At 34.9% G+C, this 1,153,433-nt stretch overlaps 18 protein-coding genes and 1 long non-coding RNA gene across 29 annotated transcripts; 11 read left to right on the top strand and 8 right to left on the bottom strand.

Annotated features, from left to right (window-relative positions):
* Window positions 1–94,368: 94,368 nt before the first annotated feature.
* LOC128993196 (uncharacterized) lies at window positions 94,369–98,111 on the top strand. Its single transcript, XM_054416957.1, has one exon. It carries the CDS (start codon window positions 94,369–94,371, stop codon window positions 97,993–97,995), a length of 3,627 nt encoding a protein of 1,208 aa, XP_054272932.1. The 3' UTR covers window positions 97,996–98,111.
* A 20,494-nt stretch (window positions 98,112–118,605) lies between these two features.
* On the top strand, window positions 118,606–155,110 carry LOC128993610 (uncharacterized). 2 transcript variants are annotated; one of them, XR_008490777.1, is made up of 4 exons: window positions 118,606–118,783; window positions 152,563–152,733; window positions 152,862–153,024; window positions 154,953–155,110. It is a non-coding gene; the product is annotated as an uncharacterized LOC128993610 (long non-coding RNA). The 2 variants fall into 2 exon arrangements; XR_008490778.1 differs by lacking the exon at window positions 152,563–152,733 and having other exon boundaries at window positions 118,628–118,783.
* LOC128993609 (cytochrome b5 domain-containing protein 1-like) lies at window positions 142,013–142,811 on the bottom strand. Its single transcript, XM_054417608.1, has one exon. The coding sequence runs from the start codon at window positions 142,770–142,772 to the stop codon at window positions 142,038–142,040; it is 735 nt and encodes a 244-aa protein (XP_054273583.1). The 5' UTR covers window positions 142,773–142,811; the 3' UTR covers window positions 142,013–142,037.
* Window positions 155,111–184,247: 29,137 nt separating the features above from the next.
* Window positions 184,248–192,033, top strand: LOC128993195 (uncharacterized). The gene is made up of 3 exons (XM_054416956.1): window positions 184,248–188,103; window positions 188,554–189,221; window positions 191,749–192,033. Exons 1-3 carry the CDS (start codon window positions 184,248–184,250, stop codon window positions 192,031–192,033), a joined length of 4,809 nt encoding a protein of 1,602 aa, XP_054272931.1.
* Window positions 192,034–219,506: 27,473 nt separating this feature from the next.
* LOC128993194 (nonsense-mediated mRNA decay factor SMG9-like) lies at window positions 219,507–230,139 on the top strand. The gene is made up of 11 exons (XM_054416955.1): window positions 219,507–219,755; window positions 220,641–220,834; window positions 222,173–222,240; window positions 222,656–222,832; window positions 223,111–223,162; window positions 223,565–223,715; window positions 224,181–224,332; window positions 226,106–226,250; window positions 226,733–226,883; window positions 227,532–227,652; window positions 228,827–230,139. Exons 1-10 carry the CDS (start codon window positions 219,699–219,701, stop codon window positions 227,642–227,644), a joined length of 1,260 nt encoding a protein of 419 aa, XP_054272930.1. The 5' UTR covers window positions 219,507–219,698; the 3' UTR covers window positions 227,645–227,652; window positions 228,827–230,139.
* A 2,365-nt stretch (window positions 230,140–232,504) lies between these two features.
* LOC128993193 (uncharacterized) lies at window positions 232,505–236,119 on the bottom strand. The gene is made up of 4 exons (XM_054416954.1): window positions 236,057–236,119; window positions 235,296–235,402; window positions 234,676–234,837; window positions 232,505–233,787 (listed from the first exon to the last, which is right to left on the bottom strand). The coding sequence occupies exons 1-4, from the start codon at window positions 236,117–236,119 to the stop codon at window positions 232,587–232,589; spliced, it is 1,533 nt and encodes a 510-aa protein (XP_054272929.1). The 3' UTR covers window positions 232,505–232,586.
* Window positions 236,120–245,701: 9,582 nt separating this feature from the next.
* Window positions 245,702–246,897, top strand: LOC128993192 (KRAB-A domain-containing protein 2-like). Its single transcript, XM_054416952.1, has 2 exons — window positions 245,702–245,893; window positions 246,343–246,897. Exons 1-2 carry the CDS (start codon window positions 245,702–245,704, stop codon window positions 246,895–246,897), a joined length of 747 nt encoding a protein of 248 aa, XP_054272927.1.
* Window positions 246,898–261,620: 14,723 nt separating this feature from the next.
* Window positions 261,621–267,416, top strand: LOC128993444 (LYR motif-containing protein 2-like). The gene is made up of 3 exons (XM_054417345.1): window positions 261,621–261,837; window positions 263,808–263,948; window positions 267,276–267,416. Exons 1-3 carry the CDS (start codon window positions 261,796–261,798, stop codon window positions 267,357–267,359), a joined length of 267 nt encoding a protein of 88 aa, XP_054273320.1. The 5' UTR covers window positions 261,621–261,795; the 3' UTR covers window positions 267,360–267,416.
* Window positions 267,417–272,852: 5,436 nt separating this feature from the next.
* On the bottom strand, window positions 272,853–310,327 carry LOC128991705 (membrane-bound transcription factor site-2 protease-like). 3 transcript variants are annotated; one of them, XM_054414826.1, is made up of 7 exons: window positions 309,996–310,073; window positions 303,509–303,878; window positions 298,873–299,157; window positions 297,569–297,672; window positions 286,818–287,058; window positions 283,997–284,177; window positions 272,853–276,642 (listed from the first exon to the last, which is right to left on the bottom strand). In XM_054414826.1, exons 3-7 carry the CDS (start codon window positions 299,149–299,151, stop codon window positions 276,047–276,049), a joined length of 1,401 nt encoding a protein of 466 aa, XP_054270801.1. In that variant the 5' UTR covers window positions 299,152–299,157; window positions 303,509–303,878; window positions 309,996–310,073; the 3' UTR covers window positions 272,853–276,046. The 3 variants fall into 3 exon arrangements, with proteins under 3 accessions (XP_054270801.1, XP_054270799.1, XP_054270800.1); XM_054414824.1 differs by lacking the exon at window positions 303,509–303,878 and having other exon boundaries at window positions 309,996–310,327; XM_054414825.1 differs by lacking the exons at window positions 303,509–303,878; window positions 309,996–310,073 and adding an exon at window positions 310,250–310,308.
* A 28,035-nt stretch (window positions 310,328–338,362) lies between these two features.
* LOC128991704 (monocarboxylate transporter 2-like) lies at window positions 338,363–850,988 on the bottom strand. Of its 8 annotated transcripts, XM_054414817.1 has the most exons (10): window positions 484,223–484,494; window positions 356,024–356,209; window positions 353,188–353,335; window positions 352,139–352,415; window positions 351,308–351,460; window positions 350,626–350,854; window positions 349,250–349,464; window positions 343,887–344,036; window positions 341,240–341,463; window positions 338,363–341,100 (listed from the first exon to the last, which is right to left on the bottom strand). In XM_054414817.1, exons 1-9 carry the CDS (start codon window positions 484,470–484,472, stop codon window positions 341,275–341,277), a joined length of 1,797 nt encoding a protein of 598 aa, XP_054270792.1. In that variant the 5' UTR covers window positions 484,473–484,494; the 3' UTR covers window positions 338,363–341,100; window positions 341,240–341,274. The 8 variants fall into 8 exon arrangements, with proteins under 8 accessions (XP_054270792.1, XP_054270796.1, XP_054270798.1 ...); XM_054414821.1 differs by lacking the exon at window positions 484,223–484,494 and adding an exon at window positions 850,901–850,988 and having other exon boundaries at window positions 338,363–341,463; XM_054414823.1 differs by lacking the exon at window positions 484,223–484,494 and adding an exon at window positions 653,157–653,175 and having other exon boundaries at window positions 338,363–341,463.
* LOC128991706 (uncharacterized) lies at window positions 594,768–596,422 on the bottom strand. Its single transcript, XM_054414828.1, has 2 exons — window positions 596,305–596,422; window positions 594,768–595,499 (listed from the first exon to the last, which is right to left on the bottom strand). Exons 1-2 carry the CDS (start codon window positions 596,371–596,373, stop codon window positions 594,867–594,869), a joined length of 702 nt encoding a protein of 233 aa, XP_054270803.1. The 5' UTR covers window positions 596,374–596,422; the 3' UTR covers window positions 594,768–594,866.
* Window positions 850,989–941,704: 90,716 nt separating the features above from the next.
* Window positions 941,705–943,714, top strand: LOC128991425 (uncharacterized). Its single transcript, XM_054414287.1, has 3 exons — window positions 941,705–941,820; window positions 942,179–942,370; window positions 943,533–943,714. Exons 1-3 carry the CDS (start codon window positions 941,770–941,772, stop codon window positions 943,707–943,709), a joined length of 420 nt encoding a protein of 139 aa, XP_054270262.1. The 5' UTR covers window positions 941,705–941,769; the 3' UTR covers window positions 943,710–943,714.
* A 2,911-nt stretch (window positions 943,715–946,625) lies between these two features.
* On the top strand, window positions 946,626–956,468 carry LOC128991632 (serpin B8-like). The gene is made up of 8 exons (XM_054414688.1): window positions 946,626–946,649; window positions 947,767–947,909; window positions 951,921–952,100; window positions 952,705–953,089; window positions 953,333–953,547; window positions 954,443–954,628; window positions 955,479–955,614; window positions 956,236–956,468. The coding sequence occupies exons 1-8, from the start codon at window positions 946,640–946,642 to the stop codon at window positions 956,394–956,396; spliced, it is 1,416 nt and encodes a 471-aa protein (XP_054270663.1). The 5' UTR covers window positions 946,626–946,639; the 3' UTR covers window positions 956,397–956,468.
* A 48,817-nt stretch (window positions 956,469–1,005,285) lies between these two features.
* Window positions 1,005,286–1,018,028, top strand: LOC128992331 (EH domain-containing protein 1-like). The gene is made up of 7 exons (XM_054415862.1): window positions 1,005,286–1,005,513; window positions 1,012,863–1,013,654; window positions 1,014,014–1,014,122; window positions 1,015,484–1,015,648; window positions 1,016,136–1,016,280; window positions 1,016,952–1,017,116; window positions 1,017,501–1,018,028. The coding sequence occupies exons 1-7, from the start codon at window positions 1,005,422–1,005,424 to the stop codon at window positions 1,017,722–1,017,724; spliced, it is 1,692 nt and encodes a 563-aa protein (XP_054271837.1). The 5' UTR covers window positions 1,005,286–1,005,421; the 3' UTR covers window positions 1,017,725–1,018,028.
* A 260-nt stretch (window positions 1,018,029–1,018,288) lies between these two features.
* On the bottom strand, window positions 1,018,289–1,019,335 carry LOC128993191 (gustatory and odorant receptor 22-like). Its single transcript, XM_054416951.1, has one exon. The coding sequence runs from the start codon at window positions 1,019,333–1,019,335 to the stop codon at window positions 1,018,289–1,018,291; it is 1,047 nt and encodes a 348-aa protein (XP_054272926.1).
* Window positions 1,019,336–1,027,030: 7,695 nt separating this feature from the next.
* On the top strand, window positions 1,027,031–1,050,550 carry LOC128993264 (exostosin-3-like). Its single transcript, XM_054417052.1, has 18 exons — window positions 1,027,031–1,027,183; window positions 1,027,807–1,027,950; window positions 1,028,373–1,028,499; window positions 1,029,382–1,029,533; window positions 1,030,768–1,030,996; window positions 1,031,727–1,031,864; window positions 1,032,257–1,032,529; window positions 1,033,267–1,033,559; window positions 1,034,949–1,035,200; window positions 1,036,138–1,036,245; window positions 1,036,619–1,036,712; window positions 1,036,884–1,037,014; window positions 1,037,634–1,037,759; window positions 1,043,228–1,043,355; window positions 1,044,252–1,044,376; window positions 1,048,986–1,049,134; window positions 1,049,759–1,049,863; window positions 1,050,332–1,050,550. Exons 2-18 carry the CDS (start codon window positions 1,027,828–1,027,830, stop codon window positions 1,050,434–1,050,436), a joined length of 2,658 nt encoding a protein of 885 aa, XP_054273027.1. The 5' UTR covers window positions 1,027,031–1,027,183; window positions 1,027,807–1,027,827; the 3' UTR covers window positions 1,050,437–1,050,550.
* Window positions 1,050,551–1,056,480: 5,930 nt separating this feature from the next.
* LOC128993284 (probable multidrug resistance-associated protein lethal(2)03659) lies at window positions 1,056,481–1,132,919 on the bottom strand. The gene is made up of 29 exons (XM_054417075.1): window positions 1,132,659–1,132,919; window positions 1,102,184–1,102,284; window positions 1,083,045–1,083,155; window positions 1,082,688–1,082,822; window positions 1,081,196–1,081,406; window positions 1,080,136–1,080,358; window positions 1,079,577–1,079,733; window positions 1,077,926–1,078,064; window positions 1,077,436–1,077,546; window positions 1,076,566–1,076,841; window positions 1,074,105–1,074,259; window positions 1,073,451–1,073,582; window positions 1,073,090–1,073,187; window positions 1,072,642–1,072,727; window positions 1,072,061–1,072,176; window positions 1,069,620–1,069,913; window positions 1,069,008–1,069,177; window positions 1,067,955–1,068,143; window positions 1,067,615–1,067,694; window positions 1,066,497–1,066,647; window positions 1,065,626–1,065,732; window positions 1,064,729–1,064,852; window positions 1,063,808–1,063,978; window positions 1,063,356–1,063,483; window positions 1,062,973–1,063,218; window positions 1,062,590–1,062,762; window positions 1,061,705–1,061,834; window positions 1,060,857–1,060,967; window positions 1,056,481–1,057,690 (listed from the first exon to the last, which is right to left on the bottom strand). Exons 2-29 carry the CDS (start codon window positions 1,102,264–1,102,266, stop codon window positions 1,057,628–1,057,630), a joined length of 4,170 nt encoding a protein of 1,389 aa, XP_054273050.1. The 5' UTR covers window positions 1,102,267–1,102,284; window positions 1,132,659–1,132,919; the 3' UTR covers window positions 1,056,481–1,057,627.
* On the bottom strand, window positions 1,124,299–1,125,370 carry LOC128993283 (uncharacterized). Its single transcript, XM_054417074.1, has 2 exons — window positions 1,125,216–1,125,370; window positions 1,124,299–1,124,691 (listed from the first exon to the last, which is right to left on the bottom strand). The coding sequence occupies exons 1-2, from the start codon at window positions 1,125,342–1,125,344 to the stop codon at window positions 1,124,503–1,124,505; spliced, it is 318 nt and encodes a 105-aa protein (XP_054273049.1). The 5' UTR covers window positions 1,125,345–1,125,370; the 3' UTR covers window positions 1,124,299–1,124,502.
* A 1,544-nt stretch (window positions 1,132,920–1,134,463) lies between the features above and the next one.
* LOC128992606 (mitochondrial import inner membrane translocase subunit TIM14-like) lies at window positions 1,134,464–1,142,555 on the top strand. The gene is made up of 4 exons (XM_054416267.1): window positions 1,134,464–1,134,587; window positions 1,136,915–1,137,049; window positions 1,137,804–1,137,914; window positions 1,142,016–1,142,555. The coding sequence occupies exons 1-4, from the start codon at window positions 1,134,585–1,134,587 to the stop codon at window positions 1,142,121–1,142,123; spliced, it is 357 nt and encodes a 118-aa protein (XP_054272242.1). The 5' UTR covers window positions 1,134,464–1,134,584; the 3' UTR covers window positions 1,142,124–1,142,555.
* Window positions 1,142,556–1,153,433: the final 10,878 nt, after the last annotated feature.

Below are 1,153,433 nucleotides of genomic sequence, written 5' to 3'. Positions count from 1 at the left end.
ATATATAACCCTCTCCTCAACAAGAGTAAATGCCGACTTTAAAATAAATGATTGACATTGACATTGACATTTAAAACTTGTTAATACTTTTTCAATGATGCCTACATGCGTCCATCATCACTTAAAAAACGTAAATAGCGAGTTTGGACCGAAAACCATATTTTGTCCGTCGAACAGCTTGAAAGATGTTCAGTGGACATTATTTCCTAGTTCGCTTTGATTTCCGAGTGAAATGATTTTAAATGTGCTTTATTGGTCAATATTGAACATTACACAATCATACATGCTTATGCGCACACAAAACAATGGTTACAAAACCGTCTATTTGGTTGACACATTAATTTATGTTTGTGAACAAATAACAAAGAGCACCTACTTCACAAAAGACTGAAAATAAAATAATAAACTTATCATAAAATACACTTTTTTCTGACATTAAATGATCTATAAACCAAATTGATAACAAAAGTCACAAACAAGGAAAAAATACTCTTCGAGATTACTTGCTTTTTTAAGTTGTCTAAATGTTACTCATGTATTATATTCATCTTACACTTCAAGCATTGTTTAAAAAACCTACCCAAATCCCGCTAATCCCTTCCATTTAAATAATCAAAGTATTCAGCTTCACTCAAATAATGTTCTTTCAGCCAAAAATATCTTATATTTTTTTAGAATTGGGCATACAGTTAAATATAAGTATGAAACACTGATTCAATTTGCCTTTTGTTGCAAAGAGAGCAAATATAATTTTTATTATCCATCCAAGGTTGATAATTTATTGACATTAGCTCCGCTCTGACATTGATAATCCAAGAGATTAGGGAAATATTCAAGTTATCAGTGAGCAAGGGTCTTTCACCGAGCTCAATGTCAAGAGAGAGGGAGAGAGAGAGAGATTGTGGTGTTTATTTATTCTATGGTACAATGACGTTATCGCCGCCCCCTTCTATGCGCACCACTCTTTCTTTAAAAGACCGAATTTCGAATGGTTTCGGAGTCTAAATCGCCAATATTAGAATCTATCGTCATCCCTCTTTTACACCCTGAATTTAAAGTGTGCTAATTATTCATTTAGGTTATTTTAAAGTATTGCAACCTCTGCAGTTTGCGAGATGTTTCATTCACTCCAAGATCGTTCACTCCAAAAAGTATTTTTACAATTTATTTGCCTGTTCGTTCACTCCAATGTTCATTCCCCAACGGGTACAGTCAGCTCCCAGAAGTAGACGGGCCTGTAGAAAATACTAAAAGTGTACTGTATATTGGATCGAATGCACGTTGGAGTGAACGAGCATAGTAATAGTATAATAATAGTATATTTCGTACCACGGACCGAAATGGTTTTGCAGCTCTCGATCGATTTAAGTTCTCGACTTCGTCTCGAACTTAAAAACTATCTCGAGCCGGCAAAACCTCATTTTCGGCCCTAGGTACGAAATATACTATTTCAAAAGGGTTGTTCAAGTATGTACTTAATCCTTATTTTGCAAGCTTACACACATTAGCTTAATAAAGGCCATAACATAAAAATACACCCAAAAATTTAGGAATGATTATATATTTCAAGAAATAAGCATGATTTGACTAAAGTTTACCCATTAACAATTAAGGATTATCCTAGTTTGGGATTAGGCATTAAATACCGTTCTTATTTTTCTATGGACAAAGTATCCATATTTCTGTTGTAATGAAAATTATTTTTTTTCAAAGGGTTGTTTAATTATGTACTTAGCCTAATCCTTATTTTGCAATCTTACACACATTAGCTTAATAAAGGCCATAACTTAAAAATAAAATAACAGGGTCACTTTTAGGAATAATGTTCAATTTAGTTTTTAAAATGTTATCAATGAATTCTTCATGGTCTTAATGGATTTCATAACAAATTACCGTTTTTTTGTTTTTTTTTTTTAACAAGATGTATTGCGGAATGTTGTCAACATTTTATGTATGTATTATTAACATTTTTCTCTCAACTACATTTATCGTGTCACTGGGTCGTTTATGACATTGTGTATTTGGTGTGATCCCAAGTAGACTCATATGTACATGCCTGGTAGTTGCTAATTGGACATTCTTTCGTTTGAAATTATATCCTCCAAGTAACTTACAAGGGCATAACAACAGCGTGTACTGGGTTCGGATCTCTCACTTTGGAATAAATACCTGCTGAATTCATGGCTGTTAAGAAATAACAATGCAGCTCAGAAACACAGGACTATTTCTTAAGTAGGCCACCGTTTAAGAGTTTTGCCATTGGTTATGATACAGCTTTGATATCAAGTCAAGTGACACTTATAAATGTAGGTAATTAAGACATACCATACTGCAGCTAAATACCGAATTTAATTCATATAAATTATGTAATTCTGAAAAAATTCAAAGCATTTCAAAATTTTTAACATTAAAAGGATTAAATCACATAATTTTGTTTGTTTTTCTTCACACAAATAAACACATTTACATTTTAACCCAATTAATATAAATTAATAGGGTTTCTTTTTCCTTCAACCAAAAGGACAATTTTTTCCAACTAATTGTAAGGAAAATATTAGTTTCCCAATTTATTGAGGTTACATCTATTGAAATAAAAAAAAAGTACAAAGTTTGCTGATAGTGGAATTACTGTGAACATATTCGCTGTAGGTGTTGTTATTTATTTAATTATTACTATATTTAAAAACCTTTTCATATAATTTTTTCTGCTTTATAATAAAAAATTAGGCCTAAATAATAACTTCCTTGCTATTGCAACTTTTAAACAAACGTGCAGAAACGTAAATGTTGAAAGCAAGCCATAATGATTCAAACAGCAGTGCAACCCCATATTTCGGTTTATTCATTCGTATTTTTTTTTTTCAAAAAGTCTTTAATAATGTTGAAATTACTATTACATGGTAACATAATAACCAATGGAACCATCAATAGGTGTATGTCATAGTCAACACAATGTTATGTTACCATATGGTGTGTTAGGAGTATAATTTTAAAGAAAAGGGGAAAAGAATTTTTTTTATATATAATTTTACTTGGAATATTAAAAGTTCTTCTAAAATCACTGTTTTACTTTGATAATTTATAGTGTTAGAAAACTGGCAATATATTAAATATTTCTAATTGAAAAAAATGTTACTTAATATTCATCCTCAGAGACTAGATTGTCACATAAGAGCAGTGTACAAATTTATAGTTGTAAAGTTACGAGATACCCTGAAAATATGAATGTTATACTGTTATACTGTTCAATTAAATGGCGACCATAATTGAATAACAAGTTAAAGTAAATGTAACCATTACTACCTCAAATGTCTGACTTTTTATTTCCTCACCCTTCTCAGACACATTAATTTTTTAATAGTTTAGTTATTTAAGGGGTTTATATAATTTTGTTTTGTTGTGATTATCTGTTAATCATTGTCTTTTTAAATTTCTACAGTAATTACATTGTTTATCCTTTCAAATATTTTCTTCAATTTTTAATCAGTTATACTTATTTTATCTCACAAGCTTAAGCTATAAATATTTATTATGCTTAACAGTGTAAGCATATAAACATAAGAACTTTGTCTTTTGCAGTACAACCTCTGATTATCAAACATTAAATCCTTTCAACATGGACCCTCAGAACCACACAACTTTAAAAGATGTCTCACTTAAGAGTCTGTGGTACCTAGGGCCTTGGTCCGAACTGACGGTGGCGCGCTGGGCCGAGTTGGTCCAAACTACGTAGGTCATTTTGGTTTAAAGCAGGACGTTGTTTTTCCAGTTTTAGACAGAACGTTGTTCCCGCGCTTGGGTGACAGGTGTGTGAGTTGGGTCCTAGGCCGGCGGCCGAGGGTGTTTTCCCCAAACGTGACCGACCGAGCACAACTTTCACTTCTAGACCCCAAACCCAGGGTGCTCGTTACCTACCAGCTACAGCCAGCAGTCGTTGTGTTTCGACAACTCGATCCCACAGATAGAGCACACGAAGATAGAAGACATCAAAATATTAATATTGATGTTGATGACACAACATGCAATACGGAAATCGATAAAATGAAGTATCGGTATAGTTTTTTAAACACAAACTAAGCACTTTCTGTAACCCAATTGAATATATTTTAATTTTAATTTTGTATGTAAATGACACCATACTTTCTCTACTGCAGAAAACACACAGACTCGCTGAATTTCAATTTACTGAAAAAGCAAAAACCTACATACCTACATATTAGTGTCCAATGTACGTCTTATGTTATTCAAGCTTATGCGTATGGTTATTAAGGAAATTTCCGCTATCATCAATTGCAAGGAAAATCCAAATGTTAGTTCTTCGTTAGTTCTCGATAGTTCTCCAATATTTACGTTAGTTCTCAAAAAATAAAAAAGTTACGAGGCATACAAAGTGGGTACGCCAACTTCACAATTATAGAATTTCAATCGGGCACAGTTTTCTGAATAAAAATGCTTATATCCATATACCAATCGTTAGTTCTTCGTTAGTTCTCTAATATTGATTTTAGATCTCTAAAAACAAAAAGGTTATAAGGAATACAAAGTGGGCACTCTAACTTCACAACTATAGAATTTCCAGTGGATACCGTTTTCTGACTATAAATGCCTATAACTATATTACCAAGCGTTAGTTCTTCGTTAGTTCTCAAAAATGTACACTCAACTATTCTTTCAAACATTCACAGCATCGTTATTAAACAGTTTAGAAATACGTTCAAAATTAAAAGTGTTAGATTATTAATATACACCGAGAATAAATATTTTTACCTTATGATAAATAAGATGCCTATAGCCGGCTCCAGACTGTACCTACGCCAAGTACAAAACAGCGACTCGCCGAATCGCGAGTATTTTGACAGCAAATGCACGTGCTCGTGTTTTCCGTTCATTGCCAGTATTTTTGCACACATCAAAGTGAACGAATATTTTTGCCATTCCCGAAACGAACAGTTGCTGGGAAAACAACACATGTGTGCAGACGATTGGTGTATAGATATAAGCATTTATAGTCAGAAAACGGTGCCCGCTGGAAATCGTAAAATTGTGAAGTTAGCGTACCCACTTTGTATGCCTCGTAACTTTTTGATTTTTTGAGAACTAACGTAAATATTGAAGAACTATCGAGAACTAACGAAGAACTAATGATTGGTATATAGATATAGGCATTTATAGTAAAAAAACTGTGCCGCTGGAAATTCTATAATTGTGAAGTTAGCGTACCCACCTAAGCGAATTTACTTCATTTTCTTCTGATAATTCATCTACAGACCTTGACATTTCTTTGGACACCTCTACCAAGTTTCTACGCCCAGCCGTTCTCTAAAATGAGTGGAGACAAAGTTTCCAATTAAATATTTAGATTCCCCCATGTTTATCTTATGGGAGAAAACCCCAACTTTGATGGAAGATCAAGCCCGAACTAATAAAGATTTCAAACAAATAAAAACACTTTGCACAACTACAGATCAGGAAAATATTTTTGACACTTCCATCATCAAAATCGGTCCAAAAATGAGGGAGGAGTTCTGTTCACAAAAATCGGCTTAGCCTATTATACAGGGCGAGTCTTCTAAGCTGTCCTAAACAGATTACAGACGAATGGCTTGACATACAGAGATGAAACAAAACTTTTCCCCACTAATTCATACCCAAGGATATTTTTACGTTGTTCCTTGAATATGAATTAGTGGGGAAAAGTTTTGTTTCATCTCTGTATGTCAAGCCATTCGTCTGTAATCTGTTTGGGACAGCTTAGAAAACTCACCCTGTATATATAGAAGATAGATAGAATATATATATAGATAGATTGGGAGAAATTTGACAAAAATCTAACAAAATTGTGTTTTTTGATGGTTCGTTATTTTGTTTTCAATGAAGCGAGCCCATGTTTATATAGCCATAGGTAAAACATAAGTATGCTTTATCTATGATATAGCCAAAGACACTCTCATCAGTCTTATAAATACAGAAAAATGCTTTGAACGTTGACCGGTAGGCCTACACTAGTTTTCTAGGAGTAGGCTGCGAAAATGACATTTTGGCGTCACAGACATAATGACAGAATGGACAGACAGAGGTCCAATCCAAGATTTTAACCAAAGTGTTACACCTCTTAGAAATGGGCAGGTTTCCTCATTTCCAAGTACTGAGTAACTGTACTGGCGGCTATTGTCAGTCGGGTGCGAGGGATGTGCCGCGCGGCGGACCGAGCCTAACAATAACCAGATGCCAGATGTGACAGCAATCCATGAGTTGTATAAAGGCTACTGCCAATCGGCTGAGTTGGAAATATGTTTTGAAAAAATGAACCAGTCGTACAGTATTATTTAAACACATACTGTGTTTGGAATTAGGCCTATATCACTTATTACTTTAGTTTTATGTTAAGAGTTCAGAATGTAAGTGTTGACAGCACATTAAACCTAGGTACGAGAACATTATACATTTACTTTATGTAAGTTACCATCATCATGGTTCATACTATTACAAGACAACTTATTTTAAACAATGCCCACACTTTTTAGATAATAAAAGATAACATTTTAACTCAATGACAGCCTTATCAAATACAGTACAATGTTCATTTTGGGATGACACCTAGGTTTGCATGTCTGTACCTATTTTGTTTTGTTTATTTCAGCTTAACTTAACCAATAAATGGTTTTATTAATACTTCTGAAGTCAAACGGGGTAAAGCCTGTGGGTAGTAACAGCTAGTATTTTTAAATTCAAAATACGCGGGGTTCAACTTCAGCCGTCGTAGTAGTTCGGCGCTCTGCAGACAGACGGCGCGCTGATCAGTGGCTCGCTCGTGTTACTTCTTTGTAAACATGCATGACTTTAAACACATTTAATTCATTAAATTTAAATCTTAGCTATTTGAAACATTTACATGAAGGACTTGATAATATTTTGAAGGGGAATATGAAAGCAAAAATTGATAAAATGTCCGTTAATAGGTTGAAAAATAGTGATGAATTTCGACTTATATTTTTTTAATATTCTACGAATCTAAAAATAAAAATAAATTTATTGTTTCATATTTCACTAGGCATTAAAGCATTCTTCAAAATGAGACCAAATTCAAAATTTTACATCAACAAATAAACCCGTAGTCTGTGTTTAAATTTAACATTATTCTTATGGGACTAAAAATCCAATATGGCGGAGGTACCACAGACTCTTAAAGACCAAAAGACCAACAAACAAGAAATCTTTTATACATCAACAAATTTCAGAATTAAACCAAGTGAAATGTTCATTAATAACAATATCAGGAAACCACTTTTCCTCATCAACAGACTGGTGTGGAGCTCTTTCTGGAGAACAAACCTTAGGTTATTCAACCGTATCTGCATTATTTGAAAGCTCTATTTATATGTATTAATTTATTCAGTCTGTCATTTTCTACAATAAACTTACGGTTTGAAGCTAGGATTACCTCATATTCATTTAACAAACGGTCATGCTCACTTTTCAATTTTTAAATACAATTTCAGAAGTTTCAAACTTCAAAGCTAATAAAACATTTTGCTCATCAACCAAACAGTTATTAGTGTCGATTGAGATGTCCACGGTAAGCAGATATTTCCTTTTCCACTTGAACATTGGCGGCTAGAAGCTCTAACTCTAAAACTCGACGCTGGTTCTGTATAGTTCACACTTCACTTTATACGTCAGATAAATTTCATAAGAAGAGGTGATTTTCACATCAATGCGAATTTCTAGAGTATAGTTGGCAACTATAGTCAATCCAATAGGAGGCAAAGAATAGTCACACCACTCTCAATTTCATTTGTTAAGTTTAAGCAGTCAAATAAAGAATCTAAATCGGCATGATAATATGGAAAAATATTCGTAATAAAACAAGTGCCTTAACTTGATCCCAAAAACGAAGTGCGTAAATAATAACTATGCGTAATTAGCATCTTGAGGGCGTAGTCAAAGTATCTCAGTCTTTAACAGTTGTTCATGAACTTTAATGGTACAATTAACAGTTACCTTTATAAATTATTATGAAGGAAAATAATGGAAGAATAAAACCCCTTCGATAGTGAACAATTTAAGAAAATTGAAGAAAGTGTCGACCCGGCACGCCGACCGACAGCAGAGAGGTGGGTGGCTTGACCACTACACTGCGGGTGAATTGCGCTTACGGTAGTTTCAAGTGATACCGTCGAAGTATATAAAACAACAGTTGTGTTATATAGTTCGATGAGTGATACCTACACTGTGCAACTCAAACTACGAAGACAGCGCCGAGTGGTCATAATTTGTGTGATCTTTCTTGTTACTGGACAAGGAGTTTATGTCCATGTACCAAACACAATTACTCCTATTTATTGTGTTAAACCGTCAAACTGAGCTACAAAAAAGTAAACCCCTATTATGAAGCACACATAACACACAACATGAGATTTAAAGAATAATTTAAGAACTTTTTACCTAATATTTTTAAATGAATAAAATCCAAGTTTTACAATTTAGTTTCTATCACGAATACTAGAAAAATACGTTTCTCTATACCTCCTTTATAAGTACTCTGATGTCAATATTCAAGCAAATTGGATAATGAATAACAAATTTGTTTTTATTGTACATAATAAGATGAAACCTAGACCCTCAGAAATAATCAAATCATCGTTATACTAAAAATTCTGAAATACACCCTGATACGTACAATGATTTTAAATTTCAAGCTAATTGGATAATAAATAAAAATAATAAAATGTTAAGCTACAAGATTAGAACCCTAGACGCTCGGTAAATGGTAAAATCATAAATTTACTTACTAATTCCAAAATACCTTCATGATTTGATTAATGATTTCAAATTTAAAGCTAACAGAATAATAGCTAGTTTCTACTCCCTAAATTAGAAATACCTAATTAAAACGGCCCGTTTTCAAGTATCAGGCAAATCGGATGGTAATTTTAAAAAAACTATGATTTTATGATTTAGGATTTGAACCCCAGACACTTGTTTGCAAGGTCAGAAAATTGATTCTGTGGCTAATTTAAACATATTACTGTGACATTTTCTCAGATTTCAAGTTTTAAACCAATGGGATTGGTAATTAAAAAGAATGCATTATTTGCTATATCATTTTATTCCTGGACACTGGTTGAAGATTAAACTATCGTATCTATGCTAATTTCGACTAGTGGGCCTCATTGGAGTAGGTACTCTTACTAAAAGCTTATAGCAATATTTTATGGTTTGGAATCTGTTTCTAGACCCTGTTTCAACAAGTAATATAGTTTCACATTTGGGATACCTAACAAATCAAAACAACAAAATGTATATAAGAAAAAACCAACAAAAACTCTTGGTTGATGAACTTTTAAATTATTTAGAGTGTAAGTGTTATTAGGTTTGCCCATTTGAAATGTTTTCACCTGGATGTTCCTCTGCCCAGAACGAAATGGGATACCATGTACAGATACAGGACATTTCTGACCGTTTATAAAGTAAAACAGTACAATTCTGACCTCTAGTTATACAATTCTGACCTATCCGGCCAGAATTGTACAAGCCGGTCAGAATTGTACTGTTTCCTTAACCATATATATATATATGTGTCCGTTAGCACGATAACTCGAGCAAAACTGATCCGATTTTGATGAAATTTGGTACAAACGTGTAAACCTACGTTTATTCGAACGAGTTCGCGATCCAGCATGATCGGACCATGGGAACGGGGGTTTACGGGGGGTTTTATGGGGTAAAAATAGGTTTTTCCCATTTTTGACCCAAAAAACATAAAATTTAGCAATTTCTTTCCAAACCATTTTGTAGAGCTTAAAAAAACAAATAATTTAGTATATTGAAGCGTTATTATGCGCCTAATGGTTACGGAGAAAATTCCAAAAAATTGTAAATTTAAAATTCCCATGTTATTCTTATAGAGAATAAGTAAACTGTTGTAGTTTGCTTGTTTATGAACATATTTTGATCAAATTTGGAAAATGTTTTTATTTCTTACTAACTATTAACATTTTACAAAAAAAAAACAGTTATACCCTCCCTGATGCAGCAAACCTAAGTACTTGTTAAACTAATTCTATTTAAATAGGGAATAAATGTTATATTTTTAAATAGACATTTCAGTGTAAATCCAATCAGTCAAATGGAAATTCGCTTAGTCTGCAGGTTTGCTGCGGCTGGGGTATTTTTATTTTCATTCCAAAACATTAACTTATTTCTAGCGATAGTAAGGCCTCGCCGGGCAGGCCTCGCTGGACCAAGATGTATGGAGTAATTATTTAATAGTTTACATGAGAATCATAAATGTTGCTTACAAATCAAAGTCAACTACGAAGTGTATTACTATTTTACAGGAATTAAATAGACCACAAAAATCTGTTTGGATAAATGGCATTGACCAAAGAATACGCTCAGAGAATACTAATGATTTTCCCCGAGGAAAGCTTGTTTCACAGGTACTTTTAAAGAAAAATATTAATTCCGTATGTATAAACATATGTTTCATTTTAGACTTTATTATTTTCGTGTTAAGAGGATTTTCTCTTTTATGTAAGTGCACGTTGTTCGGTGTTTTTATACGAGTTTACTTTCTGAGATAAAAAATGCTAGCTATAATGACAGTTACCTATTTTAAAACTAAAACTCAATCCGACATAAGAGTCATATTTTATTCGCAAACAAAATATGCTTTGTCTATATTGAAATGTGCAAAAGAAACGATTTTTGGATTTCAATCATTTTTATATTTGTTTATTTTGAAGATGTTTAAGGGAATTAATTTCATGATTATTGAGTTTGGGGAATGTTAAACATTCGTGAGCCCTGAATGAAACTTGTGTCTACTGAACACAGTATTATTGCAGTGATGCGGAGGAATGTTCTACAAAACGAAAATTGAGAAAACTTTACCGGGGAAACAAAAAAGTTGTGCAAGCTGTGTTGTAATAATAAAACACCACAATGTAGGCTAAATGAAAATTGAGAGTTTGGAAAAGGAATGTTTAAAATCGAAAATTAAATAGGTATTTTACCTAGGCCTATTTAAAATGCTTTGATATGAATAAATGACCCTGTTAAGAAAGTAAAGACATTAAGCCATTACGCCATAAAGTTCATCGTTTACCTCTAGACCGTCTTGAGCTATTTGCTCAAAGAAGAATAGTAGAGTCTAATGATATTGAAGTTTTTTTAATCAAATGAACAGCAACAAAAAAGTGAGTTGCGGCTCGAGGACTGCACTGCTCAGTCCGATGGGCGAGGGGGGGAGAGGGGTGCGCTCTGTCTTACTCCATGCATCTTGTCGCTGGACAGGCCTTCTCCGACTCGCTCCCCCCTAAGGACGGCGCTGGACTCTCTTGTTTTGTTTGTTTTTTCTGCACTGTAAACATAAGAATTATGTATATTATGACCATGTTCCAACCATTATGTCCAAGCTGTGAAATTATGGTCTGAATGTTATTTCTGTTGTAGAGGGATTAAACTTAACATTATCTATTTTCATATGACTTGGCTAATGCAATTATTTTGTGAATTTTTTTCTGAATAAACGAATTTGAATTATCTCTGCAACTAAAAAAAATAATCATAGGCCTATTACTATTTTAAACTAGGAATGCTTTCATAACAGAGAAAGCCAGTTGTGCGGAGCAATCATGTTTCATGGTTTTTAATAAAGCAATAAATGAAAAAAAATGTATAGATATAATAAATATAATACAAATGTTCCCAAACTCTGCACTGCTAGCCTTTACTACTTCTTTCATCACCTCCTACGTCGTGGACCTGTTTCCCTCCTTCCCCATAACATTTTGGGATTTCCGATACATTAATATAACTGCCACAAAGGGTTCCCACACTCAGCACCTTTAGCCTTCACTACTTTCCACCCACCCACCGCCTACACTACCACACTCAGCACCTTTAGCCTTCACTACTTTCCACCCACCCACCGCCTACACTACCACACTCAGCACCTTTAGCCTTCACTACTTTCCACCCACCCACCGCCTACACTACCACACTCAGCACCTTTAGCCTTCACTACTTTCCACCCACCCACCGCCTACACTACCACACTCAGCACCTTTAGCCTTCACTACTTTCCACCCACCCCCTGCCTACACTACCACACTCAGCACCTTTAGCCTTCACTACTTTCCACCCACCCCCTGCCTACACTACCACACTCAGCACCTTTAGCCTTCACTACTTTCCACCCACCCCCTGCCTACACTACCACGCCGTGGTGCACCAGGACCAAGTGCCAACTTAGCTGTAACCAAGATGTATTGACTAAAACTTACTTTATTTTTATTGCTACATACTAACCAACACCATTAGGTAAGTAGGTAAGTATTTTTATCCATGGGTTTACTTACAATTAGCTAGTTGCTGTCGAAATTCTTTTCTGAAAACAAAAGCCATTATAAATCTATTGTTCCCAAGATAAAATGGTAAATGGGTTTAAGATTGCATAGTTGCCCTAACAATAAACAAAAGAAGTCGTAAACGTATTCAGTGACAAAATATACAAATAATACTTTTATGAGCTCAACTACTCGCCTTGTTAAAAACCGAGTGGGCCTACTTGGAACAACTCTACCAAAACAGAGTATTTGGAAATAATCGACCTAGAGTACTTAAAAACTAAACAAAATGCCTTAAATATATTAGTGGGATTGTAATTTGCATAATTACCCTAGTATTCCTTATATAACGAGTGTTCCATAATAGTCCCTGTCTGGTTAATTTTTTACCGGCTGCATATATTCAAACAAGGTTCAATACACGTTACTAGGGAAAGTAAAGTACTTTTTGGGGTATTTTGAAATTCACCCCCGCCCCCAAATAGGGGTTGCTGGGGATAATTTTAACTTTTTAAATAGCAAGCCCTATCAAATAGCACATAGTTTTTAAGACCATTAGTGTAAAAGAATATTGGCAAAACCAGACGTCCATTCCAGGTCCTCTATCTTAACCCATTACAGAATGGCGGTCATTTTTTATTAGCGAATTTCCCTATAGGGAAGTAGCTATTACCGTAGGTGGCACGGTAAGACCTAGACCCGGGACCGATTTAATTTTTCATTTTGATGTCCCCAAAGGCCAAAAACACCATTCGTTCAAATTTTTATATATGTATTATATATATATATATATACGTCCGTGAACGCGATAATTTGAGTAATTTTTGTCCGATTTTGATGAAATTTGGTTTAAAGGTGTAAAGCGGGATAAACTTGAATGAGTTTGCGAACCAGCACGATCGGACCATGGGAATGGGGGCTTTACGGGGGGTTTTATGGGGTAAAAATTGGGTTTTCTCACTTTTGACCCTCAAAACACAAGATTTCCCGATTTCTCTTTCGACCTTTTTAAAGAGCTTAAAAAAACAAATAATTTAGTATATAAAAGTATTTTTGTTCAATTATTAGTAAGGGAGAAAATTAAAAAAATTATAAATTTAAAATTCCTATGTTATTCTTATGGAGAATATTGTCAAATGTAGTTTGCTTGTTTATGGATATATTTTGATCAAACTTGGCAAATTTATTTATTTTGTACTAAGTTATCAATATTTTACTCAAAAACACACTTTCCTTGTAGCAGAAAACCTAGGTACTCGTTAAACCTAATGTTATTAAAATATATTTAACTGAAAATCAATTCAGACATATGGAAATTCGCTTAGTCGACAGGTTTGCTGCGGCGGGGGTATTTAATTTTAATGTCCTCAGAGGCCAAAAACACAATTCGTTCAAATTTATCTCTTCTAATATATAAAATTCTCGTGTCACAGTGTTTGTCTGCAAACTCCTCCGGAACGACTTCACCGATCGTTATGAAATTTGGTGTGTAAATTCTGTAGGTATGCGAATCGGACGTAAACTATTTCCCGTTTCGAAATTCTTAAAAGGGCTCCGCCCCAGTGGCTCTGGAGTTTCCCATGTTAACCTTATGAGAAATGGAATTAATGAATCTTAACAGCTGTTTCAATTAAACAAGTTGGTTCTGTTCTATGATGTTCAATAGCATTAAAGTTACAAGGATTACCAACAGGGTGCAGCACTATTATTTCTTTTACATTTATGACAACAGCTAATTTGCAACCAAAAGGTGAGTGAGCGTAGCGAACGAACTTCAACCTGGAGGCGAGTGAGCGTAGCGAACGAGCTAACCTGAAGGCAAGTGAGCGCAGCGAACGAGCTCCAACCTAAAGGTGAGTGAGCGTAGCGAACGAGCTCCAACCCAAAGGTGAGTGAGCGTAGCGAACGAACTTCAACCAGGACGTGATTGAGCGATGCGAACGAGATCATCTTGAAAATTAAACGTAACGGTACTTTCTTTCCATCGGTCTGTCTTAGGGGAAACCTATAACTTAGGCGATACGAAGTTCGCCGGGTCAGCTAGTCTATATATATAAAAGGCAAAGCCCTCACTGACTCACTCACTCATCACTAATTCTCTTACTTCCCATTTACCTAGGAGGCTGAAATTTGGTACACTGATTCTTTAGGCATTAAATAGGAAAACTAAGCTGTTTTTATTCTGATCGGACTCTCGGGATCCGCCCCAGTGGCTCTGGAGTTTCCCATGTTAATCTTATGAGTAATCATATTTAAATGGAATTAATGAATCTAACAGCTGTTTCAATTAAACATGTTGGTTCTGTTCTATGATGTTTCAAAAGGATTACCAACAGGGTGCAGCACTATTATTTCTTTTACATTTATGACAACAGCTAATCTGCAACCAAAAGGTGAGTGAGCGTAGCGAACGAACTTCAACCTGGAGCAAGTTAGCGTAGCGAACGAACTTCAACCTGGAGCAAGTTAGCGTAGCGAACGAGCTAACCTGAAGGCAAGTGATTGAGTGATTGAGCCATGCGAACGAGCTCACTTATGAAGTTAAACGGGGCAATGCCCGCGGGTACAGCTAGTATATATATATATATATATGTTATGGTTTTATGGGGTAAAAACTGGTTTTTCTAATTTTTGACACTTGAAACATAAAATTTCCCAATTTCTCTCGATACAAATGATTCAGTATATTAAAGTGTGTTTGTACGGTTATTTGTTGCAGAGAAAACTCAAAAAATTGTAAATTTAAAATTCCCATGTTATTTTTAAGGAGAATACAGGGTTATTCTAAATGATGGACCCATTTTTAATGCTTTATAATTTTTATATACTATTAAACTTACCGCTATAAAATACACATCAAACGAAAAAGCAACTCAAAGAGTTTATGCCTTCCGAAGACACATCATTTAACAAAATCGATCCAACAGAACTGTAGATTTAATTGTACAAAGTTAAAAAGTAATCTCCAACTTTTTTACCACTAGTAATTTGGAGGTTACTTGACGTTTTTGCAAAAAACTTTTAAATGGTGAGGATATCGACCAAAGTGGAAGGTAATATTCCAAAAGAGAATAAAATTTCCTACAATCTACTGTTACGCATATCTTGAATAATTTATAAATAAAAAACTTTTTTAAACAAAACGTTTTTTAAACGCCCTAAAAAGTAGAAAATAATTTACAAATAATTTATAAATATGTTGAGAGAGTATAAATACTTGTACGATTTAAAACGAAAAACGTTGGGTGCATGCAATTAATTGATAATAATATATTAGTTCAGTAGGTGAAGTTAAACTATCTATTGCATGCACCCCACGTTTTTCGTTTTAAATCGTACAAGTATTTATACTCTCTCAACATATTTATAAATTATTTGTAAATTATTTTCTACTTTTTAGGGCGTTTAAAAAACGTTTTGTTTAAAAAAGTTTTTTATTTATAAATTATTTTCTATTTTTTAGTTTTTTAATGCGTGAGGATGTTAAATCTATTTCAAGCATCTATATCAGATTAAGACAAAGGCATGTGGGAAATCTAAGGTTTATTTGAGTTTCTTTTCATATAATTATGTATTAGATTGAATGTATGGCCTACCTACTAACTATAAATATATCAATCTATTTAATTTATTGTTTACTTTATAGAACATTAAATAAATAACAATTTACATTATTAACAAACATCTTTATATCTGCAATCAGATTGTTTATCTATATTTTGAAATGTTTGTATAAAGAATCTCTTGGGAGCATAACCTGTACCTCTTAACCTCTGCTCTTTGAACTGTCAAATTTAAGTATTTACAGCTGACTTAAATTAATTGATATATTTATTTACATTCTTTCAAAATGTAAACATGAAAAATTTGGAAGTCCATGGGGCGTAGCCCAAGGGAAATATGAAAATTAAATGATATAATATTGCATTGTCATGCATTTGTGAGCTATGTTTCAAATTTCAAGTCTCTAGCTTATCGGGAACATCGTCTAAAATTGATATCAAAATTTGTAGGAAAGCGAGCTAATAAAAACAAGCCCATGGGGCGTAGCCCGAAAGGAAATATGAAAATTAAATGATATAATATTGCAATGTCATCCATTTGTGAGCTATGTTTCAAATTTCAAGTCTCTAGCTCATCGGGAAGTATCAAAATTTGCAAGAAATCGATTTAATAAAAACAAGCCCATGGGGCGTAGCCCAAGGGAAATATGAAAATTAAATTGTATAATATTGCATTGTCTTCCATTTGTGAGATATGTTTCAAGTTTCAAGTCCCTAGCTCATCGGGAAGTTAGTCTAAAATCGGTTGCAAAATTTGTAGCGGACAAGAAAGTGACCTAATAAAAACGTTTTAAAATACTCAATAAATGTAGCCTAAATTTGGCTTAAAATAAAATACCCCCGCCGCAGCAAACCTGCAGACTAAGCGAATTTCCATTAACCTGATTGGATTTACACTAAAATGCCTCCATAAAAATAGCACATTTATTTCCTATTGAAATAGAATTAGTTTAACGAGTACTTAGGTTTGCTGCAACAGGGAGGATAAAAAAGATTTTTTTAATAAAATGATAATAGTTTAGTAAGAAATAAAAGTATTTTACAAAATCAATCAAAATATGTTCATAAACAAGCAAACTACAACAGTTGACTTATTCTCCATAAGAATAACATGGGAATTTTAAAATTACAATTTTTTTGAATTTTCTCCGTAACAATTAGGCGCATAATAACGCTTCAATATACTAAATTATTTGTTTTTTTAAGCTCTACAAAATGGTTTAAAAAGAAATGGTGAAATTTTGTGTTTTAGGGTCAAAAATGGGAAAAACCTATTTTTACCCCATAAAACCCCCCATAAACCCCCGTTCCCATAGTCCGATCATGCTGGTTCGCGAACTAATTCAAGTTTATCCCGCCTTACACCTTCAAACCAAATTTTATCAAAATCGGACAAAAATTACTCAAGTTATCGTGCGGATGGACACATATATATATATATACAGGGTGTTTCAGTAAAGCGTAGCGGGCTATGCAGATTCAGATTCTACATGCAAAAATAAGTCGAAAATGTAGAATAACATTTTTTCGATTTCGGCTTAGTTTGGCCGTAATCCGCCATTTTGTATTTTTTTGAAAATAATTAATAACTCAAAAACCCTTGGAGATATTTTTATGAAACTTGGTAGAAACTTTAATTCTACAGGTATAAACATTCTCCGAAAATATCTTTGATCAGGCTCATCAAATTTCAAAATGGCGGTCATTTAAAATTATTTAGGTAAAATTCAATGAAAACCGGCCATTTAAACAAAATTTTAAATGGTCGCCATTTTGAAAGTCGATGAGCCTGATCAAAGATATTTTCGGAGAATGTTTATACCTGTAGAATTAAAGTTTGTACCAAGTTTCATAAAAATATCTCCAAGGGTTTTTGAGTTATTAATTATTTTCAAAAAAATACAAAATGGCGGATTACGGCCAAACTAAGCCGAAATCAAAAAAAAGTTATTCTACATTTTCGACTTATTTTTGCATGTAGAATTTGAATCTGCATAGCCCGCTACGCTTTACTGAAACACCCTTACAGGGTGGTCGCGAATAAGCGTTAAACCTTTTATTGGGTATAATAGGAGCATAAATGGAACTCGTAAACGTGGTTTAAAAAAATATATCTCATACACACCCCCAGAGATGACATGTTTTAAGTTTTTTGAAAAAAATTGACATAAATGCAAAAATGTTGCATTTTTCGGGTTAATTTAAAACTTTCAGCAACAATTAACTGTACCATCGCGTTCTCCACAAAATTTTGAATAAAAATACATGTATTTCAACTTGCCAAAATCTGCATAGCTACTTATTAAATTGAATAGAAATAAAAATTTGTGTTTTTCAAAAATCTTTAAAATAATACGGAAACATAAAACTTTTTTCAAAAAAGGTTTTAACGAGCAGCAAACACTTTTAAAAACTGCTCCATGATCTAAGTTTTCAAACAATACCATAAAACGTAATATTTGATCCCGATAAATGTCCGCTATTCAAGTTTGAATGGCGTAAAACACAGGTTACCCAAAACATTTTTACTACTGTCGCGTCGTAATAATGTTTTTTAGATTAATTAAAATAGCACCATTTAAACGGATTTTGAAATCAATTTTTTGGCAATCTTTTTTTCAAACAGGATGAATTAACTCAGCTATAAGGCTAATCTTATACCAATTCAAGTAAGATATGTACCTATGATATGAAATTAAAAATTAATAATAATTCATTTTGTAGTAAAGAAATTAGTTTTATTATTTACAGTACAGCCAGGATATGAAACAAAAAAAGACTTAGTCGTTTTCTCTTATTTACACTACTGCATACTTTACTAAAACGACAAGGCTGTGCCCTACAAAAAAAAAAAAAAAAAAAAAACACGATACAGATATTTGATAAACTTCAACTTAATAAATAAAAGTAGCCTTAAAATATGTTAAAATGAAAATATTACAGTAGTTGGGGATTAAATTGAACACATGAGACAAATAATTTAGTTTCAGGTACTACAAATGTTCAACATTTTGGATAGATTGTACAGACATTTCATCAAATTATAATAAAAAACACAGTTAGCACTAAAATATGGTAAAATAAAAGATTAAATAATGGATTAAAATAAACAAAAAGCTATGAAAGACACAATTGATTTTGGGGAAAATATCAATGTTCAAATCTCTCGGAGAAGTGGAAAATTGTGTGGACATTTGAAACAAGAGAGGTCGGCATTCACTTAAGAAGATTTTCGAAATTATGGCCATTCTGTCTAATACAGGCTCTGGCTCTCTTTCTCATAGATTGATTAGTTACACTATGGCTCATCTTTCCGCTGACCACTTCTGCTGCTCCAATGATCATGTTCAAAAGTTCTTCTTCAGTGTTTACAGGGGTTGCAAAGACGACCGATTTCATAAACCCCCAAACAAAAAATCCATTGGGTTAAGATCCGGTGATCTGGCAGGCCAAGAAACAGTGCCTCCTCGTCCGAGATTCCGACATTTCACTTCAAGTAGGGAAGTTGAAGTGAAGCTATTCTCTTTTTGTTTATTTTAATCCATTATTTAATCTTTTAATTTTACCATATTTTAGTGCTAACTGTGTTTTTTATTAAAATTTGATGAAATGTCTGTACAATCTATCCAAAATGTTGAACATTTGTATTACCTGAAACTAAATTATTTGTCTCATGTGTGCAATTTAATCCCCAACTACTGTAATATTTTCATTTTAACATATTTTAAGGCTACTTTAATTTATTAAGTTGAAGTTTATCAAATATCTGCATCGTGTTATTTTTTTGTTGTTGTAGGGCACAGCCTTGTCGTTTTAGTGAAGTATGCAGTAGTGTAAATAAGAGAAAACGACTAAGTCTTTTTTGTTTCATATCATGGCTGTACTGTAAATAATAAAACTAATTTCTCTACTACGAAATTAATTATTATTAATTTTTAATTTCATATCATAGGTACATATCTTACTTGAATTGGTATAAGATTAGCCTTATAGCTGAGTTAATGCATCCAGATTGAAAAAAAGATTGCCAAAAAATTGATTTCAAAATCTGTTTAAATGGTGCTATTTTAATTAATCTAAAAAACATTATTACGACGCGACAGTAGTAAAAATGTTTTGGGTAACCTGTGTTTTACGCTATTCAAACTTGAATAGCGGACATTTATCGGGATCAAATATTACGTTTTATGGTATTGTTTGAAAACTTAGATCATGGAGCAGTTTTTAAAAGTGTTTGCTGCTCGTTAAAACCTTTTTTGAAAAAAATATTATGTTTACGTATTTTTTTAAATTTTTTTGAAAAACACAAATTTTTATTTCTATTCAATTTAATAAGTAGCTATGCAGATTTTGGCAAGATGAAATACATGTATTTTTATTCAAAATTTTGTGGAGAACGCGATGGTACAGTTAATTGTTGCTGAAAGTTTTAAATTAACCCGAAAAATGCAAAATTTTTGCATTTATGTCAATTTTTTTCAAAAAACTTAAAACATGTCATCTCTGGGGGTGTGTATGAGATGTATTTTTTTAAACCACGTTTACGAGTTCCATTTATGCTCCTATTATACCCAATAAAAGGTTTAACGCTTATTCGCGACCACCCTGTATATATATATATATATATATATATATCTATATATCTATATATAGATATATAAAAATTTGAACGAATGGTGTTTTTGGCCTCTGGGGACATCAAAATGAAAAAGTAAATCGGTCCCGGGCTTAGGTCTTACCATGAGACCTACGGTAATAGCTACTTCCCTATAGGGAAATTCGCTAAAAGTGTGAAATTTAATGTTTGCCATGTTTATTGTCTACATTAAAGACGGGGATTTTTAATTTTTTTTCATTTTGAGGAAATTTTTGGTACCTTTCTTGAGTATTTTCAAAAAATGCATATTAATAGATTGTAGAAAATTTTATTCTCTTTCGGAATAATACCTTCCACTTTGGTCGATTTCCTCACCATTTAAAAGTTATTTGCAAAAACGTCAAGTAACCTTCAAATTTCTAGTGGTAAAAAAAGTTGGAGATTACTTTTTAACTTTGTACAATTAAATCTACAGTTCTGTTGGATCGATTTTGTTAAATGATGTGTCTTTGGAAGGCGTAAACTCTTTGAGTTGCTTTTTCGTTTGATGTGTATTTTATAGCGGTAAGTTTAATAGTTTAAAAGTTATAAAGCGTTAAAACTGGGTCATTCATTTTGAATAACCCTGTATTGTAAAATGATGTAGTTTGCTTGTTTATGGATGTATTTTGATCAAACATGACAAATTTATTTATTGTATATTAAGCTATTAATCTTTTACTAAAAACCCCACTTTAATAGTTTCCTTGTGGCAGCAAACCTAGGTACTTGTTAAACCTAATTTATTTAAATAGACTTAATTGAAAAACAATTCAGACAAATGGAAATTTGCTTAGTCGGCAGGTTTGCTTCGGCGGGGGTATTTTTCATCAGCCTGAGAGCACAGAAAACGTACTACTATAACCCAGAATGCTAACCGCATGGTAAAAAGTATTAAGCGGTTTGAGAGAGCTTTGCCTGCCAATCCGTAGGCAGCGCCACCAGCGTTGCCATGCAATAGCATAGCAACGCTGGTGGCGCTACCTACGGATTGACAGGCAAAGCTCTCTCAAAACACTTAATGCTTTTAACCATGCGGTTGGCATTCTGGGTTATAGTAGTACGTTTTCTGTGCTGAGAGAGACCATGTAAAAATATACACCAATATCTCCCATTAGCATTTTTATGGGTTGTACCAGGGAAACTAAACTAATTATTATTGTAACAAGATACTAAAGCTACTTTTTGATCAGTATGACAATTTTGTCCGAGACTCCAAAATGGGGTATTTTGGGGGCAGCTCAAAATTTTAAAAAAGGCTATAAATTCCCAACAAGTGACACCTTATTTTAAAGGCCAACAGTTAAAAAGAATATCGGTGAAAACTAGAGGTCCCTATCTCAACCCCAATACAAAACGGTGTCAGTTAGCAAATTTCCCATATAGGGAATAAGCTATTACCGTAGTACTCATGGTAAGACCTAGACCCGGGACCGATTTAATTTTTCATTTTGAGGTCCCTAGGGGCCAAAAACACCATCCGTTCAAATTCATATATTTATATTTATATATATACTAGCTGTAACCCGCGGGCTTTGCCCCGTTTAACTTCTTAATTTTCAATATGATCTCGTTCGCATGGCTCAATCACGTCCTGGTTGAAGTTCGTTCGCTACGCTCACTCACCTTTAGGTTGGAGCTCGTTCGCTGCGCTCACTTGCCTTCAGGTTAGCTCGTTCGCTACGCTCACTTGCCTTCGGGTTAGCTCGTTCGCTACGCTAACTCGCCTCCAGGTTGAAGTTCGTTCGCTACGCTCACTCACCTTTTGGTTGCAAATTTGCTGTTGTCATAAATGTAAAAGAAATAATAGTGCTGCACCCTGTTGGTAATCTTTGTAACTTTAATGCTATTGAACATCATAGAACAGAACCAACTTGTTTAATTGAAACAGCTGTTAAGATTCATTAATTCCATTTCTCATAAGGTTAACATGGGAAACTCCAGAGCCACTGGGGCGGAGCCGATTGGACGGATCACGAAATTGGTGGTGTATAAACCTATTCCATGAAATTCTACACGTATGTACCAAGTTTCTTGGCAATCGGTTCAGCGGTGTCTGAGTTTATCACTGCCAAATATATATATATATTATATTTGATACTGTTCACGTGTAGGGCTACTGTAATTAATATCAATAAATAAAACACCATAGTACCCTTTTTTTAATTATTTTTAATGACTGATGCATTTCAACACTAAGGTCATGGTCACAGTCTTTCATAATGTTATTAAATCTAATATGTAAACAAAGAAATAAATACAATCTATAATATTAAAACGAAACAGGGTTTTTTTATTTCACGATTCTGAATCAACCACTCGACGGATTTTCATGATTTTTGTGTTGAAAGAAAGATAATTTTGAGAACTAGGAAATGTCGAAGCCATAATTTTAGTTTAGGGTCCCAGTTTTTTAGAAATTAAGTTTTAATTTTTAAAAAGTTTAGCAGCCGACGCTAAGATCCTAAACTTGCTTTTAGCATAAAATAATTTGCTTAATATAACAGCTGTAAACATTCAGCTTTTGTGTCACAAATTCAGCATTTGGATAAAAATTTAAAGACATACTTAGGGTTGACTTATTTATACTATGTGTAATGCTAATCATTGAAACGTTCAATTCTTCTGTAGTAAGAGGATGACAGATTAATTAAATAAAATACTAGGATGTTCAAATTAATTTTTAAAACAATCTTCGTAATCTTCGATTTGTTTTAGAGAAATATAATTTGTTTTAACTAACAGCTGGTTAAATATAAACTATGGAACTTTGAGGTTATTTTATTTACTCTTATTTTGTCATTGATTATAGGAAATAAGTAAGATTAGTAGAGATAATTAGACCACAGTTTAAACCACTGTTTTAACCAAAATTAATTTAACCACAGTACAAATCGAGGCTCTGTACACGAGTCTTAATAAAAAAGGATAAATGCAAATTATTTTACTGCTCCACTTTTCAAGAAAAGATTAGAAAAATAACAATGTTTACACGTTTTAATTCTTAATGGTAGTTTTTTGTTTACAATTAATGTTTGTCTGCTTTAACTTTGTTTGGATTAGGCCCGGAAATATTGATGTCGTAAAAAGAAGATCAAGAATTATCAGGAATCACGATTTTAAATCACCACCACAGCCTCAGCCGGGTTTTATACAAAGATAAACAGATGGATGACATAGATTGAACACAACGTCAACATTGACCTAGGATACTGCAATTAGACAAACCATCCTTTTATGAAATCGTGTCCAGTTGTGGTTACGTTTAGGGGCGCCTATATCAGCGCCCACAAACGTGACAATATAACTTTTATTTCAACTATGAATATATTGTAGTTTAAATTAACTAATATGGGAAATTACGGTGTACGTTTATTCAATGAGGGTGGGTAATTATCAAAGATAGAACTGATAACGGTATAAATAATAAACATTGACAATTACGTCATTAGCTTTACTAGCGTGTTTACTTTTTATATTCCTGCTACATGTGACCAGTTCTTTATTCAAATTAATGTTATTTGATCCAAACAGCTGTTTCAAAACAAACTGTTATTGTTTTTACTTTTAGCGAATTTCCCATATAGGGAATAAGCTATTACCGTAGTACTCATGGTAAGACCTGGACGCGGGACCGATTTTTTTTTTTCGTTTTGAGGTCCCTAGAGGCCAAAAACACCATCCGTTCAAATTCATATATATATATATATATATATGTGTGTGTGTCCGTCAGCACGATAACTCGAGCAAAAATGATCCGATTTTGATGAAATTTGGTACAAACGTGTAAACCTACGTTTATTTGAACGAGTTTGCGATCCAGCATGATCGGACCATGGGAACGGGGGTTTACGGGGGGTTTTATGGGGTAAAAATAGGTTTTTCCCATTTTTGACCCAAAAAACATAAAATTTAGCAATTTCTTTCCAAACCATTTTGTAGATTTTTTTGCTTAAAAAAACAAATAATTTAGTATATTGAAGCGTTATTATGCGCCTAATGGTTACGGAGAAAATTCCAAAAAATTGTAAATTTAAAATGCCCATGTTATTCTTATGGAGAATAAGTAAATTGTTGTAGTTTGCTTGTTTATGAACATATTTTGATCAAATTTGGAAAATGTTTTTATTTCTTACTAACTATTAACATTTTACAAAAAAAAAAACAGTTTTACCTTCCCTGATGCAGCAAACCTAAGTATTTGTTAAACTAATTCTATTTAAATAGGGAATAAATGTTATATTTTTAAGTAGATATTTCAGTGTAAATCCAATCAGTCAAATGGAAATTCACTTAGTCTGCAGGTTTGCTGTGGCGGGGGTTTTGTATGGTTATTGGTTACGGAGAAAATTGTAAATTTAAAATTCCCATGTTATTCTTATGGAGAATAAGTAAACTGTTGTAGTTTGCTTGTTTATGCATATATTTGGATCAAACTTGTCCAATCTATTTATTTTATACTAAGCTATTAATATTTTACTATAAAATATGTGTTTTTTTTAAACACACTTTATTACACTGTAGGCAGCAAACCTAGGTGCTCGTTATACCTAATGTTATTTGAATAGATTTAATTGAAAATCAAATCAGGCAAATGGAAATTCGCTTAGTCTGCAGGTTTGCTGCGGCGGGGGTATTCTTTGTTTACATTTATTTATTTAGCAATTAATGCAGTGAAATTGATATAGAGGATAGGTGTGACGTTTAGTTTTGATGTTAGGAAACCAAAGTTAAATTATGTGTACTGTGTTATTGGATATTATCGTTTTATTTTAGGTCGTTTCTATTCAGACCTACTGGAAATTGTGTATAGTAGTTGTATTTTGGTGATAATAAGTGTTATTGGATATTATCGTTTTATTTTAGGTCGTTTCTATTCAGACCTACTGGAAATTGTGTATAGTAGTTGTATTTTGGTGATAATAATTATGGAAGAGGCAGGTATGCTATGGAAGGTGGAATCGTTGACTAGGTCTATACCCCACACAACACAAGAATATCCTTGGAATGTCCTGGGGATATCCCAGTGGGATATGGGGGATATCCTCTGTATATCCCGCAATGTCCTCGGGATATCCTGGGGAACTCCCTGGGAACTCCCTATGTCCGCCCAAATCCTGATCCCTGGGATATCCCACCAGGATATTATACACAAAAACACTAAATAATAAATATTTCGTCCGAAAAACACTTTTACCACTTAAGTATTTTAATTAAATAGCTCATAAAAACAAATTTTTAGAAAAAATAGAAACAAAAATATTTTTGCCCAGACGAGTTTTGAACCGGGTACCTCTGACTTATGAAACTCTTACCTTACCTCCTGAGCTATTTGTGAATGTTGATATTACTAGTTTTTAAGCGGTTAAAGAGGAGCCGACAGCTGAAATGGTCGCAATACTTAAATATTTTTGATACTATGATTCTGTTTAGGCATCAAGTTGTTAAATTGTTTTTCTGGGAGTTGTAGAGGATACTGTAATAAGAATATAGATTATAATTCTTATTAATATTTCCCCTTAAATTTTCAACCAATAAATTTTCTTAAATAAGTTTGAATTTAAATTAAAAAGAAAATATTTGCATTATTATTATTATTATTATTATTATTGTAAGCAGGTGTATTATTGTTATTATTATTATAAAATGGTAAAAATGTAGAGTTTGATAGTTACTATGCCCCACGGGGATATCCTACGGATCTCCAAAGGATGTCCTAAGGATATGATCGGAAAACATGATTAATTTTTATAAAATATTACTAACGTTATTAGTTATTTTAATTCGAAATAGTATTGAAATACTTTTTAATAACGTTTCTCAAGCACTTTTGTCACTTTAAAAAATACATCCAATACTATAAAATACGTTTTAATATAGGTAGCTGTGGTGATATTCCAAGTACTGTACAAAATGTCAGCTGACATTCTTAATGTTTTAGTCAGATTTGTTTATTTATTCTGTTTAATTCTTGTATTCAGTTTTGCTTAATAAAACCTAAGTTTTATTCTCTAAAGGTTTATTACAATTTATTAAGCAAATATTATCATAATTAGTCTGAGAATCAGTATCTATAGGCTTCCTATAAACCATTCTATTCAATCACTTAATACTAGAGAAAGAAATGGATAAACTGTTAAGACCAGAAAGATTTGAATGTCTACCTGATACAACCAAAGCAGCATTTGAATTCAAACATTGGTTGAGGACTTTTGAAAATTTTGTATCCTCTGTTGATAAAGTAAGTGACGAAGAAAAGTTAAAACTACTCATAAATTACATTAGTCACAACGTATATGAATTTATTTCAGAAGCAAAGACCTATGAAGATGCTGTGAAGGTTTTACAGACCCTCTATGTGAAACCTCAAAATGAAGTTTATTCAAGGCATATATTAGCTATTTCCAAGCAACAACCTGGGGAGTCTGTAGATCAATTCTTACAAAAACTGAAACTTTTGAGTAAAGATTGTAATTTTCGTAATGTTAATGCAGAAGAAAGTAAAAACGATTACATTAGAGACTCATTCATCACTGGGCTATTATCTCCTCAAATACGTCAAAGACTACTAGAGAACAATACTCTGAAATTAGAGGATGCCGTTGCTCAAGCAAGAGCTCTAGAATCAGCTCAGAAACACTCAGAAATCTACCAACAAACTCATCAAAATCAATTCTTGAACAGTACTTTAAATCAAGAGATGAATCAAGAAGAATGTTATAAGGAATCATCACTGGCTGCCTCAGGGACAATAAAATGCTTCTTCTGTGGGAAAGCCAAACATCCTCGAAATGTCTGTCCAGCCAGGGATGCTGATTGTCGAAACTGTGGGATAAAAGGTCATTTCTCAATTGTTTGTCGTCGTAAAAAATCAGGTAAATCTTCTAATCTTTCAGCCATGGAGAAAAGTCATGAGTCTGGACTGCTGGCTGCCGCTCCTCGATGTTTATCAAAGTCTGTAGTTACAGTTAAGATTAACAATGTTGTCGCTGATGCTCTAATAGATACTGGTAGCTCTGAAACATTCATAAATAAAACATTCGTTGACAAAACAAAGTTTTTAGTTGTTCCTGGAGGAGGCCAGATTTCTATGGCATCTGTAGACTTACAATCCCGTATCTGTGGGCACTGCTTCGTTGATATTGAGCTTTTAGGGCATCAACATATAAAAACTAAGGTTTCAGTTTTGCCTAATCTCTGTGCAGACATGATAATTGGGCATGATATTCTCTCTAAGTATACAAATCTATGCATATCATTTGGCGGTTCTAAGCCAGCACTAACTTTGGGCCCTTGCAGTTTGCCTACAGCTATTGTTGAACCTCCTGAACTATTTGCTAATCTTTCACCAGATTGTCACCCAATAAAAATAAAATCTCGAAGGTTCTCCCTTGATGAAACAAGATTTATAGAAAATGAAATAGGTAAATTGTTGTCTGAAGGAATAATTGAAGAGAGCAATTCTCCTTGGAGGGCTCAAGTCCTGGTTACCAAAAATGAGAATCACAAAAGACGGTTAGTCATTGATTACTCTCAAACTATTAACCGTTTCACTAACCTTGATGCTTATCCTTTACCAAATATTGAAGATCTTGTTTCAAAAATTTCTAAGTATGAGGTATTTAGTACAGTTGACCTCCGAAGCGCTTACCATCAAATCCCTATTTGTGAAAATGAGAAAAAATACACTGGCTTCGAAGCAGGTGGAAAACTATATCATTTCAACAGAATACCTTTTGGAGTTACCAATGGAGTTGCTTGTTTCCAGCGTGTAATTAATGGTATAATCAGTAAAGAAAAGTTAGAAGGGGTTTTTGCTTATCTAGATGATTTGACGGTTTGTGGTAAAGATCAAGAAGATCATGATAGAAATCTTGCAAATTTCTTGGCAGCAGCCAACAAGTACGGGCTGACTCTGAATCAAGACAAATGTTCATACTCCCAAAGATCAATCAGACTTCTGGGATACCTAATTGAAAATAACACTATTAAACCGGATCCTGAAAGACTTGAACCCCTTCTGAACTTACCTGTTCCTAGTAATTTTGATTTATTAAGGCGTGCAGTTGGAATGCTAGCTCACTATTCAAGATGGATCCCTCAATTTTCTGAAAAAGTACACAGATTAGTTAAATGCAAAACATTCCCAATTCCTCCAGAAGTTGTTTCTGACTATGAAAAACTGAAACAAGAGATAGCTCAGTCTGCTATTAATACTATTGATGAATCTATCCCATTCGTAGTAGAAACTGATGCATCACAGAATGCACTTGCAGCGACTCTTAGTCAAATGGGTCGTCCAGTTGCTTTTTTTTCACGATCGTTATCAGACAGTGAAAAGAGACACTCGATAATAGAAAAGGAAGCAGCAGCTATTGTCGAGGCAGTCAGGAAATGGAGACATTTCTTAGTTGGACGGCATTTCAAGATTGTGACAGATCAAAGGTCGGTGTCATTTATTTTTGATCAAAAACACAGTAGCAAAATAAAGAATGAGAAACTTCAACGATGGAGGCTAGAACTGTCTTGTTTTAGTTTTGACACTGTCTACAGGCCTGGTATTCAAAATACAGTCGCTGATGCCTTCACTCGACTCTGCAGTTCGATGCCAAATCAAAGTTTAATTGACTTACATAAGTCACTATGTCATCCAGGCGTTACTCGAATGGTGCACTGGGTCCGAACCCACAATCTTCCTTACTCAGTCGAAGATGTGCGAAAAATGACTGCAGGTTGTCCACTATGTGCAGAGATCAAACCAAAATTCCTGAAAACTTCTAGTGGACATCTCATCAAAGCTATGGCCCCATTTGAGAGGCTTAATATGGATTTTAAAGGGCCAATCCCTTCAGTAACAAATAACACCTATATTCTAACTATAGTTGACGAATATTCACGTTATCCTTTTGCACTCCCCTGTCCTGATATGAGCTCAAGAACTATTATCAAACAACTTCACAAAGTCTTCAGTATTTTTGGTACACCATCATATATACACACAGACCAGGGTAGCGGTTTTATGTCGGTAGAACTAAAATCATTTTTACATAATTTGGGAATAGCTACAAGTCGTGCAAGTCCATATAACCCACGTGGAAATGGGCAAGTTGAACGATTCAACGGAGTAATATGGAATACTGTTCAGCTAGCATTGAAATCGAGAGGGATGAAAATAACTCAGTGGGAAAGTGTTTTAGATGAAGCCCTTCATTGCATCAGATCCCTCTTATGCACAGCTACAAATTGTACACCGCACGAAAGAATGTTTAAACATCAAAGAAGATCTAGCAACGGAGAAACTATCCCTACTTGGCTGACTATTCCTGGAAAAGTTCTTATGAAGAAGCACATAAGAGGCAGTAAGTTTGACCCACTGGTCGAAGAGGTTGAAGTAATTGAGACAAACCCAAAATATTCTTTAGTCCGCAATAAAGAAGGAAGAGAATCAATTGTGTCCTTAAGATATTTAGCACCAAGAGGAAATGTAATGCAAAATCCAACAAATCTTACTTATGAAAACGAAGACGGTGATGAACAGTTGGAACAGAACACTACCTCGTCAAAATCGCTCCTTCTGGAACAGAACACTACTTCGTCACAACCGCTCCTTCAAAACTATACAGATTTATGTTTACCACCAGCAACGTCAGATGGTGTTCCTGAAAATGATGAACATCAAACCAGCAGCGCTCCTTGCAATCAACCTCATCCACCACGTCGGTCAACCAGACCAAAGGTGTTACCTAAGAAATTCGATGTGTATAAAATTTACTAGAGCGGAAGAATGTGGTGATATTCCAAGTACTGTACAAAATGTCAGCTGACATTCTTAATGTTTTAGTCAGATTTGTTTATTTATTCTGTTTAATTCTTGTATTCAGTTTTGCTTAATAAAACCTAAGTTTTATTCTCTAAAGGTTTATTACAGTAGCCTACCGAGAATATCCATAGGAAGTCCCCAGGATATATCCTCAAAATGCATTTGTTTGTGTTGGATATGTGCAATATCTTAGAGTGATCCTAGGGACATTCTCAAAAACCCTCAAAAAATTTAAATTAATTATTGTAACGGGAATATGCCAGGAATGTCCCAGGGATATTCCTATATCCCATGGGATATTGGTATATCCCAGGAATGTCCCAGGGATATTCCTATATCTCATGGGATATTGGGACGTTTTGGGAACTCTGTGGGATATCCTGAGGATATTCTGTGCTATGTGGGACACTTCTCAATTGACTATTACTCTCTCTACCGTAGGCTACTTATAATCAGTGTGCGTCTGTGCGAATTGGCTGCAAATCTCACTTCAACGCTTTTCACATCGTAAAAATAGCAGAATTGCTGTTTTATTGTAAAATTGTTGGATTTACAATGCATATCGTATAGGCCTATGATGGAATAAAAACATATTTGGTCACACAACATTTGTTTACAAGATGATTTTTCACATTAAAACTGCAAGAAACTTTGCCTTTATTTGTGTAAACTAGCTGATCTGAATTGTACACGGTTTTAACCACAGACAATGGAATAAACCATTAAAGTATTATATTGTCTGTGGTTTTAACTGACTACTGAATTCCCGTACGTGGGACGGGCTAACACCTCGTCACATGTTTAAATTTTAACTAAATCTATCTTGACTTGGGACGTTATATAATTAAGAATATCGTTATACCAATGGTTTTACTTATAAATTTTGTCTTAATTCTTGGATCTTAACATAAATTGGGTTTAAATTTTGTGTTTGCATTATGTTAAGGATGTTGCTTTCATTTTTTCTTGTTGCTAGATATATATGTAATTCTTCTTTTACATTCATCCTTTCTCCTTTTTGTTCATGTTCTAAAATTTTGACACTATCTTCAATTTTTCCATAACTATGGTTATGTGATAAAATGTGTTCCGCGTACATTGATTTTTGAGTTGTCATGTTGTTGGATTTTACTGATTGAATGTGTTCTTTGAATCGGCAAGAAATTGATCGCCCTGTTTGTCCGATATAAAATTTAGAACAATCTTTGCAATTGATTTGGTATATTCCTGGTTTTTCATATTTATTCATTGGTAGCCGATTATTTTTGGACAGTTGTTGTATTAATCTGAAGGAGTTATTTCTTGTTCTATATATATATATACAAACATCCTCTTTTATACTTAAAGATATGTGTCCGTTAGCGCGATAACTCGCAAAATGATCCGATTTTGATGAAATTTGGTACAAACGTGTAAACCTACTTTTTTTAACGAGTTCGCGATCCAGCATAATCGGACCATGGGAACGGGGGTTTATGGGGGATTTTATGGGGTAAAAATGGGTTTTTCCCATTTTTGACCCTAAAAAACAAACATTTTGCAATTTATTTTCAAACCGTTTTGTAGAGCTTAAAAAAATAAATAATTTAGTATATTGAAGTGCTGTTTTATGCCTAACGGTCACGGAGAAAATTCAAAAATAGTGTAATTTAAAATTCCCATGTTATTCTTATAGAGAAAATGAAAATTGTTATAGATTACTTGTTTATGGATATATATTGATAAAATTTAGCAAATTTATTTATTTCATCCTATACTATTGACGTATGGTCAAAAAACACTTTTTACCTTTCCTGTAGCAGCAAACCTAAGCACTCGTTAAGTCTAATGTTATTTAAATAGGGAATAAATATGTCTTATTGGGACCGCGTCGTCCACGTCTCGTTGTCCCGCCGTCTAGTTGTACCTACGTCTACTTGTACCTCGAGGCCTAGGGACAACTAGTCGTAGGTGCAACTAGACGTAGGTACAAGTAGACGGTGGCACACCCGACTAGTTGTACCTGCAGATTTTTAGGAGGTACAACTAGACGTAGGTACAAGTAGACGCAGGTACAACTAGACGTGTATCCCACCGACAAGTAGTATCACCTAGCTTGTACGGGTGCGACCAGTTGTCCCTACGACTAGTGGTCCCTACGACTAGTGGTACCTTCGTCTAATTGTACCTACGCGTATTTTGCGTCCTTATAGTCTAGTTGTACCTATCCTTCAATTCGTTACCCTGTTTAATTGATTACTGCTTGAGTACTTTTTAATAATACCCTTAATTAAATCAGAAACTGCAGTGTTCCGAGTCAATTGAGTATGATTGGGAAACACGATTACTAGAAAAAACCCGGTATGGGTCTTAAACATAAACAAATGACGTTGTGGGCCCGAATCCTATACTAATAGCATTAAACATATGTTTTGGCAGTTCCATTTAAGCAATGTTAATTAATGTTTATTTTCAAGCCAAAAATGTCATTTGTTTATGTTTATGATCCATACCGGTATTTTTCTAGTAATCGTGTTGGGAAATATTTTTCACCGCACTACGATGTTTTAGTAGTTTTACAGACGTTAATTGGAGGCTGAAAGCTACGCATTGCTGTCCAGGGTCGAAATGGCAGCTATAGTTGTAATAAAATTTTTCCAGCCCTAGTACCGAAAATCGCTTATTTAATTAAAACATTTATACTGTATATATATATTATCCATATATATGTAAAATCCAATGTATGTTTGTTTGTTTGTTTGTTTGTCCTTTATGGACTCTGAAACCGCTTGACAGATTGTAATGAAACTTTAAGGTATTATTAAGCATTAGGCCTATTCAAGGATGGTTTGTGTGAAGTTTGGTGCAGATCCGTCAAAAGGGCTCCGCCCCAGTGGCTCTGGAGTTTCCCATGTTAACCTTATGAGTACTCATATTTAAATGGAATTAAAGAATCTTTACAGCTGGCTGTTTCAACTAATCAATTTGATTCTGTAATGTTCAATAGCGTTAAAAAGATGTGTACCAACAGGGTGCAGCACTATTATTATTTTTGTTCTATTTCTAATACAAGAATATTAAACACACACCTTGTTTCAACAAACTCTATTTCCAACTAAACTAATGTTTACCAAAACATGTTTACAAAAATCATCTGTCAACAAAAGATATTTAAACACAAATAAATCATATGACTAAAAGAACATACTTAATACAACATCCCGCCTCAAGATGTCTACATCTTCATGAAGCTCGGTACCGCCTCGGTATCTTGATGGACCTTCCGTAATGGGTAACTGTGCCAGCGTCTGGACGATCACGTGAGTTAGATGGACAATTAAGGACCGTAGATGAACAGTTTGAAAGAATGCAATTGTTGTATTAAGTCTGTTCTTTTTATCATATGATTTATATGTGTTTGTTGTCAGATGATTTTTGTAAACATTGGTTTAGTTTGGAAATAGATTTTGTTGAAGCAAGATGTGTGAATAATATTCTTGTATAAGAAATAGAACATGGTTGTTCTATTTCTTATACAAGAATATTATTCACACATCTTGCTTCAACAAAATCTATTTCCAAACTAAACCAATGTTTACAAAAATCATCTGACAACAAACACATATAAATCATATGATAAAAAGAACAGACTTAATACAACATCCCGCCTCAAGATGTCCACATCTTTATGAACCTCAGTACCGCGTTCTATTTCTAATACAAGAATATTAAACACACACCTTGTTTCAACAAACTCTATTTCCAACTAAACTAATGTTTACCAAAACATGTTTACAAAAATCATCTGTCAACAAAAGATATTTAAACACAAATAAATCATATGACTAAAAGAACATACTTAATACAACAATTTTATTATTTACTAGCAGAGTACCCGTCCTTCGTACGGGGTTGGCATATAAGTATAAAATGCTTATTGCAGTTATGGGTGAGGACATGGTTTAAGAAAGTTTGGTTCTTTTGTTCTACCACTGCCCCTGAACCATAGAAAAAAGTATAGGTCTCATTGTGTACCACAGATTTTTGTGGCTAGTTGGTTCAAATTAGATGTTGTCATAAATGCAAAAAAATAATAGTGCTGCACCCTGTAGGTTAACCTTAAATCCTGTTAAAGCTATTTAATATCATAGAGCTAACTTGTGCAGTTGAAACAGCTGGCAAAATTCTTTAATTCCTTTTGGATATATTTTTATCAAATTTGGCAAATTTATTTATTCTATACTAAGCTAATAGTATTTTCCTAAGATCACCCTTCGTATCCCTCCCTGTAGCTAGATACTCGTTAAACCTAATTTTATTGAATTAGATTTAGTTGAAAATAGGCTGCAGGTGTGCTGCGGCGGGGGTATTTTGGAATTGCAATTGATGTAGAAAGAAGACTTTGTGGTAGTACATGATCTAAACATGATGTACATGATCTAAGTTAAGATACAAAAAAAACTAATCCCGTCGGTCCCAATTAGTAGCGTCGGTCACTTAAAAATTTGACTGGCGCTACTGCAACCAGCACCGCTATTCGTATTCGCTAGCAGCTATACCCGTGCCTTGCAATGGAGTCAGTATGCAAAAGAGTTAATGCTGGGTCTTTGAAAATGCCAAATGGTTTCACTCCCTACCATTTATTTTAGAAAGAAAATTGATCTGTATTGGCCTACTTATAACTTGATAATAGTAATAGGTCTAGTACTTGTTTGTTAACTCATACTGTGAATACTTATTTAAGCTACCACAAAACCAATGATATATTTCAAGGTATAATAAAAGAACCTGTTTAATGGTTTGGACTGTAAACGAATAGCTATCACAATAGTTTCATACCTGTCAATAGTGTAGTTTTCTAACATATTTTAGGGAAATGACAATCAGGCAAATGGAAATTCGCTAGTCTATAGGTTGGCTGCAGCAGGGATATTAAATTACTGTTTAAACAAAAATAAATCTAAAACATAATTCTCATACAACTCAGGATAAGGGCCTAGGTTGATACAGCAATGATTGTAGAATCTTAATTATTTCCTTTATCCATGAATTAGGCCTATTTCTTTTTCAATGAAATATTCACTGTAAAATATTACAAATATTAGAACAGACTCAGTATAATAGCTGTCAATGATAATAGATTATAAAAATAAACAAATTATGTTACCGTACTGAAAGAATCCTATTATAATGAAATGACATTAACATATGGTTTGACAGCTCCATTTAAGTAATGTTAAATAATGTTTACATTCAGGATAGTGACATCATTATTTTAAATATGATCCTTACCCTCTCTGTTCTAATATTCATGCAGTATTTAAATGAATGTTTGAACCAGCTGTATGGAATTGTGAAATCAAAATTAATTTGACAGTTAGTACTGCTTGTTTACATTTTTAAACTTTGTAGGTTTGTTCTTTGTTGTCATGGATACCATCAATCAAAATTTACTTTGAAATCTCTCACCTCCGATTTTTGAAAGCCAACGGGGCATAGCCCTAGGACAATATTGATGCGGGAATATTTCTATATGTATCCTCGGAACTGTAGCTTCATGTGTGTGCAATTTGAGCCCAATAGGTTCAGTAGTTTTTGAGATTAGCTCATACAAACACACACACACACACACACACACACAGACACCACCTCTTCTTTATAATAGTATAGATAGATGACAACAGCTAATTTGCAACTAAAAGGTGAGTGAGCGTAGCGAACGAACTTCAACCTGTATGCAAGTTAGTGTAGCGAACGAGCTAACCTGAAGGCAAGTGAGCGCAGCGAACGAGCTCCAACCTAAAGGTGAGTGAGCGTAGCAAACGAACTTCAACCAGGACGTGATTGAGCCTTGCGAACGAGCTCATCTTGAAAATGAACGAGCATTTGACATAAAACCACATTAGGACAGGACGACGTCTGTCGGGCCAGCTAGTTAAATATACAAGCAGTATATCCTTAATGAATTGCAATAGACCGCTGCCTAGCAATTATATAGGCCTATTACTATTTTTGCTGATTCCTTTAAAAAATTTTTTCACATAACCTTAAAGTATTTGCATTGATTATTGTGCATTTCTTATAGTTTATAATGGATTTCCCAGTGAACAATGAACAATGAAGTGTACAATGAAGTTGAGGTTTAGTGGTTGAAAACTCGACCAAAATTATGCAATGTACAGACTTCTCTATTTAACATACACTGTAAATAATACATGTGATTGGAATTTTTTCCATTTCAAACAAACTAGAGAAGCTAGTTAAACTATATAAACTAAATTTGATACTGAGTTAGGTATGTGTACACTGGCTATGTAGTCTGCAACTAAACCAAGATTAGTATAATAAGCAGGCACAAAAAAAGTCATATCTGGGTTATTTTTTCAATGGTATTTCAATAGTGAGCTTTCATTACGTTTGCGTAGAAGGTAATTAAGATGTGTTTTTGAGAAAACTTAGTAGTTAAGTGTGAAATAAACTTATTTGTCAAAGTATATGCATCAACAACCAAACTACGCCAGTTTACGTAATATCTAGGGTCTATAAGAAAAACATGTACATTTTTAATTTGAACTTGTTGTAATATTCTCCGTGACTAATACCATACAAAAACACTTCATTATACTCAATTACTTGTTTTTGTAAACTCTGAATTTATTTATTTAAGATAATTGTTTTAAGTTGTTGTTAAAGCTAGTTAATGTTAGTTTTCTATAGAAAGGTAGAGTTTAAGTGAAAAATACAATGATAGCAGATCTTGACAATAAATAAGGAAAACCAAAGTGTAATATGGATGGATAAGGACTGACCAGGGGACACAGTACATTGTTATCAAGAACAGGGTTTTCTCAATGAGCTGCAAACAAGCCAAATTTTCCTGGCTTTTGTAGCAAGTTGTTTATAAAAAATGTTTGTAAGATTGTATGATTTTTAAAGAAATTAAATAAATCCCTTAAACTGCTGGTGACAAGTTGAAGGGGAGATACAACTAGCTGTAGGTACAAGTAGGCGTAGGTACAAGTAGCCGTAGGTACAAGAGTCGTAGGTACAAGTAGTCGTAGGTACAGGTACAACTAGTCGTAGGTACAAATAGACGCAGACGTATGAGGTACAAGTAGACGGTGGCGTATCCGACTAGTTGTACCTGCAGATTTTTAAGAGGTACAACTAGACGTAGAGACAACTAGACGTCCGTACCATTGTCAAGTTGTACCTACAGCTTTGGACGAGGTACAACTATAGTAAACTTCAACCCAGAGTGAGGCAGGACCAGGGGTGAACCAGTCGAGCGCACTAATAGTCTTATCCCTTGAGTCTATTGTGCGTGCTTGGAGCTGCTCGGGCAGCCGGTGACCTGGCCTGCGAGTCATACTACTGGCTCCACTATCTCTGAGCAATATTTTTTTCTTGAAGAAAATATAAAAATCTGATGGTATTAATTAATATTTTTTAATCTCCTGATCATTTTGATACCAAATTTGAGGAGAATCGTGGAATTTATAAAATTACACTTTACTTTGAATGCAACCTTAAAATTCCTTGATTCTCTTCAAATTTGGTATCAAAATGATCAGGAGATTAAAAAATATTAATTAATACCATCAGATTTTTATATTTTCTTCAAGAAAAAAATATTGCTCAGAGATAGTGGAGCCAGTAGTATGACTCGCCGGCCAGGTCACCGGCTGCCCGAGCAGCTCCAAGCACGCACAATAGACTCAAGGGATAAGACTACTAGTGCGCTCGACTGGTTCACCCCTGGTCCTGCCTCACTCTGGGTTGAAGTTTAGTATAGACGCCTGTCACCAAAATGCAGCAGGTACAACTAGACGCCGGTACAAGTAGACATCGACCCTTGTCATGATGTCGAATATATTTCATAGTTCTCCTCAGCAGCCTGCAAATGCAACGGAAGACGATTCTCGATCGGAGTCAGAATCAGATTACGTCACGCAAAATAAGGCTTCAACCCGAACGACTCAGTCTGCTTCAACCCGGACGACTCGGACTAATCTGATTCAAACATCACTTACGAGCTCTGAATTGGAACAACAGAGCGAAATGCTGGAATTGAATTTGGATTGGAAGATTAGAATTTGCAGGTATTTACTCAGGGGAGGTATAGAAGAGGCTACGATGACAGCTGTGGGCTTCTTATTAAGCCCCCTGCAGACGGGGACAGTAGTGGCGTCCAGTAGACCTAGCCATTAATGGCGGCCAGTAATTGTCCGCCTACTGTCTACGTGTGATGAGGTACTGGACGCTTCAACGGCCAGTCAGTAAAGACAAAATAGTTTGAGTTTAGTGGCCGCTCAGAGGACAGTAGCGTGGTCACGTGACCTACTGACGGCCATTTTTCCTAACCTTAAATGTTCTAGTCGCAATTAGAGCACTGAGGAAACTGTTGTCGATCCGTGATTTCCATAACGAAATGTACAATCTAATCTAGGCCTATTATTAAGTTGGTAACCTATAACTTATAGACGCTTGACACATTCATTTAACTTATTCATTTAACTATCAGACATGACACTTGACATTGTTTGCTGGTACTCGAAAAAATATTGCGAGTGATTGATAGGAATCACCACTGGCTAAAAATCGGACTATGGGAACGGGGGTTTATGGGGGGTGCTTTATGAGGTAAAAATAGGGGTTTTCCATTTTTGACCCTAAAACAAAAAATTCACAACTTCTTTCCAAACCATTTTTATAGCTTAAAAAACAAATAATTAAGCATATCGAAGCGTTATTGTGCGCCTAATGGTTACGGAGAGAATTCCTAAAAATTGTAAATTTAAAATCCCACGTTATTTTTATGGAGAACTAGCTGTAACCCGCGGGCTTTGCCCCGTTTAACTTCTTAATTTTCAAGATGATCTCGTTTGCATGGCTCAATCACGTCCTGGTTGAAGTTCGTTCGCTACGCTCACTCACCTTTAGGTTGGAGCTCGTTCGCTGCGCTCACTTGCCTTCAGGTTAGCTCGTTCGCTACGCTCACTTGCCTTCAGGTTAGCTCGTTCGCTACGCTCACTCGCCTCCAGGTTGTATTTTATGGATATTCTTGTCACCATGGTTAATCAGTGCTTGTATGAAGGGACTTTCCCAAGTGTGTTGAAAATCAGTAAGGTACATCCTATTTATAAAAACAAAGGTGCCAAACAAGATGTAAATAGCTACCGTCCCATTGCTTTAGTACCTGTATTTTCAAAAATAATTGAACTTGTTGTAAGTAAACAGCTTATTGATTATTTTAACACGCACAACATTCTAAGCACAAGGCAGTATGGCTACAGGAAGGGTGTTTCGACAATTACAGCCTTGACAGATCTGGTTGAGGAAATTTTGGACTCTTTTGAGTCGAGAGAGCTTGCTGGGGCCGCATTTTGCGACCTCAGCAAGGCTTTCGACAGAGTCAACCACAATTACTTGTTAGATAAGCTAAGTATTTATAATGTTAGAGGCAGGGAGTTGTCATTTTTTTAAAGTTATTTAGAGAATAGAAGTCAATATGTTTTTGCCAATGGTTAATGTTCAAAGATGTTAAATGTTACACAGGGCGTGCCGCAGGGCTCCGTATTGGGGCCCCTGCTTTTTTTTAGTATTAATTAATGATTTAGAAGTTAATGTGTCATCTGAAATTTTCATGTACGCAGACGACACTACATTGGTCGCTAGAAACAAAATCAAAGAATTGGCTGAAGTTGACATCCAGGAAAATTTAAATAAGGTTAGTGGCTGGCTGGATGCCAACAATTTAATTTTGAATAGAGAAAAACCACCACTGTGTTTTTTGGCCTGAGGGATCTTACCAAGGAGGAGGGGGGCATTTCGGCCAAGTTCCTTGGTGTCCGGCTGGATCCTACTCTTTCTTGGTTGGATCACTCATCGGAATTATGCATGAGATTGGCTTGTGACATTTTTGCTCTAAGAAGACTCTGTGGTGTCATCTCGCAAAATGTAGTTAGAACAGCTTACTTTGGTTTATTTCATGCTAAGATTACTTATGGTTTGATTGTCTGGGGCAGTGCCTCAGCATCAAAAGATGTTTTTATCCTACAAAAACATGCCGTTCGAATCATTGCAGGAGTTCATTATAAAACTCACTGTAAACCATGGTTTGTTCATTCAAAAATTTTAACTCTTTATTCTGCATAACTTGCTATTCATTAAAGATCAACCAGATTTGGTGCATAATAATGACGTGCACTCTTACAACACTAGAATAAGACATGACTTACAATTGATTAAGTTAATCAATGAAAAAGCCATCTGTACTAGCCATAAGGTTATTTAATAAGCTACCCCTTGCTATTAGGGACATGGACATTATTAAATTTAAAACTGTTGTAATCAGGTTCTTACTTGCAAATGCATTCTATTCAATTGATGAATATTTGACAAAAAAATTGACTTGCAATGATTTTGTGTAAGATGGGTGAGCCCTTTGTTCAATTTATTATTGTACTAGCTGTTGTACCCGAGCTTTCCAACGGGAAGAGGACACAAAATAGAAACATTTTTATCCTTACATCTGTTGCATATAATATAGTTAAGTACACATCCACCAACGCTTTTAGAAAACGAAATTCAACTTTTATGGCCTTAATAGAAACGTTTAAGTTATTTTGAATCTGGTAAGTAGTGGATACCACCATTTTGACAACAAAGGAAACAATGGCTGTGATTTTATTTGCATGTTTGAATTGAAAAATGTTTGAATTGAGAAATGTTTGATTGAAAATATTTGCATATTTGATTAATTTTAAATCTTGTGTAGGCTGATATGAGAAAAACTGACCAAATCTTCGAATAAAACTTCCACATACATGATTTACCTTCATCTCCCTTAGTTACATATCTTTTTTCTTTATTTTTTTACATTTTCAATTTCAATTTTGAAGTTGCAAAAATACTTTATTTTAAAATTTAAATGAATCTTTTTTAAAAATTAAATTTCACTCTTCTTCATATTAAATCACAAATCCTTCCATATTCAGTTTCTTCAATCACAATAAATCATTAGCAAAACTAAGTATTGTGCCTTATCAATAGTCTTTTGAAATATTAAAGAGACTATATCTGTACTATAAAAAATGTTAAACAAGTAATTTAGCATTAACGACAGCAGACAAAACTAATATGATTATCAAAGCATCAAGGACCAAGGACAAAAAAATGTAATAGTATATGCTTCATTGCATCTCTGATTCTACTCTACAAAATATTAACAAACAACTTAATATCATGCCAGTTCTTTTAATCAGTTCCATTGTCCATTGCCTTTACATTTTCACACTTACCATTAAGTAAACATAGTAACAGGTATTTCATTGATCTTAGAAACAAAAGAACACTGTGTACTGCTTAGTTTTATTATATTTTCCTTGGTTTAATTTAATCAGTGATGTGACAAAACACAAGTAGGGCCTAATAAATTTATCAAATAAAGTAAATGTGAACTGAAAGCTATGTTAAGATAAAATAAGAGTATTTAAATCAACGATATACAATTTAGTTATTGATGATATTCTATATATATATATATAAAACAATGTGATGTGAGTTATGTTAAGTTAATCTAACACATGTTAAGCAGTTTGAATTTATTTAAAGTAGACTCCAAATTCATATAAAACATTATACATTTTCTTTTTGTTTCCATGAAAATATATCAATAATATTATTTTTATAACACTAAAGACGCCTTAAAAATTGAAAGTAGAGCCTGAGTTGAGTTGATGCACCAATGCTTTTAGAATATTTTTTTATTTCTATAATCATTGACATAGTTTTTGAATAAATGATCTTTGATAAATTTTTAGATTATATAAACCAACCACATAATTGTATGAAATATTATATTAAATTTCATTGGATCAGCTGTCTTAAAATTGTGAAATATGCAATTTGGCAGTTCTTCTTGTTTACATTAAAATGTCAAAGAAAATGTAAACATTGCGAGTATTCTCATTGCAGCCATGGAAACCAATCAATATTTACTTTTAAAATCCTCACCCCAGAACTTTAAAAGCCAAAGGGGCAAAGCCTCAGTATCGAAGTGTTAATAGTCCTATAATGGTCCTTGGTATGGTAACTATATTTTTGTAAAATTTAATCCCAGTTGGTTCAGTAGTTTTTTCACCTATTAGTAATACACATACAGACAGACACCATTAGATTTTTATATAATAGTATAGATATAGATATATTATATATTGTAACCTGACATATCCAATGTATTCAAAAGAATATCTGGAAATAAAGATCTTATCTTATCTTATCTTATTTCAGAGATGTAGGGGCGGTTCACGAGCTCGGGACTATCGTAGTCCGAGCCCAGAATCTGGAAATAACCGGTATTTGGGCCGCGACTTAAAAAATCGGGTTCACGAGCTCGAGACTATATAAGCCGCGGACCAAACTGATAGGCGGCACACAATTAGTGCAGGGATAAAACCCGGTTTTAAAAGTTGGGTTCACGAGTCCAATTACAGATAGTCCCGGCTCTGATCATTAGTCTCGGTGGGTTCACGAGTCAAGTCCGAGCCCAAATGAGATGGTTCGGGCCCAAAAGAACAATGGTGTTTGGTCTCCAACTCAGACCTGGTAGGAGGCAGGTTTAAGGTGACATGATGTCGGTTTTATCTAATTAGCTCCTTTATTTTTATTATTTGTTAAAAAAATATGTTTAAATATGGTTCCTCATTAAATTCCGAACAATTTCATTACCCACAACACCATATTATAAAATATGTAAAAAATGGTAAAAAGGCTCATAAAACATGAAAAAAATCATCAAACAACTTAAAACGACAGATAAATTATGCACTTAACAAAGTAGTATCATAACAAAGATATTTTTACTGATAAACCCCATGCTATTAAAATTTAACGACAAAATGATGCGTATAATATAAATATAACTAATCAGCCACAGTTAAACCATCGTTATATAACATAATTATCAAAAATAGATTTTTGCCGTGGGAAACATCAAGCGAACCGTCAGTCGTTGAGTACGGTTCGCGGTAATATCACTGTCTTGTGTTGTACTCATTGGCCGCCGTGTGTATTGTATATGACTATGAAATATCTATACTGTATTATGTTAACAATAAATTACGTACCATCACTCCACTACCTCGCATAGGGCCAGCTCGTTATCATGATTAAAACCTTTAAAGAGTAATTTGAGGCGTTCACTCCAAGGCACGGATTTCCCGACAACAAAATCCATTACAGTATTATAAATTGAAAAAAAAATTAGTTGCACTAATATTTTTGGCTGATGGCACTTTTCATCGAGAAACTGGTGATTTATTGGATGTTAGTAAAGCTTGCATGGTAACTATTTGTTTGGTAATGAAAGCAGAACGAATCAAATTTTCGGTTCGAAACTATGCCCAAAGAAAAAAAAACAATGTTTTCCTAAATATAAACGCATTGTAATGAAACTGATTTAAAAAATCGCAACAGCACAAAATGTAAATTAAAAACCATAGCTGTTAACATAAATAATATTGCGAGCTAACTACACAATATTATTTTCAACATTTTACAGTTAGATTATTAAAGAGTGTAAGAATAACGGAAAGAATATTCTTAGGTTACAGCCACGATTAAAACCAGCACACACATACAATTTTTATATCTAATAACCTCTAAATACATTTTAGTTTCAATAATTGTACCATTTAAATAAGTTTAGTAAAACTTATCCTATCCAAAAATCACCATCCTAAATTATCGGGCATTTATGCAAAATAGGCATTCATCCGGTTATAAATACCCGGTTATTTTATCTCATGCATCTTAATTGAATTATAATAATGCACACAGAAAATTATATTTCACTAAAGACTTCCATTAGGTACCTATCTGATTTCATACAAACGTGGATTGTTGTGTTTATAAATCAATACACTTAGATAGATAGGCGAGCATTGGGACAATGAAATATGAGAAAAATAATCGTTTTGGACGTTTTGGTTCAACCTTTTTTCACGACCATCCTATTGTATGGAAGTGCGTATGTCAGCAGCAGTGGCTTCACATGTGTTCCCAGACTGTTGTTACTGGTTGTTACCAACGTCTCAACAGAAATTCCATGCGAATCCCTGTCATTAGGCTCCGCTACGGATTTGGTCTCGACCTACACTGGGCCCGGCCTTCACATCATTAGGCTCTGACTCGTGAACCCATTTTTTGGTCGGCGCTTATATAGTCCGGGACCAACGTCTGGTCGCGGACTATGAAGTCCCGAGCTCGTGAACCGCCCCGTAGTGATTAACTGATACAAGAACCTTGTTAGTTTCATCATCAAATGGCTTGTCGTGCCGGGCTGGAATCGTAGTTATAAACACAGTACGCTCTTTACTTAGTAATTTTAGTTTGTTTTCTAGGTTACTATAAATACTGCTAAAGTTAGAGTTTAAACTGTCATTCGATCCTCCAATTATCACTACGGGTGTTTTCTTCTCTATTGTATTAGAATCAACTACTTGTATGAGGGTAGTATTAGCCCTTACGTAACCAAATGCACTAATATGTCCGTGTGCTATGGACTTAACTTCCCTTGAGATATTTTTACCCTGGCTATCCGAGCAAATTGTAATTTTTAATTTTAATTTTAAATTGTCCGGCTTTTCTTTGGAATTTGTTTTACTTTTATTCCTTTTAGGTCTTAAGTTTTGATGGGGACTCATGTGGTGAATACTTGGCTTAAGATTTCCAGAATAAGTTCTATTATCCCCTGTTGATTGATCATTGTGGTGCTGAAGAATGTGATACCTGTTCTGAGTGGTGAGTTCTGGTAGGATGCTATTCAAATCAAAAAATCAAATCAAATCAAATCATGTTTATTAGCACATAAACGTACAGAGGTTTTAGATAAATGCACAGGTGCTTCGTCATTCTTCTTATAGTCTAATATTATATAATGTCCTTTTTTACAATGTATTTAAGACCGTATGTATGTATTTCAGATTTAAGACCAATTGTGATTCACTTCTCGTCTTTTGTGTTTTACTGACTGCACAATTTTCCATGATTCATCAGACCTGAAGTTTGCTTGTTTGTCAGATGGATTTTCGGGAGTCATCTTACATTCAGCAGGAGCAGTTTGTTTACCAGATTTTACAATCATTGCTGAATACAAAATTTCACTATCCACAGTATGAATGCCAAACAGAACATAGGCCATCAGGCTCCGTATTTTTACGAGTTCTAGGTTAGATAGGGAAGTGGTGCGAAAAAAATTGATATTCAATGCCCTGTTGGCTATTATGTCCTTTACTAGTGATTCAATAATCCAACATATGTAGATCCCACAGTCGTAGGAGTTGGGCTGATGTGGACAATCCTCAGCTTTCAAAGTAGCTTGTAACAACTCTCCGCCCAGGTAGCTTGTCAGCTTGTCTACAATTTTCTTCGCTGAGGGAAAATTTTTGTTCCTGAGAGAGTCAAAGTGGTGGAAAACATTTGCCGGTCTGTTGTACAATAAACAACTCCAATGGGTCCCACTCTCTTTGTCCAAGCTAGTGGAATCATTAACAGGCATTATGACAAAGTCATTTGAGCTAATATTCAAAGGTTCTAACAGGTAACAAAAATCATCTATGTTCTTGATAGCATGCGCAATGAGTGGATTCACTATTGTACATGATTTAGAGACCAGAAATCGATCACTAATTAGTTGTAGATATGATTGAATTGTCAGGTCAGACAGCCATTGCTTACTTAAAAGTTCTTCAGTTAAATTGATTTTTTTGTTGATTGTTGTGTCTGTTTGAGTCTGTGATGATATAACAGATTTAGGTTCAGGTTTTGATGTGTCTAAGCTTTTTTCAGCTCGGCTGCCAATAGATTCAAGTGTAGTAATTGGCATAGGACTGCTAAACGCTATGGGATTGCCAATAGCATTTACCGTTTTACTAGAACTAATCAATTTGTTAGTAACTAGTATACTGCTTACTTTCAGGTGAGTTCAAATTTGACTTGAAGGTAGAGTTGTTATTATTAAAGCTTGTTTCAGCTTCTTTCATTGCAGAAGAAAATTTTTTATTTTTATTGTTTTGTTGATAGATACGAGATTTGTTCTCCGAAAATAAACAAACATTTGTTTCCTTTATTTCCAATCCAACTTGTTTATCTCCATAAAATAAAACATTATATTTTGGTATTTTTGTAGTAGTATCAACATTTTCAACTATTGCTGGCCAATATGGGAAGCCTTTAATTTTTGCAAAGACTTTTTCTCCTTGTTTGAATTTTGCTTTGTTTTCCATCGAGAAAATCCTTGAGAAAGTTTTAAAATTCTGTACAACGGTTTATGGTCATCAAACTAATTCAGTTTCACACACTTAGAAATGCAAAAAATATTTTTACACTTTTTTTGGTTAAGTTTGTGAAATATATATGATTATGGCATCATAAATTATGTCTGAACTCTAAAGTTTAAAAATCAAGGCTTAATTATTTCAATAGTCACAATCCAGTTAATTATAAAGTTCCAGTTCATCAACAATTGATATTGTTATGGCTCCAAAGGTCAGGTTCTAGTGATAAGCTGGTCGAATGTATCAGGTGGGCACTGGGTAGGGGGTGCCCCCGGTGGGGCAGAGATCCAAACAGGAAAATTACTGCAATAGTCTAGTTATGCCTACGCTACTTCCTGTCTATCTTGATGTGTTCAGGATCCTTACTTTATAAAAGTCTTTGCTATCCATTTTAAAGTTGTGGTTTACTTGTAAAATAACTGATAAATGATAAGTAAGTTATGAAAGTGAGATGATTTTGCTTCAAGTGTCCTCTAAAAATACATTAGGATTTTGTAACAACAAGAGCTCCATCAAAATAACAAGACATCCCTCTAAATAACAAGACACGTAATCTTTAATTACAAGGTATATTTAAAAACTTACTTTTTGGGCCTTCCCCGTCCCCTTTTTTGGACACCAGCAGCTGGTAAAACCTGCAACACAACAGCATAGCTTATTTAGCATCTATATAAATAAAATTACAGTTTTGTCTGTACATTGCTTAGAATCATGCAGTTTTTGGTTATTTTTACGTTTCATAGCCTAAGAAAGCCGAAACGAGTCTTATCTCAATTTCTGTCTGTATGTCTGTTTGTCCATTCTGTGATCCCGTCTGTAACGCCAAAATGTCATTTTACGCGGCCTACTCCTTGAAAACTAGAGTACAGATCAAGATTCAAATTATTGTTCTGTGTTCCTCTTTTATAGATATAGATATACGAGGCATGTGTTTTAAGTAAGTGGGTACCGTTTTTAAATTTCTCCGTTCCAGCACTGCGATTGGCTTTTCCGACATTTGCTGTGTATGGGCATCTATTGGTAAGACCTAGCCGGAAATTCAAGAACAATCGGCCGTGTTTACATCCCGTTTCAAGCAGTCAAAATGGTGCCGCTAATTGAGACTGCCGCCGACTTATTCTTATTCTTATTCTTATACTTATTCTCCAAAAGAATAACATGGGAATTTTAATTTACAATTTTTTGGAATTTTCTCCGTAACCATTAGGCGCATAATAACGCTTCAATATACTAAATTATTTGTTTTTTTAAGCTCTACAAAATGGTTTGGAAAGAAATTGCTAAATTTTATGTTTTTTGGGTAAAAAATGGGAAAAACCTATTTTTACCCCATAAAACCCCCGTAAACCCCCGTTCCCATGGTCCGATCATGCTGGATCGCGAACTCGTTCAAATAAAGGTAGGTTTACACGTTTGTACCAAATTTCATCAAAATCGGATCATTTTTGCTCAAGTTATCGTGCTAACGGACACATATATATATATATATATATATAGCAAGCTTTTTTATATAAAGTAAGTTTTATATATAAAGCAAGTTTTTTATATAAATATATAAATATATATATATATATATGAATTTGAACGGATGGTGTTTTTGGCCACTAGGGACCTCAAAATGAAAAAAAAATCGGTCCCGCGTCCAGGTCTTACCATGAGTACTACGGTAATAGCTTATTCCCTATATGGGAAATTCGCTAACAATAAAATCATAGCAGGATAGGTAACATAAATATATAACAAACATAAGCACTGTTTTTTATACCAAGGAAGTATTTACTTGTATTTTATATTTACTTCTGAATGAATGCAATATGCAACTATGACACACTAATTGTGTATATGAATAAGAAACAAATTATGTTGATATTATGTTAGGGAAAAGAGGCTAGGTCAATATTAAAACGTTACTTATCCAAATTAAAAATAAATGCGAAAAATATATCCGAACATATGCGAATTTCCCATATAGGGAATAAGCTATTACCGTAGTACTCATGGTAAAACCTAGACCCGGGGCCGATTTAATTATTTTGCTTTAAGGTCCCTAGAAGCTGTAAAACACCATCCGTTGAAATTCATCGCGCAAATCGCGTATATATATGTGTCCGTTAGCGCGATAACTCGAGCAAAAATGGTCCGATTTTTATGAACTTTAGTACAATATTTCTATGTAAAAAACGTTATAAACTAAAGAAAACAGTGAGTGTAAATGCACGTGTTAACAATGGCAGTGTCTGGCGGTAGCTTCCGATGCAACGTCACATGGTGGCGGGGTTGGAAGGGCAGCATCAGGCGGCACGCGTTCACTTCAAAGGACTGGGCTAACCTAAGGTCACACTATAGTGTACGCACCCAACCCACGCACCACCGTCACCGCGGACCAGGTGAAGAATACTATTCTTAATTCGATTATTTTTTACATTTAGTTTTGCATTGCAGTAGTTTTTTTATTATTTCCATTTAAAAATTGACAAACAACTTATTTTATTAACACTCTAAGCATTGCATTACCATATTATATTACAAAACCGTACACCTACTTTAAACCGAACCAGCTTGAGGCTGTTTAATTGCGCGGACTGCAGGAGGGACTTGATGAAGCCACTATGGACTTCTGACACTAGCGGAGTTCAGTTTTGATGCTGTTTTAAAGAAAAGCATCCATGTTTTTATGCTCAAAAACACGGTACTGTTAAGATGCGCTCTGCCTCAGCTCAGAAATCTCTACTCGGGCCAGTAGATATGTTGTGCCATTGAACAGCGCCACGAGAAGCGCTTGTAGACGTTTTAAGTCCTCTTAAATAACTCACTTAACATTTGAAATATTTTTCATCTGAAGATTGTTCCTTACTCCTTAGATTAAAATTTATGACTCTAGCTTTTTTAATTTTCTTCAAAAAATGTATTTGTATGTGTAAAATGCGTTAGAAAAACGCTTATATAGAAGTATTTATTTACCAGTTACTTCCCACTTAAAATTCTACTACAGTAGTATGAAAAAATTAAAAAAAAGATCAAGCCTACAGATATAAGAAAGGAATACATTAACATACATATATTTTTAATTGGTTAAGTACCAAGCTGACATTAACGGAGAGCCTAAGCCATTGCATTAACGTGCGGCGGACAGGCAGAGCGCACGCCTTAACCCTAGATTTGGCGCTGCAAAGCGACGTATTATCCGGATGCATCCAATTTGGATGAAATGTTACACCGACTGATACAAACACCTATACTGTATTTCATCCTGAACAAGGTTCTAGTAGCAAAAATTAAAAGAAGCCTGCAGGCTATGTCTGAGGATCTGCGTCAGCCCGGTGGTAAATATGGTGAAAAGTGGGAAAAGGTTATGAAACTAACAAACAAGTAAATGTCAATCAATCAACCAAATCAATTCAAATTGACAGTAATTTAGAAAACTTTTAGATTAGTAAAACAGTAAACAGTAAAACGTCATCAAACACACGAATACTAAACAGAACCAGTGTGGATTATAAAAAACACACAAACGTGTACTGTATATGTTAAATCTATCTAATTAATACACTCGCAGTGATTTACCTTGAGTTTTGTATATAGTTATCGCAGATGAGACGTGTAGGAAACTGTAAACGTTTGAATTCAGAGGGAATATTGGTAGGGATCGTTAGAATATGTCATTTGGATTAAATTAACTACCTACTACAGTATACTCCCGACTATCCGCGGGATTGACTGGCGAGAAAACTGAGGATAGCCTAATCTAATTTCGTGGATAAGCCACAAAATTGCTGGTAATGGCTAAACAAAGGTCGAAGGCACTAAAAAACAACACACAAGTGCTTTAAATAAGTTCATTATACAATGCACTCTACGAAAACTCAATAAATGTCATCAATGGTATTGACGAAATTTAATGTACGAAAAATTATACTTACATGTTTTACTTTAATTGTAATGAAAATTGCTTAAATGTAAACAATTCGTTTTTAATTGTTGGTTATGTTGTATATGGTTATGTTAGGATGCATGATATAAATATCGCTGTGATTAGGTTGTTTGGGTGTAAGTAGATTAAGTAACCTAAAATGCTGCACGATGATTAATGTTATTAAAACATAGTATTACAATGTTATTATGTAAACATTACAGTTAAGTGATTAAATACAAAACGTCAAATTAAATACATTGATGAGTTAAACATTTCATAATTATTTCCTTTGGACCCTTGAATTGAAATTGTTTATAAATACTTACTTAATGTTACGCAATTACTTTCTAATACAAATAATAATTAATTGTATTTCCAGTTCATAAAGCGTTTCAAAATTAAATTCTCAAATCACAGACATTACTTCATTTATTTTAAACAAAACTTTGCGAAATTTTTTGCCACTAACAGTTGTACACTACTCTCGAATACAGATTTTTGAGTGTCCATGAGGATTTCATCTCCGCCCGACAAAATTAAAAGAAAAACATGTAATTTGGAAAAAGTACAAATTATGGGATTTCAATTAGGAAATAAGGGTTTATTTTTTATTATTTATTTTAAAATGATTCGTTGGTAATGACTAATGAATGAATGATCGGCTATTTATAGTAGGCCTACACTATACACCTTTTACTCCATGACTATGAGCTTCTTTTGTACTTCGTATAAAATAACAGAAAAAACTATATTCGCGTATGATTGTAAAATGTAAGGGATTAGCTGCTAGTGCTTCGCTGTGCTGGCTGATAAGCTGTACGGCAACAACGGCGCCGGCCGTGTGTTGGGCTTGGGCTCTGGCTTGGGCCATTCTCGCAGACGAATGCTGTCGTTGCGTTGTTCCTCACATCGCCACGAGGTTGCGCCATTGCACTGATGCCGCCTAGAGCGCTAGTACTAGAAATCCCGGATAGATCGCACTGAAGTTTGCCCCGTTTTAGCCGTCCTCACCTTATAACATGCCGGCGGTGAATCTACTAAGGGAGTATGTTTAATCTATGATAGAACCAACTTAACTTAATAAATAACCTAAATAAATAACCTTAATAAATAAACTTAATAAATAATCTAAACACGTCAAAATTTTCAGTTTCATCCCTGCATTATACGCATCATTAGAAAAATTATATTCAACCATTAAACTTTAACATCGTCATCGTCGCATGGTTAGGCTTGCTTTATATTGCGCCAAAAAGTAGGTCCATATTTATCTCTACTATCTACCTGATTAAAGAGTTTAGTGAAGTTTTAAGTGCTACTATGACATAATGTATTTATAGAAAAATATCATAAGCCTTAGTCCATGTCGATTTTGTAATGTTATAACGAATGGTGAATGTTGACAATAAAAGTATGTAACAACAGTTCTCATTGGCCAGGAGGCGACAATGCACTACCATGTCAGCCAATCGACTTTTGTGTTTCAATGGAGCAAATGACGATTGCTTAGACATCGTTTTATGTGCTTATTGTGGGTGGGAAGAGTATCAATAATTATCGTGATTCGAGATCCGATATGTAGTACGTGTTCGTTTATACATAATGAGTATTAAAAGTATAAAAAACTAGGTTACAGATAGGTTCAAAACATCGATTGTTCCGATCCATTGTTGACACCCCTACACGGAGGTTACCCATGTAGCACAGAAGGTTGGGCCAACGTTGGCCAACTGTGGGACAGTTGGTCGATGGTTGGTTGGAGCTTCCACAACCAACCAACCATTGTCCAACCGTTTTTCACTCCGTTGGACCAACAAAAGATACTTTTGTTGGACCAACGATGGTCCATAGTTGAGTTTACACGACTTTCATTCTCTGGATCTAGCTTTCACATCATAATTATAATAATGCAAATATTTTTTTAATTAATATTCTTTAACTTATTTGCAACAATATAAGGTGAAAGATTAATTAATTATATAACAGTCAATTATAATAACGTTAATAATCTAACGGTAATTAAATAATCTATATTCAAATACCGGTATCCTCTCTAACTCCAAAAAAATATCAACTACTTGATGCCTAACAGATTAACAGAATCATTATCCTGTAGTATCAAACATGTTTTAAGTATTGCGACCATTGCAACTGTCGGCTACTCTTTCACCACTTGAAAACTCTCTATTTCAACGATCACAGATAGCTCAGTGGTAAGGGTAAGAGGCTCACAAGTCGAAGGACCCGGGTTCGAGACCTGTCTGGGCCAAAAAAATTTTGTTCTAACTTTTTTTTTAAATCTGTTTTTATGAACTATTTAATCAATTTACTCAACTAATAATTATGCTTTTCATACTAAATCTTTATTATTTTGTGTGAAATAAAACGGTTGGTTGGATATCAGTTGGGTTATGGTTAGTTGGCTATCAGTATTTTTGGATGGTTGGGCCATTGTTGGACAATGGTTGGTTGGAAAACAGTTTAAAGAGGTGACATTTCTACCGTTGGCCAACTGTGTGGCTCCAATTTACCAACGTTGGCCCAACCATCTGTGCTACATGGGTATAGTGACGTCGTGCATAAGGGCCAGGCAGGCCGGTTTACAGTGAATCCACTCTGCCGAACCTATACTCTTGGTATCATCGGGAACATAGTCAAACACTTTTGTTACTAAATAAAACTATGGCATGTTTTATAAAAGATTCTGCTTTTGGAGATTCTAGTCCCAAAACATAATCTTTCTTGTAGGCTAAAAGTAAAACCTATCTATTGCCCACTATTGCCACACTTTTCTCCACAGACGGCGACTTATTATGAAATGATTGAAATGTCTTTAAAAATGCCAGGGTTTCAGGTTTCAGTCAAAATACTTTTGTAAAAATTGACAATGTGCTGTTTTAGCGCAGTCATTTCTTGACCACGATCGTTTTTACTCACTAGAGAAAAGACTCTCCTTACAAAAAGTATTTATATGCCAAGATGTATGTAATTTTTTTTAAACGTATAACTGCAATTGCTTTTAAAAATGAATACAAAAACTGTCAAATGACTTAGATTAATACTTATAAGCCTATTTATAAATTAGAGGAAACTTTATTAGATCTCATCATAGTCAAATTCAAACATGTACAGTGTTTTAAAATAATTAACACTCAGAAACTTTTGTGTAATGGAAATCTGCAAGCGACTGAGGCCGAGGGTAAGGGAGGGCATGTGAACCAGGCTTTAGCGCAAACTTTCTCTTTTCCTACCCCATGTCCCGTTAGACAGTGGGCGGGGCTTCACTCACACTAATAAACACTCAGTTCATTCATTCACAGTAGAGAATAGTTTTTGTGGCAGTGACTTATGTCTCTTGTCTGCTCTTCATAGCTCACACGTAGATTTCTTTTGAGAAATTATAAGTGATAATCTTTTTTAAAAATAAGTGAAAAACTGTTGACATTTTCAAGGAAGAAAAGTTAAGAAATAAAAGAGTTAAAAATAAAAAGGTTGTTTGATTAGTTATTCTGTATTTCAAAAATATCCTCATTTATGAATGTGTTTTCAGCTAGACTTGGTGACTTTTTCATAGTTAAACAAATTTTGAAGATATATAACTGTTTTTCATACAACTAGTGAGAAACTGTCATTATATAGGAAGTTCTTTTTACTCTCTTAGGGAAAAAACTTGCAGAGTATTTGTAGGCCAAGATGTACGTATTTTTTTTTATTTATAGCTTAATGAGTTAACTACGACAATTGATGCAATTTCAAATAAATACAAAAACTTACAAATGACAGATAAATACTTAAATAAGCCTATTTATAAATTAGAGGAAACTTTATTAGATCTCATGCTTTAGTCAAATTCAAACATTTACAGTAGGCCTATTTAAAAATAAACACTTAGTTCCATATTTTTGCAATTGTTTTTTGCAATTAATAATAAACCTTTAACACCAAAATATAAGTTTGATACACATACATATTGTGTTTTTTGATGGTATAACAGTTTATAATATTATTAGTGGAAGAAACTGTGCAAAAAGGATAGGTATCGGAAGTATCGGTATCGATAGGTATCGAGAGTACTTTGGTGGTATCGGTATCAACAATTTTTGGTATCGGCCCATCTCTAGAGAAAACAAAGCAGATGCAGAACATCAACAGGCACATCATTGGACTCACCAATTAAAATACTTAAATATATAGGAAATGACAAAAACACTATGGATAACTCAGCATGGACGGGTAGCATGAGTAAGGATTGATCCAACCAGAAGCAGCTGCAGAATAGGGGTAGGGGGGGGGGGGGTAAACCAGAGAATAAAACCCTGAAAAGATAAGGGAGGATGGGAAAAGGGAATAAATTCAAGTGTTTATGACAGAATGGTAACAAAATTAACTCACCCTTCCTCCTGCAGCAGACTCCAAAGCCATGGCAAACTTTGGATCCTTGACTTCAAACAGCGGACAAAGCGGAGAAGAGTTCCTGCAAAAAATTAAACAAATGTTGTCATAACTCAGTGTTGGAGCATAGCAAGAAACAGCAGTTCTCTCACAAACACATGCACTTGGGGGATGAGGTTTGATAAAACTATGATCTGTTAGTGATAGATTTCTAGATTTATTATAGATTTGTTTCAATAATGTGTTATATGTTTTCCTGAACAGCAGTGAACTACAGGGTGGCGCAGAGAAACGGGAAATTTTGATTTGGCTGTTGGCACACCTGTAAGTCTCGCAACAATGGGAAACGGAAGTCATGACGAAAGTACAACAATGGACATTTAGTTGAGATGGAGCAGTGGAGTGGTGCGGAGCGTGCAGTCGCCGTGAGAGCGTACTACAAAAATGGCGACAGTTCAACAGCTGCACAACGAGTTTTCCGACGCCATTATGATATTCCTCCCCGTGGTAGGGTTCCTTCATCGCATGCAATAACAACATGGGTTCGGAATTTTGAAGATACTGGTTCGGCCTTAAAGAAGAAACCTCCTGGGCGTGTAATGACTGTTCGAACCCCAGAAAACATTGATGCAGTGCGAGTCGCAGTGGAAATGAGTCCGCGTCGTTCTGTACGAAAAATTGCCTCCTCATTGCAACTTAAACGTCGGAGCGTGCAAAGAATATTGCACAGCCTGCACTTTCATCCTTACAAGCTTCAGATTGTTCAAGCTCTAAAACCAAATGACAGTGAGTTACGCTTAGCTTTTTGTCAACAGCTACTGACTAAAATCAATGACGACGCAAACTTCCTAGAAAATGTTTGGATGTCTGACGAGGCCCACTTTCATTTAAATGGGCATGTCAATAAGCAGAACATGCGTTACTGGGCTCAGCAAAATCCCGCTGAACTTCATCAACGTCCGTTACACAGTCCCAAAGTTACTGTATGGTGTGCAGTGTCTTGTCGTGGTGTGATTGGACCTTACTTTTTTGAGGATGAAAATGGTTCAACTGTAACTGTAACATCTCAACGTTACATTCATATGCTGGAGACATTTTTTGCTCCACGGCTTCATGTTTTTCAAGATGTTGAAATTCAGCAAACCTGGTTTCAACAAGACGGAGCCACCGCACACACTGCCAATCTGTCAATGGCTGCATTGAGACGTTTGTTTGGGGAGCGAATAATTTCAAGGAACGCTAACGTTGCTTGGCCCCCAAGGTCTCCAGACCTCTCAGTATGCGACTTCTTTCTATGGGGTCATCTAAAGAGCGTTGTGTACCAGACTAGGCCAAGAAGTCTTATTGAGCTCAAGACTCAGATCCAAGAACAAGTCGCCAACATCCCAGAGGACACATTGCGTCGCACAATGCTAAGTCTACAAAATCGATTGAACGAATGTGTTCGGCGCAATGGACAGCACTTAACTGATGTGATTTTTAAAAAGTGATTTTTAGTTTTATTCCTATTTCCAACATTTCCCATGTAATTTCCACTCTTGACCAACACATTTTCAGCATAAAAATATTTTTTTTACAATTTTCTTTGTTTATTATGTTTATTTCAAAATTTCCCGTTTCTCTGCGCCACCCTGTATTATAGATTGTCAAACACGTGTGGTGAGTAGAGGAGTTTGTTCTGTGAAGAGGTACCTATTTACCTGAGAATATTCCATTCAATTTATTCGTCAAAGAAATTCATAATACAGAAGCAGCAATGAACATGAGATATGTCTATACAAATAGGCCTACATTAAGAGTCCAGGGGCTTAGAGATATACATATCTGTGTAATTATTTGTAGCTTTGATAAATAATAGACTGCGAGACTGGAGTGATATTAATCAGAAAATTACAGAGTTTCAAGCGGGGTTTAGGCGAGGGTACTCAACAATAGACATTATAGTAATACCAGAAACAAAAGAACCCTGGGCCGTTTCGAGCCGCGCAGGTTTGAATGGTACGCCCCACCTACCTGCGCGAACCACGTGATCTTTTCGTTTCTGCGCAGGTTGTTTTGTTCTTGGTATATCTATAGAGTCGAGGGGCTTACATGTGTAAGAATAATTAATGGAACACTGATATTTTGTCCAAGTGCAGGACTTCTTTAATGGTTAACTGCATTCTACTCTATTCCTTTCCCAGAAATCTCGAGTTAACTAAAACAATAAATAAAATTTGATCGTTTGGAAAATTAGCTAGGCAACAGGAACTGTCTGCAGCCAAGCAAGCGACAACAAACCTCTAACGGTGATAAAGATATAGTTCAGAAAATAATTGTCAATTATTTTTAGGAAAAAATTTTGTTTTTGCAGTTGTAGATAACGGTGGTGGGACCAAGTCCAAAAAGACATGAGAAGAATGAATGTTACGGAAGAATTGATGGAAGACGGAGGAAGATGGCGAAAAGTTGTTGGCAAGGCCAAAAGTTGAGTAACCAACTAGGTAAGGTAAGTTGTATATTTTAAAATTACTGTAATTAAAACAACTAAGATTGTACAACAACTCTTGATTAAACTGATTATTCGACACAGCCCCTTTATTATAGTAAATTGTGGTTTTATGTAATTGTTTGATGTTATATGTTTTAAGTGCCAACTAGTATGCCAATAGATCTACAAGTATAATACCCCCGCCGCAGCAAACCTGCCGACTAAGCGAATTTCCATTTGTCTGAATTGATTTTCAGTTAAATATATTTTAATAACATTAGGTTTAACGAGTACCTAGGTTTGCTGCTACAAGAAAACTAATAAAGTGTGTTTTTGACTAAAATATTGATAGCTTAGTACAAAATAAATAAATTTGCCAAGTTTGATCAAAATATATTCATAAACAAGCAAACTACAACATTTGACAATATTCTCCATAAGAATAACATGGGAATTTTAAATTTACAATTTTTTTAATTTTCTCCGTTACTAACAATCGAACAAAAATACCTTTATATACTAAATTATTTGTTTTTTTAAGCTCTTTAAAAAGGTCTAAAGAGAAATTGGGAAATTTTGTGTTTTGAGGGTCAAAAGTGAGAAAGACCAACTTTTACCCCATAAAACCCCCCGTAAAGCCCCGTATATATATATATATATATATATAAGTCTATATATATATATATATATACATATATAAAAATTTGAACGAATAGTGTTTTTGGCCTCTGGGGACATCAAAATGAAAAAGTAAATCGGTCCCGGGTCTAGGTCTTACCGTGCCACCTACGGTAATAGCTACTTCCCTATAGGGAAATTCGCTAAAAGGATATTGAAGACCAGCGATTTAAACTCAGATGGATTTCAAACTTACCTAGCTTGGAACTGTTCAACTTGCTGGTCCTGCAGTGTAGCGTCTTGTCCGTCGTCTGATGACAGCAGACCAGAGCTGACAGCCACTGTATGGGCGGTTAGAGCGAGAGCCCCACTGCTGGGAACATGGGAATTTTAAATTTACAATTTTTTTAATTTTCTCCGTTACTAATAATCGAACAAAAATACTTTTATATACTAAATTATTTGTTTTTTTAAGCTCTTTAAAAAGGTCTAAAGAGAAATTGGGAAATTTTGTGTTTTGAGCGTCAAAAGTGAGAAAAACCAATTTTTACCCCATAAAACCCCCCCGTAAAGCCCCGTTCCCATGGTCCGATCGTGCTGGTTCGCGAACTCATTCAAGTTTATCCCGCTTTACACCTTTAAACCAAATTTCATCAAAATCGGACAAAAATTACTCAAGTTATCGCGTTCACGGACGTATATATATATATATTTATATAAGTCTTTATTATATAAAAATCTTGTGGTGTCTCTCTGTATGCGTATTACTAATAGGCGCATAAACTACTGAACTGACTGGGCTTAAATTTTACAGAAATATAGCTACCATACCAAGGACCATTATAGGACTATTCACACTTCGATACTGACCGTGGGCTTTGCCCCTTTGGCTTTAAAAGTTCTGAGTTGAGGATTTTAAAAGTAAATATTGATTGGTCTCCATGGCTGCCATGAGAACAAACACAATGTTTACAATTTGCTATGCCACCCAAATGTAAACAAGCTGAACTGTCAAACCACATTAATTCACAATGCCACAGCTGGTTTATAAATAGGAGGCATAAAATATTCTCTACAATCATGTTTATTTATTCTTATATTTGATGGTTCATTGATTATTTATTTTATGAAATTAGTGAGATTGTATATCTGATGCTGTATCTAACCCTAATTAATTATTTAAAATTTTGCTAATGTGAATAATTGTATTGAAAGAGTTTGGTGTAAAAATAGTGAAATTATAAAGTTCACATTTACTTGAATCATTTTAACATTTTTGAACAATTAACATGTGTTTAGAGTAGGGCACACACCTTAAAAATTGAAACATTTTTCTCAAGGAGATAATTAATTGTATATTTTTGCCATTTTCGAGAGAAATATTTTTCACACCATTAGCCTTTTCCCAAATTTTTTAATCATATTTTCATATTACTACCCATAGAGTTATGATATTTTCTAATCCAGAGGTAGCTACTACTCTATATTATAACTTTTTACACTTCCTGTAGATTTTACATTCTATTCTAATAATGAATATCTTTTTACGAGCGTTTCAAGGTCATTACATGTATAATTTCAACCAAGTTCCTCTTAACTTAACCTACCCTTGCAATAACATTGTTTGAATGACATTAAATTTACTAATTCTAAGCTGATATACAAATATTTCAAATTAAAAACAACAATAAAAAAGTTGTATATATGCCTTTGCCTTTGGTGCATAAATATTAGGAGCTATAAATAGTAGGACTAAATACTAAATAGTCCTATTATTTAATAGCTAAATAGTATGTTTCTGTTTGTTTTGTTTTAGTAGTAAGAGTATTAATGTTTTTGTTTGTTCACATAGTATATAATAAGTTTTTTTTTATATTCAATGCTGAGTGAGCAATGCTTTTTAGAAGCAAGATCACCTGTTTCATTTCATTCAAATTAAATGCTATACCATAATATTAACCAGATGTTGTAAATTATTGTTTGTCTATGTTTTATTTTATAATTTAAAAGTAAGTAAAGGATTTGAGATTTTTATTTGTTTATTTTTTGAAAATGTTTTTTAAATGTAATTAGAAAGTTAAAAGTTTTTGATATATTAAGTTTTATATAAAGTTTTTTTTGATTTATTGGAATTTAATCTTTTTTAACATACATGTGGGACTTTCGGATATTAAAATGCCTAAAAGAAAAAAGAGCAACCTCTCCAGTCGTCCTGCTAAGGCAAGGGCAATGGCATCTTTGCGAGAAAGGGAGTCCTTTCAAGAGAGACAAGTCCGTCTGCAAAAAAACGCAGAAACTACAGCACTACAACGATTTTCTGAAACTTCAGAACGTCGTCAGGCTCGATTACAAACCAATGCTAACAGGATTGCTTACCTACGGTCCCAAGAAACTCCTCAACAGCGTCTGCTACGTAGAGAAGAGGATTCAGTAAGACACGCAACTCATCGTCTGTCTCAAGCCCCAGACGAGCGACAAGAACAATTACTACTTGATGCACAGAGACATGCTGCACAGCGTTTAACTCAAACTAATGAACAGCATGAAGCCAACCTACTCGCTCGAAGAAATGACAGGCAACAATTTATGACAAGAAAGTGGGATTCATTTAAACACATAGCATTTAATTATGACCCAACAATTGATTACAAAAACCACAATCTTCTTTCAATTGGACATATTAATAGTATATGTAGGCATTGCAGAGCAGCCAAGTGGCCAGGAGAATCTGTTGGAATGTGTTGCTCAAGTGGCAAAGTCAAAGTTACTCATTTGGAAGAGCCACCTGAACCCCTTCTCACTTTGCTCAAGGGAGAAACAAGGGAATCAAAAGATTTCTTACAAAATATTAGAAAATATAATATGTGTTTCCAAATGACATCTTTTGGAGCATCTGTTCAGACTATTGTTCCTCATTTTCATACTACTTTTACTGTTCAGGGACAAGTTTATCACCGCATTGGTAGCCTTCTTCCTCCTTCAGGAAAGCCCCATAGCTTTCTACAAATATATTTTATTGGGGATCAGGACATTGAAACAGACACACGTTGCAACAACATACCTGGTGTTTGTCGTACAACGGTCGAAGATATACAGCAAATGTTTCATGAAGAAAATCAATTAGTACGTTCTTTTAAAACTGCTATGGAACTTCTTCCAACAGATAACTACAAAGTTGTAATTCGTGCTGACCGCCGTCCACCTGGTGAACATGAACGCCGGTACAATGCTCCTACTGCAGATGAAGTGGCGATTGTCATTGCTGGAAATGAGTTTGAGAGCCGAGACATTGTATTAAGGAAACGTGATGGCAATCTTCTCCGAGTGTCTGAAACTCACCGCTTCTACGATGCACTACAATACCCACTAATTTTCTCAAAAGGACAAGAGGGGTATCATTTTGGTATCCCCATGATGGATCCAAATACTAATCTCCCTACAAACAAGAAGGTTTCGTCAATGGATTTCTATGCGTACATGTTAATGGTACGCGAAGACGATTTTAATACTATCTTGAGGTATAGACAGCTCCTAAACCAGTTCATAGTTGACATGTACGCCAAAATAGAAACTGAACGCCTACTGTACATTAAGCTCAATCAAAAAAAACTTAGGGCTGAGAGCTACGTGCATTTGAGAGATGCTTTGAACAATGATGCGACACTGAGTGCTAATGATATTGGCCAATCTGTTATCCTTCCTTCAAGTTTTGTAGGATCTCCGAGGTATTTAAGTGAAAGGGCACAAGACGCTTTGACCTATGTTAAAAACTACGGTCGCCCGGACTTATTTATAACTTTAACATGCAATCCAAAATGGCCCGAAATATTGGAATCCTTGCTTCCAGGGCAGAAAGCAACAGACAGACATGACATTGTTTCACGTGTGTTTCATCAAAAAATAAAGATTTTTGTCGCAGTGATCAACAAAGGGGAAGTTTTTGGCTCTGTCAGATGCTTTATCTACACTGTAGAGTGGCAGAAACGTGGATTACCTCACATCCATTACCTCCTTTGGTTATGTGAAAAAATCCGTCCTAATCAGATTGACAGTGTCATTAGTTCTGAAATCCCAGAACGTACCTCTGATCCGGTTCTTCATGAGTATGTACTGAAACATATGGTACACGGACCTTGTGGTGCTTACAACCAACGGTCTCCATGCATGAAAGACGGCAAATGTACGAAACACTACCCAAGGCCCCTGATTGAAAACACCCAAACAAATGATGATGGTTATCCTATGTACCGTAGACGGAGTCCACATGATGGTGGATTCACGGGTCATATTAATATGAAAGCTGCTGGAAATGTTGCTGTGGAGATAGACAACCGCTGGATTGTCCCATATTGCCCAACTTTGATTAAGATCTTCAATGCGCACATCAATGTAGAATACTGCAGCTCAGTTAAGGCCATAAAGTACGTTTGTAAATACATACACAAGGGAAGTGACCAAGCTGCATTCAATTTGGTGAAAGGCGCACAATTAGACAATCTAAAGGATGAAGTGACTATTTATCAAACCGGACGTTACTTAAGTAGTAATGAGGCTGCTTGGCGCATATTTGGATTCCCAGTGCATGAGAGGAAACCAACTGTGACTCATCTATCAGTACACCTAGAAAATGGTCAGCGGGTATACTTTAATGAGGAAAACATGAATGAAAGATTGCAAAACCCACCACCAACCACGTTGACTGCATTCTTTGATCTATGCCAAAATGATGATTTTGCAAAAACACTTTTGTATCATGAAGTTCCACACTATTTCACTTTCAACGCAACCGAGAAAGTATTCAGGCGCCGAATTCAAGGAACACCTGTCCATGGTTATGCAGATGTTAAATACTCAGATGCATTAGGTCGTGTATATACTGTTCATCCGGCAAACTTTGAGTGCTATTGTCTTCGTTTGCTTCTTCATAAAGTAAGAGGCCCTACATCTTTTCAGCAACTAAGGACAGTAAATAACCAAATTTGTGGCACATACAGAGAAGCCTGTCAGGCCCTTGGTCTGCTTGAGAATGACAACCATTGGGAGTCAACGATGGAAGAAGCTGTTCTGACTCGCTCAGCTTCTCGTGTACGCCATCTATTTGCAATATTGATAAGTACGTGTGAGTTGTCAAGCCCTATAACTTTGTGGGAATCATTCAGAAATGATTTGTCTGATGATATCTTACATCGACACAGGGAAGTCGTCCCTGACCTTCAGTACAATGACATAGTTTACAATGAGGCCCTAACGAATATCCAAGAACTGGTGAAGTCTATGAGTGGGAAAGATTTAAGTTCGTTTGGCTTACCCGCTCCAAACTTATTGAATGGAATCAACCCTGAACTTCTAAAAGAAATGGCATATAACATCGACGATATGCAGCTCCAAGTACAAGAGATGTTACCAAAACTTCTACCCGAGCAACGAGTGGTTTATGATACAATTTTAGAGAGGATTGAGAGTAGAAAAGGAGGAATTATCTTCCTAGACGCTCCAGGTGGAACAGGTAAAACTTTTCTTATAACTCTCATATTGGCTAAGCTGAGAAAAGAAAATCACATTGCTCTTGCGATTGCATCCTCTGGCATTGCTTCAACACTTCTACCTGGTGGAAGAACTGCACATTCTGCATTGAAACTACCACTTAACCTAGCAACTGCTGAAACCACACAATGCAATATCAGCAAAACCTCTGATCGAGCTGAAGTCCTCCGACGTTGTACATTACTGGTGTGGGATGAATGTACAATGTCTCACAAACGAGCATTTGAAGCATTGAATGCAACACTTCAAGACATCAGAAATAGTCAAGATTTAATGGGGGGCTTAGTTGTTTTGTTGTCAGGGGACTTTAGACAAACCCTACCAGTTATCCAACGTGGAACTCCAGCAGATGAAATCAATTCCTGTTTGAAAAAGTCTGTCCTATGGAGTCATATTGAGCAGTATCACTTGGTTCAAAATATGAGGGTAAGTCTCCATAACGACTGTGATGCCAGACAATTTTCAGGTGATTTGCTCAAGATTGGTGAAGGTAGAATGAAAACTGACCAACATAAGATGATTTCCTTCCCAGAAAACTTTGGTCACATGGTTGCTTCTGCGGAAGAGCTTATAGCAAGTGTGTTTCCTGACTTACAAAACAACCACTATGATCCTGAATGGTTATCCTGCAGAGCAATTTTAGCCCCCAAAAATGACGATGTGAACAAAATAAACAGCAAAATTATGAACATTATTCATGGTGAAGTTAAATCTTATTTGTCCATTGATTCAATTACAGAAGAGGAGCAAGCACTACACTACCCTGTTGAGTTTCTTAACACCTTGGAACTGCCTGGTATTCCCCCGCACAAGCTTGAATTGCAATTAGGAATCCCAGTAATACTACTTAGGAACTTAGAGCCACCTAGGTTGTGTAACGGTACTAGGCTTTTAATTACATCTTTAAAAGAAAATGTCATAGAAGCTAAGATTTTAACTGGTTCTGCAAAGGGGGAAGAAGTACTCATTCCCAGGATTCCCATTACAACAGCAAACCTACCCTTCAATTTTAAGCGCCTTCAGTTCCCCTTAAAGGTTGCTTTTTCAATGACGATAAATAAAGCACAAGGACAGACTCTACAGGTTGCAGGCCTCTATTTGGAAACACAATGTTTCTCCCATGGGCAATTATACGTTGCTTGCTCACGTGTTTCTAGTGGAAAAAACCTGTATATTTTCACAAAAGATAGGAAAGCTGTAAACATTGTTTATAAGTCTGTATTGTAAATATATATTTTATTTTAACATGTTCATATTAAAACTTTTTCACCTCCCTTGAGTTTACTTATTTTACAATGTTTTTAATTTCAGATTTCAAAAAGCACCATTTAAACATACATCTACCCCGGACGAAGGACGGGTACTCAGCTAGTATATATATATATATAAGTCTTTATATATATATATAAGTCTTTATATATATATATATAAGTCTTTATATATATATATATATACATATATAAAAATTTGAACGAATAGTGTTTTTGGCCTCTGGGGACATCAAAATGAAAAAGTAAATCGGTCCCGGGTCTAGGTCTTACCGTGCCACCTACGGTAATAGCTACTTCCCTATAGGGAAATTCGCTAAAAGGATATTGAAGACCAGCGATTTAAACTCAGATGGATTTCAAACTTACCTAGCTTGGAACTGTTCAACTTGCTGGTCCTGCAGTGTAGCGTCTTGTCCGTCGTCTGATGACAGCAGACCAGAGCTGACAGCCACTGTATGGGCGGTTAGAGCGAGAGCCCCACTGCTGGGAACATGGGAATTTTAAATTTACAATTTTTTTAATTTTCTCCGTTACTAATAATCGAACAAAAATACTTTTATATACTAAATTATTTTTTTTTAAGCTCTTTAAAAAGGTCTAAAGATAAATTGGGAAATTTTGTGTTTTGAGGGTCAAAAGTGAGAAAACCCAATTTTTACCCCATAAAACCCCCCGTAAAGCCCCGTTCCCATGGTCCGATCGTGCTGGTTTGCGAACTCATTCAAGTTTATCCCGCTTTACACCTTTAAACCAAATTTCATCAAAATCGGACAAAAATTACTCAAGTTATCGCGTTCACGGACGTATATACATATATATATGTGTGTGTGTCTTTATATATATATATATATATAAGTCTTTATATATATATATATACATATATAAAAATTTGAACGAATAGTGTTTTTGGCCTCTGGGGACATCAAAATGAAAAAGTAAATCGGTCCCGGGTCTAGGTCTTACCGTGCCACCTACGGTAATAGCTACTTCCCTATAGGGAAATTCGCTAAAAGGATATTGAAGACCAGCGATTTAAACTCAGATGGATTTCAAACTTACCTAGCTTGGAACTGTTCAACTTGCTGGTCCTGCAGTGTAGCGTCTTGTCCGTCGTCTGATGACAGCAGACCAGAGCTGACAGCCACTGTATGGGCGGTTAGAGCGAGAGCCCCACTGCTGGTAACATGGGAATTTTAAATTTACAATTTTTTTAATTTTCTCCGTTACTAATAATCGAACAAAAATACTTTTATATACTAAATTATTTGTTTTTTAAGCTCTTTAAAAAGGTCTAAAGATAAATTGGGAAATTTTGTGTTTTGAGGGTCAAAAGTGAGAAAACCCAATTTTTACCCCATAAATCCCCCCGTAAAGCCCCGTTCCCATGGTCCGATCGTGCTGGTTTGCGAACTCATTCAAGTTTATCCCGCTTTACACCTTTAAACCAAATTTCATCAAAATCGGACAAAAATTACTCAAGTTATCGCGTTCACGGACGTATATATATATATATATATATATAAGTCTTTATATATATATATATAAGTCTTTATATATATATATATAAGTCTTTATATATATATATATATAAATTTGAACGAATAGTGTTTTTGGCCGCTGGGGACATCAAAATGAAAAAGTAAATCGGTCCCGGGTCTAGGTCTTACCGTGCCACCTACGGTAATAGCTACTTCCCTATAGGGAAATTCGCTAAAAGGATATTGAAGACCAGCGATTTAAACTCAGATGGATTTCAAACTTACCTAGCTTGGAACTGTTCAACTTGCTGGTCCATCAGTGTAGCGTCTTGTCCGTCGTCTGATGACAGCAGACCAGAGCTGACAGCCACTGTATGGGCGGTTAGAGCGAGAGCCCCACTGCTGGGAACATGGGAATTTTAAATTTACAATTTTTTTAATTTTCTCCGTTACTAATAATCGAACAAAAATACTTTTATTTACTAAATTATTTGTTTTTTTAAGCTCTTTAAAAAGGTCTAAAGAGAAATTGGGAAATTTTGTGTTTTGAGCGTCAAAAGTGAGAAAAACCAATTTTTACCCCATAAAACCCCCCGTAAAGCCCCGTTCTTCTACCCGAGCAACGAGTGGTTTATGATACAATTTTAGAGAGGATTGAGAGTAGAAAAGGAGGAATTATCTTCCTAGACGCTCCAGGTGGAACAGGTAAAACTTTTCTTATAACTCTCATATTGGCTAAGCTGAGAAAAGAAAATCACATTGCTCTTGCGATTGCATCCTCTGGCATTGCTTCAACACTTCTACCTGGTGGAAGAACTGCACATTCTGCATTGAAACTACCACTTAACCTAGCAACTGCTGAAACCACACAATGCAATATCAGCAAAACCTCTGATCGAGCTGAAGTCCTCCGACGTTGTACATTACTGGTGTGGGATGAATGTACAATGTCTCACAAACGAGCATTTGAAGCATTGAATGCAACACTTCAAGACATCAGAAATAGTCAAGATTTAATGGGGGGCTTAGTTGTTTTGTTGTCAGGGGACTTTAGACAAACCCTACCAGTTATCCAACGTGGAACTCCAGCAGATGAAATCAATTCCTGTTTGAAAAAGTCTGTCCTATGGAGTCATATTGAGCAGTATCACTTGGTTCAAAATATGAGGGTAAGTCTCCATAACGACTGTGATGCCAGACAATTTTCAGGTGATTTGCTCAAGATTGGTGAAGGTAGAATGAAAACTGACCAACATAAGATGATTTCCTTCCCAGAAAACTTTGGTCACATGGTTGCTTCTGCGGAAGAGCTTATAGCAAGTGTGTTTCCTGACTTACAAAACAACCACTATGATCCTGAATGGTTATCCTGCAGAGCAATTTTAGCCCCCAAAAATGACGATGTGAACAAAATAAACAGCAAAATTATGAACATTATTCATGGTGAAGTTAAATCTTATTTGTCCATTGATTCAATTACAGAAGAGGAGCAAGCACTACACTACCCTGTTTAGTTTCTTAACACCTTGGAACTGCCTGGTATTCCCCCGCACAAGCTTGAATTGCAATTAGGAATCCCAGTAATACTACTTAGGAACTTAGAGCCACCTAGGTTGTGTAACGGTACTAGGCTTTTAATTACATCTTTAAAAGAAAATGTCATAGAAGCTAAGATTTTAACTGGTTCTGCAAAGGGGGAAGAAGTACTCATTCCCAGGATTCCCATTACAACAGCAAACCTACCCTTCAATTTTAAGCGCCTTCAGTTCCCCTTAAAGGTTGCTTTTTCAATGACGATAAATAAAGCACAAGGACAGACTCTACAGGTTGCAGGCCTCTATTTGGAAACACAATGTTTCTCCCATGGGCAATTATACGTTGCTTGCTCACGTGTTTCTAGTGGAAAAAACCTGTATATTTTCACAAAAGATAGGAAAGCTGTAAACATTGTTTATAAGTCTGTATTGTAAATATATATTTTATTTTAACATGTTCATATTAAAACTTTTTCACCTCCCTTGAGTTTACTTATTTTACAATGTTTTTAATTTCAGATTTCAAAAAGCACCATTTAAACATACATCTACCCCGGACGAAGGACGGGTACTCAGCTAGTATATATATATATATAAGTCTTTATATATATATATATATATAAGTCTTTATATATATATATATATAAGTCTTTATATATATATATATATATACATATATAAAAATTTGAACGAATAGTGTTTTTGGCCTCTGGGGACATCAAAATGAAAAAGTAAATCGGTCCCGGGTCTAGGTCTTACCGTGCCACCTACGGTAATAGCTACTTCCCTATAGGGAAATTCGCTAAAAGGATATTGAAGACCAGCGATTTAAACTCAGATGGATTTCAAACTTACCTAGCTTGGAACTGTTCAACTTGCTGGTCCTGCAGTGTAGCGTCTTGTCCGTCGTCTGATGACAGCAGACCAGAGCTGACAGCCACTGTATGGGCGGTTAGAGCGAGAGCCCCACTGCTGGGAACATGGGAATTTTAAATTTACAATTTTTTTAATTTTCTCCGTTACTAATAATCGAACAAAAATACTTTTATATACTAAATTATTTTTTTTTAAGCTCTTTAAAAAGGTCTAAAGATAAATTGGGAAATTTTGTGTTTTGAGGGTCAAAAGTGAGAAAACCCAATTTTTACCCCATAAAACCCCCCGTAAAGCCCCGTTCCCATGGTCCGATCGTGCTGGTTTGCGAACTCATTCAAGTTTATCCCGCTTTACACCTTTAAACCAAATTTCATCAAAATCGGACAAAAATTACTCAAGTTAACGCGTTCACGGACGTATATACATATATATATATATATATATATGTATATATATATATATATATATATATATATATATATATATATGTGTGTGTCTTTATATATATATATAAGTCTTTATATATATATATGTATATATATATATATATATATATACATATATAAAAATTTGAACGAATAGTGTTTTTGGCCTCTGGGGACATCAAAATGAAAAAGTAAATCGGTCCCGGGTCTAGGTCTTACCGTGCCACCTACGGTAATAGCTACTTCCCTATAGGGAAATTCGCTAAAAGGATATTGAAGACCAGCGATTTAAACTCAGATGGATTTCAAACTTACCTAGCTTGGAACTGTTCAACTTGCTGGTCCTGCAGTGTAGCGTCTTGTCCGTCGTCTGATGACAGCAGACCAGAGCTGACAGCCACTGTATGGGGGGTTAGAGCGAGAGCCCCACTGCTGGGAACATGGGAATTTTAAATTTACAATTTTTTTAATTTTCTCCGTTACTAATAATCGAACAAAAATACTTTTATATACTAAATTATTTGTTTTTTAAGCTCTTTAAAAAGGTCTAAAGATAAATTGGGAAATTTTGTGTTTTGAGGGTCAAAAGTGAGAAAACCCAATTTTTACCCCATAAATCCCCCCGTAAAGCCCCGTTCCCATGGTCCGATCGTGCTGGTTTGCGAACTCATTCAAGTTTATCCCGCTTTACACCTTTAAACCAAATTTCATCAAAATCGGACAAAAATTACTCAAGTTATCGCGTTCACGGACGTATATATATATATATATATATATAAGTCTTTATATATATATATATAAGTCTTTATATATATAATATATAAGTCTTTATATATATATATATATATATATATATAAATTTGAACGAATAGTGTTTTTGGCCTCTGGGGACATCAAAATGAAAAAGTAAATCGGTCCCGGGTCTAGGTCTTACCGTGCCACCTACGGTAATAGCTACTTCCCTATAGGGAAATTCGCTAAAAGGATATTGAAGACCAGCGATTTAAACTCAGATGGATTTCAAACTTACCTAGCTTGGAACTGTTCAACTTGCTGGTCCTGCAGTGTAGCGTCTTGTCCGTCGTCTGATGACAGCAGACCAGAGCTGACAGCCACTGTATGGGCGGTTAGAGCGAGAGCCCCACTGCTGGGAACATGGGAATTTTAAATTTACAATTTTTTTAATTTTCTCCGTTACTAATAATCGAACAAAAATACTTTTATTTACTAAATTATTTGTTTTTTTAAGCTCTTTAAAAAGGTCTAAAGAGAAATTGGGAAATTTTGTGTTTTGAGCGTCAAAAGTGAGAAAAACCAATTTTTACCCCATAAAACCCCCCGTAAAGCCCCGTTCCCATGGTCCGATCGTGCTGGTTCGCGAACTCATTCAAGTTTATCCCGCTTTACACCTTTAAACCAAATTTCATCAAAATCGGACAAAAATTACTCAAGTTATCGCGTTCACGGACGTATATATATATATATATATAAGTCTTTATATATATATATAAGTCTTTATATATATATATAAGTCTTTATATATATATATGTCTTTATATATATATACATATATAAAAATTTGAACGAATAGTGTTTTTGGCCTCTGGGGACATCAAAATGAAAAAGTAAATCGGTCCCGGGTCTAGGTCTTACCGTGCCACCTACGGTAATAGCTACTTCCCTATAGGGAAATTCGCTAAAAGGATATTGAAGACCAGCGATTTAAACTCAGATGGATTTCAAACTTACCTAGCTTGGAACTGTTCAACTTGCTGGTATTGCAGTGTAGCGTCTTGTCCGTCGTCTGATGACAGCAGACCAGAGCTGACAGCCACTGTATGGGCGGTTAGAGCGAGAGCCCCACTGCTGGGAACATGGGAATTTTAAATTTACAATTTTTTTAATTTTTTCCGTTACTAATAATCGAACAAAAATACTTTTATATACTAAATTATTTGTTTTTTTAAGCTCTTTAAAAAGGTCTAAAGAGAAATTGGGAAATTTTGTGTTTTGAGCGTCAAAAGTGAGAAAAACCAATTTTTACCCCATAAAACCCCCCGTAAAGCCCCGTTCCCATGGTCCGATCGTGCTGGTTCGCGAACTCATTCAAGTTTATCCCGCTTTACACCTTTAAACCAAATTTCATCAAAATCGGACAAAAATTACTCAAGTTATCGCGTTCACGGACGTATATTTATATATATATATATATATACTAGCTGTAACCCGCGGGCTTTGCCCCGTTTAACTTCTTAATTTTCAAGATTATCTCGTTCGCATGGCTCAATCACGTCCTGGTTGAAGTTTGTTCGCTACGCTCACTCACGTTTAGGTTGGAGCTCGTTCGCTACGCTCACTCACCTTTAGGTTGGAGCTCGTTCGCTACGCTCACTCACCTTTAGGTTGGAGCTCGTTCGCTGCGCTCACTTGCCTTCAGGTTAGCTCGTTCGCTACGCTAACTCGCCTCCAGGTTGAAGTTTGTTCGCTACGCTCACTCACCTTTTGGTTGCAAATTAGCTGTTGTCATAAATGTAAAAGAAATAATAGTGCTGCACCCTGTTGGTAATTTTTGTAACTTTAATGCTATTGAACATCACAGAACAGAACCAACTTGTTTAATTGAAACAGCTGTTAAGATTCAATATTTTCATTTCTCATGAGGTTAACATGGGAAACTCCAGAGCCACTGGGGCGGAGCCCGAAAGGATTTTTGAAATAAGAATATGCCTATATGTTAATCGGGAATGTGAGCTATCATCATGCCAAATTTCAGCCCAATCCGACCAGTATTTTTCGCATTCACTTGTCACAAACATACATCCATACATCCATACATCCATACATCCAAACTTTCTCATTTATAATATTAGTAGGATAAGTCTTTATATATATATATAAGTTTATATATATATATATATAAGTCTTTATATATATATATATAAGTCTTTATATATATATAGTTTGATTGAGCCGACGTTAAGTCCTCATTCTAGCATGAGGACGACGATAAGTGCTCGATAGTGAGGACCTGCGGTGAGTACTTAACGTTCCTCCGTGCCGACGTTAGGTACTCCCCCCACCACACTTCCCTAGTCTCGCTTGCGTTAGGTCCTCACGCCACCCAAGTCCTCATTTCTAACATGTGTAGCAGATCGTGGGAATAATCCCTCTAGTGCGATACGTACACAAAGTGAAAAATACCCGTTTGGTTGTAGCTTTCTCAAGTCCTAGTTTACATGTTTTGAATAATGCATTAAGTGCATGCATCTTAATGCAGGGGTGCCCATCCCCCCCTAGACTCATGACGCACCCCCCCCCCCCCCAAATTGAGCAACAGCCCCCCCCCCATAAATGATGTACACAACAAATGAGAAACATTTTTCCCCCACCCAGCACTATTTGTAAAACTATAAAAGAAGTTTTATAATTTTTTTAGATATTTAAAATAAAGGTATTGTTTTGCCAGTTCATTGCTCAGAATTATACATATTTTGGGTTATTTATGTTTTATACATTGAAGAAGTTGAAACATGTCTTATCTCCATTTATGTCCGTCTGTCACGGCCCAGAAGGCATTTTATGCAGCCTACTCATGGCCTACTCTAAAGAAAACTAGAGTACCGATTATGAGTCTAATGGTTTAATTGTATCCACAGGATTGGCAAGAGTCCTTATAGCCATTAAAATATGGCCTCACTATTTTGGAAATAAAATAACGGACGATCAAAAATACAATTTTGTGTGATTTTTCTAGTTTATTTTCTCCATGTTTACTACATACGTCATTAATTTATGAAATACTAATAATCTGTTAAGAGAACACGTCATATATGAAATTACGAACAGCTGTTTTTATAAAGATTCCTTTTCCTACCTGTCACTGATATGTTTACATAAATGTTCTTTAAGAATACTGTGTAGGCCCTAATCATTTCCGATCACGTTTGTAAGCAAATCCAAAACCAAATGAGATTAATAACCGTGTGGCTTTGGCTTACATAACGGGTTTGATTTATCACGAGTACTAATATGTAACTGTAAATTAAATTAAATAACAAGCTATCATCCAGGTCGGGAACCGGAAATTCTGTGTGTATCAAGCTGTACTTGAATTTTGATTACAGGGAAAAGACCGTAAATCAGTGTTGTACAGGACTGGAAAACTTATCTTTCTATATAAATAAAATTAGAGTTTTATAAGTCACCTCAATATAAGGAATTTTTTATTGCCAGAATATACATAACGAATTATCAGCGTCTTTCTCGATATAACGATCCCCTCTCCCTCCCATTAGAAATATCACAGCTCCTTTGATGAAAATGAAATGGAAACAACGCTTGCGCCAACAATCGTCTGCTCCGTTATACACTTCTGTCTGCTGTGCGCTATGTTACAACAGATTTCAGATACAACAGCTGGGGAATGATGACGATATACTGCTTAGTACACTGTGATTGAGTGATAACCATGGTAACTTTAGTAAGGCTGTGATTGGGCAATGATAGGCCTAAATATGGCGACTTGTTGAATTTGTGTATGAATTTAAGAGAAACCTTATGAACAGAAGAACAAAGAAAGAGATTTACAAGATTGTTCTCGTTACATTCCTTTTTAAGAGTGTTTTAATTATCTCTAAATACAATTTTACACTTTTTTTATTACTTATCTATCAATTCCTATGCTGTGATACAGCACCTATCGGTAGCCTATCTGTCTATCATGAGCAGTACCTTATAACACTTTCTAAAGGTTCCTTTAATATTTACGTTATGTATAGCGATGTAATGTTTGGCTAGTGATTAGTTGAGTTTGAGTTAGCTACAATGTTAAACGTTGCCGTTTGTACAACTGAACCATGATGAATGATTTGAAATTTACAATAATAATGATTGTGCAATATTGAATTTCGTTTATAAAAATGTAAATCGTGACTTAATGGCTGTTTACAGCGTTTTAATGAGTTTGTCATCTGTTTTTATTTTATACTATATTGGATTAACCGTATTTTTCATTCCCCCCTCTCCCAATTAACTAAGGTAATCGAGTATACACAATAGTGTAAAGTACTGTAGCCTTATGCTATTTGCTACTTGATTGTATTTTAACGAGCTTTGTAGCTGGACGTGTCTGTACCACGCGTTATCTTTTATCTGTCACATCAGTTGAGCCATCCCGTGCGCTCCCTCTCTTAGATCTCACGGCTTGCTAATCTTAAATAATAACTTTCTACACGAATTCTAAACTCCTAAAATCCTATTTTAACTAATTTAATTCAATAATATAACTATTGTCTATCCACTTTCTATCTGACAATTTTGTAATGTATTTTGGATTGTCGTCACGTTGAACACTGTTGCAATTAACTTTAGCCCCCCCCCCATTTGAATTTTTGAGCCCCCCCCCAAGAATTTCAATGACGCAGTCTGCGTCACGGCCCCCCCTTGTGGGCACCCCTGCTTAATGCAAACTTAACCGAATAATTAGCTGTTATCCTAATACGTGAACCATTAGTAAATTTTAAATGTATTTTAAATGAATTACAGTAGTTGCTAGCCAGCAAAGCGTTGTTTTAACGATTATTTACTTTCACGTCCAGCCAGAAATGCTAATTCAATGTATAAACTTCAAACTAATTATCAAGTGGTTGGCTACCCATATAAAATAATGTTAAAATAATTTTAGATTTTTAGATTTTTTATGCTGTATTGTTGTTTGTAATAAAAAGTTGATACCCACGTAGTGTGCTGGAATTTTAACCGTTTTGCCGTATCTCAAGCCGTTTCCGAGATATAAGCATTTGAAAACAACCAAGCTGTGCCGCACCGGGCAGCGCCTGGAGTTTGTAACCTTCGCACCTATTTCAGAGTCATCGCTGACATTATATTACAACACACTGATATAAAAATGAAACTGTTTTGTTATTGGTTTAGGTCTGAGTTTTCAGTTGTCCGAGTTTGCTAAAAATTACAAAGTATTAGGAAAATCAGTTGTCCGAAGTTCATTTGTACGAGGTTTAATAAATAACTAATAATACTTCAATAAATAAACTGTCCAAGTTTTCATTTGTCCAAGGATGGTTTAAATTGAAATAATAGTATTTAGTTAAATCAACTGTCCTAGCTTTCATTTGTCAAAGGGTTTAAAAGAGTTTAAAATAATGTTGAAATATCATTTGTCCGAGTTATTAACGGTCCGGGTATCATTAGTGCCAAAAGTGACTCCACCACCGAGGCGCTAGTACAGTCCGTGCAAGAAGTAATCAGACCAACAAAGTCATTTAATTACACGATATACGCCATTTAATGACATACATTCGTAGTAAACATTCAGATAAACAAAAATATCTCAAAATTGGGTCGTTGAAGGTTCGTTATTTTATTTCCAAAGTAACCATGTTTTAATAGACACTTTCACCAACCCATTGAATAAGGGAAAATTATTTAAATCTTGATTGGTACTCTAGTTTTCTCGGAGTAGGCCGCGTAAATTGGCATTTTGGCGTTACAGACACAATAATAGACAGACAGACAAACAAACAGACAGAAATTGAAATAAGAGTAGTTTTGGATATCTTAAGATGTGAATCTTAAAAATAACAAAAAACTTCATGACTCTGCTCAATGAACAGACAAAATAGTATATTTTGTCACTCGGGCCTAAAGTGACTCTTTTTGACCAAAGGTCACGTTTTACAATCAAGGAGAAGCTGAGGTCGGAAAATGAGGGTTAAACAGTCACTTTTTGCCCGTGTGATTAACTAAATTTTCTTCATATTGTATCAATTAACAAAAACAAAGCTAGAAAACTAAATAATTTGTATTTAAAGATAACCTCTAAAACGACTTCCAGCTTGTTTTCAATTCTGCTTATGCAAATAAGCAGCTGTTTAGTAAGTAATTAAATTATTTCGTCTATTACGATTGTGTTACTATACCATCTATATGTCGAGCAATCCTCAACAACAGTCTAAAGCCCTAAATCAATCGATAAATAATTTCGATCAATACGGTTGCCACAATCGAAATTTACTATAATTTACAACAGCTGATTTCTCCCTAGAAAGTAAAAATGCTACTTTAAACTCACAATGCATGCATTAAAAACGGCTGTTTTTGCTGTATTATGACGAAAATGTGACTTTATTTGTTTAGATGCATAGCTGACTTATTTGCCTAGCAAATGAAGGGGTAACCGCTTCTTTTAAAACATAAATAGCAACTGACAAATAAAAGTGAAGAATTCGAATCCAAACTAGAGTTTTGTTTTGAAAGGTTGCCAAGTATGTACACCTATTGAATTTTGTTTTCATCTTAAGGAATGTCACCGGCCAAATCTCGTGAAAAGGAAATTTAAAACTAATTCATTTCAAACGGAAACCGGATGGCCTATAGTGTGTCCATGAATTTTATGAATGTCTTTTTATAGTGACGAGAAATTTTACGTTTTTAATAATTATGCAACAATGACAATAATCAGCCACAAAGTTTAGTTTTATATATTTTTTAGGTCGTCATGTCACACATTTTGTGTTTGAGGTAAATTACCATGATATATCCGTGATCATAAGAGATGATAACGACGTTGCCATAATCGTGGGAGATTACCACGACGCTGCTGTGGTCGTTTGAGACAACTACGTTGTTGCCATGATCTGAGTGTTGACTGTAGATGATCTAACACGGAATGATTGGGTACTATGTATAACCGTGTGCTCCCGCTATCTCCGCGTTCCGCCATCTCCGAACCCAAATCTGTCCCGCCACCTCCGAATTCTTGAGTGACCCTTATAATCCCGTCACTGCCTGCGTTGTTGGCTGTCATTGCATCCACGGCTGCGAAGCCCCATGGGTGGAAGATTTAATGACAATTTAACCCGTGGGTTAGGTTAGGTAAGTTAGCTTAGGTTTGGACGGAAAGTCTTAACGCAGGAAGTAACCGAGGATTATAGGGGTCACTCTGAAATTCGGAGGTAGCGGTACACGGAGGTGGCGGGACGCGGAGATAGCGGGAGTAACAGATCAATTTACTAATTGTCCTTTGACAGCAAATAATTCTTTCTTTGCCTTTTACGTATGCATATAAGCTAAGGGTTGGTAGCTTTTTATGGTTCGAAAGTGAGCTCAACTGTCCTGGTCATTAGTCTTTAAATACACGATCCTGACTTATGAGACAGCTGATCTTAGACTGGCACAAAACTACACAGATCATCTCACAACATTCTAAACGCATACTTCACTCATATTTTGGAGAAAAGTGCGCACCTAGATGGGAAATAATGTAAATAAACAATAAAATATTTGAATAGGTACCAGGTTCAGAAGGGGGACTGACGATTAAGTTATTTGATTTATTTATTTATTAAGTTATTAATGATTTAGTTATTTGTGACGATTGTTCACAATATTACACTTCCTTGATGAGTAAAAATATAACTGTATAAAATATAGCTTTGAGTACAAATTTTTTCAAGGAGTACGAAACATACACAAAATACATTACAAAAGTAACGCTAAAACATGCGAAGCTTACGTATCCCATTCACAAACCTTCTAAATACTTTGACGCCACGACAGTTGTTATGTAATGACAAACTGTGTGAATCTTCTGAACCAACGTGCAATAGTTATTTGTGTAACTAGTGTGCGACGTAGCGTACTATGCAGCAAAGGCAATTTACATTCGCGTTACTTTTCCTACAGTTACTATAAAGCATATCTATTGTCACGTCTCCTTATGAGGGGGTTGGTAGCTCAGAACTCAAAGAACGAAACTGTTGATTTCCAAACAAATTTATATTTTCAAAACTACAAAACCCGGCGTCGCACCGTCTTAAGGTCCTTAACTGTTAAAACAATAAAATATGAAACCCTACTATCCCTGCTACTAGCAGCCGTAACAAGTAGCACTCTCTACTTGTCTCCGCCGTTGACCCTTGACTCCGACCCCATCGACCGCTACAGTGCAACTCGTGGTTGTCCACTGTCCAGCCGCAGAATATGGGCAATATGGGCCTGGACGTCACACTATACATTTAATAAGAAACATAAATATTGAGATAATTGTTTTGAAGCTGTCACGTAACCAATCACCATGTTCAAGGTTTCGTAGGTCATGGCACGTAGATTTGCAATCAAACAAAACATTTTTGAAATACCTTCAGGAATCTGCCCCAGTGACCTTTTAAGTTACCGTGTTATCCTCATGGAGGAATGTTTTGTTAACATTTAAATGGATAAATGTTTTGAAATTTACACTAATAAATAACTCGTTGCTCGATATCGAGCAAATCTGCTGTTTGTAATAAAAGAAAAAAAAGAATTGAAACATGAATATAACTCTATTAAAGAGTCACTCAAAGTTACTTAAAGACTTTTTAAAAATTCAAAATAAATCTTTTTTTTTCAACGTGATCAAACACTGGTAATGGGGTTAAAACTCCATCTTTGCTTAATGACCGTGCCTGCGCTTTATTGATTGTCATCACTAAGCAGGAATTATGGGGAACTTTTTCTTCTGTAGTGAAAAATGGAGAAGTGCCTCATAAACGGATGCAAAGGTACACGGGGAATAAGCATCCGCGCACCAGCTGATGTTCTTATTACTAACTGCACTTCACAATATGTGTATTGTTCTAACCGCATCCTTTGGTGCTCAAGTTTCGCAGCAGTATCACCAAGGCATCACCCTTTAAAATTAATATGTGTAGTGAAACTGCTAAACTATTCAAAAAATCAGTTTAGTCCCAATTCTGAACACCCTCATCATAAGTGGCCATAATGATGTCAATAATGCCATACACTTTTGACCTACCAGGCATTTGATTACTGCCACACTGTATTTGTCTAAAGTTCCATTGTGAGGGTGATACAAGAGGAGTAGGAGGCATTTAATTTAAACTAGTGTACATGTTGCTCGAATCCGAGCAATTGCTAGGTAGTACAGTTGTAATTTTAAAACGAACAACAGTCATAAATTCTAATGACTTAAAAATATATGACTCAAAGATAATGGAAATACTCAAGATGTACATAATAGATCGATATAATCAACATTTCTTGTAATGTCTTATCATTTTTCAAAAGCTGATCTTGTTTATTTTTTTCTACAAATAGCCCTACTCATAGCCGCATTAGGTTGTCCATAATAACGATTATAAATTCTATGAAAAACATTCTTTCTATTTCTTCTCCTTGGTGGTGTTCTATGACTTTCCTATGTTTCCATGGTTTGCAAATCGGCTCTTTCAATGATTACTAAGAACTGCAGCACATTGTTAGTTCAGTTATCTTTTTAGTATATAAAATATCCAGGCTCTCTCGCTTTTTTCCATTGTAATATTCATACGCCAATCCAAATTCAAATATTAAATATTTTATTTCAACCAAGTCAGTAAATGTCTGTACAAACTGTTAAATTAGCAAACTTATTGACTGTGTATAATTAACATATTATGTTCTTCTTCTCACTTTTAATTTCTGACAACAGCTGGAGTTTCATAAACATGTTTGTCTCTCATGTAAATATTATGGACAAATACGAAACTTGAAAGGGCCCTAGGGCTTCACTCTCTAATTATTTTCCTAAAAAGAAAGTTTCCTGCACAACTTCACGTCACGCTCTTTCCAATGACACCCAAAACATGTCAATCGGTTCAGTAGTTTCGGAGGAGCAACTGTCACAAAATACCTGCTTGGGTATTAAATAAGTATAGATAAAACACGAAAGTTAATCAAAAAACTGAAAAAACGCAATATAGAAATGTCGATACACCTTAAAAATTATAAAAATGTAAGGTTACTGCACTGCGAATGAGCACTTTTAAACTTTCATTCAACATCCCGAACTGTAACCGAAACTAAATTATAATTCACAAAAAAGATTTCGTAGGGTATGAACTACGAGGGGAAAAATCTACACGGGTGTGTCCAAGGTTCAATTTAATTTGTTATTTGGCTGGGCTCAGACCATACGAATTTATCATTAACTCAGTCAACCATTTGGTCATAATTATCGACGGATAGTGTCATTGTTCCAAAACACGTAATACGCAAACTCCTCCTAGACGGCTGAAATAATCATTTCCAAATTTTGCATGGTGATAAAGACCATATCGGTGAGTGGTAACATCTATATATCGTTAACAAATTATCAAAGGAATCCGCCCCACAATCTATCATAATTTCAATCCTTTTAGAAGCCGTATTTGACACAAAAACAAAGGCATAAGATCAGTTATTAGACGTATCGTTTATTTACATTCCGACAATTTAATCAGAAGTACAATGCTGATTGACCAAGAAGTTATTAATCAAATTTTACAACAGAAATTGGCTTATGATAACAGCATTAAAATTTTAGCATGGCAAAATTTACAATGTTTTAATGCAAAGGATATATAAGGATGATCAATTCAAGGAGGTCACCATTGGGATATTGTAAACGGTAAGAATTACAGAAAACTTTAAATGAGGGACATTCCTACATGTTTTGTGGCAGTTAAAAATATCAATTTAGTTTTTCGAAAATCAGCCGCCAAATTCGGCGGCCAAATTAAAAATGTCTTATGGAACGCCCTATATTTGATCATGTTTTCGGATAGAAAATGTAATTTAAAAACTTTCTTTAATTTGACATTTTTCCCATAACCGTTTAGGAGTTTCAGCCTATGAAAAATGACTTCCGGTGTACATTTTACATCATGTAGCTCCTAAACGACTACGTTTAGAGCAAAAATGCGAAGAGTAAATGGGTCTTAAAATTGCATCTACATTCCAGAAAGACCATAAAATGCGTAAAAAATATTGCAATTATTTCAAAAATGGCGGCAAACTTGAAAAGTGGAAAACTGTCATTTTAGGATGTAGATGCAATTTTAAGACTTTTTTACTCTTGGTATTTTCGCTCTAAACTTACTCGTTTAGGGACTGCATGAAGTAAAATGTACACCGGAAGTCATTTTTTAATCGGCTGTAGCTCCTGAACGAGTGGGTTTATAGAAAAATGCCTGGAATAAAAAAAACTTTAAAATTGCACTTTCTATCCGAAAACATTATAAAATATAAGATGCTCCATTAGAAATTCCAAATTTGGCCGCCATGTTGGAAAATGGTGGCTGAATTTCGAAAAACTAAATTTATATTTTCAACTGTCTTAAAAAAAAAATGGTAGCCTCTTTGAGTTGATCACTCTCTGTATATTATAACACTGTACTAACGATTTTCTATTATAATTCAAATCCAAGCATTGGTTAAGCTTATACAGACAAAAATGTAAAGCCTTATATAGTAGATTATGATCGGAAATCACTTAAACCGGGATTTATGAAATATTCAAAATTAAAGGGGATTTACTAAACCCTTTTTAATTTTGAATATTTCATAAATCCCCGTCTACTTGCACAACTACACCATAAAGTGAGCCCCTATGTTGAAATATTATGATTCAAGGTCGCGTACATGTTTTGAGATAATATAGTGAACTTCTGTCAGTCAGTGGTATTTCGCCTTTTATATATTGTATAAGACTAGCTTCTGTGCCTTTGTTTCGCAACGCAGAGGACACTAAAGAGAAACATCTTATCTTAAAATCTGTTGTAAGTATCTGAGTACGAATCATATTAGGCGCTGATGCATGTATGAAAATACTGTACCCATATGATTTAACTTTCAAATAACACGCTTAAGGCCTTTTCACACCGGCGTGCTGGACGTACTGTACGTACAGTACGTGCAGTACGTACTGTACGCAGTCCTTTCACATCGCACAGAAACTTCCAAAATGTACACTTGTTCGTTTTCAGTCAGCCAAGTAACACTGGCTGAGCACGTGGTTTTGAAGTGTTCACTGCGCATGGGCGTGCCCATGTACGCCACGTACGTTTTAGAAAAATCGCTCTCCGAGCGATTCACACAAAACCATCGCATACGTACTGGACGTACAATACTTTCTGTACGCGCGGTGTGAACGAGCTCTAACCGCTTACACGCTTGTACATAAAGGCAATAGGTAAAACGGAATCGCACGACATAAGGGTACTGTAGTAAAACAAAACCAGTTTATATTGATTCAACAAAAAATTAATGCACCTACATCAATTTGCTTCAACCAGCTAACTTGTTGACGTTAGCCTGGGACTCATCTAGTAGGACTTGACGAAACCACAACTCTGTTTGATAGAGTATTTAGTTTGTAACCTCTTGGATTGAATACGTGTTTCGCTAAAGAAAAAGTAAAAAAAAAAAAACACGTTTTACATTATAGCTATTTGTTCCAAAGATTTTTAACAATAAGTTACACCCACTAGTGTATAAGACACTAGCGCAATATACACATACTTAACACAGGCTGGTATAGCAAAATATAACTCGTATATGTTTATAATTACTTTTTCTTTTATGTTTGTAGTTATAGTTAGTTTGTATCTTAGGTTTGATAGCAAGCTATGGTGTCTGGGTACACATAAATGAGAGTGGGGTGAGAAGGTAGGAAGGAATGAGACTGGGGCGGTGGCGTTGTACTGTAATCCAGCTACTAGGAGTTCACGAATTGAGGATATTTATAATATGAATGCGATACTCCCTGGTGTTGATTAACGTCCGCACTAGTGAGTACTACGACTATCCGCAGTATTATCCTAATAATTAGACCAAGGCGAAAATGTGGATCGGATTCCACTATAAACTGTAGGTACTTTAGTTGCGATTAGCTGTATGGGCTATTAATTAACAGATGTGTCTAAGGAATATGTCGGCCTTAGTCACTAACAAGACTACAAGATCGCCGCCACTCACACTACACTCATTTCAATCCATACTTGCCTTAAAATACCTACTTTTTATGGTCGCTATTTCAAATTAAAGTATTAAAGGTACATATCCGAAATTGTATAAATCGTTTTCCCTATGTGACCTTTAGAAATTCAACAATGGTGTTATGGGTTTATTGGTCGCCTTGGCATCTTTTGCAAGATAACAAAAAAGTAAAAAAGTCGTAACATATGTTTGTAAACAAATAATCTAAACTAGCACATTACAAAATTACAGAACAAAATACAAAATAATTAACCAATTTGGCTTATGCTCCATTGACATTTCATACTGAGAATAAATATTCCACGTATGTGAACCAAATTTATAATTGACTTTGGATACTGTACATAGCCATCTCATTTACAATATGTAAACCAGATATACGCGTACCATTGACTTTGGACAAGGCAAGTCGACCTTTCATTAATGTAAACCAGAATCCCATTGCAAGGTCCTTATATACTGCAAGGAGGCCCTTTTATTTGAACCATATGATCTGTTGATTTTTAATACGGTACAAGGAGACTTCTCATTTACGTAAACTAGATGTAGCAACGATTTTTGAAACTGCATGTAAATATCCCATATACAAGGTAAGTGTAACACTTACGGTAAAACAGACGTAAGTGTTACACCTGTTTAGAAGGCTTTGGCTCTAAAGCCCACGAGTTGACATCTCATTAACGTGAATTAGGTATAGCATTGACTTTGGATACTGCAAGTAGAAATCCCATCCACGTTCATGTAAAATATATGTAGCATTAGCTACATATATGTAATATGGTAGTGAGTCGGTGGCTCAGTCGGTAGCGTCGAGGACTTCGGGCCCAAGGCAGCGATGTCGTGGGTTCGGATCCTGGTCACTGCCGATAACATTTTATCAGTACAGTTCACCGTTGTTCTGTACCGGCTCACTCATTGCTTTGCTGCAAACGATCCACGCACGGGCGCTTAGTCTATGTGGACGGGCAAATGCAAGGTTAAAAGAGGCCGCCAACCTCTTTTTTTTTAAAAAAAAAAGCTTTGGAAAAGTATTGGGTACGTTTGCTTCGCACAATATTGCCAGCACACAACTGTATTGTAGACCTAGCCGAACACTAAATGACATAATATGACCGATAAAATTAATTTATTTTACGTGTTTTATATAGTTTTAAATAACTTCTTGAACAGCATTGTACGTGTAATTAAATTTACGGAAAGTAAATAAAAGAAACGTCTTATAACACTTAAATCATATAGTTACCCTTCCACGTATACTTACGTATAGAAGTGTTATAAGACGTTTCTTTTATTTACTTTCTCTTTCTGTATAATTTTAAAGTGACACTAGGAACAAAATCTGACTTTGCCCGGGTACAAATTATAGACCAAAACTATCACGCATTTTCATATTTTATTTTTAATGTCATAAAACAACCAAGAATATTAAAGATCGCCCTAGAAAACTCTGAAATGTTAGAGAGAAAAATTAAAACCTTTGCACGCAAGTTTTATTTAACACTAGGGGAAACCCGTCGAAATCGACGGTTACTTTCAAGGCTTACGTTAATTCATCTAACTGCGATAAATTGGGTGAAATACAGTATACATATTTTGAGCATTTAGCATTGTTTAAAGAGTAATAAGTGTAAAAACAATAATAATATTAATTGCGTTAGTTGCCAAATTTGTTGATCATTTAATGAATAAAATATTCCTCTAGCGAACCCTCTAGCATAGTTTTGGGAAATTGATTGTGGGGTTACTGTTAAAGCTGGGATTCCTTGACATGGGGGATGTCAGTTAGTTGTCTCAGCCTTATCAATAACATAAAGTTGTCAATATAATCTCTCTACGGAATGTTAGGTGTAGTGGAATACTTGAAGTGAAGTTGGCTTTTATTCTTGAACTGTTAGGGGCCTTCTAGTTCATATGGTCTTGCAGCTTCATTGGCAACAAATAATGCAAATGACATAGCAATGAGACATTTCCATAAAGCAAAGATACTGTAAATTGGCTGTTACGTATATATTGACGTTTACATATTGTTAATCTACGTACGGTATCTTATAAAGGATTATGTGATCTATTTTAAAAGGAATATGACCTTTCTGTCAAGCCTATTTTCTCTTTATTGGACCATATTTTACAGCCAAAATTTCGTGTTATTTTCAATAATGTTACCAAACCAGTGCGCCAAAGTCCGTAATATAGGCAGGTGCAAATAATTTGTCAATATGGGTACCATTTTAGGTAAGGTTTCTATGTTTGGATTTTATTAGACACAATAAGAGCAGATATTTCTACATAAATATTTTATATGTGTATTTAATATGATAAAATGTAGACAAAAGTGGTGAAAAAGGCAGACACCAACCCGTACAATAGATATAAGATAGTTCAATAAGACATAATTTAAGAATTGCTGTGATAAAAGTATTTTCCACTGATTTCGTAATGGACCGTTATATTGCAAAACATGACATGATAAAGAAGAAATTCCTGTGGGGCAAAGCCCGAAGATTTTTATTACAGGAATTGGTGAAAGGGGGTGTCTACACAAAAAAATACTTTATTTTGACACGTCGTTTGTAAAAATCCGTCCATTATTAACGGAGGAGTAGTGTTTTGTAGAAATCTCCTTCATGTATTATATATAAGGATGATCTTAAATATTAATCACCTTTCGACATACTGTACATAACATACTTCTTTTGGTATGAACATAACCCCATTGTTAAATACTTAAGGTAAGAAATCATTTAACAACATCGTAAAACAATGTAATTCCGACGATCAATAATTTTGTAAACAGCATGTAACGTTAGTATTTAAATGACAGTTTAACTAAAAATTAGTTACAGCTAGTATATTTAGATTATAATATATAATGCTAGAGGTGTTTAGGCTCTGCAATAAGTAGAAATCTTGAGGGCGGAAGAATGTGTACTCTCTAAAGACAGGGCTGCCACATATACAACACTAAATTATACACAACTGCATACATGATATACATATAACATCTCCCTCCTTTTGAATAGAACAAAACAATGGAAATCACTCTTACTTCTTAGGACTAAATGTCAACCGTTTTGGATTCATTACTACCCTACCTCTAGATGTTAAATAGCCGTCAAAGTTTTTTACAACGTCTCCCTCATCACAAACATCTGTTAGGTCTACACAATTCTCTTTAGAACTAACAGTTGGATTTCTAACTGTTAATCGAAACACCATCGATACAGTCTGTTGATCGGTTGTGGATCTGTTGGTACCTAAAAGCGATATTCACTACCGCCGGTTTTTGGGAAAAGTACCCGTACCGAGAAACGACGTCGACATGCGGTTGCGGATAGTTATTATGTATGTGTACGTACCAATAGAATATGGGCCAAAGTCCTAACATTAGGTACCGTCCAGCGATAGCAGCGCAATCGGGGTGAATCGTAACAATGTGATTTATCATTACAACGTCCAACAACGTTGGACACGTTGGAAAAGCGATTTTACCAGCATCAGATTACCTCTGCTACGTTCACTACGACATCTAAAAGATCAACCGACTTTATACATTTTAAGTGATTTATCACTTGACACAACTGCCATCGAAACGCAGTTTATGAATGCAAGCCTCGATTGTAGTTTATTGGTGACGATGATTGAATGATGTTTCCCAGTCCTATACAAAACTGATTAACGGTATATTTCCCGGTTATACAAACTCAAGTACAGTAGGCTACAATTAAAACACTCAAATTCGCCGGTTTTGTGGCTATGATGGTGTTGGCACTCAAACGGGTGGCCTGGTATTATTTATTTGTACTGCTAAATACACACACTGGATAAGATGCAAACTATTTTATTGAATAACTAAAAAGTAGAGTGCCTAGTATAATAATTTTGTAACGAACAAATACAATAAATGTAAAAATAAACAAAACATCTGTTTTTACCATTATTTGAAAATTGGCATATCAATTAAATCATATGTTTTAAGACAGATTCATAGTCATTTCTGAGAAAACCCGGTGTTTATAATCAAACCAGTATTTTGATTTGTTAACATATGTCAACGAGGAATCGAACAATTTGTCCCGCGTGCTGATGGCGGTCACAAAATCAGCGAACAATATCACTTTTGCTTTTTAATTTAACTGTTTATATAAATAATAGAGGTCTACGAGTAATGCTTTGGACTAGGCAATATTCTACCAGTGTAACATAATCTTCTACTCCTTTTTTAAGCTACTAGTTCGCAAGACTGAAAATAGTTTGTATCTATATCTATATAATTCGCTAAGCTGACTCCTCCCTCATTTTTTGGACAGATTTTGATAATTGAAGTGTCAAAAAATGCCCCCATATGTAGTAGTTTTGCAAAGTGTTTTTCATTTTTTGAAATCTTAATTAGTTTGGGCAGGATCTTCAATCAAATTTGGGGTTTCTCCCTTTAGGTTAACATGGGGAAATCAAAATATTTAATTTAAACGTTGGCTCCAATAAGAGGAAACGACTGGGCGTCGAAACTTGGTAGAGGTGTCCAAAGAAAGGTCTTGGTCTGTAGATGAGATATCAAAAGAAAAAAGGAGTAAATTTAAATTAAAAGTAAATCGCTTTGGGCTCTGCCCTAGAAGCCTTTAAAGATCCCTCACAGATTGGTTTACATTTTGTCCATGTGGATAATACTTTTTAATGAAACAGCTGTTAATTTTTAAATTGTGTTTTAAAACAACACACATTTACTTAATTGATTGTTAATTAATTGTCCAAAAGAAGTACTTGCAATGCTATTTTCCGATTTTAAAATTGTTTTTATCTGTTTCATGTCATATTTTTCAATATAACGTTTCATTATGATTTAGTGGAAATTCCTTTGATCACAGAACTCTTACAATAATAATTTCTTATTGAACTATATTATATCTGTTGCACGGGTTGGTGACTGCCTTTTTGACCACTTTTGCCTGTATTTTATCATATTATTCAAGACAGATCAAACTCGATACTACAAAAAAATTCAGGCCAGAGAGTTTAATTCACTTGGATTGTGACACTTATAATTTGGCTTATATTTCTCTTAACCAACAGATTATTAATCTGCAGAAGAAGTTCATTGTGCTCTTATCGTGTCTAATAACATCCAAACACAGCCTAAAACTTGCCACTAACCACTTGCCAAAAATGGCACCTATCATGACAAATTATTTGCAGCGGCCTATATTATGTACCGAGCCCACTGGGTTGTTAACATGATTGAAAACAGCACGACATTTTGTCTGTAAAAAATGTACAAAGAGTTACACTATTATATATACTAGTTATATATAATATAACAATATTAGTTATACTATTTAAGCAGTATTGCCATTCAGAAAGGTCATATTCCTTTTAAACTAGATCACATCATCCTTTCTAAAAACGTTGTTTAACAATGCATGTAAACGTCAATATTTACGTAAAGGTCAACTTAAATTATTTTATGCTTTTTGGAAATGCCGCATTGCTCTGTTATTTTCATTTTTGTTGCCAATGAAGGCGCACAAATATATCAACGAGGAGGTCCTTAACAGTCCAAGAATAAAAGCCAACTTCACTTTAAGTATAAGTATATTCCACTACACCTAACTTTCCGTAGACGAATTAGCGTAAGCCTTGACAGTGACCGTCGATTTCGACGGGTTTCACCTAGTACCATATAAGAGTTGGTTCTTCGTTACCTATACTATCTTATTTACCTATTAGCTTGTTTCTATCAATTAAATCAAAAGATCGTTAATCGCTTAAGCTAATTAAATATATGGGACTAGTGATGTTAAACTATGTTTTCCTTCTTCCATCAATTAAGTGAATTAAAAATGTTCTGCATTTTTAAATAAATAGAAAGATTGGTAATCATGGTTAAATAGAACCTGCCTTGTTTTGAGTTATAAACATGAAGAAAAGGTCAATTTTTACAGTTTTAACTTGACTAAAAAACTGTTTGTGATAGAAGTAAGTAAGAATTGAGTTATAAGGCCTATATTTAAAATATTATTTTGATGTCCCATACTAAAATCCTACTATACGATCACCTTCATTATCATTAATGTAGTTTCAAAGACCGTTAACAATATGCAGGGTGAGTTTTAAATGAGTTCCCCCCCTCTACTTTTTTCTACATTTCTTAATATATCAATTCCGGACCACATGAGATCATTGTAGAGGAGTAAGTACTTCATTTTGACTGGGTATACATTTTTGCCGCCATTTTGGATCCGCCATATTGGATACAAAGTTTTTTTGATCAAATGTGAAGGTATGATTATGACCCTATATTTCAAACTAAAATTTTACGCTGATTACAATGCCGCAATTAGTTTTAAAAAATCTTGATCCGTTCTAAAGTTATGAGGACTCTTTATACCTATATTTTTAGCCCATTTTAACATTGTGCATTTACAAACTAAGGCTATAATCTCAAAATAGTATTATATAAAGATAAGTATACACAACCATTCATTGTCGACCTATTTTGACTTGGTTATGACGGATGTATTTTTTTTGGCCGCCATCTTGGATCCGCCATTTTGAAATCTTACAAATTAATTGACATATGAAGGTGGTGTTGTGACCCATCATTTTGAACTACTTTTTTATGCTGAACTCAATGCCGCAATCCGTTTTTGAATATCAAGCTTTCTTGATGAAATATTAAAATTCTCTAATTTAAAATTTTAAAATTCTTAAAAACCAAAGATACAAATGAAAACGGATTGCGGCATCGAGTTCAGCATAAAAAGAAAGCTCAAAATGATGGGTCACAACACCACCTTCATATTTCAATTAATATGTAAGATTTCAAAATGGCGGATCCAAGAAGGCGGCCGAAAAAATTACATCCGTCATAACCGAGTCAAAATAGGTCGACAATGAATGGTGGTGTATACTTATATTTATCTAATACTATTTTGAGATTATGGCCTTAGTTTGTAAATGCAAAATGTTAAAATGGGCTAAAAATAAAGGTATAAAGAATCCTTATAACTTTAAAACGCATCCAGATTTTTAAAAACTAATTGCGGCATTGTAATCAGCGTAAACTTTTAGTCTGAAATAATGGGCCACAACCCTACTGTTACATTTGAAAAAATATGTGTATCCAATATGGCGGATCCAAGATGGCGGCCAAAAACGTATACCCAGTCAAAATGAAGTCCTTACTACTTTACAATGGTCTGACGCGGTCCGGAGATGATATCTTAAGAAATGTAGAAAAAAGTAGGGGGGGGACTCATTTAAAATTCACCCTGTATATATTTGAGCTTGGGCCGCGGTACACACCGAAAGCACGCACGGGTGACCGGTCTAGTCTAGTGAGACTAGTGACAACCAGCTGGCCACGCCTCCACGACACAGCTGATGGTACGTGACCGCGAGTGCACACTGTCGTAGTCGTAGCCGTCTCTAGTTCACTGCCCCTGTACACCACTTTTTGATTCTGTTCAACGGGTTTTCTGATTCATGTAGCCTACAGTATACTAGTATACTATACGTAGCCTATATGTACAAAATAGAAAACCGTTATCAGCCAGGCCCCACTCAATACTATACTAAGAACTTAAACAGGAATACCGATTGGTAGAAAATTTAACTGTGGATATTTTTATGTTTTACATTGAGTTAGAAAGAAATATCGTATACGTTGCAGGTGTCTAAGTCTTGTATATCATCATAATCGTTAACAAAATAACAATTAACAGTAAATTAATTAGTAACGTCATCCATATTAAAGCCGATGCTCGGTCTTATAAAGATAAGAAAACTGAAATGTCAAACAACGTTCAGCGTGACAACTGCGATCCAAAAACAGTAATAATTTGCTATGTACAAATGAAACTATATTTTATTCATACAAAAATGAATCGATAGTCCAGCCCGTACTATTTAAATAAGCATTCTACTCTCAAATATTTTGTTGGCAACCAAACAAATAACGTAAAACAACTAAAAATACTAAAATATAAATAACATTCAGCGGTTATATTCAAGATTATTGCTAAGAAACTAAATCAGTAATTGGTAACTGATAGTTGTTGTAATATTTAGTTTTCGAAAAGTTGGGCAATTTATTTCATTCAAGTTGGTAGCAATGTGAGGACTTAATGTGCTGACGATCAATCTTATATCCGTTAAAATATATACCCAGCAAACGTAAAGTACTCGGACTCATGAGGACCTAACGTTCGCATCGTGTATAAGATATATCATGAGTACTTAACGTTCTCCTCGTGTATATATATATATATATATATATACATATATAAAAATTTGAACGAATAGTGTTTTTGGCCTCTGGGGACATCAAAATGAAAAAGTAAATCGGTCCCGGGTCTAGGTCTTACCGTGCCACCTACGGTAATAGCTACTTCCCTATAGGGAAATTCGCTAAAAGGATATTGAAGACCAGCGATTTAAACTCAGATGGATTTCAAACTTACCTAGCTTGGAACTGTTCAACTTGCTGGTCCTGCAGTGTAGCGTCTTGTCCGTCGTCTGATGACAGCAGACCAGAGCTGACAGCCACTGTATGGGCGGTTAGAGCGAGAGCCCCACTGCTGGGAACATGGGAATTTTAAATTTACAATTTTTTTAATTTTCTCCGTTACTAATAATCGAACAAAAATACTTTTATATACTAAATTATTTGTTTTTTTAAGCTCTTTAAAAAGGTCTAAAGAGAAATTGGGAAATTTTGTGTTTTGAGCGTCAAAAGTGAGAAAAACCAATTTTTACCCCATAAAACCCCCCGTAAAGCCCCGTTCCCATGGTCCGATCGTGCTGGTTCGCGAACTCATTCAAGTTTATCCCGCTTTACACCTTTAAACCAAATTTCATCAAAATCGGACAAAAATTACTCAAGTTATCGCGTTCACGGACGTATATATATATATATTTATATAAGTCTTTATTATATAAAAATCTTGTGGTGTCTCTCTGTATGCGTATTACTAATAGGCGCATAAACTACTGAACTGACTGGGCTTAAATTTTACAGAAATATAGCTACCATACCAAGGACCATTATAGGACTATTCACACTTCGATACTGACCGTGGGCTTTGCCCCTTTGGCTTTAAAAGTTCTGAGTTGAGGATTTTAAAAGTAAATATTGATTGGTCTCCATGGCTGCCATGAGAACAAACACAATGTTTACAATTTGCTATGCCACCCAAATGTAAACAAGCTGAACTGTCAAACCACATTAATTCACAATGCCACAGCTGGTTTATAAATAGGAGGCATAAAATATTCTCTACAATCATGTTTATTTATTCTTATATTTGATGGTTCATTGATTATTTATTTTATGAAATTAGTGAGATTGTATATCTGATGCTGTATCTAACCCTAATTAATTATTTAAAATTTTGCTAATGTGAATAATTGTATTGAAAGAGTTTGGTGTAAAAATAGTGAAATTATAAAGTTCACATTTACTTGAATCATTTTAACATTTTTGAACAATTAACATGTGTTTAGAGTAGGGCACACACCTTAAAAATTGAAACATTTTTCTCAAGGAGATAATTAATTGTATATTTTTGCCATTTTCGAGAGAAATATTTTTCACACCATTAGCCTTTTCCCAAATTTTTAAATCATATTTTCATATTACTACCCATAGAGTTATGATATTTTCTAATCCAGAGGTAGCTACTACTCTATATTATAACTTTTTACACTTCCTGTAGATTTTACATTCTATTCTAATAATGAATATCTTTTTACGAGCGTTTCAAGGTCATTACATGTATAATTTCAACCAAGTTCCTCTTAACTTAACCTACCCTTGCAATAACATTGTTTGAATGACATTAAATTTACTAATTCTAAGCTGATATACAAATATTTCAAATTAAAAACAACAATAAAAAAGTTGTATATATGCCTTTGCCTTTGGTGCATAAATATTAGGAGCTATAAATAGTAGGACTAAATACTAAATAGTCCTATTATTTAATAGCTAAATAGTATGTTTCTGTTTGTTTTGTTTTAGTAGTAAGAGTATTAATGTTTTTGTTTGTTCACATAGTATATAATAAGTTTTTTTTTATATTCAATGCTGAGTGAGCAATGCTTTTTAGAAGCAAGATCACCTGTTTCATTTCATTCAAATTAAATGCTTTACCATAATATTAACCAGATGTTGTAAATTATTGTTTGTCTATGTTTTATTTTATAATTTAAAAGTAAGTAAAGGATTTGAGATTTTTATTTGTTTATTTTTTGAAAATGTTTTTTAAATGTAATTAGAAAGTTAAAAGTTTTTGATATATTAAGTTTTATATAAAGTTTTTTTTGATTTATTGGAATTTAATCTTTTTTAACATACATGTGGGACTTTCGGATATTAAAATGCCTAAAAGAAAAAAGAGCAACCTCTCCAGTCGTCCTGCTAAGGCAAGGGCAATGGCATCTTTGCGAGAAAGGGAGTCCTTTCAAGAGAGACAAGTCCGTCTGCAAAAAAACGCAGAAACTACAGCACTACAACGATTTTCTGAAACTTCAGAACGTCGTCAGGCTCGATTACAAACCAATGCTAACAGCATTGCTTACCTACGGTCCCAAGAAACTCCTCAACAGCGTCTGCTACGTAGAGAAGAGGATTCAGTAAGACACGCAACTCATCGTCTGTCTCAAGCCCCAGACGAGCGACAAGAACAATTACTACTTGATGCACAGAGACATGCTGCACAGCGTTTAACTCAAACTAATGAACAGCATGAAGCCAACCTACTCGCTCGAAGAAATGACAGGCAACAATTTATGACAAGAAAGTGGGATTCATTTAAACACATAGCATTTAATTATGACCCAACAATTGATTACAAAAACCACAATCTTCTTTCAATTGGACATATTAATAGTATATGTAGGCATTGCAGAGCAGCCAAGTGGCCAGGAGAATCTGTTGGAATGTGTTGCTCAAGTGGCAAAGTCAAAGTTACTCATTTGGAAGAGCCACCTGAACCCCTTCTCACTTTGCTCAAGGGAGAAACAAGGGAATCAAAAGATTTCTTACAAAATATTAGAAAATATAATATGTGTTTCCAAATGACATCTTTTGGAGCATCTGTTCAGACTATTGTTCCTCATTTTCATACTACTTTTACTGTTCAGGGACAAGTTTATCACCGCATTGGTAGCCTTCTTCCTCCTTCAGGAAAGCCCCATAGCTTTCTACAAATATATTTTATTGGGGATCAGGACATTGAAACAGACACACGTTGCAACAACATACCTGGTGTTTGTCGTACAACGGTCGAAGATATACAGCAAATGTTTCATGAAGAAAATCAATTAGTACGTTCTTTTAAAACTGCTATGGAACTTCTTCCAACAGATAACTACAAAGTTGTGATTCGTGCTGACCGCCGTCCACCTGGTGAACATGAACGCCGGTACAATGCTCCTACTGCAGATGAAGTGGCGATTGTCATTGCTGGAAATGAGTTTGAGAGCCGAGACATTGTATTAAGGAAACGTGATGGCAATCTTCTCCGAGTGTCTGAAACTCACCGCTTCTACGATGCACTACAATACCCACTAATTTTCTCAAAAGGACAAGAGGGGTATCATTTTGGTATCCCCATGATGGATCCAAATACTAATCTCCCTACAAACAAGAAGGTTTCGTCAATGGATTTCTATGCGTACATGTTAATGGTACGCGAAGACGATTTTAATACTATCTTGAGGTATAGACAGCTCCTAAACCAGTTCATAGTTGACATGTACGCCAAAATAGAAACTGAACGCCTACTGTACATTAAGCTCAATCAAAAAAAACTTAGGGCTGAGAGCTACGTGCATTTGAGAGATGCTTTGAACAATGATGCGACACTGAGTGCTAATGATATTGGCCAATCTGTTATCCTTCCTTCAAGTTTTGTAGGATCTCCGAGGTATTTAAGTGAAAGGGCACAAGACGCTTTGACCTATGTTAAAAACTACGGTCGCCCGGACTTATTTATAACTTTAACATGCAATCCAAAATGGCCCGAAATATTGGAATCCTTGCTTCCAGGGCAGAAAGCAACAGACAGACATGACATTGTTTCACGTGTGTTTCATCAAAAAATAAAGATTTTTGTCGCAGTGATCAACAAAGGGGAAGTTTTTGGCTCTGTCAGATGCTTTATCTACACTGTAGAGTGGCAGAAACGTGGATTACCTCACATCCATTACCTCCTTTGGTTATGTGAAAAAATCCGTCCTAATCAGATTGACAGTGTCATTAGTTCTGAAATCCCAGAACGTACCTCTGATCCGGTTCTTCATGAGTATGTACTGAAACATATGGTACACGGACCTTGTGGTGCTTACAACCAACGGTCTCCATGCATGAAAGACGGCAAATGTACGAAACACTACCCAAGGCCCCTGATTGAAAACACCCAAACAAATGATGATGGTTATCCTATGTACCGTAGACGGAGTCCACATGATGGTGGATTCACGGGTCATATTAATATGAAAGCTGCTGGAAATGTTGCTGTGGAGATAGACAACCGCTGGATTGTCCCATATTGCCCAACTTTGATTAAGATCTTCAATGCGCACATCAATGTAGAATACTGCAGCTCAGTTAAGGCCATAAAGTACGTTTGTAAATACATACACAAGGGAAGTGACCAAGCTGCATTCAATTTGGTGAAAGGCGCACAATTAGACAATCTAAAGGATGAAGTGACTATTTATCAAACCGGACGTTACTTAAGTAGTAATGAGGCTGCTTGGCGCATATTTGAATTCCCAGTGCATGAGAGGAAACCAACTGTGACTCATCTATCAGTACACCTAGAAAATGGTCAGCGGGTATACTTTAATGAGGAAAACATGAATGAAAGATTGCAAAACCCACCACCAACCACGTTGACTGCATTCTTTGATCTATGCCAAAATGATGATTTTGCAAAAACACTTTTGTATCATGAAGTTCCACACTATTTCACTTTCAACGCAACCGAGAAAGTATTCAGGCGCCGAATTCAAGGAACACCTGTCCATGGTTATGCAGATGTTAAATACTCAGATGCATTAGGTCGTGTATATACTGTTCATCCGGCAAACTTTGAGTGCTATTGTCTTCGTTTGCTTCTTCATAAAGTAAGAGGCCCTACATCTTTTCAGCAACTAAGGACAGTAAATAACCAAATTTGTGGCACATACAGAGAAGCCTGTCAGGCCCTTGGTCTGCTTGAGAATGACAACCATTGGGAGTCAACGATGGAAGAAGCTGTTCTGACTCGCTCAGCTTCTCGTGTACGCCATCTATTTGCAATATTGATAAGTACGTGTGAGTTGTCAAGCCCTATAACTTTGTGGGAATCATTCAGAAATGATTTGTCTGATGATATCTTACATCGACACAGGGAAGTCGTCCCTGACCTTCAGTACAATGACATAGTTTACAATGAGGCCCTAACGAATATCCAAGAACTGGTGAAGTCTATGAGTGGGAAAGATTTAAGTTCGTTTGGCTTACCCGCTCCAAACTTATTGAATGGAATCAACCCTGAACTTCTAAAAGAAATGGCATATAACATCGACGATATGCAGCTCCAAGTACAAGAGATGTTACCAAAACTTCTACCCGAGCAACGAGTGGTTTATGATACAATTTTAGAGAGGATTGAGAGTAGAAAAGGAGGAATTATCTTCCTAGACGCTCCAGGTGGAACAGGTAAAACTTTTCTTATAACTCTCATATTGGCTAAGCTGAGAAAAGAAAATCACATTGCTCTTGCGATTGCATCCTCTGGCATTGCTTCAACACTTCTACCTGGTGGAAGAACTGCACATTCTGCATTGAAACTACCACTTAACCTAGCAACTGCTGAAACCACACAATGCAATATCAGCAAAACCTCTGATCGAGCTGAAGTCCTCCGACGTTGTACATTACTGGTGTGGGATGAATGTACAATGTCTCACAAACGAGCATTTGAAGCATTGAATGCAACACTTCAAGACATCAGAAATAGTCAAGATTTAATGGGGGGCTTAGTTGTTTTGTTGTCAGGGGACTTTAGACAAACCCTACCAGTTATCCAACGTGGAACTCCAGCAGATGAAATCAATTCCTGTTTGAAAAAGTCTGTCCTATGGAGTCATATTGAGCAGTATCACTTGGTTCAAAATATGAGGGTAAGTCTCCATAACGACTGTGATGCCAGACAATTTTCAGGTGATTTGCTCAAGATTGGTGAAGGTAGAATGAAAACTGACCAACATAAGATGATTTCCTTCCCAGAAAACTTTGGTCACATGGTTGCTTCTGCGGAAGAGCTTATAGCAAGTGTGTTTCCTGACTTACAAAACAACCACTATGATCCTGAATGGTTATCCTGCAGAGCAATTTTAGCCCCCAAAAATGACGATGTGAACAAAATAAACAGCAAAATTATGAACATTATTCATGGTGAAGTTAAATCTTATTTGTCCATTGATTCAATTACAGAAGAGGAGCAAGCACTACACTACCCTGTTGAGTTTCTTAACACCTTGGAACTGCCTGGTATTCCCCCGCACAAGCTTGAATTGCAATTAGGAATCCCAGTAATACTACTTAGGAACTTAGAGCCACCTAGGTTGTGTAACGGTACTAGGCTTTTAATTACATCTTTAAAAGAAAATGTCATAGAAGCTAAGATTTTAACTGGTTCTGCAAAGGGGGAAGAAGTACTCATTCCCAGGATTCCCATTACAACAGCAAACCTACCCTTCAATTTTAAGCGCCTTCAGTTCCCCTTAAAGGTTGCTTTTTCAATGACGATAAATAAAGCACAAGGACAGACTCTACAGGTTGCAGGCCTCTATTTGGAAACACAATGTTTCTCCCATGGGCAATTATACGTTGCTTGCTCACGTGTTTCTAGTGGAAAAAACCTGTATATTTTCACAAAAGATAGGAAAGCTGTAAACATTGTTTATAAGTCTGTATTGTAAATATATATTTTATTTTAACATGTTCATATTAAAACTTTTTCACCTCCCTTGAGTTTACTTATTTTACAATGTTTTTAATTTCAGATTTCAAAAAGCACCATTTAAACATACATCTACCCCGGACGAAGGACGGGTACTCAGCTAGTATATATATATATATAAGTCTTTATATATATATATATATATAAGTCTTTATATATATATATATATATACATATATAAAAATTTGAACGAATAGTGTTTTTGGCCTCTGGGGACATCAAAATGAAAAAGTAAATCGGTCCCGGGTCTAGGTCTTACCGTGCCACCTACGGTAATAGCTACTTCCCTATAGGGAAATTCGCTAAAAGGATATTGAAGACCAGCGATTTAAACTCAGATGGATTTCAAACTTACCTAGCTTGGAACTGTTCAACTTGCTGGTCCTGCAGTGTAGCGTCTTGTCCGTCGTCTGATGACAGCAGACCAGAGCTGACAGCCACTGTATGGGCGGTTAGAGCGAGAGCCCCACTGCTGGGAACATGGGAATTTTAAATTTACAATTTTTTTAATTTTCTCCGTTACTAATAATCGAACAAAAATACTTTTATATACTAAATTATTTGTTTTTTAAGCTCTTTAAAAAGGTCTAAAGATAAATTGGGAAATTTTTTGTTTTGAGGGTCAAAAGTGAGAAAACCCAATTTTTACCCCATAAAACCCCCCGTAAAGCCCCGTTCCCATGGTCCGATCGTGCTGGTTTGCGAACTCATTCAAGTTTATCCCGCTTTACACCTTTAAACCAAATTTCATCAAAATCGGACAAAAATTACTCAAGTTATCGCGTTCACGGACGTATATATATATATATATAAGTCTTTATATATATATATATAAGTCTTTATATATATATATATAAGTCTTTATATATATATATATATATATATAAATTTGAACGAATAGTGTTTTTGGCCTCTGGGGACATCAAAATGAAAAAGTAAATCGGTCCCGGGTCTAGGTCTTACCGTGCCACCTACGGTAATAGCTACTTCCCTATAGGGAAATTCGCTAAAAGGATATTGAAGACCAGCGATTTAAACTCAGATGGATTTCAAACTTACCTAGCTTGGAACTGTTCAACTTGCTGGTCCTGCAGTGTAGCGTCTTGTCCGTCGTCTGATGACAGCAGACCAGAGCTGACAGCCACTGTATGGGCGGTTAGAGCGAGAGCCCCACTGCTGGGAACATGGGAATTTTAAATTTAAAATTTTTTTAATTTTTTCCGTTACTAATAATCGAACAAAAATACTTTTATTTACTAAATTATTTGTTTTTTTAAGCTCTTTAAAAAGGTCTAAAGAGAAATTGGGAAATTTTGTGTTTTGAGCGTCAAAAGTGAGAAAAACCAATTTTTACCCCATAAAACCCCCCGTAAAGCCCCGTTCCCATGGTCCGATCGTGCTGGTTCGCGAACTCATTCAAGTTTATCCCGCTTTACACCTTTAAACCAAATTTCATCAAAATCGGACAAAAATTACTCAAGTTATCGCGTTTACGGACGTATATATATATATATATATAAGTCTTTATATATATATATATAAGTCTTTATATATATATAAGTCTTTATATACATATATAAGTCTTTATATATATATACATATATAAAAATTTGAACGAATAGTGTTTTTGGCCTCTGGGGACATCAAAATGAAAAAGTAAATCGGTCCCGGGTCTAGGTCTTACCGTGCCACCTACGGTAATAGCTACTTCCCTATAGGGAAATTCGCTAAAAGGATATTGAAGACCAGCGATTTAAACTCAGATGGATTTCAAACTTACCTAGCTTGGAACTGTTCAACTTGCTGGTATTGCAGTGTAGCGTCTTGTCCGTCGTCTGATGACAGCAGACCAGAGCTGACAGCCACTGTATGGGCGGTTAGAGCGAGAGCCCCACTGCTGGGAACATGGGAATTTTAAATTTACAATTTTTTTAATTTTTTCCGTTACTAATAATCGAACAAAAATACTTTTATATACTAAATTATTTGTTTTTTTAAGCTCTTTAAAAAGGTCTAAAGAGAAATTGGGAAATTTTGTGTTTTGAGCGTCAAAAGTGAGAAAAACCAATTTTTACCCCATAAAACCCCCCGTAAAGCCCCGTTCCCATGGTCCGATCGTGCTGGTTCGCGAACTCATTCAAGTTTATCCCGCTTTACACCTTTAAACCAAATTTCATCAAAATCGGACAAAAATTACTCAAGTTATCGCGTTCACGGACGTATATATATATATAAGTCTTTATATATATATATAAGTCTTTATATATATATATAAGTCTTTATATATATATATAAGTCTTTATATATATATATATAATACATATATAAAAATTTGAACGAATAGTGTTTTTGGCCTCTGGGGACATCAAAATGAAAAAGTAAATCGGTCCCGGGTTTAGGTCTTACCGTGCCACCTACGGTAATAGCTACTTCCCTATAGGGAAATTCGCTAAAAGGATATTGAAGACCAGCGATTTAAACTCAGATGGATTTCAAACTTACCTAGCTTGGAACTGTTCAACTTGCTGGTCCTGCAGTGTAGCGTCTTGTCTGTCGTCTGATGACAGCAGACCAGAGCTGACAGCCACTGTATGGGCGGTTAGAGCGAGAGCCCCACTGCTGGGGTCCTCTACTCTAGTCAACTCGTCTCGGTTGTGGGCCTAGATGTAAATAGGAAAAATGAACTGCAGTGCTTTAAATTTGATTAGAAAATCATAATTATTATATTATATTATATTATATATCATTTTATATTTGATTTGAATAAGCATTCTGATAGCAAAACGTTTTGGTGAGCCATTATTAATGCATTAAAAATGAAATCTGACAATATTGTGGGAAATATTTCACCAGAAAAATGGGCATTTATAAACAAAGACAACTGAACTGTCTGTGTTTATGATTCCCTTGTGTTTGTTTCCATTCTTAAAAAAAAAACAAAAAAAAAACACCAAATCCCGGCAATCATTAATAGAATTTATCTAAGTGATACCGGTAATGCTACGACCCTCTGGGTCAAGCCTAAAGTAATGTGTAAAACAGTTCTGAACTAGAAGCCTACATGCTAGGATGTGAAGGTGGAAAAACAACTATGTTACGGACAGTTGTACTTACTTGGTTTAAGCAGACTATGCGAGTAAGTAAACTCTGGATATTTGTAGGTGCAAACGATTAGTTAGAGATTAATAAATTTGTTATTGTTATATTGCATTGTGGGGCTAAAGTAGCTCTTTTTATTCCTAGGGCAAGAAAGAATCTGCTTGAATCAAAAACATCAGCTATACTTTTTCACAGCTGTAAAATTCACCCCCTCATTTTGTGGAAGAAAATAAAACTAATCAAGCATGAAAAATCATTGTATCATCCCTGAAATTTATATGAGTTTGTCATTGTTTTAAACTATATTATACTATGAATATATGCCTTTGTCGGCATTTGGACAAAGTTAAATTTAAAACAATTTAACAATATGATATGAATCTATTATTAAAATTCATTTCAGTAGCCTGGAACTACAATATTGACTAATTGGTTTTTAACATTAATTTGGAACTAATGGCAGGCTACGTAAAATTACGGTATTTAATTTATCATTGTTTCGATAGACTAATACATGTTACGTCTAAGTACCACCATTGTACCACTTACAGCGGTTCCAATATAAAAACAACTAAAAGGAGACCATTTTGAGAGCTAATTTATTTGGGTAAACGATAAACAATCTACAAAGGTTATGTTTTGTAAATTATTTAGCTAATGAATGGTGTAGTGAAACAAAAAATATAATTCATCACCCTGGAAGCTAACTTGCTTTTAAACTTTAAATCAAGCCGAAAAAAGTCACTTTTGGCCCTAGTGACGAAATATACTAGTAAATCGTATGCTGGCCTAAATTTTCATTATTGATACTCAAACTTGACCATTACAACAATACAGACATAATCAAAGAGTTCTACCGTTTGCAAAATACACCTACCCCCAAATACAACTTTCTTAAGTGCAATGGTATCAAACACACCACTTCAGTCCCATATCACCCCCAATCGAATGGACAGGCTGAAAACTCCGTAAAGTACGCTAAGAATAAATTAAAGTGTGCTTTTCGTGAAAATGTTGATGTATCCCTAGCTTTAAGCAGAATTCTGTTTGATTACCGTAACTCAGTTCATTTAACAACTAATGAGACACCAGCTAAGCTTATGTTTAATCGCAACTTGAGAACACGATTAGATATTTACGACCTGATCTAGGTAGGCATGTAGAGGAACAGCAAAACAAACAAAAAATATGGGTCTCAGTTCAAATTATAGTGTATTTACTATAGTTTACTAGATCTAGTACAACATTTGGTTCTTACCTGATAGATATTATAAGCGCTTTGTGCGAGTCTGAGTAAGATGAATGGGATTTCGTTAGTACTCATTCTTCAATCTAAAACAGACATTCCATTTTGTTGTTAGTAGGTAGTACGTGGTTGCTATGCAATTTGTTGAAAATAAAAAATGCTACTTTACATTTTAAAATTTAACTTACCTGAATTCAATTTTTTTGTCAAAATTCAAATAATATAGAGCTAATAGTGGTATAGTTAATAGTGCTTTTAACTAGTAGTACGCTTATTCTGCGCGTAACGGGATGAGTGAACGTGAGCGCAAAAATGGAAGAGTCCACCCGCACCTAGCCTACTTACCGGTGTCACTGGTGAACACAAAGTTATTTGTATGGGCAAATCAACCAAATCTCAGTTAACAACAATCCTAAGTTCTCGTCCATTAATTAACCAAAGTCATTGGTAATATACGTATTGGATTTCCAACAGTTATCGTTAGGAGGTAAATCCATAATTCCTGTACAAAACGTCTTTTGATTAATTGAAGTATATTTCCTTATTTTATATTAGGCCTATCATAAACTAAACTAAGCCAAACTGAACTAATCTAACTGAACCTAATTGCCACAGAGCGTTGTAAAGGAGTCTTCTTAAAAATATCGTATGGCTTATAATAATGATATATAACACATACTACAGATAGAGCTATTATATCAACTAAAGCTGATTAAAAATCTAATATATGTTTATCTAACTAATATATCTAAATGCCTTAAACGGTACCCACACTCCGCACTTCTCGACTTGACTACTTCCCTCCCTTTCAATCGCATTTTAGTATTGAAGATCCATTAATTTAACTGACACAAACGGTTCCCACACTCCGAACTGCTCACCTTTAACACTTCCTTCACCAATTCCTACGTCATGAACCTGTTTCCCTTCCTTCCCATAGAATTTTAGTATTGCAGATACATTAATCTAACAGTCACAAAGGCTTCCCACACTCCGGACCCCTCGCCTTAACTAATTCCTTTATCACTTCCTACGTCGTGGACCTGATTCCCTCCCTTCCCACAGCATTTTAGAATTGTAGATACATTAATCTAACTGTCACAAAGGATTCCCACACTCCGGACTGCTCGCCTTGACTACTTCCTTCACCACTTCCTACATCGTGGACCTATTTTCCTCCCTTCTCATAGCATTTTTTTATTGTTGCAGATACATTATTTTAACTGTCACAAAGGGTTCCCAGCTTACCTTTACCACTTCCTACTTGTGGACCTGTTTCCCTTCCTTCACATAGCATTTCAGTATAAAAATAGACTAACATCTTTGACAATTTAATAGTCAATGCCAACATTAAAATAACGTACAAAGCTGCTTAGTACTAAATATGTACATATATATTTGTAATGTAAAGGTGAATTTTAATTCTGAACATAAACTGTATATATCTGCCGACTAATATTGTAAAGTTCAATTATTTATTCTGAAAGTTGTGAAATTAATTATATATATTTATAGGCGCCAAACTGTTTACTCCATGAATGAAAGAGCTTAGAGTAAAAGTCGTTCTCTCTGTCTTAAGTAGAGAACAAAATTGTTGGTTGCAAAACGGAAACAAATAAAAAGAAGAAGAAGGTAGCTTCTAATGTTATTCTTATGGGACAAATTAAAAAATGTATTTTTAGGGTTTTATAACTACTACCATAGATTAAACATACTCCCTTAGTAGATTCTCCGCGGGATAGGGGACGGTAAGTTCGAGCGCTTGTACGGCGAAGTTGCGTGCTGCCCACGTAGTTCAGTACGGTCAGGCTAGGAGCGCTAGAGGTCTCGCCGTACAGCCACACACACAAACACACTCTTACCGCGTTATAGCTCTCACACGCGCGTCCACAAGCCCCGCGCGCCCAGCCGCACGCCAGCAGCCAGCACTGAGCACCAGGGAGCAAAGAATACCACATTGGCACATAGGCCTACACTACACACGACCACCTCTAGTTTAGTTAATGTGATGTTGATAATTAAATTAATTGGTCTTTTATTTGAATAGCCATCTATTGTATTTGTTACTTGTGAGTATTTTTAACCGACTTCCCCACTACCAACAAAAGAATGAGGTTCTCAATTCGTTTGTGCCAATGTATTTTTTCTATAGATGTTCATCAATTTCTCCGGGATTTTTATACCGATCAGCGTGGTTCCACTCCCAAAATAACCATGGTTTCCCTTTGGTACCATATATAACATTATGTTTAAGTGTAGGCCTAAATATTGGTTCCAGTAAAAAAATGCTGAAAACCTTTATAAAATATTTATTTTGTTAATATTTTTACAGAGAAAGCAATAAATAATAATAATATTCTTACAACTGTTAGTTGAAACGATGAAGGTACAGAGACAGATCTTCATGAAAAAGTTGCTTAATATATTTCATGCCATGGAGCCTAAATAACTGACTTTGAGTTTACTAGGCGTTTTGTTTTGGTTACTATGAAAAAGGTATTTCAACATTTGAACTGCATTTTGTATAACTCCGTTTTGAGTATTGAAATTGTATTCTGTTATCAACACCATAAAATAAACATCATAACAATAACATTATAGTATATCATTGGTAACATTATTCCAATCGAACAATACACTTATTTCCTATTGATTTTTAAGACATAAAACTTTTAGGCTACGTCGGTTTACAAAAAACATGTTTGGCTGCAAAAGATAGGTAATAGGGTATAGTGTGGTAAAAAATAGAGTTCGTACCACGGACCGAAATGGTTTTGCAGCTCTCGATCGATTTAATTTCTGGCAATCCCAATTCATCACCTGGTTTACCAAATTTTTATAACCAGGAATAATGTAACCTGAACAGGTGACTCGTAATAAATATGTTACAAATTAGAATTAAGTCACTAATAAAATGAAATAATTTATCTTTGTAAAAAAACAACCGATTTCAAACCCTCTAAAATAATAAAAACAATAAAATCATTACAGGATAGGTAACATAAATATATAACAAACATAAGCACTGTTTTTTATACCAAGGAAGTATTTACTTGTATTTTATATTTACTTCTGAATATAATAGTTGCAATATGCAACTATGACACACTAATTGTGTATATGAATAAGAAACAAATTATGTTGATCCAAATTAAAAAAATATTTAGCCTAAATGCATTATCATTGTTTAAAAGATACTAGTTAATATCACTATAGGATTATAATTTATTATCTTATAAAAAAAAACTTTAAAAAGGTATCTGCCAATGATGGGTTACAATAATAAAATAACTCCAAACGCAAAACCCTGAAAAAACATGAAGATTAACATCATTAGTTATAGATAACCGCCTGCAATGTGGACATCCTCTTTAAATTTTCAGTATGTTGTGTCAAACATCATCATAGACTTCAAATACGTGAACTTGAACATTACAAAAGTTTACTTTGAAAGATTTATTTAATTATTTTTAGAGTGTTTAAAGTAGGTTGATTTTTTTTACAAAGATACATTTTTAGAAGTTTACAACTGTTAGTTAAGGAATTTATTATTGTGATATATATAGGCCTATACAAAATTCTTAGGTTTTCTCTTCTTAGTTATACGAGTCGGTTCGGCTCTTTCGGACCAACGAATTCGTTCCATATCTCAGGCAGCACATTGTTAAGTTCAGCCCTACTTCAAGTAAAATTCAAATGCAGCCATTTCTCTTAAATTTCAAGTGTCATTTGCCAATATAGTGGTTACTAGGAGGATAATCGTTAGACCTGGTTCTAAAGTGTCGTTGCACACTAATAACAGATTGGTTAATGTAATATTCCAACTGGCAAAAAGCTTTCCTGCCTTCAAATTCAGCCATTGCACAACATTTACAACAATTGACTTGACAAACAGCTGATATGCACCCAAACCAATGTAAATGAAACTTTATGAGTTTTTCTTTCGAATGGTACCAACTAAAATAGTCTTGAAACAAATTAACCCAGTAATATTTATAATCAAAATCAGGAACATCATTTGTAATAACCCTGTACATTGATGAGTTAAACATTTCATAATTATTTCCTTTGGATCCTTAAATTTAAATTGTTTATAAATACTTACCTAATGTTTCGCAATTACTTTCTAATACAAATAATAATTAATTGCATTTCCAGTTCATAAAGCGTTTCAAAATTAAATTCTCAAATCACATACATTACTTCATTTATTTTAAACAAAACTTTGCGAAGTTTTTTGCCAGTAACAGTCGTACACTACTCTCGAATACGGATTTTTGAGTGTCCATGAGGATTTTATCTCCGCCCGACAAAATTAAAAGAAAAACATGTAATTTGGGAAAAGTATGAATTATGTAGGAAATAAGGGTTTATTTTTTATTATTTATTTAAAAATGATTCGTTGGTAATGACTAATGAATGAATGATCAGTTATTTAAAGTAGGCCTACACTATACACCTTTTATTCCATGACTATGAGCTTCTTTTGTACTTCGTATAAAATAACAGAAAAACTATATTCGCGTATGATTGTAAAATGTAAGGGATTAGCTGCTAGTGCTTCGCTGTGCTGGCTGATTAGCTGTACGGCAACAACAACAACGGCGCCGGCCGTGTGTTGGGCTCTGGCTTGGGCCATTCTCGCAGACGAATGCTGTCGTTGCGTTGTTCCTCTCATCGCCACGAGGTTGCGCCATTGCACTGATGCCGCCTAGAGCGCTAGTACTAGAAATCCCGGATAGAGCGCACTGAAGTTTGCCCCGTTTTAGCCGTCCTCACCTTATAACATGCCGGCGGTGAATCTACTAAGGGAGTATGTTTAATCTATGCTACTACTGATCGGAATCGTCTAGAATTTTAATGGTGTCTTCACACTGGTGTCTTCACACTGGTGTCATCATTATATGTACAAAATTTTAACGTTATAAGTGCAACGGTTCTTGAGTTTTTGATGCGAACACACTCACAGACAAGCGGACAACTTTTCTCCAACCCCGCTATACACGATACATTGATTCGTTCACTTCGTTCACTCATTTATGATAAACCGTACCTAATTTTGTTTAAAATATTCTATCAACATAGAATGGACATTCAGCCTGATTTTTACGTACATGTAATATTTTAAATTCTTAAATTTAAAGTAAATTTAGGTTACATATTGAAGTTTTTATGTAAACAAATGAACAGTAAAATCCTAATTCATGTTGAAAATCTGATAAATACCTGACTTATAGGTAAAACCATAGACAAAATTACTCTAGTCATTGGTAGGCTATATCATCTTCACATTATTGAAATACCTGTTTGTGTTTGGTTAAAAGTATTCCTTGATCTCTTTATAATCATATGTCATGTGATTATTGTTATTGTTTACATTGCTTACATTTGAATTATTTTACAAGTTGTACACAGATTGAGTTCAGTAATAAAGATACTTTAGTTAAATATGGAAATTAGTAAATTCTATTAAACATGGCGCAGTCAAGAATAATGAGTAATTAAGGGAATTCAAAAAGAAAAGGAATATGAATATGGATTTTAATAAGCCTGAAGAGTTGAATGTTGTTAATGGTAATATTGCCACAAATTATAAGAAGTTTAAAGAAGAAATATTAATATACTTTGAAGCAACTGAAACAGACAAAAAGTCAAACAAAGTACAAGTTGCAAGATTGAAGAACCTTTTAGGGGCTGAAGCTTTAAAGCTTTACAACACACTGAAGAGAGATGCAGATACCCCCGCCGTAGCAAACCTGCAGACTAAGCGAATTTCAACTTGTCTGATTACATTTTTACTAAAATATTTCCATAAATAAGACATATTTATTCCCAATTTAAATAACATTAGATTTAACGAGTGCTTAGGTTTGCTGCTACGGGGAAGGTAAAAAGTGTTTTTTGACCATACGTCAATAGTATAGGATGAAATAAATAAATTTGCCAAACTTTATCAACATATATCCATAAACAAGTAAACTACAACAGTTTTCATTTTCTCCATAAGAATAACATAGGAATTTTAAATTACACTTTTTTTAAATTTTCTCCGTGACCGTTAGTCATACAACAGCGCTTCAATATACTAAATTATTTCTTTTTTTAAGCTCTACAAAATGGTTGAGAAATAAATTGCAAAATTTGTTGTTTTTAGGGTTAAAAATGGGAAAAACCAATTTTTACCCCATAAAACCCCCCATAAACACCTGTTCCCATGGTCTGATTATGCTGGTTCGCGAACTCGTTTGAATAAACATAGGTTTACACGTTTGTACCAAATTTCATCAAAATCGGATCATTTTTGCTTGAGTTATCGCGCTAACGGACACATATATAAATATATATATATATATATATATATATATGAATTTAAACGGATGGTGTTTTTGGTCTCTGGGGACCTCAAAACGAAAAAGGAAATGGGTCCCGGGTCTAGGTCTTACCATGAGACCTACGGTAATAGCTTATTCCCTATATGGGAAATTCGCTAAAAATGAGGATGAAACAGTCTTAAGTATCTTAAACACGTTGGAAAAACACTGTGTTCCTAAAAAGAATGAGACTATGGCAATACATCGTTTCTTAACCCGTAAACAGAGAGATGGGGAAAGTTTTGATAAATATTTGATTGATTTAAAGTCACTTGTAAGCCCTTGCGAATTTAGAGATCAAGAAGATAAACTCCTACGGTCCCAAATCATAGTTGGAATTTCCTCTGCGAGTGTTAAAGAACGCCTTCTAAGAGACAATGTTCCTCTAGAAAAAGTAATTGATTACTGCAGATGCGTAGAAACAGCAGAAGAAAACTTGAAGCAATTAATGAAAAATGATCAGCCAACCTATATTGATGACGTTACTATTAACAAGACTCAAAAACTACAGACTAATAAGCAAAATTACAGCCAAGCGACAAATGGTAATTCCTCAATGATCAGGCCTAGAGCTTATGATAATGAGGGTGCAAGATGTTCAAGATGTGGATATTTTCACAAAGGCCAACCTTGTCCTGCACAAAATAAAGTATGCTTAAAATGTCAAAAACCTAATCACTTTGCTAAAGTATGCAAGACAAAAATTTTGAATAGCCATGAATTAGAATCTACTGCTCGAATTGATGAAACAGTCAGAGTGGATGCTTAACGATGAAGTGGGAGCTATAGTCAATGTTAACAGGATCAAAGCAAGTCACTGGACAGTAACATTAAATATAAATGCAAATAAGATCGTATTTAAGATTGACACTGGTGCAGATGTTAATATTCTTTCCACCAAAGATCTGGATAGCTTATCTCTACCTAAGTGTTATGAGGTTTAACCATCAACAACCAAGCTTGAGGCTTTTTGTGGGTTCAAAATAAACACAGTGGGGGAAGTAACACTGCCAGTTTCAGTGGCTTCTAAATTGTACAACATCACATTTATTGTGGTTGATTCTGAAAAGGCAACGCCAATAATAGGACTTAATTCATCTATTGCAATGGGCCTCATCAAGAGAATATCTATTGATGCAGTAAGCAAAATACCCGACGTACAAACGCTAGTTGAAGAAAATAAAGATGTATTTGTAAACCAAGGTTGTTTTCCTGAAGTACTGAAACTGAAACTTAAGGAAGGGGCTGTTCCAAGAAGTTCACCTGCCCGTAGAATACCTAACAAATTAATGGATCGTCTCAAGCAGAAGCTGGATTCTTTGGTATCAAGAAACATAATTGAGAAATGTGAATCTGGAGAATGGGTACACAACCTTGTTATAGTGGAAAAACATAAAACTGGAGATTTGAGAGTTTGTCTAGACCCAAAGGAATTGAATAAAAGTTTGATTCGAGACTATGTTTTAATCCCAACTCTTGATGAAATAACCACTAAGTCGGCTAAGAAAAAATACTTCTGTGTGTTTGATTTGAAGGATGGGTTCCATCAGGTTCCCTTGGATCCAGAGTTTTCAAAACTGTGTAGCCTACATTTAGCACTCCGTTTGGCACTTATCGTTATTTACGAGCACCATTTGGTCTATCAGTTCTTCCAGAGTACTTTCATGAAACAACATCAAAGTTTTTTAGTGACGTTAAGGGGGTTGTAGTGTACTTTGACCATAAAATAAGAAAGGACTTAGCATATCTGTGTCCACTTAGATGAAAATGAATAACCAATTAAATTAAACTTAGGCCTATATGCTTGTGGTTTAATTAAGTATTAGATGTAAGGATGTCGTTTAACAAAAATACAAGGCCTAGCCTACACAACACCAATAATTTATCTATACTGTACTTACTAATCTGTAACACTACACACTATTGCATAACACATTTACCCTAATTAAACTTAAAAACTTACCAAGTTGCCAAAAGTTTGTTAACACCAACACGAAATGGAACAACTAAGTTACCAGTAATTGTTGAAGCGGGTTAGCCACTGGGATCGTGGAAAAATCTTCATCTGTTTTCCAGCATTGTTGCCGGGCTAGTTACTGGGATCGAGGAACAACACAACCGTGTCGTCATCATTGATTTTAAAATTGTTCGTGGTGTAGTGGATAGCGTACTAAACCCTAAAGACTGACTTGATTAGTGATGCGCGATTGCGAGATGTTACAATCGAAACGTTTCGATTGTTTGAACCTCTCGAGACGTTTCGATTGTATTTTTGCTTAGCGAGAGGTTCTTACCGAGAGGTTTTATCACGACTCCATTCAATCAGGACTCGGTACCCCCCACCACCTCGCCCGGGACAGTGGAATTGGTATCGGATCGGAACGGAACACGGAGCATCCGAATGATCCGAACTGTCAGATTATTATGGTTTGTTATTGTTGTTGTTATCACTGTAAGTTTAACAACAGTTACTGACTGTCGTCTTCTGCCCAAATTAACGAACGTATTTGTGTCCGGGTTTAATTTAGCCTAGTGTTAGCGTATAAAAATGTTTATTATTTGTCACTAAAACGCGGTAGATAATTATTGTTGTTGTTATCACTGTAAGTTTAACAGTTACTGTCGTCTTCTGCCCAAGTTAACGAACGTATTTGTGTCCGGGTTTCATTTAGCCTAAGTTAGTGATAGCGTATAAAAATGTTTATGTGTCACTTATGTGACAAATTACTAAAGACTCGTGGTGTACTGAATCGTCACTACAGAGAAGTACACGAGTTTTACGATTATAATAAGGTTACCCAAGAAAAACGAGAAGTGTTGAGGACCATTCTAGGAACAAGATAATTTTACAATTTTGGCGTTTTAAAGCTGTATTTAATGATACTAGCCACTCGAAGGAATTAGGTTAGTTTTCATCCAAGTATTTTTTATTACTTAAAGTGTCGAAACAATCTTTGGTAGTTTACATGACAACAGACAGTTTTGTGCAGGAAATAGAGTACATCATCTGGTCAGAATGTGTATTCCTCATAGTGGAGTTTGTCAGATCAGAAGTTATGTAATATACAAATAACACGGATAAACACGAAATATTTCAAACTGGTCGAGCAGATGGTAACTATATGTGTGATAAGGCGAGCCGTGACAATTTTCTCTAGTAACGCGCCATTAAGTTATAAACGTGTTATTATTTTTAATTGTTTCATTTGGTTTCTCTTCCATATTACGTCTCGATTTATTTGCAAGTTACAAAACTTCTTACCTGATGATGTGTTTTATCTACATTTCATAAAAATAACATCATATACGTATCATCATCATAACATCATCATCGTAACATCATCATCTATCTATTTTTGTGGTACAATAAAGCACCTAGGTAATCTTTGTAAACTACCAAGGATAGTTTTTTGCCAGTCATTAAGTGATAAACCTCTATTGATTAGCTAATTCAGTTTATTCCATTATCACATTTCTTGTTTCAGCGATAAGTTATAGGTTACTGGGTGCCTTTATAACCCCTGGGTTTTGCAGCTTTTCCAATGAACAACACACTGCTTTAATTATAACACTTAAGCTATTGTGCCTAACAGGACGTATAGTTTCCTGTTATGAAAAGAATAAGTCGATAAATTCAGCCCCGTCTATTTCGATTATAAAAGCTATAATTGGCTAACGAAACATCCAATTCGGCCTGCCCTCTGCTTGGGCTTTGAAATTCTGAGTGTATTATGGTAAAACTTTGAAATATCAGTGATTCTCTACAGACTGAACTTTTATTTGATTTATTAACTAGGCCTACTAAGAGTAGACTGTACATAGTAGCCTATTTATTGGAATATTTATTTGATGCATGTTTTCTCAGATAGGTATGTCTGTTTGTGTGATGTATGTGGTCCCAAAATTTTGATAATTGCATGTCAAGTCCAGTAACTGTTAAGATGTTATTTGTTATGTCATAAAGTATTTATTGTAGTGTTGTTATTGACTGTTAATAATGCATGTTGTTTTCCCATCAATTTTATTGGTGTTGTTTTATGTGGTCCTGACATTTGTCCAATTGCATGTTATAATAGAGTCCACTAACTTAACTGTTAAGATGTTACCCAATCGTTATGTCTTAAAGTATTTATTGCAGTATTGTTATTACCTGTTAATAATGCATGTTGTTTTCCCACTTATTTAAATGTAAAAGAGATGTACCTCATTGAAGCAAAAATGCAGAGGGCAGCCCAAAAGCACTTTTAAGTATTGAAAGCCACACATTTTTACTTGCATTGTTTTTGAAAATTTAAACTCGATTAAGTTAAACAAAGTAGTTTTAAAAACTGAATATTATATAAGTTTAAATTTTTAATTATCTTAAAGTAAACAAAGATTTAGTATCATCAATGTACCGAATACAATTGCTTTTGGGCTGTAATGCAGGGTTCTGCAGTCCAACAGTACGGTCCCCACCCCGATAAAAAAGTAAAAGTAAGTAGTATTCTTACTTTAAGGGTAAGAACAAAATTTTGTTTATATTTTTTAACTAATACCATTGACTGAAGAGAGACATTCCCCCATCTATACAGACCAGCTTTCACAAATTGTTTTTGCAATGCAGCTTAATGGGCTATTTACATAGGCTGGTAAAGAGAAAGTTTAATAGGCTGGTGTCTAGAATTCTATTGTCATCCTTTTATTTTGCTACTCAGTTAGTTAAGGTGACATAAAGATACTACATCAGTCGACTCTCGATAGCTCAAACCTCAATAAGTTGAATTCCTTGATAATTCAAATGTTTTTCCGTTCCCTTGAGAAAATCTCCTAAGTCAAAAAGAAAACCATACTTAACTTAGGCTAACTCGAATTAATTTTGCGCCCGAATTTTACCTCTATAATTCGAAGTGATAGATAAATTACCTCTATAACTCAAAGTTCAGTAGGTAAGTTGAAGTCCTTAAATACATTACCTCAACAACTCGAAATTTTAAGATCAACCTTCGCTAACTCGAACCGGTCTGGATATGTCGCTGAATTGTCCAACTGCCTGCCAAAGGTTTTAAGGATGTGGGGAATAAAAAACATTGTTTATTTGTACCTCTATAACTCAAATTTTATTTGTTTACCCCTGTAAGTCGAATTTAGTGAAATATTACCTCTATAACTCGACCTATTCTCAAGTCGAACTATATGTAACTCAACAAAAACAGCCTTGAAATTCGAGTTACCCAGAGTCAACTGTATAGATTACAATAAGTTGGCCTATTGCTTTGACTTGGTAAAAAAGTAGGCCGATGCATATATTTGACAGAAATCAGTAATTTATATCAGCGCAAACTGGGGGTGGCTCACTAACTTGATTAAGAAATTGGTGGCAGCTTTAAAATGACTATAACTTATAGCATAATTGGGCTTTAAATAAATGATCCTGACTAATGGAACCGCTGATCTGTAGTCAGTAGCAATGCTACACAGATCATCTCACATCATTCTACACTTATCCTTCACTCATTTGGGTTAGATACGCACCTAGGTGGCGTCCCCATCTCAAGAATTGATAATTGATAATAACTAGTGATGTCAATGGTCAAAGCTAAGATGCTATCAATAATATTCAAATTTGTAATCGTATTGCACCTCATGTGACCATCTTACAGGGAGAAAGTATCTGGCTGATAGAATCTATCTCAGCCTCATTTATTTATTTAATGAGCTTCAGAAAACGCTGAATCATTTCTTGCCTTAAAAAGCTGATTTTAAGGCTTACCAGTTACCAGCTCCACTAAAGCCAAATCACTGTCCAGTAAACTTATAGCTTATAGTAAGTTTTGTAGTCTGGTTCTGGTTCATGATGGCCCAGTTATTGCAAGATGTTGGTTAACTATACTAAGTTAAAATCCTTTTTCGGATTTAAACATAATCTTTTATGCCTAAGTTACTAAAATATGGTTAAGAATTACCAAAATGGATTTTTCAGTAGGTAATTGAGTAAGTTAACTTAGGTTATTTTCAGCTATGCACAAGTAATTAATGTGAAAGCCTCCCAACAAATTAAGCCTACCCTTTTTAGGTGCATGGTGCATGCATTAAGAAAGGAATGGAAAGTCAGCCGTAGCTGAAATCGAGGCTTTATTTCATTCCATTACAATTAATAACGAGACTAAATCAATAGGAACAAACAAAGCCGTAGAATGAGATTATATATTTGTGTTCAAACTCCTAACCTAGGCCTAAGTTTATTTAAATTTCAAACATTAAGTTAAGCTTACCGTACTGGTAATTTAACTCAGTAGGCTTAAAGAATAAATTGTTTTAAGTTAAGTTAGGGCCTAACTTATGTTTTATTATAAAGTATAGCCTATAGAATAGGTGATTTCTTAGGCTATAACAGCAAGTAGGCTATGATGTTATCTCACCTTAAAAAGAAATTTTTTAAAGAAACAAAAACAAATAATAAAGGTGATATATTTATATACAAAATCATTACCTAAGTTTAATAAAATTTCAAACACAACCTATAGCCTACTGGTATGTTATCCTAATAATTAATCAAGTTAGCCTATTGAATAAAAAAATTGTTTTGTTTAACTTATACCCTAAGTTATGTTTTATTATTATAAGTTAAGGTATAAGGTAATAGCCCATAAGATTTTCTATAAGATACAAAAGGTAACTTGAATGTTTCGTAATCACAAAATTTATTTAGGGCCCATCTTACTCCTTACAATTGACAACAGTTTAGATTCTTTTACCTGACTTTCATAATTAAGTATAACATATTCAAATACGTCATAATAATACTATTATCAATAATAAAAGGTAAGGTAAGTTAAATAAAACCCTTCAACATATTTGTACAACACAGAACATTGTTTTATTATGATCCAATTAACTTATTAGGCAAGGCCTAAATAAATTAGGCTAATTAATTGGTTTCTAGAAATATATCCATCGATTGATCTGACTAACACATTTTGAAATTAATAGTAAATTAGTTATAAAGATTGGGAACCTAAGTTAGTAAGTTTTATTACTGGTTATTGTAACTCCGCAACATTTATACAATACAATAACAATAAACATAACCTCAATTCAATTAACTACCAAACCAAATCGTTCCGATTCCGATTCCGCTGTCCCGGACGCGGTGGTGGGGGGTACCGAGTCCTGATTGAATGGAGTCGTGAGGTTTTATCGAGATGTTCGTTTCGTTTCAGCTCGGCTTCTCTTCTCTCGTATCTCGGGATTTCTCACATTTGTCTAGGGAACCGAGTGGCGAGACGTTCTTACCGAGAGGTTTTAACGAGATGTTCGTGACGATTGTTTCGTTTCGAAATGAAATGAAATGGTTTATTTTCCATTAGGCATGAAATGCAATAGGCATCGTCAGATTAAATAGCAGTGTACAATTTTCATAGAAATTAAAACTAAAATGCAAAAATCACACAGCAAACAAAACCAAAAGCAAACCATGCACAAAACTACTGTCAAAACAAAACAATCTGTTACTTACGCACATTGGAAAAACTCTCTCACAGTCTCCTTGGGAATTTCGAAGAAATCGTTGGTCTTATAAAGTGGGAAAGCCAATAAAAGTGCCCGGAGATTGTTAGCGAATTTCCCATATAGGGAATAAGCTATTACCGTAGGTCTCATGGTAAGACCTAGACCCGGGACCGATTTACTTTTTCGTTTTGAGGTCCCCAGAGACCAAAAACACCATCCGTTCAAATTCATATATATATATTTATATATATTTATATATATATATATATTTATATATATATATATTTATATATATATATTTATATATATATATATTTATATATTTAAATATATTTATATATGTGTCCGTTAGCGCGATAACTCGAGCAAAAATGATGCGATTTTGATGAAATTTGGTACAAACGTGTAAACCTACATTTATTCGAACGAGTTCGCGAACCAGCATAATCGGACCATGGGAACAGGGGTTTATGGGGGGTTTTATGGGGTAAAAATGGGGTTTTCCCCATTTTTTACCCTAAAAACAAAAAATGTTGCAATTTCTTTCTCAACCATTTTGTAGAGCTTAAAAAAAGAAATAATTTAGTATATCGAAGCGCTGTTGTATGCCTAACGGTCACGGAGAAAATTTAAAAAAAGTGTAATTTAAAATTCCCATGTTATTCTTATGGAGAAAATGAAAACTGTTGTAGGTAGTTTACTTGTTTAGGGATATATTGATAAAATTTGGCAAATTTATTTATATCATCAACTATACTATTGACATATGGTCAAAAACACTTTTTACCTTCCCCGTAGCAGCAAACCTAAGCACTTGTTAAATCTAATGTTATTTAAATTGGGAATAAATATGTCTTATTTATAGAAATGTTTTAGTAAAAATGTAGGCCTAATCAGACAAGTTGAAATTCGCTTAGTCTGCAGGTTGGCTGCGGCGGGGGTATTTTTGAATTTTCTGTTGGTTTGGTTCCAAGCTGTACAAGAAATGTGGTTAAGAAGCCTTATGCTTAACTGGCTAGAATTTCTTTTTGTTTTACCTAACACAAGGTACATCAATATTGTTCTTATTTCTGGTATTGTACATATGATAATCACCCCTACGACTAGGTGATTGGAGATCATGTTTTACATGCATAACTGAAACAAAAACATACAAACTACAAACAGTCATGATTTCCTCATTTACAAAGAGAGGTCTGCAAGAGGCATCATACTCAGCGTTTGCTAGGATTCTTACAGCTCTTTTTAGCGAATTTCCCTATAGGGAAGTAGCTATTACCGTAGGTGGCACGGTAAGACCTAGACCCGGGACCAATTTACTTTTTCATTTTGATGTCTCCAGAGGCCAAAAACACCATTCGTTCAAATTTTTATATATGTATATATATATATATATACGTCCGTGAACGCGATAACTTGAGTAATTTTTGTCCGATTTTGATCAAATTTGGTGTAAAGCGGGATAAACTTGAATGAGTTCGCAAACCAGCATGATCGGACCATGGGAACGGGGCTTTACGGGGGGTTTTATGGGGTAAAAATTGGTTTCTCTCACTTTTGGCCCTCAAAACACAAAATTTTCCAATTTCTCTTTAGACCTTTTTAAGTAGCAAGCAATGTATATAATACGTAAATATTCGGGATTAAGGTATAACCAACGTATATGTATTAATGATACAGATAATATACATATTATATACCAATATGAAAATACGGTTTCATCCAAAATAAATTTTGCATAAAATTCTGTAAAATGAAGAAACAAAGTGTAAATTTTCACCTAAATGTTGTTTTGAGGGCATAAATTAACTTTCGAGAATGCAGTAAAATAAGTAAAGGTATTGATGATACAGATAATATATATATTTTATATCAATAGAAAAATACGAAAAAAATTGTAGTGTTGTATTTATTTCCCTGCATTTTTTCAACATCCTGTGTAAAATGTATTTGTAACACATACTGTACTATAATATTCATAGATGACGAACAAAATATTCTGCCGCGCGAGATACCCGAGTCTCTGCGTTTTCTTAGGTTCGACGATGTTCGCTGATGCATTATGAGAGCAAAACAGCGGGGGTCAGCATCCGATCCGCCACCGCCATATTGTTTGTCTAAAGCCTGTGTCACACTTGGCTGGCATCAGCGGCGAATTAAAAGAAGCCGCGACTGTCAGCTTAATGTGACCACAAAATTCGCAGCTGACACTGAGCTGACTCAGCCTGGATTGGTGAGCCGGTGATGCTGGTGCCAGCTGCTGACCACCACCGGCTGGCGAACAGCCTAGTGTGACCCGTGCTTAATGTCTTTGTCTCACAACACAACTTAAACTTACAACAAACGTTGTCCTTTGTGGCTGTGTTTAGACTAGAGCATCTACTTCTGATTTTCAGTGTTACACGCGTGAAGAATTCGTTGTTTTGTTATTATTTACTTATTAATTATGTCTATTAGTTACTTTTTACTATATATTCTTTAAGATTTGCGTTACATCTTCGACTTTTTAACTTCAGTGGCGATTCGACTAACTTGAGTTGGTAAGTTACACAAATTATTATTGTTATTGTAAGTTATTAAGAGATTTAGCATATGTTTTGTTAATAACTCGAATGGTGGTAATCTAATTTAAATACTTTATAAGTGGAAATAGGTTACAAATTAAGTTAGCCTTCCTAACCCTTTAAAAACTCTACGGATGGAGACTCTTTAGGGAAAAATTAGGCTGTAGTTTACAAAACTAAGGAAGCCAACTTCAGGAGATAACCTAGACCTAATTCATTGCAATATGTCCTTGGTCAAATGTTTTTTTCTCATTATTTGGCCTATTTTGAACACTTTTTACATTTGGCACTTTTGGGGCAAACGCCTATTTCACCCTGAAAATCGCGTTTGAAAATTGCAAAAAGTGCTAAGAATTTGCGTAGTTTTTTTACTCTTAATGTGTTTCTACTATTACTTAGGACCAACAGAACTAAATATAATCCAACCTAACTTTATCTAATCTAATCTAACCTAACCTAACCTAACTTAACCTAACCTAACCCAACCCTACCTAACCAATGCTTAGCAATATGCCGAAAATAGCGGATTATTAGTTAAACCAAAGTTAGGTTAGGTTAGGTTAGTTAAGGTTAGGTTAGGTTAGGTTAAATTAGGTTAGGTTAGGTTTGTTAAGGTTAGGTAAGGTATGGCTTGTTATTAAGTTATTATTTAAATCAATTAGCATAAAATCACCTGAATATTTGAAATCTAACCTAACCTAACCTAACTTAACCTTACGTAAGCTAACCTAACTATATTTAAACTAATCTAACCTAACCTAACCTAACCCTACCTAACCAATGCTTAGGTTAGCAATATGCCGAAAATAGCGGATTTTTAGTTAAACCAAGGTTAGGTTATAATAGGGCCTAATAATCATAACATCTGCTTATTACTACAATAATAAAAACACATTTAAAGAAAGGCAAAGGGGATAAAACCTGATTTTCTAAGTAAAAATTGCAATTGCTGAAAAATTTTCGCGATTTTCAAACGCGATTTTCAGGGTGAAATAGGCGTTTGCCCCATAAGAGCCAAATGTAAAAAGTGTTCAAAATAGGCCAAATAATGAGGAAAAAACATTTTTTTCAAAATTCGTTAGAAGCCCCTAAAGTAAACAAATACCCGGTAACTTACTAGCAAAATATAGCCTAACCTATTTAATGAAAAAGCAACAAAAGAAAACATAAAGTTAGCCTCTTAGGCCTATAACTTAATGTATAAGCTAACTGGGAAAATTAAAGTCAATGCAATATTGAAGTTAACTAGGCCTAAACTTAGGCCTAGGCCTATGTTAATATTTATAAAAATATTGATAAATCGTTATTGATCTGATAACTTAATAAGATCGCAGGTTCTCTGCGGAACTGTAACCCCAGAAGGCTGCAGCTTTATAATTAGGCCTACGTCCTTCAAAACTATCGAAAGGAAATGTCAAACAAATAACTTAAGATGCCGCATTTGCGATCAGTAGGTTAGGTTAGGTATGGTTAGGTTAGGTTTAGCTACCGGTATGTTTTTTTTTTTGTTTACAATTAACTTAGGTCTAACTTATGAAACAACATCGCAGCTACCTACGTTTAGTAATAAACTTGAACGAAAGTTTGCATAAGTCAAGAGTAATTTTTATCAAGGCTTGGCACATAATAGCCTAGGGTACGATTTATTTATAGATGGCATTTTGAAGGGTTAACAACGCTATCAAAATGTATATCAAATATGCCTATGACATCACAGCTGTCTTTCTAAGATCTAGGGATGAAAGTTTTAACTTACCCAGTACCGCGGTTAAAAATGGGCCCTGGTCCAGGGGCGCAAGAGTTTTTTTTGTTTTGTTGGGTGCGCTAGTAACAGACACTAATTGGAAAATATCTGAAACCTCCTCACTTCGTCTTCCACTCATGACTCATCACACTGCCACTGTTTGCATATTAGGCCTATCATTAACTATACTTAATCGTCTGTCTTTATTTGTAGGCTATTAATTTGTTACCTATGTCCTTTTTTCATTAGGCCTATACTCAATGTCAGTTGCTTTTGTCAAATGGCGAGAAACTTATTACAGTATCAATTTGTTAGCAAGTAAAGATACTGGCCGTGTTTTTGCTTATGATTTTATTTACGTTTGAAGAATGTTATTTTACGTTGTAATATCACACCCTTTTTCTGTGAAATGAGCAAAAAACCAAGTGGCAGTGAGTTTAGAAAGAGGGCGACATAAAAGATTCGTACGGTAAAAGTGTTACAAAAAGTTCCTAAAATAAGTAGCCTAGTTTTTACGGTCATTAAAATCATTTAGGCCTAAATGATGATGTGTACAGAAAGTGATGTAGGTAAATCTGAAAATGAACTTTGATGATGTTAAGTTATTGACGAGTTGGCCGAAAAAAAATGTAGAAAAAACCAGCCATTTTACGGTATTGACTTTTTGGAGTTTTAAATGTTTGCAATTATAACTTATATAAATTAAAACTATGTTTTAATTCACACTTTTTTACAAATAAACCAATTTTACTTTTAAGAACGCACCATTGGAAATAAGTGTGTACGGTATGTAAGTAACAGTTAAACTTTAATTGATGGTTTACGTTTTTAGTTACTAAGCGGGTAATTCAATTAACAATCAAAAGTAAACACAATGAGTCTTCTTATATTTGTCAGGCCTATATTGCAGATGGGCGAGCAACTCATAAAATGTCTATATTCATTTTATAATTCAAATCAATGTCGGCAGGGTGGGGGGGGGCTATGAGCGCAACTATGACTTGGGCCCATAGCGTATCACATAACTGACCGCGGGCCTGAACTTACCCCCGAGTGTAGAACCTAAAAATACAGAGGAGTGTGACGGCTGGGACTGAACCTGCTAAGGGAAAAACTTAAGAATTGAACTCACAGTCAACTGTGTATAAAATATAATTTGCCCGTTGATTTTCAGTGGCGTAACAGAAGGGCCCGCAATGCGGGGTGCCCGGGAGCTGGGGGGGGGGGGGGGGGCGGTGGGCAGAGAGACCCACTAATTTGTTTAGGGTACCACTCTTTTTATGATTAATCTGTTTGATCATTGTATCGGTGGTCCTAAAATAGCTCTGGGGGGAGGGGGAGGGCGATTCACTATGTTGAATCGGTGGTCTAAAATTAACTCATAAGAGGGGGGCCCAAAAAATAAGTTTACAGGGGGGCCCGTAAAGATTTGTTACGCCACTGTTGATTTTGTTGTGCTAAATAATGTATGGAATCTCGAATGTTTCTTTTTCTAAATGCTGGGCCCAAATACACTACTTATTTCTTTGCATTTGCCCGATTTCGAGCAACATGTAGGCTAGGCCTACACTAGTTTATTATAAATGAAGGTCCTATAATCTAAGCTTCTTACAAACAGATTTGTAAACTTAAACTTTTCTTCCATCCTTGTTGAAAATAATGGGGACGCGCCAAGGTCCGCGGCCAACAAGGTCTACGACCACCAACCTGACCTACGATTGGTGGTGCGAAATGTCCGAGCTGAACCAGTTCCGTGACGGGTGAAGGGGATGTAGTCGTGTTTGCTGCCGGTAGACCTTGTTGCCAGTGGCCAACGCATCTGTTAGGCTGGTGCGGTCAGGACAAAGTCTCCTTTCCATAACTAATATGCATTTGTTTATTGATACTATCATTATTATAGTATTTAAATGGGATGAGAGTAAGACTAATACAAAAGTAACCCGTGCTTTAAATTTGTATAGCATTTTTGCTACTAAGATAAATAAATCTGGTTTCTGCTTATTTTCTTAGAATAAAAAAATCCTTTTGTATTTTTTGAAGTTAATTACCCTTTTCGAAACTTTCCTATAGTAGGTGAATAATTTACTTTAAACTTTGTAATGTTAAATAAATATTTTAAAATCAGAACGATAATTAAACTTTTGGCCAGAAGATATAATAATATGTTTTATTTTTAAAAAAGGCAACTTAAATTTTTGGGGAATGCTATTATTGTATTAATTGTAATAATAGATGAGTGAACGAAGTGAACGAATCTTCTTACTACACTTATATTAACAATTGAGTTATTTGATTTTACAAGGAAATCAATGTAAAAATAAAGCTTGTTATACATAGCCGGTAGAGATGGGAATTACCGTTACTTTTGAGAAACGCGTTACACCGTTCCATTACAACTTGAATTTTGTAACCTGTTACCGGTCCGTTCCTCCCCCACCACACCGTGACATCCAGGTGACATCCCAGCCCCAGCTCAGCTGGCATGTAACGAAATTCTCGCTGGGTGTTATTGCTCTACCCTGTTACTGGCCGTATGTTCGTTCTGGCTCGGCTGGGCTGTAACGTTATTATTCCAGCTTGGCGTTACTCTCTGCGGGTGGTTTATTCGTTCCAGTTTGGCCGTAATGTAACGAAATTCTCGCTGGGTGTTATTACTCTACCATGTTACTGGCCGTGTTCGTTCGTTTCGGCCCGGATATACTGTAACTTAATTTTAGCATGGGTGTTACCTAGCTGGACGTTTCGTTCCAGTTTTTCCATAATTATTGTTGGTGTTAATGTTGCCACACTATGTACAGTTCTCGTGTACGTTAAATTCCTGCTGGAATGGAACGTTTTCTCACATTTTATTATTTTAAAGACTTTTTGTTGCTTTCAGGACTTTGATCCTGACGGAACCGGTACAGGAGATCAATTCATAAGCCAATGAGCGCAGCGTTACAAAAATAACAGGGTATTCTGAGTAACGTGTTATCTTGATAACAGGTTACAATTTATTAACAGTGTTATTTACCCTGTTACGTTAAATAACGCCCATCTCTAATAGCCGGCACTTATTGTATATGTATGGCTGAGTACCATACGAAACAACGCCTGCAAAAACTAGTATACCTTTTGCAAACTCCGCCGTATTGTGGGATGACAGGAATGCCTTTACCATTCATTTAATCAATGGATTGTTAATTTTTGTTGCTTTTAATAATATTTTATTTATGCGCTGCTATGTTGTAGTTTTGTAAAATTTTTCAAAATGACATCATATTTTCAATTATTGTATAGTACTAGAGAACCTGTGAGGCTCAATGAGCCACATAGTATGAAACATAACGCCAAGAAAAACATTAAGCTTAAATTCGAATAGTTTTAGTTACATCTTAGAGTTGTTTGAAAACTTATTAGAAACTAATTTTAAATATCTGTATTTGCGTCGTCAAGGCTCACTTACATTACCGGTATTTCTGCTCTCAGTTTTAACTGATGACTTCTAATGAATGCTAAACGATCTGCTTCAATTCGAGGTAACATGCTGCAACAAAGTGTTTCCAGAATCGAGAACTTAAGAAAACCTTATATGCTTTACTGATAACCTGTGTTAAGTAATTTAAGTCGAGTCATTTTATTTCTTTGATTTGAGACATACACCAACCTACTCAAACGAATTTTCTCCGTAGAGAATCCTGAAAAATGGGGTGATATCAACCATTATATGTGCTACATGTTTTAACACAGAATACAGTACCTAATACAAAAAAATCACACTTATTTTAATAAGGAAATAAATTGAAAGAAAAACAAACAAATAAGTACAGCTAAGGTATTTTTAACATTAGGTATATGGAAAGTTCGCTTTAGAAATGAATTACGACCTTAATGGGCAATTTACGAAATAATGGATGGTTTGGATAGTAATGGAAGTTTGACAAACAGTTTGCTACAAACACTTGGTTGAAATGAAACATTTACTACAAGTGTACATGTTGCTCGAAATCGAGCAATTGCGAAGAAGTAAAGTACGGTAGTTGTTTAAAAACAAATAACTTATTTAAAACCTAATAAAAGTCATAATTTCCGATGAGTTTAAAAGACTCAACTCATAGATCACGAACCTAACAGTTCCATATAGGCCTAATCAACATTTCTTGTAAATATTTTATCATTTTTCTAAAGCTGATCTAGTTTTTTAGTGTATTCTACAAATATTTCCCACTTATAGCCGCATTTAGGTTGTCCATGTTGATCTTCGTCAATGATAATGTAGTCTGCATGGTACTACCCATTTTTGCCAGTAAGTTTACAAATTTCTGTAATTTTTTTACAACGATAACATTTTGTTTACATTACTTAAGAACTGCCTGATTTTCTGCATAACCTCTCTATCACAATTGTATTTGCTTCAATTGGCAATAATTTGGCTAGTTACTGTTATAACGTATGTTATATAATTGAGTACACGTATATTCAATTATAAACGTGTATACTAAATGGATAAATTTATCTGAAAAAATGCAGGATTGAAAGGCCTAATATTGTTCAGATGGTTTTTTGTTTCCCTTAAATGTGAATAATGCAAATCCTTCAATGAAAGTTTTATTAAAGTTTTTTGGATGTAGTCATATTATTTTAAAAATCTCTTTTGACTTTTAATAAAACATATATTTAATGTCCTTGCCGTAACAGTTTAATTCAACCTTAGAGTGTTTTCCTTTGCCAATAATCATAAAGTTAAGTCCGTGTTTCCTACAAAATAGTAACACTTCGACTAACATCCTTGTTCATTTTTTGTGGGAATATTCATACTGTAGGTGTTTTTCATTATATAGGAGGTAAAATATATCAAATTGCCAAGGCTTTCTCGATTATTTAAATTGTAAATTAATGTAGTACATTTATTTCTTTTCTATTCAACCAAAATCAGTAAATGAAACCAATGCGTTTTGTTGAATTGAAAGATAATTAACAGCAATTAAATTATACAGCTGATCAAAATGTAAACAATTATGTTCTTCATAAGGAAAACCTTTAAAGCCACTGGGGTAGAGCTTAAGGGATGTATTCATAAATGTAAGGCCAGTTTGCAAATCTACTCGACTTGCTCTTTCCAATGAGACGTCAATGGATAAAATCGGTTAAGAAATGGCGGAGGAGTTCAACCGACAAAGTTTCATGTAGCGCATTAATTATAAAGACAAGCAACACAGGTCATTGAGAGAGGGCCAATTGAGAACGAAAGTCGTTTTGGGGTAGTGTTAGGGCGCATTTGTAACCTAATAGTTGAGATTGTCCAGGGTCAGGTGCTGACTGTGATGAGTTAAGCCTATTACGCGCCACAGTTCTGTAGCTGCGGTCGTTATCACGATTACGCCTCCTGTCTATGTTTCGTTGTCGTCACGTCGGAGGCATTTAAAAGAAAAAAAAACAACAAATAAACAAATTATAGCTACACAAAACAACGATAAATGCACAAATTTAAGTTACAATCATGCTAACACGATCCGTCATAGCGACACAAAACAACGATATAAATACACAAATTTAAGATACAACCATACTAACACGATCCGTCTTGGGGGTTATGTTTAAACAAACTCAAATAGTAAATAAACGTACTCAATGTGTTACATTGAATTGAAAAATAAATAACAGCAGTTAAATTATACAGCTGATCAAAATGTAAACAATTATGTTCTTCATAAGGATAACATGGGAACTTTCAAAGCTACTGGGGCAGAGCCCAAGGGACTTTTTCAAAAATGTAAGGCCAGTTTGCAAATCTACGCGACACGCTCTTTCCAATGAGACGTCAATGGATAAAATCGGTTAAGAAATGGCGGAGGAGTTCAACCGACAAAGTTTCATGTAGCGTATTAATTATATAGACTAGTGAACATGTGCGGCTCAATGCCCCGCAAAAACTTATGAATTTAGAAAACAAATTCATCGTGTTCTATATTGACTCGACGTCGAAAATTAAATACAGTAATAATAAAACCTTAGAAGGGAAGCAGTCCAGCCATTTTCTAGCTGTATGCATATTATATTTATTAAATTAATAAGTGTTCAAGTTCAAGTATGTTATAGGGTAGTTATTTTTTTAAGATAAAAAAACATAGCCTATTTAACAAAACATTTGATCATATCAAACCAATAGGCCTAGCCTAGCATATTTTGAGGGTCATAAAATGCTGCTGGAAGAAAACACTTTTAAAAATAAACACTAAAAAACAATAACTTATCACAAAGCATTACCATGAATACTACGATTTTAATCTTAAAGTTACCTTCAGGAATATTACCCTGGTCAGAATTTTCCGTAAGGAATATGCGTATCCTATTAAAAGATGTAGCCTTACTTAAAACAACATATATATAGTTGCTCATGACTGAAATGGGTCTGGCTAAGAAGAGTGCTGCTCTTTAGTTAAAGTGCTTGTGCTGCAAATGCCAAAGATAACAGAATTTAGCATCTTTCCATTTTAAAAGGTAAGTTTGTTTCAGACGGGCAAATTTGTATCCTCGAAATCAAAATATGTCCCTACTCACTTGTTCCAGTTAGGACTTTACATTCTACTTCACATTGTTGTTAACCGTTCTGATCACATGAAGCCTTGTGCCATTAATGAGGTCCTTTATGATGTATTAATATCAATAAAACCACTGCCCCCTTTTATTAGTCTAATCTGTGTCTTGGTAATCCACTGACCTCTATATTTAAAAACTCAGTTGGATTTTCTAGATGGGTGTCTCCGCCTTCGACTGTTCTCGAGGACCCACTCTTCTTCCCCTTAGCATACTGACAATTAATTACCTAACTTGCAAAGTTCATGAAGTAATTTATTAATACTGTTAGTTTATAAAGAAAATTAGATAATAGTTACTTGGCTTGGTGCTTTCATAACTGCAAACTCAAAATACACCCACAAGTAAAAGAGAATCAAGTTACAGTATTGGTAAAAAAAACTATGTTTGTGTAAAAACATTCTACACATAAAGTAGAGGATTTGTTTGATTTCGCGATCAGCTGTTTCGTTTCTAATGAATTAAGAATGTCAAAGATTTGTGATTTTAAATACATAAATTATTATAGTAAAGTTTTCTAAATCATGGTAACTTAGTCTCAACTGAATTTTACTATTCCCAGCAATAAAATAAAGTAGTAAGATCCATTATGAGTAAACTTTAAGGTACTTAATCCTTGATTGAAATGTAGTATACATTAACAGTAATAATACACAGCAATTATTATGTAGCAGACTTTGACTATTTTCAAGTAACAAACATGTGTTTCTGTAAATAAAAATTATCTCCCATGTTATCCTTATGGAGAAATACGAAACCTTAAAGGGCCCCAGGGCCTCACTCTCTAATTATTTCCCTAAAAAGAAAGTTTCCTGCACAACTTCACGTTACGCTCTTTCCAATGACACCAAAAACATGTCAATCGGTTCAGTAGTTTCGGAGGAGTAATTGTCACAAAAAACCTGCTTGCGTATTAAATAAGTATAGATTTGGATTTGGGTTGGCGCAAATATTACAATAGAAAAAAAAGAGAGAGAGCCTGGATGAATTGATATACTAAAAAGAAAACAGCAACAGGGACACTATAACAGTATATCTATTACTTATTTAATACGCAAGCAGGTTTTTTGTGACAATTACTCCTCCGAAACTACTGAACCAATTGGCATGTTTTTGGTATCATTGGAAAGAGCGTAACGTGAAATTGTGCAGGAAACTTAGGTTGTTGCGTAAAAATTAAGCTCTTAATTAGGACATTGAACTATGATAATTATTATAATTTATCTTTATCTATCCACCACCGTCAATGCGTCGATGATATTATTTAGCTACAACTGCAGCGACCCTTGTCGCGGCTCTAGCTACCTGCCGCCGAGAGAAAGCTCGCACCCCAACACAACAGTCTTTGTTTGGGTTTCAAGGAACGCAAACTCTTTGTTCTCTTGCTCGCAAAACTGGACCCTCTGGTCATCGAACCGCCGCGCCGCTCCGCTTCTGCGGTGTTAATGCAGCCCACGAGGCTTTGCACCCCCTGTGGCCACCCCGTGTTTTGTAGTAGGTGTTTGGTGTTTGAGGGCATTTGTCTCTCAACAGTTATTCTCTATTAAGGCTGTGCGTCTAAAAATGTGAGCATTTTATTTATTTTTTATTTTGATGTTATATTTTTAGTTGGGCCTTTAGAATGATATATCAGCAAAAAAAAATTTTTTTGGAGTTTTGGTTTAGGAAAAATTGAAGGTCAAATGTCGGATTTTTAGCCATAAAGGAACACACAAATCTCAAAAACGGGAAATGCGAAAATTATAAAAAAATATTTTACATACTGTACTAGTGACAACAAAACTCTTGACATAATTCTAAAAATTGAAATACAAAAAATTTTTTTTTACCCACAGTTGGAAGCTATTTTTAAATGGAAATCCCTAACTTATAATTTTGAAAAATAACTTAAGATGTAGGGGCTTTTATGTTTTAACCGTTCAGCATATTATTTGTATGTATCCGTTTATTATAAGGCCATGGTGTATGTACTTTTAAAGCGATGTAAAACGGTCGGAAACCCCGGCACGCACACTAGAACGGCTTTATAGACGCCCGCACTCGCACGCGCCGGCCTCTCCCCCCGCGTACCCCCGCGCCGACCACTCCCCCCACGTACCCCCGCGCAGCCACCGCGCTATCGATCGGCAACACCTGCGTGCTCCTTTCCTTTACTAACCTTGCGCTCGTCTTTTCACTGACACCACGTGGTCGTACTGTCACTGTCACTGTATGGTTATGTGATCTGTTTACGTCTTTAAGTTTCGATTTATTTTATCATTGTTAATGTTATACGTTTTCAGATATCACTTGTATGTTGAAATATTTGAACGTGTTATTGGCAGGCCATTGTTATACAGGCACTTAAAAATTTAATTTAAAAAATTAATTTAGATTCTTTATAAAGATAAAAGATGCCTCGTAAGAGCTATAAGTGTAAAAGGACAAAGAAATCCCTCGTAAAAAGGTTGTTTTGGTGAGACAAGAGGTGCGAAAACGAGTCACTAGTTTCGAGTGATAACAATGATGTTGTTCAGTTAGAGGATTCCGAGATGATTGAACCGAGACCAATCGATATGAGAATAAGAGAACCGAAGTATATACTGGATGCACAAGAAAAAGTTGCCAGGCAGAATGAAGAGAAGAGTGACGTGAAAAACTTGAAAAGAAAAACTCAAGGCGGCGCTAAACAAAAAAAATTAACACAGACATTGTTTAGCATAGTTAGACACCCTACGCAAAGGCGACGTGTCCTATACAACACCTATCTATAATATTGAAACGAAACAGTGTTTTTTTATTTCACGATTCTGAAGTATTTAGTTTAGGGTCCCAGTTTTTTAGAAATTAAGTTTTAATTTTTAAAAAGTCTAGCAGCCGACGCTAAAATGCTAAACTAGCTTTTGGCATAAAATAATTTGCTTAACATAACAGCTGTAAACATTCAGCTTTTGTGTGACAAATTCAGCATTTGGATAAAAATGTAAAGACATACTTAGGGTTGACTTATTTATACTATGTGTAATGCTAATCATTGATACGTTCAATTCTTCTGTAAGAGGATGACAGACTAATTAAATATACATAGTAAAATACTAGGATGTTCAAATTATTTTTTAAAGCAATCTTTGTAATCTTCGATTTGTTTAAGAGCAATATAATTTGTTTTAACTAACAGCTGGTTAAATATTAACTATGGAACTATGAGGTTATTTTATTTTTGTCATTGATTATTGGAAATAAGTAAGATTAGTAGAGATAATTAGACCACAGTTTAAACCGCAGTTTTAACCAAAATTAATTAAACCACAGTACAAATCGAGGCTCTGTACACGAGTCTTATAAAAAGAAGGATAAATGCAAATAATTTTACAAATTATTTTACTTTTCAAGGAAAGATTAGAAAAATAACAAAGTTTACATGTTTTAATTCTTCATGGTAGCTTTTTGTTTACAATTAATGTTTGTCTGCTTTAACTTTGTTTGGATTAGGCCCGGAAATATTGATGTCATAAAAAGAAGATAAAGAATAATCAGGAATCACGATTTTAAATTACCACCACAACCTCAGCCGGGTTTTATACAAAGATAAACAGATGGATGACATAGATTGAACACAACATCAACATTGACCTAGGATACTGCAATTAGACAAACCATCCTTTTATGAAATCGTGTTCAGTTGTGGTTACGTTTGGGGGCGCCTATATCAGCACCCCCAAACGTGAAAATATCACTTTTATTTCAACCATGAATATATTGTAGTTTTAAATTAACTAATATGGGAAATTACTATGTACATTTATTCAATGAGGGTGGGTAATTATCAAGGATGGAACTGATAACGGTATGGATAATAAACATTGACAATTACGTCATTGGCTTTACTAGCGTAGCGTGTTTACTTTTTACTAGTGTCCCTGTTGCTCGAAATCGAGCAATTGCTAAGTATTACAGGCGTTATTTTAATACTAACAGTCATATTTTCTTATGACTATAAAAGATTCGACTCAAAGATTATGGAATACTCAAGATGTACATAACAGATCAATATAATCAACATTTCTTGTAAATATCTTATCATTTTTCAAAAGCTGATTTTGTTTTTTAGTGTTTATAACACACATTATTTCTATTTCCTCCCCTTGGTGGTGTTCTATGACTTTCCTATGTTTCCATAGTTTGCAAATCGTCTCTTTCAATGATTACTAAGAAATGCAGCACAGTGTTAATTCAGTTTTCTTTTTAGTATATCAATTTATCCAGGCTCTCTCGTTTTTTCCCATTGTAATAATTACGCCAACCCAAATTCAAATAGTAACTACTGTATTTCATTTCAACCGAGTAAGTAAAATGTGTGTGGCAAACTAACTGTTAAATTAGCAAACGTATTGACTGTTTACAATTAACAAATGTTCTTCTTTTCACTTTTAATTTCTGACAACAGCTGGAGTTTCATATTAATATTTGTTTTCCATGTTAATCTTATAGAGAAATACAAAACTTTAAAGGGCCCCAGGGCCTCACCCTCTAATTATTTCCCTAAAAAGAAAATGTCCTGCACAAATTCACGTTACGCTCTTTCCAATGACACCAAGAACATGTAAATCGGTTCAGTAGTTTTGGAGGAGTAATTGTCACAAAAAACCTGCTTGCGTTTTAAATAAGTATAGATATTCCTGCTACATGTGACCAGTTCTTTTTTTTTTAATTATGTTATTTGAACCAAACAGCTGTTTCAAAACAAACTGTTATTGTTTTTACTTTTCTTCGTTTACGCTTATTTATTTAGCAGTTAATGCAGTGAAATTGATAAAAGGATAGGTGTGACGATTAGTTTTGATGTTAGGACACCAAAGTTAAATTATGTGTACCGTGAATTTTATTGGATACTATCGTTTTATTTTAGGTAGTTTCTATTCAGACCAACTGGAAATTGTGTATACTGTAGTAGTTGTATTGTGGTGATAATAATTATGGAAGAGGGAGGTATGCTATGGAAGGTGGTATCGTTGACTAGGTCTATACACTTCTCAATTGACTATTACTCTCTCTACTGTAGGCTACTTATAATCAGTGTGCGTCTGTGCGAATCGGCTGCAAATCTCACTTCAACGCTTTTCACATCGTAAAAATTGCAGAATTGCTGTTTTATTGTAAAATTATCGGATTGAAAATGCATATCGTATAGGCCTATGATGGAATAAAAACATATTTGGTCATACAACATTTGTTTACAAGACGATTTTTTACATTAAAACTGCAAGAAACTTTGTCTTTGTGTTAACTAGCTGATCTGAATTGTACACGGTTTTAACTAACTACTGAATTCCCGTACGTAGGACGGGCTAACACCTCGTATATGTTATATATACTAATAGATGTGTGTCCATTTGTGTACCATATGTTTAAATTAAGAGTTAGCCTATGTGATTATTATTGTTAAAACTCATGTTTGCCTGCCTCATTTTTGGTATTACAGTTATTTCGAACCTGAACTTATTTCAATTACAACTTTATTTGTTTGGTAATTGAATATTTTTGTGTTTAACACTTTTTAATATATATTATGTATAATATGAATTAATATTATTTAAATTTGTATTATCTTAATTTATTTCCAATCAGTTTTTCCTTAGGCCTACTTCATTTTATAACACAGCGCAGTCGTAGCACAATTGTTTTTAAATACAGATTAAAAACTAATTTTACTCACTTTAACTTTTTTCCTTTCATACAACTTTTAAAATTTATTTAAATACTAATTTTATTGTAGGCTACTTTATACACATAAAAAGACATAGTTACAATAAAATAAAATATTTCTATAACGTAAGTATCTTGTCAAATATCAAGGTTGATTATAGGCAACTGAACTAGGCCATCAGTGGTAGAATGAGACAAGACAGCAGTGGCTAGGCAGGCAGGGACTAGGGAGGTTGGCCGGTACTGCGACGCAAAGCGAAAGCGATGGCGATGGCGTGGTGAGTCAGAGTGCGAGCGAGAGAGAAGGAAGATACACACACGCATGCAGCGCGCTCGCAACGGCGACCTCCACGCTGCCTAGCGGATTTAGTTTGCTACAGAGGTAGACGCTCAGCCTTAATGGAGATGGTACTCAAGTAAGAGTACCGATAACGTGCCCGGCATGTCATTCCATTGTGGACCGAATAATTAGGGGTTGTTATTTAAATTAAATGAATTGCTGTTTTTACATATTTTATTTTACCCAATCTGGCTGCTTCCATAATTTATGTTATTTCAATTATACATACACTCACTCACATTTACGTACGGAAAACACTTTAATCTGTCATATTATTCGTTATTATAATATGTCGTATTATTATTATATTAAGAATCTACACACTGAAGAAACACTCTTTTCCATTTCGAAATTCATAATCTCATATGTAATAATTTATTTATCTTAGGAAGGTAGCTAAGGGATGAATGCGTCCTAAAAATAGCCTACTATTATGGAGGGCCCACCACGAAAAGCAGTTTTCTTTTAATTAAAAAAAGTTTGCTTATTGACACTGGGGACATTGGGTCACTTATTCTTGTCCCATAAGGAAGCCAATGGGCCCCATTTTTAGGTAAATCTTCTTCTAATTAAATAACAAATACTTATCATTCTATTTTCACTCACAATTTAATAACTCTTTATAGGTGTATTTAATCTTTTAACCGTGATTGAAGGAGCTTACTGTAAGACATGATATGTGGGCCTACAACGTATGAAATCACTTTATAATGCAATGTAATCATTTTCGAATTAAATAATGCCAGAAAGGAGATAGGATTATCAAATAACTAGCTGAAGCCGGCAGACGTTGTCTTGCCTTTGGTTATTTATATAATTTAAGTATCGAGTAATAAATACCCCCGCCGCAGCAAACCTGCCGACTAAGCGAATTTCCATTTGACTGAATTGATTTTCAGTTAAATATATTTTAATAACATTAGGTTTAACGAATACCTAGGTTTGCTGCTACAAGGAAACTAATAAAGTGTGTTTTTGAGTAAAATATTGATAGCTTAGAACAAAATAAATAAATTTGCTAAGTTTGATCAAAATATATCCGTAAACAAGCAAACTACAACATTTTACAATATTCTCCATAAGAATAACATGGAAATTTTAAATTTATAATTTTTTAAATTTTCTCCGTTACTAATAACCGAACAAAAATACTTTTATATACTAAATTATTTGTTTTTTAAGCTCTTTAAAAAGGTCTAAAGAGAAATTGAGAAATTTTGTGTTTTGAGGGTCGAAAGTGAGAAAAACCTATTTTTACCCCATAAAACCCCCCGTAAAGCCCCGTTCCCATGGTCCGATCATGCTGGTTCACGAACTCATTCAAGTTTATCCCGCTTTACACCTTTAAACCAAATTTCATCAAAATCGGAAAAAAATTACTCAAGTTATCGCGTTCACGGACGTATATATATATATATATATATATTTTAATTTAGGTGTTCACTTAATAGGGCTGCTGATATATTAAATATTTAAGTAAATAAGTACAACTGAGCACCCTGAATATTATATAATATTATAATATATTATACAACTTCTTTTTTAAAAATATAATATTCAGGGTGCTCAGTTGTACTTATTTACTTAAATATTTAATATATATATATATATATGTGTGTGTGTGTGTGTGTGTCTATGTATATATACATATATAAAAATTAGAACGAATTGTGTTTTTGGCCTCTGGGAGGGAACATCAAAATGAAAAAGTAAATCGGTCCCGGGTCTAGGACTTACCGTGCCACCTACGGTAATAGCTACTACTTCCCTATAGGGAAATTCGCTAAAAGAGGAACTATGTATGTGTGTATTAGCGAATTTCCCTATAGGGAAGTAGCTATTACCGTAGGTGGCACGGTAAGACCTAGACCCGGGACCGATTTACTTTTTCATTTTGATGTCCCCAGAGGCCAAAAACACTATTCGTTCAAATTTTTATATATGTATATATATATATATATAGACATATATATATATACGTCCGTGAACGCGATAACTTGAGTAATTTTTGTCAGATTTTGATGAAATTTGGTTTAAAGGTGTAAAGCGTGATAAACTTGAATGAGTTCGCGAACCAGCACGATCGGACCATGGAAACGGGGCTTTACGGGGGGTTTTATGGGGTAAAAATTGGTTTTTCTCACTTTTGACCCTCAAAACACAAAATTTCCCAATTTTTCTTTAGACCTTTTTAAAGAGCTTTAAAAAACAAATAATTTAGTATATAAAAGTATTTTTGTTCGATTATTAGTAACGGAGAAAATTTAAAAAATTTTAAATTTAAAATTCCCATGTTATCCTTATGGAGAATATTGTCAAATGTTGTAGTTTGCTTGTTTATGAATATATTTTGATCAAACTTGGCAAATTTATTTATTTTGTACTAAGCTATCAATATTTTACTCAAAAACACACTTTATTAGTTTCCTTGTAGCAGCAAACCTAGGTACTCGTTAAACCTAATGTTATTAAAATATATTTAACTGAAAATCAATTCAGACAAATGGAAATTCGCTTAGTCGGCAGGTTTGCTGCGGCAGGGGTATATATGTATATACGTTATGGACTCCGAAACCGCTCGACAGATTGTAATGAAGCTTTCAGGCATTATTAAGCATCATTCAAGGATGGTTCGAGTGAAGTTTGGTGCCTTGCCCCAGTGTATTTTAAGTGGGCCAATGTCAGACTTTTTGACCTACAATGTTTACAAATAAATATAATTTAAAATCAGATGTTTACTTTCACCAACTGTTTTGTAGGTTTGAATAATTATAACATTCTGTATTAGCATTAGTCATGATTTGAAATAGTGCCACAGTGTTTCTACAGAGTGCAGCACGGAAAACTATTTTACTTTTGAATAAGTCCAAATGTATTAAACCCCAATCGCAGCACACCTGTGCACTTAACAACGTTTACATTCTCCAATATTAAATATTAAAACATAAAAACCTTTATCAAAGTATTATAAAAAATAAAAGGGATGACAATGCCTTAGTATGTTTATCTTTCCACACAATATACAGTAAAAGGCAAAGCAAATTAAAGGCATTCTCCCACTTTCCATTTACCTAGGAGGCTGAAATTCGGTACACCGATTCTTTGGGCATTAAATAGGAAAAAAGTAGTTTTTATTCTGATCGGGCTTTCAGTTCCGCCCCAGTGGCTGTGGAGTTTCCCATGCTAATCTTATGATTTTTCATATTTAAAAGGAATTAATGAATCTTAACAGCTGTTTCAATTAAACAAGTTGGTGCTGTTCTATGATGTTCAATAACATTAAAGGTACACAAGGATTACCAACAGGGCGCAGCACTATTTTTTTTATATTTATGACAACAGCTAATCTGCAACCAAAAGGTGAGTGAGCGTAGCGAACGAACATCATCTTGGAGGCAAGTTAGCGTAGCGAACAAGCTAACCTGAAAACAAGTGAGCACAGCGAACGAGCTCCAACCAGGACGTGATTGAGCCATGCGAATACTTATGAAGTTAAACGGGGCAAAGCCCGCGGGTACAGCTAGTCTTTAATATCAATGAAATGTGAATCCCTGAGGATAAAAAAACATAATTAGTGAAGTGTTGCTGTAGTTAATTCTGAAAAATTATAAACTTGATCTCTCAAGAAATGGTACTGTACACTAGATGGTTTTGAAAATGGTTTGGAATCATCAATTGAGTTGGGGACGGAGTGGAGGATGAGTGTAGAATGGAGTGAAATATCTGTGTAGCTTTGTTAGTGAACAGGATCAGCCCAATGATCAAAAACAGCTGGGTCCAGTTTTGAGCCATGAAATTCCAATGAAAGGGTATCAAACAGAATATTGGGGACATTTTTCATCACGATTAGTACAAAGTGTTTACGAATTTACCCGATCCTGAACCTAGTCCCTTTCTCAGGTAAGAAATCCCTAACCAAAGGCCAACCAATCAACCAAAAAAGTTGCACAAGACACGACTAATTAATGATCCGCCAAGACACTCCTTATAACTGGTAATACTACTGTTTGACTGTGAAAAAATATCTCAATGTATATTTCAAATTGTTTCAACTATTAAGAGGTAATAGTTCCGTACTGATACTTAAAACGTCGTTGTTTTACTTAAAAAAATTCAAAGACTAATACAGTACTATGGTCTTTTCTCTAGTATAAATTATAGAAAGAATTCTGCTTTTCGAATGTACTTACAACAGGCGAGACGAAAGATTGGCGATTCATGATTAACAGACGCTTGTTCCATCGTGGAGGTGCGACGCTGGGGTTGCGGACTCTACTCTGTTCTTGCAGCGCCTTGCGTATCCTGGTCTCCTTGGGGTTGTAGATATACCCTGCAATACGACACAATCATTAACATACGCTTGTTCCATCGTGGAGGTGTGACGCTGGGGTGGCGGACTCTAATCTGTTCTCGCAGCGCCTTGCGTATCCTGGCCTCCTTGGGGTTGTAGATATACCCTGCAACACGATGCAATCATTAACAGACGCTTGTTCCATCGTGGAGGTGTGACGCTGGGGTGGCGGACTCTAATCTGTTCTCGAAGCGACTTGCGTATCCTGGCCTCCTTGGGGTTGTAGATATACCCTGCAACACAACACAATCATTAACAGACGCTTGTTCCATCGTGGAGGTGCGACGCTGGGGTGGCGGACTCTTAATCTGTTCTCGCAGCACCTTGCGTATCCTGGCCTCCTTGGGGTTGTAGATATACCCTGCAACACAACACAATCATTAACAGACGCTTGTTCCATCGTGGAGGTGCGACGCTGGGGTGGCGGACTCTTAATCTGTTCTCGCAGCACCTTGCGTATCCTGGCCTCCTTGGGGTTGTAGATGTACCCTGCAACACAACACAATCATTAACAGACGCTTGTTCCATCGTGGAGGTGCGACGCTGGGGTGGCGGACTCTTAATCTGTTCTCGCAACACCTTGCGTATCCTGGCCTCCTTGGGGTTGTAGATATACCCTGCAACACGATGCAATCATTAACATACGCTTTTCCATCGTGGAGGTGCGACGCTGGGGTGGCGGACTCTAATCTGTTCTCGCAGCACCTTGCGTATCCTGGCCTCCTTGGGGTTGTAGATATACCCTGCAACACGATGCAATCATTAACATACGCTTGTTCCATCGTGGAGGTGCGACGCTGGGGTGGCGGGGTTTACAAATGAAGCTTCGTTTTAAAAACACGTTTGGAAATACATTTACATTGCAACGCTGCGAGAATGAGCTAACAAAGCGGTACAATATTTGCACACTAGAACCATTTTTTATTAGTTTTTTCCATGGATTTATATTTATTCTTGTGAATTTTAGTAAACTCGCTCATCTTTCATTCAAATCCTGCTTGCATCTCCGTACTGATGATGTACTGATGTATGGTGATTTTTATTTGTCACATTAATTCATATTCACCCCTCTACTATTGATGCCTTGGGAGTAGAGATACTTCTTTATATTATATTATACGTTATATTTATATTAGTACAATTTTAACCCTATTGTCCAGTTAGCCTTGAGTCGAGTTGTAAAAAACCTAAAATCGAGTCTATATAATATATATGAGTGTAGAATAAGCTAATTTAGGTATCCTACAATATACATAGGTTTCATACAAAATAAACTTCAATCAGTTAAGAATTATCTTAGTTGGTAGATTAAGTTTTCATAGACCATTTATTTATGGGCGTTTTATAGTATCCTTAAACAGCTCTAATAGTCTTCTATAGTTTTTTTTCGTGTTTTGCGTGATTTTAGTATGTCCGTGAATATAAACAAGGTATTGTCAAAGAATAGGATACTTATGCTAGTGTATAAATCAGTTATTATCAATATATAACATGACCCATTATTATAGGAAAAACTCGTGGTGGAAGGAAGGAAAAACTGCTTCTATCATCAATGGTCTTTATGTTACGAAAAATGCTGTTTTACTGTTTTAGTCAGCTGTACGAAAGCATAATTTTTAATACATTTGAAAACAAAAATACAGCAAATGTAAACATTGTAGTTTTCTATTTTGTACATTGAGACTAATCTGTATTTTCATTCCAAAACATTCTTTCAGAACTTTGAACCCCCGGGAAAAAAGACAGAAATCATACCAGATATAGAAAGGTATACCAAAAACGTACAGTGTTGGATGAACCGTTTCGTAATGCATAAAGAACGTACATACTACAGTAGTACCTAAAATACCAGTAGTGCCTAAAATATATATGATAGTGCCTTTACCTGCGTTTTGTGACGGGACGGGGAATATTGAACCGCCACGAGTTTTATGACCGTCCCGAGATACTTGAACCGCCACGATCATTAGTGCGGATTATAAGGGTCAGCTTCGCAGGGTTGAAAAACAGTTGAACTGCCACAGGGGTTCTGCAGGTAGCGAGGGAACTTTTTGAAATGTTTATCCCTCCAGTTTCCCACTTAGATATAAGATGGACTAAGAGTCAAGATTCAAGGAACAATAATAGGCCTAATTCAAGCAACCAACTGTAGTTATTAGTACAGGTTATCATAGTACAATAACTCTAGTACAGTTATCATAGTATTATTATCTTTTAAGTGTTGCCAAGCTATTTCCAAGTATACACGGATTAGCATAATAAAACCACACTGTTTTGTGTTGTTTGGTTTGAATCCTGATGTGCGCCAAAGTATAGGCCTAAATCGTACGACCAAGTATAAACCGTGCGACAAAGTAAGTAAATTCAACAATTAGCAGCTTTCTGTACTATAAACAGTGCAAGGAAGCCAACTTTGTCTGGTGACTGTAGGAAAAATCGTGTTCACCATTGTCAACTATACATCAATGTATCACTGATTTTGAACTGTGATTATTTTTACAGCTGACGGACAATATGGATACAATTGTGGACTTAAGAATTGCGGTCAATGTAACTCAAAACATGGTTCCTCAATGCATTTAAAGCTTGAGGATTTATGCAAAAACCAAATTTACCTGCTTACTGCATACTTATGTTAACAGTTATGTACAAATCTAGACATATAACGAATACCACACCGTCTATACTATGCGTGAATTCTCCGGGTTGCCGGAAGTTTTACCCCCTGTACATATTTCTAAGATTTCAGAGAAATGGCGTTGTACGGAATGGAATTTCAACCCCCTCAAGAAAAATTATTTGTGCCACCAAGTCAAAGTTTTACCCCCTGTATACATTACTTAGGTTTCACAAAAATGTCGATGTATGAGCTGGAATTTCAGGCCCAAAATGAGGCTAACACGAAACACTGAATTAACGTACAAACGTAGAAATAAATACGTAATATGTTTCTAAAAAAAATAAAAATAGGAAGGAACTATGAGAAAACGTATATCCTTAATACTTACATTGTGTTTCTGTACTAGGAACTACATAGTTTTTTGCTCGCAGTAGCCTTGAATCTTGACTCCTAGTCCATCCTGTATCTAAGTGGGAAATTGGAGGGATAAATAATTCAAAAAGTTCCCTCGCTACCTGCAGAACCCACGTGGCAGTTCAACTGTTTTTCAACCCTGCAAAACTGACCCTTATAATCCGCTCTAATGATCGTGGCGGTTCAAGTATCTCGGGACGGCCATAAAAATCGTGGCGGTTCAATAACAGCCGACGGGACATGAGCCTAACTTTTAAAATATTGAATACCCAGGGGCAGAAGTAGATCGAAATCGAAATAGGAATAAGGCTTAGGAACCACTATAAATATATTCGCGCACTACTTGTACTGATTCGGTTCTTGGGGATTTGCGTTATTGTTGAAAACAGACAGATGACGAGGGATGAGGTAGAGCTCTAGGTTATCCGAATGGGAATAATCTAATAGAGCTTATAATTTAGGTGGATTTAGCTGGATTTGTAAAGGTGGTTTTGCGTGTTAAAAAGACATATAGACCCCATATATTTTACATTTTTGTTCGTAGAGTATGTAATGGTGTAAATGTAGTGGGTCGCGAGAGGGGCTACAGGCTACAGTCCGGCGTAAGATCGATCAATACGGTCACAACGCCGCCACCATACCACGTGTTCAACGTACCTCCTTTACCGCAGGTACTTATTGTGTATTGTTTTCGAAATAAAATAAAATGAAATAAAAGATAGTGTGTTTACTGCTTGAAATTGTTGCTAATCCTGTGATTTAGAACCGGGCGCGAGCCTAAGATGGTCGGAATATTACCTCAAGCTAAAACCAGGATAATAATCGCTGATTTTGTATCGAGAGGGTCTTGTAGGTATAGTAAGTACCTTGTTCCAAGGAATAATTTATTACAATTTAGGTGCCATTTTATACAAGTACAAGAAATACATTAGATTACAAAATACTCCTTTTGACAAATATCCCCCCCCCCCCCCCCCGTTGCAAAAAACCTACTATCGATTGATTTTACAGCTGCTTTATTCCATTTTATTTAAATAGCTCAATGGTAAAACGAAATTCGCAGTAGACGCACACGAAATAGTAATAACATTAAACTGAAAACTAGTTTGACCAAAACAAACACTATAATCTATGTGTTTTATACCTTAAAAATCTACCCCTAAATAAAGGCATTCACCAAAGTTAATGCAAGACATAAACAATAGGTTTTCGATTCAAACGGCAGATTGTGAACGCAGGACTTCAAGTTTAATTCCAATACCACAAGTCCCGCAAGCTTAAATCCACTTTACAAGTGCCAAAATAAAAGTATTTGAGATTTCTATCAAGAATAGAGATTATACGTCTCGTTTACACCATCGATATTTATTATATTATCATCCCAAACATACAAACAGTGCAGTATACTTTAACAATCGGAATTTAATAGTATTAAATCATTTGAAGAATACGTAAGTAGATTTTGAACCATCCATTTCAAATAAGTCCGAATTAATGATTTTAATCGCGATGATCATCGTTAAAGTATAGCATCAAACAAGGCACGTACAGGTCTTCAGGAAGTCTCAACTGTCTCAACTTGAGCCTCATGTCTGGTATACCGTTCTCATCCAAGGTCCATGTAGAGTTGAGAGTTCTCGTCTCGTACTTCCACGTGTACCCTGTAGCTGACGAGTTGAACATAGAGTATCGCTGCAGTATCCTGTCCAGGGTGTCTTCCGAACAGACTTCCAAGGTCACCTCCTCCCCGGTGAGTTTGTTGTTGATCCTGATAGGTCGAGCGGCGCGGGTTACATACCCCACGACCAGGTCCACGTCGAACCACCACGGGAGAGTGTCCAGGGGTCTCCATTCCGAGGAAGGTACCTGGGGAAGTACATGAGGGACAGGCCCGTGAGGTGTGTAAGGCACTCGCACTCCGGTCACTGGATGAATGTGATGCTTAATTTCTCCTGTTCTGGGGTCGAACCAGTGGGAAATGTCTTTACCAGCGAACGCTAACACAGGCATTACTTCTCTAGTTCCCTGATATTCTCGAACGAGAGGTGTCAAATCCCTCACAATCCCCAGAAAACTAACCCAGCAATCATTCTCGCTGTTGTGCACGACGACTTCTTTAGGGGTAAAGAAAGGAAGAGTCTTCCTTTTCAATTTTGACTTCAGTTCATCGAACCGGCTGGTTGGTTTTCTCTGGTTGCAAGTTAGCTTGAAAGTTAAACAGTCGTTTTCACACATTTCGTAAACAAGGTAATGTAAAAAACAAAGCCCAAAACGCGACGGTCCAAATTAGAAAACACACAACAACATTTTTGTAATGGATAAAATAAAATCATCTTTTTAACGGTTGACAATTAATTGCGGTATGTTATATTTTGAAAAACAAAACATAACAAATACATTACTTTAATAGTAAATGGATCAGCTGGCCGAACGCAAAGTTTTGGGTATAGTAAATTAGATCTCATTGTATTTTTTTTCTATTTCTGAGAATGATAAAGACGTCTCTAAAAAATTAATTACAAAATTATTTCAACAGTAAACGATTTCAAGAAAGGGCACAATTTTCCGTGATCTTTTGAATTATTTACTGAACATCTGCTGACAATGATTGAATCTTATTTTATTTGATTTTAAATTAAATCTCTTCAAATAGGTAACATTAGGTTAAACAAGCACAAACACCATAAACATGTTATATGAATTTGAACGGATGTTGTTTTTGGCTTCTAGGGACATCGAAATGAAAAAGTAAATCGGTCCCGGGTCCAAGTCTTACCATGAAACCTACGGTAATAGCTTATTCCCTATTTGGGAAATTCGCTAAAATGACACAAAGATACAATGTGACCTTTTCCTGAAACTTGCTCCAAAAGATAGAAGGGATGTTGACACAGAAAATCGAACTAATAACTCCTATTTGGCAGAGAGCGTCCTTCACCTAAGGGTAGCAACAAGTGAACGAGATATTAGCTGCGCTGTCAATTATAACTTTCCGCCCACCGATTCATAATTCATTCCAACTAATTTCCATCACTGGAAAAATGCTGGATATTATACGAAACTTAATACAGTTCTTCCAATCTGTTGTTTTAGCTGTATAAATGTCAGTGTATTTTAATTAATTCAACGTTTCAATATCGGTTCTTGTTTTGAAAATTGGATGCTTTATAAGTTTAACCGTAACAGTTTTTGAAGTCGATTAGTTGAATTTAAGTTATGTTGAATGTTTATTTGGGAATACAAGTTGATCAATATGTTTTTTTTTATTACAAATAAAATGGATTTTCCTGGCTACTACTGTACTTCCAACATGACGTAAGAAAAAATTATACTTTTTGTTTTTCTTGTGTGTTCTGATCTAGAAGTAATTTTATAAAACATCTTATGAAAGGTCACAAAGGTCGCTATTTAGCTGTATGATTTAAAGATAACCATAAAACATGTCTCTGAACTCGCATGATAGCATTTTACGATGAATAAATAGCTTTAAAAGAAGGTTCTCCAATACATAGCCTCAGTCCTCAGAGACCTATCCTTGTTCAGTATAAGATCACATAGTATCCACATTGGCAAGCGTTTAGACATAAGTTATACGTAGTGATGTAAAATACCCGGGTATTTAAAACTCGGGGTAAATACCCTGGGTATTTACCCGGGTAAGTACCCTGGGTATTTACCCGGGTAAGTACCCAAAATCCATACCCGGGTATTTTGGGTATTTATGAAATCGACTGAAATTCATTTATATTTACCCCTTAATATGTTATTGTTATCATTACATGATTAATTAGAATAGTCTATAACACCTTTTACAGTAACTTGACGCTTTGCTAGTAGGCTTCCTTTTATTTAATGATTTAGCACCCTTTTTTTTATAATACAGAAAGTTTCTCAATAAGCATGGGGTTTTGTGTCTTAAATCGAGTAACATCAGTTATATTTAACTTACTAAAAAATAGTATATTAAAAAAAGGCTGTGGCTATTTCAATTTTTATCATTTTATAAATTTATAACCAATTAAATAACATAAACAAAATTATTTTTATTTATAAATATCCAGGAATTGTTGAAAGATTTATTGTGCTATAGATTCAAATGTTTTGTATCACAAGTTTATGAAATTAGTTTTTTTATTTTGATACCATTGATAGGCCTACCAACAAATTGTCTAGAACAAAAATATTATTAAATCCTGCCATCCTACGGATTGAATTTTAATTATTTTCTTAAGTTGACACATAGGCCACTACTAGGTTAAATTTTCCTTGTCTTTCTAAATAATAATTATTACTTTACAAATTATTTTTTTTTCACTTTCAATAAAATAAATTCATCTATCTAGCATAGAAATTAAAAAATCATAAGTAGTCAGGACCAGTGCAACCATGGGACCAGGGTATTTATGCCAATTATGCTTTATGCTCAGACCTGGGTATTTATGGCGATTGTACCCAGAAGTAAAATGCTAGTAGTGACCATATGAAATTTTTTTCAACACATTTTATCATCATTTTACTATCCTTACAGGGTAATAATTGCAAAAAAACATCTCAATCTTCTCTAACTTTAATAAAAATTATAAATACCCAGTTTTTGGGTATTTACCCAGGCCTGGGGTAAATACCCAGGTAAATACCCAATTTATATTTACCTACCCACTGGGTATTTACCCGGCCCACATCACTAGTTATACGATCTAACTACTATTCAACGAAAGTGTGCCTTTCAAGGAAAATTAATTCCAGGATGCTTTTGTGTATTTGGAAAGTAGTAAGGAAGAGATACTACTTTATTGTTTCATTAGTACGGTATTTTGAGTCTAACTAACTTCGCTTGCCAAAAGCATAGAAGCACTAAGAACAATTACCGATGTATTTGACTGGTTTCACAGAAAATGTTATAGCATAAGATTCACCAAGCTGTCCAGGCTATCGCGCTATCATATAAGATATCACAGCAAGAATTTATTCTACAGCAATGACAGTGGAAGTCTATTTGAAAACTGGAAATCTGGAAGGAGTTTGGGATTCTCACCCGGCAGCGGTTTGGAAAGAAATTGTAGGACGAATTCGCTCACAAAGCTCGGCGCCAGGATAAATTCCCAAGCGGTTGCCAGGGCAACGCTTAGGTTCGCCTCGAGAGGTAAGGAGCCCTTGAGGAGAAGGAAAATCTGTTGACTCAGCTGTCAACGACGTAGATGGTGAAAACTGGGGGAAATTGATTAAATATGGATATCTTGATGCAAAACTGTATAGAATAGGTGAAACGGGGGAAATTTACAATATCGCAAATTGTAAAATTTGAATGATTTACAATGAACATAATATTTACCCTTAACCTTGTACTGATCTATTGCGTAGAAACACCCGTTTTATAGTCAGTTGCCTTTAGGAAGTTCTCAATATGCGATAGAGTTCTCTAAAGTTGGAGAATTTGAACACAATTGTATTGAAACAATTTTGGGTTTGCTTGGATCGTAACTACTCACTTGTAAAAACAGTCATTTAATACAATATTTGAAGATGTATAAAACCCTAACTATAAATACACCAAGCTACCTATCCCTAACAATACACAGTTAGTTAGGTATGGTAAGAAGTATACGGTTAAAAGTTGACCATAACAGGTTGTGTGCTTAATTTTATACTTTTTCTTATTGTTGGAGCACGTTAATTCTCATTTACCAACCTTAGCATTATCTGCGTAATAATGCCACTGCTTGGTGGTTCGGAGCCCACCTTAATCTGTAGAAAAGAAAAGATAAGCCCTTCAGCTATAACTACTATACCTCGGTATTGGAGAGAGGATATCCCACCACCGCCATAAAACGTATAATTAATTATTATCTCTTTATACAAACATGTTTCTATATAATCAACTAAGTTTCAACGACTAAGTTCTACGCTTGGCCAAACTATAGAAAGATACAGAATATCGGACGCTCAATACCGTATGAACTTTATCTTATAGACATGCACGCATATTCCAAATATATCCAATATTTACAATCAAGTTATTCGAGAAGTTAGTTCAGCTGTAGGATCTTTCCAAAAAATACAATCCTGGACTGATATTTTTATACAGTTATCCTAATCCAATTTACCTTTGGTGCATAAACATGTTTTGAAAGGTTTTCAATCGTAAATGTTGGATTTGAAGGTAACTTTAACTAACTTGTAATGTGAATTGAAAACTAAATTGGCTGAGTTCTGCTGGAGGGTCAATCAGGGTGTTTCGATTAAGACTTTAAATAAAACTAAGAATAAAGCACCAACGATTTTCCAACTGGAGGTTAAGCTGTTAGCAGCTCTGTTAGCTGCATGCCGGCCAATCAATAAGGCTTACGACGTAACCTCCCTGGCCATAGTGGTGTGATGTGCGGTCATTCTGTAGCCGCAGACATAGGGAAATACTAGCACGATTAAGACAAATATCTGTTATACGCTGAGTTAATTTTTCATGCGATAGAACACGGGGAAAAAACGTCAACGAAATATATTATGTATCAAAAAAATATGTATAAACTAATTATTACCAAGGGGTCGCTTTTGAACGTTTGTACGTAAGTATTTCCCCCTTATTTAGAATCCACACTTAATCCCTTAAATAAAAAATTAGGCGTAACATTTTTTGTACATATTGCTGAGTATGACAGTAGAATGAGGGCGATCATATGTTTTGAACTAAGACGAGCTGTTTGTCTAGTATCATTTGTTAAAACCCCAATGATAGAGGAGAGCTAGGTACAGTTTCAAACCATTCTAAGTACAGGGTGATTAATAAGTATATACACAATTTATTTTTTCAAAAAAATAAGAGCTAAGAAATGCAATTTACATTGTTTGATACATTTTACATTTCTTCGGTGACGGAAACACGTGCTCGCCCAGATTTCTGTTTGTCTAAGACCTTTTTTTTGCCTTTCCACTAACTTTTAATGAAGACTGTTTCTGGTCTAGAATGTAAAGGTCCGAGTAACCCTTTTACACGTCTCCACCATCTTTATACAACCACAACTGAACGAAACCCCCCATATATAGCAGCAGTCCTAGCACTATCCTCAATACTTGACACGCCTGAAATTTTGACTGAAGCCGCAACAATGATCATCTGTATACATGAAACCTCATTAATTTGCCTTTAATTTGACATAGTTGGATACAACTGGCATGATATCTTGGCGAGCTACATCAAATTACAGTTGTGTATATACATATGAATCTCCCTGTAGTTTAATGTGACCATTCTGGCGTTAAAACCATTGAACTAGTAATTAGTAAAGTTCTAATCAGCTACACAATACTGAGGCTGAAAATCTCATTTAGGTACATCCTGCTAAAATTTATTATTTGGTTAACTTTTGCAAACATTTATTTACTGGAATAATCCATTCCTCTCCTCCACAAAGCAAAGTATCGCTTCCCAACGAATCTAACCACTATAACAAGTTGAGGTACCACAACTCCAAGCAGATACTGCCAAACAATCTCTTTAGATATAACATTATTAGTCAAATTAAGTATTCCTCATAGAACGCAGTACATTAAATAACATCCAAAATCACAGATATAACCACGAAAATAACATCAAACATTTTCATTAAAACAAAAACAAATCCCACAACAACAAAGCATTTAAAATCCAAAAGCACCATTTCCCCTCTCACCAGTATACCTTTCACGGATACCAATTCCACCACGTTTGCATTACCCCCCCCCCCTCCCTACAATATCCACACGAGGGTCGTACCCGCCCTTGACTGCACGTCTGCCAATTAAATAGCCACAACACGCGTGTGTTGCATGTCGTGCCGCATCGTCCATTTCATCAGGCTAAGCACCCCTAAATACCGTTTCTTTGTTTGTATCCCCTCGCAAGTCTAATTCGCCACCTTTTATGTGCCTACTTTATCATTGTGTGTTGATATATGGAGAAACCCCATATTGTATGTCTATCTTTTGCTACTAAGAGAGTATTGTTAAATGATTTTTCATTACTGTGTTTCAAGATAGAATTATATTTAGTGTTAAGTTTGTTAAAATGGAACTTAGCTTAAAACAGTTTTAAACAGTTGCTGGGAGTCGTCCACAATCCTCTTCAAGAAACTATTTTACTTTTATTATTGTTCATGGTTAACGGTTAATGCCTAATTTCGAACTTATAGTTGAAAAATGACACTTAGTGGAGTAACCAAACATTTTACGTGTTTGATTATAATGTATATTGAACTATGTTTCATGTAAACTTATGGGCTACAATAGTCTGAATTGATTATGATTAAACATCTCACCATTCTCATTGCCATTTCTATTATTAAGTTTGCATCAAGAACTGCACGTTGTTTTCTAATTCCGTTCAATGAAACCAAAATCAATGAAAACGTGTATACAAATTTTCAGTCAGAACAATTATAATAACCCGTGTATTCAGTAGATTGCCTGCGTTAAGCAATTTAAAAACCTATTACAATCTTACTCCTTTTTCTAATTATTTCCTCATTCAGAATTATTGTGGCCCGCTCAACTATGACACTTAACGCATAACTTTAAATGTTTTGAATTCAGTACTCAAAAAAATACCCCCGCCACAGCAAACCTGCAGACTAAGCGAATTTCCATCGACCTGATTGGATTTACACTAAAATGCCTTCATAAAAATAGCTCATTTATTTCCTATTTAAATAGAATTAGTTTAACGAGTACTTAGGTTTGCTGCAACAGGGAGGGTAAAAAAGATTTTTTTTATAAAATGAAAATAGTTTAGTAAGAAATAAAAGTATTTTCCAAAATCAATCAAAATATGTTCATAAACAAACAAACTACAACAGTTGACTTATTCTCCATAAGAATAACATGGGAATTTTAAAATTACAATTTTTTTGAATTTTCTCCATAACAATTAGGCACGTAATAACGCTTCAATATACTAAATTATTTGTTTTTTTAAGCTCTACAAAATGGTTTAAAAAGAAATTGTAAAATTTTGTGTTTTTAGGGTCAAAAATGGGAAAAACCTATTTTTACCCCATAAAACCCCCCATAAACCCCCGTTCCCATAGTCCGATCATGCTGGTTCGCGAACTCATTCAAGTTTATCCCGCCTTACACCTTCAAACCAAATTTTATCAAAATCGGACAATAATTATTCAAGTTATCGTGCGGATGGACACATATATATATATATATATATCTATATATAGATATATAAAAATTTGAACGAATGGTGTTTTTGGCCTCTGGGGACATCAAAATGAAAAAGTAAATCGGTCCTGGGCTTAGGTCTTACCATGAGACCTACGGTAATAGCTACTTCCCTATAGGGAAATTCGCTAAAACCCAAACTAATTCCAGGAATATTACAAAAATGTGTACGTTATCTTATATATTAAAACGTAACAGGTTTTTTTTTATTTCACGATTCTGAATCAACCACTTGACGGATTTTCATCATTTTTGCGTTGAAAGAAAGATTTTAAAGAAGCCAATTTTGGGAACTAGGGAATGTCGAAGCCACAATTTTAGTTTAGGGTTTCAGTTTTTTTTTAGTTAAGTTTAAAATTTTAACAAGTCCAGCAGCCGACGCTAACATTCTACTCTAGGTTTTGGTATAATACAATTTGCTTAACGTAACAGCTGTAAACAATCAGCGTTTTCGACAAAAATTCAGCATTTGGATGAAAATGAAATGACATACGTAGGGTTGACTTTATATGCTATGTGTAATGCTTTAATAATTGATACGTTTATTTATTCGGTTAGAGGACGAGAGATAATTTAAATATACAAAGTAAAATTAAAATAATAGATGTTCTAATTTAATTTTTTAACAGTCTATAAAATCTTTAGTTTGTTTTAGTGCAATATAATTTGTTATAACTAACAGCTGGTTGAATATACAAATATTCTAAGAACTATGAGGTTAGTTTATTTACTCTGTGATTTTGTCATTGATTATAGAAATTAAGTAAGATTCTTTAACCATTGCTTTATACGAATCGAAGCTCACGAGACTTCAAAAGAAAGCTTATGAAAATTGTTTTACCACCCGAATTTTTGAGGACAGGTTGGGAAAGTAACAGCGACCAAAGTTTTAATTAATCTTGGTAGCTTTTTCTTTACAATAAACTTTGAACTGCTTAAACTATGCTTGAATTAGGAATAGACATATTGATATAACTATATACAATTTTAATGGACTGCTCGATTTCCGTACGTAGGACGGGCCAACAGCTCGTTTTAAAATAAAACTATTTATTCCCGAAACATACCATTAATTTACATAGCATGTTTTAAATTATACTTCATCCATATATTTTGTTAGAAAAACAAATCTATGTAAAAATCATAAAATTTAAAATTCCTGCCTGATTTTGTTACTTAATCGTTGGAAAGCCTAATTCGTGTAAATTTGCAAATAGTTATGAAAGTGTGATTTTATTACTTTTTGAGGAGAAAAAATGAAAATAAACAATAATACATTTAAAACGCCTTTTTTCCAAGTTTATATTTGTAGCCAACTTTAGACTGTCTTTATTGAGTATTTTCAGGAAATACATGATAGTAATTTGTAGGAAATTTTATTCTCTATCAAGAATATCACTGTCCACTTGGTCGATTTCTTCACCATTTAAAAGTTACTCTATTTTCAAAAACGTTAAGCAACCTCCCAATTTATAGTGGTGAGAAAATACTGAATGAAAGATGTTGTTGTTAAACTTTGTACAATTAAATCTACAGTTCTACTAAACCGATTTTATTAATTAATAGGTCATTGGTAAGCCTAATTTGTGTAGATTTGCAAATAATTATGAAAGTTAGATTTTTTTAAAGATTGACTAGATGAAACCCGTCAAAGTCGACAGTTACTGTTGAGGTTGCAAGCAAGATCGTTTGACTATAAATCGATGATAAATAACTCTATTTTTTGAACAATTTGTGTTGTTCGTGATTTAGGTGTGTCCTTTAGGTACGTCCGATCTTAATAATCAATAAATCAAATGGAAGCTGGTATTTCACTGAAGGTTCTTAGGTCAAAACAAATAGAATAACGTAATTTGAATTGAGTAAAAATATCACAAACTAAATTCCACATCCAAGATATAATCAAATTTATGTTTTCTGATTGAGCGATACAGTATCTTGAAGTTAACGGATTAAAACAGTGCTTTAGGTACGATTATTAAGATCGGAATCTTAATAATTAATAGCTCAAATGAAAGCTGGTATTTCACTAAAGGTTTTTAGACCAAAACATATAGGGTAATTTAGTTAGAGCTGCTGAAATACATCTTTAATTGAAGTAAAAAAAAATAAATTTTTTCGTTGGGTAATACATTAGAAAAATTAATGATTATGTTTGATCACAAATATTTGCTTGCATAACTTTATTTTAAGACCAAAATGAAGAAAATGGGATGGGCAGAAGAGCCAAACGAACTTGAAAAAAAACTAATTTAACTCCCATAAGAAATGTACAGGGACACATTTTGTGCACATCTCGAAATATACGTAAATAAAAATGAATGCCGATTCTTGATTGCAAATCTGTAGTGCGTCCATACCTTTAGTTTGAGGCCAAAATTATTATGAAAATCGGTCGAGTAGAAGAGCTAACCCGACTCGGAAAAGAAAACCCAAATATTATTATAGATGGCCATAGGTGGTTTATCAGTATGAATAATCTAATCATACGAAACCTTTTGTGTTAATAATTAAACGGCTTATTGTTATTTGATTGATTTGTCTTTAATTAAATGTTGTCGTTAACAATTTGCATTTGTGTTTAAAGTGAATTATCATTCTAATGTTATGTGCTTAATCTGTACCATTAATATTAGTAAGTAAAGTGGTGTATGGATTTCCAAACCATTAATAATCATGGAATAGATAAAATTGAATAATTATTTTTTGTAGCCAAGCAAGTGTTCGGTAATTTGTACAGTTACTGTACTACTTTACAGAAAACGGTCTCATTAGTCAGCCCGCAATACAGCAGTGTTTTGGTAAAGTATCCTACATTTTGCAGGCGTAGTTACGAGTGAAGTAGTCTCCAGTTGTCCGCCGCACCGTTTGGTTAGGTCGGCCAAACCAAACTGTGCGACTCAGAGGCAAGTGGGAGGGATTGTTGGTCTCATGCTCCGCCGGCCGCAGACCTTGCGGAAACTAGCGTGGGGGAGATTGACCGCGGTGGACCTAGGTATGACTCCAAAATAATAACATACCGTACTTTTAAACAAAAAAGCTTTTTATAAAACACCAGACTTGTTAAACTAATATAATAGTAATAGAGGTTGAAGAGTTAAGCATTTTTATAATGTGTTTCAGGTCAGTTATCTTCGCACGGTTGGCGGGGCCAGTGTTGAGGACTCAACAAGACGGATCCTTGTAAGACTATTCAAAAATGAGCTTGCGAGAGAATTTAGTTGGGAAGGAAGAGGAGGAAAGAAGTGGAGTCTGCAGAACTCTGCATTGGTGCAGTTGATTTGCCGTAAGTTTTTAACATTTGGTTTATAATGTTACTTTTATTTATTCTTTCAATGATAGGCCTATATTTGACATTTATTTATTTTTCTATAAAGTCAACTCAACCAAAGTAAGTAATTTATTTTTTAACCCTGTTTTTACCATCATAAGTTTTATTATTTAACTAATAATTGGTATGTACATATACGTCATACAGTAGCCTACATTTACTTCATACCCCCACTTGAAAATGCCATTCTGGCGAAACATCTTGTTATTCTTTACATACATTTTTAGCAGTATGGCGTAAAGTTACGTACTAATTATTAGTCAATAAAAAGGTTCAGGGGCTAGATCAATGGATTTTAATTATATTAATTTATCATCTTATAATTAATTATCATAGGCTATATGATATTAATTTATGATGTTACTCACATTTTTTGTCTGTAGAATGTACCGTACCTATCCTTTTTTTCTGCACTGTACTCTTTAAACCTCTTCAATACTTTGATTTCTTGATTGCAACTTGTTAGTTTTCCTACAGTCACCCGACAAAGTTGGCTTCCTTGTACTGTTTATAGTACAGAAAGCTGCTAATTGCTGCATATTTATACTTTGCCGTACGGTTTATACTTTTCCGTACGGTTTATACTTTGCCGCACATCAGGATTCCAACGAAACAACACAAAACAGCGTGGTTCCATTATGCACGTAATCCGTGTACGCTTGGAAATAGGTTGGCAACACTTAAAGATAATTATACTATGAGCAGCTGATTGACTATTATAACTACGATTTAACCTGTCATTTCGTGTTTATAGTTTTGGTATTTCTGAACTTTCTGGACTTTTCTTTTAAACGTTTTTAAAACCTTCCTACGATCTTAATAAACAAGAAAATACCTTTTAAGCATTTTTTTAGGCGCGGAAACCACTTCAAATTACAAAAACATACGGAACTATATTCTCAAAACGCGGAGCACATTTCTTGCTGAGGAAAAATAGCGGAGTGATATGGACCGCGGGTACTACTTTCTCTAGGGCACCATTTGTGTTGCCAGCTGAACCTAAAAACGTGTTGCATAGTGTTTGAAAGACTAATTATTTATGCTTTATAGTGACTGTAGGAAAAATATAATGTGTAACAAGAGTGAAAAAGGCCTTTGCTGCACTCGAGATCATTCCACACTCGCCTGCGGCTCGTGCGTAAACATTGCTCTCGTGTGCAGCAAAGTGCCACTTTCACCACTAGTTACACAAATAACTATTAGCTCAAAAAGAAACGATTTTGCTTAACACGTTCAGTGCGGCAGGCATTCCAACAGGCGCTCGCCAATGGCGGCGAAGCCCCGGCGCGGTGCCGTACCAACAGCAAACGCAATTGGCATTCAAATATTTCAATCTGACGAAAAACAAAAGAGCAGCGGCGATTGTACTACGTTACCCCGAGGTTGAAAGTAGTTCCCTAAAACACCCAAAGGTAGCAGCACTGCCTGGATCAGTAGTCAGTGGCTTTGTAATATGGCTTGAAGAGAGAAAATCCCCAAAACCGGTACAAAAGCATCGTCAGACGGGATTTTACGGGAAATTTTAGTACCAACCTACACCAAAATAAAGCTTACATTATAAGCTACGGGCTAGCAACGATTTTAACGTTCCCCGGCAATGGCTGAGCGCATACTGAACTAATGTAGTGGGGGTTGCGCAACTACATCAATTGATGTAGGCCGCTCGTGTCGCGACTACATCAATTGATGTAGTCAGCACTAAACGTGTTAAAAAAATGTTAAAAATGAAAACGTTAAAAATGAATTAATCTAAGTTTTGCCATCAAGAAAACAAAGGATTGATTAAAAAGATATGTTGCTCTAAGCGTGAATCTTGTGCCTACCCTAATATTACCTTATACACAGGAATACAGACATTGACGCAAGTGTGAATTTTGTTTCAGGTGTAGTTCGTCAACAACACCCGTCCTCATTCGATCTCACAACGTTTGAGAAAAAAACCAGCGAATGGTTACGCCAAGCAGGAACAAGGATTTATGTCAAAAATAAAAATTTAGGCCTACCGCAGATTATCAATTAAATAGTTTTTTCTTGACATTTCTTCATTGTTTCGTTTATATGTTCCTTTAAAAAGTGTGTTAATAAACAACAGAAACAATTTTATAAAAACAACTTTTATACTTGAATGTATTAGGGTACTTGTGATTACATCTGAACAAATATTTTTACTCATTTTTTGTATTTTTGTGCATTTATTTTTTGTTTTTTTATTGTGCAAGTATTTTTTGTGCACAATTTAGAATAGGTCTAAAAAGTTACTACAAAATCTATTATTATTTGTTGAGCCTAGCCTTCTTGTTTTCTCACATTAAATAAACAACAGGGAAAATGGAAAACTAAAAAAACAACATTTTCATATAAGAATAAGATTCAGTTAAAAAAACTAGAAATTATTCATCAGTTGTGAGAAGTGAGTTAGTATTTTTTTTTACACTTTCAGTTGTTATAATCATAATGTATTATTATTAATAATAGGTTATTTTTCTAAACTATTTCAACTTAATCTTCTTAACATTCAAGCTAGTTATTACTATTAATTACTAGCTGTTGTACCCGTGCTTTGCAACGGGAAGAGGACACAAAATAGAAACATTTTAATCTTTACATCTGTTGCATATAATAGTTACACATCCGCCAATGCTAATAGAAACAAAATTCAACTTTTATGTCCTAAGAACGCCACTGGAATCACATCGTCTCGTTACGGTAATCGTGTTGCCTCAAGAGAAGACATTAGCCACTAGAGATATGACGTCACTACACCTTTAGCCATCGTCCCTCCCGTATGAACACCCGTTAAAGCAGCCTCCAAATTCATACGAAACATCTATACATTGTAATTTTCATACGGTTTCCATGAAAACATATCAATAACATTATTTTCATAAATTAGACGCTTTAAAAATCCAAAGCACAACCGGAGTTGATACAGCAACGGTTATAGAATCTTTTATTTTCTATAATCATTGACAGTTTTCGAATAAATAATCCATGATAAAACGTTAGATTAAAATAAACCTACCTCATAGTCATGGAAAATATTATATTTAACTTCTTTGTATCAGCTGTTTGAAATTGTGAAATATGCAATTTAGCGTTCTTCTTGTTTACATTGAAATGTCAAAGCAAATGTAAACAAACATTATAAGGGTTCTAATCGCAGCCATGGAGACCAATCAATATTTACTTTTAAAATCCTCACCTCAGAACTTTTAAAGCCAAAGGGGCAAAGCCTACGGTCAATATCAAAATGTGAATAGTCCTATAATGGTCCTTGGTATGGTAGCTATATTTTTGTTTAATTTAAGCCCAGTTGGTTCAGTAGTTTTTGCACCTATTAGTAACACACATACAGACAGACACCATTAGATTTTTATATAATAGTATAGATATAGATTATCAGCTGAATAATGCTTGGTAATATAAACACTAATATAATAATTAACATATTATTATTTACTTTTTTATGCAAATAAATGCACTATCCAAAATGCTTGTTAAGTGGTACCTATTCTCAACAAGGTAATTTAATAAGTTTTTCTCAAATAATCTTCAATGTACGATAATTAAACTAGGTGGCGTTCGCAGAGGCATCCACAAAATTGAGCGGAGTCATCAAGGGTTTATATTATATTGTTTTGGTCATACTGCACTAATACCAGTCGTTTTTAATGCATGCGTTGCGGGTCTAAAGTAGCAATTTTACTCTTTAGGAAGTAAAAAAAGTTTTTATCCTCAATGGAGTAAAAATAGTTTTTATCCTCTATGGAGTAAAAATCAGCTGTTGTCAACTCAGTTGTAAATTTCTATTATAAACAATTGCATGTATTAAAATATGTATCGATTCGGGCATCGAAATTATTTTAACCTACAGTCTACAGTCTCTTCATAAAGCGTTTTAGCTTTGCAGATACATTAATCCATTCCCACACTTAACACGCTCACCTTTACTACTTCCTTCACCACCCCCTACGTCGTGGACCTATTTCCCTCTCTTCCCATAACATTTTAGGATTGCAGATATATTAATGTAATTACCAAAGACAGTTCCCACACTCTTCTCTGCAAGCCTTAACACTTCCTTCACCATTTCCTACGTCATAGACTTGTTTCCTTCCCTTCTACATTTTCTATATCCCTTCCATAGCATTTTTGGATTAAAGATACATCAATCTAACTGCCACAGACGGTTTTCACACTATGCTCATACTTTACTACTTTCTAAGCCTTTTTCTACATCGTGGATCTGTCTTCATCACTTTCCATAGCAATTTAGTATTTTAGATACGTTAATATAATTGCCACAAACATTCCCCACACTCCGCACTGCTAGCCTTTACTACTTCTTCCACCATTTTCTATGTCGTGGGGATGCTTCCACCCCTTCTCATAGAATTTCAGCATTGCAGATACATTAATTTAACTGCTACAAACGGTTTCCACTTCCCACACTACATACTGCTCACCTTACTTATTCCTTCACCACTTCATACGTCTTGGACCTTTTCTCTCCCTTCCCATTAAATTTTATGATTGCAGATACCTTAATCTAATTGTCATAAACAGTTCCTATACTCCGGGGAGCTTGCCTTGACTACTTCCTTCATTACTTCCTACGTCACGGACCCGTTTTCCTCCCTACATCGTGGACATGTTTCCCTCTTCCCATAGCTAATAGGATTGCAAATACCTTAATGTAATGGTCATAAGCAGTTCCCACACTCCGGACAGCTTGCCTTGACTACTTCCTTCATCACTTCCTACGTCGCGGACCCGTTTTGCTCCCTTCCCATAGCATTTTATGATTGCAGATACCTTAATCTAATCGTCATAAACAGTTCCAACATTCTGGACTGCTCGCCTTACTACTTCCTTCACCACTTCCTACGTGACGGACATGTTTCCCTCCCTTCCCATAGCATCATAGGATTGCAAATACCTTAATATAATGGTCATAAGCAGTTCCCACACTCCGGACAGCTTGCCTTGACTACTTCCTTCATCACTTCCTACGTCACGGACCCGTTTTCCTCCCTACATCGTGGACATGTTTCCCTCTCTTCCCATAGCATCATAGGATTGCAAATACCTTAATATAATGGTCATAAGCAGTTCCCACACTCCGGACAGCTTACCTTGACTACTTCCTTCATCACTTCCTACGTCGCGGACCCGTTTTCCTCCCTTCCCTTATAATTTATATTTAATAGGAATGCAGATACCTAAATCTAATCGTCATAAACAGTTTCCACACTCCAGACTGTTCACCTTTAGTACTTCCTTTAACACTTCCTACGTCACGCACCTCAAGCTAGTGTCGTCATTTGATTATTTTATGATCCATACCACCGTTTATGTTCTAATATCTGTGGGAATAATGCTATCAGTTATTTATTTATCTACTGCATTCAAAAGTCAACAGCTGATCATATGTCTTTGTTTATGTGTCAAATACTGTTTCCATAAGGATTACATTGAAACTTTGAGACCCAGTGGGGCGGATTTCTGAGAGTTATTTCTAACGCCATATAGATGTTGGCACTCACCGATATGGTCTTTATCACCATCCAAAATTTGAAAACGATTGATTCAGCCGTCTAGGAGGAGTTTGCGTATTACAAAATGCATAAAATTCGACGTATAAGAGCTTCGCTCGCTCCGCTCAAAAAATTTAAAGCTGTCTTGGTCTAATATTTGTTAAGGTAGTTGCCATATTCTTTATCTTCCCTACTTCATTAAAACACATATTCTTTAAAGGTAAAATCATTTGTTTTTTTGTGGCTGCTACCATTTTTAAGGAAGTCTATAAAAATTGCATAATTCTCTCATTCTTTGGTTTGATTATGATATGAAAATAAATGCTGATAGCTAGCCTACACCAACAATATAACATTACATTTTGCATACTGTATTGTAATGATGTAGTAACTGTAATAGGTGCTCTTTCCCCTTCTAGACTTTCACTAGGGCCCCTCTGGTTCACCTTAGGAGCTTCGGATGTAATCAGTACCCCGAGGTCCTACGTGCCTGCTTCAGATGAAACTGCTGAACAGCAGTAGGTTGTCCCTAAACTAGATCAATTAGGTATTTACCTGACAAATCACAAAACATATATTTCTAATGAAGACTTAAAATATTGTTTTACCATCATACAACACACCAACCCTCATGACACATAGTTCACCTCCCATAACAAATGCCTTCAAAGAAAACTGTTAGTAAAAATCAATGTATATAATTTTATATATTGATTTTTATGACAATTGTATTTTGAGCCACTTTTTATTAATATGGCATCAAATATGTATCATCTATATATAAAATATGTATTTTATACATTTAAGGTATGCATCAATTTCTATCAAAATTTACAGATTATATACAGATGTATAATATGTATCATATCTGTAGTTGGATCCTTATACAATATGCAAATAATACATATTTAGGTGGGACATATTTACAGATACAATACAGATACATTTCTATACAGATTGTATACAAAAGCTATACCATGCCGGTAGTTAAATTATACGTATTATATACATATTTGTGCTACTTGGGAGAGCTTAAAAAAACAAATAATTTAGTATATAAAAGTATTTTTGTTCGGTTATTAGTAACGGAGAAAATTAAAAAAATTTAAAATTCCCATGTTATTCTTATGGAGAATATTGTCAAATGTTGTAGTTTGCTTGTGTATGGATATATTTTGTTCAAACTTGGAAAATTTATTCATTTTGTACTAAGCTATCAATATTTTACTAAAAAATACACTTTATTAGTTTCCTTGTAGCAGCAAACCTAGGTACTCGGTAAACCTAATGTTATTAAAATATATTTAATTGAAAATCAATTCAGACAAATGGAAATTCGCTTAGTCGGCAGGTTTGCTGCGGCGGGGGTATTTGTATTAGCAATACATCATTAATTTCAGCAGACCCACCCCAGAGTCTGAGCCCATACAAAAGAACTCCTTGGAAAAAGCTACATAGGCTTTTTTAAACAGTTTTTATTCAGACAGCTTTTTAGACTTCTCAAAAGGAAGATAACTCTGGAAAGTTTGCTGCATACCAAGGTTATATGAGGGCTCCAAGTCAGTTTTGTATCAATGCAAATACCCAAGAGCTTAACAGAGGTCACATCATGTTTAATGTTTTTCAGGGTAAAGACCAAAGATTGTGTTTTGGTTTCATTGAGAGACAAAAAGTTAGCATGGAACCAAACCGAGGCCTGTACAAGTGATTGCTCCATGAGTCCCTCAAGATTTTGAAAATTTGGTGAGCTATGAACCAGTGTTGTGTCATCTGCATAACAGACCACACCACCTTCAACATGACTGGGCAAATCATTCATCATTATTATAAATAGCAGAGGTCCGAGGACAGACCCCTGCGGAACACCATGGGCAACAGGACGAGAACGAGAGCACTGGCCATTCACAACAACCAGCTGCTCACGTCCCCCCAAGTATGACCGGAGCAGTTGCAGTTCAACACCTCCGATTCCGTAATGATTTAACTTACAGAGCAGCACCTCATGATCCACAGTATCGAAAGCCTTACTGAGGTCACACAAGGTGGCCCCAGCAAAGCAACCCGACTCAAAGGAGCTCAAGACATGCTGGATCAGGCTGTCTACCGCATCCACAGTGGATAGACCGGCCCGGAAACCATACTGGGAGGCAGAGAACAACCCGCTGCCTTCAAAATGTGAACACAACTGTGTTTTCAACAAGGACTCAAACACTTTAGACAGGATTGGAACAAGAGAGATAGGCCTGAAACTCCCGGGCTCGTCCCACGCACCTTTCTTATAGACAGGCACTATTAACTTTATAGTCAGCACGGCTTCTCTTCTCTCGTATCTCGCATTCGTCTAGAGCAGGGGTTCCCAAACTTTTTTGGTGATGTACCCCTTAGTTCGTACTATGTATGAAGGCGTACCCCATAATACAATTAATTTAAAAATGTACACGTATCATTAGTTTGCTTTAAAAAATCCAAGTTATTATATGCATTCATCATTACTATGACCTATGTTATAAAATCTGAATTTCAACGATAAAATTCAATACAAGATTTTTAATAAAATTACAAATACAAATATTAATAATATTAATTTTGCATTACAAAAGTAATAAAATTACTATTTTATTACTTTTGTTTTTAGTTATTGATGTTGAAACTTAGTAGGTTGGAATGATAAAATGCAAGAAACTACATTAGCCTAATACATTTATTTAATTATAATCAAATTACAAAATACAAAATTCAGAATTGTGAATGTCACACGATAAATCTGTCACACGAAAGTAATCAGTTATTCAATGTGAGGGATGAGCTTGAATGGAACGACTTAAACTGCTGATGTCTGGCATAATTGGGCTTCCCTCGCCACTAGATCGCGCAAACTGGCATAGTCCTACTCGCGTACCCCCTGGCAATGTCTCGCACCACCAGGGGGTACACGTACCACAGTTTGGGAACCTCTGGTCTAGAGAGAGAACCGAGAGGCGAGAAGTCCTTACCGATAGTATTTTTAACGAGATGTTCATGGCGATTGTTTTGTTAAGTGCGGCATCGTCATTTATCATCATCTAATTTCTATTGTATCTGCCGGACCCCAAATAAGAGGTATATCTTTACTTCAAACCAAGGAAGGTTTATGGATATATTACTTTATCTACGGAATAGTGGAATAGTGACTTAATACCACTCAATAAAAACTATTGACAAGACGATATATTTTACAAACAAAATGTTTGTATTTAAATCGAAATGTTTATAACGAAACAGAAGGTTCTCATAAATGTTACGTTAACAGTATTATTTACCATTACCCATTACTTTAAATTAATTTTCTATTTCTGTTGCCATGACGGAGTGACGTAAGTGCTTATTCATGTCAGCAGTATATATGTTGTGCATAATAGTCTACTATTCTATAAGAATCTAGAAAAAGAACTAACATCCTCGTAACAACTCTCATGAAAAGTAGACAGACAGGAGACAGAGATGCGAACAGACGTTTAGGCTTAACGAATGCAACAATCGAGAGAAACATCTCGATTGTACAAACCTCTCGCTAAGCAATCGAAACAATCGATAAGCGGAACATTTCGATTGTTCAAACATCGCGCTCGCGCATCACTAGACTTGATCATTCTAGGTGAAACCCCATTTGTGGAAGTGGTGGGGATGGAGGGAGGGCAACAGCGAAAAAGACAAAATGTAATATAGCATAGAGTAAAGCACAGAATTGAATCCATAGAGAACCTGATTTTGACAGTTGTAATATAAAAGTGTAATTTACTTGTACAGTACCAACGTATGCAACATGTAAATACAATGTTCTAATTCCATTGATCACCATTTATTTGATATTGATTAATATGGTTGATTGTTGATTAATCTTAGATTGTAAGGAATCAAAATTACTGTGAGCGTAAAATTCAGTTGAAGGTTAAAGTGTTGTTTTACAATTCCTTACAATTTCTATAAACTAACTTTCATCCTTAAGAAACGCTTAAATTGACTTACAATACGTGCACATGGTTTATGAGGAAAAGTATTTTATCAGAATATTTCTGAAACTTTGAGTTTTCTGTGTTTCAGTTGTAGGGTAAAACAAGTTTTTATTTTGTTAGGAGCCTTCTTACTTAACAAAAATATCTATTTTAGGCCAGAAATAACATCGTACAGTTTAGTGTTTGATTAATTATTACAATACTAAAATAAATATTTGGAATGAAAAAAACTGTAAAAACGGTGTATAAACGAAATGCGTACAGAGTAGGCATAGTATCAATTGAAATGAGGATGGGAAGGAATGCATTTTTAATGATGGGATTCTTCGTTTCCCTCTTTGTTGATATCATCATCATACATCCTTTATTTTAGCGAATTCCCCTATAGGCAAGTGGCTACTACCATAGGTGGCACACGGTAAGACCTAGGCCTGGGACCGATATACTTTTTATTTTTATGTCCCTAGAGGTCGAAAACACTATTCGTTCAAATTTTTATGTATGCCTTATTATTTTTATTATGAGCTTAATGCCCAGTAACTGTGTACCAAGTTTTAATGCTCTATCTTTCTTACTTTTTGTTATATTTAACCGTCCAGGGAATTTTCACCCTGTATAGAGAGAGATTTATATTTATATATACACGACCATGAACGCGATAACTTGAGTAATATTTGTTCGATTTTGATGAAATTTGGCTTTAAGGTGTAGGGTGGATTAAACTTGAATGAGTTCACGAACCAGCAGGATAGGACCATGGGAACGGGGTCTTATGGGAGGTTTTATGGGGTATAAATTGAATTTTCTCATTTTTTACCCTCAAAACAAAAAATTGCCGATTTCTGTCCAAACCATTTTAAAGAGCTTGAAAAAAATATTTTACAGTACATTGAAGTGTCCTTTTAATGGTTATTGTTATGCAGAAAAAAATTAATTTAAGATTCCCACGCGTTATTCTTATGGAGAATAAGTACAATGGGTTGTTTATGGATATATTTTTATCAAACTTATTTATTTATTTATTAAATTTATTTATTTATACCAAGCGATTCATATTTTTTAAATACACTTTATATTACCACCCTTCCTGAAGCAGCACTACGTACTTGTTAAATATAATGTTAATTAAATAGATTTAATTGAAAATCTAATCAGGTGAATGGAAATTCGCATAGAATGCAGGTTTGTTTTGGTTTAATTCGGTAGTTGCAGGTTGGTGGGGGTATTTTCCTCATCTAATTGTACAGAGTATCAAAACGTTTTTAAAAGCACTAAAAAGTAGAAATAATTTATAAATATGTGGAGAGTATAAATACCTTTAAGATTTAAAACCAAAAACGTGGGGTGCATGCAATAGATAACTTACAATTACCTTCACCTGTTGAACTAATGTATTATTATCAATTGCATGCACCCCACGTTTTTTGTTTTAAATCTTAAAGGTATTTATACTCTCCACATATTTATAAATTATTTTCTACTTTTTGGTGCTTTTAAAAACGTTTTGTTTTAAAAAGGTTTTTTATTTATAAATTATTTTCTACTTTTTAGTTTTAATGTGTGTGGATGTTAAATCTATTTCAAGCATCTATATCAGATTAAGGCAGAGGCATGTGGGAATTCTAAGGTTTATTTGAGTTTCTTTTCATATAATTATGTATTAGATTGAATGTATGGCCTAACTACTAACTATAAATATATCAATCAATTTAATTTATTGTTTGCTTTATAGAATACTAAATAAATAACAATTGACATTATTAACAAACACCTTTATATATGCAATCAGATTGTTTATTTTTATTTTGAAATTTTTGTTTGTTTAAAGAATCTCTTGGGAGCATAACCTGTACCTATTAACCTCTGCTCTTCGAACTGTCAAATTTAAGTATTTACAGCTGACTTAAATTAATTGATATATTTACATTCTTTCAAAATGTAAACAAGAAAATTTGGAAGCCAATGGGGCGTAGCCCAAGGGTAATATGAAAATTAAATGATATGATATTGCATTGGCATCCATTTGTGAGCTATGTTTCAAATTTCAAGTCTCTAGCTCATCAGGAACTTCGTTTGAAATTGATATCAAAATTTGTAGGAAAGTGAGCTAATAAAAACAAGCCCATGGGGCGTAGCCCAAGGGAAATATGAAAATTAAATGATATAATATTGCATTGTCATCCATTTGTGAGCTATGTTTCAAGTTTCAAGTCTCTAGCTCATCGCGGGAAGTATCAAAAATTTGTGAGAAAGCGAGTTAATAAAAACAAGCCCATGGGGCGTAGCCCAAAAAAAGGGAGATATGAAAATTAAATGATATAATATTGCATTGTCTTCCATTTGTGAGCTACCTATGTTTCAAGATTCAAGTTTCTAGCTCATCCGGAAGTAGTATAAAATTGATTGCAAAATTTGTACCGGACAAGAATGCGAGCTAATAAAAACGTGTTATTATGTTTATATTATGTAATTACAAATTATGTTAATATTTACAATGATAGGATTTAAATTAAGAGTTAGCTCTAATATTTCCCTACAAGATGGCAGTCTTATCAAAAGATCTATCAGGATGGTGTTTGGTTCCTTTATGCGTAACACCGTGCAATTATACCTTTGATATTAGAACAGAAATCTTACAAGTATTTATACTCTCCATATATTATAAATTATAATTTATTGGTTACTATGGATATTAATCAATAATGCATAACAGAACGAGAACGAAGAGTAAAAAAAAAGCTGTTGGTTCCCTTGACCCTTATGAAACTGCACTAATCTAAATTATGTTAATATTTACAATGATATGATTTAAATTAAGAGTTAGCTCTAATATTTCCCTACAAGATGGCAGTCTTATCAAAAGATCTATCAGGATCAGGCTGACACTGCTAGTAGCTTCGCCTTGGCCGATAGTGCCTGCAGACCTCAGAACTCAAGTGACATCACAACCCGTTTACTCCAAGACACCGCCCACAAAGCCACGAAGCAGTCATTGCGGCGAAGCGTAAAGCAGACTACCAACAGCCTATGCCACACAAGCTGCGCCAACTCATCCTCTACAACCGCCAGCCTGGAACAAACCAACCCAAACTGCGAGTGCCTTCTCCAACCCCAACAAAAACTAATAGAACAATCAGTGTTCCCAAACCTTCTCCTTTCAAGAAACAAAATAAAAAATTTGCATAGTAACAAAAAAAAAAATGTGCGTGCAGTTGCCAACCATTATCGTTTCCAAAATGCAATTCTAGCTCAAATGTTTTCCCAAACAGGATAGCATGGCTGTCGTAACCCACATACCTTCCTCCTTTTTGCAGGGGGGTGGATCCCGATCTCTGTCGTATTTGGTTCAACCAATCACAAAGACAGTCACATCCCAGAGAAAAAGGTGCCCAAGGTCCCAAGACGAGCCGGACTGGTTTGGGGTTTTCTGTTTCACCTATCGATTTCTCGGCTTCCTTTTGAACCAAACCGGGAAAGGTATCTGAGGACCCAGAAATTATGATGGGGAGAAGCAACTCGAGCGACAAGCCTTCCTTTTTTTTGAAACACTACACACCTCCACACTCCTTCCCTAACAACAACAAAAAATATATATATATATTTTTCCGCGAAGGGGGATGGTTGTGACGCTTAGCGCCACTATTTTATATAGTGCCACACAACAAAATCGCCTGCCTTTCCGATCAGCGCGCCCCTTTCGGTCTGTCGCTTGCTTTTTTTCCAAGAAACGGTCAAGGAGCTACGGAACGGATATTTCCTCCGTCTTGTCTGTCGCCGTACTTGATTGGATATGGCAGTGGCTATTCGCACGTCAGACGTGCGCCGCTACCGCGCACGTCTGTTCCAATAATAAATAAATAAATAAAATAAATAATAATAAATAATAAATAATAATAATAAATAAATAAATAATAATAATAAAAATGCCTTTATTGATCAAGCGTTTCTCAGTACAACTGCTTTTCAGAACAACTCTCGTCATATTATAAGTAACAAAACTAACAAACAAGTAAATAGAAACAATAACAAAACAGAACAAGAAAATGTCAATAACAACTAATCATAACAGTACAATTCCTTAATTTTGGCTCTAAAAGATGGCAAGGCATATTTTTTGAGGCAAGAGGGGAGGTCGTTGTACAGCTTTGGACCGAAGTACGAGAAGCTTCTCCTTCCAAACTCAAGCCTCACTCTTGGAAAGTGAAGCTGGAGACCTCCATGGCGGGTACTGCGCTGAGAGACCTCCTCCCGGAAAGAGAGCCTCTCAAGAAGGTACTGTGGCTCCTGTAGGACAAGAGCCTTGTGCACCATGCAGCACGTCATAATCCTGCAAACAGTGTCTACTGTTGTCATCCCCGCTACAGCTCTAAATGGAGAGACATGTTCAAATCTTTTGAGCCCAAAAATGAAACGAATTGCAGAATTTTGCAGTTTTTGCATTCGGTACATGTCTTCTCCAGAGATGCTGTTTCCATAAGCAGGGAGACAATATGTAAACACGGACAGAACCAGTGACTGCATGAGGCGTAGCTTTGCAGATTCTGGCAGCAGACTTCTGAACCTGTACAGCCCTCTTAGCCTACCTAACGCGCGCTGCGAAGCATGTGTGACATGGTCAGAGAAGGTGAGGCTGTTATCAAGCACAACGCCAAGAGTCTTTGACTTGTCACACAAGGTCAAGGACTCACCGTTGAGCACAACACTCACTCCTGCCTCGCTGAGGGACTGCACCAAGTCACGTGGCGCCGTATGCATCACAGTACACTTGCCAGTATTGAGTTTCAGCCCATTTGCCTCTGACCACCATAGGATTTTTTCTAAATCAGAGTTTATGAAATTGAGTGAAGCTCGCATCTGGGATGGCTCATAAGACAAGTGCAGCTGTGAGTCATCGGCATACAAATGAACTGTACAATGTTGTACACAGCTAGGAAGGTCTGCCGTGTACAAATTGAACAGAACAGGCCCAAGACAGCTGCCTTGAGGAATTCCTTGGTTTTTGACAAGCGGGGTTGATGTTTCACTCTCTAACTGCGTCACCTGCAGCCTGGAGTCTAAGTATGACCTTATCCATTTCAAAATATTCTCGTCAAATCCATAAAATTTCATTTTTGCCAATAGCATCTCATGGTTCATTGAGTCAAAGGCCTTAGAATAATCCAGCATGACGAGAGAACTATATTTACCCTTGTCTTTGGCATCAATCATATCACTAAATAAGTTCGTCAGGGCTGTACAAGTACTGTGGTTAGATCTAAAGCCAGACTGAAGTTTGGGTAATATATTTTGCAAATTTATGTAGCTCACTATTTGGCGAATAGCTATCTTCTCTAATATCTTTGACATAGCTGGTAATATTGAGATTGGCCTTAGGTCTTCTACTTTTCTTGCGGCTGTAAGTTTGGGTAGCGGCCGAATGATACTCATTTTCCAGGACTTTGGAAATTGTCCATTGTCCAAATGACGTCACATTACGTTCCTAATCTAGTAACTGTTATAGCTGTTTGGGAACATGTTGCACAAAAAGATAACCTAGTATTAGGAACGGTAACGGTAGTACCTCAAATTGGCCAAATGGATAGCGGCAGCGCTACGGTGGGGCACACGGAAGATTTCTCAGGTGCCGTTTGACGTCACTAACTGCTGACGTCACTAACTGCTGCGTCTGAAGAAACAGACAATTTTATAATTTTGTCTATTATTAAATTAGACTGTCATAACCTAACCAAACGTGCTGATAATGGAAAGATCGAATGAAGGTTTACTAATCTAAAAAATTGTTTTGTTCATAAAATAAAATTATAAATGCCTAAAATTCAATTTTATAATTTTTTAATTATAAAATTAAACTGTCATAACCTAACCAACCAAACTTGCTGATATGAAAAAAAACTGTTGACAAAAAGTTAGTGCTACCAGCGTGATTCAAACTCGGTTCAGTACTTTCGGATTATCAGCCCGACACGCTATCCACTACACCACCGAGGCCGATGGTTCATAACCGTATCGTTGCGGTAATGGTGTTCCCTCAAAGTGACGTCAAACGGCACCTGAGAAATCTTCCGTGTGCCGTTTTGGCAGCGCTATAGATGAAAGATTCTTTTGCTAGGTTAAAATCAAGAAGGAAAGTGTGAACAAAATACTTACTACTGTACCAAACTTAACTAGTTTAAAATTGTATATTATTCTTTCAGTAAAAGTACGTAATTTTTTCTTTGCGATTCGTGTGTTTTTTGTAAATAAAAAATAGTATAAGTAAACATATTTCTTTCATTTCAAATCAAAGTCAATAGCAGGTCTCTCAAGTGGATCTGACTAAAAGTGTTCAATTAAAAGCGTTATAAGAACCATTGTATACAGACGATTTTGTGTGCCGTTTCAAGCCGCAAAATGGGATTGTAAAAATACTGATTAGATAAAAAAAAGTTGCATTCCGTGTAGGCAAGTCAGAATGTTTTGCATAAAAACGGCGCAAAAAACGTCCGTTAAAAGGGGTCGAAATGAAATAGTATATTTCGTACCTAGGGCCGAAAATGAGGTTTCGCCGGCTCGAGATAGTTTTTAAGTTCGAGACGAAGTCGACTTAAAACTACCGAGAGCTGCAAAACCATTTCGGTCCGTGGTACGAACGCTATTTAGTATTCACCACAATAATGATGCACACTGATAGTCAACACAACTACAACTTTAAGGTTATGTGAAGAAATAATTTGAGGAATCAGCAAAAATTAAAATAAATAGTTGCTAGACAGCGGTGACAATAAAACAATTATATTGCAATGCTATGGATACTGATTGTGTATTTAATATGCATTCATGTTTTAAGAAAGTAAGCGATCAGCTGATTTTGCGGCCCTAGGGATGTAAGAACCTGCTCGGTCCCCAAACGACGATGACAGCTGGCATGGCTGACAAAACGCAACTTTCAGCCACCAATTAACGCATGTAAAACAGCTAAAACCATCATAGTGTGGTGAAAAAGTTATTAAATTTGTTGATGCAGCATGCAATATTACCGATTATTTTTCTACAAAATCAGCTGACAGGGCATGTATTGGCCATTGGGGTGATATTAGTGAGGTCGGGGTGTGCGCTGAAAAGTGGGAGGGGGGAGGGGGGCGGCAAACTTTGTTGCCTAGAGGCGGCAGATACCTAAATACGTCCCTGAACCGAAGACGTGTACAGACTTTACTAAGAAAAAACTTCTCCCCGGTAACACAGGCAATAGGAATTCCTTCTAGACGAGGTTTTTAATAGGCCTACAACAAAATCATAAAACAAAAGACGTTTCACAGGCTAAGTAGCACACTGTGCACTTCAGCAAATAAATAGTTTACCAAGATAACTATACTGCTTACCAAGACAGCAGTGTCATTCAAGGAGAAATAGTACAAACTAATGTCACCAAAAGTCTAAAATTCATTCTTTATTTGATTTTTTAAGAGAGAAAATTAAAGACAACGAGGCTTTAAATAACCGGTATTATCAATTTGTATTTATTTCTGTTGTGAGAACATCCACTTAATTCTTAGTAAAATAGTACAATTTCTCTATTGAATAAATGTAACGGTAGTTACCTCACCACTGTTCACAATATTTGACCCTGCTATTACAAAAATATGTTAGTTAATTTAATATTCAAACTCGTGTACATGTTGCTCGAATTAGAGCAATTTCAAAGTATTACAGAAGTTATTTCAAAACGACAAACAGTCATATTTTCAATGAGTTTAAAAGAGTCAACTCAAAAATCACCAGTGTGTAACTCATGGAGATACTCACGATGTATATACAGTAATCAACATTTCCTGTAAATATTTTATGATATTTCATAACTTGGTATTGCTTTTTAATGTATCTACAAATATTTCCTGACTTATAGCCGCATAACGTTGTCCATGTTTATCTTATGTATTAATAAACCTATGCATGGTACCACCCTTGTCGCCAGCAGTAAGTTAACAAATTTCAGTAATTATTTAGTAAAGATAAAAACTTTTTTGATCACCTTAAGGACTTCCTGTTGTCTGTCACAATTTTATTTGTTCAATCGGCGTTTTTTTTATTTAGCTAAATAAAACATTTATTTAATTGAAGTAAACTAATATAGGCCTATTTATATTCACTGTCCTCTATTTCAAAAATATATCGATTAAGAAACAAACAATTACACGTAATAAAAAACTTCGCTAAACCGCTGCATTGTGATAGCTGAAAATCGTCGGAATAAAAACCGCCACTACAAGAAACAGAACTTGGTACGCCTGCAGCTCCCTCCACGGCGCTGCCGCTTAACACATCCCCACCTAAAAGACGAGCAAGTTGTAAGTCGGCCGGATCGATTGCCGAGCAGTTTGTTTCTCGCATATAATAATTTAGTTTTACAGGCCGGTCAACTGGACTGACGACGATATAACTTGTCGACGTACTGGTTATCAGTATTTATCTATTTATTTAAAAAAAGACGGTCTAGTGGCCAGACGACCAAGTATCTTGTCGGTCAACTGGTGGCCCCCCATCACAGACTACTCACTAAAAAACCCCCTCTACTCTGTTGGACACAGACTTGGAATTGTTTGTCACATTACTTCAAGTCAGGCCAACATGTTACCTAAGCCCTCAGGGCTCTCACCGTTTTTGGCATTTGGATACTTCATGACCTACACCGCATCCCGGTCAAGGTCGAGCTTCTTGGCGCGGAGAATACCCTGGATGTAATGTGACACACAGGTCCAATTGTCCTCACCCTCCGTCATCATCGGTATGACCGTGTCCACCGACAGCAGTCCTACTAACTGTTGAGCCTCCAGGTGGGGCCTTTCCCAACGCTGGCAGTGGAAAAAGGTATGTTCCACGTCATCGGGAATGCCTGGGCAGTATATGCAATCGGGTGACACGGCTTTGCCCATCCTGAACAGGTACGACCGGAAAAAGCCGTGACCCGTCAGAAATTGAGTGAGGTAGAAGTCCACCTCTCCGCACCGCCGATTAACCCAAGGTTGGACTTGCTTTATCAGTCGCCTGGTCCAGCGTCCCTGAGTCTCCTGTTCCCAGCTCTCCTGCCACAGCTGGTAGGTGCGGGTGCGTTCCTCTGTTCGTACCTGGTCCTCCCCACGGCGCTGATAAATTGCTTTTCTCTCCGCCGCCAAAAGTTTGACGGGGATGACTCCAGCAACCACCAGGACGGCGGGTTCGGTCACTGTTCGGTAGGCGGATGCAACTAGTGCTGCCTGACGCTCCACTCGGGCGAGCCGCATCCTATATACCTCCTTATTTAGAGCGTCTGCCCACACCTCAGCACCGTACAAGAGTACGGACTGGACAGAAGACATTAACAGCCTTCTACGGCTGGACCGAGGCCTTCCGACATTGGCCATCAACCGGCTAAGAGAGGAGACCACCCTAGCGGCCTTGTCCGCCGTACGGAAGATCTGATCCCGCCAGCTAAGCTTGCTGTCCACCATAATCCCAAGTTACTTGGCAGAACGAACGAGCTGGACTTCGACGGCCCCTACCCTCAACGGCACGATGGTGTCAATCCGTTTTTTTGTTAATATCACGATCTCAGTTTTGCTCAAGGCAAGCGAGAGACCGTGGTCTGTCATCCATGCGTTTATAGTACGCATAATTCGGTTCAGCTTTAGCTGAGCCAGCTCAACGCTACGTGCAGCTATCAAAACTGCAACGTCGTCCGCGTTCCCAACCAAAACAGTTTCCTCAGGCATTTCAGACCTCAGGAGGCTGTCATACGTGACATTCCAGAGGTCCGGGCCGAGTATGGAACCTTGGGCAGCACCGGAAGTGCCACTCATCATCCGTGGGCCCTCTGTAGTGAGGAGGCGGAACCGGAGATAATCCTCTATGATACGCATGAGGTATGCCGGGACGTGGAAGGTGTTCTCCAGAGCATCCAGCATATCGCACCACCTCGCCGAATTAAATGCGTTTCGCACATCGAGAGTTACGAGCAGCACAACCCTTCGAGAGTAGTGGTTAAAATTCTCAGCTCTCATCACGGCTTGCTTCACCTCTTCAACAGCGTCAACCGTAGATCGCCCCATCCTGAATCCATACTGGCGAGGGGACAGGTCCCCCGCAGCGACCACGGCTGAATTCAGTCGGGAACGGATCAACTTCTCGAGGACTTTGCCAGCCGTATCCAACATACACAGAGGTCTGTAAGAGGATGGCAGGTCTGGGTCTCCCTTCCCCTTCCCAACAAGCACAAGCCTAGCTGTTTTCCAGCACGAGGGGAAAACTCCTTCGACTAGGCAGGCGTTGTACATGCGCAAAAGGATCAAGGGGTTGGTAGTCAAAACCTTTTTGAGGACTTCGCCGGGTACCCCATCGGGTCCAGGAGCCTTTTTATTCTTCAGGGATAGGACGGCCGCCTCCACCTCTCCAAGACTGAAAAGTGGTACGTCATCCACCCTTCCAAAATTCCGCAGTGGGCGCAACGTGTGAGCCGGGAAAAGGGACTCGACTATCCTCTCCATAGTGGCCCAATCCATGACGGAAGGTGGAGAGCGGGTGCCAAGTTTCTTGGTTACAAGTTTGTAACCCAAGCCCCACGGATTGGAATCGATATCGTCCCTTAATGTCTCCCAGCAACTGCTTTTACTCCGGTTAATGGCTCGACGAAGAGACCTCCTAGCCACTTTGTAAGCATCCGACTTACAACGTCTGTCTACAGGTTCTCTGGCCCTGGTAGCAAGTCTTCTGGCTCTCAATGCTGACCGACGCAATTCCGCAATCTCGGCAGTCCACCAGTACACAGGTCACTTATTGCACGGGGATCTCCTGCGAGGCATAGACTCATCGCAAGCCGAGACGATTAGTCCCATCATGGATGTAACTAACACCTAGTTGCGGGGGGAACCACCGGTGTTTCTCGTAAGATGGCTTCATTGAATTTTGCCACGTCCAATTTTATAATATTCCATCGAACGGGCACTTGACGAAACGTGGCTACTTGTCTCTGATGACCATCCAGGACATCAAAAATAATGTACTGGTGGTCACTGCCCGTGTAATCCTCCAGGACTCTCCAGGATCTGATCCTTGGCAAAAGGGACTCAGATGCCAGGGTTATGTCTGGGATCGTTCCCCGCATCCCAGGGCGCCGGAAGGATGGCGTGTTTCCCTCGTTGACGACAACGAGTCCGGCTCTGGCAGCAAAGTCCAGAATGTACTTGCCCCGGGAATTGGTGAGGGTCGTTCCCCACTCGACAGCCCTAGCATTAAAATCCCCACCCACGACGACGTGTCCTGTGGTATTGCGCACGCTCTCTTCCAGGCGGTCTATCTTCTCACGAAATTCACGCATGGCCTCGTTGGGAGTGAGGTAGACACTAAAGTAAGTGACATCCCGGCACCGAACCCAAACGAAACCTCGGCCCTTCGCGTGACCCCGTACTTGTACTTTCGCTGCATTAAGCGCCCAGAATGCAGCAGTACCAAGACTATCAGGGAACCAAAAAGATGGGTCCCTATCACGGTACTGGTACTGTTCGCTGACTAAGAGCGCGTCGACATCGTGTTCTAGGGCAAGCTGACATAGAAGTGCGTCAGCCGACCTGGATCGCTCAAGATTGCACTGAAGGATTCTTATCTTCGTGAAAGGACTTTCGCTTGCTGTAGTGCAGATTTGAATACACTACACTGTCCAGACCCAGCTATATGCTTCAAGTGTTTGTCAGCGAGCCCATTTTCTTTGCAAAGGAAACAGGACTCGACTTGGCAGTCCTTACGGACGTGACCGACCTCCCCGCACCGAAGGCAGTTCTTGCTTCGGTCGGGTCCCTTGCAGTTTCGGGAGGAATGGCCGAAACAGAGGCATTTAAAACACCTCTTCACTTCCACTCTCCGTCTGAGCCCACAGTTGACCCAGCCGACTCTCAGATGCTGGAGTCCCAGCACCTTCGTGGCATGTGCGTCTGCCATTTCGGTGACCGCCATCCGCTGCTGACTCCTGTTCGGTTTTGTGAGCCACACCTTAAGGAAAGCCGTTTGCCCGCCAAGCTCGGGGACAGCTTTCTTCAGGGCCTCAACAACATCAACCTCCGTCGACACACAATCAATGTCTCGAACCTCGACTGATGTCTTTGGTTCAAGAGCACGGACGGTGCCCTGGCCTTCAACAGCTGCCTTCAGTTCGGCAGTAAAGGCTGCTTTGTCTTTCGACTTACCCAGTTCAAGGAGAACGTCCCCGTCCCGGGTTCGTCTAATCGACCGTACAACCGTATCGGTCTGCTCTGGCATAGCCTTGGCCTTAATTGCACCCAAAACCTCGGCGAAAGATCTCCCACCTGAGGGATTGACCAGGATTGCCTCCGTCCTGGGCTTTTTTGGCCGGGACTTTTTCGGAGCAGAGACCGATCCGGGCCCAGTTTGGGCCACGCCGGTCGGCTGTGCCTTCACTGTCACATTCTTTATAGAGGCGACCTCTGCCCGCCTCAACTGCCTCTTCTCCTTTCGGGAACGGCGTTTTTCCCACGCAGCCCCAGGTGTCTCTACGACTGACCCCTTTCGGGAACTTCCCTGAAGTGGGGTCGTAGGTAGCTGTGGCTGTTGGTTCTTTACAGGAGCTGCAGCAATGTCCGAAAAGGATCTGGGCACAGCAGACAATAGGTCAGTCTGAGTCGCCTTGGCCTTTACCGTGGTCCTTTTGGTCCGGACGCCTTCTTCTCTTTTTTGAGGACTGTCCGATGTGGAAAGTCTTTTACGTTTCTTAGAAGGCAGTGTTCTTTCGTCAGACAGAGACACAACCTTCTCGGCAATCTTCTCCATGGCTGCCTTACTCACCACCCGGCAGGCAAAAACTAAGCCAAGGTCATCCTCCAGTTTGGCCATGCCGTTTTTGACCACTTGATTTACGGCTTTCTGGGTCCGGAAGGTGTCCAGCATAGCCTTGATCATAGCATCCATGTCTTGGAGCCGGGTTTCAAATGTCACTCTCTGCGTCAAGATATTCCTGACGCAGAAGCACCATCTCAGAGCCTTCCGACCTCGACGGTGCTGTGAATGGCTCCTCCTGCATCCCTACAGCAGAACTGGCAGAGTGGGGGAGGGTTGCTGGCAACACTAGCTCGACACCTGCATCTCCGACGTTTTCCGCACCGTTCCCAGCTCCACTTGCCGAAGGAGATCCTAAATGGGGGAACTCCTTAGTGCATTTGAAGGTGGCAGGTGGGGGAGATGTCCTCACGTTTTTCGGTGGTGGCGACCGCTGCACCTTGGAGCTACGGACAAAAGCGTTCCGCTCCACTTCCAACGTCTTTTCTGGCTCATTTGAGCTCTTGATCAAAAATGTGTTTTGAGGGGTTTTATTTAAAGCCATCGTGTTTATTCCAGCGCATCGTGTGGCAAGGAGCGGCCCGGAATCAGTCAGGAACGGGTATACCCTCGGGGACAAAAACCCCTACCCCAGTTCCCCGGGGCCTGACCTCCGTTTGCCCAGCACCGGATACCTGACGTGCCGGGGGTCACCCGTCGCAATGCAGAGCCCGACCTCTACATCCATGCCGCACTCCCTGACCAAGGACCGAAGTGGCTGGCTTCTCACGACCCACTAAGAATACCCATCGGCAGTGCAGAGCACACATCAACCCCTGCAACACAACAGGGGCACTCCCAGGGACTCCCAGTGAGTTCGTCGGTCACCCTTTTAGTCGCCTCTTACGACAAGCCCGAGAAGGCTGCGGTGCTATTCTAACCCGGTACCGCATGGGGGATTTACTATAATATGAATATGTTATGTGTCATACTATAACTATAACAAAGATGACTTCTTCCTGTCTTGAAGGTCAAAACTTGTTTTATTTTCTCCTGTGGCCTTTAATGTTACTCTATTGTTTTTTTTTTATTTAAATTACAATCATACCACAAGACAATTTAAATTGCAATCATACCACAAGACATAGGCTATTACAAAACACCTCTAACTATTATAACTGCATATGAGGCCTATATAAATTAGAAAAGATCAACCATCACGTAAAAGCACTAATATTTAGAAGTAAATGATTGCAGTAAATAACGCCTTTTTATCTTTTAAACTGTTATTGTTGAATATGTGTTATTTGCCACCAGTGTCATTTGCCACCTCTCTAGGATTTGTGTCATTTGCCACCACTTTATACCTGGCTGGGTGAGTCATCAGCTCCAACCCTAGTCCGTCGGTCATCACCCCTCGAGGCACCGGCCGATGGACCAGGAATTACCTATTATCATGCTATTATTCACACTATCACCCTCTCCTGGTTACATTTTTATGGTAAAAATTCCAACACTCTCTCTAGCAGTAGGGAAATACATGACGGAAACGCTTATTTATTGCTTATTTACTTTTGTCTGTTATTTTAAAGAAGTTATCAGGCAGAATAATACGCAACATAATACCGGCATATGAAGGATTTTTTTCCAAAGAACTTAAAGATATGATAAAAAAACACAGTTTTTAGGTCTGTGGTTTATCCCATAACTGTTACATGAACCTAACGTTACAAGCGTGTTTGGGTCTGTTACAAGCAAGAATAGATTACGAGTATATTGGGCAAAATAAGTGAGTGTATTCAGCATTAAAATTGTTGTTGTTGAATGTTGAAATTGTTCTTTAAGTGAAACTCTCAAATATCGAATGTCTAGAGTCTGAGCAAACATTTATGATTTAATTTAACGGCAGATATACGAAGATTCCAATAATTACAATTTGTGTTTAATATGAGTCCTATAAATGTAAAATGTACACTATATAACAAAAAATTTACAAGAATTTATTTTGATGTATATTTTTATAAATTAAGTCGTTAGTTTTACTCACAGCTTAAAAAAAAAATCTTTTTCACCACACTATGATGTTTCAGGCTGTATTACATACGTTAATTGGTGGCTGAAAGTTACGTTTTGCTGGCCATGCCAGCTGTCATCGAAATTTGGGGACCGAGCAGGTTTTTACAGGCCGGGGCCGCAAAATCAGCTGTCCGCTTACTTACTTAAAACATGAATGCATTTTAAATACACAATCAAAATCCATAGCATTGCAATAGAATTGTGTTATTGTCGCCGTTGCCTAGCAACTATTTATTTTTATTTTTGCTGATTCCTCAAATTATTTCTTTACATAACCTTAAAGTTGTAGTTGTGTTGACTATCAGTGTGCATTATTATAGTGGTGAATAGTGGTAATAGGGTATAGTGTGGTGAAAAATAGCGTTCGTACCACGGGCCGAAATGGTTTTGCAGCTCTCGATCGATTTAAGTTCTCGACTTCGTCTCGAACTTAAAAACTATCTCGAGCCGGCAAAACCTCATTTTCAGCCCTAGGTACGAAATATACTATTTCACCACACTATGATGTTTTTGGTTGTATTATAAACGTTAATTGGTGGCTGAAAGTTACGTTTTGCTGGCCATGCCAGCTGTCATCGTATTTTGGGGACCGAGCAGGTTTTTACATCCCGGGGCCGCAAAATCAGCTGTCCGCTTGCATACTAATTACACAAACAGTATCCATAGCATTGAAATAGAATTGTTTTATTTTCACCGTTGCCTAGCAACTGTTTATTATTATTTTTGCTGATTCCTGAAATTACTTCTTCACATAACCTTAAAGTTGCGTTGACTATAAGTTTTCATTATTATTATTGTGAATAGTAGTAGTGTGGTGAAAAATAGTGTTCGTACCTAGGGCCGAAAACGAGGTTTTGCTGGCTCGAGATAGTTTTTAAGTTCGAGACGAATGTATATGCAATTTTAAGACATTTATAATTTATTCTTTGCATTTTTTTCTCCAAACTTACTCGTTTAGGAGCTATATCATGCTGAATGTAACAAAAAGCTACTTTTCCCTAAATTTAACACGCTGTACTTCCTAAAGGAAGGGAATTAATATTTTTCTATGTCATAAGATAGTAGTTGAAATTCTACATATAATGTTTTCTCTAAATCGAATAGTTTTTGAGATAGCAATGGTGGCACATTTAAGTTCTTCGCCCTGTATATTCGCAGAATACTTAACACTGAAACTGCGGTTTTTCAAGTATTTTAATGGGAATTAATCTTATTGATGCGTCGTATACTGTGCCAAATGTTATTTTGTTTTATTTATCTAATCTTAGGCCATGGACTCAAAATGTGCGTTTTCTTTTGCCGAGCAAGATGGTAATAGTTATTTGTGTAACTAGTGGGCAAAGTGGCACTTTGCTGCACACGAGAGCAATGTTTAGTTTACATTTAGGAATGATCTCGAGTGCAGCAAAGGCCTTTTGCACTCGTGTTACACATTATAGTTTTCCTACAGTCACTATAAAGCATATAAATAAGTAATTAGTCTTTAAAACACTATAAAACACGTTTTTAGGTTCAGCTGGCAACACAAATAGGTGCCCTAGAGAAAGTAGTACCCGCGGTCCGTATCACTCCACTATTTTCTCGGCAAGAAATGTGCTCCGCGTTTTGAGAATATAGTTCCGTATGTTTTTGTAATTTGAAGTGGTTTCCGCACCTAAAAAAATGCTTTAAAGGTATTTTCTTGTTTATTAAGATCGTAGGAATGTTTTAAAAACGTTTAAAAGAAAAGTCCAGAAAGTTCAGAAATACCGAAACTATAAACACGAAATGACAGGTTAAATCGTAGTTATAATAGTCAATCAGCTGCTCATAGTATTATTATCTTTAATAAGTGTTGCCAACCTATTTCCAAGCGTACACGGATTACGTGCATAATAGAACCACGCTGTTTTGTGTTGTTTCGTTGGAATCCTGATGTGCGGCAAAGTATAAACCGTACGACAAAGTATAAACCGTACGGCAAAGTATAAATAGGCAGCAATTAGCACCTTTTTGTACTATAAACAGTACAAAGAAGCCCACTTTGTCGGGTGACTGTAGGAAAAATTAATTTTCACAATTCAAAGTTGTAACTGGAGTTATACACATTTATTTAATATACAAAAAATTATAAGTACAGCTACATGGTTGTGACACATAGGAACGGTCACGGCGGGAATTCCTGGGCGGGAATTCTGGGAACTGACCTTACTGGTGGCAAATGACACTGGTGGCAAATAGTAGGACACCGTTATTGTTATCCGACTGTTAAGCGCATGTTTTTACTAGGAATAGGTTTATACAGGAAATATATTTGTTTATTAAGTAAGTACTGTGACATAAGTTCCAATAGGCGGTAGATTTCTAATCCGTATTGAGCTTAAGCCAATTATATTTTTAGTTCTGTCCAGTGCACGGTAGAGGACGTGTTTTGTTTATACTGTTTTTTGTAATTTCAGTTATTTTAAATCTTGTTTAACCAAATAAAACGATCCAATCATAAATAATAACTCGTCCCCTAGTTATAACAAAAAAGTAAAGCAAACATAACAAAATTAACTTTAAAATAAAAGAAACTAAATTTTGTTTACACTAACAATCAGTGTCACCGGACATGAACTACACACGAAAAACGACTAGCGGCTAGTCCCTGCCCATCAAAACTTTTACCCTCCCTCCAGCCCAGCTGATATTTTGAGGCTTCTGATTGGCTGAGGGAACATCATTACCGCAACGATACGGCTTGCTACCATCGTCCTCGGTAGGTGGGTAGAGTGCCGGGCTGGTAAACTGAAAGAGCCGGGTTCGAATCCCACCCGTGCCACTATTTTTTGTCTCTGATTTTTTAATTATCAGCAAGTTTGGTTGGTTTGGTTGGGTTATGACAGTTTAATTTCACAATTAAAACATTAATAATTTATTTTTGTAAAAAAATACAACCGACTTCAAACGCTCTAAAAAGAATGAAATAATTTCAATAAAGTAAACTTTTGTATTAGGCATAAGCTCACGTATTTCAAGTCGGCGCGGCTCTATGATGATTTATGATACAAAATTGAAAGAGGGTATCCATATTGCAGGTGACTAGCTATAACTAAAGGTTTTAATCTGCATGTCTTTTTCATAGTTATGCGTTAAGTGTTATTTTATTACAGTAATCAGAGATCGGCATTATAGTGGTACAGTATTAACGAATATCTTTAAAAAGATTATAACGCATTTAAATGTTTCTAACTTGGAAAAGTAACGTTTTAATACTAAACTAGCTTCTTTCCCCTATCATAATATCAAACTAAATTATTTTCCTATTCATATAGAATATTTGTGTGTGTTATTTTCATAATGCATTTATTCTGAAGTAAACATAAAATACAAGAAAATATTTCCTTTAATAAATAAACAAAACAGTTCAGTATGTTTTTTATATATTTATGTTATCCAGCTACAATTTATTGATTTTCAAAATACACACACAATATTTAATTTCAATCATATTTTTTGCAGTTTGAGCCGCGCCGACTTGAAATACGTGAGCTTATGCCTAATACAAAAGTTTACTTTATTGAAATTATTTCATTCTTTTTAGAGCGTTTGAAGTCGGTTGTATTTTTTTTACAAAAATAAATTATTTCATGATTTTTAGTGACTGTATAATTTTTTATATATTAATTACTTGAGGATTTTTGATAAGCAAAACTGTTTGAAACAATCATAAGTTCCACAGAACAATCATTATTTTAAAACTGCTTGAGTCACCTGTTCAGGTTACATAATCAATGGGTATGAAAATAAACATCTTTAGATATTCCTTAAGAAAGAAAGGGTTGTCCATTACATTAGGCCTAATGAAAAACTAATTGTCTTTTCTAGATACATTGAAATGTCAGACATCATCGTTTCCTGCAATCGGTGTACTTCTACATTATAAAAAGAAATACAGTAACGTCTCAAGCCTTTTGGAACAATATGAAAGTTATTCCTCAGCTACCAGCACTAAAAAATCTCTCAAAAGTGGAAAATTGGTCGTTAACACCATAGTACCTTTCGTATAGTACCTTTGGAAAATATTATATGAAAGATTGGTTCAGCTAAAAGTGGTGTAAGTCATGTAGGGGGTTTTGTTTGCTTAAGATATAGCCTAGTCGAAATTGCAAATCATCTTCCTCTAGGACTTTCCGAAGCACGCATAATAGTATTGATATGATATAGTAACTGGGTATAGAATATCAATAAACATTCCACATCTGCAAATGCATGTTTAGTAATTAAAATATATTTAACACTTTTAAGACAATTGACGATTATGCACTGTCACACTTCTTAGGTCGTGTAAGGAATAATTGCATTTGATTTATATTTAGACCTGTTTTACGAATGCTTTGGTTTTCACAATACACCTTTATTTGTCAATATCATACAGCTATTCACTGAAACATATATGTTTTTGTAAGTCAGAATATTCAATACTAAAAACAGAATTACTGTATACACAAATCAGGTCAAACGTTAAAATACATTTTTTATAGTAACCAAAACAAAATGCATTTTTCTCAATGTAATTCATTTAGGCTCCATGGCAAGAAATAGTTTATTGATCAATATGAAGCAACTGTTTCATGAAGAATTGTCTGTAGTGTAGCTTCATTTAAATGGTTTCAACTAACAGCTGTAGGAATGTTATTATTATTTATTGCCTTCTCTGTACAAATGTAAACAATCTGCACAAATGTAAACAAAATAAATGTTGAATATTTAAGGTTTTCAGAATTTTTCACCAAAACAAATATTATACTTAAACATAATATATAAGGTACCAAATAGAAACTCTCCTGGTTATTTTGGTGGTGGAACCACACTGATCGGTAAAAGAATCACAGAGATATTGGTGAACATACATAGAAAAAAAAAACATCGCCACAGACAAATTGAGAACCTCCTCCTTTTGTTGGTAGTGGGGAAGTCGGTTAAAAAATTGAATTTGAACCATTTATAGTTTTTTTTTATGAACAGAACTATTTTTTCGATTAAACCTTCATTCTATTTTTCATTATCAGCAAGTCTGGTTAGTTTGGTTAGGTTAGGGTGGTTTAATTTTATAATACAAAAAATAAAAAATTTAGTTTGAGGCATTTAAAATTTTATTTTATGACCAGAGCTATTTTTCCGATTAATGAACCTTTATTGGATTTTTTCATCATCAGCGCGTTTGGTTGGTTAGGTTAGGTTATGACAGTTTAATTTCATAATAAAAAATTATAAAATTGAATTTGAGGCATTTATAGTTTTATTTTATGAACAAAACTAATATTTCAATTAGTAAACCTTCATTATAGTCAATCAGAAGCCTCCAAATGACACTGTTGGCAAAATAATCCTGGAAAAAAAATTCAGCTGGAGGGAGGGTAGAAACGGTTAGTCTATGGTTGAAAGTTTCGCTCCGGAACAGATTTGGTGGGCAGGGACTAGCCGCTAGTCGAAAAACGAGCTTCAAAATTTACAATTTACAAACTCGAAATATACCTCCACATTTTTTTTAGTAAATTGTGATTTATTTATTTTAGTGATGAGTAGCCAACAAACTAAGAATAACAATTTATTATGTCATGCCTTATTGTAGGCCTATAAGCATATGTTCGGTACTTATTTATAATAGTCCCTAGATTGGTGCTACCCTAACCTTGCCCAACGTTATCTACGGCGAATCGTCCCCACTCCGACTACTGGAAACGCTACTCACTAGCATTGCCGACGGCGTCATGGGCAGACGTCCGTACCTACCTACATAATTTTACATAGACTCTTTCATTTACTCATTAATTCAATTAACTTCATTTCTGTCAGTTTTAAGTCTTTTTTTCAATATACCAGTCATTTTTAACTTCACCAGTGCTAGTCATTTCCCTTGTTGTTGCCCCCGCACCCTTGGTCTACACCGCTGCTGTCTACACCGCTTCCATCCCCTGGACTACCCACTACCTTGGACGAGACGGACATCATCCACCTTCAAGACATCCGACAAGGTAACGGTAGCACCAGCATTAATTTTGTTGTTCAAACCGCCGTACGGCTTTCCGTTAAAGACCGTACACAATTTGGCCCTTCTACCCGCGGATATGATTTCGTACTATGCACCTTAATTTAATAATCGCAAATACAGTCCACGTAAACATCTCAACTTATTCTCAGATAATTTCTCTCCTCATGAAACAAACCTTGCAATAATTTTATATGTAGTTATAAATTGTTGTTTAGTTTGAGTTCAATAACCTTGTACAGTGAACAGACAGACAGGAATAGTTTTGTAAAGTTTTGGCTTGTAGCTATGCGCTGATAAATTGACCGTTATCCTAGTTTCTATGTCTCAAGGTCAACTAACGCACCACAATATTCTGCATTGTATTGTATCCATTCCAAAAATAGCTCTGACGTAACCGCATCGAATATTCGCTTTATCAGTCAGCTGATCTAACTGGAAATATTCTACCTCTATATTTTATTTTACTGAATTTATTTCCTTGTACTCGCTTTCACAATGATATGATTGATATGTCCACTATTTGTCTAGATTAATACTGCATTTATAATAGGCTAGTTGTAATTTTTATTTTATTTTATTTTTGTTAAAGAAATAAATATTATACATTTCACAATGGCTGCTAAGAATCTTGAAAAGTGTGTTAAGAAAAGAGAAAGGTATTTTTATAAGTTACAATTATGTTACGATCTTTTGAAAGAGTTGCCACAACAGAAAGATAGTTTTATTGCTAGGTATTCTAATTTGTCTAATTTGTACACATCATTTGAATCACTTTCCGAAGAAATGGATAACCTCAATCTTGAAATAACTGATGTTAGCGTTAGGGTAGATACGAGCGCGCCTTTTAAACAGTTTGATGACATGTACTATAAATGTATGGCTGCCTACAACAAGATTGTTGCCTCTGATCCACCTTCAAATGTCAATGTTGAAGCATCACCAGTTCAGCCTAAACCTAAACTACCCCAGATAGATATCAGTAAGTTTGGTGGACAGTTGGAACAATTTAACTCGTTTAAAGCTTTGTATGATAACTTGATTCACAATACTTCTTTGGCCCCAATGGAGAAGTTTAGTTATTTAAAGAGCTTACTAGAAGGCCCCGCTTTGTCTATTGTTGAAGGCATACCATTCGATCCAGACAACTATAAGTTAGCTTATGACTCTTTGGTTGAACGCTACACCAATCCCCGTATCTTGGCTTGTTTTTATCTCAATAAAATACTAGATCAGCAACCTGTAAAGACCCCTAGTCTAAGTAGTTTAAGACAAGTTCTTGATGTGTTTCATATTAATGTCCAAGCGTTGAAAAGCCTAAAAGTAGATGATTTGTCAGATTTCATGTTGCTACAGTTAGCGCTACGTAATTTAGACAATAGTACAAGGAAAGCATTTGAGTTAGAATTTAAATCTAAGCAATTTCCTACCTTAGAAGACCTTATGGAATTTCTTCGTGCTCAGTGCTGTGTCTATGAACTCACTAAAGAATCTCACAAATCTACTTTAGTTTTGCCCAAGTCACAAATCCTTCATACTCGCAAAACATTGTTCTCATCTCACTCATCTCAACGCAGTACAACTCAGTCTGACCGCACAGCAACCCAGTCATCTTATCGCCTCGCTATCAGTTGTCCTATGTGTAAAGGTGAACACCAACTGTACCGTTGTGATCAATTCCTCGCTTTGGCCCCGCACAAACGTTATTCTACAGTACGTTCATTCAATCGTTGCTTCGCATGTCTCGGTTCCCACCTGATTTCCATGTGCACTTCTAAGTCGAGCTGTCGGGTTTGCAGAAGTAACAGACATCACTCTCTACTCCATGAACCAAGCCGAGTCACCGCACCGCTGCCTAAGCAAAATGTGAATCCTGACCTACCTCAAACCTCCGCTGTGCATTCACCGCCCTCAACCACCGTCAACCCCGTGCCTACTACTTCTGTTAACACTACACCTGCTCAAACTTTATCCTGTCAGTTTCAGCATAATTCAATGAGTAATTCTACCCTGCTAGGTACCGCTCAAGTGTTGGTTCAAGATGCTCTAGGCCACTGGCAAGTTTGCCGGGCTGTTATTGATGGAGGTAGTCAGATTAATTTTGTTACTCAATCTCTAGCCCAGACATTACGTTTACCAATCAGAAAATGTAATGTTAACATTTCTGGAATTGGCCAACAATCTGATTTAACCGCAAAAGGACTTGTCACTTGTAACGTTGCTTCCCGTTATAACAGAGACGATAGTATTCAAATGGACGCAGTAATAATTCCTCAAATCTCTTCTGTACTTCCGGCTGCACCTATTCCCGAATCATTGATAAATCGTTTCAATTCTATACAACTGGCGGACCCTGATTTTCACCACCCTGCCAAGGTTGATATTTTGTTCGGAGCACAGGCTTTCACAGACATTCTTTCGGATGGTTTCGCGCTTATTAAAGGCAAACCAAGCGCCCTCAGCACAATCTTTGGATGGATCCTTATGGGTGATGTTCCCACACAGCCCATGCAACAACACGAACTACATTCTTTGTTTGTTTCATCTCAAAGCACTGATAGGCTCTTAGAAAAGTTCTGGGAAATGGAAGAAATAAATTTACCAAAACCCTTGAGTCCCTCTGATCAAGCATGTGAAGACCACTATCAGTCCACTATCCAGAGAGATAATACCGGACGTTACGTGGCCTCCTTACCATTTAAAGACGTTAAACCTGACTTAGGCTCCACTAGAAAAATAGCTCTCCGCAAGTATCTCCAACAAGAGACCAGATTTCACAAGAAACCAGATATTCGTTTTCAATACATGACTCACATGCAGAACTATGTTGACCTAGGTCATATGTGTTTGGCCCCTGCGCCCTCTCCATACATTCTTACTCATCACGGTGTCGTTAAAGAATCTTCTACATCCTCCCCGCTTCGTGTTGTGTTCAACGCTTCTGAATTAAGTGACACAAATCAGTCTCTTAATAAATCACTGTTAACTGGACCTAAGCTTCAAGCTGATATTGGAACTATTATCACAAACTTCAGATTGCACCAGATTGCTATGACTTGTGACTTCAAACAAATGTATCGAGCTATTCGTATAACACCGGCTGATTGTAAATATCAACATTTGTTTTGGCGCTCTGACCTCACGGGCCCTGTACAGGAATGGGAATTACAAAGACTAACCTTTGGTCTCTCGTGCAGTCCTTATATTGCACAACGAACTTTAAAGCAACTAGTGCTTGATGAAGGCGCTAAGTACCCAAATGCGGCTGATATTCTAAGCTCCTCTTGTTATATTGACGATCTTGTTTTTGGCGCTCCAACCGAGACTTTGGCTCTTAAGCTTTACGATGAAATCACCCAACTTTGCTCATCAGGTGGTTTCGAACTTCATAAGTGGTCAAGTTCAAGTAGCTCCGTCCTCGCCACAATCCCCGCCGACCGTCGAGAAACACCCCATCCGTTAGGATCTACACACTCGATTAAAGTACTAGGACTTGAATGGGACCCGACTACTGACTGTTTCCGCTACTCTATTTCACTTGTCAACAGTACGCCAACCAAACGCAATGTATTGTCTCAAGTTGCTCGAGTTTACGATGTAAACGGCTTTATTAGTCCAATTATTTTCACCTTAAAACATCTACTTCAACAGATTTGGATTGAAAAGCTCAACTGGGACGACCCTCTCCCTCAATCTCTTCAAAATGTTTGGGATAAATTCATCAAAGAACTACCCCTTATGACACAGTTCAAAATACCTCGCTACATTCTCAGTAACTACTTAACCGCTCAGCTGATTGGCTTCTCTGATGCTTCCAATATAGGCATGTGCGCCTCCTTGTATCTACGTATTGAATGTGAAGATAAGAGCGTAGAGTGCAACCTTCTGCAATCCAAAACTAAAGTCGCTCCTCTGAAAACACTTACGATCCCTCGTTTAGAATTATGTGCTGCTCTTCTCCTCTCTCAGTTAGTAAAAGCGAACCAACCGCTTATTAATAAACTTCAAATATCAGACATCTTTCTATTCACAGACTCCATGAATGTGCTTGGTTGGTTAAATACACCACCACACCTCCTAGAAACCTTTGTCTCAAACCGTGTCTGTAAAATAACAGAAATCACCCCTGTTGATGTTTGGCGTCATATATCAGGAGATGAAAACCCTTCTGACTGTGGCACTAGAGGTTTAATGCCGAATAGTCTGTTGAGTCACCCTCTTTGGTGGCATGGACCCTCTTTTATCCACAATGATATCTCATCTTGGACTCTACCGCCTTCAAACTTTCCTTCGGATGTTATTGAGCCTCAACAAACTCCCACGAAGAACACCTTGACAACTAACACTGTTCCGCAAAACGATCTTTATCAATGGATGAATAGGTTTTCATCACTTATTAAACTTCAAAACACCATGGGCTATGTACAGAGATTTATCCATAACTCACGATCTAATCAATGTGATAAACGCTATGGCTCGTTATCAGTTTCGGAACGAGATGCCGCTCTGGAATGTTGCATAAAATTAGTACAAACCCAGCACTATTCTGAAGAAATTAAAGCTCTAAAACTATCCAAGCCTTGTTCTTCATCACTAAGAAAACTCTCTCCATTTCTATCCTCGGACACTCTCATGGTGGGGGGTAGATTGAAATTAGCTCCTTTGCCGGAATCATCAAAACACCCTGTATTGATACCCTCTCAGTGTCATTTGGCAAACCTTTTATGTGATTACTATCACTTGTATTCTCTACATGGTGGTCCAAAACTAGTACAAGCATTAATTCAAAGACGCTTCTGGATTATTGGTGCAAGAAATCTTATAAGAAAACGATTATTTCGATGTATCACTTGCTACAAAATGAAAGCTAAACCCACGCAACCTCTTATGGCAGATCTTCCACCCTCACGATTTCAACAGACCCGATGCTTTATTAATGTCGGATTAGATTTTGCTGGCCCTTTTCTCGTCAAAGAAAGCACAAGACGAAATGCAAAACTATCAAAGTGCTACATTGCCGTATTTGTGTGTATGGCAGTTAAAGCCGTCCATCTAGAGTTAGTGCATTCACTTTCCACTGAATCCTGTTTAGCCGCTATAGACAGATTTATCGCTCGGAGAGGAATCTGCCGAAACATTTACTCTGATCAAGGTCGCAACTTCGTCGGTGCTGCACGCCAACTACAAGAAATCTACTCTCTCCTGAATAACTCCACCTCACAGATCTCAGAACATTTGGCTCAACGAGAAATAACTTGGAACTTTAACCCGCCATATGCCCCAAACTTCGGAGGCCTCTGGGAGGCTGCAGTGAAGTCGACCAAACACCATCTTAAAAGGATACTGCAAAACCATAATTTCACGGCTGAAGAATTCACCACATTCCTGTGCCGTGTTGAAGCTGTACTGAACTCCAGGCCGCTTTGCGCACTCTCATCGTCACCTGATGACGACCTTAATTACTTGTCTCCTGGCCACTTCCTCACAGGAGACCTCCTGCTATCACGACCGGAAGAAGACATCTCGGAAGAACCCTTAAACCTACTCTCACGCTGGCAGCTAGTTTCTCGTGCCTCTCAACACTTCTGGAAAAGCTGGAGAAGAGATTATCTCCATACTCTTATCCAACGCCCCAAATGGACTGAGAAAACCCTCAACCTTAAGGAAGGAGACTTAGTTTTAATGTACTCTAATAATGCTGACCCTTTGACTTGGCCCCTAGGTAGGATAATTAAGGTTATGCCAGGATCCGACCAAGTTGTAAGAGTTGTTAAAGTCAAAACCCCTGTAGGTATTGTAACACGCCCTGTAAATAAGTTAGTTCCTCTCCCTATGGTTTAGATAGTGTTACCTTTGTCTCTTTGTACATATTATCAACATTTTGTATTATCTTTATAGTTAGGTAACAGGTTTGTTTCATGATGACGGTTATTATCCAAGGTTTTTGTTTTAAAGATTTACAGTTTCTTTAATTTTCTTTAATATTTTCTCAAAAATTGCTTTTTTGGGTGGGGGGAATGTTCGGTACTTATTTATAGTCCCTAGATTGGTGCTACCCTAACCTTGCCCAACGTTATCTACGGCGAATCGTCCCCACTCCGACTACTGGAAACGCTACTCACTAGCATTGCCGACGGCGTCATGGGCAGACGTCCGTACCTACCTACATAATTTTACATAGACTCTTTCATTTACTCATTAATTCAATTAACTTCATTTCTGTCAGTTTTAAGTCTTTTTTTCAATATACCAGTCATTTTTAACTTCACCAGTGCTAGTCATTTCCCTTGTTGTTGCCCCCGCACCCTTGGTCTACACCGCTGCTGTCTACACCGCTTCCATCCCCTGGACTACCCACTACCTTGGACGAGACGGACATCATCCACCTTCAAGACATCCGACAAGGTAACGGTAGCACCAGCATTAATTTTGTTGTTCAAACCGCCGTACGGCTTTCCGTTAAAGACCGTACAGCATATGTCACAGCATTAAAAGTTCTATTAATACGATGGATTTTGGTAACATATACATTGGTAGTTTAGAAATCATAGAATAAATAAGGTTTTAAATACTGTAAACTGGACATTTGTTCTGTCCAGAAATGGTATTAGTATCCGAAAATACAACACAGAACATGTAGGAAATTGAGTTTTTAAATTTTATTAAATTAGACAAGACACATAAAACCTATGATATACACAGCACAGTGGATCATGTACTTCAAAAAAGATCCCAGGCCTGTAAATGTTCATATTAAATATTTACAATTATACAACCGATAGTTAACAATTAGAATTAGAACTGTATGTTGACAATTGATTTTGTTTTGGAGGTATAGACTGAGTTGTCGAAGACTAGGCTGGTTCAAACCTACTCACTATATAGCGTGGTAGATTTGTGATTTGATTGATATGATAAGGCTGAAAAGTAAATAATAACATAGCAGATGTTGCAACTTTACTTATTTTCCAAACATTGTTGAAAGTTGTTGCCCTTGAATGGAAATGCCTACAAACACATATTGTGATCAATTTGAGTTAGAACAATAAAAAAATGTATTTATTTATTTAAAATGTATTACCAACTCTCCCAACTAAAATGTCTTTGGGGCGAATAATGTTTTTAAACCCCTCCACCTATACAGATACTATATAAGAAAATGGTAAATTGTAAACACAATTTTTTAGTTACAACGTTACAGCAGCGCTTAGACAATATCATAGACTAACCAACACAAGTAGACTTCTCATCCCATTGTAAATTTTGAAGCACGTTTTTCGTGTCTAGTTCATGTACGTGACACAAAGGCGCTAGTGTCGATGAAACTTTGTTTCCATTATTTTAGGGTTAATTTCTTGATTTGTGCTTTACTGTTTGGTTATATAACTAGGGTACAAATTATTTTTTACGATTAGATCGTATTATTTGGTTAAACGAGGTTTTAAATGGCTGTAATAACGGGAAACAAATTGTAAACAAAACACGACCTCTACATAAACCGTACATGAACTAACAATAAAATTGTCTTCAGCTGTTCCATAAGGATGAGAAATCTACTAAGGGAGTATGTTTTATCTATGACAATATCAAAGGCGTTTTTACTTGGAAAACAATAAACAAGTAGTAAAGTTGCAACAACTTCTATTCTTCCTCTTTAGCCTCGACTAAAATAAAATATTTAAAGTCTTTTCTTCAGCACAAAATAAAATATTTTAATTATTGGAAGAACAAGATTATATATAGAAACTAGAGTTTTTTTTAAATAGTAACGAACGCTGAAAACACATCAATTAGCCTATTGAAATAATCATCGTAAAAAGGTTAGCGAGAATACAGGAAATTTATATGAACAATAATTAGTTTCCATTGCTGGCCACTATTGCTGCATGTAATCTTTGTTAGTCAAACGGAAGTCCATCTATCTATCTATCTAACAGGGGCAGGTCAAGACCTTAAAGCACTTCATCCGAAATCGAATTATTGCGCACCCCAGACAATTATTTTCTTGTTGGCCTTACAAGTTAAGGCGTCCAATGAATGCCTGTAACTTCCCGATAAGTTCATCCTCGGGAAGATATTTTCCTCTAGCCAGATTACCAAGGGTTGTCAATCTAGCAGCAGAGAGCTCGTTGCAGTCAAAGAGTAGGTGATCAGCTGTCTCTTCTGACCTATCACAGTGCCTACAGATCGGTTCACCATCAAATAAGCCCATCCGTTGTAAATGTTTCCTGAATCGCCCATGACCAGTTATCAGTTCTACAGTTAATTTAATTCTTCGTCTATCTAGTCTCAAGAGGTTGAAGGCAACAGTGTCGACCCAGCCCAGCGTTTACTATGCTTTTCTTTAGCCCATGACGCAATCGAAGAACATGCGCTGTTTCGTGAAATGCCACAAAAGGGTTGTGGGCCTATCATGGTTGTCGCAGAGGCAGTGTTAGCCAATCTGTCTGCAGCTTCATTACCTTTTATGCCTGAGTGTCCTGGCACCCAGCAGAGCGTAAGATCATTACTCCTACCCAACTCAGACACAGAAGCAAGGCAATCCCACACGAGCCTAGAGTTGAATTCGTAAGAGTTTAGTGCTTTTAAGGTTGCTTGACTATCAGTATAGATATTGATTGTTTTGTCTCTGATCTCTTTATTAAGATGTTCTCGAGCACAAACCAAGATGGCAGTGACCTCCGCTTGAAAAACAGTTGGGTACACCCCCATGGGAAGATAAATACCAGTGCCTTCGTTTATCCAGTGCACACCTGCTCCAGTCCATCTTTGATCTTAGAACCATCAGTGTAGCATTCTAAATCACCTGTAGGAATGGGCCCTTTCCCGCCAGACCAATCATCCCTGTCTGGTATTAATACTTTGAAAGGCTTTCCAAAGGAGTATTTTTTGGACATGTGATCTGAAGGTAGGTCCAACTCATCATTATGTACCACCTGAACAATTTTGGAGTGCCCTATATTGTTTCCTGTGGTAACCCATAAGTTTTCGCATCTGAGGCGTTGGGCTGTTTTTCTTGCTACCACCTTGATGAAAATGTCAATGGGCAGGATATCAAGCAGACAATCTAGAGCTGCTCCAGGGCAGCTACTTACTGCCCCAGTTATCATTATAAGAGCAAGCCTTTGAACTCCTGCTAAAGCTTTGGCAGCTGCAGTAGATTCCATCTTTGGCCACCACACAAGCGAACCATATGTAAGGGCGGTTCGGACCACAGATACATACAGCCAGTGCAAGAGTTTGGGCTGTAACCCCCATGTTCCACCTACCATCCGACTGCATGCCATGAGGGACCACTTGCCACGTTCAATTACTTTTTGAAGATGTGGTCCATTACAGGGTACCATTACAACTTTCCTGGGATTAATAGAGAGCCCAACTTCCTGACACCAACGATCCACCACCCTTAAAGCTCTATTCATAAGGTCAGTTATGGTTCCGTGGAATTTTCCAACCACAAGGATTGTAACATCATCAGCGTAACCTAAGGCGAAAACCCCACTTTCATTGAGGGTCCTTATAAGGTCATCTGCTACCAGATTCCAGAGGAGAGGAGAAAGAACCCCACCTTGGGGGCATCCTCGAGTAGTTCTTGCCTCGATCGTGTCACTGTGAAGTGAGAGCCTGACCTTCCTACTATGAAGCAAGGATTCAATCCACTTACACACAATTCCGTGAAATCCTCTAGCTCTCACTGCGTTAAGAATTGCAGGGGTTCCAGTGTTGTCGAAAGCACCCTGAATATCAAGAAAGGCACCCAGGGCCACTTCACTGCTCTCTAGAGCCTTCTCAATCTTGCTTACGAGTTGATGCAGCGCGGTCTCGCATGATCTACCCGCGATGTACGCATGCTGATTATTATGAATAGGATTAGTCCTAAGAGATGTATCCATCATGTATCTTGAGACCAACTTCTCTAGGATCTTAAGGAAGAAAGAAGATAAAGAAATAGGTCTAAATGACTTAGGATCAGTGTAACTATCCCTCCCTGGTTTTGGAATAAATGCAATACGAGAGTTACACCACCCTGAGGGAATGTAACCTAAGGCTAAACTTGCTCTGAAAAGTTTACAGAGTGGGTGAATAATAATGTCTAGACCTTCCTGTAAGCAAACAGGTCTTACCTCATCAGGACCCGGCGATTTGAAAGGTCGTAATAGACCAACAGCCCATCTTACCTTGCTGAAGGTGCTCCACATAGAATGGGTGGCATGACGGCTCAGATTTGGCCGCTCAGAACTCACCTCCTCCTGCTGCACTTCAGAAACAATACAACCAGGGAAATGAGTTTTAGCCATAACCTTGAGTAATTCAGAAGGTTCAAAAGCCATTACACCATCCGGACCCTCAACGGCACCGAGAGTAACATGCCTGTCTCTAACAAGAACCTTATGTATTCTAGAAGTGTCTTTAATACTTTCTAAATTACCACAACAATTATTCCATGAGAGCCTTTTGGCCTTTCGTACTGCATGGTTGTATTCTGTGAGAACATTATGATATGCATCCCAGTTATTAGTTTTCTTAGCTCGCCTGAAGTGGGCCCTAACTCTCCTCCTGAGAGAAGCAAGTTCAGGACCCCACCAGCCAGCCCTATTGCTTTTACTTTTGCGCAGAGGGCAATTATCCTCAAAGGATGAAACTATACACCTAGTTAGACGGTCTGCCGCCTCGTCAAGTGTATCAACTGTATTAATAAGAGATGTATTAAGATTTGAGGCAATCTTGCCCCGAAGATCGGCTCTGTAGGAGCCCCAGTCGGTCTTACCTGGGCTCCTGAACAAGCGAACTTCGCCGCAAAAACTCCCCAACCTAAACACAATATGCCTATGATCAGACAGGGATGGCTCAAGAGACACTGACCAGTCAGTAATCCTGTTAGCCATACCCGCTGAACACAGGGTAAGATCAATAACTGATTGACCTATCCTACCTAAGAAAGTTGGTTCTGAGCCTACGTTTGCTTCAAGAAGGCCGCAAGAAACTAGGTACTCTAGAAGTGACCTACCTCTGTTGTTAGTGTCCCTGCATCCCCAGGTTGTGTTATGGGCATTGGAGTCGCAGCCTATCACAAGTTCAGCTCCGGACTCCTGTGCGAGGTCAACCAGTCTCCTGACCTCAGCCGATGGGAACAATCCCTCGTCGCCCTGTGGCATGTAAACAGAGGCCAGCAGCAGTTTTGTGTCGGATTTAGCACATACAGTCTTAATTACTGTTACATCCCTCGAACAAAGCTCTAGAACTGGATTACATTTAAGCCCCTCCTTAACCCAAATGCAAGTCCTAGGGTGTGGTACAGACGCGGAAATGACATTACCCTTAATAGTACCCATCCCCGCAATTCTAAAGTTATTGGCCCAGGGTTCCTGAATCAAGGCAAAATCTAAGGACTGCTTGACCGTGCTCAGACAGAACACGGCTGTGGCAGCCTTACTATGTTGTAGGTTCGCTTGAAGGACCTGGGTCATCAGAAGGAGCACCAGAGATGACTCTGAGCTGCAGTTTCCCCAGACCCAGGTAAATAATCCAGCCACGATCTTTCAAAACCTGCGCATTCATTTCATCAATAGCAAGAACAAGAATCTGATGATCATCCTTCTTCTTCCCACCAATGACACGCCAGTCTTTAGTCGTGACGCCAGGATTCTGCCGCTCGATCTGAACAAACACTTTAGAGGCTTCGACCTTGGCCAGACGCCTGTCAGTGCGTAGGAGCACTTTAGTCGTGCGCAACAGATCCCTGTAATCTGCTACAATGACCTCCATACTCCCCTCACTTTCCAGCGCTAGCTTCGGTGCCATCCTCTTTAGCCAGTCAGAAGTTTCAGAATTACCACAAGTTACAACAAGAGCACCCTTCTCGTGGTAATTTTTTTCAAACTGATGCGGAATGTTGGTGCCGTCATCACCAAACACCAGCTCCATCAGTTTGTCCTGCAACAAGTCACATTCCTCAACAGAGAATCTCGCGTCAGGATAGGCCGCTGGAGCAACTGACAACTTGTGACCTACAAGTTGGTCTCTGTAGCTGACCACACCCGCAACGGATCCATCTGCTGATCGATTAGATTTATTTCTTTTTGGGGGAGGTTTTTGAGAAGACCCAGGGTTACTATCGGGTCCAATTCTGCGCATCGGTGATACGCCAGAACCTTCCCCAGGGGAACCCATGGACTCTCGCTTCCTCTTTCTCCACTGTCTGTTGGGAATCCACGTGCCTTCAGCCTCTTTCCTCTCTTTAACAGACATTCTGTACTCAGTTCTGGTCATAACTGTAGTAACAATCTCAGAGTCGGTCGAATCGCCCGCCAGAGACGGTGATTCGCCAGCATTACTGGTGTCTAGTGGCTTATGTCGGTCCACATCTAACCTATGACAAAGCTCAAGGACATCAGATGAGTTCTTACAGACAAGGAACTTTTCGAGAAGATCTCTGGCGTTTCCACGATCTCCCCAGGCTCCGTCTCCATTGCGATGTTCTGCACAATGACATCATTGTTAGAGATTAGCTGATTGTTGCCCTCCCCAGAATCCATGGGCATGTCCCCCAAAGAGGAGGAGTGGGATTCCCCGCTTGAGCAGGTACCCACCTGGGGTAATACTTCCGTTTGTTTACGCTCAGCCATGACTATAACAAGAAAATAATTGGTTAGCAGCTTAGCAGCCGAACCGTGACCCACTCACTACGCCTGCTAATATCCAAGACTGGACCCTTTCGGGGTTGGACCCCTCATCGTCTCCAGCTCAGTCCTGTCACAGCTGCACACATACCTGTAACAGTTGGCGGTAACATTAGCTATCTGGGCCTTGGCCGGATTGCTGATTGTCACCTCCGCCCAAGGCCAGTACTAGAGCAGCCGCTCCCTACCCTTGGGCTGTCTAGTCACGACACAGCCAGCGCTAGATCCGCTGCCTTCAGCGAGTGCAGAGGCACCCCATGCAGGCTGTGCATAGCACAGTACGACTTTGCAAAACAAAAGTCGACTCACAGCGGTCTTGGAGGAGAAACTGTCAAAGACAGCACCCCCTCCCTGAGGAGCTTACGCTTACCTCTCACCTCCAGGTTTAAAAATGTATTACCAACTCTCTCAACTAAAATGCCTTTGGGGCGAATAATGTTTTTAAACCCCTCCACCTATACAGATACTATATAAGAAAATGGTAAATTGTAAACACATTTTTTTAGTTACAACGTTACAGCAGCGCTTAGACAATATCAAAGGCGTTTTTACTTGGAAAACAATAAACAAGTAGTAAAGTTGCAACAACTTCTATTCTTCCTCTTTAGCCTCGACTAAAATAAAATATTTAAAGTCTTTTCTTCAGCACAAAATAAAATATTTTAATTATTGGAAGAACAAGATTATATATAGAAACTAGAGTTTTTTTTTAAATAGTAACGAACGCTGAAAACACATCAATTAATTAGCCTATTGAAATAATCATCGTAAAAAGGTTAGCGAGAATACAGGAAATTTATATGAACAATAATTAGTTTCCGTTGCTGGCCACTATTGCTGCATGTAATCTTTGTTAGTCAAACGGAAGTCCATTCAAGGTCATATATGTGAACAGTTGTGGTATGACAACCGGGTCTTCTAAGAAAGTAACAGTGACACTATGCACCCTCCACCCTACGACTTGTCTCACTCTCTCTCCCTCTCCCTTCAGAACCTTTCCCCCCTCTCCACCAACCGCTCTCGATTTCCCACCCCTCCTCTAGTGACCACTACCATTGACTATATATACCTACAGAAGACATCCCATAGCTATAGTGGACCAGTCGCCAGTAATTTTTTGGCTAGGAGCGCTAGAACAGCGCTAGCTTGTGGTGCGATCTATCTGTAAAGGTTAGAAACAGTCTCGACGCATGCGCAGACGAGTAGATGAGCAGTGAGCAGTCGACCGCAGTGTTTCCATTTGAGGGATAAAAATCCCTTTCTAGGGATATTTAGGGCCTTCGAGGGATTGAAAAGGGATTGAGGGATAACTAGGGATAATCAGAGAAATTGAAGGATTTTTTAGATTTTCTAGGGATTTCAGGCCTTTGACTTTATAAAATTGAAATATTGATAAAATAATACATTTTGGCTGTAATTCAACAACGTCAAGGACCTATTTTGGCTAATTTTGCAAGGTATTGACACCGTAACGCATTGATTATACTACTTTTTCCCCAGATTTTGGTAACAAATTGATTGTAGAAGATACTCCTCAAGGAGTATGTTTTATCTATGGTTGTAGCATAGACTAACCGTTTTATCTATGGTTGTAGGTAGTGGTAGTGACGTAGTGTTTCAAAGTCAGAACAGACAAGGGGAAGAGCCAACACTGCACGAAACAAGCGAAGGACAAGTCGGTCGGTGGAATGTAATGGCGGATCTAGATTACTGTATTTGTTTCTTAGTAGCCCTGTGCTCTGTGTCAAAAATGTCTAATGTTTGTTTTCGTTTTGATTTTGTTTGCCGGTGCCGGTGATTTCTATGATTTTTTTGGTTAAAGTAACTTGGTGTAACCTTTTCACCAAGGCATGGTGGCCATGTTTGAAAAAGACTAAGTTTGAAATTTGGACACTTGAGTAACATTTTTGAAACAATTGTAATTACTTATAAATAAAAATTATTAGTTTATAAAATGTCAAAAATAACTAATTGTTTCATTTTTTTAGTTAATTTATCTTGTTTTGTACCACATAGGCATTTTTTAATCACGGCTACCTTTAATTCCAGGCCGGAGGCCGCGGCCTTCGAAGTGGAAACGTTGCAAGTATATAGTGTTGTAAAAGGTGTTTGTTTGGAGAACGCTAAGCTAATGATATTTATGTATTTTTTATAATAAATACGAAAGCTTGGTTACTGGGCTATGAAAATATTGACTCCACATTGAATGTATAGAAATAGATTTTCAATTTATATTGTTTTGGTTTTCGATTCTACATTATGTTTTATTTCCATGTTAACTTATGGGACGTCTGGAGCTAAACAATACTACGGTACTAGCAACGTTGCCAATTCTATCAGGCCGCGGCCTGCCTGGAGTTAAAGATGGCCGTGGATTTAATGGTGCAAAAATGTTTTTTTATATAGTATTACTTTATAAATAATATGGGATATTGAAGAATAATACCACCAGTTACCATATTTTAGCTGGCTATACATGATATCCATTGGTATTGCTGCAAAAATAATAAGTTATCTAGATTTGATGAAGAGGGATAATTGGAGGGATTATTAGAACACGGACTAGGGATAACTAGGGATTTTTTGACGTTGACCCAGGGATATTTTTTTCTTGCGGATGGAAACACTGGTCGACCGCTCAGCGCTCAGCTCCTCCCCAGCTGACGATCAGACGATAGCTGTGAGGCCTTGAGGGGGCGGGAGAGTGGAGTAGTGGAGAGAGTATACAATGCGTCGCTGTCACACTACAACAATATCCAGAATGAAAGGTCAATGAGCTGAGCAAAAACTACTCTCGATCAGCTGTGGTGACACGTCACTCACACTACACTATGTGTGGTATATATAGTCAATGCCACTACCCTCAGGCCATAAATCAGGGGATTAACCCAAACAAAGGTCTGGTCCGCTGCCCGTCTCCCAAAGTGCACCTCGAGGGGTAGCGGATTTTTATCCCCCTGGAATTTTACCCCCTGGGCAAACGTGACGTCACAAACCAGGGGGTAAAATTCCGGCCGCGAACATTTGAGTTTCGCGACATCAGCTCGATGGATTAAACGCGGAATTAAACATATATTTTCACGGTTGTGAGTTTAATCAGAACACATCAAATTATAAAAACCTAGAATGTACGGCCCGGAATTTTACCCCCCGGAATTTTACCCCCCGGAATTTTACCCCCGGAATTTTACCCCCGGAATTTTACCCCCCGGAATTTTACCCCCTGGCCAGATAAAAATTAGTGAGAATGATTAATTATCGTCATTCAGTTTTAATTTAATGGTAAACATTTTATTATTAAGTAGCCTATCTTAATTTATATGTAACATTAACTAATCGAACAGGGTTTTAATATTAATTTTGAGATTCGAGTGTCAGGATTCGATCTTTGAAGCCAACTGTTGGTTAATATGATCAAAATAAAACAGCGAATTCTGTTTACTCAGTTGAGATTACAAAATAAATAAATAAAGATAAGCTACTAAATAATGAAATGTTTACAATTAATTAAAAACAGAAATTGAGAAAATCAATCATTCAATTTCTAAAATCAGCCAGGGGGTAAAATTCCGGGGGGTAAAATTCCAGGGGGTAAAATTCCGGGGGGTAAAATTCCGGGGGTAAAATTCCGGGGGGTAAAATTCCGGCCCGTACATCTTCAGTTGCCTAAACGCTAGTTATATGGACAGGGGGTAAAATTCCGGTTTTTATCGCTAATCTAATTAATCACGCTCTGACTATTTTCATTAGACTTCCAAATCCGCGGGGGTAAAATTCCGGCCGCGAACAAACTTTTGGCCACTCAGGTTACTACGTCATAGTGACGTCAGCTTTGCCCAGGGGGTAAAATTCCAGGGGGATAAAATTCCGGCGACCCCACCTCGAGAGCTGCTACAGGAACGTCGAGGAAAGGAAACCCGAGTTTCAGACCCAGTAGTTTGAGAAATCGTGTTTGAATCCTGTTTAAGGTTTCAATATGGCCAGTTTGATAAGGATTCCAGATGACAGACCAGTACTCCAAGAGGGGTGGTGGAATTGTACCCCCCTGGAATTGTACCCCCTGCTGGTTTGTGACGTCACGATGACGTCTCATTTTCTCCGAGAAATTTTCTCGACCAAAACGGCGTGTACGGGCTGGAATTGTACCCCCCTCATAAAACTTTGATATTGTTATGCACGAGTGGTTTGATTAAATCCACTGGCATCTAAAAAACTGTACGGACCGGAATTTTACCCCCCTGGAATTGTACCCCCTCAGTTAGAACTCACTTTTATTTGACCAGTGTACGGGGTGGAATTGTACCCCCCTGGAATTGTACCCCCCGTCTGTCTAGCCCTTCTTATAGGACCAGAATTGTACCCCCCTGGAATTGTACCCCCTGGTCACGGCAGAAGAAGATGTACGGCCCGGAATTGTACCCCCCTGGAATTGTACCCCCCCCATTTAACCGAGGAGCTTGTCTATTATGATTACCAACTAAAATTAAAACAATAGTTATGTTGGATATTAGAGGGGAATCACACGAATGTGAAATGAAGTAAGTTACCCGACACCTAATGAATTGCTTGTTGTAAAAGGATATTCTAAGTAACTGCAAATTAAGGCCATTCAGAGTAACGTGCGATAGGCCTAACAGACTTATTTGTACGTTTTTCATTAATATTTTCTTAACCTTCCCAAGTACTAACTGTTCATGGGTTAGCTTAAATTCACAAAGGTTAAAACTTTGACAAACTGTGAACTACTTTGTACCAGATACCTACATTCGGGACCACGTAGTTTGCAGTTGAGGGAGGAGCCTATTTACCATATGGTTTTGAATGAGAACCGTGCGGTGTTGCCAAATCTAATAATACAGCTGATTTGATAATATTGCTTAGTATATTTTAATTAGTGTTGTCAACGGGCGATGTGGCAAAGTCGCTCTAGCCTTGTCTTGTGATTGGCTGGCACCATCTGCAAACTTACGTGGTCCCGAATTAAATTTTACAACAGGTATTTTGTCTACCTTTGCCAGTAATAACAGTTCATAATTTGTTACCGAATGAACAATAATGCACATTAGGTATGTTTGAATGAACAAAAATGGAATACATCAACTTCTTTTCACGGTCCTATTAAACTAGGTGGCGTTCGCAGAGGCATCCACAAAATTGAGCGGAGTCATCAAGGGTTTATATTACTGTATATTGTTTTGGTCATACTGCAGTAATACCAGTCGTTTTTAATGCATGCGTTGCGGGTCTAAAGTAGCAATTTTACTCTTTAGGAAGTACAAATAGTTTTATCCTCTATGGAGTAAAAATCAGCTGTTGCCAACTCAGTTGTAAATTTCTACTATAAACGATTGCATGTATCGAAATATGTATCGAATTGTGCTTCGAAATTATTTTAACCTACAGTCTACAGTCTCTTCCTAAAGCGTTTTAGCTTTGCAGATACATTAATCCATTCCCACACTCAATACGCTCACCTTTACTACTTCCTTCACCACCCCCTACGTCGTGGACCTATTTCCCTCTCTTCCCATAACATTTTAGGATTGCAGATATATTAATGTAATTGCCAAAGACAGTTCCCACACTCTGTACTGCAAGCCTTACCACTTCCTTCACCATTTCCTACGTCATAGACTTGTTTCCTTCCCTTCTCATAGCATTTTTGGATTAAAGATACATCAATCTAACTGCCACAGACGGTTTTCACACTATGCTCATACTTTACTACTTTCTAAGCCTTTTTCTACATCGTGGACCTGTTTTCATCAAAATCCATAGCAATTTAGTATTTTAGATACGTTAATCTAATTGCCACAAACATTCCCCACACTCCACACTGCTAGCCTTTACTACTTCTTCCACCATTTTCTATGTCGAGGGGATGCTTCCATCCCCTCTCGTGGCATTTCAGCATTGCAGATACATTAATTTAACTGCTACAAACGGTTTCCAGTTCCCACACTCCACACTGCTCACCTTACTAATTCCTTCACCACTTCATACGTCTCGGACCTTTTCTCTCCCTTCCCATAGCATTTTATGATTGCAGATACCTTAATCTAATTGTCATGAACAGTTCCTATACTCCGGACAGCTTGCCTTGACTACTTCCTTCATCACTTCCTACGTCGCAGACCCGTTATCCTTTCTTCCCATAGCATTTTATGATTGCAGATATCTTCATCTAATCGTCATAAACAGTTCCCACACTCCGGAAAGCTTGCCTTGACTACCTCCTTCACCACTTCCTACATCGTGGACCTGTTTTCCTCCCTTCCCACAGCATTTTATGATTGCAGATACCTTAATCTAATCATCATAAACAGTTCCCAAACTCTGGACTGCTCACCTTTACTACTTCATTCGCCACGGACCTTTCCCCCCCTTTCCATAGCATTTTATGATTGCAGATACCTTAATCTAATCGTCAGAAACAGTTCTAACACTCCGGACTGCTCTCCTTACTACTTCCTTCGCCACTTCCTACGCCATGGACCTGTTCCTCTCCTTTCCATAGCATTTTATGATTGCAGATACCTTAATATAATGTTCATAAGCAGTTCCCACACTCCGGACAGCTTGCCTTGACTACTTCCTTCATCACTTCCTAGATTGCGGACCCGTTTTCCTCCCTTTCCATAGCATTTTATGATTGCAGATACCTTAATATAATGGTCATAAGCAGTTCCCACACTCCGAACAGCTTGCCTTGACTACTTCCTTCGTCACTTCCTACGTCGTGGATCCGTTTTCCTCCCTTCCCATAGCATTTTAAGATTGCAGATATCTTCATCTAATCGTCATAAACAGTTCCCACATTCCGGACTGCTCGCCTTTACTACTTCCTTCACCACTTCCTACGTGACGGACATGTTTTCCTCCCTTCCCATAGCATCATAGGATTGCAAATACCTTAATATAATGGTCATAAGCAGTTCCCACACTCCGGACAGCTTGCCTTGACTACTTCCTTCATCACTTCCTACGTCGCGGACCCATTTTATTCCCTTCCCATAGCATTTTATAATTGCAGATACCTTAATCTAATAGTCATAAACAGTTCTAACACTCCGGACGCTCGCCTTACTACTTCCTTCGCCACTTCCTACGCCACGGACCTGTTTCTCTCCCTTCCATAGCATTTTATGATTGCAGATACTTTAATATAACGGTCATAAGCAATTCCCACACTCCGGACAGCTTGCCTTAACTACTTCCTTCATCACTTCCTACGTCGCGGACCCGTTTTCCTTCCTTCTCTTATCATTTTTGGAATGCAGATACCTAAATCTAATCGTCATAAACAGTTTCCACACTCCAGACTGTTCACCTTTAGTACTTCCTTTAACACTTTCTACGTCGCGGACCTCAAGCTAGTGTCGTCATTTGATTATTTTATGATCCATACCACCGTTTATGTTCTAATATCTGTGGAATAATGCTATCAGCTATTTATTTATTTACTGCATTCAAAAATCAACAGCTGATCATATGTCTTTGTTTATGTGTCAAATACTGCTTCCATAAGGATTACATTGAAACTTTGAGACCCAGTGGGGCGGATTCCTGAGAGTTATTTTTAACGCCATATAGATGTTGGCACTCACCGATATGGTCTTTATCACCATCCAAAATTTGAAAACGATTGATTCAGCCGTCTAGGAGGAGTTTGCGTATTACGAAATGCATAAAAGTCGACGTATAAGTGCTTCGCTCGCTCCGCTCAATTACGATGAAAAAGAACGAAGAAAAGTGACGTGAACAAATAAACATTCCATTTTTATAGCGTAGTTATTGTATACAAACTAGTTTAGCTTAGTTATTAGGCTTATGTGCAGTAATCAAAAGGTACGTATTTCAAATCTATATAACCAAGCCGAAATTCGCTGCTTGCGACTCCTCTTAAAAACAAAGTTTCTTAGGATTTGCACTGTTTGTATCGTTTTAAAAAAATCAATTAGCTTGGGCTATAAAATTATTTAGAAGCTTTGTCCATGAGGGAATCAAGCTCAGCGTTAATTCGTAAACGTTATTTATTCCTTGTACTTTTATTAAGTCAATAAGGAAGGCAACAGGTATATCCAGCGATCACAAGAACATCGCAGTTATCCCAAACGATCACAGCAAATTTGTCGTCATCTCCCACTATTACGGCAACGCTGTTTGTTATCATCTCTTGCGATCTCTGATACAATGTGGTAATTTACCGATAACGCGATTTAAGAGACACAAAAACAAGACGTGATAAGGTAACTAACCACATTTGGAATACCAAATGGTGCATAAGGGTGTGTGGTTTGTTTACATTCCAAATTCCAATGGGTAGGTTAACCAGAAGAGCACCCTCGCCTATCTGGACTAGTGTCGGCGCAGTACGGGCGTTTGTCAGAGAGACTCTTCCATTGATTGTAATGGTAAGGCGATCGTGCATCAAGACACAATACATACGCAACGTTGCCAGTTCTCGCTCAACGTGGTCTTATATACTATATACTACTCAGTATATACTAGAAGGCTATGATTGCACGTGCACGGCCTCCTAGGCCGCGGCCTTCGAAGTGGCAACGCCGCAAGTGGTTTTGTAACAGCTGTTTAGTTTGGAAGCAGCTAATGTTATTTTTGTATTTACGAAATATTGATTACTGGACTATGACAATATTGACTCTGCTTAAAATGTACGGATATAGATTTTCAATCTATATAATTAACGCTACATGAAACTTTGTCGGTTGAACTCCTCCGCCATTTCTTAACCGATTTTATCCATTGAAGTCTCATTGGAAAGAGCGTGTCGCGTAGATTTGCAAACTAACTTTCCATTTTTTATAGTCCCTTGGGCTCTGCCCCATTGGCTTTGTAAGCTCCAATGTTATCCTTATGAAGAACATAATTGTTTACATTTTGATCAGCTGTATAATTTAATTACTGTTATTTATTTTTCAATTCAATGAAACACATTTACCGATTTTGTTGAAATTCAATATTTACTATTTTCATTTACATTCGTTAATATTACAATGTAAAACAATATAGAAAGCCTGGACAATATGATGTTTTTTACCAAATAAGAAAAATGAATTGATATAGTAGGCCTACTTCTGTATTTCTTGAGCAATCATTGAATGAACCGGGTGTTAAAAATGGAAACATAGGAAAGTCATAGAACGACACCAAGTGGAAAAAATAGAGATTTATTTTTTTAAATTACTATCGTTATCAACCTATATAGTGAAGAACACCTATTATATGAAGATTCCCACAAACAATGAACAAGTATGTTAGCCAAATTACTACTATTTTGTAGGAAACATAGACTTAACTTTACGATGATTGGCAAAGGAAAACTCTCTAAGGCTGAATTAATCTGGTACGGCAAGGCCATTAATTGGTGTTCATAAAAGTCAAGTCATTTTAAAAGAATATGTTTCTTTTCTTTAAAACAAAATGATTTCTTTTTACACAAGTTGTTTGTGGCTTTGCTGGGTGCAATTTTTCAGTGAAAACTATGTCTGTATAATAGCAAAGCCATTAAAACAACGTATATGACCACATTGTTTATAACACAGTCTTCAAAGAAGCTCTGTAAACATGTAAAAACGTAGATTAACATTATATTTTGAATAAGTTAATCATCCAAAATGTAAACCCACGTCTATTCCTGAAGTAAGGACGCATACTTAAATCAACGATGCGTTTACTACCTAGTATTAACTGTATTTATTTATTTATTTTATTCATTATGCTTCCAACGGTCCAAAGAAATTAATTTACAATTATGTTTACGATAAATATTCAATGTTACTAATATCTGTATGATGTGTACTTGTACGAAAGCCAGGATAATAAATCAAAAACTCCTAAACAAACTTGAAGAAGACATTCTGTACAATAACGGCTACGTTAACTATATTATTCAGAGAAATTCTATGCATTTATCTATCCACCCATCCAACTATCTATTTATCCTTCTATCCATCCCTCTATCGATCTATCTATCTATCGCAATGAAATAAATTTATTAAACTGATTTAATACAAAATAATAACAATGTAAACTACTTATAACGTTAACAATATAGGTACAAAATGTAATGTTCCACTATCACTCTTAAACAGAAACACATTACAGCGATTGTTTATATAATAAATAAACAGAGTAGCCTACAAGACTTAGTATGGGGTTGGATAATATGTGTAATTGTAATACAAGCTAACCTCAAATTAATATGTATACCATAATACGTACACTTAAGCAATAATTAATAAAATAGCATGCACATTTAACACAATGACACACACTTACATTTTACTCACATTTAATGTACGTATGTATGAAGACACTAGCTGTAACCCGCGGGCTTTGCCCCGTTTAACTTCTTAATTTTCAAGATTATCTCGTTCGCATGGCTTAATCACGTCCTGGTTGAAGTTTGTTTGCTACGCTCACTCACCTTTAGGTTGGAGCTCGTTCGCTGCGCTCACTTGCCTTCAGGTTAGCTCGTTCGCTACGCTAACTCGCCTCCAGGTTGAAGTTCGTTCGCTACGCTCACTCACCTTTTGGTTGCAAATTAGCTGTTGTCATAAATGTAAAAGAAATAATAGTGCTGCACCCTGTTGGTAATCCTTGTAACTTTAATGCTATTGAACATCATAGAACAGAACCAACTTGTTTAATTGAAACAGCTGTTAAGATTCAATAATTCCATTTCTCATAAGGTTAACATGGGAAACTCCAGAGCCACTGGGGTGGAGCCCGAAAGGATTTTTGAAATAAGAATATGCCTATATGTTAATCGGGAATGTGAGCTATCATCATGCCAAATTTCAGCCCAATCCGACCAGTATTTTTCGCGTTCACTTGTCACAAACATACATCCATACATCCATACATCCAAACTTTCTAATTTATAATATTAGTAGGATTAATTTTGATTGTATATAGTTAAGCGCTCTTTGTCTGTGCTTGTGTCACAACCATGTCACCAATGGCTGAATGCTTGAGTAATGAGTATGCAGTGCGGGAATTCAGTGCATTTTTGAGACCAAATCGGTTCTGAGATGACCGGAAACCCTGTCACCATTGCCTATATCTGTCACTCACTTACTTGTGAGCGATTTGTTGCTTTACGAAGAATCATTACTGAAGGTCATGGCTCTTACAATAACCCCTATATCTTCGGGCCTGCATTGCTGTTTGCAAGAGTCTTCATCACCCTAGGTGTAATTCCGTTTTGGGGGGATAGCCTTGGGGGGAAGGTGATGTGGACGGGCGGGTTGCGCGGGGTCATTATGCGCGCCTTTCTGAAAACATCGTGTAAACAAACTACTACTAGACACGACTCCGCACCTACGCACCGGGGCTAAAGAATACAGGGGCTAGCTCACGTCTTTGATGTAGCACTTGCCGACACGGCCCCGCTCCCCCACCTCCTGTGACGTCACCGGGCTGACAGTCGGGCCTGTTTCCGCGGCCAGCGAAAATCTCACTCTTTTACACGCTCCCCTACCGTTGTACGAACATATTTCTCATATGATACTTATATCGTTTTATTCTGCATTAACTATAGAATCCAAATATCCAAACAGTTTTTAGTTTACCACAAGTAAATTAGTTTTATATAGCAACAAACGTAGAGAAACTACAATAATGAAACTTGAAAAAGTCACTAAGCGAGGAACATTTTAATTTTCGGGTTAGGCACAAACTTTCAGCGAGAAAACTGTAGTCAATCAGTTCTTCCTTAGTAATTACTTAACAATTCTTAAATACCCCTAACAGTTCATTAATAAATCGTCTCAAAAGACGATTGTTACAACTGAGCGCTGGCGGGTAATTTTGCCGTTCGCCTCGCAAATTTTAGGTTGTTGTTATGGCAACACTGCATCAAATACGCGTATAGTGGCGTGTAAACTGTATGAAATAATATCACCACTAAGTTATATGAACGAATATTTTATAAAATTTTTATTTACAAATGAATGATGAAGTGTCATATTATAACATAGTCAAAACTGAACATTATCAAGCAACAGCTGTTACATAATAAATATTAAAATTAAGTATAGACTAAAGGCAACACAGCTGTGGCTAAGTTAACGCCACATCAGCCCTCCGCAGAGACTGGAAGTCCAGGAAGCTTGACCTTAACATTTCGTCCATACCGAGTTGTATAGCTTCTGAATGATGCCGGGTTTGGAGGGTTGAGGGATGTGTTTGAAGGTTGTATATTTTGAGGCTCTTTGATTGTTGGATGATTAAAATTTTCGGGTAACACATATGCAGGCTTCACCCTGTCTAAGCTCACTCGCACTTGTTTGCCATTCTGTGATATTACTAAGGATTTTTCATCACGAGAAATTACAGGATATGGTCCGTTGTAGGGAGGCTGTAGAGCACGTTTCACAGAGTCATCTCTTAGGAAAACTTCGGTGCACTTTTTAAGGTCCTGAAATATAAAAGTTTTGGGATTGACGTGGCGTGATGCTTGGACAGGTCTGATTGAAGACATGTGTTGACGGAGTCGTACAACATAATCACTAGGATATTCATGCCTGGGTCCGTCAACAGGGAGATCAAACAATTCTCCTGGAAGTCTTAACTGTTGTCCGAAAACAATTTCTGCCGTTGATACTTGAAGATCCTCGCGGTACGCACTTCTTATACCTAGGAGGACAATCGGAAGAGCTTCCAGCCAGGATGAATCGTGATGACACATCAATGAAGCTTTGAGATGACGATGCAATCTCTCCACCAATCCATTGGCACAGGGATGGTAACTGCAAGTCCTGATTCTTTCAGAGCCGAAAGTTTTCCCAAGGGACTTGAAGAGTGATGATTCGAATTGGCGGCCTTGATCAGTAGTTATTCTTGAAGGAGCGCCATAACGTGAAAACCAGCACGAGACTAGACCTTCGGCGACTTCTTCTGCAGTAATCCCCTTTAAAGGATGAACCTCCGGCGACCTAGTGTAACGGTCTATTACTGTAAGACAGTAATAGTATGGTCCTCCTGCTGGTGGTAAAGGCCCAATTATGTCAACATGGATGTGCTCAAAACGTGATGATGGCAAAGAAAATGATCCTAGAGGAGTATGAACATGTCGCGTTACCTTGCAACGTTGGCATCGCTCACAAGTACGAGCCCAGTTACGACAATCCTTTTGAATACTTGGCCAGACAAATCGATCTGCTACAAGCTTTGCAGTAGCTTTAATGCCTGGGTGGCTGAGGTCATGTAGCGAATGAAATACCCTCTTCCGTAGTTCAACTGGAATATAAGGTCTTTGGGTCCCTAAAGAAGTGTCACAAAAGATGAATGAGTTTGTTCCAGGGATTTGGATCTTCTGTATTTTGAGAGATGAATTGATGTTGTTTATGAGGTTGATGAGTTCGTCATCTGAGCTTTGTGCTTTGGCAATTGACTCAGGATCCAATGAACATGAAATAGCCTCTACACGTGATAAAGCATCGGCAACAATGTTTTCTGAACCCCCGATGTGTTTTATGTCTGTAGAAAACTCGGATATGAATGAAAGCTGACGTAGTTGAACGGGTGGAAGTTTCTCACGACGTTGATGAAAAGCAAAGATGAGTGGCTTATGATCCGTAAAAATGGTAAATGCCGTGGTTTCCAAAAAATGACGAAAATGCTGTACTGCTTCATACACGGCAAGAAGTTCACGGTAGTACGCTGGCCAAGAGCTTTGCTTTGGTGAAAGTTTCTTAGAGAAGAATCCAAGTGGCTGCCAGGAATTTTCAACAAATTGTTGAAGGCAAGCTCCTACACTAACGTCAGAGGCATCTGTAAACAGTCCAAGAGGGGCGTCATGTTTCGGATGAAATAGGAGTGTCACCGACGATAAACTAGACTTACAAGCTTGAAACGCTTCCTCAGTCTCTGGGGTCCAAGGCACAGGAAGTGATCCCTTGCTATTTGCACCACCAAGCAGAGAGTGTAAAGGTGCTTGGAGTTCTGCAGCTTTAGGTAAGAATCTACGATAGAAATTGATCATACCTAGGAACCGTCGAAGACCCCGCATTGTCTTAGGTAGTTGGTACTCCTGAAGAGCAGATATTCGGTCTTGTGGAGGGTAGACACCTGATGCTGAAACTTTGTACCCTAAAAACGTCACTTCAGGCATTGCAAAAACACACTTGGACGAGTTTACAATAACGCCATAGGAATGGAGTCTTTTGAACAAAGTCCTAAGATGTTGCTCATGCTCTTCAATTGATCGGGAAAACACTAAGATATCGTCAATGTAGCTGAACGTAAAATCTAGGTTTTGGGTTACTTCATCTATGAAACGCTGGAATGTTTGGCCAGCATTACGTAACCCAAAAGTCATGAATGGAAATTCGAAAAGGCCGAATGGAGTTGTGATAGCAGTTTTGCATATGTCATCTGGGTGTACAGGGATTTGTTGGTATGCTTTTACTAGATCTATGACAGAAAATACGTTACAGCCTGAAAGATTATTTGAAAAATCATGAATGTGTCGAACAGGATACCTGTCAGGAGTGGTGCGTGCGTTCAATGCACGGTAGTCTCCACAGGGTCTCCATCCATTTTCTCCTTTTGGCGCCAGATGCAGAGGTGAAGCCCACGGACTGTCTGATGGACGTGCAGTACCACATTTTACCATGTCGGCAAATTCACTCTTTGCAATGCTGAGCTTTTCAGGGGCCAGTCGTCGTGGTCGGCAGAATACAGGGGGCCCTGGAGTAGTGTGTATATGATGTACTGTCTGGTGCTTCACTTCACGAGGCAATCCTGGAGGGCGAGTAATTTCAGGGAATTCATGCAAGATTTTAGAGTGGGGAGAAGTAGTGACTACGGATTTTACGCTACTTTGAATCGTAACGGAGAGTTGTCCTCCTGTAACAAGTCCAGTTTTGGCATCGTGAAGTCGCAACAATCGACAATCAGGAAGCAAATGGTAGTAACTGAGGAAGTCCGAGCCAATGATTGGAACACTGACATCTGCAACTGTGAACTGCCATGCAAAACTACGGCGTAGGCCTAGGTCCAATGTCATAGAACAGGTTCCGTAAGTCTTGATAGTACTACCGTTGGCGGCACTTAGTTCAAAGTCTGTAGATGTGCGACGGTCTCGTAGAAGACGTTTGGGATAACATGAAACGTCAGAGCCGGTGTCAATCAAGAACCGGAGATTCGACTTTTGATCTGAGACAAAAATTCTGCGGCTGGGTGCTTGACAGTCAGTCGCCGCTGTTACTGGCCGTCCTTGGAGTTTCCCGCGTAAGAGCAAGGAGAAATACATTTTGACGCGTGCTCACCAAATTTAGCATGATACAAGCAGATATGGCTTGCAGATCTGTGCTGATCTTTATTCGTGTTCTGTGATGTTTTCTTGTCATGATTGTGCCGGAGGGATACTTCTAGAGCGTCAATCCTCTGCGTCAGTCTCGCAATAGCAGCAGTGAGGTCGTCATTAGACTGTTTGTGTTCACGAGATGTCGTAGCATTTACTGATACTTGTGGTGTTCTTGTAGAAACTTCAATGACTTTATCGGCTATATCTGCAAGTTTATCAAGCGGAAGTTCATTTTGAGCTGTGATAATCGCTTGAACGTTAACAGGGAGACGACGTAGCCAGAGTGCTCGAAGGATGTTGTCCTGTAGTTGGGCTGGACCAATCAGAGTACGTAGGTGGCGTAAAAACTGCGATGGCTTAGGCAACACAGCTGTGGCTAAGTTAACGCCACACGCGTAAAAACAACTTCGCTCTTTCATTGTTATTCGCGTCTTCCGTTTGTTTCTGAAGAAGATAGAAGAAAAATGATCAGAAGATGAGTAAGTGGCTAAAATCAGCGAAATAGGATACAACTATTATAATAAAATACTATCGCATTAAAACGCTCTTTTACTTAATTTCTACGAATATACACTTTGTTTAACAGACAATATAAAATTACTTAAACCATTACACATTCCTAAAAGATACCCAACCAAGTGTATTAGAATTATATGACAAGGGGTACCGGAATATCAAGCAAGATAAAATAACATTCTAAGCCTTAAGTCTACACAATTCTTAAAATTCAGTTTTAGCACTAATTACTTGTTTCACTAATAGAAACAGTGCAATTGTTTTAGTATCATAACATTTTTTTACTATCATGTTATAAACAGCACGATGCGGACATGTGCGGAACGATGTAATGTGATTGCCAAGTATATAAAGCCTTACTTCCTGATAAGCAATAAACGACCCGTTGGTTTTATCGAAAATTTTCATGCTAATTATTGAAATAGAACTATTAATGAATATTTTTCTCGCTCAAAGTTTGTTCCTATCCCAAAAATAAAAAAAATCCCCGCTTAGTGACTTTTTGTAGTTCACAAGTTTGTAATCGTTATAATTTTCCCCTTTTAAAATACATATTATTGATCATAACTAAAATATTTTTGGACCATCAGATTCTGTAGTTAATGCAGATTACAACGATATAAGTTTTATACTGACAATTTAATTGTGTACATTTAGGGAAGCATTTAAATGAGCGATTTCTATATGTGTCGCGCGCTAGCTACCCCGTGGAGTCAGCGCGGTGACGTCACAGCCACACGGCAGTGGGACCACTTTGCTAGTCCACGTGAGCCAGCCCCTGTATTCTATAGCCCCGCCTACGCACGCGCAGCGGCCAACTTATCTACCCTTGGACATCGAGCAGTACGAGCCAGGGCTAGAGATATACATGTATGTATATCTCTAGCCCTGTGTACGAGAACAGAACATATCGATCTTACATCACTGGCTGTGAGGAGCCCTTGTGGCGAGTGCAACTAATTAAATGTTTGTTAATATTAATAATATGAGTAACATTATCCCTTGGCATTATGGATATTTCCATTAGTATAATGACCTTCAAAACTAGCTTTTAAATTTTTCCTAGCGTTTGCCGTTTCGACTGTCTTATTAATTGTTATAGAGGATCTAAAAACTTTTTCACCACACTATGATGTTTTAGCTGTTTTACATAAGTTAATTGGTGGCTGAAAATTACGTTTTGCTGGACATGCCAGCTGTCATCGTCATTTGGGGACCGAGCAGGTTTTTACATCCCTAGGGCCGCAAAATCAGCTGCCCGCTTGCTTTCTTAAAACATGAATGCATATTCAAGACACAATAAGTATCCATAGCATTGCGATTTTTTTTTATTGTCACCGCTGTCTAGCAACTGTCTATCATTATTTTAGCTGATTTCTCAAATTATTTCTTCACATAACCTTAAAGTTATAGCTGTGTTGACTATCAGTGTGCATTATTATTGTGGTGAATGGTGGTAATAGGGTATAGTGTGGTGAAAAATAGCGTTCGTACCACGGACCGAAATGGTTTTACAGCTCTCGGTCGTTGTTCCAGACGACTGTATGGAGCCGGCAAAACCTCATTTTCGGCCCTAGGTACGAAATATACTATAGTTGCATATGATTACATAGAATAAAACGATGGAAATTTTAATTTGATCCGTGTTTTTCTCAGTAGCTTAGCAACTTTTCTTGGCTCCAAACTTGTCTAAACAGTAGTAAAAGCACAGAAAACATACTACTATAACCGGTTAGTAGTATAATAGTACATATTGATAATAATACATTAGTTCAATAGGTTAAGGTAATTGTAAATTATCTTTTAGATGCACCCCACGTTTTTCGTTTTAAAACTTACAAGTATTTATAGGCCTACTCTCCACATATTCAAAAATTATTTTTTCCTACAGTCACCCGACAAAGTTGGCTTCCTTGTACTGTTTATAGTACAGAAAGCTGCTAATTGCTGCATATTTATACTTTGCCGTACGGTTTATACTTTGCCGCACATCAGGATTCCAACGAAACAACACAAAACAGCGTGGTTCTATTATGCACGTAATCCGTGTACGCTTGGAAATAGGTTGGCAACACTTAAAGATAATAATACTATGAGCAGCTGATTGACTATTATAACTACGATTTAACCTGTCATTTCGTGTTTATAGTTTAGGCATTTCTGAACTTTCTGGACTTTTCATTTAAACGTTTTTAAAACATTCCTACGATCGTAATAAACAAGAAAATACCTTTTCCTACAGTCACCCGACAAAGTTGGCTTCCTTGTACTGTTTATAGTACAGAAAGCTGCTAATTGCTGCATATTTATACTTTGCCGTACGGTTTATACTTTGCCGTACGGTTTATACTTTGCCGCACATCAGGATTCCAACGAAACAACACAAAACAGCGTGGTTCTATTATGCACGTAATCCGTGTACGCTTGGAAATAGGTTGGCAACACTTAAAGATAATAATACTATGAGCAGCTGATTGACTATTATAACTACGATTTAACCTGTCATTTCGTGTTTATAGTTTAGGCATTTCTGAACTTTCTGGACTTTTCATTTAAACGTTTTTAAAACATTCCTACGATCGTAATAAACAAGAAAATACCTTTAAAGCATTTTTTTAGGCGCGGAATCCACTTCAAATTACAAAAACATACGGAACTATATTCTCAAAACGCGGAGCACATTTCTTGCCAAGGAAAAATAGCGGAGAGATACAGACCGCGGGTACTACTTTCTCTAGGTCACCTATTTGTGTTGCCAGCTGAACCTAAAAACGTGTACGCACGTTTCGGACGCTGTTTTCCAACAGATTTTGTTGAAACTTTGTAACAATGTAGTTGAATAGTTATACTACGACCCTTATACCTCGAAAAATTGAAAATTAAACAAAAAAATAGTTTTATTGAACTTTAAAAGTAACTGAATTTACGTTACTTTGAAGATTTTTTTGTACTTATACTATTGATTTTTTTGGACATATCGTGTATGAGGGACCTCGAACCAACATTAATCTGTAAGGAAAAAAAGTTTTAGCAATATATCTTTACGAATTCCATCAGGAGCGAGGGACGCCCGAGGCATGTTTTCAATGTTTTTCGCAGGGGTGAAGAAGACTCTTAATAGCCTCTTAGAAAAAGCGTTGACCTATGATGTGATTGTGGCTTCGTCTTGTGTATTTTCAAAGTTTGAAGGAGATTAAAAGTTAAATTTTATGATCAGGTTTTATGTTATTAGATAATAGTGTATAAAAAGTATTACAGTAAAAACAAACTAAGCAATAATGCATTCAAGTTGTTCATGGTTTAAGGAAAATAAAACAATATATAGCCCGAGGCGAAGTAAAGTGGCGAAGCCAGATTTTTGGATAATCTCTTCACAATTATAGTTCCTTGGTACAATCACTATATTCTGTACAGGTTTGAAAATCCAACATATGTCGTAGAAGGCATTCTCTACTACTTCATTTTCATAATACCAATTACAGTAGGTTTATCGAGTGGGTGGGGGGTACAATTCCAGCCCGTACACAAGTCAAGCTAGCTGTCCAAGAGGGGGTACAATTCCGGGGGGTACAATTCCACCCCGTACACATTTGGCTTTCTGATGGGGGTACAATTCCGGGGGGTACAATTCCAGCCCGTACACAAGCCAAGCTAGCTGTCCAAGAGGGGGTACAATTCCGGGGGGTACAATTCCACCCCGTACACATTTGGCTTTCTGATGGGGGTACAATTCCGGGCCGTACATCTCCTGCACTTTTTAATATCTAATATAATCATCCGCTTCACTGATCACTTGCCCACATTAAATAGATTAGATTTCGTTAAAATCAAAGTGTACGGGGTGGAATTGTACCCCCTCTAAGCGTGACGTCAAAATGACGTCAACGATCGCCGGGGGGGTAAAATTCCAGGGGGGTACAATTCCGGCGACCCCTCCAAGATTGGTCGGGCTAGGGATTTGTATAGCGTGACACGAGTGCCATGGGAGATTTGAAAGATCTTGTGGAGCGATGGATAAACCCCAGCAGAGAAGAGACTCTTGAGGACTACATCGGAAACAGAAGAGAGGAGATATTAGATGAGTGGCAAATGCGTTGGGAGCAGAGTGTTTTATGTTAACGTTTTAAAGGTAAACTTTCGGATATATACCTAACATCAGAAAGAGACTAGAACAAGATTGGGAGATGGGCCATTATGAAATATAGTTTGTCACAGCACATGGAAAATTTCAAGGCGAATTTCACTTGGTGGAAGAGGAAGTATGAAGATGTGGAGAAATAAAAACCACGAGTCACGTATTTATGAATTGTTTACTTCAGGAGACAAATAGGTTTTTAAAAACGCCAGTAATACTTAGCAATTGCTCGAATTCGAGCAACAGGTACACTAGTTATATTTAAACTAGCAACAGTGCCCGTTGTGGTTAAATACAACGGTCCTAGTAAAATAATGGTTATGAAATCCATACACCACTTTACTCACTAATATTAATGATACAGATTAAGCACATAACATTAGAATCACACGCTTAACATGCATACTGGTAAACAAATTTTTGCCATCTATAACAATTATTGGGTTTTCTTTTCCTAGTCGGGTTAGTTCTTCTACCCGACCAATTTTCATAATTTTGGCCTTAAACTAAAGGTTTGGACGCACCACAGATTTGCCATCAAGCATCGGCATTCATTTTGACGTATATTTCGAGTTATGCACAAAATGCGTCCCTGTACATTTCTTATTGGAGTTCAATTTGTTTTTTTTAGATCGTTATTTCATACGTCTTGGTCTTAAAATACTTCAAAGGCTTTCACTTGAGATATTGATAGTTTTAATCAGTAAAGTTCAAGATACTGTATCACTCAATCAGAAAATATAAATCTGATTATATCTTGGATGTGGAATATATTTACTTAATTCTAATAACGTTACCTATTCTATTTATTTTGATCTAAGAACCTTCAGTGAAATACCGAAATACCAGCTTTCCCGAGCTGGATTGCCACTCGCCAGAATACTCTGTTTACATAAAAATTAATCCATTCTGTCAGACAGCTAATTTAAATCAAGGAACGATATTTGGTTCATTAAGTGATAAATTTTATTTCTATGATGGATGTTATCAATTGCTTTGAATTGTTGAATAGTGTCTCTGAGACTCGTCCATTTGTATAATCGGAAGCCCGTGTTGGTTACATGAGTGTAGACATATGACTTGTTAAAAACTAATAAACACCCTTAATATTTTTCCCATGAAAATGTAAAACCATTGTTTGTCTATTTATCGGCTTCTCAAAAATTGTGTAACATATTTTAAGTACCTATATGTTTATGCAAAGGGTGTAACTGTTTGGGGCACAGGTTCTGAGACAGCAACCCGTTATTAGAATTAAAACACAACATAGTTTTCTAAACAAGTGACAAAAACACGTGAATGCACCGATGGATTTTCAAGAACTTTAGCTGAAATAAAGGACAAATAAAGCCTTAGAATATAATTCAACTAACTGTGTGTCCTCTAGATGCGTTTAATGACTTCAAAATAACACATTTTAGGATAGTGTCTAAATGTCTCGGTCTATGCTCTAGTTTCAGGAGGTAAATGCAGCAATTACAATTTAGTAATTCTGATCCTTCGTCAGGTAATTCAGTGTTAAGAGAGAGCTATAATGCGCAGTAGGCGGCTCTAGCACCATTACAGCTACATAGTAATTACTAACAATTCTAGTAATTGGACAAATTAAGTTACCCGAGTCACTTGTTGTTTGTGTAGTGTAACGTTACTTCAGGTTTGTTTACCTTTTTGTAGATTTAGTACTAAAAACATTGAATTGAGTATAGTTCAAGTTGTCATCATATTGTAGATAAAGCTTTTTTTTTAATTTTAAAACTTTTTTCTTCGTATCAAATAACAAATTAGGTCCGAATTTTTAAAACTCAAATATGTAACAACTCGAGCCCACGCACAACTCCTTTCCATTACATTAATTTTTAACTAGCCTAAGCAAGCACATTTCAATTAAGTTAAGTTTATACTATTAATAACTATTTTAAATTAATTTAACGTAAAAAATGTATGCAATGCTTCTAGACAATCGTTGTATTTTATTTTTTGATTTTTTAAAATTGGTTTGTACACAATTGTGGAAATAAACTGATTTGATTTGATTTGTAAAGTCTGAAGTTGTAGAAAGATCACTTGAGTGCGCGATGATGGCGATGAAATGTTTTATACCATGTTTAAGGATAGATTTTAAAATTTGTGCTTTACGTTTTTCGGTTGTAATACCATTACCAGAGATCAAGTAATGGTTTAAAAAGTTTTAGTTTAACCAAACCCGTTTTCAGTTGCTTGGAAAAAATAATAAATACCAAAACGGTCTTTATGTAACAAGAAAAAAATCTCGGACTTAAGCTATTAAAGAATGACAATATCTACTAGAGATTGTAATAGTTCAGAAAAACATTTGGCGAAGGAAAATCTTTAACGTTGTACTTAATTTAATAGCACAACCGAATGTAGAAAAAACTGATAACTCGGTTGTTTGTCATCCGATTTCAACAAAGGCCTCAATTTGATTTCTATTTTAATTTTCTATCTTTTTTATGTTAAGACAATTTTCTTAATATTAAAGGTTTTCATTAAACTTGACATTATATTTTATAAATGCCCGCCATATTGGAACGGCTCGAGATTAAAAGTTTTACGTCTTTTTACCTTTTACACTACACATTTATACAAATTTGGAAATTTAAATCTTGATAAATTCCCAAGATATAATGATTTAAAATCACAAACAGACTGACAAACAGAAACCCAGGCATACTGTAATAGGCCCATTCTTATATGGCATTTTATGTTTATTTATTTATTTCCAACGGCGAATAACCAATACTTATAGAAGCATGATGCAACATGGCTACATACAAAGAATATACAAAAATATACAGAAAATACAAATACAGAAATACAAATACTGAAATGTTCAGAAATACACTTAAGAAATGCAGATACTGAAATACAAATACAGTAGTATGTTTGTCTTAGCCCGTAACAAGTCCACAAAATATGTCCAGATAATTTGGAAACATGTTGTACAAAGCTTACATTTTTTACATACATTTTTTATGTCCACTTAAGAGGAGAGACATTTTTAATTAGGTTTTATTGTTTTGTGCTTTAATTTTTATTAATTTATATAACACATCGTATAACCTATAGTAAAATAACTTAAACCAAACATTTTTTCCTTAACATATCTTGTTACTAACTTTATATTCCAAATAAGCTGTAAAATTCAAGAACGAGATATATATTATATACAAAATAATAGTATGAGAAACGTTCTACAATCAATGCTTCATAGCCAATGAATACGATTTAGCAATAGCATTTTGCTCCTCTATGAGTTTTTTTTTCTATTGTCGTTGGGAACCATGTGACGTGGGAGGACTGGGCTGGAGTGGCCGAGTGGAGTGCAGTGGAGTGAGTGAATGTGCGTGCGAGCTAGACAGACAGACGACGAAACGACGAAAGTCAAAGTTGTAAACTTAACCTAGAATAGAAGTTAGAAACTGAGGGAAAGAAACAAACAAGAATCAACAATGAAGTCTTTTAAATAAAATTCATGTATCTCTTTACTTGATAACAATTACATTGATAACTACGGGGAAATTGGTACATTTTAAGAATCTTTGTTTACTATGGCAGACGGAGAAAGAGGCCGGGACTCTCGGAGAAAGAAATTTTATCCTAACAGGGTAAGGGATGACTTTTTTATGCAGTAAATGGTTACTGTTAGTGTTATGAAAATCATTCTGGGTACAGTTTCTTAACTGGGCTATGCTAATCTCTTCCTTTTAGGTCGTCTAAGGGGTCTAGGCTATTCGTGTCTCTTAGATAATAGTTATTGTTACCGTATTCATAATCCAGTAAAAAGGCCTACAGAACAGAAAGTATAGGATGGATGTAAGTATAGGCCTAACAGTTTCTGCAATAATTTCACTAGGCCTATAGTATTTTAATAATTTTGTAGGTAAGCTTATTCCTAACTTAATTATAATTTAAAAGAAAGATTTACTCAACATTCTCAAACAAGGTTAATTAGGTTTATTAACAGTATACGTTTAGGTAATTAGGTAATGACTAATAAGTTGGTTAAAAGACCCAAACAAAATAACAATCTTGGCATTGTGTTTCGTATGTGGACTGCCAGTGTTCTTTTTTTTATGGAATGGACATATTAGTTTCAGTTTTATTGTAGGCTAGACCTATAGTGAAAAAAACCTAAAGGCCCTAAGTAGTCTGGAATGAATCTTTGAATCTTTTAAACAAATCCCGTATTTCATCACTTTATAAGTTAATCCCTAATAGTGATAGGTAACTTATATTGTAGACCTATTGTGTTTTCTGCATCGAGGCATATCTGGCTTGCCAGGATGCAGAAAACACTATAGGCCAATAATATAAGTTACACAATTATATCACAATTAGGGTTGAATTACTGAGGGGATTGCAAGTCCATTTAATTGATTTTCTTCTGCCTATATCTTTTATTTCAGAGCAAAGATCACCATTACCGTCTCTAGATTTTTGGGTAGGCTAATTTTTTATATTAACTTATGTCCGGGTTTTTTTTTTTTTAGGAAAGAGAAGAGAAAAACTACGGATCCAGAAGGTTGCCTATAATCTTGACCAAACCAGATGGAGATAAAGAAGCTAAAGGTGGAAAAAATAAACCCCAAGAAAATGCTGAAAAACCTCTTTCACAACCAACAATAATCCTAAGTACCAGAGATGGGGACAATCGAGCTGTTTCTCCTAGTCAGAGATCTGCCAGGTAATAGGGTATTTTGTATAACTAGTGTCATAGAGGCTTCTTTATGCAGAGTGTGGTAGGCCTAATAATGTGTTATTTGTTGTAGGATTACCAGGAAAAAATTTAAATTAGGCCTATTATGAATTCACCAAGATAACCTGATTTTAGTGTTACAGTATTTTGTTGGAATAAATTGAATGAATATAAGAATTTTTAGAATATTTCAGCACCCAGTGATGTATAGTACTTGCTTGACTAAACGTGGACGAAACACCGTCATCACATTTTAAAACTTAGGCCTACTGTTACAACAATTTGAAGATCGTCCGTGATCCGGTAAAATTCTGATCATCTTCTGAGGTCTCGGGAAAATCTTCATCAAATACCTGTCACGGTCACGGCAAAATTTGATACAATGTGTGCGGTCACAGTGAAATTGTGAACTTCTTCCGCAGTTCCACCAAAATTGAGAACATTCTCTGCGGTCATGCTGATATTGAGTAGGTACGGTACCGCACATCCTCCACGGTCATGGTGAAATCGTAATCATTTTCATGTGGTTACAACAAAATCGTTAACATATTAGAAACTGATGGCAAGATTGAGAACATCATCTGTGGTGATGGAACAATTAATTGACATCTACCTTGGTCTCAGCAAAACGCTGAATATCTTCCATTGTAAAATCAAGATCATCTTCCACGGTCATAGCAAAATCGAGAACATTTTTGACATCATTATTTACCATTATCGTGGTAAAATTGTGAACCTCATCCGCAGTTATTGCGATAATATCGTCAAGTTTAGTCGTGCATCTTCACAAACAATTCTGAAAGTAGATGCTCAGGTTGGCTCGACTCAACCAATGGTTGAGCTTGACCCGATAATCATTTTTAATCTCTCGGGGCCTAACGATTTCTCAGAACAAATTTTGGGCCAACCGCAGGTCCATCCCGTCCCTATTGATCAATAAAGCTTGAATTTGCTATCTTCGATTTTCTTTTTTGTAGGCCTACACTTAGGAGTCACTTTTTGGATTCAGTCTTAAAAAAAACTGTAGGCCAAGTAGACATTTAAAAGTTTTATATTTATCGATTATGCTAGCTAGGCCTATATTTAACTTTTACTGTTAATTTAATTAGGACAGCCAAAAATAAATTTGGCTAATCTAGGTCAATAGGCCTATGTAAATTTTGAGAATATTTAAAATCTCAAATTCAGCTTTCTATGTTTAGGCCTACTTAAAATCCCATATTACTTTCAGACTTCTAGTTGCGATGTTCACTTAAAAACTGCATTAGGGGGATTACCCCACTATTTTTTCCTATTCTAACTAGCCTTAGTACATTTTGTTGTCAGAGGTGAAAAGAAGAATGAAACTCCAGCACCTCTATATCACCTGGCTCCAAAAACTTCCAGCTCAGAAAGTAAGCATCAATTTAATTTGTTAATTCTTTTTTTCCAAATCTGATAAACGTTGGTAAAGATGTTAGTCATTCAATATGGTGTGTCCCAGATTTTGATCTTACAACATCTATTTCTCTTAGCGAATTTCGGTTAAAAAATTACAAACAAATCCTGCAACAGTGATAAACTTATCACACGCAAAGGTAAGAATACTGGAAAATTGAAACATTTATTTCATGTCGACAACATTTTTCCTGTCTGAAGTATGTGTCAAGTGAAACTAACCTATGTTATCAAAGCGTAACTTAAATAAGCTTACTAGCTTAAGAATTGGAGATTCTGATTCATGAAAACAATTTGAACCTATTTCAATTCAATCCAACCTAACTACCATATGACCTTTTCTGTATCAGCTTATGTTTTATGTTTGTCAAGATACAAACGCTCTTGCCCTGCCTCCCGAGATGACGTCCTCTGTGAAACTCATCAATGATCAGTTCCAAATGCTCGATTCCTGCTTGGAATTCCTCACTGACCAGACAGACTTCATCGTGATTGGCTGCGTCGGCCCCCAGGGTGCAGGGAAATCTACCCTAATGTCCCATCTCGCTGGTTCGTCACCTGGCCAACTTGCCAAATAAGTTTTATATTTTTTTTTTGTTAAATTTCCAAACAACTGATCAATTATCTGGGTAGGTGAGAGGTTAGTGTCAGTTCAAACCCTACTTTAATCTACCGTCGTCCTTTTGTTAGAGAGCAGAATCAATAGCACAATGACAAATGGCATCTGGCTCCAGTTATGATCTCGCCTGGAATCAACCCAGTGGTCTTCAGATTATCTCTCTGCATAAGAAAAAGTTTAATAGATTGAGTATTTAGTCCCGTCTCAGTCAAGTCTTGTGTGTACCGTCTGAAGGGAGCGAAACTGACTGAGCTGCTTTGGTAAAAAAAGGACATTTGAAATGAACAGTTTAAATTGCCAGGGGTTCTTTGTGTGTCACACTCAAATCAGACTCTTTGCTAGTTTTTTTCTTATAACTTTGTGTGTTTGTCCAGGCTAAAAGATTTTGTGAAATTTAAATTTATATTTTTATTGTAGTAAGAATAGTAAAAACATAAGAAATAGACATAATTAATTCACAGAATAATCTATGTAGTCCATCTAGGTACACCCAGCCTAGTTTTATTTACAGGTTGAAATGAAAAGTGAGCTATTGTGGGTCTCGTAATTTGATGGGTGCTTACAGGTAAAAATCTCATCCTCTAGTAAGTTTTTTCCATACTTGTTTGTAAGTAATAAGTAGCTAAATTTGTTGCAATATCAAATATTGACATTTTTTCCAGCACAATTTTCAACACCCAGTCTCTGAGTGACCAAATTAAGGGGAACCACTGCACAGATGGGGTTGATTTCTACATTTCCCCAGACAGAGTCATTTACTTGGATTGTCAACCCATCCTCTCACATTCTACGTCTTTGGACATTAACTTATTGGTAAGCTTAAAAAAACTTTGTATTTTTTACAATGAGCATGCTGAACGTCTGAGTGTCTTTAAGTATAGTACCTCATCCTATGGTTAGGCCCTAAATTTCTTCCAAAAGTAAAAGTAATGTTGCATCTTCAAATGTAAAAGTGATAAATAACCACCAGTAGGAAGTATGTTTTTTGTTTATTAATAACAAATTTGGCCTTTCTTAAAGTTGTTTGCAAATGATTGGTCTTTTGTCATTCTTAACAATTCATACACGTTTACTGCTTTTAATTACATTTAAGAAAAATTAGAAAGGCCAACATTTAGGCCTATTTCATTTCATAAAACAACCCTTTTCAATCTTAGAGCAAGGGTTTCTGTATTCTGAAAATCAGTCCAGATCCCTCTTTTCTGTGGACATGATTGGATTAAAATTTGCTCAGTCAGACCAGTCGACATTGTGTCAACATTCAGTTTAATGTTTCAGAAAATACCGTCATCGTCACAGAGTTATATGGACTCTATGTTTTTTGAGAATCTATCAAGTGTGTTGTCTCTACAGCTGACTGCCTTTCTAATGTCCGTCTGTCATGTTGTGTTGTTCGTACAAGATACTTTCAACAACCCCAACCACATCGGGTGAGTGTTAGCATTGTGAATTACAGTTAGTGGTTGTCGGAGGTCAGATCCAAAATTGTTTGATTGTGATGCGGAGATGCTGACTTGATTCTCGATTACAGATACAATTTTGGTACCAGATTAAATTAAAATACACCTTAAGCGATTCGGGTAATTTTCATTCTGGTTTTGTGGGATTTAAATTTAAAAGTTGTAAAATAGTGGTAGGTAGGTATTTTAGTTTTAGCGAATTTCCCATATAGGGAATAAGCTATTACCGTAGTACTCATGGTAAGACCTGGACCCGGGACCGATTTTTTTTTTCGTTTTGAGGTCCCTAGAGGCCAAAAACACCATCCGTTCAAATTCATATATATATATATATATATTTATATATATATATTTATATATATATATATATATATATATTTATATATATATATATATTTATATATATATATATTTATATATATATATATTTATATATATATGTGTCCGTTAGCGCGATAACTCGAGCAAAAATGATCCGATTTTGATTAAATTTGGTACAAACGTGTAAACCTACGTTTATTCGAACGAGTTCGTGAACCAGCATGATCGGACCATGGGAACGGGGGTTTATGGGGGGTTTTATGGGGTAAAAATGGGTTTTTCCCATTTTTGACCCAAAAAACATCAAATTTTGCAATTTCTTTCTAAACTATTTTGTAGAGCTTAAAAAAACAAATAATTTAGTTTATTGAAGCGTTATAATGCGCCTAATGGTTACGGAGAAAATTCCAAAAAATTGCAAATTTAAAATTCCCATGTTATTCTTATGGAGAATAAGTAAACTGTTGTAGTTTGCTTGTTTATTAACATATTTTGCCCAAATTTGGAACATGTTTTTATTTCTTACTAACAATTAACATTTTACATAAAAAACACTTTTACCCTCCCTGTTGCAGCAAACCTAAGTATGTGTTAAACTGATTCTATTTAAATAGGGATAAATGTGATATTTTTAAGGAGACATTTTAGTGTAAATCCAATCAGGCAAATGGAAATTCGCTTAGTCTGCAGGTTTGCTGCGGCGGGGGTATTTTTTTTGTTGTCATGGGATTTTATAATATAAGCGTTTAAAAGGGTAGTAGGCCTACTTCTGCACAGTTTGCATGATTCGTTAAACAGAGGATTTAAACAGTTAATAGCTTTTGTTCGGATTATTTTTACAAAATACAAACTGAGTTATTATTTTATGAGTTTATTATATTAAATATTACCATATTTATTATAAACAGGCGCTCGCCAATGGCGGGTGAACCGAATCAGCCAGCACAATTGGCATTCAAATATTTCAAACTGACGAATCACAAAAGAGCAGCGGTGATTGTGCTGCGTTACCCTGAGAGTAGACGTAGTTCACTGAAACACCCAAAAGTAACAGCACTGCCTGGATCCGTAGCCAGTGTCTTTTTAATGTGGGTCGAAGAGAGAAAATCCCCGAGACCGGGAAAAAAGCATTGCCAGACGGGATTTTACAGGAAATTTTAGTATCAACCTAAACCAAAATAAAGCTCGCATTCTAAGCTACAGGCTGGCAACGATTATAATGTTCACCGGCAATGGCTGAGCTCACACTGACTCTCTGTATTTCAGGTGGTCGGCCGCGCCATCTGGAAGCGTTAGTGACACCGACTAAAGTCGGCAGTTAACAAAGTTATGGATGTTTTTGATTTGCACTGTCTGAAAAAATTATCCTTCACAATAGTGAAGTTATAAAACATAGTCCCATTACTGTTCTGCTGTGTCCAGATTTCTCCACACAGCCGCCATGTTGAAGCCCCCCACCAACACATCTGCAGAGGACTGTCTGGTGGAATACTTCCCTCAGATCATGTTCGTCCACACTCACTGCAGCTCGGAAGACTTCTCTTTACCCAGGGTCAAACTTATACAGGTTGTAAACCGTCAACATAATCTAAATAAAACTTAAGCTAAAATCCATACATTCTCTTGGAAGACTAATTTGAAAATCTTCAAGCGATGATGAAAAAGTGTAGACAGCTTAAAAAGTCTGGAGTTGTATGAGTGACTTGAATAATTAATTGGACATTACATCCATGGACCAGCTGTACCCAATTTTTTTACTAAAAATGAACACTGATGAATGAGCCCTTAGTATTTGTTATGGTTAAAGTTATGGTACTAAAAATGTCATAGTTTACAATAAGGGGTGCCATTTTAGTTTGCCTTAGTTAAAAATCTGATAACTGAGAACTGGAGATGGATTTGATAAATTATTTAAAAAAATCACACCCATCACCCATTTTGTCTTAGGAGTGCTACTCCATTATTGTCTCATGTTATCTTAATTCACAAAACACAGTCCTTTCTTATATCTAAAACTGTAAAGATGTCTAATCTTTCAATGTTTTGTAGGACTGGTACAGCAAAGCCTTCAGCAAGTCTATGCTGCAGATTCATAGTGGTATTGGGATTGCTAATGGAGGAGTGATTGATGCTCTCACTCCCACCTCACTGGACCAGGAGCCGTTGAATCTGTTCCTGTTGCCATCTCTGGTTGACGAGGGTAAGCTCGGAACAGCTGTTGGAACAGCTTTATCTCACTATCAGCTGTTTTCGATTCAATCGTAAGAGTTCAGTTGTGCTCAGGATGTAAGCCAGGAGCGAGAGAATCTAACCTCTATGATTAACAAATCAAATCACTCTCCTGTTTTAGTTTACAGAAAGCTACAATCACTGCATTGACTTAAAATTATTCATTATTTCCAAACAGTCAACCCTAATTTGGTTGAGGGTGACCACCATTGGTGTGAGCGGTGAGCGACGGTAAGCGGTGTCGCTCAGCAGTGCTCATGATTCAAAGTCCAGACCAATTTTTACAAACTACTCTGGCTACTCAGATGATTGATACCATTTTGAGAGCTAATAAATAAACAAAGTACTTATTTTAGTTTTGTGAGCTAATAAGCTTAAAGAATGGTGCAGTTGCAGTAAGACACAAAATAATATGTTCATTTCATAGACCAGAATGTTTGACACAAGCTGTTGATTAATAACCAAGGCAAAGCCAGGGTAGTGAAATGAGTAAATCACGTTTAAGCTCTATTGATAAACAAATATAGGTACTATTCCTGTCCTGGTAATTTGTTGACTGTTAAGAACCTTTAATGAATATGTTTCCATTGCCTTTTAATATTGAGAGGTTTTTTTTCAGAACCTAATGGCCATTTTCAAGGTCACCCGGGATATGAGGATCTGCTTATCAAGATGAAACAACAACTCACTGGCATCACAACGTATCAGCTGTCTACCACTCAACTCTTGTAGAAAAATTGGTAATTTTTCTTAGAATATTCTATTGACTATTAGTAGGGTAATACAGTATAATTAGGAAAAAACGGCCTAACCTCAACATCCAAAGAGAAAGATAACTTTCAACTCCGAACTATTGGATACAGCCCTCGTAATGTATGGTGAAAAGTTCACCCTTTTGAGCCGCAGGTTTAGGGGGAAGTGGGCTAAAAGTTTAAAAATTAGTTGCTTTTGGTCTTTATGGAATAATTCAAAAACTGGGCAGATTACAGTACTGTTACAAAGGTAAAAAATTTATATTTTTCAAACATTTTGAATGCCGTAATAGAATATTATCTTACTAGTCCTGAAAATAGGATGAATGTGGTCATTCCAACACGAGACGTAGTCGAGTGCGGGATTACCATACGGGTCTGGTGAACACATTTTGGACGAGTGGCATATAATATTCTACGCCATACTACTCTAAGATAACTTAACAATAAAAGAATCGGTAGTAATCCCTATTCCCACCGACTAAAGGACCGACAATCACTACTCATAACCTCTAAGTGAGGTTATGTTTTTGTTAATAACCACTCTTTGCCAAATATAATCAGCTGGTTGGTGTCCGGTAAAAAGTCATTACGGTACAGTTTTATTTATTTCATGACATTATGTCATTTGACAGGACATAGAGTCATATACAGGATAACTAAAACTAAAACAGTAGCACGTAATGAAGCCCCATTTGATTAAGCTGGCGGCAAACAGCTGTTTTCTGCACTAAATCCTTGCGTGGGAAGTTTGTTAAAACAGTGTAGTGGTGGTAAAAAAATATGACTTAGTTAGTATGGGAACTATTTTTTTCTAGGATAATGTTTTTGTGTTTTATAAAGGTGAATTGTGATTTCCTCGAATGTTAGTGAAAAGTCCTTTGACAACCTCACTAGGACTCACCTCTTTCTCAATTCAATGGGTACTACTTTCTTATGAAAAAGAACATTCCAAAGGCCAAAATTTGTTTCCTATGTAACCTGAATAATGAATATACAAAACTTCAGCATCCTAGCTAATGGAAATTGGAACATTAGCTATGATTGAGCGAGTCAGTCAATGAAGGCTTTGACTTTTATAATACCTATATGTTTAGATTATTGGTAATTAATGCCAAATTTGGTACATTTTACACAATTATATGGTTCAATTTTGTTGTAGGTTTCACTACGCAATGAAAGTGTTTGAAAACACCCGGAAGAGTTCATTTCGGAGAATTTTTCGGACAGCCGCATTCTACCTTGAACAGCTGATTGGCACCAGTTGTTTGCAGATTTTGATGTTTTTAACAGCTGATTTCGGAGGTAAAGAGTAGCTCCAAAAACACATCCAAGACAACACAGATGTACGGATATTCCATGTGTTGGCATTGCAGAGGATATTCTAAAATATGTTCAATACAAGTTTTTTTAACCTAGAACTTGTTTCTGGTTTATTGAACGAGGAAGCAATGTTAGAACTTTATGTTGGCAATTGTTTAAGAGAACTTGATTAGTTAAAAACCTCTAATTTACTTAAAAATAGTTTTGTACTATTTGTATTGTATATATTATTTTTATTTTCATTTTACAACTCAAACTAAGTTTGTAACATGTATAATTGTGTTCTGATAAGATTCTCATTTCACAGAATAAATAAACAAGATGTTAATGTTTCATTTTCATAATAATTAAATTTAGTAAAAAAAAATAACATTGTATTTTACTCTCTCAAAATTTATTAAACAGACCTACAAGCATCAGAATAGGTTACCGGTATAATTTATTTACCAAATAAAAGTAAACTGTAATGATAAAGGAAGGAAGGAAGTAAAGAATCCCATTTTGGTTGATTGATATATTACGAGGGCAGAAAATATGGAACGTTTCCATCTGACGTTGATGATCTTGCACTTCCCAGTACACATGTGTTCGCCCCACTCTTTCTCTTGTTCGTAGTTCGTAGTTTGTTTCATTGTCTGTCCAATCGTCCTAGCAGAAGGGCCATTGTGGTGCCCATTGTAGCAATCTTTACATTAAAAATTATAGGGTTTTCTTTTCCGAGACAGTTTGGCTCTTCTACCCGGCCGATTTTCATAATTTTGGTATGCACATATAGATTTGCCATTTAGCTTGATTCATTTATGTACTTTACTACTCGACCAAAAAACATACAATCGTTTTTTTTCAATTCTCACTTCAAATAAATATGTACTTCGCCAGCTTTATTACATTACGCTATATGTTTTGATCTAAGAACCTTCAGTAAAATACCAACTTTCATTTGAGCCATTGATTATTAAGTATCTGAAGCACGCTGCTGAATCAGGAATCAAGAATAAATATAATTATTTTAGAACGTATCTGCAATCAATGATACGTAACTTCATTTTTATTTTAGCTATTTTATGTGTCTTGGTCTTAAAATACTCCTAAAAATAAAGGTATTCATTTGAGATATTGATGAATCAGTTAGGTTCATGATACTATATTACTCAATAATAAACATGTTTTATTACAATTAATGTGAATTTTATTTTGACCTGGGCAACACCAGGTTTTGCTGCTAGTTGAAGTTAAAATAGCTTCGAACTTGTGTTCCACAGTCCTGCCAGTTGTGAGGTGCAGTCTGGCATACCGGTACTGTTTCTGTTGGACATACACTTAAAAGCTATACATATATATTTTTCATCAAGGGTGTGAAGTGTGCAGAAGCAAAGTATTAAAATCAATTATAGATCAAATGGTGCATTCAGTTTCAAAATGACCGAGCTAAAGTTGACGTCCAAAAGTTTTGTTTTTTAAAAATGATGCCCTATCTTACATGTCAAATTAAACGTAGGCCTACACAATTTCCTTCAATCATTAAAATATATTTTCCCCCAACTACCCACCCTACAGTCCAACCCGGCTTTTTTGTCGGCTCCTGGTTATGTAGGAAATTTGTTTTTTAGTTGCTCTTTAAAATGTATGCAACAGAAATTTGTTATGGTACAAAATTTTTATTTTGTTCCAAGATGTTTTTGCTGATCAGCCATTGTATTTTGTATATATCCCCAGACTGGAACGATGGCGTCATCCTGTAATCCATCTACTAGGAGGTTACAAATTGTGGATATTTATAGGCATGCACTGTGGATGTGATTAGGCTCCCTGGTGTGAATTAACGTCCGCACTAGTGAGTACTACGACTATCCGCAGTACTATCCTCATAATTAGACCAATTTGTTAAATACAAGGCAAAAATTTGGTTCGGATTCTACTATAAACTGTAGGTCCCTTAAATGCCATTAGCTGTATGGGCGTTTATAAACAGCTTTGTCTAAGGAACATGTTGGCCTTAGTCGCTAACAAGACTACAAAATCTCGCCACTCATCCTTTACTCATATTTGGGTTTAAATATGATAATTGATATTTATTTTTCCTGGTTAACTCCATTCTCCTGCCTACATTTCTTTCAGTGCCATTCTAAAAGATTGTGTAAAAAAGAAACAGCTTAGTTACAGATGTTTTATTTCTCTTACAACTGTCAAAAATCTGGAGAGTACAAGCTATTATTGACCTATTACAAAATCACGTGAGCAAGTTAGTTAATCTATGTTATCTATATTATAAGAGAATAAGTTCAATAAAAATAGTTGAAGAAATTTTAACTTTTGATTACTACTTTTAATATCTATCAGCTATTCAAGCTAAGCAATAAACATATTTTAGTTTTACATTTCACTTTAAAAAATTATTTTATATAACTTTAACTTTTTGAGACTATAATAGGCTACTACCAACTTTTGTTATTCATCAAATCTCATTAACGTAATCTTATTATTGTGCATTACACATAGTTTTCGAAATACAAATTTCAGTAGCCATGAATTTAATTTAATTGTGTCAACAATCTCTTGACTGAAACATTTGTCTTATTTCACAGCCCGAAAGGTTTTGTTTCAGCAAAGTATTTTCTCATACAATTACCTGTTGTGTTCAAAATTTTGATATTCTTTTAATAATTTACGTTTAAGTGAGCTGTAACATACTTTTTGAGATATTAGTAGACTTGTGAGTAACAACATAACAATTAACATAAATCTAAAATACAATCATATCAAACTTATTTAACACTGTCAATAACTAAAAACTTAATAAAATTCAAAGAAACAAAACATATAACAATCGTGTTAACAGAACAGTAAAATTTTAATTTTTAAAGTAGTCAACTTCCTAAAATAGCAGATTCAATTACTATATTGCTCAAACAAACAAGCCTTGGAACAAATAGTTAACAATACGTTAAGACAATGGCTGAAATTGAACCATTGTATAGTGTGTACCACCATCTACAATATCATTATGATACTGATTTCATACGCGTTCGTTAGTTCAAATAAAACTTTTTTGTTCTGCTATTCATTTTGGAAATATATTATTCATACCTTTTATCCCTACACAAATCTATTACTGTATAACAATTACAATTTATTAAGTCCACATCAAGCGGCACTAGAGGTGTGAAAACTGAGCTTTTACCAAGCCAATCTTAAAAAAAATTGATTTTTCATATTGCAAAATAATAAGTTATCTTGTCACAAATCTTTTAAAATGCTATGTTAAAATCTATTTGACAAACTGTATTTTGTATTCATAAACTTGGTATAATGTACATTTCTCAATACCATCTTCTGCAATTGCAAAAAAATAAAATAAAAAACTCTGGACAGACAGTTGTGTAGAGATCATCATCGTCTCTTTGGATCACAGAGTTAGTCTGGTCGTCATAACTGCGGCGAACGTGAGAAATATTTGACTGCGATCTTCGCAAACATGTAATTACAATGATAAAAGATTTTCTGACTTGGTGCCCAATCTCTCGTGATTGTAGGCTAGGCTAGGCTTGAAAGTCAAGCTGCTTGCACACCTCTAACTTGGACTTAAAATTATCCAATGACTACTGATACACACTCTGAAGTAACGGTTTTCTCCGCAGTTCGACAGGTTTGAAGGAATGTTGATAAACTGAGGCCAGTCTCCAGTGTTCAGGGTAATCTTGGCCCGTCGTCCCGGGCCACAGAGAAAACGGAGGTGCCAGAGTCCCGATGGAGTAACTCTTCTTGGCATAGGGAAGTTTCATCTTCGGAACGTGGACAGGTTTTGAAGATTGCGCTCTGGAAGAAGTGCTGCTTAAATCTTGACTGTTATTCATGCTACTGTTCCCACTACCGTTGTTCGGTTTGCCCGCTTTGAAAGCCATTTTGTACTCAGATTTTGACCTTTTCTCGTCTTTGACTGATTCGGAGGGAGAAGTTTTAGTATCACATGCCATACAGGGTCGGTTGTTCAGCAGTCTATTTTTACTTTTACTGTCGCCGTTGGTTTGTACTCCGATGTTGGCTAGGTTGGGTGAACTTTGATAGTGTTTCTGTTTAGACATCTTATGCGAATCGATATCTGATGATTTCAAAGATTGTTGACCGCTCAAACTTTTTCTTCTCATGTGATCGGACCCGGATGATGTTTTCCTTGTGCCGAGTACGATATTCGGATTATTGTTTTCTTTTGTGTTGTTGTTGATTATATCCATTACTGCTGATGGATTTGACCGCTCTTGTAGTCTCTTTAGTTTGTCTTGTAGTTGCTTCGCTTTTACCTCATCACCCCAAGCTGTCTTTGGTCGAGATCTCGCCCTGTCTGCGCTTTCTCTAGATATCGTCTTTAAACTGTCAACTGAATGTCTCTTCTCCATTTTACCGTCTCCTGTCGAAGGTCTTGGGGTTCTCATATCTTCGTGAGGTGTCGGAGGTTGATGAACCAGAGCAAACACAGCTGGTGCAGCACTTCCGTTGCTTCCGTCAATGTGTGGCGAGCGCTTCGGTTCATCAGAAGGGTGGACAGGTTTAAAGTCCCAACACAAAGCTAGCTCTATTTCTGACATGTGCTCTTTCCGCTTCGGCTGAGATGTTTTTGGACGGACCTGCTCATCGCGAGACTCCCTCCGGTGGATGTTGCCAGCAGTTTTTGGTCTGTACACTTTAAGTTTGCTACACTGTGTTGGAGCTGGTGCCCCGTAACCTTTGACCCCCACAGCTGCGGCTCGAGGCTGGACATTTAGGCCCATGCCAGGGTGCTTTGTTTGCTTCAGCTGCAGTGACCTAATAACCATGAAAACAAAAGTAGTAGTATTTAACAAAACTGTGAGTCTATAGTCATTTCGTTCTTAGGAAGAAAGTTATTTATTGAAAAACTTAGATTCGTTCTTAGTGTGAATAACATCAACATTTTGTTTAGTTAACTCTGTTGCGATCTTCATCCCAACTAATAATTGTTAGTTATATAGACAAGACAATTATTTGTTCTTACTTCTTATCTTGTAGCCTACTTTTAATGTTTATGTATTAATTGCCTGCTAAAATAAGTTTTTTGTCACAGAGCAAATTTACCTTCCCAATCTATGGATTGTTGACAAGGCTTACTGGAATGGGAAAGAGTTCATCCTGCTACAGGAAACACAGTTTATGCTCGATAATAATGTTTCACTAATAAAGTGCAATGTTCATGTTTCTCTGGCCGAATTTAAACTAAAGAAATTCCTACTTGGAGCGATGACCTCAGGTCCTTTGGAAGCAAGAACATTTGACCTAGAGCCAATTTTTTGCGTCTCGCTCAAATGTAAATAAAGTTTATGACTGTTAAAAATTAAAATTATTGTGTATAAACATAAACTGAAATTTGTATTTATTGTGCCAGGAAAATCTCTTTGACTCAGAAGAGTCTGCTATTATAAAATCCTTCAAACAAAAACAAGGCTCTACTTTTCCCATATTTTACTTAATTTACCTTCCCAATCTGTTAAAGGTAACATATTAAATATGGGGGAGCGAGTTGGACTAGGGATAGAGTGCTATACTTCGGTGTCCAAGGTCTGAGGTTCAATCCCCACCAGTCACCAATGGATTTTATCTATGCCATAATGCCACGTCCCTCTAGGCATAGCTTAACGTAATGTGTAAAACAGTTCTGGAGTAGTGCCTGAGGTTCACCTGTACAAGCTGTCCTCAATAGTGTCAGGCAGCGGCTGATGTTTCTGGTTCTCTAGTTTCAAGTTCTTGGCGTGCTCAGCGCTGCAGTAGACACTGGCTAGAGGAGGGCCTCTACAATCCAGCTCGTCTACTTCCACACCGGAGTCATGAGGGGACGAATCCCTGCAATCATTATACCCAGTCACTATAAAACATTAGTACAGTTTCATTCAATAGCCAAATTGCTACCTGTGTAAGTTAAAGCTTAGTTAGCCCTTATAGAACATCTTATGTGTTTGCCACTTGCTTCTAGTTCTGAACAGGTTTAAAACACTTAAAATGTACTATTTACTTCAAATTTTCAAATTTTTAGGTGAGTTAGCTAAACATTGTGTAAATTATGAGAGGGAATGAGAAAGATGAGACAATGGCTCCCAAGACTAACAAAGAGACACACCACTATACGCTAGTGGTATTAAAATTAATCCAATAGCAATACTTGTGTACACAGAATGGAAATGTTTAATTTACCTACGGACTACGTCTTAACTCACATGCGAGTTAGTGGCAATTGGTCCAGTGTCTTTCAATTTTAAGCAAGTGCAGTTTGCAATTTAGAACAAATAATTGATATGACTCACCTCCTCGAGCCGTTATGATCATGATGTTGGTCCTTGTTTACCGGCGAGTGAACATTCTTTGTGTACTCATTAATATCATCCTGTACATTCTGAGACGTGTTGATGACCTTAAATATAAATGTACATGTGTTCAATTCAGAGAAGAAATCAGCACTCCTACAAACTCTATTGTACTATCAAAAATAACATTACTGCTTTAAACTCCTCACTTCTTTCTAACTTTTCCTAGTTTTACTATTATTAACATTAAAATTTAAATTCTTATAAAAGAAGTTCCAATGGACTACACAAACATTTTTAAATGCTCAACCTAAGTGCTGTAAAGATTTCACACATCCTCAACACTTCCTGAGTCCTCTCTGATATAGTTAAGTTACCATTTCCACAGGTGAACTCCTCAGAAGTGGCACATCAGACCTGACCTGAGACAGGATTCTAACACTTGCTCTGCAGGGTTGTCTCCTCCCAAGGAGATCGCTTAACTATTGAACACCTAATGGTTTACTGCTCCAACAATACTAATAAACTCAACACCTTATAGTTCTGGACAAGCTAATTTAAACAATTGACCATTTTGTTTATTGATTTGGATGATAGACAAAGACATCTCATGAAAACAAAAAAATATGATAAGATTACAATCAAAGAAGTTCATCATCGAAGACAGGCCATCTTGACCAAAAGTGGTATATTTTGCACTCCTCTGCGTTGTCAATCATGCACATTGTAATAATAATCATGCAGATTACAAAATCATTCACCTCTAGAGACCTTTCGCGAGCCAGTGAGCGCGAGTAGTCAAGTTCATGATGCTTGTCGATCATTGACGGGTAGAGGATTCAGGCGTCGTAAACTGTCTTGTGGCCTTAACTGATGCTCCGATTGATCCTTATTTGATGACTTCTGAGCAGCATTAAACAATCGTTAATGAGATAAGATTTACTTATCATCTACTTGTCATAATTTTATAAGATAAAAAGTCAATGTTCTTCCTGAGGTAAAAATCTAAGATCACAATGTACTCGTAAATTATAAATCTATGAAAAAGCACTACAAATCCATTTTTTTTTTACATTGTAATGATTTTATTTAATTATTACAATTCTGTATTGTCACATTTTCTGCTCTTTTAAAGCTGTTTTTGTTTTCGGTTTACAAACAATTTCATAGATAAAATTGTATCAAAAATTGATTCACATTTTTCCCAATTTATACTCCTAAATAACAAGGAGGATACAAGTCTTTTGTTACTTTCATTTCTGTTGATGACGAAGCGCTCTGAAAGAAAATGGCACAGTTAGAATAAACTAAAAACTACTAACAGTGGTACGAAATTAAAATAATTTTAAGGTATGGAAAATTAAAGATGTTTCCTAAATATTTCTGTTTTATTTCACTAAATTATTGCACTACAGTCGGGACCACGTAAGTTTGCAGTTGAGGGAGGAGCCTATTTACCATGTAGTTTGAATGAACCAATGAGAACCGCGTGGTGTTGCCAAATCTAATAATACCAGCTGATTTGAAAATATTGCTTGGTATATTTTAATTAGTGGTGTCAACGGTCGATGTGGCAACGTCGCACTAGCCTTGTCTTGTGATTGGCTGCCGCCAACTGTGTAGTGAATAAAATCTACAGTCAATGATAAATACAACTAAACTTAACTCACATGATTAATTATTTAATATGTTTACTGGCATATGTTATTAGTAAATACTCAGATTTGTTTATATTCCATTATTGTTCATAGTTCAGTTTTCAGATGAATAAAACCCTTTATTCTGATTACAATTAATCTGGGGTTTTCTTTCATTACAATTTATTCATCTGAATTATTCAAATGTTAGATTATTTATAATTTAATTTTCCTTACCTCTAACTCTTATACTATGGAAAGATTTCTAAAACCAGATAGATTTGACACTGATCCAAGTTCTCCCAACAGTGCTAAACTTTGGAAACATTTCCTAAAAACATTTGAAAGTTTTGTAAACAAACTTGGAACAAATGAAGAAAGAGTAACTTCAGAAGACAAACTGAACCTTTTAATTAATCATGTTTCCCAACCTATCTTCGAATTCATAACTGAATGTAATACCTATGATGAAGCCATCAAGATTTTGAACAGTATATTTATAAAACCAACAAGTGAAATCTTCGCAAGGTACCAGTTAGCATCACGTAAGCAAAAATCAGGTGAGACTATCAGTGAATACCTACTATCCCTAAAAGTTCTAAGTAAGGAATGTAAATTTTCTGCAGTCACTGCTGAAGAACATAAAAACAACTTTATTCGGGATGTATTTCTTAGTGGAATTTTATCTTCTTCAATAAGACAACGGCTTTTAGAAAATACTCTATCTCTGGAACAAGCTTGTAATCAAGCTCTAGCTTTGGAAGCTGCTCATAATCAGTCAGTCTGCTATTCTAATGTCGATCCTGTTGTAAATGCTACTTCATCTGTAAATTCTGCTTCTGAGAATGATGTGTCACAGCTTTCAGCAACAACCTCTAAATGCTACTTCTGTGGATACGGTAGACATCCACGTGCATCATGTCCAGCTAAAGATGCAGTCTGCAAGAACTGCTCTAAAACAGGCCATTATTCAAAAGTCTGTAGGTCTAATCTCAAAAAGAGTAACAATAAAGCTTCTAACGCCGTTACGACTGATCCAAATGTCGTTGCTACTGTGACAGCAGCTTCACCTTCTTGTTTAAAACGAGCTGTGGTACCAGTCACTGTAGATAATCTTCAAGCCGATGCATTAATAGATACAGGAAGTTCAGAATCTTTTTTAAGTGATGCATTTGTTTCTAAACATAAAATTAGACTTTTCCATAGTTCTGGTAGAGTTTCAATGGCATCCACTTCACTTAGCTCTCAAATTGTTGGGTATTGCATTGTAAATGTAAGGCTTTTAGAACATTCATACATCAAAGCAAGAGTGGCGGTTTTGAAGGATCTATGTGCTGACGTTGTGATAGGTCACGATTTGTTAAAACATCACTCACAAATTCAGATGGATTTTGGAGGACATAAATCACCACTAAACATATGCGCTCTAGCTCATGCTCAAATTGATCCTCCGCCTTTATTCAGCAATCTTACTGAAAACATAAGACCTATAGCGACTAAATCTCGCAAACATTCAATGAATGACAGCCTCTTCATTCGAAGCGAAGTTCAAAAACTTTTGTCGGAAGGAATAATTGAAGAAAGTCGATCACCATGGCGGGCTCAAGCTCTAGTCACAACCAATGAAAACCATAAGAAACGAATGGTTATAGACTATTCTCAAACTATAAACCGCTTTACGCTGCTGGATGCTTATCCACTTCCTAGCATAGAAAGCGTAGTTTCTAAAGTATCAAAATACTCAGTTTTCAGTACCATCGATTTATCTAGTGCGTACCATCAGATTCCTATTAGAGAGGATGAAAAGCAATATACAGCTTTTGAAGGTGATGGTAGACTTTATCAATTCACCAGGATTCCATTTGGGGTCACAAATGGAGTAGCTTGTTTTCAGAGGGTAATTGATGATATCATTCGAACAGAAAATTTAAATGGAACTTTTGCATATCTCGATGACATCACAGTATGAGTGAAAATTTAAAAACGTACGTTTTCATGTCCCTGGCCTTTTACTTCGTAGATACTGGATTTGTAGTTTATTATTATGTGTTTTAATATTTTTTGGGACGGGGGCAACATGTTACACACATTCATTTGGTTTTAAATAGGTTCTAGGTATTTTTTTCGTATTTTTAAAGTCTCGAAATTCACGACCATGACGTGTCCCTAGGGAACATTTTCCAACTTTCACGCTGTTTTTAGACTAATTATTCATGCTGAAATATATAAAGCCATATTTTTATGTCATCAATGGTTATTAAACTTACAAAAAAGGAGCATATTATAATTTTGTTGTCATTACAAACTGACTACCATGACAAAATAAGTCTGTCCCTCGATTTGGCGTCACGACCATTTGGGAAAAATTTTCAACTTTGGAGCGCGACAGTGGCAAGCCTGGCGTCGATGGAGTCAGTTGGTTTTAGAGACTAGTTCGGGGTGTATGTCAGGATTGTAGTGCCGGTCGTTTCGAGTTGAAAGGAGGAATTACAAGATTAATAAAGGAAAGATTGTGTTTTTTGTAATTTTGGTGTGTCCATGACCGTACGTAGTCATTCGATGAAGTAGACATGGTGTTAATTTTTGTTTATAAGATATTTCAATTGCTAGATTAACCTAGAAGTCCACTTTGTATCCTCGAACATGAGGTGCAGGGCTACCGCCAGAACAGAGCCAAATAACACGTAATTTCACGACCAAAGTTTCACGACCATCGCGGGTTTTTTCACGACCAATCCAGCCTTATGGATTATAGTGTGTTTGGTCGTGACAATAACTTTAATATAATTGTAAATTGAACAGTTTAGTTCAATTGAAACACATATTTTTATTATAACTAACAGGATAATTGAAGGATTGTTTAGAAAGATTTAGATTATTCCAGATAATTCACGACCATACCGCTTGTCCCTGACCATCACGTTTATGATTTCTATCATAAAAATTTCAAAAATTAAAATATCGTCATATTTCAATGTTTTATACACAAAAGAAGCACACCTCTATACAAACATAACGATTTTTCGGGTCTCAGGTAAGTTTTTTCGGAGTTATACAAACTTAAAAAGATTTTATTGGCTTTTTTTCAATTTTTTGAGTTTTTTTATTTTTTTCTAGAAAGACCAAATATACCAAAAGCTCAGTGACCTTTTTATTGTATAATGGTCATAAAAGTAAATAAGTTTATAGCAAAACATAGTTATAAAAATAATATTAACTGTTTTTAATATTCATTTAAACGTCCGTTATGGTCGTGACAGGATTTTGTGTTTTTCCACTAAAGATGCTCTTTTAAAAAGAAACTACCAAAGATATTGCGTTACCATGGGCATTTTATGAAACTTCAAATGTTAATGAAATAAAAATAATAATAAAAGTTTTGAAAAAAAGGGGAAAAGAATTTGCAAAGTGCTTTTCCTGAAAACGTACGTTTTTAAATTTTCACTCGTATGCGGAAATGATCAACGTGACCATGATGCAAACTTAGACAAATTTCTTGAAGCTGTCAAGAAATATGGCCTTACTATTAATGAGAACAAAAGCAGGTATTCGCTAAAGTCAATAAACCTCTTGGGATATGAGATAAGTAATAAAACCATCCGGCCCGATCAAGACAGACTGAAACCATTACAGAATCTACCGCTGCCTACAGACACTGCTTCACTGAGAAGAACTATAGGTATGCTGTCTCACTACTCAAAGTGGGTCCCCCATTACTCAGAAAAAGTCCATTGTTTAATACAAACTAAAACGTTTCCAGTTTCATCTCAGGCTGCCACAAGCTTTGAAAATCTGAAGCAAGAAATAATCAAATCAGCTATTTCTGCTATTGATGAGGATATCCCCTTTGATGTTGAAACTGATGCATCCGAGCATTCAATTGCAGCAAGCCTTTCCCAGAACGGTCGACCTGTTGCATTTTTCTCAAGAACCTTATCATCAAGTGAACAAAGACACTCTGCTGTTGAAAAAGAAGCTTATGCTATTGTCGAAGCTCTGAAAAAGTGGCGACATTTCCTTATTGGTCGACACTTCAAACTCATTACGGACCAAAAATCTGTGTCCTTCATGTTTGATAACACCCACTCAAGCAAAATCAAGAATGAAAAAATACTTAGATGGCGTTTGGAGCTTGCATGCTATAGTTATGACATTATTTACAGGCCGGGAAAACAAAATAATGTTGCTGATACCTTATCCCGAGTCTGTGGATCAACCAATTCAAACAAGCTGCATCAACTGCATGCTCAACTTTGTCATCCAGGAATCACAAGGATGGCACATTGGGTGAGAAGTCGGAATTTACCATACTCCTTGGAAGAAATAAAGAGAATGACTGCTTTGTGTCCCACCTGTGCGGAAATAAAACCTCGTTTTTACAGACCTCAGGAAACAACTCTTATAAAAGCAACTGCTCCATTCGAAAGGTTGAATATAGATTTCAAAGGACCATTGCCAACAAATTCTAAAAATAGGTACTTGCTGACTATAGTAGATGAATTTTCACGCTTTCCATTTGCGTTTCCGTGCCAGGATATGACGACTAACACAGTGATAGAAAAGCTATGTAATTTGTTTTGCTTATTCGGTCTGCCTTCTTTTATTCACACTGATCGAGGCGCATCATTCATGTCAAGAGAACTAAAAGATTTCTTAAACTCTAAAGGTGTAGCGACAAGCCGAACCACGCCATATAACCCACAAGGAAATGGTCAAATCGAGCGGTATAATGGTACAATTTGGAAAGCAATTACACTATTGTTAAAAAGTCGCAATCTTTCAGTACATAATTGGGAACTTGTATTAAATGATTCCCTGCACGCTATTCGTTCGCTTCTATGCACAGCCACAAACCAGACTCCACATGAACGGATGTTTATTCATTCGAGAAAATCCTCCAACGGTCAGTCCTTACCAACTTGGCTTCTTGAATCCCAAAAAGTATTATTGAAAAGAAATGTTAGACAAAGTAAATATGATCCATTGGTTGACGAAGTTGATCTGATTGACGTTAATCCTAACTACGCAACAATACGACTAACAAATGGAGAAGAAAAGACAGTCTCTCTTAGACAGTTGGCTCCAAGGGGAGACATTGAGCTCACGAACCGTTCTGAAGAGTGTACGGAGCAAAGTGTAGATGAACCTGAGCTTGCTGACATCAGGGAAGAATGTCATTTGACCATAAATGAAGACACCATCTCTCAGACAAAACAACAGCAACTGAACACACATGTTCAGTCACTCCCAACTGTCTATCAATCTCAACCAAACACCAACCAGACCAAAGCTGACCAGTTGAATAGTTTAAGTGATGGTCAAGCAACACTGAGGCGAACATCAAGAATCAGATATCCTCCAAAATACCTGAAAGACTATTCTCTATCTAGGAGGGGAGAATGTAGTGAATAAAATCTACAGTCAATGATAAATACAACTAAACTTAACTCACATGATTAATTATTTAATATGTTTACTGGCATATGTTATTAGTAAATACTCAGATTTGCTTATATTCCATTATTGTTCATAGTTCAGTTTTCAGATGAATAAAACCCTTTATTCTGATTACAATTAATCTGGGGTTTTCTTTCATTACAAACTGCAAACTTTCGTGGTCCGAACTTCAGGAATAAAACACTGTGTAGTGCAGTAAAAGATGGTAGGCTCACTTTAGCTGAGATCGGCTGATTCCTAGAGAAGACTAACACTATTTTGTATATGAAATAAATTAACACGAAGGTAGGTTTGTGACCCATGATTTTTAGACCCTGTACCTATGTAAATGTCAATGATATGCAACCCACCTTTGGTCTGGTTGGTGGTAGTTTGGAAGACTCTATAATAGGTACATGAGCCGAGCGTTTCTCCCAGGATGAAAGTGCTCCACTTAGTCTTGTAAGTTCCGAGGCTGAAAAACAAGTAAATAATTAAAATATTAACTTGTTATTGTTGCAATGACATTGTGAGTTTAGTTTTACATTGCCCCTCACCTTTTATAACATTTTGTTTTCTATTTTTGAAGGTGGGAATGTATACCATGTGGCAGATAGATATAAAGGAATCAGGGGCATAAGCAATTTTGATAATTTATTTTAATACCATTTCAATTGTGCAAGTCTAACTCCTTACGCTCCCAATTTTAAACAAGAAGACTGGCTACATGATTACGAGCTGGTTTTATGAAACAGAACAGAACAATAAGCAACTCCCCTCCAGTGGATTCAAGATTTGACGTAGTTTCAAAGGATTTATGCCTAAAGAGTCAATAAGGTTCAGGAAAATAATTATACACAAGGGATAAAGGACACACTAATATTGGTACAGCTTGTTTTTCCTCACTATTCTTCCGAAATTTAGTAAAGCAAATCAGAGAGCCATCGTAACAATGAAAGAAAATTATCAATGGTTTTTGTTCCATCATCTTATTGTTTTTAGCGAATTTCCCATATAGGGAATAAGCTATTACCGTGGTACTCATGGTAAGACCTGGACGCGGGACCGATTTTTTTTTCGTTTTGAGGTCCCTAGAGGCCAAAAACACCATCCGTTCAAATTCATATATATATATTATTGCTGTGTTCCGAGTCAATTGAGTATGATTGGCAAATATTTTTCACCGCACTACGATGTTTTAGTAGTTTTACAGACGTTAATTGGGGGCTGAAAGCTACGCATTGCTGTCCAGGGTCGAAATGGTAGCTATAGTTGTAATTAAAATTTTCCAACCCTAGTACTGTACCGAAAATCGCTTATTTAATTAAAACATTTATATATATTATTAAATATACAAGCAGTATATCCTTAATGAATTGCAATAGACCGCTGCCTAGTAATTATGTACTACTATTTTTGCTGATTCCTTTAAATATTTTTTCACATAACCTTAAAGTGTTTGCATTGATTAGAGTGCATTGCTTATAGTTTACAATGGATTTCCCAGTGAACAATGAACATTGAAGTGTAAAATGAAGTTGAGGTCCAGTGGTTGAAAACTCGACCAAAAATATGCAATGTACAGACTTCTCTATTTAACTTACACAGTAAATAATACATGCGATTGGAATTTTTTCCATTTCAAACAAACTAGAGAAGCTAGTTAAACTATATAAACTAAATTTGATACTGAGCTGTGTACACTGGCTATGTAGTCTGCAACTAAACTAATATTGCAATATTGTTCGTGACTAATACCATACAAAAACAGTTCATTATACTAAATTACTTGTTTTTGTAAACTCTGAATTTACTTATTTAAGATAATTGTTTTAAGTTGTTGTTAAAGCTAGTTAATGTTAGTTTTCTATAAAGAGGTAGAGTTTAAGTGGAAAAAACAATGATAGCAGATCTTGACAAGAAATAAGGAAAACCAAAGTGTAACATAGATAAGGACTGACTAAGGGACACAGTACATTGTTCAAGAACAGGGTTTTCTCAATGAGCTGCAAACAAGCCAAATTGTCCTGGCTTTTGTAGCTAGTTGTTTATATAATTTTTTTTAAGATTGTATGATTTTTAAAGAAATTAAATAAATCCCTTAAACTGGTGACAAGTTGAAGGGGAGATACAACTAGCCATAGGTACAACTAGACGTAGGTACAAGTAGGCGTAGGTACAACTAGTCGTAGGTACAAGTAGTCGTAGGTACAAGTAGTCGTAGGTACAACTAGTCGTAGGTACAAATAGACGCAGACGTATGAGGTACAAGTAGACGGTGGCGTACCCGACTAGTTGTACCTCCAGATTTTTAAGAGGTACAACTAGACGTAGAGACAACTAGACGTAGGTACAACTAGACGTCCGCACCATCGTCAAGTTGTACCTACATCTTTGGACGAGGTACAACTAGACGCCTGTCACCAAAATGCAGCAGGTACAACTAGACGCCCGTACAAGTAGACATCGCCCCGTTGCGATTTGGGGGTCGGTGGTCGGTTATGGGGGGGGGGGGTTGTGTGGACGGGAGGGTAGCGGGTCACTATCTTCTACACGCCACACGGACACGACACTACTAAAGACTGGACTCCGCACCAATGCACGCGCAGTGGCAAACTTCTCTACCTATGGATGTAGGCTAGAGCCGCACATATCGATCTAAAATGCTCTTCATATTTAGATTATCGCTTGTCTTTGGGGGACGACCAGAACGATTAATCCTTAGGAAACAATTTTCGATTTTAGATTAATATAGGCCTAGAATTTTTTATTTATAAACCTAGTTCATAATATTATCATTATATTCATATAACATAATAATATTATGTGTATTATTTTACTGACAAGTAATTGTTGTACTGTATAAGTTACAGTGAAATTATCTATATTTGGATTGGATTTTTTTTTGATATTACAATTAACAAATACCCCCACCGCAGCAAACTTGCAGACTATACAACATTTCCATTTACCAGTATTGGATTTTAAATTTAACCTATTTAAATAAAATTCGTTTCAACTACCTATGTTTGCTGCTATATAAGTGTAATATAATGTGTTTGTAGTGAAATATGAATAGCTTAGTATAAAATAAATTAATTTGCCAAGATTGATCAAAACATATCCAAAAACCAGCAAATTACAACAGTATACTAAATTCTTCATAAGAATAATATGGAAACTTTGAATTTTCAATTTATTAAATTTCCTCAGTAACCAATAACCGCACAAAACATAAAACCGTAGATAAAAAGAATTAAATAGTAAAACTGAAAGAGGACTGTTACAAACTAATGCATGTCTTATTTCTGATTTAAGGTGGATCTCATTGACATGCAGTCAGAGCCTGACGGTGAATATAAGTTCATCCTTAATTATCAAGATCATCTCACCAAATTTGTTGTTTTGCGTCCCTTGAAAACGAAAACCGCTGATGAAGTATCCGACGTCCTTCTGGACATATTCTGCTTATTTGGCGCCCCATACATTCTACACAGCGACAATGGGCGGGAATTTTGCAACCGGGTGAGTAAAACAAAACAAAGTGCTAAATAACATCTATGAATAATATCTTGGTCAGCATCGTACGTGTTATTAAATCATCTGAAAAACAAACAAATTATACGTCTTATGATTCAACAGTATAAGTGTCAATATATTATTACTAGTGTTATTAGACGTATAATTTTTTTTCAAATAATACCTTATAAAATAATTAAAACTAGCTTCTTCCCCGTCTGATGACATGGCGTTCCACCTGTTTGGTTCAAAATCGTCGTACTGAAAAAAATAATTTAATTTTTATCATTTCAGGTTTTTAATGTCAAAACAAGTTTCAAAAATCTGTAAATAAAATAAATAAAAGTAATTTGTCATTCCGGCTATCTATTGTGATGGTTTATAATATCATAATATTGTGTTGGCTTCAATCATATAATCAAGGGGGTTTAATTAGAAATGGTTCGGTTTTTCAGGTAATCGAGAACCTAGCCCGTAAATGGAGTGCCATTAAACTAGTACACGGAAAACCAAGACACTCACAGAGCCAAGGGTCTGTCGAACGAGCCAATCAAGACGTAAGGGATAGTCTTGTTGCTTGGATGGCTGACAACAACACCTCTGGCTGGGCAAATGGCCTCAAGATCATACAAAATACTAAGAACAACAGTTACCACAGTGGTATTAAGAGAACCCCGTACGAAGCTATGTTCGGCGCACCTCAGAGAAATGGACTAATAGATTCTCCTTTGACATCAGAAGTCGTGAAGATAATAACAACCGAAGAAGAACTTGAATATGAGCTCTCTAAGCTAGAAAGCAGTTTGATTGAAGTAGAGAACGAAAAGGAAACTCCTATGGATGAAACTACACCAGAAGTCTGGCCAACGATCGTAAACAACAACAAACATAAAGAACAAGAATCTACGTCAATCGAAATAATTTCACAATGTGACAATGATTGCGACAAAGGAAGCAACTGTTTTGAATGTGGGCAGCACATCCATAATGAAGACGTGGATAGGAGTTAGACTTACCTTTGTGCACTCTCTGCTCAAGAAAAGCCGCCATTGATACTACACGGGAAAAGTGTGTAACGTCTCTAACTATCCAGGCAGAAAAAAACAGAAAAAAAACTAACCCCAGTTGCGGTTGGAGACAACGTGTTGGTGAGCATTCCTGACGTCGACCGGGGACGACTAGCTCCTAGAAATGTAATGGCAGTTGTTGTAAATAAGGCCAATGATTACTACACTCTTGGCACAAGGCATGGGGTTCTGGACAAACAGTTTGCGAGAAATCAATTCCAGGTGGCACCAAATAAATTTCTTCGCCCCGAGGATGTACCCGATGACCAAGTTAACGTAAGAAAAGAAGCGATGATGTCATCCGGATCCAAACAAGGTTTCATAAGATGTGGTTGCAAAAAGAACTGTTTGACTAAATCATGTAAATGTATAAAGTTAAACGTGAAATGCAATTCTAAATGCCATGGCAGCACCTCTTGTGCCAATAAGTAAAAAAAACTGTAACAAGTGTAACGTCCGGCCCGAGTGGTGTAAGGGAAAAAAATTAATTAATAACTGCTGGTTGGGAGCTTGACTAAATTTATTTTTATATTAGATCACACACGACAGAAACATCAATTAAATAAATATTTGACAATTGGGGTTCACAACATATCACAAGGGTTACAATTTGGTTACGATTACTAATTTAGATTTACGATCTGGTTATGATAATACAAAATTTACATTATTTAAAATGGCCTAGCGGACGGACGAGCTACTGCGTAATTAACACTTCTACATCTCACGCGCAACTGCTCAAAAACCGACGCAATGCTGAAGGCCTGAGGTGTCTCAGCCAATCAGAGCGTCGGATTTGGTCGAGGCTAGTGCCGTTGACCGTGCTGATGTCGGCAAGACGTACATTGTCCGAGGCTAGATCGCACTATTCCAGCTTCATAACTTTGCTCCCAATTATAATAGAATAATTTGATTTCGGTCTTTGGCTCTCGGAAGAAATCAACGAAGGGCTGGCGATGCTTCCTGATGTTATGGAGTATTGTTTGGCTTATTGTTAATTAGTCACAGCCGCCAAAAAAGCTTGTGATTATTGGTTGTCAATAATCTTATAATAAATACATATTCCAAACTATCCCTCAAATTTGCTGATGGAATATTAATATAATGCAAAGAGGGGCGGGTGTGACACACCCCCCACCTTAAGCCAATGCTGCCCCCAGCATGGGAGTATGACGTTCTTATCTCCTGCAGCACGTTGTTCCATAGTATAGTCGGCTCAAATGTGGAGCCAGTGCGAGCCTTATTAGACCGAAATCAAATCGTGGGGAAAATCGGAGTGGGCGCGCGCCACGTCATCGCTTTTTACAGGGAATATTTAGTGTTATTATATTTCTGTATTATTTTCTTTTTTTTCATTTTTTTTCTTTTATTTAGCTACGAGTACCGGTATGCGCTGCGTAGCTCGTTCCGCCTCGCTATTACACACTCAACTTAATTTCAGTACGGTTCCATTACATTCCTCATATTACACAAATACAATTTCGTTAATTTATTAAATAACAGAGAACATCTCCCATCACTTATTATCAAATTACGCAGTTCCTTAACGACTAAATACAGAACTTAAACTATACAATGCTATGAAACCTTCCTTGAACTTGACTCCACTCGAGTCAAAACATTGCGGACAGACAGCTGTTGCCTCCGTCATCACAACAAGATAAGACAAGGACTGCTGAACCACACCACTTGTTATCTCTAGCGCCCAGCCCGCGCAGGGGGAACGCTTGCTTGAGTTCAACCATTATGTTCTTACAGCTTTTGTCTTTATTTATATTTATTTTCATTTTTTTTATATATTTTATTTATTTATTTTATTCTAATTGCTAACCATTACTTATTCCGATACCCGTGGTGGGACTCAGCAATCATGAAGAACACGCTACGTATCTAAACTTATTCCCTAAACAAAACCCGGCCAATACAGGCTAACAACAACAACAACAAAAAGTTAAATACAGCAAATTTTACATGACACTGCCACTACGGCATTCCGTTACAACATTCTCATTATGGCACGCTTGCTCAATAATCGTTTAACTGCCAGGCACATACCATTATTTGTTTATTTTTTTTTTGTATTAAGCAAAAGGATTATTATTTATGTATTTTTTTTTCCTACCCGCTTAGGGTTGTAATCAATCAAGGTCGTAAGAAGTAAATCACTGGGTTGGAGATTAAGTGTTAATTTTGAACGCTAATCACTCGATATGGTGAAGCCGCACGAGCTTTCACTTGGGGTCGGTCCATTACTCAGTCACCCCTGCAGATAAGAAAGGTAAGTGCCTGGAGTTACCCGTCCCATACTCACTCTAGCTTCGTCAAGTATTACCACTTCCACTTATATTCAGATATATGTTTGACTACCCAACATTAATCTACCGTTATCACTTTCTGTCTGAGAGACTCAATGAACCAATTATTGATAGAACAACAAAAGAACGTTACATCATTATCAGTCCCCTACCATGGTCTCCCAAAAACTTGAACCATAACAATACATACATAATATAAATCACCCTACCATGGTTTCAAAGAAAAAAAAAGACTTATTACATAACATTACATACATAATATAAATCACCCTACCATGGTCTCAAAGAAAGAAAACGAATTAGGGCGCCCTGTATTTCCCTAGGTAAATCCTTACATACAAAAGAAAAGAAATTCTTATAATTTAATTCTCTTTCAACAAAGAGTCACTGACCCTCCTTAGAGCGGTCTGTCCCGTTGTCGCGGCTTTAACTCCTCGGTACGGTCGCACTCGACGCACTTCCGCGTTGTCCATTTCGTCTTGACCGAACCGACGCGCACGTAAAAGAACGTAAGTCCGAATAATCACGGCATCCTTTGCAGTGATTAGGCTGTAGTCTTACCGGTGATTGAGGTACTTACAGTCACCTCTGGGGCTGCAGTCCCCTCGTCCGAGTCAATAGTTTGAGTAGCTACTCCAGTCTCCACATCAGTCTCGAGATCTCTCAGGCCAGCAAACGTCAGTGGCGCTCTGGTCACGGTCACAGTCCCCCTCACTCGTCTGCTTGGCAGGGAACGCCTGAGCCAGGCGGCAACCACGCTCCAGTTCCTGAAAAACACACACAGCAGTACAAGGCTCACCACAATAGTTATCACAAGTGTTGCTCCTAACACATTCCTCTGCATTGCGTCCCTATATTCGTGGTGGGACCGTAGCCGTACGAGGGCACTCTCCAATGGGTACTCTCGCACGTCAACGGGGCCCAGCTCATCGTCAAGCCCTTTCAAAACTTCCAAGGCAACATTCACATCCTTATCTATCAGTGTGGTCTCTACCGGAGAGAACATGGAATCTAAGTCAGGGATTATGAGCTTACTGTTCTGCATCACGCGGCCGCTGCTGCCGTGTACGCGGGCAGGCAGCCTGAATTCATCGCTTATAACATCGCACTTGTACACCTCACTGATAACTCCTTCGCCTAGCAGGATTTTGGTGGTCACATTCACGCGTCCCGCACCTTCATAACAGTTCAGAGTTACCTTGTAGGGCTCTGAAGCACTGTACACCCAGTGGTTGGGAGTTCTCAGAAACACCGGGGAGTGTAGGCCGGTTATCAACCTTCTTTCGCATCGAGGGGATAACTTTCCAATAAATAAATCTGATACACAACTCGGCCGTTTGGCCACACTTTTAATAATTTCCTCTAGCGGGCACACAGAGAGTGGCCCACTAAGACATTCACGGTCGAATTTGGAATTTGTGTACAATGTGTAGTAAAGTCGGTCTTTGCTCACGAGCAGTTTTTGGTTCTCTATATTCCATTGCGCCCATTTTTGGAGGGTTTGATTATACACCGGATAACTGTAAGATTCGTATACCTGGAACAATCTGTCGTCTCGTTTTAAAGGGAGCTGAAGAACAACCCTAAGGGTTTGCTCTGAAACATAACTGTGGGCCGTCGTGACCGAATAATACTCGTGAATGCTTTCTAAATCCAAATTTGAATGTAATTTATATGGAGGGGGTACAACCTTTTCTACTTCTCGCAAAATTGTAAGAAACTCCGTCGGGGAGAGTAAGTCACTGCTCACTTTACCTTCACCTAATTTCTCTATTGCCCTATGAAATTGAGTTACTTTACGAATGGCTTCAGATACCGTGCTCTTGGTTTCCGAGATTGCAGAACTTAGTTTTAGGTAACTAAGCAAATCTGTAATTTGGTGTTGGACTGCCCGATCTTTGTGGAAAAGCCTACTGATTGTTGAATGCATCAAAGCATGGTAAGTCTTTATGGATGATATTACACTATTGAGAGTCTTTGAATGGTTTACAATTTCAGATTGCAAATTATTTATAACAGTTACTTGCTCTCGGTCGTTGTGAACAATGGTAGCCGTGGTATTGAACAAATATGCAGCTTCACCATTAATCATTTCTAGGTCAGAGCTGTCCATGGTTCCAAAAAGATATTTTAAAACGTGGCCACCTGCGTCCACAAGGCCACGCTTAGCTCGCCACTTGGGGAGCAGTGTCAGCAATACATCTATCTGTGCTGTATATTCCTGAACGTTTTGTTGCAAGATTTTGAATTCATACCTGAAACCGTTCTCCAATTGTGGGAGTTGTGAGTGAATACTTACGTTATCGTGTAGTAGTTGAGTATAGAACTCATCCAGATACAGTTTTACCTTTACTATCAGTTTGTTGAGATCGTCACCTTGCGTCCGCATGTCGGTAACATTATACTTTAATGCCACCCTCCAATGGCTGTCAGTGAGCAGAACCTCCTGTCCTCCTTCGAAAACGACGCCCTGATGGAAGCAGTGTACTGCCCCGAATGTTAGCAAAATGTACCCTATAACAGATTTTCCACTAGGTTAACAAGGTCCTTGTATTGCCTTACACATTTATTCCGGACCCCTACCTCCCCATGCTTCCCTAATAGCCCCCCCTTCCTCCCTTTTTTTTTGTTGTTGTTTACTGAGTGTAATCAGCAAGGTACGCGGGCTTCTTTCGCAGCCTCTTATTCTCACCTAGGCCTGTCGAAGGCGCTGTCGCCGGCTCTCGTTCTTCGTCGCGACTTTCCTCTTCCATACTTAAACCTTCCGCCTCTAGTTCCACGATCGAATCCTCCTGCGTCTGAGGGGCCGCTGGGGCGCGCCTCAAGTAGGGCTTTATTCGGTTAACGTGTACTGTCACCTCTCGCCGCCGGATTTTCAATATCACATTCAGCGGGGACAGGACCCTCAGAATTTTATAGGGCCCTTTCCACAATTTAGCGAGCTTCTTCACCCTGTGGCGTCTTAAGCTCGGGACATGTAACCACACCAGCTGACCTTCCCGGTACTCTACCTCTTTCGATTTCCGATTATAGCTACGCTCGTATCTCTCGCGGGCTGTGGCCTTCCGTTGTGACCTAACCTAACCTAACCTAACCTGGCCTGACCTGACCTGACCTGACCTAACCTGACCTGACCTGACCTAACCTGACCTGACCTTACCTGACCTGACCCGACTCAACCCGACCTAACAAAACCCGACCCGACCCGAACTGACCTGACCTTAAACGACACAACGTGACCAACTCAACCCGACCTAACCAAACCCGACCCGACCGGACCCGACCAAACCTGACCCGACCGGACCCATACCGACCCTACCCGACTCGGCCAAGCCTGACCCGACCTGACCTAACCCGACCTGACCTGACCTGACCTGACCCGACCTAACCAAACCCGACCCGACCTCACCTGACCTGACCCGACACAACCTGACCTGACCCGACTTAACCCGACCTAACCAAACCCGACCCGACCTGACCTGATCCGACCCTACCCGACTAACCCGACCTTACCCGACCCGGACTGACCTGACCCGACCTGACCTGACACTACCCGACCCTACCTGACTCGATCCGACCGAACCCCTACCGACCCTACCCGACTAGATCCGACCTGACCCGACCCAACCCAACCTGACCCGACTCAACCCGACCTAACCAAACTCGACCCGACCCGAACTGACCTGACCTGACCCTACCCGAACCGACCTAACCCGACCCGACCTAACCTGACCTGACCCGACACAACCTGACCTGACCCGACTTAACCCGACCTAACCAAACCCGTACCTACCTGACCCGATCCGACCAGACCTTACCCGACCCGACCTCAACCGACCTGACTGACCCGACCCGACCCGACCGACCCGACGTAACCCGACCTGACTCGACTTAACCCGACCTAACCAAACCCGACCCGACCTAACCTGATCCGACCCTACCCGACTAACCCGACCTTACCCGACCCGGACTGACCTGACCCGACCTGACCTGACACTACCCGACCCTACCTGACTCGATCCGACCGAACCCCTACCGACCCTACCCGACTAGATCCGACCTGACCCGACCCAACCAAACCTGACCCGACTCAACCCGACCTAACCAAACTCGACCCGACCCGAACTGACCTGACCTGACCCTACCCGAACCGACCTAACCCGACCCGACCTAACCTGACCTGACCCGACACAACCTGACCTGACCCGACTTAACCCGACCTAACCAAACCCGTACCTACCTGACCCGATCCGACCAGACCTTACCCGACCCGACCTCAACCGACCTGACTGACCCGACCCGACCCGACCGACCCGACGTAACCCGACCTGACTCGACTTAACCCGACCTAACCAAACCCGACCCGACCTAACCTGATCCGACCCTACCCGACTAACCCGACCTTACCCGACCCGGACTGACCTGACCCGACCTGACCTGACACTACCCGACCCTACCTGACTCGATCCGACCGAACCCCTACCGACCCTACCCGACTAGATCCGACCTGACCCGACCCAACCAAACCTGACCCGACTCAACCCGACCTAACCAAACTCGACCCGACCCGAACTGACCTGACCTGACCCTACCCGAACCGACCTAACCCGACCCGACCTCACCTGACCTGACCCGACACAACCTGACCTGACCCGACTTAACCCGACCTAACCAAACCCGTACCTACCTGACCCGACCCGACCAGACCTTACCCGACCCGACCTCAACCGACCTGACTGACCCGTCCCGACCCGACCGACCCGACGTAACCCGACCTGACTCGACTTAACCCGACCTAACCAAACCCAACCCGACCTGACCTGATCCGACCCTACCCGACTAACCCGACCTTACCCGACCCGGACTGACCTGACCCGACCTCACCCGACCTGACCTTACCTGACCCGACTTTACCCGACCTAACCAAACCCGACCCGACCCACCCTCACTCCACCCGACCTGACCTAACTCCACCTAACATAACCCTACCAGACCTTACCTAACCCGATCTAACCTGTCCCGACCTGACCTGGCCCGACCCTACCCAACCCGATCCGACCCGTCCCGATATAACCCGACCTGACCCAACCCGGACTGGCCCGACCCGACCGAACCTCTAACGACCCTGATCGACTCGACCCAACCCAACCCGACCCTACCCGACTAGATCCGACTTGACCCGACCCAACCCGACCTGACCCGACTCAACCCGACATAACCAAACTCGACCCGACCCGAACTGACCTGACCTGACCCTACCCGAACCGACCTAACCCGACCCGACCGGACCTTGACTGACCTGACCCGACCTCACCCGACCTGACCTTACCTGACCCGACTGGACCCGACCATACCTGACCTGACCCGACTTTACCCGACCTAACCAAACCCGACCCGACCCACCCTCACTCCACCCGACCTGACCTAACTCCACCTGACATAACCCTACCTGACCTGACCTAACCCGATCTAACCTGTCCCGACCTGACCTGGCCCGACCCTACCCAACCCGACCCGACCCGTCCCGATATAACCCGACCTGACCCAACCCGGACTGACCCGACCCGACCGAACCTCTAACGACCCTGATCGACTCGACCCAACCCAACCCGACCTGACCCGACTCAAACCGACCTAACCAATCCCGACCCGACCTGATCCGACTTAACCCGACCTAACCAAACCCAACCCGACCTGACCTGACCCGACCCTACACGACCCAACCCGACCCGTACTGATCCAACCTTACCCGACCCGGAGTGACCTGACCACACCTGACCTGACCCTACCCAACCCGGTCTGACCCGACTCTACACGACCCGACCCGACCTGATCCAACCTGACCCGACCTGACCTGACCCTACCCGACCTGACCTGACCCGACCCGACCGGACCCCTACCGACCCAACCCGACTCAACCGGACCCGACCTGACCTGACCCGACCTGACCTGACCTGACCCGACCTGACCTAACCCGACCCAACCAAACCTGACCCGAATCAACCCGACCCGACCTGACCTGACCTGACCCGACATAACCTGACCTTACCCGACTTAACCTAAACTAACCAAACCTGACCCGACCTGACCTGACCCTACCCGACCTGACCTGACCCGACCCGACCGGACCCCTACCAACCCTACCCGACTCGGCCCGACCTGACCCGACCCAATTAAACCTGACCGACTCAACCCGACCCGACCAGACCTGACCCGACCTGACCTGACCTGACCCGACCTGACCTGACCCGACCCAACCAAATCTGACCCGAATCAACCCGACCCGACCTGACCTGACCCGACACAACCTGACCTTACCCGACTTAACCTAAACTAACCAAACCTGAACCTACCTGACCCGACCCAACCCGGACTGACCCGACGAGACCGGACTGACCCTACCCGAACGACCTGACCCGACCCGACCGGACCCCTACCGACCCTACCCGACTCGACCCGACCTGACCCGAACCAACCTGACCTGACCCGACTCAACCCGACCTAACCAAACCCGACCCAACCCGAAAAGACCTGACCTGACCCGACACAACCTGACCTGACCCTACCAGAACCGACCAAACCCGACCCGACCGGACCCGACCACACCTGACCCGACCCGACCGGACCCATACCGACCCTACCCGACTCGGCCCAACCTGACCCGACCCAACCAAACCTGACCCGACTCAACCCGACCTAAAAAACCCGACCCGACCTGACCTGACCTGAACCGACCTGACCTGAACCGACCCAACAAAACCTGACCCGAATCAACCCGACCTAACCAAACCCGACCCGACCTGACCTGACCTAACCCTACACGACCAAACCCAACCCGACCTGATCCAACCTGACCCGACCCGGAGTGACCTGACCAGACGTGACTGACCCTACCGGACCCGACCTGACCCGACCCGACCGGACCCCTATCGACCCTACCCGACTCGACCCGACCTGACCCGAACCAACCTGACCTGACCCGACTCAATCCGACCTAACCAAACCCGACCCGACCCGAACTGACCTGACCTGACCCGACACAACCTGACCTGACCCTACCAGAACCGACCAAACCCGACCCGACCGGACCTAACCTAACCTGATCCTAAATTTAAACCCGACCTATATCAACCCGACCTAACCAAACCCGACCCGACCCAAACTGACCTGACCTGACCCGACACAACCTGACCTGACCCTAAACGAACCGACCTAACTTTCCTGACCTGACCTGACACGACTCAACCCGACCGCCCTGACCTGACCCGACTCAACCCGACCTAACAAAACCTGACCCGACCCGAACTGACCTGACCTGAAACGACACAACCTGACCCGACTCAACCCGACCTAACCAAACCCGACCCGACCGGACCCGACCAAACCTGACCCGACCGGACCCATACCGACCCTACCCGACTCGGCCCAACCTGACCCGACCCAACCAAACCTGACCCAACACAACCTGACCTGACCCGACTTAACCCGACCTAACCAAACCCGTACCTACCTGACCCGACCCGACCAGACCTTACCCGACCCGACCAGACCTTACCCGACCCGACCTCAACCGACCTGACTGACCCGACCCGACCCGACCGACCCGACGTAACCCGACCTGACTCGACTTAACCTGACCTAACCAAACCCGACCCGACCTGACCTGATCCGACCCTACCCGACTAACCCGACCTTACCCGACCCGGACTGACCTGACCCGACCTGACCTGACACTACCCGACCCTACCTGACTCGATCCGACCGAACCCCTACCGACCCTACCCGACTAGATCCGACCTGACCTGACTCAACCCGACCTAACCAAACTCGACCGACCCACAATGACCTGACCTGACCCTACCCGAACCAACCTAACCCGACCCGACCGGACCCGGACTGACCTGACCCGACCTCACCCGACCTGACCTTACCTGACCCGACTGGACCCGACCATACCTGACCTGACCCGACTTTACCCGACCTAACCAAACCCGACCCGACCCACCCTCACTCCACCCGACCTGACCTAACTCCACCTGACATAACCCTACCTGACCTGACCTAACCCGATCTAACCTGTCCCGACCTGACCTGGCCCGACCATACCCAACCCGACCCGACCCGTCCCGATATAACCCGACCTGACCCAACCCGGACTGACCCGACCCAACCGAACCTCTAACGACCCTGATCGACTCGACCCAACCCAACCCGACCTGACCCGGCTCAAACCGACCTAACCAATCCCGACCCGACCTGATCCGACTTAACCCGACCTAACCAATCCCGACCCGACCTGATCCGACTTAACCCGACCTAACCAAACCCAACCCGACCTGACCTGACCCTACCCTACCCGACCCGACCTCATCCAACCTTACCCGACCCGGAGTGACCTGACCACACCTGACCTGACCCTACCCGACCCGGTCTGACCCGACTCTACACGACCTGACCCGACCTGACCTGACCCTACCCGACCTGACCTGACCCGACCCGACCGGACCCCTACCGACCCTACCCGACTCGGCCCGACCTGACCCGACCCAACCAAACCTGACCCGACCCTACACGACCCGACCCGACCCGACCTGATCCAACCTTACCCGACCCAGAGTGACCTGACCACACCTGACCTGACCCTAACCGACCCGGTCTGACCCGACTCTACACGACCCGACCCGACCTGATCCAACCTGACCCGACCTGACCTGACCCTACCCGACCTGACCTGACCCGACCCGACCGGACCCCTACCGACCCTACCCGACTCGGCCCGACCTGACCCGACCCAATCAAACCTGACCCGACTCAACCCGACCTGACCTGACCCGACCTTACCTGACCTGACCCGACCTGACCTGACCCGACCCAACCAAACCTGACCCGAATCAACCCGACCCGACCTGACTGGACCTGACCCGACACAACCTGACCTTACCCGACTTAACCTGACCTAACCAAACCCGAACCTACCTGACCCGACCCGACCAGACCTTAACCGACCCGACCTCAACCGACCTGACTGACCCGACCCAACCCGGACTGACCCGATGAGACCGGACTGACCCTACCCGACCCGACCTGACCCGACCCGACCGGACCCCTACCGACCCTACCCGACTCGACCCGACCCGAACCAACCTGACCTGACCCGACTCAACCCGACCTAACCAAACCCGACCAAACCCGAACTGACCTGACCTGACCCGACACAACCTGACCTGACCCTACCAGAACCGACCAAACCCGACCCGACCGGACCCGACCACACCTGACCCGACCCGACCGGACCCATACCGACCCTACCCAACTCGGCCCAACCTGACCAGACCCAACCAAACCTGACCCGACTCAACCCGACCTAAAAAACCCGACCCGACCTGACCTGACCCGACCTGACCTGACCTGAACCGACCTGACCTGAACCGACCCAACCAAACCTGACCCGAATCAACCCGACCTAACCAAACCCGACCCGACCTGACCTGACCTGACCCGACACAACCTGACCTGAGCCGACTTAACCCGACCTAACCAAACCCGAACCTACCTGACCCGACCCGACCAGACCTTACCCGACCCGACCTCAACCGACCTGATTGACCCGACCCGACCCGACCGACCCGACGTAACCCGACCTGACTCGACTTAACCCGACCTAACCAAACCCGACCCGACCTGACCTGACCCGACCCTACCCGACCTTACCCAACCCGACCCGACCTGACCCGATCTGACCTCACCTCACCTCACCTAACCCTACCTAAACCGACCTGACCTCACCTCACCCGACCTGACCTGACCCGACCCGATCCAAACTAAACCATTCCGACCTGACCTTACATGACCCAATCTAACCTATCTAACCTCGGATACCCACTAACTTGGTAATAAGAAATTTAATTTTATTTCTACTTTTAACCTAACCAATCGATTTTATTACATTAAGGGCCGCTTTCCACAAATCAAGTTTAACTCTGATCGCGGTTTAAACTCTAGTTTAACCTCAGATCCACTTTCCCCAAAATAATTTCTCCGTTTAAACTAGGTTTAAGTTAACCCTAGGGGTGAGGCTGGTTTAACTGGCGATCTATGGGTTAAACCAGAAGAGAAGAATAATAGCTTGATTTTGATTGGCTCTTGGCTGACTGGTTACGTTCGGCAGACGGCAATGACAAATATCCTTGTTTGACAAACATAACCTAAAATAAACTGAACTGGAAATAAATTAAGAAATAGCAAACCAGAACCTATGTAGACAATTAATTCATGACTATTTCAAATTTAAAAGATATAAGGCTACAGATATACAGTAATGGTTTTAAGGTTTTTAAATGCGTAGAGTAGGCCTAAATTATTATATTTTCGGTAGGTAGTATCGTAGTTGTGTACAATCGATAGGTTACCTTGTCCACAGCAACGCAACAGTGGTTGGAAAGTTTGCTCATAAGAAGCCTTTTGGTTAGATTTTATTTTAACACGGAGTCCTACATTACACAAAAGTAAATATTAGTTAACATTCGAGCCTAACCACTAGCCTATTGTGTAAATTAACAACTCCTGTAGTAGGCCTGAAATTAAAATTTAATTTAGAAACATTGATCGAACGTGTCTAATGCTGAGTAGCCTAGGCCTGCCATTTACAAAAGGATAGGCTCTAGTTTTTAATCCACAAACATTAATTTTGCGTCTTTCCCAACATTTTATTTTCCCATTTAATTTTATAAATTAGCATCAGTACAATTTATCAGCCTGCAAATAAAAATGTTTCTTTTTAATGTCAACAATTAATTGGAGACAATGTCACGAAACTTAATACAAATAACCAAAACACGAGAAAATTAATGACAGATATGTCGTAGTGGGGAGTTAAACAGATAATATTGCAGACAAAATTGCATAACAGTGTTGCCAACATTGTTGCTTGCAAAGAAAACCTAGGTTAAACTAAACTGCCATGACAAAATAGTGGGGAAAGCCATCCTAAGTTTAACCCGCCGATTAAAGTTAACCGAGATTAAGTTAAACTTGATTTGGGGAAAGCGGCCCTAAGAGTTCAAATATGTTATTTTCTGCAAGAAAAGAAGAAGACATTAAGTTTAGAATAGTAAAAAGGGTTTGGCATACATTAGCAATATTTTATATCTATATATTTCAACAGAGCAGCAACTTAAAAAAGTGCGTTTTTCAATGGTGAGTGTACGGGCTGCGTCGGTTACTGCCAGTAGATGGTGGGGGGAGCGAGACCGCAAACACCGCCCGCAGTGCTACTGAGAGCGCAATCCAGTAGTTCTTTACATCGTTGGCCGCGGCCTGGTACAATTGGCAACGTCGCAAGTGGTGTTGTTTGGTGACAGACGTCCCGCTACGGGGTGGGGCACACGGAAGATTTCTCAGGTGCCGTTTGACGTCACTAACTGCTGATGTCACTAACTACGTCTGAAGAAACAAACAATTTTATAATTGTTCTATTAATTAAACTGTCACCTAACCTAACCAAACGTGCTGATAATGAAAAAATTGAATGAAGGTTTACTCTAAAAAATAGTTTTGTTCATAAAATAAAATTATAAATGCTTAATACTCAATTTTATAATTTTTTAATTATAACATTAAACTGTCATAACCTAACAAAACTTGCCAACAACAAAACAACAAATAAAACTTAGTGCTGCCAGTGGGATTCCAACCTGGCACCTTCGGATTATCAGCCCGACACGCTATCCACTTCACCACCGAGGCCAATGTCTTAATTCCGTATCGTTGCGGTAATGGTGTTCCCTCAAGAGGAGTTCTGGCAGCTGACGTCATCGAAGGCTCTTATGTACCTCCAAACCGAAACAATATGAATTAAAAATCATATTATGTACACCCTCAATCGTTGTAAATACACAAATAACATTAGCTGCTTTCAAACAAAACGGCTGTTACAAAACCACTTGTGACGTTGCCACTTCGAAGGAGTTAAAAAGACCTGGAGTTAAAAAGGTGGCCGTGGTGGAGCCCCAGTTAGTTGTGGAATTAGTTTTGAAGTGAGGGGGAGGACTTGCTGACTTGGAGATCCTTAAAAAACCAACAGATAAGCAAGAACGAGAAAGTAGACTAAAGTAAAAACAAAGCGCAGACAGTTGGTAAAGTTACAACCTGTCCTGTGTGCTATATTCAATTCGTTGTAAACGTTGTAGCAGATAAATCTGATACTGTATGGATGATATGTGTCACAGTTCCGGGGAACAGTTTACTCGCGCTTGCGCATTATGATGAGAGGAGTAATCCGCGATTGAAACGGATGTAGGTAGGGAATAGGGATGTTACTAATGTAAGTAATGTAACTGAACTGTGTTTGTGTTTAGTGTTAGTGTTGGCAGTGCCTATTCGCACGTCAAGTCACCTCGTTTAGTGTTTTGTTGTTTAGTTTGTCAAAAGTCAATGTCAATGTTTTAAGTTGGGTTAGGCTCCAGTTCTAAATAAAACTTGTATATATTGTAAAATATATTTTATAGATCATTACAGCGTAGTCTACATGGCAAGTAATATTAAAAACCCAGCATTGTCACTGAAACAGGTGATTTTATTGTCATTTCCATTCAGCAGCAGTTATTTGCGGTCCGTCTCAGCCTAACAACTGTGTAACATAACATTTTTAACACTTCACTGTGTAGACCTAATAGCATTCACAAAATTTGTTATTAATAATGTATTTAGTATGTACATAGTACATAGTAGTAGTATGTATGTAGTTATTTAATAATGTAGGGTATTTTAATTTTGTTGTCTACATCCCATTGAGCTAGATAGGCTAAATATAGGACTACGGTAATATTTGATACAATTGCAAGATCTTATTAGTTAACTTACCTAGGCTACCTATATGAATCTACCTACAAATAATAATAGGCCTAGGCCTATTAGCCCAACTTAAATGGCTTAGGAAAAAATATATTATTAAGCTGGTTATACAATGCGATAAATGACAAAACACCATTAACAAACATGATGCAATTAACAACAATTTTTTTTGCTATCTTATGAATCAACACAAATCTGTGCTAGGCCTATGATTGTAGAAGCCAAAACTAGTTTCTCTCTAAGTCGAAGAAAACTGCAGCACTTTTGATTTTCCATTCAACGCACAATAATTTTTAGTGTTAGTTTAAGTTATCTGTTGATTTTAAAATAGTCAGAGGATACACACGTCTGGTAACAGGACGTTGATCTCTGTAATAATCCTTCTGTTCTGTTCAATACAGTGGGAAATAGATGATAATCAGACAAATCACATCTATCTAGCCATACTGTACTGAACATAACTAGGAAGATATTGACATCTGGATCTCTGCTCAAGCCTGCAGAGGCTGTAAAGCTAACAAAGTTAATGATAGGCTAATGAAAAAGTCGAATGAAGGTTAAATTCTGTTTATAAAATAAAATGTATTACCAATGCCTCAAATTCTACAAAATGATGTACAGTTAGTTAAAAAGAAATTTAATTCTAAGCAAAATCTTTGACAAAAAATTAGTGTCACCGATGGGATGCGATCTGAATACCTCTTAGACATCAGCCGAGTACTCTATCCACTACACCACAAACACTCATTGGCTGCAGAGTCAATCACAGAACTACCAACGAGTTTTTCAGAATTTTGTTTTTTGCTGTTAGGCAAAATAACATGTATCCTGTTTTTTTGTGAAGTTAACTTAACTTGAGTTTGTTTGAAGGGAAGAAGCCAGCCAAATTTTTTGCTCTATTTTGGTTCGGCCTCCAGGACCGCGCTGTCAGTCCCCCTTACGATCATTGTTGTGTCATCCTCAAATAGGTAGAGATTGATCTCCGGAACAGAATCTGTTGTGTTTACTTAATATAAAACAAGAAAGAGGAAGTCCAAGGAAAGACAAATTTTTTTGTTGATGAAGTTCTTTCAGATTTCGAATTGGTGTTTTATTGAATTTCAGTAATTTGGAATCGGTTGCTAATAAATATGAGCCACCTCAGGAGTAAAATGTAAAATACTGTAGCAGGTTTGACACATTAAAATGCTTTAGTTAGATCAGGGCCATTCTGAAATTAAGTGGAACTTTAGTGACTCTTAGACGCGAGGTTGAGTTTTACGATCTAGGCAAAGCCGAGGTCTAAAAATGAGCGAGGGTTAAAAAGACACTTTTTGCCCATGTGCCTATTTCTAGATTCTGCACGTGACAGGTAAATGTCTTTCATTTGGTACCAACTGTGTGTAATTCGGTTCAGTAGTATGGTCAGGCTAGCTGTCATAAGTTTTGCAAAAGTTTTTTAGTACTATATAAGATAGTAGGATAATATATTATATTATATTCATTCTAATCCTCTACAAAGGGTGTACGTCTATAAATGTATTCAGATTGTTATTTAGTCTTAAAAAAAGATTAGAAATAAATATTCTTTCATAAAATAATGAAAAGAAAAAACTTGGATGGAATTCCACTTAATTTTAGAATGGCCCATAGCATAGCTACCTAAATTAAGTTTGAAATGAGCTTAATTCTATTACTTTGTTTCAGTTTATGTTAAGGCAACAAGTGTTGAAGCTTTATAGAGATATTTTACGGAGTATCAAACAAATACCTGATAAGGAGAGCCAGAGAGACTTAAGACAGTGGGCAAGACATGATTTTGAGACAAATAAACATCACACTGAGGAGGTATTTTCCCTATGTTTAATGTATCCTTAATTTGTATAAAGCATTTTTTCTGTTTACATAGGTATAAATAAAACCAACTCATTATATTTTTAAAAAGAAACATTAGTATCCACAGTGGGTAAGTTAAAACATAAATTGGGAATCAGGTACAATTATGTTCAATTGCTCTTTTGTACGGAATTTTAAAATACACTTTTACTGACATGTCATTGAATCCGGAAAATACAATTATGTTTTTAATAATAACATTTGTAAAAAAACAAATCTTGATAATGTTTGCAAACTAAATTTAGATCACCAATTATGTTCAAATAAAAAACATACTTATCAGGTTTGCAGTTTTATCCAAACATTCAAAATATTTCATAAAATAAAATGACTGTTCTTTTCAAATTTTTATGATTATCTTTTATGAAGACATCGCGATCTTTGAAGACGACAATGATGCCTCGGGAGATGCCGTGCCAAGCTAAAGTGCAAGTTTAGGCGGTAATACATGTGATAATGTTTTTACAGATTATTGAGAGAGGGGGACCCAGCAAACAAACTTGCGGGGGGGCATGCAGGCTCTTATCGCCGCCACTGATTAAGTGCATAGGTTTTTTAGGCTACTCCCCACAGCGCTGGTAAATAATTTAATAAAAATACTTTGTAAATAAGCTGTACCAAGGATTAAGTGTCCAGCATAACTGGCACTACACTCAGCCAATGAGATCTGATCTTCAAGGGCAAAACAAGTACTGGCCAGTAACAATTTACAACAGGATTTAGTGCTAGTAGCCTCAATTAAATCTATACTTATTTAATATGCAAGCAGGATTTTTGTGACAATTACTCATCCGAAACTACTAAACTGATTGACATGTTTTTGGTGTAACTGGAAAGAGCGTAGCATGAAGTTGTGCAGGAAACTTTTATTTTAGGTAAATAATTAAAGAGTGAGGAGGCCCTGTTGCCCTTTAAAGTTTCGTATTTCTCCATAAGATTAACATGGGAAACAAACATTGTTATGAAACTCCAGCTGTTGGCTGTAGTAGGCTTGTTCTTATACAAGCACTTAACAGATATATTTCTATTAATTAAATTTGTTATTAATCCTATTAATGCGTCTTAATCCAATAGCATAGCCTAGGAATAGTCCTTGACAAGAGCTGTAAGTAAGTAGGAGCAAATTATGCTATTTTTTAAATGGAAGTTTCATGTTATATGGAAATTTTTTTGTTATCGTTACAACTATTATATAGTCCAGGCAGGTCTCAAATTTCTTCAGGTAATTTCCTCTTCGTTAATTTAGTAAGCCTTTAAAAAATCTTTGTAATCCAAACAAGGAGGGGCTTGTGATGATTAACCACAATCAAAAGCTGAAGTGAAGGTTGATAGACCAGCTTTCTCATTACTTTAAGGTTTAGTGTTGGTTTTTTATAAAACCGAAGTTGAAACTATCGATAAAATAAAGAAACTACTTACATTGATTACTAATTTCCCTGTCAATCACTTATAATCATTCAACAGCTTCTCTTGTCACCAGTAACGTCTAAACGTCGTCTGCATTTAGCGATTTTATTTTATCTGTCAGTAATCATAGAGCAACAAATGAAGGAAATGAGAACCAAAAATGTGCATAACACTCATATAATGGCTTTCATGTCCACTCAACGTTGTAATCTATCTATCTATACTATTATAAAAAAGAGGTGGTTGCTGTGTGTATGTGTGTATGGGAAAAGTAAACTCAAAAAATACTGGTCGGATTGGGCTGAAATTTGGCATGATGATAGCTCACATTCCCGATTAACATATAGGCATATTCTTATTTCAAAAATCCTTTCGGGCTCCGCCCCAGTGGCTCTGGAGTTTCCCATGTTAACCTTATGAGAAATGGAATTATTGAATCTTAACAGCTGTTTCAATTAAACAAGTTGGTTCTGTTCTATGATGTTCAATAGCATTAAAGTTACAAGGATTACCAACAGGGTGCAGCACTATTATTTCTTTTACATTTATGACAACAGCTAATTTGCAACCAAAAGGTGAGTGAGCGTAGCGAACGAACTTCAACCTGGAGGCGAGTTAGCGTAGCGAACGAGCTAACCTGAAGGCAAGTGAGCGCAGCGACCGAGCTCCAACCTAAAGGTGAGTGAGCGTAGCGAACGAGCTCCAACCTAAAGGTGAGTGAGCGTAGCGAACGAGCTCCAACCTAAAGGTGAGTGAGCGTAGCGAACAAACTTCAACCAGGACGTGATTGAGCCATGCGAACGAGATAATCTTGAAAATTAAGAAGTTAAACGGCGCAAAGCCCGCGGGTTACAGCTAGTAGGTAATAAAAAGGCTGCACCAGCTGTATGAAGCCAAGAAAGTCAAGCAAAAGAGAGCCATACGTATCATGTTAAACTTAGGAGATAACCAATCGGCAAAACAGTATTTTGCTAAATTAAATATCTTTACAGTGTATGGATTATATATTTATAAAACTATAATCAATCTAAAAAGTGAAATGAATACACATACACTTCCAAAATTGAGAATGACACATAATTATAATACTCGGCATCGGAACTACCCAGCCATCCAGAGGCATAGTTTAGAGTTTTATAATAAAAAAACCCACTGCTGCAGGTACTAGGTTTTTTTATTCTCTGCCCAAAGATTTAATGGAAATTAATAATATTAAGACATTTAAAAAGAAATTGAACATATTTATATTAAGCAAATGTTACTACTCATTTAGTGAGCATTTTGATAATATTTTATAGAATTAATTGTATTTATTGACGCCATTCTGTATTTATATTTGTAAAATTAAAATCTTGAATAAAGTGTTTCTGAATCTGAATCTAAAGTAGTTCGGCCTAATTTTCTTGAAAATTTGTTTGAAAGACGTTGTTTCATGTAAGGTTGTAATAAAAATCACTATCCCAATCAATGTGAATGTAGCGAGAAAAGTAGCTAAAATTCCGCTACAACTACTTGAAAAATGTAGCAGATAAAGCTACAAAATCTTAAAAAGTAGCGTAGCTACAGCTAATGCTACTAAAAATCTATCAGTACCAAGACCGTCACCTAAATATCCCTGGGAATAATTTTTATTCTTCAGAACTCACTCTAATAATTTTAATTTAACCTCAAGCTTTCACTACCATTGCTCTGTTAATGATTTTCTCTTGATTCTTCCAACCTAGGGGCAACCAACAGATTTGTAAAGAGTTATTGGTTACAAAATAGACAATACATAAAATCCCCATTTTTCCTTTACAAATAAACTAAAGTTAATTTTTCTTTACAATTTTAAATATAAAATATTTATTTACATATATATTTTTGTTTCAGATAACTATAAAAATGATGATTAAGCATGGAGAAAGAAGTTTGAAAGAATTACAACAATCTTTAGACCTGAGTTCTGCTAAATAAAAGTTTGTTACCTTGTTCATTTTGTTGTAGGTGAATAAATATAATACTTATATAATACTTAATAGATTTGTGCAACCATTTGACTTCCATAGATTAATTATCTTAATTTACTTCTAATTTCATACATTTTTCCCTCTAGTTATGACCACAACAAAATACTATTTTGAAGCAAGTTTTTGTGGACACATGGACACACAGCCTAAGGATGAACTAAAAGTAGCAAAATGTCTGATAGATATGAGGTGTAAACTGTCAAATAATACACAAATTTTTAGCTTTATTTTAGTTCTCTCCCACCAAGCTCTAGACAGGTGGACTCTGGACGCCGGCACTGAGTTTCATATTTTAAAATCAAAACTGTTAAAAGTTTATGCTAACCAGAGTCTGTTTTTACAGCTCTTCACTCACAAGGATAAAATCAAAGATAATATTCAGACAGAGCTGATGCATTTTTGAGTCCAGAAATAAATTCAAACTGTCCATGTCAAACAATTTTATTCACCTATTTACAACATTTAAACTAAGAGGAACACAATTGACTTAGACCTATAATATATTGCACTAATATAAAGAATGTTTTGATCCACCAAGTCTCGCATGTTTAATAGTATCTATTTACATTTTAAATCAAGAAGCACCAATACGAAACAAGCACATTAATTGACAAACAATATTTATATTAAAGTAAGTTGTTAATAGTTTATTAATTCATATATGACTGTTTTAAACTGCATAAATCAAATATTGATTGACCTTGGATTGGATAGTTTAGTATATTTTACATGGCTAAATTAGACAGTCCATCTTTGTAATTAGATAGTATGACGTCAACTGTTCACGTAGTCTGTCTTGTCTCTTGTTGTAATAAATCTTTAGGTAAGACAAGCACCCATGTTTGCTGCTACAGGGAAGGTAATTAGGTGTTTTTAGTGAAACATTAATAGCTTACAATGAAATAAGTAAATTCACCAACTTTGATCATAGTATATCCATAAACAAGTGAATTACAACAGTTTACTTATCCTCCGTAAGAATAACAGGGAATTTTAAATTTACAGTTTTATGGGATTTTTACGTAACCGTTAGGCATACGCTTCCATATACTGTAACTAGCGGAAATACCCGTGCTTCACTACAGAAACTTTCAAATTGGTTGAAATTTAAAATAAATTAGTGTTTAAGTGCCAACAACCTTCAGTGAACATTGCAGACGATATTGCTCTTTTTTACTTTCTCCCCCTATACCATAGTAGGCTATATGGAGATTATTGTTTTCGTCAAAATTTTCGAGTTGGTTTTCGAAGTGATGTCTGTGTGTGTGTGTGTGTCTGGATGTGTTCAGATCTAGGGACTACACCTGTGGTCCGATTTCGATGAAGTTTGGTATGTAGGTTCTAATCCATGGTATCTCCAGGAGTTTTTTTTTGAAATTTTGATTTTTAATGGGGATTTTCCCATACAAACTGGAAAAATAGGATTTTCTCAAAAATGGCCCAAACGATTTTGATAAAAATTTAGTATGTTGTAGCCCTTTAAATTCTAAACAAAATGGTACAAATCCCATTTCTGTAAAGTTTACGGTTCAAAAGTTATTGTAAATTATGTTATTTTCCCATATAAACATTTTCCCATAAATTAATGGAAAAATAGGATTTTCACAAAAATGGCCCATACGATTTTGATAAAAATTTAGTATGTTATACAGGGTGATTGGTACTCAGTGTGAAAAAAAATTTTGGCGTAAGTAAAGAAGTAAATGAAGTGTGATGATGCATATCAAATGTTCCAAGTCTAAAAATTAGCTTCCCAAAAAAATATTTTATGTTTTTAAAAAATAACCATGCTTTTAAACTTAATACAGTGATTTCTCAATTACCTGTATTTGGATTTGAGTAGATAATGTCATTTTCGTGATACATTAATTTTTGATTAATTTTTGAACAAGAATAATAGAAAATGGTGGAGGATCAGTTGCAAAAACTCCATTGTAAATAGATTCAAATATAAAAATTAAGAGGTTTGATAAAAATTTAAAAAACAATGTTCTATTGCATTTTTCACACCCTGTGTACCAAAAAATGTCGGAATATGTTAAAAACTGTACCATTTTATAAGCTTTCCAACCATATGCTACACTATTGAGGTTTAGATTTTTTTGTTTGTTTTAATGGTTTGTGTTCCGTCAAGTGTCTTTGTTTCATCTATTAATTTAAATGTCTTTGTATTTAACATCCCATCATATGACCATTATCCATTGTTGGATTCATTTCATCGTCAATCACCTCTCATAACAAGACCTACTCATTATTTCTCTCTTAAAATAAATCTTTTATACCAAAACCCTCGACCTTTTACTCTTTATTAATAACACCGCACATTTTTGGTCCTTTCGAGCCGCGGATTTTTGGTCCTATCGAACCGCGGATTATATCTATACATTAGTGCGACTTTTTTCAAGTTAATTTAAATGTCTCGGTTGAACGTATTTCATCCGTCGTGAAGCCGCCAAAGACAATACCGCATCGCCATTTTGAACTTTTCATCTACGTCACGATACAGTCCACACTCCTCTCATTCCAAGTGTTCAACATCGTCATAGTTCTGCTAGTTCCGCTCCGCTCCGCATTCATCACTTCATTTCGTCTACACAACTTCTCTTCTTCAAACGTCAAGAAATTGAAAAGTAAGGTTATGTTTGTACTTCTTGGATGAAAATGAAGACAAGACAACATCGCATCTCATCGTAAGTTCTAACAACAAACAATACCTACAAGAAAATAATAAAGAAACCCTGATTTTATTCCTCAGTCGTCCTTATCCTCAAATTAATTACTCCATCCAACAATAACTACTTACTTAAGTTAACTCATTGAACGATCAAGGCCTAACTTTCAAAATGAGATTTTCAACATTTTCTAATAGATGCAAATTGCAATTAAATAAATTAAATACCGTCAGTGAGTATATTCAATCATGCCCATCAGAAATTACAGAAGCTCAAACCGCTAAACTTAACCTTTATTTGCACGAAGCTAAAGCAATTTCTGCCAATTTTGAATCTAACCTAGATAAGCTTCTTGATGTTGATGACGACACCAAAGTTTTTTCTGACAATGAAGAAGCTATTTTAAAGCTCCAGAACGACATATCAGAACTCTCAATTAACATTCAAACTGAAATTTCTCTTTTAATTCAGAACTTTAATGATGAACACTTGTCAAATAACTCGGTAACATCAAACCCAACCTCTAGGCCTACTCATAGCGTTGTAAAATTGCCCAAGCTAGAACTGAAGTCCTTCAATGGTGACACTAAAACATGGATATCCTACATTAACCTTTTTGATACTACTATCCACAACAACAGTAGCTTATCCCTTGTTGAAAAACACCAGTACTTGATAAGTTCACTTGAAGGCGAAGCCTTACACCTAATCAAATCCCTACCGATCTCTGGCAACTATACAGTAGCCTATAATGCTTTACGGGAAAGATATCACTCGAAGCGTAGGCTAATCTCTGTCCACCTCAGTAAAATTGTCGATTTGCCCAATATTACTGACAAATCTATCAAAACCCTCAGATCATTTTTAAATGGATTTAATGAAAATGAACAAGCTCTTAGTGTTCTTGACTATAATGTCATGGAAGACAACTACCTACTAAGTATGTTGATCTTACGAAAAATGAATTCCAACCTCTGTCAAGTTTTTGAATCAAAACGCACAAATTCTTCTGATTTTCCTCAAGCTAGTGAAATAATCAAATTCCTCAAAGATTTTTGTAACAACAGTGAAGATGCCTCTCTCTGTCACGCTCCACAAGTAGCTCCTCTCCAAACATCCAACCCTCACCAAGTTCCACGTCAAATTGATGAATCAATTCAGTTTCAACATCCTCCTATGGCTTTGATATGTACTTCAAATGATTTGAAATGTTTTTGCTGCCATAAAAATCACAAAATATACAGTTCCCCTGTCTTTAATAGTAAAACCCCTCAAGAAAGGCTTAAAGTTGTACGCAACTTAAAACGCTGCACAAATTGCCTTGGTAATCACTTTGCTAAACGCTGCAAGTCTACTAATACTTGTAAGACCTGTTTTAAACTGCATCACACACTCCTACATTTCTTGAAGCCTACTAAGCCTATGGCTGATAACAGAAATCACTCCAACCAACAACAAAAAGATGCAATAGCAAACTCTAAACCTTCGAAACTGACAGCTGTAACTCCTGGCCATTTTCCTATCAACTCTTATCTGACAACTGTTCCTGACCCAACAAAGATCTCACCTCTTATTAATAATTTACCTCAAGACATCACCCGAAGCCTATGCTGCCGTTGGAGTCAAGAATATTTTAAGACCCCTCATCAGCGTTGTTTCAAGTGGAACATCAAGAAAGAAAACCTCAAAATAGAACCTGTTTGCTAAAACACACCAGCTCCTCCTAGCTACAGACCAGCTGGATCCTCATTCAAGACCATCATTCAAAGTGTCTTCATACCATTAAGCTGCATTCTTTAAATAATTTTACAACCCACTCTGGTTGATTCTCATACAAATGTTATATTTGTTCAATTTCTCTTTTGTTGAACCTTGTTGGTTCAAAGGGGGCGGTATGTTCCGTCAAGTGTCTTTGTTTCATCTATTAATTTAAATGTCTTTGTATTTAACATCCCATCATATGACCATTATCCATTGTTGGATTCATTTCATCGTCAATCACCTCTCATAACAAGACCTACTCATTATTTCTCTCTTAAAATAAATCTTTTATACCAAAACCCTCGACCTTTTACTCTTTATTAATAACACCGCACAGTTTGAATACCAGAAAACAGGGAACTTTTTAAATGTTATATTTGTTCAATTTCTCTTTTGTTGAACCTTGTTGGTTCAAAGGGGGCGGTATGTTCCGTCAAGTGTCTTTGTTTCATCTATTAATTTAAATGTCTTTGTATTTAACATCCCATCATATGACCATTATCCATTGTTGGATTCATTTCATCGTCAATCACCTCTCATAACAAGACCTACTCATTATTTCTCTCTTAAAATAAATCTTTTATACCAAAACCCTCGACCTTTTACTCTTTATTAATAACACCGCACAGTTTGAATACCAGAAAACAGGGAACTTTTTACTGTTCAAGCTGAAACAAAAATACAACTTTTGCGTAATACATGCCGACTTTCTATGTTTTAAATGTTAAAGACACCATGCTTTGTAGTCTTCAAACCACTAAAGCGTACATAAGCAGACATAAAGCTCAATGGTGTAGCATATGGTTAGAAAGCTTATAAAATGCCGCAGCTTTTAACATATTCCAACACTTTCTTGAATACAGGGTGTGAAAAATGCAATATACCATAGTTTTTTTTTTTAATTTTTATCAAACATCTTAATTTTTATCTTTGAATCTATTTACAATGGAGTTTTTACAACTGATCCTCCGTCATTTTCCATTATTCTTGTTCAAAATTTAATGTACAACACAAAAATTACATTATCTACTCAAATCCATATACAGGTAATTGAGAAATCGCTGTATTAAGTTTAAAAGCATGGTTATTTTTTAAAAACATAAACTAATTTTTTCTTTTTGGGAAGCTAATTTTTAGACTTAGAACATGTGATATGCGTCATCAGACTTCATTTACTTTGTACTTACACCAACAAATTTTTGTCACACTGAGTACCAATCACCCTGTATATAGGTCCTTTAAATTCTGAACAAAATTGTAGAAATCCCATTTCCGTATATTTACTCTCACCGCTTTACACATGATAAAGGTTGTTGACAAATTTATGGGAGAAAGTATGTGTCAGAATGCTGATACCGTTTATTACACTCAAAACGATAACCCCTCGGTCGATAGTTGGTTGCCTTGCAGATTCAATCAACTACGATGTTTTATTACTCAGAAAATGGTGCTCTATAAAAAAATGCAAATAAATGTTAGTAAGACAAAATATGTTAATTTTGACTTCTTTGGTTTTGACACCCCTTTTCCTTTAATTTTTCACTCCCTTACCTGCAAATTCCACTTATGTACCTGCCAACCTTTAGAAAAAGATAAATCGATTAAATACTTGGGTGTTTTGCTTGATGAGAAACTAACTTTTGAACACCATATTTTAGAACTACACTCAAAATTAAGATCACAAATTAGAAAGTTCTAATTTCTTCAAAATTTTTGCAACACCTCACTTTTACAAACACTTTATTTCGCACTGATAAACTTGAGATTACAATATGCTTTGCCTTGCGGGGAGGTACTTACAAAACATTAATAGAGAAGATAAGAACAACTTAACATTTTTCTTGTGAATAATTCTCAAAAAACCTAAACAAACTAGCTCTTTTCCATTATACCAACAGTTATGCATTCTACCAGTTCAACATCTTTTTATTTTTATAGTCCTGAGATTGTTCTTCATCCGGAGCGGAAACAGAGAAAATATAATTCCATATCATCATTACAGGTTTTACAAATAAATCTATTAAATTACTCAAAGTAAACAAAACTTTTTTCAGGCATTCATTTCAATACTTGGATCCAAAATTTAACAATCAACCTCTGATTCATATTAAAAGTACAAGAAATTTTAAACATTTTTGTAAAAGAACAATAACTTGGCTTAGTTCTCAACAGGATGTAGGTTATCTCGCCAACTCGGATAAAATATTTGTTATATGATGCTATGCTCAACAATTTATTATATATTTATGTTTAACCTTGTAACTGGTCACACTACTTGAAAAAGTTACCAGTTTAAATTTCTTAACAATTATTATGATTGTAACATGTTTTGTAATATGGGAAATAAATTCATTTATTCATTCAGCTACAACCTGCTTTGCTCCACACGATGTCATATTAAAGCAGCTATTATAATGTCCCACCCGTCCATCAAGTGTGTATGCTTAGTGTAGTGCCCATGACCAGACTGTATAAAGGTTCAGGTAGGTGCTGCAAAGGTATTAGCTTTGCACTTTACCACCATTGCAGCCAGTGGCGGCGCTTCCATAAGGGCCAAGTGGGCCGGGCCCACCCAAAATAAACAGTAAAGTATATTTTTAAATACTTTAAAGGTTATTTGGTTGATATTATTCAATAAATTGAGATAAATTAATTTTGAACTTTCAATCATAACCTTTGTTGAAATACAATGCAATCATCTCGCCATATTACGGTTTTAATGATCATAAATTTAAAGGCGTGATGTTGATTATTGTGAAGTGAAGCGCGTTTTTGTTCGTGGTTCAAATGGGGTTAGGTAGCACTGCTGGACGAAGAGGTTCGACAGTCTTTACATTTCCATTCTTTGCTGTCCATGAACAAGACAACTAGAGCAATGTTTTTCATATTTTCACAAAATTTTGTTCAAAGGTTTAAGGCGGGATAAACTTGAATGAGTTTGAAAAACCAGCATGATCGGACCATGAGAACGGGGTTTTACGGGTGGTTTTATGGGGTAAAAATTGGTTTTTCTCATTTTTGACCCTCAAAACACAAAATTTCCACATTTCTCTCTAAACCTTTTTAAGGAGCATAAAAAAAATAATTTAGTATGTCAAAGTGTTTTTCTCAGGTAGGCCTAATTGGTGACGGAGAAAATTCTAAAATATGTTTATTCTTATGGAGAATATTGTCAAATGTTGTAGTTTGCTTGTTTATGGATATATTAATTTTGACAAAACTTGGCAAATTTATTTATTTTATACCAAACAACGAACAGCTATTACTATAGATGAAGTTGTTGAAGTTCTTGTTTTTGTATTGTACAATGAAATATTTGAAAATAGTTTCTTATACTCTACTTGTTACTTCTTGTCAAAGAAACAATCCTTAAAGAATTTGAATTTTAGGTGGGAGATCTTTAACACAGACAATTAATTGGTTCATATTAATGGATTTATAGCTAGCTTAAGGACAGGGTTTTAAGTAAAAATGACATGACAGACTGCCGATAAGTGGTGAGATTTGAACCTTGCTTTTCTGGATGGAAGGTCCTAGCCCAAACCACTAGGCCTAACTAGCAACATCCCTAAAGTAGAATTACAGAGTAAAACTAATATTATTTTTGCTGGATTTGAATTAACTTGACAATTAAAATGAAATGTTGGAAAGGTTTACACACAAATAGACTATTACTTGAACTACAAATTAAATCAAATTTATGGTACTAATATGGTTTCAGGCACTAAATAGGCAGATTATTATAATCATGGATGTTGACAATAAGCAAACAAGTTAAAAGAATACTAAGAAAAAAATAAATATTGAACGTATTAAAACTAACATTGGAATTTGCAAACATCTAAACCTATAACCTATCTGAAACAAAAGTACTCCCTATTTGTTGAACTTTGTGTGACAAGGGTAAAATAGTATACATATATGCTTAAGCATATAAATTTAATAATAGTTCTCTAAATTTATTCCTACAAATGGAAAAATCCCCTATCAAAAAAGTAACAATGTTGGTCATCTTTCTAAATCTACGTAAATGTAAACCTTTACTAAAATAGTCCAGAAAAGTTCTAAGAACATTTAAAAACTACCTTACTACTTATGAATTGTAATGCATTTGTAAAAAAAAAAAACCAACTAATTAAGTCACACTTTGTCTTAGACAGTTTAAATGGACGCTACTGTTAAATAATTCACCTAAGGCCTTTTACTTGATAGACGACGACCACAAAGCCAGAATTAAATACAAGCTTAAAATAAATGTCCCGATGAAAGTAAAACAAAGCGACATTGCATGTCTGACACTTGCATGTTCGATATGTCTGATCAGATAAATATCCAGCAGAGATCTGACAATGTGTTGTCCGTCAAAGTAAAAACACGGAATGATGTTCAGAAGTGCCATACCAATGGAAAAAGATGTAATGTACTGACAAAACGTACGTATTCGCTCGGGAATTGTGGATGGAAATAGAGCGTAGAGATTGGTGTAGTCACTGACACTGACAGTGTGGAACACTTCCGCTGGGTGTCCAAGGAACAACACCGTGCGGTCGGTCTTGGTCCTAATGGTCACCAGCTTGGTAGAATTCTCCAGCGACGGTCGGAAGCAATGCAGCGTGACCGGACAGTCGTGAGAATCATAACACACTGCAGCCGAGTGTTCAACGACAGTGCGCGCATTGAGACAGGAGAACTGTGGCAACTGTAGCGGCTCGTCTCCTATCTCCAAGTACTCGAAGCACAAGTGTCTCGGTGCGTTGCTGTTGCAACACTCAACTACTCCCAAAGACAGATGTTTGGCTGTAGAAAGCAGCAAATATACAAATCTTCACCAGTGAAACAACAAGCAATAGGACTAATTACACTAAAAAACTTCGTGATCAGCATTGTATGTGTTATTAAATTACAGAAAGTAAATAAAGATATGTCTAATAACACTTAAAACATATATTTACGCTTATACTAAATACTGGTAACTAACAAGACGGGAAATATAAATAAAAGATGGTGTGGTGATGGATTTTGATTGGACACTCAAATCATCATCAGACCCAATAGGCGAATGACTAGAATCTAGAATGGCGTCCCTACTTATATCCTATTGGCAACCGGAAGCACCTTTACATCTTTAAGTACAACTGGAGTCGAAACTTATTTGTTCATTAATCAGCTTGTTTCTATTTTTACATATTTCCTTATAAATATACAATTCTTCCCAAGCATTCATTACGAATCCTTTTTTACAAAAAATAAATAGACTATTCTCTATTTTTAAAACGTTTATATTAGCTCGCTTTCTTGTCCAGTACAAATTTTGCAATAAATTTCATACTAACTTCCCGATGAGCTAGAGACTTGAAACTTGAAAAATATCTCACAAATGAATAACAATGCAATATTATATAATTTAATTTTCATATCTCCTTTGGGCTAAGCCCCATCGGCTTGTTTTTATCAGCTCGCTTTCTTACAAATTTTGATTCAATTTCAAACGAAGTTCCCCATGAGCTAGAGAATTGAAACTTTAAACATAGCTCATAAATGGATGACAATGCAATATTATATAATTTAATTTTCATCATCACCCTAGTAATAAATTATGAAGATCGTAAACAAACATCTGACATCTGATAAGACTTTTATGTGCTCAGAACCAACCACGTTGACTATGATAGTAAATTATAAGTAATTTATTATTATAAAAGGCTGTACTGAACCGAATTTGTACCGCATAAAATGCTGTACCAAACCGATGACGGTAATTAAGATTGTACCTTTCGGTGCACCGCTGACCCCTAATTAATACAGTAGACCCCCTCTTAACCGACCCTAATGGGACCGGACCTAGGTCGGATGATTCAAAAGGTCGGATAAAACGGGCAATCCCTAAAATCATAACATAATGAAGTGCTATTCATCTGGAATTTTATAATCATTATTTTGAAGTCATACTTGCATTATTTATAAAATAAACTACTCTTATCTCCTTTTTCATATTGATAGAAATGTCACAAATAAACACAAAACACGGTTAAGTCAAATAGACCTACTTTCAGTGAATGTATTATAATACTAGGCAAGAGTCAATAAAATTCCTATTTTAATAACTTTACAACTGTAATGTATTAATTAATGCTTTCCAAATACATTGTAATACAGTAAAGAACCTTTTGTCGTCATTAAAGATACAAGCGACCATTTTGTTACAAGACAGGACGTTTATTTATAGCCTCTCACTGGAGGCTCGAGGCACAAAAACCATCTTGACCTTGGAGTTGTTAACACCCCTTCCCTACCCCCCATACAAGTTGTGTTGTTTGTTTACTCAAGCGATAAGATAATCAGTTCTCAAAATCGTAACGCACTTTATGATGTTATAAATTTGCCGCACAGATAACAAATCAGATCAGATGTGCTCGAGCTACGAACGATGATGACAAACTGACAATAGGCTATGCTATATTTTTTGTGATCATCACAAAATAACTTATTGTTAGTCATATCCTGTGGAGATAAGCGTATGGTTCAGTTCTCATCGCCGAGCGTGGGAGCGGAAATGCCGAGATTCCTAGAAAGCGGCGGTTAAAACGAGCTGCTCTCAAAGCAAGGTCGGTTAAAACAAACTGTATTATTTTATGATCAAAGGCGGATAATCCGATTATCGGTTAATACGAGGTCGGTTAAGAGGGGGTCTACTGTACTCCATTTCCTGATCTCCCTTGGTCCCTAGTCGGATGTGACTTCGCCAAAGTCAAGGGTCAATTGTTTTTTGTGATACAGGACTACTACTGCTGCAGTACCCACAATCAAAATACTGAAAAGGATCTTTTCACAATTTGGTATTCCACACACACTTAGGTGTGATAATGGTTCCCCGTTTGATAGCGAAGATTTTAAGAACTTTGGAAGAGATTGGGGTTTTACTATAACAACTAGTAGTCCTAACTATCCACAGTCCAATGGTCTGGCCAAGTCAGCAGTAGCAACTGCTAAGAAGATTATTCTCAAGTGTAAAGACATACATGAGGACATGTTGGCTTTCCGCTCAACACCTTTAGAGAATGGTTACTCTCCTTCAGAGTTGCTTATGAACAGAAAGGTAAGAGGGACTGTGCCCATTGCTCCTGTCAACCTTGTCCCAAAAACACCCGATCTCAAAACACTGAGATCCAAAGAAGAACATATAAGAAGTAGAAGGAAAATCCGGTTCGATAAGAGGCATGCAACGAGAGAAAGAGAAGAGCTACAAGATGGACAAATGGTTTATGTCAGGGACAAGCAAGTAAAAGGAAGAATCATACGAAAACACAAACAGCCCAAATCCTACATAGTGGAAACGGAAAATGGGGGAAGATTAAGAACAAACCGAGTTCATTTATCGAATCTTAAAGATGAATTTCACTAGACCTACCCCAGACGCTCGACTTGTGAGAGGAGGATGTGCTGGTCTCTCCTTCTGTCTTTATACAAATCATATGATTATAACCTGATGTTGGGGTTTGTTTGTAAACGAAGGGGTGAGAAGCCAAGGGGTACAAGTGACTCGAATTTCATTTTGAGAAAATTAGGTTTAAAGTTTAATTGATATAATCAAATCTAGGCACATTTTAGTTTAGTTAGTTTAATATAGTTTTATTTTCAGGTATTTCAAAATTCAGAAAAACACATTTTTATACTGGTTTTGATTTGACTCTTTGTGTTATCGGCTACTATATGATAAGAGGTGTCACTTGTACCCCTTGTCTTCTAAATGGAAATGGAATAATCTAAGAGCACAAGTTGTTAAATCAAATGAAAATCAAATTTAATTACAAAAAGTAAGCGCCTGTCATACATATCAGTCAGAATCACTGTCGTAAACGTTTTCTAGTTCTACATTGTCTTCATGCTGTTCATCACAAGTCTGCTCTCTTGGTTGGCCCTGTCTTGTCAGAGGATTCCCTTCGTAGTCTAGAGACCTATAGAATCGGTGGTGGATTGGAGGTACAAATTGCAGCAGATTAAGAAGGTCTTTGAACTTAGATGCCTTTATTTTCTTTTTGTTGGTTTTTTGAGCCAAAGATGGTAGTTGGGTCGGAATCCTGCATGGGTTCTTCGCTAGCAGACTGTACTCTGAAAACGGCATGTCTTCATTAAAAGTGTTTTTGTAGAACAAAGTCGAAGGATTGTCCTTTCTAAACTGCAACCACTGCATTTTACTTATCCCAGTCACAGATTTCACAAAGTACTTGTAAATGGTATCCAGGGATACAAAGTCTTCATCTGACATCTTTTTTACCATGAACTTTTTGCTTGCTCCCGCAATGATCTCCACCCAATCATCTGGAACAAAAACGCCTCTCTTCATGTTCTTTTTCATAATTTCCACCTTACCGAAGTCCCTGTCACAGTCGTTGTACGAGTGGCCAGTACGTAGAAACTTTAAATCAATGGTCTTCAGGTTACTAGTATTAACTACATACGCCCAAAATTTTACTGTTATGTGACTCTTATTTTGCCCCCCACAGTTATCACTGAAAGCTGTCAAGTGGGTGACAGTTGGAGGCAACGATTTTATGTACTGCAGTACACAGGACACAATTTCTTCACACCCTCTAGACGCTTGTGCTTCATGCCACATGAACATGAACGCATTATCTGTACCAATATCATGTACGTTGAAATTGTAGGTCCAAAGTTGACGAGAGTAGTATATTCTTGTGCACGTTAGTATTGGGGTGGGCAACATTTTCTGGAGGTCAAAACAAATTGCAACATGGGTTGGGTCATCTTTAACCTCTTTTTTTGCATTTTCCATTTCACTTTTAGCACTTTCAGCCTGACGGAGGTGCACTTCTTTTGCTGTAATAGCAGCTTGCTTTGCTTCCTGATTCCCATGTTCGATGGTGTTTTGCAGTTTGTCACATGTATTACAAGTGTCAACATGTGGTCGATGAAAAGCAAGGTTAAAACAGGTATTGAAAATGTGCCTGTAATAAGACAAAGTAGTAGGTTCCATGCCCCTTTCTGCACAGAAAAGTTTATAGCATTCATATAACTTTTTTATGTTTAAGTTACTATCAAGATATTTTCTGTTTGGAGCTTGCTGTCTTGAATAGTGACTAGTGTATTTTGGAAACATTGCAATATGCTCCTTGACTAAGTCTGTTTTTGCCTGTGCAGTTTTATTGGAAGGAATTTTACGGCCTCTCTTGTCTCGAGGTGAAATTCCTGTTTGAGACATTTTTTTCTTAGTAGCAACATTAGTAACTCGCTTATTTGACACATCTAGTGTCTTTAAAAAGAATTCTTTACAAACCCTGACATTTCCTAAATGATATTGACACGAAAAGGACTTCCCACGGGCTGCATTATCTTTCTTTCTAGTAGGATCCCCTATATTAACAGCAGAGTTCAAAAAAGAAGACTGTAGTTCCCAGTTCCCCAACCCCCAGAACTGATCAAAATATTCTTGTCTCTTTTCCTTATTAACTTTTTCATTACACTTGTATCGACATTGATGGTTGTAAGGCGTAACCTGCTTTTTTTGGTGTAGTATACCTTTCCGGTCAATGTATTCTTGCCCCAAATTTCGTAGACTTGAAGATTTAGTCCTTTTCCACGTCTCGGTTCGTCTAGTCCTTTTTCTTCCAGGGTGCTTGGTCCGCTTTGGAGGGGGTCTTCTTCCACTGTCTCATGAGCCCGTTCATCTTCCTCTACTTCCTGGGTCCCTCCTTCTCTGACTCTACCTAAAATATAAAAAAAACATCAGTTTCTGACAGTAAAATTAAATAACAATATCAATAGAATCATGTATTAGTTATTAAATGGCATGATGAAACACACCTATGGAAACAGTGTTTATTTTTTACTTTAAGCTCCTTAAGAGGTACCAGGAGTGGATAAACATACCATACAAGAAACGATAAAATTTATCTGAAAAATCTTGTCATAAGTTTTTATTGCAAGCGAAATAGTATATTTCATTACTAGGACCGAAAGTGGCATTTTCCGTAGCGCGCTCAAGTTTTTGTTTGAGGCGAAGCCGAACACAGGGAACCCCAATTTCACGTGCGAGGCGAAACGGAGTATGTGAGGGCTATTTTCACGTACGAGGCGAAGCCGAGGACGGGAATGATGGAGCAAGTGCCGGATAATAACTTTCGGTACAAGTTATGAACGATACTTTTCATCACGACGAAAAAATACAAGAACACAGAATAGCAGACCTCAGTAATATTACAACTATTTTATTTCTCAATTAATTTGATTGAACATAAAAATAATATAAAATCTTCTAAAAGGAAACTTACGTCTATTTTTGATTAACTTTTAAAACCAAAAAATAGTAGAAAATATTCTAAAGTTAGCCTACGTATATTTCTCAATGAATTTTTTTACATCAAAATAAGAGAATAAAACAACGTTTAACAATACACACAGCTGATTCAAATAATTAAATTAAACCGTAACAAAACACTAGCGCGAGTAGTGAATAAATGGAGAACTAATTGAGAGCGAGGGAAAGTAAATTTAGAGCGAGGGAAAATCAGCTGTTCAATTTTCCCTCGCCCTTAATTAGAGCTTGGGAAACGACTACTTTCATTGATGTCAGCTGTTATCGAAAATAGTTACTTTCGTTAAGTAGTGATGGAAAAAGTTTTCCATCGATAAACTTTCTTTCTTCGCTTTATTAACCACAAAACTAACTATTATTTCCTAACTAATCTCAAAACCAACTAATGAGAGTTGGGAATATTCTATGCTCACCATCTTCAGAACTGTCGCCTGAGTCTTCATTGTGAGGATTGAAGTCAGGATCCATATCACTGTCATCTAGAAATAAAACCCAGTATGTAATAAAGATAAGATAACTATTTCAAAACAAAATAATTATAAGACTGAATCTGGAATGAAAACATAACCTAAGAATTGCAAAGAACAGTTTCATATTTCAAAAGCACAGACTAGGTAAATTATTAAAAATAATAATTGTGAGAAAGGATAGGATAAGCAGGCTTACCTTAAAACATGTAGGCATCCCACTTCATTCACTACAGAACACAGAAGAAAACACAAACAAAATAAACACTGGATATTTCGAGGCCACTGGCCCCTTTCTCAACACATTGTTAAGTTGTTAAGTTAACGTTACCTATTGTATTTATTTACTTAATGGTACAATAAATCTCTTGAATCTCTTGAATCTACAGCATGGATCTCCGCCTTGTGAATTGTCGGATGAATAGATTTATTGTTGATTGTAGTGTCCGTTTGCGTAGGTTTCCTGTATATGTCATCTATCTTGTTGTCTTTTCTCTCTAATGTGAGGTCCAAGAAGTTGATCATCATTTAATCATCATCCAGTTGTACTTATAAAAATGTATTGGCCGGTGCTTCCCGTAGCCAATGGGATATAAGTAGGGACGCCATTCAAGATTCTTGTTATTCGCCTATTGGGTCTGATGATGATTGGAGTGTCCAATCGAAATCGATCACCACTCTTTTATACATATTTATATTAACCGTCTTGTGAGTTAACATTATAAGTGTAAATATATTAAGTGTTACTAGACATATCTTTATTTACTTTCCGTACATACACTAATTATAGGAGTTGACATCTAGTCCATTGATTACAAGGATGTTTGAAGAGTTAGACAAGGAATATATTAAAGACTTATTAGATCCCCAAATAGAGACTGAAAACTTCAGTTCAACGCTTCCCTTAAATTTCTAACTTGTTTTAGCGTAAATTAAGTGCAGTGGTTCTATTATTTGTATTGTCAACTCAACCTATTGCTGATTTGTTCCTAAAAACTTTAAGGATAAGTTAATCAAGAAGGGAATACAACTCAATGAATCAAATTTAGAATTATGATGCACAATAATTATTTGCAAGCCATTTTGTTACATTCCACTCAACAAACCAGTTTTCAATACTCAGCTAGGACACCGCCTAAGTTGACAGAATTGTGCTCTCTCAGTAAAAAAAAACTAACAACTCAGTGCCCGACTTGTAAAAAATGAGGTGCCGGAACTGTAACCTATTTAATGTGATTTGTACCTTTTTATGCCAATATTTCTATATTCCTGAAAGAGAGGTACCGGAACTCCGTTCCCCTGCAAATCGAGCACTGCATTTACTTCTTTAGACCATAGTTAAGTTTCTCACCAGGAACAGATTCATCGTGCTCTTTAATAAACTCTGATTGCAAGCAGTATCCAGGTGTCGCCAACCTCACAGCTCTACCGAGGCAGTTCTGCCAACTGTATGAATCGGTGACAACACACTCGTTGACTTTGGTAACTAGATCTTTCTCCATCAAGCCTCCCATCCCATAAACTGGTGAATCCTGTAAAAATAATAAAATTTAATAGGCTAAATATGATTATTGAGCAACTGAGTGGAAACCTGTTAGAAAAGCAGTGCAACTGAGAGGTCTTAAAGGTTAGTTTGTGTTTCTTATGTTGAATAATTACTCAAGGAAATATAAATAGCTACAACAAATATTTTAATAAAAAACTGAAGATAAATAGTGTTACAGTTAATGCAATACTTAGGGTGACAAACGTGGGATTGTCCCTGTTTTCTCGAGAAGTAGCTATTACCGTAGGTGACACGGTAGGACCTAGACCCAGGACCGATATGCTTTTTCATTTATATGACCCTAGAAGCCAGAAACGCTATTTGTTCCTGGTTTTTATTTACAGTATTATGTATATACAGTGTTATTCAAAAGTCCCGCAACAGTGTAATATATCTTTTACTTTTACAGATTTAAAATTAAAACTTCATTTTTATCAACTTGAAACTTTTTTTGAAACTTTGTTAACTATCAATAATAACTATAAATTACTAGGCTACTATTTTGAGTTATGATCGCTTTTTTATCCCTTAAGGGGGACGGCCCATGAGGATAGTCAGACAAAATTCCTAAATAGCAGCATAGGTCGAGTTTGGTATCACGAGTAGAACACATTCATTGCCACAAACCCAAATGGACAACTGAGCTCAAAATCACAGCTGTTCAAAGATGCATTGAATTTGCTTGCTACCTCCTCAGGAAGGCGACCGCTAGAAGTCTGAAGAAAATCATAAATGTAAGCACAACAAATTAAAGGTCTTTAATAGTAGGATACAATACAGGAAATTTAAGCTCAATAGAACAATTGAGTAAAAAATAGCATCTCCTCAAATATGTATATAAAGGGGGGGGGGGGGTTTCTAAGTGCTAGAAGGAAATGTTTGGTGGGTAACGCTGATAACGGCAGTTAATTGATGGTTGAGTTAAGTGTGTACTAGATTCTTTTCCATTGCACTTAAGTGCTTGTTCATATCAGATCAGTACTTTTCCTTAATTAAATAACTTGAGAAGTTGGGACTAGTAAATGCTTGCTTTTCAATCAAAAATTCCCTATACTTTTATCCTGGTCATAATCAATACCTTATTCAAGAGTGGATCCACCAATCTATGACCATTTAAAATAAATTATTAGCCTACATAAAAAAGGTCAATTTCAATAATTAAAAAAAACTATAATTTAAAGAATATATTAAGAGTGCAGGTTTAACTTTTTATAAGAAACTAGTGGCTTGTAGGGACACAAGTCCCTAAAACGCTCAATAATTTAAAACAAATTATTGTAATATTTAAACAAACTAAGAAATATATTATCTATGTGTCAGAATAGATATCCCTGTATGCCATATCTATTGTGTAAAAACAGTTTGTTCTTTGTCTTTGATGATGTTATTTTCAATAAATCATTCAAATCACTACATAGGGTTAACTCTGCTAAAGGCAGCAAACATATAATTGTTTGTGAATAAATATTGGTTTATTAAGGTAGCTTTGGTCTTGTGGTTAATTGTGATAAAAAAGACTTCCCTGATTGGAATTTTGGAAATTGTCTTGGTCAAATATGAAAAGTCAAATAAAGGAGTTTTGAGGTAAGCTTAGTTCTTAGCCAAACCCGCTAAATTAGCATCCATATCCAGTTAATAATTATAAGTTTATACTCCTTTTGTTAAGGTTTAGCAACATAAGTGTAAAGTAAAGGCATCCCATTGATCAAACTTAACCCTAGATTTTTTTCTGATCAACATAAAAAAACTGCAATAATTATTCTAAGTTTATGTAGTGGTATCCCTCTTAAAGGTGCGATTGACGTTACATATTCTATCAAATTCGGCCCGATCATTGGCTGATTCTTAACTCTTTTGCGAGCAACAGACAGTACCTGTTTAAAATCTCAAAATAATAATGTTTTTCCTCCCATTAATAGTACTTGCTTAATTAACAAATTTATATTTCCTGTACGAACCTATTCCATCTTTATTCCCAGGTTATTTTCTAAGAGTATAGCCATTGAGGACGTTGAGGTTATTCCACTTCATACAAAATATTGATTAAACACTACAATAAATCCGAAATTTAAAATAAAGAAAGTGTAGAATAAATATAGAACATAATTTTTTGAAATAAAAACAAAGCAGAAGTTTTCCATTTAATCTTAAATCGTTAATTATTCAGTCAATATGTCGTTATTTCTTGTTAAACGTAAAAAATAAACAAATTTGAAATGTTTAACAGTAAAATAATTTATTTCCACATTATAACGTAACTAAAAAGTCTTAATTGTTACCTACCAGTAACGTTATCCCTGGTTTTATACAGTAGGCCTACATTGCAGAATTGACTGGCAAATAAGTAATCCAAATGTTAACATTGCGTACTGGCTTGATGATGGATCACGATCAGCTGTATTGAAGTAAACAAAAATCAGCACTAAATGGCTTCTAATGCTATTCTTGTGGAGAACATTTTACGTTATATCTCGTTTTCTGGTAACTTTATAGGAATTCTTATATTTTTCCCGAGTCCCTGGGGGAGGCCTTTAATTTAAGACCTCTCTCAATTTTGTGCGACTTACCAGACGTTCATAATTTTCTGGTACAAATTTTGTCTTACAGAATTATATATAAGGATTACCAATTGTATTGAGTGGATCTGAACACCGTTTCCCCAGTCATAAAGAGGTAGTAGTAGCCATGGAGTGACCAGTAGAGTGCACATTGCTGCCAACGCGAGCACAGCGTTGTGCCACACTCCGGCACACAAGACACGCAACTGGCGCAGAGGTGTCAATAGCTCCAAATTCTCCAATGAAACGTAGGCGACTGGGATACATAAAAACACCACCACGCCAACTCCACCCACGCGACCGTCTTCCCTGGTCACAGAATGTCTAATTAGAAATGTGATGGCGGGATGAAGTAACCTTTTCCATCACATTGCACTATTAAAATACCCTCTCCCCAGCAAATCTTCAGACTAAGCAAATTTCCATTAATTGGAATTTCACTGAAATATTTACTTTCACATGTCAGATATAACTTAATCCCTATTTAAATAATATTACATTTAACAAGGTTTGCTACTGGGAGGGTAATCAATTTTAATTTTGAGTGAAATATTAATAGCTTAATTTAAAATAAATACATTTGACTATTTTTAGCAAATTTCTCATATAGGGAATAAGCTATTACCGCAGTACTCATGGTAAGACCTGGACAAAAAACAAATTTACTTTTTTGTTTTGAGGACCCTAGAGGCCAAAAACACCACCCGTTCAAATTCATATACATATTATATATGTATATATTTGTGTCCGTCAGCACGATAACTCGAGCAAAGATGATCCGATTTTGATTAACCCTCCGAGTGTCCCTTGTTTTGTCCTTAATGTCTGCCTATATTTTGCTCATTTGCAAGGTTTTATTAAAATGGATCTGAGAAGCTTGAAAACAATGTTAATTATACTGTTCTATATACCATTTTGTTTAGAAAATCATGGGCTTCAATATTATACATAAAACACAAGGAACATTTGTTTCAAACAAATTTGTTAGGTAAAAAAAAAATTTTGGAAAATTTTTGAAAAAAATAAGTTCGCGCTCAAAGAAATTGTATAAATTATAGGCCTATAAATATTTGAAAATAGCACCTTTGTTCTAAATTTTATGAGGATTACAAATATATAATAATATAAGGAAGTAGATTTGCAAATAAATAAGTTACGGGCAAAAAACAGATTTCAGTACATAGCGTTTAGCTAAGAATGCATAGCCTAACCATAGCTAGGAATCTGGCTGATAATTTACATCAATATCACTCACTACCTACTTCTTCAGGATCATCAACCAGCCCTTCAAAATCACTTAAATCTTCTTATAATGCACCACGTATATCACTACTTTTGATTTTTAACACTAAAACAATGATAAACGTAATAAAACACATCAGTCATCGGTGCGAGGTTAACCAAGCTGTTTACAAATACGCACGTCAGCTGTCTGCTACAATATTTTCGGAACTAAAATGAAAAGCGCTTAAAGACAGACCTCCGGAGAAAGCTCTGAATCTGCCAAATAAAACGATACCTAACTCGATCCAGTTCAATTTGATTTTGTCAGTCATAGAGTCTTCGCCGTAAACAGTGTTTGTGAGTCGATGCATCGACACAAAACACTACACAAAGTGTTTTATGTGTGGAAGCATCGACAAATAACACTCGGAGGGTTAAATTTGGTATAAACCTACATTTATTCAAACAAGTTCGTGAACCAGCATGATCAGGCTATGGGAACGGGGGTTTATGGGGTAAGAATAGGTTTTTCCTGTTTGACCCAAAAAACATTAAATTTAGCAATTTCTTTTCAAACCATTTTGTAGAGCTTAAAAAACTAACAATTTAGTATATTGAAGCATAATTGTGCGCAAAATGGTTACGGAGAAAATAAAAAAAAATTTAATTTAAAATTCCCGTTATTCTTATGGGGAATAAATAAACTGTTGTAGTTTGCTTGTTTATGAACGTATTTTTATCAAATTTGGAAGATGCATTTATTTCTTACTAAACTATTAACATTTTACAAAAAAAAACACTTTTCACCCTCCCTGTTGCTGCAAACCTAAGTACTTGTTAAACTAATTCTATTTAAATAGGGAATAAATGTGATATTTTTTAGGTAACATGCTAGTGTAAATCAAATCAGGAAAATGGAAATTCCCTTAGTCTGCAGGTTTGCTGCGGCAGGGGTATTATCTAAATACTGTACTTTAATCCAAAAACAAACAAAAACTTTGTAAAGGGGAAAAAGGTTATTTTATATCTACAGAAAAGGTAAGATCTTTCTCTTACACAAAAGTGGTCACCCCTTACTACAGTATTATCAACAGATTAAATATTTCTTCGATAACAGCAGTAAGCAGTGGAAATAAGTAGTTGGTTTGATAAGGTTTATATAGAGGCGGTTCACAAGTACGGGGTTTGTGGCCGGCAGTTATCGTTGATCTCGACCAATTTTTCTAGGTTAGAAAAGATCAAGCTTAGCCGAGACCAACGCTGGCCGTCGCTCAACGGTAGGGATTAACTAGGAATTTTCGTTGGAAGGTTGGCAACAGCCACATGGTCTACCTGCCGGGCCGCTGCTCACGACAAAACAAAAGGATGACGTTGTGTCAAATTATTGGTTCATAAACTATTATAATTATACAGGGTGTTTACTGATATCGTATAAGAGGTTGTGGACTTGCACTTAAATTCATTTTATACTAAAGTTTAATGTTACTCAATTAATCATTGAATTGTGAATAATACACTTTTACTGAATACATGTCATTGAATCGGGAAAATACAATTATGTTTTTTAAAAAAATTTGTAAACAAATCTTCGTAATGATTGCAAACTAAAATTAGATTACCAATTATGTACAAACGTTCAAATTATTTAATAAAACGACTGCTCTTTTCAAAGATTTATGATTATCTTTTATGTATCAGTAATTTGTTTAAAAAATAAATCTGGAGAAACAACTGGCTATTATAGGAGCCGGCCTTCATACGTAAACAATAATAATATAAAACGTAATTTTTTTTTTAAAGTGATTGTAATATAGAGGATGTAAATTATTTTTTGAGAAAAAAATAAATATTGAACATTAGTAATAGAGTGGTATTAAAATATTTCATTACAATACCTACTGTGTAGAGTGGAATTTATAAATCAGATGGCAGTAGGCACCCAGTTAGTGTTAATAGTTTGCGCTCTTTTCAATACCTCGGCTTGTAGCTACACTTTATTTCACTGGGTTTACACAGACTGTTAAGGGTGCGCTCTACCTCAGCTCTGATTTCTCAATACGAGGTTGCTGAACGCCAATGTCCCTTGCATTGAACAGCGCCATGAAGAGTGCTTGCAAACCTTTCGAAGCTGGGTGATTTGATTACACCGTTATCCTTAGTTTAAAAAAAGACTAACAACAGATTCTTGTTTTTAAGAATCTATTGCACTTCCTCCGTTTGTTATTTTTTCTCTGAAAATTATTTGTATGCATTAAACCTGTGATAAAAAACGTGTATTTTAACATTTTTACCAACCTTCGAGCCTAAAGTTTTTTTTTAAATATCAAAATTTTAAAAAGCAGCAAACCTACAATAATATTTAACAAAAAATATGACACCAAGATCTTTTAAATCGGTTCACAATTGGGGCTACAAACAGTAGGAACTAAAACCCTTGCATTTGCACGCGCTAGAGGGGTAGAGCGTAGCCCTAAGCATGAGAGATCTTAGGTGTAAGAAAACAGGTTATAATCAACAAAATATTTTGTTGTAAATACAAAGTTTTTTATATTTAACAATAAAATTGATCTTTTACCTCAGCAAATTGAAGCAATTTATTGTAAACCCCGATATGACTAATATTAAGAAATTATCAGATGAAAAGGTCTTTAACAACTGTTAATTCATAAACATAATAATACAAACATATCATTTAAACTTAATTAACTTTAACCTAACTTTTATTTACTTTCCGTAAATTTAATAACACGTACAATGCTGATCAAGAATTTATATCATTTAAAACATACAAAATTAAATGTGGATACTTAAATAAAATGACCTATATTCTATATTAATTATACAATAAAAATGCTTAGACAAACCTAACAGTGTTTGATGGAACCATTTTTATTTTGAAATTATTCAGCTGAAATAAAAGGGTTCAATAGTCAGTGGCGTAACAAAAGCCCGTAATGCGGGGTGGCCCGGGAGCTGAGGGGGCCCGCGAACCGGTGAGCGGGAAACAACGAACAGAGAGGCCCGTGATAAGAGTGGGGAGTTCCGCCAAAAATTGGAGTTCATTCTTATTTTTAAATGTATTATCAATTATTCAATAATTGTATTGAACAAGTAATAACATTAATGTTAATAATATGTTATATGTTGTTATCATTTAATTTTGTTAGGCCTCTTCAGTGATAACAAACTAAGGTAACAAATTTAACATTTTATAACGTGGGTCATTGATTATTATGCACTCTCACTTTTGTCACCGGGAAATATTTTACTTCTATGTGATTTAGTACACTGCTTATGTCGTCTGCAAACATTTTGAAACAATAATTTACCTGGAGCCTGGAGTCTTGAACGTTGGATGGGGCTTTTAATTTTGTATTATTTTACATTTTAGTTTTGCCCTAATATTGATTGTATTTCGTTAAATACAACATATTGCTACTCTACTGACTGTATTTGTTAGCCTATATCTCATTTTACTTCACAATTAACCAATACTAAAGACATTATGTTTGTAAGGTAAACGATAGAAATCCATACAAAGATAAAATTAAAAAATGCAATAGGATATTTTAGCCTGTGATAAAAATACATCAATCTGATAAATTAACTAACTTTTAGTGTATGAATTAATTATAACCAAAGATTAAACTAACCTAATAAATAAATACTTAAGTACTTTACTTTGTGTTCAACCTCTATGGTTATTTAATTATTATTTAACCCTATGTTTTCATTTACTTTTTTTAATAATATTGCCTTGTATTTGTGTCTTGATTAAAAACAGTTTAGTTTCTTTTGATCTTTTAATTTTTATCTAAATAAGAAATAGAACATGGCACAGTCGAATGAAGAACCCGTATCCCTGAACATTAAGCCTCCTGAAGCCTTTTCCTTCAATCCTCACGACTGGAAGACATGGAAGACTCGCTTTGAGAGGTATTATTCCCTTAGCAATTTAGCTCAACCTTCTGGTAAGCATCAGATTGACATGCTTATATACTGTATGGGGGAAAAGGGAGAGGATATACTCATTCAGGTTAAATGACAATGACAAATCTAATTACAAAGTTGTTCTAAAGAAGTTTGACGATCATTTCCTAAAAAAGAACCTAATTTTTGAACGGGCTAGGTTTCTAAAACTTAAACAGGGTTCCATGCCGATTGAGAACTTCATCACAGACCTTCACAATCATGCAAAAAACTGTGATTGGGGTCAGATTGAGGAGGAGATGATTCTGATGGTTTTGATTATTGGTATGCAGGACGAATCACTAAGTGATCGTCTTCAACTTGAACCCGAATTAAAACTTAACACAGCTATTAACACTATCCGTAGATCTGAAGAACTAACAAGACAGAAGCTACATCAACACTTCCAATACAGGGTGTTCAAAAAAAGGTTGGACATAATTTACGTAGTGATTCCTTTGGTAAAAATAAAGAGAAAATCGAGAATAACATTTTCTCCAAAATCACTTTGTTAACCAGATATCCGCCATTTTACATTTTTTACATAAACATTTTCATCTATAAATCAACCGATCTCAATGGAACTTGGTATGTATGTAAGATGGAAGAGACCCATATTATAAAAAAGTTAGGCCTATCTTGATTAAACTTAAAAGTTCAAAATTGCAACCATTTTAGTTTTTTAAACATATTAAATTACAAAAATATGCCTGATTTTTTGAACAAATGTTAGTAACACTTTTATTTAGCGCTTTTAACTCCCTATCAAACGATACCAAGTTCCAAAAGATTGAATAAAAAATTGCATCATGAAAGCCCCACCAATATGAGGCTTGCCCCATTTTACAACTAAAAATTGTAATATCACCAGTAAAGGAAGGGAGGCCATTATGAGTGGCCCTGCTGAGCCAAACACTCATCACTTTGTATATTACAACTTGTCACATTACGGATTTCATGGCCACACGTAATGGCTATCCAACCGCTAAGGGTGAAAATTTGGAAATACATATTTTTACCCCACAGAACTCTGTTTCAATCGTTGGATTATGCTGTTTTGCAAACTCGTTTAAATAAATATAAGTTTACACAATTTGACCAAATTTCATCGGAATAGAATGAACTTTACTTAAGTTAATACACGAATTTGAGCGGATGTTGTTTTTGGCCTCTGCAACATCAAAATGAAAAACTAAATGTCCCGTGTCTAGGTCTTACTATGAGACCTACGGTGATAGCTTACGGTAATTCCCAAAGACTAGTGTAGGGGAGAGTGGGGCTATACCATACACATAAGGGAGATTCGTAGTTACATCGCTAATTACGAAGTAAAAGTAATGTAAACACAAGCAATATATAATTTAATTATTTGGCTACTGATTGTATACAAACATTTTGGAACTATTGCATTTTTTACATGTAAAAATTGGTAATTAAAAAAAAGTTACTTCGTACAAAATAGCCCGGGGGGGTGGGGTTATTCTGTACAGTAGAAGGGGCTATACCGTACAGTTCAAAAATCATTTGTTTAGGTTAGTAATATAATAGTACTCCAACAAATTATTGCACAAACACTTTTTATTACCAAAGGTTGTAGTTAAGAAACAGTGTATTACAATCTAAACATTTTAGAAGAAATTACATTTTAAAAATCAACCTTCATAAAAACATGAAGTTTATGAAAAAGTAAAAAAATTTCATCCCAAAATTAAAAGAAAGAAGAAAAAGTCCACAAATACAGTAATGTAGTTCTCTAAAGACTCCGCAGCACTGCAAGCTGAATGGACCCACCCTGAACATGAGCAGCACCAACCTGGTACCATTGTGGTACCAGAGCTGTACGGTTTAGCCCCAATCTATACCTCGTGGGAATTTATAAACATAAACTCAAATTCTATCACTTAAGCAATCATCGCTAATAACCAAAAGAGAGCTTAAGTGATGTAGTTTATTATGATCTCACAGTTAATAGACTACAATAAAAGCTACTTCACTAACTTTTTATTTAGTACTGGACAAAAATTAGAAGCAAGTGAGTAGAAACATGTTTTTTTACTGAAACATTGAAACTAGCACACATAGCAAAACGATGCAGATACTGTAAACTTGCACATTCTAGTGCTAGATGTGTGTGTATAACAGTAATCTTCATGCATTTTATTATGCATAAATATTACTGAATTGTGTGAAATAGTGTTCATTAAAGGTTGTATTTTGTTAGCATCATGTCCAAAAAATGACGATTCTGACATTCAGAGATTGTTGTACGAGACGGACCTTAGTTCGCCGTGCTATTATGCTATATAATGATTTATCTAAGGTGTTATACATTTTTATAAAGGTAAATGAATACACTACAACATGTTTATATTGGTTTGGGTGCAAAAAATTTGGTAAAAAAGTTATATACTAAATACTGTACACTCCATTTTCTCGAAATGCGCAAAAAATTCAAAACGTTCTCAAATTGATACATAATCATAGGTGAAAATAACTTTTTACCATCATGACTTTTTTGGATTCCTTACTTCATTAGCTTTACTAATATGTACATAGTTTATACATTTATTAGCCTACATAGCCTAATGTTTTATAACATAAATAAACACTGTATAGTTTACACTTATTTGCGGTTTTGCGGTTATTGTATTATTATGTCCCTATTACGTAGGCACAAAAAAAATTTCTAACATGTTATAAATTTTTATGTAGGTAATTGAATACACTACAAGATTATTATGTTGGTTTGAAGTAAAAAAAATTGGTACAAAAGTTGTATACCTACTAAATAGGGCCTACTGTGATTTTTTTTCTCGCGAAATCGCTAAAATATAAAAACATTATTTTCCTACATATGTTTATAGGTAAAAAATTATTTTTACCATAAACTTTATGACTTTTTTTGATTCCTTACTTCATTAGCTTTAAAAACATGTATATCATTATTAGTATACACATATATTATATAACTTTTTACAACATAAACTAAAACTGTACCTAAGGTTTTCAATTTTGTTGGTTCTCCGTTTGTCATTATATTTCGCCCCCAAAACTTATAAAAAAAAATTATTTTCCTAACATATTATATATTTCTATGTAGGGATTTAGATTGTCTACAAAATGTATACAGGGTGTCTCAGACCACCCGGCCGGCTTGTATAGCTCCAATATGAAAGCAAATGGAAACCTAATTGCAACTGGAACCCCCTATTTTGACCCCAAGGAATTCAGCTAAATTATTTTCAACCCCAAAAAAGCACCCCAAAGGGCAGATTTTGGGGTGTGGGGGTGGTTTTTGGGAAATTTTCAAATGTAAAGGAGGGTCGTGTTATACCTCTTTTTAAAGGTCCTTTAGTCCTGAGTATTTTAGTGGAAAAAGATTTAAATTATCTTCATCCCTATTTACAGCGTGTTCAAAAAAGTACAAAAAAAAAAGACCTTTGAACTACTTTTCACTGTAAAGAGATGGAATTTCGTAAGGGGTTCAAATTTTGACAACACTTTAATTGCTAAATGAGCTTTCAAAAAACTCTGGTTTCAACCTTTTTGCTATCTTTTTACTTATGTTACGCATTTTCAAACTTTTTGAAGTTTCAAAAGCTGTTATCTCAAAAATGTTAAATGGCAACATGGGTTTCATTACAAACCACATTGTAGCCCTTAAAATTTGATATAATTTTCGTATTTAATGTTTTTGGTATCTTCATTGGTTAAAGAGATATAGCGAAATTAGTGTATTTTAATGTTTTATTAAATGGTATTCAAAGTTTTTGCTGTTGTAAATGTACACGTCTAGGTCTCAATTAAAACTAATTATGTTAAAAAATTAAAATACTACCCAGATTGTTAAACTTGGAGGATTAATAAAGGAAAAAAACACAACTGCAAATATTCTTAGTTATTTTACAATTTACAAAATTCTAATAGTGCTTTGAATGAATACTGTCTATAAATGCTACTGGTAAATAAAAAAAATCATCATGAAATCAATGAGCGTGTGCGTGAAACTGGTCACGTTTGATCAGATAAAACAAATTATAAGGAACTTACTGGATCTGTACGAGAGGTGAATGCACCTGCGGTAGTAAAATAGCAATACAGTATCATAGTGGAGAAGAAGTACTACGTGCATAAACAGAGTTGGGGTTTGCATGGAACAAAATGTAAGGCAATTTAAGCATTTGTAAAAGTCCATCGGTATGTAGGCTATTAATGCTGATTCAAACAAATTATTCATTCAACGCACTATTAGAGCCATGGAATTGTAAAATAACTAAGAATATTTGCAGATGTGTTCTTACCTTTATCAATCTTCCAAGGTCAACAATCTGAGTACTATTTTATTTTCTTAGACAAGATTTGTTTTAATTGAGACCTAGAGGTGTACATTTGCAACAGCAAACACTTTGAATACCATTTAATAAAACATTAAAATACACTAATTTCTTTATAACTCTTTAACCAATGAAGATACCAAAAAACATTAAATACGAAAATTATAGCAAATTTTAAGGGCTACAATGTGGTTTGTAATGAAACCCATGTTGCCATTTGAAATTTTTGAGATACCCGGTAACAGCTTTTGAAACTTCAAAAAGTTTGAAAATGCGTAACATAAGTAAAAAAATAGCAAAAAGGTTTAAACCAGAGTTTTTTGAAAGCTCATTAAGCAATGTGTTGTCAAAATTTGAACCCCTCACGAAATTCCATCTCTTTACAGTGAAAAGTAGTTCAAAGGTCTTTTTTTTTGTACGTGTTTGAACACCCTGTAAATAGGGATGAAGATAATTTAAATCTTTTTCCACTAAAATACTCAGGACTAAAGGACCTTTAAAAAGAGGTATAACACGACCCCCCTTTACATTTGAAAATTTCCCCAAAAACCACCCCCACCCCCCAAAATCTGCCCTTTGGGGTGCTTTTTTCGGGTTGAAAATAATTTAGCTGAATTCCTTGGGGTCAAAATAGGGGGTTCCAGTTGCAATTAGGTTTCCATTTGCTTTCATATTGGAGCTATACAAGGCGGCCGGGTGGTCTGAGACACCCTGTATAATGAATTTCCCATAAGAAATCCGTGGAAAAAAATAACGGGGCCGCTTTTGAAATTTCAAAAGGAAAAATATATTTTTTTAATTTTTTTCACTTTATTGATAAAATACACTGTCTAAATCATTATGATATTACTATTTCTAGATTCTCCAGTTTTTTTTAACAAAATGAATATGAGGTTGGCTATGTTTACTTGTACAGTTGAATTTTTACGAATTTTCAAAAAAAGGTCCGCAAAATCGCCAAAATGTGTTGGCCATTCCACACTACTAACATTGGCCACTGATAGGGTTAATAATATAGATGGAAATTCACCACTGGTAATATTCTCTACATGAGAAATTCGCTAATACTCTCTCTAAAGGACATTTGCTAAAAGAACATTTGAACATAGTTTAGTTTATCTCTATCCTTTTTGCTGTATTAGAAAAACAATTTAATACACGAAATAAAAAAAAAACTATTTAAAGTTCAAAAACTTGGCTTTGGTGGGAGTTAACTTAGCGTGCTTGCAAAAATATAAATTGAATAAACATAAGTCAATTTTGGGTATGATGAATATTTACAAACTAATTACCTTATTGCAGCTATTGCGTGTCCCATCTCATGAACTACTGTGCACACAAGGAGTGTCACCAAGTAGTAGCCAAGGTCCGATATTGGGATATTGAGTCCAGGGACCTGAAAACACAAAGTGATCATCCATATTTTGTTTTGGAAAGAGTTCACTAGAGTTCGGCATAAGAAATACAATACTTTTTAAAAGTTACAATAGCTTACACAATACTTATATGCTGTAAGTATAATTTTTTTTTGTCACTAACAGTATTTTCAAGTACAATGGTGTGATGGGAAAAAAGTTGCATATTCCTTGAAATCTAGGGTCTTATGCTTTATGATACCTACATATACCTGATCATTCATATTACATGAAAGTGTGAAGGTAAGAAGTTAAATGAATAATGATACCTGTTTGAAAATAAAAATAAATCCTTGTTTAAAAAAAACAAAGTGTTTCTTGCTAAAGACTAGAATAATATAATATAATATTGCAAAATCTAAGCAGCAAATACTCGATTTATGGATTAAGGAATTGTAAAATTAATATGAACTTTAACTAACTTAATACAATTAAATTGTACACATAATGTTCACTGTGTAGTGTATATTTATTACTGAAAAACTTCACATAAACATAAATAAAAAACAACAAATAAAATAAATAATAAACTGATCTGCTGGATTAAAAATAGGGACAGTCTTTGGAAATATGTATCAAAAATAGAGCAAACATTGAGGGTCATGCTTTCCTCCATTGGTTTTCTTTTCAATGCACTATTATTTATTTTGCTGACAATGTTTTAACAGAGCTAGATAATAGCTTTTACTATTAATACAACAGTATCTAAAAGTCAATGGTAATAGTAATCTTGGGTCTGTGTGCAAAACATATTTGATAAAGGCTTGTTTGATCAAGCAACTTTCAAAGCGTGCGTTCTGAAGTCTAATATTTATTATAAAATGGCATAGACTGTATCAATACAAATTTTGAATTAGGCTACAAAAAATATATTTATTTATCTTAAGATCGACCCTATATAAAAAAAAAAATTTATGATCATAGTTTAGGTAATCTTTATCTGCGGTAGAGAAATCTTTAACTAGTTATTTTCAGAAAAAAAATATAGTTTCAGGTGATTTAATGTTAAATATACGTTTAGGCTATAGGTTCCCATGGTCACCTCATGCATAATTAGCGATTGTACAATGAGATTGGAAGTCTACTTGTGATAGTTAGTCTATGGCTTTATTCAATAAAACAAACACAAAATAATATTGAAATATTTGTTAAGATATCATAACCACATAAAATGTTCTTACCAAAGGTTGAAGTGTGGCAATACTTGTGAACTCTGACTTTTCTTCTTGGACTAAATCTTTTAGGAGTATGTAGATGGAGCGGGTTAACAAAATCACTGCTATTGGCATGAGAACAATAGCGATCCATGTCCCAGCAGAGAACCAGGCTAGAAGAAGCTTAGGTCTTGTTGAACCCCATTTTTGGATCAGTCTGTTGAATACAGTCGTGTACCAGTGGAGTCGAAAAGGTTTGACTTGAAGTCCAGTATTGTTTAAAAGTCTTAGATACGGCAGATGCATACATGACTGAAAAAAAATTACTAGCCTAACTTACTATAGTAAAATGCTAATAATACCAGTGGTGGTTCCAAGGGGGGGGGCTACAGGGGCTAAAGTCCCCCCCCTTGGACACTGTAGAAATAAATTTAAACATACATTTAGTCCTTAAAACAAGCAATGTTATAAAACAGACATCAATATAGTTTTTATTAAACTAAATAAGCGATGGCAGGAGTAGGCCTAGTATTAAGTTCCACATAGATAAACTTTGAGGAACAAAAGCAAGACGAACAAAACAATATTACGCTATAGAAATTAAAAAGTTTTACGCATCATCCAATTTTTACAGCAGTCAACCGACGTGATCGAGCGCGACAGCGAGGCAGTGGCGGCGATAAGAACCCTTGGGCCCCCCCGCAAGTTTGTTCGCCGGGCCCCCCTCTCCCAATGATCTTTAAAAACATTTTCCCATGTATTACCGCCTAAACTTGCAATTTTGCAATAAACTTGACAAGGCATCTCCCGAGGCGTCATTATCGTCTTCCATGATCGCGGCAAAATCGCAAATGTTCTTCCCGTAGTCATAAGTCATGGACGAAACAGTATCATAGTTTACCGTGATTGTAAATGCAACAAAACCTATGACATCATTAGATAGCAGCATCATCGTATCCCGCGTTCACGGCCCAATCTAATATCACGGCCTAATATCTCCCCGCGACCCGTCGGTGGTGACGGGTAAATCATTTTTCCGCAATCGCGGCTAAATCCTAGATATATCTCTCGCTAAAAAAGAAATGTCACTATCGTCTTCCGCAATCGCGGTAAAATATTGAACATCTGCGGCCGCGGAGACATCGTCATCGTCACCCGCGGGGAAATGTTCTCGTCGATATCCGCGATCGCGACTAAAGTGTAGGCCTAATCTTTCAATTTCGTGAGCGTGATCCTCACGGATATAAAAGCTTTTACTTTTAATTGTGCATTATTGTATTGAATACTGAGAAAATTGGCTCGAGCTTGATTTTCTGACTTTGTACTTGATCTCTCAAGCTTGTAGTCCAGGCTCTGCTCGGCCACCAACAACAGTCCTGTATAATACGGGACCCTGAGCTGAGCCTGGACTACAAGCTTGAGGGATCAATCACAAAGTCAAAAATCAAGCTCGAGCCGATTTTCTCAGTATTCAGTACAATAATGCACAATTAAAAGTAAAAGCTTTTACATCCGTGAGGATCACGCTCACGAAATTGAAAGATTAGGCCTACGCTTTTGCCGCGATCGCGGATATCGACGAGAACATTTCCCCGCGGGTGACGATGACAGAGGCCACATTGGTTATAAATACGGCCCTGAGTGAAAATTTAAAAACGTACGTTTTCATGTCCCTGGCCTTTTACTTCGTAGATACTGGATTTGTAGTTTATTATTATGTGTTTTAATATTTTTTGGGACGGGGGCAACATGTTACACACATTTATTTAGTTTTAAATAGGTTCTAGGTATTTTTTTCGTATTTTTAAAGTCTCGAAATTCACGACCATGACGTGTCCCTAGGGTACATTTTTCAACTTTCACGCTGTTTTTAGACTAATTATTCATACCGAAATATATAAAGCCATATTTTTATGTCATCAATGGTTATTAAACTTACAAAAAAGGAGCATATTATAATTTTATTGTCATTGCAGACTGACTACCATGACAAAATAAGTCTGTCCCTCGATTTGGCGTCACGACCATTTGGGAAAAATTTTCAACTTTGGAGCACGACAGTGGCAAGCCTGGCGTCGATGGAGTCAGTTGGTTTTAGAAACTAGTTCGGGGTGTACGTCAGGATTGTAGTGCCGGTCGTTTTGAGTTGAAACGAGGAATTACAAGATTAATAAAGGAAAGATTGTGTTTTTTGTAATTTTGGTGTGTCCATGACCGTACGTAGTCATTCGATGAAGTAGACATGGTGTTAATTTTTGTTTATAAGATATTTCAATTGCTAGATCAACCTAGAAGTCCACTTTGTATCCTCGAACATGAGGTGCAGGGCTAACGCCAGAACAGAGCCAAATAACACGTAATTTCACGTCCAAAGTTTCACGACCATCGCGGTTTTTTTCACGACCACCTACCTTATGGAACCTTATGGATTATAGTGTGTTTGGTCGTGACAATAACTTTAATATAATTGTAAATTGAACAGTTTAGTTCAATTGAAACACATAGTGTTATAATAACTAACAGTATAATTGAAGGATTGTTTGGAAAGATTTAGATTATTCCAGACAATTCACGACCGTACCGCTTGTCCCTGACCATCACGTTTATGATTTCTATCATAAAAATTTATAAAATTAAAATATCGTCATATTTCAATGTTTTATACACAAAAGAAGCACATCTCTATACAAACATAACGATTTTTCGGGTCTCAGGTAAGTTTTTTCTGAGTTATACAAACTTAAAAAGATTTTATTAGCTTTTTCCTATTTTTTGAGTTTTTTAAATTTTTTTCTAGAAAGACCAAATATACCAAAAACTCAGTGACCTTTTTATTGTATAATGGTCATAAAAGTAAATTAGTTTATAGCAAAACATAGTTATAAAAATAATATTAACTATTTTTAATATTCATTTAAACGTCCGTTATGGTCGTGACAGAATTTTGTGTTTTTCTACTAAAGATGCTCTTTAAAAAGAAAACTACCAAAGATATTGCGTTACCATGGACATTTTATGAAACTTAAAATGTTAATGAAATAAAAATAATAATAAAAGTTTTGAAAAAAGGGGGAACAAATTTGCAAAGTGCTTTTCCTGAAAACGTACGTTTTTAAATTTTCACTCCCCTATTATTATGCAACCAATTTTGACTGCGCCTTCACACAATCCACGAGGACAGTTAAAAGAACCCGCATGGCTGATGACAATTCTTTTACTTAGGTTGGTAGATAATTTATATCGATCGGTCAAGTAATAGTGTTAGATTAGTTGTTGTAAACTACTTGAACTAAGTTATAGGTTGTAACAAATTTTTATCATAAAAAAAAACGTAGTCTATTTTAATTTTCATATAAATATTGTTATGATAGGGGACCCGTGTGGCTGAGCCTGTCACACTATCGCGGGCCCGTGTGCCGGTAAAATTTACCGAAAATCCCGGTCAAGGCTCATGGGCCCCCCTAGCCCCTGGGCCCCCCCGCACCGCGGGCCCTGCGGGCCCGCTATCGCCGCCACTGCAGCGAGGACGGGGAAACAGCTGATTTCATGTTCATAGTTGTCAAAATGTCTGCTAGCTACTAGCTTACACAGGCATCAGCCATCAGCGGTAACACCAGTAGCCTTATTGACTATATAAACATTAGTGTTTAAGTTTATATAGTCAATGCTATTACTGAATTTGATATAGCCTACATATTGTGACAGATCTTTGAAAAATGCTTGCATATATAACATATAACAGGTGAAATGGCAAAATGGGATGTTTTTGGACAATTAGGCACAGTTCTAGAAGTTAAAAATGGCTTTAAAAAGTCACCAAATGGCTTTTAGGAGGATATGGCCATAGTTTATGGAGGGCACAGTTTAAGATGTTAAAAATGGCTTTAGAAAGTCACCAAACGGCTTTGAAAATTCAAATTTTTCCCGGTCTTTATTAAATGGAATATTAAATAGATCTTTATAAAATGATTTATCTTTCGATATCATAAAACTATGTAAATAAAGAGCACAAAAAACAGCACATATGAATAATGGACACGATACAACAACCGGTCCTAGGCCTAGATTAATACGAGGGGCGTTTTTTTAAGTAAAGGACGTGATGTGTGCTAATATAGTTCTGTGTAAGCTTGTTGCCGCAACGAGGGGGGGGTCACTGGGTACTGGCATCATTTGTGAACAAAATCGAGCTATTTATGGATCTGTAGCTAACGTGAACACTTCACTGTGTGTCTAGAACATGTTTACTAAGGATACTATTCTAGCTGCTTTACTACAACCCTACCTATAGGAAAATTATTCTTGTTAGCCTATAGTAGGTAGGCCAAATCAAAAATTTCGCGAAAAGAAATTAAGCTCCTGCCAAGAATGGTTCTGAGATTAGGCTTTTGTAGGAAGAAGAAAAATCCTTGTTGATTACTGTTGCCAGTTGGAAGTGTAAGTTAAGTTAACTATGCAGAAAAGTGTTTTGATATAGAAAATGTGTATTAACAGCTTAACTGAAGAAGTTTGTAAAAGCCTGCAAGTTACATATACCCTACACCTACTTAACACGTTGGGTGCTGATGACGGGAATTCCCGCCATTGCTTAACATTGAAATAAATGCAATTTTCATGTTCAAACATGTCAACGGCACTTTAAGTGTTAACTTATGTAGGCTACCTATAGTTTTAGTTACTTTTGCCCATTGCTTTTCAGTGAGTAAGTTTTATTTAAGATAATGGCAATAAACTAAATTCAAATTCAGATTAGGCCTAATGCACAACTGGTCTGTTCTGGCAGCCAGGTATATGTAAGTTATTCATCACAGTTTCCTTGAAGACAATCCTAGGCCTTTTGAATTTGAGAAACATTTGGGGCGTGTTCAGACTTCCAAGGCTGACTGTAATCCTTCATCATAGTCTTAAACAGAGACGTTCCCTGTTTACTTCGACAATCTGTCGTTCAGTCACTCTTCTACTCAGATAGAAACTTTAACTTTGGTCACTGCTTCAAACAAGACTGATGAGCAACAGCTGGACGGCCTCTACACCTTGGAAAACATCATGAAACTGTTTAAGACTACATCCTCTAATCCTTGGAAACATTTTATAAAAAAGTTTCAGTAGGCCTAAGTTATAGGCTAGAAACTTTATTTAACTTACTGGTAAGTTACTCCATTCTTGTCAGACAACTGGTGATAAATTAGACTTCAGTTAGTTGACGACTAAGACCACACAGTCCTTACACAGCATGCTTTCCCTACAGTCCTAGGCTACTTTTTGGGGGCGTTCATTTTCTTTGCCAAAGTTTTTAAATAAGCTACTTTGACGAGACTAAACTTTTAAAATCGTTCCACAGGGATAGTATAAGTATCCGACTAAAATAAGGTAACTTAGTAGCCTAGTGGATAACGTAAGGAATGTTGGTCTCAGATCAAAAATCAATATTGGGTGAATCTGCCAATAACTCACCAATTAAGTAAGTTTAGTAGAGCACATGCCACTGTCCCAGATATGTCTATTGTTCGGGCTCTATTTCGGGATCTAAAAACTTAGGCTCGTACAACTTGGTCAAATGATAAAAATGTTCGAACACAGAGCATAAGTTAGTAAGCCTACCATCGTCGTACCTGAGGAACACTTAAAGGTTATTATAGAGGGTGAAAAGTGACAAAGCGCTTGTGCAACAAACTAGACCTATTGATTACAATATTCCAGGACAATAGGCACAGGTAAAGGACATGTTCACCCATACCGTATCCTTAGAGGCGGTTTGGGAGCTCGGTATTAGCGCTAGTCCGCGACTATGAACCGGATATTTCCGGTATTTAGGCTGCCGCCTAGAAAACGGGTTTGGGAGCTCGGGATCAGTTAGGCGCGCACCTAACTTGTGCAGGGATAATCTCGCGCCTAAATATTGTTGGTTTGGGAGTCAAGTAGACTTAGGCGCCAGCCTAAGAGATAGTCTCGGTGGGTTTGGGAGACCAATTTCAGGACTAAGAGATATATTTTCGCCATAAAAATTAGTGAGTTTAGTCCCCAACTTTAGTCCTGCCAGGGGGCAGGTCTAAGTCGACATCATGCCGGTATTACCTAATTAGCAAGTTAATTGTTTACATATTAGGTAAAAGAATGTTAATTGGAATTCGTTATTAAATTACGAACAATTTCATTACCCTCAAAGTATATTTGATAAAAGTTTTTTTTTAGGTTCCTGTTGTTCAAAATAAAAATAAATCTTGCGGGAAGTAATTTAACGAAATATTATTTTGTTTTTGTTTTTACTGTTAACTTAACTGCAATAAATATATGGAGCCTGAATAGAATTTATTTCAACTGAGAGTTTGGTTATAAACACCCGTACCTTAATTATAAATATTTTATTAGGTAGGAAAAAATTAGCAACCGCATACATACCTTCCCCCCACTTACCCCCCTACAAAAGAGTGAAGAAATAATAAACAAAACATAAAAAACTAAAATAGCTCACAGTCATAATCGTTTTGTTTTTATTGTGTTATGATTGAGCTCAGTTCAGTGTCATTGACAAGTGCTAGTTACATCAAAATGTAGTAACCTAGGTTACTTATTGGGAGTATAAGAAAATATACGGTATACAGTATATCAATAATCCCGCCACAGAAAACCTACAGACTAAGCGGATATCCAATAACCTAATAGGACTTTCAATTGAATTTATTTAAATAGCTTTAGGTTTAACAAGTAACTAAAACTACCTACGTGTAGGTATGCTACTACAGGGAGGGCAATACAGTGTGTTTTTTACCAAAATATTAACAGCTTTAACTTAATATAAAATAAATAAATTTGCCAAGTTTCATCAAAATATATCCATAAACTACAAAACTACAATTCAGTTAACTTATTCTCCATGAGAATCACACGGGGGTTTTAAATTTACGATTTTTTGAGTAGTCTCTGTAGCCAATAACCGTACAAAACATTTTAATATAGGTACTAGGTAATTTGTTTTTTATACTCTTTAAAATATTTTAAAGATAAAGATTTATGTTTTAAGGGTTAAAATTGAGAAAAAAACTGTTTTTATCCCATAAAACCCCGGGTCCTCATGGTCTGATCATGCTGGTTCGCAAACTCATTAAGGTTTATCGCGCCTTACACTTTTATGCCAAATTTTATCAAAATCAGACAAAATTACTCAAGTTGTCACATTTACGGACGTGTATATAATGTATGGGCTATACATATATAAACATTTGAACGAATAGGGGGGATGTTTATTGGCCTCTAGGGACATCAAAATGGAAAATTATATCGGTCCCGGAACTAAGTGCTACATACGGTAATAGCTACTTCCCTATAGAAAAGTTAGATAAAAGAGTGTCATGTTTAAAAAATTTTAAATTGACAACAATTTTTTTGTAAGTCCTATTAACAGACATTTGCTTCACACTATCATAACCTCCGCAATTACTTAAAATACTTTTTATTTTTTTTCCGCCAATACCCATATAATATACAGGGCAATTGCTGTTTAATTTTGAAGCATTTTATTGCATGAAACCGAGTTTCAGATGTAACCGTTCCACACACAGGGTAATCTTTGTTAAATGATTAGGCTACCTAATGTTTTTGATCTCTGAAAGAAATCATATTGATTTTCAGAAGCCTATCTTGCTCTGTACGTATTTATAAGGTGTAGTACCAGAGATAAAACATAGTCATTGAGATGTAAATCAAAGATCTTACAAAACTAAATTTTTGCAATGGTAGCCTACAATGCAGAAACTTACACCATAGTCTACTAATTAGCCACCGTTGATATACAAAGATAAAATTGTATCCATCTTCAATTGTTCATTGTTTGTTGTTGTCAATGGTAACTTGCTCAGCAGTGGCCGTTGCCAACGTCAAAACCTGAATTCCCCGTGATTCCCTATCCATCTAGCTGCGCTGCAAATTAGGCGCGACTATTCTTGATCCACGACCATTTCAACTTAGGCGTGAGCTCCCAAGCCTGATTTCTTGTCCGGGGAATAAAGTTAGGCGCGTGTAACACTAGGCGCGTACTAGCTGGGCTTGAGCTCCCAAACCGCCTCTTAGTCATCAATAGGGGGACACTTCCATATATGTTCCAAGGCAGTTTCCCCAACTCACCTAAAACGCACTTCCTGAAGTGTGAAATTGTGTAAAAAGTGTATTTAATGAAGTTTTGGACTTTACTGATGGGCGGAAAAGTCATTATATGACCGAAAATATTAATTTCCTAAGTATGTCCAAAAAATCATAAGTACACCAATTTACACAATTCCACACTTCAGGAAGTGAATTAAGAACCTAACTGACAATAAACAACTCGTACAAACACTTACGCAATCAATGCCTTCTAACAGTCGATGACGTCATCAGCGCTGTGGAGGGTAAAGCTGGCCAGCAGCTTTGAAAAAATGGTGGATACGTTCAAGCGGCGAATAACGTTGCTTGAATTGGAATTCGGCCAAATATCCCACAAAGTGTTTTTTCCGAATCCCATACCGGGGATGGTTGCCCGCACCTCCCTCCAAACACGCTCAATATTGTTCGTGTGAGCACCAGTCTCGGGATCAACGAAGTTCACAGAGTGGTTGACTTGAAGATGCCTGAACCCCTCCTGGCCTAGACAGTCGTACGCCCGCCAGCAGTCGCTGATGATTGTTGTGCCAGGAAGGATCCACTCGCGAATCAATGCCAGCAAAGTCGCAGAGTCCCTTGATTCCACAGGAACAAGGAAGGTCCTCTTCGTGTTCACGTCAATACCACCGAACACCCAATGTCCTTCTATAATTCGCCCGCGATTATATTTCCGCCGTCCGAACTTCGCCTCGTCAATTTGCACAACCGCCTGCGGTCCACCGATCCTCTCCGAACGGTCCACCATGTGATTGACGTACACCTCCCGGGTGAACGAGTACCAATCAACAATGGTCGCGCTGGCAATCCCCAGCTCCTGACGAATGAAGGCCTGACGAGGTGGTTTCAGGTGAAGAAAAATAGATACGAAGACAAATATCTGCTCAACAGATAAATGAGAGTTCTCTAGGAAGGTACCAGCCCGCGCGGAGACGTTGAATGAGCACTGCCGCTTTCTCTTCTTGTTTATCGACAACCGGCGCCGACAACGAAAAGTAAGATCGTCCACGACCAGCGGGCACAAATTACCACATCGAGTGCAAGCACTTTCCCGGCTCATCACACCGTGATTAACCATAAACAAGACAATGTCAGTCCGCGATCTACGCACACTGTCCAAAAACTTCACTTCGCAAGAATCGCACTGAGGTTCGATTACGTCAGCCATCTCGGAACAACCTACTAAAACTGGTTTAACGAAGACGAAGCACTACAGCTAATTACCCCAGGAATCACCCGCAAAACCCCCAGGATTCACCAGCAATCCCCTCCAAAATAGCTATGTGATCCCGCAAACTCCCTATTAGTACACCAAATCGCAGCGCAAAAACTTTTACCATGTAGCACAACCGTCCCGAACCACTTAGCAGAAGTGACAAGCGCTGGTTAAAGTGAAACTATACAGCAGAACCACGGCCGCCTTTACGGCCGCCTCTAAGGCGGCCATGACAGAACTGCTGTTAAGTAACTAAACTTATGCAGACTTGCTGTAATAGTATTCATATTCGTATTTTGTATTGAAACTATTCTAAACTAACCAACCCTAACCAAACTTGCTGTATAAACTCATTATACAACAAATATGAAAAGACATGTGGTGAAGGGGGCCGGACATTATGCGGGTTCTTGGCTGCACTAAGTCCTTTGAAGGTAGGTTAGATTAGTGAAGTTAAAGTATAGGTTATAGTTGGCCGGGCTGTTTATTTATGTAAAATCTACATCGTTTTATCACTATTGGAACATTGGCTTAAACAACGGTACCATTTCAAAAATGCAAGCATTTTTGAAATCGTAGCCTCGTTGTTTAAGCCAATGTTCCAATAGTGATAAAACGTTGTAGATTTTACATAAATAAACAACCCGGCCAACTATAACCTATACTTTACCTTACTAATCTAACCTAACTTCAAAACACTTATTGCAGCCACGAACCCGCATAATCCCCGTCTCCCCTTCCCCACATGCCTAAATAAAGTATTTCCGAGGTTATTTCACATAGTCTACAACCCATTGGTATGATGAGAATTATTACTCTTTGCCTTGCTGACTCATAACCAGTGGCCAATAGCGAAGCGTCAACAACCCAAGTGACGTATCATTGGCCAATAGCGACGCGACAACAAACCTAGTGACGTGGCATTGCATTTATCCCTGATATGTGCATAAAATCCCTAAAATGGGGATATTATCCCCAGTAATTTTGATTTTTATCCCGTTTTAGGTACTTTATCCCGCATAATTAAAAAAAATCCCATATTCGTTGTACAAATTACCCATCTTCCCATGAAATTACCCTTTTGTCTCGATGTTTAAGCGACTTTTTCCCCCCACCCAAAACCCCGGATTCCCACTCTGTCCCCTAGTGAGTAGGAATAATGGCTGATAACAAAAACCCTGTTGTCTCGATGTTTTAGCGAGTTTAATTATTTTAGCGAGTAAGGAAGCCTCGGCGACAAAAAAGTTATTTAAGCGAGTTGTAGTATTGATGTCAAAGAACAGTTTAAGAACGTTTTTAAGTGCGTTTTAGGTGAGTTGTGGAAACTGAACAATAACCCCTAAGGTAAACTAACCAAACTATCGAATGAGTACTTTTTATCGATATATCGATAAAAAGTACTCATTCGATATTAGTGCCAACAGATATGGAAGTGTACCCATCAATAGGCCTAGATTTTTGGGCTGCACTTAAGTTTACGTCACTAAGTATACCCTATAGCCTACACTAAGTTTAGGTACTCACATAGCCTAGGCTACTGCACTATGGTTAAGGTTAGCCTAGGTTTAGTTTAGAACAAATTTCATTTTATAATCAGCTTGTAGGCCTAGGGCCTATAGTTATTTAATGTATAGGCTAATAGTAAATGTAGGACGTAAAATGAAGTGCAACCCTAAGTTAGGCCTAATTCATGCTATGGTACTGCTTATGCTATCAATTAGGCTAGACAAACCATTTTAATTTTTAATAGATCATGCAGATCGACTTAGAGAACCCAAAGCTTAAGCCAAGTTGAACTTACCTTAAAAAACGTATCAAAAAAGTATGCACAGCAATGAAATATTGTCACACAAATTACAAAAGGATAAATTTCGTCCATTGTTGACAAATTAGGCCTACTATCATCATTCAAACATAAAATACACTTGCTTATTTTATCAGACCAACACCATTTTAAGGTTAACACTCTATTAAACAGGGCAAATCCACATTAGATAACTGAGCCTATTTTGTTGTTAAATAAACCAACGATATCGATATAAAACATTTTCTTACTTTCATGTTTCATGATGTAAACAAAACAAACGATCGGCGTACGGTATGTCGGCATTAGAGTAGCTGCTCTGGCTCTGTCTGTGGAGTAGGACTAGTAGGAGGAACTAGGAAGGAGTGACTTGTTGACTGAGACAGTTAGTAGGAGTAGAGGTGTGTCGCTGGTCGCTGCAGCTGGAACTACATTTATCCAATCCACCGTTCCGAGAGTGCAACTCGTTCCACCATTCCAAGCGGAACCACAATCCAGTTCTGTTCCGTGTTCCGTTCCACTCGACTACTTTTTCAGCTGCAGCCACAGCCTCCTCTAATACAAGGCCGCGGCGAGTTAATTTTATTTGAACAAATTGTTAGATGTTAGTCTCTACAAATCCCAAAATCTCTACAAATAAATATTGAAATTGAAGTGGCAATAAGTTAATCCTACTGTATTACCATTCTTGGTATAGTAGTTATATTTTGTAAAATTTAAGCCCAGTCTGTCTAGTAGTTTTTACTATGTTAAATAACACACATACAGACACCATGAGATTGTTATATAATAGTATAGATTATCAAATTAACAAAGGAAATATGTAAAGTACATCTGGTACTTTCCTGTTAAAGGGAACATTCATTATTATCGATGATTTTCAATCGATATATCGATATATTAACGAATTGAAACTTATCAGCTGACAACTACGATAAATAAATTGTGTATTATTCCAGATTTAAGAACGAATTTAAATTATTGAAATGGATCGTAAAGGGAAACAAAAATATCGGTATATCGATTAAAAATCATCGATAATAATGAATGTTCCCTTTAACAGGATTGTGGTATGTTGCAATTTTTCACTGAATAAATAAAACCTAGATTCTAATAATTTGTCTATTTTACCATACTCTAAAATCCACTAAAATATCTAATTTAAATACTTTATTCAATGATACAGAGCAGCAATACTATCATTGATGTTTATAGCCTAGTACGAGTATCGGGTGAGTGCGGCGTTCCCAGATGGAACGTCGCGGCCTTGTATTAAAGGAGGCTGTGCTGCAGCTCAAAACTGAGTGGAACGACTTGAATGTACAGTAGGCCTAGTTCCGCACAAACAGCTGCAGCCTTTTTTTGTAAATTTTGAAAGATAAGTTCCGGACCGGAGTAACTTTATTTGTAAAACACATGTAGTTACGACAAAACAGCTGCAGCTGGTTTGTTAATACTCTCACTAGCACTGAGCTATAATTCTAACTGGAGGTAGCACTGAATGTCAAAGATGCGTGTCGCCAGCCGCCATGTTTGCGTGAGGTGGGTGTCCATAAGAAGCCATATTATTGCTATAACTATTATTATACTTGGCTTAAAATACCTACTTTGTATGTTCGCCATTTCAAAGAAAATTATTAAAGTATTAAAAGTATTCAAGTATGACAAAAATACTCACTGCTATACCAACCTAGTTATAAGAAGCCATGTTATTGCTATGGTAAGAAAACTTACTGCTATACCAACCTAACAAAATCAGCGACTCGCTTTTGACAGACTTCTGCCATGGCAGTGCTACCTCCAGTTATAATTTTAGCTCAGTGCTCACTAGTCTAAAAAACATTAAATTCTTACGGTGTGCAACTGCTGCGTTTTGACTTATTTGGTCTATTGTAAACAAATGTTTGATTAGCGGATATAGTTAACATACCTTAAAAGAAATAACAGTAATCATTTTCTGTTTTTATAGTTTTTTTCAGGCAGCAATTAAATAAAAGTACATCAGCCCCAGTTAAGTCGTGCTCATAATATAAGTGTACATCATTCTTATAGCAGAGGTATACATCTTTCTTTTAAAACAATTGTCAATTTTTTCTGATCAGAACGTTCTTATGACCGCCTATTATGGGGTCATTTTCCCTCATTTAGTATACGCAGTGCCGGCATGGGGATATGAGAATGGAAGGACCAGATTTCTATTTCGACTTCAAAAGAGAGCAATTCGAACCATCTTTAAAATCAGCTCACGAACTTCATGCAAAGATTTTTTCCAGTCTTCAAATATTTTAACTTTTCCATGCCTTGAAACACTCTCTTTTCTGAAAAAGAACATTTCCATTTTTTCAAGTTCCAGATCATGTCCACATTCTTTGCGAAACAGTCTTAATCTTCAGATACCAAAACATTCAACCACCTTTTTCAAAAAAACATCTTTATTCTAACGGTATACTGCTTTTCAATGCACTGCCAACACATCTAAAAATTGAGTCAAACCCTGTTGTTTTTAAAAAATCACTTCGAAAATTACTGGTGTCCAAGTGTTACTACCGTGTCCGTGATTTTATTGCTGATGGGTAGTCATGGGCATATGGTATGCTTGGTTCATGAATTGATTACATGTAAATATTGTTGTTATTTTATAGTTTATAAGACAATCTGTATTTTTTTAAATGTATATTGACTTAGCCAATGCATTCATGTAAATCTGGCCAAATAAATGACTTATGACTTACAAATTAATCATTTCATTAGTAATCAGTACCGTAATTAATTGTTTTGTTTAACTTAAGTCAGGAGTTTATAGCTATTAATTTTAGAATTTTTTATTAAGAGTTAGTGTAAGTGGTGCTTGAATATTATTACTGTATTCTGACAATTTACAAAAATGAATACGTGAAATGTAACATTGTTAGAAAAATGCCATAAACGAATGAGGTCAACGGTATTTTATATACCCAGCATAATAATATATAGGCAATATTATTTTTATAATCAACATGGTCACAAATTGATCAACAAATTTTTTTTTTAGAATTGCAAAAATATAATATATAAGATAAATTAAAATATGAAGGAACCTCTAAAATAGCCTATACCGGCCTTGTCACGTATTATTTTTAGACACAAGATAAACAAACTAAAATAATTAATTACTTGTGCTGTACAAAATTTCCGAAACACGATATCGGTTTCCTTACATTCGCTATTTTGCATTATTCAAAACAATATTTTAATTCGAGCTTAAACTAATCCGCCTCAAATTATGGTGCCGGTAATAAGCTGAGATTTTGTTCATATCCGTCCTTTTGCCTCGTTCCACTACAGCCATCGCTCCGCTGCAGCAGGAAAACCAGCTGCTGCTGCAGCGGGCAAAACTATAGCTTCAGCTGGAACTGCTTTTGGAACGAGCTCCACGGCGACCTTGGAACTAGCTGCAGCTGTTTCGTCCAAGTAACTGCTTGAATGTTCTAGCAGTACGTTAACTTAACTTAGCACTAGTAACAAAGCAAACTGGAGTGGAGTAAGGAGTTCTTCGTCTTCTTTTCTACTTTGTCGGCTTGGTTAAATTACCATGTAGCAACACTATTTCACCTTAAAACACGACTTTGCTTGGATTGAATAAAACATTATTAGATAAGTTAATTAACTAAAATACAAAATATTTATCATGTAATCAATGTGAAAAAATTGTATATGATACAAATAAATATATATACCCATAATAATAGTCAGTGGCGTAGCATGTTGCCCACGGCTAATAGGCTCCATATACTGCAATGCCCCCGACTGCCTGGACACTAAAACGGTCGTGATACATGTTGCCGGGCAAAATCACTCCCGGCAACACCTCGGGCAGTTTTTTCGTCGTCGCCACCGGTCTCCCCACGGCTAAATGCACCATTTGACTCCATGCCCCTCTACACGTCCGACACCGGCGGCTCCACTAGTTGTGCCACATGTTGCTCACGGCTAATAGGGGCCTAAGACCGCACAATTTGTTATTCAGGATTAGTTTTGCCAACAGTGTCATTTGGAGGCTTCTGATTGACTATAATAAAGGTTTACTATTTGAAAAATTAGTTTTGTTCATAAAATAAAATAATATATGCCTCAAATTCAATTTTATATTTTTTTATTGTGAAATAAAACTGTCATAGCCTAACCAAACCAACCAAACGTGATGATCATGAAAACATCCAATGAAGGTTTATTAATCGAAGAAATAGTTCTGTTCATAAAATAAAATTATAAATGCCTCAAATTCAATTTCATAATTTTTTAATTATAAAATTAAACTGGCATAACCTAACCAAACTACCAGACTTGCTGATAATGAAAAATCTAAAGAAGGTTTAATCGAAAAAATAGTTCTGTTCATAAAATAAAACTATAACTGGCTCAAATTCAGTTTTATAATGTTTTAATTATAAAATTAAACTGTCATAACCTAACCAAACCAACCACACTTCTTGCTGATAATGAAAAAATCAAAGAAGAAAAATTGAATAAAAATATATACATTTTATAAAACAAACAATAAGTCAACAAATATTTACTTTTCAGTAGCAAAAATGAATAAACTAAAATATCTTCCAACAAACACAGCTAGCTTTAACTCAATAACTCGTTTATTAAACCAAAGTAACAAATACAAATTTGCATTAGTCATGTCAAACAAAATATATCTTTACGTCTAAAATTAAAATAAAACAATTGTGCTTTAATCAACTAGATTTACGAGTGACAATCTTCTTCAAACTTAATTAAAATTAAACCCATCAGCGACACATTCACGGACACTGTAGCAACTTTTGGCCAAGAGTAACCTTTTTACTTGCCTTTTGAACCTCCCTTCAGCTGGAGCCGGACTTGGTCCGCTTTAATTTGAAGCGGACCAAGTCCGGCTCCAGCTGAAGGGAGGGAGGAAGTAGATTGAAAAGTGTAATGCCGTTGTAAAATCAGTGTTGCCACCGCGTTGTTGCGATTTTACCCTAAAGGCGGGCTAAAATTACCCTAAATTACCCTAAATCTACTTTGAGTTACCCTAAAAATTACCCTAAATGTTAATATTTGCGTTTAATGCTATAAAACATTGTTAAAATCATATAAATCTTACATAAGGTGGTTAATTATACTAAATTAAGTTCCAATATCAATCAATTTACGTAAAATTATACTCGATTCTAAAAAACCACGCGAAAGAAGAACAAAATGTTGATATTGATCAGCTCTATCGTATAACGGAAAATATCGAATCAAGAACTATCGTATTTGTTTACTGTATCGACCCATTACAACCGTTTTTGGACAATCATATCTTTAAAATACAGTTCGGTACCACAAAAGCTTTAATCTATATACGGTAGTAGTAATTTCTTGACACAATTTGTAAAATAATCCAGTTTAATTCAATTCAATGACATAATTAAATATCAAACCCAGTAATGAATAATATTTCATATTTTATTAGGCCTATAACGTGTTATAGAATTGAATACATTCTAAAACAGATAATTCCCAACTATTCATAAGATCGATTAGGATAACTTGATGAAAAATTCGGCATAGCAATTGATTTAAACCGGTTGAATCGAATATGATGGTTTGGCCATAGTATGTAATAAACGTTTTTTGCAAAATTTTGAAGTTTTTTTCATGTTTTTAGTAAAATTTCCATTGTAATGCTAACTTTTAGTTTTACCCTAAAATTACCCTAAATCTACCATTACCCTAAACTTTACCCTAAGACCAGTAAATTACCCTAAAAAAGGGTAATTACCCTAAAAGTGGCAACACTGGTTGTAATGGAAGTGTCTCTTAAAGAATGACGTTGAATGAGATGGCAATTTAAGATGTGAATTGTTACGTAGTGTATATGAATGAGTAGGTGATATTGGTGTAGGTTCTTTTTAATCAGAGTCAAAGTTTCTAAAATGTATATTGAGGGAAATGTTAACATTTGTGATGAAGCAAAGTACTGTCTGCAAGATGTTCTTCTATTCAAACCAAAGATGATCCTAACTGCCTTCTTCTGGAGCCGGAAGAAGAAAGACGTTTTCCCACACTCACACCCCCACACGGGCACTGCGTATATCAGGTGTGGAAAAATTACTCCGTAATATGCTGTAATTAATACATCACACTTTGCAAACTTAGAAAGTTGGCGGAGGAGAAAGATTCCTGAAGAAATCCTTCTACACACAGTGTCAATGTGGGCATGAAAGCGCAGGTTTCTGTCGAGCACCAATCCCAAGAACTTAACATGATCAGTTGCCTCGAGCTCAACATCATTCAAAAGGAAATTGTTCTTGTTTTTTCCAGCTGAACTTATTGAAAAATTTACAAATTCAGTTTTTTTTGCATTTAGACTCAGTGAGTTGCTCTCGAACCACTGCATCATGGAGCTCGCTTGCAAAAAGGTTTTTATTTCGAGCTCGTCAAAATTTTGATCAGAAACTGAGAGCGGCGTGTCATCAGCGAACAAGCAAATGTTTCCGGAACTAACAACTGATGGAAGATCATTTACAAAGACAAGGAACAGCACCGGACCGAGGACTGACCCCTGAGGTACGCCACGGGCAGACTCGCAATGAGGCGAGCAGTAGGTTTTCAGGTATCCTGAGTCATCCACTGCCTGAATCGTCACAAACTGTTTCCGACCTGTAATGAATGAACTGAACCATTGCAGTGCCAGCCCCCGCACTCCAAGACAAGAAAGCTTATCAAGAAGTAACGTGTGATCCACCATATCGAATGCTTTGCTCAAATCAAAGAAGATGCCCATTGTATGTTCACCTGCATCCAATGAATTTACCAAATTTGAGATAAGATCGGTCATTGCATCTGTAGTGGTTTTGTTTTTTGTAAATCCGTATTGTTTCGGTGAGATAATATTATTTTTTGTAAAAAAATCCAAAAGTCTTAGGGCCGGTTGCTGAGCTAGGGATTTAGCTAAGTTCTAGACTTAAACCGGCTTTAGACTCTGGAGTCTAAGAAATGGCTTGCTGAGATAGGGCGTTAGCGAAGTCCAGAACTTATTAGACTCCGGAGTTTATTTGGCTGGTTAGACTCTGGAATTTAAAAATTGACTTGCTGAGCCAAGGACCTATAAGTCCAGAACTTAATTTAGATTCTCGTCTCTTGCTGAGACAAGGATCTAGCAAAATCCGTTAAGTCCAGAACTTAAAACAGTACGATTTTAGATCCTCGCCAAGGGCAGGATTTAAATTAGATTCTAGACTTTACAGAGGGTATTAACCTTGTTTGCGCGTTATATCATCATCATCATGTTAGGCCGTATATATTAGGTATCCATATTATGTATCATCCTAGAAACTGGAATTGATAATTTAAGACATCCTGTTTGTTAATTGACAAACATCCGCTAACAAAAAGGAATATTTGTTTGCGCGTGATTTTTTACTACGAAACCGATGTGTGTAATTTACAAAAATGACAATGTTTAAATTTTTACATATTTGCAATAAAACATTGTTTTAGTAAAATTCTAGTAGTAAATTTTAGTAAATGTAATTCCTGCTCTATCGTATAAGTAGTTTGAGACACCCAACATGCAGAATCGAATGGGTTAGAGTTATGACTTGCTTTCTTATTGAATATCATACTCGATTGTGAACTAATGGTCTTTGTTATCGTAGTACTCACTCATACTTAAATGCAACATGCACTTATGTACTATATTAAACTTTTTCTACGGCTGTACTAGTATTTTATCATGGGCTTATTAAAACATTGCATATTATACTTTTAACTCATGATATTCGACCAGTCCCATTTGTAACCATATTTATAATTTACAAAAATCAACTTGAAAAAGAGTATGTAATATAAATAGTAATTAAAATATTATTCATGTAATTGATTTAACTATATACAAAAACACAAGAACTATATACACAATACTTAACCTTATATTTACATTTTATTTTCTACACAAGCTCTATACCACACACATTTTACAAAGTCCATAGCCCAATTTTACCCTCTCCTAACTGTAAAAGTTTTTTCTGTTAGCCACTTGGCCTTTAGATTACTTTTTTCACGTAGGTGTTAGGGTTGGTACTATTCATGAGTAGATACGTGTCTATTTGAACTGATTACAAACATTTTACAAATTTTGAAAATGTTTGGGCGAGGCGACGTACAAGCATACAATATTACTTTATTTTGTAATTTGTGTAACTTGTGTAACTTGTAAGTAATATTTTCCTGTTATAAAACAAAATTTCAGTTTTACAAATAACAAGACTAATATTATTAGTTTGTATTCTGTTATGAAACAGGTACCAGACCTGGTATTTTTAGTTTTAGTTTATATTTTGTGTTTGTTTAGGGAAATTTTTTGTTCATGCTGAATTTTATGTTGAAAAACTAACATGGGCCATTATTTAGGTTATTATTTCTTCCATTCATTCATTTCTATTTCCTGTACAAAAGCTATACTATTTCGGCTCTACAAGTTTTGACATTTAAATAGTTTCCAGTAAATTGAGTCTTTCGGTGAGTTTGCACCTACCCAGAAATTGTTAAATTAGAATAATAAACACATTATAAAACTACTATTCGATTTTGGTTATCTAATATACATAATTTATCTACATAACAATTTATAAAAATAATAATTTATCTAATAACATAATTTATCTAAATACATTAATTTATATTATGAATGAACATGAGCTTAGTACAGTATTGACCTTTGTGGTACTCAAAATCGCATTTAACTGGATTTGCCGTTATTTTTTATTTAAACCTTATTATAACGCTTTTCTCAGCCATTACCTCTAACTATAATATTTTTGTTAGAAATATTACGACCCTATATTTACAAAAAAAAAAACAATTAAAAAAATAAGTTTGCCACTCAATTTAATTAAAAAAAAAAAGTTATTATAATTCGGTCGTTGTCACTCTCTCCGTCACTTTCAGCTGATAGGTCTAACTGTCAAAAGTGACCAAAACGCACGATATAAGTAGTTTTGAAGAAAGTGTCACTTTGAAATTCTAGCCTTAGCCAATCTTGAGTATGTATCGTGGGGTGATGTCTATTGTTTACGAAGCGCGGAGCAGACAGCAGACAGCCCGGCTCGACTGTCACCCATTGCCAACATCACAACGCCAAATACTCTACGATTCCCTCAATGTTTATTGCTTTAAGTTCTGGACTCAAATAGGTCCAGGACTTATAGATCCTGGAGTTTCAGAGATAGATCCGCGACTCAGCAAGACGATTTAGATCCGAGAGTTTATTTGAGTCCTGGACTCATTAAGTCCAGGACTTATAGATCTGGAGCTCAGCAACCGGCCCTTAGAAGTATTACCTTTTCGAACACTTTCGATATAGATGATGTTATGGCTATAGGTCTGTAATTGTCACAAAGGTGGTTATCTCCTTTTTTATGAAGTGGCTTAATAATGGACGTTTTCAGGGCATCTGGGAACTGGCCACGTTCAAAGGAAGCATTGATTAAATGAGCAATAGGGTTGGATACGAGGTCTGCAATTTCTCTTAACAGTTTGGAAGACAGTTCATCTGTTCCTGCCGACCGTTTATTTTTCATTCAATTCTTTCAATTCAATCTCCAATGCAAGGTGAAGTAGTCCTCTGGTGGCTGATCTATGAACTAGTTTCATTAGCTTCCCCATACAGCCTCTAGATTTCACCACATGACAGGGGTACAGGTGGTCAAAGGTCAAAGGTACAAGATGGTCAAAGGTACAACACTCCCCCCCCCCTACTAATTAGTAAATTTAAATGAAAATTTGTTTATGTCAATATTCTTTGAATTAAGTCACAAATTATTCCATCTTCTCTCACAATAAATCATTAGCAACACTAACATCAGCTGTTAAAACTTAAATAATATTGTTGTGCCTTATAATTCTTCTTTTGAAATTTTAATGAAACGATATACAGTGTGTAAATTAAGTCTTGAAACAAAGCTGTATTTTTTAAACCGAAATATTCTGTATGTAGGATAGCAACAATTGTTAACACAAGTTCTGCAATTTTTTACATCAAAAATATTTCTCAACCCCCCTAGCAGGGTGGGGGTAGGCAGAGGCGGCGTTTAGGGGGGGCAGTCGCCTCCCCACTTTCATAAGGAATATTTATCAAAATTATAAAATAGAATTATATCAATAGATTTCGCCCCCCACCTCTCAAGCCCAATCGCCGCCACTGGGGGTAGGGGGTGACTTATTTTGTTCAATTAGCAAGCCCTGTTGAGTAACTCCTCATTTTGAAGGGTTTGTCAAAAGAAACACGTACAATATTGCAAATCTGAGGTGAATATCTAACCCCAAGCCAAAATGGCGGGTATTCCAAAATTAGTGCTTTTTCACATAAATCAAATTTTGGAATACCCACCATTTAGGCTAGGGGTGAAATATCTACATCGGGTTTCCATCATTGTTTTTCTTTTAACAAAAACTTCAAAATGAGGGGTCACTCAATAGGGGTTGATATTTAAAAAAATAAGTCACCCCCACCCCCTACCATGTAAAAGGGGTTAAAAAATATTGTTGATGTAAAACATTGCGGAACCTAAATTAATCTTATGGTAATCGACTTCGTCTCGCACGGGAACAACCACACTCGTCCGGTAAACATCTATTTTTAGGACTAGAGGTAGTATAGTAATATACTATTTTACAAATATAGAAAAAGTAATGAGACTTGGTATATTAATAATAGCCATAAATGTCTACTCTTTTAAGCTATTATCACTATCACTTTTTACCTTGTAAGGGGGGCGACCACAAGGAGTCAGACAAAATTCTTAAATAGCAGCAGGTCGTTTGGTATCAATATCAAAGGTCTTATTTAGTAAAATAAGTTTGCCGCAAACCCGAACTCAAACGTACATTCGAGTTAAAAATGACAGCCGTTCGAATCATTTCTTCTAATCTGCCATTTTACTTTCTACCCCTATGGAGAAAGTATTGTTATCGTCAAATCTTTCAAGTTTGAGTTTTAAGTGGATATATCCGTTTTAGGTCACCCTGGACTGGACCAAAAAAGTCTTTTTCGAAGTGATGTCTGCGTGTATGTACCTGTATGTATACAGAGCTACAGACTACAGGTCCTGTAGTCAAATTTTGGTGAAATTTGGAATTTAGGTACCAATACATGGTATCTCCAGGTTGTCAATATATATTTTTTTCAAATTTTGATTTTTAATGGTGACTTTTCATAAAAACCCATAAAATTATGGAAAAATTAAATTATCTCAAAGATGGCCGGAACGATTTTGATAAACATGTAGTAGCCTATGTTGTGTTGTAGCCCTTTAAAATGTGAACAAAATGATAAGACTCCCATTCTTGTAAACATCACGGTTCAATATTTATTTTAAATTATGCTATTTACCCATAAACCCATACCATGAGAGAAAATCTGACGTTTCATAAAAAGTAAAACTTACTATTCAAAATTCAATGCAACTTTGATGATAATACCTATTAAATATTATAGTTACTCTCATATAGCTTACCCATGATAAAGGTGGTTGACAAACTAATGGGAAAATCAACACAGACAAAACACAGCTCATTAATTTCCGTTTATCAAATCATTCAAACCGATCAAACAGTGGGTTTAGTCTCCTTCTGGACGAAACTGAGGTCCACCCTACACCAAATGTCAAGTTCCTTGGATTGATCTTAGACGAGAATCTTAGATTACATGACCATATCAAATACATTTCAAAAAAACTTAGTTCTGGTATTTTCGTTCTGCGTAACCTCAGGAACAATGAGAATCTGGAGATATTGTTGACGGCATACTATGGGCTAATTTATCCTCACTTAGCATACGCCATTCCTATTTGGGGTTGCGAGTGCCAGCAGACTAAAATGTTTTTTAAACTCCAAAAAATGGCTGTGAGAACTGTTTTCTCTCTAAAAAGGCGTAAATCATGCCGTAAATATTTTTTTAATTAAAAAATTTTGACATTCCCATCTATTTACATTCTTGAATCTTTAACATTTGTGAAACAAGAATTTTCTAAATTTGACTTTTCTGTAAAACACCAATACACATTGCGCAATTCACATACATTACCAATTCCTAAACATTCAACAACATTTTTCAAGAAGCACTTACTGTACAATGGCATAACACTTTTTAACTCACTTCCACTTCCTCTTAAACTTGAACCAAACCTGCTAAAATTTAAAAAGCAATTAAAATCTTTGTTGATAAAGTTTACCTGTTACAGCGTCCAAGAATTTGTAAATAAAATCAGCTCGATGAATAGTGATGTAGCTTAAATATGTATATAGAACTGTATAGCTTTTAGTACTGCATTAGACCTCTGTAAATAGTTGTAATAATGACTTAGCCAATACAAATTGTACAATATTTTGTTAATTCTGGCTTAATAAACGATTTGATTTGATTTGATTTGATTTGGGAGAAAGAATGTGTCAGATTGCTGATACCGTTTATTTAATCTTCGAACCACTGCCATTTTTTACCCAGCTGTTATTTTGAGCTCATATTTGCACAATTGTTTCTACTAATAAAGACCTTTAATTTGATGCCAAACTCAACCTATGTTTACGTTAATGATTGTTTTACTTCTAGCAGGCACACCACTGTGTAAAATTAATTCTAGGATTCTTTCAAGGAAACAGCTGTAATTTTTACTACATTGTCCGTTTGAATTCGGGTTTGCGGTATCGTGTTTTAAAATTTTGTACTAACGGTACGGCATATTATGTCATTTATCGATTTATGTGATTTATGATAATAGATTTATGTGTGTGATTTATGTATTTAGTATTGTTTGGTTATAAAATAGATAAATCATAATAATGAAAATAAACACATGTGTTAAATCAATAAGTAGGAAACGCATACAAAACTCTAATCACAATATACTTTCAAAAATTATTTCATCCATAATGTTCATAACATTTATCAGCTTTTGGTTCTTTTTCTGCATTAAACAACAATTTCGTAATTCAATACCTATCCACTTTTAGTTGGAGTTTAGACATGTAAAAGTAAATGAAAATGTCACGATAACATTGTGAGCAATAAAACCATTACTTAATGCGAATGTGGTCAGAGTATGAAAATGTTCACCCTCCCTTCCGGCTGTCAGACTGTTCTGGACAGTTATGAGAAATTGTTATCCCCTTCCGCGCCAAACCACTACCCGGGCATAATATCATACACAGCGATGTTACCAACACACCAAGGTAAAATTGTTTATGAACCGTTTTTATTTCAAAAATGTGTATTTCTTTTAATTCATTGTTTGAATTTTAATTTGTTTGGTGATGATAATTTGTCAAACGATTATTAGAAAACTTTTTTATAAGGAATAATTTTGAAACTTTTGCTTTATTTCTGGATCTGAGATTTATGACCTCAAGATGCCTAAAGTAAGAGAGTAAAAGTAGTTGATAATGATTAATAGTGAGTAATAGCGAGTCGGTGGCTCAGTCGGTAGCGTCGCGGACTTCGGGCCCCAGGCAGCGATGTCGTGGGTTCGGATCCTGGTCACTGCCGTTAACATTTTATCAGTACAGTTCACCTTTGTACTGTACCGGCTCACTCCTTGCTTTGCTGTAAAACGATCCACGCACGGGACGGGCAAAATGCAAATGCAAGGTTAAAAGAGGCCGCCAACCTCTTAAAAAAAAGTTGTGTTAGAGCCACGATCATTATGCATACGTATCTACTGTGTTTGCCTACTATATTAAATTTGTACCTATTGTTCGTTAAGGATTGTTTTTCTGACTACCGCATTTCTCTGTGTGACTTTTCTTTTATGTACTAATATTTTTTAGGTGATAACCTATAAACGGGATCAGATTCTGAAACGTTGCAAAAACCATAGTGTTTTACGAGGAAAATTGTATCAAGTAAGGGACTTAGGAAAACAAAAACGAAACCCATCGACAGTTCTGAGAGGCTATATGTTTTAGGACATGCGATGTTACGTATTTCAGTGGTTTGAAGAACTAAGCATCTACAAATTGTAGTAATGAATAAAAAAAAAACAGCTGTCATCAATAGCATATATAAAACATGTTCCCTTAGTAGATTGTCATCCTTATGGAACAGCTGAAGCCAATTTTATTGTTAGTTCTGTCCAGTGCACTGTAGTGGTCGTGTTTTGTTTACAAGTGGTTCCTTGATATTTCAGCGAAACGGCACACGGAAGATTTTTCAGGTGCCGTTTGACGTCACTAACTGCTGACGACGTCACTTTAAGGGAACACCAATACCACAACGATACGGTTGTGAGCCATCGGCCCCGGTGGTGTAGTGGATAGCGTGGCGGGCTGATAATCCGAACATATCGGGTTCAAATCCCACCGGAAGCACTAACTTTTTGTCAACAATTTTTTTTCTTATCAACAAGTTTGGTTGGTTTGGTTGGGTTATGACAGTTTAGTTTTATAATAAAAAAATTATAAAATTAAATTTTAGGCATTTAAAATTTTGTTTATGAACAAAACTATTTTTTTGATTGGTAAACCTTCATTCGATTTTTCCATTATCAGTACGTTTGGTTAGTTTGGTTAGGTTATGACAGTTTTTAATAATAGAAAAATTATAAAATTAATTGTTTCTTCAGACGCAGCAGTTAGTGACGACGAAACGGCACCTGAGAAATCTTCCGTGTGCCCCACCGGATATTTCAGCCATTAAAAATTTACAGTGGAAAGATAAGTCTACTTGTTGGTTGGTTAGTCTATGTCAATAGTTTGTACACAGATGGAAAAGTACAAAATTAGAGCGTAGTTTTAGTTTATAGTTGTTGTAGCCTACTTCCCCTCCTCTCTTTGACATGCAGTGTTAACTATTTAAAATGTGATTCTATTTTTACTACACGTTTTCAAAGCCAAGCTGCAGTGTGGTTTTACAAAGTAAAAAAATGTGATTTACAGTAATGGAAAGAGAATAAGCACCATAGAGAAGATTTATGGATAATATTATACAAGATTAGGGCAGACATTTTGGACCAATTCCAAGAGTCGGTGTAGGCACTTACTATTCGTATGCAGAATAATGGAATTGCAAGCGTTAAAATAGAACCATTACAAATTTCTTATCAAATAGTTAACTTGCAAGACTAAAACGTAGCTTAATATGCTCATTAATAATAATCTAAGATAACATAGAATTCAGAAGGTTGTTAACATGAAAAGTGTCAATATACTGTATATATTGTATAACTTAAGTGTCAAACATACTGTATACATAGTGAACACTATTCGATTAGGTAAATTGATGACCGATGGATTGAATTTTCAAATTATAATGTGGTATTTTTAAAACATACATTGTAAATGAGGTTCTTTTCAGTTTAGGATGTATTATTTTTATTGTACACCTCTAATTTGGGTTTTAACAACAAATACTTAATTGCCCTGGGAAGTAGTGATGGAAGCCAGCTCAAAGTACGGGCATAGAAGAAATAAACAATATTTATTCTATGGTACATGGCAACTTTTTAACTATAGGTTCACAAAAATGTTGTTTATCTAAAAATGTGTTGTTGATTATGGATATTAAAAAAGATTCTAAACCGTTTCTGTATCAATCCAGAGATAGTTTTAACATTCAAGATATGTTGTGCTGTAAGGGGACACCCGTTGCGAAGCACGGGTACAGCAACTAGTCCAATATAACGCAGGCTCCGCTCTTCCTACTGCCAAGTAGGTACTCTGAGTACTACGGTAATAGCTTATTCCCTATATGGGAAATTCGCAAAAACAAAAACTCCACATCCTCATGTGAAAAGAGCCATATTCTCAAATTAGTTAATAATTGAGCGGAGCGAGCGAAGCTCTTATACGTCGACTCTTATGCATTTCGTAATACGCAAACTCCTCCTAGACGGCTGAATCAATCGTTTTCAAATTTTGCATGGTGATAAAGACCATATCGGTGAGTGCCATCATCTATATGGCGTTAAAAAAGTCTCTCAGGAATCCGCCCCACTGACTGGGTCTCAAAGTTTCAATGTAATCCTTATGGAAGCAGTATTTGACACATATAAAAAGACATATAATCAGCTGATGACTTTGAACGTAGTAGATAAAGAAATAGCTGATAGCATTATTCCACAGATATTAGAACAGAAACGGCATGGATCATAAATATAATCAAATGATGACACTAGCTTGAGGACCGTGACGTAGAAAGTGGTGAAGGAAGTAGTAAAGGTGAGCAGTTTGGAGTGTGGAAACTGTTTATGACGATTAGAATTAGGTATCTGCATTCCTAAAATTCTATGGGAAGGGAGGAAAACAGGTCCGCGACGTAGGAAGTGGTGAAGGAAGTAGTCAAGGCGAGCTGTCCGGAGTGTGGGAACTGTTTATGATGATTAGATTAAGATATCTGCAATCCTAAAATGCTATTGGAAGGGAAGGAAACAGGTCCGGGACGTAGGAAGTGGTGAAGGAAGTAGTAAAGGCAAGCCCTAGTGGAAGACATTAATAGAAATCAATAACAAAAAATCTGTTGATATTACTAGATGCTTAGTGATATAAATAGATGTTCATGGATAACATTACAAGTAAATACAAACAAATAGACATCACTGAAAACTTAGTCAATACATATCACTAGACATCCATAAACATAAAATATATCAATATAGATCATTAGAGCAAACAAATCATTCATTGATATCAATCAAGAATATTTTTTAAATATGTTAGATGTAAATATAAATCAATAGACATCAATACGGGTGAATAAAATTAAAAATATCTCTAAAATGTATCACATAATGAACATTATGGATTAAACAAAATATCATTGTAAACTGGTTAAATAAATCAGTAATAAAAAAGTTATTTTTTGAAAAAAGGAAAAACCCTAGTTTTAGGTCATAGACGTTAGCTAGGTAACTTACCTAAAACTCAATATAATTTAAAAATATATGGTTTTAAAATTATTGTTGTAAAACAGTTACAACTTGTATTAAAGCTTATTTTTGAAACTGCCAAAAACTGATTGCTAAACAATTTTAAAATTGTGGTAAAAACAGTTTACAGCTTGTATAAAAACTAGTTTTCTTAAACTTAAAAAAACTGATTGTAAAACAATTTTAAAATTGTTGTAAAACTGTTACAGCTCGTATTGAAACTTATTTTTTTCAACTCATTGTTCAACAATTTTAAAATTGTTTCAATCTGATATCAAAATTGTTGTAATATGAAGTTTGAATCAAAATGTTTTAAATTTGCTATACAACAATTGTAATACAGCTTTCGACAACTTAAAAATTTTTTTTAGCTTATTGGGTTATCGTTAGGGATAAAAATCACTCACAAATTCATTATTGAATTCCTTATTTCTAGAAATCAATAAAAATAAATTGTAGCCTACTGACACTATTCATTTCACCCAAGTAGCAAAAAAACAGTTTGAACTGGTAAAAAAACAGTGAAGGAAGCAGTAAAGGCGAGCAAACCGGAGTGTGGGAACTGTTTATGACCATTAGATTAAGGTATCTACAATCCTAAAATGCTATGGGAAGGGAGGAAAACAGGTCCGCGATGTAGGAAGTGGTGACGGAAGTAGTCAAGGCGAGCTGACAGGAGTGTGGGAGCTGTTTACGACGATTAGATTAAGGAATCTGCAATCCTAAAATTAAAATAATATGGAAAGGGAGGGAAACAGGTCCGTGATGTAGGAAGTGGTGAAGGAAGTAGTAAAGACGAGTTGTTCGGAGTGTGGCATCTGTTTATGACCAATAGATGAAGCTATTTGCAATCCAATAATTCTAAGGGAAGGGAGGTAAAAAGGTCTGCTAACAGTAGTGTAATAGTTTTGTAATAATAATGTAAACATTTTGTAGAAAGTTTCTGGTATTTTAACACAGTACAAGTTATAGTGGACATGAAAGTAGTAAAACAATTAGGGTTAAACACCATGGCTTAGTTTTAAAAAAATAGTTCCTTAGCTTGATAATATAGCTTGTCACCTTAGAAATCGATCACGTCTATTTTGGGAGTGGGGTTCAGGAGTTTGTGAAATAGTAAACAATGATAATTTAACACAGTGAGTTATACTTTCCTGATAGTTGTAATCTTAATAGACATGTTTTATTGTAATCAGGAAATCCAACTGTAATACTGATTTCCAACAAAAGATCGACGTTGGATAGTAAAAACCCTGGGTTACCGTTATTTACCAGTTGAAATGGGACGCTAGGCACGTATTTAAATCCAAATATGAGTGAAGTATGAGTCTAGAATGGAGTGAGATTCCTTTAAAAGCCCGATGACCAACGACAACTGGGTTCGTTTCGAACCATCAAGAAGGTAAAAACTTTTCTTAGGCCCCGGCCACACGAGGCGAATTTAAGCCGAGAGGCTTATCTTTGCGCAAAGTTAACCCTCCGAGTGTCCCTTGTTTTGGCCTTAACGTCTGCCTATTTTTTGCTCATTTGCAAGGTTTTATTAAAACGGATCTGAGAAGCTTGAAAACAATGTTAATTATACTGTTCTATATACCATTTTGTTTGGAAAATCATGGGCTTCAATATTATACATAAAACATAAGGAACATTTGTTTCAAAAAAAATTTTTAGGTAAAAAAAAAATATTTTGGATAATTTTCAAAAAAAAAAGTTCGCGCTCAATAAAATTGTATAAATTATAGGCCTATAAATATTTGAAAATAGCCACTTTGTTCTAAATTTTATGAGGATTACAAATATATAATAATATAAGGAAGTAGATTTGCAAATAAATAAGTTATGGGCAAAAAACAGATTTCAGTACATAGCGTTTAGCTAAGAATGCATAGCCTAACCATAGCTAGGAATCTGGCTGATAATTTACATCAATATCACTACCTACTTCTTCAGGATCATCAATCAGCTCTTCAAAATCACTTAAATCTTCTTATAATGCACCACGTATATCACTACTTTTGATTTTTAACACTAAAACAATGATAAACGTAATAAAACACATCAGTCATCGGTCCGAGGTTAACCAAGCTGTTTACAAATACGCACGTCAGCTGTCTGCTACAATATTTTCGGAACTAAAATGAAAAGCGCTTAGAGACAGACCTTCGGAGAAAGCTCTGAATCTGTCAAATAAAACGATACCTAACTCGATCCAGTTCAATCCGATTTTGTCAGTCGTAGAGCCTTCGCCGTAAACAGTGTTTGTGAGTCGATGCATCGACACAAAAAACTACACAAAGTGTGTTATGTGTCGACGCATCGACAAATAACACTCGGAGGGTTAAGCCGCGCGAAGTGCCTGGCCACATAGGCGGGTGAACCGCTTCCTGTTGGGTTTTCCCAGTATCAGTACTCTATTAAAACATAGTTCAGATCACTCTTTTTAGTCATAGACGAAACACTATGTTAGTTTGTGCATTAGAAGCGTGTGGTGATCTAAAACCAAATGTTAACAGAAATAATTGGGTCCACCCCTTCATAACAGAAAAACCATTTGTGTTCCAAACCTTTAACTAGCACATGCGAAACCATAGTTTGGAGTTTTTTTGTCTGTAGCATCGTTTGACGAGTTATAATTGAATTGCTCCAACCAAATATAACTAAAGATGATACACTAATGAAAAGTTTTATTAGTGCTTAATTAGTACCACACAACCAGTAACAAACACACAAAACAAACTCAAAAACCACTGGAAATGTCTGAAGAATACCTCCAATAAGCGCGGATGCCGCGCGGTTGAATTGATCGTGTGGCCACTCTCATAAGACTATGTGTGTCATCCCCTCCAACGCGGCTTAACGGTCAAGGGACGACATGGCACGGCTTAACCGTACATACGGCTAAACTTTGCCTCGTGTGGCCACTCTCATTTGATTCAATGTGTTGTCGAACCCCTTCGCGCGGTTAAACCACCTCGTTTGGCCGGGGCCTTAGGATCGAAGCAGTGGCCTTTTGATTACCAGGCGTTGGGGTTGTACCATTCTCTTAAAATATAGTTTGCCTTGTAAATGTAGAATACACTTTCATATTATTTAGTTATCTTTAAAAATGTAAAAACTAGTTTAAAACAGTAAAACGATATTTTATAAAATATTCAATGACCCATGCTATAACGAAAGAGTAAACACGCTGTAAATATTAATCTAAAATAAGAAAAAGACATTTAGTGATTATCAGCACGGCCTTGTGTAGCCAGACATGAAACTCATACAAGCACCATCCATTTCCTAGAGCCGACAAACAAAAGTCATCCTTCGCACAACACTTGGTTGACAAAAATCACGATATGAACAATCTTAGCACTGGCTTAGAAAACTCCACACAATTAAGAAAGACAATAGACTGGACACCCTAGAAGAGTATGAAATATACAAAGCTTACACAGAAAATAAATTGGACGATATAATTTTAAACGACAGTACAAGTCACACTTTACATTCAATAGCATTTTAAATCAGAAAAGGAACCCGAAGCCAGGAGTACAAAGTTCAACTGATAACGAACACCACACCGGGCACGACATAGTATGAGGAATCTTCAGTCGGTGTCTTGCTCGGACGCTGTAAACCATTTTGAGCTGCATTGATGAAGGTAAAACCTATTTTATTAAAGCCAATTTACTTTGAAAAAATTGAAATCAATATGATTGTAACAAAATTATATACACTAGATACGGAGATAACAAAAGAAAATATGACGCTTCGAGGAAAAAATACCCCCACCACAGCATACCTGCAGACTAAGTTAATTTCCATTTACTTTAGAATACCTGGCTGAATTTTTTGGCCGTCTGGCTGTTTGATGGGTGCAATTACATTACCATTCAAGTTGGAAACGTTCATAGAACCTTAATCTAATCAGAGAACACAGCTTACCGCGAATTACAGGCCCAGAAGCCAGCGTTGATGAATGCAAACATTAACTAAAAAAATACTCTTCTCAATAGATGACTTTGTATTATGTCTTACCGGCGTTGATGAACTTTTTTCGAAGACATACCTACCTACGCTCAATTTAAAACGACACATTACCTCATTGCATTTTAAACATAAATCATAATGATACACAATCGTCCAACATTTTAAACGCGATATGATTTAGTTGTTCATTACCGTTGTATACTTTCAGACTACACGGCCATGTGGGCGACTTGGCTGCAATATTAATGGCTCCAAGATGGCCCTAATGGTCCACTAATGGTGTTAACAGAAGCAAATTAATTTTCAGGCGAGATGATCTTGCTTCATAATAAATTGAGTAAATGAACATCCCTTGGGAGCTTGTCATAAATTTAACTTTTTCATCACTTTCGTAGGGGTTTGTGCGGTCAAGAAAAGTAGATGTATAAGACACCACTCTTTAGTGTAGATTCAGTTTCACTAAGAATAAGAATCAATTTTGGTAACTATACAAAAAGTATGGGCAGGAAAACGTTGCTTTCCAAACTGTACATACGAGGTATTGAAAAATAATTTTTATACATAAAATGTATTAGTCAACAAGGCAACTTATCAGTGAAAATAAGTACCTATTAATCATTCCACTATCAGGTAGCACAGAAAGTCACTAAGTAATTGAAAACCGAATGATGATCTTGGTCCGTAGCATTTAAATTATATTCAAACGTTTTTATTTAATGTGTGATTATGCACTTGCATCTGCATCTTAACATTCAGACACAGTTCAACAAAAATGGTTTGGGTTTAAAATCTAACACTGTAAATCGGCAATGGTACATTTTCTTTTTCATAACAAAATTGTTGGCAATTTACTGTGATTGTAAACCAAAACCAACAAAAGATGTAAATCTGACTTACTTTCCCTCTCAATGTACGAGAATCTCCTTGTAACATATTTTTATTCATGTAGCCACTTCATTGATGGAGTTGATCTCTGGGGCTTATCTCAAGCTGCGCCTTGGCTATATCTATCATCCCTGTATGCATTTGTATACCAAAAATACCATAAATATTTAAGAATTGAGGAAATAACACACGGATGAATTTGTACGAAAGGATAGTCTTACATTACGTCGGTATTAGAAATTAGGGCGAATTTAATGTTGTTAAATGAATTTCAGTAGTAATTATATTATGGAAGAAGTCTTATGGCAGAACCTTGAGTTATATTGTTTTCAATCCGAGTTAGCGCTTTTAAATTACGATGGTAACAACATTTCTCTTTAAAAGAAAAGAGAAGTGGTCATTCACCGCCTATTGCGTCTGATGATGATTACTCCAATGGAAATCGATCACTACTTACAATCTTTTATATATATATATATATATTAACCGTCTTGTGATAAAAGTATAAGTGTGTAAATATATGTTTCAAGTGTTATTAGACATTTTTTCTTATTTACTTTTCAGTTCCCTTATTAAAAGAACGTAATTTATATTTTCGACCCTTTAACAAATATTCCATATATACATTTTTGAATCAAAATTGCTTAACTTTTACTAGTTTTCTATACTCAGCTTAGGATTTAAAATTAAACTTGTGTTTTCAACCACATTTTGTAATTCCTGTAGGAACTAACCCAAAGACTATTACAAAGTTTAAATAATTACTTTTTTCCAAAACCTTTGTCAAAACGGTAATGAACGGCCTGCAAACTTTTTCAGTTTTTATTTTTAGTTAATTAATTGTACTACACGGTGTAAGCATTAAAGAATTCATCGTAAATACAGAGTATAATATAAACGTATTAGGTACGTACAAAAAAAATAGTAGAAGACCCTTTAATGCTACATAAAAAATTTCATTGAAATTGGACAAAATTACTTAAGTTATCACATTCACGAACACACACACATATACACTATTTATATAGGCTAATAATACAGGATACGTATAAAATAAAAATTTGAATGATTAGTGTTTTTGATCTCTGGAGACATCAAAATGAAAAAGTAAATCGATCCCTGGCCTAGGGTTTTCCGTGCTACTCATGGTAGTACCGTAGCTACTTCTCTATAGGAAAATTCATTATTAACAAAAACGCCACAATAATGGTTAAAAAGCCAAAAGTAGGCAGTAGCGTGTTAGAATAGAATATAGAATAACACAGTAGTGTGTTACCTTATAAAGGCATAAAAAGTGGCGTAGAAAAAACATTATCAACAAAAATAAATCAAATAAAAGCAGAGCGTAAGAACAAACTAGAAATAAACAAGGAATTGTATTTGCTTATAATTATTTAACAAAAGGTCTTGTAGATTAGAAAGTAAAAGAGGATTCATTCAAATAAAGGGGACACAAAAAATTAAAATCGTCGTTGTTTAGGAGCCACGATGGAGTTACAGTATAACAAATGAGGGCGACAACGTTGACCCTTTTAATAAGTAGTTCTTCTCTTTAGAAGACTTATTTTTACTTTGTAACACAGAAAATTTACATTCTATACCCACTGAGTGATATTGTATAAATATGTTTTAGGCAAAATATTTAATTCTTAAATAATAATGTAATTTTAGCGGCTAATTGTATAATTGTATAATTGTAGTGCTATGGATTTCTCTTTGTAGAGAAGGAAAAAAATACCTAAGATCAAAACTATTTAGATGTAGCTATAAAACCAGAACTTCTAATATAGCAAGGTTGATTGGAGAAACTTTCTCCAACTAAAAGTATTTTGCAACAGAACCTTTTAAAAAAAAATATTGTGATATTTCAGTTCAGAGAACAAAAAACCCACCGGACTGTTATAGGACCAGGTCCTCTTCAGCAGTGAAAAAATGGTATTTGTATTTGTGGATGTTCCCCTCTTGCACCAAAGTCCGGAACACTAACTACTAGGCCAGTAACACACCTCAGAACCTTTTATCACTTCTATCAAGGCTCTGAAAGATTACATGAAATTCTACATTTTTTAAAACCCAGAACTCATTTTGGTATGTATGTTATTATCAATAAATTTAGCCTCTAAATTAGTTTCCCACTTTAATTGTTAATTTTTGTTAAAAATATTCCAAATTGTATTCTTTAAACACAAATTGCCAGAATTATAAATATTCAGTTTGCTTACAAACGTTAAAAAACTCAAAATTTTTGATCAAAATTATATTTATAAAATGCTAAACGGAACGAAAGTAATATAAAACACTTAGTGTTTTGTGATTTCTTTATTTCTGGCGTAGGAATAAATCATGCTTAACAACTTTCTTGATAAAACCACCCAATCAGATCGATGGCGCCAAGACCAGACAAGTTAAATCAGAAATTCATTAAGTATTGTGAAATACCAATTCTACTGAACTAATAAATATTTCAATTTTTTAATCAATCTGTTAAGGGTACCCTATCTTTTGATGTATATTAGTTGTAACATTTTGGTTTATACTCTTCAAATAAGATGAGGAGTTAGGAATACAGAATGCGTTGTTCTTTGACTATCGTGAAAATATAATGATTGTCGTTCATGATGTTGTTAAAGTAGTGTTGTTACGAACTCAGATCAAATTCTGTAGTTACCGTTAACATACAACTAACTATGTAATATTTAACTGTACTGAAATATGTCTCTTTGAATTAATAATATCACTCAGTGTTTTTCAAACAAATACACCAATGCCAACTTTTCCATATTCTCTTTACTATCTATCTGTGTACTAATTTACAAGGTCCTGGTTTTTGAAACAGTAAAATTTGCCCTGATAAAATGGTAGCCTACTATAACTGTTCTTACTGTAAGGACAAAAAAATTAAAAAATAAAACTGACCTTTTGACTTTATATATTGCCGATTAGCTGAATAGATTATATTTCAATTATTATAAAAATGCTTTTTTAAGTACAAACTGAAGTATTTTAATTGAAAACACACATTTCATAACTTTAGCATACATATTTGTGTGGCCCAATAAACAAAACAGAACTTGTAGAAATAACTTTGTTGTCAAAGGAATAAAATGTTTCACAATAACTGGTGGCGACTACCAACCACACTCGATGATTTAAATTTAACTTAGTCTCAAAATATTTTTAATGTAATAAATGTTTTTTATATATTTAAAATTTACACTTTACAGTCAATTGAGATTTTTTTCACAAACCGATATTTAGTGACATTAATATGCTGATTAATTCAGAACAGATTGTTGGTTATTAACAATGCAAAGTGTGTTTCATTCATGATATATATAAGAATGTTTTAGATAAGTTTCCTAGTTAAAAAAACATAAAAAATTATAATAACATTGCCCAAAAATCTTCAGTTATGGTCTCAAAGAGCTGCAAATTTAACATCATACACATTATATTTGATCTCTTTGTTATTTTAATTCAATTTATAATGGAATGGGTGTTTGCTAAATCAAGGCTCATTTGAGGAAAACAAATTCACTCAGTTTCTATTCAAATACAAAATGGCGACCAGTTACAATAAAATGTTTGAAATTATAAAGAACAGAACCACTATAGGAGACTGTACTTTTATAAACTACTGACTATAAAACTGGACAACACAAACATTAAGGAATTAATTAGTCTGTAAACAAGTAAAACACGTCAAGAATTTTTTAAACATGCCTCGAGAACTGTTTCAGTTATGTATGATTACACATGAAGAAACACTGATACCTCTTTTTGCTAATAATGAATCTCTTAATGTACCTACTGAGAAACAATAAAGTAATGCGAAAACAATATAATGATAAATCATCACATAAACTCAAGGAATTGAAGGCTGGTGAAGACGTTTTCATACAAGAAAGGGAAACGAGAACGTCTTCCTGGAAAAGTGATTGCAAAATATCCAAATTCTTACAATGTGCAAACTCAATGGAACATAACATTATATAGGAGGGACAGAGTTCAACCAAGATCCACAAAAGACAGAGCACATCAATAATCAATAACAATTTCGGAGTTTAATGGAGGACTTTAGACCTGTATCAATCTTTTAATTTAGAAAGTGGAATAAAACAGCGATCTGTGTTGATTTATTATTGCAAATAAGTGTATTTCGCCCCTCATGCCATCTTCGAACCCATATGACATTTATATCTAATAAATTGTTGCTGACAATGGGATAGCTGAGTGCCACATATAAATCACTCAGCACTGGATCAGGGAAGAGCAATATTTCAAGCACGTACTCTTACCATTGGTATACAGTTCAGTGGGTCGCCATAATTTATTAATATTTTGATTAAACTCTGTATAACGAAGGTCCCAAATTTTTCAGACAGAAGATTTATACAGATTTCAACAACATACACAACATTACAAAACGCCACAAAACATGTATTGACTTCTAGCCTCAACAGTTAAACTTATATGGGTCCAATATCTCTTTTTGTCAAGAATTATAAATGTAGTAGGTTGTTAGTAATTGGGGTTGATTTTCAAGGAAATTGTATATTTTTTGGCTATTTACGTTTGAAAATATAGAGATCCTAAAAATAATCAAGTATGGTAAAAATTTAATCGCTTAGTTTTAATTTAGCGAATTTCCCATAAAGGGTATTACTGTAGTACTCATGGTAAGACCTGGACCCGGGACCGATTTACTTTTTCGTTTTGAGGTCCCTAGAGGCCAAAAACACCGTTCAAATTCATATATATATATATACTAGCTGTGCCCACGGGCTTTGCCCCGTTTAACTTCATAAGTATTCGCATGGCTCAATCAGGTCCTGGTTGAAGTTCGTTCGCTACGCTCACTCACCTTTAGGTTGGAGCTCGTTCGCTGCGCTCACTTGTTTTCAGGTTAGCTCGTTCGCTACGCTAATCCGCCTCCAGGTTTAAGTTTGTTCGCTACGCTCACTCACCTTTTGGTTTCAAATTAGCTGTTGTCATAAATTTTAAAAAGTCATCCCTTTTATTGTTTATAATACTTTGATAAAGGTTTTTATGTTTTTAATATTAAACATTGGAAAATTTAAACGTTGTTGAGTGCACAGGTGTACTGCGATTGGGGTTTAATACATTTGGACTTATTCAAAAGTAAAATAGCTTTCTGTTCTGCACTCTGTAGAAACACTGTGGCACTATTTCAAATCATGACTAATGCTAATACAGAATGTTGTGATTATTCAAACCTACAAAACAGTTGGTGAAAGTAAACATCTGCTTTTAAATTATATTTATTTGTAAACATTGTAGATCAAAAAGTCTGACATTGGCCCACTTAAAACCCTCTGGGGCAGAGCCCTTTTGACGGATCTGCACCAAACTTCTCTCGAACCATCCTTTAAAGATGCTTAATAATGCCTAAGAGTTTCATTACAATTTGTCGAGCGGTTTCGGAGACCCATAAAGTATATACACACACACATACATACATACATAGTTCCTCTTTTATAGATATAGATATGTGTCCGTTAGCACAATAATTCGAGCAAAAATGATCCGATTTTGATGTTATTTGGTACAAATGTGTAAACCTACATTTATTTGAACGAGTTCGCGAACCAGCATGATCAAACTATGGGACCGGGGGTTTATGGGGGGAAAATAGGTTTTTCCCATTTTTTCCCCTAAAAACACAAAATTTCCTTATTCCTAAATTTTAAATTCCTATGTTATTCTTATGGAGAATATGTGGCTGTTGTAGTTTGCTTGTTTATGAACATATTTTGATCGAATTTGGAAAAAACAATTATTTCTTACTAAACTATTAACATTAAAAAAACAAACACTTTTTACCCTCCCTGTTGCAGGAAACCTAAGTACTCGTTAAACTAATTCTATTTAAATCTTAATATGTAAAAGAATGTTGTGTTAGTTACAGCGTTTATAACTAGAAAACTACTGAACCAATTGGCATGAAAATTTACAGGGATATTCCTTAGGTTCTAGAATAACATAATAGCCTGTTTCCGTTTCAAAAATCCTTAAGGGAAGCGTCCTATGGCCCTTTGCAGTTTACATGTTAATCTTATGGAAGAATGTTTTATTTTGTTTACCATGCCATGTTTGTCATTTCTTGACCAAATTAAATTAAGTAAATAGCTGTTGTAATGATAACCTAATTTTTTAAAACAAATCTATGCATAACAAATGAGAGCTATCAAGTAGGTTTCTATTCCATTTGTTTTATACAAATATTTGTTGTCAAATGTAACTGAAGGCAAGTGAGCGCAGCGAACGAGCTCCAACCGAAAGGTGAGTGAGCGTAGCGAACGAACCTCAAACCAGGACGTGATTGAGCCATGCGAAGGAGCTCATCTTGAAAATGAACGAGCATTTGACATAAAACCATATTAGGACAGGACGTCTGTTGAGCCAGCTAGTAGGAAATAAATGTGATATTTTTATGGAGGCATTTTAGTGTAAATCCAATCAGGGTAATGGAAATTCGCTTAGTCTGCAGGTTTGCTGCGGTGGGGGTATTTTTGTAAAAAATTTTCATTGTTAGGAAGTGAAAAAATCTGAATAACACTGTTTTGTAAATTTTACAAGTTTTTAATTACACATAGTTGTATAAACGGGCAGTATGATCAACATGTGTTCAAACTGATGTAAAAAACTAATAACAATTTCCTCATTATGCATAAAAAGCGCTATAATCAACAACCACTGCATGGCAGTCACAGTAATACTGAACTCAACAAAACTATGAATGTAGATGAAATAAATAAGGGGACATGTAGATGAGTGAATCTCACACTTTACCAGTCTTATCAATGTTCTGCAAAAACACTTACAGTACCAAAAATAATATGGTTCATACAACCTTACCCACTAGAACACTGTAAGAAGTTGTGTAATAAACTCTATGAATGAATACTAAGACACTGGTCTGTAAGTATGCACATTATAAAATTATTCTTGTGTTTACTTACGAATATACCTAATCTAACGTAGCATAGTAACCATGAAACGCACAGGGATGACTGAGCGTGTTGAAACGGAACCAGGGATCACGGAATCCAAAGAGTTATACTTTTACTCTTACAAACAGTTTTAACATTTTAAATAAAAATAAGATTCAAAAATAAATATCTAAATTTAAAAGCACCAATACAATTTAAGTCTTTTGAGCAAATATTTTGGACAACGATTAACTAAAAAAATGCCTCATTTGATGGCAATAATATATAGTTTGACTCAAAATTTAAAAAAAATTGGAGGATTATTAATGATACAAAATTTGTGATAAAATATAAATAATCATTGAGTAAAAATAAACTAAGGCAAAAGTAAGAAGCTGTAAATTTGTGATGCAAGATACATAATAACCAAATTAGGTATTATATTTTTGACAAACCAACTGAAATTTAAAAGTCTAATTTAAATTTAAATTTGATGTTCAGTAAGGTTTTGAGATTAAGGGTATAGTTTAAAGCTTAACTTAAACTTCTATCAAATATTTTATTAAAATATCACGAAGTATATTATCAACAAAAAATCCTCTTTTTTTACTGCGGTTAGTATTTAACGGCAAACGTAACAATCCAGCTATATACAAACAAAAACTTAACCACAATAAGTCAGATCTATACAGAATCTAAAACATATTATCAATAATACAAATTTCTCTCATCCTTGTAAGTTAACACACCATACACTCCTACATTTTTTACAAATATACAAACACTCTTATAAACGTAGCTCCCCAAACTCTAATCACATCTAGTGAGTAAATAAATTACTAATTGATAAATATCTATACAATTTGAAACTGCAAACCCAGTTTCCCTGCTTCCATTTCACTCATAATCTACACAATGTACAATAAATATAAATAGAAACTAATACAATACTTTTATTATTATCCTTTAAACTAATGCACTCATATCACAACATCTGTCTCCGGACGATTTGTAATGTTGTATTTCAAACTAGATTAAGTCCTTCAATCTTTACGAAATAATATTTCTATTATTAGACTTAGGGGGAAGTTCATAGATATACCAATTTAAATGACAACAGAAAATGTTAAATTAAAATTACCAAAAAATTCGGAAAAAACTTTAAGGAGCTTAGAATGATTCTAAAAACTCTGATAGTAGATATTGTAGATTAAATTATTTAACTCTTACTTCTTAATCATGTTTAATTACATTTTTTACAACCAATCTGTTCCTTCAATAAAGTCCTAACTGGTGATTTGAGTTATCTAGCAAGTTTTTTTTCTTTTAAGAAATCTTGTCCTAGTTTGAAATACAATAGCATTTCACAACAGATAATCATGTAAATAGTTTGATTATTTATGGCAGTGACTCTTCAATACACACACACACACACACTCGAAGATATTGGCAAATATTTATAACTCTTATTGAATAATTGGATAAAATATTGTCCTTCATTCTAAACTTGTGTTTGATTATTTATTAAAACATTGAAAAGTCATGAAAATCACAAAGTTCGTTGAAAATGAATTGACATGTTATTCATAGTGAATGCATCATGTAGAACAAACCGCTAAACCATACCCAACAATTTAATTACTTAAACGTAGTTTACATTCAGGCTGACTCAAAATATAAATAATGTAAAAAGTTGTGTTTACTCTTGAATTCAGTCACCTAAAAGTTTTTTTTTTGGGATATGACGTATACTGAATTATTTTTGGTTGGAGAATGGGATGCTAATTAATGGTTGGAGAAAGGAAAATCAAATTAAATTAAATATTTTTCGGGAATTTTAAAATTGTTTTATATGATAATTGTAAAGAGTTTGAGCAGGTATTATTACAATTTGTACGGTTAAGAAATTTATATAGTAGAGTTAATATTCACCATTTCAATATTACAAATCTCTCATGTAACCAATAACATTTTGGATTAAAATTACACTTTGAAATAAAGTGTATATGTAGTATGTATTTTTTTATTTCGTAAATAAATATTGTCAATGACAACTTCATCACAAGTATGTTTACAAGGATTTCAATTTTATTAATTGTGTGTTTTATCCTTACACTTAACAATATTGATACAAACATCTATATTTTGATCATTTTTGTAGTGCATTTTGTAGTTTACAAAATTTGTGTATCAAATATAAACATTTATCAACATTATCTGGTTATTTATCTGGATAGCTGAGTGCTTTACTTGCCTTAAAATCTGAAGGTTTCTGGTTCAATCCCGACTGGAACATTTCTGAGCTCATTTGCCATTTGCCATTAGGCTGTATTAATGATGCTATTGCATCAGGGTTTGGAGATTGCCCTTAAAAAGTGAAAAAAATATCAATTAGGTAAAAAAGAAAACCCAATATACACAATATAAACATATTATCAACAACCCAAAGTGATGGTGACAATGATAGAAGGATTTTCATTGACAATGGAGTGAGAATTGAGACTACCTCCGAGCGTGTGTGTGTGATCATCAGACCTAGTGCTAGACAGAGGCCTCATCTATGACAGTGATAAGCCTGTTAGGCCCCGGCACCAGTCTCCACTTGCCTCGCGGTGCCTCCTCCTCCGCCTGTCGTGCCAGGGACCACCGCCGGCCCTTGCGGTCCATGATCACTGGCATCTCCGCTATCAGGTTATTCTCAAACTCCGACAACATCAAGTAGTTCTCCACCTGAAACAGATTGATAAGTTAGGTATGGCTAGAAAATGATTTTAAGGCATTGGACAGGGCTGACTGTACTACTCGAACTAGCTTCCAAAACAATGTAGGGAGCTAGTTCAAATATAATCCTACTCATAACCCCTTCAATTACTGACACTAATTTCTTACATCAAATACACTTTTATTTTTAGATTAAATAATTATATAGGATGGAGTTTTAAGTGTTCTTTGACTCGTCTGCAGCCTTTCATCAGTTGCGAGTTAGCCTCTCCATCCTATATATTTATTTAATCCCAGCCAAATGCTTTTTCCTAAAAACATAACTTTTATTTTTAGACAACTACAATCTGGTAATGGATACCACATAAGACAATTAGAATTAATTAATATTTGGTAATTTGCTTTTCTCTGCTAGCATCAATTAACAGATACTATCATAAAATTGAACGGATCAAATGGATGTGGGGACTGGCTAGAATAATAGCAAAGACAGTAAAAAAGATGTAACACTAGAACTAGATTGCTTCTCATCACAAGAGCCAGTCAAGGTGGTAAAATATTTGGTTTAATCAAAGTTGGACATTTTGATAAAAACAAACAAAAGATAGTAGAAGGTTTGGAAGGAAAATATTATACTCATGAGGTGGAATTGTATTAAGATAAATATTTTGAAATAACATTCAAGTTGGAATGTGTTTGTACAATGTGTGGTAAGGGGGGTGTATACTTTTTTTGCAGGATGTAATGCAGTCTCTGATGTAGTGTTTGTATAGTGTGTAGTAAGGCGGGTGTATACCTTATTGCAGGATGTGATGCAGTCTCTGATGTAGTGTTTGTACAATGTGTAGTAAGGAGGGTGTATACTTTTTTGCAGGATGTGATGCAGTCTCTGATGTAGTGGTTGTACAATGTGTAGTAAGGCGGGTGTATACCTTATTGCAGGATGTGATGCAGTCTCTGATGTAGTGTTTGTACAATGTGTAGTAAGGAGGGTGTATACTTTTTTGCAGGATGTGATACAGTCTCTGATGTAGTGGTTGTACAATGTGTAGTAAGGGGGGTGTATACGTTTTTGCAGGTTGTGATGCAGTCTCTGATGTAGTGGTTGTACAATGTGTAGTAAGGGGGGTGTATACGTTTTTGCAGGTTGTGATGCAGTCTCTGATGTAGTGGTTGTACAATGTGTAGTAAGGAGGGTGTATACTTTTTTGCAGGATGTGATGCAGTCTCTGATGTAGTGGTTGTACAATGTGTAGTAAGGCGGGTGTATACCTTTTTGCAGGATGTGATACAGTCTCTGATGTAGTGTTTGTACAATGTGTAGTAAGGAGGGTGTATACTTTTTTGCAGGTTGTGATGCAGTCTCTGATGTAGTGGTTGTACAATGTGTAGTAAGGAGGGTGTATACTTTTTTGCAGGTTGTGATGCAGTCTCTGATGTAGTGGTTGTACAATGTGTAGTAAGGGGGGTGTATACGTTTTTGCAGGTTGTGATGCAGTCTCTGATGTAGTGGTTGTACAATGTGTAGTAAGGCGGGTGTATACGTTTTTGCAGGTTGTGATGCAGTCTCTGATGTAGTGGTTGTACAATGTGTAGTAAGGCGGGTGTATACTTTTTTGCAGGATGTGATACAGTCTCTGATGTAGTGTTTGTACAATGTGTAGTAAGGAGGGTGTATACTTTTTTGCAGGTTGTGATGCAGTCTCTGATGTAGTGGTTGTACAATGTGTGGTAAGGGGGGTGTATACGTTTTTGCAGGTTGTGATGCAGTCTCTGATGTAGTGGTTGTACAATGTGTAGTAAGGGGGGTGTATACGTTATTGCAGGTTGTGATGCAGTCTCTGATGTAGTGGTTGTACAATGTGTAGTAAGGGGGGTGTATACGTTTTTGCAGGATGTGATGCAGTCTCTGATGTAGTGGTTGTACAATGTGTAGTAAGGGGGGTGTATATGTTTTTGCAGGTTGTGATGCAGTCTCTGATGTAGTGGTTGTACAATGTGTAGTAAGGGGGGTGTATACTTTTTTGCAGGTTGTGATGGAGTCTCTGATGTAGTGGTTGTACAATGTGTAGTAAGGGGGGTGTATACGTTTTAGCAGGATGTGATGCAGTCTCTGATGTAGTGGTTGTACAATGTGTAGTAACGGGGGTGTATATGTTTTTGCAGGTTGTGATGCAGTCTCTGATGTAGTGGTTGTACAATGTGTAGTAAGGGGGGTGTATACGTTTTTGCAGGATGTGATGCAGTCTCTGATGTAGTGTTTGTACAATGTGTAGTAAGTGGGGTGTATACTTTTTTGCAGGATGTGATGCAGTCTCTGATGTAGTGTTTGTATAATGTGTGGTAAAGAGAAAGGGGGGGTGTATACTTTTTTGCAGGATGTGATACGGTCTTCGATGTGTTTGCACAATGTGTATTAAGGGGGTGTATACCTTATTGCAGGATGTGATGCAGTCTCCGATGTAGTCGAGATCGTCCAGCAGATTGTCTGGCAGATCCATGTCTGCTATGCCTTCCTCTGAGATACAAGTTAGCTCTGGTTTGTCTGGGGGAGCTGTTTGTGGGTTGAGCGGAGGCTCCACCTGGGCGATACAGAATTATATAGGTGTTAAGTAATAATTGTGATTCCTAAAATGCTAGTTAAAATGTTTAGCTGTTTGATAAAAAAGACCAAGGGCCAGACATAAAAAGGTCTATTGGTTTGTTATGAACCCAAGGTAGGTTAAGGAAACAATACTTGTTGAATAACACATTTTTGTTTGTTATTGCAAGGAAGACTACTGTGAACAAGTTTTTTCCAACATAGAATGAACAGTTAATATATTTTCAGGGCTCTAATTTAGATTGAATATTAAATGGATGATTTATACAGGGTGTTTCAGAATTAGTGTCGGATATTTTAGGGTATTATTCCTGGGTAAGAAACATATCCAAATATCATATTAAGCAGTCCGGAAGTCTTTATTTACTCAAACAGCCGCCATTTTGTTTTTTTCCTTTAATATTTTTTTTAAAGAGAATGGTAAAACATACGGAATTGAAACTTTGTACAAACATTTCTGACTACTAGGCAAAGCTACAAAAAAAATATGAACATTTTCCAAATACATAAAACAAAATGGCGGACATTTAAAATTTTGTTTCTTAAATAACTCAAAAACCGTTGATTTTATGAAGATTTTACAAGAATAACTTCTTTTAGGTAATTTTATAACAAATCGATTGACACCTTAATGTTTACAATTGGACGTATATTAACTGAGATATGGCAGTTTTAGTGAAACGTGACCACTGGAGGTTAGTTGTAGTGCATGCGGCGCCATGCGGCTAAAGTCTGCCACAACATGCATGGCTCCGCAGTCCGCATGCACTACAACTAACCTCCAGTGGTCACGTTTCACTAAAACTGCCATATCTCAGTTAATATACGTCCAATTGTAAAAATTAAGGATTTGTAATCAAATTACCTAAAAAAAGTAATTCTTGTAAAATCTTCATAAAATCAACGGTTTTTGAGTTATTTAAGAAACAAAATTTTAAATGTCCGCCATTTTGTTTTATGTATTTGGAAAATTTTCATAATTTTTTTGTAGCTTTGCCTAGTAGTCAGAAATGTTTGTGAAAAGTTTCAATTCCGTATGTTTTACCATTCTCTTTTAAAAAAATATTAAAGAAAAAAAAACAAAATGGCGGCTGTTTGAGTAAATAAAGACTTCCGGACTGTTTAAACATGATATTTGGATATGTTTCTTACCCAGGAATAATACCCTAAAATATCCGACACTCATTCTGAAACACCCTGTATATCACTACTATTAATTATACAGGGTGTCCGGAACTCTTTACCAATATTTTAGGGCATTGTTCCTGGGTAGTTAACATACCTAAATATCATATTTCAATTTTCCGGAAGTCCTTAGTTACTCACACAGCCGCCATTTTGTTTTTTTAAGTTATTAATTTTTTTTTATGGAATGGTTTAACATACGAAATTGAAACTTTGCACAAACATTAATGACAACTAGACAAAGCTACCAAAAAATTATGACGATTTTTAAAATTCATAAAACAAAATGGCGGCCATTTAAAATTTTGTTTCTTAAATAACTCGAAAACCGTTGATTTTACAAAAATTTTACAAGAATAACCTTTTTAAGACAACTTCATTACAAATCGATTGACACCTTAATTTTGAAGATTGGATAAGTATTAACTGAGATATGGTAGTTTTAGTGATACGTAACCGCTGGAGGTTAGTTGCAGCGCATGCTGAAAGCGGTCACGTATCACTAAAACTACCATATCTCCGTTAATACTTGTCCAATCTTCAAAATCAAGGTGTCAATCGATTTGTAATAAAATTGTCTTAAAAAAGTTACCCTTGTAAAATTTTTGTAAAATCAATGGTTTTCGAGTTATTTAAGAAACAAAATTTTAAATGGCCGCCATTTTGTTTTATGAATCTTAAAAATCGTCATAATTTTTGGGTAGCTTTGTCTAGTTGTCATAAATGTTTGTGCAAAGTTTTAATTTCGTATGTTTAACCATTCCTTAGAAAAAAATTAATAACTTAAAAAAACAAAATGGCGGCTGTGTGAGTAACTAAGGACTTCCGGAAAATTTAAATATGATATTTAGGTATGTTGACTACCCAGGAACAATGCCCTAAAATATTGGTAGAGAGTTCCGGGACACCCTGTATAAACAGTTGTTTCACAACTTCAGTCCATCAATTCAATTAAATCCCAAGTTATGGATTTATGACTCCTTTTGACTAATCTTTAAAGCCTTATAACACTTTTTAAAAACATTTGATAGGTAATTGTAAAAAATCTACTTATTTTTTAAAAGTCATTTAGGCAGTTATTTATTTTCTGAAAAGGTACAATTTGTCACAATCATGATACATCTCAGTTGTCAAATAATGACGTTTTATAAAAAGATACACACTATAAAAAAAACATGAAGATACATTCAGCCAGACATAAATTCTATTGAACTATACGTTTCATTCTCTACAAGGTACGCTTTCAAACATTTTTTAAATATTTTTTTTGGTTTGGCATTCTTTTACAATGGTTGAAAGACAGTTAAACATCTTTACACCCACTGTAAAAGTGTATCTTTCAGACAGGGACAGGCGGATTTGTGGAAGAACAAGCTCTGAGCCATGTCTGGTGGGATACCTATGTCTATCTCCAACAGCAGGAAGAGACCCAACTTTAGAACATTTAGAGAAGAAAGTGTGAGAATATTAAGATTAGAAAAACTCCCTACAAAAGTGCAAGGGTGGGAGACTAGATAAAATATAAACAGCTTGTTTTTGTTACATAAATGCTTTTTCTGCATGTGGAGAACCTCCCCAAACCTCTATACCATAAGACATAACAGACTGAAAGCATCCGTTCCGTAGTAAACATTGGTCAGGTTCTTCTGATCAAGCTAAGAAACTAATGTTTCCAAGGCAAAACTCACTTTGCTCAAAAAACCAAAATTATCTTAAATATCTGGCTGCCACGTCAGCTAAGAATCTATAACAACGCCTAATAACTTGACTTCAGGAAGTTATTTTATTGAAGACTGTGGTATTTTTAAATGCAGTGGATTTTTATTTCGTGTTATAAATTGGACATAATAAGTTTTATTCTGATTTGAAAGAAGATTGTTTACAAAAAGACAGACATCAAATTTGTAATTGAAGAAAACATATTTTCTTAAACAACCTAAGACGAGCCCTTAAAAAGCACAGTGGTATCATCTGCATACAACGTTACTAACATTGTATCAACATTGTACTAATGAATTTTAATATTTTTTATAAATTTTATACTTTGTTTGTCCTAACTCCCTATTTCAGTGAGTTAGGACAAGCAAAGTAATAACAGTTATTCTTGGTCAAATAGTTTATATTTAATAAACAGTTTATTAAACAACCAAACCCAAACCACAAGAAACTGCAAACACAACAAAATACCTATTTTGTTGATAAAAACTATAAAATGGATAATTAATATCTTTAATGATTTATTCCTTAAGAAATAGTCATGAACTTCATATATGGGATTTTTTTTTTTTAGATACTGTACCGCTGTTGTATCCAATTAGCAAATTTCCCTATAGGGATGTAACTATTACCATAGGTGGCACGGCAAGATCTAGGCCCAGGACCAATTTACCTTTTCATTTTGATGTCCCTAGAGGCCAAAAACACAATTTGTTCAAATTTATATACATACAATGTGTCTGTGAACGGGTTTAACTTGAGTAATTTTTGTCCGATTTTGATCAAATTTAGTTTAAGGTGCGGGGCAGGATAAACTTGAATGAGATACAAACTAGCATGATTGGACCATGGGAACGGTTTTACTGGGGGTTTTATGGGATAAAAGTTGGTTCATCACATTTTTGACCCTCAAAACTCAAAATTTCCCAATTTCTCTTCAGACCTTTTTAAGCTTATAAAAACAAATAACTTAGCATATCAAAGTGTTTTTGTACGGTTATTAGTCGTGTAGAAAATTTAAAAAATTTTAAATTTTAAATTCCCATGTTATTCTTTTGTGGAATACTGTAAAATACTGTTAATACTGTTCAATGAAATGGCGACCATACATGTGTAGTTTTCTTGTTTATGGCTATATTTTGTTCAAAATTAGCACATTTATTTATTTTTACTGAGCTTTAACACTTTCACTCCGTGCGTCTATAGACTTTACATACAAAGGAGTGTGACGGCCGGTACTGAACCTGTTAACACACTCACTCCCGTGTGTCTGGAGACTCTACATACAAAGAGTGTGACGGCCGGTACTGAACCTGTTAACACACTCACTCGCGTGTGTCTGGAGACTCTACATACAAAGAGTGTGACGGCCGGTACTGAACCTGTTAACACGTTGGGTGCTGATGACGGGAATTCCCGCCATTGCTTAACATTGAAATAAATGCAATTTTCATGTTCAAACATGTCAACGGCACTTTAAGTGTTAATTATTATTTTACTAACAGACTTTATTAGTTTCCCTGCAGCTTCAAGCCTAAGTACTTGTTAAACCTAATGTTAATTAAATATATTTAATTGGAAATCAATTCAAGCAAATTGTCGGCAGGTTTTCTGCGGATGGGGTATTTATACCTGTAAAGGTACTTGGAACTTAAATGTATGAATTTATTCGTAGCCTATATGAACATTCGTGCAGTTTGTAGAGTGAAGAATAGAATTTGAGAAATCTTAAAAAGCTATCAATTGTAATTTGTTTTACCTAACCCGCCATGTTAAACTTCCCTATCCCAAGCGTGATGTATACAACTTCCTTACTTCTCGAGTGATGTAAAGTTGAAAAAAAACTCACTCGGTGATGTAATGAAACCCATTTAAATAACATTGAGTGGATAACTTAAAAAATATACCTCTATGGAGCCAACGACGTTCAACGATAGAAATAACCTGTGTGTTTGAATATTATTGTTATGCTTTAAAGAATTTTCCTAACCTAGCTTTTGTTTGTAAATGAACGTTACTGTTAGAAGATGAGTGAAATTGATAATGAAGCATATTGCTCGTAACCTCCTGAATATTGTCGGGTCAGGTAAAATCTTGTAAGTTACACGTTACGCAAGAGCGTGTTTACATCACTTCGGTGAATTATGCAACTCGCATTCGCTCGTTGCACAACATTCACCTGCGTGATGTAAAAACGCTCTTACTACACTTGTAATGTAAATAGCTATTAACTGCGTAGTATAGCCAATTGAGTGAGAGAAGTATGTCCAATGTATTTGACCAGGCTCTTACCACAACCAGCTCCTCTGGCTCGGCAGCGAAGGACAGCCGGCGCCGTTGAGGACAAGACTCAGAGACACAGAGCTGCCTGGTGCCATCACCATGCTTGTGTCGCGCCAGGGAGCGACGGTGGAGGTCGATGAAGAATAGGGAGAGACTTCCCACCAGGACACAGGTTGAACTAAAGTAGTAGCCAGACTTGCCACCACAGCCCACGTTGATGTAACCTGCACAGAATAGAACGTAGGAAATAGAAGTAGGAAGCACCGGTGAAGATATGTGTTTCTAAAATCATCCATGATTAACATGATCGTTAGAAGAAAGGAACATGAAGAAGTGTGTTATGAGAAAAGATATGACAGGTTTCAAGACAGAAAAAACTAATTTGTGTAACATTTTTGTAATTGATTGAATTTTAAGTTGCTTCTTTCCGTATTATAGTTATGTCCTGAATTTGCTAATGTTCAGAATTCATTGTCCTACTTTCTTCAAACTTTGTTTACCAACATCAAACAATGATATGTAACAAAAATAATTTTATTGCTAATGTTCAATTAAAATATTTTTTTAAATAGTTTGTTAAAAAAACTCATTATTCAAAACCTACCTTGGTTGAAAATACCATAGACTAACTATTAACCAACACAAGTAGACTTCTCATCACATTGTAAATTTTGTAGCTCGTTTTTTGTCTCTAGTTGAAATGAAATGAATAACTAAAGGAAGAGTTATTTTTTTTATAAGATCGTTTTAAATTGGTTCAAAAAGAGCTTTTAAATTGCTAAAATAATAAGAAACAAATTGTAAACAAAACACAAACTCTACAGTGCACTGGACAGAACTAACAATAAAATCGGCTTCCACTGATCCGTAAGGATGAGATATTTACTAAGGCCAAGGGAAAAATACTTAGTGAAATACTCTGTTTATCATACTGTGTAAAGTTTTTATGTTTCATCTACAGCTGTAGGTTAGAGTCCATCTCAAGAGATGAACTCTTTCCCATTAAAGTAAGCTAGCCCAACAACTATTTCAAAACCAAGGCATCTAGGCCAATGCCCATGTTAAATAATTTACACCCATATAATTTTAAGTATAGTTGGTAAGTACGAGTAGCAATTTAAATTTCAAAACATTTTTTTTTATCATCAGACGAGCTTTATAACACAAATTAAAATATTTTATAATAGTTTAAGCTGTTGTATTAAGCTTAAGGCAACAGATTGGTTTAGATGAAAAATTTTAGAGGAAAACTACTGGTAATAAAAATTTCATCCACACACAATACAGAACGTAACCCTCAATTTCAATTTTCAAGTCTACTTGATCACTCTGACAATTTTCTTAAAATCCTTGTTTTTACAAAATCAACAAATCTCCTACAGTACCTGATATTGGCACCCCTATGGCAATAGGGATAGCTTGCGAACACTGGACGAAACCCCACGTTCTGGCAAAGTTCCTCGCCCTCACTCTCTCGTAGGTATACATCTTCAGAGAGTAGTGGTAGCCTCCGCAGAAGATGCCGTAGATCCACACAAACAGGATATATCCCTGTCTGTTGCCATGGACTGCTGTCAGAGCCAGAATACTGATCCCACACATGAACACAGCTGCCTGCAATTCATAATATAATAATGGGCTATACTGTACTATCATTGCTGGTTTTCTAAGATTATTTAGTTGCCGAAATATTACAGTATTTAATCTATAATGAAAAAAAAATTGTCAACCACAATCACTTCATACCATTGATAGCTTAATTGGATTGCTCAAATATGGATATATAAATATTCATTACAAATCACCACAAAACAGGGCAATTTCTACACATTAACTTTATTTTCACAGTTTACATGATAAATATATGGTGTTTCAATTTAAATTAAGATGAGGAGGAAAGATCAGTTCTACCAAACAAAATGTGTCTCATTCCATTCTAAACTCATCCTATGGATCACCCTTCATATTTATTTTAACATATTCTCTTGATACTCTTATTTCCTAAACTAATAGGCTAATGCTAGAATGACCATGAGTAGTTGATCGGAATTTCAGCAACCAACTGACCTGACAGAGATACTGGCGAGCTATCCTACACTCGACAGAGTTGTGGACGACGACGACCCCGAAGGCGCAACAGCCCAGGGTCCAGGCGAGTCCGAGGTAGGTCTGCAGCAAGAGGGCTGTGTCACCCAGGCCATCCTCTTCTGCTTGGTGCGCCTGCGGATGTGTTAAACAAGCATGATTGTTGGCAAGTAATGAATGGGTGGTATCTAAAGAACTTAGACAGAGGTTTAATGTGTTAATTTATGACAATATCATAGTAAATGAAATATACTGTAAACTACACCAAAGGTGTACTATTTCACTACTTTTCTTATTTTGCAATATCAAGTTCAAATAACCTCATGAATAAGTAGTATCAAACTCCTGTATTTCATTCTTGTACCAATAAGGAACTTCAGTAGGACAATACCTTTGGAAATGGAAAAGAAGTGCATGACTACGAGGTTGTTTTAGTATGAAGTGTTTTTTGTGTTATAGTTTGATGAATGAAGCTAATCTTGTAAATCTTATACCACCATAACAGTTCTAATAAATAAATAATTTAGTACAACTTTAGGCTTTTCAATAAAATATTAGTCTTTGAGGGAAAGACTTGAGCGTTAAATTCCTTAGTACCCATATTCATGAAAAATATTTAAATATTTTCTTTAGAGTTATAAATGATCAGAAAACAAAATGGGTAGTATAAAAGATTTTAAGAAATAATTTTTATGAATCGTTTTGTTCTGGGAGAATAAAATATAAATATAATAGGTTACTTTCTTCCACAATGTTTGGTAGGTACCATACATCTTTTGTATATTATTAAAATAATACACAGCTATAACCAACCAGATAGAATATCGGTGTGTTGATTCCAAATGCGCTGATACCAGTTGAGACAAGCAGTATCCTAACTGTCTTGCTCCGGAGAGTGCTGAAGTCGAAGAATGGAGGTCGGTCGTCTGTTTTGTTCTTGTCTTTGATTTTACGTTTTTGGTTTTTTAGATGCAGGATGGCGCGGCGCTGAGGGTGATAGAGAGAGGCAGACCTGTAGAAGGTGCCCAGGAAGAAGGTGAGGAAAACTGTGACGGTGACCAACTGCAGACCCAACCTCCAGCCGATGGCACTGCAACCAGAAAAATACAAGGTTATGTGGTGAGGAGGAAGAGACAGCTGTTACTTAATCTTTGACTGTCAAAGGTTTATAACAAAAGAAAAAAAAGATATTTCAGGGATTGATAAGAAGACCTTCAATTGAAAAATAATACTTTTTTGGATATTATTGACAGTATAGCAAATAGAATACACCTATTAATAAAAAGTACGAGTAAACGATTAAGCCTCTAAAACTTAATCGTTGTTTCAAATGACTATTGCAGACATTTTCTACCACCAATCCGTTAAAAAATACAACAAGCTGCTATACCCCTTCTTTGCAATGGGAAGAGTGCAGAAGGGAACAAAATGCTGTTCACTCGATCTGCTGCATGAAATAGTTAAACATACATTTTTCATTTTACTAAACATGAATTAAATTTACCACTTAGTGTTGTAAGATTTGTTTTTTATATTAAATATTGGGCTTAAATGCTCTAGGCAACCATTTCTATATATATGTGGCCCTTATGTGCGCTTAAAACTACCGTAACTCTATGATGTGAATTTGAAAAGATAAACTTATTATTAAAAGTGTAGATCTACTTACTTTTAAACGTACTTATATTTTATGCCAATAGCCCAAAAAGAAATCTAACAACATACCTTAGTGTAGCAATAAAATCAATTGATTTAAATTACAGATGTTTTACCTTAATTCTTAAATTTTAGTCAAACCTGTTCACCTGCTGAACAGCTTGAAGACATATTTTTATAAATTAAATAAATTTCCATTTACATACTTCATAGCCCCTTTGATGAAGGAAGACATGACTGCGATCCCGAGCCCGCTGCCTGACACGATGAATATCTCCACAAACTCCCTTCTCCTCTTGAAGTACTGAGCAACCATCAGCGTAGAACAGTCCCTGGTCATGCTCACTCCGACACCTACAGCATGACGATGCAGTTTATCACGTATAGTTGGTAACATACCACTAAACATTTCTATTCATGAATTGAATATTTTGATTTATCTTAAGTATCCCAGCTGAAATTATCAACAAAAGGATAAGTATCATTATAATCATCAATTGAGATGGGACGCCACTTTAGGTGAGTATTTTAATACAAATAATTCAACTATATGAGCAAAGGATAAGTATGAATACTTATTCCATCCCATGGTTTAGTAATATTGTTTTATCCAAGCATAGACGTGTAATTAATGAGGTTAAATATAGACCTAGAGCTTCATACTACGGTGGTGTTTTACCAGAGAAACACCTCTAGCCTAAGTGAAATACATATGATTTATTGTGTGTTAAAATAATGTGTGGAATTCACTACAATCTCTAACTGTGGGGAATACCAGGTTCAAGTTTTAGGAAATTTGTATAATGAAAATAGACCTAGTTGAATTGAACCCCGGACAGACGGCCCTGTAATCAATTAATTACTAATTCCACTCGTAGTCTATATGCTAAGTTTTAATAAAACCAGCCTAAAAGTACAGCTATAGTAAACTATAACATATTTTATGCCAAACTACTCGTAGTTATCGAATATGTAAAAAACCAAGGAAGAAAATATTAATGTGAAGTAGCACTATCTGTGAGTGACCCATTCTAAGAGTGTTTCATTACTGTAGATAAAAAAAAATGTGCTACATATGCTTTAATGTAAAGTAATATCTACCATAAAAACCTAATGCCATGCAAGTGTTATCAAATTCTTAAAATTTAAAATGTCCAAGAGATCATAAAATGTTTTAAAAAATTAATTAATAATCATATTTTACTAATTTATGCAAATCAAACAATAAATAATATTGATTAACTCAAAGTGATTAAGACCAAACTGGATCTCCAGCAAAGGCACTAATTACACGACAAAACTATTACGGCAGAGGCGAAAGTCAATAGGTCTAATGCGAGGCACATTTAAAGTTCTCTTGTATTCAGGGCAAAGCTTCACTAAGAACGTAACGGGCTAATGTCCAGTCAACCCGGCTTTCTATAGTAGACTTGTTTAACATGCATGCCTGCACTCTTCGCTTGTAACGGCCGGTGTGAAACACATTTAGTGCTGTTGCTGTCGTACGATGTGGATTGATTGTTCAAACAAGGCCGGAAAGTGTCGATGTTTTGTAACTGTTGATAGTAAACACGCGTTTTGTAATCATATCATTTGATTAAGAAGACACAATGTTTTAGAAATGCATGGTGTTCAAAAAGTAATGCACCTATTTGGTGAAGTCCCTGCCACTACAAACTTTGGACGGAGAACACTGATAATAATTTTTCGTGAAGAATATCACTCCAAGTTTTGTTTTAGAGCAATTAACGTTTTTGTGCAACAGGAAGGCCGTTGGTTTCCGAAGACTATGAAATGAAATGAAAAATCATTTATTTACACAAGCAAAGTTAGGGCGACATGGCCTTTTCTTACACTTAACCTGTAATTTAAAATATAAATATATATTATAATATAAATATTTTAACAGAATCAGCTTATACAATAACACAAAACAGAAATCATAGATACAGAAACTTTTATCAAAAATCTGTAAATTTTAAAAATACTTACACACACATACATTCATACAAGTCAGCGACCGCCATGCGCACAAGCCCCTACGACAAACCTACCATGGTCATACGTTCAAAATAGAGATTTATGTTAAAGATTTATTTATCAGAGACTATGTAAAAGAAATCCGCATTTCGTGTTCACATAGTCCAAGACGTCAGTTTCTTTTAGGTTTTGAAAACTAGTTTTCTTCGAGAAAATCAGGGATGTCGTTCACCTAGGCAGAGAGAGTGGTCCAGGCTGTGGGGTCTGTGACTCCAGTAATGTTGTCAAAAATGTGGGAAGAGATTTTCGATTTGATCATTTGATCTATGTCGAGCAAGAAACGTAGTTCAAATCAAACTTTTATAATGTACAGAAAACTTTGTAAACTATTTGGCTTTAAAGTGGAATCGTTGCTTTCTCGACACTCGGTATTCCTACCTGGATTTGGATATGTTTCAGTTTTGTTAACACTCTACAGACTTTACCCAGGTATCGTTATCATTACTTTGAGTTTACGGTGCAAATTTTAGACTAACGCGATTGTATAATCAATAATACATTTGTGTAGCTTTAAAACTGACTAAGACCCGTTGAGTCAATCTTTGAACTAGGCTATAAAATAGCTACTGACCTTTCTCAGAATAAGATTTTGCGACTCTCAATCCAGTATATCTATGGAAGACGCACGTTTTGACCTTTAGGTCATCTTCTGCTCCGCTGTTGCACTAGGTTATTCCATACTTAGTTGCATTGTTAACCTAGTGCAACAGCGGAGCAGAAGATGACCTAAAGGTCAAAACGTGCGTCCTCCATAGATATACTGGATTGATTGACGTAAGTTGTAATTATTAATTTAAACATCAATCCGTTTGCTACAAATCAATCATGATTTAACCGAGTATTTAAAGGCACAAGTGAGTTGTATGAGTGGGATTTCAGATTACGTCTGGTGGTCTTTGGTCGGGATCATCGATTAAACACCCAAGGACTGAAAGGGCACCCAATTCAATTTAGCTAATCCGGTAAAACACTTTTAACAATTGCAATAGTAGGTTGACGTACCAACGATAGTGCCGTAGCTGAAGAAGAGTTGATGGAACTGAGAGGCAAAGGATGTGAAGAGACATCCCAGTGCAGTGACCAGCCCTCCCATTACTGCTGTGAGCCGAGTGGACTTGCGGCGACAGAAGGCTATGGTGACCGGTGACACCAGCAGAGCTACTGCAGTAGACATAGCTCCCACCCAACCTACAACATGGACATTTCCTTCGTTACCTACTAACAAAACGAGCAAATTGGTACTGAATGCATACTATCAATAATAATATCAATTATTTGGTATCAATAATAATATACATGGCTGGTTAGTTTTGTGTCAGGTATAGTATTATTAATCACAAGGCCTTAAGTAACTCGTGACTACAAACTTAAGTGTAACGTCCGACCGAGGTCGGAAAATGAGCGTCGAGCGAAAATCCACTTTTGGCCTGTTTACCAAGAACTATTTTCATCAGCAAAATTAGCGTATCAGTTCGCAAGTTATGAAACAGCGGATGCTTCCGACTTCAGCTGATTTTTTAAACTCAAATATAGAAATAACTACTACCCACACTACTACCAATAGTATTTGCATCACTAGGGCACCACCTAAAATTACCTATCAATCGACGTGCCTATAAAGAGTTATGTTTGTTTTTGTAAACTACTCAGAATAGTTCTACTGATAACATAGTCTGGCAATGCACGCTTCAAACCCAAACGAATGCTTTTTTCATCAAGGCGTATGCACCAATAAATTAAGGTTTGAAACGATCGCGTAGAGACGTAACGCGAACAAATTTATGTACCTATCTGTTTATTGTTATTTCATTGTTATTTATATTGTTCATTTTTATTTCATTGTTATTTGCATTGTTTATTGTTCTCACTAAAATATTTATCATGTTATTGTTATTTCATTGTTATTTATATTATTTATTGTTTTCTAGGTTAGTACATGTGCCATTTATTGTATACATATCTTCGTTATTCATTCAACTATGTATTTGCTTATCGTTACTCAGTTCTTTCTTTGTCCAAGTTTTTCACATGTACTTACTCTTATTATTGTTACATTTGACACTTCTTTCATTGTTATTATTATGGATTATCTAGTCATAATGAGCAATTTACTGTAAAATTGGTGTAAATCCGTTGGCAAATAAATAAATAAAACGCTTACCAACGTTTTTCTATTTCAGTCTGTAAGGTGCAAAATTTTAAGGGGGTTAAAAACGTACTACGAATAAATGAACATTAGAACTTACCCGATTTTTTACCACAATAGCCTACTCCTAGGCCTATGTGTTGGCCATAGCTTGGGCTATGGGCCAAAGAACGTAGGCCTATTTTTATTCACAGTGAAGTACACAAACACATCCACAACTACATATTTATTCATAATAGCACTTCGTTTGTCATAATAAAGTTAAACCGGCCGATTTTACAGGATATTTAACGCCGCCGACGACATAACCCCAAACTGGTGTTTATTTGTTGACAGACGACAGACGAAACTAGACGGGTCTGACTTAGGGGAGGTACGAATGAGGCATTTAGTTCAAAATTCCTCCGTGAACAGCGCTGTAGTATAGAGCATTTTGGCAATGACGAAGGTTTACTAATCGCAAAAATAGTTCTGTTCATAAAATAAAATTATAAATGTCTCAAATTTAATTTTATTATTTTTTAATTATAAAATTAAACTATCATAACCTAACCGAACTAACCAAACTTGCTGATAAAGAAATAATATAACAAAAGTTTAGTAATCGGAAAAATAATTCTGGTTATTAAATAAAACTAGAATTTGCTCAATTAAAATTTTATAATGACTTAAAATGAAACTGTAATAACCGAACCAAACCAACCAAACTTGCTGATAATAAAAAAATCTTGGACAAAAAGTTAACGCTACCAGTAGGATTCGAACCCGGGACCTACAGTATATCAGCCCGGCACGCTAACCATTAGACCACCGAGACCGATGGTTACTGGCCGTTTTGTTACGGTAATGGCGTTCTCTCAGCTAATAAGAAGCCCACAGCTGTCATCGTAGCCTCTTCTATACCTCCCCTGAGTAAATACCAAACTAGACCAGCTCAACACAACAACACAACAACAAGTGAAGTTGCGAATTGCGAGCGATCGCGATCAGCTGATGTCTAGTAGTACTTGAGTTCGCCGCTTGAGCGCGTAAGCCTCGAGCGGGCAGGAAAGGAACGAAGGATTTTATTTTACTCCAAGTCCAAGCCAAGACAGGATTATTCGTTCGTACGTCACGTCGTCTTCGAAGTAACTTCGACGTTACATGTACGCTCGTACGATAATCGACACGACTGTACGATTTTGTTACGAAGGTTTGCTAGCATATTTAGTTAGGACCTTGTCACGTTTTACGTTATTTTCATTTCACGCAATTCTTAATCTATTATTCATATTCGCTTTATTAAAGTCCCGATTCGAATTGTCTAAATTTAATAACTTAACTTGAGTCTTGACCCGCCAGTTCCTGCCTGCCAGTGACTAGCGGTGGATATCTTTCGGTTCGGTTAAATTAATTTGCTACGAAATTACGTTTATTCTGTTAGTTTACTTAAATTATTCTAGACAATTCGTCGTTTAATACCCCGAGACTTGTCGTCTGAGTTCTAAACCCCGTCTTTGGCGGGTGAAAGAATCAAGTCTTGGGAGCAGCTGAGTTGAATAATCAGCTACGAAAATTAATACTAAATTTATTTTAAACCATATCACGATAAATTATCCGTTCAGTTATATTAATTAGGCCCCGGCGACTCTGTAGGAATTGTTTTACCTTACATTCGATATTAGATCGATTACCAACGTCTTTAACTAATTAGTTGCATTTTAATACGATTTACATAACATTGGCTAAGATTGCATACTCGTCGGCCCTACAGAGTCATTCCAAAGGTTAGGCAAAATTTAACAAAACACTTTAACGAAGCTAAGGATGATATATAGCTCCAACTGAGCGTCTGCAGGATTTCCTGAACGTTTCCTGAGCTCTGAGCCTTCGATTAAAATTTCAATAAATTGATCAGTCAAAGCCGTGCCAACTTCGTATCGACCCCTGGATTTTTCTCGGCTCCTTCTGAGCACTCCGGGGAAGAAATTTGAGTTTGGCCGGTTCTAGGGGTAGGCCTAGCCTGACTTATGTGAATACTAGTTTATTCCTTCCCCTAGAATTTTGCGCCACAAGTCTTTCAATTTCAATTATGAAACTTGACGCTGCAATCACGTTGAGTTCTGTTTTCACATAACTGATGTCTTGTTACGTCATTCCAACGGTACAGGGGAAGAAAAGACGTGAATTCAAATTGATAAATTTACTTATTATTATTTAGATTCTTATGCCACGTTTTGGCAAATCATTTAATAGACAAATCCAGAGTAAATTATAGCCTATGTGGTGTAAATTTTAAAACTTATAAAAGTATTATAATTTGACAACTATAAAACATATAGGAACCACCAAAAACTATTACATCTATTTTAGTTTACTGAATTAAGGATTGTAATTGTATAACCGTATGAGCCAAATTAACTACTCGAGGCCTTGTAAAAGCCTCTGGAATTGTGTTTTATGTAATCAATAATGTTTTACAGATAAATAAACAAGGTACATATTCCGTGCACGAATCATCACATGGCATAGACAAAATGTTAATTAAAATACGTAATTGAAAAGGTTTTTTTTCTGGACAGAAATGTTATTGAAATGTAGAGATGATAAAATCTGACTCACTTGGGCCGCGGCGCCTCGTAGGCCCATCTGATACGGAGATTGATGTGTTTCAAGATATTTCCTCCTCGACTCTGGAGAGCATTCCTTAGTCGTTTAGGCTCAGACGTTGTGAAAAATAACGAAATAAGGAGTTGTGCTGACTTTCGTGGATGGTTTTAGGAGACGTACAAACATAGTAGGGACCGGAACTACTTGCATTAATTTTATTTTCTAAGGTGAACATTTCAAGTTATAGTACTCAAGAGAAGTTTGAACAGTTATTATAAGAGTCTTACTAGAGCAAAACAATGTGTGTTTACCTAAAATGTTTAAAGTCAGTTTTAAAAGTATATAATAAGAACTCATAATATTTTAAGGGTTAATCTAAAGTAAAATGTTTTACTGAAATTTAAACTGTGTTAGTTTTACATCGACTTTTTGATACTAAATTGACATCCCATATACCTTGACCAGCTAATGTTGATATTCAAGTAGAGCTAGGTACTCACGTGCTACAGTGAAACTATTAATTAGTTTTCAATACTGTGATAGTTAATATGCCAAACAAGATACTACAGTTTACAATAAGCTGTTCACTCAGTTTGATTGGGTAAGAATGGTGTTGATTTAGTAATACAGGGTTAATAAAAAGTCTGGAGGCCCCATGTAATTTTTTAACGGCACAAACTAGAAAAACTAAACTCTCCGCACCTTTATGGCATGTTATGAAGTTCTTTTTGGGCATAACCGCCACTTTGTGTACATCCCCAAAATGGGGGATTTTGGTGAAAACTCAAAAAATTCGGCTACGTCCAAATTCACCAACATTTTTGGGGTCGTTTCTAATGTCCAAATTCACCAACTTTCTACCTGGAGCAGGCACGATATTTCTTCCGGCGGGAGGGGAAGGAATTCCGAATAGTTTGCCCTCGCCTGCTCCGTCTCGTCTCGGCGAGAGTGTACTGCTTAGCCCTAATAGTACTGTTTAAGCTGTGATTGTTTCAGGCAGCTTTAGGTTAGGTTAGGTTAGGTTAGTAGGTTAGGTTTGTTTAGGTTAGGTTAGGTTAAGTTAGGTTAGGTTAGGTTACAGTACACTCTCGCCGAGACGAGACGGAGCAGGCGATGGCAAACTATTCGGAGGGAATTCCTTCCCCGCCCGCCGGGAGAAATATCGTACCTGCTAAAGGTAGAAAGTTGGTGAATTTGGACATTAAAACGACCCCAAAAAAGTTGGTAAATTTGGACCTGCCAAAAATTCAAACGGTAAGACCCATCGAGTGACCCCTCATTTTGAAGGTCGTGATAAAAGAAAACTAACATGAGAGGTCTCTATCTTAAGGCATTAAATTGAAATCCTTAGAAGGATCTTTCAGATTTCCAAAGATTTTAATTGAATGCCACATTTTACTGGGTTAAGATAGATACGTCTAGTTTGCGTTGTTAGTTTTCTTTACCACGACCTTTTAAAATGTGGGGTCGCTAGATGGGTCTCACCGTTTGCAATTTTTTAGTTTTCCCAGAAATCTTCCATTTTGGGGATGTACACGAAGTGGCGGGTATGCCCAAAAACTTCATAACATGCAATACAGGTGTGCGGAGTGTAGTTTCTCTAGTACGAGCCGTTAAACAAGTTATAGGGGGTCTCCAGACTTTTTAGTATATGGTCCAATGTGTGAAGAAGGAGTATGGAGTATCCGCCACAACTGAATTACGAGAATCATTCTTAGTCTCTCAGAAAGAGACGAGTATGAAAACCAAGGGCTAGGTGATGGGATCAATTCCGGAAAGATATGGGGACAATGAGGCTTGTAGATAATGATTCGGGGGTCTGAAAGAATTGACGACAACGTGTTGGCGAGGCCAAGTACCAGTTTGGGCACAAGTGGCCATGTCAGTCAGTAAGTAAGTAAAAATGGTGTTGTACAAAATATAAATCTTTAATTTAAAACCGCACTCACTATCAAAGAATCACTTTAACCACGATAATTACCATTTCGTAACTACTACAACTTCGACATGGGAATAAAATGTCTGGTTACTAAAATCAGAAAAGTTATTTAACTATAGTAAGTTGAACAAGTTTGATTCCTCTTAAAAAAGGGAGCAAGCGCATGTCCAACGGTTAGTTCCGAGCTCTGAGCTCAAGTATAAATATACTTGAGCCCGAGGCACGGGGCGGGGCTCCTGGGCTCGATCTCGGCACACCAGAACAGCCCAACAGCTGTTGCTGCTTTGATAGTAATCAGCTGATGTCAGTGGCGGACCGGGCTGCAGGGTTTACGGTAGAGATTGGCTCACATTCTCTGGTCCGTCGAGAAACGGAAGTATACAGTTCTGTATCTGCTTAACATAATCCTATAAAAAAGATGGGACATTCCAGAAAAGAATTTATGGCAAAAGTGATAGTAGGTGTTTTTAAATGTCGACGTCTTTTTTAATGGGTGTATTGCTGATTTATAGAACGACAACACCATTACTAGACGCCCATTCCCAAATAACTGTATCGTAGTTGATTCTAGAAACAGTTTACTAGATTGAAAAAAGTTAAACTTTGCTCTAAGAAACTCAATATTAATAATTTAATAGATTTGTTTTTGCTCTGCTCGGTTTTAATTTATCACGGATTCCAAATTGGTGTAGAGTTATGGCTCCGAAGATATTCCAAGTTATAAAGCCATTACATTGGATATTCTCTAATTGTTGCCCCAGTCCTTAATGCTTGTGGCGGAAAGTTGGCTAGGTCGTTAACACAGATGTTGCCATCGATCGTTCCAAACATCTAAATTGTTCAAAGTTTTTATACACTTTGCGAGATATATTACAGTTAAAGCACTTTAAACATTAATATATCACTGTATTTAAGTAAGTTATTCAATAAAATAATCACCATGTTAACTAAGTTGAACATTCAGTGAAGTATTAGCTTAAAAAGTAACAATTGAAGAAAACTAAAAAGCTTTTCCGATTTGCTTATTCTCTTACACGTTCATAACAATATAATCTTTCATTAATCCGGAAAAGGTTAATAATTGTGATCTCGGCGACAAAAAATTTACCATGCTATGGAAATGAGAATCATACATAGCGAATAGGGAAGAGGTATCTAAAACTATGGTTTACAATTTAAAATATACGATTAACTGTGTTAATTTTAGGGGAGTATGTACTTAAATATTATCATTAATAATATTCCTCACCTTATTTATATTTTAACGATTAGATTAAAAGTACTAATTTAGAGTATACATGTAAACTGAAACAAACTTCGAATTACCAAATCTTCCACAAAATAAGTGCAAGCAGATAAACCAATATAATTTTTTAAACAACATATTATTATTTATTGCTTGAAAATACTGTAACAGTGTTCTATACAGATCTCTTTTGTGCTGTAAGATGTGATTAATCTAAATTATTTTTAAATCCTAACTTAGAACATTTAAAACAATTTACGACTCTCATTAATCTTTTCTGAACCGTCTGAAACATTGCTCTTTAAACTTCCAGAACAAAACTGCAGTCAGTCATGTCTTAGACGGAATAAGTTGCCCTAGGTCGATTTTTCAATGTCTTGGAAAGAATGTCCTTGTTTAATCTTGCGTGTACAGTTTCCCAAGATCTTTTAGAAAGAAAAAAAAATTACACCAGCTATCTTCGTTATAACAAGAGTATGTGAATTATTCAATTAGGTTTTCATTTTCCTAGGTATTGTGTAGGCCTATTGGTACAAGTTTTAAAGGACTTAAAAATTATTACTAAGTATCGTGTACTGTAAAATCTGTATAACGTTTCAACATAGGTTATGCAAATTACTTTACACATTATACATATTGAAGTATGATAATATTTAACTCACAAGTAAACATTAGTATCAACTAGCTGTTACCCACGGGCTTCGCCCCGTTTGACTCCATTAGTATTAATAAAACTATCATTAGTATTGATTGGTTAAGTGAAGCTGAAATAAAAAAAAACTAAATTCAGTATCCTAATACAAACAAATAATCGCACTTGATTTTAATAAGGTAATACATTGATAGAATTACATACAATTAAGTAAAGCTGAGGTGTTTTTAACATTAGGTATATGGAAAGTTCCCTTTGGAAAGAAATCACGACCTTAGGGCCTACATGGCAATTTATGAAATAATGGATAGTATTTTCCCTTGTCTGTGGTATTGCACAAGGTTTCTCGTCATTACGAACATTTTAAGTATATGGTTTTTGGGGGTGTGACTTGTAGTTTTCTCAAAAGTTCATGGGTACTTTGGGCTTTATGGATGTGTGTACACTTAGTACAGTATTTAGATACATGTATGTACTTAATAAAGATTAAACATTAATAAACTTAGTACCCAAATAAAATTATTTATTAAAATATTTACTGACTATAGTTTCGGCTCTAAGGCCATTTTCAAAGTAAAAAATACGTATACGAATATTCCAACCAGAGAAACATTATCTATATTGAAAAGAAACCTAATAAACCACAACAAATTATTAATGAAATAAATGATATTATCAAACTTACAGAGGTAACTGTTAAGCAAAATTACTTTAGTTATGATTCGTCTTTCTATCTACAAGAAGATGGTCTAAGGTTTACTTTGAAAATGGCCTTAGAGCCGAAACTATAGTCAGTAAATATTTTAATAAATAATTTTATTTGGGTACTAAGTTTATTAATGTTTAATCTTTATTTATATATAGTAGCCCTATTATTCTATTTTTCATATGTATGTACTTAGGCTATATACAGATATATATATATATTTAAATTTTAAATTTTTCTAAATTAAATTATACATTTGTATACCTGTTGTCTATTTACACAAAACGTTTGTCACTCTGAGTCCAACAATAAAGTCTAGTTTAAACCTGCAACTACTTTAGTTTCAAAACACTTTAACATGCATTTTGCTTATTGAAAATTATAAAACCGTTAAATCATTCTTGGTCATAAAAGTACTTGATTGTACTACAAACGAAACGTAGGTCTACACTACATACAAAGTAAAACAGTAACAGTTTTACGATCTAAAAGAAAGAGTTTATATTCGGAATGATAAAGTGCATTTTGCAGTTAACGAGTCTCTAAAAAATGTATAAAAGTTTCAATAAACCAGACGCGTTGTAAAACGGGGTTATTTTATCTCCAGAGCAAACTTGTTTCAATAAAACTCAAACTGAGTGTCTCCACTTATTGACTTTTAGTAAAAACGATATTTCTTATAAGGTTTATAAAAGAACATTTAAAAAAAAAACACAATAATTATATATTAACTGATTTATGAGTTGTATGACGAATTTGAACAAACAAAACTTTTGATGGATAGATAGTTTCGTGATATAATGACAGTTCTCGAAAGGTTCAACCTATACTATGCAATGAGAACCTACTGTAGCTATGCAATGAAAAAATGAGTGATTATTGGTTTAATTAATATTGTTACAACTGTAATTGAGTTTGACCACTTTACCGATCTCCATAATCTAAGCGTTTGGATAACCCAAATGTATAGTATATTACTTATGCTATGACTTATGATGCATTAGCTTGAACACACCCTCAAGAAAAAGGTTCGCCTATTCAACAGAATTTAGGGTCTCCTAACAACTATTCAGATCCATCTACAGTACGTCATAAAGACAACAATTCAACACAAACTCTACAATAACATTACATTTTCTACTGATTGAATCGGTTAAAATTATCCGATTGCACTAAAAACAGTCGGTCAAAATCATATGTAGGCTAAAGGAAGTAGTTAGCAGGGCATTAGACAAACAAATGAGAACAGAACATATCGCATGCATATTCAGGGACACCCTGGTTAGATGTAGTAAGTTGATGTGTAGTAGTCACTGATGCAATCTTTACAGCATAAAATTATCCGATAGCAATCTACTGGAGTTTGTGTTGTGTCTGCACGGTACTTAGTCTATTGCGAAGGGAGAGAGTTTTGAATGGGTTTTTTCACAGCAGAATATGTATGAACTGTATCATGCTATTAAATGAACGCTCTTTTTATTTTGTAAACGATTACCTAGTTAATAACTGTTAATTGATGGTGAAAAATATGTGCCGTAGACACCGGCTTTGTGGTTATAGCACAAACACTCCGTTCATCATGAACATGGTTAGAAATTGGTTGGGTTTAAAACCACGGTATTCTTATAAAAAAAAGAAACAAGAAGCTCATCACAATAATGTTAAGGAAATCATTATAATTTGTCTATGAATGATTCACTTTATAATTAACTGTACTGACCCATAACATATACATTGCGATAGTGCTGCAATGTTAACGGAATTTGTATTTAATAGCATGCAATATAAAATAAAAACTAACCTAAACAATCATAAATTTGAATAAATCGTAAAAGTAAAAACAAAATACTGTAAAACAATTGTATTGAAATTTCAACGAGTTAAATGTGAAAAGAAGATTAATTGGAATTATGTCAAAGAAATCTCATGCGATTTTCTTTTTGAGTAATCTATGTGAGATGTTTTCTCCCCAACAAAAGAAGCTTACGATAAGCTGCGCTCTGGTGTTTCAAAAACCAATTCTAGATAACTGTAATTGTTTTAGGCAACCTCGGCCGAACTACTCTCAGATACCTATCTAGTTTAGTGTAATGCATCTGAAAGCTGTTTCGTATTTCACATCATACAGTCTTTAAAACAACAATCTACAACTTATCTTACTTACGTAGTATATATCACATCCATGGCGAATTTTTTAGATAGAACATATTAAGTTGGGCCTTGAAAAAAGAAATTTTTTAATTTTTCAGCTCTACATATCATTAAAATTAATGAGTTTAACGTAGTAATGTTTAACAGAATCTATACGCATGTATTTTGTAAAATACGTAGGCTATATAAGTTAGTACAACTTAGTGATGTCAAAAAAGCGAACCAGTAAAACTTGCTGGAACTTACTGCAGTTCGTAACTAAAGCAATATCTGGAAGATTATATCAGGGAAACATGACCAAGCTTTTAACTTTTTAGACGAATTAAACCTCCAAGATATAAAATATAGTGAGTTTATCTTACGGTTATACATAAGCGCTTTTTAGTAGGTACTGTATTTTATTTAGATATAATATAGCAAAACTGGTCAAGATGATAAAACAGATTACTAGTATATAAAATCAACATTGTTAACAGGAAAAATTCATTACAAGGATTTATTCATAAGTCATCAAAAGACTTTACTAACCCTCACTCTCTTATTGTACTTTACACGTTTACAGAACAATGATCAGACCGATACTTGAATATGGCTCAACAATTTGGACACCTTATCAAGTGGGGCACCTGGAAATGCTTGCGAAAGTCCAAAAACACTTAATCAAGATGTTAGGATTCAAACTTGGTTTTCAATACTCCCAAACCTCAGTTTGTGACCTTGAGATACAATATAACCGTCAACCTCTTCGCATTAGACACAAGTTTCTGGATCTTCTCTTCTTATACAAACTTGTTAATGGTTTCATGGACTGCCCAGAACTTCTTAGTTGCATCAACTTCACTGCACCAAGAGAAACACGCTCTGAGTCCTTATTCAAACGGCAGTTCCTCCCAACATATTATGCCTACAACAGTGGGATATCTCGTCTACACCGGCTAGGGAGCGAAGTTGGAGCTGATGTCGACTTTTTTGGCATTTCAACTCACGTCTTCAGGTCGAGGATCATCCAGCTCTTTATCTAACTATTCTTGTATCCATCTAGTCATTAGTTACAGTAATTTTGTAATAGTATATTTCATTACTAGGATCGAAAGTGGCATTTTCCGTCGCGCGCTCAAGTTTTTGTGTGAGGCGAAGCCGAACACAGGGAACATCAATTTCACGTGCGAGGCGAAGCCGAGTATGTGAGAGCTATTTTCACGTACGAGGCGAAGCCGAGGACGGGAATAATGGAGCAAGTGCCGGATAATAACTTTCGGTACGAGTTATGAACGATACTTTTCATCACGACGCAAAAATATACAAACACAGAATAGCAGACCTCAGTAATATTACAACTATTTTATTTCTCAATTAATTTGATTGAACATCAAAATAAAATAAAATAAAATTTTCTAAGAGGAAACCTACGTATCATCTCAATACATTTTGTTTAAATTTCAAAATAAAAGAATAAAACAACTTTGAACAATACATACACCTGATTCAAATCGTTAAATTAAACCATTACAAAACACTAGCGCGCGTAGTGAATAAATATAGAACTAATTGAGAGCGAGGGAAAGTAAATTTAGAGCGAGGGAAAATCAGCTGATCGATTTTCCCTCACCCTAAATTAGAGCTTGGGAAACGACTACTTTCATTGATGTCAGCTGTTATCGAAAGTAGTTACTTTCGTTACGGAGTGATGAAAATTTTATTTATCCCCCTTTTGTTGTTGTTTTGCTGTTATTTTTTATCCCCGTTATTATGTCATCAGCTGTTTCTTGTTTCTCAATGTAGTCAGGCTTTAAATCATCAGGCGTCCTATTAATTTACCTTTTCGGTTCTTCATTGTTTGTCAATATCATCCTAGATTGTAACGTCAAGCACTCACATTTACTTGTATTTTGTCAAAACTTTAGCTATTTATAATGTTATTACGTTCAAATCTCTTTATGCTTTTGTTATTGTTATATTATTTGTTATATTTGTCGTATATTTATTGTTATAGTTACTGTTGCTTTAGTAATTTTGTGATATATTAGAAACTAACATGTCAACATATCATGTAATTGCTGTAAAATAGTGTAGGCCTAACCGTGGAGAAGAAATAAGCAAATAAATAAATAATAGTAGGCCTAATTCCATCATAAGCACAAGTCGTAATGGAGATCGCATGCAATGCACAACGATGCCCTGCTTGGTTGTCAACATTTTATATTTTCAGATCATACAGAGACATAGAGATCATACAGATCATAACATTTTCAGAGATTCGGTAAAGTTGAATCTCTGACACAAAGTTCTTTGTTAAATGGTAAGTTTGCTTCTCCCAACTTCGTGTCGAGTTTGGAGATGTCAACAACCCAATTAGTTCCTGCAAACACGGATGTCACTAAAGAACGACAATGAAAATTACACGATTTGTATTTATGGGGAATATATTGACATAACCAGACTATCTTTATTTATTTAGTACTAGTATTTATTATTAATTGTTAGTATTTATTAGTACTAGTTAATGTCGAAGCCATAATTTAATTTTAGGGTTTCAGTTTTTTAGAAATTGAGATTCAAATTTTAAAAAGTGTAGCAGTCGACGCTAACATTCAGATCAGCGCAATCTGTAGGTGGCTCACATCAACTACAACGATTTTGATAAAAAACTGGATACAAATTTAACGTGGGGATCGAATGTGATGTCTAAGATTCTACTCTAGCTTTTGGTATAATATCATTTGCTTAACGTAACAGCTGTAAACATTCAGCGTTTTCGACACAAATTCAGCATTTGGATGAAAAGGAAATGACATACGTAGAATTTACTTATTTATACTAGTGTAATGCTATAATTATTGATACGTTCATTTATTCGGTAAAAGGATGAGAGTTTATTTAAATATACATAGTAAAATACTAGATGTTCTAAATGAATTTTTGAGCGGTCTTAAAATATTTAGTATGTTATAGTGCGATATAATTTGATATAAAAACAGCTGGCGGAATAAAAAAAATCTTTAAAACTATGAGGTTAGTTTATTTACTCCGTGATTTTGTCATTGATTATAGGAAATAAGTAAGATTCTATAACCATTGCTGTATACTAATCGAAGTTCACGAATCTTCAAAAGAAAGCTTATGAACATTATTTTACTACTATACTTTTTGAGGAAAGGTTGGGAAAATAACAATGATCAGATGTTTATAATTCGTCTTGGCAGCTTTTTCTTTACTATAAATTTTGAACTGCTTAAACTATGCTTGAATTAGTAATGGACACAATATACAGGGTGTTTTTTTAAAAACTTGCATCTTTATTTATGTAAAAACCGCAATAGATAGAAATATGCAGTTTGTGGGAATCATCTATTGACGTAGGGGGCCCAATTGTTTTGAATTCAACGTTACATTCACATTCCCCCCATTTCCCCCCCCTGCCCCCAACTTATTTTTTTTAAATAGCAAGGTACCGCTTGTGACATATCAAATGAAAGAGCATAAAAAAAGAAAATGTTTGATGAAAAAAAATTAAAAATCGGTTCATAAATTTGCGAGATATTTCCCCCCCCCCTTCCCCGGAACTTGATTTTTTTTAATAGCAAAGTACCCCTTGTGACATATCAAATGAAAGAGCATGAAAAAAGAAAATTTTTGGTGAAATTTATTTTTCATTTGATATGTCACAAGGGCGGGTACCTTGCTATTAAAAAACAAGTTATGGGTAGGGGAAAAAGGGGGGGATTATCTCACAAATTCATGAGCCGATTTAAAATTTTTTTCCACCAAAAATTTTCTTTTTTCATGCTCTTTCATTTGATATGTCACAAGGGGTACTTTGCTATTAAAAAAATAATCAAGTTCCGGGGAAGGAGGGGGGAAATATCTCGCAAATTTATGAACCGATTTTTTATTTTTTTTCATCAAACATTTTCTTTTTTCATGCTCTTTCATTTGATATGTCACAAGGGGTACCTTGCTATTAAAAAAAAATAAGTTGGGGGCAGGGGGGGAAAGGGGGGGAATGTGAATGTAACGTTGAATTCAAAACAATTGGGCCCCCTACTTCAATAGATGATTCCCGCAAACTGCATATTTCTATCTATTGCGGTTTTTACATAAATAAAGATGCAAGTTTTTTAAAAAACACCCTGTATACAGTTTTAATGGACTACTCGATTCCCTTACGTAGGACGGGCCAACAGCTCGTGTTTAGTTATTTCTAAATATAATCAATTTAAGAGTAATACATTACAACTGTTAGCTCATTACTGTAGACCAGTTTTGCTCTATTAGTTATGTGTGCAATACTATATGCAATAACTATAGATCCAACGAAACAGCCTGGGTTGTTGCCATGCATGCCGGGTAAGTTTCTGATGTATGCTCACATTTCAACTCCGAGGTTAACCAACCATACGTTGTCCTCTTTTGTTTCTTTGGAGCCATCCCATTTATACTCTAGCTTATCACATTTTCGTATGTGTAGTTCAGTTCAATCATAGACAAAAAGAATTATTTAATTATTTTGTCGGTGGTTTAATTTAACTGTCTATTTTTAACTTCGAGATATTAATAAAATTTGATATTTGAACACTGGTAGATAGCGATTTTAACATGTCTAATTTATTTTTATTTAAGAGAAAATGACTAAGATGTGTACATGACTAAATTAATGAAATTTTCATTTTGGTAGCTAGTTTCAATAATAAAAAAGTTTGTCAAAAATAAAAACTAATAAACAAACTATATGAATTAATGTATGAATTTAAGTCTTGTATACATGAGTATTTCACAATACAGACAACACACCCAATTAAATGAATAATCAAAAGTCTAAAGCTATAGGTTTTTAAAGTGTAGTTTATTTAGCAGCAAATAAAATGAAAACTTCTAGAAGTGAAACATACAGCAGCCAAAAAGTCTATTTGAGAGGAAACGAAAAGAATTGAAGCAAAGTACCTAATAATTTATTTTACTATTGTGGTCAGAATGGAGACGATTTGTTTGAAATCCTAACTGTTGTACACAAGTCTCTGACCGACATTGAATCATTATGCGTCATAAGAGCCACATGAGCTCATATGACATGTCATCAATTAGCTCAGGATTGACATTTTCCCGAATCACAGCTTAGTTTATTCTTAATACATATAATTTAAATTGCTCTTCCACACGGTATATATGCAACATGCTGATCAATTTACCAGGATATAAATTAGTGGTTTGACTCTAACTGTTTAGTAGTCTCAAATCTTCAGGTAGTATTTTCATTGCGAATAAATTGGAAGGCTATAACTGCCATACACGGACTCCCGCGGAGGCAGACTCGTGTTGGGTGGAGCCGTTTTGTGTTTCGTGTTCGTCATCTGTGAGGTAGTAACACGTCAATGTGTTTTGTGTAAAACACCTATTAATCAATATATTTACTAACACATTTCTCTAGTCGTGTGGTTTCGAGAAATATGTATTTCCAATCTGTATCTTCTAAGGGTACTTTCCTGTTAAAGGGAACATTCATTATTATCGATGATTTTTTCGATATATCGATATTTTTGTTTACCGATCCATTACATCTTGACAACTGATCTTGTTTAGGCTAAAATAGTCTATTACTGTATATGGATTAAGAAATGAAACTGTTCTAAGCTAACCTAACATAACCAACCAAACTTGCTGTACTATTTAAAAATTCCTTTTGAGTAGAAAAGGCAAGTTAAACATGGAATGTTACACAGCAAGTTTGGTTAGTTATGTTAGGTTATTTTTTTAGAACAGTTTCATTTCATTATCGTTTGTTGATACTGAACAATATTTATCGTAGTTGTCAGCTGACATGTTTCAATTTGTTAATATCGATATATCGAGAAAAAATCATCGATAATAATGAATGTTCCCTTTAACAGGAAAGTACCCTTCTAAGAATCTACACTTTAATTCATGTTTTATCTCTGTTTGAGAACGATTGATGCATATACACTGAACTGGAAGCTCACAAATAATGTGTGTGTATTTACTATTTAATCCACCCTATTTCTACAAATTATAAGAAATCAAGCGAACAAATGATCAAAATGAAATCAAATGGGATAAAATATTGTATATCAAATGTTAATTTCAAGCTGATTTTAAAATACTGCATAATACACGTTACTGATCTGTTCTGCTGAAATTTTCTGCATAAAGTTTAGGTATGAATGAAAATAAAATATTAAAACTCACTTCCAAATATAGGATTTATTTCGAAATAAACCTTAAACTATATTCTATAACTCTACATGATGCATCTGTACTGTAAAGTAAATATATTAATATATGGCTTGGAATTAGTTCTGAAGGATTGAACACGATTTATTATAGTAAGTCATTCATTATCTAACATAAAATACGAATGCTTGGGCGGACAAAGACGATGTATGATGCAAAAGTAGTACAAACTAACTCTGCCTGGGGCGAGGGCGGGTTCTTTGTGCCAAAAATGTTACGTTGTTGTACAGAATAATCAGACAATATAACACCACCTACGGGTACGTACAGAATAGGTAAAGGAAATACCCTTTAAACCCCAATTGGAGTAAGTTGATTTTAGTCTAAACTGATTTAATACTAAACATTATAAAGTCATTATCAAAGTAATTAGAATGTCGTTTAAGAAAGGATTACAAGTAAACGCTACATCTTTACGAACAAATCAAGCGTTTGAATAATGCGATGCACTATGGGTGGCAGAACATTCCTGTTTAAACTTAAAATAAGTAATTGATAGAGTGCTACTCTTATAAGATGCTAAATTCGTTACAAACACGTTTGGTTTGAGTCTATGCTATTTCTACAAGCGGCTGTTCTCTGTTACTCGTACTTAGATAACGTTTACTCTTAGCCTAAGTAAAACATACAAATTCCAATCAAATTGAATAAGCAATTTTGCTCCAAACGTCTTTCACAACGAAAATAATTTGTTTACAATGTGCCCTTTACTCACACATCACTTCCCGATCCAAAACTATTTCACCCTGTTTAACCCGATTTGCACTGATGCATCAAATCAATGAATCAATTATGAACAATAAAAATGTTAGGGGTTATAAGAACAGCCTTAATGAATGTAAGGTGTATATGAATTTCGCTTAAAATAAATTTTTTTTCCTGAACCTTAAAAATATTTCACTAACGAGACACAAGCAATTGGACACTTTTATTTATCATTACGTAGCGATATGTGATATACAAGAGCAATACAAGAACAAGATACATTATTTAAAGGTTGTTATAAAATAAATGTTTTTACGCCACACTACACTATTTTGACATCTTCCCACGGATTTAGTCCAGAAAACAGCTGTTTGCCGCCAGCTTAATCAAATGGGGTTTCATTGCGTACTACTGTACTGTAATGAATTTTACGCCACACTATATTATTTTGACGAACTTCCCACGCAAGTATTTAGTCCTGAAAACAGCTGTTTGCCGCCAGGTTATTCAAATGGGGTTTCATTGCGTACTACTGTACTGTAATGAGTTTTGCCGGACACCAATCAGCTGATTGTACTGTATTTAGTATTTAGGCAATGAGTGGTTATAAACAAAAACATAACCTCTCATTGACTAGTGGTTTTTAGTCCTTTAGTTGGTGGAAATATATAAGGATTTGTACAGATTTAGTAGTATGGCGTAAACTATCGTACGTAACTCGTCCAAAATGTGTATACCGGACTAGTATGGTAATCCCGTACTCGACTTCGTCTCGCACGGGAACGACCACACTCGTCCGGTAAACACTTATTTTCAGGACTAGTAACGTAATATACTATTACGCCACACTACATTATTTTGACGAACTTCCCACGCAAGTATTTAGTCCAGAAAACAGCTGTTTGCCGCCAGCTTATTCAAATGGGGTTTCATTGCGTACTACTGTACTGCAATGAGTTTTACCGGACACCAATCAGCTGATTGTACTGTATTTAGTATTTAGGTGGCAATGAGTGGTTATAAACAAAAACATAACCTCTCAATGACTAGTGATTTTTAGTCCTTTAGTTGGTGGAAATATATAAGGATTTGTACAAATTTAGTAGTATGGCGTAAACTATCGTACGTCACTCGTCCAAAATGTGTGTACCGGACTCGTATGGTAATCCCGTACTCGACTTCGTCTCGCACGGGAACGACCACACTCGTCCGGTAAACACTTATTTTCAGGACTAGTAACGTAATATACTATTAACGGACACCAATCAGCTGATTATACTGTATTTGGATGGCAATGCGTGGTTATAAACAAAAACAGAGAGGTTATGACTAGTGATTTTTAGTTCTTTAGTTGGTGGTAATATATAAAGATTTGAACGTAAGTAGTAGTATAGCGTAAACTATCGTACGTCACTCGTCCAAAATGTGTTTACCGGACTCGTATGGTGATCCCGTACTCGACTTCGTCTCGCACGGGAACGATCACACTCGTCCGGTAAACACTTATTTTCAGGACTAGTAACGTAATATTCTATATTGTATACTATATATACTATGTATACTATATGTATACTATATTGTACTCCACGGATAGATAAAAGCAGAACAGAATCTGAAACATTCCTGACTACACAAATAAAAACACATGCAAGGAATAAGAGAGGCAAATGAGAGAAATGTGTCTTCATAGCGAATAAAGCAATCTGAGAATGAACAAATTGTGTTGCGACGTGAGTTACACGGGGGACTAACATAGTCTCCAAATCTTAAACAGTGTTGAAGCTGTGTAAATGTACTCTACAAATCAGCACAGCATTGCTGATAATGTGCTCGTAGTAGAGAGCATTGCTGGCCAATTGGTTATAATGTGGTCTGGGTTCTGGTTGGTGTTGTAGAGATCTGGGTTAAAATCATGGTGATCAAAAGTAATTTTTAGAAACGTGATAATGTATGTTTTTTTTTTTTTTGAGTCCAAGGAAGGTGAGTTGAATTGGAGCCTTCCTATTACACTGTAAGAAGTAGCTTTCATCTACTTCTTGATGTCATTAATGCATTTGAAAGTACTTAAGCTTTTAAATGATATTCATTTAGTTAGAGGAGAAGAACAATCGATGACTTATAATTTATTTACAATGGTTTGTTTTCGGAATTATAAAAAATGTTTAGTGCTGAACACAAATAACATTTTTAGTGTTACTTTATCCAATCAAGCACCTTTATAACAATCTTGATTAATGGACTAGTATTTAAATAATACATTATATTCTAATGTGTAGAGTGTAATTATTTTCCACATTACAAACACAATCTGAAAAAGTGGAACGCCTTTATGTTTTTGTTGTGGGGTTTGAATAATATTGTTCATTTGAAATTATTAGGCCTACTGTTGAACACGATTATAACAACTCCACTCCTGCATGGACAACAGCCAATTATATAACTTAGTACTAAAATGCTCAATCCACTGCCTAAACTGAAAACGTATCACTAATAATAATTGTACTGTCGAAAAAGCTTCCATTATATCACTTATTTTGCAAGAAAAATCTTCAATAATCCAATTAAGTTTATGGTATTGGTGTAAAAACTGTAACAGAATAAACGGTTTACCACTTTATATACGCAAATTATCAAACGTTTAAATCTGTTAAACGGTGATTGGACAATTGATAATTATTGCTAACGTGTTGACTTCCAACAGGGACCAGAAAACTTGATTGGACTTAAGCCAGGGAACAGTCTTCATTTATGCTTCAATTAGCACAGCCCGATCGTTTTGATGTCATCGTTCCCTTCTGCAATTTTAATCCAAACCATCTGAGAATTATTATTCTACCACTATCACCACTATCACCACTATCACCACTATCACCACTATCACCACTATCACCACTATCACCACTATCACCACTATCACCACTATCACCACTATCACCACTATCACCACTATCACCACTATCACCACTATCACCACTATCACCACTATCACCACTATCACCACTATCACCACTATCACCACTATCACCACTATCACCACTATCACCACTATCACCACTATCACCACTATCACCACTATCACCACTATCACCACTATCACCACTATCACCACTATCACCACTATCACCACTATCACCACTATCACCACTATCACCACTATCACCACTATCACCACTATCACCACTATCACCACTATCACTCGTTCATCTCAGCAGTGTGGCAGAATGAAAAATGATATTCCTTTTGAGTAATGTAAAAAACGTAAATTTTTGATAGTAGAAAACAAATGGTTTATGTAGTTGAATGAAAACCAGAGTTAATAACCTCATAGTTATCATAAGTAGTGTAAACAAATTGTAAAACAATCATTAAACGTAGCCTACTTTAATCTCCAATGTTTGAAATTATTTCCTTTTTTTGCCAAGGCCTAATTAATTACATGTTTCGTGTTTTGACATAAAAAAAATTATTTGTTATAACAATTCAAAAGAAAATGTATTAAAACATTGTCATTTTCCTACTGTTTTATTGGGAACCCACCATTGAAAATACTCTTAAAAGATTTATATATTCCTGAATTGTAAGTATATAAAAGTTTTTTATGATTGAAGCCATCCCAGGACAAGCTAGTAGAATAAAAAAATGATGCAAACACATATTTTACTAACTAAATTTTGACTAAACGAAAGGAGTAATTACCAAGCCAACGACTAAATGCTGAAGTTAAAAGAAAAAAATATACAGCAGACATAGCTTTCAGTGTTAGTTTAACAATGAGACTAATGAGAGTTCATGCAATAAAGCTCAAAATCGTCTGAATCTCATATATTTAATAATTCTTAATTTAAACACGAGTTCATATTATTATCTTTATCTTATTCTTTATGAGTCACCAGTCACCACTAAAATTCACACTCTTCCGATCTAAAGCTTCATGACATCTAAATGCGCCGTTATATTAGACCCGTCAGATTTTGATATCCAGATGTGTAAACTCGTCGACACAGAAAATCGAATCAAAATTTTCACTTCACTTAAACAGTTCAGGTAGGTAGGATACTTTAGCACTTCATTATGGAGCATTGTATTGAAACTTGAATATGATCCCTTAAACTAACAATCATTGTAAACGTCAGATGCGCAGTTGTGGGGTAAAAAATCGTGGGAAATTTGTTTAGTAGTACGCAATGGTAGAGGAAATGTGTTAAGTGTAGGATTGAAGGAAGAAACCATTTACAAACTTTTTAACCTAAAATTTACTTGTGAATTCAGATATTGAACCAATTCATCGAATAAAAATATATATTACAGAAGAGTTTCTAACGATGAAACCAGATAGAATAATAATTTAAAAGTTTGCTTTAAAAAAGATTACCACTACATAGAAAATATTGATAACTAAACTTATTGTTAACGAATGAGCTACAAATGATATAATATGCGTCTCAAACTATGATTTTGGACATGAACTGATACATTTTATATACGGTAAATATATGTTATAATAGAGATCGATGTAATTTAGCTACACTTTCTTCAGGACTAATAGAGGTTTTCAAAATAAAACTTTTCAAAGTGTAGCATATGTCTTGATTGGGAGATGCCTTGTAAAATATTCTTTTATGACCGACACGTACAATGCTAATCAACGTGTTATTAAACCAATCACAGAAGTTCCTGAAATTTGTATGGATATTTAATTTTAATTTTGTGAAACCAATAGTTTTATAAATTACCCACTAAAGGTAGGTTACTATGACACTATGATATACTATGACATAATATTATAACCATTTCATCCCTGCCATCAACTAGTAAACTCCCTGAAGGTTTTACGTAGCTTGATCTATATTAGGCGAATCTATATTCACCTTTCTATCTATTTAGGTATAAAACTTTGGTCTGCATTAAAATACGATCATCACGAAAAAACCCATTGTCTTTGACACATAGAATTTAACTACTGTTCACTGAGAGAGATGGTGATAACGATGGTCAGTGCAGTGCAGCAGAACCACTTATCATATCAGAGTGCAACCCTGGTATAAATCAGTCAACCGCAGCGCAGGAAAGGCTACAATTCAACCTCTTGTCCTAACTCTAGTAGCATTTCACTTTTATCCTCTCAAAAGTCACAGACCTTCCTATCATAGTGAGTTCATAAATTGCACAAACGACAATCTAAGTTAGTTTCGTAATCCAGTTAGTAAAATATTCCATAATCAAAAAATGGTAGTAAATTTAGTTTACTACAAATACTCGTGAGTTTCTTCGTGATATAACATTCGAAATAAATATTCCAAATTTGTATAGGCAATTCATACGAATCTAAATCCAATAATTTTTTTTTGTAATGGTTGGTTAGGACTTTTCCATTATTAAAAAAAAAATTATCTGTTGTGAGGGTAGTTTATTCGTTTATTTCGACATGAGAAAGACTTCACTTACTTTGAAAACATTCAAAGTGGCCATTGACTTCGAACCACATTCTTATTTTTAAGGGATTGGTACAAACGCATTCTTAATTTACTTAATAAAAATCAATTTATAGAAACCAAACAAAATTACTATACCATACTATACCATAACTATCGGGATCAAATCGATACATTAAGGTTTCCGGATTATTTCAAAAATGAAGGGGACCTTTACAACCAACATTACTACATTAAATTACCACAAGGGTTTTTATACTTAACTAATAAACTGGTAATTTGCTTAATAGGCAATACATTTCGAACTTGAAAATTCATTTTGAGACAACTTCATATAAACTATGACGTGAAAGACTTATTCAAGCTTATATGAAGAAAACCCCAAATAATAAAATTGAATGAAAATAGGGATTTGATCAAACGCATATGTAGTTAAAGTAGAAGTTATGTAAACGTGTAAAATGTTGAAGATATTATCGTGGTGCCAAATGAGACAGTTGGAGCTAAGGTCACGAGACGCTCAGAGTGATGTATCGTAGTTTTAACCAACTTTAACTGAACATTTAATTGCCTCAGACGAGAATTAATTGCCGTCCAGTTTTGTGGTAAGTGAAATAAGCAGCTTAAATAATGCCTTGGACACATCCTGACCTCAGTGTTAGTTGTAATTGTGCAAGAGGTATAACAATGATAAATCCATTAAAACCTGTAATATTGTTTTAAACATCATAGTTTTTATAAGTCTCCATTACTGTAGTTTTTAATATTATGTGTATGGAACTGGTGGTTGGTTTGTTGTCAGTATGTTTGTACAGTGTAAACACAAAACTATTGAATCTTGTGGACTGTAATTTTACACAAAGGTAGATCAGTAATCTTGTGATAAAATATATAACCTATTCATGATTTTGAAATCCCCTTTGACGTCCGAAGTGACGAGGTAGATATTATGAAAGTAAATACTATTGAAAAAAGAAGTCACAATGTTTATATTTTACTATTTTTTTAAACCAGGGTAATTTAAAATAAGTTGTATCATTGAGTTTTTGTTTCTATAATCAATGGCGGGAGTAACCGTCTGTGATGGTAATTTTAAAGAATCTCATCTATTTCTCACTATACCACACAACTCGTGTTAAATGCTTGCAGTACAGCCATTCTTTTACATACCAAACAATGACAACACTTTTATAATGGGTTGAAACATATAAAGCAATAACTTTTACAGAGAGAAACCTTCTCAAAAACCCCCAACTATGCGACCTTGTAGAAGCATGGCTGACAATAAACTTTTACATCGAAACTTTCTACTTTTTCTCCAGTTTTATAAACTGTAGTTTAAAAGCTGTTTCTCAGAATATATGGCGGAAAGTTGACACGAAGCGACATAGTAAATTGGTGGACGAGGGAGTCCCAGCTTTTTGCCCTCACTGCCATTTACGTTGCGGCAGATAGTGGTATTCTCTGATACTTTTTACATATTCCTTAAAAGGGAGGAAATGGTATTGCCGGTATATATAGTCAACACAAAGCTACCATGCCTCGTATCAATATTAATATTTCTTTTTAATTGGCTTTGTAAACAAGAATGGATGTGTTACACTTTCATTGTTTGCAAAACTACCCTTTGTTTTTTTCGTAGTAATCATTTCAGTAAATATAAACGAATTACCACGCATTCCCATCCTAAACCACAGCCCAATTGTATTACCACGGTTTTTATTCATACAAAACAACAGAATTGAAAACTGTTTCGTTTCTAAAACAATCCTGCTGTTGAACATTCAAACAAATAATAGTTATTCAACAGTAGTAGTTATGTTTATAAAGTATACTCTCACTGCAAACGACGGGTAACAAACCAAATATCAAATTCATATCATTCAAGGAGATATCCCAGATCTCATTAGCTCAGACATGAGTGATCCTAATTTGCAACAATGACTGTCTGGGCTGATGAATGGAGGCTGAACCAGCTGATTAGTGTCGATACAAACAGCTGTTGGACCGGTCAGCTGAAATGTTTTGACAGCTGTTAATGTCCGCTATTAATTAGTGTCTGTTATGAAAGTCATGATGATTCCTGGAGCTGAATTCGTACAGTGTTAGTATTGTATGTGTTTAGAACACTTTCTTTGTGAAAGAACTTTGATTGACAATTAGTGAGATTGCTGTGTGGAAGCATATGAAAACGACGAACTGTTTTAAACTTAAATTTTCATAATTTTGAAATAAGTTCTTTAAGATTAGTACAGATTAACCACATTTTCTGAAAAGTATACACCTTTTAGTATTGAAATATTTGAACTAATTAAAAACAATACATATTGTTTATTTTTAGAATGAAAAATAAAATAACATAATTCAGAAAACAAATGCATCCCTAAAAAACTGCTTTCGTAACATAACATTTTATCAACCAAATGTTTAAAGTCACCTCTTATTTGTACGTTTGAAATGCCAGATCACGAATAAAATAGTCAAATTATGGCGTTCGAAAATTATTTTAAACTATTAAGTTTAAACGCTTTTTCAGTGATTTAACCAAATTTAAATCAAATACACTTTCCCCCAAGGTCTTTGTTTCAACTCCTGGTTGCCCAGGTGTTGACTCATACTCTACCTCAGGTCCAGAGGTTAATTGGAGTCCCTGGTCAGTGACTGTCTTATTGTTCTACGGCGACATTCACTGCCTCCTATATATTACCACCAGATGGCTACCGATGTGTTATGGATAGTTATAAGAAATGTATATTTTATAGATTTCTTTAAGGTAGCCATTTGTATAATTTGTGACATCTGTCTATTCTTAAAACAACCGTTACATAAAAAAATGGTGTAGTTCTTATTCGTTTTAACTGATAAAAGCATTTTTATCCATGATTTTCAGGGCAACTTTTGATCCTTTGTTTTCCTCTTCTATTTAAAATATAGAAAATAGGGACTCTTAAAAAAGGTATAGTCTACGAGATATCATATATCAGTTTCAAATAGTATACATTTTGATTTGACTTTAAATCGAGTTGTAATAAAAAGAACTTTGTTATGTATATCATTTAATAACGTTGGTTTAATTTATATGATGGTGAGAAATAATATGAATGATTTCGAACGAAATCAAAGTTTATTAGGCCTACTGAGTTGTGTTTTCAAAAAATATATATTGTTCGCGTGAATTAATCTTCACTAATATTCGCATTAAAATCCGTACCCTGGCATATCGGTGTTGTAAAAATATAATTCAATAGATGCAAAACATTTATCCCATATGAAACATGCATGAAACATGCATACTAGTGCACCTATTGCTCGAATTCGAGGAAATGCAAGATGTAGGCATTATTTGAAAACGAATTAACAGTCATAATTTTCGATGACTTAAAAGAGTCAACTCATAGATAAATAATCAATCACTCCACACCAGTTATTGAAACTATAAACGAACTAAACTCATTCAGGAAACGAACGCTCACTCCACTTCAGTTACCCAAAATGAAAACGTTCGCTCTTGTGTGCATCATGTGTTTACTACGATCAGCTGTAACTATTACAAATTATTCGTCTGTTCAAGTAAACATAATCTTTTCTTCATAAGAAATACATTGGGATTTTGATGGTCTGTGGGGCAAAGCCCGAGGACTTTTATTGCAAAAATTGGTAAAAGGGGGCGTCTACACAAAAAAAACTTAATTTTGACATATCGTTTGTAAACATCCGTCCATTATTATTAACGGAGGAGTAGTGTTTCGTAGAAATCACCCCCACGTATTATATATAAGGATTATATGATAACTATGACATTGCAAGGACCGTTTGAAATGACAAAAATTATGCAACAATATTGTTTAGTCAAGTAAATATCTACAATTATAACAAGATAACCACACATAATATTTGAATAAATAATTGTCATATACATTTTAAATGAGATAGAACTTTTCTTTGGATCCGTATTTTTACATCTAAGACATAAGTTTGCACGAACAAGTTGGGTTGTTGACTGTGACGTCAAACAAGATTCTGTAAAGGAAAACTAACTTCTCTTCTATTGGAAACTAGTTTTGACTGCCTTTGAAATGTTCAATGTAGTTATTTATCGCTACAGTACTTTTCGTTTGTAGTTTGTTTGTTCTTTGATCAACCGAGTTATAGGAAGAAAATAGCATTTCCTTTTGGATTTTGACAAATGATAGTATTCCCCTGTCATTTAGCTACAATTGTTTAAAGTTATAGTTTAGGTTAAGGGGCCATTTAAAACCGGGCTTTAACAATACGCTGCTTATAATCTAAATGTTTACATGTTTAAATCATTAAAGCTTATAGAAAATTTGTCTTTTTATAATAAAATATATATTTATATTCTCCTTTATTTATATACTAGAAGTTATTGAGAATTGTAAAACAAAGAATTTTACTATTAGAGGTCAGATCACAGCTGGTTTAAATCGATCAATGTGTAGCTTTTTATGACTGAAACCTAAACTTTCTTTTGCAATTAAAGTATTCAGTACGGCACAAAGGGAAACTTAAAATAAGAAAATTTTTTAGTAGGCAGGAACTTGGTAGTCAAGATCCAAGGTCAGATGATGTCCTTAGGTTAATTGGGGTCTTGTGTCAGCTGTCTGCGGTACAGCGTGTCCCAAGTCTGACTTTCCTAGCATACTTTACCAACGCATGGCGACTGCCAAGAGTTGTCTGAGGAAAAATTGCGCATACTAATCATGTTATTTATTCCTTTTCTAGCTCAGAATCCTTGAGAGCAGTTTTTCAAAATTTATGTCCCACTAAAATTTGGAAAACTTTGGAAAAATTCAGAAATATTTATCAATGCGGTGATAACTATATTGGGGGTTTCTTTTGTGATACATTTGTTATCTATTGTTCATTGAGTGGTTTGATTCAAAAAGAGATTTTACAACAACAATTTTATTTTCACTATTTATGAATTTCTTTAGAATTTAGGATAACTAATATTATTTGAAGGGTTTTAATGATATTTCAATCACGCCTGCAGCGTTTGAGGGGGGACATAATTTTATTGAAAATTAATAACCATACAAAATATTAAAAAAGTTTCACAGTGGTGACAGCGAAAGGAAAATGTAAAAAAAAATAAACGCCATACGATGACTAAGAAAGATGACTATTGGCAAAAATATTGCCAACTTTATTTTAAAAGTAAAAAATTCCTAAAGCTTAAAATGGCTCTTTTACAATGAAGATAGTCTATAAATGCAATGTTTTAAAGATTGATTTTCTGAAAGGAAATATCTCGAAGGAATGTGAACAAATTGGATGAAACTGATCTTCACCAACCCTCTTGTCATTGTGAACGTCAACTGAGGAAGATTATTTATCCAAGAGTCGGCATTCCAACACGATCTCTTGTCTTCTTTCCTGTCTCTATTGTCTTGGAATTTAAATTACTTCTAATGTTTATCGCAGATGCTTTCCCTACGGTTGACACTCACATGCTCGAGATTGACGAATAATATTTTACAATACACTGTTGTTTCTGGATTGAATAACTCATTTAGATTGAGTATTAGTGTCGCAAGGTATGTTATAATATTGTAAATGATCAGGGTTTACCATAATATGACAAAGATGCCAATAACTGTTTAAAATACTACTTTGTGCAAAGACGCCTTTTAGACTTTGTGCTTAGACGCCTTTTAGATTATTTAAGTCAAATTGGTTTTATTTATATAGTCTATTATAACTATCAAAATATTTAGGAAACGGGTACAGTATATATCTGGATATACAAATAAAGTCTAACCTTTTACTCCACCTGATCTCGTCCATTAAGTCATTTACCTTCCATCCTTTACGTGTTTGGTTAAAAGTATGTTAGTTTTATGTACTCAAGTCTTGTGTGTTCGTTTTTTTAACTCTTAATGACCTTGAAATGAACAAAAAACTTCCAACTTCTTGTGGGTTGTTTGTAGGAAGCGGTGAAGTCTTCCAAGACTTGGCCGCTTCGACAACCAAGAATTACTATATGCAGTAACATTTTAATAGTACAATGCGTCGAGCTGGGCACGGCCAGCCATGATAATCAAAAGTTACTTTTGATTTTGTATCCTTAATCAATCTCCAGGCTTGTATGGTTTTACTAATATTGATCAAATCATTTGACAGGTTAGACATAAGCATGCTCAGCTGTCCCTGAACATTATGCTATGGTTGGGCGCTCGCAGTGACAATGTTCTAAATTATTCGAATCGTGCGTTATACGATAGTATGCAAGGTATTGCCATTGTTGGGGCTAGTCTTGGATCCTGATGATTTGTATTAATATAGTGCACAACTCAAATGGTGTGAATAATTTTATATAGTCTATTAACGTCGCTTAAACAAATATTTTAAGCTAAATATTTTAAGCTAAAAAGAATTATTTACGAGAAGTTTTGATTACATACTTAATAAAAGGTGGACATATATTCTATAAGAAAACATCGCTTCAACACTAAATAATGGTCTTAGAATAAAATGATTAACTATGATAATTTGTCGGGGACCAAAACCTCCAACGAATTCATTTTTAGGAATTAGACACACTGAAACTTTATGTAAAAAAATATTCAGGGTAATACTATAAATATACTAATTAGTACTGGTATAAGGATGGCAAAGGGGTATTTTTGGATTTTTACATCAAGGAATGATATACTGTAATAAGGAAGGTTGAATAAGATTTCCAAAGAGCAATATTTCCTCATAGAAACCAGAACATTTTCCGAACCAAAACAATTCGACTAAGAAAACTTTAAACGTAAAATATAACAAAAACAATGGCAAAATTGCTGATTATATCAAGCAAGTTGGGGTCCTGAAGGTCTGGACTTCTGCCAACTAACAGTTGTCTTAATTAATTCTTTAATCGGCAGTAGACAGGAGATGATTTTAATGTCTACTTAGGTGGCTACCGCTCCGGCCCACAGGTTAGCTCTTAATCTGTACCTGTCAGGTTTAAAAGAACATTCATTCATCTTCTTTTTAATAAATTTGTAAGATGGAGCCAAATAATTAATTCAATCTTTCATACATTCATCATTTTAAAGGCACGAAATGATTTTGGAGCCAATGATTGATTGTCAATGTTGTTCAAATACATTTGTGGTTTTTTCACTTAATAAATATTGTATGTTTAGAGAAATTGTAAGGTTAATAGTTTGATTGTAGATAGACTAAGTGATCCATAAAGCTTTTTGACTTTGTTTTTGTACTCATAAATATGCTATTTATAAAGCGTTATATACTCGTTTGAAATCCCCAGTGGTAGAAGGCGAATATAATTTTCAACTGTTCAAACTTTAAAAAAATATAATGTATGTTTTATATTTACATATGGAGGTGTCCAGACTTTATCTTGCTTGCTCATCTTAAATTAAAATGGCTGCCATTTTGATTGGGGGTGCGATATTGACCTCTGGTTTGCGCCTTTCAATTTCTTTTGATAAACTCTTTAAAATGATAGGTGTTTACATTCGAAAATTTGGGGCTGCCCCCAAAATACCCCATTTCAGGGGCTGGGGCAAAGTTGTACCTTTGATGAAAAAGTGCAATTTCTTATGTTGTAAATATGGGTCGAGTTTGGTTTTTCTACTGCAACGCGTTAAACAATTTTCTGGGGGTTCCAGCCTTTTGCCTTACCTTGTATGTTACAACGCTTAAGAAATTCCAATGAGGAGCAACGAATAAAAGTACCTTCCTTTTCATAAGTGAACTATACACAAACTTTAAATAAATTATAGATAGTAAATTTAAATGAACCGCAGTTGCATTAATAAGCTAAGTATAAAAGTTAAAAGCATTATACATTATAAATATGTACGGAACCATTGACTATATAACCACATCATATAGTTGTGGTTATATAGTCAATGACAGAACTCTGAACAATCATCTTTGTTGTGAATTTTACTACAGAAAATACATATGATTAATAACTTTCAACCTAACATACGTAAAGAAATTCCTTGGTAGTTAAGATGATTGCAGAAATAGTCGATAGCAAAACATGTTTATACATAGAATGGCCTCACGAGACGAGTTTGCTGTTTTGTTACATTTTCCTGCGAGTTGATGCGTCGACATGACGTCGGTCGCCGTCGCCTTGTCTTGCGCCTCAACGCACACATCTCACTTTCGCTTCGGCTTTGTTTTCCAATCAGGATCTAACAGATTATTGTTATCCATTCAGCCTTAGAGCTAGCTACAAATGGAATTTCATTTATGCGTAGTTCTTCCCAAATGATCTTTTAAATAATATTACATTGTAAACATGAAAATTATAAGTCTATCCTAATGCTGAAATATATTAAATGACTTACAATTTTGTAATTAATTAATTTGAATTACCTGATATATTGTACATTGGATCTACAGCATGACAACTTGGTTCACAACATTACCTGCAACAAAGAAGAAATAATTGTAATTGTATCATAAAGTAGATAAAGAACTTTAGAGAAAGCGAAGTTGGGATAAATTAATAACATAAGATAAAGGACTTCAGGGCGGTTTATTAAATTAATATTTTGTCTACAATTTAAGTATTTGGACTGAATCAGAACATTTATGCATAACATCTTCTTAATATACATTATTCGACACTTTACAACAAATACGGGAGTATAATGTTCAAAACTCAAATATATTTATTCAATATATTACATGAATGGTCTCACCAAGTTTACAAAACTTGTCTGCGAGGACCAATAGTTTATAAGAAATGAAAAACAATTTTACAGTATTTTTTTCCTTTAGATTTGTTCTAAGTACAAAAAAGTTATGATACTATTTCTAAGGCGGTTTGTGGCAGTCACTTATTTATAACAAGAGTATTTTTGCAGCAAGACAAAAATAAAAAAAACTATAAAAAATTAATAAAAAATATATAAAAGCATTAAAAAGAAGTGTAACAATAAACAATAACAAAATAAAGAAGTAGGAACGAAACTCCCATAACCAAAGGCATTCTACCTAGATTGATGATTGCAATGTTACGTTGTCTTTGGATTTGTGAGTTATGTCGTGTTGTACTGTTAGTGGAGTGAGTGACAGTGTCTTTCAGCCTGAGAGGGAAAAATATATGCTCGTTTAGTGTTTGTTGGTTGAACATAAACTCGCACTAAAATGCAAATTTTTCATAAGCAGAATAAATACAATGTTTAAAAAAGCTTTCCAATCCCTATTCTATCTTATCCTCTTCTGCTATGTTAGTTTATATGATTAAAACAATTACTCCTACCTAAAACCTTTTATCTACAAAGTTCTATCTACTAAGTACTCAGTGAACATAGAGCTTAAGCTTTCTTTGGATAGTGGTGCAATAAGTGCAAATACGGAAGCTTACAACAAATTTTAGACTTGTTAAGTTTGGTACATGATTCAGCTGATTACAAACTTTGTGGAACCATTTATTCATTTTTTATGCAATCTTTATATTCATAAACAAACTGCTTTACTTTTTTATTGATCAAATAATAAACGCTGTATACGGGCATTTATTTTAATTAAATAATAAACATGTTACTGGATCAAAAAAATGTTTGTATCAAACACTGAATCAGACAAGGCTTTGAACCAAAACTTTGATGTCCAGACTTTTGTTGGCGACGTCCCAAGTCACACGCCATGAGTTAAGACAATGAAAAACGACGGGGAAAATTATATTGCACATGGAAATAAATTATATTTTCAAACCAAAACTCTTTAGACTATTTAGAGTATCAATACTGTAATAGTTTAGTATATTATTTCACATACACCTGGTAATTGTTGTAATTGTGGTAATTGTTATTTGGGATGTATATAAAAGTGACGGTTTTACATTCAATGGTTGTCATTCATATTAATTTGTGTTTACATTGCGAAAATAATAAGTTGTAATTGTTTCATTTGAACAATTTTAAAATTATGGAGGGAATACAAGCTGTGCTGGTTAATTTTGTTTTTAAGTTTAACTGATAAAATAAAATGATTACCTCATCCAACCACAGTTGTTGGTATGACGAATATATCCTTCTTTCTAAGCCTTAAAACTTCGTTAGGTCATTTAGTATCCAACCACATCATCAATGTATTAATAGATTGCGATGTGTCAATAGATTCTTTAAAAGACAGTCACACTCACAATATTTAAAACTTGACATGTTGATGAAATAATTAAAAATGTAATGCAAATTGATAACAACTGAAATAAACTGTACACGATAGCCAGCACTGTCTTATCCCTGCCACTGACTAAATAAAACTGACTGAATCGTGATGTTTCTTCTTCTCTCCAATGCCACCTGTATTTCAATTTGTTTTGTTCCTCTTATTTTTATACTTCTTTGATTTGCATATGTATCAAATATAATACTTGACTGGAAAGAAGTCTGATAAATAAAAGAATGTTAGGTGGGTCGAGTTTTTTAAAATCTTTTTTAGATTTTGAATTCTTTTTTACATCAAGCTTAAAGCTTTTTGGTAATATTTTAACTATTTCCATGTTCTTATCAATATATGTGTAGTTGTGTGATTCCAATACTAAACGTTCGGTATATCTGGATTGTTTATGTTGTGATCTGATCTTTTAGGTATGTTTTTAAATCTTTGTTTAAAAGATCTTCCAGTTTAGCTAATGTATTACTATGGACAGTAGTCACATTTAATTCTATAGATACATGATTTTTCATAGTTGTTTGCGGTGACAGGTTTGGCGTGGAAGTGTGTAGGTGTATACATATGAAGTAAGTGTGTAATTAGGTTTTATGCCGACCTTTGATTATCAAGCTTTAAAGATCAACTTCCACTATGGTTTTATTAGACCATTTCTGACTTTATAAAAATATCCTCATGACAACAAATCGTATCCTTTCATTTCAATTAGAGCTTTTTGTCGAACGTTTTTCGTTTTGACGTTTAGTACAGTTTCATTTTAATCACCTAGGAACTGCCGAGGCAAATAAAAACTATTACTGGGGTTTATAATGTTCAACAAACTGATTAATAACTTGCGTTAGCTCTATTGAATTTATATTCTATACTACGTAAGGTACCCTAATATGTTCAATGTTCATTGTTCGTTTAATCTTGCTCATCTATTTGCACATACTAATAGTATTTTATGAACAATAATCTTTAGTGGAACACTTATACAAGCGTTATGATTGATGTAAACAACACTCACTATTTGGATAACAATATAACTATCTTCATTTTATGTTCAGATTTGTTAAATTAGCGTTATTGCATAATTGAATTAAATAATTTGGGGAAACGCAAGAAATTGGTGTAAATAGAGAAATATTTGAAATATTGGTTGTTATCACAAAAAACCAATATTTACTTTCAAAATATTCAATTCCATGTTAAAATTTGTACGTGCCATTGGACATAGGCCGAGGTGATTTTAATTACTTGAATAGTCAGTGATATGTGTAAATTTGTATAAAACATCAATGGTTATTGCATTTGCCAGAAATATACAAAATACATAAAACACCTTTATTTCTATAACATTTAAGTTGATTTTCAATGTTCTATGTATGTCGAGACCATAAAATCTTTTGGTTACCTCTATTCAAAATCGTGTGATACACAATGTTTGCGATCGGTATCGGACGTAACAACAACAAATACAAAAGACCAACAACAATATATCAATACAGCACCTTATAAGTCTTTGAGATAAATCTGTTGAAAAGTCCAACTCAGTCACGGAACATTAAAGCCATTGTTATGATGGCGGTGATATGAAACATGGCCGCGACACCGGTGCTATCTTCGGTTCTATCAGATAACATTTGATTTATAAATGGCACAACAATGGACTAGATCTGCAGCGTGCAGTGTTGTTGTATTACACTGCATACACCTGTGTAGTGTTCATATACACGAGTACGGGATAACACTCTGAAATAATAGTAAATAATTGGTCCAAAATGCACAAGAATTCCAAGAGTTATGAGGAATTTCCTATGAGGCATGCTCAATTGACTTGAAGGAATAAACAAATGATTCAAGTCGTAATTTCAAGGTTAATCAAAAAGGAGGAAGGGCTAGCCCTATGATTTGAAACATACTTTACGGATAATATTTTCATTTTTAGGAAATACCGAAAAATAGACTTATTATTGCAGCTGTTTACAATTAATTGTTAACTGTCATTCTAAATGTTTTTAATAGATTCGTATTATGAATATTACAGTTTGTAGGGAATTAGTAAACGAAATAGTAGTTTTCGTTACTAGTCCCTAAAGTAGGCTTTTTGGGACGATATCGTGTTTAACGGACAATACTTTGCCGAGTCTGGAAATTCGATTAAGTAAAAAAAAATTTAGGACGAATTACGAACAATATTATTCATTACCATTTGTCATGACCATGACCATTGTCATATATTACAGCAGAAAATACAAAATGTAGCCAAAACAGTTTGATTAAAAAGGAACGTTTACTTTACCAAACAAATCGAACGAGTACATAAATTTAAACAGAACAGCTGATTTGTTTTTGAGATAAGCTTTGACATAACCATATGATTCGAGTCTGTAACATTTTACGGACTAGTCCGCAAAAAGCTATCTTTAGGGACTCAAAACGATCCGTAAGACAGCTGTTTTGAGACAGTGTAATGGAAATAAAGTTTTAATCGCAAAAAAAAACTATTTATACACATTAATAGCTTCTACTAATTTTAAACAAAAAATATTATAATCACTTTATAAATCTACAAGATTTAATTGCAGCTATTCCCGACCTAGTCACACATTCTGCATGATTCGCTTATTGCTTATCTTTAAACCATTTAACTGTAAATGATCAGATGAAATCTTGATATGGTTGCAGTAGAGAAACCAGTTTGCAATGAACGGTTTATGACAAGTAGTTTCTTTTTAATATCTCTAGATCTTGCCACCATCTGACCATGCGAGAATCGTCCCAGAGACTTTACGTTTTTCTTTGGTGATAGTGTATGTGTATGGAGGAGAGAAATCACAACTATGGTAAGTAGCATATTTGCAATTCGTAATTGCCAGAAGATAATTTATTGATAAAAAGCTTAAATAATTATTTGGTAATTTTTAAGCCTAGTTTCGCAACGATAGAGCAAACATCTGAATGAATTTACAACAGTAAAAATCACTCGCATTATTAGTTGTGGTGTACTATTATAATTCTTCTGAAATGGCAAATCTTTAAGGTACCACTTACTCTTCAGATTTACAAATAGTTGGAAAGATTCATCAACATTTCTTTCGTTGACTCTGTTTATAGAATATATTTTTAATAGTCATTCCACTTTGTCATTTCATTTTTGTATCTATTTATAGTATCTAGTTTAGTAGGGACACAGTTTGTGGGATATAGATGGCCGTGGTCATTTGACGTAGCAGACTCAGGTGATGATGACCACTCACACTCATGGACCTCCATTACTCATCTCCCATACCGTCATCTTGTTCTGTCACATGAGAAAGGCGTAACATAAGGTTTTCAACAGTTTTAAATTCGACTTTATACAAAGTACAAACAAGCAGTCATTCTCAATATGAAAATATTCATTATTTTGGAAATAATAAGGTTGCAGTTAATTTTGAACATGTCATTTGTTAAGATTATACAGGTATCACCCAAGAACTAAATTTGAAACAAAATTATCTCTTGAAAACTTGCAATTGTTCCTGTTACATACGTGAATGATGTTCTTAAAGGATATATATCTAAAAAAAAAAAAAACCATTTTTGCATTATATATGGTTTTATGTACAGAATGTTTAAGCAAAACTATCAACAGCCTAAAATAACGGGATAGTACATGTTTTGATAAAAAATTGATAAATAATTGCGAGATATATTTTAAATTCAACACCTTTTAAAATCCATTAATATTAAATTATTTTTAAATCTAGTTGTGATAGTTTACTTTTGTATTTCCGAACTCTTAAAACATTTATAACAACAATTATATTACTACTGTTTTCTCTCAGTATTTACCGTTCTTTGACTAAAGTAAGACCAACATGACCATTGCCCCGCACTCTGTACTACAGGTCTAGGTTACCGTTTTAGTCTTTAACGACGGTGTTTAGGTTTCTTTGAACCCAATTAAGGTAAATGTAGACCAGTAGAAGCCAGAGCGGTATTCACCTTGGCAAAGACTACACCATTAGCTGCAGATATACAGGATTCCGCCTCAGAATTGAATGGTACATGGAAGCTCTTTAGGATCAGATGGAAAACCTAATCTGATCACCAAACGATCAATTTTGCGTAGTAAAAACCATTTGACGTCCATACATACATAGGAATAAACTCGTGACATAATTAAAATGTAACTTTGATTTACGGCAATGTCCTCAAAAACTGTCTGGAAAAAATGTTGAATGTATTTATCTAATAAACCGTATTAGATAAATAAAGATATTAGATAAATATCTTAAAATAATTTTTTTGTACAAATTTGTAAAAAAAAATATTCTTAGATATTTAAATTTTTTAAATACACAAAACAAGTTTTGAAATGTGTAAAATATGTAACATTACATACACAGGATGTCCCAAAATTACTGATCCAAACTTTACCAGGCTATTTAATGGGTCAAAACTAAGAAAATTTGTTCTATAATGTATAGTCCTATCTCACTTAGTTCTTGACTATCTGTCTGTGTGTTAAAAATAAAAATAAAATTATCCATGCTGATGAATCAAATTGAAACTTTTTATGGTAGTTGGTTTGAGTAATTTACATTTCCCTTATGATTTAAAAAAAAAAACATTTCACTCGCAGTTTTTAAAATGGTGGCCATAACATATTTTCGATAGATATTGCATTTTTAAGATATCAAGCTTTGAAAATTTGTTATGGCCGCCATTTTGAAACCGAAAGTGATAACACTCGTAACTAAACCATGATCTAAATATATTAGTAAAGTTTGGTATACATATTACTGTATTTTTAATCTGTGTGATAAAAATATACACGAGGGGTACCCTGAGGAGAGAAAAAATTGCACCTTATTTAAATAATAAAATTAGTGGCCTACATATATAAAAAAAGAAATTGCAAAAAAACATGTACGTATTTTGATAGTTCAACAAGAAGTTGGCTTAAGTAGCAAAAATCAAAAGAAGGCCAGAAAAAGTTCCTTTTAACTCATGATAAATTACACAAAGTTCATTAACTTCCTTGTGACACCAACGCTAAGGTGGCTAATTAATTATTTAGTTTCGAACATGAGTTACTGCAGAGCGTTGTAAGATAGTATTGCAGGTTCATATAATGAGGAGGTGAACAAACGCAAGCAAGCTATAATGACCTACTTGAGACCTACGTCACTTAGTTAACTACTGATAACGAATAGTAAAGTTATAAGGAACAAAATGATAGCTTGAACAATTTATACTTGCATAATAATACATAGTTGGTTATAATTTATTTATTCGGGTAATAGTAACACTAAACTTACTTATTAGTTAACAAAATTAAAATAAACGCGAATAGATTGTATGTTTTGGAATGAAGAAATTATTGAAATAGGATAAGAAATGTAAGACAAATGACATAGGCATACTTTACTATTCTACGTACTATTTATGGCGTATTTGTTATTAATTTAACTTACAATGCCAAACCTTTTGTCAAAATAGCTATTAAAGAAAATAGTTATCATATAATATGGTAAAAATTCTTGCAAACTTTATATTACATTAAAAGTTGCTGTAGTAGTTTAGAAAATTTATTTTTTGCAAGTATAAACGGTGTTTTAGGACCTACTGAATTAGTTAAAGTAGAAATTAGATGCTGATGACATTTCGATCAACTTATTTTACCTATAAAATGCAACGTTACACTAAAATTTTACGTTTCCGTTGAAAAACGTATTTGGCACAGCGTTTAACGACAGTTCAGACAGTTCCTGTGCGTCTGATCACAAAGTTGGAAACTAAGAAGTGGTTATCAAGAGTTTGATCGTGCTTAGTTCTTTATGAGAAACAATCCGATCCTAACCATAGAAAACTTTATTTAGGATTTATATGTTAGTTTCAATTATACAGATTCGGACGTCAGAAAAGCAGAACATCAAAACATCTTCATATCAAGTGAACGATGGTTCAACCACATTTACATTTCTTACAACGGTAAAATACCTCGCTTGCGTTCTCCACAAGAGAAACATAATTGAATTGTAATTAAGGTTTTCTGTGCTGAAAACCTCTTTTCCGAGTTTTTCATTTATTTAATTGTGAATGGAGGTCTCTAACTCTGTAAGATTAATTCAAATAGTGTTTATTTAATAGTTTATTTTAAATTATGTCGAGTCAGTAATACATCTGAAGATAATAGCCTATCTACTTTTTATATAGTACTAAACCTTGATTATTTTACATCACGCTTTAACATCTTTGTAAATATTGATGAAGTTAATTCAACCAGAAATCTCGATTGCTCTTTTTCTATCTTTTGATGCATGTTTGAAAACAAATAATTTTGAATGTGGGCTCAGCTATCAGTGCAGATATTTATTGTCTATGGTATTCTATAATAATATTTATTGGTGTATATATTTATTGAATCATTTATTTCATGTTACTATTTATATATTTAATAATTTTCTAGGTATTAGTGAAACTAATTTACAAACCTTGGGTTTTTTCATGTAATTATATTTAGTACATCTATTTAATGTACCCTATGGGGAAAGAATCAATAAAGAATGATGATGATTAGGATGATGCTTCTTTGGACAAATTTGTAGACGGTTGTTTTGAACCAGGAAAACAACTAAAGAGAGATATTCTCGGATTTTTAACAACGTTATATTTTACAACTCAAATATGAATCTGTTGCATGGAATTAATTGTAAAGCTACACAATTTTTCTGAAATATTGTCAGAGAATAGTGTAATAGACATGATTTCCTCTACTTGCTAAATTTTTTGGAAATATTTGTCCCCATAGTTGTACAGTATCTGTTACTCAACATTATCACATAAAAAGTTTTTACTAGTTCTAGTTTGTTGTGAAGACTAGTCGTATTATTTTTAAATACACTAGTTAACTGTTGTTGTTTGCTTGTTTGTTGATATAATTTATCCAAATTTTGCAAATTTACCCATTTTACCTCAAGTTATTATAATTTTACTCAAAAACACACCTTATTATTTTCCCGGTTGCAGCTGATTTACTTGTTTAATGTTATTAAATAGGGAATGAATTTTACGTATTTAGGGAAATTTAAGCAAAAGTCCAATGAGGCAAATGGAAATTCGCTTAGTTTGCAGGATTGCTGTGGCCGAGTTATTTTTAATTAACATTAATTTCTCATTGATTATTAGGCAATAAAATAAAATAAAATATAGAATAACGTTAAAACTAAACATCAGCAACGATACAAAGTTTACCAAAGTTTTTGTGTTTAGATCTGGCGCGGAACCAAGTCACAGCCGAGCACGTTAAACAATAAAGGAGGATTTTCTAGAAATAAGGCCTAAAGTTTATTGGCTAAGTTTATCTGTTAAGAACGGATTTGGCGTGTTCATTAAAAAGTTAAGATCCTAGCGATGCCCCATAACGTTTATGGGACGTTCAGGGTTTCACGGATAAATTACCCATAGCACAAACAATATTTGAGAATTAGCAGCCGTAATGATAGATTTATAGATACACAATTTATGTTTAGTACTTACGCATAGTGTAGAAATGTCAGACAAATCGATTCTATTTGAGTATAATCTGAAATTAAATGTGTTTATTTTGTGCTACTCAAGAATAAAGTGATAGACTGCTCTGAGCGTTGTTGATGTTGACGTATAAATGCGTAAAAGTAAACAGTCCATAAGCAACTAAAACAAACACTTTGGGGCAAATCCATCATCTTTGTGAGAGACAGGTGCGGATACTATAGAAAAGTCGGCTATTTTGGGTCTGTGTTTGTTTATCAAAGGATATGAATTTAGTGACATCAAGCTTGAAACGAGACTGTTTGAAAACGTTCAGCTGAAATTACGAACCGTGTATCATCACAAGGGGTACAATTAGTTATGATATGATGGATTCGTTTTCATATTAAAATTGTAGGATTAAATGTTGCTTTTAAGTGTATAAAAGAAATTATTTGAACAGTGTGAATACTTAGAAATGTAAAATGTTATGCATTAATGAATACTTCATAACAAATCACTTTTAGCTTACCAAGTACTGTACAATAATCCAGGAGTGCTTAAATACTATTATCTATTTTACTCAATTTCTTTTAAGTAGTTAATTTGATTTTAACTTTTTTAAGTTACAGTTTTAAATTTTATTTTTAATTTTATTTGCGTATGGTTTGGCATCCTCAATCTAGTGTTCTCCCTTTTTCCCCTTTCCTCTACAAAATATAAAACTTTTGAGTTTTTGCAAAAATGAATTACAGAAAGTATCCAACATGTTCTTGCCACTGATATATCATTAACATTTCTCTTAGGAAATCGTAACCACCTTGATGGCATGTTTGATTTGGTAATCAACCTACAAATCTGGTCTGCTAAAGGTCCACCTTAGGCATACATCTGTGGACGTTAGTTGAAGAAGGTCACTCTAGTCGCAGGTGATTTGACCAATGATGGCGTCACTGGAGACTAATTGAACAGGAACTCATCGTTAGAGTACTGGGAAGCATAATCTCGTATAGTTTTTTGAGTACCTAGATGACCTTTCACAAGATATCCAATTGCAAAATATTCGACACGTTCAGTTGGAAAACCTACGATTGTACATTTTAACAAGAAAGGTTTAAAAATACAAGGATGATTTAAAAACTATAGACGACAAAGATCGGAAGAGATTCAACTCAAAAGAAATGAAAAAGTGGTATAAATCAAAGTAAATTACTGCCATTACTGTATGATTGATAAATGATGAGTTAGCTTTACGACTATCTGCCTGATGACTAGGCTGAGATCGTTTATATCTGTAGTAACTTTGTTTGAGTCTTTGTATTACATACCAACACATAAAAGATCTTGCATTAAACTTTGTTTTAGAATTACATATAATAACATCATTTACATGAATATATACAAATAGTTCTTATCAAAGAGATAAACACAAATAATTCATCAACACGTTGTTCAACCATCTAACTGTTGACATCTTCTAATTATTTAATTATTCTAAAATTACAAAAATATTCAAACACATTATATGAATTTTCTTGTAGGCTGATATGAAAGAAATTAGGCCATCGTGGCATTATATTCCGAGGTATAATTTTTAATGTTCTTTTAGTTCAACAGAATTTATTGATATTTGTTACAGTCAAATTTCAAAGTATAATACAAAATAAAATAATTGTGGTATATGCACAACCCGCTTCTTAAGTGTCAGTATTTTCAATCTTGGGAAGAAAGAAAATGTGTTAAAATAACACTTTTAACATACTTGGTTTATATTACAAACGTTTTCTGTCTTTAAACAAATTAAAAATAAAAACAAAAATTGAGTATGTCATTAAAGATGTAAACAGGCACCTGGTATCGCAGATTCTAAAGAACGTCGTTGAATGAGAAATCGCAAATCACCATCGTGAATCATGATTACCTTTTAAACGCAAACAACAATGATTAATGCTGCGTCGGCCGATGTCAAAAGGTTTATCTTTGGATCAAAACAATGCTTGCTCAATTACTCAATTAGCTGTGTTAGGCAACGTGCATCCATCGCTCTTAACGAGGTTCTCGGGTTACTACTGAAGAATCGAAAGATTACTATCATATTTAGTTAATTTTGAAATGTAATTTGGTTAGAAAACGTTTACACGAAGTCACAGAATAACATAATTCTACGTGAAATAGAGAAACAACTAGCAGTGTAAACCAAGGTTTGTTGAAACGGAAACATATTTATTGTAAAATGAATTTTAATCTAATTTGTATAAGAGTTTATTATGATGTATTTTCTGCTCACTCTCGCTTAATGGCAAGTATCAATACAAGTAATGTTAGAATGCAGAAGTCTATTTAAAATCGATCACATGTGAATTGTAAGGTAGGTGGAAGTAGCCGTTTGAGGTCGTAAGAAACATTAGTTAAAGTTTAACTAAAAGCATTCTCTAACTAACCAAAATGAAGACTTATTCTGACAATAGTATCTACAAGTTGAAAAGTCACCGCCTGGCTTTGTTTATACTAAGTGATCCGTCAGGAACACAGTAGGCTAATCATTTACCACACTTGATACCAAAAACCTTCTTTCTCTACTTCACACAACGTATTGGATATACAGGGTGAATAAAAAGTCAAGACCCCCCCCCTCTAATATTTTTCCAAGTAAATATACAGAGATATCCTTTTGGCGGTCAAGCAATCTTAGCAGGAAGTTTCATTTTATCATTTTGAAATTTTTGAGTGCCCCCCCAAAAGGGGGGATTTGGGGGGGCAACTCAAATATTTTAAATGTAAACCCCCTTCAAGTGACACCTCATTTTGAAGAGTTTACAAAAACTTAAAGAATGGTGAAAACTAGAGGTCGCTATCTCTTCTCTATCCAAAATGGTAGCCCGTCAAATGTCGTGGAAAATCAACGGTAAAATTGTTAATATTGGCTGCCATTTTGGATAGAGAAGAGATAGCGAGCTCTGGTTTTCACCATTCTTTAAGTTTTTATAAACACTTCAAAATGAGGTGTCCCTTGAAGGGGGTTTCTATTGAAACATTTTTAGTTGTTCCCCGAATCCCCTTTTGGGGGACACTCAAAAATTTTAAATGTAAACCCCCTCCAAGTGACACCTCATTTTGAAGTGTTTACAAAAACTTAAAGAATGGTGAAAACCAGAGCTCGCTATCTCTTCTCTATCCAAAATGGCAGCCAATATTAACAATTTTACCATTGATTTTCCACAACATTTGACGGGCTACCATTTTGGATAGAGAAGAGATAGCGACCTCTAGTTTTCATCATTCTTTAAGTTTTTGTAAACTCTTCAAAATGAGGTGTCACTTGAAGGGGGTTTACATTTAAAATATTTGAGTTGCCCCCCAAATCCCCCCTTTTGGGGGGGCACGCAAAAATTTCAAAATGATAAAATGAAACTTCCTGCTAAGATTGCTCGACCACCTAAAGGATAAATCTGTATATTTACTTGGAAAAATATTAGAGGGGTGGGTCTTGACTTTTTATTCACCCTGTATTTATATCTATCGGATATGGTGGGCACATCGTAAGAAGAGAATCAAGGTTAACGATCATATTATTAGATAATGCGCGAGTCTTTGTTAAGTTTAAACCCACACAAGTTGGTCACCCTTAGTATAAATGTTAGTTAAATAATAATAATATTATTGCCATATTAATCGTGACATACATGGTATTACTTTTACGGTAATAAAACTACAATTGATAATTGTTATGTAACATTCTTAGTTTACAAACTAAAAATCGTTTTAAATTAATACATTTATATTTCTACCTTAGCTTTAGTGATAATCAGGAAAAAATACGTGTTATACATTAAGAGGGGGGTTCTAAATTTATATCCTATACAAGAAACACCCGGCCAAATTAAACTCTAACTAATGATGTAAAGTTTCGCAACATTTCTCGTTTCCGGAAACCGAATAAAGTTGAACCTTTGATTCGATTTCCTGCAGAGAGCAGATGTTAATGAATACAAGTTTATACAGCTGGCTTCAGTGTAACCACCTCATAATTAACTAAGAAGGTGTTGAAGTAGACGGCAAAAGCAATTTTGAATTGCGCACGAACGATGTCCATGATTTCACTGAGGGTCCAATTAGGTCATAAGTTAAATGTTGGTTAAATACACCGAAAATGATATTCTAGCTTTAATTGTGATTTAAGAAGCATAGTAACCGCTTCAAAAACTACTAACAATAAATATTGTGTATATTATTAGTCAAAACACTATTATTTATGATTACATTGAACTTGCCTCTTGCAAGACACAGGAGGGTAAAATATCAGAATAATTATAGTAAACAATTATAGTTCTTGTCCAACGATCAAAAAGGTCGTCAATTTGATTCTCAGGAAAGTCAGTGCCTTTTTGAGTGTTAAAAGGGTCCAACTGTCCTAGATGTTTAGAATAAATCAAAAGAAACTGGTGATCAGAGTCGGGTACAAAGGTACACTGATAATTTAATTCCATTCTACATTCACCCTACATATTCAGCTAAAAATACGTGACTAAGTGTGTGTAGCGTAATGAGAACCATAATATAATGCATATAACATGTACTCTAAATGTATGCAAAGAAATATTAACTAAATAAATTGGGTTATTGTCGAGCCTAGCGTGTTGACAGTATTATACATTGTAATAAATCACAAATTTGCAGTTTTATTGAAAATAAAAATCAGAAAGAGAGCCGGAACGGTGGAAAGTATGACCGTTTATTTGATGTATAGAGAAGGTGCCGTGGCGCCTGCACTCCTGGCACAACGCCAACCTAGGGTATATCTTACGTACTAATTGTTGTTTACCGTTGCATTGTGGTTTAAATTCGGGCTAAGATACTCAGTTCCATATGTGTACCTGTAATTTAGTGCCTTAAACAATGAAAATTGATATATTAAAACTACTTAGATATTTGAATAAAATATTTAGGCATAATAAAACGAATGAAACTAAGAGGGCGACATGTAAAACGAGCTAGTATTTTTAAATCCAGAATAGTTCTACCTTTAATCTCTAGGAAGTCGTGTAAACAATGTATGTAACAATAGAATTCTATAGTTTAAATATTTGAACCTATGATTACAATTCAGAATTAGGTACCCAAAACTTTGGGAAAAAACTATTCCTGGAGTGTTGTCGATTCGTAAATGTAATCTTTGTTAAATATAACCTTTGCTGGTTTTACTTTTTATTGTACTTGAGTTTGACCAAAATACTTTCCTGTGGGTGGAATATGTGCTCAATGATCTGTTAGACAATGTAAATAAATAAGATAGCTAAAAATATAGCTATATATAGTAATAGATGGTTTAGTTTATAATTTAAAATTAAGCCTTTTGTCATCTCTAAGAATAGCCGAGGTCTAAGATAACATCGCTTGGAATTTAAACCTGTGAAATCTTAATTTTTTTGTATCAGAAAGTAATTTGAGGAGAGAAGTTGTGAATCGAACAGGTTAATTAACATACGAAACAATCTATAATTTGAATAAATTATTACTAGTATTATAACCACTGTCTAGTTTGAATATGATATATAAGCAGAAAACTTACAGACTGTAATTAAGTGATTAAATTTTAAAAGTTAGTAGTTTATGTCAAACATACAACTAGCTCTTCAACTACTCTCTTCATGAACGAATCCTTTAACAAAGTACTTCGTGGAAAGCCTTTAATAAAAATGTTATTTATTTGCCATAAACCATTTTCTAAATTGGCCTTACACCTACAGCCATTATTTCATGATTATTAATGCTTAATCGCGTTAATAATGTATTATAAAGACTATAGTTTGGACTTGAACTTAATAAAATGTTACTTTGGACTCTTTAGCATACACTATCCTTCATTGAAAGATGAAACGTTGACTAACATTTAAGGTCGTGTTTAAGATTAGCTCAGTTATAACCAATGCTATTAATTCTTTAAATTTAAAATTAATTTCATTCCTATTATTTTATGCTTGTGTTGACATAATTTATCATGTAAAATATGCCTAGATCAAGCTCAAGAGTAATCCCCCCAATAAAGGCATGATTTAAGACTGCGTGATGAAAATATTGATACGTCGTTATTGTTTTGGGCATACAACGTTTTGAAAACTTATTTTTCACTTATTAGTTAAGTAAATAACTTTAATTGTTTTTAACGATTTATTAGTCACCAAAGTTTACTTTGTGAAAGGAAATAGAGTATATAAAACTTGTGATTAGTGTTGGAGCTAGATGCTGCCGACTTCTTTGGCACTCTTCCAACGGAGGTTTAATGTCGCTGCGGACCTGCTTATACAGACCACATTGTTGCGAACATATGTTCTCTAAGCTCCTCGCAGTTGTGTTGTCAGTTATGTTGGAGTAAATAAACCAAACCAGATAGTTAATCGTACAAACGGAGATCTGTGTGTAGGCCTAACAACTATTGCGAAAAATTATTTTATACATATTTAGGGTAAATGTAACTTAAGTATTAATCTAATTAGTTAATAATCTCCTCAGGCTACTTAGCTGAAATGTGTTAACAAAAATGTGAAGCCTAGGCCTACGCTATTAAAGATTGGGCTACAGGAGAAAATCCTTTTCATTTATATGAGAGATTGTATTTTTTTCAGCAAACTTTTCCCAATGGAACGAGGTAAATTGGAAATACCTTTGAACGCAAGCTCACCTTTGAAATTTATCCAACGGGCAATAAAAGCAGGTTTTCTGCTTTGAAATCAATTTTAAAGAGGTATTCTTCAAAACATTTTACAGGCTCTTTAAAAGATATCAGGGCGTTTTCAGATATCTTTTTTTTCGTAAATCCATTTCCAATTCCATAACATAGTATTTTTGTTGTCCTAGGACATTAGACACGAGCCGGGGATTGTATTTCACATTACTTCAGGCTAGACCTAGATGTAGCGGCGTTATAACTATGGATATAATCCATTGGCGATTTGGCGGGATTTGTACCCGGGGCCCCATGAACCAAAGTCACGCGCTAACCACTAGACCAGCTCACTCCACCAATCCAAAACATGTTAATCATACGTACATGACATCGAGGAGCTCAATAATAACATGATCAGTGAACAATTATGGCTTGGTAAAATTATGCTCCTAAATGAGACATTTCCAATAACCAAACGTATTACAATAACTATTGTTTAGTCCTAATACGTGTTTTTTTTATTTTATTTTAAATTTTGATTGTGAAGGTTAATTTTCTAGAAAAACACCATAAAATAACTCCGAAAATCACGGTTCTATTGAAAATGGATTGCCTGATTTTGACTGTAGCATGTTATGGTACAAAAAAAAATTGTAAACTTACGTTTCTAATTGCAGCTTTTGTGATTTACCCCATAAAATATTTTAGTTAATCCCACCACATGGGAGCGTTGTTGACAAGCCCATGGGAGAAAGTATGTGTCAGATTCCTGATGCCGTTTATTTGATTCGCATGTGGCTTTGGCATACAGTATAAAATGTTTGTATCCAAATAACCTAAAAATAAATTTATCTAATGAGCCAGTCGCTCTTGATAGTCAATTGTGTAAAATGTGCTAAACTCGTCGGCATCTCAAGCTGATGTAGGACACGTCAGACATTTGAACTTGAAAACATCCTAAAAATAAACCTAACAAGCCTAGTTTTAGTTTAGAAAGAATCCAAATTACAAGCTATAAACTATAAACTAGTTTATACTCTAGGCCCACACTTAAATTGAGTAGCAGCTCTACTGGACCATAAATTGCTAGATTAATTACAGATTAGAACGCTGGCCGCTCTCCCTTGGGGCTACTAAACTAAACATGTTGTAACTGGCATAGCCTCTGTCACGTCGGCATTTATGGTGAATAATTCTGTGAATATAGAGGGCTGGTTGTATCAAGTGTATGTAATTATTTGTGTAGTAAATGGTTGTGTACTATAATGAATTATACTGTGTATCCCATGAAGCATTTGTACTATTAGATCAAATATGTAATACATTTTAAGACGTGTATTTCAAACAAACCAAGGTCAGGATTTTTCAAAACAGCCTACAATTAAATCTAAACTCATCAAAAAATTAAAAATTATGTAGCCTTCTGTAGTGCGATTGCATTCCAAATATACATTTTGAAATAATATATTTGTAAATCCCTCATTCCGGTTGACAAAATGGTCGAATAAAGTACCGATAACTTATTAAGATGCCAATTTTTGTTAAGGTTTACAAAACATTACTATAATAAACAATATAGTGGCTAAATATACCTTTTTATCGCATTATTTTATTAATTCAACCACCGTAAATTTTAATTATTCTCAGCCCAAATAAACATTTTGACACAATTCCCCACCGACATAAATATATCTTAAATAAGTACATAAAATCTAAACAAATCAAATGGGGTAGGTGTGTAATGAACATATTCGTAACAACTGATTAGAAAACAGATAGGTCAAAATGATCAATCTAAAAAGAATTTGACTATTCCCAAATGAAAAATAATTTAATAGACATAAGTTATATGAATCGAGTATATTTTCCACTGGCAGGCCTCCAAGTAACGTTATAAAGCCTCTGCTCTTTGCCGTTTAACTAATTTTACTAGTTTAAACCGTTGTTTTACATTGCTTTGTTTACTTTATTAACAGACTTTTCGTCAATTCAATTTTAAATTAAAATTTTTTCCCTTCAATTGTGGTAAGATAATATGTAAAAATAAATCTTGTTAATTTATAGTGATGTCTACACATTTTACATGATGAAAGATGAAAACCTAGTGGTTGGGAGATAAATACAAAGGAGCACATTCGAGTATTAAAATGCAACGGTTGCCTGGTAGACATAGCTCAGAAGACTGCCACAATTAACTTGTATTATGGTGTGCAGCTGGGTAAACCACCAAAAAAACAGTGCTACCATTATCTGTACAATATTAAAAACGTAAAAATGAATCAACCAATGTACCATCATTTACTGGGAAAATGTCCAATCAAGTTCAAGAGGTGGTATACAGAAAGGAAATAACTAACATAGCAACCGCGTTGGGTTTTATTATCTTTTATCCTAGACAACGAAGCTTCTAATGAATCAAATGAAACTAAAAGTTCAGTGTGTGATCATTCTGTTGAGCTAATTGTAAAATATCCAGTATTAGCTCTCGTATTATTAGCAAGGGCAGAAAAATATGTCAAATTTGTTGACTACCACAAGAATGAGCAAGACGTAAAATTATTGTAGAAAAACAAAGTTTTGTCTGCTTTTGAAAACAATTAAGTTTATAAAAAAACTAAAGAAAATGATTATAGTATATTTAAGACTTAAGTTACAAGTGTTCTTCCAGAAATAGTATAATATGATTGGCGTAGGCAAAATTTACGTTTTGTATTGTATCAAGTAACGGCTACGTGTTGCTTCTACGAATTTCTCTTTGGTTCATTCCTGAACTCGTTAAATGCCATACGTTGCTAAACTAAAATCTGAATAGATAAAAAGAATTAACGACAGACAAATAAGTACGCTTAGGTAATGTACAATGGCCAATTCAACTTTACCTCTGAACAACACAAAATCCATACGTGAGAAAGCTTTCATTGTGAGCGATCGGCAAACATTGTCCTGATATCGGAGGCGGTGCGGAGCCATTACATCCAGGACACACTATATCATCCGTCCTGATATAGTGATATATCCAGCATTGTAATAGCCATTGACACACGGCCACCTATTGTTTCTCGCCGGCTCTGGTTATATTGTACCGTTTGATAAATAAGTGGTAATATCACACCTGATCCGCTGAACATTTCACCATACTACCTGGGTACAGTGTAGTATATTTTGAGTACAAATTATGAGACACAAATTTGTAAGAATAAACTATTTTTTAGTTTCAACCGGTTAAGTTCAAAATGCGTTTGGCACACAAATATTATGTTTACTGGAAATATTATAGAACCATTTAGTGATAGAATATACCTGTTAGTCTAATTCCCATTCTTGTATGTTGCATATTATTAAAAATTAATTTTTCCTTTAATCTGTTCAAAACACTAGTTCAAACGATGATTTAGTGTAAAGATAGTGCAAATGTAAATTTATACTTTACAAATGAATTACTGTTATGGTTTAGCGGCAGTTTCATTTTAGAGAATGATTTATTTATTAACTATTTCCCAAAAACGCAGGATTAGTATAAAAAATATAAAAATTGTTGTATATAAAAATACATTTTGACGTAAGGAGATTGATGCTATTTTAAACCATAAACACACTGTACAACGCATGCACCAGGATACTAAAGATCGTAATATCATACAAACATCACGTCAATTTCAACGAGATAAACTTTCCTTTTTTAAGTATAATACCATTATATGGTTTAAATACTTACAAGTACGGTAATTAGTATGGATTTTCCTACCTGGAACAAAAAAGAAAGTTAGGTACAATAAAAGAAAACATAACATCTAAACATTAATTACATTTCAAATGTAGGCCTACTTCAAATATATATTGTTTCTTACTCAAAAATTCATATATTCATATGAGAATTTGTAACAAATTCCAATCGTAACTGTATTTCAACCATTTCACTGTTGCTTATCTCTTTGAAACCCTCACAACATATATTTCGATAATATTGAAAAGTTTTATGACAGCCTCTTTACTTAACCATATGGTTTACATAATAAATATCATTCAAACGTATGAAACTTAAATTTAAACCAGACGATATCCTTGAATACATTATTCTGCCGACAGTAAAACCTTCAATTCAGATTCAGATTTTTTTGCGAAGCAACAAAGCCGAGGATAGGTGTTTGGAAACATGAATATAAACCTTGTCATTTTATAGGCTGCGACGTCAACCCGCCTACGTTGGGATCTTCGGCCTATTTTGGATCTCGAGCCTTCAATATCTTGTAGTCTTCTGGGCGTGGTTAACGTATGTAGAGAAAAATCTCTGGAATATAACTAACATCAACCGTACGACAATTTCAGCTATAACCTAAAGAATTTATAAAGATATTTTGACTGTCATTTCTTTTTATAATAATCTACAAGTGCGCAGTTTTATATTTTGCATGCATTTTGATAAAAGAACATAGAGTGTAAAGCACATAAGGAAACAAATGAATTCGTCTGGTGGTCAAACACTCGACCAAAAATTTGTTTTGTACACTCTGTAAATAAAACATGTGATTGGAATTTCTTCCATTTGATTAGATTTTCTGTTCATATTATGTCGTTATTTCGTCAACAGCATGGCAACCCTTAAGGCCCATGTAAATTGTTTTACTATTTTAAAATTCATTTTCGTGATCATTTTTGAGCCTATTTTAATTTATTAAGTGCCCTGCAAATCTACAGGAAAATATATTTCTAACATTATAAGTAAATCTTCCCTGCAATGCACTCGAGCTGGGAAATAACGTTTTAAAGATACATGCTTGCCTATTAATATATTGATATGAATTTAAGTTAAATGAATGTAAATTTAAAACAATATTATTTAAAATATAAATAACTTTTGATTAAATTTAATAAACTTAAACCTTTAAAAATGTTACTTTAAACTTGAAAAGCTGAGTAAAAGGGAAGTATGTTTGAAAGCAAAATCTCTGTAGTGCAACATATAAAACACTGTGATTTGAAATATTCATATTTTGGCAGAACACCAAGTATAAACTAACAATAGCGTAAGTAAACACAGTTTAATACAGAGATTAACCAGAGCAAAGTGTTGGCTCGGTGCCGCACAACGCACAACACCAAAGTCACAAGTCTAGGTTGGACGGAGACAAGATCAGGTACGGTATTATTCCCATTTGTGTAATTTAGAAATATGAGTGCTTGAAATGTGTAATACTGGTTCATTGCTTAAAGTGAAACGTTGTTACATTCAATAAAATGTACCAAAAACCGTAGTCTACAGAACTACTACCAAATGAAGATCCAAATGATGATGAGGAATGTTACATGGTGGCATGACTCAATTGTCTACGCATTCTCGTCAGTGATATCGTGAGTTCATACCCCGGTGTCACCAAATATTTATCTCAACTGCACATTAATGCACAGTACCACTTGCTTTACTTAAAATGTTCACACACTGAACCCACCCATGTGGATGGTCAACAGCAAGGTTAAAAGAGGCTGCCAACCTCATTTTTTAAAGGAGAAGAAGTAAATATATATTTGGGAAAATACCATTGCTGTCCTTCGATATTTGTTTGTATTTATTCCATCACACTTTCAAACGATTAGCGATCAGTCATATTTGACCATGGGTTCCTAAAACTATGTGATTTTTTGATTGGTATGTGTGTTTATTGTTGTTGCTATTGCTTGCTGAACAGTCAGTTATTTGTTATCATTATTACTAGGTATTAGTTAGAATATGTTGTTGGTATTTATTGTATTTTATGTCTCAGTCAGTTCTTTAATACATTAACTATTCATTATTATTGTAAAATTTCTGTTCTCACTATTGATAGCTTAATTAGTTTCGCTTCATGAGTCCGATGTGCTTAGTTTTTTTGGTTAACGTACCAAGCTAAATTGAAATTGGCTGTTATATTAAACATCAATTATCTAAATGTCCAAAATAAATCATATAATGCTAATAATGTTATCTTTATCATAAAGGGAAACAATATGCCCATTGTTTAGACAACCTAGAGTAAATAAGTGTACTGTATTAGGAAATGTGTTCAAACTGCTATGAATGATAAATAATTTAATTAGGAAGTATTTTTTTTTCTAAACATGAACGGATTAACTTAAAAACTTTTGAATCGAGGTACATTATGTATTCCTACAGTAAGGTAGGTCCGGACTGAGATTACGATAACTGACTAATTGGTTGGTCCAGGGACGTTTGACCTAGGTCTCTGTTATCTATAATGGATCTTAGATAAATGGCCTTCTCGCTGTGTAATTCAACTAAGGATATTATGTATGCTTCATGCATACTTCTCATTCTAAAGCTGAAGATTTTTAATATATCACGAACATTATATGTATTTGTTACGATGGAGATTTCAATAGAAGGAACGTAGAACGTTATGTATCAATACAAGTTTGCTATAGTAGTAATAAAACCATAGTAGTAGTGCAATAAAACCATAAGATTTTTAATGCCAATGCAAGTCTAGTAAAATTTCAAGCGCGACTTTAACTAAAAATTGAAAAACCAAAACATTTGGTATGGTTACTTTGCACTCCCTAAGGCTATAAACAAGATGAATTAAAAATGTGTTGGTTTTATAAACCATTGTAGTTTTACTTCTTCGTGTTTCACGATATCTTATAACAGCAAAATGTTGTAAGTGAAATGATAAATCAAGTATTTCAATTAAATGAACTATAGGAAACCCCTTTACATACAAATAATGGTATTTTACTTGCTCTCCTGTAAGGAGAAAGCTAATGGTACTATATAGTCTACAATTATCTCCACATCGATGTCCAATGAACCATGAAATCGTCTGCAGTTTGTAGTCCTACCTTGAGATGGAACTGGTATTGCATTCTCTTTCCTGCTCCACTAGGCACAACACTTACTTGTTAAAAAAGAAGAAATAATCTAGTGAAAAATGACTGCAGAAAATGTTAAAATAAAAAATTATAATTGTTTAAATTTTTAATTTATTGTATAATACCATGGATTTTGAAGTTCTTTGAATTTGAATCAACTGTGTCAAAACAATCACTAGCCAATTGAAATATTTTAATCAGACGTAACACTGATTTCACCAGGATTTTCTAGCAGTGAACGAACACTCAGCTTTCTGCGGGTGGTTCTTGGTTTGATAACGATCAACTCATGGACTAAGCAGAAGATGAAGTCTAGTATCATGTAGATCAACAAAAACACACAAGTGTATATTACCAACAGCCACAAGTGCCACCAAAGGTTGGATGGGAAAATGGCAGGCAACTCGGTATGAAGTTCTTCTGATGTTTTAATTTCATCAGAAATAATTTCAGGCACATCGTTGTCTGTGGGACATTTTGGAGAGTTGGACCAAAACATTTGAATTTTATGGGTTTTTAATCATTTACACAAGAGACGAGGTATAATATAGTTATCTCCATGGTTACTTTATTTAAACAAACTTTATTTATAATAAATGTAGTTGTTAAAAAGCGGTACGATTAAGTCGTCTCCATGTCGACTTAGCATAAAGTATATATTTTTTTCATTATTGGGGTTTGAACGCGTACCTATTTAAAAGTTAATGAGACCATCACAAAAATCCGTATACACATTGATACGTAACAGCCAACAGAAACGATTTACATATATTATGAACAATGTTTAAAGCTAAGCACTAAGCAGACTTGCAGAATGTTGAAATTCCCGTGCTAGTGTGGTGAGAATTCAAACAGTTTAAATATTAAAATTGTTTGTCTTTAACAATCTTAATGTATATATACCTTTCCGAGTGTTTTTTTTATTTTGATGGAAAATGTTTAGATAACAAGATTGTTAACACAAATGCTGACTGTTATTTGACGAACAAAGCTTCGATTGAAGACCAACAGTGGGCGTTGCCTCTATTATTTACATACATTCTCCCCAAAGTAATTTGAACACTTTCCAGTTTCCAAAAACCTATTTGCCGTTTTGTGCAAAACATCAGAACGTCAAGGTATGAGCTGCCAGGATGGGCGAATCTGTCGCAATTAGACACACGGTTACATGGACAATAAATCTGGCTTGCAGCGTGTGCTTTTGTCAATGCACTCGCGGGTGGTCGTAGCTGCATGCTGCAGTGATTTACACAGTTGCATGCTATAAACTGCGAGGACACTCGCGCCTGCCAAGCACTTCTGGTAATAACAGAGTCATAACTTTAACTGTTACTTAGACGTAGCAATGCAAAATGAAGCATTTCTCAGTGTTTGAGGTATTGTTGTAACATGTCATTTAGGATCGTTAACTATTGGATGTGATATAAAGTTTGCTGGGGTTATTAATATTCTTATGATGTAAGTAGTTGGAGGAAATCTCGAATGCATGATTTTAGAGCTTAGCGTAAATTTTACAAAACTTCTTCAATTTCAATCATAGAACACAATCATCTATGGTTCTACAATGATATGAATGGCATGAGGACGTGAACTCACGACTCTCACCGCCCGTCGCGCTACCGACAGAGATACCGACTGCCTGGGGTACTCAGATTAATTAGTTGTATAGTATTTCTATTGTATAATTTAATTTGAAGGTTACGAAATTGATAAAAATTGTAATTTTTTTGGGAAGTGGCACATTGCTGTACATAAGAGAAATGTTAACGCAAGACCCGGTGGCGAGTGTAGAAAGTTTCTTGAGTGCTGCAAAGGCAATTTGCGCTCGTGTATTGCGCTCAAGATATTTTCACACAGTTACTATAAGCATAGAAATAGTTAGTCTTTCAAACACTACACAACATGCTTTTAGGTTAGGTTAAATCCAAGCGGTAAGAGAAATGAGAAACACTGCATCAACTAACGTAGTCGTAGTATCTCCCAACTTATTTTCAAGAATACACGTATTACGTGCTTAATAAAAGTGAACTGTTTGTATTGTTTGGTTGGAATACTGGAGTGCGGCAAGAGTAAGTAAATGCAGTAATAGAAACTTTCTGTGCTATAATCAGTGCAAGGAAGCCCACTTTGTCAGATGACTGTAGGAAATAGTATATAGAAATTCCTATATCATAAAATGCAAGCAAGTATATTCTTAACTCTTGTCAGTTTTGGTTTAGAATTAATATTGAACATCTTAAATGAACGCTTAGTTATGACCAACGAAATAAACAACTCAGTAGTTCTTTACATCATTGGTTATGACCATGCTTGGAGGTCTAAGACAATGGTCAAGGCATTTTGTAGGAATACAGTTAGTTCACACTGATTTGAAAAAAAAATACATTTTCTAGCCTCATTGGCGTAATTTCAGATATAAAACATATATCCCTCTTTACTAGTTGTATGAGTGATAATATTAACCATATTTGACATGTTCACTTTCCTTTTCACTTTGATCTTGAGCTGTACACGAACCATGACGTGTTGTTACGAAGGTTAGTGCTGCAAGTGTTTACCGCGTGTCGACGAAACAATTGTGTGTTAAGTGGCGGGAAGCGTCTAGTTGATGATATTGTCGTCGCTGGTTGTAACAACAATCTGTACAATCGCTGCTGTACGTATACGTACTACTTACGTACACACACTGTTATTCAAGTAGGTGCTACCTTACAAGTAATTGATGCTGCTAAACAAAGTACGTGTGGAACGTGGGATTGTTTTTACAAATAATAGTGTCTTAAAAACTGTAGATTTACAGAAACCTTTCCTAAGGCTTATGGACGCTTCAAAGCTAAAACGTACGTAAAACGTAATATGTCAAATCCTGTTTCACAGAGTATCCAAATAGTCAATGGATTTATCTGTTGATATGTTAAAGTAGTACGCACAGATAGCATACTAAAATAACCTAGAGTCTATACTTTGAGTTTAAAATAAACTGGAACATAAACTGTATCCAGGGGGTCTACGTTCTAAGCGCGATCCGACCGATATGTCAGTTCAGAAATAGACAAGACAGTGATGAGATTATGTCAGAAACCAGACGAGTCCAATAAAATCAACAAGTTAATATCACTCAAATATAACGAACGAGGGAGCTGTTAAAACTGTTTCGACACATGCCTCACACACACACACACACACATACTATTCACATATTCACAACAAAAATAGAGTTGGATTTTGGTGCATTCCTTTAAAATGTGCCAATTAATGTGTATTTTTTAATTATATTTTTGATGCAACAATTTACCTCATTCGTATCAAGTAAGACCAATCTCAAAACTGGATATCCATTTGTAACATTTTAGACTAATAATGGTACACCTAATACTGTTGCCATCATAAAACTTTTTATTAATTTATAAACATTACGTTAAGACACATTGTGGTTGGATTATAAATCTATAAGGGTCTAGTTCTAATGAGGCAGTCTTTTAATCCCACTAATGATGCTGCATATCCGTTTAACGTTTTATTTCACAAGATATTGTGTATTCAAACCAAACACAGTATGGTGATTAACGAACGAGTAATAAAAAAGACAGTTAAGAGTGAGCATGAAAATGAGTATTATCATATCTTTATCTAACATGAATTAAGATTTAGTTCTTTGGTGATGAAAACTTATAACACAAAGTAACCTTTTTTGTAACGAAGATCAAAATACTAAAAAAAAGTGTTTTTGAGAGGATATTTATATGCTCACAGTACTCTCAACCAAGTATTAAAAAAAATAAATATCTGTCAAATTTGTGTAATAATGTTTAAGTTGGAACAATGAACCAAATGTTAACATAAAAGAACAAACGTAGCGAAAAGCATGCCGCAACTGCGGTTGTATTTTCTTTGCTGTTTACAGACACAAGCTTTACAAGCCAAAGCTACACTCTCTGGCGGGGAAATGTGTAACTTAACACAGTCTGGGTTTAAATAAACACACACTATGCAACATTTGCTTAGCTTTGTTACAAAACCTTTATGCTGGTGTTTATCATGATATTTTACTAAATGTTGTCTGATGTCTTTTTGATTCTTGATGTCGACTTGAATATATCAACCTTGACTATTACTGATACGTTGTCCTTTTAGCAAATTTCCCACATAGGGAATAAGATATTACCGTAGTACTTATGGTAAGACATTGGTAAGGCATTGGAAGATGGTAAGACCCGGGACCAATTTACTTTCTTGTTTTGAGATTCCTAGCAGCCAAAAAACTTAAAATACACCATCCGTTCAAATTCATATATACAGGGTATTCAAAAAAGATGGGGACATATACGGTCAAGAGTAAAATTTTCTCCCAGCTAAACCATTGCTACGTTTTCTATCATATAAAAGACACAATGATTGGTTTCACTTATGACATATTCAATGTAATAGTTTTTGCCGTTGAACATTTGTTATATTTTAACCAATCACTCTAACTACCACTGAGGATAGTTTAAATTACATATTACTGAACAATAATTATGCACGAAGAACAAATGTGTGGAACAAAAAATATAAATCAATGCCGCTACTATAAAGCATCTGATTGGTATTCCAATATTACAAAGGTCAGTATTGTACCAGACCGGCGGCTAGGGGTAGAATAATGGATACGATAACAAAACTGTGCCTGTGTCAACTTTGGTGGAATAGAATTTGTGTGTCGAATGGTTGTAACTGCTTTTATATGATATAAATCTTTTAAATTACTAGGGGAAGATTTGTATATAATAATATAGATAGATAGCAGCTTTGCCTAGCTAAATTAAACTAAATATGTATCATCATGATTTAGTGCAAGTTGTTCAAATTCTTTCTGACAGCTAGAGAGTCACAAAACGAAATTGTGACTAACACTGAACGTACAAAACATATAGTGCAAATAACTACAAAAAGTAGGCCTAAGTAAACACAATACAAAAGGAACATACATAACTCCATTCTCGGGACGTTATGTACGTACTGTACTTGGATTGAGGAAGTATTCGAAAAATATTTTTTTATTAATCCAAAATCTTCTATATAAATAATGTTACAGAATATTGACAAATTGTAGATGACAATTAGCTTAGGCAATTCCAAAATTGTACAAATCCTAACAGTAAACTCATAAAAATGTTACAACTTGTACAGTATACAAAACTCTCGAGTTAAAACAATATAATCAATTGCCCGGGTAACAGAGCATAGTGGCAAAGTCTAATATTTAGGGCACCGCGGCGCACTCCGAAGAAGGTCGTTCCGTTCCCAGACACCGTTTGTCACTGGGCTATCAATGCTATCCAACAAAAGGTCGCAGTTGTTTCGTGATGTCTCAGTCCAGGGAGCCGAAGCCCCACTAGACTGGGACTGTCCTTTTCATCTGGTTGAATGGTAGCGAGAAGACATAGGTTTCGACCGTTTCCTTAGAAAATTAAACACGATTCCCGATAACTCAAGTACACACAACGTGAAATCTTACGCTTCTTATATCAATAGTTACCATCAAGCAGCAGAAAAGTTTTATTTTTTAAACCATAGAGATAGCTCGAATGTCTAACTCCACAACATATTTTATCAACCCTTCTATCTGTATAACCGTGGAATAAAGATACTCTTTGGTTTTGCCAGATTTTTAGCATGTTGTGGTATTTTTTAGCCCTTTTATTTATTCTGTTGCTTGATAAATCAAGTATTCCATCTTAAGCTTCCTGCTTGACTGGTAGAGGGACCAGCGAGTGACCGCTGCGCCGCGCAGTCCGCCCCGGGCAATAGCAGCGTTTATGCAGATGTAGGCAGGCGCACTAATGTTGACGTATTACAGCTCTAGATGCTGGGCGCAGGCGTAGTCTTAACTAGGCGCTGCAGGGCTACAAGGTTTCGCCGACGATCATTCAATGTTGGTTAAACGCTGTTGCGAAAGAAATAGGTATAACAAAGAGTTTAATTAATACAAAGTTTATTGACATAGAATTAGCAGGGTGTGTGATATTCTTTCCTACATTCGTATACTTTAGACTCTTCTATTAGACGGTTCTAATACCCTTTTAGGACGGATTCCGTGTTTAATTGGTTGAAGTCAATATCAACTCTAGAAGCCATAGTGAAATGTAGAAAATGCAGTAATACAAATATCCTAAAATAATTTTAAACGTCTTTCTCTTACGACTATCACATATGAGTTCATGGTAAATCTTAAACTGTACTGAAATGGTTGCGTATTCATTAACATTTAAATAGCATTTAAAACAAGAGATTTAATTTTTGTATTGCATAAATTAGATATTGAAAGGTAATTTTTTGTAATTAGACTACTCCCCGATACTAAAGTTCTCACTCAAACATTGCATGTAGTTTTCCCAATAAAACCCATAGAAAGAGTACTTTTTCGCGAACTAAATATACATATTAAAACGGGCCAACAAACCGAAATAGCTCAGTAAAATAAAAAAAAACATTTCATCAGTGGAGTGGATTTTCCTTGGCAAAGACAGCAAATGTAGTGAACCGTACATATTATTTATTATTTGGGTGTTTGAATTGTTATGGAAGGTGTCCACTTAGATGATCAGAGTATAAAAAGTATATATTTACGTGAAGTCAATCTAAATATGAGAACAAAAGTAAACCAATAAGAACGCACATGAGAGCAATTTTCATATTGTTCGCGATGACAAAACTCTCCGTTCTGCTGAAATAGCTGCAATAACGCCTGTGAATAATGTTACAACTTAACACATGTCAAGCATAACTTTATTACTGGAGTGTGAACTGATGTAAAACGATTGTTGTCGTCTGCTTATCGGCTTAGCTTGAAGATTTGAGAACGGGTGTTTTTTAATAATTTTCTAAAAACACAAGAAACTTACTGTATGTTTTAATTTATTTTGCAGCTTTTTCTTATCCCCTGATACCATGCAATGTTTTACCTTATAGCCTTGCTTTAACCTTTAAGATAACAAGTATTTTGTTAGGTATACTTTTAAAACCACACATAACTATAATTTTCTACTATAATTTTAGTTTTTCAGTTCTTGTAATATTATTAAAATAAAATACAGGAGTACTAAATGATTAATACTCTTTTCAAAATTCTATTGAAAGAACACAGTAATTCGTCGTCTATGAGTTTACATCCCAAGAATGCATTGCAAACAGATAGTCAATTACAAGCATGGCTGCCTCTTGACTCAATTTCTCTATTTAAAATATCTTCACTTTAAAATTGTTTTGTTCACACTACTTCCAGTCAATAAATGTTCCAGATGACAAATTAGGGTAAATATTTTAGAAGAAAATTTATGATCATATGCACAGCATATTTAAAATAAATGTAATTGATATAATGAGTGCTTGGACAATTCTCGAAAGACGCGGACATTGAAGTTAGGATATAATGTCTTTAAACTACTCTAAAGCTGTTTTTTTGCTTGATAGGTGTTTACCGGTTAACTGAATTTTTATAACCACATATTTAAGTTTGTAAAGCAATGGTTGCACTGTGTAATAGCAATTATATTAATAAACCATATAAAGAACGAAAACACAATTATTAACTAATTAGGTTAAAGAAATAAATAAATTTAATAAATAGTTTTATCTTTCATTTATGAAGATTACTAAATTATTATACAATATAATACTGCTCAATACTAGACGAATTCTCAAGAAAAGAAATCGAAATTATTATAAATCTGTGTTTGCTGCTTTAGTCAAACCCTACCTATGAAAGCTTCCTCTAAAAGCAGCTTGAAAGGCTCCTGTTTTTCAAACATCTCATACATATGTATTCGTTATAAAGGAAAAAAGTAGTATATAGTCAAACTGGGTTTAAACAAATTCCCAGTAAACACGTAGGCTAATAGGGACGTCATGATAACGTAGTCATTTTATTTTGACACCGATTCAAATAAAACATGCCTTTAAATGTTTTGTCGCTTTTGGGGTTTCTGGTTCAAAAGCACACATAGTAGTACTGCGTATTGTGAAATTTACTGGCAACAAAAGTAAAACTTTGGAAAGTAATCTCTCCAGTAACAGAGATTTGAAATATTCACGAACTGTTCCCTGGAACAATCCTCTGTACGACAATACTAATAACAGTACAATTATTGTCAATTTGCAGTTGTAGGACAGGGGAATTGTGCAAGAGAAAATAAGTTAGTACAGTGTGGAACAGTCGATTTTGAAACATGGAGAATTCAATTGGAATTTTTTTTGTATAGCAAATATAAATGATTGAAAAAAATATTTTTGCGAGCAGCAACGTTTATATTTAAACAAGTGAATACTTGACAATACAAGGATGGAATCGAAAATAAAGTTTTACCTTATACTATATCATATACCTGGCTTACATTGATTTTTATCATTTATGTATATCTTAGATTGAACAATCTCATACTTGAACTAGAAAATAGATATTTCTTTAATAGTATTTTTGCTAGAATTAAGTTGATGAGTGCTGGGTTGTAGAGTCACAGAGTTAATATAAACTATCTTCTAGTTATTAATAAACAATGGTAGTGCAAAGGTTGATGCCTAAAAACCATTAGAACTAGCACATTACAGGGAAAGTCACCAGGTACATTATAGTTAATGTTTCATGGCCTAAAGAAATAAATTAAATACGTATATGAAGAAATAAAAAAACACGTATAAAATATATTTTATGTAATTGAGCTCATGCCAATAGCTACGAATGCCCCATAGTTTATTGTGTCCAAACTCAACATTTTGACTAGATACGTGTATGATAGCAAAATATTGCTTTACTGATATCCATCCGTAATCGAAATGAAAATTCAGCTTCGGCCAGATACATTCGTAACAGAGGAAATGTTTGGATTAGATTGGAAACCGATGACAGAGCAGACATAACGCTTGTGATTTATCTGTGGATATTTTGGAAACTTTTGATCTGGAGTTTTAACAAATCACCTTCATACTTTATCCGGTAAATGAAACACACGACAAAAAAATTGTTTTTTTTTACTCTAGGGTCTAGGTTTATCATGAAGGTGGTATTTATTTTTAGTTTAAACCATTACTGCACTTACGAAACTGTAGTAGGTTAATGGGCTCTGGTCATACCTGTAACATAAAAATAAATAAGAATAAACCAAGATAAAATTTTAAAGAGATTTTAATACACACTTCTCCTAGTTAACCTAGTTATTAAGTTGCCATTGACAATATAATTGATGCCTTAGGTGTTTAAATCTTAGGTGGTAAGTCAGTGTTTTATAATATAAGCTCAACACTAATAAAAACTATAATCTTCAAATTTTTTAAGACTTAGTTTCAACCTGTGGAATTTTATTGACAATGGAATATAACAGTTTTTAGTTTGTTGCTAGCCCAATATGGTTAGAATGGTTAGATTCATAGACTTCGGCATTCCCACAAACATTGGAGGAATTCGGTCCGCTTCTCCTAAAAAGAGTTTGAGGTTATTTTGTACGAAATGTCCATATTGTAAACACTAAAATGTATAAGACACTATTGAAAAAATGGGTATTTGTATATTTTCACAACAAGGGTTAAAAATCAGAAACTCAAAGAGAAAATAGATCACAGTGGCAATGGGAAGGATGTTACGATGGTCCATATAAAGACAGCACGACCACTGCCTCCTGTTACTAACCGTAGCCAGGAGCTGTACTTATGCATATGACAGAAAGGTATATTAATGCTGATACATTGGATGCCTGAGGTGGTAGAAATAATCATTCGAGGATGACGAGCTCAAAGGAAAACAATAATTTCAGGTCTTCACAGTTTGTTATGCGGTTCAATATCCAAAGTGCAATATTCCAAAGGGGTGCACATATTTGCCAGGTTGACGAATCCCCGTTGCTTGGTTAGCCGAGGAGGAGGAAGGTAGTAAATTAAAGTTTCGATGAGAATATTGACAATGGGTAATCCAGTATTGATTGTCACGACCCGGACCTCTGGTAATGGCCTCTGTGTTGAGTTTAGTGGTCAAAGACGAGGCTGTAACTTTCCTTATTACACTTTCATGTCAGTATAATAACATTAAAGCTTAAAGCCTTGCAGCCTATGGATTACTTAAGTTAAAACATTCTCCCGTAAAATACTATTTACTTTATAACAACGTCAAGAATTACAATACGTAAAAATTAGATTCAATTCAATTAATTCCCTATAAACTATTGTTTCGTTAAATAAAGATATATTTACAATTATGTGAAAAACAATCTCTTTTCAGAGACTTTGAACCGATAATTTTTCATGACGCATAAACAAAATATTGCAACTATGTTGTTTGGTTGATCTGATATTTTGCTAAATAGAAATATATTATGCAAGCTAGAGAATATTTACACTTTCGTTTAATTTACATTATTTTAACTAATAAAATAAGGGTTCAAATTACCGGGGTGAAAATACAACTGGATGTAGCACTAGCACAGCAACTATCGTAGAAAATCGACACGCTGTAAAATCTCATTACGTTGGTACCAGTTCTTAGTGATGAAGCGTGTTGTTAGACGAATCGACCAGTACATTGGCTCGTGACTTTAACACAATACTGTACCACAAACCTCTTTTCCCCTATTCCCCTGGTCCCAATACACTAAGTAAAATGCACTTTACTTCTAATCCATATGGTGGCCAACGTTTCTCAATTCTCTCATTCATAGATACCTCCAGAGTTCTATCTAGAGCTCAGTGGGTCATATAAAGATAAAGGTCATGTAATTTACTTGTTTAACATAATTACATTTTAGCCATCTACTTGAACAAAGTAGTTGAGAAGGTAACCTCTAAAGTGCTCTAACCTTAACAGCATTAAAACCACAACATTATTTTGTTGAAAGTGTTATCAGTTAAACCTGCTATCGGATAAAATAAATAGTAGTCTTTCCAATATCAAAATTCTAGTAGCAACCGATTGGCCATTAAAATATATCCAACCTATGTGCATACGTAGCTTAATCATGTAGTGAATTTATGTCCCATTAATTTACCATCGTGGCGAATGAGTTATGCACAATAAAGTGTTGACTGAAATAGTCTGTGCAAGTTTATTAGGCTATAATGTAGAGAGAAACCTCGCCGTGGTAGTTGAGGAATTTGGCTCTCAGTTCTGGAATTTCGGTATATCAAATGAGGCATGCACCGTGCATCACTGCACTATCTACAGCTTCTGCGGTGCTAGAAATATAGTCACATTTGAATCGTAACTGTATGGATACAAATTTTAACCAATGTATATTTTTACTTTAGTAATGTCAATATTTTTTTTATATTATTGTTTGTGGCATTTAAAAAGAAAATACATTAACTCCTGCGAAACCTGTGGGTCTGAAACCGTGTAACCGAACACAGGTCATGAAATGTCTCGATGAGAAATATCTACGACAATATTAGCTTATCGATAAACCCTCTGTTGATGAAACATATATGAACTAAAGGGTCACAAAGAGATATTATCATTTACTATCACAAATTCTATATGTGTAAACTACCACAACTATTGAATAGCTATTATCTGAAAATCAGTGTGGGCATAAAAGAAGACCAGCGTGTTTAAAAATATGTACAAGGTTGATAACACCTTTTGATAGCTAAATAAAACTCCATTATCAATGTAAGTGTGCCAGCTGTTTTATTCGAAAGTTATAAGAGATATAACAAAATGTTAAATTGTAATAGCCTTGGATTTTTTATTTGAAAAAATAATATTTGCCGCCATTTTCGAATATGTCCACCAACTTTGATTTTTCTAATAGAAGACCCTATAGTTTATGATTGTTTTAGTAAATGCAATTTGAAAACGTTTTTATCCTTGACATTTTTCTTAAAATTGCATCTAAATTCTAAAAAAACCCATGCTGGACAATGAATTTTATGCACATTACTAAACATTATTACAACAATTGAGATTCAGTAAGACAAACTTCTCCTTCTTCCCAGTGTTGGAATCCCTTTAAGTCTATGTTTTACCGATACCCAAACCATTCAGAAGCCATTCCGAGATACGGAGTGTACATAACCCAGTTTTTATTGCCTAACAAATCAAAAGAGGCCGGTTTAAGCCGTAATGCGTGCCAGGTTTAAACTCATTTGTCATTTATATTGTCATCTAAGCTCATCTGAATCCGGGTTTGAAAGTTAAAATAATCTTAACTCTGGAATTATTCATATTGATCAAAATTCAAGCAAACAAAGGTAATTAAAATTAAAAATTATATAATACTTGTATAATTTTTAAGACATTGTAAGGGTTTCTAATCAGTAGCTTCAATTAACTTTTCTCATTATTTACTGAGCAATGGAAATGTATTACGAATAACTTTTGGTTTCATAATAAAAAGGATATTTTGTCATCTATATATTAATAGGCAAGCATGTTTCTTTAAAACCTTTTCTCAGCTCGTGTGCATCGCAGGGAAAATCTACGCATACTGTTGGGAAGATATTTTCCTGTAGATGTGCAAAATGCCTTTAAAAATTAAAATAGGCTAACAAATAAGCACAAAAAATGAATTTGAAAACTTCAACAAATTAACATGGACCGTATGGGTTGCCATGATGGTGACGAAATAACAACAAAATGTAAACAGAAAATCAAAACAAATGGAATAAATTCCAATCACATGTTTTATTTACAGCGTGGGGAGAAAATAGAGAAGTCTGTACATGAATTATTTTTGGTCGAGTTTCGACCACAGGACGACCACTAGTTTAAATTAATAGGAATATGAAACCAACATAGAGTGAAAGAAACATGTAACACAATTTTAATGTGACAGTATTTTGTTCAAAATTTTGAAGAAATACATTTTTAATTTATTTTAATTAGGATACAAGATACAACCATACTGGGAAATAGAACAGCGTTTTAGTAGTACTAGCTAGGTAGTCAATGACATCTCACGTTAGATACAACGATTACATTTAATTAACATTACACTCGAAATTACTTGTTTATTTCAGATTTTTTATTGAAAACAACTACGACTTGTAATGTTGAATCCTGGTAAAGAACACAAACGAATAAGGGTGTTAGAAAGAACAAAACTCTTAAGCTATTCTGAATTATTTGGCGTTGAACACTCGTAGTATGATTTTTTTTAACGTGAAGTTTTGTTATATTTCTTTAAATTAATTGTGCTCATAATTTATCGTATACCGTACCTACATGAGTAAGGAAATAAATTAAGAATTTTTTTGTTTCTTAACAAACTTATTAACTTAACAACAATGACATAGCAATTTAAAACTACTAAATTAATAGCTAACTACCTAATTAACTACTTAATTAAGTAACTACTTAATAACAAAAAAAATAATGTAATTGGAACATTTAAACTAATTTTATACCATTTTATAATTTAAAAATATAAAAAATTATTATGTTTTTTTTAATGCAACCTAGTTATACCATTGACTACATATACCTACTGTACAGTAGGTATATTATAGTCAAATATATACCTAGTTTTTTTTAAATATTAGCTATATATACCTACTGTACAGTAGGTATATATAGTCAATGGTTATACCTATATTGAAACAGAATTTGGTCCTTACGAATTATTTATTTTCTAAAGAATGAAATTTGTTAAGTGGACAAAACACGTAATTGGGTAGGGCATATCAATTTTATTTTATGTATCTACAAGCCAACATGCGAACTGGAAAATCTCGTAATTTACAGTTTTATCACAAAGATGTAAAGTGCAACTTAAAATATACACTATCTAATGAAATCAAAGCAGCCCCTCCCGTTTTGGTGTTATGTAAAACAAGGGGACAACGGTCAGAAAAGTTCATGTGTTGGTGTTCGTATTGATATGCAAATTTGGATTTGAATGAGCAACGATAAAACGGCTAGAGGAAAGCCCATATTGGTGCTTGGGCGAGTCGGCAGTAACTTGGGGTCGTAGGAGGCGTTCTACATAACCAGAGAAATTGAATACTTAAATCAAAAGATAAACAAATGGTAATTTGAATTTCTAAAATGTCGGTAAAAACTAACACAATTTGTAAGTGGCTTTGTTCGGGCATCAACTGGGAGGGTTCTAGTTGACAGACAAGGTATTATTTCGAAGAGCAAATAGATAGCATTTTTACACAGTGGTAATTCAAAAACACTTTATAACGTAAAGATTAGAGTTCCCATATCATTTAGAACGGCCCATTGATTGGACGCCAATACGAAACATATCAAGAGAAAGTATGACTAAGCGAACATTTGAAATAATTTCATACTATTTTATGTTTACAAATAAAACACATTACGTATTATTGAAATTAAGTATGGTGAAACCTAGATCCCTATCCATAGAGACCTAAATGCTGTATTAGCTCCTTACTTCACCGATCCTATCAAGTTGGATGGCTTCTCTTATATAAAAGAAACTTGTGCACTATATACCTCATGATTTGACCAGTGAATTAACTAACATAATAAAAATTAATATAAACTGTTACAATAGAGGAAAATACTCTATCAAATATGCAGGTAAAAATTAGTCTATCAATAAATGAAAGTTATCGGTACAAACCAATGTAGTCCAAAGATTATTACTACTAAACCTCCTAAATTTTGACATTATAGTTAATAATGATGTAGGTTATGATATAAAGGGGGAGGGTTTTGGTCAAAAGATAAGAATACGATAGAAACTGACATTACATTTTATTCATATAAATCATGTATTATCAACGAAATGTTCAAGTTGGTATGTAAAAGAAATTCGGCCATAGTAGCATTTTTGGCTGGATATATAGAAACAATTTAATCTTCACACAAAAGCTATGAAAGTTTAATCTATACAACAATTTAGTAATCCAATGAAGATATACAACTTTCCTAGGACAGTTAATATTCGTTTGTAGGAATCTGGCAGTGGGACTTGGCTAGGTTATGGGAGTAAATCAGTGGGGAATGCACTTGACGACTGCAGCTATGCATCTGAGTGGTCGCTGTGAAAATTGCCACTGAAATTCAGAGTAAAAATACAATTTCTTAAACATTGTTACTAAGCTCCTATTACTTACTTATTTTGTGTTTTATTTTCTTGTTTGTTCATTTTGGTTATCCAATAAGAACCTCACAACTATATTTTTTATATTTTCGAAATGAATTAAAAAAATAGTTATAACCCATTGAAGTCAAACATAAGACTTTATCTATTAAGTTCGAAAATACGATCGTCTTAAGCCCGTATAAGAAGACTGATTGTGAATTAAAAGACGACGAATGTTAATGTCACAAGCCGATCATAGTCTACCAGTGATCGAAATTATTACAAAGTAGACCAGAAATATGCAAAATTGCAAACAGTTAAATTTGACTAAGCACATTATGAAGTAGGAACGAAGGGTCAAATCACAGAAAACGTACGTTTTCTGTGGGTCAAATTAGTAAACCGTACCTGTACGTCAGGAAATCGAGTCCTCGTAGTATTAGTTTTTTCGATACAGGGTAAAATTATATAAACTATTAAATTTCAAAGTTATAACTTTATAATGATACACACAGCGTCAATACCAGCTGTACAGGTCTAGTGGTAAGGCACAGTTTTGACGAGGTTCCAGGTTCAAACCCTGCTAATTGCCAAATGTTTTTTGCTATTTCATTATACAGCCTATACTGGGATTAATGTGTAGTAAAAGGTTCTGGGCTAAAACCTAGTCACCTTAGTTGTCAAGGTGGAATAAACTAAATAAAACCAATTTAACTAGAAAAGACACTAATATTTTATTAAGTAATATTTTTTACAATAAACTTGACTTATCTTGTTATCTTGAAAATAGAAAACTATATTTTCTGGCTCATATAAAAGTTAACATTTCCATGAGAGAAAGTAATTACGCAAAATAGCGTTAACGAGTCCTTGTAATAAAGAGGGTTAAAGGGAGGGGGGTTGTAGCGCGGGGGGAGGGGGGGGCTAGTAATGACCAGGGGCTTTGTCATTGTTGGTTTCTTGTTCTACAAAATTACATTAGTCCAAGATTGGGGGTAAAATCTTTCCTACCTTCGTTTTTGTTCTATTACTAATATTTGATGTTCTATTTGTTAAATGAGGCAGCGTTTTACAAGGTATTAGGCCTACTCTAGTGGAACTAAAATCAATTATAAATAACGTATAAACATTTAATAGAACCTGACAGTTACCGGTTTATAAAACCACGAACTGAAATTCACATCTTAAATGAGTAAATCAATAAATAAGGTTACCTTCGTCAATCAGCTCATAGAAGTTGAAACATTGTTACGGCCGTTTCAGCATATCCATGCCATCATCAGACGTTCAGCCAAGTGGCGTCGTTAATATACAAAAACACAAACTGTCACACGCGACGTACACATACATAAACATAAACGGGGGTTTTTTACTAAACAGGCCTGTTGATTAGACATATCCGCACAAGAGCAAGTAGCTGACTCAAAAGTAGCTGCTCTTGTGCGGATATGTCTAATCAACAGGCCTGTTTAGTAAAAAACCCCCGTTTATGTTTATGTATGTGTACGTCGCGTGTGACAGTTTGTGTTTTTGTATATTAACGACGCCACTTGGCTGAACGTCTGATGATGGCATGGATATGCTGAAACGGCCGTAACAATGTTTCAACTTCTATGAGCTGATTGACGAAGGTAACCTTATTTATTGATTTAGTCACAAGATCAGCTCAGGGGCTAAAAATATGGATTTTAATCTTAAATGAGGTTATTAATTAAGGTTAATTAATTAAAATGAGGTTATTATTAACTCATATTTAATTTATGAGTTAAATTAAATTATTTAATATAATTTCCTCTATAGCGTGTGCTGAAAAAGGATATTTTTTATAGTGTTAATAATTTCCTAACATATTAGACGATATAAAATGTCTATGGTAAATTAAGTTTCATGCTACAGCCTGCGTGGACGATGTTGTGTATTGTAAATTACCATCAAAGTAGGTTGAGGGAGGGGTGTTTCGATGTCAGTTTGGTCTAATGATTTATTAATAGACTATAGGTGTCGACAACGTCGGTTCAAAATTTTAACCAACCTACAATGCACCGATTATCATATTTACCTTTATATCTAAGAGGGTTTAAAAGAAATCGGGAATCAACACTTATAATATTTAGTTTGTCGACGTGAAAATTCTTTAGTCATCGGAAAATACGAGAATTAAGTTTGTAATGGAAATAGTTACGAGATCGTGATTAATAACTCGAGATTCCTTATCACAATATTCTGTGGCTGTGGTTGACCACAGAACCACAACCACAGCTGATCACCTGATCTAGGCCATGATACTTGGTGTTAGTACTGGCTAAGGAACACTTCACCTTTCTCAACAATTACTGGCTCGGACAACAGACGTGGGTCGGTAGTACGGTGACTGTGTTTTCTATAGGGTATTGTTTGGAATTAGCTCTGTACCTCGATGAAACAGTTGCAACGTTCGTAGCGTCTCGGACTATGCCAGACACTATTATTGCAGTCGCCAATCGGCTTTCCTAAGAGACAGACTTGCACCGAGTACCCCACTTTATTTGGATCTACACATGGATAAAAGGGTGACTGGCAGTCTATAGTTTGGTATTCGAACAGAAAGGAGCAAAGTGTTTTTTTTTATTAAATTAAAATAGAACACGATACCAACTTGATTTATTATAAAAACAAGAAGTCGACCAGTGGTCAAAAACTGAACCAAAAATATACGTGTAGAAAATCGAATATAGAATGGTTTCGTTGTTATTTCGTCACCATCATATGACAACCCATAAGGCCTATGTAATTTTTTTTAAAGTTTTTAAAGTTATTTTTTGTGCTTTTTTAGCCTATTTTAATTTATAAAGGGATTCTGCACATCTACAGGAAAATATATTTCTAACAGTATGCGCAGATTTGTCCTACGATGCACACGAGCTGAGAAAAAAATATTTTAAATAAACATGTTTGCCTATTAATATCTAGATTATAAATTTACTATTGTTTTATGAGTTTTTGTTTGGATCTTCGATTAAGGTTGGAATTATTTTACTGAGCTTGATCAAAATTAACCCAAAACTTCAAACATAAGTTAACACTAAACCAACCTGTGAAGACAATTAGTCTGCACGGTTGCTTGAAATGTCTCATAGAGATTTATTGGAAATAGTTTGGTTAATGGTTAATAAAGGAAATTAACAAGAATGATCAGATCAAACAAGATTCGCTTGAGAATGACATACCAAACACACACATTATTTACACTGTATTTACACTGTTATACTTATAGTGTAAGTATAATAAGTGGTAGCTAATAATTAATCATTAATCTGAAAAAAATATTTCTCTATAGCAAAAAATATTACAAAGAATACACTAAATTGAATTTTAATTAGTTTATAAAACACGAATTTTAATAAACTGTATTCTTCGATTTCAAAAACATAGGTGTGTAAATGGCATTTCTGTGTAGTTTTGAAATAATTTTTAAAATGTGCAAATACTTCATAAAAAGTAAAGGTATAAAAAACAACATTCTAATCGCTTCATCAACGGTTGGGTGTTTCGCAGGTATATCCCGTTCACAAACACTCCTCATAAATTAAATGCTCAATTTTGTGCGTAGACATTAATGGCATTTTGCATCCCATTTTTCACCCAAAATGTGTTTAAAAGCCAAGGTAACTTCCGAGATTTTTAGGAACTTTATGGGTTTTCAGAGACGCAGACTGCTAGTAATGTATTAACAATATTTTCCATTGATTGTACTTATTTGTCTTTGTATTATCTGTACATGATTATAAATCCGACTTATGTCACTAAATGACATTCGCTACTATTTTATATTAATAATATCAATTAAGTTAAGTTCAAGACGTTGGATGATGAACATGGGGGGGGGGGGTAAAATTCCAGCCCGAACACAAGCCAACAAGCTACCTGACCAAGAGGGGGGGGGGGAGAATTCTGGGGGTACAATTCCATCCCCTACAAATTTGGCTATCTGATAGGGAGCAGCCTATAATTCCTGGGGGTACAATTTCACACTGCACTTAAATAGTTTGATGTCGACAAGGGGGTACAATTCCGGGCCGTACATTCCTGCTCTTTTTTTATTTCTGATATAGTTATCCGTTTCACTTGTCACTTGCCCACATTAAATAAATTAGATTCCGTTAAAATCAAAGTATAAAGAGTGGAATTGTACCCCACTAGGCGTGACGTCAACGATCGGTGGGGGTACAATTCCGCCGATCCTATAAATACTGTACTATATATAAATCAATTTTTAGTATATCATATGCCATATTTTACAATGCCTCTTTTACTTTATATGTTTAGTTTAATATCTCTAGGTATTGTTATTTAAATTGTATAAAAAATATACGTTATTAATAAAATACAAAAAAGTTGTTGTTCATCGCACAAATAATGAGCATTTCAAATCCACGCGCAATCCGTTGTAAACAAGTAAACAGGCGAAAGTGCGACTCTCGCATGGGTAAACATTGGCTAAGGCTCTGTCTGGGTTTTACGATTGACACAAAGTTCTAAAAGATTATTGGTTCAACTTTACAAAACTCTGAACATCTAGACCATATTTTGGGCAAACACAGATGGCAATTGTGACTGAAACGAATGAAACTATAGACGAATTACATTTCACTTCAAAATTAGAAAAGTGGAATTATAATTTGCAGCATATGTCATAATGTTAGAGTATATACTGAAGTAAATAATGCAAATTGTGTCAAACTCTTACAGGCTGTGAGATATGAAATGAAATTAAATGAAATACGTTTATTTATCCCAATATTATACCAGAAAGATACAGATAAATAAAACAGAGAGTAAGAATAACTACAGTAGTACAACTAAAATTGTTAAATGAATCTGCCATACTTATGGGATAGGCCTACATGGACAGGTGCCTGTGCGTAGGCCTGGTTGTTATCAGTCTGCGAAATTTTGTTAAAAAAATATAGTTAATAGTGTTAGGGGTTGGTATACATTTATTATAATCTAAAGTATATTGCCGCACGAATATGGGGTACAGAGTTAACAACCGATAAAAGCAAAAAGGAAACAGAGAATATCACAACATAAAATGTGAGAGTTGTGTAACATTTTAGGATGAAATTAAGATGAAGCAGCTTTCACCTTTTGCGGTGTCATTGTGGCAAATCATGGCTAATATTAGACCACAACTGATCTAGTTTTTGGAGCAGTTAGATCACGTCTGTATTTAGTTGTCTGACCTAGAACTACATTAAATGTTTATATATTTTCTAGGACTTTAGCACTAAAAAAAAACTGTTCTTAAAAAAATAAATATGCTATAAAGCTACAACAAAAGCCCTAAATTTTCCAATGTTAATTACTTGGACCTTAATATTATTGCAGAGTGAAACAACTACTAAATTACAACATTATAAAACTGGGCAATAAACTATACAAGTATGATACAAATTTTAAGGGGCATCATTCTCTCGTGTAGGCCTAACCATTACAATGCCATTTTAATTTTGAAACACTATATAAAAAACAGTAATATTGATTTATCTGTAAATATTTTCGCAGTTACTGTCTTCGTAATGGACAATAACCAAGAGAGAAAAAAAATCAAATAATACCAAACAACAAAAAAAGGCTTCAAATATCTGTTAATATTACAATATATGTTTTAAGTGTATTAAAACTCAACATTTTAACTTAAGTCTTGGAAATGGGGGCTGTGAAAAAGCAATAAATGGAATTGAACAGGCAAAGTTACGACCTGCCTCAATAATTACTGGTCGACCGTGCGTGGATTTGCTTTTATATCTTGGGATTTAATACACTTGGTGAGTTTTACTAGGGTAGTCTACTATATGTACGAGAGATACAGTATTAAAATTACCAAATTGAGCAACATTTCAACTTCACCAAAGATCTACTTGTATCTGCTAAGCAGTTTTCATCGATCATTATTTGGATTCATTTTAAAATGAAATGCGATCAATAATAAAAATACAATAAGTCGGATGGATCTGTAGAAGGAATTACACAATGACAGAATTAATAATACTGAAATCACAGTTTTATTTGAGGGCTAACAATAGTAAAAAAAAACGTTTACCACGTAAAAACCTTTATAAAATTCCGTTCTCATCAAAATTGGAAGATTTCGACTCGAGTTATTGTGCTAACAGACACACACAAATATATGTATTCAAACGGTTGCTGTATTAACCCTTTGGCACCTTAAAACGAAAAATAAATCTGTCTCGGGTCTTGCCACGAGACCTACTGTAATAGCTTAGCATATTTTCTATGTGAAAGAAGCTGAAATACTCATTTAATCGTAAAAACTAAAATAACAAAACCACGAGCCTAAAGTCGAGTCGACCCCTTGTAATGTTTGTTTACGAGAGGTTCAGACTCGCAGATGTCGTAAAGCCTAATGCAAAGAGGTTCAGAGTCGCGGAATATCCTCAGTAAACACTAAACAGTCTCGCAATCCAGCTTCAAAATGGTCATTTATAACTTTGCAGAGAAAAATGTGAGTATCAAGATTCGGTAGATTAACTTGTACAGAAGAACATTAACATTTTTTAAAGGGTAAATGTGTGTAACAAATGAAGGTTTACAAAACATAGTTTTTAAATTAAAAACACGCTAAGTACAATGTAATACACTCACAATAAATTTCTGTGTCATTATGACACTTATTTCGAAACGGGTTCTGATTATTGTGTTCTATTAAAAATCATTCATGCAATCGTCAGTAAACATTCACTAATATTGTTAGAGAAGTAAAATACTTATCAAACGTGAATGATGAATATAATTAAAAGGAGGACGGGCTATTCATGTGTTTTATAAAAATGTATGCTCCGTACAGTAACACGTATCATACAATTTATTTTTTCGGTAGTCGATTTAGCAAGAACTATCGCATGGATCATTTTGTTTAACAACCTATTACTACGACCTTTACGTGATTGGACGTATCAATCATGACATGGCGTAACTATGTCGTTAGGTAATTAGTATTTAGGCAGGTCACGTCATGTTACCGAGCCTGTCATTGAGCATAGTTACAAAGTAATAACTGCTATAGAATTATAATACAGTGTATGTACCTACATGTATCAAGCGAATTATTTAAACTCTTAATACCACTAATATAGAAAATAATATAACGATCGAGCATATCATTCAAGAATTAAATATTAAGAACTATACGCCGCTAATAATTCCCTTCATAAAAATGTTTAAATATTTAAACATATTTAATCGTTACAGATTGGTGATTTTTTTTTTATTTACATGAAAACCATTGCCCGTTTGATTGTCAAAATGTCAGTTGCTTTATACGAGTCGTGTTTAACATTAAAGTCAGACTGGTTCTTGAGAACTAACCATTTGATCCTAATCCATACTTAAATTAACTCATACAATAATACTTCAGTCAAAATTCGTATAATTTTAATTATAAAAGTATACAAACAAACGTAATACTTCAGTACGTCACGTTGGTGCAAAGTTTATGATTATAAAACGTTGATTAATCCAATAGGAAATGGAGTGAAATAAAAAGCGGTGGTGATTTGAAGAGGTAAAGGTCAGTATCCCGTATTAGCTGTTCGGTCCTGGACCTGGCCCTAGTTAATGACCCTTGCGGGCGACTTGGCAGTTTATAGCCTCTATCGTAACTTTTGCTCTTTCCCAAACTTCCAATTGATTTTAAAATAAAATGCTTCTTAACATAAAACAAATCAAGACCCATTTGAATACTTATAGTTGGCTAGCTAAGGGATTATGATTGTCCCCAATAGTTCGAGTCTGGACAGACCTTTACCAAAGGTTTTTAGTAGATTTTAATGGCTGAGGACCCATAAAATCTTGGTCAGTGGCAAAGCCATTATCTCATTTATCCTTCCCTCATCTTCACCTTATAATCGTCAGGTTAATCTGAGCACGTCGTGATAAAGCCGGCTCCAGACATTTTTGCACATTTTGATGTGGTCGAATATTTTTGCTATTCCAAAACGAACAGTTTCTCGGAAAACAACGTAAACGTTTACTCGTTAATTGGCTAATTGCTAGAAGACTAGAAATAACTAGATCGCCGAACGTAAAATATTCCGTGCTTTGCGAATGGCGCATGTCTGGAGTCGGCTTAAGTAACAAAGTAGATAAAATACTACTTCTACGCTAAGTTGGTTAAGTTGAACTTAAAAGTGTTTTAAACCACAAAAACACGTTTAATTAGTGGCCAAATTTGACAATCAATGGTTCCTAATAACTCATTGTCGTTATAACGAGAACACTCACAATTTATATGGTTTTATGGAAAAAAACTACAACCTAGTAGAAATAATGATAAATGAATTATGACGTGAACAATTATATAAAATCATCCGCAAGACTGTCAACAGTGATCAAAATTTATAACACAAAAATCAAAAAAGATCTAGGTGTTAAAAGTTCTATTATTTACTGTATTTAGTAATAAAACATATTTTTTATAGAAAATATTTACTTTCTACTGGGGATAAATGTTAACCTTGAACAGTTTACTGCTGATAACCACAGCGTCTCAGTTTCTACGTAGCTCTTAAACATGTCAACCGTGTAAAACCACGGTATAACAGAAATGAGGTTGGTTTTACGACAAGCTCCAATCTTAAAAACAAGTGTTTAGTGTTCAATAGTTTAGTCGAGTACCTCGAACACTGTTTAGGTTTGCGGTATTCATAAAATGGTACATCACACTTTATTGTCTGTATATTGAAAAGTAGTTCCGACTTTTATTTAAATCCAGCACAATTCCGGTACATATACAAAAATATTGCTCAAAATCTGAACATTCTGTTAGTATTACTTTCGGAAAATTATTTTCACTAATTTCGTTTGATAATTTATGCTTGATACTAAACTAAGGTATAAAAGTATCCAATAAGTAAAATGTATACATCCTGAAATATATGTAAAATCATGATCACATTCGGTTTCTTTGGATATCTCAACAAAACCATTTTAACACCTAAACCGTTTAATTTAACTATTTAGATTTATGGAAATAATTATTTAAAAAATAGTAGAATTTTCCTAGTTTTGTTTTAAGTTTAACTTACAAAATCGTATATTAAACTATCCATGGTAATACGTATAGTTATATGATTTTTCAATAGTTATTTACTTACAGACCTGGAAGATTAATATCACCAAATTACCTGAAACAATATAAAAAGTAAAATATACATAGCAAAGTTATTTTGTAAACATTCTTCTATAAATGTTTTCATTATCAAAGTTTGTATACTAAATGCTTTATTGACTAAACCATATACATGAGGGATTATATTTATTAAATGAAAGAACCTCGAAAAGTTCTAGATATGAGATAGAACTTGTAAGATACCCACATCTGGGTTCAATCAGAACGAATATAAAACTGGTTGAACATAAACCATGATAATGTCGGCTTGTTTACGACTGAAAATAAAATTGTAGATTTATTCTGGTCCTCCTTACTGTGTTCTGCGTTCTAATAAGTTTCTTGGAAATCTGTCTGAGGATTTGGACATAATAAAGTCCAAGTTTTGTTTTAAAATGTTCATGTTGAGGTGTAAATACTTTCTACTGTGAAGTTTTTTTTTCAAAATCCATAAAGCTTGGAATTATAAGATTTTACGGTTGCAGTTTATTAAATATATCGTTACATAATAGGTAAACAGATTTATGAAATTAAGTAGGTACATAATAAACTAATTATATTGGTAAAAATAAATGTTTACGTTTTTCATTTATTTCTCTAAACAGGTGCTTACACTATAACTATTAAATGTGGTAAGTTCATTTTATATATTGTGTACTAAGATTCCGTTTAAAATCATTGTATTTATCACTAAATGTAATATTAACACGAAGAAAGGGGCTTTAAACCCCCAATCAATGCCTGATCAAATGAATGTTGATCGTATTCGTAATTTCTTATATATTAATAAAAGGAAGAAACAAATTGTTTTTCCTACAGTTACCTAACAATGTACATGTTCTCTTACTGATTTGAGAAAGCAAAGTCGCCAATTCGCTCATCAGTGAGACAATGTTAACATTGTCTCACTCTAATTACTTTGTCTCACTCCAGATTTGCAATGTGAAGGCACGAAATAGTGAGCGCGTAACATGCAGGCAACGTCGTATGCGCGCGAAATACGTTGGCAACACTGGCTGTAAATCAGCTGGTCAGCTGTTGTACTGTTGTATTTGTCACTTCACATTAAATGTTATATTAAAAGTTCACTTCTGTGTAAAAATAGGTTATGTTTCTTCACCAATTTATTTGTTTTATGGTAACTGTAGGAAAAGTATAATGTGCAACTCGAGTTCAAAGTACAATTGCCTCACTCGAGAAACCATTCCTCACTCGCCTACGGCTCGTGAGTAAGGATTTCTCTCGAGTGAGTCAATTGCTCACTTTTCTCACTAGTTGCACAAATAACTAATGTTTAACAATTTCGGCAAATAATAAATTAAAATTATAAAACTTTAAGGCAATAAAAACAACAGTTTCAGGTCGATGAAGTGCTGTATGAATATTTTTAAACTAATTAAATTGTTTATTATGATTATGGTAGTAGGCGAGAAATACAGTGCCTCTCAGAATCATTATGTAAAGTAGTTTGGAAAACGAGAACATAGAACGACCCAATCTTTCTTGAAATCGTTTGCTTTGAATCAACGTCAAAAGGAAATCTGTAAAGGGTTTCTAAGGCTACTGAGACTAAATAGCTCAAGTTTTGCGCCCCAATCAGTTATTATTTATATTAGGCCTATTTTATTACAACTGTAATAACTTATAAACATTTAAAAATTTAGGTTATAATTAAACATCTCACCGATTTTATGTTATCTCCTCGCCAATCAATGCTTATAGTAGGTGTTGTCAACAAAAAAAGTGTTTAAAACGTTAACAATCTATATTTTCCCTGAAGTTTGGACCATTGTAGAATTACCTGACCAATCTGCTGAACCTGTGAAAACCGCAATAAGTGAAAATGAGCGACGCTGTTTTATGACCCGCTGTAAAAATGATTGGCTCGCTGCGTGGGTAGGAGCTGAATGTGTCCAAACCTGAGAACACGCTTGAGTTTTGTCTGTTTAATGTTGGAGTATCATTGAATAACTTGGGGCATTAGACTGGGTACCAGCCAAAAAATAGAAAATTATATTTTGCTAGTAAAGAAAACGTTAAAGGGTTTATGTTTCCGTTTTGAAAATCTTTACTATTAACTTTTTCTGACAAATAATATAAAATATGTTACAAAATAATAAGAATAGTGCACAAAATGGATATTTGAGATTTTTTCAGCATTTATTGGAATTTAAGCTTCTATCAAGCGATTTACAGTATTTTGTAATTGTAGACGTTCATTTGAAAGTGCATTAAACATTTAATTTTATGAAATGTCAAATTAAAGCGTGAATATTTTAACTTTTTTTACTCTTAATCAAGCGGAAAGGGGTCAGAAAAGGGAGGTAGGGATGAATGGAGGTATCTCGTCCACTAAGATGATTAAAAAAACCTCATTTGGGTTAAAACTAGATTTAAGTTACTCTGAAATTCGGTTTTGTTAGTTCTCATATTATATTTACCCGCTTTGTCGAATGAAATTGAAAGGCGTTTAGTTGCATTTTTTTAAGGAGGCGATTTATGTTAGGCTTAATAGATTGAACAACAAGATGGTGCTTATTAATTGGGACATTTGAATTAAATTCAGCCGAGATAAAATTAAGGTTAAAAATAACCATACATAAGAAATAATAATAGATCCTTACTGCACACTTTTCAGTCCAACACTAACTGGTCAGTTTGTATTTCTCGTTAAAAAGTCCCAAACTATTCATGTTTGGAGCGTATTCGTGCCAAACTGCACATAAGGAAGTAGTCCCGATATAAAGGATGATCTAGAGATAGAAATCAGGCGTCTCTTAGTCAGTGGAATGCCTTGATAAATAAGGTAAAACATAAAGTCCAATCATAGTGATACAAGGCGATTGGCCTAATTGAAGCAGGTGGAACGATTAAAATGCTAATTCGACTGGACACGGCGGAGCCGTGAGAAATGGTTTCTGTTAGAGAAGCTCGGTGGTGACTAAGTGTCGAGTGATTTCTTTTATGTATAATATGTGATACGCAAATGTGGCTAGCATGTCTTTGATTGAAAATAATAATATACGAAAGTTAAGTTTAATTTTAATTGATCATTTGAATTAATATATTCGTAGTTGTATACATGATGCTCTATTTCGGACAGTTTATGACCTCATAGTTTGACATCTAACAATAGGCTCAAAAGTAGGGTTAAATCTAAAGAAAAATACGTATCGTATTTTCTAAAGAAATTTCACTTCCGAATATTTTTGCGAATAAAAGCAAAAATAGATTTGGTACATTCTGTTAGATTGAATAATTAAAGTAAATAAATTAATTATTTCCACGAGGTAAATACTCCACTTATATTATTTAGAAATATCATTGAAAAGAAATCGTTAATGGACTGAACGTATTCTAAATTATGTTTTTAAACTTGAAGAACTAATTTAAGGACCTATAAGTACCGTTTAAACCTTTTTTGAAACTTAACAAAACATTATAATTGAAGTAGGCTATAGGAATACAAATAAGAGCCAAAATCAAAGATGGTATGCTTTTTAAAATCTGTAACGAGCAACAACTTACTGTATTGTAAATAAATAGTCAGCTAATCATTTTTTTTAGATCCGTGAAACTAAATTAAATTGTCTTTAGAAAATAAGTCTTAAATCTTAAGGTAGTTCTTTAAATATCAAGGAGTCATGTTAAACAAAGCAAAACAAAAATTTTGCATTTTGCCATTAAATTACACCAACATAGCTTTAGGAAATAACTATGAACAAATCTTAGTCTTCTGAGTTAAATGTATTTTACTCAGCAAATACTAACGGATATAAAATTAAAAATAATAACCTGGACAACATTCCCGTATCCAGTGGTGGTTTTAGATCCACCATAAATTACACTTTTTGAATAAGTTATACGAAAATTTTAAACAACAAGCACTCTGTATTTAGGATTTCCCACCAAAGAATCGTTCTATAGTTTTTCGTGCTTATGGACGATAAGTCTAAGTTTATATTTTAACATTGGCAGGGTAAAACTACGACCAGTGTTTATTTAAAGCGCGCCGCACGTCGAGTACAAGGCTCCAATCAACATGCAAATGCACTATAATCGAATTTCAATTTCTGCCAGACATTGCGTCCCAGCCAAGTGGCTAATTGATATTTACGTTGCCAGAGAACAGAGAACAGGTCCGTGGTAATCAATGGCGAAAGTAATTCCTCCCTGGATTAGTGATTTACAATTGCCGCAGTTGCTTGCGAATCTCTATTTAATTACATTAGTTATTTATTGGTTACGTGGTTGGACTTTTTGATAGAGTAAGTGGAAATCATTAAGAGGTGTCTCTATCAGGAAACACAATGTATATTGTTTTAATGTTCACGAACACCTAAATACATTTAAATTATCAAAACACGGATTTAACTATCCGCCGGGATTTAAAATGTTTCTCAACTCCATTAGGAAAAATCTATGTTTGGAATACTAAAACGTGGAATGGATGAATCTCATAAGGGAAATATTTCTTTTTAATCGTTTTGTTTGAATCAACGTCAAAAGTAAGACATAAAGTCTACATTTGAATAATAATTATTTAATTTACTAAAAAGTTTAAAATTTAGATTTTATTTAATTAGTCGTACTAATAAAATAATTTTCAAATACACATAACAGTATTAATTAATTTTTTTTAAAATACACTGGACTTTAGCATTTGGATATCGACGATATTCGAATATCATAATTAAAATTAAAACTACCTGGAAAATACACTTTTGATTGATTTGATTTCAATAAGGGTAAAAAATTAAGAATTCATATTATGCCCTATACAATTTTAAATTACATCAGCTATAAAAAATTAATACAGTTGTCGGAAGTCAAAATTATTTTATAGACTACTTCAATCAACCGTTATTTTTTTTCAAAATCAATATTGGATATGAATGGTTAAACACTGAAAAATAAATAAAATAGCTAGCCGTAAAAACGTGAGTCCACGAGACCCATTTGAAAAGATCCTTTTATCTTGAACAGGTACAAAATCATGTCCATCCCAAATTAACGATTAACTTTATTTTATATAATAAAAGTACGATTTATATTCAAATTCATATGACATACCTGTAGCAATAAAGACATTTACGAAAGGTCTACTAAGAATAGACTATTATTCCGATCGTTTAAACGTCCAGGTGCGCCTGTTACATCGTGGAATCGTGATGGACCTTATATAGGGCCGCCATTGGGTGGGGGACATTTTCCGTAATTGCCTTAAGAGTCGTTGCTTACTTTTGTTGAGAGAGTTTAGCCTAATGCCCTTAAGTGTATTAAAAGATAAACGTTTTGGCCGATTTGTTTCGATTGATAAAACGACATCAAATCCATTATCTAATGCTTTTTGAGTTCATGGAGTTTTTTTAACATTACAAAATAACATCATGGCATGACTTGGTGTTGGATTAGTTACACTCAAGCAGACCAGTAGGCTGGATAGACTACGGAATATTCATGCAAACCTACGTCAACACTTGGTCACACGTCCAGACATGTTCGAACACCTACAGACACTAATGTAGAACTGACTACTACCTAGTTAATTATACCTCAGATACTCTGAGATTAAACTAATTGAATGTAAAATATATTTATATCACGGGTTATGTTAAAGAGTCATGAGATACATAAATTAACAAACTATACTGTCCAGTCCAATCTGTCTGGTGACGACATAAAAAATAACTTATTATTTACGTTTTAGAGGTAAAACCATTTATATTTAGACATTTTTTACACTTTAAGGTTGATCTAACCATGTTGTTCTGGTTAAAATCTACTGATCTGGAAGCAGTTTTCAGAACGCCACCTTAATTCCTCATCTAATCGACGCTGTAGAAGATCTTGCACACACACATGGGAACAAAAACGAAAACTTACAAAACTATTTCAATAATATTTTTATGTTTGCAGTTAAAAAGGAGTGTATCAACTATTCGTTTGGGACAAAAATCAAACATTCATATGGTTTCTTGAAGTGATTTTCTCAAGAGAAACCGTATAATCTTATTTATCAAATCTAGAGACAAACATTGTGAATCAACGTAAAATTCTATCCAACAACATTGTGTAGTGGATTTTGTGATTGGAGATTTAATCACAATAATATGCGTTGTAAATAAAGCGGGAAAATACTAAACAACACCTGATGTGTAGAACTATTTTCATTAACAATGTCAATATTAAATCGACGATTGGTAAACAAATTTTCTTTCTTTCTATCGATAATTTCAAATTTCTTATGTCTTACTGTGTTTTCAATTCTTTCCCATAACTGTAAAGTAACAAAGAAAGGTATCCCCAAAGTTAAAACTTTTCATTGTTACATTTTGTATCCAATTTGACCTCAATGTTTTGGCTGTAACGGGTTAAGAAAATCACTTGGTTAGCACCGAAAACTCTAAAAAATTTAAAACCACACAGCAGCATCAAAACGAGGCTTAGAAGAGCACTAGTAACATGAATAATAAGAAATAAAAGATAGTAAGAGTTATAAAGTATTAGGCTATGCCAAAATGACCATGCATACTTTTCCCGTTTCTATATACTCGTTTTACCGCGTAAAGGAGTGACACATATAGTGATGTAAAATACCCAGGTATTTAAAACTCGGGGTAAATACCCTGGGTATTTACCCGGGTAAATACCCAAAATCCATAAATACCCGGGTATTTTGGGTATTTATGAAATCGATTGAAATTCATTTTTATTTACCCCTAAATATGTTATTGTTATCATTACATGATAAATTAGGATAGTCTATAACACCTTTTACAGTAACTTGAAGCTTTGCTAGTACCTTTTATTTAATGATTTAGCACTTATGAAATCAAGACAACACCTCATCAGAGAAATATTGAACCTAAACCTACTTCTACTGTTATTAAATTATTAAAGTTAAAATTTGTATTGTGTAAATGGCTTGGAAGGCTAGACAGACCTAAGGCCTGATTGATATTGGCAGAATATTGAATGTACAGTAGACTCCCTCTTATCCGGACTCCTCGGGACCGAGGCTAGTCCAGATAACGGGTTTTCTGGTTAAACCGACGTCCCCAAAAACTTGTTAAAACGGAATCCGTGTACCGGTACTGTCATATTCGACTTTAATTTAGGAGAGCATTGTATTTAGATACGTGATCACTGGTCTCAAATCTTTCCCACAAGAACGGTCGTTTCAGTACCGCTCACTTCTTGCCAATCTAGTCAGGTTAAACCAATGGGCTGATAAAAATTGTCCGGTGAAAAGGTGTCCGGATAAGAGGGAGTCTACATTAAACTTTTCTGTGTTACCGCTTAGTTGGAAACAATAATATATTTGGATAAACCTCTACTAAAAAATGTATCTCCTGTTTTTTGGTCTAACTTATAATAAGTTATTATTTGGAAAGATTTATTGTGCTATAGATTCAAATTTGTTTAATCACAAGCTTATGAAATTAGTTTTTTCTATACCAACAAAAGATCTAGAACAAAAATATTATTAAATCCTGCCATCCTACAGATTGAATTTAAATTATTTTCTTAAGTTGTTTACACATAGGCCACTACTAGGTTAAATTTTCCTGTCTTTCTAAATAATAATTATTACTTTACAAATTATTTTTCTTCACTTTTAATAAAATAAATTCATCTATCTATCATAGAAATTAAAAAACCATAAGTAGTCAGGACCAGTGCAACCATGCGACCAGGGTATTTATGCCGATTATGCTTTATGCTCAGACCTGGGTATTTATGGATATTATACCGAGAAGTAAAATGCAAGTAGTGACCATATGAAATTTTGTTTAAAACATTTTATTATAATTTTGCTATCCTTACAAGGTAATAATTGCAAAAAAACATCTCAATCTTCTCTAACTTTAATACAAATTATAAATACCCAGTTTTTGGGTATTTACCCGGGCCTGGGGTAAATACCCAGGTAAATACCCAATTTATATTTACCTACCCACTGGGTATTTACCCGGCCCACATCACTAGACACATATGAATTGTAGTCTTATAATGCACAAGCAGTAGAATGAGTTAGTGTCCGGTTGAAAGGCTATTAGTCAGGTGTCGTGGAAAGGCTAACCTTTGACCCAGCGACTTTAATGAGCTGTTTAAAGGTGTTAAATCACCGCCACTGGGTGCTAAATAACTGTCTAGTGATGTTGCAAATTACTGTACTGGTGTGGTTGTAATGCAACTGGTACAAATGTGGTAAACCAATATTACAAAAACATTGATAGTTATAAAATATGTAAAAATTATTCAGTTAGGTCGTAAAATCTAGAAAAGTGTGCAGTATTTTCTAAAACTAAGGTAGGCTAAGCATTTTGATATCGTTAGTTTGCTCAGAAACTGTCCAAGTATTGGCAACCCCTAATTTTTTCCCTGCACTTTTAGAGTAATAATATAGAATAATATAGAGTTCAGTTCAGGCTCATTCCGGAATAGTATACATTTAGTTAACTTTTTTACTTGTTCAAATTTTTAATGACTTTTATTGTAAGATTTCCAAGTTTACAAATTAGTTTCAGGAAGTTGTAGGTAAAAAAATGTGCTAGGGGATACCTCTAACCCTGATTTAGTGCAAAAAAAAGGAAGCGTAACCAAAAACGGCTTACATCAGCAAGATTGTAGTGCATATAAATTTTTGTAAAATACAAAACCTTTTGAAAGAATTTAAGTCATTGATTTAAGTTTTGCACGAGTACTATTTCAGTGTTATGGCAATTGTAAGGTGTAATAAATTTTTATTTTACTCTCCGGAATTGGGTCTGACGATTGAAACCCCTATTATCAAACATTTAGAGGTCATAATTATGATTATTCAATAAAGAAGAACCCAGGGAGGGTTAACAGCGGTGCGTGTAGATAATGGTAATGTTTATTTTACAGCTTTGACCCAGCCAGTGATAATTTCAGGTCTTCCTAATACCCTGGAAATAATTGAGGGATGCTACTTCACTGGGGGCTATTGGCAAATCTGCGGATGAAACTTCTGGTTGAAAACTATATATTCCAATGTAGGATGCCTCGGTTGAAATGCCTACGACTCTTTAACCTATTTTATAGGAAATGCAATCCTATGAACTCAAAGCATCTTTGATCGTGCATTAAAACACATAGGAAGTAAGCTACAGTTTTTGTGAATACATAGTCTTGAAAAATGCACGGTTCTTAACTATTAAATGTGCGTGAACAGCTGATTAGTTGAAGTTCGAATCTTTGTAATTTCACTTATTAACTCCCACCTTGATCCTCATTGGTCCGTTACCCGTGTTGTTATGAGTAAAACTATGCTGTTATGCAAGTAAACAATGCTGTTATGTGAAACTTTTTAATTCAAGTGAGCTGAAACGGCTACTTTAAAAAACTGTCATAGGTAAAACAAATGGAAAAACAGTTCAACGAGTTTTAAACTACCTTACAGTACTTGATTGTTAATAGTTTTCATGTTCTACCTTAGACTATAAAACCGTGAAAAGAACTTTACAGAATTCTAGACTTATGATTATAATTTGCACAAGAAGCTAAACGTAAAAATCTACAAATTTGCTTTTTATTTAATTTTTTTATGTTGACAAAAGTGATTGTATTTGACTGAATATCACACAGGTCTACAAAATGTATTAATCCAACCAGTGTTCGTGTCCCTCAGAGAGTGACGGATTTGCTGATGATTTATTCATTGTGACGGGTTTACATTAAAATCTCAATGTTTGTTTGTGCTGTAAAGCTATGGCGAGTGCTCAGAAAACTTAATAGTAAAAAAAAGTACTCTCCATTATACATTAACCATTATACAATAGTAATATTATTGTATTTTGAGAAAAAATGTAGATGCGAAATGTGTCTCAACATATTTAATTAGTTTCAGAGGGTATATTTTATATGGAAGAATTACAGTTGTTTTGAAAACCGACCAACTTGTTTTAAATCTTCTGTAAATAGGTAATAGAAACAGTTAACTGAATAGTCAATAACTGTGATATACTATAAGTACCACAGCGAGTATTTCAGCTTATTATTTTGCCTGGGTATGCAATGATTAGATAAAATAACATTAGACCACTAACAGGAGTATCTACCAATCTATTCACATTATCCTATTTTCACTGTAATAAATTAAACTTACTTAAATTATGAAAGGTTGATTCCAAATAAACCTGGTTAAACACATCTAAGAACCTTGTCTTACTCGCTAAGCAGTTTAATCTTAATGTATTGTTCGTTTGCAATCATATCTACGAAATCTCTTCTGAGACAATAAGGTGCCGAATGCATCCTTTGTTGGTTTTAAATCCCTTCTTGCATATACCTAATGTAACTAATCAAAGTAAATGACGGATTATGGTATCCAAACCAGGGAGTATCGCATCCACAGTTCATTCCAATAATCCACAATTCGTGATCCCCGCGTAGCTGGATTACAGGAAATTCTATTCTTTTCCAATTTCGAAGAGTTTGGAAAAAGCGTTTGCTACTCTTGTATTGAGAATGCCACTAGTGTGGGAAAAACATGGATTACAACTTTGGAAGTGCATGGTTCGTACTTTGGTACACGATGATTACATGTTGGTGTAACGCCCGCATAACCTACACAAGGACGAAACTACCCATTATTTATCCAAGGTGTTACGGTACTGAGTGTGGAGGGGGGGGGAGATACTCGGAACTGAGTGTTGCTCGGCTGACCAGGTTTGTTCATTAAATCTCGCCGCATATAAACCAGTTTGGTAAACGATCCTCGGCAACGCTGGCCACTCGGGCTAATTGTGTGTGTTTCTGGTACAGGTGCACCGGCTTTTGGCAAAGAAATGGTTTTTGGTACTTGGGGCATGGTTGTTAAATTATTTAATTTAATATTTATTGCGAAATTCATTTGACAATCCTTGAAAGAAAGCGCAATACGAGTGTAGAAGTTAAAATTTTAACCATCAAGATACAACGTGTTTTCAAAGCATATTGTGATGCGGAGGTACTAAGCTGTTAGGCATTTTATAACCTGTGTCATTTGATAATCGAAATATAAAATAGTGTTTGGCAAGCAAACACCTACTTTCGGGCACGTGGCTTGAATTGGCTACATCTTGTAGATCAGATGTTAATTTATTTTGATAAAAAATTCGCTTGGTTGAAAATCTAACCATGAAAAACAAACTTCATAGTTTCCGTTTCTATTTACCTGTTCATTGTAGGTTTGTCCGTGTTTTCGAACTCTCTACACAAACAGTCAAGTGTTTGTTAGAAGCATAATTAATTGTAAGTATCTAGTAGGCCCCTATTGGCATGCAGAGGCCAGTACTCTATGAACCAATGCTCTGTGGGCCAATGTACTACGAGCCAATGTTCTATGGGCCAATGGCCACACTGGCCAATATCCAAACCAATGTGGCATTTTACATTAGCATCGGAGTGTCTGCACCAGACCCGCTCCAGCTATGTTTATGACAACCGGAGTTTGAGGTCAAATGCTTCTGTCGAACGTTTAAATTTTATACTGATATAAGATTTAAACTATGAAAGTGACGATACCAAAAATCCTCAAACAATGTGTTATATTCAATTAAATAAATTATCACAGTAATTTATACTTTTACGCAATAAATAGTTTTAAGTTTATTTCATAATGTTTACGGATGTAAAAAATAGTGTTTGTACGTGAAATTATATGAATAAAAATATCGGAAATCAGGTCATATCAGTAGACTATATATTGCTACATTTGAAGAGTGAAGGGACAACAATTTGTATCAGTATTGTTTAAAGTTATTTTTAAGGATTCAATTATGTATTTCCATATTACAATAATTCATATGATTTCCCTCAAGTTTATGTAATAGCTATTATTTGACGAAAAAAATTTGATTGAACTATAAAATCGTGAGTCCATAATTGAGTCAACGCAAATAATGTTTCAACCTCATGAGAATTACAGTGAATGTATTTTGATTTGACTAACTATGATTGGTAACTAAAAAAACCCCTAAACCCCCTAATGAATCTCAATTATATTACTTGGTACAATAGAAATGAAAATAGTAAACTTGTATGAATTATACTGCCTTTAAATTTGTAAAATTAATTTGAATATATATTTCATGTATATATGTAAATAAGGGGTTTCCTACCTACCGAATCCCGGCTGTACCCTGAAACTCGCAGGCACTGAAACACTCGCACGGTATTCACAATTTCACAGTGAGAAATGCCCACCTTAAATTCTTACTTTTACAATACCCTATTTATATACCTAACTTAAGCATTTGGTCGTGATTGAAATAACCCTTTATTACACTCAACAACTGCATAACTGACCACCCAACCATGCCGCAGACCCATGCTCAAGGAAGGTCGGGGCTAGAGTCTACATTTGCATGTTGATTGGATGCTTGTACCTCAACAAATGGTTACTGCGCATCGAGAATAGCAATAACAATATACAACAGTAATCGAATCATACAATCTGCAGGATACATTCTTTGCATCGCTAGGAAATCTTTATCCAACCCAACCGATCTTAGTTAATAGTTAACCGATATTAGCTGATAGTTACAATATAGATGTAGGAGCTAATTGAATCGCTCTTGTTGATTTATTTAAAACCACCCAACAAAACTCGGCAGATATACACCAAGCGTTTAACAATATATAATTCGGCATGGTAATTTCATCACAAGAAGACGCCGCATGATTTTAGTGATGTTTACAGCATCACATTGCCGCATAACACAAGTTATATTTACGTTTGGACGACTTACAACCAGTCATACATAATGTAATATCAATAGTAATTTTAACTTATTTCTTAAGCCCCTGAGCTTTAAGTAAACACAAAAACTAGGTTAACCCTTCACCAATCAACGATGACGTACAGCAGTTCAATTATACCAATACATGGACGAAGGTATAAACCTTACTTTTTTATTTATAATCACTAAAAACCACATAAAATCATGAATATCTATATAATTAATACGCTACATGAAACTTTGTCGGTTGAACTCCTCCGCCATTTCTTAACCGATTTTATCCATTGACGTCTCATTGGAAAGAGCGCGTCGCGTAGATTTGCAAACTGGCCTTACATTTTTCTAAAAGTCCCTTGGGCTCCGCCCCAGTGGCTTTGAAATTTCCCATGTTATCCTTATGAAGAACATGATTGTTTACATTTTGATCAGCTGTATAGTTTAATTGCTGTTATTTATTATTCAATTCAATGAAACGCATTGAGTACATTTATTTACTACGAGTTTGTATAAACATAACCCCCAAGACGGATCGTGTTAGTATGGTCGTATCTTAAATTTGTGTATTTATCGTTGTTTTGTGTCACTACGAGGGATCGTGTTAGCATGATTGTAACTTAAATGTTTGTATTTATCGTTGTTTTGTGTAGCTATAATTTGTTTATTTGTTGTTTTTTTTTTCTTTTAAATGCCTCCGACGCGACAACGAAACATAGGCAGAAGGCGTAATCGTGATAACGACCGCAGCTACAGAACAGTGGCGCATAGGTTACAAATGCGCCCTAAAACGCTATACCCCAAAACGACTTTTCGTTCTCAATAACTGACCCTCTATCAATGACCTGTGTTGCCTGTACAGCAAGGCATTTTGGGAAGAATAAAACTGGTCGGAATGGTTTATCAATAACAAAGATAAACATGGTCTTACACACACCGGAGTTACATGGAGTTACACACCGGTAATCTTTGAGTTGACTCTTTTACTCATTATAAATATGACTGTTATTCGTTTTTAAATGACTCCTGTAATACTTTGCAATTATTGCTCGAATTCGAGCAACATGAATTCGATGTATATGATTAAACGGCACCACACGATATCTGTATCACAATGCCGCATACTATCTGATGATCTATCGCCGTACATCGCACTAGCTGAGTATATTCACAACAAAGGTATCACCTTCCATTCTCCGTCAGTAAATGTCACACTATCAGATATCATCTTATCAGTCAGGTGTCCGAAGATAAGGAGTCACGGATATCTAATCATCACGACCACAAAGTGACCTTTGGCCCTGCGCACCTCTCACTTGGCAAAAAGCTAATTAGAAATGGTATCATATGAACAATTTCTCTTAAGAGTTTAAGAGCTTTCATGTGCCTGTTCTTATGTATTAGCGTTAAAACTGTGAGGTTAACGCATTAGTTTTAGATTTGTACTCCGTAGAATCTTGTAATTATTTGAAACAGTGGAATTCGGCCGGTTGCTGGTTGTTAAAGTTTATTTTTTTATTTTTAGTCAGGGTCTTTAACAAATGTAATAGCTATGTCTAGTAAACGTAATAACAAACGTTTATAGCTCATACGTTTATCAACACACACAACAGTTTATCCTACTAGTTAACAATATTGTTTGATACTACAAATGAAAAGTAAAATAAACAAGTTGAATCGAAATGTATTGGATATGTCGTTAAATTTTGACAGCTTTCTTACACCAACCACTCATACGTTACTACAGGATTTTGTTAAACAGTTATAACATTGTGTAAGTGACTATTTTTAGACGTTACTTAGTTTGGCATTCAAAGATACTAATTATATCAGACGCTAAATTGCCGCTTGTTACTTTAACGACGGATTTGACGCGTCAAGCACAAGTGTCTTGAAGTAGCTTTGAGATAAAATAATAATTTCTTTTTTTTATGAACTAAGGTTGTAAGCATCATTGTCTCATAAGTACTCCACTTTACTTACTTTAATACATGTTTGTTTTTATTAACATAGTTTTCTTTTTATTATTACATTGTCAAAGTAATTTTCGCTCTGAACATTATTTACCCTGTCATGAACAGCTGTCGGTGCGAAAATCTAGCGTCGACTAAAGACCTCTGAAATAACGGAGTAGCTCTCTGGCATTCTTAGCGATGCAGTCAGCTGAACTTCTATGAAACCATGAATGTAGAGAAGTAAATTAGATTTGGTGTTCTCTTGGTCGAAATTTCTTATTTATGTAGTTATGTTATTTGAAAATACAATTAAATAGTTAAACATAACCCTATACCTGCTAAACCAATGTTCATTTTCAGGATCATTGTTAAAGATTTCTCATCGTTTAGCTGGGCCTATCATATGTTATGTATAGGATTTAAATAAATGTATGATGATCTTACAACGTCCCTAAATATGATTGGCAGATCTAATGAAAAAATACCCCCACCACAGTAAACCTGCAGACTAAGCGAATTTCCACTTGTCTGATTAATTTTTTACTAAAATATTTCCATAAATAAGACATATTTATTCCCAATTTAAATAGCAATAGATTTAAAGATTGCTTAAACATATAGATAAACAATTGTAGACCTCATTTCTTATTGGTGCCAATATTTAAAACAATAAAACGATTATTAAGTTGAAAAATTCTATAATAAACCTTAAAAACAAATAAGACTTGACATGTAAAATGGATAAGTAGACACGTGTAGTGTTGATGTGTTTGGTGTTTCGATCAGTTAGTTTTACAAAATAGCGGAGGAAGGCCAAATTCCAGAGCTTTTGAAATCCAAAATAACGATCGCCGATATTACCCGCGTTATAAACAGATTTTAGTGAAAATATGGGATATTGAAAGCTATAAACGTCTACGCTGAAAATAGGCCGCGTAAATTCTCGTGTTTTACCAACACCCATGTGTCCTCTAAACGACCATCAGCCTTCAATAGCTCTTTGTTTTGGTGTGAAGTATGTTTGCATGGTTTTACTTAAACAGTTTGAGAGCTAATAAACAATAATTTACAGTAAATAATTGATATTATAGACAACAGTTTGGGTCAAAAGAGCTGCCAGATTGTTTCACTCAAGTAATGAAAACATCAAATTGACTTTGAATGGTTTTGTTTGGACTTAATTCTTTATTATGTTTAACAATTCCTTTAATTATTAAACTCGTTAGCGTCAAGAAATTTGGTTGGATATTTGATTATTTATAAATTTTCACAGAAAGTAAGACACAAATAGGACTGTCGCATACAATTCGTGCTTCAATAATAAGTATATTATGAGTACGAGGGTTAGATATGCACACTACTGAATGTTATTAGTTATGAAATCGTTCTTCTAAAGTTGAATAGAAACACATTCATACTATCGGTCACTCAGGCAATACTAACAGAAGATGAATATTTTCTATGTCTGTGTGCCTAAATCTTATAGCCTATATTACAAAATTTGGTTTTTCTTTTCCGAGTTCGTTTTACTCTTCTATCCGACTGATTTTCGCGCACAGATTTCACGTGAAGCCTAGGCATATACTTGTCTAATGCATCAATCGACCAAAAACATGAGTTTGAGTTATTTCAAATTCTTACTTCTATTTAATATTTATTTCACCACTTATAACTATATAATCCTATATATTTTGGTCTAAGAACCTTCAGTGAAATTCGGCTTTCATTTAAGCTATTAGTTATTAAAATCAAACAGTTTCAAGCAAACGCAAGGCGAACAACCAACCAAAAATTATTTTTATAAGGTTTTTCTATGATAAAAAATCAATAGCTCCTTTATTGTTTATGTTTTTGTTTTTTTTTTAGACTCAAAATAATCAGTAAATTAATGGCTTTTATTTAAGCTATTGATCGGTTGAATCAGTTAATTTCAAGATTGTGCATTAGGCCTACTCAATCAAAAATAATAAATTTTATTATTTCTTGGATAGTATTTATCCCAATGCTGCTGCGGAGCAGCATGAGTAGACACGTATGGGTTCACTGGCTATACAAAATTATTTTAAAATATTATTCAATGATGATTTGCTATTAGAGTCGGGGTTTCGCCGTTGTGTTTTGCTTGGTAAAATCCTCATACTAAAATGTATTTTTGTATTTCAACATATAACTTTAAATATTTTAAAATATACAAAAAATATTTATTCATCTAGTAAGTATTATTTATTAAAATTGATGAACTCTTTACGAATATAACTGATAAAAGCTCCATTCAACGTGAACATATACTAGAGAAAGTCCAAACCACAGCGGAGCTACAATTCAGATAAACTACTTGTATTTCCTCTATTTACAACCAAATTATACATGATGGTTTAAAATCAATTCTTAAATATCTCTTGTTCACCTTTCTCGTTTTCCCAGGTTGTTGGCGCTGTTTTATGGGGTGCTATTTTATCAGGGAGGTCTCTTGAGATACGAAGTGCCATTTGACCTTTGACCTCCACACGGGATGACCTCATGCCCAGACCTTTCACTGGCTCGTAATAATCGCGCGTGTACCAGTATTGGGAGGGCTGGAACTGCACTCACGGTCAGTCCCTGGTCCTAATCCAACTACGGAACTGCACTCACGGTCACTTTGAGCCTTTCTGGGGGTACCGGAACTGCACTCACGGTCAGTTTTTATTTAGCCTATATCACATTGTGCAACACCATGATTGAATTGATTAAAACTTAGTTGAAATATATTGAAAAGTTTTAATTAAATTAATCTAAACGTCAAAAGATTTACTTACTACTGACATTGTAAAAAATACACATGTGTACAGAAAATTCTAGCATAGTATTTACGATAACATGATATTCTTATTATAACGAAGCTTATTTTGTAAAGGTTAGGTTCGGTTAGTTATTGTTGTATTTATTGGGACAGACACTAAAACGTGTATTAAATAAATTATTGGATAAAGTAAGACAGAGGACGGAATAAACAGATGACTAAGGGGCTAGCGAAGCGTTCAGCCGTGAAAGACAGATTTTTGACCGTGAGTGCAGTTCCATATGGCTTAGGCGTTCCATATAAGTAGGCTATAACCATCGATGTATAATAACTCCGCTATAACAGGCTTCAAAAGAGATCAGAGATCTTTATAGCTGATGATACTATTTCAGTGACAAAAATGCCCTAAAAAAATTTCCATGGCAATACTTTTGGTTTCCATAGAGTTCAAAATGACGTGAGTTAACGTGATTTATCTGCCAACGTAAAATGTTCGTTAAGATAGGAAGAAAATCGGTTGTTTTGTTGGTGTCTACGTGGGCAGCGAAAATAAAGTATTTCTTGTACACATTTAAGAATTGTGGATATTTATAGTCATGCACTGTGTATGCGATACTCCCTAGTGTGGATTAACGTCTGCACTATAAGTATGCCTACGTCGATATTAAAGGAAGACTAGTAAAAGGCTCGTAAATTGCATAAATGGACTCAACACGTCGATTGTAACACGCGTACTCAACACTGACCGCAAACTTGTGGGTAAAGTTATTTAACACGATGTTGTTTAAAAGAGATTTATGCATTATTTTCAAAGTAAACAGAACTTTTTAAAACCATTCCACGGTTAATGTGCGTATGTTCTCCGCAGTTCGAGTACTAGAAAGAAACTGTGGTCAATCGACATATAACTGATGTTGAGTTGTTTTCACAACTGATTTGTTTTGGTTTTATACTCACATCTCTCAGACTTGGTTTCCGGGTGGATTTACATTTTGATCGAACCGCGCCCATATGGTCGTCCATCATGCAGATCAATTGGGTTAAGCCTGCAAAGCCCTTGTCTCATTCCCTAAATATATTGTTTGTATTCAGTCAAATAAAGTTTAACATGTTTTTCACTATGTAGAAAGATGAAACTTAGCTCACTCTGAAGGTGAGAACAAATTGTATGATTTATATAGTAAATGCATTATATTTTGTCTGTTGTATTTGAACTAGTCTTAATAAAATCATATGGATGGTGGTTATAGTGCGTCTGTTCTGCAGGTACAAGAGTTCAAGCCCAGTAATTAACATATGCATTTGAACAATAAGAAAACAGACCAATCCGTTGGTTCGGAGTTCAGCTGGAGAAGGCTTACTTATGAAGCAAAGGAAAACAGTAAAGTTTTAAAACACTAGGCTAAATTTCTTATTTACTCTTCATATTGAAAAATCACCTACACTTAAAGCCGTAAAAAAGTTATAGAAGTAATGTAGCATTTAAAGTCGTACTAGTACCCCACCTCTACCCGAAATTATTAAAAGTTTAAGTTCACTAGATAGTTGAAATAAAACAAGTGTTGTCTACAGCCTGTAGTCTCTTGTAATTCACCTCACAGCTACAAAACAGCTGGTTTCGTTCCACCATTCCTCATCCCGGTTACGAGAGGTCCGCTGTTCCCTCGTCTCACATACCTTGCGTCTGTCCGCGAAACAAATCACCTAGTAGAACGGTATACTGTTTACAAGCCGACACTGCGGTAGCTAGTTCTAGGCCAGAGAGTTGTCTAGACTAGCAGCATTGGTGAAGGAGTCTGTTGTAATTGAAAGGTTTTCCAATAAAATATACTTGTGTCTAGTCATACAATAATGGTGTACTATGTTTCTCCTAAATGATTTAAGTACGTGAATAGTAACTGTAGAACATTATTTTACTCCTACAATTATTCATACTTTCTAGTTGATCATTATTCAAACTATAATAAAACGGTAGCCTATTGATTTTACCCAACTGCAGCATAGAGCCATCGGCTAGAATAATAATCACTTAATATAGTTCTTAAATTATATTAAACACGATTGTTACTACAATTGTAGTACAATATTCCGTCATGCGAAATATTTTTCTCCATTCAAATTTAGCAATCAAACAAAACTGAATACAACCAACCTAAAACTATTGATACGAACCCAGACCACTGTAAACAAAAATTTGCGAGTTCTTTAAGTGGTACCAATCTATGAAGCCTAATCTCAAAACGTGTAGATCCAAAAATATTTTAACGGGGATCAGGAACATTGTTTTGTCATAACCATATCCTCTACGAGCCGAAGCGACATATTCTTAATTACCCGATTGTGTTTTACAAAGCAAAAAAGGTGAGTTTAGTTGTTTATATTTCCGAAGTCAAAGGGAATACTTTGAGACTGGTGCATTCCATCTTGGTAATATTAGCAATTATTCATGAAACTTTCTTTTTCACCATCCCATGTACCTTTATCGTAAAGATATTGCACTTCAACACCCAATTTGCAGTTAGCCTACTTTGCGGTCCAAAAATAGTTAACTCAGAATCTTTGTATTACTGATATTTGTATACCTGACGTGTAAATGAATGCGGCTTTGTTTATAAAAACTGGGATTGAGGGAAAAAAGTGAGCGGAGGAATTATATTTATATAGGAATTATAGTGAGGCTAAATCATATTTTGAATAGAAGCTTAGCTTCAATAGTCACCCACAATTATTCAAAGAAAAAAAATTACGGAAATGTATAATATTAATGATAAAACCCCACCAAATATAAAACGCAGCGAATCACAATATTTATCTTTAGAAATACGTAATCATTTATAAATGCGGTTATAATATATATAAATATAGGCTACTATAAACAATTACAGTGCAAACAAGATTTCTTTAATGCAAATGTATTTACCTTATAGCCTTATTTCAAACCTGATGATACTTCATCCATCATACCTGTAACAAAAAATAAATAATCATTATTAATAGACTAAAAGATAAATGATGAGAAATAATATTCTATATGAGTAATGTTTGCTTTAAAATATGTACAAAATTCAGAATACTGTATTCATGACCACCAAGCACAGAATGGTGTCAATACAATTCTTGCGGTATTATTTTTTACATAAGACTTTTTTGTTCGCTTGCCTGCACAAATATCTCGAAAACGGCTTTGATAATTTTCTTCAAATGCTGTATTATTTTTGGTCTAAAAACTCGATCGACGACATCCACTACCTCAGGAAAATTCGCATTTTACTACACAACTCATTTGAAAATTTATACCTAAATATTCATCTTATGGGTAAGCTAAGTAGCTATGTTGGTTGAAAAAAATAACAAGGTAAAAGTAAACAAAAAAATAGTAGGCCTAACATGTGGTTATAACAAGCCATCCAGAATATACTAGCAAATTACAATATACAGTATCTACAAAGGGAAAACATCGGTTGTTATTAGACAAAGGTTACACGATATAGGTAGGGGAAAATAGCTCCGATCAAATAATGATCATTTTACTTGGCTCTCTCCTACTAAAACCTAAATCCCCGAAGTACTGAGGTAAGTTAATTGAACCAAACTTTGGTTTGACAACACATTGTTGGTCATATCAACATAGAACCGACTTTTTTAGTTGAAACAGCCGACTAAATTCTTTAATTCCCTTTAAATATGAAGACCCTTAAGGTTAACATTGGGAACTAAAGAGCCACTGGGGCGGACCTCGAAGGATTTTTGAGATAAGAATATCCCTATAAGTTAATCAGGAATGTGAGCTATCATCATGCCAAATTTCAGCCCAATTTGTCCAATAGTTAATGCGTGATTGAACTTCAAACAAACGAACACACACAATTTCACATTTATAATATTAGTAAGATAGTAAGATAAGATTAATTTAACAGATTAGGCTGAATAAGAATAGACATACAGTAAAAGACCTATTGCTAGCAGTGATCGAATATTGTAGTTCATTGAATCATGACAGTAACAGTGAGCCGTCGCAGCTGTAGTTAACCTTCGACCTAGAGTGAGATAGAGAAACAACAATGCTACAATTAGCTGACTGCCTATACAAGTCTAGTGATGTGTAATATTTCTTGGTGGTGATGCTTTTTCTTTTTATTTAACTTGCAAGATAACCCATGACGATTGCATAGTATTCCAATTACCAATCTGTTCTTGTGAGTTTATTAATTAACATTCCTCCTGTATTTCCTGTTGGGTGAATTTTGTAACACAACATAATTCTTGGATGATTGAATAATAATCAATTTTCCAGGTATTTAGCTGCTATTCAATAGCTGTCATTAAGGGTATAAGTAAGATATGAAATATAGTCTTAATAAATTAGGCATTAAACTTCGATCACTTTTGACTGTCGTATATCATAAGTTTCACTGTTTTAAATTAAAGAAAATATGACAAGTTCAATCGTCAAATTTTGAGGTTGATTTTCATAAGGGTCTCGGTAATTAAAAGCAACTTCTCGTAATCAAATCAAATCCAAACCTACTTTTAGGCCATAAATACAATATACATAAAACAAACAGTTACCATCGACTTCTAAACGTAAATAAATGGTTTAATTAATTTTTGGGTTGAATTACTTGAACTTGAACAACAAAATTATTAAGAATTAATTATAAAATATCCCCAAAACGAGAAAAGTAACTTAGCACTGCTACCATCATACGTTAACCTATAACAAAAAACTGCTTAATGCTCATTAACTAAGTTGACAGCAAAACTTCAAGTTAATATAGTCAAAACATAGTGACTCTGAAAAGTTGCTCAACAAATTTAAGATATTTATCTAATAGTTTAAAAGTATTAGGCCATTTAGTAAAATATTTTATCTGTCAGCTTTCATCTTTCATCTTTAATCGCGTCACATTTACGATTTAAAATAAAAAATTAATTTCAACAAGAATGTTTACCTTGTTCTTAGTATTGCACCACACTTCACATCGCGATGAATGAATCTCAATCACAAAACCACACTTGACACAAAAACACTAACTTCACACAATAAACACACTCACTACATTATGTAGACACTAAACTATGCACGAACGTTACATGTCGTAACATGAAAGTACGTCGTCGTACCGTTTAGCGACGCGAACAAGACAACAATGAACGAAACGAACCAGTGCCAGGCTAGCGAGTCATACGAGTGACGTACTGATCAGCTGTGATCCACTGCCTTTGTGATCGCCCAAACATGGCCTTTGGTTTACACATAGACCAAAATATTTAGTTTTACTATATGAACGTATAATTGTAGAACGTATTAATGCGTTCGAGTTAATTGGAAGACTTACGAAAATTAGTGCTCTCTCAGTGATATAATTTAGTCAGTATGTAAAAAAAATTACTTTGAATTGTAATTACATAATTTGGTTTAAAAGAAATTTTTATTATGTCACGATTAATATGAGAATTAGTATTGCATCACATATTGTCAATATTATTTAATAATTGTATGCGAATTAAATTATGTGACTGATGTAAATTGTATTGTTGTACTGTAAGTTGTTACTATTGACCGGTTACACCATAGACGAAGGAAAAAATTAATTACATGTCTTTATCTATGATTACACTGAAGATTACTCGATGTCCATGCACCGAGTAATCTGTCTACTATTTTCCCATGAAAATAGTTCCGATCAAATCTATATAATTAATACGCTACATGAAACTTTGTCAATTGAACTGCTCCGCCATTTCTTAACCGATTTTATCCATTGACGTCTCATTGGAAAGAGCGTGTCGCGTAGATTTGCAAACTGGCCTTACATTTTTGACAAAGTCCCTTGGGTTCTGCCCCAGTGGCTTTGAAAGTTACCATGTTATCCTTATGAAGAACATATTTTTTTACATTTTGATCAGCTGTATAATTTAATTGCTGCTATTTATTTTTCAATTCAATGAAACGCATTGAGTACCTTTGTTTAATATTTGAGTTTGTGTAAACATAACCCCCAAAACGAAAACGGATCGTGTTAGTATGGGTTGTATCTTAAATTTGTGTATTTATCGCTGTTTTGTGTCGCTATGACAGATCGTGTTAGTATGATTGTAACTTAAATTTGTGAATTTATCGCTGCTTTGTGTAGATATAATTTGTTTATTTGTTATTTTTTCTTTTAAATGCCTCCGAGGCTACGACAATGAAACATAGACAGGAGGCGTAATCGTGATAACGACCGCAGCTACAGAACAGTGACACGTAATAGGCTCAACTATTAGGTTAAAATGCGCCCTAACACTACCCCAAAACAACTTTTCGTTCGAAATTGACCCTCTATCAATGACCTGTGTTGTATGTACAGCGAGGCATTTTGAGAAGGAGAAAACCGGCCGGAATGCTTTAGGTTTATTAATAACGAAGATAAACATGGTCTGAGTTACACACCGGTAATCTTTGAGTTGACTCTTATAAATTCATTGTAAATATGACTGTTATTCGTTTTGAAATAACTCCTGTAATACTTTGCAATTGCTTGAATTCGAGCAACATGTACACTAGTACTGATTATTTTACTAGGCTTTCTCCCACCTAAACTTAATCCTCGAATTACTGAAGAAATTAATTTTTAGAAAACTTTGATTTAGCAGTGAAATAAATGTTGAATAATATTATATTTATTTTATGTAACTTAAAACTTGAACAACACTTTTTAATCAGCTGTTTTACTACGGTATAAACAAACTGCCAAAACAATGTTTATGTAAGTATAAACGAGTAATTTTTACCATTGACTGTAAAAGTTAAGAATTGAAATATGAAATATTTCCTCTGTAATAAATTGTCGGACAACTAACAACCATAAGAAAAAATCTTTATCTAGGCAACAGGTAAGACAGTTAACCTCTACAGTTGTCAGCCAGTTGCGTAAACGACCTAAGACAGTTGAGACACATGCAAACTATCTTGAACATGTCAAGAGAGATGTCTTCATTTGTGAGACTGTAGTTGAGGAACTTCATTATCATAACAGCTGCTGTGGCGGAAATCTTCTGCTCTACAGTGGCTTTGTTTTCTATCTTACTTTACATGTAAGTTTGTAACAGATTGGTATTTTTTTCTTTAAATTTTAAACTTCTACGTTTATTATAGTAGAGTAATTGTCCGAATCTTGGTCTTGTTAGATACAATAGCTTTATGTTTGGTTACACAAAATCATTAAGTGATTCCTTTAAGAGACAACGCTCCATCCTGAAGTTGTCGCCCAGAATTAATCCTGTGAGTAGGCGAGATGTGGACACTGCGACGACATTACCGATCTAGTAGATAGTGTATTTTCGTGTGTTATGTAATGACTGTTTTATGTTAATATTCAAGACAATAACATACCAGACCTGAAGATGTCACTGTGTTGACCAAACGCATAGTAATCTACAACGCCAGAATTTAACATAATAGTTATTCATGGTTGACGTTCCAGTAGTAGGAAATTAATTCTTACTTTTTTAAAGTTTTGTCAGAATGTTTAGATTCAGTATGATTGCCCCAAAAATTCATTTTGCAAAATGTAAGATTTTTTTCTAACAACGGATAGTTCAGAAACTTTTTCTACAATAATTAGTAACGCTGTAACCGACAGTAGCCAGACTTAAATTAACACTAGAAGACGAAACGAAGTATCATATATTATCATATTATCTTGGAGAAATAATTTTCTTTTCAAAGTAAGTGAATACATCCAATCTTTTCGCCTAGACATTCAATGAATAGGAGCAGAAATGTGGTAAAATATGTGGTGTTAATAATGCACTAGTTGGCGACTGTTCAACCAAACACAGACTGTGATCTATTATCGATGAATTGTATTGAACGTCAAATGCAATATCTTCCAGGAAAATCACATTATTCTATTATATAAATTTATCTATGAGACAACATTCACTGATGGCCATCGTGTAAGTATGCATGCATCGAATTATATGGATCGTATATACATCGTATATGTTTTGAGTTCATTGCTGTGTTATGAATTCAATGAGAGTATATTGAACATGTATAGAATGTTGAATAACTCAACCTAAACTTGTGATGATATAAAAATCAACCCTTTAACTACAATTTACATAATCAACTAATTATTAGCTTCAACTTCAAATGGTTGAATGTTTTGTAGCTTTATTGTGAAAACTCATCGTCTGACATTGTTATCTACTGTTTCGTCATACAGCTTAGTATAAACTTAAAAATTCTTTCAACAAAAAAGGAAAACTAAATATTTGTGTACAGCTTCTGGAAGTTAACATCTTACTAAAAAGTAAACATCTTACTAAAAAAAGAAATAACATTATTTTTACGATGATTGTTCGCATTAAATTATATTTAAGATTAAGACTTGTGTACAGAATTCAAGCCTGCAGAGAAATGTTTGTTTTTGGACTGCCAGAGACCCACTTTTAACACACAATATAACTTCATACTCTAGGGACTGCCCTGCTATCCGCCTAATGTTGATAACTGTAACGCACGATCAGCTTAGCGTATAACGAGCCAAGGCCATTTTAATCTGTACATCGCAATTCTAGCAAAAAACAAATATAATCTGAGCTCATATGTGTAGTTTGCCAGGAAAGATGCATTATAGCGATTCCCAGTTTCTGTCGTGTCCAAGGCTGCGCTGTTAGGCACTGTACACATAATTGCAACAAGAAAATGTTAGCACAATAAATCTGAAAACATTAAGGTTGACTTTTAAAGACGATAAAATCCTAAAACTTTAACACACATTCTCGAGAATCTCGCCTACATACTTTTTGTTTCTCACAAAATTCTCCAGAGTGTGAGAATGCTCAGAAGGTTTCAGAGCTATAATCTCTGGACAGTTCTGCAAGAGTTGCGTCAGTTGGAAGTTTTCAAATTCGCTCTCTCGCTGCAGACGTATAATTTGCCTGGAATGTCGCTACGTCTATAGTAGATGGAAACAACTGCCACTGATACGCTCTCCGGTTGATAATATTGTTATCTGAGCTTCTCTTACATGGAATCATCAGTAGAATAAAAAAGAAATACATTTTACATTGCTCCACTTTACTATCAATAGTATTTATGTGTAACCTTCTACGACGGCAAATAACGTTTCATCTTCTTTTTTTAAATTGATTCCTGTAATGGGTTTTTGCTTCATTACAATCAGAATAATTAATCGTCAATCTGATTTACTTGAATGATTAGATTCTAGCATATAACTCGTGCTGTGTAAAACATAGGTTGAGCTAACCTTTGACATTTTACGTTTTAATGTGGATTACCCAATACAGTAAAAAGGAATATTGATGGTAAGAAGATGTAACAAGTGCGAATGAACAATTGTTGTTTTGGAAAGTGAGGACACTTCAGAAATCCCGCCTTTTTAGGGAAGAAATTTGGCTCGACTTCAACATTTTCCTTATGCTCATGACCAGAATCTTTGGTTATAGGTACGGGCGTTCCAGACTGATAACAGCCAGGCCTACGCACAGGCACCTGCCCATGTAGGCATATCCCATAAGTAAGGCAAATTTTATTTTATTTTAGAAATATTGTACTGTTAGTTGTATAGCTACTCTCTGTTTTAGTTTATATTCTTGGGATAAATAAACGTTTTTCATTTTTTTCATTTTCATTTCCTCACGGTAAATGTTTTGAATTTACCCAACGTACGTGTTGTAAAAACCAAACAATACGTTTGAGGTTATTTAATAATTATTCTATGTTTAACTAAAAAAAAAAACACATAAGCCAACATTCTGTTTTGAATCTACACCGAATACTTCAAAGCCGGTAAAGTAAAAAATACTGCATGCCACCTCTATCCTACCGGGGTTATGCAACTGTGCGTGTTTTAACCCAGATGTGAAAGAACTAAATGTTGGGATGGTGGTGGAACTTTATAGTTATAGTGTCTAGTTACTAGCTGTTCGGGACTTCAAGAAGACCAAAAGTAACGCACACCACGCTCGCGTATGATGAACACGCTATTGATTTTTCTTATGAACGAACTAGCTACCATTTGACATGGATCACTTTTAACATTATATCCATCTAAACGTTATCATATTCGTAGTCTCTATGAAGAAATCTGTGTCCTGACTCTTCGTGTACCAGAGACTGGGCCAGGCCTTAACCATTGCCAAGTACACAGGAGGATCAGGAGACAGGTTTTATCATACACAGTATAGTGTAGGCTTCGGCTCGTCTAATCATAGACAAAAAGAATTATTGTGCTGTGGTTACCATGGTTACCATAGGTTCTGGCGCAGTAGGAACATAGTTATAACATAGGCGCATAGTCATGAACAGTAAAGTGTTGGCCTGTGGAGGTGGTGCGTAGGACAAGTCGTGCAAAAGATACTAGATAACATCACCATGACCACGTAGTCGCGTAGCAGCTACCACTATGGTCTGGCCTGCTGCACTATAACTAGTCATGAACAGTATAGTGTTGGCCTGTGGAGGTGGCGCGTAGGACAAGTCGTGCAGAAGATACTAGATAACATCACCATGACCACGTAGTCGCGTAGCAGCTACCACTATGGTCTGGCCTGCTGCACTTTAACTAGTCATGAGGTGGCGCGTAGGACAAGTCGTGCAAAAGATACTAAATAACATCACCATGACCACGTAGTCGCGTAGCAGCTACCACTATGGTCTGGCCTGCTGCACTATAACTAGTCATGAACAGTATAGTGTTGGCCTGTGGAGGTGGCGCGTAGGACAAGTCGTGCAGAAGATACTAGATAACATCACCACGACCACGTAGTCGCGTAGCATCTACTACTTCCAGTAGTACAAGTAGGTTAAACTATTACGTTGTAGATAATTCTCCCATTCAAAATGCAATAATTATTACGTGTTTCCATAGTGAACACATTGAAACGATTTCATTTCTATGGTATAACCGCTGGAATGGATTTTTACAACAAAACGTTTAAATTACCTGTATCCGTCGAGTTATCCTAGATTGCAGTAGGTTTACTACTACAGGTGTTTCGTGATCAAATTAACACATATTCAGGTCGAGATAAAACTTTACATTGATCTATTCCATGGAATGGTCGTCATAAGGTTAAATAAGCTGGCTGTTTGTCAGATTTTAACGGTAAGATTTTAGTACAACTATCCACCACTGTGCCGCGCTGCAGTGCGGCCTGTTTTTCTAGTGGGGACTTGGACTAATAAAAAACATAAAACATTATTATAAGTGATGAAAATTATAATTAAGTTCTTCAGTATATTATCGAATGGATCTTACTATAGGAAGTTCTCCATTGCATTAAAACTATCAACTGAGAAACGTGTCCTTATTGCGATTTAAGGATATGTGGACCTTAAATAGTAACAGAGTCTCGGTGTAACAAAGCATAAAGTTTTGGTGATCGGCGAAACTTGGACCTGGACATCGAGGCTATAGAATATCTCCTTTGAAAGAAGTTTTAGGCCTACATTATGGATGGTATTCATTATCAAAAATATAAGGGCGACGAATGAGAAGATAATATAGGAGATGAAGGTAGCACTTGGAGGAAGTTGCATTACCATAACGGCTGATGTACAGGAACTGTTAACGGGGAGAAGTTGAGCATTTGTTTTGGGGAAGTATTCTGAAAATGGGGGCTACTCTGGTCCTAGTGAAAATATCTTTTCGTAACTCCACAAACTTGTAATAATTTAGATTTACTAGTAAATTAAAAATAAATAAACCCTTGTCGATGTACCTACATTTGTACTGTGAACATTTAATTATTTGTATACTTTAATATACTTAAAAATTGTTACACCAACTTTGACTAGTAACAACCGGCCATAAAAAGGTCTTCCTTAGAGTAGAAATTTAATTGAAAAATTAAAACAATGAATTTCAATTTTAACAGATTTTAATATGGTAAGATTAAGTGTACGGTAACGACCGGTTTAGAGGGTTATTGTAACAATTTCACTCCCAGAGATTCAGACTAGAAAATAAAACAAAAATTAGGAATGGCCAAGTAACGAGAATTTATCTGTTTAGAGATCCATAATTCCATAATTCCATCCATAATTCAAATGTGGTTCGGATTCCCTTGGTTGCCATTAGCTGTATAGGCTATTAATTAACAGCTGTGTCTAAGAAATATGTCGGCCTTAGTCACTAACAAGACTACAAGATCGCGCCACTTATCCCACACTCATCTCCATTCATACTTGGCTTAAAATACCTACTTTGTATGGTCGCCATTTCATTAAAAAGTATTTAAGTATTAAGTATCCACTAAAATCAATACGTTTGATTTTGCCTAGTTTAACTATAGCGTGATATTGCAAAACGTGTGATATATATTTATATTTACTCATTTATATTTTCTAAAGTCATTCAAGTGCACCCCTTCTCGATAAACAGCGAATGTTTGTTTATGACACTTCCGCTGTACCTGGCCCTAGTGAGTCAAAGGATCCGTATTTACTGTCCTTACCTAGATAGTCGCTGAATAGAAGCAATGGTCTGGTAAAATAAACTTATTACCTTTGTAGGTGACGTTAGAACGCCATGGAACACGTCATTTTAGTGGCTAGTTTGTTTTATTTCATAGTTTGATTTATTATTATATTACTGGATAATGTGGCAACGTAGTTCCAAGTGAATTTATTATTTTGTATGTATTTGTTTTGAAGGAATAAACTCATTATTTCATTATAGTTTTATGTAATCGTTGTCTTAATGTTTAGAATAAATGTTTTCAAGAAGCTATGTGCCTACTGTCAAAACTTCTAAAGGAATCAATCTGCAGGGGTTTCTATTAAATTATATGAGAAAAACCTATATACATTACAATAACATTTGTGCTATTTGTAATTAAATCAAATCTACACGAGGTTGAGCTACACGTGTAACCAAAACCACGTGTTTATTGAGAATTGTGAACACAACAACTGTAAAGAATAACGACTATAAAATAATAACAGTAACGGTTTCTATAGAGCCGAAACAAATTCATTATCTCTTCTAAAGATTTACGACTTAATCATATATTTTAATTTGGCCTTAAATATTATACCTATTAAATGATGAAATATATTTCGATATAGGATGCTTTCATCCTTATCCACCGTATATACTAAGCCTTAATCTGTTCTGTATTTTTCCATGATTTTCATTTAGTCAAGATTTACTTATTCTCGGGTCAACAAAGGTTCTTTGTTCTAGCTCATTATTTTAAATTTATTTGGAAACCTTGGCCTCGTGTTTACAGCCGTCTTTTGTTCCTGCCAAGGTGATAAGTTTTCAGAAAAAGCCTCGGCTATTGATGCTCCATTGTTTTTCCGTAATCACACTTGGCATGGTTCGAGACAATGATGACAGTCTACGTGAAGGAGTAGAATAAAAAGAAAGTTTCATACTTAAAGTGACAACGTGTGTTTGGCTCCGTGTCTAGCTCCCTCTGGGGTGTTAAATAAAGGAAAGTAACTTTTTTGGAATTATAATGAAATGTTATTAATTATACAGGGTGATTGGTACTCAGTGCGACAAAAATATTTTGGTGTAAGTACAAAGTAAATGAAGTGCGATGATGCATATAAAATGTTCCAAGTCTAAAAATTAGCTTCCCAAAAAATTATAGTACAGAGATTTCTCAATTACCTGTATATGGATTTGAGTAGAACCTTTTTGCTGTTTTACTGTTCAAGCTGGAACAATAATACAATTTTTGCTTGAACATGCCGACTTTCTATGTTTTAAATGTTAAAGACATCATGCTTTGTAGTCTTCAAACCACTAAAGTGTACATAAGCAGACATAAAGCTCAATGGTGTAGCATATCAATGAATAAAAAAAACTATTCTATATAGGTTTTGTATTCATTGAGCATATGGTTGGAAAGCTTATAAAATGGCGCAGTTTTTTAACATATTCCGACACTTTCTTGTATACAGGGTGTGAACGAATGCAATTGACCAATGTTTTTTTTAAATTTTGATCAAACATCCTAATTTTTATCTTTGAATCTATTTGCAATGGAGTTTTTACAACTGATCCCCGTCATTTTCCATTATTCTTATTAAAAATGTAATGTAGAACGCGAAAATGACATTATCTACTCAAATCCATTTACAGGTAATTGAGAAATAGCTGTATTAAGTTTAAAAAACATAGTTATTTTTGAAACATATAAAATAATCCTTTGGGAAGCTAATTTTTAGACTTGGAACATTTGATATCCATCATCACACTGCATTTACTTTGTACTTACACAAAAAAATTTTTGTCACACTGAGTACCAATCACCCTGTATATGCGATGCTGAATCCTCAGGGTGGGTATTTATCGCAACAATGAGGGAAAGACAAGTTGTGTGTCGATTGTTGTGTGTAATAAACTTATGTCTCCGTTACTGACTTAAACCATATCGTACTATTTATTAAAAACCCAATGATCAAAGATAATTATTTTGGGTCCAGTTTTGAATTTCTAAAAAGCTTCAATTGTCCAACCGCAATCATAAGATCACATGAACTTATGATATTATGTAAACCAGCATAGGTATTGTTGAAACTTATTTTTGAATAATGGTGCATAAATTTGTTTTGTAATAATAGTTACTTGTTGTACTGACCAGAGATTCTTAAATCATCTTAATGAGTTTTTAAAACATTTTATATTGTTAGACTTTATAAATTACTGAAAGGTAATTTATAATTTATGGGTAGAAGAGTCGTGCTGGTGGGCTTAGCAGTTTAAGATTACTTTTCGATATGTTATGAAAACACTGTATAAAGAAAAATGCGTTAGCACACTTTCAAGCAACCCATTTCCAATAGCTATAGTGAAAACCACGCACCCGACAACTCGATGAACCCATATTGACTGTCATGTATTTTATAAATGATTTAGTTCATAGCATGTTAAGTCTTTGATTGTAGACACAATGCTGAAAGCAAAGAAATATCCAATGGGAAACATGAAAACACAACTAACTCTTAAAAGAACTTACAAAATCTCAAACTTTTTGTATTGATCTTCCAGATGTTGCTTGTGGATGTCTGGGGAATTTTACAGTGAAATAAAAAACTTGTGTGTTTACCACACGGCTATAACCCTAAGAGAATTGGCGAGTTGGTTTAACTCAGCTGTATGACAGACAGGTGTAAACAGGTTTGCCAATCACACCTCAGGAGGTCACTCGACCAGTCTTACCAACCTCGTCAAAACTGTATGATAAACGTCAACTCTGTAAATGACTCGCAGACGATACGGACTGATTGTTTCCACCAACATAAACACAACTTGTCACGTACAATGTCTAACAACATAAACACAACCTGTCACGTACAATGTCTAACATCATAAACACAACCTATCACGTACAATGTCTAACAACATAAACACAACCTGTCACGTACAATGTCTAACAACATAAACACAACCTGTCACGTACAAGGTCTAACAACATAAACACAACCTGTCACGTACAATGTCTAACATAAACACAACCTGTCACGTACAATGTCTAACATCATAAACACAACCTATCACGTATAATGTCTAACATCATAAACACAACCTGTCACGTACAATGTCTAACATAAACACAACCTGTCACGTACAATGTCTAACATAAACACAACCTGTCACGTACAATGTGTAACAACATAAACACAACCTGTCACGTACAATGTCTAACATCATAAACACAACCTATCACGTACAATGTCTAACATCATAAACACAACCTGTCACGTACAATGTCTAACATAAACACAACCTGTCACGTACAATGTCTAACATCATAAACACAACCTGTCACGTACAATGTCTAACATAAACACAACCTGTCACGTACAATGTCTAACATAAACACAACCTGTCACGTACAATGTGTAACAACATAAACACAACCTGTCACGTACAATGTCTAACATCATAAACACAACCTATCACGTCGTACAATGTCTAACATCATAAACACAACCTGTCACGTACAATGTCTAACATCATAAACACAACCTGTCACGTACAATGTCTAACATAAACACAACCTGTCACGTACAACGTCTAACAACATAAACACAACCTGTCACGTACAATGTCTAACATAAACACAACCTGTCACGTACAACGTCTAACATCATAAACACAACCTGTCACGTACAATGTCTAACATCATAAACACAACCTGTCACGTACAATGTCTAACATAAACACAACCTGTCACGTACAATGTCTAACATAAACACTCTTAAAAGAACTTACAAAATCTCAAACTTTTTGTATTGATCTTCCAGATGTTGCTTGTGGATGTCTGGGGAATTTTACAGTGAAATAAAAAACTTGTGTGTTTACCACACGGCTATAACCCTAAGAGAATTGGCGAGTTGGTTTAACTCAGCTGTATGACAGACAGGTGTAAACAGGTTTGCCAATCACACCTCAGGAGGTCACTCGACCAGTCTTACCAACCTCGTCAAAACTGTATGATAAACGTCAACTCTGTAAATGACTCGCAGACGATACGGACTGATTGTTTCCACCAACATAAACACAACTTGTCACGTACAATGTCTAACAACATAAACACAACCTGTCACGTACAATGTCTAACATCATAAACACAACCTATCACGTACAATGTCTAACAACATAAACACAACCTGTCACGTACAATGTCTAACAACATAAACACAACCTGTAACGTACAAGGTCTAACAACATAAACACAACCTGTCACGTACAATGTCTAACATAAACACAACCTGTCACGTACAATGTCTAACATCATAAACACAACCTATCACGTATAATGTCTAACATCATAAACACAACCTGTCACGTACAATGTCTAACATAAACACAACCTGTCACGTACAATGTCTAACATCATAAACACAACCTGTCACGTACAATGTCTAACATAAAAACAACCTGTCACGTACAATGTGTAACAACATAAACACAACCTGTCACGTACAATGTCTAACATAAACACAACCTGTCACGTACAATGTGTAACAACATAAACACAACCTGTCACGTACAATGTCTAACATCATAAACACAACCTATCACGTACAATGTCTAACATCATAAACACAACCTGTCACGTACAATGTCTAACATAAACACAACCTGTCACGTACAATGTCTAACATCATAAACACAACCTGTCACGTACAATGTCTAACATAAACACAACCTGTCACGTACAATGTCTAACATAAACACAACCTGTCACGTACAATGTGTAACAACATAAACACAACCTGTCACGTACAATGTCTAACATCATAAACACAACCTATCACGTCGTACAATGTCTAACATCATAAACACAACCTGTTACGTACAATGTCTAACATCATAAACACAACCTGTCACGTACAATGTCTAACATAAACACAACCTGTCACGTACAACGTCTAACAACATAAACACAACCTGTCACGTACAATGTCTAACATAAACACAACCTGTCACGTACAACGTCTAACATCATAAACACAACCTGTCACGTACAATGTCTAACATCATAAACACAACCTGTCACGTACAATGTCTAACATAAACACAACCTGTCACGTACAATGTCTAACATAAACACAACCTGTCACGTACAATGTGTAACAACATAAACACAACCTGTCATGTACAATGTCTAACATAAACACAACCTGTCACGTACAATGTGTAACAATATAAACACAACCTGTCATGTACAATGTCTAACATAAACACAACCTGTCACGTACAATGTGTAACAACATAAACACAACCTGTCATGTACAATGTCTAACATAAACACAACCTGTCACGTACAATGTCTAACATCATAAACACAACCTATCACGTCGTACAATGTCTAACATCATAAACACAACCTGTCACGTACAATGTGTAACAACATAAACACAACCTGTCACGTACAATGTCTAACATAAACACAACCTGTCACGTACAACGTCTAACATCATAAACACAACCTGTCACGTACAATGTCTAACATCATAAACACAACCTGTCACGTACAATGTCTAACATAAACACAACCTGTCACGTACAATGTCTAACATAAACACAACCTGTCACGTACAATGTGTAACAACATAAACACGACCTGTCACGTACAATGTCTAACATAAACACAACCTGTCACGTACAATGTGTAACAACATAAACACAACCTGTCACGTACAATGTGTAACAACATAAACACAACCTGTCACGTACAATGTGTAACAACATAAACACAACCTGTCACGTACAATGTCTAACATAAACACAACCTGTCACGTACAATGTCTAACATAAACACAACCTGTCACGTACAATGTGTAACAACATAAACACAACCTGTCACGTACAATGTCTAACAACATGAACACAACCTGTCACGTACAATGTCTAACATCTTACGGCGAGTGTTGACAATTGCTGTGTAGTAAGTTAATAGTAGTTAGTGGGAAGGGAAGAAGTTGCAGAGATCATCTGATCGACTCTGCTAAAGTCAGTAGCTTTTTCATCGACCAGACGTCTTTGTTCATCGCGTTATTACTAAATGGTATAGACTGACGAAACTGTTGATATTATTTGGTAAAATAACTACACATATCATTTCACCCATTGAACATTCAACATTGATACAAAACGAAACACATGGTACTGATTTAATACCATAATGATATCAAAAATGTTCACCTCAGTTCTTTTTCACACACCATTAGCATGTGTAACGTTTTGTAGATATTAATTAGTGAGTTGGGAAAGGTATTAATGGATATATACGGTGGGAGGTGGAGGTATATAACCAGAGATTAGTGACGTCATGACACTAACACGTGTGCTGGGCTTGGGGTGATGAAGAGGCAGACTTAGCTAGGTGAAATATCGGACGACGTGTCTTTGGCCTCACTTAATAAACCTGTTCTACCAGACGATGGTTGAATCGTAAACGACTGTTTCGTTGGAAACTTTTTGTTTCAACAAGAACAAATAATTTGAAAACAAGTATGGATGGTTTACGTATGATCATTGACTATTGAGTCAAATGTAAGACACAATTGTTATGATTTGTTTGAATTTTTATGAAAAAAGACTAAAATGTCTCAAACATAAAGCTGATTCCTAAACAAAAACACCAATCTCTAACGATGTCTAACGACGATTGGTGTGCTCAAGGTAATTGAAACCAAACAAACTTGCAATAAACTATGAGTCCTATTTTTATTTAAAGAAGTAGTATTAAAAGTAATAAATAGTATCGAAATATTACCAATGTAATTAGTGTTACAAATTTAATTTGCAGCATTTAGCTTATATTTCGAGCCTTATTGCTATCGCATAGGCACCCAAATAGAAAATAATGGCATTTTAAGAAAATTATTAATAAACATAACCTTATTTTAATAATCTATAAACAGTCTAGACCCAGATCTGGCCCCGATATTCGTACACAGGCAATCCCAATAACTACTAAGCACCAACTAATCCACTATACGTTATTTAACCTATTAGTAGAAAATGCAGAAACATTTTCCTAACCTTTTTCCAATGAATTCAGCAAATGTTATTGTTAAAAAAATTTTAATCCATCAACCGATAATGCTAAATGTTGTTCTAACAAAACAGTGTTTGACCTTCAGACAGTGAGCTACTTAAAAAATAGATAGCATATGAAATGATTTAAACACAAAACTAGACATCTAAACCGATAAACCCGTTAGGTTATTGCCTCAAGTACACCATGGGAACTAGCTTGTAGTGGGTGAACTGTGCGTCGTGGAACTGATAACATCAGTTGTGTCTTCGACCTCGCCTTCTCACCTGACCTTCATCCTTCAGCAACAGACTTGCTTGAACGAGAGTTAATGCTGATACATTTCCCATCGACGATGCTTTTACTCTACAAAATGTTTTACTGGTTCAACGTCCTCATTTGTGGCCGAAATTGTCTTTCGAGTTGGACATGAAAGCTACTACTGTATCAAGAACCCCAAAGCTTGATCATTTTGTAAAAACATTATGTGAAAAGCAAAATGTAAAGGTTTTTATAGTGTGAAACTGTAGGGTGATGCTTAATATAGGTTCACAGGGCACAAAAACCAAAGGAATCATAAAAACTCCTAAAAACGTTTAGGCCAGAATAGTTTGACAAATTGGATATATCTTGCTATAAAACCTACTGCCCAAAAACTCTGTGTCTTCGTTTTAACAAAACTTGATTCTTAGTCAACAGTTAGTTGTCAAGGCAGTTTTTTTTGTGAATCGTCCACTAGCAATGTTATGGAATATATACAATAGCAAGTTACTTCTCGTCATGTTGAAAATGTTTTGAGCATAAAACATGCTTGATAAGATTAATAACTGACGTTTTGAAAGCAAACCATACTTTTAAGCCTCCATAATCGTTTGAGGAAACATTTGCAAACCCCGCTATGCTAATTATGAAGGTAATTTCACCACAACTGCCTTGGAAATTTGTTTTTGTTATGCATCGGTTTGATAGTAAACAAGTAAATCACAACCTTCACAACCAACCGAAAAAAAGTCTATAAAATGCTAAGAAAAAATAAAAGCTACGAGAAAGTATAATGAAACGCGAAGGTGTATAAATATAGCGATGAGGTTCGTCAGGTTAAGTTATTCCATGTTGATGTGGTTGGCCTGGTGGAGGGGGGGGGGGGCGTAGCAAATTGAAACCCAAAAAATTGTTGATCCCATGAGTGGGCGAGTGATAGCCGGGGAGAAATAATTCAATGAATATTAAAAACCTGAGTTGCCTCAATGTTCCTTTGGCTCGGTTTATCATGACAGTTCTCATACTTCCCTTTTACTATGTGTGATATTATTAAGTGTAAGTAAGTCAATTAAGTAGCCTAATAAATGGGTGCAAATGTAGTATTGAAATGAAACTGAAAACTTTCAAAATTTGAACAAATGTACGAGACTGTAAATTAGATGAAAAACTTCTTATGAATTTCACTACTCTTGCTCCATCCTTAACTAATAAAAACTATAGTATAAAGTTTTGTCGTTCAAAAGTATTTACAATGATACATAACGGGCAGCAGAATGGATAGCTGAGTATAGAAAAGGTAAATGTAATTAGCTAATCGTAAGAAAATATCCAGGACGCTATATTTTTAAGGATTAGGAACATACATGCAGCATACTTATTGCGTTGAAAACTATAAAATTCATACCGTCGGTATAAGAAAATCATACAGTAATAATACTTTAATTCCTCACAGAAAAGACAACCCTACGGTTTAAAATTTGAACTACCGTTAAGGCTTTTAAAGTATACCGTTTAACCAATAATGCATGGTTTCTCAGTATAAATTATGTTTTTACGAATGAATAACACACCTGCGCATTTTCAAACTGGGTAGATAAAAGAGTAATTACAGAAACTGTATTAGAAGGGAACGCTATTAAATTTTAAATAAACAAGCAGAACGTATTTACAACTAATCATCGCAGACTACTCATTAGGTTAGTCAGAGAGTTGTTGGCCACTCGCATAATATTGTACATAAATAACTCTTGACAAGACGTAATTCAACGCAGCACTAAGTGATGGGAGTCACAGTTTTAATGCTTGGCTTGACTCAGTAATGTGTACTTTGATTATCATGCAAACTATAATCATGAAAAATGCCCGTCAACTATGCTCGTTAGAGAACAAGTACTTAAGTCATTGTAATAACACTTACATACACAGATGAAGTTTTCTCATGGTATTCAAAGAAACGTACCTGTAACAATAAATGTAATTATAACATACAATTCAATTCGTCAAGTCAAACTCTTGAATGTAGGCTATCATTACGGACAAAATATATGTTAAAATCCACAAATGTTCTGTAATTGTAACATGACGTAATATATAAATCAAATTGTATATTTATGGTTTAGCTTTTGTATGATATATATAGCAACGTGTGACTTTGGTATGCATAATTGGGTGAGAGGACCACATTTGGTCTACAACGAAGAATAAAAACTCATTTCAGGTGACCTATGCAAACGTCATAGGTTCCTAGCCTTGTACCATAATGAACCATATAGAGGGGTGAGATTAGCGTTGATCTAGTTTAAATCATAGAATTAACTAAAAGCTCTTATTAAACACTTTATTCCAAACCAAATACTAAATCATGGGCAGTTACCATGCTTTCAGTACAGGGATCTTATACTAGAGCTAGAATATTCCCTCAGCACGGTTTCCTAAACTATAGTTCCCCATCAGTACAGTGTCCTTAGCTATAGTCCCCTCACAGTACACTATCCTAAGCTAGTCTTCCCCATGTACAATTGTCAATATCCTAAGCTATTATAGTCCCCTCACAGTACAACATCCTAAGCTCTTCTCTATTTAAAATATGTCAATATCCTAAGCTAGTGTCTTCCCTCATGTACAATATATCAATATCCTAAGATAGAGTCTTTCCCATGTACAATATGTCAATGTCCTAAGCTAGAGTCTTCCCCATGTACAATATGTCAATATCCTAAGCTAGAGTCTTCCCCATGTACAATATGTCAATGTCCTAAGCTAGAGTCTTCCCCATGTACAATATGTCAATATCCTAAGCTAGAGTCTTCCCCATGTACAATATGTCAATGTCCTAAGCTAGTGTCTTCCCTCATGTACAATATATCAATATCCTAAGATAGAGTCTTTCCCATGTACAATATGTCAATGTCCTAAGCTAGAGTCTTCCCCATGTACAATATGTCAATGTCCTAAGCTAGAGTCTTCCCCATGTACAATATGTCAATATCCTAAGCTATAGTCCCCTCACAGTACAACATCCTAAGCTCTTCTCTATTTACAATATGTCAATATCCTAAGCTAGTGTCTTTCCTCATGTACAATATGTCAATATCCTAAGCTAGTGTCTTCCCTCATGTACAATATATCAATATCCTAAGATAGAGTCTTTCCCATGTACAATATGTCAATGTCCTAAGCTAGAGTCTTCCCCATGTACAATATGTCAATATCCTAAGCTAGAGTCTTCCCCATGTACAATATGTCAATGTCCTAAGCTAGAGTCTTCCCCATGTACAATATGTCAATATCCTAAGCTAGAGTCTCCCCCATGTACAATATGTCAATGTTCTAAGCTAGAGCCTTTCCCATGTACAATATGTCAATGTTCTAAGCTAGAGTCTTTCCCATGTACAATATGTTAATGTTCTAAACTAGAGTCTTCCCCATGAACAATATGTCAATGTCCTAAGCTAGAGTCTATCCCATGTACAATATGTCAATGTCCTAAGCTAAAGATAGAGTCTTCCCCATGTACAATATGATTTAGAGTCTCCCCTCTGTCCACGATACCATGAAAGTCTCTACTGAATCTACTGCTGTAGCCTCCCTACATTACGGTATCGTCTACGTGGTGTTACAGCCCAGCCTCTTAATTCGCTCTCGCATTATGCGAGATTGGTGCAATTTGCGTGGAATGTCGGCGAGAACTCCCGCTTTGATACCCGGAGAGAGAGACGGCCTGGGGCGACCTTCAGCTGGAAATGTCAAGAACTGACGGCAAATGTTGTGGCGTGTTGCGCGTTATGTTTCAACTTAATAGGCATTTCATATTACGAGATTAGTTAGTACAGTAGGTATATGATTTTATTAGTTTATGTTTTCCTATGAAACTTAAGTTTCTTGTTTCCTCTAGCTGTACTATTTACATTTTCTATAGTTTAGTTACGATTTAGCTTAACTGCTAAGAAGAGTAGCAGTTTCATGCATAATGAACATTTTTTTATCATTCTGTCTGTAAGTTAAAATTGCCATGGCATGATAAAATTACTTTTATCATGTAATACTAACGACAAATTTCATATTTTAAAGCGTAGCCCATTTCAAAATAAAATTTTAGAAACTCTCTTTATGGTAGGCCAATAAAAGAACGGGGGGTTTTAGGGATGGTAATTTTTCTTAGTTAAAAAAATGCCTGAGTCAAAGAAACGTAAAACATATTTTTGTTTCCCAAACATTTAAAAACACGTGAAACCGGATACGTCCCGATAAACCCAGGATACTTTGGCTTAACCATCTGATAAACTCCAGTTTGAACATTTGGCAAGCTTCATGAGAAACCCCGAATCAGATAAGGCATTTAGAAATTCACGACTGAGAAATAAACTCGAAACGAGACTAATTTCGAGTTGCCATAACCCGCCTAAGTCAGCCGATTTGATGGACAGGTGCCAAAGTAGGCCAACACATCACTGGGGACGACACTCTTGAGAATCCTGTATTTGTCACTTTTGAAATATATTAAGGTAACACAGTACTCAAATATAAATTTTTTTTATTATTTAGTTTTGTAGAACAGGCTTTTCTTAACACGTATATAATAAAAATTAAGGAAGAACAAAATTATTTTTAAAATTTTCAGCTACTTTTATAAACTATTGCAGCCAAATTTAGCATGTCCAAGGTCCTACTACTAATCAAGACGTAGAGGGTACGCCGTCAAATATTACATTTTTTTAACATTTTTTATTATTTAGTTTTGTAGAACACACCTTCCTGAACACGTACATACCAAATATTATGGAAGAAAAAAATTATTTTAAGCTATACAGCGACTTTTACAAACTCTTACTTTAGCATGCCCAAGGGTCCTACTCCTACCCGTGACAGGGGGTACTTTTGTCGTTTTCCGAAAGTCAAGTGGTTTTTAGTCAGGCACACTTTTCTTCCTCAATTATAATCCAATTTCAATAAAAATTGGTGTGTGTGTTCCTCATATGATAAGGAACAATAATACGGATCAGTTTCCATGACAACCAAAAACCTTTGAGATAAAAAAATATTTTATGTTACAAAATTACAAAATATTTTATAAAATCATCAGAGATTTTAAATCATACTAATAATTTAATTTTGCTCAAAAACTTTTTTGCTTCATATTATTGTTGGTAATAATGTATTAAACTTAGTACAAAAATTTCAAGTCGATAAGTTAATATTTGTAAAAGTTATGTGTACCTAAAAACTGTCATTTTAACATGGGCGGGATAGGGAGTACTGTGTCACCTTAAATAAACTTCTAAAATAACTTTTCTCAACATATCCTTTATTTCCGCGATTTAATTGGTCAAAGCTGTTATAATCTACTGTTGAATAGGAAACATAGGGTCATAATCATATTTAATGTGGTTCTTTCTTTGTTCTATGTTCGTAGTTTTTTTTAGAAACACTTTCTTATTCAACCGAAGAATAAATTATAGTATGTCTTGAGGGAAGGAATAATCAAGTAAGTACCTCAGATGTGTTCTGCATGAAAGTATAACTAATAACTATACCATATCGGCTAATTTCAGTAAGACGTACTCCTTTATGGTTTTAAAAACAAGCAAAAATAAATAGTTTTATTGTTAACCGTACCAATATTGAACCAACCGTCGACTAAATTGTGTTAGCCATTAGAATTAAATTAACTCAGAGTATAAAAGTACACACGAGCAATACTTATAGCACCATAAAATATAATTACTGAATCTTAAGAACAATAAATTGTGGTAAGAGTGTGCTTCTGAGCGGTCCGCGAACAGCTGTACTGCAATGGACAAGTGTTAACTAAGTCTACAGGAATCTAATTTGTACCGCGGACAGACGAGGAACAAGCTGGACCCGTATACGAGACAGCGGAACAGGGAACAGATGTAGTTGGGAATGTAACCAGCTGTTGTCTGCGGTTGTGGACAGAATAACAAGAAACCGCAGTGGATAAGCTTATTTTTTATTTTCAAACAATGAATGAGAGATACGATTGTTGAATTATTTACATAACTAGCTGAACCCGGCAGACGTTGTCTTGCCTTTGACTATTTATAATTTAAGTACCGTTACGTTTAATTGTCTCGTTCGCATGGCTCAATCACGTCCTGGTTGAAGTTCGTTCGCTACGCTCACTCACCTTTAGGTTGGAGCTCGTTCGCTACGCTCACTCACCTTTAGGTTGGAGCTCGTTCGCTGCGCTCACTTGCCTTTCAGGTTAGCTCGTTCGCTACGCTCACTTGCCTTCAGGTTAGCTCGTTCGCTACGCTAACTCGCCTCCAGGTTGAAGTTCGTTCGCTACGCTCACTCACCTTTTGGTTGCAAATTGGCAGTTGTCATAAATGTAAAAGAAATAATAGTGCTGCACCCTGTTGGCAATCCTTGTAACTTTAAAGCTATTGAACATCATAGAACAGAACCAACTTGTTTAATTGAAACAGCTGTTAAGATTCATTAATTCCATTTCTCATAAGGTTAACATGGGAAACTCCAGATCCACTGGGGCGGAGCCGATTAGACGGATCACGAAATTGATGGTGTATAAACCTATTCCATGACATTCTACACGTATGTACCAAGTTTCGTGGCAATCGGTTCAGCGGTGTCCGAGTTTATCACCCCCAAACAAACAAACAAACAAATATACTGTATATACAAACATCCTCTTTTATACTTATAGATTGTTTCATAATGTAATATGTATCTTAAATTGAATAGTCAAGTTGTGTTATTTTTTTTAGGAATTACAGGCTCTTTGTATAAATAAAGTAAATTTTCCAAACATCTAACTAATAAATAATGTTTATTGGGAAAAAGTATCTAAGCTATTACTATGTTGTATATTCAATACTAATGGTTACATTTAAATGAAAGAAGGCTGTGATATTTTCTCTACGGTGTTGCACCATTACAGGACGAAGAAGAAAAATCTCAGACAAAAGTTCATTAGCCTATATGAGAAGGACTCGATGAGATCCAGAGAAAGGGTGTACAAAAAAATGTAAATTTTGTATAGTTAAAATCTATGTTTTATGACTTGTTCTATAAATTGAGTGTTCTCTGATATCATAACCATAAATTTTAAAATTAATGAAATTATTTTTATCTATAGTTTACAAGCAATATATTTATGGAATATTGTAACACACATACATTTTACACTAAAAACGTTGAAAACATTGAATTAAACTTTAGAACCTACTTAAATCATGCAATAAGAGGATTATAACGGCCAACCTGCTTTACCATCCATTTACAATTTCGAACAATTCACATTCGGATTTCAAAACATATTCTGAAAGGTATAGGCTAATAAAGTTGAACAAGACAAGCCAATACAAACAACTCAAGACCTGAAACTCCTTACTTGGACAATCACAAGTTATTACCACGGCGCACTGCTGCTGAGGAACAAAAGAAGGTTGTAAACAAGCAGCAAACCTGCGCCCAAACTTGCCAAATAAATTCGCTAATGGCAATCGAGCGAAGTAGCGGCTCGAACAAGTCTAAACATCGTGTAAGGGGTTGATTGTTACAAGGGGAGGCAATGTATTCAGAAAGGGATTGTTATTCTATGATCTCCTATTGAAATGGAAAGTCTGTGGTAAAATATACTGTTTTTTTTATCTACCTTTGATGAAATAATCATAAATTGATCTTAGGCTAATGAAAAAATTGATCCGAGTGCAAAATCGAATTTTCCTAGGGTCTAGAATCAACAGCCTTCATAATTGAAGGTGAATTTTAAAACCACTTGACTACGCAGACAGATTAAAGTTAATTCGTAGCCTACATTTATTTATGTTTTCTACTATGTTCAACTACAGTACTACTAAACTAAATAACCTACCTTTAGTTCACGTTGCTACTTAATCCCAAGTTGATCGAAAACTTTAGAAGTTATAATTAAGAATTGAGAAACGTTTGAATCAACAGTGTTTGAACGATAATATTTATGAACTACAAATGCAAACTTCACCGTTTTATTAAAAAAAAATACAGATTCCCACTAGAATTTTATTACAAACAATGTTGGTAAGGTGTTTATTAATAGTTTTAATAAGTTTGAACAACTTGTGTTAACCAGATAAGGTTACTTCCAAAGTGTTACTTTTAAGAAAGACAACCAAATTACAAAATCAAATTTCAATTAAGATTATACATTTTACATTATTTTTTAACGAAACCTGAATAATTATAAAACCAAACAAAATGTTAGATGGATTACGAAACTCTATGAGTCACGCACATTTACGTGTTACGACATCGACATGGGTGGCGAAGGGGAACTGGGCATAAATTAAAACCCAAAACAAAATGGTAATCCTGGGAGTGGGCAAGCGATATTGTAGCGATAAATATTTAAAACTCGCTACGCCTGGCCAGGTCGATCCTACGAACCTGGGATCAAGGATCACTCTTGTGCTTTTATCAGCGTATCACATGCAACGGCCCAACAACATGACGCTATTAACGGTAAGGCGTTTATTAGATAGGTTTCTCATGCTATTGCAAAGTCCAATAAAAGAAGCCCGTTTAAATGCGTTTCGTGGTAAGTTACGTTTTGAGCGCATGGATATCGACTTGTTTTTTCCTTTTACTTTATTTTTACCATTGTACATTTGAAATATTGATCAAAATTAAATGCAAGTAGATTTTTATCACATTATGACGTTTTTAGCTGTTTTACATACGTTAATTGGTGGCTGAAAGTTACGTTTCGCTGACCATGCCAGCTTTCATCGTTATTTGGGGACCGAGCAGATTTTTACATCCTTGGGACCGCAAAATCAGCTGCCCGATTACTTTCTTAAGACATGAATACATACACAACCAGTACCCATAACTTTGCAATATAACTGCTTTATTGTCACCGCTTCCTAACAACTATTTATTTTTTTTCTAATTCCTCAAATTATTTCTTTACTTAACCTTAAAGATGTAGTTGGCTTGATGCAGTGTGCATTATTATTGTGGTGAATAGTGGTAATAGGGACATTAGGGTATAGTGTTGTGAAAAATAGCGTTCATACCACGAACTGAAATGGATTCGCAGCTCTCACTCGTTTTAAAGTTCTCGACTTAGTCTCGAGCATAAAAACTATCTCAAGTCAGAAAAACATCATTTTCGGCCCTAGGTACGAAATATACTATTGGATAAAATTGTTGGATAAAAGACCATTGGGGGGCATTTTTTTAAATAGTAATTAACATAAAGGCAACATTTGCTGTATACCATCAATGAATACAGACCTTATTCATTGATACCATTCAGCTTTATACTTTGAAATATCGCACGCTTTTGCTTTTCTCATACTGATTACATTAATTTTATATTTAGACTGTTATATGAATAATATATTAAATAAGAATGTCAACACTTATGAATCTGTATTTTTACCGTGCATATTCATTTATTATGTCTTTTGTATAAGTCTAAGCAGAACGTCTAGGTTTATTATTTATAATATCATTCTAGCTTAAAAGAGTAATTTGCAGATTTTTAGTTTAACACAAAGAAGGAACAGCTAAAAGAGGCACGCCCATGTTAGATAAACATGTGGACCAAGTAAGTTATCGATAGCTTCATGGATTTATTCCAATATGGCGCAAGAATTAAAAGTTTGTAAAATATGCTTGTTTTTATTTAAATCTGTTCTTATGGAAATATGTATGATTCTATAGGTTATTTTGCCTAGAGACGCATAAAAACGTCCCTGTACGTGCCTTTCAATCAAGACGTAAGCATTTGTTTAAGTTTTGCACTTGTAATTTGTCCAAAACTCTCTATTCCGCCATTGCAGACGAGCAGAAGTAATTTAGTATATTACGTCCAAAATAAAAGTAAAATTTAAACTAACGAACCGGTAAACTTGCAAGTTAAACAAGAACGAATCCTAAATTAAATTATGTAAAAAAAAAACTATCAAAATCTATTCTTTGCGATTTGTGATAAGAAATAATGTTTTTTTAGATTAAAGTAATGTTAGAAATACGCCCCAAACAAGACGTAAGAAAGCAGGGTCATATTTCTTGTAGAAACGCCGTTTACATTTACATTTAACGTTAACTGAGGCTGGATCTCTTGTTACAAGATTGGATTGTAAGTGAGATTGTATCTAGTCTGTAGCCATTTAAATGTACCTCCCTATGAAGTACTTCAACTAATTTTCAACGTGATATAATCACTACAGTAGCTAGATCAAATCTTTGTATAACTATCCCTTTTCAATAGATAGACTAATTAGATTAACTAATAAAACACCAACTAACTAATATTTTATAAATTTAGGATAAACAATTAAACATATAGATTAAGATTTTCATAAAGATAAACCAATGTAAGCAACCCATTTTACAACAGACTGCTAACACATTAGCACAGGTTAGGCCATAATGAACCTTATTGTATCTCTAATCCCGCCAATAAACCACCATTATCGCTAACACCCACGTGCAGTGATTGTAAATTGGTTTGATCCCTTCTAACAATTATTACATGATCTACATTTTACGATGCAGTAAAACCTACGCTTAGCAATAAACGTCGGCCGCCATTTGTCTAGAATCTTGTTTAATGATTTAAACGTTGTTACATGCAAATTTTACCAATGTAAAAAACATGTTTAAAGCCGTAAAATATTGTGAATATTACAAGTTTTCCACAGTTGAACAGTTTATTTATTATGCTTTTTTAGTCAATGGTCTGAAATAATAATTAAAATAACTAAGCGAAAGCAACTGTTTTGTTCTAAAAATACAATAAAACGAGGACAAAGTATGTTATACAAATCGATGGAAAAACAAATGTAGTAACGTGATTATATTAAGAATGGAAACACTTGAGTGTGGATTTAGTGTGGATAGTGTTGATCAGTCAGAGTTTTCAGGTTTTTGAATGGCAAAGAACCGTTATTTTCCTTTCTGATGAGCTGACCTTTTCAGGATGTTTGCACAAAACTATTGAACATAATGATACTTATTAGGGGAATAAAATTATGGAGCCTACGAAGTGTGAAACCGCTTTGAAAATTTCTCTCCGGTTCACAATTTTATTTCCTTTAATAACAATAAAAAAATACAAAAACTTAAATAACAAAATGCCAACAAATATGCCAAGGAAAGGTGTCAATGAAATGGGTAGAATGAAACAAATTGCATAAAAACGTCCCCCTATTTCAAACGACAAATTCGTTTATAAGATAAATTCCTGTTTTAGAGTACAAATCGGCAAAATACACTTTGAAACGAATAGGTATCCGTTCATTGTTTAATTTATGGGTTTCCTGATCAATTAATTCACCTAAATAAAAAAATCCCTAAATTAAAATCACTAGCTATATTGACATTCGGCAATGTAAAATATATAGTTTTTACTGTGAACAATAATAGAACAGACCAGAGCCGCAGTTGGTTGGCTGAGCCGCTGAAACTACAAAGCGGTTTTCCAAGTAGTTCAGCAAATCCATTAGACGGATTACCTCACTGTTCTAGACTCTATCTCTCACTCTCTCCCTCAATAAAATCTATCACTCTCTCCCTCTCTATCTCTCTATCTTTGATATACGTGGGAATCGATAGTAAAGACACATTACCATACGTTATTGCAACTAAAGCAATTTGATTTAGTCACCGGAATGCATCTCCTGTAAACGATAATCGCTTTGATCAACTGGTGAACACCAGGTAATTTAAGGTTTTATAATTGTCTATATTGATAAGGAACAACAACAAACAAAAATGATGATGATTTTTGTTTGTTGTTTATTACATTATTCTAGATTAGTATGCAGTTTCCGAACTAAATTAATATGTGTAACAGTTTGTTACTTTTCAAGTCTGCCAACTTTGTTTATTCAACGTTAAGAAATAATGAATTATAAACGTTCATGCGTACAGATTTTGTGCGGATTGTCGAGTAAAATTAATTTATACTTTTACAAGGTAATATTCATATTTTATTATAAATCACCTTCCAGTTACCCTATATAGTATAGCGATTGATAACGGTCATACGTCAATCCCATACGAAGGACGAACGGGTACCTGAGTACCATGATACGTGCGATTAGAATAGTCTAGTTTTAGTTGTTACATTTTTATCGAGCTTCTAACGCTAGAAACTGGATTCAAAATTTTCTGTTGTAAAATACATTATTTTGTATAACCTTGTGTTAGGGGCATTGCTGAGTTCAACCATAAATATATCAATAACCACAACGAATAGCCGTAATAATCCAAAGACGTCAAGAGAGATAATGTATTTATTTTTTGATTAATAGATGAAAAATTGATTTCCAACAACACTGAAGAGATGCACCGAATTAGGATGTTATTATTTTCCAGATTTATGCAGCTAAGAGTTACGTACTTTGTTTTAAAATCTACGGGTTATTTCCGTTGTAGCCCTATTGATGTATAGTAAAATATTAATCGTAAGTCCGTGGCTTTTCAAAAATGGTATTTTTTCCTCTGTGATTTCATAGTTTCAGATGTGCAAAGGTTAAAAAACGCTATGATCTGAAATAGTTATGTTGAGTACTATTGCGTTTTACGAATCGCTAGTTGCCTAAAAATTATTCTCCGTTGTAATAAAAATACTGGCTCGCTTGATGTATACATTTCACTCTGTGTAGCCCTTCTTTAACATTTCTTATAACTCACTCACTCTCTTACCCTTTACTGAATATATTGTAAATAGTGTGTAGCACTGAGTTTCAGCACCAACTGACCTGTAGCCATCTGCGAGACGTGGAAGTGTTTCTGCACCTCAGGTATGAACACCCCGACTGCCATGTGTAGCCCGTGGGTGAGGACCTGGACCGCCACGGCCACCGCGACCACCAACCATCCCCATCCTCCCTCTGGGTAGTAGTGTTGCCGTATTGTCGGGGGCGCCGCCCTCCTGACTGGACACAGAACTTCACTGCAGGACGGCAAGTCACTGCATGTGGCTAGGCCGGAGTCCGGGTCTGCCAACATCACATCCGATGCGGGTCGTGTCCCGCCGCGCACTGACACTGACTAGCTAGCTAGCGGTCGTCGCGTCGCGGCGCGGTGCGGCGCTAGTGCGCATGCGCGCCCAACAACAATACCACGACAATCGCAGCATGAATGGCGGGGTCGACGGACGCGGCCTTGGGCCAGGATGAATTAAAGATGAGTTAAAATTCGCGATAGAAATGGGTTCAGTTTACTTTTCACTTGTAGGTCTTTACGTTGTGGTTACACCAAACGATAGATTAATAGTGGCAATTGTCAAAATAGTTCAGTAATGTCAAGAAAGGTGTAAATAAATTTAGTGATTTTTGTTGACTATTATTTAACATTTTGGGGCAGTTGCTTTAGAGAAATTCTGTAACTTTTGTATAGAACTGTCGTGACTTTTTTTTATAAAATAATAAAAGGCCACATTCAAATAAATCACACTTCTTGGTACAGTATTCAATTGAAAAATTATACAGTAGGCCTAATACGGGTACATTTATCCAAAGGGCTTCCCAAATCATTTGCCTAGTTATAAGAAATTAATGATAATGTTTTTAATATTCTACTGTATTAGCAAAAATATAAAAAATACCAACAATAGTAACTATATGAACAGTTTTAAATTAGCTGGTTTTTAAGTTTTAAAGAAAAATATGCTTTATATAGCAACGTAAAAACTATAGCCCATTCTTCTAGAAATCAATCGACTATTTTCTTTTTTGTACATCATGGTATAATTACCTTAAATTACGTTAATATGGCAAAACATGGTACGATTCAAGGTGGCGCAGTGAACCGTGATTTACATTGGGCTTACACACTCGGCAGAGAAATTATAAAACTTAATTGAGGTAAAAAGTTGGGAGAGATGTAATCGCTGTGTCTGCTGCTAATTTCACTCCGGCAAAGTTAGGCAATTAGAATTAGGACGAGGGAAGGAGACTGAGAATGTGAGGGGGAGAGATGTTGTAGTGTAAAAGGGGGTAATGCTACAAATAAACGTGTTAACAAAGAGCATTTAATGAAAATTTGGAAAAATACCGTTCCCTACTTCAATTCACTATGTAAATAATGAAATAACGTACCATTATGATTTGATTTGGCATCACTAGAGAGAAATTCTTTATTTATACACATTATTTTGCAGCACTAATCCGTATCAACAATAAATCTTAATGAAGAAATTACAATGTTGTTCAATAAGTAAGCCACTGACTACGTTGGCCTACCAGTTACAGGAATTTACATGTACTAAAGTATCACACAACCTTACAACGTTTTATTTTTGCTTCGTATTTTTTTTAATTGCATTTAAGGTTGTTAGATCTGCCTGAATTAGGCCTATAAATAATTCCACCATTGTCATTGTTTTAAATTGACTATTCGTTAATTTGTTTCTGTAAGCCAACATATTATCTACAACAATGGAAATGGAATATTTGATACTGAAGGAAACTGGATGGAAAATATTGTACACCAAGCAACGAATTCCCACATAAAAATTAATAATTAATAACTTTCCAACATATTCACTAATACCAAACCAACATATTCGTTCTACTAGCAAATCACAGACAAGTATGTTTACCTATAAAGTGTTACTGTCCAGTTGTCATAAACACCGTACAGAGAGCTATAAGTTTGTCATGTTATAAACCATGCAAGCGACGACTAGACGGCTAATGGCTTCATTAAATCCACTGTAACAGCCTTAATGGAAACTGAGTTATCACCAAAGCAGTAGACAGCCTTATAGAGACTACAATACCGCAGAGCTGTGAATGATACGTGTGAATGTTGAATGTCGGGACTTGTGAATGATGGCGGGAATGACCTGGTTGAAATGTTGAGCGTATTACAGCGATTCCGATTGTAGTTGGTTGAGTAAATGATCTAGATTGAATGGTAATGTGAATTATATGGCCTTATGATAGTCACTGTTTAAGTCTTTAAGATTCCAAAACACCGTCAAAACACTACAAAAAGCAACGAAAAATACAAACCAAATCCCGAAATATGGGGTTTAAAAAAATATATTTTATAAATCAATACAAATTAGGATCTTATTTTGCTTTTAATGAATGGAATAGCTTACATACCTAACAATTTAACTATTGGTAAGTTTGATCATTAATATGGTTTTATGCTTTCTTTTGGTTTATGTTAACCTTTCAAGAATAGTTCTATCACTATTTGGTTGCAGAATTGTAATATTAGTCAGACAAAGGGTGTTTAGATTATTGAATATATTTAAATAAGAAATTCCACAAAAAGAAATTCCACAAAATAACGTATTAAAAAACTTCATGTTTATCTAACAGTTTATTTAGCTCTAAGTAGACACAACAAAGCTAGAACGTAACTTGAACATTTATCGATCTATAAACTCTGTCAGGTTGTGGCAGGCTGAAATTCCAAGTCTAGGTTATGGTCCTATTAGGGAATAAGCACGCGAAAACAGCCGTCGAATGTTTATGAGAAAAGTTGAGACCGTCGTTAGGTTAGATTTAGATTGCAATGACCCTTGGACCCGTAATCGAGGGTAATTAAGATGCTTGTAAGTGCTTCATAAACTAAAGTTATAATCATGTTTCCATTTTGTAATGCTGGGCTTATAAAAATTATCAATTTGTGTACGTTTTAAAATCACAGCACCGTTTCTCCCTTACAAAAGGATTAGTGTCTTATTTCACATAATTTCATAAATATGTTAACTAGAGCAACGTAAATTATTGTCCGATAACCTTTTTATTTACACATTTAAATTTTCGTTTTACACTTTAAACACATTTTTTATAATGGCGTTCATATAAGTTTTGTTTTAGAATATTTGTATACAATTTATGTTATGTTATATTATGTGATAGGGCCTGATGATGATCGGTTTTAATGTCTAGGGGAAAATATTAATATCGACTACAAGTCTTGTTGATTAGTACACCAGATCCGCACGAAAGAATTAATATACATACCGTGAGTTAGATTTCTTAGTTTCGCCACCATGTTATTTAGTGCAGTTAAACCTAATGCTAGTTACATTCAGCTAATTATATTAATTTTTTACAGTTAATTTACTAAACTTCGTGGTAATATGGATTAAGGGTAATCAACATGGGATGGTTTAATTTTATTTTTTTAAATCGTGGCTAACATGTGAACGCAACCAACATAGGAAGTTTCTAACAATCACTTAAGGTTAGAGATCCGAAATAAAAGATTTTATCTACGTACCAACTATCAAAAGCAGTGTCTTGAATTACAGATAAACTCGCCTCTGCTGCAGAATCTATCGTAACTCTTTAAGTATCGGTCGATTCAACTTATGACGTTGCACTTTCCTATTGTTGCACTTTCTCAATGGCTGCAGTTTAGGTGCATTTCGGTTCTATCAACTAAATGTTCTCCGTCTTTATGGCTGTATACTGCTGTTTTTGTAGCATAAAACCTTTCTGTAGCAGTACGGTCAATTTAGTTCGCACATTTGGTTTATATTACATTCGAGTGATGAAAATGTCATAAAAGCTTTAGTTGGCTCTACATGGTAAATATCTCCAATAAAATAAGTGCTAACTAAGTATGCATAATTAAATATTTAATATTACAATTTTCAAAAAGTGTTAACACTTTAAAAAACTTTAAAAAAAACTGTAAAGGTTAATTAATTACTTTAAAAATAAAAATTTTATTTTTAGTAACAAAGACTTTATTATTTTGTTGTTGACATTTTGTATTTATGAACTATTTAAATTCTTTCGAAGAATTTTTATAAAGGTAATATCTTCTTTTCAACACCCGTTTTACCGTTTGTCCAAAACGGATAACCCCAAAGCTATCTGCATTTTATTTATACAAATTGATAAAATTACGTATGTTTTCAGTCAGAATACTATCTATATCTTTATACTATCTACATAAAAAAATGTAGGTTACTCAATTTTTACCAAATAAAAAATATCATCCATATGAATAAATATATTTTGTATGATGTATATATCCAGTGTAGAGCTCGTGACAGGAGGTTATAATCACATGTTTGGATGGAGGGGGGGGGGGGGGTATGATATGAGGGTGTTTAAGGTAACTTACACGAACTGCGTTAAATACGACGAACTTTCTCAAAATGATACATATGGTAAACAACGATAATGTAAATTAATCGTATTTACTTAGTTAATAGGGTAACATCACGTGTATTATGGCTTACATGAGGTTTTAACAGAAATATAACAACTATTAGTACTGAAATATTATATCATCACGGGCTTCAATAAAGCGGGAACAATTTTTCCATGATTTGTAGTCAAATACATTCACCCACTTTATGCCAAAATATTTTACCAAATAACAGTGTTTGTTTGTCCTTTATGGATTCTGAAACCGCTCGACAGATTTTAATGAAACTTTCAGGCATTATTCAAGGATGGTTTGTGTGAAGTTTGGTGCAGATCCGTCAAGGGGCTCCGCCCCAGTGGCTCCGCCCCAGTGGCTCTGGAGTTACCCATGTTAACCTAATGAGTACTCCTATTTAAATGGAATTAAAGAACCTTAACAGCTGGTTCAACTAAACAATTTGATTCTGTGATGTTCAATGGCATTAAAAAATTAATAGGTGTACCAACATGGTGCAGCACTATTATTTTTTTAATTTATGACTACAGCTAATTTGCAACCAAAAGGTGAGTGAGCGTAGCGAACGATCTTTAACCTGGAGACGAGTTAGCGTAGCGAACGAGCTAACCTGAAGGCAAGTGAGTGCAGCGAACGAGTTCCAACCTAAAGGTGAGTGAGCGTAGCGAACGAACTTCAACCAGGACGTGATTGAGCCATGCGAACGAAATCATCTTGTAAATGAACGAGCATTTGACATAAAACCACACAAGGACAGGACGACGTCTGTCGGGCCAGCTAGTATATTATGTAAATACTTCTTTAGTTTTTAACTTAAGTTCAAAAACCTGAATTTTTACATTTAAATGAAAATAGGGAGTTTCTCCGCGCTAATATCACGTATTATTTATTTATAACTTTAAATAAGTGTCATAAAACTATGACATCTTTCAATTTGTTGTGGCATTACAGAATTACTAGTTACAGTGGAAAATGCCATAAATAAAAGCTACCTTAATTAAGGAAATACGGAAGGATGGTAATTTTAAAATATCACTCACTGTTATTTTCCCAGATAATATCCTACTTGCATCAAGTCCAACAAGATAAACCAGGAAGTGTGGTATAAATCAATGGTTTAATGGCCAAAGCTATAATAACTTGTCACGGATCTTTGCCATTCCATTCCATCAGACTGTTTCAGCGTTGTTTACACACTGTCTTGGCTGCTTTCATTGATGCATTGGAAGTCAAAAGGAAACCAATACCTCATTTTATTTTATCAGTAGATCAAAAATAAGTTGAGGATTCAAATAAAAAAAAAAACATTTTGTGATATATTCTTCTGTAAAGTTGTGTAATTGTATGCAACAAATACGACAGGAGTAGTTAGTGAAAGTTTTTATGTTTGAATTTGACATTTTTACTTTTTGTTTGTCTATAAGATATATTTCCTAAAACATAGCCTATATGAAATAATTTGAGATTTTACGATTTTATGTATACAATTAAAAACATGTTTATGCATCATGCTGTTACATAAGTTGAAATGTTTGTTATACATTTTATTTATTTAGTCGTCATATGATTGTAATGTAAACTTTGTTCTGTTCTATTTTATTTTATTTTATATCATGTTGTTCAAGTTTTGTTTGTTGTTATAACAAATATAATTGTGTACTAAAACCAATTTACGATAGTATGTCATGTTTGAAAATAAATTTTACTGTTTATCACTAAGTTACGACTGAAGGTGGAAGTCAGTAGAAAGAGCTGTTGCGATGCACTACGGTATTGTCGATTAAATACATAAACTCAATATATAGCTGTGTATATGCTTATATGTTTTTCTTGTTTGTTGAGACGTAACAACTTTATATGCAAAACATTTAAAATTTACAAGGCCAGGATTCAATACGATTCGCTTCGACAATAATTAACCTTATTTCTAAAGGTTTTCAATCGAAATATTGCTAATTAAAACTGACATTATGAAGATTATTGCCTACATATTCATACCAAATCTTTCTTACATATCTTTATTTAAAATTTTTATCGGACTATTAATTAAAAACACTGTAAAGAGATGGACAACGTTGGATACATAAGAATTCATAGGACCTGTAAGCCTATGCATAAGGCGTAAAAAAATGTTTTATAAATCAAATAGGCTACCCTACACTTTGTAACGGTTTCAGGATTAAACCAAGAGATTCTGAACCTTAACCGAGATATATCTTTCTCAGTTTATTTGTGTTTGCAGCTGTAAAGTTTATCTCTTGAATCTCTTAAGCTTACTGTAAGTGAGCGAATAAAACAGTAACGAATAGTTTCTTTAGAGTATAATTACGGGACGAACTCACTTAGTTTATGCACAATATATGTAAAAAGACTAATCTATACTACTAAGATCCGTTGACACTAATAATGAAACAAATAATCCTCACACAAAGAACTGAAGTAACCAGAGCATGTTAACTTTTGAAGTAAGTAATCCCTTCACTGAAATATCCACGTCATGGCACTTTTGGATCGGATCATTTAATGCATCTAGGGATATTGGCTAGACGAATATTACCTTCTAGTCCAGTTCACTGGCTCTAACTTTGACAGCAGACGATTGAAATGAGTCGGTATATTTCCCTTGCTTTAGGGTCATATCATTTATTTTGATAATGATAAATTGCATGGTTTTGTAGGGGAGAGTTTCCTAGTACGGAGAAATTTAATTCCTTGCAGGAATATAATCCTCAAATTTGATGGATAAATATACAGTTTTAAGTTGATATCAAACTACAAGCTCACAGCATTATAACATGCGTAAAAGACAGGGGTAATTAGATGAATTCAAACCCGAGCCCTTGAATTTAGTTTACTCAGGATTAAAATATCATTACATGTTTCTACATGTAGTAGAATCTTTCGCAACAAATTGAAACCGTAGCAGATAACCACCCCCCCCCCCCCCCCAAACGAGTATATTCTCCAAGCATTTGCATATAATTTAACAACAACAAAATTGAGAAACACTCAACTAATTCCTTACCAAACTTATTTAGGTAGATTTTGAAACATTCGTAAAAACTAACGGTTAAAATGCGTGTTTCAAAGATTTTTTATCCAATAAGACTAAACAAATTATAAAAAATATATGTATATAAAAAAAACTACACCAGTCATTTATAATTTTGCCTTTAAGAGGGTGACACATTACCCTAATTAGGCATGCACCAAATTTGTTTTTTGTAATTGCATTTTACAAAGCTAAGTACATAAAAAAGAATTAAATTATCCATTTCTCATGCATTTCAATAACCTAATGAACGTACATTATTGTATTACTAAAGGCTTGTTTATAGCCCATAAACATGTGTTTACAGCCTATCATCTCAAGTCCATTACAGCTGGCCTAATCATTATGAGATGTTTTATTGCTCAACTGTAATTAAGAAATGAGAGCTGTTGCTATTCTGTAATGGTCCAAGTCATCTATTTCTGTTGGATTGGTTTCTAGTAATGCAACCTTAATGAAACGATAAAAAGTGGTGCATGGTCATTTTCATTTAGTAACACTTTTGTTTTCTACGAAAAATAGTATATTTCATTACTAGGACCGAAAGTGGCATTTTCCGTCGCGCGCTCAAGTTTTTGTGTGAGGCGAAGCCGAACACATGGAACATCAATTTCACGTGCGAGGCGAAGCCGAGTATGTGAGAGCTATCTTCACGTACGAGGCGAAGCCGAGGACGGGAATAATGGAGCAAGTGCCGGATAATAACTTTCGGTACGAGTTATGAACGATACTTTTCATCACGACGCAAAAATACACAAACACAGAATAGCATACCTCAGTAATATTACAACTATTTTATTTCTCAATTAATTTGATTGAACATAAAAAAAAAATAAAAAAAATTCTAAAAGGAAACCCACGTATATTTCTCAATACATTTTGTTTAAATATCAAAATAAAAGAATAAAACAACCTTGAACAATACGCATACAGCTGATTCAAATCATTAAATTAAAACATAACAAAACACCAGCGCGCGTAGTGAATAAATGGAGAACTAATTGAGAGCGAGGGAAAGTAAATTTAGAGCGAGGGAAAATCAGCTGATCGATTTTCCCTCGCCCTAAATTAGAGCTTGGGAAACGACAACTTTCATTGATGTCAGGTGTTATCGAAAATAGTTATTTTCGTTACGGAGTGATGAAAAAGCATTTCCTGGTCTTTTACCTGTTATAATAACTTAGGAACGGAATGTACTTACCCTTAAACATTCTATGTAACCTAACAAGGAACGGTCCTACAGATAAGTTAGAATTTTTCTTTCAGTGTGTACCGACGTAATACATAAAATTTGAGCAATTGATTTCTATTTTTATACACGTTTGGTGAATTTAGTTGAAGTCATGTAAAGAGGGCAATATAAGAAAATCGGTACACAACAATTTAAGTTTTACTCTTACTCTTCAAAAGTCTCATTATAAATGTACTTTGATTAAAGCAGCTACAAAAATAACCACCAGCTATGAGGTTTATCACTAAAACCTATACTATACAGCTATTAAAACATAACCTATTAAAACATATACTTGAGGTCAAGAGTTAACTAAATCTAGAAAATCTGCACCAGATACAGATATTACTTTGAACTAATTTATTTATCAGATCAACCCAAAACTAGGTACTGAAACATGGGGAATTCAGTAGGCATAGCCAAGATCAAAGAATCAAAATCACAGTATACACAAGTTTTTGTAATTTTTCTTAGAACAAGTTTTGAAAAATGCAGGGAAACAGCGGAAACTATTGAACACGTGACACCAAGTACCCGTGAAGATATAACTATTAACAAAAGTCATTACCATTCGCTAGACACTTCCGTAACATCTAGTCGGTTCATTTAATGCATCTAGGATATCGGTTGTAGGAAGGCACCAGCTAGATCATTGACTCCTAGGGAGTTTCAGAACGAGTTTGTTTGAACGAAGGAAATTTAAATTTTGATTTAATGTTTAATGTCAATCCGTAAAGAACGTAGTTCTCCTAGATTACGTGCTTATTTCTGAAGCACTGTGATTATTTCTTTATAGTTAGATAGTTGAGAATAATTAATTAATTGTTACGTTAGAATTATTTTTAGAACGCAGACTGTATTACTATTAGATTTTAAAACACCTATAACTCTTAAACTATTCATTAAAATCTAATAAGAATAATGGTTAAAAATCTATCTGGAAGGTAATGTATTTTAAAATAAGGAGTTATACATATTGAACCAATGACATTTTGTAAATAAGGACATTTTGCTTTACCGATTGGTTGTGGTCGTATCAGTAAAAGCACTTAACAGATTTCCCCAATATTTATTGGAAACAGTCACGAAAGTTTCTACTGCATGCTATCTTACGCGCGTCGTTAATTTTTTCGGGGTGTTTTCCTGTAGAATTTTCCTTAAACGTTGTAAAATTTTTTTAAAGAAATTTGCTCAACACCTGAAAAGAGCTTGGATAACTCATAGAAATTTCTTTTAGAAATTCCAAGAATGTGTGTGGTTTTAAGTAATTTTAATAATTCTGTTAACCTAATTTTACATCAAAAACAGGTACACACATAGTTTTTTCAATGTTAACAGTAGGTTTAAGCGGTAGTTCTAAAGTCGTATAATTTAAGCTTTAGGCACATGAATACGTTAAGCACTTTGTCAACTAATAATATATTCCGGTACCTGCGGCAGAACGCAAACTTGGACTAACATCTTGCAATCTTACGTGAGAGCAAAATAAGCTTACTTCACTAGTAGACCTAAATAGTATTTAATTCAACGAATTTTCTACTTTATAGTCTTTGTTGCTGAGAATCTGAGAATCTCCACTTGCAGGACAGTGTACATCGGTAAGATAGCTTGGCGAGAAGACTGTAAACACCATTAAGATATTGAATGTAAGAAGCAAGAAACTGCAGCAATAAGTGCAACGATGCACATAGACGTTAAATGTCACCAGTTTATGTTATTGGCCGCATCGTAACGATCCTCTGTCTAACTGTCGTCGTTCTCGGTGTTCCAGATATTGAAAACAATTTGTGAAAACTTGTACAAGTTATTCGACTTCAGTCAGACACGATGGAAAATAACGTGCTAACGTAAACTTACTTGTTAATAATGCATATTTTTGTGAATCTTTAGGCAACTTTAAAAGTAGATAAGTTTGTACATTGAAACGCGTGTGCCTACTTATATTAATCAGAATGATATATACAAAGTAATAATTATACATAGAATATCATATTTAAGAAATAAACTCCAAGTAAGACAATAAAAACCTCTGTATGGATAAAATATTTTGAAATTATTTAACGATAATAAGTTTCTGATTTCTCCAGAACACAAACTTTTTTCAAAGTCAAATTGAGGGAAACGTTTATGTCTCATTGTATTATTAAACAAAACTAAGGAACAAAATAATATTTGTACAATGAGACCTTTTCATGCTTATTAATTTATGTTCAATTTTAATTAGCTAGTCCACATAGAAAGGCTGTATGAAAAAAAAACTGTATCAAAATTTCATTATTTTTAAGTTCTCGAATCAGCTAAACTCATCGTATACGAATCATATACGTTGCGAACTTAAATCATCTATTGACGTATAAGTCTTCCGAGACAGTTAATTTATTGAGTTCAATCGTCGAGCCTCGCAATGCATTCTCCATTCTACAGCAAACTGGTCATATGTCAGACTAGTCGCTATATATCCCGCAGATTTCATCGCCTGTACGAATAAATGAGGCAGTCCCCATCCATTACGTAGTGTCAGCAAGATAAACCTTATTAAAATCTGCTCGTTGTAATCTGTAAGGGAGTTCATTTACAGGATCGATATTATTTTCAATACATGATTATTATGGATTTAAAATACTTTATACGCAAAACACTTAGACATCCAAGCTAACATGAGAAAAGCTTATGCCCCAATAGTTTACAATACAGCATTATAAAATATTAACATCTACCGTTTAAAGATCATTTATAAATTATACCAAATTGTTTTTACCTGAACAGTTTCAAACTTACTGATACAGGTAGGTATCGTACGAGTCAAATGCTATGCACACCACCCTAAGAGGTTTATGAGAGAATAATATTTTTTTACAAAACCAAAGTTAACTTTGCCTTCTTATTTCTTGACGACGTGAAAACCGGTAAGCCTCTTTATGTATTTTTTCACGTCCTAGACTCCAGTAAAATTTACTTCAGACTAGGCTTATAAAACAGGTTCTACCCGCGAATTCACGGGTGTAGAAAAGCCACCATAAAAAAATAATACATTTTGACTTTATATTTCGTTTAAGGGGCCCAATTTCAAGAAATTTCCATAAAAAAGAATGTTAAAAGCTGTGGAACCTTCATACCTTACGTCCAGAGGTGACCGAGATGAGTACGGGTTGTACCTGAACTCACGACGTCCTGATCGGTGACAACCCCTTGGACTACCAACAGACATGCATTGTTCATCTCATATGCACAATCTTTCAAACTTCTTAAAGCACTCACTTGTTTCAAACTGCTAGAAATAGCATCATTAATCATTTACCGCACCTCTTTTAAGAACATAAAAGTAAATAATAAAATAAGTAAACAAAAATGTAAACAAACAAACTATTGTCAATTGCATTGATCAGCTGTTGTTCACTAAATTAATCGAATAACGTTAAGTTCTAAAACGAGTAAGACGCAGCCCTTTGGAAATCGGCCTGTGGGACAGACCCCTAAGAGAATTCGTTTATACCAATACTTTTCGGCAAATCTACACACACTGATCTTTATTTTGATGTGCTATATGCCTATAATTGTATTTGATTAATAGCCTAAATACAATTTGATTGTATCACTTTAATAATATAATAGAAATAGATAAATGCCCACGACATTATCACGTAGTCAAAAAATGTAATACTTTGATTGGTAACAGTATTCATGGATGCGGTTTAAGAAGATCTCACCTCGTTTACTTCAATAGCCTTACAATTTTTTAAAGCTGTATGAATCTGTTCTAGAAGATTGCCGACGTTGTACATAAGTGCCAATGTGTGCTGCACTTGTTAGCTGAAATATGTTAATTTAGCATTGCTTAGTTAAGATTATATTATGGTAATAAGAAACAAAGTAACATTTACAAAATAAATTGTTATTTTTATTATTTTCCAAATTTACGGAGATGTCAATTTGTATTCTTACTATCTTACCATGCTTAGAAAACGGTAAATTTCGTAATTGTGACATCGTTTGTTACTATCTTAATCAAAACTGAACTAAAATAACCTAACCACCGCGTCGCAGCGCATAATAAAATAGTTTAAATAATAAAAAAAAACCGTTTCAAGAATTTCAGAGGACGTGTCCGCTTGCGTGAGTAGATAAGCTACCTGTAACACGCCCACTGTCAGACTTAACCACAATTACCGCGATAAGTTCTCCTTTATAGTCCAGATATCTGGAGGAGGGTTAATGTGAGCAACTTGTGCCACTATTAGCTACCTAGACACGCGATAACACAGACCAAAGACTTGTCATTGATTACAGATTATTGTCATCGTACATTTGTAGACTGAAATAAACCTTACCTAACCGGGCTTCACTTGCGTTACCCACTTGCTTCACGTACCTTGAAAATAGACAACTAATTTGGATAGCTTGGAATAAACACGTTTGATGTATTTATCAGCCCGTTCTTTAGGACTACAGTAAGGTTATGACTGTGTTATTTTTTATATATAACTAATATTTTACATGGTGTAGCTATTCAGATTAAGGCTACAATGCTTTCAGCCGTTCCTAATACTACCTGTATATGTATGCATTTTGTTAGCATCAAACTACCATTTATTTTTATAGTTAGAGATAATAAAAAGGCAAATAAACAGTATATTTCATTACTAGGACCGAAAGTGGCATTTTCCGTCGCGCGCCCAAGTTTTTGTGTGAGGCGAAGCCGAACACAGGGAACCCCAATTTCACGTGCGAGGCGAAGCCGAGTATGTGAGAGCTATTTTCACGTACGAGGCGCAGCCGAGGACGGGAATAATGGAGCAAGTGCCGGATAATAACTTTCGGTACGAGTTATGAACGATACTTTTCATCACGACGCAAAAATACACAAACACAGAATAGCAGACCTCAGTATATTAAAACAATTTGATTTCTCAATTAATTTGATTGAACATCAAAATAAAATAAAATCTTCTAAAAAGAAACCTACGTATATTTCTCAATAAATTTTGTTTAAACATCAAAATAAAAGAATAACACAACTTTTAAAAATACATACAGCTGATTAAAATCATTAAATTAAACCGTAACAAAACACTGGCGCGCGTAGTGAATAAATGGAGAACTAATTGAGAGCGAGGGAAAGTAAATTTAGAGCGAGGGAAAATCAGCTGATCGATTTTCCCTCGCCCTAAATTAGAGCTTGGAAAACGACTACTTTCATTGATATCAGCTGTTATCGAAAATAGTTACTTTCGTTAAGGAGTGATGAAAAAGAATTTAAGGATATTTTGGGGTTGTGAATTAGCACGCCTGGGTTGTTTAATTCATACAGCTTTGGACTTCTGATCTGCGATTAGTGGTTCAGTTTCAGATATTAGCTATGAAATAATCTAGTGACCACCTAGTTTGTAGACCATGTTAAATTTTGCTTAATCTATTAGGACAAAAATAATATTTGTGTCAGTTGAATTAAACATTCAGTACTACAATAACTTAACATTTATTAGTCACAGGTTTAAAAAGAAATTGAACAAGGGAAGCCCAAACCCATCAGACAAAACCCTTTTTTATATATTGTACAGCCTAGGTCTCGACGAACATAACAAAATATTTAAATTATGTTTAGTTTTCTTTAATTTACACAACCTAAGTAGGAAAACACACTCTGATTACCTAACCATATTCCATTTTACAAATATTTGAAATTAAGACAATATAAGTTTAAAACCGATTCCAAGTTTCAACCTGAGATTTATATTGAGGTCACACTAAAAACGCGAGACTGAGAGCTTTTTCGCATTACACAGAGTTCTGAGTGCTTCGCCTTCAGGAAAACACCTGTAACTCTTCCGCTCAGCCAACTTGATATTGGGGTTTGTCATGAAAGGAAGGTCTTTCATTGTGGCAGAATACAAGTTCTTTGACTTGGAACTAATTATAAAATTATATTCACATTGTTTCAGTTGGCTTTGTTGGAACATTTTTGTACGAAAAGTTGGTGCACAACGTGTAGATTTGTAGCGCACTTTTTATGCCATATATAAATATTTAAATTAGTTGCCAAAAGAAGATATATTAACTAAATATTCCTTTCTTCACACTTTTTGCGAGTGTAATTAACATTTTGCACGTCTGATGAACTGCCTAAATGGATTCGGAATATTATAAAGGCAGCTATTTACAAAACGAATATCGATCATGCTGCATGCTGCATACCCCAATAGAAATATTCTAAACGGAAATTTCAAAACCATTAAAATGTTACAGAGATTAACATTTTTATCTAGCTTTTTAATAATAAAGGAAGTCTTCTACTTACTCAACATGTTACTTTGCAGTTGTAATTAAAGAAAACCTTCGTTGATAATAAAAAGATCGTAAACATTTCATTATATTTTCAATTCTTTACTACATTATCAAAAATCAACGAAAATTAACAGTTTTGCAGGACTATCCAATAAATACTTATAGACGGACGAGAGTAGCAATTTATGAATCAATAATGTTTAAATAATTCTCATTATCATTTTTATTTGTTTTTTTATATGTTTCCAACTGTTTTAGGGTTTGGAATTATGTCTATCATTGTGTATCCCTAACAAATTAATAAAAGTAAGCGTTGCAAAACATATGTTCCATAGAGCATTGCTTAAAAACATATTTTTTTCTTTCAGTCCACATATGAGATTGATTGTTATAACTTCACACTTTTCACTTGTAATAACTTTTCACTTTTGATTGTTATAATTTCATACTTATTAGCCTTAAAAATGTGGTGTGATACACAGATCTGCACAACTCTTGAAAATATCCTGCTAAAGTTAATTTGTTTAAGTTCCGTAAGCACAGTTTCCAATTTTGTCTGGGAGTCGCTCAGCAGGGGTTCGCCACTGCTGTCCGCTCGTGACCAACACGAATTTGAGTACAAATAGCTTCATTGGCCGAACCGGTATTGATATTTTGAATGAGAATGGCTTCCTTAACACTCAAAAGCAATCTTATCCGTACGTGTTCCGGATACAAACAAAGAATAAGAGAACTCAGACAAAAATCACTGGATTCTTCTTATGTTGAGAGAGTGAGTACGTAGGAAATTTTGTATTTTGTTGATCATTACGTATTTTCCTTGGTTGGTTCAAGAGTCCTTGGAGGCTAACGGCCATGTTGGATAGTTTTAAACAGCTGCTGAAGAGTTATTTATCGTTCGAATAGGTTTTTTCAAACACCAAAGTGATTATAGTCTAAATATCTAGTAAACTGTGAGATAGAAATGTTCTTTGTAGTTTTCAACTGTTCTCTAAGGGAGTCCATGGAAACTAACAGCCATCTTGGATTGGGATTTGCATAAGAACAATGTCAATTTTTAAACAGTCACTGAAGAGTTATTTAAATCGCCAGAGTGATTGTAATTTTAAAATATACTGTGTGATTATACATTTTCTTTGTAGTTGTTTAATTAATTTACGAGTTAGAACGACTAGGCTCCAAGGACTCTTAATGTAAAATCAAATTAAAAAATCTTTATGTTAATATAGTAGGGATATTAGTTTTAATAAAAAATACAAATAATCATTTTGCAACTGCTAATCCAATGATATGACAGAAACTGTACTTACAATAATCATAAAACACAAAATTGATCTAAATGACAATAAAGCAATACCACTTCAAAAACTGGAATTTTAAATGAAAAAAATGTTTTGGGAAAACTAGCATCACCTGACCCGGAGATTGGTGTATGTCAGCATGGGGCAGTAACGACGTTATTGAGTGCTGTAAATTCCAGTCTCCGCGGGGCTCCATGACACAACTTAATTAAAACTGGGCCTGCCTCATGTGAACTCGCCGCCGAATAGGAATACTTCCTTCTTAGATTGATTCCTGCCCAACACATAGGTCTACCTATACGATTCCTTTTACATTTGAGGTATTAGAGAAAGAGCTAAGCGATGTTAATCAGGATGATATCAATGATCAATTAATTACTAAGCAATGAAATAGAGCCGCCAACAAGGTGCGTTTTTTTACTTAAATAATATTGAAGGATGAGTGTAGAATGGTGTCAGATGATATGTGTACTGACTATCGTCCGTAATGTTATTTTCATAAGGTAGGCCACACTAATCTTATCTCGCAGATTTTTTTTCACGGGCGTTACCCGTGGGTTTGAGAGGTACATTACCATTATGGGGCAGGCCACACTAGAGTAAAAACGTCCGTGAACGCGTTTCAGTGTTTGTCAGTCTCGCTGGTAAAACCAGAGAGACTGACAAACGGAATTGCACGTGTATTCCCTACTAACATTCCATGGGCGTTGCACGTAAAACTAGTCGCAGGGCATTGCGGTTATGGGAGTCAAAACGGAAAAAAACAACAATCCCGCTGGTTAAAAATTACAAGTGTGGCTACACCGTAAGATCAGCTGTTGCATTACCCAGCATAATTTATTTAAAGCCCAATGACCACGAACAGCTGACCCAGTTTAGAAACATCAAAATCTACTTTATTTTGTCAGGATTAAACCGGTGTCTATTTGATTACTAAACGAGCAATAAATCTTCTCGGCTGACGCCTCATATAGGGACTTAATATTAGCCAGTTGCCACAATAAATTGCTAAAATATTAAAACTAGTTGTGTCCCCATAAACGAGATAATCTTATCTTGCATACGTCATTGGTAGACTAATTTTTACAATGATAATAATTATTATTTTGATTATATTTTATTGTTGTTGTTATTATTATTTCGCTCGACTTTAGGTCAACTAATACCTTGAATCTGCAGGTGCCTCATCGCCATCGCTACGTTTATGTACTGTTTGAACCTCGGAAAGTAGGCCTACAAAACAAGTCCGTTTAACCCTAGCCATCTCATTAGATTATTTTAATACACCTGGGCAGTATTGATTAGATTATTTAAATTTGTATTGCTTAAATACTAATATTGTTTTTATCTTTAGTGTTGGCTCTGTGGGTTTATGCTAAGGGTTTTCCTTTTATGTACAACTACAACTTTATAACTATGAACTTTATACAATATAACTACCATTTTTGTAGTCTGTTTAAATTACCTAAATTGTATGGGATAACCACTTCAAAACTCTAAATATAAAAACACATATTTATCCTACGAATGCGAGATAAAACAGGAACATTGGCGGAAACATATGCTAAAAAAACTCATTGAAACAAAGCACTGAGAATATTCAAAGAGCAAACTAAAAGTGCTCCAAGAACAAAATCCCTAATTTTATTACGAGTTAATGAGATGCAAAAAGGCGTCGTTGGAAGGGCCTTTGGTAGCACCATTGTAAACAGCCCATTACTTTTAATGGCCCATTCATCACTAAGTCTCTTACAACTTTATTTTATAAACATAGAACAATCTCTTGAAACTAAATTGTTCAGAATACAAACGGCCCATTTTGTACGCTTAAGTCGTATTGTAAAAGATTCATGTTTGTTGTTGTTTTAAAAGGATACACCAATTCTTTTATTGTTTTTCTTAAATAACATTTGGACTTGAATAGCTTTATGAAATATATCAAAGAATATCATTAGTCTATAGACTTTCAAAAATATGAATTATTAATTTAAATCTACGAAATTTAAATTTATTTTGAAAAAAAATCCTTAACACATATTATTTGAGCATTTGTGATTCATCGGTATTATTTTAACACAATTTTATATTACAACTCTTACAATTTTTATTTAAAGAAGTTGCTCCAACATTTTTCATTATGTCACTTAAGCTCTTAGTATTTAGTATTTAATAACCGAAAAAGACTACCATTCTTATACATTGATACATTACTAGTATTCAAACAAATCTTACAAGGGAAAAAACTATTTAACATTTTTTAAGTATTAATATTAGTGTATACTATTATTTTATTTAACTAATTTCCATAAAAAAAATGCGTAATACACAAATACAAGCCTGTGCAATCACGTGATGTTAGCTTGTAACAAAAAATCAATGCTTTCACTGTACTATTACACATATTGATTGCCTCAACCAAGAAGGTGGTGGCAGTGAAAGACCTTTTCCCTTCCAACCTTAAACACTGACGGTTCTATTGACTGGTGCGCACTCTAGCGGAAAATTGCTCAAATAACAATTTTCAAGTTACCTTAGGTCTTGAGTTCACTGAAATGTTTCGGGTTGTTTTATTTGTTCTTTGTTTGAAGTTCATTGTTGGTGATGGTGAGTTAATGTTGTTCAAAGTTTTATTGCGGACATTTTCCATCACGAATTTAAAAAACAATACACAACGTTTCGGGATCTGGAATCTGATCCCGTCTTCAGGTGAAAAAACTTAACTAACACATTACAACTAACAATACACAAACGCCCAACCTAAGTTGGAATACACTACAGAGGGTAGTAGTAAAAAAATATGCACTGTATAGCAGTCAAGTCATGATACAACATGCAATTAATAACAAATCACAAAACACTATAATCTATAAAAGGTTTAACGTAAAAAACTCACACAATGGAACCCTAAAAACACCGTACGCAATGACTCCACCAATGAGACTCCACCAATGATGTTTTATTTGTGTTCGAAATAATGGCGTTCTTCAAGTTTACTTCTTATGTTCACTGATTTAAACAATAGTTCATTGACCGTAGTTCTATTAGTATGAAATTTTGATCCGCTGATTAATGTTCATTGCTGGTGATTTTCATCACGGTAATTTACTATTTACTGCAATATAGAAATATTTCAGTTCTAAAACTACAATATTTCAGGAGTCGAAGCCTTTTGCTAAAGATAAAGTACAGAAGTATATTTTATCTTGGTATTAAATGGAAGTCTATTTACAGCAAGGTGTTAATAAATAATAATGAGGAGAAGATAGATTCACTGTAAGTTCCCTAAATGTATAAAACATATTTTGACCCTGTGGAACCTTAACAACTAGGTTTGTTAATGAATGATGATGTTTACATAATTTTCGTAAAAAGATTATTTGACCGGAATATTACATATTAAGTTTATCAGGAAGGTGTAGAATTCTTAATAGATTAAGGTGTCTGCATACCGAATGGGATTTGAAGTATTGAATTTGTTTGTGTCAAAGTAGCCTAAAATCGATGTTATTACAGCGTGATTTCACATAACTACCTTCCGGAATCACGAAGTTCCAAGCGTTACAAAATTATTTGATCTTATAAACAACGAAGTCTTAAATACAGTATTTAGCAAGGGATTGTATTTTAGGATGAATCGTCCAACGTGAGCAGGATCTTGTCTGAAACGTATTAGAACCGTCTATCTAGAAGTAGTTTTGAATCTTAGGAACAAAATTCAGTTTTTGGAAGATTAGCCCTTTCGGGGGAGAATTAAGCTACTACACACAACTAAGATTATTTTTATTTTTCGTATGTACAGTATGATCACAAATTTTTTTCAAACACTTTTGACAGAACCTCGATTTTTTTTACTTCCGGCTTAGAAGTTATATTTCAACCATTATAGAACTATTCGATAGTTTTCCTGTAAGGTCCTATAAAAAAGAATACGTCATGTATAAAACTATTTTAAAGGTTTAATTATTAAGATAATAGGCCTACATTGCTTAAACCAAGATTTATTTAAAAATAAAAAATACAAAAATGTTGCCCCCAATTAAAAAAACTAGGTACCCATTTCTAACAAAATTGAACTACAGTATTAATTGTTGAAACGAGGATAAACATTTATTTGTTTATTTATAGTTTAAAAAATAAGACAGCTTTTTCTGAAAACGAGTGATCATGCTTCCTATTGGCGAACTTTGCAACTACATACTGCGTTACCGACTCCGATCCGGCAAGTGGCGCTCCTGGCAGAGAATATAAGAACTGCTTGTGGTGTAGATCAATCAACTCCCGCTAATTCGATTTATCCGTTCAAATTCACCAATCTATTCGATTAATTTTAAATTTATTAATATTCAGAAATTTATGTATTTTGCAAAAAAAGATCATTGCAAAATGCTTTTTTTTATAGGTCACGTAGTTTTTATTATTTAACAAAATTTTCTGAGCAGTGGGAAACGTACCGGTACTTCTATAACTAATTGCTAAGAAATTCCTTAAAACTGCTACTATTTCTGTGTAAACTTTTAAATATTCCTATTTAGATCCCTATTTTTATTCTCAAAATAAAATAATATGAGTATTTTCTAAATAAACTCTACATCCAACAGAGTTCATACTGTTAAGAAATAGTTAATTAAGACAATAAATAACTTTTTGCTTTGGTAATATTTAAAAACTACTCTTTAAACTAGAAAATTAACACTGATTAAATTTTACTATAAAACGCTACCGGCTAAATCGTTTTTTGTATTTTTTAATAGTATGATTTATCAGGTTGCATAAATTTAGTGTATGCCACGAGCAACGTCACTAAAACATTACTTATTTTTGCAAGATATAATATCATAGTATTTTTCAAACTGTGGTTGATTGTAAAGAGGGAGTATTTTACAATGCTGTAGACAAAACGATAAAAGAACAACGTCTGCTGAATTTCAGATTGCTATTGAATTACATATTGTGAGTTTACATTGATCTGAAGGTCCGTTTGTAAGAGGGGATAAGGCAAGCTTTATTTCGGTTGTTGTTTCAGGCAGGATTTTTTTTATTTTTTATTATTGGGGTGTTTATTACATGCTTTTACTCAAATGTTTTCATATCACTTAATCTTGGCTTTTTTGTAAGTTTTTAATTACAGATTTATTGTTTGTGGTGCACGCGTATTATTTGAGTTGATAAAAAAACGTTAGTACTTTTGAATTGATTTATTTTATGAGATGTGTTGGAATTATAAACGAGTCAATAGCTGTTGTTGGTTACGGAATTGAACCCAAATAATTATTATCAATTAACACATGACGGAAGTTTTAATTGAACTAATTGCCATCATAGAACATTTAAATAATTAAAACATGTGGTTGAGGTATTATAGTGTGTCTTGTGTAAGTTTTGATTTAATTCCTGGTTATGTGATTAAACCAAACACGCGTTTTAATCTGCGTGACACATTTCACACAAGAAATAGACACTCAACTCATAAGTCATATCTGAAATGCAATCTATGCAGGTGCCTATCTAGCTGCAGTTCTGTCTGTCTGTCTGTCTAATGTCAGTCAAGTTCTCATCTGACACAGAAGAGCGAGTGTTCGCCATTTCGCGCCTCCCTTACCCGTCAATCAACCAGGGCTGACCTTTGGACTCTTACATACCGGGTTGAATAACGCACATACCTCTATATGGAAGATAAACTGATCATCCAGTTCCTCATATATCTTATGTTCACATACGTTAGGCTTAACGGTGCAATGAAACAAATTACCGTACAAACACACGTACACATCATCGAGTACTTGTTCTGGCTACGATAATAGACTTGTTGCATTGATACCGAGATGCAAATTTAAAATTTTTAAAATTTAGTAACTACAGCCTTTTTTGTAAATTATTTCATTAACTTAAACTACTTCATATAGATAAAAGATGTATGTTGCCAGAAAGGCTATACAATGTTTACTTAAGCTGTAACCTATTGGCCTTACCCTGCACTTTTCTTTGTTAAATAAGATTTAGAACGATAAATAACCTATTGAATTTGTTTTTTAACGCGAGAAGTTAGATTATGCCCGAATACTAAGCTAAAATCAACCTAGACAATTTTTTGTAAAAACTCACCCTACTTTGCAACTTTAAATATGTCTAACTGTTAGACAATTTGTTTGTGAAAAAAAAATGAGAAAACTTTAAATAAGAATCCTATATATGACAAATTAATTTTACTATTAACTTTTGAATGATTCTTTCGCTACAGTTACCTACAAATCAAACAAAAATATGTTTAAAACAATTTCATATAGCACATAGTTTGTGGCCAGGTTTCATCAGACCCACTTTGTTTTGAGTCTCGTTAGTCAAACTATGATGTTTTACAGTCAAAGCGGCTTCATGATGGATCAGTCCATACTTCAGAGCGACTGCCTGACTATTAATGACATCAATCTATCAAGCCGGACTAGAGCATTAATGATCCACTCTAATGAGGTCGTTAATTATATAGCCTCTTATATATCATACGTGTTCTGAGCGTTGGGCGTAATGAATATATCTTCAATCACAATAGTTTTATCGGTGATTAAATATTGTTTTATTAAAAACGATTTGAAGTTTAGTTGATTAGTTTGTTGTAACTTATTAAACAATTTATCCTATCCTATACATCTAGTCTTTTAAATAAATATGGGTTGTCGAAAGGGCCCTAGAAAGTTTTTCGATAGTATATTTTCACTAAATAATTAAGTTTAGTTATTTACAAATTTAGTATTCCACAAAAATTTTGTTTATTTTTTTTTAAACCTCTAAATAATAAATTTTAGAGATTTCAAAGAGAATTTATGAGTTATTGATCTGTGAAAATTATAACAAAATACACCAAGTAACCAAAACAAAGCAGCTCATTGGTAGTTTATGATGGTTAGTTTCATTTTGTGGTATACAATCAAGTGGGAGCATTCATACATCCTAGTAAATGTTTTAAAACACACATTTATACAGAGTATGGACTAGTGTAGTCTATTTTGCAAAGCTTAAATTAAAAATGTACTTACTACAGTATATCCGTCAATGAAATACGTTACTAACCTGAAACAAGAGCACTCACATTAGATATTAGACATACTTGAAACAATTAAGTTGTATAAAGCCATGCGATTATTGACATTATATCTATGTGTTTTATTTAAGTGAATAAAATACCCATATTCCTATATTCAAAGGAATTGATCAATATTTATTTAATAGTGATGAAGATTATTATTGAAAATGTTTCTTAGTTGTATATTATGATTAGAAAGTTTGTATTATAAACACACTGCATCAACAGTCCTTTGGAATCTATATTTTAAACAGAACAGACATCAAAAAATTGCATTATGCAGATATTTAATAACTTTTATACATATTATAATATACAAAAATGTTAAACGATAATTCAAGGTAGGGTAACCCATGAGACTAATAATTTGTACAAAATAATTACTAGAATTTTTATATAGGGGCTATTGCCCCTACAAGCCACTAGTTGTAGACTACCTCAAGTATCATTATGTTACATTTATTTTACTTTCCTAAATATAGGCTAATAAATAAATACACTTTTAAAATTTCACTACTTGAGTGCAATCAAACTACTAATGTACTATAGTACAGCACTCTGGTTTAGTCTATCATAGACATATTGCTAAAATCGTTCAATACTGTACTTCCTTTTTAAGTTGCGTTACTTTGTGATGTATGAGATATCAGTATGATTTTACAACTCAGCATCTTAATTACATCTTAATACGTTTCCCTACAAAATTGATTAGATTTGTGTTTTTAACATTATAATACAACAGTTGTTTATTGTGGACAAATGTGCGTGCAAACAAGACCTATAAAACACAAATAAAAACTACAAGGAGCAAGTTATTGTAGTGAACCACGCAATTGGCGAATAAAGATAAGTTTAACAGAATACTAAGCGATATGTTGTATATAACGACGATTCTTTTCCCGTGGATAACAAGAGCATTAAATTTTCTCCAATATTTAAGCGATAAAATGTGTCCAACTTAAGTGTTACTAAAACATCTTTTTATACAACAATTCTTCGTTAAATTCAATAAATTTTAACAGGAGAAAATGTATCCATTCTTGAAGATAAAGAGAAACCAAAATACACAAATATGACCGCAATGGCAAACAAAACAGTAAAAAGTTATCTGAAAATCACAAAACGGAGAAACAAGCATACTTCCTGTTCTACCTCTAACATGAGACCGTTTCAGAAATGCCAAACTGCGCTATTGAGTCACCTTAGAGGTATTGAAAAGTATTTTTTTGAACCGAAAACACAATTAACATTTAATAGACAAGCAAAGCGAAATGATATATGATGTATATTGAAATTTTTCTTTTCTTTTTAATAAATGAATTTTCATTGTTACATTTGATGTTGAAATTAATTATCATAGCTATACTTAATTTTGCTTGCTAATCGAAAATGTTCTATTATTAAACAAGGAAAATTAAAGAAAAAAATTCGTGTTAGCAAAAATGTATTTTACAAAATAAATACTTCATAGCATATTGATTTGGGTTTGACAGGCAGTAAAGAGTATTGCAAATCATAGAACTGTCCATGAAACATACTAAATTCGTCACAAGACCAAAGATTGTTCATAATTAAGTGAATTGTTAAATTTTTACTCGTGATACAAAACCCTAATTGAACAGAGATAAATTTTAATACCATAATGTTGTGTAATTCTCATTCTTAATAGCACTATAAATGTTATCAAAGCAAAAGCTTTTGTTCTGATAAATATAGTAAATTCGGTTACATGTAGCTTATTTACAGGATTTATTAAACCATGATTAGTCTAGTCGTTCCCATTCAAGAGCATTCTTAAGACAACAGACAAAAATAAGAGCATTTTCAATTAAATCATATTTAGTTTCTCTGTTTCATCCATGCATAAGTCTTGGGTTTAATATTAAGAAATTATGGTAGTTTAATTAATTACCATTATTGTAACCTGTTCTCCAACTTGTCAATAATGAGGGAGTGAGAGGCGTAAACAAACGATATAATGTATAGTCATTACCATAGCAAATAACACCGTTGCTATAACAACATAACCAGCAGAAGATTAGGTGAGATTCCATGTTATTAGTGAGAGACCCGCCTACCTAGGTATACGTGGGCAAGGCTAGGCGTGGCTGTCATGTCATAGAAGCTCATCTGACAACAAATTATTTGGAGGAACACATTAAGGAACGCCTGCAGTTTGTATTTCTCAGTTGTTCTTCCAAAGGTATTCAACTCATCAAACGTATAACTTATTAGTTAACGTTTAGAAGTTTTACAAAATTAGTTAAGAAGGTAAGCTTTTATGGTTAAATGATACTTTCGAATCCTGGTTTGAAGAGACGGTGAGTGAGAAAACTGGCGAAAAATGGTCGACGTTACGAATTTGTTGCGGTAATCCATCTTTAGGTTAGGCTATAATTCAACTGAATTCTACTTAAGCCCTCCATCCAGTATAACATTTATAATACGATTCAATTTAAAATAAAGAGACACTTAGACTGCTGTATAATAAGGTGTGTGTGCGGTAACTGATTTGCAAGTTATAACAAATACCAGCTAGAGATACGATAACAGGATGATAATTAAAGCAATCTTGTTTGTAATAAAAATTTTGATACATAACTTTTGAAAAAAAACCTACATGCTTCATAATTTTTTTAAATTTCAATTACTTTCCAAAGTTAATAGATTTTCATTTTATAAATAAACTAGTAAGGTCCATTATGGGTAAACTTTAAGGTACACAATCCTTGATTGAAATGTAGTATACATTAAGAGTCATAATACAAAGCAATTATTATGTAGTAGACTTTGACTATTTTCAAATAAACAAACATATGTTTCTGTAAATAAAAATTATCGCCCATGTTATCCTTATGGAGAAATACGAAACTTTAAAGGGTCCTAGGGCCTCACTCTCTAATTATTTCCCTAAAAAGAAAGTTTCCTGAACAACTTCACGTTAAGCTCTTTACAATGACACCAAAAACATGTCAATCGGTTCAGTAGTTTCGGAGGAGTAATTGTCACAAAAAACCTGCTTGCGTATTAAATAAGTAAATAGATAATCTAAGGTAAAACTTATGAATTAGGTGGTAAACCAAATCCTATTGAACCTAATTATTTTGGTTATCGTCAATTTATAATGATACTATAGCATGACGTTTCTTGATCCATTCTGGCTTTTATTTCAGTTATAATTGAAGGGGTTTTAATTTAACACTTCACTTTACAGAATAAAAGAACTTACAACCAAAAAATGAATAACAAGTTAATGAGTGATACTTTAAACTATATGTCCTGAACTAGTTCAACAACGTCTAAGGACAATGATTTGAAAAAAAATCTATTCATGTATTGACAGATAAGATTTTCTACATAAAAACATTTCTTTTTACCCGGTCTATAAGATAGGTAGTTAATTGTTTTACTTTCATTTAGTACCGAAGATAAGATCACAGCTATCACAACAACGCTATCGTGTTCGTTAGTAATTTACATGATGGTAACTACTATGTAACTTGTTTACTGTTAATTTTACCTTAACATTCAACATTACGTTCTAACCTACAAACCTTTTTATACTCAAAGCATACAATTACCTTTAACTTCAAGGCGAGATTTTAACGTATGAGTAATTGATAAGACGTTATGATCAGTTGATTTGAAGTTACTGTCATATTGTGTTTTGTGTACAGAGTGTGGTTTAATTTTAAAGTAGAAAATAAAATAGCTACATTCACAGATTTATTGCTGCATTTATACATTTCACTGTCAACACCATTTTAAATGTATGAGTAAAATATATAAAATTTTAATGAACAGATACATACAAACGTTAAGTATTATTATTTCAAGTATGATGTCAAGTCATGCATCCTATTTTAACGTAGCTATTTAAAGGCTTCTGAAGGATTAAGATTTAAAAAAATTCTTACCCAAACTACCATAGTTTTTCTACAGGTCTGATGCTGTTATAGAAATAGTACTGAAATTTCTTTATGTTCGGTCTTTGAGATAAGAGAGAAAAGAAAATATCACTTTGTTTTTGAAAGAAATGCGGAGTCTTATCCAACTTGACTTTTCAAATCCGCTCCAGTTATCGGCGATGGAATTAGTTTTTGTGATCTCATTCCGCACTTTAACGGTAAGATGGTGGTAACTTTTTGTCTAGATACCTTTAAACTATACTCGATAAGTTTTCAGAGAGAGAGTGCAATCGAAAATGTAGCTTTAGATTTAAGAATCCAAACAGATATTATTGTGTCATCAATAAATATTTTGAAAGCTATTCATATAAGAACCTAAGAACTTACCTACCCGTTTTTATATTTTATAGGCGTCAAGTGAAATTCATCACTCACTGATTCATCATTAATTCTCTAGCTTTCAGACTAGTTAGAGGGCTGAAATTTCGTATACTCATTTATCAAGTAAAAATACGAAATTTAAATGGTTTAAAAAATAATTCCACAAAAGGGTTACGCTCGAGTTTTTTTTATCCTCAAGTACTCGGTTTCAAGGGTAATCTTAATTTACAATAGTAATAAATCATGTTAACCATGTTAAATATTATATTACTTTAATAGTTTTTATGGCTTACCGTCACATTTATTCTTATTATTAAATATTTTGTACAAACGTTTATTTCAATGTTAAAAAGAAATTCCCTAATGATTAATTTTCCTAAAAATGAAAATTCCATAAGGTAACCATTAGATTTTTGCAGGAAACTGTAATACTCATTGTTTGTAGGTTAATGGATAAAGTTTGTCTAGTTTCTGAGTAGTTCAGACTTACTAGTGCATTGCGAGAAACCATCGAAACTAGAGTGATATATCGACATTCGTTACGGTCTAGAATGTATTGACGACTGTTTTCCGTGTCAGAAAATTGAGATTTTATAAGGGTAATAATAGAGGAGTATATCGTGTTTATCTTTATACGTCCAGCCAATCACTGTTTAAATTATGTTTTTTTTATCACTGAAACGATTAGCAGGTTCTACTTTTATAATTTGAATTTAAAAAATTATACCGATAAAACAATCTACCTCAAGTTTATTTATAACTGCTTATCCTTTAGACTAGTTTATATTAAAGAAAAAATATCTATACTTATTTAATACGCAAGCAGGATTTTTGTGACAATTACTCCTCCGAAACTACTGAACCGATTGACATGTTTTTGATCTCATTGGAAAGAGCGTAACGTGAAGTTGTGCAGGAAACTTTTTTTTTAGGGAAATAATTATAGAGTGAGGCCCTGGGGCCCTTTAAAGTTTTGTATTTCTCCATAAGATTAACATGGGAAACAAAAATTGTTTTGAAACTCCAGCTGTTGTCAGAAATTAAAAGTGAGAATAAGAACATATGTTGTAAACCGTCAATAAGTTTGCTAATTTAACAGTTTGCTACAAACATTTACTGTTATGTCTTGAAATGAAATTTTTACTATTTGAATTTTGGTTGGCATAAATATTACAATGGAAAAAAGTGAGAGAGCCTGGATAAATTGATATCTTAAAAAGAAAACAGAATTAACATTGTGCTGCATTTCTTATTAATCATTGAAAGAGCCCATTTGCAAACTATGGAAACATAGGAAAGTCATAGAACACCACCAAGAAGAAGAAATAGAAATGTTTTTTTTTTTAAGAATTTATAATGATATTATGGGTAACCTAATGCGGCTATGAGTAAGGCTATTTGTAGAAAACACTAAAAAACAAGATCAGCTTTTAAAAAAATGATAAAAAATTGTGATTATATCGATCTGCTATGTACCTACATCATAAGTATTTCCAAAATCTTTAATACTTTTAACGCCTTTAATACTTAGCAATTGCTCGAATTCGAGCAACAGGGACACTAGTTATTTTTTAATCAACATTAATTCTGTTAACAAAATAATGTTAGCAAAGACTGTATATATATTATATGTCATAATGGTGATAGAAGTTTCCGGTTTTTAATGTATAAGCCATCCAAAATTAAACCGAGATACACACAACATCTAATAATAAAAATACAAAGCTTCCAGATCAGAAAACAAAGCAGTAAAATAAGCAATGAAAAAGTTATGAAAACTTTAAAACCTTGATATCTTCGACTCCAAGAGGCTTCCGGTTTCAGTTCTGGGGTTGTATGACATAAAATAAATTGCGTTTTGGAAAAATAGAAATTGAACTAATGAAAAAATGCTTATCTTAGAAAGTCGAGCTACTTTGTGGGACTACTTTACTGATGTCAAGTGTAAGGACGTAAGGGGAGAGTATTAAAAGTATTGTTGTTCTTTGGGAACAATTTCAAAATGTTATTGATAGGATTTACCAAGCATTTTGTATGAAGTAAAAAATATAAAAAAAATATTAAATTTGATACATTTATTGGTAAAAATTTACTAGGGCCTACAGTGCAACATGTTAAAAAATAACAAACTGTTGATTACAAATGATTTCTTATAACTCACACTTATTTCCTCACTTATTTCCACTTCACTTCACTCATTTCCACACTTATTTGGCTCTAGCCAACCCATGCTTGGGAACCTTATTAAGTTTACACATATTATGCTGTTTTGGAAATCGCAATCGAATAGGACATTATTCATGGCAGGTAGTTATGATCTAAAATGAAAATTTGAGAATTGCTTGAAATACGGGCATTATGAATACGGTGTTTATAATTTTATGAACGGTAATTCTGCAATCCAATATTCTAAAAGTTAACATTTTAACCTAATATTTTTCCGTTTTTGAGTTTGACAGTTTGCAGCGAGAAATACAATACACAAATTTAATTTCCTTCAGATAAGAAATTTACAGTATCATAATGAAATAACATGCAAACTTTTTAGGAACCCGTATTTTTATTCCTTTTACACTAGAGTGATTTCATTTTGATTTATGTTGTTTCTGTGAGGAAACACAACGATGGCTCAGAAATTTATATTTGAAGACAATTCCACTCATGAATCAGAGGAAATAACAGTTTTATAGTTGAAGTTGAGCTGGAAATATAGTTCCAACCAACAGCCTAAACACATTAGACCTATCCTTAGTTTGGAATCGGGTGAAGCATAATATACCAGTGATGCAAATTTTCCATACACAATAAACAATTAAATTAAAAGCCGGTAAATCATAACCTTCAATGTTTAGTCCTTTTTTATAGTTGAGAACCTCGAACTATGTTTGAATCACGGAAATAAAATTAAGTCAAGTTTTTAGAAATAATGGACTGCTAGTTTGGTAATGCATCTGATCAATGTTTGAAATTGTTAGATTTGTTAATCGTAGGAATGTGCAAGTAAAAGTAAACATAAGAAAAAAAATATATAAAGAACATGTAAATTAAACCTGTTAAGACTAGTTTTAAGGTGCTTACATAAATAGGAGAATACTAACGAGTGCTGTATTATCCAAGACGTTTTTTATAGTAGTCATCCAAGTACGTAAAATCATGTAATCAATATGATCAAGTACAATGGGTAGATACCTGATTAGTTTGTTACTTGATTATCAGGTCGATATACAAGTTACTTTTGAAGTAATGTAATTTACATAGATGTAAAGCCCTGGTGGTTAAATTGGATTTCTATTTCAATTTAAAAACAATATATTATTCTTGAAATAAAATATAAATTACGCTATAGGTTTGTTAGTCTTACGAAATTTCTAAATGTGGTTAGGAAGAAGTTTTCTGACGTACCATTTTAAGGCTTTTTAAAAACGCGTCAGCTGTATCGATGTCGAATATAAAAAAACTTTTTTTCAAAGGAATTCGTAGCCTTTCTAAAATAACTTCTTACGCCTGAGTTTTAGGACCTTATCGGGGGATATGAATTTTTGTGGTTAAGGTTTAAGTGGACGATTAAGAAATTTCGATTTCATGAGATATCATAATTACCCAATTTAATTTAAAATGCAATCCGTTTAATGAATCGTTTGGCAATTTGTAAATCGAGTTTCTGGCACTCTTAGGTATTACGTTTTAAACCCGACAAACTTTAAATATAATAATTGAGATTAAAGTAATAAATTAAACCTTTCATCGCTAAATTGTAAGTTTAATTTATTCTTAAAACATACAAACTGACTTAAAAGAATTAAATCCTGGTCTGGAATCGTTTTTCTGTATGGTCGTTTTTCATATCAAAATATTTTGTCAACCCTATATCCTTACAATGTTTAAAGTTTGGACTTTGTGTAAAATCTTGTAAACGTCCATATTGTCTAGTATACCTAAGATTTACAAATGTGAGGTTTAAGAATTAATAGCTACTACATCACATAGCAGGCCTTTAATTACCTGCTGGACTTAAGCCAAATGAACTCAGTCTACATCTTTTATGTAGGCAGTTAGGCGCATTACCACTCCATTATCTTAAATTCAACAAACCCAAGACCACAATGTGGCTGTTTGGAGAAAGTCCAAACTACAAAAAGTTCGGTATTTTACTAATTTTTGTGTGCGATAATTACAAACTTTCAAACCATATGCTACGAGAATTTCACACTTGGACATTAAAATTGTGTTTTATTTGAGATTAATTTCTTGACAATAAATAAACAGGGAGATATGCAATAGTTTTAACGTTGGTATAAATCTCTGCCAAAAAAAAACAAAAACTTTTGAATTCTTACCTACTTACCTCTTATTTAAACGACATGGAGAAGATTTTATATTGATATTTGATAGTCTACTAAAAGTCACATTTGTTTGTTTTGGATTATTGTATAACATGTTGCCTTTTAATAATAAGACAAAACATAACAATGAATACTTCAGAAATATCTACAATTAAAATATATTAAACTCATGACCCCCTTCAAAATGAACAAATTTTAAGCCTTTTACACAATAGATTACATTTATCGTGCTACTGCAATAAAAGTATTACTGAGAGGTTTATTTATAAAACAACGACAACAATGATACTCAAAACAAATCCATTGTGTCACTAACAACATAAATAAAAAGACTAACATACTGCCATATAGATTTACCCTTCAAACAGTATATAATATAAAGTTACTATGCTTCAATTCAGCGTCATATTGGTTGGGTCCCACCACAATCAGAAGCTATGAATACAATTTTTCTTTGCTAAATAAAATATTAACCTACGCAGATTTACGTATTTAGCTTTTATTCAATTCAACACTTGAAAAATTTTGAAACATCGACTCAACCTCATGATCATTTCTACTGTTATGCCTCAGCGATCATATGTTTAACATTTCTTTGGCCCCACAACCCCAATTTTCCACTCCAAAGACCGGAAGCCAGCTTGGGCGTGCATTTTTGTGTTTTACAACTGTTTGATCGTCGGTTTTACTGCTTTGTTTGGCAATGTGGTTGGATTTGTGTATTCATCAAATTGATTGTTTTTGTTCCACACGAATGACTTTCATTTGTGTCAAGCTTCTTGGATAAATTACGATAGCGAGATGTACTAATCGACTATCAAAATTCAATAACAACGAATTTAGGCAACTGTAAAAAATAGTCCATGATATATATATCAAAGATCATTAAATATTTCTGTAAATTGTCATCATAATTTCCTTCGTTTAACCAACGAAATAATTACACTAAATAGATATAAAAAAAAACTTTAAAATGAAAGGCTCAATATATTGTTTGTGACATTATCTGTCCTTTTAGTTGCTAACTTTTTTTCTTTTTTCCTAAGCTATCACAATACTCTTATTTTCCTTAAATGGCTTTTAGAAATTATTTTAGAAGAACTGCTGATTAGTTAACAGTGCCTAATTCACCTTTCAAGCTTGGGATTACGCAAAGTATACTTAAAGAAGCATTAAATTCCAAGCTCACAAATAAAACCAACATTCAAATCAAAAACTTACAAATTCCAATGACCTTGATGTTTGTGACTTGAGATAATTAAGATTATCATAAAAAGCGTCACTAACCTACTTTATTGTAAGTCTTTTGTTTCCACATAAAACTAACTATTGGAACGACACAATAGAATTTACATGCGACGCAAAAAAACTCTCACTCAATAATATCGTTTACTCAGTAAATATCCAGTCACTGTAAGTAACGTACAACAAAGTTGTAACGATAACGTTAGTTGACGTGTTCCACGCCATGCGTGCGAGTGAAGTGAAACAGTCACCGATCATTTGGAGTCAATTACGTATAATAATGCGTGAACTCTGCGGTTACAAACTGTACTAGAAACATATAAACTTTGTAACACATTTTCAAAATTCACTAGTGGTTACAGTTGTTTTGGTTTCACCTTTATCTCTCTTGTTTAACGTTGTAGGGCTTGGATAAATGTGTGTTAAGCTAATAGTTATGACAATATTCGGAATTTTGTCATGCTACTAGAAGATTTAGCATCCATTAATGCTTAAATTCCTGAAATAAACTAGAACAATGCTTTACACAAACTTCAGCAACTTCAAACACAAGTGCTTTATTGTCTGTTTATAAGGGAAGAAACCTGCATTTTTATGTTGAGTTCATAGGATGAAAGTTAAATCCTACAAAAAAGAATTGCTTTTCTACATTTTTCATTATTGCATTTTATCGAAGAATAGAGTAGAATGATTATCATTTTATGAGGCTACACGGAAATAAAACTGTCATCGCATTGCAGAGAGAAAAGTGGGTGTAAAAGATCAAACCTAAACATTACATCAAGAACGTTGTTAACAGCACTGTAGTATTTGATCTGCAGACACGCATTGAAAGATGCTGGGACACATTTTGCTAGCACTGAGAACATGACGACCACTAGGTGAGGAAAACATGTCACAGGTCAGCTGGTAAGAAATAAACGCTGTAACCACGCTTATAGATACAAATAGCTGGACTACGAGTATAGTTTGTTTGTATTACTAAACTAATTCTAAATGAGATTTTAAGGATTTTAAATTAATTGAAAACTCGTGCTGTTTTCAGCAAGACCTTACAAATATTTTAAGGGACATTATTTGAATTGAATTTAAAAGATATTTTAATCGGGGTAATATTTTGCTGATGTCCTATGGCTTTCAATAGTTCCCGACGGCAATGAAATTCAGTGCAATATACAACCAAACTAAGGTTTTTGAATTGGTTATACAATTATAAAATATCTAACACTTTTACTTGCTGTATGTCAACAAAATCATAGATCAAAAAATATTTTACCATTTTAATTTAGTACTTTAGTCGCGTCAGAAACCCCTAAGAAAACAACGATTGTTATTTTTACTTTGATGAGAAGGTCATACATATGTCAGTTGCCCCGGACTATCTCGATTAATATTTTTTCCTCATATAAATGACCGCATTTCTTGTAAGAGGATTGTCTTCGGACTTGGGCGTCGAGTTAATCGGATTAAATCTCAAGTGGAGCCACTTTTTGTTTTCTACTCTTAATTACGTGTGTTTGCGACTTTGTCAGTAATACAGTATTTCATCATACATTGTATTTTATCATAGCAAACTACATGAAGGTAGCAAAACGATTAGGGTATGTCCGCTGCAAGACAGCGTATGCATACAACGATGAAATATTGATTTAACCTAATGACGAAAAAGAACTTTTGAATTCGACAAAAAATTTACAGAAACAACCATTACACTATGTTTACTGGCCATTGTAGGCACACTAGGTTTATTATTTTGTAAGCTTAATTGTCCTTGTCCTTAGGTCATATTATTGTACTTGCAGTAAGTGTTTTGTAAAGGAGAATCACAAAGCCTCCTGTTAGTTGATGTGTAGGTATTTTTTTTAGAAAAATATAGATGTACGAATAATCCTAATCTATGAACCCTTCAACTAAACATACAACTGATTTTACATTTTTACAACAGTCATAATCCAAAGTTACATTTGTTAAAACTTCGAACTGTGAGAGTTGGTAGGTTAAATGTATTTGTTGATTCAAACCTTAAATCGTGGTTCAAAGTCATTGAAGAATAGTGTTGTAAATCTTATGGGATTATCATCAACTATAACTCTTATCAGTCTCCTGGTCGTCTGGAGCAGGCAAGTGTCAAGATAATGATACATGTAGAGTACAGAGAAGTGGTCAGTGCTGGAGCCTCGCCAGTACAGCTGATATATGACTGTGACATCGTTGGCAAAGGTCAGTACATGCTGTGGTACAAACAAGACTTGTTACAAAATGAACACACAAGTTAAGGAGTGTTTAGAAGTTATTTTTGTATAATGTATAAAAGTAATGTTATCGTATTCATATTTATTTTAAAATAAGTGTTGGTGCATGAGAAGTAGAGAACTATACGGTCGTGAACTTACGAAATCCCTTTTTCCTCTCTTGTTTTGAGAAATACTATTTTTATGTGAACATATATCACAACATAAAAATGTTACGACTTAATTTTTTTGGAAAATGCATATTTAAGGAAGTTATAGGCTTACTGGCATAGAGTGACGTTAAACAAAATTATAGATACGTAAGCCTTAGGCCCGGTTCACACGAACGACATACCTAGCAGACTAGGCTTGGACTAGGTAAGCACGACTGGGTAGCGGACCACAGGATCACACCGGTTCACACGAGCGACATGTCTACGGACTAGGTGAAAATATCGATATCAAAACAACTCGGTTCCATCACTGGTGCACAATGAGAACAAAGGTAAGAATGCGAGCTGCAGCTCGACTACCCGATCGCTCGTGTGAACGCTCCCATAAGGCTACATGTACTGCTACGCAGTTCGACTGGGCGACTGGGTAGTTGCCACGACGGACTGGGAAGCGGGGCCCGACTAGGTTTTGGGACATCAAGCTTGAACACGACTAGCTAGTCGGCGTCCTAGGCTCGTGTGAACGGCTCCATTTGATCCTGTGGTCCGACACCCAGTCGTGCTTACCTAGTGCTTACCTAGTCCAAGCCTAGTCTGCTAGGTTTGTCGTTCGTGTGAACCGGGCCTTAGACTCAGTCCTGATTTTATCAATAAGAAACATTGCAATTGTTGCTTTGTGTATTATTGAGTATGACACACATGATCATAAAGACTGATTCTTACTGGTTTGACAATGGACGAGTATCCAGGGATTGGTGACCATGCATCATGCAACCTAAACTTACCAAGTAGAATTACGCGGTGGATTACCAATTAAAACACTCGTTAAGATTATGCATACTGTGTGAAATGATTTTATTGTTAGTATGTTTATACACTAAAACTTGCTAATTGTTTAAAATCTTAATTGGTTTTACGACGTTAGTTAGTTTTTCTCATATTAAACGATTAACATGCCAGTCACACGAAATGTTATGAATTTTACGATCTGTCAAATTGAAAGTTACAAAGACGTTTTAAAAGTAAATATTTAGAATCTTACATTGAACTAAGGATTGTAAAATCAAGTTTGAAATGTGTTGTACAAATCTCAATACTTTCGCCCCGAAATACATTGAATTAATGATAAGCCAGTAAAATTAAGGGAAAGGTGTTTACATAGCTACAAACCGTTTAAACTAGGTTTACACCATCACAAACGAACAGGTTGCAGCAGTAACTGGAGAGTGACCTCTTAACAGTGTGGCTTTATTTTATGTGACCCTCCTCCCTTTAAACTCCTGGACCTTTACAATAGTATAAATGATAAGTTAAGGTAAAATTGTTTGAAATGTATTGTACTCTTTTATATTTATGAAATAAATAAATAAAATAAATGGATAATCCCCATCGTATTTACTTTTAGCTAATAAAAACGCATTTTTCGTACAATAGCCGAACAAAGGTAAAGTCTTACGTTTAGATAATGCAAATAAAATAAGATGAATAAAGTTTATTCATTTTAGCAAATTCTTATATAGTATTTTTTTTACAAATATTTACTAAAAGATAATTAATTATCGAAGGGTTTACGAATAAGCGTATGTGTATGTAGAAATGAGTAATTTTAACGTTAACATTTACTGACAAACTAAAGCTATTACTATATGCTCCGGTATACGTGCGATTCAAAAGAAGTCCACTACCGTTACTTTTGACGGATCACCACTGCTACTAGCCCCAGGTTATTTGTTTGAGTGCAATTTGTTCTGACTATGATTGGCAACCACAGTCAGACTAATGTGGCTGTCAATTAGTTGACCAACAAGTGACGAGAAATCACAACCTGCGTGGTTAATAGATTGGCTTGTTAGTTGTAATGTTGCCTCGAGCTTAACTCTGTCTATCACAAAAAATCCCAGCGAACTACCAACTTACACCACTTGGAATGGTGAAAACTAAATATAGCTTAATACCATAAATAAACCCCAATCCCAGTTAGGTGTCGACCATAAACTTTACCTCCGGGTTTATAAGATTCTCTATATGGGGCTTTTAAATATCAATTACTACCTAAAAATCCAAACCTAAAACTTTAACTTTGCAATAAAAATACTTTGTTGCCTTACAATATCCTTGTTTGTCCTTATTGAACTACATGTTTCGAGGCAACTGCTACATCATCAGGTTCATCCTCTTCTAAGATTCGTTGTACATATAAAATTGAGAACACCAAACATGTGACACATTTAACAAAAATGTACATCGATTAGAACAAGCTTCGCGGTGCACGCATTTGTTGGGCCGGCGGCGACAAAGATATTGAAAGGTAACAAAATATTTCTATTAATATAAATCAATATTTTTTTTTCTTGTTGGGTTTGTTTGTTTGAGGTTTTTGCCGAAGCAATCTCAACACCTAGAAGCATCGGTCCACCCGATTATTTATTCCGAAGTACAATAAAGAATTCTGATAAATTTTTCAATGTCCGTTTTGTATGTTTCACAACACATTAACACTTTAAACTGGCAAAAACATAGAATTTTACTTTTTAACTACGTAGGCCTATATGGTTTATTATTTTCTGTATCAGACAATTTAAGTAGCTTTAAAATACTTTCCTTATAGTTATGTCTTTACTAAATAAGGGTATGAAGGAATCGCTTCATATGTATTGGAAACTAATAAATAATATTTTAATTTGTCCATTTAATTTTGTATTGCTTAATGTCTAATATCTTTTTAGTGGTTTAGGTTATTTTAAATCAAATGTTTTAAGAAGTACATTGGTAAGAGTGGTCTAGAGAATTACTACTACAACCTGTTACCTTGGAAACTTTAGGACTGCTTAAACTTTATGACACTGGTAAGTGTTGTCTGCCATTATCACTACCTCTACAGCGTGTTTTAGTGTAGTATTCTAAATATAGCAACTCCGAGAACTCTTAACTTCATATTACTTGTAACTTTTATATTAGTCACAAAAACAAAGCTGTATTTTAAATTTTAAATATAGGCTACTAAATTTGTTTAAATTTGTGTATATCAAAATAATTGTAAAACATTTAGACTTTTACAGTCGTTGTATTGACTTGACAAACCCACTCCCATTTTATTCTATAAATATAAATCCAACGATAAAGATGTTAGACGTACCATTTAACTTAGTACGCAAATTGACAGTTATAATTTAATTTTAATTCGTTGACTGAGACACTATATACATAGTAACTTAGATAGTACATATGCTTAAACGGTAACGTTGATAAACCTCTTTGATATCTATTACAGGGAATAGTAAAATAGTTATATGGTCACACTATACCTACATTTTTTACGTAACCTTCAAAGGAGACTGCCAGTAATATGGGCTTCAGAAAGACAGAAGAGTGTAATTATTAGTGATTGCTTTCCTGCGTAGCTAGTTAAAATACTTTACTGGATGCCACTTAACTATGCCTCAGACCTCAGAAACTCAGATAGTTTTAATGAGGTGTGAATGGCTTTTCTAAGAAATTCTTTAATTAATCGCTGCATAAGTAATTCAATTGTTTCGTATGATTTCAAAATATGGCAAATCGATTGAAATTTAACTAGTGTCGCCGCATAACTTCATTCAGTGAACGTATTTAGAACATGAAAATGCAAATATGCAAAGTTAGATGTCGCGCCTATAAATTAGTAATAAAATAAATAACTTGTTTTCTATATAAATTCCAACTTTACTAGTAACAATAAATCCGTAGTAAGGAAAGTACTATTGTAGCCATAAATGAATCAGCGAGCAAGTCTGAGAGTTGAGTTCAGTTAGTTGTGATAAGACGAGCAAGGAAGGGGTATCAGAGGCCGCCGGAAATGATGAATTATGTCTTTGTTGACTTTCTTGGAGGAATAAAAATTATGTGAGATTAAATGTTTCAAGATTTCCACAACCACTCGTTTATCAAAGGCGCAAAAGTAATGTCTACACTAGAAAAATCAAGTGCAAGGTTACTGTTGTTTTAAACGTTAGTAGACTGAGCTAAGCCCTTTAAACTGATGTGCATATTGACCTATGCCCCTATTTAAGATTTCCTTCTGACTCCTTGATAGGGACGTCCCTATGATATGACGGAAAATTCATAGTTCCTTAAAAAAGTAGATTTTTAGGTGTGGTGTTGATGTACTTACTTGAACCTCGAACCGTTTTCAAAATACGACAGGGCCGGGCTATAGAGTAGCGGAATTATGGTAAACACTTCATTGGTGGTATTTGAGCCCGGTCCTCGAAGACCGAAGTCGTCTAGCACAACCCCTCCCCCCCCCCCGCTAAGTGGTATGGTTAAATAATAAATTAACTATCCCCAAGCGAAATTGTATATGTTGTACATTAAATTTGATTATAACTTAAACCGGTTTATCCATAGCTATCAGAACATTATTTAGTACCCCAAAATAGGAACTAATCGAATTCTGGGTTGATTTACGAAATTAATTCTGCATTGGTAAATTATTTCCTTTTGTGTTCTTGTGTAAATGAACTTAAGTTGTTCCTCATTTGTTGTACTTGACAAGAAAGACAATTAAACCTTAACCATCCCTAACAACGCAGGTAGAGAGCAAGTTAGATTGTTTTGGAAAGCAGCCATGCCATAGAGCCAAACATCATACTGTCTTTACCAGATAACAATAATTAAAAACACTAGTCATTGTAACCAATAATGCAACACAGAATCGTTATACGCCATAATAAGCATTTTATAATTAAATGCAGCTTTGCAAGGCACACTGCTTCATATGGTTACAGATTAAACCTACATTAAAAAAAATAAATCATCGATGGTTTAAAACAATTTTACCTGTAATCATGGAATATTGTATTTGAATATACTGCAAGGAAAAAAGTACCCAAAACATATTATTTTAAATGAAAAAACACTAATCAACAATATTTTCCGTCACTGAGTTGCAATGGTTAACCCACAACCCTTTACCGCACATTGTAAACTGTTTAGCTAGTTGGAAGCCAATATGTTGCCTGTGGTAAAACTTTCCTCGTTAAATCGAACATTGGTTGTGCAGGTCAGGTTTCGACCAAATTGAACAAAGGGTAACAATTGTATAGTTTTATCCCAGTAAATGCAACAACCTTGTGGCATAATATCTAGGACTCCAATTGGGCTAAATATATATAGTGATAAAATGGAGGAATTGATTAAATTTTAAATTACATATAACTGTTTGTATTAATAAAAGCTTGAGTTAATAAGAAAGCTCATTTATATTATTTATTTTTTAATTTTTAAACAACATGGACTACAAGTTATCGCGCACGATACAAATATTTTGTTTGTAACTATAAACCACGGAGTTTAACTAGTTAAGCAACTATAAGGACTTTTATGGTAGAGTAAACCTTATTTCACATTATACATGATGTTAAAAAAAGGTGGGGACATAATTTACGTAGTTTTTCCTTGGGTATAAAATAATAAAAAATAAAATGTTTCCTAAAATCAAATATTTTAACTATTTTTTGTCCGATCTTGTTGAACTTTGTATCATTTGATAGGGAATTCAATATACAAAATAAAAGTGTTCTTGAAATTTTGTTCGCAAAATTAGCCATTTTTGTTTGTTATTTAAGTTTAAAATTTTAAATGGCCGCCGTTTTGAAATTTTAAATTAAATCAAGACGAATTTTATTTTCTTACACGGGTCTCTTCTACCTTGACATACATACCAAGCTTCATAAAGATCGGTTGGAAAAATCTAAAGATAAAAAGGTGTATGTAAAAAACACAAAATGTCAAATATCTGCTTAACGAAGCGATAGGGAAACATGTTATTCTACTTATTTCAACTTAAATCTTTAATTTATTAACGTATACACCACACATAAAATCTTTCGAGTCTTAGCTTGGTTATTACTATCAAACAGGTGATAAAACTAACAATGAGTAATAAGAATATTTTAAGGTCCAAGAGAAGAGTTCCTATACAAAGGAAACATTTTTAACTCTTAAAATAAATATTGCGAACTAATTAAACAAACTAAATTTGTTTGGATAAACGCATATATTTTGTTTGACGATCACGTACACAGTTTGAAAGTGCACGACACTTTGAAACATTCAATCACTGAAATCTATCATATAAATCAGAGAGGATATAAAGGTTGTGACAGATTTATAGTCAAACAGCCAAATAAAACTGAAATCGCAATCTGCTCGATATTTCCTACATTTAATCAGTTGTATTAGACGGAGGGACGTATTTAGTAATATTGTAATAACATTTCGTTTAGACTTAAATATCTACTGAATATTTCTAACCAATATAAATTCTTAGTTAAGTTCATTAGATTGCATTGTTTAGTTTAAAAGCTAGTTTTACGAATTATTTTTAAAAGATAATTAAGAATTTAAAAAACCAACGTCAGTAAAAGCTCACGAATTTACAAAAACATCCTCATACGCTTAAGACTTCATCTGAGAAAGTAAACAAAGTGATATTTTGGTCTTATCCAACCAACCGACGGGGGAACTTTACTAGTTTTATCCCAACATATGTTGTTATATCCAGTTTCGAACCAGCTAAATCACATAAGTAATCTCGATAACCTTACGGTCAAGATTGAAACACTCATAATGGCTATAGGGAGGTAATTAAGTTATTTGAAATTATGTTTAAGTATAACTGTGACAAAGATGAAAAGAATTTTTTCGCATTTTCTATTCCACTCGTATAAAAATGTGTTCAAACAAGTTCAATAGAGCAAGTTCTCTCCACCATGCTCATTAATTAATTAAGTAAGCACATCGAAACCAACAAGATATGATTATAATCCTTTTTTTATCCTTATTTAAATTTAGAGTTTTAATTTTAAATTCCACTGAAATATTTTCAAAATTAGCAGCTTGTTGTTTGGTGTTAGTATATTAAGTCTAACTCAAAGTAAAAAGCAATAAATAAATCAAAAATTTTTAACTTTTTCGTTCCTAAGTATAATTTATATTCCGAGTTGTTAAGCGGTTTAATCTTAGTTTATTCACAATAGAAACTCGTTAATAAAGATGACAAGAACATATCCGTTTTTCTGCTGAAGGCGGTGATTGGTCGGATGCCAACTCGCATACAACAATCTATAACAGTTCTCAGACTTTGACGCCTAAATGTCAGCTGTACGTGTAGGACTAACAGATTTGACAATGTAACCGTTAACATAATTTGATGACGAAACTGCATAGGAAAATGCTGAGTTTAAGTGAAACACAGAAAATTAGATGAGACTATGTACTAAATGTGCGGCACTCTCGCTGTACCACGAACAAGAGAAAAATTTTCGCTATGACTCATTTTGATCGCTAGTTTTATAATTTACACACAAATAAAACTGTATAAAATACTTGTACTTACAACCTAAACATTCTGCGAAAACGCCTCTTACCTGAAAAGTAAACTTGGATTAGCAATATCAATAATCGGGAATTCTCTGTTAAATATGAAATTTATTATTTAAACACAAATCTAAAAAGACGTCTTATAATAGCTGCATGGCCCTCAGTGACAATAAAAAACACACAAATATGAATAAGATAATGCAGATAACATTGTATTACATAAGAAAATTTTTCCCTTCAGTAAAGCTATTTTAGTACTATTAGATATGGCGAGGGTCGGGGGAAATGAGTATTGTACTGACGAGTACGCTAAACAATTAGTAATCTGGAAATTTGACCATGTCGGTGGTATAGCTTTCATTTTGATGAGAAAGATCCATTATTTAATGTAGAGAAAAAGAATCAACATATTTTGGAAAAATACACGACACGTTTTTGGTACATGCCTACTGCGTACATTCTTTCGACAAATTGTTCTTAGCCTTGCGTCCTTTTTGGAGCAATGCCGTCGAAGTATGCTTTGCGGATGCCGTGTACTGCATACACGGATGCAAGATCGATATGTACATACATTGAGTGTAGTCAATGGTACAGATCAACCTGGTTCACACATTTGGAATTTTTAATACACAGCGTGTCATAGCTCTAACACTGTACTGTACATGTTCTTCTTCATAAACGGCATATTTAATTAACCCTCATGTTATAACCTACGTTCTATTAAATCAGGGTAGATTCATTGGACGCTTTGTAGTATATTTCTTATCCAAATCAATTGAATCCTATTTTTTGTTTGACATTTAATATCAATATACCAGAGAGCACACTGCAATATACAGATTATATATATATATATATATATATATATATATATATATATATATAACTTTCCTTGAATCTTAACTTTACTCAACAGCCTAAAATAATAAGTTATAAAAACACAAATATATAAGTTATGAAATATAATATTTGTATACAGTTTTAATTTTAATATTTGCCTACGTGGGTGCGTATTTCTATCGTTACCCTTTAATTAAACTAAAGTTAAAACCGAATATGCCAATAATTGTTGTCCAGTATTAAAAATGTCTATCGGAGCAACCTGGTTTGAAGTTGAAGTTGATGAATTGATGTAATTAATAATGAGCTGAGTTGTATGGGTGGTCCACATCTATCACGGTGCTGCATTGTAACTGAAACTTTGCTGTTGCTCTCGTCGTTAGGCTTTCATTAACTTTAGAGTGATTTTTCGTGCTGTAGGCCTCTTACAACCCCTACTACTTACAACCCCCTTAAATGAATAGTATAGTTAAAAAAATTGGTTTTATGTGGTAGCCAAAAGCCAAAATATTGTTACAATACTGGATTTTAGGGAAGTAGTTAATTTTATTTTAAATGCTTTGAAACATAGATAATATTGTAAAGGTAGCTAAAAATATTTGCTGAAGCATAAGGGTATCGAACAGTAGCTAACCTTCTGGGAGTTGAGTTATTACCTCAATCATATGAAATGAATTAATCTATTGGTTAACCACATAAACACAATTTAAAGAGAGTTTGATGGTTTATGTTTAGTTTTAACACTATCAGATAAAATATTAAACAACGGAACAATACTGAAGACAGGAAAACTAGTCCTTTGTTTACGCTTGACTTGCTAGGCCTAATAGAATCAACGGCTGAACTCCTTGGATATTAACAACGAAATTAATTTTGGTGACCAAACTGTTTAACCAACTGTAGTTTTTGGGCTTCCCCATGCCAACTTCTAAAGAGTTATTCTAAACTAGTTAAGCTACAAGCAAGACGCTAACGGTTCTCTTAAAATAGCTTCAAAATCATGACATACTTTGCAATACATATATGGAAGTATCAGTAATTTTAACAGCTCACACAAGTGTAGTTCAAATAAAGACCAGCAATGTGAAAATACTGTGTAAGCTTTAAAGAAAACCTTTTTTTACATAAAAAAATTTAATGTTTTAGGTTTTTCTTTAGGAATTATAATTTGTTTTCATTAACTAGTCATTTAGGTTTTTTCGTAAAAGATATTATATATGTAAAACGAATTTAAATTAACAGTATGTAAAATTATTTCCGACCTTATCATACTTAGTATACATAATTCGTGAGGATGTAGATTTCTTGAGTGGTTCTCATACCAATAAAAAAACTGTTTTAAAAATAAGTTTTCAGATGTATCAACTTTGCAAATTGCTTCTCTTTGTTCAATTTCGTATAAACTATAAACCTGTCATGAACAAACACATTTGGTTTTTGAAGACAATATACCTCACGGTTAATGTTGACTTTTAGCATGCAAAAGACATTATCACCGGTTAAAAGTCTTTTTATGATTGCATGATTGATTTTATGATATTAAAAAATTATATCATTTAATTTTTTTATTTTACTGATTTATTTTATCGACAAAACTTGAAGATGCATAAATAAAATTAAACGTAAACACTCCCATTGACTTGATGAAGATTTGTTTAGTCCATTTTAATAGTCATAACGTAAATTTCTGAATTAAATAGCTCTCGGAAAAGTTTATATGATGAAGTCTTGTATATAAGTCTCATTTTTATTTGGGCACACTAGTCAGACAAAACAATATAATTCTTAATTGTTTATTTTAACTTTAATTAACAAGCAAGATGTTTGGCTCTTCAGTATGGCTCTTTTCCAAACAAGCTTCCTACTATCCTTAGAGTTAGGACTGGTTATGGTTTGGAATAAAATACTGAATTTTCTCAACACTACACAATGGGTTTGTAAAACCACAATGTACTTGTTTCAAAAATACATATATATGTGTTCCCTTGCATTTTCAATCATACAGTCATGAATAAACCTTTGCTGGGTAACCAAGCATGCATTTCATACATGTAACCGAGGTCTGGACATTTTTTCTTCCTATATCAATGTCACAGGTTTGATAAATGAGTGGTTGCGGAAATCTTGAAAAATTTAATCTCACATAATTTTTAGTCTTCCAAAAAGTCAACAAAGACATAACTCATTTCTCCGGCGGCCTCTGATACCCCTTCCTTGGTTGTCTTATCACAACTAACTGAACTCTCAGACTTACTCGTTGTATCTAAACTATAAAAAAAATATAAAATTTTAAATAACCTTACTAAGGTAAGGTAAAGAATCGTGAATACATTAATAATCGTGATAGCTTTATTATACATTTAATCATAAATATAATAACATTTTGGATATAAATTACGGCAAACTTATAATGTGTCTACAAAACCTTAACTATTATGTCGTTAATATAAGTTTGATTCTTTAGGTTTTACAATTTAAGTTTAATCATGACTATACTGAGGTGTATACATAATTTAAATCCTAGTCTGTATTAATAAAAAAAAGATTATTCGTGACTTAAAACTAAACTTTAGGCACATTATCTGTGTCAAAAGAATTAACACTGTGGTTTGAGACCGCATTAAAATACGTTTTCCTAGCAATGATTTGTTTACCTAGCTAGCCACTTAATTGGAAGCAAGATATTATTAGTATTAAGAAATAAAGGAAGCCAATTGTCGATGAGAACATTGATACAATAATATTACATGACAACATTTAACATGAATTATAAGGCTGTATCATAACTTAAGACTTAACAGTCACAATTTAAGGTTAGTTTCACAATGGTACTAAACACTACACCAAATTAATAATTGTTTTAATTACTTTGCAGAGCAAGTTTCACCCCTTACTGTGTGGTTTATGTCCGTTTTTACTTGTTGTTATAGAAATTATGATCCATAATTTTCTTTATTATCTATTGTAAATTACAAAGAGATGCTTTTATCTAGGGACAATTTATCGATTTCAGAAAATGCTTTCCTAGTTTGACCTATGGCAAATTCTCATTTATAATACCTTCTATCATACTTCTATGTTTGCTTAATGATATACACAACTTAAACGGCCAATTTAAGTGATTTCCAAGTTTTCAAAACAACAGATTGCAGCTCCAACCCTGCAGACTGCTCCTTACAGTGTGTTTCACTAACTCTACCTTTAAAAAACTTAACTTTTTTTATTATTTATATACATACACAGATCTCAGGGAATTTGAATATCTTTGGACGAGGACGAGATGTGCCTACAGGCAAGCATTGTTAATTATTATATCTTTGAGGAAGTGAAGTATGACTTCCTTTCATTATTTGGCTGACAAAAATATCAATGTTAACGTCACCTGGAGGTGCAATAAAAGAGCCAGGCAAATTTAATTTCAACCTCATAGTAAGAAGAGAACTCATAGCATCATGCGTAAGTGAAATGGTAAAACGTAAAAAGTTAAGTGGTTAAGTAAAAAGTTTATAAAATCATAGTAGGTATATAATGAAATATGTTAGATTTATTATTGAAACTGATACAGGTTAAAAACTGCATAACTCTTAATAATATTTACATTATGCAGCTGATAACAATCATCAGATACCAAAGGTAAGTGTTTTATACATAAAAATTCAGTATACGGTATATATTACCTAATATACAATATGTTTATACAAAATAAGCGTTAGTTTAAGAATTACAAAACAGTTGAGTTGACGTACACCTTGCTTCTTAAAAAAAAACTGCATATTATATTACGTGGCATTCAAACAACCACTGAATTCAACGTCTAGTTACTGTAGTAAGATTGGTAGCCACTTACACACAGCTGGTTCACCTAATGGTGTGGCTTCAGCCAGCTGTTAAGCAATTTTGTGGTTTCCCGCGAATAGTCAGTCAGTTGCAGTCAGCTGTTGACATTGCTAATGTCATCCCAACGGAGCTTGTGCAATCTAACTGCACATCCTTTCGAACATTCGTTGCACTTTCCAAATATAACAAAACACAAATATAACAAAAGCTTATATTAACATGTTTGCTGAAGGCTTGTTTGTAAAATTGTGTTATAAGAAACTTAATTTGTTTCAGTCAAGATTGTTTTTTGCTTTTTAAGATTTTCAAATACGGTGTTTGTTAACTAAACGTCCTAGTGTGTTCATTAGATAGGATAATTACTGTATTGCAGAGGCCTCCAACAAATTATCAATAAAAATAAACTACATAGAAATGTCGTGACAAATTGCGACATTCAAAATGCAACTTCAGGATCCTTGATAATTAAACAAGGCAGTAACTGAGAAGACATGTTTGTATTTTAGAGATCTCTTTTCAAAACAAGCTCCCGTGGCAAATGCTAAAGGATAATTAATTGTTATCCAATTCAAGCACTTACCAATATTATGTTGAACTAGGGTTGCTGATACGTGTTTTAAATATATTTTCTCGCAGGACCATGTACCAGAAGTTACACTTTTTATGACCAAGTCTCAATATTAGCTAAATCCCAGGACTCTACATTTTATAATTATCTTAAAACTCTTTCTCTAATCCAAAGGAATAGTTGTAAATTTATAAGTAATATTACAATGATTGTATTTATAACCTAATACAATAAACGTCCCAATAGAAGACGTTAATTTCATTTTATTCCCAACGTACAGAGTTTGTACAGAAAAGAAAATAATTTAATTATAGCTGGCCTATGTATTATGCCACTTTTTGCACAATTTTTGTAAAATATACTTGCATTTTTGATTGTTTTAATTTGGGAGTATGTGGAGTTATGTGATTTAAGATTGCAAATAATTTAGTTAATAACATTCAATCATTTAATACTTGTTTAGGTCTACCTTGCAAAGCATATCATCTTACAATCGACATTATTTCCAAACTTAAAATACCATTAGGATTGAATAAATCATCAAAAGACAAACGACTGGCCAAGACAAACACAATTTTTTATGAAAAAGAGAAAACAAAAAGAGGTCCCCTTGAGCTTTAATCCGATTAACCCGACGCCCCAGTCCGAAGACAATCCTCTTACAAGAAAGCAGTCATTTATCTTATATACAAAATAATAATCGACTACTGGTATCTTTGTAGCTGTCTTGTCATAGGGCAAGTAAAGTACTAAGTTTAAATAAAGTACTTACAAACACCTTTCATCAAACACCATTGCTCACCTGAAACAGAAAAGAAACAATATAATATTTAACATTATATAATATAACAGTAAAAACTATTCTCGTTTTTTATTCGTAATTTTGACTGGAATGTCTATTCGTTAAGAGATTATATTAGCTTTTATGATTTTCATGAAAAAATATATAAATGCGAAATCCGACGTACAATAGAAATTATTACAGTAAATAGAAACCGGAAACAATTTCAATAATGAACTACAAACATAAAAAAACTTGTTTTACCGACAACAAATTAACAAATGAGAACTTCACATTTTAATCTCCTACCTGTTTGTAACAGTGATTATTAAAAGTGTAATTAATTTCTGTCGATTGGTTGGGAATAAACGTACTGTATAGTCTACGCTATATAACATATTATAGTTAAGTGCCAGCAAACGTTAACCAAAAAAATGCTTTGGCGTGACTTGCAAAAGTAATTCTAACTATTCTTTGATCAACATGTGTCTTCGTACTAGTGTGTAATGAAACAAGCGTGAAACAAAGTTGAAATGCGCTGCAACCTCAGAGTCTTTTTTTAAAGACGTCCCAATTACTACTGGAAATTCACTAAGGTTGCAACGCTCTTTTTTATGAAAATGCAAACCTTCCAATCACATCTCTTACTCAGTAGATTAACCACACTCTAGCTAGCAGTGCTGCAGTAAGTACAAGTACAGGTCCACATAGCTGACCTAAGCCACGTCGTCATACATAACATGCGCTGGCTTACTCCCAACACTGGCCACTTTGAGTTGCTCTCATTTATCATCAACAATGAATGACATATTCACTTGACAGTGCACATGACGATATAAAATCTTCATCTATAGTACAGCTGTTATAATCACCGCAGAGGTGATTGGTGCAAGTAAATGTGGGTCGTCATTTAAGACTTTATTTTTTCTGATGATGGCGTTACATACAACGCTGTTATATTTTAACACTATAATGGGTTTTAATTTTACCACATTGTGTAAAGTATAGCGTTGAGGTAGTGGGATTTTAACTTGGATTTTAAGTCCAAAGTTTACGCTTATAGGAAAATGTAGATTAAATTCACTCTAGATTTCCAACTGTTGTTTTAAAAAGTATTGATACTGTAATGTTCTATTGGGTTGAGACAACACCGACAGCAAAAACTCTTAAATGAGGACGAGGAAAATAAATAAAAAGTTCAATGAGTAAAATATGAAAGCAATAACTGTTCAAGTGTCGGCAAAAACAAGCTGTAACAATAATTGAATGGCGAAAAACTGAACAATGCATCCTTTCACACGAGGAATCCAAGGTGTTATTTTTACAGGTTTTTATTAACTGAATTAAAGCGGAATGTCCAGATTGTCTTGCCTAATTAAACAACCATTGTTTGGTGCTTTGATAATAAGCAGTCTGGAATCGTTGTTTGCTTTTTGTCAATAACCAGTTACGGCAGGTACATTTGGTAAAGTAACTGTAAGGAGTTGGTTTAATAAGTTGGCTTTACGAATAATCTGTACTTGTAACTCGATAAGTAATGCTATCCATGTTACTGTTACACATTTTTAGATGTAATGAGTTTGTTTGTAAAATATAATAGGTAACCTTTTCTAATCTTCACATTATATTTACAATTTGACATTTGGTTGAAGTATCATATAATTAGTATTTTTTTAAGACAGAAAAACAATTTAAACGTCGATATTCAGGTGGTAGAATATCCTTTAATAATTTTGTCGAGTGATGCAAATGAACTGTAAGAGTAATTTCACATTTAAACGTCTACAGTCAAACATTAAACCAATAGGCTACATGAATCGGTGGATATAAACTATGAAATTACATAAGAAATGAATAATTGAATACAATAAACACTTTGAGTTAAGAAACATTTTTCACTAATAGCTCTTTACCCTATCATCACATGTATAGATTAGCTACAGTGTATGTAGCACAGTGTAGCACAGTGGTGTACAGTATTAATAAATAAGCCCTTTCTAGATAGGAAGATACAACCACAGCTGGTACTGTGGTAATGTAGTGTATATCTAACTGGCAATCTTCTGTTGTGCGATAGAGAAGAGTGTGGCAAAGTTAACTTCTACAACTCAACAAGACAACAATAACAAATCGGTAGGTAATAAATCGTTGATTATTATTGTACATTTATGGCGGTAAAATGTTGGTATAATTAATTTATATTTATTTTCTTTGTTGGATGACAAAAAGCTTAATTTTAAACTGAGACTGTTCCGATTTTTTAGTCACTCAAGTGTAAAACGAGTTTGAGTAGTAGCGTATAAATGAACAGAAGACTTACATTAGTGCATTTGGCTGCAGCGGTTGCACTAAGTGTTGTATATGAGGGGATAAACAGTCTCAGTTTAGCTGTCGTGGATGTATTGCAGGATTAGGTCAACTACTTAGCAATGTGTAAAGCAGCGCAGCGTGTCCTCGTTTTCGTGATACAGTGATCGAATTTCTTGGTTTTAGTAGATTTGAAACTCTAAAGTAAATCTAAGATGAAACAATTTGGTAACCTATCGTCGAATATTAGATAGTGAGAATTCTTTAGTATAGAGCAAATTAGTATCGGAGAGAGAAATACTTTCAGTTTTCTAAATACTTAAATGGTGGGTTTCAGGCGGGGCTAACAATACTGAATAATAGTTATTAGCCACCTCAATAAGCGGGATTTGAACTTCTTCTTTACCATGACAGAATTTATTCACCTGAACAACTGAAAACCCGTCCTAAAGGATATCATTTTACGATGAATAAAACAAACAATTAAAAGAAACTTGTTCATGGCTGAAATTCACCAGAGCACATAACACAAGTAATTTACTGACACTCCAAAAGAGGTGTCTAATCTGACACTCCCAAAAAAATTAAATACGACAAAAAATAAATTGTAATGTAAGTGTAAAGTGGTGTGTAGTGTTCGCGTCTAATTGTATTTATGTCCTTGTCCTCCTCTCATTTCAGCAATCATCCACAAAGTGAATCTGCAAAATCATGACTCGGTCGTTGTCGCTGCTATCTCAACTTGCAAATGGAATAAACTGGTTTTGAGATGTTTCATAAATTAACCACTCCGTCAACGGCGGTAACGGTAATGGTCTTGGGGTCTTAACCTTTCGTTGTGAAAAACAAAGTGTATTTGTTGTACGTTATATTTTTTATTTTGTTACTTTGTTATCGATGCACTAAATGTTTGACTGTGTAAAGCACAGCAGATTTTAATTAATTAGATGTAGTTAAATTGGCGTCATTGATAAAAAGAATTAAATTAAGTGCATTTTGTCACATAATCAGACTATGATATTCCGATTTAGACTGATAACTTTCCTCCTTGAAACTGGTTACGAATTGAATTAAATATACACAATTTAACACGAAAAACTTAGTCGGATGTACACAAATAGTATCCTATACATATTCCAGTAGAGAAATGTTTCTAACACACAAGAGTTCTTTGGTAATGGCCATACAATCTTGAAATGAGCTTTATTAAATCATTGAGTGTTTTAATTTAAATTTAAAATAGTAGAACACGCAAAAAGTAAATTATCAACCTGTTATAAATAAGAAAGTAATTCTCAACTTCTTTATACATAAGTTTAAACAAATTCTGATTACGTAAAGGCATTCCGATACGACATCTTCGTTTCTAGAGAACAAATTCATAATATTGCATGCAACCCGTTTTAATAACAACACAACAAAAACAGCTTACATACAAAAGATGTTTTTAATGTATGCATTCGAGTAAATATACCATTGGATTTTTAACTTGTTGCACTTCACCTCGTACCAGAGCAAGCAATTATACCGGTGCCCGTGCGTAGAGTAAATACATCAGGTGCGTATAACCGGAGTTGCAGCGGAATGCTAGAAACTAGTTGGTGCACAGGCCTTAACTGTGGCAACTGGTTTGAGAACTGTTGAGTTGGAACCAAAATAACAAACTGCACTATGATGGCTAATGTGTAAAATTTACCAAATAGCATTCCATATTTCAAAATAATTTAAAAAATAAAATAACTGGAAGTATTCTATTAGGTAAAATAGAGCAATAACCCAACATTACTTAAATTTACAATACATGCACATTATTTTTATTGTGCTTTAGTGAAAGTTTGGCAATATATATAATTTAATTTGAGGGATATGGAGAAGCTCTTTAAATAAAATATTGAGCTTCTACTGTAATGATTAAAATAACCGATTATCATTTAGAATAGCACGTTGCTTAGTTCCGACTACTTACAGTCCTCTGTAGTGAAAGGTCTGCCATTTACCCTGATACCAATGAGTGCCTCACAGGAGTGGATGTAAATTAGTGTAATGGAACTGTCAATTACTGACCTGGCTGGATATATTTACAGCAGGTCAGGTGTAACATACACTCTGCTGGTCCTAATGGAGAATGTATCCACTGAGGAGTGCATTTGTGGTGTCTCTGTAATAGAATTCTTGTAATGAGCATTATCCCCTGGGTTATTTTTCAGTAAAACCCAAAAATTGAATTAATACGAAAATTTTTGAATCTTGTACATGAAGACAAATTAATGGTTATCTGTAATTACCATTTTAATTGTCACTGAAGGCGTTCCTGTATCATACTTATGATATAACTACCTAAATGAAAGTAACAGATACTGGATACATATACAGTTTAACTACCATACCCAAATGTATCTAGTTAAATCAATGTCACAAAATCGGGTAAATGTGAGATTAGGAAAGAGCATGAATGAAATAAAACTTCTACTTTTAACGTAATTTTCTTGAATAGCTGATATTTGTTTTTTTCCGTTGCATTAGCTTTAAAATAACAATATTGGCTAACATGGATACATTAAACAATACCAATATTTCCGATTTTATAATGGAGCACTATACAGGGTGTCGAAAAATCCAGAGTTGGTAAAATATTTTCTAAATATTTAAAATAGAGCTACAAAACATTGCACAAAGTTACTGGATACAACCAAATCGGCATGCTTTAACAACCAGCCAATGTAAAAATGATTGCAAAATATTTTAGTAGTATATCTAAATGCTAAACAGCATGAAATAAACCAACTGTTTCCCATTACAGATTCGACCACCCAGTGTGCGCAGTGGGCTCAGTGCTCTGAGTCTGCGCTGTACCCGGAGAGTAATACGAAAGTCAATGGTAATACAGCGCAGCGGGCTACCGCAGCTACTGGCAGGTTTGTGACCTACTGGATATGTAAGATTGGTGGTGGAATATTTATAAAGACCAACTGGCTAGAGGAACGGTTCTTCATTTGGTGGCCAAGTAGTAAGAGTACTTGCCTGGAGTTGGTGGTCCGGCCGCAAGTAAGGTCAGTTTTATATTCAGGTGTTATTTGTCATTAGACTAAAAATAATTATGAAACTCAACGAAATATTTACGTTGGATACTTACAAAACTCTCAACCCCCAAAGTTTAAGGTGTACTGTTAAATTCACGAGTACTATTTCATATTCATACTTCGTCAAACTACTAAATTGGAAATGGTTGTTGCTGTTTATTGAAATGAGGAATTAACATTCATTAACAGACAAGTTGAAATTCGTTGAGAGAAGCACGTGTAAATGTGGTAAGCAGATGAATGTCTTTAATCAAACATGTCGTCATCAAAAACACGTTCCTCTTCGTCCTCATACTAGCGTGGCAAACACTTATTGAATAATTAAACAAACAACCTAAGGAATTTACTTAAAAAAGGCTGTCTATCACGCTATTTTAATACACTGATATTAGAAGAAACATGCAACAAAATATGTTCTTTAAAATAATTAAAAATTGTCAATAAGTAGTTATAAATACTTTTTTACAAAGTCATTATATGATAGAAAAACTATTATTTGGGATGTATATTAAATATTTTTTTTCTAAAAGGTCCATAAAATAGATAGCAAAGTAGGAGCGTAAATAATATGACATTTTTATATGTATCTTGACTTTGTTACACGACTTAAAAAATGTTAACTTTTAATAAAACATTTAGTTTTACAATTCCAAAAGCACTTACGTATTTTTTAATTATTTAACAAATCCATATAGGCTAATTACTTAGTTTTTAATAAATATTTACTAAGTTTTTATCCTAAACTAGCAGAGGACCCGTCCTTCGTCCGGGGTTGATGAATGTTTAAATGGTGCTTTTTGAAATTACATGAAAAAAAGAGTAAAATGAGATTAAATTCCAATAAATTTACTTATCAAAAACTATTAACTTACTAATTAGATAAAAAAAACATTTTCAAATAATAAAAAAATGAAAAACTCAAAGCTTTTACTTACTTTTAAATGATAAAATCAAACAAAGTAAAGACAAACAATAATTTACAACATCTGGTTAATATTATGGGTTGAATTAAATTAAACATGTGATATTGTTTCTAAAAAGCATTGCTCACTAAGCATCGATTACAAAATATATCATTATATACTATGTGAACAAACAAAAACATTAACACTCTTACTACTAAAACAAACAGAAACATACTTAGTCCTACTATTTATAACTCCTACTATTCATGTACCAAAGGCAAGTGCATATAAAACTTAGTTTTTTATTGTTCTTTTTAAATTGAAATATTTGTATATAGCTTAGAATTAGGAAATGTAACGTCATTCAAACAATGTTTATGTCAAGTGTCGGTTAAGTTAAGAGGGACTTGGTTGAATATATACGTCATGTAATGACCGTGGAACGCTCGTAAAAAGTTATTCATTATTAGAATAGAATGTGAAATCTACAGGAAGTGTCCAAAGTTATACCAGTAGCTTTTCAAACCAGCAGTCCTACTCCAAACACAAGTTAAGTGTTCAAAAATGTTAAAATGATTCAAGTTAATGTGAACTTTATAATTTCACTATTTTTTACACCAAAATCTTTCAATACAATCATTCACATTAGCAAAATGTTTAATAATTAATTAGGGTTAGATACAGCAACAGATATACAATCTCACTTATTTCATAAAATCAATAATCAATGAACCATCAAATATAAGAATAAATAAACATGTCACATGATTGTAGAGAATATTATATGCCTATTTATAAACCAGCTGTGGAATTGTGAATTAATGTGGTTTGAAAGTTCAGCTTGTTTACATTTGGGTGGCATAGCAAACTGCAAACATTGTATGTGTTTTCATGGCAGCCATGGAGACCAATCAATATTTACTTTTAAAATCCTCAACTCAGAACTTTTAAAGCCAAAGGGGCAAAGCCCACAGTCAGTATCGAAGTGTGAATAGTCCTATAATGGTCCTTGATATGGTAGCTATATTTTTGTAAAATGTAAGCCCAGTCAGTTCAGTAGTTTATGCGCCTATTAGTAATACACATACAGACAGACACCACTAGATTTTTATATAATAGTATAGATATAGATAGTGCCGTGCTTCAATTCATGTTACCAATGTATTCAATTATAGCTGATATGGACGATGATACAATTTTTATCACAGCTAAATTATCACAGTCTTGATAAAAAATTATGTTAAAAATTGTAATACAAATACAAATCTGCAGCAATTTATGATTTTTAACTATTTTAACATACAAAAAGATTTGGATAAATTGCTGACAAGATTGATAGTGTAAATATACAGCGAATTACAAGATGGCTTTAGATAAGTATATGGTGATATTCCTGCTCGAATACTTTTATAAGATGGGCCAGTTAAACTTTTTGTTCATCCCATAAAGTTTTCGATTGCTAAAATGGGAAAGAGTATTTTAACGTAATAATGACCTACAACACGGAGAAGTGAGATACCTACAAGAGTGTAGATCGAAAAGCTCTAGTCCTAAGATACTGCACCTTTGTCATATCTATTTCCATGCTTCTGAGACTGGTTCTGTCCCAGTATAATAGTCTATCGAATGCAGGCGGAATATCCATACAATAGCATATCTGAGTGTCGCTGGGGTGGTCTACATACACGATGTAGCACACTGCACGACAGATAGACTATATTGGGTATAGATTTTACGAAGGTACTACAGTCGTAAAATGATAATAATGTTAATTTATACGTAAAACACGTCTTCTAACCTGGGAACTGTTTTGTATTAGGTGTATATATAATAATAACACAAGCAATTTCCGTAATATTTGATAAGAAAATATTAGCCAATGAAAAATGTCTTGTAGTTTTATGATTGCACACATCTCAGTTGCTTTAACGGGATTATAATTGGTCCTCGCTGTTTTAATTTCGTTGTCATTTACAGCTACATTATACCACGCACATAATATAAATAACTTATTTCCTATATTGGTATAATATATTAAAACAGGGGCAAAATAAAAAGGTAGGCTAGTCAAGGTCAAATAAAATACGGGTTTGCTGAGCAAAAATTGTTTATTTTTGCGAGCTTCAAATATGTCGCAAATACACGTGTATCCAATAATTTAGTAGGCTATATAGTGATTATAAACATGATGGAAAAAGTGAGAGTGTGTAAAAATGCCAGGTTTGTTAGGTTCTCACACGGAATCTTTTTCCTCATTACTTCAGGCTAGGCCTGAAGGAATTATCACTTATTAGTCGATTGGTGAAATTTTAACCCGGGATCCAGTGGCATAGTCAGTAAAGCTACACAAACATATCTGTAATTAGAGCAATTTTCTTCCACCCTCTACCATCTTAAGGTGTATTCCACATAAAAAAAATTAACCTTACAAATTGATTAACCTAACAAAATCCTGAAACGCACAACACAGTTTTAATATTCATACAGCTGCTGAGATAGTTAGTCCGAAGCAACAATCAGTTCTGACGAGAGCCAAGAGTGTCATGTCTCAATGATATAGACAACCCACACCTTCCTACGTACAACCTGCCGCCATGTCTCTAGTACATCATTATGTACCTGAGTACTGCCAAACGACCAGCTGGCTTGCTGCAGATAGAGACCTTTGACTATTGATAGACTTCGCTCCAATGTTAAATACGCAACCTGTGAATAAAATAAACGTAGTTAGAGTCTCTAGCTAGAGTCTCCAACAGTTTATGTTATTTACTGATTTACATAGAATAGGACAACACTTAATTTGTAACGAAGCCAAACTAAAAACCTTTGTAATATATAGCATTGTTTCAGCTTCATTGCTATAAAAACCTAAAGGAAAAATATAATTTTGAAAAACGCACACTTTGTAACATGCGCATTCAATAATGATTAATCATATTCAACGATTGGTTTTGACTGGTCCATAAAGATGGAATGTATACTTCGGCTGTCTCCAGGTGTTAGAATTGAAAAGACGAAAACATTGGGAAAATAGTGGTTAAGTGAAGAATAGTATTAAAATAGTGTAATTCTAAAGCTTACCTTTATAGTGATACGATAAAAATAACTATTTCCCAATAACAACCCTAAAACTTAACTGTTTCAAATTTCAGTAAAACCTCCAAGACATTAATGGATGCCAAGACTTTTTTAGGTTCTCGAACACCATACGTTACGCCACTTGTTAATTGGATTTTTCTTTAGACTTGTTTTATAATAGTGAGTGCAGATTGTAGAAGGGTCCAACTCCCACCAAATGTGCAAAATGGTGGCCACATTGTTGAGTAGATCATCAATATGTATTGGACCAGCTGTATACCGGTTTGTAAGACACTTTATACTAGACTCACACCCGGTTGCACACAACATTGAGCATGTTCTGCTGTCAGATTAGGCTATACAGTGGAAACGAGGAAAGCATTTGATAAAATCTCTTGAATTTCGGGGACTTATTTGCTTGACTTTTGTATTCTGTACCACTTGATGTATGGTACTCTGACAGGGATTTTGGCAAACTTATTTCAAGAAGCTGTGAGCTATTTCAAAAACTGCAATTAATATGACGACCATCCACTGCAGCTATGATTTGATAAGTAACTGGTAGTGTAACTGACCAGATATTTTGGATTGATGAATCTGTTTCGGTTAAAGAGGATTGTAGGAATATATAACTACAGGAAGTGTTTCATCATTTTGAAATCGTCCATAATATTGATGAGTTTTAACGCTGTCCTAAACTCATTATCAAATTCCCTATACTTTAGTGCCATAACAATGAATCACTGTCTTTAGACCAACACACCAATTAGTAGGTATCCATGATGTCGGGTGGTAAGGAAAATCGAAAAAAAACAATGCCGCTAAACCAGCCTAGACTAATGAGACCAATGCCACGTCTAGTGTAGTTGAAGAACGGCTACTGGTCGTGCCGTGTCGAAATTGTCGCATGTTGATAGGTAATTAATTGTTGCCAAGACGGGCCCAAACCAGTTCTCTATTGTCTGGCGCGATCGCCGTTTGACTAGCGCGTGGCAGGAGGCCTTCTGGCCATCACGATTGGTAAGTTATTTGAAAATGAGGCACATGCAATTTTCGAATGGTACATTGTATTTATGACTTGTACAACTAAAGCTTGTTGGAACAAACTCCATTAACTTTATCTTGTTTTTATACTCGTATGTTGTTCGAAAGGATCATGTCAGTTACTCAGGTTTGCGTACACCTATGGAGGGGTAATATATATTCCATTTTAATGTTAGTTTTAGATTGATTTCTGCAATGCCAGACACACTGGGGTGCGTATTTGAAGGCAAAGATGAGTAGAGAAAGGATGCAAGTTGGATGAACTATATTGTGGCTTTATTACAATGATCAGCTGGTTAGAGCCACGTCTAGTTTTGAAATATCACGAAGCTATCGATTGTCCCAGGTGTGAATTTTGTGGGACTATTTTTTAGAATTAAAATTAACCAACTTTAATCCAGCCAGCAAGTAAGAGAGAGTTAATTTCTGACGTCTACACAGATTTTTAAACAAAGCAAAACTGTTAGTGTAACTGGTGTAACACACTATAAACTGTAAACTACCTTATGTCACAAATATGATTAACGTATCCAAAACGGAGATGGACAATTTTAGCAGTAGCATGCTCTGTGAGTCCATTAAACTATTGTTATATTTCCATGAAAATGGTTATAGCTATATAATTTACATTCAGGTGTGATGTTTACTCGTATACAATGCACCACACCTGTATACTAGAATAGAGGAAAGAACTGTTGTATATTAACAGCTACAGAAATCTTGAGCTAAACAACAGTAAATTAGTTATAAAAGCTAGCTACCCATCTGTAATCAGAAGTAAATTATTGGCAAAAAGGATTGACAGTGAATATATTACAAGAACCTTTCTACTTGTATCTAAGACTTCACTAACAGCTCTCTGATTTGCATGTTATGTGATCCGCACTATCCTCAATCTAAACAGATATCTGCATCCTGTAAGACACTGCTTGGACTTCAGTGTGGATGGAAAATGTACAACTGATGGGAGAAAATCGTATTCACATAAATAGGTAATACCCTGAATATTTTAAGGTCGCTAATTCGCTAGGAAGTTTGGAGAGAAAGCTAATTTAGAATTGATAACAATTATTTGTAGTCGGTCACCTTTTGTCCAGGATTTCACCTTGTCGTAGAGAAGCTGACTGTTGGTTAAAATACGACAAACTACTTTGTTTATTTGTTATTCAATTGGAGATTCAGTCCGTCATGTTAAATTCAGTAATAAGGACGGGGGATTATTTATTTATTAGAAAGCAACGAGGCGATTGCAAATAGTACTTATCATCACATTATTTTCATTACTGTTGGTTTTAATACTCTTAATACTTTAATACTTTTAACTGAAACGGCAACCACACGAAGGTAGGCATTTTAAGCCAGGTATGAATAATTGAGATGAGTGTAGGATGAGTGGTGCGATCTTGTAGCCTTATTACAATAGATAAAAGGAGTTTGTTACTGACTAACCGACACGTTCCTTAGACATGACAGATAATTAATAGCCCATACAGCCAATGGCAACTAAGGGACCTACAGTTTATAGTGGAAGCCGAACCACATTTTTGCCTCATAATTTACGAATTGGTCTAATCCTCAGGATAATTAGGTTTTAGGGTGTAAGAAGATTTATGTTACTGGCGAGGCAAAACCGAGACCTATTATGCAACAAAATACACTTCCTGTTATCATGGTAAAGTTTGTCTCTATCTTGAAGCATGCATGAGAAATTTTAAACCATAAAGTAGACCATTGGTATTTTTGAACCATTCGAATGGATTAGCTAGAACAGCGTCGCTATCCACATTGAGTACAGACATTGATTATGGATCCATCAATTTGTTTTTTGCCTTCATACTTCCAAACGAATACTTAATTAGAAATTAACGTCACTACAATTAACGCACAGAGATGTTACGTTGACTAACTGTGGCAGGATCCGAAGCTGATTTGCACACAACGGGTCTAATAAGATATAAGAGGGTCTGAGACAATGACGTGGCTGTGTGGAGGAGCGGCTGTGCCTTTTATCCTCCTACCGATGCATTCATTGTTTACCCACATGACGAGGTGATGTATCATTGCAGCCTATCCTACTGCAACTGTGAAGGTGGATGTCCTATTGCAAAGCACTTCTGTCAAGTTGGTTGTATTTGAATGGCTCTTTTGTAAAAGATATTTCTCTTTTAGGTAGTACTTTCAAGAATGTTCCTATTGTAAAAAAATACTATACTGTGTATGTAAGTACTTGTTTTCCGATCCTTCGTTTACCTCAGCCTAGTCCCAGAAAAAGGAGGAGACAGATTCCATCATACAGACATTAGTGTAATTTATTGTCGCCAGTGCAAACGGAGGGTCTACACTAAATCTGTTGTTTAAATTTTTCGATCCTTTCAGTTACGGTTTCAAAAAATAATTTAGCTGAGGGATATTACATAAAATTTAATTTTGACATTAAATCCTCATGTGCATTATGTTTATTCGAGTTTTAATAGCAATGGCTGGTTGACGTAATCTAAACGAAATTTTACATTTTAATAATACACCTGTTTACAGGTGTAAAATTATTTAAGACATTTACTATTGTCACATTTTATGAAAATTAACAGCCGTATTTAGTTCGTTGTGGGCCTCGTCCCCAGGTCCCCTATTTAGGAGAGGGTAAGGGAAGATAACTTGTGATTAATATTTTTACGTCATGAGAGTTATTTCCTACGAAAACAACTAGAAGTAGAATGTAAACAAAGACTTCCGGAGACGGTTGTTTGAGAAGGGGAAAACAATTATCGTGGTGAGTAGACAATTTTCATCTTGTTTTTAATACTACACCACTCCTTTAACATTTAACATTTACCATACATTGAACACAATCGGAACCAAATGTGCTATTTGACGACGATGGGCCACTTCTAAAACAGAGTTTAAAAGTGAATGTTTGCGACAGAAATGCCGGTGTAAAAGCGCCAGTAGCGTACTGCAGTTGCCAGTGAGAGGCATCATCCATAATACATGATCGGGATAAAGCAATACTTCTTGTCGCCGACAAAGAAATAATTGGCTGTAAAATTTTGTTGCTCTTGCCACCGGCTTGACCACTTTTTGTTGGGGTTTAAATCCTTATTGGGCGAAACATTATGGACATTAACTGCAAGGAACCAATAAAGATAGAATATTTTGACACTCTCCGGGAATACAGCTGCTGCCCCAGTCACAACACTTCAGATGGAAGTCGTGTTGAACATTAAGTTCATATAATAAAATAGTTATTCAAAAATAAATGTAGGTAAGTAAATCTAAACTATTATCAAATATTATACAAAGAACATATACATATAGGCCTACTCTCTTGGCAAACCAAAGATAGATTTTACACAAATAAAACAGTTAATCCTTTCGATGATGGAACATATTTAGTAGAGGTTTATTTAAGTGGTTTTGGGGTTCTAATTTAGGAGAGAATGTTTCCTACATCCATTTACAAACGGGCAGCTGTCTAAAAGTATGTATTAATCATACGAAACAAGTATAGCTTACATAAATCCTACACACTAATATACTGTTTTAGCCAAGCAATATTGCGCTCATTGAAGTTCACCAAATGCAGTTAATTAAAAGTAAAAAACAAAAACAACAAAAGAAACAAAGAAATAATATTATATTTTGGAAAATAAATTAAATCTCATCTATCATAGATCCAAGAAAAAAACTAATTGGAATTAATTACGTGTATTTAAACAAAAATTATACATTCACATGATCAAAAGATTTTTACTATTTAATGAAATTAGAAAACGATTATAATGCTACAACAATTTGGGAACAAATGAAGAACAAACACGTAACACAAAGTTGTCTTAATAAGTAAAGCTTACCTAATATAAAATACATTATTACAAGATATTTTTGTTTGATACATCGTATATTATTTTGTCTTAATTGCTTATAAGTTTTAAAATATGAGTCATGAAAATAATTCTTATTATGTGTGATAGAAATCGGTGTTGATGAAATGAAAACACAATATACATTTTAAAAGTCCTTTTAGATCCTTCCTAACGGATAATACAGAGGACCAACTCAATAAACATAAGTATAAAGAATTATTCATTTCACTTTACAAATATGTTTTCACATAGAAATATAAACCCCTTAATTTATTTAGCTCACAATCTAGATATGAACATGAGAAATTCTAATAAAACAAATGCTGAAATAAATCAATCTAGTTGGCCACATGGCGGAAACAAGTAAAACTTTGGAATTCTTATCAGCGCTGTTTGTTTGTTTGTTTTGTTTGAATGTCTTTGTCTAAGTCTTCCGATATTTTGTTATTTTTATTTTCTGTGTCCGCTGGGATTGGTTTACCCAATTTTGAATGTATTCTTCTTCACAATTCATTATTTAAATTTAAACTATGTGGTTTTATTCAAAAGAAATATATTATTGTCCATACAGACAACTGAATAGCATACTTATGTATTTAGGGTGCATACAAAAGTGCGTTTACTAGATTAAATTGCCTAAAGTTTTTATGATTTAAAACGGGTTTCACAGATGTATAAATTATATTGTTCGACAGAAAGCACACCCCCTTGTTATTTGAAACCAGAAGTGGCATCCGAAGCTTAAGTGGTTGATGTTTATTTATGCAACAACACCAAAAACTGTTGATATTTTAGAAAATACATTTTCCAAAAACATGTGTTCCCCTAAAACAATACAATGAGATACTAGAGATCTAGGAGATACAAAACGAAACAAAAATATGCATTTGTAAAGAGCAATATACTATCTTCCAAGGGATATCTCGCTTCCCAACAAGATGAAATGTTAAATGCCATGGAGTGGTTAACAGTTTCCAAATTTACCTGCTTGCATGTCGATACTCGGGCCGAACTTGGCGACTGTGTCACAGACTAGAACTCCAGACCCCATCTGTAGTCCATGGGTCAATATTTGCACCACTACACTACAGCAGACCACAACCCATCCCCACCCACCCTCAGGGTAGTAGTGCTGCTTGAGGGTGAGCAACTGGCGAAGCTCGGCCACCAGGCCCCCGGGCCCCAACTTGTTCTGGGGCCCGGGGCCAGGGGGGCCCTCGCTGAAGCTGCCGACCCCGGAGTCTCCAGCGAACAGGTGAGGCAAGGATCTTGAACGATACAGACCCGGCACTGCCACTCCGCTGTAACATATGTTTATGTTAGAGACTTGTTAGCTAGAAGGACATGGAAATATAATTTAGAAGTACTTTACTAGGTGATCTAATAGACTATGAAAATATTGAAAGTATGGCATGCAACGTAGTGGCTTAAAACGTATCTTAGCTGTATTCAGGGCGAGTTTCAAATAAGCTCTCCCCCTTCAAAAATTTTTCTACGTATCTTTATACAACGGTCCCAGACTGCCACTAATTAATTGTCAACTAGATTTCAAGTTTACTGTGTAAATTGTATGATTCACACCACTTTTTCACTAATGCTGTGAATTAAATGTGGACATCAACTGAAAAAAGTAATAGAATTGTATGGAGAAAAACAATTATGCCATTAAAGACATTTTGCAAGATTGAACGTGGACCAATATCGTATAAAGGTTTTTTTTAAGTAGGGTTGCTACAGATCTTTTTAATTTTATTTACTATGTTAAATGGCATGCTGCAATATTTAATTTTATTTTTACATCTAAGCATTGAAATTTCAATTTATTGCCATTACAATAACATAAGAAAACTTTATTGAGAACTACAGTAGTTTTAAGCTCAACCATTTGTGTGTTACCCAGTATAGTTATTATAATATTAATTAACGTAAGGTAGCAACAATCCATGGCAGTCCTGAAACAACGTTTTGGAAAGTTTAAAAGGGAAGGAAAGGATTTCACCTGTAACTCGCCCTTTATCATCGAGTCGCTTCCATAGATTTTTAATATTTCGTATTATGAAAATAGTAAAAGAGTATCTAAATTAGTAAATAAATATCTAACAGTTTAGTTACAAGTTCAAGTTGGCTCACTTAGGACAGCTGGCGTTAGTATAGATTTACCTGGAAGGAACACAAACAAGACATCCAAGCATAACTCATCCCTGTCAATCGGGACTGGTTTATCTACTACTAATGAAGACATTTCCTGCTCCACCTACACGCTGTCGATGTATCTTACTTAAAATGTAAATATAACATTTTAATGAGCTGGCCAGGACTACAGGAATTAATAAGCCGTCGACGTTTAACTGAACAAACGTTTTGTTTTCAGACATGGCACAATGATAATATAAAGAACCTGTAATGTCTTTATCTATTTATTTATAATTTAATTTAATTTAGAAACGGCTACCGTGCACAATTTGTAGAGATATCACCAATACAGAGCCAGTACGTCTAGCATGTGAAACCTGTTTTTTTTCGCTTTATAGATGATCTTACAGCAGAAAATGAGTTTCGAACCATTGAGTCGTGTCTTTATCCCGTACCACATGTTGTAATCGGAAGACTTTTAATTTGGCCTATAGCAAAATATTTCTAACTACACTAGCTCCCTTCTTTCATTTGCATTGAATTCCACAGATTCTGGCAAAAATATAATTTTTTGGAGTTATATTATTTGATAAACACTTAAAAATATAATGGTATTTTTATGAAAATAGTACTGTAATGTTTTTTATTTCATTCTGTCAGTTAATGAGAGATATTGTCACGTCGTGACTAACCACGTCCCCTGTGTCGTGTCTAAAGTGACAACTCTGTCCAGACACAAACATAATCACAGCTACAGAGGCGATCTGAGTGTTGACATTGGCAAGACTATTTGATTGGGACTGCGGTCAACCGTGATCAGAGTACAACACTTTCAGGTTGAACGTCCAAGCCTGTCTTTGATAACAGTGAGGTTGTATGTTGTACATTTGTATTGATATTTATGTAACTGACGAATACTTAGCTCTACACGTACATAAAAACCCCTGCAATAAATGTGTTTACCTTTAATAGAAGCTTATTCAATTATAAATCATAGTCCTTTTATTTATCTTCAGCTTAGTCTCTTCTCTTGCTGTGTTATTAAAATTTTTTAATGCTGTAATAATGTTTGATTATTGAGAAACCTCACTTCTATTAGATCCCTTGTGTGTTTATTATAACTAGGCCTAACCAATACTATATGAATGACGAACTATAGCTCCTAATTGCTGTTTTATGTTGTAAAGTCAATATATACTATTTAACAAACCAAATAATTCATTTCTAATTCTTTAAAAAAGGGTTGACAGTTATATGTTTTCGTTAGATACACTTCTTTACGTAAGGGATGTAGTTAGCATATGTAACATACGAGGTTATAATTGCACGGAGTTTTAGAAAGAGAAAATGGAGGCATCGTACAAGGCCTGGAGCAATTTAAATATCTCTAATAGGCCTACTAATTAATTTTAGCATATGATTTCCGCTTCCTTATAAATAATATGTGAAGGCAATTTTTACGAAACACTACTCCTCTGTTAATAATGGACGGATTTTACAAGCAATGTGTCAAAATTAAGTATGTTTTGTGTAGACGCCCCACCAATTCCTGTGATAAAAGTCCTCGGGCTTTGCCTCAAAGGTCATCAAAATCCCAATGTACCTATATTATTAAAAGAATTTGTTGGATTTTTGTGTGCAGCAAAAATAACCCGAAATATTTATTTTAATATTCATATTGGGTATCAAATTTAAGCTCTTATCCTCTAGATGAGCCTCTTGCGAGTTTGGATGATGTCTCGTTACTTCTATTACCTGTGTTTGCACAATAGGTATGTGGCCATCTATAACATTTAATATTTTCATATATTTTATTTCTACTACATTCACTACATGTGATAATAAGTTTAAAAGTTGATCAAATTTAGCAATATGACTTTAAATTAGTTAAAAACCCTCTATGAGAGCTGCAAAATCATATGTAAAGTGGGCAAAAAGCTGAAAGGAATTTCCATAACATAATTACACGCTTATGATTGGCTGCTGAGTGTCAGTTACTGTGATTGGCTCGTAAACATCTCTTGACACGACTATTAGCACCTTAGTTGGCTGTGGATTACTTAATGCTGTTTAAGGAGATAGATTACTCGTCCTTAATCGGTGTTTTGCGACACTTAGCGGGCTACAGTTGCTGAAGGCGATATCAAGTCAGGTCCATTAGATAATGGCATTAATTTTAGTAGTTTTCTTTAATTACTAACTTCTAAAAATGGTTATTCATTCAATTAATAAATAGAGTAATGGAAATATAGAGTATAAATGTTCAATGGATAAATAACATGAGAACGGAAAAAAATACAAAGCACATAGGTTTTTTCATGTATTTTAATATAGTCTTGAAAATCTTAGACTGACAGAGAGTAGGTGGATAGTTGTTTTTTATATGCGTGTTGGAGAATGTGTAATTTTAAAATATCAGATTTCATACATAATGTTAAACAAAGTTGTTAAATGAAACACTGAACAACATCTCTTACATTTGACGTAGTATAAATTTAATTGATTAACAGGTAGCCTTTGGCTCATTCTAATTGGTAGTTATTAGCATAAGATCTATTGTACAGGGTTATTACAAATGATGTTCCTGATTTTGATTATAAATATTACTGGGTTAATTTGTTTCAAGTCTATTTTAATTGGTACCATTGGAAAGAAAAACTCATCAAGTTTCATTTACATTGGTTTGGGTGCATATCAGCTGTTTGTCAAGTCAATTGTTGTAAGTGTTGTGTAATGGCTGAATTTGAAGGCAGGAAAGCTTTTTGCCAGTTGGAATATTACATTAACCATTAACCAATCTGTTATTAGTGTACAACGACACTTTAGAACCAGGTTTAACGATTATCCTCCTTGTAACCACTATATTGGCAAGTGACACTTGAAATTTAAGAGAAATGGCTGCATTTGAATGTTACTTGTAGTAGGGCTGAACTTAACAATGTGCTGCCTGAGATATGGAACGAGCTCGGTGGTCCGAATAATGACACACCCCTGAACTGGCCTACAAGATCTCCGGACATCACCCCCTGATTTTTTCTTGTGGGGATACATCAAAGATAAGGCGTACACACCACCATTATCAGATAGCATACTTGAGATCCTGCAACGGATTACCAATGCTATCGAAACAAAAGACCTAGACACACTTTTCAAAGTCTAGCAAGAGTTTGACTACATTATTGACATCTGTCGTACCACAAGGGGTTCCCGTATCGAGCATTTACAGTTCTGTGTATCTGTGTCGAAACTTTTTGAGTTATTCAAAAGTTGTAACCATTTTATTTCTTTGTATAACAAATAAACCTATGTTTTATGTATGTATGAAATCATGAACATCATTTGTAATAACCCTGTACATTATTATTAAAAATGCAACAATTTAGACTGTTCGATTTCTTCAGCTCAAAATAATTAATTGAATGAAAAACAATTTAATAAACAATTATATTGAGTAAATTGTTAACTGTTACATTTCCACAAGATAGTTTATATGATGAACAAAATACCATCAATCAATTGTGGACTTCTCAGAAATTGAAACTGCTTTTAACACGTTTAATTGTTTAATGCTACCAGTTTAATAGACACATAAAGTTGCTGACTCGTCAACAACTATCAAAATATCAGTGTTGAGATGAAACAGATAAACTAGTCTAGGGAGTTATTAAATGTTAAATTACAGTAAGCATTAGTCTCTTCACAGAGATTAACATATATATAGACTAATGTGGTACGCAGTCGTCAAAGTACTGTATAAATAAAACGCCTATATAAAGCCTGTATAAATCTAAATAACGCATATATTCAAAGAGTGTATAAGTAATGAGTAATAGACAAAGTTACCTATAATGTTGTATTTTGGCAGGAACAAACTAGGTCATTACAATTTCCAACGAGTTAGCTACTATTATAATTCAATTGGGGTAGGTTTCCCAAGCCAAACCATGAGCCAATTTGTGGCATTATGTTGGATGAATTAGTTTATGAAACTACAAGTGATTTCGTTGGACAGATTATGTACCGAGATAACTAAACAATTTGCTAATAGGCCTCCCTTCAGATCCTTTAAACTAACTGTAAAATCTTCCACAATAAATTAATGTTATACCTTATTAATTATATTTAGCTATCAAGCCATTTTTCTTCTTTGCACGCTTATGACACATGTTTTTATCGAAAAACTTGTATGGAAAGTAACGTAATCTCGTAAACGAAGTTTAAAGTTAAACCTAAGCTTTTCTGTAATGATTGCTTAAGTTGATCGTTCAACATAACAAATACAACAAACATATATAATGTATAATGTTTCATTCTATGCCACTGTTTAATAAACACCGTTGGGTTTCTATCAAGAGAGGGCCGCTAGAGGTGGCAGAGACCTTGCTACTTTCATATTCAAGTTCATGACGGTTGTGAAAGTCAGTTGCCCCTCAGTGGCGGCGCCGTAGTAACCGCTTCAGTTTAAATTTCAATGAAACATTCAAGCAAAGGTGGTGAATTACCTACGTCCTATACGGATTGTATACCAATACCAACGTACGCTGCTGATTCTTGTAGTGTTAATTGTTTGTAATTGGCGAGTAAATGTTCTTTGTTGTTTGCTTTTTATAAAAATAAGTATCCTATACACTCTGAAATCTCTGCATATAATTTTGTATGGTTAATTTTTTTCTCATAGCTGCTTAATGAATCATTGCTTTAAAGTCTTGATTCCTGATTTGGGTAAACTACATTCTGTATAATTTCGATTTAAACGATTTCATAAGGAGTTTTTTTGGTCTTTAGGCTAAATGGCCTGCATTATCGTATTTATAAAACGTATTTCGTATTTATATGTGCTTCTAACTATTTTGTTCTTGTTAAACTAGCATTTCAAACTTATCTAGAGCCCTAAGAAAATAATTAACAAACATTTAACTTGTGCTTTAGGAATATTTTGATTATAATTTTTCAGATTTCGCATTACATTATTTATGTATTAACAAAGGCTATAGAACCAATCAATGGTGTATTGTCTGTGGTATTAACTAGAGAAACTGTATATATAGTGAAATTATTAATAGTTAGTGTGTACTATCGTAGAAAACCTGCAATTCATCCAGTATTATTTTTTTGATATTCAATTCCTTTGGAAGCCTAAGAGATGTCTTTTTTGTTTCTCTAACGATTATATGTTCACCTAATCGGAGGCTATTGGTAACCCATATTTACCCAGCATTTACTATATAGTATTTACTATATTTACTGGAGCAACTGTATCCCGGATTAAACTAATTTAAAAACAAACTACAAGTTTAAAATTCGTAATCTAAGGCAACGTCGTCAACATCCATTAATCCTGAATGAGATGAGAGGTGAAGCCTTGGTCGTATTAACAGTTACCATCCTGTAATCGTTTATCTCCTCGCAGCCATTATCATTAGCATAAACATTAACTCAGATGACGCTCGGTCATCAACACCGAAGTCCAGTAATTTAACTGACCTCAAATATGTTATACTTCCACCGCGTGTTAATTCCAAGATAAATTAATTTTCACTCGCGAGACATTTAAACGGAAAGTGTGGCCATTCGTAGCCTACTATTTTAAGGTTTATCATTAGTAGATATCTACGAACCACCTTTCCTTTGTGTTAACGTATACAATATTTGCACTTCAGTTGTTACGTTGATAATGTATATAGCCTTTTTTATTTTGAATGTGTTTGCGTTTTTACTTGGCACATGTTTCCCCCATACAACAGCACATTCACAACAGTTGATGGGTTTTGGGCCAATTTCCTTAAACACGTTTGGGTTTCCTTCCATTTAAAATGCCACTGGCGTACACAAAAAAACTTTTTGTACTTATGAGAGCATGTCACAGATTTTGCGTCTACAAGCATCAATACGTATTAAAAGATCTTATTCCATCTTTCTATACACATAATGTTCTACGAGATAACATTCTAGAAACTCTCCAAGCAGCAAACTATACAGAACGTATCTCAGAGAGCAGTAGCGACTTTCACACACGATTCAAATGTGAATGTTAGAACACTTGAGAGGTATTTAGATTGATTGAGTAACTTGTTATGGATCCGGGCCAAGAGGAAGTTGAAGAGGTTGTGCAGCTAATAGTGAAAATCACGAAATGGTTTTGTAGAAAATATTATTCAACAGGGCTGTTGAAATATATTGTGAGTTTGAAATATGGAGTAGTATTCATAAATGCTTGTGGATATGTTGCCATTAAATTAATTTACCTCTTGTATCGAATATTTACGGTCCCTAATGAATAATAAAACTAATTAAAGAAGTGGTCAAAATCACAGTTCCACATATATAACTTTGTCCAATTTGACTGTCCAAAACCATTTCATTAGTATCTCTATTCAGGATAACATCTCAATAATGAATGAGCGATAATTTAAAACTCCTGCTACTTGCTGAGTTATGCAGAACAAAATAATGCAATCAGTTTTTAAAATCAGCAGGCATTCCACAAGGCTTATGTTTCGTTCCGTTTTTATTTGCATTTCGTTTCGGACATGACCGTAAACAGGTTGGAGGAGCAGCGGTCGGGAGTAGCGCTATATATCAAATGTGCAATTAATGTCGGAGGAGTGGCTTGGAGGTGAGCAAATCATACGGGGATTGTGTGATACCGGTCCTTCGGTACTGCGGCACGAGACCTTCATACTTCGGTATTGTGGCATGAGACCTACATACTTCGGTACTGTGGCACGATACCTTCATACTTCGGTACTGCGGCACGAGACCTTCATACTTCGGTACTGCGGCACGAGACCTTCATACTTCGGTACTGCGGCACGAGACCTTCATACTTCGGTACTGTGGCACGAGACCTTCATACCTCGGTACTGTGGCACGAGACCTTCATACTTGGGTACTTTGGCACGATACCTCCATACTTCGGTACTTTGGCACGAGACCGCCATACTTCGATACTGTGGTACGAGACCTTCATACCTCGGTACTGTGGCACGAGACCTCTAAACCTCGGTACTGTGGCACGAGACCTCCATACCTCGGCACTGTGGCACGAGACCTTCACACTTTGGTACTGTGGCACGAGACCTTCATACCTCGGTACTGTGACACGAGACTTCCATCACTCGTTACTGTGGCACGAGACCTTCATACTTCGGTACTGTGGCACGAAACCCTCATACTTCGGTACTGTGGCACGAGACGTTCATACTTCGGTACTGTGGCACGAAACCTTCATACTTCGGTAATGTGGCACGAGACCTTCGTACCCACCATTGTGTGAACCTGAGAACGAGACCCTAGTGCCGTACCAACGATGCCGTAGAAGTAGACTTCTATACTAACTCTGTGGCGTTAAGTGAGACTATTGCTCTGTAAACATTGTCTCTAGTTTGATAATAAAATAAATTTCCATCTATTGTAAATACTGTGCTGAACTTACTAATCTAGAATAGTACCAACTTCTAACCCTTATCCTTCCCACGATACGACTGTAAAGCTACAGAAAATTATCCATACGAACATAGACTTTCAAGCTGTACTAACTCGTTCTGTACTAATGTATGAACTGTGTTACTGACCCTAATCCAACGTACAAGACTCTAGCTCACTACTATTGTTCATTACGGTATTGCCGGCATTAATCTGTTGCATATGTAGCACAAGTAGCCTCTCATTCTACGACAGCACACGTTTCTACCGTAATATGTGACTGTAATAGTGACCATATAGTCTTAGTGCTTAGGTTTGAAGGTTAATAATAAAGTAGATCATGAAAACGGTCAGGTAGGGCCTTTTACTTTGCTTGTGTTTTAGTCTATGTGTTCCAAGATTTGGAAACATAAGGTGTTATAATAAAAAACAAAATCTTGTACGGATTCAGGACCCTGTTTTAATTCGTCTATTTTTCACTTTTATCTTCTAAAGACCATTCACCATGCTGATCATGCGTACCGGTAAGTCGGCTCTGGTCACGTTACATAACGTTTTGACGCCGATAGCGGCTGGTCCAGATCAAGGTCAGACTTTCACCCTGGAGCAGCGTCGACCGGTGACACGGCCAACGATATTCAACGTCCATATCATAGTTTACCCACTACTGATCACCACTTTCCTTTTGTGGCGTTTCAAAAAAAGGCCGTTTATTAAGATTTGCAATTATCAGATATTATACATTTAATATCCTATAAGAACTTATTTGGGGGTTGAACTGGTTGGTGTTATTTTGAGTGTAATAGATGTTAAGATCTTACTTATATGCGTGTAAGGTTAGATTATTATTTTAACGTATTGCATTTTTACTTGCATAAACTGAGTATACTTTTAAAAATATCACAGAACCTTTAATAGACCGGAAAATTCTATTGAAATACCTTTGAAACAGTTATCGTAAAAGAATTACCGGGTCTCCGAATCATAGAGTCACTGCTTAATCATATTTCTAAAGGTCATCGGGATTTTTGGGATTTGAACACGTGTTCTGCACAAAAATCTTATGATCCAACGACTATAATTGTTCAGGAACGCTATACCTACACATTTAGATCTCACCGTGGAACTGAGCAAAAATGTTAAATTAGATACTTTTTTATCAGATAATAAACTAGCATTAACATTAAATTTATAGGAACGAAGAGTCATTCTCCCTTACATAATTACCAATGACTGTTATAGAGGTGGGTTGAAGATATATATTTTTTTATATCAGTAATACCAATTCTAACTTTTTAATAAGAAGCTGTAAATATTTTCACATCAACTTTGTTTGAACGATAATATTTATAAGCACACACTAATAATTTGCACACTTTATAACCATACAATACAACTAGATATATTGCAACTAGCTTATAATGTGTAATGCTTGCTCTTGTTTAAGTGCTTAAACTGTGTTAACTGAAAATGTTATACATCTTATGATTATTAACATTTATGGCAAGTTAAAAGGGACAATCAGAATTTTTTTCACGACACTCATGGAACGTTAGTAGAAAAATTTTGAATATATTTCCAACTATAAAAAAATTACAAAAATCTGAATGTTTACAAAAAAGTTGCATTAGGATAGAAAGTTGTGTACAGTTACCCACTCTACCAATAATTGTACCCTCTAATATTTTACTATTATGAGTGCACTCAGCATACCCAAGTTGGATTACATTACAAGACTTACATCGGAGTGAGGGAGAGCTGAAGCTGGTTCGTGCAACTATGAAAGTTTATGGTTTTATTCTCTGTCGAGAGCTGACTCTGCTTATGAGTTCATGTCTTGATTATTGTTTTGTTTACTCAAACTTTGGCTAACTAAAGGGATGCAGTTTCATGCAGATGCAATCAAACGTTGTATTTAAAGTGCTTGTTGTTTTATGAGCCACCACTTATAGTTTATTATAAGACTAAAATTTGTATTACTCGGCACCTAAATAGATAACATGTTTTGAGGATTGGTTATTCTTTCCCGTTTCTTCTGTTACTGGCGTATGCATTTTGAAATTAATACCATGCAAACAAGGAAAGTCAATTTTAAATAGGAAACTAAAACCCACATTAGGGTTTTCAATTAAAAAAAATCGTATTTCTTTAGATGGCATTGTTTTAAATTTAAAAGTTCATTTCCTACGCTCCATTTTATGTATAGGCCTAGTGTGTTTAGATTTACAAAGAATATGAAGAAAGAGATCAAGGTTTAACATGAATACTTAGTATTCTTTCCGGTGATGTACAAGTAAATGTCTTCAAACCTTCGACCAAAGAACAACAATGCTTTTCCTATGTTTAGTAATAACTTGTCATTAAAAATTTAGTATCTCTGTAGGGTTATACAACTAAAGAAAAATATTAGAAACAATCACATTTTTTTACAATACTGACGAATTGTGTATCAAATTTAATTAAAATATTCTAAGTGATACCATGGATAAAACATACTGGAGCATGTTTTATGGTGGTACAACAGCAAGTAGAGGGAAATAATAGCAGATTGATATTAATTTTGAAACTTGAATCCTTTTGGTTTAATTTAAATCCTAGGATCATTTAGATAAAACATTCCATCCTCACTACCACCCTAACCGCCGGTTTAAATTCTCTTTAGCGTTATAAGTTTCTTATCTCATTCGATTTACATGTGACTTAAATAAGTTGTGATCTATAAAAAGAAGCCTGAAGCAGACGTTGCGATAAGATATGAAGGCGATGAAGCACTAACGAAAGTTTTATATCAAAAGTTGGCAAAACTTTTACAAGGGTCATATTCAAGACAAGGTTGATTCAATGAAAGATGTCTCTTGCTCCATCTACCGCGGCTTCTGGCTATTCACCTTACAACTTTTAATTGGTTCATTCATTGCAAAACTTCTATAGGTATTATAGATAAAAATAACTTTTTGCGTTTATTAAATCTATTCTCATAGAAATAATGTCGTATTCAAGTCATATTTTTATGAATGTGATTTTGAAAATTAGCAAACATCTCAGTTGATCTCAGCTTATTACGTGTACGTTATAATAGCTTTAATGTAAAATTAGATTAACGAAACTACAACTCACAAGGAAATGCCAACTCTTTCCAATAGTAGACAGCATTATTCGTTTTTCACATCATAGGAAATTCTATATGTTAATACAGTTAAGAAATCCATGGAAGCGACTCGTGACACGATTAGATGCAGGGTGTGCCATAAATATAATGGAATCACCTGCACTAGAATGTATTCTAAAATTAACCTAACTGTACTTAAAACATAATGGATATAACGCTTTGTACAACCACTACACGAGCAATGCAAATCATGCGAAAGAGTTATATTGTATGTAGCTATTATCTTTATAGACTTTGTATGAATTGCCAATAAGCCAGTTGAAGGTGAGGCAATTAGTGTTCAATAAGGCTACTGGATAAAGTCAAACACAAAGCAATGCATAGCTAATGTATTAAAAACATGAATGCCATTTTATAATTAATCTTGGAAAGTGATTGTTGATATTTTAGTTTTAATTCAAATTTTTATATCACTAACAAATTTATTATAACATAAACGTCTGTATTGAATCTAAAATTTTATATTTATCCCTTATGAAAGTTTTTTTTTAAGCATACCCAAACACTCCTATAAAGCATTGAAAACTCTTTGAGAAATATATTACAGTATAGGCCTAAACAATTTAGAAAATAAATATTTATAAACACCAGTAAGCCTTATCGAAAATGTATGTTCGTTATCACGGCTTAGGTTGCAAGAGTATCGAGTTGCCGGCGTTTTTAGCGAATTTCCCATATAGGGAATAAGCTATTACCGTAGTACTCATGGTAAGACCTGGACACGGGACCGATTTTTTTTTTCGTTTTGAGGTCCCTAGAGGCCAAAAACACCATCCGTTCAAATTCATATATATATATATATATATATATATGTGTGTGTGTCCGTTAGCGCGATAACTCGAGCAAAAATGATCCGATTTTGATGAAATTTGGTACAAACGTGTAAACCTACGTTTATTCGAACGAGTTCGCGAACCAGCATGATCGGACCATGGGAACGGGGGTTTATGGGGGCTTTTATGGGGTAAAAATGGGTTTTTCCAATTTTTGACCCAAAAAACATAACATTTTGTAATTTCTTTCCAAACTATTTTGTAGAGCTTAAAAAAACAAATAATTTAGTATATTGAAGCGTTATAATGCGCCTAATAGTTACGGAGAAATTGTTAATTTAAAATTCCCATATTATTCTTATGGAGAATAAGTAAACTGTTCTAGTTTGCTTGTTTATTAACATATTTCGCCCAAATTTGGAAAATGTTTTAATTTCTTACTAACTATTAACATTTTACATAAAAAAACACTTTTACCCTCCCTGTTGCAGCAAACCTAAGTATGTGTTAAACTGATTCTATTTAAATAGGGAATAAATTTGATATTTTTAAGTAGACATTTTAGTGTAAATCCAATCAGGCAAATGGAAATTTGCTTAGTCTGCAGGTTTGCTGCGGCGGGGGTATTTTGGAGTATTAGCATTTTTTTTTCTTTGCAACAAAAAAATAAAATTTCATTTTTACATAATGTATTTTTGAACTCAATTCCATTTTCAATGGCCAGAGTTATTAGGACCAACAAAATTCATTAATTTGCAAATTTCCACCTGGAAAATACAAGAACTTAAATGAATTAAAAGAATACATAAACCTATTGTAACCCGTACAATTTGTAGTGTTTTTTTTTTTCGAAACGTTGACAGTTCTTTTATTTAAAGCTATTTTAGATGCAATTTAGGTTATCTTACTATTGTTATACTAAATATTTATTGGCATTCACTTGATTAATGTAATTATCATGAGTTCAAAAGGAATGTATCGTACATTATCAATTAGTTTGAGCAACGTGAAACATTTTACGTTTTACTTAAATTAAAAAAAGCATAATTTTAACTGTTGATTACTGTTAATTGATATAAGCAAACATTTCAACGATATTGGAAACTGAACCACAATATTACATAATTTTCACCAAAAACTAATTTATAACAAATAATATATTATTTTATAAACCTATACTGTTATAAGATAATTATAATAAATGTATACATACCTGGAAGAGTCGTCATCCGTCGGCGCTATGGCCATGTGTAGTGTTCACCCGTCCATGGCACAACACATACTGAGTGTTGAGACACTGCGCTCGTACGCGCACACCCGCGCACCCGCGCAACATACACACAGACACTGATAACGTGGACCTGCCTCAATATCTACCGGACTACGCGGTCACGGGTAATGATGATCAGAAGAGGTATACTGTAAAGTATACTGTAGCTGATCATCTTCTAACCATGGTCTAAAGAAGCAATTTACGAAGACAACTAACCACTTTTTTCAAACACAATCACAAAAACAATCAGGAGAAACCCACTACATGACACCTATCCCGCCCAACAAAGGTGTGGGAACGTAGATCAATCATTGTCAGAGGTAAGTATAATCTATAGCAATAGGGGCTAACTGGTTATGTAGTGTAGGTAAATAGAATCGTGAACTATTTATGACCTACGTTGCGAGCTTTCCGATGACAGTTTAAAATAAAAATACTAAATATTGATTCTAAAGGCTAATAACACATATCAAAATGGTAAAAAGTTTTCTAAACTAGAATAGTATCCTTATTTTTATGCGTTCATCCTTAACATACAAAAAATAACTTAATAAATTTCAATCCAGGTAAAATAGAATAAAGCTTTAGTCAAACGAAGTTTGTAATGATTTTGATCAATACCGTTTTCTACAAAACAGTTCAAGATCGTCAGTTATGCCGTAGTAATAATAGAGATCGATGGTTATGCCTGACAATCATCCCCCACCACTGTTCAAGTCCCGCTAATCGTCAATAGATTTTTTCAATATGAGAATGCCGCAACCCGCAACCCTCAAGGACTAGTCTGAAGTAATGTGTAAAACAGTTCCAGGCTAGAACTAGCATCCTAGGATGTGAAGGTGGGACATGAAAACATTTCCAATCAAACGATGTAATATTTATATTTAGTGGTTGAACTAAGTAAAAATGACGAAGCAATATTTTTTTTAAACTAGAGAAAAGTGAGTTAAGCTAAGCTGGAGGGAGGACGCCAAGTCGTAGTCGTTACTCAGTATGAAGTGTTGGACACAATGGTCTCTGTATTTGACAACACTGCTCACTTACTGTCTCCTGCACTAGGGCATCTTAGACCATCCCTTCAACCCTTATAATGTGATACTTGACCTAACCCATTGGTATGACACTGTCAGAAGAACCTATCTATTTCATGTTGTAGGTGTTTTGTTATTTCAAAATACACACCCATGATCCTGAAATTTCCATAGGATGATATAATGTTTACCCATTACGCGTGCTCATAATTATTTGAGTTTCATAAAAGCCAAGTAGCTACCAAAGTTAATTTTTTGAAAGTTCACTTACCGTTTGGATTGTCAGGCGCTCATGTACGCTCATGGGAATGGTGTTTGGTGCTTACCTGAAAAAAAATGAATCTATTAAAAGAGAAAATCAACTACACAAAGAGGTTTTTGGGATAAGGCTATACGAATCACCACGATGTATTGTACTTCTATAAGAGCTTAGTATGCAAAGACATGGTAACAATTAGCCTTCAATAAATTATGTTTTCCATAATCATCTTCGATCACCTTAACGCAACCTTTATACCTTCTTATACAGTTTTAAGGGTTTAAATTCTTAATTTAATTTAATTCATGTATTTAATTAAAAACGCCAATTTAATTGTGTTTATTAAAACTATTGGGTGGGTTTAATTTAAGGGAAACGCTTGAATTTGAATATCGTTCTATATGTCAGTGTTAACTTGGTTAGCGATCTTTGGAACCATCACACAGTTAGCAGCAGGTAGTAATAATTCAGAAGTTCGCCAAAACAGCTTATCAAGACTCATTGTCACAGTTAATCAAGTAATAGGAACATTAGCTAATTTAGAGTTAAAATAAATTATTAAGTCTTATTTTTGTAAGGGATTTTATAATAACCCTAAAACATCTAACGCGTATCAAATAGTTTCCAGTTCAATCGTTCTTTCCTAGAATTTATGAATTTCTAAAACAATATGGATTAACAAAGTTTGTTAACCTGGTAAACTGAAATCTTTAACATGTTAACATTTAACATTTAAATAACGCTTAAATGTTTTCATCAATTTGCATACTGTGCCATACAAACGCACCACGTACCCTTGCATAGTAAAATTATATCAAATTCCATACTTTGCAATAAAATTAAACTACTCTGTAATCCTTATTTGACCTAATTGTATATATCCTTAAATCAAATCAAAACAAATCCCGTATGTTCACCTGTAACTTTGCGCATTGCTTGCTGGACGAACGGAAGCCAAAATCCAACAAGTTTGAGATTCGCTGATGCGGTAAAACAAAATTGTTGTTTGTACAAGTTCTGGCGTCAGATTTCTGCACTTCCTGAGATAAAAGAACGACGGCGAATCTTACATCCTATTCTCGGATTAGGTTATAAGCTTCCGCAATTGACCCGGTATCCGGTTCAGTGTTTACTTCATACCTTCTTCTCTTGCTATCACAGCACTATGACAAGACGTATTTTTAAAGGAATCAATTCAATGTATTCAAATATTATCATCCGAAGTTATTTATTTATTCGTTGATGTGCATCTAATTACACGCTTTTACACGACCTTAGTATTTCACGAAGTAATCTAATATAATTTTACCTCAATAATCTAATAATTTAGGTAGCAAATTGCTTTGCTGACATAATTTGGCATTAGGTATTACATTTAGGCATTTAGGTTGTTTAAACGTTATGTGTCACAGCGTCTAAAATTATACGAACGGAATCGCAAACACACATGCGTTTTATAAGGGGAAAACATGTTTTTAGTTGATAACTGGAAAACTAAATTAGATATGGCTAAATTTTAGGTTTTGAAGGTTGCTTAGAATTGTAATACCTTTACAAGAAACATATTTGAAGTGCTTTAGTGTTGACTAAGTAACTACTTTTAAAAGTGAATTTATTTTGTTTTTGTTTTATCTTGTGATAACACCATAATATTGCAAACCAAAATAAAGCTTAGCTTATGATGATTGTGGAATTTCAATCAAACATCATTTTCTATAAAAATACAGGGTATTAAAAATAGTAGCAAATTTTCCACCTGAAGAGCAACCCTTTTGAAATTACTAAATATATAAATATATTTACTTCTTGATAATCAGAGATTTCTTGATAGTGCCAGACTCTAGAGAACCCGCATATTTTGTAAGTTGGAAAATTTATAAACACATTTATTTCGCTAAAGTTTAAAAATAAACTCACTGTAATAGAGCAATTCAATTTAGTATGTAGATAATTCACACCAAAATTATCTACATCGAGTCATATGATTGTAAGAAAAAATATTTGTAAACGAAAACAACTGAGATAAAATATTAATTAATAGTTATACCTTATTATCATTGGGCTAAGAATGTCAATCATTGATATTTGTATTAAATTTACCATATACGAATTGCAGGCAATATTTCATCGCAGTGTTCAACAGTTATAAGAAGGCTACCAAGACGCTGCAGAATGTGACGTTGACCTAGACAATTTCTCACCTGACAATTAGTGACAATAATTGGCAGCAACATCAGTCAGGAGCCAATCAGAGGCAATGGCGCCTGCTGCAGCCAATCATCTGGAGCTAACTGGTCTAATATAGGAACAAATAATGATTGGAAGCTATGCGCTGTGTACATGTTTAATTTTTACTGTTAGTTTATGTTTCTACGCCATTGCATTTTGAAACGATTTCCAAGGGAAGGGTCCAAAATTAGGACTTTTTAAATGTTTGTTATTTTAAGAACTGCATTTTACTAGATATAAATTTTAATCGAAAACCAAAGACTAAGTGCGTTTGGATCCAGAAATAGGTTCACTTGGAATCAATATAGCGGTCTTCATTGAGTTCATGCGCTATAACCAATGATTTTTACTAAAAATTTGTATAGGTTTTGTGTAAAGGAAATAGGTAGAAACATATCGGCCGACATCATAAAATTTATATATATAAAGATTCAACCAAACTTTGGTTAAGAAATGCTTGCTTGCTCAACTTTGATATTTCTTCAAAAGATGACTAACTATTTGTAATATTCGAAACTCTCATATGCGCTGGATTTTAAGGATGTATAATCTCTAAACAATGAACCTCTATTCACCCACCATATCGTAGTTAAACATTACAAATAAGAACATAAGACCACACAAAAACAGCTCAACCTGAACATGGCTCAACACTGTTAGTTTTGAATTTATGTTCAGCCATAAACAACGCAATAGTTTGTCTGAGTATAAAATGTCACCACAGTAAACGGTTTACTGCCATTCCTGTGGTCACTTTAAACACAATTACCAACAGCTGTGCAGACAGTTAACAGCTACATTATCGGGTGCATTAGAGGTTCGAAATAGAAAATCTTTGGCTTTATTTCAACTGCGATTGTTATTTATGTGTGAGGAACTTATCAAGGTACACTTTTTTGGCATGAATTCACTTATTTTCTTTATAAATTTGAGTACATTTATAATTTTAGATGCATTCTCATATCCAATTCAATATGAGTCAGCAATCCTTACGCTTATTATAGTTTGGGGCAAATTTTCCAGATATTTTTCATTTTTAGAATAAATGAATGAATGGAATAATACGTGTATTTTGCACAATCTTTCCTATACCAATGTTACTTATGTAGGCTTATATACTTGAATCATAAATAACATTATGTTGGAACAATGATCTGTAACAGGTTGACCTGTTAATTATACTTAAGTCACAATAAAAGAATCTAATTATCTACCATGACATGCAATTGTACGCCGGCGTCATGGAGTCGCAGAATTATTGGTCCAAAACCAACTTCATCATCATTATATTAGAGTACTTGACGTTCTTAGGTGAATTTGAGGCAGTAAAACGTGTGGTGAAAAACATTCTAGCAGGTAAATGTTACTATTTAAATGCATCACAGTAAACAAATGTGGGGAACATCCTAAAAAGTTATGACAGAAGATACATTTGTTTTAGTTTCATTGCTTTACACATTTATAAACAAAGACTTAACTAATTATAGCTTAACTAAAAAAGAATTATTTTAATGAATAATAACCATGAACCATGGCACTTTCCTCACTTCTTATTTGCAATTTAAATTGCTAAGACAGATGTAAGCTTTTTACCAAGAATTAAGACACCAAAGGGTTCGTTCTAGTAAAAGATAAACTAAATTCACTCTTTACTACATGTTCATAAAACTATACAACGAGTAAAGAGTAGTAAAAGATAGTCGCAAATATAACGTCTCCTCATAAATGTAATAATTGTATGTGTGTTTTTTTTTCAAGAATGTTAGTTAATGTTGAATGAAAGAAAACTTAAATGTATTAATGTTTACCATAGTTATCATTGCCGTAACAAATTTTTACGTCCCTCCAAATAGGTGCCATAGGCTACATACAATTTCAATGCCAATATTATAAGAAATTCCGTAATGAAGGTTTCCAATACCGGTGAAGCGATCAAATCTGACACCAACTCAGCTATTTGCTTCATCTACTGCAATTCATGTAGGATTCCACCTCCACGCAGTTATTCTGTTGTTATTGGTTAAGCTTAGTCAAATTTATTACAATATTAAACACACTTCACGATACTATCGTCGAATACATTTTACAATAGGTTTACAATGCCTCACAGATTCCCATGTCAGTTCATGTAGTTAGCAGGCCTTGTAGGTAGAGGCAGGTGACAGCGCGGGAACGGAGTGATAATAATCTCAATCTCGCAGTAATTGTTACGTTTTTTGCCGCCAATACCTCGAGAAAACTACGGACTTATTTGAAGGAACTGCATTTTTACCCCATCGGTATGTGGTGCGAGAGTTCTTCATTAATCATAGGGAATGTCGAGATAGTTTCTTTAACTGTTGATCCAATCTCAATTGAAATACTTTTAAAAGTAGGTGTATCACACAGTTTTTACAGTTCAGGAACCTGTGTATGCGTACTTTCTAAACGAAACAGTATTAATTATTTTGAGTTTTGTATTATTAATTTTATGTAGGTGAGTTGTTTAAGTGTTCACCCAACGATTGGATTGTCTTCGATCTTCATGAGACTCGATAGCTTTGTTACGGTTCTTGAAACCATCTATCCTTAATTAGTGGTATTTTAAGAGGGTTGGGTAACAAAACAAATTCGCACGCTCATCTTGCATTCATATTTATGTGTTAATACATCTTGTTAGCATCCACATTCGGTAATAAAGAAAAATCTCCCTTTTTAGCGGAAGTCGAATCTTTTGTTTGATTAATCACTCAAAATAACCACATAACTTGAAACGTACAAATGACAAATGTACAAGCATATAATGCATCAATTTAAAAATATTTCCAAATGTTCAATTACATTGCAAGTGCATTCTAAATGTGAGTTTATTTCAATCATGCTACATGGCACGCTGTAGTGCATTAATTTTCCAATTCCATATCCGCGACGTCTACAGTGGGTCTCCCTACACGGTGACACAACAGCTGTATAAGGCACCGTCACTGTCACAGTCAGCTGATCTACTGAGTGGACCCTGGCAATTACTGTGTGCTCAGAACAACTGGTTTCAACTATTCATCTTCTGGGCTGTGTAAAAGTGGATAAGAAAGGTGGAAATACTGCAGAAACATAAGACAAAACTATGCTAGGTTACGGTCATTGCGATTATGAGGCATGTGTCTAGCCACTCTTTCATTTAGTTTTGCAGCATGTAAATAATTCACAAGTAAATTTTTACGTTTTGGCTTGATTCAATCCAAAAGGAAATACAAAGAAGAATTATTAAATGTGATAAAATTAATATGCGTGTCTGTATAAAGTATAAATTTTTAATTTAATTTTGAAATCCAAACAGAAAATTATACCGGTAATCATTATGCATATTAATTTTTCTGAAACACCTAACACTCATTCACGAGGAGCTTAGAGAGGTAAAATTACGTATAATCACAGACGAGGGGGACTTTGTCTGTCGTTTGATGAATTAAACAGACACAGATTGGCTCGTTTTTCACCAATCAAACCCTTGTTATAGTTGTTTTTCAGAGTGGTTGTTTTTTATATTTTTTACTCCTGAATAGTAGTTGAAATACCAAGCCAAATGGTAATTTTTAAAGTTATGCAAACAATACCTCATTTATTTTCCAGTTTATTTACTAAAGGAGCTATAGAGCTATATTTATAGAGGAAAAGAAAATGACCATCAGGAAAAAAATTAAACAAACGAAATAAAACCAATAGTTAACAGTAAAGTTTTTAAATATCCATAAATATATTTTTACAGCCAGTTATCTATCGTTACCAAAGATCAAGAACTTAAGGAACCGCCAGATTCAATTCCTACCTCGACCAGTAACAGTTCTTTGTCCGAGTGTGTAGCCGCTATAATCACATGTATAAATTAGCTGTAGTGGATGTAGAGCACTTGTGTACACTACCAATAAATAAGCCTCCTAGATAGGAAGGTACAGTGGTGTGTGTCGGCTATACTGTCTGGTATCTACCTAGCAATCTGCAGTGGCGTGGTAGAGTGGTCTAGTGGTCGCTAAAGTGGTCTAAGTACGTCCTTGTTGAGTGAAATTCCATTGGTAGAAAAAAGTATTTTATTCGTCCTGTGGGGTATACATGTAGTTTCAAACATTATCAAATTTAAAAATTTACGACTTCTAAACCTAACGTGAAAACCGGTTAAAAATTATATTTTAAATTAGAATCGAGAACAAGTTCTGTGAACCAGTTATATTCTAAGTCTGTATAACTGCTGTGTATTGTCGAATCTTCTGCCGAAGACCATGCCTAAACAAATTGGGAAAAATTACATCATTTGCTGCTGCAATTCATTGCTAAAAATTAAACTCAAAAGACAGACATAGTTGAATTAATCATTAACGATTCTCATAGTTAATTTACATATTTAGCCTACTGGTAATCCGGAGTCTATAATAATTTAAGTTTAAGTTTGTACTATTTTTCTTGTTTACTCCGTGGTAACTTTTAGAGATGAAAGAGAGAGTGTTATTAAAACACTTTATAGGTAAAAGCTTCAAAAAATGTATGTTTTGTTTGATTGATAGAACTTGAGAGTCTATTAGCTATTTCAAGTAACCTGACTTGTGAAATGAAAATATGAACAATAATTTTGTATTGTAGCTATCCTCACTATATACAGAGAAGATCTTCAATAATAATTCAGAGATGGTCTGTCATGGCAGACCTGTTATTTATTTATTTTCTTGTAAAAAAAAAATGTGAATTCACGTCTATAAGAAAAACAATATAGTTTTCATTAAAAAAATACGCACATTAACCTTTACACGAGTTAAGTTACTATAAGTAACCATTCGAAGCCTTTAGTGTGTAAATTATAACGTCCCAAAATATTAAAACAAAAATCACCAAGCTTAAGATAGTTGTAACTTGTGTAATTATCTAAGTAGCTCTGGTTGTAGAGAACCACAAATAATCCCCGAAAGCCCGCAAAAGTGCAGTTGGCGCAGTGTATGCAGTTAAGAGTGTAGTCTATGAGAGGATAAACAACTGTCTTTCTGCGGACAGTATTGGCTAGCGTAGGAGAAAAATAGTGTTCTGACAACAAAACAGGATTAGGGAAACAAGGAAGAAAACTATGTCACGTGATTTAAACCGTCTTATAAATACTCAGTTTATTTTTTTAAATTTAAACATTATATATTTTAACATGAGCGATTGTTTGAATGAAATAGTTCCTTTTAGATTGATTGTATGGATGTTATAAAATTTTATTGATTCACAGAAATTCCTGTTAACATGTTCAGAGAGCTGATAGAATACCACCGGTGTCTTTAATCTTGGATTAAACCTATATACATAATAGTCCAGACAACAAGTCAGACCTAATACTCACTAATACAGAGTGAACAATTCAACGGTGACACATTCTTACCTCGGAAACTATAAAACTTAAACAATTTCCTTTAGACGTTAAAAATATAAAAGATTCCCCTTATTTAAAAAAGACCGCTATTTTAAAAAATGGTGTCTAACTTTTGAATTTCTATTTTTTTCTAATAGAATATCTCTTATAGAAGTCTATTATGGTTGTCTCTGCTAGGAAGAAATATCAAAGCAGTACATGTTTTCTATTGTAGTTACAAAGTAAAGATAATACTTTTGCTAGACACCCAACCCGAAGAACAAATTAATACTACTCTGAAATAGAACGACTCTGAGTAGTTGTGTGTTTCTAAATGAGCGAACGTTAACAGAAGTCTTACATTAGTGCATTTGGCTGCAGCGGTTGCACTAAGTGTTGTATATGAGGGGATAAACAGTCTCAGTTTAGCTGTCGTGGATGTATTGCAGGATTAGACCGGTCAACCACTTAGCAATGTGTAAAGTTGAACTTCTATTCAAATATAAATTTTACTTAAGTGTGACTCGTCACCCGTATTATTGGCCAAATGACGTGGTGATACAATTATATGCATTCATTTAAGATTCGAACAAATGATTCATTACAAATGGCTGTTGTGGTCTGTTTGGAAATGGCGACCATACGAAGCTAGATATTTTAAGCCAAGAATAAATTAAGATGAGTAGTGTAACAGTTAATATGAGTAGGCCCCATCCGGAATACCTTCAGGAAAGGAGAAGCCATCGAAAAGAAAAGGGTTGACTAGCTTCAAATTACAAATGAAAATTTGTCAGTTTTAAAAAAAATATATGCAAAGTATAAACAGTTTAATACAATCCTGTACGTACACATTAGACAGAATACTCATTTTTTCATGACTTGCAAAATTAGTTGTATAAGAAAAACTAGTAGCTGAGAATTATGATTAAATAACCATTAGGATAACATTAAATCTTTTGTTGTAGAATGGATTCCTTTGACTTACTTGTTTAAAAATATTTTAGTATACATCAACAGGGAATATGTATATTTAAAACGTTAAATTACTGCATTATTAAGAAGATAAGTTAATAAAAATACTCAAATAATAAACCAATGTGAACTTTACATAATGGGGGATGGGGGTTATATTATAGTTTTTCAGATATGCTGGCATATAACAATTGAAACTTGCACTGCGTGATTTGTTTAGTTTATTGGCATAACATGACGTATCGTGTGATCTACGGAACTACATATTCATGGCGTTCGTGATCAATGGTCTGAATATTGATGATTTTCAGCTACAAAAAACCGATAGCCTTGTTTAAGATTTAAAGTCGGTCTATGCTATACATGTGATGCTAATTTTTCATGGATGCAGAAGGCAGGTGATAATAATTACCAGGGGAAAGTGATGGTATTGGCCGAGCTATAATTATTCGTATAATTATAATAAAATAAAATTGACCTATTTAGAATAATAAGTATAATAATAATCTAGTATATATTATTATATTATTATATTTGTTGTCAAGAGAGCCGAAGCCCCCTGACTGCTTACCCGGTACCTATCCTTCAGGACATACCCGGGCCCCATGATGTAGGCCGAAGCTTACGCATCAACCTTTATCACATCATGGGCGGATGACTTAAGGTCATCAGGCTCGCCGGCTGCCGAAGCAGACCCTTCGGAAAGAGGGTTGCCCCTCAATCCTAACCAGGGATTCCGGCTGCTTGTTTAAGCGTCACTCCACCTGGGTTCCACTAGGTCGGAACCTAGAGGTCCATAGTAGAGCGCCCCGACGCATTTAGTGCAAGCAACACTCGGGACCTATCTCATCCCTGACAGGCAGAACCCGCCATCAATAGCCAGGAGGAAGGGGACCATCAGCACGCTGACGGGGGGAACCCCAACCTCCCATTTACACCGCTGCCCGATCGAGGCCTGACCCATTGCTGGGAACCAGAGATATCCAGAGCGATAGATCCCCAGGTACCCCTGGCGGGCTCGGACCCAGCACCCGATCTACTTCGTTTGCCCGTCAGACCCAACATCACTGCCAGGCCATCAGGGTTTCCCAAAAGGAGGCAGGTATAGAAGTGGGACCCACCCGGATGAACCTATCCACCATAGGTGGCGACACCCTTGACTCAATTGAGGTTCCGGGAAGAACCCCCCACACTCAAGATAACCATACCGTCCGTGCTCAGAGACAGGGATAGGTTTGCATAAGTACCTACAAACCGTTGCCCTCACACTGCGGAAAGTTACGTTGCCCTTGAGTGTCCCCGTGAGCTGCGGGTACTTGCCCGTTTTCACCTCCAGGAAAGGTTACTTCCAAAGTCGAGGATTTGCCCACTGAATGCTGGTCGCACACAACAAGCAGGCCGAAGCCCAAAGAACCACAGACACAGGTAGGTTAGAGATTATGATGTACTTCCATCTCTCCTAGAGCTAAACACCCCTCCATCCTGGATAGAGGAATGTCACTGGGACCCGATGCCCAGTCGACCATGTCTGTGGCCAACTTGAAAATGCCGATACCAACACGGAGCATTTACCTCCCCTCTGGGGGCTAGGTATTTCACCTCCCAGGACGAGGCTACTTCCAAAGTCGAGGATATGCCTCACAAAGTGTCAGTCGAACACAACAGGTAGGACTCAGTCACAACCACAGTTACAGGTAGATGAGGAGAGGCGGAATTAACGGCATCACTGAGAGCTAAACACCCCCCCCCCACCCTGAATGGAGGGAATGTCACTGGAGGCTCCCCCTAAGGGGCTGGCGCTTACCAGTCGTCCATAACTGTGGTCTACCTGAAGTGCCGGGTCTGACACCGGGCAGTTACCTCCCCTCTGGGAGAGCTAGGGTCCGCGTGGTCGCCCAGGCCACGAACCCACGCAAGCGTGAGCCCCCTGCGGTAAAATATATCTAAAATAATCTAGTATAGTAAAAGATACAAAAAGAATTTCTAGAGAAATTATAGAACATTATAGGACCTTTCTGTCTACAGATTACACCACTTTTCATCACGCCAACAGCAAACAATCTAGGATGAATTAAACTCTGTAGCTATGCCATTGTGAGCTATTGAATCAGTAATGGAGAAACGTCCATGATGGTTCAGAAGTAGAAGACAACACAAATCTTTATCATTGCAACACCGATTGTATATAAAGAACTGTAAATATGAAACCTACTGATGTTTCTGAAACACGTTTATTTATTATTGCTGATTCTTAATTTTTTCTGGCAGAGAGATTCCAATACAATATACAATACTTTGAACTTTTAATACAGGGGTTTCAGTAATTTTGCTGAGGTAATCCTACTCTTTCTTATTTTTTCTAGTCTTGATCAACCTGAGAAAAGTAAACTATTCATTAATTTTATAAACTATTTAGTAAACTATTCATTATATTGGAAGAAAAACATTTGAATATCATTCTCTGAACTAAAATGCTATATTCATGGATTCAAAAGGTTCGTGACACATTGACTAAAACAGTCAAAGCTAAAACCCTACTAATTGACAACAAATTCTCAATTTTTTGTAAAATATAAATAAACAATCGGGTTTCAATGTTTGGAGCCCACCGCGTGTGGAATGTTGGGATAGAGTCATCTTATAATCAGCTTAGCTGCAACCAGTTGAAAGTTTCACCAATGACATTAAACCTGCAACCGGACGCCGTTGATTAACGATCGGATTCGATTGCCTTAAGTCTGCCTTTTCCAATCGCGATATCTTGCCCGATGTGAACAGTAAACAAAAATGTTGCCCGAAATGTCACCTTGATAAAATTCTACAAGACCTTTTTAGCTGTAGCTTGCAGAATCGCCTTCAGGTCTGTTTACAGGTGTACTCAAATCTGTACTGTAAGTTTATGAGGTAAACTTACGGTTTATAAACTTTATAACCTTTATAAGCCTATATAAAAAGTCTGTAAACTGTTTATAAACTTACACACTGTGTATTTAAAATCAAACCTAGTTAATATTTACCTATATATTTAATTAAATCTCTAGGTGGGTAGCTGAGTGGGTATAGTGGGTATATGTTCCCGGGTCGATCCTAAGAAAAGTCTGTAGCCTTTCGATGGTTCAAAATCGGATCCAGCTGTTCCTGATAATAAATTGGCATAAATGATTGAAGCTATTGGAACAGCTGACTTTAGTCAGTATCAAAGACACACAGATAATACTACTCCATTATACACTCATATTTCACTCATATTTAGGTTAAAATACGCTACTAGGTGGCATCCCTATCTTGATTAATGATAATGATAGTAATTGGTGTATGTCAATTAATATATTTTCCTACAGTCGTCCGACAAAGTGGGCTTCCTTGCACAGATTATAGTACAGAGAGCCTTACTTTGGCGCACAGTTTTTACTTTGGCGCACACCAGTATTCCAACCAAACAACACAAAACAGCGTGATTTTATTATGCATGTAATCCGTGTAGGCTTGAAAATAAGCTAGCAACACTTAAATATATTACGACTAAGATCAGCTGGTGCAGCGTTTCCCATTTCGTTCAATGTTTGGATTTAACGTAACCTAAAGATGCATTGTACAGTGTTTGAAAGACTATAATTATTTACATGATTTATAGTAACTAGGAATACTATTATGTGTAACACGAGTGCAAACTGCCTTTGCTAAACTAAAGAAATTTCCGCTCGAGCCGTAGGCAAGTTTAAACATTTCTCTCTTTGTGGAACAAAGTGCCACTTCACCCACTAGTTACAAAAATAAATATTTTTTAAGATAATCTGGTCCGGTTGTTTTATGTGTTTACGTAATAGAAAGATGGATAAACAAGACGCATAATTTTTACGATAAAACAGATTGACTATATAATTAGGCCTACTTGAATTCAATTCTGGATAGCCAATAAGTTTTTAAGCCCGGTTACATGCAATCTTACACGTGCTAGGAAACTTTATATACATACAGTACTTGTACTTTACATTGTATCTTCAAAGTGGCAAAGTCAAATTCATTCTCTTTTGATTTGAATCTCTCGAAAAGATTGTTATCCGTACGTTAGTTTTAAAGATTGTGTTTCCAGTTTGACATTTACTCACAAGTATTTCTATGCTTCCTACAGTCACCAGTAACCAGTTGTCGCGGTTAAGGACTCGCTCTACACAACTGATATATTTACTCTGCACTGCACGTTGACCAGTATTAATTGCTTCTACTTATAAGTGGTTAAGTGCAGCCATTCAGTTATTCTGGACGATATGTTGCACTGAACGTTTCTAGAAAGTACATTCTGACGTTTCGTTACATCATAGTATACATATAGTAAATGTTTTTTTTTTAATAGTTGTCCATGAGTATATATTTAAAAACATTTACGGTTAATGATTTAATTTTAGATTTATTATTGAGTACCTATGGTTAAAATCTATCAAGTTCTAATTTATTAATGGTAGTGAAATCTAAAAAAAACTATTATTCGGCCTTTTATCGTTATTTTTTTCAATCTTCCTTTTATTTTTAAGTTAATTAAATTTTTTTTAATATTATTAGAGGTATATGGTTGATTTTCAAGAAACTTTAACAACAGTAAACAATAATTTCGGACGGTTTAGAACAAACCACGTTTACTTAATTCAAGAAAATGTAAAACATAATTGTATTTCTGAAAGTTGTTGAAACAGTTCCAGTAATAAATTTACATTGGGACGAAATACGGAAAGAGGATCAAATAGCATTGACAAGCCAACTTCGGGAAGTAGTAAATATGGATGAGGTTGGAGTTTGACAAACAATATTCTTCACTCTTGCTTCACACTCAAGAGAGAGGGGGGTTTATCAAATAAAAACTGTTTAGTATTGCCTCAGTCATTCTTGAGCTATATTAAAGTAAACCTATACCTGCTTAAACATATGTAGGCTATGCTTTTAAACTGTTAATTTCGCCCCAACCAACATACTATTTCCACGTTGTGCTACGTTTGATGGTCTTCAAACAAATGTTTGGCCAGACATTTTGTTGTTCACTAAGGTTTGTGAGTAGTTGAGTGGATACGGTAGGGAAACGTTTGCTTACTATATTGAAGTCCTCATCACAGTGAAATCGTAGTTGTAAGTTAGTGTAATGGAACTGTCAATTTACTGGCCTGGCTGGATATATTTACTGCAGGTTAGATGAAGCTACACTCTAGGCACAATGACTACTAGCCAATTGAATGTGATTTATTTGTCTTTGTAGACAGTTTAATTTGTTGAATAGAGAATTTAATTGAAATAATTAAACTTATAGATTGGCATAAGATGAGTTAAATAGATTAAACAAATCAGAACGACATTAACATATGTCTAAAAAAAATGCAATGTATTGTGTACACAATTGACAGAATAACTTTTTTCACCAAATAAAAATTTTTATACTGAATCAATTCAATGTTTGAGCTTCATATAGCCTAAAATGGTTTAATTTTTTTACAAATTTATACTTGGATACGACAATTTATCACCCCAAGTAATTAAAATACCACACAGAACACTGAGGTGAACGCTTTCATGATTACGACGTGTTTTAATTAAAACCATTCGTCTGCTTCTACCACACTTAAACGTGTTTTAACTTATCGGAAAACAAAAGGGAAATTAATCCGTTGTGAGCTTTGTCAAACAAATTATGTTGGAAGGTACAACTAAGCACATATTGTCGATGTTGTTATGTTTTTTAGGTAGAATCAAACTTGTAAAATGGATAGACTTATGATACAATATTGGGGACAAATTGGTGTTTACATGAACATGTACTTGTGATAAGTTACATCACAAAATGTGACTTATGACAAGGTAAGGTAACTAATAAGGTGTAACTTATGTAAGGTTTATTCGATAGTTTTTTTTCCCAGCTCAGTTATAAAGATCAACAGTCAACAGGGATTTCCCATATAATTTAGACTATCTTAAGCTAACGCTAGACCATAAAACACGCATGCATTATTTGGGGATCACAACCACAGTTATAAAGTGCTTACATAATTAATTTAGAGTTGAAACTGTTTATCGCTCGAGATCAATTCAATTGCTAGAGGAATAAGCATACAATGGCCTATTTGTGGCACGACGATGGTCTTCTAGATCTAAAGGCGCCGGCAACATCTAAGAAGTAGTAATACAAAGTTAGGTAATGAACAAAGGAAAATTACATGAAGACATTTCAGACAGTAGAGGCACGATACAAAGCTATTTTAAAAGCTTGTTATTGGTATTTGGTTCTAGTAAAATACATTAATCAAAATCTTAATACTAAATATAATAATGCAAACTAGAGCTAAAATTACGAATGAAGAAAAGAGGTATGCTTTTAATACGGTCCCATATATTAAAATCCCCAATACTTGAAATCAGGTTCAATGGTTGTTATTTGTGTAATTAGTGGGCAAAGTGACGCTTTGCTGCACACGAGAGAAATGTTGACGCACGAGTCATAGCCTAGGCTAGCGTGGAAAGTTTCACAAGTGCATCAAAGGCAGTTTGCACTCGCTTTACACATCATATTTTTACTAGGGATAAAGCATATAAATAATTAGTCTTTCAAGCACTGTGTACAACACGTTTTTAGGTTAGGTTAAACTCAAATATTGAACAAAATGGGAGACGCTGCACCAGGTGATCGTAGTCGTAATATCATCAAGTTTTGCCAACTATTTTGCAAACGTACGTGTATTACGTGCCTAATAAACTCACACTGTTTTGTGTTTAGTTGTAATACTGGTGTGTGGCAAAAAAAGAACTGTAAAGCAAAAGTAAAAAGTGGTGGCAAAAGGGAGTAGATGCAGCAATTAGCAACTTTCTGTGCTATAATCCGTGCAAGGAAGACCACTTTGTCAGGTGACTGTAGAAAAAATGTGATAAGTATGTTAAAAACTAAACAATATGTTTATGTGAAATCGCAGGCCCTCTATACAATAACAGTTATTGAATATTACACAATTCGCTTAATCATGTAGCAGTTGACACATGAATAAATTGTGTAATAGGTATCTTAATAATCGTAATTACTTGTGTCTACCTACACACATCCAAAATAGCCACTCAATTACTTACTACACTTAAATTACCACAACACACTACAATCAGCTGATCATTGATTAGCTGATTTAGAGATCCTTCTCTCTAAATAAATAAGGACTTGATAAATGAGATGAAATGTGAATATGCTTTGATGACATAATTCAAATAACGTACAAACATTAATAATCTATGTGTTTATTAAATGATCCAAATAGCCAAGGAATTAATTAAATAAAGTGATATGACTGGACCAACACCAGCCAGTAGGCGGTGGAGTCAATCTGTCAAAATCTCGCAGTTTGAACAGCAGGCGTATATCATACATATTTATTCCGCCTACTCTTTGTGTAGTCCTCTCTTGTTATCCTACCCAATGTTTCCTACGCACACAAAATAAACAAGCCCAGGATCCAGCTTGATGTAATGTATGGTGAAACCTTTGAATATTTTAAGACGTTGGAATAAGAAAATGCCGGTAGGGATCTTAGAAAATAGCTATTTTGTAATGGTTTTCACCAGGTTTACCACGAAACTTTAGTTCAAGCTTGTATCGTTTATAGCATTTAACTACATTATAGCGTTTCGCAGTTACATACATTTTGCAGTACACTTAATGTTAAGGGGAATCTCAAAACAATGCATTAATTTATTTGAAATCTTTGATTTACGCACTATTTCAAAAGTTTACCTGCTTGCATGTCGATACTCGGGCCGAACTTGGCGACTGTGTCACAGACTAGAACTCCAGACCCCATCTGTAGTCCATGGGTCAATATTTGCACCACTACACTACAGCAGACCACGACCCATCCCCACCCACCCTCAGGGTAGTAGTGCTGCTTGAGGGTGAGCAACTGGCGAAGCTCGGCCACCAGGCCCCCGGGCCCCAACTTGTTCTGGGGCCCGGGGCCAGGGGGGCCCTCGCTGAAGCTGCCGACCCCGGAGTCTCCAGCGAACAGGTGAGGCAAGGATCTTGAACGATACAGACCCGGCACTGCCACTCCGCTGTAACACATGTGGTATTAGTGGTGTTGTCTACGAAATTAAAAACGTTGAGGAGGAGAGTAATAATGGACGTTGGTTGGATAAAAAGGTGATATTTTTGAGTCGCTTCCGTCAAAGATATAGTCAATTTCAGAAAACAATGTATACTCCTTGTTGTGCCACGAATTGGAGATGATATAGCTGTGTTTATCCTTACACTTTACATGATTTTTTTCAGCAAATTTGTCTGCAATTTATTTATTACTAAAAAGATTCATCTACTGCTCTCAGCCCCTGATTCCAACATCGTGACTAACCAGTAACCACGTCCCCAGTGTCGTGTCTAAAGTGACAACTCTGTCCAGACACAAACATAATCACCTCTATATCGGCGATCTGCTGTTGTCATTGGCGAGGCTGTTTGACTGTGACTGCGGTCGACCGTGACGTGTGGTAAATTTTACGAAATGCACCACGACGACGAAAGATAGCTAGAAAACTACAACTTTGTATCAGTTAATTTTTCTATTGGTATACTTTTACAACTTTTAAGGCAGTTTGTAGTAAAAAGGTGTAATAGTTTACTTTATTACCAATAATACGTTTACCGTGGTAACCTAAAAACCTGATCTAACAAATCTAATACAGTACTGCAAAACGGATGAAATGTGCATTTGCTGTCGTAAAATTAAACTTATGACTTGAGACTTTGAAACACATAATATAGTGGTGGGATGCTGACAGTAAAGAGAAGAGTTTGTGGATATTGTCTCTTATGTTATTACCATGTTAGTATTTAGGAAGTTTCATACCAATTATTAGTTGGAAGAATTCTGTCTCATTAAGATGAAACTCGAGAGAATATTTTAAATTAAATCATTTGCCCACAGCACCCCAATAACATAGAATGGTATCATTTATGACCATTCCAAGCTTTCACTTTACAGATCATGCCAGTTATGATTTTTAAATAGTTATTTTTTTACCTTTATATGAGTTTTTTTACAATTCCCTGGCACAAACACTTCTAGAGTTAGATAATGATTATTAAACACGGATTAACTTTATTGTGTATACTTTTAACGATGAATAAAGCTATGTTAATAAGACTATGTAACGATTTACTACAACATAGCCTAAAAGTTACTAGAGGTCGACCAGTGGATGAAAAATCTACCAAAAATATGTAATGTACAGACTTTTCAATTTTTTTTTAATTTAAAATAATTTTTTTATGTTTATTTTTTAGTTTATTTTAATTTATAAAGAGATTCTGCACATCTACAGGCAAATTTGTTTCTAACAATATGAGTAGATTTTCCCTGCGATGCACACGACCTGAGAAAAAAGGTTTTAAAGAAACATGCTTGTCTATTAATATATAGATATCCACCACTCTATAAAAAATTACGATTTGTCCAACTGAAAATTCACAAAAATGAATCCTCATCTTTGATTGCTAGATTACCTAAAAGCAGGACATTTTCGGCACCTAAGGAAGGTTTAGTCATAACCTGACATTGAAAACACCGATCCCCTAAATACTTTATGTGACCTTGGAAAACGTAAAATTGTCTTATTCTTTTATGTGGAAAGAGCGTATCAACATGCCTAGCGAGTTACCAGAGTAATTTCAGGCGCCACTTCAGCACTTAACAAGAAACCGCCCAAAACAATTTACGAACGTGCCGCAAGATGACTGTGGCTTTTTATAAACTCATCCATCCAAGGCAAACACTAAAGGGTTTAACCTGAAATGATAACCTCAATAGAATAATACACATTTAGTAGATAACATGTTTTGGTAATTTTGATAATCGAAATCATACCTGATTGAACACATCGTTGTACTGGCGAGTGTTTTAGATATTATTAAACACTGTGCGAGTTAAACATGTTTAAGTACAAATAACTTTAATCTCATTCATTAATTAGGCCTACTCAACACAATGCAATCTCTTCAAGGATTTGTTTGGAATGTCTCAATGAAATACTAACATTTAGTTGCTCGATACTTTTTGGTGATTCTGATGAGTTATTTTAGACCAAACAAAACGTTATGCACGCACCAGTACTAATGAAATGCAGTATTGATAAATTCTGAGTGCAAGTTAAGGATATTAATTAAAAACAACTTCAATCTATATTGATACTTTAACGACGCGCGTCACCTAATACTATGATTATGTTAGTGTTAAAATCTGTGAAGGAACTAATAGTTATTGGAAGTTAACATTTAATATCTTCGAGACTAGTTTATTCGTTTCATCACAACAATGTTAATGAGATAGTTGTTGACGATCGAGACAGCGTTAAAAGCAGCCCATGTTTATTGATATACACTGTCAATTGAATTTCACACTTTTGGTAACTACAAAGAGAGAAAAAATCTAACTTAAAAGTTTAAAATTTGAATAATGATCAAGTTTACGTTATTAGACCCGTGTTATATAACCATGACAGACAACAACACAGAAAACATGAGGAGGTACGGTTTCTTCAGTTGTGTTGTTGTCAAATTACCCTTTAACATGATTATGGATTTAGTAAGCACGTGTGTGCTATTTTTGAATTAATACACAATTTCTTTAATCTATAACTGTTGAAGCGCATTATAATAATGCATCTAATCATTTCATTACCCTTTAATTACTCATGTAGCTATTTGCAAGTATAATGGTAACACAAGTTAACTCCACCGATACCATTACATATTGAACCAGAATTGATATCGCCATCAGGAGCTGTAACCCGCTAAGTGTCGCAAAACACCGATTAAGGACGAGTAATCTATCTCCTTAAACAGCATTAAGTAATCCACAGCAGGGATTACTTAATGCTACGTAAGGTGTTAATAGTCGTGTCAGGAGATGTTTACGATACAATCTCAGTAATCGACACTCAGCAGCCAATCAAGCAGTGTTTAGTTGTTATATTAAAATTATCACAACCGTTTGATTGCTGAATACTTCACTGAATCAGATCAAGTTAATTATCAGGAATTACATCAATAAAAAAAGTAGCTAAATGAATTTTATGAGAGTACATTATATGATAAAGAAGACACTAACCATTCTATAAATTCATACGGAAAATAAATGGACTTATTTAAATTGTTATTATTTAAAATGTCTTTACATGTTTGGAATCATTAATTAACAGAACGATCTTAATTTAAACTATTTCGTCTAAAATATTGGATTCATACTGTTCTTTAGTCCAATAGGGAATTTACAGCATATCTGATTAATTAATTTAACCTTTCCATTGTGCAAAGGTTTTACATACCTCCAGTGTGTTTTATAAACTGTAGTAATATTTCCTACACACCAATTTCAGACAGGGACATTTCATTCATTAGATACAATCTCTCTAAACACAAATAGCGACTTGTAAGACTCACAACTGTTTGAAGGAGCTCTTTGTCACTGTGTTGGATGAGGTGTCGTGTCGTCATATCTCAATGTCCGACACATCTACCAGTAAATTATATCCTACGTTGGGACCTCCTATAGACACCTGCGACTGTCATGACAACTTATCTTCTGTTGAGTAGTCATCGTAATATTAGGTTTACTTAGGGTTTGGTTTAACATAATAATTTTAGGAAGAATTAGGAACGCATTCACGGTGACCCCCGGTACCAAATTTACATTTCTGTTCCTGCGTTTGGATGGCAAATAGGTTTAGGCATAATGTCAATATAAAAGCTGCAAAAGAACTATGTCTAGTTTGATTTTTGGTGTCAGCTGTATCACTCATTTTACTCACACTACATGTTTCATCGATGCTCATCCAAAATCCTTATTAATTTTCCTGTATTCGAAATCTTATTCATTTTTTGATAACAGAGTACGACTGCATTCTGTTATCAAAACGTGTTTTAGAATTAACTATCTTACACGTTAGTGTTAGACAATCGAGAAACACTGTGCGCATACTTATTCTCTGCTAATTTCCATTTGTGATCCTATTATGATCCATTTTTTATGCAATATCAATGTTTCTATTTTTCAAAACTACAGGAACATGCATACTGCTAAAATCATCAGATTTCACAAGAATGTTTAAATGTTTAAATTAATTGCCGTTCTACTTGAAAGTTTTAAGAACAGCGATTTCGAGTTGTAAGAAAACAGACAAAACTTTGTACCACAGATAATTCCTTGGGGCCAAAAAAATATCAGACCGAAGAAGAAAACGAAACAAGAAACAGTAGCATCAGTAGCTGGACTTTAGAAAAGTTTATTGTTCTTAACCACTTGAAATCTGAGATTAGATCCATAACAGATGACGGGTAGAAATATGAGGGGGGGGGGACCAACTTCATCAAGGTATCGATTGACTCAAAACAGTAATTGGATTGCTGACAAAGTTTTGAACATAAACTATATGCAATTAGACAACTTGTTTGGCCAAATAAAAACTACTTTATTGAAATGCTACTGAAGATTCAACATCTTCATACAATGTCAGTAATAACTTCGAAGTCCCTCGATCCGGTAGTTAATTAGACATGACCAAAGATAATGGGATCGGTATTATAAATCAGACGAAACTCCGCAAGAATTATGTTTGGCACAGGAGTTTATTTGCATTTAGTTTCGAGCTGGAGCCGCAAACGGGTTGGAGAATCAGCTGAGACTGAAGCTAGGAGCAACTTTATATATCAAATGTGCAATTAATGTCTGAGGAGTGGCTCGGTAGCAAACAATTCATACCATGAACGTGTGATACTAGTCTTTCGGTACTGCAGCACACATTATGAGGCACTGGTACTGCACGAGATTGTCGTTTGCTGACACAACATTATGTGGTACTGGTACTGCACGAGAATGTGGTTTGCTGACACGACATTATGTGGTACTGGTACTGCACGAGATTGTCGTTTGCTGACACAACATTATGTGGTACTGGTACTGCACGAGAATGTGGTTTGCTGACACGACATTATGTGGTACTGGTACTGCACGAGAATGTGGTTTGCTGACTCAACATTATGTGGTACTGGTACTGCACAAGAATGAGGTTTGCTGACACGTCATTATGTGGTAATGGTACTACACGAGAACGTGGTTTGCTGACACGACATGATGTGGTACTGGTACTGCACAAGAATGTGGTTTGCTGACACGACATTATGGGGTAGTGGTACTACATGAGATTGTGGTTTGCTGAAACAACATTATGGGGTACTGGTACTGCACCGGAATGTGGTTTGTTGACACGACATTATGTGGTACTGGCACTGCACGAGAATCTGGTTCGCTGACACGACATTATGTGGTACTGGTACTGCACGAAGTGTTTTACTGCAGCACAAAGCTAAGTAGTCTACCAGCATGTCAGTAATGTAGCACAACACTAGTATGGAATGGCCTGACGGTACTGCAGCACGGAACTAGTAGCCACGCAGCAGTAGGTATAGTAAGTAGTAGGAACGAGAGTGTAGTTTAGTGGTCTGTTAGTTGGTGATGTAGTGTGAGCAGGGCGAGATAACCGACTGACCGGACCGTAACTTGAGAATGTTGAGTTGCCAGTCCGTTAATACCGTACAGTATGATGAAGAGGATATTTGACTAACAGTACTGTACTGTAGCACTTTATTGTTCTTTAATCGTCCATCGGTAGGCCTTTGTTTCTTTCACTTGTCACATTCTTTGACGGTGTTGGTACATTGTCTCGTGTATACTGAAAAACAGGTATGTAAAAACAGGCCTTTTGATATTGTAGGCACAAGACCTGAACAATAAGCGCAACACGGTAGGTATGCTAAATTCACGGCCAACTTCGTGTATGTTTACTACGTAACAGGAGAAAGTAATGAGTAACTAAAAATCGTACTTATCTGTACAAATTAAAGTTTCAACAATAATTCTCCTACAAATTACCATATGAGACTCTGATTATGCATATAACATTAGAAATGGTTCCGTACCGGTAAGTCCGCTCTGGTCGCGTTACATAACGTTTTGACGCCGATAGCGGCTGGTCCAGATCAAGGTCAGACTTTCACCCTGGAGCAGCGTCGACCGGTGACACGGCCAACGATATTCAACGTCCATATCGCAACTAGTAATTTGTAATAGACTAACTCGTCATAAATTATCACATTATAGGCTAGATGTTATTTTTTGTTATTAAACTCTTTTATTGAACTATGGATGCTGAAGAAGACAAAAAAAAATCCACCTAGTGAACCAGCATTCGAAATTTTTTGTTTGAAGGAATTCCAATATTCAATAGAAATTTTAACAAATTCCGTGTCAAAATCAATTTTTTTTTCATTTAATTTTTGATCAAATAATACGTGATGTGGCATAGAGATGCTATCATAGGTCACAAAAGTTGTCGTTTCTAATGATTGTGCATTCGACAAAAATCAGTAATAATTATTGACCTCGGAGGCCTTTGTGAGTAAACTGACTAGTAACTATGGCTTTAATATCGGCATGTTATGTCTTTTTCACACTGACAACACGGAATGAAGGGTTTATTGAGATGGAAAATTTTTTATTCAACCAGGTAAATTTCGGGCCACATGAGACTTACTTACACATAACCTGAAACCTTTTTATTCTGTTGTAACAGTAGGCTACTACAACATCATTGATTATTTTAACCAAGCTAATACATAACGTCCAGACTCTAGTCAAGACGAATCATGACGGTGTTGAAATTGCCATATAATTCCATTCCATTGAAGCCATTACGGTCAAGTTTAAACTTCTGAGGTTGAACTGGTCGGTGTAAAAGTGCCGTTGAGTGTAATAGCCGTCAATGTCCCGGGTTTACTGGGGTAGGTCCGTTAACTGACTGGTGATTCAGTGACCGCCTAACCTGTGTTTTATGACTGAGGTACACACCGGTAGTTTATTGCTTAGCAGTTACCACTTTAATGACTATGGTAATTGTATCTTCTGTGCACCATGGTTGAGCTTTCTATAGTACGAAGTATGTGCAATGGAAGTACCGTAACAAGTTATCATACTAATATTTTAAAAATGAAAACAAATAGATTCGCACATAAAAAAACAATAACTGATTAACGAATATACCTAAACACCAAGTTAGTTGAGCGCAAAATAATATTATCCAGTACACTGAACGATCTCAATATATTTTGAAAGAGTTGTTCACAAAATATTTTATGTATCACGTTTGATAAAATACTAGTAGTTGTGTAAAATATATTTTATTTGTTTGGATTAGCCGAGTGAAGTATTGTGAAATGAGCATTTGGCAGTTCTGATTGTTTACATTTAAATGTCAACGCAAAGGTAAGCATTGTGAATTTTCTCATGTTTCCATAATATTTAATTTTTAAAAACCTCACCTCAAAACTTTGAACATTCAAGGGGCGTAGCCCGAGAGGAACTCAGGGAAGTGAATAGGCCTATGACATTCCTAGGTATGTGAGCCATCTTTGTGCTTAATTTTGGCTGTATCTGTTTAGTATTTTAGTCGTGATAGCTGCCCAGACAGACAGACACCACCTAAATTTTATAATAGTATAGATGTAACAATATACTAAAAGTATTTCACAATGAGGCGTAGTAAAATTGTAGCTTGTACCCTCTAATATTTTACTATTATGAGTGCACTCAGCATACCCAAGTTGGATTCCATTACAAGACTTACATCGGAGTGAGGGAGAACTGAAGCTGGTCCGTGCAACTATGAAAGTTTATGGTTTTATTCTCTGTCGAGAGCTGACTCTGCTTATGAGTTCATGTCTTGATTATTGTTTTGTTTACTCAAACTTTGGCCAACTAAAGGAGAATGCAGTTTCATACAGATGCATTCTAGGTTTGTAGTTTAAAGTGGTTTTAGAAGTCTCATCACCAATTTATGACTTGACTCTTTTTGTTGTGTAGAATATTAAGTTTGAATTGAAACATGAAATTTATATCATTGTGCGTTATTTTCGATTCGTCTAATACTTCATGACTCATTTTGGTGTGGTGAAAGACACTTTATTAAATGAAATAATTATGACATACCTGTCTGTGTGTATTCCATTTTTTAAAGCGCAAGAAATTCAAAATAATATAAAATTATATACAAAATGTGTCTCCTAAAAACCAGCTACCACTTATTTTAACCTTTAATTTTTTTTAGATTAGTTACAGGTCAAACATACTCAATTAATGAAAGGTAATAAGAGGTTCAGGGAATAAATAATCTAAATTACCAAAAAAATTACCTACCACCTTTTGTAAAAATGTATTATTTAACTCACTATTAAAGTCATCTTGCTCCAAAAACATTTTGGTCTGAAGTTAAAAATATAAAAACCGGGTTATAAGATCCAACCGTCTAAAGAATTGTTTAAATTCCCCTATCTCGGATAGTAACTGTTGCAACGGTGCACCCTGCAATGCTTGTAATGGAATTATCTCCAGTTTCCGTTGTTCCGAAGGTAAATAAAATTATTTGGTCTCTTCGTTCTGTGGTTTATAAAACGTTTTCCATCCTTAACTTAAAACATGATTAGTTCATTTACATCAAATTAATTTGATTTATTCAAGGATTTTGTTAACTGTTTCTATTTCAATATTTTAAATATTGGTTTATATTGAAATTGGGCACTATCTTTTGCACTATATTTAGTATCTTTGTTCCTTTCAACCATATCATATACATACACTAAGAGTTTTTGAAAATTTGATTTAAATCTTTATAGAAATAATTTGGTAAACCGTATAACGAAAACTATAGTTTATATAATCACTTTAGATAAAAAAATTAGCTATGGAGACATCAGGTATACACAGAAAGAGCAAAATTATGTAATTAATGAATTTAGTAATAAGTACCTTTAGATTAATAATATCACATGGAACACTAACTAATAGACATAAAATATAGACAGAATTCTTTACTGTATTCTTAGTGATTCTTAGGTATTAAAACAAACTAGTAAATTTATCTGTTTTGTAACAAGAATCGTAACTAGCCTTATTGTAACAAATGTAATTTAATTAATTAATTGTTCATTTAGAACCATTTAGTGAATGTGAACTTATCTTTTATGAAGTTTACAAAACTCATTCTTTAGTAAAGAATTAGTAATATTCCACGTTTTCATAAAACTATATGTATGTCAAGCTAGGGATTTTAACATTTTTTGATCAGAGTAAAATATGAGTGAATCAATCATAAATCTGCGTTACTCGTTCTAAAGGGAACATTCTACAAATCAGTTTCTAATCAAGTATCTAGTAACAAACATAAACACCATAGTATGAACCTAAAAATATGCAAGACTCTTTACCAACCCATACCTAAAGATACCCTAACTATAACAAAAACTGTACTTTACATAACTACCGCAACAGCTTGGATATGTTCCGATCTGTAAAAATGGCCTGAAGCAGACGGGGCGATAAGATATGAAAGCGAACAACCACTATCACAAGTTTTATATCAGAAGTTGGCAAAACTTTACAAGGGTCATATTCAAGACAAGGTTGATTTAATGAAATATTATGTCTTTCGCTCCATCTACCGCAGCTTCTGGCTATTCACCTTAGAACTTTTTATTTGTTCATTCATGGCATAGACTCTATAGATAAGCTAATTTTCTTTAGAGATATTAAAACTGTATCATTTGTTAAAATAGATGTTAATTTTCAAACTTAAGAAGTTTTTGTAAGATTGTTTACCAAATATGCCCTGATATTTATAAAACTTAATTTTAGAAATGTATATTTCATATTCTTTGGAGGTAAATGATTGAGTAATGTTTTGGAGATAAACTATTAGAGTTCTTTAGAGAGAAAGATATTACAGATATTTTATAATCTTTCAAACCAGAAGTTCTACATTCGAGTGGCGTGTGCCCGTAGCTACGTGTGTGACATAAATGTGACTTTTTGATGCAAAGCGCTTTTAGAAGAATTAAGCAGAAGGTTTTCCTTGGTAATTTTTTGGGCCCAAACTAACATGTATACATATGTTTCATGTAACCCATTTGTATTCAAACTAAATGCACAACTAAATTCACTGTATTACGGACATGCCAAAGTGCGTTGACAACTATTGTTTATAACTCAACCTTTTTTATATTAATGGTGCTGAAGCTAATTTAGAATGAATTTGACACTGAATAACATACGAAGAAGGGATGGACATAAAGAACTTTTCACAGTGATTAACATACAAATTGAGCATTTACTTTAATAATTATGAATAAATCGGTGTTCAATCTATACACTACAACCAGCATAAGCTACTATGTAGCAAACGATTGTTTTTTACGAGTTATCCTGGATCCTATAGTCTGTATGATGGGACCTGTCTATTTTTCACATTACACAAGCCACGAGTCAGTCTTGGGTAGACTGAGGGCTAGTAAAGAAAACAGGTCTGTCTATCAGTGAGACACATTATAACCTAGGAAAAGGAAGCGACTCAAAAGGAATAAAGTAAAGGAAGGTGATATACATGTCTTAGATTCACTAACTTAACCTAAAATTAATGAAATGGTAATTTATGAGAGATTTAAAAAGTGTCAAGTATCATGTAACTATTAAAAATACTTTTAATGGTTGAATAACTTTATGTTGTGATAATTAATTAGCAAAAAGGTCGTATGCAACATGCAACTTAGTTTCTTTTACTAGAATAACTCAAACTATTCTACAATATTTATGATTGAAGAAAAATTGTGAACATTACTTAAAATTTAACTTGTTTCTGTTGGTGATATTTTTCTTAAAACTGTGCATATACAGATAATGCCATTTACAAAGTTTCTATTATTAATTTACTTAAATGTTGATTTGTAAATGTTTATCGTTTGATATGTATTATAAAATTACATTAAAATTCAAGTTGGGTTTCATGGCATTTTTAATAATTCCAACGTGTTAAATGTTAATAAAAACTTCAACGCCAATGTTTTACTCAGCATGAGTTGAGTTTATGTCCTCAACAAAAATCAGGCGTGACTTACGGATTTTCAACCAATTCTTTTAAAAATAATATTACTAAAATACACTTCAATATTCAGTGACAAACTAAAAATATTTCCATTGGGCTATTATAATTTTTTCTGAAATTTAATTTATATTCATATAATTTAAAAATTGTTATTAGTCGAGCCTGTTTTAAACACATTTCCTTATATTTACAGTGAAATAAATGTATACATACCTGGAAGAGTCGTCATCCGTCGGCGCTATGGCCATGTGTAGTGTTCACCCGTCCATGGCACAACACATACTGAGTGTTGAGACACTGCGCTCGTACCCGCACACCCGCGCACCCGCGCAACACACACACACACAGACACTGATAACGTGGACCTGCCTCAATATCTACCGGACTACGCGGTCACGGATAAGGATGACCATATATGACTCCTCTTACAAATAAACTGTTAAAACTGGGAGTTGGAACAATTATAAAATATTTTTTATAAGGCGCAAAATTTAGGTTGGTTACACCTAGAAGTACAATAAACTTTTACCAACCCAAACAAGATTGATGATTTTTACATAGAAAAGTTCACTCTTCAAGTTGATCTCCTCTCCACAAAAAAATAAACTGAAATTATTTTGACATAGCCATTAGTAAACGTTCTTATTCTTAACCCGTACAAAATTGTATTCTGTTGAAGCTATACAAACAGTTAAAAAAAGCTCTCCCACTAAAGTAATTAAACAAAATAAATAATTATTTAAAATACTAATCCAACTAAATAGTAAGTAGAGTAAAATTGTGAACTAAATTAAATAATTAGTAAAAAACTAATTAATTCAACTAAGATTTCAACCCAACATATTAGCTTCACACCTATCCCGCCCAACAAAGGTGTGGGAACGTAGATCAATCATTGTCAGAGGTCATTGTAAGTATAATCTATAACAATGTCAGGGGCTAACTGGTTATGTGGTATCTCTAAATAGAATCGTGTGCCAACTGCGATAAGCATATCACTTGCATTTTGAATACATTAGCTGTAGTTTATTTGTTTTGTCAGAAGAGAAACATTTTATATTAGAATTTAGGTACAAAAGTATTATCGCAGTTTTTAAATGATTGATACGTCGTGGGTTTCATTAAAATATGCGATATAACTATTTAAAGCAATATTATAACTAGAAGCTTAGGGAAAGCCATCATGACTCCTGTAAACCTTGAAAGATCCTTCCCGAATCTGTCAAATCACTTTTGCTTTTAACATTGAAATGTATAATTTTCTGACGCGAAAGAATCGTTGAGTAATAATATAAGTAATTTCTATTTCCTCCATAATGAACCAACTCTTTCCGGAACAATGCTTGTGATATTTAAAGGTAAACAACATTTTAAGCAGTGGTATGTACTGGCCAGTTGAAAGAAAATACCTTCAGATTTAAATTTACATTCTTATATATTGTGTGAAATCGGGTATAATCACCATACTAACTATGGATTACTTTCAGGGTAGTATACAGTATGTCTTCAAACACTCTGGTTCATAACGATATTTTTCTGTTGCATCCTGACAAATTTATTCAACAACATGTTGCTTGATATCTAAAATCTATGATAAGTTTGAGCTACAAGCTTGAAGGTCGTCTTAACTTAACGAGGATTGACATGATTCACATACCAACAAACTCATATCCACACCCCGTCGGTCAATTTTTATATCGTGGGATTTTCTTTTATAGAAACAAATCCATAAAAATAAACCAATGAATTTAAGGAAACTTCGAATAGGTAAATAATATTTCTGTAACCACACAACGGTTTCTCAGTGAAATGTTTTTGATCAGTAACACACAGTAAAAAACCCCATCGAAATGAAGTGCGTTAAGCTAAGCTGGAGGGAGGACACCAAGTCGTAGTCGTTACTCAGTATGAAGTGTTGGACACAATGGTCTCTGTGTTTGACAACACTGCTCACTTACTGTCTCCTACACTGGGGCATCTTAGACCATCCCTTCAACAACCCTTCATACTGTCCTTTATCAACCATCTCTCTTTCTGTAGTATCAAAAGATATATTATCTTCACCAAACTAATTTACAACTGGTATACTAACGCAAAAGGGCTTCCCTTGCATTAAACACGTACACTCCCCAATGGTATCTGATTTATTGTTAAATACCCAAAAAAGTTATTTTTAACGAAATGAACAATGAAATGCTGACTAAACAGCCTACTAAGAAAAACTAATACATAAAATGGCGTTCTACGTTACACGTTTTTTGTAAGAAAACTGCGCTGGTCTTACTATCCAACATCAACTCAAACTACATAACAAAAATACATCAGCTACATAAGAAATACATGTTAATCTAAGTTTAGAATCGCACACGCGTAGAATTGAAACACCAATCAACCTCCCGATTAAAAACACGAGAACTATAATCACTCTCCTACCCAGAGAAATGTTTACCAAACATTTGTCTGTATTCATGTCTCTAGTCATGAAAGTTTATTTTTTAGAGCGTAAACTATTATCATAGTTTAGGAATATGTACAAATCTGTGTGATGAGATAAAGCTTATCATGCAAAGCATTTTGATTTAACTTTATATGTATATCAAACCGAATCAACTTAAACATAGGATCAGGGCATCTGCTTTATTAACTGTCATCCACAAAGACATATATCCTAATTTAAATGAACAATATTTGTTCAAGTAAAAACAGCGTTTTATTTGTGGTCAATCACATTATTATTTATTTTATTACAAAAAAATAATTATTGATGAAGTTAGTGACAAAATTAATCTATAGCCATTCAGAGATCAAACACAAAGTACAAGTGTGCTGTTACGAGGCAAGGTGCCGTTGGTTACGCCCAGGGCGTCACGGGGTTTTGCGCCCATCCATCTTGGCGCCTTGGGCGGATCTCTCGCCACTTCAAAGTGATCACCCACAGATTTGTCCCACACGATTACTCCATTACTTCACCTCACTTGCGTCCGGTTACGTTTAAACGCGTTGTATTTATACTCAACGTTCTTCTTGTAAAATATTACTTGAACACATGCTAGCCGAACAACATTTAACCTGGTAGGATATGGTTGGATGTATAAACATTGCAGACGTTACTAAAATAAAGCCCAATAATGCATAATCAATTACGTAAGTCAATGTGACGAATCTATAAGTCATGATATAGAAAAATATGTAATCTAAAATGCAAAAATATTACAAATACCCTTCATAAAATAAAGAATTGCGAAGGCATTAAAAACATTACAATTAAACTTGCAATACTACAAATATAAAACATTTAAAAGTACTTACTACTTCCAAGACAGTTGATATTAGGGTAAGTGACACATCAGACACGTACCTGTAAAAATAAAAATATACGTTACTGAGCATAAAAATGTTTTATCTAAAATTAGCATGCTTAGATCTTATGATTTTACAACCTCAAAAAACATCTTCCAGGTGATTGGAATAAGCTGAAAAGACACTGACAATATTTCCCTAAACAAGTGTTATATTTTTAATTTAAGTATTAGTTTAAAACAAGTACCTACCACAGATAAAGTTATCAATTTTATAATTATGAATATATGATGTGTATTTTTGGCAGAAGATAAAACACACAAAAAACTTGCCAATTTTGAAACATTGTATTACGCAATACATACACACATGTTTATTTAAGTTATTTGTGCTATGTCAAATTATCCTGGAATACAGTTTAAAATTGGTAAAGTTAAATTACAAAGTATTTTACAAACTAGTCACTACGACAGTCCAAGACAGATTTAATTGACTCTTCCAAATTGTCCACCAATGACTGAAGACTACTCTGAACACATTGTTCCACGCTGTCTTCAGCTCCTTCGGACGCTTGTTCGCTGAGGTCGGTCAGTCTACTTAGTTCCTTTTCAGTCAAAACACTACTCAGTTTATCCAAAGCAAGTTTCTCAGTGTTCTTACAAGCTTCAGATGGAGGAACTCGCAGAGAAGTACAAAGCTGTGCGTTTAATCTAAGTGTACTATCAATGGCTTGAATCTTAGCCAAATCTTCTTTAACGGCCTTCTTCAACGCATCAAAATCATCTTTAGGAATGGTTCTTAAACAAAGTTCTACAATGTCTTCGATATTTTCCTGAGCACCGTTGAATTTGTTTTTATTTTCCTGCGCAAATTTGCAACTCGTTCCAGCCGAACTAACGGCATCATTGTATCGTTTCAGTAGTTTAGTAGCTTCGTTGGAGGTTTTTAATTTAGTACCAAATTTGGATGTGTCTGATTCTGCGTCGGTGTAGAATTTCAATAATGTCTCAGCCGCTTTTTCCGTTTTATCGTTGCTGTAATTGAAGTCGAAAGATCCATTTGCTTCAGGTTCATCTGATCTTTGGAGACTCTGTAAAAAAGAAAGCAGTTGTTATTGTTGTGACGTAAAAATACGAGCGAAAATTCTACGGGTCAAAGCCTTAAAAAAGTGTGAGTTTAACCTACAACTTATATTACACGTTTTAATAATTTATTAATTATTATTAATTATATTTTTTTAGCTGTATGATGACTCTAAATAGTTAAAGAAAATTTTCATAAGGCCTCTAAACCAATTCTTAAAAAAAACTTAGCACATCTCATTTTTAATCTTAGAGATTATTAACAAAAATGGTTTTGGTTCGTAATCAACTCCATATTCGATTGCGGTGTAACCCAGTTTAATAACATCAAATGGTATTGGAATTTGACATTAAATAACCAATTACACAGCGCTGGAAACAATTAATTAACCCATACAGTTGTACATACCAAGGCAAAATAGACATACGACCACCAATATAATTATAATATAAGAAATACAAAAAGTATAATCACTAATCGTATAAGCTATGAAAATTCTAAAGACCGTACGAGAAAAATGTGCCGTATCCAGTGCCCGTTTGGGAAAAATAATTACTCTGTAAATAATATTGTTAAAATGAACGCCATAGTTTATTAGATGACAGTTATCTCTATTAAACTGTAATTACAAAAATAAAAATCATTGTAATTGTATTAATACAAAATGAGTATAATATTTTCAGTTTCTCAAAATAGTTTTCCGTTTAAAGACAACACTTAGTAATATATTCTAATCACACGCAACGTAGCTAATGTATTTCCAGAAATATATATTTTTATAATCTTTTTAACATAAAAAATTAACGACTTACCTTAACATTAATTGTGTTCGATGAAACAACGACTGCCAATGACAGTGGTACTAGCAAATACGTCAACATCTTGTGAACTGAAGCCGTGACACTCGGAGAAACGTGTGACACAGGTGATAAAAACTCCACCATCTGACATATGGCTCGTTACCTCTATTGTCTTGGTGTACTTCACCAATGAAAAGTAAAGATTAGTTTTTATAGCGTTTGTATAGCCTACACATGTTTGCCAAACTACAAACTGTCGTCAACTAATATCAAGGATGGATCGAGGTAAAAAAGTGGTTTGTGTATCGTAAACGTACGTTTTAACGATCAAAAGGCTGTGGTATGTACAAATACTTAGTTATAAAACATGAAATAAAAAACAATTTCGATAACCATTTAGTAAAATTTTTAACATAGCCTACGATCCCAGGAATAATTTGTAATTTGACATAATTTTTGAACTAAAATTAGCTTATGTTTGAGAAGGAATTGAAAAACAATTTCTAAATGTCAGAACTGACGTCACAAGCCAAAGGGATTAAACTTTATCGTTGATTCTAAAAATCTTGTACTTGACAAACACATATGGGAAGAAATATAATCAATACAGTCAGAATACGAGATGCACTAGCCAAACAAGCTGCAAGACAGTTAGGTACGAAGTAGCGGTGAAACATTGCACCAAAGCGGTGCAAGTTGGTAAACTTTAATTGACCCAAACTGCAAGTAAGTAACTTTGGTTGGAAACAAGAAGTTATTTGTTTCTCTACATTGTTTAGGTGAAAAACGGTTAACCTCACATTGTTAACTGTTTGTTGTTAAACTTGTCTCTTCCATTTATGTAGCTTTAAGTAAAATTCTCCTTATTTCTACAAAATTGATTAGTGAAAATAGTATACCCTTGTAAAATGCCATGAAATTACTATTACGTACACTTTACTTTTAACATATTTGTTTTATTTTTAGCAATTTCACCTTTCTGCAGACCTTTGCATAGCGTAAAAATAAATTGTATTGTATAAACAAAATTAATCCTGATTGGCTCAGATAAATGTTCACTTGTACTATTATTTGATATATTTATTAAATGCACTGTCCCCATAATTTTTAATCTATATCTACACTTATTCCTGTGGTATGATGTAATGTTATCGGCTCTGTGGTAAACCCAAAAAGCGTTCACTGTTTTATATGTAAATAAATATCGTATGTACACTAGTATACAATAAAATAATGATAAAATCAATAAAAAATATCACGTTTGAGTTTTGGCAAATATTAACAATTAATTTGCAAAAAACATTAATCAATACTCAAAACTACTTTAGAGGAAAATATGTTTTGAAACCATATAGTTGTTACATATTATATTTATTATAACAACATAATGTGGATTATTATTCAGAAAAACTCAGGTTTTATTAAAATTTTTGTAATATATCAGTGATAAACATATGATACGTGTACATTGAAGATGGCTGGACAGATATCGAATATTAAACAAGTTCGAGATTCGCTGATGCGGTAAAACAAAATTGTTGTTTGCACAAGTTCTGGCGTCAGATTTCTGCACTTCCTGAGATAAAAGAACGACGGCGAATCTTGCTTCCTATTCTCGGATTAGGTTATAAGCTTCCGTCATTGACCCGGTATCCGGCTCAGTGTTTGTCTTTTACAAACCCAATGTTGCTAACAATACCTACGGTAAACTTGCCGTTATCACTTTATTAAACGTCAAACTGTATCTTGATTTTTTTGAATTGGCAACATACTGGAATTCCATCAGGGCTCTGCCCCAGTGGCCTTTAAAGTTGCCATGTTATTCTTAAGGAGAAAATGTTTGTTTACATTTGAACATATGAATACTTTGAAATTGACACTAATATTTGAAACAGCTGGTTATAATAAAATTTTGCACAAAATCAAAACATAACCAAAAAAACGTTCGACATAATGGAGACTATAAGACGTTTAGCAGGACGGCCAATAGGAGGAGGCCGACGATCTTTAACTGGTAGACGCGAACTAAATACAAATAATACAATTGTCGTTGATATTCGAATACAGCAAGCATCCTTCCGTGTTGGGTTTAAGTGTGCTCTCCACCAGACGCCTGAAGATTTCACATTCAATTTAGGACTGTTGGATAATGGCTGCATAAGCTGTTGATTTTGGAAGACAAGGAGGCGAGTAGGACTACATCGGAAACAAAAGAGAGGAGATATTAGATGAGTGAAAAATGCGTTGTGAGCAGAGTGTTTTATGTTGACGTTTTAAAGGTATACGTTAGGATAAATATCTAACATCAGAAAGAGACTGGAACAAGATTGGGAGATGGACCATTATGAAACGCAGTTTGTCACAGGACATGGACAATTTTAAGGCGAATTTGTGTAAATTTTACCTGGTGGAAGACGAAGTACTTATATAGATGTGGAGAAATAAAAACCACTAGTCACGTAATAATAAATTGTTCACTTCAGGAGGCAAATAGGAGAGAACAGGAATAAGTCTTGGATAAGAGAGGTCTAGAGATGAGGAAATAAAACATGATGAGTGACAAGGAAACAATTGAGACGTTTAGAAAAGTCGCTAGGAAAATAGGAAAAACCAGGGAAACATACAGGCTTTTAAATCTAAATACCCCCGCTGCAGCAAACCTGCAGACTAAGCGAATTTCCATTTAACTGATTGGATTTAGGCCTACACTAAAATGTCTACTTAAAAAAAATAACATTAATTCCCTATTTAAATAGAATTAGTTTAACAAGTACTTAGGTTCGCTGCATCAGGGAGGGTAAAACTGTTTTTTTTTTTTTTTTTTTTTGTAAAATGTTAGTAGTTAGTAAGAAATACAAAACATTTCCCAAATTTGATCAAAATATGTTCATAAAAAAGCAAACTACAACAGTTTACTTATTCTCCATAAGAAACACATGGGAATTTTAAATTTAAAATTTTTTGGAATTTTCTCCGTAACTATTAGGCGCATAATAACGCTTCAATATACTAAATTATTTCTTTTTTTAAGCTCTACAAAATGGTTTGGAAAAAATTGCTAAATTTTATGTTTTTTGGGTCAAAAATGGGAAAAACCTATTTTTACCCCATAAAACCCCCCGTAAACCCTCGTTCCCATGGTCCGATCATGCTGGATCGCGAACTCGTTCGAATAAACGTAGGTTTACACGTTTGTACCAAATTTCATCAAAATCGGATCATTTTTGCTCGAGTTATCGTGCTAACGGACACACATATATATATAAACATATAAATATATATATATATATATATATATATATAAACATATAAATATATATATATATATATATACATATGAATTTGAACGGATGGTGTTTTTGGCCTCTAGGGACCTCAAAACGAAAAAAAAATCGGTCCCGTGTCCAGGTCTTACCATGAGTACTACGGTAATAGCTTATTCCCTATATGGGAAATTCGCTAAAAAAGGGTACTATGGTGTATTATTTATTAATATTAATTACAGTAGCCCTTAACGTGAACAATATCAAATACAATATATATATATGAGTTTGAACGGATGGTGTTTTTGGCCTCTAGGGACCTCAAAACGAAAAAAAATCGGTCCCGCGTCCAGGTCTTCATGAGTACTACGGTAATAGCTTATTCCCTATATGGGAATTTCGCTAATAAATCAAAAAAATAAACAAACAAAAACTAAGAAAGAAAAGGAATGAAAACTTGCCCATGAAGGGGAGAGGAAAGGTTAGGGCGAATCTCAATGATCCCTATCGCTCAGGGCGGTATGGGGAAGGGAGTCGTGTTGGCCCCCAGTACACTCTCGCCGAGGCGCCTCGCCGAGGCACTCGTCGAGTAATTCGGACGAGAGCTTATGCGAGGTAACCGTGTACACTCTCGCATTTTCTCGCAGTCGAAATGGAACAAACTTCGATGTGGAAGTAGCGCTCGCCACTCGTGCAGTCTCTGGTCCTTTGACTCGTGTCAAAAAACCAACTCCAGATGGAGCGCCGGCGAGCACGAGGCAAGGCGAGGCGAGGCGACCCGAGTCAAGGCGAGAGAAGACGAGCGAACCGTGTACACTCTCGCACTCGCCAACGCTCGCCTTGCCTCGGCGAGAGTGTACTGGGGGCATAGGCTTTTGAACACATACGTCTGGACGAGGATTGAAAGTGGCTGAAGCCTAAAAAGAAAGAAGATTTTCACGGAGAATTGGCCAGAAGTCCCAGACGTAAGCCAGGGGTGGTGGTGGTAACGAGGAGTTTGCTACAAACATTTACTGACTTGGTTGAAATTAAATGTTTACTATTTGAATTTGGGTTGGCGTACATATTAAAATGGAAAAAGCGTGAGAGCCTGGATAATTTTATATACTAAACAAAAAAATAATACAACTGTGCTGCATTTCTTAGTAATAATTGAAAGAGCCGATTTGCAAACTATGGAAACGTAGGAAAGTCATAGAACACCACCAAGGGGAAGAAATAGAAATAATATTTTTTTGTGAAATTATGACCGTTATTCGTAATGCCTGTAATACTTAGCAATTGCTCGAATTCGAGCAAATAATTAAACATTATAATTACTGTACTAATACGTCTGATGAACCCTAATCTATTATTGAATAAATTTCCTAGCATGACGACTAGGGCCTATATAGAACTAGTTGGTAAATAAAAGTAGACCAAAAAGGCTAAAGGTTATTACAGATATCAGTAAGCTAGTTAAAAATTGATTATTATAAGGAATTGTCATTTAGTGAATTACTGTACTCGGGTGTATAAAACAGATACAAACGGGTTGAATTTGCCTTGATGAAAACTTGTGTTCACTCACAATGGAAAGTCATGTTTATAAGCTTATTTGATTTCGTTGTTGTTATGTCAGTGTCACTAGTTTACCCGAAACAGTCGTATTTAAATACTAGCGACTACAAAGCAATAATATTAGTTATATGTCATATTGTGTTAGTGTCACGAAATTATATTACCAATAACGTGATAATTACGAGGAGGATGATTTCTGCATTTTTTTCTGATGTTTCTAACAAAAACAAACTTATAAGCATGTTAATTAATTGTTGGTATTAACAGCTGTGTTTATTAAGGCAAAAAGAAAATCCATCTATTTTATTTTTCACCATAATTTGTTTTAAGTTGGCTACCCGGTTTTATTGAGCGTTGAGCATTACTGTGCTCGATCTACCTTACCGACATCTCACTTATCGAAGTAACCAGCATGAGCTGACACCTAGCGGATGTTCTCTGCACTACTGCACAAGGAGAGACAACGTTCTGCTTTACCAATAATCTACCTACACTCAACTCAGTCTCGATGTTCTCCGCTAGAGCTCAACACTGTCATTCTAATGCCGGAGGATTAAACCATTGACTAAACGTTCTAATGACATCATTAAAATATACCTATGTGTCCACTGAAAATGAGTAAATATTTTAATAACAAACTTAAACTTAGTTTTTTATTAGACGAAGGGTAATTATTTGTCAAAAAAATCAGAGGAGTACGATTCTCTGTGGATACAACTACAGTAATCGCTTTAAAAAATTACAACTAGAGACGACCACGATGCTGTTTTCACTTTGTAATTTAACTATAGAAAGCAAGATCGTCTTAAAATATAAAAAAAAACTAGGTTGCATATAATGATTTAAAACTACTTTCCCATATAGGCCTATATTAATTAATTAATTTAATATAAATTTGATCAAGGTTGATTTTAAAAACATTGTAAACCAATTTTCTATTTCAAAATGATCTCCATATAGCTTTATCAACTTTATAAATAAGATTAAAAAAATATTTGATTTTTGTTCTGTAATAGTTAAGTGATTGACTAATTGTGATTGTTTTCACATAATAGTTTTAAACACTTCAATCTTTATAATCCAAATAGAACCATATTTCAATATTCAAGCTACTGCGTACCTTCTCATATTACAAAAAATTAGTATAGAAACCCCTGCAAAATTATATTTATTTGACATAACGTTAAATCGTTGCCAGCCATGAAATGCGCACCAAACCAAGCTTTTAACTAACTATTCAACGAAACAGAAAGTTGTATTGCATTATAAAAATAATAAAATTTAGTAAAATTGAGTAATAAAATTGAGACAGCATGGTCTAAAAATTACGCAGAATGAGTATATTGGTATTTTATTTACTTCGCAGTGGTAGAAAACACTTTTTAAAGATTTCGGAATGCAACGTTAACCTTGACAGAATATGCCTTTTTTCTGGCTTTAATTTATGAATAAAAAAAATAACTAGTTGACTGTTTTTGTGTGTATTTTATTTATAAATAGTTTTCCAATTACTTATTTTCGATTGGTGTGGTTCCTGATTTCAAAAAAAGTTCTGAAATTAGGCCTATACGTTATTTAAAAATAGGTATTTACCTTCGTCTACAGCTCAATCTTTTGTAACTTGAGTTACGGCCGTTTCGGCATTATAATACCATCGTCAGACGTTGAACATTCAGCTGAAGTAGCGTCGTCATAGTTGAAACACATAACACGAACACGAATAACATTTTACAATTACCAACGAAATAAATCTTCCTTGCAAGCCGTTCCTTAAGTTCTGTTTTTGCAACATTTAACTAAAGAGTTTGTTCTTTTTCAGGTGTCAGAAAAGCTCACTCCGACCAGATTATATTATCTAGGCCGGTCGCAGCACAGTGGTAATGGGCAGTAACCACTACGTCACTTGACTAGGCAGTTTCTCGTCAATGTTGGCACTTTTATGACAAAATGGCGGACGAAGATCGTTAAAAGGCCTGTGACAACTGCCTCCCGAAGATAACGGACCCGTAAATCTAGCAGTTAAAGGGCCTGAACGACTGCTATTTTGTGAACGCAAAGGATTGTATCAGCATAAGTTGTTGTGTCTGCGAATAAGCCACACAAATATCGGTGTAATATCTAATAATCCTTGAAATGAGTGATACTGTCGAACATTTTTTTATAGCCTTTGTGGAAGGTGGTAAAATGTTCACGTCCAAGGACGTAAGGGGATGAGTTGTGACGAGTAAAATGCTTATTTTTAAATATTTAGAACACTATTAAGAAAGCATTAGATATTGCTAGTCTTGTTTTGATGAAAAACATAATCATAGCCGTTAAAAAAAGGGGTCTGAAACTCTTAAAATACAAACATTTATTTTATTTTAAGAGTATGACGTAAAAACACATTTGTTACGCTTTTATAGGGGAACAGTTAAATCCCAGGTCACAAAAAAAGGAATGTGGGATCAGAAACTCAATCCTAATAGGTAAATACTTAACGAATAATCATGTATAAATACGAGGAAAATATTAAAATAAACTATAATACTGATCAGATTCAAAACATATATCACGCTCAACTGTCATCAATAACCGGTCTAATTATTTATCAACATGTTTAAGCGTCATTTTTTTGCAATGGAACCTAGGCGTACTGGTCACATCTCGATGAAACTGCTTATTTGAAGTACGTTATATTGTCAGTTAAAACCAATTAACTTAATAAGTTTTTTTTTTGTAAATTTTAAAAGTGAACACTGCAAACTCATAATTAAACCACTAATGGATATGAAAATATAAAAACAAGACGGACATGTTTTTTGCAACAAAGTGTTGGAAAACAGCTTTTTACCCACACATGGTTAGAAAGTGTTTGTGTTCCCGGTTTGATAAGTTTCAGTTTTACGAACAGTGGCAACATAAACATGATAAAGAAGTCTATAAACCATTTACTATCTCGGCTTGGTTACAGTGACGAGAGTCAAAACACTGGTGAAGCAAAGTGGAATTTTATGTTTTTGGTGAAAAAACCCATATCTTCTATATATTAATAGGCAAGCACTTTTCTCTAAAACCTTTTTTCTCAGCTCGTTTGCATCGCAGAGAAATCTACGCATAGTGTTGGAAAGACATTTTCCTGTAGATGTGCAGAATCCTTTTTATAAATTAAAATAGACAAAAAATAAGCAGAAAAAATTTATTTGAAATTTAAAAATGTATACTTGTGCCTTATGGGCTGCAATGCTGGTGACGAAATAACAACGATATATAAACAGAAAATCTAAACAAATGGAAGAAATTCCAATCGCAAGTTTTATTTACAGCGTTAAGGGAAAATAAATACTGGGCTACGGGTACCTTACATATTTTTGGTCAACTTATCGACCACTGGACGACCTCTAGTATTATTTAAACATACTATTGACAGTGCGTCTACAATAATAAAACTTCTCAGAGGTATGTTAAGCTACTAACTATCGCATGGGGAAATAAAACCCTGCAGGTAGGTTTTACGGATACATGAGGCAGCTGATCTAGAAGGTTTAATTTTATTTTACCTGTTCGTCGATTTTACTGTAAAATGTTTTTTTTCACTAAACTATTCAAACAAAAGAAATATATTTACACTTATCATTTAATCATATAAATAAAAAAAAACTCTACATCCATATAACTGGTCAGCAATAAAAAGACTATCTAAATTTCGCAGGTACAAAATAAATTTTAGAAAATTTTAAATTGAATATGGATAATAAAATCTACTTACTTTTTTCTCACCCTACAGTTAGGATAATGAAGTTGTAAAATGAAGGAGAGTCGCAATATACATTTCACTTTATTCCATCAAAAGTCACGAGGGTCGTATTACCTTTTCAATTTCCGGACAGAGTCAAATAATTCATCATTTCAAACAGCCTTAATATTGTAAAATGCATTTAAACCATTTTCTATTTTTAAACAGAGAACTTGCATTAAACCTCTAACATCTATGCCTTAAACTTTAAGTAGTCCTATCGTTGTGCCAGGGCTCAAAATTATAAGTCTTATTTTTTATGCAAAGTAATAAATTTATAAAGTTTTTTAAACATGTACTATTGTTAATATAAGTCTTAATTTCCGATTCTTCGGTACAAGAAAAATTCTTTTAGACACTTCAAATTTTAAAAACAAGTAAGTATTCCGTAACATTTTGGAATATTGTCTTTGTAGGAACACCTAGAAGGAGAAAATTAAATAATATAATTAGTAAAAGATACAAATAGTTAAATATGACTACAGTACTATAATTTTACAAAGTGCTTTCCTGTTTTTTTTATTGAATTTTCCATATAGATAATAAGCTATTTATTTGATCTAATCTTACAATGTCCGTGCATATAGGGGATCTATCTAGTCTAGTGGTAGAGCAAAAAGCTTCGGTTACCGATATTTCGTGTTAAAACTCCCCAATCAAATTGATTATATATGAATTATAATGCCACAAACCTCCATATTGTGATGGAATTCCTCATATCAAAAATGACCATTATACAGCTGTTATGTTGATAGTTAATAACTAACGACGATTTCAATAATCCATGAGAAATTGTATACCTAGCTCAATAGGCGTATAAGTCAGTTTTTAATTCAAATAATTGTTATTGTATTATAAAACTATTTTGTATGACATAAATGGATAAAGTAAATTCCCTAGTTTGCTCATGAGGAAGCACCAAGCACTGGTAAGTGACGCACCAGCTGTTACATTGTAGCCCGGCTGAAGATGACGTTTACATTTACAACCTCTGCCGCTATAACCAAGAGGTTAGGAAACTTAAAACAGCTGACGACAGCGATATGGTAATCTTATAAAGCTTCGCACCGATGTTTAGGATTTAATCTAAAGAACTCTCTGTCAATGAACCAATAAATATACATGAATGTACATGAATATTTTCAAATGGATAGGCATAAATCGACGCAACTGGAGTGTGGGACTTTTATCATAAAAACCCGGGTTCACATCCCGCCAATGACCAATAAGTTTTTGGTATTACTGGTAGTGTTGAACCTGGCCTTAAGCTGCAAGTCTAGTGTTAGAAAAATAAACAAAACAAAAACTTTACTTTTAGGCAATGGGTAACTTCTCTGTATCTTAGAACATTAATCTTCCAATGTCAATTTTTTAAGCATTTATTTTTGTGCTTATTTTTGAGCCTATTTTAATTTGTAAAGGGATACTGAACATCTACAGGAAACTATCTTTCTAACAGCAAGCGTAAATTTTCCTTGCGATGCACACGAGCTTAGAAAAAGGATTTAAAGAAACAAACTTGCCTATTAATATATAGATAGTAAAGGTGAACAAGTATTGTTAAATTTACAAAATACATTATTTATTGTTTGATGTTTTTGGTAATCACTTGGTGTGCAATGCAGGTAAAACAATATTAAAGGTACAGGAAATATTTGCTTCAGCTATTTAAAAAGCGTAGTTATCAAATCAAGCAAAACTGTGTGTCTGGAATTAGATTTTGGTTGAGCAAATTACAAATGAGTGTAAAACACCACAGCTGAAGTTTTGTTAACATTTGTTTAACTAAACTAACAAAGAAGCTTCCTTATGTTCACGCTTTGTTGTGGTGATGACTTTTCACCTTTGAGAAACCAGGCCAGGTTGTCTCTGGACTCTCGTTTAAGTATCAACCTTTAAAATGTATGCAAACTACAGGCAACTACTGTTTATATCATTACTATAAAAAATTATGTCTTATAATTAGGCCTACTTATATAATTTCTCGTGAACAATTGTTTTTTTTTTATATATTTTAGTATGCTCTACTGGTAAAACATCATATACGTTGGTGTACATGTGTAAAACATTCTCATACTCTATACATAAAGCAATGACTTAGAAAAGCTTAATGAGATAGTTAAAAAATTATAATTATCTATAAAAGATTTATTTTTAAATTTTACAGGTTAACATTAAATATTTAGTAAACAAAAAGTCTTGGTACAGAAAATATAACGTAAAATAAAGGCAATCTTAGTACTGTAAGAGATTACACATTGTTACAAGTTTGTTCTCGTCTCTCTTAGCTTTGGGCGGATTGTAATACATATTTGCTCAAACGTTCTCTTTCAAAATAAGAAATATACACGGAAGTCTGCACTGTATCTGTAAATACCCTGGGGGACTGAATGCATGTCTGACTTCTGAGTCTGCTTAAATGTTGCGATATTAAGTAACACCTTAAAGATCTGAAGGCTGCATAGTTCACTATGTATGTATGTAGCGATATCACTAATGATTTGTATGCCGTTGTTTGTTAAATAGTTTTGATTGCATCTTTTTGGATTCGGAAGGCATCGAAAAGTGCAATTTATAAAACGCGAGTGAGGATTAAGAATAATCTACTTTTTTAGAGTAATCGGTCCAGTTAACTATATCTATAGTTAAATACTAAAATTTAACGAATTGTTATCCGTATGGCAGTATCAAACATTTTTCGAATTTATTCTATACTCAAACTTACCAAAAGGTTTCTATACTACTTAAATGACCAAAAGGTTTTATCTTTCAACTTTCAAATTTTACGTGGCTTCAGATTCACTGCTTCATATATTAAGGCCACACTGAGTAACGATGTGGTAGTCAGTGCGGTCTATGATCTGCTTGTGTTACCCACTCCATTGATAAATGATTACAACACAAGTTCCCATCTACATATTGAATACATTAATTACAATCTTAAATAAACCAAACAAAGTTATACAAAATGATTTTTGAATCGTCGTGGAATTTAGTTTCATTTTTTGAACTCGTATACTTATTCTGAGGATAAAAGATCCCAATCTTGTAATACATATTTTAGCGTTGTTGTGTCATACAATTGTTGTAGGGTAGAGGTATACTTATCTGTTTATGCAAAATTGAAGGACAAAGTAAATTGGGGATATGATATTGGGTTGTCCAATATATCTGCAGGCAATGCGTTTGCATGGCAAAGTGTCTTTAGGGATCTGGGATGGAACTATAAAATGAAATTATATTTGGATTATTGTGGAAACTTTTGATTTCAGACTAGACTAATAGATTGTTAATATTTTTGCTAATATGTATATATAAAAATTGATTTGATCGGTTTTTAATGAAGCTACTATGTTAAGTGAGGCAAATAAAAATTTAAGGTGTGATATGTTATTTAATTATTTGATAAATAATGGTTATAATCAGAACAAACATTAGATCTGTATCGGTAGAGATAATGTTGAAACAGGGCAGATAACGACGTCAATAAACACAAGATTTACAGCCAGTCTTCATCATATTAGGTGGCTGTATTGCTGCTAGGGGAGTGACAAATACTAACTGACACTTAGCTTTCTATTGTAACGGGTCAAACTGTTGGATATGTATCGGTAGAGATAATTTTGAAGCAGGGCAGATAACGACGTCAATAAACACAAGATTTACAACCAGTCTTCATCATATTAGGTGGCTGTATTGCTGCTAAGGGAGTGACAAATACTAACTGACACTTAGCTTTCTATTGTAACGGGTCAAACGATGTTATGATGGCGAACGTATTGTACCATTGTTCAATTTAGGAAATAATTGTAAATAGTTTTATTATTATTTATTTGTACAATTCAATGATACAAATTTTATCTTTGAATTGTATGCTAGAACTTAAGCATTAAGTTTAACTGGATAACATTTCAAATTATCATTAGATAGATAAAAGGCCAACGTGGGAGGAAGTCCAATGAAGAGAGATTTGTAGTCCAATGCATTCATCGTTGTTTTCTTGGTCAATGGATTCTTTTTAACGTTAGTTCCAAACCGAAGAGCTGTCAAATAATAATTTTGTAGCAAAACCCGTCGCTGTTTGGCCTGGTTTAAGGTAATTTTGTTCCAAGCACCATAATAGCAGTGTTTTACACTCTGAAGTTATCTGTTGGATTACATTTTGACACGGCTGAATCAAAGCTATTTAGTTTAAAAATCGTTTTCAATTTGTCTAGCAAATATGACAAATATTGGACTGCGAGACACTTTGTTCAAAAATAGTCTTAAAAATATATTATTTTTCAATTTAGAAACTGATTAAATTATCCTGCATATAAAAGGCTTCTAATGTCGTTTGGTATCTGATATTACCGGTGTACTTTCTTTATGTAACGCTTTACATAATTTTCAATTGATTTTTAATGTTTAAATAGCAAACAAAGTATTATAAAACGACTAACAAAACTTAACTAAACGTAAGCAAAAACAATCACGAGTTTAAAAATAAAATAGTTTGGACATATGAAATGAATCAACAAAGTCAAACTATAAACTATACGACATGAATGTAAACTATTCATATTCCCTGCAACAGCTGATCGATAAAACAGAAAAACTCTGGGAACTTTATATTAAAAAAGTTTTGATCCTGCGAACAGAAGCGATATTAGCTCTTATTGGAATTATTTCGTCGAATATTGCATATCCATACATATTACATATCCATACAGAGAGTAGTCATATCCTACAGTATATTTGTAAAAAAATATTAATTTGACATTGTAAACTATAATGCTAAGTACATTCAGTATGAAGGATTTACTAATTAAACTTAATTATTATGTTACTTATTGTGAGTTAATATTGCTCACAGGGATTATTGTTAATTTAAATTTAAATGTCCTTAGATTTTCTTTAAGACTTATTTAAAGTAGTATTATCGATGCTTTATCCTTCGACCTTATTAAACTAAGGAATCCAAAGAATCATCCAAAGTACGATAAAGTAATTTCTACTCGTACTGTACTATGAGTAAAAATAAAATTTCCTAAGAAAATAAAAAAAACTTATACCCATGTTTAATATTAAAACGGAGATGGGTGTAAAACAATAGAAGGAGTCGAAAAATTGAATTAAGAAAGGAATTCTCCAGAAATGACACAATAATCAAACCGAAAACAGTGTATAAGCGTAGCACATAAAATACAGAAAAGTTAAACTGATCTAAAAAGTACAGAGATATTCCAGATCCAAAGGAAGAATTTAAAGTTTGAAGATCAGGAAATGTCTGAAGAGGACACAAAATAATGAGGCATAATAAGGTAAAGAAAAGATGAAAGATTGATTTTATAAAGCTGATGGTGGGTTGTGGCATAATCAACCAACTTTGACTGTTATCTGCAGATGTTTACTTGGAGAAATCACTCTTGTGACTTGAATATTACAACAATCAATAGTGAAATCCATCAAGTATATATCATGTCTACAATACTATCAGAAAACCACGGGTTCTATACGTCCCAATAATATGTATACTTTTGTTTTCCAACGGAAGTAGTAGCAACAATAAGTACTAAGTGAATTGTAATAATCTACAATCGGCTTATGTAACCTTAACGTAGTAACCATTACTTACGTTTTTATCTGCGGAATATTTTATAGATGATAGTTCTAACAGCATCTTACCTAAAAAAAATACATTTGATTTAGAACAGTCAATGATAGTATAGAAAATGTACTACATAAACTATTTATATGAGTATTTGATTTCAGGAAGTAAAGTATTGAAACAATTTTACTCTACTTAAAAGAAACTGGAATACCAAAATTAGCTTTTTCCTTAAGCCTAAGTCTTTATTTAAAAGGAATGTGATAAATTTGGGACTGTATTGAACTTTTCTGAACATATAGTATTCAAACTCTATATTTATTCTGCAAACAGAAGTACTCAAGGTTATTGATACTGCTTTATTTGAATGAACTTTACTGAGATTGTGTGTAGAAAGTTTAGATTAATTTACATACTTATATGGTATACAATAATACGATTTTGTGGTTTCTATAAGATAGTGGAAAAAAGCTTCAATTTCATTACATGTATGACATTCTCCTTTGTAAGTACATTTATTTGTATATCATAATTTGTTTATTTTTCCTATAGTAGTTTTTTTATTTATTCAACTAATTAAGACAATTAGTAAATTTAGTAGTTCAAAGATTCTACATAATGATAGTATGAGGAGATTGCAGCCGTGCCCGAAGTTCATTACTAAACAATGGACATAAACTTCGCCATTAGAAGATACAACAGTCGCTACTATCTATGATTACAGCGAGTCGAAATGTTAAATACCCCTTAGCTGCACACCTGCATCAAATTATCTTTGCAATGGTGCAACGCAATCACTGTTGGGCACAATACAAGTAAATGCTTTCTCTTTAAATAGCAATGATGATACATTTTATAAAGTGAGTAGCAATGTTATACTTTACACGTTTTACATTTCATTTGGGATTTTATATTAATAGCATCATTTAAGTAAAACATCATTTTATTACAGTTTAATTTACGAAAGACCGCGACTAATTCAGTCAAAAATATTTAAAGATGTGGGGAGCGAGCAGAGTGCTAGGCCTTGGTTCCCAGGTTAAAATCCCTTAATTACGTCGAAACCCTCTAGGCTTTGCCTCAAGTTACAAAAAAAAGGAAGTTACATGTGTTAATGTGTAAAAAGGAAGTTATGCTGACTTTTAATGGTTAAAATTAACCAGATAAATAATGTTAGGTGAGGGTTTCGTATTTACCATTTAAGTACTGACAGAATACCATTATAAATATCTCAACGCAAACCTAATTAAAACACACCGTATCAATTTCTAGTGTTAAAATAATTAACCTATTAGGCTCTTAGCAGTTTGCTTGAAGTGAAGTAAGGATTATCACACATTTCTCACGACAGTAAATGTGAATGGCTTCGTCAGCTGATGCTGGGGCGACTGCTGTTCAGACTCTTTGATTTATACATTACATGTCGCAATATGCACTGGATATTACACCCCACTTTAGTAAACGGCGGCATTTAAATGGAAATATTAATATGTATTTGTATTTCAATCAAACCATCCCAGCTTACTAGCTTATACACTTGTTACAGTTGAATTATTGAAAGTTTGGAAAATTCCTTTTAATTTTAAACACACTACGCTACGAAATACACCCCCACTCATTACTTTGATTTAAAAATGATACGTCAAGTGAAAAATATATCTTTTAACTATGACTTAATACCTTTGTTAGTTCCCATTAACGTGAGATTAATTTAAGAATTATTATCGGTACGAATTTACTTAAATCAATATTTATTTTTTCACGTTTTGTTTTTAGTGTATCATTTTTTTCATAACAAGTCCTTGGGTGGTAATAAATCACTTGAATCTTTTACTACACACTAACCTAACTAAAAGCCCGTCTATCATTGTGTACACTAAGCCAGGGATGACACGGGTAAAGTCAGCTACAGCGGCAGTTCATTAATCTGGACCAAGATAAGAGACTTACAGAGATCTCTGGCTCATTGAAGGAGTTTATCTTCCAAAATGTCACTTTTACAATTTATCACTCATGTAATACAAAATACAGTTCTACCACAGTGGTGCAAGCCTTGTAATTCCCTAAAATGAAATATCGGTTATCAAATCTTTTGCATTACGATTAGTTGTATCTTAGATGAAATATGCATACAGATACGATCAGGTATCAAAATATGTCTGGGTGAAATTGCATTCACGTTGGTACATTTGGATTGCAACGAGAGATACATTGTTTTGTTTGCCAACTTGGACTGTTCTACACAGATGTTCACTTGGAGACAAATCTGTGTCTTGACTGAAACCGTAGTTTACAATATCACAACAAATAAGAATAATTAATGCTTGTACTTTCAAACCAGCAATAAGTTAGTTTTACACGTAAAAGATAAAAATATAATTTTTACCATGCATCAACCATGTCTTGTGATTAAGTAAAATAAAATTGAAATTAAAGTGTTTTATATGTATACATGTTATAGTTTAAAGATGATCCATGTTGTGAGCGGACGAATAAAATAACGAGCCATGTCCAGCTTTTTACAACTCCTTTAATCTGTCCTTTTACAATGTAGTTGGTCAATAAATTAGACAGCTTCATCTGTTAGTTTACTTTATACTATAGTATTGACTGACGTGGACTTAATGGAAACTTGCATTACACCTTAAAAATACTTTAATTTAAATTATTTTATTGCCTTAAAGCAATACCTATTAGTGTATTAGCTGATAAAACTGCTTGAGAAATTGTTGCTCAACCTCTTAAAGAACAAAGAAAGAAAATGTTACACAAACTGCCACTTAACACAGTGGTCAACCAAAACTTGACTGCTTTTTAACTGAATTAACTAAAAGATTATATACAATTAATTGTGGCATACTAACAAATTATAACCGAAAACCGATTAAAATCTATGTTAATGTTTACACAGTACTAATGAGTCATCAAAAGATCATCAATTAAGTAAGTTAGTTTCTAATTCGGGCCTTAAAACAATGAAGGAACATTCAAAGCCAGCCCATAAGCTAGTAACCGTGCGTGGAAGGAAGTCAAAAGGGGAGCGCCTGCAATCGCAGGGATGCAACGCGGCAGGCTGGGCATTTAAACTTTAAATCTCACACCACGGCGCTCGCTTATCTGCCAGGTGTGCGTACTACAGCTGATACGCGCGCTATCTCTCATTCATTTAATATTTAAATACCCTGTGGAATTTATTTGATGTCTAAAGTTCAAATGACCGTTACTTCTCGCACAAGAAAGCTATAACGATGCAGGTTTCACCGATGTGTTTTGTAAATTAAGGACTATCTAACGGTATTTTTAGAGAAAAATTTTAGTGATATGAACCATAGATTATTTGTAAATTTTAGCACCCTATGGCATTTCATTGTTGTTTCTAATATAAAATGACAATGATTATCGTTTTAATTATTCAAATTATGTTGGATTTTCGTGGAGTCATATTACATTGTTTTGAATATTTTAATAGCATTTCATTGAACATATTTTGAACTATTAAACATGTGTTTGTAGTAGTTCTCTAAATCAGTATTGACATGTTTCAAAAGAAAGAGATAAATGTATGTGTTAAGGGCAAATATAACTATAAAAGCTTAAATAATAAAAAAAACCTACTGCAATTTATTCGTTTACAAAACTTGGCGTTCCATTCTAAAAATTCATATTTTTAAGCATTTAAGACATAATATAGTCATGAAGACTATACGTATATTAGATTTGTAATATAAGCTATGTGAGTAAATATTCATAATTTAAGCCTTATATTAGTTATAACAGTAAATTGTCTGCAAGCGAACATCTAAAATCTTTGCAAACCGTCTTCATGTTCTTGAATGTTGCAATTAAGGAGTTTTCAACCTCGACTAAATATTTTCTGAAGAATTTTTCGGTACTAACGTATTAAACGGAGGCCACATTTTGTCAGCGCGCTGCGGCGGTTATGTTAGGTTGGGTTATCATAATAGAAAGTATAACTCGTCTGGTATCGTTCGATTCATAACGAAGCGAGGAAAGTCCTACACACATAATATTTACGATAACCCAACCTAACATAACCGCCGCAGCGCGCTGACAAAATGTGGCCTCCGTTTAATACGTGTACCAATTTTTCTTTACCTAAGATATTACAGGTCAGATGTTTAAATGAACTATTCATCGCCAAATACATGAATAAATAACATCAAATATTTTACATCGTTAAAACTTGTTTAATTATTTGACTAAAATATTATGCCAGGCATTACCAACTGAAAGTTTATTACATTTTATTTACATGTACTTACATTTTATTAATGGGCGAAACATTTTATCGGATGGTTGATTTAGCGTTTTCTGTTAACTAAACCATTTGAAATAAATTTTTGGATAGCTTTATGTAAGCCTTGTGTAGTTTTACATTTTAGTACTTTTTTCAACAAGGAATCTTTTTCAGCAATTTTGCAATTCGGTTTCACAAGAGAAATTAAAATAAATAGTTGTTATAAATATAAATTTGAACGATCATAAGATGCATTATCTTAATTATTGTATCTTGAAACACAGTAATACTTTAATAACGGTTGTGTATTTCGGGGTTTTAAACACTAAGACCTCTAGTTTCAGTACAGATTACCATTTATTTTAAGCCATAATATTAAGGATTTGAGTTTTACTGTATCATATTAATGCTTTATTTGCTACACAAAGAGTTGTTCAAGTTTTTATAGTCATTTAGATGCATTTAGACATCATATTAATTTTGCCAATAAAAGCCAAATATTTATAGTGGATTTATAAAGAGAAATTATTATTTTAATTGTCATATTACCCATATGTTCCGAAAACCTAATTCAAATACACGCAATATTTTTCAACAACCGATATAACGTCTGACATTATTGATAAATCACCAATCACAAATGAGACTCCTAAATCATAAATCCAAATCGAAATTATGTTTCTAAATCCGGAATCCCAATCATAATTATCAATGAGTCAATAAAGGCCAATAAAGCTGTTAAAACCAGCTTACGAAACAGTTAATGTCGAACTACTCTTACAATTATAGAACAACCATCCCTATGTTTAAGACGTTTTTGTTATTTTCCGTTACTCTTACGTGTAGATAGCAGAAATATAGATTTATAAATAATCTTTTGCTAAATTATAATCAGAAGACAATCCCTCACTAGTTCTCTGAGCGGACAAATTTATTTACTCAGATATCCAACGAAAGTGTGTTCAAGTGTTCAGATGAATCTGTAACATTAATCATACGACGGTGAAGTAATCCTACGATGGAAATAGAAAATCTTCTCTTTATTTGTTTCAAGGTTACCATTGAACTATTATTGATTGTTGATCTCATGAAATATAAATATTTAGCATGAAAACCAATGATCTGAATAAATTATTTAATGTGTAATGTGTAATTAAAGGTCCAACCAATCAAAGATGTTTTAATACATTTTAAGATACTTTCATTTAGGCTACTATTCGGGTTGTTTTGTTTCTTAATCGTTTTTAACAACTCTGCTTGTAAAAAGATTATAACACCAATGAAAAATAAAATTATGTATGTAAAACGTTATAAATATATAATTTGCCTGACAGTAATTGGGCTATATTTTCTTAACTTATTAAAGTTGATTGAATCATTATTACTGATCAGAAATACATAATTAAATCAACCATAATGAAGTACCATATTTTAGTTCTATTATTTGCCTCAATGAAGACTTTTTTTAAATACTTTTCAATCATTATTTGCATAATACATTTACTAATACAGTTAATTTAAGATTAGTTATAATAAGTTCTGAAGCTTAGCAACGTAATACAAAATAAGGTTTTTTAATCTTAAGTAGCCTTTTTTGAATCATCATTGAATTTAGTATAAAATTAATGCCACGTTGGAATGAAGATTAAATTAATTAAATAAATCAATAGGTTTACATTGACTAAGTGTAGTTTTTAGGTATATAGAAAAAGCAGTATTGTTAAAAAAGACAAATTTGAAGTATGCAAATAATTGATTTTTTTTTTTTACAAAAAATATGAAAATCTGAGCTAGTCCTGTTGTAAAAACAAACGGGGTGCTAGAATAAGAAACCCCAAGGAAATATGTTAAGGTGTGATATTATGAAATAGTTTTGCTCATATAATAAGTTACCAATCAAGTGTGGCAATCAAATGCTAAGGTTAGAGACGGGTAATGGAAGCCTGGCTATCAGGTGGACCGCCAATAACTGCGGCATTGGCAATCATTGGAAGAATGTGGTACGTGTGAGCTCAGCTATGTGGTGGATAAGTGATTGAATAAGTTTACACATTGGTCTGTTCAACACATGATAATATCAATCATATAGCCTAATCTTGTATTTCCACATGTATTTATATGAACTAGCCTATACAATAATCTTTAGTATGTATGCATGAAACCCAAGGTAGTGAAACACAGTTGTAAAATATAAAATATTTACCACCCATAGCGATCAATCTAAAAACACTATCTATGCATTTCATAAGAAAATAAGACTATTAAAGTACTGAAAAAATGTTTAATATAGTTTAGTAAGTTTATTCTATGCAAAGAAGTTACTCAAAATAGTAATAATGCTTAAGATAAAATAATAATAAAATCAAACAAAATATTTTCTATAATAATGTATGTTCATTGTCAATTCCACAAATGAACGCATTACGCTAAGCTTTGCCGGGTACCGTACTTCAAAATTACTGGAATCTCTTTTCTTACATCATTGCGGAAATAACTAAGCAAGAAAAATAAAAGCAATCTGTTTGAGATAATAATGTTTAAACTTATCTTTTTAATGATCTTGTATGTATCAAAGCTTGTTAAAAATTCCCTTCATTACAACCTGAGTTTGGTATTAATATATAATTTTAATGTTACATCATATAACTTTATGATTTTCTGTTTTTTTTTTGTTTTTTTTTTTAGCACAGTACCGTAATTGTAGAGTTATGGCTGAAACTATTATCAATAATACAAATTTTAAACTTGCTTATAATTTCTAACACTTTGCTTGGGTCGCTTATGCTTAAAAAATAAACCCGTTGTTTATTTCCTGATCTTAAATTTCTAGGTTTAAACACTATCTTATTTGGTACGATATTTACGATAACATCTCAGCCAAGACACAAATTTGTCCCCAAGTGAACATCTGTGTAGAACAGTCCAAGTTGGCCAATATCGCTACAAAGCGCCATCAAACTACAATCATAAATCAATCACCTCATCACATTACCACCGCCTCATTTGTTAGTGTCTTTTACACATCTTTCCATTTCTTTTTACAATAACTACACTATGCAACTGTGAAAACTATGTGCTCTAAAAGATTGATTTGATCTTATGTCGAGATATATTTTCAACTTAATTAAAATTTGTGATTCTATGATGTATGTTTGATTTAAAAGCAACAATAGGATTTAAAAATTTTATTATACCATATTAGCAGTTTTACTAACTTCAAAATCCCTTCTCTTATCCAATTGTATGGGCGATTAATACATTTTACCATACCGGTTAGTATAAGTGTAAGTGAGTGTAGTAAGTAACGTGATATTGTATCTAGCAGGTAATTTGAGAAAAGGACAAATATTTTAGAGAGATTTTGTACTTGTTGAAATATAACTACTTATTCAAATATTACTCCTTGATTTCCTACTTTAATATAACCCAATTTACACGATACAATACATGCTGAACGAAAATATTACTTGCCTACGTAGTCCTACTACAATACGTAACTCTCTACTCAGCTAGTGTCACCTCACGACCAGTCTCAGGAACGTGACTGTAAATCTCCTACTCGACTGTCACTGGCCATAACTCTAGTCTTTGTGCCATCCTTGTACGTTTAACGCCACTGTATATTTTAACCGTGTCTAAAACTACACGTCCCGAGATGAACAGCGAGTTCGTTTTTCGTAAGCGCTCCATCTACATTCAACAGTGTGTTCTACTAATGGTAGAGCTGTGTTCATAGAGTGTATTCATTATACTGACGCAGTTTGTACATTTACTAATAACTTTCTTTGTCATTATCGATGAAATTTAACATTGGGATGGTAATGAAATATTAAAATAAAACGACGTTATTGTAAATTTTCCATATAATGAGAACGCTAGTACCGTATGTCTCATTGTAAGACCTGGACCCAGGACCAATTTACTTTTTCGTTTTAAGGTCCACATAGCCCCCAAAAAAGGCCACCCGTTCAAATGCATAAATATATCTCCGTTGGCACAATAACTCAAGCTAAATTTACCCGATTTTGATTAAATTCGGTTCAGATAATATAGGGCGTACTTAAAAGGCTCATATATCATTTACATTTAGCTCATATTTCATACTTTAATAACCAAGGTTACGTATATCTTACAGGTATTGCTGTAATTATTATTATTTCAACAGACGATTTAACTTAATAGGAGCTAGCGTTTCAAAACTTACACTGCTCACGACTTGTTTGGTGTGAAAAGTAGGATGAACAATATGTTTGTTAGGTGTTTTTGTTAGTTGATATATAAATCAGGAGAAAAACTATATTTACTGTACAAGGATTTAAACCTTTAAACCTGTCAGGCGTCAATCACGGAGCATAAACATTTATTTGCCATATGTCTTCATGAATCTCTTATAAAACACAATGTAGTTATACAACGTTTAATTCAGTCCCCTTATTAATCGAAAGCATTTACAAAGTTTATATATCACACCTACTGACGTCAAGCAGGACAAAACATTTTATAAATCATCTTCTGCTGAGCCATAAATCTGAACACAATCTCTCACTAGTTTTCTTTCTCTTAGCGGACAAATTTATTCACTCAGATATCCAACGAGAGCATGTTCAAGAGTTCAGATGAATCTGGAACATTTGTCATACAACTGCGGAGGAAATCCTACAATGGAAATTGAAAGCGTTTGTCTTTATTTGTTTCAAGGTCGGCATTCAGTGTTAAAACACAACGGCTAAAATATTTCCTAATCTGGATTAATCTGAAATTTTATTAGTTAAGGTATTATTCGTAAACAGCCTGTATTATGGACATTTTTACAAAGTTTTCATATTGTCATAGACCTTTGTGGGCTAAAATAAAAACTATCTATTTAACCTTATACTGTCGTCGGTTTTTTAATTGCTCGTTCGCATGTAGGATATATTATTACGACCAGTTTTACAGCATAAATAAATAAATCTAAATACTTAGGCATATTCCTAAGTAGTGGGTTGATTCTCATACAATAAATTTGATCTTGTAAAATGTATAGGCCTATTCGTTAATTGCTAGTTTTTAGAATTTGAAAACTCCTACACCATGGGGAATAATGTAATTGTTTGTCACTTAAATGGGTCAAAAATTTATTTCCACCGTTAGCGATTTCTGTTTAATCTCATGTTTAATACATTTATGAGATCAATTGTTATTTGTTGAAGTTTACCATTTCTTTTTATTTCAGGTTTGTATGGTAAAAGTAGTTTGATACGTAAATATTGTTATATTTTTGTTAATAACTTGTGAAATAATTAAATACTGAAATACTCCAGAAATCTCAATAACTCTGGCAGTATTCTATTGATATTCACCATTATACTAGGCAGCTAGGCACTGGTTGCGGCTGTACAGTTATAATTGACGTAACTTACTGTCGCATTTTTCATCAAAAATATCACGTGCACTCCTAGTATAATATAAATGATTTGATCAGTATCGTACACAATCAGCATTAAGTATACAAAAAGTGAATACAAATACGTCCAAAAACACTCTTGAAAGATGTGTTTACACTTCGAAATCAAATCCGTGTTTCAGTAGCCTATATACTAAAACTTAAATAATGCTTTGGTTACATTTCAAATTTATTAAAAGATTCAATTTCTTTCAAACAAAAGACTCGTTTTGCTCTTGGCCAGTGTCTCAGTGCGACAAGAATGGACAGTTACCGTGGTACGTGTGTTTGGATCTGTGATCAAACTAAATGATTGGCCTTCCTTCCAAGCCGCGCTATTTCTGATGTGCTGTTGAGGATTCAGTGTAGTTTTGTTCTTTAAAATGAGTAATATATATTGAAATATGGCTATAACATGTTAATGTTAAACATGAACTTCTTCAATCCAAGTGCGATTTCACACAAGCGATATCAAAAATATCGGCTGAGATAAAGATGTGGCTCATAAGGGTAGCTTAAATGGGTAGAGCCTGGTCCTCCTTTTCAGAAACCCGGGGTTCAAATCCCCCCTAGGTTTAGCTATGCTATGAAGCTATGCCACGGTAATTCGAAACCCCTAGTAAGACGTACGTCAATTTAAAGCTAACATAGGAAAATAAATATCTCAGAAGAGAGTTTTTAACCATTTAACCATTTAACGCTTAAAAGCTTCACTACTTTAACATCTAAGTTAAACGATCAATAAAACTGTCTCTATTTAAACATCGACATAAACATATAAAATTCCTGTTTTTATATTGCAAATAGTAGGACAATTTTACTACTGTAAAAGATATAACTTCTGATGTTTTAAATTGTTTTGAAAAATCTATGAACGAATTAAAACAAGTGATACACTCGAGGCAGAAACTGAGTGAACGATAACAGCTGGCTTGGGCAGCAATACGTAGCTTTCGGCCTCCAATAAACGTTTGTAAAACGTCGAAAACATCGTAGTGTCGTGAAAAAGTTATTACTTTGCGAATTACATGCCTAGATTGTTGCTATTTAAAAGCTATCAAACTAATAGCTATGATAGGAATATGAACTTTTAAAAACGAAGGAATACAAATGTTAACGCAATCACGGCGTGATAATTGATCGAGGATGGCAATCAAACATGTTTGGAACCACTACACAGACCACCAATAACTGCGTCATTGGAACATTGGCAGATAGTAGGACGTATGCTTCATCATGTGTGAAATTGGTAATTAATGAGTTCCTTCAGTGATTAGTTTGAAACTTGGATGGCATGAAACTGTAAACCGCACGCACATAAACCACATTAGGCCAGATAGTTTCACCGTAGCTGCTGTTTTTTAATAATAGAGCAAAATTTGAACTAACTTTAAAAGCATCATGTTATAGATAAACAAGATGGCATTGTGTTTTTGTGCGTGATATATAAAAAAATAAATAAATGCTTCATCATACGTTACAAAAGCCTCGCCTTCATATTCCTCTTCTATACGACCTAGTGCTGTATTGAAATACACTTTGGCCAAAAAATACTGCGAACATTTTAGTTATTTTAGAAAGAAGTGGAAGACATTTTAGGGTATGATAACAAAGTAAATATGTTTGGGGCGTGTTAAGATGTCCAAATAATGCACATCTTAAAAGTTATTAATCTAAACGATTAACATGTTTTGTATAAATTTAAAGTAATTCTTAATAAATGGTATAGATATTTAATTAGGTAACCAACTCCAAAACGAAACTACTTTTTTAGCTTGAGAAATGGTCAAGGCGGCATCCGACCGCCTCAAGATGCGCTTCATAACATGTGATTGATGGTTGAAATCACTTAATCCATCAACCAGTATTTGACGCTCACTTAATTTAACACTTAATTATTATTAATCTTACAACGAAATCCTTATTGATTTTCATCTTTCTATAACATGAGAAATGAAAATCATCCCGGCTGAATTCTTCAACAAAGGTTCAGTTTTGTTTTGTAACGATTTTGGAAGGTTTTAAGTATCACAGAGAACATTTCAATACCAGTTCGTGGATAATGACTATACTATTTAAAAACAATTTAAATGTGTATTTAAACAAAAAAATAAATTCTGGATGTAAATCATTAAATACAATATTTTTTTACAAAATACCAAAATGTAACCACGTATCACAAAAAATTTTCGTCTTTTTAATGAGTAAAATAGTCTTTTGGTTAAAATGTTTGTTGGTTAAAAAAAATTTAAGAAATGATTAAAATTGTTTTACATTGTAATGGCGTGTCTTGTATATGTAAACGATAACCAAATTTTAAATTTTTTTAGGAACTAGTCCTCACGTTTACTATTATTTATAAGATAATGACGTGGCAACCACGAGGAAACAGTCCACGAACTGATTCACAAGACTAACGTCATACTCAAAAAATTCATAAAGAGAGTCTGGGTATTCATCTGCCACACAATGAGTTAGTCTTAAGAGTTGCTTTTTAATGTAAAGATCTGTTGTGGCAAACATTTCCTTCGATAGTTTTATTACCAATATTCTCTTTTTATACCTGCTCCAGGAATGATAAACGATGGGGCCTCCCAGACAATAAGAAACTCTCATCAATCCCATGACCAACGTCAACATGTTCCAGTAGGAGAAAAAGGTCTTCGAATTATGTAAATAAACTTGGATATGCATGTATGCTACATATGCTTTACGAACCATTCCGAGCACCATCGGGAGATGGAAATACTGGGTTATCAGCACCTTTAAACTTTTGTTTCTTCTAGCAATGAGACTCACTCTTTTACCTTCCATCTTCAAGTGTTTTTGCCTCCACATTTTCCTAATTTCTTGTAAAGGTCTCTGCTCAAAAGTCTGTTTCTCTTCGTCATGAAAATCAGTAGTATTCCTTTTTAAAAGCGAATGGATGATATTTGATGATTGTAAGTCTATTAAGAACCCTAGTAGGTCTGTATAATAGATCACGTGAATTAATAATGATGAAAATACTCGGAAAGAAAACTCTAAAAGAATCAGGTATATCTCTTTCCGTTGAGAATAATTGGCAAAGATTATCGCGAAATCCACAATCACACGACTACTCCAGAAAAATGCAAAGAATGTCACTTGTACAATGAATGCGCCGCATCCAAGACTATCTGGACGATTAACTTCCTCACTGTAGGATGTTATGGCATATAAGATTTTCCTGGCCAAACCACATCGGCTAAGCATTATCAAGTGCGTACAGATATGAAACAAAGCGACAGCAATTTCTGTTATGAGTAAAACCTGTTCTTTTACTGTCACACCTTTAATTATTTCACCTACGAGTTTGTGAGATTGCAGTAAAATAAATATTGTCGTAGCTGTCATATTTAGAATTGGATAAATCAACATAACCCAACCACCGGTAATAATTTTACCATGTTTTTGACGCACAGGTATTCCGGCTAGAACGGCGGTAAGATAACTTACAATACCCTCCCATTCCATTGTAATGCACACTCAAATCTGCGTCTTCAAATGAATTTCCGGGTTGTTACAATAATTGTTTGACCGTCTCCTAGCTACTAACACCTATTAGCTATTCAAGTAGACATCGGCATATAATATTAATGGAAAACCTATGTTATTATACCGAGTCAAACAAATAATCAATATGTCACTAGCTTATTTGTCTGTCAAACAATAATGTATTAACTTGGTTGTCAAAGTAGGTTCAAATTGTATAAAATATGGTATAATTGTATATAATATAATGGTATATTGTAAAACACGAAATAAAAACTGTATGGCTACCAAACATGAAACTTATCAATAATAAATATTAGTACATCAAAAACCCCCAAATTGTGCTTTAAAATTTGTGTTTTATTTAAAGTATATTGATTAATTTCAGAAAGGTCTTAGAAGGAGACCAGCACTACTAACACCATCCATCTAAAACGCACGAGACTACAACTAAAGTACCTTATATGGTGGGTAATTAAATGGTTTGCGCCGATAATGACACTTTTGAGACATTATTTCACAAATCCATGTAAGTCTTTAGAAATACATGGTCAAAAAGAAGTATGTCGATAAATTCATATTTATCTACCCATGCTGACGGGCAAAACTACAGACCCTACCCCCCTGATTTATATTTCATTTGTTTTGGGCTGAACGCGTAAACTATCCTTTATACCAGTAAATAACTACTAATAAACTTCACCAGCACAAAAGGAGAGCAGACATTTTCGATTAATGTTCAACCGTTGTTCACAATAATCCGTGTTTCGCTCTTCGAATAATGAACCATCTTTAAATATAAACGCTGACTTTACGACTTGTGTAAACAAAATTTTACAAAATCAGTTCACATTTAGAAGGAAGAGCTGCCCAAACCCCTCAAATGATTGTGGGGGATTTTGAGGATTAAATCTTTCTACCAGTTATCACACCAAAGTTCAGGGGTACCCAAGGTATACATTTATATTGCTAAACAAAAAATACATTCATAAAATTATTAAGTGGAGGAGATTTATTTTACAGTAGTAATTATATTTTTATAATGCGAATTATATTGATTTCAAATGTAAGACCCAATACTCATATTCCCATGTATAGTTTGGTAAATAAAATATGATTGAGCCGCTCACACAAAGCACTGCACTTGATTAGAGTACATTTACCTTTACATTTAAAAATTGTATAACATTGACCGCGTGATAGCTACTCAAGAAAGGCAATCGAAATCCACGATCCGTAAAGGATCCCTTCAATTTCAGGTAGACCGCCAATAACTACGACATTGGAACAATCATAGTGGGAATGTGGGACGTTCTCTCTACTGTTTGAAAAATATAAATTGTATCAAGCGTTTATCTGTCAATAAATAACCGGGCTTTGAGCGTTCAGGTTTGAGTTCATAATAGTTAATTAACGCGTTATAGGATATATTTATTTCCAACCACACATTCACTGAAAGTATATGTTTATAGAACAAAAGAGATCAGTGGAATGTTTTAAACTTGCTTTTCCCGTTTATATGTGTCTCAGGCCTGTACGTGGGATGTATCCAGGAAAGCCAGGCGTAAGCCTGTCCAGTACACGAGTTATTTTAACCGATACAATTTACTTAGCCTATTGCAACAGCATTTAACCCACTGCATTGCTGACACGAATACGTGGTTCGTTGCACTACTAATCGGGCCATAGACATAAAATAAAATAAAATCGGGCCAGTAAAATTAAAAAAAAAAATTAGGCTTTCTTGAATGTTATTTACGGCAAATGCAGTAAACATAGAACCAAAAGGTTAAATGCTTTAAACTAAAATTGGAAAATTTCCTTCGTAACAATCTATAAGAAACCAACGAAATTGGACCAGTTAAACAACTGAAGAGTTTATGGAGTACAACATCTGCTATCCAAAACAAAGATTAAATTCATTTTAATTATATGAGAATCTTGAAGTCTTCAAACAGCAACGTATTCCAAAACAAAAGTCTGTTGCGCAGTGATCGTCAAACATTTCGATATGCCATAATCAAAGATGGCGGTGACTGGCATCGAGTACCTCACTAACGGCGGAGATAATTTCGATCGTCCAATAATATAGAATAATATTCTACCTTCGGTCATCTGCGGACATAACATTACTGTAGCCGTCAACCACGAGACTAAGGCAAATGCAACGACTCCACTTTATGTGCTAACAGAATCCATTTAGCTAATATACTTTACAATATTGGAAAGTATTTTTGCAACGTAATTGTTTACGAAAGAAAACTTAATGGTTAAATCCACTATACTGTATTAGATTTCGTCCAAACTAGTATTTTTAACATTAAACACAATCTTTAATATTTATCTGTGAAATTGTTGCTTTTTTGTAATAAAAACATATGCTTCATTAAATTTTGTTCGTCCTCTTTTATCAACTAAACACGATATTTATGGGGCTTATCCATCCGGTATATATAAATTGCGCTTTTATTTAACCGTATACTTGACTTATGTTTACTTTTGCGAATAAGACTATTTAACAAATCATTCTAGCAGCTTCACAAGTAAACTACGTGGAGACAGAGTATTTGTTTTGGTATTATTACCAAAGAGAATAGATGATTTTGAAATATTTACCGAAGTAATCGGTACCAGACATAAAAATAAATACAAAAATCGCTCCATATTTTAGAATAGTCAAAATTCTACTTTCAGTATTTAAATTCAATAAAAATACGTACCTAGAAACAATATAACAGCATACAACGATTACTACTGTTATTGAAAGTACTATAAAAACCCGTTTTCTACGTTGTTTAGTAAAAATTGAGTTAAATATTTTGATCAAGTTACTTATTATTGTCGGACAAACTACGATTATGATGTTGTTGATTGTTTAATAAGCTAAAGGAATGGCAAAGAGAGTCTTTTAATGGATACCTAAAAACCTAAGGAACCTTTGTCACGTTTGTAAATTGAAACACCACCAGACATCATTAGCGTGCAAAGCCCCAGCTGATTATTACCAACATGACGGTGCTGAAACAAAGCAACGCCCAGTGTATCAGGATTCTTCAGGATTTCTCTACGTTTATTTTCTTCTATCTTATTAGCAGACCATATGACGACAGTTATTTAATTTAAATTATTTTTCAATTAAAAGGTTACACAATTAGCTAATGCTAATAGCCAACAATTGTATGACGATAAAACATTAACTCTCATTTAGCTCTCAGCGCAATACGGTTGTGCAACACCACATATGTATACCAGTAGGTTTCTGCGTGGGGATCGAGCTGGTAGAGTGGTATTTTGTTTATTGGTTTTGCGATACATTTTCAAAGTTGGATGGCAATAGTAAACGATATCTAATTGCAGTTTAAGTGTAATGTTTACTAACTATTGCGTTCCAATTGCTCTGATGGCTCCAATTCCGCAGGTCTCTCTCTTAAATCCGACATTTAGCTTTAGTCATGGGATAAAGCCACAAACCTGGAGAAATCACATCTTCTATATATATAAAATCCAATGTATGTTTGTTTGTATGTATGTTTGTTTGTTTGTTATTCCTTTATGGACTCCGAAACCACTCGACAGATTTGGCATTATTCAAGGATAGTTTGTGTGAAGTTTGGTGCAGATCCGTCAAAAGGGCTCCGACCCAGTGGCTCTGGAGTTTCCCATGTTAACCTTACGAGTACTCATATTTAAATGGAATTAAAGAACCTTAACAGCTGGTTCAACTAAACATTTTGATTCTATGATGTTCAATAGCATTAAAAGTTAATAGGTTTACCAACAGGGTGCAGCACTATTATTTTTTTTATTTATGACAACAGCTAATTTACAACCAAAAGGTGAGTGAGCGTAGCGAACGAACTTCAACTTGGAGGCAAGTTAGCGTAGAGAACGAGCTAACCTGAAGGAAAGTGAGCGCAGCGAACGAGCTCCAATCTAAAGGTGAGTGAGCGTAGCGAACGAACTTCAGCCAGGACGTGATTGAGCCATACGAACGAGCTCATCTTGAAAATGAACTAGCATTTGATATTAAACCACATAAGGACGTCTGTCGGGCCAGCTAGTTAAATAAATTTAAAATAGTTCACTACCCCATCCTACAACATAACCACTTTTACGCCCATTTTAAGATAATTTAACCAGTCAAGTCAAGTAAAAATTTTAATAGTATAGATAAACTAAAATATTTTCAAAATCAAGGGAAACTAGTAGCATTACTAACTGTGTTTGCACAGTTTGTATCCTTTTGTCATATTCTCAACAAACTAAGTGATGAGAAGTAGAACAATACGTAACTGATCGGCTTGTTTGTCTCGCCAGATTTATGTCAATCACATTCCTTCCTATCAATCTTCCTACAAAGTAATACATTTACAGCACACCGACTGGTATTGAAAGTTGAATATGTACTACTTTAATTAACAAACGTAAACGTCTTATTTATGTAATGTTTGATATTGTGGGGAAACAGTGCGAACAATCTATATATATATATAAAAGGCAAAGCCCTCACTGACTGACTCACTCACTCACTCACTCACTCATCACTAATTCTCCCACTTCCCATTTACCTAAGAGGCTGAAATTTGGTACACTGATTCATTAGGCATTAAATAGGAAAACTAAGTTGTTTTTATTCTGATCAGACTCTCGGGCTCCGCCCCAGTGGCTCTGGAGTTTCCCGTGTTAACCTTATGAGTACTCATAATTAAATGGAATTAATGAATCCTAACAGCTGTTTCAATTAAACAAGTTGATTCGGTTCTATGATGTGCAATAGCATTAAAGTTACAAGGGTTACCAACAGGGTGCAGCACTATTATCTTTTAGCGAATTTCTCATATAGGGAATAAGCTATTACCGTAGTACTCATGGTAAGACCTGGACCCGGGACCGATTTTTTTTTTCGTTTTGAGGTCCCTAGAGGCCAAAAACACCATCCGTTCAAATTCATATATATATATATATATGTGTCCGTTAGCGCGATAACTCGAGCAAAAATGATCCGATTTTGATGAAATTTGGTACAAACGTGTAAACCTACATTTATTCGAACGAGTTCGCGAACCAGCTTGATCGGACCATGGGAACGGGGGTTTATGGGGGCTTTTATGGGGTAAAAATGGGTTTTTCCCATTTTTGACCCAAAAAACAAAAAATTTTGCAATTTCTTTTCAAACAATTTTGTAGAGCTTAAAAAAACAAATAATTTAGTATATTGAAGCGTTATAATGCGCCTAATGGTTACGGAGAAAATTCCAAAAAATTGTAAATTTAAAATTCTCATGTTATTCTTATGGAGAATAAGTAAACTGTTGTAGTTTGCTTGTTTATTAACATATTTTGCCAAAATTTGGAAAATGTTTTTATTTCTTACTAACTATTAACATTTTACATAAAAAAAACTTTTACCCTCCCTGTTGCAGCAAACCTAAGTATGTGTTAAACTGGTTCTATTGAAATAGGGAATAAATGTGATATTTTTAAGGAGACATTTTAGTGAAAATCCAATCAGGCAAATGGAAATTCGCTTAGTCTGCAGGTTTGCTGCGGCGGGGGTATTTTAATTTATGACAACAGCTAATTTGCAACCAAAAGGTGAGTAAACGTAGTGAACGAACTTCAACCTGGAGGCGAGTAAGCGTAGCGAACGAGCTAACCTGAAGGCAAGTGAGCGCAGTGAACGAGCTCCAACTTAAAGGTGAGTGAGCGTAGCGAATGAACTTCAACCAGGACGTGATTGAGCCATGCGAACAAGCTCACTTATGAAGTAAAACGGGGCAAAGACCGCGGGTACAACTACTAATCTAAACATGTATTTTAAAGATTTCTTTCCTAAGTTTGAAGAAAAGGTTGACTGTGAAATACTAGGCTTTAGGTGAAATATTAAGATATTACAATGATTTCGTTTATGGTCTAAAACATATAGGCTAAAACATTATTAGTTTATCAAGCAGTAATCTAACTGCGATGTATTAGTAAAATTGCATGATCGAGTTTGGGGGGTTTCCCATCAATTTCTATTTAAGATTAAGATTTCCGCTCATATAATCATTGAATGTGGAGCTAAGATTATATTAAATGTATATAGCTGCTTCCAAAAAATTTACTTAGCATTCCTTGACATGAAAAAATTGAATGTGGGCGTTAGATTACCCCTTAAGAAGATTAAAGCCCCAAGAGGGTGAGAGATATTTAATCATCCGCCTTTTTATGTTCAAGGATTATCAAGAAGATTAACGAGTCAAATCGTTTAGGTCCTTTAGTCATCTCCAAGGCAAATCAGTTTAATTTATCATTTGGATTTTTTTTTCACTTTGTCAAACGCGTTTGTAACACGCGTACTATTAAAAAAAAATTTTACAGTATGATTCAAATTTATAATCATCAGTAGAATTGTAGATTGTAAACCTTCATTAGTAGAAATTGTGTAACAAGAGTCTTTTCATAACAAAACCAATTTTGCCGACCTCTTCAATTACATTGGGATCTTAGTGAAAAGATAAGAGTTGCAACCTAATATCAACCGAAATTGAATTTCTCAAAAACGCACCATTGGTTGATGTTCTACTCATTATAAATCATCATTTATTAATATTATTTATCAAGTAATTCAAGTAATGAATGTTATATTTTAAATTAACTTTTTAATAAAAATGAAAGAAATATTAGTCTCTGGTCAAAAATCTTTTTAAAACCCTGAAACTGTGTTACGATTGTATGAAGTCACAAAACCACTTTAGGCCAAAAATAAAATACCGGTTTAAAATAATGGGTAAAATATTTTTGTTAGGAAAAACAGTATTCAAAAACACACGGTATCAAATTGAATATTTAGAACTTTTTTGTTTTAAACTTTATAACACAAATTGTATAGGTTTTTTTGTAAATACAACTCAAATAAGATGAAGATTCCTACGAACTAGTTTTATTTATATTAGTTTCGTAGTAAATAGGCTATAATCGTGTGAAAATATTTATTATTATAATGTGTTTCCGATAAAGATTAGTCATTGAACTAATTGGCACCTTAGACTATTGGCAAAGGTAGTTAACAATTTATACGTCCGTTCTTCTAGATAATTAAAGTTTTATAGGGATAGTATCACCTTTATACCGTCATTTTATGTCTCAATCTATCTTATACTGTTAAACCTGACAGCTAAGTGTATTTTGTCAAGCTTACTAGTAACTTACCTTACTTTTTAAATGCATTAAGCAGTTTTATCTCTTTGGTGATATTTAAAGACAACAACAACAAAACTATATGGATGTAATATATTATTAAATATTAATAAATAACTTCTTGAGCAGCATAGTACGTGTTATTAAATTACCTGAAAGCACAATAATACGTCAAATACCATCTTCTATATGTATTTACCGCCTTAGGAGTAAACAGTATGAGTGAAAATAAATTATTATAAGTGTTATTTGACGTACTTTTGTGCTTTCAGGTAAATATTAATATAAATAAAGGTAAATAAAGGAATGGAAGGAAACAGTTCCTGTACATAGTGTACATAGCCAAATGACGCTGTCGAACCCCAAAGACCAAGATTGTGTAAATTTGTGTGACGACCGCGGAAGCCTATCCATGAAGAAATAAAGGTATGGTTCTATATGAAATACATAAATAAATACTTAAGTGTTTTTTTTAGCAATGCTATTCTGAACTAATATTAAAAATGTTGGTTAAAATCTATTTCCTTGTACAGTACTTGAATCTATGACCGAAATAAAAATGTTTTTATAAGAGATAGGGAACCCACGTAAAATTAATACTCCCCTAACAAAAACGACTGCTGGGTACTAATTGGCTTTAGTACCTTAAGTGCATTTTTATGATAATAGGGTTATCATTTAAGTTTTAAGATCTAATGGTGCTTTGATAGTAAAATATGGACCGCAATAATTTCGTTATTGGTAAATAACGTTGACATGTGTCCCTAATTTTCAAAGCTGTAATTTGCAAAAGTATGTAAAACTATCCACAGTCTATTCTATTTCATACAGTATAAAGTACACACTCCCAACTCCAACCCTACAACACACAGGAATTACAATTCCCTTTGTTGTTAAAACCATGGTGGTTATTAGTTGGAGTTAATACCGCATTTTATGCCACACACGCTTACTTTGTATTCCATACGATTTAAAACAAAAAAACATACAATTGTCATTCATTTTAAACGAAACTGGGTGGACAATATTATTTTATTATGATTCCACCTTGATAGAGCTAACTACCCGTATATCATCTGAGTACGATAAAAATATGAGTTACATTCGGTATAAAATGGTGTTTTAGTGGCCTAACGTGAGATATTATTTAATTACCCATTTCATTAGGCAAACATTAATTTTGCTACGAACTGAACATACTTTTTCATAAAGGCTCAAGTTTTGTAAGCACTTTTGGATGATCCTTTTCTTACAAAAGGTTAATGGATACTTGATGGAGTTAAACTTAATTCCATCAATCTTCCTTTTACAATGGATATTTGATACAATTATCAGCCATTGAATTAAGTTTCATGTTTTAAATGCTTTGGTAAAATTTACACATAAAATATACGTAGTGACCAATTCTGTTAGAAGAAAATCTTTGAAACTTATTGTAAAGTAAACTTGTAATCTTTATAAAGTATATTCAGGCTAAGCCATAACATCTATGGAAGTGACAGTGCTAGTTTATGCTGCTGTATGCAAGCACGGAATCCATTTCTTTACATAATTCTATCTTATATCTACTGAATGGCTTTCTGTTTAGGATAGACTAATGCACACTGTACTTTACAAACAGGTTTCAAATTATCCAAAGATTCGTAACACTTTAAATGTTCGCTTAACTTCGTTCCACTTTTTTTACAAATTTAATTCATTTTTTTTGCAGAACGTTTCGTACAGTTTTAGAGTTTTTATCGTAAGAATGTTAGTTGGCACTGTAGCTATTACTCGTATATTAAATAAGAATGGGTATAAATAACGAATAGAATAGAATAGCAAGAGAACTATAAGGTATTTACCCACCAAACAACCAAGGCTTCTAAAGTTACATTTATTTATAACGTAAATATTTGTCATTTCTGATCATTAAAATAGTAAGATGTGTATGGTGTGTAGTAGTCAGTATGGTGGATCTTATGTCGACCAAATCATCATTTTACTGCATATTTGTTTCTGTAATATAACATTCAAACAAAGATAAAGAAAATATGATTTTAATGTTATTCACAATATCTAGTAAGATTCTTTGCTTACCGTATTCATTTGTGGTGCTTCAAGTTAGGGTTTAAAGTTTCCTTACTACATAGTTTGATTTTTAATTGAATTAATTAGCAAATTGCTAATTGAAAGAGGGGAATGTTTCAGACTTGAACAAACTGTAGGCGTTTACGACAAAAGTACATCCTTATTATGATCTGGAGTATTAGTAATGGCCAAGTGAAATTAAGTCTCCAGTGGGGCCAGTGGGGGAGCGAGCTGGTCTTGGCTGGTGTAGTGGTTAGAGCGCAGGACTTTGTTCCCTGAGGTCCCGGGTTCAAATCCCGCAAAATCACCAACGGATTTTTATCTAAGTGATAATGCTGCGACCCCTAGGTCTAGCCAGAAGTAATGTGAAAAACAATCTCGGGCTTGTGTCTAGTGTCTTAGGACAACAAAAATAAGACCACCAGGTATTGGCGGGGTTTTAATCCAGGGCTTAGGAGACTGATCTCCCGAATTCTACCACAAGACCAGCTCACCCATCAGTCAAATAAACATTCTATTTACATAAAATGTCCCGAAATATAATAATAATCACAATAAAGAAAAGAACTTCAAAAAAAGGATGATATAAGAGGAAAAAAACGTTGACAAGGTATTCAATCCCTGCAGTCTGCTAGTACAGGATAAGGCTTAGAAAAGATTCGTTTGGGAATCTGACAGTTTTAAAAACGTTGTCCAACCCTCTCCCATGGTTTCTAAATTGGCAGGCATATAAGATCGTTGGTATTGGTACTTCGTGGCTAGATTTACAGCCTACTCAGTTCCTGGAACTTAACTTTGTATTAAAGGCTATCGAGGATATCATCAGACACGTTCAAAATGGGTCTCCATTGAAGACCAGTTCACAGTGCTTCCTGCTGTCCAGGCTGCATGTTGATGTAAAAGGTGGAGCTGGGTCTATTTAATGTCTACAATTTCTTCGTAGACGGTAGTAGTAAGTTGGGGCGTGCCTTCTTTAAGGGGTAAAGAGCTGACTTCTGTCTACAGAGAAGGAAAGGGAGTCTTCTTTCCTGGATATTTGGGCAGAAATCCCTCCAATCATCAATATCTTTAAACTCTTCCATTTTGCCATATGGTCCAGTGTTTCGTAGCCCGTCTTCATAGCGAATAGCTATCGAATAAAATATACCCATCCCTCCAAATTTAGGTTTGTTTTTGGGTTTATTGGAAAGAAGATATTAACGTAGACTAAACTGCATATTATGTAGTTATATCTTAAAAATTCTCTGTACTAAGATGTTAGATATGTACAAACAATTGTTGAATATGTTTAATATTTGCCACTCTCATCTTATATAAAAACACAGCAAATTAATAATTTTATTCGGCAGTTAGCTTGGTAACGAACGGTATCATTAACTTGACAAGGTAGAATTATATAGAACCTCTGGTAACATGTTCTAAGACTTCTTATCTTATAAAAAGATTAATGAACGGTCTGAGAACTGACGTGAAATCTATCATCCGCGGATAAGAAGATTGTGTTTGATAAATTGACACGGGACATTAAATAGTTATTAATTAACGTGTTAATGACTATTTCAGATTTTAGTTATGTTTTTACTAAGGTGTCCTTAACTGAATAGAAGTTAATGAAAGATTAGTCATATAATTTAAGTCAGATAAGACTGATGATTTATTACCATTTTCTCATTCTGATGTATTTAGTCATTACGAAAAAATTATTTTATCAACACTTTTTAAACATTTCTCTAGATAAACAATAATTTAAAGATTTAAATCTTACTTTGATAGGACGATTAACCAAGTATTTTGTACAAACATTGCTTTCCATCTTAAGAGATTTTGTGAATGTTTTATTGTAGCTTGTTAAAAACTTATGTAAGCAACATCTTTTTTTAAGAGTGCCAAGCTTATAAGTAGACCTTGGGATTGCATCGCAGCTGAAACAGCTTATCATGCACCTTCATTCACAGGTCCTCATTCTCCGTCAAATCCCAGATTCTTAGTGAACCATAAGATCCTTTTGACTAGAGTTTCCTGTTCTTCCCTTTGATCTCCAGTCGATAGACTAAGGGATCTCACTCGTAGACCTTGTTGGGCCGGACATATAAATAGTACAAAGTTGATAATAGTCTGTAAACAGCTGATCATAGTCAAATAACTCACATTTCTGTATCTGGTTCTTTTTTTAAGATGGCTAATAAATTTGTTCTCGTACTTGCTTCTTTGGATTAACATAGAAATCTACCAGAATATCAGGTGCTCTATCAGTCCACCATATACCACGCCGCTCTTCAAACTTTGTCAACTGTACCATAAGGTTAGGTAAAAAACTTCCTTCTGGGTGTTCTAAGAATATAATTTAGCTACAAAAACGTCTATGAAAGAAATAAAACAAGTTTAGAGAAGCGGTGTAGATCAAAGACCAGTCCACAGCGAGACAAAGACTAGAGCATCACTTGCATTGAATTTTAATGTGAGCATACATACGCGGAAATGAGGATATAAAAGAAACTCATTGAATCACTTTAAAGCTTTGCGATTCAAGATAAAGTCATTCATAGCTAAGACCAAATAAATTCAAAATAAATAAATAATGAAATGACTGAAACAAAAAATTAATGACCTTAAATTGGTTTGATCTCTCATAACTTCTACAATGTACTTTCCGTTACATTTCTACTCTGCCGTTTATCTTATTGGTTCGCAGGTGTAACAAAATAAAATACTTTTACTTGCTTGTTTACTTGCTTGGTTAAACGTTGCGAATGGCTTTTTATAAGATTGTACAATATTGTACTGTTATAATAACACTATATGATAATTTTATTATTGCATTTTGTTTTTTAAAAGAAGAGTTCTTTTCTATACCCTACTAAAAAAGTTACAACCCAATTTTCACGAATTTAAAAACATAAAGAATAATGTTCATCGAGTTAACTTGAAGTATTCTAAAAGTTCCTTAATTATAACCTTAAAATCACAGCAACATTATTTAATATCTTTACGGTTTGTTTTTTAAGGGCAGCATAGCTAAAGCATAGAAAATACCATCATAAAACAAAATTATCAAGTATAGCGTTTAACAAAGTTTTTTCCTATTGAAGTTTTTAAACATTTTATCTAGTGTTTAAATTTAAAAATCTAATTTAATAAAAACTAACAAAGTATTACTGAAAATGATTACTTTGTTTATTTTTCTTAAGTGTTTTTTACCTAAGGTCTTTCTTGGTTCGATATGTGCTGTATCAAGTAGAATAACATCTATTTCGTTTAAATATGGAAGCACACAAAAATATAGTTTTAAATTTAAAGAAAAAGGGACTATAGATCGCTTTTTTAATAATGTTCTGATGGATGTCTTTGAATAAAAAAGGGAGAAACGATTAAAATTTAGTGAATATAACATGATACTACAAATATTGTGGGTAATACGAAATGTATTTGTATCAATTCACGCCTCAAAGAAAAACTTATAATTGGAAATCCAAGCACAACTCTGATCGAAATGGAATATCGTGTGACGCTTGTGATTTTCCTCATCTCCATCTACAAATGAAAAAATCTTTCTTTTACTGTAACATGGTAATTTCAATACTTTTTAAATCCTTAACGCTCTTAAGTCCATCTAGGAGCACGTCATAAACATTTAATTATATCTAGAGTATGCAAATTATGTTATTGGTCAGTAACTAATCGTTACAGCTGGTCAGCAGACATATTAAAATATTAATGGTACTAATTAAACGTGTACGACTTCTTATAGTCAGTTATTAAGATATGCAGCTGTATTCGGACATAATTGACACCAATTATACTCAGGACATCTCCTTTTATAACTATCAGATTGTTAACACTCTTGGTTCAGTTGATATGATAAAAAATAACTAAATGGCCAATTAGTTATTGCACTTACAAATAGCGTGTTTAAATTATTATGAATACACCCGTATATTTATAATAATTTAAAAATGGAGAATATAAAACCCGTTTTTATCAACTCAAAATATTTTTTTTAATGGCAACAATAAACTTTATTAGGGTTAAAGGCAATAAATGTTAAATAATATTTCAAAAAAATCTATGGTTCAGTTATATTATAAAGATTAAATCTATTTTACATGAGATTAATGTTTATTTAAAACTTATTCCGTGCAATTGAAGCATTTCAATCACACATATTAAAACCTTCTTCCTAGGTTTTACAGACTATTCGTATCGCATTAACGTTAATTTTGTAGCATATAGTCTTCAATCGATAGAACTACAGATTCTATTCTCGTTTGAGTTTGACTTAGTTTTACAATAGCAATAAGTTTAGTTACCCCGACAGAGAATGTAAACTGAAGAAGTCAAACTGTTACGACAAATTAGTGAAAGCATTTGTTATGTCACATCAACCATCACAAAAAAGTAGGGAAAATGGAATATTCGACTTAAGCACACTCGGGCGTGGATAATGTAACTTCGGCTTATAATTAATGAATTGGATGAAGTTGTATTCAAAACTAAAATGGTTAACACATGTTACTAAAATCGTGACAATAAAACCGGTAAATACGAAAGAAACATTTACATTTTTAAACAGAATACAATTATAATCTCGAGAGTTGCAATTGTATTGTATTGTAAGAGAAGTGGACTCGTGGTCCAAGAACGTCAACCGAAGCTCATTGTGCATGTGACTTGCAATAGTAAAAGTAAATAGTTACTATTAAGCTATGAGAGCAGAGTCATTCTCCTCCAATCATAATATAAGTCCCGCCAATAACTTGGCTTCACTCCCGCCAAAATGAAATAAAGGCAGGTCAAGCAGCAATGACTGGCGTTAAAGTGGATAGTTCTGTAACTATATAAGTCGTACTCGATGTGAAAGTGCAAAGTGCAATACTGAGCAAAACGACAAGTCGATAGTCATTAGTTTTTTTTTTTTCAAATTATCTCAAATCAACTTTCTTGGATATCAAATTCTTCTACCTTTTATTGTACATAGTCAAAATGATATGTCAAACTTCAATATTGTCGTAACAAGACGAATTGGTTTAGTATTATTTTGTGTTGTTATTTTATTTATTGTTTATTTTTTTTATAAACTACATATATGTTGTTTGTACATTGTACAACGTTGTTTAACAACATACCCTTTGTATTATTTTTATGAATGGCGGGCTTCAAACAGAAACAGAAGAAAAAAATAGTTTCTATGTTTGGTTTTGTAAAAAAATATTTTTTAATAGATATAAATTCAGGTTGGTTGGTTAAATTACGATTGTACGAATTATTAATTGATAAGAATGCAGCAAATAGGTCTGGAGAGTTTATACCAGCAAAAATCTGTTTACAAATGTAAAGTTGTAAACCTAATGGTCCATGGATCGTTCATTTTCCTGCATACGCTTTCCTCTGTTAGTGAAAGTAGATTGAACATTCGTTAGTTTATATGCATTACGTTCATATTGACACTTAGTCTTGTCTTAGTGAACACAACCCCCACAAGTTTACATTTAGTAGACCTGCGTACTCATTCAAAAGTCTGAATATATAAATTACACATTTTGTATTTACTAGTTAGTTACTGTAAGTATAATTATTAGGACTCTAAATACATTTAAAAACATTTTTATTTAATAAAGTTACAATGTCCCATAGTCTTAGAATATGTTTTTTGTATTGTTGAAAAACACTCAACAATACAACAATAACTAGTAAACGTCACCCTGCAACCAATGGACAAGCGGAGAGATTTGTCCAGACTGTAAAGAAACAGCTAACAGCAATGGAGAATGATGGAGGAGAGTTGCCCTTCAAAATAAATCTCATTTTAATGAAGTAATGTCACAATTGCTACAGGGTCCTCGGCATATGAGCTTATGTTTAGGAGAAGAATAAGGACCAGGCTGGATCCTATGAAGAAACGCCAAGATCACACACAAATGCCCGACAGAGAAAGAGAGAGAAAAGGATTGATGCATTAGCAAATCGAGATGGACAATGGTTAGGTTTGGAGAATGCACTAACCAAATCCGGTTGTGTAAATTTGAGGGAGAGGATTAATAAGGAGTCTCAACACTATGTGATTTCAAAACGCCACATGATTTACGTTATTGTTCAGTTTATGTTTTTGTTTGTATTTTCATTTAGTTAAAATAATGGTTAAAAAAATTAGTTTTACATTTTTGTGTGTCTTGTTTAAAATGATTTAAGGACTTGATAAGGGGTCAAAAAGAAATAAATCTGGAAACTGATCCTATAAAACTATTATTTACGCTAGAACACCCCTACCCTCAAACCGTACAGATTGTCAGTCAATTCCGAAGACTTTTACGCCTTACATTACGTACAGTACGATTTCAATTATCTCAAAAATTACTTGCTCCAGTATAAATATTTATTTCACGTTTACTAAACACGTTTTAGTGTAAATATTTTCCATCCTGTTTGACTTGATGTACAGTTCTGACAGCCAGTTTCATTTATCAACAGTCTGACAAGACGATATCAGACCACTACAGGCTGAGGCTCGTATCATATGATGAATTGTGTATATCACTTATCCTACCCACAGACTTTGACACCAAATCTGTTCTGTTGTGAATAAATCGTTGACTAAGCTAAAAGAGCGTATAGTATGAAAACTGGTCGATTTATTCATACGAGTAATTTCTTTTAAATTGCATCTACGGTAAAATGAGGGTAAAGTAATGTTTGTACCAAAGACCAAAAACTGCGTGAAGTTTACACAAAAATGCTCAACATAAACCTTACGCACCATATTACACAAAATATGGTAAACAATGAAAACCATCCATTCATACAAGAAAAATTGGTAACCGATTAACCAAGTCCCTATGTTTTAATTGTTGAATTTTGGGAACTGTAGAAGACATAATTGTAGGCCAGCCGCGGTCAATTTTTTTTTTTTTTTTGTTTTTTTACTTACTATAATCAGCCTTTTGCAGAGTAATCTAGTGTATAAAATGAAATTTTCTTTTAAAAACATGTCGCCAACCATATCAGTTCTACAAATGGGTTTTAGTTGGTTTAAAAGCGCAGAAATCAGTAATTTATGTTGACTATAAACTCAACCACGTCATTTTTTTTCTAAACTTTAACATAAAGATGGAAAATCTCTTAGGTCTGTTAAAAGTCAAAAGTTTAAGCTACAGCGATAATGTAAAAAGAAACAATTGTTACTAATTTGTTAAACAATGTTTTATATCCAGTATTGCTTGTCCTACCTTGTTTTCTATAAAAGAGCAAAACGCATAGTTCGAAATTTACTTTTTAATAAGGTAAAACAGTTGTTCATCTTCAGTGCATTTTGTTGCAACATAACATAAAACAAAAATCGAAACATCCTTTATTAATAAGATGAGAAAGCCACTTTCATTTTCCACAGTCGGTTAAACTGTTTTACAAAAATGATTTATGAGAAATTGCTGATAAATAAATAATGTTAACGCCATTAGATACCCACTAGATTAGTAAATACAATTTAAATAAAAACGTGAATCAATATTGAACTTGTCTAAAGATCTACCGTGTCATTAACAAAATAAGTACGGTATTTATTTTCTTCGTTTGGGTTACACAAGTTAGTAAAAAAGGAAAGAAAATTAACTTTAATTTAACAACCGTTTTATTTTTTGTTTCAGCTACTCTTTAAACGACACAAATGACTTGGACAAAACTACTTGAACTGAAAGGTTACAGTTTGACCTTTTACAACAATGGATTTCGATCCGAAGCTTATTGCATAGTAGTAAACAATAGAAAGGTAAGTATTGTGGCAAAACTACTTAGCATCTACAAATCACGAAATGTTTGTACAAAACATTGACTCTGCTCTTATAGAAGAACAATGCACTATAGTTTCCGCTGTAACGTATTAGATAGTCGTATTATATTTTGTAATTGTTGTTTTATTGACTTTTATGATTGTGGTTTAAGCATTTCTGAAAAATCCAAGGCTTAACGAAGGGTATTTAGAATTAACAAATGTAAGTCATAAAGTTAGTTTAAATATTGGAAATGATAAGCTTTAACCAGGTAGAAAATGAATTGCCTTGTTTTCCTTTTTAAATTAATTAATTGTTCCATGTAATGCTCATGTAACTTATGTTTTAAATTCTTAAACATTGGAGGTGACATTTGAATATTACCTTTACCAAATTATATATGATACTTCGATAGAATTGTACCCAAATGATGGTCTGTAAGTTTTATTAATAATCTTCAAATGGAAAATAGCTAATACAAATATTAGTTTTACAAAATATAATTGTCAGTAACATTACTTGGTAAACAACTTAAACGGCGAGGTATTTAACTACATGCATTTTCAAAGTATCGTGTTTAGGTAATTATTGTCAATCACAAACGTAAAGATGAAACCCGTTGTTTGCATACATGTAAGGTTTGTGCAATATTTGTGAAACGTTGAACTTTCGTCATAACAAATGAGAAAGCATATTTCACGCTTGAGTTAATCAACAGACGGGAACACAAGCAGTTCATTACTAAACGAGGTGTTCTGTTCATAATTTAGTGTGAAAAACGTGATAAATGGAGTTAGAGATTGAAACTGTTAGTGGAGTGAATTTGAACTATTAGATTGATAATTAAAACCTTCAGTGATAATCCAGTAGGCTATCCAACAAATGTAATTCCCATTAATTTTTAGTATTTGGTGGATAAAGTAATAATAATCTACGAGTATATATGTTATTGGGTGGGGTAATAAAACGACAAACAATTAGCAGAAATGTTTGGGTGTTTGTCATTAAAACCTATAGATATGTCTGAGAATCCACAGGTATTACCATAACCCTAAGCCGTTACCCATTAACGCGTTTAAACAAGAGCAAGGAATATAACAAGTTTGGATGGCTTCTTGAAAAACCCCAAAATTTTTGAGTGTAAGCATTACCATGAGAAAATTGTGGTACTTTTGGTGTAAAAACTATTCTTCAATCAAAGAAATATTAAATTTATAATTTTCGGAGCTAAAATAGAGGATAAACTATAAACTGTTATGAGGAACTTCCGTTTTAAGATGTTTTTGTTAAGATAATGTGAATCACATAACACTTTGAGCTGTAATGTCATGGTTAGGTAGTTTGGAACCCACTTGCATTATGCTGGGTTTAAAAAATAATCTATTCTACAAGGAGATCTTTGTATGTATTCGAGAGCTAAATTCACTAAAAGCTAAGAGAGGATTTAAACAAAAAATCATTGATTCAAGTTTGTCAGTATTGGGTTTACCAAAACGTATTACACTCCATTGAATCACATAATTCTTGTAAAAAGAAATTATCAGCCTATTATTTTTCATTGAAATGATATATCTTTTTATTGTTAACCCAATTTCTTCCAAATCAGCTGTTTTGCTGGATTATCTATTATTAAAAGAATTTGTTGGATTTTTGTGTGCAGCAAATCGAACCCTAATTATTTATTTTGATAGGCATATTGGGTATCAATTATTAAATGCTCTTATCCTTTAGATGCCTCTTTTACGGGTTTGGGTGATATCCCGTGAAAGGCCTTCGACCTATAGGCTTTTAACATTTCATAGTTTGTGCTGAATTCTGTTGTCAATCATCTGAAATTTTCCAAGTTTACATAAAAACAGATGGCTATGATACAAAGTTGTTTACATCCATACGAAAATGGGGTTATCTGTAGTTGGTGATGTTTCAGTGAATTCAAGTAAAATGTTGTAATGTTATTTTATGTATAAAACGAAAAAAAATAAAATGACTTACGTTAGATTTTGCGCACACGCAATAAAAAAATAGGGCTTGCAAAGCAAGTAATAGGGATATGATGTGAATTAATCGTTTTCATCCTTATCAACTATATATAAAATATATCACGGATTTTTAAGTCACAAAGTGACGCAAGTTGCTAGTTTTTTTATAAAATGATGTTTTTTTTTTTTTTTGTTAACCCAATTCCTTCCAAATCAGCTGTTTTGCTAGATTATTTAAATGAAAAAATGAATTGGCTCCAAAGTGTTTTACCAAGAGGATAGGCCATTCAGCCCATGACATGACGCTGGTCTGTTGTCTTCTACGCCGCGCATTGATTGATTTGTACTCAGTTTTTTCTCCAATTTCCACGATTGAGAGTCCTGCAGAGTGCGCTATGGCAGTAATAGGACACTGATTTGTGCCAAACCGATCATTATTTCTACACACGTCCGGTCCAATAAGGGTCTAATTACCACTAACTGCTTCCATCAGAAACAGCTTTCCTACTACTGAAAGGTCTTGGAATTTATCATTGGATTACTTCTAATCAATCGTAAACCTAACGGCGAATAGGTCAAAATTTATGATAAGCCATGCTTTCAACGGCTATACACAATATTTATTTCTATATAACAACGGAAACAAATATTTTCAGTCACATTGGCTGATTAGGGCTACCGTACCGTACGCCTTTAGTAGAAGTAATTTGGTTTATTGCGGTTTACTTGTAGTTCAAGTGATCATCATCGACTATTCCAAGTTAATAATACCAATTAATCAGCACAGTATGGTGTGAGGTTATCGTGCTTGAAAATCCCCTATACACAGACATATTTTCTCGCCAAAGATCCAATTCTATTCCAATACTCAAGTGTATAGTATAAGAGAAAACGTATCATGGTAATTTTTTAAAGAGCAAGAATCCATCAATTAACGGAATTTGAACTCGGGCCAGATCCTAAAGCAGCCGTACGCAATCAATGTATTTCGCAGTATAAGAAACAACATTACTTGTATATTATTAGTGATCACTCAATAACATATATGCGCATTCCTACTAATTCCAACATGTTAATGGTCCGCTGGTTTTATTCAGCGACAGCTGCGCGTTCGGCAAATCCCAGGTTGTGGTATCAGGTATGCACAACACGTCCGCCATTTCCACGGCTACCACGGCTTACCAAGCATCCTCAGTCCATCTTACTGGCAAAAAACTGTCTGAGGTGGTACAAAGTGGCTGATTGCTGTGTCTTATATGCGGCTTGTCATAAAGATTACGAACCTAGGTGTAAATGTTACAAAACATCATGTTGACCGAAAACATGGTAAATGTAAAAAAAACGTAACTAACTTTCTAAGACTTTTCCTGAAAATAAATCAATTTTTGTTTACAATAAAAAAAACAGTAAAAGAAGCAGTAGAAGAAAGTAGTGGAACTATCTTTGGCCAAAACCATAGTATTTCATTTAATCTATATTATTAATACGCTATATGAAACATTGTAAACAGTAAGGCCACAACACACAGTAACACAACAGGCAGGGGTGTAACAGTAAGGCAGGGGCTTTTTTATTTTAAAATTTAACCCCACATATTAAATACCAAAGTGTTCGTCTAGATGTGTAGATTTGCAACTGGCCTTCAATGTTTGTAAAGGTCCCTTGGGCTCTGCCCCAGTGGCTTTTAAAGTTCCCATTTTATCATTAAGACGAAAATATTTGTTTTCATTATGGTCAGCTGGATAATTTAATTGCTGTTAATATTTCAGTTGCAATTTAAGGAAAAGTGTGCTACAAACATTTACCGACTTGCTTAAAATAAAAAAGTTACTATTTGAATTTGGGTTGGCGTGAATATTACAATGAAAAAAGCAAGAAAGCCTGGACAATTCGATATACTAAAAAACTTGAATCAACACTGTGCTGCATTTCTTAGTAATCATTGAAAGAGCCGATTTGCAACCTATAGAAACATAGGAAAGTCATAGAACACCACCAAGTAGGAAAAATATAACAAATGTTTTATTTTTGTTTTTATGGACAACCTAATGTGGCTATGAGTGAAAAACATTTGTAGAAAACACTAAAAAACATTATCAACTTTTGAAAAATTGTAAGATATTTACAAGAAATTTTGATTATTTCAAACTGTTATGTACATCGTGAGTATTTCCATAATCTTTGAGTCAACTCTTTTAAAGTTATTGGAAATTATGACTATTATACGTTTTGAAATAAGGCCTGTAATACTTTGCAATGGCTTGAGTTCGAGCAACAGGTACACTAGTTGTATTTATTTAAGCATTTGAAATCATTATATTGAATTTGGTGCAAAAGTTTTCAATGCAGAAATAGTTATTCCGATAAAGGTTTTGTTCCTGGATATGACTTGCAACAAAGAATAAAATTCAAACAACCAAGCCATGGCATTATGACAATGATCTATGTTTTTGGTGATAATGTAAGCGGGATTCAAGCCTGGGCGTCTACAATAAAAAGGCAATATTCCAGACTCTAGACTGTTGTCTTACATCCAAAAGAAATGGAGCATACTTAAATATTTTTTTTTATGATTTCACCTATATGGTTTCCCCTCTTTTTACAAGTATCAGGTCTTTATGATCTGGTAAATCTTATGTATTAAAAAAAACCTACTCTCTTTACAATCGTCAGAATAATTAACTATTATTTTACTTTCAGGTGATTATATTCAACTTTATACCATTTCTAGGAATTAATAAATCAAGATGATACCAATACAAATTAACGAAACTGTTTAATCTATCCTTTAGTTGTAATTGTTTTATTCGTGTCACTCTGTTAAACCATTACTTCTTACTGACTCTAAATGGAACGTTTCTCTAAAGCATTGAATGAAGATGTATTTTCTGTTACGAACACGAAAGACAAATGATTGGTCCAGCAGCACTCCTGGTGGTCGCCTGACAAACTGTCACTTCTATCAGCTGTTTATCTACATCATCACCTCAGCTGTCTGTATCCCAGCCTCCCACTGTTAGAGTTATGACTTGTTAGGTTTAGTCTCTGATCACAGTACCAAGATTATTTCATATCCTGCTCTCCTTTTGTTTTAAATTATCGTTCAATCTAATTTACTTTTATGTACAAAATTCAGTTCAAATTAACCTTACACAATAATATATCATCTAATATTGAAACTTTTTAGGATTTATGCATATATAAATAATTAAAATTGATTAGGTCTATACTATTCTGTAGTGACATAGGTATTGTCTTTGTGTTGTATTGATTAATTTTACTACTCAAATAAAACTATTATTTACTCTATTTTGTTAAAAACTTTTAGCCATCGTGTAAAGTGATTCCATTGAATTGTTGTCCCTATTGAAAAACGTAACACAAATTAAAATAGTAGGCCTACTATATAAGAAAACTAAAAAAACATTCTAAAAATAGGCCGAACAGTTTATTCAGTTTATTGAAGTTCAATGATTCGAATTGCCATAACATTTCATTTTAATTGTCTTATTAAACAGCAGAAAAAACCTTTACTTAATGTGATTTTTACAACTGCGTCTATTTTATTGTGTTTTCCATTCAATATAACAGAGTTATTAACAGTTTAATGAGGCCACTACCAAAGTTGACCAAAATCTCTGCCATCTCACAGGTGCACGGCTAGCAGACGACGCCGCCAGATCTAGGGTTAATAAATTTCTGTTGCATACTACAATTAATTGCGGGAATATTTTCAAATCGTACAAAAATTAACAATGCCTGATAATTATAACAGTTGGCCAATAAGCAAAAACTGTTATACACCCTACTTCGTTTTTATTGGATCTTCGTAAAGGTCTAACTATAAATATCACGTGTTATACAAAAATCTTAGGAATTACTCTTCCCAGATTGATCGTAAGAAGAGGATGAGTCCGCTTTAGGTAAATCGTGATTTCAGACCTCCTACAGTTTCTTGGAATATTCGCCGCTGAGGCACGTCCCCGGCGAGTGTCCGATGCCAAAGACCAGTTACAGTGAGACGAACTGTCATCGCGAGGGAATTATAATGCTCTCTGGCGATGGACAACTGCATTCCGTAAATCACTCATTCACATCATTGGTGGCAAACTTGACGGAATGCCATAACCGCATTTGTGAATGTAAAAAATACAACAAAATAAAAGTTTTGCAAAGAGGAATAGACTTAATGATTTTTGAATTTATCATTGTAAACAGTTTATAAATTTTAACGAATGATTGCATTCTCTTGGTAGCTGGGTGTTTATAATTCTTGACTTAAAATCTGTAAGATTTTGATAAATCGCAATCAAGCTCAATTTTAGACCCAAATTCCTTTATATGATCAATAATTAATGATGCTAATAGAGTGATAGACGTTGGGTAGTGACAATGCCAGAGTTTTTCCGTTCCCGTGAGAACGTAAATGTATACAATAGGCATATAGAACACAAATAACGTACCGAGAAAATTTTAACACTTTGAGGAAGATGCACCATATGGTTCAGTTCAGTTCAGTACAGTTCTACACTCACTTTACTTTAGATATCAAACTTTTTCTGTAAACACTTTCCTCAGTTTTTTTTTTTTTTTGGACTGTTCCTTTAAATTGTACAATCAATGTTCAGTGCACTTTGAGTAATCGATCGCTGAATACAAGACAAGTTTGGATCTTGTTTAAGTGGTAGAGTTGAATAATTGTATAGCATTGAATTTAAAACGATTTTCACGATTCATAGTACCTTAACTGTATCAACCCTACTCCTAAATGTTGAAAAAAGTCTTACAAAGTTAGAAAAATACATACAACAACCTAGCGCGGAAGAATTATTAGAGGATGTGGGATTTTGTAGGCTTATGTGGTACACGACACATCGCGACAAAGTCAGTAACGTCCCTATAAATAGTAGTGATACACCTGGGATGTTGCCAGAGCGACTTGCGTCTGAGAGGATTAGCGGGGACATCAATCATAACCGGGGTAACGATTCCCGCGTCTCTGAGGTGGTCGGTCACTTTACGCGGGAATTGCTCTCACTCGGCCGGACTTGCACTGACGCCTAATGAACTATTAAGTGTCCGTGTGATGTGGAATTGCAGTACGTATTCATACACTATTTTAAGAGACGTAAATATGAATGGGTCCGTTTGGTGCCGTATAAAAACGGTATCAGTCTATATGCGAAATGTATTGAAATAATACTAGGTCAAAGGTGTAAAGTTTATGTAAAGTAAGCTAGCAACTTATAGTGGACGTGCGGTTTTCCATAGACGCTTGCTGAAAACCCGTTTTTATGTGAATTAACGTAATATTTAAAATTTAAACCGTAATGGGTAATTTGGAATAATTTGATTGCACTATTATATTTCGTTTTTGGACCTTTTCCGTTAATTCACAACCACTAGTGGAATTCGGTTAGCTAACCTAACCTAACCTAACACAACGTAACACAAATTGAGTTCACTAACCCTTCTATTGCTAATAATCCAGTGCTGTAAAAACCAGTGGTAGTGAATTAACAAAAAAGGTCCTAATTTGTACAGTTACAGTCAGATGTTCAGGGATTGAATTCACCCTTCGCTATATTCCCAGCAACCATTAGTTACATGAACTGAACAAAGTGCAAAACTGCAGTGTCATCTTATCTCTGTACGACACTCGCCAGTTAGTTCCGCTGCAGTGCTTCACTCACAACTTCAACTTCATGTCAAGCTAAGAGGCTTAGCGCGGCCTCTGTACTGACTCATGCTTACATGAAGTTACTTATCTGCTTATATTGATCCGATTATAACTATTACACCTGACATGAGCTTCAATGCGATTTACATTTTTCCAATGCAAATACGTAGGAGATTTATTAACGCAGGTGGAATGACCGAGTTCTCTGCATCTTTTCTTTCGTTTTAGCTTGAGTAAAACTACTAGAGAGTATGAATACGCTGTTGTGAAATAGATATACATTCCCATTTAGAAGATTGTAGAACATTCTACAACGATTTTACTATAAAACGTTCTTCAAAAATCACCAGACTAAAAGGCACTGTTTATAAAATAACGTTATCACTTTTATACAATTTGTTATACAACACGGTCATGCAAACCTGAAATAAAAGCTATAGCATTTACACTTTTTGTTTACCTATTACATTGTCAGAACGAAAAAAGAGCTCAATAATTATAGCTCACGTTTTGAGACTTAATCGGCTATGTCCTGTTAAATTGAAACTAGTTTTGCTGGTTGACATACAGCTAAAATGGCTATACATAATGAACATGAATTGAATAGGCTACTCACATGAATAAGACAAGGTTAAAAGTGCCCAATGATTTGACGTAGCTTACCTGGAACAGAATATGTACGTTAAGAATGTATTATGAAAATAGTTAAATTCCATTAGTCTCATAATTATTTCTCATAAGTATGTAACTGAACTGTAACAACTGCAGTCGCCACTACACGCGATTCACCTAGTTGTAATATCACGGACGAAATGAAATTCACAAATGACTAAATATAGGATTTAATTCAACACCAAAATGAGCTTGTGTTCGTCTAAGAGTGTAGACGAAACACTTATGCTCTTCCCCCGTCCCCATCTGCTCACTTTCATCCAGCCAGACGTTCCTCCAGCATTTCTATTGTCAAATCTCCAACTGTGTCATTTCTTGAAAGTCTTGCCACGGTCACCAATTAGTTGTAGTCGGTCACTGTACGCGATTCACTCACGGACGAAATGAAATTCAGAAATGACAAAATACAGAATTTTCAACACCAAAATAAGCTTGTGTTTACAAATCCAAACAACAAACTAAACTTGTTTACATTATTAAAAGGATAAAAACACATGACTAATAAATTAAGATAACTAATGAAAACAAAACAGTGTTTTTGAAATAATTTAAAATCAGTCTCTCAGCAATGTTCTTTTAACTATATTGAACTTTTAACCTATGCCTTACTGATCATATCACGACACAACCACATAATTTGGTCTACTAGTATAGGATCACTTTAAACTGTTTGTAATTTCATATAGTTTTACGAATCCACATGTACTGGATTACACTAATTTAAGAGTATATTATTTGACTTTTTATTCAGCTGTAATGTTTACAAACCATGGTAGGTAATAATGTCAACTATTGTTTTTGTCCTGTCGAATCGATTAGAGAAAATTATGCTGTACAAAACTAGTAGGCCTAGGATATCTTTGTATTTGTCGAGACTACTTTGTATGAGAAAATAACCAAGTCACGTTAAGCATCCATTCAAATTTATCCATACTCACATTATTGGATTTAAGTTTAACCCAGGTGGTGTTTATACTTTGCTAACTCCCCAAACTATATCTTAAACAGTATCTTTATCTATTTCCATGTAAAGCCAACTCTAATCTGAACCAGATGTGCTTGGATCTACCTCGCGAACCTGGACTAAAGATCTATGGTTTCTTGGAACTGCATTTTTATCTGGGGCTATCAATGAAGAAGATCAGGCACGTCCACATGAGCGGCTGAGACCAAAGACCTGTTCACAGTGTGACGGCCTGTCATCTCTAGCATCATAATGTACAAGTGATTGATAACTACATTCTTTCACCACATTGACTCGCCACGACGCCAGAAGGTTTTGCTATCTTAGACTGTACTGCGTTGTAAGCGTGTAGGTACGTTGAGGAGTACAGGTATAGTTTAATAGTTGCTTGAATTATGTAAACCACGTGTAAAAATTTTGTGAAATAGTTAAACTGGTGCAAACTGTGTCAATTACGAGAAAATACTTCTGAGATAAAATATAGATTAAGATAAAATGTAATATTTTACTTGAGGTAAGTAACAGCTGGTAAAATCTTAAGCTTCCAATAAATCTAAACACAACATAAATGTAAACAAATTGATAACACTTTGTTAACCGCCAATAGGAACGTACTTTAGGAATGGACTCTTTGTAAGGGTCTACATGGAATTCTTTGTGTAAGTAGAAACCGTTACATTCCTTATAAGCCTATTGGGCTTACACTAGAAATTCTAAGTCGTGTAAAGCTTTGTTCGATCGCCATGATCTCAAAGTTAAAAACTACCAGCTCATGCTTTGGAAGAGTCATGAAAAACAAAAAGAAATATTAATTTAAAAAATCATCTACTGGCAACACCTATTCAATAACATTAATACAATTTTACTCATGATTGTAAAAAATATTAGGTACTTTATGTATATCAACCAAAATTTACAAGTTTTGGGCTTCTGTTCGCTGACACACTGATCAGATATAAGAAAGCCTTTTACAGAATTGTCAAACGAAATTAAAATTTCACAATGGGGTAATCTAGTTAAAGAAGTACTACAACTCAAACCAATAGCTATATGAAACAAACATTTAATTATTAGAAAATTTGTTGTATTGATTGAACTCATTTGATTTTAAGCTTATCATTAAGTTGATGATAAATAACAGTTTTTCTTTAGTATTCCATGTTGCAGGTAATGATACTGTCATACTAACGACTAGTGGATAAAAGAAAAATACATTCGTTTACTGTTTAAAGTTGAAACTTTGTTTGGAGTATTAGGGGTGAAATCTAAATTCCTACACAAACCATTCTGGATCGTAAACAATAGAGACACATATGGCGAGTTGTGTTTACAAATCTGATGTAGTAAACCTAATGGCGTGTAAGTCGTTTGTTTTTTCCGGCCATTCCTCTCGTTTTGGAGGCAAAATTGATTTAGAAATTTACGAGAAACTGTAAGCTACACCGAAACAAAACCCATTTTTCTGCTGATGGTTGGAACATATTACATCGCTCCTAAGGTAATATTAAAAAAACATTCGGACACTCGGAAAATGATTAGTGAAAGCCTCAAACGCACGTAATCACATAGTATTACGCATTAGACGTATAATCTGAATAAATCAGTTAGGTTCGGTTGAAAGAGTGATTAGGAGTGAATTTGCAATGAACATTAATCGACTTGTGAACACGCCAAGACTCTCAATCATCGAGCTAACAACAAAAACCAGCAACGAATCAATCAATGCAAGCCTTAGAAGACGCATCTCATTACAGAGCTACCGTTGATAAAAACCTACCTTCTCCAAGTCAGTGAACTAATCTACAGACTACGTATGTGAGACATGCAAGGCTACGTTGTAGAAAGCACTTTTGTGGTGTTGATTTGCTGTAGAAACGTGTTTAAATGGGCTTAAATGGGCCCATAAAATATTTTATATTTTTCCTGTTTGATGTAAAAGCCTCTGTAACAACATACAACATAAACTTTTAAATTTGGTTGCATATGCGATTCTGATGGATATCTATCTTGGCGCACTTTCATTTTGGCAGATATAATTGGTTCTTACTAAAGAAACAGCTGGTTTTAGTCAGCAAAAAAGCTACACAATGCATAAACATCGATCTACGGCATAACTACAGTATTGTTTTGGAAATCACTTCTTGGCCTGATGGGAGGAACACTATCAACATATAAACAAATAATATGATCCATTAAGTTATAAATGCTGTCGACTGGCTGTGGTACACTTTGGATTGAACCCAAGTAAAATGTACTATGGTAGTTGGGAGTACTGCTAGACAAACCCAAAGCTTGGTGACAAACCACAATGGTCTTCAAAATGGCCGTATTAATAACATATCAATTGCTGTATACGGTAAAAAGTGTATGTCCTTCAACTGCCAAAGAGTTTTAATCTACATGAAAATTAAATGAACTACAAATGTTAAACAATTTTAAACTTTCTTAGTAGTTGTAGTGAGCAGAACGGTTATCAATTGTATCATTAGGTTCTTTCTAAATCTTACAAACTTGACTCAGATTTAGATACAAAAGTAAAATCATGTTGAAATTTGGTTTACGTTGAAACATGCAAATCACTGGTAAGTTATTGGGAGGTTGTGTTCCTGTAAATAGATAGCTTAAGCAGATTAACTCTTTAACGGCGAGTGTCATTGACGTGTCAACAGAATGAACAGAGTGGTCAAAACAGTTGTAGAAAACTTCATCATGCGGTGCTCACTTGATTTACCCTCTGGGGATGGTTTTAGATATGCATTTTGTATACAGAAGTATAAAATTAAGGGTTAAAATCCCAAAGGTTTTTTACTGAAAAAACAATGCCAAAACATGGTTTAGCTATGGCAAGCCTCTCCTTCAAACTACATAATAATCCTAATCTTTTTTCATGTCCTGAGCGCTTAAGAGTATCGTGAAAAAATGCTGTACCGTTTTGTCAATATTTCCTGCTTATCCTATTTTTTTTAAATCATGGAATTCAACTTTTTCTACTCAGGCAGCTCGGAGGGTTTTAGAACATCGTTATGTTGCAAATCATACCGAACATTTTTAGAAAAACCTCTCTCCTCAGGCTTTCCTAAACCATCCTAACCAACTGTCTTTCCATCAACCAGAGGAAGGACCTCATTTAAATGCGAACTTACCACATACTCCTGCAAAAAATTGTGGTGTACCTGTATCAATGACAGTCTTGTTGAACCTGGCGGCTGTAGGAGGGATGAACACTCCGACAGACAGTTGCAGACCGTGTGTCAACAGTTGAGCCAACAATGCTGCAACTACCACTATCTATGTACAACATGGTGTAGTACCTGTATCAATGACAGTCTTGTTGAACCTGGTGGCTGTAGGAGGGATGAACACTCCGACAGACAGTTGCAGACCGTGTGTCAACAGTTGAGCCAACAATGCTGCAACTACCACTATCTATGTACAACATGGTGTAGTACCTGTATCAATGACAGTCTTGTTGAACCTGGTGGCTGTAGGAGGGATGAACACTCCAACAGACAGTTGCAGACCGTGTGTCAACAGTTGAGCCAACAATGCTGCAACTACCACTATCTATGTACAACATGGTGTAGTACCTGTATCAATGACAGTCTTGTTGAACCTGGCGGCTGTAGGAGGGATGAACACTCCGACAGACAGTTGCAGACCGTGTGTCAACAGTTGAGCCAACAATGCTGCAACTACCACTATCTATGTACAACATGGTGTAGTACCTGTATCAATGACAGTCTTGTTGAACCTGGTGGCTGTAGGAGGGATGAACACTCCGACAGACAGTTGCAGACCGTGTGTCAACAGTTGAGCCAACAATGCTGCAACTACCACTATCTATGTACAACATGGTGTAGTACCTGTATCAATGACAGTCTTGTTGAACCTGGCGGCTGTAGGAGGGATGAACACTCCAACAGACAGTTGCAGACCGTGTGTCAACAGTTGAGCCAACAATGCTGCAACTACCACTATCTATGTACAACATGGTGTAGTACCTGTATCAATGACAGTCTTGTTGAACCTGGCGGCTGTAGGAGGGATGAACACTCCGACAGACAGTTGCAGACCGTGTGTCAACAGTTGAGCCAACAATGCTGCAACTACCACTATCTATGTACAACATGGTGTAGTACCTGTATCAATGACAGTCTTGTTGAACCTGGCGGCTGTAGGAGGGATGAACACTCCGACCGACAGTTGCAGACCGTGTGTCAACAGTTGAGCCAACAATGCTGCAACTACCACTATCTATGTACAACATGGTGTAGTACCTGTATCAATGACAGTCTTGTTGAACCTGGCGGCTGTAGGAGGGATGAACACTCCGACAGACAGTTGCAGACCGTGTGTCAACAGTTGAGCCAACAATGCTGCAACTACCACTATCTATGTACAACATGGTGGTGTACCTGTATCAATGACAGTCTTGTTGAACCTGGCGGCTGTAGGAGGGATGAACACTCCGACAGACAGTTGCAGACCGTGTGTCAACAGTTGAGCCAACAATGCTGCGACTACCACTATCTATGTACAACATGGTGTAGTACCTGTATCAATGACAGTCTTGTTGAACCTGGTGGCTGTAGGAGGGATGAACACTCCGACAGACAGTTGCAGACCGTGTGTCAACAGTTGAGCCAACAATGCTGCAACTACCACTATCTATGTACAACATGGTGTAGTACCTGTATCAATGACAGTCTTGTTGAACCTGGTGGCTGTAAGAGGGATGAACACTCCGACAGACAGTTGCAGACCGTGTGTCAACAGTTGAGCCAACAATGCTGCAACTACCACTATCTATGTACAACATGGTGTAGTACCTGTATCAATGACAGTCTTGTTGAACCTGGCGGCTGTAGGAGGGATGAACACTCCAACAGACAGTTGCAGACCGTGTGTCAACAGTTGAGCCAACAATGCTGCAACTACCACTATCTATGTACAACATGGTGTAGTACCTGTATCAATGACAGTCTTGTTGAACCTGGTGGCTGTAGGAGGGATGAACACTCCGACAGACAGTTGCAGACCGTGTGTCAACAGTTGAGCCAACAATGATGCAACTACCACTATCTATGTACAACATGGTGTAGTACCTGTATCAATGACAGTCTTGTTGAACCTGGCGGCTGTAGGAGGGATGAACACTCCGACAGACAGTTGCAGACCGTGTGTCAACAGTTGAGCCAACAATGCTGCAACTACCACTATCTATGTACAACATGGTGTAGTACCTGTATCAATGGCAGTCTTGTTGAACCTGGTGGCTGTAGGAGGGATGAACACTCCGACAGACAGTTGCAGACCGTGTGTCAACAGTTGAGCCAACAATGCTGCAACTACCACTATCTATGTACAACATGGTGTAGTACCTGTATCAATGACAGTCTTGTTGAACCTGGCGGCTGTAGGAGGGATGAACACTCCGACAGACAGTTGCAGACCGTGTGTCAACAGTTGAGCCAACAATGCTGCAACTACCACTATCTATGTACAACATGGTGTAGTACCTGTATCAATGACAGTCTTGTTGAACCTGGTGGCTGTAGGAGGGATGAACACTCCGACAGACAGTTGCAGACCGTGTGTCAACAGTTGAGCCAACAATGCTGCAACTACCACTATCTATGTACAACATGGTGTAGTACCTGTATCAATGACAGTCTTGTTGAACCTGGCGGCTGTAGGAGGGATGAACACTCCGACAGACAGTTGCAGACCGTGTGTCAACAGTTGAGCCAACAATGCTGCAACTACCACTATCTATGTACAACATGGTGTAGTACCTGTATCAATGGCAGTCTTGTTGAACCTGGTGGCTGTAGGAGGGATGAACACTCCGACAGACAGTTGCAGACCGTGTGTCAACAGTTGAGCCAACAATGCTGCAACTACCACTATCTATGTACAACATGGTGTAGTACCTGTATCAATGACAGTCTTGTTGAACCTGGTGGCTGTAGGAGGGATGAACACTCCGACAGACAGTTGCAGACCGTGTGTCAACAGTTGAGCCAACAATGCTGCAACTACCACTATCTATGTACAACATGGTGTAGTACCTGTATCAATGACAGTCTTGTTGAACCTGGCGGCTGTAGGAGGGATGAACACTCCGACAGACAGTTGCAGACCGTGTGTCAACAGTTGAGCCAACAATGATGCAACTACCACTATCTATGTACAACATGGTGTAGTACCTGTATCAATGACAGTCTTGTTGAACCTGGCGGCTGTAGGAGGGATGAACACTCCGACAGACAGTTGCAGACCGTGTGTCAACAGTTGAGCCAACAATGCTGCAACTACCACTATCTATGTACAACATGGTGTAGTACCTGTATCAATGGCAGTCTTGTTGAACCTGGCGGCTGTAGGAGGGATGAACACTCCGACAGACAGTTGCAGACCGTGTGTCAACAGTTGAGCCAACAATGCTGCAACTACCACTATCTATGTACAACATGGTGTAGTACCTGTATCAATGGCAGTCTTGTTGAACCTGGTGGCTGTAGGAGGGATGAACACTCCGACAGACAGTTGCAGACCGTGTGTCAACAGTTGAGCCAACAATGCTGCAACTACCACTATCTATGTACAACATGGTGTAGTACCTGTATCAATGACAGTCTTGTTGAACCTGGTGGCTGTAGGAGGGATGAACACTCCGACAGACAGTTGCAGACCGTGTGTCAACAGTTGAGCCAACAATGATGCAACTACCACTATCTATGTACAACATGGTGTAGTACCTGTATCAATGACAGTCTTGTTGAACCTGGCGGCTGTAGGAGGGATGAACACTCCGACAGACAGTTGCAGACCGTGTGTCAACAGTTGAGCCAACAATGATGCAACTACCACTATCTATGTACAACATGGTGTAGTACCTGTATCAATGACAGTCTTGTTGAACCTGGCGGCTGTAGGAGGGATGAACACTCCGACAGACAGTTGCAGACCGTGTGTCAACAGTTGAGCCAACAATGCTGCAACTACCACTATCTATGTACAACATGGTGTAGTACCTGTATCAATGACAGTCTTGTTGAACCTGGTGGCTGTAGGAGGGATGAACACTCCGACAGACAGTTGCAGACCGTGTGTCAACAGTTGAGCCAACAATGATGCAACTACCACTATCTATGTACAACATGGTGTAGTACCTGTATCAATGGCAGTCTTGTTGAACCTGGTGGCTGTAGGAGGGATGAACACTCCGACAGACAGTTGCAGACCGTGTGTCAACAGTTGAGCCAACAATGCTGCAACTACCACTATCTATGTACAACATGGTGTAGTACCTGTATCAATGACAGTCTTGTTGAACCTGGTGGCTGTAGGAGGGATGAACACTCCGACAGACAGTTGCAGACCGTGTGTCAACAGTTGAGCCAACAATGATGCAACTACCACTATCTATGTACAACATGGTGTAGTACCTGTATCAATGACAGTCTTGTTGAACCTGGTGGCTGTAGGAGGGATGAACACTCCGACAGACAGTTGCAGACCGTGTGTCAACAGTTGAGCCAACAATGCTGCAACTACCACTATCTATGTACAACATGGTGTAGTACCTGTATCAATGACAGTCTTGTTGAACCTGGTGGCTGTAGGAGGGATGAACACTCCGACAGACAGTTGCAGACCGTGTGTCAACAGTTGAGTCAACAATGCTGCAACTACTACTATCTATGTACAACATGGTGTAGTACCTGTATCAATGACAGTCTTGTTGAACCTGGCGGCTGTAGGAGGGATGAACACTCCGACAGACAGTTGCAGACCGTGTGTCAACAGTTGAGCCAACAATGCTGCAACTACCACTATCTATGTACAACATGGTGTAGTACCTGTATCAATGACAGTCTTGTTGAACCTGGCGGCTGTAGGAGGGATGAACACTCCGACAGACAGTTGCAGACCGTGTGTCAACAGTTGAGCCAACAATGCTGCAACTACCACTATCCATCCCCAGCCACCCTCGGGGTAGTAGTGGGTCCTCAACATACGTCGGGTCTCCACGTAGTTCTTGGGCCTCACCAGGGGAGGTGGCTCAGGAACAGCTGACAGCAACGGCCAGGACTGCGCCCGGGATATCCCACTCATTGTGATTTCTACCACTACACGTTCATGGCACTCGTATTAAAGTTCCGTTGATTTGGTAACAACTATACCAAGCACAAATTGTAAACGTTCAAGGTTTGTGCAGTTGCAGCTTGCAAAGTACTCGGTAATCCAATAAACAGACTTTTATTCTGAAAGTTTTTGTATATTATTGTCATTGGCGAAACCTAAAATAAAAAAAAATAAAAATGTCCTATTCTCTGTATAACAAAAGATTTGTTTATTCTGTGATAAGTTTTAAATTTATTCATATTCAGAATTGACAGAATTATCGGAATTTTTCAGAAGTGGGCTACCGTGTGGTTCTGAAACCGTGAAAAACCACAGTTTAGGTTAGGCAATTTTTTGTTATTATTTATGTTCAGTAAATAAAAAACATTTGTGAGTAAAGCTATAAACTAACCTACTAAACTAACCTCAAAAAAAATATATAAAAAAATGGTAGCCCTTTACTGAAAAAGACTGGAGTTGTCAATGATATAGTATGAATTCTGCTAAATATTAATATTTAACCACCGCATGTTTTCATAAAGCAATTATGATTATGTTGTTGACTCATAACTAAAAAGGTATCATTGTGTTTAAATATGGATAGGAATACGATCTTTATTTTAATCTACTACAAAGGAAGAATTAAATCTATATAATTATACCCAATTAGAGGAATTTTGAATTTATTTTTAAAACGGTACTTTAATTTAAGGCTAGAACCTCCACAATCTCGCAAAACGAACAATATAATAACTTTCAAATTTACGCAACCACACTAGACAGAACTGTTATACTATTCATATCTCGAAACATCCGTTCGCGGCAACGGGCCATGCGATACTGGTGCGTACCAAAGGTTGTACAGAAACTGAGCGCCTCAACAATGATCGGTAAGAGCTTCACTGCGCGCGCATGCTGGGACTGCTTCCTCAGAACGGGCCTACCTCAACCTGAAACTTGGTAGGCGACTTGGCTATCAGCTGACAACTGTTACCTGCCCTACTGAGACTGCTCCCATAGTACAGACCTACCTCAATCTGAAACTTGGTAGACGACTTAGCTATCAGCTGACAACTGTTAAGGTAACAGGACCTTAACAGCCCTACTGAGACTGCTCCAATAGTACAGACCTACCTCAACCTGAAACTTGGTAGACGACTTGGCTATCAGCTGACAACTGTTACCTGCTCTACTGAGACTGCCTCCTCAGGACCGACCCAAATCAACCTGAAACTTGGTAGATGACATGGCTATCAGCTGACAAATTTTACCTGCACTGCCGAGTCTGCTCCCTTAGTACATACATACCTCATCCTAAACTTGATAGACGACTCTACTATTAGGTGACAATGGTTGAAACCGATTTCTCAGAAACAAAGATCTTACAAGAAACAGACGAATCGGTTTCTATAACTTAATCGGTTGCCTGCATTACTGATACCATCTCCTCAGTCACGAACTACCTTTAAATTTAAATCATCCTATTTTTGCTTTAGAAAAAATGTTGCGGCTGTTTTTACTTACGTTTTAGAGATTTACGAATACAGAACAATGTGATGATTTATTCAGTTATGTTTTGTTACCAACTGACGAGTTAAAATATATTACAATAATATTCTAAGGTTGGTTTACATTACAGACACAACCACACTGAAGATAAAAATGGATAAAATGAGTTTTTGATTGAAACACCTGGTAGAATTTCAACTATTATAGACGCCACTTCTAGACAAGCAGTTGAATGGCGTTGTCAGGGAATACATCTATGGGCAGTTCACCTTTTCATTGCAGCTTGTCTTGGGTTTTGCTTGTCTATGTCTATTTGTACATTATCTTGATTGGCATTAATGGAATAGAAAGATGCAAAACGAAGCCTAACCATCTTAGGACTTTTCTAGAAAGTGTGTTATGTTGACCTTCTTTTAGTATGTCAATTTACTGTTAGGTAAGTTGGGAACACAATACCAGCTGCTACTAATGTAATTCAGATAAGTTTAAAATTCAGATAACTCGTAAATATAAACAAATGCCACTTAATAAAGAGACTTAACGATGGAAATGTTATTCAGAAAACTATTCTTAACTATTTCAACATTCTAGAATGATATCGTGAGGGTTTCATATACCCGTTTCTTAGTTAACCTTTAAATACAAAAAGCACTAACCAAAATTGTTAGGCCTGATTTCATATTAACGTATTTAGGCCAACAAATAAAACACGAAAAATTTCCAAATTTGTATAGCTAGGAACCGGGGGTACTAGAGACATTTCTCTTTTATGATCTGTGAATACTACCGTTTTTGTCAAACGACTTGTTGATGAATATCAGTGGGAGAATATATATATATATCGAGTGATTTCTAGCTTCTTGATAAATAAGTAGTTATCATACATATATTAAGCGGAAATTAAAAAAAATACTGTTTTGTATGACTTAATTAAAATTGGAAATCGAAAACCCGTAAAGATTCTAACAATCCTTATTTTAAACAAAGGTTCGTAAACTAAAAAACTATTTTTATAAACTCCCCTATTATCTCTAAGCAACTCAATGACCATCAATTCTCATATGGTCAATCCAGGGCATTTCCTGCCCAGTTGTATTCTTAGAAACCCTAGTTAATCCAGACAGAGCGCCAGACGGTATTAAAAATCGTTTGTGCAAGGATATCTGGGCCTTTGCCAGTGTTTGTGAGTCGGGAGGCGTTAGTGGCTACACCAATCAGAACGTGAGTTACGGCTACGGATAAGGCGCTGCTTGGTAAATGCTAATTGCAAGAAAACTGGAATTTGTCTGCCATTTAATTTGATAAATTTAAGGAAAAATAATTTAAATCATACGTTTTAACGCCCATCATTTGCAGGATAAAGGTGCAGTAGAGAATATTAAAAGAAACATGACATAATCAGACCCAAGCAGAATTGACCTTCATATTAAATAATACAGTATTGACAACCTTAATATAAAGTTATAAGAGGGACATCTACCTCATTACAGTATACGCCAGAAGGTGTTATATGTAGTTATTGGGTAACCTGTGTCACCTATCAACACATGATGGACTCTTTTAGCCAGTATTTTTCTGGCCACTTATGCCGAATCTATGCGTTATAAAATTATCATAAAGACAAATAATGAATTTAAACATTTCAGCAGCCCAAACAGCAGTTCAGCAGCGATGGTTTAAAAGACTGCGTAAACTCACAAACTACTGGTGTAAAGGGAACATATGCGCAAAGAAGCATATGATCACCTCTGAGGTGTTATCCAAACGATTCCAAAAGTAAGTCGAGGAATATAATCCCCTTCCATGACTCATAAAAACACACTTGCCCTCAGAGCTGCCATCATTACGAATTAGATAACCTCTTCAGATAGGCCCTAACAATAAATAAACAATCATACCGATTTCAGGGGTTTGCTCAATGAAATAACACCTTCCATTCTTTTCATACCAGTAAAGAAAAGGAACACTTTTCTTCAGAGCTTAAAGTAAAACAAAACCACCAGTAAAATAGTTGACCAGCTCAATAGCCACCGATGCACCAGACCACTGACGTTAGAGCTAAGCTCAAAGTAAAACCAAACCCTCAGTAATATATTTTATCAGCCCCGTCTTCCTAATGACCCGAGCTAGTCAGCTGCCCAGGTGGTTCGGATGATCAGCTGGTCGAGCATGCGCAGCACGTCGGTCATTTCCACAGCCTCCGACAGCTTCAATCTATCTTACTGGCAAAAACTCGCTCAGTGGTCAGCCCAGGCGGTGCTGTAGACAAATAGATGATAGATCACATATGTTTTTATAATTACAGATTTATGAATGGATCACCTCAATGAGTATAGGCTTCGCATATGGATCACCTCAATGAGTATAGGCTTCGCATATGGATCACCGACGTTTAATTTCCATGTTAAATATAAAGCATTAAGTTTTGGATACTGCAGTAGACATAACGTCTGAATGGGCCAGTTGTGGTAGTTTATTTAGAAACTAGATAAAACGTTTGAACATGGTAATGAAACATTATATTCATAGTCAAAGGTCGTAGTCGGTGAGAACATAGCTGAACACCGTTGAATCGAGCATCATACAGAGATCACTAATGTAAATTATTTAATTAATGTAAGTACATAAGCAATAAAGAAGCATTTTTGATTGTAACTATCTCTGAGAGTGACTCGTCCAACTACGTGCTTTTAATTTATAAAGTAAAAACAACTGGTCCATTTACATGGGATGCCTCCAACAATATATAAATGTCAACGGCATGTCTAAACTCGGTAAAACGGCACTTTGAAACTAAATTAAATTATAAATCAATACCATGACTCAAGAACAAGGTAATATTGCCTTAAAAAGAGTAACGAGTTGCATTTACATTATTTAATGGCGTTTAGTTTATTTCTTTCAACCATGCTGTTATACTACAGTATACCGGAATGTTTTAGTTTGGCTATACTCTAGTCTATTTCACACATATTAGAACTAATATCCACGGTATTTTCTTCTATCAACTCGCCGCGTAAGTAGGTTACAAAGAAGTACTTTCTCCGTCACCTACACCTCATTATGGAGTTGGAAGGTAGCTATGATAATAGAGCTTAACCTTTAGAGAACTAATTGGGTGTTAAAGTGGCCTCGTTAAGTACGTACTTTGAAACAACACCTCAGATATACTTTGTTTTTATCCAAGCTTATTCTGGCTTTACTCTAGTAATTTAAGGTTGTATCACATATCCAAGCTTTTCCACGTCCGCATATGTATATTTAGTACCTACCGTTGTTTTTTTTTTGTTTTTTTTTTTTAATGGCTGGAATTTTGAAATACTTGTATTCGTCAGATCAAAGCCTGTATCTTATCTGGTTTTTATTAGTCACATAATCTCATACCTCTAGGCCTTATTCTTTTACGATTGTGCCTCCATCTTAAAGTAAATTATCCGTGCTACTCAATGGTGTTTACTAAACTAAGGCCAAGTCCATTAAATATTTAAATAAAGGCTTGAAAGAGGTTGGGTCCTATAAGGTTTATCGCATCATAGAGTACAAAAATGGATTAAGATTCTATTCAAACATATACCCCTGTAAACAATAAACTACAGTAATGTTACCATACAAGATTCATTATGGTAAGAAAATATGGTACACAAAAAGAGTACCAACCAATTATAATTATGGCAGGTGAAAATTATAAAAGACTTAACATTTCAAGATGAGCCATAAATATTTTACAGGAATTACACAAAAACTTTGATAATTATGTTTTTATCCATGTTTTATTTGTTTGTTTCATTATGGTTGATGGACAACTGGTAGTATATTTTCAAACTCGTATCGAGGTATATGACACAAAGAATTTCCGTCCTTACACTTACTATTGAGCACATTTCAGAAATAAATTAGACCCGATGGCCTTATCCTATTAGTAATCAAACTATTCAATTAGCTCCAACGCAAATGTATGCAATGTTCAGCAATGCGTGTAAACATAGTTACACGATAAGTAGCAACATGTGCAGTCATTAATTGAGTTTAATTGACAATGATTCAATCTGTGCGTTGAAGCGTGGATAGGTGCACTTGATGGTATCATTGTGAAACAAACGAACCATGCAGTCAAAGCATAGTTAAACTGATCAAGCCGTTTGGTCTTGGCATTAGGTTAAGGTCAGCAATCATAGATATTGGTAAACTTATTATTTAACATTTCTGTTGATAAGAGCAATTAAATATCAAGAGTTTGTCTAAGATAATTATTGTATACTGTGTTTTTCGGATGGATTTGATTAGTACAAGTTTGAAAAAAAATCGCCTTACATAAGTAACTTATTTTTTGGTGTCTTTGCAAAGTGAGTTTTAAGTTTAAAGTAGGGTTGACCGATTGGGCTGGACACATGAACTATACATACCTAAGAAAGTCAGTGGATGTTTATGTTAAGGTTTTTTAAGAAGTTTGATAATTGATAAGACGCTGCAAGGGGAAAATAAATTAGAGTTACCATATAGTTGACACGGGGCATATGTATACCCTCTAAAAATATATGTATGCCATCTAACATGGATAATATAGATTTTTATTAGAATGATATTTTAGTTAGATAACAAAGTGATCAATTACAAGTCAATTCATACTATTCTTGCTTCGACTTTTACCACGCCCATTGCTAAGTTTGAACGGATTTCCCCTATGACGCGGACATGGCAGTGATCCATAATGCAAACCTCTACAAGTCTTGACAATAGTGTCATCCTAAATGTTACAAGTATATCCTCTGTTGGCGAAACGACATTTCATCGCCTGTTTGGTCAATTAATTCGCCACTTTCTCCTTCCACTGTTCCAGGGCACAATACACATGATATGATTGCTTAAGGGATGGGTTAAACATTACATTAAAGTTCAAAAAAGTTAGCTGAAACCATTAATATGTACAATCACATTGTTTATACAAGTGTATCTTTTAAAATTAGTACGAAATCACGCTAAGCCACAACTTGAGTACATCTTCACGTTAACAGGCAAGCTGGTAGAACTCCTTATGTTGCAGTTATTAACGGTTGGGTGTTTTAACCAGTACGATTTCCCAGCCTGTCAATTTTACTCAGCACGAACACCTGTTAAGGAACACGACGTATTGTTGTGACAGTGAAACACACATAAATTAAGCGTGTATTTGTCACTTGTGATGATACATAGGGCTGTCCATACAAAATTGTTGGACATAAAATTGTCTCAATACAAATCTTTGCGTTGGTGATGTTAAGTTTTTGAAATTTAAGAACCACTGAAGAGATTGTCCATCATGATACACGATTGATGAGAAAAGGTATTCACGACGTTACGGGATATAAAATTATTTTTGTCCTGAGTTTAGAGAGTACCAAAAACGTTATAATAGTTAGTACAAAAACTCCCAAAGAAAATACCCCAAAAAATATAAAACACTGAGAACTGAGTGGAATCTAAAGCCACAAACAATAAAATCGTAAAATAAAATAACAGCTAATACAAATGAAAGGTAGGAGAACACAAAGTACAATCTGCACGAGAAGTTGACTGCTGAAGCTCTTGAAAGTTTTCCTCTAGAGATCATAACAAAATCATGAAATTACCCACAAATTTTAAGACCCAGACTTCCTCTAATTTTAAGATTTCACGTTGCGTCATCACCACAGCTTACAGTTCTGACGTCATATCGGCTGACGACTGATCGTCTTAAGAGCGTGGAAGTGGATTGATGATACTCGGAGACGCGACATTTATTCCAAGCGTTGTTATCTATTCTCAGACAACAGCTGAGGTCATTAGTAATTGTCAGAAAGTAAGTGGTTTTAGCGGATTACATTTCAATACGTCACGTTACAAAACGCCACGCTGAAACGAGAACAGCTTTTGGCTGTGTGCTATGAAACGAAAACTTTGAATTTTATTTGTATTTGTAACTTCAATATTTGTCGATTATTAAGTTAAGTTTAAGGTGCTAAGTTGGGTTGTGGAAGGAGTTATGCTTGTGGCTCAGTTAAATTCGCACAAAATGAAACATGCAACTATAATTAAATATTTAGTTTAATTAAGTATTGTCCAAACGGTTATATTCCTTATCTTTTGTCCATGTCAACGCCCACAAATTTTGTGGTGAAGTATTTTATTCTCTGTTATTATAGATAAAGATATGTGTTTTATAGAAATACGGCACCTCACTATTTTCAGCAAATTCTATTGACTAAGATAATATCCTTTATATAGTTCTGCAATAATCCATATTTGTTCTGAAACATAGCAGCAAAACGCCATTGTTTGTCTTATAGTATTGTAACAAAAGAGTAAGGGACGAATCGTTGAGGCTACCCAAACATAAATAGAGAAGTCTACTTGCTCAATTCCAAGTATACGCTGTTAATTATTCATTGTGTTTATTTTCCTCAACGTATTTTCTCTTGTTCGCATCTCCCTCCATAACACCGAACGGTGGCAAGTATAATCTAGTCTATTCGCTCTAATATTTTCTTGACCGTAGATTGAGAAAATCGCGCAGATCAGATTCATACCTCAGTCAAAATAGAAATATTTCATAACTAAACTGAAACTATAAGCCCATCTTAAATTTATACTTTATCGAAAATCTAAGAAACCACAGTACTACAGTACCATAATAAAATGCCAATATTTTTAATGTCTCTGTTTTATTCAGTCGTTTCCATTATGCTCAAAAACCACCACCCTACATTTGTTGCCTAACACTTTTCCTACACACACCTATATGTTCAATAAGACCGTTTTGTTTTTTATTCCAACTAACATAACCTTCTTCAAGAAGAACTGGTAATATAAAGAACTGGTCCAATAATATAAATTTGAAATAAAAAAACTTCATCAATATTTTCAGAAATTTAAATTTTATGAGCCCTTTTGCTAGCTATGCTGGCATCATCAGACACTTCACAAAACTGAAGGTTATATGTATACAACAGCATACATAACCTGTATAGTATACATAACCTTCAGTTTTGTGATGTGTCTGATGATGGCAGCATAGGCGGCGAAAGGCCTCTTAAAATTAAAAATTCTAAAAATATTGGTGAAGTTTTTATTTCAAATTTATAACATATCCTTCTCTGTGTAAATTGTATTTTGTTTACTTTCATCCTTTGGCTGGATTTGTACATTCTCACTGGAGGACGCGAACACATTCCACATTGTGAAACGTCAAGAAAACTTTGTTTCCCCTTTCTAATTCCAATATAAAATCCCCACAACAACCGCTCAGTGTCTTTCAATAACACTGTAACACACCCGACATGCGGTTATCGTATAAAATTGTCAATACTCTAATGCAAGTACCATAGCATTATACAGCAACAGTCTAGCGTCGCTGGGAGGCCGCCAATACAGCCATTGCTATTCACAGAGCCGCTACTGGACACTGGATTGTTTGTTAATGTAGTCAACAGATAGAATCTGTACACGACTCGGCAATACTGACTCCACGTCATTAGCATAGTGGCTATACCGCTGCCTGATGCGAGATGCGACCGACCGGGACAACAGGGGACGACTAAATAACGGAGACGATTGAGAGAGTTGACCGATAAATAAGCAAACGTGTCTTAATTTCAATGTTTTCATGTAGAACTTATAATGGTTGTTTGGAAGTTTACCTATAAGCGTGAGCAATTTGAAACGGTATTACTGTATTTAGATGCAACAAATTTATATTTTTTATTTAATCTATTATTTTGTTGTATGGGGCAATTATGTCTTTTCTTCCGTTTAGCTTTTGATGAGTAACTAACTAATGGAATTCCTCTTCATTTATAAGAATTGTTAAACAGGTAGATTAGATGTTTACCGAATACCGGAGATTCGAATGAAAGTCTAACAAAAATGTAACAAATAATATATGAAATTGTATGATAATTGTATTTTCTGTAAAGAAAAAATGTTGCGTACAACTTTAAATGTGACGTTTCCTGCAGTGAAAATTTCTTTAAAAAGATTGTACTTAAAAAGCTCACTGAAAGTGTTAGTCACATTTTGGGTACTTGTGGCACTAGAACGATACGAATTGTTTGCGACAAACTAAAATTCAAATGCTCTAACGCCATATAGTCCGTGCTTTTTACTACCTATTCAAATTATACTATCAAATTTCCTCTTCCGCAAAGGATCAAATAAACACGAAAAAACTATGTACACAACGTTCTAAGTTAACTTAGTTACTGCAGTTTCAATGCGGAAGAAGTTAGTCCAAACTTAGTTTTGTTCATGTACTACAATCGACTCGCGTATTGTGTCTTGGAGTGTCTAACTCCACATTACGTACAAGAATCATAACAACAGTTACGCATAAAAATGTTGAATTTGGAAATAAACATTTGTAATAATGTTTTTAATCGAGCTAACATAAAAATATCCATACACAACGAAGATCTTGCACTCCTAATATGGAATGGTTTTTATTTTACAGCTTTCACAATGTGAATCTTTATGCAATACCCATGTTTAGCATATAGTGGCACGGATCACATTTTACAATCTAGTTTGTACTCAGTTTATAGGTCTTGTGGGAGATTATACGAGGAACAGGTTCACAATAGGTCTGATGATGGAAAATATACGACTCAAGGAGGAAATATGTTTAGCATATCTTTCATAAAACATATCTAGATTTTACATTCAATAGAATGCATTCCCTGTATTGATGGATTTAGTATGAAAATGAATGTAGGAGTAGGATAGTCAGAAATGTAGTACCTATTTAGTAATACTGTAGTTTAAATTTTTGCCAATTGTTACTACACAGAAAAAATGGTTCGATGGGTACCATGTGATATACCAACAACTATCCCTAAGGTCCTGTCGGATATTTTAGGATTATGAGTATGACAAAAATTATACAACTTGCTTATTGCACGTCAAAACAAAAGTTCACGATGCCGCACTATTGTGTTTTTTTTGTCGACCTCTGATGTGACGGAATCCCAGCAAGAACTAAGATGGATGTCTCACAATGAACAATTAAAGACAAATATTTAGAAGGGAATCCAACATGCCGCGTTTCCAACATAGCATTACTAGTTGGCACGAGTGACTGTAGAAGACGCTGTTAACAGATGGTCACTTGGAAATTCCTGTCAACCAGTTCCCGTCCGTAAAACTTATAAATGTTGGTGAATAAAAAAGATTTGAAAATAAACTACCCTATCAGTATTTTATCTTCAATTATATAGGGTGTTTTTTAGAATTTTTCCAACCATTAAGCTTTTGATAAATGTTACTGTCTTAAATAAACAAAAGATGCACAGTTTATCTCACTGCATGCTACCCTCACCCTTGCATATTCGGAATAAATTTGATTTGCTGTCTTAAAGTAACTTAATGCTAAACAGGCCTAATAGAACTCAATAATATAAAGCTTATATATCTTATTTTTTAGGATTCATAGTTTCAGACCATATCACTCTTTATATGTTGTCTCTACGATATAAATTAGAAAAAAGTTATAGAGATATTAAACCATGTAGCCTACATGTAAAGTCATGAAGCATTTTTTAATGTGAAATCTGCAAGTGTACGAAGGCTTTTGATTCATAGCTTTTTAAACCGTTTATGTTAATAGCTCTGCAAAACTCCTCTGGATTACTTGAACTCCTTTTAACTCAATTCAAGCTAGGGGAAACAGCTATAGAAAAATTGTTTAATAATTCATGGTAGTCAAGTGATAGTTGTTTAAAGTTTTAACTTGCAGGTTCATTGATTTTATGTCGATAAATTACTGTATAATTTGAACAATTATCTTGATTTTAACATCCCCTGAATAGTTGAAAACCTCACTTTTTACTTCATATTGAATATTTTTATGTTTTGTTAAATCTGGAAAAACTGTTCTTTTCAAGACTTCTCTAATTAGGTTTCAAAAGTAATCATGGTTATTCAAAAGTAAAATCATGTGAAAAGGAAGACCCTTAAACCAATAAATATCGTACGATAAAACTGAACGTTTTGAAGCAAGAAACCTTTGAGGTTATATGGATACTAAATCTTCATAATTAGCTCGTGAATTTTACCTCCCATAAATGCCAAGAATGCCAATTAGATTTGTTTGATATATGCATCTGGCAGTAAAGTCAAACAAACAATGAACTGTATTATACTAAATATGTTACGATTTCACATTTTAATACCTTGAAAATGCTAAACGCGTACCTTAAGAATAATTAGCTAATGATGCCATACAACTTTTGTTAATTGAATCATTGTCACCAGATTATCAATAAAAAAATTCCATATAATCGTTTATGTTTAATAGGTGTATAATATATTCCGGCCGAAAAGGGTACGATTACGACTAGTATACGAGGAATCGATATGCAATACTTGTTTGTAATGAATTAACACTTTGGGAGTCAGTTAAAACCAATCAACTAAATTAAAACAATGACTAAACCTTTAACATTTACGCATATTTGGATGGGAAATTTGTCCAACGTCAAATGAGGATTTAGAAGATTAAATTTGTACATCCTACGGTAATAATACTACGGAGAGCGAATTTAGAATAAGAATAAATTTATATAATACACACTGCAATTAAATAAGTATTAAGTAGGCCTAACTGTGTCTTTATTTCAAGGGAAACTAAGGGGAATATGTAATTGCAATTGGGACGTAAATTAGGTAAATGAATACAGTTCGAGAACGTTTATTATTGCTTGAATTAATAATCATTACCGTAATGAAGAAAATGTATTATTTTAATTTACTCCCTAATGTAACCAACACTACTTACAAGATGTTAAGTAAATCAAACACTTAAGCAAGTTGATTGAAAATCACCAAATATCCTAAAGGTGGTATAAGCTACAAAGATATGGCTATCCAAATTAATATATCTAAGCTAGGCAAATGCGAACTGTAAATAAACTTATAATTCCTTGTTACCTTATAAAATTCCTTGCTTCGATTACTATTGCTGATCTATGAAGTCACAGTATGAAGGCACAGTAACTATAACACAAGTAAATCACTGAGAAATAAACATTCACAATCACCACACACGCGTTACTGACCGTCACAACAATTAAACTGGTAAGCACTGAACTAAAATGAAGACTGCACGTCGCTACAGGAAAATCAGATGTGACAATAAAACAGCTGATTGGCGTCTCAAACCACGGCAACGAGATGATACCACAGACAAGGGATTAAAACTAACGGAAGCCTATGCATAATATTTGTTGACGTCATAGGAGTGTAATGAATAAACAAAACTACTAGCAATGTAGAATAAGTTTTGCTTCAATATTATAATATTAAACAATAAAACTACGGTGTTAAGTACTATTTCGTGCTACGAGATTGTTTATTAACCAAAGTTTAAATAATTTAAACCATTTTATTTTCGTCTGAAAAATTAAATTTTTATAATTTTTTTGGACTGGATAAAAAAAAATTATTTATCATTTTGATTATACTAAATTACAATTTTAAAGTTCTATGATTTCTTTAAAATACATTTATATACTAGTCGAAGGAAAATAAAATTGTAGTATTGAATGCCTATAAAACAAGCCCGTATGACAGTTCACTACACAAAACGAAGTATATATCCCGCAAAATATTCTGTAAGCTAATTAGGATACAAGCCAAAGCCAACAGATGCCTGTAACACGATAATGCATTTTTATGAAGAGAAAATTGCACAATTGAACCTCTACAGTCTACACTCTAAATTGTAGAATGCGGAAAAGATTGCTGTATAACATTGACAACTGTACTTGCCTCACCACCTGACAAGAGCTGGTTGCAGGTTGCTGGTAGAGGAATAATGGTGGCAGCCAACTGCTAATTTATACTAGTTTCCGCAATAGGAACTCCGAGCTTGAAATGTGTTTATGACACTGTAATTTACACGTTTTTATAACAAGTGTGATGTCTAGCTCTACTCAAGGTCTCATGGAGAGTTCTCGAGTGATATAAGAAGGGGCCGACTCACAGATTTTTCTTTTCATTCCGTTCAATTTATTTTCCAACGTCAGACTAATTTTTTACTATGGAGTATTTATAGGTTTCAGGTATACTTTTTATTTACGTCAAAAAACCCTTTTACATCAAGTCCCTTGTTAATTTTATCCTCCCAATATTAAATATTTGTTACCAAATGTTATCAATTGAAATACATTTTTTACCCACAGCCAAAAACTACAGCTAAGGTACGGATTATGGTAAGTTTTACAAAACCAATAAAAAATAAACAAATCTGTGTAGGAAGATGTTCTTTGCATATTTTACAGTTGTGAGAATAGTAATTCAATCTAAACCCTTAAAAGAAAACTAATGTATGTTAAAAAATAGACTTCATCCTGTATCTATTAATTGAATCGATGAAACCTAATTTAACCTTTTAAGAGTTATACATCCGCGATTAGAAAGAAAGCTATCATTGAAATACAAATTAGAGGTAACCCAGTTTAAAATGTTTACGAATTATCTCGTAAGTGTACAATACGTCTATCAGCTACAAGCCTGCACCTGAGATTACCTCGAGACTGCAACCCGTCTATTAACCAATTTACAGGACGGTCACGCATTTACAACAGAACCATTACAAGCATTCCGCAACATTGTTCGTACATCCCCAACCAACTTTTTACAAAACTCCTTCGTTTCCCGACGCTCTCTGTACATCTTCGCTCCCTAAAAGAAATGCGAAACAATATAATTGGCTAAAAATGATGGTTCGACTTCTTTCCAGGTGTCTATGGGGCATACTTTGTCTCTGTAATAACGCCATGTACTAGTCGCCCTGTATAACGGATGAGTGATGTCACACAGAAAAAGCATACGTGTCGTTACTAACTTCAAACGCCAATCTCCAAACAATTAACAATATATAAACGACGAAAATGATCAATTTATGCAACATTGACTTAGCCTAGATGAAACTTGGCTACTTTAAGTGAAAATAGACTTCAGAAAACAACAATTTAGTATATGTTTTCAAATTGATTAAGTTAAACTGAGTAAACAAAACAGAATAAACATCGACTCCGACACCATGTAAATGCTAATGAAGCGGTGGTAGACACATAATGATTACAATGGTCGGCGCAATGCGAGTGGTCTGATAATGTAATAGGCTTACAAAACTGTCAACACAACATGCGGTATGTTGCGTTGTTTGTGTTACTTTCTAAAACTAATGTAGTGAAATGGTATCACTGCTTGTATTATGAATTGTTAGTAAAGTCTATGATAGTGGATGGGATTATAGGTGGCATTCTTACAGTCGTTCATTTTTTTGGCATGAAATATCGATAAAGAATAGATTGTTTACTTGTAAAATATTGGTCTTCGTTCTTTTAATTGAAACAAAAACTGCAGGAACGTTCATCCAACATATTTCTAAGCACTTTTAATTCAATATTAAAATTATGAAATACATTACTGAAACATGTATTCAAAATATATGTTTCACTTAGAAAACATTATTTATTTTTCATAACTGCTGTAGGCAAATTTTAGTTACACTATAGTATGGTATATAGATACTTTAGAGTCAAATAATCTAAAGTAACTATTACATTAAACAGTTTATGTACAGTTTCAAACCCTTCAATCAAAATTGCTTTCCGTAAAACAAATTGATTGAAGAATTTTATATAATTATCGCCCTTCTACGTTCAATAATATAAATTGAAAAGTACTTAGTCATTTTATGATCAATAAGTCGACACTCTGAAAATATTCCTGTTCCTACAAACACTGTAGGCCGATGTACAGCAACATCAGACACCGTCTAAAAGATGCCTAGTGTAGAGGTATACTGGTTAGAAACATGTTAGACACTAGACATAATTTAAACGGTCCCGTGTCCTACAGGCTACTTGTGCAGGACTACGACATGTCCAACTGTTAGTGGTAGGCCCTACAGTGTACAATGTACAATGCAATGTACATTGGACCACTGTACATACATCTGGTACACACATGTACCTTGCAACAGACCAGCGTGTTAATAGTGTCTTGTTGTGTAAGATACTGAGGCTAAATATAATAATTTAAATGAGTTCCCGACTGATATGGCGGTTTCGTATCGGTACAACACCAAAATTCAACTTGAGTGTTTATTTTTGTTAGTTCGTGTGGTCAATTTCAAGCCGTATAACATATTTTAGTCCATATTGTATTGTGTTTGGACTTATATTCTCTGCTTCCGATTATCATACACATGCAATTGTAAGTTACAAATACGACACTAAGACCATCGTCAAATTACTATAATAACATACTATGATATTCCTATTATAACTCTTACCATTGTAAATATTCGTTGATAGTTTGAACTCGTTTACTTAGCTCAATCATTTATCCGTTCCCTTTACACCATAACCGATAGCAGACTTCTAAAATCACGATTGCAGACAGTAAATTATTCGACTGTCAATATAACTGAACATTCCATCTCTGAAGTAATTTTTTTTTGCATTGCTGATGAAAGTGGCTGATTTCCGTACAAATTCACACTACATAACCAATTTAAAAGAATGGGTCGATTTAATTTAAGCTCAGCATCGTTTATTATCATACCAACTGTCACCGAAATTAAACGTTATGGAGGAAATACAGCAATTCTTGATTATAGTGCACTCTGTGAGTGGCTTTTTCAAATATTTTAATTTTGAATACAAAAATAGGCTACATCTGGTTTCATATAGGTGGGTTATTGTCTACTACAGTATTCAAAAATCAATTTTCTAAGTCGTTCAACTATCGTAACGCTAGTTTTTTCGAAATCTTTGTTCAAGGTGTGGATCGCAAAACGGCCATCCTCATTACATTAAGATATATTGCTCGTATGATAATTAACGAATATTAGCCGATAAATAACACTAATTTATACCAAGCAAGTTGGTTGTATTACATAAATCTCACAGTGGGAGGTGGATGTAGCCGGGCAGGTGAGGAGATGATTTATACGGATATCAAGTATGTCACGTGACCACCTACAGCTATGGCGTGCTCCAGTCTACCTTTTACACTTCTGTCAAACAAGTCATATACACATGTATGAAAATACAGAACAGTGTTAAGAGCAGAAGGTAGTTTTACAGTTTTAAACTGTGAATAGAATTATGTCATGGTAAATTAATAATTTAAAACAATGCGATTTTGTATTTTTAATTCTTTTTAATATTCAATTAATGTACATTTTTTGCCTTGTGTAGTTTGCTCGGGGTGTACGCTTTATTTCTATTTCTATTAATAACAGTGAAACATGGATGTGGGTTATGGTTTTTCAACAAGTTAGAAATAATAGTTATGAACACTTAGACGAAAAACTATTGAACAATTCACTTTAATATTAATTAGGCATAATTTAAATTTTACAATTATAGCATTCAGTTCTATCTACCGTACAAGCAATGCATGATTGTATAGTAACTATTATTGAAAATTAATCTGATGAGAAATGAGAAGAATAGTCAAAACCTCGTTGGTTACGATGTCAAGATTTGCTTCGACATACATCAAAATTTAAGAAACCGTTCGTGTAAAAAAAATTTATCTTGTTGAAAACATAAATCTCTAAGCGTAAACAGTAAATCAGAGGTACAGTTTGCCCGTGTACTAGGTAGGCGCCAGTTCTAGGTAGGAGGTGATATCTAGCGTTGTACAGTTCATGTCTAGTCTGTTTATGTTCAATCCTACGATACTGGTCATGAGATGAATGTAGAGCTTATGTTCATCACTTACCAAGCAATTGAATACTATTCTTTCATATTTTACTGGGGATTATTTTTCATTCAGTAGCCAATTTACGAATTGTTATTGAATGGGTGAGTTTGTTATAACCTTCGCTAGGTACACTTAATAATACCTCCACTGAATGTGTTTTGGTGATATTCTTAATAATCATTGTATCTAACCTTTGGATATTATTATCTGAGAAGGATAATGTTGAATTCATATAATCTTTTAGTATCAGAATCATCAGAATGTGGAGGGAAATATAGTCCTGTTTCTTGTTCACGAAACTGAACGATCTTCTATGTCCCTATGAGCTATTGAGTATGAACAACTAAAAGAGAGAATATAGCGTCAATTGTAGCACACTCAATATGTAATACACTGTACTATACTCTTTTATTTATTTTCATATGAAATTCTATTTTTTTACTACTTACAGCTTGTCAGATTAGAAAGTATGCCTACTTTAGTGTCCAAAATAACTGCCAAAACTAATGCTATTCTGCTTAATTAGTAAATACTGTTGAGCAATCGATATATCAAAGTAATAAATAGGTTAGCTGTCACATCAAGCATGTTTAAACATATTTTCTTCATTTGCACATTGGAAGCACTTGAAACAAGTCTATATCATATTTAGCATCGGTTCACAGGATTTGACTTTACACAAGATATCCGATGTCTAGCATACTTTATTATTTATTTGTTGCCAAACACTAACTCAAGTAGAAGTGTCAAGTAACGAAGAGTAACGAGGTAGTGGTGATAGGAAATAAAAGACTCGTTAGCAGCCAATAAAATGCATTAGCGGCGCAGGCCTGCTTACACGGGTACCCGCATGTGCTGACGATGTATGTTAATCACTTGGCTTTTCTACAAACACATCATAGGAAAATCATAACCTAGTTAGGCCTATCATCTTTCTAGTATTTTAGGAAGGATTTTCTTTGATTTTATTTCACTATTTAGTTATTGGATCAAGCGTCAAAGCAGGTTTAACAACAACTAAATGAGATAGTTGTTCATTAATAAAGTAATTATCATACTTCTAATATAAAGAATATATAAACTCAAGTTATAATTAAAATATTGTTGTTAATCCAATTATTATTAATTAAGTTGAAAATTAAATATGGTTTGAAATCAAAAAGGTACATGTTAGAATCAAGGTTAAGATAATTAATAATTTATCCCTAGGAAAACCCTGATATTTAATATTGGGAAAACACTGCACTAACCATTTTGAGTCAGTCATATCGTAAATACTAAAGGGTCCAACTTTATTAATGACTTTATATATTTGCTATAACATAAGACGTCGCAAGACACGAAAGATCAAAAAATATGTGTAAAACTGTCTTGGGCTAAATCCCTAAGACTTTTAGAAGGGGAAATCAAAATGCCTAACTGTAAGGAAAGACAAGTTTGAAGGAATTCAACTTTTCAACTTCAGAGTATACATATCAGTCTCCAACTCCTATTTTACATCGTAAGAGGAATTGTGTGATCACAACTATAAACCAACTACAACACAACAAAAATAATATAATTTATCCATCTATTATAACAACGCCACTAACAAAATAAGTCATTAATTTTCATTTAACTCTCCACACTAGTTAGCACTTGGTAAAATACGTGCTGCCCGCGCTGTGCAATACTTGTAAATAATCTTGTTATCTGGTTGTGACAAATGGCACATGGTTATTCAAATGTCCGTTGATACATCTTGCAGCCATGGAGGTATGAAATATTTGACTCAACTGCATCAACAATGCAAAACTTAAGATGAGCTGACCAACTAGGTGTAAGCTCAGAGTAATAATACATAAGTATTATTATATTTTTATGTATTTACTCTGTGGTGTAAAACTCTTTAAAATTCAATTATTAGCAAAATTTAGAGGTAAACGCTCAGACAGTAATTTAAGCTCAATACTGTAGTGGACCCTATCCTAGAATCATGAGTATGAGAAAAAATGTTGCAATTAAAACTTTACTACGGAAACATATTGTATCATTGAGTGACTTAGTCTTAGACTTTAGAAGTTTCACATTCCTCCTCCCAAATAAATTATAAAAAATTTAAGTTTTATGAAACATACTGAAATAATATTTCATATTGCAGTGTACAAGCTGCAACCAAGTTTATTGGCTCCCCTTCTTAATGGTCCATCAACCATTTTTCATATGGTTCGAGGAAATTTAATTTATTAAAGCAGTAAAATTCAGTAACCTAATTTATATCTTTGACAAAAGAGTTAAAAAACGATTACATAAAAAATTAAACTCAATTTTTATACTAAAATAGGAATTTTAGGTAACGACTTAATAAAAGGTCGATTTCAAGGACCTGGTTCTTGGATATTAAGGTAATAAGTCCCTTTGTGTGCAATTCTTTTATCCGAAACGGCCCAAGTGAATTCTCTACTTTACAAAAGAGAGGTCACAAAAACGATCAAGCTACTGAATTGATCTTTTGTGAGAGATATCCTTCCCTGCAAAAACGGTTTGAAGGATAATGACAATTTTCAAACACTTTAACTTCAGAGAAATTTTATATAAAGATGAAATATAGGGAACCTAATATTCCAAGTTATTAAATATGAATTTTAATTGTTCTCGTTATTGTTGTAAATTGTATAGCATATTTTACTTTAGTATGTCTTAAAAATTAAGTTTTATACGTAAAATATGAAGTATAAATTTTCTGTATTATTTTTTTTAGAAAACAACATTAGAGTGATAGACGATAAAATATTATCTACTCACATACGAAGTTTGCTCGACTCACCTGAAAAAAATAAAGAGCCATTAGTTAAAAATAATAACCGTAGCCCCCACAAAGATACATTTCGTCACTAACTTGTAAAATGTTACACCCTGTCTAATTTTTTTTTTCTAACGTCCTTTGTTAACCAATTTTAAGTAAAAGCTAGGCAAAATCGTTAATCTCTTCTCGTATTTCGTAAAACCTATTCGTGTAACGACTCCAAATTAATAAAGAACATCAGAACAATGTTTTATAATTACTTAGAGAATCAGAACGTGCATCAGAATCGCTTTTGTTGGAAGAAGATATGTCTTAACACAGGGTATTGTAATATGCAAAAGAGGCAGTAAAAATGGTCTTTTCAACAAAGAACCAGTAACAATAGATTACAACTGTGGTAGGCGGACTATGAAATGACTCTTAATGGTCTTCTCATATATTCTCGGTAACATTAAATTACCTCAAAATGTATATGTTTTTGGTAAAAAAAAATTGAAAGTTTAGCAAGTGCGTTCAGCTGCTATTATATATAGTGGTAAGATGTGTACGTTTTAACAATTTTAGAAAATTAGTATTCTTCTAACTTTCCTTATTAGTCAAACATTAGTTTAAGATCGCATTGATAGACAGTTAAGTTAAAGTTAGTGAAATAATATTCCTTTAGTGAATATACAACACAGTCTTGGGATTAGATTATATTTTAATGACCATAAATCTCCTAAGAAAAATATTGTCAAGCATTATACATTATGTTTTCAATAAATCATTACAGCCTTATTAAAACTATTCAACCAATCTCATTTCCTTTGAGCTATTCTAAGCACTATTTGCCTCGGACCACCAGCTTTGGCCTATTAAAACTAATTGCTCGGTCAAACCATAATTCTACTAGTTTCTTAGACACTACATACATCTATCAAAAAAACGTATATTTATGTTATTATGTGTGTGGTTTGAACGTGTGTGAACAATACACCCTCAATTGCTTCCGATGTTTTCAGAGCGTCCGTTTTTATTACTTATTTACTTTGTCGTGGCAGTTAAAGGTATATTTTTATCACACTGATTTGCTATTATTTATATACTTATGTTTTCCCCTCGTGATTCAAGCGAATCGTTCAAATGTATAATATAATAAATCCCAAAGAATGAGGAAAACAATAAGTTGACATCAATGCACTCATATGTATCCAGGCATAAAACAAAGATTAAACCACACGTCAGGCTTTTCAGTAGGATGAGAAAAGAGTTACAGCGTTTCGTTTGGACTGTGTAATGGAAGGGGTCAAATTTGTTATACATCAATGATTGTAAGTAGGAAGTGTTTGGCAATGTTGTGTGAGTAGGCTGGTCATCGTTAAAATATGCCATTATGAGCCGAGAAAAAACCTTTGAAATGTGAACCAAAGTAAAGGCAAACGACAAGTGATTGAATTTGTTTTTAATAATAATTCCTCACCTAAAAATCTGTGGTTTTATTACACAATTTATTCTAAACTCATTATCTACTTTCTACTTATCTTCGTCATAAACTGTAAAATATAATATATACGCGTCGTAGTTTGTAAATTAAATGTTCTTAGTACTGTGTCTATACGATGACTGAACATGCTGAATATTAACTTGATCATCTCGAATTCATTCAGAAATTAAATGCAAAGTTAGAAGATACGTAATACTATCCGTAAACATGTGTTGTAATTTAATTTGTAATACACAATACAGCTGTTCTAGCACAAAAGATTTTGTCTGCCTCTACATTTGCTGTGGTTCAATTACGTAAACTTAACCAATATCACTAAAGGACAACAAACACTAAGCCCAGACAATATGTTTTGAAAATTAATGGTAGACCAGCTGGCTGGCTTGAGGCCAGAAGTCATTTACTAGGATGAAGTTTCATTGGATGGGAGCTAAGTGTATATGATACTCTTGTATAGCAGGGTGTATTGTATAGTGTTGTGCTACTTTTAAAAATGCTTATAAGCTCAACATAGAGATAAAAAATAATGTGCATATTTTATTGTTGTAGATGGATGAATACGAAAAATTTATAATGGGAAAATGAGCAAATAACGAAAATTCCCCTTTAAAAATAACATACATAAGTGACATAAAAACTAATTAATTACTTAGTTAGCAAAAGTAGAATTAATCTACAATTTGGACTTTGTTAAAATGTAGGCAAGGTATTTTCCTTTAAACATGGGATGTGTTACTTGGTTCTGTTCAAAGTATATCTAAAGCACAGTAGTTATAGATTCAACTAATTATTATATTAAATTGTAATTTTTACAATGGTTTTGCTTAATCATATAGGCATAAGTATAAGCAGCCTTTCTTGTGAAGTATAATATAACACAATTGTCTACTGTACATATTTATAGATAAATACGCGTAGTACGTTTATCAGTAAACTAGTAAACATTTTTCAAGTTAGTTCCGTCCAGTTAAAAAATAGTGTTTTCATAACTAGGTAGCTCTTGTTACTTAACAATAGGATGAGTCGACCCTCACTATCCGGAATCAATGCTCTTTACTATGAAGACAAACCAACGTAAAAGGAATAAAACCTGCCTCCTTAAATAAAAGGAACGTCAGGAACCCTCGGAACGTGGAACTCCACAAACCCTATTACGTAGACAAAGATGTTAAAACGCTGACTGGTTGGCTCGTGCTCGTTCACCTAGTCACGTTTCGACCAGATTTCTTCATTTTCAACCTTTCCGAAAAGGACACTTACTTTACGTGCATACGTACAAAACAATCTTTTTCCCCACGTGGATTCCTACGCGTGTTGTAGAAACAAACTGAATAAGAGTTTTACGATGGTGTTGTAAGAGTCGAAGAGGCAACTAAAAAATCCGTAAAAAAATATTTTTGGCATAATATACATGCACAATTGTTTGGATTGTAACAGGAATTTGGGTGACGATAGTAGGGTTTTAGTTACTAGGGTTTTACTTGGAGTGATAATGGGGGTAATGGTGATATGTTACACTTCACAAGAAAGGCTTCTTATGACTACTTATTACTTATGTAAATATAATAATTTTAGTTTAATCTATTACTATGCTTTACTTATAGCCTACTTTGAACAGAACCAAGAAAAAAATCCCAAACATTTAAATAAGGGATAATTATTTAACAAGTTTAGGGTCTAATTATTTTGAATTTAATAACAATTATAGCTTTAAAATGGCCAAAGTGTTGAAGTGCTCCGTAGTTTCTATTCCGGAAGCCAAGGAGTTTAAAAGATTTTTAGTGAAATCAGTTTATCATTACCGTAAAAATAAGACAACTATTAATTAACTACGTTGACTTTAATCTAAATTATTGAAGGAGAATCAATACAAATCATAGCAAAGTTGGTGTTTTCTAGTTGTACTGAAACGATTTTAATGAAAGAGATTTTTTTCACATGTTTAACGATTCAACATTGAATTAATACTCATTTTGTTAAGATAAAAATATGCATACTGTAACACAAAAAAGTACAAGTTTGCAGTTTTGAAGATATGTTATATCTATATCATATTAGAATTTTGAAGTAATATATTAGTTAAGTCCTGGTTCTTTTGACATTAGGCATTTTGAGATTCATAATCACAATCACAACGCAACATGTGCTATGAAGTGCATAGAGACATTGAAGATATTTTCAACAATTTAATTTGTGAAAACTTGAAAGGTCAAGTTGAATTAAGAAACATTGGTCAATAAATCCAAGCGTTGTCTCTCTGCGAGTCTCTACTCTTGGCGTCTTTATATTTCTTCTTTTTATTAGCCTTCCAGTAATTTAACTTCAAGTCTACCACAAAAGAGGTTTGCCTTAAGTGTCCAGTTATTTTCGCATCAATATCACTGCAGACAGCCTGTTCTCAACGTTGGCGAACAGTTTAGCAGAAAAGGCAGTGTCTTTATCTAAGATTTTAATTTTTTGATAATTATTTTGCACTTATTTAAGGGATACGCCTCCACTCCATGTATAATGTTGCTGATTCTATCCCAAAATAGGGTTGATTATAGATCCAGGAGCCATTTGTCTACTAAATATTAGACTATAGTGTGGACGATAACTTCACAAAAATGCAAAGATTATAATGACATTAAACACACACACAAAATGAAAAAAACATTCTATAATAATGCTCTTATTCAAGGGCATTATTATAGAATGTTTTTATAAAAGCAAGTTGACAACAATGACGAATTGCACCTACTTTAGCGATATATCACACATAGCTGGTAAGCATATTTACTCTACCAATCCTTAACACATGATGCCCATCGTACGTTCCAAGGTACATGAGGGTCTTAGACGTTTATGTGTTCGGTTCTTGTTCACACCTACGTTAACGGGCCCCAACTCGCTGCTGGAGGAAGATAAGATAGATATACAGATTGACTGCAATCAGGTCAACTACTACTACAGTGATACCAACACTGTGTGGCAAGTAAGCTAATTTATTTCCAAAACCGTTCGTTAAAAAGTATTGCCATTATTTTTACTATCTAGATTTTGCGCAGGCCTATACACGCTTCTTAGTTAATTAGTTGACTAAGTAAACTAGACATTTCAGTCCTATGGTTTTAGCCAATTTAGAAAAATAACTTGGTTGAATTTGGCAAAAGACAGCGTGCGCTAATCAAAACTTCATTGATTATGAAACATGTCAATGATTTCAGTTGTATCGGTCAAATTAAACTACTGATTTCTTTGGCAATATTTTAGCCATGCCAACGCGAAAAGACAGCTTTTTGTATGCTCTAGCATCTTTATTGTTGTATAAACTATAGTGCTAAAAAATAAGGATAATTAAATTAAAAATATTGTTGAATGGTAAAAGTATTGTACTGTGTGAGTGGCTAAAACTGGATTGAATAGATAAATTGTCAATTTAAGTATCCGAAAAGAATGGCTGTATTAAAGTTTTTTACAGTCGTTTAGAAAATGCAGTAGAAAACAGAAAACATTTCTTGCCATCTACTATAACAAAGTCAAATTTATACACAAATCTTTACAGTTTAGTATGTTTATTACTTGCAAACACCGAAATAGGTAATGCTATATACTTCTCTCCGGTTGTAATATATTTTATATTATGGCACGATTTATGCAGAACATTAATACACGGGCAAAGCTGTTTCATTAGGTGAGCTGGCATGGCCATAATCCAAAATACATTGTGGGGCATAAATACAACGAAATGGGCTATAAATATGTTACACTTTATGTTTGTTTAGGTTTTTATTTAGGTTTGACCGTGGTAAGATACTTTCAATGTTTAAGGGCAGATAAAGGTCAAATACAAGACGCATCGCCCAATAAATCCTCACCTGTCCTGAAGGTGGGCCGTGGTTCTTATCTTCTTTACGTCTTATTTATACGGGTTAAAGGGTTGATCGTTTAAGAACTAATTTTTAGAAAGGCATATCTTCATCGTTGTTTTTCTGTTGTATGATGTCGGTTTCTTGTACAATGGCTCGATCCCAGGCGTTTCGTGAAACATACCAAGCTAACATTGGTCAACAGATTGAAGCTTCTTTTTTATGAATTTTAAGGAGTCTGTATGTAATTTGATATCACACAACACCACTTGACCAAGTCATCTAAAATATGAGGTGTGTGATCGATTGTGTTTTATAGTTGTAAAACTGGTTATATTTTTGGCAAATGACTAAGTTTTATATTCTTGATGATTCCTAAAGTTGTTAGTTCTGCAGTAGCATAAACAGACCCAAAAGAATAACGTTACCTATTTTAGTGTAGGCTTTTAAGTAAAAAAACCGTGTACTTTGCAAGACGTAACTCTCTAACCTAATCTAACCTAACCCCTGTACTCTGCAAGACGTAACCCTCTAACCTAACCCCTGTACTCTGCAAGACGTAACCCTCTAACCTAACCCCTGTACTCTGCAAGACGTAACCCTCTAACCTAACCCCTGTACTCTGCAAGACGTAACCCTCTAACCTAACCCCTGTACTCTGCACGACGAAACCCTCTAACCTAACCTAACCTTGTAACGGGTCAAATGTGAAGGGGGTAAAATAACGGCTAAACCACGAAACTTAAACAGCTGAATGTAAGCTGTTGTTGTGCCCTAGTCGCGACGCTAAACTGACATCGCACCTAACCTCCAATTCCAAGACAGCAGACGACGTTGGTGTCAGTTTGGTTGTTGGGTTGTTCGACTGCGTCTGAGGGCGGGCTACGGGAGAGAATAAGAGCAGCTGATCCACCTTGTGAGCGAGGCAGCTATAAAGCAAGTTAAAGCTGTCATACGCCTGCCTTTGCTGACACGGGACTCAGCTGACTCTGTTTGTGCTGACCAATCAGGAAGCGTTTTAACTTTCGTCTCGATTCTGAGACGAAGGTGAGGGAAGAAGAAGAATTGTGGAGGAGAATTGTCTTTCGTAATCCCGGCTTTTCGTAAGTTTGTTTCGCTTGTGGTTCGTTCTCGAAAATTCGTGCAAGTTAAAGTTCGTATCGCAAGCTCTGAAAGCTTAAGTTCGTATGTATTGTTTCGTAGTGAGTATTTTGATATAATTTCGTCATCGGGTAAGTTTTGTAATTAACTTACAGATTATTGTATATTACTTGACCAGTTTTCGTGTACGAAACTTGGTTGAACTTGAAGGCTAGGCCTGATTCGCAGACCTAGTCATACGCCTTAACCAACAATTTGAGTAAAGTACTGCAGTTGGTGAAATATATTTTCAATTACGTTTCATAATCCGTCTTGGGACTTTCTTTTTTTAATTCTTAAAACCTTTTTTTTAAAGTTCCCCAAACGTACCAAAGTCTGTTCCAGCAGACAGGTTTCTGCTGGACAAGTTCTGTCGAAGTTGGTCTAAGTTGAACACGTGAGGAAGTTAAAGTTTTAGTTTTTCGTTTTTGGCTCAAGGAGCAGTTTCACCTTTTTAGTTTCGTTTTTTTTGTTCGTTCCTCACCTGGACCACTTAGGCTAACTTGTTTTCTTATCATTTTAGTAAATTCGGACTCTGTGGGAGTTAGACTAGGTTAGGCCTATTCTTGTTCTAACCTTGTTTGTTTCAGGTTGACAACTTAACTCCGTAGGTAAGCGGAGTGACTACTTAGCTTACTTGTTGTTTTGTTAAGTTAGCTAGTAGTGTGTCATTTAGATATTTGCCCACAGAGTCAAGCCAAAATTATTAATTTCCCCACAAGCCCTAGGCTAGAGTGGTGATTTCTAGTAGGGTGTTTAGTAACCAGCAACGTTCGTCTCGAGCTCTGACAACCAGGGCTATCAAATTTAGGCTATCCGAATCACTATCGACTCCTGGGAAACTCCCCGCGACCAGACTAGGGCGAATCCTGGGATCCTCGTTTTATTACCGGTGGCGTAATTTCCCACTTGTCGTCCGCCAGGAAAATTACGTCACATAAATGGCGCCCGAAGCAGTTGGACCAGTGATTGGATAGTCTGATAGTACTTGGTGAGCTCAAGCTAAGATCGCGGTAGCAGCTGACGTCGAGTTGTAAGATTTTAGCCTACGTTAACCGCTCTAGCCTATCAAGTGTTTGCCTAGGCCTACTGTTATTTTTTATTCTACGTTACCGTTCTAGCCTAGCATTTCTAGTTTAGTAGGTAGCTTAGGCCTACATACTTTCTAGTTTCGTCGTTGTAGCCTATTGCTAGCCTAAGCCTATTGGTGTTTAGCGTTAAATATTTTAGCCTATTTGTGTGATAGCCTATTTATTTTAGGTAAAACGTTTACTTTATAGTAGCCTATTGCATTTTAGCCTTTTTATTATTGGATTTTGGAGCAGTTTGGACTTGGTCCTATTTTAACAAATTTTCTGGGTTTTGAGTACCTAGTTGGGACTTAGGCTATAATAAAAAAAAAAAAAAAAAAAAAAATTTTTTTTTTTTAAAGTTGTCTTGTTTGGACTTATTTAGTGCTGTTTAACGTTAGGCCTGAATTTAAATAGGCCTATTGTGGATTTTCATAATTGTTAATCAATTTCAGCCTTTTAAACTATTTTTGCAATTTGTTTGTCTTGTTGTGCACTAATACTTTGCAGCTATGCCTAACTCACTCCCTGAAATTTTGACAACGACGCCAGGAGTTCTAACCATGGCTGGGGCCGTGGTGACTACGTCATCGGTTATCCCTACCTGCTCGTGTGCATCAACAGTTACTACTACGTCAACGGTGTACACACGACCGGTGACCTCGACCGGCTATACTGCTCCGCTCTACCCAACGGATGATCCACGTGTCGGCTGGATACATGAGCTGTCAAAGCAACAGTTGATGGTGGAGATGGCGCGACACCAATTGCCATCACATGGTACACTGGCAGAAATGCGCAAACGTCTCTGCACGTACTGGCGAAGCAACGCTGGTGCACCGTCTTCTCCAACCTCCCAGGAGGAGGTGTTTACGACTGGCCAGGTGTTAGATAACCAGGCCCGGAGTTCGATGCAGGAGCCTACTCCACGCCCATCGCCTTTCGACTACCGAACGGGGTCAATGCCTCAGCCTACTGCGTGGAGACCACCCGGTACCTATGGACTCGTAGGCCTACCCCCTGCTACGTTCCAGCGTCAGAGCCCACCTGCTGCGGTCACCTCGGCATCACATGAACCCTCACTCGCAGGACTGGAGAACTTGACTGACGCTCGACATGCCTTCGACTTCGCTCCGAGGTCTTCGCTCCCGGAAAATTCTGATGCCGATCCGGTACGTCACACTTTGGACCGCATGCGGCAGATGCTCGGCCTATCGCCCAATGCTGACATGCGCAGCCTAGAGCACACGTTAGCCGAGGTGTTGAACCTCGAACAGCGGGGCTCACGACGTGAGGAGGACTACGCCGAGCTTCCAGTCCACGGGATCGACCCGCTAACCTCCCGATACACAGTCCCGTCTCGGCCAAGGGATGGATATGGAGGTGTCCGGTCTTCGTACATCCTGCGTAGTCATGACCTGCAAGAAGACGTTGCTAAAACGTCGTCCGCCCTCTGCGACAAGGTCCGGAAGTGGAACTTGCGCTTCGACGGCAGACGAGATGCAGTTTCGTTCCTGGAGCGTCTAGAGGAGCTGCGGGAGGCCTACTCCCTGTCGCCAGAAGACGTTTTAAGGGCGTTGCCTTCACTTCTACATGGCCAAGCTCTCCTCTGGTACAGGAACAACAAAATGATGTGGCGTTCCTTCCACGATTTTAGGCGGGCATTCGAGGTCCAGTTCTTCCCTGCCGGCTATCATCGCCACTTGGATGACGAGATACGGAAGCGCACTCAGGGTGAAACGGAGTCATTCAAAGATTTTGTGATTGCTCTGACAACCCTGATCCGACGGAGCGGCACATTCTCTAACCAGGAAACTATCGACCTGGTGTACTTGAACATGAGGCCGGAATACAAGTTCATGATACGACGTCATGACTTTGTCACGCTACCCGACCTCATCGAGCGAGCCGACGAATACGAGGAGCTGCTACGGGAGCGTAAGCTGTTCCGCCCTCCCCCTCCGGTCGCTCAAGCATTGGTGCCTGAGACGGCCTACACGCCCAGGCGTCGAATGGACCGTTTCGTCGATGTTGCGGTGATGGACTATTCTGAGCCCGACCGTAAACCGCAACCTACCTCGCCAAAGGCCGGCCGCACTGGTGATCACCCTGCAAAGAGTGGGGGTAACCAGGCAAGGCATACGACGCCCGCCGTCCCAAACAATATGCGGCGGAGCCTACCGTCTACGAGCCCACCTCGATCACCGAGTAACCGCAACCCTCCGATCTGCTGGAATTGTGATGCACGCGGACATGTCTTCCGGGATTGTACTCAGCCAAAGGTGTTGCGGTGTTACTACTGCAAACAAGTAGGAGTGGCCACTACGAGCTGCGGTTGTCGCGCGGGAAACGCCAGACGGACTCAGGCCGCCGGAGGTCGCCTGAGCCCACGTCCCGTGGCCGCACTACCTCCGAAGAATGGAGCTCATGGCTCCAGTACGTAAGGGCCTTTACCGAATCGGGCTCAGGCATTGTGAGGTCACTTGAGCCCACAGCGCAGCAGCCTACGACCTCTACCGAGCTCAATTACGTGAGCACCTCGTACGTGTCGGCTGGAAAATCATCTGAGTCAACCGACATCCGACCTTTTATCGACACCTTGCTCCTGGGAAAGAGATTCCAAGCTCTGTTGGATACCGGAGCAGTTGTAAACCTCGTCGGGGATGAGGTTGTTCGTCACTTCGACGAGTGTGGGGTAAAACCTGAGATCTCTTCGGCGAACCTGAGGATGGCTGATGGTACACGTTGTCGGATTGAGACGAAGTACCACATCCCGGCCCAGATCTTAGGTGAAAACCTCATACTCGGAGCCTATTTCGTGCCGGGGCTCACTACGGACGTCGTATTGGGTATGAGGTGTATTCGAAACCTTAACCTCATACGAATAAACGTCAACAACGATGGCACATTCGACACGACCACGACTCTCCCTTGTGCGACGGGCACATTGGAACCGCTGACGTCAAAGGAAGAACAGCATCTCAAGAATTTTCTCGAGAAAGAACTTCCTCTCTTCGATGCTGTTGCGGGACCCACGGCGTTGACTGAGCATGTCATCCGGCTCAAACCAAACGCAGTCCCGATCAAACAGCGCCACTACCCTCGTAACCCTGCAATGCAAGCGGTCATCAACGATGAAGTAGCTGCCATGTTGAAGGATGACGTAATCGAACCATCCGAGAGTCCATGGAGCTCTCCGATCGTGTTGATCCGGAAGTCGACTGGGAAATACCGCTTTTGCATCGACATGCGCAGGGTGAACGACTCCTCGATCAAGGACGCCTATCCTCTGCCTAGGATTAACGCCATCCTTGAGACGCTCCGGCAGGCCAAGTTTATTAGTACCTTGGACCTGAAGCAAGGCTACTGGCAAGTGCCATTGGCCGTCGACAGTCGCCCCGTGACCGCCTTCACTGTGCCAGGCCTAGGCCTTTTTCAGTTCAAGGTCATGCCGTTTGGCCTACACTCTGCCGGTGCCACCTTCCAGCGCCTTCTGGATAGAGTCATCGGGCCTGAGCTGGAGCCGAAGGTCTTCGCGTACCTTGATGACCTTGTGGTGGTGTCGACGTCTTTCGAGGAGCATCTAGAACTTCTGGGGGTTGTATTTCGCCGCCTACGCGAGGCGGGCCTTCGTTTAAACCCCGAGAAGTGTCACTTCGCCCGTAGGGAGCTGAAGTATCTGGGACACATCGTGAGCCAAGATGGAATCGCCACGGATCCTGAGAAGGTCCGCGCCATTCAGGATTTCCCCGCACCCACGAACGTCAAGGGACTTCGCAGTTTCCTAGGCCTTGCGTCGTGGTATCGGCGATTCGTCGAGAAGTTCGCTTCGGTAACCATACCACTTCGAGGTTTGCTGAAGAAGAACGCCAAGTGGCTCTGGGGACCCGAACAAACTAAGGCATTCGAAGCTCTGAAGCACGCCTTGGTGACGGCCCCGATTCTCGCCTGTCCCGACTTCAGCCAACCCTTCGTGCTCCAGGTCGACGCCTCGAATTATGGCCTGGGAGCAGCGTTAACTCAGAGTGTAAACGACCGAGAAGTGGTCGTTGCGTATGCCAGTAGGCTACTCTCTGAGGCCGAACAGAACTACACAACTACCGAGACGGAGTGTCTCGCTCTCGTGTGGGCTGTTCGGAAATTCAAGGCTTATCTCGAAGGCTACCACTTCATTGCGATAACCGACCATGTCGCCCTAAAATGGCTGCTTAAGCTCAGTGAGCCTAGTGGGCGCCTGGCTCGGTGGGTTATGGAGTTGCAGCAATTCGACTTCGAGATAAGGTACCGCAAGGGGACATCGAACAGAGTGGCAGACGCCCTGTCTCGTCAGCCAGTCCCTGAAGTGCCCAGCCCGTCTGGTGAACACGATCAACCTACGTTTGAGGTCGGAGTTTTAACCAGACGCGCTGCAAGGGAACAGTTGCGGTTACGACGCCTAACCGAGGTTGAAGGTGACGAACTTTCACTCGGTGATGATTCGGCGGGTGACGTTATCGACGACGAAGCTCCTGGTCCGACGCAGCTGGAGACTGACGACCCATCATCCGACGTGGACAACGATGGTAACCTGCCGGACAGCCACGGTGCTTGGTATGACCGCCTTCGCAATCTGGTCAGCAAACACCCTGGGCGATACTCGAGATACCAGCTTCGCGACGGTAAGCTGTACCGTGCTGTCTTGAGGAAGGATCGACCTACGACATGGAGGGTGTGTGTGCCAAGCGACCAAGTATCCGTGGTGCTGCACGAAAACCACGACACGGCTACGGCAGGACATCTTGGGGTGAAGAAGACGATAGCCCGAGTTGGTGGGGAGTACTTTTGGCCTAACTGGCGTCGTGAGGTGAAGGCCTATGTACGGTCTTGCGCCCAATGCCAGGCCTATAAAGTACCCCAAACGAAACCAGCTGGGAAGATGTACTTCCGACAACCCCAAGGACCGTGGTACGCAGTGTCTGCTGACCTAGTAGGCCCATTGCCTAGATCGCAACGGGGTCAGCGATTTCTGCTCGTGGTGCAGGACACCTTCAGCAAATGGACGGAACTCGCCTCCATTGCGTCTGCAACCGCAAAGAATGTGGTGACGAAGCTGAAGGCCATCCTACTTCGACATGGAGCTCCGGATGTGTTGATTACGGACAACGGCACACAGTTCGTCGGTAAACTGGTTCGAGAGTTGGCTGCTGATTGGGGCATCACGCTACAGACAACGGCCCCCTACAGCCCACAGTCGAACCCAGTCGAGAGGCAAAACCGGGTGGTGAAGACTATGATTGCACAGTTCGTAAAAGGCAACCATAGGTCTTGGGACAACCACCTGGTGGAGTTTCAGTACGCCCTCAACACAGCTGTCCACGACTCTACCGGATTCACTCCTGCGATGCTGTGTTTCGGACGTGAACTGAAGCCTCCCTGTGCCGTCCGTGGCCTTTCGCTTGAGGTGTCTGAGACTCCCCAAGGTCCCTCGTTAAGTGAGACCCATCGCAAACGACTGGATGAGTTTCAGCGTCTGATCGTGCAGACACACAAGAACCTCAAGGCTGCCTACGAGAGGCAATCAACATATTATAACCTCCGTCGTAGGGAGGTGACTCACGAAGTTGGCGCGCAGGTGATGAGAAGACTTCACATCCTGTCTTCCGCTGCAGACGCCATCGTAGGGAAATTAGCACCAAAATATCATGGCCCCTGCATTGTGGTCGGTCGTCGAGGTGCTAATATCTACGAGGTACGAGACGAGGATTCTGCTGCGGTACACGTCGTGCACGTGAAAGACTTAAAACCTTTCTGTGCACGTGACTAATATGCAAGGATCCCGCAACCGCAGCAACGTATTGCGATCCGTTTGTTCATCAGTCCGTTCGGCCACGTCAAGCAGCCATAGATAACCCTCGTCTGGGGGGTGACGTATCATCGTGAGCAGCTCTTAACCGCGCGTCCGAGACTCCGAGCCTGCCATGCTACCCTACCTTTGTCAACCCCCCCCATCTTCGGTTTTCCTTCGCCCCGAGTCGTTTTCGTTTAGACCTCTGAGGCAACCCGGCTTCGTTCGCTTTTCTTCGTCAACACCCTGGAGCAGCCGGACTAACGGGGTCCGGCATCAGCTTCTGTCAACTTTTCTTGCCCACGATCCTACTGATGTGTCACCTGCAGGAAAGCTCAACAGCTTTTTTTCTTTTTCTCGTTTTTCTTTTTTTCGTTCCGAAGTGTGGAGGGGGTGTAACGGGTCAAATGTGAAGGGGGTAAAATAACGGCTAAACCACGAAACTTAAACAGCTGAATGTAAGCTGTTGTTGTGCCCTAGTCGCGACGCTAAACTGACATCGCACCTAACCTCCAATTCCAAGACAGCAGACGACGTTGGTGTCAGTTTGGTTGTTGGGTTGTTCGACTGCGTCTGAGGGCGGGCTACGGGAGAGAATAAGAGCAGCTGATCCACCTTGTGAGCGAGGCAGCTATAAAGCAAGTTAAAGCTGTCATACGCCTGCCTTTGCTGACACGGGACTCAGCTGACTCTGTTTGTGCTGACCAATCAGGAAGCGTTTTAACTTTCGTCTCGATTCTGAGACGAAGGTGAGGGAAGAAGAAGAATTGTGGAGGAGAATTGTCTTTCGTAATCCCGGCTTTTCGTAAGTTTGTTTCGCTTGTGGTTCGTTCTCGAAAATTCGTGCAAGTTAAAGTTCGTATCGCAAGCTCTGAAAGCTTAAGTTCGTATGTATTGTTTCGTAGTGAATATTTTGATATAATTTCGTCATCGGGTAAGTTTTGTAATTAACTTACAGATTATTGTATATTACTTGACCAGTTTTCGTGTACGAAACTTGGTTGAACTTGAAGGCTAGGCCTGATTCGCAGACCTAGTCATACGCCTTAACCAACAATTTGAGTAAAGTACTGCAGTTGGTGAAATATATTTTCAATTACGTTTCATAATCCGTCTTGGGACTTTCTTTTTTTAATTCTTAAAACCTTTTTTTTAAAGTTCCCCAAACGTACCAAAGTCTGTTCCAGCAGACAGGTTTCTGCTGGACAAGTTCTGTCGAAGTTGGTCTAAGTTGAACACGTGAGGAAGTTAAAGTTTTAGTTTTTCGTTTTTGGCTCAAGGAGCAGTTTCACCTTTTTAGTTTCGTTTTTTTTGTTCGTTCCTCACCTGGACCACTTAGGCTAACTTGTTTTCTTATCATTTTAGTAAATTCGGACTCTGTGGGAGTTAGACTAGGTTAGGCCTATTCTTGTTCTAACCTTGTTTGTTTCAGGTTGACAACTTAACTCCGTAGGTAAGCGGAGTGACTACTTAGCTTACTTGTTGTTTTGTTAAGTTAGCTAGTAGTGTGTCATTTAGATATTTGCCCACAGAGTCAAGCCAAAATTATTAATTTCCCCACAAGCCCTAGGCTAGAGTGGTGATTTCTAGTAGGGTGTTTAGTAACCAGCAACGTTCGTCTCGAGCTCTGACAACCAGGGCTATCAAATTTAGGCTATCCGAATCACTATCGACTCCTGGGAAACTCCCCGCGACCAGACTAGGGCGAATCCTGGGATCCTCGTTTTATTACCGGTGGCGTAATTTCCCACTTGTCGTCCGCCAGGAAAATTACGTCACACCTAAGCCCTGTACTCTGCAAGACGTAACCCTCTAACCCAACCTAAGTTAGTTAACTTTCTAAGTTAAAAAAAAACCTTTAGCTAGTTTCTTAAATAGCTTCAAATAACTTATTTTCTTTTCTTTGACCAACGCAAAGCTCCAAAGTTACTAGTACAGCAATACAATCTAACCAAAGTACATTTCCATCAATTCGGTCATTCAATTGAGACTTCTCGTCCTCTCACGAGGCGACTTTAGACTGCTTTGACACGCGAACTGCGCAGAGTGCGTGCTAGACTTTATACCTGTCCTTATACAGATATCAGTCCGGAGCCAGAGCATTAGAATACAAACCGGCTCATGTCAGAGGCAGCGATTGATGGCGGATCGTCGCTCACGATCTGATAATGCATTGCTGCAGCGCTCACACTCACACCAGACAGTCGCAAACTATTGTAATTTAGGGGGGAATTTGATAAATAGGAGATTGCATCAGTGTCGAGTAATACTACAAGATAAATGTTGGGACAAATGTAATCCAGTAGGTCAAAACCTATCATGATTAAACAATAACCTAAACGACAATTATTAACCATTAGTGATCATTATTGAACAATTATTAATAATTCTTAATGTCATGTGCACATGTGTAGTTTATAGTTATTTATAGTAAGTTTGGTTGCATTTATGATGATCTATATTTTATTTTTTATTGTATTGACTTGGCTAATGCGAATTATTGTTAGTCTGGCCCAATAAATGACCTATTGACTTATACTTACCTATTAACGATACACTTAATAAAATCAATTAATTAGCATTCACGTCATTCTCTCATCTAAAAAATATATGAATTTGTCAACTAATTTTCTTATTCGGAGCATCTATTATTTGTATACATTTTGAAATTGCCCTCTTTCTTCCGAAATATTGTCTTTTGAAATTGACTATGTACTCTAAGCTTGTTATGTTTGTTCCATTTTCTTGTTTATCATTTTACCGCTGCCTCTACGTTGTAGCACGCCGAATAGCACTTTTATTTAGCAAGTCAAAAACTACAGTAACCAATAAATAAAATTGAAATACTGTAATTTGGACAATAATTTTATTGAAGTTTAAAAATAAACTAAGTCACTTAACATGTCACTTCATTTGGACAACTGTTTCGAAATTTAGTGGACCAAAATGTCAACAGAAAGTAGAATTGAACAAAAAGATGTTATTAAATATTTGACAAGTAAATATTTATCTTTAATTTAAAATGTCACATTTATTTTAGAATGAAAAGTGTTCAAATTTGTTTGGTAAAAAAAATCCTACGTATCATCGTGTACATCATATCTATGAGAGGAAAACGTACAAAGAATGTATTTTCCTTTTCCCTATTTCTTACTCTCTTCTCCACATAGAATCGTGTCAATCATGTCCACGGAACTATTAACTCTTATTTGATCTTTCTCTTGCAAATTGAACACATCAAAGTCGGTTCAAATTATTTTGCCATTATTACGGTCCTGACTCATATGGTGATAATTCGCATGAGTGGCTCTCTGTTCTTTCTTGGGTCAGAGGTTGTTATTTTAATAACCTGAACCCTCGCACTAACAGATGGTCGACCAAACTTGGCGGGAGATGCAAGGTCATTGTTCTGCGCCCGAAATTGGACGGGAAAATCATTGTTCATGTAGCTTATCGAAGTTTTGATCGCCGTTTCAACAACTATCTTATTCTTTGTTTGAAGTTCATTGTTGGTGATGGTGAGTTAATGTTGTTCAAGGTTTATTGCGGACATTTTCCATCACGAATGTAAAAAACAATACACAACGTTTCGGGATCTGGAATCTGATCCCGTCTTCAGGTGAAAAAAACTTAACTAACACATTACAACTAACAATACACAAACGCCCAACCTAAGTTGGAATACACTACAGAGGGTAGTAGTCAAAAGATATACACTGTATAGCAGTCAAGCCATGATACAACATACAATTGATAACAAATCACAAGACACTATAATCTATAAAAGGTTTAACGTTACAAAACTCACACAATGGAACACTAAAATGATAAATGATACGATTACTGATCAGTATGAAAAATGTGTCCTTTATCCTACAAGTATTTTCTTCACTATTAGTAAGACTTGTTCAATTATGAGCGAATTGGATTCAATGTACAACTTAAAAGCTATACACAACAAAAATACTAAAACGGAGTTCTTGATATTTGAACATCATAGGTTTACATTTAAACGTAGCACAGAATGTATAATAAATATAAATAAATATCCTATATATGCAGTGAAACTCGCGGCAATCAATGTATAGGTGTTACTACAACCAGGGTTACAATACCCGATAAAATCTATAGGGTACAACCAGTCATTCAATAGATTGTAAAGCTCCAATCACGTACGTATTCATAACTGAACTTTTCAAACTATTAAAGACGATATTTTAATGACATCTTCTAAGGTTACACCACAACGTAAACCACCATCTTACGCTATTACGTGTGTTAGCATAGTGGTATCCATTCCTGTCTTGAGGTTCCAACAAATTGATTCTACCCGACCGAACTACGAAGTGAAATACGATCTTTATACCAGATTACGGATAAAATACAAATTGCAGTGTTTGTTTACTTTAAAGCAGTAAATAAAAGTCGTTATCTGCCGTTGACAAATCGCAAGTGGTTATTCAAATCCGCGGAATTTATTCTCTGGTCAGGGAGTCATGAAGTAAGATAACTCAACGCCTTAACGATGTTGTCCTGGATATTTACTTCAACAACTACTTTCCTGGGAAACATGAGTATTCATATGTACAGTTCCACTATATACTGCATGCAAAAACAGCTGTAAATGATGTCTGCAAATGAAAATACCCCCGCCGCAGCAAACCTGCAGACTAAGCGAATTTCCATTTGACTGATTGGATTTACACTGAAATGTCTACTTAAAAATATAACATTTATTCCCGATTTAAATAGAATTAGTTTAACAAGTACTTAGGTTTGCTGCACCAGGGAGGGTAAAACGGTTTTTTTTGTAAAATGTTAATAGTTAGTAAGAAATAAAAACATTTTCCAAATTTGATCAAAATATGTTCATAAACAAGCAAACTACAACAGTTTACTCATTCTCCATAAGAATAACATGGGAATTTTAAATTTACAATTTTCTGTAATTTTCTCCGTAACCATTAGGTGCATAATAACGCTTCAATATACTAAATTATTTGTTTTTTGAAGCTCTACAAAATGGTTTGGAAATAAATTGCTAAATTTTATGTTTTTTGGGTCAAAAATGGGAAAAACCTATTTTTACCCCATAAAACCCCCCGTAAACACCCGTTCCCATGGTCCGATCATGCTGGATCGCGAACTCGTTCGAATAAACGTAGGTTTACACGTTTGTACCGAATTTCATCAAAATCGGATCATTTTTGCTCGAGTTATCGTGCTGACGGACACAGATATATATATTTATATATATATATATATATATATATATAAATATATAAATATATATATATGAATTTGAACGGATGGTGTTTTTGGCCTCTAGGGACCTCAAAACGAAAAAAAAATCGGTCCCGCGTCCAGGTCTTACCATGAGAACTACGGTAATAGCTTATTCCCTATATGGGAAATTCGCTAATAATGGAATGAGCGATCATAAGAATAAAACGGCTTTTGGTAAGTAGTAAATGTTTTGGAAATAAATAATATTTCAGTTATTACTATTGGTAATGTTAAAATGACTACAGGCAAGAAACGTTCTGATGAGTGGCTTCTGGATGGACTAAATAAAGTAACCTGATTTTTTGGTCAAACGGATCCATTACTCTGTTACGGTATAATCGACCAAAGCTTTTTTGTTCCGTCATAAATAGATTATTTTAATCATCAATTTACATACATTCAAAACTGATGAGGTACTCTAAAACCAGATTTGCCTGCTAACGGGTAACTTAAGCATTCATTAGGTAAATAATATAAGCTATACTGCATAAATTATTAAATTCTTGTTGATCCAGGTATCTCTAATATGCTTTGGGTCCCGGGTTAAAATCCCGTTAAATCACCAATCGATTTTATCGAAGTGATAATGCCGTAACTCCTAGGTCTAGCCTGAAGTAATGTGAATAACAATTCCGGGCTCGTGCCTAGCGTCCTAGGACAAAGAAAAATATATGCTTTGGAATTATTTAAACATATTGCAGGGGAATGGCTAAAATTGAATTATGTACTATCATAAGTGGTTTAAAATCTCCCTGTGGGTTATTAGAAAAGGAAAATCAACACCATAAAAGGACACTATTTCAAACTAGTAAGTTCATTAATCATCAAACAACATCTAATTAATTTGAGAAATACCTAGAGGTTTATCAAACTTTGGCAGTATACCAGTTACGAACCAATGTTTCGCTACGGTCTTTTCAATAAAAATAATTAAAACAAACTGTTACTCGAAAACTACAAACTAATAAAAGCACTAATTGAAGTGTACAACCTGAAGAATATCGACAAAACTTGAGTAAAACTCAGAATGAAAAACAAATTTAATACAACCATGAAGTCAATACTGTAAAACCATTGGGTTTACACATAACATACTTCCCTTGTAATGTCAAAAATTTAAGCAATAAAACGTAATGAAATCTGTTTAGAAGGTCTACCAACTAGACAATATTCTGTATCAAGTGATGAATCAATCAGCTGTTTGCTATGATACTGCATGGATTAAAATTTATATTTAACCCAATACACTAGTACCATCTGGTGACATCGTCCTGAACTTCATCTATCTTCAAGTGTATTCTGTGTATACTCAATGATTAAACTAAATTAAATATAAAAAAACTTGGTCATAGAGAAATACTCAAGTCACCAATGCATTGCACAAGTGGTCCGTAATGTCAGCTGCAAGACTCCCTAGTCGATATTCAGGAGTGATGCACTTTCAAACTGCACGATTACAAGCATGTCGTGTCCACGAGACTTGTGTTTATCTGACTGTTGTATATTTTAACATACTAGAAAATGTCACATGTTTATAAAACAACGCGGTTTTGTCATAAATTTCTCCGCGAAACAAACATTAAATTTGAGTAAGCTAAAGATAAGATAGTAAGCCAAGCTAAGATAAAGCTTTAATGTGTTCTGGCTATAAATCTCGTTACATTATGATAGTAACATTGCCAAACATTAGCTTTAGAGGTTCTAACAACCAAATAGAAATGCTAAAATTAAAGATCAAATAACTGAAATAATTCAAATCAATCAGTTTACTATATTTCAGAATAGTTACTGTACCTGTGTTTTGCAACGGAGAAAACCCGAAAAAACTAAAGAGAAACCTTTGTCTTTTAAATCAGTTCTAAAATTAAGTTAGACTTCTTCCACATACACTTTTGGCGTCAGAAACAAAATTCAATTGGACCTCTCGGTTTGATGAAATATCATTTATTCTTCTTTATAAGGCTTCCTAGTACTATGCATAACATTTATTTTTAAACGTTCTATAGTCAACAGTATTTACATACCATAAGCCATTGAGTAAAAAACATAGAAACAGATATTTAATGTATTTTAGAATCAAAACGTCAATTGTGTTCAACTTAGAATGAAGACATTCTTCATGGTTGATTGAAAACAATGTTCTAGGAAAACACAATCACTCCTTTTTATCAAAATTTAAAGATACAATGTAATCAACCAACTCATAATCTTAAAACAATAAGGTAGACCTACATGAGCTACCTCCTTGCGAAATTTTATTTAAATTGGTTCAGTTGTTCTTGTATGATTGAGTAGTACACATTCACACAGACACCATCCCATTTTATATATTAGTATCGATATACGCATTCTTATTGCAAGCTTTTTTAATCAACATAATACACAACAAACGTTGGACGATACGGAAGCAAAAATCTGTCGTGCGATTGCCGGCATACGGCCCTATCTGCCGGATAAACGATCAAAAACTGAACTTCCGAATTGTTCTTCATTCGAGTCAGCCACGAAGCCTGACATAGGAGCCAGCGTTGAAAATAACTAAATTATTTTCAAACACAAAAGGCATACAAGTGCCAAAAATTGATTTCCATTTTAATTGCATGATTATTTTGGATTTCATATAATTTTTAAGTTGCTTAACTCACAAACAACTTTACCGGATATATTATACAATATACAGGGTTGGGCAAATGTGTGGATACCCCTAGTTAACTTTTTAACGCGTTGCAATAGGAAAACCTAACTCGACACATATTTACAACATAAGAAATTGCACTTTTTCATCAAAGTTACAACTTTGCCCCAGCCCCAAAATGGGGTATTTTGGGGGCAGCCCCAAATTTTCAAATGTAAACCCCTATCATGTGACCCCTCATTTTAAAGGGGTTTTTAAGAGAAATTGAATGGCGTAAACCAGAGGTCAATATCGCACGCCTAATCAAAATGGCAGCCATTTTAATTTAACATGAGCAATCATGATAATGTCTGGACACCCCCAGTTAACTTTATAACGTGTGGCAGTGGGAAAACCAAACTTGGCACATGTTTACAACATAAAAAAATGCACTTTTTCATTTAAGTTAGAACTTGTACCCGGCCCCAAAAATGGGGTATTTTGGGGGCAGCCCCAAATTTTTAAAAGTAAACACCGATCATGTGACCCCTCATTTTAAATGGTTTCTCAAGACAAATTAAATGGCGCAAAATAGAGGTCAATATCGCACCCCTAATCAAAATGGCAGTCATTTTGGAATATCCCCAATTAATTTTTTAACAGTTTATAGCAGGAAAACTGAACTCGGCATACCTTTATGAAAAAAGAGAATTCACCTTTTGGTCAGTATTAAAATATTAAATTTTTAAAGTTAACTGGGGGTGTCTAGACTTTATCATGATTGCTCATCTTAAATAATTAAAATGGCTACCATTTTGATTAGGCGTGGGATATTGACCTCTGGTTTGCGCCATTCAATTTCCCTTGATAAACCCTTTAAAATGATGGGTCACATGATAGGTGTTTACATTTGAAAATTTGGGGCTGCCCCCAAAATACCCCATTTTGGGGGCTGGGGCAAAGTTGTAACTTTAATGAAAAAGTGCAATTTCTTATGTTGTAAATATGTGCCGAGTTTGGTTTTCCTATTGCAACGCGTTTAAAAGTTAACTAGGGGTATCCACACATTTGCCCAACCCTGTATATTACCGGACTGATAGACATCGACCATTTATTCATTTTATATTGCCCTTGTAGTTTAAATACATTTTGGACCTTTACCTATTTTTTTTAACAACAATGTTATTATATAAGATATTGCAATTTAATTTTATTGGTTGAAGAGGAACTAAGTCAACGGGTGTAAAGAGATATATGAATTGTAGAATGCACAGTTTGGTAGACAGATGAATAACACGTAGTTTCTTCATAGATACTTTTCTAAATTAGCAAATGTAGCCCAATCATTTATAAACTGAACTAAGGTGTAAAACTAATTAGTAGGATGATTCGTTAGAGATTGGTTTCGTGCATTTTTGTGTTTATAGACCAGCTGTACCAGTTTTTGTGTGTAGTTTGATGTCCGGTTGCCAATTGTGTTCAAATAAACTCTCTCTATTTCGTTCTACTTCTAAACATTTTACCGTTGCTACTGGAAAGTACTATATCCACTGAACAGGTTAAGCAACAAAAGATGTAAAATGGATTTTGAACAAAATAGCCAAGTTTGGCCTACACTTTCTAGCGTTCTGGAAGTCAATACGATAAATTATCTATTACTTGTTAAGTTATAGACAGTTAATTAATGTAGAATTAATGTAATGTTAGTTAGTTAATGTAGACTCGGATTTTCAATGTTGAAGTGGCCACACTAACGTACCACAAAAATATTCGGCAAATAAAATATAATAAATTAACTGTCAACCTATTTATGATTACCAATCTCTCATACTCAAGTATTAAAACGGTTTTCTTGTTACTCACCGAGTCTTGATTACTCGCCAAAACTGTTGGCATGTCCGAAGCACCACAATGTAAAAACACTTATTAAATATTAACATTCATGAGCACTAAACCAAATTTGTATTTTGATTACGATTCAAAACTATGACGAAAAACAAAAATAATAAACAAACTTATTTTAAATGTCAGCTGATCAATTATATTAACAAATAGTAATAAACACATTACAGGAACCAAGAAGATGAATATTGGTAAGTTACGAGGAGGCTGTTTGTGATTTTTATAATGTCTTTAATTTGAGCTTGCACCCTTTTTAATTGGTCCAAATCTTTTACAAACAAATAACTATAGAACTTACTGAACCACTATCGATAAACTACAGACAGTCGCCTGGTAAAATTCAAAAAATAAACACACATTTAAGTAACTAATTTTTAAGAAATTGGCGGCCTCCATTCGCCTTGCATTTTCCGGTTCCCTTAGGTCTTGGGACTAGGCGTCAACCATGACCGTCAAAAGAAGCAATAAAACGGTAGTATAATAGTTAAATGTACTGAAAAAATATATTGTAGCAGATATCAGGACGCGAAACCATAAATATTTGGCATGGAAAAGTAGTCTATCATGCTACTGACTGTTCCAAAAATATACTTCTTAAATTGGTGGTTTGCTAGCCTAGTGGTTAGGTTAATATCAGGCTTTGGTGCGAGGGGGTGGGATTTTATTCCATGTGTATCCATTAAAATTGAAATAGTTTGGTCCCTTTTCGCTTAAAAGCGTTTGAGTCTTTTAACTTTTTAAATGCAACTGGTAGCGTGATAAGTAACTAACACACAATATACTGTATGTCCCAGCAGGAAAATCTTTATTTCTGGAAAACGAACCTCTTAAAACCAAGGTGTACCTGTATCTATGACAGTCTTGTTGAACCTGGCGGCTGTAGGAGGGATGAACACTCCGACAGACAGTTGCAGACCGTGTGTCAACAGTTGAGCCAACAATGCTGCAACTACCACTATCTATGTACAACATGGTGTAGTACCTGTATCAATGACAGTCTTGTTGAACCTGGCGGCTGTAGGAGGGATGAACACTCCGACAGACAGTTGCAGACCGTGTGTCAACAGTTGAGCCAACAATGCTGCAACTACTACTATCTATGTACAACATGGTGTAGTACCTGTATCAATGACAGTCTTGTTGAACCTGGCGGCTGTAGGAGGGATGAACACTCCGACAGACAGTTGCAGACCGTGTGTCAACAGTTGAGCCAACAATGCTGCAACTACCACTATCTATGTACAACATGGTGTAGTACCTGTATCAATGACAGTCTTGTTGAACCTGGCGGCTGTAGGAGGGATGAACACTCCGACAGACAGTTGCAGACCGTGTGTCAACAGTTGAGCCAACAATGCTGCAACTACCACTATCTATGTACAACATGGTGTAGTACCTGTGTCAATGACAGTCTTGTTGAACCTGGTGGCTGTAGGAGGGATGAACACTCCGACAGACAGTTGCAGACCGTGTGTCAACAGTTGAGCCAACAATGCTGCAACTACCACTATCTATGTACAACATGGTGTAGTACCTGTGTCAATGACAGTCTTGTTGAACCTGGCGGCTGTAGGAGGGATGAACACTCCGACAGACAGTTGCAGACCGTGTGTCAACAGTTGAGCCAGCAATGCTGCAACTACTACTATCTATGTACAACATGGTGGTGTACCTGTATCAATGACAGTCTTGTTGAACCTGGCGGCTGTAGGAGGGATGAACACTCCGACAGACAGTTGCAGACCGTGTGTCAACAGTTGAGCCAACAATGCTGCAACTACCACTATCTATGTACAACATGGTGTAGTACCTGTATCAATGACAGTCTTGTTGAACCTGGCGGCTGTAGGGGGGATGAACACTCCGACAGACAGTTGCAGACCGTGTGTCAACAGTTGAGCCAACAATGCTGCAACTACTACTATCTATGTACAACATGGTGTAGTACCTGTATCAATGACAGTCTTGTTGAACCTGGCGGCTGTAGGAGGGATGAACACTCCGACAGACAGTTGCAGACCATGTGTCAACAGTTGAGCCAACAATGCTGCAACTACCACTATCTATGTACAACATGGTGTAGTACCTGTATCAATGACAGTCTTGTTGAACCTGGTGGCTGTAGGAGGGATGAACACTCCGACAGACAGTTGCAGACCGTGTGTCAACAGTTGAGCCAACAATGCTGCAACTACTACTATCTATGTACAACATGGTGTAGTACCTGTATCAATGACAGTCTTGTTGAACCTGGTGGCTGTAGGAGGGATGAACACTCCGACAGACAGTTGCAGACCGTGTGTCAACAGTTGAGCCAACAATGCTGCAACTACCACTATCTATGTACAACATGGTGTAGTACCTGTATCAATAACAGTCTTGTTGAACCTGGTGGCTGTAGGAGGGATGAACACTCCGACAGACAGTTGCAGACCGTGTGTCAACAGTTGAGCCAACAATGCTGCAACTACTACTATCTATGTACAACATGGTGTAGTACCTGTGTCAATGACAGTCTTGTTGAACCTGGCGGCTGTAGGAGGGATGAACACTCCGACAGACAGTTGCAGACCGTGTGTCAACAGTTGAGCCAACAATGCTGACACTACCACTATCTATGTACAACATGGTGTAGTACCTGTATCAATGACAGTCTTGTTGAACCTGGCGGCTGTAGGAGGGATGAACACTCCGACAGACAGTTGCAGACCGTGTGTCAACAGTTGAACCAACAATGCTGACACTACCACTATCTATGTACAACATGGTGTAGTACCTGTATCAATGACAGTCTTGTTGAACCTGGCGGCTGTAGGAGGGATGAACACTCCGACAGACAGTTGCAGACCGTGTGTCAACAGTTGAGCCAACAATGCTGACACTACCACTATCTATGTACAACATGGTGTAGTACCTGTATCAATGACAGTCTTGTTGAACCTGGTGGCTGTAGGAGGGATGAACACTCCGACAGACAGTTGCAGACCGTGTGTTAACAGTTGAACCAACGATGCTGCAACTACTACTATCTATGTACAACATGGTGTAGTACCTGTATCAATGGCAGTCTTGTTGAACCTGGCGGCTGTAGGAGGGATGAACACTCCGACAGACAGTTGCAGACCGTGTGTCAACAGTTGAGCCAACAATGCTGCAACTACTACTATCTATGTACAACATGGTGTAGTACCTGTGTCAATGACAGTCTTGTTGAACCTGGCGGCTGTAGGAGGGATGAACACCCCGACAGACAGTTGCAGACCGTGTGTCAACAGTTGAGCCAACAATGCTGCAACTACTACTATCTATGTACAACATGGTGTAGTACCTGTGTCAATGACAGTCTTGTTGAACCTGGCGGCTGTAGGAGGGATGAACACTCCGACAGACAGTTGCAGACCGTGTGTCAACAGTTGAACCAACGATGCTGCAACTACTACTATCTATGTACAACATGGTGTAGTACCTGTGTCAATGACAGTCTTGTTGAACCTGGCGGCTGTAGGGGGGATGAACACTCCGACAGACAGTTGCAGACCATGTGTCAACAGTTGAGCCAACAATGCTGCAACTACCACTATCTATGTACAACATGGTGTAGTACCTGTATCAATGACAGTCTTGTTGAACCTGGTGGCTGTAGGAGGGATGAACACTCCGACAGACAGTTGTAGACCGTGTGTCAACAGTTGAGCCAACAATGCTGCAACTACCACTATCTATGTACAACATGGTGTAGTACCTGTGTCAATGACAGTCTTGTTGAACCTGGCGGCTGTAGGAGGGATGAACACTCCGACAGACAGTTGCAGACCGTGTGTCAACAGTTGAACCAACGATGCTGCAACTACTACTATCTATGTACAACATGGTGTAGTACCTGTGTCAATGACAGTCTTGTTGAACCTGGCGGCTGTAGGAGGGATGAACAATCCGACAGACAGTTGCAGACCGTGTGTCAACAGTTGAGCCAACAATGCTGCAACTACCACTATCTATGTACAACATGGTGTAGTACCTGTGTCAATGACAGTCTTGTTGAACCTGGCGGCTGTAGGAGGGATGAACACTCCGACAGACAGTTGCAGACCGTGTGTCAACAGTTGAGCCAACAATGCTGCAACTACTACTATCTATGTACAACATGGTGTAGTACCTGTGTCAATGACAGTCTTGTTGAACCTGGCGGCTGTAGGAGGGATGAACAACCCGACAGACAGTTGCAGACCGTGTGTCAACAGTTGAGCCAACAATGCTGCAACTACTACTATCTATGTACAACATGGTGTAGTACCTGTGTCAATGACAGTCTTGTTGAACCTGGCGGCTGTAGGAGGGATGAACAACCCGACAGACAGTTGCAGACCGTGTGTTAACAGTTGAACCAACGATGCTGCAACTACTACTATCTATGTACAACATGGTGTAGTACCTGTATCAATGGCAGTCTTGTTGAACCTGGCGGCTGTAGGAGGGATGAACAACCCGACAGACAGTTGCAGACCGTGTGTCAACAGTTGAGCCAACAATGCTGCAACTACCACTATCTATGTACAACATGGTGTAGTACCTGTGTCAATGACAGTCTTGTTGAACCTGGCGGCTGTAGGAGGGATGAACACTCCGACAGACAGTTGCAGACCGTGTGTCAACAGTTGAGCCAACAATGCTGCAACTACTACTATCTATGTACAACATGGTGTAGTACCTGTGTCAATGACAGTCTTGTTGAACCTGGCGGCTGTAGGAGGGATGAACACTCCGACAGACAGTTGCAGACCGTGTGTCAACAGTTGAGCCAACAATGCTGCAACTACTACTATCTATGTACAACATGGTGTAGTACCTGTATCAATGGCAGTCTTGTTGAACCTGGCGGCTGTAGGAGGGATGAACACTCCGACAGACAGTTGCAGACCGTGTGTCAACAGTTGAACCAACGATGCTGCAACTACTACTATCTATGTACAACATGGTGTAGTACCTGTATCAATGGCAGTCTTGTTGAACCTGGCGGCTGTAGGAGGGATGAACACTCCGACAGACAGTTGCAGACCGTGTGTCAACAGTTGAGCCAACAATGCTGCAACTACTACTATCTATGTACAACATGGTGTAGTACCTGTGTCAATGACAGTCTTGTTGAACCTGGCGGCTGTAGGAGGGATGAACACTCCGACAGACAGTTGCAGACCGTGTGTCAACAGTTGAGCCAACAATGCTGCAACTACTACTATCTATGTACAACATGGTGTAGTACCTGTGTCAATGACAGTCTTGTTGAACCTGGCGGCTGTAGGAGGGATGAACACTCCGACAGACAGTTGCAGACCGTGTGTCAACAGTTGAGCCAACAATGCTGCAACTACCACTATCTATGTACAATATGGTGAAGTACCTGTATCAATGACAGTCTTGTTGAACCTGGCGGCTGTAGGAGGAATGAACACTCCGACAGACAGTTGCAGACCGTGTGTCAACAGTTGAACCAACGATGCTGCAACTACTACTATCTATGTACAACATGGTGTAGTACCTGTATCAATGGCAGTCTTGTTGAACCTGGTGGCTGTAGGAGGGATGAACACTCCGACAGACAGTTGCAGACCGTGTGTCAACAGTTGAGCCAACAATGCTGCAACTACTACTATCTATGTACAACATGGTGTAGTACCTGTGTCAATGACAGTCTTGTTGAACCTGGCGGCTGTAGGAGGGATGAACACTCTGACAGACAGTTGCAGACCGTGTGTCAACAGTTGAGCCAACAATGCTGCAACTACTACTATCTATGTACAACATGGTGTAGTACCTGTGTCAATGACAGTCTTGTTGAACCTGGCGGCTGTAGGAGGGATGAACACTCCGACAGACAGTTGCAGACCGTGTGTCAACAGTTGAGCCAACAATGCTGCAACTACTACTATCTATGTACAACATGGTGTAGTACCTGTGTCAATGACAGTCTTGTTGAACCTGGCGGCTGTAGGAGGGATGAACACTCTGACAGACAGTTGCAGACCGTGTGTCAACAGTTGAGCCAACAATGCTGCAACTACTACTATCTATGTACAACATGGTGTAGTACCTGTGTCAATGACAGTCTTGTTGAACCTGGCGGCTGTAGGAGGGATGAACACTCCGACAGACAGTTGCAGACCGTGTGTCAACAGTTGAGCCAACAATGCTGCAACTACTACTATCTATGTACAACATGGTGTAGTACCTGTGTCAATGACAGTCTTGTTGAACCTGGTGGCTGTAGGAGGGATGAACACTCCGACAGACAGTTGCAGACCGTGTGTCAACAGTTGAGCCAACAATGCTGCAACTACCACTATCTATGTACAACATGGTGTAGTACCTGTGTCAATGACAGTCTTGTTGAACCTGGCGGCTGTAGGAGGGATGAACACTCCGACAGACAGTTGCAGACCGTGTGTCAACAGTTGAGCCAACAATGCTGCAACTACCACTATCTATGTACAACATGGTGTAGTACCTGTGTCAATGACAGTCTTGTTGAACCTGGTGGCTGTAGGAGGGATGAACACTCCGACAGACAGTTGCAGACCGTGTGTCAACAGTTGAGCCAACGATGCTGCAACTACTACTATCTATGTACAACATGGTGTAGTACCTGTGTCAATGACAGTCTTGTTGAACCTGGTGGCTGTAGGAGGGATGAACACTCTGACAGACAGTTGCAGACCGTGTGTCAACAGTTGAGCCAACAATGCTGCAACTACTACTATCTATGTACAACATGGTGTAGTACCTGTGTCAATGACAGTCTTGTTGAACCTGGTGGCTGTAGGAGGGATGAACACTCCGACAGACAGTTGCAGACCGTGTGTCAACAGTTGAGCCAACAATGCTGCAACTACTACTATCTATGTACAACATGGTGTAGTACCTGTGTCAATGACAGTCTTGTTGAACCTGGTGGCTGTAGGAGGGATGAACACTCCGACAGACAGTTGCAGACCGTGTGTCAACAGTTGAGCCAACAATGCTGCAACTACCACTATCTATGTACAACATGGTGTAGTACCTGTGTCAATGACAGTCTTGTTGAACCTGGCGGCTGTAGGAGGGATGAACACTCCGACAGACAGTTGCAGACCGTGTGTCAACAGTTGAGCCAACAATGCTGCAACTACTACTATCTATGTACAACATGGTGTAGTACCTGTGTCAATGACAGTCTTGTTGAACCTGGCGGCTGTAGGAGGGATGAACACTCCGACAGACAGTTGCAGACCGTGTGTCAACAGTTGAGCCAACAATGCTGCAACTACTACTATCTATGTACAACATGGTGTAGTACCTGTGTCAATGACAGTCTTGTTGAACCTGGCGGCTGTAGGAGGGATGAACACTCCGACAGACAGTTGCAGACCGTGTGTCAACAGTTGAGCCAACAATGCTGCAACTACTACTATCTATGTACAACATGGTGTAGTACCTGTGTCAATGACAGTCTTGTTGAACCTGGCGGCTGTAGGAGGGATGAACACTCCGACAGCCAGTTGCAGACCGTGTGTCAACAGTTGAGCCAACAATGCTGCAACTACTACTATCTATGTACAACATGGTGTAGTACCTGTATCAATGACAGTCTTGTTGAACCTGGCGGCTGTAGGAGGGATGAACACTCCGACAGCCAGTTGCAGACCGTGTGTCAACAGTTGAGCCAACAATGCTGCAACTACTACTATCTATGTACAACATGGTGTAGTACCTGTGTCAATGACAGTCTTGTTGAACCTGGCGGCTGTAGGAGGGATGAACACTCCGACAGACAGTTGCAGACCGTGTGTCAACAGTTGAGCCAACAATGCTGCAACTACCACTATCTATGTACAACATGGTATAGTACCTGTATCAATGACAGTCTTGTTGAACCTGGCGGCTGTAGGAGGGATGAACACTCCGACAGACAGTTGCAGACCGTGTGTCAACAGTTGAGCCAACAATGCTGACACTACCACTATCTATGTACAACATGGTGTAGTACCTGTATCAATGACAGTCTTGTTGAACCTGGCGGCTGTAGGAGGGATGAACACTCCGACAGACAGTTGCAGACCGTGTGTCAACAGTTGAGCCAACAATGCTGCAACTACCACTATCTATGTACAACATGATGTAGTACCTGTGTCAATGACAGTCTTGTTGAACCTGGTGGCTGTAGGAGGGATGAACACTCCGACAGACAGTTGCAGACCGTGTGTCAACAGTTGAGCCAACAATGCTGCAACTACTACTATCTATGTACAACATGGTGTAGTACCTGTGTCAATGACAGTCTTGTTGAACCTGGCGGCTGTAGGAGGGATGAACACTCCGACAGACAGTTGCAGACCGTGTGTCAACAGTTGAGCCAACAATGCTGCAACTACTACTATCTATGTACAACATGGTGTAGTACCTGTGTCAATGACAGTCTTGTTGAACCTGGCGGCTGTAGGAGGGATGAACACTCCGACAGACAGTTGCAGACCGTGTGTCAACAGTTGAGCCAACAATGCTGCAACTACTACTATCTATGTACAATATGGTGAAGTACCTGTGTCAATGACAGTCTTGTTGAACCTGGCGGCTGTAGGAGGGATGAACACTCCGACAGACAGTTGCAGACCGTGTGTCAACAGTTGAGCCAACAATGCTGCAACTACCACTATCTATGTACAACATGATGTAGTACCTGTGTCAATGACAGTCTTGTTGAACCTGGTGGCTGTAGGAGGGATGAACACTCCGACAGACAGTTGCAGACCGTGTGTCAACAGTTGAGCCAACAATGCTGCAACTACTACTATCTATGTACAACATGGTGTAGTACCTGTGTCAATGACAGTCTTGTTGAACCTGGTGGCTGTAGGAGGGATGAACACTCCGACAGACAGTTGCAGACCGTGTGTCAACAGTTGAGCCAACAATGCTGCAACTACTACTATCTATGTACAACATGGTGTAGTACCTGTGTCAATGACAGTCTTGTTGAACCTGGCGGCTGTAGGAGGGATGAACACTCCGACAGACAGTTGCAGACCGTGTGTCAACAGTTGAGCCAACAATGCTGCAACTACTACTATCTATGTACAATATGGTGAAGTACCTGTGTCAATGACAGTCTTGTTGAACCTGGCGGCTGTAGGAGGGATGAACACTCCGACAGACAGTTGCAGACCGTGTGTCAACAGTTGAGCCAACAATGCTGCAACTACTACTATCTATGTACAACATGGTGTAGTACCTGTGTCAATGACAGTCTTGTTGAACCTGGCGGCTGTAGGAGGGATGAACACTCCGACAGACAGTTGCAGACCGTGTGTCAACAGTTGAGCCAACAATGCTGCAACTACTACTATCTATGTACAACATGGTGTAGTACCTGTGTCAATGACAGTCTTGTTGAACCTGGTGGCTGTAGGAGGGATGAACACTCCGACAGACAGTTGCAGACCGTGTGTCAACAGTTGAGCCAACAATGCTGCAACTACTACTATCTATGTACAACATGGTGTAGTACCTGTGTCAATGACAGTCTTGTTGAACCTGGCGGCTGTAGGAGGGATGAACACTCCGACAGACAGTTGCAGACCGTGTGTCAACAGTTGAGTCAACAATGCTGCAACTACTACTATCTATGTACAACATGGTGTAGTACCTGTATCAATGACAGTCTTGTTGAACCTGGCGGCTGTAGGAGGGATGAACACTCCGACAGACAGTTGCAGACCGTGTGTCAACAGTTGAGCCAACAATGCTGCAACTACTACTATCTATGTACAATATGGTGAAGTACCTGTATCAATGACAGTCTTGTTGAACCTGGCGGCTGTAGGAGGGATGAACACCCCGACAGACAGTTGCAGACCGTGTGTCAACAGTTGAGTCAACAATGCTGCAACTACCACTATCCATCCCCAGCCACCCTCAGGGTAGTAGTGGGTCCTCAACATACGTCGGGTCTCCACGTAGTTCTTGGGCCTCACCAGGGGGGCGGGGTCCGGGGCCCCAGGAGGAGATACCAGGGGCCACGACTGAGCGCGACACAACCCCGTCGACATCGTGGACACTCAATGTCAAATCACTCACTTCACTTCAACACGAGTAGGAAACAACCATTAGTGTGTAACCTTTAGAAACACACTTTTTTGTCCTTTTATATTTCAGCTGCTAGTACAATACATGGTGCGACTTCATAATGTGCTACCCGTTTGACAATCAATTGATATATGAAGACTGAAAAATGGAATATTAAGAAAAATAATAGAAAGAAATAATACAAGTTAAGCAACTTACTTCCGGTTATCTCAAGTTAGAAATAACTAAGAGATATAATAATAAATAAGATGTGTTTTAGAAAACTTTATATCTTTGATAAATAATTATGGTATACATGTTTCATTGATACTAGTTATGTCTTGCAACAGAATCTTACAACGAATAGTATGTACGAGTTGAAAGAAATGTGAATAGAATATTATTATTGGTTGATTGAAATCTGTACTAAGAATAAAACAAAGTTTCCTATCCCTGAGAAAATTAGATGTAAGAACAAACTGTTTCTAATGTGTAATTAAAAAATGTATTGATGATTTTTTTTACCAGTGGACCTGCTGCTAAACTTAAGCCGTAAAAATAACTTTACACGTTGCAATAGTTTATTGGTGCTTATATTAAAATTTTTAGGACATAGCCTACATAATTACTAAGTTTTTTAAGTGTTTAACTAGATATGTAATACAGTATGTTATTTGTTTACTTCAGCAAAATAAATTATTTCTGTTTAAATTTTAATTCAATTACTAATTTTTTGTTCCCATAAAATTTAGCGATTCTACATAAGATTTTTGTCAAATTTAAACCCAACCCGTTATAAGTTGTTTTGCGGTTTACACACGATTATAAGCCTCATACACACTTATACACGCGCGTCCGGTACGCGAACGCGAACTACTGAGGTTAGTTTGTTAGTTCAGCCACACAGATTGCGCGCGCAGCGACTGACTGACCTGCCCCAACCCAATCTGGCTTAATGCTACCACTACCACTACCAACAATACCACTACCACAACAAGTGCCACTACTGCTTCCTCGAACGTATGTTATACCAACTTGATACAAGATGGCTTTATATCTTTACAAGAGCGTAAACAGTATGCTTGTACTGAACGGTTAATACGTACAGTAAAAAATATGTTGTAAACGGTTGTAGTACAGTACAGTTAGCCTAACCTCGATATCCAAAGTTAAAGCTAACTCTAAACTCCAAACTGTTCAGCATAGCCTACATTGTAAAGTAAAAAGTTACACCATCATAATTTGGTGGTTTGATTTAAAGTTGAAAAAGTGATCAACTTTTTTGTTTAATTGAATAACTCTAAAACCATGTTATTTAGCAGAAAATACTTTTAAAAAAAGCTAAATACTAATTGTTCTCTTCATAATCTGGTTGAAGTGAATGGTTCCTCGAGTTACAACAGCTTAACAATTTAAATCTGTAATCCATTTGTAACGCTTTAAAAGTCCCAGGGGCAGCATTGTATTTTAAAAAATAATAAAGATACAGCTATAAAACTTGGAAGGTCACTGGGCATTCAACACATTTTAAACATAATTCAAAGATACCCTACCACCTCAGGGGAACGGCTGGTTATGAGTGGGGAAACATTCTTTAGAGAGTTATATGCACATAATGATAAATGTTTTCGTTAGTAAAATACAATGCCGAAACCCAAAACCTAAACGGACAACTGAGTCAAAAATGCAGCTGTTAAAAGATTTTTTGAAAACAATAAAAAAAATGATCCCCAGCTACCTCAGATCTAATTTGCAAGGTGTACACATAATGTTTTAGTCCTTTAAAATGTATACTATTACTTCGTAGCGAAGTATAACCAAGTATTTTGAAGCATAACATGGGAAATTTGAGTTTCGTTTAGTGTAAATCCTTGCTAAAATAAATTAGCAATAATGCTCTCCTCCGTAAACATGTTGCTTACCTAATCTAACCAAATTAGGGATTAACCAAAAATGAGTCGCTGGGATGATCAAATTTGGTATGTTGAGTGATTCTTATGCAAAAAGATTATTAATCCTAGGTTTAACTTGACCACAACGGAAAATGAAACACAATTAATGGTGATGTTTTCTAATTCATGTTTCTAAAAATTATTGATGGAGGAAAGTTTTACACTCGTCCACATTAATTATCTCATTTCTCCCGTAAACCGTGAACAAGGACTTGTTTCCGAAACCAGTTCCAAACTGCGGCGTTGATGAGTTGCAACCAGTTCCCTCATCAGAACGTAATGAAATAACAGCTGTCGGTCTCGCCACCCATAACCTGTTGGCGAAGCTAATTGATTTGAAAATCAGATATTACCCCGTTTTCCCAAGTTTCGAAATTCAATAAAACATCATTATTAATTACTTAAGTAGACGGTGTATTCCAGTATGAGGAATTGTTCAATAACAATCAATGGTTGTTGCTGGCCCAGTGGTTAGGATTGCGGTATTCGGTTTGAGATGACGGGTTTAATTTTTTGCAATTATCTAAAAAACTTGACCCAGTATATTATAAATACGAAAATCAAAAGAATCAATCGGATGAGAGCTTGCAAATTTAAAAAAAAGTCTTCATCATACTATCCGGAAAAAGACCGTTTTTAGTTCTCTAAATCGTCCACATGATTTTTGCTTTTCGGGTAACTCCATATACGGAACAGATAAACATGAGGTAAATCATTTGGTTCGCTAACCTCAATATTTGCAAATGGCACATTATAAATGTTGGTTACTATTTGATACAAATAAGTTTCAAAGATAAAACAACATGGAAGAAGGTGTTCCTGGTTTTGTGTTGAAAGGGTCATGGAATGTGATGGATGGATTGCTTCCAAATAAGTCGAGAGGTAATTAGTACATTATGAAAACGTTGCTAATCGCGCGATATTTTAGGTTATGTTTGTAAACAACAGAAATGTAATCATTGATGACGACTTTGTATAACCTCAAATTATGCGGTATAATTTTGTAACGATTAGATGGTTACATTACCTTCTATTTCCACAAGGAGCGAAATTGTATTATTCGTCATAATAAATATACTATTATATCAAAACGCGTTCAGGTTCCATAAGGTCAGTAGGTTATAGAAGTAATTACGACGAAGGTGATTCTCGCTATGTCGGAATTTGCATCAATTATTCCCAAGATACTGTTAATAGAATATCTCTGACGATGATTAGTCCCACTTCATTTAGATGCCATTGCAGGAGTGTTTGTTAAAATTGATTAACTTTGTTATTAACAATATTAGCATACTACTTTATTCCTTCTCAAAATATCAAAAATCTTCAGTTCTTCGATAAATAATCAAACAACAATGACATTGCCTTCCAATATTTAAAATTCATTACCAAGTACGGTATATTTATTTAGTCAGTCTATGTACAATAAAAATGCAGTATAAAAGGCTAAACAAGCATTACTGTTCAATGTAACAGCAAAACTAGAAATAAAGTTCAAATAACTATTTCTAGATTCCTACTGCAGTTTCAACTTTGATAACTATTGTGTCTGTATACTTAAGATTTCCTATACAATTTTCATGATACAACATGGGAACTGTTATTGCCTAAGTCTGTACAAAAACGTATTTATATTTGAATAATTTAGCTGTTGAGTTTATTGATTTTCAAAGCTTAAATTCCTTGAAAATTGTAGTTTCCTTGGTCGCTGGGCTTAGGAAATTATCGTAGCTAATGAACCAGCTGTTCTTTGCAAGTAGTAGCAAAGCTGTGATCTCATTCAATCAACACTACTTATTTTATCCATTTTTTCCTCAAAATACTCTGGAGTATCAAAATTCAAAGTCTATGTCCTTTATTCAGCCAGACTTACATTTACATTTTGCATTGGCCAAGTCTTAACTAATAAAATTAAATTTATTTTGAAATTTGAAGTACATAATATATATATACAAATTGTTCAGTTGTGACACACAACCCCTTTTGATGATTAACCAAGACTACCAGCAGCTTCCCGGACGTTGTAGCAGACCTTGTTTATCAAGATGGGCTTAAGACATTTCCTAAATTGTTCGATGTGTTGTTCGGCTTTCAAATGGAGAGGAAGCCCATTTTTTAAAAAGAAAGTGGTTGAGTGTCGTGGTACTGAAAGATTGAAATTGTTGCGGAGAGGATAGCTATGGATACTTGGAGAGCTATATGATGATTGGTTGTTTCTTAATAAATTATAATGTTTATAAAATGTAAATGTGATCTGTAGACTTCTTTGCAGGATTGGTGACGGCGAAGGAAAAAAACAGTTCGGAGAGCCTTTTGTTGAAGTTTGAATATGAACTGAGTCCTTTGGCTTTCACACCCCCAGAAAAGTACAGCATATGTCAGATAATGATATGTAGGTTAAGTCCATAGTACTTTTTTAAGAGAACTTCAGACGGGAACTTCAGAAGAACTTATTTAAGACGATTGTCGGGAGTGTTGTGTTGTGAAAATGTAAAAATGTTTATTTATCCTTTCTAAGCATTACCAAACGTATATACAGTTAACTTAAAACATCGCACAGATTTATTTAAATGGTATGTAATATTCGTTGCGAAACTACTGCCTAGAGTATCAATTCACTATTATCAGGGCTGTTCAACCCGCCTACGGTGTGCACTAGAGTATATTGTGGTATTAGGTGAGGCCACTGGTAGGTATCACGTCACATAATCACATCGAGAGGTCAACATTTGCATGGCTTTTGCTCTATACAAGGGAAATATCGCCAATAAATATGCGTTGCGACTTCTAAGAGAAGCATTACTTACGTTAAGCCTTCTGGGGTTTCTAGCGGGAAATGTCACAATGTCACGGATAAGATGTCAACAAAGCAAAGGACTAGCGTCAACATTTTTGATAGTGTAATAAACATATATTTTTTAAACATATTTTATGCACCTTTTTATTTTGTGTTCCATATACAAAGTTCACGAATCTCTTGACAAAGATGTATTTATTAATTTATTTAAATAATTGTATATACATTAATTAAATTATGCTATTGCTGATGTCCCGATTCAACTGTATTTGGTGTATTTACATTTTTAAGTTTGAAGGTCCCGAAAGTTTGAAGTCCCGAAACTTTAGCCCCCTACTGTACTTCAGTGATGTCTTTTTTAATATTCTGCTCATCTACGTGAAAATACTTTTAATTTTACGCCTCAAACGTTAAAATCCACCAAGCAGATATTGAGTTATGACTGTGAAAAGAAAACTGCTTGCGTATTAAAATATAGATACTATTGATGCTGATGTCTCGGTTCAATTGTATTTGGTGTGTTTCAATTTAATTAAATTAACTGATTTTTATTGCTGATTATATAAAAAACTCTTTAAACATTGTGTGGTTTCCTCCAAGATAAAGATGAAAAGCACATTATAGTATGACATTTGTCTTACAAAGTGTTATGTGAATTTATATTATGCTGCAGTTTATGGAACGTAAGCTGCATTGTAGTATTTAAATAAATAAATATATTTGAATATATCATCATCAACTTAAATGTTTAGGATGTTAATTAAACAAACCTGTGTCTGTTATAGGAGAGCAGGGCTATTTTATAAAAATTCGAATGATGGAGTTTTTATTAGTACTGTTTTTATATAAATAAACAATGGTTTTAAATTGTTGAAATATTTACTGATGTTTGAATGCGTTTTTCTCTAATTATTTTGCTCAAGATATAAACTGTCCGTGGAGTATTCCTGTAAAGTTATAGTAATCTGGATAGTGAGTAGTAGCTTTCATTTAGTACAAAGATATAGAAATATAATTTAACAAAAAAGTGGAAAGAAACCACCACCTATATATACCATGGGTCATGTAAGTATGATAAAGGTTGTTAAAAGAAATCTCATACAATATAATTTACTAGTGCGCCTGTTGCTCGATTTCGAGCAATTATTGCAATGTATTACAGGCATTATTTTAAAACGAATAACAGTCATTTCCGATGACTTAAATTTAACTAATTATATCATTGTGGTTAACATTTTGAACTTTTTAAATTTTTTATTTTTGATTTTGATTTTTAAAGAGTCAACTCGAATATAATGTAATCAATCACTCCAGTTATCGAAACTGAAAACGAAATCACTCTGATTTGCTCATGTGTGTATCCTGTATTTACTATGAACAGCTGTTTTAGTATGCAATTAATTCAAACTATTCGTCTATTTTAGTAAACAAAATCTTTTTTTCATAAGAAATACATTGGGATTTTAATTTAACAACAAATCTCGAGGACTTTTATTACAGGAATTGGTGAAGGCATCTACACGAAAATTAGTAATTTTGACACATCGTCTGTAAAAATCCGTTCTTTATTAACGGAGGAGTAGTGTTTCGTATAAATCGCATTCACGTATTATAATACAAGGATACTATCTGCATTAGTATTGTAAACCCTAAAACTAAATAATATTTTACCTACCGCTATATAAATGGTATTATAACTAAAATCCTTTCACGAACCATTTTAAAATTACTTTATCCTCAATCAATTAAAAATGCGATATACGAGTGAATAGCTGAAAATTAGTCCCAACGTAAAGATGAAATTCTCCCATGACACGATGAATGTGGTCTTCAGTGTTGGATGAAATAACGATGCATTGTAAGCCGTCCTGCGACTCGTAGTCCCTTTTATGGCACCGCAATTCTTCCGCTTTATAAAGTGATCGACATGATAATCTCCGTCGTTGGATCTCCGATCGACGCGTTCAAAATGACAATAATTACGAAATATTACCACGGTGAGTCGGGTTTTGACATTTGAATCCCATTCGACATTGATAACTCTTCAAAATTGCACATAGATTCAACAACTTAGCATTGTAGATTTCTCTGAATGTGGCATCGCTCACATATGTGTTGAATCTATTTTGAAACCGTATTTATTCTAACAAAAATATAATTGGTTTTTAACATGTTATGGCTTAGTAGAGGCAATATGATGGTTTAACGCCACTTTAGGCACGTTTTCCCCATAAGAATAACATGGTGAGCTTTTTTTGACCACTTTTTTAAAAATCCAGCTCTTGGCCTATACAAGCCTATATAAATGTTCAATACCATTGTACAACTCCATTACTATTTCAAATCCACATCCATTCACAAAATCGTGCGAGGTTTGTATGCGAACTTGGGCGCGCTCCCCCATATAAAATGCATGCTACCCATATAAAATAATGTTAAATTTTTTTCTTACTTTTTGATTTTTTTATGTTGTAATATTGTTTATAATCAAAAGTTGACACCCACTACGTTTGCCAGAATTTCAACCGTTTTGCCGTATCTCAAGCCGTTTTCGAGATATAAGCGTTTTTAGATAGTTTTACAGACTTAGACGATTTTTCATGGTAAATTTTATTTCTACCCATATAAAATAATGTTAAATTTTTTTCTTACTTTTTGATTTTTTTATGTTGTAATATTGTTTATAATCAAAAGTTGACACCCACTACGTTTGCCAGAATTTCAACCGTTTTGCCGTATCTCAAGCCGTTTTCGAGATATAAGCGTTTTTAGATAGTTTTACGGACTTAGACGATTTTTCATGGTAAATTTTATTTCTACCCATATAAAATAATGTTAAATTTTTTTCTTACTTTTTGATTTTTTTATGTTGTAATATTGTTTATAATCAAAAGTTGACACCCACTACGTTTGCCAGAATTTCAACCGTTTTGCCGTATCTCAAGCCGTTTTCGAGATATAAGCGTTTTTAGATAGTTTTACAGACTTAGACGATTTTTCATGGTAAATTTTATTTCTACCCATATAAAATAATGTTAAATTTTTTTCTTACTTTTTGATTTTTTTATGTTGTAATATTGTTTATAATCAAAAGTTGACACCCACTACGTTTGCCAGAATTTCAACCGTTTTGCTGTATCTCAAGCCGTTTTCGAGATATAAGCGTTTTTAGATAGTTTTACGGACTTAGACGATTTTTCATGGTAAATTTTATTTCTACCCATATAAAATAATGTTAAAATTTTTTCTTACTTTTTGATTTTTTTATGTTGTAATATTGTTTATAATCAAAAGTTGACACCCACTACGTTTGCCAGAATTTCAACCGTTTTGCCGTATCTCAAGCCGTTTTCGAGATATAAGCGTTTTTAGATAGTTTTACGGACTTAGACGATTTTTCATGGTAAATTTTATTTCTACCCATATAAAATAATGTTAAATTTTTTTCTTACTTTTTGATTTTTTTATGTTGTAATATTGTTTATAATCAAAAGTTGACACCCACTACGTTTGCCAGAATTTCAACTGTTTTGCCGTATCTCAAGCCGTTTTCGAGATATAAGCGTTTTTAGATAGTTTTACGGACTTAGACGATTTTTCATGGTAAATTTTATTTCTACCCATATAAAATAATGTTAAATTTTTTTCTTACTTTTTGATTTTTTTATGTTGTAATATTGTTTACAATCAAAAGTTGACACCCACTACGTTTGCCAGAATTTCAACCGTTTTGCCGTATCTCAAGCCGTTTTCAAGATATAAGCGTTTTTAGATAGTTTTACGGACTTAGACGATTTTTCATGGTAAATTTTATTTCTACCTATATAAAATAATGTTAAATTTTTTTCTTACTTTTTGATTTTTTTATGTTGTAATATTGTTTATAATCAAAAGTTGACACCCACTACGTTTGCCAGAATTTCAACCGTTTTGCCGTATCTCAAGCCGTTTTCGAGATATAAGCGTTTTAGATAGTTTTACGGGCACTGCCACAAGGGTCAAGTGAAGCGGTCATGCGACTGGGGAATCCCCAGGTGGTGACGTCACTGGGGACGAGCCTATATATAGAAGTGGCATCCGGGTGATATTTCATTCTCGTGCGTGATGCCGACCTGTCAACACTGCGCTGCCTCGCTCTCCAAGAAGAGCAATTTGGTCCGCCACTACAAGCTAGTACATCAAATGAAGGTGAAACTGTGCAAGGTATGTGATTTAATCTGTGATGATAATGTGGTTCTAAAATCGCATATATTACAAAGTCATAAGAATTGTAATTTTTGTAAGAAAAATGTGGTTGGTCATTTTAAAAGACATGTCAATTCTTGCAATAATTGTCCATATACAATGATTGAATTTGTTGGTGAATCGATTAGAAATGAACTTAAAAATACTCTTCAGTCTTGTCCTCTTCCAATAAAATGGACTTTAGTAAGGAGAATTAAATTTATAAAATATTCAATGGATCAAAATGGGCAATTAGTTAATGAAAAAGAATGTATTGCAGATTTTAGAAGCCTTACCACCTTAACTATTGAGAAAAGAGATTTAAAGCCTCAAATTGAAAATGCACTTTTAAAGATTGATGCATCCATGCACAAATATCAAGCTCAAGGCAGTGGATGGATTTATGACCATACTAAATATTGGCAGCTGCATGTTTACAAGTATAAGCCCCTAACTCCAAAGTCATATATCCCCACACCAGAGAGTATTAAATCGAAACATGCAGTTCTAAATATAAGAAATTTTGACAATAAATGCTTCCTTTGGTCAATTTTAGCAGCTTTATATCCAAGGAACTCTAATGAACATGCTAATAGAGTCTCCAATTATTCACCCTACATAGGTCAGTTGAATATGACAAACATAAAGTATCCTGTGAAATTAGCTGATATAGATAAATTTGAAAGACAAAATAATATAAGTGTTAATGTATTTGGGGTTGAAGATGATAGATGTATATATCCATTAAGAACAACCAAACTAAATAGTGATACTCATGTAGATTTATTATTAGTACAAGAAGGTCGTAAATCACATTATTGTTTAATTCGTGATTTTGATAAGTTAATGTTCCACTCTACAAAACATATGAATAAGAAGCATTTTTGCAAGTTGTGTTTGCAACATTTTTACACCAATGATAAATTAGAACGTCATATAACATATTGTAAAAACTTTGATGCCCAAAGAGTGGAAATGTCAAAACAAGATATATTACAATTTAAAAATCATAAATATCAACTAAAAGTCCCATATGTAATTTATGCAGATTTTGAATGCTTTATAAATTCTAATATACATACTCCATCGGGATTTGCATTTGTCGTAGTAAAAGATTCAAAAATTATTTCTGAAGAGTTATATAGTGGTGAAAATGTTATGGATGTGTTTTTCAAAAGATTATTTGAGACTTATGATTATATTAAAAGTCAAATGGCGATATATATTCCCCTGGTAATGACTCCAGAGCAAGAGGCGTCTTTCCAAAACTCAACACATTGTCATATTTGTGAAAAGCCCTTATATTTTGATAGGGTGAGAGATCATTGCCATTCCTCTGGGCAATACCGTGGAGCTGCCCACAATGATTGTAATTTAAACTATAAAGTAACAAAGAAAATACCAGTATTCTTCCATAACTTGAAAAATTACGATGGGCATTTAATAATGCAACACTTGGGAAAGTTTAATCGTAAATTAAATTGCATAGCTAAAGATATGGAAAAATATATATCATTCTCTGTAGATGATTTAGTATTTTTAGATTCATACAACTTTCTGTCCCTTCCATTATATAAATTGGCTTCCAATTTAAACACATTTAGATTCATACAAAATCCACTACTACAACGTAAAGGTGTATTTCCCTATGAATATATGACGGGACCAGATAAGTTTGCAGAGTCTCTACCCCCAATTGAGACATTTTATAGTACTCTAACTAAAGAACATATCTCTCCCAATGAATATGAACATGCTAAAAATGTATGGACACATTTTAATATAAATAATTTACAAGAATATCATGATTTATATCTTAAAACAGATGTATTACTACTGGCTGATGTCTTTGAGACTTTTAGAGACCTGTGCTTAAAAGATTACAAACTTGACCCCGTACATATGTATTCACTTCCTGGACTTACATGGGAGGCCTGTCTTAGAATGACTGGTATAAAATTACAACTATTTCAAGATATTGACATGCATTTGTTCATAGAAAGTGCGATTAGAGGAGGAGTCAGTATGATTTCCACACGTTACGCTAAAGCCAATAATAGATATATGGGTGAACACTATGACCCCAATCAAGAGAGTGTGTATTTAATATATTTAGACTGTAACTCGCTATACTCTACAGCAATGTGTGAGCCACTGCCCGTGGATGGATTTCGTTGGACAAATGAGATAGACTACAAATATAATCAAAATGATGAGTTTGGATACATTTTAGAAGTTGATTTAAAATATGATAAAAGCTTACATGATTTACATAATGACTATCCATTAGCACCAGAGAAAATGAATGGCAAATTAAGACCTAATTTAAATGACAAAACTAAATATATTTTACATTACAAAGCATTACAAAAATATGAGGAATTGGGTTTGATTGTTACAAAATACCACAGAATTTTAAAATTTAGACAGTCTAAATGGCTTGCGCCCTATATTAATTTTAATATTGAAAAACGAAAATGGGCTAAAAATGATTTCGAAAAAGACTTTTACAAATTGTTAAATAATAGTCTCTTTGGTCGAACAATAATTATGAATCAACGAAAGTTTCGTGACATTTATCTCAAGGATGAGTCACTATTAACAAAATATGTCACTAATCCAAGGTTTGACTGTAGCAAAAAGTTCGATAACAATTTACATGCTATACATTTAAATAAATTAGTTGTAAAGTTTAATAAACCTATATATTTAGGAATGACAATTTTGGATATCAGTAAAGTAATAATGTATGATTTCCACTATAATTATATGTCAAAATTTAAGAACAAAAGATTTCTTATGACAGATACAGATTCTTTAATGTATTCTATAGTTACACAGGACTTTTACAAGGAAATAGAATGTGACTTGCACTTTTTTGATACCTCTGGATATAGTAAAGACCATTTCTTATACTCTGATAAAAATAAAAAAGTCACTGGCAAGTTTAAAGACGAATTAGATGGTCATATTATGTATGAATATTGTGGTTTAAGACCAAAGTTATATTCTTATATTCCTCTAAAATGGTTATATGGAGAAGACAAGCAAGCTTTAGAGGTGAAGAAAGCTAAAGGAGCTGATGGTGCTACAGTTAAACATCTCCTTAGACATCAACATTATTTGAACTGTCTTGCAACTGGGCAAGATTACTATGAGAATGTGACAAGAATTAAATCTACAAATCATCATCTTCAAACCTTGACCATGAACAAGAAAGTACTATCCTTTGACGATGACAAGAGGTTTATTCTTGAAGATGGCATTAATACTCTTGCGCTTGGTCATTATAAAATTGATCAAACATGAATTGTATGTGTAGATATAAAATAAATGCAAATGTTAAAAAACTCCAGTCTTTTATTTATTTACCCTTACCATCCTCTTGATAGAATTGGTCAAACATAAATCTATATTTGCCATTATTCTTTGACCTTTCTTTGTCTATTACGAAAAAGCCATATTTAGTTTTATCCCAACATTGATGACAGAGATTTTTAAATTGGTCAAATGAAAAGTCATTACCAACATGATTGTGATATACATGTTTTAAATTTAAATCATCTTGTTTGAATAATATTAGGAAATTTACATTATCACGTAAATGTTTGTGTACTTTGCTGTAAGATTGACACAAGTAAAAACAGTTAATATTTTTGTGTCGACCCATTGAGAAAAATTGTGTAATATTTGGACTATTTATGTCATCAAATACAACAACTGACTGTGATTTTACATCATTTGGTGTGATTTCACAGTCAGTAAACGTGTGTAATTTCACTTCGTCACACAAACTAAATATTTCAATTATTTTTTTATATTTTTCTTGTTCTAAAGATTTAGATATTAAATATAAGTTTGTAAATTTTAATCCTTCCTTTCTTACAATTAAATTGTAAATTACAACCGTCTTCCCACTTCCACTTGGACCACAAATAACACATCGAATATTGGTAGGAAATAGACCCAACTTCTTTGGTATATTTTCCTTAGTATGTACTATTTTAAATTTATGTTTTTGTTGAATAAAAGACATTTTTTATATAATAAAAATGGTAAAAAATGATAATAAGAAAACATGTAAAAAGGGCAAAGGTTTATTCCTAAAGCCTTACAGGGGTCGAGGGTTATTGAATACTCTTATAAATAACCTTCCATTCCCACTTCACATACCATCATATCAGTACTGTGGACCTGGAACGAATATACGTGGGAATCTAGCCAAAAATGTACCTCCAAAAAATAAACTAGACTCTTATTGTAAAGAGCATGACATATTCTACATGAATAATCCCGATACCGCTGCTCGGAACAAAGCAGACATGAGATTAGCAGACTTAGCTTGGACTAGAGTTACAGCCAAGGACGCAAGTCTTGCTGAAAAAGCTGCTGCTTATGCCGTGACAAATTTGATGAAGGCTAAAGCAAAAATGGGAATGGGATTAAAATTTAATAAAAAAGATGGACAACTACCAGCTGTTAGAGGCCGCAAAAGACGTGCCTCACTTCAGGGGGGTGTACCTAAAAAGCGAGCTAAAAAATCTAACACCAAGAGTAAAAGAGTGCGGAATAGTTAATTTAGACAGTTCATCTGGCACACATTGGACAGCATATCGTAAAAATAAAGATATTGTAATTTATTTTGACCCATTTGGAATCCAACCTCCAAAAGAAGTAATTAAATATTTTGAGGGATATAAAATCTTCTATACAACCGATCAAATACAAGATTTAAATAGTTCTATTTGTGGAATTTTATGTTTATCATTCATAAAAAATTTTTGTTTATAAAAATGGATTCATTTACTATAACATTTTCGGGTACAGAGCCAGAGCTTAAGTCAGTGTTCTTTCCTCCCATAGAATTAAATGATGATTATGTAATTGGATTAGTAGATTTTCAAAGTTATAATTCTATATTTAATGTTAAAAAACCTCTAAATACTTTAACATATTATAAAGTAGAGAAAAAAACATTACCAAAAGGAGATATCTCAGTTGATGATTTAAACCAGTTATTAGATGGTAAACTTAAAGTTATAATAGATAAAAATGGAGACGCATTAATTAATACTAAATCCAAACTTTTATTCAAAGGGCTTATTCCAAAATTAAATCAACTTAAAGGCAACAAATTAACCATTGGAGAAGGTGATGATGTTTTCTATTATGATCACAATGCTCCAGTTACAATAGAAATTTCTGAAGGAACATATGAGGTGGTTGAGCTTGCAAAGGAAATTCAAAAGCAAATCCCAGACTTTTTCCTTACAGCTAATAATAAAACTATGAAAGCGACATTACTTTCTAGCCATGTGTTTGATTTTACAAAACCATGTTTAGGGTCTGTCTTATTGGGATTTAAAGGTGTTTCTACTCCTGGTGTTCAGTTTGAATCTACAAATAAAATAAACATTAATAATGTAAATGTGATTAGAGTAAAATGTAATATTGCAAACGGGTCCTATTTAAATGGCAACAAATCACACACCATACATAGCTTTTATCCAGAAGCTCCTCCTGGCTACAAAATTATTGAAGTTCCAAGAAATATTATATATTTTCCTGTAAATAAGAGAAGTTTAGATGTTGTCAGTATTACATTTGCCGATCAACACGACAAGGCAATTGACTTTAACGGAGAAGAAACTACAATTACTTGTCATATAAAAAAGATATGAGAATTTATAAGAATTTATCTATAAGTGTACAAAATGCTAGGTTCCTAAAGTCAATAGGACTAAAGTTAAAATTTTCTATTAATAAAAATGGAAGATTTTCTAGACGTTACAGGGAAATCCCAATTCGACGATAGTGTGGTTAAAATTACAAATCACTCCTATGTTCCCCACAACACTTTAGCAATAAATAATTCTGATGAAATTCGAATATGTATTAATAATCAAGATTTGCTAACTCTCCCATGTAGGAGTTATCTGTATATTAAGGGAGAAATTGAAAATCATGATAAAGGTCATTTTATAAATAATGCATTTGCATTCTTATTTGATGAAATTAGATACGAAGTTGCAGGTAAAGAAATAGACATTGTAAGAAACCCAGGAATTTCTAGTCTTATGAAAATATTGAGCTCTTACAATAAAACTACTAAATTGTCAAATGTAGCATTTGATTCTGACACGAATTTAAAAGAGTTCCATAAAGGTGGCAAGTTCAGTACTTGTTTGCCATTAGAGTTGTTAATGGGAGTATTCGAGGATTTTAATAAGGTATTAGTAAATGTCAAACAAGAATTGGTGTTGAAAAGATCCAAAAATGATTTGAATTGTATATTAACAACCACTAGTGCTCCAACCAGTGGCACTGCTGATACGATTCCCAAAATTACACTTAACTCAATTCAATGGGTCATGCCACATGTGATACCATCAGATGGAGAGAAGTTACAATTACAAAAGATGTTATTGCAAAATAAAAATTTGCAAATTGCATTTAGAAGTTTAGAGTTGCATGAACTTCCATCATATCCCAATACCACAAGACATACATGGTCAGTAAAGACGTCTTCAAGTTTGTAGAAGCCTAGGTATATTATATTTGGTTTCCAAACAGCTAGGGATAATAGTGCACGAAAAAGAACTGATGAATTTGATCACTGTAAATTAAAAAATCTCAAAGTATTTCTAAACTCTGAATATTATCCTTATAGTGATTTGAATCTCGACTTTGAAAATGGAGATGTCTCTAAAGCTTATGAGATGTTTATGAGGTTTAGAGAGACTTACTATAATACTATCCCAGATCCTATGATTAGTAGGGCTGAGTTTATGAAGAAATATCCACTAATTGTAATAGATTGTTCTAGACAGAACGAAACAGTGAAGGAAGGAATTGTTGATATTAAATTAGAGATTGAAACTGCAGAAAATGTGCCAGCAAATACATCTGCATATTGTTTGATAATACATGATAAAGTGTTTGAGTACAATCCTTTGTCAAATGAGATAAATAAAATGTAAATAAAAGATGAAAAACATTCAACAAGAATTGGTTGACTCTGCAAATCAAATACGAGAGAAATATAGAGCTTTAAAACGTGGCAAGTTTCTAGAGGCTGAAGAGAGGTTCCAAACATTCCAACCTTTAATAGAGCCATTACAAGAATTTAAAAAAATCACAGCTATTGGCAAAACAGAGAGGCCTCAAATGGAGATACTCCCAATGACTCCATCTAGAATATCAATGATACCAAGATTACAACCATTACAACCATTACAGCAATCCACTCCACAGAAATTAGATTTTGGTCTTTTAGCATCAGACTATTTAGGAAATTACCTCAGTAAAAGTAGTATGACAGACACTACATATGGTATTAGACGAGAAGCAAATAAATTTTTTATTGGAAATAAGGAAGTTGATATTGCCAATGATGATGTCACAGTTGCAAATAAAACCTACAAGGGGACAAAAGGCTTGTGGCAGTTGTTAACTTTAAAAGAACCTGAGGATTATACTCAGGTTGATTTGCAAAATTATAAAGAGATTTTGGAAGCTACAAATGGACATTTAAAGAGTTACAAAGATGGTGCACCAATTTCAAGTAATAGACATACTAAATATCTTAATATAATTAAACCTCTTTTTAAATCTGTTGGTGAAGGTTTGAGACAAGTGACTGGTAATAAAATAGACTATATTTATTGGGATGATCCTAATGAGCTTGTAGATAGGTTAAGACTTCTTTGGCTAAGTCGCCAAGCCGGTAACTCAGGAGTGGATAATGAAATAGATTCCATTATTGAGGAATTGAGAGAAAGTGGAATTATTTATTAAATAAAAATATGTTTATAGATAAATTTTATCGTTTATATAATCCATATAATAAGCCTGCAGAACCCAGGGCTAGTAATGAACCTACTTTAAATTTACAAGACGATAGTTGGAATTGTTTAAACCGTAAAATTGGTAATGTTAAAGATGGGGAGTTTGTAGATGATGTATCAACTTTGGGTCAGACATTAACTAGAAAAGGTGATGTATTTTTACAAGGTAAAACTAAATATGAGTTTTTAGAATCTAAGAATAAAAATTGGAATGCTAAAAAACAGAAAATTACTAATGTGGAAAAGGGTGAAAGTTTAGATGATGTGCCCACTTTACAACAGACTTTAATACTTAAAGAAGGTGGTACATTTGTACAAGACAATAATAATTTTGAATTTTTAGAATCAGAAAATGGTGTTTGGAATGCTAAGAAACGGAAAATTACTAATGTGGAAAAGGGTGAAAGTTTAGATGATGTGCCCACTTTACAACAGACTTTAATACGAAAAGAAGATGGTAAATTTGTACAAGACGATAATAATTATGAATTTTTAGAATCAGAGAATGGTGTTTGGAATGCTAAGAAACAGAAACTTAGCAATTTGATAGAAGGTACAGATAGTAAGGATGCTGTGAATGTTTCACAAGTTCCAAAAATGGAAGCAGGCTATTGGGATTTTAATAATAAAAGGTTAGTACGTGTTAAACCTGCCGTTGATGACACCGACTGTGTTACAAAAGAACAGACTATAACTTTTGATAAAAAAGAAAAATGTTGGGATGCCAAAAAACAATATATAAGAAATCTGCCAATGGGAGAATATTTAGATGATATTTGTTTAATGTCACAAGCTATGTATTATGATGGATCAAAATTTGTATATGGAGGAAGAAAATTTAATTTGATGGAATACAATCCTGATTTATTAGTTGCCGACCCCACATCTTTGAGTGGATTTAAGTATATAGATAATAGACCATATATACCAGAAAACTATGTATTTAAAAGAATGGAAGATAATCTATTGATTGGGGCTAATGGTAATATATTTACAGTACAAGGAAAGAGTGATGTTATAAAAAATGAATAAAATTGCATACGAACTTCATAAGCCTGCAAGAAAGAATTTCATTAGAAGGTCTTTTAAAGTATTAGGTATAAACGAAACTGTACAAATAGATTTAATTGATATGCAAAACTATGCTAGAGAGAATTCTGGCAATAAATATATTTTAACTTTAATAGATACATTTTCTAAAAAAGCTTATGCTGCTCCACTAAAGAATAAGACAGGGCTAGTGGTTACAGAAGCCATTAAAACCATTCTACCAAAGGGGGTTAAAAACATTCAATCTGACAATGGAAAAGAATTTTTTAATCAATATTTTAGCAAACTAATGAAACAATTAAATATTAATCACTATCACACATTTTCTACAACTAAGGCTGCAATTGTGGAGAGGTTTCAGAGAACTTTAAAGAATTGGTTATATAGGGAATTTAGTGCTCAGGGGAATTATAAATGGTTGGATTTACTTCCAAAGTTAATTCAAAAATATAATAATAAGGTGCATAGATCTATAGGAATGAAGCCTAACCAAGTGAATATTAAGAACAGTAAATATGTGCATGAGAGGTTGACTTCTAAAGTAGTGCAAGTTAAAAAGCCAAGATATAAGGTAGGTGATAGTGTGAGAATTTCCAAGTATAAACATGTTTTTAGTAAAGGATATACCCCGAATTGGACAGGGGAGCTATTTACAATAGCAGAAGTAAAGAATACAAAGCCTGTGACTTATATCTTGAAAGATGAAAATGGTAATATAATCAGGGGAGGCTTCTATACAGAGGAATTGTTAAAGACCAAATATAAAGACATGTATTTGATAGAAAAGGTTATTAGGAGAAAAGGTGATTTATTATATGTCAAATGGCTTGGGTTCCCAAGTAGCCAGAATTCATGGATTTCCACTAAGGATGTCCAAGGGAGCGCGCCATGAGCCGGGAGCGCGCCCGAGTTCGCGTACAAACCTCGCACTGTCAAGTTGATGATTTTGAGAATGGATGTGGATTTGAAATAGTAATGGAGTTGTACAATGGTATTGAACATTTATATAGGCTTGTATAGGCCGAGAGCTGGATTTTTAAAAAAGTGGTCAAAAAAAGCTCACCATGTTATTCTTATGGGGAAAACGTGCCTAAAGTGGCGTTAAACCATCATATTGCCTCTACTTGGCTTGATTAAAATGGGTTGTACCAAATACTCTTGTCTTTTGCCTAGGTATGTTTTAAACAATGTAAAGTGTAGGCATACATCTGAAATAAAAACCAATTGGATGGCAGTGATTTTTTTATTGAGACCAATTTACAGAACAAGGCTGGTCTACAAGGGTCGAGTTACATAAGAAAAACAAGAAACATGGACTAATAAATCTCAACCGTCCCAATATTTAGGAATCACGTTCACAAGTTCCCTTTCATGGAGTAATCATTTCAAAGAAAAAGCCAGAATAGGTCAATTTGCTGTTAATTCAGTCTGGAGTGCTTTATTTAAAAACCCAAAAGTACCGCTATGTTCTAAAATGTGTTGTTTCGAAGCGGTAGTGCGAGCTACAATCTGCTACGGAGCTCAGGTGTGGGGATGTATAGAAAGCGATCAAATAGAATCTGTTCAAAAAATATTTCTCAAAAAATTATTCTCTTTACCTTTTAACACACCAAATTATGCATTATATTTGGAAACATGCTGTGAAAAGTTATACTTTTATACTTTGAATGTAAATCTAAATTATTTATTGAAATGTTTAACGTTACCAGCAGGGAGATTGCCCAAAATTTTAGCTAAACAAATTATTTCAAGGAATGTATTTTGGAGTAAAGAATGGAAGCTTCTGGGACAAAAATTTAATATAAATATTAATTTTCAAAATGATGATTTAGCGGAGCTTAGCGAACAGTTGAGGTCGGTAGCGGAGGGGCTACGTTGTAGGTGGAGGGGGGGAGTGTGTTGGTCGGGCGCGCACCTCCGTCCATCACAGCCAGTTACTCACGCTCGACCTTGAACTTGGAGATAAGAGTCCCCTCAAACTCAACAATACTCGTACCATTTCGTGGATTCTTAAAGCAAGATTAGAGCTTATCAACCTGAACTACAAGCCTTGGCTCAATCAAAATTATAGATGTTCTTTATGTAACCTAAATGAAAATGAAACAGTCTATCATTTTATTGCACTTTGTCCGATTTTAAAACACATAAGACATTTGTGGCTGGGAAAACTTTTTTTAAACGAAATAGAATATCATCAATTTATAAATGGGAGGAATTGGCGAGCTTTAGCTAGTTATCTAGAAAATGCTTGGAAGTATAGATGGGAGATAGTGACAGAATTTAACTTTTGAATCTAAATAATTGTATATGAAACTCGTCTACAGATAAGTTAGGATCAGTATGTTTTTGTTTTTTATCACTTATGTAATAATATTTCGTTCTCTCTTATATCTTTTCTCTTATGTCTTTATTTCAGAAATATTAATAAATCTTTTTAGTGCTCAATAGGCCTACTATTCTAATCTTAAGTAATGGAACAACTCTAGTGCCAACAAAACAGACGGTTATTAACCATTGTTTTTATGTGTCTGTGAAAAAATGTATTTATGTTCTAAATTGTACAATAAAGCACATTTTCATTTCATTTCATTTCATTTCATAAAGTGATCGACATGATAATCTCCGTCGTTGGATCTCCGATCGACGCGTTCAAAATGACAATAATTACGAAATATTACCACGGTGAGTCGGGTTTTGACATTTGAATCCCATTCGACATTGATAATTCTTCAAAATTGCACATAGATTCAACAACTTAGCATTGTAGATTTCTCTGAATGTGGCATCGCTCACATATCTGTTGAATTTATTTCAAGCAGTATTTATTCTAACAAAAATATGATTGGTTTTTAACATGTTATGGCTTGATTAAAATGGGTTGTACCAAATACTCTTGTCTTTTGCCTAGGTATTTTTAAGACAATGTAGTTTAGGCATATATCTGAAATAAAAACCAATTGGATAGCAGTGATTTTTTTTATTGAGACCAATTTATAGAACAAGGCTGGTCTACAAGGGTCGAGTTACATAAGAAACACAAGAAACATGGACTAATAAATCTCAACCGTCCCAATGTAAGTCCGACCCCACATTCTTCTCATCTCACTTAAACGTTCTTCCAAAACGTTTGAGGACGTTTGTGATAGTGAAATTAATGTTACGGATTAAATGTGATTTACATATTCCATTAAGTACCTAAAACATTGCTGCTCATATTCGTACATGAGATAAAGGTTCTGTTAAAGGTAAACTTATAGGACTGTTTCCTTTGTGATCCGTTAATCAAGGTACGCAAGAAGATATACACACACATACATACTTAAACAATTTTACTGGTTCAAACTGTCCTACTATTTTATGATTGTTTGCAGCATATCATTAAAGTTTTTGCCCTTATTTACAACTTAAATAGATACTAAATTATGCCATATCATGCCAGCAATACTTAAAAAATAAAACACAAACAATATTTTTAATCTTACCTTAATTCATATATCACGATCGTTAATCACACACCTGCAAAATAAAACTTTGTCATGAAATTGTTTACATTAAATAGTAGGTCGATATTTCATAACAACAGTATAAAATGAGTAATTACATGTTTAAAGTGCGAGATTTATCGAGAACTTTAAACGGTCTAGAATATGTATAGACCCACTTTCACTCGTGTTGTAAACGTTACTTTTCGCTAAACTACAAAGAATTATTATTTTCTTCATTTCAAAACTTATAGAATTTTTATTTTATGCCTTCAATTTAAAGTTAATATTTACTTATTTAAGTACTTACTTATTTAAGTTAATATTTATTTATTTATTTTAAGTTGTTGAAAATTGAAACAGTTGATAAAACAATAACAAGTATTTGAAGTTGTTGACAGTGGAAAATGTTTGGTTGTAAACAATGTTACTTTCAGTAGTAAACAATAGACAGCTGTTGAAAATGCGATGTTAGTAAATAATGTAGTAAATCTATTATATTATTAAAGTGATACAATCAAATTTTATGTAAACGGTTAAGGCCATTTACAAAATAAATATATAGGCATATGGCACATCAAAATAAAGCTTAGAGTGTCTAGATTTGCCGAAAAGTATTGAAATGGACGAATTTCCTAAGGGATCTGCCCCACAGGCTGATTTCCAAAGCGCTACGCCTCGCATGCTTCCAGTTTAAATGATTTAATTTAATTTAGTTAACAGCTGGTCAGTACAAAAGTTAACTGGTGTTTGTTTATTTACTTGAAAAAGATGTTTGTGATGCTATATGTGGATTTAGGAGGGTTATGTTTGGTTTTAAAGAAAGGTTGTATACGTTGCCATGTTCTTTTTGATTTATTAACATCAAAAGTAGGCCTTTGAAAGTAAGTAGGTTTACACTTTTAAATCAGTTTATATCTTTTAAATCATAGAGTAACTGTATTTTAAAACACACATCAGCACCCACTTTAATAACTATCTTAGGTCACATTTTCTTCCCGTTGCAAAGCACGGGTACAGCAGCTTGTACATAACGAAAACAGCTCAACTCATAGCAGTTTTTTTACAGACACGTTTTTTCTTTGTTGGTGCAAATGCCACTTGTGTATGTGTTCACTAGTCAGCGACACAAAATGTATTGTTTTAAGCGGAACTAGAGTAGACGTTGAGTACAGTATGCAGTGATATAATTTGTGTAGATTTTTTACTTACTAACATCTGCATTTTCCTTAGCCAGGAACAATTTTAATTACAAGAGCAGTGTTTAGTATTAAACTACCAAATACTGCTGAACTCTCTAATCGACTCCGCTGATGTGGGCTTATAACAAATATTTAAAAAAAAAAACTGAACTATTATAAAACTTACTTAGTAATTGCACAATGTTAAAATAAAAAACTAAACGAAACCATACAGATATTTACCGATTATTTGATACATAGCGGTATGATACATCGTGATAGGAATCACTCCCGGACTTCCCATCAATTAACATTGCAGACATGCTGTTAGGAAGATATTCTATGAGTGTCTCTATTTTCTCACTACGGCCGTGTCACTTCCTCGCAAAGTGCGATATGAATGGTTGAGCGTGTTATGAATCGGAATCAGTTTCTCAACACGTACGAGGTCCGTTGAAGACCGTGTTGTGTAGTTTAATGGATGTTTCGCAAACGTGGACATAAATAACATCAGTGAAAACCTAACCATCCTATCAGTAAAGAGTTTTAATTGTATTGGTTGTTTTTACATCAATGCACAATCAAAACTAATCGGTAACGTCTAACACACTATACTAAACAAAATATCTGGTTTTACAATACCTTTATCAGTTCCAAAACTTTTAATTTCAACTTTTAGTTTTGGAACTGATAAAGGTATTGTAAACCCAGATATTTTATATATTACAGTTCCGGGGCTACAACAATGTTTATACTAAACAGTTTTTATTATTACATAGGTTTTTTTCATATACACCCATAAGCCCTACTCTCTAGCCAAAGAAAGCTCGTGTGTCGTACAAATATGTTTTATTTTTGTTGCGACAAAAAACTGCCAACATCAGGCTTTCGCTTTGTTGGAAAAGTGAAATAGTATAATACGTACCTAGGGGCTGGAAACGAAGCTCAAGATCGGTTTGTATACTTTTTGCTGCAGGTTCACCCATCTAATACCCGAACGACAGGTCTATACGATAGTTAATTTTGATAAAACTCTAATTATTTTGTTCCGTCTGTTTAATCCTAGATTCAACCAGGCTAACTAAATGTTATCATAGTTATGCGTGATATTTATTGCAAGCTTATGTTTAAAGCATGTCAAAATTATGCATGTAACATTTTTTATAAGCAATATCAACAAATCAAAATATTTATATTCATTCAATTACTGTACCAACATTTATACTATATTAAAAACCTGCGTAACCACTAACAAGTGTATCATACAGGACAATAGCATGGACGGCAGTGGAGGGCATTGTGCTGGCTGATCCTACATTAATGCTTCCACTCATTATATGACGACAGGCTGTTGTGTTGGTTATGTGAATGTTGCCACCTCATTATCATATGCATCGCTTTGTCTGCTGTTGCTACCTTTCGTGAATAATTGCAGTAGTTCGGTTATTGTGGTTAAATATAACTACAAAGAAAATAGATAATATGTGGGCCTACAATCCATTTTTTGCAGACCTATATCATATCTTTAATGATACGCATTCCTCAGGCTAGTCTTTAATTATAGGTAGCCTAGTAACAAAATAATATATTCTTTCTTATTCACTGTGCAATTGATTGAGGTTGTTGATTTATATAGTTAAAATGAATGTTGCTGATATTTTCCAACACAATATCAATCTACAATGTATGCTCACATACTTAGTAAAAAAAACAGGATGTCATATTTTTTCTATGCAGTTATTAATTTAAACCCTTTTTTCCAGCTATTATCAATGTTATTGCCTATTTTTTCCAATTTTGCCGTAAAATGTTTCTCTTACACCTATTGGCTAATCCGATGGTTGACCAATAATTTAAAATGTCCGTAATTATCATTAAATAAATATAATTTAGTTTCACTAAACCATGACTACATAGACTTGATTTTTAACATAAATGTAAATTTGAATTAGGGCAAATTGAATAAGAATATAGTCGTACCTGTTCATTGTCACGTAAAATATTACTAATATTATAAACTTGCTGAGTACCCGTCCTTCCTACGGGGTTGGCGTATAAGCATTAAATTATTATTGCAGTTATACTATTGTTTTGCGTTTGCAATGGGAGAGGACATGGTTCAAGAAAATTTGGTTCTTTTAATTTGCAGTATTCTATAGGATTCTGTATACCAAATTATCTTAAAACGTGTCCTCTCCCATTGCAAACGCATAGCACGAGTATAACTGCAGTAAGCATTTTATACTTATACGCTAACCCCGTACGAAGGACGGGTACTCTGCTGGGTATGTTAAAAGTAAACTCCACAGAAGCCTTAACAAGTTTAAAAAAAGTTTAAAACTACAAAGATAAAAGATCACAAAACAAAACAAATTTTTTTGGGTTTGTTTTGCAGTTTTCGTAGCTTAATTTAGTATAATTTACAGTATTCAGACTGACATTAAATTAATTGAGTGTATGTTTTCTACTCAGCCCAGTGTTTTAAAACTCTGCGATTCTAGTAGTTAATTTCTGTTTCAGTCTAACAAATACATTTAGGGGTAGAATGAGTACGACGACATATTTTATGATTATTTTACTTTTGCAATACTTCAAAACCTCAATCACAACTCAATCAACCGCTCCTCTATTGGAAACCAATTCACTTCACCAGCAGCTGACACACGTCCATGATCGTGTTAACAGTTTTAACAGTCAATAACCAGTTTACATTAAAACGTGATATTTATTCCACATAAAAACAACATCTAATGCCCAACTACTTGTCGGGTAGCCATTAGCCCAAACACGGATGATAATCCGCCTTCTAGAGCTGTGCGCTGCGGTGGTAATGGCCAATGGTGGAAATGGTAACTGTAACCGGTGGCCACCACTCTAGATAGCGACACCTCCGCGGAGTGGAATGGCTCTACACACATTTGTAATTTGTTCTCGTGGACTTATTCTAAATTTAACCTATGGTCTCCTTCGTAATGTAACAGGTAACGGCAATATTTAAATTTACTTTTACCAAGGTATGATTTATTTATTTGTGAATGTGTTTCTAATACGAAGTAGAAGTTCTTTCAAATATATAACTCTATAACCTGGACTTTTAATTAGATGGCATAATTAATCAACATTCCAACGTCAAATGGCCCCTGGATTCATAATAAACACAGATTTAGAATTTTTCCATTATTGGATAAACAAAATTTTAATCGTCAACCCAGAATACGTCATCAGAATTATTCAAAATGGGACGGTAGCAGAAACCTATTGGATTTAGGAGAGAAAAAATGAACATTATCATATTTACTTACACAACACAATATTGAACACTTATTTAAGAAATACAAGCGGAAACCCCCAAAAAAGCTGCATTTAGCTACACAGGACCCAGAACACAAAGGATCACTAACAATTCAAGAAATATGGAGTTTGATAGCCTTCAGGACTCAGAACACCTTCAGTAAAATATTGCATCCACGAATAAAATCTTACACAAGATTCTACTGGAAGCAAAAAAATTATTGTGTCCAAGTTAGATCACTTTGTTCAACAACCCCTAATTCATAAAAATGCCATATAGTTACCCTATTTTGAACTTGTAACATAGCGTATATTTTATTTAGTGAACTCAGATTGATTTTAAACAGTTATATGTTATTGAATCGAAGTTGGAAAATGAATTTAATGTTTAATAAATGCATTTATGGGGTAACCAATTTAATATATACAAGTGACGTATTGTTGATGATTAGCTACTTAACACCAATCACAGGTAACAGTAAACAATGAACTCCCAGATGCACTATAGTGAGGGAGGTGCCACAATCTCTACCTTGGGCATTGTTTTGTTGATACCAGACTACAATCCCCTTGTTATGCAACTCTCGAAATATATGCATCATGTATATGCAATTTGTAATGTTTTAATGTTTTTCTCCATTGTTGTGCTGGTGGGGTTTTAGATGTGGCACAATAGAATTGAATCATAATAAAAATTTAGATCTTTTGAGCAGATAGGTCGTATATAAGTCTGAAGTTAATTGTTTCAGGTCTTCAAAAGCTATGTTATATAATTGTAAAGACCACCGAAAGACAGGACGGACAGAATACTATGCTTTTTAGACACATGTTTAAAAGGAAAAGGCATTTATTTGAAAGCTATATTCATGTACATGTTTTTCAAACTTACTCAAGTCAAACTCGAATTAAATTAGCTTAATAAACACAAATATATTTCTATGATGATTTTACTGTCTCGACCCTCAAACTAATGCACTAATACTTTCCGCGAAGTGTGTATACGTGATAATATATCTATTGTATGAAACATATAAGATTTGAGTTTCCTACATTATTATAAGTCAATTTAGTCATTCGGAACACTGTGATTTAATAAAGTACAATTAGTTCTTTGCTATCGTTTGATTTCAATAAACAAACCCTGTTAATTTGTCAGGGTAGTACGAACAAAGAATGCCAGTATTATTCAAAATCTCAGATGCACACGAAATACAAACACCTAGGTATAAAATATCTCAGTGGCTGTGTCGAGACTCCGGAACTCGTTCTCGTGGAAGGAACATGCAGCTCGTTTGTCACGTTGGCAACATTGCGAAACTAAACTTACTTTATTGTCGTTGCACCTGTCAACCGAGTTTCTTATTGGCTAAATGCTGTTCTGTTGCATACAGAAGTAACATTTAAATAGTTTAAAAAGAGTTTTGGACTGAATATGTGTAAATGATGTTTTATTTTGTTTACCCGTGTTGAGCTTAAGTTCGCAAGACAAGGTGAGTAAATTTCTTTTTTCAAAAAAGCCAGATTTCGTCAAAAATATTGAAGAATAAGTTAAATTATGTTTTACGCATCAAAATAAAAAATGCTGAATCTTCCAAAAGCTTAATGTGTCATATTGAAGCAAAATTCTTCAATCAAACAGTAGTTCAACAATAGGTGTCTATTGTCTAACTGCAAAACAATAAATAAATCATGTAAAAGCGTTGGTAACTTTTATTAATAAGCAAATTGGTAAAATGTAAATATACCCCCACTTTGTTTCTTGTGGTGGTATGCACACTTCTACTTCATATTTGTGATATCACAGCCTGGCTGCTTAACTTTACATTTAATGCTACGAGGTTCATTGAAAAATTATAATGTAAAACTTTAGAGACATGGAATCTATCGAATGTCATAATTATTGCTTGAAAATGTTTACGAATTGCTAGAAAATTAGGTCTGGTTTTCCGTGTTTCATCAATATTTAGTGGAAATGTACACTTAACTTAACACGTGCTTTTCTTGCGTAGGAAAACAATATATTTAATTAATATCTTTGTTATATGTTATTCGCACACTATTATATTTCCTATCAAAAACGATTTGAAAGCATATTTACAGACATTTCTTATTGGGTGCATTCTAACAGATTTGCTGGACACAATTAAGTAAGTTAATTAAGTAAGTTAGAACAAAAATCCCATTAGTTTACTCTGTACTGTACTAGACTCTATCAATATTAGGACCTATGTAGTTCGATGTATGACCACTGAGCGCCACTATACACCACTGGTGCTGCTACTACTGGCTCTTCCTCAAACTACCAGGTAACTTCTCATTGTTGCATAAACTTTGTTGTGTTGCGGTAGTTACGATTGTAACACCTAGGTTGCGTGCAGAATCGATTTTTCGTCATTGAAATATTTATTTGATTGCATGTTTACTTATCAATCATGTGTTATTTCATTACTTAAATTACAATAGTCTACACTGATTAACCATGTATTATGTGCAACGGTTTTTTAATGTCCCAAGTTGTAATAAATTTTGTTTACAAGTTTATTGATAAATTTATTTGCATTTAAACTTCTATACATACATAAATACTTCTGTACTATTTCTGCTTACTTTATTGGAACAATTAATTCATTTCAAAATTTGGTTTAATATCATAACATTTTCAAAAGGATAATATATGCCCATAGGTAATAACTGTCCTCTATTAATTAACACTAACCCCATATTTATTAAATTTTTAAGGAAGGGCATTTTCAAAGGTGTGTAATTAAAACTTGTATAATTATTTTCTAGGACAAGAGTCTGTTTATATCGCTTTGTTTTTTTTATGTAAAAATATATTTATTGTTGGTAATTTCTAATTTCCCCACATTAGTGCAAATTCAAGTATCATTCAAGGGTAAAATATCCCACCATATTTTATTCAATCTATTTGATTTATATAATGTGTTAGTTCAAACTGTGTAACTAAACATCCATTTTATTTTATATACCGCCTAAACCAAATAGTGTATTATTATTAACCCTAGTTCTCATTATCTACCAGTCCACACAGAGTCGATCTATTAGTGTTTACATTGTGAGCGACATAATTTTTATTCACTGTCACTAAGTATTAAAAAATACCGTGAAGTAGCCAAGATGGTTTAGTCCGTGTTTTGATTGAATTTGCAGACATAAGAATATTTTCAAATATATTTTAAACATCCTTATGAATCCATACTAAAATAGGTTTATCATATTACAAAATATTACTTGTAAGAACAAGCCGTAATTTACACTGTGGACATTATTATTTTCAAGTTTCAAGACTTAGTACCGATCTCACCGCGGTCAGTGCTGCTTGCGGCCGGTCCAGGAACTAGCATCACAGCTGGCTGCAGTACATGCACTGATTGTGGGATAAATCTGGAGGATTATAATAAATCAACCGTCTTTGACGTGTTCTCGCGTTGCAATTTGCAAGCGATGCCTCGCGTGTCTTCTAGCACTGATTAACATCAGATAAACACGAATGTTCAACACGACTTATGACGTGTTGCGTTGATAAATGTATGACATACAAAAGTAAAGGATGTCGATTTATGAAGGATGGAAAATAGTAGATAACACGTGCTCGTACCAAAATGGTTTTAAAAGTACGCGTAAAAGTGATTATTTTTGATAGATTATATTATCAACTAAACAAAAGTTTGATTTCTCGCATAGGTCATGGAAATGTAAATGACCATTAAAGTAAAGTAAATATCATTGTGTTTAATGTAAAACAGGCCAAATCGCAAATATTTAATTTAAATATATTAGAAATATATCAACGACAGATGTATACGCTCATCATACCCCACCCTTTGCATACCACATACCATTCACACACATACTATTACAATATAGAATTTCTATGTACGAGTATGTGGCACATATTTTTGTTAGAATTTTGAACCAATGACCTTATTTGTGAGTAAATAAGTATTATTCTTATGGCAAGGATATAGAGTGGTGGAAACGTGAAGTCCTAAAAAAGCATTTTCACTTATAACAGGTGTATTGCTATACACTTTTTTGTTTAAAATTGAGTGCACTTCTTTTCAATATGTCTGTGAAAATTATCATTTTAAACAAGTCTTGAAAATAAAACCTTACTTGAGAAATTAATTTTGAATTCTCTACTTTAAAACCAATAATAAATTCACGGCACAGATTCAGTGCTTATAGAAAATCTTGGCAATCAACTCAAAGTCACGAAATATTTAAACGAGTTGAATTTGTGTGTTCTGTTTCGACGGAAGCTCTACCAAATATTTAACTTTATATCAAATTTTAGTATATTTTAATACAAATCATTTTAACAGGATCAACGTATAAATTGAAAACGGTTTTATTTGTAAATACGTCTTCCTAACCCAAAAAGTATCATTTTCCAGCCGAGCTTTGTGTACCTTCAATGAAAGCATTTGACAAAACCAGAAAGTAACTGAAGTGGCCGCCTCTTTGGTTTGTTCGACTTTTGACCTGTCTGTTGAAAGATAAACGTAAAAACCAAGTTATTTTTAGTCGAGTAGGGACACTTTAGCATTTATGTCCAACATTTATTGTTAGCTGATCACTGAACCCCCCCCCCTTGACACAGAAATGTTATCTCCTTTTGTAAATGTATTAATCATAAAGGACGTCGTGCGTTGCTGTTAAGTTAGATTTTTCTTATTTTTTCGTTTTTGTGCTATGATATTTTATATAGTACAAAAGAGACTATGGCTTACAATACATCAAGCTATATCCTTTCGGCCCTAGGATATAGGCTTGTTGTACCCTTAGTTTGGTTGTGTCATTTTGGCTTAGTCCAAAAATACCCATATTTAATTAAAATCTTTAAATTACATCAACGCTATTGTAGAGTGTATGTGTCTCATTCCAGACATGTAGTTTTTTTCTGATACTGTTTAAATCTTGTACTTGGAAATAGGAATCTTTATAAATATACAACGGTGGGTCCTTGAAATGTATGCATTACAAAAAAATTATTAAATGTATCAAATTAATCACTAAAACTTAATTAAATCTATATATATAAAATCCAATGTATGTTTGTATATTTGTATATTTGTATGTTTGTATATTTGTATATTTGTATGTTTGTCCTTTATGGACTCCAAAACCGCTCGACAGATTTTAATGAAACTTTCAGGCATTATTAAGCATTATTCAAGGATGGTTTGTGTGAAGTTTGGTGCAGATCCGTCAAAAGGGCTCCGCCCCAGTGGCTCTGGAGTTTCCCATGTTAATCTTATGAGTACTCATATTTAAATGGAATTAAAGAACCTTAACAGCTGGTTCAACTAAACTATCTGATTCTGTGATGTTCAATAGCATTAAAAAGTTAATAGGTTTACCAACAGGGTGCAGCACTATATTTTTTTTAATTTATGAGAACAGCTAATTTGCAACCAAAAGGTGAGTGAGCGTAGCGAACGAACTCCAACCTGGAGGCGAGTTAGCGTAGCGAACGAGCTAACCTGTAGGCAAGTGAGCGCAGCGAACGAGCTCCAACCAGGACGTGATTAAGCCATGCGAACGAGCTTATCTTGAAAATGTACGAGCATGTGACATAAAACCACAATAGGACAGGACTACGTCTGTCGGGCCAGCTAGTAACTAATAAAGCATGCAAAGGGTAAGGAATGCTAAATGACTATGAAAATTTGTAAGTTTTGTAACTTTTATTGGAAAAATGTCTATAATATAACGTATATTGCGAGTAAGTATCGCTTATTTGTATTGTGTGGGGAGTGAGAGGGAAGTGCCTGCCTCAATATCATATTGCTTGTCATCTCCACACGCAACCATAACTCCGATATCGGGCATCGACACTCTATACCTCATATCTAACATTACACGAAATGCCGTTCATTTAATTACAGTACAATCATTTACAGATATGTTATGTACTCACATTAATGTTCACATAACAAAAATAGATACAATTGTGAAACACCCTAATGGATATAAAAAAAAACGCGATAAGGCTAAGAATTTAGTTCATCTTAAAACCAAATAAATAAGGTAGTATTAATAAGATATATTAGGTAAATAATGTACAGCCGTCTTTGGAAAGTCTAGAATTTCATGAATATAAAAAAATTGAAAAATCTTAATGCAGTCTCTTTAAAGAAAAACATTACTTTTGTATTTCCCCACAATCTTTAATCTACTGTAATCCAGAATTGCTATCTAAGTAAAACACTTGCAAGATACCACCTAATAAAACCTTATATAACTTTTTTTACTGACTTAAAATAAAATTAGTAACTCAACTCTTGCTCTTTTTTTGTTTCATAGGTACTTGCATAAAACTATTTTCTATGATCGTAAGAGAGTTTAGCTAAATGCCGATATACACAGAAAGCAGAAAGATTCAGTCTGATCTACACAAATTTATACAGGGTGATTTGTACTCAGTGTGACAAAATTTTTTTGGTGTAAGTACAAAGTAAATGAAGTGTGATGATGCATATCAAATGTTCCAAGTCTAAAAATTAGCTTCCCAAAAAATTATTTTATGTTTTTCAAAAATAACCATGTTTTTAAACTTAATACAGCGATTTATCAATTACCTGTATATGGATTTGAGTAGATAATTTCATTTTCGTGTTCTACGTTAAATTTTGAACAAGAATAATAGAAAATGACGCAGGATCAGTTGTAAAAACTCCATTGTAAATAGATTCAAAGATAAAAATTAAAATGTTCGATAAACATTTGAAAAACAATGGTCTATTGCATTTTTCACACCCTGTATACAACAAAGTGTCGGAATATGTTAAAAACTGCGCCATTTTATAAGCTTTCCAACGATATGCTACACTATTGAGGTTTATGTCTGCTTATGTACGCTTTAATGGTTTGAAGACTACAAAGCATGGTGTCTTTAACATTTAAAACATAGAAAGCCGGCATGTATTAAGCAAAAGTTGTATTTTTGATTCAGCTTGAACAGTAAAAACAGTAAAAAAGTTCCCTGTTTTCTGGTATTCAAACCACTAAAACAAACAAAAAAATATCTAAACCTCAATAGTGTAGCATATGGTTGGAAAGCTTATAAAATGGCGCAGTTTTTAACATATTCCGACACTTTCTTGTATACAGGTTGTGAAAAATGCAATGGACCATTGTTTTTAAAATTTTTATCAAATATCTTAATTTTTATCTTTGAATCGATTTACAATGAAGTTTTTACAACTGATCCTCCGTCATTTTCCATTATTCTTGTTCAAAATTTAATGTAGAACACGAAAATGACATTATCTACTCAAATCCATATACAGGTAATTGAGAAATCGCTGTATTAAGTTTAAAAGCATGGTTATTTTTGAAAAACATAAAATAATTATTTGGGACGCTAATTTTGAGACTTGGAACATTTTGATTTGCATCATCACACTTCATTTACTATGTACTTACATCAAAAAAATTTTGTCACACTGAGTACAAATCACCCTGTATTAATTTAACAGTAATTTACTATACTTTACAAAAGTATCTTTAAATCGTAAAGAGACGCAAATATTCTAACGAAACTAACTGAAAATAGTTACAAACCGCAAAATTTCTATCATTACAATACGGAATTTAACATTTTCAAGTTTTTGATTAAGTGTAGCAAATCTAAAAAAAAATGATTGCGTTAAATTTGAAAAATCCTACAACCAAGAAATCTTACAGATCTAGACATAGACAGCAATTTATCAAAACGTGATATAATATAACACATAAATCATATGAATCTCAAACTTTCTTGCGGAAGTTGTAGCTAAAGCAAATAACTAGAAAACTTGAAAAGCGAGAAAAGGAATTCAAATAGCATCCAGTAAGTTTGGAGTAACGCAAAGTTTAAGCGGCAGACGAGTATCTTCTAAGCCCATATGCATTATATTGTAAGCGTTCTTGTAGGGAATTAGGATAAGACTTTGAATGGAAACTTTGATTTACCGTATTACTTTATATAAAGCGTTGGGCCAATTTAGTTTCAAGGGAAATCACAATTTTAATCAATACATATGTGTTATAGCTAACAATTTGCATTACCAAGGGAAACACTTTTTAAAATAATATATTTTTTTTTTTTTAAATGGTAATGAATATTTAATACGTTAGTGAATGCTGTAGATTGTTTGCAGGTCCTTTAGCTAAAATATTCTTTGAGTAAGACCCCACTTCATTTTTATTTGGGACTAAACAACGATAAAGTACAAAGCTTCGTTTCTTGCATACAAAGTGGTCTTACTCTTGTGTATTTCGTGAAAGTAAGCTCTTACAATGTTAGGTTATCTTAAGACAAAATTATCAAACTTTAATCAAAATTAAAGAAAGTTTGGTTTTGGTGTATATCTTACAGTGGTTTCTGCATTTTATTTAAAATCCTCCGAAACAATTTAGTTCCACCGGTTTATCAAATTATTTTTTTTTTTATACTAATTCTTCCATAACAAATTTTGAAAATCCCTTACAATAATATGTTGTAAGGTTAAATACTTTAGAGAATATAACAACAACCACTTGAATCACCAGCTGGTCTTCGGAGTTATCCAAACTCTCCAGTTGTTAAATTTGCATGAATAAACCGTCCGCATGAATAACATTCGTTCGTTATTAAGTAACTTCGAATATATTATTTTCCAGTGAAAATGTCTGTTAATATGCAACTGATATAGCCTATGTTGTTAGTTGGTAAAAATATTTTTAAGCTGCTCTACCTTGAATTTTTATTATTAAAAGGCGTATAATGCATAGTCAACTTATTTAGTTTTTATTTTATTTTTTTATTGTTACAGTTTTTATTGTTTATACTAAACCACGGTTGTTTTCTGAACAGTGTATAGGGTTGGATGAAATTCTATAGGTTTTGATGACATAATATACAAAGAGGACATTTAATTTGATTTAAATAGTTCTCGAACTAGCATGATTAGACTATGGAATCAGGGTTTGATGGGGAGGGGGAGTTTATGGGGTAAACATAACTTTTCCTATTATTATCCTCCCAAAGATAAAAAATAAATGCACTTTTTATTATAATGGAGAATACATAAACCGTTATAGTTTCTCTTTTTAGAGATACCTTATGTTTAGAAACAACTTTATAAATATTTTTATTCAAATGTCAATTAAAAACAAATGTTTCTACTCTCCTTGTGCCAGTAATACTAAGTGCTCATTAAGTTATTATTAACCTATATGAATTGAAAATAAATCTGACAATTTCAAAGGAATATCTTAGTGAAAAGCCAGCCAGGTAAATGTAAATTCAATGTAAATTCGCTAAGTCTGCAGGTTTGATGTGGCAGGGATATTAAATTTTACCAAGCCTACATAAATAATATCTAACGATTATAAAAAACATGAGGTATTTAGTTGCTAAAAATAAGCTAATTATAATTAACTTAGTCCGAAAAATGTCATTACACTACAATAGAACGTCTTGATGTTCCATTTAAAGAAGCATGTAGGGAAAACCTACATAACAGCCTAAGTTTGGGTGCCAGTTGTTTTTTTTTTAACTAAATTCGTGCATTGAAAATTCAATTAAAATGAATTATTGTGGTGAGAAGAATATTTATGTACTTATCCTAAAAGAGGAAAGATTATGCCAATATATATTTTACACAAATATAAATTTCACCATTCGAAGTATTGTTCTTAATATTTTATTTTGTTTTGACTAAAGAAATAAATAAACTTTAACAATCAGTAAATTATTTATCGTGACGAAATACGCTGTAAAAATTATAGAACTATTTTTAATAATAATAAAGACTAAACTAGGATATTATCAGAGATGGTAACAATTGTATTATTGCATAATCAACCTTGATTTGTGTTTAGTTTCTGAAAAAAAAAATAGCTTGGTTAATATAACCGAGTAGATTAAAATACTAACCAAAATACTGCAGTGAATCTTCATAACAAAGATGCATGTCGTCACAGGTTAATCAGAATGAAGAATATAACTGATTAATTCACTTAAAGCTAACACTTTTAAGTAAAAACATACTAAAACACACTCGAACACTACGCGATAGAGATACAAACACTCACTACACGGACACACACGACACTACACGTAATAACATGAAAATACAGTGAACCGTACAACGACACCAACAATGCAACAATGAACCAATGAGAAACTAGCACGTCATGTGACTTGCGGATCAGCTGATCAGCTGTCAACCAAAAAATAGGTTTTTGGTTAGTATACTAACCAGCATAATCACTACAAAATACTGTGTAACATTTGTTGTTGTATTATTGTATTATTATTGTTATTGTATACGTAGTTGTGGCTATTACAATGTGCGAAATTATGCGGTCAAGAAAAATCATGTAACTAATTCAATTTAACTAGTAACATTTCTACTGATATTTTTTATACTCAATCTATTATTTCAATGATGTTTTTACATACAGTTAATTGCATTGTGAGTAATTGTACTGCTGTACTCGTACTGACATTTAAAGACATTTTACTAGCTTATCATGCAGCATTATTTTAAATTGAATTAAATTTAAATTTAATGACTATAAAACCACACTGGAAGTGATGTTAAGCTTGCCTTAAGCTATTCTTATTTCAGTAAAACACATTACATTAAATTCCCTGTAGCAGAAAAATTCAACTTCTTATTAAACATAATGTTTTAACTAATTGTTAAGTAGGTAGGGTATCGTTTTTTTAATGTACGTAACAATGGTTTCATAAACTGCGATATAATAAAATAGTCTTTTATAATGATGTTATTACTGTCAATTTTACTTCAAAATGTATTGTCATTTAGTTTTAAGCTGTATCTTCACTGCCCATTTTAGCCCTAATTATTTTTATATTGGCACTTGCCCAACTTGTTTGTTTTACTATCAACGGTATTATTGTTATCATTAAGAATATATTTTGAATGATTTTGTATAAAAACCAGTACACTATTATTAATTTATTAGTATATCATGTTCATACTATTTAAACTTGAATCTGTACATATCCATTGTACTATGAATTGTATATTATCTCCATTGACCTATCCTATTGGATGCTATGTACTAATTGGAAATAAACTATTTGAATTTAAAATAATTTAAATTTTAGTTAGGAAATAAACCTGACAATTTCAATGAAATAGTTTAGTGAAAATAAAAAGTTTACTTAGTCTGCAAGTTTTCTGCGGCTTTTGAAAACTTTGTTCAGTAATATTTGCGCTCATTTTGTAACAGATAATTTCAAAACAACTGATTGTTTTAACTTACAATCAGTGATGTTGTCCAATGACCGTAGGCATTGTTCGAAATACTGAATATTTAGAATGAGTTTTCTCCCTTATTTAATGATCAGATTTTTTTTTATTTAGTACTGTTAGATGTTCATGAAATGTTTATAAATAAAACATAACTTTAGTAGCTTTGTTTGCCTAGGTAGCTTTTATTTTATTTTATTTATTTTATTAAAAATCAAACTGCTGCTATATTATAACTAAATACATTAAACCAAACGGTAAAAAATTGTTTTTGAAAAAATAAAATGGGACAGAGCAGGTAACCTTTTATTTTGGAAATCTTTTACGTGATATTTTAAATTGTCTTTAGTATAGGAATGATACCTTGAATACCTTGTAGAGAGTTCGGGGACACACAGCAAACATTTAAAACAACTTTACTATTAATATTGTAAAAAGGTTAAAATATTATTAGTTTTAATAAATAATTATTAGTTAGTTGAGTTAACCTAATCGTAAATTTGTAAATTGGTTGGCCTATTATATTTATTACATTCGTAATTATTTTATAAGAACTATAATCAGCTACCAAATGTTATCTTATGACAATAGCTTATAAAACTGGACAATCTTTTACTCCAGTATTGGTTACTTTTAAAGCTTAAATATTGTGAGTCTGGAAAGTTCACAATTAAGGTAAAATATAGTGCCTGGGAGATTGAGAAGAGAGGAGTGGACCAGACAATTAAGTCTTCAGGTTGAGGTCTGTATTTTATACAGTTTGGTCCTACGGTAAATCCTTTAACGTGTTTTAACTGTTACAGCAAAAACCTTTCAACCCACCTAAAAATATATTCATAGAGATATATGTTTAATAGTTTCCTTCAAATGTGAGTTTCAATAAAATTATGGATGGATAATACTCTGTAGCTTACATTTTAGTATCCTGCGACATCGTCATTATATGATCCAAATTAATCAGACAAATAAAAGATAACCTAAAACGGACTCGTACGACTGTCTTATCTTGTACAGCTTTACATGACAAACTATATGTTAGCCCATATCTGAATTCAATAAACTTGCTCAATCTTTTGGAAAGTACCATATAGTGCAGTAGAAATAGGTTTGAGGTGGAACTAATTGCAACAGAAATTATTCCAGTTAGAAATGGTAGGTAATACACTTATAAAAAACATACCAAAAATATACATTTGTACTGTTACGCAAAATACGGTTTTTTGGTCGCCATTTAAAATAAGATTAAAATTTTAAATTATTGTTGAAAAATCTGGTTTGTTATCAAATTATAGAACATTTCATGCTGGAAAAGAATATAATGGTTGAATTTAAAATATACTGTTAACAGTGATGCACTATGGGCGAAAAAAGGTGCGTTTAAAAACGTTGCATTTGAAAAGTTTTTTATTTATAAGTTATTTTATATTTTTAAAATTAGTTTTTTTTCATTTTTGACCCTTAAAACGTAAAATTTCCCAATTTCTCTCTATACCTTTTTTAAGAGCTTAAAAAACAAATAGTTAAGTATATCAAAGGGGTTTTGTACAATTATTAGTAACGGGGGAAATTAAAAAATTGGAAATGTAAAATCCCCATGTTATTCTTATGGAGAATATGGTAAAAAGTTGTAGTGTCCTTGTTTATGGATATATTTTGATAAAACTTTGAAGATTTATTTATTTTATACTAAACAAATAATATTTTAGTAAAAACACACTTAATTGGTTTCCTTGTAGCAGCAAACCTTGGTACTAGTTTCGTTAAACCTAATGTTATTTATTTAATGGATTAGCAACAGAGCCCATTGTGGTTAAATTAATGCAATGGTCTCTAGTAAAATAATGGTTATGAAATCCATACACCACTTTACTCACTAATATTTGGTACATATTAAGCTCATAACATTAGAATCACACACTTAACATAAGAAAATCACTTTAAACACAAATGCAAATTGTTAACAACAATATTTAATCAAAGAAAATTTAATTAAATAACAATATAACAATAAGCTGTTAAATTATCAACTCATTTTTCGTATGTTTAGATTATTCATACTGGTACTGTAAATCAATTATTGCCATCTATAAAAATAATTGGTTTTTCTTTTCCGAGTCGGGTTAGCTCTTCTACCAGACCGATTTTCATAATTTTGGCCTTAAGCCGGGTTTACACTATGTAGCTAAACCTGCTACATTGCAGATTTGTGTATCATCTAGCAATGTTATATAACATTTGCTAGAAGTAGAAAAAGTAACTTTACAAAAGTGCTATATAACACTGCTATATGTAGCAGATCCTGCTATATATAGCTAAAATTGTGCTATCCATCGGGAGTCGGTAAATATCAAAAGAAATACGTGCTACATCTAACATTGCCATATGTAGCAATAATATACATATATTTTTCGTCTAGCATCTGCTATATGTAGCGCTGAACGGTTTTGCTCAGCGATTTTTGTTTACAATGGAAGGACTGGAAACGGAAAGTGGCAGCGCTTAGGATCGGGATGATATTATTGGGGCTATTGATATTATAAACTTAATTTAACAGTTCCGTGGACAACCAGCGTTGTGATCATACGTAAAACGTTTTTGAATTTACCGTCGCCTTATTTAGCGTTTTAATTATGGATTTTCAGGGTATTCATCATCATTAAGATCCCGTAATAAATCTGCTACACTGTACTTATTTCTCGAAGCAAGAAGCGGTCAAACCTAAAACTTGCTAAAATCTTCGCTCCTGTCTGTCTCTCTCTCTCTCTGACTTCCAAGATCACCACGATAGCTGCCACGAACAATGTCTCTTCAGCGCACATTTCGATACGGAGTGCGAATGAGGTTGTGCTACATATAACATATAGCACGAGCACCAGAATCACTAAAATTGTTTGTAAATTTTTCATACAGCAAAAGCTATAAAGCAATGTTATATAGCAAAAGTTATATAGCAGGTTTTGCTACATAGTGTAAATTCGGCTTTAAACTAAAGCTATGGACGCACCATAGATTTGCTATTAAGCATCAGCACTTATTTTGTCGTATATTTTGAGCTATGCACAAAATGCCTCCCTGTACTTTACTTACGGGAGTTAAATTTGTTTTTTTTTTCTAGTTCGTTTGGCTCTTCTGCCGGACCGATTTTTATAATTGTAGTCTCAAAGCTATGTAAGCACCTATTTGTCATCATTAATCTATCAAATGTATTACCCTACGAAAACAATTAAATTGGAATTTTTACTTCAAATGTAGGTCAAGCAGTTACATTATCCTACATGTTTTTATCTTTTTTAAATCTTCAGTGAAAAACCAGATTCCATTGGAATTATTGATTATTGAGATCGGACGTACCTAAAGCACACTGCTAAATCATAAACGACCCAAATTGTTTAAAAATTGAGTTATCTATCATCGATTTATAGTTAAAAAGATTTTGTTTGCAACCTCAACAGTACCTAGGCTAATTGCTTTCCAATGAACCATTAGTTGATTAAATCGGTCCAGTAGAACTCTATATTTAGTTTTACAAATATTTTAAAACTGAATTACTAGATTTAATTGAAAATCAATTAAGACAAATGGAAATTCGTTTAATCTGCAGGTTTGCTGCAGCGGGGGTATTTTGTACTACGATCGCATTTCTAAATAGTGCTTATAACCATTATTATAACATTTTTCAGCATTAAATTTCCTATAATTTGATACCCAAAAAGTTATTTTTACGAATATTAAAATTTTGACACTTTTTTTCAAGATGGTGGCCAAAAAACGTATTTTGCGCCACAATACGGATGTATATTTTTAGTATGTTGATTAGAAGCATACTACCTACCATTCACAGCAAGAATCATTTCTGTTGCAATTAGTTCCAGCTTAAGCTATATTTTCGGTTATTTCTACTGCACTAATATTGTTGATCATGAGAACATATGGGTTTTTTCAAGCAATTAGAGCAGCATTAAAGCTTCTGCCAACTAGATTCACATTTGGATAAATTTAAATTCTTCTTTCGTAGGAACGATGGACACATGCAGTAATCAACCTATCGACTGAGCTTATAAGTTTATATAAAGTTAAATTATATAAAGCTCAATGGTGCTTGTAAAATTTATAATCATTCAGCTTTGTTTAAACAAAGAAATTACTCGTGTGGTGAAACATAATGAGTTCAGTAGGTATTGACGAAGTTTAAATGTTTGATGTAACTATCAACAACATTTCGTAATTAATCATTCGATCGTTATGGTTGTGACATTTACATGAAGGTATTGAATAGAATAGCCTGCCCTTTGTTGATATCAGAACTGTGTAGTGTGTATACTGACTGTGTAGACAACAATTTACAAAAGTAAGGAGAAATTAAATTTGAATAATATTTTCATATAAGTTGTATTCATTACTTGGACTTTAGCCTCCAAATCGGTCTTTAATACATAATAATTGGTGCAGTTTTTTACATCGTGCTGTTTGCCAAATAACTTTCACAACCCTTGTACTACTACCACCCTACTAACTTCTACGACTGGACCTACTACTAATGGTTTTCAAGCTTAATAGAGGACAGGTTCAATCATTCAAAGGTTGAAAGCACTAAATAATTAAATTTCTTGTACACACGTACCTACACGTAGTAAAAACAAACAAAAAAATGGCAGGTCAATAATAATATTGAGGATATGCACGAGACATGATGCAGTTGGGTTCTAGTGAATTTAATTAAGTAAAAACCCGGTTTTGGTGTATTTATTATAACCATACAATGCTCTGTAGTGAAGTTTAAAACACTCGTTCCCACTCACTTTCATTCTTAGTAGACAAAAATTAAAGGTGACGAAGAGATTTTAATTATTATTTCATTCCAGTTGTGACTGACACGGTAAAGTCTGACTGTGACTGTATAACAGCATATATTGCTGTTGACAGCTTTATACGCTACAAAGGTTTAATCTGGCCCCACAATAGGCGCGTATGATCAAAATTGAAAACACTCAAGCCTACGAGTAACAAAAGCAATCACTTTCAAAAACATAATAATCTTCCTTTTACGTAAAACTGGCACAGTTCTCTACATTTCCCCAAAACTCAAGGTTGCTGTTGTGTCGCAAAAGAAACAAATAATTAAAAACATAACTATTTTTAAACAGTCATAGTCAACAGTTTCTTCAGTAAAAATGAAGTTAGCTTCAACAAATTATAAGGCTTTCACGAAAGCAATTTGATAACAATATCGCGATGTTTGAGATAAAACCGTTTCAAATTACTTAAATGGTGTTCTGGCGTTTTCGCCTTCTGGCAGAGATTTCCGAAGTGTACCTCTTCGAGTTCTGTGAAGAACAGTAATATTTTTGTATTACTATCTCTACCACACCAATGTCAATAGAATACTAAAACAACATTTTTAGTAGAAAGTAACCGATGTGGATTAAAATCTGGGTGCGTTTCTGTGGAGTAACAGTCAGTAATAGTTAGCGTAAACTATTCAAATATAAATTTAATTTAACTTATTTTACACTGAAACAATGCATTGAAATAATTAAATTGCTTGATACTCTTTTCATTTCAACGTTAAAATATATTGGGTAGTAACCATAAGAAACACCAGGTACCAAGAAATTTAATAAATAAGAAGGCGATAATTGCAAGTTTTAGCTGCTTTCAGCTTGGCGTTGCTGCTAGACCAGGAAAAACGAAGACAATTCATTAATCAAGTACCATTGTGAGTCCGGTGGCTTCTAGTTCAAGGTTTGGACGAGTCTGGCAAGTGTAAAATGGGAGATGACCTGTTGTGAATACTAACTAGAGCCGGCTATTTAGCTGTACAAAATGTTGTAGTCCAAAACCAACATTTTTTTCTGCAGGGCTGAAAACATGTAAAGTGTAAAGGTCATTCGGTGACATTGAATTCAAAGTATGTTTTTTTATTACGTATTGTAAAATATAGATATAAAGGAAAAACCGATGTGCTTTCAAACAGTCAAAAAAATAAAATGATTAATAAAATCGCGATACAAAATGTAAATAAAATATTCAGGTAGTAATTAATTCTTTGAAGTGGCAAGTCTCTTTCCCAGTTAATTAAAGAGTAAATCTGATTATTTGCCGAACAGGACATAGCTTTGACAAAGATATTAATTAACTTTCACGATGTAAAGTATTCATTGACATTTTAATGTATTTTAACATTCTAAATATGTTAAATAGGGAAATGAGTTTGAAGCATTGTATACTAATTTAACCCTATTGAAAATAACCTTCCTCGTAAAAGTAAGTCATACACACAGCGTAAACGAGTTAACAAACGAGCAATAAGATATTATAATCTTAGCAATTTAAAGTAATCGTTTACTATACACAATTTAATATAATTAAAAGGCCTGTACCTACTATTAGTATAAATATCAAACAGAAGAATGACGTATTGAAGGATAGTGAGTTTACCATTCAGAAGCAAACTTTATTACATTGGGAGTTTGAATGTTAGATTTTGAGAGAGACTCTGAATGGATACAAATCTGGATTGAATAGAGACTGATCTCCAGCCTTAACTTCTTTGCGGTCTATGTAACTTGTTTGAATACAGCGCGAATGTGGGATCATAAATGGATATTCTGGAAGGAGAAAAGTTTTTTTTTTTATATGCTGTAAAGGTTTGATCATAATCAAACATTAAATAAATTAGTTTAAAAAAAAGTGAAATTGTAGTGATACAAAGTAGTGAAAGGTGCCATGAACCGAACCCACGACATTGCTGTCTTAGGCCTGAATTTCATGACGCTACCGACTGAGCCACTGACTAACACCTCAGTTCAAGTTTTAAAATATGAATAATGAATAGGGGGAAAATATTTTCTATTAAAAATAGTTTTAAAACAAAAAATATTCATTCGCATACAATTTTGTAATAATTTTTGCTGTTTAGTGAATTTTAAACGTTATATTTTATTTGAATCTAATTTGTATAGGTATTTTTTATTTAAGGAGTTACGATATTGTAAAACTTATTCTCCTTTTAAACAAAGAATTATCATTAAAGAGCTTAATATTAAGACCACTAAGCCCTATTAAAAATGAAGAACCAATTAGCGGATCAGGGATAATTGAGATTATAGGATTATCGTAAGTCCCTGAACCGGGCTTAAAAATAACTTGCTGTGAAATCTTAAGTAAAGTTGTAATGACGAGTTCTACCAAAATTAAGTAAACCTTTAGACTCAACAAATAAAAAAGCAGTTGTGTAAATCATATTAATTTGCAAAGGTTTGTTTTGGCCAGTAGAATTTCATTGAGGGCACCTTAGAACACTTTAAAGCTTTGAAACAATCATCATGGAGCAAAAACTTAGTGTCTGCCCACCTTAACATAGCCTAAATACATGTATTAATGTATTAATGGCATAGGCTACTTAAAATGTTACCATAGACCAACAAGGTTCAAAAAATCTCCCCCCCCCTTAGCAACCCACTAGTTCCCCTCCTCCCCTGGTTCCCTTAGATCAAAGATTATTTGTACCAAAGTGGGAAATTGGGGACAAAATGTACACAAATAAAATGAACTTGATCTAAACACGTGAACTATACGACTATTTTTACATTGGGTATAATTCAAAAGCAGCTTGAAGTGTTTATATTTTACGGCTAAGAGCTCTAATAGTCAGAGACGCAATTTAAACAATGGGAAACGCAAATGTGCTAATGGTAAGTGAGATTACTGAGGCGCTCAGTGGTAAAGAATAGCCCTGAGGAAATCCAAAGTAGTTGATGGTACAACAATTAACTCGTAATGGTGGGGTCTTAACTCCAGCCCTACCATTTGTTTTGTGGAGTAGAGGTGGGAATAAATCTTGAAAATGTGTTAAACCACGAATAAGGATGTTCGTACTTACAAACGAATTAGGTAGTTTACTAATTAATAGTGCGTTAACAAGTTAAAAAGTGCATACAATGACAACTAATCTTGATAAAATCTAAGATAACTATAATGTACAGTGTACCAGGATTTCTTCGCTGGTGAAATGTATTAAATAAAACGTTTAGGAATATTACTTTGGTCCATCACACAATAGCGTGCCTTTTTGGCACTTAAAAATCTTCTCGGAAGAATACAACATGACCGATTAAATTTCAGAAAATGTTGATTTGATTTATTTACTTATTATTTACTGATTAAGCTGCTTGATTAGTAACGGTTCTTTCTTCAGATTTATAATTATATACGTAAAAAAACCTTTAGTTTTTCATGACAAAGGATCGCGAGCCTTCAACATCATAGTTTCAATATATATTTCCAAATATTATGTAGTTAAAGGCTTCCCACACGTTTACTGGTGGTGATACTTAAAATAAATAGAATACGTTTAGAACAGGAGGGCAGACCTATGAGACCAGACATATGAATACATTATTATTAAACAGTCATAACATAATTATTTTATACAGTTTTTAAAAGATCGAGGCGAACCCCTTGATCATGATTGAATTACCTAATTAAGAGGCATATGGATTATAAGATAGTGACGTGAGTTCAAATCCAAAGTCCAGTGGCTTGGCAACTAGAATTCCACCTTAGGAACAAGTTGCAAAATATGTTACCATAAAGATCGATTGAAACACTGAAAATTGTTAGGTGTAATGCCAATTTCGGAAATTCAAAAATATCATTAAAGGAATCTTCTATTGAAATTTTATTGGAAATAAAATACAGCACAAAATAAACTATACATTCGTTTAATTGAATAAAAAGGTATAATTTAATTTTATTAGTAGTGAAAATATGAACGACGTAAGGTTTGTAGCACAATATTAAACACGTTTGAATTGGATTAAATGGAATAAAAAACATTCAAGTAAAACTTAAATTCATATTTGTTACATAACAATTGAAAATAAGTGTTGCTTGGTTGATAAAATTCAAATAACACCGCAATGTACTTCGGCAAAGTACACATTTCGCCCCAAAGTTTATCTCGAGGGAGGTCTGGATGAAGGGAAGTTTACACGATTAGCTCTGTTTTAAGAAGGAATTTCCTTTCCTTAATGACATTCTTTGCTTTTTACAATTTAGGTTCTAAAGTAAATGGAGAAATTCAAGATGTTTTGTCGGTTGGTGTAGTAGTTAATAGGGAGGTATGATAAATCTAGGACTATGGTCCTGGTGTCCTAAGCTTGATTCAGCCAATCCTTACAAAATGTTTTTAAAACGTACCCAAAGCCTTGGATATTTCTTACAAAAAACTTCGTATTTATAGGATTCTACATTGTTGTCTGAAATGTTCCTATTACCTAAAAACGGCTGTATGATTTATTCTGTGAGCACTTTTAGTTTTGTATCCTTCTGTTTCTGCGGTTTTTTTTCTTTTGAGGAATGTGATTTTTCTCATCAAAATTAAGATGTATAGTATATTTTTTTTTTTTATTGCCTTGACAGTCTGGTAAAATCTCTTGTTTTTATTTGAAACATTATTGTAACCTTACCAAAACGTTTAGAGCACCTTCTACTTACAGGAACCCTCCCAAGGTTTGATATCCCTATCACAGAACTATTATAATTTACCAGCCATCAACAACTTTTCAGTGAATCTTATCCTTTTTTCTAGCCTGATAAAAAAAAACAGCATTACACACGTCAAAGTTTAACATTTTTACACTGGAAGAAACAAACGTGTAAACTGTTGCAGTGTGTTTGAAAATACGAGTATTGAGATGGAACACACGAGGTGAAAAATAGCCTCGAACGTCCAGCGAGAGTGACGGCACACAATTAACCCCTGATGGAGGCTCTTGGCCTCCTGCTACATTACTGATAAACATACATAGTACATGAAACAATCATTTGCCTCCTCCTGCAATCCCACTGATACACATACATAGTGCATGAAACAATCCTTGGCCTCCACCTGCAATACCACTGATACACATACACAGTGCATGAAACAATCCTTGGCCTCCTCACTGCAATACCACTGATACACATACATAGTACATGAAACAATCATTGGCCTCCTCACTGCAATACCACTGATACACATACATAGTGCATGAAACAATCCTTGGCCTCATCCTGCAATACCACTGATACACATACATAGTGCATGAAACAATCCTTGGGCTCCTCGCTGCAATACCACTGATACACATACATAGTGCATGAAACAATTCTTGGCGTCCTCACTGCAATACCACTGATACATATACATAGTATATAAAAACAATCCTTGATTTTACAGAGCATGCCAATAAAAATGCAGAGTAAAAGTACGTTAATGAATCCCTGACCAACCTTCTATATACCTGAAACTCATATGAATTTTTCTCTCTAATAACCATCCTTATTGAGTAAACGCGTGTGAAAATGTAAGGGTTAGTAATTGTCCTACGGTAGGTAATAGTAGTTTACGCAACGATTGCGTTAAGTGAGTCTTTACGACACGAGTAGAAAATTTAAGGCGCGAGCCTTGGCGAGTGCCTTAAAAACTTCTACGAGTTTCGTAAAGACTATTAACGCGAGTTGCGTACACTACTTTACCTACGACCGTTTTTTAATTACTATCAATTCTGGATTTAATTACTAACAATCACTACTGATAACTTTTTAGAGAGGTTATGTTTTCGTGTATTGCCATTGCCACTGAAAGTTTGAAAGACTTGTTGTATAATCAGCTGATTTCCTGTAATTACGTGTTTGTTAAACTTCGTTAAATATTACATTGCTAGCAGCATTCTTACCATAAATAATATTGTATCAGGTACAATTCGGCAAATATTTCATTTATTTTTGGACTTCCACCAACTTAATTAAGAATACGCGAGTATCAACATGAACAAGTCGGATCAACAATTAAATTGGTCAACTGATCAGCTGATCAGCTGATTAGTTGACGTTCGAAGCATTACAATTTTAATTCTTTTCTCTCAATACTTGAACCTCATTGGTCCGTTACCTGTGTGGATATGAGAAAACTATGCGGATATGAAATGAAACTATGCGGATATGAAAGTAAACAGCTGTAAAGTGAAACTTTTCAATTCTAAGAACTGGACTGAAATGGCTACTTTAAAAAACGGTCGTAGGTAAAAGACTTTATATTGATTTTGAATCGTAGAAACACATCTAAGTTTATTAATAACTGGGAAAATACTGGTACAATATCATAATCTTCGAACAATTAAGATACTATCCCGTATTACTAAGGGTTTCAATAGGTATTCGTATCTGTTAAGGATTATATTTGGCTGAATATACCTCAGACATTATCATGTTATTCAATAGAAACCTATAAATACACATAGGCTCTGTAATCAACTCACAAAGGAAGATTGTTCTTAACTTATTATGTTTCGGAAACATGTGTCAAGAAAATCTCTAACATCACAATAAAATTCGGATAAAATACTACGCTTTAAACTAAGTTTGACAAACACGAAAAAGCATGGAACTGTGTAGTTTATTTCCACACGCATCAATAGTTTATATTTTTCTTTTACCTGTTTCAAGGTATCCAGTGCGGAACTTGTCCATGGTGGCTGGCACTGCTACAGGCCAAGACAGCTGTAGCCCATGGCACAGCACGTGGACCCCTAACGACACCAACACCACGACCCAGCCCCAGCCACCCTCGGGGTAGTAGTGTCTCTGGAGGGTAGTTTTGGCGGGTCTTTTGGCACCGTTCCCGCCATTTCCCGCACTACACTTTGGACACTGGTACTTTGGCTTCTCGTATTTCACCTTGGGTTCGCGAACTACTGACCCGTGCCAGGTGCAGCTTCGGGTCAACATCATGGTTTTAGAACTCGGCGCAAAAATTATCTATTCCTATTTTAAGAACATAAAGACTTTTATTCAATAAATATTTCTGAACACAAATAACTGTAAGTGAAAGTAAAAGTTTATACTAATATTGCTGACGGGTAGAGTGAGTCAGTGAAGAGCCAGCGATGGCCCGCACGTAACTGAGTTGACTGAGGTGTGGGACGCGCCTACCTCAATGAGACAACTCTTGATGCGCACGCAACCCAGCAATCTCATCACATCTGTCTATTGTCCACAACAGAGATAGGGATCTCATGATGGCACGCCTGTACGACTGAATAGGGCCGATGTTTTAGTGGAATAGATATAGTAATGGTAAAGTGAATAGTCGATAAGAACGTAGTATTTGCTTGTAATTTATTGTCTTCACCCCTATTTGTTTAGGATATAATCAGAGACGCCTTTTTTGTTTTAAACTTGATTTAGCAAGCATAAAGTACCAAGTAACAGCCACAATTAAATAAAGTATGTTTAGCTAATTCGGTTGTGCCTATTTATTACAATTTATTTGGAAAACTAAAACGGAAACAGTTTACAATAACAACGTTCCTGCCGTTATTAAGCCAAATGAATCATTGGAAGTTTAGAGGGTGTGATATGAGGGTGAAATAACAATATACTACTAAGTGTCTGAGTTTGGACTTTATAGTCCCATGACTGATTAAGGATTTATCACCACTTCGGTAGCAAATCAATCGGTTAGTAAAAAAGTGTTGAAATTAAATTTCTATTTAAGGAGGTTCGTTGATTGATTGGTTACCTTGCTAAATCTGCCTGCAGTTTATTTATGAAAGCCACATGTCTTGTCTCATTAAGGAATCAGTTTGACGACAACAATATTTTCAAAACCAATCAAAACGTTAGTTTTTCTTTAAAAGTCCTATTAAGTATTTTTAATTATTTTATGAAAACTATATAATATACGAATCGAATTCAAACCATTGTTTCAGGATATACAGTAAATGTAAACCAACAAAATCAAGGCCTAAATTGTTCACAGTATTTTATTTCCTGCATTCTGACTAATTACTTTTGGGTTAAATAATACAATTCCATCTAAGAAAGAATTTCCCTTGAGACTATACTAACTACGACTTGCTTAAATAAGCTTTAACAGCTTTACAATTATTTGTTCTGTTTATAAACAGTTTATATTTATTCTAAGCTCACACACAGTCTTTAATAAGGTTTAGGTTCTTTCAAGTTTTCAATTAATGGATGTAAAATATTCTGATGATTATTACTCTAGGAAGTATAGAGAATGTGGAATATTGAACGCAAATCAGGCAAATTAAGATTCAACTTGGTACTGACCAGCCCTAAAGCCATTGGAGCCTCTATTGCTCTAGTTCCGATATCAACTACAAATGTTAATCTAGGACTGTGCAATTGTAGGGTATCTACCCGCAGAACTTCATGTTAAAAGTTTCATCTGGAATATTGCTTTACAAACTTTGGCCAAGTTAAACTAGGTTATTATACAGCTAAAACAAAATATCAAGTATTCCTTCCAAAAAGATCAAATAAAGACACTAAACCATACATGTTTGTTCACTTAAAACGTTTTTCCATATTTGTCTCTAAGTTTATCCTTTTTAGTTTTTAACAGTGTGTTAATCTTAGGTTTCTACTATCAAAGATGAACCTAGGCGATACAATGATAATAATTTATACCGACATACCTAAGCTCGTACGCATTATGAGAAAGCTAATTAATTTATTGATATGCTATCTATCTATAATATTAAAACGAAACAGGGTTATTTCACGATTCTGAATCAACCACTCGACGGATTTTCATGATTTTTGTGTTGAAAGAAAGATAATTTTGAGAACTAGGGAATGTCGAAGCCATTATTATAGTTTAGGGTTTCAGTTTTTTAGAAATTAAGTTTTAAATTGTAAAAAGTCTAGCAGCCGACGCTAACATTCTACTCTAGCTTTTGGTATAATACCATTTGCTCAACACAACAGCTGTAAACATTCAGAGTTTTCTACACAAATTCTGCTTTTGGATAAAAATGAAATAGCATACGTAGAATTGACTTATTTATACTATATTGTGTAATGCTATAATCATTGATATGTTCATTTATTCGGTAAGATTATGAGAGTTTATTTAAATATACATAGTAAAATACTAGATGTTCTATTTTTTTTTTAGCAGTCTTTAAAATATTTAGTTTGTTTTAGTGAAATATAATTTGTTATAACTAACAGCTGGTTGAATAAAAAAATATTCTATAAAACTATGAGGTTAGTTTATTTTGTCATTGATTATAGGAAATAAGTAAGATCCTATAACCATTGCTGTACATACAAATTGAAGCTCACGAATCTTCAAAAGAAAGCTTATGAAAGTTATTTTACTACTCGACTTTTTGAGGAAAGGTTGGAAAAATAACAATTATTACATGTTTTAATTCATCTTGGGAGCTTTTTCTTAACTATCAATTTTGAACTGCTTAAACTTTGCTTGAATTAGTAATAGACACACTATACAGTTTTAATGGCCCACTCGATTCCCGTACGTAGGATGGGCCAACAGCTCGTCTGTTATAAATTTGATTTTAACTTGCCGTAACTCAAGGTATGTGCTGAAATTGAGGTGTACAATAAATTTCAGATTAAATATTTGTTTACTTTCTTAGACATGTTCTTCTTCTTTACATTGCTTATGGTACATTTAAAGATATCTAATTTATAATATGTTGTATGCTTCTCAGAAACGTATGAAACTAACAAATAAAGTAATGTTATAGTTATGAGTTTTCTAATGTTGGAACCTAATGCATGTGGATATGGGTTATTAAGTAGTTAACTGTTAAGTAACAAATAAATTAAGCCGGCTGATTTTAAATCCTAGAGCTTAAGGCGTACTTTAAAACAGTGGGTTAACTCTGAACATAATCAGTAGTAAATCGTTTATCATGTAATGTTAGCAACGGTTTACAAAGAAAACTTAGAGTGAGATAATATTAAATAAATCAATATTAGCAATTAACAATGTTAAGACCAATATTTACCTCAGTTTAAATTCGTGGTATAAATGGTTGCAACCAAAATTAGAGGAGCCGGAAAGTGTCATATTCGTATCAGTTAGGAAGCCGTAACGCCTACAGGATGGAATTAACAGTTGGTCCCTGGAGTTAGGTAAACTTTGTGTGCATGCATAAGCGATACACATGATATCCATGTACATTCGCCACTAACTACATTCTAGCCTGGCAAAGGAATATCATATCATGAAGTCATTTATGGAATGATGATATAAAGTTAAAAATAAAACAAGGCCACCATACGGATATAATTGAATACGAACTCTACATTTTTTAGACCACTCTTATTATTTTTACATTTATAGAATGAACAAGGACGTAAACATCTATAATATATGTTAAAATTATTTTCGCACTCAACCAAACACATCTGTCTTTAACAGGCCCAATCCGAGATATACATTTAATTAAAAAATGTTGGTGTAGGCATTTTTTAGTTTTGTAGTAAATTTCCGAAGAAAAATCTTTTTTTTTTATTAGAATTAAATCCTCATACGTAAACACGTTTACCTAGTGCTACTTATGTCATTATTAATTCCGACTTAACGCGTTTCTATGTGTTCTTGACACGTATAATTAAGTACAATGTGCTCTACTGTATTAGCTACCACTAACAACTAAAGCACGTTTTTAAAGTGTTATTTAGCGTTGCAATTTACTGGAATGGCATTGAATGCTTTAACTTTATACAAATCTTTTAATATTCTACACTACATTGGGGCAAGAATTTTTACCATTAACAAAAAACTAATATCCGAAAACGTGGCCTAGTATAGTATAATATAAGGGGTGTTTCAATATCACTAAAACAAAATCCTACTAATATTATAAATGAGAAAGTTTGGATGTATGGATGTATGGATGGATGTATGGATGTATGTTTGTGACAAGTGAACGCGAAAAATACTGGTCGGATTGGGCTGAAATTTGGCATGATGATAGCTCACATTCCCGATTAACATATAGGCATATTCTTATTTCAAAAATCCTTTCGGGCTCCGCCCCAGTGGCTCTGGAGTTTCCCATATTAACCTTATGAGAAATGGAATTATTGAATCTTAACAGCTGTTTCAATTAAACAAGTTGGTTCTGTTCTATGATGTTCAATAGCATTAAAGTTACAAGGATTACCAACAGGGTGCAACACTATTATTTCTTTTACATTTATGACAACAGCTAATTTGCAACCAAAAGGTGAGTGAGCGTAGCGAACGAACTTCAACCTGGAGGTGATTTAGCGTAGCGAACGAGCTAACCTGAAGGCAAGTGAGCGCAGTGAACGAGCTCCAACCTAAAGGTGAGTGAGCGTAGCGAACGAGCTCCAACCTAAAGGTGAGTGAGCGTAGCGAACAAACTTCAACCAGGACGTGATTGAGCCATGCGAACGAGATAATCTTGAAAATTAAGAAGTTAAACGGGGCAAAGCCCGCGGGTTACAGCTACTTATATATAAATTACAACAGTTTTAGGAGAGATGTTTATGTTGAAAAACAAATTCAAATCAACGAACGAGTAACCGAGATGAAATGAAGTGCAGAAGTGACGCCTCAGGATATTAGTTCTCGACCTCGTCTGTGGTGATTGAATAACTGCATCCTAACTGCATCGGTAAACATCCACTGATTTCATCTTTACAGTCCAATTATTGTTTCAAAGTACTGACAAATAACATATGTTTAATGTTCATTTGTTTATGTTGTGTTTGTAAATATTGACTTTTAGTTTAATAATTATGGCGCAGTAGATTTTGAAGAATAGAAAGCAAAAATGAAATATGGAGTTCAATAAACCAGATCCACTCAACCTATCAGATGGAAACATTTAAGACAAATTTAAACAGTTTAAGGAAGAAATCGACATTTACTTTATTGCTACAAAAACAACGAAAGAAAGTAAGGAAATTCAATTAGCTGGACTGAAAAATCTACAGGGGACAGATAGTTTGAAATTGTACAACTCAATAAAAGATGAGTCTGCGGTTGAAGATTCGGGATACCTAGAACACTGATTGCTGATAATGTGCCTTTCAACAGTATGGAGTTTAAGCAGTTTTCTCAGGAATGGAATGTAACAATCATAACAACAAGTCCATACTATCCCCAATCAAATGGATTAGTAGAAAAATCTGTTGGAATAGTGAAAGATATGTTAAAAAAATGTCAAGAAACAAAACAAGATCTGCAGTTATACTTATTAAACTACAGAAACAGTCCAATATCTAACCTTGTTTCTCCAGCTCAGCTTCTTAACAGCAGACACTTAAGAAGTAAAATTCCAATTAGAGAGGAACTATTGAAACCAAAACTTGTTGAGGACAGCATCTATGAAAAAATTATAGAAACTCTGAAAGTACAAAAGTCATATTATGACAGAAAGTCTTTAAACTGTGAAGATAGCTTTACTGAAGGGCGGAAGTATGGGTTGAAGATGTATTAAATTAAACATGGGATGAAGGAGTAAAGGAGAAGAAACTTCAACGACCCAGATCTTATTTAGTTTCTATTAAAGATAAGGGTATAAAGAGCAGAAATAATAAATTCATAAAAAAATATTAGGACCCCTAGCTCAAGGGGAAGATGACAAAAAACGTATGTTCAATGTTCATTTGTTTATGTTGTGTTTGTAAATATTGACTTTTAGTTTAATAATTAAGTACTAACACCATTTTCTTTTTAATAAAGTAGCCGAAAGTATTTACTGTAAAGTGCATGATAGTTTAAACATATTTATGTTCCTTAGGTTTTTTTTGTCTGATCTCGTACTATTAGCTTGTAAATGCCCTCATAGGAAAGTAAGGTGTTAAACCTCAATAACTATTTGTTTCATGCTTTCCAGGATTATGTATCCATTTTCCACAACAATTAAACTACTGTCCATTTATTAACATTTATTACAGGTGATATCAACGAACACTTGGATTTCAGTTAATTATTGTGAATTTTGTTTTTACTCAGAGAGAAAGATATTTTTTATCTTTTACAGGAAAATTTCTGTACAGCAGTATAAATTATTTCCAATCATAGCATTGCTTTACAAGATGATTGTTATCCATTGCAGGTTTAAATTGAAAGGTGTATAGTGCGTATTGTTTGGTTTATTTTACCACCTTACAATGATTTGATTCAAATTCGTATCAACTACTTACTTTTGTGCATGCATGGAGTGAAAAACTATGTTTATTACACCACTATCAACCTCAAAAGTTATATTGATTAAACAGGTGCGGCTGGGTAACTTGACTTCGATTACAGCAGTTTTTCCACAAAAAAATCTCTAAAACAGTAAAGTAATAAAAGGGAAAGAAAGTAAAGTATTCGCAGTTATCATAAGATAAAGGACAGAAAAAGTGGTGGAAAGGGTTCTCTTGGGAAACTCGATCGTTTGTAGATTAAATCAGAGGTTTGATCAGTTTGTATCGAACTTTGAAAGGCAATTAGTCTTATCCTTTAGGCTTTTGATTACAATTTAAACCCGAAACGTAAAAGGTAAATTAAGTCGCCATTTTATTTTCATTTCAAAGTTTTAATGGTTTGGCGTTCTCTATTCAATACGTATCTCATTAATAAGTCATTTCAACTATGTTGATAGGTGTAAGCTGTCAAAAAGACAATGAATTATATTTTCTTGTTATACTGAACGTTAAGTTGCATTGCGCAAGAGTTAATTAGGCTTACTTTACGTGCGGTCAGAAACCCATTGTAGCACGCTTATGGTCTAAAGTTAGCTTATATAAAATGTATATGCTTAAAAACGAAGAGGAATATTTCTCTTAAAACGACAGCCAAATAAAGTTTTCTTGATTATAAGATAAATGCAATTAAACATGGTCTATTAAAGAGAAAATCACTTGTCGGTTTTCTATACAGTATACGCACCACCATTTGTGTGTGAATCTTGTAAGAAAGAACACAAGATTGAAAATCCTTTTGAAAAATAGTCATATGCTAAGCAAACTTTCATTATTCCTAACTTTAGAAACAACTTAAAGGGATTAAAATATAAAAATCTTAAGTAATATTTTGGATCTTGCAATATAGCTGCATTGTGACAAATTAAATAATTTCAAGGCTATGTCACAATATGTTAGCAATATTAATCATGGCAGATTTAAAATTACACAGTGAGAAGACCAACACATTGGCGATCGTTAATGTTTCGGTCGATTAGTTCTACAAATCCTACTCTACCTTGACTAACGGAGCATGGGTTGTGTTCTACAATGTGTTATCCTCCAATCCTTAACAGGCAAGTCACGTACCAGCTCTAAGTAGTAGAGCCCCATCTTGGCAACTTCATTACACTTAACTCACCTCTAAAATAATCCTTCTGGAACTACTGAGTCGTTATGAACAAGTCAATTGTAGAAACTCTTAAGACAAGGGTATAAAACAAGAGTTTTCATTATCAGGTTGGAATTAAAATAGCCTAAATAAATGTTATCATGAACTTATTTATGTTTAAAATTTAGTGTAAAATTTGTACATTTTTTTTAGCAACAACAACATACCTGAAAGCTACATACGGTACAACACTCTCACTTTTGTTTAACGATAGAATTACCGCCTTGTCTTAAAGTAGGAATGCTAGAATTGTATTAAATCTAATCTTAAAATGCAAATTACAGTTCAAATGTATGTCTATATTTTAATACCCAGTTTACTTCCAATTGTGCCATTCCTGTAATAACCAACAGGTAGTAAACAAAGTTATAAAAAACCTAAACATTTATTATACAAATATTTTTAGAAGCCTGTTTTATCTTATCGTAACATTTGTTAAAAGCTATGTTTATTTGGAGTAAATTAAATATAACTCAAATATAGTGTTTAACGACGCATGTAACATTTACCCTACGATGCACAAAAACCATTACACGTTTTGTTAAATAAAACAAATAATCTCATCCAAACATTCATTTGCAAAACGCTTCCAGACATTTGTTTAAATTTCAGGTAACAAATCAAACATTCTTTTTACGTAACTTACTAAAGTAAAACAGAATTACTAACCGAAACTTTTCTGTGTTATTTTGAAAATATTATTTAAATGTTATTATTGTCTTTTGCTCTAATCTTAGATTGACTTACAAATGGAATAATTACTTCCCGTATCAATATCAATGTTGTTTGATCAATGTTTGTATCAAACCTGCTACCCAATTAGGAAGGAAGTTAATGAGAATATTAGGGGTTTGTTCCTAACAGCTTGTGGTAAGATTAAATATGATTTTAGTGCGTATACAAATTTATAAAGTTAAAGTTTCTTTATTAACTGAATTACTGGATTATTTACATTATTGACGTAAAACATTTTCCATTTTATTACAAAGATATTACAGCTTTTTAATAAAATATGTAACCATTTTATTCATATACTTTTCACACTTTCATTGCTTAACGAAATGTATAGTTTAAGCATTAAGAATATATAAATAAACATTTTCAAACTGTAAATGTGATTCTTTCAGGCATAAAAAGTTGCATTGTCTATCAGAGCGGACTTCCAATCTTCCTAGCAACTAGAGCGTAAGGACAGAATATCTTGAAATAGAGTTTCTGATCATCAACAGGCTGGGAAGGGCTATTTAAAGTTGTATGTATCAAACAATCAGATTTTTAAATATGCCCATGATGGAATTGGTTACAGCAATGAATCCAAAAATCTCTAGTGAGATAAAATTATCGCTTAAATTAGGAAACAGTTGGATAATAAATGTATGCACTGATATAGTACAAACGAAATTTAGGACATATAGAGTTAGCCATTTTAAGGTTAAGCCTATTCTCACAATTATGGTAGGTTATACATTGTTGATATGCACAATAAGATTCATTTGACGCACAGGACTCCAAGCCCACCCCTCAAATTAATTAAATTAACTGTTCGTAACAATCATAAATATTTCACATAACCAATATTAAAATTAAATCTAGTACTAAATGAAAAGCTAATCTAAAATGTAATCTTGGTAAGTCTAAAATCTAGTATGTGAAAACGGGGACTGGCTGATCCCGTTGCATAATACATGATATTGCTGATGCACTTTTGGAGAGACGGTTTGTAACACTTGCCTAAATCACTGCTAAGTTTAAACTTTAAACCTAATCAATATTTAAATAGGCATTTTTACCTAGCTATGTAAGGTTAAAAACATAAATCGTAACAGATTTATTTTGCCTTTCAAGCAATTTTACTAATTCACTGTTTGAAAAGCCAACAGATTCTTATTCATGAATTACTTATCATTATAAATCATAGCTTACATAGTGAACGTCTAAAACCAGATTTTTAAATACATTATTGCACAACTTTGCTTTGAATAGGGTGAAATGAACCTTAAAAGGTAAAAGGCTTATTTGCTCTGTTTAAACGACTATACACATTTTTTATTGGAATATGCCTGAAAACCGATTACGTTTTATTGGAATAATTGTTGTAAATTTGTTAAAACCCTGTAAATTCTATTAATTTAGACACAGTTGTTTATTTTTTGAAATAACAGGATTTATTCTAACAACATTATTTAATTGTTGACACCAGTGTCAATATAACGCCAAAGGTAAGGTAAAAATAATTGTTTAAGTTTACGTATCACCAGTAAGTAGATTCGGGTAATGGCATTCCCAGTCGTCAACACTTTTTAACTCCTTATCACAGAAAGTAAGTATAAGAAGAAACAATCACCGACATAAATTAGGATTCACGGTTAAACCTCACGCCAAGGGTGTGGTCGTGACGTGTTCAACAGAAAAAAAGCTGATTGTGAGTAAAATCTAACTAAACTCGAAGCAAATTTATACCGAGTAGATGGCGAAAAATACACTTTAGTATTTGATTCATAATCAGTTGGTATAAAATATTTTGTATTACAAAGGATCAAACATTTGACACTATGATATACACAAAATATTTTGTAACGAATACTCGATAGATTTAATGCATACTTATTTCGATTAACCTGTTTTTGTCATCATAGATTCTTAAGTTTATTGATCAAAATAGAATAGCGCAAGGCCAAAATTAGAACTTAATTAAAAGTTAAGGGTTTTTTGATTCGTGTTTAAAAATAGGTGCGAATAAGTAAAAAGATATTGCAATATGCTGATATTTTTTATTAATTTTAATACCACCTGTTAAATATTTTATACTTTATTTTCAAATATAATAAGCTTGTTTTTACTAGATGCTAGTATGTTTGACCAGGTTTACTTGTAAATATAAAATGTTCAAAAGGCTGAGAAATTAGATAACAGGTGTCCTGAATAAACATTGAAAATCCAGACGACTAAAGAAGTCTAGTCCCTAAGAGATGTTAGCAATTTCCTTTGTTATCTTAACTATTCTAAGTCTTAGTCTTATCTACACTTGCACTGTATTCCCAGCTTACTTTCAATGTGTATTTTGTCTTCAATACATAAAATCTCAATGAAAGTCTGGTGAATATTAAATGATAATATGAAGCAATTAACACCACTGCTTAAAATTTGTTCATGGTACTATTATTTTTTTTTTATTTTGTGTATTTTTTTATATGAATATTCTCACACTACATTATGCTTACAAATATATAGAAATACCATTAGATTAAAAAGCAACCATGCAACAACACCGTCCAAAGTATTAATACTGTCTTAGCTAAATGAGTCATATTTGAAAGTCCAATTAATTTTATTGTCTGAAATGCAAATGAGTTTTCAAATCCAGACACATAAATTACACTTTATTGTAATTAAACTTAAAAAGCTATAAATTATATAACATTTTCTTTTCATCTGATGGTTGATAAAAAATCGTCAAAGAATTTCTTTGTCTAAATTCTCCTTGATCAAATCAAAATACAATGCATCGAATAAACCATGCCAAAGCTTTTAAAAAAAAAATAGGTTCTTTGGGTCGGGCTCCAGTGTTTATTTACTTAAACCTTAATAGAGGTTAACTAATTAGACTGCAACTACAAATTGTTATTTAATTATAGCCCAATGATTTGTCATAATCACGCGCCTTTTTTTTAATAAACGTAAACCTTTCAAAAGTACACACTATGAATTAAATTGCTTACACAAGTTGACACTTAAATAAACGCTATCATATTATTGAAAAAAAAAAACTTTTGTGAAATATTAACAGTTGTGTAATCATATTCTATATATTAATCGGTGAATCGTTGAGGTATTGAGGGCCGCAGCTGAATATTGAGGAATATTCATTGCTCAAAATGTATGTTTTTATAATTAAATGCCGTTATGCGTAAACTGATTCAGACTGTGGTATACTGTAGGGACTAAAGAAGAAAAAAAAAATAAAATTAAAAATCTCTGACTACGTATGGATTAAAAATTGAGAATATCACAGGCTCATTCCTTTTGAGATATCTGCAAAAAATATATTCGTCTAATAACACTTATAACAATTTATAAGTGATCGATTTCGATTGGACACTCCAATCATCATTTGACCCAATAGGTGTTAATAGATTTGCCTTTTGGGTCTGATGATGATTGGAGTGTCCAATCGAAATCCATCACCGCTAACCAACTTTTATGTGTACTTACCATCTTACGAGTCAACAGTGTGTAAATATATCGTTATAAGTGTTATTAGACGTATATCTTTTTGTTTTTTCATGTAATTCAATAACACGTACGATGCTAATCAAGAAGTCATTTCGATATATTAAACAAATGACAAACAACGCAATTTATTAGTTTTATTTCATTATATCGTACAATACACCTTTTGTTTGCAAGAAAATAATAGAACAACTCGTTCAGTAATTATAAGTGCATTTACCTTTTGTTTGCAAAAAAATAATAGGACAACTCCTTCAGTAATTATAAGTGCAATTAGTAAATCTGACGTCAATTTACAGAGATACCTTCCCTGGTATACAACTCCCTCCCTGATATTATCTCTGTCTCACTTGCACTAATTATTCGGATTACAATCTGGTTCATCCTGCTCGCCTTCACTGATTACTGATTACTCATGTCACATGTAGTTATGATTGATGATCCTTGGGGGATTTCATTACATAGTTTAAAAAAAATGGTGTATGGAAGGGTGGAAAAATGTGTATTAATTTTGCCAATTTTTTTTAAACTAGGAATTAAAGTTATTGAATATTATTTTTTTATTTTTGTAGCTTTTATAGTTTAATTCTACATCATCCAATTATTTTATAGCTCAACACTAATCAATTTATATTAGAGAAAAATGGATGTGATATAAATTTACTACCGACACATTATCCTTTCACGTGGAAATGAGTAGAAATTATTCCTGCCTGAATTTTAAATCTCAATCGAACCTCATGTAAAGAGTGTAGTTCTATCCTAAGGACAAGTGTGATCTATTCACCAGCTGATCCTCCTACATTATACATGATATCGCTTACGTTCCTTGCGTGATGCACATTTAGATGTCAGTCTTTCAAATACAACTCGATACATCTTTTTTGTTTTAGATATACCCTTGTTTGCTGTGTTAGTATCAGGTCTTTCCAGTTTTCCTCATGGATTAAAAATATCGAAGAATCTTAGAATCATTGAACATCGTATTAGTTTAAAAAAAGAAGCTATTTAACAAATATATTGTATAGGTCTTACTCGTTTTAAAAACACTTTCGGATATCGCAAAATGATTTTTTCAGGATTCTTTTAAATAATAAATATTTCTATAGTTCCAACACTAAATCCTAACACTTGAGGCTCTATGCTAAAACTAATTTAGATTAATTCATGCTAGGCTTAGAATGTTTTGGCATTTTGAGACTGAGTCCCATTAAAAATATATATTAAAACTTATGTAACTGTAATAGGTTATTACAGCGATTATAAACCTCCATTTGATTACAGAGTAGGTTTTCACTTCTAACTTCATAAGAGATTTTAATACTAATAAAATGTCATTAGATACCAATCCTTTAATCAATTAGGGTGATCATTATTATGTTTCGTGCTTCTTAAATTAGGTTATGGGTATCTGGCGCATCAAAGGACTCATATCCAATATTAATAGATTAGTATAAAATACCTTACACTATTATTTTTAAATAAAGCGCATTTAAACAGACACACAAAAAACTGCTGAACAAAATCTACTTATATTATAACGAAAAGTATAAACAACTATTATAAAATGTAAAAGTCAAATGTAATTAATTTCCTTGTCCTTTATACGTATTTTATAATGTTACTGTTGCCCTTAGTTGTAATAAAAGAAGCCAATGGATATCACAAAGTGTGGATTCCTTTTAACAATTAATCGTCAGTCAAGAGACAGTTAATTCCTGTCTAATTGTGACAGTAAATCTTGCTGCGGCTCAAGCTGTCAAGGTCTGACATGTCCTGAATTACAAGCAAAGACAATAAACACCTCGGTCTATCAATCCAGGACAGTTTTATTAAACATATTTATGTAAATACAGATTCTATACTTTCTCATGTTTGAAAAAGAAGTTTGCTTAAAAGACGTAATAAGGTAATGGGATTTTTATGACGAGTGTACAATGTACATATGAGTTAATTTTAAATAACCTAAACAATTGTTATATATGCAATTATCTATTTTCGTTAACCGGACATCAAATCAGATAAATTCCTAAAAGCAATAATTGTGTGAAGAAGGTAGAGACATATCTAGAGATAGAGACTATCTAGGAAAACATTAAAGCTTGTAACATTTTCTTTTCATGGTTTCTACTTTGCAAAACCCTACAATATTTTAAATTATAGTTTCATTTTCTCCGGTATATTTTTAAGGTTTAATTATTCAATATATTTACTATAAAATGTGTGTTTACTAGGGATTTTCTTGTGCTACAAGATCAAACACATTGTAGGGATGAGAGCCAACAAATAGCAATAAAGGGGTTAAGCCACTCTTGCTTGGGGCCTATTGCTCTGCGTGACCTGAAAGACAACTAGCATTCATTTTCAGGATATGATGGATCTATTGTTGAAACCAAACTTAGCTGTGACAGTATCATAATATCAATTCAATAAAATATCTGTTTATGGCTCCATTACATCGTAATTTTGTACAGGTATGAACTATAAATGGTAATCTTAACGTCGTCTATAATTCAACAATTTAATAATGGGTATTTTCATACGATTCGTATTAATATTGTATTTTAAAACGGTGCCATAAAACATTGTGAAATGTTTTTGACTAGTGTGACTAGTATCTAAATAGTTAGTGTTAAGTTCACATGCAGTTGTAGTAGCAAAGGCTAGTACGTCTAGACAACGACAGATGTAATTATAATGTAGTTAAATGAACGTTAATGAAATATCTCTTTTAACTGAAAAAAAAAACAAAAACATTATACTCTCTGTTTTATGATGAGCCATATCTATCTTTTATCAATGGTGATTTGAATAGCATTTGTCATTCATTTTATATATTGCTTTGAAATTTTAAGAAACATTTAATAATTTGTACTACATTCGGAATTACAACTACTAAGAAATTCTCCTTGGAAATGTCGTAACTAGCATTAAGACTTAAACGTGTTTCTACTCGCCTTGAAGCCCCATATATTTATAGAAAGAGTCGGAAAACGAGTTCACAATACAGTACTTACTATGTAATCAATTAGAAGATTCAAACCGAAAATATAACTACAAAATGTATATAGTTTGACTATACTATATTGATTTCCGGTCAATAGTTAAACGCACAAAAATTGTATGATATCGATGCTCCATGCTATTTAAATTGCTGCTTACAAAAAGAAGACAGAGATTATTTGTGGTAAATACTTGTAGAGCTTTGTTAATAATTACCGTTATGTTTTCCTAAAATTGGTTGGTAACTACCGAATCCACAGGAAATACACACAGGTTAGTAAAAAAACAATACATACTTTCGCAAATATTAGAATTTTTTAATATTTAAAGGTACTATGTTGTTCACTTATATATTGGCAAGTATTATGATACAGCCCAAAGCATGTATTAAGCGCTGTAGTGTCAATTTAACCATTAGTTTATCCTGTTACAAACAGCCAGGACGTCTGTCACTAGATAGAACCACACATTCCACAATGTATTGCTATACATTGTTCTGTACAACTGTCATTGTTGATGTAACAACATTCACAATGCTGTAGAATTTATAACTTTTGTCAGTAGTATATTGCAAAGCTAGGAATGTTGTGCTTAAGTTTATTTTAGAACAAACGATTAATGTGCGTAGTCTTCCCTTATTTATTTAATTGTTTGAGTTAATCTTACTTGATGAGTTGAAGTATACGAGTATAGTATTATTTAGTTTCAATTAAATAAAACTAGTAAACCTTTTGTACTGAAAAACTGTATAATGTTTTAGCAAATAACACACTAATTATATTGCTAAAGTTAGTTTCCTACAAGTTTTTTTTTAATTGTTTGGACGGTTTTATTATTTACAAGAAAAGCATCCGAATAGTTTTTAATATCAAAAGTTGTTCCCGAAAATGTATCAAATTCATGACGGAAAAGACGCGTACTTTCACAGAGATTTGTGGAATATTCGTTGTAAAGTTTTAAAAGACTTATGAACTGGATGTAGTCCTATCTACTTCAGCAAAGCAATACATTCTTTTTTAACCACCTCATATACACTTTAGGAAATAAATTACATTTAAACGACTAAAACACCGAATTTCTTTGAATAATTATTTATTTTAGAATGCAATAAACACTCCACTGATAGCAATACTGTATATTTTTTACTTTAAACACTTTTTGAATAGGGTTCAAATAAAGTTAACCTGCACTAAAGAAATACTAAATATATTCAACAAATAACAAATACAAATAATTTAGTAACCCCAACTCGAATGAATGTTGACATTCTGGCTGGGATCAAAACATATTTTACATAGGATAATTATAAGTTTTGAAATGTTAATGAGTTGTCAGCCCCAAGAATATAAATTACCGCAGTGCTACAAATTTAACTTAAGAGCTATAAATATTGCGTAATTTTCTTGCCGTCGTTGCTGTTCGAAATCGTTAATCATTGAATTAATTATTTTAATTGATTATGTTGTTTGTATAATACATATAATGTTTTGAAGCTCAAATATACATTATTATATGTCGTATTGGTAGAATAAGATGTATCAATTTAAAAATAAGTAGTAATGACTCAAGAAACTAAGGTAATCATAATTTATTTTCCAAATATCCAATGATAATAACTATTATTACTGTATTTTAAAATAATTTTTTTTTGTAACACTTTAATTGTTGATCTTGTTTTAAATAAATGTATGAACGAATATACGCACTAACATATAATTAAGCCCAATTAACATTTATCCAATGCGGAACCAATGCGGCATCGTTAACTGTTTTTGTCAACTAGTATTGTCCACATAATGTGAGATTATCGTCAGATATATTTATATACAGCTGTTTACACAATTTTACAATACAATTAATTTACAAACTTAATTTTTATACAGTTGCTTCACAACATAGTTACGATAGTTACGAATGACAAATGAAAACTACAAAAACAAATGATTTTTATTAGAGAAGAATAACAGTCATAGATTTTCAGCATGTGTTTAGGATATGAAACAAATACTGAACATAAATATTTTTATGGTAGATACATTTGGTTTATTTTTTAAGATTATTTCATGCATGACAGTGCATATATTTGTATCGTAAACTAGTTTGACGATTATTAGCAAAGTTATTAGTTAAATTAAATATGAGATCAAATTATATTACTGGGTACCGTCCCTCGCATAACCTTCGTCTTATTTCATCACATTTGGCTCACTTCCACTAATTATTCAGATTACAATCAGGTTCATCCTGCTCCGTGCTCGCCACAGCTGATTTCTCTCAGATGTTATTTAAATTGATGAATCACGGAGTTTTGTTTTTAGACCTTTTTAGATAGAACATGGTATTTATATAATTGGAAATTGTATATTGATCCGAAGCAAAGGGGACGGTTATATCTATCTCTTGAGAAACTCTATGAACTAATTAACTAGGTGGAAATACAATCATGGTCCTTAAAAGAAACCCAAATGTTCTGAACTTTTACGATATCGGTAGTTAATATGTTGTTACATTTTACTGTACTAGATAAGAATTCCTAAATCAACAGACACAAGGACAAGTGTGATCTATCCAACAGCTGATCCTCTTACATTATACATGATATCGCTCACGTTTCTCAGCGCGAGGTACATTTATATCGGACTTTTAAACTGAACACAATACATTTATTATACAACTTTTGGATATGCAAAAAAATATATATTTATGTATTTTATTTTGTGTTATACGCTTTTGCGTTTTTTACGTTTGATGTCGGAAACCGTCCAATCTCCTGTCTACGATCTAATGTTTAAGTTTTGTAAAAAAAATATGATCCCAATTAATTACAACTATTGGCATCTGGGTCTGTTAAAGCATCATATTGGTAAGCTGGGTAATACGTTTTGGTAAAACCGTGTCCTATACATGTTTAAGTATTTTACTTAAAATTTTGCAGTAACAACAATAATTTATACAATGAACAATAATTTATAAATGTACAAAGATGCCAATCAAATTAACGCACGAAATGTGGATTCGTTGAAACAATTAATCGTCAGTCAAGAGACAGTTAATTCCTGTCTAATTGTGACAGTAAATCTTGTTGCGGCTCAAGCTGCCATGGTCTGACATGTCCTGATTTACAAGCAAAGACAAATAAACACCTTGGTCAATAGATTATGCTGAGTTTTATTTATTTACAGAGTTAAAACATGGTTTATTTCAGCTTAGCTACATCAAATGTGTTAGTTTTAAAAATGGGAAAAATCTGTAATTCTGTAGAGCTTACGAAAATATTTCTAATAATTTATTGGAAAATAAAATAGGTGTGATGATTAAGAGCTAGTCATAAGGACTTTAACCCTTAAAGTATGGTTATTCTTTTTTCGAGTGAATTATGTACATCTTTGTTTTCAATAATTGTCATATTTACGTCCTATAAAACAGCTTACTCACTAAAGTTTGAATATTGCTTGTTTATATAGTGCCACATAGTGGTAACAGAACAAACACATTGTAGGGATAGAGCCAACAAATAGCAATAAAGGGGTTAAGCCACTCTTGCTTGGGGCCTATTGCTCTGCGTGACCTGAACGACAACTAGCATTCATCGACAGAATATGAAATATATATTGCTTTATGTTAAAGCATAGTAGTTATATGTTAAAAATGTAACAAGTTGTAAAAAATTCACATGATTTGTAACCGTTGTATAAATTATAAATTATTGTAGTCTAGTCATAAACAAGCGTGGTACTGAATAAACCCTTTAGTGGTAAAATACAACAATTTTGTACAGGTGTATCATGCACATTTAACAATGTAAAATACAAAATAACTTGTTTTCACCAACATTTTTTTATTGCTAATACTTGATTTCAAATTTATATTTACCATTATAATGTACCTTTTACCATTCAACAAGTAACCGCACTGTACAGATAGAAAATAGATACCGTATGGCAGACAATTTGATCGAATAAGTATGTAAAAATGCCTTTATTTAGTGTCTGCACCATCCCTATAGATAATTAGCACCTTTCGAGTGTTTTTCTGATACTTTAAAAAAATCTAAATCATACAAAAAATATTTCAATTTTTTTGCTCATAAATTCTTTGCTGGTAATAGGCTAACTGATTTTAGACTCTATACCCATTGCACATTGTTGGTTCAAATAAGAAATCGTACTCCCAACCTGTAAGGAACTTCTAGAGAAGCTCACTTAAGTGTGTCCTTCACTGCGTAGCTTCATTTCGGATAAATACTTGCTCTTTTAAGTACTTGGTCTCATGGAAAGACTTAACTCTTTCTGTCAGAAGGGACATAGGGAGCGGACTAGCAGCTTCACGGAAGGGGAAGATAACACAGTTGTAAAGAGAAAAGCGATTTGTCGAGTTTTGGATCTAATGGATCCGACAAATGTCTGACCAGGTATCAAATTACTGTGTAGGGAAGTAGGTAGTAGGAAAATTAATATGTACTACAATTATTTCTCTTTACGTATTACATATAATGTGTATTGTAATTTTGTACTGAACTTTGAAAGCAAATAAAACATTTTGAGGCCGACTACTAGAAATATACATTTGCACCGGTGCACTAAACATTAGCATAGTCTCTAAAGACTTAAGTTTCAGTTACATGCAGTAGTAGAAGCCAAAGTTGGCCAGTCCGGGTTGATAACGACAGTTGTAATGACAATGGGGCTGAAAGAATGTTGATTAAATTACTCTTCGATGTTTCAACAACTTTTCTCTCTGTTATTACGGAAGTTTACATATTTTTCTTCAAATAAAAAATTTACTTTTAAAGAAAGCTTTGTGTGTCTTTGTTTATGTATAAACACAGATTAAACAGTTTCATTATGAAAGGCCCTAAATTGAAACAGAATTGAAAAAATATATTCTTTTGCACCCAAACCCAACTCAACCAGATAAGTAATCGATTTGGAAAAGCGGCTAAAACTACTGCGTTTAAACTTTCGTAAACCTATTCTAATATCGTTACTGAGTTTTTGAGTCACATTCAACTTAAGCTAGTAAATTATTTAAGGAAGGGATGCAAAATTGATAATTTGAAGCGTTTATTCTTCACCTAAAGGTTGCGTCTGTGACTGCACTATTCGGAAAATAGTTATCTTTCTACAATAAAACATCACAAATTATTAATATAGAACTACTAGATAGTTAATAGTTACGTTTAGAATGTTTATGGATTGTAAAGCTTGGACATAAGGACATAGTAATCATTAGTAAATTTCATATTACACAATTTTTTTAGATATTATCTTTTTCATCAGAAACACTGTCATTAAATTACATTTTAAACTATACTCACCCCTATCCTAACTAACCTTTTAGTCCTCGTATGATAATAGAATTAGTTGATAAACAAAAACTGTTTCCTCAATTGATAACTGCTAACACTAAATCAGTTTACACTATTTTAAAATCGACCTACCATCTACAGCGTTGAAGGTTTTACAGGAAAATGTAAGTAAAACATATTTGTATTAAATAAAAATAAAAAAAATATTCACACGCCTAAAGCATTCATTCTAACCTAAGATCTCATTTATTTATGCTGGGTTGGAGAAACAATGATCAATTATTAGAAGAAAGGAAAAGAGGAAACAGTGGAAGTTGAAACCTGAACTTTGCAAATTAATATTCACCAACCTCAACATCTGCGCTGGTTTCCTGTAATTATTCAACCAAAGTGATGGGTACTTACATTGATACCAACAGCAAAGCGCTGAGAGAGATTTTCCTTATGTTTTTTTTTTTTTTTTTTTTTTTTTTTTTTTTTTTTTTTTTTTTTTTAAAGAGGTTGGCGGCCCCTTTTAACCTTGCATTTGCCCGTCCACATAGACTACAGATCTGTGCGTGGAACGTATCCAGCAAAGCAAGGGGTGAGCCGGTACAGTACAAAGGTGAACCGTACTGATAAAAGTTAGTGGCAGTGACCAGGATCCGAACCCACGACACTTCTGCCTTGGGCCCGAAGTCCGCGACGCTACCGACTGAGCCACCGACTCACCAAAGCCAATACAAGTTTCTTTTTTTCCAAAATTTTTATAAATTATTTATGAAATCCAAATATCCTAAAAATTCCCACTAGTATGTTATTAACATTTTATAGTAATATCAAACCGTCGAATTTAGTATTTAGTAAGTGATAAATAAGTAAACAAAGACAAACACGTAAACAATAATAACCATTACAATTTTTAAAACAAGAAAATACAACTAACTTCATGAAAATACTAAATAGTGTTGTATCCTAAATGGTTTGTCGCAATTTTGTCACATGAAAAGATTAAAATACTCTTATTTTGAGTTTTGTGGAAACGTATTATTAAAGTAACTTGTTTTGTTTTAGGAAAGTTAAGGTTTAAATGTTTTAACATTCATTCAAACTCCGTCCATGGAATATTTTGCCAATGAAAGATTACGCTGTAAAACTTTACAATTTACGTCAAGCTTTCAGTGGTTACTTTAGGATCCACAACGAAAACTTTACGTAACCATCCAGGCTCGAGTATCTATAGCTGTAAGACTTCAAGCTGCCAGATTATGGCATAGTTTTATTTGGGGATTATGTAACAAAACATAATTTGATTTTTCTACCAGTTCTAGCATTAGAGTATAGGTCTGCTAGCATTAATGTTGTCTGGCCATACAGTATTTATCCGTAAAAATGTTCGTTTATGTTAGGTTAGTTTTCGTTGTTTATTCGGATCATATTTATGTGTTTTGACAGCTTTAGTACGACTTCCTAGGAGCGATAACCACGTCTAGTGCTTGACAATGACACACAGGTCGCCGTTCCGATGACCTACGTTGGCAGTACGATATTTAACCTCTGGAGTAGTTACTTTATTTATTCAATGTCTTCTAGCAATAAATAATTAGAGGTTTATTATCAATTTGATACACAATTTGCCTATCCTTGAAACTAGGTTGTTGGGTTGTGTAACACGGCCACTTGGTTTATGAATGAAAATAATGTGCATGAAGTAGCATTGATCTAGAATTTAACATGTAATGTAACCATTAGTTTGTCCTGTTACAAACAGCCAGGACGTCTGTCACTAGCTACAACCACACATTCCACAATGTATTGCCATACACAATGTAACTGTCATTGTTGACAATGCGTTGTTCACAATGTTATAGAGTTAACTGCTTTTGTCAGAGGTTTATTACAATTATTTTAGTGGTACAGTGTCATTATTTGTTAAGTACCTTGCGTTGATTTTCATGTTAAGTTATTTTTTTAGTTGTAGTTAATTTTCTTATTTAGAGGTAGGTATAAATAATTTTATTAGCTATTTTAACCTGTTAAGCTGCTATTTTAAGCTGCTATTTTAAGCTGCTATTTTAGCTGTGCAAGGTAAGCATGTCCAAAACGACGCAACAGTTTTGGTTTTTAAGATTTTTTGTACTTTGGTATATATTTACTATGGAGAGTCAACGTAGCATCTTAACACTTATACGTTGAGTACATTATTTATCAAGGTCAAAACATTCTATTGAAGTACTAATGCACCGAATAGAACGTCTTATGTCATACAATCATATTGCGACAAGTGAAAAGTTCATATTCCAGTGTTAAGGTAATATGAGTCAGTGTACATATGGCAATGTATGCACAAGTGTAACATATTATCACATGACTCGAATACAACCTGTGTACGAATACAGTGATGGTTTTCACACCGTCGAATCATCATGAACTTCAGTTTCTTGTTGTGTGTTTGTGTTTTACATCAAATAGTGCCTTCACACAGTGACCTCACATTGACCTACGAGCTATTCAAATCTTTACTCTACAGAGTTTATCTCGTCGAATCAAACAACAGAGATGAAGTATTTATGAAGGTGATGTGGAAAAGAATATCGTCTGTGGTTCCTTCTTCGGCAATTTTGCCCGGAATAGAAGACGTTCGTGAAAAAGGCTACGCGTGTCTGACCGAGACCAACATGTGGTTTACATTGGGGAAAAATATTCAATGGTCTTCTTCGCCTTCAGTTCACAACAATAAGAGACTAATCTACGCTGCTGTTCCGTTCAAGTTCACAAAACCTCTCAAATTCGAGTTTGCACTGTGGGACTCTGATTTTGTGCTTCGAAAAACACCTGTGATGCACAATTTTGAAGGTAAGAACATTGTGAAACTAGAGTTGGAAATTCCTGATTTCAATCAAGAAGAAAACCAGATTGGGCCACAGTGTTTGGTTTATGTTGATAGCCTTCAGGTGTCTAAACTAGGGAAGGAAGTGACACTTACTAAACATTTAACTGATAACCAAGTAAAGGCAATTTCCACGTATTATACAGGATTATCAGACGATGCGTTCAGAAAAATGTTCACTGTGAGTTTGGTTAATGCATTATACTCTCAACTACAGAAGACAACGTGGATTTGTGCCTCGGAGAAGTTCACTAATGCGTACGAAAAAGCTAAACAAGAATTTCAGTACACTGAACTATTTGATGAGTTTTGTGGTGCTTAACTCTGCGATAAAAGAAGATAACAAACCTTACTCCCAATGAATATTATATGACACATAGACAGTGTTTCCATGACCTTAGATTTTAGAACAGTTTTGCCAAGCCTGACCATTCTGTATTTTAACTTACGAAATTTTACCGTAAATTGTAATTTTGTTAAGGGATAGCACGGTTTTAACATTGAAGTCAAGGAACGTATAACTTCTAAAGAATATGGATTAAACTTAGTTTATATTATGTTAAATGTTATTTTACACCTGAGTATGTATGAGAACACGTCCGTTGTAAGCACTGAATGTTAAAAATGAAGCATATATTTCAAGTGTAAGCGTCAAATGTATAACCTTTGTAAGAACCAATGATTAATATCCAAACATAAGCAATTTGTTCTGTCAAATTAAATAAGTTTAATTATATCCCTAACACGTTAAAAGTTTAAAGGTGAAAAAAATTGAATGAAAAGCACTTAGCGTTTGATTTAAATAATACAGTTCAATTTGCAGAAGTGAAGTAACAGTGTTGATTGAATTGGGTTCTTTTATTTGCGAATGCAAATGTGAAAAGTATTAATTATTAAATCAGGTTAAAGGTATAAAATGCAATAAAGTGATTGTTCATCTAAAACTGTTTCTTAAATTCTTAATCTTTAAAACTGATTTCCTCGAGTTTTAGCCTCTGGATTATATTTGATTAGTTGTTCAGTACTTAGTGTAATCTATAATATCCATAACAGGTTCGTTAATTGCATAAATACAGGTATGAACACCAAAAATAAAATTTAGCTTCAGATGTATTGCAGTGATTACTAAAATGTACTCAGTAAAAAAGTAAATAACATAATTAGAATAAAGTCTTCGATACAGTACTCTTTCACTTTTAGGTTTGTTTAACTAACTAAAAACAATAAAAACGGTGTTATATGTAACTTGTGTGAATCTTTAATAATTCTTAATGGCAAAACATTATTATTTATATTGTGTTATTTTCCTACATTGCCAAAATGTATTCTTACTTTTTTCTAACTTCTTGACTAAAACCATCGTGTGGAGTTTATTTTTTTTGCTGTAATGTTATTACATTTCGAAATAAACGTGTTTATAAATTTAACCTAATTATGGACACTCGTACATACACAAACTCAATTTCACATTTTACTCACTTTAGGAGTGTTCTATCGCATGTTTATGAAATTGCAATACAGATTAAACAATGATTTATTTCAAACTGATTCTCATTTAAAGGTCTTACACTGAGATAACCTCAATTCACTTGATAAAGCAATAACACATTCCGTATCCATCCACTTACAAGTTAACAGTACACCGTATTTTTCAAGTGACAAGTTAAGGTTTTGAGGATGTTTATAGACTCTATAATAGACCCTAGTTTCTGGACGAACCCTCATGTCATTGGAATCCTAGGAGGAATCTTTTTCTACTACTTCTCTGTGTGGTTGACTAATTTAAGTTTACGAAACTATGCATATAAATTTAAAGACATTGAAAGGATTGAAGAGGAAAATAGGAAAAAGTTTATAGAAGACGCTCTAGCTGGTCGAATTTAACGGGCATGTAAGGACTTACTTTAGTTATATTTTGTTAATAATAATTTAAAAACACATTGAGATTTATAATTTTCAAATTTTCCTATTTAACCTGCCTATTATTTTCAAAAGACTTTCTATTCAAAATTAAATTGATTGTTATTATTACCAAAAATATTACCACTTATAGATGAACGTATGTCAATTGTAAGTAAAATAATAAAAACTTAAAAGTTTACTGTAACTTACAGTAATTTTAAAACGTGAATTAAAATTACTTATGTTAGTCTATGCAAAGAAGCCTAATAATTAGTTTTAGTAAGGTGTTTATTACTATGTTTTCTTGCTGGTTTTGAAGAATGTATCAGTCATCCTTAAAAATATTTTATGTATGTGTGTTGGTTTAAGTAATACATTTCAGTAATAAGATGGTATACAGTCGTTTAATTGTGTAAAAGATTACAGCCCACCGCAGACAACCTGCAAATCAAGAGCATTTATGTTTGCATTATTTGGTGTTTACTTAAATACTTCACTAAAATATCTTATTAATTCCCAGTTTAAATAACATTATGTTTAACGAGTAATTAGGTTTGCTAGAGGAGAGGTAGTAAAGTGTGTTTTTGGTGTAATGTTAATGACTTAGCATGGAATTGATGAATAAAGTTTCCGAATTGATTAAAGTATAGCCTATCTATAAAGTGAAAGATTTAAATGTTAACTCAATTCCCATGGAAAACTTTAATATTAATATATTTAAATTTTAAATTATTAATTTGTCCGTTCTTATTTACTGTGTCTTGGCCCTCTGGGGGCGGCAAAACGAAAAAAATAATACTGTCCCAGGTCTAAGTGCTCCTGCATTAATTTCTTATATCCAATTTGGGGAAGTAAACAGTGGGAAAATAAATAGTTTCTTAAGTGTCTGATGATAATAATAACCCGGGTTTTTTTTTAATCTACAAGAAGATGTCAAAGATGTGCTGAACATAATAATTCAAGCGGGATAAGTTGATTGCTGCCATTAAAATTAATATTCTTGGAATTGCTGAGCCTCAGATAAATCGTAATCTCTTCTTTCATGCTGCTTCAAATACCAAAGTGTTTTCTTTGTGGTTTCACATTAATATAATTGTTCATTATAATGATTCAGAATATTAATCCATTCTATTCGACTAAAACTCTCTTCTATGTTTACTACGAATCTGCCATTTTATAATCCGTTTGAAGCTATTTTTAACGCACGTAATACTTTTACTGACGTAGCCATAACATGAGGGTTGAAACATTATACTATATGGATGGTTAAATAAGGTTGTTAAGCTTTAAACTTTAGGTTATCATATTTTTTTATCAAATTAAAAGTGTAATTTGCTTCATACGTTTAAATGCAGAATGTTACAAAATTGGAACACGAACCTTTTGTGTTTAGGTAAGTAAATATAGATTTGAAATATAAATCTTTATTCAGTTAGTTCAAATTAAAACCCCTATTTACATAAAATACAAGTATAAAATGTCTTGAATGGGCAGCCACAGATCAACCTGATATTAATGACCAGCCTATAAATGACAACACAGATAAGAGTGATACATTGTGTCTCGCCCAATACAAGACCCAAGATTTTGACAAGCGATTTCTTATAATTAATTTTATAATCCTATGAAATAAAAAAAAACTTTAATAGTATTAAATAATAATCTGTTATTCAAAATCTTCTAAAAATAAAATATTATATTTGTATGACAGTAACAATAAGGGCAGATAAATCAACAGTTGCATAATCTAACTGCATCCATTCAACTACCGAGCTATTGTGACATAGCTGTTGCTAACAGTTTGGGCAACATTAAGCACATTAGTGTTGGCTAGGTTGAGGTTTAACATACATTTACAAACATACATTTGCTTCATCATCTAAACTAAGTGGGTCAACTTTGATAAGTATTGATTCACCTTTCATTTCATTGTTTGGTTTAATGATGAATAAATTGTTCATTGATAAATGCTAGATCAATAATTGTAGATTATTACAATACAAATAACCACTTAATGGATTATTGTACCATGGTACTTTTGTATTATTATATTAGTTATCGCTTTGTTGTTATTACTTATAGAGATCACGAGTAAGATCTTTTTGAGTCAGGTCAATTGTATACATTTATCTGTATATTTATTTTGGATAATTAATCTAAAACCTTCAATAACGCAACGTTTGGCAAGTCAAGCTTCTTAATATAGCATTTTGAATCCCTGTGAGACTATGTTAAAATTTGTACGGATTTTTTTTTCAACGCCAGTGGCATTTCACGAGAGAGTCACGAGCGAATAAATGTTTTTTAGTGGATGTGCCGGGGATTGAACCCGTCCCTCCCGTATCTAAGTCTGAGACGCTAACCACTAGGCTAGCAACACAACCACCTTGATTTGCCCCTTATTTGTCGTATTAGTATATCCATATTCAGGTGTGTTCTCCTTACGATTTTTTAAGTAGTTCTCAAGTACACTCTCACCAGATTTTTTGTAAGTTCTTTATAAATCTATTTTCCCCAAAACCAGACCATTATAGTTTTTAATAACTTAAAATTAATAGTCATAATCTAAAATAGTATCACAAAACTACCTCAAAATGATAAATGAAACATAGTCCAATAAAATATGTGTATGTTATGTGTAAATATAGTTGTCAAATTAAAATAAAATATATCGTACTTATTTACCTTTTAAACCTCTTAGTGATAAACACATACATGTTATTAGGTTAATTCGTTAAAATATGATTGCCTATATCAATATTTTACAATAGTAATTTGGAAGAGTTTACAAATATTCCTACCAAAGAAGATGGAGACAAAGGCGATCTATTATTCTATCAGAAGGTAATGAATTCCTGATGTACTCACTCCGAGATGCATTTTGTATTCGTTTAGTTCTCTTCTTTCACTGTCATTTGACAAAGCAACTTATCTAAATAGAAGCTCGTTTTGAATGCAAACAATAAGAGGTTTAAGTTTGATTTGCATTTAACTAATTAATGCCGTTTTAAATACTTTATATGCGACCTATTCTTGCTTTAAATAGCATTATAATAATTTTTCCTTTCCAATAAGAAATTGGGAAAAAGCCATTTAGCTAAGAACACTCAAAAATGTAATAGCAGAGAGGCTTTACGCCATAGGAGGGACTTGATCATGGATAATCTTTCGTTATCATAATTAGCTCATATAAAATGCTAAAAGATGCTGATGCAAAACGATTAAATCTGGTTGAAAAAGGTACGTTTACAAGAGAATACACGCACCAGTTATGTTTGCACTTATTTGTTTTATATAAGAAATAAAAAGGTTTCTGGTAACATGAATTCACTTCGAATGACGGCTTTTCATTGAGTAAAACCAATGAACACCACCAACATGTCCAACTTTAGTTACTTTTTCTAAATAACCAAAGACTTTCCTATTCATATTTGTGGGGAAATACATTAAGAGCCTAACTGCCATAAAAGTGTGTATTTACCTTAGAGTAATATTCTTAGGGGAACTTATAAGCTTTGAATCGTATGTTACCAATTAAAACTATGTCAAACATTAAAACCCCGTTTGAGTTCTAGTATGATTTCAAAAAACCATAATAGCTCAAGGCACTTTTTGTTCCATCAGAGTGTAAAAGATGTTCTCTCCATTGACTGGATAAGAAGAGAACATTTGGCATCAATCCAGCTCCGCCTATCTTAGAGCACTGATGACCTGAGCTTGGTGGCCAATAAATTATAGTTAAAAGGAATAATCCTTAACACAGTTCAGGATAATGTGATAAACAACGTTGGCGATACATGTGAAAATCACCGCAAAAGTCAGAGTGATGGATAACATCGTTGACGAGGTGTGAATGTTGAAAGATTGGATGTAAAAAGTTAATATTTTGAATGATTAGAGCTGTATTGAGCTATGAAAACTAGATTTTTAAAATGCTATGAACTCGTCACATGTTTCAAACTGGATAGGCTATTTTATTTGTGACAGAAACTCGCATGTAAAATCATAAATGAAATACTCCATGGATATTTAGGACTCTATTTTAACTCATAAAAAGACACTATTTTCATTTTACGTTTGGCAATTTTTAACTATATGTAGATACGATAATATTTTTAATGTAGCTGTCATGATGGTTTTGTCAGTTTTTTCTTGGCACTATTAAAAGTTTGTTAAGTACTAACAAAGCTAAAATGAAAAGAATCAATACACAAGAAAAATGAAAACTGGGATAACATTTTGAAATCAATTTTAGATTTCCATTATTTAGCGATCACAAATGATCGGCTGACATTAAAACACTTGAAAGGAAAAATATTGAGCAATTACAGATAAAGACGAATATCCGTTTCATATTACACAAAAAGCCCTGCACCTGAGAAAGGTCAAAGTGCATTACAGTCTGTGATTATTGTTAATATACACATTAATTATTACTAGCTAAATTTATTATTTGCTCCACACCTTTGCACCCCGAACGTACTCGTAGAATGATACTGGTACGAGTAGTGGCAACGATCGATGTCTATTGACATAATGAAATTTAATTGTTGCGGGGTTATTGGGCTTAACTGATCACAATGGACGACACAACAATCCATTTACACTGCCGGGCCATTAGTTGTTGTTAATGGTGTTAAAATCAATAAATTGTGTAATCGTGGACGCCAAGTTTACCATAAGCTATTGTTAACTATAGAATATAACATAATGACAAACTCCATCATAGTGTTGTTTTTTTTACTATGATTATGCTGTAATTGTAGATTCAATATTAATTTAACTCAATCATAGCATACTAAGTCGTACTGATTACTCTTGTCATGTCACTGTAAGGTTAGAATATGAATGAGTCATATTTTGAACTTTGAGTCTGTAAAAGTTATACTATACAAGTTATCTAAGCCAAACGAAGCAGCACCAGGCAATAAAAGCTAGTTTTAACTCTTATAATGGCAGGGAAATTATTTATACTATTGTTTTTTCTTATGACGGTTATTTGTCTAACACAACCTTGATAAAATACTTATTTGCATACAACCAGTAACTAAAAAGAAACTGAAAACCCCCCCCCCCCCCTCCTTAAATTGCCCATGATGCATAATGGTTGTTGCAAGTGTCAATGTACAGTTATATGTGTAATAATGTGGCTACAATTAGTAACAGTCACAAATGGAGAGAACGTCTGTTAGCCGCAACTATTAACATTCCTCAACACAACATTGGCATTGTGTCTCGAACAATGTTACAGCGTTAATTGAGTCTAATCACATTCCTACGGATGTTTATCAAGCAATACATTGTTTATACTGCGTGGTGTACATTAAGTAATAAAATAATTATTTTCACCTCAATTCATTATTACTTTTGTAAAATCCAACTGATACGTGAAAGTTGCAACCGATGCAAAACTTTATAAACTGTTGGTTTCAAAATATTGACACGTTAAAATTAACTTGTGTCACTAGAAAGCTATGCTTTTACAATGTCTAATCTAAAGGTTAGATACCTTGTTGCCGACGTAATCCTTGGTAGTCATGGCTACCTGTTTCGAAACACTTATGGTGTCATTGTCAAGCCTAGACGTGGTTTTCACTCCTAGGAGGTCGTCATCAAGTCTTTAAAACACATAACGAGACGAATAAATAACAAAAACACAAACAAGCATTTTTACGAACGAATAACCTGTATGGCAAAACAACTCTCGGCTAGAGGTATTTAACACTAGATTAATAATTGTTAAGTAATCCGGAAGTTAACACCTCAGAAATGAAAATATTACAATGTATTTAAATATTTCAATAAATAACCACCAAATACTGAAACACATAATACAGCTTAGGCAATAAATTAACAGTGAGGTTTCAACCTATAGTGGTAAAATTAGTCACATTGGTCACAAGTGGTTAGGATTCAGCCTGTAGAATGGGAAAAACACAACGTGTACGGGTAAATATAATAATATTTAAATATCATCATGATGAGAGGGAGTTACGAGAATGTTCACTGGAGGGTTTAGTTACCAGTGGGGACGGATCATTAAAGCAACATGAACTTATGTCATGCATCATCTTTGAACCGAATATCCTTAACAAGCTTAACCAGACAAATCCTTATAAGGATCTAAATATGAATATGAAATAATCGTTTGTTTATTATAGAAAAATATACTGTACTTATATTTTTATGTAACGTCTTTCTTGTTTACTATATCGTAGGTCCTATTAAGTAATTTAATGTGTTTTCATAACATAAAACAGTTTTTTTTTTTGTTTATTGTTTAGTAATCAAAATAATTTATTAAGGCAATTTTTTATCAGACATAATATCAGTAAAGCTCTTTTTCAGTATGATATACTGTAATTTGTGTAAATTATATAATTAATTACATGTTTACTTATCATTTAAATTTTTACGCTGTAATTTATTTCAATTAATCCTACAAAGCGTGTGTTTAGAAGTTACTATCCACAAACCATTAGAACTCCTACTCAGTTACCAAAATATCAAGAAATAAACATTTGCAGGAACACCAGGTTATTTTTAATTTGGAAATAATCAAAAATCATAGTTTTCACTAATCGGAAAAAGATAAATAAATTAGAACTATAGAACAAGTTATTATTAGCGATGTTATGTTATGTTAAATTATTAATGACTTGAGATAATGTCATTTAGGTTACTATTCTTGGTTAGTAGGCAAACCTTTTTCATTTAGCTTCCACTTGTTGTTTTGTTTTCCATTGATTGGTTTGATTCTATTACTCAATATTAAATTAAGCTCATTGTAAAATGAAAGATTTTCTGAAAAACAGACTTTACAGTATAATTATCTTGTGTATGTTATTTTAATAATCCTAACAGTTAAACACTTTTAGGTTTCTATTTGTGGTCGAAATCTTTTTAACAATTTAACCTACCCTAGTGGTAATAAAACCGAAAACATTAGTTGAATAACTTAATTTTGCATCCATGTTTTAATAGAGCCTACTTTTATATACTGAAACACCTTCATTACTACGACTAGAATGTTTTAATCACTTCGTCATTTACTACCTCCAAAACATGTAACATTGATGGGCTTTCTTTAATTTCTGGATGTTGATGGTAAGCCACACATTAATCTTTCCCCTATCCCTGACAACAACACAGATAAGGCTGATGAATTGTGTCTCTTACATCTTTTAGAAAACACAGAAATGTACAAATACTGTAACCTTGAGTTTTTATTTTTAACAATGATTTACTACGGTTATTAACGTTTTTAGCGAATTTCCCATATAGGGAATAAGCTATAACTGTAGTACTCATGGTAAGACCTGGACCCGAGACCGATTTAATTTTTCATTTTGAGGTCCCTAGAGGCCAAAAACACCATCCGTTCAAATTCATTGATATATATATATATATATATATATATATATATATGTGTGTGTGTGTGTCCGTTAGCGCGATAACTCGAGCAAAAATGATCCGATTTCGATGAAATATGGTACAAACATGTAAACCTACGTTTATTCAAACAAGTTCGCGATCCATGGGAACGGGGGTTTATGGAGAGTTTTATGGGGTAAAAATGGGTTTTTCCCATTTTTGAACCTAAAAACAAAACATTTTGCGATTTCTTTCTAAACCGTTTTGTAGAGCTTAAAAAAAGAAATAATTTAGTATATTGAAGCGCTGTTGTATGCCTAACGGTCACGGAGAAAATTCAAAAAAATAGTGTAATTAAAAATTCCCATGTTATTCTTATGGAGAAAATGAAAATTGTTGTAGTTTACTTGTTTATGGGTATATATTGATAAAATTTGGCAAATTTATTTATTTCATCCTATACTATTGACGTATGGTCAAAAAACACTTTTTACCTTCCCCGTAGCAGCAAACCTAAGCACTCGTTAAATCTAATGTTATTTAAATAGGGAATAATATGTCTTATTTATGGAAATATTTTAGTAAAAATGTAATCAGACGAGTTGAAATTCGCTTAGTCTGCAGGTTTGCTGCGGTTTTTATGTATTTATTTTTGTGTTTATACTGTTACGACTTTCAAAAATTGTTTGTATTTTGCGTAACGAATTAGAATTTTAACTAGTTATTAGTGTAGAGAAGAAGGAATATTAAATTAATCTCCTATTGTTACTTTATTGGGCCTAATTGATCCTGAGGAATCCAATCATATTACAATTCAATGCCTTCCCATTAATTTCGTTCCAATAACTGTTTTCATCAATTATAAAATCAATTTTTGTTCTTGTTGTTTTAGGAAGTGCAGATTATATCTGAACTAAATAGTTTTACCCTGAAAATACTTAATTTATATGGAACGAATTCCGAGAATTATTGTTTTATAAAGTACGAATTATTATATTTAAAAAGATTGTTTATAGAAGACTTATAGTTTATAGATAATGACTTATGGATTTATCAATTAATTAACTATAATCTTAATTGGTGTAGTTTTGAATTAACTTGTCCAAACCCTAACCCTTTTCTATAAATTATTAGAAATTTCAGACACACCTTTACACTGAATATACTGTATATTTTATTGTGTAAAGCTAAACTGGACCTAACTTAATGGTAAAATGGATTTTGTGGAAGGGTTAACTTTTGTTAGGAATGAAAATTAGTAGTGATTAGTTTGATACGTTTTATTACGTTGATTTAGTTTGATATTTACAATGCAGGTCAAATTGTTAGCCTAGGTAATTCCATTATTTAGTTGTCATTATATTCTAGACTGGTTCCAGCTTGGAAGAAACACCACTTTTATGAACAAATTATCCTCAATGTTATACAATTTCTTTTGAAATGCAGCACATAACAGATTTAATTAATGGTTATACAATGTAGTGTCCAAGCTATTAATAGCCGCATAATCAATGTTGCCTTTGGTTGATTATTTAGGTGTTTTCTAATTCTAATTTCTATAAAATTAGTAAAATACGTTTACTTAAAACTTTATTCTTCCCAAGTCATGTATTTTCATAATTTATTAATTTAGATTATGGCAAGGTTGTAAAAAAATATTGTCAAAAGTTGCCTACATAAAATGCAAATAGATTTAATCACAACCTTGGCGTATTATAATTTCAATCCGTCTAGTAAATATATTGTTTACCAAAATAATACAGTGTTAGCACAGTTTAAGATTAGGAGGTATAACGACTGCATTAGGGATGATGATAAGGTGAAACGATAACTTCAAGATATGTCTAGCGGAAGCATCATCGTCGTTTCGTACTCTAAATTGCTCCATTGAAAATATTCTCCGATACCGTTTTAGAAACAATATGAATATAGTAGTTACAAATGAGTCTATGAGAAGTTATGCGTCCAAAACATTTTAAGCCATATGACTACTGATATCATATCTTAAGATAAAAACCAGTTAAATGCTCTACATTTTTACTATGAAATATTATTTATGACAATTACAAAATCGTTATGTTTAAATTTGAAGAAAAACTTTAAATTGATGTTATATGAAACATCTGAATTAAATTAGCTTTTGATTAGTTGTAAGTAATACATTTTTTGTTCTTCGAACCTAATAATAATAATATAATGATGATTGCTCTGTGTATAACGTTAAATATTTCGGTGTAGGCCTACATTTCAATTCTATAGTAGTGTCGTAAATTATGTCAAATAAACATTTCCCCGGAAAGACAGAAAAACAAGGGCTGAGCCTAAACTTTTAACGCGGTTTTAATTAAACGTCGGTTTCGATTTGTCATCGAGAGGTCAAGCTTTGTCACATTCTCCAGAGTTATCCACCATATTTGATCAAACTGTTAACTTTTTTTAGAATTAATATTATTTCTTTGATTTACCTTGTCAGGACTTTTTTATCAGTATTTAAACTTTATTAGTTCTTGGACCAGAAATCAAAACGTTTTCTGTTCTGGTATGCAAGTATGATATATCAAATTCTTTCTTGTAATAGAACACATCCGGTGAAAAATAGTTTTGTATCCACCTAATTTTAACCTATTTTTTAGCAATACATGTTTCACATTATTAATATTATTCATACAATTCAGTGATTTTTTAATAAAAAAACAAAACTAGAATTTACTTTTTAATAATAATTTCATATTACATCTCGTGAAACCGGACAAATGTTAAAGCCAAGGATTGCCGTATTAATCAGAGGCCTAACAACAGGTCAAGCTTTAACCCTGAATGATTAAACAGCCTATGTAGGCTTTGCAGATTATACGTTGATGTTTGTGTTGTGGCCAACCTGAGTAGCTGAGCTTGACATGTACAAAAACATTATTTTAATTAGTTTTAATTTAAATTGTAATATCCGTGAACTTGTTGTCTTCACTATAAACGTCTACGTCCAAGTAAATATACCTACAATAAGTCCCTTACATATCCATCACATACAGTAGTTGTGCATTACTTTAATGGAACCAAGAAAATAAAAATAATCAAAACTAGCCCTGGAGGAAAAGAGCTTTTCTAAAGTGGTATTTTCACGATTTCAGCGAAAACCAACGGCTCTAAAAGAATCTCATCCCTAGAGGCATCCTAGTTTTTCATTATATTCCTTAACATTGATTAGCATTACTATAAAAAGCTAATTAAATTTGTATTTGAAGGAAAAATTTTAATCACAATTAATGTGTCATATATGGGGTCGTTGTTTTGGAACACAGTTACATCTATTGCAACCAATGTAAAAGAGGACTTATGTACGCATTATCAATGAAATACAATTTATTTTAAACGTGACTACATCAAAGAATATCTTCAGTATACAAGGATGAGGTTATTTAACATATCCTATGTTATTGATATTTTATTAAATTTCTTTATATCAAATAGGACCGTTTTATATGTACATTTACGACCTTGTAATAATAACTGTCTAGTTTGTTCGCAAACATTAATTTCATAAATTTGTGTGTTTGTATACATGCTGTTGAATGAATACTTAGCATCTTTATGGTCAAATAATTTAAAACCAAGCCCAATCAATATCCTTACAAACTGAATTCACAACTCAACAGACTCTTTTAACAAAATATAATTTTTGGTTTAGTACTACTTGAACTCATTTTTTGTTTTGAACCATTTGTCTGATTGGAAATTGTTTATAATAAAAAAAGTTTGTTATCAAACCTAAAGGTTTATTTTTGTGACGTCAACAAAGGTTAGTTCTGTCAATATGCCGGAAAGACAAATTAATCAAACAATAAATCCCTAAAGAAACGTTAATATAAAATTTAAATTACAAACATTACTTTTGTGACAATTATTAAGTTTGGTTTATCAATATAGAAATGTCACTAGTTTTACCTGAAAGGAAAATGATTACCGTTGGCTCTCCAACTTCCATGAAACATTCGAATGTAACTTGGCTTTCGTGACTTGATTTGTGAAACTAAACAAAAGTTTCTCTGGTTAACATGCATCCTTTGAATGTAGAGAATTATATTTTAACCAATAAAACCAAAACATCTGTTTGAACTGATTTCTAATTATATTAATTTCATTCCACGAAAAATATGTTTGAAACGTCACAAGTCTAAGATTTACACTGTTATTCTTCGAAGAAAACCCATAAAAATGTCGCGAGAATCAAATTATAATTCAGTTACCTAGACGAATCATAAGTAAAGCGTCTAGTTAAAAATAAAGGTGCCTAATAGCTAACCGTCATTAAATTGAAACATACCAAGGAAAAGAAATTATTTGGAACCACATTAGCAAAATGCTATTTAAAATGACATTTTAATATTGTAATATTGAATGTTAAAAGATAAATATACTGTAAATGCATGCTGTTAAGTGATCACTTGTAAAAGCAAGGAAGTTTCCTTGCTAAGTTAGCTAGTTAGCTGAAAATGGAGATGTTTTCTTAACTGCTCAATATAATAGTAGAATTCACGCCGTTTTCATGAAACATTCTTTTGCTTATTTTTGTCTGTGTTTTTATTTGTAATCTAAGCTGCTATTAATGTTATGGTTAATCATTATAGTCATTCTAATTCAAAGGTACCTACGTCTTGTGTAATTTTGTGATTTTAATGCTGATCCTTTTTTACAGGTTAAAATGTTTTTTATTTATTCTTTCCCTAACACCAACACAAGTGCATCCTAAACCCTAAAAAGTTTACAAAAGTTGGCACTGATAGACACACAAAATATCGGCAGACCACCCCTGACCTGGTTCAATAAAGATACAATTGCAGCCCAGAATGTAGTCTCGTGGGACTCTCTGGTGGTTTTCAAACAGCGGTTTCAACCACAATAGCATCTTAGGTTATTGTTAAATAAAAACTTTCCCTTCAATCTCTAATGTAAAGAAAAATTTATTTATGAAATGTATTACTAAAATATTCTAAAATATGATGAGTATATTTTTTATTTTATTTCGTGCAACATGCAGTTATACATTTGGTTGAGTATACATTATTCCTACTTGATGATAATTAAGGTATTAAAAACAAATAGTTTGCAATACATAGAAATTCTGTTAGATGATTTATATATAGCAATAACCAGTATTACAGTATACAATATGTAAGAGTAATTTATTTTTTGTTTTGGGGAATATAATGTCTTAATATGTTACGAATCTTAATCGTTACAAAATATAATCACAAACAGTTTTTCGAAAAAAAAACCTGTAAAAAATGTATTGTTAAAGGTCACTTTCTTTCTCAGTGCCTTAAAAAGCCATTGAACGAAAACCGTTAATAAAATTGATGGAGATTTCACGAATATCAGGATTCCAACTAATATGCTTATGTCTGTGTAGAGAACCAACGGTTTGTGTTAGTAATAATTATAATGCATCATATTTATGTTGATAACTATGTTAGTTACTTGTTGTAGAGTTAAATAGTAGTAACATCGACAGTCCTAAAACAGGGTCGACCTTAAACAGGACTAAACTTTTAGGCTGTGTAAATATATTTGTTAATAAAACTTTATACATTTTATGTGACGAAAACACATAAAGTTTAGTTACTTTACCCTAATGTTTTAGTCTATTTTTGTAATATTTCTTACGAGTGTTAAAGTCGTCATCACCTTATAAAGACCAAAATTACATTCTGACTAATTTAAATCGAAATGTATAAAGATTTATAGTTTTATCAATGTAATTATCAATTTCCTTCGTATAAGAATCCTAGTCCAAATTAATCCAACAGAGTGTTTACGATTACAATAGATATTGCATCAAACCCGTTTTGGGTACAAGTTTAAATAATAAGTTCCATACAAGTTAAATAAAATCAGGAAATATTAAAATACATTTATCTTCAAAAAATAAAAATATTGTTTTTTTATTAAACTACATTGTTCTCTAGCAGTAAGGCACTTTACTGTAAACTATACATATTTTAACGAACATCTAAAACTGCTTTGTGTTTTGTTTGTGCAACATCTTTTCCTGAAATGAAACATAAGAAAGCTGAAACTTTGTCAAAGGATCCTCCAGTTACTGATGCAACACTGCAGTTTTCCTTTTGACAATATCAGGTTAAGCAAAAGAGTTTGGTTTCAGTTGTAAAAAATACCATATTTATTTTTTTCTAGATAATCGAAGCTATTTTATTTTTATAAAGTTATTCCCAGTTATTATGGGAAACAGAAATAAAATTATATCCTAGTAACTGCAATCTTCAATTCGACTTGAATGATTTTAGTATAGATAATATTGGATAAATATAGGGACCGTTGTACCAGGGAAGATTTCAAATCCTATAAATAGGTAACCCACAGCATAAATTCCGTTCATTCGTATCTCAAAGTATTGCCTTTAACCATTCATAAAAATTTTTTGTGAGTGGTTACCATAACAGACTACGAAGCAAGTCCTAATTTGAAAAATTTATTTTTATTCACCTACCCCATCATTGGGACATAGGTAAATTATTACACACAAATTAAAAATGTATAAAACTTTATTTATTAACGTATGGAAAATGACATGTATTTTCTTATTGATTATTATTAAAAACAAAATAAATCGATGGCAGACATAGAGACAAATTTATATTGAAATATATTATTCTTTATCATGAATAATACAATATTTATATAACACGAAAATCCCACAGTGGATTTTAAAATGTATAAAAGACATTCCTTCACGGCCGGAATAAAAGAAGGACTTCAAAACAAATTACGGCGGAGGAACGCAGTCATGGCGACAGTTATGCCGCTGGTCATGGCTTTGTTGTCCACCATTAGGAGGATTCGGGCACTTTTAGGCAACTATACTTATTATCATCCACTCTTTTCTATTACACACAATTGTTACTTGGATATTCATTGAATGTACCAAGATCACTATTGCTATGATGTAAAATTGTATACAATCAAACTCTTGTGAAATGCTGTAGATGGTTCGGTTAGTAGTCACTATCTTGGAATTAGTTTAGTTTCCAAGTAAATCAGTTAATAATAATAGTGTATGTAACATTAAAGTTTTTGTAATAGTAAGTTTAGATTTAACTGACATCTTCAATGAATATTACAAGTTCCCCGATAAACTTGCTAAACTTTTCTATTTCAGCTATTGTTTTTTGTTGTTAGAAAATCTTAAGATACCGAATAAACTCCAACATTTTATTATCTATCAAAACATATTTACAGTACCAGTTATAACACTTTAATAAAATATTAATCTAAAATGTATTCTTTCTAATTAAGTGACAAAAATATTATATTTTTGGGAGCCGCCTTCTTAATTTCTAGCGTTTATGACAACAAAAATCCGAGGACAAGTTATGTTGTCTTGTTGATATTGAATTATGGATGAGCCAATAGCAAACTTTTACAATGCCACAAAGTCGCGGACCCACAACGGAAAAGTTGGATTCACATTTTTATAACTTTGTACTTTATAAGATACAATCACATTCAATTATATGCTATTCAAATGTATTTTATTTTAGAGGTAAATAAAAAAGTAAAAATGAATAATGTAAAAGAAGGATTTGAGTTTTAAATCCCGATACAAACAAATTACTTATTGTCAGTTTATTGAAATTAATTTTGCATGATTGTTTTCAAAATTTTACAACCATATTGCCAGATGAAAACGTAATTACAAAATGTGTTTCAGATGTTAAGAGACAACCGTTTAAACTATATTAAAGAGAAATTTTACAATTTGTTTTTAACTTAAAATTTAAGTGTAATCCGAGTCATGATATTGGCGATAATTTTATTTGCTTTTACGTCATTCCTGCGTGTAGTTAATAACTTTTTCACCACACTGCAATGTTTTAGCCGTTTTACAAACGTGTATTGCTGTCCATCGTCATTCTTTGGGGACCGAGCAGTTTTTTTACATACCCTAGGGCCAAAAATCAGCTGCCCGCATACTTTCTTAAAACACTGATGCATGTTAAATACACAGTCAGTATTCATAGCATTGAAATAGAATTGGTTTATTGTCACCGCTGCCTAGCAACTATTTATTATTATTTTTCCTGATTCCTCAAATTAATGCTTCACATAACCTTAAAGTCTTACTTGTGTTGACTATGATAGTTTTTAAGTTCGATAACTTATATCGAATATAAGTAATCGAACTTAAAAACTATCTCTAGCCAGCAAAACTTCATTTTCAGCCCTATGAACGACATATGCTATTAAATACATAGTATTTCTATATGATTTCATACCTTATGATATAATGAAACCTCCACTCATCTTGTAAACCACCAACCTGAAACAAGTGCAGAGAAGTTGATTTTTACTTCAAATAATGTCATTACTTTGTTATAGTATATTACGTTACTAGTCCTGAAAATAAGTGTTTACCGGACGAGTGTGGTCGTTCCCGTGCGAGACGTAGTCGAGTACGGGATTACCATACGAGTCCGGTACACACATTTTGGACGAGTTACGTACGATAGTTTACGCCATACTACTAAATCTGTACAAATCCTAATATATTTTCACCACCTAAAGGGCTAAAAATCACTAGTCATAGCCTTTATAAGAGAGGTTATGTTTTTGTTTATAACAATTCATTGCCACCTAAATATAGTATAATCAGCTGATTGGTGTCCGGTAAAACTCATTACAGTACAGTAGTACGCAATGAAACCCCATTTGAATAAGCTGGCGGCAAACAGCTGTTTTCTGGACTAAATCCTTGCGTGGGAAGTTCGTCAAAATAATGTAGTGTGGCGTAAAAGCTTTTTTTTAGATATATAAAACTACCATACGTAGGTTGAGTTAACATAGTAAACAACAATAATGGTGAAATTTTGACTTTGGGTGTTTATAAATTATATTGGTTAGTCTATTTATGCATTTCAACTTAAAGATGTTAGATGAATATTGTTTCATTTTCAAAACTCACTAGATGGTTGCAAAAGGCGATCTTTCACGTAACAATAATGTTCTTGACCGCATTATTGTCTTATTGTGATAGTTACGACATCCATTTATAATACGGATTATTTCAGCCGTCCACGTCAGTAATGTAAATCGCATAACTATCTTTTTTTATTGACTAATCTTAAGTATTGATCAAACTATCATATTAAATCATCTACATTCACTATTGGGAAAACCTCAGTAAAGTTTACTGAAAATGTCTCACGAATGAAGCTCTTACATAAAAATATTTTAGTAAACTATATAATTTAAGAAAACGTTAACAAAGAAACGTAGTCTATTATATTGCACTTTTATGTATTTCTTACAATACAATTGGTATGGTAATATCGTTCACAATCTATCTACTATAAGCGTGGTCTGCATCAGAGCAAACTTGATGACGAGTAACTTCTTATAGTTGTGTTGCTAGTTAGTTGTTGGCTGGAGTTCCTCCAGCTTCAATTGGATGGACGAAAAAGTGGGATACAACAAAACATAAGACATTTACTACTTTTATATAGATAAGAAATAACTAGTTGTTACTGTAATGTCTTACAATCACGTAATATATTTGTTTTATTTTTATAGCTACTACACTCAGTACACTGCACATATTTTACAGCTACTCCCTGCAGTGTATTCCAACTCAGGTTGGGCTTGTGCGTTAATGTGTTAGTTAAGTTTTTTCACTTGAGCACGGAATCAGTTCAATTTCCCGATATGTATATTCTGTTTTTCAATTGTGATGGAAATGTCCACAATAAACCTTTAAATAATACTACACTCAGTATCTTGTTAATTAGTTTTAGTAACAATCAACGCAGGCTTTATAGCATACAAACTTCTTTATTGAACATGTGAGAGAAATCTTTTGAATGCTATATTATTTATGAAGAAATGAACGCTGCTTGTACTAAAAAAAAAAACATACACAGTTATTGATCTTTTCTAATATGTGTTTATAATATTCTTTAAACTTGTATCTCGTAAAATTCGATTTAGTTTTTATCTTTCTTATTTAGTTTTTCTATATGGATATTAGAACAGGTTTTAACTATAATATACTATTTTAATTGCTATTCTACAAAAATAAAATGAGTAATATTATTTTCCTTTTTTTATTCAAAAAGACTACAAAAGCTGATTACTGATGTTAAAAACCAACTCAAAGTTAATGAAAACCAGGTTATGCTTCGAAGGGATGGAATCCTTTACATGTTACAGCTTCAAAGTTTACTAATTTAAAAAAACGTAATGTTTAAAAGTACCTTATATTTTTTTCCTTTAAACTTATACCTAACCATCAAAAATAGCCTTATCACTTACACATAGTATTAATTTAATTAGTTGTCAATATTTACCAATTTTTTTTAAAATTGTTAATGTAAATATTTATTCTTAAGCCCATGCACTTTTTGTGCATTTTCAAAACACAAAGTTACGGTCATAGATGTTTTTATTAAGATTCCAAAGGCAATTATCGAGCTTTTATTATTAATCTGTTGCATAGTTTAATCATACATGAAGCTATTAATATTATATGTGTATAACCAAACCTAAATCAGTAGGTTTTACATAGTGGACAAGATTTTTAGAGTTTTGGCTTTCTCTATCCAAGAAGATAACATGTGCAAACACATTTACCTAGAGTTGTTATCCATTAGTATTCATATCAATAGTTATGAAACACGTCCGTATAAGTTAATGTCAAATAGCTATTGAACTATTACATTCTACTTCCATTTAAATCTATTCGCTGGTTTCCATTTACAATTGGTATGATGCCGATTAGTTATCGGGGTGGTTTAATGAAATCACATCATGATATTTCTGAAGTTTAAGATATGTTATAAAGAATTTATATACGGTAAAGGTCAATTTTATAAACAACTCTGGTTACATATAGAGCATGTTTTACAAGATCAAAGCTATGAAGTTTCAAAGGGAGCTGCATCTATACCTGAGAAGATGCAGCTAGTCCGTTCATATTTTGGTAAACGAAATAAATCCATTCTGTGCAGCGAAGAAAAACATATGTTTGTTGATAACTGAAAAAATCTAATTAAATGGTCGATAAAATATATCTTTACTTACTCCAATATACAAAACTTATAGGTTTTCTTTTGTAATGATAATTTTTCTGCAGGTCTCGTTCTTGTTTTCCCTTTTGTATTCTCTTTTAATAATTTAACATATAAAATTTTTGTTAAAACTTTTTCTTTTAAAACTTATGTTTAGTCAAGTTTATTCGAATATGGACGAAAAATTTGCACTGATTTGTGAAACTCAATTAAAATACATACATATGTAATAAATGTACAATATATTTTCAGTTTAAAGATAAATATCATTCTCAACTAGCCTGAAATCGTGAAAACCCAAAAGCTGATCACTGAAGTAAATTTAAAAGATGATAAGAATTTTACCTCGTAACGGGTATGTTTCAATTTAACAAGCCCGTTCACACGTGAAGATTTTAATTAAAATATTGCCAACCGAAATAGTCGTTAAAAATATTTTTGATTAAAAATATCAGTAAAATACCAGTCTCCGAAAATATTGAAATCCATGTATGTCTATTCAAAAGGTAATTCAATACATTTTTGGTCCATCGTCGATACAATTTTAAGGATCAACTTTCTGGTCCAAGGGGACACAAATTAAATTAAAATGCTTAAAATATTCCAAAATATATTTATAGTATTTGTATAACTGTTAACCAGGGACATTTCAAGAACTAAATAACGAATGTAAATACAATAAGACCTGTATACACCTTCATCCTATAAAATATCCTCATGATGACAATGAGGTATCTTAAAGATGCGTTTCATCCAGCGAACACAGAATATAAAGAATATTTCTATTCTGTGCTCTCTGGTTTCATCCACAGTCCCTATACCTATGTGGTCGGGCGAATGAAAGATTACAAGAGGTTGCCAGCCTCTAAATAAAATCCTCCGTTACATTAATATGAACCATTTAAGCTTTAGTGTCATATGGCTTATTTCATTAAAATGCAAATAAATTAATTAAAATTTTTAAAAGTACATAATGAAAGCATAAGATGGTTAGCAAATTAAATAGTATATGTGTAAAGAGAAAAATCTTCAGCAAAGTTGTGCTATTTAGATTATGCATGCATGTAACGTACTCCCTTAAATAACTTTCTTCAATTTGCAATTCAGATTGCCAATTTGCCTAAAGTTAACCTTTTGCTACATTAGTTTCAAGGTATTTAAGTTTAGTTAGACTTGTTAGAATCTTTGATTTGAATAAAATCAACCTAGTTTTCTTCAATACTTTTTTTAAAGATCTGCCCAAATTCAGTCGAAAGCCAAGTTTAATTTTATTTTTTTTCATAATATTACTGAGTTAAATACCTATACGTATTTTTTTAGTTAATGAAAATATGAGTGATTCAAACATTTTCTAAGTTGGTAAAATGTTTTATCTCATGAGTTCACATCCTCTTTGGTTATCCTACAAGTTTAGTACCATAATCGTTTATATTTAAGATTCCTATTTTCTACGTTTTACTCCTTTAACTAGTATTTACACGATATTTTCCGTTACTACAACCAAATTAACGAGGCCTTACAAATAAAAACATCTAGTTAATTGATGTTTGCCAAAATATCATTTGTCTTTTAAAAACACCATTATTCCACAGAATATATATATATATAGTTTAAATCTACACAGTTTTACAGACATGAGTAATTCAACTTTATATATTTTGTATTTAATTCTTACACCGTATTAAAAATTTATTCGGTATGTAATACCTATCATTAGGCATGTGTACTAGACCAAATAATCATGCTGGAGAGTGACAAAATACTGAAGAGATACTCTATTATTGTTCAACGACAAAAAGACAAGAGTTGTGAGGTTTTCTTGAGCTTTATGAAGGGATCGTTTGGAACCTGTCCAATCCGTTGATATTAAACACAGGCTAACACATTCGTTACAATATGAAAGAATTTAAGAATTTAAGAGTTTGAAAGAAATTTAAAACTTGTACGGAGACCAGGTAATTATGTAATAACTGTACTGATGGCCCTGAATTGGTCATAGGATTTTAGAAAAATAAAAAGGTAACATCATATTTGGACTCGTTTAATATGATATGTTACGTATGATTGTTTTACAATAACTTTTATCACAAACATAAACGGCCATGATAAACAATGTAAATGATATCACTTATATAAAATTTTGAAAGAAATACAATTAGTGTAACATTTTTAGTACGCTGTGATTGGATAGGCGCGTATCAAAAGGATGAATGACGTCAACAAGCGGCGGCAGTTTGGCGACAAATAATCTGTTTAATTGGCAGTCCGGACTGTTGCTGATTCAAAGTTTTATAACTTTCCAGAAAATATTATCTTTTGGGTGGCACTTGATCCACTCTTTAATTTATTATGAATATCTCACAGGAATATGGTGGCAAAATATGTAGAATCTTTTTAACTTATTTTATGGCGAATCAGACTTGTAAATACTATCTAAACTACTTTGAATTTCTAATTGGCTATTTATTTGGCCTGCCTTCTTAGAGTAATCAAAGATTAGTTTTAAAACACAATTAAGGATGGTTTCTATTTGAATTTTATTTTACAGCTAGTTTCCAATATTTACACCCATATTCCCAAACTGGTGTATTAGTCGTAGTTGATACCACGCTGCGAAGGTAGTTAGTAGTACATGAGCGGTTGTTTGCAGTTTAAGGGAAGAGTAAAGCTCATTTGGCCACGTTCCAGTTGTTTCGGTATCATTTGATGTTTAACATTAGTGAGAGCCTAGGTGTTGCATCATATCCTTTTAATTGTCGACGAGGTGTGCATTAATCCCATAAATGTTAACCTTTATAAAGTATATTATTAAAAGTGGAGGATCTTTCTTCGGTTTTTACAACTGATTGGGATTTGTAGTTAAGAAAGGTAAGATTTGGTGTTTGAAATTAATATTTTTTTATTTCCTACTATTATAATTATTAAATCTAATAAAACTGTAAAAAGACAATTCCGACATTTGATTAGTTTTCACGGTTCTTCCCCAAGAACAGAGGTAAAAAAACTAAAGTAAAATACCTGTAAGCTGTTTTTTATTAAATCTAAAATAGCTAACCTTGTAATTTATTTATTAAATGCGTTGGCATTAGATTAAAAAACTCTAATATATCAAATGGAATGTCATGTAAGCTTAATTGAAATTGTTGGATTAACGTTTGCTCAAAGTTCTTGCTAACATATTGGACCTAACATATCGGTTCAATATACGTGTTGGGTTTAATGAAAAGAGGCCTTGACACCACACGAGGTCAGCAAGGCAGTATTGGGCCTAGTCTTCTTTATTATCCTTATCATTGTTTATTTTTCTTCTTGTTTTCGTATATTTCTTGGCTTGCTGGAACTGACATGACTTTATTTGTACGAAAATAAGTACTGCTACTGTAAAATGATGACTTGTGCAATTTATTGTTAAACAAGACATTTTGGTCTTAGTGAAGCAGAATACAACATGACATACCATAATAACATGGTGAAATAATTGATTGTAAATAAAACATTTTCTTTTTTTCATAGAATAGCCACATAACCTATTTTTCATAATTTGAAAGGTGCAGAAAAGGGTATTTTTAAGTAAACTTAGCTACAATATTAATAAATCGTTATTGTGAAAAGAGTACAATGTACATTCTATTCAAAATTATTTTTTTGTCATGTTTATTTTCACAACATTTTGTATCGGGTCCAACTTTTAAATATAAAAACAACAATGCGATGGGCTTGGCAGGGTAGGCAGGGTATTGAGTGTCTGAAAGGCATTTCTGTTTTTTATTCGTCGACGAGAGTTCCCTCCTTTGTTTGCTGTTCTAGTAAGGAATTGTTAAAGTAGTTTTACAATCTTAAGAAGTTTATTGTTAACTATGCCCTAGTTTTTCTACGATATAACCAACTGTAAAGAATCGTAGTTCGTATAAATTTAGCTATATTTACCTTTACACACGAGTGCAAAGTTATTAAACGAATACGTTTTATATAAAAGTATGTTTTACATTAGAGCACTTCGATTTCGTGAATTTTGGTGTGGTTTTCTATTTTGCTAAAAAAAAATAATAAAAAGCGAATAAGTAATAAGAACAAGTTTTCTACAAAACGACAATTTTGATCTCTGTCCCTATTTTATTAAACCCTTGCAGTGAGACATAACTAGTACAGGGTGATTCAAAAAGGACTTTACAACTTTGAAAATTCATATAAATCATATTAAACAAGGTACAGAGCTGGTTTTGGTGTTGTTTTAAAGGAAAACACTTCAAGTTTTTTTACCTTAAACTAAAGATGCTCTATGTGACTTCCGTTGGATTTGGGGAAAATAATTATTTAGGTATGAAAAAATAGTGAAAACCGTTAAAAATTGTAGAGAAATTTACAAGATTTTGAAAGTAGGGAGTTTTTTGACGGTGAAGGAGTGCGCAAAATAGTGTGGAAAACGCATAATAGTGTCTTGTAGGAAATTTAATTCCAAACCTACGTTTTTCCCTCAAATCTTTTCTAGCTCTTACCGTTTTCGAGCTATAGCCGTTTGAAAAAAACGTGTTTTGTCGTTTTCAGAGGTCCCCCATTTTGGATTTTTGGGGGGTTTAAAATTTGAAAATGCGACTTTTTGGAATTTTATGGGTGGTTTGGAACCAAGAACTACAAATGTGCGAAATTTCAACTCCCTAGCACATCTAGGAGTGGGTGTATCGCACTCCTTCACCGTCAAAAACGCCCTACTTTCAACATTTTGTAAATCTCTCTCAAATTTTTAACGGTTTTAAATAATTATTTTCCCCAAATCCAACGGAAGTCGCATAGAACATCTTTAGTTTAAGGTAAAAAAACTTGAAGTGTTTTCCTTTAAAACAACACCAAAACCAGCTCTGTACCTTGTTTAATAAGATTTATATGAATTTTCAAAGTTGTAAAGTCCTTTTTGAATCACCCTGTATAACGTGAGGCCCACTAAAGGACGAGGAAGGCTACTGGATTGTAGAGAAGATTAAACAAACATTTAATACGCGCCATAGTCATTCTTCTTTATTATTTATAGAGAAATTTACGTTTTTGGTTAAAACATTATTGTATAAAAGAGCAAATCTTTTTCGTTTAAGTAAGGTCACAAGCCGAAATTCAAGATCTATTAGTGTTCATAACAGAGTTATCACTGCAATATCGTCTGGTGATCTGTTTGTATGTTACATGTGTCACGTCCACTACAGTGATGAGATCTTTAATTTACGGGACAGACTAATGTAACCATCAATCTTCCCTACTTTCACAATAATTTGCTATCACCATATGAGTCAAATCGTACAGTTATACAAGTAAATTCGCACAATGATCAATTCTGCTTTAAACATTTAACAAACAATATAAAAGATTTTTTTACTATATAACGTTTATATTTTAAAGAACGATGTGTTGCAATCGGTGTAGCTACGATAATGTTTTATGTTTGATAGCGAAATTAATTGGCACCATAATATAATTAAAATTATGTGAAGTCCAAGATATATTTAGGAACTACAAGTATTTAACGTTTATCTAGTCTCAAAGGGCGATGTTTTATTACATAACAACTCAGGTAGGATTATTTTCAATGCAGCAACTTTAGTGGTTTCTATATAGAGGTCAAATTATTTCCGGTTGTTTGTCAAGTTCTATCGCTCATCAGAGTAAACCTGAGTTTCGTGACTTGATTTATAAAAAAAAAAACACTAAATATTCTCAGGGTAGCATTAGTTTTTCTACCATATTCCAATTTATCGAATAATATTATTTTATTTTATTCACAATATTAGGTACTGGTCATATTGTTAGTAAACCTTTCAATATTTCAAATTATTACGTTCATTCCAAAACAAACCCGTGGGTTTCTTTCAAGAACAGGATAAGCTACTGAAATCTGGCTATTATTTTAGAAGAATTTAAGCTTTTTATTTATTTTTTAAATCCCTGGATATAAAAGTATTTTTGGAGGGCTACGTAGTCTTTTTGTAGAAAAAATAATTGGGCTTCTTTGAGTTCTACACTATTGAGAGAACTTTTGTTCTAAATAGGCATAATATATATACATTTTAAAATTAGTAATTCACTTTGCTTAGTTAACTTATATTATTTTGTATTTAGTTTGATATTTTAAAAGAATTCTTATTTGCCGATCAGTTTAAATAAAATGTATCAACGATGATAAATTAAATATATCTTTAATATGTTAATGTCAAAGTTATTACAATATGAACGATTACAGTAGCTAATAATTGTGACAAGTGTAAGAAGCTTCCATGATGATGCGATTTTACATGCATTTTTTATGCAGCTTTTGGCACCGTAGGTCTACATTAAATCAATATTACTTTTAAATAATTTTAAAAACATAATTTCCGTTACGAAAGCATTTACAAAACATTGGTGAAAAATTTCAATATTGATATAAGGATAATTCTTCAAGGCCCACCGTTGGCTTAGCAGTATTGTCAACCCCTTGTTAAGTTTCAGAACCTTTGTTCCTTAGAATCTCCTACTATTATTTATTTAACGTAACATTTCTGTTAACTTAAACTTGATCAAGTGTGCCACGGGGGTAAACACACAGGAAATTGTAATCTCTCAGGCCCAGGCCTGACCTGGCTCAATACACATACAATTGCTCCCTCAGCAATCGTTTTGTGGAACCCTCTAAGGCGAGATTTCAAATAACGAGGCTTACTTCTATAGTGGTTTCTTATACCTCGACCTTCCCAAGTTTAAAATTTGCTGTCGTGAAATGATCCACAAGCACTTTTAGGGGTACTACTATGATGTATAATACTCATTCTAAAAATAATGTCTTTAATTTACATTTATAATCTGAAAATATATTATTAGAATAGCAATTACATTGCAGAAACGACATGAAAATTGCTATTGTTGTACTTTTAAAGGGGTTTGTATTGCTTAAAGATCTTTACAATAACATTATTGAATCCTCAGCAAAGAATATTAATCACTGTATACTAATTTACACTTGTATTCGCCCGCAGTTATCATTCAAGCTGTAATATTCCAAATGAAAACGAAGGGTTTCCTCATTAATCAGTGGCCAGCGCAGGTCAAGCCTGGGTTCAGCATAAGCTCTTAACCTCGCAGGATTAAACCAGCCCTGGTAGGCTTTACAGGGAATCCGTTGATATTTGTGTCAAGACCATCCTTGATGATTTAGCAATGAACAAACAAAAGGTTATCTTTTAGAGTTCCTCCTGTAAGCTTTAGTTATTAGTTTAGTAACTACTAAATATAAAATATTTTTTCTATTATATTTCAACATAAAAATACAGCGGTTTGTCCGTCAAATAAATAGAAATTTAAGTATTTCAAGGGTGTATCATCAAACTCGTCTATGGCTCGCTGGGGGCTCCCCTTTTTTGGTTGGGGGATTGTTAGAAATACTCTCGAAGAAAATCTGTTACTAATAAATTTTAAATGACATGCAATATCATGCAGGTGGACTGACAGGTTTTGGTGGCAAACATATTACAAAATAAAAATAACGTCAGACTAAATTAATTATGCCAAAATTGATTTATGTAGGTAATACCATAGATAAAACATACTAATAGTGGATTGCACATTTATTTAATATGCCTACTTTAGTGAAGGTTATTGCCTCAACATGTAAATTATCGGTCATAAATTGTTTCGGAAAACCTATTATGAAACTTTCTAATATTTTCCGTTCTGGGCATCGACTAGGAAGAAAATTATGACGTGATCAATACTGCCCATGTAAAACGTTTTGAGAGGTATTTGTTTCGCATTATTTTATGAAGTATAAATACTTAACAACTGTTTCATTGTTTCATAACTTCAAAAGTGTATAACTGTTTCATAAACCTTAAATTATTAAATTAAAACCACTTAAAATCATTTATATGTATGATATTGCTTTTGTAAACGTTCTAATTTGTTTATCTAGCTTTAGAATTGTATGTTATATTCTCCATTAAAAATAAACAAATAGTCGAACGTAGGATAAATTTATAAAACAGAGAAACACATTCTTAATCTAAACATAAAAAGCTATAATCCAATGTAGTCTTTAAAATTATAGCTCTTCTGGTACTACTTGTTGGTTGTTGGTTGCGAAAGGTGTTGTAACAAAATATAGAGCAATAACTTTTATCCTACCTCAGATTAGGTTATTGTAATAAATTAAATGCAATTTTTACTTTTTAATGGTTTCCATAATGTAAATAAGTCCTTGCTTATTTGTAATGTTGATGTTAAATATTAATTTGTTCCATTAAATTACCAACCACGGTTTCAATTGTAATTTTATTTTATTTTATTTTACATTGCAACGGACAACTCCTTTTTTAGATTATTGAACAATATATGAATGAACTCAAGACATTGATGAACATGCGTAAATGTATAAACCAAAATAAATATGCGTGGGGTATAGATAACAATGACAAATGGCAAATGAATTTTAATGTTTAATGCGTGACAGTGTAAAAATTATCAAACAATTTAATTCACGGTAAATATTGTATTCATTCAAACTATTTCGGCTCCTTTAGATGTATTTTCTAGAACTATGGAAGCTTAATCTTCTCCCTGAAACTCTAATATAACTTGAATGACTAATACGTAAAGTTCGATTGCCTACAATATAATTGTATAATCTCGTAAACATAACACAGTAGTATATGAGAAAATATTATGTACAAAAAATATATTAATAGCTAACTGTAATTCAAATAAGACCTTCTATACATTTTATATTGGCGAATAACCTAAACTGACCAGGAAATGGGTAACGATGTATCCAGCTTTAAAAGTACGCGGTGATGCGATATACGGATGTTTCTCGATGTCATAATATCATTGGACGATGAAACGGGGAAAAATGTTTAGTCTTGGCTAAGACATGAAGCTGTGCACCTGTTTATAACATATTGTGTTGTCTTCGTAACTTATGGGGCACCTTATTTACAGGCTTGTGAGAGAGCTTATTTTCAGGTTCAATCTCTAGCCAGAAATTGTATTCCAACAGCAATTTGAATCCATCTTACACCAATATCAAACTATAGCATGTAGATTTTCAGTAATTTATATCAGGATTTAGGCCAAATTTTAAAGGACATAATAAAGTTGTATAGGCCTACTGTTTTTAAGCGAAAGGTAGAACTCTTAAATACTCGATTTGCTTAAAAATTTGGTAGCTTACTTAAACAAATAAAATTGTAACATAGCATGGCTGAAAATATGTTTAAGAATATTCACTAAGCCTATTTGGGAAATGTTTATTTAACAGATTGACAAATAGTCTGAAAAGAAATCACATAGGTAAAAGACCAATGCTTATTTATTGCAAGTGGCAATCGAAATATTGTAGCTCATTGAATCATCACAGTTGCAGTGGTTAGTCGCAGGTAGAGTAACCTTCGACCATAGAGTGAGACAGAGAAACAACAATGCTACAAACAGCTGACTGCTTATACAAGTCTAGTGATGTGTAACATTTCTTATTGGTGTGGTTAATAATTGTAACACAAATTAACTTTTGAATGTTTTAAAAATAATGTAAAGATAATTTAGTTAGGTATTTAGCTGCTCTGTTTTGTCATTAAGGTTTGGTATATTCAGTTATAAAATATTAGCTTTTTAAAACGTTGCATTTAAATAACTGTTGACTGCATTATATCATAAAGTACTTAGACTGTTTTGAAAAAAATAACATGCTGAGTTAAATTTCATAAAAACTTTTGAAGTTGATTTTTACAAGGGTCTTGAATCTCTAAACTAATCAAAACAAATCCAAACTTTCTTGTTACCAAGGAAACAATATATGTACATGCATCAGCTAGAGTATTCAATATGGATTGAATTACTTGAACAACAAAATATTGCGGATTAATAATTGATAAATATCACTAAAACGAGAGCGTTGCTACCTTCATAGGTTATCACAGAATCACGCATAACTGTTTTGTTCATAACCTATTAATATTGATAGCAACACTTGAGGTTGAATCTAATTATAATTTTGCAGTCAAATATGAATAAATGTGACTCTGACAAGTTCTTCAGCCACTTTAAGAAATCTTTCCAATAATTTTAAAAGTAGACCTATTTGGCAATTTATTAATATTCACCATTGTAAACATACAACGACCAACAGCTTACCCTACATTGCAATTTAAAATGAAAATACATTTCTAACCAGGATTGTTTTACCTTGTTATCAGTATTGCACCATCCTTTACATTGCCATTAATCAATCTCGTCCACAAAACTACACATGACACAAAAACACTAACTGTAAACACTAACAACATTCACTACATGATGTAGACACCAAACTATGCACGAACGTTACATGTAGTAACACGAAAGTACGTCGTCGTACCGTTTAGCGACACAAACAAGACAACAATGAACGAAACGAACCTAGTGAGTCATGCGAATGACGTACTGATCAGCTGTGATCCACTGCCTTTGTGATCGCCCAAACATGGCCTTGGGATTAGAACATTAACCAATAAAGTTACTTTTACTATATGAAAGTATAATTGTAGAACATGTTAACGCGTTTGAATTTATGGGAAAAGCTTACTACGAAAATATGTGATCTCTTAGAATTATTATTTAGTCGTTATTATAACAAATTATAATTTTCTTTGTTATTACATAATTTATTTTTAATACTGCTTATGATATCTCGAGTGCAATAATTATAATTATTATTGCATCACATATTGTCAATGTTATTAGGTAATTTTATGTGAATAAATATACATCATCCCAAACTTTTGTACATCTACAGTTAAGATAGAGGAATCAGGGAGTTTGATTCTTATTGTTTGAAGCATTATTCATGACATTTATTTACTGAAGATGTATTGTCTATGATGTTTTTAGGACTGAACCATCTTTACTGATCAAAAACCCGTGTTTTTACCATAGGTCGTTCATATAGGTCATTAACAACGTAAATTATAAATGTAATAAGAGTGAAATAATCTAGAATGTTTTAATAAACCTTTATTTGGAGGAAGCTGAACAAATATTACTTACTACAGAATGCCCAGTGAAAATTGTTAAAATGAACGTAATTAAGGAATTGTATTTGACTGTGTGTGATTAATAAATCTAATCAAAAGTGTAGAATATTTGGTCCCAGCACAGAACAAACAAGGGTTCTGTGAATCCTCTAACATTAAAAGGCTTACAATAGGCTTTACTGGGAATCCCATGTTATTTGTGCCACAGCAACCCGTGATAATTATACGTTAAACCATTTATTCAATATACAATATGCATAATTTTTTCATATATCTTATTGTATTATTTTTAAAGAAAGGAATTAGTTGTAGCCTATTTTGTGCATACGGAGCTAAGGTATTTCTAACAAAACTTCTATATTGTAATCTTTGCCAAATCTTATTTCATTTAATTACAATGACACTCTTAATTTACTTGAAATTAATCGTGTGATTATTTTGTAGTTTACTAACGGATTAATAAGTTATGTGTCGATAGTTTTGGTTTAACTTAAAACATGTATGCACGTATCGTGAAGTAATTAAATAATATTTCCAATTTTTACATCACATTTACATACATTTATGGAGAGGTTATATGTGTGTAAATATAATATATGGCACTACTGCACCTTTGTGAGGACAAAGCTTTTCAAAAACTTATTCCACCTATGGGTAGTTCTCACGGTATGTCTTTGTCACTTTACAAGAAGATATTTAAAAACTAACCCTTAAAAATATATTGAACTCATACCCTCATTACATAATGGTATTAATGACTTTATGAAGATTTATTTTTTGTAAGAAAAATACAAATAAAAAACTTAAGTGAACGTATTTATGTAGGTGTATAAAAAATACCTTTATCCGTGTTTAGCTTGGGAACTATAACTAATATTGAATCGAAACATTATCCTACATTGTACGAGTTTATAAAGAATTCATAAAATGTACTCTTTCTATCAACGACAGTTGATACTTAACTGAACTAGACTAAACTCGTAATGTTAACATGTATCTTTGTAAACATTTCATTAAAGGTTAATGGGCCAAAATTGCAGTCAGAATTCCTTTCATTATCCAATAAAATTTCCTAGACTTATTTTTCTACAATGTTTACTTTCTTTGTGTTGTCACAAAGATAATTACTAATTATAAGCCCACGATCAATTTGTTTACACTAATCTGTTTTGTAATAATTTAACATTTGTTTAGTTAATTCGGTTTAGGCTCTGGTTTTCAGTGATTAAAAAGCCGTTTACAAAATATAGTTAGTTTAAATACTGATTAAAGTTTGTTAGTGATTCAATACCGAACTACACCGGCCTGAATTGTGAGTAATGTGTAGACTGACAAACGTACAAGAAAATAATATAAAAGCAACACTGTTTTATGAAGCTAATTTGATTGGAAGAAAGTGTTTACGGTAATGGAAAGAGCACAGACCAAACTGACGTGAAATGAAACAGTGGTGATGCATTAGTGTTCCTAACAGAGTTATCACTGCAATATCGTCTGGTGATCTGTTTGTACGTTACATGTGTGACGTCACTACAGTGATGAGATCTGTAATCTACGGGACAGACTAATGTAACCATCAATTTTGTTTCATACAGCACAATTATTGCCTTTCAGAAAAATAAAAGGTCGTATCTAAGTTTTGTATTTTTGTTTATAAATTACCTCACTCTTTGTCCAAACTCTCTCACACTAAGGTCTAACCACTGTACTTTAACTTAGTAATAAACAGCGACCGTATTTTGTACTTAGGATGCTAGGAACGAGCCCGGAATTGTTATTCACATTACTTTAGGCTATACCTAGGGTTTCCAGCATTTAACTTGAATTAAATCGATTGGTGATTTGGTTGGATCTGAACCCCAAACCTTTGGGGCTGAATTCCTTCGCTCAACCACTAGACCGGCTTGCTCTCCGTCAGAAAAAAAATACAAAAAAAAACACAGGAAGCAGTTAAAAACCGAAATTTGTAAACATACAATTTTATTTGGAACAGATTATTCTACCTACATGAAGTTTAATATTGTTAGGCAGTTGACACGACGGACAAATATGCGAATTCAGAGGCGAAATATCGGGTTTTATTGCAAGTTTAATGTAAAGAACCACAATTCTACTCAATTTTAATTTTGTGTTCACAAAAGATTTAGAGCCTAATACACTAAATTAATTAGAATTATGTAAACTAAAAATAGTAGGCCTAAATTAAAATAATAACAAAGAAGGCCAGAAATTTAATTTATTTCATTCCTCATATGCTTAATAACACATCAAGGCGATCAAAATCAGTACTAAATTATATTTTAAATGTGTTTTTGGAAATTAGGGTAAAAGTATTACCCTTTAAAAAAGGTATTGGACCTTAGCTAAGTAATGAGGCGAAGGTAAGCCTGGCCTAGCTTTAGCTAGACGTGAAGATCGTTTGTTTTCGTTAGAAACCTTACAATAATTGATAGAAAAATGTGGAGCTATTTTAGAAAATTTTTGAAATAAAAAATATATTAAAAATTATTTTTATTGGTATTAAGTGGACCTAAGACAACTTACAACTTTTTTATCGTTTTCAAATACTTCAAGAAATATCGTAAAAATGTGGTTTTTCCTAAATAATTACTATTTAGTTTAAAATAATTTATCTATTAATCTTGAGACTACTTTTGGATACACATAATTGTTCCATTTAACAGTAAGCAGAACACCATTAGCATAGCCTATCCTATAAAAGACATATTCATTTTCCGCCTGTCTAAGCTTCTTGTATTTTGCCTTGTATAAATGACGACAAACAAACTTTATTTACGGCACAATCTAAACAAGGAACTTAAATGAATTGTAATTACAACATGGGTTGTTAATTATTTTTATTGAAAAATTGTATTTTTGTCTACTATTCTGCACGAATACATAATGAAGATTTATGGGAAACTTAAGTGAATATAATTTTATAACATACATTGTCCATAAGATATCTACAAACAAGATTTTCAAGTATTCAGAGATTGGTAAAAGCACAATTGTTTGTAGCAAAAGATACCTAACTAATTGGGGTAAGACTTGGGAATTTTACTTACACAAATATAACCATAGCAAAATTATGTGATGAACATAGAGTAGGATAAATATATTGTTTAGACCATCCTAGATATTCTTTATTCGTTCGTGAGTTTAATATAAAAAACCAATTATAAACCCTAAGCCAGGATAGCTTTATAAAACAAAATTGCATACTTTTATTTCCATGGAATTGTATCAAATATGTGTTTAAACCTCGAAAGAAGACACGAAATTGCAATATAAGGCAGTAGAAACTGGGAATCAAAAGTAACCGGAGAAGCTTTTGTATTGCTAAGAAATCGTGATGCTTTAGGTAGGAACTGCAATATGCCGTTGTCAAGATTTCTGAGAATCTCATATTCCTTAAACACAACAATAAACAAAACACTTGTTAAGATTAACTAAACAGTTATAAAAATGAAAAACCTTTGAAAGAAAACGTAGTAGATACTGGCATCTTTTAATTGTAATTAATTTAAAGTGTTTCTTATCTTGAAAAAGGAGTTTTTTTAATAACATTGCAAAACTAACTTAGTAAGAGTCTTTTTCAAAATATATTAAATCCAATTTTTTAAATTGTACAGTGTGAAATGGACTTTACGTACCAAAAAAGATTAAAAAAGTTAAAATATTATTATTATATTTACATTTGAATTCCGTCAAATGGTAGTTGTTAAATATAACGTTATATCACAAGGAACCTAAATAAGTTAAGGCTAGAAGGTCTGGAGGCTGTCTAATCTCAACACAGATGTTTGGATATTGGTCGGAATTGTAATTTCCCTTCTCTGGACCATCTTAAAAGATTTGTTACCTCTGCCATGTCTAGCGTAGACTAACCGGTATTTTGGTTCAACATATTTATTTGGTTTGTAGACAATTTAATAAACCAGCTACAATACACAAAACACGGAATCATTGTATAAACATTTTCTAAAATAATTTTAGATATGGTTAACATATATTCTTTCGGAGGAGCCATTATTCTTGTGTGGTACAAAAAGCAGTTGAAGGGATTGATATTGTTTTTTTTTTTTTATGAGGTCCCAAAGTGAAGTTTGATAAATTCTTCTAAGAAGAGTTTGAGAATCGCTTATTGTACTGTAAGTTTTTGATATAGTTTTAACTTCCCTTGTGTCAAAATAATAATGCAATATTAAGTAGATTGTATACAATAATCCTGATTGCACGAGATGGATTGTATACAAAAATCCCGATTGTAGAATAAACCTAACAATCATTACAGTTACAATCGCAATCACAATGACAATCTGTGTGAAAAAACTAAATAAGCCACGCAATAAGTGGCATGGTTAATATCCACCAAGCTTTTTCTAGAAATTTATAAAAACGTATTATCAAATCGTTTAACTATATGTAAAGATGGATCACATTGGATTAATTTAAGTTGTCATGAAACTAAACCATACTAATAACACCATTATAAAGCCCTAATTCATATTACATCAGAAAACTCCAAGCCTAGTTAAATAGAATAAGCCTATAAGGCATTAGAAAAACCATGAACTACCAAAATACCAACAAAAGCTTGAGTATGTTAATCAAAATCGTTAATAATTATTTTTGTCTACAGTTCAAACAAATGTATATTTTTCATGTAAGGAACATTGGCAGATTTTCTCAATATTTACTGTAACATTGGAATCCTCTAAAAATCCTCCTGAAATCCTCTAAAAGCTATATTATTCCGATTGGAAGAAACCAGAGGAACAACAGTGACACTTGGTAAAATAAAAATCAATGTATTGCGTACCAAGATATTGCGTAGGGTAAAAGAAACAAAGAAACCAATGCATACGGAAGTTCTAAGGGGTTCTTTTATTTCTTCCACGTGTGTAAGAAATCCTTGTTTTGCCTAATGTTTTTGTCCAGAGAAATAAAGTTTGGTTTCATATACTTGCCATTTTGGTCGCAAGATAATACAGTATGGGTAATGAGATACCCGGAATCTTTTTTCCGCAACAGATACACCTCTTAAAATTAATAATCAATCATACACATTTTACTGTATGATGAAAGGTTTACAGGTCACTTGGGCAATGGAATTTTATATACGAAATATATTATATATTTTAGAAGGCTATGTATTTATAGAATAAGAATGTGAAGGCTATGTAATTTAAGGTCTTAACATAATTATCATATAGTATTTTTACACGCGAATATTGTTATGTCTATGCAATCTCTAATGAAAAAACTTATAGATTGGAAATAAGTTTTAATAGTTAATCAGTATAGCTCCACTACAGTTTTACACTAAACAATATTACGATGTTTATCCTAATGATGTTAAAATGTTATTCTATTCACCGGTAAATATCCTTGTCAAGTTTGAGTAAAGTGCTTGAGTTGTCACAGATTTCCCTAAAGACTTGTTCCCTAAATAGGATCTTTTGTGAAAATACATGTGTAATACTAAACTACGTAATATGTATTTTATAGTTACTTTATAGCTTTTAGAGAAATATATTAGAGAATAATTTATGACTTTTTTATTTTGACCAGTTATGTATAATTTTATGAAAGAAATTACATGAAAACGTTTATATCTTATAGAATTACTAATCTTAGCCTAGTATTATTTTATAGTTACATCTCGTCATTACACCTTATCATGGACAATTTTACAGGAAAATTTTAGTTTATTGATCCAAATCCCATTGATATATTCCCTTAAACATCTCATAAGGAGCTTCTTAAATACACTTAGCTGGTGTGTTTTTAATTTATATGAAAACATATATCTGAATAGTTTCACATTTTATACAAACTAAGATTTTCTAAAACCGTAAATACACCTTCAAATTATATAGAGAGTCCCGTAAGTAAGTAAAAATATGTAGAAAAAGAATTACTTGGTCAAAATAAAACGAAAATCAAGAACAACTTTTTTTACTTGTATCTCAAAAACTAGCTACGATATCTCTGACTATTTAGTATACAATTTTTCAAGTGAAAATATATTCCAGAAAAGGATAGATAGCCTTCAAAAGATTTTTGGTCATTAAACGTTGGGTTTTTTTAAATGGCTAATTTTAAGAAATTTTCTTTCCACGTAGATTTGTATTTATCTTTTAAAATTCTCCATATAATGACACCAAGCTAAAAATTTTAAATAGTAAATAACTTAGAAATCACAATTTTCAGGTGCAAAATTAGGTAAACCGCTACCAACCTTACTTTACCTGGCATGTACATTGTACAATCACAAAATATTGTCCTTTTCTCACTTTTCAAGATTTTGTTATTAATTTGATTTAACAAAGAGGTTTCGCAGCATTTACTATGATAACAAGTTTTCCTTTAACAGAGGAAACTATTTAGGGCAAAATAAAAAGACAAAGAATTTAATTTTCAATGCCTGTACTAATCTACCTTGTATACAAAATTAATGTAAACAATAATGTACTGTTAGCACTTTAAAAACACATTACTTTGACAAGGGTTTCGCAGAAAAGGTTACGCCAACACAATACTTAAGGGCTCATCTTTTAACAAACGGGCCAAGCCTAAAAGAATTAAGCCTCTTAAAGACAAAAGAAAACATATGAAGCAAAAACCCTGAAGAACCTTAACCTACTTTTTTTACTTTAATGTTTGACTTTTATTTATCCCCGTCGTAGACTTTTATGCATGCGTTATTTAAAAAGTGTGTTCCTTTAGAGGGACTTTAAAAAAATGTGTTTATAGTAAATACTTATCTACAATATATGTATAATAAGTAACAAATACAAATTTTACTTACTCCTTGCACCTCTCATTGATCATTACCAACTATGAGAACTAACCTGGAACCAATAAAAGTGTTATAAATATTTTAAACATTAATTTTATATATTATATAAAATTAAATATAATACAAACCAAAGAAAGTCCTTATAAGCTACCATTGGTAAAATACAAATAAATACAAATAAACCTTCGAATACTTTCTTAACGAAAGTTTGGTTAAATTTAGGATTTTATGCCCTAACATTGTTACCACATAATTTATCTACATTATGATATGGCCAGACATTTTTAGTATGGAATCCTCTAAAATGTGCAATATAATTTGGCGTCAAAAGTGAAAACCCGTTATCATTTCACTTGCATTTACGTTTACTGATGATTTATATATTGCTTGTTGCATGTTATGTTAATTTGATATTAGTTGAATTTGTAGCAGCTGATTCTGGTAACTGTTTATGGTTTTTTTTGCTAAGTTGTGAATCATTCTAAAGGTCAATACGTTAGTTTGCTGCAGTCTTTACTAATTATTTCATAAATATTTAACAATACTCCACACGAGTATAAATACGGTAAAATACTACTAGTAGTAGTAGTAATTTTATGTAACTTAAAAATAAATCTCTCACACGCACAGTTGAGCTGTCATAGAAAAAAATTTGGAAATATGTTCATTAAAACTATCGTACGATAGAAAAGTATAATTATTACTCGTTATGCGCTTATTCTTTTACTTAAAAAACCTATAAAAAATGATGGACTCTTGATGGTAAAGCAACGTCTAAATTGGATTCTTACAAGGCCAAGCTTGACCTGGTTCAATAGGCAATTAGTCAACAATTGGTGCTTCTACAATCATCTTGAGAGTCTTGCTTTGACCATATCTCAATTTAACAGCAATCAATATTAAAGAATAAATTCTTCCATTATTGGCCATATGAATTGACGGATAGCCAGTAGATAAATCTCTTGATTCAGGATCCAGATTATATTTTTGTGTTAATGAAGATGTTATACTAAGTATGTGAATAAACAATATGATAATTTTTTTCTTATACTCTAATTAAATAATATATAATAATATATAACATCTACTAGCTAGAGTAGCTTCATCCCTTTCAATTAAAAATGTCATTTTTATTCCTTATAATATTATAAAATTGTTGCTTTATTATTTAGGATTAAAGAACTAAAATGTTATACTTTTATGGGGATTGTAAAACATTTACCTCTGATTTAAAACAAACGAAAAGTAACAATGTATTGTGATAATCAAAAATTTTACATTCCGTATCTTTTACAAGATTTTGGCATATAAAAATGTGAAGTGTCTTTCTTTTAGTTTTCCTGGACATAGTAAAAGAAGGAACAAAAGTCATTCCAACCAAACGAGAGAGAGGATGTAGGAATTCCTATAAATGATCAATATCTCAAAACAAGGAAGAGACTTATGTTGTTTTAGGAATATATAACCAATTGAATTTTAATTAATTAGGCTACAAATAGCCTAGTGCAGACATTTCATTTACTTATAACTAAATAAATAAATAAAAATGCCTTTATTTGCGAGCGTCTTTCAGTACAAGAAACTGTTTTACAAAGTAACTCATGTCAATATAACTAACTTAAAAATATACAAAAATTATGATACAAATCATTGGCAATTAGGGTATCAATAAGTATTACTTAAATCAATAACATTGAGGGTACACGGATTTTGGTCAGTATGCATTATGAAATTCGCTTAACTTAACAAAAATAAGTTCTTACAACGTCGCCTGCTGAGATCCTTCAGGGTTTATTCTCTGAATATGTGTTTGTTGAATTTTATAAAACTCTTTTCTGTTGCACACGAGATCAATGAACGTTAATAATGGGTCCAAGCAAGTGGATGAAATCCATTAGCATTTTAGCTTTCAATTGAGTTCTCATATTTGATTGCCACAAACAATTCAGTAAGAAATGTATGTAATGAAAACAATAGCTACTTATATTTTGCTTTAAATGATTAAGAAATGCCTACACTCTATTTATATATGAAAGATAGTTAAAATTTCATAATCTCTTTTAGATGTCAAAATAATTGAAACTATAAAACTATCAGTTTGGATCAACGTACGATTCAACATGGTGAATAAATAATAAGTAAGCCCATAAGATGTTTACACACAAAATTCTCTCTTTTTCAAGGGTCTGTTGTGCTAAGGACTCTTACAGATGTCTGTCAGAATGATAAAACGAGCTTTAGTTGTCACAGATTTCCCTGAGGAACGATATGTAAGCTGTTCTTCAAGTAAATAGACATATGTGTAATTGGAATATATTATTAGTGACGTAAATTGGAGCATACACATTTCATTCTGCACAAATATATAGAAATTGGGTTTTAATCATACCTACTTAAGACAAACAATTGGACGATGGGTTCTTTTAACCCAAACCGTGAATAAATTCCTGATTATTTTCAATTAGCTACTTTATTCAGCAAAGCATTACCCAATTATGATAGTTAAGTAACTAATTTTATGTTATTTAAGTACGCATCGGTAGTCAATCAAACTATTGTCCCCTTTGACTACGAAAATATTATTTTCCCTATAAAACGTAAACAAATTTTAGAGTCAGAATATAAAAATGATAACTAACAGTAACAACTATTCCACTTATTACGGATTTGTTGTATACTATAACGGTTTTTGACATGTCTTGGACTTTTCGACATTTTAATTACAATCAATAACTTTAAAAGCCCAAATAATACATCGGAACTTCTCTCTCGAGTAGGCCTATGTTCAGGGTTGTAACAGAAAGGAGGTTGGTTGAATGTAAAAGACAGCTTCAGCATTTACATGAAAGGCCACAACAAATGTACGCATAACAATACCGCTTTACATTTGAGTCTTCTAGATGTCTTCACATTCTCATTTTATCTTACTCTAACTTTTTCGCTCTTTGACGTATCTGAGGACCTTAAAAGAAATTGTAACTATTATTGTGCTAAGATATTGGTTGCGTTTTTGTTACCTATTAACAATTTCACCTACTGTAGTTCCTACATTAGACGATACCAAAAGGGAACTTTCGGTAGTTTTAACATTTCATCGTAAACGGCATTTAAAATAATACTAAGAGGTTAAATTTATGTTTTAAAAGTATTACTTATTTGCATTCCATTAAGTTTGAGTTCATACTCAAACAATATTTAAAAGACATGACACTATTTTTATTTTTTAAATAGTTTCTGACTATTTTAAAAGTATTGTATTATATATCAAATTATTAATTTTCTATATTTGTTATGCACATACCTACGTTTTTTTTTTTAGAAAATGCGTTTTAAATTCTTTATGTCTAGAACAAAATGTAGGATTACTTTGTCATTTTGGAAAGAAATTACACTGTGCATGTGTAACCATTCTGCATATAAATATTGCCAAGTCAATGTAAACAAAGAAATAGAAAGAAAGGTTTGTACTGTTTCGGTTGGATGACACCTATCATATGAATCTAATGTTTATTTTACCTCAATAAAACTACAGCTTTGTTTATATAAAACTCTATTTACATCAGCATTATTTTCTTAAGTGTGAATGAATTAAGTATTTACCGTGAACTAAATATCAACTAATCAAACTCTCACATCAATATTGTTCTATTAGTCGGATTTTTCCAGCTGGGTTGTACTTTATTTATTGCATTCAAATTCATAAAGAAACTGTTTCTTTTCATTTCCCTCATAAAAAACAACCGTGCTTAGTTTTCAAAGCAAAAACCTTAGTCTTAAAAATTATTGTTGAGTATTTTTAACACAAGTGTAAAATACCTAGTACGTTTCTATTTAAGATAATTTTTACCTATAAAAATGGATTAGGAGATATCAGTCAATTATATTATGTTTAAAACATACTCGAAGGCTACACAGTAGGCCTAAGATACAAAAAAGGTATGTTGGCACGTGATAAGTATTAGTAACAAAATTTACAAATAATATAAAGTAACAATGTTTTATGAAGATTCTTTGATTGGAAGAAAGTGTTTACGGCAATGGAAAAAGCACAGACCGAACTGACATGAAATGAAACAGAGGTGATTCATTAGTGTTCATAACAGAGTTATCACTGCAATATCGTCTGGTGATCTGTTTGTATGTTACATGTGTGACGTCACTACAGTGATGAGATCTGTAATCTATGGGACAGACTAATGTATCCATCAATCTTCATTCGTACTGAACGGTGATTACCTTTTTGCAGAAAAAAACAAGTATCAATGATCACACATTGTCCAACTTGAGGTAATTATTTAGTACACGATGTATCAGAGACTATTTGCCAATTACATTCAGGGAAAATGAGTATCTTTGGCTGTAAACAATAAAAATAAACTAAATTCTATACAAAAGGTGTGGACAGTATAAAAAAATTGCATTTCAGCTAGAGAAATAGCTGCTTTCGTCAACGAAAATAACAATGATGGGGGATGACACCGGAAAACTGTTTCTAGGAGTTACTCTCGTAATATTTAAAAATAATGTATAAGAGTAGATTTTGTTTTAACTTTTATTGGAGTTTCAAGTGGTAGTAATTTTACGCCTAACAAAAGAATAGTCAACACTGGGGATGAATTATTGTTGATACTGAAGAATTATTGCAATGTTTTTATGGTAACTTAAATAGCATAACGTAAAAATAGACTCCGCCAGTTTGAGCTTGGGATCACAAAACAGTGTTATCAGTTATGGTAGAGTAGCAAACAGCTGTTTTGTGATAAGAGATATTTTGAGAGGTTGCTCAGATTTACATGAATAACTTTGGGTTTGTAGCTAGAGTATTTCTGTGCCGTTCAGGAAGGCACTTTAATTTTGATAGAGGCACCACTACTTAAGATTATGCTAGAATAGTTCATGTAAACTAATATTTATAACTATTTATAATTTACATAATTTATTTATAAATATTATTTTACAACATTTCTCATTATTGCGAAGCATATCAATCAAGTACAGTTATGTTGTATAAATATGTTTTACGTTAGTAATTCATTCATAAGGCATCTCCGTAATTTAATTGGCAATATTTTTCCGGATGATTTATTAAAATTAATTTGTAGTTGTACTAAAATATGACATTAATTTCCTTCCTTTCGCTCTTGCTTTAGATATTCAACTCGTTTCTCTACTATGATGAATACTCTGTATGAATAAAATTTGAAATTTATTATTTGACAGCGTAAATTATACAAACTATTCGTTATTGCAACGTTACTAAAAATAAGGGAGGATAAGCACTTATTTCTGAATACATTACTTGAAATGTGTGTTTAAACGTCGTGGTAAACGGAAAATTGCAATATAAGGTCGTTGAAAGCGAGAGTCAAAAGAAACAAGAGATGGTCTTGTATTACATGAGAAGGAGGTGCTTCGGGTAGGCGAATGTATTGCTGCTATTTGATCTCGAGATTCCGAGGATTTCATATTTTTACTCGAGATTTATTTCATTGCATGTAGATTGTAGACATATGTTATGTTATGTTAGAATGAGTTTAGATTAACTAAATAACTTCTTGATCAGCATTGTAAGTGTTATAAAATTTTGAAACTTTTAGATACGCCTATTGGGTATGATGATGATTAGAGTGTCCAATAAAAATCGATCACCACTTACCATCTTTTTTGTATATTTACCGTCTTGTAAGTAACAGTGTAAGCGTCAAAAATCATCTACGAATATGCACTGAGTAATTTTTTAGTTTTAAATTGTAACACTGAGTCGTTCATGTAAAAATTCCAATTTAAGGAAGATGCATTATGTGTGCAAAAGGTCTGTACTTTTGATCGTAACTATAAATAATAAATACGTCCACCCTTGCATAACATCAACTGGTACATCAAGACTCATATTATTACGTTGTTATACCGATGCAAAATATCGGGCCTAAAGTAAAGAGAACAAGTAAAGAGAATTTTCTCTATATTATGAAAGTTACTTTACCAAAATATGTCAATTTATAGTGATATAGATTTAAATACAAATGGCTTAACATTGATTTCATGTTATTATGCTTAAATTTCATTACAAGAATAGTAAATGAGCTAGAAAGGGCAGGCCCGAGGGCTGTCTACTCTCAACACAGATGTCGGGATATTGGTGGAAATTCTAATTTCCCTCCTCTCGTCCATCTGAAAAGCTTCGTTACATCTGCCATGTCTAGCGTAAACTGACTGACGTCTCTTTTAACATTTGCTCTATTGTTGTCATCCAAGTGAATAGTGACCAAAATGCACAAAAACTTGAAGTAGTTGCAACAGTTATATTTCAACACTTCGACACGTTAGACAAAATAAATTGCTGTGGAACACACACTTACACCATTTATTATATTTATTCCTGTTATTTTTATTGCATTTATTTTTAAATTGTATCAATAATGGTTAATGGTTATTAGTGTGTTACAGATAATGTTTTAGTCGTTTTGAAAACATTAAGCCCAAAATGAAACTATGGATTCAGCATTTCATTTCTTTCAAAACTATCTGCCTTTCAAATAAGAATCATTACACCTTTCCAGATTCAGAATTTTAGTGGGAACCCCCTTTACGTTTTTATACATAGGATTTGTGCACCATGGATATCCATGGTACTCTATACAATTTTGAGTAACAGATATGTTACCCAGTAATACAAAAATCCATTTTATGGACACTAAGCTTGTCAAATAAATTAATTGGTAGATTATGCTTGAATTACGCCGTTATTAACTGAAATTATCAAATTTTTTCGTAAAGATTTTGTAAAAATAATGGATGTGTTTTTCAATTTGGACAGTTATAAAGATCGAACCAATTTTTCCAAAACTGTATTACATAAATAATTTAAAGTATTCCTACGAGGGGAAGCAAATCAATTAACAATAATTGCAATTATAACCCCAACCACGACAGTCTATATGATGTTACCCGATAAACCACACATGCAGCATAATTAATATGTGGTATGCACTTTGCGTAAATAAATATGTAGCATGTAAAATATAATTTACTAGTTTAATTTTTCTGATAAAGCTATAAGATTCTATACAGTAGATTTGTGGATGTGTAAATACGAGTAAATTAAGTGTTTTTAAATTTTACAATACCGTAACTATTTTCGGTAAAAAAAATCGTCTGTTAGTTATGTCCATCACTTTTTTACATCCAATTTGTTAATCATAGATTTAACTATTGTATGCAGACGGTATATTTTCAACGTACAACAGTTGATTTGAGTTTTTTAGTACAGCAGTACTTTTTTGCGATTTACATTAGAATAAGATACCAAAATAGTTTAAGGAGGAGGTAGATTTTTGTAAACTCTGAGTTTGTCATATTTTCAAATATGTTTGCGCAGTCAAAGAAAATAAAAATAATAAAACAAAAACCGGCGAAGGCCGCGATGGTGAAATAAATAACAAGAGGTTGAGTGCCAGGATATTGCGTAAGGACATAAACAAAGAATCCAATGCATAAGGAAGTTCTGAGGGTATCGGTATATTTTCAACATGTGTCAGAAACCATCGCTTATGCTTGCGTTACTGTTTTATTCTGGCATTATTTTTGTCTAATATATTACAAAGTTTTATACTAGAAATTCGCCTATAAAAAGCGCAAACAAATTTAATATTGCCATAAACAAAGAATTTAGCATAACATATTTAAATTGCTAAATAATTTAATATATTTTCTTCAAATTCACACGGGGAAAAATATTTCAAAATAGAATAAGTACATACTGATGATAAAATAATGTAAAATAAGAAATGGTATCCATATCTTTACTACTAGACCACACCGATGAACTTTTTAAACATTTCAGTATTTAACACTGTTGATATAATGTGACAACTTCACAAAATGTCAACTTGTCATGTTGATGTAAACTGCTTGAGTTATCACAGATTTCCCTAAGGATGTGTTCCCTAAAGAGATTTCTTTGTCAAAATACTAGTGAATTTTTAAAGATGTATTATTTTGTAAGAGTTTAGCATTTTTTTACAGCATTTTAAAACTTTTCTGAAATAATATGGACTGCATGAAAAACTAATTTTATTGGTTGTAAATAATAAATGAATAAATAAAAACGCCTTTATACTGTGTGATATTCTTCAAACTATTTTGTTCTACTATACAATAAAAAGTCCGTATTTTTATGTATTATATTAATTTAGTTGAGCTAAGACTTTAGAAATTGTTATAATAAACATATTATATTATTATATTTTTATTCAATGATATTATTGCAATCAATTATGTTTAATTAAACGGAGTTCAATCAAACGCATATTAAAGTATTGCGATCACATGGATATTGTAGTATTTATTTTATTCTTTTGCGATTCAATACTTGTAATACAATTTTTTTACATACTTATTCAACAACACGTCACTTTCAAAAGGCTTGTCAAAAAAGGTCATTACATTAACACGATCCTAAAAGCCTAGTCAGCTTACAAAGAACGCGCAAAGGCTAATAGGATTAAACGCTAAGGCAAAAGAAAATATGATCCCAGAATTATGATGTGGTCTTTTAACGCATCGTTTTGCCTCTTTTATCTTTACGGTGTTAATTTATTTACCTCGCTCCCATTACATTATTATGTTTTATTTTAACCCATAACCTTTTTATTTAAACACTTTCTTCTAAATGGCTTTATTAGTCTAAAATTAGTTTATTACAATCATATTTACAATCATACCGTAATAGTTAATTAACATAATGCCAGACAGTTAATAGTACGTATTAATTTGAATTATTGTGTTATTTAAAAAGCAATTTAGTGTACTAAATTTATATAAAGGTTTTTCTTCTTTTAGTATACAGACTTGTCCTACACGTAGTGTTTTGACTACTCCACGTTTCGGGAAGTAAGGAAACTCTGCCCGGTTTCAAGTGACTGACTATTAATCTACATTTACCTAAGAACCCTCTCCATTAAGGGGTTTTATTTAAAACTCATATATAAATTTTCTGTCGTTAATTAATACAAATTAAACTTACCCATCACCTTAGATTATTTTCCATCTACCAGAACCAACCTGAAACAAACGTTTATATCATTTAAGTACAAAAGATACACCAATTTTGGAAACCCTTAATGTTACTATGAGTATGGTAGACTACGTTGTAACTAAGGTGTTGGATGAATTTATTACAACTATCTAATGGTACCGTTATAAACATTTTTTACTAGGAATAAAGGTTATCGAGATTTAACGTCATTACAAAAGAGACACGTTTATAAACATTTCGGCAGTTTATGTTTATGTAAATTCAGAATTTTAATCACCTTGAATTAGAATAAATATTTATGTACGTTCACAAATTATATTTACATTTAGTAGATTAATACAAAATGAATAAACATTATATTGGTCACTTTGTATCAATTAATTTTATTCTAATCCTTAATATTTCCTTGTAAGACCTGATAAATAACTTGATGTAAACCCAACATCTAAATTGGACTCTCACCAGGCCAGGCCTGACCTGGTTCAATAGACATACAATTGGTGCTTCTACAATCATCTTGAGAGTCTTTCTTTGTACAGATCAATCTAACATCAAATAAGTATTAAACAAAGTTGTTTTACTTTCCATACGATTTCGTGTAACGGTAAAAAGACAAAGTATAACGATTATGAATTAACTTAATGTGTTTGACGTTTGTGATATTTTAACTATGTATTAGAGGTCTGTAAATATGAATTGAAATGTGTATCTGTAAGTATGAAGTTATATGCTGGTGTGCCACAAATAGTGATTGACTCGAGTTTTATTTAAGGATTTCAGGTGTGTAAAATAGCTTTAATCGTTTACTTTTGAACCTTCATTCAAATTAAAACACTAGTAAATTTTGTTATTAAAATACATTCTTTTACACCTTCTGCTTTCGTATACTACATTAAATTACCGCATAAAACAATTAAAAATCTACAACGTAAATTCCATTCAATTTATAAGTATAGAATTAATATTGAAAATCAACAACAGGGAATAATTAACGAAAACCTTTGGTTAATAAGATAAATGCCAAAACAAACTAATGGAAATGTCAGAAGTACATATATTTATTACGGAAAGTAAATAAAGAAACGTCTTATAACACTTAAAACATATATTTACGCACGCCGTTTAGGCTTATTATTAACGCTTATACTGTTATATATTTATTATAATATTAAGCATAAATATTTTTGTACACTTTGTGACGGAAAAAAGATTCAATATAAAAGTGGATTTCTGTCAGAGCTACTAGACATGATAAAAGAGGTAACAAAGGCTTTCCAAGAAGACGAGCTAAAGGAAATTAGGATTCCTGTCTATGTTCAATATCTCAACCCAAGCGAGAGACTTAGTTACGCTTAAAGGAGAAATACCGATTGCTACTTCGTAAAAAATATATTTAGGGCCAAATCCACAATGAAAATATTAATAAGTTAATTAAACACTTTTTAAATTTACTTTTAGGGACCCTAAGATTTACAATGGTCTATTTAAACCTGGGTCTCTCGCTACGTTTATAACTCGAACAGCTGTTTTTATTAACGAAACTGAGTGTAATAATAACAAAACCTCAAGCAATGTCTCAGCTATGCGTGTTTTATTAGAACATCGCCCGCTGTGAGTCTGTCACAAGCAGAAGCAGTTTGTCGAGAGTTTATTCACAGACTATGCTTTATATACTGGATTTTATATAAGCTCACTTTTGGTACTTAGGTAATCCCATGGATTTAATGATGTATTTGAGCCATGTCAGTTGAAACAGTTTTCATCGAAACTTTATCATATAATTGTGTATGTTACCAATACCTCTTTACATAAAAAGTAATGTAAAAAGTTATCAACGTTTAACCATCAATAGCAACAGAACTATTTGGAAAGTGTAAGAAAATCTACTTATTTTCACAAGGGGCTTTTTATGAAGGAATTAAAAACAAATTATGGCATGAGAACGCAGTCATGGCGACAGTTATGTCGCTGCTTATGGCTTTGTTGTCCACCAAAACGGCTTCTGGCACGTTTGGGACCTTACACTTAATACAACCGAGTAATTTTTGCTCATTATAAAATAAAGGGTGTTATAACAAAAAAGTTTTAATCGTTTATAGAATATATATTTCCTTGGTTTTATCATTTTTGAAAAGATTATTGCCCTACTGCCTTCTTTAATTTATTATTAACTAATATTTTCGTTTCTTTGGTCATGACCAATAGTTTAAAATAGAATTAGATAAAAAGTTGATTTAGCTGTAACCGGGCTTGTTAATTATTGTATAAAATGTTTAAGAAATATGGTAGTTTTTTAAATAGTTTGTGTGTAAACATTCTCATTTATTTTCAACCAATGGGAAATGGAATATTTAGGTATAATAATGGCTATACCGTCACAAAGATACACGTTTAACCTATTTACCCTTACAATGTATAGCTACTTCTTACAAATTCCCAAGATTTATCAGTTGACTCTCCTCAGTTATGCTTGAGGTTTTATCATAAGTGGGTTGGTTGAATGTAGAAGACAGCTTCAGCATTTACATGAAAGACCACAATAAATGTACGCATAACAATACAGCTTTACATTTGATACATCTAGATGTCATCACATGGTTATTTCATAATACTTCTCTACTTTAGTTGTTCTTACTGTTATCCATAAGAACTTTAATATAAATTAAATCAATATCTTAAGTTTAAATTTTAAATCATGTTTTTTCTGATATCGGACATCGTATGGTAAATTTATATTTCATTGAAGACAAAAGATGTTACCACAAGCAGTTAAATTTGTTGTTTTAGTAGGTATGAAGTCATATTCTTGCGAAATTCAAACCAATATACATGCATTACAGTATTGGTTTACTTTTAGTATTGAAAAACACAGATCCACATTTTAAACATATGAAGTATAATTCTGAAATGTCAACATGTAGCACTTGTTTTAATTTAAAATAATATTTATTTGATGAAAATGTATTATCTCTTATCTATGTAGACTACGTTTACTAAGGATTTAGAAGCATTCAGTGTTATTTATAAAAAACATTTTGCTTCGAAATATATATTGAACGATATTATTTGAGTGAAACCTCGATAAACCAATTAACACTGTATGAAAACAAACTTGTTTAAAGTTAAATCCCAAAAGGGCCTCCTACAGCCAATGCAATATTTTTCATTACCGCGTAGGTTGAGTTGAAAGCGATTTAGTAAATTTACTTCCATAAACGAGTAACAGGGTTTTTAGTATTGGCGTACCAAAATATTTAAAAAATGATGTTTAAGTAAATGAATATGTGAAATTCAATGCTTAGTTAAGAAAAAATATATTTAAATTGTAATCGAATTACATCTTTATGACACTGGCAGAACACCTTGCATGTAAAAGGCCAGAAAGATTTATAAGTTTGATACACCACATACACAATTAAAATGTATTGTAAACTTTATAGTTATTCGTGGAGTAAAAATGTTTGATGCAGGGACAGTTGTCACAACAATGGACTGTAGTTTTCCTTAGCTTACAGACACTAGTTTAACTTTAGACTCCAAATCTCAGAGCCTGAGAATAATTTCATTGCTTAAAATTATTGGTTATTGGCAGGAATTGAAACTCCGAAAATAAGACTAGCAACGTCCTGAAAAAGCAAAAAAGTTGCTAAATGCTAAGTAAATACAATGAAATAGTCCAATCGTTAAACAAACCACACGGTTTTCTATTACAGCGCAGTAATCTGCTTGTGTAATGTTTGTTGTTTAATTAACAGTGTTTACAATTGTAATTATAACCGTCGCAACACACCAGGTGGGAGTTACATTGTATCTTTACACTTTAGATGAACATAATTGCGTTATATAAAGTAGGTACAAAGAGAATCAAATGCTTTGACTTGCATGAAATAGCACATGTAAAGTAATCAATACAATGGCATATTAACATTGAATGTGACAAGATAAATCAACTGACTTGAATCAATCATTTTACCGTTTCCCTTTATTACTATAAATCGTATTCCAATATTTGAGAATCGAATCTATTTTTAGCAAGATAATAGAACTCTATTGAAAGACAGTTAGCAATCGAGCTCGCCGGAAAGTGTCAAAGAAGAATCCAATATAATATCGTCTTTTGAGTAAATTTCAAAATCGTTCATTGGCGAAACGAAAGGATTTTAGCTAGGCTGTTTCCTAAATGACATGGTGATTATGAAAATTCTGTTGACTTAACCAACTTTTGAAAACTTGTTCACGTAAAAAAAATGATTTAAAATTACGTTTCTAATTTCGTATTTTTACGTTGCAACTCCGGAACAACGTAAATTCCATTTAGTATGTATGATTTAAATGGATATCCATTTGAATCTCTCAAAAGACTACTTTGTTGTTTGGGTCTTGTCGGTTGGAGCTACTTATATCAAATATAATTAAAATGGTCATATGTTCAATCATTCTCAATTTTTCCAAAGCTACAATATATTATTTAAATAAACATTTTATGGTATTTATATATCATCAAATTGAACGTTGGTTGATTTGAAAAATTAACAACCTAGTATAATTAATTATTGTATTTTAAGTTCAAATTATATAGCATGTTGTGGTTATACTAAATAGCTGCTATAAGTATTTAAAGAATTTGTCAACATTTGTCTCAAATAGACTTTTATGAAACATATCTAGTCAATGTATGATTTGTATCAATGATTTTGTATTTATGTTTTTTGTATTAAATAAGAAAATCAAACCTTTCTAAGACCTTTAAACAATCATATTAACTCTATGTTTTACTGAGTTTCAACATGTCAGGACAAGAGTAATGCAATGTTACTACCGATGTCTGTCAAGATGATATAAAGAGCTTTAGTTGTCACAGATTTCCCACAGGGACGATGTGTGAGCTTAACAATGTTCTTTGCGTAAACATACAGATTCAGCTGGCTGTTTGTGTAATGTTAATACACAATATAAGAGAATTTATGAAGGATCTGGTGTTTTTTGCATGTATGAGTACATAAATGTAAGTGGAAATTTATCTTTCAACGGCAAAACTATAGAAGGGGCATTTACTTAGAATAACTTACTCAAAATAACCTTATGTGGTACCAGTAAATTTGCCCTACCATTGTTTATTGAGTAATTGTATACTGAGTGTTATTCCAAATACTTTTAAAGTGTTTTGAGGTAAACCTGGAATGTCTACTTCCAATGGAATGATATATTGGTTACAATACTATTGTGGCTCTGTCCAATGTTCAAAGTTCTTGCCCTTAATAATCAGTATTCAGCCTTACCGTCCTCATGTATACGAAAATATCCTTAAACATTATAATCCGTTAAAATATTAAATAAGGTTTCAACAAAAATATTATTTGATATATGAAACCATTAAATATAAATTTCGTTAATTTCAGGGAATATTATAGTTAATATAAAATATACTGTCTAGCTTTTAAAATGTACCCACCTTAAAATAAGTGTACTGAATTGACCACTTATTGTGCATGAATACTTTATCTTTGATTTCAAAATATAAAAAGCAAATCACCACAACCGTTGACATAACGGTTTCTGACATCATCAATTACTGAACTAGTAATTGCCCCTTCCCTCAAAATAATCAAATCAAAAACAGCGTAGTAGTTTTCAACAGTGTCGAGAAGTAGTAATCACACATGTACTTCAATTGATTGTTGAACACATCCTAAATTCATTTGTACTATAGTGTCATATTTTTGCTGTAAAAAATTGAATATAGACTAAATTCGGATTATTTACAGTACTAAGTAATTTACATCAGGTATTGCCTATTGAATTACATAATGACATTACCCAGTCATAGTTTTTAAACTTTCTGACCAAAGTCAACTCTTAGACAGCGAAGCGTGGCTTGTTGTCTAAGACTGGCTACATTATAGGCCCTCTAATGGGAGCTGTCATTAGATGCCATTTCTTCAAATGGTGGTTTGTGGTAATGATGATTACTCTCTGATAATTAATTTAAAAAATTATTTGTGATGTTTTTTATTTGACCTTAAAAACCTACCTAAAGGTTAGTATCCAAACCTAGGCTAGGCATCTTAGGAAAATTAACGGAAAGTTTAGGTACAGTCCTAATCACCACTTTTCTTTATACTTTTTGGGTCGCTGAACACGAATATGAGGTTTGCTGACAGATATTATGCCCGGAACATTGTTTTTTTTACGAAAAAAGTCAAAATTCGGGTATTTTTTTTAGGTTTTTGGGCTAAATCTTGGTGTAAATGGGTTTTCTGAAAATACCCGGATTTGTAAAACTAAAGAGCATAAAATTTACTACAAGTTTCATACGTAACACTTGTTTCTACGACAAACCGTTACGTCACTAGAGCACACTAAAAACAGGTAAAAATACCAAAAATGTAAATATACGCTAAATCGTGCCGTTTTACATTTAGTCAGAGAAATATAGGATATGACCTTACAAAAATTGCAAGAAAACGTTTTATGGTTTTCTTTTGTAGTGTTGGGTCTGCAGAGTGACATACTAAAAGTTGCCAAAAATCGGTCCACAGGAAACCACCTAAAATCACGATTAAAAATGGCGGCTTTTCCCAACATTGGTCAAGTTTGAAAAAAAGATACCACATGCATTCTTTGTTTGAAATTCTTTGAGATATTGAATTGGGACGGCCACCGATGTTTATTGGGTGGTTAGTACTTAATTTCAATAGCAAACTCATTTTTGGCCGCCATCTTGGATCCGCCATATTGGATATAAATAAAAATATGTAAAAGTAATGATAACGTTGTGACACATCATTACAAACTAGATTTTCAAGCTGATGTCAATGCCGAAATCCGTTTTTTAAATATCTTTTTACGTTTTGAAGATATATTCAAACGAAAACTCTTCCCCATACATTTCTTATGGACGTTTCGTACTTCCGTAGATTTTTTAAGATAATTTTTCTTACATCTCCAGTTCTGATCAACGCTTGCAGTTCAGTCTAGCCTTTAAATATTCTGTGATGTAAGGGCTTTCATTTGACCTATTGATCATTCAAATCGAACAAGTTAGAGACGAGCTACAGATACTATTTGGCTTTAATTTTATTAATCACTATATAAATCACTATATAAAATCTTACAAATCTAAAATGAGTCGTGGACTTTCATTTAACATTAAATTATTTTTATTTATAAATTTGTCTTTAGTTTAAGACATATATACCCAATTATAAATAACAATCAATAAGTAATCTTTAGCTAAAATAAAACTCAATACTTTGACGAATTATTTAAGATCATAAAGAGTTTTGGAAGTTATTTATAATTGGGGATATATGTATTTAACTAAAGACAAATTTCAAAATAACAATTATTTTATGTTAAAAGAAGGCACACGGCTCATTTTAAAGTTGTCAGATTTTATTAAATGATTAATCAAATTGAAGCCAAACATTAAATGAGTAATTTGAGACCACAAATAACTTGGTGACATATTAACAACCCGAGATATAAATCTTTGAATAAAAAAAGATTTATAAAAAGTTAAATTTAATATTGTCTTGAGGATCGTAGCTCGTCTCTAACTAGTTCGATTTGAATGATCAATAGGTCAAATGAAAGCCCTTACATCACAGAGTATTTAAAGGCTAGACTGAACTGCAAGCGTTGATTAGAACTGGAGATGTAAGAAAAATTATCTTAAAAAATCTACGGAAGTACGAAACGTCCATAAGAAATGTATGGGGAAGAGTTTTCGTTTGAATATATCTTCAAAACGTAAAAAGATATTTAAAAACGGATTTCGGCATTGACATCAGCGTGAAAATCTAGTTTGTAATGATGTGTCACAACGTTATCATTACTTTTACATATTTTTATTTATATCCAATATGGCGGATCCAAGATGGTGGCCAAAAATGAGTTTGCTATTGAAATTAAATACTAACCACCCAATAAACATCGGTGGCCGTCCCAATTCAATGTCTCAAAGAATTTCAAACAAAGAATGCATGTGGTATCTTTTTTTCAAACTTGACCAATGTTGGGAAAAGCCGCCATTTTTAATCGTGATTTTAGGTGGTTTCCTGTGGACCGATTTTTGGCAACTTTTAGTATGTCACTCTGCAGACCCAACACTACAAAAGAAAACCATAAAACGTTTTCATGCAATTTTTTTAAGGTCATATCCTATATTTCTCTGACTAAATGTAAAACGGCACGATTCAGCGTTTATTTACATTTTTGGTATTTTTACCTATTTTTAGTGTGCTCTAGTGACGTAACGGTTTGTCGTAGAAACAAGTGTTATGTATGAAACTTGTAGTAAATTTTATGTTCTTTAATTTTACAAACCAGGGTATTTTCAGAAAACCCATTTACACCAAGATTTAGCCCAAAAACCTAAAAAATACCCGAATTTTGACTTTTTTCGTTAAAAAAAAACAATTTTCCGGGCATAATATCTGTCAGAAAACCTCATATTCGTGTTCAGCGACCCAAAAAACATAAAGAACAATGGTGATTAGGACTGTACCTAAACTTTCCGCTAACTGCCACTTATATTCCTAATATGCCTAGCCTAACCTAATAGATGTAATTTTGAAGAAAAGTAAATAATTGAGTTTTATTATTTCGTAATTGTTGAAGTTCATTGCACATTTGTTCATACGAGAGCACGCCCCGTGGTCGAAAAATCGACCAAAAGTATGTTTTGTGCAAACTTCTCTATTTTCACCCCACACTGTTAAATAAAACATGTGATTGTCTGTAATGTCTTCCATTTGTTTTGATTTTCTGTTTATATTTTGTTGTTATTTCGTCATCGCCATAGCAACCCATAAATCCCATGTTAATTTTTAAAATTTCAAATTCATTTTTTGTGCTTATTTTTGTGCCTATTTTAGTTTATAAAGGGATTCTGCACACCTACAGGAAAATAGCTTTCTAACGGTATGCGTAGATTTTCCGTACGATACACACGAGCTGAGAAAAAAGGTTTTAAAAACATGCTTGCCTATTATAGATTACATATGATTGTATTCAATATAAGAAACACAGTCGTTTGGTCAAAAAAGGTTACTTAGGATCTTAAAAGTGAGTACCCTACTTTGCCTATAATAGCACAAACCTTAATTTTATAAAATTGATCAATGAAATGGATATTTTAACTAGAATTTCGAGCCAAGTTTAAAGACTTGTTCTAGTCTCAAGACAATAAAACGTTTGGCCTAGACTACAGAGGAATACTTGCATCGTCTCCAATATAGATTGATATCGATGGATGCCTCTGCATAATTTATAGCAGAGCTGCATTCACGTTGAATCTGCAATTCCTTTCTTTGCCTACGTCAAACGCAGCTGACATTATCCGTCATGAAGGAACTTGGGTTTCATTCCAGTCCAATCCAATGGCTTAAATATTATGTTCAGTAATGTATTTTTATAGTTTAAATTAAAGTTTGAATAGTTTATGTTTCTTATAACCTGTAAAGTGTATGATTACTTATGTAGCGAGAGACCGCTACCAAGGGATCAAACTCTGTGTTTCCCTCAACAACATACTTTATTTGATGCAACAGTTTAAAGTCTAATTACTAGAGCTATCATAAAATGGAGTTAAGAAATTGAAATACTGGAATTCCATAGAGTCATAGCTCAATGGTGCTTAAAATCAATTTTTTTACGTATAAGATAATAAACAAAAGCACTTTTTAAAAGATGTTTGATACGCTGAATGATCTGTTACACAGGGCGAAGTGGTCTGTTAACAGTTTCATCGATTTTGCCTTTGTAGATAATAATTACTGGTTCTGAGAATATAAACTCGTTAAGCTTCTGTAATTCCTGAATAAAATTTGTTTATAGATACAAGTTGGTAATATAATCATGAGGTATGTCATTGAATGGTAGTGTATCCTCAGTAAAAGAAATTAAACCCTTTCACCGGAGAACTGTTTGTTTTAGTAAATTGCCATTTATTCAACGAAAATAATTAATTGAATTGTATTCCACTCAACCATTGCAATTAATTCATACTAGTATACGACAATACATCTAGGAGCCACCTTTAAGCGAAATCAGGTTAATAGAATATACCAGGGTAAATGTTTTGTATGATACATTCACGAGGAATGAAACACAGTTGATTTTAATTGCCTCTATAAATATTAATAGTCGAATAAAATGATACTTTATTGTGAAATATGGTAATGACCCCACCTGAGAACGTGGAGTTATAGCTCCATTTCGAACAACCTCAACTCAGAGAGGAAATAGTATTTTCTCAACTTTTCTGCTATATGAAGTACCAACAGTTCATTCATATATCTTTTTTATTTAAGTTACGGTTTCTAATTTAAATGAAATATTTAATAGAAACGGTCATGATCCAAAAGGTACAATATAACACGACCCTTGTGATACTTAAAGCGAATTTGATAAAATAATTAGTAAAACACCCCTTGATAGCTATAAAAATAAAGTATAGGCCTATCAACTGGAATATTCAACATTATATCTATAGAATAATTAGAATGTGGGGATACATTTGACTATACATAGAAGTTTAATATTTGTTTACTTCTTTCTTACTTCTAACTTTAAAAACTGTTGTATCAAGTGTCGTGAATAGGTAAAAGATCAAAACCACGCCGAGACGATGTAGCATGTGAATGTGTTTTGATGTCTACACGATCAAATTACCATTACTTTTAGGTTCAATATAATCTTATCTGTTAACCCAACTTTTTTCAAACAGAGCTATGATTGTAGGCTTCAAATTCCTCTTATTTTGGGAGGTTTTAGATCACTAGTTTGAGGCTACGCAAACTTATGTGATTTTCGCTGAGTTGACAGAACGATGGTGTCGTCATAGTCAAATTGGACGAGTGTGTGGAAATCCGTTAGGGTACATACTAATCATCGATGGTGTGTTTATGGAGTGACCATTCACTTACCCATAAACACCTGCACTTGGTCATCCTCGAGGCACCAAAATCTTTTAATAACTAATATCGACTCTGTGTACATATAATTATATATAATTATATAATTATATCAATTGGACCTCTATCAATGACCTGTGTTGCCTGTACAGCGAGGCATTTTGAGAAGGAGAAAACCGGCCGGAATGCTTTAGGTTTATCAAAAACGAAGATAAACATGGTCTGAGTTACACACCGGTAATCTTTGAGTTCACTCTTTTAAACTCATTGTAAATATGACTGTTATACATACAATTAACCCAATATATCAACCCAATACATATATATATTTGAGACAATTACAATTACTGGGTAGTTGTCTTTTTGTGCAGCTAGATCAAACTGGGATCAAACTTATTTCATAGCTATTAGCAAAGTCATTTGCAAATATCTCTTGACTTTACAAACACAAACGTTTCAAACTTTTCTGATATTGAAACCTATCAATTTTATAATCACACATGCATTTTAAAACCATGACATTTTACACATTTTCGTATTTCAAAACTCCAATTATAAAAAATATGCCAATGAGTATCGTAATATTTAATACTGTAAAAACCTACTACTGTAATCCATTTGTACTTATCATTAATATTACGTAGAAAATCTGTAACTAGTTAAATAGCGTGGTATAATCCTAAAACCCGTGTTATGTCTCACAAAATATCCATGTATATACAGTGTAGTGTTTTTACCTCTACACTACACATTAGATACGATACCAGCCCCAGGGAGCGTTGTTAACGGTGGCGTTCTATATCAGACACCACGGTCTTGTTATAATGCCACACTAGGTGTACGGAATATCCATGTATATACAGTGTAGTGTTATCTGTTACCTCTACACTACACATTAGATACGATACCAGCCCCAGGGAGCGTTGTTAACGGTGGTGTTCTATATCAGACACCACGGTCTTGTTATAATGCCACACTAGGTGTACGGAATATCCATGTATATACAGTGTAGTGTTATCTGTTACCTCTACACTACACATTAGATACGATACCAGCCCCAGGGAGCGTTGTTAACGGTGGCGTTCTATATCAGACACCACGGTCTTGTTATAATGCCACACTAGGTGTACGGAATATACATGTATATACAGTGTAGTGTTATCTGTTACCTCTACACTACACATTAGATACGATACCAGCCCCAGGGAGCGTTGTTAACGGTGGTGTTCTATATCAGACACCACGGTCTTGTTATAATGCCACACTAGGTGTACGGTATATCCATGTATATACAGTGTAGTGTTATCTGTTACCTCTACACTACACATTAGATACGATACCAGCCCCAGGGACCGTTGTTAACGGTGGTGTTCTATATCAGACACCACGGTCTTGTTATAATGCCACACTAGGTGTACGGAATATACATGTATATACAGTGTAGTGTTATCTGTTACCTCTACACTACACATTAGATACGATACCAGCCCCAGGGAGCGTTGTTAACGGTGGCGTTCTATATCAGACACCACGGTCTTGTTATAATGTCACACTAGGTGTACGGAATATACATGTATATACAGTGTAGTGTTATCTGTTACCTCTACACTACACATTAGATACGATACCAGCCCCAGGGAGCGTTGTTAACGGTGGCGTTCTATATCAGACACCACGGTCTTGTTATAATGTCACACCAGTTGTACGGAATATCCATGTATATACAGTGTAGTGTTATCTGTTACCTCTACACTACACATTAGATACGATACCAGCCCCAGGGAGCGTTGTTAACGGTGGTGTTCTATATCAGACACCACGGTCTTGTTATAATGTCACACTAGGTGTACGGAGTATCCATGTATATACAGTGTAGTGTTATCTGTTACCTCTACACTACACATTAGATACGATACCAGCCCCAGGGACCGTTGTTAACGGTGGCGTTCTATATCAGACACCACGGTCTTGTTATAATGTCACACTAGGTGTACGGAATATCCATGTATATACAGTGTAGTGTTATCTGTTACCTCTACACTACACATTAGATACGATACCAGCCCCAGGGAGCGTTGTTAACGGTGGCGTTCTATATCAGACACCACGGTCTTGTTATAATGTCACACTAGGTGTACGGAATATCCATGTATATACAGTGTAGTGTTATCTGTTACCTCTACACTACACATTAGATACGATACCAGCCCCAGGGAGCGTTGTTAACGGTGGCGTTCTATATCAGACACCACGGTCTTGTTATAATGTCACACTAGGTGCACGGAATATGCATGTATATACAGTGTAGTGTTATCTGTTACCTCTAAACTACACATTAGATACGATACCAGCCCCAGGGAGCGTTGTTAACGGTGGCGTTCTATATCAGACACCACGGTCTTGTTATAATGTCACACTAGGTGTACGGAATATCCATGTATATACAGTGTAGTGTTATCTGTTACCTCTAAACTACACATTAGATACGATACCAGCCCCAGGGAGCGTTGTTAACGGTGGCGTTCTATATCAGACACCACGGTCTTGTTATAATGTCACACTAGGTGCACGGAATATCCATGTATATACAGTGTAGTGTTATCTGTTACCTCTACACTACACATTAGATACGATACCAGCCCCAGGGAGCGTTGTTAACGGTGGCGTTCTATATCAGACACCACGGTCTTGTTATAATGTCACACTAGGTGTACGGAATATCCATGTATATACAGTGTAGTGTTATCTGTTACCTCTAAACTACACATTAGATACGATACCAGCCCCAGGGAGCGTTGTTAACGGTGGCGTTCTATATCAGACACCACGGTCTTGTTATAATGTCACACTAGGTGCACGGAATCGTAGTATTTTCTTTAAATCATAGGCGTAGGTAATATCGTAGTACATTTAGTATTTTTGCTAAATAACTTCTTGATCAGCATTATACGTGTTATTAAATTTACGGAAAGTAAATAAAAGAATTGTCTGATAACACCTAAAATATATATTTACGCTTATACTGTTACTCACAAGACGGTAAATATACAAAAAAGATGGTAAGTGGTGTTCGATTTCGATTGGACACTCCAATCATCATCAGACCCAATAGGCGAATGACGTATTCGCCGTATTCATCATGAGCAAACAATATTCCAAAAATTTACACAATTAACTACCTAAATTATTACTACAATAATACCATTTAACATGTTTTCCAAAAATATCAAAACGGGTGACATTACAGACATTTAATAGAAAAGAACGGTAACCTGAAACTGTTACATGTTGAAAGAACAACCGTTTTGCTCCCACATATCTCCCTGGAGCACTGCGCTTCTAACAAGAGTGGTTGAAAGGTCAACATTTACACATCAAACCTACGCTACACTATAACTGATATACTGTATGATCAAAGGACCTGTTTGAAACTAGAGTCTCTCTGGGAATTGTTAGTTGAATGATGTTTAACAGTTTTGGCTATGAAAAATAATACCTCTATGATCTAATGTTGTAAAAAAACTAGCAGTCCTAAAAATGGGCCTTCCGAATGTGACTAACTAGTTGAAGATAACAAATTTATACGAGGTATCACCCGAAGCACAAATTCATATTTTGTCCATATTTTAACACAAAGATTCGAACTTTTTGTTAGGTAGGATGTTAATCATTTCCGTATTAAATTGAAAAACTTCAATATAGAGCTGTTTACAAAACTGTTTTCCAGAAATACAGGTTTTAATATGTGAACTTAATTAAATAAAAAACATCACAATACACTGTGAAATTCTGGTGAATTAAAAAAAATCTAGAGAAATTCTGGTGCGGTTCAAGGTGAATTCTGGGAATTGTGAAAGTTAGGAATAGGTTGACAGAAAATGGAGAAATTATGTTCACATAATTACTCTTCTATATTTCCATTACTGTAATTAAGTAAGTTGATGTATTATTTGAATACTCATATCAAAATTAATTGTCAGTCAAGAAGACTCAGATTGGTGGAAATAAGATTAACAGGTTATTTTGGCATTATTGTCTTACTTGTTACCAAACGAATCTTTCATCTTTTTTTGTAAATCGTGTAATTTTTGTTATAATACTTATACTTGTTAATCCTGTGGATATTACATCAATCATCTGTTAAACTAATAGGTTTTAAAAGCAATAAATGTTTGTATTCAACAATTAATCTTGTAATTGTAAATCCCTTCGGTACCAAGATTATTCTGAACTTCTCTCGACATAATATCAAAACCAGTATTAGTAGTTTATGTGTTATTCAAAATATAAAACCGCAAAATAGAAAACCATTAACCCTAGTCAACTTTGTGGTCCGCCATAGTCATAAATAGCTTTATCTCTTTACCTCTGCGCCACCACAGGTTGGTCATCTAGCTTTATGGGGCTAGTTTGTTATGGTGAAACTTCAATAGAGCATGAATAATCATTACACTGTATATCTATACAGTGCTAGTGTTTATAATTTAAAGTTAAAACTACAAAGCTAATGATTTATACAAGGCAAATTAATTAAATCATTTAAATTTTAAATACTAATGATTTATGACCATAACAAGTTATTTTAGCCACTTTCTGGAGTGATATTAATTTGCTGTGTAGGCCGTGCTTAAGAAAACTAGTTATTAAATTTTTGGCAAATTGAAGAATATTGACTAATTGGCTAAATCTTAAAGTCAAGTTCAAGTAAAATAAAGGTTAGGTATTAAAGAGAAAAATTGACTTGGATAGTGCAACAAACAAATGATAATAACTGATTTAAAACGTGCCTTTCCAATATTTTCAACAGCCTAGTCCTATTAGCAATGAGAGATGTCCCGACTTCTACCCCCTCCACCCGATTCCTAAATACTTGTTTATAAAAGGTAAACTCACATAGTTTAGGAAAGTTAAAAATATTGACGTCAAATAACCTATTTGGTTCAATTAACTTATAGCGTTCTGCCTATGGGGTTCAATTTACTTATAAAGCTACAAATTATCTTTGTATGGTAGTCCCTATAACTCCGATAGGTATGATGAAACAAAAATTAAGAACAAATGTTAAATATTTTACCACAAAAGCTGCAAAGTAAGCGAGTCACAATACAACAAGCATCATCAAGGTTAATTACTACTGCAAACAATTACTCACCATTAGAAACCCTGCAAACGTTGTTGTAATCTGGGTAAGCAAAATATCCCACGGTCGTTCATGCTAGTTTATGGTTGTACTAATATTTGTTTAATTTCTTAATAAAATACTCCTAAATGTTTATTATTTAAAGTTAAGACTTTATTTTTAAATAGGTGACCTAATTAAGTAGATTAGGTTATCTATTTTTCGGTGGTTTGAAGAAAATATACAAATTAATTCTCTTGGTATAAAAGCTACTTAATTTAAGGGGCAAGATTCATAAGGCTTTCTAATTTATTTGGTTCCATATTCTATATTGAGTGCTGAATCTGATGTTGAGGTTTCCTTTCCAAAAGTCCTTGACAGCTGATTGCCAAAATGTAAAACGATTAGTTTCTACTTGTTTATACTACAGCTAAAGATAAAAGTTAAGTAAATATCATTTTTGACTATATGAAAGTACGAATTTGATCCCTAATAGTACCACTCAGATTATCTGGTTGAGGTTCATAGGGGTTTTAAATAGACACACTTACCATATTAAAACAACCTTACAGTAGAAATCTTTTGCATTTTCTACGTTTTTTTAACAGTTTATTTAATTCTCCTGACTTAGGAATGGAATTTGAGTTACGGAACAATCAAATGAATCAATCATATATCAACTCGAAACGTTCCCAATTTTGCTACTTCTGATGTATTTAACTATAATAATTCTTAAAACCAAGGGATATTGTTATGAATTTCTTTGAGATTGTGTATAGGTAAGTGAACAAGTATAGAGTAATTAAATCACAAAATTTTATATCTTATATTTTATATTACTGTACAAGTTAACAAACTTAATTTAATTTAACTCTTTATCACAATTATTTAAAAATTATAATTAATATACATTTGTATTGGGGTATACGTTTCATATTCTTGTCCCCTTATATTTTATTCATCTTGAGTACTGAATGTACGTGCACACATATTTAAAAAGTGTTTTGAGAACAGCAGTAATAACTATTGTAGAGCTTGAAGAGCAAATTTAAACCGTTCAAGTTCACGAAGCTGTTTCAAGAGGTGAGAAGGCCACGAAGTGATTGATCTCGCAGCTATTCATTGTTGAGGCAGGTTTTGCTCGTTCCCGCGAGCTTCTTTTCTTTTCTGTGCTTTGTGGTTTGATTGCGACTTCTTCAACTTGACTTTAACTTAAACTGTGTCACGTTTTCAAGTTAAAAATTGCATGCTTTCCTAGATATCAGGGTTCACCAAACTCTTGAGTCCTAGACCAAAGACAAACTTAAATATCATTATATTTCCAAATTTTATAAGTTACCCGAACAGCCGCCATTTTGTTTTTCACAAAACCGTTTGTTTTTTGTTGATGGTTTCTTTTGTAACAAATTTTTTTTTATATCAGTTATTAATTTAAAGCATTAATTTGAGGAAATTCGAGGAACGATTGTGACATTATTAGAAAAAAATGGTAATCTTTCTTCTGAATACAATTTTAATAGCCTTTAAATTGGATTCATTAATCAATTATGTATTTTCAGATCGCGGAGAACCATAAATTGATTTGATTTGAACCACAACCATGTAGGTCAATACGTAATAATAGATTTATATTCATTTGAAACAATGAAGTTAGTTGTAAACGGGAAGTAATTTATATGACATATGGTTTGATAAATGTTTCGATGATACAGTTTGATTTGAATTGTTATTTCCACTTTACATTCATGATGGCCTTTATTGGGTTGTTTACCTTCAAATTAGAATTATAAAGTAAGGGTTCAAATATAAATGCTATTTTGTCTATATTTTCTTTCTTAAAAATGTAGTTTATTTTCAAGTAATACGTGTAGTCAATTTTGTTTAAACCAAGATTTTTTTAAAGAATATTTTACAGATAAGTAGGTATAAAATAGATACTAGATATTACACCAATTCAGTTCATTGGCAATTTTAACTGTCCAACGGGAAACATGTAAAAATCCAACCATGTATAGAAAGATAAAACGCTTTTTTATAATACAAACAAAACTCTTAAAACTCTAACATAAAAAGACCGAGGGGAAACTGAAACAAAGAAAAAGGTTTAAAATTGTTCGACTCAAAATAGTAAAAATTACGGTCAGTTGATCCTTTTGAGGATCAAAGTTTCGGAAACATTCCTTCTTTCTCATAACATTCGTTCGTGAATATTTCTGAATAAACAAATGACATTTATGTAAATATTTTCCTCGGACATTAAATTAATGTCTCTGAGCTGTGCAATATTTTATTATACAAAAGATGAAATAGTTGTTTATTTTCTATATTTAAGCTGTAACTAGTTTAAAATAAAGGGGAACGTAATTCAATTGATCCTTAGACAGAGTATGTTTCTTTTGATTATTGATCTTTTGTAAAAAAGGAGAATGGGTAGGTACTACAAGGGCTTATGTAAATCCAATAGTATCTCTTATCGAAAGTACTTGTGTTCGGTCAAAGATGTAATTTTTCTTTATGAATGTCAAAAAAGATGTTAGTGGTTTTCTGAATTATTACCAACCTAAATTTAAAGTGGGGCTGTCAACAGTCAATGGGGCGAAGACACCTTTCAAACTTAGGAATGCAAAAGCTGGAAATAATTTAAAGGAAATGTTAAGCCTTTTAAATGTTTTAATTCTAAATATTCAAAAGTATAATGTAGTATTTTATCTAACAACTTAACCCCACCGAGTTCACCACCCCTACATTATTGTTAAGCAAGTCAAAACTGAGAAGTACAATTAATTATAGTACATGAATCATTAGCAACAGTGCACTACCATTACCAGTACTCATCCCTAGGTACCTATGCCTTTAAGGTAGCACATCTGTAAAGAGTAGTATAGCTAATGTATACTGTATACAGTGACAACCTATGCATTGATTGACTTAACAAACTATGTAGGCTCCCTCAACAGCAGAGTTTCCAACACCGATAAATAGAGACTGGCATCAGCCACCAAGCCTCCTTCAAGATGGTATTGCCCCAGTTTCTATTGATAGTGTGGGTAATGCAGTGTTTGACTAACCTGTATCACAGATGGATTCGGTAAACTTCTTCTCTGTAGGCTCCAGCCCGACACTCTGCCTCATCAACAGAGTCTCATCCCGAGATATGTAGGCTGAGACGACATCAATCTCCTCAGCCACCTTCAAGATAGTAGTGAACCAGTGTCTATTGATAGTGTAGGTAATGCAGTGTTTGACTAACCTGTATCATAGATGGATTTGGAAAACTTCCTCCCTGTAGGCTCCAGCACGACACTCTGCCTCATCAACAGAGTCTCATCCCGAGATATGTAGGCTGAGACGACATCAATCTCCTCAGCCACCTTCAAGATAGTAGTGCCCCAGTGTCTATTGAGAGAGTAGGTAATGCAGTGTTTGACTAACCTGTATCATAGATGGATTTGGAAAACTTCCTCGCTGTAGGCTCCAGCACGACACTCTGCCTCATCAACAGAGTTTCAACCCCGAGATATGTAGGCTGAGATAACATCAACCTCCTCAGCCACCTTCATGTTAGTAGTGCCCCAGTGTCTATTGAGAGAGTAGGTAATGCAGTGTTTGACTAACCTGTATCATAGATGGATTTGGAAAACTTCCTCCCTGTAGGCTCCAGCACGACACTCTGCCTCATCAACAGAGTCTCATCCCGAGATATGTAGGCTGAGACGACATCAATCTCCTCAGCCACCTTCAAGATAGTAGTGCCCCAGTGTCTATTGAGAGAGTAGGTAATGCAGTGTTTGACTAACCTGTATCATAGATGGATTTGGAAAACTTCCTCCCTGTAGGCTCCAGCACGACACTCTGCCTCATCAACAGAGTCTCATCCCGAGATATGTAGGCTGAGACGACATCAATCTCCTCAGCCACCTTCAAGATAGTAGTGCCCCAGTGTCTATTGAGAGAGTAGGTAATGCAGTGTTTGACTAACCTGTATCACAGATGGATTTGGAAAACTTCCTCGCTGTAGGCTCCAGCACGACACTCTGCCTCATCAACAGAGTTTCAACCCCGAGATATGTAGGCTGAGAAGACATCAACCTCCTCAGCCACCTTCAAGTTAGTAGTGCCCAAGTGTCTATTGAGAGAGTAGGTAATGCAGTGTTTGGCTAACCTGTATCACAGATGGATTTGGTAAACTTCCTCCCTGTAGGCTCCAGCACGACACTCTGCCTCATCAACAGAGTTTCAACCCCGAGATATGTAGGCTGAGAAGACATCAACCTCCTCAGCCACCTTCAAGTTAGTAGTGCCCAAGTGTCTATTGAGAGAGTAGGTAATGCAGTGTTTGGCTAACCTGTATCACAGATGGATTTGGTAAACTTCCTCACTGTAGGCTCCAGCACGACACTCTGCCTCATCAACTGAGTTATCAACTCCGAGATATGTAGGCTGAGATGACGTCAACCTCCTCAGCCACCTTTAGGATCGTAGTGTTTCAGAGTATGTAGTAACTTTAGGTAATGTATCACTAACCTGTATCACTGATAGACTTGGTAAACTTCCTCGCTGTAGGCTCCAGCACGACGCCCCAGGATAGTTGTAGTCCGTGTGCCAGAAGGTTTACCAACACAGAGGCAGCCACCACCTCCCATCCCTAGTCACCTTGTACATAGTAATGTGTTTGGTGACTCTAGCTAATCTATCACTAACCTGTATCACTGATAGACTTGGTAAACTTCCTCCCTGTAGGCTCCAGCACGACACCCCAGCACAGTTGTAGTCCATGCGCCAGAAGGTTTACCAACACAGAGGCAGCCACCACCTCCCATCCCTAGTCACCTTGTACATAGTAATGTGTTTGATGACTTTAGCGAATCTATCACTAACCTGTATCACTGATAGACTTGGTAAACTTCCTTGCTGTAGGCTCCAGCACGACGCCCCAGGATAGTTGTAGTCCGTGCGCCAGAAGGTTTACCAACACAGAGGCAGCCACCACCACCCATCCCCAGTCACCTTCCAAGTAGTAATGCCTGTTCAAGGTCGCCGCCTTCTTAGGGTCCAGACCCGGCACGCTAAGACCACTGTCCGGATGATGCCCGCTGTCCGCGGACTTCACTCCCGGCTTCTCGTTGAAGTTCGCATCAAGTTTGGTTGTGGTTCGTCCATTGTTCTCAATCTGCACGACCACGAGGGGCCACGTGTTACTACGGTTGAGCATTTTCACGCCACAAGCACACCAGAACTATTTTTCACTGGTTGCACGCTTTACCATTCTGGATTCATTCATTAAGTACCGGTTATCTCATTAAATAACCTTGATTTCAATTTTAAAAACTACGAATGCACTCACTAACCTCTGTCTGCATATTATTTGGTTATCAACATAAAACAAATTACTGATGATTAATGGGCTGGGTAATGTTGGTATAGTCAAACATGTGAGTTCATAATGACCAATTAATTGACTTAAAATATATAACAATTTAAAGCTACACCTATCCAATATAAGGTAACCATATGAGTTCCTAAAACTCACAAAGCTTAGAGTGTCTAACTTTTAACAACGAAGTTTCAACATAAGAAACTCTACTATGACGTCAAGGAAACATTAACAAAAGCTCGAACTTTCAAGACTGTTTTTGTGGGCAAAAGAAACGCGCTTAGAGGCTTAACTTCAAATTGGAGACTTAGCTTGACAAACAATCGTATTGCGGTTAAGACGCCCATTTAGGCAGCTTGGTGGAACAAATATTCAGGAAGATTCAAAAAGTGGAAAGACTGACCATAACAGTTTGCATAAATAAAGCCAATGTCCTTTTAACGTTCTCGGAGGGGCATTTGTGGAGGAGTTTCAGCCCGGGTCGACCCAAATGCCTACGGCTTGCTTTTATGATCTCTCTTGTTTAACTTTGGAGTCATGTTTGTTGTTAAGAGATACATAACCAAACATATCGAATTGAAAAAATTGTTTTTGTAAATCAAAATGGGTTATTAAACAACTAAATTAGTATTTTTTACAGAATAAGGACAGTGCTAGGGACACATACTATATTAGCCAAACTGCTGTTATTTTTTTCTTTAAATAAAAGTTAACAAATAGTACGTAATTTAACATTCTACCAATTTATAATCATGTTTAAAGTGGTATGTAAACTAAATTGACTAAACTATCTATAGGCTTACGAACGAAGTTATTTGCTGCAATAACAATGATTATGAAATCATAACAGCGATATTACTAATATTTAGTTAGGCCAAGTGCCGATTTTCTGAGGTTTTTAAAAATGTACATTTTTTATTATTGTGCTCATTATGTTTAAAAGATTAAGTGACATTACTTTTACAAATGAATAGCTAAACTAAAATATTAATTAATTGTCATTCAGATATTGATAAATTATTATTTTAAGCTGAACAAAAATCATTGAGTATTTCTATAGTCTTTTCGATCCTAGTTTTCAAGGCAATGTATTTTTTTTATTAAATTCATATCTTTATATATATCTTTAAAAACAGTATAGGCCTATTATTTGTTGTGTTTATCAAAGTTGCAACTTTTGGGCAGGTACAATGTACAACGTGGTAGTTATTTAGAATTATTATTCTTATTTTGTTGTTAACTTGTAAATATGACAGTAAATTTTAACATTATTCTGAAGCTATGTATGTTATTTTACTATTCAAAAGTATTTTATTTTTACTTTGTTTTAGTAAAAAATAATCATATTATACATGTATATGATAGTGGAGTTTCACAAATACTAATCTAACTTAATATTTAGTTTCTCTGTATTAAAGTATGTGCTTCAATAATTTTTTAGGTCGTAGAATAATTAAACAAAAGAAAATCAGTGAACGTGGTTTGAAATGTTGTTAACTTAAATATTCCTTAAGAGTACTAAAGTACTTCAACATAACAAAGCAAATCAAGCAGTTTCGACCATCAAATCAATATGCTAAAGCAACGGATTTGTTGTTTGCTGCTAGGAATGCGTCAATAAATACATCATCATAAAATGCCTAGTTTTATGCGTTTGTTATTTTTAAAGTTTTTCACTGCATGCAGATTGACGGCTCGAGGAAGTCACAAATTATTCATGTTTACACAACAAGCGTATAGGTTTATATTGTTGACACATCTCTGACTATAAAAGAAAATCCTACTCCTCATTTTAATATGCCTCACTACAATCAGGCTTGTATTGTAGGACCTTTTTTGTATATATGGCATAGCTTGTAGATCAAACATAGAGTAAAAGTTTAAAATACTTTACACTTACTTGATTAAAATCTCAGAAAATAGTCGATAAATAGAAACTATAAAATTGTAATGGATGTTTACATTAACGTGTAAATATGAAAGGTAACTAGTGACACTATTGAGTTAATAAACTTGAATTGTGCCCCCAGAGCTCGTATTATCGTTTGATTGCTAGCTTCAGCTCTTTAACATTATAACAGGGTACTTATTAAACTCATTATTTTTATATTAACTTGTTGAACTAAGATCGATCATAAAATTATTTTTAGAATTCCTACTATTCAATTCCCAAGAGAAAGGTATAGCAATTGAACCTTTTAGAATGCTTATTTTTAATGTACAATTGAAGTTTTTAAGAATACTACATAGCAAAGAAGTATAAAAATACTAGAGAGTGCTGTCCTTTGTTATTTTTATTTTTAGAAACATTTTGAATGTATGTATTTGATTTTAATTATTTTCCCAGTGGCAAGAACTAAAAAATTTGAATTATTTGTTACCTTGTTTGCTAGCCTCTGCACTTGCGACTTCAAAAATCTTTAAAAAAGGTTAGCAAACAAGGTATCAAATAATTGAAAGCATTTATGTTTTGTATAATGCAAAACGTTTACAAATTGGATTTTAATGCCTTAAACATTTATTTACCTACTTAATTTATTTTAGTAAAGAGTTTTCGCTAATTACAAAAACTTTTTTAACTAACTTTCATATAACAGATTTCACTATACCAACAACCTCATTAATCGACCACAGTTAACAAACTAAACAACACGACTGTGGACAACACCCCCACTAGTTCACATCACTGTCACTGAGCGTTACACGGCGTCACGTTGCGTAACGTTACAACGTCACCAGCGTCACGGTGAGCGTAGGCAGTGTCGGGACGTACTGAGAGTACGCGGCGTAGCGTCGCGACGACACTGTCCCCGACCTATCTCAACGTCCGCCACCGTGCGTGCGAGTGCGCGCGCAGCCCAAGTAAACAACAGGTATGGTAGTTTAGGTATTGTTCATACCATCACTACTGTTCCATCTCATGTGAGTGTGTATTTTGAAAAATTTTAACTGTATATTGGCATAAAATACATAAAAAACATTGGATTCGTGTTTCGCCTGAATCAGTCGTAGTTTGTTTCATACTCCCATCGCTGTTCGTGTGAATTTTAGAATGTACCTCTGTACATTAACAAAAAATGCAAGTCTTTGAAATAGAGTTATCATCACAGTAGCCAACAATGTACAACAGGGAACCTTTTTTTGATTGCACTTTTTAGAATAATTTGTCTAGTATATACACTATTCTAAACAAGTATGAGTAATTGTACATTTCTACAACTTGGGCCTACATAAGTTTATATTAACCACATTAAAATGTATAAACTAGTTAAAGATAGTTTTATTATTATTGGTTAAAGATTATTTTGAGCTTTAATTATTCCTTGGTCAAATCCACATTTTTACAGCTGAGATATTTTATTTTGAAGTTTTAATTTACTCACATTTAATCCGCCAGCTATTGTAAATGAGCTAAATTAAATTATTACAAAATAGCAAAGTTGTCTTGACAAATGAAACTTTATTTAAATTAAAACCATTAACTTAAAATTGATTTTTTGCACTGGGTTTACAAAAACGTCTTAATTTAGGGATGTATAAATTAAAGGGAGTAAAAAAGTGTGTTTTGTCGGGCGTCTTTTAAAGAGTTCTCATTGTACATTAAGTGAAAGTCAAAATCTGTGTAGGTTTTGAACAAAACTTCGTACGTGTGTAAAAGTTTATATTAAAGCAACACCAACATTTAATATTTTTCAGGAATCGTTGGCGTAAACTGTTTATTTTGTATGCAAGTTACCTAGAGTGCAAGCATACCTAATGGCAATGATTAGAAGTTTCCTCACAACAATAGACTGCCAAGACAACTAATGTTTAACCTTTAACGAAGTGATGTGAGTAATGTTTAAGACGGTAGCTTTCCACTTAAGTCGCTCACAAATCTCCTCTTTTGGTTCTGCTACTACAGTAGCAATTATGAAACGTCATTATTAGACACAAAACATACTTTTTGTTGACGATCCTGTGACTTGGGATTTACAATCATGATGTTTACTACAAGCTTTAACCATGTCTTGTTATAGACTTTCCCCAGAAACGATTATCCATAATTTAAGCCTTCAAAACGTGAGAAGTTAAGTTCTGAAAACGAAATATATTTATAACTCAGTAGTTTTTTTTCATCGTAAGGTTTTTTGATAAAGGAAGTTCTCCAATTTAAAAGAATCTCCCCACCCAGAACACAATATCTTTGTATAGGTTGACCTAGGGAATAAGTTGGCCCCCTAACCATCGACTTCAGTATATACAGCAGTCCATAGATGAATAGTGGTATTTCACCCTATCATAGTGGAAATGACTCCCCTACTCTAACTCCTGCATCCTATCTACTGCACCAACCTGTAATAAATTGGTAATAAAACTATATTTGAAGCATTCCTCAACATGAAAGTCCATGGTAACCGCTGCATCCACGAATCTGCCTCACTTTATGACACCATCATCGTGTTGACGCCGTGAAAACTTGTTCTATTCAACTTGAACAGTTTCAGGTAATAAGAACCATAAAGTCTGTTCACCGGTTCGACTTGGACATTTCATTCCATTGCTTGGATTGTTAGGTGAATAAATGTGACTAGAAAACATTCAAGTCCTTTTTTGCAATAAGTAGCTTTCAGAGATTAGGATCTTTCATTTAACACTGGAATTTTTTTTTAATATACACGACTTTATTTGGGTTTCAATATTAATATCAAGATTGATATGCCATCTAGTACATAATATTATTCATTTTTTTTATTGATTTAACATTCACTTTTTATATGGAACGAGATACTGTAATACCATCACAGCATTAGAGTTCTATTAGTTTTAATTACTTCTTCAATGAATGTATGGCTAATTACTGTATATCCTCTTAAACTGTAAAATGCAATATTTGCCTCAAATTGTATAGATCAACAAGCTAGCTTTACATTAGGTTAACAAGGTACTATTTACATGATAAAATGTGCTATTTAATAGTGACTGCTTAGATTTACATTATACCTTGAAATGATAACAGTGAAATGATTTTTCAAATCCATTTTTATATGTAAAACACCGGATGAGTAGACAGTGAAATGTAGTTAAACCTAAAGGTAAATGATATTACAATGTATGAGATGGAAGAGCACGACCACATTTATTCTTGTGATAGCCTAGTTCGTCATTGTTGAAGCTTTAACATAAAATGATCATATTTCACAAAGTAATTTTGGTAAGATCGGTTTCCACAGCACAACGCACTTTTTTGTCATCCATGCACAAATACTACATACCAGTAAAAAACATAGAGTACCTACAATGTTAAAATACAAAACGATTATGTAACAGGTGTAAAAACCAAAAGTAAAAAATATACAGACTCTAACTTAAAACTGAATAAAATAATGATCATAATACGTCTTAATGAATACATTGTGTGTACCTAAATCAATCAAACGTCATAGTGCATATTCATTCAATAGAAAAATTTAAATAAGGTTATAATGTGATGATTTTTTTCGCTAAACGAGTCAAGTTGAACAATCAATTATAACTAATTAATTATAAACTCCTAAAACGTATCTTTGCTTTTTTTGCTTTGCTTCCAACGGTCCAAACAAACCAATTTCAATCAGTATCTTGTTGCATAATGTTTTATGATTTATGCATTTTATAATGTGAAACTCAAATTTAGTTTTGTTATTATAATTGGATTTAACTGTTGTAGTCTAATGTTGTGTTCTGGTTTAGGTTTTTATTTCTCAATTATTAGGTAAGGTTCAAAGAATAGTTATGTTTTAACACAATATTTTTTTAATGCGTATTCGCTAGTATATTTTTTACATTACACAGGGCCTAATGCAAACAGAGCTCAATACATCGTAGGTACTATAACTATCTCAAAGTATTTTATAAAAAGTTAAAATTGGAAGATGTTGCCACGAAAGTTGCAACATAAGTCAGCGGTGCATCCCAATGCAATTCAGCTTTACGATGCTATCATCTCCTTGATTTAAAAACTTTTTCTATTTAACTTTAACAGTGTTAGGTAATAGCAAACCATACAGGATAGTAATAGATTTTTCCAAAAAACATATGTTAGGGATTTTAGATGGTTAAACCCCATGTCGTCATCCCTAATGGTCAGGGTTTAAATTGTTGTTGTTTTTGTTGTTATTTGTTGTTAAAGGCACAACAACCAAAATCATTGATAAATATGTTTAATGAACGCTAATTTTTGTTTTATACGTAATATAAGGGGCGTTTTCTTTTAATTACGTTTATTGCCTCAAAAGTTTATTGTAACAATATTGTAACCATCGTATAGCGTTTCGTGAAATTATTTCTGCAATGCCAAAAGGGTTTCCTGACTTTAGTGACATTTTTGTATAGACCTAGAGCTTAGCCACACCCGCACCCCCAAGTCATGGCAATATCAAACACTTCAAGTTGCATGGCAAACAACAAATCAACCCAACATTATGCATAATTTATTTATCTGTTACTTCACAAAGTGTAACAAGCCAGGACTGTTGTGTAAGACGTAGTCAAAGCTAACACCGTTCAAATGACAAGCATAAACCTTCCAGACAACTGATTACCGTGGCTTAACGAAGTTACCAGTTTACAACTTTCAACCTACGCCACATTACACTAACGTCTCACATGACTCGACGTAAATGACTGTCGTCTAACAACGGTAAATGATAACAATGATAGAGAACACTCACCTTATCATACGGTGATGTTTCGCATGCGTTAGACATTGTGGGTTTAGAAAGTTAGTTTACAAAGATAAAATGCAATCATAAATATTTACCATACGTATGTGATCACATAGTTTTTACCCTTGTGAAGATGTGCTTAGTTATTAAGTAAGTTTTGAAACAAATGTGTTGATGATTTAGGGTTTAGGTTAATATTTTATTCAATAAAGCGTGACTGCTTCTAAGACTTTTAACTTTAATATAATTAAATTACATGAATCTTGTATTTTAATTTCGTATGGGCTTAATACATAGTTCGAATTTGTATACGAATAAGAAAGGAACTTACATATTTGTTTAAAATATAAAGTATTGGAAGCATTTTATTTTATTTATTTATTTATTTAATAAAATTACTTATAAAAACGTCATAACATTATTAAATGTTGTATATATTTTTAACACTAGAACTGACATTTGATTTAACAACAAATTTTAGCGATACTACCAACGCCTGAACAACACCCTACTGCATATACTTACAATAAGGACCGAAAACGAAAAAAAAATAAAAAAATACATGTTAACTCCATATTTGTTTCAGACCGAAAGGAATTACATTTCAAATGAAAAAGAGCAATATGCAAATGCTTTACAAACACAAACTGTATGAACTAAGTAAACTGAGGACGAATTATAACGGACGTTGCCCTGCAACTCCAAGTAATAAGATTTAGTTTCACTATAACTATAACTTTAGAGAGCTGTAGAATAAAAATAAGGAAATCTGATTCCTATTCATCAAATATATGGTTTTTTGTATGAAATTGCACAAACTGGTTTATTTAGGGTTAGAAATAAATGCATATATTATAAGTGCACATACAATAGCCTATAGAATGATCTACACCTTTTCTAAAATGAGATTAATTGTATGCAGGATAAGTTTAAACTTAAGATTCCCATTTATCTCAAAAAATTTGCAGCACATATTTTAACTCTTGCCTCGTGATAATATCACAAATTTTATAAGGAAAAAACTGTAGTCTGTTGGGTTACAATAAAAAAAAACTTATAAATTGCTAATTGCATTTTCAGAATAGGAAACTGAAACACGTTCAAAAACTTAGTTATCACATACTTATCGTTTGTCAAATAAAATAATCCATCCCTACCCCTATCCTCCGAATAGTTTTAGTTATAATAGTCAATTTAATGATGAAGAAACGAGTAAAACTTTAATGATTTTTTTACACTACATTTTTTTCATATTTACAACCAAACATGTGTAGGCTGGTTTGTATTCTCTATGGAACTGAAGTAACAAAATTAAGAGATCTTTGATCAGCTGTCCTTTGTTCCTTGTGTTTCAAACTTTGTCAACAATTCAATTACAAGCAAGGGTATTGTTTGTTGTCACATTGGCGTTTAGAAATTGTAAAACGTTATTCTGTAAAATTGTATTAATGTTATGAAACTAAAGCCTGTAAATTTATTATTTTACAAGTGCCGAAAAGGGACTTAGTGCTACAGTTTTTGTTACCTTTTATTTAAATTAAAAAATAACTTTTAGAAAAGAATAAAAAGCGTTGAAACTATTTTAAAGTGAACCCTGGTGTAGGTATAAAATGAGTCGTGTTAATATACATTTCTAAATGTAATATTATACATCTTTTATTTACATAATTGATCTACTGAGTATTTTAAACATGATTTAAATATAATACTTAATTGAGAAATTAGAAAACTAACGTAAAGCGATAGGATCAACTTGTAGAATGTTTTAGATTTTTAAAACCACTTAATCTTCACATCTATTAGTTATATTTCTTCAGGAAACATCACACGGTTCTTAGAGAAAGATACTTCGTAAAAGAAACGGTTGGTTTATTTACTTCAACTGAGATGGGAGTCCAATGTTCCTCTGATTGTTTGATTCAACTTTAAACATTGTTTTCAAACAAGCGAATCGTTTATTGGAAGTTCTTTGGAAACCTTTTTTAATAGTCATCTCGATTTTTTTAGATTTTTCAGGAATATAAGGAAAGATAAATGTAACATATGAAAGGTAAATACTAACTAGTCACCTTCCTCCAATTGTGGGTGTGAACGAAAAGAAAAAGTAGATTTTTTAAAATTTTGTATTTGCTTAGTTTGCAATTAAATTATCATTGAACCAAAAAAAAACCATCATTATCATTATCATATTCATATTTTCATATTTTCATATTTCATATTTTTATCATTATCGTATTAGAAAAAAAAAAAAAAATTTGATATAGAGAGTGATTCATTTAAGTGCTTCCCAAAAAGCTGTGATAATCATTTTGAATAATATTTTATATATAGGATTCAACATTAAATAAATATCTAACTACAATTTCTTTTAAAACACAGGAGCCTAATCTTCAAACAGATAACAAAGATCTATAACTAAAGGTTATTTCAAATTATTACAATCCTGATTATAAAATTTAAGGAAAATTAAGTCACATAGCAGTTTGCAGAACTCATAACTAATATAAACTATGCACATTTAACCTTTTAACCTCGCGACAGTTTACTGTTTGCAAGTTAGTAATTGCAGCAATATTTCACTGCCTCAGATATAAAGACTCGCGCCTCATTCATTCTGTGGTTTCCTTACAGCTGGAAAGCAATTTAAGTTGGGATGTCAAGTTCTAAGATGTATTTCGCTCCAACATGTTGGGAGACTTGTGTAATTTTTCTCTAGTAATAATTATTAAGGGTGGATAAAAAAAATTTTACACATCAAATTTGTAGTCAATGGTAATGAGGTGGTTTGCTTTTACAATATTTTTTCAAACTTTTGATCCCACAATTTTATATGAAAATAAAGTTTTAATGAAAAGGATAATGTACAACCTTTTCGTTATAGCTTGCAAAAAATTAAAATTTGTTAACTACTAATATTTACTCCAAAAGCCACATTTCATACCCACTGATACGAACTTTAAATGATTTTATTTGTCAATGGTTTTAGTATTTATTCCTATACTTACTGAACGATTAAGAAACCGTGAGTTTTCGGGTTACGCTTCATTGAATACACTACAATCTAAACAACGTCTTCTGCAAGGCTGTACGACGGAATACAAAATCTATGATGGCAGATACAAATGATCTTTTCCTGTGTAACAGGCCCAACCCTAGGATTACTTTTTGCTGAAGATAAATTATTTTATAATGTCAGTAATGTATTTAAATACGCAATATTTTTGTAACACATATCTAACAATAAGTGAAATCTCACTAACATTCTTTTTGCTAACATAATGGGAATATTAGGCATATTAACGAAATACATATTAGGCTTGAACTATATGACAACATATCTTATCTGACGCCCCAATTATCTTATTTATGAGACTGTTTATAACTCACCGAGTCTCTTTGTAGCTCTCTCTTTACTCATGAAGCCTGACAGATGAGCTACAGAGTCAGTCACTAATCAGTGTGTAGAGACGGCTTCTCAGTAACCACTGATTAGTTGGAAAGTTTTCCACGTACCTGGGTCTCCTAATTTAAACTATACGTACGTTCTAATAAACAAAATCATTTGTTAAGCTCAAAACTTTTCCATTTAGTGAAAATTTACGTACAAAAAATGATAAAAATCTTTATGTTTATTTCCAATTATTTTTTTTTTATTTGGCAAACAATTGTTTAGAGGTTTTATTTACGAGTAATAAAAAATACTATTCTACTTAAGAAATAAATGTATAATTTGATGTAACCTTTTCAAATCGAAGGTTTACTGTTGAAGTTCAACGTCCATACAGAAAATCTAGATATATAAACCCACCAAAAAATAAAGACTTAGAAATATGATTTGAGGATTTTAAACTAATTTTACTACAAAATCCAAATTAACCGTATTTAACAAATGTAACAGTAAATTTCGTGATTTATTTTTTTACTTTTGAAAAATATTTTATATACTTAATTGTTACTTTTTTGCTATTTCAAGATTTTACGTTCATCAAGCTTACAAAGGTAGAGTCGTTGGTATAAAAGTACCATTTCCTCAACTAAATGGTACGTCGTTTGGTCGTCGCAATGAACCAGGCCACCCGTAAGCAAATAGTACGTTGACTTTTCGACCAATCTCATTGCTGAGTACCTTTTTAGGGCCGGTTACTCATAAAACCCATATGATAACATTATATGAAAAAAATTAAAAAAAACTTACAAATATCTGACACAAAAATATTGTGTTTAAGGGATACCATGACGATAAAATCACGACTTGTTATTTGATAATTTATTGACACTAAATCCTTTTTGAATCAGTACAGAAATAGGAAGTTTTTAAAGCTATTCTTTTGCATTATACTTTTTAAATTGTAGGCTTACCAAATATTCAATACAAAACTGATTTCTTCGCAGTAATTAGCTTAATACTTCATGTATCGTCACTTTGCGGTTTCTTGTGTAAAACATAATTAAATAACTTAATATATATCGTAAAATTACTAAGTGGATATCTTATTTTATTTGAATACAGACATTAATAATGTAAATAATTTTGTTTTATCAACTCGGTCATAATCATTCACACTTCTATTAAACACCTTTCCCTCACAAACCCCTCATCATGACGTCAATAAGCTTAAGCTTATTCGTCGGTTTTGTACAAGTCTAGCAGAAGCATCCAATGGTAAAGTTCAACTTTCAAACAAATGCATGTAATAAAACAATGTAGGTCGCACAATCGTCAAACTTGCCCAAAGTTTCTTGGTATTTTAGACCACGAAATGCAATAATGAAAGTTTGCATCCATCTTGAAATTTCTATGACCATTACATTCTATGTATTAGTAAACTTTCAGTCTATTAACACAAACATTTTCCTGAACTTCTACTTGTGTAAAATATACTGTATTCAGTAGAGTTTAATGCTGATACACTGAAAAAAAAAACTAAGTTTTAAGCAAATAATTTGAATTTTGGTTATAATGGTATACAAAGACGTGTTACTAAATTGATCTTAAAATATTGATCACTTCGTATTTTGTTATAAAATTAAACAATTTACCCCTTTACGATGATTGTTAAACTTTTAAGAAACTATTATTTTTTAAAGAACAATCGTTATTTTTATAATAATAACAGTTAAAAAAGAACGTTTGTTTATATTTTGATGTGTAAATGACACGTAAGTATACAAGTAAGTGTTTGTTTGCTTACTTTCTAACCTCGAAGAAACAATTTACTAGAAATACTGTGGCCAGACCGTTGACTAAATACATTTTATGGATCACTTACATAAAGTTAGATGCAAACTCCTCACCACCACTAAGTGATGTTTACTACCTCACTTATACACAAGTGGTTAGTTTTTGTAATAGTAAATCAAACTACTTCATACAGTTTTGTTGAATATTTAGTGAAACAAAGAACAAGAAAGAACAAACAAATAATTGAGTGATTGTTCAAGTATTTCTAACTAAAATGTTTAGTTTTAATGTAGTTTTATTATCTTTGGTTTTCTTGTGGATTAGATTAAAATAGGCTACCTTTAAACATACGTGTATTTAGATTGTAGTTGATTTATTTTCCTAAATTTCCTAAACTGTGCTGTAGGTTTCCCCTTTTAAACGTATTGAAACAGAAAGGCTACAAAAATTTATTTCAATATAAGTAGCTCAGTCTCACAGAACAAACGTAACCTGAACAGTAAAATATCAACAGCTGAAGGACAATTAAACCGGTCTTCTGTTTATTCTAAGCTTGAAAATGAATCACAAATTTATCAAGCTCAATAAACATCAAGCTTAATAAATGGAAGCGTTTCAATGTTTAATTTCCATCTTATCTTGCCATGTTATTGAATGTATCTCATTCTTTACAACTCATCTGTTTTCACATGCATCTTATCACTGCATCTTATCATTGGCTAGGCAGTGTGACATATACAATAATTTTCACTTATGTATCACGGAACCGATACTTATGAACTTGCGTGATCGTTTTAAAATAAGAGAAATAGTATATGGTTCAATTCTTGACTATCATATACATGTTGTATTTTAAATAATTAACTTGTCATCGTACAAACCCTAATTGATATAGCAAAAGTTTCAAACTCGACACAGCTAACTGCTATAAATAGTTCAGGCGTTATTGAGTTTAATCAGAAATTATGTTAAGTATTCAAATAACACAATGGTATTTCGCCAAACTAATTACGATTTCGTTTTAACTTTAATGCTATGAATAATCTTTCGCTGGTATTTTGTAGTATCTAGCTGTATACTTAATAGCTTTTTACTAATACTATAGGTAAAGAAAATTTTTTATACCCTACGGACTCTTAATTTTTTTTATAACTTGTTATTATGAAACGAACAACGGGTTACAGTGACTAACCCGATTGTAAATACCATTACCATGCATGAGATGGAAGAGCACGACCACGTTTATTCTTATGACAACCTAGTTCATCATTCGGTGTTCGGTGTGAATGTGTGTATATTATACACACAAAAATATTTATATAACTTATATAAATGTGGTAATATGTTTCAAATATGCATGTTTTAATTTCCAACAAACGTGATTACTCTGGTATAATAAGTAAGCAAACTACAACTTTCAACTTATGTGCTATAATACAAACTTGATCATCATCTCACGAGCTTAAGGGGGTCGGATTCATATATGATGTTGTTGCCAAAGGACCTATGGTTTACCTGTCAACTATAATCCTTCTAGAAAACATTAATTAAGGTTCCATGCTATAACGAAGTTATCAGCTTACAAACTTCCAGCCATGCAACACTGCCCTACTACTGCACATAGTTTATAAGGAATGACACCAAGGATTATTCTTGTACAACGTGTTTGAAACAAAACTAATATTATTCAGTAGACCTTAATTTACAAACAAGGAAAGGTTTCGCAATTAGTGTTAATGGCATGACTTTTAACAATATTTGACGTAAAATATATGCGGATATCTTTAAAAATAACATACTATATTTTAAAATTGTTTAACTGGTACAAAAAATTTGTTTTACTCAATGGTTATCTCCAGTAATATACAAATTACCCTAGATAATCGAAATAGTTACAAATACAACCAATTATTATCATTAAACATTCACAATTTCAAATGAAAATACAAAGATTTCCCAATCAGTTCATCAATACTTTTGCAGCACAAGAAGTGTTTCTCTCTACTTTTGCTTTAAATCGAGGGAAAATATACTTGCAATCCGAAACACGAACAGTATGCAAATGCTGTCTAAACAAAAACTGCATTAACTAAGTGAGCTCAGAACAAATTACTGTGGACATTGCACTTGTATATCCGTTGGAAAAACGTGTATCCGAACTATCAATCACTCTAAAAGTTGCGGATTATAAAATGTATATCTTGTCGCTTTGTTACCTATAAGTTTATATATTTGCTTGTGTTGTTATGTTATAGCGTTTTATTTTGTTATTTTATTTTGTTTTATAGGGTTTATATTTTTTTACTTAGTTCCTGATGGGAGAAAATGTTAGATTTCGTTGTATAAATGTATATTTCAACAGACAGTTTCGCATTTTCTGTCTGTCTGTTTGATGGTTTGCTTGAACTAAGTTCTTAAAAATTTTTCAAACTTTGATTTGTGTTTGATCTTTTGATAATGTTCTCATGTAATCTTATACAAATATTTCAGAAGATACTTTACGTAATTTGTGAACAACGAAGTTCTTTTAATTTAATATAGTCACATTTGAAGTTTATCGGCAACTGTTAATATGTGATAAGTCATTAAGAATAATCTCAGCTTTTAGTATTTGTTTAAAGACTACTCAATAAAGCTTTCTCGATTAGGGACGGTAAATTATTTGAGAGAGTCAGGAAGCTTTGCATTAATATCATTCATCGCTCCAAACATTTTTTCATGTATGAAGTAAAATACAAATTTATGGTACACTGGCTGAATGTCCATGTAACCAAACATACTGCAAAAGCTGAGTTAGTAACCTCTACGAAACCGGCGTAACAAAATTAAGGGACATCTTTGAACAGAGTCCTTTGTTTCTTGTGCTGCAAAGTTTGTTAACAATTCAATTCCAAGTAAGGATATTGTTGTCTGCCAATATCAAAGACTTTTCTTAAATCGCATTAAAGTCTAAAATTGAGCTTATAAAAGTGTTCTTTCAAACTTTAACAATTCATCTCCATAGCCAGACACAGTTAACCACACACTGTTTGTTTTTAGGAACCAGAAAGTTAACTCCTGCTTGTGAACCAACACCTTTTGTATGAGCTCCTTTGAGCCAGTTAAATAAATAATGAGCAATAGAGAAACTGGTATAGTTCGGCCGCTTAGAAAACGACCTGCGCGCTAATGCTAAACCAATGCTGGAGGAGGTCGCTTTCTAAGCGGCCGAACTATAATCGTTTAGTCAAGTTTAAAGAAAATGAAGTCACATAGCAGTTTGCAGAACTCATAACTAATATAAAGTATGCGCATTTAAACCTTTAAACCTCGCGACAGTTTAGTCTTTACAACTTGGTAATTGCAGTAATATTTCACGGCCTCAGATATAAAGACTCGCGCCTCATTCATTCTGTGGTTTCCTTACAGCTGGAAAGCAATTTAAGTTGGGATGTCAAGTTCTGAGATGTATTTCGTTCCAACATGTTGGAAAACAAATTTTTTACTTAACTGTAGTTAATACAATAAAGTACTAAGTTTACCATTAATACAGTATTTACTGATGTAAAAATATTTGTCCATAATAATCTGTGTATTATAATGAACTAATACTATTTTGTATTGATACTCTAAATTTATATCGAATTACTATCGAAGTATCAATACTGTTGTTTTTATGCATATTTGTAATTATAATTCCTAACATTTACTCTTTAATTTTATATTACAATTTGGGCCTAATGGACATTATACAAATGTAGGTCCATGCCTTTTTACCGGTGGGAAATAATTATATAAACTTAATTAAATGCAAACTAGTCTCTATCTTTGAAAGGCTGGAGTACAAAAACCATGATGGTGGTTACAAATTATGTTCTGATGTTACCGGTCTGGGACAAGAGTTACTTTGTGCACAAGATAAATTATTGTTAAAATCCTAATACAGTCATGTAAACAGTATTTTCCGCACTAGTGAGTACTACGTTTATCCACAGTACTATCCTCATATTTAGACCAATTCATTAATTACAAGGCAAACATGTGGTTCGGATTCCACTATAAACTTAGGTCCCTTTAGTTTCCGTTAGCTGTATGGGCTAGTAATTAACAACTGTGTCTAAGGGATATGTCAGCCTTTAGTCACTTACAAGACTACAAGATCGCGCCACTCGTACAACACTCATTCATACATCCATACGTGACTATAAAAAATACCTACTTTCGATTGGTCACCATTTCAGTACTAGTCAGTATTCCTTTAAAGTATTAGAGTATTAAGTCCACGTGTTTATAGCTAATTAAGCTGATTTTAGTAGAGTGTTACGTATTTGTGCCTTAAATAAAGATTACATCAGTAACTCGTTGGATTTGTGATACTGTTGTTATCATAAGATTGATTCTATTGCCTTCTTAACAGTCTGGCTCTAGTCCTAACGTTTTTAAGTGTACGTGAATTGACTGCGGAGGTATAAAAGTATTTCCTCAACTAAACGTTGAATCGTTTGTAGTCGTAAGAAAACAAACCAACGACAAGTAAACAGTACGTTGACTTTTGATGATACCGCTCTTTAGACATAAATTGTTCGTAGACTTTTAAGACATTAAACCCTTAAAACATATTATTTAGTTTATTCGAAAATATTTAAATTAAATTAAAATGTGTATTATATTACCAAAATCATTAACACATGATTCAAATAAATATAAGCATTCTTCGTTAAACTTCATTTCGAATACAAAATATTTGTTTACTCTTTATGTAATGTTTTCTGACGTTTTATTCTTATTAATTGTTAAGCTATTTACATGTCGTCATTTATATTTTACACATTCTCTATTTAAAATATTTCTAGCTCAATAGTAAAATACAAAATAATTTATTTATATTGTATTTATATACAAAATAAATATATATTTATTGTATTATTTACACGAAAAACTTAGCTCAAAGTGCCTACTTCCCATTTGAAAATTTTCACTGTTTAACGTCAAAATTAGTATTGCTAAAACAATACTGGAATCTCTCCTAGAACATAAAATTCGTATAGCTTTGAATTTACTCTCCATGACAAAATGGCTCTGGGGCATAAAGCATGTGACGCTGGATCATTTATATCCTAAATAGGCTCTGTATCCATTGTGTGTCACAATAAGTCTTAATAAAAAATTGGCCGTATATTCAGAAAGTATGTTAATCCTACTCTATCTGTGATATTAAATTACTAAAGCATTAGGCCCTATTACTGGACATAAACAAATTGCTCAAAGGTGTGAATTTTCATTGTAATTTACTTGATGCATACACATGTTAAGGTTTAGTTAAGATAAAAACTAGCAAACCTTACTCAGCGTGTACTATTTTCACAGAATCATTAAAATTATGCTGGAATTGTTTATACAGGTATTTTATTATACTAAAAAGGATTTACCATTATAATATGTATCAAATGTTTTAAACTGATTTCCTTAATTGATTTTTCCCTTTAAAAAATATTATTGTACTTATTTTAAAGTAGTATTTAAAGTATTCAAGGTACTGTTTATGATAACAGATAAGAAGATGCACCTTTTTCTCGATAGCGTGAAAGTTTTATATTGCTGTAATAAATATGAAAATTAAACTAAAACACCATAAAAGCTTAGACAAATTCTTCAGTTTTTGTGTGAGAAGTTTTGTAAAGTAAATAGTTTTAATTCATAGAAACCTTATCGAGGTAATTTGTTGGTTTTGTAGTGGAGCATCAAAATGGTAAGGTTCGACCCCCAAACAAATGCATGTAATAAAACAATGTAGGTCACTCGATCTTCCAACTTGCCCAAACTTGGTTGATATTTTAGACCAAGAAATGCAATTTCAAAAGTTTTTATTCCTCTTGAATTTTCATAACTATTATAAGCATTGTTCTTTTTTTTTAATTTTTAACTATTTAATCAAAGTATACACCGTAAATAGACTATTAGTTGAATCTATATTTTAATGGTGATTTTGACAAGGCAACATCTCTTTTGAATGGTGTATATTTTTTTTTAAATCTTGGCTTATGATTTAGCACCAATACTAATCTTACTAATATTATAAATATGAATGTTTGTGTGATTGTTTGTTTGAAGTTAAATCACGCATTAACTACTGGACGGATTGGGCTGAAATTTGGCATGATGATAGCTCACTTTCCCGATTAACATATAGGCATATTCTTATCTCAAAAATTCTTTCGGGCTCCGCCCCAGTGGCTTTGTAGTTCCCCATGTTAACCATATTCATATTTAAAGGGAATTTTAAAGAATTAAGTCAGATGGTTCAACTAAAAAAGTTTGTACTATTACATGCAAAAGCATAAAAAAGGTTATGAGATTTACCAACTGGGTGCAGCATTATTTTTTTGCATTGATTAAAACAGCTAATTTGAATTCAATTGTGTTTCGTTTTTAATTCCGTGAATAATTTGAGATATTTTGCGAATTTTAAATTTGTTTTTCAAAGCTTGAGTATAACTGCAATAAGCATTCATACTTATACAGGGTGATTTGTACTCAGTGTGACAAAATTTTTTTGATGCAAGTACAAAGTAAATGAAGTGTGATGATGCATATCAAATGTTCCAAGTCTCAAAATTAGCGTCCCAAAAAATTATTTTATGTTTTTCAAAAATAACCATGCTTTTAAACTTAATACAGCGATTTCTCAATTACCTGTATATGGATTTGAGTAGATAATGTCATTTTCGTGTTCTACATTAAATTTTGAACAAGAATAATGGAAAATGACGGAGGATCAGTTGTAAAAACTCCATTGTAAATAGATTCAAAGATAAAAATTAAGATGTTTGATAAAAATTTTAAAAACAATTGTCTATTACATTTTTCACACCCTGTATACAAGAAAGTGTCGGAATATGTTAAAAACTGCGCCATTTTATAAGCTTTCCAACCATATGCTACACTATTGAGGTTTATGTCTGCTTATGTACGCTTTAATGGTTTGAAGACTAAAAAGCATGGCGTCTTTAACATTTAAAACATAGAAAGTCGGCAGGTATAAGCAAAAGTTGTATTTTTGTTTCAGCTTGAACAGTAAAAACAGTAAAAAAGTTCCCTGTTTTCTGGTATTCAAACCGCTAAAACAAACAAAAAAATACCTAAACCTCAATAGTGTAGCATATGGTTGGAAAGCTTATAAAATGGTGCAGTTTTTAACATATTCCGACACTTTCTTGTATACAGGGTGTAAAAAATGTAATAGACAATTGTTTTTAAAATTTTTATCAAACATCTTAATTTTTATCTTTGAATCTATTTACAATGGAGTTTTTACAACTGATCCTCCGTCATTTTATATTATTCTTGTTCAAAATTTAAGGTAGAACACGAAAATGACATTATCTACTCAAATCCATATACAGGTAATTGAGAAATCGCTGTATTAAGTTTAAAAACATGGTTATTTTTGAAAAACATAAAATAATTTGTTGGGAAGCTAATTTTTAGACTTGGAACATTTGATATGCATCATCACACTTCATTTACTTTGTACTTACATCAAAAAAATTTTGTCACACTGAGTACAAATCACCCTGTATGCCAACCCCGTACGAAGGACGGGTACTTTGCTAGTTTCTTATAATGGAAGACAATACATTGTAAATGATATTTATCGGGCGATGAAACCGTATTACCTTTTGTGAAGTAGAGTTTCTTAGAAAATTTCTATCTCCATACACGATTCCCTACATTAAAAGAATTAATTGTAGATGAATGCAGATGATACCGGTTATAGCTTAATAGTTTGATTCAGTTCATTCTTTACATAAGCTAGCTGTATTAATTGGATTGTAAAAAAATATTATTTTTGCTATTTATAAATTACAGTAGGGGTATTACCTTTAAAATCATTAAGATTTATAAAATGTTTTTACGTTACTTTCAATATTATATTTTTTTACATAGATCTGGCTATTAAGTTATATAACTGTTTAAATTTGACAATACCTTTTTGGCCACTGTAAAATATATTAAGTATTTAATTTTCGATACTGAGAGATTTTAAGATCCAGAGTAGGTATGTTTAGTTCTTTAATTTATTTCATTTATTGGTTAACCATACGGAAAGTGAATAAAAGAAACGTCTTATAACACTTAAAATATATATTTACGCTTATACTGTTACTCACAAGACGGTAAATATACAAAAAAGATGGTAAGTGGTGATAGATTTCGATTGGACACTCCAATCATCATCAGACCCAATAAGCGAATGTCCACCACTTACCATCTTTTTTGTATATTTACCGTCTCGTGAGTAACAGTATAAGCGTAAATATATATTTTAAGTGTTATAAGACGTTTCTTTTATTTACTTTCCGTAAATTTAATAACACGTACAATGCTGATCAAGAAGTTATTTAACCATACGGTCCAAAGGTACGTTTCTCTTTTTAATTTTTTTCAGAACTATCTTAAAACTAAATCTATTTATTACCTTTTAAAAACAACTCTGATTTAATACATCTGATAACATTTTACCATACAGTACATTAAGTTTAGTGTACAGTACATGTACATGATTTGTATAGGTGTATTACGATTAGATGTGTTCTTTTAAATCCTTATGAAATCATAATTGTTTGAAGTATTTTATATATACCATCTTGGTAGCTTTAAATTTTTAAAAAAAAAGCACAATAATCAATACGACGTAAGAACTTTTTTATTCCTGGCTACAACAATGTGAACTTGGAAGGTGAATCAGCGAAGGCTGATGGATAAGTTTGCAATCCACCTTTTACTTATTTAAAACTTGTAATTCCATTACAATGCACTTTGTACTTATAACTTTTTTATTTTTTTTTATTATATTCTTACGTTTCCTTTTATAAGATTTTATAATGATTAAATGTTAATGTTTAAAAATCTTGATACTATTATCTAAAATCTTGCAGTATTATTAAACAACAAAAAATGCGTATTATCAAAAATTTGTTTTCCATGGATGGTTTTAAAATTAAGTAAGTTACATCTTGAAAACTGAGTGATTTGATTAGTTATAAAATCCTAATCTCAAGTTTACTTTTACACCGTATTTCCAACCCTTATTATTAATTAAGGTTTACGCATTAATAGAACATTCTATGCTACAAGACTAAAACTACATTTAATAAGAAAACTATTAGTTGCTTAACAATGAAGTACGGACACAAAATCATAAAAAATAGTTACATAGACCTTGCTTAAAATTACAGCTAACGATATAAAAAATTATAGGTAATTCCTTCAATGAACTGCATAACTAACACTAAGTTAAGCCTCACAAATAGTTTTGCATTCTACTTTATTCGTTTCGACCAGTTCTTCTGTATAAGATAAACACTCTATAAATTCGTTAAACCGGAGTAAATATAACACAAATACGTATAAACATAAACGATCACTTAAAACAATTATTGCTCCATACTAATAGCATTCAGTTCAAACCAAACACAAATAATTGTGAATTACAAAATATATTTATTCATCTCTACACTTACTATCGAAGTTGTGTATTTATAGGATTGAGTATATGAGATTTCTAAGGGAGTTTACAAACTACAACGTAAGTGAGAGGTGAAGGCTAAAGGTTTGATGGATTGCCGATACAGTCCATTGATCGTGATGAATATGTGAGTGATGAACCGTCTCAACTTAAGAAATACCCTACCATACATAAAATACTATACCGTGTCTTACGTAAAGACACGGTATTTGGCTTGGTTATTTATTGATATCACGTCACATGTGAGGTATAATTTTTCATTTCGTGTCAACAATTTCTGTTCCTGGTCTCACGAGTTTTTCCTATTGAATTCTAAAACACCATATTATCACATCGTATTGAACGATCAAGCTACTTTATATTTTCTTTATCTGAAAGGACAGTGATATTTCACACAGTAGACGTATTGATTGTGTAGTAGTGATCGTAGTGAATTAAGGCCTGTCCAAACGTTCACCAACTTAATATATAAGTCTACGAATCAAAGTTTGTTTACCTACTGCCTTGAGAGTACAGGACCGAAATAGTAAAAAACCGACTATGATTTATATGATTAGTTCTACAACACACGTAACAAAATAACACCTAACCAAAACGTTTTGTTACAACTCGTTTCTTGATTATTTAGATGTATGCAAAGAGCTGACTTGAGATTTTACTGTATAACAAGGTAATCATAATATCTATTCCCATTCCTTGTTAAATTTTAACAATATGGACAGCAATTGGAAAATATGGACAGCAATACGGAACACATTCTTAATATAGGACAAGCCATAGAAGGTAATTCCAGCCTCCTATAGGAAGGTAAGAAGCCATTGGTGGTAATGTAAGAGTAGCAAAGACTTATTTTGAAAGTAATCTGTAAAATACAGTTATACTACAACATACAGGACTGATATTTCAGACTTTTTTACGAAATTAAGGTTTCAACATTTACGGGTAAGATAGGGGGCCAATTATTTTTCATAAAACCCGAATCTTTATCTAGATTTTTTTAGGATATAATATGTTTTATACTAATTGGATATATGAAACCCCCAAGATCTGTAGTATAAACGCCGTTAAGAGCAAATCGCAACAAGACCTGCTCTGCTCCATAAACCAAGGCTTGTCTGCACATAAACTGCAGTTGTTGCGTTGTACTGTGCTGGGTTCCGCCGCTTGTTCTTTAGTACCAAACTACCGTGTCGACATATTTTGTTTACTTTGCGTACTAGGCAAGATTTACCACTCCTTTTCAATGCACGATAAAACCAAAGTTTTAACTATGCTTGTAATACCAAACCAAATTTAGTTAAATTGTAAACTAACCTTTTCTCCATAAGAATAAAATAAGATGTATAAAAAACGCTAGGCATGATGGAAGTTCTTGACAACACTTTTTATAGCACATACAGAGATAAGTGGAACGTACTATATTCATAAAAAAACTATATTCTTGAGTTCTTGCGATTTGAACTTTTAACGAATTTCCCAATTTTTTAATATATTGATCGATGAGTGAATGAGTGAACCAATTAGTGGTGCAGTATTTGGTATTGTATAACTTATTGGGTCCAATTTTTATATATTTAAAAAACTGTTTAAACAACTCATTAATTCATTCATCATATGAACAGCATAATTTTATGACGTGGTATAAGAGCATTCATATTTTCTTTTTTTTTCTTACAACGATAAAAAATATACAAGTGTTCTTACTAGATTCAAATAAGATTATAAATAGACAAACAAAGTACTAACAATATGAAAGTAACGGTTACTGTCGGTCAAGTACATTCACTTGTAACGTTTGCGGATAACAGTCATATACCTTTATAGGGAACAATTACTACTTTGTTTGAAGTTGAAATCACCACGATTATATTTAACAGTTGTTATTCTTAATCTTTATCTATTATCTTGTTTTAAATGTGGATATTCAACTCACTTGCAATCTATCATCGAGTTGTTTACGATTTCTTACGTAAGATTCTCATCATTATTACTTTTTCAACATAAATATAAGTTAGTCATGCCCGTTGATGGAATTCTTCACAGTATTTCCGACCAGAGTTTTCAATATTTATTTTAATTCCTTAGTTATCGTAATTGCAAACGGATGTTAGGCAAATCATCAAATTGAACCCTCACATCGTAAATAATAAATACCTCCACCACAGAACCACGGCAGAATAACCGAATATCCATTTTCCTGATTGGATTTTCACTAAATTATTTCCATAACTAGTTTGATGAATAATTAGGTTTGCTTCACCATTGAAGGTAAAAAGGCGTGTTTTAAGAAACATTAATGGCTTTACTTAAAACTAATATGCTAAGTTAAAAAATGTGCTAGCATGAAAGTACTTATTCTCCGTAATAAAAAATGGGGATTTTTAATTCCCTGTTTTGCTTCCATTAAGCGTACACAGGGCTTTAGTCTTCAAAGATGGATTATACCGGGTGATGAAGCCGATTTCCTACATCCTGCAGCGTACACACTATACTAAATTAGAGTCACCAAAGGCTGGTCTGCATCAGCAACAGTAACTACGATTATAGAACCTGGCTACAAGCTACAAAGCGGAACATTTAATTCGGATAAAAGCTTGGGACATAAATATTCAAATTATTTATTTCTTTGACAAGCCTAGTACAAATGTTTCCTTCTAAACAAAATATTTTTAAAGTTATTCAGATTGAGAAAACTTTAACGATTGGTGACTCGCTATTAATCTTACTTATCTTTTTTTTCTATGAGGTTCCATTGTGGATATTTAGGCATGCACTGTGGATGCGATACTCCCTGGTGTGGATTAACGTCCGCACGGGTGAGTACTACGACTATCCGCAGTACTATCCTGATAATTAGACCAATTCGTATGTACCAAGGAAAAAAGTGGTTCAGATTCCACTATAAACTGTAGGTCTCTTAGTTGCCATTAGCTGTATGGGCTATTAATTAACAGCTGTGTCAAAGTAATATGTCGGCCTAACACTAACAAGACTACAAGACCGCGCCACTCATCATACACTCATCTCCATTCATACTTGGCTTAAAATACCTACTTTGTATGGTCGCCATTTAAAAGAAAAGTATAAAAAAATTATCAAAATATGAGAACAAAACAATAAAGATATTTTAGCTCTTAGAATACTATTAAGGTTTCACAGCCATAGTTTTGAAAGTCGTTATAATATTTATTTATAAAAGCGAAACTCGGAGCGCAGCTTTTACAGATCGTTGTAGTCGCGTTAGCTTTTTATTACTTTACTGTGTATACTGAGTATTGCCTCCACCAGTTTCTACGATGAAACAATATCTAAAAATGTGTTTCGTCGTTAACTTGTTGTGTATTGTATCTCTTTTTTTTAATTTTTAATATTATAAATATTAAAATTTGAATATTCTTAATTCTTAAAGCCGGGTTTTCCTAGGCGCGGAGTCGGCCAGCGGAGAGAGGAACGCGGAGAGCGGACTCAGCTTGTCTTAGGCAATTTAATGTTACTGTTTTCTTAGAAGCGGAGCGGAATGCCATGTTAATTTCAATTCCGCTCTCCGCGTTCCTCTCTCCGCTGGCCGACTCCGCGCCTAGGAAAACCCAGCTTAATACTGAAAATAGATTAAACACTTACATTAATTAACAATACATTGCAATGCCAGAGAACAGCTGGTATTAGGTGCCATTACGGAAAAATCTGTACACCTTATACGTTTGACCTGTAATTATTGCTTACGTTTGCAAATGGAATGGAACTTATTCAATTATTTGTTTTTAATCTATTACGTAGTCTTCAGTTCGATTATTCTGATAGTAATTAACTAAAACTTAGACACGCTCTGTGTACACAAAATCCAATCCTGTGTCTACCTCATATTTCAGTTAATCATTTTGCACCAATCTCAAAATATCATCTTTAATTACATCCCTGTAAAGCTCAAGAATAAACTTGAGAAGGTAAACTTGAGAAGGTATTTACAATGCAGGAGGGTGCAACGAGATATATCCTCTAAAATGAAGACTTGTCATAAGATCTAGGTTCATTAGCTGCTGAGCTTATAAAGATCTTTGTCTAGCGTATGCAAACTACCCTGTACAAGTCTGAGTTTTATATTGAAATAGAATTTTCGTCTTAAGTAATGTGAAGCTTGAATGGGACTTCGTAGGTGGAAATATTTCGACAACATCTAGTGATTTTCTTAACAGAGCAGTTTTTAGTTTTTGACACATTACAATGAATACCTTTCTAATTCCCTAGTACGGTGAATTAGGTTCTACCCTAAACAAACATCCTTTCTAAGTAGTTTATTACCCACTACTTATTTACTACTTTAATGAGCAAATCATTATAACAGTATATGTTTTGTAGAATAAAAAAAATGTTTTTAGATTAGGTATGCTACAAATTAATTATTAGTCTCCGTCTCCAATAAATGTCTACAAGTTAACTTTCTAACTTGTTTATAGAACTTATTTAGAGCTTATTTACAACCATACAAAAATTAATGGCTTGTACTTTTTAAGTGTAGCAAAACAAAAAGCCACCACACATATTTTCATATATAGCTTACAGATCAAATAATTTTCTTTGCAACGATTTGTTTGAAAAACTAATTTCTAACCAAATCAAAATGCAGCACGGCGCCGGGTACACTCCAAGTCGTGAACAGAGTTTCATTTGATTTATCCTCACTCTGGAACAAAGACTGCTAACATTTTTGTTTCCTTCGGATCTTTAGCAAAAGAAACAGATTATTAATTCATAAAAAAAAACACCAAATAAAAAAGTTGTGTTTTGAGGCATTGTCTTTTCTTTATGGACCCTAAAAAATGTGTACTTAAAGGAAATTCAAGTAACCACATCACGGTTGTTTGTGTACAATATTTAATAATTGTCATTTGCGGAGACTATTTAAGTTTCATTTTACAATAGTTAAGAGTAAAATATTGTATTTTTCGTATAAGTCATGGGCATTTTATGTGCCAATTCCTTTTCATCTGACCTACATAAACACTGGTCATGTAGCAGTGTCCGGTTATAGTATTGAGACCTCATATTAGTCAATCTGGTAACTAGATACATAGGTCAACCATCAATCAGTACACTCCTTGTCTTGCATCCTTGGTTAAAACTTTAATATTGCAATCTGTCATAAAATAATGATAAAGTTTTGAATTTGAGAACCAATAACATTGTACCAATACTCTTGTTTAAGAGTGGCTTAACGTCTTGAATAGGTATTGATTAAAATTTTTATTTTATGAAAAAGTGTATTGCATTGTTTAAGATAAAACATTTTAACTTAAAATTGTTATAGTTACGATAAATCTTTCTGTTGTCAGAAATCCTACGGACAAAACCGAAACTAGGAATAAAATAATTTGAAAATAGTTTAACTGTGGCAACTAAGGGGCCAATACCCTGACAACTAGTTGCAGTAAAGTCATAAAATGCACATGCAACTACGGCAACGGCCTTACAGTTGTGTTCCAAAGCTGTACTGTTTTATATGTGTATAGCTAATGTCCAACCTAAATATCATACAAAATTAAATGCAATTATTTTACTACACTAAACATCATTATAAGACATTTATGAAAACCAGATTTTTCGTTTGACAAAAGTCTATGAAAGATGGACGTTTGGCATCTTTAACAAATATCAAAATAATTATACATTGGAGCTATACGATTTATTTGTTTTTTTTTTTTTGCTATAAATTACTTGATATGGCATGACATTACACTTAGACCTTTAGACAGAAGCTGTTTTAAGGCAGATTTTAACCAAGCCTATTGTATGATTAAAAAAATAAAAATATAAATAATGAAAATCTTTCTTGTGTTTTAAAATAATCTCTATGTTACTCTTACTATGTGTTTTGACAAAACCGAGCTTTTTGGTAAAAACACAAAACTCATATTTTTATGAGGAATAATGTAGAAATCTTATTTCTCTACTTTTGAAACTTACCTTGTAAACCCGGTAAAGTATTAACATTGTGGTTTTAAGCTCAAACATAGTAGTAAACGTGCCCTATAAAGGTATATGACTGTTATCTACAAACGTTACAAGTGAACGTACTTGACCACGAGTAACCGTTACTTTCATATCGTTACTAGAACTTTGTCTATTTCTGATCTCCAAAACACGTTCTGGGAAATAATACATAGCTTTAAAGCTCTTTATTGCCTTTCCCCTTTGAATCATGCAGAAAATTGCATATATTGCTTTCGGGAAGATTACGTATGTCTTAGTGTATTATAATATGTTATTACAACTAATATATAAACCAATCATTGGTGCTTTTAATAATTAAAATATAATGTCTTACTGTTCTCTATGGGCCGTATTTATTTCCATTTTATTTTAAAGGCAAAACAATAACCAATAGTTGTGGTTGAACACAAAGAAAATATTGGCGATGAAGAAAACTTCAAAACTCAAGACAATTTATACGAAAATAAAAACTTCCGCCTCAAAAACACTGAACTCTTCAATCAACTGTTGATTTATCAAATGAAAACATCAATTCAAACTTTATACATTCCAGGAAAATGGGAAATGATGTGATACTATGGATAAAACATACTCTTGCGAACTGCGCATTATTTTTCCTATAGATTTTTAGTAATACGAAAATGGCCCTCGTATTAAATGTAAGTCTCGGTCATTTCAATGGCTATTTTTTATCATGGCCATTGTGATAATTGAGGTAGAATGACATGCGTTTTGGTGCAGTAAAGATTCGAATAACAAAATACCCCCGCCGCAGCAAACCTGCATACTAAGCGAATTTCTATTTGTCTGAGTTGATTTTTAAATAAATCTACTTAAATAACATAAGACTGAGTACCTAGGTTTGCTGCTACAAGGAAACTAATAAAATGTATTATGGAGTAAAATATTCATAGCTTAGTATAAAATTAATAAATTTGAAAAGTTTGATCAAAATATATCCATAAACAAGCAAACAACAACATTTTAAAATATTCTCCTTAAGAATAACATGGGAATTTTAAATTTACAATTTTTTTTAATTTTCTCCGTTACCAATAACCGTACAAAAACACTTTAATATACTAAATTATTTGTTTTTTAAGCTCTTTAAAAAGGTTAATTGGGAAATTTTGTATTTTGAGGGTCAAAAATGAGAAAAACCATTTGTTACTCCATAAAACCCCCCGTAAAACCCCGATCCCATGGTCCGATCATGCTGCTTCGCGAACTCATTCAAGTTTATCCCGCGTTACACCTTTAAACCAAATTTCATCAAAATCGGACAAACATTACTCAAGTTATCGCGTTCACGGACGTATATATATATAAGTATATATATATATATATATGCATATATAAAAATTTGAACGAATGGTGTTTTTGGCCTCTGGGGACATCAAAATGAAAAAGTAAATCGGTCCCGGTCTTACCGTGCAACCTACGGTAATAGCTACTTCTCTGGAAATTCGCTAAAACATGGTAAGAATAAAGCAGTAGCATATACCAATAAAAAACAAGGAGTATAGTTGTCTTTTACGAATGTTACTTTTAAGATGACACAGTATTGTATTGTTACTTGTAAACTTCATTTTAAAATTGCAACAATTAGATATATCCTCATTAGTTAATAGTACCTGGAGACCGAGCTTTGCTCGGGGAAAATCATTAGTCTGAAAGCAGTCTTAGTCTTAGTACTGTATTGGAGATACATAAATCCATTCCCAAACTCCACACGGCTCGCCTACACCATTTCCTACGTCATGGACCTGTTTCCCTCCATTTCCATAACACTTTAGGATTGTAGATACCTTAATCTAATCGTTATTAACAGTTCCCACACTCCGGACAGCTCACCTTGACTACTTCCTTCACCACTTCCTACGTCGTGGACCTGTTTTCTTCACTTCCCATAGCATTTTAGGATTGCAGATGACTTAATCTAATCGTCATAAACAGTTTCCACACTCCGGACTACTCGCCTTGACTACTTCCTTCACCACTTCCTACGTCACGGACCTGTTTCCCTCCCTTTCCATAGCATTTAAGGATTGCAAATACCTTAATCTAATCGTCATAAACAGTTCCCGCACTCCGGACAGCTCGCCTTGACTACTTCCTTCACCACTTCCTACGTCGCGGACCTGTTTTCCCCCCTTCCCATAGCATTTTAGGATTGCAGATACCTTAATCTAATCGTCATAAACAGTTCCCACACTCCGGACAGCTCACCTTGACTACTTCCTTCACCACTTCCTACGTCGCGGACCTGTTTTCCTCCCTTTCCATATCATTTTAGGATTGCAGATACCATGATCTAATCGTCATAAACAGTTCCTACACTCCGGCCTACTCGCCTTGACTACTTCCTTCACCACTTCCTACGTCACGGACCTGTTTCCCTCCCTTTCCATAGCATTTTAGGATTGCAAATACCTTAATCCAATCATCATAAACAGTTCCCACGCTCCAGACAGCTCACCTAGACTGCTTCCTTCACCACTTCCTTCGTCACGGACCTGTTTCCCTCCCTTCCCATAGCATTTTAGGATTGCCCATACCCTTATCTAATTGTCATAAACAGTTCCCACACTCTGGACAGCTCGCCTTGACTACTTCCTACACCACTTCCTACGTCACGGACCTGTTTTCTTCCTTCCCATAGCATTTTAGGATTGCAGATACCTTAATCTAATCGTCATAAACAGATCCCAGACTTCTCACTGCTACCCTTGACTACAATGTATCGAGTAATCTTCAGTATAATCTTTGCTAAATGGTGTTTTTCCTTTTGTACTGTATTTGTAATTTGTAATTGGATAGTTGGCTTATTATGAACACATGCTACAACTTCAAGTCTTTTGTTTACTTTTTCCTTGTTATTTAATTCAGCCAACATGGTTACCTAGCAACCCATAAGACTAATGTTAAAAAATGTGATTTTCAGTTTCATTTTTCTACGTAATTAGATTTTTGTTGGCAGTTCTAACTGCAGTAAACTCGTTTTTAGGCCAGAAATAAACTATTTACAAGATTTAAAGAAAATCGTCGGAGCCGTTTTCGAGATCTTTCTGCAAGCAAGCAAGCATACATACATACAAGCAAACATTGCTCGTATTAGAGTATAGGATTAACACTTTCTTTTGCACATGTACCAATAATCAGAGATAAGTCTAGCCAACTTTACAATTTTCTGTTATACAAAGACTATGCCAAACAAAGAGGATCCTTATTTACAATAGACGAAGACAACGACGATCGAAAGGCGAATGAAACGTCTCATGAAACCCCGCTTCCTATAGGCATCGTGTTCAAGGGTTATTTTATTTTCCTCTTGTTTTTTTTATATGAACATTGCTCGTTTAAAATATTATCGGTAGCTTATTATTTAAAACGATAATCTATTAACTTACCAATAAACCCTTATCCAATGGCGCATTGATAATTTTAAAATTATTAAAAAACTTTAATTGTTACCACTTTTGCTAAGCCATTTAAAAATAATATATGTAGTATTTTTATTTTATTACACAATGTATTTAGGCTCATACATTTTAGACCAGAAAAAGTAACTGTATCTGATTCAAATTGAGGTTTATTTACTTTGTGAACATTTAAGAAGTACAGTACAAAACACGAAACAAGTTTTGGAACATAATTTATCGTGTTTACGGTGCTGTATGGCGGTGTTTAAAAAGAAACAGATACTTTGAAAGAGTATCTCCGGTTAACGGATATCTCCAAACTCCGGACTATCGATGTTTTGTTTCAACAAACTCCAACAAATAACACAGCTGGTCAGTTTGGACAATATCCAGGGCTGCCACACACGTCGTGTACGCAGGGTTGCCAACTGAACAACAAATAATACTCCTGGACGTTTGACGTTTACTTTGGCTCTAGGTTTATTCATAACAATAATAATATACGTTATAAAATTCATACTAGCTTATAAAAACCATACCCAAGACTTCTGTAAATGTGAGAACAACCTAGACGTATTTCATGACGCGAGTTTTATGGACCGTTTTATGGGTTATGTCTTAGTATGGTGGTAAAGATGTCTTTATTTTACGAGATAATTTTGGATATTGATCATCATATACCACGATATAGCTATATTATGAATGATAATACACTGTGAATTATCTATAGGTAGTATAACTCATATAACTAAGTCAATCAGTATAAAGAAAGGAAATCTTTCATCTCATTTTATTTAAAAGGTGTAAATTTTTGATAGAATCGTAAATGGAAACATAAACATACTGAAGACAAAAGGTGGTTGCAGTTACGATTATGCTATCTTAAAACTTTGAAATATTATATCCAATAGTAAAGAAATATTGCATAAGTTGTAAGGTCAAGTGACTAGAGAGACTTAGTGTGGTATCAGTTTTTAATACCACATACTATAATTCCAATCACACCAGGTTACATCAGACAAATTAAAATATTATTAACACCAACAAATTAAAAACTTCTAACAAAACATTAAGTAACCCTGCGGGCGACTTGGTAACCGGACCAGGATTATAATTTTAGAAAAACTCATCGTACTGTAATATTTTTTTTTTAACTAGTTCATTTGCAAAAATATACTTTACCTATTGATTGAAACTCAAGATATAAAACTAATGTTAATAAAACTAAGCAACAGACATATCATTTATTTACGATGGATTTTTCGTAGGATTATTATCTTATAACCAATAACGTGTTTTACTATATTACTAAAATTTTGCTATTTTCTCAACCGTTGGTATTTTCATTACATGAATATATCTCAAAATTTGAACATCCATAATCAAGAAATTTGTTTCTCGATAACTACAGTTACGTTATGTTTATATATCTGTTTGCATATCGTGCATTATAACCTTTACATTTTAAGTTGAACACTATAACGATTTGGCTAATCAGGAAATTTTGTTTAATACATATTTTACATATTTTACACATACATATATTTTACTACTTTTTGCACTATTAGGCCCATGCAATATAAATGAACGATTTTTCTTTGAAAATATAAAAGAGTTACTGTGAAAAATAGTTACGAAACAATCTTCTCAATGTCAAAGAGAGAAAGATCAAGTTGACTTTTACAAACGATGTGGCTAAGAATTAGAGTGTTTGATTAGTGTTTTCGTCGTTTAAGAAAACTTACTAATAATGAAAATATAGCTGGAAGGTGGGATTTTTTCATATACCTTAGTTATATTTAGTTCTGGTGTATCATGCAAAACCTACAAGAGTATGTTTCAAGAATCTTAAAACAGCCAATGATCTACCAAATTATAAACATGAAACTATATATTGTTAGATAGTTTGCTAGAATGAAAACATAGGTAGGATAGGTACCAATAACTAGGTAGACACAAAAAAATTCTTTTACGAATTCTTTTAACGACATAATTTAAGGTTACAAATCTGAATACAAACTCTATTTGTACAATATCATCAGCAAAGTTGAATTGTTGTTGAAGTTGAATTGTTGTTGAAGTTGAATTGTAGAATCATGTAACAATTAACCATTTTATTTCCCATAGAACGTTTGACCTTTGTCTACCCTAGTGATATCATTTAATTTTTTTTCACCTCCACGTTAGAATTTTTAATATTTTAAAAGTGATTTACCATGTTCATAATAGTTTGTATCAAGCCTATTCTTTAATCGTTTATATATGAAATCATTTAACTAAAATTTTGTTTGATAAAATAAATTGAAGATTGCAGCTTAAAAGTTACTTATCCAAAACTAAACATGGTTGTCTAAAGGATTTTACCTGCGACATCTAATTCCTAGCCTAAGTATGAGTTAGATGTGTAAAGGTGAAAGCAGACCAAAAACATTGTATTGAAATTTTTCAAAAAATGATATAATGAAAGAACCAAACAGGGGCTAGCTCATGTTACGACTCCATTGTTAAGCCCATCAGCATTTTATTGGAGTCGTAACGCTTGCGACGGCTGTAAAAATTGTTTTTCAACTCTTTTAATCACAGTTTAGTAGTTTGTTGCCAGACCAAGTCCTACTTTTAAGATGCTGTGCTTTTAACACTCGGGGTAAAAGACTTCGGCAATGGATTGGCCAATATTTTAAAATAGCTTCTTTATTAATCATCGTAGAACGTGTTATTACTCTTTCTAATCATCATCATCATCATCATCTATACTATTATAAAATTGAATTGGTGGATTTATATCTGTTTGTCTGTGTGGCTGTCAAGACTAAAACACTAAGCATATACAGCCCAAATTAAGCACAAAGACGGTCCTAAGAGACATATATAGGAATGTCCTAGGCCTATTCACTTCCGGGCTACGCCCATTTGGATGTCCAATGTTTCGAGTTTAGGTTTTCTAAAGTAAATATTAATACTCCATGGAAGCATGAGAAAATTTACAATATTTGTTTACTTTGCGCTGACATTTTAGCATTAACAGTCAGAACTGCTAAATGCTTATTAAAAAAAATCAGACAGCTGATCCGAACAAATTGAATAACTATTTTACCCAACAGAACTATGTGACAGGTTTATTTATGTAATTGATTTTGGAAAATTATGTAAAATATTCGAATGTAAACAATAGGACAATTAAAATATAGGTCATACTTTTTTGTTTAGAACTACTTAACAAATGTTTGGATTATGCGGTATAGTAAATCTCCCCATTGCGAAGCACGGGTACAGCAGCTAGTTTTAAATAAAACAAATAGAAATAAGTTTAATAACACAATTTACAGTTGGACACTGTATAAAGCCATCTTTAAAATAGTCACCAAAGTCGTTATCAAAGTTCACCAAAGTGACTCTAGTTACAATAATGTAACAAGTCAGCAAGTGCACTAACGGAACATAGAGATTGGTGTCATAATTTGACCTTTTTGTGGATTACTCACATAAAGTTTTATGCTGCACATTGTTCGCTGCAGTTCCAAGTGATGCTAACTGTCTCACTTGCGATGTTTGTCTCCTGCTTTTTACAAGAGAATGCAGCAATTGCATAATGTGTTTGTGAAGTAGCTGAAAGTTTTGGCAAACGTTGAATATTTGGCCTAATTGCACACGTAAATCATATAACGGCACAAATTCACTAGAATAATTACGAAGTTCAAAGCGTAATTTAGACCAACTGATTCACTATTAATATATACTTTTAGAACATTAATTAATGTTAATTAATTAAAATCAATGTTCTATTTGTGTTATTTCCGATCCTATACGTGAATGCGAAAATAACGTGTTGTCAATAGGAAAAGTAAACTTAAAAGCAAGTTATTAAGTTTAACGTTAGTGATGCCTAGCTTAACGCAGAAGCAACGAAATTGTATGGACTCACATGTTGTCATGATAACGTACATAGATAGCCCCTGTGTTTAAGCTGTATAGATTATGAACTCAGATTATGAAAAGTGCCGTGGTAGTTTTCCATTCAAATTAAATACCAAATACAATCCGTTGGATAAAACCAATAATAAGCGTAATACCTGTTTTATAAAACAATTCGTAATTGCAATTTTATACAATCGTTACAATGCAATGGCACTTAATGATAATTGATTGCATTGAAATTTGTTGTGTACATGTAGGCCTAACCAATTTGTTAATCTTGCTTTTAATGTTATCATTCAAACCTAATGGTCTGGTAAACATAAAGTTTTAAGACAGTTAGTTAACGTATATGCTAATACACATAATATATGATTTAAGGGAAAAGTTTGTAAAATGAAGATTATATCTATATAAAATACCCCCACCGCAGCAAACCTGCAGACTAAGCGGATTTCCATTTGACTGATTTGATTTACACTGAAATGTCTACTTACAAATATAACATTTATTCCTGATTTAAATAGAATTAGTTTAACAAGTACTTAGGTTTGCTGCATCAGGGAGGGTAAAACTGTTTTTTTTTTTCGTAAAATGTTAATAGTTAGTAAGAAATAAAAATATTTTCCAAATTTGATCAAAATATGTTCATAAACAAGCAAACTACATCAGTTTACTTATTCTCCATAAGAATAACACGGGAATTTAAAATTTTAAATTTTTTGGAATTTTCTCCGTAACCATTAGGCGCATAATAACGCTTCAATATACTAAATTATTTGTTTTTTTAAGCTCTACAAAATGGTTTGGAAAGAAATTGCTAAATTTTATGTTTTTTGGGTCAAAAATGGGAAAAACCTATTTTTACCCCATAAAACCCCCTGTAAACCCCCGTTCCCATGGTCCGATCATGCTGGATCGCGAACTCGTTCGAATAAACGTAGGTTTACACGTTTATACCAAATTTCATCAAAATCAGATCATTTTTGCTCGAGTTATCGTGCTAACGGACATATATATATATACAGGGTGACAAAAAAGTCTGGAAACGGTTTAATATCTTTTTAACTAAATCCGTTAGAAAATTCAAACCTTTCACATCAACTTACATGTATGAAAACTACTTTTTCCAAGCATTGTAATTTTTTTACCTCTACCATGGGACGACCCATGAGGAGTATGTACATAATCTTTAATGTAAGCATAGGTTGATATGCACACCATTTTAAAGGGTTAGTCAAGTGGAGTTCATTGCCGGAAACCGCGTCAAAAAAGGTTCATCCGTTACAAAATGGCAGCTGTCGAAAGTTCTTGTGAAATATACCTGCACAGGCCTTAGTATAGGCAAATACCAGGGGCGGACTGGCCCGCCGGCCCACCGGCCGGTGGGCCGATACGCCTTCTCAACATTCCAATATTTGCGCCCTCGTTAAAGGAAAAATTCATAAAAAATTTTAAAAAATGAGTCGAGATGTGTTTTTAGAAATCAAGATGAAAAACTTAGAGTAAAAGTTTCAGCAGTGAATAGCAAAACATAAAGTCGGGTGTGAGACCTGAATAGACACTGTCGACAAGCGAGAGCAAAGCAGCTCTTCTCTCTCGTACGTGTAGGCCTACTCCGAGTTGAAGGCACTTTAACTCTGTGGTCTGAGGTACTTAAAAACAGCTGTCCTCTTCCCGCGTCATTTTACGCCGAACCCGAAAAAAACTGCACTGCGACTGCATCCGACATCGGTCGGTGTCACGATGTCGTCTGTGGTAAACAACTAGTGAAGATAATTTAATATTATTCATATTTGTTATAATATTTAATTATTGCTCACACTATAACTATTTCAGTTTAAGTCACATTTAATTTTTATCAATGTCAACTCAACTCTCTTGTAAAATGGCGTTTGCCGTGCATGTAATAAATAAATAAAGAGTGTGAGCTGCCAATTAAAATGTGTCTCTCTTTAGTGAGTGTCTGATTTGTGTCTCTGTGTCGAAAGCTTCAATTTATTTTTATATTATTTACCTACACAGGAAACATGAACGAAAGCAGTATTGTAGAATCACTACTTTTACAAAATTTAAATTAGATTTAGTGACAGAGTATTTGTTAACTTAACCATTACACAGTACAGGTTAAACAGTAAACATTATTTTAATACCGTATGTGGCTACCGCCTATTAATTAATTATTTCAATATGCACTATGGCACTAATTTGGTCAACTTTCCTATTTTACTTACAGATAGCCAGCTCAAAATACCTTCGTAGTTCTCTCTAGGCTATTTCGTTTGTAGAAATAGGTTAGGTAGGCCTACTTTAGGGTTACAGTTTTGACTTAATGTAATGCTAAAAAAGTTTAAGTCAATAAATTGGTTTTGTTCACAGTGAAAGCATTGTTTGTGTTAAAATAATTTCATAGAAGTCTAAAATATATAACTTCTGTTATTTACAGTGCCAAAAAATACAACAGTTGCAAGTTCAGGTTGTAAACAGGAAGCAAATGATTTATATTGTGTGCATGCAGCCAAGTCATGCAAGGGAAAATAAAGAAAATACACAAATATAATACGAAAGAACCTAAGAAAATCATTTGTATTTTTATTTTTGTTAGGATATTTACTGTCAGAATAGCACCAAGTCGTGTGGGTAAATAGTCTAAATTTTGTAAACCAAACATTGACCAATAGTGTCAGTTATCAGATTTCTGATTTTCCACTGTTAATGCCTCTAGATTGCCTAAAAATGCGAGTTTACAGGTATAATTTTTGGCCCCGGACCCCCCTCTTTTCAGGGGGGTATTCCATACCCCCCAGACCCCCCGGTTGGCGCCTTCGGGCTGGTCAAGGTTTACGCCCTAATAGAGTACCCAGTCCGCCCCTGGCAAATACTCGTAATAAACATTAGCTTGAGAGCTTAAACTGTATTTTAAAGTCAACTAGCTCGTAGACTAATAGTATTCAATCTTCAAAACAAATTTAACCGGGTTTCAGATTTCCCTGCTAATGTTGACTATGAGTATTTTTACCAATACTAAGGCCTCTGCAGGTATATTCCGCAAGAACTTTGAACCGCCGCCATTTTGTAACGGATGAACCTTTTTTGACGCGGGTTCCGGCAATGAACTCCACTTGATTAGACCTTTAAAATGATGTGCATATCAACCTATGCTTACCTTAAAGATTATGTACCTACTCCTCGTGGGCCGTCCCCTGGGGGAAGTCAAATAATGGCAATGATTGCAAGAAGTAGTTTTCATACATGTAAGTTGATGTGAAAGGTTTGAATTTTCTAACGAATTTAGTTAAAAAGATATTAAACCGTTTCCAGACTTTTTTGTCACCCTGTATATATGAATTTGAACGGATGGTGTTTTTGGCCTCTAGGGACCTCGAAACGAAAAAAAATTCGGTCCCGCGTCCAGGTCTTACCATGAGTACTACGGTAATAGCTTATTCCCTATATGGGAAATTCGCTAAAAACATGTAAGATATTCTGATATAATGCAGAGTTAGCCGTAAGGAAAAGATTGCAATACAAACTAATTTATTTATCTATTATTTACTTCAAAAATTTTTAAGGAAAGCTGATAAACATGCCAGCATTTTTATGTTTTGAGAAGGGTTATAATCATTTCCAACTTCCTTTGCTCCTTCCTCTAGTGCATGCATAAAAATTCATGGCAACCCTTACAGCATTGTTTAACATTATAACTACAGAATGGACACTAAGCACAAAAATTCATCATGATTTTAGCTTCCCTAAAATTAGCAAAAATAAATCGCTGACTCATAACACCTTATAACTACAATATCAGAAATCATTTTTGCTCCAAGTGTATTTTAATTTAACTTAAAAAAAACTATATTCTTCTTGTGCCTTATAGCAACAAATATTAATCCTCATTATTCCAATGTGCAACTAATTTAGATCAAGAATATTTTTTCGTGTTCTTCAAGAGCCTGAAAGCCGAGGTATTTAGAAAATCTATTTGGCGTGATAGTGTCGAAACATTTGAGCAGAATTTGTTCTAAACTCTTAATTCTTTAGAGGTCTCCCTTCCTTTCTTTACTCATAATTTATCAATTTATTACCACACAGATAGTTAATAATTAATTTCTGATAGTAGAAATGACATATACTGATAGTTCGTTTATTGGCTTGTTTTACTAAGTTAAATTAATATCAATTTTAACACGAATTAATTAACATTTACTGTTTGATGGTTTTCGCAAAAAAAGAATGTATTTTGTTAAGATAAAGAGGGTGGGAAATGTTAGTTTCTATATTTTCAGAAATGCTACTCGATATAAGTTACTGTGCTCGTCGTGGATTCCAAATGAAAACTCAAAGTTTTACCCGCACCTGACACGCTACCAGCTGAAACTCGTTGTTTACAATGTTTTTGTAATAATATTTTTTATAGTATAAATGAAAATACAATAGAGGATAGACCATTTCTAAAACTTTTGAACCTTGATTTATTTGTTTACATAAATATAACGTGGTTTTTTATGGTACTAACTGAGTCTGTATGGTTGGAGAAAAAATAAAGCAAGACCATGCTATAAAGTTGTAACCAAAATAAATCCTTGACCCCGATAGTACCTTGTATTTTCAATATTAATACGAAGTTACAACGTCAAAAAGCAAGCAAAAACTGTGTCAGTACTGTTTAACACGTTAACACAGCCGAGTGTTGTGACAACTGGATGAAAAGTGTCTCAGTAAAAGCTTTTGTGCATCAGCTGTTGAAATGTTTATGTTTCACTATCATGTTTACGTAGTTTGGTTGGAGAAGCGCCAACAATCGGCTTGTACGTTATCCTCTGTTTATCACTAGAACCGGCATCAGGAAATTGTTGAAATATTACTGTGTAACTTAGGACACGATCTACTGCGTAGATAAAAAATTAATATTTTTTTTTTTTAGTAACGTGTCAATGTGCTACCACTAAGCAAATCAGTAGGCCTATATGAAATAGTGACATTTTAACGCTATTATTATAAAATATTGTTTAAAGACTTGTTGATTGTGTATGCAAATGTTGAATATTAATCGAGGTTATTATGGGACAAATATAAAATATTTGAACATAAATAACTAATAATAATATATTACTCGATTTCATGTCTTTGACAAAAACGTTTGGTTAAAAAAGTTTAATCTACTAAACATTATAACCGAGTTCAGTAGACCAAAAAGTTTGTAACAACAGAATCGTGTTTGAAACCGTCACTAAAAGCTTTGGTACATCAGCTGCTGAAATGTTTATGTTTCCCCAAACTCATGGCTTTACACATTGCGTACTTTCGCTGAAATCAGGCTACAGTATGAGTATATGAAGGCAGTGAAATTTATTATGTTAACTTCATTTTAGTTAAATAGGAATAAAATTTGAAGCTATCAACCATTATGTTTTTAATCACTAATCCCCATCATGGTCACTTGTAAGAAAATTATATCATTTAGGGCTTTATATCATCTTTATATATGTTTCTGATAAATATTACGGTAGGCAAAGACATTAAATCATTTTTTAAACAAACGAAACAGGTACAATATTACCTACTTCATTATCTTTGCCAATATATAGAAGATATTTAAGATAAATGCATAACCTAATTTAAACTATTAGTTTTCTTTGAAAAAACTTAATTTGCTAAACTCTTTGTTCCAGAGTAAGAATAAATCAAACTACTCAGAGTGCACCCGTCGCTGAGCTGCATTTTGATTTGGTTAGAAATTAGTTTTCAAACAAATCGTAGAAAAGAAACATTTGAAACATTTATTAAAAAAAAATATTGTGGAATATCTGGTATATGTTTATACGCTTTTTAGTAGTACAGCGATTACATTTTAAAAAAGGTTTGATAGAAATAGTTTTGCGTATACGCTATTAAAGGATCGTGTTGGTATTACTAGTTGGTTTCTAAACAAATTTGGATTCAATGTTGTAATTAGTGAAAGGAAAATGCATTGGTACCCATAGTGTATTGATTTTGCTATATGTGAATATGTTATATAAAAAATACTTCATCATTTGTTTTAGGTGTACAAATTCATGGATAAATAATACTAAATTTTAATTAAATCGTTAATACAGTAGATATTTATAACTGAAACTAACGCCAAAAAAATGAATTTATCCTTCGAAAATGTGTATTTATTCCATCATAGTCGATGAGAAAAGAGCTAATCTATTATCAAGTAAAGTTAGCAGTTAAGTAATGAATTTATCCTTTGCAATTGTTTATTTATTTCATCATATTCGACGAGGAAAGAGCTAATCTATCAAAGTAAAGTTAGCAGTTAAGTTGGCCTAAGTAAGTTAAGTTGGTAAAGTTAAGCTATCATAATACTGAAGGTGGTCAAACGATTTATCAAACAAAATTTGGAGCTCTAGAATTATTAAATCTGTTTCAGTATAAAACTCAGACTTGTACAGGGTAGTTTGCATAACAACGCTAGACAAAGATCTTTATAAGCTCAGCAGCTAATGAACCTAGATCTTATGACAAGTCTTCATTTTATTTTAGAGGATGTATTTCGTTGCATCCTCCTGCATTGTAAATACCTTCTCAAGTTTATTCTTGAGCTTTATAGGGAAGTAATTAAATTAGTTTTTGCAAGATAGTGGAAATGATTTATTATTGATGTAATTAGCATAATATTCAGTGTAGAGAACTTATTGTCTTACCTTATGCTTCAAACAACCTCAGTAACTGACCAGAAAAAAACACACCTGAAAAAATATCCAATGTTAATTTTAACAATAAAGGAAACTGAGCTTATAAATTAAACATGTCATACAATCTAAGTATTGAAAAATTGAACATATTTGCAGATGTTTTTTTTTCCACGTTTGTCTTACATTATACTGTGTTTGAATCTATTTATTGGCATGAATAGTATGTGGAAAACTCGTAATCAATTACTATTTGCTATATACAAAAATTTCTTTGATATATCAATTCATTTAAAAAGATAGGTGTTGTAAAAGAGCGTTGGCTGTTGTTTTGCCAGTATTTAGAATATACTACATAAAATAGACTAGGTACTTAAATTATTACTTTGCTTAATTTTAACTTTATAACCAAACTATACTTTTAAAAGATCTAAATATACATTAGGGGATAAAGAGGGGTCCTTTGCTATCTCACACAAAAAATCCGTAATTAAATAAAAAAATCTTGCTTTGCATATGTATTTACATATGCACATGTATTACAACTTTGTATATTACATAGTTCAACAAGTAATATACAAGTTGTTTTATTTCATTTTTTTTACCAAGCTGCAATGATGGAACTATAGAACGAAGCTAATTATTTAATAACAATGACCTTAAAACATTCGTATCACAAAAATACTTTCAGTGTCATTTTCTCCTATTGAATTACAATAAATAACCAAATAGTAAACGTGTTTTATTTGGCCTCTCCTTTATACCTTAAATAATACCTTAAGCACATTTTACATCCTCATCAGTATTCCCCAAGGTGTTTCAAACAGTAGTGAAAGGCCAACTATGTTTGGCAGTAGGCCTAACACAACGAGGTGTTCCATCTGGACTAGTAAGTATCTCAGCTGTTTCGACGTCCAAAGTACTAACTTTACACTTTCTCAGATTAAATTAAAACTTCAAAAGACGTGCCCACTTTTAATATAATTAATGTCGTGTGTTTTCAACTATTTAAATTACGGGAACGTGTTAGTCATTATGTTATTAACTGTACTCAGCTTTACATAGAAGCTTAGCTTTGATTGAAAATATTTTTTTCAGATTGTAAATACATGTCTGATAAACAATATATGTAGAAAAAAAACATTATAGACAAAAAGAAACTATTTATAAAAGAACTATTTATAAACAAAAGTAACACGTGTTAACAGTAAAGCACGAAATCCACTTTGCTCTATAAACCAAGGGTGATATTATAAATGCAACATAAAATGCAGTTGTTGCATTCTACACTGTGTTCTCTCTTTAGTGAAAAACTTGATGCTGTTCTCGAACTTTACATATCCTGCAAGTCTCTTAAAGTAACTAAAAGTGTACGATTATTGTCTTAATAAACCAATAGTATCTAAATTAATTATTAAAAGTGTCGTTGGGCTTTCTAGTATATACAGCTAAATATAATATTTTAAGTAGCTCGTCGTAAATGTTCATCTGTGAAAAGATCTAAGAAACAGTTGTAATAGCTATTTACCTTACAAGTGTAGTAAGAGCGTTTTTACATCACGCAGGTGAATGTTGTGCAACGAGCGGAAGCGAGTTGCATAATTTACCTAAGTGATGTAAACACGCTCTTGCGTAACGTGTAACGTACAAGATTTTACCTGACCCGACAATATACAGGAGGTTACGAACAATATTGTTCACTATCCATTTCACTTATCTTCTGAACTGTAACGTTCATGTACAAACAAAAGCTAGGTTAGGAAAATTCTTCAAAACAAAACAATAAAACTCAAGAGCACAGCTTATTTATAGCGTTGAACGTCGATGGCTCCATAGAGGTATATTTTTTTAAGTTAAGCACTCAATGTTAATTAAATGGGTTTCATTACATCACCGAGTGAGTTTTTTTTTTCAACTTTACATCACTCGAGAAGTAAGGAAGTTGTATACATCACGCTTGGGATAGGGAAGTTTAACATGGTGGGTTAGGTAAATACTAGAAAACCATTGGATAAAGATCACGGGATTCATTTCAGGCTACATTACCTTGGTAGTGTAAGAAAATTAATCCCATCAAGGTTCGCTTTAAATACCTTATTGAATGGAAAAGAAAAAGCTCAAATACGAGTGTACAGATAAGTATCGTGTCCCTAACTTAGAATTGTAAACTATCTCGGTACATAACGCCACCTCGAAAGCACATTAACCACTCTCACTGTTGGTAAGTAAGTAATGGCGATTTGATCCTAGGGTAGACGTACCAAACAAACACATAAACTGTAGGGCTAAAGTTTTTATGAAGAGCGGCCTTCATTCTTCATACGCCAGTTTTATCAAGATCAACTATTTACAGATGTTTTCCTAATAAATAATTATGGTGTTGGTGATATGTTGTTACTATGTTCATTAATGATACGTTATACCATTGAATATATAATATCCCATAATAGTTATGGTATATAGTCGATGGTTATCCCCATATTTATTTGCCAATAGATTTTATCGTTTATATCGTGAATGATGTGCATTTTTTTCGCAATTTCTAACGATTAGTACAAATTTGGTAAATTCAAAATATAATCTTAATGCAACATATTACTTCGACACAAAATTGATAAGCGTTTTTTATTATATTTTATTATTTTCAAAAGAATTCATCAATCATAACACTTACATTCATATTGTATACTCTATATACTATTATGTATATTTCTCCTTTAACCCGTGTTTATATTTTTTAACGTCGTGATTTAAACGATGTCCGATTTCTTTTATCCTGTAGATATTCCGGTAATGTAAATAAAGTATAGCCTTAATAATATTTAAGTTTCAGATACAATTATAAATGCGGGCAATGAATCGTTTTACAAAATAAAATATTTTCTTTATTGTACTGAATTTAGCTTTACCGTAACGCACCAGCTGTCAGGTCATTGTCGTAGTCGCATGTGCATTTTATAGCGTTACTGCTGCTAACTGGCTGACTTGGTATTGCCCCTGTGTTGTTGCCATTAAACTATTCATTAAATATAAATTTATCATGCAATTCTTAATTATTTTAAAGGGTTTTTACGATAAATTACAGAATTTACATGTTTGATAAAGAAAGAAAAAGATATTTTTTTAACTATACTAGTGTGTAATTTGAATTGATCAGATCCGTAGTGGGCAAAAATATATAGTGGAAAGTTTATTGTAAACTGTAAACAAAAACGTATAACTCTCCACCAAGACAAGAACAGGAACCTAGACTTGCGTTTCCGACATTCTTTCTGACAAGAAAAATGTTATATCATCGTTACAATAGTTTAGTTTTGATTTAGATTTACAGAGATTTTGATCTGGGATGGTTTAGTTCCAACACTAATAGCTCTATGTAGGTTGTATGAATTAAGTTGTGGCTCAAAAGTCAAGAGTAAATAGAACCCCGAGTTTTCAATTGGTAAGATTTAAGAATATATCATGTTTTAGTATGATTTTACACAAATTTAGACAGTATTTTCCACACTGATTTGAGTGAGAAATAGAGGATAACGTACAAACCGATTGTTGGCGCTTCTCCAACCGAACTACGTAAACATGATAGTGAAACATAAACATTTCAACAGCTGATGCACAAAAGCTTTTACTGAGACACTTTTCATCCAGTTGTCATAACACTCGGCTGTGTTAAACGTGTACCAAACGAGTTGTACATGCTTTGATGTTAAGTTGTGAAACGTCTCATATATATACTACACGCAATGGGCAGTAATCAACATAATTTAATTCGTATTTATTAGTGCTCAATTATGTTATAGAATCATTTTAACGTATTAAGCGATATTTTGAGCATGTTTTTCCGAACCCGAGGAACTTACACTCTCCCTTCAATCCAAATCGGTATAAATAATATTTAGTGTATCAACGTGGAGGACAAGAACGATGTGAAAATATTTTGATACTTAAACTGAATGTTAGATATATAAGTCAATGTGACCTTAGCACAAAGAGCATGATATGTGTGTGGCTATAGTAGGCCTATTTAAAAATTCCAAAATGTATATTACTTCAAATTAGCCTACCTTAATCAATTCACTGTAGCTCAAATATTCATAAAAATAAATTCATATGTACATGTTTAATTTGATTAAAGAAAATATAGTCCTACTTAAAACCTAAAGTATGGATTTAAATTATGTTTTATAGCATATCAAGTCTCCATTTATTTTACAAAAGTTTATAAAATAAATTCATAACTACCATAGTATGTGTTAAAAAAAATATAGAAAATAAATATAAATTCGTCCAAACCAATTGTAATTACAGTAGTAACAACTTTCCGTGTAACACGTATTTAAAACGTGTTAAACAATGTGTTTTAAACTTGGAAGAGTGTCAGGTGCGGGTAAAACTTGGAGTTTTCATCCGGACTCCTCGATGAACACAATAACTTATATCGAATAGCATTTCTGAAAATAGAGAAAACTCAGACATTCTTACATTTCCGACCCTTGTTTTCTCTAAAATTTTATCCTTTCTATTATGAAGTGATTTTTTGTATTTCAAGCGGTGAACATTAAATTATCGAAATGATAGTTCCGTATATTCATTTAATTTATTATCATCAGTATCATTAATTATAGACGCTAAATTATACGTGAATGTAGAATAAACTGGAATAGAATACTAGGTGGGTATAGTAGAAATAGTAAGTGGGCGTGATGACTCTTCTGACAAATAATACAAAAACATTCCGCCCCAGCAAACCTGCTACCTTTCAATTTGCATTGCGGATTTACATTTAGCCTATCTGTTAGGACTTCAACTAATATTATTACTAATATCTGACAAATTTATAACTATCATTAGAATTAACAACTACTTAGGTTTGCTGCTACAAGGCTTATATTCGCATAATGTTTTATATATTTAATAATTCATTATGTTTTAAATTAAATGCGTTCCAAGAACTAATGTGAGTTCGCTATAAAATACGTTTATAAGAAGAAAAAATTATAATCTCACTCCATAATCATCCTTAGCTTTAGTTTATAAAAATAATTTAATCTTTTTCTATACTAAGCAGCAGTACAAAATAAATTTGCCCCTCACCATGATGACACGTCTATTTTCTGATCCCACTTTTATGGAACTTTTGCGTAAATAAATTGGCCTATGTCTAATACGAAACTCATCTAAATCAAAACTAGATATCAAATACTTTATTAAACCACCATAGTTCTGGGAATTATTTTATGTGATGTCACACTACTCCGTGCCAACAACTTCCTACTTACGAAATGCATGTTACTAATTAATTACAAAATAACAACAACACAACAGAATGTATTCATCCGCAGCGTACAGCGCGCGCCGGTAAAATAGGTCAGCATAACCATACAGTATTGCAACACATCATATGTTGTTGGCTCAACAACGATAATAATCAATTGATTCTTTAACACTCATGTGTTAAACCCTACATTTTAAATTAATTAATGTTTTATACATTGAGAAGGGCCTACATACTAATACTTGATGCACGACTAACTTTAATAGCACATTCATTTAAGAATCAACCGACACTTATAATCTAGCCATAACTTATAAATGTACTTAATTGGGAAACTGTGCAAGCATATACGTAATATGTAATTTTACAAACTCCTAATTAGATATTATTGTGCTAAGAATATTTATTTTACATAAACCAATGATTTCTAACGAGCATTTACCTAATTAAAATTTTTTCAACAGAAGTCTGAACTCGTGTTTAAATATACTACACACCGACTAATTCATGTAATAATAACTTAATCACCAAAGATATTTCGCACACACAACACCCTACACACGAACTAACTAACACAAAATATTCACTGAATAATGAAAACTAAGTTTTGAATGTAAACGCTATACCGACAGGTCGAAGACTGACCAGGATCAGACACAAGAGTATGGCATTGTTGAATCAGCTGATTAATTATTAGCTTAGTTAGTAATAACCATGATTCATTCGCAGTCTCTACCTTTACGGTAAGTGACTTCTACTTGTTTTGATGACGTCATGGGGGGAGGGGTAATGAAACCCAATGTTTAGTAGGGTGCAGTTTGGGACCATTTTAACGTTTTAATCAACATTTAAGAAATTTAATATTTAAACGATTTATTTTTTCAATATATAGAGCATTCAATGTATTATATATTGGTATATATTAGCATATATTTATATATATTAGTATATTATATAGTATACTAGCTGACCCGGCGAACTTCGTATCGCCTAAGTTATAGGTTTCCCCTAAGACAGACCGATGGAAAGAAAGTACCGTTACGTTTAATTTTCAAGATGATCTCGTTCGCATCGCTCAATCACGTCCTGGTTGAAGTTCGTTCGCTACGCTCACTCACCTTTGGGTTGGAGCTCGTTCGCTACGCTCACTCACCTTTAGGTTGGAGCTCGTTCGCTGCGCTCACTCACCTTTTGGTTGCAAATTAGCTGTTGTCATAAATTTAAAAGAAATAATAGTGCTGCACCCTGTTGGTAATCCTTGTAACTTTAATGCTATTGAACATCATAGAACAGAACCAACTTGTTTAATTGAAACAGCTGTTAAGATTAATTAATTCCATTTCTCATAAGGTTAACATGGGAAACTCCAGAGCCACTGGGGCGGAGCCCTTTTAAGAATTTCGAAACGGGAAATAGTTTACGTCCGATTCGCATACCTACAGAATTTACACACCAAATTTCATAACGATCGGTGAAGTCGTTCCGGAGGAGTTTGCAGACAAACACTGTGACACGAGAATTTTATATATTAGATATTCAATATATTAGTTAACAATTCAACTAAATACAATTTTGAGCAGCTATTGCATCTATTGCTTGCAGTTTCCATTCCTTAAATTTTAGATTTTCCTGCCGACGGATTAGATATTAGATAACCTAAAACCATTATTTGAGCGTGACTTTGGAACTGACCATTGCCGAAGCAGGACTGTATTAATTGTATTACTATTGAGTTAATTTATGTAATATCCTTATGTTGGGATCATAAACTCAAGAATGCATATACATTTCTCAAGTGATGGTGAAATGTAATAACGGTACTAAGTAAGAAGCAGCAAAATTATTTTGTGATTTGTCTTTATGATTGGTAGCCAACTCCCTGCTATTTAATTGTATACAGGGTGATTGATATAAGTGTGCCAGCCGTTTTATTCGAAAACTATAAGAGATATCAAAAAAAGTTAAATGGTAAGTGCCTTGGATTTTTATTTAAAAAATTGTAGTCGAGTCAAAAAAATTATTTTAGCCGCCATTTTTCCAATATGGCCGCCAACTTTGATTTTTCTTACGGAACACCCTGTATTTTATGATGTATTCTGGTAGAAAATGTAATTTTAAGACGATTTTATTCTTGTAATTTTTTTCATAAACCTAACCGTTTCAAAGATAATAATGGTTTAAGTTGTGAAATTTTGAATGGTTTTCGAATAAAACAGCTGGAATGCTTGCTTAGGCCTTTATCGAAACTCTTTCTCATGCAGAAATTTCAAAACTTTAACCATTATTATCTTTGAAACGGTTAGGTTTATGAAAAAAATTACAAGAATAAAATCGTCTTAAAATTACATTTTCTACCAGAATACATCATAAAATACAGGGTGTTCCGTAAGAAAAATCAAAGTTGGTGGCCATATTGGAAAAATGGCGGCTAAAATAATTTTTTTGACTCGACTACAATTTTTTAAATAAAAATTCCAAGGCACTTACCATTTAACTTTTTTTGATATCTCTTATAGTTTTCGAATAAAACGGCTGGCACACTTATATCAATCACCCTGTATGCTCCCTACTTCCTATTGTATTTAATCATTCTATTCTGTAAAAACTTGGCGTCTGAGGACAAAAAAGTAAATCGGTCCCGGGTCTAAGTATTATCATGAGACCTACGGGATTACCTTGTTCCCAATATGGGAAACAGTAAAAGGGGGTACTGAATAGTTATAGTTAAATAAACTAAAGAACGTGGTTTAATTATTTAAAATTTTATATACAGTTCTTGAGTATAATTTCATTGAATATTGTTGTAATAAGAAACTAATGACAATACGAAGGTTTTCGCCAATAATTATGTTTATGAAGTGAATTTATTGACTTGATTTTCATCTGATTCGATTAACAATAAATTTCAAACTATATTCAACAACAATGTAACTTTGTATAAGCTGTATCCGTAATCTACAAGCTAACACATGTGCTGTACATTATTATGACAAAATTCAAGGCCATAAAATTCCGTTGCTTGTGAGTTAGCTACGCCGTTAATACTGTTTTGTTCACCATCTCACAAACGTTTAAACAACCTACAAGGTTTTAGGCTGGCATTACCATGATATTAGACAACAATTTGACGTTTAAATCTAATTATGGGGTAAAACAAAAATATAACAATAATTGCGTTTCCTAGGTCTCAACATTAAGTATTGTTAAGAAAAACAAGTTAACAGTTTGCTATTTTTATTTGATTTATTTAATTTTTTTCCATTTTTGTGTTATGTTGAATTAGAAAGACTCATTAAGCCCAGCCTAATAAAACATTTGGCATCATAAGCAATTAAAACAGATGGTCTTTTGTAAAGCAAATTGAGCTGCGCCCAAACGAAGAGTGACATATTCATCGATTATCGTCAGTATCTACTTATACATAAAAATATCTCAACTGTTACTATTCATACACGTGGACGAAATAGTATATTACGTTACTAGTCCTGAAAATAAGTGTTTACCGGACGAGTGTGGTTGTTCCCGTGCGAGACGAAGTCGAGTACGGGATTACCATACGAGTCCGGTACACACATTTTGGACGAGTTACGTACGATAATTTACGCCATACTACTAAATCTGTACAAATCCTTATATATTTCCACCAACTAAAGGACTAAAAATCGACCAACTAAGTAAAGGTTATGTTTTAGCGAATTTCCCATATAGGGAATAAGCTATTACCGTAGGTCTCATGGTAAGACCTAGACCCGGGACCGATTTACTTTTTCGTTTTGAGGTCCCCAGAGGCCAAAAACACCATCCGTTCAAATTCATATATATATATATATATTTATATATATATTTATATATATATATATTTATATATATATATATTTATATATATATATATATTTATATATGTGTCCGTTAGCGCGATAACTCGAGCAAAATTGATCCGATTTAGATGAAATTTGGTACAAACGTGTAAACCTACATTTATTCGAACGAGTTCGCGAACCAGCATAATCGGACCATGGGATCAGGGGTTTATGGGGGGTTTTAGCGTATTTCCCTATAGGGAAGTAGCTATTACCGTAGGTGGCACGGTAAGACCTAGACCCGGGACCGATTTACTTTTTCATTTTGATGTCCCCAGAGGCCAAAAACACTATTCGTTCAAATTTTTATATATGTATATATATATATATATATATATATATATAGACTTATATATATATACGTCCGTGAACGCGATAACTTGAGTAATTTTTGTCCGATTTTGATGAAATTTGGTTTAAAGGTGTAAAGCGGGATAAACTTGAATGAGTTCGCGAACCAGCACGATCGGACCATGGGAACGGGGCTTTACGGGGGATTTTATGGGGTAAAAATTGGTTTTTCTCACTTTTGACCCTCAAAACACAAAATTTCCCAATTTCTCTTTAAACCTTTTTAAAGAGCTTAAAAAAACAAATAATTTAGTATATAAAAGTATTTTTGTTTGATTATTAGTAACGGAGAAAATTTAAAAAATTGTAAATTTAAAATTCCCATGTTATTCTTATGGAGAATATTGTCAAATGTTGTAGTTTGCTTGTTTATGAATATATTTTGATCAAACTTGGCAAATTTATTTATTTTGTACTAAGCTATCAATATTTTACTCAAAAACACACTTTATTAGTTTCCTTGTAGCAGCAAACCTAGGTACTCGTTAAACCTAATGTTATCTTACTAATATTATAAATGTGAAAGTTTGTGTGTTTGTTTGTTTGTTTGTTTGTTTGAAGTTCAATCACGCATAAACCACTGGACGGATTGGACTGAAAATTGGCATGATGATAGCTTACATTCCCGATTAACATATAGCTTACATTCCCGATTAACATATAGGCATATTCTTATCTCAAAAATCCTTTCGGGCTCCGCCCCAGTGGATCTGTAATTCCCCATGTTAACCTTATGAGTATTCATATTTAAAGGGAATTAAAGAATTTAGTCAGCTGTTTCAACTAAAAAAATTTGGTTCTATGATATGGAAAAGCATTAAAAAGTTATAAGATTTACCAACAGGGTGCAGCACTATATTTTTTTGCATTTATGAAAACAGCTAATTTGAACTAAGTAGCAACAAAAAAACTGTGATTCGCAATGAGAACTGTCAAAGTAGGATTGTTTACAGTTATGTTTATGTTTTTCATTTCATGAATAATTTGTGATATTTTGCGAATTGTTGATAATTTATTTTTCTCTATTGTTTAGGTGAAGTGGTAGAACATTATGGCTATGGTAGATGTGTAATACTATAGAATACTGTAAATTTAAAAAAGCAAATTTTATCAAACTGTGTCCTCCCTTATTGCAAACGCAAAGCTTGAGTATAACTGCAATAAGCATTTTATACTTATATTCCAACCCCGTACGAAGGACGGGTACTCTGCTAGTTAAAATATATTTAACTGAAAATCAATTCAGACAAATGGAAATTCGCTTAGTCGGCAGGTTTGCTGCGGCGGGGGTATTATGGGGTAAAAATGGGTTTTTCTCATTTTTGACCCTAAAAACTTTAAATTTCTAAATTTCTCTCTAGACCATTTTGAAGAGCTTAAAAAAACAAATAATTTAGTATATTGAAGTGTTTTTGAATGTTCATTGACTACGGAGAAAATTAAAAAAATTGTAAATTTAAAATTCCCATGTTATTCTTATGGAGAATAAATAAACTGTTCTAGTTTGCTTGTTTATGGATATATTTTAATCAAATTTGGCAATTTGGTTTATTTCATACTAAGCTATCAATATTTCAATTGAAAAAACACACCTCAACATCTTCCCCGTAGCAGCAAACCTAACTACTCACTAAAATTAATGTTATTTAAATAGGAAATAAATCTGAAAATTTATAGGGAATATTTTAGTAGAAATCAAGCTGGGTAAATGGAAATTCGCTTAGTATGCAGGTTTGCTGCGACGGGGGTATTTGTTTATAACCAACCACTCATTGCCACCTAAATACAGTATAATCAGCTGATTGGTGTCCGGTAAAACTCATTGCAGAACAGTAGTACGCAATGAAACCCCATTTGAATAAGCTGGCGGCAAACAGCTGTTTTCTGGACTAAATCCTTGCATGGGAAGTTCGTCAAAATAATGTAGTGTGGCGTAAACAATATTTTCCTACAGTTACCTAACAATGTACATGATCATGTACATCTCTCACTGATTTGAGAAAGCAAAGTGGCCAATTCACTCATCAGTGAGACAATGTTAACATTGTCTCACTCTAATTACTTTGTCTCACTCCAAATTTGCAACCTGAAGGCACGAAATAATGAGCGCGTAACATGCAGTCAACGTCGTATGAGCGCGAAATACGTTGGCAGCACTGGCTGTAAATCAGCTGGTCAGCTGTTGTACTGTTGTATTTGTCACTTCACATTAAATGTTATATTAAAAGTTCACTTCTGTGCAAAAATAGGTTATGTTTCTTCACAAATCACGGTAACAAATTATGGTTTTATAGTAACTGTAGGAAAAGTATAATGTGCAACTCGAGTTCAAAGTACAATTGCCTCACTCGAGAAACAATTCCTCACTCGCCTACGGCTCGTGAGTAAGGATTTCTCTCGAGTGAGTCAATTGCTAACTTTTCTCACTAGTTGCACAAATAACTATTGTTAAATTTCCAAATAAAAAGCGGGAGACAAACATCGCAAGTGAGACAGTTAGCATCACTTGGAACTGCAGCGAACAATGTGCAGCATAAAACTTGATGTGAGTAATCCACAAAAAGGTCAAATTATGACACCAATCTCTATGTTCTGTGAGTGCACTTGCTGACTTGTTACATTATTGTAACTAGAGTCACTTTGGAAACCTGTGAGATTACTGCACAAGTCCAGTACAATTCACAATTTTATGGTAGTTTATAGAATAGTCAATGGTTTATAGTCGGAAGTTATTATGAACGTTTTAGGAAACTGAGTTAGTACGGAAATTTAAATTTTGGCAACAATTATTGTACTTTTATTCTACCCTGAAATTTGTTTATTAATCGCTAGTTATAATATTATGCACCTTATCGTCAAATAACTAATTTTTTTATTGCGGCCATGTTCATTGTTTCACTGTCTGCTACCTCTCAATGTTCAGTTTTATAGCTGTATTTGTTAAGGTTTCTTGTTTAAAGTTTCATTATGATCAGTCCAATTAGACCTGTGATTTAATCAATAGACATTTTAAATTAGACCCACTCTCATTCATTGTTGTTTATTAAGTTGCCTATTTTATACCTGTGTAATACTGAATTGATGGTAGCCTCTTGAATATTTTTTCATGTTGACAAGTAAAGCTTATATGTATGTCATACTATTATGACGATTTCTATTATTACAGCACCGTATTGTTCAAAGGCTGAATGACTCTTCATATTTATTAAGTTACAATTGCATCATTCTTACTCTAGGTCCACCTTCACCATGTTAACAGAGTTTTCTCCTCTACGTTTTTGAAGGATAAAATAATAATGATAAAATAATAAGGAAATCGATCACTTAAGAGAGAATTTTTAAGAGTATTCTTTTGAAACTTAATTACTTTCATTTTTTACTTACTTTACGTTAAATTTTTACACAGTTTAGTGCTGCAAAATATAATATTGAAAACCTTTTATTTTATTTTGAGTCTCTTTAAAATAGTGAATGTTACCACTACAATATTAAATACTAGTTTGTTTTTAAATTATTCTTTTATTCTTCAAATCTTCATTCAACATTATTTATTGAAACATTATTTTATATTTCAATAAGGTAAAATATTACTTCTTTAAATAAAGCCCAACTGTCATTGACACGGTACCAAATTGGTTTCGTACTGTGCAGTGTTGTAGCTGTTTTTAAATCACTTTTGATTACTGTATGAAATCTTAAAAGTAGGACTTTGGTCTGGCAACAAACTGTGATTAAAAGAGTTGAAAAACATTTTTACAGCCGTCCCAAGCGTTACGACTCCAATAAAATGTTGATGGGCTTAACAATGGAGTCGTAACATGAGCAAGCCCCTGTTTGGTTCTTTCATTGATAAATTTCAAATTTTCAATACAAGGAATTTATTCGCTTCCGCTATAATACAGGCTATCGTTAATATATTTTCCTTTTTGCGATTTGTGAAGTTATTTTTTTACAAATGTTGTTATATCGTATGGCCAGTGTAAGACTAATAGTTCAAAATTAATAGTTCAAACCACAAATGCCTCAAAATATTCAATCACAACTTCTCCATGATTCAATTTAATTTCGCAAATTGTATTGTGGATGGAAAATGAACAGCATTTTTACCGTTTACAAATGAAAGACAAAGATTGGGAGACCTTCAGGCGAGTAATTAGTTAATTGGGGCATGTTTATTTAATTTTACTTGCTAACTCTTCTGCTCAATTTTCTAACAGTGTCATTGGGATTTCACATTCTCGCCTTTAACTGACTTTACATAGAGTAAATGTCAATTTTAAGGAATAAATAATAGTATCCAAGTTGGGTATTTTGATCTACTCCATACATTTTTTTCATCAACTTAACACATGATTTCGTCGTTGTTCCTTTTTTCGGATGGTACAGCTTAAATGGCTAATATGAACATTCATATTGGTTTAGATTGGTGCCCAAGAATAAAATGCGGAAATTAGGTGTTTACCTGACGAGGATTGTTGTTTCCGCCCGAGACTAAGTCGATCCGGTTCGATCCTGAAAAGAGTGTGCTTTTTGATGGTTCGAAACTGGACCCAACTGTCCTTTAACATTGGTCTTTTAATAAATAGTTCTGACTAATGAAACAGCTGGTCTTAGTCAGCATTAAAGCTACACAAGGCATCACACTCCATTCTACACTCATCCTCCTTTCATATTTGGGTTAACACACGCAGATGATACGCAATATAGTTAGCAAAGTTAAAATTACCAATAAAAACAGTTTTACCCAACCTATAACTAATTATTTCTTTTTTCAAAAGAATAGAAAGACTAATCAAACCTCCTCATTCAAAGCCACACCATTTGTAACTGTCAACTTCGTCTTCCTTTCTTTGACTTTGAGAAGATTGGTTCAATACTCTTAAACCGTACCCTTATACACTTTCAAAGATTACGCTTTCAACAAATAAGAATACTTTATGTTAAAATTCTACCATGTTTTTTAATAGTATTGAATAAGAGAATTGAAATTTGTACATATGACGTATAAAATAAATTTCCCGATTGATGTAGACGAATTCAATAAAGTTTATATGTTTTGAATACGCTTACATTATTCCTTTTTATTCTTGACAAATATCGGCATTTTTTTATTATTTTGAATTAATTAATTTTGAAAACGAATTAGATCAATCGATCGCGTAAATGATAGTAAAGTATATAAATTTATAGTTTTAGCCACGATTTATTTCGTTTTCTTTTAAGCTTAGTGATCACAAAAGTGTACCATTTTAAGCACTAAAAAAAAAGATTGAACTGTAGGAATCACATCTACATACCTTTAATACTGGAATGTACTATGAGTAAGAATCTTAATATCCTTCTTGGACACATGTTTATATCACATCAGATACACTATGAAAGTTGTACAATAGTACAACCGTAACTATAATCTTGTTCCTTTTCAAAGTGCAATAGAATCCAACTGTTTTACTGTTATTTTTTGGATCGTATTACAAATTAATTTTGTCTATACTGTAAGGGTTCATATTATTCGTGAATATTTATAATCAAACTGAACCCTTACTAGCATAATCACCTCGCCAATTCGCCGTAGTTAAGTTCAAAAACGTAAACAAAACAAATTAGCAGATGACACAAGTTCAGCAACAGCTGATCTTGTGGTTCACCGCGGTACCACCAGGCCGCGCATCAGTCGCCCGCGCCTGCGCAGGAACCCCAGCCACAGCGCTGGATGTGCGCGGCGCTCGCAGAGACAGTGAGTCGGGGTCGGCGAGAGTCGACAGTCAGCACTCAGCAGGAGGCAGGAGCAGTGGCCTGAGCAATTAGGCAGAAGACGGACGCCCGACCCTACACTCTCGCTCACGCCAAGTAAGTGGACGCCATTCGCCATTCGCCGTTGTTAATATCCTAGGGCGCCTAGGATAACTCGACCTCACTCGCTATCGTTTATTTCCTGTTAATTAATTACGCTATTTAAGTCAAACGTCCGCGGGAAGTTTCGTCTTAAATTTAATAGAATTATTAACAGAGATCGATTTATTTAAACCGGTGAATATCTTTATCGTTTTACCATAACATAGAGTGTCATCTGTTTTGTTAAAATAACTCTGTAAGTATATAACGATCAGCTTTGATTTGTGGAATATCTTAATTTCGTTCAACACATAATTTATAGACCGTGAGTTCAAAGAAGTAACGGTCAGAACGAGATCCGCCCGGTTATAATTACTTTCTGTGTTAATTGTGTTGTTTTATTTGTATTGTTTAAATCTATTCAAGTTTAATCGGTTCCGGTCACGCAAGGTGGCTTTTTAATATTCGTGTATTTTTGTTTGTTTTGTTTATCGCGTAGGTCCGTGAGAACACGGTTAAATATAATATAATGTGTGGTGTTTAGTTGTTAGTCAATGTTTAGCTTAATTACTATAGCAGCACTTCAGCTGTGAGATATTTTATCTATGGGAATAAGAGTTAATTCATAGTGGATTTATTAGAGTGATTTTAGTACTTGGTTGGCTTCTTTACTAACTAACACGCTTTAATTTGTTTGTACATATTTCAGAACTGTACTAACCATTGTAGTTATTCATTATCTTTTACACTAGAACCAGTGCACAGTAGTTATGTTCTATGTCGTTGCTTAGCCGCTATTAACTGTTAATGTTCTAGGTAGTTGCTTTACTATTCTTTACCATATTTACCACTTCATTATTAATTATTCATTTAGCCTTCCACTAATTATTGATGTGTTGAACAATATGCATTTAAATATTCTAACTTATGATACGACACCGCTACTAACACACTAACCTTCGAAATTGCTTCAAATCTTAGCATAACGCTTAACCTTTGCTTAACCTTTGACTATTAACGCTTAACTAAGGCTTTGGGGATTCGTATTGGCTTTGGGAATTTTAATTCGCCGTGACGTTAGATAGTTAAGCCCCAACTTCTGTTTCCATTCTTCACCATTTCCTCGATTCCTGGACTGTTGCTAATTGAGTGAATCTGTGTATCGTATGTGTTGTGTGTGTGCAGCTAACTGCTTTGGTTAGCTGTAGTTTGCTAAGTAGCTTTTCTTCTTTCTCTATTACTTCGGGCACACCGGAAATAAGTTAGATTTAATTAGCACTTAAGCTCTTAGCTATAAGTCTCCTACTCTGTCACTTTATGACTATGAATGTTTGTTGCTTGCCACAAACTTTTCTTTCTTCTTTCTCTATTACTTCGGGCACACCGGAAATAAGTTATTTATAAGTTAGACCTAAGCTATCCCGGAAAATCTGGGAATAAGTTAGTTTTTAGTTAGGCTTAATCTATTTGAAATAAGTCTTTGAGTGCTCAACCTGTCTGTGTGTGTGTGTCTCGTATCTTACTCTTTCTATAACGATCCTTCTCCGCCCTACTCTGTATGTTCGTTTGCACCTTTCCATATTCCTACTCTCTCACGGGGCTTTGAACTAGTCCACTCGCCCGAAACGCATTGTATTATTTTAAATAATAAAGACGCATCTAAACTAATTCTGCTCGGTCCGTGGCGCATGGACGTAGGGTATTGAATTAAATAAATAATTAACACTCCACCGAGGAGGTTGTGAACAGAGTCGCGCACGAAGCTATAACTTCGAAACAAAATCTCGCCCTCCCTCTTTTATTCACTCGTTTCCTGGCAATGATGAGGCACGAATAAAGCCAAGAGGCAAAATATTCCCGCCTGAGCCAGGAAAACGACTTTAGGATACAAAAGCGGGAAACCCGACCAAAATTGACCCCCGGAATAACCCAGCTCGGCTAGGCTATCAGGGACGCGTAACGCCCCGACCCGATAAATTAACGAAACACACCCGGAAGCGGGTTACAAAATGGCGCCCGAACAGGGACTTATCGCATAATATATTGTTTGAAATAGAGAGAAAAATGGCAGGCGCAAATGAGAAAAACGACGGGGTAACGCACGCGACCGTGAGTACGCCCGAAACGACTACGGGTCCACTTACGACCTTGTTGACGCACACGACGCAAACACTTACCGCTGTTTCCGTACCTTCAATAGGACAACCCATATCAACGACGAGTACCGGCGCGATCCCAAAACCAAGAATGGAATCAGGGCGCGACTTGTCAGACCTTACAACCTCGCAAAAAGTAGGTTGGGTCTATTATCTTAAGAAAAAGGAATTAAAAGAGAAGATGAGCGAATACGGTCTAGACACTGAGGGTAACAGCGATACTCTCAGGAGCCGCTTTGTTGAATTCTTAAGACAATCCGCTCTGCCAGAGACAGAAGCCGGGGCGGAGTTTAGTGAAGTTATACCTCCAAGCGGACATGGTGGTGATAATTACTTTACTAGTTATAGTAAAGACGACAGAAACACGTCCAGCGACGAATCAGTCGTTGTAAGAGAAATGCTTGGCCTGCCGCCTGACGCGAGCGTGGACACGGTAAAACGAATGCTCTCAGTCATTTCCATGGCAAACAACGCCGCTCTTCCGCCAATGACATGTCATGAGGCCCATTACCCGTTGAATTTAAATACTTACACAAGTGTGTCCCCAGCAACGAACATGCAAATGACTTCACGCCCTCAACATAATTACCAAACAAATAACGCACCTCTGCAGTATTCAAGGGAAACCAATTTCGCTAGTCCGCTTTCCGCAGCGACGATTTGTAACATAGCTAGAAAGTGGAACCTCCACTACGACGGAGACCGTAACCCCGTATCTTTTCTAGAGCGCTTAGAAGAATTAAGACAGTGCTACGAGATAGCCCCCGCTGATATTTTGAAAGCTCTTCCTGAGCTGTTGCGTAGAAACGCTCTTTTATGGTACAGAAATAATAAGGATTTCTGGCAAACTTTTGACGATTTTAAAGAATCTTTTGAGGTTCAATTCTTGCCCTCGGGGTACAAAAGAAATCTTGAAGACGAGATTCGCTCACGAACTCAAGGCGAAAACGAAACATTTCGCAACTTTGTTGTAGCATTGACGACTCTTATCCGACGATGTGGTGGCTATAGTTTAGATCAAACCCTTGATCGGTTGTTTCTCAACATGCGACCCGAATATAAGCTGACACTAAGAAGGGACTCGTGTTCTAGCTTAGCCGACATGATTAAGGAAGCTGAAAGATATGAATCTTACATAAGAGATAAAAATCTCTACCGACCCCCGCCAAACCCAGCACAAGCTCTCGTACCGGAGACTGCTTACTACGCTAAACATAGAAATCAGCGAAACGTGAACGAAGTCACCGCTCCAGAGGGACAACAATTTTCTCCGGTTAGGAAACAGACTCCTGCAAACATATTCCAAAGTAGGAACGTAGAGGGCGGCCCTCGACCCCAAAACCAACGCGCGGGAGGGTTCAATAATCCCCCAAACATCCCAGTTCGTAAGGATTGGAAAAAGCCCATTCCTAATGCTAGGAACGACGATAGAGTTCCCACTTGTTGGAACTGCCGTGAAAACGGCCACCGGTTCAACGATTGTCCAAAGCCCAAAATAATAAAATGTTTTTATTGTCAAAAGGAGGGCATGCGAACAGTTAATTGCCCATGTAGGCAGGGAAACGCCGGGAGGGTCCCAGCAACGAGTGGACCGCTGGGGCCCACTTCGTCCAACAATTACCAGTCAAAGTAGCTAAACCAACTCCAACGATAGAACCAATGGCGAGCTGTGGATATTCGAGCACGCGAGACAATAGGCCCTTTGTAAATATCAGAATTATGGGTGAAACCTTCAAGGCTCTTATAGATACAGGAGCTATGATTACTATAATTGGGGAAAAAGTAAAAGATCATCTTCAAAACGCCGGCATAGTACCCGAACAAATAAGTCAACTCTTACAGTTGGCAAATGGAGTCCAAACGTCTGCCACAAAACGATATGATTTTACATTTGAATTTTCTTCTTCCGAATATGATTTATCAGCTTTGTACTTACCCAATTTAACAGTCGATGTGGCATTAGGCATGGATATCGTTAATCAACTCCAATTAGTGAAATTTCTAATCAATCCTGAATCTGGGTCAGGATTGAATTATTCAGATTCACCACTTAACGCGATTGCTGAGTTGCAACCAAACGAGCGAAAGGAGCTGGATGAATTCCTAAAAGAGGAATTGGCATTTTTTGACGAAGTCCCAGGTGTTACCACTTTGGCCGAACATAAAATCAAGCTCAAAACAATCGACCCAATAAAGCAAAGGCATCGTCCTTTAAACCCCCACATGCAAGGTGTGGTGGATGAACACCTTAAGGCCATGATAGCTCAGGACATAATTGAACGGTCCAAGAGTCCCTGGAGCAGCCCCATAGTGTTAACAAAGAAATCTTCCGGCAAATATAGGTTTTGTATTGACTTCAGATCAGTCAATTCTGTTAGCGAAAAGGATGCTTATCCCCTCCCACAAATAAATGCCACATTAGAAAAGCTCAAGGAAGCTAAGTATATATCGACTATCGACCTTAAGGATGGATATTGGCAGGTACCACTTCATCCTGACAGTAGACCCGTAACAGCCTTCACCATTCCGGGAAGAGGCCTTTTCCAATTCAAAAGAATGGCGTTTGGATTACACTCTGCGCCAGCGACCTTCCAAAGACTACTCGACACGGTCATTGGACCCGATTTAGAACCAAGAGCATTTAGCTACTTGGACGACATCGTACTAGTAACTCCAACGTTTGAGGAACATTTAGATCTTCTCGCAGAGGTCTTCAAACGGCTACGTAGTGCGGGCCTCAAGATCAACCCAGAGAAATGTCAGTTATGTAAAACAGAACTTAGATATCTAGGTCACGTGGTTAATAATCGTGGTATCAGCACAGACCCCGAAAAAGTTCGGGCCGTATTAGAGTTCCCCAGGCCGAAATCTGTAAAGAATTTGCGGAGTTTCCTAGGACTCGCGTCCTGGTATCGCCGGTTCGTACCAAACTTTGCTAAACTTACTGCCCCACTGACCAAACTACTGAAGAAAAATATTCGATGGGACTGGACTGACAAACAGGAGTCTGCGTTTAATGAGATGAAAGAAAATCTCACCAATGCACCAACTTTAGCATGCCCTGATTTTAGGGAAGAATTTCAATTGAGTACAGACGCATCCAATGAAGGAGTAGGAGCCGCGTTGACTCAAAAGCAAGGAGGCGTAGAAGTGGTGATAGCATACGCTAGTAGATTGCTCTCTGACAGTGAAAAGAAATTCTCAGCTGTGGAGAAGGAATGTTTAGGTATAGTGTGGGCCACTCGGAAATTCCGCCCATACCTTGAAGGGTACCGTTTTGTAGTTATAACTGACCATCAAGCACTTAAGTGGCTAATGCGAATTCCTGAACCAACTGGTCGTTTGGCACGTTGGGCACTTGAGCTACAACAGCTAGACTTTGAGGTGCGCTACAGGAAAGGTTCCCTAAATAAAGTGGCTGACGCACTTTCTCGCAACGCACTCCCTGGAATCGACACTACTGAAATGAGTGAAGAGGTCGCTCAGATAAAACAGATTTCCCCGACCTGTTTAATTAATACACAAGACCCAGAGGAACCGTCCGTATCTCACGAAGAACAGAAAGACTGGTACTTCCGCATTCTTGGCAAGGTTCAGAAAAACCCAGATAATTTTGAGAACTACAGATTAACTGAGGATGGCAAACTCCTCCGTAAAATGTCGACGCGAAATCGTAACAATAATTACGACCCTACCACAGAGTGGAAACTTTGTGTTCCACCAAACCTTCGTCCGATGGTATTGGAAGAAAACCACGATCGCCCTGAAGCAGGCCATCTTGGTATTAGGAAAACCTTGGCACGGGTAGCCGCAAGGTACTACTGGCCTGGTTGGCAATCAAGCGTCAAGTCACACGTCCGGAAATGTTTGTCCTGTCAAAAGTACAAGGTAGAACATCGCAAACCTGCAGGGAAAATGTATTTTCGACGACCTCAGGCTCCTTGGGTCACGGTAACCCTTGACTTGATCGGTCCGTTGCCGCGCTCGAAAAAAGGAAACAATTTCGCCCTAGTTATTCAGGATAACTTCTCAAAATGGGTAGAAGTCGCACCACTGAGATCAGCAACCGCTAAACAAGTAGTAACTCATTTCCGAGAACTGGTATTATTTCGGTATGGGGCACCAGATGTGATCATCTGTGACAATGGGACGCAATTCACCTCCAACCTTTTTCGCGATTTAGCAAAAGAATGGAGCATTCGCCTTCAGTTCACAGCACCGTACTCGCCTCAGGAAAACCCGACAGAACGAGCAAACCGAGTCTTAAAAACGATGATATCGCAGTTCGTGAAAGACGACCATCGCGCTTGGGACGAGAAGCTCCCCGAATTCCGTTTTGCTCTGAATTCGGCGATCCACGACTCCACTAAATACTCTCCCGCAATGCTGAATCTGAACAGAGAAATAAAGATGCCGCGGGCACTTTATCGTGATACTCTGCAAGGCAGCAACGATCCACTCGAACCCCCACTTGAGGCGGTCATACTGGAGCGAAATGCTCGTATGCACGCGCTAATAAGGAAGGTAAAGGAGAATCTGGAGAAAGCGTACCAGAACCAAGCTCGATACTACAACCTCCGCCGCCGTGACAATCCGTTCAGAGTTGGCCAGAGGGTTTTAAAAAGAAATCACGTGCTTTCGTCCGCAGTAGACGCTGTTGCGGGTAAGCTAGCAGCGAAATATGAGGGTCCGTTCGTGATATCAGACAAAATAGGCGCAAACATCTTCATGTTGACAGACGAAAAGGGGAAGCCCGCGGGGCATGTCCATGTAAAGGATTTGAAGCTTTTTCACGACACATAAAGCACCTCACGTTACACTATTTTCACGCCAGCAGTAGGTTGTATAGAAGTAGGCCTACCTATCCTACTGAACATTCTCTAAGCCCAAGAACAAGTATTTTTTCTTTTTGGTCATTTTCTTTTTACTTTTTCCGAAGTGGGGAGGGAGTGTAAGGGTTCATATTATTCGTGAATATTTATAATCAAACTGAACCCTTACTAGCATAATCACCTCGCCAATTCGCCGTAGTTAAGTTCAAAAACGTAAACAAAACAAATTAGCAGATGACACAAGTTCAGCAACAGCTGATCTTGTGGTTCACCGCGGTACCACCAGGCCGCGCATCAGTCGCCCGCGCCTGCGCAGGAACCCCAGCCACAGCGCTGGATGTGCGCGGCGCTCGCAGAGACAGTGAGTCGGGGTCGGCGAGAGTCGACAGTCAGCACTCAGCAGGAGGCAGGAGCAGTGGCCTGAGCAATTAGGCAGAAGACGGACGCCCGACCCTACACTCTCGCTCACGCCAAGTAAGTGGACGCCATTCGCCATTCGCCGTTGTTAATATCCTAGGGCGCCTAGGATAACTCGACCTCGCTCGCTATCGTTTATTTCCTGTTAATTAATTACGCTATTTAAGTCAAACGTCCGCGGGAAGTTTCGTCTTAAATTTAATAGAATTATTAACAGAGATCGATTTATTTAAACCGGTGAATATCTTTATCGTTTTACCATAACATAGAGTGTCATCTGTTTTGTTAAAATAACTCTGTAAGTATATAACGATCAGCTTTGATTTGTGGAATATCTTAATTTCGTTCAACACATAATTTATAGACCGTGAGTTCAAAGAAGTAACGGTCAGAACGAGATCCGCCCGGTTATAATTACTTTCTGTGTTAATTGTGTTGTTTTATTTGTATTGTTTAAATCTATTCAAGTTTAATCGGTTCCGGTCACGCAAGGTGGCTTTTTAATATTCGTGTATTTTTGTTTGTTTTGTTTATCGCGTAGGTCCGTGAGAACACGGTTAAATATAATATAATGTGTGGTGTTTAGTTGTTAGTCAATGTTTAGCTTAATTACTATAGCAGCACTTCAGCTGTGAGATATTTTATCTATGGGAATAAGAGTTAATTCATAGTGGATTTATTAGAGTGATTTTAGTACTTGGTTGGCTTCTTTACTAACTAACACGCTTTAATTTGTTTGTACATATTTCAGAACTGTACTAACCATTGTAGTTATTCATTATCTTTTACACTAGAACCAGTGCACAGTAGTTATGTTCTATGTCGTTGCTTAGCCGCTATTAACTGTTAATGTTCTAGGTAGTTGCTTTACTATTCTTTACCATATTTACCACTTCATTATTAATTATTCATTTAGCCTTCCACTAATTATTGATGTGTTGAACAATATGCATTTAAATATTCTAACTTATGATACGACACCGCTACTAACACACTAACCTTCGAAATTGCTTCAAATCTTAGCATAACGCTTAACCTTTGCTTAACCTTTGACTATTAACGCTTAACTAAGGCTTTGGGGATTCGTATTGGCTTTGGGAATTTTAATTCGCCGTGACGTTAGATAGTTAAGCCCCAACTTCTGTTTCCATTCTTCACCATTTCCTCGATTCCTGGACTGTTGCTAATTGAGTGATCTGTGTATCGTATGTGTTGTGTGTGTGCAGCTAACTGCTTTGGTTAGCTGTAGTTTGCTAAGTAGCTTTTCTTCTTTCTCTATTACTTCGGGCACACCGGAAATAAGTTAGATTTAATTAGCACTTAAGCTCTTAGCTATAAGTCTCCTACTCTGTCACTTTATGACTATGAATGTTTGTTGCTTGCCACAAACTTTTCTTTCTTCTTTCTCTATTACTTCGGGCACACCGGAAATAAGTTATTTATAAGTTAGACCTAAGCTATCCCGGAAAATCTGGGAATAAGTTAGTTTTTAGTTAGGCTTAATCTATTTGAAATAAGTCTTTGAGTGCTCAACCTGTCTGTGTGTGTGTGTCTCGTATCTTACTCTTTCTATAACGATCCTTCTCCGCCCTACTCTGTATGTTCGTTTGCACCTTTCCATATTCCTACTCTCTCACGGGGCTTTGAACTAGTCCACTCGCCCGAAACGCATTGTATTATTTTAAATAATAAAGACGCATCTAAACTAATTCTGCTCGGTCCGTGGCGCATGGACGTAGGGTATTGAATTAAATAAATAATTAACACTCCACCGAGGAGGTTGTGAACAGAGTCGCGCACGAAGCTATAACTTCGAAACAAAATCTCGCCCTCCCTCTTTTATTCACTCGTTTCCTGGCAATGATGAGGCACGAATAAAGCCAAGAGGCAAAATATTCCCGCCTGAGCCAGGAAAACGACTTTAGGATACAAAAGCGGGAAACCCGACCAAAATTGACCCCCGGAATAACCCAGCTCGGCTAGGCTATCAGGGACGCGTAACGCCCCGACCCGATAAATTAACGAAACACACCCGGAAGCGGGTTACAATACATTTTATTTCGTAATGTATTAAATTTAACTAATAGTATTTATCATATAAATGGCACAACGTCTTACATTATTCATTAAAACACATCTTTATCGCCTCGCACGATGATCAGTATCCAAAATTATCTCGTAAAAAGGAGACATCTTTACCATCATACTACCACATAAACCATGAAACGGTTCATAAAACTTGCTTCATAAAATACGTCTCGGCTGTTCTCACATTCACAGACGTCTTAGATATGTTTTATAAGGTAAATATGAATTTTCAAACGTACTTCTTTATGTATTAAATTTCTATTGGTATACTATATGATTAAGATTGTACACTTATGGTAATACTGTACAGTAAAATTAAAAATGGATCTAACATAATATGTTTGGTCCGCTCAGCCTTTGCTTTAAATATTTTTATTTGAAAACTTTTAGAGTAACCAAACTTGAACTTTATGACTCAATGACAGGTTATTTTTAATGTTTTGTATCTTTTCATTGATAGAACGACTTCTACAACAACCTTGAAGATTTAATGATAGATTTTTAGTCAATCGATAGCAAGTTCGTTGATCCTATGAAATACTGAGGTATAGGTTACTACGGAAAACCACTCAAAATGTCTCTTAGTACGATAAATAAACGTTACTGTATTTATTAAAATCTATTTCATACATGATAAAGGAACAGTATTAACAAGTTGTTAGGCCTATAGTAGCTTTGTGGACATTTAAGAAAAGTATAACTTAGAATAAAGTATGACATCAAATTGACACGTAGGACAAAAGGTGTCTCATGCCCTAATTATATCCCAGTATGAGAAGAAACAGATAAACTACTTTGAAAGTGTATCTTCGTTTTTCGGTGAACGGATATCCCCAAACTCCTATCGATGTTTTGTTTCAACAAACTCCAACAAATAACACAGCTGGTCAGTTTGGACAATTTCCAGAGCTGCCACACACGTCGTGTACGCAGAGTTGCCAACTGAACAACAAATAATACTTCAGGACAGTCAACGATTGTTTTGCCACAAAGTTTATCGGCGTAAACTCATTGTCTATTACAATTATGAAAATCAGGTCATTAAAAGGTTACACCTAACTATTCTGGGACCTTTTTCCACCCTGTATGTTGTAAGTGTCATTAGAACATATTTACTTTAGAACGTACTTAGAACGTATGTAACGTATGTTTATTTGTTTATCTAATAGCTGTAAATCATTTGGCATTACTTGCAAAATATCATTGCTACGTTTGGGTGAATAACTTTTACCTCATGTCCACTACACCTAAACAAAGCAAAGGATAAGAAGTAGAACATTAAATTATAAGTTACAAACCGCAAATTAATTTGTGATTAACTTCATTACAAGTCATAACACGTTGAGTTTTAATATTAGTAACAGTTCACTTAGAAAGAGACAATCCCATACAATATCACAAGTAAACGAATATAAATTCCAAAGCCGAGTCAATAATTCCAGAAGTAAAATACTGTCAGTGTCGACAATAACTCTTCAAAAACACTTCTATTGGATTCATATTTCAGAGAAGGCATCTTGAAACAGAACCTTATTGTATATGGGTTCTTTCAACAGTAGACGGAATAATAATCACAGACTTATTATAAACCAAAGCCTTAAATTGTTGAATAAGGTTTGCTGCGGTGGGGGTATTATTTACGTTTCAATGTTTGGCACAAATATTTGGAACAATCAGTTAAATTGAGAATAAGTTTCGTGCTTAAAGATACATTTTAAGCATTTTTATTTTATTTTGCTGTTTATTTATTTATTAACAGTACAAAGAATGTACTGAGGAACGCGACGATTGAAAACACAAAGAAGAGGTAATAAGTATTGTCACATAGGGAGGGTTGGACTTTTGTTTGGTAATGCTTTTAAACTTCCCTTTTATTGGTTCGCTTTGTATATAAAATCGTCACAGTAAAAACTAACAAAATCTGTGATTGGTTTATTTTATATTTAAACTATACTGACAATGGAAATAATTTACTTTACCTATGTACACAAATTAATGCTATATAAGTTTCAGTATATACTGTTAAGTGTTTTATTAGTTGATTTTCATGTTTTTACCTGTTTACGTAAGTTCATCTATGAGGTAAGCAGTGGGTATGGTGATTTATTATTTTGTAGGCTAATACAAAATTACATTACAGGAAATATCATAAGTCAGGTAAATTTTGTATCAGGAAGTTAAATTACAATTTATCCAGGATTATTAGAGACCTTTCAGGCATTCTTTAAATTTCTATGCTATTATTAAAATCTTACTTATTTTGAAAACCAGCATTACTTAATTAAGGTCAAAAAAAGAGACATCAGCGATAGCAAAATAATAAGACTAAATATGTTCTACGTGTTCTTCATTTCGTCTGGACTAGGTCACGGCGTTTGTATATTAATTAGAAAGGTTTTAGGCAATGAATGTTTTAAAACAGAAACCACAAAATGGTATTATATATCAATGCAAACCTTGTGATTCTGATCTATTTTTGGGATTTGGTCCCAAGGTCCCAGGCTCAATTCCCATCTATGATTTCAATTCTCACTAATGAAGCTAAGTGGTTATGGTACAACCCTCTAACTAGAGAGGATTAAATTTGTTTTATTTTTCAAACAATAGTTATCTGCACGTACCGTAACACTATAAAAGTAATATCTAGATACTATGTATCTATTGACTCATCCATATTTCGGTACGTCATATTTTCCAATTGACAGTAATTGCATGAGCGATACCATCACAGACAGCCAATTCTTCAACGTTCCGAAACAATAGCAGGAGCCAATACAGCCAATATGATACATCCAGCTCACCTACCAATCATTCGGCCCTACCAACGTTTTATTTGACCTCCTATCTACGTAATTATACTAATTATACAGACAAATATTTTTTCTTACACGAATATAAGGTAACATTGTAATTGGTTTTATCCTCAAACCATTAAAACTTATGAACATGTTTAGAATAACTATTGACTGTTGTCAACTAGCTATTTTCAATACATCATACCAGTAAAGGCTTTTGCAATATTATGTATATGTTTTGATTACCGAAACACTTGTTCACGTCTGAAATAATAAGAAAGAAACATGACGCCACAGGAAATATCAACTCCATTTGTTTAATGATACTAAACAAACTACCTCATGGTAGGGTTTAGAATGGATCCCGATGGGTACTAAGGTGTATTGCATTTTAAACCTGGCTATTTTATTATTATATAACCTACGGCCAGAACAAAAAGTTTCCTTAACATAAGAAATTTGATTTTACTTCAACATATTGATGCATAATTTGTTATTATACTAAACCCAATCGAGTAAAATTATAACAATCAAATATTATATCGACACAGACGAAATACATAAATGTACTTTGATTTACAGTTATCTCATATTATTCAAAGGAAAAAAATACAGACCTATATCAAATCGAAGTCTTTTGTTTCACAAAACAATGGAAAATCAAACAACCCATTTATGAGACGACAGCTGGAGGATATTATTTATCAAACTGGCATGTGAAATCTTTCCGCTATAAAGTATTGAACTTGCCTTCCTTTTGTTTTATTACCCACTTTTTAATGACAAGCTATTGATTTACTGACTAAAATTTTAATAAATACAGTTCTTCATATTTGCAATGCTAAATACATATTTATTGATAGATGCTTCCGTCTTACAGTGAGTATAATTTAGCTTTTCGATATTAGTAGCTCGAATAAAAATAAATCTCTTGTTTAACAACTTAAATATCATTAATTATTATTATTTCCTTCCTCTCCTTAAACAGTTGCAGCTTTACACCTTTATATTCTGGTAGCTCTTTAAAATCGTTAAATGTATGCAAAGCTTAAAAATATTAATTTATGCAAGCCATAGATACATAGACAGCGACTCCTATTATGATAAGGTTTGATTTATTTGTCATTATAAATTACTAATAAGGATCACGAACTAATAAGAAACCCGCAAGACGCACGCATATCAACCGCAAACTTGAATGAAAGGTCTTGAGAATGAGAATAAGAAACTACCCCGAAAAATATCAGTTTTTCAATAAACCTTCTCCTAAGGGCACGAAACTTAATAAAGGGAATGCTGAATATGTCACAGCTTTTACAATCTTTTTTTGTAGTTTGTTGACTTTTTCCTGAGTTGACCTTTTGATTCTGCCACGCAGTTGAATGCGAATTAATAAACCAAAAATAAATGCATTTAAAATCAGCAGTACGATACAAAACTGGGACGGGTGGCGTCGTCCTATAATCCAGCTACTAGGAGGTTGCGAATTGTGATATTTATAGGAATGCACTGTGGATGTAATACTCCCTGGTGTGGATTAACGTCCGCAGAGTGAGTACTACGACTATCCGCAGTACTATCCTGATAATTAGACCAATTCGTATATACCATTACATTGAAAAGTATTAACAAGTATTAAAGTATTGAGATTTACCTCTATAATAAATAGTTATGAAAGTGTGTAGCAATAGTTATGGCTTTACAGTATATTTGAAGGTCCAGGTTGTTATTTTGTGTATTTTCATCCCATACGGACAGAGCAAATAGTTTACTATTATAACTGTCAAAATTCCTTCCCACATAAACCAATTAAAATTATAATAATATTTGCATGAAAGTAATTAAATGTACGTACCTTTTATTTCTTTCCGAGTCCAACGATGCGAAGGTAAGCGAAGGTCCAAACTACGAAGCATGCACACAAACGTATTGTTAATGCAGCCACCAACCTGAAAAAATCGTAATTATTAAGACGGTGACACACTATCGATCTTTTCCCCGAACAAGACCCCGAACCGAGCAGGGAGAAGGGAGAAGGGAGGTCGAAGGGAGGATGTTCGATAGTGTGTCACGGGTCCGTACACCGATCAAGACGCCGAACAAGACATCAGGCCGAGCAGGGAGACGAGCGCTCTGGAGGCGGTTTTTTGGTGAAAGATCAAAGAAAAGATCGGTCCGATGTACGATAGTGTGTCACGGTACATTTTTGCCCCGTACATCGTCGCGAGCTCCGCACCGAGCGGCCGCCTGCGCTAGCATTGATAGTTCTGATTTAATATGGCAATTAAACTCTTTAATTGGTAAAATAAATAAATGTTGGGTAATATGTTGCCGTTATATATTATAATCATTTAAGATGTAATGTTTGTGGTTTGTTTGGTCAAGGTTGAAAGTGTAGAAACCGTTAAATCTGTAACGAGTTATTTTTCCTAGGGGGGTAAATATTTGCTTTTTGGCCGCGCACCTATTGCTGGCATCAGCAAGCAGCGGCGGCGATGCTAGCGAGCGCCCTTTGACCCGGCTTATCAGTGCCGATAAGCCTGGGATATCCTAGTTTCTCAGGATAGCCTAGGACGGACATTCTAGTGGTGGATCTCGTAGAGTGAGGAGAGTGCGTGTGTCTAGTGAGACGTCCAGTGGTGTACGTGACAGTGGTGTCGGAGTATGCTGGTGGTGTGATCGCGCCGAGTGTTGGTGTAAGTTGGGTACAGACCCACTATCGGTGAGTGGACGACGTTCCTTACTTTTTGGTTTAAGAGTTGAAAGTTGTTACTAAAACACTCATCTCTGATTTATTTGCGAGGGTTAGGGTTGTAACCGTGCTAGTCAAAGCCTGACGATAGTTAGGATTTATTTATTAGTCAGGAATAATATTAAAGTATATTCCTGACGGTTCTGGGCAGGTGCTAGAGCGCAAATAATATAATTTATTGACTGTAGTAGTTATTATTTTGCGTTGTACCAAGAGTTAGTTATATTACTAATAACTCTGAGGCCCGACAAACCTAGGTTGCACGATTTAGCGTGCGTAGTTGGAAACACGTGGCCAGTAGGCTAGTAGCTAATATTATTAGCCTATTAACAGAAGCCCAGCTAAGTAACATAAAGTTGGTAGTAGCAGTAACAGTAGTAGGGTTGTTATTGTATATTCATTCGATTATTTTAATTTAATGGTAGTCCAACACGTTATCTTGGTAGCTTGGATAGCGGAGTACCGGCTATCAGATAATATATTTATCTAGTGTTTGGAACGTAGTTAATATTTATTCATCTGCTACTAAGTTGCTCAATAATTTTAATAGTGCAATTGCCATTTAGTTTTGCTTGTTTAGCTTGGTATTTATTGAGACCAGCTACTAGCGGTGTAGTCACTCTACCTATAGTGTACTTGTATATTATTATGTGGTACGATTATTGAGTGAACTGTTTGATTCTTAGCTTGGGCATTAGAGTTGTGTATTGGATTATAGTGGCCTAGTAGACCCCGCCTGGTGATAACACGCGTTGTGGTTTTTATTGGCAAGTCGTCGTGTAACTCACCGTGTTTTAGGCACTCTGGGCTTAACTATTGGATAGTTAGGACGAAGCCCGAGTTGCGTAGTCAGCAACGACCCCCTAGGAGTGTGGAGAATCGGCGTAGGCCTGGTGGTGATTATTGCACGTTTGTTGTGGTGACTTGTTTTTGACTTGTTCACAGTGCCCGTGTATGAGCCAGTCCTATACCGGTTAGACCCGGCTTTTGGCCTAGTGGTTTCCCTGACCTTATCGCAGACCCTGGAACTTTACCCAGCCATTGTAGGCTGAGCTATCCCCGGCAAACGGCGGCGACTGCACTTTTAATATTTTTTCCAATGCAGAGAACATCGTCGTTGCAAGATGGCGCCTGCGAACAGGGACTGAGGTGGGCAGTGGTGCTGAGTTGCTGACGTATTAACGGCGCCCGAACAAAATAATTTTATTTGTGCAGATTTGCTGCGGACTTGTGCAGATTGGCTGCGGACCTGAGCTGTTGAGCAGAGTTTTAGGCAGACCTGCTGTGATTTTATAGTCGGTTGGGTAGGCCTAACCTGTTTTCTGTTACAGCGTGGTGTGTTGTGAACCCTAATTTATTTAGTGGTTGTATACATAGATATTAGTTGGTAAATATTATTTTGCTAATTAATTGAGCTTTAGTGTTGAATATTATTTGAGTGAGAACCCTTATTGTGTATTTGTGGTTTGACTTTCACACCTATAATTGGTTTGATTTATTATAACGGTGTTAAATATATTTTAATTGGTTTCGCTCTTATTTTTGCGGATTAGTCGTGGTATTTGGATTTTAAATATGGTTGTGACTACGAGTACGACGTCTGTGCTGGGCGGTACGCCTATTACGTCTGCTATTGCTACGACTAGTTCTGGGGTTAGCTCCGAACTGTCGGTGATGACGACGTCGTCGTTGTGGCCTGCGTCTGCGCCCGTTTGGCCGACTATTTCATCGGTCGTGGGCACGACGGTGACAACGTCTCTGACTTATTCCGCGCCAGCGACTATGTCCTTGGGGTCGCAGCCCCAGGACGGTCGCGTGGGTTGGATCTATGACCTCTCGAAAGGGGAGCTCATGAGAACGATGGACCAGTATGGTTTGGTGACCACTGGGACTTCTGCAGAATTACGGCAGAGATTTTCATCGTTTTGGAAGCAGCGGAATGCCCGTCGGTACAGCGATGATAGGCTGTGTGCGGCTGGGGCTGCTGCACCGACATATGTACCGCCGGCTATTACAACTATGGAGCTTCCTGACCCCCCGAGAACCGTACCTCAGGTACTGGGTAATGCGGAATCGAATCAAGCAGAGATAGTGGGACTTAGCAGGGAGTTAGAGGTGGTTAAAGAGATCCTTGGGTTGTCTTTGGAGACTGATACCCGGACTCTTAGAGAACATCTGGCATCGGTGGTGCGACAGGCGAGAGGCTCGCCGAGTAATGGGGTCGGCTATGGGTTCGAAAGACCCGCCAACCCTATGTCCCCTGTTGTGGCTGCTCCCATGCCTACCTTTGGGTTAGCAAGTAGACCCGAGGGATGGCAGCGACCTAGTGTGGAGGTGCCACGTGGATCGGGTATGCTCTCGAGTGAGGCCAGCAGGGTGGAGCCGAAGAATTGCTCCAAGATATGTGACATGGTCCGAAAGTGGGGTTTGAAGTTTGATGGACGTAGAGACCCTGTGTCATTCCTGGAGCGCCTTGAAGAGCTGATGGTCTCGTACTCTATGACATCAGAGGACCTGCTCAGAGCGCTGCCGGAGCTGTTGCAAGGCTCAGCGCTTCTATGGTACAGGAATTGCAAGGAGCTCCTGTATTCCTTTGAAGCTTTCCGGCGTCAGTTTGAAATCCAGTTCTTCCCACCAGGATATTGGAGGAACTTGGATGAGGAGATCCGGAAAAGGACACAGGGTGAAGGCGAGCACTTCCGGGACTACGTTGTTGCCATAAGTACCTTGCTTAGGCGTAGCGGTACGTTGTCGGAGCATGGTAGATTGGACCTAATCTACAATAATATGCGTCCAGAGTACAAGCTGATGGTACGCCGGCGTGACTTCAGCAACCTGGCCGAGATGGTGGAGTTGGCTGAAGACTACGAGGCCTATTTGCGAGAGAAGGCCGCTTTCCGACCTCCTCCTTCACCAAACGTAGCGCTGGTTTTGGAAACCGCCTATGTTCCCAAGAAGAAGGCTGAAAAGTGTTTTGAAACGGCCGCGGTTGAAAGGCATAATTTTCAGAGACCATCCCTTGAGGCCAAGTCGATTGGGCAGCGAGTACATTTTAACGATAACTTGGTCCGTGAACATAGGCCCGTAATGGCTGGGAAAGTGGTAGAGGGTGCAAAGGATGTGCGTTGTTTTAGGTGCCAGGAGATTGGTCACTTTGCCAGAGGCTGTGGCAAACTGAGGACCGTCTCCTGTTTTGGATGTGGGAAACTTGGTTTTACTGTGAACCAGTGTGGATGTCGTGCGGGAAACGGCAGGCCAGCTCAGACATCAGGAGGTCAACTGAGCGAGGCCACCCGAAACGAACGACCTCAGAAGAGTGGTGCGAGTGGCTCGGAAAACTGAATAGCTTGGTTGGGGGAGTGGAGGAGGACCAGCTGATTTCGGAGTCAAGGCCCTTTGTGGAAGTTGTGCTGATGGGCAGCGTTTTTAAGGCATTATTGGACACTGGCTCCGTAGTTAGCTTGGTTGGGCGAGGAGTCGCCAACCATCTTCAGCACCAGGGTGTAGAGCCGTGTAAGCAAATCGCTCCTCTGAGGATGGCAGAGGGGACACAGTCAACGGCCGAGTATTCGTTTCGGCTAGCAGGAGAAGCTGCGGGAAGACGGTGGATAGGAGATGCCTTGTACGTCCCCACTCTCACCACAGACATGATTCTGGGTATGGATGTCATCCGAGACCTCGGATTGGTGACATGTGGGACAGAGGTAGTAAGAATGGGCGTGGGTGATGACTGTTCTGGCCAAGGTGGCCGCATAGACAGTGTCAAAATTGGTGACGAAGACCCCGAAGGCCCTTGCAATGGAAATCCCCGTCTGGTTTCTGATGCTAAATCCTCCAGCACCATGTTGGCTGGTAGTGGCAAGTAGAAGATTTTTCTTTATTTTGAGTTTGAGACCTGTGGTGTAGGATTCACCATTGGGTTAGGGGCTTGAGTATTTTGTTTTGGCCGGAGTTCAAAATTTTTTTTTTCTTTTGGCCGTTTTCTTTTTTTTCATCCCGATGTAAGTGGGGGATGTAACGAGTTATTTTTCCTAGGGGGGTAAATATTTGCTTTTTGGCCGCGCACCTATTGCTGGCATCAGCAAGCAGCGGCGGCGATGCTAGCGAGCGCCCTTTGACCCGGCTTATCAGTGCCGATAAGCCTGGGATATCCTAGTTTCTCAGGATAGCCTAGGACGGACATTCTAGTGGTGGATCTCGTAGAGTGAGGAGAGTGCGTGTGTCTAGTGAGACGTCCAGTGGTGTACGTGACAGTGGTGTCGGAGTATGCTGGTGGTGTGATCGCGCCGAGTGTTGGTGTAAGTTGGGTACAGACCCACTATCGGTGAGTGGACGACGTTCCTTACTTTTTGGTTTAAGAGTTGAAAGTTGTTACTAAAACACTCATCTCTGATTTATTTGCGAGGGTTAGGGTTGTAACCGTGCTAGTCAAAGCCTGACGATAGTTAGGATTTATTTATTAGTCAGGAATAATATTAAAGTATATTCCTGACGGTTCTGGGCAGGTGCTAGAGCGCAAATAATATAATTTATTGACTGTAGTAGTTATTATTTTGCGTTGTACCAAGAGTTAGTTATATTACTAATAACTCTGAGGCCCGACAAACCTAGGTTGCACGATTTAGCGTGCGTAGTTGGAAACACGTGGCCAGTAGGCTAGTAGCTAATATTATTAGCCTATTAACAGAAGCCCAGCTAAGTAACATAAAGTTGGTAGTAGCAGTAACAGTAGTAGGGTTGTTATTGTATATTCATTCGATTATTTTAATTTAATGGTAGTCCAACACGTTATCTTGGTAGCTTGGATAGCGGAGTACCGGCTATCAGATAATATATTTATCTAGTGTTTGGAACGTAGTTAATATTTATTCATCTGCTACTAAGTTGCTCAATAATTTTAATAGTGCAATTGCCATTTAGTTTTGCTTGTTTAGCTTGGTATTTATTGAGACCAGCTACTAGCGGTGTAGTCACTCTACCTATAGTGTACTTGTATATTATTATGTGGTACGATTATTGAGTGAACTGTTTGATTCTTAGCTTGGGCATTAGAGTTGTGTATTGGATTATAGTGGCCTAGTAGACCCCGCCTGGTGATAACACGCGTTGTGGTTTTTATTGGCAAGTCGTCGTGTAACTCACCGTGTTTTAGGCACTCTGGGCTTAACTATTGGATAGTTAGGACGAAGCCCGAGTTGCGTAGTCAGCAACGACCCCCTAGGAGTGTGGAGAATCGGCGTAGGCCTGGTGGTGATTATTGCACGTTTGTTGTGGTGACTTGTTTTTGACTTGTTCACAGTGCCCGTGTATGAGCCAGTCCTATACCGGTTAGACCCGGCTTTTGGCCTAGTGGTTTCCCTGACCTTATCGCAGACCCTGGAACTTTACCCAGCCATTGTAGGCTGAGCTATCCCCGGCAAACGGCGGCGACTGCACTTTTAATATTTTTTCCAATGCAGAGAACATCGTCGCAAATCAATTATATCAATAATATTAAGGTTGAATTAAGTAATTGATGTTGACCTAAATTCTTTCAAAAATAATATAAACATTAATATTATTAAAGGTAATTAAAATGATCATTCTGTAACGTTATTTCAATGAACAAAACCAATAAAAATCAATACATATAACTAAGCATCCTTTCAAGAATATTTTATTTTTGCAACAAGTTTTCAAAAAGCGACTTTTAACGCGCTCTCACTCGCACACACTCTCCATCTCTCTCTAAACTCCCTTTTGCCGCGCTCGGTAGAATTCGTCTGGTCTTGGCCATGTTCGGGGAAATGTTCGGAGTAAAATTTTGCTGATATTTATCTCCCTTCTCCCTTCTCCCTGCTCGGTTCGGGGTCTTGATCGGGGAAAAGATCGATAGTGTGTCACCGCCTTTATTCATGCGCTTGGATAAGCTTTAAAGGATTCCTCAAAAGGTACACATAGCATTTTGTATACAGGAACTATACTTCAACCTAAATCATCTATTACATTTTGGTACTGAATTATAGAAATTATAACACAAAATAACATTCCTGAACAACACTAAATGCAACGAAACAACACGGCTTTATTGTAAATGTTTCTTAAAATACAAAGATTAAGATCTTTGTATTCAGGATTCATCAGTATTAACATCTTTGTAGCTTCAGGATTCACATGTTTTTAAACAAGAAGATTGAACAGATCGTACTTAAACAGACGTTATAATATTCCTACACTAATGTGCTTTCTTAAGAATATATTCTCAAGCATATTCATTTGAGTGCCTCAATTTATTAATGTTTATCAGTCTATAAATCTTAGTTTTTAATGCTATATCATGATTTAAAAAGAAAGCTCTTTTAATAATTCTAGAGGGCTTTTATCTTTCTTTAAATGTGTCCAATATTTGGACTGTATCCAATAAAAAATACAAAAATCTTTTCCAATTATTCACTGCCACAGTACAATTTCAATACAAAAATACAGGGTTGAAGATTTAAGCTATGACTTGGTTCCAGCCTAACTAAACCTTGATATCCTCATTTCAAACAGGACTTTTTGACAGCTATTGAATTTTAACCCGAAGAACATGGATGTAAATGAATCAACGGAAGCCCCAAATTGCTTTAATCCAACGTTTGAAATTTTAAAATTCAAGGCATATCATTAGCAAAGAAAGCAAATTCCATCAAATAATACATCATTTTCTTGTAGAAAAAAAGTTGCATGAATTACATAATAATAAAATAAAAATATTACATAAAAATATTTGGCTATCATAATTTAGGCTAAACTACGATATAATCATATAATGTCAATACGAATAACAAGTAAAATATTGCATAAGATATTGTAACAAGGTTATTGCATAATCAACTTTTGTTTTATTTTGTGTCTGTAAAAAGTAAGCTTGGTAAACAACGATAAATTATTGAAAATACTAACCATAATGCTGACATTAGTGGAAAATCAGCATTATATATCACTTGACACTAACACTATCAAGTAAATGACTACTAAAACACACACACAAACACTACGCGAAGGTTTAACACGCACTACACGAAGTAACATGAAAATACATCGCAACCGTTCAACGACACAAACAAGACAACAATGAACCAATAGAAAACTAGCACATCATGCGAGTAGATGACTTGCTGATCAGCTGTTGCAAGCAATGGTTTTTGGTTAGTATACTAGCCAGCATTTGAATGCGCTAAAACATACTGTATACAATAAAGGTTGTTTTACTATAGTAATCAATATATATCATGAAAATAGGTTAAAAACTAAAACTATTCAGTTTAAAAACTATTGTTTTTAGTTTGAAAATATTTCTACGTTGAACGTTGCTGTTTACTTTATTCATACACTAGAAATTTGTGTTTTCTATTCTGGAATGTTAAATGCTTTGATTCCATTATGAAATTTTCACACCATTAAATTGGACCATTTGTTGGTCATTGTCTAGGCCCATGGATTCTCAATTTTTGGGATTGATCAGAATTATATACAACTGGAAATATTTTAGCCAACGTACACTTTCACTTACTAGGTTAATGTAAAAAGTTGTAAACTACTATCGACGAACTATAGTTGAAATTTAATCTCTTTTGGTAAAAAAAACTCACAATGTCTTACTTAGTTGACGCATTTCAAAAAGTTCAATCTGATACATTTTTTACAATTACTGTTTGATTGAAGAGTTCAGACTTTTGAGATGGAAGTTTTATTTCCGTTTAACTTTTCTTGGGTGGAAGGGTTTCCCACTTTTACGGAAGTACAATAAATAGTATTCATGTTGAAGGAGGAGAAATTCGAGGTTTTTTAAGCTTGAAGTTTATAATTTAACTTTTTTTAGTTCAACATTGTTTACTTTTTTATATTTTTTTTACCATAAGCTAGCTGAGTTTCCAATATGCTTACAGCCCTAGCTGTAGCATTTTATAACATTATTTACTAAAAAATATCCAATTTTTAAGTGTAAGACTTCGGAGAGAATACAATGAATGGATATGTCAACATTATATACTTTGCATTAATTTAGATGTAATAAATGATAGATATAACATTATAAAAATCGCCCGTTGTAGGATAAAAAGTGCTATATAGCATACACATCGATTGACTTAAATCGTCTTGAAGTTTTCTAACGCTTCTGTAGTAACATATCTTGTTTCAAAAGTGCATCAACTTTCAAAGTGCAGTTCTATTAATCTTCCTCTGACTCTTAAAGTAAAATGATTATTTTTGTGATTTATACCTTCGATTTACTGAGCATTCTGAAAATGACAAAGAACCCCGACGTTCAACTCTATACTCTATACTCCACACTACAATGTAATGCATAATATTGCACAATAAGTATGTGTTGTAATCGAGAATTCGAAATTATCCGATAAAATAATGACATCTTTAGTGACATACTACGATGTGCAGCTCAAAATGGTCCATAAAAACACATCATAAAACGGGTGGAGCCACTCTTAAATTCAGGAAATATGGGTAGACGTTTGTATGAATTAAAATCTGTAGTATCATTTACTTGTATTGAATTCAAAAGTAAAGTTAATTTACTTCCTGGGTCGAATTGACTCAGTAAGTATTAACTCGTAATTCTGCACCTATATTGGAAAATTTCTTAAAAAGAGAATACGATTTTCATTTCATAGCTGTACTGCTCATTTAAAAAATAACCATCTGATTATACATTGGCACATTGAGATCGCATAGTTATGTTTATTAAAATTTTGTATTGGATAGATTTTCATTGGATTTGTTAGAATGGGATCGGGTGAAAACATACTTGTCAATCTGTCTCGAGAACCTCAGCTGGTGAATCCTTGTTTCTTTCATATATTCTACGTGTTGGTGACTTGGATGGATATATTGTTATTCTTGGTATCTGAATACTAAAACAACATTTGCATTAGTAAAGTTGTTCATGAATAATATTTCTTTGTTGGGAATGAAATGTAATCCTACTCAACCTAAAGTGCACGACTGCAAGAGTAAAATTTACTAACTCCATTACAGATTCATTCAGGTCTTCTTCCTCTTTTATTTCATTTATGTGTCTTAAAATTTCATTTATAGATCTAAACCATTGTAAATTGACATTTTATGGTGGATCCAAAACATCTATGGTAATAGCAAACAGCATCTATGGCAAATAGAATTAAGTAGCTAAAAGCCATCTTAATTAAAATTGGAAGGATTCAAACATAGACTTCAAGAAATAAGTTAAATCACCTCTATCCACTAGAATTTTGATGTATTTGTTTTATTACGCTACAAACGTTTGTTCTTTCAGTTTAGCTTCAACTAAGCTACAATTACATGGGCTACTAAATAAGGTAACAAATAATTCAATCTTCTAGTCCTTGCCACTAGGAAAAAGAATTAAAACCACTAGAATAGTTGCTACTGCTATTCTGACCCGATTAAAATTGGAATGGAGATCATACTTAAAATCCCACAGTGGATTTACAAATATAAATATTACTTTAGATAGATAAAAGTCTGTAGACTCACACAAACCGATAATGTTTCGCTTTGGCTCGAGGATGTAATCTATACGGAATTGTCTGTGTTCGTTCGAAGGGAAAAGTTATATTCGACAACAATAGAGACAAACAATCCTTGATCACAATTTTACTAGGAAATCATTTATTAAAAGACTATCCCCTCTTTCCTTTAACCTTTATTCATTCCACACAACTCTGTGTATCCCTTACTGTTTTGTTTCATCAAAGTACTTTTTTATAAAAACATATGGTTTTTTTATAATAGTCTACTCCTGATGCCATCTTTTTTACTTGTATAATATTTAGGTAACTATTTGTAAACAATATTATTGGCAACTTCCATTGTTAAAATGACGATTCTTTTTTGCCTTGTTTATTAACATCGACTGATTACCTCCATGTTTGTATAATTCCTTTAATAGATTTTACCATAATATTGCCTTAAAAGGGAAATAAATAAGCTTTCCTATTGACCTAGAAAAAGTACCTTTTGTGAACACCAATAAAATAATTATATACGCCCTACTGAGATGTCACCTCAAATGAAGCTAACGTTCAAACAATTTAAGCAGAAGTTTTTTTTTATAACGTAATAACCACATATATTTTACAACTTTGACGTTTTGATATTCTTAATATGTTTATTAAGTCTTGGGAAACACATAAGCAAAATATAGTGCCTTATACTAATGTGATAATGTCCTAAGTAAGTAGGATTTCATTACAGCATTGGAAACATACAAGATAGTGAGAAAAGAGTGAAACTGTTTAGAATTTTGACAGATTAGAAACTGAACATAGATTGAGTGTTAGGCTGAGAGAGGAGAGGTTTTTTCACCAAAGATCGATCTGTAGAACCACTTAGATGTAACATGACCATCCTCCTTCCTCAGGATGTGTTAAACATCGTTCCCGGCAAAATATCTTGAGATGAGGTTCGACACATCCTGCACTAGCTCCGGCGACTCTTCACTTAATAGGTTCACATATCCATAATTTAAGCTGTAAATAAAACTTCAGGTACAGGTAGTGGGTACGCCCATTCTATTAAAATTGCTGGAATTATATGTAAAAAGTATTGTGGTTTTAGCAATGAATTCAACTAAAAAATGAGAAACATATGGCATTAAATGATAAATTCCTTCAAAGGAAGAACGTTTAGTACAAGTTGCATCGACGTAGCTTATTACAGAGACAAAAAATGATTGACTAACAATACACAATAGTTTACACAAAACAAACAAATAATGATAAATATAATCATATTTTTTTAAGTATTATGCAGGGCGGAAACATTCATGAAAGTGAGCAATCCAACACTTGTAAAACAAATACATAAACTGTTTAAATCAACACCGCTTCCTACAAGGTAAAATCAAGTTACTTATTTCATGATAGTACGAGGGTTAATATTATGTTTCCTATACATTATTATTTACAGAGGATGATCATGTGAGATAATGAAGCTCACTGTTAGCGTCGAGTTGCCTGTTAGTCGTGTGAAAAGGCGGGAAATATTGGCGCCAAATGACGTCATCAATCAGTCCTGTTACCTGCTGGGGCTGTGTGTCGAGTCTCCATAGATCACACTTACCGACAATCTCCCAACAAGGTGACGTTCTCTATTTGCTATATCAGATGCCAAATGACGTCATCAATCAGTCCTGTTACCTGCTGAGGCTGTGTGTCGAGACTACATATATCACACTTACCGACAATCTCCCAACAAGGTGACGTTCTCTATTTGCTATATCAGATGTCAAATGACGTCATCAATCAGTCCTGTTGCCTGCTGGGGCTGTGTGTCGAGTCTCCATAGATCACACTTAAGACAATCTCCCAACAAGGTGACGTTCTCTACTTGCTATATCAGATGCCAAATGACGTCATCAATCAGTCCTGTTACCTGCTGGGGCTGTGTGTCGAGACTACATATATCACACTTACCGACAATCTCCCAACAAGGTGACGTTCTCTATTTGCTATATCAGATACCAAATGACGTCATCAATCAGTCCTGTTACCTGCTGGGGCTGTGTGTCTAGTCTACATACATCACACTTACCGACAATCTCCCAACAAGGTGACGTTCTCTATTTGCTATATCAGATACCAAATGACGTCATCAATCAGTCCTGTTACCTGCTGGGGCTGTGTGTCTAGTCTACATACATCACACTTACCGACAATCTCCCAACAAGGTGACGTTCTCTATTTGCTATATCAGATGCCAAATGACGTCATCAATCAGTCCTGTTACCTGCTGAGGCTGTGTGTCGAGACTACATATATCACACTTACCGACAATCTCCCAACAAGGTGACGTTCTCTATTTGCTATATCAGATGCCAAATGACGTCATCAATCAGTCCTGTTACCTGCTGGGGCTGTGTGTCGAGACTACATATACCACACTTACCGACAATCTCCCAACAAGGTGACGTTCTCTATTTGCTATATCAGATGCCAAATGACGTCATCAATCAGTCCTGTTACCTGCTGGGGCTGTGTGTCGAGTCTCGATAGATCACACTTAAGACAATCTCCCAACAAGGTGACGTTCTCTACTTGCTATATCAGATGCCAAATGACAACTGCCTTAATTAAACCACCTCATTTTTTTGTTTAAAACCCCAAATTTAATCTTTATGACTAACTATTCGTGTATCTCAATAAAAAGAATGAGTAAACAATATTTTGTACATTGTTTAAACAACTTGACTTTATAAAAGATAAAAGCATAAACTCAAAACAGAGTTGATCTCTTTGTTTCAGTATTCAGAACTAAGAACAAGGGTATATCAGTCTGTGCAAGTTTTCTATCAAATTTATGGACGAAACAAGAATTTCTACAATACAACAGCTGAGGTCCTAGTTCCACGATATTGCTGACACCATTTTCTGATGGTAGTTTAAATCATACTAGGTATCTTAAACCATAAAATAATTTCATTTATATTAATTGGTCATGTGGTACGAAATTGACCTTTTTAAATATACCGTTTTGAATGGACACATTTTGTATTTCAATACATTAAGCTTTTCCCGCAATGAAAACAAAAAATTGGCAAATGATTTAACTAAATACTCGTATCGTCATACTGGATCAATTTCAAGACCCAACAACAACAATAATCTCTTACTCATACCACCTCAAACCTGTAACAGCACAATATTGCCCTCACAATAGCTGCAACAGGGCGCATAATACACATAATCATTCGTAACACTGACTTAAGTCCCTACCAAAGGTTCTATCCTGACCAATACCAAAGAAGACAAAGTCCTAAAACAGCCCCAAAGGACTCATCATATACTATTAAAGTCACGAATATATCACGCCCAGCAACACCAGGTTCCTTCACATCGTAAGACACTTGCCTATAGCCCGGAACCATCGAACACATTACTTAGGTCTGACCTAGTTGGTTGATGCATTAAAGTCATTGGTTATTGGCGGGATTTGAACCCAGTACCTCGGATACCAAAGCCTCGCGCATTACGACTAGCTTGCTCCCTATTAGCTGAGCTAATACCAACCCCTCTCTCCAGTCTCCTTCTTCGTAGTAAAGACTAAACACAGTGTATTATACAGTATGGATACGAGTATCTACAGTATCACTAACCTGTATCATTGACGGTCTTGGTGAACTTCCTCGCTGTAGGCTCCAGCATGACGCCCCAAGACAGTTGTAGTCCGTGGGTCAGCACATGTACCATGTACGACTAGACCTGCTCGCCACCGATTCAGAGGCCAGATAAGCTTAGCTAATACCAACCCCTCCTCCCAGTCTCCTTCTTGGTAGTTAAGACTAACACAGTGTGGATACAAGTATTTCAAGTTTCGCTAACCTGTATCATTGACGGTCTTGGTGAACTTCCTCGCTGTAGGCTCCAGCATGACGCCCCAAGACAGTTGTAGTCCGTGGGTCAGCACATGTACCATGTACGACTAGACCTGCTCGCCACCGATTCAGAGGCCAGATAAGCTTAGCTAATACCAACCCCTCCTCCCAGTCTCCTTCTTGGTAGTTAAGACTAACACAGTGTGGATACAAGTATTTCAAGTTTCGCTAACCTGTATCATTGACGGTCTTGGTGAACTTCCTCGCTGTAGGCTCCAGCACGACACCCCAGGACAGTTGTAGTCCGTGGGTCAGCACATGTACCATGACTGACGTCACCACCACCACCCACCCCCAGCCACCTTCTACGTAGTAATGTCTGTAGAGAGTGTTGGGTCTACGAGGTTCTCTTCTGGGTTCTTGAGGCACCGGAACCACCTCTTCCTTCCCGAGGGGTTCCAACTGTGTCGATGGACGTCCGTCCTCCAGGCGTACCACTATCAAAGGCCATGTGTTGCTGCGATTAAGCATAGTTCAAAGCAGGTTTTAGATTGGCAGCACTGTTATATTCCCTCTTCTCACTAAAAAGTCAAATGAAAACGTATAAAGTTAGTTTTTTTTTTCATGCATAAATTATTTAGTACTATTCTATAGGCTAAATTATGTAAACTAAAAAAAGTATCGATCAGTTTTCAGTTAGTTCCGGGTTTTCAAAGGTCAAGTAGTTATCATAGTCAATTGGATTCGCTATATTATTTTTTATTATTTATTGATAAACCGCAAAAAGACCACAATAAATTTAAAGGAACGTTATGAGCAATTAAATCAATGTGGATGGCTTTTAAAATATTTTTATAAATTATTATCTTAGCTCAAAACGGGAATTAAATGTAATTCACTTTTGAAATTCTAGATTAATCATGTTAAAGTCGGGTTTTCCTTGGCGTGGAAGTGGACTCCTCCTGTCTTAGGTTATTTAATGGTACTTTTTTCCTAGAAGTTTTACCGATGTAAAAGTTTAGAGTTATAATCTGACTTGACACAAGGTCTAACAAAGCATGACAGAAGATAATGATCTTCTAATGAACGGGAGAACGTAGACGACGTTCCACTCCATTGTCATAATTCTCAGGAATTCTTTAGCGCCATTAGGTATCGTTAACCCTACTTAAGAGAATATGTTTTAAACTCTAAAAGAAAATGCCGACATTCATTTTAAAAATGAGAACTTTTAATGAAACAAGTTTAATTTAACTCTAAAATAAGTTTTGCTATCATAGTTTTGATTAGTTTGTAAAAATTTGGAGGTAAATGTTTTCAATTTTTAACATTTCTAAGTTAAAAATATTGCTTTTAAATATTTAAAACAAACCATTAGAGGAATTTAACTAGTAACCTGCAACCGTTTTATGTGTAAATATGTCACGTAAGTATTTACAGGTTTATAAACATGAATTACTAATTGTATTTCAAAATCTAACGGAAATAAAAGTTAAAATAACCTTTGGGATCACTTTTAGTTTACCATCAATTATTACATACACACTATCACTATCACTAAAAGCACCAAGTTAGACCACTAAAACCACACTAATCATAAAACACAGTGACCGATTAAACCGCACTATCTAAAGCTCGTTCAAGACGACACACGAAACACGAAGAAGACTGATCAGCTGATTTCAACAATGGGCCGGCGAGTGCGCGCGCATCACACACACACACACACACACCAGCGATAGTTTATGGGTATAAAATACACTCTTTACGACCCATCGACGACACCAACTTTTCTGAAGTGTTTTCAAAACATAAACTGTCCTAATAACGGATCAATCAATCATTGTGGCAGTGTTACCTTTGACAAATGTGTCTGAAAATAAACTGCAGGTTAAAACAAACCGCATTAATTTTTAAACTAATGAAGACTGAAAATTCATATCAGTATGGGATTTAGATTATGTAAACAAATATTTATATTGGATCACAATAGACTCTGCAACTTGGTTTTAAACATACAGATTAGAGATAACAATCTATGAAAGGGTGTACTTTAATATTTGACTGCATTTTATTAAATTTAATCTGTTTTAGTTTCAATAATATCATAATTTATACAGCACTTAAAAAAGGAAATAGGTGCCTAAATTTTAATGTAATAGCTCCATCTCTAAGCAATAGATTTATTTATTTGAACAATTTACTTTACATTTCTTTTTGAATCTAAGTTTATAATCGTAATGGATATTTTCTCTGAGCAATTCTCTTAAAAAACGAACATTCGACAAATTTAAAACAACGGATCGTACTGTATATACAAATCTCAAATTAATAACTCAAAATATAAGTATACAACTTTTTGAAATAATAATAATAATAAAATGTTGGATGAATATTAAATAATAACTTTATTACACTGGATACCACAAAATAGTTATGATAAATTCAACATTATATCCATTTGTGTAACACGTGAACAATACGATAACACGATTAATTTAACTAGTATTAATTTACAAATTATTTAAATCTCCAGGCACAATCAATCAATATTGTATTTTGCGGTCCAACAATTCGCAATATGAGGGTCCCGTTTGGCATTACACCATTACACGTACCAAATGTCTCGGTAGGCCCAGCAATAAGCCTATCACCAGGTGTAATACCCAATACCACGACGACCTACGTGTCCTCCTGATGTGAATATTAACAGCAACTCCCTCTCTGGCTGTGACACAGTATCACAGATCTCCCTGGAGTACTGTATGTCTCATATACACTCTCACGTACCTCGTGCTGTCATGTGTAAGGTGGTGTAATACCCAATACCTCGACGACCTACGTGACCTCCTGATGTGATTATTAACAGCAACTCCCTCTCTGGCTGTGACTCAGTAGCACAGATCTCCCTGGAGTACTATATATCACACGTACACTCTCACGTACCTCGTGCTGTCATGTGTAAGGTGGTGTAATACCCAATACCTCGACGACCTACGTGACCTCCTGATGTGAATATTAACAGCAACTCCCTCTCTGGCTGTGACACAGTAGCACAGATCTCCCAGGAGTACTGTATGTCACATGTACACTCTCACGTACCTCGTGCTGCCAGGTGTAAGGTGGTGTAATACCCAATACCTCGACGACCTACGTGACCTCCTGATGTGAATATTAACAGCAACTCCCTCTCTGGCTGTGACATAGTAGCACAGATCTCCCTGGAGTACTGTATGTCACATGTACACTCTCACGTACCTCGTGCTGCCAGGTGTAAGGTGGTGTAATACCCAATACCTCGACGACCTACGTGTCCTCTTGATGTGAATATTAACAGCAACTCCCTCTCTGGCTGTGACACAGTAGCACAGATCTCCCTGGAGTACTGTATGACACATGTACACTCTCACGTACCTCGTGCTGCCAGGTGTAAGGTGGTGTAATACCCAATACCTCGACGACCTACGTGTCCTCTTGATGTGAATATTAACAGCAACTCCCTCTCTGGCTGTGACACAGTAGCACAGATCTCCCTGGAGTACTGTATGACACATGTACACTCTCACGTAGCTCATGCTGTCAGGTGGAGGTGGAGTAATACCCAATACCACGACAACCTACGTGACCTCCTGGTATGAATATTAACAGCAACTCCCTCTCTGACTGTGACACAGTAGCACAGATCTCCCTGGAGTACTGTATGACACACGTACACTCTCACGTACTTCGTGCTGTCAGGTATAACGTGGTGTTATACCCAAATTCGCGACGCTCGTGGCATCATTCTTAAGCTTTTTCTGATGAACCATATTTCAGATATGAGCTTGCGGCTTAAATAATTACATTTTTTTTTAATGTTAACGTTGAAGGGGGTTGATAAAACAATAAAAGCGGTTGAAACAACCCCAGACTAATTGTCCGGCAACCTCGTCCGCTTTACAACTGCCTTAAACACTTCCCCCGTAGCGTCGTCTCACTCAAGCTCTAAACTTTATTGTCGCCGTTTAGACAACGTAAAGACCCGTCTTGATTGCAGTTATTATTGCTTGGGTCTTTGAAATGAAATTAACGGAACTCTTCTTAAGCTATCTTTCCTGCGTTCTATCTCATCGAAACTCTTTGGCATTGATTCTCTAACCTTTAATAGAACGAAAAAGATGCCCCAGCCTTTATGTATTTGATATAATATAAATAATGTTTATAGTTGGTGCATTGCCATTCTATTTATTGTAGTCTATTTTCTATTTTATTCTGCATTTATCCACATCATTTTAAAACGGCTGAGGATTGGAGGTTAACACATTTTTCTAATTGTTTGTTATTTATATTCATAAAGTGATCATGAGTAGTCTGTTGTTAATTATTTTTTTAATTTCCACTACGATCTGAAATAAAACCCGACTTCGGGTGGGACGGAGCCTAAAACATTAGAACACTAGCAGGAACTGTGAATTTTACAAAAGCCCGAAACAACGAAAAATCATTCAAATCATAACAAGACAAACATACGAGTAAATGAAAATATAAAACAAAAGAAGAAACCACTTTATCAAGACTGCACGTTCAAAAGAAGCCAAAACCGAACTGTCCGAGGCTCGGCGTAGTTACCGATAGACTGAATTATTGATTTTGACTTCAATAGGCTAACTTAAATTAACTTATGTCAATACACGTGCAAACCACCATAGAGTATTGTGTACTGTTAGATAATTATTTGTCATTTTATAAATTCTGTTAGGATTCGGTTTCTGTTCTCCATTCACCAACAAGACCTACGTCACTGTTTAATTTTCCATTGACTAATTCCGATTAAGATTAGAGATAAGATATTGGATCGATGAATCACAAACACAGCTGTTATAAGACACACTGTCTGCTTTGTTTTATGTTTGGGTGTTGAAACAGTTTCTTTCTGTGTAGTTCAACATGTCAATCGTCATTCATCTACTCGCGTGTATGTGGATAAGTTATTTACAAGTAAGTTTCAACGGCTGTATTAAAGTATAGTTATATTCAAATCAACCTTCAAAAGGTTTGTTTTGATTTATAATACATGGAACTCTTAACACACGTAAATTGGAAAATATGAACTAATTAATTGTTCTGTGTAATGTTACTATTTTGTACAAAGAGAGCACCTTATTATCTAAATAACTGCAAAAAAGTAAATAATTATTTTGATAGTTAACTTTCTGTTTGGAACATCTTGTTTACTGGCTTATTTAAATTTTCTAACTCCATAGATATTCTAAAATATTTAAATTTTGTATTTCCTCTCTTTAGTTTAACTCTTTAGTTTCCTCTGCACCGTTTAACAAGAGTTTACTCGTCCTAGGTAGGTGCTGCAACAAATCCCCTATGGAATGTGAATGTGAGCGATTTGATGGAAGACGTGAAGACCAAACCTCTACCCACCTTGGTCTCTGATCTGACGCAGAAGATGACGGGAGAGTTTGACAGGATGTACCATCAGCTGGAGGGGGTCCTCGGACAGCTCAAGGAGAGTTGGGGCACGAGGGAGGTGGAGGTGAGCGGGTAGTCTCATGTCATCTCATAGACTTCATCAACTGAACTCATGTCACTTCATGTTATCTAAACAATATGTCATGATATAACAGATGGATTCACTGGTACATATAGTGTTGGTGTTTGTGTTGGTTAGTCTATGATATAATTAAGGTTGGCTTCTTAAAGACAAAGACTATGACTTTCCCATGGAATACGCAAAGCATTATCGTGAACATTGGGAAAGTGAGTTCAAATTCAAATGAAATTCAAGCCAGAGAAGAAAATCTCTCGATGGTGATAGAGACATATCATTCGTGTTTTCTGATTTCTGGACGTGGTAGTCTGGTAAAGATGGGGGCTCACTGAAGTTATATAAAATGGTTCAAGCATTCTTTAATTCACGTTTTCAATTTTTTTTCCATAAATATCGTGATTATGTTTGGCCATTATATGATATTAAGATTATGAAAACTGTAGTGATTAGGGCTACTATTTTGATATACAAATGCATTATTAAAAAACTAAGTACCCTTTTTTAAATTCATTTTATTTACAACATGACTATGGCATAATTGTCGAAACTAGTCGTTGTTAAATAAAATGAATTAAAAAAGGGTATTTAGTTTTTAATAATGCATTTGGATATTAAGTATATGATTATCTAATAAAGTGGTAGTTAATCGTGTATCAAGAAAGTAAACTGATAAGAGAAAGTACGATTATCCCTCTAATGCCTTTTTTTTTACTTCAAAAGTGGTTTGTTTGTCTATATATTTGGCTTTCTATTGACCTTATTTGTAAGAAAAAGTGCAAACAAGTGATAAAAACAGCGACTAAATATTAGTGGGCCACTGGGCCAACTCTGGTTCGAAAAAAACAATTCCTTCGCATATCTTCAATTCAGGGTGTGTTCAAAGTATTACACTTTATTTATTACCAATGGCTATTTTTTTCCTTTAGTCCACTTCAACAAAAGTTCTAGCACTTAGTGACTTCAATCAAATTTCTGTTCAGTACTCCCTCAAAAATAAAAAATTCGGTTTCTCTTGTTACACGCCGCTACCATTGTATATGTTCGGCATTTGCCTTTATATCAGAGTAGCATATACACATTTTTTGGAAGAATTTATGCAATTTTAAGTATTTATTTTACCTGTAGTTGACACCCGTAACTCCCGCAGGCTCAGCTGGACCCGGAGACCCTGAGCAGATGTAGCTGCTACTGTCGCTGTCCCCACGACACTGGGGAGTCTAAGGTAGTCTCCGAGGTCAAGAACTCTGTCCAGGAGCTCAAGAAGAAACTGGAGAATCTGGGAAGATCATTCAAGGATAAAATACACCAAATGACTTCTTTATAAAAATACATTACAATGAGTTTGCTTCTATCCTCTCCAAAATAGCATTAGGCTGTTAGTTGTTTAACACGTTTTAGTATTTTCCGTTGAAATATTTTATAATTTTTTATATTGAAAAGTAATTCAAGCTATTCCCTTAGAGATAGCTATTTACATAACAATATGTACATAACAATATATTTACATAACATTTACATAACATTTACATAACAATAGCTATATACAATAGTGAAACTACTACAGAAACAAGGCTTATTCAAGTGTTTCATACACATTCATTTAATCCTCAAACTGTTTTTCAGTTAACATGAAACTGAGCCATGTTAAGCTGAAACGTGCATAACGAAAAAATGTCCAACATGTCAACAGGTTCAATGGTATTCACTATTCAGAACAATATAAGTTTCATATGAAATTATTGTGAGGTGATTTAAATTTGTATCCATGTAGAGGTATAAGCTGATATTTCAATAAGCTATGTAGGTAGGTACTGTACAGTAGTTTTAACTGTCGTTTTTTCTGTAGTGTAAATTTGTTTATTGTCTGTAGTCCAAAAGCTATACCAAAGAAACCTGGGTTTAAGAAATTTCTTGTACAAGTGCAAAATAGTTTGTTGTATTTTGTCGGTTCCTTCATCTCCTCAATGCAATATCGTGACGTTATAACGTTGTGTGTAGCATCATTCAGAACACATACTGTCAAACATAAACAAAATTACACTTCCAAAAGAGATAAAGATAAGACTTGTAAAGAAGTGTTCTTGCTGGAAAACATAGAGCAGAAAGTATGTATAGAAGTACAAGCAAGCACAGAAGGGGTTTTAAATATTTTTAACAACCATCAAGGTTTCAATGGTGAATTGTAACGTGAGTGATAAACAATTACCACATTTACAACGAATCTTATGAAACTCCCTTCTCCCTGAATCTAAAAGTAATTAAATTTAAAATTCCTCGTGGGTCAAAAAATAGATTCTGTACACCCAACACAGCAAACCTGCAAACGAAGCTGATTTCCATTTGCCTGATTGGATTTTCACCTAGACATTTCCTTAGATAGTCAATCAGTAAATTTGTCAATTCTAATTTTCTAGCGTCAAAAATACGGCCAGTTAATTTCAATCGCTTTCGTTCAAATAGTGAAAATATAATAAAGCCCATTATGTAAGTGAAAAAAATTATTTTCTTAATCACGAATTGCCAAATTGTACATTTCGCACTGAAGTAGCTAATAATGACAAGTAGTGGACACTTAGACGAGTAATACAATTCGTGCCTTCATTACTGCACTTGCATCCTCACTTTATGTTTAGATTTATCTAAAAATATACGTAGTTCTAAGGAGGTCGAGTGGGTCAAAATCACTCTGTTTCCAGAAGTATAGGTCGCCGTGTTAAATTTCCACGATTTAACAGTGCGAAATTAGTGAGCCCTTAATTTTACGATTAAGTAAGGGTGTACGAAAGAACGAAAATACGAATTTCCTATTTGTTTTCACCCATTGGGGGCCTTCACAAAGAAGCCAATGTCCCTATCTTGCGCGGTTAATGACCTAACACTAACTCTGGTTCACGCAAAAGGAATGTTTTGGATTTCACAACTTACATATTTTATGTGATGAGTATTAAATTTGTAAATGGATAGTATTTATATCGAAATGGAAGTAAAATGTATGAAGTACGGCTAAGCGAATCGTCTACTGTTCCTTCCTACGAATAGAGATGCTTGGGATAAGATAGTCAACGAGGTGTTTTCGATCGCAAAGAAAGTTTGACAACCGATTTTTTACATACGGAAATAGTTTCGCACTCTGTATGAAGGATCAACTTAGTCCCAATTGTGTATCTATAAAGAAAATTTTATTGTTGACTTGGAGCCAATATAATGCACTATATTATTCGGATCATGTACAGAGTTTGAACATACCCCTGTAACTACAGTACTAAGTTAATTAATTATCAGCACAACTAAACTTGGGTGTTGGGTCAGCGCACCTTGGTAGCTAAGTTAGGTAGGTAAGTTTACAGGGTATAACACAATAAATTCAATCGTGTGGTGCAACGTGGTACGCTTGCCGGAAAAAATGTAGCCTCACTTCATGTTTTTACAGGGATGGTTGTGAAAATTTAATTTAGTTATATTTTTTTTGTTCAGTAAACTTTTAACGTGTTCTATCACCTTCTTGTCTGTAAGCTATGCTTCATCTTGTATGTATTTACACAGACTCATCATATTTTTCATCCGTAAATAATTTGAATATATTTTAAAACCTATTTACAATTCATACATAAAACAACTTATTTCCATACCAAACCTTTCACGACGAATGTGTACCAAGTATAAAAATGATGTAGTGGAAAGATTATAGATTATAACTATCAACCTTCATATAAAAATTCAACAAATATCGAACTCATCAAAGGGGATAGAGGATAAGGATCGTCTATTCTCCATTAAATAAAAGCCTTTGTACATTTTCCATAAACATAACATATTTTTAAACTGTCAATATACTTTGAACGCACTACAAACAAATTTACAATAAGTAGGCTACGCAAAACGACTCATTTTCATACAAAAATTCTAAAAGTTCTGCAATACTGCAGTTAATTTGAAATCAAACGAAAAATAATAAAAAGAATAGAGGGTAAAGATGTTAAACTCTTCATCAAACAGAATGCACATACATTAACACAAACTTCGAACTTTTCCAACTTCAAGATTGAATGTACAACTCTTTCAGCTTTACAGTATGTAAAACCACTCATTTGTAGATCAACATGTTCAAAAAGAATATGTAAATAATCAAAAGAGGATAAGCGGAAAGAGGATAAGAAGAACTAGGAAGGAGGATAAGGAAGCTGAGCCGATATAAGGCAGGATTGGACGCTGAGAAGGTCAGACGTAGTTGAGACTCTGTGGGAGACCGGCAACATGGGAACAGGTGAGTGAACTCTGCTAGGGGGCCGAGCTTTGCTTTGGGGAAAGTTGTATGTAATCGATTAGTTTAGGTTGTTTTTCAATTTCGAGTTGTATTTGTCGCATTTAGCTAATCCTTTAGCTTTTGGGGTTTTTCCGTTTATATTTTTTGTGTCTTCTTTTACCAGTTAGATAATGTATACTGTATAAACTTGAAAATCGAATTAACAAAACTTAACGTCAACTCTGTTTTAAAGACTATAACATATTTTAGAAAACGTATTTCTATCAAAGTTTGGTGTCTTAAAACCCTCTATAATGTGTCGATTGAGCCTTTGTAAAATGTGCTAAATTTTGGAAAGTGAGTCTCGAATATTTCAATGATTATTTATTACTTAAACCACGTAAATATATGAATATACTATTAGAATATTCATACACATTTTCAAAAATGTCAATTATCATCATAGCAAGTAATACTTCCAGTGATAAGTCAATCACATTATCAAATAAAACAAGTTTAATAATTTCATGTTACACAAAATAGTATGCATTCAACAGTTTCAGTTCAGATAGCATAGTTTAGTTATATATAATTACAACAAACCACTACCCAGACCTAGCCCATGTTACGGCTCAATAAAACTAAAAAGTTAAGTAAACATAATGCATGCGATAAAGTGATTCCGGTACATATTGTGTTAAATACAGTATTGTAGGGAAAAAAAGCTGAATTTTATTATTTTATCACAAAAGCGCTGCCGTATTTGAGATTGTGTCCCTCGCGAGAACGTTTCGGGGACGTTTAGTAAACAATACGCCAAAGCACGATAAATATTTTACAGATGTTCCTCTGAACATAATATTTTGTTACAACAGCGAGTTCGTAAAATGAAGTAAATTTATAAAATTAAGTTAATTACCTAGGTACTTATTTTGTCAATGAATAATATATGGATAATTCATTCTATGAACGTTGAAATATGAAGTCGTCCAGTACGGCTTGAATAAAGATTTATTTTAATTATCAATGGGTGACAACTTGACTGCTGTTAAGCAAAGTCAACGAGATTTTAGGTTTACCCAAATAGATTATTTCCGTCGTATTGATGGCCTAATTTCAACCTCCTCCTTGTCCCTAGGACCGTTACTACTGATGGGGGTGCTCGCCCTCGCCGCCGCCGCTCCTCAGGGCTCCGCCCCACTAGGGGATATTCGTCTAGAGACACCCCCCAGCAACGTGGTAGGAGGCAGCACCAACGAACTGGCTACAGCACTGCTGCAGGTAACACTAGTCTAAATATTAGATTCCTCATCCTTATGGAACAGCTGAAGACAATTTTATTGTTAGTTCATGTACGGTTTATGTAGAGGTCGTGTTTTGTTTACAATTTGTTTCCCGTTATTACAGCCATTTAAAACCTCGTTTAACCAAATAATACGATCTAATCATAAACAATAACTTGTCCCCTAGTTATATAACCAAACAGTAAAGCATAAATCAAGAAATTAACCCTAAAATAATGGAAACAAAGTTTCATCGACACTAGCGCCTTTGTGTCACGTACATGAACTAGACACGAAAAACGTGCTTCAAAATTTACAATGGGATGAGAAGTCTACTTGTGTTGGTTAGTCTATGATATAACTTATTCTTGTCTAGAAATATAATATTCGAGTATAAAATCTACCTACCGGTACCCCTAAAGTAGATTTTACTAGTCTACTGGATTTCACGTCAAAAAATTGTAAGACAGCTGTACACAAATTCCATTAAAATGGAATTAATCAATTAGGCTACAAAACAAATAAATAATATATATTAAACATCAATAGCCTAGGGATGTAAGTCTCGCCAATTATTTGAGTTTTAGTGTCTGTAAAATCTCAAAATAACTATCATTTTTACTCACTGTAAATACTGGTAAACTCGAGTTGCAATACTTCCGATATTTCTAAATTGGGAACTGGAATAGTATATTTCGTAACTACACTGTTTTTCACCACACTATACCCTACGACCACTAAAACAGATTCACCACAATAAATACACATTTACAGTCAACATAACTTTAGGTTATGAGAAGAAAAAAATTAGAGGAATCAATAATAATCTATATATTAATAGGCAAGCATGTTTCTTTAAAACCTTTTTTCTCAGCTCGTGTGCATCGTGGGGTAAATCTACGCATACCGTTAGAAAGCTATTTTCCTGTAGGTGTGCAGAATCCCTTTATAAATTTAAATAGGCTCAAAGATAAGCACAAAAAATGAGTTTAAAAATTTGAAAAAATTAACATGGATCTTATGCGTTGCCATGCTGGTGACGAAATAACAACGAAATATAAACAGAAAATCAAAACAAATGGAAGAAACTCCAATCACATGTTTTATTTACAGTGTGGGGTGAAAATAGAGAAGTGAGTAAGTTTACATTACATATTTTTGGTCGAGTTTCGACCACTGGATGACCTCTCGTAAATATATTAATAGGCAAGCATGTTTCATTAAAACCTTTTTTCTCAGCTCGTGTGTATCGTAGGGAAAATCTACGCATACCGTTAGAAAGCTATTTTCCTGTAGGTGTGCAGAATCCCTTTATAAATTAAAATAGGCTCAAAAATAAGCACAAAAAATGAATTTGAAATTAAAAAAATTAACATGGGTCTTATGGGTTGCTATGGTGATGAAGAAATAACAACAAAATATAAATAGAAAATCAAAACAAATGGAAGACATTCCAATCACATGTTTTATTTACAGTGTGGGGTGAAAATAGAGAATTTTGCACAAAACATACTTTTGGTCGATTTTTCGACCACGGGGCGTGCTCTCGTAATAATAAATAGTTGCTAGGCAACGGTGACTTTAAAACAAGTCTATTGCAATACATATGAATCACGATTCCTAGAAAAATACCGGTATGGATCATAAACATCAACAAATGACGTTTTTGGCCCGAAAATAAACATTATTTAACATTGGTTAAATGGAACTGCTAAAACATATGTTCAATGCTATTAGTATAGGATTCGGGCCAACAACGTCATTTCTAGTAATCGTGATATGAATACTTTTTTAGGACCGTAAAACCAGCTGCTCGGTTCCCAAATGAATAATTAGGCCTACAGCTGACATGTCGGTACTGGACAGCAATACCGGCAATACGTAGCTTTCGTCCTTCAATTATTTATTAACGTTTGTAGAACGTCGTAGTGTTATATTTCATGCATATATTTCATAACTAGGGCCTAAAGTGACTCTTTTTGGCCATAGGTAAAGTTTTACAATCGAGGCGAAGCCGGGGTCGGAAAATGAGCGAGGGTTAAAACGAAACTTTTTGCCCGTGTGGTGTACTATATTTTCGTCACATTGCATCATTAATTAACAAACAAAGCTAGAAAACGAAAGAATTTGTATGGAATGATAAACTCTCAAAACCACTTCCAGCTTGTTTTCAATATTCTACTAATGCAAATAAGCAACTGTTTAGTACCGTAATAATTCAATCATTTCGTCTTTTACTATTGTGTTACAGTACATTTTACCATTGAAATGTCGAGCATTCGGCAACAATATGCTAAAACCTTACTTATAAATCAATCGATAAATAATTTCGATCTATACGATTGCCACAATTGAAATTTACAACTGTTTACAACAGCTGATATTTACCCCCTAGAGAGTAAAGATGCTGCGGTACTTTAGACACTCAACGTATGCATCATTAGAAACAGTTGATTTTGCTGCAGTATGACGAAAAATAATAAATTCTAGATGGAAGTACAGTAGGTGTATGTGAATCAGTGAATGGTCCAATAAGGATACTACATAATTATTCTTGTCATAATGGGACAGCTATTCAATGTCCATCTTTCTGTGCTTCGGTTAATCAATTAGTAATTTTAGATATTTCATATCAATTGAATTAACCACATTTTGATCATCAATATTGCTTTAACTATCAACATATCTTTACGTCACGTTGTTTATTTAGCTGAGCTGGTAAACTTATAGTGCAATACTAAATGGCGTTGTGATGAGTTAATCCCTACCCTAAAGATTTGCTTTACTTTGCAACAGTAATGATTATAAAAATATTCAGTCGTACTGGACTTACGAGTATATTTATTAACGTATTTTTGATCCGCGCTGTACTTTGGAAGGGCACGATGCTACTGTGAATCTGGCCCAAGCATTTGGTAATTGGGAGGATGATGTAAAGTAAAAAATAAGGTTCTGGAAACGAATAATATCTAAGCGTGTAATATTTTCAAAGAGGTTTCCGGAATCTTTGGCAACCAGTTAAAGCTAATTGTGGACCCAAATGCAACTAAATTCAATTTTAGGTTTGTGAATACATTAAGTCAAAAACTGAAACTGTACCGCTGCTGAAACATGGTCGGGAGATTTCATCTTTAGAGTTTCAGAGCATCATATTTTACATGTTCGGATTATCGAATGCTAATCGGGTAACGGAACGAGATCACGAGGTGTGGGAGAAAGGTGGAGAGAGGAAGAGATCTGGTTGTAGCGGTCGAGGTGATTAACCTAACCTGCTCCAGGCTAATAAACCGAGATACGCGACAGATATCCAGAAGGCATTGGCCTGATTTGTGTCTTTGTCACTCTCGCGATGGAACTTTGCTGTGATATGTCCTTGATTAATTAAATCTATAGGTAAAACTGCTATGTAGGCTAATTTGGACTCTCTTTTTTAAGTACGCATTGAAATAGATATCATTTAGTTGCAAGTTAATGGATCAATTGATCATGATTAGCTAATGCTAGTTTTGGACACCGTGGACAACGACTACATGGATGAGCTGTGTAGTCTAGTCAGTGTTTTACACTCAATGAGATCACAGTTGAATAAACGAAACCGTAGACCTTTGAATACTTGTATTCATTGAAATAGACCTATCTATGTAAATCAAATTGATAACCAAATAGAAAATAGTTGCATAAGCCTCTCACAGAGTTTACTAATGACAATATTGACGATATTATATTTTGTTTATGTTACATCCTATATTTTTATGTAATATCCTATAATTTTTCTTAGAAAGAAGTCTCCTCAGTTTGGCTTGATTAAATTTGGCGTATTTGACAGAAATCAGTACATTGGCACTCTGTATCTGGCTCAGTTCAACATTCAACGATATTCATTTTTTTCTAAACCTGGACACAGCTTTTACATTGAAAGTGACGTCTACTATCAATAGTAAAAGTCAAACACAACAAAACGAAATATTGTCTCCTCAATGCCTAATCCTCTAAACCGTTGTTCTGTTAGGGTTTTGTGGAGGAGGAGCGAGACTTTGCCTTCTCCCCGCTGGGCTACTCCGTGGTGCTGGCCATCATGGCGGAGGGTGCCGGGGGACAGACTCGCAATCAGCTGTCAGCAGCCCTGCGACTACCAGAGGATCTGATAGCAGTCAGGGACAGCTACAAGTCCATCCTACAGGACATGACTGTGAGTAGACCAGGGTAATTCACTGTCATAGTTAATATTCCTCCACGCAACAATCATATTTTAAAATTAAAATACACTTTTGATTTGCATTTTATATGATGGCAACACTGTATGGACAAAAGAAAATACTTCTTCCTTCTCTTAAATTAAAAGATAGGTCGGCAGCATATTTTAAATCATGCACAATTCATTTACATGCATCTCAGGTGTGTGCTTGGAAAGTAACAAGCAAGTCTAGAGGTGAGCTGAAGCAGTACTTGAACTGTTCTAATAAAGTTGGGCTACCCAGTACCTACAAAGCCACTGACAATGATGGTGTATGGAGGTCTTGGATTAGGTTTGATGATTTCTATATGTTTACTGTCTGGTAAAAATAATAATTACATTGTAAGTGTAAATATACCAGACATTTTTGGAGTATTGTCAAAGACAGTTATTGTCAAAGTACTGGCTCACCCCTTGCTTTACTTCTTTGCACAGGCCAGAGGTCCATTAGACATGCAAACTCTAGGTTGTAGGATACAATTTTCATTAAATCTTTGTATAAATAAATACAAAATAAACCTCAACTGGTATGGTTTCATGAGCAAAAATATTATTTCAGGATAAATGGACAATGAACAAGCCTCAGTTCAAAAATTGGTTCTACGTCTACAAAAACTACACCGTGAATGAAAACTACAAGAAAATCCTTGAGGAAAACTACTTCACAATAGTGAAAAACGTTGATAGAGTTCATTATGAATTATCTTTTGAGAATGAAAAAGATAAGATTGAGGAAGAGGAAGATAAAGAAGAGGAAAAAGAAGAAGACAAGGAAGAAAAGGAAGAAGAAAAGGAAGAAAAGGAAGAGGAAACGGAAGATAAGGCAAAGAGTCAAACAGCTAGTGAACAAAAAAAAGAAAAAGCAGCACCAAGCTCGTACGATGGAAGCAAAGATGTCGCCACAGCACTGTCAGCTAACAAGATCGTAGACAAAAACAGACCAGGTAATTGTATTTTCTAGTGGGAGTATATTATATCTAGTAAAATAATATTCCTGCTAAATATACAGCATAAAATACAATCCGTAAAAAAAATAAACTATCAAGATGAAAAACGCTAGTAAAAATATATTTTCTTTAAAGGGTTTGAGGGGAAATTGTATAGGTAGCTAATGATTTCTCTTTTACTTATGCAATAAAGTTAACTATTTTGACTAGTTGACTAATTTTAACTGTGTGTGTTCTTAGATCTCGACCCGCAGACTAAGATGATCATCTTCAATGGATTTTACTTCCGAGCCAACTGGAAGACACCATTCAAACTCGTAAAGGAGGAAGATAAACGAATCTTCTATAAATCTTTGACTGAGAAGAAGCAAGTAAAGATGATGCAGAGCAAGGGAAGCTTCGACATAGGAAATGTTCCTGAGCTGGATGCAACTGCTTTGGAGTTGCCGTATGAGGTAATAATTAAATCTAATACGCAATTCAATCCGTGTTGTTTTATATTCTTCTAAATTTGTAAAATCTTTATCGATTGAAATGTATTCAATTGGAAGACAACCAAAAGATAAAATAAATATAATCTGTAACAATATTAATACCTTCCTTTTATACAAGCAGTGATTAAGAGTCCTATGAAGCTATCGGCCATCTTGGGTAATTTCAAACAGCTGCTGAGTTATTTATCGTCCAAAAATATTTTTTTTACACTTAAGTGATTATAATTTGAATATCTAGGAAACTGTGAGATTAGAAATTGTCTTTGTAGTTCTTTAACTGTTTTACGAGTTAGAGCGTCTATGCTCCAAAGACTCTTAACTACAGTACTAATTTCCAATCCTCAGTTGTATCACAACCAATCGATTATAATAACTCTGTACATTCGGGTGGAAATTGTATAACAAAGGGTTTAGGTGAACAACAAAATGAGAAAATACATGTTTAATACATGAGGTTAATGGGTTTGATAAGCAATATCATTACTGCAATTGCTAATAAGCATTGATCCAGAATTAATCTAAGTAAAAATTAATTCTTTCTTCTGAACTTTTAGAAAATCCAAATCATATTGACAAACCTAATCCTTTTTTAACGCTAACTTATAGCTGGGAAGATGATTGATTATACCACTTGTCTAGCAGTCAGAGAATTCAAGTTCAATCCTTAGAATACCTTAAGCTTTTTTTGGTGGTTCAAAACTAGACCGAGCTGTGCTCGAATGCTGGACAATCTTTTTAATTTATTTTACACTCATCCTCACTGTGAAATATACATTCTGATGTGTTGGAGTAGCATAACTCTAATCTCATCTATATATTCTTTTCGTCTAAGCCAACTTGACATTCTCGTTGACAGGGAGGCAGATACTCCATGCTGGTGCTGTTACCGAACCAGAGAGACGGGTTGACCAAGCTGACTTCCGACATCACTGGCTTCTCCCTAGACAAAGTGTACAAGTACCTAGTGGAGAGACCTGTGGAAATCATGCTGCCCAAGTATCAAATACAGACCATCAGCCATCCAGAGATGATTCTACAGAAGGTGAGATTAGAGACAAAACCTTGGTTAGCTGTAACGTGAAAAGGAAGTCAGTTCCGAAGGTTTTTCAGTGGTGTGGTCATAAATTTCCCAGTGCAGAAATGCTCACCAAAACATCAGGATAAACACAGATCAATAAAAATAGAGTATTTTGGAAATAACAGTGAGAACGCCATACAACACGTTCATGCTCCACTACACCACTGGTTACAGAAATATCTATTGTGTACTGTTTGTTGACACCAAGCGGTAAAATGTCAAAAACCATAAGTCATAGGTACTCAAACGATTATGGATTAGTCAAATTTCTTCAGAATTAAACTCCATGTTTTAACCCCTGAGCTGTAAAGTAAGTAAACAATGGGTTTTACCTTCATCAATCCGCTCAAAAGTTATAACGGTTGATACAGGTAGTTTTGGCATCACAATACAATCAGATCAGACATGTAGATCTCGGCTGAAGCAGCGTCTAAGTCAAAACACATAATATACACAAATTTTTACACAACGATTAAGCATTACAGTAACGAACAGACCTGTCATACACACGATACCAGTTGACTTTGTCACGAGCCCAGCATGAAGCAGACCGGAGAAATTCCTGCGTAGTTGTCGAGTGGCAGCGTTATCAACTGAACTGTGTACTCCTGGCCACGGAATTCTTTTCTGATTTACAGTACATGTCACACTTTATATTCAATTGTATTTTAAATCAGTGATTGAATTATTTCAAAAACATATAGTTTGTTATCCTAACAACATTGTAATTCAATCTTATTTTAAATGGTTTTCTCAACTAACTCCTGGCCATTGACAATCACTAGTTAACAGTTTTCTTGTTTTCTTCTTGCAGTATGGTGTCAATGATCTGTTCACCAACGAAGCAGATCTCTCAGGTATGAGTTCTGACAAGCTCAAGATGGGAGCTCTCGTACAATTGGTGAACATTCAAGTTGACGAAGGATCAGCAGACACCAACTTCCTCACTTGTAAGTTTCATTTCCTCAATTATGTCATTGTTCTGCAAAGAAAATTCAGCAATTCCAATACCAACCCCTTAGATATTTACCTTATCTATTTGAGGTTCGACTGAAACAATCAATTGAAGCACATTTTATGTTACAAATCACTACCTTGTAATTGTTGAAACAAACCTTTCATCTAACGGAAATAATATAATATACAGTATTCATTTTTTAATAACATACATTATAAAAATATCAGTGGATGAACTTTAAATAATTTGTTCTGTGTTATTAAAAAAAACCACACACAATTAGTTTATCTGTAACAGTTAATCTTGCTAAATACACATTAAATTACAATATTGTTCTTCAAAAAGTTTCAGCGTTTAAAGATTGAGTTTTTGGCAACGGTTACCGTCCTATTTGGCAACACTAAGCTGAAGTTGAACAGTTTGGTAGTTCCATTGACGTTCAATGTCCTCAACTTGGGACATTATTTACCAAGAATGACAGTCTTCATTACTTCGGATTCGTCAGCAGAAAGTCTTTCCAATTTATAATCTTTTGAAAGATATCATACAGTTTGACTTATGATTAATAGTGCCACTTGTGCTCATATCAGAAACAATTTTATTTTTATTTCAGCGTCCCTGACCGGTGGTGCGACTAAGAGGAACAACATTGAGAAGTTTGTGGCAGATCATCCGTTCTTGTTTTTCATCAGAGATTACACCAAGAACGTAATCGTGGCAGCAGGAAAAGTCCTGGACCCAAGGTTTGAGACTGAAGATTATTTGGCTCCGTAAATCCATATGTGAACTTATATTTATTTTATTTATAGTTGTCAATTAATTAATAAAACTTTAATGTTTAGCAAATATCTTGTCCCCTATTACCATTCAATTTTATCTACTGTAGTGATGTTAGGAATATAATACTACTACCCATGAAAGAAAAAGAAGGTCATTAGAAATTATGAAAAACAGTAAACAGGTATTTAACTTCTTATGATCTGAGGACATTAAATTGTTGAAAATCACAAAAGTCTAACTGTTTTTTGTTGATCAAGGATGAAATGTCTATTAGACAAACAAGAATATAACCATTGACTATATATATAGTCAATGATATAACGGGTTAACAAAAAAATTACATTTCAAATAATTTGACAATGATCCAAAGAAGTTAGTTTAGTATTAAAAAAGAGGCCCACTGCCTCTTTAACCTAGCATTTGTCCATCCACATTCCATATATGCCACAGATTTGTGCGTGGACCTTATCCAGTAAAGCAAGAGGTACACAGGTACAGCACAAGAGTGAGCTGAACTGATGACATTTAGTGGGAGACAGCAGGACACAACCCATGACATTGTAGTCTGTCCCACACTACTTTCTCATTGTAAATGAACTAACCAGCTTAACGGTTACTAAACGGGTGACACAAATAACGCAAAAAACATCGATAAACAACAACATCTTATTCAAACAAAAATAAATAAATGAGTGTAGTCTGACTACATTATTTCACAAACAACTAATTATAAACAATAAAAAACAAAACATCAACAGAGGTCTTTTGAATATTAGACAATATATTACTACTTAAAATATACTTATTGCAAATGGATTTTCACAAATAGAGTGATCTTGTTTTTGAAACAACTCTTTTAAAAATCTCACTCAAATTAAACCTAACGATAAAATCTAAGGAACGATAAAATGTATAAACATTCGACATTGATGAACAAAAAATTACAGCAAAATGTTTGACAGTATTTTAGAAATGCAAATCTGGAATGAATTACCAAATAACTCCATGACACAGACAACACTTCTAACTGGCACAGACTAGCAGACGACGAGAGGCTTAACTAGTGACTATGAGCTACGTCAATCTTCCATGTATTCAAAGCTGTGCGCTTTAATCCTAGAACCATCCGATATCACTAATTCTTTCCTTTCGATTAGAAGAAGTGCATTTATTGAAACATTACGATGAGTTTAAAAGAAGAATTCCCACTGTCACGGTGGTTGAAAGTTGAATTGGGGCTGTGTAAAATAGTATTCTTAACAGATTTAAAATTTAGAAGTTTAGATATATCTCCATCTTATAGTTGAAAATCATAATGATTTATGTTCTAGGATTAAATTTTTTGTAGGAAGCACATCAAAATACAAACAGATATGTAACATGAGCTTTGTAAAACATTTACTATCATTTAAGTACATGTAAATATGTTTAATTGGTTTGATTTGAAAATCTGTAAGTTACGGATAAAAGTCGAAAAGAATCCCTTATTATTCTCAATCTTCACTTGTAGACCATAGTTGGCCAAATTGTAGTTCATACATATTTTACCAGTAGCAATGAAACTGGCAAGAACTTGGGTTCATATTAATTTAACTTGAAAGTAAAGACAAAAATCAATTAACAATGGATCCATCAATAAAGGCACTATCACTGTGAAACTAGTAGTGTGGTAGGTAATATTTTTTAAATCAATATTAGTTATAAAATATTCATAAAACATACTAGGACATTTGGGACGGGCACACCTAACGCTACGTAGCACCTAACTAAATTTATAATTATTTGATTTTGTCAATATTAAACACTTATCCTCTACCCAACTCGCATTATTTTTTAATAAATAAATATTCATTCAGATCACAATCTTTGCTTTAAAAGCAACACAGTTACAACAAAAAACAGTACTGAAAACTAAAAGTTGTAAAAATAAACAACACCTGATTCCCCAACAAACCAACAACTAAACCTGGTAAGAGGATAGGAAATGTTTCTATACGTGAATCAGCATTCAGGGAAAACTGGAGAATAAACATAATATGTTGTAAGAAAACATGAACTGAAACTTATCCATTAAAAATGGTTAAAATATTCATAAAAATCAATAACGTAACATCCAAACAGTAGGTAAATATAAATAAAAAAATTTTAAATGTAAAATATCTACAAACAACAAAATTGTATAAAAACTGAGATTAAATAAATAAGTGGTATCGCAAAATGTGTATATAAATATAGGAATCATGATATGTTAAAACCAAACAATTTAAGTTTGAACACAACCTAAGCACAATGCCAGATAGTAAGCCATTGTCATTACAATAACGTATGCGTTTGTACTGCAAACAGTACAATATTTTTCATCACTCTTTATTCGAAAATAGCCCATTTCCATGCAGCTGAGATCTTTGAAAATCGTCAATTTCTATACACCAAAAACAAATAGTGATCAGCTGACTTTTCCTGACAATAAACATTACTTTCGCTACACAAACAATACTTTGCCTGACATCAACAAAGAAAAATGAATACATTACGAAATATCAGATAATTTTTTTTTATTTGATGAAGTAGTTTTTTTCATCGTGATAAAAAGTATCGTTCAGTACTTGTCAAGAAAGTCCCATTTCGGGGCTCAATAGTGTTTCCCATGTAAAATATCATTCGCATGTAAAATACTATCTCGTCCCAAAATGGGTCACTTTCATGACTAGTGGTGAAATATAATATTCCCTATGAACACTTGGAATAGGCGGGGACACACTTGTCATACACTCTTCCGATCCGATTTGCGGGATTCCAAAAGGATCGGTGCAGGATCGGAGGGGGTGAGCACACATGTCATACACGATTCCGACCCATCTCAGATTTCCTCCACCGGTCGATCAACACTTGCCAGTCTGATTTGTAAACTACGTGCAGAAGGTGGTAAAAATTTTCAAAAACTTTGGACTTCGGGATTCACCCATGATGGCGGTTTGTCTAGATGAAGAGGAAGAAAGTCAGACATCTCTGAAGGGAAGTGGAAAACTAAGAATTTGGGTTCATTCTGTATGGAAAGAAAGTTAGGTGGTGCCCGTCTTATATTAAGCACATTGGGTTTTCTCTCTCGAGTTCGATTGGCTCTTCTACCCGTCCGATTTTCATGATCGAGGTCTCTAATTGAAGGTATGCACGCACAGATTTTACATAAAGCATCGGTTTATATTTATCTTAAACCATTATTCTTAAATTTTAAGAATAAAGGTGATTTAAAAAAAAACAACCCATTCTGCATCCGACAAACGAATACACTGCAGTGTCGGTGCGTGATCGGAGCCAAAATCGGAGTAGGATCGGAGTATGACGTGACGCGTGTCGGAGAGGTGTAAACAACCACGTTTAAAGTTATGTACCATTCCCCTCTCCGACAGTCGTACCGCAGTATGATCGGAGTCGGATCGGAAGGGTGTATGACAAGTGTATCCCCGCCTTTAGCAATATTACAAACTCTGTTTTTTTAATCCGACCCCTGCATATCTTTTTTTGAACACACGTGGTCCCATTCACAACTGTTATAAAGATAGGTAAGAAAGATGACATGAAAACCCAACTTATGCTGATGGAGTTTAGTTGTACAGTTTAAAATAGTAGTTAACGCAACTATCGCGTAAAATTAGTGTTAACGACACAAGTATTAACAAAAAAAATTAATTAAATAACTATTTTTTATACATTTTCAAATAATTTGAATCCATTAATCAATCAACGAACATTAATCTATTAACGGACCATTTTATGGTAACATCCTTAATCTGTTACAATTAACAGTACAACAAACTAGTAGTACTAACTACTTAAGTACATGAATGGCAAGAAATAATCTGGCAACTATTTTCTAATCTCATAGTGCAAGAACTAGATAGATTTAATTTATCGGTTTATCACAGTTGAATTTGTGTGTAAGGTTACTTTAATTATTTCTCTTTAATTAATTACTGAGTAGTTTTCTATTTTTTCTTGGGACCTCAAAAAGTTGTTCCGATTAAACTGCAACAATGTATTTGTTCAATTTGCAGCGTTCAACAACATAACTTAATAACAAAACTGAGACATATAACATACTGTTACACACTTGAATAAATATAGTATATTAGCACGGTGAGATTCTTAACACATTTTTATGAATAGATTTAAATCGTAGGTTTAATTTTTAACCATTTAAATTTATTCTCAATTAATTGTAAGAAACCATATTTTTGGTACTACATTAAGATATTAACAAGCTAAATACAATACAAATATAATATTAACATTAAGTATTCAATATAACAATAACTTGAATGAGAAATTTAAGACAAGTAAAACAGTAGAACACTTAAAAATGCTCCAAAACCTCATTGAAACCTAAACATTCATTTTGGAGGAAGTATAACTTATACGAGCTATGTGATGTCAGTGGTAAAAATTGAGTAAACCTTAGCCATGACCTCCTCTAATACAAGGACGTGGGGGGACAAAAGTGGCACGTCTAAGTACGGGCCTACCAATACAGCTGCCTACAGAGTAATGTTTATGTTTAAACGATTGTTATTACTGATATTACCATGGCAACAGGCTCAACATACCAATGTATTAGAGGAGAATATGCCTCAGATGAATGAAAAAAGATGTTTCATTTCAACAACTTATTTGTGTTTAGCTTTCATATTATCGATCTACTACTATCAAAACCATCAGTCCAGAGTACGATAACTCATCAAATGTATTTGCAATTAACACTGTCCGAAAGCCAACATAAACCTATTGGAATGTCCAGATCAAAGTCCTTAGCATTATGTACAACACAGTTTAAATATGTAATGTCTGATTTAGAATCACAGCAAAGGGAATGTTTTAGAATAATATAAACTATCGTCTATGATAGGCCTGTGAACTTAGTTCCACACAAAAATATATACTTCAACTTCCAACGGTAACGGTACAATTGGAGTTAAAACAAATTTCTACACCTAACATCCTTGCTAGTAAAAAATGAAAGTGGATCGTACACGATACTTTATATAGTGGGATGAATGGGACTATTAAATGCACAATAAATATTTCAAAACACCTGTAAAAGTCGGTATTTAAGTACTTAAAGATGAACTACACACAGATTCTTTGGGATTAGAGCTTTCTCAGTGTGTTAATTTCATTCTTCCAAAAAAATCATTTAGCTCTTGTTTCTTGCTAAATGTGGATAGAGTGAAAATAATGTAAAGGTCATACTTCACTTTTTTACTTTTAGGATTAGCGTAACCTTTTTACAATAAAATAATTTATATAACTGGTAGATTTATGACTAGATTTTTTTTAACACTCAACAATAAAAACATTTCAAACAAATTAAATACATATTATTTTCATTTAATATTTTTGATTATAATGATTGGCAAATAATCATCAGTTTCATATACTATTGCCACAACCTAAAAAATAGTTAAAAATATTTAATCTCTAACAAATTTATAATTTTTAAATGAAAAAATACTAGACTTCTTACTTGTGTTCTATGTTTAAAACAACATAGGTAATGAATATGAACATATCTCAACTCAACACTAATCACGTGGTAAATCATTTCCGAAAATCTAATATCAGGTTTCCAAACATGATCGTGTACACACTGAGAAAGCTTGAGAGAGCATTGTCCAGCTGATATGCTAGTGACTCAATCAGCTGTTTGCATTACCAGCTGGGGCAGTTACTTGGTAACTTTGGGAGCGATGAGGCCTGCCATCATGTCAAATGAGTTGCCGTCCGGTTGAACAGTGAACTCCACCTTGTCGACACCCTTTACTCGTAGGAAGCCAAACTCGTCCACACCGACGATGGTTACGTGACGTGTATGACCATCAGAGTCTGTGACGTCCACCTCAGCATTCCTACAAACCAGAGAAAATTAGTAGAAAAAACGAGAAAATTTGACCCGAAAAATTTGTTGAAAATCTGTAGGCCTAAACAGGTTAGTGAAATAGACAAACAAACAAAGATTAACCTTATTGGAGACTGAAGAATTTTACTCTATTTCTCTATTGATAAAATCTAAAAATAATTTAGGAAGATAGAAAAATGTATCTTCAGAATCAAACTTGTACAAAACACTCAAGTTGATTTTTCCTCAAACTTGGCAAGTCAACAACAATTAGACACTTTTGTAAATATTGACTGTTAAAATTAAAATATGACCATTTATTTTTTATGTGGTTTTTCTGAAGATATTTGACAAATTTCATATTATCTGGAGTCACCTTATAGTTGAAATTTCATCTGTGACTACATTATGTGCATTATGGAAATCCCGCCATCATCAAATCCTTATAAGAACTAATCTTGCCTTAAGAACTGATCTTCACTTCTGAACAACTCTTCCGGAAAGACTAGAACTCATATAAGGATCTGATGAAGACTCATGAGACTTTTGACATAACGCAACAGCAAATACATTATATTTTAACTATGGATACATAATTCTTCATGTGACTGGATGAAACATCAACGCCTATGTGAATTTAGTGACTATTCTACAAACAAACCAGATAATAAGGACTTTCCACCGTAAATGAGTTGAACTTACGTGTGTAGCCAATACTTGTAGTACAACTCTATGACTTTGTCTTGTTGTCCCATCTCTATCATGAGCAACAGCTTCTCCAGCTCAGTGAACAGAATGGCGAAGTACTTCTCTTTGGTCAACAGAGGCAGTTTCTGTCCGGAGGCTTTGTTCAGTTGAGTGATCATGTCGTTAATACACACAGTCGGCAGCTTGTTGTCCAGGTTGAAACCACAGCCTAGAAAAAAAAATGTTGTTTGTTAATTAATTATTATTATTTAATATGCTTTTGGTTTCTTATTTACAAACTTTTTAAGGAATATAGTGCTTACTTGATGGTGCAACACTTCATAAACATAATCGGTAATCGGAAATATCCCTGTGAGTCATCAATCCCTCTAAAATACTTAAATTTAGAACCAAGAGTGGTATCATTCCAGTCAAGGATTTTTAATTTCTTAATCTTACAGTGGTGCTTTGCTTGACTATCATTCAGTTTTACTTGAGTGATTAGAGACTTTTTTAAGGGGAAACGTATGTAATACAGGTAGAACTGATCAAATTTAAGAGATAATTTACACTAAAGTCCAGGATTACGTGATAAAGCTTTACTAAAGAATTAATGGTGAATAAATATATTTTTGTATGTACTGTACATTGCTTTTTTTCTAAAATAATAAGCTAATGTGATAAATATCAGCATTAGTTGCCAAAGAAAGCAAGTAAGGCATCATATAATAATATTTTTAGGTTATAGCTTTAGTTTTGGTATTGTTTTATTTTCAATAGCCTATTTTTTTTTTTTTTTTTTGTAATTCAACAATTTATTAGTCCTACAAGTTTAATTATTAAACATCACCGGCCATCAAGGGTATTGAATTAATTTTACTAATGAAAACCAGGAAAGTGAGTCACTTACCAATGTTACAAATGGCACATCCGTTGGTGTAGACACTGGTGATTATCAATCCCCCAACCTTCACTGTGCCTGCGTAGATGTCGTTGGGCCACTTGACACCAAGTTCCAATACCTAGGAACATAAATTTAGTTTATTACATTACTGGCATATAAAAGATATGATTGAATTGATGGCAAACAAAAATTAAAATTAGAAACTATTAAACTAACATTTCTAACAGAGAAATCCTTCTGCAATGAGCCTTAAAATAAGATATGTCCATTTTATCAAAACACAATTGGGTGTAAATACATATTAAATCCTGGTTTAAATTTGTTAAGATAGTACTTCCCAATCCAGTCAAGCCTGCCAAAAGAAGCTCTACAGCTAAATAAAAATATAGGGCTTTTTGGGTATTTTTGGTCAAACCAAACATTTTTTGTGGATATTTAATGGGTATAGTTATTTTACAAGACATACTGTTGTCAACTAACAAAAGACAGCACAATTGACCTACCTGTCAAATTCAATTGGTTAGTTGCACAACTTCCCTGGATAGCTACATTTAACCTTTCTTATCAAGCTCAAAATCTAAAAAAAATGCACAATTCATCATAAAATATCTTTTGGCTTAGACGATTTATTACTTGGAAAAACAAAACATTAGGCCTAACAATAAGTTAGAAACATTGGTAACACAATATGTAAGATCTGTAGTTTTTAACAAAAATCCCGATCAACTTATAGTATTGGGTAGTTTACCTCGAGATTAGCTATCCCGAAATATCCGAGAGCTGTAGACTTCCTGGTAAATACTTAGGCCGTGGAGCCCAGAGTTCTACAACCGATTCAGTAAATTCAAACCATTATTTATTGATCTATTACTCACATCAAGGCCAGGCTGAGAAGATATGCTGGACACTATCGCCACGGCCACTGTGTGTTGTAGGAAGGGCAACAGTCGTCCCAGCTCTGACTTGAGAGGGATGTGCAGTTGTAGACCAAACATAGCACAACCATCGGGACTAAGCCACGTGGTGCCTCCTCTACCTGAACACAACAGGCTAAATAACTTCTTGATTGACACTTTTACGTTTTGTCACTGCTATACAAATACCAGTTTGAGCAACTTCAAATAAAATAAACGGTTCTACACCAATGATTATATATATAATAAAAATAATACAGCCAACTCATACTGCAATGCCCAAGTTAAGAGTATATAGAATTGTGTCAACAATGAACTTTTAATGTAGGTTACATGCATTTAAAGAGAACCAAATGTATAAAAAACATCAAAAGTACACTTACCAGCTGTCAAAACCAAGATTGCAAGCATTGGTAAACAGATTAATTAATAGATCAATCATAATTTTATTATTTAAATATTAGTTAGTCAATATTCATAGAATACACAACCGTGTAGTCACTATGGAAGGTTTCGTGATTCAGCAACTATAGTGTTATTAATATTAATATTCGTTGAAAATGTCTTTCAGCCAAAACAAGCTCAATAAGTAGTACTCTTGATGACAAAAGTGGAAGAAAGTATATGGAAATCATAAAAGACTACTAAATAATGAATAAGGAGAGTCATAGCATAGACAAAAAGAAATAAATATAGACTGTCAGCTGTGCTGCGGCACAGAAAACATAGGTACTACTATAACCCAGAATGCCAACCGCATAGTAAAAAGTGTTAAGTACTTTGAGAGAGCTTTGCTTGTCAGTTCGTAGGCAGCGCCACCAGGGTTGCTATGCTGAGTGCATGTTTTGGTGGCGCTGCCTACGAACTGACAGGCAAAGCTCTCTCAAAGTACTTAACACTTTTTACTATGCGGTTGGCATTCTGGGTTATAGTAGAATGTTTTCTGTGGCTGCGGTTAGCGTATATTCCGGCGCCGACTGCTAGGGGTAATGTGTAGTTACGGCGCACACCGCTGCAGCATCAAGTGCTAGAGATCGTTTCCATAACAACTTGGTAGTTGGGAGTAGTGTTGCCAACTTTGGAGGAATTCCTCGGAATTGGAGTTTACTGACTTATTTAATATTAAGCAATAAATTAATTTAAATGTCATCATTTATTGTATTTTTTTAACATATATTTGTTATACTTTTGTAGTTTCATTACAATGATTCAAAGTTTTTCTTTATTAATCCATAATTTTAGGAAGTGGTTTTTTGGAAGGTTTTGTTTCATATTTGCAAGGTCAAAATCTAATTAACCAGGGTGTCTAGTAGTCGGGGAAAACGGGAAAGTCAGGCATTAGTATTGAATTTCAAAATAGTCTTAAAAAGTTGGGATTTAGTCTTTATATTGATATCCAAGTCGGGAAATTTAATGATTTTACCGCGATCGCGCTAGACAACGATCACGTTTCCGTGACGGCGCAAGACGATGATGATGTCTACACGACTGCGGGAGATGTTCTTAAACCGCGACCGTGCTAGACGACGTTTTCGTGACCGCGACCGTGCTAGACGAAGTTTTTGTGACCGCGGGAAAAATGATCACGTCTTTTCTACGATCGCGCAAGACGAAGACGATAATGTCTACACGGCCGCTGAAGATGTTCATGATTTTGCCGCAATCGTGGACGACGATGACGTTTTGAGACCACGGCATTCAATGATGATGTCTACACAGCCGCGGAGGATGTTCATCATTTTGACGCGATTGCAGAAGAAGATAAAAACGATATTGTTCGGTATTCATATTTTTAGAGTATTTAGAAATTAATCATTATGTTAATTAAGTCACTGGTTAATTAATCATGCTAATGTGTATATAAATCACCACATTTATTGTAATATTATTTAGTCTCAGTACCAATTTATTGTAAATAGACTCCCGCTTTCAATATTCAAATGAGATTGCTAAGCCTGCTCGAATTTCCCGCCACAGTAAGGCCTATTTTCCTGTACTACATACCCATGAATCACCTGACGCCGTGTTTGCTTCAATCGCATTTCCTATTGGCCATCGAATTCCTAGACCCCTCTAAACCGCAATTGCATTTTTAAAAGTGTGAAACCGGCGATCGGCGTCTGTCTGTCCACGGTCGGCGTCCATAACTCACGGTATATTCCGTTTCTCGTATCTCGGGACATTAATTGCCCATTTTACCTCTCTTAAACGTATTTTTAGGCTATAGATTAATTATATCTGGCCTCCCTCTCCTCTATAGTACATTTAACTATATATACATTTTAATTTCCCCCTTTTGTTTGTGATTAAATTACTTAAATTGTGATCTAGTGCTTTCAGACTCTTCAAACCTCAAGACAGTGTGTGCGCGTCCGTGTATTACTTCTAGACTTTCCGTACGTTTTCACCGCGACTTCCGCGTATTAGTGAGCTCTTTGTGATTATGAACTTGGGTGCGTTGCGTTCTCCAAAATTCTACAAAACAGAAGCACTCGGTCTAAGGACTCCGCCATCCGCCATCGCTCCACCATAGACGACGCCGCTGCCATACTCTCCACCTTTGGATAATTGGACTCAAGGTACAACCTTAAAGTTTTGTGTGTGTTTTAATTAGACTCTAAAACTAATCTCATTTGCCCCTCACAAGACATTTTATTCCATCTCGGGACCTCAGTGCCCTTCAAATTGCAGATTCGCCATTTTCTCTAATTTAATTATTTTTCTCTTGAACTATTAATTAGTTCTGGTCCTTCGAGTTATTAATTATTTTCATTTTCACCCATTACGCCCCCAACATTTGGTCCTTCGAGCCGGATTCATTGTCTAAAGTCCTGTGGTAATTAATTTCAGCCAATTTTCATCATCAACCATATTTTTAGCGATCTGCAATTTTTAATTTTCGCCATATTGGTAAAATATCGGCTCGCGTTCGTTCCGTTCGTGGGCGTGGTTTAGCAATCTCTCTCCACTCGCGCGTCTGCGCAGATCACAATCATGTACAATTTGATGTTCTCTCTAGTAGTAGACAATTTTTCCCTACTTGGCTTTTTTATCCCGAAAACGGGATTTAGTTTTAGTTGCGGGATTTAGTCGCGTGCAGACGGCCGACACTAGTAGCAGACGCATTTCTCAACTGTCACTCACTGTACAGCGTTTGTTGTTGTTTACATTTTCTCATTTAAGGTGTATTGTGTAATAAGGTTGATTGATATTATTAATAACCAACTATTAGGTTATTATTAGGTATTTACTATTATTCTTTGAATCAATATTGCTCTTTTGAATATCATACTAAATAAACAATAATTTGTCATTGTTATTTAACATTGTTTATGCTTTCTGAATTTTGATTTAAATGAAGTAAAGTTAAATTAGTTCATCTCTGTAATTTTGGTTGACAAACGTGCGATATTATATTTAAGGTAATTTTATCTTGTCAATTAACATTTTAATAAATAGTTCAAAATAACCGTTTTTACTGGTTCTTATTACTATTGTTGTACATATAAACAAAACTGTTAGCTAGCGTATTTGTATTGTGATTCATATTTCATTGATGGTTTTAATTTTATGTTCCTTTCTCATTTATTAGGGTAATAACTTACTCTTTATGTTGCAATTCTTGTTTACTAAGGATTATTCTACACTGTTTCATTAATGAGGCCTACTCTCATTAAACTTATTTAGATCCATTTATTATTTTTGTAAATAACGGTGAACTTTCATGTGACTCATTCATTTGTTCTATCATATCTCTTGTTTTATTGTGCATTATTATTACCGTACTTGAATACTTTCAACTAAGCTCAATTGTTGATTTATAGTTTGAAAATCGAATTAAACCTGCCACACTCATTTAAAAATATTTTATTGCTATTTAACGTGTTGATAACTTAGTGTTTTTCACTATTTGCCTCAATTAAGCTACAAAGTAGGTGGATATATGTTTTAGATATTTATAATATTTTATCTCTATATTATTCAGCGGACAATTAATTACTACATTGTTAAGCTAATACCATTCATAGGCCTAGCTACAAGCCTTTTGTGTACCCACAACTTCCATTTTCGTGTGAATACTTTCAAGTGAACACTTCACAATGCCTCCTAAAGCATCTGATTTTAAGTCCGCAATCTACACCCGTTCTACAGCGCTGATTAAATCACGTTTTGAAAAACTTAAGGCTACAGTAGATGAATTATCAACTCAAATCGACCCTCTAACACCATTACAACTTAAGAAATTATCCGCTTACGCGTTGGAAATAAAAAAGAAACGCAGTGAATTTGAAAATAACCTTCAACGTGCCTTCGTTCTGGAAGATGAAGGGATCGATGATAAGACTCTTTCCAATGATCAAGATGCTATTGAAGACATGTTCTCTCACATTCAAGCTACGATTGAAACTCTGGTTCCCTCAGAACCACCAAAAACCCCTTCCGCGTTCAGTGAATCGTTTTCTGTTTCAGAAACTCATCCAAGCTCACAAGTACGATTACCTAAACTGGACTTACAAAAATTCTCTGGCGATCCATTAACGTGGACAAGTTTTATCAATCTTTTTGACACTGCAATCCACCGTAATGCTTCATTATCCTCTGTTATGAAATTCCAGTACTTACTCTCTGTCTTAAATGGAGAGCCTCTCAATTTAATAAGGAGTTTAAATCTCACCGCTCCTAATTATCTAGTCGCCTATGAATTGTTACGTGACAGATATCACAACAATCGAAGATTGCAATCATTGCATCTTAACCAATTGTTGGACCTGCCAAACATTACGGCAACTTCACTCAAAGGTTTGCGCCAATTTGTAAACCTGTTTACGGAACACACACAAGCTCTTAAGGCATTAAATTGTGACGTTAGTGACAACAACCCCCTATTGTCCGCACTCCTTTTGCGTAAAATGGACCAGGAACTACGTAAAAAACTTGAATCGTTCCGTTCCAGTCAAACCGAAGATCCAGTTACTCATTCATTACCAGAAATTGGTGAAATAATAAAATTTCTTAACCAAGAATGTTCGCAGACAGAAGATGCTAACATACATAACATGTCATCGGCCCACAGAAGCGTTCAACCTTCACCTCACAAAACCATACCAAAAAAGGTGCATTTCCGGTCTGACGTAGGCCTAGCCATGGTAGCTACTTCGAGATCTAATGCTCCCCCCTCTCATAGCTCTCAGACTAAAAATAGTCCTGTCTATAACAAATGTTTTGTTTGTAACAAAAATGATCACAAAGTTTACACTTGTGACGTATTTCAAAATAAATCTCCTCGAGAGCGACACGCCATTGTTAAAAAACATAATCGTTGTTTTTCTTGCTTGGGTGAACATAGCTCCAAAGAATGCCGCTCTCAGTTCACTTGTCGCACATGTAAACAGCGACACCACTCTCTCTTACACCTTGGTGATAATAATCAAACCTCTCAGATGTCTTTTCGACCTCAAGGTCAAAGAACTTCCCCGACCACTTCAGGTCCATCTCACACTCAGACTGGTGATGTTAATTCACAAGCCTCTATCTCCGCCACTGTCGCGGATGTAAGCAATTATTCTGCCCAAAATAACTCATGTACGACTTCGGGTAATTATACTGTATTACTCGGCACCGCCTTGGTCAAGTTGACATCCCCTCAGGGTATCTCTCATGTGTTTCGTGCTCTACTAGATACTGGCAGTATGTGTGATCTGCTCTCAGAACGCGCTGCGAATCTCCTGAATATAAAACGCCAGTCTTCTCAACTCAAAATATCTGGTCTTTCTCAAATGGCTTCCTGTACTAAAGGGTCAACTTACTTGAATCTTGAAACTCTCTCAGGTCGAGTAATAGCCACTGACCATCAATTCCATATTCTTGATAAGATTTCCGTCGACTTACCTCGCTCCCCTATATCACCGGAAGTGCTAACAAAAATCAAGCCCTATGTTCTAGCTGATCCTACTTTTCACTTGCCTGGTGGCATTGACGTGCTTATAGGTAGTTCTCTGCTACCCCTCCTCTGGACTCATGAAAGTTACTCCCTCGGCACGCACATGCCTCATGTGATAGGTACTCATCTTGGCTTTATTCTGATGGGTAAAGCTCCCTGTGCAACTAACTCGGAACCCGTGTCAGGTTTTGCGATCTCTCTTCTTTCTGTTAGTGATAATTCACTACACTCTTCCCTGCAACGTTTTTGGCAACAGGAGGAACCCCCTCACTTCCAGGTTAAGTCACAGGAAGAGCTTCTTTGTGATGAATACTATAAAAAATCACACTCTCGTGATCAATCAGGTCGTTATGTTGTGCGACTTCCGTTCAAGACGGACCCCTCCATTCTAGGCCAATCTAGGCCCATTGCTGAAAAGCGCTTGTTGTCTATTGAGCAGAAATTTAAAGCTCAACCCCATTTTTCACACTTGTATAAGACGTTCATGTCTGAATATCAAACTCTCGGCCATATGACAAAACTAGATTTTGTTGAAGACATACACCCACACTACTTCCTACCTCATCATGGGGTACTGAAGGACTCTAGCACGACCAATTTAAGGACAGTGTTTGACGCCAGTAGCAAAACCAGTTCCGGTCACTCCTTAAACGATATTCTTTTGACAGGACGTAAATTACAAACTGACATTTGTGACGTAATTTTGAACTTCCGCTCTCATAAAATTGTGTTTTCATGTGACATTCGGCAAATGTACCGCCAAATACAAGTGCACCCTGACGATCAAAAGTTTCAACTGATTCTGTGGCGTGACGACCCTTCAAAGGAAATCTCTACGTTTCAACTTACTACCGTCACCTACGGCATGAACAGCTCCCCCTACCTTGTTATTAAAACTTTAATGCAGTTAGCGGAAGACGAAGGTGATGCCTTCCCTCAGGCTTCTCACTCTCTACGTCATCACACCTACGTGGACGACATTATCACGGGTGCTGACTCCGTTGAGGCTGCTCTTGAACTACAGGACCAACTTATCCAACTTCTACATCGTGGTGGCTTTGAACTTCGCAAGTGGGCCTCCAACTCCTCTGCTCTTCTAGAAAAATTTCCTTCGGAACATCTAGAGACTCCAAGTTTCCTGCAAGACGCTCAGCTTCCCCAGTACTCCATCCTAGGTCTCCATTGGTCTCCTGAAGAAGACTGTTTCTGTTACGCTTTCAACCCCCCGTCTGAAAAGCTGACTAAGCGCTCCGTGCTCAGCTTTATTGCCAAACTATATGACCCCTGCGGATTTTTGTCCCCATTAATCATGGTAGCAAAATGCTTCATGCAATTACTATGGACTCAAGGTCTTGATTGGGACGACCATCTCCCTTCTGATCTCGCACATAAGTGGCATGTGTTCACTAGTAACACTAAAGACCACCTCGGTCAAATTAAGATCCCCCGAGCATTTCCGCTCGCTCACTCCTCTGATATCGAGCTTCACGGTTTCTGTGATGCATCGGAATGCGGTTATGCCGCGGTAGTGTATTTCCGGTGTGAATCTAGTGACAAAACAGTCATTGTGAAACAAATATTGTCTAAGACTCGTGTTGCCCCGTTAAAAAAGGTAACTTTACCCCGCTTGGAATTGTGTGCAGCTCACCTCTTATCAAAACTAGTGCATTATTGTGAAAAACAATTTAACTCTCTTACTACGAATACCACTGTATTGTGGAGTGACTCATCTGTAGTTCTTACTTGGCTACAAACCCCTCCATACAGACTAAAGACCTTTGTGGCTAATCGTGTAGCCCAAGTGCAAGAAATCATTCCCAGTTATCAGTGGCGGCACATAAAAGGGACGGAAAACCCCGCTGATTGTGCCTCACGAGGAATTCTAGCCTCATCTCTCATTGACCATCCCTTATGGTGGACTGGCCCACCATGGTTACAGCTCCCTGCGGCCAACTGGCCCCCCTCATGTTTTTCGCCGTCTGAACTCACTCCCACGGACGAAATTAAAGAAACTCCTCTTAGTGTACTTAGTGCAACAGTCGCCCCTTCGGAATGGGACTTATTGTCTAAATATTCATCTTGGTTGAAACTAACCCGTGTGCTAGCTTATGTACTACGATTCATAAACTCTTCCAGGTCTAAAAACAAACTCTCTGGACACTTAAAACTCAGTGAATTAAATCTAGCGGAAGTGACAATTTTTAAACTAGTGCAAAAACTCCATTTCAGTGCGGATATTAAATTATTGAACAAAGGCTCAATATGTTCTGCACAATTACAGAAACTCACCCCCTTCCTCGACCCTAATGGTCTCATACGCGTCGGTGGCCGATTGTCACATTGTTCGCTTGCTCATGACATACGTCACCCTATTGTTCTACCCAAGTCTCATACTGTAGTGAATTTGCTTATAGACTTTTACCACCAGGTACACTTGCACTCAGGTCCGCAACTAACTCAATCACTACTCGCCCGAAAAGTGTGGATTCTATCGGCCAGGAGCGTTATCCGCTCGCGCATATTTAAGTGTCTTGTGTGCTTTAAAAATAAACCACGAAACAAAATCCCTCTAATGGGTGATTTACCTGCTCATCGGGTCAATCCTACTCGTCCATTCTCATCTACAGGCGTAGATTACGCCGGACCATTTAGTGTTCGCGTTTGCAGTCTCAAAGCTCTTAGACAGATTAAGGTCTATTTGTGTATTTTTATCTGCATGGCTACCAAAGCTATTCATATAGAGGTAGTCACCGATCTTACCACCTCAGGCTTCATTGCCGCTCTCACACGTTTTGTGTCCCGACGCGGACTCTGTTCCGATCTGTATTCTGACTGCGGAACCAACTTTGTTGGTGCAAACTCGGAATTACGCAAGGTAATCCGTGAAACCATCCTTACACCTGATTCGCAGGACAAAATTGTTCATTTCACCACCCCCAAAGGAATTAACTTCCATTTCAACCCCCCCTCTGCACCTCATCAAGGTGGCTTATGGGAAAGTGCCGTTAAAAGTGCAAAATACCATCTGAAACGGGTAATTGGTGAAACCATTTTAACTTTAACCCAATTTCAAACTTTGTCCATTCAAGTAGAGGCAATGCTAAACTCGCGCCCTCTTACAGCTCTTAGTTCAGACCCTTCCGAAATTTCTGTGCTGACCCCTGGACATTTCCTCATCGGAGCTCCATTAGTTGCCCTGCCGGAACCTCACCTGTCTGAAGTGCCCTTCAATCGTCTTCGTCAGTGGCAGCTTGTCCAGGCTTTTCACCAGCGTATCTGGAGGCGTTGGCAGCTTGAATATCTCCACTCCCTCCAGCAGCGATCCAAGTGGACCACCCCTCATGAGAATTTGAAGACCGGAGACTTGGTGCTCATTCACTCCAATTCACCTCCACTCACCTGGCCTCTTGGACGCATCGTCTCCACTCACCCTGGCGCTGATGGAACAGTTCGAGTCGTCACAGTAAAGACAGCTTCTGGGACTTTCACACGGCCTGTTCACAAGGTCTTCCCTCTGCCATGCAATGAAGACTAAGTCCAAGAAACCTACTCTATGTACATTTTAGATTTAAGTGTGGTTTACGTTTGCTCTTGTGTTTTTTAATTAATTGTCTGTTGAAGCTGTAATGCTTCAAGGGGGCCGGAATGTTCGGTATTCATATTTTTAGAGTATTTAGAAATTAATCATTATGTTAATTAAGTCACTGGTTAATTAATCATGCTAATGTGTATATAAATCACCACATTTATTGTAATATTATTTAGTCTCAGTACCAATTTATTGTAAATAGACTCCCGCTTTCAATATTCAAATGAGATTGCTAAGCCTGCTCGAATTTCCCGCCACAGTAAGGCCTATTTTCCTGTACTACATACCCATGAATCACCTGACGCCGTGTTTGCTTCAATCGCATTTCCTATTGGCCATCGAATTCCTAGACCCCTCTAAACCGCAATTGCATTTTTAAAAGTGTGAAACCGGCGATCGGCGTCTGTCTGTCCACGGTCGGCGTCCATAACTCACGGTATATTCCGTTTCTCGTATCTCGGGACATTAATTGCCCATTTTACCTCTCTTAAACGTATTTTTAGGCTATAGATTAATTATATCTGGCCTCCCTCTCCTCTATAGTACATTTAACTATATATACATTTTAATTTCCCCCTTTTGTTTGTGATTAAATTACTTAAATTGTGATCTAGTGCTTTCAGACTCTTCAAACCTCAAGACAGTGTGTGCGCGTCCGTGTATTACTTCTAGACTTTCCGTACGTTTTCACCGCGACTTCCGCGTATTAGTGAGCTCTTTGTGATTATGAACTTGGGTGCGTTGCGTTCTCCAAAATTCTACAAAACAGAAGCACTCGGTCTAAGGACTCCGCCATCCGCCATCGCTCCACCATAGACGACGCCGCTGCCATACTCTCCACCTTTGGATAATTGGACTCAAGGTACAACCTTAAAGTTTTGTGTGTGTTTTAATTAGACTCTAAAACTAATCTCATTTGCCCCTCACAAGACATTTTATTCCATCTCGGGACCTCAGTGCCCTTCAAATTGCAGATTCGCCATTTTCTCTAATTTAATTATTTTTCTCTTGAACTATTAATTAGTTCTGGTCCTTCGAGTTATTAATTATTTTCATTTTCACCCATTACGCCCCCAACAGATATAGTAAGCATTTCGTTTGCAAGAGTAGTAGTGCTGGTAACAGCTGGCGAGTAGTTGACGATGAAACCGAATAGAATACCGATAACCTATATCGAACGGCGATAACGCTCTAGCGGCAGATCGCAAAACCTTTCTTTGACAGTCTATATTTACTCTATTGTCTATGGTCATAGTATGTCTGTGGGAGTTTGTAGTTGTACCAAATAATTCATCCAAAGTTTCTTCTTACTAAGCATTTTTATAATAAAACCTATTACTTTTATGTTACAATAAAATTAGGCATAACTTTTTTGTTCATAATATTGTTTTATTTTGGCCATCGCGCAACCGCACTGAACAGTGTAAAGAGAGTCTCGCCTAAGCTGAGGATGACTCGGGTGGAAGTTAACAGAGTAAATTATTTACGAGTTTCACCTCAAATTAAACGTTTGGCTAGTTCTCACCCATCTTAACTGTGTGTGTCACCAATAACTTGTGTTGTTAGAATATTTGTTTTTATGTAAGAGAAAAACCAAAAAGTAAAAATTGTAAAACAGACATACAGTAGAACCTCTTTAATCCGAACTAATTGGGACCAGGGGTAGTTCGGACTATTGAATAGTTTGGATTACAGAACATATTGTTGTTTTTACATAACAATAGTTAAAACATGGCTAAAATTGATCAAAATTATTTTGGGAAAAGTGAAAAAATAATTTATAAAGTAAAATTCAGTGTTTTAACCCTTTGCGGTCGAATGGCGAGTATAGGTTGCCGCCCGCCATTTTGTCGACTGCTCAAAAATGGCGACCTACAAGAACCAAAAAAAAATATATTCAAAAATCAAAAAAGTTAATTTTTTGGGTCAAATGGCGAGTATAGGTCACTGGCGCCATTTTTCTCACTGCTTGAATGGCAAGCTAAATTCTCCAAAAAAAGTGGAAAAAATTTGACCTCAAAGGGTTATTACAGTAGGAAACATGGTGAATAAACAGTAGGTACTATAAATTATATACAGTATACAGTATACAATAAAGAACTGCTGTACTGTGTATAGAGTACAGCAATGAGGGGTTCGGATTAGTGGACGTTCGGATTACGGGGGTTCGGATTAAAGAGGTTCTACTGTAGTTAAATTTAAAAATATATATCGGACCTAAAGGGTTGAACAACAGATGGTCAACTTACCTACACCCGATGTCTGCTGGCAAGGTATGACGGCCAGTCCGTGGGCCAGTGGCGGGCCTGACAGGACAGCCATGGCAGTCTTCATAACATCTGAGAAGATCACCAGACGTCCGAGAGTCTGTGACCCGAGGTTCTACAAACAAACATTGATCTAAAACAAATACCCTTGGGAGGAACCTAAACCTGGTAAAATTCACCAAAATTACTCAGTGCTCAAAACTCTGTTGGGTTAAAATTGATTGAAATTGATTGAATTGGTTGAAGCTTGGAAATTCAAGCCTTGTTGAGCTAAGAGTTTAAGACATAATTATTGAGGCTTAAAAAGACTCACATCAAAGTAGCTGACAGTGGAGAAGGACTCGGGGCAGGTGTACAGCAGGACTGGCATGAGGTTTGCCGATGCTTCCGGAGGAGAAACTCCTTTCCCGCAGAACTTGAGAGTCACATCTGGCAATTTGAGAATGTTGCCTCCCTCCAGCCGGTTCTTGTGCCGACTCAGGAACTCTTGTTTCAGCTGGCAACCAAGTAAATTTGAAATCGCTTTTTGTAACCAAATTTTAACATCTTGAGTTCAGCAAAAATGCTTTGAACACAAATACGAATTATATTTTTGCTACTGTTACTGTAAAACACAATAGGCCAACAATATTTTCAAATTGTTTTAAAATAAATGTTTGCATACCATCAAGAAAACAGCTGAGTTTGTATTTATATTTTGCTATAGGGTTAAAGAAACATTCTTGACTTACCCAAACTCGTTTGTTTTTCTTCCCTTACTTACTAATCGTGTAAAAACTCATTCAAGGACTCGACAAATTCATATAAAGCCTACAATAGTCAAATATCAAGGTGGTCATTGCATTCAAAATCTCAAGGAATAATAACAGTGTAAAAGTTGATGTATTAGTATTTACAGCCAGTGTTGTCAAATCGTTTTCACTATCTCATTTTAGTGTATACAACCTGCACTATCTCTTGCGATTTTTTGTATTGTATTGCGAGAGGGGTGGACATCAACATGTGGGGTCCAAGCACGTCAACTGAAGCTTATTGTGCATGCCCCACTTGCCACTAACTAGGTGCAAGTGTCCTTGACCAGTTGCAGGAGCTTTTGTCCAATGTAAGCGTCTGATTCATAACCTGGCTGATTTAGACAAAACAGGGCCTTTCTCTTAGTCCAAAGTCTGTAACCAGTGCAGAATAATGTGTTTTGAACTCTCATCTGACTAGTTGAAATGCAAAGTCGACACTTCTGAACTTCTGACTGTCATTGACGATTCCTAGACTTTGGAGGTGTTTCCTCAAATGGCTGTGTCCAGTGATAAGAGCAAGACCAGGGTGCTAGATTCTGTGAGCAGTTTCTTGCCAAGTAACTGTTGCGATTACTTTCATACCGTTTTGGGTTTTTATGTAAAAAATTTGAAAACGCCAAAGTAAAAGGTGTGGAAAGGTGAAACACTGCAGGAATCACCTATTTTAAATTAAGTTACTGATTTGTTCTGCCGTACCTCATGAGATCCAAGGAAGTAAGCGACAGAATACTTCTTGTCTCCCTTCTCCTTGTTACACTCAAGGCCCAGATGGGTTGTCAGCAGGTCGGAGAAGATCTCCAGTCGAGCATGATTGCTCTCCTTCAGGGCCTTGGCTTTGTCTCCATCTCCCTCGTACTGGACCGGATCTGCTTCCAGATGTACCTGAGAACACAAGCCATGTGAATCATGCTAAGTGATTATTGAATAGATATCACCACAAATATATAAAACATAGCTGAATCAAAACTCATCTAAGCGCTGGATGTTTGAATAATCAAAATCCTGTATTAGCCATCTAGCAATAAAATGTATTCTGGACTAAAATTTTTGATATATTATCTAAAAATAGCAAATATCCAAAAATCCTTCTTAAATCCTTACAGACACTTTAACAAAAGGAGAGTGCACATTAAATTTTGTGTTTCTAGGTGCTATAGTGTTTCTTGGTGTTTAATTCTTAGGCCGGGCATACACGTTACGTAATACCGGTGAGGTATAACTGCACAAGTATACCTCTCCAGTATACCTGTACAGGCAAGAGCTCACACACATGTTACGGTAAACTGTGGGGTGTAAGATTTATATAAGAGAAATGGTAGTAGTATTATATCGTATATACTAGCAGGTAATAGAGAAATGGCAAGCTAACAAGATGATTATGATTGCTTTAGTAGGTTTGGTCTCTCTTGCATCACCGTCATGGTATTCCTTGCTCTTAATTCGCCACAAATAGGGTTCTGATTTGTAAATTTCAATGGATTCCTCTAGAACTCGATTCCTTTTTCAACAGCCATGATGACGTAAACGCAGCACAAAACGCACAAGAAAATGTCAACCATATAGCAACAGAACACAGGAACGCGAAGCTCTCTAGTTGGAGAAATCGCCACTACTGACTCAAATCTATAGCCATACCGTACCGACCCACACATACGTTCAGTTTAAGCAAACCTGTGAGGTATAATAAATGAAAAGTCAATTCTTCTTTGGTTGCCTGCACAGGTCATTTTTCCTGTGAAGGTTAGCCTAAACAGGCTCACACACATGCTCCGGTATACCTGTACAAGTCACCTGCGCAGTTATACGTCACCGGTATACCTTAACGTGTATGCCCAGTCTTAGATAGAATGTTTTGATAATGTTACCTGAGAGAAGACAACCTTGCCACCAGAGTGAGCCTCAGTGGCCATCAACAGACTGGGTGTCTGCCACGTCTCCTCTACTCCCAGCACTCTGACTGACAATGTGTGTAGCTTGTTGTCACTGTCTAACACTTCCACTGACACACACACACACTCACACTAGTGTTGACATTAGAGTTACCTGAGAGAAGACAACCTTGCCACCAGAGTGAGCCTCAGTGGCCATCAACAGACTGGGTGTCTGCCACGTCTCCTCTACTCCCAGCACTCTGACTGACAATGTGTGTAGCTTGTTGTCACTGTCCAACACTTCCACTGACTTGGGGATGTCCGTACTGAAGCAAACAAAACTCTCACTCACACTTTTGTTGACATTCATATTAAATTAAATGAAAATTCATAGGTCCTGAAATTTTAGGGAAAAAATTTTCCGAATTTTCAGGCGAAATCACTTGTAATTTGGGATTTTCTTGGGACAAGATTTGTTCCAACTGATAGTAATTTTGCCACGATCGCAAGTGATAATGTCGTCTCTGTGATTACAAAAGATGATCAGAATTTCATCCCTATTGCGTTAGGATTAGAAATTTTGTTTCTGCGATCCCAGGAGATGTTCATAACTTTGCAGCAATCTTGAGAGATGTTCTAGATTTCACCGCCATGTCGGAGGATCGTGAGAGATAATAGATTTCAGTGCTATTACGAGAGACAATGATGATGTCTCTGTAATCATAGGAGATGTTCAAGACTTTGCCACCATCATGGGAGATGGTCTAGATTTCACCGCTATGGCGGAGGATCATGAGAGATAATAGATTTCAGTGCTATTGTGAGAGACAATGATGATTTCTCTGCAATCGCAGGATGTTTAAGACTTTCCCGCCATCATGGGAGATGATCTATAGATTTCACAGCTACGGCGGAAGATCATAAGAGATAACGATAGTGCCTTGATCACATATTAGGCCTACAATCATGATGAAATTCAGGAGCAGTGCAAAAATTCATATTTCTCTGATCTTTCCGCGGCTGCTTTATGTAGGTTAATCAAGACTCTACTGAATTATAGATTTACTGATAAAAACTAAGAACTGAAAAACAACACTTTTGCTGCTACCAACCCTGATAACTAAGTTATGCAAACAATTCTATTTTTACCATCAACGATGCACTACAAGGGAGATCTATAAAGCGAAGTACTGGACCAAACTTACCATACTTTTTTATTTTTTCTTCTTTCTTTTTGACAAAGTTTGGGATTAAAACAAACCATTTTTTTCACTAGCTTAGATGTTTTCCTGCAATAAAAAAATCAGATATATCACAATACTTGGACTTTCTCCAAGTTCTATTGCATAGTTGGCCTCTTCCCCAGTATGAGCACATTCCTGCTTCCGACGTTTTATAAGAGTATTATACACTTATGTAATATAGATATGTGACCAAAATTACTCACTGTTCATCAAACATATTTCCAATAAGCAATAAAGTTTAAGATACACACATATGTACTATTCATTGTAACACTGTGTACAAATAAGAATTGTAGGGCCTAATAACAAAAAAATGTCTACCTGCTGGTATCATCAGGTGAGGAGAACTTGGCCGAACTAGATTGTTGGTAGCAAAAAATATGATGTAGCATCTGGACGTGTTTCCAGTGGGAGTATGAGAAGGTGACTAGTTGGTCGGGCCGCACTTCGGCAGTTCGGAAGATCGGCAGGAAGACTCCGAGAAGGTCGGAGCAGAGGCACAAGAGTGAGCCACCCTGTTGGAGTACATACTGGAGCAGTATGGGAGCCAGGGGAGCAGGCACACCTCCGCACACCACCACGAGAGCGGCTTGGGCAACAAACGGGGAACACATCTGGGTGACGTTCAGGTTGGTGATGGTGTACCTAGAACATTGAGTTTGTTCAAACCATTAGTAACAAGACAATAGTATTGGTAGTAGCTGTGGGACCATCCACCACTAATGTCCGAGAGTTAAAGTAAATTGGATTAACACAACATGTTTACTTCCATAACAACATGCTACCTTACTGTTAGAATGTGACAGGATGTACATCTAATGAAAATCTCATAATTTAATGAGATGCAGTCTGAAGTCAGAATACTGTTCTCTTATTTGACTTTGGAATATTGGATTCCTCTTTGTATCATATATCTTCTCAACATCCCATAAACATATGCTCCTCGATCAGCCATGTCATGTCTTATCATAAGTTACTAGCATGTTCATGTTTTGATTTAAATATCATGCATTCCAATTGCCTGCATTGTCAGTTTTCACTGGAAAAATGTTATTATACTTCGTTCACAATATTTAGGCGATTTTAGGGGTTACCCCACCACTGTTTTTTATTTTACCTAATCAGCTTTTGACCTATTATTTAAAAGGTAAGGGTCAAGTGGAGGGGATAGATTTCTTCCCCAAAAACCGCCTAAATATTGTGAACGTGGTATAGTCTCTGTGTACATGATTGTATAACTTACCTGACCTATGTTTTTGCTCCTCTGGCAAATGATTGATTTATGCTTGATTTATGCTCCCATCATTCTATGCACTATGTTTTTGACTAACTGACCTCTTTCTTATTCCAATCACAAAACCTACACCCAAATGAGAAAATGACCCAAGTCTGTGTATCTGATGTTACAATGATTTAACTCACCTATGCTTGTGCAGCACGGATTGCAGAGTGTTCCTGACGCTGTCCGCAGACACGGAACTCTCGCTGAACACAATGATGTTGGGAGGTTTGCCCGTGGTGTCTGCGTGATGAGGGACAGTCACCTTGATGTGTTTGGGAGTGTTGGTGGCTGACCGCAGAGAACTGAAACTGCCACTGCTCCCATTCACCAGGCCAGCTCTGTAGATATCAATTCAACGTGAATACATTCTTTATTTACAGATATCCAACAATTATACGTCAATGACAAAAACATCACAAAATAAAACCCTAAGTACTTAATAATAGCTTAGTCTCGCCTTTTTGCTGTGCGGCTATATTTAAGTTATCCAGTCTTAAGAGATAGAAACTTGTCATACGATTGTATACTGGATAACTTTTGCTGCTGTTAAAAAGTTATCTGGTACAATGTATGATTTTTAAGTTGCCTTGTGAACGAGTTCATTTTATCAATGCATGTAAAATCAAGACTTTATTTGAGGTAAACATAGATAGGGGATAGGCATTCTAGGATCGCTCTTGTTGGGGAATCAACTTAATTGTTAATTAATTTCATTCCATTGGTATTAAGCAATTTCATTCGTACTTACAATCCAAAACACAAAAGTTAACTGGTGCTATCAGTAATTCTATTTACCTGACCATCTTATTTACACATTAGGTGAACAAATCAATCTTGTGTAATAATTGGGTATCCTTAAGTCTCGACAAATTCACTTTTTTTAAACACCAAGTGGATATATTTGCTAAAAATTCATCTGGATGTTTGCCATCGGAAGTAAAAAAACCATTCCAAGAGTATAAATAACTCTTATTTATCAGTATTACAACACAGATAACTGCATCAAGGCCGTTGCTGTTTGTAAACAGCTGATTATGCAACAACACATCCACAAATTGCCTTGCAAGCCATACAAACTATTTTCACAGGTAAAGGATTGTTTTCTAACTAAACACTCACCTAATAAAATCAAATATATATGGGCACATTGTTGGTAAGCTACATTTAACATTAAACAAATCCTTTAACAGCCGTGAATGCCAAGATAGCCACTTATCTATCTAGAGTTCAATGTTAGGTCATATCTTAAACCTACTTGAGTAAAGCTTGTTTCAATAGCTCTGAAGTGTGAAAAAAATCCTATATAAATTTCATTTGAAATGTAAGATTGCCTGAATGTATGTTGATTAATCTGTTACCAGTTCCTCAGTACTTGTAATTCTAAAATTTAAATATATGTAAGAAGCTGAGTCATAATGTTTAGTTATTGTCTGTATTTTGAAATTTAAATCTAAAATCAAAGCCACAATGATCTGTTAAAACTAGTACACAAAGAACTAGGAAAAACAGATATTTCCTTTCTATTTGATTTCATACCTTGAGTGTATGCTGGCAGTGGCCTGACTGGCAGTGGTAGCCTGGAGAGTATCTGTACTGACTCTACTGAGAGAGCCGAAGCTAGAGCCTGTACTGCCAGGCTGAGCACTGAGACTGGTCATAGACACTGACCTATCCTCTACTGTACATGAGGCTACTGTACCTTGAGTGTATGCTAGCAGTGGCCTGACTGGCAGTGGTGGCCTGGAGAGTATCTGTACTGACTCTACTGAGAGAGCCGAAGCTAGAGCCTGTACTGCCAGGCTGAGCACTGAGACTGGTCATAGACACTGGCCTATCCTCTACTGTACATGAGGCTACTGTACCTTGAGTGTATGCTGGCAGTTGCCTGACTGGCAGTGGTGGCCTGGAGAGTATCTGTACTGACTCTACTGAGAGAGCCGAAGCTAGAGCCTGTACTGCCAGGCTAAGCACTGAGACTGGTCATAGACACTGACCTATCCTCTACTGTACATGAGGCTACTGTACCTTGAGTGTATGCTGGCAGTGGCCTGACTGGCAGTGGTGGCCTGGAGAGTATCTGTACTGACTCTACTGACAGAGCCGAAGCTAGAGCCTGTACTGCCAGGCTAAGCACTGAGACTGGTCATAGACACTGACCTATCCTCTACTGTACATGAGGCTACTGTACCTTGAGTGTATGCTGGCAGTGGCCTGACTGGCAGTGGTGGCCTGGAGAGTATCTGTACTGACTCTACTGAGAGAGCCGAAGCTAGAGCCTGTACTGCCAGGCTGAGCACTGAGACTGGTCATAGACACTGACCTATCCTCTACTGTACATGAGGCTACTGTACCTTGAGTGTATGCTGGCAGTGGCCTGACTGGCAGTGGTGGCCTGGAGAGTATCTGTACTGACTCTACTGAGAGAGCCGAAGCTAGAGCCTGTACTGCCAGGCTGCTAGTGGGGGAAGCTCTTCTACTGTACCTTGAGTGTATGCTGGCAGTGGCCTGACTGGCAGTGGTGGCCTGGAGAGTATCTGACCTGACTCTACTGAGAGAGCCGAAGCTAGAGCCTGTACTGCCAGGCTGCTAGTGGGGGAAGCTCTTCTACTGTACCTTGAGTGTATGCTGGCAGTGGCCTGACTGGCAGTGGTGGCCTGGAGAGTATCTGTACTGACTCTACTGAGAGAGCCGAAGCTAGAGCCTGTACTGCCAGGCTGCTAGTGGGGGAAGCTCTTCTACTGTACCTTGAGTGTATGCTGGCAGTGGCCTGACTGGCAGTGGTGGCCTGGAGAGTATCTGACCTGACTCTACTGAGAGAGCCGAAGCTAGAGCCTGTACTGCCAGGCTGAGCACTGAGACTGGTCATAGACACTGACCTATCCTCTACTGTACATGTGACTACTGTACCTTGAGTGTATGCTGGCAGTGGCCTGACTGGCAGTGGTGGCCTGGAGAGTATCTGTACTGACTCTACTGAGAGAGCCGAAGCTAGAGCCTGTACTGCCAGGCTGCTAGTGGGGGAAGCTCTTCTACTGTACCTTGAGTGTATGCTGGCAGTGGCCTGACTGGCAGTGGTGGCCTGGAGAGTATCTGTACTGACTCTACTGAGAGAGCCGAAGCTAGAGCCTGTACTGCCAGGCTGCTAGTGGGGGAAGCTCTTCTACTGTACCTTGAGTGTATGCTGGCAGTGGCCTGACTGGCAGTGGTGGCCTGGAGAGTATCTGACCTGACTCTACTGAGAGAGCCGAAGCTAGAGCCTGTACTGCCAGGCTGAGCACTGAGACTGGTCATAGACACTGACCTATCCTCTACTGTACATGTGACTACTGTACCTTGAGTGTATGCTGGCAGTGGCCTGACTGGCAGTGGTGGCCTGGAGAGTATCTGACCTGACTCTACTGAGAGAGCCGAAGCTAGAGCCTGTACTGCCAGGCTGAGCACTGAGACTGGTCATAGACACTGACCTATCCTCTACTGTACATGTGACTACTGTACCTTGAGTGTATGCTGGCAGTGGCCTGACTGGCAGTGGTGGCCTGAAGAGTATCTGTACTGACTCTACTGAGAGAGCCGAAGCTAGAGCCTGTACTGCCAGGCTGCTAGTGGGGGAAGCTCTTCTACTGTACCTTGAGTGTATGCTGGCAGTGGCCTGACTGGCAGTGGTGGCCTGGAGAGTATCTGTACTGACTCTACTGACAGAGCCGAAGCTAGAGCCTGTACTGCCAGGCTGAGCACTGAGACTGGTCATAGACACTCACCTATCCTCTACTGTACATGTGACTACTGTACCTTAAGTGTATGCTGGCAGTGGCCTGACTGGCAGTGGTGGCCTGGAGAGTATCTGTGCTGACTCTGCTGAGAGAGCCGAAGCTAGAGCCTGTACTGCCAGGCTGCTAGTGGGGGAAGCTCTTCTACTGTACCTTGAGTGTATGCTGGCAGTGGCCTGACTGGCACTGGAGAGTATCTGTACTGACTCTACTGAGAGAACCGAAGCTAGAGCCTGTACTGCCAGGCTGAGCACTGAGACTGGTCATAGACACTGACCTATCCTCTACTGTACATGAGGCTACTGTACCTTGAGTGTATACTGGCAGTTGCCTTACTGGCAGTGGTGGCCTGGAGAGTATCTGTACTGACTCTACTGAGAGAGCCGAAGCTAGAGCCTGTACTGCCAGGCTGCTAGTGGGGGAAGCTCTTCTACTGTACCTTGAGTGTATGCTGGCAGTGGCCTGACTGGCAGTGGTGGCCTGGAGAGTATCTGTACTGACTCTACTGAGAGAGCCGAAGCTAGAGCCTGTACTGCCAGGCTGCTAGTGGGGGAAGCTCTTCTACTGTACCTTGAGTGTATGCTGGCAGTTGCCTGACTGGCAGTGGTGGCCTGGAGAGTATCTGTACTGACTCTACTGAGAGAGCCGAAGCTAGAGCCTGTACTGCCAGGCTGCTAGTGGGGGAAGCTCTTCTACTGTACCTTGAGTGTATGCTGGCAGTGGCCTGACTGGCAGTGGTGGCCTGGAGAGTATCTGTACTGACTCTACTGAGAGAGCCGAAGCTAGAGCCTGTACTGCCAGGCTAAGCACTGAGACTGGTCATAGACACTGACCTATCCTCTACTGTACATGAGGCTACTGTACCTTGAGTGTATGCTGGCAGTGGCCTGACTGGCAGTGGTGGCCTGGAGAGTATCTGTACTGACTCTACTGAGAGAGCCGAAGCTAGAGCCTGTACTGCCAGGCTAAGCACTGAGACTGGTCATAGACACTGACCTATCCTCTACTGTACATGAGGCTACTGTACCTTGAGTGTATACTGGCAGTTGCCTTACTGGCAGTGGTGGCCTGGAGAGTATCTGTACTGACTCTACTGAGAGAGCCGAAGCTAGAGCCTGTACTGCCAGGCTGCTAGTGGGGGAAGCTCTTCTACTGTACCTTGAGTGTATGCTGGCAGTGGCCTGACTGGCAGTGGTGGCCTGGAGAGTATCTGTGCTGACTCTACTGAGAGAGCCGAAGCTAGAGCCTGTACTGCCAGGCTGCTAGTGGGGGAAGCTCTTCTACTGTACCTTGAGTGTATGCTGGCAGTGGCCTTACTGGCAGTGGTGGCCTGGAGAGTATCTGTACTGACTCTACTGAGAGAGCCGAAGCTAGAGCCTGTACTGCCAGGCTGCTAGTGGGGGAAGCTCTTCTACTGTACCTTGAGTGTATGCTGGCAGTGGCCTGACTGGCAGTGGTGGCCTGGAGAGTATCTGTACTGACTCTACTGAGAGAGCCGAAGCTAGAGCCTGTACTGCCAGGCTGCTAGTGGGGGAAGCTCTTCTACTGTACCTTGAGTGTATGCTGGCAGTGGCCTGACTGGCAGTGGTGGCCTGGAGAGTATCTGTGCTGACTCTACTGAGAGAGCCGAAGCTAGAGCCTGTACTGCCAGGCTGCTAGTGGGGGAAGCTCTTCTACTGTACCTTGAGTGTATGCTGGCAGTGGCCTGACTGGCAGTGGTGGCCTGGAGAGTATCTGTGCTGACTCTACTGAGAGAGCCGAAGCTAGAGCCTGTACTGCCAGGCTGCTAGTGGGGGAAGCTCTTCTACTGTACCTTGAGTGTATGCTGGCAGTGGCCTGACTGGCAGTGGTGGCCTGGAGAGTATCTGACCTGACTCTACTGAGAGAGCCGAAGCTAGAGCCTGTACTGCCAGGCTAAGCACTGAGACTGGTCATAGACATTGACCTATCCTCTACTGTACATGAGGCTACTGTACCTTGAGTGTATGCTAGCAGTGGCCTGACTGGCAGTGGTGGCCTGGAGAGTATCTGTGCTGACTCTACTGAGAGAGCCGAAGCTAGAGCCTGTACTGCCAGGCTGAGCACTGAGACTGGTCATAGACACTGACCTATCCTCTACTGTACAAATGACTACTGTACCTTGAGTGTATGCTGGCAGTGGCCTGACTGGCAGTGGTGACCTGGAGAGTATCTGTGCTGACTCTACTGAGAGAGCCGAAGCTAGAGCCTGTACTGCCAGGCTGAGCACTGAGACTGGTCATAGACACTGACCTATCCTCTACTGTACAAATGACTACTGTACCTTGAGTGTATGCTGGCAGTGGCCTGACTGGCAGTGGTGGCCTGGAGAGTATCTGTGCTGACTCTACTGAGAGAGCCGAAGCTAGAGCCTGTACTGCCAGGCTGAGCACTGAGACTGGTCATAGACACTGACCTATCCTCTATTGTACATGAGGCTACTGTACCTTGAGTGTATGCTGGCAGTGGCCTGACTGGCAGTGGTGGCCTGGAGAGTATCTGTGCTGACTCTACTGAGAGAGCCGAAGCTAGAGCCTGTACTGCCAGGCTGAGCACTGAGACTGGTCATAGACACTGACCTATCCTCTAGTGGGGGAAGCTCTTCTACTGTAGGTGTGGCTACAGTCATCGGATCACTGAACTGTAACATGAGGGTAGCATATATAGTCAAAGTGTTTAACTGCAAATATTTTCATATTTCAATTGTATAAATTTCAAATTGGTTTAAGAACGTGATTCTGTGTAATTTTATTGTTGTTTATTTTTTTTAACTTGTTAAGAAGGCATCGAGGATGTCATAATCCCTTCATGGCCACCTTCTGATGGAACTATTACGACATCATTTAACACTTAAGATTACTTTCTGAGGAGTCAAAACTAGTTGGGACGATAATTAACAGTTAATTTTTTGCAGGAGCAGGTATTTTAACCAGTTTTGTGATTCAGTATAATCCAAGGGCTACAGCAGAAAATTGAAGTATAAATTTTCCATCAAATATAACTGTGTAGCCTAAACAGGAACAACAGCCAAAATTTAAGTTTTAGGAATTATAATTTTGAAAAAATATAATATTTTATGTATCTAAATAATACATAATAAATAAACACTTACGTACAATGACTTGAAAGGACTAGAGGTTACCAATGGTATAAGATCAGCAATGAATAAAAAAGTTAAAAGCAATTAGCGTCTTAGCTCAAGGCTTCTCTCGTGTTATTTAAAAACAAAACAATAATTAGAGCTGTCATAATTTAAGGTTCAGATTCAAACACTATTATAATCCATAATATAGTGAGATAGACTTGTGGCGTCAACTTAGCCACAGCTGTGATGCCTTTGGTCTTCACTTTATTTTAATATTTATTATGTTACAGCTGTTGCTAGATTGTTAAAATGTTTAGTTTTGACTATGTTATGATTCAACACACTTCTTCATTCGTTTGTAAATAAAACTTATCAAAATATTCGTTCATATAGTGGTGATATTATTTCATACAGATTACTCACTCTATAGACTAAAAGCTGAAGACATTGAACAAGGCACACTTCAAGAAATTAATGAACTTAATAGAAAAAATACACTCCTAAGACTAGTAGGAAGCTTTGACTATAAATAGAACTAGACATTCCATTTCAACGTTAAATTTGTTGCCAGAAAAATTATCAAAATTGATTAAGTTAATTTGAGGCACCAGTTTGTAATTTTTTTTTAAATAGCCTATAGGTGGTCCGTATAGATGGAATGTCTACATTAGTATCCAAGAGTTAATGTGAGAAGTTACTTCCCGAATGTCCCATTGTTGACCTATACCGTACTTAATTGAAGCAGAATTGTGTCAACATTGTACCAGGATGGTTATGATTGTACCTCTCTTGCAGGCTCCTCACTGCCAGGCAGGGGTTTGATCTCTTCCAGAGGGGTGAAGCCTGCACCAGACCCAGGCACCACCATAGCTGCTCTGTAAAACAACAACAGTTGACAACAGACATTTGATTTAAAAAAGATTACTGTTTACCACTAAATATTGTAAAAAATCTAGAAGCTATTCCTGAGCATTTGACTTCAATCTGGATTCAATAACCAAAGAATGGAGAATTTGAGTTCACAGACGTGAGAGTATACCTGTGACCGTCTACAGGCGCAGGAGCTTGTTGTTTGGCCGCCTGAGCAGCAGAGACACTGAAGCTACGTAGCACGCTGACGTGCGCCTGCCACTGACTAGCAGCCACTGCTCTCTTGCGAACACCTGTGACAAACAATGGTGGATTTAAAATAGTAAATAAATGTAAAAAACCATCGGTAAAATCACATTGACGAATACTAAGAATATTTTTAAAGTAAGCTAAGAGTGTCTTTAAAGTTAGCGTTATCTTTACCATTGATTTTGAATACTGCAAGTACGTTTCTCATCCTATTGTGAAATCTGGGGTTTGTTTTGGTACTTGTTTCATGCCCAACTACGCTTATTGGTACTGTATTGTACTTGAACTGAGTGTTTCTCTCTTATTAAGGGATAAATTTGAGTGTTCTTTACTTCTTCTTTAACCATCAATAAGAATTATTACAAAATAATATAAGTATACATTTTGAAAAAACACTTAATCCTGTTTCTAGAATGGAAGATAACAGTAAGAACTTTATCATTTGGCTTGGACTAAAACTGAGGTACTACAAAGATAACAATGTAATTGTGGTTGTCTTCATCTGCTTTTTAATCCCAAGATCATTACTATGCCATTAGAGCCATACTTACTAGATCCCCTGCGAGACGCTGGGTTGTAGGCTGGTATAGAATCAACGTTCAGAAGTAAGCATGGTTTTCCCTTCACATCGACCGCTGCAACCATATGAGCTATTTAAATCCCCAAGGTTAATGAGTCGTTCAAAATACAAGAATAACATGTGCAAGTTTTACACAACCATGGTTCAATAGTGTGCATACAAAGTTTTAATGTTTGTGTTTTTTTCAGGTTTGGGTTATTAACCAGTAACAAGTTGGAACAAGTTTTAACGCTACTAAAATGTATAGCATATTTTGATTGAGGCTACACGTGGATATTATTAAACTAATTTAATGAGGTATTTTTTTTAAATAAAAATCTGGTTCTATATTATGTACCTTAATAGTTAGAGAAGTATTAAGTGTTAGAGAAGTAATATTTCTCATCTTGTCTTTACATCATCACCTGATTAAATATGTATTGTCTTGTTTACCTTTTGTATGTTATGTTTTGGTTGGATGTAATTGTTAAAAAGATGTATCAATAATTTGTTCAGCATAAAAAAACATTTTCCATTATATTTCTGGGCTATTTATTACATTAACTATTAGTACCAACAGTTATCTATTATTGAACTTACACAGTATCCTAAGCAGCTCCAGTCCAGGTCCTACAGTAATGGTGTTTGACATGTACAATGATGTCAGTTTAGACAGTTGCTCCTCATCACACTCCACAAGTAGCAGCAGCACTTCCCCAGCCTGCCAAGCTCTGGCCACACCAAACTCTTCCACCTACATAAAAAAACTCAAAAAAAATATAAAAACTTCTTGAAAAAATCTTGATTCTAAAAAGGAGGCCGGACCAGATGCGATACCAGCCAGTCTGCTCAAATTTTGAGCTGAACCCTTGGCTCCAATAATAACTCTCTATTTCAACAAATTGTTGCGAGCGGGAATATTTCCTCAAAATATGAAAGAGGGGTTCATTGTACCAATTCATAAGAAAGGTGAACTAATTTATAGATTTGTCTGACGCCAGAAACTATAGGCCGGTCGTTATTCTAGCAAAGGTTTTTGAGAGCTTGGACCTCGATAGAATGTCCTTTGACTTTGTCCACTTGAGGGAATGTGTCACCATTGAAGCACTTAACATGCCTTATCACACGAATGTAGAATTAATCTTTAGGTATGGTGTGATTTTGTGGGGACAGGCAACTGATACAAAAGTATTTTCAGACTTCAGAAAAGAAGTCAAAGTCAAATAATTTATTTTCACACAACGTTTTACAGATCCAGCATAGCTGGGAAACAGGTGAAATGGTCATGGACAATTAAAATACATAAAACTAGCCTATAATAACTATAGGCTAGAAATCAATAATATGCTAAGAAATCAAATATATACATCATTTAAAAATCATTAACTTTGTAATACTCTTTATTAAGCAGCAATTTGGTAACTTCTTTTTTGTATTTTTCAAGAGATTCTAATGATTTAATATTTTCTGGAAGTTTATTATACAGTTTTTTCCCTAGATATAGTAGAAGGGTTTCAAGTGAGGTAAGTTGTAGGGCAGTTGTAAATCATTTTGATGCCGTGTTAAATAATTATGGTTATGGTTTTCAAAGATTCAAGATTTTTTTTATCAATATTAATGTTTGCAGGATATAAACTGACAGAAGTGTTAATTTTTGTAATTCTCTAAATAATAATTTACAGAATCGCCTAGGTTTTGAAAATGGCATAATTCTAAGGATCTTTTTTTTTATTTTGAAAATGGTTTTGGCATTTAAGCAGCTGCCCCAGAACTCTATTCCATACAACATGTTTGACACAAACAAAGTTTATAAATATAAACGATCATCCTTGTCCTGAGGTCAGTAACATGCTGCAGGACAGACATCTGGAAACAGACTGTATTTAGTTTATTAACTAGAACTGGTGTGTATTTATCCCAATTTAAAGTGTTTTGTACCTGAATTCCTAAAAAAATTTTTAGATGACGTTTCATTAATAATTTCTTTCTGAAAATTAATATTTTATTTGATAGTTTCTCTGTCATGAGTAGTTTTGAACCTAATAATTTGAGTTTTAAAACAATTTAGACTCAGCCCATTTGCTGTGAACCATTTGTTTGGATCTTAAAAAGTTTGGTTTATCAAATTTTGTAAATTGTTAGAATCCTCCTATTTACGACTAATTCCCACCCTAAGAAGTTCTTGTAAATCACTTTTTCAAAATGTAAAAATCCAAACACTCACATAGCTATACATCTATGAATTATTAAATAATATAGCCTACACAATATAAAAAATAACCTACTGGATTCATTCGAACTCATACAAGTATAGTACAAGAAATGAAACAATTTTTAGATTGCTAAATCACCGTTTTACCGTATTTGAAAAATATTGGAAAATGACGGCTGAATTTCAAAAAACGAAATGCATACAGTATTTTTAACTTCCACAAAAAATAAAGGAATGTCTCCCATTTAAAGTTTACTCTAATTCTTTCTGTTTCCGATATTCCAATGGTGGCCTCCTTGAGTTGATCACCCTGTATACGGTTACGTCAGCAGTTCACTTTGGGCTAACTTATAATTCTACAATTAATATTGCGGAACAAGGTTTGCCGGGTCAGCTAATAGCTTATATATACCATTTTGAAAATGTTTATAAAGGAAATAGATGTAAATACATCTAATAGTGTTGGAAGAATTTATTCTATTATCCTCCTATACGTACAACATTTACCACTCAACATTTAAGGAATGTGGCTGAAAAAAGTTAAAGAAGTGGTGAAAGAAGTTTCCCAAGTATTTGAAAAAAATTCTTCTACAATAAAAGTTACAATAAAAGTTAGCCAAATACTAACTAAATAAACAATATAGGCTACTAACACAACAAATATAGTTGATTGTTATGTTTGATGTGGATTACCTATAGCTTGATTATTTAAAAAAAAAATGCATTCAAGAATAACTAAGCAGTAAGCACTAAATATTTACAGCTACGGATGATTAAACATTTTCAGTAAACAACATCTTCCAGATACCTCATGTAAAGATATTTCTTCTTGTGAACTGATACTGCACACACTTGAAACACAATGACTAAGTTTGTTTGGAATGAATTCAATGGAGCATTCATATGTAAATTACCACACAAACGAACACTGACCCTACTGATAAGCACCTCCTTTGAATAGAAAAATTTGTTAAAAAATACAGCTTATAACTGCTTATATAGTGTTATTAAAGTAAAATAATTATTTTAAACAGAGTAAATTTAGAATTCAAACTCATTAATTTACATATTAAATAGTGATGGGTCGATTCCAAAATTATTCGATTCCGATTCCGATTCCGATTCTGAAATTTGGGATTCGATTCTCGATTCCGGGTTCGATTCCGAATACCATGGTTCAGGATGACAAAAAGGTTTTTATAAATTAATTATTAAATAAAACCCAAACATTATTAGAACGAAACACACAATTTTAATGAGGATAAACACAATAATAATAATAATAATACAATAACAGTGAAAAGAAAACGAATGAACGTAAACCGTAAAATTAAACCTACAGCAAATTTTTTCAAACATTTTTAACAATGACTTTTACTTTTTACTTTTAAATATAGGCCTAGAGCTTATAGGCCTACAAGTTTACAATTACCACTCAACGTGAACAAAACTGATTTTAAAAATAATTTTAAAGGTTTTTAGAAATTAATTATTAAAACCCAAACATTATTAGAACGAAACACACAATTTTAATGAGGATAAACACAATAATAATAATAATACAATAACAGTGAAAGAAAACGAATGAACGTAAACCGTAAAATTAAACCTACAGCACATTTTTTCAAACATTTTTAACAATGACTTTTACTTTCAAATATAGGCCTAGAGATTATAGGCCTACAAGTTTAAACGGTTGTTTAACATTTATAGGTTGTTAAAACCTTCCAATTCACTGTACAAAATTATATTCCCAAGTCGCTTTTAGGCTAAATAAAAAGGACGATCGCTCTAGTCTCGTTCAGTAGTGACGTTTCGGGACCGACGGACCGACGAATACGAATAGAAGTGTTTTGTTAGACTTTGGTAATGAATGGTAGCTCAGCAGTCGGCTCTGTTTAGGGATGAGCATCGATAGTCGATGTTTTCGCATCACCGATTTTTTCTATCGATTTTCGTTGTTTTTCACATCGATGTTTTTGACCAAGTATATTGAGATATCGATGCTTTCCGTTACTGGAGAGTACAGAGACCAGACGAAAAATTGAAGAAAAAAATCTATGTCTTAGTCCCAAAGGCCAAAAACATCGATTTTTTCACAACGATAATATCGGTTACTGATAACATCGTTGTACTGATGCAATGCTTCAGTTAGTAGCACGAATACTAGAAAAATACCGGTATGGATCATGAACATAAACAAATGACGTCGTTGGCCCGAATCCTATACGAATAGCATTGAACATATGTTTTGGGTTTGGCAGTTCCATTTAAGCAATGTGAAATAATGTTTATTTTCGGGCCAAAAATGTCATTTGTTTATGTTTATGATCCATACCAGTATTTTTCTACTTTTCTAGTATTCGTGGTTAGTAGCCTTGGTACCGCTGGTTGATCTAAATTCTAAATCGATGCTCATCCTTTCCTTGTATGTCTTGTGAGCTGTGACGCAATGCTTACTCGCTCCAGTCCAGTTTGCCCGAATCTCCAATTCCCATCGGTTAACTGTTTCTCATTGTACTAAGCCTCTGTATTGAGTTCGCATCTATTATTTCATTTGCAATACGCTCGCTCTAGTCTCGCTGACTTAGTGACGATACGACCAGAACTTGTTGTTTGCTCAGAGTTGCAAGCAAATCATTAGCAATCTGAATTTATTTTGTTTCTTTGTTGCTTTATATGACGTTTGTGGCTGATTTTAACCAATTTTATGAAAGAATCGAAGACAGTTGGAATCGATCCCAAACCCACGGAGATTCGAATCGAATGCTCGATTCGATTCCGGCGGAATCGAGAGTATTTTGGAATCGAGAATCGGAATCGGCCCATCACTAATATTAAATAATTCACCTGGCAGTTGGGGACTGGATTGAGTTTGTTGAATGAGTTGAAGTCGGCTTCCAATACAACATGGATCGTTTGTTCATCTGAACTCTCCGCTGTAGGACTTCCACACAGCTCGATGGGAAACAACGTCTTTTTGTTGGGCACCCCGATCCAACTGGACGTATCCACCACTTGCTGAGGACATTGGACCAACATTAGCACATTGTTTGTCACACGTTATTGGAAAGTTAGGATGAGCAACACAAGCATGAGTGGAGTAAAAACAGTCAGTCATGTAAGATTATTATAAGTTCACATTTACTAGGATAATCCTGTTTAGTGGAAAAGTCTAAGAGTCATTAAGACAAAGACAGAGAATCATAAATATGTCCATCTGAATTATTTATAAATCGTGTACCGTACATAATGCACCAAATTTATCTAAGTAGATTAGGTACAGCATCAAAAATCAACCTACAGGTAAACCTGGATTTGTTCTGTGTTTATTGTAATCAAATTAAATATAAAATTTTTCTAGATGTAAAAATCAAACTTGAAAGTTACTTTCGGAAACAAGTTTTTTTACAAGATCTGGATTTTTAAAGCTTGGTGATTAAGATAAAACAAAATTGGATTTTGTGACTCTCAAAGGTAAAAAACTTTTTATATATCTGAAACTAAATTAGGCCTATAGAGTTTAATTTGAAAATCAAAGATGATTTTGTTCAAGTTTGCTTCTTGTTGTTTACAATTTTTATTTACCAAATACGTCATCCTACTAAATAAAATATTAAATATTATACTTATTTTGTTTGTTAACCCTTTCAGTGCTATGCAAACGATATATCATTGTGCTTCTTTTTTCCCGAAAAGTGCTATGGAACGATATATCATTGTTAGCGTTCCTTCCGTGCTAAGCGATGATACATCGTGCCGGCGCGACTTTCCATTGTGTGAGTTTAAATGGGCATATCTGTTTCGACTCCATTGTTGTTTCGAAACAGCGATGGTTACTTTCGATCCCTCATACAAATGAGGCCCGATATATTGTTGTCCTTAGCACTTTTGAGATGAGAAATATTATTTTTACCCATTTTTTTGTCGCACACTAGACTTTGCTTCCGTGGCAAGCCTAGCACTTTTCGAACAAAAAAAGTGAACTCTAGCATTTTTTGGAAAATTAAAAAATAGTTCTAGCATCATAAGTGTTAAAAATAAATTACAAATCAAAATAATATTCTTAAATTTCAATCGACAAGACACCATTCACTTGCTCTTATGCATAGGCCTACAAATACAAAGTCCTGGGTATTTGTTTAGAAAGATTTTTCTATTTACTCTAACCATAAATAAACTAGGCCTAATCAATACATTTAATCCAATGTCTTCCAATTAAGTATTTCTGATTACAACGAAAAGCTATCAATAGCCTTCACTGAAGGCTGCATGACAATGAATGGTCTGTCACTACAGCTGTGGCGACACCACCCATCCCTATCCTGCAATCATCCAATTTCCTCTACGGAAAAATATATTCGTGTATAATTTTTGTATAAAATAAATTTAATTAAAATTGAATCGTTAGAAATGTTAATACATATTTCTACTAATTTTGTTAAAATTTAATTGCCTTTGAAGGTCAATTAAATTAACATTTTACAATCATATTTCACACGCTTTACAAAATCAAGGTTGTTATTTTCTAACACCTCTTTATGCCCTAATAAGTTTTTTTTTTTTTTGGCAATAAAGAAAAACACAAGACTTAAAATTCACATTTTCTGGATATGGAATGGTTTTATCTATCAGAGTAGGAGAGTATTTTCTAACATCTTAAGTCAAGTAATAACACAGAGGTGTTTTTACCTGGGGGAAGATGGACAGACAAAGCTTGTTTCCCACATAAGACAACAAGTCTCCGATTCTAGCCTCACTGCTGTTGATGCAGAAACTGCAGTTGATGGAGTTGCTTTGGACTGGTGCACTTCCTGGGAAACAGGTCAACTTTTATCATCTCAACAACATAGTAGGGTAAATCAGGTACATTGACAGTAATAGCCAGCTAACTTGGCGTTGGACAATCCGGAAAATTCTGTGATTCAGCTGAGTCAAATTGATTTTTTTTACACTGAACAAGCCTCAAGGATGTTTTTGACGAGGATTGTTTTTTCAGTTGAATATAAGCAGAGCTGTCGGGCAAGCGCCTCAGGTCTGTTGCACTCAGTGAAATGTTGTAACCCTTATTAAAACTGTTTTACTTTCTATTTTATTGGCACTTCCACAAAGTAACCCGGCAATTTCAGTAGTGGTTAAAGTACTGAGCATACTGGATTATCAAGTTCCAACAGCAGTAGATACCCAAATTCCTTCTGGGAAGTTTTGTCTTGGTAAAAAGTTAACAAATACTTATTTGAGGTCGGCCCAACTTCCAAAGCAATGTGATGAACAAGTTCATTGGGACAATGATAAATCCATAGTGCAGGTTATACGAGCCGAGCAGCATTGTCATCGGAGAGTTTGCGTTAGCCGGGCATTAAGCGTTGCTAGCAAAACCTGCTGCGCTAAGAACGCGGCGAACGCAAGGCGGGAGATCCTTGTCAAAGCCCTCCTGACATGATTGTCCTTAACATTACAAGGCGTTAGAGATAGTTTTGAAAATTATCATTTTTGACTGGAATGGCCACTTGGTAAGGATTGGCTTTATGATTAGGACCTGATACAGTTTTAGTAAGGAAAAAAGATATTTTATTAAGCACTCCTAGGTAATTTTTTGGAACGAGAATATGATATTTGCAATTATTTGAAACAGCATCAATAGGCTACATGGTGTGCATCATGGAAATAAATGAATGATGATACGACAATGCACAATAAGCTTCAGTTGACGTGCTAGGACCCTGAGTCCACCCCTCTTACAATACAATACGATAAAACTTTTCACGGACAGCGCAAGGGGGGTATGCGCTAGCAATGCAAGTTCCCCATCCCCGCTGTGTTGCGTAACATGGAAATTTAGCACCCTTTTTCCTGAGAGGACTGAGCTGAAATATTTGTGCTATTTTAACATGGCCCTACAATCGTTGGACATAAATATGATTGAATGCATTGTTGACGTTTTCTATTGAAAAGATTTTGACTGACAAAATAGCTTCTGGTTAATCTGTTGAATTTATATTTCAAAACACCTCTTCAAACAGACCCAAAGAGTTAAGGATCCAGAACCAAAGAAGAGTCTAAAAAACTACTAAGAGTAATCCATTACGGTACCTTCTTGAGGAGGTGACTCTTGGCTTCCAAACAGAATGAGAGATCCTCTATTTTTCTGTAACTGGGCAATTTTGACACGCATAGAGTTCAAACGCCAAGATTGCAGCCATGTGGCAGCCATATAGTAGACAGTCAACAACATTTTGCCGAATTTTTGGTACCTGGAAATTCGTCACACAATAATTTACATAACAAAACCCCGATTACAAAGTAAAACCAATTAGGTCTACTTACATTCTAGTAAGACAAAATTTATTTCCGAACAAATATGATAAATTTCATCGAAGAGCTGTGAGATGAAAAATGAATCAGAGAATAGATAGCTTATTTCCCAATAAAAGTATCATACAGGGATGAAATTCTTCAAATTGTTTAAGAAAACTAAATATTTTCTTGGCCTACACTTATAAAATTATTTATGTATATAAGTCTCTTTTCACTGATTTACGTCCAAAATTAAATATTTTTGAATTTTTAATAAGTAGGCCCAAGCCGGATGCCTGTGAAGATTCTTGTCCTCTCTATCCTCTCCTAGTCCAGTCCTAAGCTCTCGTTCCTGTCCAAACTTCTATTAGTAGGCCTATAGAAACAGAAAAACTCGTTCAGAATGGACTCAACGTTCAGAACTCGTTCAATGGAAATGAATTGATTCCATTGTGCATCGAATTCCATTGTGGGTTAAATTGTTTGTTTTGCATGGCATATAAACAATTTTTCATGCTCCACATATGGCCTCTGAACATGACACCATCCAAAACGCTCAATGAACCATAAATTTGTAATCTTTGTAATCTTTCTTTATTTGGACAAAAACGAAAGTTATTTCATTTTAGTTCAGGGTGCGAAAAACCGGGGTAAGGTTCCGCAAATAACTTGAGATAAATATATCGCATAGCAATGGGTTAAAATTTTAATATGTAACTTGTCAATTTTTATTTGGTTCGACATCTTGTTTCAACAATATATTTTATTATGTAAACTTCAAATTGAGTTATGATCTGTTTACATTTTTATTGATGTGGAAACTAAATTACCAATTAACATTTAACCTAAAACAAAATATATTTTATGAAAGTTAACAAAACTAAAAAATAACTAAAAATTACACATAATAAGTGGAATGTGAGTCATTTAAGTGGAGTTGGGGTGAGTTGACGTCTGGTATGTTTTTTGCATATTTCAATATAAACAATGACAGAATGATGTCATGGTTACTGTAGGAATGTGGAGGGACTAATCACGTGGCAGGTCAGTTGGTATTTTGGAATCAGTCATGTAAGGGGAGATGAGGGTTTGTTGGCTCGGGTTTGTTATTTGCTAAGTATGATAACATTTAATAAGAAACAAAGCTACTAAATTTTTCCATTTTTCTGAATTTTTAAGTTAAGTTAATAATTTGTAAATATAACAGAAAAAAACGTAACACTCGGTAGTTTGGAACTGCTTCAGTAGGCCTAAGAAACTATTTTCTATTAAGAATAACATTCCAAAGTAGCCTACTAAATATTTGTGAATTTTGTAAATATAGGCTATACCATTATTAGTACCTATAAGATTAAAACACAAAATACTTAAGGTTTGGAACTGCTTCATTAGGCCTTAGAAAATCATTAACTTATAATCTCCTAACAAGATTGTTTTCTCATAGTCTACATTTTTGTAATTTTTGGAAAGTTTATCATTTTTAATTACGGAAAGTAAATAAAAGAAATGTCTTATAACACTTAAAACACATATTTACGCTTATACTGTTACTCACAAGACGGTAACATTCCCCCAATAAGCGGTATATTCGCTTATTGGGTCTGATGATTATTGGAGTGTCCAATTGAAATTGATCACCACTTACCATCTTTTTTGAATATTTACTGTCTTGTGAGTAATAGTATAAGCTTAAATATATGTTTTGTGTGTTATAAGACATTTCTTTTATTTACCCTTATTTACCTTATTTAATAATCCCTATGTCACGAAAAACTTATAAGTTAAAGCTCGGTAGTTTGGAGCTAGCCTACTTTTATGGGCCTAAGAAGACCTTTTTCTATTCTTTTAAAGTATGGTAACTCTACTTTTTATAAATTATGGAAAATATATAATTTTATTTATAATTAATATGGATTTTATAGCAATTTACAGTTAATAACAAGTCAAAATCAGTAAATATAGCCTATCACAAAAAACGTAACGATCCGGAGTTAGGAAGTGCCGCTGCCTAATTCCGATCATGTGTCCGGAACTTAGGTTTAGTGTACATTTCACCAACCTTACTCTGGACGGCTTGTAAATTAATCTTACAATAGTTTCTGGGTCTTTATTATGGTTTAAAATTACAGAAAAATATTTAAATATTCAATTGGCAGGTATAGTTATTAAAGCCTAAAAAACTCAACTGCTTTCTTAAGAAAACGGACAAGCGATTTTAGAAATTTGCCAAAACTGTGTAGGCCTACAGCATGACCAATCGCGGCTCACTGGATCTAACTTAGTGGCCAATGACAATCTACAAACCCATTTCAGACAGAATAAATGCCAACAAATGCATTAACCCTAGGAGTGGCCAATGTTAGAAGTGGGGAATGGCCAACCCATTTTGGCAATTTTGCAGACCTTTTTTTGAAAATTCGTAAAAATTCAACCGTACAAGTAAACCTAGCCAACCTCATATTCATTTTGTTCGGAAAGAACAGGAGAATCTAGAAATAGTAATATCATAATGATTTAGATAGTGTATTTTATCGGTAAAGTGAAAAAAATTTAAAAAATTGATTTTTTTTTTTGAAATTTCAAAAGCGGCCTCGGTATTTTTTTTCTACGGATTTTTTTATGGGAAATTCATTATATACATTTTGTAGACTATCTAATTCCCTACATAGAAATATATAACATGTTAGGAAAATATTTTTTTTTTATAAGTTTTTGGGGCGAAATATAATGACAAACGGAGAACCGAAAAAATTGAAAACCGTACAGTGTTAGTTTATGTTGTAAAAAGTTCTATAATATATGTGTATACTAATAATGATATATACATGTTTGTAAAGCTAATGAAGTAAGTAATCAAAAAAAGTCATAAAGTTTATGGTAAAAATAACTGTTTACCTATAAACATACGTATATAAAATAATGTTTTTATATTTTAGCGATTTCTCGAGAAAAAAAATTCACAGTACTTAGTATACAACTTTTGTACCAAATTTTTTTACTTCAAACCAACATAATAATCTTGTAGTGTATTCAATTACCTACATAAAAATGTATAACATGTTAGAAATATTTTTTTTGTAGGTACGTAATAGGGACATAATAATACAATAACCGCAAAACCGCAAATAAGTGTAAACTATAGCCTACAGTGTTTGCTTGTGTTGTGAAACATTATGTAGGCTGATGATATGTAGCCTACATATTTGTAAAGCTAATGAAATAAGGAATCCAAAAAAGTCATAAGTATGATGGTAAAAAGTTATTTTCATCTATGATTAGGCTATGTATCAATTTGAGAACGTTTTGAATTTTTTGCGTATTTCGAGAAAATGGAGTGTACAGTATTTAGTAGCCTAGCCTATATAATTTTTTTTACCAAATTTTGTACACCCAAACCAATATAAACATGTTGTAGTGTATTTATTTACCTTTATAAAAATGTATAACACCTTGGGTATATCATTATATAGGTACAACAATCTCTGAATGTCAGAAACATCATTTTAGGACATGATGCTAACAAAATACAGTAGTAGGCCTATTTAGTATAGGCTATAACTTTTTTCCAAACTTTTTACCCCCAAACCATTATAAACATGTTGTAGTGTATTCATTTACCTTTATAAAAATGTATAACACCTTGGGTATATCATTATATAGGTACAACAATCTCTGAATGTCAGAATCGTCATTTTAGGACATGATGCTAACAAAATACAACCTTTTATGAACACTATTTCACACAATTCAGTAATATTTATACATGGAGATTACTGTTATACACACACACAACACTTCACTAACACTAACACTACGAACTAATAACATATTTAGTAATAAATCGCGGATAAAACTATTACCGGCAACAACACAAACAAACAATGGCAATACAAGACAGCTGACAGACTGTAGCAGTAATGACTCACTTCCGTGTCTACATGCGAGCATACAGAAATAACCCTGAGTGCAGGGCTGCCACTCTCTGAATCTAAATTTCTTCCTCTTCAAAATGATATACTATATGACTAGTAATAATAACTTTCACTGTATATAATTCATATTTTCCATACTGTCACCAGACAACTGTTGGCCATTTGTTAGAAATTTTGAAAACAGCTGTTTTCATAAAATCGTACCGATTGTGCAATCAATATTTAGTTATAAATATCACTACCACAATGAAGATAAAATCAATGGCTATCCAGTGGTACCACCCGCAACATCCCAAGACGAAAATTACCCGAGCAGGGTAATGCCAAACAAGACGTGTTTTGCCAGTTCCCAAGTGTCGGCTGCAAAAGTCGTACCGCGCCAAAATTTCATTTGATTTCTAATCGTCGTGACATTGTTATATACCTGCTACAGGGTTTGTTTTATGTCATCAAATGAAAGTTCAGAATGTGATCTTTCGAATGGTATATAGGTATATTATTCTCGTCTGAGTTGATTGTAAGTGTTTTTTTTACCGTTAAAAAAATTTCGGCCCATACCGTCACCAGACGACATTGGCCATTCTAAGCATCAACGTCATACCGTCACCAGACGATGGTTGGCCACTGCTAGGGTTAAGCTTAGTTGGCGTTGATTAGATGAAGCATAAGTTATGCTTATTTGAGACGAAACCCGGCGCTTTCGGTATTTGGTGGGTGTCAGGTATTTGGTATGTTTACCTTAATCAATCAGTGTAAGTAGGGTAAGCTTAACTTCTTATCAAACTTTTGCCAAAAAAAACTACCAATTATGAAATTGAGAATTTAAACTTAAGTTAATATTATTAGTTGCAATACTTACTTTGATTTGTAAGTAGGGAAGAACTTTTATGTCATGTTTATTGGAAACTTAGCAGTACCTACTGAGACTTCCCATGCCTTTTCATTTTAAATCCAAATTCACAAACGAGCATCGCACAGGGTGATGGAGACTTCCATCAATTCTCAAGCTCTCTTCTTGCCACAAAATCTGAAACATTTAAGTTAGGCCTAACATAAGTTATTTTTGTTGATATTCAACTATTAGTTTAAGTTAGCCTCCCCACTGAGTCTGGCTATAGGCTACTAGGCCTAAAACTTAGGCCTAGGCCTATATTGATTTATAAATCCTTCTAGTCTAAGGGTTTAAAAGACAACCTTTTGTTGGCTATCAAAGTTAAGTTAAAATAGCCTAAGTTAGGCCTAGGCCTAGGTAGCCTAATTAAGTTAACTGGTATTTTGGTTGCAGCTTCATCAAAACAAATTGAAATCGCAATAAAATAACAGGTAAATATGCCTAAGCTTTGTACACCATACAAAGGTCTTTTAACAACAAAGCCAAAAGCATGGAACATGTTATTGACTTTTACACAATTCCACTCAAGACTACCTTGAGTGGATTGGAGGACATCTTGGGGTTTTTACTTTTACTAGGAATTGAGAAACATGCGTTTTGACTTGAGTAATAGCTATGAGCTTGAATTCAGGGCCGCTAGCTTAGAATGTAGAATGGATGAAAACGGGACTTTCCCCTATTCACCTTTTTAGAACAAGTATCACAATAAATTAAAATTGTTATCCAAACCCAGTAAGGAACATAAAAAACAAACTGTGCATTATTAGTTAAATTATGCAGTAACGAATTTAAAATTTCACAATGTTTACAAAAACTAGGAGATCGCACAGGCACTAGGCAGAAACCTTACCAAAACTAGGCAGATATGAGAATTGAGATTTGAGGATGAGGATGCACATTGAACTGTTCAATTCAATTCAATGTTCAATGTGTTTAGCTTAGTTATCATCAGCTGTTTCAAGCAGAAGTCATTTCTGCCTTCTGCTCTGCACAGCTGGACCTTTTTCAGACCATAGGCAGGCTACTGATCACTGAAACCATGCTGTTTCAGGCTTCCATTCGGGGCATAGATTAAACATACTCACTTGTGTTCGTTAGTCTGTGGTTGTTGGTTCGTATTACAAGAAATCATCGCAACAACCGATAAGACGTGTTCAATACATCAATACTGGTACTAATTAAACCCACTAAATGGAGTTCTATGCGGGGCCACCCCCAAATATCAAGTTGTTATCCTGCCGTCCTACCGAAAAACTTTATGGATGTACCCTAGATCCAAATTGCCTCATTTCAGTACGGTATCACTTGATGTTTGTGTTATTCCATACAAAAATATGTTTACTTAATATACCATTTGCTATCTATTAAAATATTGTTGTTTATATTCACGTATGAATCCTTTTATTTTCAGGACTAGTAACGTAATATTTACTATTAATGGAAATAAATAATCTTATGTCATTTTATTATAATGTATCTAATATTAATTACTCTATGTATTTTGTTTACTGTTAGCAGTGTCATCAGCTAATAAACATATGTTTTTTGTTTTTGTATTTCCCTTCGCCTTCTGCCCTTCTCCTTCCCTCCCAATTCTCTACCATTTCCTTCTCTTTTTTCAATTCATATTTCATTTTCTTTTCATTATTTACTGTATAACAGTGGCCGGTTTTAAGTCGGTGGTGGGCTATAAAATGATTTTTTTTATTATTTTTTAACTTTAGAAAAGTAAAGTGTCTAAATTTCCGAAAAATGATGTCTGTCAAGCTATTTAGACAAATCCATGCCCAAAGTGGCTTCAACTACAGCGTTTTATCGTCTGTATTTAGAAGAGGATTTTTGGGGTTAGTAATTTTTAGATTGACTTTTATAGCAATTAAACCATAATTTTTGTGCTTAGGCGTAAGAATTAATTGAACACTTATGTTTGAAAAAATATGTTCATTTATTTTAGTGAGGTGTTGAAAGCTAAATAGGCATAGGGGCCTAGGCCTACATCTGAAGTTTTCCTGTGAAGAAAGCCTTCGGGGTACACTTCCATATCTGTTGGCACAAACAACCGAATGGAAATATCGATCGTCGATCGATATATCGTTTGGTTAGTTAGTAAGGTTAACCTTACACCTTACCTAACTAACCAAACGATATATCAAATTAAACAATCGGGTAGGGTAGGCCTACAGTTTCTTAACTGGGCTATGCTAATATCGATTGAAACTCTTTGATTAGTATACCTTTTGTTATAAAGTAAAAGAAGTGTTCATATTATTTTATGTGTCAAGAAGTAAAAGTTTTATTTCATTAATAATATAGTATATACGGTAGGCCTAGTGATTGTTAAACCAAAAGCCACAACAAGACGTTACGATTTAAATAGAGGTCAAAGAGGTCAAAGGAGAGACCAACGGAAGAAAGGAGACGATCTCGGTCTTGGAAGGAATACCGGTGAGTGCAGTTTAGATGCTATAATACTCTGTCAATTATCCGCTGTTCCGTTCTGTGTTCATTCTCCCCATATAAATCTCGGTTACTTTAATGGCGACGAGGCCAAAGTGTTTTGTACAGACTTGAAAAGTTTTGTTGAAATTTGTGCGTTTAGCGAAGTTTTTAGGGTTTTCAGCTCGGAAATTCAAGGAATTGATTTAATTAAACCAAGAACTTTATATTTTGGAAGATATTTTTGGAAATATCTGGAAGTTTAGGGTTAAACTGAGAGTTAACCTGAGATAGGCCTTGGCTACGACAGGAAAGTATGCAACACCACGTTGTCGCACAACTTCGAAAATTGTAAGTTTTAGCATAATAGCTATTCTGAACTGCAATTTTGGGGAATATTATCGAAAATGTCGAAGCAAATAATTGGTAAAATCCAAGAATTTAATAAAGAAGTGGAAACTTTTGAGAATTACGTTGAAAGGCTAGGGCATTTTTTCAAAGTCAATGAAGTTAAGGATGAGGCTAAAGTATCCCTATTTATCTCTCTCATGGGTCCTGAGTTGTATGCAACACTGAAAAATTTGCTTTTACCTTCCAAACCTAGTGAGAAAACTTATAATGAAATTGTAAAGGCTTTGTCTGAGTACTTTCTACCTAAGAAGAATACAGCCTATGAGAGGTTCGTTTTTAATAAGAGGGTGCAGAAGGAGGGGGAAAATGTAAATGAATTTGCAATTCAACTTAAAAAGCTAGCCTCCTCCTGTGATTATGGCGAGTTCTTAAACTCAGCCTTGAGAGATAGGTTTCTTTGTGGATTGAGGTCCAGTGACATTCAAAGTCGCTTGTTGGCCGAGGGGGATTCTCTCACCTTTGATAAGGCTTTGAGTCTAGCTTTAGTACTAGAAAATGCTTGTAGTAATGTGAGAGCGCTACATCCTGAGAGTTTTTCAGGCATTAATTATGTTAAGAATTCTAAACCTAGGCCTAGCAGTAGTGGGGTTAGGTCTAGTTATAGGGCCTCTCAATGGTCAAGACCTAGTGGTTGTTACCGTTGTGGAATGAACCATGATGAAAAACCTTGTCCGTATAAGGAGTATACCTGCAATAGTTGTGGGGTAAAGGGTCATTTAGCAAAGGTGTGTCGTAAAACTCAGCACAAACACAATTCTAAGGGTAAAGTGAATTATTGCGACCATGATGGTAGTCAAATGAATAACCAAGATGAAGTGCATGAATCTTCGGAAGATTTGGAGCTGTTTACCATAGCCTATTGTGACAGTGATAGATCTAGGCCTATATCGAACAGTTATGAAGTTGAGATGTGCATAAATGGTAAATCTGTACGTATGACGATAGATACAGGTGCTGTAGTGTCCGTGATGCCGGAAAATGCATATGTTAATAATTTTCAGGATAACCTACCAGAACTGAGGAAGAGCCAGGTCAGTCTTAAGACTTATACTGGGCAAAAGATTGATGTTTTGGGTGAGTTTCAGGCTGATGTCACAACGGAGGGGAGAAGCCATTCACTGCCGATGGTAGTTATAAAAGGATCTAGTACGCAACCCATACTGATGGGACGGAATTGGTTAGAGAAAATCAGGCTCGACTGGGAAAAGATTGCTCAGAGCCGGGAAAATCAAGAAGTATGTTCAGTCAACGGAATTGAAGGTAGGAACTTTCCAATTACTACAATAGGACTTAAGGACTTGAAGACTAAGTTTGCCGATGTTTTTCAAGCTGGTATTGGGACAGTTAAAGACATTAAAGTTGACTTAACTCTTAAGGAAAATTCTCAACCTATCTTTTGCAAGGCACGCAATGTACCATTTGCTCTTAAAGAAAAACTCGATAAAGAACTAGATAGGCTAGTTGAAAATGAAGTTATATACCCTGTGACTAAAACAAATTGGGCATCTCCCATAGTAATAGTACCTAAGAGTGACAGTACAGTTCGAGTATGTGGGGATTTCAAAACAACAATCAATCCTTGTCTGAGAACTGACCATTATCCGCTACCCTTGCCGGAAGAGATTTTTTCTAATATATCTGGAGCTAAAATGTTTTGTAAAATAGACTTGACAGCAGCGTACAACCAACTATGTGTAAATGAAACAGCACAGGAACTGTTAACTATCAACACTACAAGGGGACTTTTTCGCTACCGGAAACTGCCGTTCGGTATCACAAGCGCAGGTGCGATTTTTCAGTCCGTCATGGATAAAATTTTGCATGGTCTTAAAAATGTGTACTGTTATTTAGATGACATTTTGTTAATTGGTCAAACGTATAGTGGTTTATACAAGTGTGTAGAGGCAGTGTTGTCTAGATTTCAGCAGTATGGAGTGAGGATCAATGCTGAAAAAAGTGAGTTTTTTACAGAAAGCATAACTTTCCTAGGCCACAAGTTGAGCCCAGACAAAATAGAACCTAGTGATGAACTGACCGAGGCTATCAAAAAGGCGCCTCGACCGACCAATTTGACACAGCTGCGCTCGTATTTAGGCCTAATCAATTATTATGGCAGATTTTTACCTAACCTCTCAACTCTGCTTCACCCTTTGTACAATCTACTGAACAAAGATGTAAAGTGGGACTGGACCAACCTATGTGAAAATTCGTTTGTACAAAGTAAGGAAATGTTACTTACTAATCGAGTGTTGATGCCCTTCAACCCCGATCTTGAAATCATAGTTACAGCAGATGCTAGCCCCTATGGAATTGGTGGATTGTTGTCTCATCGATTGGCCGATGGATCAGAGCGCCCTGTTGCATTCACATCGAGAACTTTAACGGTACATGAAGTCAAGTATTCCCAAATTGAAAAAGAAGCGTTGGCTTTAGTCTTCGTGGTAAAAAAATTCCACACATTCTTATATGGCAAACACTTTCTGTTAGCAACTGATCATCGTCCATTGACATTTTTATTAGGACCTAACAAATGTATTCCAACTTTGGCAGCTGCTAGAGTACAGCGATGGGCGCTGATTTTGTCAGCTTATAGTTACGACCTAACTTATCGCAAAGGTTCGGACATGTGTCATGCCGATGCACTTAGTCGACTTCCATGTGAACATGTTAAGCCTGGCCCTGAACACTGCGTAGCGTTCTTTTCAAGTGATGATGAGTTGCCTGTAACTCATAAAGAGATTAGCCTAGCTACAGTTAATGACCCAATTTTGTCAAAAATCCTTGATTTTGCACTTCATGGTTGGCCTAGTCATATGGATGATACACTTAGACCCTATTTCCTTAGAAGGGCAGAAATTTCAGTTGAACGGAATTGTGTTTTGTGGGGGAGGAGAGTAATTATTCCAAGTCCATTCCGCAAAGAAATCTTGAACTTGCTACATCAGGAACATCCTGGGGAATCTAGAATGAAGAGCTTAGCTCGTAGTTATGTTTGGTGGCCCAAGTTAGACCAAAACATAGAAGAAACTGTCAAGGAATGTAAGATCTGTCAATCTACCCGGAACACAACTCCACTAGTCCCTTTACAGCATTGGGCGTGGCCTAAGCATTGTTGGCAACGTATTCATATAGACTTCGCCTCATTCAAAGGACAAGAGTTTCTTATAGTAGTAGACAGCTACTCAAAATGGTTAGAAGTTTTTCATATGCAGACCACGACTTCAGCTAAAACCATTGAAAAACTTCGATCATGTTTTGCCACGCTAGGCTTACCTAGCACCTTGGTAAGCGATGGAGGTCCACAGCTTACTTCCAGGGAATTTAATGATTTTCTTAAAAGTAATGGGATCCTACATGTAGTCACACCCCCATACCACCCTGCATCAAATGGTTTGGCGGAGAGGGCAGTGCAAACTACTAAAGGTGCATTTTTGAGACAGTTGCTACAGGACGAAAATCAACAATCAAAGCGCACTTTGCAACATCGTATTGATAGCTTCCTATTTGCTTACCGCAATACCCCTCATACGGCAACTGGGTTGACTCCAGCAGAACTTATCTTTAATTTCAAGCCCAGAACTCGGCTTAGTCTTTTGAAGCCACACTTGGCAACGGATTGTGAGGCGAAACAAGTGAAGATTGAAACTGCTGCCAATAAACATAGAGGATCTGAGAGATCATTTCAAGTAGGCCAAAAGGTGTTTGTTAAAAGTGTACGGCAAGAAGAACTAAACTGGCTACCTGGAGTAGTGACCAAAATTATCAGTAATGTGACTTATCTGGTAAAAACGGAAGGTCGTAGTAGGTTTGTCCATGCGGATCACCTGCGGGCAAATTACTGTAACTCAGAAGAGGATATTGTTGTCTTACCTGCTAATGAGTATGAAAAAGCGACACTGAGAAACACCCCAGAAAAATTGATCAGTACCCCTCAAGAGGAGTTAAGAAGAAGTAAGAATAATTCTCCCATCAAGGACACCACTCCAGTGGTAACACAAGAAACACCTCAAAGTTCACCCATCAAGACTCAGGAGTTAGGCCTACCGAATAGTCCAAAAGTTTTACCGGTCCGTCGTTCGCAAAGAGAGCGGCGAGAGCCAAAAAAACTAGATTTATAATTTGAAGATTTGATACCCTCCCAGGAAGATTTTTTATTTTAGTTTGTTATTTAAGTTGGGAGGGAATGTTATAAAGTAAAAGAAGTGTTCATATTATTTTATGTGTCAAGAAGTAAAAGTTTTATTTCATTAATAATATAGTATATACGGTAGGCCTAGTGATTGTTAAACCAAAAGCCACAACAAGACGTTACGATTTAAATAGAGGTCAAAGAGGTCAAAGGAGAGACCAACGGAAGAAAGGAGACGATCTCGGTCTTGGAAGGAATACCGGTGAGTGCAGTTTAGATGCTATAATACTCTGTCAATTATCCGCTGTTCCGTTCTGTGTTCATTCTCCCCATATAAATCTCGGTTACTTTACCTTTATGCAATTTTTTCACCATCAGCAGGTTTGGTTGGTTAGGTTAGGTTATGATAGTTTAATTTTAAATAGATATATTTAAAAATATCGATTATTAATCAATATTTCCAATTCGATAGTTTCAATCGATATTAGCATAGCCCAGTTAAGAAACTGTACCCAAACAATAGAATGATCAATACAGTATTACTCATTCGGTCTGCACAAACAACCGAATGAAAATATTGATTATTTGTTATATCGTTTGGTTAGTTAGGTTCGGTTAACCTTACCTAATTAACTAAACGATATATATCAAATAATCTATATTTTCATTCGGTTATTTGTGCCAACAGATACGGAAGTCTACCTCTAGCAGACAGCTTTCCTCTTTTTTCTCCACCGGTGCAAGATTCATGCACCAGAAAAATTGTATGGTGCATAATGCACCGGCGGCCTCTGATTGATCAGTTTCTAGGACAACAGTATGCAGCTAACTTACACCAAGATGGCGGGTTGTTGACTTATGACTCATCGTCAATTGCCTAACCCCTTAATTTTTTCCAATCCTCTGGCTAATTTCTTGATTAAACTTCGTCAGTGAAACCACAGTTATAGTCTGTGGTGAAACTTACGGCTAGAGTATGTTTAATAGACCTATATAGCCTACCTATAGACATCCCAAGAACAAAACAACCTGCGCAGAAACTAAAAGATCACGTGGTTCGCGCCGGTAGGTGTGGCATACCCTTCAAACCTGCGTGGCTCGAAATGGCCCAGGGTTCTTTTCTTTCGTTTCTGGGATGTCTATAATATTACAAAATGTCAAATTTTTGCTACCATGGTAAAACACATAACCATGTTATTTTGTTACTCATTGTTGTGGCTTGCCCCTGAACTGGTAAGACAAATATAAAATAATAGTGGTTTAGTTACCTTTACTTTCGTCCCAGTTCAATAAAAAGTTGTAATATCTACAACCATGGTTTCGACGCTAGTAGTGTCATGGTCACGTAGTTAGCAAGTCGAGAAGTATCTTGTCATAGCCGGTCGCTTGGACGTCGTCATATTTACACAAACACGGACACGGACATAAACACACACGTACATTGATTAAAATAAAAGGTTCTCGTGGACGGAACACAGGCCTGTGGTGAACAGTTAACTTGTACCGTCGCGGGAGCCGGCAGGAGAACACTCTCTGTGTAAATATGACGACGTCCAAGCGACCGACTATGACAAGATACTTCTCGACTTGCTAACTACGTGACCATGACGCAACTAGTACGTAACGTAAGTAAGTAGTAAGTATAAAATAATAGTGGTTTAGTTACCTTTACTTTCGTCCCAGTTCAATAAAAAAGTTGTAATATCTACAACCATGGTTTCGATGCTAGTAGCGTCATGGTCACGTAGTTAGCAAGTCGAGAAGTATCTTGTCATAGCCGTTCGCTTGGACGTCGTCATATTTACACAAACACGGACACGGACATAAACACACACGTACATTGATTAAAATAAAAGGTTCTCGTGGACGGAACACAGGCCTGTGGTGAACAGTTAACTTGTACCGTCGCGGGAGCCGGCAGGAGAACACTCTCTGTGTAAATATGACGACGTCCAAGCGACCAACTATGACAAGATACTTCTCGACTTGCTAACTACGTGACCATGACGCAACTAGTACGTAACGTAAGTAAGTAGTAAGTAAGTAAGTAACTAGCGTCGAAACCATGGTTGTAGATATTACAATTTTTTATTGAACTGGGACGAAAGTAAAGGTAACTAAACCACTATTATTTTATTTTTATTTTGTTAACTAATAATGCTTATGGAACGGACTGTCTCTCTTGAAACAATGTCTAATCCAATACATAATTTACAGACTAAGGAGTAAGCAGAATGAAGAAAATTCAGTTCTTCTTGGGACAGTTTCTAACAGGCTTAGAACTGTTTATCAAAACAAACTACTACCTTTAGAAGAACAATACCTGTTTCATGAGTTCCATTCTCCAATGTTGACAGATCAAGATTTTGATGCCAAACCTATGATTATGTTTATTGGACAGTATTCAACAGGGAAAACAACATTAATCAAGTACTTGCTGGAGCAAGAATTTCCTGGATGTCACATCGGCCCTGAGCCCACCACCGATAGATTCATAGTTATAATGAAGGGTGAAAAGGGAAACTGTATTCCCGGTAATGCCTTAGTCTTGGATCCTAAGAAACAGTTTAAGCCTTTAACTAAGTTTGGAACATCGTTTTTAAATAGGTTCCAGTGTTCACTCGTTGAATCGCCAGTTTTAGATTCGGTTTCAATCATCGACACTCCGGGAATTCTTTCTGGTGAGAAACAAAGAGTCGACAGGGGGTATGATTTTGCGGGCGTTTTGGAATGGTTCGCTGAAAGAGTCGACAGAATCATTTTGTTATTCGATGCAAACAAACTAGACATTTCAGATGAATTTCGACGGGCGATTGAAGCTCTAAGAGGACACGATGACAAGATGAGAATTGTATTGAACAAGGCCGATGGAGTTGATCACCAATCGTTGCTGAGAGTGTACGGTGCTCTGATGTGGTCTCTGGGCAAAGTGCTGAATACTCCAGAAGTCGCCAGAGTGTACGTGGGATCTTTTTGGGACGAGCCTCTTCGATACGACATCAATAGAAGGTAGTCTAGTTTATTCAATTTATTTAGTTTTGCATATTTAGTTTTGCATATTTACTTTTGAAAGTTACATTCTCAGTAACCACTGATACTGATAGCTTATGATGCTTTCATATTTAGCTTCAGTTGTATCCCTGCCTGACCCAATTATTTCTTTTTTATATACGGCATCTTTAATTAGGATAATGCACAGCTATTTATCCTAATATTTGCTTATTAAAAGTTTATTCAGCAAAGAGTCAATTGAGGGTGAGGTACTAAAGAAATGTATTATTTGTAGATTATTCAGTTTTAAGAAGTTACATATAAGTTATGAAATATTTTGGTAAAGAGACCTTACAAAATCACATGTGATTTTTTAGGCTCTTTGAAGATGAAGAACAAGATTTGATGAAAGATATTCAGTCCCTCCCGAGGAATTCAGCCCTAAGAAAGATTAATGACATCAGTAAAAGAGCAAGGTTGGCCAAAGTAAGGTTTGCTTATGTATATTCATATTAGGCCCTAGTGGTATTGTAATTCACTGGGTCTTAATTTACTGATCAATCACCATCCATTTGGTTTACCAGAACTTTTTTATGATCAGACTAACAGTCGAATGTCAAATGCCCCTTAGATGAACGAACTTATGCTCCTTATATCTTGCTTAGGTCGCAAGTTGGTGTGGTGGCGGTGGCCTGTATACTGTGAATTCTAAAGCTACCGCTACACATAGCGGGATGGGATAGGGACGGGACATTATATTATTTCCCGTGGAGTGCCTACACATAGCGGAAAAGGACACGGACATGAGGAATGATGCGCAAGCAGCTTCAACAAACCACCGACGCTTTGGTCGTTCCCGCGCTTAGCCGCCCCACCATTTATTGCCATTATTATCATGGAAAAACAATGTTCAACCTGTTCTCCGTCTGAGTCCAACAAAGAGTTTTTATCAATGTGCTTGTTTGATGAAGAAAACAAGAGAAAGGAAGAACATAGCAGAACAAGGAAGACTCGTCCAATAAATGAAAAAAGAGAGGTTGTTTAATTTTGTAATTTCTTGTTTGATAATCCAAGCAAAGATGCAAAGACTGACTCACGGTTAATTGAACAAAAATGAATTAACAAGGATCGTATTGTTAATCGGAACCACACGATGAGAGCCGAAGATAGCCGACGACTCACAAAATCTACCGCACTTTCATCCCATGTCCCGTCCCTATCCCATCCCTGTATGTATAGCCGCTTCCATTTTGTTACACAGGAAGCATCCATCAGCAAATGGCCCGTTCATATCCCATACCGCTATGTGTAGACGTAGCTTAATACAGTACTGTATTAGAACAGCATTGGAATACTTTAATAATGGCTAGAATAATACTTCCTGGATGAAGTACTGAGCACTCAGACCATGGTTATTTTGGCAAAAATCTAAGAATCATAATCTTTAACATTTAAATAGCATTTCAGATATGGTACCTCTCTTTCGGAAAGATAAAAATATCGGCATAAATAGGTACATATATGTAGGTACCTATTTAAACAGTTGACAAATTTTTGTGTGACAGTTGACAAATCAGTGATCAGCTGAGCCGCTCAGTGCTGCAGTGCAGTATGAAGCTGTTTACCACTCTCCACATGTCAGAACAAATTGAAATTAGTGTTTTGGGGTGCTTATATTAAAGCTATCCTATTTAGATCTGTTTTAAATAACCTTACTAAAATCCATAATACTATAAAAAAAACTAGTAAATAAAATGTATAGGTCTAAACAGGTAATTTTCCTAGCTTTTATGGCAGCCTTTTTAATTCCCTGTTCTGATTTATTTAGTACTCTTTTACTTTTCAAGGTTCATGCACACATAATTGATGCCATCTACAATAAAATGCCCAGATTTTTTGGGAGAGAACAGGAAAAAAGCAATGTCATCAGAGACTTGGAGAGTATCTATACAGAAATAGAGAAGCAGCACCAAATACCATTAGGCGATTTTCCTGAACTCGAGAAAATGCAGGTTTGTATCATATTCTTGCGTTTTTACTGATTTAAAATTTGACACACTCGAATGATGCCTCCTAAGAATTTTTGAAAATCTCAAAAGTAAAAGTGAAGTATTTCCGTTTGGCCCTTTTAAAATATAAATTTAGTTAGCTACCATTGTTTTGCCAATCCAATAAATAAGTTAAAGACAGAACGTTGAGTCCCACAAGATAGATATATTGTCAACTGTAGCTCAGCGACAGCATAATTAGGACTAGGTAACGATGTTTTTTCTTTCGTTCTCTTACTTCACCTCCCGAAAACTCTAATGATTGAGAACAAAAAAGTCTTTTATGACCAGATCTCAACAATAAAATGGTTCTGGGCAGTTGAAATTGCTTGAAAAATAAAGTGTCTTTTGTCTAATTTAACCTCAAAATGCTTCTGAGACCCTGGGTAGTTTTGGTACTGCTGACTTGTGGTATTAAGATTTGACATCATCATCCCGGTTGTTGGTACAGGAGCTGTTGTCACACCAGGACTTTGACAAGTTCCGTCCCTTGGACCCCCAGATGCTACAGAGAGTAGAGCAGATGTTGGCCAAGGACATCGCAGACATCATGACACTCGTGCCGCAGGAGGCTGCCACAGGGGTTGACATTGCAGGTATGTTTGTGGTTCAATAATCAATAATAAACTATTTGCCTCTTGCTATAACCACTCAACTTAATATTGTATAAAGAAAGATGATTTGCAACTGTATAGAGTACCCTGTCACTAGCACTGCGTCGCTAGCGCGACCGTTCACGTTGTAAGAACCGGCTAATGAGGAGTCCCCAACGGCATTAGCGTCCGTATGAAAAGCTCCATAAAAACCCCATTGCCAGGTTGGAGTGACATCAATGTGAAGGCATCAAGGCGGCCTCAATAGCGCTCGTATGATATATAGGTCTCTAAGTAAAAAAAATTATTTTAAAGTATTGTTTGTAGAACATATATTTTTAAGAAATTTACATTGCAAATGAAAGTGAATGAGTGATAAGCCCAAAGAATGGCTGTACCTTTGCTATGTACATTCTTGTCATACCTTCGAAATTGATAATAATACCAAGTGGGAAAACATTTAGCTTAAACAGCCAACACCCTGAAGTTAATTCTTTTAAATGTGCTGCAATTACATGTTTACCCTAGAATAATTTTCATACTTGCAGAAATAAATTTTAAAATACTGCTGTAAAAAAAATAGGGGTCAAAGGTCAATTTTGCCTATCTAGGTCTGTTAGTTTTTTTATATCAATTTACTTGCTTTAGAATCACAATCATGATAATGGTTGCAGGTGGTGTGTTTGCTCGAGCCCAGGGCTCTCCCTTCGGCTACCACCTCGGAGAAGGTGCAAATGCTGGCAAGCACGACCAAGAATGGATAGTGAACACTCGTAAGCCGAAGTATGATGATATCTACAAGGGCCTGAACCCTGTCAATGGAAAAGTCATGCAGTCAGGTATGTGTGTTTCAACATTTGAAGGCTAAGCAATGTTTTACCTTATTTGTATTACATTATTTAGTGTACAGGATCGGTTCGTTTACTTTGATTAAAAATACAAACTTGCCATTAGCTTTGTCATGAGTGAATAAATATAGTTACAGATTTGTTGCCGTTGTTAATACCAAGACTAAACTGAAAAGCTACTATTAGTAGTGTTTACTTTGCCTCATAGTTATTTACTGAACAAATCTGGCAATCGCATTATGTATTTTTCTAAACCGTGACATCGTATGGGTCTCGTACTAATTGTGGCGCGTAATTCAGAAAAGCAATTAATTTTTCTGAACATTTTCCTGCATTATGCTTATGCGAGTATACATTTCACATTGTTTTGTTCAGCCGTGCGAGAAGAGATGATGAAGTCCAAATTGCCGAACTCAGTGCTGGGAAAGATATGGCGGTTGGCGGACACTGACGAAGATGGGTTGTTGGATGCTGATGAGTTTGCCCTTGCGATGTACCTGATTGACCTTCGGCTGGATGGTCATGACCTTCCCATGAACCTACCTGACCACCTCGTGCCTCCGTCGAAACGCAGCAAGCAGAGAGCAAGATCAGCGTGAATGATAAGTGCTGGTTCATTGTGCTTGTGAACAGTTAATTACAGTTGAAAACTGTAAATAAAGCTTTCAATCAACTGCTTAAAGCTGTTGGTTAATAAATGATACGGAAGAAATAATTGCATTTCTAATAAATAACTTGTGTATTTTCATTTTAGGCATCAAAATTGTGTACAGTATTGTTTTGCAGATAAAAGTTTATTAGTGTTAAATTTGACTAGATTGTCTCTAAAATGTGATTTTGAAATTGTTGAAAACGTTAATCGTGTATATAGATATGCAAATAGAATGAACATAATTTATTGGTCATTGTTGTTCTTTTTGCGTTCCGTTTCCTCTTTGTAGATAAAACTTGCAACATGTTGAATCTCCAAAACTGTCTCTCATGGGTTTATATGAGGAAATATCCCTCCCTTCCGCAAAAATATAAGATTCATTAGCAAAACCTCTTAAAATGTATAATATATATCTTAATGTGTTAAATGCATAGTTATGAACCAGATAATGGAAGAGGAAGATTTTATAGATTTACATAAAATATACAAGTAAACAACTCAATCAACTTTATTAATAAATACTCAAATCAAACTGACTTAAAACTATGTTGTATGTTAACTCTGCCGTTATAGTCTGAATCAGAAGTCCACGACCTACGGATATACACCCTCCGAGGACTATTTCTGGGTGATTTTTCTGCATTGTCTCTAAAAGTAAATCAACTTCCTTCGTAATACTCACATCATGAAAGGAGGACTTCCCAGAGAGGACCGTGCAGATGAACTTTTGACCAATTTCTTGACACGCGTAATGTGCTGCTTCACAAATGGACACAACAGTTACCACAGTCCAGATTTGTGGAAGAATCACATCAATAAGAATACTTGTGTCTTTGGAGGCGAGAATCACTGTTAGCAATGTGTAAGTGTTGAAAATCAGTGCTATGTGGTTGATGAATATGTGAATCATGAACGGCAGTCGCATAGCTTCAGCAAACTGATTCACTTGATCGCGCAGTTCGACCCATAAGAGTCTGTGGGCATTGACCAGCTCCCGGTCGGGCTTTGTTAGTAACAAATTGACAAGGCTGTTTCTTAAATTTGATGCCATACCTGCGATGAATATACAGTTGAGTATCCAGAATATGCTTAGAAGAAGATTCATGTACGTTGAAAAAAAATATGTTAGAACAAGTATGGGACAAAACCTATTGTAAAATAGATATTGGTCAGTTGTGATTATCAGGATCAACAGTACAGTAAAGACTGCAGTGATCCACTTTACTCTTTGTGGAGTGAGTGAAAGTTTGGGAACTCCAGCGACAGATGACATTTTTTCTTCAAAATCTAACCACTTGTTGACGTATCTAATTATCTTGGGCATTTCCCACCATATTAAAAAGAAAAAGATAGTTGTGTTTGTGTTTATAAGCCGCAATGTAAAGTAGAGAACTCTTACGTATGACTTGAAATTGTCTTCCGTGTTAAACTCCTTCTGATTACCCCAGGTCATCACAACTGATTGAACTGCGAAGGAAAATATTGCCCAAAACACAGCTTTGAACGACACATTGATTTTGCTTGTCATGTAGTCCGTGCCGTACGGCATATATCCCATAATGCGAAACAGCTTGAAGAGTACTTCCAAACTTTCCCAAAAACAGCTGTAACGTTTGGTTACTTTTTTCTGGCTTTGAAGCTCTCTGACATACAAAACTAGTTCATTAGGAGTCATCTGAAAAAAGAAAAAACAATGTTGGTATAGAATTTTATTTAAAAATTAGGATTCACTACAAAACCTAATTTCTTTAAGTGATTAGTGCTTAATAATTTTGGTATGCCTGAATTAAACTTACTGCGGCAAAAATAAGAATAGTCACATTTACACAGAAGTTTCCAAGAAAACGTTTATAACTTTATAACGTTATCAACTTTGGCAACTCTATAATGTAAACATTAAGTTTAACATCACTGTGATTGAACATATGTTTTCAGACTAGTTGTGGAACATTTTCTGTATCGACTAAAAACTATCGTTATTTTCGATACCTTAAAGCTTTTGCTTAAAACACTTGATGCCAACTATTTCTTTTTTACAAAAAAAGTCACCATTACTTCCTTTTTCATTGAAATGCTTGTTAGAAATTCATGATAGTGATATAAAAGTGGTTGATTAGCATAAAAGGTTTATTGAATTGATTGGTAGCTATATGATTATCAAATCAACCAAACAAATGCTCAAACAAATTTTGACCTGCACACATGCTCAATTATCTTTTTGTTAATCAAAAAACTATCATTGACCATTTAAAAAGCCATTTTCTTCTGATGCTGATCAAACTTCAACCTATTACCACCTGACATTATTTGTTTAGGATTTGATGTAATACTCTGCTTCCATTTCTAAATCCTGACAGCTAATAGGTCGGTAATATGATATAGCCTGAATTGTGGTAAAATTATTAATTATGAGAATAATATTAATACCTTTCTAATAATTATTGTGCATAAAAACATTACATTACTTTATTACTATGAGCAAAATATAAATATGTTGGCCCTTCTAGATAAACAAGTTAATGACAGTATTACCTGCAAAAAAAAATGACTTCTTTATAACTTCTAAAATATTTTTTTTATTTTCTCCTCTCACCAACAAACGTTAGGTTGGTTTCACCACACTGGCATGGTACACGAACATTTGTATCTCAATGCTTGTAACGATGTCTCTGGGAATAAAGTTATTAAAGTGAATTATGTTTGCAATTACCTTTTACTGTAGTTTGCTGACCAATTGACACTGACAGAAATCAATAAAAGCTCCCAATACCTATTTTAGCGTCTAGACGGGTGGATATAAAAATTAAATCCTTTAATAAAGCTGGGTAAACTGTTTGGCTCTTAGTATGTTTTTCATTTGTTTGACAAATCTAAAAATATTTGTGTTAAATAAATAACCCATGATAAAAATAATTACATTATTTTCGTAGGGACAATTTTTAACGGTAAAAAAATTGTTTTCTGGGCCTTGTTGAACTGACACTGCTTAACTGAATGTTATGTGAGTGTCATAGCATTAATTAATTCAGGTTGTTAAAGTTTAATTACTTAAATGTGCACTGAATTTTATTAGAGCTTCACCAAGAAAATAAATAAGGAATTATAAGTGGAACTTGTGTTTCGAGGAGTCAAAATCAAACACACTATCATGGTAACAAGGATAAGGACTGATTTGGAAACGATTTGGGCAGATACAAATAATGATCAATGACAAAGAATAACAATACGCTTCAATCGGTCTATTACAGTGTACGTACATGTGTAACAGCTGCAACAATCACCATAGCAGCAGGTCCGGGGAGTCAGTGGTTGAACTCAGCATGCTAGGCGACTTGCAGCTCTAAAATGTTATGGACATTGGCCACTTGTGTATAAGAACAACTAGATTCAATATTAAACACAAACCTGGTTGTTCATACAAAAATGGCCTCTCGGTTGAGAGGCGCTAGGTACCTGAAACATAATAAATTAATATGTTCTACACAATACATATACACAAGGGTTGTATATTTTAAAATATGTAAGTACTGATTTTGTCAGGGTAACTAATAAAAAAATTGTTTAATATTAGTTTCTCACTTTTTTTCTAATAACATATAATTCTCCCTTACTTACTAACAAAATTCTTATCAGTTTGAATTACTTTGTCTAAGAAGGTGCAAAACCAGAACTTAAAAAATATTATTTTCAACATTCCCAGTTTAGGGACCAAGCAATAAACTCGGAACGTTTTTTTAAAGAAAAAGAGGATTTTGCCAAAAGTTATTTTATCATTTATTATTCTTGGAAAACACAATGGTATATTATAAAATATCCTGAATTAGTACACAAGGCGGCCATTAATGTATACATCGTTAGATTGGTCCTCCCCATTACGGCCATAGGGGCTGGAGAATTGTCATATACTTACTTGTAATACTTTATTTCTTCATCCTTGACCAACAAAAGTTGGATGGATTGTGTCATGATACACTAATAAATACTTATACTAATAAATCACTTTAAAACATAATATGTACAATTTTATACTAATTTACAAATGAGACTCGGATTTTAGGGAATTTGCATCATCATCATTAGTCAAAAAGACTGGAGAGTCGTCAAGTAATTTATATAAAGCTTCTATTCGTGGTTTTGATAGATAGTTGAGTTATAGACCCCATGTTACGCTTATTTGTTTATCTAATTTGGAAGCATTACTGCCCAACTAATCACTAAAGATTACTCATATCCTACGTGATACTACCTCATAACTACTTCTTGGTGATGGTCTCCAACAGAATCTCCTTCATAATTGCCAGTCCTTCTGCGTTCAGATTGATGTCGTCCGTTCCTGTGTTCTGCCCATCTCCGATGTTACTATAAAAAATCCGATGTTACTGTCTGAATGGGACACAAATATTGTGCTTTGGCCAACCGCATTTCTACGGGGCCATGCTCTTTCCCGAAAGTTCAAGAAAATCATATTCATCCAAACATTTGGCAAACAATAACATTTTGTTTTGGTAGACAATAACTCTGCAAATCTGCTAAATGTATACCTACAATTACTATTTTATTCAAATACGTATTGGGGCTATACACGGGAAACTCAAAACGCCATGCAGTGCCCTCCAAGAAACCATCCTTGATCTGACTCAGGATTAGAAAGTAAATGAACCATTATTTTGACCAGTCTGAACACACATATGAATAGTCGGTAAATGATTTAGAAATTAGCTCACCTTTCGTAGCAGTCACGGGTGAACGCCCCTCGCAAGTCGACAAAAGTGATGGTATCTAAAAAATGCAGGTGCTTAAGTATGAATTTCAATTAACTTTCGTTAACATATATCAATTAATCAATTAATCAATCAATTATATAACCTTGCGGACTATGTAGAGCAAAACTCACAAAACCCAATATTGTACATCAACTAACATGCATCAAAATCTATAGGAAGAAAACTTGCTTCTATATTGCAAACTCTATTAGACTCACCTAAACTTTAGATTGTTGAGTGACGTGTAAAGCAAAAATACACAAAGGGCTTCTTTTACTAGAATAAAGTTTAGTTAGGTTTCTGTAATAATTGTAAATGAAAACTTACCCTCTTTCTCCCCAAAGGACATGATGTAATCATTGACCCACGGGAGGATGTTGAGGTAGCGGTATCTCGTCTCTTGGTTGAGAGCCTCCTCCAACAGTGGGATCTCCGGCACGGTGCAGAAATACACGTGTTTGTAGCGCTTCCATGCCTTCACCTTCACCTTTCTCAAGGAAAACTTCAAGGGCTGCTTGGCTGGACTCTACAAACACACAGATGTGTTATACTCCTTACAAACTAATAGTTAGAAAACATACTAAATGAAACACATTCTGTTACAACAGCTTCACTACAAATCAAAATCTTTATATTGACACAGAGGTAGTAGTGCAGCATGTTGTGTTAATTTATCACAAAATTAGGTGATGAATGACATTTTTATATATTTGTTGTTAAGTTAATTGTTATCGCAGATTTTAGAACCAAATTTCACCCTAGTGAGCAATATGATAAGTACCAATTAAAACAAATTCAAAAGTATATCACCTGCAAAAAATTATATCACAGTTTTTGTCACAATTTGTCTATGCTGCTACTGATAGTATTCCTAGCAAGTCATTTGACATTCTTATGGTTGAGTGGAACATAAAATGTGTTGCATTTAGATTCTTACAAACATTAAGCCATATCATTAATAATTAATTTTTCAAATACAACTCAAGTGTACCTATGTAATAATTTGTAATAATAATCTACACACTCATACCATAGCGTCAGTGACAAAGACACACATAAGAATATGTAGCTTTGAGAATTGAACAATAATGCATAATTACTTACAAGTCTTTCCTCAGAAGCACAGATCTGCAAAATATCATTTGTGCCGATCATGATGATAGCCGAGTCGTTACAGGAGTTCCTGATCCAGGGCTTCACCAACAGGTCTTTAGCCGTCTGGCCATCTCTGCACATCCCCCAAGATGAGGGGTAACCTGTAACCAAATCCCACCATACATTCAAGAGTTGGCTTGAACAAAAAATCAAAATGGATGGGTCTGCACATTGGGGTCTACATTAACTAAATATATAAATAAATTTCATAAATGAACAAATGATTACTGTGTTCCGTCAGAATCATGAATTCTGAATTATAATGTAAAGTATGGTGCACATACAAATTCTTCGCTATGTTAGTCAAGTATAAATATAAGATATTAAACACTTACCCTCATAGTGTGGTATTGAATCTGCGTATTGAAGACTAAACCTCAGCATGATAGAGTCGCCCATCAGATCCGCCCCTGAAAACTTAGGAATAGCCATGGTCAAGTATAATAATCAAGCAGAAAATTAAACAACACAAAATAAACCTAAAAAGTACAAGTATTCAGTAAGCAACAAATTCAAAAAGTAATTTACTAAATTGTAAAATTAAATTCGCAACAATAAAAAGCACAACTACGAAATAATGAAAATATGCTACAGGTACTAAATCTTTATCAAATTAAATCCGAGAGCTTAAGATAAGAGCACGAAAACACAGTCAAACTCTGTTAGCTGTGAACAGAACAGAGGAATCAACTGAACTGAACTGACTTCCCTGCAGTCATGTCAGCCCTTAAGTACGACGCAGGAGGTGGTGGGGGTAGGGAGGTAACGTCACCCGTGACGTAATGTTATGATCAACAAATGAGATTGATCTCCCCCTCTACTACAATAGCTAGCCCTGCGCGTGCGTACTAAATCTTTCTTCTAATTAATGTAACATGCACATTGTGCATTGTATATTAAAATTATTCTAATTTATTTATTGGCAAAACCCCCTTTATACAGAAAAAAAATTAAATTAAGACTGTTAAGAATAAATTTGAATTAAACAATTTTAATTTAGAGAAATTAGAAAAAAACCATTGACAAACTATTCTTCTAAAGTCACAAGAAACTATAGAAATCCAAAATGTTTCTAATTACAATACTGGAAATAACATTGTTACAAAAAGACCTATCTATAGTTTATACATTTTAAAACATACGCTTAGAAAAGCAAATTAGAAAAGATATCAATACACGATATGTTTAAATTAACATAATTATCACGATTTTTTCGTTTTCTTTGAAATATAAATATCAAAATAAATATAAGAGAAATATAACAATATATAATGGAAAGACAAAATGTTCTTAAGATTAAAATATCGCCTCATTTTGTCAAACCAATGAGGATTGTTGATGGCTGATGGGAAGCATTTGCTTCAGTGTAGTGGATTTTTCAACTCAACCATGATTTACCCATTTAGTGTTAGTTGGTCCATTTTAGATACACATGATTAGTTTGTTGTTAAATAAGGAAGTCAGTGAGTCAAGTTTTAATAATATTAATGTATTTTGGAATAAAGGATTTATGACACATAAACTATATAAACATAGGAACCGAGGAAACCTATTAAGAAGACTAGGACATGATTTTTAATCTTTTGTAATTATGTTGTTAATATTTTCTTTTTAATGATACTGGGTGTTGCAATTCTTGTCCAGTCAACTATGTGTGGAATATAGTTTAAATAGGCTAATAATAATTGTTTACTACTTAAACGGACTTAGATTAATCGCTATAGTTGTTTTGTTGATATACGTTTTTATTTACAGTGTTACAATGTGCGGCAATATGTGCGTCAATACCTAATTAATTGTAATAATTGCTATTCGGCAGTACTAGGCCCTACATATCTTTGAATCATACAAAATTATTAATTATCCTACAAAGCATTATTGTTTTAGCTTTCATGTAGAACTAGCATTTTGGAAACCACTCCACTACATAAATGTTGATGATAACATAATTATAGTAAAATATGAGTATTTCGCTGTAAAATTATGTCAACTAACATGTAGTTAAGATTGGACTTTTTTGTTTTTTAATAATGACAATGCTTATACCGAATGGCTAATGGCTATAATAAAATGATTTTTTATTTATGTTTGAAGTACTCCCGCTGTTTTAATGTTTGTTGACAATAGTAAAAGCTTGTATACTAAAATAATAATTGTTTGTTCTTTTATGGTGGAGCCATATTTATTTGATCCTTAAAATGTTGTAATTTATTTAGAACAATAAAACAGTGATTTAACACAAAAACATAGTTTTGAACCATTATTGATACTGTACTCTCGATGTGATGTGTGTTTTCAATAACAATGTTATGACACATAGCATTTGAATACGCTCTCACATACCACCTCGCGCTGGGATGTTGGAACTCGCTATGACGACTAAAGAATGTTTCCCACATTTTCAGGCGCATAACTTAGTGAATTTGAGGTATTGTGTCGTAACACGTGTTTGTTAACATTTTTTGATTTGGTCAATACTTTAGGTTAACTTTTTTCGACTTAAAATCATTAAGTAAAACCCAACTTTATAATATAATTCAAAAATAAGTTACTAATAAAATATAGAACTATTTCTTAATTTCAGAAAACTGCTGCTAATACGTACCAACATGTTCAAATCTTGGTATTTGGGATACGCGTATTTTGAATACGCAATTTTTTTGAATACGACAATACGCGTATTGTAAATGGGATACGCGTCGATTGGTGAAATTTTGAAGTCAATAATGCGTGAAGTTCAAGAAGCGTTGCTGCTGCAAAACAAACTTCGAAGCAAACTAACGCAGGGATGTTGACCTTGCTAAATAGTAACGTTAAGAATGTTCACTTAAGAATATGGGCACATTTGCTAGAAAATTCTTGGTAAAAATTAAAACAGTATAACAAATAATATGCTGGAATGCGTGTTTTGTTAACATTTTCTATCTGGTCAATACTTCAAGATCATCTTTGAGTTTCAAAATAATTAGTAATACTACAACTCAAATGCAATTTAGTTATCAAAGTTAAGATACATAGATACATAAGAGAATACACACGGTTATAAGCTAGTTTTTACAATTTTAGAAAACCACTATCTGTACACTCATTATAGTATCACTACAAAGTCCACGTTTCGATTACGATTTTGTAATTGATGTTTTTTCTATTCTCTCGTCGCGTCGTCTGTTGACTGTTGTTTTTTAATGTCAATGTCAGTATGTCAGTCAATGTGTTGTCTTTGACTTTCCTCCAGTCTTTTGTTGTGTTATTATTTTTATGTGATGGGTACTGATTCTAAAAACTAAAATAAAGATTAAAATGAGGGCTCGAAACACAAATTAGCATAAATCATATATTTTTTAAGTCTCATATGTCTTAACGCAATGAATAGGTCTAATTTGTTTTCCCTCAAAATAACACATTCATGCTATTCTTAAGTTATAAGAGGTTATGTGAAGCCGTAGACTAGGACTAGACTAAACTAAGTAGATCACGTTCATTCACAGGTAAAGCTATAATTACAATAATTTATTAAAATTTGAGTAAGCTTAATAAGCTTTAAAATAGCGTTAGTCGGATCATAACTTAAGCCTATATCATAAGAAGTGTTACATTTTTTATACCCTATTCTGACAAACAGCATTGCAAGCATTTGCAAATAATTAGGCCTATATTGGAATACCAATACAAGGGGCATAATTTATTAACAAGGCTTAACTTAGTACGGTGCAGATTATAATTTTGATTTGATAGATTGCTACATAAGTTATAACCTTACTTAATGTCAATAAACCCAACTGCAGGAATATATTAAGAATATATTAATAAAGGCTTATTTTTAAAATCTAGATCATTGTAACGTTTATCAATCGGAAATAAATATTAAAAAGTATCCTAAGCTAGTACTTTTAGTGCTGTATAATTAGATAAAAGTCTTGTTAGGCATATGTCAACTAAGTTACCGCAACAAACTTGCCTCATGTTTGCTGTCATAACTTAAGCACTCTTGTGCATTTTTAAGTTTACCCTTAAATAGATTCAAATCCTCATTCTTGATATTTAGGTATATTTTTTAATTACAGCCTTTAAATACCAACACTTTTTATATTCATTGATCATTTGATTTTAGGTTGAAGGAACTAAACTAATCATGGTGTTTTCCAAGGAAGTCGCTTGCAACCGATTAGTCAATTTAAAGCTCTCAAGAGTACTAGTACTTGTAACTTTAGCACTGGTTCTAGTACCTCTATTTACCCATTACTACTTGTCAAATGTAAGTATCAATGCTTTGAATCTATTAAGCCTAAGTTATTAGACCATACTTAAGTCCCTACTCTTATTTACCATTGGAAAAAACAAACTAGAGGTTAATGTAATTGGTACAACATGGAATGTACAAAATACAGTACTTCAGCTCTTTTCTAACTCTAGTAAGTTAGGCTGCCTAAAGGTTTGTTCTTGGACATTACTTTAAAATATTTAAATAGGCCTACCTGCTAGGCAATCCGGTCATATTGCAAATGCAACTAAGTTTAAGTTTAAGTAAGTTAGAGTCGGCTCCTAACTTGTGGAGCCGAGACTTGACTTCTTGACTTTGACTGTGCTTTCTAATGTGTAGGCCTAAATAAGGTAGGCCTACCTTACCTTTCTTCTGTATTTCCAAACTTTATAATTTATAATTCTTTGAATCTCAAGGTTGAGAGTGATGTTTCATTGGGTGATATCCATCGAACCCGATCTAAATTGGAAGCCTATGAAGAATTTGGAATGTTCCGAGGAGCTGATTTGAAGACAAGAATTGAAGAAATGCTTAGAATTAAAGGTTAGTCACAACATTGTACAGGTATACCTGGTTTATTGTTCTGGCGGTAAATATTTGTTAAAATTATTGTATCATGAAAAGGTTGAATGAATTAGTGCGGTATATTGATAGTTTGATAGTTAACAAAATGAAACACACAACAACAAACAACAACAAAAAATATCAAAATAATAAAATGATCTGTTCACTTGATTTTGAGTTATTATCAAGAATCTGTGGAATGTTCTCCAAAATGTTCAGGCCACATCAGGCCAACAGTTAGCCTAATAGATTGGTTCGAGCCGGAAATAGTTTTTGTGCCAAGCTTGGTTCAGGTGATTTATATAAAAGGTGTATGAATGGCTTGATTAGAGCCAAACTGAGCTTTAACTCAAGCAATATTATTTAACTCCCAAAAAGCGTTTGCAAAGATATATTTCACTGTATGGCAGAAGACAATTTTAAATATTTTTAAAACTGATTGTATTGTGACAGCTAATATGTTATTAAATTGATACTTTTCAAAGCAAACCGATATTGACCCGAAGGTCTAAATTTGTTATCCGACATAACCCAAAGTATAAAGTCTCACCCGCAGACTCCTAGTTACAATTTGAGTCTGTACGGTACAAGATGAACTATGTATACGGTGTTGCTTGTTGGATTCGTTGTTGTCTGTCTGTATCTAATGTTAGTAGTTTAATGTATGTATTAGACATTGGGGCTAACCTTAGCAACCACAGGTAGGCCCTAAACACCTTTAGCTTGGTGTGATAAGTTTTTCACAACGATTCCTATGCCTTGAGACTTACACACCATAAATTACATATTGTGTTGCAATCCGAAGCACTTTATGCTAATGATTACACAGTAGTAGCAATGAATTGAATCTAATGTTTTCAGGCTCGGTGAGCACTGAACTGCGCGACCTCGAAGCCAAGAGACAGAGACTGACAGCCGACATTTCGTCCCTTACACATAAGATTGAGTCGCTGAAACTAGATTTATTAAGGCAACAAACAGAACTGGAGAGACTCAAACTATCCGTTGAACAGGTTAGCTACCTGACAAATATATTTTGTTGTATTTTTAACAGAGGTTTTCAAATTTGTGCTAATTATCTGGGTGCCTTTAAAAACAAGTTTTATACAGTCACATGTCTTTTTTGAACTGAAACCCATATGAAAAATGCTACAAGCTATCAGTTAGTTGATTACACAGGGCACAAGTTGTGATGGATTAAACTACAGTAGAACCCCACTAATCCAATGTAGGCTAGTCCGACTCCCTGCTTAATCCGACTGTGCCTTCGCCTATCAGTGACGACAATGTTATCGTTGGTAATATTGTGACTACTTCCTATGGTCGTGTAGAGATCATCATCGCCTCTCGCAATAGCAGCAAAAATATTCTTTATTCCTCACAATCACAAAAACATTATCTTGGTTTTCTGCAATCATAGAAACATTTATTGTCATCCTCCGTAATCGTGGCTAAATATTTAACACGTCTCCTGCAGTCACTGATACATCGTTAGCTTCTCCCGCGATCGTGGCTAAGTATTTCGGACATCATAATTTTCTTCCGTATATGTCAGTTAAGCCATTAATGCAGTTAATTTAATATGCCACCAGTTAATATGCTCCCCGGGTTATCCGACGTTTTGACTGTTCTGACCATGGTCCCGGTCCCTTAGGTGACAGATTAGCAGAGTTGTACTGTACCGATAAGTCCACTTGTTCATTTTCCTGTATGCTATCCTATACATGTAAGTATGTGAAATAAGTTGACCTTTCAGTTTGCCTTGGTTAAAAAGTAGTCGTCGTCATAAATAAGCGTTCACATAAGCATTTCTTTTCATTTTTTATTTTGTGTGTTTTTACGCCAGTGGCATTTTTTACGTTTTGAAAGGTGGTCCAAACCGTGATCTTGTTACTATATAATGTCGACCTTTTTGTTAGATAGCGTTATTAATTCATAGGCCAATGACAAATGGCATCTGGGTCTGAAAACAATCTCTCATGGATTCGAACCAGCGACCTTCAGATTTGAAGGCGAGCACAATAACCACTCGGCTACCCAAACAATTATATATCAATTGTCTGGGTGGTTGTAGTGCTTCTTCACATAAGTGCACTCCCTCAGTAGCTCAATTCAATTACGTTTATTTTCAATTGAGCACTGGTTACAAAATAAACATGGGAATGTAAAGTCTAGTTCTTTACATACCGTAGTCAAAAAATCCTTATAACTTGTCAAGTATGAATGTTTTCATATCGTTTGTGACAGGCGCAAGTGGCTCATCGGGAGGCTCTGCAGCGCAACACGCCAGAGTTGTCTCGGCCACTGCGGCTGGTAGCGGGGGGGCCGCCCCTCCCCCTCCCCCCGCCATCACCCCTCTCCCCTCCCTGCAGTATGTGGCAGTGCTTCGATCAGTCACGCTGCGCCCTCACCTCCGGTCTGCCAGTCTACCTGTACGACACAGAACTGTTCCCGGCCACCAGCTACTTGCGCACAGGTATTACCACGAGTCAATGGTTGTTATGACCTAGCCTATCGTACAATCTGTATCTAAAGGCTAAATAAAATTATTTATGATTTATGACCACGAGTTGCTGATTTCAAACAATTTGTTTTATTTAATTCATTACTCTTGGAAGCTATCTTTTTGCACTATAATTGTATGGAATTATAACATTGTAATTTCTTGAAATATTAAGTTATTTGTTTACAAATCACTTTATACTACAGTAGAACCTCAATAGTTCGACTTTTAGTGGACTTAAGGGGTGTCGAACTATTGAAATGTCGAACTATAGGGAGTAAATGGAGTTTAATATACAGGAATGTAAACCACAAGTTTTAGGCCTATGTAGAAATCAAATTTATTAAATGGTAAACAGCTTAACAATTATTTCACTGGCCATTGGTCTCAAGTCAACAATAAATGACAAATCAATGTTCAAGTCAGCTTACATCACAATAGTAACCATTAAATATCACTTGACAAAATAGCTCAGCCTGTGTCGAACAATCAAGTGTCGAACTATTGAAGGTTTACTGTATTTCAATTCATTATGTAGCATATAGGGATGTTATGTTTTTGTTTATCTTATTATAGCAACATTTTTTTGTTTTGTCGTAATAGACACCCATTATGAGGCAATATATTATTTAACATACTGATTCTATTTAAATTACAATAATTAAATAACTTATATATTTTGTATTGTTCTATTCCCTCACAGGTGTGAGACAGACTGTGGGTTTCAACCCCCACTACACCTCAGATCCCCACGAGGCTTGTGTGTATCTAGTCCTAGTGGGGGAGGGGGAGGCACATGATCTAACTAGCCTCAGAGATCTCCCCTATTGGGGCGGCGACGGTGAGTTTCAGTTTTACGTTTATTTTTAATTTGAAACTATTTTCACCAAAGGAGTTTACCAGGTACTCTAGACAATTCAGAACGTTCATACACCAGATTACTGGTGTATCTGGCATCTCTAAGATTTCCAATATTGCAAGGATAGAATAAACAAAACAATTTCAAGTTTTAGGCCGTTTATCTCTGCCACACATGTCTATTCCTCCTATTCGCTCTTGGTTTCATTGTTGGTTTGTCTTCTAGTACAACTTGTATGTTACGTTTTGTAAAATCTGTAACTTTTTCATCTATGCGTTTAATTTTTTTTTGCTTTAATTTTTGTATGATTAATCCACATCAAAAGTTCTCTATGATTGTTTGGTAAACTTCAATCTACTGGTTGATTTGCTCAGGGAGGAACCACGTCTTACTTTACCTGTCCCGGGGCAACTTGTCGCCCCCCACCCTCACTCCTGAGTTGACGGGCCGAGCCATCATCGCCCAGTCTACCTTCGCCCGCCACCTGTTCCGGGAGGGGTTTGATCTGGTGCTGCCCCCCGTGCTAGGACCCCCTGGGGGTGACGTGTGGGCAGAGTGCGCTCCTCAGCTACCTGCAAGGCGCAAATACCTACTGACCTTCCAGGGGCATCCTCCCTCCACTCACATTGTCTCTCAAGGATTTAACGGTGAGTCAGCTTAGTTCAGTTTTATATGTTATCAATTGATTCTATTTCTCTCTCAATCATTTGACATTGCTATGTGCTCAAAGACTACATTGAAACTTTTATGACCTCTATGTCCTCAAAGATGACATTGAAACTTGTATCACCTCTATGTGCTCAAAGAGGGTGTTAAAACTTTTATGACCTCTATGTGCTCAAAGAGGACACCAAAACTTGTATGACCTGTGCATTAAATAGCTGGGTAGCTAAGTGGATATAGTGTTAGTTTAGTTGTCAGTTCAACCTGACTAAAGTTTGTGACTTTTTGATGGTTCAAAACTTAGTTAGGGTGTGATCATTCGGCTTTTAATGAAAATCAGCTGATTGTAGTTAAAAACATCATCTTTTTCACTCATCTTGGCATTAAAAAAGAGCACCCTGACATTGTAGAAATGTAATCTAACCAATTTGAAAATAATTGAAACATTAGTTGAAAAACATTGAAAAATGGACTCCTTGAACGTGCGTTTTATGAAATAAAAGAATTTTATAACCATCCCTTGAGTTAATTTTTTGTTTTTAATTTTCTTAACATTATTTGGCTAGTTAATTTTTCCTGTTACTTTGTACTTTGTATTTTTCTAGTCTAGGCTCAATTTTGACAATGCACCTGTTCTATATGTTATCACATCTAAAAGAATGTTATGTGCAAATAAATAATGTCTAATGTCTAATGTCAAATAATCCCTTTGGTTGCACAGTGACGGAGCTGCACAAGTACTTGTCACAGTCAACGTCAGACGTGTTCCGACTGGACTGGTCGTGCAGCAACTCTGCAGCCCTGGTCTCCACGGAGGACGACTGGGACTTGTGTGGTACTGAGACATCCCGCGCCGCTCTACTGAGGGAGTCTACGTTCACACTGGTGCCTGCACCGCGCAACACCAGCTATGTGTCGTCTGCGCTCAGTCTCGCCCGGCTGTATGAGGCCCTACGCGCCGGTGCGATCCCAGTCATAGTCGGGGGCGACAGAATGGTACTGCCTTACAGTGAGGTCAGTGTTTTTTTTTGTTTTATTTTAGACAAGATCTAGAGCAATAGTAGAAATTGTGGAGTTAATGGGTGTACTACATTACTTAGCCTATATAGTTTTCTATGGAAATCGGAAAATTATCCTTAAAACTGCTGCTTTTTAAATTATGGTCTACAGATTAGTAAAGGAATGAATTTATTACAGTATATCCTTTTTAGACCTATTTATCTAGGCAATAAAGATTTTAGTACCACACCATTTACTAGATTCAATCATATTAGATTGTCTCTAATAAATTGATGTAATTTATTTATCACGATAGTGTAGGTTTATTAGTTCTCAGAGCAAGAAAGAAACTAGATACATTTTAAAACCTCTCTTCAATCTTAAAATGGGACCGAAAGACCAAAATAAGAGATTGTTGAATACTGGTACCATTACAAAAAACATGCATTAACTTCTATGCAAGAACAATAAATTATTTATTTTACAAATGGCTTTAGCTCTCAACTATTTTCCAAGCAGATTATTTCTATTATGTGTTGTTCTATTATTTGTTTCAGATGTAACTGGATCAATTATAATTAGGCTAACAATGACTGTACTAAGCAAAAAGTGAGTTAGATAAGAGCGGTTGGATTGTGTGGGTGGAATATTTTTAGTACAGGCTACAATAATTTGCTTAAATGGTTGAATTTTGTTTTCTGGGGGATTTGAGGTTTCCAAAAGCTGTTTAGTTTTGGCTTAGCATACTACAGCTGACAAATGCAGCAGTATAATTTCAATGCTTTTGGATATACAATATGCTTATCATCATCATCATCAAATTGCATCTCATTCTCTATTCTCATAAATTAATTAGTTGTGCAATTGAATCAAAAGTCAAACTTAGTAGTTACTACGCTACTACACTGGCTCCAGACTTAACTGTGTTATATACTTGTAGCAAAAAGACTTAAGCTGCAGAGTCTATACAATTGATAAAAGTTCTGTATTTTTTTCAAAAAATTTCTGAAAAACTCTTGATGTTGAGGTGCTCCTGTACTGGTTTTCTATTTAATTTTTTTTCTATAAATTTCTGAAAATCCACAGCTCAATTCAGAGTTTAAAATAACCTAATTTAAAATAGTTATAGGTTTTATAGGCTTATGGAGATTTAGCTCTTCATGGTCTATAGAATTAGTGATATTTATTGAGCTAAATATTTAATATTGTCTCTATAATGAGGTTTATATTGAGTACCGAAAATTTACTTTTGCTAGTTAGAAATTTCCTAACATTTACTGCAATACTCCGTGAAAAATGTATGGCCAGAGTAGAAAAAATACCTTGTTTTACACCATACAGAGTTGAGCCAAGGAAATCGTTGGGTGTATGTGACAACAATCTCTAAACATTCATGTGAAACAGGTGCTGTCGACCAAGAAGTTTGTGGTGTCGATCGCCCAGAGCCGGCTGCCAGAGCTGCACTTCCTGCTGCGGAGTGTGTCTGACGCAGATCTGCTGGTGCTGCGCCGCCAGGGTCGTCTGATGTGGGAGAGGTACTTCGCCTCTCTACAGGCCGTCATTGACACTACGGTGGCTGTGCTGAGAGACAGGTTGGGTCTACCACCTCGGCCCGTCGTAGACACGCCTGCCTCACTGTTCACACACGACTCTGTGGTAGGTGGATGAAAATTCACTAGGAATTTGTATTTTCTATGCCATTGTCCAAGTTTCTGAGTACAGTGTAATTTGTGTAAATCCTTACTATGTTCTCTTCTCATCATCACAGCTAAATGTTTCGGTTGCATTCCTCACATCGAGATTACCCAAGTTTACATATGCAGTATTACAATTGTTGCAGATAATTTTGCAGATAGTCTAGACGTTATACAACAATCACCTGGTACAATATCGCTTCATAAAAAAAAAAAACATGAATTAGCTTTTTGGACATCAAATTGTTCTTGATACAAGGTCACTGCACTATAAACTGTCTAGGAGGTTATACTATTGTTTGACAAAATCAATCACAATATTTTATTGTTTGACAAAATCAATCACAATATTGTATTGTTTAATGTATTCGTGAATATTCTATGAACTGACTAGGAAAACAAATTCATTTCAATGGACAGCTTGTTACTAAATTAATTACCTACGTATAATCGTTCGGATTTACAATCTTAATCTTTGAGAGTGCCCCCAGCTTATACTAAATATATTCTGTGAATTAACTTAGCCAAGGCAATGCCTGAAAAAAGTTTCAGGCACAAGTTCACATTGAAGTGATTATACAAAACAACGCTGGAGAGACGTAACATAAACACTTCTCATTTACTAACAGGGGTGTGCCTACGGTGGGGGGGGAAGAGCGAGCCTGGACCCCTTCCCCCTCACCTGGCTGGGAGGTATTCCATTCCTCCCAGGCGTTCCGGAATTCGGGGCATGCCTAATATCTGGTGAGGCCTCAAAAACTAACATTCTAAAATTCTGAACGATTCTGTCTAAATGATTGTGATTTTTGTCTCATTAAGTATGAGAAGCCAGTTTATCCAAAAGTAATGTTTAACATTGTTTCTCTTGACAGTGTCATAACAAGTTTGTCTTTGTTTAGCCGGTGAAGACGGAGCAAGTAGTGGAAGCTGAAGAGAGCCTCGGACCATTGGAGCCTCCTTACCCTTCCCCTTCCTTTCACAGGAACTACTCCGTCTTTCTAGTACAGGTAGGCCTTTACCATGGCTACTTTAGGTTTATGTTTATGGCAAATTACTCTGTGTAATTTAATTTACTACTCCGTGTCACTGTAGTGCAGTAGATACTATAGGAGGGTTTTATGATAACGTAACAGTATCTGATGGAAATATAGCACAATAGGTCTTCCAACACATCTTTATGTATCTACACCAACGTAAACATTTGCAAGATGGTGGAAATATTTGAAATTTACAATGGCAATTTATTTAGATGTTTTCAAAAGAACCATTAACCAAAAACCTAGTGTGTAGGCTCCCTACGCACCAATAAATAATTTAGTTGATCATAATATTTTGTCCTCAGCTAAGAATACTGTTGGTGTAAATAGAGATTCATTTCAGGGTCATGAGATGTGGAACGATTGGGGTGATCCGTTTCGTCTCTACCCTCACCTACCCTTCGACCCTGTGCTGCCCTCTGATGCCAAGTTTGCAGGTAAAGTGTTGTTTTGGGAAATTAATTTAGATTTAAAATCAAAGCTTATTCTACTAAACACTGTAAAAACATATTTGGTGTCAATAACTATTTCCGAGTCTTATTGTCTTATTTAACTAAGTTATAGTATTTTTTGGTTGGTTATTCATCATCTGTTGTGGTGTACGGCAGGCTCTGGGACTGGGTTCCGCCCCATCGGCAGGGGAGCTGGGGGAGCTGGCAAGGAGTTCTGTGAGAGTTTGGGAGGCAACCATCCTCGCGAACAGTTCACTATCGTCATGCTCACCTACCAACGGGACCAGGTACAAGCTTACACGACACGTAATATCACCAAATAATATTGTTTTACCAAGAACAGTTTAATAAGTTGTTTGAAAACAGTAGCCTAAATTGAAATCCCAGATTAAACGTACTTATCACATTTATCATCTTCGAAGCTGAAGACAATTTTAAAAATCGTTCTGTTGTTTTATATTGGTATTGCTGTTGTTGTTGTTGTGATTGTGGTACTGGTATTGTTTCTTACTATTTTTTTCTTGTTTCTTGTAATTTTTTGACCAACTTTAAAAACATTTTGACTGAATGTAATGTAACAATCTATTTTTTTTTTTCTACTACCTGTCCCTTGGCTATACAACCGTCTTTGATTTATTGTAATAAATTGTACAAATTGTAAAATCCACCATGAAATAGGAGAGAAACATGTCTATTTGTTGAACTATGTAGAAGGACTATTTTCTACTAAACTACTTAACTACTTAGTTCTACTTAACTATTTTCTAGTCGAGTTACGACAAGTCAAGTCGATGCAGACACGACACTGAATATGTATACTGTACATGCAACTGTTTTTCCTCAATTGAAAATTGGGGAACAGTCATATTTTAAGTACTTTTTCTCATAAAAATATGATTTTTTTAGGTGCTGATGAACTCTCTCAGTAGACTGCAAGGCTTGCCTTACCTCAATAAAGTGGTCGTGGTGTGGAACTCTCCCCGACCTCCTCTGGACGACCTTCACTGGCCGGACATCGGAGTCCCCGTAGAGGTAAGCGGAGAATAGATACATGATAAAATGAAGGAACATTAGAGTCAGCATTAGTTTCAAAAGCCTTTGGTAATAATTTGTATGGTGACATCGAGATCCGCTACAATATTGAAGCTTGTCTCTAAACCTTAACCTTAGCTTGCCTCTAAGCTTGTTTGTGTTGTTCTACCTTGTGTTGTGTGTTGTTGAAGTTATTTACAATATTATTGATCGGCCATATTTGAACAAAGTCCACATGAGAATGAGGGTGAGGTGTTTTAAATAAGCTAGTGTTTATTGATTGTAAATAGTTTCAGTTTGTGTATTGAGACATTTTTTTTTTGTTTTGTTATGGTGGTGGTTTTGAAGTCAAACAATTTTCACCTTCATTGTAGTACTAATAATGCCAACTACGAATACCATGAATGATGTTTTTAGAAGCCTGCGGTTCCCCAGAATATTTTAGGTTGGGCCGGGCTAACAGTTGGCACCAAAACATATAGGTAGGGCCAAAGAATAATTGTAGGCACACAATCACTTTTAGTAATTCACCAGTACCGTCCATAGTATACCTTGTGAGTAGAGGTATTCATAAATCAATCTCAATATATTTGAAAGATGTGTTTTGAATAACAAATGAGATTTTATCCTAATTGTTATTTTACACTGATTGAGTCATTGCAGGCCTTTGGCAAAAGTAATTTGAGCAGGGAAAACAAGTTACTTGTCAATTGCACATGCAAAGGTTTATTTATTGTTGATACAATTTTAATACAAGCAAAACCAAATGTTAACAATTGAGAGTTTTAACAGTAAGTTTGACGCTTGAAATGAAAAGCTTTAAGGTACCTATCAAAAATCATTTTGAAAATATTGTCTGCTATCATAGAGGAATATTCTTTAATATCACATAATCTTATTAGTTTTAATTAACATAATATAAAATGATGACGATACTACATAGTATTTTTGCATCACAAAACAAACAAAAATTTGCATGAAGCTTTGTTTACCTTTTGAGTTAATTTAAGTCACAGAAAGCTCCATTTGACCCTTATCATTTGTGTGTGCTTCATTGCAACATTTTCTCAGTTTAATAGTAATACAAATAACTAGCACGCTTACCACAAGGAAAATAAGTGTAAAAAGAAGATAAGAATTGGATTTTGTATCTTCAACACACGTTCGCTGGTCCTTAGAAAGTACTAAGTGGTCGTAACATTGACACGCAACCTTACTTGCATTCATTCGTGTACACAAGTGGGAACAATTCTTCTTTTCACACAAGTATGTAGTACTGGCACCCCTGGACTCGTAAGTATCCATCTTGAAGTCGAGAATTTTCTCAGTTTCAGTCATAAGAATGGTCACATTCACTACATGATTAGACACTCTCGCTTTGTACAGAATGTAACTATCGTTGTTTACACTTCCCCACACTATTGTTCCATTGACAGCGTCCATTCCGAACGGTTGATGAAGTTCTGGACCACTATAAATAGCATCAAACTTTGTGAAACAGTAGTCAACGCTTAATAAGTAGTTCTTGTCGTCTTCCTTTGAGCAAATCAAGTATATTTTTTCTTGTTGAATGTCGAGTGCAAACTGTTTCAGATTGGGAAATTCGTTCATTTTCAGGACGGTGGTGCTGGAAGTGTTTAAATTGTATTTTACAAGTTCTGTGTCCTTCAGATATAGTAGGAACTTCCTGTACGGGTCTAATGCAATACTTGTTACTTCTCCAGAATGAATATGCGAAATATTTCCAGGTCCATTTCCCCAATGTATGCTCTTAGTATCCCTACAACTCCAGTATAAGGTATAATGATTCCAGTTTATGGCCAAGTCACCAATGTGGGTACAATCGGTGTTTAATTCCACTTGACTGTGCAGGCGCTCCGAAAATAAAGTACCGTCAACAATGTCTTTTCCCAAAACGTATTTAATGAGCCGGCCACGTGAAACAAAACAACTTATTGAATAATTTTTTCCTCCTATATCTTTAAAAGACAGAGTAACGTTTTTGAATATCCACTGTTTAATTGAACCGTTTTCAGTTGCATATATTATATTAGTTTCAAAAGCTTTGGTTTCAAATATTTTGTACAGCGACATTGTATTTGATCCGCCACAATGTTGATTGGGTACATTAGTACAAGGTTTACAATTTGTACTGTTGATCGCAACTAAAATGCCTTGAATTACATCGCTGCAAAAACATTCTTCATCGTTGTATCCTGCAAAAACATGTTTTCTCCCAAAACATTGTTTAATACAATTGGAAAAGTCTGGTGTTTCAGAATGTCTATCAGAACTGACCTTTGGTGATGCCCTTCTAAAACATCCTAAATAGTACTTTTCAAAGTCATCAGCTGAGATCAACAATAATATCTGTACCAGGATGATCATAACTAACCACATGTTGTTCACATAACTTCACATATACAAATGCAATATCACTTCCTTAGAGATTATTGTAGCTCTTTCCTTGTGTGATAAGCATTTTTTTACCACATCCCAAAATTTTCAACTTTCATTCTGATTATCTGTTCATCTCTTAAAAAATCACATTAGTTATTGTTTTTCTTGCTTGTAGACGCCTAAAATTAAATAAGCTATGAAATCGTTAATTTTTACAAATAAGTCTGTGATCGATAATAACTGAGGTTAATTGATTGAATATTTAGATAAAGAAAATTAGTTTAATACGTCTGATGCTAATATTGAATATTAGATAAATTTGTATATATTTCATTGAACTTTTACAGATAATATTTACTATCTTCAGACACAGGTTTTCCATTTTTTTAAATATTCGAATCCAAAATGTCTGTATTTGATTGATGAATGGCTGATTGAAACTATTCTAATTGTATACACCTCTTCAATGAGTTTTACATGGAATAAGTTCTCCTGTGGACAATTTTAACATTTTTTTCCAAATTCATTCACGTTCTGATCAGCAGCTAGAGTTGACAAGTAAAAAATCAGGCATACATTCTCTGTTTATTAAAGGTAGTTATCTAATTGATTCATTAATCATCTACCGGTAATTGGTCAGTTAATTTCATCTAATTGATTGATTATCTGATCTTTCAAAAATGTTGGAAAAACTTTAGTAGGATTAAACGTTTAATGTTAGTCGTCCTGTAGTTGGAACAAACTTTTGAATAGTTTTTTTTTTGAGGAATTACTTTGGCTTTTTTAAAAATAACTCTCTTGTTTGCCACTCTTAGTAAAAGTCTATTTTAATTTCTAAATAATTTACTGAACATAAAAGTTATTAATTTTGAGTTTGGATCGAGGGTTGTCCATAAAATCTCTTATTTTGTGAAACATGCTGTAATGTGTAAATGACATACCTATACAGCTATAGACCTAATAAATATTGATTTTTGAAAACTATTTAAATCTCCCCACCACTCATATCATGGTTATAACTGCCCCAATGATTCACATGAAATCTTATCTTAACCACACTGATTAAAAATAAACTCACAAGATAGTGTTCCAGAAGTTAGATAACTTTATCGGAGAAATAACCAGATGTATATTCTGAAACACAGCTTTTTATAGTAAATTTTATAGTTATGTATAAGATAACTCAGTTCATTTTGATAGGAAGTTGAAATTGTAATAAACTAGTTTCCTAAATTATTAATTGCTACCCATTTAAACTCCAGCAATTACTCAGTTATTTAAGTATTTATCTTTAGTGGAAAAAATTAAAACAATTGAAAAACAAGTTTTTAGTGACACTCACAATTAGAGTAATAAGTAGCAAACCCCTGATTTAAGGAGAAAACACAAAGAATCCATCTATCCCATAAGTTTTCATCTGAGCTATATAAACTGTTTATTTTGGGTAAGCCTCTACGTTTAAGCTCCACGATCAGCTGCACACCACTCGTGGCAGGATACAATCACTTGTCTCCTGGTCAGACAGACCTAGGTCTACCATAGCAAACCATGTTGTGTGAAATACCAATCCCCGACATGGCCACCAGTGGCGCACAAATACAATTTCAGTCAAATTTAAAATTGTGTACTACAAATTACCATAGACTCAAAAAACACAAAAGTGTGTTTATAGGAATGATTAGATATAATTAACTATTTATCAACTGTACACTAGACTACTACAAAATAAGATAATAATTATGTTAATTAAGCCATGTACCATCTGTGGTATACGACCTTTCATCGTTGAACATTACATGAACTTAAAAACATACTTTAAGTAGTAAAAATAGTATATTTCACTACTAGTCACGAAAGTGATTCATTTTGGGGCGAAATAGTGTTTTACATGCGAGTCAAAAACACTATCGAGCCCCGAAATGGGACTTTTGTGACGAGTAGTGAACAATACTTTTTATAACAATAAAAAATACCCCCGCCGCAGCAAACCTGCAGACTAAGCGAATTTCCATTTCCCTGAATGGATTTAACTTACACTAAAATGTCTCCTTAAAAATATCACATTTATTCCCTATTTAAATAGAATCAGTTTAAAACATACTTAGGTTTGCTGCAACAGGGAGGGTAAAAGTGTTTTTTTATGTAAAATGTTAATAGTTAGTAAGAAATAAAAACATTTTCCAAATTTTGGCAAAATATGTTTATAAACAAGCAAACTACAACAGTTTACTTATTCTCCATAAGAATAACATGGGAATTTTAAATTTACAATTTTTTGGAATTTTCTCCGTAACCATTAGGCGCATTATAACGCTTCAATATACTAAATTATTTGTTTTTTTAAGCTCTACAAAATAGTTTTGAAAGAAATTGCAAAATTTTATGTTTTTTGCGTCAAAAATGGGAAAAACCCATTTTTACCCCATAAAAGCCCCCATAAACCCCCATTCCCATGGTCCGATCATGCTGGTTCGCGAACTCGTTCGAATAAACGTAGGTTTACACGTTTGTACCAAATTTCATCAAAATCGGATCATTTTTGCTCGAGTTATCGCGCTAACGGACACATATATATATATATATATAAATATATATATAAATATATATATAAATATATATATATATGAATTTGAACGGATGGTGTTTTTGACCTCTAGGGACCTCAAAACGAAAAAAAAAATCGGTCCCGGGTCCAGGTCTTACCGTGAGTACTACGGTAATAGCTTATTCCCTATATGGGAAATTCGCTAAAAACTACTAAAAAAAATATCCGATATTTTGTAATCCACTAATTTTTATAATCTAAACACAATTCCCCTGTACAATTATTTTAGTGTGGAATTCACTTGATTTTAACTTTGTTTATGTCTGGCAAAGTATTGTTTGTGTAGCTTCTACAAACACGAGTGCACAGTAAAAACACCCACAATGTCTCCGAAATGCCATTTTGTTGCGTACAATCACCATAGTAACCAATGGCGCACGTAGTAGTTTTCAAAAACTTAATAAATCGGTAGAAGAATTATCGAAGCCAACGTATTAACAGATATACTATTTTGTTTTTGTAGGTTGTGAAGGCAAGCACCAACAGTCTCAACAACAGGTTCGTGCCGTACGACGCAATAGAGACTGAAGCAGTCCTCTCCGTAGATGATGACGCTCATCTGCGCCATGACGAGATCATGTTTGGATTTAGGTTTGTTACTTATGCTTTGATGGTAATACCACAGACTAACCAACACAAGTAGACTTCTCATCCCATTGTAAATTTTGAAGCTCGTTTTCCTGTCTAGTTCATGTCTAGTTCATACTGGGCGCTAGTGTCGACGAAATTTTGTTTCTATTATTTTAGGGGTAATTTCATGATTTGAGCTTAGATCGTATTATTTGGTTAGTTGAGGTTTTAAATTACTAAAACAACAAGAAACAAATTGTAAACAAAACATGACCTCAACAGTGCACCGTACAGAACTAACAATAAAATTTGCTTCAGCTGGTCCATAAGGATGAGAAATAATCTACTTTATCTATGGTAATACTTACATTTTTGTAAGCAGTATAAGCTCAAATATGTGAATCTTGATTGAACTGTCATTCTGTTGTAGGGCTGTTTCTGTATCGAATCTTGCCCATACCTTGAAATAATTTAAATAACCCTAATGATAAATGCATGCAAGGGGATTTACTGAGAGCTATTCAAATTTTGACTTTCCTGAAGTTTTAAGTTTAATTAACGTCACCTTGTTGATTTTTTCAGTCTATTTACATGAAACATAACCAAACGTTTAAATATTTTGAAGAAGAAACGTTATAGCACATTAATTTGTCCATGCTGCCAAACTATGTCTATGTTTTTCCAAGGTCTTGTGATCTTAGATCTTTGGTGGAAAAATAAACAAAACAAACATTGAAAAATATCATTCTCTCTTGATAACATTGGGAGCACCTTTCTGACCATTCAGTTTACACTGTTTGTAGAACTGTTGAGTGGGAGGGTTAATGTTATATATTTGCCAATTTTCTTACTGTGCTGGAGACAAATGTGTTGATGTAAGCAATCCAGTTGTGTTTCATGTGTTTGTTTGTTTGAAGGGTTTGGAGAGAACAGAGGGACAGAGTGGTTGGTTTCCCTGGTAGGTTCCACGCGCTTGACCTCAACTACGGCGGTTGGCTGTACAACTCCAACTACTCTTGTGAACTCTCCATGGTGCTGACAGGTCTGTGCTCAAACTAACATTTTGCAATTCATATTTCTAGCCCCTGATCTGGTTATATAACTAAATCGAAATTCTCAAATTCTGGTCTTTTCTTTTTAAACATGTAATTTAGCTTTGGTAGAATTATTTTGTATGGCAATTCAATCTAGATTTTCATTTTTAAGGCATTTAAATGATTACTAGGTGAACCTGTGCGAATTCGCACGAATAATAGTCGTTAGAAGTTGCGTCGTTGTATCGACGATGGTCTTGAGCTCGATCGTTGACTATATGCATTCTAAGTTCTTTTTGCTGTTAAGTAGTGGTATTTTGCAGGACAGAGCTCATCATGCTGAAAAATTGCGCGTATGGATTAATATCAAGTTGAGTCATGTTTTTAGGAAAAAGCATTTAGCTTGGATTAAATAAATAAATATAGGATGGAGAGGACACAGCTAACTCACCTGATGAAAGGTTGCAGATGAGTCAAAGAACACATAAAATCACACACATAATTTACTTAATATTTCGCCTCTTTCAGAGGCTTCTTCAGAAGTAGGCCTAGATGGTAGTTACAAAACAACAGTTGAAATAGGATGACACAGTTTGAATTCAAAATGTCTGACAGGTTGTCCAACTGACACTGCACAAATCACTAAATACAGGCACATTGCAATATTGTATTTACATATAATATGTACATTGAAAAGCAAATTAGTTTTGTCCATGAAAATAAATACTTAAGAGTTAGCTGTGAGGGTGAGGATATGAGGATATTATCTAATGTTGAGGTTAGGTGGGGTTCTGGAGTTGGTCACAAACTGGTAAGCTAATTCCCATCTTCTGAGCATTGAACTATTGCATTGGTTCTTTGGCAATGATTTTAGAGCTTTTATGGTGAAACAGTCATCAAATAGAAGTTGGTGGGATAAGGCATGTTGTGCAACTGGTTTTTCTTTGCTAGTTTTAACATCATGTCGATGGCCGTTCATGCGTTTTCGGAGAGTCTCGGTTGTTAGGCCTATGTACTGGGCTGGACAATGTGAACATTGAAGCTGGTAGATAAGGTTCTCTGAGCTGCAGGTATGATGGCCTTGGATTCTGTAATTTTTATTATGGTATGTGCTGGTAAAAGTGTCTGTAGGATGGTGTATCTGGCAAGATTTACATCGGTTTTCATTGCATGGGTATGAGCCCGGTCTTGGTTTCTCAGATGGTATTTTTGATGGATTTGGGAGTTTTGGGTGGACTAGCATATTCCTCAAATTTGGGGGTTGCCTATAGATTATGGAAGGGGCTCTTGAAAGGAGGTTTTTGGTTTGGCTGGAGGACTCTAGGATTTTGAAACCTGTTTTAAGGAGGTTGTTTAGTTGTTGCAGGCCAGGGTGGTAAGTGGTTATCAAATTTACTTGAAGATGGTTGGTATTTTTCTTTGTAGTTGGACGTGGGTTCTGAGCTGCTTGGATCTGAGATTTTACGAGAGTGCTAGGATAGCCTCGGTTTTCGAAGGCTTTTTGAAGTTGGGTTTGGTATTGTGTACGGTCTTTCGGTTCTGAAATTAGGCGATTTCCCCTTAGGGCAAGACTGTAAGGAAGTGATCTCTTGGTGTTATTCGGATGACAACTAGAAAAATGGAGGTATTGTTGGTGGTTGGTCGGTTTTATGTGGATAGATGTGGTGAGGTTATTGTTCCTTAGATGAATTGTAAGGTCTAAAAAGTTTATGGAAGTCTCAGAGAAATCCCAGGTGAAATTTAGCGGTCCAAAACTGTTGAGGTCTTCCAGGAACTTCCGTAGTGATTCTTCACCGTGGGTCCAAATTATGAAAATGTCGTCAATGTATCTAAACCAGCAGATGGGGAGGTGTTCACGGCTAGACAAAAACTTTTCTTCATAATTCCCCATGTAGAGATTAGCATAAGATGGGGCCATTCTTGTACCCATGGCAGTGCCCTTGATCTGTAGGAAGTGTTTGTCTTGAAATTGGAAATAGTTCTTTTCCAGAATGAATTTTATCAGTTGAGTTATAAACGAAGTGGTGGGTAGGGATCCTTTGGGTCTGTTTTGAAGGTAGTTTTCTGTTGCTGTTAGGCCGTGGACATGAGGTATGTTTGTGTAGAGTGAGGTGACATCAATAGTGGCCATGAGAGTGTTAGCGGGGAGTGGTTGTCTGACATTGTTAAGTTTTTGCAAAAAATCATTGGAGTCCTTGATATATGAGGCCAAGTTTTGTACTAGCGGTTGTAGATAGGCGTCTACGTATGAAGAGATACGTTCCGTTAAAGAACCGCAGCCTGATACTATGGGCCTTCCTGGCGGTGGTGTTATGCCTTTGTGGATTTTTGGTAATATGTAGATTTTAGGGCAGATGGGTTCTTCTGGTATTAACAGATTTGTTGTTTCTGGGGAGATATTGTTGGATTTGGAGTGTTTGTAAATTATTTCCTTGAGTTCAGCGGTGTACTTTATAGTTGGATCTTCTTTCAGAGGGAGGTAGGTGGAAGAATCACTGAGCTGGCGTTGGATTTCTGACACATAATCAGATTTATTCATTATCACTGTGGTCGAGCCTTTGTCAGCTGGAAGGATCATGATATCAGTATTTGATTTTAAAGTTGAAATGGCTTTTTTCTCGGCTTCGGTGAGGTTATGGAGTGTTGTAGAGGTTACGTTGTTTTCGAAAGTGGGATCTGAGATGTTTTGTACCAAGAAGTTGATGTATTGTTCTATCGGATGGTCTGCTGGTAACGGTGGGGGATCGAAGTCCGAGGGTGGAGCAAACTTCGCTAGGGAGGGCGCCACACTGTTGGATTTCGAGTTGTCTTGATCTTGTGAGTTGAAATAATGTTTGAGACGTAGGTTCCTAGCTAGCGACATGATGTCTTTAACTAGGCCAAAATGGTCAAAACGGGGTGTGGGACAAAAACTGAGACCCTTGGTCAAAACTGTTTTTTCTATTTCTGAGAGCTGGTGGTTGGATAAGTTGCAAACTTGTTGGTCATTCGTAGAGGTTTCAGGGTTGTTTGGGACAGAATTGCTCTTTAATGGGGAAGTAGGAATCTTCGGTGGTTTAGGTAGAAAGGGTTTTTGGCCTACTGGTATAGGTAGTCCTAAGAGGGAGGCCAGACAAGGCCTATCTGAGATTAGAGGAACCAAGTTGAGTCAGTGCTGCAAGAGCCAATAGCTTTGTTTAGCATTCTTTCTTTAACAGCGGTTTCGACGTCCGTAGGTATAAATTTAGGCATATGTGGGATGCTCCCCTTCTGACGGTTGAAAGGTGACAATCGGGTGATAAATTGTGTCGTGCACCTTATACATGAAAGGCCATCCACCGTTATGTTCTTCAATTTTCGCTTGAGTGCTGACCATTGCGAGCGCAGAGTTGTACCTGGTTGTACAATCTAATGTTCTCTTTGTAGTTTCTGCTCAAATGATTTGCTCCATTAAGTAGAATCTTAATATAATAGATTTCTTGGTATGGTGGTAATTCACTTTTCCTTTATGGCAGCAGGGTGAAAATCCTTCGCCTCGTCCTCTTTGTTCTTCTTTAAAATGTAGCACACCACATTTCTGACATTTTAATGCCATCTCGCCAAGTGAATGCTGCTGAATTCTTGTTCTTGTCAGTATAATTTTGTAAATACACGTGGCCACTATCTGTTCCAGCTCTTCGTCTGGGCTCCTTACGTTTTGCATTGCTTGTTGTATGTTGACTCGCCGTGTCCGACCGGCAATACTTCTTTGTCGTCGGGTCCTTGGCATGTTTAATCAAAATTATAATGTAAAACTTTTCTCCCGTCGTGTCCTATAAGTAACATTTCTTTGCCGGGTTTCTAATTATTTTAAAAAACATGCAAACTGTTTACATTTCAAAACCAAACAAAACAGCTGGGATTTAACTTTTTTAAACTAATGTATTGACATCTGTTTCAGAATATAATAACATTCAAATCAATCACAATGTTATCCTTATGGAAGGAACTTTGAGGGAAGCCCACGCCCTTAAAAATATATATTTCGAAAATCTAAAGTCAGTTTGCACATCTACACACCTAGACGAACATTTTGGTTTAAAATATGTGGGGTTAAATCTTAAAATAAAAAAGCCTTATTGTTCACAAAGTTTCATGTCGCGTATTAAATATATAGATTTCAAATCTAAGGACTTTTACTTAGATCTTAAGTTGATTTTGGGTCTGTTATTACTTTTTATTTGTTACTGGCTAATTGTGAATATCTTTTTTTTAATTAAATATCAAGCAAGACTATCATTTAGACTGCTCCATTATAAAGAATGTCAAATTTTGCCTCTGGTTTACTCAGAAATGCCTCCAGGATTGATTATTGACTATGTACATAGGTTTACATATCTAAAGTCATCAATCCTCTTAGCCTATTTTTGTGTATTGACGACGATAAGATGTCCCAATAATTTTATGAGGCAAGAGGCTTGAAAATGAAACTGCTTTTTCGAAACTACTCTCCATTGTTTAATTTTAGGATTGATGACGTAATGTATGTAATTTATTTTGCCCCTGGTTTAAATACGGAAAATAATAATTCATGGAATATATTTTTATATTGTCACTTTATTTTTTCTTAACTGTCTGTGAATGTAATTTGTGTTACAGGGGCGGCATTTGTACACAAGTACTACACTTACATGTACACCCACTGGCTGCCTCAAGCCATCAGAGACAAGGTGGATGAGTACATGAACTGCGAAGACATTGCCATGAATTTCCTAGTGTCCCACATCACTAGGAAACCCCCTGTCAAGGTAAGGTAAAGAGAACCTAGTGTCCCACATCACTAGGAAACCCACTGTCAAGGTACAGTAAAGAGAACCTAGTGTCCCACATCACTAGGAAACCCACTGTCAAGGTACGGTAAAGAGAACCTAGAGTCCCACATCACTAGGAAACCCACTGTCAAGGTACAGTAAAGAGAACCTAGTGTCCCATATTACTAGGAAACCCCCAGTCAAGGTACGGTAAAGAGAACCTAGTGTACCACATCACTAGGAAACCCCCTGTCAAGGTACGGTAAAGAGAACCTTGTGTCCCACATCACTAGGAAACCCCCTGTCAAGGTACAGGAAAGAGAAAACCTCATTATTGATTGATTTGAAAGTCAAATCAAAATTTATTGTCATACCAACGTTTGTACATATCATGTCTATGAAACAGGTGACATTGTTAAAAGGGGGTTAACATATTCATTATTCTATGGTCACGGCATAGTCATAAACAACTTCTGTGGTCACAGCAAAATGAGAACATTTTCTGTGGTCAAAGCAAAATCGAAGACAACTTCTGTGGTCACAATTTTCATACATCACTATAAGTAACGACATCTTCTGTTAGTTTGACATATACTTTAAGTTTACTGTTGTTGGTTGCAGGTGACATCACGTTGGACCTTTAGATGTCCCGGCTGTCCCGTGTCACTATCTGAGGACGAAACTCACTTCCAGGAGAGGCACAAGTGCATCAACTTTTTCACTCAGGTGGGGATAAAATACTATAATCAGTTAAATTATCCATACTCAGTCATACTATCAGTTAAATTATCCAGACTGGGTCTGTACTGTATTTTGAAAGAGGTTGTGATAGATGATAAGGTAGTGCCGAGGAAGTTAGTTAGTTTTTCAGTATCAGTTCTTATTTTCTGTTAATTCACTACCACTGCTTTTTTATTGCAATTCCGATATTTTTAACAGTTAGCCTAGTCTATGAATATATCAATTATAAAATGAAACTATTCTATATTAACCTAACCAACCAAATTTGCTGATTATGAAAAAATTCTGTTAGTGAATAAACCGGAATAAAAAAAGTAGTGATATTGAATTAATGGAAAATTACCTCAGTATCATTTAACAACAAACTTTTTTGAGTTCTATTTTGATTACATAATATAGGGACAATATATGTTGTTTTACTTTGATTTGATGACAACACATTTTCATTTACAGGTGTTTGGCTACACGCCATTACTGAACACTCAGTTCCGAGCAGACTCCATCCTCTTTAAGACAAGAATACCTCACGACAAGCAGAAGTGTTTCAAGTACATCTAAAATTATCTTTTAGCGAATTTCCCATATAGGGAATAAGCTATTACCGTAGTACTCATGGTAAGACCTGGACCCGGGACCGATTTTTTTTTTCGTTTTGAGGTCCCTAGAGGCCAAAAACACCATTCGTTCAAATTCATATATATATATATATATATATTTTTATATATATATATATATATATATATATATATTTATATATGTGTCCGTTAGCGCGATAACTCGAGCAAAAATGATCTGATTTTGATCAAATTTGGTACAAACGTGTAAACCTACGTTTATTCGAACGAGTTCGCGAACCAGCATGATCGGACCATGGGAACGGGGGTTTATGGGGGCTTTTATGGGGTAAAAATGGGTTTTTCCCATTTTTGACCCAAAAAACATAAAATTTTGCAATTTCTTTCTAAACTATTTTGTAGAGCTTAAAAAAACAAATAATTTAGTATATTGAAGCGTTATAATGCGCCTATCGGTTACGGAGAAAATTCCAAAAAATTGTAAATTTAAAATTCCTATGTTATTCTTATGGAGAATAAGTAAACTGTTGTAGTTTGCTTGTTTATTAACATATTTTGCCCAAATTTGGAAAATGTTTTTATTTCTTACTAACTATTAACATTTTACATAAAAAAACACTTTTACCCTCCCTGTTGCAGCAAACCTAAGTATGTGTTTTAACTCATTCTATTTAAATAGGGAATAAATGTGATATTTTTAAGGAGACATTTTAGTGTAAATCCAATCAGGCAAATGGAAATTCGCTTAGTCTGCAGGTTTGCTGCGGCGGGGGTATTTGATAATTCATTTGTTTTAAGTCAAAAAGGTTGGCGGCCTCTTTCACCCGTGCATTTTCTTCACCAAAAAGGCCTGTGGCCTATACACGGAACGTATCTTGCATAGTAAGAGGTGAGCAGTTACAGTACAAGAATAATCTGTATTGATGAACATTATTGGAGGCACCCACGACATCTCTGCCTTAGATTCATCGTCTGTTGTGCTCCTGACTCAGCCACTCACTCATCTGTCAACTTTTGCTTGGATATTCAATTATTCATTTAGAAGGTAGCTTGCCAAAAGGTATCAGTTTCAAACTGAAAATCAAATATTAATTTTAGATAGTTAAGGACCAAAGCTTTATTACTTAGGATATAGAAGGCTTAATACTTTAAAGTTATAAACAGTTTAAGATGATACATGATATTTTATCAACGTAATTAAAGCGAATCAGAGCAATTTTGAAGTGACCTTAATTATTACAGGATTTGGGATTGTGTAAAATGTAATATCTCCTTTGATTTCCAACATACTATAATATACAGGAATATTGATCCATCCAGATTTCCAAGACAGTTCCCCTCTTACCATTATAGAAAGAAGGCAATTTAATCTAACTTAAGGGTACAGTTAATTTTTGTTTCTGAAATCATTAGCAATCAACTATTTTACAGTTGATTTGGAAGTCCGGATAGTACTCTTCTGCGTTCTCTCCTCTTGAAGCACATGTATTTTGTTATTTTCCACCTTCTTATTTTATATTAGGACGCTAGGCTCTGGCCTGGAACTGTTTTACACATTACATTAGACTACCCCTCTGGGTTAAGGTATTATCACTTATTGTTAATTGGCGGAATTTGAACCCATGATCAAGGTTACCGAAGCCCCGTGCTCCACCACTATCATCTCACTCGCTAAGTACAAAATTAGCAAATTAGCAACTATCAATGTTGCAAAAACTTCTTGAATTAAAAAAGTCATGTTAGTACACAGGGTCAGTGTAACAAAACCGTATTCGGACTCAAAACTTATAAAATTATCAAAAAATTGTGTCTAATAATTTGATAATTAATGTAAAATGTGAGAATTGCTACCAGTGATGACATTAATATTTATAATTTTGTTTACATAGAGATTTGCCGTAATAGTAATACTTAGACATAAAGTTAACCTGTAAATATTGTAATTATACATAGTATACACATGTAAATAAGTGATCATACAGTAATGTGTAAACATTAACTTAACTTAACATGTAATTTTTAAAAGCTAGTTTATAGAACAACTTTAAATTTGCCAATTAATTGTTTTAATTCGCAGTATTAGGTTTAATTAAGCTGGGATTGAATTATAGCATGCTAATTGCCTGACTAAGCAAAATCATTTTAAATTTGAAAATTGTTTTGTGTGACTTAGCCTACAAATTTTTATTTCATTGTTATTTATTAAGGTTCACCAAAAATTGTACGTATCATTATGCGAAACTAAATTTATAATTGCACAAATGTGAGTGTGTCTCAATTTATTGATATAGTTTATGTATGTTTGAGGAATATGTTGGTGTGTGTTTTATGTTTATTATTTTCTTGACCATGCAACACAGTCATTTTTACTTCATCTGTTTGCACAAAGATACATTTTATTCTTGCCAGAAAAATGTTACTGAGTTTCATATTATAGTTTGCATTATACTGAATTTTTATATGAATAGGTGCTGTAATCCATGAATTGTTGTTTACACTTGATGCTATTATGTTCATTTACTAGTCAGTAGTTATTTTATTTGATTGTAATTAATTATTAGCTCGATATACAATGTATACAAATTTTGAGTTATACTATTTTTGTACTCTGGGGCCATCAAAACCAAAAAGTATGTCCTAAGTCGAGGTGTTACAGTTGTATCTGCCATATTCGACAATACCCTACAGTGGGAAAATTCACTTAAATCAAAAGAGATGTGTTATCCATGCTGTTAAACTAATTCTTATCACTAATTTGTTATCAATGAGAATTAATTAGGAACCTAGGTATACAAGTTTTATCTATTTTTTTTTATTTTTAGGAATTGTATAGTATTTTTTTTACTATAATGTTCTGATATTTTAATATTTATTTAATTTGTGCCATTTATATAGTTCATATTGAACTAGCTTGCGATTGAAAATAAACAAAATTGTAACATTTATAAGTCTGATTGAGTTACTTCCATTAAACACAGGTTTTACAAGTCAAAAATAAAACTGAAATGTACAATAAGTTGTAAAAATACACACTCCTAACTGTATGTATCCAGTAAAAAATTTAAGACAGCATTTTATTTAGATTTTTTAAATCATTGTGAGGATTTTATTTTATTCAAAATTATTTACTGTACTCAAATAATTTTCAAACATATTTTAGCTACATATGTCAAACCCATTTTATTCTGTGGTGTTGTTTTGAAGTTCTATTGTCTTGGTTTCTTTGATGCCTTGACCTTGATGGTCACTCACTGGGGACGTCCAAAACCTGTCTGTCTTCGTCTAGCTTCCGTCGCATGACCACGGTTTTGTATATGGTCTTCACACCAGCCACCGCTCATGTTCTCATTTGATAATTCACTCACCCCATTTTTTCCCATTTACGTTTTCACTGCAAGACCAGTCTTTTAAAGAAATAATCTTTTTGTTATTAAGAGACCAAAAGTGTTGTTTTATCACCCGGATGCCAGTGTCAGTGCAGTTTGTGACATCCACGTAATGCTAAGTAGCCTCAAACTTTCTGAACTTCTCTGTGTGTTTTGACATTGACATTATCATACAAAGTAACAAATATTCTGAACTCATCAGTTTTCTACTATGTAAACTAAATCCAGATCAATGAAACCAAATAATTGGCGTTGTTTTTATTTTAAATCAAATTTTAAACTTTATTCTTCAAAACATCCATGGTCGCAATGAAACCACATTTTGGTTACCTCATTACCTTTATCAACCTACATCTGAGATTTTGTATTTCATAGAAACTTTGTTTTTAAACAAAACCATATAAATTTTAACCAGTGTTGTTGTATTTTCTGGTATATTTTTTGTGTAGTCCTTATTTATTAGTTTTTTTATTCCAATCTCAAGTGCCAAAGCCATTTTCTTTGGAGATTTCCCAACTTCGTATTCAACTATTATTATATTCTTTCCCATGTAAGGGAGAGAGGTTAGTATAAATTCTCTAGACTTCTGCCCAGCTTTTCTATTTGATTCAATTTTGTAACTGTTAGCTAGAGTGGATACTAAACCACTCACTAATTTGTGATGAAACACGTTCTGCTCTGTAGATATGCTTTTGGTTTTCACTTTAGTTAAATATCTTTGTAACAAAGTTGAGAAATCATCAATCTTTAAATCTGTTAAACTTTGTTTTAGTTTTATATATTCTTCATCGGTAACATTTAACTTGTATGATACCCATCTTGAGACTCCCTCCGCAATCATGTTTCTTACCTCTAGATTTGGTATTGACAGGTCCCACGGGTGAATATAACAGTTGTATTCACAAGGGCCTGGGACAGATTTGAAAAACCCTCCAAACAAAAACACTCTATGAAAAGTATCTTCAATCTTCAACAAATTTATCGGTTTATTAATTTCTTTCCTAGAGACCACTTTATCTTGTAAAAGTTTTTGGAGATATTCTTGTGGACCATCCATCAAATACACTTCATCAAATAAATTTCTCGATGCTCGTACAAGATTCCCCCAATAAAAATCAAGCTTTCCCTCATTTTCAATGCACGATAAAACTGACCAAGGATTGTACGTAGGAATCCTATCAAAATCAAAGCCATTGTACCAGTTTTTAAGATGAATAGGGTCGACATTTGTCTTAACCGTTTTGAGAATATCGTTAACTTCATCGACGGTAAAACCAAAATAACTCGCAAACGTCATATCCACTATAGTGCTATGGCGAACATCACTCAGCTTTAATATTTCATTTAACCATCCAAAATGATACGTTCCAATCAAAACTGCTCTCTCTAAAAACCAGTTGTCCTTTAAAGCTTTTCCGATCATTTCATAAACCATGTCGAGGACTTTTTTGAAACTGTCCGACTTTGCTCCAAAAGCCGAATAAGCTTTGGTAATAGGCGCATCGTAATCGTCAATAAATATGTAAACATTCCTTTTATAGTGTTTGAAAAGAAGTTTACTTAAATAGAGTATACTGTTTTTTAATTGGATCCAATCAAAAATTTCATCTTCCCATTCTGCTTCGTTGATAAAATGGGTTTTATTTCCTATGCGTGTTATCAAATAGGGAAACTTGGAGTATAAACCAATAATTATTTGTTTCATTGAATGTTGGAATTCATCAAAGGAACTTCCTGAGATATCTTTTAAACTCAACAAAATTACAGGATTGTTACCTTGGTGGTCCATCGCACTCGAGTATTTTGAAACTTTCAAAGGTTTGAGTAATCTTGTCCCACATTCACCCGTAACATTTCCACCGACAAACAATAATCTGTTGACCTTGTCCACATCTTTCATTGGATTGCCTAGCTTATCAACTTCAATTTCAAAAAACGTTTTAAACATGTCAATGTTGATGCTCTTACCCCATTTGGTAGGCCGAGTGATGGTCAAAACAACCCCTCCTCTCTCAAGGTACTCGTTTAACATTTCACTTTTGTCTACAAACACAGAACTACACAATCGCAGCTTTTTGAAGTTTGTTGTATTCAACAATATATTTAATTTTCCAAAAGCTTTTTGATGCTCATTTGTTAAATGGTGTTTATAGCTATATATCTCACTGAGAAGTAAAGAACCATGAACAATCACCAAAAATAGAGGCACATCGTAGCACAAACGAGATAACAGACGTTTCATATGTGAACCTAAAAGGAATTGACTGACGTGAAATTAAATGTTACTCAGATTCTTATGATGTTCTTATCAAAAAAGTAAGATTATTCAGTGATAATAATTTTACAAATGGATTTGTCATCAGTTATAGCTTAATGAATTCACTGCTAGCTGCAGCAGTCTTTAAATAAAAGTTCTCACCTCGTACAGTTTAGCTTTATGTGGAACTTCATTGATATGCATCTATTTACCGACAAGAACTACCTTGATCCAAATTCTATCTAGGTTAACCAGTTTATCAGGATTTTATTCCTGCAATGAAAAAACCTTTATTTTTTAACATTTTTATTAAAAAATAATTCTTATATTGACATAATTAACATATTGACATAACATGATTTAAACACTATCAACATTTTTGATTGTTTACAAATTATAAAAATATTATAGAACACATTGAACTAAATACTTATCTTCTAAATTTACCTGTGATTGAATTGAAGCATGTAATGTAACAAATTAAAAACAAACTAAAGTACGAATAAAATAATACAATTAATTATGTATGCAAATTTAGGCACTTGAAAAGGCACTAAAATATAGCATAGTAAAAAGTAAATCACGATGCATATAATTTATAACATAACACACTTTTAGATGATATTTTGTAAAACACATAATGTAAAACAATAGTGAATGAAATCTAAGATTTAAAACCCTGTTAATGTCTGATTCAACACTTTTATTACGGTACGTAAGTTGAGTGGAGCTCTCTGACTCAAGAAAATTTAAGGAGAAAAATAGTTGTTCATCTTAAGGTGGTTTTTAAAATGAATATTTAAAGTGTTCATTGAAAAAAATATAATCAACGATTTTCTCCATACGGAGTTAATGTAACATGAAAGCTCTGAACAAACTAACAAATTGTACATTATAAGTTTTAAGAATGCTTACATCGTTTGTACATATTTATCCAGAGAACACATCTAAAGCACCACTTATTCAATAATTAAGTGCATCTAAAGCACCACCGGTTCATATATTAGAAGTGATGTCAAAATGTTTGTCTTAGATTTAATTGCAAATATTAAAGCGTAATTCTTTCATGACAAAGAAGAACTCAAACTAAACCACTGTTATAGAGTTCTTTCGGAGATGATTGTTGTTTAAAACATTCATAAAACATGTGATTCATTTTTTTGTAACCAAACAAAGATTACATATCACAGACAGAAATCTCTAAGCATCTGTATAACTGATTACATCAGTTGATCACAATTAAGAACTAATAATAATGGAAACTCAAAGATACCGCTTATGTAAATAAATACGTATTAAATGAGTAGTTTACAGTTTATATGACTTGATGGAACGAGAGTCTTTAAAAACACGACACTGTTTATACAGTCGGAATACGAGGGTTTGTGTGAAACAGCTGACAATCAGCAGAGAAGATCACATAGGAACTACGGCGATACTAGACAGATAAGTTGACACTCGATTGTTGATGTCGAGTGTTTAGCACCAGCAAATTACCATGGAGACTGTACACCCATGGCTCGTATTACTTCTATGACGTCTTTTTACTTTCTGTACTCGATGTGACTTCTTCTTTATGTTTTCTCCTGTAGCTCTGCAAAAAAGATTTTCATTCACTTTAACTTGATTAATTTTGTAGATCTTTTAAAATGATTTTTTTAATTTCATAAATTTTCTAACTAAAAAATCTGGTATTTTTGTTTGATCCTCCTTAAAGAAAGTACTATTGGTCGAGCCTCTCTAAACCCTTGTATTTGCCCATCTAAAGGCATTGGGTTTGCAAGTGTAACATATAAACTTTTCTTCAACGAGCAAAAATTCACCTGAATTTGATATTTTTATGGATACAATTTTACTAAATGAAGTTAAAACAATAAAATTTCTTGGATTGCATATAGATGATAAATTCAACTGGGACAGTCATGTTGAAAACGTTTGTAATAAAGTCAACTCAGGCATACATGCATTAAGACAGATGTCAAAATTTAGTAGTTTAAAAACCTTAAAAATAGTATATCATTCCTTAATTGAATCACATATTTCTTTTGGGTTGTGTCTTTATGGGGGCACATCAAATTTTAACCTAAATAGCATTCTGGAACTTCAAAAAAAAGCAATTCGCATTATGTTAAAACTAAAGTCAAAAACATCCGCAAAAGAGCAGTTTAAAGAAATAGGAATTATGACTGTTTTTAGCTTATACATTTATCAAATAGCCCTTTATATTAAATCAAACCATGAAAGATTGCCAAAATTGAACTCTTTTCATACATATTCAACCAGAAAAGGTAATGAATTGGCGTTCAACAGACATAATTTATCGGTTTATGAAAAAATTCCATCTTATAGTGGTGTTAAATATTTCAATAGCTTACCTGACAATATAAAAAATATAAGTAATTTTAATTCATTTAAAAAACGTTTGAAATTATTTCTCACCAACAGACCCTTGTATAAATTAGAAGATTTTTTCCAACTTCCTGAAATTTGATTTTTTTTATAATAACAATATTCTTTGTAAGTAGTCTTAAGTTTAATATTGTGTTTTTATAACTACGAGGTGTTAGCCCGTCCTACGTACGGGAATTCAGTAGTCAGTTAAAACCGTGTACAATTCAGATCAGCTAGTTTACACGAATAAAGGCAAAGTTTCTTGCAGTTTTAATGTGAAAAATCATCTTGTAAACAAATTTTGTGTTGTTTTTTTTTCCATGATGTTTTTATTCCATCATAGGCGTATACGATAATATTTTAAATCCGATAATTTTACAATAAAACAGCAATTCTGCAATTTTTACGATGTGAAAAGCGTTGTAGTGAGATTTGCAGCCGATTCGCACAGACGCACACTGATTATAAGTAGCCTACGGTAGAGAGAGTAATAGTCAATTGAGAAGTGTGTAGACCTAGTTATCGATACCACCTTCCATAGCATACCTGCCTCTTCCATAATTATTATCACCAAAATACAACTACTATTCACAATTTCCAGTAGGTCTGAATAGAAACGACCTAAAATTAAACGATAATATCCAATAAAATTCACAGTAGCCTACATATAATTTAACTTTGGTGTCATAACATCAAAACTAATCGTCAAATTTCACTGCATTAATTGCTAAATAAATAAGTGTAAAAAAAGAAAAGTAAAAACAATAACAGTTTGTTTTGAAACAGCTGTTTGGTTCAAATAACATTCATTTGAAAAAAAGAACTGGTCACATGTAGCAGGAAAATAAAAAGTAAACACGCTAGTAAAGCTAATGACGTAATTGTCAATGTTTATTATCCATACCGTTATCAGTTCTATCCTTGATAACCCACCCTCATTGAATAAACGTACATCGTAATTTCCCATATTAGTTCATTTAAATTACAATATATTCATAGTTGAAATAAAAGTGATTTTTTCACGTTTGGGGGGCGCTGATATAGGTGCCCCTAAACGTAACCACAACTGAACACGATTTCATAAAAGGGTGGTTTGTTTAATTGCAGTATCCTAGGTCAATGTTGACGTTGTGTTCAATCTATGTCATCCATCTGTTTATCTTAGTATAAAACCCGGCTGAGGTTGTGATGGTAATTTAAAATCGTGATTTCTGATTATTCTTGATCTTCTTTTTATGACATCAATATTTCCGGGCCTAATCCAAAGAAAGTTAAAGCAGACAAACATTAATTGTAAACAAAAAGCTACCATTAAGAGTTAAACCTGTAAACATTGTTATTTTTCTAATCTTTTCTTGAAAAGTGGAGCAGAAAAATAATTTGCATTTATCCTTTTTTATTAAGACTCGTGTACAGAGCCTCGATTTGTACTATGGTTTAATTAATTTTGGTTAAAACTGTGGTCTGATTATCTCTACTAATCTTACTTATTTCCTATAATCAATGACAAAATAAGAGTAAATAAAATAGCCTCATAGTTCCATAGTTTATATTTAACCAGCTGTTAGTTAAAACAAATTATATTGCTCTAAAACAAAACGAAGATTACAAAGATTGCTTTAAAAAATAATTTGAACATCCTAGTACTTTACTATGTATATTTAATTAATCTGTCATCCTCTTACAGAAGAATTGCACGTATCAATGATTAGCATTACACATAGTATAAATAAGTCAACCCTAAGTATGTCTTTACATTTTTATCCAAATGCTGAATGTTTACAGCTGTTATGTTAAGCAAATTATTTTATTCCAAAAGCTAGTTAAGAATCTTAGCGTCGGCTGCTAGACTTTTTAAAAATTAAAACTTAATTTCTATAAAACTGGGACCCTAAAGTAAAATTATGGCTTCGACATTCCCTAGTTCTCAAAATTATCTTTCTTTCAACACAAATATCACGAAAATCCGTCGACTGGTTGATTCAGAATCGTGAAATAAAAAAACACCGTTTCGTTTTAATATTATAGATGACTCCATTCTGTACAAAATGTACAATATGAATAAAGTTATTTTGATTGATTGATTGATTGATATTCAACAAAGCAAACAGGGCCGTATTTAGAATCTGGGGCCCCCGGCGGTTTAGACCAGAGATGCCTCTAATTCTTGATTATTTGGTGGCTTGTGACGTACTATTTCCAACTGTATCTCCACAATCTCAAATGCTACAAGACTCACTATATGAATAAGAGGAATTCTACTCTAACTGTATCCATCAACTGGCAAGAGATTGAGACATTATGACTAGTTACATGATAGTATGGATCAATCTCCTACTTTCAACAGCTGTTAACTACATATAACTCACGGCAGCAGCAATGTTGTGTAGAAGGTCTCGTGTGACTTTGCCAGTCTGTTCCACCATTCCATACAGAACTCCCTCCTGGTTCTGCAGCAGAATGTGAGGATGGTTGAACTCCTACAAAACATTGTTAGAGAACAGTTCAGTACAAGACATGAAGTGTGTATGGTACTTTTACACTGTGAAAACATTCCAACATTATTTATTAAAATTTCACACAGGGCCTCACACTAGTGTTCAACCAACGATCAATTAACGACTCAGTCCTGGGACAATCCCAAAGAATCATTTAGAGTTATAATACTACCAAGGTGATAATTAATTAGTTTTGTTGATTTGATTGGGTACATCTCAAGGACTGCTACTAGGCTGTTTAACACATTTTTAAGGCTACGATGGTGTTCCTTTGTACTAACAAAGGAACACCATAGTAGCCAGCAAAGATTTCTCAACTTGAATCACTATCTTTATAGAAACTGGTGAACACATTGACTATGCAAATGTGTTGTATTGTGTACAGTGTTTTGCGAACACCCTAAGTTGCTGTTGCATATTTTTACATCTTGCCACTTTTCTGTATTCAAATATTTTAAATGGCATCAAATTTAATTAAGGGTTGCTTTTATGAACCTAATCACAGAACATGATTCATACTTGACGGGAGCATTGATTTTTCTTGGTACAGTTTTTGGCAACAATAAAGAGACTGATAGTGGCACAAAGGTGGTAACTGGGTAGAATATGAAGTAAAAAACACAGTTCCGTTGTCACATGCAAGTTAATCCACTTGGTGGTGACAGGAACTCTAAGGAAAACTTATCATAGATGAACTGAATGAACTAATCGCCACTCACCACAGCTGTTCCTGCTGACATGACCAACACCTTGTCCGAGTCCATGACAGTATTGAGTCTATGTGCGATGGTCAGCACTGTACACTCGGCAAACTTGCGACGGATAGTGCTCTGGATCAGGCCATCGGTCCTGTAACATGGAAATAGTTGAAACTCAAATAGAAAGAAACTTAAAATGTTATGTTGAGGCAAGTTGTGACGTAGTTTATTTCTGTACCTAGTACAATCATGGATGCCTACAGTTACAGTTTCAGTAACCATCTTCCAGACACAGCTAGCAATCTGGTTATTGAACCTCAAAACCAGTCTGACTCTGCCTTCACTTTCCACATTATATGTGTGAAAACGGAAGGTAAATGTTACTTCATATGGTATGTGTGTGATTTTAATTACAGTTCAGGTGGTCCTAATTACAGTCACAATTGGAGTTACATTTTGGTGGGGGGAAATTCTTTGATCTTCTTTTTCAGTGGCTGTCAGAAATTTTTGAAACCTTTTTTTTTGACGATTTGAGAAAAATTAATTAGGTTAAGTAAAAGTTTTGTTAGCTCAGTAAGCTTATCTCACTGGAAAAGAGTCCACCCTGGCCCCTGGCCGGAAAAACACAAAAACTGTACTCAATAACTCACTACAACAGAGTTAGAACAACATTTCACAGTCGCTGGAAGAATTTTTAACCCTGGAGTATGAAAAAACTATTGAGCCATTGAGGACTCTTTTTTTTTGTTTAGGTAATCCTGTTAAAAAATCCTATCCAAAGCACTTGTGCTCAGTGTCACGTTTTTAGATTTAACACAATGATAATATTTTCTATGTATTTTGAAGCTTGTGAATCCTTTTACATAGCCACATATGATGTTGAGGAAGCCAAGAGTATATACTCACTGAGGGTCGACATTGGCCGTGGCTTCGTCCATGACCAGTATGCGATTGTTGCGGACGATCGCCCTGGCCAGACATACAAGTTGCCGCTGTCCCACACTCAGGTTGCTGCCTCCTTCCGACATCTTGCCATTCAGCCCTCCTGCCAAGTCCTTGATGACTTCCTTCAGTTCAACCTGTTACACCAGACAAAATCAGTAAATTTTAGATTTTCTAAGCAATTAGTAAGGGGTATCTTATGGGAAAGCATAACATGAAAACTATAGTTTAGGGATTTATAGATTTACAACATAAAACAAAAATTTATTCTAGCACTATTATATTTTGCTGAAAGGTGTATATAGGATATTTTCACAAACCCTAAAGGCGAATTAGGAATAATTTACCTCCTCGAGTGCGTTCCACAGCACCGAGTCCGTGTACTGGTCGAAGGGGTCGAGATTCTTGCGCACAGTTCCACTGAACAACACGGGTTCCTGTGGGATGATGGAGATCTTGCTGCGTAGCTCATGAAGGCCGATGGAGGAGGTGACGATGTAGTCGATGTCTATCTCTCCCTGCACCTCGGCCAGACGGAACAGAGCCGCAATCAGTGAAGACTTACCAGCGCCCGTCCTGCCTACAATACCTACCTGCACAGAGACAACGAGATAGGTTAGTTGTGGTTAAGTGAAATCCATTCACTTAATCGAAAGATCCTTTTAAAATTATTCCCATGTAATCTTTACGCCTTAGTTCATCTAAAGAGGTATTTTGATTAAATTGTTACCTTTTCTTTGGGAGCGATGGTGAAGTTGAGGTTCTTGAGCACTGGAGGCTCATTGGGTCCGTATGACAAGAACACTCTATTGAAAGTGACCCGACCTTCGTCTGGCCAAGTGGCGGGCGGCTGCTTGTCTGTAACAAGTGAACAGCTGATAGAAAAAACAATAGTGAAATCAAAAGAGAATGGAACTGCATACTACAATTATGAACCGACTCAGAGAAAATGTTCTGCGTGTTCTTTTATTTCTTACTTAACTGAATAAGTAATTAAATACAGTTAATTAAATATTAACTGCAAAACAACATACATGTCATTGTTTAGTTTACATATAACAGAGATCGGGAGGAGAAAAAGGCTGTGGACTGAGGGTTAACCTTTTCACCCACAGTGTATTTGCAGATTGAATAGTGGTTTGGTGGTGTATACAATTTGAGCAAATTCAACTGATTGCCTACCAGGTGGAGATTCCAGTGGTGGTTCTTTCTCAATGTCAGTGTACTCCATGACTCTCTCTACGGATGTCATCTGGTTCTCGAGCTCTGCGGATTGTCTCATGCCCCACTGGAACATCCCTGTGAGGCCGATGGACTGTGTGATGGCCAAACCAACATTGCCTCCAAACGTCTCTGTGAACAGTGGCAGTTTACCATCAGTAACTTGGTTCAGAGCAGAATGGAGTTGGGAGTTATAAGAGGATGAACTTGTTTGTACGCCTTTAGAAGGTAATGTTTTAGACGAGTTGAAGATAAATTCCCACAAAAGAGGTTGAAAAATGTTTTTAAAGGGAAAAATATTTTACCTAAATGTGTTTAATTACCCTCACATAATTATAATATTCATAACATAATAATTGGCAAATTGCTAGTCACAGAGAAGTAAGATATAGAGGAAACATGCTTATGGGACGACCATGCACTTTCAGCTCTGATATGTTGTGCCGGATATATATTTGAGACGAGCAAGGAAGAGCCCCAACGTCGAGCACTGTCAGAAATCCTTTATTGTCCTTAAGCAAAACAATCATGCAATAGACATTGTCACATAGGATTACACAGTAACCCAGTCAGACTGGATTATAAATGTTTATATCACAGCAATAACAGGTAAAAATGTAAAAGTAAAAAGTAGGCTATACATGTCCTTTGTTATAGATTGGTGGTTACAGCTTTAACAATGTGATCATTTAGAAACTTGGACGTATGGATGACGTGTTTAGACATACACTTTAAACAGTAGGTCCACCTTTTAGAAATACATCAAATCCAGGGAAAAAAGAACCATTCAAATTGGATATTCCCCTACAAAAAATCCAAATGATAATTAACTAATGAATATCTACTTGTGTGCAAAAACAATATGCAAGTAAAATAAATTACCTGATCCCATGAAGAGGAAACTAAATGTCACCAATGCAATGTAGATGAGGCAAACTCCATCCAGCCAAAACCCAAACGCTCTACTTGATGCAATGAAGATATACCATGCTGAAGAATGGAGATCCTATGACAAAGAAACATCTGTTACAAAGTAAAAGTCAACAACATAATAGGAGGTGTAGAAGTGGCTTGGACTGAGTTAAATGAAACACTTAGTCAATTTTAAATGCCTGCCAAACATTATTTAAGTTTTTTTCCAAACAGCAAATGCAATTTGTTTGTGTGTTAGGGTGATGTTTGTTTATTAGTAAAAAGTATAAGTGTTATTAATAAACATGAAAAGTTTTATTTCGGTCATTGGTTTACCTCGCTTTTTACAAACCTAAATTGATGCAGTAATAAGTTTTCAATTGGATTCAATTGTACACCAACAAACTTTCAAAATAGATGTGCTTAGTGCTTTGGTGAACATTTATAAAATTGATCAGTGAAATGTTATGTTTTTCCTGGGATAGAAACAGTAAAACTTAAATTATTCCTTGACACATGTAAACATTTATTTAAATTTATTATAATTGCTAATCAATCAGGGGATTTGAAGGAAATCCAGCACTACTCTGTCATGGTTGGTGTAATAACTAGGTAATGTTGACTGTACACTGCCACACATCCTTGACAAGTTTGCAATCCCTTGACGTGGTTAAAGTTTCATGAAAAGTTTTTTACATCTCGACAAGTTTGCAGCAAGTTTTCATCATGTTTGCCCCAAGTTTACATCAAGTTTGTAGCAAGTTTTCATCATGTTTGCCCCAAGTTTACATCAATTTTTCATCAGGTTTGCCCCAAGTTTACAGCAAGTTTAAATCAAGTTTGCAGCAAGTGTACACTGTGAGTTACCTGGTGGTTGTCAAACTCCTTCTCCAGGATCTGTTGTGCGTGGAATGCTCTGATGGTGGTCAGGCCTTGCAGAGAAGCGTTCAGATGAGAGAACACAGGACTGCGAGCTACAACAAAGGAGCGAATACTATCTCTTCCACAACAATCACAAATCCAGAACATTACTGACGACTTTAATGTCACCAGTCTCATAATTATGTTAGTGACGAAGCTCTAACCGCAACTACAATGTAGCTGGATGGTCGGTGAAGCAATCGTACACAATGAGAATCTTAGCAAATTTCAGTAAAAGACAGCACCAACCAATTGTAATCATATGCGACCTATGGTCTGAATATTAATTCTTAAAACATATGAATGAAGGAGATTGTTAACAAAATTCAAGCATTATCGTGGAAAGAATGTTTCTTATACGTAGCTAAGCCAGAAGCGTAGTTGCAGATGTAGAATAATTACTTTAGGTGATGTAAAAGTTGAAAACCCTACCAATGCAAAGGTATGAGTACGGTTAAGTTAACAACATTAATTGTAGCTTCAAGAATTACGCTATTTTAGGGCTAACATTGTTTATTGAACACTTTTAATTAAATTTTTTTCCCAACTTTTTAAAGGTACAAAGGCGATTCAAATAACCCTTATCTACTATTTTTGTTAGTAATAAACACACCCTTAAAAGCTTTTTAAAATCCAAGGACAAATTTTGTAATCAGTAAAAAACTACAAGAAATGTATTCAATCTTATAAATTAAAAATTTATGTTGAATTTAACGGGAGTTTCATGCAGATTACTAAAGTAAAATTATTCAGCAATAAACTACAGTAAATCAAGATTAGGTGACTAAATTATAGACAAGCGGAGGTTACTGCTTACTGACTCCTTCCAAGCGTTTAACGCTGCGTGAGGTGGAGAGATAGAAGTTGCGCAGGAAGTAGAAGAGTATTCCGATGAACACGGTGGGAACCATGAGCCAATAGTTGACCAGGCCTACCACCACGATGATGCCTATCAGGCTCAGTCCAATCTGTCAACAGAAGAGTCGTCTAGTTCAAGAAACAAACCAACTCAAGTGCTTAAAGATGTAGAAACGTTTATTTAAAAAAAATGTTCAAACCATTACTTACTAGACTTTGCTTATGAATATATTAAGAAGAGATAGACACAAAACTAACTCTCCTAAGAAAAGAGTTTTAGGCATTCGATAGCACAGAAAAAGTAACAATAATCCTACTAATATTATAAATGAGAAAGTTTGGATGTATGTTTGTGACAAGTGAACGCGAAAAATACTGGTCGGATTGGGCTGAAATTTAGCATGATGATAGCTCACATTCCCGATTAACATATAGGCATATTCTTATTTCAAAAATCCTTTCGGGCTCCGCCCCAGTGGCTCTGGAGTTTCCCATGTCAACCTTATGAGAAATGGAATTATTGAATCTTAACAGCTGTTTCAATTAACAAGTTGGTTCTGTTCTATGATGTTCAATAGCATTAAAGTTACAAGGATTACCAACAGGGTGCAGCACTATTATTTCTTTTACATTTATGACAACAGCTAATTTGCAATCAAAAGGTGAGTGAGCGTAGCAAACGAGCTCCAACCTAAAGGTGAGTGAGCGTAGCGAACAAACTTCAACCAGGACGTGATTGAGCCATGCGAACGAGATAATCTTGAAAATTAAGAAGTTAAACGGGGCAAAGCCCGCGGGTTACAGCTAGTAATACATGATCTTGACAGTTTGCTAGAGTGATGGTAAAATTATTCATCTATGTGCCTTCAGAAAAAAGGCTTCATAACGTTTTCTTTTGAAGATACATCTAGATTATTTTAAGAAGATCTTTTAAAGAAACACTCTAGAAGGATATAATTATCAAGTTTAATGAATTGTTCACTTTTTTGCGTGTTATGACACGCCTAGCACTCTTTTTGTAGGCGAGTTAGTTCTATATTTGCGGTAATAAAGGTTTGTTTAAATCAAGTGACTCACCTGTAAGCAGTCTATAAGAGCGGCTGGCAGCTGTTCGTCAATTGACCCCATGTCCTTGGAGAATCTGTTGAGAATACGACCTAGGAAAATAAATTGCTGCATTTGACTTTTGGAATGAAAATAAAGATTCACATCAGAAGGCAAGCAAGGGTTTAATTCAATGTCAAAATTCATAAGTTGCCAGAATAGTATCATTAGCAAGGGAAAGAGTGATGCAATAGGGGAAAAATAGGACTAAATGTCAAAGAAATGTGTCAAAATGTTTCTATAATTAAATCACCACCATGAATTTAGAACATTCCTCCCAACCAAGATTAAGGTTTTTAGTTAGAGCACTTACCAGAGGAGTTAGTGTTGAAGAAGTGCATTGTGGCGCGAGTGATGGAGTTGAACATGGTGTCATGCAGACGACGGGACGCTCGCATACACAGGTAGAAGAAGAGATAAGAGCGGAACAACGTGACGATCACAGTAGCTGCAGTTATGGCGGAGAACACATATACACACATATCTCTAGTGAGCGGCAGACCTGCAAAGTGTACAGCTGTGGTCAGAATATATCCTACCACAACAGTCTAACAAATTAAGGGATAGTATACCCAAAACCGGTATCTCATTATTTTACACATTCAATAATTGAATACAACTCAATCGTGAATGCACTCAAAGCTCAATAATAGGTTGAGTATAATGTCTTTATGATAAATAAGCCCCCCTTGACCGGCACATTTGGCAAAATTTAAGGGATAACAAGTCTTAATTAATTGTCAGTGATAAGTGTTAGTGTTATTATGTCATGAACTACCGTACTCTGAATTAAAATACAATACTCCAGAATAAATATTCGGTTGTATTTTTTTTTTGTTTTTTTTTGTTTTACATCACTATTAAATAATTCACAAAAGAACATAAAAATTTACCTGATTCCTATTAATGGGTTTTCTTCTTGCTCTTTATTTTAGCTGTCAGTCTGTATTATCCTCACAATAGGGGTTGTTTAAGGACGTTGATGATTAATCTGACATGTTTGATGACTAGGCAACAGCCAAGGTATCGATTGTGACATGTTATGTATCTGTGTAGTTGAGCCACTAATCAGAATCAGAGGGTTGCCAGTTCAATGTTAGGGAAAGTCAGTAGCTTTTTGATGGTCCTAAACTGGACCCAGCTGTCCCAAAGTAAATACAGTAAATGGTAAGAAATAACTGGCCTTGGTGAGGAACAAAGCAATTCTTCCCTTATCATGCAGCAGAGGGGATAAGATTAAAGTATACAACCAAGTTACCGTTACTGTCTCAACGACTTGATTTGTGTAGTTTTTATAAAAAAAAATTTCTGTTTGTTTTCAAAAGAACAAAACTTTAGAGATTAAATAACCAAGTTTCCAACATACTCAAGAGTGTGGTCTCTGTAGTGTTGGTAGCAGTGCTTGGCAGCATTGTCGTAGTCGTAAAGCTGGCGTTGGTAACCTGTAGAAGGGGTTGGGCTAGAGACTGCTGTAGTGGCTGGGCAATGGATGAGGCACTCTCAGACTTAACGTATCCGTACTCTTCCAAGTTAACCCTGTACAAATCAACCAAAAAATAAACTTTTTTTTATTTATTTAAGGACAGTGGCTATTTTTTAATTGGGGAGAAGGTCCTAAGCCCTTGTCTTTTTACTATCTGAAGACAACTTGTTTAAGTCATGATTAAATGTCGCCTGGGGTAACAAGGACTGCCAAGCCTAAAATCCAAAAGATAGAGGAAGATCTGTTAACTACCTACACAATTCTTACATATTTTTTTTTCGTCCTAGGACGCTAGGCACGAGCCTGGGATTGTTTTTCAAATTACTTCAGGCTAGACCTAGGGGTTGCGGCATTATCACTTGGATAAAATCCATTGGTGACTTGGCGGGGATCGAACCCTGGACCTCAGGGACTGAAGTCCCACGCTCTAACCACTACGCCATCTCGCTTCCCACAATTCTTACATAGTTACATTACACTTATTCTTATACTTACCAATATGTGATCCAGTAATCTCCACCACTGGCTAACAGCTGAGTCAATACAGCAGTTGCCAGAAAGAACATGAGCATACAACAGTTGCCTCCTGACTTCATGTAGGTCTTGTATACTCTGCCACTGACTGTACCCTTGGACCTCATCTCTGCTATCTCAGGAGGCTCATCCTGTATCTTGCCATCCTCCATGGAAGAGGCCACACTCCTGACTGACTGTAACATCACCACAACAACATGAGCATACAACAGTTGCCTCCTGACATCATGTAGGTCTTGTATACTCTGCCACTGACTGTACCCTTGGACCTCATCTCTGCTATCTCAGGAGGCTCATCCTGTATCTTGCCATCCTCCATGGAAGAGGCTACACTCCTCACTGACTGTAGCATCACACAACAACATGAGCATACAACAGTTGCCTCCTGACTTCATGTAGGTCTTGTATACTCTGCACTGACTGTACCCTTGGACCTCATCTCTGCTATCTCAGGAGGCTCATCCTGTATCTTGCCATCCTCCATGGAAGAGGCTACACTCCTCACTGACTGTAACATCACACAACAACATGAGCATACAACAGTTGCCTCCTGACTTCATGTAGGTCTTGTATACTCTGCCACTGACTGTACCCTTGTACCTCATCTCTGCTATCTCAGGAGGCTCATCCTGTATCTTGCCATCCTCCATGGAAGAGGCCACACTCCTCACTGACTGTAACATCACTACAACAACATGAGCATACAACAGTTGCCTCCTGACTTCATGTAGGTCTTGTATACTCTGCCACTGACTGTACCCTTGGACCTCATCTCTGCTATCTCAGGAGGCTCATCCTGTATCTTGCCATCCTCCATGGAAGAGGCTACACTCCTCACTGACTGTAACATCACACAACAACATGAGCATACAACAGTTGCCTCCTGACTTCATGTAGGTCTTGTATACTCTGCCACTGACTGTACCCTTGTACCTCATCTCTGCTATCTCAGGAGGCTCATCCTGTATCTTGCCATCCTCCATGGAAGAGGCCACACTCCTCACTGACTGTAACATCATCACAACAATATGAGCATACAACAGTTGCCTCCTGACTTCATGTAGGTCTTGTATACTCTGCCACTGACTGTACCCTTGTACCTCATCTCTGCTATCTCAGGAGGCTCATCCTGTATCTTGCCATCCTCCATGGAAGAGGCCACACTCCTGACTGACTGTAACATCACTACAACAACATGAGCATACAACAGTTGCCTCCTGACTTCATGTAGGTCTTGTATACTCTGCCACTGACTGTACCCTTGGACCTCATCTCTGCTATCTCAGGAGGCTCGGCCTGTATCTTGGCCATCCTCCATGGAAGAGGCTACACTCCTCACTGACTGTAACATCGCCACAACATATTCTTTGTTGAATTTTTTGTTATAGTTAGTGTAATTCTGAGAGTAGTACAAAAATTTTCTATCACAATCAGTAAAAAAGTCTCAATCTGAAATCAGATCCCTCCGTGTGCCATTTCAGATTTTCTTCGCCATCACTTCCACTATTCGTTGGCCGGACATGTTAGTGTGATTTCCCAGCTTTGGCTGTATATTTGTACTAAGCTTGTTATGTTTTATTCAACTTCACAAAACAATTTACTAGATGCATTTCCAGTTGTAGTACTTACACGAGCATTGAGTAAATCAATGTACGAGGTCAACCCTTCAGAAGCCAAGGGGATGTGATAGGAGGATGTGGTGGGGAGAGGTTCGATAACAACAAGGGTTGGAGGGGGAGGAAGGGAACTGGAGGGTTCTCTGTGGGTTGGATCTGAATCATCACCATTCTCATCCTGGCTGGAAGTACAGGCACTACAGTCTACGGCGAGGGTTTAAATTGTAACCAGTAAAAAATACTAGATAATCAGACTTAATAGTTAAGATGGTGTCAAATAATTACAACTCAAGACATGACATCATAGACAAAAATAAGGGTGAGTGAAGCCCATAAATAATCTTCCTAAACAAACAACTTAAGTTAAAAGCTTAGGTGTCCCAGCAAATTCTGGACATCAGGTGGCAAAATTCCTGGTCGTTAAACTGAAAGGAGTTATAAAATATTGCGTTTTTAAATTAAGTCAACTATATTATAGTATATTCACTGATAGAAACATGTGATGTGTAAATATTTCATAGATGAATTGACATAGAGAGAGAATCTACAGGTTTAACTTCAGCAACCAATAGTTTGCAACGATTGTTGGATAGAAATAACTTGTACAAATAGCTAAGAGCAAATGTGTAAATGAGTGAAACAAATTAAATACATTTATAAGCAAATGAGAACATTGTAACCCAGGGAAGAATTTTAGAGTATTTAAAATAGCTAATATTAATCAGATGCTAAGCCTATTCAACACATGTCAAAAATATTACCTGGATGGAAGCATGCCGTTTGTACAGGTTTCTGTTTTGATTGCCCTCTTCATTAGCTTCTTCTTCTGAATTGCTTAATCTCAGGAACTCCAAATTCCTTCCTTGCAGCTCCTGGTAGGTTCCCTCGCTGTCTATGCTTCCCTGCAATGCAACAATCAAACCATATTTAACCATTTTTTACATAGCCTACATTTGCTTTTACTTATCATTCTAAGAAAACATTGGCAATCGAAACACACAGTAGTCAACGGTCGTAATTTATGCATTTTCATATTGAATCCAGCAAGTCTTAACCAATACAGCTAGGGTAGGTAAATAGCAGCTAGGACAGTAAATTTTGATTCCTTCATATAATTTAAATTAAATCAGCAAAATGTAAAACATTACAGTTAGTTATCAACAATGTCATTGACTTTGTAAGCAACAAGAGCCATCATTGACTACCTAAACAAAGCGTAAGATTAAAGTTAACGATACGACACAATTATGATCCTTACAAATGAATAGCTACTGAATTATTTAATTTTCAAACAGGGACTTGATATTCTGGACATAACAAGGCAACATTTACCTACGTTATACGTAAATTCCATACTATATACTTACATTATTCATCACAACTACGTGATCGACCAAGCCCAGGTACTGGATTTGATGCGTGATCAAAATTACTGTCTTCTTCCTCAAGTAGCCTGTAAAAATATAAAAGCATTTCTATCCCATTCAACAACACATTAGCCTACATACTTCAAACAGTTCATCAAACACAGTAACTAAGTGGTGTTGTCTTGAGGTTAAAAGCCAAGAATAATAATTTTGTGACTCGTGACTTGGCCATGTAACACTGTTTCAGTATTTCTATTTCTTTAGACCACCCCACAAGCAGGTAGGTCTAAGGTGGTAATTTAAGTAAAAAAAAACTTTAAGCACTGAAGAAAAGTAGCATACTTGCTGTAAAGTAGAAAAATGTCGTTCACATAGAACACAGACTAAATTGTATATTAATTACATTAAACTGTTCAAATATATACTATGAAAAAAATTGTTTTTTCACCTGTGACACAATCTTCAAACAGATGTTTCCCTACATGAGTGTCCACGGCTGACAGAGGGTCGTCTAGTAGATACACATCTGCATCCTTGTACACAGCCCTGCGAATCATACTCAGGGTTACTTTCAAATGGTGATGCGGCAAGCTAACTTAGGCGAGCAGAGGATAATATTATCAATGGGTCTTAGAGCCTGGTTTTTTTAAGAAGGGTAGGAGTAAAATATAATTAATTTCATGATGGTGTAATAAAACTCACTAGTCTAAAAAGTAAACTGATGTTTTAAGGACAGCTAGAATCACTGGGTCTGTCGTTTTAACCGTACTGCTTGATGAATGTAGAGTTGAGTACAAGAAGATACTGACCTGGCCAAGTTGATGCGAGCTCGTTGTCCTCCGCTGAGTGACACCCCTCTCTCTCCTACAATGGTCTTGTCTCCGTACGGGAACTGTTCAAAATCAGCCTTCAGAGCACACACTCGCACCACCTGACGATACCTGTGACAAGACAACAAAATTCTCATCTACAGTAAGTCCATGATTTCCTATATATGTTTAAACTTACACTAAAAAAAGCACTTAAGCACTAAGGCCATACTTAACAACGATATTGTAGTCTTGTGCGTAAACCTAAAACTATAAATTTATAGACAACAGGACTGTAGCCCATCTATCGTCTTTCAATTTTTTCAGTAACTACACTGCAACCTGATCAACACGCCTGATGAACACACAACGCAGAGAGGTTTAGAATAGCTGTGGAAGTAAAAAAATTAAATTAAAACTATAAAAATAAAACTAGTGTACAAACATTCATAATCTCACTAGACAAACGATCTTCTAGTGTTTGAATGTATTTTCAGTATCCTCTAGTTTAACCCCATTTATAGTTATAGAAAAAATCTACAATTCAACAGCCATGAATGCCGATAAGTTAATAATAGCTAAGTTAGGATTTTCCTAAAAACATAATAGCTAAGTTAATAATAAAAGTAATAGCTTTACAAAAAGACAACTCACCTTTCTCTATCGTAGGGTGAGCCAAACAATATATTCTGACGGACGCTACCAGCAAACAGCCACGGTTCTTGACTGGCGTAGGACACATTCTCTGGTATAGATACACTCCCTGTCTTGAGAGGCAGTTCTCCCAACAACGCATGCAGCAGTGACGTCTGCAACCCACCACTGACTGCTTAGGTTTCAATACATTCAACAGACCAAGTGATACACCACACTAGGTCTACAATCAACATGTCTAGGACACATTCTCTGGTATAGACACACTCCCTGTCTTGAGAGGCAGTTCTCCCAACAACGCATGCAGCAGTGACGTCTGCAACCCACCACTGACTGCTTAGGTGTCAATACATTCAACAGACCAAGTGAGACACCACACTAGATCTACAATCAACATGTCTAGGACACATTCTCTGGTATAGACACACTCCCTGTCTTGAGAGGCAGTTCTCCCAACAACGCATGCAGCAGTGACGTCTGCAACCCACCACTGACTGCTTAGGTTTCAATACATTCAACAGACCAAGTGATACACCACACTAGGTCTACAATCAACATGTCTAGGACACATTCTCTGGTATAGACACACTCCCTGTCTTGAGAGGCAGTTCTCCCAACAACGCATGCAGCAGTGACGTCTGCAACCCACCACTGACTGCTTAGGTGTCAATACATTCAACAGACCAAGTGAGACACCACACTAGATCTACAATCAACATGTCTAGGACACATTCTCTGGTATAGACACACTCCCTGTCTTGAGAGGCAGTTCTCCCAACAACGCATGCAGCAGTGACGTCTGCAACCCACCACTGACTGCTTAGGTTTCAATACATTCAACAGACCAAGTGATACACCACACTAGGTCTACAATCAACATGTCTAGGACACATTCTCTGGTATAGACACACTCCCTGTCTTGAGAGGCAGTTCTCCCAACAACGCATGCAGCAGTGATGTCTGCAACCCACCACTGACTGCTTAGGTTTCAATACATTCAACAGACCAAGTGAGACACCACACTAGGTCTACAATCAACATGTCTAGGACACATTCTCTGGTATAGACACACTCCCTGTCTTGAGAGGCAGTTCTCCCAACAACGCATGCAGCAGTGACGTCTGCAACCCACCACTGACTGCTTAGGTGTCAATACATTCAACAGACCAAGTGAGACACCACACTAGATCTACAATCAACATGTCTAGGACACATTCTCTGGTATAGACACACTCCCTGTCTTGAGAGGCAGTTCTCCCAACAACGCATGCAGCAGTGACGTCTGCAACCCACCACTGACTGCTTAGGTTTCAATACATTCAACAGACCAAGTGATACACCACACTAGGTCTACAATCAACATGTCTAGGACACATTCTCTGGTATAGACACACTCCCTGTCTTGAGAGGCAGTTCTCCCAACAACGCATGCAGCAGTGATGTCTGCAACCCACCACTGACTGCTTAGGTTTCAATACATTCAACAGACCAAGTGAGACACCACACTAGGTCTACAATCAACATGTCTAGGACACATTCTCTGGTATAGACACACTCCCTGTCTTGAGAGGCAGTTCTCCCAACAACGCATGCAGCAGTGACGTCTGCAACCCACCACTGACTGCTTAGGTGTCAATACATTCAACAGACCAAGTGAGACACCACACTAGATCTACAATCAACATGTCTAGGACACGTTCTCTGGTATAGACACACTCCCTGTCTTGAGAGGCAGTTCTCCCAACAACGCATGCAGCAGTGACGTCTGCAACCCACCACTGACTGCTTAGGTTTCAATACATTCAACAGACCAAGTGATACACCACACTAGGTCTACAATCAACATGTCTAGGACACGTTCTCTGGTATAGACACACTCCCTGTCTTGAGAGGCAGTTCTCCCAACAACGCATGCAGCAGTGACGTCTGCAACCCACCACTGACTGCTTAGGTTTCAATACATTCAACAGACCAAGTGAGACACCACACTAGATCTACAATCAACATGTCTAGGACACGTTCTCTGGTATAGACACACTCCCTGTCTTGAGAGGCAGTTCTCCCAACAACGCATGCAGCAGTGACGTCTGCAACCCACCACTGACTGCTTAGGTTTCAATACATTCAACAGACCAAGTGAGACACCAAACTAGGTCTACTATTGATTTGGTTTAGCACAAATATTTACGCTTTTATTTTGTTTGTCTATAACCTACAATATTGCAATATTTCATTTTGTAAGTGGAATTACCCATACTATTTTGCCGGAAGCATTTCGAAACATGTTCACCGTCGCCTGTATTTCATTGTTATTTTAAAATTGGATCATGTTACCAAAAAGCTTCATAAATGCATGGCTCTTATGACAGACGAAGGATATACGAAGAATATACACACTTTGCAACATTTAAATGCAAGTGACAGGTTCAGTTGTACCAACACCAACACCAGTTAGCAATACCTTGCCGCTGCCCACAGGCCCGATGATGGCCGTGAGTTTCCCAGGAACAACTCGCAGATTGATGTGGCTCAAACTGTCGTCTGCAACCTCAGGAGTCCATCGTGCCGTCGCGTTGGTCACAGTGATACCCTCGTCTGCCGCCACCTTTGTCCTTGCGTCCTCTCTGGGCGCTCGGAATATTGGCTCCACTTCTTCGTCCTTCTCTGACTTTGTCCCGTTGGCCTTCATAATCTCTGGAGCTTGCTGTAGAGTGGTCTCGTCGTAGTTGAGGAATGTCTGTTGAAAAGTATATTTGAATAAAAACTGGTTTCAATAACAAGTAGTTTAATCAGATTTATATATGACTAAGATATTTGTATAAGACAACATTCATTCGCATCTGAAAGTTGTAACCTGTTTTGGACTTAAAATCAATGAACTTTAATTGGGCCACCGACATCGTGTGCTGATGTAAATTAAGAATTACAGTTGAATACTCCAACTGTTTAACCAAGCCAAACTGATTGGAAAACTTAATGTAATGTAAACTATAGTATATTTTATGTCACATCAAGTAACACAATAACAAAAATAAATGGGGAAAATTTACTTTTAGATGTTACCACACATTGTGAATAGCTCATCAAACTATGTTTTAAACTTTTTGATGGCTTTATCTGTTCCATATAGATGAGATGTCTACTTCATTATCCAAGAGCCAGCTTCTATAAAAATCTATTGATCATTTCACTTTAGGATATGAAAACTATAGGAAATATGGACCTTTTGAGCAATTTTCCCTCATTCAATTTTTAACTTGTTCTAGTATCTTTCGTCTTTTCTGAAAACATTTTAGAGAATCTACACTGGTGAAAGGAGAGTTTGAATTACCTGGAGTCGTTTGATAGAGATGAGTACTTCTGCTACTTGTCCGATACCTTGAGGGAAGAACACTGTCATGGTCTGTCTCAATACATTGAAGTATGAAGTGACAACAAAAACCTGCAATTAGAGAATATAAACATTAGTTTGCAAACTACTGACACATGGTGGTTATGGTTTTTGCAATCAACTGAAATGAATCCAACAATATCGTTTGTTAAACTCTAAGAAAACTAAATAAGTGATTTTAAAAACCCCATAATAATTTAAAGACATTGAATAAGAGTTAAAAAGAATAATCATTTAAATACCATATTTAAAAATATTACAAAGAGGCACATCCAAATCTATCATCAAATATAACCTGGATCCCTGGATGATATTCCGCTTAGTAATTTATTGTAAACTCAAATTAAGGTAAAAGAAATTAAAAGAGACAAAAGACCAATAACAATCATTGTCATGATTTGGTGTGGCTGCACAGATAAAGTACACTTGCCTTTTCAGCGTTGATGGCGTTGCCCATTAGAATGTAAACGAAAATACTGACAAAGATGGCGACTCTGGAGTGGAAGATGATGAAAGAAAGCAGAAGTCCTCTGATGTACGAGGCTCCTCTAATCTCTTTGATTTCTCGCCTGATAACATTCAAGAATTAGTCAACATTTGAAAGAATCAAGAGAAGATCTAGTTAAACCTAAAAACTAAAACAACCGTAGCAAAAAATCATAGAAGAATTCAAATGTAAACCTGTGATTATAAAACATTTATAATTCATTGTTGTTGGGTATGAAGACTACTTTCTTTCCTTAGAACTTCATCGGGTCATTTTGTATTGTAAATGGGTACAAACCTCAAATGATTAGTTCCATAATACAAAAGAATACAGCAATCCAGTTATGCCGAACATTCAATATCAGTATTGCACAACTACACTATAAGAACTATACATAATAAGAACATGAATATAGTTAAAGTATTAACAAAGAGTTTGATGTTAAAGAAGAATTCACCACCTACAGAGCTAAAAAACTCGACACATGTAACATTTTTAATGAACAGTCATGTTTTCAGTTAAATATTATTTTAATACATATATTGACAAGTAACAAATAAAAGAAGTATAATATAAGAATAACAAAAAAACTGAAATACAGGTGGCACTGGGAAGAAGAAGAGAAATCATGATTCAGTCAGTTTTATTTAGTCAGTGGCAGTGATAGACAGTGCTGACCAGTATGTACAGTTTTTATCAGTTTAAGCAATTTTATTTCATTTATCAATATGGTAAGTCTTATATTGTTATTGTGACATTTTTTTTTTAGAATCTATTGACATAACACAATGTATTATTACCTACATTGATAATGTGGCTGCACTCAAAATTACCAGATGAAGTTCTAAGGAACAGAACTAGTCATCATACCAACAACTGTGGTTGATAAGGTAAGTTAATCATTTTATTTTATCAGTATAATAATGTTTATTAGTAAAAAACTAGATGGCTAATGGTTGATCTATATGAAAAAGAAATCAAAAATGTTAAATATGTTTTACTAATGAACAAATCCAAAATGTTTACTGTGTAAATTAATTTAGACCAATGATAAATTGCTATAGATAGAACCTTTACTATAGACAAAAATAATTAAATACAGACCGTCAGACGTGCTGTGGTTACCATAGGTTCTGGCGCACACCGCTTGGAGCGCCATGTAGTTACGGGTACACACTACATGGCGCTCCCAGTGGTGTACGCCAGAACCTATGGTAACCGCAGCACAGCTGACAGTCTATATTTGATTCTTTTTGTCTATGCCTATACACACTTCACAAGCAAAATAGTTGTGCAATTTTGAAACTATATTGATGATCTACACTGCTGCAATGATCTTCAAACACGGTACTTGGTAACCTAACACTTGACACTTTGACAAACTCAGTCAAACTTTGACAATCTGAGAATAAAAATCATAGGCCTGTACGATTGTAACAAGTAGTTTTGCACCTTTCTAGTTTTAATGTTGAGTCCTAACCGTGAGTTATAAAGTGTATGGCTTCATACATTAATATTCCCCTAAACATTTATGTTTTCCAACAGCAACAAATATTAATTAACCCTGTATAGACACTATAACTGATTGACTCACTTCCTAGCCTGTGAGACAAGGTAGGCGAAGGGTTTCTCCCAAGTGTACATCTTGATGACTTGTATTCCTGAGATGATCTCATTCATCAGTCTGACTCTCTCGTCAGTCCGCAGAGCTGTTCTCATCCTCAGCCCTGACGTCATCTTGCCCAGCCATGCTGCGGAATATAAGTAGGTAGGTTAAAAGAATCATCATCATTAACTTCATTTTTGAAACAGTAACGTCTCCTGCCTATTATAAACTGGATAAGAATGTAAAATGAGTGTAGAATGGAATATTTAAGTATGAACTTTTATTAGGAAAACATTTATTTAGGATCCCTATGATCACAAGGACAGCTTAGCCAAAGTTTCAAAATGTGCCCACTCGACTCACCACACACGACATGAAATGAAATTGATAAATCTTTTTAACAACAACTACAATCTTATGAGAAGTACTATCTTTTACAACACATCAAATATCTCTGTAACAAATACTAGGGGGAGAAATACAGATTTAGACTCTAGCTCTCAGTGAGTTCATTCAACTACACAATACTACAAGTAAATTAACATACCTTGCAGAGGTATTAGAGCAAGCAGCACACATACACCGAAGACTGACGCAGGTCCTACAAAGTTCCATAGGAAGTACAGCACAACGATCGTCTCTAGCGGACCGACCCACAGAAAGTGTACGAAGATGGTGCATATGTCAAACCTGGAGACGTCGTTGGACAATAGGTTGACCACTTGACCTACAGTGGTCTGTCCTAGGGCTGTCTTACTGAGTCTCAGGGCCTGGAAACATAATTATAAGTGATTGAGTAGATGATTGGTTATAGGGCTTGCCTTCAAATCCGAGGGTTACTAATTGATTTTGACCACGACGATTCTGAGAACCTAGATGACATTTATCATTGGGATATCAATTGATGATACTGTTCAACAAAAGTTCAACATTCAAGTTCCCCCCAAAATATGTAAGAAAATGCCAAAAATATTATCTAAGTTTTCTTAACAAAATTGTAGCATCCTGGATAAATGATTTTTATGCACTAAAAACAATTAAAGGATATAAGTTTTAATTTCTCAGTTTATATTGACTATCAATTTATATAGGTATGTAGACGTTTCGTCTATCAACGTTTCAGCAGTAGGTAGTTTTTCACACAAAGAGGATACAAACACTGATGAATTATCTAAATAGTTTTAAATTAGTTGTCATCCGTACCAAATTGTAACATTCAACGTAATGAATTATCCTCTCATAGATAGCTGATGAGAACATAAAAGATGTTACAGTGTGCAATAATTTGCTCTTTCAGTTATGGCATGGTTAAAAATTTTGTATAAGATATAAAAACCATAAGCTAAAGCAACACCTGTTGTTTCATCAGTATTTTGATACTAAATTACTGAATTTACTGGCAACAACTTTAACATGAAAACTGTACATTTACTTTACAGTAGAGTATATTCAATCAAAAGTATCACATAAAATACTAAATAAAAGTTCATATTAAATCAAAGTGTAATATTTTTCTTTTAGACAAAATGATTTGAAAAAACCTCACTCATACAACAATATTTCCGAAACTAAAGAATTAAGCATAAAACAAACTATTTAAACTTTACCTTCCTGTATATGAGCGAGCAGCAGGCGACTCTTATCTTCATGCCTATGTGCATGATGCCGAGCATGTACGGATGCATGATGAACACGCTGAGTGCTGAACACATGACGACTCCTCCAGCGTAGAAGTACGCTTCATCCTTGCTCACAGTGCCACCTCCATCTCGGGTGAAGTACTCTATCAGCTTGCCGAGGAATAATGGCTGGGATACCCTGCGATAGAAGGAAACAATTAGGTCAACTTGATGAAAAGTTCCTGATTATAACTTATAATTGTCAAATACTTCAAACTCTCTCCTGGGGGTTTACCCTTCCTCAGTTAATCAATTTACAACTATGATTTCATTCATCAAATACAAAAAATGTTCAGCTTGCGAGTTTGCAACATTAAAAAATTCTAACCCAAAGCTCTGTAATTGTACGTTGTAAAGCTTTATTTTACTTAATTTACTTCGGCATCACCTAGGACTTTTTCTGGACTATTTATTACCTCCTAAAACCATACTAAACAAGTATATCTATCTTATTCGTTGACTATACAAGTGTAATACTTCTCCATATAATTACCAAAAGGTATTTGTTGTTGACAAGACACTGCTATTAGTCTAGAGCTCATTGTTTGATATTTTTAGCACCAAAATTATCATCTACACAAACAAATCTTTAATACTTTTTCTCTGAGGGATAATCTAAACAAAGCATAAGAGACTTGTTTGATCTCTTGTCTATTAGTTAATTAGGTGAAAACCAGCAAATCTTGACTGGTCAAAGGTGGCCACTAAATGGAAGAGTTAACATAAAAACGTTGAATAATTGAATAAAAACATAACAATGTGTAACGAGTGACCTTGGCCTTTGTTATCATTTTTACAAGAATATTGCTGCATTATTCACTGTGTTATCATCTCTCAGCTGATTACTTTAGTTCTAATGACATGACCTTGGCCTGCATTGTATTGTTACTTTAAATACCCATTACTGACCCATATTCACAGGGTAAAGTTTAGTAGCCTAAATTTAATGGGCACACGAGTGCTTAACACATTGAATTGAAAAAAATGTGTAATAAACAGCAGCTGGGTAGTTGAGTGGTTTAGTGCTCTCCTAATAATCAATAGATCTCCAGTCCAATCCTTGGAAATGTCAGTTGCTTTTTGATGGTTCGAAACATGAACCTACTGTATTGGAACAATGGGCTTTCAATGAATGATCCTGACTAATGAAAAAGTTGATCTTAGTCGTATGACAACAAAGTTTTAAGGACAATTTTTAATTTTATGTTAAAATTTAGGGTAAATAACCTATACAAATCCAAGGTTAATATACTATAAAAATCCACTAACATATAAAAAAAACTAATTGCGCAATGGTAGGTATTGAGGTTTTAACAGATAATTTGCAAAGGGTAGAAAATCGTTGGATCGTTTCATTAGGAAAATAAATAAAAATTCCGATTGCCTTAAGCAGACAAAATTTCTCTAAAGAGCATTTTACCTGAAGACATTCTCGACTATAGCCAAGACAAGTCCATAAGCCATCAGTTTGGGTCCGAATATTCTGAGCAGAACTCTCAACAAACTGGGCTCTCTCTTCTTTATAGCGGCTCTCTTGCACTCTTCCCTCCATTTCCTGCAAATCAAATGTAATATTCGTTTATTTTATACATCAGTTAAAACCAGTCTGCGCACAGAATAATTTAATGGGTTCTCTTAGGCATAACCTCATTGGCGAATGGCTCATTGAAGTGAGTTATTGTTTATAAAAAAAATTGGCTACATATGGTCAACTATGGTTGGCTACAGTAAGCAAAATTCAACGCGTGAGCCTACCTTGAGCAAGGTGCCTACTTACTTCTCTATTCTGTCTCCGAGTACGTTGGAAGTGTGTTCCTTGAGGGGAACGTAGAGATCTTCAACTTCCAGGTCTCTTCTGTTACCTTCTCGGAACAGACCCAGCGTCCATCTGAAACAAGACGCAAACGTTGAACTGAAATGAACTGGGCTAAATAATACCAGCATTACAATTTATTATCCTCAACAGCACAATAACTTTGACTAATAGAATACTTAGAGCCGCAGCTGTGTTTAGTTGACTTTCTAACAATGTCTAAATAAACCGAATGCAAAACTTTGAATTTTTATTTTAAAAATTTTTTAAACTAATGATGGAACTGGAACCAATTACTGAGCGTTCAGGTGAAATGGGTCACTTGAGAAAGGAGATAAGACGAACAAACAAAGAGTCAAGTTTAACATTTATGGCTGAAAACAACACTGTTGTAATCGTTCAATCATATTTTGTTGATATACCAAATGTAGTAAGGTTATAAAAGGTCTATTTACTTTCATATGTTAGATAAGACCTCAACAAATTTCTTATAACTTTTGGGTGGGAGGGGGCTGAGTTGTTAGCACACCATTTAACATAATGTCTTAATCCAGTTTGTTAACATAAAATGTAAAATAATAGAATAATCTAACATGGAAACCGTGACTCAACCCTTCAAAAATACCTTAACCTCTATGACAGGTAAACTTACCCTTGACCTTCATGTCATGTTTTGAGTTACTGTTTGCCATCATGTTAGTGACACACACACCCAGAAAAACGCCATGATGGTGTTGGGTTTCTCTCTATGTTTACCATCACGGTTAGAGGGACAAAGTCACCACCCATAAAGATAACACGATTCTGTCAGTTCATATTTTTTATTTTGCACTAAAATACATCATGACAAGCATCATGAAAACTGAACTGATCGTGTTTATGATTTTCTTTGACCTCCAATCTTCTAGAACCCGCTAATAAATATTTACTTGTGACATCTTAATTCAAATTGCTTTGGGGTTCTGGCTCTGATATAAAAAATAACATTGAATTAAAATTCAAGCCCTGTCTACATAGGTAAACCAGGCATGAACAAGATCAAAAGATATTTGGGGTAAAATGTTGGTGATAACAGCTCACTGATATCAGCTACCATGACTAAGGAGATAAGTGTTATTTTAAGACCACACCATGTATAATCAGTCTTTAGATAACACGAATGAGTTCAATATCTGTTTGACAACTTTGCTACATCCATGAATGATAAGGGAATATTCACAGCTGTTAACATCATCAGCCAGCTTGATGTAGATGATCATTAGATTCCTGTTTAGCGAAAGGGAATAAGCTATTGCCATTGGTATCATTACAAGACCTAGTCCCAGGACACATTGCAATTAATTTTCTTTGAATATAAAATAAATCTGACAATTTAATGGAATATTTTAGTGAAAATTCAATATGTAATTAAGTGAAGTATTAACGAGTTCATTATTAGTCTATCTACAAAAAACAACTTTACAATAGTCCAAGAAGAGACGGTAAAATTTAAATTTACCATAACAAAAAGGGCAGTTTAAATATGCAGCAAATGTGTATACTTCTGCTAGTGTAAGAATGTAATCTTCAAACAATATCTTTAACAGTGGCTATGTCGTTGTACCAAAAAAGAGAGACTATAAAAGAGATAACATAAAATAGGGACTCTGACGGACTATAAAAAGAGGAACTGCAAACGATAAATTATATGAGAAACCCATTAAGAGTTTTATGTAGGCTAGGTAATAAAAAAATGAACTAACGCATAGTTTCACCACGAATGTAAGCTGGTATGTCGCCTTCGAAGTTTTTTTTATCAGTTTACGTAATTCTAAAATTTCTAATTCGAGCCACTATTGACTGAAGAGGCGTCTAGAATCTCACGTTGCTTACAACGTGCTGAGGCGCGGGAGGGGCGTTGTCAAAAATCTCCTTATCTAAAATATATATCTTTGGGATACAAATGTTTAAAAAAACATTAAAGTACTTTTTGTCAATTATATAATATACACACACAATAACCCTCATCAACCAGTGACTAGTTCAAAATTACGTAAGCGAATCTACGGGATAAAATGGTACAGTAATTCTAAAATATTCCAATAATTCCTACAGATCATGAATAAAATAACATTTTAGGGTAAAAAAGTAACACTCTCCCATGTACTAGGACTAATAAAGTACACATCAAAATGTCCTTACCTAAAAAGCAGTTTTATGTAATATATGAACAAATTTATTTCCCTGCTGCAAGCGCCGACAAAATCGTAAACAGGGGCGAAAACAGACATCAACAGCAAGGGTAGATACACCAACGGTATCCGTCGGAGATCGAAAATCAACATAACCATGGTAAATTGCACCCAAAATGAACTGGTAAAAAAGCTCTAGCATAAACGTATCAAACCAACACTGTCGGACGTGTTTTAAACACAGGGCCGGAACAAGGGGGGGGCAGAGGGGGCGGTTGCCCCGGGCGGCAGGATTGAGGGGCGGCAGGGTTGAGGGGCGGCAAATTTCTGGTTGCAGTAAATTTGTTTAATACAGTTTGTAAAAAGTTTTTAATGAGCCGAACGTCATAAGGAACGTCAATTAAGTAATTTCAAAACTGCATAACGTAATAAACAAACAATAATTTTACAATAGAAATCAATATAAATTGCAACGGAGTAGAAAATACTGAGAGCCCTAATAGCATATAGTCCAGTCAAGGAATGAGGTGTAGAGTGCGTGAGCAGGTAACTAAGCGATTCCTTCAGAAACTTGTTCAGGGGGCTTAGGGTGTTAACATACCAAAAGTCCTGACTCCTAGGTGGTGAGCCAGGGGGTGGAGGGGGGGAAAAGGGGGGGGGAAAGGTACGCATTTTGGGTTTTTTGATTATATCTCGAAAACTATCAACTTTTTGTATACTATAGTAAATTATAAAATTGAAGAAGATTAAATTTTCTACAAGAAAAGTATATAATGTGTTTATTTTGGTTCAACAGATTACGAGTTATAACTTATTTAATTGATATCTTATTAAAATCTCCTTCCATAAGAAATACATGTAAATTAGTATGCGAAATGGGGCGAATCCTATCCGCCCAAAGGAAATATAAATGATATTCTGGAAATCTTGACAAAATTTCCAGTAATTTGACACTTTAATCATTAAAATCGATCCAAAATTAAGGCGAGGGAGAGGTAACAAAATGTCGAGTTTTGGTGTTTTTTTATTGGAAATATAAAAAAACCTTAAATCATCCCATTTTTAAACGCTCACCCTCGCTTTAATTTTTGACAAAATTTCATGATTAAAGTGTCAAATTACTGGAAATTTTGTCAAGATTTCCAGAATATCATTTATATTTCCTTTGGGCGGATAGGATTCGCCCCATTTCGCATACTAATTTACATGTATTTCTTATGGCAGGAGTATTTTAATAAGATATCAATTAAATAAGTTATAACTTGTAATCTGTTGAACCAAAATAAACACATTATATACTTTTCTCGTAGAAAATTTAATCTTCTTCAATTTTATAATTTACTATAGTATACAAAAAGTTGATAGTTTTCGAGATATAATCAAAAAACCCAAAATGCGTACCTCTCCCCCCCCCTTTTTCCCCCCTCCACCCCCTGGCTCACCACCTAGGAGTCAGGACTTTTGGTATGTTAACACCCTAAGCCCCCTGAACAAGTTTCTGAAGGAATCGCTTAGTTACCTGCTCACGCACTCTACACCTACTTTTGGATCATTCATTGACTGGACTAATAGTTAGCAGCACAGCAAAGTTTTGTTTATAATTTCAGCTGATCGCCATCCCTGTCAAGGCGCCATGCCGCCCTGCCTCACTGCCGTGGTTCGTTATATAGAGCTATAGAGGTTAGGTTTGCAGGAATTTCGCTAAGTCGAGGTTCAGAACCAGCGTCGATCAATATAGGTCGGGACTTGACCTCATTAAAATACAGTACAATTAAAGTAGCATGGGCTACAATACTTTACAGTACAGTGTTTAAATTGTACAGTAGAACCTAAATTATCCGGCATAATAAAGGGGAGGGATCTTGAATATTGCGCAATCATGACAATGGCATTGACCTTGGTACAGGTTAAAAACTATAAGTTTAAAATCACAGCTTGTTCTAACCCTCCTAAAACCTAGCCAAACACTGTATTGCGTAGTCATAAATTATGTAAAGAACAAAACAAAACAGTAGAAAGTTTTGTAAGCTACTGCCCGCGATAGGCCGGTAGGCTACTTACAGTACAGTACTGATTTATCACAACAGAGGAATGTCAATAATAATCATTAACTATAGCATTGGTGTTGCTAATGCTAGTTGAAACAAATCGTATTGAAAACAATAAATTATTAGATAAGTCATTATAAAAGTGTATAATCATAGCCAACTTAAGGATAGTAAAAATACTCGTAAAAGGAATGTTAAAAAAACGTTGTTGTTATTCTTTCTCTTTGGTTTTGTTTTTATATTCTTTCTTAGGTTTTTCTTTATCAAAAAAATTGTACAATTCACCATAGTTATCCCATATCGCCCAATCATAGCTTACTAAACATTACGTCGTCATCAGTCCTCAGTGAATGAAATCAGTTCTCAATTGCAACATAGCGCGCGCAGAGACAGCAGACAAAGATGTAAAACGGAGTAGACGAATGTTAGCGCAAGCGTTGACGTGACCTTTCCATTTCATTTGATAAAGAAACAGATTTTCCCAAAACAATAATTGGGTGGGGGATTTGTTATATCGAGGGAAAGACGTAGACAATTTGTTATGCAGAGGTTAAATTCGCAATGTAGAGGTTCTGACAATGATAAATTTGTTATATTGAGGTGTCTTATTTTAGCCGAAATCACGAAAAATTCGTTAAATCAAGGTCGTTGTTATAGTTTGTTCGTTATGTAGAGGTAAAATATACATTGTGTCTTATGGAGAGTTCTAGGGGATTAAAAAAAAATCGTTATGTCAAGGAATTCGTTATATCTACCTATTCCACTTTACCCTCCATTTTTGTTTAATTTGTGAGGGATTTTTTGTTGTGGGTGAAGGGGGGGGGGAGGGGCGGCAAATTTTAGTTTGCCCCCACTCAAAAATCGTCTAGATCCGGCCCTGTTTAAACACAACCAGCGGCAGACCACTGGCCACCAAACTGTAAGATAATAGGAGATCTACTAGCTCCAACTTCAAATATTGAATAAGTCTTTGGTTCACGTTGGTGAAAAATGTGTTTGACAGAGATCAAAGTGTGAATGGTCATTGGAATAATAGACGCTATGTAAAAAGTAAAAAGATAACAATGAATATCTAAACTCTTTGAGAGGGATAAAAGATAGGGGTAAAAGTAATTCTAATCAATCGAGATTCAAATGTACAGAATAAGTGTTTTCCACACAAGTAGAATTTTCATTGTTTACTTTAAAAAAAAAATACTGTTCATGATCGGGGAAGCAAGCTGGTGTAGTGATTAGAGCGCGGGACTTCGGTCCGTGAGGTCCCGGGTTCAAATCCCGCCAAATCACCAATGGATTTTATCGAAGTGATAATGCCGCAACCCCTAGGTCTATCCTGAAGTAATGTGAAAAACAATCTCGGGCTCGTGCCTAGCGTCCTAAGACAAAAACAAATAGATCATTCAATTTTGGCAAAGAGCGCCTTTGATTCAGCTAAATCTTAACTAGAGTGACTTAATTTATGAATTGTAATTGAAACCCCAATAGTAGAAATATAGTCTTTTCTTTGTAAAATCGCTATCAACAGCAACTTTCCACGAAATTAATTGTCATTTCCTCACATCTCATAATTGGATAACTAGTAAAGTGAAGCATTGCATTTCTGTTTAATCGTCACAGGAAAACCCCGAGAGCAAGACATTACTTAGGCCAGTGGCCTCCATCCTTCACGGAAATGCTGCAGCCAAGAGGAAGTTGAATAGCATTGCGTTCATGGAATATGAGCCCTAGTGACAAGAATACGTGTGATAAACTCGGAACACACTCCTGTTCTGTCAGATGTGTTAGGAATACTGCAGGCGCAGACTTGTGTGTGGAAGCGAACTCAGATATTACTGACGAGAACTAACGTAAATTTGCCTCTATAGCAGGAGCACAAAATGATGCCAAGGATAGAAATAGGTAGAATAACAAAGCAGTGTGAAGAATTAGCTAGGAAAACTAGATCAGTATTCGCCTCGAAGAAGACGATTCCTTGATCTCGAGAAACAGTTTTGTGCTAGAAATTTTGTGTTTTCATTTATGAGGAACTTTGACGAGTCCGCGATTTATATAACAAATTAATTAGCGAGGAACAAAATAACACATCTACAAGACAACTCCCGTTACCCAATAACAATTTTAAGTCTCGTCGTAATGTGAATTAGCAAATTATGTACTTCCATTCAACGAATCGACTCATCTGTTGATTCACCGCAGCTTTTTCACATTCTCCGTGCACAATTCATCAAGGTTTTTGGGTGCAATTCCGTCATATGTTGTAAAAATCCCATTGCAAACCGTGTTAAATTGTTGCTTGTTTTCGTCAGGACGTGATTGAGCCATGCGAACGAGATTATCTTGAAAATTAAGAAGTTAAACGGGGCAAAGCCCGCGGGTTACAGCTAGTATTTAATAAAACTGAAAGAATAAAAGTATTCCAAGATTAAAATTTGAAGTCTTAAATTATTCCAAAATTAAAATTTGAAGTCTTTAACTCTACGCGATCTCTAAAGGCGACATTTTACCACCAATGAGGTAAGGTTCACATCAGCCATACGTTGAAATATCTAGGAAGGTCTTGCTCATTACCTGTACTTGCATCATCTGTACAGTGTTCAGTCAGCTGACTAGTGACTAGTGACCAATCAGCTGATCATTGTTGTCGCCTGATCAACCATGCAGAACACACCGCGACGCCGACGCCCGACACACACGACACAATCTACCTGTTATAACTACGTGATCGGGCATACTAGCGGCTTCATTGCGTCATTAGCATTCTCATCATATAACATGTGTCTAGCCTAAAGTACACTTCTGTTTTAGGAACTAATAATATTAATTCAGAAATTTACATTTTCTTTTTGTGTGATAATTAACTAACTAGCAAGAAGACAAAAATTTCCATCCCACAAAAATGTCATAAATTTGACCAAATATTAAGTAACTAAAATATACCGTTGCCTATAAATATCACAAATTATTTACCCGATAATTGCATTTCTTTAGACCAGAAAATAAGTATGTGTACCAAAAATATTCTTAGGTAAATACACAACTAAATTATCTACACGATGATTAACTATTATCAGGACAAAAATATTTGTATTCCAACAGTGCACCATTGAATTGAAACGAAGATGAAGTAATCACCAAATTTACCTTGATCTATAACTTCGTTTATCTAATCAATGAGCGAATTCACATTTTAATATCTACAGAAATGATTTCTACTTGAATAAAAGTTTATATCCATTAATCAACAAGCTTATAGTTAATCCACACTAGGCTATCGGAATTAATTAAAATCTTACTTCGAGTAATTTGGTCTATGCCCCCAGTACACTCTCGCCGAGGCAAGGCGAGCGTTGGCGAGTGCGAGAGTGTACTCGGTGCGCTCGTCTTCTCTCGCCTTGACTCGGGTCGCCTCGCCTCGCCTAGCCTCGTGCTCGCCGGCGCTCCGTCTGGAGTCGGTTTTTTGACACGAGTCAAAGGACCCCGAGACTGCACGAGTGGCGAGCGCGAGGCGCCCCAGTTCATTCTCGCCTTGTCTCGTGGTTAGTTCAGCTGTGCGTGGTTAGTTTGTGCTTGCATTTTGTGTTAAATTAAACATGGATTGGTCAAATGACACAGTTCTTGACTTTTTAGAAGCCTACCATGGTGAGTCGTTATTGTGGGACCCAACACACGTACAACACAAGGACAAACGTAAACTAACAGATGCTTGGTGCCGCTTGAGCGTAAAACTCAACCGTCCAGTAACCGAATTGAAGAAAAAGAAAGAATCTTTAATGGCCACTTTTAGGGGTCATCTTCGGAAGAAAAAGGCGTCAATTCGGTCAGGAGCTGGTGCTGACGAAGTCTACAAGCCACTATGGTTCGCCTATGAATATATGGAACAGTTCCTTGCACCAGTGTATGAAATTACAGCAACTGTAAACACCGATGCTTTGGTAAGTAACTAAACAAATATTTTAAGTTAATCATACATTTGAACAATATGTAATAATTTACTAGTGTGTAAACGTGTGCAGAAAGATATTGAACTCATGTATTTGCCATTCTTGGAGTTTTTGTAAGCACTTTAAAATGAACATTCACTAGAACAGGTGAACATTTTAGTTGCCTACAAAATCGAAAATACTTTATGGTCACACAAAACTTCCTATAACGTAAAAAACAACTTCGGGTTAAGTTTCATTTTCCCTAAAAGATTATTTACAGGTGCCAGTAATATTTATTAAACACAGACATCGTACAGAATTAAGATACATTTATTTCAACAGGACTCAAGTTATTGCAAACAATTTTACACCTCACAACAATTACTGTATTACTAATGAACTCCAAGAATCCATAACAAATGTACTTAAAGCTACAAGTTGTTAGCGAAATAAGTTGCAAATTCTTCTCTAATTGTTGAAGCGTCGTTTGTTGATCTGCGGGGTACTCTTGCTACAGGCCTGATTGCGCACAGTTCATTTACTTCTTGCCGCCATGTTCCGTGTTGAATCAAAACGCCATTGTCGTCATAAGTGTCCATGGTACCAGGGGGGTTGTATATTGGCTTCGATGCTTGGCTTTTCATAAGAAAATTGTGGAGTAATATGCAAGTCATTGTAATTAGTGTCACCTTTTCAGGCTCTAATGCAATCGGTTTTTTGAATACTCTGAACTTAGAAGATAAAATTCCAAAAGAATTTTCTACTATTACTCGTGATCTCGACAATCTATCGTTAAATATTCGTTTTACAGATCCATACTCATGTTCACCTGGATAAGGTTTCATCAAATGTGTACTTAGAGCAAAAGCACCATCGCCAAGAAATGTATAAGGTATAGCAACTTGAGAACCAGGTAAAGGGCACGGTGGGGGAATGTTAAGTTCACCATCACACATCTTTTTCCACAAAACACTGTTTTTCAGAACACCACCATCACTGATTCTCCCTTGGCTACCAATGTCAGCAAACATGAACTGATACTTACTGTCAACAAGTGCCAAGAGAACAATACTAAAGGTTTTCTTGTAATTGTAATAATCGGACCCACTACAAGCGGGACTTAACATGGCAACATGTTTGCCATCTATGGCACCTATAGCGTGCGGAAAATTCTCTCTGAATCCTTTTTCAACGTCCAGCCATTCGTCTGCACTTGATGGCATCTGAAAATAAACGTAAAATTGTAATATAATAATAATAGTGTCACAATATATTTTTTTTTAATTTCTAGGTCCAGATCGTTGAAAATGCGACAGAAGATGATCTGGGGCCGTATGAAAATGTTGATTCACCTGAACCAATCGCAGCGCAGCAACCATCACTTTCAGCGCCTTCATCACCTCCTTCTACTCAAATATCACGTCCACCGTCTGCGCCACCCCGTCCACAGTCTGCATCATGCATAACATCTTCGACACCACTGTCACAGTCGCAGCAGACGATCCGGCGGCGAAGACTCCCTCCGGAACTCCAGCAAGCAGAGAATCAAATGTCTCAAGCTTTCAACATGCTGCAAAACGTTGTTTCGAACAAGCGTGTTGCAAATGAACCAGACGAATGTGACTTATTCGGCCAGATGATAGCCAAAAAGTTAAAAAAACTCGCAGCTGAGGAACGTGACTTAATAATGTACGACATACATGGTATGTTTATTCGGGCAACACATCGTACAACTACCCCTCCTCAAACAATCTCCTCGCCCGGAAATTCTCGTCCTTCGTCTTCAGCATCGTCCTCAACATATGTGCCAGGTCATCGAAGCCCACAACAATTCACTACTATGAATCAACAACATGCATTGTCATCAGTAAACAATCAAGGCAGTGCCAACCTTGTCCACTCTGGTTTTATTGGAGATTATCAACCACACAGGCCTGTGAACACACAGTTATCAACCGCAGACATGCTTGCTTCTGCAATTGGAATGACATTTGAAGGAAACTTATAAAAACTGTGTTACGTTCCTAGTTTTTTCATTGTCCATACGTCAATTAGGGAATATACATCTTTTTATTAATTATTAAACTTTATACATTACTGTGTTAAAATACTGTGTTTAAATATAATCAATCAATCGATATTACAGACTTATTTATACTACATAACTTCTGTAGACTGTGTTTATACAACATGTAAGTAACTTTTCAATAATAAAACTTTTCATAAAATGTCTTTGGTAATATATCATTAAAAACTTACCTTTATATGTCCGTTTAAAACTTCAATCAGAGCTTTGCAAACATCTGGTACAATTTTTGATATTATTTCACTTGAAACTTTAAATAAATAGTGTAAACTCTTGAAACTGTCACCAGTTGCTAAAAATCTCAAGGTTATAGCAAGACGAACTTTCGGAGGAATGGCAGCTCGTAGTTGGGTGTCCTTTTTGGCGATCATTGGCGACACTTTGTTCAACAAAAACTCAAAATCTGTGTATGACATTCTTGTAAAGTTTTCAAATTCTCCGGATGGCTCAATAAGTAGTTCGGTGAACATTTGTTGCATTGATTGTCTGAAACAAAAGTTAGTGTTAACAATTTCTTACATTAATAACTGACATTATTATTTGTACGTTTTTAATAACTAGTGTAAATTCAAAGAAAACAGTTGAACATAATGAAATAATTATCATTATTTATCCGAATATAAAAATAATCGTTAGGTTGCTATAACAATGTTTAATTAATTTACCTTTTGATTTGTAATGAAAATAATGACAAAGATGATATTTAATTATATCATAAACTCTAGTACTTTTCCTTACACAAATTTATTACATTTCAATAATCAACTTACAAAGATAAATAATATTTTAGTATATAATGCAATTTACGATAGTACCCTATTAAACGTAAAGTTTGTGGCAGAAGCTAGTTTACTGATTGTTGTGTACGGGACTCTAGTACCGTATATTAAGTTATAAATATTAAGTTTTTTGGTTTACCTAGTTCTGTTCCGATGAATTGCCTTCATCCACCATCTCCTTCTGGCCCATGGCTTGCTGACTTTTTTCTTGTGATGAATGTAAACATAATTATAATAAGCATATGCACAAAACAAGGTTAAAGTTGCTACTTCCACATCTATGTTTTCCTCCATTTTGACTGCAAGACAACGCGAGAGTGTGCGCGGTTACCTCGCATAAGCTCTCGCCCGAATTACTCGGCGAGCGCCTCGGCGAGGCGCCTCGGCGAACGTCTCGGCGAGAGTGTACTGGGGGCACAGATTTATGATTTCTGGAATAGGACAGTTTCATTAAACATTCAACCATATGGATTAATTCAGGGGTTTAGAGGCACGATGATAACTTTTGATAAATTTCACTTAGAGTCAGAGACACAGCTTTTCTATTCATTATGTGAGAAATATTCATCATAAGAAATCTATCAAAACCAACAATAAACAATCAAGATCAACCGAACCGAAAGTATTGCACGCGATCAATGTGACATTTTCCTTATGCAATTTACATTAAATGACTGAATTTACCTTTTTAACCAAAAAATATTTTGTTTACGTTGTCAAGCCATTACATTAGCACATCTCACAAATTATTTAGTCGTTCGCCTTGCACACAGCACAACGTTGATAGTTTAGTAAATTTAGTAGCTGAGCCGCCTGACCTTGACATGTATACGCCTAGTGTACGAAACTTAACTATCAGTAGAACACGTGTGTTGGTCCAACTAATCATCCCACTAATCCACTATGTAGGCTGTTGTGTTGGATACATTACTATATCGTACTTTATTGCTCAATTTCACACCATGTACAATTCCCTAGTTCAAAACCTTGTCCGAATAATCTCATCACATAGCCATTGAAATAATACTTGGAGAGCCCACGTTGTTTTTTACACTCCCCCGTTTAACACACAACTTCATGCTAGGTTTAGAGTGTCAATACATTATCCACATTGATAAAATCCATTGGTGATTGGTGGAATTTGAACCCGGGACCTCGGGGACCGAGGCCACGCGCTCTACCACTTGACAAACTGGCTCTTTGAACCGACGGTAATTACAACTATTAAGTCAATTGTATTAGTTGCTTTTAATAAGGTAATATAGATTATGTAGCTTTAAAAAGTTAAATAAGTTAAAGAATACAAAATCTATACAACATTTACATTTATTGAGCTTACATTATTTACTCCGTATTAAGCACAGAAAACGTACTACTAGTACGTTTTCTGTGGTATTAAGCCGTGCAGTCGGGAAACCCTTTCACTTCCCATGGCAGGATAACACATGACATTTACCTAGGTTGACTATGTACTGTGTCAGTGAAAGTATAATTGGTAGATAAGAAAAGGAAACTATCTTTAACACTGTATCTCATTACTTGGGTCTACTCAGTCGTCGCGATAAGGTTGAATGTTTCACGACTTAACATGTATTAGAAAATTAGACTCCACAAAATATATGTTTACATAATATATTCAACAAAATTTAAGTATTCATGAATGCCAATAACTAAAGCTCTGTTATAACTTCCAAAGGTAACATTGAGCCAAACGCGTCAGCTGTTAAACTGGGTTGGCTTATCATCGATTTATTGTCATGTCATGAGTCGTAACGAAACGTGCTTATCAACATACGATGTAACACGATTATCTTCCACAGCTGATCACGTTGTTTTAGAATTTAACATCACGATGCTGGTCTGGGACAAGTATAATTTACAATTCAACTAGACTTCTCGTCCTAAAAATATGAACTATGTTTGATGAACGCCATTCAAGTTTAATTTCGCCGATGCCAACTAAACGCCGCAAAAATATTTCGTTTTGCAATAATACAGAGATGCGTAATTCGCTTCTACTCATCAGCTGATTATGTTCACTGTCTTGCAATGCTGACAACCAATCAGAACACTGCATTTCTTCTAAACGCATCAATGACGTCAACCAAGATGACCGTGTCTCACTATTGTGCTTCAAATCTGAACCAAGGATTACCATTTTCGGAATTGGGTCGAGATCATTGTCTAGCGAAGTTACTGAATTGTCATTGAACTACTGATTGTTGTGCAGGAAATTCACATAGGAAACAATCAAACTTGTGAAAATATTCTTGACGGCGGACGAGAAGTTGAGGCCACATTCCACAGAAAGTACAAGGGTATCATGATTGTTGGCCTCAAATTATCAACATAGCTCGAGTCTATCGCGCACTTCAGTTGAATAACAAGTAGGCTGGATAATCTATTGTTGTGGCAAAGCAGACGTGCTTCTTTATATTGACAATCTTATCGTGGGATTTCAAACAATCATCTGGTGCTTATAGTTGTGGGATAATTTAATTCGTTACTCTAAAGTAAATAAACACAATCCCGTAATCGTTGGATGTAATACAATTTGATTTCCTCGTCTTCATTTAATTTCAACAGTTTCCTAGTAAATGCCAAGTCTATTAAAAGAAAACTACTCTTCCTGAAAACCGTTTTCCTTTCATTTTCACTTAGTTTTTCCCATAAAAAGGGATTTAATATTTTTGTGGCGTGGCATGAGTTGCAAGTAGTTTTTCATGCTTCTTAGTAGCACAGAATTAACATAACCTAGCAGATTTATATTGCATTGGGAAATCCATAGAATAGTACGTTTAAAAATGCCGAGCATTGTCATGGAGTGAAATAAATCGTTGTATTTCAATTACCAAGTCCTAAGACAAAAACAATTAATTGTTCCGATTTCAGAACGTGAGCGAACCCGTGTTACACAAATTCATTAGGCAGTTCAATTTACCATTGTTAAAACATGAACGTACTCATTGTGCTTCAATGACAAATTCATAACACAAATCTACAACGATCCAACTTACCAATAACAGAACGTGATCGTATACTCGTGCTTTACTGACAAATTCAAAGGACTGAATGTTTACTCTATGGTGTGGATCGCGACCAGTGTCAGAAAGTGTACTCTGTGTGCGTCACAACGTCACTTGGCCAGGTGAGACTAGTCAGCTGATCGCATGAACCACCTGCGCCGAAATGTGTAAATAATCGCCATCCGTTGCCTAATGCTGCTGTAACGACCAAGTAACTATTCACCAAGTACACCTGAGTCTGCTAACTAGAACTTGTCATCATTGGTTCTCGGCATTATAATACTATTTGAAAATTCAACAGTCGAGTCAAAATGAGAACTTAAGCTGTTTATTGTTTTTATACAATTTTTGGGTCGTCAAAATAATGGTTACGTAAATTATTTTCACCATGCAATGTAAGCGGTTGAACTTTTGTAGGTCCAAAAGCAATGACATAAAACCGATTGGAAGATGATCATGCAATTTTATTCGATCAAGTAATGTTTTAACAGTCCCATACACAGAAATCGATCTTTATGGAAATATACATAACATAAGTTAGACATTGACCCTTTATGTGATGTTACATAATGTGGCTGGGTAGCTGAGTGTGTCATGATGTAGTTATTTAAACAATCGAATGGTTGCCGGATCGATCCTGAGAAGTCAACAGCTTATTGATAACAACGCTACACAGATCTTACCTTACCCCATATACGCACATAGGTCCCCATTTCAATTAATAATAATGATAACACATGCAAATTTGCATTGGCACATAAAAACGCGATGTATCTAATCCCAATGGGCCAAATGGCATAGTGTACTCAAAAGACTCGCAGGAAAAGACAAAAGAAGCGAAAGAGACCTTGACTTTATAACGGTATTTCATGAGAGTGGAATCACCATCTTCCCATTCTGCGTCTTCCGTACACCTAGCTGAGTAGCCAATGGATATGGAACAAGGCGATGAATTGATGATGTGAGAAATGAACCGTAAAAAGATTCCTAACCAACCAAACAGATAAGAAGTGAGAAACATTTCCGTCGTGACACAGCAGTTTAGTTTAACTGCATGACAATTGTTGGCAGCCACTTACATTGCCAGAAATGAACAAGCTGAGTAATAGAATCTTGTTTGTTGGCGAAAAATAACTGTGAATATGAAGTTCATATCAGAGGGGTTTCTATAAGACCATTGAGTTTATATCCGGTCCGAACCAAGGACCAGCTGACTTTTTATAGAGTTGCAAAATAAGTGCATCACCTATACGCTAAAAAATGTGTTGGTGCGATCTGAATAGAAATTAACAGTCACGAAAATTATTAGTGAAGCCCCTCTTTCTTGACTTCCAGTTTTTTAATGAGCTAGACCATATGTTAAAAGCGAGTGTAGGGGTCCTGACCACTTGTCGTATATTCAGGGGCTATATTTATATAATCTAACGTAACCTAAAAACCAAACTTCTATATGCGGATTAGAGCCAGAGGGGCCGGTTCTCCGTTTCCCTGTAGAAATTGATATTCTGTGCTCGCTCATTGAAAGGCACAATTAAAGGAGTTAAAAGTCGTATTTGCTACCCACCTTCTTCCTCATATTTTTAACTTTCCTGGTTTAAATCGGATGATTTAATGGCCAATGCCATGGAATTAATCAAACTGATATGCCCTTAATTCATTGTACTGAGGTTATAAATGGACAGTAAGTGAAATACTACAACTTTGTAAAATTGTATTTAACATCAAAGCTATGCGACGGAACAAAAGTCACTGAACTAGTTTTCTTTTCATAAATCCGAGACAATGCCTAAAAATAGGGAAAACAAGGTAGATGTTCTTTTGATTAAGAACTACTTGTCCTTCAAAGGGATCCATAGTTGTAAGTACTTCATATATTTTAGTGGTTTTGAAACCATACAAGGTATTACATCCACTGAAGAATAATCCAATACCTAAAGCGCTCCGAATCCGATATATGTTCCATGCATTCAATTAACAATTTCCTCCCAGCACTTCACCTACGGACACTTGGAGGTAAATGTGAGCGGATGACTATCGTGCCATGACATTTCCTCGTTATCTAACAGAATTGTGCAGCTGCATGCAAGAGGCATTCAACTGCCGAGAGCCGAGTGCACGAATAGCCTTGTGTTTATCATTGCTTACGACTGCAATTGCTAAACGATTGTGATGCAAAATTGAGACAGAGGACCTCGACAACGGCTAAATAAAACTGATTCATCGACAACTTGTATTCCTTGTGTAGGTATTTATTTCCAATTCACTAGTTTGGTAAACTATTTATTATCATGGATTGAACTTAGTCCCTTACTTATCACCCTCTTGGATGACGTGAATCAAATTTTACAGTATGCTTATATTCAGGTAAATGCAATAACGTCAGAACGTTGATAAGTCTTATATTTTATACGTTACGTTATTTTGATAATTTGGAAGTAATAGTATTCTGAAGATACATTTGTACATTGCTTGATCCGTGGTAATTTGAACAGTAAAGCGCACAAGTACATTTACCACGGATACAAGAGAAACGACCAGTTGTCCTAAACACATTCAATTAACTGAATAGAAACGCACGCCGTACTTCGATTTTGCATTAGGATGAGAGTCTGTATAGTAGTTGTTCTCTCGTCCATATAGTTATTATTTTTGCACAGTTTATTATTTTACAGAGCAATTAATTTTAAATGTCTTCAAGATGTGATTTACTCAATTATTTCATCGCCCACAATGTAGCATCGAGTGCTCGACTACTTTGTTAAACTAAACTATTTTATCAAGCAATTATCTAGAGTAGTAAATCTCGAATTGTTGATAAACATATTAGTTTTATCTCCGACACACCTCCCATTCAGTTGAGTAAACATGTTATGCAAAGTAGTAAGAACAATAGAGCCGCGATTTTCAGATACGGTGATTAATTAAGAGGTACGGTGTTTAGCTATTTCAGAGTTATATTAGCATCTTACTTTCTGTAAGATCCGATTCTAAAAGATAACACGAGTGTTGTCATTGAAGTTTAGACGACAAGAGAATAAAAAGAAATCTCGTCACATAGTAAGACACGATACAACATGGCATTTCACTTGAGGTATAAATATATTGTATGGCTTTCATAGACCACTACCATAGCCAGTGAAGACTGAAAGCTACCAGCTTCATGTTAAAAAACACATTACGTATGAATGTCTCTAAACACAGATCTGAATCATACTACTGTATTATATACCGCCGGTGTGCTTTGCAGATTCTCGAACAATTCTTCATGGAAATTAAAACTTCATTAACTACACTACTTAATATACTGCAAAAACTATTAGGTAGAGCACATTGCTACTGTGATAATTCCGATCTACTTTTATCAGCTAAGGATGGAAATCGAATAAAAAATAAAAACGCCCCATCTCTAGACTAGACCATCTACTGTTTTATAGTTATGTAACCAACAAAACTCAATAGGATTGAGAAACCCGTGGTGAGGTCTATTGATACATCAATAGGTCGGTTAGTGTTTAACGAAGAACAAAATAAGTAATTTCTAAAATTGAAAGTAAATAGCATGTTTGGGTTTAGAAAACCCTTTTATTCAAATGTTTGTGATTGCCAATAAAAACAATGCCCTTAAATAACCAGAATATGATTATGTAATCAAGAAAATCTAATGAATTTGGTCAGATTTGGTTGTACTAAGTGTTATCTTTATCCGCTGACTGTTAAAGTTAGTAAAGAACAAAGAGGACGCAATGCCTATAACGTAAACATGTTAGTGAACCAGTAATACTTTAAAAACACTTGTTGATGCAAGGGACCAGAATTTCCAATAATGCGTTACACCCAAAGTCAACCAAATGTTACATAACCAAGACTCGAGAGAGGAGATTGATGGTATCGTCGAGTTCACACGGAGTCGATTTAGAGCTGCCCACTTATTGGTTAAGACAAGATGTATAACTATTATAACTAGTGGTCGTCCAGTGGTCGAAAACTCGACCAAAAACATGTTACGTACACGTATTGAATATTGGGTACTGAGGTAGACTTCCCATCTATATGGACCAGCTGTCACATTTTTTTATTAATAAAAAAACATGTAGTTGTGTGAGCCATTCACCGAAAGCGTGTCTTAAATTTTATTTTCTACCTTATTTTTTGTTGCTAATAAAGTTGATGGGTCATAACAGTTGCTATATCTCATTCAAACAGTTTGACTTAAATCTGGTGACAACTTAACATGGGGATGGAATGTAAAGGTTCAGGCTTCTCTATTTTCACCCCACACTGTAAATAAAACATGTGATTGGAATTTCTTCAATTTGTTTTAATTTTCTGTTTATATTTCGTTGTTATTTCGTTACCAGCATGGCAACCCATAAAGCCCATGTTAAATTTTTAAAAATTCAAATTCATTTTTTGTGCTTATATTTGAGCCTATTTTATTTTTTAAAGGGATTCTGCACTTCTACAGGAAAATATCTTTCTAAAGGTATGCGTAGATTTTCCCTGCGATACACACGAGCTGAGAAAAAAGGTTTTAAAGAAACATGCTTGCCTATTAATATATAGACGAGAGGTCGTCCAGTGGTCGAAACTCGACCAAAAATATGTAATGTACTCACTTAACTATTTTCACCCCACACTGTAAATAAAACATGTGATTGGAGTTTCCTCCATTTGTTTTGATTTTCTGTTTATATTTCGTTGTTATTTCGTAACCAGCATAGCAACGCATAAGATCCATGTTAATTTTTTACAACTTTTAAACTTATTTTTTGTGCTTATCTTTGAGCCTATTTAAATTTATAAAGGGATTCTGCACACCTACAGGAAAATAGCTTTCTAACGGTATGCGTAGATTTTCCCTACGATGCACACGAGCTGAGAAAAAAGGTTTTAAAGAAACATGCTTGCCTATTAATATATAGATAGATTGATGATGATACAGCATAATTATGTTTACACATATTGATCGCAATCTACAGAGTTGCCAATAGTAGTATTCTATCGCCCTCAAACAGCCAGAACAGTGTTACATAACAGACTCCAGAAGTTTAACAAAATCGTTGAACTCACGCGAAGGTCAGAGCAGAGAAGACGTTGGCAGTTTCCCGCGGGTGCGCTGGCTTGTCTTCCTTCTTCTTCTTCCCATCATCCATGCCTCCTCACCACTGCACCTGGAAAAGACAACGGTTGTTAATGTAGAGGGTGGACATAATTTTTAGAACCAATCCTTACTCTGGAAGGGATGGGAATTTTTTGAGAGGTGACACGAAAAAGAGAAGGATTGAAAAAGGGATTGATTGAGGTATTAAGTTTTCAAAATTCGAAAAAAGATAAATCCAGTGTACTGTTGGGTACATGGAGACAATACACAGACGTAATTAAATGAATCCATTTCATTAGCCACCGATTGAATCCTATAGGTTTTTCGTAGTTTTGTAGTAGAGACAGATTGAACGACCGAACTCCGTAGTTGCTATCATAATTTTTCCCCAAGGCCCTTGAATTGAACATTGAACCCCCATCCCTCCTTAAATCCCATATACAGTCTGTATGGCGGAACCTGTCTCCAAACGCTTCATCTACCTGTGAACTGGATGGTGTAAAGCCTTGGCTAGTTCTAGTTAGGAGACAGGTACCATCATACAGACTATACCATAGAGAGCTTTAAACAATATTGTCTCAAAAGCAGACGAGGTAAAGAACATTTCTTATAGCTAGGGGGAAGGGAACTCTCCAAAAAGATACAAAAAGTACACCAGATTGATTCCAAACCACCGGGTTGCTACCAAACCGCGCCTGCAGACAGACGCCACAACACGTGGGTTGTGTTTGTATAGTTGTATCAACAATGTGGAGTCACAATGACATTACAATTACACTGTAACCTGACCTACATAAACTGCACATGTGTCATTGATAAGACGAGGACGTGGGTGTGGTCGCAGCATCGCTGATAACAGACTCTCGTAGTCGCGACGCTGACACATGGCATACGGCTATCGTGCATATCTATATTATATACTTGACATACAGCTCTTCAGACTGATTAAGTGTGTTCTGGCTATACGTTGTAAGCATAGTAATGTGACTTGTGGATCCCACTAATTAGAAAAGGAGTTGGACGATGTTTCTGAAAATCAACGTGAGTCAACGTCAAGTCAAGACAACTCGATCACGATTTTGTCATCGCTGGTTCAAACATGAGATTGCCTAAAAAAGAAACCAGGTTATGTCTAGTTCGAAGACCAACCTGTAAAATCTTTCTCCCGAGATTGGATAAGAAATCAGCAGATTTACTAACAACTTTAAACAAAGCTATATACTTTAAGCTGTCCTTGATCATTGGGCTATCCATTGATGGGTCAAGATCTCAATCATCCCTGATGACAAACATGAGTTTGGATAATATGACCAGTTACGGTCCCAATCTTAATTAATGATAACAACAGTGACGAAAAAAGGATTGATCAACTATGGCAAAAGAGGTTTTTCTAAAATTAGAAGTTTGATTGAAAATTGAAAATGAAAAATCCACTACATGATGATGGTTGGTTTAGTATTCATCCCATCAATGCGAGCTTTGATTTCTATCACTTCTTTCAACCATGAATTATTCAACGGGAATTAAATTAATCAAACCAAAGCTAGAGTTGTCAAACCGCTACTGTACTGTGATATTTACAAGACTATTGTGCAATAAAATATATTAATTCAAAAGCGACGACCCAGATAAAATTAAAGTAATGGTCTATTTATATCCAAGATCAAACATTTAGACAATCCGGTTTGTAGGCGAGTTGTCGCCAATATCAGTGGAGGATTATCATAAATTACCATAAACAGATAGTAAAGCAGGGTGTTGACAGTACTGTAGACGGTTTCAGCGACAATTTGGTTTTATAATACCTTACCGACAAAAGTGTTCCTATCTTTGAAAATAGTAAATTTGGTATTGGTATAAAATAAACATATGATTGAAAAAACAACTGTACTGACTGAGTGACTGTACTGTATTTTTCAATTTATTAGGAATACCTGAACTGTTTCGAAGACTTATTTCTTAAACGACTGACAAAAACCAAACCACAAAAGAGCCTTTTTAACGGGATAGGTTTCTTCACTACAAAATGTGTTAATGTGGTTCGTAAAAAATATTATTAGACCAACGTTTGTTTAAAATGGTCCTCTCAAATTAAAATGATCGTTCAGCAGATTTTAAGTATTTTTTTATATAATTAGACCCAATAGAGGAGTAGTGTATGACATGCTTTAATATACTGTACAATGCGTATCTAATTGCAATTTTTAATTCAACCACCCAGGTATCAAACCTTAGGCCTAATTCCAACTTGGTATTCTTCTTCCATAAGAATAAGATCGATGTAAAATATGATCAATTCCCCTATATCAACAGAACATCAACAAACGAACAACAAATTACAACAATGAAACAATATAAACAGCTGATTGTATAACTATGTTTAGACAGCTGCTGGATAGCATGAAACTACCAATTACTTTGTTAAACTACAGTACTTTGTTTCTTTGTTAAACTGTACCAAGTTATAGGCGCTGAACCCCAAGCCAATAAGTTTGTAAGATAACTGACGCGCTGAAGGTAGCCAATATTAGGTTAGGAGTTGCGACGTCGTCGATGTAACATTTTATCAACGTCAGAGGAGTAGGGTCGATACTGGAGTGGTCCGAATACACCGATACAACTGAAATATTGTAGATTGCTAAAGTCGGTTGGGGTTGGAACTGTATTTGTGTATCGAAGTTGTAATCGATGCATTTTGAAGACGTTATATTTCAATGTAAGGTTCGGTGTGATTTTAAATGTAAGTAAAATTAATCGGTAATGATGAGAACAGTGATTTGTCACGCTGAATTGAGTTGATAACATTGTAAGTTACATAGTGTCAGATATAGCTAATGTTTGACAGAGTTACAGAGATACAACTCACAGCTTGTCGGCGTCGTATCATCAATTGTGGTCAACACTTGAATTGGTCAACCACTCAATACCATTGACTCGGAGCGTGATAACTCAACTGCTAGGACGCCTTCGCATCTCCGACTAGTCCATTTGTGACTAAACTTTACTATCATCCGTGATATCAATGATATTGATAATTATTACTCTTGTATATATGATTGGAAATAGTAAATGAACTCGAATATTGTTTTCGAATTATTATTGTTTCTCGGAAGTAACGTTTCTTAAATATAAGTTTCATCATTAAGACGCTAAACATCCTTTATGATAATGATAATTGCAGACGTAGCCTTAGATATTTAAGCGATAACCTTTTGTTACTTTCACGTAATATTTTGGTAAAAGAAGCTTTAAAAGAAGAATGGTGTATTCACGTGCACTATTAAGTTGGAAATAATTACAAAATTACATTTGGCTGGTGCGAATTAATTGTCCAACATTTTATCACATGAATAATGATTCCTCTTGGTAGATTGCTCAACTTTGCAAGTACGAGCAAAGCTGGGCTTAACGCATTGGATTTAGCTATACGAAGCGGAGAAGTTTTAATTTTTTTTATTTCAAGATTTAATAATGCAATAACAATGTCAACATAAGGTATTTTCAACTTGGTTATCTATGGCGGCTACCTAAAGAAACCATACTATGTACTGTACAGTATAGTACTCTCGAATAGAATGCATTAAGTGTATAAAACACCAACCCACGTTCTAGCAAACAAAATTATCTACACCAATATTTTTGATGGAACAAATTTCAACTACGACTCTACAAGTCTGACACAGCATAAAATCTCAATAAATATTAGTCTTGCTTTCAACAGCTGATAACCAATTGATAGACAAACAATGCTTTGAGATTAAACGAACAGGGAAATGATTTAACGCGCTTTCAAACCAGATACGCTGGCCCCAGTTTTCATTGCATAACCAATTGGACTGAGGTTGTTGCTTATATCGTCATTTAAACAGCAAAGTGCATATGATACCAACATCAATCTCAAACATAAAATTTACTTGCGACCAAATCACTAAATAAATAAGAACCATGTAAATCGACTCTACTCATGATCTACAGTTTGTTAAAAAGAAGTACGGCCTTCAACGTGTTCCAAGTAAGCAATTTAGTTGGTCACACGCCGCTGTTTTTGCCGCAAACTAACCTTTGCTAGTTTAGGCTAATTTCTCTATTGTTAGTTCCACCTTTGTTGTGCTACAATGGAACACTCAACGTCTGTTCAGGTTGTGTTTCTTCGTCATAACGATCGGAAGTTTGTTAATTCAGTGAGGAAATTTGTAGCGCCTATTAGAAATTTTTTAGCACCTTTGAGGTGACTTTAACTAAGAAAGACATTTGCACAACATTGAAAACTGTAACGATTCGGGGAGTATGTTAAGTCAAAATAATTCAGACACTTAAAATACGGATTTAAACAAATCAAAACTGATCAAGAATGCCGAGTAGTATTCGTTCACATATCTTTGGAAACGGTAAAAATGCGTGTTTCCTCCAGACATATGAGTAGTCTGGTGTGAAACTATTCTGTAATTAGTACAACACGTCAGTTTTTTGTTTAAATTGGTTAACAGTTGGTTCAACTAGTTTGTATTGCAATACCATTCTAATGATATAGTTTGGGAACATTTTCGACGATGTGACGAATATTAATAAGGTTATGAAAGGCATATTTTTAAAATCGATTGGTCAAGTATTTTGAAGTAATTGCTTAAGTGTGAAAATAATGACCAGCAAAGTATGACCACTGGCTTTTGAACTCTACATTACAAATTTATTTCAGAAGTCGAGACTTTTGGTGTCTCAGTCCAAGGGAAAGTTCCGTCCCGTAGGTTCAAAGGAGGCGACCGGAAACAACAAGGGAGATCCCTACGTAATATTGATACATGACGTCACAGCTGGCAACGGTACAGTCTCCACCTGCGAAAATAGACTCAGACACTGGACTGATCAGTGTGCGTGGGCCAAACTGGCTGACCTGGCGAATTTGGATTAATTTAAATATTAAAACGAGTTAAGACAAAGAGGTGCACATCAATGCCAGAGATGTGGTTATAGTGCTCCCTGTAGAATATGAAGGTCTCTGCATTGACTAAGGATTCCCTTGTCTGTGGTCTCTGGTTCGATTTTTTGTCCAGGTCGATCCTAGATGATCACAAACACAATAAAGCAATCTGAGGTATTGTGACTTGGTTAACGGTATAATGTGATATGAAAATCGGCGTTGAAATAGTTAATAATGACATTTAACAGAAGGTTTGAACCGATTTAAGACGTAAAACATGTCACTATAAACCGCACTCACAAAATATTTCTAATTCAAATAAATCGAATAGAGTAACGCTGAATTAGAAACGGTATAAGCAGATAAAAATTTCAAAAAACAGTAAAAATTTAGTCCTAATAGGGCTGTATAAAAGGAAACCGTTTTTAAAATGTTACGGTAATATTAGTGAAATCGGCGCGTTTTTGCCAATAATTATCACTATTCATAAATTAATATTAAGATACATAAAATAATACATAACGAGAGGTCGTCCAGTGGTCGAAACTCGACCATAAATATGTAATGTAAACTTACTCACTTCTCTATTTTCACCCCACACTGTAAATAAAACATGTGATTGGAGTTTCTTCCATTTGTTTTGATTTTATGTTTATATTTCGTTGTTATTTCGTCACCAGCATGGCAACGCATAAGATCCATGTTAATTTTTTCAAATTTTTAAACTCATTTTTTGTGCTTATCTTTGAGCCTATTTAAATTTATAAAGGGATTCTGCACACCTACAGGAAAGTAGCTTTCTAACGGTATGCGTAGATTTACCCCACGATGCACACGAGCTGAGAAAAAAGGTTTTAAAGAAACATGCTTGCCTATTAATATATAGATAGATAATAGACATCGATATGCCTTGAGCATTTGTATGTTGTTGTGTCAATGTATATTTAATCTGGTTCCATAGACTAGTGATAATGATTAATAAGCTTTCATATTGATGTATAAAGATTGAAAGGAGGTGTAATGAAGTGTAACTATTTATGTGGACAGTGGCTTCTTGGATTGACAATTACGATTAGATGAATAAGTTATAACATCGATTCAGAGTTTAACCTTAACGGGGGTACCTAACACAACATAGACAGCCTTGAGGATTAACTACTAGAGTTACCTTTTGATTTACATCCAACTGAATCTATTGATTTCACTAGACTCTAGAATATTTTTAAGATTCAAAGAATTATATCGTAGCTATGCAAAAAATAATCGGTTGACATTTTCTTCTCCACAATGTTTACACTATAACTTTTCAACACCACGATTATCGTTTAATTAAGAATGTTTTAATAAAACTTCAAATCGATGATGGGAAGTCGTTTTCTCTAAAAGGTTTCTTCGTCAAATATTTCATAAACTACTGATCTCTATTGTACAGTTGTATTTATTGTACAGTAAAATAATATGTCAGGATTTTCATACATATTTTATAGTTTTAACCATCCCTAGAACTATAACGCTTCATCTTAATGTACTGTAAACTTCATGCGATGGAGCATGACCATCATACGTGACAAATTGACACACTCGAGTAGACATTGTAGATACATTCTCCGAACCTTGGAACCAAGGTTGGGACGCTTCTTTGAGCATTTGCATAAAAACGTAAAGGAAACCATACAACGTGCGTTTATGGCAAAACGTCATGCAGTTCTTGTCACGATAATCATGAGAAAAGAGATAAGCATTTCCTTAATGATAATGACAGTAAGTCACCATAATCTTTTAAAGATAAATATGCATTTTCTTGAAAAACTTGGACTTTTAGATCGCCTGTTTAAGGTTAGTAGACCATAAAACATATCTGCTAAATGTGAGGCTGATCTCGTAAAATAATTGTGGAGTTTTAATGGCATTGAGAAGCTACATTAGGAAATTCAATCTTACTGTAACCACAGCATGCAGTAGCATGCAGAATTTTGTTTTCATTCCTTCAACAGCTGATTTGATTGTTGCAACGAATTGGTAATCTTTTTGTAGACCTATATGTGCTCGCTGACCTAACTACAGTTGTATGTGTTGTAGAGTAGCTTTAAGCTAATAAAAAAACATAACTTAACTCATTTATTCTCAAAACTAGAAGATTTGTATTTGTATTCTTTGCTTTCGTAGTTTAAATGCAACTGGAATGGGATTCTGTGATAAATTTACATTAAATAACACCACTAACCCAATCGCTGCTCAGTCTTAATCATACAATTTATAAAAGTATACATTTATTTATATATATCTAGACATAAACTTATAATCTGATTGCAAAATCTAACTCGTTGTAAGAATGGCGACATTAAACGAGACATTTAGACAAAACTTTTCATAGACAAAACTACAAATCCTGCACTGATCTTTAGTTTCCCAACAGTAGGGTAAAAATGAGAGAGCTAGCACCACCGTGTTATTAAACGGCTGAGAGAACTGGCACGGGGAGAACGTACATGGGTGAGAGAGCTGGCACGGTGAGAGAGCTGGCACACGGTGTCGAAAGTTTCCGTCGGCGTGTCGGGGTGGACGGTTGAGAGAGCTGGCACCGCGGAGGCTGGCACACGGGAAAGGTGTCGGTGGTGTGTCGTGGTGGACGGACGAGAGAGCTGACACCGTGGAGGGTACAGGTGTGACAAGATGTATTATAAATATTTAAATTAACATTTTGATTTTTAAGGTGGTGATGATTAACTCGCAAACGCTTGTCGCTTTTGTCAATTAGTGTTGAGTGTAGATAGTTTTCCAAATGCGTGGAGTAAATAGAGTGTTTAATTGTTAGCCTGATGTAAGGAATAATGGATAAATAATATGTTTATATAGATTAATTTAAAAACGATTATGGTGGAATCGCAAGCGATTTTATGGCATGCGCTCGTATATCATTTAACGTTGAGGTTGTTTCCACAAATATGTGACATATTTTGTTTGGGAATTTGTGTTCGAAACTTATATTTTAAAAACTACCATGTGATTAAAAAAATATATATATAAAATATTAGTTTCATCTGTTTAAAAAATCTTAGGACTGACATATGTTGTATTTTAAAATAAGTTAAACAATTTACAGATTGTATAGTATTTAGATAAGCGCTTAATGGATTTGCATCGTGGCTTATCGTGACGTTGCAGAAAACATGCGATAGTGATAACTGCGAGTGCATCATCAATTCATTTGAGTTAAACAACAGATAAGATGTCTAATTTATATACCAATTATTTGTTTACAATCTGAAGCAAGTCTTTATACTGATATCGATACGAGGTAGGTTGTGTAGGTCATGTTTCAGGTTGACGAGCGGTTATCGTCTCGGGCTTCGACGCCACGGGACCGGGTTCGGGACTGACGAAGGTAAGTATATTAGGATAATTTATTTTTACTATATTTAATTGTAATTTATATATGTAATAAAAGAAATGTTTTTGAGTTTAGTATATATTTATTCACAATAAGCAGTAGTACTACAGTATAAAAAATGTCTATTATATATCATGTTAAACAATATTATCTTTTTGAATCCAGGAGTTTTTGGACGAAGGAAAACCAAGCCATTTTACAAACACTTTATCATCCTTCTTCTTGAGAATCTTTTCGACTAAGTAAACGTCTTTATGTTTAACCTTAGTTAGCTCTTCTTGATAGAATCCTCCGGCAATGGGTTGGTTCTCGGCATCTACCAACTTGTAAGTGACGGGTTCTGTCGGAACTACTTGCGTGATGCGAAATATTTCTGTGGAATAATTCGGAGTATATCCCTTGGCGAATTCCCCTTTATATTTGCTAATGCGGACGTAGTCGTTAATTTCAAACTTAGGTATCATTCGTAGTTTGGGTTGTTTATATGAATAAATGGTCTTTAGTAATTCCATTTCATTCTTCTTTGATACGTCACACGGCTTCATTTTTATAGTCGAATGTTTCTTTGTATTGTAGAAGTCCATTAGTTGGTCTAGTATGTCGATCCAATTGTAAGTACCATTAATTGTAAATTTTTTCCACATAAAATTTTTTAACGTGCGATTAAATCTTTCTGCCACGCTCGACTTTAAAATGCTGTAGGTAGAATAGTGGTTAATTTTATAATCACCCATCAACTTTTTAAACTCGGAATTGTAGAATTCTGTTCCTAAATCGGATTGTAAATTTTTTGGAACCCTTCCCTGTTTTAATATGTTTTCCATTGCAAAAGTAACCTCTTTACTGGTTTTAGTTTTGAGAGGTCTTGACCAAGCATATTTTGAAAAAACGTCAATTACTGTGATTATATACTTGAATCCCTTATTGACCTTGTAATATTTTGTCATATCAATTAAATCACACTGCCAAAGGTCGTCAAACCCTTTCACAACTACCTTTCGTCGAGGAAAATTCTTTCTTACCGACTTATGTAACTCGTTAGCAATATCTTCTTTTATACCCATAATATTAGTTACTCTATAACTCCTTTATCTCTGAGCTCTGATATTATATTTATAACTTCGTTATTGTGACTAGTATTACCTGAAATCTCTGATAATTTCAATAATCGCAGCCTGTCCACAATTTCATTTATATTATCATAATGCACATAGTCTGGAGCACATGGATAAGTATCCAATTTTAAATAGGGAGTTTTTAACCCACTCCCTTTCTTAAAAATATTTTTTATATAGTTTCTGTATTTAAATGTATTTGTAGCTTGAACCTTCTCTCCATCAGAATGTCTCACTAAATGAGCATTTGTAAGCAGTAATATATCTTTAAAAGAATTCAGATCATCTTTAGTGATAAGTGTCTTATTTGGTTTCTTCTTAAACATAAGTTCCAACAAACCAATTGTTGGTTTAAATTTTTGACCTTTTATTTTAATGAAACTATCAGATGGATCGTAGTTAATTTTACTATTTCCAATCATCCATTCATCATTATCACCTAAATATACACCATACGTATGATCCATTTCATTTTTACTATCGTTAATAGATTTATTGATATAATCGTTAAAATTTTCTTCGTTTTCATCATGTTCACTATTGGAATCCGATTCTTCTGATAATGATTCATTGGTTTGAATTTGTGAAGGTTTGCTTTCATTCATAACTTTAAGTGATGACGACGGAGTTTGTTCACTATCAAGAATTGATGAATTCTTGTCACTCTTTTTTTTCTTTTTCTCTTCAATATTTTTTACTATTTCACTAATAGGATCGACGATAGGTTTAAATTTCTTTTTGAATATTTCTTCTTCATCCACAATACCTCGTTTCAGTGCTAAATATTTTTTTCTTACCGTATTACTTGTTTTGATTAACTCCTTTTTAACATCCATTTCCTTTCGAAGTTGGATGAAGACTGTGTGGTATCACATACAATATTACCTTATAAAAAATTTATCGAACCCATTGCGATATCTACCATTGTTCAGATCACTTTCTTTATCGATTACGAAAAATCCAAATTTTTTATTCCAACAAATTTGACACATATCTACAAATTCCGTAAATGTTAAGTCGGGATTAATATGATTGTTATAAACATGTTTAAGATTATTATTATCCTGTTTAAAAACAATTATCATATTAGCATTATCTCTAATTAACTGCTTCGGAATTCTGGAATAAGATTGACAAAGATAAAAACAATCCACGTCTTTGTGTCGACCCATACTAAAAAATGCACTTACGTTGTTTTGCTTATCACATATTATATCATCAAACACAAACACCGAGTGTTTCTTAGCCTCAGAAGGTTGAATTACTTCTTCATTTTCAGAGAATTTATAATAACCAATTCCTTTTACATTTTTTAAAACGTTTTCCAAAAACTGGTATTTTGGTTGATATAAGGACTTTGAGTAAACATATATGTTTTCAAATTTTAATCCATTAGGATCTGTAATTAGGCTTAACATCACAGCAGTTTTCCCACAAGATGATGGTCCTGTAATTAAACATCTGATTTGATTTGGAAGGAGCCCACTATGTCTTCGTCTATTATCAACCGGTTTTAAATCAAAACTTTCAATGTTTAATTTTTGTTTTTGATTAATCACCTTCATTATTATGAGATAACCTTCTCTTACCACGTTCTATGCAGAAATGAGATTGATCGGCATTCTTAAATTCTTATGTAATCTTATAAGTAGTACACAAGGGAATATAAATAATAAACGAAAAAATATAAATGAAAACTATTTTATTTCCACATGGTTCTATTTTCCATCCTATGATATAAAGATTTCATTTTTTCTACAGCAAGTTTTACTGACTTAATTTTTGAACTATTAAAGCTTTTTGAAAACAGATCACCGATACGCTTATCTTTCTCCTCGTCTGTGCAGTCTGAAAATAATGATGTAAACCCCTCAATGTCTTGCCCAGAAGATCGATGGATCAGATACATCAAAGTGTAGTATCCACTGTAGTCTGATGATTCACTCTGTATTCGATGTCGATTGTAACTCCATTTTTCAGTAGCATTTTGAATGAAGAGAAATATTTTGTAAGGTGGAGGTAAACCGAAACTATCAAAATATTCACCCCGATGAAATTCGTCAATGTAAACGGCTACCCATCGGTCTCCAGTATTGAATATATATGATGAGGGATAGTTGATGTATGAAGGTATTCTACCTTCAGCGTGAAATATTCCGTTAAAATGTTGAACGATTTGTGGATTACTTTGAATAAAAAGCTCTAATTCGATTGCGTACATCTTGCACAATTTTCTTTTCTCTGAGGTTTTCCGTCAAAGTGATCTGTACCCGCACCTGAGGAGTTGTAATGTTCATAGCAGTAAATTATATCCTTTAGCTTATCTTTTTTGTGATCTGGGAGAAGGTCCCACACGTGCCATAGGTCACTCGGGGACACGTGATGTACAAAATACTCTTTCGGTAGGTAAGATATTTCTTGTATTTTTAAATTGGCTAAAGTTCTGTTACCGTATTTATCAAGCGTATTGAATTTATCAATAATTTCTCCAATCTTGTCAACTATTTTGTCTTCGATCTCCAATAATGTGGATTTCTTTTCAACCTTGTTTATATACCAGTGTAACAACAGTCTAACATTTTCACTTGCACATTGATCAGTCGTTCGAGAATGGTAAAAACACTTTCTAAAGCTCATCTGTTTTCTCAGATCGTTGATTCTTGGACAACAAATTTCATCCATATCCCGCACGGACACAGTTTTATTCGATAAAGTATTTTCAATAAAAATCTTTTTTTCCATACCTTTGACTAATACAACATCGTAAGATCCTAATATCCTGTTAAAAATATTCTTCATTTCGAAATATGGAGTGTAACCGTCATTCCAGTCAATTCCATGACAGAATTGCTTAACCCATGTTGCAACCTTTTGTTGTGTTTCAGGTAACGCTGTATATGGAAAAGGTGGTTTGAAAATAATCGATTGCACTTTACTACCTGAAGTTGTGAGAAAAGCTGCTTCCTTCACGATGAACTCATTTTTTAGTCCACGGAACCCTTGGATATCACATACGACTGTTCTGTTCGACATCTTGTTAGCAACTGGAATAAAAATTGTGAATTATCACGTTACAACTTGTTTAATCTCAACCTACTAACCCTTGACCTTGTTCCTGACCTTTTGTTTTCCTTTTTTCACCTCATACTAACTTTTTTACCAAACTTGTCATCGGGTTGTATTCAACGACACGATCGTGTAATATTAAACAATATGCTGTAGTTTTAGCTGCGATTGTACTTTTCGATTCAAACTCTAATCTTATATCCACTGGTCCTGATTTTATGGATTCGTTTTGTCTGGAACAATCGATTACAATTAACGGAGCATGTGTTACAAATTCACTATATGTGAATAGGGGTTCGCCCTTTTTAAAATAGTAGTTTTCTTGAAATTTTACATACATTTCATAAAGAATCGCTAGCTGATTCTTGGACTGATCAAGGTTCATATCGTCATACGGGTAACACTCTGAATTCAAATAAAGTTTTACATTTGAAACGTCACATATATCAAATTCGCTGACATTTTTTTTGATATTGTTTGATCTGTCCGTTTGAAATGCTAATACAACATATCGTGGTTTTTCCAACTGAGTTGATGTTTTTACATTCCATGTCTGTCTATTTGATTGTGGTAATAAAGGATATTCATAAAGCTCCCATGTTCTAAAATTGATGAAAATTGATTGATTTTTTTCAATAACTTTGAGTAAAGATAGTTTTTCTTGATCTGATGGGAATACGTAGGGAACTCTCCATTGAATTTTCTTGATGTTAATGTCCATCGTTGGCTCGATACTTGTACTTGTACCTGCAGCTCCTGTTTCAGTCTTAACCTCACCAAGCATAGCATTTAGGTCAGTTCTTGATCTTATAAGTATAAGTTCCTGTTTAACGTTTAATATAATTTTATTATAATCCTCAGCGAACCCAATTAAAATCTTAAGAGGAATGCAGACATTAAAATAGAAAGTACCTTTATTTGTACTGTCTTCTTTGAGAGTCAATAAACTACCTTTTTCACTCGTCCAGCCTGCATTAGTTAACATTTTAATGTCACTATCATTAAAAGACAGATAACCTTTCATTGTACTTGTAATTCCAACGTTTTTCACCCTATCTATTTCAACTCCACCGATTTCGTATCGTATTTCATCAAATAAATAAGCATATCCGTTATTAATGAATTTTGTATTTGTTGATTTAACCACCCCCTCGATGTAGAGAGTACTGTTGCAGGGATACGTATAGATATCTTGATGTTGGATTGGTATTCTAATTTCATCATTATTGTTGAATGAAGAATTAGCATATGGTTGATGTGCGTGTACTTCTATTTTATTTATCGATTCGTCAAAGTAAATTTGCTCTCTTACTTGTAATATACTACCAGCCATGTTTAATTTTTAAGCCTAATGATACTAAAAAGTCTCTATTACTCTTAGAAAGAGAACCTCTCTTCACGGTGTCCGGTGTAGAAATGTTCACGGTTTTCAAATACGGTATGTTCTTAACTGGGGTGAAGATCATAGGCATGATTACAAACGTTTAAGATGTAATGTTACTGTGATGGTTTCTTCACGGAAATTGATAGGTTTACCATTTTGATCAGTTATTTTAAGGGATATGTTATCAATCGTCCTTGTGTTGATTGGAAGATAGATTATATTGGCGGGAGTTTCAACTATTTTAAATCCTGGTGGAACAGTGGGAAAGAATGTATGTATCACATGACTTGGATTACTATTTACAAACGAAGACGTAATTATATTACACTCCACGTTTATAGTATTGACTTTTAAGACGTTTACCGTTCCATCCGACACATGAGTGAAAAACTTGTTTAATTTTCTATTTTTGAAACCTAATAAAGGACCTATTGAGTCTGAAGGAGTGAAGTCGATGTCTTTGGAACACTTTATCTCACTTTTTAACGTATTATTGTTTGGTTGAATTGTTATCAGTACATCATGATTAATGGGATACGCATTTTTGTATGATAAGCTAGTATCGATGTCAGTTTCTGTTTCACCTCTCTTATCTCCAAGAACCTTTCGTAAATACTTTTGCAAATCTTTAACTTCATATGATCCAGTAGGTATTTCTATACCCACCTCTTCATTTTTATCGGTAAGATAATAAAACATATTACACCCTTCCTCAACATTTGGAATTGAATTAAATGTTTCAAAATTGATGAACCCTAACACGTAATCTCGATCATTTTCTAGTTCAATTTTGGGGAATATTTCACAGCTTAAGAGTGAACTATTTCCCGAAATTACAAATAGGTGAGACATGTTGCTTGTACGATGGTCAAATAATGACTGAGATAGTTATTGGAGAATATTTTAATTACAATCAGACAGAAATTTCAAACACAACTGTCCACATATTTCAGTGTTAAAATTTTGATCCCTAACATAGTTATACAAAATAATACAGTTTTTTAAATAATGTATAACTTCCATTGGTGGTTTGAGGTTCCCAAAACTGTCGTAATACTTTGCATGTGATCCATCTTTACGTAAAGCGACCCAATGAGTCCCGGGCCCATCATCATCGTCTAAGTTTATGATTATCGCTTCTTTATTCCATGGATGCAAAGGCAGTTTATCCTTAGAGAATACTCCTCTAAAGTAAGGTATTTTCAATCGTTTAGCATACCTTTCCAAATCCAGATTGGTTAGTGCGTTTGATCTAAAAAAATACCCATCCCTTGTTTGTATGGTCTCAAATACAATCCTTTTCCTGTTTTAATCTTAACGTCACTTACATTTTCCTTTCTTGCTCTGTTAACTTCGTTTATGGCTTTATACACTGAGGTAGCTCCGCCGGCCAGACTTCCGATGGCAGACAGTCCGGCAAATAATGGCAACAGGAACGGTAACGCTCCTCCAGATTTGGGTATGGGTATGATTCTAGGTTTTTTTATTTGATCCTTTTTACCACCCCTCATCGCATTTCTTGCAGCTTTCAACGCTGCAGGAACCAATACCTTAAGTTCTTTGCTTTTACTCTTTTTAAGTTCGTTTTTAGCCGCCAGTATAGCATCCTTGAGGTGTTTCTTCTGTGTATTTCCATTCTTACTGTCATGTTTCGGACTCCTTTTCTGCCTTTTCTTTGTAACACTTTCTGACTTCGATTTCTTCATACCAGCACCGAGTTTAAGTTTTGCTTTCATAGCGTTCGTTACTAAAAAAGCGTTTACCTTTTCACCGAGTTTAGCGTCCGGAGCCGATGCTCTCGTCCACGCCCTATCGGCCAGCAGCCTGTCAGCTTTGTGTCTACTCGTTAAATCCTTGTTCTGAGCGTATGCTATATCGTGTTCCTTGCAGTAACTATCAAGTGGATTGATCCCTTTGTCGCCCCTTGCCAGACGTTTCTCCAATTTAGTACCAGCCCCACAAAATTGGTATCCACCCAACAGATGTGCCTCAAAAGGTAGGTTATCAATAAGCTTATTAATTAGACCTCCACCTCGTTTGAAGCTCAGAACCATACTGATGACCAGTCCTACTTGCTATTCAACTTACCTACCCTATCCCAAAAGTCGTCTTTATCATCATCTTCTGTTGATTTACTTTCTTTCAAGGTTTTTATTTCAGACCTAAGATAAGCTAAGTCATTTATCATTGCACTCATGACATCTGATATGGGCTTACCTTCTCTATTTCGGGACCTTGCAGTCAACGAAGAAGCTGGATAAAAAACCTTAAGCTTTTCATCAATACGTGACATATCAGAGTTTATCCTGTTTTTGAAAGCATCTAATTGTTTACGAGTCACAGGTGAATTTTCATTCTCGCTCGCTTTGACAACCAATTGAATATTATACTTTTTTAAATCTATGACACCATTCATATCAGGTTTAATATAATCCTTTATCATTTCCCTCAGTACCACTTCAACTAAAGTTGTATTGTTGCTTCGTACTGTTTCATCTACATATTCTTTGTTTGCAACATCATGTCTTTCAATTGGCTTTTTGACATTTGTTATTATTGAATTATTGATATTTACTTCACTTTTGTCATCAATGTATAAATACTTCTGCATGAGTGTTCTTGCCTGACCTAAAGTAATGGGAGAATAATTATTTATGGCTTCATTTATATTAATTATAAACTTTTTAAAGTTTAATTCTCCTTTTTCTGGTTTAATGAAGGATTCCACCGTCTTGCTAATTATTTGATTTACCCTAACTAATTCTTTATCTAGATAAAGTTTATTTATTGCATCAGAGTCATCGGTTGGATCTTTTTCAATTTTAAAAAAGCTCAATCGTTTATTCTTCATATTAATTTCATCATTGATACCAAAAGTCACACATTTTAAATTAATCTGTGAATTAACATAATTTTCGATGTATTGTTTAGAAACTACATCCGTTAACTCGGTAGGATCTCCAATATTGTTAATTCTCATTCTTTTAGCATTAAAATTGCCATTTTCATACATTAAAGTATTGCTTTTGAAATAATCGAGAGATATTGCATCTTTTCCATCTACAGGGTTTGATATATTTTTAATATTATGATTTTCGCAATCAATAATAAATTTCTTTCTATCAAACTTAATAGTATCTCGTAGTTCTTTGTCCATACTATTTTGAAAGTACCTCTTATTAACAACATCCATGTCTGATTCAGGATCATTGACATTAACAATTTTTCTCTTTCTTAAATTAACTTGTTTATCCTCTAACAATAGACATTTTGATGAAATATAATTTAAAGTAACGGCATCACTAGAATCGACAGCTTCCCCTACGTTTGTTAACCTTTTGTTTTCAATATTAAAATTTTGTTTATCAGTTAGCTTGAAACCTATTCCTGAAGGTCCTACTACAACGTTTTCTTTGGAAGTAAAACCTATATAACCTCCAAACTTGTCGATACTTGGTTTCATCGTCTTGAAAGTCAAACATCAAATGATGCTATTCTCTTATTTTGATTGATATAACTATGTTTTTATTCATGACGTAATATTTAATTGTGTATAAATATATATTTATATCAGATAAATGAAAGGGAGATAAATTAATCTGAAACAAGGTAGGTAATAAATAACACTGAACACAGATTGTATGTCAAAATAATTTATATTTATTTACAAACATATCAAAATTACAAATATACATAACAAATGTCAAATATAATTGTTACACTTACAAAATTATGAAAAAAAATCTATGTATTAATTTGAAGATTCAATGGTTACAGTAATTAAAAACATAAACAATCAAACTAAATAGATAAGTTAAGTTTACAGTTTTTTTCATTACAGTCATAATACTTTCTATTATTCCACTATTTACATAAATTTACTGTAAAGCTCAAATTACTTGATTTATTTGTAACTAGATAATGTCCCTTCTTACAATGACAGACACATGATTGTCAACAATTATTTCCTCTAATTTACAGTCCGGATCATCGTGATCTTCGGAACCACCGTTTAAGACCCAACACACCCTAGCAACCTTTATTAGGACAAGATCTGCGATGTGACTACAGTAATTAATGCTGAACGGCTCGTTTCCATGATTTATTAGGTTAACCCTGACTACGTCTGTATGGTTGGAGTCAATAGACGCTGGAGAGTCTAAAACTGTCACCCCGAAAGTTTCCGCTTGCCATGCTACCGGTCGAATTTGTCCTTCATAACCTTCAGGTATTCTAATTTTTATACCCGCAGATATGGTTTTTCTTTCTCCAGGATTTAAGGTTATAGTGTAAATACAGGAAGGGAAAAATGCGTGCAGAGGTATAGCAACCCGACCCATGTTCTCGTATTCAGGCATATTAAGGAAGCCCTCGTCAACAGAAAGTTGTTCGTACCTGACCGGTACAGTTTCCAAAAAAACATTATCTGAAAAGTAAAAAACTAAATTAACTTACATACAAATCTAACAAATAATTTGAGCTTAACAAGAATCATTGGTCATTTTAGCTTTTTTTGCAATCAGTTCTTTGTGTAAATCAATTTTCCTTTTTTTATTCTCAATTAGTTTGTAATGGCCATATGCCATGGTATGGATATTATCATTTAATACAAATCTTTTATCATCATGAGACGATAACGCTAGTTTTCGTACTTTCGTTGTGTATACATCATGTTTCCTACTCCTAATTATATTCATTTCTTTGTACTGGTTTTGATTACAAAACAAAGCTCTCTCGTAGTCCTGAAAAGTTATTTCATTTTTAACAACACTTTTCTTTACACCCTTAGCACGTTTCTTACAATCATAATTCTTACTAAGAGTAGTATATAGCTTTGTCCTAAGACCAATGAATTTCTTTAGGGGAACTGATAAAGTTTCATCTTTCATAACACCAAGTCTTTTCTTATTATCGAGAGAGAAACAAGCGTGTGTTATTGGGTACTCACTAGTGTCAAAGTAATGTATATTCTCCTTGATTTGCTCATATACGTCAACTGAGTTTACATTTATAAGGTAACTATCCGTATCTGTATATAATAGTTCTACATTTCCTTGACCAAATACACGAGGAAAAATATCATAAAAATATCTATACATTACGATTTTGCTTAGTTCAAGAATAGCCATACCTACTGCAATGGGTTTGTTAAAATTTACTTTAGTTTTATTTAGATGAACTGCTATCAGTTTTTCTGTAAATATAGTTCTATCACGAAAATTAGGCTTAGCAATAAGCTTATCGAGCCTTTTAGTGCTACAAACTATTTCCATATTCATTCTGTTTCTTACGTTTTCCATACATTTGCCATAAACCGAATTGTTCATGAGTTTGAAAAACTCCTTTTCAAACTCATTTTGCGCATTTTTTCTAAATGTTGTGTTTTTTTCGATGTATCCATACAACCACTTAGACTGAACAAATTTCATACCTCTATGGATTTTAACCAAAACCAATCCATGCTCTACGGCCTGTTTTAACGCTTGGCTGTGAATTATGTAATTACGTTTAGGTTCTAAAGTTGTTAACAATTTTGAATGTTTACTACCTGGTGGTACTTTTCTTTGGGCGCAAAATGGTAAGTCGTTGTGTTGTTCATGTAGATGTGCCGGATAATCTAGATCTACCTCAAGTATAAACCCTACTTCATCATTTTCACCAATATCATTAATTTTATTTTTTACTTCATCAATTTCAACAGGGGTTAACCATTTAAAGTCCTTTAACGGTAAACTTTCTCCCATTGCAGCCCCATAAAGGTTATTTATATCTAGGAATAATATAAAGTTTGAATTATCAACTGTCCAGAGTCCCTGATCCATAGGTTTGACACCAGGTTGTGATTCCGAGTCAAGATTTGTTTCTGAAACTAAATACTTATTTGATGCCTCGCAGTAACGTTTAGTGCACATAGAAATACCACCACGAATACCAGCTTCTATGAACATGTACTGTTCATAGCTTGTTAACAAATCGATTTCAACTTTAGTCAATTTAAGACACGCGTCGAACGAAAGGCCAGGAGCTGTGAAATACCAACCTGGGTCCAAACCATAATTGGATTTACAAACTTTTCGGAAATTTTCAAATACATCGCTTAATAGTAACACATCAGTCTTAAGGTAGATATCAGAAAATTCTCCTAAGGTTTGACAGTTAAATTTGTTCCAAACCTCAACAGCCCTATTATAATCTTCTACAGCAACTTCTGACTTATTTAGAGAGCTGTAAAACTGATCAATAGAAGGCAAGCTAGTCTCATTAAATTTTTCCCAGCCATCTATGTATTCGTAGGGAAAACAGCCTTTTTTTGTAACAATATTAAGTTTATCATAACCGAAATAAGAAAGTGTTTCATTGAATTGATTTTTGTCAAGATTTTTGACTAGTTCATCAAGACTTCTAGACATAAATTTGTACGAATCAAGAAAACGAATTTCAAATCTAGCAGCAACTTTCTTTGATAAAGAGATATACCGTTCTTCTGTATTAGGGATTACCTTTATTTCCATTTCATCATAATCGAGACTTTTAATAATAAAATGGAGGTCATAATTTGACATATTGTGCAAGACTACGGGCAAAAAGTGTGGATTTTGATATGACAAGTTACAATTTGAATGACTTGCACCTCTAAATTTCCCTGTATTAGGGTCGTGATCTCTAACCCTTAAATTATCAGCAGTAAACTGTTCTTCACATATGTGACAGCAAGATGAACGTTCAAACATGTCCACTTCTTCATCCGTTAACTCCATAGGCAACTTATTTTTGTACGTCTCGTACACTTTAAGAGCTTCATCTCTGATCTTTTGGCAAAATACCTTCACAGCATTTTCTCCGCGAAAAAGGACTGGTTCTGATTTTTCACCATTACTTGAAACAACATAATAACAAAAACTTGATGGGTAGTGCTTTTGATAGTCAACAGTTGAAGAGGTAGATTGATTTTGCGTAGCATGTTTAGTTTTGCAGGTGTGGGAGTTCTTACAATTCGGTCTTTTACAGTTCAAACAGCATTGATTCAAATTTTTACAGTTGACTCGGAAACAGTTAATACAACATTCATTGGGATTTTTACAGGTAAAAGAATTGCAATTATTACATGGACTTTTTTGTATTAATATACTTTCAAAATCAGCATATACAATGTACGGGACTTGTTGTTGGTGTTTGAAATTTTTAAATTTAAGTTTACAATTATCTTCATTAGGCATTTCTACAGCAACAGGTTCATGATTGTTACATAGCTGTTTATGTACATCGAAGGTAGGTTTATCATTAAAATGGATTAAACATGATTTACAAACAAATTTTCTTCCGTTGTGGTTAGAGGTTTGCGCGCTTACTAATTTATCAAAGTTTTTAATCCACACATAGTGAGATGTTGTTTCATTTTTCAATAGTAATAAATCACGGTGATCATCTTTTTCTTGTTTTGTTACTTTAATAGGATATACAATATATTCCTCACTATTGTGTTTCTTTTCTATTCCAAATATATTTATAGACATATTGTTTATCTGTTCAAATTTAGGTATTGACTTAAGTTTTACAGGATAGTTAATACAGTCCCAGTCATACGCTGCATTCATTTCTGCATTATCAATATAATTGCGGACTCTTTGTGGATTACGAGGTACATTTTTCGCCCATATACTATACTTGAAGCAATAATCATCCTGATTCTTTACATTTACAACAGCTTTCTTGTTTGCAATGAAAGCTGGTAAGGATATATGTTTACATCCTCTTAATGGATAGTATTTATTAATTCTTAGTTCCAGCCCTATAATACTCTTTAGACTCCATCCGGAACCTTTACCTTGGTGTTCTGATTGTTCTGTTAAAAGTTTATCAAAAGCGTTTTTACAATACGTGTTTAGATCTGTACCTAGTAGTATGGGCTCGTTTGCAGTCTTAAATGACAGTTCTTTGATTTCATCTTCTTCTCCTTCAGTTCTTGCATAGATACATTTTAAAATAATATTACATTTCAGAGTTTTCGACTTAAGAAGGTGTTCTTGAATTTTTGAAATAATCAAAGGTTTCGTGTGATATTTTAAAAAATTACCTATATCGATGTATCCTTCACCATTTGTTAAGTAATAGGTTTTAAGCCTACATTTTGCAGCAGACTCGGTCTCAATAATTGGCAAATAGCCCAATGTATTTTTTAAATGAGTGTTACTTGCAGGGTGATTGTCAGATTCTCTGTACCACGTATTACATGGTTTACAAAATTTGAGTTTAATCGTTGCAAGATAGTTTTGCATCGTTAACAGATTACAATAGAATAGTAATTTATATTTGACAATGATATGGAGTATTTCTTATTCAAATTATAAAATGTATTTTTCTATAATTGGCTAGTCCCTACGATGAATTGTACTATAGTAATTGATGGTTTTTCACTATCTCTTACTATTGATGATCTTCGAGCGCAGCTCAGCCAGGCGTCTGGTTTGAGCCAACGTGAGGTCTGCCGCAGCGGAGATTATTGTCACTGCCCCAGCATACTCCCCAAACCTGGCCTGGAGCGATGTGAGCTTCACACAATACGGCAGCCGTACTCTGTATGTTTGGTCATCCCTCCGTTCAAACTTAAACAAACATGTAAAATAAAATTAATTTATAATATTTTTTAAACGTGTGTTAAAATAAATTAAGTGCTGTTATCTTCTGTACCTTATCTAGAAATATATCAAAGTTTAGTTATAGGTTTAGTCATAAGTTTAATTTATAGGTAAAAAAATAATTAATCAACCTAAACATTAATTAACAAAGAAAATAATGATGAACATGAAACGATAAATTAAAGCCTTCTTGTTCCATACAATGACAATTTAGTTTTTTGGGCAATCATTTTTGAAATAATCATAATTCAAAATGTAGATATAAAAATAGAAATTGACATTGATAATTTAATTCATAAGTATGATTATTTAATTTAGGGTATTATTACTTGCAAATAAGTTTAATATACAGTGTATTTATCAGATAGTGATATAACATATCATCACTATTGAATCTTAGGTGAATTTGGTTGAAAACATTTTAAAGATATAAAGTATAACGTTTATAAATCTAAAGTTTTTTATCAATAATATTTTTATTTTTTTCCTACCTGAACATTAGGTTGAGGGAACACTGCCTTCAAGATAATGTAGAGGTCTTCAAGACTCTCCAGGCCTGATCCCTCGACGATGGAAACGTCCCAGGTGGAGGGTGTGGTCAGCGCGTTGGAGGAAGACATGATGATAATGATTTTGTGTGCGCGAATTATATATCTATATATATACTGATAAGATATGACGTCTTTGACCTTAACCTCCACACGTGGTATTTACGTTATCAGTCGGAAGTCATTAAACACACACGCTGCAACGCTGCACTTTGTAATGGTTACGCAAATTATTATGTTTTGATAAACTAATGCTGCATCCATGATAATCCCTATCAAGAGTTTTTGCACGCCACGATAAGCCTTGCATCATCAAGGATAATTATCAGCTCAGCGCTAAATATTTATTTAAATATACAAACAGTAGTTTTATGATATAAATGAATTTCAGATATAAATGTACAAATATCCTTATTAAACAAATTGTTTTCATGGTAAACAACGTCATCGTTAAATGACATGCCATAAAAGCGCTTTTAAGTCCACCATAAGTGTTTTTAAATTAATTTATTAAGATATTATTATTTATCCATTATTTCTTACATAAGGCTAACAATTTAACATTCTATTTACTCCACACATTTGGAAAACTATCTACACTCAACACTAAATGGCAGAAGCGAGAAGCGTTTGTCAGTCAAACGTTACCACCTTAAAAATCGAGTTTTAAATAAAAATATTTATAATACATCTTGTCGTACGCCCGACATCAGGTAACAAACACCCTTCCAAACCGACACACCTCCGACACCTTTCGACACCGTGTGCCAGCCTCCGCGGTGCCAGCTCTCTCAACCGTCCACCCCGACACGCCGACGGAAACTTTCGACACCGTGTGCCAGCTCTCTCACCGTGCCAGCTCTCTCACCCATGTACGTTCTCCCCGTGCCAGTTCTCTCAGCCGTTTAATAACACGGTGGTGCTAGCTCTCTCATTTTTACCCTACTCCCAACCAACCGTACGAAACAACAGCAAACATCAAAATAAGAAGCCCAGAGTGAAGCTGCGTCAATAAATTGGAAGATTACTTGCAACGTGCGTCAGCTGATCAAGAATCACAACAATCAACCATACAAGCTGATTGTTTGGAACGTCATTGACGCAATAGGATGATAAAAATTGTGTTTCATAAGTAAAAACTGTGCTTTGAATTGTATTCGTTTGGAATCTATCATCAATGTTTTATTTTGTTGTGTAGAGCAAACGGAAAATGTAGCAATGATTTATAACTTGTTTTGTCGAATTTACATCGTAATTTTATAAACACATATTAGATAAAAATCCTAAAATAAGTCTCCTAACACCGAACGCTGGAAAAGAACAATGTGTTTTCAAGGTGAAAACGGTGCCAGCCTTCTTTAACTGCTTCCAAAATGTTGTGCATGCCAACGTGTTCAAGGAAAACAAAATTTTCAAATTTCAGCCCGTCAAAGTTTACACCAGCCAAACCGAAATTTCTTCAAATATGAACACTTCACAATTATGGTACTAAACTCACAGATAAAAACCCGGCAATAGCTACAAACTAAACTACACGAATATTCCAATGCCGTGCTTGGCATTTATTTCCATCTAGACCGGGTGCTAACTAACAGTTTGTAACAGAACAGGATATAACCAAAGGATGCGCAGGACTGCACGATTATTATAAACAGCTCAGGCCGTTTTTTCTGACTTGATCCTTGGTCTCAAGGCTTTGGACGCCCCTTCATTAAACCGTCACGGACAAAAATAATTATAAATTTACGTACAATGCTAGTTTACCATAGAAGATTCAGTTTAATATTTTCCCCCACCTACTCACAATGGTGTTTTTAATCCAATTATAAAACCAATAACGGTTTAGTATGTTGTTAATTGGGGAGGGGGGGGGTTGCATTCTTAAATTTAAGTCTTTACAGCTATATTTTAGACAACACTAATTGTGAATATACAATTTCATGATTTATGACAACAGCTAATTTGCAACTAAAAGGTGAGTGAGCGTAGCGAACGAGCTAACCTGAAGGCAAGTGAGCGCAGCGAACGAGCTCCAACCTAAAGGTGAGTGAGCGTAGCGAACAAACTTCAACCAGGACGTGATTGAGCCATGCGAACGAGATAATCTTGAAAATTAAGAAGTTAAACGGGGCAAAGCCCGCGGGTTACAGCTAGTACTTAATAAACTTTATAGAGCCAATGATGATAATGCAAGCCAACTATTTCTCGTAATCAAAATAAAAAGGTTATTTAATGACAGCATTTATAATCGTATAACTTTACTACGAAACTATTGATACCTACAGAATGTTTTCCTTGAGCTCATAGAACTTATCTTAATACAACTGGACAATACAAAGGCTTATTTTTGTTAAAAACCTTTGGCAAACAGATTCATTAATTTGTTGATACTTATTATGAAGAGGAGTTTGTTTTTTTTTTTAGATAGTTAGTCACGTGTATTTTCTTATGTAAGTAAAATAAATCTGTTTTAATAAAATTTTGTGTTCACTTATTTTTATCTTAATTTGTAAAAGTGTATTAAAATTTAAATGGAAACAAACACAGAACAGTTAAAACCACTGATATCAAATTGACTGGTTGTTGAATGGCAATATCTCATTAAATTTTTTATTTAACATAGTAAAAACATCATTTTCTGCCACAAACATAAATGGTTGAGTAGTCAAGCAATGCTTTGATAGCATCTTAATGATGATTTTTTTGCATATTAAGATCATATTACTTTTATTAAAATGACAAAATTGTGAAATATGTAAGATAAAAATAACCAGCCGAGTAGGCGGGGAGAAAGTGAACAAAAGTTTCAAATACGCATAGTCAAGGAAAAGCGGAATACACTATGATTCATTGTGCATTTCCTGACATATGTTATAGTCAGCTCTGGCTGATTGTAAAGACAAGACAACAACTGTCAGCAGTCATTGTTGAGCATTCCCATCTCACACAACAATCAAATGTTTGAATCAGCACAATTGAATCAGCAACTCTGCTTGTGAGTCATTGAACAACACAAGTGCAAGAATGTGAAATGTACATAAAGTGCATGCAACAAATAACAAGAAAATGAAGTAAATATAAAGTTTGGTTTTTAAAAAGTTCAACCAGACATATTTTGTAGCTGATTTGTTTATGTTAAATTAAATTTGTTGTCACAACAAAAATTGTAAAAATAAAAAAATTTTAAATTGTAAAATTTGTTTTGCCACCTTTTTATTCCAATAGCCATATTTTTTTAACATTATTAGTTAAACTTTGCTTAATTTATTCTTGTACCCTAATTTTGTAGTTTATCAACACATATGAAAATCAAAAACAAAGTGTTATTAAACATGAAACTTATCTGACAATATAACTATCTGGCTATGGAAAAGCTATCGGATGAAGTAAACCCTGGTATTTGAATGAATGATAAAATAATTAATAACAGTTTATATTCAAGCAATAAACTAATTTTAAGAAGATAAAATACCTTATACAGTGCACTAGGTTAGTACCATCAATGTAATATAAGCTCAGAATATAAGAATACATGTGGTGACCACATGGTGGGATTTTGGCATCCGAACAAATCTTGGACCAGGGACAACTCTTTGAGAGGGGCCAACAATTGCAGGAGTAGACAAAAATATATTGTTATATGACAGACAAAAGTCAATAGTCCATTGTGAGAAATAAAGACACCCCTCTATAATAACAATTTGTTTGGCTTACAGTACTTGATACATTGGCATGTGCGAGCTTGTCTATTCTGTGTGTAACGGAACAAAGAAGATTTGATTTTACTTAAAAAGACACACATATATTCGAACCCGTATAAATATTCTGCAGCAGCGCAGCTTAAACCAATAACAAAATTAATTCTGATATTCCAAAACTAAGTTTAGTGGAGAAAACTGCACTAATGTTCAACCCTCCAACCAACTGAGTTGTTGCAGCTCTGAAAGAATGTTTCTGGTAAAAATTAAATTGGCTCTTCATTATTTCATATTATAATAACTCAGTAGCCTATCTCGAGCCTATCTAGAGATTTCAGGTGATCTATAGTCAATGATTACACTCCAGTTTTAATGTAACATGTTTTAATGTACACTCAGTACAATTAACGCAGCCTAGTAGTAATTTTATACAATACGGTAATGAATTCAGGTAAAACATTTTTAATTTTTCAATATTCAATTCAATTAGGATTTGTTGGTAGCGTATTGATCTACGGATTGGGGGTTTGGAGTAATTTTCTTAAAACCTTTCAATCTTAACCCTCGACGTCAGATTTTCAATGTGAATTTGAACTTCAGTTCTTAAGATATAAACATTTCCATCAAGAAATAAGCCAATAAATACCAGACGTTGAAATGGATACCGTATTTCTTTAACAAGCATTTAAGTTAATCAGCGATACAGTATTTTGTATTGAATAAAATTATTTTTTTAAGCTATCAAACAATATGCAGAGTGTAGAACTAGCCTGTGGTGGAAGAAGCCTTCATTGATTGTACTAAGACAAAAGATTGTCAACAACTGGCGTTGCCATGGAGATGGGCCTTACTCAGACTTACTGTCTCTGGCTTATCTAGGATTTGAATTCTTGACACAGATCCGAGGTACATTAAATATGCTTTATGTTTGTGGCATGAGTTCATATTCAAACTGAAATCTAAAATTTCTACGCGTTATCACTAAGTCGGAATAACACAACATAATTTTAAATTTTGTAACTACCAAAATTGTAGCGTTATCGTTCGGCTTTCAACTTTCAGTAACATTCTCAATCTTTAACGTCTTTTACTTGGTCGTGTTTTATTTTAGCACAATGTGCATAGCTAAGCATATTAGTAGATTCATGCTTGAGTAAGGTCTTAAAATATTGACTTTGGATCGCTATTCCAACATAATGGTGTAACCAACACAAAATAAAACACCAGTTAAAAATAAGAAAAAAGTAGGGCCTATAGGTAACCAAGAAAATAGTTTGAAATTGTTTTGTAGAAATGAATGTTACAAAATACAAACAAGAAGAAAAATTCTTTCATTTCTAATGATTGTCAGTTTTACATTATTACAACTTTAATAAACATCGTAGATAAAAATCAATCTACACCTCTAGTACAATTGAGATTTAAAAAATTGTAGGTAGTGTGATAAGTTAAGAGCAAGCAATTCAGACCAAGTGAGATACGACTAGCTTAATAATTCAAATGACCTGAATTCCTAAATACTGGGTACACTCAACAAAATGACACTAGGATCAAATCTTTATCGCATATGAATAATCAAATGTTTGTCATGTGAGGGCTTTCAAAGTATTTTCAGTCATAAAATTAGTAATTTATAAATTGAAAATATGAATACTCTATATTGTTTTTCTATTACCTATGCCATTATAGGTTTGTCCAGGCCAATTATAAGTTAGACTACATACTGTAGTACTATCTTCTGGTGGGTTTTACAAAAATATGTTAAATTCTATTTTTCACCGTTCACTGGAAGAATTTCTATGAAAATGGGCTAAACACTACCTGAGTGCTACAGTAAACATGGATATAAAATGTCACTTTTAAATTAGACAGTTGAAGCAAAAGAAGCCACGCAAAGTTACTCTATGTAACATTGACAGGTTGTTGGCTTGTGTGTTAGCACTGGCGTCTGTATTGATGCTTATAAATAAAACACTGCCAAGGTCTAAGTTCTACCCATTGAAACCTCACATTCTTACAATCTTGTAGCTCTTGACCCCAGAGAACTTTCTATGTTTGTAGTTTCTTTATTGATTTATATTACTGAACAAAATTGTATTTATTTACTTTTATGTCGGAAAGACACCACAAGAACTGCACTGTATAGAAGGCATACTATGCTGAAGAAATGCATTGTCAAGAGTGTTGATAGAGCCTATTGATAAAACCATTTGAATCCCAAAATAATTTTAATCCTTAATTAAAAACAAACAATTCATCTGGGTTGTATAAAATTAACTCTCTCATAGAATAGGTACTACGCCACTCTATTTAGGATAGATAATGGCTTAGTAGCCTTTGAAGTGATAGTATTTTTTTATTTGTGTTTATATCTACATTAGGTAGGCCTAATGTTGTTTTTTTTTTCTCTCTCTCTAAAAACCGGTGAAAAGCCTTGGCTGATTTCTATCCGGAAACGTCAGCCTTTCATTAGAGAGAAAAACTAACTTAAAGCAGAGTGGACATTAATTTAGACATTGGCATGTACCTAATATTAGGCCTCAATAGATAAACCACCCATCTAATACTTGCTGTAATTTAAGAAAACTAAAATCAAAGTTACTTTTAGTAAAACAGCTTTCTTTTGTATGCATAAAATAAGTTAGGCGTTAAATAGCCCGATCAGACACACAATTCACTAAGAAGCCCATACGGTAATTCTGTTAATTTTATATCAAGAACACTGTTTTACATGTGTAAGCTACCTGTCCTCTTTGTCAAAAAAAAGGTAAATTCTCGTGGATTTCACATAACAAACGTAACCAATTATAACTTAGAGGATTCAAACCCTTAGTATCAGAACTGTCTTCTCACCAGGGTTTTGTATTCGACCAATCTAATTTAACGTTCCAGAGGACCGCCTTACTGCTTACTGTAATTTGTTAGACTGAAACCTAGGCCTATCTATAACTTATAGTTAGTAGTTTTTTCCTTTGCAGAAAATTCTTTATCCTAGTCTTTAGCAATTTTTTTAAATAGGCCTACATAGGCTACATGTGAGTTTCGTTTTGATAACTTAGCCTAGCCTACAATGCAATAATACGCCTGAATGTCAACAAATTGATATTTAAACAAATTAATTCTCTTTTAGTGCTGTAAGCAAACTTAATGTGATGGTAGAATGAGTTTTTAAGTTAAATTTTAAATAACCCAACAATAGGTAAATACGTTCGTATTTTGAAGAGTTATCAACTTATTTTCTTATGGAATTATAAGTCACTGTTAAAACAAGTTAAATAAATCATAGATGATCTATAATTTGCGTCCTATATGGTTAAACAATGTTTAACTATACCAATAGGCCACTAGGCCTAAGTTATAATACAACTAACTGTTTTAGAAAATGTCCCCCAATAGGGAAGAAGCAGTTTGTTGTGTGTTTTATGGGGGCTTTAGCAGTTGCATGATGACCCTTACCCTCTGGTTGTGATATTTCCAAATTCTTGCAAGTTCCTGATTAGACAAGTTTAAAACAGAACGTTCGTCAACTTTCATCATTAACATTTCAACTTTTCAAGTGCCCATAAAAGGAAATGATCATTAAGCTATAGTAACAAGTCAAAAATGTAAAAGATTAAAAACAACTTAACAAATGTTCAATTATTTGATCAAGCAGTATACTAACTACTAAAATGAATTAAAAACTTACTTTTGCCGGTCAAATCAAATCGAGGGACACTTGCCACTGCTTAGATGATAGTCAAAGATTCTCGAATGGTTTTTGCTCAAATAATTCAAAATATATTTATGGTAGGTAACACTTCACACAGATGAATAACCGCAATCGACAATAATTTATTTTATCACAAATCACTCGAGAAAACTATTCCATAAAAAGCATGCAGACCCAAATCATTCTCATTCTACACAACGAGATTACTTTTACTTGTATCGAGCTCTGAAGACTACGGACCGGGACAATCGAATAACCAAAGAAAGGCCGAGGCCGAAGGCCGAACATCTGCCGCTTGCAGCAGCTGCAGACGGCACAACCAAACAAAAGACACAGCTGTGGTGCTAGAAAATATCACGTCAGCTGAAATAACAGTATCGTCAACGTTAGATAGTTGAATCTGTATATCTAAAAAGACACGTGTTGGATAATGTATAAAGTTTATAGTTCTTTATAAGAACCGTACTATTTCATTATTCTAATAATCAAAAGATTATAATATCATCATCCAATACTCAAAATTATTTCTTTTAGGTGTGGTAACATAGCCAGAACCAGCAAAGAAAGTTTGAGTGTAAAGAAAATATATTTATGTTGTATAACCAAAGTTTAATATTTAAAAAAAATGTATGTTACTGTATGAAATATATCTTGACAAGAAGTAAGAATGTTATTTAACTTCGCACGAAATTTGAATACACTAAGATAATGAATAACCGGAGATAAAATAGCACTTCTCAGTTCTCGCACTTCTTTGTGTTCCATGCCCCTAGCGGCCTTTTTGTATTGATCTGGATCCTTTGGAATGAAATGTGTTGAATTGTATCGATACATATCTAATACACTAGTATTAAAAGAGGCTACGAATGAAGATATTAGTAGCAGGTTGTTGACAAAAATATACAAATCAAGAGTGTATGTAACAGTATTTGGAGCGTGTGTCAACGTGTCCAAAATGAAGAAGAAATTGAGACTGATTGTCAGTGAAAACCCGCCACCTCTCACACAAGAGGTGGTGAGTTGATGGGATGGCTCTTTGTTCGGATTCGGGTGTTTCCTAGATGGGAGCGTGCACTACCAGCCACACCACCTCAAATAAATGTGTGCTTGTGGTAGAGGGTTGTTGTGGTGGCATGCTATCGGGTACGTAGAGTTGTGCACGTAAACCCGCCAACTCTTTAGTGTGGTGGTGGATTGTTGGGGTGGCATCTAGTTGCCATCGTGCATGGTAGTGGTGGGCGTGTACCTGGAGCGTACGAGACAACTGTTGCTGGTTTAATTCCAATCATAATCCATTCAGAACTTAAATGCTGTTATTTGTCACAAGGTTACTAAATAATTATAGTATCTAACAAAAGGTTAAACATTCTATTGTAAAAAGGTCAGAGTTTGGATGTTCCCTAAAAATATGTATAGTATAGATCAACTGAAATACGGAAAAATGAAAACAACATGTTGAATTTAACAAATACATGTATATTTTTTGCAGCTAAAATGTTATGCTCATGATGCATGTAATGTATTATTGGCTGTATGGTTATATAGCCAATTTTGTTTCTTGAGTAGATTAAACAAAGCTACATACATATTATATTAAATGATTGTCCGTTGTATGAAAATTCATGTTCTTTAATCAGTGCTCGAACTATATAATTGACTTTGAAACATCACGCGGTTACGTTTGCTGCCTACCTCTATTTTCATCACATTGATGAAAAAAGGTTCAAATTTGTCATTTTCGTTCTGTTTTCTGCTCTTCTTCTTCTCTTCTTTCTGGTCTGGGTAGCAGAAGAGAAGCAGACAGAAACCATTTACATGCTTTATACCTATCAACAATGTCATTTGAGTTTAATTAGATAATTACGCAACTAATTTAATAGTCATCAAGCAGGAGCATTCATAATGGTAAGAAAATTTTATTAGTTTGCAAACCATTAGTGTCCTAATTACTTAGTGAACGTAATTCATAGTCACAAGGTATGCTAGTTTTAACATCCTAACCTCACTCTTAAAACCTTTCTGTTGTATAATTCCTTAAATTGTTGTATTAAGCTAACTTAAATTAATGCTTTCTTATATGTGGGTCGGTGATATATGTGTAAGTCAAGCATTGCTTACAGCTACTCTTTAGGCTGTTGGATCAATCTAGGTTTAATGTTGAAATTTACTGTAGATTGCAACATCATAACTTAATATGGTTGCAGCTAACTTATATTAGGCTATAAGCTGGGATATTATATGCCTATTGGTGGCCCAGTAATCAGTAGGTTGCCGGTTAAATCCTGATTAGTATATTTTAAGGTTGCACTTGAGTTTACGTCCTATACATTAACTAAGTTACCAGCTGATTATAAAATGAAACTGTTCCAAACTAAACTTCTCAATGGCCATAAATTGACTGCCCCGCTTTACTTGCCCAAGTGGACCTCCGAGTGCCTTCTAGAACCCGTTCACAAGATCTGTTTGGCAAGAGGTACTTCAGTAGCCAATATGATTATCATGCTCCTCTTGCAAGATTTATTTGTCTTGGTAACATTCTGGAGGCCAGTATCGATATATCTGCATATTTATTTTATTAGTATAACTTAAGATTGTAATAATCATCACCTATCATTTTTGTAATGGTCTTTGGCCGTTGGGATGGAAATAAAAAATAAGTAAAAAACCTAACCTTAACCAAACTGCAGTAAGTTATGTAAATAAATGGGAGCGGCTGAAGTGAGCGTTTCGTAATGAAGCAAGATGAAACAATGACGTCATCACAGCGGCAGCTACTCACTGTCATAACCTAACCCAACTAACCAAAACTTGCTGATAATGAAAAATCGAATAAAGGTTAAATTCTGTTCAAAAAACAAAATTATAAATGCCTCAAATCAAAACAAAAGATGTACAGTTAAGAAGAAATGGCGTTCTAAGCAAAATCTTTGACAGAATGTTAGTGTCCCTGATTCGATCTAGATACCTCTGGCCCATCGGCCGAGTAGGCCTACTCTATCCACTACGCCACGAACACCCACGGCTGTAAATCACACGCCAGCAAAGAAAGAAGCAGACAAAATTTGATTACGCGAGTTGCGAGAAACAATTACGTATATCCAGCTGTCTTTTATCCTTGGGTTTTTCATAAAATGATCAGTGGCCTAAGAAGCAGCTGATCCTAAGCTAGCCAGTTACAAACTCAAACTGAAATCTCTAAATTTCACATTTGACTTAAGATATTTTATAGTATAGCCTAAATCACTTTTCACTTTCGTTCTTATTTTCCAGGGCAATGCCATTTACAAAATACAATCAGTTAAGATTATAATTATGGCATCATAAAAAATCTTTTGACATTGTAGCAACAGCGTGACAAAAGAAGAGTCCTAACTCCTTAACCAAATATCTCCACATTGTTTTCCATCTTCAGGGGAGCGAGCGGGCAGTGCATTATAGTAGTAGGCCTAATGCAATAGTAATAGTAGTAGACAATCGTGTTTGCCTAGGGATAGTTTCTAAGACACAAGTAGAAAATTTAAGGTACAGTATTAGCCTAGGCAAGTTCCTTTAAAACTGTCTTACGAGTGTCTGAAAGGCCAATTACACGAGTTGCACACTACTTTACCTATGATCATTTTTTCAATTAGGCCTACTAACAACCACTACTCATAACGTTTACAACCTCTCATTGCCACTAATTTTGATCCAACGACTCATTGTTCCACTGGCTCATCGTATAATTATTAAATTGGCCTTAACAGCTGATAAGTTGATGTTCAATGCATTACAATTTTACTTCTTTTCTCTCAATCCTTGAACCTCATTGGTCCAAACTCGTAGGCCTAATAAGAAGTAACAAAACAGTTCTTTTAAGTAAGTTAAGTAAAAAATACTGTAAAGTAAATCTTTTCCATTCTAAAAACTGAATGGTGTTTTGGGATGTCTATATTAAACCCGCTTGTCATAGAAGATAGAGTGAGACAGATTTTGGAAAAGGTTAAATAATCTTTCTTAACAAAAAATACGAGACAATCAAGATATAAATAGGCAGAAAAGTAAGACTAATTGTTAGGCCTACAAAAAGTGTTTTACAGGAAAATTTACAATGCACTAAGTTCACTAATCATTGTTTTGATTTCAATGACTTATTTAGGCACCCTGGCTTTCTGTGTCGTAAAAATATAGGCCTATTTGTTTGCTAATTGTAGGTTTAAGTCACTTAAATTAATCAAATAATCGATTGTTTTCAGAGTTCCGGCCTCATTCTGGCAGGCCTAGGCTTGGCTGCCATTGGTTACGCTGGGCGTTTCATCCTGAGGCAAGCCCCGCAAATGTCCCAAAAAATGGCAGAAGCATTCAAGGCACTACCTAAACTAGACAGTGAGGTAAGTTACTTATAGCTACTAAACTAGACTTATGCTAGGAACGTTTAAATAGGCAAGATACCGGTACTGAAGGAATTGTCTTATTGTCATCTTAATCTAGAATGCTTGGGTAGGTTAAATTTTCTTCAGGCACGTTTTTGATATGAATGCATATGTAAAAAGGCAACCCAGTGCTTCCAGCCCCCGAGTACCTTCCAGTTGACTCATTTATGGCTTGATTTTGATGACTAGATTGATTTAGCTCCAGTTTTGTAATGTAGATCTTATATAAAGTCACCACTGTATACTGTCAGGAGATGTTTCCCCACATGGGCATTGGCGTAAGTAACACGTTATGTCTGTAGTGGGCGATGTGTAATATTGAGAAACATTAGTTTTCATTGCAATATTCAGTACCAAAAACCATTAGGCTATTTTATATAAATATTCTTGTGAAAAGTAAATTGAATGGCTCTCCCGTTATAGCTGCCTAGGCACAGGCACTAAGAGGTGTTAGGTGTTAAGAGTCCGCTTGTGAACTCTGATGGTGGAACTGGGTGACATATCTTCTATGACTAAGAAAATCAGAAGATCTAGTCCCTGAGCGAACAAATTAGTTGAAATACAGTAGACAAAAAAAAAGATAATATCCCTTGTTAGGGATCAAAGATTTTCTTATTTTATAGGTATCTAAAAAAAACTATTCACCATAAACAAGTCTTTTGTTTTTTATGCCACTTCCAGACATTAAATTAATTCAATCATTAATTTTCAGAGTTTTGCGAGCAGTAAATATTACAAAGGTGGGTTTGATCATAAAATGACGAGACGAGAGGCGAGTCTCATCCTGGGAGTGTCACCGACAGCTAGCAAAACAAAAATAAAGGTACTAATTTATTTTAGACAATATTTACACTCTCACGTTCTATATACCGTACCAGATATCTGATACAACAACTGTAACAAAACAAAACGCTCATTCACAATTTCCTATTAATGTAATCATAGCTCAATAAAAATGAGAAACACTTTATCTGACATGTGAAAAATATGATAATATTGTAACTATAAGGGTTGTTTGTGAATTTGGTCTCCAACAATTTCCTATAGCGGACAAGTGAGCTAGTTCAAATCTCAGTCCAGTGCCATGTTCTTTACTGCACAACTGCCACCTTCATGCGAGGCTAGGCCAAGTCTAATCATTGTTATTAGATTTCTTTGGTTGTAAGTGTTTGGATGCAATGTGCACAAGAGGTGGAAGGAATTATAAAGTGGTTGTAAAAATTTACACTGTGTTTCAAATAGTGTAGTTGTGGTTGTCCTCATTCTCTTTAAGGCAGTGACCAAAGTTTGGAGAATTTTTTTACTGAATAAAATCTTACCGAACTGATATGGGACGTATCCTTAAGACTAACAAGGACAGGAGTAAACCTTGGTAAATCTTAATCTTGACGATCAGCAAGCCAGGTTTCATAATCTTTAATCCCTGCATCAATGGTAACTAATAAACACATTCTACCACCCTTATTTGTGCACATTTGTATGACTTTCGATGAACTTCCAAATTCTTATGTTCATATTTTTACATCCAAACACTTTCATAGGAGCGACCCCCTTTCCACAGAAACCGAATCATAGAACATGATTCACTTTGGTGCAAGTATTTATTTTTCTCTCAAATTGATTTAGGCTTTTTGAAAAGATTAATCATTACAAAGAGGCGGACACTAAAGAACAGTAGCGGATGAAGTAAATAATGTACCATTGGTTTTAGATTTGAACTAGCTTGCTTGACTGCTATGCAAGCTTTGGGGTCACCAACCTTTGGCCCGAGGGATACATTTGGCCCACAAAACAGATTTTGTCTGTTCCGCGTAGTCTCCTGTAATCGCTGCAACACTTGTAAGCATATCTGCAGTCTCCTACAAATACAGCAACACTCGTAAGCATATCTTGTGGTCAGCCGCAATAGCACAGTACTCGTAAGCATATCTTGTGGTCCCTGCGATACTGTGATCATCACTCGTGAATGTGGTAGCGCTCATAATCATCTATTGTTGTCTTGTTGATCAGGTGATAACGATATTATCCCATTTAATTGCTATATTTATGACGTTAGAAATAACTTCATGCTTGGCCTAGGAAGTTGCAGCATTATTTCTTACATAAATCCTGTTGATATGACCCGGGACCTAAAGAACACAGTCCCATGCCTTACCAACTGATCAGTTCGCTCCCCAGGGTGTCATTCTTTGATATGATGTTCTTTGAACTAGTCCACATAGTCTTTTCCCCCGTTTTTTACCCCCTAAACATAATATTTTGCAATTTCTCTCTATTTTTTTTTAGCTTCAAAAACCAAATAACTTAGTACCGGTACATTAAAAGGATGTTGTACAGGTACGCCTAATGGTTACAAAGAAAATGATAAAAACTATAATTTAAAATTTCTTTTATATTTTGTTGGAGAATGAGTCAACTGTTGTACCATAGTTTGCTTGTTTAGGCATATAGCCTATTTTAATCACATTTAACAATAGTTTGTTAATTTCTTACTAAGCTTTTAACATTTCAATAAAAAAACTCACTTATTACCAGTGCTCAATTTGTAAAAAATGAGGTGCCGGAACTTTCTTACGCCAACATTTTTATCTTTCTGAAAGAGAGGTACCGGAACGCCACTCTGCCGCAAATCGAGCACTGCTTACTATTTTCCCTGTAGCGTCAAACCTATGTACTAATTTACACTTATGTTATTTAAATATGAAATTAACATGACAATTTTAGGGGAATATTTTAGTGTAGGCTACATGCAACCTAATTTTGTTATAAAGATGTTGGCAACCTCTTTTAAACTTGCATTTGCCCGTCCACATAGACTAACTGCCTGTGCGTGGAACGTGGAATATATCTAGCAAAGCAATGTGTTAGTCTGTACCAGTGTTGGGAAGTAGCGCGCTACAAGTAGCGACGCTACAGTAGCGCACTACTTTTTTTGTAGCGTTAGCTGTAGCGTCGCTACTTTTAAGATTTTGTAGCTTTAGCTGTAGCTAGCTACATTTTTAAAGTAGTTGTAGCGGAATTTTAGCTACCTTTTTCGCTACATTAACATGGTTTGAGATAGTGATTTTTACCATAACCTCGACCTTACGTGAAACAACATCTTTCAAACTGAGATTTTCAAAACAATTATTAGGCCTACTTTCTTGGCTTCATACACAGCTGGTTGCAGCCGTTTCATTCCCTATTACAACGTTGTGTGGACATGGAGGCCATTAAATGAGTGTTCTCCACATTTTTAGCTCTCATTTCCTTAATTTACTACTTTATGATTACTGTCAGATAAAATAAAATCGCTAGATGCAGACGACGTTTAAACGTTGCCGGTGACAAGAGAAGCTATTGAATGCTTGCAAGTGATTGACAGGGAAATTAGTAATCAATTTAGTTTCTTTGTTATATCAATAGTGTTTTAACTAGGGTTTTAATGGAAACCAACTCTAAACCTTAAAATAATGAGAAAGCTGGTCTATCAACCTTTGCTTCAGCTGTTGATTGTGGTTCATCGTCACAAGCCCTTCCTTGGTTAGATTACAAAGATTTTTCAAAGGTTTACTAAATTAACAAAGAGGAAATTACCTGATGAGATTTAAGATATGCCTAGACTACATGATAATTTTAACAAAAAAATCTCCACATAACATGAAACTTACATTAAAAAAATAGCATAGTTTGCTCCTGCTAACAGCTCTTGTATTGGACTATTCCTAGGCTATGCTATGGTTTAAGACGAATACTAAGTTCAATTATTAGGAATATATCTGTTTAGTCCTTGCAAGAACAAAGCTACTATAGCCAACTTGTTACATAGCCAAGTAAGCCTACATGTTATTTTTAATTTACAAATTTCAACATGTTTAAATTAAAAGCCGATTTCAGGATAAGTTGCTGAATACTGTTTTCTGTACCTACTAGGTTGAAGCACAATTTGCCCTATGCATAATGACAATAAAGGATGATTTCTTGACATTGAAAAGTGTTATTCATAGAACAAGTAACTTATCACTATGGTTAAAAGTGATAGCAATGTCGTTTTTAACAAGTAAAGGAAGGCAATAAACTCCAACTTCTATAGACTAGGCTCTGTAACACAAAAAAGTATTTTTAAATAATCGTTTTACAGTTTAAGTGGTCTTAATTGTTGATATAAGACATCTATAAATGAATCTATATAAAAGAAATAAAATGAGCTTTTAAAATATAGTTTGGTTGTATGTCCTTTGAACTTAATGAAATTTACATATAAGATGCTTAAAAATAATGCAATATTTAAAAATAAGTACTAAATATGATGGGACACCCAACTATTTGATGCTGTTGTTGTAATGTTAGGTTTATAATGTCAACAAATTAAATAAAATCTAGGAATAATTTGTTTTCCAAGTAATGTTAGATACAATACTGACATTTCTTGTTTAAATGTTTGTTCAATAAAAATGTTGTTGCAATTAATTTTACATTTACCTAATGTGCTTGGAATAAAAAGTAACGTCTTTGGGAAAGTAGCTAAAATTGTAGCTGTAGCTACATTTCATTGTAGCTGTAGTTGTAGCTAGCTACTTTTTCGGAACTGTAGCTGTAGCTGTAGCTAAGCTACTTTTTTGGAAATGTAGCAGTAGTTGTAGCTAGCTACATTTTAAAAGTAGCTTCCCCAACACTGGTCTGTACAGTAGGAAGGTGAATTGTACTGATAAAATGTTTATGGTGGTGACCAGGATCAGAACCCTGGACATCGCTGCCTTAGACCCCTGGGTTTGAAGTCCGTTTGCTACCGACTCACCTAAGTAAAAAACTAGAACACCTAAGTAAAAAACTAGCACACCTAAGTAAAAAACTAGTACAGTACATCTAAGTAGGCCTAAATAGAAATTATCTTAGTCCGCAAGGTTTGTTGTGTATTTTTAAATAGACTAATTTTGATACACAGGAAGCGCACAAGAGGGTGATGCTCGCTAACCATCCCGACAAAGGCGGCTCGCCCTACATTGCTGCCAAGATTAACGAAGCAAAAGATCTTCTAGATAAGGGAAAATAGAACCTCTTTGTAGTCTTAGTTCTGGTACTCATGATGAAACATAATGTTGATATAGGCTAGCTTACAATCTAACCCCCAGTAAATTAACGGTGTCTGTATAGGCCTATATTCAATTATAAAAAATTTTGACCTTTACAATAAACTTGTGTAGTTATTTAATTAGTGATTATCTACGCTATTGGAATTTTTTACGTTTTTTTTTAAGAATCTTTCCAAACCCTGGTCTCATTGCTTAAGTCCTTTTGTTAGATGGAATATAAATGATTGCCTTTTTTTAATGGTTATTTTCATAGAAAGAAAACATTAAAACTGAAAAATTATTCGGTTGACTCCATGACTTGGTTAGTTTTAATCCACCTATTAGCAGTAATGCAAAATTATGAGTACCAGTATTTAATTGTAAATAGCTAGTTGTTTGTACAGTTTCAAATTACGCTTGTAAATAAATATATTTTCTCAAAGAATATTTGGACTTAATGATTGAGAAACCTTCTTACATCGTAGTTAAATTCTGAACAAAATGGTAAATCTCCCATTGCCGTACAAATTATGATTCAACAGTTATTGTAACTTATGTTATTTTTCCATAAAAAGCCCCATGAAAAAACGGAAAATCAGATTTTTGAAAACAGCAAGTTTTTATTAAAACAAGGATGTTATGGTCCTAATAATTCTAAACAAAATAGTGCAACCCCCAAATGCTGTAAAAATACGGTTCAAAAGTTATTGCAACTTTTGTAAATTTTCCCTATAAAAAACAGTTAGGCCTACTCCCACCTTACCCATGATAAAGGTTGTTGACAAGCTAAATGGGAGAAAGTGTGTAAGATTGGTGATAATCTTAACTTGCACAGCCTATATTAAATGTATACGTATACTTTTCCTTGAATATACACATATGGGAATCACATTACTGCTTCCTAATAAAGTCTTCCAGCAACCTGTCCCAAAAGTACCCTCTTTATCAGAAAACTGAGTCACAACCTTGGTCTTGACAGTAAATTGTGACCATCTGCCTACTCCATCCACTCTGGCCATGAAAGTTACTCTTTTGACTTTTTGTGATGGCAGGTCTTTTCTGGCACCAGCTCTCAAAACAAATATTTCTAACCTTTTTCCATACCATCAACTAAAGCTGAACAGTATAAGCAAGCCTACTTTATTAGGCATTTTTTCAGAGTAACAAACCAGTATATTCAAGATGTTGGGAGACAAATGTTTAAAAAGTTCCTTCTCCATAAACAAGTTAAAGTAAATGCTTCTTAAATTATTGCTGGCTGTCAAAAAGTTGTAATTAGCAATGAATTTGTAAACTTACTGATTTGTTGTTATCTGTTCAAAACAGTGAAATCACTGAACCCAAATTTAGTTGTCCTCAGGGGGCAAGACACTTACACTACCCTTTGGGGGTGCCGAAAGCATTTTATGGATTTACCAGTGAGAGATATTGTATTTGACCATGTTATCGCGTAGCACCGTACAAAGAAGAACGGAAGACCCCCAGTACACACAAGCAACTAGATCACGTCCCCGGCTGCAAGGCGTTCTCTTTTGTTACAAAAGTAAGATAATCGTCATTTTTTTATTAGATATGTAGGCCTAGTTAGCCAGTAATATTTTTTATATTATTACTTATTTTTTATGCATACAATTTATGCCACCCTGCTCAGAGTCGAGTTGGCCATACCATTTCAGGGGCCTGTTTCATAATAAACTACAAGTTACAAGCAAAACAAGCTGTAACCTGTAATTTGTAATTTCCATTAGATTTGCATTGGGCGATCAGCTGATTTCTAACAATGTTAGTTTGTTATGAAACAGGCCCAAAACATATGAATAATTTAATTTTAGATATATTTTTATGGGTTTGACTGGTTTGAGAACATAGTTTGGACTATGGGAAGTAGGATAGGAACTTCAATTTTGTTTTATGAGATAAAAATTTGATTTTTCCATTTCGACCCTTAGCATATACAATTTCGTATACAGGGTGAATAAAAAGACCCCCCCCTCTAATATTTTTCCAAGTAAATATACAGAGATATCCTTTTGGTGGTCGAGCAATCTTAGCAGGAAGTTTCATTTTATCATTTTGAAACTTTTGAGTGTCCCCCCAAAAGGGGGGGTTTGGGGGGCAACTCAAATATTTTAAATGTAAACCCCCTTCAAGTGACACCTCATTTTGAAGTGTTAACAAAAACTTAAAGAATGGTGAAAACTAGAGGTCGCTATCTCTTCTCTATCCAAAATGGTAGCCCGTCAAATGTTGTGGAAAATCAGCGGTAAAATTGTTAATATTGACTGCCATTTTGGATAGAGAAGAGATAACGAGCTCTGGTTTTTACCATTCTTTAAGTTTGTTTAAGCACTTCAAAATGAGGTGTCACTTGATAGGGGTTTCTATTGAAACATTTTTAGTTGTCCCCCGAATCCCCCCTTTTGGGGGACACTCAAAAATTTTAAATGTAATTCCCCTTCAAGTGACACCTCATTTTGAAGTGTTTACAAAAACTTTAAGAATGGTGAAAACCAGAGCTCGCTATCTCTTCTCTATCCAAAATGGCAGCCAATATTAACAATTTTACCGTTGATTTTCCACAACATTTGACGGCCTACCATTTTGGATAGAGAAGAGATAGCGACCTCTAGTTTTCACCATTCTTTAAGTTTTTGTTAACACTTCAAAATGAGGTGTCACTTGAAGGGGGTTTACATTTAAAATATTTGAGTTGCCCCCCAAATCCCCCCTTTTGGGGGGACACTCAAAAATATCAAAATGATAAAATGAAACTTCCTGCTAAGATTGCTCGACCACCAAAAGGATATCTCTGTATATTTACTTGAAAAAATATTAGAGGGGGGGTCTTGACTTTTTATTCACCCTGTATAGGTACTTCAAAATCATACAGTCAAATTGAAGCATTGTGTGCCGAATGGTTACTGAGGAAATCCCCCAAAAATACAACATTAAAAACTACATCAAACAAAAACATTTTACAATCCTATATTATCTCTAGAATAAGTAAACTTTGTAGATACTGTATCTTGTTTATGGATATTTTATAATAACATTTCCTAAATTTATTTGATGCTAAGCTATTAACATTACAATATTAAACGCTCTTTTAGATTTCTTGTAACAACAAAATATACTCGTTAAACCGTTAAAGGTTAATTTTAAGGGCAATTTATCCAACATGTTAGATATCTCATTGAAAATCCAAGCAGGCAAAGGCAATTTTTCTGGTTTGTTGAGGCGGGAGGATTTTAAAAATTATGTTGTAATTGTAACCTGAAATCATCAAAAATTGTTGTTTATTACTTGGATCTGAGAGTGGTAGCATAAATTGTATGCATAACATGTAATAATATAAACAATTATTACTGACGATTTTCTCACTTTTAATTATACAGTGTAACAAAAAAGAGCGCCTTGCAGTTGACAACGTGATTCAGAGGCTCCTGTGTACTGCGGGTCTTGCGTTCAAGGAAAACACGGCGCTCCCCGCTATGCTGGTCATTATTATACACACTGTACTAAACTATTGTAATCATTGCGATGTTTAACTTCAAAGAAACTTATTCCATCAACTAGATGGATTTATCCTATCCTACTAATATTATAAATGAGAAAGTTTGGATGTATGGATGTATGTTTGTGACAAGTGAACGCGAAAAATACTGGTCGGATTGGGCTGAAATTTGGCATGATGATAGCTCACATTCCCGATTAACATATAGGCATATTATTATTTCAAAAATCCTTTCGGGCTCCGCCCCAGTGGCTCTGGAGTTTCCCATGTTAACCTTATGATTTTTCATAATTAAAATTAATTAATGAATCTTAACAGCTGTTTCAATTAAACAAGTTGGTTCTGTTCTATGATGTTCAATAGCATCAAAGTTACAAGGATTACCAACAGGGTGCAGCACTATTATTTCTTTTACATTTATTACAACAGCTACTTTGCAACCAAAAGGTGAGTGAGCGTAGCGAACGAACTTCAACCTGGAGACGAGTTAGCGTAGCGAACGTGCTAACCTGAAGGCAAGTGAGCGCAGCAAACGAGCTCCAACCTAAAGGTGAGTGAGCGTAGCGAACGAACTTCAACCTGGAGGCGAGTTAGCGTAGCGAACGAGCAAACCTGAAGGCAAGTGAGCGCAGCGAACGAGCTCCAACCTAAAGGTGAGTGAGCGCAGCGAACGAGCTCCAACCTAAAGGTGAGTGACCGTAGCGAACAAACTTCAACCAGGACGTGATTGAGCCATGCGAACGAGATAATCTTGAAAATTAAGAAGTTAAACGGGGCAAAGCCCGTGGGTTACAGCTAGTAAATTATATATTACTGTATAACCAGGGTACGCAACCTAAGTGCATATAAAAGTACGATGTATGACGAAGTTAAATGCATTTGCTCTGTTAATAAATTTACCTCACAACGCGTACATTTCGCCAAATATAAACGAACAGTGTTTGGGTTTTAAGTGATTGGTGAAAAGTGTTGAGCAATGTATTTCATTGTTCCAGAACACCTTTAACCGTATTTTCCGAGGGTATATTTTTAAATTTTACAGATTCATTGAGAAAGTAAATTTAGACCTCCATTATTCACCATTTAATGATTGCTTAGGTTTTCGGTTATGGAAAAAAAAACAAATCGTGGTTTTCTATTAAAATGCAGGAGCCTACAATAAAGTAAAGACTTTAACCAATGTTTGTGATCATAAATAATTGGTAGACGAGGAATATAACCATGGATAATTTATCTTTTATTTTTATAATCATAGTATACTCATCGTAATATTGAAGAGATTATAATGTATTCTACTGTGATAGCACTTTGTTTCAATTTTTAACAAAAATGAGTGAATTAATATATTTTTTTTAATTCGGAGAGCAAAATTTGGAGACAAATTTTGAAGAAAACCCTCTATTACCAATTGTGATTATTAAAATAGTTCTTGTTAACACTTTTAATTTAAATCTAAAATTTTTGGGGGCTGCCGTACCTTCTATCCAACCCTCCATGTCTACGCACACTTGAGTACTTTTACATTTACTTTTACATTTACATACTAGTACATTTACTTTTGTGTTTGCTTTTGGGGCAATTAACTAAGATCTGTAGGGATACAGTAGGTCTAATATGACTAAATGAGCCCAACTATAAACATAAACTAATAATCAAGTAGGCCTATAGCAAAGTGTTGTTGATGTTGTGATGTTCCAGTGGGCTGAAAACCTATTGTGGCGGTTTTAGGACCGTTTCCTCTTCAGCATCTTAAATAAATAAGTTCTAATAGCCTAGTAACATACGATGACACTTCCTCCTCTCATCTTCCTCTTTTACTAAAGCAACTCTAAAACAAAATAACAGTAAATATCAAATCCTTCTGGCTACACTGATGATGCATACGGGGATTCATTTGGTGTGGAGAAACTTTTCCCAAACTTTATCTTTTCATCATCGTCCACTGGTCGCGTTCCACCATCCACCGTTCCGTTACCCCGGTCCACTCCACGGTTCCCACCGCGCAAGGCCACGCCGCTGGGGTTATTAAATGCCAACATTCCTTTCTCGGTCAGAAAGTAAAGCAAACAGTTTCATCGGCCGTGACTGTACCTGGCTCGCTCGACGCTCACCTGTCCGGCCAAGTGGAGGGGGAATGGAGGGGAGTGGTATCCAACATGTCCGCCGATCCTTCGTCCTTATCGTTCGTTTGAGTTTTTTCGTTAGTTTTTACGTGTAAAAACTAAGTGAAACCCATGTTCCTAGTTTGTACCCTGCTTGTTTCGCCGTTCCCCAGTTTTTGGTGCGACTTTAGTGCTGGTTTGTGTCAAATTAGTTAAGTTTCTGCTGAGGAATGCAACAGGTAGTCGCTCGTACAGGACTGTAGTAGACCTTGGTGAGTCCGTGTTTACTTTTTCTTGTGATATTGTTAGATTTAATATTACTTTACAAAGGTGTGTGTCATTTTAAGATACCAATGCAGTTGATTATGTTTAATGAATTCATGTACCACCATACATATGTATTGAAAGTTGACCCGTTATGATTCTGCAATGCCCATCTGTTGACATCGCACAGAGAGGTGTTAACGGTACGACTTTTTTCTTCTAGTGTTTAAACTTTGAAAAAACACTCAGTGTCGACAGCTTCTTATAAAATCAACGGTTCTTATTTTTGTTGCCGTGTTTATGATAATTGCTATGCAAAATACGACTTCATGATCAGTTCATTTCGGGTGTCGTATTTCAGAGATGGAAAGAAGTTAAGAACCGCTGTTTGTATGGTTTTCATAATCAGTCCCTATCACATTCCATAACCTACATAACCTGGTCTCAAACAATAAACAACTATATTTTACAACCACAGCAATTGTACCAAGCTATTGTTTGATTTTTATATTCTATTATCAATGGCCAACACCGACGTAAGTTAATTGTTATGTTTTTGATTTTAAAAATAATGATGTCACACCACAATTTGTTGATCTGAACCCTTTGAATTGAATTCACACAACAAAAGTCAAACAAGACAATACTTAGTACTAAATATTCACCATCATGACAGAATTTTTGTCAAAAAAAAACTTGGCTTTGGGTTTCTTATCACTTATTGCAACTTATGTATTATCATAGACTAACCAACACAAGTAGACTTCTCATCCCATTGTAAATTTTGAAGCACGTTTTTCGTGTCTAGTTCATGTACGTAACACTTGGGCGCTGGTGTCAACGAAACTTTGTGTCTATTATTTTAGGGTTAATTTCTTGATTTGTGCTTTACTGATTGGTTATATAACTAGGGGACAAGTTATTGTTTATGATTAGATCGTATTATTTGATTAAACGAGGTTTTAAATGGCTGTAATAACGGGAAACAAATTGTAAACAAAACACGACCTCTACATAAACCGTACAGGAACTAACAAGTATTATCTATTATAGTATATAATCTATTCACACATTATTGAGGACTGTATTAGGCCTACCGCAAACTGATTTCCAAAGGGCTACGTCAAGGCAACAGTTGCCGTGGCTACGTCCGACACGCTTCTAAAGTTCAAATGATTTCATTTCATTTATTTAACCATTGACTATAAGGAAATAAAAGTGTTTATTTTGTTTCCCTTTGTCTGTGATTGAACGAAGCAGCTGGTCAATGCAATCAACTGGTATTTGTTTATTTACTCGAAAACATCTATGTGGTGCTTTATTTAGATTGAAGAAATGTGATTTTTTAAGAGGTTTATGTTTGGTTAAAGAAAGGTTGTATATTAAGTTTTGTAGGGTGTTGCTCACAGTTTCAATTTATATAGTAAGCTACATGAAAATAGGATTGACTAAAATTGAAGAATTATGATAAAACATCTCATTCATGAATCATCAATATCAAGTAGATGTTATTGTTACACTAAGGTATGTAGTCATATTCTTTTGGATTTATTAACATCAAGAGTAGGGTTTTGAAATTAATGCTTACACTTATAAATCAGTTGTGTCTTGGACTTTGGTACCGGAGGAATGTATCTTTTCAAATTAAATCTGAGTTGATGAATTTTCAAACACACATCAGCACTACAAACACTGTAGTAGCTGCCTAGTTCACATATTCCCGTTGCAAAGCACGGGAAAAGCAGTTCGTTTTTATTTGTAGTATTTATATTATACAATATTTGTAGGACCTAAAGAATTTCAAGTTAATGTATCCAACAAAATCTCTAATCTTGTTACGGCCTACTGCCATATGTGGCGTGCTGTGGTATTGTTAAATCTGTGTTTCGCGTTTCTAACCCACCATTTAGACCCTAATTGCCTTGACCAGACTCCTTCCTCATCTGCGAGTCCGGAAACGGTCCCGCGTCTGTGATCACCCAATTACCTAATATAAAGTGTAAACATGCCTAGAGAGCTGGTAACCTTCAAACTACTAATGGTTTCTACAAATTTCAACCTATTTGTTCACAAGACATCTTGAACGAAAATTCGAACTAGACTCACTCTGCTTATTATCTTTCGCTGGTTAGTTGGGCCTAGTAATGACAACAAAAAATACACATCTTTATTACTTATGACTTTACCTAAAACGTAATTAAACCCGTATGCTATCACCAACAATCAAGTTACACTTATCAGATGGATCAAGTAAGCATGATATAAGATGTTAAGAACGTATTTTCGCCAATCAGCTGATTGTTGTATCAGCTGATGAATTTTCTCTCTCTACGGTGCAGCTGTAAAACCTGTAGTGACGTGTATCTTTGTATTGTTGTGTAACAGTGCAGTGAACGTTGTTTCTTCAATGATAGTTTTAGTTCGGTTAATTATGATATGGATTGTGTGCTGTGTCGGCTTACTTCGGAAATACTATAGAGACGGTAAACATAAATAAAAGGTTAGTTATGTACTCGTTAATAATTGTAGGGATTGTTGGTAATGACAATTAATTTAATAAAATTGTTTAGATCGCTATAACTGTTTATAGAATATTTATTTATTCATTTTCGGACCATTGTTGTAATTTGCAATAAAATCAATACGAGTAGGTATATTCAAAGTAGGTTGTATTCAAAGACAGCTTGTAACACTTTTAGAAATACATTTCGGTTGTGCAAAAGGTTTTTAAAACAGAACATAGTTACAAAAGGCGTTTCCCTGTGCTAATTAGGTAACAATTATACCAACTTCTATTAAATATATTATACATATTACGTATTAAGGAGCTGTAGCTTTCTTCTAAAAAAATGTTATTTGTGTAGTAAGCCTACTTGTATAGGTAGGATAATTTGTATAGGTTCGTATAAAATAGTACCGTAAAATAAAGACCAGACGTAATCTCTCGGTTCGATATATCTCTGTCCGTTATATTTTTAGTGCATATGATTATTTTTAATCTATTTTCTTCATTAATATTAAATACAGTTTAAACGAATAAAAAGATGGATTTTTATCATAAATTTCCTCTCATGTATGTTAACCAAAGAACAAAATATAACACGGTAAAACTCATCCTTAAATCGTAGAAAAAAAAATAATTGACATCAGCAGACTCAAAATGTATCAGAGCAAGAAAAGCTCAACCAAAAAGGCATTAAAACAGAACACAACATTGTGGACTCACAGCTCAAACTATAAAGCACCAGTAACCTGTAAAGGTTTAAGTAAGCATTATTTTGATTCAATAGCAGAACCCCTAGAGAAATTGTTAAAATACCCCCGCCGCAGCAAACCTGCAGACTAAGCGAATTTCCATTTGACTGATTGGATTTACACTGAAATGTCTACTTAAAAATATAACATTTATTCCCGATTTAAATAGAATTAGTTTACAAAGTAGCCTACTTAGGTTTGCTGCATCAGGGAGGGTAAAACTGTTTTTTTTTTGTAAAATGTTAATGTAGTTAGTAAGAAATAAAAAAAATCCAAATTTGATCAAAATATGTTCATAAACAAGCAAACTACAACAGTTTACTTATTCTCCATAAGAATAACATGGGAATTTTAAATTTACAATTTTTTGAAATTTTCTCCGTAACCATTAGGCGCATAATAACGCTTCAATATACTAAATTATTTGTTTTTTTAAGCTCTACAAAATGGTTTGGAAAGAAATTGCAAAATTTTATGTTTTTTGAGTCAAAAATGGGATAAACCTATTTTTACCCTATAAAACCCCCCATAAACCCCCGTTCCCATGGTCCGATCATGCTGGATCGCGAACTCGTTCGAATAAATTTAGGTTTACACGTTTGTACCAAATTTCATCAAAATCGGATCATATTTGCTCGAGTTATCGTGCTAACGGACACACACATATATATATATATATATATATATATATATATATATATATGAATTTGAACGAATGGTGTTTTTGGCCTCTAGGGACCTCAAAACGAAAAAAAAATCGGTCCCGCGTCCAGGTCTTACCATGAGTACTACGGAAATAGCTTATTCCCTATATGGGAAATTCACTAAAAATAAGTTTTTTCGAGTGCATTAGGTACTTGATGTTTAGGTTGGGATATAGAGTGGTAGTATACTACAATTATGGTAGAGTAGAGATGAAACGAAGCTAGTGACCAAGACTGAGGGAACCGGTCGACAACTGGTTTTTGAAATCTCCTTCCTTATCAAGGACGAAACGCGAACACGGATCATGATGGGGCAATAAAGACCAAGTCTTTACAAAACAAGTCTTGTAGCAACGGCTGTAGAACATCGTCCACTACCAAGTTGTTATGATCTACTATCGTGATATCTGGTTTGTATGGCGTTTGATGCTAAACGATTGCAGATACATGACGACACAAATAATACATAACTGACAAACTTACTGAGAAGGCTTAAGTTTAACTGAATACAGTTATGTTTTGTCTTATATCAATTACAATTTGTAAAATTTATCATTAGATAACTTAATTTTATTTACATACTAATAACTTACATAAAATCCACATTAATGTAAATATTTCTTAAGATGTGCTATTGCCTTTTACTTATACTTTACTTACTACTTTAATACTTTCGAATGAAATGGCGACTATACGAAGTAGGCCAAGCATGAATGGGGATGAGTGTAGGATAAGTGGCGCGATCTTGCAGTCTTGTTAGCTAATAGCCACAACAATGTTATTTTCTATTTGCTATTTGGATTGTTATTTGTTGTAATAATATACAGTAATAATAAAAAGTGATAGGGAATAGTTTCGGTTGTCAAAAGAACTAAAAGTCCCTAATCTCTAGGAACGTGTGTGGCTCAATATCTCAGTTTATGTTTTAAAAGTGTTCTACATCTAATTGCTTATCCGATATGTGATTTGCTAAATTGAGATTTTAAGAGCAATAGGGGTATGCGGTTTTCTTGTGAACAGACTCGAAAAATAGACCAGTGATGAAAAATGCGGAGGTCCATTGAAATTCGAAATCTCCTCAAACACGCATCTCCCCCCCCCCTCACGGTCCAAGAGTTTCAACGTTACAAAACCAAATTAATACACTGTATTGTTTTCCTTTTATTGATTGACAGTTCGACACCCTGTCTATCTTCGCCACAACTCATATAAAATTAGCCTAAACTTATTTATACCATAAACATAGTGTTGAAAATGAATACAATGTTTAGAGGTGACTATAAATTTTAAATCCCATTCATAATAATGACATACACGTGACTTTATTCATGGGGATTACGCGTTCCTCTGTTATCTTACATATATTTTGCCTGTCATTGAGGCTTTGATTTCAAAATGACTTTAATATTTGTAATATTCGTGATCACCAGTTGATATAGGTAGACATAAATA

This window comes from Macrosteles quadrilineatus, unplaced genomic scaffold (assembly GCF_028750875.1).
Source record: "Macrosteles quadrilineatus isolate MER2022 unplaced genomic scaffold, UCM_ALF_1.0 Scaffold_4__1_contigs__length_99947679, whole genome shotgun sequence".
Classification (NCBI taxonomy): domain Eukaryota; kingdom Metazoa; phylum Arthropoda; class Insecta; order Hemiptera; family Cicadellidae; genus Macrosteles; species Macrosteles quadrilineatus.
The sequence above is the reverse complement of the archived record's forward strand: the minus strand, read 5'-3'. Positions and strand labels throughout refer to the sequence as shown.

Coding starts and splice junctions, on each gene's coding strand:
- LOC128991704 (XM_054414815.1), bottom strand. CDS start 484,472: ATGTTGGCAGACCCGGACTCCGGCCTAGCCACATGCAGTGACTTGCCG. Junction 350,855..351,307: donor CTCGCCAGTATCTCTGTCAG/GTCAGTTGGTTG, acceptor TATGAATTGCAG/GCAGCTGTGTTCATGTGTGG. Junction 344,037..349,249: donor AGCCAGAGGAGCTGGTTGTG/GTAAGAGCCTGG, acceptor TGTATCGCCCAG/GTGGAGCCTCCGCTCAACCC.
- LOC128991706 (XM_054414828.1), bottom strand. CDS start 596,373: ATGTTGACGTATTTGCTAGTACCACTGTCATTGGCAGTCGTTGTTTCA. Junction 595,500..596,304: donor CGAACACAATTAATGTTAAG/GTAAGTCGTTAA, acceptor TCTTTTTTACAG/AGTCTCCAAAGATCAGATGA.
- LOC128991425 (XM_054414287.1), top strand. CDS start 941,770: ATGTCAATCGTCATTCATCTACTCGCGTGTATGTGGATAAGTTATTTA. Junction 941,821..942,178: donor TGTGGATAAGTTATTTACAA/GTAAGTTTCAAC, acceptor TACTCGTCCTAG/GTAGGTGCTGCAACAAATCC. Junction 942,371..943,532: donor GGGGCACGAGGGAGGTGGAG/GTGAGCGGGTAG, acceptor TAACTCCCGCAG/GCTCAGCTGGACCCGGAGAC.
- LOC128992331 (XM_054415862.1), top strand. CDS start 1,005,422: ATGATGTCTGTCAAGCTATTTAGACAAATCCATGCCCAAAGTGGCTTC. Junction 1,015,649..1,016,135: donor CTGAACTCGAGAAAATGCAG/GTTTGTATCATA, acceptor TTGTTGGTACAG/GAGCTGTTGTCACACCAGGA. Junction 1,017,117..1,017,500: donor TGGAAAAGTCATGCAGTCAG/GTATGTGTGTTT, acceptor TGTTTTGTTCAG/CCGTGCGAGAAGAGATGATG.
- LOC128993194 (XM_054416955.1), top strand. CDS start 219,699: ATGGCAGACGGAGAAAGAGGCCGGGACTCTCGGAGAAAGAAATTTTAT. Junction 220,835..222,172: donor CCTAGTCAGAGATCTGCCAG/GTAATAGGGTAT, acceptor TTTTGTTGTCAG/AGGTGAAAAGAAGAATGAAA. Junction 222,833..223,110: donor CCTAATGTCCCATCTCGCTG/GTTCGTCACCTG, acceptor GTCCCGTCTCAG/TCAAGTCTTGTGTGTACCGT.
- LOC128993283 (XM_054417074.1), bottom strand. CDS start 1,125,344: ATGTCTTCCTCCAACGCGCTGACCACACCCTCCACCTGGGACGTTTCC. Junction 1,124,692..1,125,215: donor TCCCTCAACCTAATGTTCAG/GTAGGAAAAAAA, acceptor TGTTTGTTTAAG/TTTGAACGGAGGGATGACCA.
- LOC128993191 (XM_054416951.1), bottom strand. CDS start 1,019,335: ATGGGATATATGCCGTACGGCACGGACTACATGACAAGCAAAATCAAT.
- LOC128993284 (XM_054417075.1), bottom strand. CDS start 1,102,266: ATGGATGATGGGAAGAAGAAGAAGGAAGACAAGCCAGCGCACCCGCGG. Junction 1,068,144..1,069,007: donor TACAGAGACCACACTCTTGA/GTATGTTGGAAA, acceptor TACACTTTGCAG/GTCTGCCGCTCACTAGAGAT. Junction 1,066,648..1,067,614: donor CTCTTATAGACTGCTTACAG/GTGAGTCACTTG, acceptor TTCTGTTGACAG/ATTGGACTGAGCCTGATAGG.
- LOC128993195 (XM_054416956.1), top strand. CDS start 184,248: ATGGATAACCTCAATCTTGAAATAACTGATGTTAGCGTTAGGGTAGAT. Junction 188,104..188,553: donor GGACACTCTCATGGTGGGGG/GTAGATTGAAAT, acceptor AATCCTGTTTAG/CCGCTATAGACAGATTTATC. Junction 189,222..191,748: donor TGCCAGGATCCGACCAAGTT/GTAAGAGTTGTT, acceptor TCGTCTATCTAG/TCTCAAGAGGTTGAAGGCAA.
- LOC128991632 (XM_054414688.1), top strand. Junction 953,090..953,332: donor CGTAGACAAAAACAGACCAG/GTAATTGTATTT, acceptor GTGTGTTCTTAG/ATCTCGACCCGCAGACTAAG. Junction 954,629..955,478: donor CAGAGATGATTCTACAGAAG/GTGAGATTAGAG, acceptor TTCTTCTTGCAG/TATGGTGTCAATGATCTGTT.
- LOC128993196 (XM_054416957.1), top strand. CDS start 94,369: ATGGAACTTCTTCCAACAGATAACTACAAAGTTGTGATTCGTGCTGAC.
- LOC128993444 (XM_054417345.1), top strand. CDS start 261,796: ATGGCAAGTAATATTAAAAACCCAGCATTGTCACTGAAACAG. Junction 261,838..263,807: donor CAGCATTGTCACTGAAACAG/GTGATTTTATTG, acceptor ACTTTGTTTCAG/TTTATGTTAAGGCAACAAGT. Junction 263,949..267,275: donor ATAAACATCACACTGAGGAG/GTATTTTCCCTA, acceptor TTTTTGTTTCAG/ATAACTATAAAAATGATGAT.
- LOC128992606 (XM_054416267.1), top strand. Junction 1,137,050..1,137,803: donor TACCTAAACTAGACAGTGAG/GTAAGTTACTTA, acceptor ATTAATTTTCAG/AGTTTTGCGAGCAGTAAATA. Junction 1,137,915..1,142,015: donor CTAGCAAAACAAAAATAAAG/GTACTAATTTAT, acceptor TTTGATACACAG/GAAGCGCACAAGAGGGTGAT.
- LOC128993192 (XM_054416952.1), top strand. CDS start 245,702: ATGCAGTCAGAGCCTGACGGTGAATATAAGTTCATCCTTAATTATCAA. Junction 245,894..246,342: donor GGCGGGAATTTTGCAACCGG/GTGAGTAAAACA, acceptor TCGGTTTTTCAG/GTAATCGAGAACCTAGCCCG.
- LOC128993193 (XM_054416954.1), bottom strand. CDS start 236,119: ATGATCGACAAGCATCATGAACTTGACTACTCGCGCTCACTGGCTCGC. Junction 234,838..235,295: donor GATCATAACGGCTCGAGGAG/GTGAGTCATATC, acceptor TAATGATTGCAG/GGATTCGTCCCCTCATGACT. Junction 233,788..234,675: donor ATTGAGGACAGCTTGTACAG/GTGAACCTCAGG, acceptor CATGGTTATTAG/GTCACTGCAGCTGAAGCAAA.
- LOC128991705 (XM_054414824.1), bottom strand. CDS start 310,073: ATGGACGAAATTTATCCTTTTGTAATTTGTGTGACAATATTTCATTGC. Junction 297,673..298,872: donor TTGCCACACTTCAACCTTTG/GTAAGAACATTT, acceptor TTGTGTTTTCAG/GTCCCTGGACTCAATATCCC. Junction 287,059..297,568: donor CACGCAATAGCTGCAATAAG/GTAATTAGTTTG, acceptor TTCTGTGACCAG/GGAAGACGGTCGCGTGGGTG.
- LOC128993609 (XM_054417608.1), bottom strand. CDS start 142,772: ATGTGTGAAAACGACTGTTTAACTTTCAAGCTAACTTGCAACCAGAGA.
- LOC128993264 (XM_054417052.1), top strand. CDS start 1,027,828: ATGGTGTTTTCCAAGGAAGTCGCTTGCAACCGATTAGTCAATTTAAAG. Junction 1,027,951..1,028,372: donor CCCATTACTACTTGTCAAAT/GTAAGTATCAAT, acceptor TTGAATCTCAAG/GTTGAGAGTGATGTTTCATT. Junction 1,037,760..1,043,227: donor ACATCGGAGTCCCCGTAGAG/GTAAGCGGAGAA, acceptor TTGTTTTTGTAG/GTTGTGAAGGCAAGCACCAA.